Here is a 1,109,418-nt window from a genome sequence, read left to right as displayed (position 1 = left end):
AATTCAGGTAACACATAATTCTGAGGGGCACTAGCTATGTACTCACTACTCTGCTGATGCATGAGGAGTTCCAGAGCTGAGCTTAGGTAGTCTGTAACCTAACAGTCATAAATTGATGGATAAAAACAGCTACACTGTTACAGAATGAATAATATGTTTCAATAAAATAATATGAAAGTTCAAAAGAGAGAAGAAACACTTTCAAAAAGAAGAAAAAAGAAAAACCTTTAAGGAGGAGACGGCATCTATAAAATGAGGCATTAGAGCACCAAAGTGTTTTTATAACATCTGATGAGTAAAATGAGTGAGTGATTCCTACAATATGTACATTTATATATTTATAAATTATTCATATGTAACACATCGTAATATTTTATGTGCTCATAAAATATAAACAAAAATTAGAATTTAAAACAATTACATAAGGATGAAAAAATATTTTATCACATTATGTTATGCATATTGCCTTATAACTATCATAAAATTATTATAATTCAAAATGATGGAAATATAGTACAGTAAATGTTCTGTCTCTTTAAAATATTACAAATAATGTTATATAGTGTTTATTGTTCTATTATTATGGGATTTAATATTTCATAATGAGATGAAGAATAAACTAAATAAAAATCAAACTATTGCTTTAAAAACTCATGTATGTATTAATTATATAAGAAGTATTTTACATTTTAATCTCAACATAATTATGTTTCTTGAAATACATATATTTATTATATTATTTAATAATACTTAGAGTGAGAATAAATGAATATGTTTCATTGCTATTGATAGTCCAGTTTTTACATTGTGTGATACAATAGGTTCATAGCCAGAGTCAAAGTTTAGTTTACGTCCACACTTGGTGGCTATTAAAGATGGAAAAAGATTCCAAAGATCCCTCATAAATATGTATAGAACTAAACAGAGGAAGTGTATCATTGTATACTTAATAAATCATGAACTCATCTTTCAGTTTTATCTACCAATAAATATTGACAGCTACAAAATGTCCTTAATCCTTGATGTCAATTAGATTTTATTTCAAACTAATTGGGAGGTTTGCATTTTACATTAGTTTAAAATTTGCTGAGACTTTTCATGTGGAAAACTTTTAAACTGATTAAAAAATTCTGTTCTCCAGTACAAGTGGGCTGACATAAGAGTTTTTGTAGGCGACACATTTGTGATTGTTTGAATCATAGAATGATGATGGAACCATTTCCAAATTTATCTTTCCATGGCGTGAGTTTTTTCAGAAAACAGTTGCTTTCTTATTCATCACTAAATGCTGCATTTATATTAAAGGGACTGCTAGAGCACTATTTTTAATATTATTATCTTCCATGAAGCACTTGCTTATTACAGAAATGGTAAACACATTTGGAACACTTGTCCTTTTGTAAGGGAAAATAGGTTAGCTCATCCTTAAATTTGAAAATTCTTTAAACACTGTGCCATTTTATAACAAGTACACATGTATAGTAAAAAGTATTTTCATTATTATTCCCTAGCTCGTTACAACACACTATGATTCTTAAATATCTGTTCCCTCATCTCAACCCAAAGTAGCCACTTTGATGACTGCTTTCCACTTGTGGCTTTAACCTTCTCCATCTTTGCTGCAATAACTTACTTATGAATAATGCAAGTGAATGTATTTCACATATGATTTTATTTCTGTAAATTATTCTTGAATCCTTTGTTTATTTTTAATATAAAACAGCCATTTTATCAGAGGTTATTCTTAGATTTTTCCCTCAAATTTGTATTTTCCTTAGCCATATTTTCTGTAAGAGCACTGTTTCTTGAGTGAACTTCTCCTTTAGTGATTCAAAAAAAGTGATTTTTCAAATTACTTGTTATTAAAATAGACTCTAGTAAATAACATAACCTAAGCCATGTTTAAAACCTATGCATGCATTCAACTACAGTGCAGGCCTCTCACACTAAACGGTTAGTTCTAATCATTGTTTCTCTAAATCTTTAACATTTCTCTACATCTTTCAAAAATTTTGATAACAAATTAATGCATGTAACATTGTCTATTATTTCACCTGAGCTCTTTTAGACATTTTTTACTGTCTGAAAACAACTATTACCTCAATCAAATGGGGACTTTTGACTGTTGCTATTATATACTAATTGCTGAATTATGAAATTCAGGTAATATTTTGTCAGATTCCAAATGCACCCCTAATTTGCAATATTGCTAAAAATATTGCATAATTTTGAGGTCATGCTCCAGGTACAAAATTTTAGCATTTGCTAACTGTGATGTCCTCAAGCCACCATGAGCTAATATCTCCAAGAGAATTATGTATTTCAGTTGAAATTCATTAATAATAGTACATGTAAATCCATACTGCAACTATTTCTTCTGAATAAATTGAGTGTTTTTTGGCTGATTCTTGGTAGATCCCTTTTTAGTTCCTAATACTAGTCAATATCATTTCCCCTCTCCCCATTGTTTACTTCATTCTTGTTTCAATGAATTTAAACTTCTTTTTTATTTAGTGAAGAAAGATTTCGTTTAAACATAAGTCCACTTCAACCAAATTTACATGAAGTCAAATAATGACAACACACTGTACTTTAACAAACATGGGAGTGGGAGAAAGACTGTCTGTACAATAGGTCCCTTCTGGCCTCCATATAGTATGTGACTATTTGACATGAGGACCCATTAAGAGCATCACTGCCTGTATGGATATTAAGGCTTAGTTACTTTTTTTGTTTTAAATATTTTTTAAAGTGTAAATAGAAGTTCTGGTATACCCTTCTAGTACTATGGTAGATTTTTTTCCACATGTGTGAGAATCACACTTTGAAGAATGTTACCTTAATTTATTAATTTATATGAAATATTCTACCAGTAAATATTTGCTCATTTATTCATCAACCTTCACATTCATGTAATAAAGGAAAGACGGAAAGGGGAATGAGACATCGGTGGAGAGAACAGTATGAACAAAAGTAAGATAGTGGAAAAATCCTTTTGTTTAATTAAGTACACAGCAGTTTCTCATTATTCACTTTTGAGAAAGACTGTTGCACAACTACAAATACATTTTTAGAAAGATTCACTTGGGGACCCTAAGGGTTGACTATCAAAGTGGAAGGTAGAATGTTTAAAAAAAATTGTATCTTTCTATGTGAGAGGTAATGAGTACACAAAAGATGTTGTCAGGAATATAGAAAGATACAGTATTTCATAGTTATGGAGCATATGTGGTATGTGGAATATACACACATATCATAAACAATCATTATATGCATACATATATATGACAAGAACAAGGTAATGCTTCCTTTGTACAATGTTGCAGGACTATATAAATACCCTTTGCAAGTTAAAATCATGCAAATTAATTTTAATAATCAGTCAGAAAAATTATAATTGTTCCATTACTTCAAAAATGTTTGTCATTTTATTAATAACTGTTACTATAGGTTGGAAATTGATATAGAATTAAAAGTAATAAACAGTATTTATTTGATACACTATAATTTAAATGAGAATTAAAATGTTTCATTTCTTTGAAAAAAAAATCAAGAGTAGTTTGAATAGTGCCTCCCTTCATCCCATTTTATAATTTATGGCAGAGAACCAGGATCTTTTCTGTCTCTCGACAAATTGTCCTATTCCTTTCTACATTGAATCAGCATCCCATATTTTATCCTTTGCCCTTTCAGTAATGTGACATGTCTTTGATATTTACTTTTATGTGAAGTTTTCCGACAATGCCACTACCTCTGGGACATCACCCTTTTTGTCACAACCATTTGCTTCATTTATGTTGACAAATCCCCTCTGGCTGCATATCTAGAGTTTCTCAAACTGGCAATGTTAATAGTTCCCACAATCAGCTATATCTTCTATTAATTTATGTTCAGCCAGAATCCTGCAGTGTTATTTGCACAGTGTGGTAAATATTTCTGCCATTCTGCATGCATGTTACTCACTATTCTTTCCTGGATGCTCTCATGATTTCAAATGTATGATTTATGTCATGTTTCATCCAAAGACCAGTCAAGCAAATTGCATGATCATCAGTGGTTGTGTCAATAGACTATCTGAAAACCAATCTAAGGTTATAGGCTTTACAAGCTGAAATACTTGATCTAGTGACTGGAAGAATGAAATTACATTTGGTGGTAAAAAAATTTTTCAGATTTTCATTCATGCTCTTAAGAGAATCAGAATTGCATGGAGCATTATCCAGGTCAGAAGTGCTTTAAAAGGTAAATTATTTTGTCAACAGTGACTGTCCACTACTGAGAACAGACAAAGAGTTATGTGACTTAACCAGTTATAGGGCTAGAAAAATACTTTGAATCACATGTTCCTTTAACTGTAGCATCAAAGTCTACCAAGGGGTGTTTTCAATAATTTAATTAAAAATCAATTGCCCACAGACCTATTAATCATGTAATGAAATCTACACACTGCTATATAGCTCTGGCAGTGGAATCAAACTTGGCTTAGATCATCCAGATCAAGTTCTAGGAAATGTTTTCATTTCAAGGCTGCCGTGGGATTCCAGGTACATAAAGTAGAAATGACAGTTGGTTAGACTGCCTTGCATAACCTCTGGCACAGGTCCCTTTTGAGCAAGATGCTGGGAGACAGTTTTCCATGGTTCATTTCTGTAAGTCTTGTCAACATAAGACCTGACCACTTTTGTTCTATGCTATCTTGAAGGACTTTTGTATAGGAAATAGTCTTGAAAGATAGAGATAGTGTCCCTTTCTAGAACAAGGGCTGGTTTGCTTACTGTTTAATATAATGAAGATAAAATCTCCTTCTAATGCAAAGATCCTCTGCTCTAAATCAACCCAACTGCCTGTGCAGGCATCACATGGCCCTGTTTGAATCATTCTTTGGGATGTCAGGGATGCTGACACTCTGGCTTTTCCAATTCCCTTGAGCAATAATGTCCTTTGTCTCTGACCCAACAGTCCCATGTCTTCTAACAGCAACCATTAAGCTGTGGAAAGCAAACCTCTCAGTTTTCCAGTAAGGCAAAAACTCAGACCCTTCACAAGTTCTTGCCATGAGACACTTCAATATATTTTTCTAATCACTAAAACAGATCTTAATGCATAAAACAGCCCAAGTTCAATAGCTGTAAAAGAGAAAATACTTCAGATGTATTTTGTGCCATAATAGCAAAGTACTAGAGACACAGATATGTGCCAAATTTTCAGGGGTATAGTATAGCAAAGCACTTGCAACCAAAGGTACCTGATTCCAATAAAATGTTTCATCTCTGGGTGTTATTTAACATTAACCTTCCTACACATCATTTTCCTCATTTATGATACGTGGAAAGTTATGTTAACTACGTCAGAGCTGTGATGAAGAATATGTGAGGTAATGCATACAAGGAACATGCACAGTACAGGATATATGAGAAACACTCAACAAATACTTTATATTGCTTTAAAGTTACTTAGGATATCTCATTAAATAACTTAAGGTCTAGAATGGAATCTTGTAGGCCCTCATATTTATACCCCATGGGATTGTGATTTGAATATTTTCAGAAGTAACCTATCCTATTTTGAATTCTGTTCTACATCAAAACTAGCAGTAAGATTTTCCTATGTAATGCTATAAACTTTTCCCTGAAGCATTAAAGCATCTTTATACAGGTATCTACAGGGATCTCTTATGAACAGCTGGTAACTGGAAAAGGTTGCTTAAATGGTGTTATCTATCTTCCAACCCCACCATCAAATAGTTTAATTTACAAACACGATTATGTCAGTTTTCTACTAAAACATTGTACTTTGAAAAAAGAGTTCAAATAACGTAGCATGCAGTATTTCACATTTTATTGATTTCGCCTTCTCCACTCTCTTGTACCACACATCCAATAAAATCAAGGCTTCTTCATATTCCCTTCAATACCTCCATTTTTACATATATGATTCTGTGTCCAGAAATGCCTCTTTCTCATTTCTTCCTTGTGAAACCTTACTCATTCTTCAGGAACCAGATCAGATATCACTTCCTCAGTGAAGCCATTCATGACTTTCCCAGGGTACTTAGTCACCCACTCTACTATCATCCGGAAGAGTTCTGTACACACTCTATTATGGCATTTATAATGAGGAATATAAAGATCTGCCTACATTAGTGTTTCCTTACTATCTAACTTATATTTGTGTTTCATGTGTTCAGACAATGAAAGGCTTGCTATTTATGTGTTTGTGGTCTTTGGATAAATGAATAAACAAAAGACTCTGTGTCTAACATGATATTGTGGATTACATTCTATCAGGAGCATTTTCTTCCTATGAGTCTTAATGATGTATATTCTCAAAGAATCTTACATTAAACTCCAAAACTGTTTGGCAGACATATCCTGCCTGGATATTATCTCTGCCTGGAATATTCTTCCCATGGATGTTCATATGTCTTGACCCATTATCTCTTTCAAGTTCTTTCTCAGTTACCACCTTCTTATTGAGGTTTACCAGTATCATTTGATTTAAATAGAAACTCTTCATTCTCCCCTTTTCCAGTCTTATTTTTTTTCCCACATACTTACCAGCCTTTAACATGATGTTCAATTGCTTAAAGTATAATAGCTATTGTCAATTTCCACAGACTACAATATAAACTACATGTGGTCAGGGATGTATTATTTCCTTTTCTTCAAAGAGGAATCTGTGGTAATGAAGAATAACAGGCTCAATGATCATTTCAAATAATTATTTTAAGAAACAAACAATGGCAAAGATTTTCACATTGCATTCTTCCTGAATTCAATATCCTATAAAATGTAGAAAAGTATGAAGTTTTGATTTATGACATCAAAATGGATTTTGGAATGCCTCCAATACAGATTTCATTTTTACTTCCAGACCTGGATAGATTAGATAGGTAGATAGATATATAGCTTTATGTAATATTTTTCTCCCAGTAATTATGTGTTAGCTTCTTCTAGAATAAAATGTATGAAATAACTAGTTTTTCTAAGCATCTCTGAAAGTCAAGATTGAAGATAAGCAACAGAAGGGCATGCTAAAAACAGTCAATTAATTTGTGTGTTCTGGCTAAGCAGGGAAGAGCAGAGGGGAGTGGAGGAAGGGAAGAAGAGGGCTGGCTCTGTTACTCATCCTCTGAGTCACTGCTTGCGTGTCTAAAAAATACAAATATTGTGTGAGTAACTCAAGCTCTTTTGAACCAAAAAAGGCTTAAGTAACCCTTGGAGGAAATGGAAGTTTATAATTGGTTTCTGAGTTCTTATTTGATCTTATAACTGAGACAAACCCATTAATATATGAATTCCCTCAAAGAAGACATCAAACTAACAAATATAACTTTACAAAGGAACAGTCTCTTTTCCCCAGTTGATATGTTTGTTTAGGACTACATAATTTATTTTAGTAGGACTAAAAATCAATCAGATATTTTCTTTTTGGTTGGTTGGTGAATTTTTTAATTACTTTTGTTCAAAAATCTCCCAAGACACTCTAAAGTTTCCTGAAGAGAGTGCTTATGTTGACAAATGGAGAATGAAGGGAAAACATTTTTTTTCTTGTTTTCCTTTCCTAAAATGTTCTTTTGAAAATTTCATTGTTTATGCAGTTTGGAAAAGTATTTAGTCCTTGAATTCTTAAAATTATCAACTGATATATGGGTCATGCCTAATCAATGTATCAGAAAATGAAAATTGGAAAAACTTTTGCTGAGATAGACAGTCTTAAAGAGTCATAATTAATTACATTCATCTCTTAACTTTCTGAGATAAAGATAAAATAATTCATTTATACACTGAAGTATATGAACTGAACATATGAATGCAATCTTCATTAATTTGGTATCATACAAATAGTTGATGAATCTAATAGAACATGAGCCAGTAGGGTGTTCTTTGGAACTTTTAGTTCCAAAAAAATTAATAATGACTTCCAGTGTTCATTATGTACATTAAGAAACCAAGATGATCAGAGAGAGAGGATTAAAGATGGCAGCATGAGAAGTGAGATAGAGGTCTCCTTCTAAAACCACATATAATACAAAATATAATTATTACAAGTAATCCTGAAAGAGCAACAGGAAAGGGGGCTACACCAGACTGCATGCACCTGGAGAACAGAATAGGCCTCATGGAACAGGGTAACATACCAAAGCCCTTCCCCCACCCCAGCTCACACGGGAGGAAGAGAAACAGAGTGGGGAAGGAGTGAAGGCCTGGGACTGCTGAACACCTAGCTCTGGAGATCTGTCTGGGAGCACAAACCTACATTGCATGGTGCTTTGGTGATGAGGGGGGTTGGAAAGCTAAGAGAGGCAGAATGCCTGGAGAGAGTGAGATTCCAATCACTTGTAGAAAACAGGGATCCATACCCAGCTGCTCTGGGACAAAAGAAAGGCGGGTAGTCTGAGAGACTTCCTAACAGCAAGAGGGCTGCTAAAGGGACAAGGACTGCACAGAGCTTACTGCTCAGGAGAAAAGACAGGTAGACAAAATTGTCCAGGTGCAGTCTCTCCAGCAGGCTGGGAACTTTCAGGATCTTCAGCCACTCCAGTCCCCCGGCTGGCTACACAGCTCCAAGGCCTCTCCCATAATACACATCCTGTGGTACCTTCCTCCTGGCCAGCCCACACCTGGCTCGCAAACTGGTACACCCTGCCCTGGCATCAGGCCAGCTAGAGGGAAGCCCCGCCTATAGCAGCTACAAACACAAAGCATAGAGGCTTATACCTGTGTGCTCAGCCCACTGGTTCTGGCAGTGGAGGCAGGCATAGCAGCCAAGAATCAGGAAACAACTCTTGCCTCCCACCAGGCACCAACACTGCTCCCCTGGGAACTGCAACTTGCTCCAGGAGCTGAACAACTTCAGAGAGTAGAGCTTCTGGGCACTGGAAGGCACCACATACAAATATGAAACATCAAATGAACCTGGATTAAAGCAAAATCATATATAACCAGAGAAACAGACAAGTGAAAATGATCTCATTAATCTTCCTGAAAGAGAATTCAAAATAAAAATCATAGAAATGCTCATGGAGGTACAGAAAAATATTCAAGATCTCAAGAACAAATTTAGGGTGGAGATCCAATCATTATGGAACACAGTATCAGAAATGAAACATACAATGGAAGTTTTTAAAAGCAGATTAGATGTGGTGGAGGAGATGATAAATGAATAGAAATTAGATAAGAGGAATACAAAGAAACTGAGGCACAGAGAGAAAAAAGGATTGCTAAGAATGAAAGAATATTGGGAGACTGTGTGACCAATCCAAACGGAACAATATTCGTATTATAGGGATACCAGAAGAAGAAGAGAGAGAAAAAGGGATAGAAAGTGTCTTTTGAGGAGGTAATTGCTGAAAACTTCCCCAAGCTGGAATAATTAAAATGGCAAAGATCAAGGATAAGGAAAGAGTTTTAAAAGCAGCCAGAGCAAAATAAGATCACATACAAAGGAAAGCCCATCAGGCTATCATCAGACTTCTCAGCAGAAACCTTACAGGCCAAAAGGGAGTGGCATGATATATTTAATGCAATGAAGCAGAAGGGCCTAGAACCAAGAATACTTATTTGGCAAGATCATCACTTAAATTTGAAGGAGGGATTAAACAATTTCTAGATAAGCAAAAGCTGAGAGAATTTACCTCCCAGGAACCATCTCTACAGTGTACCTTGGAGGGACTGCTATAGATGGAAGTGTTCCTAAGGTTAAATGGCTGTCATGAGAAATAATAAAACCACAGTAAAGAAAGTAGAACAGTTAATTTCTAGGCAAATGCAAAATTTAATCAACTACCCCTGAAGTCAGTCAAGGGATAGACAAAGAGTACAGAATATGATACCTAATATATAAAGAATGGAGGAGGAAGAAAAAGGAAGAGAAAAAGCAAACCTTTAGATTGTATTTGTAATAGCATACTAAGGGAGTTAAGTTAGACTCTTTGATGGTAAAAAACTACCCTTGAACCTTTGGTAACCATGAATCTAAAGCCTGCAATGGCAATAAGTACATAACTATTCACCCTAAATGTAAATGGTTTGAATGCACCAATCAAAAGACATAGAAACACTGAATGGATAAAAATACAAGACCTGTCTATATGCTGCCTACAAGAGATGTGCTTAAAACCCAAAGACATACACAGACTGAAAGTAACTGGATGGGAAAGATATTTTATGTAACTAATAGGGAGAAAAAAGGAGTTGCAGTACTTGTATCAGACAAAATAGACTTCAAAACAAAGAAAGTCACAAGAAACAAGGAAGTACATTCATAATGATAAAGGGGTCAGTCCAACAAGAGGATATAACTATTATGAATTTCTATTCACCCAATACAGGACCACCTACATATGTGAAACAAATACTAACAGATTAAAAGGGGAAATAGAATGCAATGCATTCATTCTAGGAGACTTCAACACTCCACTCACTCCAAGGGACAGATCAACCAGACAAAAAATAAGCAGAGAGACAGAGGCACTGAACAACACATTAGAACAGATGGACCTAACAGACATCTACAGAACTCTACAGCCAAAAGCAGTAGGATACACATTCTTCTCAAGTGCACATGGAACATTTTCAAGAATAGAACATATACTAGGCCACAAAAAGAGCCTCAGAAAATGAAAAAAGATGGAAATTGCACCAACCAGCTTCTCAGACCACAAAGGTATGAAACTAGAAATAAATTACACAAAGAAAATGAGAAAAACCACAAATATATTAAGTATTCACAAAATGCTCCTAATTAACCAATGGATCAATTAACAAATAAAAACAGAGATCAAGCAATATATGGAAACAAATGACAACAGTAATTCAACATGGCAAAATCTGTGGGATGCAGTGAAGGCTGTGCTAATAGGAAAGTATATTGCAACAAAGGCCGACCTCAGGATAGAAGAAAAATCCCATATAAACAGTCTAAACTTTAAATTAATGAAACTAGAAAAAGAAGAAGAAATGATTCCCAAAGTCAGCAGAAGGAGGGACATAATAAAGATTAGAGCAGAAATAAATAAAATCCAGAAGAATAAAACAATAAAAAGAATCAATGAAAGCAAGAGCTGGTTCTTCAAGAAAATAAACAAAATAAATCAACCCCTAGCCAGACTTATGAAGAATAAGAGAGTCTACTCACATAAACAGAATCAGAAATGAGAAAGGAAAAATCACTACTGACACCACAAAAAAATACAAAGAATTATTAGAGAATACTATGAAAAATTATATGCCAACAAACTGGGTAACCTAGAAGAAATTGACACTTTCATAGAAAAATACAAACTTCCAAAGCTGAGCCAGAAAGAAACAGAATATCTGAACAGACCAATTGCCAGCATCAAAGTTGACCTGGTAATCAAAAACCTACCTAAGAACAAAACCCCTGTACCAGATGGCTTCACTGCTGAATTTTTTCAAACATTTAGTGAAGACATAATACCCATCCTCCTTGAAGTTTTCCAAAAAGTAGAAGGCAGAATACTTCCAAACTCATTTTATGAGGCCAGCATCACTCAAATACCAAAAACAGACAAACACACCACAAAAAGGGAAAATTACAGACCAATATTCTGGTGAACATAGATGCAAAAATACTCCACAAAAATTAGCAAACCGAATTCAAAAATATATCAAAAAGATCATCTACCACTATCAAGTAGCATTTATTCCAGGGATGCAAAGATGGTACAATATTAGAAAATCCATCAATATTATTTACTGCATAAACAAAAAGAAGGACAAAAACCACACAATCATCACCATAGATACCAAAAAAGCATTTGGCAAAATTCAACATCATTCATGATAAAAACTCTCAACAAGATGGGTATAGAGAGCAAGTACCTCAACATAATAAAGCCATGTATGACAAACCCACAGTCAAAATCATACTCAACAGTGAGAAGCTGAAAGCCTTTCCTTTAAGATTGGGAGCAAGACAAGGATGGCCACTCTCTCCACTCTTACTCAACATAGTTCTGGAGGTCCTTGCCAGAGCAATTAGACAACACAAAGAAATGAATGGCATCCAGATTGGTAAGGAAGAAGTTAAATTGTCATTGTCTGCAGATGACATGATATTGTACATAAAAAACCCTAAAGAATCCACTCCAAAACTACTAGATCTAATATCTGAATTCAGCAAAGTTGGTGGATACAAAATTAATACACAGAAATCTGTTGCATTCCTATACACTAATGATGAACTAGCGGAAAGAGAAATCAGGAAAACAATTCCATTCACAATTGCATCAAAAAGAATTAAATACCTAGGAATAAATGTAACCAAGGTAGTGAAAGACTTATACTTTGAAAACTACAAGACATTCATGAGAGGAAATTAAAGAAGATACCAATAAATGGAAACACATCCAATGCTCATGGATAGAAAGAATTAATATTGTTAAATGGCCATCCTGCCTAAAGCAATCTATAGATACAATGTAATTCCTATCAAAATACCAACAGCATTCTTCAATGAACTAAAGCAAATCGTTCTAAAATTCATATGGAACCACAAAAGTCCCCGAATAGCCAAAGCAATCCTGAGAAGGAAGAATAAAGCAGGGGTAATTATGCTCCCTGACTTGAAGCCTACTACCAATGGAACAGACTAGAGAGCCCAGATATAAACCCAACCACACATGGCTAATTCATATACAATAAAGGAGCTATGGACATACAGTGGGGAAATGACAATCTCTTCAACAACCTGTGTTGGCAAAACTGGACAGCTACATGCAGGAAAATGAAACTGGATTATTGTCTATCCCCATATGCAAAAGTAAACTTGAAATGAATCAAATACCTGAATGTAAGTCATGAAACCATAAAACTCTTAGAAGACAACATAGGGAAAAATCTCCTGAATATAAACATGAGCAACTTTTTCCTGAATGCATCTCCTCGAGCAAGCGAAATAAAAGCAAAAATGAACACATGGGACTACATCAAACTGAAAAGCTTCTGTACAGCAAACGACACCATCAACAAAACAAAAAGGCATCCTACAGGATGGGAGAAAATATTTATAAATAACATATCCGACCAGGGGTTAATATCCAAAATACAATAAAGAACTCACATGCCTCAACACTCAAAAAGCAAATAACCCCATTAAAAAATGGGCAGAGGATATGAAGAGACAATCTCCAAAGAAATTCAGATGGCCAACAGACACATGAAAAGATGCTCCACATCACTAATCATCAGGGAAATGCAATTTAAAACCACAATGAGATGTCACCTCACAACAATTAGTATGGCCAGCATCGAAAAGTCTAAGAGCAAATGCTAGTGAGGATGCAGAGAAAGGGGAGCCCTGCTACACTGCTGATTGTAAGCTAGTTCAGCCATTGTGGAAAGCAATATGGAGGTTCCTCACAAACAAAAATAGAAATACCATTTGACCCAGGAATTCCACTCCTTGGGATTTTCCCAAAGAATATTTATTCTCAGATTCAAAAAGACATATGCACACCTATGTTTATCTCAGCACTATTTACAATAGCCAAGATACAGAAGCAATCTAAATGTCCATCAATAGATGAATGGATATAGAAGAGGTGGTATATATACACAATGGAATACTATTCAGCCATAAGAATGAAACAAATCCTACCATTTGCAACAACATGGATGGAGCTGGAGGATATTATGCTCAGTGAAATAAGCCAGGCAGAGGAAGATAAGTGCCAAATGATTTCCCTCATTTCTGGTGTATAACAATGAAGAAAAACTGAAGGAACAAAAACAGCAGCAGACTCACAATATCCAACAAGGGACTAGCAGTTACCAAAGGGGAGGGGTGTGGGAGGGCGGGTGGAGAGGGAGGGTGAAGAGGATTGAGGGGCATTATGTTTAGTGCACATGATGTGAGGGGTCACAGGAAAGACGGTGTAGCACAGGGAAGGCAAATAGTGAATCTGTGGCATCTTACTAAGCTGATGGACAGTGACTGCACTGGGGTATGGGTGGGGAATTGATAATATAGGTAAATGTAGTAACCACATTGTTTTTTCATGGGAAACTTTCATTAGAGTGTGTATCAATAATACCTTAATAAAAATAAAAAAAGATACCAAGATCGTGAGTGGATATATTGAACAATCACTCCATTCTTGGAGAACTCCGTTTATATACATGGCTTGCTGAGTGAAAGAAATAGAAGGCTGCTTACAACTTAAATAGCTCTGTTATTTATAAGTTCTCCATATTCACACTTTTCTTCTCTTTAAAATGAAGACAACATTTTGCTCACAGGTTTTTAAAATAATTATGTATATATGACATATCTGACATTTAACATTTCTTGACTTATAAAGGTATAACATATGTTCAACTCCATCACTTTTGGCCATATATTGATTGAAAACTTCCTCTTTATCTTCTGCTGCATTATCACAAATTTATTCTCTTAAATTATATTAAACAAGCCTCATTTCAATTTTTTTATCGTGGCATGAATTTTTTTGAGTCACTGTTTTCCTTCATTATTTAATTGTCCTATTTTCTAGGTTAAAACATTACTAAACCTGTAATTCTTTTTTAGTGATAACAGTCTTAAGTGTTCTCTAAAATGTGTTAATTTTTTTTCAAAGGCTCACCTGCAGATTTCTGAAACAATGTCCTGAACTCTAGTCAGTGCCTGCTAGGGGATGTTAATTGGCTCTGAGTAGAGTACAATTATCTTGGGTTGTACATTATACTTTCACAACAATGGTTAGATGACAATGACATATTATTCTCTACTAACTTTTCTTTATATTTTTCCATATTTGAGAATGAAATGGCTGTTGATAGTTATATTCAGAGAAATTTAGGTTTGAATACTAACTGCATAGCCACAAAGCCTACAGTGTGTCTCATTATATTTATTATATTATTTTGGGAAATGCTGACTTTATTCAAGCCTTGTTAGTGTTTTCTGTAAAATAAATATAATAATATTTGTGTTTGATTATGGTGACTGGCACATAAAACACACATTAATAGTGATATTGGCAGGAAATTATGTCATAATCTTATTTTTATATCAATATTATAGAGTATTCTAAAAAGCCACATGTCTTTCAGCTAATTTACCCTTTTCCTTCTTGAAAGGAATTAATCTTGAAATTACAATTTTGAAATACTCCTTGTCTTCTTTAGCTATGAGAATTTTAAGCTTTTCCATGAAGTTGAGGAAGTCCATACTTCTAATATATAGAATATATCTTTGATCATGCCTTGGTTATCATACACATTAGAATTACTTGATTATTTTCCCCTAAATAGTATTAACATTACCTAACCCTTATCCTTTCCAATTTAAATCTAAGATAACAGTTCTACTTTTAAATCTAAGATAACAGCTCTACTAGTCATTCCAGTTACCTTCTTGAGAGAAAAAAAATAGTCTCTAGCAGAATGAAAATATAAGTGCTTGCTTTTTAGTCAAATAAAATTTATAGTTGCTATATGGACTATTGAATTCCCATATCACAAATAGTTATTGACTGTGACACAGTTCTGTGATCAAATCTTTGTCATATCATCATATCACGTAGCTTACCCTCCAACTGTCCTTACTGTGTGTCCGAAATGACTGACGTGTTTAATGCCAAACAGCCTATGGTAAATTCTTTGTTCCTCCTTTTTAGATCTTTACCAAAAGTGTTCTCCACTATCCTATAGCTTTTTATATACCTGGATATTTTCTTAATATAAAATATGGTCTGCATCCTTTGAGAAAAGTATCTTTATTTGAAATATATAAGTATGAACCCAGTCAACCAGTTTTTTAATCTTTTTCCAATTTTTCATTTTTCCCAATAGCTGTGTAAATAGATGTCTGAAACATGCTTCCTGTTAAATACTTCTGTTATTATTGGTAAAATGCCCATGCATTCTCTCTAGCCTGGGAAATCCAGTTTTACACCAGGTTACATCTGTAATCCTGCCATAATTACCAAATATTTTTTCACCCTCAAAATGCTACCATTTTAGAGGATAAATTATACAGTTCCTCATATTGGGAATATAAACCCACTTAAAACTTTATAGCATATTTATATACTATCAAAAACTCAAAACAAACAATATATTTTCAGCTAGGTTATACTATATATAAGCATATATATGATTTTACAGTTAATTACATACATTGCCTTGGAAACATACATTTACTTTCATTTTTTTTCTTTTTTTTTATTGAAGGATAGTTGACACACAGTATTACATTAGTTTCAGGTGTACAACGCAGTGATTCAACATTTATATACATGATAATTCTAGCTACCAGCTATCACCATACAAAGTTGTTACAGTATTTTGACTGTATTCCCTTTGCTATACATTACATCCCGGTTACTTATTTATTTTGCAATTGGAAGTCTGTACTTTTTTTTTTTTGAGAGGGCATCTCTCATATTTATTGATCAATTGTTTGTTAACAACAATAAAAATTCTGTATAGGGGAGTCAGTGCTCAATGCACAATCATTAATCCATCCAAAGCCTAATTTTCGTCAGTCTCCAATCTTCTGAAGCATAACGAACAAGTTCTTACATGGAGAACAAATTCTTACATAGTGAATAAGTTACATGGTGAACAGTACAAGGGAAGTCATCACAGAAACTTTCAGTTTTGATCATGCATTATGAACTATAAACAATCAGTTCAAATATGAATATTTGTTTGATTTTTATACTTGATTTATATGTAGATACCACATTTCTCTCTTTATTATTATTATTTTTAATAAAATGCTGAAGTGGTAGGTAGATGCAAGATTAAGGTAGAAAACATAGTTTAGTGCTGTAAGAGAGCAAATGTAGATGATCAGGTGTGTGCCTGTAGACTAAGTGTTAATCCAAGCTAGACAAGGGCAATAAAACATCCACAGATGCAGAAGATTTGTCTCAAAACAGGGGGGGTGAGGTTCTAAGTCTCACCTCTGTTGATCCCCAATTTCTCACCGGATGGCCCCCCTGCAACTGTGCCTGTCTTAGGTTGTTCCTCCCTTGAGGAATCTTACCCGTCTCTGGCTAACCAGTCATCTTCTGGGGCCCATACAGGGAAATGTAAAGTTGGTAAGTGAGAGAGAAGCCTTATTGTTTGAAAAGGTTAGCTTTTTACTTCTTTGCAGAGTTATGCCCTGTGGCTTCTATGCCCAGCACTTGTCTCGAGGTATCTTTACCACTTGGAGGAATTATGATACTCGGTAAATTCGATATGAGGCAGGAATTCTATTTATGGGTTGTAATTAGGAAGGAAGAAGAAAAGCTATAGAAGTAGCAGGCGGAAGAAAACATGGGAAGATTGATTAGTTCTTTGACACATCTTCTTGTAGAGTAACTTCGGCATGTATAGGTTTTAAACTACTAATTAAATTGTGCACACACATTGACATAATAGGAGTACAGTTACATAACCAAAGCAGACCTACAATTACCAGCCATCTCCAGTGAAACCAAGAAAACCAGTTAGGCACCTTAGGCATTTGTGAAAACTTATCTATGATATGGTGGATATTGTCCAACTGAACTTGAACAGTCTGAGAGAAATCAGACAAATTAAAACAATCCATTCCTGGGGACTCTTCACAACCCATATGTTCTTTTAACAGTAGATAGTCTGTAGTTGTAAGATTTTGGAGTGCTACAATTTGCACTTCTCCTAATTCTTGGTTGAGTTCAACAGTATAGATCCAGTCAAATTTGTTGTTTTACTGTATGCACAGGCCAGCTTAGGTATCTCCTTCTTGATTCCCATGGCAAGTCCAGGAATCGGTGGGATGAGTGCATCCACAGCTATAGCAGCACGTGGATCTTTGTTGGAGTATTTTGATGATCATCTTCTGGTATGAGTCATCCAGGGAGTGCTGATGTTGGAAGTTCTTTTTCATATCATATCTTAGTTCATTTTCTGGGTAGTCAAATTAGGCTTTGATCCTCTGTATAAACACAAACAGACCCTTTGCCTACACTTTTATATACCCTTTATACCATTATGTAGAACTTATTGAAGGTCACCACACAGGAACTGCTTTTTTTTTTTTAAGAGAAAGGAATGTTATCAGAAAAATGTACCTCCATAGCCGATCATCTGACACCCTTTAAGTGGTCAAAATTAAGGATATTTAAAGCATGCATTAATCATTGATTTACAGTTAGTTTTATCCTATCAGGGAGTAATCCCCCTTTTCTTTCTTTCTTTTTTTTTGTTATCATTAATCTACACTTACATGATGAATATTATGTTTACTAGGCTCTCCCCTATACCAGGTCCACCCTATAAACACCTTTACAGTCACTGTCCATCAGCATAGCAAAATGTTGTAGAATCACTACTTGTCTTCTCTGTGTTGTACAGCCCTCCCCTTTCTCCCATCCCATGCATGCTAATCTTAATACCCCTCTTCTTCTTCCCCCCCCTTATCCCTCCCTACCCACCCATCCTCCCCAGTCCCTTTCCCTTTGGTACCTGTTAGTCCATTCTTGGGTTCTGTGATTCTGCTGCTGTTTTGTTCCTTCAGTTTTTCCTTTGTTCTTATACTCCACAGATGAGTGAAATCATTTGATATTTCTCTTTCTCCGCTTGGCTTATTTTGCTGAGCATAATACCCTCCAGCTCCATTCATACTGTTGCAAATGGTAGGATTTGCCCTCTTCTTATGGCTGAGTAGTATTCCACTGTGTATATGTACCACATCTTCTTTATCCATTCATCTATCGATGGACATTTAGGTTGCTTCCAATTCTTGGGTATTGTAAATAGTGCTGCGATAAACATAGGGGTGCATCTGTCTTTCTCAAACTTGATTGCTGTATTCTTAGGGTAAATTCCTAGGAGTGGAATTCCTGGCTCAAATGGTAAGTCTGTTTTGAGCATTTTGATGTCCCTCCATACTGCTTTCCACAATGGTTGAACTAATTTACATTCCCACCAGCAGTGTAGGAGGGTTCCCCTTTCTCCACAGCCTCATCAACATATGTTGTTGTGTGTCTTTTGGATGGCGGCCATCCTTAATGGTGTGAGGTGATATCTCATTGTAGTTTTAATTTGCATTTCTCTGATAATTAGCGATGTGGAGCATCTTTTCATGTGTCTCTTGGCCATCTGTATTTCTTTTTTGGAGAACTGTCTGTTCAGTTCCTCTGCCCATTTTTTAATTGGGTTATTTGTTTTTTGTTTGTTGAGGCATGTGAGTTCTTTATATATTCTGGACGTCAAGCCTTTATCGAATCTGTCTTTTTCAAATATATTCTCCCATACTGTAGGGTTCTTTTTGTTCTATTGATGGTGTCTATTGCTGTACAGAAGCTTTTCAGCTTAATATAGTCCCACTTGTTTGTTTTTGCTGTTGTCCTTGCACGGGGAGATATGTTCAAGAAGAGGTCACTCATGTTTATGTCTAAGAGGTTTTTGCCTATGTTTTTTTCCAAGAGTTTAATGGTTTCATGACTTACATTCAGGTCTTTGATCCATTTTGAGTTTACTTTTGCATATGGGGTTAGACAATGGTCCAGTTTCATTCTCCTACATGTAGCTGTCCAGTTTTGCCACCACCATCTGTTGAAGAGACTGTCATTTCGTCATTGTATGTCCATGGCTCCTTTATCAAATATTAATTGACCATATATGTCTGGGTTAATGTCTGGATTCTCTAGTCTGTTCCATTGGTCTGTGGCTCTGTTCTAGTGCCAGTACCAAATTGTCTTGATTACTATGGCTTTATAGTAGAGCTTGAAGTTGGGGAGTGACAGCACCCCTACTTTATTCTTCTTTCTCAGGATTGCTTTGGCTATTCGGGGTCTTTGGTGTTTCCATATGAATTTTTGAATTATTTGTTCCAGTTCATTGAAGAATGTTGCTGGTAGTTTCATAGGGATTGCATGAAATCTGTATATTGCTTTGGGCAGGATGGCCATTTTGATGATATTATTTCTTCCTAGCCACGAGCATGGGATGAATTTCCAACTGTTAGTGGCTCCTTTAATTTCTCTTAAGAGTGACTTGTAGTTTTCAGAGTATAAGTCTTTCACTTCTTTGGTTAGGTTTATTCCTAGGTATTTTATTTTTTTTTGATGCAATTGTGAATGGAGTTGTTTTCCTGATTTCTCTTTCTATTGGTTCATTGTCAGTGTATAGGAAAGCCACAGATTTCTGTGTGTTAATTTTGTATCCTGCAACTTTGCTGTATTCCGATATCAGTTCTAGTAGTTTAGGGGTGGAGTCTTTAGGGTTTTTTATGTACAGTATCATGTCATCTGCAAATAGTGACAGTTTAACTTCTTCTTTACCAATCTGGATTCCTAGTATTTTTTGGTTTTGTCTAATTGCCATGGCTAGGACCTCCAGTACTATGTTAAATAACAGTGGGGAGAGTGGACATCCCTGTCTAGTTCCTGATCTCAGAGGAAAAGCTTTCAGCTTCTCGCTGTTCAATATAATGTTGGCTGTGGGTTTATCATAAATGGCCTTTATTATGTTGAGGTACTTGCCTTCTATTCCCATTTTGCTGAGAGTTTTTATCATGAATGGATGTTGAATTTTGTCAAATGATTTTTCAGCATCTATAGAGATGATCATGTGGTTTTTGTCTTTCTTTTTGTTGATGTGGTGGATGATGTTGATGGACTTTCGAATGCTGTACCATCCTTGCATCCCTGGGATGAATCCCACTTGGTCATGGTGTATGATCCTTTTGATGTATTTTTGAATTCGGTTTGCTAATATTTTGTTGACTATTTTTGCATCTACGTTCATCAGGGGTATTGGTGTGTAGTTTTCTTTTTTGGTGGTGTCTTTGCCTGGTTTTGGTATTAGGGTGGTGTTAGTTTAATAGAATGAGTTTGGGAGTATCCCCTCCTCTTCTATTTTTTGGAAAACTTTAAGGAGAATGGGGATTATGTCTTCCCTGTATGTCTGATAAAATTCCGAGGTGAATCTATCTGGCCCGGGGGTTTTGTTCTTTGGTAGTTTTTTGATTACTGCTTCAATTTCGTTGCTGGTAATTGGTCTGTTTAGATTTTCTGTTTCTTTCTGGGTCAGTCTTGGAAGGTTGTATTTTTCTAGGAAGTTGTCCATTTCTCCTAGGTTTCCCAGCTTGTTATCATATAGGTCTTCATAGTACTCTCTAATAATTCTTTGTATTTCTGTGGGGTCCGTTGTGATTTTTCCTTTCTCATTTCTGATACTGTTGATTTGTGTTGACTCTCTTTTCCTCTTAATAAGTCTTGCTAGAGGCTTATCTATTTTGTTTATTTTCTCAAGGAACCAGCTCTTGGTTTCATTGATTTTTGCTATTGTTTTATTCTTCTCAATTCTATTTATTTCTTCTCTGATCTTTATGATGTCCCTCCTTCTGCTGACCTTAGGCCTCATTTGTTCTTCTTTTTCCAATTTCGATAATTGTGACATTAGACCATTCATTTGGGATTGTTCTTCCTTTTTTAAATATGCCTGCATTGCTACATACTTTCCTCTTAAGACTGCTTTTGCTGTGTCCCACAGTAGTTAGGGCTTTGTGTTGTTGTTGTCATTTGTTTCCATATATTGCTGGATCTCCATTTTGATTTGGTCATTCACCCATTGATTATTTAGGAGCGTGTTGTTAAGCCTCCATGTGTTTGTGAGCCTTTTTGCTTTCTTTGTACAGTTTATTTCTAGTTTTATGCCTTTGTGGTCTGAAAAGTTGGTTGGTAGGATTTCAATCTTTTTTGAATTTACTGAGGCTCTTTTTGTGGCCTAGTATGTGGTCTATTCTGGAGAATGTTCCATGTGCACTTGAGAAGAATGTGTATCCTGTTGCTTTTGGATGTAGAGTTCTGTAGATGTCTATTAGGTTCATCTGTTCTATTGTGTTGTTCATTGCCTCTGTGTCCTTACTTATTTTCTGTCTGGTGGATCTGTCCTTTGGAGTGAGTGGTGTGTTGAAGTCTCCTAGAATGAATGCATTGCATTCTATTTCCTTCTTTAGTTCTGTTAGTATTTTTTTCAGGTATGTTGGTGCTCCTGTATTGGGTGCATATATATTTATAATGGTTTTATCCTCTTGTTGGACTGAGCCCTTTATCAGTATGTAATGTCCTTCTTTATCTTTTGTTACTTTCTTTATTTTGAAGTCTGTTTTGTCTGATACCAGAATTGCAACACCTGCTTTCTTCTCTCTGTTGTTTGCATGAAATATCTTTTTCCATCCCTTGACTTTAAGTCTGTGCATGTCTTTGGGTTTGAGGTGAGACTCTTGTAAGCCGCATACGGATGGATCTTGCTTTTTATCCATTCTATTACTCTATGTCTTTTGATTGGTACATTCAGTCCACTTATGTTTAGGGTGATTATTGAAAGGTATGTACTTATTGCCATTGCATGCTTTAAGTTTGTGGTTACCAAAGGTTCAGGGTTAGCTTCTTTACTATCTTACTGTCTAACTTAACTCGCTTGTTGAGGTATTATAAACATGGTCTGATGATTCTTTATTTCCCTCCCTTCTTATTCCTCCTCCTCCCTTCTTCCTATGTTGGGTGTTTTGTTCTGTGCTCTTTTTAGGAGTGCTCCCATCTAGAGCAGTCCCTGTAGGATGCCCTGTAGAGGTGGTTTGTGGGAGGCAAATTCCCTCAACTTTTGCTTGTCTGGGAATTGTTTAATCCCTCCATATTTAAATGATATTCATGCTGGATACAGCAGTCTTGGTTCAAGGCCCTTCTGTTTCATTGCATTAAGTATATCATGCCATTCTCTTTTGGCCAGTAGGGTTTCTGTTGAGAAGTCTGATGATAGCCTGATGGGTTTTCCTTTGTAGGTAACCTTTTTTTTCTCTCTGGCTGCCTTTAATACTTTGTCCTTGTCTTTGATCTTTGCCATTTTAATTATTATGTGTCTTGGTGTTGCCCTCCTTGGATCCCTTGTCATGGAAGTTCTGTGTAACTCTGTGGTCTGAGAGGCCATTTCCTCCTCTAGTTTGGGGAAGTTTTCAGCAATTATTTCTTCAAAGACACTTTCTATCCCTTTTTCTCTCTTCTTCTTCTTCTGGTACCCCTATAATGTGGGTATTGTTCCATTTCGATTGGTCACTCAGATCTCTTAGAATTCTTTCATTCCTGGAGATCCTTTCATCTCTCTCTGCATCAGCTTCTCTGCGTTCCTGTTCTGTTTTCTAGTCCATTAATGGTCTCTTGCATCTCATCCATTCTATTTTGAAGTTTTTCCAGAGCTTGTTTTATTTCTGTATTCGCCTTCCTTAGTTCTTGCACATTTCTCTGTAAATCCATCAGCATGGTTATGACTTTTGTTTTGAATTCTTTTTCAGGAAGACTGGTTAAATCTATCTCCCCAGGTTCCTTCTCAGGGGAAGATGTAGCAGATGCCCAAGCTGTCTGGGTTAGTCTTGTCTGGATCATATTTTTTTGCCTTTTCTTGTTGACAGGTGCTATTGACAGCTGGGTGGACCAAACTTTTCACTTGCTACTGGCCTTTCTTTACTGGGACAACTGCGACCCCTAGTGGTTTGTGTTGGGTAATTGCATGTAGACTGGGTCTTTGTGTCTTGCCCGGCCGATATGGAGGAATTTCCCTTTCTGTGGGCAGGGTATGGCTTAGGCTGTTTCTCTGCTTTTGCAGCGCCTGGAGGGGTAATGGACCCGGGGGGCTGTTTGGCTGTTTACCTCTGTGAGGGGTCTCAGAGCTGTTGCCCAGGGAGTTAGTGCGCCCAGTTTTCCCTGTAATTTCCAGCCACTGGGCTGTGATCTGTGTTGTTTCCGTCCAGCTGTTACGTCCCTGTCCCTTTAAGACTTTCATAAAGCACTCGCTTTTCTTTGTCACAGGGGCATCAGTTTCGGAACCTGCTCAGAGGTCTTGCTGCCCTGTTTCCCTAGTTTCCAGCCCTCCATGCATGCACTGTGTCTGTGCTCTGGTGCGGGTGGCTGGGGCTGGGTGTTTAGCAGTCCTGGGCTCCCTCTCTCTCCCGCCGGGAGCTCGGGTGAGGGGCGCTCAGGTCCCGCCGGGCAGGGGGCTATATCTTACCCCTTTCACCAGGCGCTGGGCTCTCGCACGTGTGGATGTAGTCTGGCTGTTGTCCTGTGTCTTCTGGTCTCTCTTTTAGGATTAGTTGTATTTGTTGTATTTTCAAAAATGTATATGTTTTTGGGAGGAGATTCCCACTGTCCTACTCACACCTCCATGTTGGCTCAGCCTGGATTTACTTTCATTTTTATTGCCTACATATCCTGATTCAGAAAAGAGTAAAATACCATATTAATTTTAGTATGAACAGTGTAAGTTATGCAGCCGCTGGACTCCTTCACTAATATCTTCATTCCACAAATAGTTAAAGAGTAATGAGTGCATATGGTGGTGGCTCTGTAACAGTTCCACAGTATACAACGATGACTATCATTGACTCCATGAACTCGAAAATGTGTTTGAGGAGAACTGCAAAAGACACACACATAAAGAATATGCTAATGTTAATAAATACAGATGTGATAATATGATTAATGTTCATACTTAGCAATATTATAAATGCTTTACTAGGTATTGCTCATTCCCACAAATTTACATCTGATTTCCACGACTCAAAAACATCTTCTGCTTACACAATATGGAACCTTTTCAGATTTTCCCAACAGTACTCTTTTGTTTTAAACCACCTAGGATTTCTATATGCTCTTCTTTCTATGCCTTTTCTCCATGGAAATCTCCCAGTTATCATTAAATACCATCCCCAGATAGAGGTAATTAGTTCTTCCATTATTAATGCACTGACCAAAAAGCATTCTAATTGCTTGTCAATATATCTCTTTCCAGTATCAAATTATGAACATCTTGAAGGTAGAGATAATTTATTTACATCTTTGTACTGTGTGCATTGAAAAGAGTGTGGTATTATGAAAGTATGAATTACATGAATGAGTGAATGAATAAATGAATAACTGAAAGAATGACTGAACCATTAAATGTATAATGGTTGTTAAATCTGGAACACAACCAACCACGAAGAATGTAGTCCCTCTATTGCTCATCCATAAAAAGTAAGTGAGGGACCAAATGGATCTCATTCAGGCGCTGCACATTAGAAAACCATTTTTTAAGTGATTAAAATGCCAATACTTAAAATCCTGGACATTGCACATAAAAATCCAATTTATTAATTTCTCTTGGAAAATCATAAGGTTTGGCAACATATAGTATGCATTCCCACATGACAACCATTGGCTCAAGTTAGATGATAGCTGCCCCTTTTAATCTAGCACATACACAGTCATTTCCCTATATTATTATATACAGCATTCTCTCATTCACTATTAGTGCATAAATTTGACCCTGAGATTAAATGAGTTTTATTAGAGAACTAATCTGGGATTGTTTTACTTGAGCACTACTATTCTCAGTAGAAATGGAATAATAGACATTTCAGGGAGGGGAGAAAGAAAAGAGAAATATGCAAGTGTGACATATAATAAAAATGAAAAGGATGTGAGAGACCTTGTCTGAGTCTTAGAAAAAGGAATATAGTGTAGTGTTTAAGAGCCTGATCCTTGGATTTAAAGATCTTGTTATACTGAAAAAACTGCTTAAATTCTCATTGGTTAAGTTTCCCCATCTGAGAAAGAGGAGTGATAATGGTTATATTATTTTAGATCTATCTCTTACATATGTTGTAAGGATTAAATATCACAGTTTATATGTAGGACTGGTAGGGCATAAAGGATTTAGTTGTGACTAGACATGTGCAGACATTTACAATGGATTAAGATAAATACCTAAGCTCTATATAGAGAGGGATGCAGGCAGAAAAGGAAGGGATGTCTTGTGAGTGTGTCTGAGAGACAAGAGTGAACACAGGCAGAAATGCTTCTGAAGAGTGGTGCAGTATGCCCCCCAAAATATGGCACTTTTGCTTAGGATTATTTTGAGCTGAAGACACATGAAAATCAGCAAATTCAAGAAGGGCATTCTGACCTTCCATTTTGTTTCTCAAAGCAGTAGGTAATACTCTCATTTGAAAGACTCTCTCCCTGTATGGGGAGGAGAGAGGCATTGTTATCAGAAGAGATGGGGAGTCAAGCCAAAGAAAGCTGTACAAACAGACCATGTTAAAATTACTTCTCTCTCCTGTTAGTCTTCCCATATACTACAGCCATTTTTCCACTATTGCTGCTCTTTTTTCAACCTAGTGCATAGTAATACAAGCTCTGGGGTCTATTGACTTTTTGGGTCTTCATTCCCCTATGGGTGCTCCCATGTATATTTTAAAGTGTGTATGTTTTTGTCCTGTTAATCTTCCTTACATCAATTTAATTATCAGGTCAAGTCAGAGACTCTTAGGGGTAGAGAGGAAGTTTTGTTTCCCCTTACGCGGGTATACTTCAAACATTATTTCCCCTATTTTTTAATAGAATGTTGTGTTTGACATCCCAAAGGTTCATGCAGTCTTGTCTCCAAATGTGCATAGTATGCTTAGACATAGCAGAATCCAGCAGATGATTCATCGGGAGATAGTGTAAATGTAGCGAGAAGTTGTACATGATGAGTGGAGACAGTGGTACCCAGAGCTGCCTACCTAGCACGTAAAAGATGGTGTGGCAGTAGTAGGGTGTGGTCACGAGTACCTGTGAGACAGTCTCAGAAGCTTGCCTGAGGGTTAATTTATAGGTAGCTAATATCCTGTGTGAAAAAGAGGGGCAAAGACCAGTGACATCTATTATAAAATAGTTTATATGACTCTGTCTGTCATTTGCCTTGTATGTATAATGAAATATAAATATTATTTCTTAATATTTGAAGAACTTTTTCTACTTAACTCCACTCCTGAGTGTAATAGAGATAACTTTGTATTCACTAAAACACATATCCTGTTTTTTCCGGTACATAGCTAGAGGACATTTTTGAGCTTTCCTTTCATTACGTGTAACCAATGAAATGTGAAAGGCAGTATAGAACACAATTCCGTGCACATACAATCTATAGCATGATCCTTTAAATTCTCTCTGATTATCAGATACAGAACAACCTTCAATAGTTCTTAAGCCCTACTGATTGGGAGAGCCACATGACTGAAAGAAACTGGATCCCTGAAAAACAATATGGAAAGCTGCTTACTAACCCAAAACATCTGCAGTGGGCTTGAATGCAAAAGAAACTCCTATTGTGTTAAGCCACTGATGTTTGGGGGTTACCTACCCTAACAAATAAGCCTAGTCAATCAATAGTCTAAAGTTCAAATTCATTGCATCTTTCAGTTGATAATCTCTCTGAGTCAATGTAAATATGAAAAAAAAATTACCAAAACTAACTGAAACCAGAAACCACAGCAGTCTTTGTTCACAAGAAAGTAGCTATTTGGTTTATCTCATAACCATTACTGTATGAATCTCTGCATTGTCTACCTGAGAATTATCAAAAGCACTGTCTGTTATAGTGTGTTCCTTGTCTGGAAGAAAGTAGACATGTTCAAACTTCCATGGCCATTCCAGCAGTATTGTTAAAAAAATCACTGCAAACTCACAAATCTGTACTTTTCTTCCTAAAATAGGGTGTTGACCTCAAACGAAAACAGTTTTAGGCTACATCTACATGGGTGACCATGTGCGGCTTTTAAAATAGATTTTCCAGCATGCATTTATTTGGCAATGACTTAAAAGTACAACCAGATGTTTTCATGAAGAACAGCTCTTTTAGCCACAAATGTTTCCAATTTAAATACGTTTGTTTTGACTCTATTTTGCTGCAGATGGAAAACATCCATTTTCTTTCCTTCCAGTGGGGATAGACAATGAACATTGGCAAATATCATAGAAAATGATTACCAGTGTAGACAAAACTTCAGTGAAAGCTGTTTCCATAAGGAGAATTTTTTAAAAGACAATTTTGTGTTTTAAACAGGTTGACTTTTTAAAGACCGTCTTTCCCCTCTAATTTGTACCATAAGTTTTAAACATCTGTATGTGTTTGGTCCAAGGGAACTACCTTAGTTTTAAGTGATAAGTCAGACAGATCTATTCAGAATGACAGCATAGCTTCTGGGCATGCTGTCATAGCTACTGCACACATATTTAAGAATTTCTTATCAAAATGTGTGTTATGTGGAAGATTTTAATCAACTTTACTTGTAATCGGCAGTTTGAAATATAACAGAAATTTTAACTATCATATAAAAGTAACAGAAAAGGTTTCCTTATTTTTTTCGAGAACAAACCAATGTGTTCATGGCAGAGCTTAAATGATCTTGGCAAGAGTATAGATTTTTGTAAGAACCTAGGAGTTTTATTTTAACTCATAAAATATAATATTTTCTTTAAACAAATTCTTAACACTTGCTATTAGTTTAACTCCATAATTTTTGAGGAGCTTCTTCAAAGTCAAGAAGATGTTTTAAATTTTTGTTCCATCTTAGATATTTCAGAGTAAAAAAAAACATCCAAATACTATTTTGAGCAGCAAAATTAACAATTACTCTTTTCCCCTGAAAGAATGTAATCTCTATCAACCAGAATATAATACTTCTATAGACTGAGCACTGTGATATACAAATATTATTTTTAAAATATAAGGCCTTTAAAAAAGAATAATGCTAAAATGAATATTGATTTATATGTTAATTATTAGATTAATTAAGAACCATTGTCTGTATTTTCCCCTACATCTCCCAATTTGAAGTGTTTTAATTTAAGGTGTCATTCTTTGTATAAAGCATTTGTATCTATCTTATTCAGAAATTTCTTCCAGATAGCATAAATCCTTATTTGTTAGATATCTTTTGATTATTCTCTTCTATCTTTAATTCTCATTGAAATTTAACCAAATTCAAACAAAGGCTAGATTCTAAAAAACAGTCTTCATCCTAAATTGACTACTTAAGTTTTTACCAAACATTGTGTGATCACTGTGGCTTCACTTATAGGATATTGTGTCATCACAAATGGCTCTGATAGGGGAAAATCTGGAGTTCTCCTAGATTCCAGTTAAGAAAAACATCACTGAGATTTTGGCTATGTTCCAAAACCCCTTTTGTACCTTTCTCAGTTTGACATCACTGAGGAAAAAATTTATTTTGCCAGCTCACAGAGCTAGACAGGGACCTGAGAATGTGAAATAGTCATAGATTGTTTGAATGACACACTAGAATTGGCTGTTGGCTGGGAAAAAATATGAATTAAAAAGCAATTTTTAGCATCAGAATAAAATGGATGTTCAGAAATTAATCTGGTATTATCTGGAAAAGGAAAAACAACATTTATCTATTTATATTTTTCCTCAATAGTACTATTCTATTTTATTTGCTAATTATAGAAATAAATAGGAAATGTAATCACTTTACTATTACCAAAATACGACATATTATATATTATTGGAGTTTGAATGGGAGAATAAAAGAGAAAAGTTCTGTTTCATTTAAACTAAATAGATTATTTTGTATTACATTTAATTAAGAAATCCTGCATCTCCATATATTTTCTCGAGAATTTTCTATTTTAATATTATTATAAAGCACTGTCAGTAGAAACGTTGTATATTATCATAAAAATATCATTCCTCATTTTAAAATCTGTTAACTGCTAGAATATCTACAATGGGTTCAAGCAGTTTTTTGTATGTTTGTTTTATGTTAAAACTACTTGATACTTTTTCTGTGTTAAAATATTACTCAGTATATTTTATTTTTATTTGAAATTTCAAATTTCATAGAATAAAGTTTTATATTATTGACTGTTTTTCCAGTTTTGACATATAATTGACATGATTTTGTGTAAGCTGAAAGTATACAATGTGTTGATTTGATACACTTATGTACTACAAAATGATTACTGCTATACAGTTAGCTAATACCTGTATCAGCTCACCTAACACCATTTCTTTGTGTGTTGAGAACATTTAAGACCTCTTAGCAACTTTCAAGTATATAATACAGTTTAGTTATTTATAATCATCATGCTGTATATTAGATCCCCAGAAGTTATTTATCTTATAACTGGAAGGTTGTACATTTTGGCCAATATCTTCCCATTTCCCTCAATCTCCAACCTGTGGTAACCACCATTCTACTCTCTTTTCATATGAGTTCAATTTTTCAGACTCCATATAAAGTGAAATCATACAGTATTTGTCTTTCTCTGCCTGGTTTATTTTACTTAGCATAATGCCCTCCAGAACTATCCATGTTGTCACAAATAATAGGATTTCCTTCTTTCTCATGGCTGAATAATTTTCCACAATTTATATCTGCATCTATACGTATATGTCTATATCTATGTCTATATCTATAGCACATCTTTTTCATCTATTCATCTGCCAATAGACAATTAGATTGTTTCCGTATTTTGTTTTCTGTGAATAATGCTTCAGTGAACACAGGAGTGAATATTTCTTTTTGAGATACTGATTTCGTTTTTTGGATATATATCTAGAAGTGGGTTTGCTAAATTTATGGTATTTTTAGTTCATTTTTAGAATTTTTGAGGCACCTCCATACTTGTTCCTTTTTCTGAACTGGTGGCTGCACCAGTTCACATTCCCATCAACAGTATACAAGGGTCCCTTTTCTCCACATCCTCTCCAAGAATTTTCTCTTTTCTTTTTGATGATAAGCAGTCTGATAGGGTTGAGATGATCTCTCATTGTGGTTTTGATTTGCATTTCCCTGATGATTAGTGATATTGAACATCTTTTCATGTATCTGTTGGCCATTTGGATGTCTTCTTTAGAAAAATATCCAGTTTTTTTTCCCACTTTTAAATCATATTGTTTGATTTTTATTTGTGAATTGTATGAGTTCTTCATCTATTTTGGATATTAATCACTTATCACATAAATCATTTGCAAATACTTTTTTCCTCATTCAGTAGGCTGCCTTTTCTCTTCTGCCGTGCAGAGCTTTTTAATTTGATATAGCCCCACTTAATTGATTTTTGCTTTTGTTGACTGTGCTTTGGTGCCATATCCAAAAAATCACTGCCAAGACCAATGTCAAGGAATTATTTCCCTAATTTTTTTTCTTCTATGTGTTTTGTGGCTTTAGTTCTTATGTTAAGTCTTTAATTTATTTGGGGCTAATTTTTCTGAGTGTTGTAACACCTAGACCTAATTTCATTCTTTCATATGTGGTTAACCATTTTCAGATCACCATTTATTGAAGGGACTATCATTTCCCCATTGAGTACTCTCAGGTCCCTTGCCAAATATTGGTTGACTGTACATGGAGGGATTTATTTCTTGGCTCTGGATTCTATTCCATTAGTCTAAAGTGTTTATTTTTAATGCCAGTACCATACTATCGGATTATTATAGCTTTGAAGTATAGTTTGGAATTTAAAAAGTACTGCCTGCAACTCTGTTGTTCTTTTTCAGGATTGCTTTGGATATTTAGCACTTTTTGTGCCTCTACAAATTCTAGGGTTTTTTTTTCTATGTGAGTGAAAAAGGCTATTGGAATTTGATGGGGATTACATTGAATCTATACATGACTTTAGGTAGTATGGACATTTTAACAATAGTAGTTTTTCCAGGCCATGAACACAGGATAACTTTCGATTTGTTTGTGGCTTCAGTTTCTTTCATCAAGGTCATATAGTTTTCAATATATAGATATTTCATGTCCTTGGTTAAATTCATCCTAAGTATTTTATTGTTTTTGATGCTATTGTGAATGGGATTATTTTCTTTACTTCTTTTTCGGATAGTTAATTGTTAGTGTACAGAAATGCAACTGATTTCCATATGTTGATTTTGTATCCTATAACTATTGAATTAATTGATTAGCTCTAGCAACTTTTTGGTGGCAACTTAAGGGTATTCTATATATGAGATGAAATGATCTGAAAACAATTTTCTTTCTTTCTAACTAGGATGCCTTTTATTTCTTTATCTTGCCTTAGTGCTCTGGCTAGGGCTTTCAGTAATATGTTGAGTAAGATTGGTGTACTGGGCACTTTTGTCTTTTTCCTGATTTTAGAGGAAAAATATTCAATTATTTGTTGTTAAATATGATGTGAACAGTCAGCTTATAATAAATGGCCTTTAGTAGGTTGAGGTATGTCCTTTTTATAGCCAATTTGTTGAGGGTTTTTACATGAAAGGATGTTGTATTTTGTCAAATGCTTTTCAGCATCTATTAAGATGGTAATATGATTTTTATTCTTCATTCTATTAATGTGGTGTATCACATTGAATAATTGAATATATTGCATCATTTTTGCATCCCAAGGATAAATCTTGCTTAATCATGTTATATACTCCATTTAATGTACTGTTGAATTTGATTTGTTGTTATTTTCTTGAGAATTTTTTGCATCTATATTTATCAGGTATATTGATCAGTGGTTTTCTCATACTGTCCTTATCTAGCATTGGTAGCAGGATAGATCTAGCCACATAAAATGAGTTAGGAGTGTTTCTCCTCTTCATTTTTTTGGGAGAGTTTGAGGATTGGTGTTAATTTTTTAAACGTTTGTTAAAATTCACTAGTGAAGCCACCTGGTCCTAGATATCTCCTTCTTGTGACATTTTTGATTACTGATTAAATCTCTTTATTCATTATTTGATTCTGTCTTGATAGGTTGTAGGCTTCTATGAATATATCCTTTCTTATAGGTTATACTAGTTACTGGTGTGTAATTATTCATAGTAGTCTCTAATCATTCTATGTATTTCTGTGACATCAACTGTAATGTCTCTTCTTTCATTTCTGGTTTTATTTATTAGTCTCTCTCTTTTTTCTTAGTCTGGCTTAAGGTTTGTCAATTTTGTTTAAATTTTCAAAAACAGAGCTCTTAATTTCACTAATCTTTTCCATTGTTTTTCTGGTCTCATTTATTTCCATTCTAATTTTTATTATTTCCTTCCTTCTGTTAACTTTGGGCTTAATTTGCTATTCTTTTTCTAGTTCCTCTAGGTGCAAACTTAGTTTGTTTATTTGAAATTTCATTTTTCCTTAAGGTACACATTTACTTCTATAAATTTCCTTAGAACTGTTTTTGCAGCATCCCATATGTTTTGGTAGATTGTTTTTCCATTTTCATGAGTGTTGTTCAGGAGAGTGTGGTTTAATTTCCACATATTTATGAATTTTTCAGATTTCCTTCTGTTATTGAATCCTAGTTTCATAGTGTTATGGTTGGATAAGATACTTGTTATGATATCAATCTTTTTAAATTTGTTAAGACTTGTTTTGCAACCTTTCATATGATCTGTCCTGAAGAATGTATCTTGTAGATTTGAAAAGAATGTATATCCTGCTGTAATGGATGTAATGCTCTATATGTCTGTTATGTCCATTTAATATAAAGTATGGTTCAAGTCCAAATTTTTCTTGATTTTCTGTTTGGATGCTATACTCATTGTTGAAAGTGGAGAACTGAACTTCCCTACTGTTATTGTATGTTTATCTATATCTCCCTTCACATATATTAGTATTTGCTAAATATATTTAGGTGCTTCAATGTTGGGTGTTTATATACTTATGATTGTTCTATCTTCTAGATAAGTTGACCCCTGTACCATTATATAATAGCTTTCTATGTCTCTTGCTATATATTCAGCTTAAAGTCTATGTTACCTGATGTAAGTACAGCTTCCCCCCCACACTTTTGGTTTTGATTTGCATGGAGTATCTCTTTCCATTTCTCATTTTGAGCCTGTGTATGCTAAAAGTTGAAATATGTCTCTTGTAGGCAGCATATAGTGTCTTTTTTTCTTTTTTTAATCCATCCAGTCATTCTATGCTTTTTGTTTGGAGAATTCAATCCATTTACATTGATTAATATACATTTAGCATTGATATATAAGGACTTATTTATTGGCACTAGATTCTATTCCATTAGTCTAAGTGTTTAGACTATTGAATTATCTTATAATTTTCTGTTTGTTTTTTAAATTCCTGCTTTCCTTTCTTGTGACTTATTTTTGGAATTGATGATTTTCTGTAATAGTATGATTTGATTTCCTCCTCTTAATAATTTGTGAATCTACTTTAGGTTTTGCTTTGTGGTTACCATGAGGCTTATGTAAAACATCTTATACATGCAACAATCTATTTCACACTAATAACAACTTAACTTCAATCACACACAAAAACCATATACCTTTTTTACCCCTTCCCCTCTTACATTTTTGATATTGCAATTTACCTCTTTTTATATTGTATATTCTTTGGCAAATTATTGTATTTTTAATAGCGCTTTTTAATAGAGTTTTTTCTATATTATTAATAGAGTTTTTAATACTCTTGGGAACTTGTAAATACAAATTTACTTTATTGTGAATTAAATTTTCTATAAAATATTTGTCTTCCTTATTTTATATATACTTTAGGTTAGTTGGAATGATTTTAGGATTTCTGAATCTATTTATATAGCTTTTATTTAATCTTATAAATGTATTTGTGCCTTTTAATCAGAAATTCAGAGGGATCCAATTGATACTCTGTAAGTACAATTGTAGTGAGAGTGTAGGGAAATAGCACTTTACTGATTATCTGCATTACAATAATCTCCAAAGAATACAGATGTCAAAAATCAATGTTCTGTGCCCCATGAAATTTTTTTATTTATTTATTTTTTAATTTAAAAAAAATAGTAAATTTGTGACATAATTTTTTTCCTTAGTAATAAATTTAGAAAGCTATTGTTGAAATACATGTGCAAAAAGGCTATGACGATGAATTTGTATTGGAATTATGTCACGGAAAAATGACCTCATGGAATTATGGGAAATTGCTAGGTTTATATCTGGTATATGCTGACTAATATTGAGCACTCAAATTAGAAGATCTTGATTCAAGAAAAGTGATTAACCTTAAGGTAGTTAAAACTTCTTATAGAAACTCAATGTTAGTTCATAAAAAATATGAGGCTATAAAATCAAAACATTTTCCTTTGATATTCACTTAATGAACCTTTAATGCAATTCATTGAAATCTGTCAGAAATTAAAGTGCCTGTTATTTTCAGTACAAAGAATTACTTAAAATTCAATCTATCAGGAGCCAATAACTAACAAATAGTAAGTGGTACCTACAACAAATGAGGTCCAAACAAAAACCCCAAAGGGCATTTGAGAAGAGACTTATAACAATAGACTCTTACTTTATGACTAATCACCTTAGTCATTGATTTATACTATATTTGGACAAATTAAACTTTGGAGAAAATAAAGATAAACTAGGAGGGCAATTAGTCATTTAGTAGTAACCTTGGCATTATTTATAATATTAATTCTCTTGTATCCTCTACCTCTAAATGGAAACCATGGGAGCTTATACCCCTTAAATCCAGATTTGTCCTACGTTCTTTTTGCCTTCATGAAACCATACTCTTTCTCTTCCAACATTTTATTCAATCACTTACATCACTTACTTCCAGAAATAACAACAACAAAAAAAACTGTTAAAAAATATATAATCTTGAGCTAATGAACATGACAATTTTTATTTTGTTTCTACATTGGTAAAGTTAGTCAAACATAAATCTTTATCAATTGATAGTATATAATTTCTAGAATTTTAAAGCAAATAGAAAGCTATGCAATAATATATTAGTGTGAGAAAAATGGAACTTTCTGACCAAGAATCCCCCCTGGCCTTAGTAGCTCCCATTGTATATATAATAAGAGCATGTTTGCACATTCATGGGATGCTTACCAGTGATAGAACAGCTGGTCATTCATGTGAAAATCTGCCCAGGGGAGGGGTAGAGAAGAAATGCCTATTCTCTCCTCTCCTCCAGTTTCTGGTACTTAATTGGTCAGGCATCTGCCAGTCACCATGCACCTGCACACAGAGTTTCTTCCAGAGCATGGGAGCAGGGAGCTGGCTGCCAGGAGAGCAGACAGAGAGCTGTGGAGACCCAGTGCTCCTGGAGAGTTAAGCCCAAGCATGGGAGCAGGGAGCTTGGTACACAGCAGAGAGAACAGGTAGTAAGGGGAGACAGACCTGCTGCCTAAAGGATTAAGCTTGTGCTGAGGAGCAGAACCTGTAGCTGGCCTGGGGAGCATATTCGAGCCAGCCATGTGTATTGAGTTAATTGTGACCTGAGTGAGAATAAATGTGGTAACCCCATTTTCTGCCAACTTTTTGCCCTTGCCTTTCTTCACTCACTTCAAATTCTTAGCAGACTTGCCCCAGGGGGTGAACCCCTCCTCCCAGAGCTACATTCAGTTTATAATGAAAATCATAAAATCTTGCCATTAGGCTCAGAGGTTAATCAATAATTAAGCCAGGTATTATTCCCCATATATGTAAATAGTCCAAATGACTCAGGACTCTAAGAGCAAGTTATTGAAGAAACATGGTGACTGATATTTTATAACAGCATCAAAAGTCACATAGCATTACTTCTGTAATACTCTGTTGGTCCAGCAGTCATAACCCACTCAAAATCAAGAGGAGAGGGCATAGACTCAATTCATTTGTAGGAGGAATATCAATTTGCCGCTATCTTTTAAAATTACTCCAGTATGCCTTCCGACCATGAATTATTTATAACCAAATGCTCTCATTCTCTTCCAAGATCCTCCAGAAGTCTTATCCAATGATCACCACATAGGATCAAGCTCACAGTTAAGGATGCCATCATTTAATGCAATTCTTTATAGCTCCTCTTGATCTGCCGCTGCCTCCTCTCACTATGACCACATTTAATATTCAGTGGTGGGACAGACAGCATAGGTGTATTAGGGTCCTTCATATATATATATATATATATATATATATATATATATATATATATATATATATATATATATATATATATATAAGAGAGAGAGAGAGAAAGAGTTTGGAGTTGGCTCACACAGTTAGGGAGGCCAAGAAGCCCATAGTCTGCCATCTGCAAGCTGGAGAAACAGGAAAGCTGATTGTGTATTTCAGTCCAAATCTGAGGGTTAGAGAATGGAGAGGGGAGACAGAAGTGTAAAGTCCCAGCATGAATGCAAAAGCCCAAGAACTAGGGACACTGATGTCCAAAGGCAGGAGAAGATGGATGTTTCAATCAAAAAGAGTGAATTGACACTTCATCCACCTTTTTGTTCTACTCACACCCTTAACAGATTAGACGATGCCCAAGGGCATTGGTGAGGGCACTCTTTACTCTGTCTACTAATTCAAATGCTAATTTCCTCAAGGGCCATATGCACAGACACATTCAAATTTGTTTTACTAGCTATTTGGGCAACCTTAGCCCAGCCAAGTTGACACACAAAAATAACTATCACAATAAAATTACCTCAATAGACATAGTTTTCAAAAGTAGATGTTAAAGTATATCTTAAAAGTCTGTCACATGAAAAAAAAATTAACTGTGCAGTGATGGATGTTAATGATACTTATGCAATATATACATATATTGAATCATTATGCATAGTTGTAACTAATATAATGGTATGTTAATTAAAAAAAAGAGAGATATCTCAATTTAAAAAAAAGAGAGATGAAGAGAAGGAACAACATAGTTATTAGTCCATAGCACTTCCTTAAACCAGGCACATCCACAAACTATTATTTGATTAGGATTCAAGCCTGTTCCCTGAAAGTGATTCTCTGAAGCATGTGGCTCCGCCCTGCTCATGTTCATATTTGAATTTACTGCCTTTCGAAGGCCTTACATGATTTTGAAACATCTATGAGAAAGCATCTTAAATCTTTCTGGGACCTAACAAAGGAAATTTCTATCAAATCATGTTTTCCTTTTTACACTAACGTCATGTTTTCCTGACAGTGTTTTTTATTTTTTCTCTTCAGGACTTTCTTACTTTGAGATCCCTTTGCAGTTAGAAAGACTATCCAAGATAAGAGTTCCCTTGAGCTTTCAATAACATTTTCTTCAATTCCTTTCAATCTTTCATAGGTTCTTCAAGGACTGGCAGGCTTACGTATACTTAGTCCCCAGACAAACATGTCATAGGTTTTTTAGAAAACTCCCAGATTTTGGGTCTCCCCAAATTCTGTTTCTATGGGTCAGTTTTAAATAGCATGAGGTGACATTAGCTTGGCTCTAAATTACAATATTTTAGATCTCAGCTGCAAAAGACAGAACAGCTGGGAGTAAACTCAAATGGCTGAAGATTGGAATGATCTTGAGGCATCTGCAGTCACATGTCTGGTACTTGGGCTGGAAGGACTCGGTGCCTAGGCTCAGCTTAAATTATTGAATAGAACAGTTATACAGGTAGGCCTCTCCATTTGGCTTCAGCTTACTCACATTATGGGATTTTTAGGATAGCCAAACTTCTTAAATGATAACATGTCTGTAAGAGAGAGTGTTCCAGCAAAAGGTGAGAACCATGTAATCTTTCATTACCTACCCTGGGAAGTAACAGAGAGTAACTTATGTTATATTCTTGTGGATGAAGTAATCATAAGCCTGGACAGATTCAGAAGGTAAAATTAGAGCTCACTTCTCAATGGGAGAAGAACCAAAAAATACAGGACAATTTTCTAAAACTACCATGATAATCTATAAATAAGAAACAAATAATAATACTTTGATGACTGGTAACATGGAATAAATATTTTAAGGGATCTATTTATTTATTCATGTATTTCCTTCATACATTTATTTATTTTTAATTCTGATCTAGATTATTTGTATGAATATCCATTTTAAGATGGATATTTTATATTTGGTTCTGAATAGGTTATGAAACAGTCTCTAGTACTAATATCTGGAGTAAAGAAATAATTGAAACACAATAATATAGGTTATATGTTATAGAGTAACAAATTTATCAAAAAGCAAATTTTAAGAAAATTAAAACATTGTAAAACATACTGCCTTTCTTTTTTGTTTTTCCAAAAGATTGAAGTATACTTTTGTCTCAACACTCTCTAACTTATTCAACCCTTCCAGTTCTTTTATATTATTTTGACAATTGAAAAAACTCAGAAATTAAAAAATTAAAAATAAAAAAGTATGTTAGACAAAAGTGCCTAGGTGTTTCACACCAGTCTTCTAATTTCAGTATCTTATTGATAGTATTACAGAACTAGAATTTTAGGCCAAAATGTAGAAGAAGGGAAGGGAAGAATATGTTGACAAGAATTTGCCTCTCTCCTTAAGGCAATATTTTTATTCTGAAAGCTGAAATTGAGAAGCTAACTAGCTAAGCAGATTTTTCAGAAGGATTGGAGTCTGCTAAGAAATAGGCTACCAATAAATCCAATAGGCTTTCAGGTGGGATCTGCTGAATTATATCACAGGGGTCTGAGTATAAGAAATTTACCAGATTTCACATGGACCAAAGCCCAGATTTGAAATTTTTGCCAAATAATAGATGTAATCATAAATCAGAAGCATTAAAATAACTCACTGCAAAATTAAAAAAGAAAAAAATTCAATAACTGAAACTAAGAAACTAGTAGATGAGACACCATTAAAGAGAGACTTAGAGACTTAGAAGATAAAGCAGAATAAAATATCCAACCTGAAGTTAGAGATGGATATAAGCATGGACATTACACATTCACAAGAATCATTAAACAAATATGTGGAAGAGGTTTTTAGAAGTCTATGTGTAATGTTTTGAAGACAGGGAAAAAAGATAGGATGTGGAAGAAACAATATTTGAAAATATAATGGCCAATAATTTTCCAAAGCTGACAAAAGTAACAGGTCATAGAGTTAAGTATCACTACATAACCACAAAAAAGTTAAATACAAGAAAACCACATCTACAGACATCACATACATTAGCAGAAAACAAAATACAGAAAGAAAATTGTAACACAATCAGGAAAAAGCAATTAACATCAAAGGAGCAACAGAGAGACTAATCTCTGACTTCTCACTAAGAATAAAAGACACCACAGGAAAAGGGAATTATTGTATTTTTGAAATGCTGAAAAACACTTCTAAAGTAAAAAGATATGTCCATGAATCTTCTGTAAGTAAACATAAGAGATAAACTTCATGAGTTTTGTGTAGGCTTTTTTTTTTTTTTTTGCAGGTTACAAAAGCTCAATAATAACAAAAGAACATATACCATATGATTCCACTTACATGTAGTCCAAGAACAGGTTATTGTGTTAATGGGTAGAAGCAGGAGAGAGATGTGGGGTGACTAGGAAAGGACTCAAAGGAATATAAATTAAGGTTATATGATATTAAAATTCAAGAAATTCAATGCTAAAGATGTAGACATTTTATTACATATATGCTATAGTTTAATTAAAAAATACAAATATATTTTTTTGGAATCTTTAATCACTAAAGTTATTGAATAAACAATTAATCTACACCAACTCTCCCAACAAAGAAAATTCCGGTTTACACACTGACACAAAACAAAAGGAACACTTCTTAACCACCTTCCTTTAAACTAATTAACACTACTTGATAAACACAATGTAAGAAAGTCAAGTTCCAAGCCAATCTCTCTTTAAAATATAGATTTTACTGTCACTATTTGCAGATGATATGATACTGTACATAAAAAACCCTAAAGACTCCACTCCAAAACTACAAGAAGTGATATCGGAATACAGCAAAGTTGCAGGATACAAAATTAACACACAGAAATCTGTAGCTTTCCTATACACTAACAATGAACCAATAGAAAGAGAAATCAGGAAAACAATTCCATTCACCATTGCATCAAAAAGAATAAAATACCTAGGAATAAACCTAACCAAAGAAGTGAAAGACTTATACTCTGAAAACTACAAGTCACTCTTAAGAGAAATTAAAGGGAACACTAATAAATGGAAACTTATCCTATGCTCATGGCTAGGAAGAATTAATATCGTCAAAATGGCCATTCTGCCCAAAGCAATATACAGATTTGATGCAATCCCTCTCAAATTACCAGCAACATTCTTCAATGAATTGGAACAAATACTTCAAAAATTCATATGGAAACACCAAAGACCCCGAATAGCCAAAGCAATCCTGAAAAAGAAGAATAAAGTAGGGGGGATCTCACTCCCCAACTTCAAGCTCTACTACAAAGCCATAGTAATCAAGACAATTTGGTACTGGCACAAGAATAGAGCCACAGACCAGTGGAACAGATTAGAGACTCCAGACATTAACCCAAACAAATATGGTCAATTAATATTTGATAAAGGAGCCATGGATATACAATGGCAAAATGACAGTCTCTTCAACAGATAGTGTTGGCAAAACTGGACAGCTACATGTAGGAGAATGAAACTGGACCATTGTCTAACCCCATATACAAAGGTAAACTCAAAATGCATCAAAGACCTCAATGTAAGTCATGAAACCATTAAACTCTTGGAAAAAAACATAGGCAAAAACCTCTTAGACATAAACATGAGTGACCTCTTCTTGAACATATCTCCCCGGGCAAGGAAAACAACAGCAAAAATGAGTAAGCGGGACTACATTAAGCTGAAAAGCTTCTGTACAGCAAAAGACACCATCAATACAACAAAAAGGAACCCTACAGTATGGGAGAATATATTTGAAAATGACAGATCCAATAAAGGCTTGACGTCCAGAATATATAAAGAGCTCACATGCCTCAACAAACAAAAAACAAACAACCCCAATTAAAACATGGGCAGAGGAACTCAACAGACAGTTCTCTAAAAAAGAAATACAGATGCCAAGAGACACATGAAAAGATGCTCCACATCGCTAATTATCTGAGAAATGCAAATTAAAACTACAATGAGGTATCACCTCACACCAGTAAGGATAGCTGCCATCCAAAAGACAAACAACAACAAGTGTTGGCGAGGCTGTGGAGAAAAGGGAACCCTCCTACAATGCTGGTGGGAATGTAAATTAGTTCAACCATTGTGGAAAGCAGTTTGGAGGTTCATCAAAATGCTCAAAACAGACCTACCATTTGAGCCAGGAATTCCACTCCTAGGAATTTACCCTAAGAACACAGCAATCAAGTTTGAGAAAGACAGATGCACCCCTATGTTTATCGCAGCACTATTTACAATAGCCAAGAATTGGAAGCAACCTAAATGTCCATCGGTTGATGAATGGATAAAGAAGATGTGGTACATATACACAATGGAATACTACTCAGCCATAAGAAGTGGAAAAATCCAACCATTTGCAGCAACATGGATGGAGCTGGAGAGTATTATGCTCAGTGAAATAAGCCAAGCAGAGAAAGAGAAATACCAAATGATTTCACTCATCTGAGGAGTATAGGAACAAAGGAAAAACTGAAGGAACAAAATAGCAGCGGAATTACAGAACCCAAAAATGGGCTAACAGGTACCAAAGGGAAAGGAACTGGGGAGGATGGGTGGGCAGGGAGGGATAAGGGGGGGAGAAGAAGGGAGGTATTAAGATTAGCATGCATGAGGAGGAGGGAGAAAGGGGAGGGTGGGCTGCACAACACAGAGAGGACAAGTAGGGATTCTACAACATTTTGATAAGCCGATGGACAGTAACCGTAATGTGGTTGTTACGGGGACCTGATATAGGGGAGAGCATGGTAAACATAGTACTCTTCATGTAAGTGTAGATTAAAGATTAAAAAAAAAAAAAGAAAGTAAGAAAAGGTGGTTTACTCCTTGATAGGATAAAACTGTTGGTAAATCAAAGATCAACGCATGCTTTAAATATCCTTAATGTTGATCACTTAAAGGGTGTCAGATGATCAGCTATGGAGGTACTCTTTTCTGATAATATTCCTTTCTCTTAATAAAAAAAAAAAAAAAAGCAGTCCCTGTGTGCTGACCTCCAATGAGTTCTGCACAGGGGTATAGAGGGCATGTCAAAGTGTGGGCAAAGGGTCTGTTTGTTTCTATGCAGAAGATCAAGGCCTAGCTTGGATACCCAGAAAATTAACTAAGATACGATATGAGGAGGAGCTTCCGGCATCAGCACTCTGTGGAGGACTCGTGCTGGGGGATGATCATCAAAAAGCCTCCACAGGGATCCGGGTGATGCTGCGGTTGTGGCTGCGTCCACCCCACCGTTTCCTGGACTTGTCATTGGAATGAGGAGGGAGATGTCTAGGCTGGCATGTGCATATAGTGAGACAACGAATTTGACCGGATCTGTACTGTTGGAACTCAACCAGGAGTTGGGAGGGGTGCAAGTTGTAGCACTCCAAAATCTCATGACTATAGACTATCTACGGTTAAAAGAACATATGGGATGTGAACAGATCCCAGAAATGGGCTGCTTTAATTTGTCTGATTTCTCTCAGACTGTTCAAGTACAGTAGGACAATATCCATCATATCATAGACAAATTTTCACAAATGCCTAGGGTGCCTAAATGGTTTTCTTGGCTTCACTGGAGATGGATGGTAATTATAGATTTGCTTTGTTTATGTCACCATATTCCTATTATGTTAATATGTGTGTGCAAATTAGTTAGTAGTTTAAAACCTATACATACTTAAGGTACTCTTCAAGAAGATATGTCAAAGAAATAATCAATCCTCCCATGTTTTCTTCCATATGCTACCTCTATAGCTTTTCTTCTTCCTTCCTAATTACAACCCTTAAATAGAATTCGTGCCTCATATCGAATTTACTGAGTATCATAATTCCTCCAGGTGGTAAAGATACCTCGAGATAAGTGCTGGGCATAGAAGCCACAGGGCATAAATCTGCAAAGAAGTAAAAAGCTAACCTTTTCAAACAATATGGCTTCTCTCTCACTTACCAACTTTACATCTCCCTGTATGGCCCCGGAAGATGACTGGTTAGCCAGAGATGGGTAAGATTCCTCAAGGGAGGAACAACCTAAGACAGGCACAGTCGCAGGGGGGACATCAGGTGAGAAATTGGAGATCAACAGAGGTGAGGCTCAGAACCTCACCCCCCTCTGCTTTGAGAGAAATCTTCTGCATCCGTGGATGTTTTGCTGCCCTTGTCTAGCTTGGATTAATACTTAGTCCATAGGCACACACCTGATCATCTACATTTGCCCTCTTACAGCACTAAACTATGTTTTCTACCTTTATCTTGCATCTACCTACCACTTCAGCATTTTATTAAAAATAAAAATAATAATAATAATAAAGGGAGAAATGTGGGATCAACATATAAATCAAGTATAAAAATCAAACGAATATTCATATTTGACCTGATTGTTTATAGTTCATAATGCGTGATCAAAACCGAAAGTTTCTGTGATGAATGCCCTTGTACTGCTCACCATGTAAGAATTTATTCACTATGTAAGAATTCGTTCACCATGTCAGAACTTGTTCGTTATGCTTCAGAAGATTGGAGACTGACGAGAATTAGGCTTGAGATGGATTAATGATTGTGCATCGAGCATTGACCCCCCTATACTGAATTTTTTTATTGTTAACAACCATTCGATCAATAAATATGAGAGATGCCCTCTCAAAAAAAAATATTGATTTTAAAATATGAATGAAACATGGGCAATTCAAATTCATTGTGTTTGTATTGGTGTGGAGGGATTGTATATGTAAAATCCCAACTGAGCTTGGGTTTATTTTAGGATTGCAAGAGTTGTTTGTTTTCTTTAAAGCCCATCAATATAATTTGTTATATTAAGAGGACACGAAAAAGAAACATATTTCAGGTGCAAAAAAGGAATTTGGTAACATTTATATTCATGATATAAAAGTCTGTATAAACTAGAAATATAAAGAAATGCTCTACAAAAACCTATACTAGGGGGGCGGAGCCAAGATGGCGGCGTGAGTAGAGCAGTGGAAATCTCCTCCCAAAAACACATAGAGCTATGAAAATATAACAAAGAAAAATCTTCCTAAAATAGAGACCACAGGACACAGGACAACATCCAGACCACATCCACACCTGCAAGAACCCAGTGCCTTGTGAAGGGGGTAAGATACAAGCCCCAGCCCGGCGGGACCCGAGCGCCCCTCCCCCCAGCTCCCGGCGGGTGGAGAGAAACCGGAGCGGTTTTTTTTTTTTCTTTTTTTTTGGCGAGCGCTTTTTGGAAGCCTTAGAGGGACGGGCCCCCGTTGCTGGGGAGGCAGGGTGGCGGGACCGGTGAGGAGGTGCCTGGGAACGGCGCCGGAGGACAAAGAATATCCCGCGTTTCTCCCTGCGAGACCTGGGGGCGGGTGCCTGAGACCGGTGCCTGAGGACAGAGGAGGTCGCGCGTTTTTCCCCTTTTTTTTTTTTTCTCTTTTTGGCGAGCGCTTTTTGGAAGACTTGAAGGGACGGGGACCCCAGTGCTAGGGAGGCACGGTGGCGGGACTGGTGAGCGGGTGGCTGGGACCAGCGCCTGAGGACAAAGAATATCCCCCATTTTTCCCTGCGGGACCGGTGGGCGGGTGCCTGAGACCGGCACTTGAGGACAGAGGAAATCGCGCGTTTTTCCCCTTTTTTTTTTTTCTCTTTTCTGCGAGTGCTTTTTGGAAGCCTAAAAGGGACAGGGACCCCGGTGCTAGGGAGGCAGGGCGGCGGGACTAGTGAGCGGGTGCCTGGGACCGGCACCTGAGGACAAAGAATATCCCGCATTTTTCCCTGTGGGACCGGTGGGTGGGTGCCTGAGACCAGCACCTGAGGACGGAAGAAATCGCGCGTTTTTCCCCTTTTTTTTCTCTCTTTTTGCCGAGTGCTTTTTGGAAGCCTTGAAGGGACAGGGACCCCGGTGCTAGGGAGGCAGGGCGGCGGGACTGGTGAGCGGGTGCGTGGGACCAGTGCCTGAGGACAAAGAATATTCAGCGTTCCTTCCCTGCGGGACCGGTGGGTGGGTGCTTTTTGGAAGCCTTGAAAGGACAGGGACCCTGGTGCTAGGGAGACAGGGCAGCAGGACCAGTGAGCGGGTGCCTGGGACCGGCACCTGAGGAGAAAAAAAAAAAAAAAATCGCTTGTTTTTTCCTTTTTTTTTCCTTTTTTTTTTCTCTTTCTTTCTGTTCCCTCTCTCATTGTTGCTGCTGTTGTTTTGGTTTGGAGAGTGCTTTTTGGAAATCTTAAAGGGGCAGGACAGGTCACTTAGACCAGAAGCAGGGAATCTGGGGATCTCTGGGCACTCTAACCCCCTGGGCAGCAGGGAGCACAGAGGCCCCTTACGGAGATAAATAGTCTCCTGGCTGCTCCCCCTCCAATGGGGCTCCACCATTTTGGAGGAACAGCCCCAGCCAGGCCAAGCCCACAGCAACAGCGGAGATAAACCCCAAAGCAACTGGGCAGGAAGCAGAAGCCCTGTCTGCGCACAGCTGCCCAGCACAAGCCACTAGAGGTCGCTATTCTCCCAGGAAAAGGCTACAAACCAACAAGAAGGGAAGCTCTTCCAGCGGTCACTTGTACCAGCTCTGCAAACTATCTCTATCACCATGAAAAGGCAAAACTACAGGCAGACAAAGATCACAGAGACAACACCTGAGAAGGAGACAGACCTAACTAGTCTTCCTGAAAAAGAATTCAAAATAAAAATCATGAACATGCTGACAGAGATGCAGAAAAAAATGCAAGAGCAATGGGATGAGATGCAGAGAAAAATGCAAGAGCAGTGGGATGAGATGCAGAGAAAAATGCAAGAGCAGTGGGATGAAGTCCGGAAGGAGATCACAGATGTCAGGAAAGAGATCACAGAAGTGAAACAATCCCTGGAAGGATTTATAAGCAGAATGGATAAGATGCAAGAGGCCATTGAAGGAATAGAAGCCAGAGAACAGGAACGTATAGAAGCTGACATAGAGAGAGATAAAAGGATCTCCAGGAATGAAACAACACTAAGAGAAATATGTGACCAATACAAAAGGAAAAACATTCGTATTATAGGGATACCAGAAGAGGAAGAAAGAGGAAAAGGGATAGAAAGTGTCTTTGAAGAAATAATTGCTGAAAACTTCCCCAAACTGGGGGAGGAAATAATCGAACAGACCATGGAATTATACAGAACCCCCAACAGAAAGGATCCAAGGAGGACAACACCAAGACACATAATAATTAAAATGGCAAGGATCAAGGACAAGGAAAGAGTTTTAAAGGCAGCTAGAGAGAAAAAGGTCACCTATAAAGGAAAACCAATCAGGCTAACATCAGACTTCTCAACAGAAACCCTACAGGCCAGAAGAGAATGGCATGATATACTTAATGCAATGAAACAGAAGGGCCTTGAACCAAGGATACTGTATCCAGCACGACTATCATTTAAATATGATGGTGGGATCAAACAATTCCCAGACAAGCAAAAGCTGAGGGAATTTGCTTCCCACAAACCACCTCTACAGGGCATCCTACAGGGACTGCTCTAGATGGGAGCACCCCTAAAAAGAGCACAGAACAAAACACACAACATATGAAGAATGGAGGAGGAGGAATAAGAAGGGAGAGAAGAAAAGACTCTCCAGACAGTGTATATAACAGCTCAATAAGCGAGCTAAGTTAGGCAGTAAGATACTAAAGAAGCTAACCTTGAACCGTTGGTAACCACGAATCTAAAGCCTGCAATGGCAATAAGTACATATCTTTCAATAGTCACCCTAAATGTAAATGGACTTAATGCACCAATCAAAAGACATAGAATAATAGAATGGATAAAAAAGCAAGACCCATCTATATGCTGCTTACAAGAAACTCACCTTAAACCCAAAGATAAGCATAGACTAAAAGTCAAGGGATGGAAAAACATATTTCAGGCAAACAACAGTGAGAAGAAAGCAGGGGTTGCAGTACTAATATCAGACAAAATAGACTTCAAAACAAAGAAAGTAACAAGAGATAAAGAAGGCCACTACATAATGATAAAGGGCTTAGTCCAACAAGAGGATATAACCATTCTAAATATATATGCACCCAATACAGGAGCACCAGCATATGTGAAGCAAATACTAACAGACCTAAAGAGGGAAATAGACTGCAATGCATTCATTGTAGGAGACTTCAACACACCACTCACCCCAAAGGATAGATCCACCGGGCAGAAAATAAGTAAAGACACACAGGCACTGAACAACACACTAGAACAGATGGACCTAATAGACATCTATAGAACTCTACATCCAAAAGCAACAGGATATACATTCTTCTCAAGTGCACATGGAACATTCTCCAGAATAGACCACATACTAGCTCACAAAAAGAGCCTCAGTAAATTCCACAATATTGAAATTCTACCAACCAATTTTTCAGACCACAAAGGTATGAAAGTAGAAATAAATTCTACAAAGAAAACAAAAAGGCTCACAAACACATGGAGGCTTAACAACATGCTACTAAATAATCAATGGATCAATGAACAAATCAAAATAGAGATCAAGGAATATATAGAAACAAATGACAACAACAACACTAAGCCCCAACTTCTGTGGGATGCAGCGAAAGCAGTCTTAAGAGGAAAGTATATAGCAATCCAGGCACACTTGAAGAAGGAAGAACAATCCCAAATGAATAGTCTAACATCACAATTATTAAAACTGGAAAAAGAAGAACAAATGAGGCCTAAAGTCAGCAGAAGGAGGGACATAATAAAGATCAGAGAAGAAATAAACAAAATTGAGAAGAATAAAACAATAGCAAAAATCAACGAAACCAAGAGCTGGTTCTTTGAGAAAATAAACAAAATAGATAAGCCTCTAGCCCAACTTATTAAGAGAAAAAGAGAGTCAACACAAATCAACATAATCAGAAATGAGAATGGAAAAATCACGACAGACTCCACAGAAATACAAAGAATTATTAAAGACTACTATGAAAACCTATATGCCAACAAGCTGGAAAACCTAGAAGAAATGGACAACTTCCTAGAAAAATACAACCTCCCAAGACTGACCAAGGAAGAAACACAAAAGTTAAACAAACCAATTACAAGCAAAGAAATTGAAACAGTAATCAAAAAACTACCCAAGAACAAAACCCCGGGGCCGGACGGATTTACCTCGGAATTTTATCAGACACACAGAGAAGACATAATACCCATTCTCCTTAAAGTGTTCCACAAAATAGAAGAAGAGGGAATACTCCCAAACTCATTCTATGAAGCCAACATCACCCTAGTACCAAAACCAGGAAAAGACCCCACCAAAAAAGAAAATTACAGACCAATATCCCTGATGAATGTAGATGCAAAAATACTCAATAAAATATTAGCAAACAGAATTCAACAGTATATCAAAAGGATCATACACCATGACCAAGTGGGGTTCATCCCAGGGATGCAAGGATGGTACAACATTCGAAAATCCATCAACATCATCCACCACATCAACAAAAAGAAAGACAAAAACCACATGATCATCTCCATAGATGCTGAAAAAGCATTTGACAAAATTCAACATCCATTCATGATAAAAACTCTCAGCAAAATGGGAATAGAGGGCAAGTACCTCAACATAATAAAGGCCATATATGATAAACCCACAGCCAGCATTATACTGAACAGCGAGAAGCTGAAAGCATTTCCACTGAGATCGGGAACCAGACAGGGATGCCCACTCTCCCCACTGTTATTTAACATAGTACTGGAGGTCCTAGCCACAGCAATCAGACAAAACAAAGAAATACAAGGAATCCAGATTGGTAAAGAAGAAGTTAAACTGTCACTATTTGCAGATTATATGATACTGTACATAAAAAACCCTAAAGACTCCACTCCAAAACTACTAGAACTGATATCGGAATACAGCAAAGTTGCAGGATACAAAATCAACACACAGAAATCTGTAGCTTTCCTATACACTAACAACGAATCAATAGAAAGAGAAATCAGGAAAACAATTCCATTCACCATTGCATCAAAAAGAATAAAATACCTAGGAATAAACCTAACCAAAGAAGTGAAAGACTTATACTCTGAAAACTACAAGTCACTCTTAAGAGAAATTAAAGGGGACACTAATAAATGGAAACTCATCCCATGCTCATGGCTAGGAAGAATTAATATCGTCAAAATGGCCATCCTGCCGAAAGCAATATACAAATTTGATGCAATCCCTCTCAAATTACCAGCAACATTCTTCAATGAATTAGAACAAATAATTCAAAAATTCATATGGAAACACCAAAGACCCCGAATAGCCAAAGCAATCCTGAAAAAGAAGAATAAAGTAGGGGGGATCTCACTCCCCAACTTCAAGCTCTACTACAAAGCCATAGTAATCAAGACAATTTGGTACTGGCACAAGAACAGAGCCACAGACCAGTGGAACAGATTAGAGACCCCAGAAATTAACCCAAACATATATGGTCAATTAATATTTGATAAAGGAGCCATGGACATACAATGGCAAAATGACAGTCTCTTCAACAGATGGTGCTGGCAAAACTGGACAGCTACATGTAGGAGAATGAAACTGGACCATTGTCTAACCCCATATACAAAGGTAAACTCAAAATGGATCAAAGACCTGAATGTAAGTCACGAAACCATTAAACTCTTGGAAAAAAACATAGGCAAAAACCTCTTAGACATAAACATGAGTGATCTCTTCTTGAACATATCTCCCCGGGCAAGGAAAACAACAGCAAAAATGAGCAAGTGGGACTACATTAAGCTGAAAAGCTTCTGTACAGCGAAAGACACCATCAATACAACAAAAAGGAACCCTACAGTATGGGAGAATATATTTGAAAATGACAGATCTGATAAAGGCTTGACGTCCAGAATATATAAAGAGCTCACATGCCTCAACAAACAAAAAACAAATAACCCAATTAAAAAATGGGCAGAGGAACTGAACAGACAGTTCTCCAAAAAAGAAATACAGATGGCCAAGAGACACATGAAAAGATGCTCCACATCGCTAATTATCAGAGAAATGCAAATTAAAACTACAATGAGGTATCACCTCACACCAGTAAGGATAGCTGCCATCCAAAAGACAAACAACAACAAATGTTGGCGAGGCTGTGGAGAAAGGGGAACCCTCCTACACTGCTGGTGGGAATGTAAATTAGTTCAACCATTGTGGAAAGCAGTATGGAGGTGCATCAAAATGCTCAAAACAGACCTACCATTTGACCCAGGAATTCCACTCCTAGGAATTTACCCTAAGAACGCAGCAATCAAGTTTGAGAAAGACAGATGCACTCCTATGTTTATCGCAGCACTATTTACAATAGCCAAGAATTGGAAGCAACCTAAATGTCCATCTGTAGATGAATGGATAAAGAAGATGTGGTACATATACACAATGGAATACTACTCAGCCATAAGAAGTGGAAAAATCCAACCATTTGCAGCAACATGGATGGAGCTGGAGAGTATTATGCTCAGTGAAATAAGCCAAGCGGAGAAAGAGAAATACCAAATGATTTCACTCATCTGAGGAGTATAGGAACAAAGGAAAAACTGAAGGAACAAAACAGCAGCAGAATTACAGAACCCAAAAATGGACTAACAGGTACCAAAGGGAAAGGAACTGGGGAGGATGGGTGGGCAGGGAGGGATAAGGGGGGGGAAGAAGAAGGGGGGTATTAAGATTAGCATGCATGGGGGGAGGGAGAAAGGGGAGGGTGGGTTGCACAACACAGAGAGGACAAGTAGTGACTCTACCACATTTTGCTAAGCTGATGGACAGTAACCGTAATGTGGTTGTTAGGGGGGGACCTGATATAGCGGAGAGCATAGTAAACATAGTATTCTTCAGGTAAGTGTAGATTAAAAATTAAAAAAAAAAAAAAAAAAAGAAAGAAAGAAAGAAAAGGGGGATTACTCCTTAACAGGATAAAACTATTGGTAAATCAAAGATCAACGCATGCTTTAAATATCCTTAATGTTGATCACTTAAAGGGTGTCAGATGATCAGCTATGGAGGTACTCTTTTCTGATAATATTCCTTTCTCTTAATTAAAAAAAAAAAAAAAAAAAAAAAAGCAGTTACTGTGTGCTGACCTCCAATGAGTTCTGCACAGTGGTATAGAGGGCATGTCAAAGTGTGGGCAAAGGGTCTGTTTGTTTCTATGCAGAAGATCAAGGCCTAGCTTGGATACCCAGAAAATGAACTAAGATATGATATGAGGAGGAGCTTCCGGCATCAGCACTCTCTGGAGGACTCGTGCCGGGGGATGATCATCAAAAAGCCTCCACAGGGATCCGGACGATGCTGCGGTTGTGGCTGCATCCAGCCCACCGTCTCCTGGACTTGCCATAGGAATGAGGAGGGAGATGTCTAGGCTGGCATGTGCATACAGTGAGACAACGAATTTGACTGGATCTGTACTGTTGGAACTCAACCAGGAGTTGGGAGGGGTGCAAGTTGTAGCACCCCAAAATCTCATGACTATAGACTATCTATGGTTAAAAGAACATATGGGATGTGAACAGATCCCAGAAATGGGCTGCTTTAATTTGTCTGATGGTTCAAGTACAGTTGGAAAATATCCATCATATCATAGATAAATTTTCACAAATGCCTAGGGTGCCTAAATGGTTTTCTTGGCTTCACTGGAGATGGCTGGTAATTATAGATTTGCTTTGTTTATGTCACCGTATTCCTATTATGTTAATAGGTGTGTGCAAATTAGTTAGTAGTTTAAAACCTATACATACTTAAGGTACTATACAAGAAGATATGTCAAAGAAATAATCAATCCTCCCAAGTTTCCTTCATATGCTACATCTATAGCTTTTCTTCTTCCTTCCTAATTACAAACCTTAAATAGAATTCGTGCCTCATATAGAATTTACTGAGTATCATAATTCCTCCAGGTGGTAAAGATACCTCGAGACAAGTGCTGGGCATAGAAGCCACAGGGCATAAATCTGCAAAGAAGTAAAAAGCTAACCTTTGCAAACAATATGGCTTCTCTCTCACTTACCAACTTTACATTTCCCTGTATGGCCCCGGAAGATGACTGGTTAGCCAGAGACGGGTAAGATTCCTCAAGGGAGGAACAACCTAAGACAGGCACAGTCGCAGGGGGGCCATCAGGTGAGAATTTGGGGATCAACAGAGGTGAGGCTCAGAACCTCACCCCCCCTGCTTTGAGAGAAATCTTCTGCATCCGTGGATGTCTTGCTGCCCTTGTCTTGCCTGGATTAATACTTAGTCCATAGGCACACACCTGATCATCTGATCATCTACATTTGCCTTCTTACAGCACTAAACTATGTTTTCTACCTTTATCTTGCATCTACCTACCACTTCAGCATCTTATTAAAAATAAAAATAATAATAATAATAGGAGAAATGTGGGATCAACATATAAATCAAGTACAAAAATCAAATGAATATTCATATTTGACCTGATGGTTTATAGGTCATATTGCATGATCAAAACCGAAAGTTTCTGTGATGAATGCCCTTGTACTGTTCACCATGTAAGAATTTATTCACTCTGTAAGAATTCGTTCACCATGTAAGAACTTGTTCGTTATGCTTCAGAAGATTGGAGACTGACGAGAATTAGGCTTGAGATGGATTAATGATTGTACATTGAGCATTGACCCCCCTATACTGAATTTTATTGTTGTTAACAACCATTTGATCAATAAATATGAGAGATGCCCTCTCAAAAAAAAAATAAATAAATAAATAAATAAATAAATGAAAGAGCAAAATAGCTTCATTAGAAATGAAATTAAAGCTCTATATGGTGTAAAAAAAAAAAAAAAAAAAAACCTATACTAAACATAAACATGAAGCAGTTAATTAATTCATAATGAAAGTTTTCTTGTTGAGTTTGGGAATTTGGGAGTGCAATCTGATACCATTACTCCTATTCAACATTTTACCTGAGTTATTTTTTCCTAATGCAATAAAGCAAATAAAAGAAATAATGGAAAAGAAGAAATGTAATTGTCCTTATTCCAGATGGCAGGAATTTGAGTGAGAAAAACAAACAAAATTACACTAAATTTAAAGACATAAGTAAATTTAGCAAGTTCACACCATAGAAAAATTTATTGTATTCCCATAAGCCAGCACAACTAGAAGCTGAAATTTTCTTAAAAATCTTATTAACCATTGTATCAGAAATCATAAGATTGCTAAGAATGAGTCTAATCTATGTTTGGTAACCCTCCACAGAGAAAACAATAAATCATTACAAAGATATTTTAGATTCTAAATGAAATGAAATGAAAAAGGTGGAAATGAAAAGGCTTAAAAGAAAGGCAATATTAAAGGAAAATTTGAAGGACTTCGTCTGCAGCATATCAAATATTATGAAACCATAATATGTAAGATTTGTTATATTATAATAATGTTAAACAGCTGAAACAATACAGTATTTTACAATCCAGAAATATATAAAAGAGAAGTAGCCTGAAGAACAACAAAGAAGAGGATAATCTTGTTAATGAACAACCTAAACATCTATTAGTAATAGAACAGGCAAAATAATTTAGGTGTATGCATATAATTGAGTTCTATACAGCATAATGGTTCTCTAGGGAGGTTGGGGGAACCCTGCTGGGCCCTGAGGCTCTTGCAGTGGTCTACAAAGGCAAAACTGCTTTCATAATAATACTAAGATTGTATTTGCCATCTTCACCCCTATTCTCTCACCAGTGTTTCGAGCATGAGTCCAGTTATATAAAGTCTGAGAACAGGTGAAAGAATATAACATAGAATAAGAAATTTGTTGTATCTAGGGATGGAAGTGGGAGAAGCATGAGGGGTGACACCTTAGTACAGTTCAGGTTCCACATATTAACTTACCTTTAAGAAATTACCACTTGAAGAACTTCCCTATAGTGTCAAAGAATATCCACAATAACCTGAAAAAAATATTCAAACCTTCTAGCAACATATTTGAATAAGACTATATTTCCTTCAAAGTACTCAACCAAATAACATATAGCAACAGATTAAATGCTGATATAAAAATCCAACTTTCTTCTATTGATAAGGATATTAGAGATATGAAAAATGTAAAACAATGCTGCTCTTCTCACATTTTTTATTTGGATGATATAGTTACTTTTCATAAAAATATATTTTTTATGTTAACATGTAATGGCTTTTTGTTGCTATATTAAATTAATAAATATTTCATTTTAATTCTTACCACATTGATGTATACACATGTGTTTAGTTTGTGATAATTGGTCATTCTGTCAATTTATGACATGAACACTTATATGTGTGTATTATATTTGATTATATTATATAATAAAATGTTTATTAAAATACAAGAAAATATTTAATTAGAGGTAATAATTTTATGTCATAGAGAAGGATTTTCTAGCTCTTTCCATTTTCACCCATTTTGAGAATATATGTTTTTTCAAATTCTTTATTACCATTCTCAGGAATGATAGAGCCTTTACTTGTAAAATTAGAAACATCAACTTCATTTCCTCATCATTACTCCTCTTTTCCATATTTAATCAGAGGTAGAGATTAAAAAGTTTTACTAAAGCTCTTATGATTTTTTATGAGGTAATTATTTGGCTGACCGTTAGCCATTCTGTTATCTGGATTAATAAAATAAAGGAATCCAACAGTTTTTTTTCCCCCACATTCAGTTTCAGACTGGTTGGACAAACTGATCTCATTCGAGATGATTACCAACAGTGGAGATATTATTTCAATACAATCAAAGATTACCGGTGTTACACAGAAAAATATCTTCTGAGTTTTTCAGATCCTAGTCTAAAAATGTCAAGAGGAATAAGTTGAGGTCTTGGAGGAAAAGGTAAATGAATTATTACTAAGAATGGAGAACAAGTGGTTGTTATCTCCTACATGTATAGGAACTGTCCGTATTTACATTAATACTCTAAGTAACACTGTGAAACAAGTGATTTTTTTTTTCTGGTTGGAATTTAACACCAAAGAGGCTTTCATATAACTATTGATGGTCTAGCAAGATGACAAATACAAATCTACTGCCAAAGTTGATGGTCTTCTAATTCATTATAAACACATCATAGTGTAACCAGAAGTGATTTAAAGAGTGTAAATATATAATCATGGCACTTATTATTCTGTATTTGCTAGAATTATAGTCTTAGGGAAGTAGAACCAGGTTGACTCTGCTTGAAGAAAAAATATTGTAAAAGTTAGCCAATATTGGGGATCTTTGGTGTTCCCAAAATGATCCCTAGACTAAAACATGAGAACTAATATTCTAGAAGATAGTTCCTTAGCCAAAATCCTGTCTACTTCCATATATTCACATTTCAACAAATTTATCCTTTGGATGAACTGATTCTCTCTGCTTATAAGTGACTCTTCATTTGAGTCTCCTGACTTGGACACATTTATAATGGTCATATAACATTTCATTTTTAATTTGTAGAAATTTGAACAGATTAGAGAACTAGAGGTAGAAAATAAAAATAGGAAAGCTTGTCTTTTTTATTTTCTTTTTTTAAAATTCTTTCAACATTTTCTCTCATGATCCAGTATTAACTTTCACTTAACAGCAATCTCAAAAGTATGCCTCTTAGTCAGTTCCCTAGAGAAAATGGTAAACCAATAAAAACACAGACAGTACAATCATTTTTGGCATGAGAGCATAACTTTTTGAACACATCAGGAAGCATCAATAAAATATAGTGACACACAAGATAAATGGAAATGTGATATACTGTAGAGTTATAGATTAAAGAGTATCTCTTCTCCTAATATACATGTCAATCTAGCAAGGAGATAGTCTAAAGCTCTCTGGTGTCTATCAGTCCGTCCTTGGAAGATATAGTGCAGATTATGTAGAGATCCTCAAATAGAACATGGCAAATAAACATAGGGATTTGTGTCTTTATGGATTTCAAGAGATAATGTTTCAATTGGAGAATTATACTGTTTAGTCTTGTGGAAGTCACAGAGTCCAGATTTTAAAAATACCTAAGTTGAAGTAGCCATTTTTGAAATACTTAACTCCTTGCTTTTAAAAAATATATAAAAAAAGAAAGAAAACATCAGATACTATATTTCACTTCTCAGAATTTCAATTAACAAGAAAATTAACTAGGTTATCTGAGATAATATCTATATGATAGATAAACCCTCCAACCAATTTGTTTCTACCAAAATGATATTAATCACTAATATGTTAAATTTTTAAATGTGAAAACATTCACTAATCTTAGCTTTGAAAAGTAGTGTATTTAAGTATATAGATTGATAAATAATGTTTATCATATCCCAATTTCTCTTTATTTTGAGTATTACAGTACTATCACCCACAAAACAAATGGTATACTATTATTAAAATATACACAGAGAAAGAATAAGCATAAAAATTATTTCATATATCATACCATTTTTAAAAATTTAAGCCTGACAATGCTTCAATTATGTATTTTTCCCAAGGCAGTATGTAATACACAGCTGTTCAGTTCAAAATGTAAACCCTTACTAATGGCCCTTTACCTACCTCAGTACTGTACTAAGCATCTAAAGAAAGATTAATAAGACACCTTTCCTACCTGAACAGAATTACAGTTTAATAGGGAAAAGAAGCAAAAATATTATAAATCTACTCTGGTAGATTAGGTGAGAAAAGACTTATATTGAGGCAATGTATTTAAATTTAAAATTAGAAAACTCCTCCCTGAAGAATGTAAGAGTTCAGTCTAAATGCATTACATATTCTAATCAAATTAGAAATGAAAGAATTCCTTTCTAGGAAGAGGAAATAGTATGAATAAATGCACAGAAGTATGAAATGGCATTGTGATGTGCTCCTACACAACCACATATGCATGCCCATGTGTGTGTGTGTTTATGAAAAAGAAAAAACATGACAGATGAGGCCATCTTGAACAGCAGATCAATATGACCTTGTTAAGTAATTATTTTTTTAAAGGGGTGATATAATCAGATATGTGTTTCAGACTCATTAGTTTTTCAATGTGTTGCAGAGTTTTGAGGAGTACAATCCAATCCACAAATCACATGGCACTCTGTTGCAGTTCTAGACAGAGTAATAAGTGATAGGTAATAAGGATCCAAGCTAAATCAATATAAATACAAATACAACAAAGGAGGACAGCAAGTGATGAAAAGGGAAGACTTAATACTTCATTAGCTGAGGGGTAGCCTGAATGCTTCTCCTACTCCCTATCTTGATGTTATATAGAGGGAGGTGCCATTAAGTGAGATGGGAAATGCAGGAGTACTGGGATCTCTGACTGACAGGAAGGAGAGCACACTGAATGACAGTTTAAGTTGGGTTACATGTGAGACATCCAAGTGGTTATTCACTAGGCAATAATTTTTTTCTTAAGGTCAGAATAGAGATCAGGTCAAGAAGTAAACATCTGGCATAAAAATCAGCATAGAATTATTAGTTTAAATCTTGAGTATAAGTAAGATGAACCAAAGAAAAAGAAAACTTAAAAAGAAAAAGCTGGTTTTTAAGAAGTAATACTGAACCACAGTGGAGAATGGGAAAATATTACTTAAAAAAATAAGAAATAAGAAAAAAAATGTCAAAAAGCTAAGGAAATTGAATTCAGCCATTGAATTTAACATTAAGAAGTTAATGGTTAAAGTTTCTTTGGAAAGATAGTGTGAATGGTGAATGGGAAGATGACTGCTGGATCTCTCTCAGAATGATTTTTCTAGAAAGGGAGAGAGTGAGATAAAAAAGAGAGAGACAGAGATGGAAAGATAGAGAGAGAGCAATACTTAAAATTGAAAAGTAGAAAAAAGTTATTTAGACCAGGAAGAACTAGAGAAGAGAGTAGAGCAGCAGTGATTCATAATCCCTGAGAAGAAAGGAGGTGGAACCAGTTCAGAAGCAGGAACTGTCCTCCCTGGGGAAAGTCCTTCAAGTTCTGAGGATAGGTAAGAAAATGTTACAGGAGGGCAGTGTAGATAAATTGGCCTGTGGAATGGGAGTGCAGTTGGTTGGTTGTGATTGTGCATCTCATTTTCTTAAAGAAAAATGGAGAGGAGATTGTAGAGGTTGAAGAAAATAGGTTTGAAATAGCATTGAAAAGTATGACAAGGGAACTAACAAAAATTAAGAAAGACAAAGAAACACAGAGGCTGTAGTGGATGATGACTTCTCTATTTCATATTTTTAGTTAGGACTTTTAATTCCAGGATCAAATTCAGCACTCTTCATCAATCCAAAGAAAAATTTTGTATGATTAAAATACACACACACACATATATGTATATATATATATATAGTTATATATTTTTTACATATATTTATATATGTATATATATATACATTATATGTAATATATATATACATTTATGTATATATGTATACATATATATATGTATACACATATATATACACATATATATACATATAGTTATATATTTTTTACATATATTTATATATTTCTAAATTTATAAGGAAGTTTAAAAGTTATAAGATTTTATAACTTACAAATTTATATGTAAGCAATTTCATATATATATGAACCCTGAGCTATCTGGAAATTATGAGAAAATGCTTGAAGATGTAAAACAAATGGAATTGAATTACAGGAGAAATGGAAGGAGGAATACTGCAGCTCAAAACCCAAAGAGCAACAGAGCCCTTAAGAATCTTCAAGCTGGGAGTCAATAAACAAAATCTTTGAGTCAGCCTGTAGCCCCCAGGGGAAAGCATGTTCCCAGCCCCGGGCGAATAAACCTACGAAGTTGAAATCAGCCAAGGGGGAAAAACCCTTTTATTTGGAGTCCTGGCTCCCTTCGCAGCCTTAGCTGCTCCAGCTCGCCTGTTTCTCTCCTGTCTTTTCCCTCCCTCCCCGCAAGCGCTGGCATCTCCCTCTCTCCATCCCCCACCCCCACCCCTTGTAAACATGTATTGATACGGAGATGGACTAAGGCCAGGAGAGAGATTCTAGAAATATTGCAATTTTACCCACAAGGCCTTAGGTTAATCATCAGAGTTTAGAAAGGGTACTACATTCTGAAGAACTGAATCAGATGGGCCCAGTGAGTTTTGACCTCAGCCTACAAACCAAGAACTGCTCTGGAAACAAAATGAGCCACTGTCAAGGGAATGATCCAAATATTGTGGTTGCAAACTAAGGAACCTGCAAAGCCCTAGAGTCTAGACTACCGCACATAAGGCTGTATGAAAGCAAAGACAGCCTTATGGACAGTGAAATGCATTGACGCCCTCAAATGCCAAGTACAAATCTCTTCCTGTTTTGATAAGGGTCATGACCCTGGCTTTTGTGATTGCTGCAGATTCACACACTCCACACTAAATCCTGACTAACAGTAAGTGCTGATGCAGAGCCCTTAACTATTCAAAGAAAAAACAGGTCTTTTGGAGAAATGTACCTAAATCAAGGCAGAGGAAAACCCACACAGCTAAGTAAATAGTTAACCTACCTCTTCATTTTCAAATACAAAAGAGCTGCCAGGGATCATCAAATAAATAAAAGAAAAAGCCTGAATGAAAGGGACCAAGATAAAGAAATTGATCTTGAAAACAAAAATAATTCAAGGAAGAGAAACTCGTTTCAAATCTGTGATTGCTATATCCACAGACAGATAACTAAAATAATATTTGATACTAGTTGAGGGGTTACTCTTTGCTGATTGTACCCTAAAGAGATTTATAAGCATTAATACATGTCACTCTCATTAAAACCTCATTGTAGTAGAACCAGGCACTTTTATTATTCTTATTTTATATGAGGCTCAACACTTAAGTATTAGAGTTTGGATTTGAACACAGATTATTTGATAAATTGATTAATCTATATTCATATCATATCTCATAAAGAAAAGCAGGCCACTGTGAAAAAATAATGCATCAAATAACAAGAAATATTACTGGAAAATAAAGTATGGTTGAAATTAAAATAAGAAATAATAATGAATTAAATTTGTGATATACAAGATGAAATCTAGTAATCCTCCTAAACATAGGTCAAAGAAACAACAGCATGCAATATATCTCAGAAAATCTAGAAGAGATGGAAGGTAAATCAAGAAATTTCAGAAGTCCAGAGCAATGTGGAAGAAAATATTCAAAGAAATACTCCTGAATAAGACTTACTGAAAGAGCCTGCAAAGTTACTAATAAAATGAATGAAAATAATATACACTAGACAATTAGAAAAGTATCCTTCCCACCCCACATCTCTGATCCCTTGCTCCACTTATCCAGAACTTTTTGTGTTTCATTCCAAATATATATGTAATATTGATTATATATATTTAGTTTTACATTATATATTTATTGTTTTAAATGTGAACAGTCAGGAGAAAATTCCTTTAGGAGGAAAATAAACAATCCATCTGTTTACATAATTCCCATTAACCCTTTATTTAATGGTTTGGTACAAAGATTACTGCAGAGCCATTATTCATTACAGTATGTAAATGATGACTTAAAAATTCTAGCATTATTTCTGAACTCATATTTTGTTAAATATATTTAAATTTGCCATTACAATTAATAAAATAATAAAGTAAGTTAAATATGTAGAAAAGACCAAGGAAGCAAAACAATAACTTTCCTTATCAATATACAACTTACCCAAAAAATAACAGGTTTATTTTCAAAATCAGGGAACAACCAGTAATAAAAGAGCAGCATGAATGAATGAATATTTCATTATGCATTATTTTATTTGGAAAGATCAAATATCAAAAGATAAGACTGAAAGATTTGTAAGATAGTCTCAATAAGAAACCTTATTTTATACAGGTGTCCTTTTTTAGGTATACAATTATAAGTTTTCCTGTAAGTCCAAAGTGAATTTTTTTGATGCAGATCATATTTAAGTACTGTTGAAGTTAAAATAATAGCTGGTTTGAAAGAAACTGATGTTAGGAGAGAAAGATACTTTCTTCTAAAGAAAATAAGGACTTCTTTCAATTAAAAAAAGTCATACAGATACATCAGTTTGAATATATCAGAAACACTTTTATTACAATTTTGTTATGTGAGCAACTATAATAAATTAGAAAGGTTTAGTTTCATTGAACTATGGATTTTGTGCCCACTTAAAATGGCTGAGAAAGCAAAACATTCTTAGCTGATAATGAATTATTCTAAAGTAATGTCAAGGTAAATATGACAAACTTATTTTGGATTTGTTATAAAAACTGTAATTTACAGTAACTAAATAGTTGGTGTGGACTATTTCAGTATAGTATTTACTATGTGGTCTTTTACAGAAAGTTTGACAACCCCAGTTTAGAACAATTTATGTCCCAGCAAATCTCCAAAGGCAAATAACCAATAATCAATTTTTTTTAATACACTCATGGACTTCAACATTACTTATGGTTTCAGTCATTGCAATTATTATTTTTCTTTGATGCTATAGCTTTTTTATACTTCAGACAAGTGGGAACATTTTCAATTGGTTTCCTGATTTTATTTTGTAATTTCAATTATTTGTGTATTTGAAAGCTTCCTTTGTTTCTGGCACAAGATGTTCCAGGACAATCTTGTACTATTCTTGCCCCAAATCTGAAACCTACCATTTCTTCAAGGAGACGTGGTTCCTTTTAGTGGGAAATCATATTTAGATACCCAAATCTTATCGTTAGAGGTGTTAATTGCTACTGAATTGTCTTTCTTTGTAGACTAGGTTTCTGTTTTACTATGACTTTTAAATGAATGGAGCTTTAGAAGACATATTGATTCTAGAAATATGAAAATTAACTATTAAATCTTTCTGATATTTCCAAATCACCTTTAAGATTATAATGATTTCTTTTAACTCATTTGATTTTATATCTCTTTTCTTCTATGCTGAAATGTTAATTCATAACATTAACATAATTTCTTATTTTATCTATAATTTGTTACACAAGAAAGATCTATGAGTATTGATTTGGGGTTACAAATAAATTTTACTGAGTAGATGGATTCTTAAATATGAAAACTGTAAATAATGATGAAGATTGGCTTCATATGAAAGATTCATAGGTATATGAATTAGGAAGAGATAAAATGTTGAAAAAATGAGGAAGGGTTATATGAGGATGAATCCTAGTTTAGGAATTTTAACCTAGAGGAAATTGGGCATGAGAATTGAATATTAAAGAATTTAAGCTGAGGGATAATAAGACTGTATTTTGGTTTTATAATGATCACTCGGTTTATGTGTGATGGACAGAGAGGAGTGGTGACAAAGAAACTGGAAATTGCTCAGAAGCTATCGTACTAATCCTGGCAAGAAACTGTAAGATCCATAGCAAGGAAGTGGCAGTGGCATGGCGTGAAGGGTTGATTGACTTGTTCAGGGTGAAGAATAACTGAAAAGGAGAAACCAAAGTTGACTTTCTGGGTGATGGAGTTGTCATATACCAAGACAAGAATTAAAGGAGAAAGACCTAGTTTCAAGAAAAATGGAAAATTAATTTAGCCAGAGTAGGGAAATAACTTTTTTTCTTTACCCTCTTAGAGCTTAAGAATTTAACTGACATAAAGTAATTAAAAGGAGAAAACAATGTAAGTTTTAATTATTTTTTCACATACATGGAAGCTTCACCAGAAATATGAAGACCCAAAGAAGTTAAATTGAATGCTTATACTGTTAGACAAAAATAAGTAAATTCTGAAACTATGACAAGGCAAAGGGTCTTGGGCTGGGGTCATTAATAAAGTGTAGAAATGACTAGAAAGCTAAAGTTTAGTTTAACAAGGTTTTCACAGATTTCTTGTGGTCTGGACTTCCCATCCTTGGTAACAAGACTGTTTCTTTCTTGTGGTATAAGAAAGACATCTTTCACATGGGAATATTGTCTGCTTTTCAGAAAAAGAAGAAAGGTCAGAATGTCCTTCTTACATCGGCTGTTTTTCAAGTACCTTTAACTCAAAGTAGACCATATGCTAGAGCAGCATATTTTGGGGTGTTGTTCTAAACTCCTTCATCAGGTTGAGTTTTAGTTGACTGCAGGACATCCAAGTATAGATTTCCAGAAAATATTTAGGCACATGAATCAACTTTTAGATGAAATTATGTAATGATGAGGCAACTGAGGGCTGGATTTAAAACAAAACAAACAAGCAGATAAAAAATAAACAAATAAAACTAAGAGGTCAAAGGACATAGAAGAATATGTGAAAGAAACAAACAAAAACAATAACAAAAACAGCCAGAATTGTATGAAGGGAATGGAGAGAGTTTCAACAGAGTGATAATAATGTTACCTAAAGGAAAGTGAAGCAACTTAAGCTCAGAATGACATCCACGACATTTGGCGATTAAGGACGTGGTGAGCAAAGGGAGTTTCACTGTAATAAAAGTCAGATTGGTTTAGATTGAGAAGGAAGCAGGTGGTAAGAAATTCCAGGCAGCTTATTAATGTTCAAGCACACACATTCAGGCTTGTCAAGGTTTAATCTCAAGTCTGCCTTTTGAAAACTGTAAATTTTGGAAATTTATTCAGTGTTTCTGTCCTTTTTGTAATCTACGTAATAGGTTTAATGATACTGCTTGAATCATAGAGTATTGTTCTTAAGAAATCAGTTAATTTATGTGAGGTGCTTAGAACATTACTTGTCACAGAGTAAACACTTCATAAACTTTAAAGATATACTGTGATAACATATATACTGTTAAAAGAAACACAAAAATCAAAAAGAACTTCTAAATAATTTTAAATGTATTGGAGAAGAAAGGAAACATATAAACTCTGCAAATATATTTTAAAATCGGGGGAAGTCCTTGTTTACCATTAAGCAAAAACAGGCTGTAGAAAATTTAATTATGTTATATGTACTTCAACTTCACAAATCCAATGTTTATTTTTAACTTTGAAATCATGTCCCCTTCAGAGAGCCTTTATAATATTTTTTGTATGTACATCAGCATTTATCATTTTAAATTGCATTCTGTACCATTCATTATAATGCTTTACATCTTAGTTTTACTTGGGCTCAAAGCATTTAAAAATTTCTAAATTAAAAAAATGTAATAAGATGAAAAACAATACCTTTATTTGATTTGATTTCCACTTTAAACAAAATGTTATGTTTCTTTTATTTATCCTCTAACATCATAAAGTGTTGAAAATTTTTTTAATGTTGTGGTTTTCTTGGACGTTGTATTACCATGAAACTGCAGTGTTTTAAGTGTGAAAGCGTTAGAGTTTGAAGTTAGATTTGGCATGAATGCTTTTCTTTGGCAAACCATCAACCTCAAATACATATGCCTATTTGTGGTTTCTTATGGTTTTGAGCCTCTTTGTGGGGAAAGAGACTGGCTTAATACGTTTAAAAATATCTCCGTGGGGTGCTGGAAGGTAGAAAGGGAAACAGACAAGAAAAAGACTGTCTACATGAGGATTCTCAGGAGGAGAATGTTTCCTCCGTCCCAGGAGGAAAAAAAAAATCATTCTGTTAATAGTGTTAAACAAAATACCCATATTAGGTTCAATTCATACTTGACAAAATTGTACTTGATATTTATTTTAGCTAGATTTGCCTTGGTATTAATCCCAGCTATTCAGATTTCTATTTCTGGAACTTACTGTTACAGTCGTCTTTACATTAGAAAAAAAGTCTCATCTCTTCTGAGCAATCTGCAAATTCTTACCAAATCCCACAGCTCATTTTCCCCAAATATACAACTAGCAACTCATATCATTCCACTTCCTCCTATACAAGTGGATTTTATTATTTGGGGGATTCAGGATCCCTTTAATCTTTCAATATAATTGTCTTGCCAATGGGTTTTAGCCCTGGGCAAGTTCACTATGGATTCAATGTGACCAAAGAAAATGACGTATAACATTTTTGGGGTGAAAGGGTTTATTACCCGGCTTGTTCTCCCAGCGGTAGGTTGAGCACTAGCATCTCTACCTTCGCTCTGAGCAGTGGGCCCAGCTCTCTAAATAGTGCAATAATAGCTTATTGCCTATGGGTGTGGAAGTGATAGATAGCAACAGGCCAGTTATGTCAAGTGGTTTAAATTCAGTGAGGATCCTGGCCATAGGAACCCCAATTTCCCCACATAATAATTTAACAAAAAATATTGGATAGCTAATATGTTGCTGTACATTATTTATAAGTACATTTCTATGGTGACACAGAAATGAAGAAAATCTGCTCAGAGATCCCAGTATGAGACATTCAACTTAGAGATCAGTCAAGACAATCATACAGGTAAACCTTGGAGTTATTACGGGTTTGGTTCTAGACCACTGCAATAAAGCAAATCACAATAAAGTGAGTCAAGTGAACTTTTTTGTTTTTCAGTGAATATAAAAGTTATATTTATACCATACTGTGGTCTGTTAAGTGTTCAACACATTCTGTCTAAAAAGAAAACAATGTACTTTCCTTAATTAAAAAATACTTTACTGATAAAAAATGCTAACCATTAGCTGAGCTTTCAGCAAGTCTTAATCACCAATTACAGATCACCGTAACAGATATAATAATAATAATGAAAAAGTTTAAAGCATTGCAAGAGTTACCAAAATGTCACACTGAGATATGAAGTGAGCAAATGCTGTTGGAAAATCATGCCAATAGACTTGTTCAACACAGGGTTGCCACAAACCTTCAATTTGTAAAAAACATATTATCTTCAAAGAACAATACAGTGAAGCACAATAAAACAAGGTATGCCTGTGTTGTGGAGCAGCTACATCTGGGGCAGGCTTTTCCTGTGCACTATGAAAAAGTATCTTGCCGCAACCCTCCTTACTCAGAATGACTCAGGAGACATGGGCCCACTCAAGAGACTTTATTATCTGAAGGAGAGAGTGGCTGCCCCAGAGTGGGGTGGGGAGAGAGGTGGGGAGCAGCAGAGAGAGCAGCAGGAGAGAGAGAGAGAGAGAGAGAGAGAGAGAGAGAGAGAGGGAGAGTGAGCAGGGAGAGCAAGGGGACAGAGAGACAGAGACAAAGAGAGAGAGAGGGCAGCAGCGTGGTGCCTTTTACTGTGGCAGATGTGCTTGGCCTGTTGCTTTGGGGGAGGGTCGGGATGTTTAAAGATAAAGTGGGGTAAGCCCAGGCATAATTCTCACCTGCTTATGTGCTTGGGACCATGGGGTAAATGGAAGATAAATTACTATATTCTTACACACTAGGTGAAGCACTAGGAGAAACCTCAACCTGGATGGGGGAGGGTTCTTGACTCTGAACAAGAAGGAATTCTCAAGCTGGTAGGACAAGTGTAGGTAAGGAAGGAACTCATTAAAGTGAGAGTTGCAGGAAATGGCCTCAGCTACCTAGGGAGCTGAAAGCAAGGAGAAGCAGAGCAAGGAAAGGAAAGCTCATTGACATACTGCTCAGCATGGGGCAGATCCCTTGCCAAATCCTAAAGTCAGGGTTACCTGGCATTCAGTGCCTGCTTGGATCTGCATGACTAAGTACCTATGACCCCAGGATTTGGGGGAGCTTCAGAGCACTGGATGGAGTGAGATTATATTCTGAGAACTTCTCAAAAGCAAAGAAAGGAGATTTTTCAGGCAGACTACCAAAGAACATGATTGTACAGCCACAGTCCTGTCCAGGTCACCCAGGTGATAGGAACTTGTAAGTCCAAATCAGAGCTCTCAGGAACCCCTCCCTATTTATCTGGAGTAAAACAGAGTGAAGACTTGTGCCTAAGTCTGGGAAATAGAATGAAATAGCAAAGTGACAAAGATGCTACCACTAGAAGAGCACAGAGACAAAACACAGTAAGTTGAGCAGTGACAAGGCTTTATTTAAAAAACACACACTTGCTAAAATTCATATGGAACCACAAAAGACCCCAAATAGCCAATGCAATCCTGAGAAGGAAGAATAAAGCAGGAGGGATCTCTCTTCCCAACTTCAAGCTCTACTACAAAGCTACAGTAATCAAGACAATTTGGTACTGGCACAAGAACAGACCCACAGACCAGTGGAACAGAATAGAGAGTCCAGATATTAACCCAAGAATAGATGGTCAATTAGTATATGACAAAGGAGACATGGATATACAATGCGGAAGCAACTGCCTCTTCAACAGCTGATGTTGGCCAAACTGGACAGCTACATGTAAGAGAATGAAACTGGATCATTGTCTAACCCCATCCACAATAGTAAATTCAAAAATAGATCAAAGACCAGAATGTAAGTTATGAAACCATAAAACTCTTAGAAAACAACATAGGCAAAAACCTCTTAGACATAAACATGAACAACTTCTTCACAAACATATCTCCCTGGGCAAGGAAAACAAAAGCAAAAATGAACAAATGGGACTACATCAAACTACAAAGTTTCTGTACAGCAAAGGACACCATCAACAGAACAAAAAGGCATCCTACAGTATGGGAGAATATATTCATAAATGAAGTATGCAATAAAGGGTTGATATCAAAAATATACAAAGAGCTCACACACCTCAACAAATGAAAAGCAAATAGTCCAATTAAAAAATGGGCAGAGAATCTGAAGAGACACTTCTCCAAAGAAGAAATTCAGATGGTCAACAGGCACATGAAAAGATGCTCCACATCGCTAATCATGGGAGAAATGCAAATTAAAACCACAATGAGATATCACCTCACACCAGTAAGGATGGCCATCATCCAAAAGACAACAACAAATGTTGGCGAGGATGTGGAGAAAGGGGAACCCTCCTACACTGCTGGTGGGAATGTATGAAGTCTCCTCAAAAAACTAAAAACAGAAATACCATTTGACCCAGGAATTCTACTCCTAGGAATTTACCCTAAGAATGTAGGAGCCCAGTTTCAAAAAGACAGATGCACCCCTATGTTTATTGCAGCACTACTTACAATAGCCAAGAAATAGAAGCAACCTAAGTGTCCATCAGTAGATGAATGGATAAAGAAGATGTGGCACATATACACAATGGAATATTATTCAGCCATAAGAAAAAAACAAATCCTACCATTTACAACAACATAGATGGAGCTAAAGGGTATTATGCTCAGTGAAATAAGCCAGGTGGAAAAAGGCAAGTATCAAATGACTTCACTCATATGTGGAGTATAAGAACAAAGAAAAACTGAAGGAACAAAACAGCAGCAGACTCACAGAACCCAAGAATGGATTAACAATTACCAAAGGGAAAGGGACTGGGGAGGATGGGTAGGAAGGGAGGGACAAGGGGGGAAAACGGACATTACTATTAGCACACATAATATAGGGGCGGTGCATGGGGAGGGCTGTACAGCACAGAGAAGACAAGTAGTGATTCTACAGCATCTTACTACACTGATGGACAGTGATTGTAATAGGGTATGTGGTAGGGACTTGATAATGGGGGAAATCTAGTAACTACAGTGTTGCTCATGTATTGTGTATTAATGATACCAAAATAAAAAATACACCCTTGAAGAAAAGGGAGTGAAGTCAAAGGAGGCACAGTTAAGGGCTTCGGATTCTGTCTTTTAAGCCTTTCAAGAATGGGCCAAAGGGCAGGAGTGGGAGCAGAGGTTGTTGGGTGAAGGTTTGACTTGTGATCTCATGTCTTTTTTCAGTGAGAGACATTATGTCACTACCCACAGTCAGTCCTCTATATAATTCTGTGAGATAAACTTAACTCAAGGAATTTATTGATCTGGTTCCTCTCCAAGATACTGGTTTCCCTAAAGCACTGGGAACATATCAGTTAGGACTCCTTGCCCTGCCTTAAGATAGGGTGGGTTATTGCCTGATTACCAAAGAATATGTTAGGAATCTTACCTCATAACTCCCTGGTTTTTAAAATGGAATATTTGCCTTAAGATGGGCCCCCTCCTATTCTTACTACAGTGTTTATATCTTGGCATTTTTCATCAAAGGCAGGAAAAGTTAATCATGATGCTTGTTTCATGTACCTGCCCTACTTCACCTTTAGTTATTTAAAACCATTATAATCACATATTTCTAATGAGGCACAATGAGAGCAATTCATAAGCGAACTAACCTTATCTGAAATTAGACAGTAAAGCTAAAATCTGCAATTGAAAGCAGAAACAATAGGTGCAGAGGAACAGTAGGTATGAAGACTTTAAAGAGTAATGATCTCAAGGTATTCAAAGAGCTGTGAAAAGGCCAGTAATGCTGGAGTTAAAGCTTTGTTGGTAGGCAGAGGTTTAGGATGAAATGTGAGATAAATATATGGATGAAGGCAGTGGCTATATCATGCAAAACATCAGACCTATTAAGATATTTATTGAGTGCTTTCTAGGTACTGTTTTAAATCTATTTAAACTCATTTAATTTTCACAATAATTCCATAATGTAAATACATTTTTATTCCCACTATATAGAAGAAGAAACTGGGCACAGAGAATTAAATAACTTGCCCAAAATTACATAGCTAATAAGCAGGAGAAGTAGGATTTGAAGTGACTCCAGAGGCTGTTTGCCTAGCCAAAGAGTTTCACGGTCTCACTGGATGAACTGCTGGGCAATGCTAAGGATTTAACATTATTTTAAGTTTATGTTATTCTAAATATGTTTTTTAAATGTCATGAAAAGCTGCTAAAAACTTTAAAGAAGAAAAGTGAATAACATGATCATTTTGTTTTAAAATACCCTGATGGTATATTGAGGAGTGGAGTCAAGGAGTTCGGTGTATCAGAGTTTTCTGTGGGTGCAATAATGATGGCTTAGACTAAGATGATGGCCCCTGAGAGGTTGGAAAGTGGGTACACCTGAGAGTTACACAGGATCTGCAATTCAAAATGAATGGCTACTGGTTAGATTTGGATAAGAGAGATGTTCAAAAAACTCCTAGGTTACTGTCGTAAACAATTTTGATTACTAGATTATGGAAAATACAGGGCCTTTCCCCAAAAAAGTAAATATATTAACATAGGCATATAGACATGGACATTGTTTTTACACTTCATGTTGCTCATGACCATATAAAGTATATGCATTGGACTCTCAAGGATTCAGAGATTTCAAATTAAGAAATTCTGTCCTACTTATCCTCTGCATGGTAGATTATATTCACTACAGTTTCACTCTACTGGTAAGGTATTCAAGTTTCAGTGCTTGGGGAACAGCTCACCAAAAATTAGTCCAGATAGTGAAAGTAGGGTTGAAGGTGAGTTGAAGTCTGGATCCAGTCCACTAGGGAAAAACACTTTCTGCGAGCAGAGGAATGGAAGAAACAAAATCCAAAGAACAAATTCCTTATTTGAGCTAGCACTATAGTCGTCCCTTAATAATATTTGTTTTAAAAAAAGTCATGAATTTCTTGCCTTCTTTGTCTTCAATATAAACTACCAAAATAGCATCCTGCTCAGTCACATTTTAACTATAAATCCTCATAAGGTCCAAAGGAGAACAAAACTTGAATAAATGCATTTTTTTCTCTTATCCTTCCATCTGCAATGGAGTAGCTTGCAAGAGACAAACTTTGCTGAGAAAAGCTATACAATCTATATAAAATAAAATGTAAAATAACAACTGTTAGGAGTACTTAAAAGAGTAACTAAGGTAGATAAGACTTGAGGGGCTAAGCTGTTGAGACAGGAGAACACATTAAGGGAAGCCCCAAATTCTTCATTGATTTTCAACCCAAAGTATTTGCAGTATATATAACTTGTGCAGGCTGTAAGTAGCTCAGTGCTATCAGAAGCCTGAAGAGATGAGTAGGCAAAAAATGGACATGAGGACTACAAATTAGTCCCACAAGTTATAACTGCAAGTTACAGCTGAAGGGCTGAGGTCACAGAGAAAACAAAACTAGAGGGAAATAAGCATGACATTCTGCACTGCTTTTTCTGGAGGTGTTTCTAATCCCTATGTTGTATGTGGTAAGTGGCCAGGAAGCCAAAGCCTAAAGCAGCAGAGGATAAAAAGCTAAGCAAAGCTGTAATAGTAACATAGTGCCAGGGAAACAACAGCTGGAGTTCAGAGACTGATAAGAAGTAAGGTACTGAGAACACAGCATAAGCTTTCAACTGAGACTTCTGGAGGACCTTATCATAAGAGGAAAGTCAAAGGGGATCACTCTTCACAGTGCTGACATACAGCCTCAAGCCTTTGACGTGGATCTGCACTATTCGAATAAAATGTCAAACAAACAAAATCTTCTCTGAAATTACAGAAATCAGAGAACAAATAATTAGTATATACAATAGTTATTAAATCAACAATTACAGACATACTAGGAGAATCGATCAATTAAAAACAAGAAAAAGACCTGAAAATGAAGTCACTGGAAAGGTGTTCCATGTATTCTTGTTTTCAGAAATGAATTTCAGGAAAACTGATGTGTCCAAGAAAATGGATTTTTTAGAAACCAGAAAATTTCTCCAGACAACTTTAGACTATTAAAAGAATCAAATCTTTGAAATTGAATTGAAAATCATGTAACCTTAAATAAGAATTCAATAGATGGGATTAACACTACAGAAAGACAATAAAGCAGAAGATTGATTGGTAGTATTCTTCAGAGTGAAGTAAAGTGGGAAAAAAGATAGAAAATGAATATAAGAGTTTAAGAGGTACTTGAATCACAGAAGAATTTCTGACATACAGATAACTAGAATCCTAGAAAAAGAGAAAAGAAATAAAGGGGCAAAGCCAATATTTGAAAAGATACTGACCAAAAATATTGCAAAAACTAAATTAGATGATTAAGCCACAGAATCAAAAAGTTCTATAAATATCCAACAGGATAAGTGAAAAAAGCCCTGCCTAGGTACATCCTGGTAAAACAATGAAATCCAGAAACTAAGATAAAAATCTCTAAAACACCCACTATCTTTAAAGGGCCAATAATAAGATGGACTCCTAATACTTCAATAGAAACAATAGAAGACAAAAGAAAATTGACATTTCAAAATGTTAAAAGAAAATAACTGGCAACGTAGGCTCTTATCCAGATAGTATTCCACAGGCTGGGGGCTCTTGGTACCAACACTGAGGTTCTTTACATGTGAAACAAGTGGCAGCCAAAGATTAGACTTGGTGGCACGAGGGTGCCTCAGCCTTCATAGTCTGTATACACCCTTAATCCTCTACCTACCCTAATGCACTCACCATAGAGGGACCATCTGGTTCTGGCCCAAGATAAGAAGATACAAAGAATTCCCATCCAGTTGTTCATGAGAAGAGACCTTCTTACTCTGTCCCCCATTTTCCATAAGCATGGCATCCCTTCAGTCAGTTACTGGAGAAGACACTTTTCTCCACCAGGTTCCAGGGGAAAGAAGACACTGTCCTCACTGACAGTTTCTCTAGGTGGGATCACTCTGGCTAGGGGCATCAAAGGCATCAATCCATACTGCCTCCTTGGGCAGGACTGTTAGGAATTGCACACCCAGCAAGTAGAATGACCTCTGAATACTTACTCTGACTCTGCCAGGTTCAGACCTTGCTACAATCAGCCTTCCTGTATAAGTCAATTATTCATCTTTAATTTCTCTGCTCACATTTATCAGGGAATCCCAGCATCGCCAGTGCTAGCTAGCAACAGTACAGTTTTAGCATTGTGTCCTCTACTTCTTGCATCAGTGCCATGACCTTTTAAAAGAGTATAAATGCCATCTACTTTTATTTTCAGCATTTCCTGCTTGCCACATGAGCCCCTCAAAGACAGACTAAAGTCTTATTTCAGAATTATCCAACAGTGTGGTATCTAGCGTGGGATGGGATGGTTTGTTATATTTACAGAAACTAAGCATTCAGCAGCCTTGGCCAGTCTGTCTTTGGTGTAGGGAATGGTAGCAAAAATTTTAATAGATGAAAACAACTGTTGTTTGCTTTATGCTGTTGAAGATTAGATCAGCTGTCTGATGTGGAACAAGCATTCAGAGCTGAAACTCAGGCGTTTCAAAGCTAGACATTATCCTCAATGACAACTTGTCTCTGGAGTTATAGTCTGGTCAACACCGAGATAGCTTCTGAAATGGTCAGAGATGCTTTATCAGTAGGAATGTGTTGTTCTGTGAAAAGGTGGTTAGTTTGAATAAGTAGACTGCCAAGTCTTTTTTGGGTGAAGTTGACAAATGAAGAGTTCCATTAAGCTTCTGAAACTTACCTGTGGATTTGATAAGCATTTGATCAATTTTACAATTCTTGTATAAGAATATGAAACATAATTGTGTATGATGGAGATTCACCACATAGTTGCCCTTAGCACTCAGGAGCTTCTCTCAGCTTCTTCAGTAACAAAACTAAAGCAGAGAAACAACTCACCAATCTTTTCTCTTGTGTCCTTATGTAACAACTTAAATCAGTCATTACACCTGCAATCAAACATATAGATATTCAGCATGTTCTCCACTCTGCAGTTTTAAGTGAAAATAATTAAGCAAAACTTTAGACTTTTTAAAGTTTTTATAACTTAAAAAGTATTTCCATATCCAGCTGTACTTGATATGGATATCATTAGCATGTTACTGGGAGAAAGTGCTCCAGACACAATATATTCAAAGGGACATGCATTCTGTTCAGTATGGCCTCCTTCAAGGTACAGATACTTTGGGGATTGGCATGGCATGATTAGAGCTAATGAGCTGTTCTCAGTTTAGACATCAATTAGCATGTCATAAAAAGTTATGATCAGAGACTGGTGTTCTATGTTTCTCAAGGAATATAACAAGGAGACAATAAGAACACTTTGAGGATTTCAGAAACATGGTCCCTGTGCTCCCAAAGCCAAACCAATTGCCATCAGGAAACCAGAGCTCCTTCAATACTCTAACAGGATTCTCAAAGATCAAACCAAGTCATGACCAAGATTTGTTTCTAAAGACCATTCAGGTACCTGTAGCTGCAAAGAATTCCCTTGGTCAGCTTTAGGCCTACAAAATGAAGCTATAGATGCCTCTGTTATCAAGATAGAAATTCTGTACCATCCACTATGATTTGAGCACAAAGTCTTACCTTGAAATCTGATTTTAAAAGAAAAATATAACATTAAACCCATTTCTAATTCTACCAATCATTAAAAAACTAAAAAAAGTCTAAAATTTTTGCTTAATTATTTTCACTTAAAACTACAGACTGGAGAACATGCTGAATATACATTTGATTGCAGGTGTAATGTGTAATGACTGATTTAAGTTGTTATATAAGAACAAAAGAGAAGAGATTGGTGAGTTGTTTCTGTTTTAGTTTTGTTTTGAGGTAAGATCTGCTAAGGACAAAATGCCCTCTGATCAGAATTTCCCTAGGTAGAAATCCTTAGTTTCACATAATTGCTGATAGAGTTTGTCAGAAAGAATTTAAATAAGTAGTCAATTGTTAAATTTGAGTCAGAACCTTCAACTTCAGTTCTGAGTTGGCTTTGTTGTGTGTGAACAGAGTAAAATAAAGGCTAAGCATATTTCAGATGAAGTGTATCATGCATGAAACAGGTTGCAGTTTTCATTTGGGCCTTTTTGAGCAAGTATCATAGCACTTTATAAAAACTAAATTTTTTTTCAGAATCTGTGATTTTATTCACAGTAATATTATATAGTGCTATTTCTAAGGAATATGATGAAATATGCATATATAATATAAGGAACAGTTTTGTTGTTCATTCCTGAATATAAATTCCTTTTTTTTATTTTAATAGAGGAATGGAATGATGCTGTTTTCTTTCAAGGAAGGAATAGTAAATATTTTTGCAACAGGATTTATCTTTCCTTCTTAGCTGTTAAGCATTTGGGGTTACATGGAAATGTTCCAGAAAGGTTAGTGCCTTGTAAAGTAGGTATATCTATTTTAAAATAGGATATATGTAAGTTTTTAAAAAATTACATATAAAAGCTTAATGCAGATGTCTTTACATCTTTGAAAATATTTATGTCTCATACACTGTTGACACTGTGATTTTAACAAAATTGAAGGCAAAACTATAAATTTGGTTATGTAGACTTCCTCTAAAAGAGCTCTTCAGGTAGAGGGGAAATCACCTGTGGTGGAAACATAAAAATTTGGGAAGGAGTTAAAAACACCAGAAACAGAAAATAGATAAGCCAATCTGAATTAATATTGATTGTATAAAAATATTAATATGAGTCAGTATATCTGACAAAGGCACAAAAGACAAGAAGGAAATTAAAGGAGATCTAACAGTTTCTTGCATTGTCTTGGAAATGATGAAAATAGCAATATATACCACTCTGTAGGAAGTCAAGAACGCATGTTGTTATCCCCAAGGTAGCCCATCAAATAAACATTGGGAAAGTATTAAATGAATAGTTACCAGAGGGGAGAGAAACAGGATAATTAAAAGAAAGCCATTACAAGGTAAGGAAAGAAGGTAAGGAAAGAAAGGAGGGACAAGGAGCAAAGAAAAGAAATGGTGCAAGGAAATAAAAATAATAAATAGTAGCTATAAAGCTAAATGTATCATTTATTATTATGAGTAAATAGATTTTAGAAGTCCAATGAAAAGACAAGATTGTCAGACTGCAATGACACATGAACAACTACATGCTGCTTGCAAAGGATACACATTAAATCAAAAGACTCATAAACAATCAAAACTAAAAAAAAAACATATTTAAAAGTTTCCATGGAACCACTAGCACCAACTACTGAAAGCTGAGTAGCTATACAATATCAGACAAAGACTTTGTAGCAAGAAACATTATTAGAGATGGCAATGGATATTTCACAATGATAGAAGTAGCAAGCAAAGGTCAACCATGAAGACACGCAATTCTAAATTTGCTTCCAACTAATAACATCATCACAAAATAGATAAAGCAAAAATCAGTGTAATTATAAAAACAAAGAAAAATCAACAATTATTGTTGGAACCTTTAATAGATATTTCAAATAACTGATAGAACATATAGAAAAAAATTAATTAGTATAGTTTTGAATAACATTAACAAACTAGTTCTACTTGACATGTATAGAATATTATGTCCAATAATTGTAGCAAACTCATTTTTAAGTGCAGATGGAAGATTTACCAAAATGCTGGAAGGGAGTCTGAATACATTTCTAAGGATGTAAATAATATAGAATATATTTGTAAACCAATTGAATTAAACAAGGAAACAATAGGAACAAGATGATAACAAAAATCTTATATAATTTTTTTTCAAAGAATGTGAAAAAAAGGGAAAACTTCCATCATGCTTTATGAGGTAAACATAAGTGTGTTATTAAAACCTGACAAGGACATCCCAAGAAAGGGAAATTATGAGTCAATCTCTCACAAGCATCATCACAAAAATTCAAAACAAGTATCTGCTAATTGAATCCAGATATATTCATATGAATTTCTGAATATTTAGAAATTCAGAACTGAACAATGTATTCTTAATCTGAAATAAAGTGTGAATACAAAAATATACCTATTTATACATTTGTTTTCAAAAGCAAACATACCTATATATTTATGAAATATTAGAAGTGAAGTATCCCCACACTTTAAGAAATGAGACAAAGATACCTATTATCATCATTTCTATTGATTGTTGTTCTGGAAATCTTACCCAGTAAAATAAGGAAGTTAAACAATAAAACTGTCATTATTTATTGTCAACATGATTATATAGACAAAAAAATCTGAAAGAATCTATAGAGTGTACTCATACTATTTTTCTTTATTTACAATTTTACTATTAGAATTAATAAATTAGGTTAATGATACAAGGTTAATATAAAAATCAAATATTTTGTTTATATAGTTATATATCAAATATACATTTGTAAACAGTATAAACAAAAAGTGATGCCATATACAACATATCAGTAAGATATTTATAAAACCTCAACATTGAATACTGCATTACCAAGGAAAATGAATTACTAGAATGTACAGTGGAAATAAATATACTTAGTAATTAGCAGAATATCCACATTTGTTTCCTAGCCCATAGCCTAATGGCCATTATGATGGGAAGCCAAAGGTGCCATCCCCTGGAATCAACTCCTACCCCCACTCCACTCTACAACTGAGTCAAAAAACAAAAGTAATACCACACTTCTGGATTGTGCAGGCCAGGGTTTTAGACTACCCAGTTCCCATGTGAGCTATCAGGCACTGTTAGTGAGTGAAGTTCTAGTTGCTGTTATTGCCCAACTTGGCAGGCAGTATTGATGAGCTGCTCCAAATTTCATTTTGCACTTTAATCTGAAGAGACATGCAGAAACTAAATTCTTAGATCCATGTGGCTTATCCACAAGATTTTAAGGTTCACCTTCCCCCTTATAGTCTTAAGTTGGCCCTGAATTTGTTAGTTACATAAATTCTGATAACATCCTAGAAATCAGAGACTGTTCTCTGTTTTCTGTTTCTATTTTTGCTTTTATTGAATAATAGTTGACATGTAATAATTAACTTTCAAGTATACAATATAGTGATTCGACAGTTACCTACATTACTAGATGCTCATCCTAACTAGTGAGGTTACCATCTGTTAGCACAGAAAGAATTCAAGATTTTTTACAGAAAGTTACAAATTACTGACCATATTCTCTATGCTGTAGTTTTATCACCATGACTAATTTATACTACAGTTTAGATTTTGTGCCTCTTTATCCCCTTCACCTATTTCACACCCACCCTAACTCCTGCCCCATGGTAACCACCAGTCACTTCTCAGTGTCTATGAGTCTATTGTTTTGTTTACTTTGTTTTAAGATTCCACTTATAAGTGAAATCATATGGTACTTGTCTTTCTCTGCCTGGCTTATTTCATTTAGCATAATGCCCTCTAGGTCCACTAGAAGTCAAAGACCTTTAGGTCTCAGCTTCATTACAGTTTTTTATCAATGAACAACTGAAAGGAATGTGGGCCTGTATTTTAAAAGGAATATACAATCTTCTTTGATTAAAATAGAACTGAGAGAAATTACCCAAACCACATATAAGATAATTAAACAGGGATTTGATGTAACACTGAGCCTAAGAATAAGGTTTCCTCAAAGAGAAAATGGTAGTTTATAAAAGATGCTTCGATGAAGAAGGAACAATGGATAAGAGAGAGAGAGAGAAGGGAGAGGAAGGAAGACAGGTGATTCAGCTGGAAGGAAAGAGATATATTATTTGGTAAAAGATTAATATTCAAAGTTTAGCTAGAGATATAAACTGGAGAAATTATATATTGAAGGGAAAATTTGTTACTTTCCGATATAATTACTTTTAAAGAGATTACTAAGGGAGGGACATGCTGTCAGCTGTTGCTCCATCATACCAAGTCCTTGACTGAGCAAATTCTGAAAGGACAGATTGGCTCATTCTTCTAAAGCAAGCTAAGATCCAGAAAATGGAAAGTGCTTTTTAAATATTTGTAGCAAGAGCAGTTAGTTAGGAAACTATCTCCTTAAAAACTGGAACATCTAGGTCACATGCTTACAGAAAACAATTTATTGACTTGAGAGGGGAAGACCAGGGATATTAGAATAAAATGCTCAAGGGATTAGTAGGTGATTTTCAAAATAATACTATAGGTGGAAGTACAGATATTGTCTGTGCCTAAGAGATGTGTAAAATTAGGCCTCTGAGAGAATTTCCAGAATAAGAAACAGGTTGAAGCATTGAGGATAGAGATAGAAAGACAAAGACATATTAAGTCCAGGCCTAGGTCATGTTCTGATGGGAGGAAATCTCCCAGTTATAATTTTTCCAAATCAAGACCTTCAAGATGGACAGTGGGTAGCATGGGGAGTCTTTGAACTAATTTTCACTATTTATGCTATGGAAGACAAGGCAACAAATAGAATAATGAAAGTGGAGGGTGGGGCAGATATTGGGGGCAAAAAGGTAAAGGACAATGAAAGAAAGCTCTGACCCAGTTCTAGCTGAGGCACACTGATGATGGAAAGCAGACAGCTGGAACACTCACCTACTCGCTCAGACTCTCCTAAAAAGAACAACCAGTAGAGAGAAACTGAGTACTAGCCACATGACCCACTGCACCAGAAAGTGATGTCACCGATAGCATGCTGTCAGGCCTTAAAGCTCCACAAGCCTTTCAGAAACTGAAACATGATGATGCCTTGAGAACACAAGTAGCACCACTGGCTCTGACTTGAACCATGGGGCCCACATTTTAAAGGCTTCAGCTGCAGACTCAGTTCAGAAATCTCCTGAGAACAAATAAACAACTTAAACAAATGTGGAGAAGAGGTATCAGCTAAAATCCTGTGGAAGACAGGCCATCCTCGGAAGCCCATACCCAACCCAGCACAGGAAGAACAGATCCAGCAGGAACATGTGAATGTCCTGCACAGCCACATGTAGTGCAGGCTGGCCCAAATCCCACTCTCTGAGAGGAGAGTATACATCAGTGTCAATGGCTTCCCATAATAGTAGCAGGCACAACACCTATAACCACCGGGAAGGAGGGTCTCCCAATTAAGTCTAAGATCTTAAGTTGTAAACTCCAGACAATTAGCTAGGAAAAAAATGACAAAAGTTGAGGCAAAAAAAGATTTTTCTCCTTTTACTGCCCTGATGTAAGACATCAACTGCATCTCTGCTTTACACTTTGGGATTACTCTGGAGTCCTATATTTGCCTAAATTAATAGCTTTAGAGGCTAAGGTTTGACATTTTTACTGATTTTTATTTTTTTCATTGGTGGTGAGGGGCAGTATGGTGTTCATTTTATTTATTCTGCTAATTCTTGAATTTTTAAAAAGTGAGGCACCTGAGAGAATTATTAAGACTCTGAGGTTCTAGAGGTACCACTGTGATTCCCATGGAAAAGAACCTAGGCTACAGAGGTGGAAAGGAGCTCATATCCACACAGGCATAAAGAACATCTTTGGCTGATATTGAACAGAATAAAAACATTAGTGAGAATGAATTTTAGACTTTAATTTCTTTGAACTTTACCTCACTGGGTCAAAAGAATTTGATGTTCTTTAGCTATCCCTACTCCTTGCACTAGTAATTGGCCACTCAGCCAAAGACAGCCATCTAGGGCTCCAGAAAATTGGCCCAAAATGTCTATCTACTCTTGCACGTTTGGGACAGTGAAGGTTTGGTAAAGTATAACCAACAACAGGATGTTAGTTGGAAGAATAGCATCCAGCAACTATATAATTTTTATATTAAAAATTATATATATTTACATGTTATGTGTTGCTTTATATAATTGCACACAAAATACATTTTTGTAAAGATGATAGCTATCATCAATGATACTTTTTTTCTTTCTGATAATTCGAGAGTTCAAACAGAAACACACACTGCTTTGAGGGATTCTTTTTTTTTTTTCCTGCTCACAGAAGTTTAAAACTTAATTCTTTATTTCTGTTTTTCTTATCTATCTTTTTCATTTCTATGAACAGGATGAAACAAACTCACTCTTTTAAAAAGATGACTAACTGGTCCTACTTGTCTTTCCAATGTTTCCCTCACACACACTTGGATAAGGTAAGATAGCTAAGTGAATGAATTTAATACAAGAATGCCAATAGCTGCCAACATTTATTAAGCACTTATTAAATGCCAGATGCTATTCTAAGAGTGTTACAAATACTAAGGTGTCTAATCCTCATCATACCAATAATAGAATTTTACTTGTTATTCAGAGAGGTTAAGTACCTTTACAGTTATTTCTAAGAAAATGATTATTAGAGTTGGGACATCATCTTTGTTTTAACAGAACTTGATAAAAGACATTCCAATTTTCAGAGCTTGTCTGGACATTTCTAACAATGTTTTTCTGTGTTTGTATACTTTTTAATATGTTATCACAATAAAAAATCACTGAGGATCATTTGAATTTGCACAACAAATTACTAGTTGTGGGATCTTAGCAAGCTCATGAATTTGGTATTCATTTGTTGCCCAGCAGTCTCATCTGGGGAGGTCTCCCTGACCTCAAGAGAGTGTCCTTAACTCAGATCAAGAAAGAATTCACGAATAGGTCAAACAAGTGTAAACAAGAGGGAATTCATTAAAGTAATTGTCAACAGTGTCAAAGTTGCATAGAGAGAGGAAGAGTGGCTCCTTTATTTGTGAAGCCAAGTAGGCAATGGAAAACAAGAAAGAACAAAGGGGAGAAAAGGAAAGTTCAGTTGAACTCCTGCACATAGGGAAGATCCCTTGCCAACTCCTGAAGCCAGGGTCACCTGGCATCCAATGTCTGCATGGATCTGTATGGCATGAGAATTATATTCCTGCTACCCTAGAAGTGGGGGAGCCTCAGAGCACTGGATGGAGTGGGTTTATGTTCCTGGAACTTTCCAAAATAAAAGACGAGGAGACATTCAGGAAAGCTGCTAAAGAACATGATCATTCGGCCACGGTCTTCTCCAGATCACCCAGGTGATGGGAATGTGCAAGCCCCCAAATCAGAGGTTCCTGAAGCTGCTTCCCTACCTGTCTGAAATAAAACAGGGAGAGAGAAAAGACTTGAGTTTAAGACTAAAAGTTGAATGACAAAGTGACAAAGACACTTACCACCAGTGATGGAGCAGGGTCTCTTATCAACCTCCTGGCATGTTTGAAAGAATTCAGAGACCAAGTGCAATAAGTCAAGCAGCAAAAGATTTTATATAAATCTTTTTTATATATATGATAAACAGAGGAGTGCATATGTCTTTTTGAATTAGGAATCTTGTTTTCCTTGGGTAAATTCCCAGGAGTGGAATTCCTGGGTCAAAAGGTATTTGTATTTTTAGTTTTTTGAGCAACCTCCATAATGCTTTCCACAATGCTTGAACTAATTTACATTCCCACCAGTGTAGGAGGGTTCCCCTTTCTCTGCATCCTCACCAGCATTTGATGTTTCTTGTCTTTTCGATGGTGGCCATCCTAACTGGTGCGAGGTGATATCTCATTGTGGTTTTAACTTGCATTTCCCTGTTGATTAGCGACGTGGAGCATCTTTTCATGTGCCTATTGGCCATCTGAATTTCTTCTTTGGAGAAGTGTCTGTTCATGTCATCCTCCCATTTTTTAATTAGGTTATTTGTTTTTTGGGTGTTGAGGCATATGAGCTCTTTATATATTTTGGATGTTAACCCCTTATTGGGTAAGTCATTTACGAATATATTCTCCCATTCTGTAGGACAAGTTTTTGTTCTGCTGATGGTATCCTTTGCTGTACAGAAGCTTTTTAGCTTGATGTAGTCTCATTTGTTCATTTTTGCTTTTGTTTCCCTTTCCTGAAGAGATGTGTTCAGGACAAAGTTGCTCATGTTTATATTCAAGAGATTTTTGCCTATGTTGTCTTCTAAGAGTTTTATGGTTTCATGACTGACATTCAGGTCTTTGATCCACTTCAAGTTTACTTTTGTGTATGGAGTTAGACAATAATACAGTTTCATTCTCTTACATGTAGCTGTCCAGTTTTGCCAACACCATAGTTGAAGAGGCTGTCATTTTCCCATTGTATGTCCATGGCTCCTTCACTGTACATTAATTGGCCATGTATGTGGGAGTTTATATCTGGGTTCTCTATTCTGCTCCATTGATCCATGGGTTGTTCTCATGCCAGCACCAAATTGTTTTGATTACTGTGGCTTTGTAGTAGTCCTTGAAGTCAGGGAGTGTAATCACCCCAGCTTTTTTCTTCCTTCTCAGAATTGCTTTGGCAATTTGGGGTCTTTTGTGGTTCCATATGAATTTTAGAACAATTTGTTCTAGTTCATTGAGGAATGCTGTTGGTATTTTGATGGGGATTGCATTAATTCTGTAGATTATTTTAGGCAGGATGGCCATTTTGACAATATTAATTCTTACTATCTATGTGCACAGAATGTATTCCCATTTATTGGTGTCTTCTTTATAGGTTTTGAGGGTTTGAGTATGGTCAGTATAAGGCATGATATATACAGGTGATTAATATTTACTTTGAAGTTTTGTCTTAAGAATAAGGTTGTCTAAGTGACTGTGTTGATTTGTACCTCAGCATTCTTTATCCATCAGAGTTGATACTGTAGATTCATCAGTGCTCCAGAGGTCTGTTTTCTGTCCTGGTTACACTTTGGAAGTTTGTGCTCTGTCCTGAATACAATGTCTCACTTATCAATGTTATGATCAGTGTAACTGAAAGAAGGGAGTACAACATATTTGTAAGTTGAGTTAAAGAATAAACTAGGCCTTTGGTCCCACGCTTAAGTACATTTTATAATGGCATGACACTTGGCCCAGGTCCCTGCTCTACCTCACTTTCATTCTTCAATACTTACGTGCAAGAAGATATTCTAGGCACTAAGGACATAGTTGTGAAAAGACAGAACCAGGTCTGTGCTCTCCTGGAGGCCACCTTCTAGCAAAGGACATGTATAGTAATCAGGCAAACATGATCATAAATAAAATAATTTTAGATAGTTAACATTTCTAAACCTCAATTTTCTTTTTTATGAATTAAGAAAAATGCTAGCTACTCCATGGTTGTTGAGATTAATAAAATAACGTGTGAAAAGTAGTACAATAAGAATTACAGCTCCACTACGTCTGCTATAAACTATGTAACTTTCGTTTGAATCTTTCTGTGTATAGATGTTTCTGCTTACAAAGCAACATATGCATATTTTAGCAAGACCTAAATGATATAACTGACTTTCTAAAGTATTACACAATAGGAATCTCGGTTTATCTTTGAAACTCTAAGTCTTCAGTATCCCCAGGGTTAGTGCTATTTTATTGTCTGTTCAAAATCTTTGCCTTCATTAGCAGCTTTAAGGAATTTAAGATAAATATTTGCATAAGAAAGAGTTTTTATTGAAATGATCCCAAATCAACATATGCTTTGTCATTTGCAAAACTCCCCCTAAGAAGTAGAATGAGTAATAAATGGCAAGCCAGATGTAGAACTTATTTAGCACTTAACAAAGAGTTTATATTTGAGGCATTTAGCCATAACCATACTTCAGCTGTGTTTTTGTCTGACACATACTTTTTTGTAACTCCACGCATACAGAAAGTTTCAAACATTTATCATTTACTTTGACTTTCTGTCTTTCTCCCTCTTTTTCTTTTTGGCTCTGACAGATTTCAGTAGTAAGAGTATGTGTAGTTAAAATGTGGTAAAGAAACTTAATAACTTTGCTTTAATCTGATAAATGGCATTGCTTTCAGGAAACTACCTACAGGCCAATGGTTGGTTATTTATGAATATAAAAACACAGTGAAATAGAAGATATTCCTAGAAGCACTTTTTGCTGGTCAGAATTATACAAAGTACTATAAATTTATGCAGTACAAGTAAGCAGATAATTTTACTGTTCATTTTTAAGAACAGATATTCTGAAGTTTTTAATTATTAATTTAACAGCTATTGTATAGCACTTAGTGTGTGTCAATGTTTTAAGTAATTTTAAAATGTTAATTAATTTAATCCATTATTAAGAACCTAATGTGGAAGTTTCTGATATAGCTCCTGTTTTACAGAAAAGAAAGTGGGAGAAATACAGTAAATATCCAAGGTTGAACAATTAGTAAGTAACCACCCAGATTCAGCACCAGCAGATGGGCTTCTGAGTCAAGGTTCTTAACCATAGCCCTTTTCTGCTTCTTGCTTGTATAACATGTAGACAAGGTTAATGGGTCATAAAAGGAAAGCCAAAGCTCATTTTAGTATTCTAAATCCCAAGCTTTTGCTATCCCTTTTTAAAAATATCATTATTTCCAATGATAATATTCTAAAATAATTCTTGTATGTCTCAAGAATCATCATTGACCTACATAGTTACTGAACTTATGATTGTGCAAAGGGGAATGGATTATTATTTTCTTAGAAGCAGAAGATACAGATGCACTAATTAGAATGTTCAAATGTGTTTCATCAGACTTTTTTACATTCCTGGTAAAAAGGTAGGATGCAAGAGTTTTATATGTAATACCACATACAAAATGCATTTTGTGAGAGTTGGCAAAGAACATGCTCTGAAAGACTCATATAGTGAGCAGATAGCTGTACTTGTTAAGTAAAGGAAAGCTGAATATACCACCCCAAAATATGTCACTTCTGCATGAGGATTATTTTATTATTTATTATTATTTACTAAAAGCAATCAAAACTCAGAAGATTCAGGAAAAGCTCTTTACCTCCCCTTCAATTGCCTAAATTTACACTGGAAAGGGGACATCTACCAAAAGACAAGCTATTAGAAGACTAAGAAACTTGTCTGCTTAACAGGGCAACCTTTGTTTTCTAAACATCTTCTCTGCCTTCCTGTAAAAGATTTTCCTTCCCCTTTAATCTCAAACCCCTATCCCTTTCTTTAGCTCAGGATGTTATATAAAGCCTCAATTACCTGGCTTTCCTTTGAGTCTTCATATCACATACTTACATAATTTTGTTTGTTTTTCTCCTGCCAATTTGTCTTATGTCAATTTAATATAAACAACCAAAAGAACCTAAAAGGGAAGAAAGGAAATTTCTCCGACCCCCACATAAGCTAATTTATTTCACTAATATTGTACCTAAAATATATACTTAAAAGATTGCATACACTTGAATACTGACCTTTAAAGTTCAAGTCTTTTTTCTTCTTCTTAATTTTGTGGCTCATCATAGTTTCCTAGCAAACTTTAGCTATGATGTGTAACTATTAGCAATAATAAAATTAGACCATAGTTTATATCAGACACCAGAGGGTTTTGAAGCCCTGGTCCATGCACCAATTAGTTGAAAACTCTGAAAAAGAAGAAAAGAAAATGTCATAGAAAAGAAAAGGCGTATTTCAGCTAACCAATAAAGGAAAGGCTATGGATTACTGAATTAATTGCATTTCACACTAAATTTGGGTAATTTTGCCTTTGTAAGTAAGAATGAAAATGCTATTAGCTAGTAATACTTTGGCATTCTCTGCATAGTAATATAGATAAACCATTAATCATACGCCATTCTTTACCCACTTTGGGCCATGATGTTTCACTATATCATAATCACATAATATGGGATTGGCCCTTAATCCAGGTCAGCTGTTTGCCAAAGCAATGGTCTCCAGATTTGACTATGTAAGGGAAAAGGGCAGACCCCCAACCCAAGATGTACCACCATGGCATGCAGATTATGTCAGAGCTGAAAAAAATCAAGGCTAAAAGACTCAGAGAAAACTGTGACCTCCCACCCCTTAACTGAATAAAAATAATTTCAGTGGAGGAACTATTTTAAGAGGAGAGCTGTCACCATAGATAAGTACATGATAATATACACGAGGTATAGTTGACAGGGAGAAATATGGCAAAGTTTGTAGAAATTACTCTGTCTCATTGTTTCTGTGTGGCCCAGTGAACATTTGTTAACCAAATCTTTACTCTAATATTTCTGTGAATTGCTTCCCTTTTTCCTTTGAAATCACAGACCACTACCCCCTTCTCCTTAGTTCACAATGATATATATATCTTATTCTCCCTTTCTGTCTTTGCAATCACATGCCTATGACAGATCTTTACATATATAATTAAACTTTGGGTTCTTTCCTCCTGTTAATCTGTTTCATGTGAATTTGATTCTTCAACTGTTACAGGGAGAGGTCTTTTTCACCTTTCCTTTATCGCACTTGGACAAGGAACATGAGCAAAATGAGAAGGCTACAAGACAGTTTTATTAAGCAAGGCAGAAGTACACACACGAAGAGAGAAGCAGGCTGCCAGAGAGGTCAAGACCAGCCTTGCTTATCTGAATACTTGTTGGTTTTGTAGGCAAGTATGAGGGGTGGGTTCAGGTGAGGTCAGTTGATTGATGGGTTCAGATTGTAATAACAGCTCTGGCTCTGTGCATGCTCTTACCCACAGCGCACACAGAAAAACCCCTATTTGGTCAGGGGCAGCTAATGATCATGTGACTGGACTAAGGCCATTCTCAGACATGCCCTCAGTGTCCTTTGTCTAGGCATCAGCCTTGGGAATTTCCTGGTTCTGTTTTACTTCTAGTTTTAGGCAAAGAGTGAATCTAAACCCATCTAGAAAGGTTACCAGCTTCCACTCTACCTTTCCTTTCTGCCACTCATATCTTAACTAACTGCTTATACTAATACAACCACCTACAAGAACCTTGAAGGATAGACTAAAATTCTTCCTCCTCAGCAACCAACAAAACTGAGTAGCTCTATGCAATTTCAGGGGCAAATGTTCCCAGCTTAGAGCAAATAACCTTTGAAGCTGAAAGCAGTAAAAGAGAGAAAAAAGTGGGAGAAAGACATTTATTGCTCACAAGTAGTCACCTACTTCTGCTCTCCCAAGTATCTCACAACCCAGCTGCAAAGAAGTCCCCCAAAATACCTCTCTGGTCCAGGTGCACACTTGCTCTCCACCCACTTTGTAATCACCTATTGATATGGAAATGGACTACTTCTCCCCATCCCTTGGAAACACCTAGTGATATGGAGATACACTAAGGCCAGGTGTGAGATTGTGGAAATATTGCAGTTTTACCCATACTCTACAAAGGTACTTGGAAGTTTAATCTTGAGTTCCTTTTACTTAAAGTTTATCAAAAGTTCATCTTTGTTGAACAGAACCTGAAGAAACTGCATCCCATGACTTTTTCTAAAGTCTGTCCCTGGATTAACCTAGAATTTAGATGACTAGAGAACAGTCTACCCGGATCTCACTGGATATATTTTCCCCTTGGAAAAGCTTTCCCTGAAATGTTTCTTTTTCAATAGTGTTTGTTTATATTCAAAAATATTATGAGTAATGAAATTCATCACTACAAGGATTTTGAGGACAGTGCATTACTTTAAACTATGTCTTCTTTACTAGAACACTTAGAAAAAATTCATTTCCGCTTTTGGCATCAGACCTTTTCTTGGTAATTTTTGACACTATATGGCATAACTATATGGCTACATATATGTCCCTCTTTGATTTGTTAGGAAGTTTTAAAAAAAATGTTTGCCTCCATTTATCAAGGTAGTATGTTTCTGAGGCAAAATTGTCTATGTCTATGTTGGTTTCAGCAATCAGCTAGGAGTGCCTGGAGCACTCACATGGGTCCACACTATTTGTGGAGAGTCCCCAAAGACATTTCCCCAGAGGGAGACAATGCATAGCTGGACCAGCCCTTGTGGTTGTTATGATTCCAAGGTGCACCTCAGCAACAACCACCAAGGAACTTGGCAAAAACAAGTTTTATTACTCACATGTCCTGGGAGGGCACACAGCACACCAGCAGAGAGAAAGAAAGCTCAGACCTGGGGTTCTGTCTTTATTGGGGTCAAGGGTGTCATGCCTAGGATTTATTGGGTTCCCTCTGTATTGATGAATTTAAACATATGAGTGGGAATTGAACAGTGAGAATGAGAAGTGGGCTCACTCAAGGGGGTCAGTTCTCTGGGTCACCCAGTGCCTTCTGAAAGAAACCTCATGGATGGGGCACTCTGTATCTAGTTGTATAGCTGGCAATATATTTGAGTTGGATGTATTTGAAATGGGTGCCTTAGCAATCAAAAGCTTAATGTCATACATTTACATTAGAAACAGAAAAGTTAATTGTAAGGCATTTAGGCTACATTATACTTAATTTCATCTTTGCTCAGTGTTTTGGTACTATCATTGTCTTCTTTGGGAATTCTTTCTTATACACTCTTTTTTTTTATTTTCCCCTGAACGGGTGGGACAACTCCTGTAGGGGGAGATGCCAAAGATACAGTCTACTTTATAGATATGGTTGTCATAGAAATTACCAGCCTCAATCATGACAGTGGCAATGGCCTAGAGAAAGCTGCCAGGGAGAGAGGAGTACTCACTATGGGCCTGGTGAGAAGAGGCAAAGACCTTTGTGATTCAGTTTTCCTGGAGTTTAACCAGGGGAAAAGAGTGTCCCAGAAGAGACAGTATGCAATGGGGATAGGAGGTTTAGGGTGTCCTTTACCTTCTGGGCCTGGTTTCAACCCTTCCCTTCCCTGAATTCACCTAGTAGATGCCATGCCATTTCTCATAAATGAAGCCTGGCTGCTGGAAGCTGGACATGCTCATAGTGGGGCTCTGAGACTTATCCATTAACACTTATCTCTGTTCTGTTCTTCACAATGGGGCTGAATCCTGCAGACTGTACTAAACCAGCTGCCCTCAGCTGGTTTCCCACTGTGTCCAGCCTATGGTAGGCACTTCTGAAAGACTGGAAGGAATGGGAGAAGCCGGAGTACTTCTCCCCATCGCCCTCATTCTTCAGAGATGCTGTCAGTGACTGCTTCATCCCTGTGGCCCCTGATTCCTTCCAGACAGGCCTGCAGCAGGTCTAGCTCCCGTGAAGTGACTCCGGTCCTGATGTCCCACTAACACAGTCTTATCACCATGTCTCTGCAACTGAGGATGACAATTGCTTCTTGCTGTTGCTAATATCTGTGCTGCCTCACTGCCCCGTTTGGCCTCTCCCCTAGTTTATCACCTGTGCAAACACTTTCTTTTATTAAATTCACTTTACTAAAACTTGATTAGAGCAGTTTTCTGTTTTCCTGGTTAGACCCTGACATTCATCTTGCTGAATTCCATGTATTTCCATGTAAGGTATCTTAAATCCTTTTGGAATAAAGCAGAGTTTGTATAGACAGGGAAGGAAAGGAAAGAGGAAAGGAAGACAGAAGGAGAGGGAAACAGAGACGGACTATGTAAATGTTCTAAGTTTACAGTAATTGTAAATAGATTTCTAAGGTATGATTGCTTTCAAAGTTGCTTTTCCAGGCTGCAATTCTTTCAGGTTTTTAAATTTATTTTCACTTTCTTCTTATTCTTTATAAGATTATGGTGAGAGTGTTAAGGAATCTAACTTATGAAAATAAATAATTAACTTTTTTGCATGACTCTGAAACTCTGAAAGTAGCTGCAATCTTTCAATACTTTCCATTTCTCATTTGGATTTATTTAAAGCATTCTACAGTCTTGCCTAAAATAATATTTCTTAGTTACATGCTGTTATATTTTGAGTCAATTCAAAAATTATGTGCAAATCTTATTTTTTCAAAGATACTTTTGTTTTCTTTAATGTCATTAATATTAATCACTCCTAGAAGTCCCTGATATTAATATGTGGAGAGGGAGTATAATGGAGATATTATAAATGTGTTTAACCTTATAGCAGTCTAACAGCTGTCTTATTCCATATGTGCTCCAGATATTTTTCAAAAATTCTTTAATGAGACATACTTGTATTTTATGTACACACAATTTTAATGTGTTTGTTAGGAGTTCACATTTTTTTATTTTCATTTTTTTAAACATTCTTTTCTGACATGCCATATGTCAAGAAAGACACGTAATTTGTGAGTTATAGCTCTTCAGTAGCAGATGTGTGTCCATGGGAGACCTTGGGTTTTCTTTTGTTAAATATTTATGTGACATTCACACCACAAACTCAGCTCTCAACAGGCAGCACTGATTGACAAAGACAGCTACTCCCATTTTGCCAAAAAATAACTATCAACATAAAAATCAGCAATTATTACTAATTAAAATTATAAACTTTTGAGATGAAGCCTCTCTCCTCCCTTAAAATCAAGGTTAAAGTTTCACAGATTGGCAATTATGATTACAATTAATAATTCTGGTGTGTATTACATTTCAACATTTATTTCTTTTTCCACAATGCATTAATTTCTCTCATCTCAATTTACTTATGATGTATACTCCCTGTCTTCCAATAATATTTTGAGAGAAATAAAATTAAGCATGTAAGAAAAGGGGAAGAATATTACAAAGTTAAAAAATAAATTTTAGACCACGGATATAGGAGTGAGTGATTGAGCCCTAGATAAGCTAATTATCAATATTAAGTGATAAATAAGGGATAGTTATTTCTTGAGAATTAAGGCCAAAGAAGGCAGACAAATACTGTACTTCTTACAAAGTGTGCTAATTCACATGTAAATATGCATTTTAGTCCTAGAACTCAACTGATAATTTACCCTCTATGACATTTAATGATAGAGTAGAAAATATCCTTAACTACAGCAAAGGTGTCTTTAAATTATGTTTAGTTATTCCAGTAATACCTATTTCGCTAAAATTTTAAAGAAGATACAGCATCACTGTTTAAATGGTTAATACACAAAGAATTCTATGAAATGGAAGATATGATCTTAAATCTTTATAGAAGACTGAGACATAAGGTCCAGATACCTTACTTTTTTTTATGTACTCTTACTTAATACTGGAATAGAAAATGTGTTCCAGTGGGTAGTAAAAATGTCCATTAACCTGTCCTCAAATTTCAAGTTCAAAGAGCCTTTGGCCGGTATTAGCAGTCAAGACATGACTGAATCCTCTAATAAGCATATTTCACTGATATGTTGCTAAACTGAAATTCATATGCTTTATATAGAAAAGTAAGGGAGCAAAATTCATACGCTTTAAATCTTTAGGAATTGGATATTTAAATTGCCTAAAAGACAATTTAGAATTTATGCATACATTAGACATCAGCAGTTAAATGTGAGTTTGTACTCAGAAAAGAGCTTTAGATCTTTTGAAATGTTACGAGAGAAATGTCAGAAGTATGAACTTTACACCACAGAAGATACAACAATCTGAAAACAAAAAATTAGGGAAATGTTAGTAGCTCTGTATTAACTCTGGAAAGTGTAAATTGTACAAAAAAGTATATGGGCCATGATGAATTAAACTATAGAGCTGAAAGAAAGCTTTTATGCTATCACTTAAGTTTATTGATTTAAATGTTGAAGAATATATATGGAATATAACCATTTTTGATTAAGCAGAATTGATAATGAGATGCCTTTTCAGGTCATCAACTCCCATCTCAACATAGATCCACTACCAAAATGCACTAAGTCTGAAGGGGAAGTTTTATTTTTGTACTTTTGTAAAGTAAATGTATTTATTCAATTCATTAAAAGATCTAAGTTATTCTAGATTAAATAGTAGTACGATTAAATAGTAATAAGTTACAAGAAAATAGCCTTTTGACAATCATTTAAGGTTGGGATTATATTTGAGTGTAACTGATATGGGAATGTAAGCAGAAAAGGTAACTAGTAAACATTAAGAGAATAGATAAAAATTTGTTTATAAAGAGAAGGAAAGAATAAGAAAAATATTTAATGGATCATCTTGAAAAATTATCCTCTGTTGGCTAACTATGGAGACTAGTTCAAGGGATTATCTGGGTATTATAATTTCAAAAGATAACTAAATTGTAGTGTGTCCAAAAGTAATAGTAATTCTGGTTTAAACAAAAGGCTGTGCATGGTAACTGCCAAAATGTACCTTGTTCCCAGCAAGCTTTAACCTGTAATAGTTTCAAGGATGAACAGAAAGTTCTTTAAGAAATGACTCTGGCTTTCTTTTTCCCACATAAATTTAGTTGCTTCCAGTTACCTTTATCCAAACCTACTGGATCAGAAGTGTCCTATCCCTTCACTGCAATCTGTTGTCACTAGTAATTTAAGTTGCAAAAATGATAACTATGACATGCATCATTGGGCCAAGAAAAATATTTCATAATTTTAAAGTATTAATGTTTCTTAAATTTATCTATTGTGTATTCTAATAAACTGTAACTAATAAACTGGGACCACAATTTAAATACAATGCCAGACATAAAGTCTTATTCAAAGAGTATTGTCTCCCAAAAGACAAAGATAAGGCAAATTGATAACTTTAATTGTGACATCAACTATGAAGGAGTTTGGTAAGTAAGACAGCTGAATTTACCCAAGAAATACTTTAAAGTAGAAGTTAGTTCTTCACATGCACAGGGCAGAATCCTCACATTTCCAATTTCTAACAAAATGTAACTAATTTTCAAGTAAACTTTGAAGTTAATTAAAGATAAAATGTGTGTCTTTAAGCCAAAAGGGAAAGAGTTAGAAAGTACTACAAAACTTAGAAGTCAAAGTGGTGACTTCCCTTCTCCGAAAGGACAGAAAATCAATTCCTTTGGTACTTAGATACACAAATATATATTATAGTTTAAGGCAATTTAGCATAATTTATCCCTTAATCTTAATATACTTAATTAAAAAATACATACATATATTTCATATTAATTTATTAAAAATAATTTTTGCTCATCTGGGTAATCTCCTTTGCTCTGACAAAGAAAAAAGAAAAGAAGGAAGGTAGAGAAAGAGAGAGGGAAGGGAGGGAAGGAGGGCAAAAGAAGAAATTTGGAAGCTATGCAAAGGAAACAACTTAAAAACACACTATATTTTATTATATATCAGCCTAGTATGTGTTCAAGGAAATACATTGTTACTAAAATGTCCCAAAGGGTAAGCATTAAAAAAAGAAAAAGAATAGCCAATTTGTATCTGCAGTTCAATTAAGGAAGTCAGAACAGTGAGCTAACTGGAACAAGACAGACAACAAATTGGGGTGACATCTTTCAAATTTAAAATATATACTTCTATCCCTCAAAATGTAGAGATACTTGTTGATTTGCTGCCTTCTTCACTGTTAGGATTTATCTTGTTCTTTTCTTCCATGGATTTCTTTTTCTTTGTGCAGTCTCTTCTGAAAGGGAATAGGAACGGCACTTTTAAATTGCCTTCCTCCATTAGCAGCCGTGATCTACACTGAGAACTTTCTGGGGAACTCCCAGTTGCTAGGACATAAGTTAAAATCTAGCAAATGGATTTATCAATTATTATAAACATAAAACATAGATGTTTATAAACTTAATAGCCTACTCTATGACATTAGCAACACTTACTTGATCATATTAACGGCAAAGACCGGACATTATTTTAGTAACCATCTTAGTTCTAAAGCCAAAAGAACTTAATAAAATGGGCTTATATTTATGACAGATGAACGTCCAATAGAATTGCATTTGCACTTGATTGAAAGCTACATTGAATTATGCACCATTCTTGGGAGAGAATTTTACTTTTAGATTTATTTTTTTGGAAAAAGTCGAACAGCTGCTTTTAGTTTAAATAGTTTACCCTTGCTGAAAGCGATGGCAGTCCAGAAACATTTTTCTATCAAGGTTTATCTTCACTTGTTAAAGTTTAGATAAGTGACTGCCAGATTTTCTGCTTCAAAAGAGATAACAACAAATGTAGCCACAGACACTGATCATTTATCACCAGCATGTACAGTTTTACAGAACAAAGTAAAAATGCATCTATCTCTGGTTAGAAAGAGGATACATTTGAATTAGACCAAGGAGGAAACATCAGATAGATAATTTCAAAAGATAGTGGCAGTTTTTGTACAAGAGGAGAGGATAATTCATAACTAATACAATAATTAATGTTAAAGATAAAGTTGACAAATTACTTTGAATTTCACCAGACTCAGGTGTTTTTAAGGGTGAGAATAGTGAAAGTTTTAAAACACTCAACTTTATTCTAATGCTAAGGGTTGAAACATAGTAATTTTTCCATCCAAGAAGATTTACAAATATTTTTTATCTCTACAAAGTATTTGCTTTTAGTCAGCCACTAAAACTTAAATGCTCTTAAATAAATGATTGAAAATCATTAATTATTATAAACAAAATAATTATTGGGAATTGTTGTGTAAGTAGTACAGCCTAGGCATAATGTAAAGCACAGAGGACTAAAGACAACAAATAAAGAATTCCAGAGGGAGATTTTAAAAAATATAAGAAACCAGAAGGTAGTATAATAGGGATTAAGGGAGAACAATGAGTGTTCAATTTACTGATAAGGCAAGATTCTTGGAAAAGAGGATGTTGGACCTAGGGACTTAAAGAATAATCAGGGGAGGATTTTGCCTATCACGTCATAGTAAAAGTTAGTATGCAACTTCAGTCAGTAACCAGGCACTGACTTTAGGCGGGAAGTAATGTGATGAGTCTGTCATCTGGGAGAGCTACTGTGATGCTGCATAGTGCACAACTGGAAGGGAACTGAATTGCACAAAACCAGGGTCATGTTAATTTTATTACTCTTCTTCCCCCTTTTAGTAAAAGCATCTTTTGCTTTTTTCTGACTCTGAGAGCAAGGAGCATGCTATCTTACCTTGGCTGGCTTAATTATAGTATCCTTTAACCCTGGCTACAGTGAAAGGACCAAAGATGGTTAAATGGTTAAATTCTTCTCTAGAAGAGAAAAATTAGGGTTTCCCCCAGGGATCATTTTTTTAGCTGTTGCTGCTGGGGAAGAATTTACTTTCATTGTAAACACAAAGCCACTTGCAACTTTAGAACCATCCTTGTAGGAACAGCTGACTGAAAACCACAGATTAGAGCTGAAGAAAGAAGAAAGAGTGATTCCTGATAGAATTATCTTCCCATATACAGTCTTTTCTGAAAATAGCTCCATCCCATTTCTAAATTTGTTCAGGTGAGTATAGGAGATTGAGCATGAAAATGGCACCAATCCTTCCTCTTCTTTTACCTGTGTCCTCTGCAATGTGGTTTGCAGCTCCTTCTATCAACAAGTGGAGTCTGTTTTCCCACTCCTTGACACTGGGATAGCCTGTGAGTTGCTTTGGCCAAAAGAATGAGGTTGTGGTGCTGTGTCAGTTCTGAGCCTGGGCCTTAGGAGGTCAAGGGCAACTTGTTCTCTTGGAACACTGTTATTTCCATGAAACAAACCCAGGACAACCTGCTGAAGATTGAGATACTGTGGGGAAGAGCTGAGTCAGCCAAGCCAGTTGGTAGCCAACCTGCCAGCCTACCTCAGAAACATAACCTAGCCCAGCTAAGACTATCCAAACCCAGTCCGTATCAGCAGAGTTGTTCACCTAAGTCATAAATTTACACAGAGCAAAATACGTTTTAGTGTTATATTCCACTGAGATTGTATGGTATGTCTAATGCAACATTACTGTGGTCATATATAATTGATACAATAAGCCAGTGACTTTCTCCTTCTTTGAGTAAGTTAGCTGAATTTGAGATGGTCACATGACTAAATGAATCCTAATATATAATGAGTTAAGAAAGCATTTTGATATCTTGGTGAGAGTTCAAGTTTGAAATACCGTGGAACACACAGACATTAACATTAAAAACCAATCTAATGGGTAATGCATAAAAGTTGTTATATAATTGGATGTGGTTTGGGATAAAAGGGGCATTATTTAAAATGATTTTAAGATTTCAGTCTTGAAAAATTTGGTGATCTGTAGTTAAAATGGGAAATAGAGAAGCAGAGCAGATAAGAGTGGCCTGGGAAAACAGTAAGCATGATTTAGGTATATTGTATCTGATGTCCTAAGGGACAAAAATATAGAAGTGAGAGGAAAACTAGAGTTAACATTTAATGTTTCAGATAGTTTCGGAAAGGTCAAATAGATGGAGTCTGAAATGAAGGAATTGGGTTTGATAATTAGTAAGGAATGGTTGAATTTTAGAAGAGCAATTTCAGTGAAAGAAATGAAGTTAAAATATAACAGAAAGTACAATCTGCTTAAATCATTAACAGCTATTATTCTATGTCTACACAAGGTGGGGATACATATGCATTTACTCATTCATTCATTCATTCCATATATATTTATTGTCTGTCCTTTGCTGTGCTTATTGCTAGAGATGGAAGATACAGCCTCTGATCATAGTTTGATGAAGAGATATGTGCACATATATACGAAAAATACTGAAAGTAATATTGTAGAGGAAAAAATTGAATAACATAAATTGCCAAATTATTACAGAGATAGAAATAGCCAACTCTACCTTTCATGAGGCATCCTGAAATTGGATTTGAAATTATGAATATAAATCTTCATTTGGATAAACAAATTACCACCAAAAAAAAGAACAAAAAAAATTTTTTTTAACATACAGTTATAAAATTGTACGGGATATAATTAAGAAAGTTTATCAGCTTGATTTTTTGGGAACATAAATTGTGCTGTGAAAGTTGTAATGAATGAAGTAATATAGAAAAGCAGATCATGAAGACCTTTATCATTCCTAAGATTGGGATTCGTCTGATAGAGAAGCTTAAGAGTGGAAGACACGTAAGGCAAGGTAACACAGGATCAGATTTTTCTTTAGACAGATAATGGAGAGGACAGGAAGAGATTAAAAAAAGTAGAGAAAGACAGTCGAGGTAACATTTTTCAAATATCAGTCATTCCCATAAAAAGTCATCAAGAATTTTTGTATACCAATATATTGCCTGTTTACATCTTTACTTAATGCTTTCCTTTATGCCTACTTGCTTGATTGCAAAACTACTCATTCAGAAAGAAAACTTATGTTATCTTAATATAAAATGAGTAACTTATTTTTATGACATTCTTATGCCATGTAAAATAAATTTCTGTACTAGTGGCATGGGCACAACTTGGAAAACAGTACGCACTGTCATTATCAGTGGTAACAAAAGGGGAGTGAAAGTTGAGACACTTAAGACAGAGATTCATCGAAGTCTAACAACCAGTTGGGTAATGGTAGTGTATCAGCTAACTTATAGTAGAGCCTTAATATGCACTGAACACAATGGTAAGCACTTTACCTTATGAGAATATTATTATTGTCTCCATTTTACAGAATTATCCACATTTTATGGACAGAAAATGAGGCCTGGAGTCTAGTAGAATGGTTATCCATTTTCTCATCCTGCTGGTTTTCTCTAAAGGCTCAGGTGGATAAAATATAGACAAATTCAGTATCATTGTGAATAAGCCAACATTTTTTGAACATTTGTGTGCTATTATTAGATATTATAATGGGATTTTGTTGGCATTTGGTGAGATTAAGTCCAGGCCCCAAAAAATAGCCATATGCTTTTTTGCCTTCTGCTACCATGTGAATTTATCTGTGGAATTAGTTCTTTAAGAATGATAGCAAAGAGTGCCCGTTGAGGCAGTATTCCATAATACCAAAGGAAAAGTCTAGTGAAACTGATTTGGAATAAAGTTTAGGCATTCTAGATTCTCCCTATCTTTTTTTTTTCCTATGCACTTGGTAAATAAATATTGGGTACTACACTATGTCAAGTACTAGAATTACAGGACTGAACATACACCTTTCTACCCTTCTGGAGTTTATAGTCTATTCAGAAAAAAGAGACAATTCACAGGTAAGTCAGCTTTTTACTATGTTGATGATTAAGAGTGGCATGGGGGAATAAGTAAAGCAGGGAAAAATGACAGAGCCAGAAGGACGGAAATGCAGTTTGTAAAACAGCAGACAAGAGGTCTCCTCTCTGAGAGTTTTGCACTTGGACAGAGTCCTGAAGGAAGTCATGAAATAACTGGAGTAAAAGTATTTTAAGCAGAGGTAGAGAGTGAGAGCTGGAAGGTTAGGCCAGGATCTTGCCCTCTCAGCTGCCTACAAAGAAGTGGATGAGAAACAAGCAAACAATGGCAAGCACCCTTCAAGTTACAGAGACTCACTTGCTGACTACTGTGGTTTATGATACTGTCAAACTGATCCATTAGATGAACAACTAGCATTTCCTTGAGGAAAATCTAGGCATGGGTTTGAGGCAGGAATGACATGAGAAAAGGGCAAAAGTGTTCTCCCCAATGCTAGTCTTAGATACTTTTGATAGGTGAGTAGAGATTCTTTGTACAAATAACTCCAGTCCATGCTAAATTGTGTGCAAAGGATTGCTTTTCCAAACTGACTTCCCTGTATTATTATCAGGTATACATATACCTCACTTAATTCACTGCTACAATAAAGCCAATACTGTGACTAAACGCAACAGCTGTTCTTTAGTACATTATGGAATAAAGGTAGGAAGTTTAAACACCATAATAGCATTTTACTTAAATGTAATCTTATTTGTTATAAAGTATTGAGATTCAGTTAGTAGAAATCAATACCTCATTGGAAAAGAATTTTATGATAGCATACATCTGAATTCAACCAGAAAGTTTCTCATAAATGGAAAACAACCTCTAAATATAGTAGATTATTGAAATGAATTTCTTAGATCTCCCAATGGAAAGACTGTTGATAAACTCATAAGAAAAGGATGTTTATAAAAATGAATCACTTATAGAAAAGACACACAAATGTCAGCAAAGTCCAATAAAGAAGACACTAGCAGGACTTTTTAATGTTGGCTTTACCAGAAGTAGAAAATTATAAATAGAGAAGGTATAGCTATCATTGAAGCTATAGAAGGTTCTGGTGCCTTTAAAAAAAAAGGCCAGGGGTGTCTTCCCTCAGGTTGTCCTCTTGTGTCCAACAAAACAGTACACATGATTTGAATCTAAGATCATAGTAAACTCTAGCAATATCTATTCCCCTCTTTAAATTGTTCTAAAGAGATGCCTGTCCTGCCTTCTCACCTTTTTTATATCAAGTCTGGAGTAGACTAGGCCACAGATGTGATAAGGTTTAGAACATTATCAGTAACATCCATAAGGTATAAAAATGCCCTCTTCACAAAGATGCAGCTTAAGGCTAAAGCTCATCAATATTCTCTCTGTAAATTTAGTAATATCTTGTTCTGTGGTCAATGTTGGTATATGACTGTGGAGTAAATATTCCATGGTATTTATTTAGCTCTCATTTCTTGAGCATTATTTGTAGCCAGTGGGCTAGACTCTGGGGAAGACAAACAGAATCCTCAAACACAAATCTTACTTTCCAAAGTTGTTTCTAGTGGAAATAGAAATATAATTGTACTATAGTATATTTGATAGGTACTATGGTAAAAGCTTGCCCAAATTGCTGTAGTAGCTCATAGTATAAAGTCTAGGAGGGCTTCCCAGAAGTGGTGACAATTTAATGCGATGTGAATATGAATATAAATTCACCACTTGTAGAGGTAAGGTAGGGTAGGATGTTGGAAAACACATGCAGCGTTGTGAAACAATATGTCTTATTTGGTGAATGATAATTAGTTCTGGGTGACGGTGATATTGGGAAGCAGGGGACAAAGAGTTTAAATGGCTTTTAAATATTGTTGATGATTTAGGACTAGATCCTTTAGAAAACTTGAAGCCATTGGAGGTTTTAAGTAGGATTATTGAATTTTATTTTTAGAAAGATAAATTGTGGAGGAATCCAAAACATTCATTACAAATGCTTAAATGAGCATATTAAATAGTTTAATGGAAGGACCAAAAGCTATGTATTTATACACACATATTCAAATACTATTCCAGAGATTTATCACCTTTATTTTTTAACCTTTAGGACCAGTTTTCCACCTCTCTTATAATAATATATCTAACTTACATGATAGCTGGACAAAATCCACACAGCATTAGGTACATAGTAGGTGTTCAGTGACTGCTTAACCGCCAATGGTTTTTATTCACAGGGCTGTTATGAGAATAAAAAAAAAATTTATGTATTTAAAGTTCCCACTGTAAATCCTGACACATATGAAGCACAATACGTCATTCCCTTTTCTATGTATTTTTAAACTGAAATAAGTGATTTTTTATGAATATTCTTAAAAGGAAAGGCAATTACTCATTTTGAAAGTGCCATAAGGAAATCTTGGGGTTTAAGCAGTGTGATTTTAAAAAGTGACTATATTAAGTTGTGTGACATCCATTCACATACAAAAAAATAGTTTTCAAATGAAATGCTGACCTCTACATATACAACTAAAATAAAGAATGATTTCATCCATGTTGTTTCAAATGGTAGGATTTGTTTCTTTCTTGTGGCTGAATAGTATTCCATTGTGTATATGTACCACATCTTCTTTATCCATTCATCTACTGATGGACACTTAGGTTGCATCCATATCTTGGCTATTGTAAATAGTGCTGGGTTCATATGTCTTTTTGAATCTGAGAACTTGTATTCTTTAGGTAAATTCCTAGAAGTGGAATTCCTAGGTCAAACAGTATTTCTATTTTTAGTTTTTTGAGGAACCCATTTCAGACATGGGGGAGAGAAATGGTCTATACATATGATCATGGAAAGCTGCACATTATATAGTGATGAGCACACAAAACAAACTGGAAAACAATATCTATAGACTGATTGCTTTTTTAGAAAAAGTATATATTATTATATAAATAGAATACTTTTTGAAAGACGTATGCCAAACTGTTAATATAACTTCTGTGATGAAGTGTTACTTTCAATTTTAACTTATATTGTTATATTGTTTTTCCATTCTTTGCATTTTTATATTCATAGGCATGTCTTACATTTTCATTATAACTACAAAACTTGGTAGTACATACACAACACATACCCCTCAACAAACTATTTATTCCTTTTCCACTAAGATAATGCACAAAAGCTAGCATTAAAGAACAAAACACCAATTCCTTTTACTCAAGGACCCAGCTCACAAAAATGAGAAGGGGAAGTGGTGGTTTTACCTTAATGAAGATAAAGCTGACACTGAGAAAGTCCAGGGAAGGGTGACTGAAGAGGCACGCAGAGGTATGCCTCCACTCATCTGCAGTCACCGACTACCAGCACCGCTGCTGTGCATGGACAGCAGAAGCCATCCATGGTGCTTGCAATTAAGTAAATAAAGATAAATCTCCCCTTTTATCCTACACAGAATTCGAAGCAAAATGGGGTCAGGGACCGAGGTGATAAATAGCACAAAATTAAACTTCAGCATATGGTATACCTACAGCCACACAGGATATGTTTTCAGAGACTCTAGCGAGAGTTAAGAGAGAAAGTTTGTGTCATTTTCAAATGATCAATTGAAGGTATGAGATTATGAAATGGATTAATATGGAGTCAAGAGTCTTTTCCTGAGCTGCACAAAAAAACATTGGCGATGTTAAAGGAAAAATGCTATTTTTCGTGTAGTTGAGAACTCAGATTTTCTCTTGTAAACACTTATGATCATTTTGCATTGTATATGTTACATTTTCTGCTTAGATAAGCCCAGGGGTGAGAGAGAAGATTTGGAAAAACACAAACTAAAGTTGCCTGCTAAGCCAATACATCATGTTTAATTTTTCTCCCTCAGTTATATCTTGTCTTTTTAAGATCAACTGTAATACCACCTGCCAAATCCTGTAGCCCCTCATATGGATGCATGCATACACTACAGCATAATAAAATTCAGTAGAAAGTAGCAAGAATAATTTAAAATCACTCCTTTGTCCATCATCTTAAGACTATTGATGTCATCACTTTGATTTCTTGCCATCCCAGAGTTTTCTTTTCACTATGCTGTACATAAAGCATAAACAGGAGCATCTTACATGTAACTTCAGCAATGTAACATGTTTCAATAGCAGCAAAATATACCTATGAATGTGTACTACATACACATCATCCTAAAGATGGCTATTTAGTTCTTTACAGTATTTAAGTATTATAAAATTGCTGTGATAAACATATTTGTATGCTTTTTTTCTGTCTGTATATGTACTTGTTAACTTAGGCTAGATGAGTTAGCTTTCTCCACCATGCTCTCAAGAATCAATAATAATACTTATAATAAATAAGTTACTGATGTCACTCACCCTGGCCCAAACCAGAGCTGCCTATGAGTAGCAGATCATCTAAATCAACACCTGTTCATTCAGAATGTCTGCTCTTTTGAACTTTGATGTTTTTTTTATTTTAATTTTTGTACATGAAACCATTTGTTTTCTCATTCCATAGAATCTTTTTCTTCCATCTTTACTGAGGTATAATTGACACAATTACAACAGAATTTTAATGCTTATTGTGTGCTGTTACTGAATGGTCTTCATGTAGGGGTCTTAGTATCTTAGTTGCATAATTATATCAGCCAAGGTAGACTGGGTTATATCATGATAATAAACAACATGAATATCCTAGCAGTTTTCAAGACAAAAGCTTTAATTTATTTCCACCCCTACATATCCATTGCTAGTGGAGAGAGCATGAAGAAGGCCATTTTCAGAGCTAGAGAGTTCCATTCAAATTCCAGCTCCTCTTGGAAGCCAAAGCTATATGAAGAAAACAACTACATGGAACTGAAAACTACTGATGGCCCAGTGGTATGTAAATTTTCATATGTTGTTTATGGGAGCTGAAATTCATTCAGTCCTGTTTTGAGGGCAATTTTATGATATGTGTGAAGAGCTTCAGAAATGCTCTGGTCAATAATACAGTGATTCTTTTTCTGGGGCTTTAAATAAAATAGAGATTTCAATCTGTTTGGTGGATCTGTTTGTTTCCATGAAATAGGTGTAACCTTGTTTTTTAATTGGGAAAGTGTATTTTAAATGGTATGATTTAAATCTCATTATATGAAGTATATGAAGTCAATTTGGGGGCCCAGAGGACCCTCAAAGTAACAGACAGTTATTGTGGTAGGTTGTGTTAGTATTCACAAATGTTCCCTTCTTCTTCCTGAGGAAGGATAACACTGTCTGTCTCACAGACGCAGGCTTGGCCACATGACACGCTGTCATCAGTGAGCTGAACACAGAAGTGATCTGTGTTGCCTCTGGGCAGCAGCTTTAAGTCCCTTCCGCAGTGATGGCTGGCACTGGTCCAGACTGAGGCTTTTTCGTGAAGCCCAGCAAGCAGAGCTTCCTACTACATCTAGAATAAATCCAAACTCCTAACCATGGCCAGCAAAGCTTGCCAGATATGATCTGGCTCCTGTCTACCTGCAAACCTCACTTCAGCTAATCTTCAAACTTGCCTCCAGACCCTTGGGCCTCCTGTTGCTGTTGTTCTCTACACGTTTCCTCTTCATGTCCTTTATTCACCCTTCCTTCCCTGTGGAGCATGACTTTTTCCTCCTCATGTTTTCTGTTTCTACTCACATATAATCTTCATGAAGAGAGGTTTCCCTGATTATGGATTTAATACTCAGGCTTTTCTTCTAATTTAACTACCTACTTTTTTATTTCTAAAACCATTCTATAAACCATTGCATCCATATTTTTAAAGTTGTTTGCTGCCTGAAACATTCACTGCTGTGTTCTCAGTGCTTAAATACCTGACACATAACATGTGTTCAATAAATATGTGCAGGTTAAATTGATTAACAAATGTAACTTGGAGCAAGGATGAGTTTCACATACTTGGATAAATGGTTTGCTGTCTTCACTGCAAGGAATTTCCATAAATATCAACAAGCAGTGAACAGATTAAATCCTTGAAATATATACCTAACAACCAGAAAGGCAGAACATAAACATATAGCATCAACACTAGTATATATGTCAAAATAGATGCTTTAGCTATTTCATCCTGATACTGTAAAAGAATGAGAATAAAGTGCCTGTCATGGTAGATGCAGCAAGAAGAAAAAAATCCACGGTTAAGAGCACCGTGTTGTATGTTGAATGAAATCACTTACTAGCTTATCACCACACCTAGTTCCAACATTCTGTTAACTTGTAGGTAAAATGAAGCAATATAGATTACTGTGAAGATTAATTACAAATGTTTATTTTTTCTTAGTATCGTGTCTGTCATATAGGAATATTAGCTCCTTCATATTAACTTTAATAAATATGCTTTACGTAGAAAAATAACAGTCATTATTTGGAAGTAAATTACCTAATCACACATTTTTCCTAATAATGAAAATGTAGCTGTAAAATAGATATATACTTTCACTAAAAATTTAGCCAGTGTAAAATAAAACTCTCTCATAAGTACATACAATCTGTAAGAAGAAATCTATGGAATACCAGACTTAAGGTTTTTATTTATATCAGACTTTAGTAATTTTCTTAATGCACTGCATTCTTTATCACAGGAATATAAATATATTTAATTTAAATAGAAATGTTGTTAGAACATATATTTTCTCTCCTACATAAAAATCCAACTCTTTTGTAAATATCCAGTATATCAACAAGTTACACAGTGTTACCTGAAATACTCATTAAGTAGTTTTGTCCCCCTAATTTTAACAAGATATTTAGATTTTTTTCCTTAAAAAATGACTGGTTGATTATACATTTCCTTTCCACAAAATAAAGGTGATTACAGTAAAAGTATATATAATAAAAAAGTAAAATGCATTTTAAAATGAAACTTCAGGACTGTCATCAGATAAAACAGTCAAATATCCTATAAAAGGAGCATTTGAGGGATCTGAACTTTCTTTGGCAAATATTTCCACTTTTTCTCTGGGTAACTGGGATACTTTTTAGAACCCCTTACAATACCTAACTGTCCCTTTATGTGTTATTATGTAGCCTGACTTTATCATTTAAATAAAACTCTGTTATCCTAGGTGAATTAGATTATTATATCTGTACTTCCTCTACTGTAATAATAATAGTTTGTTATCTTTCCTCCCTCCCCACCTAAGCCCTACCACTACACAAGGAAGAGAGAACCAAATGATAGGTATTCTCCTCAAAACAATGAACAATGCAGCATAGTTGAAAAGAAGAGAAAAGAAGGCTGTAAGGTTTTCTTTAGAAAGTAAATCTCCTCTCTCACAGTTTGCTAGTGTTCCCCCAAATCCATTCTTCACTTCTTTCTTAGTAACAGAATCCCCAATATTTAGCTGGGCACATGGAGCCTGAGATACCACATATCTTAGCCACTCTTCCAATGAGTTTTGACCATGTGACTGTGTGGGTAAAATTGCAATATTTCCAGAATTTCTCACCTGCCCTTAGTCTATCTCCGTGTCAATAGGTGATTACAAGGGGCGCGAGAAGAGGCTAGCGTGTGCTGGACTGAAGAGATTGTCCCAGCCAGGACAGGGGGAGATGTGGACAAGGAGGAGTAGATGAACGGAGCCAGGACTCAGCAGTAAAAGGCCTTCTCCCCATCTAGTTTTTCCTTCAACTGATTTCTGTTTCAGTGGTTTGTGGTTTATTTGGCCTTGGCTGGGAACACGTTTTCCCCCCAGAGTTACAGACTGTCATGCCAAGGAACTCCTGGGAAGCATTCTTAAAGGAAGGATGTCCACCCTTCCTTCTTTCCTTCCTTCCTTTTTTCCTTCCTTCCTCTTTCCTGCTTTCTGGAACACAGACTTGATGATAGAATCTTGAGCAGCCAGTTTGGATGTGAAATGGAGCTGAGTGCTAAGAATGCAACACTAAAAAAACAGGAGTTATTAATGTAACAAAGTAGGAGGTGCAGTCCCTAATGATTTCCTAAATTTGCCATGCCAACTCAACTCCTATTTTCTGGATTGCTTTTATATGAAAAAGAAATAAAAATTTTTTTGAATTTTTTTGTCAATTGTAGCCAAATTTAATTTTAACTGATTAATCCACACCCATGGATTTTTTTTATATTAATAAACAAAAGATTTACTATCAGAATACTTAACTTCATAAACAGTAACAACAAAAACCACAACACAAGTGATGTGAAGTGCTTAACTGGAGTAGAAATTAGAGTGATCCAAACTGCTGCTAATTAATTAAATATATAAAATTCAAATAAGCCTAAGGTCATAATTATTTTTAAAAGTATTTATGTGTACAATTTTCTAAATTCCATTTCATGGAAGAGAAAGAAAAATATCAGAATCTATGATTCAGTAATAAACATCTGCTCCCCCTACAGTTGTAAACACTTTAGGTGGCACTTGATGTAGAAGCTGAAGCTCCAGAAAGAGGGACTGGCTGTGAGAACAATGTTCCTGGGCTTCTACATGTGACAGGCATTCAAGCTCCCAGGAGCGAGGCCCAGTTAACAATTGCAGGGAATTGTTGCCACAGGGAAAGTAGGTTCTTTAAGGATATCCATCTAAAAACAGATGGAACAGATCTAGAGCAGTATTTTGCTTCCAGACAATAGAACTGGCAGGAACTGAACAAGAAAGTGGGACCCAGCCAGCCAGCTGGTTGGGATAAAGGCCAAGTAGAGGTTACACCTAGGGTCAAACTCAAAACTTAAGTAGAATTTAGCAAAGAATGGACATGGTAGGCAAAACTATTTCATGAAGAAAGAACACCATGACAAAGTTACTTCTGCAAGAAACAAAGGAACACAAACAAACAGTAAAACAAAACAAGCTACCATGGTATCTCTTTGCCTGAAGCAGAGTTAACAAGGAGGGAAAAGGTGTGGAGTGAGCTCTAAGGTCACTAAAAACCTTAGGGGCTGTATCCTGGCAGGTGAAGAGCCATGGAAGGACTGTGGGCCTGGGTTACCTTTTTCATGTGTGCCTTTTAAGTAGGTCACTCTAAGAGCACAGAAGAGGACGGCTTAAGGGAAACCAATTTAGATTGGCCTTTTAGGATATAGTGAAGAGAAAAACTCAGGGCTTCAACCAAGGAAAAGGAGGTACAAGGAAGATGAATGATCATTTTCAAGGCATAATTAGGTGATAAAATCAGCAGACCCAGAGATCTGAGCAGTGGGGAAGTGGGAGATGAATGGGATGAACCAGAGCTCTCACTGTAAGAACCCAGGGCACTAGGATGGTTTTTTGAAGAAGATACTGCCACAGCTGGAATAGAAAATAAAAAATATTAAAGGAAAAAGGTTTAGGGGAAACACCATGCTCTGGGTTTGTATAACTCCAGGGAAAAAATATGTTCCCAACATGGGGCAATATACCTTTGAAGCCAAAATCAAAGGGAGAAATGAAAGTTGTAAAAACCAGTTTATTGTTTACAAGCAGTCCAATTCTGCTCACCCATCTCTACCGTGACTTGGCTGCAGAATAGGACCCCACCCAACCTCTCAGGTCCAGATATACCCTCGCTCCCCCATGTTGATGAACTACATCTCTCGACCCCTTAGAAACACCTATTGATATGGAGATGCATTAAAGCAAGGCGAGATATTCTGGAAGTATTGAAATTTTACCCACAGCCCACCCATCCAGAGATCTTGCCTTGTGATGACTCAGTCCCCATCTTTCACAATAGCCCCTGTGCAAGAAAACAGGAGCACTGTAACCAGATTAATAATATGCAATAACAACAGTGATAAAATCCTGATAATCCTCAAACCAGAGGAGTCAGCTAGGTTCAAAGTCTTATGCAGATTAAGTGCATAGCTCACCCATTCCACAAGTTAGGAGCTGAACAGGTAGGGAGTTCAGAGCAATCATCACACTGTAGCTGCAGCCAGGAGGCAAGTCCATGCCACAGGGACTGTAGAAGAAAATAACCTTAAGGGAAATAAGATACATGTTTTAATGACATCCCATCATAAGCAAATCTTTCCCACCAGGTATGATGCATGCAAGAGAGTGGTTCTGTAATAAGACAGTGGCAGTAATGGGATCTCATCCTGGTCTAGTATACCAGACCTTCACCCCCCATCCCTGTGGGAGTTACAGATGGGTCAATATATAGGGCTACAGTAGGTACATGCACTGGCCATAAAGATAAAACAAAACTTCCCTGTAAGATACTCTTACCTCCTGGATGTTTTGGGTACACTACCATGATCTTTGGGGGCCATTCTGCTGTTACTCCAGGAACACACTGGAGGCCAACTTCCAGGCCTTTTCCCTAAGGTTCCAAAAGGGCCAGCCATTGCTGGTCCATGTGTGGGAATGTCCAGGGCCTTGTCCACTCAACAGAGTCTCCAGGGTTTAGCGCAGTTGGGGCTGGCAGCAGGATGTTGCTCTGCTCGCCATATCCTGGCTTCAATAACTCCTCTTTGGTTTGCACATACAGTTGTACAGGAGAGGCAGCAATGTGTGTTAGCATGTCCACAGGACTCAAGGCTCCTTTTCAGGGCTTCTCATTCAAATGCTACAGCACTAAGCAAACTGACCAACCCTAGAGACTATTGGTGTCTGACTTCTGGCCAGATTTCAACAAAGCATTGTACCTCTCTATCATGCCTGTCCCAGTAGGATTCTAAGGTACATGAAACTTCCACTTTATTCCTAATTGCTGCACCCATTCTTGTAATGCATGTCCAGTAAAGTGGGTTCCTTGATCACTCTCAATTACCTGCAGCCAGCCTTAGGCTGCAAAGAGATGCTCTAGGCACCTTTGGTCATTTGCTGATCTGAAACATTGTGCAGGAAAAGCAACCAACAGTCCAGTAGCCTTGTCCACACAAGTCATGGCACACCGATATCTTTCTGATACGGGCAGAGGCCCAATATAGTCAATTTGCCACCTGACAAGGGGTATTGGCCCTTTTACTATTGTCCCATGTTCCTGCAGGACTCATTGGAGTCCCTCTTAGAGCACACAAGGCACTCCTTCTGGGCTCTACTGACTTCTTCCAAGGTCAATGAGAAGCCCCATCTATGGGCTACAGCCCACATTGTCTTTTGCCCCACATGCAGCAAATGCTGATGTAAGCATTGGGCCACATCAGAGGCAGATTTCCCTTCTAGCCAACACATCTGGGCCAGTGTGACTGCTTCATCATTCCCTGGGGATGCCAAAGGCAAATGGCCAGTCACATGTTACAGAGTAACTCTCTTAGTCTGACCAGAGGCCTACAGGTCTTTCCACAACTCTTGCCCCCAAAAGGGCTGGTTACCAACCATCCAGCTGGCATGGTACCATGTAGGTAGCCACAGGGTTGACCCCAATAGACAGCTCAACTGCCAGTGCAAATATAGGGAAGGGCTCCTGGGTGATTATAAGCCATAGTGCCTGCAACTCAGCCTATTGGCTGCTCTTCCCCTCTCCATCCTCCATCCATATTGTCTGTTTTAGGATGGAAAGCCACAGGTCTCCAACTCTGAAGGCTGCCCACAACTGGAGCTGTCTGTATACCATGCATCTTCAGGTATAGGGGCTTTTCCCTCCTGATGAGGACTTTCGGCTACAAATGGCTCAAAAGCAAGTTTTTCTTGCTTTCCACTTGTATATGTCACTGGGTCCAGTAAGAGTTGGAGTTCTCCACTTAATGGGCTAGTGGAAAGGGCGCTATGCTGCTATAAATATGCATCCCATTTGGCCAGTGTAGGCATCTGTGCCATGCCATTCTGTGGACTTTGGTTCCAATCTCACCCTTACCTCATGATGGTATAGGTGGTTATTGAAAGGAAAAGAGGGGACACAAACTCCACAGTCCAAGCAGGTTTATTGCTAAACCTGAAAGGAACCTCTCTGTTTTTGCAAGCATAATAAAGAAAAAAAGGGGTCTTAAACAGTCCAGGAGACTTTTTATGGCCTGTTTTTTTGGAGGGCTCTTTGAGGGGAGGGGTCAAGGGAAAAGTGGACTTGTGGCTTGCTGATGCTCCTCTGGAGAATGCTTTTGGTCTAAGTAAGATGAAACCTAGGTCTCTCTCAGATGGTAGCTTATTCAAAAAGGCAGTACTCCTGCCTGGATTCTTTCAGTTATTACCTTGGTCAGAGCTATTCCAGTAATGGGATCCATAGCTAGCAAGCTGTAGTACACAACAGCCAGTTGCTTCTCTAACAAGGTGTACCAGACCTCTGCTCCTTTCCATAGTTGTGACCAGAACCCAATAGGTTGGTGTGTCCATTCAAGCCACTGCCAAAGGCCCCATCCATAACTATTTTCAGTTACATGAACATCTAGCTCATAGGGCCTTGATGAGTCCAATACACTTAAGGACTGTACAGCCTTGACTGCTTGCTTAGCAGTAGTAAAAGTACCTGCACATGTCTCATCCCAGTCCCACCCAATGCTTTTTTTTTAGCAACTGATATAAGGGCTTCAGAATTTGTGCCAAGTGCAAGATAAACACTCACCAGTAGCCCAAAAGACTCCAAAACTCTTGAAATACTGCCACAGTGTTAAGAGTAGGGAAAGCCTGGACCTTGTCTCTGACTTCTTTTGGGATAATTGTAGTTTTACCTTACCAGACAACCCCCAAGAACTTTACAGACAAATCAGGTCCCTGAGCCTTGGTGCTGTTTGCAGCCCATCCTTTCTCCAGTAGATGTTGCAGCAGTCTAGGAACTGCCCCTTCTAAATCTGCAAGAGAATCAGATGTAAGCATAATATCATCAATGCAGTAATACAGCTGCACTGTTTGTGTTTTTTTTCCATGTGACCAAGTACTGGGGTACAAGTCCATGACAAATGGTGGAACTGTGGAGGTATTCCTGTGAAAAGACAGTGACTGTCCACTGCTGGCCTTCTCACATGAAGACAAACTATTCCTGACTTTTCTGTGCTATGTCAATAAGAGGAGAAAGCTTTAGCAATGTCCACAACATAATGATACATCCCTAGTTTATGACTGAGGGTGTCCATAAGGGCTGCTATGGAGAGGACAGCAGCATGCAAAGGGGGTGTGACTTTATTCATTTCCCTGTAGTCCACAGTCAGATGTCAGGAGCCGTCTGGCTTTTTCACTGGCCATACCAGGGAGTTAAAAGGACTATGAGTGGGCTTTATGATGCCCAACTTCTTCAACTCCTGTAGAGTTTCTCCAATTTCCTTGTGCTTCGTAGGCATTTATACTGCTTAGTATTTGTCACTTGATGAGGTACAGACAGAGCTACAGGCAGGTGCTGAGTATGTCCCTTCAGAACTGCCTTTACTGCACATACCCTCAGTCTGAACTCACCTGCAGTGGTCTGTAACCACAGGCCCTGCAGGGTATCTATCCCCAACATATATTCAGAGATGGGAGAAATGTACACAGCATACTCCTTTGGGGACCAGTGCCCTATCTCCAATGGGATTTGGGCTTTCCTCTTTCTATCACAGCAGGGGTTCTAGGAAAACACTCAGGATTGCCATAAATCAGAGTCAGCTCCTGTGTCCACCAGTGCCAGGTGATGTACATTCAAGGCGGACCAATGAATTGCTAATCCTGCATGAAGCCTCCAGTCCCCACCATGTCCCCCAAAGTGGGGACCTTGACCTCTGCCCCAGTCAAACCACGACACTCAATCCTCCTCTTGTGGGGGTGAGGGCCCAGGAGGAGCCTGAGTACCATCCCCCAGGAAGTCTTGCTGGGATACAGGCCAAACATGGGGCTTTGCCTCTGGCTTCCCTGTCCTAGACCTCAGCAGCTGGAACTGCTGCTCTGGCTTTAATTGGTGTCACAGTTCTAACAAGATCCTGTTGGGCTGCCCATCAACTTTTTTTTTCACTACCCCGGCCTTTACCAAATCAACCCACATCTGGGTCCTCGATATGTTCACAGGGCCCTTTGCACCTCTCCTTTTGGTTGTAGCCTATACTTCCTTCTGTGCTCTGATTGTTTCAACCTCCCCCAGATCTGCCAAAGTATGAGTAGCCTCACTTGTGGGTTGCCCTATGTGGGGGGCAAGAATAGTCACTAGGGACCCAAAGAGACGGGAGAGCTATATGCAGCACAAGATTTCTCGTTCCTATGGTGAGTAACTCCTCATTGGGGCCCTGGCGGTCCATATTAAAGATGATATTTTTCATGTCCAACTCCTGTAACACCTGCTGGAGCTCTGCATACATTTTCCAGCTAGTGAGTAAGTATGGTAAATCACCCAGATTAGGCCAAACTGCCCTGATGGTGGCTGTCAGCCAGTCCAGAAGCACCTGATTGCCTGAGGTGTGTTGGGCATTTTGCAACCACTGCCATAGGAAAGGGTTAGTCATCAGGGAAGCCAGTCTACCTATTTCTGAACCTGACCTAACAATGTTTTCCACCCCCATATCCCAGAGACACAAAAGCCATGTAGGTAGAGGTTCCAACAGCTTCTCCCAGAACCAGATGCTCATGTCCACCAGCTCATCCTGGGTATAGAGGTGGAGCATGGTGTGCTCCACAACCTGGGGAGGAGGTGGCTCCTCCCCCTGAGGAGTCTACAGTTGTTGCGTTTTAATGTTTTTACAGCTCAGTGGGCCTTTAACACAGGAGAAGCTGGTGCCTTTCACAGTGGCTTCAGCAACAGTTCTGCCCTCAGCTCCACCCCGTCACCCTCTCCAACGTCTCCTCTACCATCTCTGGAGCTGAAGGCACTGATCTTTCCAGCCACTCCCCCATGGCCTCCTGCAATGCAGATTCTCCTGCTGTCTCCTTCCTTGCTGCTAACATATCTTCCAGAAGCATGAACTGTCTTCTCAATAACTGTCTCTCTTTCTTAACGGCACCCCATAGGTCATCACCCAGCCCCTCCAAGTGACACTGAAGTGTGTCTCTCTCCTCAATAACCATTTCCACTATCTTGAGTGACAGACATCCCACAATCCCGGCTGCCGAACGGTCATTCAGGGCCTCTAAGCAGTCTTTTATCTCATGGAGGGCTAATCCCAGAGCTTCCAGTGTCTCCATCCTTCTCCTATTCTGGGGATGTACCCACCCCTCTGGGAGGTGCTTTATCCTAGACAAGTTACTCACTAGAGGCTCCCCACTTGGAAGCCCCACAGATGGGGGCTCCTGGGTGAGGCTGCACCCTCTACCACTGCAGTCACTGGGGCCTCCCCACCATCTACATAAGGGTTTCTGGGTGAAGCCACACCCTCCACCACTGCTGGAGGTAAGGGCAAGTCATCACCCCCCACCACAGCAGCCAAAGGGTATCACCCCACCATCTCTAGGGGAAACCCACCCAAGGGTCACACCAATGAAGACAGATTTTAGGTGACATATGCCAACTACCACCAGATGTTACTCTGGGGGAAAAATATTTTCCCAACCTGGGGCAAATTACTTTTGAAACAGAAATCAGTTGAAGGGAGAAATAAAGTGGGAAAAACCTGTTCATTGCTTATAAACAGTCATCCCCTTCTGCTCAGCCATATCTCTCATGACCTGGCTGCAAAAAGGGACCCCACCCTACCTCTTGGGTCCACATATGCCCTATTGATATGGAGGTGGACTACTTCTCTCCACGCCTTGGAAATACCTATTGATATGGAGATGTACTAAGGCCAGTTGAGAGATTCTAGAAATATTGCAATTTTACCCACAGTTTGGAAGATATTTGAAGTATCTGTTGGATATACAGGTGGAGAGAGGCACAGGAGTTTGTCTTTCTATGTAAATCACAGGAGAACACTTTGGACTCCAGATACACTGAACTCAAAGCATAACACTCCAAGAAGTGTCCAGAACAATGCAATTGACTAAAAGTGTGCCACAATACTGTGAATGAATAAAAACAATGTTTTTCAGTTTATCTTTACTTCACAAAAAAGTCACAAAAGCCAAGTTTATGCAGCAGGATGTCATTGACCACATTCTGAAGTGAAAATCTTCAGATGATCAGGATACCACAACTGCCAGCCCTACCTCTTCCCACATCAGGACTATTACATAAGAGATTGTGTGGTTTCCAGACAGGATCACTGAACTGAGGTGAGCTTTCACTATGTTTTTAGACTGTGAGAATGCTCATGAAATTCTAAGGTACATAGAGCTTGAAGACTAAAACTGATGAATTAAGGTTGCTGAGGAATATATAAATCATGTGCATAATATTGGAACTATAAATACTATTTAATAAGCCTTTAATCCCAATCTATAAACCTTGTATTTGGGAAATTTAGAGCTAGAGTTTCAAACTCATCTACTCACAGGTTTCATAACCACAAACCCTCCTGGCCCTAAAGGAAAAACTGAAAGCAGTTCTAATCTGTAGACAAAGCTAATTGTCTAAAGCTGCTTCAAAAAATAAAATCACCTCTTTAGGTCAGGAACTCTCGCAGATTTCTGAATTGGTTAGCCCCTGCAGGGTTTTTTCCCCTGGGGATGGGAAGGACAGCCCTGCATTCATCATTCCATTTATGCTACTGCTTGTTAGTGTGTGCTTTGGCTTCTTTTGCATTTCAATTCTGTATCTGCCAGAAAATTAATCCCCCACCTTCTCCTCAGAAGGCTTCTTCCTAGTCAAACAAGCAGTCAGATCACAAACTGAGCTAGGGAAGGAAGCCAAATGATATCCACTCTGGCTGCCTCCTTATGGAGGAATTCACTAGGTCTCTACCTGGGATTGGTCCTGTCTGCCAGGCCTTTGTCCAGATCCCTTTAGGCTGTAAAGAAAATTGGGCCCTCACTTTTGCTTGGGCAGTATATTTAGTTTTTGTTAACCACTCGTTTTAAATTCCTTTGAAGTACTACAGTTCTTCTAAGGTTTTGACTAAATTTCAGTATTAGTTACTTTACGTTTATGATCAAAATGTAAATAATAAAACCAAGGTTTTGAGTTAAAAAAAAAGTAGCTTTTGTTTCCTAGGACTGGCTCTGCCTCTGCCTGTGTGACCCTGGGCAAGTCAGTTCACTTTTCTTCTTTCTCTGTAAATTGAAAATGTTTTTTAACATGTCTTTGCAACTGTCAAAGATTATGATTCCATGTAATAGAGGGCAAAAAATAAATAAGTATATCAAGTTTTCCTGAGAATTGCCCTGTGTAAAAGATTATATTCCCTTTGAAGATGTTTTCCTCTTTCTTAAAGAAAAACACTCTCTGGTATCTGCAATAAAGGGCAGATACCATTATTGTTTTTCTTTGTTTCTGAATGAATTCTGATTTTTTTTTCTCCATTGGCATCCCTTTGAATTCTTTCCACTATATGTTTCTCTGAAGTTCTTACTATTTCTATCTCAGAAGTCTGTTGCTTGTCTTTGTCAATAGCTATATTTCTTCCCTCATCAAAGATAAAGAAACCTCTCCTGCTAAACTAGTTCCTTATCCCACTAACGTTCAGCTCCACAGCGCCTAGTCTTAGAAGCAACTCGCAGGTTAGCCATTGCTATTTGAAGCTGAGAGGGCTGTGCTCCTTTAGCTGATCCCTCACAGAGCTTTGGGCAAGGTCTGCTTGGAACACAGTTTAACCTCTGAATAGCTTCTTGCTCATATCCTGTCTAGATTATGGCATCATTTACTTGTTTAAGCCAGAATTCCCCCTTTTTCCTACTTTTCTGGAAAATAATAAAATTAGAGATTCATTATACAGGATATGATGAAAGGTTCAAGCAAAATTAATATTGAAAATCTGCCCCTAACTGCATTCTTATTACAATTCATTTGAACATTTGCTTTTCTCTAAAAGGGATAGAATTACAGACCTAACTATGTAACATTGTAAGGATGATTAAAAAAGAGAAAAAAGAGCATGGTAAATAGAAAGCACTGAATCAGCGTTATCTATTGTTATTGAATCATCCTCAAATATGTGTAATTAAAGATTTACAATAATAAACAGTTAGCAGTCCTGCACCAAAAAAGAAACCATTATAATTTCATCTCTAAAAATTGCTAGTGTTCTACCATTTAAGAAGCTACATTATTCCCCTGATAATAAAACATAAACTTCTCTGAACCTACTAAAAGTGCATGCAATTTTTGGGAATGTAAGGAAGAAGGGGAAGGATTTAGAAGATTAGAAACCTGGGAAAATTGAACAAAGAAAGGGGAAGATAAAAGAAAAATTACTTTAAACTTAATGAATAATTACTAATGCAGGGATTAAAGTGTTCATAAAATAGCAACAATAATATTCAAATTGGCCAGATTTAAGACTCTTAACAATTTAGAAAGACTAAGGGAAGATGAGCTAAAAAAAACTCAGTGGAAGCTTGCTTCATGCTCCAGAAGCTATTTGCACTTCTCACTTCTCAGTTAACACTTTCAGGTTCTTGTTTCATGCTCATTTGTATTTATAATGAGTGTAGGGACAAGTTTTATTTGTTCAATGTTGTATTCCCAGAAGCTAACACTATCATAGTTAGAGGCCAGTAAATATGCACTAGCATAAAACAAATGTATGACAGAAGCCGGGAGAAACCACCTCCCCAAAGTACTACCAAAGGAATTTGGAGATATTATTATTTTTAATAGTAAAATTTAGGTATTGTAGGGTGATTGTATTTTGGAATTGAAGGGGAAAAATTGCCAGCAGATAATTACTGACACATTCATTTAACGAATATTTATCATGTAGGACTTAACCAGTACCGAAGATAAATGTGTGAAAAATTTAGATCTAGCCCATGTTCTCATTGGAGCTTAAAATCCCATAGGAGAGACTCTGTGTGTATGTGTGTGTGTGTGTGTGCACATTATATATATATATATATATATATATATATATATATATATATATATATATATATAGTTATTGTTATTGTTGTATATATTGTTGTATATATTGTTATTGTTGTATATATATATACAACAATATATATTGTTGGATATATTGTTATATATATACAACAGTTTAATTGAGGCCTGTGTTCTGAGATAGAAATGCATCATACTTTGAGGTGTGTGGCTGGGGCAGGAGGGTGGGTTGGGAGACAGTTGTTGTGACTGCAGCTAAAGGATGAAGTAGACATTAGTCAGGCAAAAACTGGTGAGTGGGAGATAATTTAAGAACTTTAAGGAAAGAGCTTCACCTTTTCCCAGAATGGTAAAAGTGAAATGGGGCTGGAATACAGCAGGCAAGGGAAACAGAGCAGGTGCCCCATGAGTAGAGGACAGTTCATACAGGTATTGGCAGGCCCACTGGGAGATCATTAAAAGACTTTAAGCAAAAGAATGGTATGCTCTATAAATTGATAGAAAATAATTTGTAGTATATATGGAGAAACAGTTTGAAATTGTAGTAATGAAAGTGAAAGAAAATTGTACCAGGGGCAAAAGTGGAGCCACTGGAGATGGAGACATGTGAATGATACAAGATACATTCAGGAGGTAAAGTTGATACTTGCTGTTTGTTCGGACGTAGAAAGAAGGGAGATACAGACTTCCTGCATTCTGACTTGAGCAAAACAGACTGATGTGCCTTTTTTTGAGAAGACTGAAGAAGAAGGGATTTGTGTTTAGTTTCGATCACATGCAGTTTAGATAGTAAGGAAGAAGAGATATCGACTGGACATTTTGTCTTGGGTCTCCAGCTGGTACTTCAGTTCTTCCCAACTGAGCTGGCTGGCTGAAGTTCCAGCCAAGTTCACCTGTAGTTGCACCAGTGGAAAGATGCTGAAACCCTTGAAGGTGAAAAGAGTGTTAGAATATTTTAGAGTGCAATATTCATATAGAGAAAGCTTTGTTTTTCTCTGTTACTTTGGGTCACAGGTGATACATAATTAAGTGAAAAACTAAAAGGACTGTAAAAGCTGAAAGTATAAAAATGGGACATTGTGAATGTAGATGATCTATACTCATATTCTATGTTTGTTAATTTTAGGATGACTCATTATACTTAGTTTTTATAAGTGGATCTGGGAAATACAAATGCTTGTGACTAATAAGGAAAGAGGCTAATAAAGAAAACTGCTTTAGATCTCTTTGTTGACTTTATCTCTAGGGACATGTAAACAATTCCAGAAAACTTTTCCCATCTCCTTGCCAGGTTTTAGATCTTTTTTCTTTCCTTTTTCTCTTCTCTTTTTCTTTTATTTATATTCTTTACTTGTATTTCTTTTCCTTTAGGTCCCCCACTTCCAAAGCTGGAGATTTCAGCAGATGAGGGGATTTTGTGAAGGCTATTAAGATGGGGAAAAAATTAGGCTATTTTTGTCTTTTTATTTTTCAGCCTGAGTATCATCTTCACATTTTCATGGTATCAATTTTGCTTTTATATTAATGATATGATGTGAAAGGTCAAGTAGATGGTACACATATGTCAAAAAATGCCTCAACTCCTTCTAAGTGTGTGAATTTTACTCAAATTGAGCATAAGAGAGCAAATAATATGAAAAAGGATATCAATCTGGGAATACATGCCAAATAGATTTCTGGGAGATGTTTTTGTAGAAAAGAAAAATTTTGTACATTATAAAAGATGGTAGACATTTCAAACTATATAGTTACCATTGCTCCCCATTCAGAAAATAAACATGTAAATCAAGTTTTCCTGGATGGCATTTAGCAGATACCTGGTGCTAAAGGCGTAACTACTGTCTCCATAATTTTAAGGGAGTTCTATAGTACAGTAAATTTGAAGACTATTCCATACCATGCATGGAGCTTCAAAATGCACATGGGTATCCAAGGGCCTTGACAGTTCCTCAGCAAAATGATTCATATAAAGCAACCCAGCATATCTAAAACTTATTCAAGCCCCAAACATTTTGTTCCCAGCACAGCTTTTAAATGTCCTGCAGAATGGTGTTCTACAGGAACCAGTCTGGGTAAAGCTTGCCTAAATCATTGTTGAAATACTTCCTCTTTTAAGAAATGTCCGTAGTGAGAGATTCTATGAATTTTTATTATTCATTAGTGAATTCTAGCCCTCAGAATGAGGAAGTTCTGCCTGATGCAAAAACTATCTGACTGAAATATCATTCTTAATTTTCCCACATTCATACTCTTAAGCAGAAAGGCCTGAACATTTACTCTCAGAATGACTCTTTAAACAACCAAGGAAAGATGTTAAATCACCTGTGCTCTTCTACACTCTAAATATCCTTAAACACTTATCTTTCCATAGTGTCAAATTTCCACTTTTTAAATTATTCAATATTTTTCTTTTATATGATACAAGTCTTTGTTTATGGTATAGTCATATATTCTAATGTATCATTGAATTTGAATTTTAGCCACCTAAAAATTCGGTTTTGAAAACTGGACAATGTCTTTATAAAGACGTTAAAATATATGAAAAAAATAATATAAAAATCCGTCTGCATTTTCTTTATTTCATTTCATTGCAACATGTTAATTTCTCTCAGTTAAGAAAACTCATCAAATGAAAACCTTTTGCTAATTGAGTAACAGTATTGTGAAATTTCTCAATGCACAGCAGATGGCATATTTGCACATAAGGAATGAGTGAACTGCTGTTGACTCAGACTTTTTTTGCAATAATTGATATGGTCCTTTTGCCCTTAATGACATGACATCAACTGTTCATGGAAGAAACTCAGATGGGAAAATGTTCACCAATGAAACTGAAACACTGTTAGGTTGTATGAAGTAAACACTTATATCATATCCATTAACAAACTAAAATCAAGTTTTTCATTTTTATTTTTAACAACCACCTTTATAAATGTATAAATTCTTTATAGTTTATAATTCCTCTTTCCAACTGCATGCTATAGTGTATGAATTAAAATAAACAATTTAAAAATAGTCCCACTTAGTAATTCAAATCTAAATAATGGAACTAAATATAAAACCCAAAAATTCTTCATGCTCAGTGAGAGTTGCACAATTTTTACAAAAATTGCAACTCTCTAGGTAATACTGGTAAGTCTTCAATAGGAGGGTGGATTGTAGGATAATTATAAAGGATATGTTAAGCATAGTTATGTGTGAAGCACTGTGCAAAGTAATAAATACATAAATTTTAATAACGAGACATTGTTGATCTCTCCAAGGAGCTCAGACTGAGTGGAGGCAGATTGCACATTAGAAACAAAGCAGAATAAAATAAAGCAAAACAAGTCTCATGCAGTTAGAGGAGATTATTAAAATAAGTGAAAAGGAAACCTCAGCAAACCTGGCAGTAAGCTGAGGAAGTGATAACTCTAGAAATGGATGTTGAATTTGGATACACAAGGAAAATTATTTGACAATGGAAGGTTTTGAGGTGTTAAAGAAAGGCCCAAGTTCTCAAGGACTGTTGAACACATTCATAAAGTTTAAATGTGAAGGCATTTCTCATTTATGATGTGAAGAAAAAGTGATAAAAATTAAAGTGAGAGGATTAAAGATGGTGGCGTGAGAGGTGAGACAGAGACTTCCTCCTAAAACTGCATATAATATGAAAATATAATTAGTACAATTAATCCTGAAAGAGCGACAAGAAAGAGGACTGTGCCAAACTGCATACATCTGGAGGAAAGAATAAACCTCACAGAACAGGGTAATGTAACAAAGCTGTGGCCTGGTGGCACCCAAGCCCTTCCCCCCACACCAGCTCCTCATGGGGAGGAAGAGAAACAGAGCAGGGAGAGAGTGGAGGCCAGGGACTGCTGAATATCAAACTCCAGAGATCTGTTCTGGGAGCACAAATCAACATTTCATGGTGCTTGCATGATACTCTCATGATTAGAGGGTTGGAAAGCTAAGACAGGCAGATTACTGGAGAGACTGAGATTCCAGTCACTTATGGAAAGCAGGCATCCATATCCAGCTGCTCTGGGACAACAGAAAAGTGGGCAGTCTGAGAGACTTCCTAACAGCAAGAGGGCTACTAAAGGGGCAAGGATTGCACAGAGCTTACTGCTCAAGAGAAAGGACAGGTAGACAAAATTGTCCATGTGCACTCTGCCCAGAAGGTTGGGAGCTTTCATGATCTTCAGGTGCTCCAGCTCCCTGGCTGGCTACACAGCTCCAAGGACCCCCTGCATGATATGCAGCCTACTGCACCTTTCTCCCGGCCAGCCCCACCTGGCTTGCAAACTGGCAAACCCTGCCCTGGTGTTAGGTCAGCCAGAGAGAAGATCTGTCTACAGCAACTACAAACACAAAGCATAGAGGCTTATACCTGTGTAGTTGGCCCACTGGTTCAGGCACTGGAGACAGACATAGGGGCCAGGAAGCAGGAAACAGCTCTTTCTTTGCCCCAGCCACCAATACCACTCCACCGCATCCCCCGACATTGCTTCAGCAGCTGAGCAGCTCCAGAGAGGAGAGCTTCTCATCACTAGAGCGTGTGATATACAAATATGAAATCCCAAAGGAGCCTGGTTCAAAGTAAAATTATGAATACAACTCCTGAGAAAGATTTAAATGACATCAACCTCATGAATCTTCCTGAAAGGGATTTCAAAATAATAGTGATTAACATGCTATGGAGGTACAGAAAACTATTCAAGAACTCAGGAATGAATTCCAGTCAGAGATCCAATTGTTGAAGAGCACAATAGAGGGTATTAAAAGAAGATTAGATATAGGGGAGGAGACGATAAATGAAATAGGAACTACAGAAGAGGAGTACAAAGAAGTTGAGACACAGAGAGAAAAAAGAATCTCTAAGAATGAAAAATTACTGAGAGAACTGTGTGACCAATCCAAATGGAACAATATTCACATTATAGGGATATCAGAAGAAGAAGAAGAGAGAGAAAGGGATAGAAAGTGTATTTGAGGAGGTAATTGCTGAAAACTTCCCCAATCTTGGGAAGGAGATAGTCTCTCAGGCCATGGCGATCCACAGAACTCCCAACAAAAGGGACCCAAGGAAGACAACACCAAGACACATAGTAATTAAAATGGAAAAGATCAAGGATAAGGACAGACTATTAAAAGCAGCCAGAGAGAGAAATAAGATCATATACAAAGGCAAGTCCATCAGGCTAACACCAGACTTCCCAGCAGAAAACTTACAGGCCAGAAGGGAGTGGCATGATGTATTTAATGCAATGAGGCAGGAGGGCCTGGAACCAAAATTATTTTATCTGGCAAGATTATTATTTAAATTTGAAGGAGGGATTCAACAATTTCCAGATAAGCAAAAGCTGAGAGAATTTACCTCCCACAAACCATCTCTACAATGTATTTTGGAGGGACTGCTATTGATGGAAGTGTTCCTAAGGTTTAATAGCTGTCACCAGAGGTAATAAAAGCACAGTAAAGAAAGTAGAACAGCTAATTACTCAGCAAATGCAAAATTAAATTAACTATCCCTAAAGTCAATCAAGGGACAGACAAAGTGTACAGAATATAATACCTAACATATAAAGAATGGAAGAAGAAAAAGGAGGAGAAAAGAAAGAACCTTTAGATTGTGTTTGTAATAGCATATTAAGTTAGTTAAGTTAGTCTCTTAGATAGTAAGGAGGTTAACCTTGAACTTTTGGTAACCACAAATCTAAAGCATGCAATGGCAGTAAGTACATACTTATTGATAATCACCCTAAATGTGAATGGTCTGAATGCACCAATCAAAAGACATAGAGGACTGAATGGATAAAAAAACAAGACCCATCTATGTGCTGCCTACAGGAGACTCACTTTAAACCCAACCCAAAGACATATATAGACTAAAAGTGAAGGAATGGAAAAAGATATTTCATGCAACTCATAGGGAGAAAAAAGCAGGAGTTGTAGTACTTGTATCAGACAAAATAGACGTCAAAACAAAGAAAGTCATGAGAGACCAAGAAGGACATTACATAATGATAAAGGGGTCAATCTAACAAGAAGATATAACCATTATAAATATCTCTGCTCCCAACGCAGGAGCACCTACATATGTGAAACAAATACTAACATAATTAAAAGGGGAAATAGAATGCAATGCATTCATTCTAGGAGACCTCAACACTCCACTCACTCTGAAGGACAGATCAACAAGACAGAAAATTAGTAAGGAGACAGAGGCACTGAAAAGATGGACCTAACAGACATCTACAGAACTCTATAGCCAAAAGCAGCAGAATATACATTCTTCTCAATTGAACATGGAACATTTTCAAGAATAGATCATATACTAGGCCACAAAAAGAGCCTCATAAAATTAAAAAAGATTGAAATTATACTAACCAGTTTCTCAGATCACAAAGGTATGAACTAGAAATAAATAACACAAAGAAAATGAAAAATTCCACAAACACATAGAGACTTCACAACATGCTCCTAAATAACCAATGGATCAACCACCAAATAAAAACAGAGATCAAGCGATATATGGAGATAAATGACAACAATAATTCAACATCTCAAAATCTGTGGGATCCAAAGAAGAAAGTATATTGCAATACAGGCCTACCACAAGAAAGAAGAACAATCCCATACAAGCAGTCTAAACTCAAAATTAATGAAACTCAAAAGAGAAGAACAAATGAGGCCCAAAGTCAGTAGAGGGAGGGACATAATAAAGATTAGAGCAGAAATAAATAAAATTGAGAAAATAAAACAATAGAAAGAATCAATGAAAGCAAGAGCTGGTTCTTCAAGAAAATAAACCCCTAGCCAGACTTATGAAGAATAAAAGAGAGTCTACTCACATAAACAGAATCAGAAATGAGAAAGGAAAAATCACTACTGACACCACAAAAATACAAAGAATTATTAGAGAATACTATGAAAAATCATATGCTAACAAACTGGGTAACCTAGAAGAAATGGACACTTTCATAGAAAAATACAAACTTCCAAGGCTGAGCCAGAAAGAAACAGAAAATCTGAACAGACCAATTACCAGCAACAAAGTTGAACTGATAATCAAATACCTACCTGAGAACAAACCCCTGTACCAGATGGCTTCACTGTTGAACTTTATCAAACATTTAGTGAAGACATAGTACCCATCCTCCTTAAAGTTTTCCAAAGAGTAGAAGAAGAGGGAATACTTCCAAACTCATTCTATGAGGCCAGCATCACTCTAATACCAAAACCAGGCAAAGATACCACAAAAACAGAAAATTACAGACCAATATCCCTGATGAATGTCAATGCAAAAATACTCAACAGAATATTAGCAAACCAAATTCAAAAATACATTAAAAAGATCATCCATCATGATCAAGTAGGATTTATTCTAGGGATGCAGGGATGGTATAACTGAAAATCCATCAACATCATCCACCACATCAGCAAAAAGAAGGACAAAAACCACATGAATATCTCCATAGATGCTGAAAAAACATTTGACAAAATTCAACATCCATTTATGATAAAACTTCTCAACAAAATGGGTAAGAAAGCAAGTACCTCAACATAATAAGGGCCATATATGAAAAACCCACAGCCAACACTTTACTTAACAATGAGAAGCTGAAAGCTTTTTCTTTAAGATCAGGAGCAAGACAAGGATGCCCACTCTCCTCACTTCTATTCAACATAGTACTGGAGGTCCTAGCCACGGCAATCAGACAACACAAAAAAATAAAAGGCATCCAGATTGGCAAGGAAGAAGTTACACTGTCCCTGTTTATAGATGACATGATATTGTACATAAAAAACACTAAATAAATCACTCCAAAACTACTAGATATAATATCTGAATTCAGCAAAGTTGCAGGATACAAAATTAATATGCAGCAATCTCTGTGGCATTCCTATACACTAACAATGAACTAGCAGAGAGAGAAATCAGGAAAACAATTCCATTCACAGTTTCATCAAAAAGAATAAAATACCTAGGAATAAACCTAACCAAAGAAGTAAAAGACCTATACTCTGAAAACTACAAGACATGCATGAGAGAAATTAAAGAAGATACCAATAGATGAAACACATCCTGTACTCATGGATAAGAAGAATTAATATTGTCAAAATGGCCATCCTGCCTAAAGCAATCTACAGATTCAATGCAATCCCTATCAAAATACTAACAGCATTCTTCAACAAACTAGAGAAAATCATTCTAAATTTCATATCTAACCACAGAAAACCCCAAATAGCCAAAGCAATCCTGAGAAAGAAGAATAAAGCTGGGGTGATTATGCTCCCCAACTTCAAGTTCTACTACAAAGCCACAGTAATCAAGACAATTTGGTATTGGCTCAAAAACAGACCCATAGACCAATGGAACAGACTAGAGAACCCTGATAGAAACCCAACCATATATGGCCAATTAATATATGATAAAGGAGCCATGAATATAAAATGGGGAAATGATAGCCTCTTCAACAACCCATATTGGCAAAACTGGACAGCTACATGCAAGAGAATTAAACTGGATTATTGTTTAACCCCATACACAAAAGTAAACTTGAAATGGATCAAAGACCTGAATGTAAGTCATGAAACCATAAAACTCTTAGAAGACAACATAGGCAAAAATCTCCTGAATATAAACATGAGCAACTTCTTCCTGAACGCACCTCCTTGAGCAAGGGAAACAAAAGCAAAAATGAACTCATGGGACTGCATCAAACTAAAAAGTTTCTGTACAGCAAAGGACACCATCAACAGAACAAAAAGGCACCCTACAGTATGGGAGAATATACTTGTAAACAACATATCTGACAAGGCGTTAACATCCAAAATATATAAAGAACTCACATGCCTCAACACCCAAAAAGCAAATAAGTAGATGAAAAAATGGGGAGAGTTTATGAAGAGACAATTCTCCAAAGAAGATATTCAGATGGCCACAGACACATGGAAAGATGCTCCACATCACTAATCATCAGGGAAATGCAAATTAAAACCACAATGAGATAACACCTTACACCAGTAAGAATGGGCAGCATTGAAAAGACTAAGAACAACAAATGCTGGTGAGGATGTGGAGACAGGGGAACCCTCCTTCACTGCTGGTGATAATGTAAGCTAGTTCAACCATTGTGGAAAGCAATATGGAGGTTCCTCTAAAAACTAAAAATAGAAATACCATTTGACTTGGGAACTCACTCCTTGGAATTTACCCAAAGAATACAACTCCTCAGATTCAAAAAGACATATGCACTCCTATGTTTATCACAGCACTATTTATAATAGCCAAGATATGGAAGCAACCTAAGTGTCCATCAGTAGATGAATGGCTAAAGAAGAGGTGGTACATACACAAAATGGAATACTATTCAGCCATAAGAAAGAAACAAATCCTACCATTTGCAACATCATGGATGGAGCTGGAGGCCATTATGTTCAATGAAACAAGCCAGGTGGAGAAAGACAAGTGCCAAATGATTTCCCTCATTTGTCGAATATAACAATGAAGCAAAACTGAAGGAACAAAATAGCAGCAGACTCAGAGACTCCAAGAATGAACTAGTGGTTACCAAAGGGCAGGGGTGTGGGAGGGCAGGTGAGGAGGGAGGGAGAAGGGGATTGAGGGGTATTATGTTTAGTACACATGGTGTGGGGATCACGGGGAGAACAGTGTAGCACAGAGAAGGCAAATAGTGAATTTGTGGCATCTTGCTGCACTGATGGACAGTGACTGCATTGGGGTATGGGTGGGGACTTGATAATATGGGTAAAAAACATTGTTTTTCCATGTGAAACATTCATGAGAGTGTATATCAATAATACCTTAGTAAAAAATTAAAAAATAAATAAAGTAATAAGTGTGCAGGACTATTTGGAAGAGATGAGGTTCCAAAATTAGCTTGGAGTAGGTAACATGGCAGATTGATAGGTTTTGTTTGGTTCAATATTGCTGTTTACTGTCTTAAAGCATAAGTGTACATATAAATAATGTATAATCACACTTTTTCTGAGTTATATAAAGTAAGATTAAAAAGTGTTTTCCCTTTGCCCAGTATTTTCTGTTTTATTTAGAGGAGTTTTAAGAAACAGCATGTAATTCATAGTACAGTTAACTGCCCACACATTTTACTACAAATATTCTTTTTATCTTGAAGGTAGTTTTAAATTTCAGCTGTCCTAAGCAACACATGCAGTTAAGATGTTCGTAATATAAGGGACCAAATAAATATACAGACTGTCTAGAATAAGACTTATAATCTGAGTTTTACATGAAAGTGATGTAATTTTGTGAGATGGTACAGAATGCACTTTTAGGATTGTATAGATTAAAAATGGTGCCTGTGCAGGAAAATAATGAAATAGAATGACAATAAAACTCCTGGACTAAAACAACGAGGAAATGTAAACCAAGGTAATTCTATTCAAGACATTGACAAATAGTGACTCATTAAATTATTGCAATTTACTAGAGTAAATATATTATATTAAGTAACAAAAATATTGTAGAAGTTTTATTTATCAGACTCCAGATATTTACACAGCTTGCTTTCTCACTTCATTGGGAACCCTGTTCAATACTATCTCTTAATGAAGCTTTTCTGGTCTATTCTACTTAAAACAGTAGAATATAGATTTAAATGGAATGTGTTACAGAAAACAGAGGGGAAAAAAATCTAAAGTTAGAAAAGTCAACAGTATATATATTTGAAATATCTTTACTGACACCAGAACTGAGTGAATACGTGCATATATTCTCCTTGGATCACAATCATTAAGATCAGATATTTTATCATGGGCTCTAGAATTACATACATTAGTCATCACTTGAGATAACTATGTAGAAGCAGTAGAGTGACCTCTCTGGAGGACAGACAGTTAACATGTAATAACCAATGGTGTTAGAGCTCTTTTTGGTTAGATCGATTAATAATTAGTTCTTCCAATCTTGCACATCATTAGAATTGAGTTCATTTGATTCATATTTACTTTGAATTTAATGCATAGTTTGAAGATAATGTTCCAAATGGATAATTAAATCATTTACAATTACATTAGTAGTATACTGTAATGTGGTAGAGGAACTTAGGTAATCATTCAAGACAATATTTTATAAATATTGGTAAACTATATCATAGCACCATTCTAGCAAATGTGAAGAATGACCAAATAATTATATTATATAGTGGGAGAAATCAAAGTGCATAGAGATTAACAGCTTTTTGAAGAACACTGATATGACCATGGATAGAAGCTGAAACAAATTAATGATTTTTGTTCTATAAATACCTGATATTTCTTGCAAGAAATTATGTGTAATTTCTGTCAGTGGGATTCTGGTTGCTGTTGTTTTCTGCATTAAACCCCAGAGCAGGTTCAAATAGGTCCATGTATGTAATTATAATAAGAGAAAGGGAGAATTTTGATAAAATATTTTATTATTATTAAGAATAATAATATAATCATGGTTATAAAAATAACAACTTTATTAACTACAGAAACGTTATATACAAGTCATAACCACAGTGTTCCCTTTATGGGTAAGCATCCAGCTATACCACTCAATAGGCAGCTTATCAATTTCCTATTTACACACAAGACAAACAGTCATAATATCCACAGTATTCCATGTTCAGTTTCCTAAAGACAGAAACTTTCTGTGCAAATGGAAATGAACCTACTTGAAATTACACTGTCAAGATTTATACGGTCTGACAGAATTTTAACATTTTTACTGTATTAGTAAATTCTTAGTTCAAGTTGAATGTTGAAAGAAAAGTATTCACACAAAGACTATGTCTTTTTATTCAAATTAACTTTACTTTTCAAATGAGTTTGTCTATAAATACAGGTTGTAATTGAAAGTAGTTATATTTTGAGCCTCAGTAAATCAATTAAAAGTTTTTTAGTATGACATTTTAGGAAAATTCTTTACCTTGTGATCTCTATATGGCAATACAGTATATCTTTTTAAATAGAAAAAATGTTCAGAGACAAGAAAATGGCTTGAGAGCAATTTCTCACTTCTTGACAGTGTCCTTTTAAAGAGAATGTTGTGGCTATAACATTCACTTTGTACAGTACCATTGGTACCAACGAGAAATATTCACAGGAATAAGTGAAATACAATTTTGCTATCACATGCTGTTATTGTTATTTTTCTTGCCTTCCAGTGTCTCACATTTCCCATAATTTGAAACACTTAGATAGCAAGCAAGAGCCTGTTAATAGTAGAGACTGACTCAATATAAACCATTTTACTGAGGACCTGCCCACAGCAAATAGGTAAAAGTCACTGAATATTTTTTACAATAAAATTAAAGAAGTATACAAAAGGATTATCACCCCTTCTGCACGGCAGAGGCATTATGACAAATATTTCAATTTTACATTACTATTCCTGGTAGACATAAGAAAATGTCCACAGTTATAACAGCATATAATCATTATTCAAACAGGCCAAACAAAAATAGTATTGAAAACTTCTAATTTAAAAGATCCTTTTGTCTATAACTCAAAATGAAATGGGTTTTTAGATAAATTGGATTTTTAACATTTTTTTGTGGTTTATTAAGAAAAGAATGCCCAGGAAATAGTATCTTTCACCAGAGAAAAATGACATGATGATTCCCTGTCCTACCACCTAAAATAATGTGGATCTTGTCCATGTTTCTTTCACTGTCTATTCTACCAACTCCCTCTATCACAAAGGAAACTTCCCAAAGAAAGTGCTGCTTTGTATGCCATGTCTGATGGCTTAGGGGTGGATTTGATTTTGCCCTTTAATAGAATGTAAAACATTGAGTTCAAAATGTTTAAAAGTTGCATCTTGTATGTGGTAATCCCTATCTCTTTCCATGCAAATTTAGAGAAAAAGGCGTACGAGAAATATTTTAAAATGTGAGTATTCAAAAATGTTACAATTTTATAAATGTTTTACAAAAATCATTAGTATGTGACAATACAATTTGACAGTTCAGCAAGAAGAAACTGAAATATACTTTAATAGGCAATACATCTTTGAAATTTCTATGTGTTTTGTATAGTTCTTTATATATGGGAAAGAGAAATGCAATCAGATAAGATGGTTGGACTGGCAACTTGTTGGATCTCTCTTTGCTTTCACTATTTCTTGATATCAACACATATCTTATTACAAATAAAATATGATATAAATTTGGATAGGCATTTCAGGACTTACTGCCTTATACTCCTTATGCTCAGGAGTAAATTTAAAAGCATTTTACTCAAGACTGAACAGTGCCCTTTGGAGCTTTTAGAACATCAGTTGGATCTCTGGCATTAATTGAGATCATTCAAGAGAAACAAGTTAGAGAAATGGGAATACTGGATTTTAAGTATTCAAATAATTATTTTTAAAGATCTTTTGTACAGAAGGTTTTGTGACAATTTGGAGCCTGTCCTATTACTCTTTTTTATTTCATAACAAATACATGATCTTAAGCTAATCATGACAAATATACAAATAAATATGATAACTTGGCTATTATACCAAATACAAAATTTGAATGAAAATTTCCCATTGCATTGGTAAAGACCTATGTAAAATGAAATAAGATAAACTTGAAGATATCCTGATAAAATATCTCATTCAGCAAATTTAACTCTACCTTAAGAAATAATTGAATATACAGTTTAGATAATCTATTCTTTCTTTTCTTTGACAATTCTTCCTTTACTTGAGTAAACTTTTGTTGGGCTAAAAGATTTCCAGGTTGAGAAAAGTATTTTTATTCTTTCCCTCAACATATACTTTAATGAATAATTTGATGAAAGTTTATTTATAAATCTTTAGAGGCATATAGAAATTTTCCTCTTAATAAATTTTTAAAATTTAAAAAAGGTGAGCCAGAAGACAATACAGCAATAAGTCTTAAAATCAGCCTACATAAAAACATTTTAAAGACCAAAATACTTTTCAACCTCAAATAGAGTTATCTAAGAATTTAAAAAATACTTTGGAAAATAGATTTTAAAATGGTTTGCATAGATAAGTGCCCCTAAATTTGGAGGAAAGAAATAATACTAATACACATATTGCCCTCTTCCCTTTAAGAATTAGAAACTAGTAAGATAACTAGGATGATAAACATTTGTAAACACCTAGATTAAATTTGTGGGTCATGACTACACCTTAAATTCTAACCAATAGAGGTCATTTTGTATGGAGAATGAGCTAGTCATTTTTTTCTTGCACCTTTCCTTAATATTTCTACTGATCTTTAGGAATTTCTACTGTTTTCTTAAGGAAAAACTAAGGTACATACTTTCAGAATATGTAGTAGTTACATTAGCTACACCATGATTTGAATTCTAGTGCATGCACATGTGTACCCAGGCATGTGTATATAGGTACATATTTTTATAAAAAGTGCATGCACCAGTATTACAGATACATGGTGAGAAGAAATTAATGAAATATAATGTATGTCATATGAAAGGTAATATAATTTAACATAGGATTACAATTTAAGGACACAAGGAATAAATTTTTTTGTGAGGCTAAAATAATGTTTAACTTATGGTTTACTCATTATTAAGAAACTAACCTTGGAAAGCAGCGTAGACAGATAATTGATCTTTTCTATTAAATCTTTTATCATCCAGCAATTATACCTTTGCATATTTTAATCCATTCAAGTATCTTCAGGAGATATGTTACTACACTTGCATGTACCTTAATTCACTTTAACATTTACAAAATAACACTGACAAACAAAACAACAGAAACATCCATAAATATTAATGAGTATCTTAACAAACATGACACTCAAGTAGTTGTCTTGATTGTTTTAAGTGACATTTTAATTCCATGTTCTCTGAAATCTTCATGTAAAAGAGAGCTGTGTTGATGGAAGCTTCAGACACACTTACATCAGCTATGACTGTGGGATCTTATACGTTAATATAATTTTGTGTATCCATTTTGCATAATATGCTACTCGGACAAAAATACCAGGACGATTCGGAATGGCACATCCACGACCAGGAACAATGACACCAAGAACCATTCTCATTTTATGTTGTTCACAAACAAGTGGACCACCATAATCCCCCTAGGAAGAAAACATGCACAGTAGCAACAAAGAATTAAAACTTAATAACTCATTAAAATTTCCTACATAGATTTGTATCTCAAACATACATATATACCAAAAAAGAGAATAACTGTAACTGAAATAGGAAAACATAAAATTGATACTGGACCATTGGTTGTCTTTCTATTGAACTACCCAAGTAAGACTAAGAGAAGTATAAAAATTCAAATGACTCTATCATGTAGTATTCAAGAATGACTTGTCTTTTCCAAAATATTCACTCATACTTTAAAGTGTGTTTTGCCTTTACTGAATCCTGACTAACACAAAACTATTGACAACTATTTAGCAGGTAGATTTTATTTTTATTTTCTCCTGATGTTCAAAATATGTTCAATAGAGAAAACATGGAAAATGTAGAAAAATACAAGTACAAAAAAACCTCATCTGTAATCATATGGTTTTCAAATTAAACTACATTAAACTGGCTCTTATTTCTAAAGCTTTTTTTTGTCTTTTCCCATATGACCCCAAGAATGATCTTCAAAAGTTAAATAAAAAATTGTTCTTAATGAAATAATTATGTTAACTCTTTAGAAATTGTTTTTCCAGGCATAAAGAAGGATGTCCTTCTGCTACTGTTGGTATTAGTAGTTAATATAGTTAAATTTATATTTTATACTCCCTCTGTAGAAGATAGCCTATGATTTCATGACATTTTTATATGATAACTGTGTTGTATCCTCAGATATAGATGGGTGATAGATGAAATATGAATGGATTATAGACTTCTTTGTGTGCATATTTTTATATACATATATATTTACACATATTATTATACATAATCATTACAAATGTGTTGTATCACTTATATGCACTATGTAGCCTCCTTAGATTTCAAAGACAGGCTTTTGGCATCTTTGTATGAAGAGTCTTTGAAACTATCTTAACTTTCCCCTAATAGTGTTGTGATGAGATAAAACTAAACTACTGCAAAATTTAGTTCTGTAATACAGGTGGAAAGAAGAGAGCATCAATATTCTGTGATGGGGAAAACAACAGTGGGATTGAGGTAGAAGATACAACAGTTAAGGAGAGAGAGTTTATTCTAAGAAACTTCATATAAACTATGCCACATGAGTTAATAAATCTGATTTTTAAATAAATGTACCAGTGATTACTGATATGAACACCTCAAAGCAATTTGCTTCTGGAGACTTTTTGCTAAATGTGATACTATTGCTTTTATACAAATATTTGGAGATGTATGTTTCCAGTGTTTAGCTTTCAGTGGTTTCTGTGATTATATTATTCTGTTTTAATTGTCAGTGATATGGAAAAACATTGTGGAGGATAAACGCATTTTTGAGAAGTGGTAAAATCAAGTTGAAGTCAAGTTTTATCAATATAGATAAAAAATAACAAATATGTGATAATGAGATAAATACTTCAATGGTAAAGTTAGGAATCTAAGAATGTGTAGATGATAAACCATATTACAGGCTATTCTGAAGAGCTGCTGTCAAAGCACTTTTAGTAATGGCAGTAGGGCTGGGATAAGTGTATAGCTAACTAAGTGATCTTGAAGGTTGGGTCTAGCTCAAAACTTCATTTTTACAGGGCACTCAGGGTAAGTGTTAACTAAATAGATAGATGAAATAAATAAATAAAGCTTTCTCCTAGTAGATTTTCACTTGTTATAGTAACACCGTAATACTGATTTACTGAAAAAACACCCAATTTGAAAGTGGTTATGAACACATAATCTGTTTCTAACCTTATTTTAAAAGCAGTTTAAAAAATCTTTAGCTTAATACACATTTTTCTTTCTTTTCAGGAATAAAATAAAATCTCAGAGCACTATGTATAACACATGAATTTCAATATACATTTGTGCTCCATATGTGGGACATTTTCCTACATGTCAAAAAGACATTTCACTAGTATTGAACTTATTCTATACCTTGTTACACGTAGTATTCTACAATTCCGCAGCTCCTAATCTTGAAGAGTGTATCTCTTACATTCAAAATATATCTAAAAGAACAGTTTAACAGCTTGTCTATGTAAAATAGGGATAAGAACACTGCCAAGTTGAAAGAACAGTTTGCCTAACAAATGAAAATGTCCAAGCTCTTAAAGTCACAAACTTTGAACTTTCATTTTTTAAAAATAGAATTTGTTTAAACACACACACACACACTGCACACACCATAAACTGGCTTAAATAAAAAACATTTAAAAGTTTAAAATTAGGCATGTATCACTTAAAAAAATATTTATAGAGTTCATTCAGGGACAAATTGGGAAGATCAGATAAATTTAGGAAACGATTAGAAAAATTCAAGCTTTTAGAAAAAATCAAACTGCATGTCAGACACTTCAAATTTGAACAGCTTTCCCTTCAAATTCTGACTTTATTAGTTTATTGTTTTTTTTGAGAAACCAATGTCATCATAATTTGCTGCTAATGAAACACAGATTGTCTCATTGTTTAGGTAAGAGAAATGTATAAGGATAATACAGGGTTATCTTTCCCACTTCCTCTCTTAGAACAGATTGATACACAATTTTTATTTGAGAAAAACTGACAAAATAAAACATGAGAAATTATGCTATCCACCATATAATTCTTATTCAAAATCCCTTTTTACCTCGCATGGTCCTGATACAATATTTTCAGCCCCAGCACATATTTCAGACTCATTCAGAGTCACCTTCCCTTGGTGGTACTGACTGCACTTCTCATTCCCCATGATATAGAGATGTGCTACTCGTAACAGACCATCAGAGTTGATCACTAGAATGGTGTGAAAAATGTACAGTTAATGAGTACACTGTCAGGTGAGAAAAATAAGAAACAAATTTTCAAATTTATTTTATAAAATAAATATGATACTGCCTTATTTTTAAAATAACTTACATCCAGTGTAGCCCCAGCCATAAACACTGCAAGTCGTTTTTTCAGGAATTGTACATCCATAATTAGGTAAATCAATTGTACTAACAAAATCATCTAAGATAGCAGGCCTGAAAAGAGAAAATATAATAAGTACCCTTGATTGGATTCAACACAAAATTAACATATTAAAGTGTAATGTTAATGTTTAATATGCTACATATACAGAATAAATAGTCATTTCTTTTAAAAAAAGAAAGAAAAGGGAATGCCTCACATGTAATGTAGAAATTTAAAGTGGGTACTAGAGAAATGAATCATTTGGTGATATTTAAGAGTAAATGCTCACTGCTTTTTTTAAATTATCTTACCTGTTAAAGTTAATTGTCAAATAATTGTTTTCTAAGTTTTGGGTTTAAAGCAAACAGATCAGACTGTTGGTCAAACTTATTTATTCAGTTTTGAAAATTTTGGAAGTGCTTTCCTCTCTTCCTCTGTGTATATAAATATATACACTTGCAGAGACACACATATGTACACACATGTGACATATACTTCTATAATAAATCTACATGAGAGAGAAAGAATAGCCACAGAGCTGAGGAAAAAGCTTCAATAATTGTACAGTCTAGGTTAAAAATACAAAACCTTCTAAAGGAACTAACCTAGCAAGTTTCAGTAATACCAGATCTGATCCTTCAGGCCCATAGACCAGCTGGGAAACATTTAGAACCTGTTTGCGTTTCTCATCTCCTTTTCCATGAACATCATGAATTCCAAGCCAAGCTTCATAATCTTTCAAGTCTTTGTTTCTAAGTAAGAAATGAAAATGCAAAATATAATATAAATTGTGTAGTATTATTTAAATATAGTGAGTAATGTTGAGCCCATATATTGAGCTTATAAGGGGCTGATAACCTAAGTTTAAGCGTTGATTCAAAGTGTAGTAAAAAGGAACACATTTGTTATGGGAAATTCTGAAAGCTACAAGCACATATAAACAGGTGAAGCCTTTAAATTGTTGAAATTCTGAACAGCTAATTAAAAAAAAAGGATTTATGCTTTTTTAGAGAGTAAATCATTTGTGAAAAATTCCCAGGGAAAACAACATTACATTAATTACAATTTTACTACAGATTTTCATTTTTATCTCAGTTGTATAAATGTTTGGTTTGTTAATACGAGTTAATGATTTATGCTAACAAAATCAAAGGGACCTTGATGAGATTCAGGAAGCTTGCACATGTTGCCTCCTTATCCTTTCCTTAGACTAATTTTCATTGAAAATGAAATGAGGCTGGCTCTACATAAGAAAGAAGTGAAGATTGAGAGAAGTTTGGTGATACTCCAAAAAAAAATCTCTATCTATAAATATAGAATTGCAAGTAGGAGGTTGGGAAAACTTGCTTAACATAATTCCAGCAATTTTTTCCCTAAATGAGAGTAATGCCAGTTGGGGAAAGAAGTTAACAGAAGTAGTACCCTGTAAGCAAATATCAATTAAGTCAAAATAAGTTTTGTAAGGTAAATCTAAGAAACACATCAATGTGTTCAACCAGTGCTGGTGAATGTCTATTAAACAAATAGCCGTGAATAGCCACTAACTGGTAAATCTCTATTAGCTCTGTTTAGCTAAATGGAAGCCAAGCAAATTTTCAGATGTTCAAAACAAATTTCAGAAACACTTTACCGAGAAGGGAAACACTGTCTTGCAGTAAGGATCCAACTTTCCTTTATCAATGATCCTCCACAGATATGTTTATTTCTATAAGAAAGAAGAAAGAAAAACAAGTAACATCTGTGCAGAAAGGGTGCCTGCCAATTAATGTAAAACCTATAGCTCCATTTGTTTAAAAGAAATGCATTTGACAGGAAAATGTAGACATTAACCCAACTAGAATAAAATGAGTAATCTTACCAGAAGAATATTTGGCGATTGTAGCATTAGCACTTTTTTTCATAGTGCAATTACAATTATATGAAATCAACTTTATTTTTGTATAAGGAATGCTGTCATTACACACCAAGATCCTTTCCCAGCACACATGTTCACATGTATGTGCTTATCTTTGTGAGAGATAGTATGTGCCACAAATATGGGATAATTAAAATAAACAGAAAGCACAAAAGAATAAAAACAATGTAGATCTATTTTAAATTCAGTGTTTAATATGAAAAGTGCAAATGTTGAGTCTTTATTTAAACCCTGAAAACCATCTGGTGGTAGCCTTCTATAACATTTGTACACTATTTCCTTCTTTCATTACCATTATTTAGTTATGATATATTAACTTAAAATATAACTGAGTTTGAACAAATCTGTTTGTTCAGCTTAAGATCATTTATAACATTAAAATAATTTTGCAAGACATATCATCTGAGAAATTATAAAATATCTGTAGATCATAATAAATCCTATTACATTTATTTGATGATATCCAAAACTTGTAAATCCATTACTTTTTGGCAGAGAAATGGAAAAAGTGCAACTTTTCACAATTTACATTTCCAAAGAATACAGATGTTCAGTGCTTCAGAGGATAATAGAAGATCCCCAGACTAAGACCACAGTTATTTATGGCCTGTACCACACAGGAGGATAAGGGTATATATCGTTATTTAATTTCCTTTTCTCTCAGTATGCATTTTGGAAGAATAGGTAAAGAGCTGCTGTTACTAAGAACTTGGATTTGAAACTTTTCCTAAAAGTTTATAGTACTCTGATCGGATGAAAAACAGTTTCACCTGCTTTTCCAAGGATGGAGACTTCTAAAGGAGTATCCTTGTACATTCTCCTGTTGGTAATAATAAATTCAGAAGTATATGCTTTTTTTTTCCTGGAGTTATATTTCACATAGAATTACTAATTAATTCATATTTGTGGATTCTTGAAACATTTTCCATAATAAGGAAAATGAAACAGTCCTCCCAAATTTTACAGCCTTCATTAAACCTTCATTTTGCACAATCAGCTTTAATATTCTGGGAGTTTCACAATTCTATTTCAGTACTACACACATAGGACAGCTACACCATAATTATCAACATAAGCATTTATAAAATTTAAGAAGTTACTCCCTGAAAGGACATACTAAAAGAGAACTTCAGGCCATTTTGTACCATCTAGTATCTGAAGTGGTATATACAGTATATCAAAAAATATAAACTCCATGCTTGCTAAGAATTGCCTTATTCATAAAAGAACTTCAGTTTCATATCTCAATTCTGTTTTAATGTCATTGTGATTTAATTGTAGTAAAAGATGTACTTTCTTCTTCTACTTTAGGAGGGAGGGTTTCCAAAAAGAGAGGATATTCAAGTTGGTATTGAAGAATGAGAAGGATTTTCTGGGCATAAATATGAAGGAAGAAAGCTATAACATGCAGTGGGAACAACAACACAAAAGTCTGGAGGGAAAAACATGGGGTGTCTTGAAAACAAGGGAAAAGAAAATGTGGCTAGAATTCTGGTACATTTTGGGGTATGTAGTATGATGAGGTTCAAATAGTTAGATATAGACAAAGAAATTTTGACTTTCTGATTACCAGATGGTATATGTATACAGAAAGTTGTAAGTCCATATTTTAAGTTAACTCCTATTTTTAATATTTAATTCTTACAACATAATTATTGATTTTAATTTTTGTATAACAGTATATTTTGCAAAGTGGTTTTCAGTGGAACTTCTATAAAATTGACAAATATCATATCCAAATGAGATCCATATGTCATTGACTCTTAAGAGCATTGAGAAATAACCATCTCAAGAATATTTTATCCACACTGAATAGTTTGTTAATCTTTTTCTTAATGACAAAATGTTCTAGAATTTAAAATTATTACAACTTATCCTTAAAATGACAATGAAAAGTGAGAAATTAAAAATTATAACATTTCTGATATGCATACACATGTTAGAAAATAAAATCATAGTATTATAGATTGAGAAGTTTTAACATTATATTATAGTATATTTATATGATAACATACATACTATAATTACTATGGTGATATCAAATTATAAGTAGGTTCTCTGTGTAATTGTTATTTGCTTAATCAGAACTGAATGTTACCTGTAATCAGGGACAATGCCAACACATACAGAACCTTTGTGTATATTTGCAAAGGTGCTACCTCTGACGGCACAAAGTGCAAATTTTAATTTGCTTGGCAAGCAAAATGCCCCCCTTGGCATGTGAGAAGGGCATAACCTACATGAGCACAGATGGGCATACAGTTGGGAATATGATTTTTGCAAATAATCCAAATACGTATGATTTGTGTCTATTAATAATTACCTGTATTTCAAACTAACCATCCATCCTACATTTGTTCGTGTTGGAATTCCATTTACAACTCGCAATTGTTTTGTTTTGGCACAAGATATTACAGGATCTAAAAGGAGGACCAAACATAACATTTTGACAAAATGTTTTGAAATAACCAGTGCCTCTCAGCTTTCTTAGATGCAATGGTAACTAGACAAATGTGATTACTTTAATTATGTTAGAAGTTTTTTTGGGGAAAAAAATTAAGTATTGTGACTACACTGAAAAAATCAGGCCAAAAATGTTTGCTATCCTCATCCAAGTAGACAAATTACTTAGGAAAAAATATTAACTCAAGGTTGACAGCATTTCCATTTATTAGTGACAGTAGCCTTGCCTGGAGAGCACTAAGCATTAAGTTACTTAGTTCTAACCCATAATTGTATGTCCCTCACCAACCTCAACATAAAATGAAACACTGTTCCATTTCATTTGTCAATGAAAATCAATACCCTGAGTGAAAAACCACAAAACTATATTTGGTTTATTACTTCTGAATTTGTACAGTAAGAATATAGAGCCATTTTGAAACATGTTACCATTATATTCATTGAGATTGTATCCAAATGATGTAATTGTGTTTAAATCATTATATCCAAATGACATAATACAGAATTCTTTGGAGTAAACTGTTTCCTGACCCTACTCTGTGTTGGGTCTAAGAGCTCTATTTAGACCTGTCCATGGTCTAAGATACTCCTGTCCATGGTCTAAGATAAATTTGCATTAGCTTCTTCAGCCTGGGACGCAGCTGGTGGTCTCTTAAATCAAACAGTAACTTCCTTCAGCTCAAGAAATATGTGAAAACCAAAAACAAGCAGCTCCCAAAAGATTTTCTTAAACTGAGGATTAACTGAACTTCTTGGATTGTGTCATCTTTTGCCTAGTAGAGCATTCAAAGAGCTTTAAAGATAAAGTAGGATAGAGACACTGCGTAACTTCCCAAACTTCTGGCTCCATTCTTTCTGATTTTAGCATCCTGTTTAACTGAAAGTATGGCGAAGGTCCATTATATACATTTTGCCCAAAATTAAAAGCAATATAAATGCTCCTTTCAAAGTTAAGTATAGCATCTTGTGTTTTCTGATAACGAACTGAATGTTGATATTCAGCATGTGGTTGCTCTGCAACCCCTTTACAGAAACACATAGAAAAAACTTAAATAAAACAAATAGATTAACTTATTCTTATTATGGAAGTTAATATCTATCATAAGGAAGGAATCCAGATGGAAGGATCTGACAACTATCACATATTTTTCTATAAATAAAATAATGATATCAATTTTGACATATAGAGGCTCAAAGATACTGTGTATTTTAAAAGATTACTTACGGTCTAAATTGACTATTGTAGGTGTGGTATCACCTTCACCTGTAAAAATAAATGTATATGTATATATGTATTTCTGTTACATAGAATCAGAGCTATATATTGAAATACAAATATCCATGAATTGGATAATTTGCTATAATTCTTGACACTTAATTCAAAAATAAAATGTGAAAGTACTGTTTTGAGTAATTACGTATCACTTTTACTGGGAAGTATTGAACGCGTGTGTCTACAAGTAGTGAGGGATTTGAGGAAAGCCCTGTTCCATGACTGGAGGCTCTCAGCTGTGTGGTCAATGAGCGTTGGCAACTTCAGGTACACTGCTGGCATGGGGGAGCTGCCTCATTCTACCAAGATGCCCAGTACTGTACACCATGAACATCTCCTTGAATAGCTCTAATGCTTATTATTTGCTCAGGCCATTCATATAGCTAGACTGTGTGGGTTCTTTTTTTTTTACTATAAGTTGGCCCATTTATATTTTTTAGGACAATTATTTTAATTTTTTTATATGGTTGCAGATAATTGAAACTTCATCAAGAAAACTTCAAAAAACTCCAAGAATTCCAGAAGATAAAAATCAATGTCACTAATGGAAAGAGAGTGAAAACAAAATATAATTATGTTTTGTTAGAATATTTTAAAGATTGTTTTTTCTAAGGGGTAGTAAGAAAAAAAGTATGGAAAAAAGAGAACACTGGAAACTGCAAATAATTTTAACTAAAACCTTATAACTTACTCTTTTTTCATAACCTCCCTATTGGGGTTTAATTGCTGCAAAGAGAAAGGCTTGGAAGATACTAGAATTTGAAAAGAAAATAGAATTGAAAATGAATGACGCACATTTCCTACAATTTAATGTCTGACTGTTAAGAATTGATAGCATAGAATTTAGTCAGGCACTGTTTAGACCCAGCCCGTTGTTAATCCCTGGAAATGCTCTGAGCTCAAATAAATTGGAAACAAAATAATAATGGCATATGGATTTCGTGGTAATAGAGGCACATTTGATTGTTATTTATGGGAAATCTAAAGATAATTAACACATGCTAAAAGGTTTTTGTATTCATTTTCCAGATCTAGGTCTTTTAAATGAATAAGGGTAATGACAAAATATAAATTTCACCATTTCCCTTTCCCTTTAGGTTATCCTGGGGGAAGATTTTGTTTTAGAGTCAGCTGAGGTCAGTATTTTAGTTCAGAGTATAAATCAGGATTGAGGCTGATTATGATCATTAAAATATCAAGGATATTGGTTTTTCCACTCAAGTCAATTCCTTGAAAGTTATAAAATAAAAAATTCGCTATTTATTCCTTATGTTGTTGTGATGAGAAAGACTATATATACTATTCATCCCTAATTGCATATCAACTTTCCTATTTCTAAGCATCAATATATCAACAAAGTATTTAGTTCATTATTACAACTTAATAAGATATTTAATTTTTAAAAACTTTGTAGCTATTGAAAATTTGGTTATTTTATAATAGTTATTATATACTAATATATATATTATAATTATTAGTAATTATTACCTACATAGTTTCCTTTAAGCCAAATATTTCCTACACTTTAGAATAAGCTGAAATGCCACTTAAAATCAGACTTCTGAAGATTCTGAGCTGGTGGTTAGATTAATAATTTTAAAAGCTATTTCAGCATCTGTTGCACACTTTGAGCAAAACTTTGAGAAACTGCTTTCTAGGCCTTTTCCATTTTACTGTTAAATACTATCTTCACTTCTCTTTTACATTTCTCTCATTATCTCCACCATAGCACTAACGCCTGAAAATAATATATATGATACAAATCTTATTTTGTATTGATTCAACTTAAATTTGAAGAAAGAAAACACATCAAAGATAAAAATTTTATCTGGGGAAGAATGGCTAAATTGTGTGTGTGTGTGTGTGTGTGTGTGTGTGTGTGTGTGTGTGTGTATTTATATGGCCTCCAAAACAAATATGAGCTCTTATTGAAACTATAAAGAAACATTTCTTTTAACATATTCTTAAAGTTTCAACTCAAGTTTTAAACTTTATGAACATCACATATTTCTCCAGGCAGACATGTTTCCATTCTCATTACATATTTTAATATTTAGTATATATTATTAAATGATCATATTTGTAGTAACTTAAATAAATGTCTTCCTTCTACACTGAAAACTATCTGAGGGTAAGAAACATTGTTTTTATTGTTGTATTCCTAGCATGTTATATACCACAAGAGCAGCTCAATTTAAAATTGTTAATAATGAGTAAAAAAATACAAACTAATTTGCCCAAGGAACTTAGAATGATAGAGTTGTAATTCTTATCCAGAAAGCCAGAGTAGAGCTCTTAACCACTACACTCTAAATAGTTAATAGTTAAGATTTTTCCCATGTACTAAATGTGTATGTGTACAGATATATAGGCATTTCTATAGTTTTATTTTTGCATATTTGATAATCTTAAAAAATGTATATTAAATATTATTTCATAAGCATTTTATAAAAAAGGAATAAAATCTTTACATGTTTTATAATACAAATGCACAGTGTGAAATGATTTATACAGTTTCTGTGGTTAAATAAATAAGACCTCAAATCTTCTAAAGATAAATTTTATTAGCCTTTCACCAGCAGGAAAATATAAATAAATCCTGGCTGTAAGTATTAGAAAAATGACAGCGAGAAAATGTTTACTGGAATTAATATTCAGAATATATTGAAATAAAAATGACTTATCTGCAATAGCATTTCATAAATACTAGGAACATCCTAAAGACTTCTAATAGCGCCATTACTTTGTTTTAAAATGTTATTAAATGTTTTAAGTTTATATTAATTTGTACTAAAATGTTATTAAATTTAAACTTTGTTTAAAATGTTATTTTTGAAAATATGTTTGAAACTTTTAAATTATTACAGACTTGTGTCAGTTGTTTATAAACCAAATAACTGTTCCCTAAGATTCTACGAGAACATTTTATTCTTAACTATATATCTATGTGATAAAATTAAGCTACTGTGATTTTTACAAATCTGGAATTCTGTAAGGAAAGCAAAAAAATTTCTGTTTTAGAAGCTAGAGCATTGGCTATTTTCCTTCTCCCTAGATCACTGAACTGTCTATGAGCTTCCATTATTCTAAACATAAAGACTTCACAGGAAAGTACTACAAGGTAACATGAATATTTAGAAAAATAAATCTCGGTGATTTAAAATATTTTTGTGTGTGTGTCACAGGGGTAGGTTTGTTTGCTTGGTTGTTTTAATGTTAAAAAAGTGAAAAGTATATCTGTAGAAGAATTTATGCAAACCCTAACATGGGAGAAGTAGACTAGCATTAGGAAAATACTAATTAATTAATTTGAAAGGTTATGATTATAGACGATTAAATAAAATATAATAATATGAAATACTATTTCTTTACAAACATGTAAGGTATTTATTATTATAATTCTTTATTAAAATTGTGAAATTCTAAGTCTCTATTATTATAGATATACTTGATTAAGATCATATTTAAGAACTTTGCCTTTTAATGCTATAATTGAAACATAACAATTTTTCCATTTAAGATGATAAATTATCTCTTTAATTTACTACATATTTTGAAAAAAATTAGACTTGTGTTTACATTTCATGTTGTTAAGCAAATATCATTTCTTCAACCTAATGTCCCTTTTTAAGAGGGTATTTTTGCCACTATTTTCAAGGTCTTGCTACTGGCTTGTCTCACAAGAAAAACATTCTTAAAACAGGACTCTTATTGAACTTATAGAAGTATAACATTTTGAAAGAAGAAAGTGGTTTAACATAATATTTAAAGATGTTTACTATAGACATGGAGCTATGAGATACATAATATAGTAAAATGGTCTCTTGCTACTGGCACAGCGTTTTAAGGCTTTTTCACTCAATAATATATGGAGGATATCCTTCTATCTCAATATATATTACTCTACATCACTGGTTCTTAATGGGGGTGATTTTTCCCCCAGGGGACACTTACAATGCCTGTAGATATTTTTTACTGTCATGATTGGAGGGAGGAGGTGTGGTGCAATTGATAGCTGGTGGGTAGAGGCCAGGGACATTACTAAATACCTCATAATGCACAGGACAGCCTCCCCTAACAAAGATCTATCCAGCACAAAATGGCAGAAGTGCTATAGCTGAAAAATTCTGATATATTTCCCTGAATTGACTTCCACACAGCTTTCCAATTCACAAAGCAGGACAGTATTGAGAAAGCCTGATTACTCAGACCCTTACTAATAATGGGAATTTTCTTATCTGCCAACTGATAAATGGAGATGATCTTATGCTTTTACAATTTCATTTTTTCTTACCATTAAGTTTTAATGTCTTTTCATCTGTTTATTAATTACATTTACTCTTAAAGATTCATTTTCATAATTTATCTCCTGAGTTATCTTTTTCTTACTGATACATAGGAGCTCTTTCATATCAAGAATATCAGACAGACATTATATATTTTATATCTCTCTCTTTTTGACATTCTACATACTTTTTGCACTAATACTCTTAAAGTATTCTTGGGCTCAAACAAGTGGATGGAATGCTTCAGGCTTCTCAGTCTTGGATTATAGAACAGAGAAGATGGAAACACCACTCTCTCAAGCCCATTCATGGCTCTGTTAGTGGGCGGGGGACTTTGCTGAGAGCTCTGCTACATAAATTCAGAGGCTGAACATGTAGTCAGCTAGTACCAGTGGGGCCCAGTGGGGTGGTCTTTCCAGCCTAGTCACATTAGAACCATAGTCATTTATTGCTTCTGTATTCCAAATGGGAACCTTCCAAGGGAAGAAAATCTTTAAAACGTCAGCACAATGTCTCCTTGTCTAGAGGAAAGATGAAGCAAGGTGTGTGTGTGGATGTGTGCATGTGTAATGCTGTCTGGAGTGTCAAACCCAGCCCTCCTCTATTACTTCTACCTCTGATTTAGGGTATCAATTTAGAGGAATTGCAGTGTGTTTAAAATATTTCAAATGAAAAAGATCACTAAAAGTACTTACAACGAGAAATAGGGCAATAATCCCAAGGAACGAGAGGATTTCCTGTGTAACACCAGGGACCATGGGCATCATCATCAGGATTCCGGCAGTAATTCTTGTTCAGCTTACTAGCATCTGGCTCCCAGAAGATATGCCTACAAAAACAACAAACTCTAAACATCACAAAATGCTCTGTCTGTCCAAGAGAAATAAGCTGTCACCAAGAAGATAGAACCCTAGCACATAACTCTCATTAGAGATACAACATAAGCTTCTACTTGGTGTGAGTTCTGTTTCTTTTGTTTGGGATTTATTTTGTTGTTCTTAGTTTGGAAGTATGTTCTCCAACTTGAGAATATGAACTAGGGCTATATAATTAGCACAGATAAATTGATAAAATATTTCATGACTTTGCTTCTATTTAATAATTATAATGGCAAGGTAACAATATTGCTGTGCATAGAAATGGAGACACATTGCCTTAGAAAAAAGCAGATGACAAACAAGATGAAGGTTATAAGATATATAAAAACATAAGTTATTGCAAAAGTATCTTTTCATGTTTCGGAAACATATGAAGCATCACTAACAATAACACTATGGCAAAGTATAAGAAAATACCTGAAAAATTAATAATAATAATTTGCTAATGAAATAATTAAATTCTAAAATTTCACTTGTTATGTAGTTATGAAACATGATTTGACAGATAACTAACACTTCAGCCTTTCTCATTTTACATCTTAACTAAATTTAGTACAAAAGAAAGTGAAAATATTGTGTTATTTTGTAAGACCATGCCCACTCAAACATCAGTGTTCATGTTTATCTCAATAATATTGATATCAAATTCCACATGGCCGTTCTGACCAAGTCATGACATTATACATTTAGATGGATTTGTTTTGGATCATTAACTACTACCATGCTTTAAAATATTTAATGTGCCAGTTAAAAAAACTAGGGAGAATTTAGATACGGAAACTTGGATTGTATTTCCAAACGCCAAGTTCATTTTCTAGACCAACAGCAAACACATATAGTATCTATCACATGCCAGATTCTGTTATATGTGATTTACATATATAACCTTAGACCAACCTAATGAGACAGACTCTGAGGTTATGCTATTTTATATTTCAAATCCACAAAGAACGAATAATTTGCCTAAGATCACATGGCTTGTAAGCAGTACAGCAGGCAGGGGTTTGAACACATGGCTCTTCCCAAGGTCAGTGTTGGAAACCAGCACGATGTACTCCCTCCTTAGTCATTGTTTGTTAGACCAGAATAGTATCATGCAACTTAATCATTCATCAATTTCCTACAAATTGTTTCCAAGTGACTTTTAACCATTAACTAAACTCAATGGATTAAGAGTTATTACTACTGTAGTCCCTGAATAAGTATGTCACATATTTCCAGTGGTATGCTGGTAAATGTTTTAACAATTAGAATTTTGAGGTCTGTATGTAGGGAGTCTTTTTTTGTTACCCTTGCTAATTTCTGTGGTGTAAATATTTCCACCATAAAAATGTCAAAGTTCCAATGTGAAATCACTGAAGAAAGTGTTGGTACAATTGCCTCTCACAAGTCCACAAGAGCTAGATCTACCCCATTATATTTATAAAAATGCTTTAGAAAATAGCAGTGTTGAAATCAGCATTTAATGTTAATTCTTGCTTAAAAGTCTTTAATGAATCCCTTTAATGCTTAGGATAAAATCCAAACTTTTTAACACAATTTACAGAGCTCTGTATTGTCTTGCCACTGCAGAATTCCCTCTGTGGACATTGACCAAATTACATTGTTTCAAACTTACACTTGATTTTCAACTCTTCGATCTTTGCACTTTTGGACAAGCTATTCCTTCTGCCTGATGTACTCTTCCTCTACACGTCCTCTAATTCCCACTTATCATACATGCTCCAGCTAATGTCCATTTCTCTAGGAAGCCTTCTTGATCTTCTGAGTCTAGGTGGCACTCTTTTTATTCCCATAACATGAAATATGCTATTTTTTGTGGTTTTTATAACATGGTATTGTCATTTGTTATTTGATGACATTCTATACTTGAGTGAGTTCCATGAGGACACAATTTTGATTATCGTAGAAGTCCTAGAGCTCCATAATCCAATAGAATACCTACTAGCCACATAAGCCTCCTGAGAAATTAGTAAGTGGCTAGTCCAAATTGAGAGGCGCTGTAATTGCAAATATACATCAGATTTTGAAACTTTAACATGGAAAAAATGTGTAAGATATCTTTAATAATTTTGCATTGAATACATATTAAAATGAAAAAGGTTCAGATATATTGGATCAATATAAATATATTATCAAAAATAATTTTGCCTGTTTATTTTTATCCTTAAATGTGACTATTAGAAAACTTAAGCACCTGTGCAGCTTACATATGTGAATTGCATACTTATGTTAAAGAGCACTTAGAATCTTACTATTTGTTTGTGAAGCAAAGTTACCGAAACACTGTCATCCACTAGTCAGTACATTTTGGAAGAGAATAAAGACTTTAACGTTAAACTAGGACTGGAGGCAAAAGGATTTGACTTCTCTGAGCCTTTAATTCTTATTTACACATTTAGAAATATCTTCCATATGGGATTGTAATGATCAAATGAGATAACTCATGTAAAGCATCCATGTTGTAAGTACTTAATCAAATGACACTAACCTTTCTTTCTTTTTTCTCTTGTGCATATATTCTGGGACATCTATTAAAAACTTGGTTTTGTGCCACAATTATATCTGATAGTTCTTTTGTAATTTCAAACATACTAGCTCTGTTTCTAGGGTCAAGTAGAAGATAACTTCCTTTTATGTGAAGGAATGTCCAATGTCAAAATTCCTAGTTGTAGTTGTCTAAAATACATAGTTTTCTTTCAATTGCACATACATCCCTCTGATTATAGAAAAAAAAATTGTGTCCTAAGAAAACTGTACAAGAAAACCTGTCTCTCTAAGTCTTTAGTAGTTATATGGATATCTAAGGTATGTATGCACATGAAAAAAGTCACTTACTGATTTTTCATGAACTAATATTAACAATTAGTAACTAATTATAAGAATATAATCACATAATGTACTATTTGAAATGCTAGATTTATCACTTAATTATATCCTTGTCTTATCAAATTATGTAATTGTTTTCTTAGTATAATCATATCCTCCTTAAAGGTGAAGCAAAACATATGCCTACTTTTTGTTAATGTTCCCCATGGCCCCTATCACAGAGCAAAACACATTGTAAATTTTTTAGAAGTATGTGCTGGATTGAATTGCTTATTTAAAGTTTCCTATGTAGAGAGAAAATCTTAAATTATGTTGCACAGAATAATCAAGCTAATGTTTTTATTATCTTACTATGATACCTAAAAAAAGTAGAAATAGCATTGTACATATCTGAATTTATCTATCTGCTGTTATCACTACATACAATACATAGAAAAAAATTTACACACCGGTGTAAGTCTTCCATGTTCTTGTCCCACATAGAACACGTTAATCCAGATCGTGTTTTGGACAAATTGCCCATATAATTTTTGCCATTCCCACGATAACAATCTAAATAAAACATATAGGGAAAGACTAATTAATTAACACTAGGGAGTATAGCACTCAATCTGTAGAAATCAAATAGACCTAAATATCTCAAAGTATCTTTATTTTCAGCCAAATTTCTTCTTCATTAAAATGAGAGTTTATGCATCAAATTACAAATTTTTAAAAATCAAAGAAAAAGTTAAACGAGTAGCACTCAGGGACAACAAAGAGTGAGAATTTTTAGAATGACATATATAATTTCCCAACATTTTCTTCTGAAAACTGTTAATCCACAGAAGTCCCAAGAATGATACAGTGAACACCGATACTGTCATGTTTGTTGTGTTTTGATTTTTGTCTTTTATGAGTTTGACATTCTGAGTTGCTTAGGCCAGCTGTCTAGCAAATGTTCTTTAATTTCATTTTGTCTAATTATTTTCTCATTAATAAAATCAAATTAAAGACAGGAATATTGCACAGGTCATATTTTTTTTTTTTTAGAGAGGGCATCTCATATTTATTGATCAAATGGTTGTTAACAACAATAAAATTCTGTATAGGGGGGTCAATGCTCAATGCATAATCATTAATCCATCTCAAGCCTAATTCTCCTCAGTCTCCAATCTTCTGAAGCATAACGAACAAGCTCTTACATGGTGAACGAATTCTTACATAGTGAATAAGTTCTTACATGGTGAACAGTACAAGGGCATTCATCACAGAAACTTTCAGTTTTGATCACGCATTATGAACTATAAACAATCAGGTCAAATATGAATATTCATTTGATTTTTATACTTGATTTATATGTGGATCCCACATTTCTCCCTTTATTATTATTATTTTTTTTATTTTTAATAAAATGCTGAAGTGGTAGGTAGATGCAAGATAAAGTTAGAAAACATAGTTTAGTGTTGTAAGAGAGCAATTGTAGATGATCAGGTGTGTGCCTGTAGACTATGTGCTAATCCGAGCTAGACAAGGGCAATAAAACATCCACGGATGCAGAAGCTTCCTCTCAAAACAGGGGGGGTGAGGTTCTAAGCTTCACCACTGTTGTTCCCCGATTTCTCACCTGATGGCCCCCCTGCGACTGTGCCTGTCTTAGGTTGTTCCTCCCTTGAGGAATCTTACCCGTCTCGCACAGGTCATATTTTATCCTTCTCAGAGCATGATATCATGTGACACGTGATTTCAGTTTGTTCTATTATTGGTGATGAGTTTGATAATTTGATTAAATGGTATAAAGATAAAACTTCTGTTTGTATATAACAAAAAAATTGTTGGAGTCTTTGAGACTGATGAAGCATCCTATTGCCAAACAGATTTTTATAAAATGGTTAGGCATACCTTGATGAATTTTTTGTGAATCAGTTATTACTGTGCTGGTTTTAAAACAGTTATTTTTCAATTTCCTACATTCTTTATTAGTTACCATTCTTCTGTAAATGAGAGTTTTTCCTTCTCCCCTATTCCCTTCATTTAATTATTACTGCTAGTGTAGTAGTAATACTAGTTCTAGTGGGAACAGTAATATAAATATGGACTTGTGGGTTCTTTTTTTATCCAATATGACATATAATCTATTACTGTTCTTCATTTTGATATTTCATATCCATGGGTCATACTTTTCAATATCACTTAGAAGGAATTTGGTATTAAATTTAAAAAATCAAATTGGATAGGATTTGATATAGATAATGTAGCAGTCACTATAGTACAAAATAAAATTGTTTTCAGAAAGCATAAACTTGTAAAATTCAATACTTGCACATATGCAGAATGCACCAGTTAAAACACTCCTGTTTCACCTTGTATTTTTTCTTGCCCCAGGCCTGTAACCATCACTATCTCCAAGGAACTCTTGTTTGTTTAGCAATGAAAGGTAAAAAGAAGACAAGAAGTTGGTGCCAGGTATGCTCATTGTTATTTTTAGTCCCTTTCATTTGATTAAACACATTTTAATCAATGTGTATGTGTTTTCGTGATTAACTGTGGGTTCCTCTAACCCCAGGCCAATACCACTGAGTTCTTCCTCTCCTGTATTTCATCTGTAAATTTCAGGGTCAGTCATTATGTTCTGTTTTCTTAATTTCTTTATTGGGCTGTTCACTCAAATTTCATTTAGGATTTTCATATTAACATTCACACATGAGATAAATCTATGGTTCTTTTTTTCTGTGCTATCTTTATCATGTTTAAGTATGAATATTATAATTCCATCATAAAAATACTTAAAGTTTTACTGTATTTGTGAAGCTGCAGGGCAATTTATGTAGCATTGAGATCATCTGGTGATATGCATGTAGGCATGGTGTATTTTTGGTGGAATAGTGCTTTAATAAATTTCTGTACTTGTTTATAGGAATTAGTCTATTTAAGTTTTCTTTTTCTTCCAGGGTCAATTCAAATAACTTGAATGTTCCTAGCAAATTACCTGCTTCATTTGCATTTTCAAAGTTTTTTACATGAGGTTTGTCTTGACTGAGAGTTTCAGCTCTTGGCAAGTTCACTATGGATTTAGTGACACTGAGAAATGACAATGAAACATTCTTGGGGTAAAAAGGTTTATATCAGCTTTATTCTCCTGAAGGTAGTTCATGCACTAGAATCAAGTCTGCAGGTCCATAATCCACCCCGTCTCTGCCTCCATCTAGAGCATGGGACAGAGCTCTTTATATAATGATTCAGTCAGTAATAGTTTATTGCCTACGGGTGTGGAAGCATTAACCTAGCAGTAGGCCGGTTACATCAACAAGTAGTTTAGGGTCAGGTAAGAATCCTGGCCACAGGAACTTCCATTTTCCCTAGCAGGTTATATAAAACAATGTCTTATATTTTCTAATTTTCCTGTTTCAATGGTTATTTCTCCCTTTATAATTATTTTATGTATTTGTCCTTTCTCTCTTGAATCAGTTAGCTGGTGACTGTCTATTTTGTTAATTTTTTTGAAGAACCATCATTTCCCTTTACTCATTAGTACTACTGTTTTCTTTTCTTTGCCTTATTAATGTCTGCTTTTATCTTGTTTTCTTCTTTGTATTGCTTTTGGTTTACTTTTTCTCCCAACTCTTGGATTTGGAAATTTAATTCATTTGTCTTAATTATTTATGATATTAATATAAATATTTAAAGCTGTGAATTTTTCTCTGTTTACAGCCTTAAGTACATTTCATATACTCTAATAAGTTGTGTTTTATCAGTATTTTTAAAGAAAATCTGCAGTTTTTTTCATTTTTTATTAGTTTTAATATCCAGTTGAAAGAAAATTTGTGTATATGCTAATTTAGATGTTGCAAGATTTGAGAAAAAGTTTCTAACTCATCAATCTATATACAGAATTTATATTTGTTGTTACCTGGAAAAAGATAAGAGCAACATCCTCTCCTATGTGTGTGTGTGTGTATTTTTGTGCATGCATATGTATCACATATATAACAATGCATACCATTAGCTTGGCAATATCATAGAATGACATAACTTTTAAAGTTTCACAGCTGTATTTAGATTGGCTAATAACGTCTCTTAAGTAGGACTTCTTCATTTTTAAGTTGCCCCACAGAACTTAGCACATTATTGCATGACCAGGTAAAATATATTGTTAAAGGAAAATAATATAATATTGTTAAAGTATTAATGAAAAGGTAAAGGCATAGAGTAACTGGGAGGCCATTTTAAGGAGAGTTAAAGTCAATACCAGCTGTGTTAATTTGAGAATTTAGGCAAGATATTTAAATTTCATAAGACTTAATTTCTTCATCTATTTATATGTAGATTTATTAGATAAGCAATAATCAGCTTAATTTACAAAATTCAAAATGCTTATATCCTATTACCCGATTCTTTGCTGAGTGATATGTATGTACATAAAATCATCTTAATACACATGAGAAGCTTTTAAAGCAATTGTTCTCATTTGCCTCTATCACTCACAGATATTAGTAATTATTTAAATGATAAGACAGGCACAAAGAAGTTACAGCTGGTCCAAACCTCCCTTAATCATTGGTTTCAACTTTATTTCAAACTGACCTTTAAAATCTTCCAAAGAACAGTGAAATTTACTGAAAAGAGACCCTCCCCTCTTCTCTCCTACAACTGCTCACACAGTTGTTCCTGACAAATGGCACTGAGGAGAAGCTAAAGGAAGGCACAAGTATATGTAAGGCAATAAATCTATGAAATGGAGCTTTAAATTTGGTTTGCACTTTTTAGGATGATTTAGTACTGACCATGACTATGACCATCAAATTAAATTTATGTGAAGGAATATGATCATTTAAAAATCATAATTCTCCATTCATTATACACCAACAAATGCCCAGATCCTGACATTATTAATTCTTGCCAAATGATTTATTTTTTAAATATATTTCAACCTGACTTTTCTCTACTACTGCTTCCTGAAAAAAACTATCTTCAGTGGTGTCTATGATTCCAAGCACAATGGTGACTTATCCCAAACCCCACTGCTATGTATCATCTCCACTGCTAAGACCCAGGTCTACATCACTCTCATCTCTTGTCTGGGTCACTGAAACAAACACTCAGCTGATTCCCCTGTTGTGGCCCTTGTCAGAAGTCTTGTTATTTTCCACAATGTAGCCAGAGAAATCCATGTAAGATTTAAGTCAGATGGATCATTTAATTTCTCTTCTTAGAGCCCTGCAACGAAATGCCTTCTCTTTCCAAATAAAAGTATAAACCTTTCCAGCTCCTACAATGCCTATGCAGTTTTAGCCCAAATGCTCTCTAACCTCATCTCCTGCTACTCTCCATCTTGCTCTCCCTGTACCAGCCACAACGATATGCTATTTTTCTTGAAGAACTCTCCCATCTCATGTTTTCATTTGTAGTTTTCTCTACCAGGAATGCCTTTAATAAATATACACATATGGCACATGCCACTCCCTCATTTCTTGCAGGTCCTCCTTAAACACTACCTTAATATATTACATCTTCCAAGACCATTAAAATATAAAATAGCACACCCCACACTCTAGCTCTGTGACATTTTCTCTCTACTACTAACCACAGAACTTACTAGCCCCACCTCCATTTTTATTTTGCTATGTCCTGTATGCTGGAAATTAGCTCCATGGAGTCAGATAATTTTGTTTGGCTTACTGGTATAGGTGTAGTGCCTAAAACTGAGTCTGGCACTAGTATACAGTCAAATAAATAAATAAATGTTGAGTGAATGAATATATAAAAGAAGTTCAACTTCAGACTTGGTTATTTTGTTTGCTAATCTGCAAAACCAGGGCAACAAGAAATAGATTGTCTGCTGTAAAATGTGTCCTCCCTCTAGGCATTTCCACTGAATTTAATCATGCCCACACTGCAAAATGTCAACTATTACCTTGTCCACTTGACACGTCACATTTTGGAATTTGGGAGCAGTAGCCAACTCGGATGTTTGGATCCGCGGTAAAGCACCAGGGTGACTCAGCTCCATCTGGATTTCGGCAATAATTTTCCCTTAGGTCCCTATTGAGAATATGCATGTTAATGTAAATTGCCTGAATTCTTACATTGGTGAAGTCAGAGCTGTTACATTTCTAGAATCCCAGAATGTATGCATGTCTATAAATAGAGTTTTAAGTTTTAGATTTAGGATAGTCACAACAATTTGGAATTCAGATACACAACTGACACTGTCCTCATTACTGAAATAAATGCTGTCAGATGTCAGTAGTCTTTTCCTTCCACAGGCCTGGTGTTCCACACAAACACGACTGCCTCATGAAAGAGAGAAATGGTACCACTTCATTCTTCCTACTCATTCTCAAGACTTGGACTCCCAACTGTTGCAATTCTTTTAAACTGGTCTGTTATTTATTATGTTTTCATGGATCATATATAATGTAGAAACAACATGTAACTCTCTTTGCAGAAGGAAGGCCATTATTAATTGTCATTAACTATTTTTATTTAAAATGGCAGTGCCTCCTATTCAAACACATGCCACACACATAAGAAAAAAAAACATGATAGCTATTTCTTCCTTGGATTCTGTATTTCCTCAATTTATTTAATTTGCTTGCATAAATTTCTTTTAATTACAAAGCAGTCCTTCCTTGATTTAGAGCAGTTACCTAACATCTTTATAAATATGTCTATAAAGTGAGGATTTAATTATAATATAGAAAAGTTAACTATAGAAGTTGTCAGTGTAATACACGTACATCTTTCATTTTACCAGTGATTTAATTAAACAGAGTTCCCAATAAGGAAAAGTCTGTACTAATATTCTCTGTATGTAAAAGGACTTTACCTTAATATAAGGTTCACAGTAAATAAAATGTGGAATTTATGATTTGTTCTTCTGAAAAACACTCTCTAATTTGAAGCAAGCATGTACTTTCATTGATCCCTGGCTAATAATTAAATGAAATTAATATTCAATCTATTGTAAATATTACTTAGGTCCTATTAATCAGAGGTACTATAAATTTATTAATACCAAATTGACTATTAGAAACTGAGAAGTTTATAAGAAAGAAGCTTAGGTTTGCTATTTATTTCTGAGGTATGAAACACATGGGTCAGGAATAGAGAGTGAATTGCTATGAAGAAAATGAGGGAAATAAACCCAGAATGACAACTGTAGATTTGTTATTATAAAATAATGAACATTATAACAGATGAATATTAACTAAGTAAATACACTGAATTAGCAAAAAAAAAAAGAATAAAATATCTCCCCTTTCAAGTAGATGGGCCACTTAGTGTTCCTAGTTCTCCATCTTGAAATGTTAAGCTGTCTTATTAAAAGCCAATTATAAAAAGCCAATATGTGTTATTTATAGGTGCTATTTCAGCAAAGCCACTAGGAATGACACGTGTGTTATAAATTTCAAAAGCAATCATTTTATGTTCCTCATAACAAGGTGGACAATTTAAAAACACATGGCATTGTGGCTGCTCTGCCCAACAAAAGTCAAGTGATGAAAAAAAGCAGCCATGAAGAAAACACATAACAACTATATAATTAATATACAAGGGAAGTTTCTTTGGCTTGACTTAATCTAAACAATTGTTTCACTTTCCCACTTTTTAAAGCAAATCTAGAAACAACATAAAGCATTTATTTAATTTTTTAAAAATAACAGATGATAGGGATAAAAAGATACAACTTTTTAAAGAAAATATTTGGTTCAAGGCTAAAAACTCATCAGATCATAATATTGAATGAAATTAAGGTATGCCACTTCTTGTAAGAAAAATAAATGTAATCTCTCTAAAGTTAATAAGAAAATTTAAGAAGGCACTAATTTGAAACTCACCTGTTTATCATTAGCATTAATTGGTTTTATTAAATAGATCTGTAAGACCAAAGTTGAGACCAGAGCCTAGGGATGTGTTTCCCAATGTCTGGTACATCAACTGTCTGACTCAGAATCACCTAGTGTGCTCAGAAAGTGCATATTTGAGGTCCAAATCTCAGACATAAGCAATCAAACTCTCTGGTAGTTGAATCTGCTTTTTAATTCCTTATTATCCCTAGGCATGCTAAGGTTTAAAAATCAATAACACAAAAATTAGTAAAACGTTACTACTCTGCCAAATTTCCCCCAGTGCCTAATGAAATTTATAATATTTGCTTAATTTACTCACTTGCACTTGAAATTTTCAGGAGTTATGTCATGCTGGTGAGGATATTGGGAATCCCAACGTTGACACAGAATTCCATTCCAAATGGTATTGATGGTGCCCCTGTAACCCTCTCCTTGACCTTGAATGCATTCAGTTGTTTCCATAGGGACACTGGTGTCATTCATAGTACTGTGAGCTATTGGTAAAAATAAATATAAATTTAAATATTTCAACCTATCATCTGTCTATTAGAGTTCAATTGAATTTGCATTCCTATGATCATAATAATTGAGCAGAATAAAAAATCAATTTATCATTCATTATATTATCTCACTCAACCTAAGGGAGTAAATTAACATGGTGGACACTACTGTGCAATTTCTCTGCTTATAAGACAAAATCTTCTAGCTTAGCTTTATCTAGTTTGAAATGCATCATCTAATAGCTCTTAAATTTCCTTTATCTATCTACTCATTCATTAACATTAGATGTAAAATATTAACATTATTTAACTTTAACTTATTAATGTTAAAGTACCACAAATATGTTTTTTAAAGATAATTTTTCTTCCTTTAGAAATTAAAAACATCTTTGAGTAATATAGTGACCAAGTAGGGAAATTACAAAGCACTTTGCTGTAAATTTAGCCTTAAAAAAACAAGAAAAGGAAAATTAATGTTAGTCTAGAGAACAGTTATCAAAAAAATTCAATTATCATTATTACTTTCTTCATTCTAATTTTCCTTTCATTCAATTGCTGAATTATTATATTCTTAAAAAATTCTGTAGAATCATTTTATTGAATAAAATTTATATATGCTGAATACAAAGTATTTTCTATTATCTGACTCAGAATCTGAATGTCTAATAAATATATACTATAATTTATATATGCTGAATATACAATATTTCTGAAATGACTATATAATTATTCCTAAAATTAGTTGGATTAAATACAGACAAAATTGGTAATGGTGTTAACCATGATTTTCCTCTAATATAAATATATTCTAAGCTGATATGTTAATTTTTCTTTTTATTCAATTTGTTAGCATTAAAAAAAAAAACAAATAAGTTGTTCCTAGGCAGACTTATTTCTTAGTCCAACTTTTTTCCTAGTCCAACTATGGTGCTTACTTCATGAAATCATGAAAGTTTCAGTAACAAAGAAAAAGAGGTACAAAATTAAATTTTACCATAACTTAGACTCTCTTTTTGTCTTTAACGTTTAGTCACTTTAACTAAAAGATTCTGGAACAACTAAAATTCATATACCTTCTCTCAAGACATACACGGAAATGTTTGTAGTTCAATAGAAAAAAAAATCAATGTAAACTCCCACTTACCTTTACAATCTAAATGGTCATTCAAATTGCCTCTGGATAAAATTCAAGTTGACACCCTCTAAGACAGTTCAAGATTTGAATAGATGTCTTTGGTTCATCCATTCTCAGTTTAATGTATCATTTCTCCAAAGGAGAGCTCGGAATTAGACATGCCTTCAAAGGCTATGAATGTCTATAAAAGTATTCCATATTAAATAGTGTTTAGTTCTTTTAAAGAGGCTCTTTTCTTACAAATAATCTCTACCTTATGTGGCTGAATGCTTTATTTCATTGAGCTCCATGCAAACTAAGTAGAGCCTAAGTTTGGAAGTATTTGATGCAGTGTTGGGAAAAAAGAATGATTAATTAGTGACAATCCAAACCACTAGAATATACTGTATATTCAGATTTCCACAAATTGCCCTTTAAATAACTTTTCTACAGCTCATTTAAAAATACACTTTTATTTCTTAAGTATCTACTTTAGGTAATAGAAATGTGGCTCAAAAATATCTTTAGTTAAAAGGATATTCAAATGAAGTTGAGAAAATGTTCAGCTATTGACCTATAAAGTGGTCATTGAGAATTAATAACCTATAGAATTAATAAATGTTGATATTGGTAATATATAGAGATTCAGGAAGATCAAATATTATTGGTGAGAGAAATGACTTGTGTAGAAAAACTTGGTGCTGGTTAAAAGTCTTTTATGATTTTAATATTATGTAACATTCTTTGATAATAGAAAATAAGTTGGATTCCATAGGTCCTGAGGAATTACATCCCATTAAAACAAACGTCACTAAGCTCCTATATTTCTGATGATTTAACTGTTAAACAATTTGAGGAGACTGAGTGTATGGGAGTAATCTTTAAAAGTTGATAACTCTAAAACAGATAAAAGATCAAACATGTACTGACATATTTCATATCTAGTTACAAAATAAATGAAAGAATACAAAAACAAATGTCTTAAGGAATCCATCAATTCATTAGCTTAATATTTTAAGAAGAAAAGTTCTGATTATTCTACTTATTGGGCACAAACTTATGGGCAGCAAACTATGACATCAGGTAGAACTCAGAACCCAGACAATGGGAGGGTCAGAGTTAGGGCAGCCAAAGAAAAACACTTCCACTGATCTCACAGGCTTCACTGCCTATCTTCGGTACTTCTGCTCTCTTATTTTACTACTTATTTGTGTGTGTTTTATCTTGCTTATTAGTGATGCAGTTTTCTCAAGCATTTCTCTGGCAATGTAGCATGAACCTGAAAAAGCCAGTCTTGAAGAATCCCAATGTCAATCAAGGCCACTTTTGACTAGATGTTGGCCCATCACATCTCACTGAGAACCTAGTTTGAGGCCGAGCCCATCAGAGAGTAACACCTCTGCTCCTTGGACATTGGTATGATTTGCCAGATACCAACCATAACAATGAAAATAGGAAATAGATATTCAGACATGATTAAGGATTTGGTCATTATTTAGTGGAATTTCTAAATGTGGAAGCAGGTCTGAGGCTGTTTCTTCTACTGTGTGAAGGTAGCTCCACATTATAAAATTAGCCCTGTTTAAGGATGAGAGAGTAAAACCTCTTGCCTATAAGGCCAATATAAAATTAAATAGGTATTATATAGAGAGTGTGTTATTAGGCAAAGAGTGATTGGAGTTTCAAGGTAATTTTTTTATAAATACCTTTTTCAAAGTGATGCTTTTGTAGAAATGACCAATGACAGTAAAAACTTGAAATAATACATAGAACCTTAAAATCAAAAACATTTTATATTTTTCATTAGAAAAGCTACAGTTAAAACAAGCAAATATTATCATAATTCATTAGAAAATAAATACCTGGGAACTTGAGTGAAAGACTGTAAGCAACCACATGATTATCAGAAAATATTGAGGAATGATACAATTGAAAAGCTAGTAGAATGTAAATATTTTCCTAATTCAAGGGCAAAGTTTTCAAATTTTAGGAGTTTCTGTGAAAAGAAATAACTATATTTCAAAGTCAAAGGAAAGACCACTTGTATAAGAAATTGAGGAAAATATACCACCCTGATTGATCCACTAAAATTTCACTGTCCAGTTCAGAGACCTGAATTGTTGGTACTAAGTTTGTACCCCAACTACAGTTTCCCAATAAGATTTAATTACAGAATCTTTCACTTTTAAAAGTAGCAATCATAAAATCCTCATTTAAATTATGTTGAAGAGTTTTCCTTTACACTTTCATTAAGATATTTAAAAATCTATGCTATAAACTTATCTTAAGGAACCACTAAATATTCACTAAAAGATGAAATAAGTTAAAATGGTTAAAAAAAACTAATTTTGAATTTTGACTAAATAATTTAAATCATTTAACATTCTAATTTGGAGGAAGAAACTGAAACCTTTTGAAACTGCAAAAATTACAGAACACAAAGGATTACTGAACATCAATAAAAATACAATGTTATGCAGAACAAATGTAACATTCCATTAAGCCTTGCTATAGACTGTTTGTGTCTCCCCCAAATTCAAATGTTGAAATTCGAAACCCCAATGTGATGGTAGTAGGAGGCGGAGCCTTTGGGAGGTGACTAGGTTATAGGGCAGAGCCCTCATGAACAGGGTTAGTGCCCCCATAAAAGAGGTGCTACAGAGCTCCCTCACCCCTTCCACCATGAGGAATCTGCTGATACTTGATCTTGCACTTCCCAGACTCCAGAACTCTGTGAAATGAATGTCTGTTGTTGATAGCCACCCTGTCTATGGTATTCTGTTATGGCAGCCTTAATAAAACAAGCCTTATCAAGATATAAAGAATCTAAATAATATATATTTTTTTAACTTTTATTTTCCCCCTCCCTTTACTTTTATTTTAATAGGTATCTGTAACTTTGAAATATATAACCACAAACAACTTGATAGTTTTATTTATTCTTGTGTTTTAATTCAATGAAAATATTTCATGTGATTTTAACTACAGACTAACAGAATTCAGATATTTTTTTAGCTAAAAGCACCCTCAAAGTTAATGCATCTATATTTATTCCACTTGACATTCAACTGCTTAAAGTGACCCTATAAACTAAAACTACATAATTTTGGTGGCAATGTATAGAATGAGTAATTTAGGCCTAAAAAGATATATTATTACAACAAAATAACCATATAGTTTTCATCAATAAATAAGTTATTACAAGACTTCATGCAGCTGTTTAATACATATTTTTAATGAAGCTCATGATGAATGATTTGTCTATAGACCATTTAACTGTGATATAAATGTTTGATCTTTGCTGCCTATGTACATACTTTTCAGACAAAACGAATTATTCATGAACTGCAATAAAATAGAGTCCTTCAGCTGTCCTACTCTATCAATATCAAAACATGGTGCAAAAATGAAACAAATCTCATGCCAATTGATTTAGGAAGGCCATTAAATATTGATAAAACTATTCCTTTGTACTTAATACTTAAAATGGGACTGGAATAAGAGAAGGTTTTAGAGTCTCCAGTGGCCAAGTGAAGTGTTAAAGATGTACAGAAAAATCCCCAAATATCAGCTGAAGCTGATCAAGATCAGCCAAAGCAACATGCTTTTAAAATACTGCATCCCACTTACACAAAGATTTTTACAAGTATGTCTGCGAAGCTCACACTGAAAATACTAGGAACTCTTCTGAGAAGTCCTCACAAATAAAACATTTTGCCAGGGGTGTCAACAGTAGCCACCCTTTGGAGGCAGATGCAGTGGCCTATGAATGAAAGAATGTTTTTCCTTGATGACACAGTTTTCTATTTGGAACTGCTTTGAGAAAAACATTTGCTATTGAAATTTTTCACTATCCTGTTCAAACATGATCAAATGCAATGGGTGCCTCTTGGAACGTTAATTTTATTTTGCTGTTGTGAGCATGATCTGATTGTTATATTTGCTATGGAGTTTTAATATGTGAATAGATTTTTTGAAAGAATGAACATTAACTGTAATGTAATTTTGGGGGACAAATGTCTTGCTCCCCCCGACAGAAAGAGACTAGTAGACTAAGATGACTAATAAAAAATTTGATCCATTCTCTCTGTGAAAGTCTAGCCAAGATGAACAGTGACTGCATTGGGATATGGGTGGGGACTTGATAATATGGGTAAATATAGTGACCACATTGTTTTTTCATGTGAAACCTTCATAAGAGTGTATATCAATTATACCTTAATGAAAAAAAAAAAAAAGAAAGAAAGTCTAGCCGAATCCTTGCAGAGACCACATAGTCCTGATGGAGGTTGGTGAATGGCAACTGGATAACGTGGGTGCTCACGTATATTGCAGAGAGCCACACCCAGGGATCTGCAAGCTTTACATGGACGATAAGTAAATCCCTACATTTACAGTCCTTCTTTCGCCTTCAAAATCTAGATCACCCAGTAGTGGTAAGATATTGTTGTTCTTTTGCCTATAGCTTAGAACACATTGCTTCACAGTCTATCGGACAAAATACCTGATTGTTCCTTGGAGCAGTTCAACCCAACCCATTTATTCCCTGCTACTGAAGAGCAACTAACAAACGATTTACTTTACATGCTCCCTGGAGATTGGGAACAGTGTGTAAAGCTACTCTTCCATCAACAGACTTATACTCTTTGTGCCCAAAGGGCATGATCAGGCTCAATGTAAATTTAAAGAGCTTCTTGTTTTAAAATGAACATGAGAATGTAGTATAAAGACCTCCAAAGTACAAACTTCAAATTGCTCCTAAGTTTGCTCTCCATGTGAACCTAGGATTCTTCTCTGAAACTCTTCCCTGGTCTTTATCCAAGCCTTTTCTGGTATAAAATGCTTGAAAGACTGATGAAAGGCCTTCAATTCTATACTCTTATTCCTTAGAAGACAACTTGGAAAAGACCTCTTAAATGCAAGGCATTTCCCTTGAGAAAGAATATTGATGGCATTGTTTTCTCCTGACTCAGAATATAATGAGATTTTATTTCTGTTAATTTCTATTCTGGCCTTGGATGTTAATAAAATTCAGAGAAATAATCAGCTTTCTTTGAGAAAGAAAATGATTTTCTAAAATATTTAATTTTAAGAGGTTAGATATTCTCTTAAAATGATTCCAGTGTACACCAATTACTAGGAGGAAGGATTCTCTTTATGTATTACTCATGGCACATACCTGTATTAATCTGCTCAGGATGCCATAACAAAGTACCACAACTGGGTGGCTTAAATCACTGAAGTGTATTTTCTCACAATTCAGGATGTTGGGAAGTCCAAGATCAAGGTGCCAACCAATTGGATTCCTGGTGAGGAGCCTCTAATCCATCCTATCAGATTAGGGTCCCATCCTTATGAATTCATTTAACCTTACCTCCTAAAAGGCCTATCTCCAAATATAGCATTGGAGGTTAAGGCTTAAATGTATGAATTTGGGAGGGAGGTTGAGGATGCAATTCAGTGTATGGGATGCAATTCAGTCATAACAATACTTTAAATAGAACTCTTCACTGTAAAGAAATCTGCTCAGGTCACATTTCTGAACTGGGGCATCCTCAATAGGTATAAAGTTTCAGTTACACAAGTAAGTTCTAGAGATCTACTGTAAAACATAGAACCTGCATTTAACAATATAGTACTGTATACTAAAAAAATTGTTAGGAGAGTAGATCTCAAGAGTTCTTACTACACACAGAAAAAAGTGAGGGTAACTTTTGGAGGTGATGAAATTGTTTATTACCTTGGGATAATGGCTTATGGGTGTATCTGTTCAAATCCATCAAATTGTATACATTAAATATGTGTATTTTTTAATGTCAATTTCACCTTGATAAAACTGCTAAAAAATAAATGGCCCTGGAAACTATATATTGAGATGGAAGTTTGAAAAATAAGAAGGAAAAGAAAGAGAAAGAGAAAATTAAGGTAAACCATGACAAGTCTGGTTTATTTTATTGATAAAGAAAAAGCCAATATGTCAACAAGCAAAAAACAAACAAAACTAGCCCAGGTAAGCATGAAACCCAAGGGCAGGTTGAGGTGATGGCATGAACATAAGAGGCAAATCTTCCTTGTTAACAATGTCTGAGAAAAGCCAAGTTTTCACATGAGAATCAAGAAGCATAGAAAAAATTCTGGGAGACACAAAAGGAAGTGAAAAACTACACTGTATAGGAAGATACCATTCATTCATTTAACAAATATTTGCTGAACTCCTGTCATGTGCAAGGTGATGTGCTAAGCACTATTACACAATAAAAGACATGGTCCTCACTCTGTTGAAGTTTACAAATATTGATACAGCTATTAACTAAATAATTTAAAATATAAATGTAAAAACCAGACTCTGCAAAGTAGATGAAAGGAGAAGTTTATGGTGATACAAATACATAAGAAGGAATTTGACCAAGTCAGAGAAGTCAAATGAAGAAATGATAACTGAGGAAATTAAACCTGCATTGAGATTTGAACAACGAGTAGCTGTCAATTGGTAAGGAAGGAAGGGAACATTTTTCAAGTCAGAGGAGGTGGCGGAGTTGAAGGAACTATAGTGAGAATATGGAAAATATGAGGGAAGAAAACTATTCTGGCTGGTACAGAGAGCATGGTGAGAAATATGGCAGTGTGTGAAGTTAGAGACACGGCAGGGCAGAGGAAAAGACGGTTTTGTTTTGTCTTTGTCCTAAGATTAAAGGAAATCATTGAAGGGATTTTAACTGGTGTGTGTGTGTGTATGTGTGTGTGTGGTATGCGCTAGAGATGAGGAAAGTTATTACTCAGATTTTTAAAAATATTATTCTATTTACAGTGTGGGGAGGGGATTGAAGGGGAAAACTAGTGAATATGGATACAGCTCCTCTCAGAGGGTCATCCAAATATTCAAGATGAAAATAATACTCTCTTGGATAAAGGAAACAGTGATGGAGCAAAATGGCCAGATTTGAGAGGTACATGAAAATAAAATTGACAGGTCTTGATGATAGATCAAATGTGAGGAGTGAAAGAAAGAGCACGTCTAGGATTATTCTAGGCTTCTGCATTTTAAACTATATAAATGGTGGTACCAATCATGCAAAAGAGATCTTAAAAAGCAGATTATACCATTCTATAAGACAAATGAAGTAAATCATAGGACAAGATAACAAATGATAGAAATCAATCTCCAAGCAGGTAAGTTGTTAACGGTGAGAAGTGAGAAGTAGGAAACAATTGAAGTAGCCAACAGATATGTTTTAGTGTATTCTAATGGGACCACATCAGACTTACATGCCTGACATGCCACAAAATATTTGTTCTCAGAGGGACACCTGGGGTTCCACAGCTCCATTCATGAACCTAGATCAAATCTATTTTTATGACAATGCTAAGACATCATTTGCCCCTTCTATAGTGAAGTTTTCAGATACTCTTGATATATGATATCCCCAAAGACTGAATGGAAAGATAAATATGAAACACTCATATATCTTCTTCTAATTAAAGCAACATAAGAAATTTGCAAAACATACGAATTTTTGAAAAATCTAAAACCATTTTCCCTATTTTTCTGAAAAATATAGTTATTTTTCACTTAAAATATATTACACTTATTAACATCTAATGAGCTTATTACCTTTAACAAAATAAAAAATTTTAAGTTTATGTTTTAATTTCCAATACAGCAAATATTCATTTGTATAACTCACCCAGTCAGTTTAGGGTTTCAATTATGTTAAAGAGTGTAAAGATAACTTCAGTCCAAGAAGTCTGTGAGAAACTGATTTAAAGAATCAGAGATTTTCTGAGGGACATTAACCACAAGATAGCTCTTTAATTTCAAGTGCTATTAAAGTTCATTTCAGAAGAATTGATTAGTCCCAACCAATAATACTATTTCTCTCTGAAAAGCAGCGAAGTAATCTATAGTACAAACTTACTTAGCATATGAAGTTATTATAGGGGAAACTCTAAGTAAATCAGTGCTGTAGATCCCCCTTATCCAGGGTTTTGCCTTCCGCGGTTTCAGTTACCCAACATCACCTTCTGACGCAACGTTAAGAACATCAGCTGTGGCCTAATTGTAAGTCACAGTGTCTGTGTCACTCCCCTCAGTTCATCTCATCACGTAGGCATTTTTCATGATACCATCACAGGAGGAAGTGTGAATACAGTACAATGACATATTTTGACAGAGATAGGAAAAATGCATTCACATGACTTTTATTATAGCATATTATTAAAATTGTTCTATTTTATTTAGTTATTGCTAATATCTTACTGTGCCTAATGTATAAACTTTATCATAGGTTTGTATGCTTAGGAAAACATATCGGATATACAGGGTTCAGAACTATACAGTTTTCAGGTATACACTGGGGTTCTTCGAACATATCCCCCTCAGAAAAGGGGGGACTGCTGTACTTAATTCAGGCACTATATAAGACTTCTATCTTGTCATATGTTTGCAGTGCAAAGGTCAGTCTGTGGAGTACATTTGAAAGACGGCCCTGGAATTTTTATAGGGATGGAATGATGAGGAAAAAACCTTGGCTGTTGGGTTCTCCCAGACCACCACTTCAGAGTACAGCTACAACCGTTCTGCTCACTCAACTCAGACCTTCTCAGGGTAACTTGGTGAAATGATTCATTCTGTGGGACTCAATGACCACACCTCAACATGGAAATGATGAACCAGAAAAGAAACTGAATCTGAGTAACACTGACCCCTGAGATCATTGATTTCCACATATTCATGTTACCTGAAGGAAGACCGGAAGAGAAGAAAGAGGAAAGGAAAAGAGTGAGGAATGACTCTGCCCCAAGGACAGTTGACATTCAGGGATGTGGCCATAGAGCTTTCCCAGGAGGGGTGGGAATGTCCTGGAGACCCTGTCCAGAGGTCCTTGTACAGTGGGGTGATGTAGGAAATCTACAGGAACCTGGTCTCCCTGGGTGAGGATAACTTCCCTCCAGAAGTTGGGGTCTGCCCATGAATGTCTTTGAATTTTCCCCTGTGCGCCTCTTGAAAGCCCCCACATTTCTGTATGGAGATCAAAGCCCTGTTGACTCTGAAATGAAACGGTTTATAATGTGGCATCTGGACTTTAATCTTTCCCTTTCTTCAGATGATCTGCCCACTTCATGGGGCAGGTTCCAGAGCTTAGGTATGCATAAAACTTTATGTCCAACTTAAAACATCCAATTTCTTTCTTCCTGTCCATGTGCTTTTGATTCAGTAATTCTTGGAAGAGAGCTGGATATCGGCATATTATACTGTTTCTATAAATTCAGAAGGGGCCAAATAGGTATACTATTCCTATGAATTCAGAAGGATGAATTTTTTAGAATGTTTTTCAGCTTTATTGAGATACAATTGTCAAATCAAATTGTAAAATAATTTTTTTAAAGTTGTATAGCCAGAATATCTGTGGACTGCTGCCATTTGGGTAGACATTACCTCCTGAGTCTATGGTATGAAGGATGACTGAGAAGCCCTCCTGTCTGGACGCTGTGCACACATCTGTCAGGTGATGAACCATGTTCATCCTTCACTTTCAGTGATATGCTGATTATAAGATTAGAAGGTTGGATACAAAGTGACAAGAACAATTTGGGGGTCATTGAGCTTTTTAACAAACAAAAGAAACAGCACTAATCAAAACCTTGAGTCTGAAGGGTGTAAATATCCCCAGGTCAAGGCAATGTCAACTTTCACTTTACTAGTCAGTGCTCAAGCTCTGAAATTTCAATTTTATCATAGGCTTTCGTTTGTTTTCTTAACTTCTATATCCTAGGCAACTGGAAAATCATTTGCCATGTAAGAGCTACTTGGTAAATATTTATTAAATGAATCATATAGGAAAGGGACAAACAACCCCTTTAGTTTTCTCTGTATGCTCCCTGGGATTGCTGCTATGCCAAGGCTTCTGCTATCACTACTTATGGCTTTGCATAACCTTCAGAGAAGACTGAACTTAGATGTGCTCTAATCACAGACACCAAGCACCTGCATCTCAATATAAGCAGAGCTAGCTTACTGTCTTTCTCCTCCAATTTATACAGGCCTAAAATATGCATTATCTATGTCCAATAACCTAGGAGATATTACAGACTTTTTTCTATCTCATTCCCTACTACACCCAATTTGTCATTGTAAACTGAACATTCTACCTTTTTAATATTGTTCATGTCCTTCCTCACCTTGTTATTCTCACTGCTTACTGCCTTAATTCTTTATTGCTTACTGGTCTGTTAAAATCAGCTCTTATCAGATCCACCTGCTTCTTCCTCAACCCTCTACCTGCCAATACCTCAAAATGTATTATAATTCTGCATCAGTGGTCTTAAGATGTTGTTGGTTTCTATTTAACTCTACTTTTTGTTTTTATTTTATTCTATTTTCTCCTGTTGGTAAAAGAATTTTGAAAAATATTCATATTCCCTCTCATGTTTTTAAGTTGACATCTATACTTTTTATGGTAAATTTAAATATATGTGAAAGATGTGATTTCTAGCATACATTATTGACATTTTTAAACAAAAACATATTATATATTTTATATGAATTTAATGAACTCTAAATACCACAATGATGTGGTACCTCCCTGTTTCTGGATAAAATATGCATTACCAACTTTATTTCCTCGAATTATTTTCCATTCCACTCTAACTATAGAATGTTAGTTCAATGTAATATATCTTATTTTATCTTGTAGAGTCTTTTATTCCTTACCCCATCATACTTCTCTGAAATATTTTTAGGTACTGAAATTAATTTTTTAAATTTCTTGTCACCACAAAATTCTAAGAGATATACATACACTAGATACACACATGTGTACACACACATACACATATATTTATATTCCAGACAGAGTTTATAATTAGTAGTAGTACATGACATGATAAACAGCATGCATATATAGTATTTTCAAAGGTTTCTTTGTTTAGTATCCCCAAGGTTTTTACACCCCAGGACAATGTACCACACTAAAATTTAGGAAAGATGGGAGTAAAGTATGGAAGGGTGGTTGTAAATGGGAAGGTAGGATGTTGAACTTGACTGACTCCTTAGGAACGTGTGCTTCTCAAGAGGGGGACTTTGGGGGAAAAAAATCACATGGAAGTAGAGGAACTGGAATTTGAGCCCTTTAAATTACTGTAATTTGAGCCTTTTAAGTTACCAATGTCCATAAACCCCTAGGAGATATGTCCTTTGGGTTTCACAGATACAATTTGGAAACTACTATTATGGATCACAAATCAGAGAAGACCACTCTCCCTTGCTTAACTTGTCAGTGTTTCTCATGACAATCTTGGGCTACTCACAGATCCTACTTGGTCTGCCTTGCAAAAACCTCATCTCCTTCTACTTCTCTGTCTTCATGCTATCCCTACCCGCATCAACCAAATTAGCATGTCTTGAATACTGCACTGCTGCTCCACCAAGCCGTGCCTGTCCACACCTTTCCTCCCTGGCCTAATCAGCCATTTTGTGGACCTGAAATAAAGATTCTTGGTAGGAGATGGAAAATACTATTAGGTGTTAAATAAAGGTGGCAATTGTGATTTTCTAACAGTTATTATTTGATGAAACAAGAGTTTGAAAACCGCTTTCAATCTTAGAGAGGATAAGTGACACATTCATCAGCTCTGTTATTTTCTTCAAACATGCTGAAACTCAGAATTAATTCAAGCAGTCAGGTCTTAGAGATAACCAAAAAGCTTATTCAAGAATCAAATGATACAAATAAAAGTGATAACCAATATTCTGTTACAGCCAGTACATGTAATCATGTGTGGTGCACAGATTCCTCATATGATCCCCAAGATTCCCACCTACTGGTGTATGCTCTGTATAATCCCCTCCCCTCGAGTATGGGTGGAACTTGTGGATAAGACAGGAGAGCTGCTCCTGTGATTAGTTTATGCGGTACAACAAAAGTGAAGAAATTTGCAGATGTAATTAAAGCCCTGATCCACTGACTGTAAGGAAACTAAAGGGGGATTACCCTAGGTGGGCCTGACCTATAAGGTGAGCTCTTTGAAAGAGGATATAGAGGTCGTCAGAGGCTCAAAGTAGCACCTTCCTGTAGGTGTTAAATAAATGGTGGCAATTAAGAAAGCCATCCTGTTGGCCTTGAAGTAAACTGCTGCATTTCAAAGAGGATTATGGGGTAGGAAACATCAAGCAGTTTCTAAGACCTGAGGACCTCAGCACTACAACCAGAAGAAACTGAAATATGCCAACAACAGGTGACCTTGGGTTGGTATGCTGAGTCTTAGAAGAGGCAGTAAGTCTGGCGGGCACCTGGATCACAGCCTTGCAAGGTCCTAAGCAGGGAACCCACCCAAGTCATGCCTGGACTCCTGACCCACAGAAACTATGAGATAATAAATGTGTGCTGTTTTAAGTTTTTGGTAATTTGTTATACAGCAATAGAAAACTAATATGCAGTTGAAATCACCACTTAATTTCTTAGTTTTGCATTATAGGCTTTACTATAAATATAAACCTAAATATCTGGAAGATGTTTATTCATGAAATGTTATTTATTATGCTTTCCAGGATTCCAGAATGATAACTTTGTTTCATTCATTTTATTAAAAATGCAGTTACTATATATAATTATACAAACTAAAATCTGTCCTGTAATGAAATACTTCTGAAGTATTCCCAAAGCTCAGATAATTTTAATGTTAACTACATGGATTTGGCTGACAAATTCTACCACCATTTTCTTAGAATGAGCATTCTATAAGCAACACCCTCTATTTAAGAAAGCCATCAGAATTATTGCATATTAGTCACATAATTAGCCAACTCTTCTTAGGACAGAAAAGAAAATGAAATAATTTAATAGTTAAGAAGTGTCATATTCATTCTATTTCTTTCCTCTCTTAATGTCTTAAAAATAGCCAAAGACTGGTTGAGAAATAAAGAGGAGGTCAATACAGATTTTGTGTGTGTGTGTGTGTGTGTGTGTGTGTGTGTGTGTGTGTGTGTGTGTGCCACTTACAGGGTGAGTGTGAGTGTGTGTGTGTGTGTGTGTGTGTGTGTGCTTGTACTAGTTTTATTCCAGAGATGATTTATAAGAGTACCTAAAACACAAAAAATGGAAGGGAAACAGTTGGTTTATTGTACCTAAATGATCTAGAAAGGTGGAAAGATTAACAAGATTTAAAAAGTCAATGAGTGAAACTTACCCACTCTATATAAACACTGTCACAGGAGTCATCTTTTATTTTAAAGGACCAAACAGATGATTCAGTTGCCTTGGGACACTGCTCACATTGACAGCCTGCCGGATTCTGTAGTTATTTATTTCACATATGCCAGACACATCCCCTTTCTGTGTGCTTTATTTGAGTCATCCAAAACATTCCCTTGTATTAGTGGGTCTAAGTGGGGTGAGATTTACTCCGGCAGTATCATAGTGTAGAAAATAGTTAGGTTTGTTCAAAAGAATATCCCCATGGTGCTGTCCTATGAAAGACCAGTACCTACCTGACCATATCCTTGTAACCATCAGTACCCGTGATATACCTGATCTTATGTAGATTGTCCTTACATATCTCTCTATACATACATATCTTTACATCATCAGTCCAGTTTGTAACATTATTTGCCTAACTAAATTCATCCAATTCTACTGGGCTTAAAGCATTTTAGGATCTAGTAAAAAAAAGTCATACCTGTACTTATAGAAATAAAAGCACATCTATATCTAATTATTATCCAGTATTATTTCAAAGAAGAGTAAAAATGTGTGAGTTAACCATGGAGGATATGACAGCAGATGTACATGGATGTCACCAAGCAAGGGAGAAAAGCTTTTATCACAAATTCAGGAAAGTTGGGTAAAGGCCAGTATATGGAAAAGGACTGTAGGACTACCCATGGTCTGAAATAGAATTCAGGCTGTGTATTGGGACAGCCAGAGAGGTCAGGAGCAGCTATTAGAGATTGAAGATGTGTGTGAAAATCTCTCAGACATTATTCTTCATTGCAGCCTCTGTCATTCACCACAAGAGGTTCACAGTCAGTTGACTGCTCATGTTATGTCTGGAAAGGAAAAGTAGGGAAAAGATACAGGACTGGAAGGTAAAAATCTAAGGTCCTAGCTCCCTAATGACATTATGATACTGCATTTGGTTCCTGATCTTTTTTTCCCTCTGTGGATTTTTTTTTCCTCTTTCATGATAATACGAGACTGTTGAGGACTTTAACATAAGTGTAAATAAATGTTTTGTTTGCATGTGTGCACTTAAATATTTATCTCTTTCAGAATAATGGCTCCCTGAAAATTCAAAAGATTGGGTAGAATTACATGACACATTCTTAAAATATTAAAACCTACACACATTAAAGCATCAAGTGAAACAGTTGTTAACCTATTTCACTAATAATTGCCTGCTTAGATCCAGTCTGTGAGCGGAAAAGGAAGCAATAAATTTGACCCTAACTTACCACACATTTTAATTGCACAGTACTCCCAGGGGGTGTCAGGGTCAAGAGTATAGCACCATGGCCTCGGCTTGCCATCAGGATTGCGGCAGGAATTATCATCAAAGCCCTTGTCAGGATATCTGCAAACCACACCAAGAAAAGTGTCATGTAAATCTGCCTGGAAACACCACCCAGCCCTCTGCTCACAAAATAATTTTCAACTTAGCCCAGTACTGCTAGCTGCGTAAAGAAGAGGTTTTCTGTGTTTTGCCTTACAAAGAATGCTAATGATTGATTATTGAATCTATGAACCTGCATATTCTCCTAGGTGTAGAGTGCCATCCCTTTGTTGATAAGTTAGGTTCATTTGGTACCAGTCCACCAGCTGAAGTCCCAAAGCCTGATTAGGGACAGATTACATAAACATGACCTGGTGGAGAACACTCATTAAGAAAACAGGTCCTCTTCTAGGTCAGGCTTGAAGTTCAAACTGAAAGTTAGGTTTTAATAGCTCTGTTACTAATGATAGCTCATCTTGGAAATGGAGCCTTTCTAGGTCATGCCCTCACCTCCACCAGAGCAAGAGACAAACTCCATCACACCACTTTCTCTACTCTTTCCTCCCTTTAAATTAATAGGGTCCTGAATTGGTGACTTGATTTTAATTGCTCCCATATCCCTCTGTTCTCACTTAAAAGACAAGAGATGCACTTAAAAAGAAAGCAGAGTTTAAATTTCATCAAAAAAATAAAGAAACAAAAAACACCTTTCAGCAATTTCCAAAGAAAGGTAGAGATAGAGCTTCTTTGTAATTATTTGTATTTTAATTCTTTATAATAAAAATAAGGGAATTAACTCTTTTTTTCCAACTGAAATGTTTCATGTGAAAGGAATGAGCCAAACTAGACAAAAATAACTAATTAAGCTCAAAACCTACTCCTAAGGACAAAAGTAGACTTGGTCACCCAACTTCACCAGATGGTCAATTTCAAAATGGGCTAGGACAAAACACCTGAAAGAATCGTTTGCTCCACCTTTCATTCCCTTTCTGTAGGCATGACTTATGTCATAGTGTTTACCTAGGACACTGGAAATACGGCTCTAGAAGGAGATCGGCTCGCATTTAGCAATAATGCCTCCTCCTACCACAGCTCAGGCCTGTCAGAGTGGTCATTACTGAAGGGGCCTCTGTCTTCTGCTATGGATGAGAAAGAGGGGATTTCTGTTATGGTGCCCCTCCTGCAGCCCACTGATTCTCCTGTGTACAGGACCATCCTGATTTCAGGGACTCTTAATCGAGTCAGCCAAGACCAGCTGAAGGTGTAACCAACATTCTCATATGCCTTATCATAAATCTTTTGACCTAGTACTATCCAGAAAATATCACATGAAGACAATTTCTATGACATTTTGTCCCCGCACAAATAACAGTTTGTAAACATTATCTTTGGAACAGGATTTGGTGGTATTTTACCTTTCTGGCAAGAATTTGTGTCGATGTGGTGTCTGATGATCCCAGCGCTGACAAATCTTGCCTGATTCTGTATGATCCATGGGACCTCGATAACTTTCCCCATTGCAGGTCATGCATTCAACTAATAAAATCAAAGTAAGGCATGTTAATTAATTCTGACAGAAAATAGAACACCACTGTTCTTTATTCTTTATTTACAGAATTTACAAAATAGTAAATCACCTGTTTTGCAAAGAGACTTTTAGAAAACGTTTTGTAACATTTTCACTTTAAAATAGGGCGTATTTTAAATAGGCCATCATTGTAGTTAGTGTCATACAAATTCACCATAGGGTCAGGATGCTGTCTTTCTAATTTTTCAGTAACTCTCCAAAAGGTACCAAGAACCAGAATTATGAGATAGACCCTTGGGGATTTTTTTCCTCTGTTGGTCTAAAATGCAAGGAATCTCAGTATCCATACCATCAACACGATTAATTTCCACTCTCTTCTTACTCTCCAAACACATACATAGGAAATACACAACTGAAAATGAGTACACATCATATTCCTATGGTTAATGCCAAAATCAGGACAAGATAGATGTGACAGACCAGCTGTGATAGAAACCTAGTATTATTCAGAGAACGTGGATATTTTAAAAGAATCCATTAGTGAACATCCATGTCAAATAACTGGGCAGCTTACATTCTTATCTAGCTTAGGATAGAAGGTGACCTGCTATTGAACTCCTTGTACTCACTGTTTTTAAAAATGTATAAGCTGATCTAATTATTCAGGATCTTATGATGATTCTGTGAGGTTAATTAATAGTTATCTTCTGGCTGGCCTCTTATGTCACACTGAAAACTCTGAATCACATCAACTAGCTGAAAATGAGACTTCTCAGATGGACAGGTTGATTTGTAGCGCAGCAGGCATCCTGTGGAATAAATCATTGCTTGAAGTTCCTACGAATCCGGCAAACTTCCCCAAACACATCATTTGTATCTTGTCATTACCAATCATCTAACTTTGAAGGTAGGGGTCAGGTGGTGAGGGATATCAATGTTTAGTTTAATCTACTGGTATCTAGCCCAATGAATATCTGTAATAATTTGGGATACAATATTAGAATAATTGCATTTGAAACTTTGATTTTTATAATCAAATAGGATGTTAACTATTAAGTTTCTGAAATATGAGACCATTTCACTTGGTCCATCTACTTTTTTTCATGTAAATTAACCTATGAACTAAGATAAGGGACCAATTCAGCTTCCTCTCATTTGATACTGGGATTCCCCAGACTAGTTAGTAAGCACCTGAACTATTAAATAAGAGGGGTCCAAGAGCATATTGATAAAGGTGCTCTGTTTGGCCAAGGTCATTTCTACACTGAAATGCTCAACATAGGTTATGCATTATCACATTTCAGCTTCCCAATTTAATGGGGTACAGACTTCCTTAGTCCTTTTTTATAAAAGAATGCAAATATGATAGCTTCACTGATAATGATGCAGCATTCATCATTGCTTGCTCCATTGTACTGAATGAAAATAGAATACTGTGGCCATATAAATATCCACGTGTACAATTTCTAACCCTGTATGGTACTCAGCAATCAGTGCATAGTTATTAAGTCTTCTTCAGTAAATGCAGTTTATAAGAACATACCCCTTTCTAACGAGAGCAATACAGTTATTTTCCGGAAAGCTACACTATGGGGATTACTGTAAAACATTTTTTTTCCTGAAACATTAGGCTTTTTTATTTTCTTCAGGAAAAAACAGCTATGCAAATTAAACAGGTGTTTCTATGAAAGGGCCACTTTTCAGAATGAGTGGAATAGACTAATGCTTCTCCAAACTTTAATGAGCATAAAAGTTGCTTTGAGATCTTGTTAAAGGACAAGTTCTGATTTAGGGGACAGGGCTGGGGCATAATAACAAACTTTCAGGGATGCTGATGCTTCTGGTCCTTGGACTTCATGTTGAGTAGTACATTTGTAAATAATTTGTTCTATTTCAAAAGTTCTATGTGTTTGGCAGTAACAGCTTGTTAGGAGAAAGTGGATTTTACTTGGACCTTGAAGGATGGCTGAGAGCTGAATAAGTTATAAAAGGGGAAAAATAACATAAAATGGTACAGAAACATGAAATTAGTATGTTACGTTTATAGTAAAGTGAAGAGAGAGTTATGGATGCAGTTGCAGACCTCGAGATTTTTTTAAACAATAATAAAGGTTAGCAAGAATAATGGTAGATTTTGGTAGACAGTGGAAGTTACCATTGGGATGGGAATTAAATGTATCCTGTGATAATTCTGAGATGCAAAATACATTAATTATGTTATATATTCTTTGATTATTCAGTACTTTTTACATAGAAATAGTTTGATCCTTGCAGTGAGGAAAAAGGCTCACAAAAGATTTGAGGGACTTACCTAAAACAGAAAATGTCAAAGCTGTGCCAGGAGTACAAGTTTTCTGACCCACATTCCAGTGACCTTTCCACTCTCCCTAACTGCCTTTCTCTCCTGCATATTTTAACTTGTTTCCTATACATTCTAACTGGTCATACTTTAACACAGACTGATAGCAACAATGTTAGAAAGTCAATCTCCCTGTCTTTTTCAACAGTTGTACCTGTTACCCTTGGCCTTCTTGTTCACAACAGTAGGTTATCCTCCTGTTGGAGTCTCACCTGCTGGGGGACAGGGAAACGGAGGCCATGGGAAAGTAAGTAAATGGGCCATTTTAGCCAAGGCTGAAAAGTTTGTTGTCTCACCACTGCATCAAACCATCAGGTTAGTCACACAAATTACCTCAAAATAGCCAGATTTTAAACTGATAGTCACTTTTGAAACTTCCAGAATTCTAAGAATCTTCTGTTTTCCCAGCTCAGAGCGTACAGGTGGAAGCCAAGTCCACCTATTCAAAGAGCTGGGTGAAAGCACGGTCTATGTGAAAGTGCGACTGGATGAGCACCGCCCCTCAAGCCCTGTTTGCTTGCAGCTCTACTGTTGCCACTGTATTATTTAAATGTTTTAGCAAGTTCTTCCTTTAGAACAAGTAAATCAAATCAAATCAAAATACTATCCAGATCATATGAACTCAAACTAAATAAATGTTTCTGTTCATAAATGGAATATTTTTCTAAATATAGTTCTGGCACAAATGATAGTAGAAAACTACAAAAACTACACATGAATTATAAGTAGGATTAATTTAACATCTTTCTCATCATAATAACTAACTCAAAAAGTATTATGTTCCATTTCTCTCAATTATAAAACAGGTGATCTGAGTTTACAGACTAAAATAACTATTTTGAATGGCTCTCAGAAAAATCCATGCTGGTGTTTACTTCAGCAAACTAAGTGTTTAAAATATGGATAGTCTCACAAATCCACATTTATAAATAAGTTTTATTTAAATCTCTGTTTTTAAAAGGCTTTCTCCCCACACAGTATGGAATTACACACATAAAGTTCCGGCTGTATCATTTGGGGTTTTAAGTATAAAGTATTAGTAAATAGTGGTTATGACTTAATAAAATGTATTTACTTAAATATTTGACAATCATTAAATAAGACATCTGTTCAAATGATGGCTTTATTTTAAATCCCAAGCAAATGTTAAAGTAAGAAATTGGATTTTATGTACCTCAGTTTTTTTATAATCTTTGAATTAAACATTAATGGTACTATTTTCTTTACATAATTATATAAAGTTCTAAAAGTAATAAAAGTATATTCATTTCTTTTTGAATGCTTAATATATCTCAAAGGTTTAATTTATAAGAAAGTAATATTAATCATTAGATATAAGATATATTTCTTTTATGAACCAGACTTTCAGACAAATTTCAGATGATTACTTAGCCAAGATGATTAATATAGTTATAAAAATTTCCAAAAAAAAGATATATACACTGTTCTACTCTATGCTGTATTTTCCAAAACAGTTCAGAGTTTGCTCACAGGCATTTTTCTTATTTAATTTGAAATATACAAAATGATTTGATCATTACTATCTCCTTTATAATAATGTAACTTTGAACCTTGCCATTTAATAAATTAATATCCAGAGATAAAATAGCTGACCTATTATATTACTTAAGCATTTGTATTTTAATAGAAATTAACATCATACCTACATTATTTTGTATGTTTAGTATTATCCACTTTATAAATAGCTGTTTTCTCTATCAATACATTGATAAAGCTTATATTAGATTCTCTTCATTAAATCTTGCCAAAACATTTTTCATTATAGTGTAAATTTAAATACAGCTCAATCCACACTCCCTGAAATATACTTACAAGGCAACTGTTGGCCCACTGCTCCCACAGGAGGGCTACCCTACTGCAGTCAGGCCTCTCATTGTTTCCAGAAAAAGCATGTCTACAACCTTTCATGATCAAGAGCATCATGTACTATTAATACTAAGGAGCAATGCCCTTTTACAGAGAGCTGTGGTCACTCTCTGCTTTGCCTATCAGTCCAGATCTATGCCATGTATTTTGATGAAGGCCCTTCTTATAAACCAGGAGTTGAAAATCACATTCCTACACAGACTAGGGCGCATAAATGCTAAGCTGTTTAAGGTTTGACTGGAACCTTCCCTTGAAAACACATTCCCAGGTTAAACAAAACTCACTGCAGTGACTTTCAACATCGAAAAACTGTGATAGTGGAGAGTTCCCAAAAGGAAGGATATTTTTCTTCCATGTGTAAATTTAAGACAAATATTAACTACAGATTTATTCATACAAAACAGACTTGTTCATAACGTTATTACAGATCAGTTTATTATTTTTAAAAGTAAAGAAAACAATGAAGAAGTTATAGTGAACAGAATATGATATGGAATGGAAGGTAAGAATTTACAAACAGAAATGGAACTGGCACTAGCACATGAAGTCAAGAATTTTAAATTAACTAACAACAGAAAACAAATCCACCTTCTCTGTGACAATCAGCTAACAATGGCTATTTTTTTATGTGATAAATACCAACCTAATATTAAATGGGTATTTATGGAAGAAATATTTCAAAAAAATGTTAATAACAAACAGGAAATGTATTTTACTATAAAAACTGTACAGCATTCCAAAAGCCCCCCAACCCCAAGCACTTAAACATCCTACTAAATTTCTGTCAGAATTTAATCCATTGGATTTTAGTGCTTTAGGTTCTGATAGAACTAAAAAGCCAGCTATTTGGTAGCCCGGTAACTAAGAAAAATGAAACCACGTACAAGGCTGAAATGGTTACTCTTCCTTCTGGTCAGTCATTTGGTTTTCCACTGCAAAAGTAAGTGCCTTTTTATGCTGTGAGAGGAGGTAAAAACATAGACATGGATTTAGGGTGCCTGCCTTCAAGACAGCGTGGGATCTGCTGCTCTGATCACTTCAGATGCCATTCTGAATGGCATTCATTTCCAGTCTATGTATCAAATTTGGGTCTACTCACATTTTCACCAAACCCCACAGGAAGGTATTGAACTTTCAGTGACCCCTCCCATATTCTCTTCTGGCTCCATACACCCTTGCCACACCACTTCAGCATAGGTTCAGCAACATTTCTGCAGAAGCAGGTGCTGGGTGAATAGAATGCGCACTAGTCTTAGAGGGCCAAGTTTCATTTGGCTTCTCTCAGGCGAAGTATAAAAACAGATTTTGAAGCATGTGAGCTCAAGACAGTAGGTAAGTCCAGACTTTTACTTTCCCCAGAAGGATGCCTGAAGCTCTGTTGGTATTCAAACTGATCACTCTTTTGCATTAATCTGGGAATAATCAATTTTAAAAACATGGAAAATGCTCAAATAATGATCTATAGTTGCATTTGAATAAACAATATATTTCTTTTGATATGCTTCATTTCTGTTAACCTTTAATGCAAGTTGCAGTTCTACACAACTGGGAGCAGAGTGCCCTGCACAGCTTTCAGGTTCATTTACCTTCTGAACACTGAGGAATGTCACAGACTTCGTAGCGTACCTCTGGATTGCTTGTGAAACACCAAGGTCCCCCTTCTTCCCCTCGAGGATTTCGACAGTAGTTTTCCTGTAGGTCTTTACCCCGATAGCTCGAAGGCAAAAAGCTAGTTTTAAAATGATAATCATTACAGTATAAGAGCATGCAACTTAATTTTAGGCCTAATAATTATACTAATTAGTGGGTAAGTTTTTTTGAAAGTAGAGACCTCCATATATATTAACTTGAATTCTGTCCTTTGCATCCATTCTTAAAATACTTAAAAATTTATAAACTCTTACATAAATGATTCATCTCTGGATTTCCTAAAAGCCAATCATTCTAGAACCTAATTGACATTCTTTGAACCAGAATTTAAAAGCTCTACTCAAAGGCTACAAGTGATTGAGATAGGCCACTTAGGACAGATCTGAAGAAACACCAAAATCAACCTTGAAATCTCACAGACACACTGCTTATCTAAGATAAGTACTTGTTTGTTCATTGCTTTTCTTATGAAGAATAGCGGCCTTCTTTCTGTTCAGTTAAGAAACAGAATGATGACATAACATGAACTAAGGGTCTAGAATCAAATTAAACCTGGACTCAAATTTCAGCTCTCTTTTACTAACTAGAGACCCCAGTAGGTTAGTCAGACTCTCTCAACCTTTTCGCTTACCTGTATACTGAGCATAACCATAACTTGTAACATTTTACACCTTACATGGTTGTTTTGAGAAATTCAAAAAAGAAAAGCGAGCAATTGGCTCTCAAATGATCCTATTAGTAAGCACACTCCACTTACTAGTCTTTATTCTGTCATAGTAAAAAAAAAACAACACAACTACTTATTCTATTCAGAAATTTTAGTAATTTTCACCATGACTGAGGCTTGGTGCTTCCATTTTTAGTTCATAAAAGTTAACCACTGGGTGCAGAGACCGCAATACCTTTCCTTCATTGAAAATTTCTAGTGCCCTAGTTACAGTTTTGGTATCGGCATAAAGTATTCCAACCAGATATCAGAAAATCCAGAACATTTTTTTATCCTTTTGTACTGCATGTGGCTTTGGCCTCAAAAATGCTTCATTTGTCTGCTGGATAGCACATACAAATCATAAATAAATATTAGCATTTATAGGTAACACTAATAAACAATTTTTTGAAAATCTCCTTACATTTTTAATATTCAATTTTTGCTATAAAGGTGTATCTCTACTTTTACTGATCTCTGAGTTCTAAATGGCTCATAAATTAAAGTGAAGTCCAGAGTTTTTAGTCTCTCAGTAAATATATTCAAATGTGTTACCTACTCATTGAAACTCCTAATTAATAAATCATTTTTCATTATGCTGTAACACAAAATGAATATGGACATGCATCAGGTACCAAGCAACATTTTGCAATGAAGTTATCTCATGTGAACATGAAACAGAGTTAAATCCTCAAAAAATATAAATTATTGATCATAGGACAGTCTATTCTAAGAGACTTAACTACTAACCAAACATTTTCAAGGAACCAATTAAGTATTATAAACATTATGAAAGTGTAAATCTTTAGATAAAAGAATTATATCCTTACTTCACTAGCATTTTAAATAAGAGGAAACAAAAATTAAACATTAGGCCATATGATTGAAAACTATATTATAATTAATGATCATCATGATTTCATAGTTCCTAACAGTATTTAATTTTGAAAGGAAAAAAGTCATCTTTGTCATTGTTTTAGCCCATTATTTCAAAATAATTTAGGACACCTTTTGTTTGTACCATTGCTTGAAATTTACTTTCTTTCATTTTTGCCTGTTCTCCAACTTTTCATAGTAAATTTACAATGAAATACTCATCTTTCGGATAGAACCAAAATTGACTTTCACTTTATATGTTTTTCATAAAGTAATGTACTAATCAAATTTATAGAAGAAAATTCTATTACTCTATTTAATGAAAAAACAGTAAAGTAAAAATAGGTTACTGTTAATGACAAAATCTATACTGTCATTCCATATGTATCACAAAACTAGTATATGACACTAGTTCTTAGACAATTTACTTATTCTCTCAGTTTTCAACTTCTTTACTTATAAGGTGAATGGAGTGAATTGGATTATTATAAAGCCCTTTATTTTTATCAGTTTATGTATTAATTTTACTTAAGAAACTGAAGGATTCAGCACATTAAATGTACATATGTTAAATATCTAATTTCAAAGATTTTTGTTCCATATACACACACACATACGCACACATATACACTCATAGAAATAACACAGACACACACATATACCTTTCCAGTGGATTTGTAAGCCCAAAAACAAGCTGTGAAAAAGTGAATGAATCAGTCAATGGTTTAGTAAGAAAAATACAAGTAGAAAGGAAGAGAGATAAAGTAGAAATCAAAATTAGATATGGCTGAAAGGAATAAAGTTTTCCCACTGGAGTTAATAAAATGGAAAATAAAGAGAAAAGATGTGCTGCTTTCCACCATTCTGCATCAATGTATATCAAATTCCTCTTTACAACATGCAGGGTAAAGTGTGGGCTGGGCCATCCCTTCTCTTCATTCTTTGGTGTATATGACTTTACTCAATGAGTTTTCTTCTATGTTCTATGTGTTCAGCCTGCTGTTCTTTAGCATTCTTTACTTGACCAAAGAATGAAGTCCAATCCTGCTCTTTTCACTTATATGTGTTCATCCAACAAGTATTTGTGAGAACCTATTACACACAAGCCCTGTGCCAGTCAACAGGCTCTATAATAAACTTTTATTCACATACATACTATTTTTGGTTCTCTGTCCTTGACAGTAAGGCTTTAAGAAAGATAATATTTAAAATTATATTTCTTAAAAGAAATATCTAAAATTGAGTTATATCCAAATATACTTTGAAATATAAATTAGATCTTCTGTGTACTAGCTACCTTTTCTTTTCTAAATGGTGTTCACAGGAAACTTGATCTATTCTATCATCTGCTTCATTAATGAATGCTGGGTGGCCAGTGAAGGATATAGATGTAGATATCAGGTCACCTGACTTTCTGTTTAAGCTTCTATACTAATTCCATCATCTATCATCATCTTCCCATTAAGCCACTTGTAAAATATTTCAATTTAGGGAGTCAACAATAAATCACTCTTCTAGACAGATACATACATACATACATATATATATATATATAGGTATATGTATTTCAATAACCTGTTAATTGATGAAAATTAAGTTTAGCTCCCATTGAATACAAAAAATAAAAAGAGAGAGATGTGATTAATGTACAAGAACCTCTCAGCCCTAAACCTCTTTATTCACAAGGAAATGTTTGTTGGTAAAATAGCTGATTGAACTGGGAAGCCGGTTCCCAGAGAGATCTATTTCACATTTACTCCTCTAGCAGCAAAGCACAGTCATAGAGAATTTGGGTTGAAATAAGACCTCCACTGGGTCAGTCCAGTGCACTCTCCTCCACTAAAGTAAGATTAATTTTAAATGCTATTCCTTTGTTCAAGAAAAATTTAGGTCTATCTACTTAAATAAAACGCTTTCCTCACCTTGCAGGGGGTGACACCATGCAAATCCTTATGAGAGAACAAAACCAATAATATTATTTGTCCTTTTTTGTAATATAAGGATAATGCTATGTATCAGAAATATTCATGTATAATAGTAAGTAACTAATTTGGAAAAAATTAGTTGTTTTCTGTTATTGAAACCCTGTAAAGCTGTTCAGCTTGGACAATTACTAGTTGGTATTAACTAGCTCAAGATCACAGGTTTGCTGATCAACTTAGAGCAACTAAGTTTTTCTCTTTATCTGTAGGCAATGAACTCATCCCTGTTTACTGAAGTAAAACTATCGTGCATAATTGTGCCCTCCAAAAATAAAAGAAATAGAATAAAAGCTGGGTCTCATCAAGGCAGAGCCATCACCACTATTGGAAAAACGAGTCACAGCATGTGTCCTACTAATCTGCCAAATGTTTCATGCCCTTGGATTGTTAAAAGCACAGATTATCCAGTGACAGTGGTTGGGCTCAGATTCTGGCCATACCACTTACTAGTTGTATATGACCTTAAAAAGTTGCTAAGGCTCTTTGTGCTTCAGTTTTGCCATCTATAAAACAGAATTAATTAACTGCCCACTGTGCTTTTTAGGGATGATTAAATGAGATAAATCAGATAAAGCTCAGCAAGATACCTGGCCCATGGTAAACTAAATCTTCCAATGCATTTAATAACCAGGAGAGCTGTTTTAAACTACTTTAGTCACTATTAAAATTATTTGTGAAGTAGATCTTAAAAAACTGTGGCTATATTTAGTTCTCTAGTGGGTTTAGATATCTGTATTTCTCCTCCATGCTGAATAAAACTCTCAAATTAATGAACCTATGGATGTTATGTTTATTTGTCTTTAAATAGCATTCATCTGTTGAACACAATTCTTCTCTTAAGTGCAGACTTAAATTCTCTTTAATTTCCAAGAAATGAAAAGCTTTCTTCAATCATTAGGCAATAGGTAAAATGGGACAGTTAGTCAGTTTGAGACATGAGTTTTTAGCAAAGGTTCTCAGGTGTGGCTGTACTTTGGAATCACCTGGGGAGCTTTAAAAAAAATACTGATGCCTTGGTTATCCCCCCAGGGATTCTGATTTAGTTGGTCTGTGTTGATGCCTGAGTAGCGGGATTAGTTACAGGCTCATAGTATGTGATTTTTATCTGCAGCCAAAGCTGAGAATCAAGATGGTTAAAGAACATTTGGCCCCTAATCCATCTCTGATTTAGCAATGTCTTCACTCCAGCTGCAGAGTCCAATACTTTATCAAAGGCCAAGGAAGGGAAAACAAATATTTTTAAGATATTATGTTATTGTTATTTCTTCACAAATACCAAGATCTATAAATTGAGCTCTTAAGGTAAGATCATGTTAGGTCACATCTTAGTGATAATCTTTGGGTAAATATCAGTCATGAATTCACACAGGCCTTGGCATAATACAATTCACCAAAGTTGGCTTAGTTACTGGAGAAGTGTAGGATTATTCCGAAGGACTAACTTGAGGTTGCTAACACACATATAAAAGAGAGATTGGCTGTGTCCTCTTTTCTTCATGCTTTCCTTACCTGTGTTCATGTGGTATCATGGAATTCCAGGGCTGGCATTTGATACCACTCTTAGTAATAGAAACTGTTCCCTTGTAGCTGCCACCTTTACCGATGATGCAGTTTCTGATGTAATCTACCAGAAAAAAGCAGAGAAAACTGTCCTGATTTTGTGGAACATACACTGTAGACATCAAAAAGAAAGTAATTCTATTCAAATCTTTAAGTAATTAATGCTTGTAAACTACCTCAAATCCTATTGAAATGTATTGCTCAAAGCTTCTACTAATATTTGCAAAATAACCTTTTCAGAATAATCCAAAACAAAACAAACAAAAGACTATTGAGAAGTTTTGATTTTGTGCGTATACCTGGATAACTACAGAGATTAGTCTCTGTACTTAATGTAGATTAGTCTACATACTTGACTGCCCAGGCAAATTTAATTTAGCAGAATGATTTGCTAAAATATACAAACCATTTTAAGAAAATACTAAAAACAAAAATTAAGTGGTTTGTAAACCTATGTTAAATTCAGAAAGTTATTTTAAGGTAATAAGAATAACTAATGTGTCTTTATCTCAGTAAAATTGTGTGGGTTTTTATGTATGCATGTATATGTATGTGATTACATTATGTGAATTATTATTTTCCATATTTTTGCTAACATTTCCTACTCAGGAAATATTGAAATAATCCGTATAGTCCTATCAAATAATTATATATACAGTTTTTCGTATATACAGTTATTAGCAGTTGATAGTATATACAGTCATTAGAAGATTTAATACAGTCCTATCCTAGATTATGAATTATACTTAGGATTTGTAAAATTATTGGGATATATGAAGATCATTCTATTTTCTACCATGATTAATTTTAATTTAAACATATACTCTATTAGCAAGGAAATAACTATACATTATCAAATATCCAAACTTAATAAGAGGGTATGATTTAAGGAAACATAAAAATTTAAATAAATACTATTGTCATAAACACAACCCATGATTATTACTTTGGTGTGATGAGAGATCTTGTAAAATTCATATTTATTTAACATTCTTCAATTATTTCATTGATATAATTCTGTTTTTGAATGAAGTAAATACTTTTTAAATACAATATCAGAATACCAAAATATATAAATTAATAAATAACATCATCTTAATACTTCTTTAAAGGATTTTAAGTAAAGATTTTAAATGATTAGGAATAGATCCTACTAATATTTCAAAATCTCCACAATTTGTTATTGTCAACAATCATCACTGCAACTTAGTTATACAAAGTTGTTAGAATTTAAAACACTATATAATAAGCTTAAAATTTGACGTAATATAAGGTCTCTTAAACTAATAAGGTTTCATTCTAAAGTGAACATAGAGAACACCAGTTCTAGGAGATGCTCCTAAAAATAAACAAAGAGGGAGGGGGTAATCTAAATGTGGGAAGTTTGGGAAATGCTCTCTTTAAAGTATCATGCTAAAAATAGTCAAAGAACTAGTGGCATCTGTCTTAATGGATAAGCTAACTGCACAACAGACCCAGTATTTGAAAAAATAAAGCAGTGGAAAAGAGCAGTGGGCAGAAAATTACATATTTTTTATACTATATTTCATTAGGAAATATTTAGGAGGAGCCTGTTACCTTTATTTTCATAGAGGTCAAATTCATGGCCAAACTCTTTTTTCACTCCACTTGACATGCTATTGAAAGGGAACCAGAGACATCGTTTTCTTGCTTTATCAAAAACAAAGGCCCTGAAAAAAACATCTGAATGAAAAGAAGGAATACAACTATTTATACAGTTTTTAAAGAATAGGCCCATGGTGTAACCAAGGAGGGTAATATAAAAAAATGCATTAATTCATATACATAATAAAAACATAAGTGATATTTGAACCTAGTATTTTGATGGGCAAATAAGAAAGAACAAAATTAAGTTTTTGTAGGTGTAGATTTAAATATCAGGTAGAATAATATTTGGAATGTTCTCATGTTATTCTACATGACATCTAGAAAACTGACGGTTTCAACAAGCAAGATCAATGTGTAACACAACCACTTTTTTCATTTCTGAAGACAATTGATTTTGTAGAGTACACATACACAACTAGTTGGAAGATTTTGTTTGCAGGTTATATACAAATGAGTATATTTGAAATACTATTATTAATTTCCAAAGTTTGTAATTGCGTGAAGTACATTTTAAAGTGACATTTCCTAAAATACTTTAAATAATCACTAACCCAAGAAATTCTACTAACAAAGAGGGATCTAAAATCAAATGCTTGGAAAATTTTGCTTATAATATACTTCTGGGGTGAACTTGAAGTTTATTAAAGGCTCTGAAAATCTTGTTATTAGGATAACTGTTTACATAAGTCAATGTTTTCTAAATAGATGTGCTTGCATAAGCATTTTTAATTTAAAAAAATATCATAGAGATTATGCTTTTGATATATTATTTTGAAGAAAATTACTGAACTGTGTCACTTCCACAATTATCATTCCTATGGCTAATTATTACATTGGTTTTTTTTGTTGTTGTTCATTAAAAAATTTCCTTCCAAAGCAAAATGATAAATACAAAAATCCCTTAACTAAGAGTAGTAAAGTGCTTGATAAAAATTTTCAACATATTGAATGTTATCATTTCTTACAATACTGGAAATTAAGTTAGAATTCTGAACTATTTTCCTTCCATTAAGGAATATTATGAAAATTCCTTCTCACTATGTTCATACTAATTATAATGCCACCATCTAAAAGTATCTAATTAAAAGAAATACAGTTTTTCTAAGAATAAGAATTTTTCACTTCCAGTCCATATATTTTTAAAAACATATAATTTTCCTGTGATTTTAGATATTTCACATTAGTCACTAATTTCTTCACATTTTGACAACTTTTAAGTAATTTTAAATAAGAGGAAATAGCTTCTATAAAACAAATATAAAAATATTATAAAATTATTTAAAATATTTTACCTATGATTCTATATTTTTATTTAGTATATTTATGCTATACTCAAATAACTTCAAAAGTTATATTCATAAACTTTGTGCTTTGATTTACATGTAGATGCTTTGAAATGTTCACTTACAAGAACCTTTTACAGGTGAAATAGTAATTAAGAGCAAATCATAAAAGTATATTTTTGCACCTGTGTCAGGATTACTTGATAGGAGAGAACTGGCTAATAATGACTTGAATTTTGATCTGGTAGACTCTAAGCTTATGTAGTACATGTTAAATTCCCTATTTCCCTATTGTAGGGTGTTGGGGGGATGGTATTAAATGGCCTTAAAAGCATAGTAATTAAATAATACATACAAAGATAAAAAATAAGCAAACATTTAAAAAGAATTTTTAAAGTTACAGAATCAATAACCTGCCACTTAATCTGAGTCCAACCACATATATATATATTGGGATAGATGAGTGAGAGGATGACACCATTTCTTGGCAGAAGAACTTTGGCTGTACGCAGGTATTATCACATGTGGTTTATGTGCAGGTTGCCATAAATTTGGACACTAAATATAATTCAAGCAGAAGATGGGATGAAACCTCATATGCATGGGCTATGTAAAGATTTATTAGGTAACATGTGTTCTCAAATGCAGCAAAATCAGTTTAGTTTCTGTTAAATGAAACAGAGGGAAACTCTTTTTCCCCCAGACTATTGTAAAAATCTAGAGGTACCAATTCTTCCCTTACCTGTAGTTCCTGGAGAGTGTATTTTCAGATTCAAAGCTAAAAATCAACAATGAGATGTTCTCCCATTCCATTTGCCCTGCCCTTGCAACCCAGAGAGGGAAAATATAATAAATCCAGCCAATTCAACTGCCAGAAGAATATCTCCATAAATCTACACAGCTGAAATGTTGATTAAAAGTAGTTTTCTCTGACTTATTTTTAACAATCTGAAGGCTCTTAAAGAAAAGTCAGGGGAAAAACAGACTTATCATTGAAATATACTTGCAAAGTCAATTCTCCACTCTCCTTGCCAGGAAATACCTCCCTGAGAGGGGCAGTTTGGCTATAAAGTACTTTCAGAGGAGTTGTAAATGAATAGGAAGAAGATAGTCCCGCCTCCCCCTCAGTCTGTTGAAGACTTTCTCTGACCATGTCCTTTCTCCACAGGCCCATATCACTCATTTTTCTGAGAAAGGCAATATGAAATTAGGACTACTTGCCACAACATAATTAAGTCTGCAATCACATTATGAATTCGAAATTGACAGGAAGTCATATAATCCTGTGAAAAATGGAATGAGGCAGGGAACAAAAGGGTGGAAAGTGAGGGCAGGGAATGTTTTCAAAGAACTAGGAAATGCGTTTTCTTCTGGCAGTTTGGAAGATTATTTAGATGAAACTGTCACCTGCATGGTGCAAAACTCTTGAGTTTTATCCTCTGGGATTTCTGGCAAAGTAGTAAGGAATTCTTTCTTGTGGGGTCACACAGGACTTTCAAAAGATAAGAAAACTCTCTACAAGAGTCTCCTCGTACCTCTTTGAATTGCCTTTTCACCTAAAACTTCATCATCACAACCCCCTAACATCTTTTAAGCCTGTGCTGCTGACACCAATCTCTCTAGCTTTTTATCTAATTCTCTCAACACCTTCTATTTAAGTCCCTAAAGACAATGATATAAGTTGGCTGTTGTCCAGTTTATATTCTGAAAATTCCTCCACGCCTCTTGCAAGAAAAAAAAAACAGCTTTATTCTGAATAGAATATTTCAAAACCTTAAAGAGATAAAAGTCAGTCTAGGTGAATTTTAGTTCCTAAAGTTCAATTGTTTGTAAGATGAGAGAGCACAAATCCCATATCCAAAGCTGCTGTGGATTCTAAAAGATAAGTTTATATGCTTATCCTTATTCATATTTCCATCAACTGAGAGCTAAGTTTTCTGTTATATAGAGTTAAAACCTAAGTCAAGCTTGTAATTTTAAGGGTAAATTATATTGAATACCAAAGGAAAAAAAACATGATGATAATTAGTACATGCTATATTTGGAAAATTAGCATAAGAGCAGAACGAAGCAACTTACTTGCAAGTAAATGGAAATCCTTTATTCCTAATACATCTCTTGGCACATTGGTCTGCAGTGGTCATTTTCTTTGTTTTTATCTTCAGTAATGGGTCTTCTTTACTTAGAGTAGTCTTTGCTGACTTTTTGAATTCATGAAGTGTGTTTCTTCTTTTCTTCTGTCCTTCTATTAATAATAATAATTTAAAAAGAACATAGAGGAAAAGGTTTTAAGGCTTGTGTGTGTGGGGGGGGAAATGTCATTAAGAATCATCTAGAAGAAAATGATTTTATCTGACAACATACTAGATGTCTAGGGTCTGGAAGTGGAGTGAAATGGGGAATGATATTCAGACAGTTAGGAGCAAGAGAGGAATACTGTATTCAGTAAAGAACAAACGACTTGTCATGTGGAGTCACTCACCTACATTCTTTCAAATAAAGGATGCTTTTCAAAATTAGGACAGAGTTCACTCTAAAGAAAGAAATAACATGATATTCTCCAACAGTATGAAAGCAAATACCAATGACATGTCATATCATGCTTTATAATTAAATTTATTTCCTTCTATAATTGATCCCTATGTAAGTTATGGTATTAATTAGGTAAGTCAATTCAATGACAGATAAGAAACTTCTCACTAAAAATGGTGCAGTGGATAAATTCTTCTGACTTGCTCTTTAAAGTACTTCAACTATTCATATTTTATCCCTTCTTATTTCCTTCACAAGTGTTTTCCATGCTTTGGAGCACAATTTCTTAGTATCACTGAACTGTTTGTCTTGAAATCAGGCCAAGTGCTGTAAACCAAATGTATGTAAAACTTCATATCTTAATGCAGCAATATCATTTTTCTTCATGAAAGTATTCTACAAGGTTCCTCAATAGCTTGAAGCCTCCTATTAAAAATACTGAAAAACAGAACTAAACATCCTAAAAGACTTAATCTTATGGTAACTTTAGAGAACCAACAACTTGCTTCTTTATTCTCAGTTTGCCCAGAATTATCCAGTTTCTCATGATGATCACCCTCTTCACAATGAGGCTCCAAATGCCTAAGAGACTGCAGTTATTGTATAATAAGGATGGACATGATTATGCCCCTTCCCTGCCTTTCAATTCTTTTGAACATTTTTGTAACAAAAGCAATAATAATGCATTCATTTTTAAGATGAAGAAACTAAGACACAGGGAAAAATTAATTGACCACTTTAGGAAATCTGATTCAAGACCCAGTTGCCTAGCTTTACAACCCCCATTCTTAAACACCTATGATGACATCTTTCGCTAAGAACTGCTACAAAATTAGGTAGAAATATGGCTTATAAATGTTTTCTGAAGTTTGGGTTTAGAACTATCAGTAGAGAAAAAACTTGGATGGTGGAACAGGAGACTCAGTCCTGGGCCTTATATGTGGTAAAACATGTCAAGAAAAAAGGGTGAAAATTTCTGTGCAAAATTTTAGAATATGGCTAGCACAATGAGGTACCAAGAATGGCATCATACTTTAGGTTTTCCAACAACCACTGGCTCTTGTTGGTTTATTAAGCACACAGATGCTATTCATCAATGTCTATCCTAACCTGATGTCCACAATAAATAAGGGAACACACGAAATCCTCTAAATTTCTGGTTATCATAAAACTCCAAAACACAATCCCCAAAAGACCGATACTAATTCCTATAATAATGCTTTCATTTTTAACTTTTCTTTGCCCCACAAGATGGAATGGCTATGGTACAATAGATATAATTTAAAAGACATCTTAACATAGAAATTCATTTAACCAAATGGTCTATCAACATGCTATTTATTGAGTGTGGACCAAATGCCTTGCATAACATTGGCAGACAGTCGATCATTCTGGCATTCTTATTGACTTGCCAAATGGCTTTGTTTAATTACCTGAAATGCTAATATCCCAATTATTCAATCTACAAAATGAAAGTTTTAGTATGTAGAACTAAAAAGAGCTATTTAAACTATAAACATTAGGTACATATTTGGAAATCAATTTGGATAGAAAATGTTACAAATATGCAAAGTTTTAGCTTAGTTTTTGAAATTTCATCCTTTAATTTCTGGCATAAGAGAGGAAACTGCTATTTTTCCAAGCAAAGAAGTGGTATAATTCTTTTCATATTTTTGTTTTCGCCAGAGGACTATGTTAATGGGAGATAAGTTTCTCCATTAATAGTTTATCTTTCTTTGACCTTAGTGCCCTGTTTCTTAGGTACTGTGAAATGTTTCAAAGCACAATAATCATCTGACTTCTGGTATAAACTGAAATATTTTAGAAACAAATAGTAGTTAATAGATGCAGAAAATCTCATAAAAAAGCTGCCAGAATAAAAGAAATGTGTATGTATATATTTCTCAAATAAATTCAGTTAACCAAAAATACAGAATTGGAATTGGCCTGATGTAAAATGTATTTATTATACATATGTGTGAAAGCAGAACATAAAACTAAATTAAAAAGTCTGAAACATATATTAAATTAAGGTATGTATCTTACTAATCATCAAATAAAATAGAAGCCCTGGCCAATGCTCTGGTGTCTTTTCTCGATACCATGCAACCTGAAGGCAAGCACTGAGGACTTCTGTAGAGAAAAGAGGTCTCTGTGGGATTAGTGGTTGTATTTGATTGTACAGATCCTCAGTTGTCCTACTGAAATGTGTTAATGTGTGACTGTACCCTATAAAAGTAGTCTACTCTTGCTGGCTGATAAGTTTTTTCCATCACTTATCTTTCATCTAAATATCAGAAAGCATTCTGAAAAGCAAATAAATCTATGATTTCCCTTTACTAGATAACAGATAGAAGTGAAAAGCTTGTCTGGGTCTACAAAGCTAATCAGAGGCAACCAGAACAAGATACCAAGATTCCCTTTTTGCTATTTACTTAAAAGCCTTTCTCTTATAATTCAATCATTTCTACTAGGTCAATAATTAATTGCTCGAAATGTGAAGTATAAGCCAGTTGTACATCATGTAATCCACACATCTATAAAATTAATTCCTTCTTCAAAAAAGAAAAATTCAAAACAGGAGTCATTCAAAAACAGCATCTGAAAATAAAATTCCTTTGCTGAAAATAGTTTCAACTTTCTCTTCCGTATGTATTAACAACTGATGCTTGTTTTACTGAAAACAGTTAAAAGAGAAGCTTAATTTGGGAAGAAACTCAAAAATATCCTTGGATCATATTTTTCCCTGCAATTTTTTTGTGCATAACTGTTAGCTGAAGTTTATAAACAAAACATTGAAATGAAATCAAAGGGTGAGAGATCACTGCAATTTTGTCATGTTTTCCTATACTTCAAAATACAACTCCTTTTTCCTCTTCTCCCAGTATGGGAAAACATTCTGGACTCTGTATTTCCTGAAGAACCTGAAGTCTCTGTTTTAGAACTGAAATCATTAGGATCTTAGTGAAAACCTACAAACAGAGAATAGGGTCAAATGTATCAAGGTGCTTGAAGAAAGACACATTTCTCCCTCTGGTGCCTGGGCCTCACACTCATTTCTCTCAGTACCTCATATATTTTCTTTTCTGTATGGACTAACCATTGACTTCAAAGGAAAATCATTCAAGGAAAGGATTTGCAGGGTGTGGAAAGAAGCAGAGTTCTGGCTCCACATATTCTGAGAAATCTAGCCACATGATTAGTGATTAAAGCTGGAAGTGGCAAGATGTTAAGATGAAAGTACATAAATAATTAATGGAAGGGAATGGTTGTGACTAGAGATGTTAAACTTTCCAAAGACGAGAATCATAAATACTAGTCCAAATCTTCGTTGCTATTATCTAGGACTTGGATGTTCACAATCATGTCCCCTTCTTTAGGGAAGGTAACAGTATTACAAGCAAAGACGGTAGGAAGAAAGGGAATATGTCAGATTTAAATCAAACGTTGGTATTTGAGAAGCAGCATAAGAAATTTACAAAATGAAGTGATGAGATTAGGGACCTCCTTAGAAATATCCCCTCCTCCTGGTATCTTCCTTCACTATTGGTTTCTGCCTAAACTTTCCCTCCACAGAGCAACAGAAACAATCACACTGATGCGCAACTGCTGTCAGGCATCTTAACAGCTCAGGAACTTGTCAGCTGCTACCCATGCTGTTCAGAAGAGTTTAGCATGACATCCATGATTACGCATGCTACCTTGTCTTATTTTTCTAATCACAGGCCATGCTACTCTCCCTCAGGTACTCAGTACACCAGACCCCCCATGCCTACCTGTCCTTCCTTACACTTTCTCACCTTTATGCCTTTGGTCACTTGTGTTCTGCTGATGTAGGTACTGACCATGCTACTACCCATCTTTTCATACTCAACTTGGGTACCATACACTCCCTCTGCCTGGTTTGATCCTTTAAGCTAGAAATGAACTCTCACCATAGTATAACAGTATTTCTAGCACAGAGTTTTCTTACATTACTTAGCAAAATGGATTTTTAAAAGGCAGTTTCAGTTGATTTCACTGCTGCAGGCTTTAGTACACATTAAAGAAAAATAACCCACATATTTCCTTCTCATAGTTTTGGGGAGGAATATCAGCTCTATGCCTTCCCTAAGATAGTAAGATAATTAAAGTTTTTAATTAAGTCCTCGTGTAAGATGAACACAAAAATGCCAATCTTATTACAATTAAAATAAGCTTACTTCTAGAGCGTGGTCTGTACCAGTTGCTCAACAAGTGTAGGCCCATTCTCGTTCATTCCCCTTCACATCCCCCACAGGCTCCTGGCCTTAGCTGCTCATCTGATGCTTCTTTTGTTACAAGGGATTGGATAGTTGTTTTCAGTGTAGACAGAAGTGAAGAGAGGGTAATTCTATTTAGGCCAGCTCTTATAAGGATGGCTTGGATCCACTATATTGAATATTTCTTAAGCAATATTCCAATAAAGTCTCTCCATAATACATTCTGCTCAGAATTGCTTGTCATCTCTTTAGACTATCTACTTCTTTTCTAACACTGTGTACAATATGCACAAATACAGGCTCAAAGGGTAAGCTGAAAGGTATGACCAAAGCAAGTAACAACAGCACAACTCTAATGTTCTCAATGTTTGATGACATAAAAAAGAACAAACTTTCTTTGTGTGTTCTAAAAGGGCTATCCATGTTTTCCACTTTGAAGAATGTTATTTTTTTTAACCTATCAAAATAAATTTGCCACCCAAACTAATGCAGACCCCCTTCTAATGACAGTTTCAGCATGATCCACTTCAGGAATTATTCACAGCATATCTGTAATTCCCAGTTGGCCTCTCCTTGCCTGCCAGCACACACTTGGGCTGCATTCTCCCTATACTCAGGAAACGCAGTCATTTCAACATTAGCCAAATTGAAATATAATTACAAATGTATATCTTCTGCCAAAACTCCATAAAGCATGCCAAAGACAAATAGACATTGTCTGTGGTTGATCTACTGTTTAGGTTTTCCACGCTGTGTTCCCCTTGCATTAGCACAGCTGATTTCAGGTAACTACATTCTACTTCAGACCATTAGCATTTTAACCTTTAAAAATGAAAGGCCTCAAAATATTAGCCATGATTTCAGTTTATGCTCAAAACCCCCTAAACCAGCAGAGTCTTATAAAAATCCTTCTTAACATGACACATCTCAAGCATGATAACCTGCTAGATTCACCTGGCTTCTACACCACTTCAGAAATCCTACATAAAGGTTCTCAAACTTGACCCTTCTCACACAGTGTTGTTTTCCAAAAGGCCACTGCACAAAATAGAAGCAAGCAAGCCAGGTGGGTTGTGTGATGTTTCTTCTCACTTAGCAAAGTTCTTGATGTTTTCAACCCTTATATCACATCAGAAACTAGATAAGATGTCTCATGAATTTAATATTTACTTTGTCTCAGAAGCTATAAGCAGTCCTCTGTTTTATATTATAAAAAGCCATGCCTGCCATCTGGGCATTTGTTCCATTCTTTAATTCCCCGATGCCCACCACCTTCTCCTGTTGGCATCACAGACACTACAATGATAATACAACCAAATACAGATGTTTCCTCTTGCCCTGATAACAACAGAAAACTTCCCAAAGCTGCGAATGAAATCTCTGAGCTTCCAGGCAGTACGAACTGCCAAGCAACTCCTTCCCAAACTGTAAATTCGGGGGAGAACATGGGAGCCTGAAAGGAGCAATTCTGTAGCCTTAATCAAAGGCACACAATTTTTGCCTCCCTTGCACTGCAGTTTCAAAAGGGCAGGCATCCATATCCAGAAAGAATGAGATCTTAGAAAAGAGGGTTTCTCTTTCATTTTTATAACATGCGTATTCTCAGAATTTAATCTGCCTTCTCCAGATGAAAACCTGTATGAAGTCATCATTTGGCCCTGAATGTTATGTGGGGTAGTGGATTGGCATGGAAAATCATCCTCTGGGAAAAGAAATGAGTCCCTGCTTCACTGCCCATCACTCTCCTCTCTGCAGACCAGATCCGCTGTTCAACTTCAAATTTGTCCAAACTAGCCAAGTTTCAGTGAGTGTTAAGGACTTCATTCCTATCCCACAGCCCACAGCTATTAGGCAGAGACCGGCTGGGTTAGGGGGGCGGGGAGCGGGCTCACTGAGGGGATGCTAATTATCATTTTAAGTGCTTTGAAAACAAAAAAAAAAAGAATATCAAAAGAAATCACAATGAGTGGTTTAGAAAACCTATACCACTACTGAGTTAAGAAAGGATGCTGGGAATACGGTAAAAAGTGGGTGTTAGGAAGAGGAAAGATTAGCGAGAGTTAAAATAATAATAATAATAATAATAATAATAATAATAATAATAATAATAATAATAATAATAATAATAATAATAATAATGCAGCAGAGAAAACTAACCTGCATAGGGGATGGCGATGGGCAGCAGGAGGAGATGTGTAAGGACGTGCTGCAGTAGCAGGACTGGCAGAAGTTGGGTCGCCCACATGGTGCTGCGGGACACGCTGACGGATCCCACTGGAGGAGATGCCCAGCTGAAAGAATCCGGTTCCGACTCAGTGCCTAAAAGAGCCACTCGGCTCTGAGCCGCTTTTTATTGCGATGAGCTAAGTTTGTTGTGTGATTAACTGGAAAGATCTAGGTCTGAACTCCCTCTTACGGTAAGAAACTGTTTAACAACAGCCCTTTACTCTCTTCCACCCCCCTCCTTTCCTCACTGCCCCCCACCCCCCAGCACCACCAAACAGATCCCAGCTCCCCGCCCCCCCCCCAACCCCCACTCTGCTTAGGAAAGAAACTTACAAAGAAAAGGTCACCTGGCCTGAGGCCAGCTTCAATTTGGAAGCTCGAGCTCCAGATTCTAGTGGCTCCTATCCGAGTAGGGAAGGGAGGAGCAAGGCTCAGCCCAATAGCTAAATCAAGGCACAGGCAAAGGACCAATTCGCTAAATTTAAACAGGAAAATACACGTGTTTACATATCTATTTGGGAAAAGAGGAAGGGGAAGCAGCATAAGAAGAAAGCAAAGAGCTGTCTTTCGGTCAAATGTGCCTGAGCTCCTAATCTGTCTCGTTTCACTGCTCCAGCGTGTGGGGATTCAAAACACTGACACAGGTTCCCTAGGGTGTTAGAGACAGGGAGGGATCAGGGACGCAGGCTGGAGGCAGAGTGGGGCAGGTCCAGCCCAGGTACAAAAAGGGTAGGTAAGAAAGGGGGTGGTATTGTGGGACATAAATAAATACGTAAGCAAATCAAAAGCACCCACAAAGTCAGGTAGGAAAATTGCCCCTGCCCAGTGGGCTCAGAGCAGACAGCTTTTTTGAGAAGCTGTGTGAAGCTCCCCAGTCAACACAAATGTACCCAAAGTGCATAGACGAAACTTGTCTGATTTGGGGTTAAGTGATTAAAATCTGGCCATGCTGTCTCTTACAATGTCTAAGAGCTTAGGCTTATCCACTGCCTGTCCCTGACAGATAAATGTAGCCTGGACTATATGTCCTTGTACACACACACATGCACACACAGTCATCACACATGCATGTCTATATGCTGTGCATACCTTCCAAGACTTTCACTGGAACTCTCTCAAGCTGTTTTATTTTATAAATAATGTGTGCCTCTCTTCTCCAGCTCCATCCCCCTGCATGCACCCATCAGCCCCCAAAAATCTAAGTGGAGAGAAAGAGCTTGCATGGAGGTATAGGGGTGCTGGAGGGCACTCATGTCTGTAAAACCTTCGTGAGATCACCACTTAGACCTCTCATTGTATTGTGAGAATTTGTCTTTGCACCTAGAAGTGATGCTTTGATTACTTTAGAGGTTGCTTTTTCATGGATTTGGGGGAATAGTTGCCCTTCATATCTCTTGAGAAGGCTACCAGTAAGACCCCGCACGTCTGTGGACAGGAGGGAAAGTGGCCATAAAGTGGGAATGACTCCAAAGCAGTACTCTGCGGTAGAGAAGTGGGAGGGGCCGACTGAAAGCCAGCAGCAAAGCCGCTCACAGCTCTCATCCCTCCTCAGCTCCGCCCAGCCCCACATCGAGAAAAAACTAAAGCGGAGGGAGGGATGGGCTACAGAAGCTGGGGCTTCAGAACTGCTTTTGAGGAATACACTGTATTATCTTTTCCTATTTTAACCCTTCTCTTTTATCATTTTCTCCTTATAAAAACAAAGCCAAGCAAACAAAAATTATTTGTCAGCCTCTCCCTAATGTCCCAAGTATCCATTTTACTTTCCTTTTTACTTTCTATGGCACTTTTTGGAAGAATCTCAATTTCAGTGGATTACCTGACCATGATTCTGAGTTTCCCTATGGCATCTCTTGTGTTTATTAGGAATTAAAAGTCCTTTTAAAGAAGCTAGATTTTTCTATAAGTGAATTCTTGTAGGAATGAAGGAGAGCAATCTTTCTGTTTGTTTCCTCCCTCTCAGAGAAAGCAGAATCAGAACTGTAAGCATAATTGCAATTTTCATTATAGGTTTGGGGCCAAATCTATCCTGAATGTGGTGGGTCAACACACCACAAGGAAATTGAATAAACTTATTTAATAGGTCACACATTTTCACAATTTTTATTGTCATATTAAATACAATAAACCCTTAATGCTATTTAGAATGATATACTCATATTTCTTGACAGATTATTTTGTTTTTTTATACTGAAATGATTAATCATATGCATTGAGCTTTTAATGTATGGTAAGCATTGTGCCAAGTACTCTTAAAAAGATTCTCTTATTAATCCTTATAATAATGTTATATTAAGAAAGAATTATTATATTTCCTCTTTTATAGTTGGAGAAACTTAAGTAACTTATTTATATTCTTAAATAATTTGTCCAGATCCTAAAGGAAAAGATTCAGGCGTGAGACTGGAACAGAAATGGTCACACCCCTTAGGATGGATAATTTTCTAAGACCTATGAAAAAACCCATATGTGTTTTGATCAAGATTATAATCACCAAAATAAGCCTAAAACTGAACATATAGGAGATGTTCAATAATAATTTATAAAATAAATCAATATGTAATTTTAAATCTTTTCAAACAATAATGAATATACAAATGAAACAAACCATTAACAGGCCTGTTATTTTAATATTGATAACACATTCCCTTTGTTCTTTCTAAATTACAATAATAATGTTTTCCTCATCCCCTGCTTTTATACTTTTTATGTATAATATACTTTCTTTATGTGTTAAACTGTATAAATCCCCAAAAATGTGTCTAAAAATTTCTTGAAAAAAACAAAATCTTGTGAATACATTTAGTGCTACAATCTGCACAATTACTTGAACACAGATGTCAGATGTATACTCATTGTCCACATAATATCATTTTAAATCTGTCATAATGTTGCTAGTAGTAAATGACAGCAGCCATGCAGGCAGCAGAGAGCAAGGAAGAACAGAAGGAGGAACAGGAAGTTCATTGAACACCTACTAGGCATAGGACAAATCCCTTGCCAACTCCTAAAGCCGGGGTCACCTGGCATCCAGTGTCCACTTGAATCTATGTGGCATGGGAACTAAGTTCCTACCACCCCAGGATTTGGGGGAGCCTCAAAGCACCGGATGGAGTGAGATTATGTTCTGAGAACTTCCCAAAGCAAAGAAAGGAGATTTAGGGCAGGCTTCAAGAGCATGACCGTACAACTGCAGTCCCATCTGGGTATCCCAGGCAATAGGAACTTGCAAGCCCAAATCAGAGATCTCACAGTAGCCCTTCCCTACTTGTCTGAAGTACAGCAGAGAGAATGAAGACATTTGCTTAAGTCTAGAAAATTAAATGAAATAATGAAGTTACAAAGGTGCTTACCACTGGGAAAAGGGGTCTCTTATTAATCTCTAGAGAGTCTTGGAAGAACTCAGAGACAAAACGTAATAAGTTGAGTAGCAAAAAGGCTTTATTTAAAGCAAAGTACACACTCGAAGAAAGGGGAGTGAGGGCAGCTTCAGAGAGGAGATGCACTTAGCGGCCTAGGATTCATGCCTTTTAAGGATTTTGAAAATGGGGTAAAGGGCAAGGTGGTTGGTGTAGACTGACATGTGGTCTCATGATGTCTCTCTCCAGTGTGAGACAGTAAGTCATTATCCATACTCTGTCCTCTAGATATTAAGTTAAACTTAACACAAGGAATTTCTTGATCCTGTTCTTCTTCAAGATAGTGGTTACCATCAAGCAGTGGAAACATACCACTTAGGACTACTTGCCCTGCCTTAAGATAGGGTCAGTTGTTTGTTAATTACCATAAATTATGTTGGGAATCTTACCACCTAACTCCCTAATTTTTAAACAGAATCTTAGCGGTAAGATGGAGTCCCTCCTGTCTTATTATTTGTATCTTGGAATTTTTCATCATAGGCAGGAAACATCAATCATAATGCTGTCTCTTGTCCCTGCTCTACCTCAATAAGATCGAGGTCTCTAGTATCCCATTTAAATTAGATCGAGTGAATGGAAAAATGTATCTATTGTACTTTTTTAAAAGGCTGCATTTGGTTGAAAAAAAAGTCTTTATCTACAAAAACCCCATGTTTCTCAAGCACCAGTGATGTTTGCATCTGTACACGTCAGGAAAAGCTGATGTGACTTTGTGCTCTGCAGATCACTACTGTGCTCTTCTTGGACTAATCATTTCACTTATTAAGTGACTGGCACTTGTGGTGCCATTCTGTTTGCAGTTACTACTCTAGCAGACTCAGTTTAATCATACACCTGGTTGAAAACCTCAGCTGTCTGGCTTTCTAAATGTGTTACTAATTGAGAAAAATTAATCTCCCTATACCTCAGTTTCCCTACCACTAAAATGGTACACTATGTGACAAGTACTGTGCTAAACATTTCAGATGTATTATCTCACTTGCCCAACCCCCTGATAAAAAGATTTATATATATCTAAGAGTTATGTATTATCATTGTTGCTGATTTACAGATAAGGAAATTGAGATTCAGAGATGGTAACTAACTTGCTGGAGGTTAAATTGATAATAGTGTGATTCTAAGCCCCAGCTGTCCAGGTATCAAGCCACTGCTCTTAAATACTATGCCACATTGACAGAGATACAGACTGAGAGACTTCCAACATTCCTTCCAACTTTAAAATATTCTACTTATCTGAATTCTTTAGTGGTCACCATACTTTCATACAATCCTTACCTTCCACATCTAAGAAAGAAGCACCTGTGTAATCTTTGATACTGCTCATCTTTCCCATACAACCGTATCTTTTCATTCTTTCCCTCTTTATTAGTTTCACCCTCTAAATGGTAATTTTTCATCTATAACCTCACTACTGAATAATTTGTATTAACTACATTTGATGTAGGAAATATTTCAAAATTCACAACTATTTGTATTAAAATCCTTTAGATAATATGCTTCATTTCAGAGCATATGCACAAAATGTTGGTGAATGTATTAATTAACCTTGACTTTTATTCAAGGTGCTATTATCTGAATGTTTCTGTCCCTCCAAAATTCAGTACCGAAATCATAATTCCAAAGATGATGGAATTAGTGGGTGGGGGCTTTGGGAGGTGCTTAGGTCATGAGGGTGGAACCCTCATAAATGGGATTTGTGCCTTTATAAAAGAGGCTGCAGAAGTATCCCTTTCCTCTTCCACCATGTGAGGACACAATACAGCACCATTTACGAACCGGAAAGCAGGTTCTCACTTGAACTTCCAGCCTTGAGAACTGTGGGAAATAAATTTCTTTTGTTTATAAGCCACATGCTCCTTGGTATTTTGTTGAAGCAGTCTAAATGGATTAAGACAAGTACCTTTTACAAAAGCAACTAATAAAGAAGAAGGAATATATTCCAGGGATGGAAAATGGTTTTGGGATAATTGCTTTTCAAAAACAAAATTTCAAAGTGTTTGTAATGTTTTACACTGAGTAGTCATTCAACTAAAACTTTGGATCAGATAGATAACATTTTTAAGTATGTGAAGCAGAATCAGAAAACAATATGATACAAGCAGGCAGGATGGCATATTTATTTGAAAAATTGTTGAAGAGTGGGTAAAATGTCCACACAAAAACCTAGACCTGTGTTGTTAGTGTGGTAGCCACAAGCCACATGTGGCTATGTAGATTCAAACTTAAATTAAGTAAAATTTAAACTTTCAAAGTTGCACTAGACATGTTTCAAGTGCTTAACAGCCAAATGTTTATGGCTAGGGACTCCTACAGAGGACAATGCAGATACAGAATATTTCCATCATTGCCAAAAGTTTGGTTAAATAATTGATATAGTCTGAGGTGACTGGTACAAATACCATCTAAATGCAATTGATTACAGGCTCAACAAGAAGGCAGAGCAAGACAATGACTATTAAAGATGTAATAAGTATACTAAGAAATAATCTGTATGTTGGTTTTATTCATTTCAAATCTCCCCACTTTCTATTAGATTTTACATAATTTGAACAAGGATAAAAGGACTTAAGTTACTTTGTCTATTGAACGTAAAATAACTGTGACAGAACACAGCTCATTGTTTAGAGGATATGTAAGGCACACACTACAGACACAAGCACAGAGAAATTGGTGATGAGAAAACTTTTTTAAGTAGGTATTTTTAACAAACACCTGTCTACTAAGGAATGTGATGCAATCCATACATTCAAGTACAGGGTCCCTGGGAATGTGGCAAGTCTTTGTCTATTACATTTAAGAAATGACCTAATTGAAAACAACTGACAGGACTTTAGAACAGATTATAGATGTAAAAGGTTTTGTTTTTAATTAATTCGGCATTGGTTAACCCCTAAAAAGACTAATGTTTACTCAGTCAAATCATAGATTCAGCCACTCACCCATGACTTTTGCCACACTCCCAGGAAATCTGTTGCAGAATTTGTAGTGAGACCACAAAGCAACATCCAGGGGAATGACAGTAACTGTTCAAGTACATCATCACAAGATAGGAACTGCCAAGTGTGTGAAAAAGTAGGTTATTTTTCTCTAAAAATATGTTATATATACCAAAGATATTTTTTATACTAATCATTTTTCTTCATGCAGTGCACAAATGTCTATCAAGCAATAGCATTCATGATGCATATTAAAAGAAATTTTTCCCAAACCAAAGGACAGTCATGACTGGATCTATTCCTTGCCTTTGAGGAGTAAAGGGAAGATAGGCGTTGGGCACAGCAGAAAATCTGAGCTAAAACTAAACCCTATGATGCTGCATTTTCAGGTTTTTTTGTCTTTTTTTTCTGAGTCATGAGGGGCCATTCCCTGAATCCAGAGGGACTAGTTAACTAACACTCATCACCTTGTGCTTAAAAGGCAGCTTTTATGTATTTCCAGGTGTTGGCTGCTTTGTTAGATCTGGAGTGCTCCCCAAACTTATAAAGTCTAAGCATCCCACACCTGGTATGTTGGACACTGGCATATTAGTAAAGTGTATGAATTTGGGGAATTGATTTTTTTTCTATGTTTAGAATCCAACGGTGATAAAATCATTAGTGTAAGAAAAGTGAAATATCCACAATAAGGTACTTTTTCAAGCAACTGTTTAATCCATTTATTTTGCATCTTAAAAGCCACATAATAAAACTGAGGTTTCCCTTTTATTATAAGTACATGTTGCATGTTTATTGTGGTCTTGGGGATATCTGAGGGCAACTCCATTTACCAGACGGCGCTCACTCAATACCAGGAATTACATTTCAAACTTGAGAGAAAACGGCTTCTCCTGGTGAAGCACTGCTTTTGTGTGAATGCGTTTTCTTGTATGTATGAGGGGGGTTGTTTGTTTCTTTATAATATTCTATACTGTACACAGCTTAGCTGGCTTATTGGCCCTATTTATGAATTATTTAAAGAGCTGTGTAACTAATGTAATGATAGCATGGTCCCATATACCATAAAAACCTCCGTTATTTTTTTTAATGCTAAATTTGTATCTAGTTTGTTCATAATAAGGCAGTATGGTTTAGATTTTTAAAGTTTACCCTTGCATTCCTAATCCAAGAGCCTGGGACTCCTCATTCTAAATGGTAGGGTCCTTGACCCTTTCAAGGTTGGGAGTATGTGTACTCACCAGACTTGAGGAGACTTTACTGAGCCAAGGGACTATCAAATCGATCAGAAACATTGCTTTTTTCTAGCCATGTAAGATAGAACATGAGGCAAATTCATGGTTCCTGAAATTGTCTATATTCCTTATTGTTTAATCTTGCTGTATTTATATGCTTTTGTAATTTGTAGTGTTAGGGGAAAACAGCAAAATTATGGAAAATGGCAGGATTAAAGGACAGATGAAGTATGTTGCTCAATGTTTTAATCTAATCCTGAATGAAAGAAGAAAGATAACTGTAGAATGAACCAAATGTTCTCATCCTGCAACACTAAAATAATATTATACCTCATACATTGAATAGGTGATGATATTTAGCAGAACACCCACAGTGGAGAACACAACATTATAGCTGTCTTAAGCCTTTTTTGCCTTGATAAAAGAAAAGTGTTCATAAATTTTCTGAATCTCTTTTGCATGATTTGTATATATTTCTTAATTTTTATGAATAAGAAAGTTTACAACCTTCTCTTTTAAAAGTAAATAAAATATTTGTTTAGCTCCCTATCACCTCCAAAACAACATATTTATCCTAGCATTTCTTATGTTTAAAGGCATACTAATATTTTTCCAGGTTTTTAAAAAATATGTCTTTTTCCTCAGAAACAACTTCCTAACTCTCCAAGCTGCTATACATTTTATGGTTATTCAGCATCATCTTGAGAATTACTTATCAGAAGAAAACATTGTGTCTTACTTAATTTTTAATTCAGGATTTCTGTACAATATATAGCTGTAATGCCCTATGATTATCATTGCTTCTTTTTTTCAATTTTTATTAAGGTATTATTGATATACACTCTTATGAAGGTTTCACATGAAAAAACAATGTGTTTACTACATTTACCCATATTATCAAGTCCCACCCATAGCCCAATGCAGTCACCGTCTATCAGTGTAGTAAGATGCCACAGATTCACTATCGCCTTCTCTGTGCTACACTGTTTTCCCTGTGATCCCCCCACACCATATCATTGCTTCTTATGGGTTTATTTCTCTCTTAATGTATGCAAAGATATAGTGAAAAGTACAGACCAGGGTGTTCAAGTCCTAATTATACACTTACTGTATAAAGTACACTTACTGAGGAATTCTGGATAAATTAATTCACTTTACTCATCTGCAAAATGATTATAATGGTTGTGACACTTATTTATAATTATATTCATTTATAATTTTAACATAGCAATGATTGGGGAATAGTAACATAAAGCACATGTGAAATATTCAGAAACACAGTACAATTTTAGTTATGCTTGTTGACACTGAAACTTTTAAGATACTCTTTTGTCACTTAACATCTCAAACCAAAAATACCTAAATCAAAATGCAAAGTTGAGACATTCTCCTGGCATAATGATATTAGGAAAACCCCTAGTGTTTCATAAATATTTAATATTTTACAATAAATTTTAACACGCTAAATATAAATTTAAGTTTTTCATTCGCATCTATGTATTAACTAATCTAGGGAAGCTGAAAAAGTACAGAATCCCATAGTATAAAATATTGCTAGTGAAAAATTATATATGAGTAAAATAATGTGATATTTTAAAACGTAAAAAGTTTTGGGCGTGCTCAACCTTGCACTGGCACCTTGTCTGGATAAATGTTATTAAAATAATTTTCTTGAAGTTACCTAAGGGAAATATAGCATATAGAAACTAACAGTAGTTGTGTTTTGTTGCATTAAATCAGTGAAAAAGAGATTAAATACCTACATACTTTATCCAAAAGAGCCTTCTTGACTCAATTTGTCAATGCCAAAATGATAGCTGCTTTTTCTTATTTCCAAATAATTCAAATCTAGACACTCATTTTACATAAGTACATGATTGAAAAAGTATTGTCTACTTTGCAAATTAGAGCTTATAGGAGTGTGTGGAATGTCTTAGTGACTACCAAAAAGTATTTAGACTCTTAATAGGTTTTATTAATTTTCAACTAATATATCCAAAATGTTTGATGTTTTGTCTTCAAACAGCATGACAAGATAGTAGTAAATTCAGTATTTAATTTTATGCACATAGATGCACATAGACACATACACACATATAATACATAAATAAAATATATATTATACAATATAATATTATGTACTATACACACATATAATATATAAATAAAATCTGTCAAAATCACCGTAAAAGGAAAAGACAGTTTACCATTCAGTAAACTGCTAGGTTTTTAAGTGACCCAGTCTGTCAACTTACAAAAGTAGAAACTGAAACTGAAAGCCAAGTTCTACTTTTCTAGAACTTTCAAAGATCCCTATTCTCTATACACATCTTTATACATTGATTTAATACAAAAAATCAAGATCCATGTCCCCTAACACTCTATTGAGATTGATTTCTGCTCTAATAAATATCATCTTAATAATATATGATTTCTAATAGCAAAATTTAGGAGCTATGAACATGCATTGACATTAGAACTTATTTTGATAATTACAACAGCATCCAATAATATATTCATAAGCATATACTTTTAATAGATTCCAAATTTATATCTTTAAATCTTTTTACTTGAAATATTTTGTCTTCAAACAATTAGATATTTCTGTAGCCTTAGCCAAACCCTGTAAATTTATATACAAGTGATATGTATTTTCAAAAACCTAAGTAGACTTTCTTTCTTTATCTTTACTATATTGCTTTATACATGTTTCTAGTCATTCATTGATTCAAAACATCTACTGAGCACTCTTCTAGTTGATAAAGACACCATAGTGATTTTGTATGTTGTGGTAGGCAGAAGAATGGCTCCCAAAAATGTGTGGGTCCTAATGCCTTGGCCCAGTGGATATGTTACCTTACTTAGCAAGTGAGACTTTGTACATGTGATTAGGTTAAGGATCTTAGATGGGAGATTATTGGGTTATCAAGTGGGTCCTATCTCATCCCATGAGTCCTATAAATCAGAGGAACTTCCTCAGGTGTGCTCGGAGAGAGAGAGAGCCATGACGACTGAAGAAGGGTCAGAAAAATGCAAATTGCGGACCTTGAAGATGATGAAAGGGGGTCAGGAGCAGAGGAGTAGGGGCAGCCTGCTGCACCTGAAAAAGGCAAGGGAATAGGTCTTCCCCCGGAGCCTCCGAAGGAACACTTCCTGCTGTCACTTTGGTTTTATCCTAGTGAGACCCCTGTCAGATTTCTGACCTACACTATCAAAGAGAGTAAGTTTGTATTATTTTATTAAAGACACCAAGTTTGTAGTTGTTCATTACAACAGCAATAAAAACTAATACATATGTATATTTCTCATCTCCCTGAGTAGTTTGTAAACTTTTTAGGAGTTCGGCCTTGCATTTCCTTATATCTTTCCAAATGACCTATCTCTATGCTTTTCACTTAGTAAGTGTTAAGGAAATCTTGACCAAATGATATAATAAGGATGTGTTTGAAAATTCTCTGCACTGACAAGGTTGTGATTGTGACCTCAACCTCACAGCAGTTTCTGCCTTGCCCTGTGCAATGATGCATTAACTGCTCTCTGAGAGAAACATTTTGCAATGTGCTGTTTATTCAAGTAATCAGGAGAAAGCCCAAAAATTACACGTAACATTTGCAAGAAGATTAGCAAACAATAGTGCTGTTTTGAAAGACAGAGATCTGTATCTTTGAAAGGGGAAGTTGCAAAACTGTTTTTTCCTTTATCTTTTCAGATTCCTAAGGAAGGAGGATTTTACAACTAGTATTATCCTTGTTGGAGACTCTTTTATGTGTCTGGCACTCCTCCAGTCCAAGTTTATCTGATACCCTAAGGCTTCCCAGAGCCTCCTCTGGGATGTAAAGCTGAAGTTCTTGGGCAAAATTTAACTGAAAAACTGATGTAGCAGTGCAGAAAAAAAAAAGCCATTTATTAAAAAGGAGCAAAAAACAGTTATAGGAATTACACAAAGTCTGTCAAACCTATATGGGTTTTACTTAAAATCTTGGCCACATCCTCTAGGACCTGTGGGTGTAAAGTGGGTAATTGAAAGTAATTTTATCTGCCCCCCTCCACCCAACCTGTTGGCCTATTTACTATTTCTTGGATGACTGTTATATTTACACATCTTATTACAAACATAAATCATACGTTAAAACCTACTCCAATTCTTGCACCTGCCAGGAAATGACATTAATAATCTTTAAATGCCCAATGTACTAATAGATATGAGATCATACAAAGAAACAGGAGACATGAAACCCATCCAAAGGAGGGATTGTCTTCTACCAATAAGCTGGACATGATAACCGAGAGAGTCACTGGAGATATATCAAGTTATTCCATGTATTTTTGCATTGAATTTTGTGATTCCACTCCTTGTATTACATTTCTTGTGATTTTTAGACTAAGTCAGTAGAGCTGGGTTTATTCTCTTCCTTTCTTTCTCGGTAATCCTAGTTTTGGTCATCATGATGGCTAGTGAATAATATTCATCCATTTCCAGTTTCAGCAACCTCATTATTTTCACTATATTTTCTAATTTAAAAGTAACTAAGAAATATGCATGAGAAATCACCAGTTATCTCCCTTACTGATTTTACTGGAAATAATTTGGATACATTATCTCCAGATCATAATAATTATAAAGACTTTTATTGGATTGGAGCACTATTCTAAGGACATTCCATATTTTATACATTTTAAGTATTTTTTTAAATCCTCAGGACAAACATATGGATAGGTTACTATTATTATCTCCACTTTTCAAATGAAGTACTGTAATTTACTATATACAGTTAGTACATGGCAAATCTAGGAGTGGAACCCAAGCATTTTGCTTCTGGAAACTGTTGCTAATCTAGTGAAAGAAAGAAAAGAATAGATGAGGAGAGAAAGAAAGAAAAAATTTTAAAAGACTAAAATACTGTACAGCAGTCTCAGGACAAAGTATAGAAGTTTTTCTCTAATTTGAACTTGAATTAAATCTGGAAAATAGAAAGAAATCTCTTTTTTAATAATAGAGTGGTTTCTCCACCAGAAAGGTAGCAATATGGACTAGTCACTTATTTTAATCATTACTCAGGTCCACCTTACCCCCTGCATATGTCTACATAACTTTCCATTATTTTCTGAACCCTATTAGTGGTTACAGATTTATTGGATTTTGAAATAAAACATTGATTCTAAAATCCTAGTTACCCATTGCTGCAAATGACACCTTCAACTAGTGGTCATTCATCCCTTCTTATTTCTTCTAAAACAGGAAACTCACCAGCATTTTAGTTAGTTCTTCCTATTGTTGAGCATTTCTACTGTTAGAAAATTCTTCTTTATATTGATCTGAAATCTACCACCTTATAACTTTCATGTATTTGTCCTGATTCCACCTCCCAGAGTCAAAGAAAATAAGACTACTTCCTTTCAAATCCGTAAAGATGTGTACTCCTTCTTCAAGTAATTACATCCTTTTGACTACTCATTTTCAGCTATTACTTTATGTTCAAATGTCCTTTTAAGACACCAAGTCCAAAGAGAATAGAACACCATGACATGGTCTGATCCACGTACCGGGAGCTCGGATTACCTCTATTCAGGAATGAAAAACTAGAGATGTCAATTGGATTCAATTTTCATAATGCAGAATCTGCCATCTATTGACAGGCTATTATATGTCCAGAACTGGGAAATAATTTTATATAACATCATTCCATTTAATCCTCATAACAACCCACTGATGTGGTTACTATGGAAGAAAGCATACGATTTATATCTAGAGGCAAGTGTTCTTTCTCCACATTTTGTTCACTGTGGTCTCTCAGTGCCTGCTCAGTATCACTTCTTCAAGCAGCCTGTGAAACTTCTCTTACATACTTTGTGGATATTTAGGAACAATAAAATATAAAATGCACATAAATATATTTTATAGCAGTATTAAAACGATGTAGTAAAACTATTCCCACATAATAAATTCTCATAAATGCTGTAATTTTAAAGTGTTATTTTCCCATGTAACCCATTCTTTAACTCATGCTTATAAGGCTATGTCAGCTCAAATATTTGCATATGATTTGATTATGTAATATTTATATTTAAACATTTGGTCATAGACCTTTTGTTTCAAAATTGAAATCCACCATCCTTAGGAAAAAGTACATATCGTTAAAAAAAACTGTTTGAAACATAAAAATAAAAACAACTGTACAAAAAGTATCCATAAATTACAAAGAAAGGTCTCTGAAATATTTACCCACATTTAAAACCAGAGATCTTGCTTTTCAACTGGAATAAAATTTAATTATGATGCCATTAAGATCAAGAATAACTGTCCAATAATGTGTTTTAAATTAACTAAATGACACCTTACACTTTTTTCACATCTATTCCAGGAACCCCTGATCTTCATAGTTCACAAAAATATAAACAGACTTGTCAGAACTCACTAAATTTATTAAGGTTTGGCAGAATGCCTGCCAGGGGGGAAAAAATCATATTTCAGAATAAAGTTTTAAATGAGTAAGAAAAATAACCTTTTGAAGTCAAGCAGCAGAGTAAAGCAGGTTAGAGGTAACTAACTGATGAAATAATGAGTTCCTTTAGTATTTATCATATTTACCACTCTTTTTTTTTTTAAACAAAGTTCTGAAACAGACTCTATTCATTCTGGCAGATGTAATTAAAATCTTGCAGAGGTAAATCTGTATGATGAAAATGAGGGAGAATGTTGAAGATAAGCATATTAATTAGATGATATTGTCACATACACTGATGCTTTAAATTTGTCTTCACCTATATATTGAATTTGTACAATACTTAGTAAATCACCCCTTGTATTATGTTGGCTTAGCAGATGTTAGGCATAGAACTTTGGACTCTGGCCATTTCTGAATAACCAATAAAAGAATTAATAAAAAGTTTTTCACAATATTTATAGAAATAAAATGCATTTAAATCAACATTCTTAAATTTCCTTATTAAAAATTAAGAAAATATTAACAAAAAATGAATGCACATATATGAATATACATGTATTCAAAATGTGTGCAGGAAATTACAAGCAGTAAATTCACAAATATTCCTTAAAATAATCAGTAGTTTCATGTCAATATTCTAAACAGTCATCTCCCAAAGCCATGTTTGCTTTTATTTACACAGATCTTGGTAACTATTCATTAAGGATTTCTGTCAATGTAACATTTTCAAAGAAAAATCCATTTTAAAGTTTAATGACTCAATTTATCTGATTTAAGAATAAAGAAAATTTTTTTCAATAGGATATAAATTATCCAAGGGCTAAGTAATGTGTTGAATTAACTATGCTCATGATTAACTTAATTTTCTGCTACTGTGGTTAATAAAATATATAGGAAATAATATTATAAACAAAGGACATGAATTTTTAGACGGATCTATAAAATGTTAGTAACAGAAAAGAAAATAACTTCTGGAAAAACAGATTTTTTTCTATTTATAAATTCTTTATTTTACTTTAATTCTTGCAATAAAAGCAAAGTCAACCTTTTTCATCCTATTGAATAATGTCATAACAACAAAGACATTTGAGCTAAAATAGTCAAAACTCAAACAAATTTGGAGACTAAACTATTAAGTATATAATTACCCCATAAGGTACAGATTGAGTATTAGTTTCACAAAAATAAAATTTAAATGGTAATAATTAAAATGTAATTTTAATTTTCTGCCAAGAGAAATATTGTTTTCATTCTTGCTAATCTTTTCCAGCTATTGAACTACCACTAATGTTACACTTATGTCCAAATAGGGCCACTGATTTCAAAATGATAATGTATAACAGACCAAATATTCTGTTCTGATGTAGAGAAAGATAATTCCCCTTAGCTGTTCAGATACAGCAGAGATTATTATACTTTTTCCTATTGTTGTTATGTATTTATTACATATATATTTATTACATAAATATGATATAAAAAGCACATACAAATTTGTGTTTTAAAACATTACCATAAAAGCATTTCAGGAATGTTTAGGGCCAAAAGTAAAAATACTGAAAATTTTTAACTTATTCCTTTTATTTGAATAGGGCTAAAAGATTAAAAGCAGCATTAAAATCTAAGTAGACCCTACATACTTTTTAAAACTATCTCTTAAATTAATCAATAAATCATACTTTAATTTTTATCCAATAGCAAAATGTTCACCACAGAGCATTTTTCTTACTTGGTTTCCAAGATACTATACTTTCATATTGTTATTATGTGCTTTTCTTTTTTCTTGTTGCTAAATCTGTTTGGTCCCCATATATTTTATCTTTGGCTGCTCTTCAGAATTTAGTCCTTCATTTTGTTCTTAGTCTTTAACACCTCCCCTCATAAACTGCTTGATTATCATAGCTTAGCTCTTTAATGACAAGCAATCTGCCTCATTAAATTATAAATCCTCAGTATTTAACTCAGAAACCCACATGCAATTCAGTTGAACCATCTACATTTGTTCCTTCTTTCTTTTACTTTATTTCTTCCATGACAATTTATTGAGGGCCTACTTTCTCTCAATGATAGTTCTAGGTTCTGAAGATACACTAGTGAAGAAAACAGACAAACATCCCTGGTCACCAGGAGGTGATATTTTAGTGGGACAAGATAACAACTGAGTAAATAGTCACTAAGATGATTTCAGATAATAATTAAGTGCTACAAACCCAAAATACAGTGATGTGTTAGACTTGTGGGTGTAGGTAAGGATGGAAAATTTAGATTGGTCTAGGGAAGACCAAGCAAGAGAGGTGAAGAGAGTTAAGGCCAAATATCAAAAGGAAATAGTTCTGGAAAATCTGGGCCAGGGACTTTCAGACAGAGGAAACAGCAAGCATGATTTTTTAAAGCTGTATTTCCAGAATGAGACTATCACCTGACCTACCCTATCAATTATCCTCAAGTTATCTTCTGGTCACCTCAATAAACATTTGCATCTCAACTCCAAGTCAGTTTAACAGACCACTGTATTAACTTCTTTAAACTTGCTAACCCGTTTAACTTTAAAATGTGTTTGGTGACATAACCATTTTTTAAATCACCAGTTCAGAATCTCGAATTAACTGAGATCCACACCCTTTCTTTTCAAGAAGCATCAGACACGATTCTTTTGTGATGCTCTCCTATGTCCATCTTCTTATCTTCCTGGATGTGTCAGCCTAGACCAGTTACATGACTTCCTTAAAAAGTAGTTTCCCATTTGTAAAACAGAGATAATGAGTACACACATTTCTGGTGGAAAGAATATGGGTTTTGAAAAGAGGCCACTTATTAGCTATGGCCTCAGGAATATGACAACCTACTGTAATCTCGGTTTCCTTCCCTCACATAAAGAGAATCTTTAAATAAAAATAATACACTTGCTTCAGAAGGCTTCTGTAAACAATAAAGGAAATACATCCCATGAAAAAAACCTAACAAATATTTAATGAATGTTAAGTATCCTTTCTTGTCCCTTTTGATTATGAAACTAAAGGAATTAATGTAGTAAAGTACTATACTGTGACATCATATAAAACACTTTGTCAGTTGTTTAAAAAAATTTCCCCTATAGTCCTAACATCACCATCTGATCCAAATTCTCATCTCTTTCCTCTTGAATTTTTTCTTTAATATGTGGATGCTAAATGAGCAGTTTAGCTCTCCCACATCAAGCAAATTTAAATCGGGACATGGGAGCCTAGAGTCTGGGGATTGTGTGTAGAATAGGTCATAGGACTCAGAAACTGTCATTCAGAATAGAATTTTGGCAGTTCAAATATCATGTGACTCTTTCTCCAGCGCAAACAGTCCCTTGGGAATGCGTACCTAAGCTGGGTGTAAGGTAGGAGGACTGCAATCACCCATGACACTGTGATCTCCTGAAGGCAGTCAGGCCTCATGCACCTCAGTGTCCACAGTGTCTGGCACAGTTCCTGGAACATGGTAGCTGCTCAATAAATGTGTGTATTTATCTTCACAAGATGCTGATAGAGTCTTGAGTGAATTTTCAAATAGAAGGGGAATATATCACTGTATGTGAAACCATGAAGACTTCAGCACACTGCCTATGACTGAGCCTTAGGGATGCATATGTTCACATGGAGAAGTCTGTGACTCCTGCCATCATGCAGTGTGAATGACTGGCTGTTCTTAAAGGACTGATGTCACTGAGCCAGCTGGGAAGGGAGTCCTTGCCTACTCCTGCAAAGCCATGCCACCCATGCTCAAAACCTGGCAGCTTCCTCACAGACCTTGCCAACAGAGTGACTGTATCATAAAGCAGGTCATAGCCCTCAAAGACCAAGAGAGAATCCTGCTTTGAAGCTGGCATTCCCTCTGCACTGGGAGGTCCAGCAAAGATGGTCTTTTGCTGCAGTTGCTTTATTTGTTTTTGGTTTTGTTTTGTTTTGTTTCTTGCTTTTGCTTTTTTTTTTTTCTAACCAAGTTCAGTGCCAGAGAAGTGTATCGCCCATAAAGTAACCCCAGAAATTCCTGCCAGAGGAATTTCTGACAAAATGAATGGTTTCAAATGCAACAGCCAGCTCCCAAATTCCCAGCTTGCAGTCTCCCTGGGATCTGAAGTCTCAGATGAACCTTCAGCAAAAAGGTCCCTCATTCAATACCTCTGCTCTCCCTACAGTCTGCTCCAAGCCTATGGGCCCTCCAGGCTAGGGGAGCTAAATTGGACAACTAGACATATACCCATACTTAAAAGCCATTTTGTTCTTGCCTTCCAAATACATTTTTGAAAGAAGGTAAGGAGAGAGTAGCAAAGCCTCTTTACAAACCCAAATTCAAAGCACAGTAGAAGGAACACAGGAAGTTTTACTGAGTAATTGGGGTGATTACATGCAAAGCACTTTCCCATAATCAAGGAGTTTCAAAGGAGGGTAGAGAGTGATTGACAGTGTTGGCCACCCTTGAAACTACACCCTGACTGGAGGAAATAATTACAAGCAGGGAGAAAGAGACCCACTGCTCTACATTTCTTTATTTCCAGATGTAATCTGGGAGAAGAAAGGCAATAATAGAAAATAAAGTTTCAGAAGTTTAGAAGTCTTGGGGACTTCTAACGTTAGAAACGTTCTTGGGAAATAAGAAAGCAGAAGGGTCCCTGCTACACTTACAAGAGATTTTCTCTTTTTTTCCCTTTATTCATTTACTGAACACCTACTATACTCCGGGTTGTGAAAAAATCAAAGGATATGATGCCATGAAAGTCATTCATGTGAATTGTCAACCTAAAAAAAAGATATAAACTGTCATTGTGGATATGAAATTTTCAAGGAAAGTAGTCAGGGCGAAGAGGCAAGCTACGACAGCAGATTAAACTTTCTGTCTGTCAGAACGTGCATCTGTAGTCACATATGTGCAGATAGATGCAGAGCGATTTCGTTTGAAACAAGTACAGGGTCACTGGACGCCAAACCTTGTGGAGCTCCGGGAAAGCATTTGAAAGCCCTCAGGCTTGAAGAAAGTGCTCGTGCGCCTCTCTGCTCTCCGCGTTTAATGCTTCAGAAAGAACAGGCTGTTTTCATGAACTTTGGACTGCTTCCTCCTTTTTCCCTCAAACATGTTCTTCCACTCCAATGCTCCTGCCGTCAATTATTGATTTCTTTTTCTATAAAAGCAAAGGCTGACCATCCTCCCTGAAGATTCCCAGATTCACCTTTATCTTTTGATTTCCTCCATTTGTCTGTAGCATCTACTAAAAATACAGCATTTAATTGTATATGTGTGCATGTATATATCTTTTTAATTATTTACTCAATGTATGAGTTTCTCTTAAGTCCCAAGAAGTTCATGAGATGATTCTCTGCTTCTTTTAGAATACTTATCAAAAATGCCCAGTCTTTGGAGTCAGCTTTAGAAGGTTTGAATCCTGCCTCTACCACTTAATTGTCATGACCTATAATTAAGCTATTACTATCTTTATGCTTGAATTTTTCATCTATAAAATGATAATACTAGTATTTAGTCTTTATGGTTGTTTTAAGTGTTAAATAAAATAATGAGTATACAGTATATTTAGCAAAGTGCCTAGCACGTATTAACTATTCAATACATTTCAGCCACTATTATAATTATCAGTATTTATAATTATTTTCTCAGAAAAACCTTACTAAATGGAATTCTGCTGAATAAAAATTAGACTAGGTCTATGTTCCACATTCTTTTCCAAGAAGAAAAATGGAAACTTTTCAGAATGTCACCCATTCACAAGAATGCACTGCTAAAGCCAAATGGGAGGGAATGAGAAAATCCTGAATGGAACTGGCTAAGCAGAAAGCATATGAGACTAAACAACGAGCTGGGTGATGAAGAGGAATAAGGCATTAATAAGAAAGCATTGGCGTTGAAATCCTTGGTCACCCGTGGCCAAGCTGGAGGAGCAGAAAGGGAAGAGGACCAGCTGCCTTCCTGGCCACTGTTCTTTCTGTGTCGCAAGCATTTTCTCAGTGATAGGCTTAATATCAACAGTTTTTAATCCCACCTTAGGGTATTCTGTTCCATTTTATGATTAAATCATTCTCTAAGATCTTCAGTGGATTTTGAAAATTAACGATAGGTGGCAGAATTTAACTGGCCTAGAAACAAATGCAGAAACTTGAATGTGTTTAGAGACACAGGTAACCCAGGGGAAGGACTGACCCAGCAGTCCCGTCTGCTGGGTGCCGCATCTCTGTAGCACAGCGGGCAACCGTCAGCTGCGGAGCCGAAGTTGAGATTCTACCAAACAGAAAACGTGATGACATTTACGAACGAAACAGTTCATAAATAGTATACTACACAATGAAGCACCTTAAAAGGAAACTTCCTTTCAACTGTAAAGTTTTTAATCCTATAAATTTGTCTAATTTAGTTGACATTCTCTCACAAATCTGGTTGACTAAAATAGGTTGGCCATTGGTCCAACACCATCTTCTGTGTAAAACAAAGCTGCTTTATAAATCTTGAAATTTTAACTTTTGTCCCATATGTGGCATATAAGATTAAAAGTTAAAACATAAATAAACTTTATAAATTATATAACCCATTGGAGACATTTGTGATCACAAAAGTAAGTAAATTTCTGCAGGCTCAATATGTGTAGGCATTAGTGGGGTCAGAATGGAAGAGAGAAAAATTTTAATTATTTATTCTGTTACTTTCCCTATTTTTAGAAGCTAAAGAATCATAAACTAGGATTCAGCCATTCATTTAACATATATTTGTTGAACTCCTTCTATGGCCCTGGAAAGTTATAATCCTCTGGTATGCAAAAAAAATTAATGTTTTATTATATTTATGTGTGTATATGCATATATAACATATTCGTGTACATATATGCATAAATTATATGCAGATCTATGTATATACATCAACTAGCAACTACAGAGCTCTTTTTATTTGCCAGAAATTTCTCAAAGCACTTTACCCATTTAATAATTTCAACAACCCAATAAAATATGTATTATTTTCCATTTTGCAGATGATTAAACTGAGACAGAGATGATAAACTAATTTCTTAAATCATACAGCTCTTAAGTGGGAACATTCTGTGGATGGATAAAAAGAAGAATTTAACCATCAGAAGAACTTTAAATCATGAAAAGAATAGATCACTGCATTTGTTTTTGTGAAGGTCTTTAATGGCAGAAAAGAAGTTTCCTTTCTTCTGAGTTTGAACAATACTTTATGTTCAGGAGATACATTTTAGTCACTACCAATAAAGCAAATCTTTTTTCAGTCCTTAAATCAGTCTTGCATTGGTTCTACAGTATTTTAGGGAGAGGTCTTGCTCATAGCCCGTGGCGTTTATATATGATGTAACACTTACTATTTTTTTAATAGTCATAACACTCTAAAAAAGAAACTTTTGAAAAGACTACAGCTCGGGTTTGAAATTTGTCTTGCTTCCATTTTTTCATAGCACCAGATTACTTCCCAGACAGCAAGGGGAATGTTATTTTGTCCTTTTAGCAGATAGAAAGTTGTAGCATAAAGAGATGAAGAAACTTGCCATTACATTGTACAGAGAAGAGAAAAAGTCAAATCTCTTCACCCTACTCCAGAGTTTTCAACCACTTCATGCTACCTTCCCACATCGAACAGTGTCTAATCATCTGGAAACAAATCATAATATAGCCACTGGCTTTAGATGGCAGTGGATAGGGTCTCTGTACCCCACCCCCCACAGTGGGTGCCCTTCCCCTCCACCCACCCACTGTGTGATGTCACCTTCCATACCCAGCAGGTATGACTTTCAAGATGACTGCCAGGGCATGGGAATTTTTATCTCTCTGGACCCCAGTTCCTCTGCCTGGGGAAACAACCCAAACACACAACTTAAACTTCCGAGTCCCACTGCAGCATCAGGCTGAAGTGACCCTTTTTGCCTGACATCCCCTTTGTTTGGCTTACTCCCCTTCCCTGGCCTACTTCTCCAGGCCTTTACCACTGTCCCTGGGTGCTTCCTCAATAAATCATTCATACCTGTATCCAAGTCTCAGAGTCGGCCTCTGTGGAACTTAATCTAAGATAGATGCTACCTATTATTATTAGCATTGTTATAACAATTATTGTCATAATAATTAAATTTTTGCTTTCCATATAGTCCTAGTGACAAAAATACACATTCCTGCCTCCTTCTGAGACCTAGATTTGGATTGGCAACTACTGAGCACCATCCAAGCGGACAATCTGCAAGCTCTCCTAATGTCCAAAAGATAATGCGTTCTTATCTCTGTTAGTGGACATTTCTTAAAGAAGAGAAATCTGTCATTTCAACTTTTTCTCTTCTTTACCTTCTTATATTCAATTAGTCCCCAAATCTACCTGTTCATGCCTTTTTTTCAATTTTTTTATTACTTCTCTTTTCATTACTGCTTAGTTTACATTATCACCACTTCTTTCTTGTATGACTGTAATAATAGTCTACGTTTCTCTGTTGTCTCCATTTTCTATCTTCAGATTTACCCTATACCAGAATGATCTTGAAATATGACCAGGTTATTTCTTTGCCTGAGGATTTCCCAGAGTCTGGGATACAAGCCCCTGCCCACCCCAGCTCTAATCAAAACCCCCAATTACATCTCATGACAGACTCCTCCACTCAATGCAACGCCACAGCGTCAGAACTGCTGGGAAGCTTTCTAAATGCCCTTCACTCTGCATGTGAGTGTCCACGAGTGTGCCTCTGCCTGCAACACACTTCCCCCTGATTATCTGGCTCCTGCTCATTCTTTATCATTCTGTGTTACAGCCCACTGAACCATCTTCAGTGGCACCTCCACTGAATCATCTTTTCTGAAATTTACCAGAAAATCGTTCTCCTGTCCTCATTCGAGTGAGCTGGTCACAGTGTTTGTCGCATGGTTTGATCTAGACTGTCTGCTTCTTGCTCTAGGCTCCTAGCTCCTTGAGGGCAAGGACTTTATTAGCCATGTATTTTTAGCTTGATGCACATACTAGGCGAACAATATAGGCATGTTGAAAAACATGTAATAAATATTTTGTGAATAACAAAAGAATGTTTTTAAAAATTTTCCAGTAATTCTGAGGTCCAGATTTATAGAATTTATAGAGTTCTGCTGTTACTTTTTCAGAATTCAGAAGTTCTTTAACCCACATCCCAATTCCAGGAAGCCCATTAATAATGTCCCTAACATGTATGGTCTACCCACAATCTGCTTGGACACAATAGTAGAGTTTTATTTTCTTGTCTGCAAATGGGGACAATTACATTTATCTCACAGATAATATGTAAAACAAAGAAAAAACGACAAAATGCAGGGCACTAAGTTCCCTTTTACAAAGAGTGACTGTTGAAAGGTCATTCTCAGGAGGGAAGATTTGTCAATTATATTTGAAGAAACCCGTTCTTTTTTGGGAAAGTTCTAATTCCATGGTCAGTGAACAATACTCATTAACTTAAAATGTTAACGAAGATGTCATATAATAATCTTTCAAAGGACAAAAAGGAATACTTACATCTACAGAATCTTTACTGGCTTATGATTACATCAGATTGAATCATTCCATTAGGTAGTCAATAGTTTATAACAGAGTTGGCTATATCTAGATTTATTGTAGATAATTCTGGATTAAATAGCTTATCTTTCAAAACAAAATATTTTAAATTAAGAAACAGGTTAAACATTTTGTAGATTCTGTGCTCTAAAATGTATTTATGTCCAAGAGAATGATATCATTTGCTTCTAAATATTTTTGGGCTTCATATAATTCTTTGATCCCACATAAGAGGTAGATGTACAAATTGCTCTATAAATATTGATTGTAAGTATATATATATTTTGCTAAATTAAAATGCATGAAAACATTTAAAATTTCTAGATTTAAATGGTAGCATATTTAATCATGCATGTAAGATTCTTACTGCAACCCCTAGTTCTGGTTTAAAAGAAGTTTAAAATATACATATTGACAGATAGATACTTTTAATAAAATTCCCTGATGGTCTTGATCTTCTGAAGTAACACCTTAAAAAATTTTATTTCTTCATTACATAAAAGTGCAAAAATTTTTAGATGAGTTGTGTAATGCATAGTGTCCAGTGACATTCATGAGATGGCACAAACATTAAGATCTTTTATTTAAGTTGCTCCCAATGGAAATGTGGATGTAGGTTAAAAAATAGGCAAGGCTCAATAGGAGATACGTTTGCCTTAAAATATGTGTATCTTTATTTATGGTGGAAAAAAGTAAGTGATAGTTACTTACTTCATTGGGTTATAGCCCTATATTGAAAAGGTTAATAACAGACTTCCATTAATTACACAGTGGCTAAAAAGACATTTTGCACAGAATTTTAAATCCATTTACCCAGTGTTGGTTAGAAAATCTCCACCAGCACCAAAACATCTGAAATCAAAATGTAAATAAAGATCAAAGGCTTTGCACAGCTGGGAATGGTGGCCATCAATTCACACCAGGCGTCACTGAGCAGTTAGCAAAATCATGTTTAATAGCTATGCTGAGTGTCAGTGTCACCTTAAAAGCTGTGTATGACTGGATACCAGGGAAGGAAAATGGAGAAGCAATTAAAAAGAAAAGCTAAAAAATATCAGCAAAGTCCCCAGGAAAATGTTGCCTGACAGAGAAGAAAAACTATTTGGGCTTTAAAAGTTATTTCATCTTTAATCAATGGATTCATTTTGCAGATAATTGTTCTAAACTGTTTGTTGAATTAGTAAGCATTTTGATTTTCAAATAAACCCACGGGACATTATCAAGTAACCTGAAATAAGATTTGACACTGTGCTTCATCAATTCCTCTCTTTAAATTAGGCATGCAAAGTCCAAGTCACCTCCTAGAGATCAAGAGTGAATTATGTCTTACTTACGTGAGGTTGCTTTATGCACAGAGTCTTCTTTATGGAATCATTTCAAAGAACAAGGTGATAAATATGAATTGAATTCTTCCAGAATGAGATTATCACTCGGAGCAACAATCGGTGGATCTCACAATTAAAGAAATAGGCCATCCCCTCCCCCTTCTCTTTATAATGCCCTTTAAAGTCTGTCTATCATACATCTGGTGTTTGTTCTCCTAGACTGAAAATATCTAGTAGACCACCAGTAATTTAAATTGTACCCTGTTCCAAGGATACTTGACATGTGGTCCCTTTGGAAGAACTAATGCAAAAAACTGGCTCTAACCCTGAAAATAAGGTTACTATAGACTCACAGAAGGTTGCAATTAACTAATATCAAGAAGGTTGACCTGCAAATTTCTCTCTCAAATGAACACTAATCTCAATTGTAAACCATTTTATGCCATTACAAAGAATGAAATAGTAAGGGTTCTAATGTTTAATTTTAAATTTGATTTCTCTGGAAAGAAAAATAAGAAGGAAATGTCGCATTAAGTTAATAGTTACCAGTCTACCAAAGAACACACACACAGTGCATTTATTTAATGCTTAAAGTTTATAGAAAAATATGAGAGAGAGAGATTTCTTCTGAAGACCATGATATCTGTTTTATAAAAACAGGTTTAAAATAAATACATAAAACTACATAGGTCTTCCTCCATCATTCTTCATCATTATTGCAGTTTCCTAGGGGGTGGGGGAAGAATAGAGTCATTAGAGTATTAGAGCATGAAGGGTTAGAAATGATGTAATTTAACCACTGCACTTCATAGATTAGGAAATTAAAACTCCAAATCACTGAAGTGGCTGGCTGCAGTGTGCACAGCCAGTACACTGGCAAACACGAACTAGAAACCTGGTTTTCTGATTCAAAGTCCAGAACACTTTTACAATACCATAGTGTCTCTCATAAAATATTCTGCATGTATCTCTGTAATTGATAAAATATGGGCATACTTAACAAGAAGGTTTAGATGGAAGCCTATAAAAGTTAGTGACAAATTTACATAAATTCTCAAACATAAAAGGCTCCATTTTGAGCAATTTTTAAGTGGAGGGGGCAATAAGAATGCCTTTTCTAATTGAAAGGAGAAATCTGTTTATTTGAGTATTTTAAAAATAAAAGAATCTGATCATGAAACATTTAAGACTTACCTATAAAGAATTACTTTAGTTTCATGTTGACTGTTTGAAACCAGGTGCAATACTAGAAGCGGAAGGAAGATGTTATTCCAGTATGTTACGAATTACAGTGCTGTCCATCTGTGAGTGACAGGATCAGTAGAAATCCCTGTGATGCTTTCTTTTATACTTCTGTTACTTAAAGAGCTGTTATAGAACAACACACAAGGCTAAAAACACAAAATAAAATGAAAATTGAACCTGGCATGTAATTTTAATTTATGATAATAAAAATAGATTTGTCTATAAAAATAGTAAGAGATCAATATATAGTTATCCTGAGAATAAGTAATTTATCAATCATGTTAGCTGTTTACATTTTCCATGTAGTCCTGCAGCACCCTCTCTCCAGTGACCATTTTTCCTGCATGCTTTCCAATTCTGTTTTTTCTTGGCTTAGCCATCTGTGGAAAACTGGACCACTCACTTATTTCCACATATAAATATTAAATACTGACATGTAACTCATAAGACCATTAAATCCTGAAAATGTAAATACTACTGAACTAAAATCATTCTTGATTCTTTTATTATATGTCCAAAATAACAAAATTGAACAACAAATTTGGTATTAAAAATATGAACAATTTGGATGAAGTGCAGATTTCAACACAGGAAGGGAAATAAGCATTTGGAGGACTCAAAACAGTATCACTAATAATACAATTAACAATCTCCACAAATAAACTCGGCAGTATCTGCAATTGATACTGTCACAAAGTAAAATGTTTACTAATTTTCACAAAGTAAGAAATTAGAAAATGTTACTTTCTGATCATGAGATTTTGACACACTGTTGACAAAATTTTACTCCTAGAGATTTGATCTTGAACAGTATCAACAATCAGGAAAGATATCTAATACAAGCAAAGACAATATTAGCAACTTCTCTATATGTGATCAACTTAATTTCCAAAATTGGTCTAGGCTGCTTTTATTTTTGAGACAAAGTCACCTTAAAAGGAATATATAAATTTTATCTCAAGTTTCCCTTCAAGGTCTGCAGAGATCTTCTAGAAAATGAAGTGATAAAGTAGCTATGAAAACATAGAGATTATCGGTGTGACTTGCTGGTTCAATTTCTTAAACCACACTTTCCTCATCTGAAAAATATGGAAACTAATAAATATCTTGCAGGGTTGTGTTGAGTTTCACAAATAACACATGTAAAATGCCTGGTGTGCCAGAGAAGTTTAATAAATGATAGCTAGTGTTATTAATGTGACAGGAGAACTTAGAACATAGCAAAGCATAGGAGAAACTTCAGGCAGAGGAAAGGAATAGAAAATGCCACAATTTTGCTAGGTTTGGCTCTATTAAACATCATCTTGGCAAGAACAAATCATTTGTAAAATGCAGCATTTCTTTGTGCAGGTGCAAATGCATGATTTATACACTTGTAAATAAAGCTGGCCTTACACAAGTTTGACTATATAAAATTGGACTTTTTTCCCAGGGGATTTGGAATCATGGAATCATGTATAAAAGAAAGTGCAGTTGTTGAGAATTCATAATAATAATCATTGTGGAAATAATGATGTCAGGAAAAGCTTAGGATATTTGGAAATAAATTTTTTTAAATGCCATTATACCTAAGCCCATGGTCATGGCTTTCTTTTTAAGAAATAATACTGGTAGCTAATAAAGTACAATCAGGATCATGTGCAAGAAATAATATTCTTCAAGTAATAAGATGAGTAAAAGAGAGTTTAAAATCATAGGCAACGTGCTGTCACATAAAGATCTATATGGAGGGGATCATTAAACATGGGGTAAATGTCGGTTATTCACTTGCTCACTGTGCAATAATAGATAAAATATTGGATCTTGTTTTTTTTCAGCAATAATCTAGGTCAGTGTGTCCCTGGTTTTCCATCATTTTATTTTATTTTATTTTTTATCTTTTGTTTGTTTATCCATGAAATTTTTCCTTCAAAAGATAGGATACTCATACGCCTGTTATTTAAGACAAAATTCTATCTTCTCTGATTGAAGTGGATGTAGTACCCTGGCATTCTTCCAGCTTCCAGATTGGCATACATACCCTGTCCCAACCATCCTATTGCACCATGAAACCAAGTTTGAAGCAATCTTTTCAGGATTCTTTTGGTAGTGAAATGTTTGGTCTAATGGTTCATTTTGAACAAGTGTTACACTTTCCTTAAGAATATTTCTCCCTTCTCTGTATCTATGAGTCTATTTTTGTTTTATTCATTTGTTTTGTAATTTTAGATTCCACATACAAGTGAAATCATAGAATATTTGTCTTCCTCTGCCTGTTATTCCACTTAGCACAATATCTTCTTGGTCTATCCATGTTATTGCACATGGCAAGATTTTGTTCTCTTTTCATGAGTGAGTAATATTCCATTGTGTATATGTACCACATCTTCTTTATCTATTCATACCATGGGGGAGGGAGGTGGGAGAGTAGGTAAAATGGGTGAATGTGATAAAGAGGCACAAAATTCCAATTACAATATAAATTAGTCACAGGTATGAAAGTACAGCATAGGGAATATAGTCAGTAATATTATAATATCATTGTATGTTGACAGACAGTAACTGCACGTACTGGGGTGAGCATTTAATAATGTAGTAACTGTCAAATCACTAAATTGAAACCAATATAATGTTGTATATCAACTGTACTTCAATTAAAAAATATTTCTCCCTTTTTGGTTATTCAAAGAAAAATTACCCTCTCTCATTTATTTATAAAGATAACATTTGGAGCTGAGTTATCCACAGTTCTCCCCAAAAGACAGTATGGTATGAAGTAAATAAGAGTGATTTTGAGCAACAAAATTTCATTCAGTTCGTTTCATCTCCATTTACCTCGGTGTTGCCCAGGGAGGAGGGGTTCCCCCCCAGTGCAAGTTCCCTCTGAATTCAGTGAGACCTAATGAAAGCAAGGACAAGGAGCTGGGCATTTAAGGGGCTATCACATTCACTCTCACAGCAGCAAGTCCCCGTCTCTCCTTGCTCCCTGCTCTCCCAGCTGCATGCCAAGCTCCCTGCCCCCACTCCCGGGCTTGATTCTCCAGACACTGGGGCTCCATGGCTCTGTTCCCACTCTCCCTGCCATGCCCTCCTTCCTCACCCCTCGCGCTAGGAGGAACTCTGTGGGTGGGTCTATGATAACTGGCAGACGTCTGACCTATTACACACCAGCAACAGAGGAGAGGAGAGAATGGTGTTTCCTCTCCACCCCTTCCCTGGGCCAGCAATCCCATGACTAATCAGCCACTCTGTCCCTAGTAAACATCCCACAGATGTGCAAACAGGCTCTTATATGTATATACAATGGGCACTGTTAGAGCCAGGCGGTAATCCTGGTTAGAAATAATCCATTTTCTCCACACTGGGTAACAATGGTCAAATCTAAATTCTCTGAGTCTTAATGTTCTCAAATAACTACTGTACAGAATGATGTGTGCTCACCTCAAAGGATTGCTGTGAGCCTCCAATATATAAATATATAAATGTGCTTTAAATATTTACAACATTAACATTCTATACTAACCCTCATTTCCATAGATTCAGGTTATAAATTTATGGTAGCTATTCAAATAAATCAGACAGAGAAAGACAAATACGATGTGATTTCACTTTTATGTGGAAACTAAAAAACAAAACAAATAAAACAGAAATAGACTAAACACAGAGGACAGACTTATGGTTGCCATAGAGTAGGGGAATGGGGAGATGGGCCAATGTGAAGGGGGTAAGGAGGTATAAATTTCCAATTATCAGATAAATTAGTCACGGGGATGAAAGTACAGCATAGGGAATATAGTCAATAATATTGTAAAAAATACATTCAATTGATAGCTGATTCACTTCTCACATTAAATCCTTGAAAATAATAAAAATACTAATTTACAGAGCTTTTTCATAAAAATACTAATTTATAGAGTCATCATTTGTATTGTAGAATATTACACTTGAAATAATAAGTATTTCTATTTTAATTACTAATAGAATTTCAACATATGAGACACTCAAGAATGCCTCCAAGGGAAGTAAATATTCAAATATGACAAATCTGAATGGCATGGCCTGTTTCTTTATTGGTATTGATATGACAATTAGAGTTCATGGGGACCCAATCACTTCTCATACATAAGCTCAGAAATACCAAAAATACTTGGAAGCAGGCATTTACCTTTTTGGCTTTTCAAAGGCCAAGGTTGAAAACAAAGCCAATCAGCAGATTTGGGCCAAATTTGAGGACTACAAGAGAGCTTTGGTGCATCTTTAAATGTATTTAAATTTCACAAGTTGTTTCTTGTTTTCCATTTCTTCTTTTCTTTATTTTGTTTTATTCTTGTTTTGTGGAAAGGATTATCATTTTGAATCTCTCTAAGGGATAAACCATAGATATTTATTCAAAATTGTTCTGAGTTCTAAGCAGGGAAGACCTGCTTCCCAGGTGTATGATCTGTGCAGTCCCAGAGTGCCCTGTGCTCATAAGTCTGTGTCCTGGTTTAATGCTTGACTGCGGCCATTTTGAAATCTTTAATAATTTTTTAACAAGAGGACCCATAATTTTCTTCACTGGGCTCTACAAATTATGTGGCTGTTCCTGGTGCCAAGTTCACACTTTCTTCCTGGGTCAATTTTGTTCTTTTCATTGTTTACCTTGTCCTCCTATTTTTGATGTTGCTCTTTTCTGTTTTGAACAGGCAAAAGGTGAGCCTCTTAAGAAAGCTCATGGTATACCTGCGCATACAGGCAGGGCTCTGCCTTAAAATGCACAGGCAAGGAGCCCTCCTTAGCCTGTGGAGACTTAAAGCTTGTTCTTGGGACATTCAACCTCTTCATGGGACACATTTAAAATCAGATCTAATACTTAACCAGTCACTCACTCTAAGGCACAAATGAGAACAGACCCCTCTTGATCCTCCTCACATGTAGCAGAATGCATCTGTAAAAAATATTTTCCCAGAAAAATAAAATTTTAATGATGCTCTACTCATTATTTTATCATAAAACATCTAACAAATGATACATTTCAAGAGTCAAACAATATAAAATGTGATTGATTTAGTAGGAGAAATGCTGTTTTGAGTAGCTAAAGGGAATCCACTTTATAAAGTGGCTCAGGTACAGAAAATACCTGGGAAAATTCAAGATAATATACTTTATTGTGGACATGAGAAAATGCTAACACCTGTGTCCCCACACACATTTATGTGGATACCTTATCCTGAATATTTTTAAATGATAGAAAGAGTTGGAGATAGCTGACTGAGGAGAGTTGGAGATACATAGAGAAGCCTGGGGTATTGAGAAAAAACAGTGAAACCAAGTCTCACTTTAATCTGTTTTATTATCATTGTTTCATATTCAAAGTATTGGTATTCTAAAATTTGAAAAATACCCAAAAAGTGTAATCTTTCCAGTAACTAGTGATTCCTTTATCAAAAGTACTCAAAGTAATACAAATTCACTGTAACACCTCAACCTTTGTGACAGAAAAAACACTTTCGTGTTAAAACAATACACAGAGGGGCGGAGCCAAGATGGCAGCGTGAGTAGAGCAGTGGAAATCTCCTCCCAAAAACACATAGATCTATGAAAATATAACAAAGAAAACTCTTCCTAAAATAGAAACCAGAGGACACAGGACAACGTCCAGACCACATCCACACATGCAAGAACCCAGCGCCTTGCGAAGGGGGTAAGATACAAGCCCTGGCCCGGCGGGACCTGAGCGCCCCTCCCCCCAGCTCCCGGCGGGTGGAAAGAAACAGGAGCGGTTTTTTTTTGGCGAGTGCTTTTTGGAAGCCTTAAAGGGGCAGGACAGGACACTTAGAAGAGAGGCAGGGAATCTGGGGATCTCTGGGCACGCTAACCCCCTGGGCAACAGGGAGCACAGAGGCCCATTACTGAGATAAATAGCCTCCTGGCCGCTCCCACTCCAATGGGGCTCCACCATTTTGGAGGAGCAGCCCCAGCCAGGCCATGCCCACAGCAACAGCGGAGATAAAATCCATAGCAAACGGGCAGGTAGCAGAAGCCCTGTCTGCGCACAGCTGACAAGCATAAGCCACTAGAGGTCGCTGTTCTCCAAGGAGAGGAATGCCACAAACCAAGAAGAAGGGAAGCTCTTCCAGCAGTCACTTGTACCAGCTCTGAAAACTATCTCTATCACCATGAAAAGGCAAAACTACAGGCAGACAAAGATCACAGAGACAACACCTGAGAAGGAGACAGACCTAAACAGTCCTCCTGAAAAAGAATTCAAAATAAAAATCATGAACATGCTGACAGAGATGCAGAGAAAAATGCAAGAGCTATGGGATGAGATGCAGAGAAAAATGCAAGAGCAATGGGATGAAGTCCGGAGGGAGATCAAAGATGTCAGGAAGGAGATCACAGAAGTGAAACAATCCCTGGAAGGATTTATAAGCAGAATGGATAAGATGCAAGAGGCCATTGAAGGAATAGAAGCCAGAGAACAGGAATGTAGAGAAGCTGACATAGAGAGAGATAAAAGGATCTCCAGGAATGAAACAACACTAAGACAACTATGTGACCAATCCAAAAGGAATAATATTCGTATTATAGGGGTAACAGAAGAAGAAGAAAGAGGAAAAGGGATAGAAAGTCTCTTTGAAGAAATAATTGCTGAAAAATTCCCCAAACTGGAGGAGGAAATAATCGAACAGACTACGGAATTATACAGAACCCCCAACAGAAAGGATTCAAGGAGGACAACACCAAGACACATAATAATTAAAATGGCAAGGATCAAGGACAAGGAAAGAGTTTTAAAGGCAGCTAGAGAGAAAAAGGTCACCTATAAAGGAAAACCCATCAGGCTAACATCAGACTTCTCGACAGAAACGCTACAGGCCAGAAGAGAATGGCATGATATATTTAATGCAATGAAACAGAAGGGCCTTGAACCAAGGATACTGTATCCAGCACGACTATCATTTAAATATGATGGCGGGATTAAACAATTCCCAGACAAGCAAAAGCTGAGGGAATTTGCTTCCCACAAACCACCTCTACAGGGCATCCTACAGGGACTGCTCTGTATGGGAGCACTCCTAAAAAGAGCACAGAACAAAACACACAACATATGAAGAATGGAGGAGGAGGAATAAGAAGGGAGAGAAGAAAAGAATCTCCAGACAGTGTATATAACAGCTCAATAGCGAGCTAAGTTAGGCAGTAAGATACTAAAGAAGCTAACCTTGAACCTTTGGTACCCATGAACCTAAAGCCTGCAATGGCAATAAGTACATATCTCTCAATAGTCACCCTAAATGTAAATGGACTGAATGCACCAATCAAAAGACACAGAGTAATAGAATGGATAAAAAAGCAAGACCCATCTATACGCTGCTTACAAGAAACTCACCTTAAACCCAAAGACAAGCACAGACTAAAAGTCAAGGGATGGAAAAACATATTTCAGGCAAACAACAGTGAGAAGAAAGCAGGGGTTGCAGTACTAATATCAGACAAAATAGACTTCAAAACAAAGAAAGTAACAAGAGATAAAGAAGGACACTACATAATGATAAAGGGCTCAGTCCAACAAGAGGATATAACCATTCTAAATATATATTCACCCAATACAGGAGCACCAGCATATGTGAAACAAATACTAACAGAACTAAAGAGAGAAATAGACTGCAATGCATTCATTTTAGGAGACTTCAACACACCACTCACCCCAAAGGATAGATCCACCAGGCAGAAAATAAGTAAGGACACACAGGCACTGAACAACACACTAGAACAGATGGACCTAATAGACATCTACAGAACTCTACATCCAAAGGCAACAGGATATACATTCTTCTCAAGTACACATGGAACATTCTCCAGAATAGATCACATACTAGCTCACAAAAAGACCCTCAGTAAATTCCAAAATACTGAAATTCTACCAACCAATTTTTCAGACCACAAAGGTATAAAACTATAAATAAATTCTACAAAGAAAACAAAAAGGCTCACAAACACATGGAGGCTAAACAACATGCTACTAAATAATCAATGGATCAATGAACAAATCAAAATAGAGATCAAGGAATATATAGAAACAAATGACAACAACAACAACACAAAGCCCCAACTTCTGTGGGATGCAGCGAAAGCAGTCTTAAGAGGAAAGTATATAGCGATCCAGGCACACTTGAAGAAGGAAGAACAATCCCAAATGAATAGTCTAACATCACAATTATCGAAACTGGAAAAAGAAGAACAAATGAGGCCTAAAGTCAGCAGAAGGAGGGACATAATAAAGATCAGAGAAGAAATAAACAAAATTGAGAAGAATAAAGAATAGCAAAAATCAACGAAACCAAGAGCTGGTTCTTTGAGAAAATAAACAAAATAGATAAGCCTCTAGCCAAACTTATTAAGAGAAAAAGAGAATCAACACAAATCAACATAATCAGAAATGAGAATGGAAAAATCACAACAGACTCCAGAGAAATACAAAGAATTATTAAAGACTACTATGAAAACCTATATGTCAACAAGCTGGAAAACCTAGAAGAAATGGACAACTTCCTAGAAAAATACAACCTCCCAAGACTGACCAAGGAAGAAACACAAAAGTTAAACAAACCAATTACGAGCAAAGAAATTGAAACGGTAATCAAAAAACTACCCAAGAACAAAACCTCGGGGCCAGACGGATTTACCTCGGAATTTTATCAGACACACAGAGAAGACATAATACCCATTCTCCTCAAAGTGTTCCACAAAATAGAAGAAGAGGGAATACTCCCATACTCATTCTATGAAGCCAACATCACCCTAATACCAAAACCAGGCAAAGACCCCACCAAAAAAGAAAATTACAGAACAATATCCCTGATGAATATAGATGCAAAAATACTCAATAAAATATTAGCAAACAGAATTCAACAGTATATCAAACGGATCATACACCATGACCAAGTGGGATTCATCCCAGGGATGCAAGGATGGTACAACATTCGAAAATCCATCAACATCATACACCATATCAACAAAAACAAAGACAAAAACCACATGATCATCTCCATAGATGCTGAAAAAGCATTTGACAAAATTCAACATCCATTCATGATAAAAACTCTCAGCAAAATGGGAATAGAGGGCAAGTACCTCAACATAATAAAGGCCATATATGATAAACCCACAGCCAGCATTATACTGAACAGCGAGAAGCTGAAAGCATTTCTTCTGAGATCGGGAACCAGACAGGGATGCCCACTCTCCCCACTGTTATAACATAGTACTGGAGGTCCTAGCCACGGCAATCAGACAAAACAAAGAAATACAAGGAATCCAGATTGGCAAAGAAGAAGTTAAACTGTCACTATTTGCAGATGATATGATACTGTACATAAAAAACCCTAAAGACTCCACTCCAAAACTACTAGAACTGATATCGGAATACAGCAAAGTTGCAGGATACAAAATTAACACACAGAAATCTGTAGCTTTCCTATACTCTAACAATGAACCAACAGAAAGAGAAATCAGGAAAACAATTCCATTCACCATTGCATCAAAAAGAATAAAACACCTAGGAATAAACCTAACCAAAGAGTGAAAGACTTATACTCTGAAAACTACAAGTCACTCTTAAGAGAAATTAAAGGGGACACTAACAAATGGAAACTCATCCCATGCTCATGGCTAGGAAGAATTAATATCATCAAAATGTCCATCCTGCCCAAAGCAATATACAGATTTGATGCAATCCCTCTCAAATTACCAGCAACATTCTTCAATGAATTGGAACAAATAATTCAAAAATTCATATGGAAACACCAAAGACCCCGAATAGCCAAAGCAATCCTGAAAAAGAAGAATAAAGTAGGGGGAATCTAACTCCCCAACTTCAAGCTCTACTACAAAGCCATAGTAACGAAGACAATCTGGTACTGGCACAAGAACAGAGCCACAGACCAGTGGAACAGATTAGAGACTCCAGAAATTAACCCAAACATATATGGTCAATTAATATTTGATAAAGGAGCCGTGGACATACAATGGCAAAATGACAGTCTCTTCAACAGATGGTGCTGGCAAAACTGGACAGCTACATGTAGGAGAATGAAACTGGACCTTTGTCTCACCCTATATACAAAGGTAAACTCAAAATGGATCAAAGACCTGAATGCGAGTCATGAAACCATTAAACTCTTGGAAAAAAACATAGGCAAAAACCTCTTAGACATAAACATGAGAGACCTCTTCTTGAACATATCTCCCCAGGCAAGGAAAACAACAGCAAAAATGAGCCAGTGGTACTACATTAAGCTGAAAAGCTTCTGTACAGTGAAAGACACCACCAATAGAACAAAAAGGAACCCTACAGTATGGGAGAATATATGACAGATTCGATAAAGGCTTGACGTCCAGAATATATAAAGAGCTCACACACCTCAACAAACAAAAAACAAATAACCCAATTAAAAAATGGGCAGAGGAACTGAACAGACACCTCTCTAAAAAAGAAATACAGATGGCCAACAGACACATGAAAAGATTCTCCACATCGCTAATTATCAGAGAAATGCAAATTAAAACTACAATGAGGTATCACCTCACACCAGTAAGGATAGCTGCCATCCAAAAGACAAACAACAACAAATGTTGGTGAGGCTGTGGAGAAAGGGGAACCCTCCTACACTGCTGGTGGGAATGTAAATTAGTTCAACCATTGTGAAAAGCAGTATGGAGGTTCATCAAAATTCTCAAAACAGACTTACCATTTGACCCAGGAATTCCACTCCTAGGAATTTACCCTAAGAACACAGCAATCAAGTTTGAGAAAGACAGATGCATCCCTATGTTTATCGTAGCACTATTTACAATAGCCAAGAATTGGAAGCAATCTAAATGTCCATCGGTAGATGAATGGATAAAGAGGATGTGGTACATATAAACAATGGAATACTACTCAGCCATAAGAAGTGGAAAAATCCAACCATTTGCAGCAACATGGATGGAGCTGGAGAGTATTATGCTCAGTGAAATAAGCCAAGTGGAGAAAGAGAAATACCAAATGATTTCACTCATCTGAGGAGTATAGGAACAAAGGAAAAACTGAAGGAACAAAACAGCAGCGGAATTACAGAACCCAAAAATGAACTAACAGGTACCAAAGGGAAAGGAACTGGGGAGGATGGGTGGGCAGGGAGGGATAAGGGGGGGTGGAGAAGAGGGGTATTAAGATTAGCATGCATGGGGGGGAAGGAGAAAGGGGAGAGTGGGCTGTACAACACAGAGAGGACAAGTAGTGATTCTACAACATTTTGCTATGCTGATGGACAGTAACTGTAATGTGGTTTTTAGGGGGGACCTGATATAGGGGAGAGCATAGTAAACATAGTATTCTTCATGTAAGTGTAGATTAAAGATTAAAAAAAAAAAAAGAAAGAAAGAAAGAAAAGGGGGATTACTCCTTGATAGGATAAAACTATTGGTAAATCAAAGATCAACACATGCTTTAAATATCCTTAATGTTGATCACTTAAAGGGTGTCAGATGATCAGCTATGGAGGTACTCTTTTCTGATAATATTCCTTTCTCTTAATAAAAAAAAAAAAAGCAGTTCCTGTGTGTTGACCTCCAATGAGTTCTACACAGTGGTATAGAGGGCATATCAAAGTGTGGGCAAAGGGTCTGTTTATTTCTATGCAGAAGATCAAGGCCTAGCTTGGCTACCCAGAAAATGAACTAAGATATGATAATAGGAGGAGGTTCCGGCATCAGCACTCTCTGGAGGACTCGTGCCGGGGGATGATCATCAAAAAGCCTCCACAGGGATCCGGGCGATGCTGCGTTTGTGGCTGCATCCACCCCACCGTTTCCTGGACTTGCCATTGGAATGAGAAGGGAGATGTCTAGGCTGGCATGTGCATACAGTGAGACAACGAATTTGACCGAATCTGTAATGTTGGAACTCAACCAGGAGTTGGGAGGGGTGCAAGTTGTAGCACTCCAAAATCTTATGACTATAGACTATCTACGGTTAAAAGAACATATAGGATGTGAACAGATCCCAGAAATGGGTTGCTTTAATTTGTCTGATTTCTCTCAGACTGTTTAAGTACAGTTGGACAATATCCATCATATCATAGACCTAACTGGTTTTCTTGGCTTCACTGGAGATGGATGGTAATTATAGATTTGCTTTGTTTATGTCACCGTATTCCTATTATGTTAATATGTGAGTGCAAGTTAGTTAGTAGTTTAAAACCTATACATGCTTAAGGTACTCTACAACAAGATATGGCAAAGAAATAATCAATCCTCCCATGTTTTCTTCCATATGCTACCTCTATAGCTTTTCTTCTTCCTTCCTAATTACAACCCTTAAATAGAATTCGTGCCTCATATCGAATTTACTGAGTATCATAATTCCTCCAGGTGGTTAAGATACTTCGAGACAAGTGCTGGGCATAGAAGCCACAGGGCATAAATCTGCAAAGAAGTAAAAAGCTAACCTTTTCAAACAATATGCCTTCTCTCTCACTTACCAACTTTACATTTCCCTGTATGGCCCCGGAAGATGACTGGTTAGCCAGAGACGGGTAAGATTCCTCAAGGGAGGAACAACCTAAGACAGGCACAGTCGCAGGGGGGCCACCAGGTGAGAAATTGGGGATCAACAGAGGTGAGGCTCAGAACCTCACCCCCCGTTTTGAGAGAAATCTTCTGCATCCGTGGATGTTTTGCTGCCCTTGTCTAGCTCGGATTAATACTTAGTCCATAGGCACAGACCTGATCACCTACATTTGCCCTCTTACAGCACTAAACTATGTTTTCTCCCTTTATCTTGCATCTACCTACCACTTCAGCATTTTATTAAAAATAAAAATAATAATAATAATAAAGGGAGAAATGTGGGATCCACATATAAATCAAGTATAAAAATCAAACGAATATTCATATTTGACCTGATTGTTTATAGTTCATAATGCGTGATCAAAACCGAAACTTTCTGTGATGAATGCCCTTGTACTGTTCACCATGTAAGAATTTATTCAGTATGTAAGAAAAAAAAACAATACACAATTTTATATATCACATATAATATATATATAACATACATCTTATAAATGTTATGTTATATATATAATATGTTAGGCATAATTGCATGTGAAGGCCATATTTTCTGTTTTAACCTCTCAGTACACATATTTATAAGTAAATTCTTGAATTAAAAAATACTAAATTAAAATGAGAGGTCTCACCATAGAACTATTGTCACTTGACACTTTATTGTTCAATGAATCTCCTAAATCATTTATAAACTTATGGGAGGTGCATATGTATGTGCAAGTATGTGTGTGTATGTGTGTATATATATATATATATAATTTTTCCTGAGAGGAGGACAGAAATAAAATTCAGTTATTACCAAATTATCCCATGGATCTTAACCTCAACAAAGTTAAAAATAATCACTCCTTTTTTTTACAAAATAGTGCAGTGACAGAAATTGGGTTATAGCTGAACAATATATTTCATCTATTTCTTATCCTTGCCACCTTTAAATAATTTGATTATATCATTGTCTTGGAGAAAATATAAAAGACATTTAAGAATCGGTGATATGAAAGTTCAATCAATAGTTTTCTTTATTATTTATCCCTAATTCTGACTGAATATCCCACAGCCATCAGTCTGCCTGCTGTTTGTGAATAAGTGTTTTTAAAACTCACACCTCAAACTGTGTTTATCTAGGGAATGGAACTGACAGAGGATTTGTGCATCAGTGACAAGGAACTTTGCCTTTTAATTTGTCCAGTATCTGAATTTTTGTACAATTATCGGCAACAGATTTCCTATTGTTTTTGTTTTTTAAAATATACAAATAATTAAAATACATTAAGTTACCGTAACTAGGTAAGAAATACACATTTAGTAAAACATACAGAGAAACCAATTTCAAACTATCTATCATAAAAAAAGCTTTCTTATTTTCCTAAAATGTTACAACCTTTAGCTATAGCCTCATTTATTTAGCTTTATTTTTGGTGTGAGCCTGATACTTGAGGGTTTAAAAAAAAATACACATAACATACATTTTCAAAATAGTTGATTATACTCAAGGTATTCAAGGAGCTCTGATTTTGCATTGATTTTTATGAGAAGCAGCTGTATGAACACAGTTGCTTCATTTATTTTAAAACAGCTCCTGAAGGTGTCTAAAGGGATTAAGAACATGAGTCCTGACATCGGGTTTGAACCATCGTTCCATCACTGACCATTTGGATGTCTTTGGCAGCTTACTTATTAAAATTACTAATACAGTGCACCATCTTCACAGGATGAGCAGGGGGAGAGCACCTGCAACAGCGCATGGTAGGTAAGGAGCACCCACTCAATGCTGGATGAAACGCCGCTGCCATTGGACATTGGTCCATTTGGAGTGATTGCCTAGCCATCCATTTCCCCTCTTGGCAGAGAATACAGATTTCCTTTTGGGGGTTCACCGCTCCTCAGCTTGTGTAGCTTTGGTGGGATTGTAAATTCAGGCACCTACTTCCCCACTAGGGAAGCCGGTGAGGTCCCTGGAGCTCCTCACAGGGGCGCCTCCAGTTCCGTGCCTGGTTCAGCAGCTGTGCGGCCCGGGTGTCACCCGCGCTCGTCAGTCACCCTCCCACGGGCCTTATTCTGAGCATCTTACGGATATGGAGCTGTTCTTAAAACATATGATATATTTTGTGCTATTTTGGAGGGGGTGGCTGTTTATAAATTTTCTTCCCTAATGTGACAGGCTCACTGCCTCCTCCTCCTCCTTCCTCCTCCTCTCTGGCCTGGCGGTGGGGCGTGCCGGAAAGAAGACTAAGGGTCCCATTTAAAGTGTTTCATTTTCTCCTGAGAAATTCAGTCTCTGGATGCAATGAAATGTAGTTTTATCAGATTATTAAATGTTACTCTTATTTCAGTTCTATATTCCCTCTCCTCTCAGAACAATTTTTGCTTAACCGTATTTATCTTGACTTGTCAAGGTGTACTAGCCAATGGCATAGTGGGAAGGATGGGGTGGACAAGAGAGCAAGAGATGGAAAGCAGTTCCTGATTACAAATGACGGCCACAGGGAGTACTTGCAGGTGCAAAGGCAATGGAAACGCTGGACTAATTTATTAGAATAGTGCCTGGGAAAAACTGTCAAACTCTCCCTGTATTGAGACACAAGTCACCTTGTTATAGTAACAGACACAGGGACAGCAGGAAAGTGGGACTTATTGAAGTGCCATTGCCTGACAGAGGCTGTCAGACTGTTCCAGCTACTGTGACTCTAAAAAGCCTTGATTCCTCTTGGGTCCAAACCTGGTTTTTTGGCCTCCCCTTTGATTCGGGAGCTCATTCTAATCTTTTCAGTAAATGTCAAGTTACCCACAGTTAGTTTCTTCTGTTTGAAACTGAAGACAAACTGAGTCAACACTGTACAATGTCATTTATGAGATAAACTCTTGAAAATTGGTGCTAGGAGAATTTTTTTTTTCCTGGCATTCTCTTATGCTTCCAACGAGATAATTTATTCTTATTTCTCTTTTTTGCTTAGCTGCTAGGAAGCTTAGGGCTAGAAATAGTTCATAACTACAGTAGGTATCTTTAAGCTAGGATTTTGGGGGGAAATGCGTTTTTCTTCTCTTATTAGTACTTCTTTACCTTATTTTAATTTTTTTACAATTTTTAACTGCATATGTGTCTTTTATCCCAAGTTGCTTTCTTTATGCTTTAATGGATGAATTTATTAAAAACAACTTTTAAAAAGTAACCAAATCAAAGATATAAATGGCACATTTTTATTTCAGACTGTTAAAGCATTGCCCCATTTCCATCTACTCTGTTTTCTCCTACACATACCCCAAAAGGATCAGCTGTGAAGACATAAATTTTTATTCAGTGTAATGAATTAATCTTTAAGTGTTTTTTATCAGATTTCTTTTAAAACCTGGTATTTGCATATATAGGTAGTTATGAAACTTTAAGTCAGATTATCATGGAAATTTGCACAATTCTTTTTTCCTCTGATATTTCATGTCATTGTATCCTTTTCTTTGTATTTAAACTCTTCAGTGACACTCACTAATGATTAATGACCCACTGGCTCGTGCTGCCTTATAACATGAAAGTCACCGAAATGCCTTTTCCCTGGGGAGCAATTATTCTGTGGAACAATATCGCCTACCTGGTGCACTTAAGTCCCAAAGGCTGGCTGTTAAACTTGCGGTTATAATTCGTGAAAAAGTCCAGAAAGCCAAGTTTTGAATTGCTTTAGATTTTATGCAGGGTTTTATTTTACTAGAACAACTTGTTTTTTTTTCTGCTTTTGCTTGCAAAGATTTTGAATAAGTTGCAGGATTAGATATTTTTCTATTTAAGTCCAAGAATCCCTAACAGGGAGTTATGTACCTTCCAGCTTTTTTGTTTATGAAATTATGCTGCTGACATGAAAAAATGCAGAAATTTAGGTGCATGTAAGTATTCACATGTTCATCCATTTTGATATTTCAATGGGGTAAGACAATTAGAAAGAGGATGCAGCTCAGGTATCATAGTTACATTGTGAAATAGTGTAGAATTTCAAAACGTTATTCTGTGCATAAATCTCTGGTTCTTGAAACAAAGAGTGTTTCATATTCTGATATTTCCCTTGCTAGCAGAAAATTCAGAATATTTGGCTCAGAGTAAGTATATAAATAAAGCCAAAATTATTAGACTTATAAAATCTAAAGTGCCCACTTGAGATATTTGAATATCCTTGAGATAAATGATACTGAGGCATGCCTTGACACTTTTCCTATCTGTTTATAAAAAATAATAATATATGTTTAATGAATCACTCAATTAGTTAAATATCAGTTTTATGTGCCTTCAACTGTTCTGATACTATGGAAGGTGCAAGTGATATAGAGCTATACAATCTTTATAGTCTCTTTGGTAAGATAGAATACACCATATCCATTTAAGCACAGTGAAGGACCAGAGTATAGGATACTGAAGAAAATCATGAATTCAGAACATGGAGAAGCCATTATGAACTTTCTTAATCATAGAAGAAGAGGGGAGACAATGATTTTGAGCTGAGCCTCCAAATCTGGTTGTAGTTTGAATAAAAAGAAGAGAGGTTAAAAAGGAAGGAAGAGAAAATTATTCAAGACAAAGTTTTGAAGTAGAAACAAGGTGACTTATGTAGGAAAGCGAATGGACAATGGCCACCCGCAAGCTGCGCGTAAAATATTAGACTATCTTAGAAAATAGACTTAAATTAGAAAGAGTCAGAATCCCAGAAGTGTTTGCACTAGCTAGTGGCCACTGATCTGAGCCAGAGCGCTGGATGATGGAGTGTAGGCAAGGGAATCATCCTGAAGGCTCTTTCAGTAATTTAAGTCTGAGGTGATGAAAACCCAGAGTTAGCGAGGTAGCTGTGGGAATCCAGCAGGCGAGGCACAGTTGAAGGGATGATAACTCTTGGGGACAGATCAAAATTAGATGATGAAGGAGCAGAATGAGTAAAAGATGACTCCAAAACTTCTAGTCTCCTTCAGATGACTAGAAAAATAATATCTGTGAGAGATATGTTGCAGTTACGATTTGATAAATTGCTTGTAGTGGCAAGACAGTTCAGCGGTCACACCCTGCAAGCAGTTGGAAATACGACTCAGGAGAACTGCTGAAAGATTCAAGGTGTATATGCGGTTGACCCTTGAACAACATGGGTTTGAACTGGACAGGTCCACTTACACGTGGGTTTTTTCAATAAATATATTGGAATATTTTTCAGAGATTTGTGACAATTTGAAAAAACATTTTCTTTTCTCTAGGTAGTAACCTTTATTGTAAAAATGTAGTTTATGATACATATAATATACAAAGTATGTGTTAATCAGTAAGGCTGCTTTAGTATCAACAGCCAACTATTAGTAGTTACACTTGGGGGAGTCAAAAAATATATACATATTTTCAGTTGAATGGTAGGGGAACAGTGCTCCAATGGTCACATAGTTCAAGGGTCAACTATATGTATACATCCTGAGATATAAGTGTTTATAGATATCTTAAGATACAAGTGTTTCTATGACATGTGGATGAGTGCCTCAGAAATTAATGAACAGGAAACTGGGAAACCTAAACTAATTTCAATTTTGATAGCAGTAAAAATAAAATGACATATTGAAAAATCTCATTTACTCAAACTTAATATCTGGTGACTATGGATAAGTGCCTCAACCACTTTATGTATCTCCAATCTCTAAACCTTGGCCTTTCCCAATTTAAAAGGAAGTTTGAAAACTTTTCTTCCTAATTATTCTTCATGCTCATAAAAAAAAATAATAATGCCTTGTTAGTCAATTAGTAAATATATAAAAAATTATTTTGGTGTTTGAATTTTGTATCCCCAGAGTCTTAATGATATACACATGTGAATGAATATATCAACTACGTATGGTAAATTCTGCTAATATGCACACCCTCACTTTTTACTTTTTGATAGCTACCTCAGAAAGCCAGCTACAGGGCTTACCCTCTGAGTCGTTCTGGAGTGTATCACTTACCTTACCCAATTGATGGGTATCACGACCCAACCACTGCCTAACAAGTCTACCATTCGCCACCATCCACCTAGCACCGTTCCCTCCTGCTTCTTCCACTCTGGAGAGCTGTGCGGAGCAACGGGACAGGGCTGCACCGACAACTGTGTGGGGAGCAGAGGGGGCTGGGAGGAGTGTGCACTGGTCCCCGGACAGGCTTAGACTGTCGGCGATCACAGCACCTACAATTCTGCCGGAACAGAGAGAAAATGAAATGGAAAGAGAAGAGACGACGAGCAAAGTTGAGAAGGAGCATAAATCACAGGGAAAGGAGAAAATTAAACTAAGAACATTTCAGTACTCAGCGAGTGTTCCAGAGCTCCTCTTCTATCATTTCAACACTTCACTCTTGCTCAGCCCCTAATCCCTGATACTTGGATTCTATTGCGTCTCCTCTTTCCTCTAGTTGCTTTCCATATCTTCAGGCCCAGGGTACTGAGAGAGCGCAACTTACCTAGAATTGATGACTGTCATCATCTATCCACACCTAGCAGACACAAAAAGATGGAACAGTGAGAAGCAAGAGAGTGTTCTCCCCTTGGCATTACTGTGTGACCACAACAGTGAAATTCTTAACTTCAATGGTCGCTATTATAAAAGAAGTTGATGTCACTGAATATGTTAAGATTTTATTGTCCTTTCCCTCTCTTTTCATTCTATATGATGCATTTTCAAAAATTTCTTAGTACTTAAGCCTTGGGAATTCTGTTTTACATTGCTTTCTTCATGATGTGTTTATAACATTAATTTCCAGTTCAGATTCAGTCAGTGATATTTTCTGGTTACTTGATTTTTTTAAGTTAAACATTTGAGATCTCTACAATTCTATATGAAAGAAGGCACTGAACCAGCGTTTTTTTTAATTCTTGTACCAAGTCTGCCTCAGAGGCCTTGGTAACTCTCATTGGTTTCAGTCTCCCTAAGTGTATGTCATCTCTGAAATTCAGTTCCCTCAAATGTAAACCTGAGATAATAATATTTATCTTACGGAGCTCTTGTGACCTTTAAATTAGGTAATGTACTTAGAGCATTTGGTAATTATTATTACTTGGTGATAGCTTTAAAGTTCTATCTCCTATTACTTTTTAATGAGAGAATCACAAATGTTTTGCAATATGGGATGACTTCAGATGTTGAGTGGATAATAAAATTAAGAAATAAAGCCATATTATAAATTAAACGTTTTTGGATTCAGAAACTCTTGATTTTATAAAGATTTTTAATTTTTTTCAGATAGAAAGATTGCATTTTAACACGAAAGAAAGTTGGATAAAAATAGAGTTAACAGATGTCTAGTATCTCAAACAAGTAGATAAACACCTCCATGTTCTTGAAAAATAAGTCAGTAAAACCACACTGCTGGTCCTGATCCACTGTCAGCTTGTTACAGGCAGAACTTTTTCTTTTCCATTTGCCACCTGCTCTGTATTTAAGTAGCATTGTAGTCCCGTCATCAAGGAGGTATTAGGAAAACAGATGCATAGGGAAACACCCAGGTGCCTGATTTCATGCGTACAAGAGAAAACTGGATGGTCTTAATGCTATCGCTAATAAACTCATAATTTAGGTTAATGCTTGTTGAGTATTAAAATCATGAAGATTAAAATTAGAAATTAAAAACTTTAATTATAATAAAAATAATTCAATACTGGAAATAGTTCTAAAAATTTACAACTCACATGTTACATACACATTTTTCTTTTCCTACATATTAATGTGTTTGGGTACTAAGATCATTTTATGTGTCAGAATTATAAACTACATCTTATTCAATTGAAAATTAACAAATATTTTAATAATACAGCAATACGTATGTAAATTTTCCATTTTAAGAAATTTGCCTCAAGTTTGCTAACCCATGTTTAGCTGATAAGATACACAATTGCATGTTTATTCATTAGAAAACTAGTAACAGCAATTTTCTCCATTCTGAGAGAAAAAATCATGTTCCTATCAAAGATAAAGTAGAAATTGTTTGCAAAAATCCTACTATATTCTTTGCACCAACAACCTTGAAGGGAAAAGATTAGATTTTCTCTATTTCAGAGTTGGGTGCAGAATTCTCTTTGTAAAATATTCATTTATGTCAGAGACTTGGTCTTCATCATGTTCAGGGATAGCACAGGCAGTATGTAAACAATGGAGTAAGGCAGAGTTAGTCAAGTATCAGCTCTCAGCTTTCAGGGCATGTCGTTCCATTTCCCTTTGCCTACCTGTGAAGTAGGACTACGGTTACCTCTCTCACTAGGCTGTCAGAATCGGTCAGTAAGGAGCCAGTGTGGAAACTTCGGACATGACCCAGTAAAGCTGCTAAGCTCCCTTACCCTGAGTGGCGTTGGTGTAGGAACAGGAAGTCAAAGGCATGAGCATGTGTGCACGCCACACACACACGTACACACACACAATTCTCTTCCTTAGGCCTGAAAGATAAAAATGGCACTGTTCTGAAAAGCCTCTTTTCATTTCTTCTTAATAATACAAATTGGGTGCACACTCACATAAAATGCAATAGAGTCCATTTAAAAGGCAAAGAGGTCTCTTTGGACCTCCTGCATCTTAGTCTACCAGTCGCAACTTAAACTGCAGACCCTCAAGACAGTGAAGCAGGACAAGTTCTACCCTGCACACTTGACTGCACAGTGGGGAACAGGCTTCATCTCAGCTTCCTGTCAGCTGGTTTATAACATCCTTCACTTAGGACTCACTTAGAAGAGCTCAGATCCAACGGAAAGTCATTCTGTGTGGGACAGTTCCCAAAACATATTGAAGTGAACATTAGAGCAACTTTTAAAGAGAAAAGAAATTTTAGAAGCCAAGCTTGAATGCTTTTTTGCAATGCTCCTTTGGGAATCCTGGCAGCCTGTCCGCAGACACCTTGCATACTCATGAGAGAGGCCTTAGACTTTTAAAAAATAGTTTCATCTGTAACTGGAATGAGACAATACAGGACCGAGAGTTGACCTCTTCAGAAATAAGCACTGGTTGAGGGAAGTTTAGCTTCATATGTTGTCACCCCAGAAACACTGAAGTTAATTTGGGGAACTTAGCAGGAGTTTATGACAAAATTACTCACAATGATAAAATCTTTACATTTTTGCTACTTTCTAGAGTTAGTTTTGCCATGCTGTAAAGAGCCTGGTTTTAATTAAACACCAAAGCAATAGTCCTTTGCAGCAGAAAAGAGAAGTGAGTGACATTGTCCTCAGAATAAACCTAGTCTTTAGGGGATTCAGGAGTGAAGATAATCTACAGGACTTGCTTACAGTGGTCAATGCAGGACGCTGACCTTACCCTGCCAGCCTCCGCAATCATGTGGTCCACCAAAGCCTTGCGCTGACAGCACAGTGATTGCTTGCTGATGTGGCAGGATTATTTTTAAGTATTATTTAATGGTCTGGAGTCCCTTGTTGGGAAAAAAAAAAACAAAAAAAAAAGCAAGTGAGAGGAAGAATTCCTCTTTTCTCCCAAGTAAGGAGATGCATAACCAAAGGCTGTGACCAGGCCACCAAAACTTGAGGTTCAGTGAAGTGTCACTTGTCAGCTGGCTGCTCTGGCCCCACACAAAGCTACATGAGGGACAACAGAAGACAGCAAATCCAGTAATATCCAAGCACGTTCACTTCTGAAATTCCCTTATAAAATTTTGTGAAGGAAATCAGTCACTGAATGAGTGAGTCATCCCTGCAGACACTAATACTAAATCAAAGTACGATCTGTGTATATAAACCCAGGACGCTGAGTCCCTGTGGCCAGCACCCATGGACCTTTGAGAAGAAGGCAGTTGTGTGTTCGGCCGGTTGTGTGACTTTCTAATAAGCTTCACAATTTGACTGTTTCCTAAGGGAGTTATTCAATCCTTATAATTGAGAAGTGTAAAAATGTTATTTGATCAATAAACCATACCAAATATATTAGTCTAGCTCATGGTAAACCTGGGATAGGCCAGAATGACAATTTTCAATTTACCAGAAGAAATGAAATTGTATTAGAAACTGAAAACATTTCCCATGTGACCAGCTCAGTTTCTTTCTGTTGGAGACCAGCATGAAGATCCAAACCATAGCTCCAAGTGATAAGCACACAGAGAGAGTTGTTCATATCATCTAAAATGGGATCCTAAGCAAGAGAGCTTGCTAAAAATATGGATTGTCTAGCCATACTTTGGAGATTACGAGTGGGCCTGGGAATTATATTTTAAAAGCACTTCAGACAATTCTGCTGACTCCAATTTGCGTTTGGGAATGACTGAAAGGTTATCCAGTGTGTACTGGAATTACTCTAGGACAATCAAATGTGTTCACTTCCACATCAAACATATAGCATACTCCTGACTAAACAGTTCACATCCTTATCTCCTGTCCCCTGGATAGAGGTAAATGAACATTACCAGTGAAGTTCCCTCTCAAAATATCTGTGACTGAGTGACTGTTTTTCTAACAAACACCTTATTTGTATATATTGTTACCTTCATTTAACTTCATTATAATCTGGAATCTAGTCTGTTTCCGTAAGCAGGATTTTCAGATAATAGCACTGCTTGTGGAGCACCCCTATATTATGTATATCATGATCTATACAAGATCCAATGCAATGTAGTTTACCTACATTTTCTTAGTCAATCCTCACAACTGCCTTGATAATTTATTCCTATTTTACTAACAAGGAAAATGAATTTCAGCTAGGTTAACTGATTTGCCCAAAGTAAAACTACTAAAAAAAGCAGCTGGGTTGGGGGGTGGGGTGGGGGTTGTGGATAGAAATCAACTATATTTGGGATTAATTTAAACCCCAATGCCATGATCACTTAACATATTGCCTTGTACTTTGCTATACTTCAGCTAACAAAGGACACTATTAATTCCAAACACGTGTGTATCTTCTCGCTATTCCTCTTTCTCTTCTTGTATTGCCTGGTAGAGACTTGAGATACCCTGTTGTCTAACAATCTGTTTGCCTGGTCCAACCCAAGCAGTTGGGAGTCTTATTTATTTATTTATTTATTTGTTTGTTTGTTTGTTTGTTTGTTTGTTTGTTTGTTCATTTGTTCTGTCCATGTCCTTATTCTATGCATAAACTTAAAAAAATATTTCAGTTATATTAACAAGCACAGATTAATTTTAATAGAATATTTCAAAACATCTAATGTAACAGAGAACTTTTAAATCAGTTCTTTTAAAAATGGAAATTAAATGATACCATGATAATTTTTATTAGGAGAATATACACACACAAAGATGGAAAACATATTCATTTTCTGAATCTTGAAATGCAGGAGGTCAGGATACCCTCCTTACTTTCACTCTTTTCCTTCCTCATCCATAGCTGTAAGGGTGGGTGTCTTTGGTCAGAGTTGGATAATACAAGCAAAGGCAAAGTTTTTTTAGTTTTGACAATGCTCCAACTGGAAACATGAAATTTTAAGATCTCCTCCAGCAATAAAAAGTAAGGTTCTGCTACCTGCCTGCAACAAGCATGGCCTGCAGTCTCCGTTATTACAAAGATATTTCTCGTAAGGACCAAGTCATCAACTGGAAGATCTGACAGAGAACTGGAAGAAGCTGAGGGATGATGGGAAGAAGAAAGAAGACAGTAGGAAACCATGGTTGGACGACTTCAGAACATTGGAAACAAATTATAATCGAAGTAAAAATTAAATCAGTAGGGAAAGGAAATAAATGTTTGGCACCATTGAACAGCCTCTAGACTTCACTAGCATTCTGTGTCATCTTAAAGGATTGTTTTCTTTAGAAAGAAACTAGAAGACTATACCCAAATGTCCTTCCAGATGTTGAAGATACAGCTAAGAGATTAGCTTATGTTATCCACATTTTCTTCTAGCAACTTGTCTAGCAATGAAACCTCAGATTCTGCCAAGTCCTACCTTTTAATGTTGTACAAAGCATCAGTGTACTTGGCAAATGCCCAGAGGGAGAAAAATGTTCATTCTATCTCCTCCTTATTGATTCTACTTCCCAATTTACTTTGAAAATTGTTCAACTTTAATTCACTCAACAAACTTTTATTGAATAACTGCCATGATCTAGACACAGTTACGTACTGATTGAACTGCCTATGTTTACTACTCCATGAGTCCATAACAAATAACATCCATGCTATTCAACGCCTTTATACTTTTACTCAAGGTTTCTCTTTTTGCTGTCATGTCATACTACTTTGGTCCAAAAAGTAAGCATCCTGTCTATATTTTAAAACTCAGGCCAAAGTTTATTTACTCTCTTAAGCTTCCCTTGACCCTTTCCATCTCTCTAGAATATTGACTACCACTTTCTTTGTGCTCTAATTCTACAATAATTCCTATGTTACATAAATATATCTTTAAAAGTACCCATAATGGGGCATTATATTTTATTCTCCTTGCTAATTTTAGAAAATTATGTCTCCCCATTTTAGTCCCTGTGGTTCAGGGGAATCTGATTCCACCTTCCTGGTTGCAGGATAAATACACAGCCCAGATCAAAGTCAGTCATAATACTAAATTCCTTTGAAATCAATGAATAACTCAGAAAGAACAAATGAATAAATGATCCAAGTGGTGAAAACCAGATCCCACTCTGAAACTGATATGGACATTTGAAAAGAAAGTGTCTCTTCTAAGATCACAATTGCTAAGCACCATGTATATTTGCAAGTCATAGTTACCAACATTTATTGGAAGAATGCCTGAGAGTGAAACCATTGAAGAGTAAAGGACAACCAAGAAATCGAGAGGAAGAGAATAAACCCTAAAATATCATTTGAAACCTAGATTTAGTTTTGAATGAAACCATTCATACCCCTAGAAATTTCAGCTAGTCTTGCTAAATGGACATTACCCTAGGCTAGTGTAGGTTGGGTTTTCATCATTTGCAACCAGAAGAGTCTGCATTAATACATCAAGTCTGTCTCTGACACTGCACCTTGATGCAGAAATTGCCTCTTTTGTTCTATGACAGGGCTTGGAACAAAATAGGTATGGTTTATTTACTGATTAAAGGAATGAATGAGTAAATGAATAAAAAAATAAATGAAGTATAGCCTAGAAATATAGGAAAAATACATTGCTTGCTCTAGTCCCAGATTACCAACAATTTTGTGCCCTTCTACAAAAACAAACAGAAAACTCCCAAGTGAAAATTTATTAATTACTTTCACATTATTGTACTGAAGAGCTGGGTCATAGTGTCTAATGATTTCTCGAAAAATCCTTACGGTGGCTTATTTGGGTTGGATGGATTTAGTAAATGTCTCAGGATTATCAAACCCTTTATTTACTTCTTAACACCAAATGATATCCCTCAGGTCCTGAAGTTTTTAAACGGCTCGTGAGATGGCGTCTCTGTCAGTTGCCTTGGGGCTGGGTTTCATGGTCTAATCAGACTCACCATTAACAATCTTCTGGACAGGAATGGAGCTAATATAGTGTGATGAGAGAGTTCTGGCCGGTGGCTCAGCTAGCTCTGCAAGTCTGCACATGTGGATTCTATTTTCAAACCTATGATTGATTTACTTTCTGACTATGGCAAACCACCCCACTCTCCCATATGATGCTTATCAACAAATGGTGTCTGCTTAACTCATTTATTGAGAAAATATGACCACATTTCAAATATTGGAATTAATTCCCTTGAACAATTTTGCTTTCCTTACCAGAGTGCTGTTCTGCATGTGTGATTTACTGCCTAATCAAAATTAAGTTACTTTGGGACAGTTACTTAAAATTTTGGTAATTCACTATTTACTATTAATAAATATATTGACCTCTATTGATAATTTCATATTTTTTCATCTCAATTCCTATTTTATTTAAAGCTCTACCATAAAATATACCATTTGAGGATACATTGTCTTTAGATGTTCAATCGGTTCCCTTCAGATTGTAACCTCCAAGAGGGGTGAGTACTGAACAAGCATTTGTTGATTTGACTTACTGACTTTTGAACTTGGTGCAGTAGTCATCAGTTTCACATATTAAAACACAATGATGTGTGTGTGTGTGTGTGTGTGTGTGTGTGTGTGTGTGTGTGTGTAACCTCCAAAGGCAAATCCCTAGAAGAAAGGCCTACTCATTTGAGATTCATTTTTCTTTTGATGTTATACAACTTTGAGCTACCTTTTGTTTTGATGAAATGGCATGAACTGTGAAAAATAGAGTGCTTGAATTACTGCTATACCTTAAAAACAAGAGTTAGGACAAATGACCTTAAGGGGATACTTTACAAATGACTCTATTACTTAAAAACTGATACTGGAAAACAGGAAAAATTATATAAGGCACTGTCTTATGCAAATTTTATTAAAAGATGTTTTTAAGTACACCTGTGTGTGGGTGGATTTTATGGTTAGGGTTTTGCAGACTTACTTGTCTCTGTCTTATGGAACACACTAAATAAGATCAGCATTGTCTGTTCCTTCAAGGGTTGAAAAAGAAAAGTTCCTTGGGAAATTGTCTAAGCCTGACACTTTGGGAAGAGTTTTAACTCATGGATTCTGTGGCCATTTGTTTCTACAGTTAATCATTTGTTCAGTATTTCTCTCTTTTCCAGGGTCATTTTTGTTATTTTTTAAAAATAATTTATGTGTTTTTATTTTTACTGTAGCAAATCTCCCATGTCTTCTAGATCTTTGCATTTATTTACCTATACTTCACCAAAATATACACTAAATTTGTTTAAATTACCTGTATTTCTGTACCTTGCTACTCTTTGTTTTTTATGACTGTCTAAAGTTCTGTTTCCTTATTTCATTTATTTTAAATGTATCTTTAAAAAATGGCCTTTCATGTTACTTTTGCTTTTTAACTCTTTTCTATTTATTTATTTATTTATTTATTTATTTATTTATTTATTATTGTTTTTAACTCTATTTGTACCCTTCATTACTCTTTCCTTAAGTTTATTTTATAGCCTATTTCTTGTTCTATTAAATGTTTAACTTAACTTTTTATAATTATTTTATATTAAATTAAGTAGCATTAATGTGTAAGGCTCTGAATTTTTCATCTAAGTCAAAGTTTAATCCTAGCTCTTATATTTTTTTATGTACAGTGTTATGATTTGGGGTATTTTCTATTCTGAATAATAAATAAATTTACATACAAAGACATATGCCCACACATATATATGTGTATGTGTGTGTGTGTGTGTGTGTGTGTGTGTGTGTATGTTTTGTTGGATACTCTTATTTCATTGGTGTTACTTACTCTACATAAATATAGGAATGTGTTGTTTAAAATATACTATTTTCTTTGGAATTGTAAAACGTCTTGAGAAGTTTTATTCTATTGCCATGGTATGTACTCACCTTAATTAATTAATTGGATCAAGGTTAATTACTATGTACATCTATATATTTTTGTCTATTTGATTTTTCTTGGGATATAAGATTTCTTGAGTTACTGTTATAATTATATTGAGTTCTATAGATTTAACTTTGAAAATACATCATTCTTAAGTTATATACCTGATCGTTTGCTATTTGCTGCACAATGATTCATTATCTAGTTCAGCAACATTAGTTTTCTACAAATTTAGTGTTAATTCTATATCCAATATAAAACATCTTTTCTCTAACTACTTAAAGACATTGTTTTTTCTGTTACTATTTTAGTTTTTAAATATGGACATTTTATTCCTTCCTAGTAGTCACTTATTTGTTAATTCTGTAATGATATGGTTTTGATTCTCAGTTTGTTTCCTTGGCGCTAGACTCTGATTTATGTCACTCTGCTGTTTTATTTTCTCATCAGTAATTTATACTTTGTTTCATTGATTTCATGTTTCTCAGCATCTCTTTTGTATTTGAAAGTATTTCTTTTTTTAAATCTTTCAGTATCTTGTATAAATTCTATTAGAAGGGGACTTAAGCTTATTTTGCATTTTATGTTTTAAAATTGTGGTAGTATATTTTTTCATAGTGGTCAATGATTTTCTTTTTACCTTTTTCTTGAATGCAAGTAGTTATACCTGGATATTTTTCCTCAGATATAGTTTATATGAATTCCCCATGACTTTTTTACTTCCTTGTCTGAAACCTCTTTGTGTTCACCTCAGACTGTCATCTAGTGTGAGGGCTGATAATTGCTGGTTTGTGTTCTTCTGTATGTTTTTTGTGTGCTTTTATTTTGGATAGGAGGCACAGGTTCATCAGTAGAGGTTGTGTGTTGACATGATTGGTGGATTTGTTCTCTGATCTTTTTTTATAAACAGTTTTATACCACCTAGTTAGAGGTCACTCCTAATCCAATAGGAGAACCATTTGAATTTAATATCAAAGTCGAATCTTGAAGGCTTCATCCCTCACAATTCTGTCCGAAGGGATGTGTTCTACCCCTTCACCCTTTCCCCAGCAGCACTCCACCTCCTCTCTTAGTGTGGAGAGAAAAATAGACAAACTGTAGAATTCAAACAGAGTTTTCTTGGAGGCCCTTCCCTTGCTTGGGTACTTACACAACCTCCGAGATTCTTGTGTAACTCACTTTCTCTTTGGGGTTTATATCTGACAATTCAATCTTTATTGTTGTTGGCCATTGTTATTCTATGTTGCCTCTCCTGCCTTTCTACCTGCAAGAAAAAAATGCATTTTTAATGAATAATTCTTATGGTGATGATAACATTCACCTTCTTTTCCCTTTAGTTATCTGTCTGAAGATAAAATTAATTACTCTGGCAATGAGTTTTGCCAATTACTTAACCTAAAGTAATCTCATTTTCCACAGCTCAATCAAAATTCTGGGAGGTAATTTTGAAACAAATGTTCTTCATATCCACAGTGATCAATGTAACAGAATACTCATTTTCTTCTGAAAATATCTATTTTACTTTTCTCAGTTTCATAATGATGATAAGACATGTAGATTTATAAACATTTCAGTTTTATTCATTTTAATTCTATAAACTATGATTTCTGCAAAGCTAGAGGCAAGTCTATAGCTTTGCCATACTAATTTGTCTTGGTCAAGCCAAAATATCATTTTAGTTCATGTGGTATTTAATTCTGAACAGCAATGGCTGGAGGATTTTAAGGGTCACTAGGTCCAGATGTTTGGTCATTAGTCACCACCATATAACCCACCTTCAATATAATGAATATGGATAAAATAAGGAAACACTTCAGCCGTCAACAAGATTAGTGTTCAAGTCTAATAGGAGCCTGATTTCTGCTTTTTAACTTTGTTAACATTTAACCCTTTGAGGGCAGAGGATTTCACTTAAAGTAAATCTCCCCTCAAACTCTGCTCTTATTTTCTGAAGTTTATATACCTTCATTAATGGCACGTCCATTCACCAAAGAAGTGCAGGCATGCTTTAAGTATTTTAATACTTAACATCACACTTCATATCTTTTTCTTAACAACATATTGGAATATTTAAGAAGGTGGTTTTGTTGGACAGTCAGGTAATTGTCTGATAAAATAACCTATGTCTGTCACTCTGAAACAGCCTATTTAAAAGAATTTATTGGATATTGGATTGATCTGTACTCCCCCAAACAGTAAAGATTCTTTCAAAGTCTTTGTGTATTTACTTTGCTTTTCTTTTTCTTTTTGTTATTCACATAGAATGAAAAGCAAATATTCTAAAATGTTTTATCTCTCTAATGCAGTGTTTCTCACCTGCTACAAGGAAATAAAAACCTGAAGCCATATGGTGCAGGCCTTGGACTCTAGCTACACTAGAAGCCATTTCTGCAGGTTCCTCTGCAGGCAACTGGGAATAATAATAATAACCAGGTAGAAGTGTTTGTTTGGATTTAATGAGATTATGTAGGCAAACAATGAATGCTGATTTTCTCTTTTTCTTATTTGCATAGATATACAATATTCTGACACACATATTTGCAAATAAAATATTTACTTGAAACATTGGATGACATTATTGGCCACAAGATGAAAAGTTACCAGTTTGGATCCTTTTGCTGATATTTTGCTGGTATTTCAACATTACGTAACGCCTACCATGTCTGCTATTTCACATGAAACCCTTTTATGAAAAATTTTATGTTTCATTATTAGATTATGTATCATATTGATTATATATTTGGGAAAACTTTTTTTCCTGTCAAACAGTTCTTATTCTGTACTATTAAGAAGTCACTTGAATTCTAATTTTCTTTAAAAAAATTATTAGTGGAAAAAATGAAAACAAAGGAAAATATGTATCTTTGGTCAGTTGATTCAGTTTATTAGGATATACTGTAATACTGTATTTTTAATAAAGATGTAACGGCAATCGTGACTCCCTCGATCATGGATACTTTTGCTCTATTCTGTTGCTCTAGAATCCTAAACCTGGCCCTGTCAGAATCATAGCTTGCCACCTCCAGACGTTTGAATCTTTCCTTGACCTGTCAGAAGAGCTAGGTGACAATGATCCAGGTGAAAGTAATTGTTCAACAGAAGGAAACTGGTGAAAAGCAATGGATTATCTAATCTAACCAAGAAGTGGGAATCCATTGACTGAATCCCAGAACAGCCTCAGAAATCTTTCATGCCTTTAGGAATTGTATGGTTTTCTTTTATTTTCTCCTCTCCCTACTCTGGCTTACCTATTCTCTCTCTCTCTTTCTATAATTTACTATTTTCTCTGTTCCAAAGACTAAGAAGAATAATCTCATACCATACGGTCTAGTCTCAGGGCGCAGTGCACTTTTATGAAAGCAAAAAAAAATAAGTAATTTATTTCTATGTCAATTATATGATTACAAAAACCCAAAATTTTGTAAGTAGCTATATAATAATTAGCTGCATTGTTTATTTTGTTGAGATGTTTTTGTATTTTGCAAACTCAATCAGTTTTTGGTTTTATTTAAATACTACTTACAACCTTTATTTTTCAAGAACATTTCTCAATTAAAATATATAAAATGGTTACATATAGTATGTATGTGTAACACATGGAGTAGTATATATTGTTCACACCAGTATATACATATAAGCCCATAAAAATGCAAATTAATGTCCATTTGTATTCATTTGTACTCAAATGAATACAAAAATAAGTTTTTACTGCTTACATCTGCTCTATGAAATCTGGGAACATTGTCACAATTTATGTCTTGTGCTGCTTTGAGACTAAGGATAAAATATTCAATTTCTTTTTCAAATGTCAACCAAACACTTTATAGATATTTTTTTCTCCATCCCTTCCTAAGACCCTTTTAGTTAAATTAGTACAGCTGTCTGAAAAATCAGATTTAAAGCCTTCAAATGTTTCCTTGCTCTTAGAACAGATGCCTCAGGAGACTTTCCACCAAAAAGGTACATTGGATTAGCACAGCCTGTTTTCCTACTACATTCTTTAAACAGAACTGACAGCCCCAAAATAAGGAGGAAAATTTATTTGGTAGGACGTGTATTGAATTTAAAGAAAGGACATATTTTCACCCTACCAGTGGGGAGACTAAAATAGGTTATTTAGGAAACAATTTTATAACATTTCAATGAACAATAGGAGGTCAAATGAAATACTTAGATGTGTCAGGCTTCATCAATGAAATGAACACTTGCAAATGAGAAAAGAGGTTTAATGGTGAAGAAACTTAGTGTATCAGCTTAGTAGAGCTATCAATCTAAGCATAATTCTAAGAGTGCTAGACATACGATAGCAGTCTTGAGTATACACACAATGATCTCATTTTAGTGGAACACACACATCAATAGAAACCATATTTATTGATAAGGCAGAAATGAGGCATCGTGAGATTTGAGATGATCTACGACCCTTCAAGACAAGAATAGGCTTAGCAAAGAATATAGCACCTGCTGCTTTTCACCAAGTCAGATTTAGGTATTTATTTTTTTCTTCTCACTTTGAACTGAGAAGGTAGAGTTTGGATAATACCTCAAAATTAGAAAATACAGCTCTAAGATGAAAGGTAAAGGTATGTCACAAGTTATAGAGAGCTAACTCATGAAAATAAATAGGAAATATAACCAATATATAAATAATTTTATTGTACTCATCCAATTATGCAGGAATGAAAAATATGTCTGAGCATAAACTGTGTTTTAGGCTACAACAGTCTTCCTGTTTGGCAAAACAATTTTCTGTCATGAAACAATAGCTTTTGCACACTGGAATCTGGCTTCTGACTTAGTTTATGCAGGCAATAGTTGTGCTAATGGTGTTATTCAAATAATAAGATACTTTTCTATGTAGTGAAAATCAAGAATTCCCCTACAAACAATCTACACATGCATTTCACTTCATTATTTTAATAACTAAGCATGTGAGATAAGAATGCATCTAATTATATGACTTACTAAGCACATCTAAAATTTTTTTTGCAAAGTTATATCAAATAGAAGACTTTTTTTAAAGCAGCAAAAGGCTAAACGATCAACAACAAAAATAAACATATATATGTGAAATATATATATATAAAGATATACAATATTTGTTGAGTACTTAATATGGACCAGTTGACTTCTGCTTTCTGGTCAAACAAGTAAAGAACTTATAAGTCATCACTCATATTGAGAGATGAAAAATGTCATACAAACTGAAAATCAACAACTCTTCTTATGTACATCAGAGAATTGAGGTCACAGGTCTAACTGCTACCCTGAAACCTTGAAAGATGGCAGGAGAGAATCATTACTTACCTGAAGCAGAAGCACTGGTGCAGAACCGTGCAATGGGAGCCAGTGTCAGTAGGAAGACATTAAATTGTAATTGATGAATCGCTAAAGGCAGAGTGAGAATTAAAATCTCAGAGCTGGCCCATTCTTAGTGGAGGTCCACACTTTCATAATTTGTACTTACAGTTGCCCTAAAAACAGGTTCTGTGAAGATTTGAGAAAAATTACCACATGCTTCCAGGAGGGGAAGGAGGAAGTAACCATTTTGAAATACAGTATGTCCGGAGCTCTCTTCTCACCAAGCCTGGACCGAAGGAAACTGTTTTACCAGAGCCTAAGACTAGAGTTTTATCAGTGCCTATCCAACCCCGGAGAAGGGAAATACCCAGCGCAAGCTTCCTCTAGCCTTTGATGTAGGGAAGGGAAATTCCCAGCTCAGTACTCACTAAAGGAATGGACCGAATCACGATACTACAGTCACTTTCCCTCTCCCACACCTTATCACTGTATTAGTAGGGCTCCTGCATAATAACAAGAATACAATTAGAAGAACTTTAAACTTTCAAACCCTATTTAAAGAGTCTCTTGGAAAGCCTAAAAACCACAGGGGAGGCAAAAACATGGACATAAAAGGAAACCAAAGAAACTATACAAGCAAGAAGAGAATGGAGTGAAATATTTAAGATGTTGGAAGGAAAAAAAACCTCACCAACCTAAAATTCTGTATCTGATGAAGTCATTCTTTGAATGTGAAGGAGAGTCCTTTGGTCATTATCAAGTGTCAGGGTGACCCATTGTTGTAACAGATGCACCTTTCTGGTGTTGGTAATGGGGAAGGTTAAGCATGCGTGGGGACAGGGGTAGATGGGGAATCTCTGTACCTTTCCTTCAGTTTTGCTGTCAATGTAAAACTGTTCTAAAAATTAAAATCTTTTTAGAAACTATGTTTTCAGATTTAAAAAAAAAGTGAAGAAGAAAATACTTTCACATGCACAGAGAATTTGTTGCCAATAGATTTGCCTTGCAAGAGATGTTAAAAGAAGGTCTTCAAAGTGAAGGCAAATTACATAGGCAGAAACAAATCCACCTAAGAAAGTAAGAGTATTAGAGAAGAAGTTAAGGTAAAGTAAAATTTTTTTTCTATTTTTAATTGACCTAATAGATAACAGTTTGTCCAAAGTAATAACGCGTAGTTGGTGATTATGGCTTCTGGACAAGTAAAATGAGTAACGGCAATGTGATAAGGGATGGAAGGGAGGAAATGGGAATACTCTGTCATAGGTACTTGCACTATTCATTAATAAATATAATATTATTTGAAAGTTGTAAATGTATATTGCAAACTTTATGGAAAATATGGGTCAGCCATTTTACATGATTTAATTCATAACTCATTTAACCCTTTGAAGTAGATAATTGTATTCTATAGATATGAATACTAAACATGGTTTGGAAAAACTAGGAATTTTGTAGATGAGAAAACTAAAGCTTATGGAAATTAGATATTTCATGTAACTAATAAGTTAAAGGACTCATAAGTCTAACCCAAATCCATCAGCTTTCAAATCCTATAATTTCCAACACAAGTTCACGATGTTAATCTTTGTGAGCTATCTTTAAAAGATCAAGGAACAAACTCTTCACTAAATGATCAAAGAACCTCAAAGCAAAAAAGAAAAATTTTTTTTCTTACAAATGATATCATTATAAGAAATACGTTTGGAAGTAGCAAATCTGTGTGTCACACCTATATTACATAAATAGAAATGACAGAGAATACATATCTAAAACAGTCCAATTCTTTACATACCTGGAATAGCACAGTTATCAACCAATTTAAAGGTATAAATCATCAAAGGATGGAAAACTGATGTCCTCCAGTGCCCTAGAGAGGCATACAAATCTTGGCTGCCAATTCAGTTTAAAGGTTCACTAATTCCTTCAATAAATATTTATCCACCAGGTACAGCATGTCCTGAAGGGGAAGACCCTGTGGTGTTTCCATACCAGAATGGCTCTCAGTGTTAGAAAATTTGTCTGTATGTAATTTTAAAAGCTGCCTTCATTAGTCGTCGTTCTGCTTTTTGAGAAAAAACAAATACCTTTGCCACATGATAGTCTTGGGCACATTTGATGTCGCATGACTTGTCTGCACTAAACATTCCTAAGCTTTAGTTTGGGGATGGGGGGAAGTCATGGCTTATTTTTCTAGCCACTACTCTGCGGGTATTTCCAGATTGGTGGCCCATGCATACAGAACATATTTTTTGGCCCAAACATAGTTAAAAACATCAACTGACCACACTAAAAATCAGAAGACATCACATAACAATAAATATATCACACATTTTGGTAAATATTTGAAGGTCTCAAGATCCAAGTCCCCTGGAATAACCACCCCTTAACCAGGGCATGCACTACCCAGTTCACCATACCTCCCACCAGTTCTTACTGCTTGAGGGAGGCCAAGAGGCAGCTGCCACTTAATATCTTTTTTTCTCTGTCTCTCTGTCTGTCTGTTTCCTCTCTTCTTCCCTGTTCCCTCCTTACATTCCTCTTGTTCTTTTTTCTTTCTTCCAATTCTGGGCTCAGCTTCATTCCTTCACATATGTGCCTAGAACTTTAGGCAATTCAATTTGTTCCTGAACTGTATGTTACTGTCCCTCATAAAACTTCATGCCTGAGACAAAGAACAATACAGCATCTTTGTTTAGACAACCCTCTTTGATCATGATGCTATAGGTTCCTATGAAGATAACAACTGCATTGCATTTCTTGTGTAACCAAAATAAATCCATATTGAATTCACAGTCCAGTAAAATTATCAAGGCTAATGTGCCACTCTCTGTACAGCTGGAATTCCTTGAAAACCACCTGCAGACCCAGCACTTCCTTACATCCTAGAAGTACGCTTGAAACTAGCTAACTGTGAGACTAAACATAAGTCACCCCTGCAGCGCCCCACTGCTCTGTTCTAATAACTCAGCTTTTACCTTATTCTCACTTGACTCTTTATTCAGATGGTTGGGTCCACGCCTCATTACCTGTGCTGGAGCTCCTGCTTGGAACCTTGCCATTCCAGAACATGTGCCTGGTTCCTAAACCCTAGTATAGTAATTGATGCTCTTACTGACTTTAAACAAGTGGCAAGTTGCTTGTATATCAAAATGAATATTCTGCCATTTTATTTTCCTGCTACCCCAGCATCGTCATTTCTCTACCTGTTGCATTGGTATGCCAGCCTCAGCACAGCGCTCTGGGCCCCTGGCTGTCAGGCCTGTGTCCGGCCACACGGCCAGACCCAGGCTCTGCTAGTGGTCTGCATGGTGCTTCCCCGGAGTATATCACACCTACTCTTATTTTTTAATGTAAATAGTAGTTAAGTGATTCTTTGTACTGTAATGGTTTGAATGTTTTAACCTAATAACTATATTTACTAGTGGCATAATTACTAATGTAAGCATATGATTACATTAACATGTAAAATATCACAAAGGGCCTTTATGGTACCCATGTTTCCAAGTTGTTCTTCCCTTTCAGTTACCATCAACTTCCATGTTGCTCACTTTACCCCTAACTATAAGCTACAGTTAGATTTTTGAACTCAGGTTTGGAACTTTGTAAATGTCCCTGTTATATTTACCTAGTAAGATACAGCTTTTCACTTCATTTTACAGATGCCTTTCACCTTGATGAAGTCAATATATTACATATGCATTCTAGTTTTAAAGCTTCTGAAAATTTGATAATTATCCCTTTCTTATCTACAAAACAACTAAGACAAACTTTGAATGGGTCAAACATAGAGACTTGCAGCTCCTTTCTATAGACAATTGTCTGAGTTAATATATTTCTTGACTTACAACATTAGGCCTTGAGTTTTAGCCTTTTCCCCTGATCTTAGTAACATTGATGTTTTTAATAGCTGGAGAATACTCAGTAAATAAATATGGATTCTAGCCTTTAATTCTAAGTTAAAATTTCTTCTTTACCAGTAAAATAGAGTTCAGGTAGAAATGATAGGAATCTGATATAAGAGATAGAACTAAATATTTGAGTGTAGAATCCATAGAATTTGGGCTAATTTAAAGTGAGGGAAAAAAAAAAGCAGAATCTAATCTGACTCCTAAATTTGTGATATATTTTAGATTATATGGAATACCACAGTTATGGAGGATGGGATTTAGGAAGGACTAAGACATGCTTTTTACATACATGGTACATCAGGGTCCTGTTGGATATCCAGATACATATATAAAATGCAGTTGAATATATTAATCTGGCATTCTAGAAGGTCTGCAGAAGAGGAAAAGGTCTGGAATTCAAAAGTAAACAGTCATGATGTGAAGCCATAGGAAATGATGAACTTGCTCAAGAAGAAAGTACAGATGAGAAAGGGGAACATGCAAAAGAAAGAACTTCGGGGGACATCACGAGACTTGCTTAAATTGTGACATTATGTACCCACTGGTTATGTACTATTTGAAAAGAAATTGGAAGGCAGCTCCATACCACTCCACAAAAGGCATCAAGTTCAAATGGCTTCATTGAGAAGTTTCCATAAACATTAAACTTTGCCAAAGTATGTACCAGCAGATTTCAACTGGGGGTGATTTTTGTTTGTCAGGGAACATTTGTCAATGTGTAAAAACATTTTTGACAGTCGCAGCTTGGCAAGGTGGTAGGGCAGTAGGTGTTGGCCTCTAATAGGAATAGGCCAGGAATGCCCCTGAACATCCTGCATGCACAGATCAGCCCCCACAGCAAAAACTATTGGCTCAGATTATTAATAGTTGACAAACACTGGCATAACAGAAAAACTTTTTAAAAGAAAATACCTCATTCTTAGTTTATTTTAGAAGGCATATGAAATTCCAAACTAAAATCTACCAAAGAAAGCTATAACATTAGGAGTAAGTTTACTTACAAATTGTTGATGCAATTATATCAATAAAATATGAACAAGCTCAGTGTTTTTATTAAAATAACACACCATGTCAGAGAAGGCTTTAAGTACCTGGATGATTCAACAAAAGCAAACCTGATAATAATATCTAATTTCAAAAATAGTGGAAAAAACTGCATCTCAACACATCCCAAACAATATTTCATAAAATTCTATATCCAACCCTAATAAAAATAATAATCCCAGCCTACTGATTGAAAGAGTATGTTAGAAAAATATCACTTTCAACAATGAACTTCTAGAGGCATTTTTCTGAGAATCAGAAACAAGTGAAGTGTGAGTATCATCACTGTATTAGGTTATACTCTGGAATATAATAACACAAGAAAAGATGTAAATTTTAGAATGGAAGAGACAAAATCATCTGCATATAGTATTTTTGAATGCTTAGAGAATTCAAGAAAACTACATTGAAAAATACTCAAATTATTGAAAGAATACAGAAAATTTTATGAAAGCAAGATTTAAAATATATCATTAATTTATTTAATACTAGGAATTATCAACTAATCATCAAGAGTTAAATTTGTTGGGATAAAAGTACAACACCAAGAATACAGTCAATAATTCTGTAACATCTTTCTGTGTTGATAGATAGTAACTACACCGGTTGGGGTGAGCATTTAATAACGTAGATAACTGAATCATTATGTTGTATACTTGAAACAAATGTAATATTGTATGTCAAAAAAAAAAAACAAAGAAAGAGTTAAAATTGTCATTCTGTTCACCTTAATACTAATGGTAAACAGTTTAAGATAAAGGCTGTATTTTGTCTTTGGCTACCCACTCTCTCTTTGTCCTTTTATATAGCGACTTCCCAGTTTTATGGTAGGGAACTAGAGATGTTCATTACCTGCTGCTATCTAGATCCCCAGAGCTATGCTGGCCATCTGGTCTTTGTGAACCCATTATTTTCCTTTGTTTATAGAGATACCCTATAAAGGTTCAGTTGATTTCAAATTGCTTCTTAGAGTAGTTTTATTGCTTTACCAACTATGTTAAAAACTAATATGTGGAAGACCAAAAGAAAGAAAAGTTCAGTCACCAAGCAAAAAAATACACGAGAAATTAGGTCTATAGTGCTTCTGGATGGGAGATCCAGTCAATGAGATGCTAAGTGTTCTCCCAAATTAATGGTTATAATCATATACAATCACAATTAGGGTGTGACCCTTAATTAATTAATGCTATGTTTTATTTGAAAACAACTACAAGAAAACAAGGCAGTTTTTACAAGTATAATGCGGTGGATCTTCCCATCAGATAATATCAACAGAACAAATAAACCCTGTTTATTATAGGACGGAGCAAGAATAAACACATAGGCAAACATATTCTGGCAATGACTCCACATATGATGAAATTCTAATTGAAAACCAGTAAAAAATTATTCAAAGTTATACCTTCTCCCCGTATATTACACACAAACATGCATATTTAATTAACATGTTTAAAGTATGAGACCATAAAAATTTAAGCAAAATTTAAGAGACTATTTCTATCATCTTGGTGTAGGGATGGTCTATGTTTGGAAAAAAGATGAAATATCACAAAGGAAAGGACTGAATATACCTCTTCACATAAAAATATAAAAATGATAGTCCCTACACAACAAAAGTCACCATAAACAAAGTTTTAAAATATATTTGACAGGTGAAAATATATTTTACCTCATTAGTAATCCAAGAATTACAATTATAAGCCACCCATCAAATTCAGAATGATTGAAAAGACCTAGTGAAAAGGGACCCCAAACACTGCATAGAGAGAGATCAGTTCATTTCTGGAGGGCAATTTGGTACAAAGATTTTAAATTCTAAGTCCATAGCCATTCCTACTCAGCAAATTTACTTCAAGGAATTTATTTAAAATAAATGGTGTGACAAGTGCAAAACCTTGCATACACTCCATTCTTTGAAATTAATGTAATAATTTAGAAACAACTTGCATGGATTATTCATGAAAAAAAGGATCACACAACCATGCAGGGAAATATTTTACAGTCATTTAAAAGTCTGAATTATAGCCATAGGTAGTGAACAGATGTTCACAAGGTATCAGCCAAACACAGCAAGTTTCTATGTTAAGTATATAGATTCTAATTAGAGAATATAATCCCAAATTATTAAACCACAGTCTGGAAGAATATACGTCAAGTAATTAGAGCTATTACTGGGGGATAAGAAATTAGAAGTTTTATTTTTTTTACTTCACATATTTTTGTACTGCTTGAATTTTTCACACAGATTAAACACCATTTTTATAATTGTAACACATTGATATTAGTTGAGTTGTGAAAGAAAAGTTGGGGCAGAACAAAATAAATTATACATTTGGACCCGGTGGTCTCACAGTTGATCCAAAGAAAACAATTCAAAATAAGAAAAATCTGTAGAACTATTTTATTGGATCATAATATAATTGTGAATTATTAAAGCCAGCAATGTGTACAACAATAAGAGAGTATGCCATTTGATGTGATATTGTGAAGTCATTAAAATGTAGTTAAAGATCTTTGTAGGAACTTGACACAACATATCTGACAAAAACAATAAGTGAACAGCAGGATATAATTGTATTGGCAGAAAATTATAACTGTGTGCAGAGAGATGATTTAAACAGGCATTATTAATGTTGGTAGGATTCTTATTAGTTTGTATGCATATTTAATTTTTAGACTCTTAGCAATATTAATTTTATTTCATGCAAATACTTTTTAAAATGAGTCATGCTTTATTTTTTCCATTATGTTTCTTTGGCTATTTGGTGAACTCCTGGGAGGCAATCAGTTAGTTTTACCATTGATTCTTCACTGCCATTTCATATCAGCTATCACAGCAGGTGATTATTTGTTAATTTGTATATTTTTTGGCTTAACATCCTTACAAACTTAATCATACATTCATAAATTCTATTTTTTCCCATTTTACTGACTCACTTCTAAGAACATGAAGGCAACCACCATACCTGTTCATTTACACTCTTTTCTAGTAAAGTTATTATAATATTTCCACATTTACACATAAAGAGTATAGATCTCTCAAAAAATATTGCTCAGATGGGGGAAACATTTATAAAAAAGAGAAAGGGGCACAGGGTTGGGGGGAAAGAGCAACACACAGCTGACACACCGTCCTTATTAGGTACTAGGTGCTGTTGTAAGCACTTTACATTTATTAACTCCTTTTATCTTCATAATGATTCTATGATGTGGGTACTGTTGATAAACTATTTTACAGACGGAAAAGGCTAAATTATAAAAAGTTGAAGATAAATCCTGGATATGAAACCAGGCCCTCTGGGACATTCTGCCTCCAGAGTCTGCCATTCTTTATCCCTGGTGTTATCTAATATGGCTCTTTGGTATTGTTATTAAAAAAGTATATCAATTAATATTATGTGATATATACATTGAATAATTCCTTTAAAGAAAAGTCTTAATTATATGCATGTATCACATACAGTGTTGAAATTTTTCTGTTTATAAAAATTTTTTGAAGATTTTACGTACTTACAGGAGTTGGTCTTGGGGAACAATTCTGATCTATAGAAACTATAGTGCCAGCCTATTTAATAAAAAGTTCTCTCTGAAAAACTATCAGATAATATTTCTTTTCTGTAATTTCAAAGCATCATTGAAAATTAAATTAAATTGCATATATTTAGCTTTTACAGAATCTACACTATATGGGGAGTTCATCTTCCTTCATTGGTTTATTTGAGACAGACCAAGTAAATAAGACTTGCAATTGTTAAATATGGTTGCTCGAGTTTTCCCTAAATCATCTTAATGGATTGCTGGCAATGGAAAAGGAATTTCCATTATATAGAGAGGGGCAGTCACTAATTCTACTTAAAGCCAATTGACTGAAAGATTTTGGTCAAAAAATGTTGTAAAGTCACTTGCAATGCATCACTAAAAGTATTTTGGAGGAGATAAAATGATTATTTTTAGCAGGTAGATTCTTCCACATGGTATAAATGTGTTCTTCACTTGTAATTCCTATGCTCTGGGTAACTTGTGAACTTTAAGAATAAGCTTTACAGCTACTGCCAGTGCAATACAAAGTCAGCTATTAAGCTATTTAAACTGTAAGTATGTTTAAGTTGTAATCTTAGAGGTAATGCTTTAAAACATGATAAAACCATAAATATTTTTTCCCCATTTCAAAATGGTCTGAGGCTATTGTATGGCTGTAACTGGGATGATCCTAACTAGTTTGATGTTAATTTGATTGTTTTGCTACATTGACAATAAGGAGCATTATTATCTTTCAACAAACTTAATGATGGTACTATGAGACATAAGCAATCTATAAAAGCACAATACTCATATTTTTGTACCTCTTTTAGGACAATCAAAAGAGTTCTACTGTTTCATGACATATGGCAATATTTTTATTTTGTTTTGTTCTTATCTTATTTTGAAGTGCCCTATGGCTTCCATAGAGGGTAAATCTTGTCCCTCTGGAAGATTATGAGTACAAAACACACATATACATAATATACATAGTATACACAGTATATATAATATACATGAAACACAGAATATATGTAAAAACACAATGAGAAATATAATGAAAGCATCATTCTTCTTCATGCTTATGTCTTCATTCCTGTTTTCATTACTGTATGTTTTCATTCCTATGTTTTCATTTCATCCCCCTCTCCCTTTCCTTCAGCCTAAATATCAAACTTCCCTTCTGTCATCCTACATAAGGTAAATTCCCTACTAATCATTGTTCAGTGAAATCATTCAGTTGGCTTGGGGTATGATCAGGAAACTTACATTCCAAAATTTTAATTAACTTACGTGTAAACAATATGAAAAGATGAACCATCAGTTCACCATCTTGTCATTAAAAAATCCAATATATCTAAATAGTTAAAGTATTTATGACTTAATGCTTTCTTTTTTGGTCTTTAAATTCCTATCTCTGCATCCTCAAATAGAGTACAGTTAGATTTACAGTAGGAATCATCAGGTAATATAAAACATATGAACTTTGGAATCAAAGAGAACTGAATCCCCATCTTTATTCTGCTGTTTCATGTTGGTGGGTTTACTACTGAACTACCTAATCTTTCTAAACATCAGTTTCCGTATCTGTCAAGTGAACACAGTAATAAAACCTCTTAAGTTGTTATGAAGCTTAATGGACAACCAATGGCACTTAGTAAACTCTCAGTGGGTGATATTTAGTGTATTTTCTTCTTTCTATAACAATTAAGGTCAACTCCTCTTTGGATAGCTATTTTTAAAAGTCCTAAGTATTTTTCTTTAGTGGTACCTCTATGTTAGGAATTATAGACTCTGCCTCTCTGTCCTAACAGGACTGACCAAAGTATATGTAAACCAAATATTCTAAATAGTTCAAAACGATATGGTATTTGTTTGAGAATTAGATGTATCTTACAGACTAATTTGGATTCTTGATGTTTAGTTTCCTCTTTCATTCTGCTTGCAACCAAGATGATAAACTGAAAAGAGATATAAGAAATGTTTACAGTTTAGTTTATCCTCTTGTGTTCTTCATTAACTTACTGTGTGTGTTGTTTTTTTTTAAAAGGCCAAGGTTCATGGTTCTGTTTTTTAATTGCAGTTCACCCCTTCCCACTTCTTCTAGCAGCATCAGCTTTATCATTGCTTGTGAGATTTACAGTGCTTCCTTCCATCGTCAGCTTGCTAATAGGCAGTTGTGGAACTCCCTGGAGCCTAAACTAGGAAATATGAGGAGTACGTAATTGCTACAGCTGGAATCACATTCCACTTCAGAAGCTTCTTAACAACATTCTCAGATGTGTGAATATCCATTAGCAACCCAAGGGGATTACTCCCTGGCACCAAGTTTACCTTTATGAGGGGCCTGGATGATGAGACTTTCCCCTCCCAGAAGCAGAAGGTGAGGAGAGCTAAAGGGCTCAGAGCTGGGTGAATTAAAAAAGAAGCTGTGTGGGAAAAGCCAGTGCTTTTAAAAGAGATTCAAAAGGAAAACTGTAAAATTTGGCCTTGGGGGTATGTAAGTTTAATACTTATATTGAGTTAGTAGCTAACATATTTATCAAAACATCCAAGGGCAATAAGGCTAAGTAACATGACTTGATCTTCCTGTGTCTGTTTATGTGGATGGCAATTGACAGTAAGCAACACTGAACTTTCACTTCCTGTTCACTGTATCTAGGACAGACAATACTGGGAGGATGACTCAGTCGCTCCAGCAGCAACTGCCCTTTGAGGAAAAAGCTTCCTGATTTCACCACGTCTCTTTTAAAATATTTCTACTCTTCCTGCCCACCCCCAACAGTTCTTCAGCTTCTCTTTTTGCAACAAATCTCTAACCACTGTCCCCTAGACGTTATAGCAATCAGAAGGCTCCCCTTCACAGTTTTCAGATGAAGGGAGAAATATTTTTGCATGTATGTGCCTATTTTACAGAAAAGGCTCACAGGTTTTCTTGCATAAATGATATCTGCATTGTTACATTTGTGCAACCAGTATGAAAGTCTACCTACAACATGTCCAAGTAAGATGTACAGTGAGAGGATAAGCAAAGAGAAATTCTAAGGTTAAATGTATGATTTAACCTAGGGATTCAGCTAAGTGAGGAAAGAGTTCAGATCAGAATCTGGAAAGTACCCTGCCACATTGTAGAGTTTTTCACAAATCCTAGTAGAAACTTTTACTTCTAGTAATAAATATACTATTTAATATTAGTGTAACAAATATAAGACTTAATAACATATGATTTAAAAGTACAAGATTTGATTGAATGAATGAATGTAAAGATCATTTAATTAGAATTAGAAATTTCTTAGGCTAAGAGTAATAGCTCAAATGGTTCATGAACAGATGGGTATTCAGATTTCATCCATTAGAGCATGTTTCACAACCGTGGCTGCACATTAGAATCACCTAGGGAGCTTTAAAAAAATGTTGCCTGAGCCTCACCTCTAGAAATGCTGATTTAATTGGTCTGTGGTGGGCCTAGGCATGAGTATTTATTAAAAGCTCCCCAGGTGATCATAATATTCAGCCAGGGTCAAGAATCACTACCTTACAACCTTGTAGGTAGGTTCTTAGGATGACTTGCAGATTAGAGGAATGAAATATTTTGTGATCTGTTAGGAGGGAACTATGATAGAAAAAGAGGAAGAGAGAGGGTGGGAGAGGAGAAAAGGATGTGGGGAGGGAGGGAGAGAGAGAGAGGAAAGAAAGAAGGAAGAAGGAGGTAAGGGAGAAGAAAGAAAAAGGAAGAAAGGAATGAAGAGAAAAGGAAATTCTGATTATCCCACATTTTAAGACTATAATAAATTTATTCAACAATTGATAAATATATATTGAGTTCTTACTGGGTATCATATACTTTGTCCAGTATTGACGCTGTAGTAAGTGAATATAAACACGCTATGAAGGAGCTTATAGTCTGTTGAGAGGAAACAGACATTAATCAAATAAAGGAGAAATGACTATGAAATTGTAACTGACAAAGCCATGAAACAAAAAGCACCTAATACTAGAGGGAAAGGATTCTCCTGTGTTCCTTGGGAGGCCTGGGTTTCCCAATGAAGTGATTTTTGAACTGAGATCCTACTTATAAGCAAAGATGAAGAAGTGAAGTGATATGAGACAGAAGGAGCTGCATGTGCAAAGGCCCTGAGTCTCCAGGGACTATTTACTGAAAGAAAGCTGGTAAGGTTGCCATGCAGAGTTCAAGGAGATTACTTTGACACATGTCTGAAGAAATAGGCAGGAGTTAGTTCACGCTTGTTGGCCATGTAATTGTAACTCAATAAGGCTTTTGGTTACTACCCTAAAAGCAGAGGAAGTCAATAAAGCATTTTAAGGAAAAGTGAATTATTATCAGAGATGGATTTGTAATGACCATTTGGGAGGAGATAAGATAGATAAGGGAAACCATGTTGCAAACTAGCCAGGTAAGAAAAGGTAGAAGTTTCACTGAGGAGATAGCAGTTGAAATGGAAAGAAGTAGAATTTCAAAGGGCCTTTAAAACCTTTGAATACAGTGGGGATGTGAAAATGTTGAGCAAGAGGGCCACATGGAACTATCAAGCACATTGTAGATTGGTGTGTCTGAAGCTCAATAAAGACTTTTTTAAATAGGAAATACAAATTTGGGAATCATTTTCAAATAAAGTGAATTAATGAATATCATCAGATGAAATTTCCTTTAGAGAAAGTATAGAGTTTGAGGAGAAGAGAGTCTTGAGTCTGATATTTAAAAAAACACATCTGGTATTCTGGCAAGAAGAAAACCAGGAAATTATGGTTTACATTCGTTTCAAATTCTCACCCTTTGATTTTCCTGCATTTCTGCATTATGATGTAGAAGTTTCTATGAAGTTAGGCTCATTTTAAACCAAAACATGGTCCTTAATGTCTTTGTTCCAAACCAATTGACTTCTCAAAGCCCTAGATTCATAACAGCTTTTATAATACAGAGAGACTAAGACTAATCTGCTGCTCAGAAAAAATTAGATGATTCGAAAGGGAGTGAGAGATCGCTAAATTATTCTTAACATCCAAAATTTTATGAATATCAATATGGATCTAATCAAGGTGTAATGCTAATTACTTAACAGGTGGTCTTCCAAAATGAAAAACAAAAACAAAACCTGACTTAAAACAATTGTTCATTTCCATGGTGTAAATACTCCCATCATGACTGATATCCAGCTTGAGTGATGTCACTGAACTCAGAGTTTAGAAGAGATTCACAAAATTGGTTCTTGCAAGCCAATTTGAACCAGCTTAAGATTCTTTAAAAAATGAAACCTCAAGCAATCACCCAACTTTCATAATCTCATAGTTTTAGGAAATGAGACATATGAAAGAGGACCCAGATCATTTCACGAGTTTTGTGTTTTTCCTACTCACCATGCTAATAATAGTGATATAGATCAGTGGTTTCAAAGTATGATCCTAGCACCAGTGGCTGCAGCAGTATCTGTGAAATTCTCCTTACATGACCCACAGCAATGTGTGTTTACCAAGCTCTCCAGGTAATTCTGATACTTACTAAAGTGTGAGAATCATGAATCTAGACAATAATATTTTGATTTTTTAAATACTTGGATAAGAATTATTATCCTTTCAGCCACGTTTCCCATAAACTCTAACAACAGTGTAAAACTATTCTTGACAAAGATCAATCTAGCATCTTCGTTAGATTCTACAAGAGAAACTGGAACTCTAGAAATGAGTTAAGGTCCTGATTTATTGTGCTGCCTGTGAATAGAACAGTGTATGGTCCCAAGTTAGAATCCCCAGCAGCAATATCCTATTGGAAAAGAAAACTAACATAGGGACACATTTTTAAAAGCCTTTGAGGTTTTCAGCTTGGTGAAGTGGAGTAACAAGGGTTTCACAAAAAGATTAATAAAAAATCCTGTCCCTAAACCCATCCTGGTTTCTCTCCAGCTTCTTGCTATAGTTCTCCTTCTTTTGAACATATTCAGAACTCTATAAATATATCTCATGTAACATATATTCTCCAAAATATTAGTCTATTTTCAGTCTTTCTGCTTGAGGATACAGGGCTTTATTCATCTTTATATCCTTTGCAAAGAATGTCTTTAACACATTAGATAACTCTAATAACTGAAATAAGGAATCCATATGTGGGAATCATATCAGAAAGGTGATTAATTAGATCAGCATTTACTCTGACACCTCAGAAAGTGGACAGTGCGAGGTGCAAATAGAAAGAAGGGTTGGAGTCAACTCTCCAGGAACACTCCCAACTACATATAAACCTGCAAAGGAGACTCAACCACAGCATAGTTCGAACCAATACATTCTTAAGCGAGCTTCCTTTGCTTCCCCAGTGTGTATTCCATATATGCCTAATCCCTGATTTTAGTGTTTTCCCTGATTTGTTTATAGTTCCTATAGTTTTGATCTCAAAACTATTAAGCTTTTCATTTTATGTTCACATAGAAGTCAATCTCAATTATGGAATCTCTTTTTAAATTTAAAATGTAGAATTATACATACAGATATATTCCAAACATTAATTATATGATATTCTCTCTCTGAAATATTTTAGCTAGATGGAAAAAAAGTTATATTCACTTATATGTCAAGGTGTGCATAAACTCCTCAGCAGAAAATAAAATAGAAGCCCCAAGTCAATTTATTAAAGGAATGGGCATATCTGAATTGATGAGCAAAAGTTAAATATATTTACTATCAAAAAAAAAAGAAAGAAGGAAGGAAGGAAGGAAGGAAAGAAGGAAGGACTTTGCAGACTCAAATACATGTGAAATTTTGGAAAAAAAATTTATTTAATTAAATATAAGTTCATTTGTTATACTCATAAACTTAACTATATGTATCCAGGTAAGAAAGAGTGCAGGTACCAGATCAAGTTGCCTGGAATGGAACCAGCTCTGCCACTTAAACAATGATCTTGGGAAATTTATTTCATGTAGGTCTCCACCTGAAAATTTGAAATAATAGTAATACCTACTACAGAGGGCTGTTCAGAAGACTGAAGTTTTGTTCCAAATAAAGGAATTAACGTAAGACTTGAGTCAATAGCAGCCAACGCCTCTAAAACCTAGGTAAGAACATTCAAAGGCATAATAATTTAATTATTTTAAACTTAATCAGATGAAGGAATTATTATTAATTTTTAGTTGTCATAATCATATTGAGGTTATATTTTTGTTTAGAGTATTTGTCTTTTAGAGACAACGTATGTATAGATGAAATAATACAATGTCATATATGCACAAAAATAACCTGGAAAGAAGCAATAGATGAAACACATATTGATGAAATTAGAATATATGTACATGGGTTTCATTTTACTATTCCATTTGCTTTTGCAAAACGTGAAAAATTCCATAATAAATATAATAAGAATAATGAATGAAATACACTTCCTGTGCTTTAATTCTTTTTGTTGGTCTCTGAGAAACTTGATTCTCAAGTAGACAGCTGCCTTGCCTGTGTGCCCATGGCCTCCGTGACTGCCAAACGTACAAAGGCCCCTGAAGGGGTGTAGAAGAGAATGCTCTTTCCTAATAGCTAATAGGCACGTTCCCCCTCATTCACATAAAAGATATTTTTATGCAAACGAAGCATGTTATATACAAATGAAGTAATCTTTCCAGTAAATATAAGTAAGAACAGTCCCTTTCTGTAGTTTTACAAAACTGCAGTTTGGTGAGGCATATTTATATATTGATAAGACAGCAAGGAATAAGGTAATTTCAGTATAAATTTAGATCTGAGTAATGAAAAAATGCTAAATGGTGGCCATATGACAAATTTACCACGACTACTACAAAAGTGAATGCTCTTCCAAACTTTGGCAAATCTAGCCCGGTGGAAAAGCTTTCTAAGTAACAGGTACAGTCTTTGAGAATCCACAGGAAGATTCATGGATAACACTGAACATCATTTAACTTAACCAAATCCCACGTAACTGACAGAAGGCAGTTCTCAAATCGTCTCAAAGGAAATAATATATCTCTTTAGATATATATATATACACACACACACAGTAGTTCCATTTAGACCTGATTTTTGGTGATCTTTTTTATTGATGAGATTCCCATTATATTTTTCAGAGTAAGATTTTTCTTGATCTTAGCAAAGGTTTCATGTAATTCACTGCTAAGTCATTGTGGTAAAGGAGAATGCTTGTCCAAAGAAATTTTGTGATAAGGAGCATTATACTTCAAAATCATTTTTTAAAGGGATTTTAGTAACTGATGTGTTTTAATTAGACCTAGTCTTACAAATGTCCTAAAGGAACCTAAAATTTTGGTTTTGTCTTTTACAAATATATGACTTTCTGACAACCAGAATCATAATATCTCATACTAACTTAATGTACTATGTATGTACTTCAGAGACCCTGGAGCATCTTGAGGTTGCTTGATCAGAACAAAGCAAACAAAACCTCCTCTATTGCACTTGAGGTCGATTATTTTTGTTGTTTAGTGATTAAGAGAAGCAACAGAGACAAACTTCTAAGTCATAAAAGCTGAAAATTTCTTTAACAATTCCCTCTGGTTAACCCCAGAACTTGTTTTGACCTGTCAACTAATCCTGAAAATAAGGCTGTTGAAAAGCAGGTCATCTTCTATTGAAAAAGAAAAGGTTATTTGGACAATAATATTTTTATAAATAAGATTATTGAGCATATCCTTTAAGTTGAATTTATTGATGCTCATGGACAGAATTCATGGCATTTTCTACTTAAATGATTATTTGCATACAGTTTGATATATACACAAAGCGCACATCAAGAAACCACAGAGGATTTTTTTTTAATCTTACAGTCTTAGTTTCTGGCCATTTAACATCCATAGTTATTTTCCTTTAATTTTAAGTGAATGCTAATGATTTATGAAAGGAAATAAAATATGTCCAGATTAGGTCTGTAGAAAAAAATGCTTGGAGTCTTACAGTTTTGGGATACATTTTCTTTTTTCATACACAACGAAAGTCCCTTCTTAGCCCACAGGGAGTTATTATAGGGTGTGACTCACCATTAGTGATAACCCTTGATTGTCATGCTGTCAAGTAGTAGGCTGAAAAACCAAGTAGCTTTATATTGCAATATGATGACATATTCTTTTCATTGGGTTTAGACAGTATTAGTATTAAGTTACATTACATTCATCATGGTGCCATGAATACAAATGATGCAGTTTAGGAACAGACATCTGACCCAAACTTCTGAACTTGGAGGCCCTCGCCTTTGCATGGGCACTTCTTGATCTGTTCTTTGAATACCAGAACAACTTTTTCAGTTTGTCTGACAGGCTAATCAAACCTAAGCATATTAGAAATCTATCAGAGGTTCTCAAACTGCACTCCAAACTTTTTGTATTTTATTTTTTGTACTGTGCTTTATCTTGTATTTCAGTAACTTGCATGCTATTTTAATTTGTTTTTGTTTGTGCACAAATCTCCCAATATGTATTGCACTTTGGAGTAGTCCTTGAAATCAAAGCATGCCCTTCTAATAGAAGGAATTGGCAAAGGAAAAAAAATGTGTCCTTTATTTGTCATATGCATATTTTAAAGGAAATGAAGTCCAAATATCTTTGCTCTGTTAGAGATGAACCATCAAAATTTTGGAGAACCAGCCCAAGAAGTGTTTGCCATTTGGAAATAGACAATGTTAGCACATGTACATCAATTTAAGCATCATATATTCTATTTATGAACTCTGAGAAGAGGGATTTAACAGAGCACATTTTCTCACTTGTATTCCTTTGTGTCCCTCAAATCATACACACACACACACACACTCACAGAGCAGACTTTCTCAATGTGTTGGCTCTTCTATACTTTTATGCCACAAAGACACTTAGGTCAATGTGGGTCTTGTATAAAACATTGTTATCACTGATGCGAGAATAAACATTGTTACCTCCTGTTTTTCTTCTAGAATAGATGGAGTATGTTTTCTAAATTTTATGCTTCTCTCAAGACAGGAAGAAATTATGAATATATTCTTAATTTTTTTAATCAGATTTAGGAATAATATTTTCAGGAAATTTTGCAAAGAAATTGAACCGAAGTACCATAAGGACTACATAGGCCTATGATTACTAGATTACATGAGCAGACGGAAGTTTTAAGGTGTGTGTTGAAGTTAAACAACTGTCATCCACTGTAGCCCAAAAGATTATTGCACAGTTCTACAAAATAATTAGCATAGTATTTTGTCTGGTCTTCTAAATTACTGTAATGGAAGACTATGTTTAATAGATACTAACAATATGAGTTTACTAATGGCATGGTTACTAATCAGGGGTGGTTTATCTTCGACATTTTCATCCTATAATTATTTTCACTATCCCTCCAATGTATGAATCATTTTTCAGTTTTGATACTTAGTATGGGTTCTAAAAGCAATAGGTATATAGAAACAGTCTTTATAATAAAGGCCAGAATCCCTCTCCCACCTACAAGGTGGACATTTGTTAAGCCCCATCCCCAGGCAATATGTTTTATAGTTAAACCCCTGGTGGAGAATGACTCTCTAGAATAACAAATTTTTTATTAGGACTCAAAAGGATAACTAATGAACTAAATTGAAAATAAAGCAAGGAACGGTTTCCTTGCTTTAAACGTTCAAAATTGTACTGAGAGAAATTTCCCACTTGTTACTTAGGTATTTTTAATTACAAAGTAGAATAAGAGGTCATGTAATCCACTTGATAATAATAGCATTGTCATTACAACTATGTGTCAATTCTAGAATAGTATTATGGTGAGTTAAATGGTGGCACCCTAAAAGATATATCTGCATCCTAACCCCAGAACAAGTGACTTTCACCTTATTCGAAAAGAAAAAATGTCTTTGCAAATGTAACTGAATCAAGGATCTCAAGATGAGATGATCATCAGGCTGGGTCCTAAGTCCAGTGGCAAGTGTCCATGTGAGAGACACACAGAAGAAAGACATAGGCAGGAAGAGGAGGCGCCACGGGAAGACAGAGGCAGGTACCAGCGTTGCGCAGCCGCAGCCAGGGGCTGCTTGGAGCACCTAGAGGCCGGCAGAGGCAGGTCCTCTAGAGCCTCTGGTCGGAACCTGGCTCTGCTGACACCTTCATTTCAGACTTTTGGTCTCCCAAACTGTGAGAAAATAAATGTTCTTGTTCTAAGGCACCTGCTTTATGGTAATTTATTATAGCAGCCTTAGGAAACTAATAGTGTCCCACCGAATAAATTAAAGACAAGACACCCTTCAGCTGTAATTACAGACCATTAGATGGACATCAGCAGGAAGGAGCTTCACTTCCTTTGATCACCACCAAATGCAGGAAGCCAGGCACATAGTAGGTGCTTGACAAACATGTTTGATAAATGGCGTCTATCTTTTAACACCACAATTTACATAAAGTGAAAAATGTAGAGGACAAAAAGCACAGCCAAGATTTCATAGCCTGTGGGTTTTTTGAATTTTAGTAAGTATGATGGGAAAGCAAACTTAAAGTTTTTCTAATATTAGCTTGGAATTCACAGGGATCATCCAGTCTGAAACTGTACCTCACAGCTGCCCTTTGTGAATATGTCCTTTTGGTTAAAGGGAAGTTTCATTTGAGAAGATCAACAATCTACTAGAACCTGCTTTTGCCACAAAACCGTGGATGGAACAGCAAAGCGTTATAAACTGCGTTCATGTAATGAGACACATACAAGAGAAAGGAGTATAATATATTTTATGTGTGTTATGAAGCACAGTAAAAGAGCAAGAATGAACTCCGTTCCCACATCTCCTAAGAATTGAATTATTAGGAATAAGACTGGCTTCACTTTGTGCTTCTCTCCTGGTTCCCTTGGTTTCATGCCCCTTCTTCTACCACCCGCCCAAACCCATGTTTGTTTTCTTTTATTGCCCCAGAAAAACCTGGCAAACCTAATGATTAAAACAACACCAGTTTATTATCTCAGAGTTCCAGTTATCTGACTCACGAAAATATTCTAGAATCATAGAGCTGTGTTTATTGAATATGCCATGGTAGTGGTAAAAAGCCTCTGTCTTCCGTAACTGGGCCCCAAACGCTAGGTTTGTTTCTAAGCTTTCTGGCCCAGCATGTCCACTGTATTCCAAAGCAATTGAGGAAAAGATACAAGGATTGGTGGAACTCAGAATTTCCTCTTTATTTCTAACATAGCTTGATTATAAAATGAGGGTTGATTACCAGAATAAATTCAGATGTCATACAGTTCCTTCTCCTGTGGTTGAGTTTACCCACCCATCCAGAAGGAGTGAAAAAGAAACAGAAGAGCCTACCAACGTCAAGTTCACCACGGGGAAGAGAAAGCAGAGAAGAAAGCAGGCACTATGTTAAAGGCAAGTTTTTGATTTATAGAGGAGCAGAATCTTTTAACTTATTAACTCTTCTAAATAGCAGGCAGTTTCTTGAAAGTGCCTGGCTCCGTCACCTTGCCCATCAGGACACTGTCTGCATGGACTGGGGTCTCCCCTCAGCCTCCTGTGCCTCCAACCAAGTGTATTGTAATGCCATCTTCTCCTGCACCCCATCCACCCAACAGGTCCTGTCCCTCAGGAGAGCACTGTAAAGTTTAGGTGGAATATTTAGATTCTCAGAGTATGGGTGGAGACAGGAAGCCAGGTTGAAATGTGGAGAAAAAATATAATGACCTCAAATGAAGAAGCACTTTCAAAAGTCCTTTTAATGAGCAAAGAAAATATTGAAGTATTCATTAATTTAACATATTCCTAAGTATTTTATTGTTTTATTCCTTGATAGATTATTAATGCTTTGTTCAAATAACCATTGTAACAATTACGCTGTATTATGCATTTGCTTACGTATCTGTGGCTGTGATGGGACTCTGTGCATCTCAAAGTAGGACATTACACTACTCATGTTTCTCTTTACAGTGCTCCGTGTTACTGCTGGCTCCACAGGTACTCAAAATGTTTGAGGAATGAAGATGTGCTACCAGCTACTGAATTTTATAAGTGAACTTCAAGATGGAAGGAACAAATCTTAGCTAGAGTGGTTAGGAAAATATGCTGCCAGTTTTGGTGGAACTTTGTATCAAACAAAGGTCTGAACTAGAGAACCTCATTGATCAACACAAATGGCCAGGGGACCCAAAACTATGATTCAGAGGGATGAACATAGATTTGATTTTGATGCATTCATGTATGGAAGGTAGCACAATGCAGTGGAGGCAAACCCAAGACTTAGAATCATCAGAGAATCACATTACATTGGATAGGGGGAAATGTTGATCAGGATATCAGTTCATTTTAACTAGCATCCCAGTCTGCAGGTGAAAGCAGAGACTGGGATTCATCCCTACAAAGCAAGAATTTAGTTCTACTGTCAAGGCAGGGTGGGCTCCGAGCACAGCATTAACCCTAACAATGGGTTGCAGGGCTAATTAGGAATTGACTAAGCTTAGTTGTAGGCAATGACTAAGAGGATAAGAGAAAACTCTGGCCTGGTGGATGTTCTAGGGTCCAGAGCTCAATGATAGGCATCTCCATACATTAGTTTCACCATCAGGTACAGAAGTATTTTTATATGAAGCCAGCCTTGGCATGGAGGCTTTGCTTTCAGGTTAAAAGCAGATGTGTATCAATTTGAAAAATACTTTAAAAGATGAGAGCTAAATACAAGGATAAAAGCTTTGGAAGAACCAAAAAATGTCAGTAACTTGCAGCAATGGAATATTTGGTTCTCTTGAAAGACAGAGATATGAAATTACACTAATCAGTCATCATTTTATAGAACTATTATTACTAAAAGAGAGGTGTTTTTTTTTCTACTACTTTAGTTGTCCTTCCAACAAAGCAGGATTCAAAATTAGATACATTTGGTGGCATTTAAGATGGCAGAGTCATAGGACAGAAGAGCCTGAGCATTTGAAGGACCACTTGCCCAACCTGTTATCTTTTTTATGAAGTTAGCAAGAAATAAACCTTTATTGTGTTAAGCCATTGAATTTGGGGGTTTTATATTGTAAACACTAGCATTGGTTAATTTTACTAACACTTCTAGCCTGAATTAAATGTCTTCCATGTTGCAGTAGGGACACCATATTTACATGTCTCATAACTTTTAGTAACTTGTTTTTAAGTTTACATCTCTCTCCCTCTCTGTCTCTCGATTGAAATATAAACACTAGCTAAACTAGCTAAAAGTACTATGAAGTAATAAATATTATGTATATTTTTATTTTCATAGCAGAATTTTAAAGAAGAGGAAACGATGTTTCCAGAAGGAAATTTAAAGCTTCATTTCACTCCAGAAATGAAGAAGGAATGTAAAGGCAAGTGGAAACTTCACTAGCTCATGTTTGGGGAGGAGGAATTAGGCCTTAATATATAATCTGGCATCTAGGAAGGTAGAGTGTGAACCAACAGAAGAGGAAACACAGTATTGGATCTGAATTCAGTGGAGAGCTGGAAATAAGACTTGTAAATAAAGCAGGGACTCCCAAGATTTTTCCACTCAAGAAAAACAAAGAAGATCTAAAAAATAAAAATAAAAACCCTCCCTGTTTCCCACTGTAATGATAGGGAAGTCTTGCCAATGTCAGGGCTTTGGTGGCAAAAAAAATGTCTTCCATGAGAAGTAAGAATTCCGGCTTTCACAATAGCTCTTCACACAGTTCTCTTTGGCAGGGAGCAGGGGTGCAAGGAGACCCTCACAAGTAAAATCAGGAAACATCTGCCATAAAAAGAACCAGTAAACAGGGAGTCTGTGGAAAGGGTTTTGTTAGACCTTAAACCAGTCTGTCAGAGCAGACCTGCAAGACATTTATTCTGCTACAAGCATAAGAAAAGATTTCTCCTCACTAGTATTGAAATGCATACATCTTAAAGGGCCTATATCGTGATGGACTTTTTTTTTTTAAGTTATTGTATTAGTTTCCTACAGCTGCCGTAACAAATTACCACAAACTGAGTAGTTTACAACAGAGATTTATTCTCTCACAGTACTGTAGATGAGAAGACCAGAATCAAGTTGTCTTTAGGAGTCTGTTTCACTGAATGTCTCTAGGGGAAAATCCTTTCTGGCCTCTTTCAGCTTTTGGTGGCTCTCAGCCACCCCTAGAATTTCTTGATGGTGCAGCACAGCTCCACTTGCTGCCTCTGTCTCCATAGGGTCTTATTCCCAGTGCCTCTTCTGTGCCCCATGTGTCCCCAAAGTTCCCTCTCCTTGTTAAGACACCAATCACTGGATTTAGGGCCCACACTAATCCATTATGAACTTATTTTAAATTGATTATATCTGCAAAGACCCTATTTCCAAATAAGGCCACTTCACAGATACCAGTGATTAGGACTTTAACATATATTTTTGGGAGACACAATTCAACACATGATAGATACATATATTCTTGTGATAATTCAAAGAATAGACATTTCCATAATCTGCTGTCATAGATTTGGCAAATTTTCTGGAGGAAATAAATACCAAGAGACATAAAATGTTCATATTCTTTGGCATGATAATTTCACATGGAGAAATGCATCCTTTAGAAATATGTAAAATATTAGGTACAAAGCTCTAAAAACTTCATTGACAATAAAAGAACATTTAAAAAATATATATTACTTATACAAATTAAAATCTTTATATATCAAGTAATTTTTAATATACATCAAAATGCTGCTGAAGTAATTTAAAATAAAAAACAATTCTGTACTACTGTGTTTTGAGGTGTGATAGTCATGTTAAAAGATATTTTTGTAGGTGCCATTGTTTTGTTTTGTTTTTTTTCTTTTTATATATTTATTTTTTCAAATATTCTCCAGTGAGCATACACACGTGTTACTTTTATAAATCAGGAAAAAAAATAAAACAATGTTATGCAAAAACCTACCCACTCTTGCTGTCACTCCAGCTGCAGTGACCTCTCCATCTCCACTTATAATAGTTGTATCTGTTCATCTGCTTTTTTGTCTTTGTTTTCCTGAATTGTAATCACGTCTTTCCTCAGGCTCTTTTGATCAATGCTGTTACTGTTTTTCATGTCCTACTGAAATAATAACGTACTGTGTGTGATTACAGACCTGCTGAGGTAAATAGAAAATGATTCTGAAAAACAGCTACTTTAAAAAAGGCAGAATGCTACAAAACTTTCTCAGCCACACATTTAGTTAAGTTACATGACTCTCTAAAAACATAATGAGAAGTTATGCTATTTTGCAAATGTGGCAGAGAAGCATTAGTGAAAGAGTAGCAAAGTAGCCACAGCGAGAGGGGAAAAGATCAAGGATGATCATAGTAATCCACGAATTGGGAACTGAGGGTTTGAATAGCTGAGACACACCCAGAATGTTTGGATTATTTCAGTATTATGGGATTTCCAAGCTTTTTGTGTTATCCGTGTTTCAATAAATGGCATAGCCTGGGGAACAGACTCTCTGGAACTCAGAGATGAGCACATGCTGGTAATATTTTAATGCCCAATGTGTGCTGAGCACTATGGAAACCTATCCAGGTGATCTCTATTAGCCTGCAATGTACGAATTTACAACATCATTGGGAACAACAGCCCGACATTTAGAACACTAGGAAAAATAGTTAGATAAATTTTTTTTAAAGTTACCAGAGTATTGGCCAGAGACAAAGCCATGCATCTGGCCTATGTGCCTCTAAGGCTTCCTGCTGGACAGTGAGCCCGCCTCACCTGGACCTGCACAGGTCGCTGATTGGTTGATACAGTTTGACTGAGGGAAGAGTTGAGGCACCTGCCTTGGGGGACCAGGTGGGACTGGAAACCACATGTTGAAATATCAGTTTACTGGTTCCCAGTGAATGTGCAACATGTCCTGGCTCTGGAAGACACAGGAGCTGAATGTTCTCTGATTTATGGCAGCCCTGAGAAGTTTCCTGGGACCCTCACTGTTATAGATGGATATGGCGGGGAGGCTATCAGAGTTAAACAAGCCCAAATCCTGTTGGGAATGAAGTGTTTACCCCCAAAGGAGTATACTGTGCATATCTCTCCCATCTCCAAATATATTTTGGGGATTGATAACCTGCAGGGCCTATGGCTGCTGACCACTGCATGTGAGTTGAGACTTAGGATGTATGTGGTAAAGACAGTTCTAAGGGGACATGCTAAGCAGCTGCCCACAGTTTTGCCTGTTGGTAGGTTACTAATACAAGGCAATACAAATTGCCTGGAGGGCATAAAGAAATTGGAGAAACCCTCCAGGAACTGGAGAAGGTGGGTATTAAAAAGCCCACCCACAGCCCTTTCAGCTCCCTGATGTGGCTGCTAAAAAAACCCAAATGGCTCCTGGCATATAACCATGAATTACAGAGAACTGAATAAAGTCACACTTCCTCTGCATGCTGCCATCCCCTCTATTGTAGGCTTGATGGACACCCTCAGCCATGAACTAGGAACATACCATTATGTGGTATATCTTGCTAATGCCTTCTTTTCCATTGACATTGAGCAGGAAAGTCAGGAACAGTTTTCCTTCACATGGGAAGGACATCAATGGACCTTTACCACCCTTCCACAGGGATACCTCCACAGCCCCACCATCTGTCATGGACTTGTAGCCCAGGACTTGACTACTTGGGAGAAACTGCCAATGGTGCAGCTGTACCATTATATTGATGATGTCATGCTCACATCCGATTCTCTTTCAGATCTAGAAGATACAGCACCTAGATTGCTGCAACATCTGCAGGAGAAAGGATAGGCTATGAACAGTACCAAGGTTCAGGGACCTGGTTAGTCTGTCAAATTCTTGGGGGTTGTCTGGTCGGCTAAGACCAAAGTTATACCAGAAGCAACCATAGATAAAGTCCAGGCGTTTCCTACCCCTACAACTGTGGCATTGTTAGAGGAGTTTTAGGGTCTTCTAGGCTACTGGAGAGTGTTTGTCCCACACTAAGCACAAATTCTGAAGCCCTTATACTGGTTGGTACGAAAGGGTGTCAGGTGGGACTGGGATGAGGCATGTGCATCTGCCTTTACTACAGCAAAACGGGCAGTCAAGGTCATGCAGGCCTTGAGTGTGATAGACCCATCAAGGCCCTGTGAGCTGGCTGTTCCTGTGACTGAAGACAGTTATGGCTGGGGTCTCTGGCAGCAGCTTGAACGAACTCATCAACCCATGGGATTCTGGTCACAACTCTGGAAAGGGGCAGAGGTGTAATACATCTTAACAGAGAAACAATTGACTGCTGTGTACCACACCTTGATGGTTACAGAGTCCATTATTAGAGTGACCCCAAAACAGGTTAGAACCACCTATCCCACCACAGGGTGGGTATGAGACTGGACCCAAACGTCTTGAAGTGGCATGGCACAGATGCCTACACTGGCCAAGTGGGGTGTGTACCTACTGCAGTGTAGCACCCTCGCTACTAGGCCCTTGACTGAAGAACTCCAATGTTCATTGGGGCCAGTGACATATACCAGTGAAAGGCAGGAGGAATTTCCTTTAGAGCCATTAGTGGTAGAGAGTCCTTATCAGGAGGGAAATACGCTTAGTATATTTCCCAAAGATGCTTGGTACACAGATGGCTTCACCCATGGGAAGCCCGTGAAATGGAAGGCTGTAGCTTTCCATCCTAAAACTGAGACAATGTGGGTGAGGATGAAAAGGAGCAGACTAGTGAATGAGTAGTTATGGGCAATGTTGCTTGTGATCAGCCAAGAGTCCTCCCCTACAGTTGTGTGCCCTGACAGCTGGGTCATTTATCTGGGCTTGATCATGTGGCTACCAACATGGTAACATGTTAACTGATTTGTTTGTCACCAACCACTTTGGGGGCAAGAGTTGTGGCAAGACTTATGGGCCTGTGGTCAGACCAAAACAGTTACAGTATATCATGTGACAGGCCATTTGCTGCTGGCATTCCCAGGACATGATGAAGCAGATGAATTGGCCCAGGTGTGCTGGCTAGAAGGAAAGCTGGCCTCTGATGTGGCTCAGAGTTACAGCATCATTTGTTGCACGTGGGGCAAAAGACAATGTGAGTTGTAGCCTGTTGGTGGGGCTTGCCTTTGACCTTTGAAGAAGTTAGCAGAGCCTGGAAGGAGTGCCTTGTGTGCTCTAAAAAGGAACTTACACCGAGTCCCAGCAACCTGGGATGATAACTAAGGGGCCAATATGCTTTGGCAGGTCTCAGATAGACTACATTGGGCCCCTGCCCATATCAGAAAGATATTGATATGCCGTGACTTGTATGAACACAGATACTGGCCTGTTGGTTGCTTTTCCTGAGTGTTGTGCAAACCAGGAAATGACCAAAAGAGGCCTAGAGAGTCTCATTTCAGCCTATGGCTGACCACAGGTAACTGAAAGTGATCAAGACACACATTTCATTGGACATGCACTACAAAAATGGGCGCAGCACTTAGGGATAAAGTGGAAGTGTCATGTACCATACAACCCTACTGGGGCAGGAAAGGTACAATGGTTTGTTAAATTCTGGACCAAAATCAGATATTAATATTCTATGGGAATGATCAGTCCACTTATAGACAGTACTATGGCTTTTGAACAAGAACCCCCAGAAAGGTGCATTGAGCCCCACACTCATGTTAACACACAACTTCAAGTACAAATCAAGGAGGAATTGTTGAAGCCAAGGATTGGTCACCAGAATAACATCTTGCTACCAACACTCACTGCACTAAACTCTGGAGACTCCATTCAGTGAACATGGCCTTGGATGTTTCAACATGTGGACCAGCAATGGTTGGCCTTTCTGGCACCTTGGGGACAAGGCCTGGAGGCTGGCCACCTGTGTATTCCTGGAGTAACGGCAGAGTGGCCCCATCTATCATGGTAGTGTACCCTACCTAAATAGCTGGGTAAAAACATCTTACAAGGGAGTTTTATTTTATCTTTTTGGACAGTAGCACTGTACACAGACCCCTCAGTAGCCCCCACAGGGAGAGGGTAAAGGTATGGTATAGTAGACCTGGATGGGACTCCCTTCCTGCCACAGTCCTATCTCAGGACTACTCTCTTGCATGCATCCTATCTGATAGACAAGATTTGCCTATGTTGGCATCACTAAGATGTGTCTTATCATCCTTAAGGCTAATCTCCTCTAATGCCTTTGTGGATTGGGCACACACCCTAGCAAACACTGCCAACAGGTCTGCCTGCTGGTTGTGCACAGGGCTCCTTGCCAGCTCCACTCTCTGACCTTCTGTGGAAAGTGTGAGTTGTGAACCTGCCTGAGTGGAACTGGTTTGAAAATGGCTGGAATGAGCACTTGGTGGCACTCAATCACCTCAGGCTTGGGGATGACTATTGTCATCATAATTTCTGTTGCTATCTGTACCCTAGAACATTGTTGTAGCCTCTAACGCTGTTGTGGACTCTGGTTACAGTGTTCCAGCTTCTTGCACAGGGACAGTTGTTGAAGACTGAGGGTGCATAGATTGTGAGGCAAGAATCCTGGAGGGGTGGAGTGTAGGGAACATGGAAGTTCCCATGGCCAGGATGCTCCCCTGACCCTGACCTGCTTGCCCACTGTGGACGTGCAGTGCTCGCAGGCCCATTGGCAATGAGCCATTGTTGTCTGTGTCACTGTATAAAGACCTCTGCACAGTACTCTGCATGGAAGCGGATGGTAGACTGTGGGCCTGCTGGATGCAGAGGTGATTCTAGCACCTGAACTGCCACCACAAGAATAAAGCTTGGTATAAGACCTTTTACCCACAACGTTCCACAGCTGTTATTCGGTCTTACTGAATCCAGAGTAAACTTGCCCAGAGCAACACTGAATAAATGGGACACTGCTAATTTGTGGTTTGCATCAGGATGAGGATTATTCAGTTTATCAGTGGCAGCACAGGCTGGAATGCTGCTGGAGGTAAGGCGTTTGCAAATCTTGTGGTAGTGGAGCCTTTAGTCTCTATGATGTTAATTATAAAAATGGAGGTATGAGCTAGCTTTTCCTGAATAACCTAAAAGCATGAAAAAAGAGAGACACACTGAAAGCTTTGAATTTAAAACTCAAAACATGGGTGGAAAATCAACTGGCTTTCAGGCAATTATAAAAGAATTATCTAATTTATCACAGGGAAGATCTGGCTGAGAATCCAGTCAACACCTGATTGCCAGGGTTACAGAATGTCAGGTCCAATAAGTATGCAACACCTTCAGTCTCTTCTCCTGAGAGGAGTATACAGGCTTAGCAGGAATGGGACCCTAAGCTTTGGTATGAAGACACCCAGGTAGACACAGAAAACATAGAAAGCGTTGAACACTCAAATCCTCAGTATTCCCTGGAAGAGAAAAATTCCTCTTCCTCGACCCTTTTCCCCCAGAGAACAAGCCTCTCTTTCTGTAGTAATTTCATCAATAATGAGGAGTTACAGATGCTCTTAGTTGTCATGCACACCAATTTCCCTTACCTCCACTTCCATAGGGAGATTTGTATCTCAACATAACCTAGATATAAAAGTGAAAAATCTCTTTCAAGGATAAGGCAGCTTAAACAAACATTCTTGCCTATTGCCTTACCTCCAGCAGCATTCCAGCCTGTGCTGCCACTGATAAACTGAATAATTCTCATCCTAACGCAAACCACAAATTAGCAGTGTCCCATTTATTCAGCAGGAATGGGACCCTAAGCCACAGATTAGTCAGGAGTTTAGGCCACATAAGTCAAAAGTATTTACAAGAATGTAAGACCAAAATGGACAAAATACAGTATCGATTTTAGCTGAATTTAGGGAAACTCGTCTGGGATGAATATAACGTCAGCTCAAGCACTTGGGAATAGGGTTAATGGTGGCATGGTTCATTAACCAAGTGAAACCTGAATTCCATGTGAAATACACTTGGTGAAGTTGAAATGACACTTCCCGGTGTGCTAAAGGAAGGAGGGCAAGAAGTGGATCTACCTTGTGCAAGTTGCTCCACCACCACCTACTATCTTCCTGGAAAAGCCAGAGGGTACTCTTCTTGAAATCATTAATGAAAGCTCTGGGATGACTTCTGTAGGCCAGAGATAATGGTAGGAGATAATGGATTAGAGGTAAGGTCTTTGAGTTTATTTTAGTTAACAAACTCCTGACCTTAGGTGCCAGAAGCAGGCCTAAACCATAAGAGACAACGTGGCCACAAATACTTGGAAAAGGACTCTGCAGTGTGGTCACTAGTTATCCCATGAATCTTTCTCTAAGTCTCTCACATGGGACAACTCTACATGAGAGATGAAAATACAGACTTTTTAGAAAGTCATTAGACCTACACAGTGGCTCTTCTCTGAGGTTAATCCCTGGAAATCCAAAATGCCACTAATAGCCACAGATTAGAGTAGAGGTTTACTGAACTGTCATGATATACAGTCTTGGTCTGAGTCTGCCTCAGAGTGGAACCAGTGACCCACCCTGCGGTTACTGACCCAGCCAAAGCAGGCACAGTGAGAATGTACATGCTTAGTAACTGGCAAATCCCCCACATTAAGTACCTGACCATGAGGTAAGAGCTCTATGGTAGAAAAACTTTAGTGGAAGCCCCTGCAAATTCTGCCATGCACCAAAATAGTACATTCAAGGCAACTCTGCATCTTTAGGAGAATTACAGAGATTAGCACTGTCCTTTATGTCTTGACAAATGCAGGGTTTGTAATTCCTCTGACATCCCTGTTCAACTTGTCCCTTTAGCCATTACAAAACCAAATGAGCCTTGAGTAATGATGGGATTTTTTACAATGATCAGTAGCTGGAGCTAATCCCAGCTGTTTTTCTTGGTATGATTGCAGGAAATCAGTTCTTGATACCCAATATAGAGCTTTTGAATAAGACATCACTTTCTCTTCAATTCCTGTCAACAAAGATAAGTAGAAGTAGTTGTCCTGCACCTGGAAAGGTGGAAGAGTTTTGTTTTCTTGATACAGAAATAACCAAGCATATCAGATAACTGTAATTGTCTGACACCGTGTCCTTGGAACAGTCCAGCAAGATGATCGGGGCTCCTCTGGGCTGTGATGGAAGGCAAGGAACAGATACTGCTGACTTTTTGAGATGCAAGTTGATTACTTCTATTTGCCTTTGTTGATTAAAAACTAACCTTCAAAGTGGTCAATTTTGTGGCATATAAAATATTATCTTGTTATAGCTGTTTGTTTTGCCAATGGATTTCAGCCCGGGGCAATTTCGCTATGGATTCAGTATGAAAGAAATTGACAGCAAAACGTTCTTGGGGTGAAAGGGTTATACCCAACTTTATTTCCAGGTGGTAGGTCAGTCACTAAAATCCTGTCCACTCAGAGCGAGTCTGCATGCAGAAAACTAGTCTCTGCCTCTGGGCCTCTCTGCCCGCACAGCCGTCCTCTGGGCCCCTCTGTCTGCACAGCCATCCTCCAGGCCTCTCTGCACAGTTGTCCCACACAGTTGTCCCCTGGGCCTCTGTCCTCAGAGCTGCCACCACTCCAGCCTCTGCTCTGCTCTCCCACGGCCTTGCAGCCCTGCCACCCTGTTGTGCCCAGAGCACTGGGTGGAACTCTTTATATAGAGTCAACAGCCATGTATTGCTCACAGGTGTGCAGTGAGCTAGTCAACCAGGGCCAGGTGAGAATCCTGGCCACAGGAACTCTCATTTTATCCACACTGTTATTTAAAAAAGAGTGGATCCCAGGAATGGGAATGGATGGAATGGTGGTTATTTTCCACTTTGCCCACATCTGTTCTCTGACTTGCTCCGCTCTACTCCGCACCCTCAGAGGCTTTCCTCTGCAGTGTGTGTCTCCCAGGCTCCCTCACTCTTTGGCCTCTGTTCAAGTGCAACCAACAGTGAGGCCTCCGTAGCCAATTGTGGGATATAACAGGTCCCTATCAGGGTATCATTCCCCTTCCTCTCTCCTGATGAATTATAGTTTGTCAGTGCTACAGCTCTCCATCTATAGCCACAAGCTCCCATTAGGTAACTTTGAATATTACAACTCCCAGTATGTTCAAGTAACAGCTTCTCTCCCTTGTGCTTTCATGCTAGGGATGGTAATAGTTTCCAGCTGTTGCTAATCTTTGGGCACTTCACCATCCCTTGGTAGTTTCCTTAAATCTCTCCAGCCTTTGTAAATAGTCCCTAATTATTCCTTAAATAACTTGCTTGAGCTATTATCTCCTTCCTGCCAGAACTCCAGCTGATACGGAAGGACTGACTCAGGTGTGAGAAGGTAAGATGTTCAAAAATATTTCAAAAGGGAGCAAATAATATGGGTGTTGGGAAGGAATGCTCTATACTGGGGCAACAGCAGATGCTACAGCCTTGAGGGAAGAGGTGTAACCAACTACCTTGCATAAGAAGCAGCAAAGAGGCAGATTTTACTGAAGTGGAATATAAGCAACAGGAAGAGTTGTAGGAAATGAGGTTAGAAAGAGGTCACATAGAAACTGAAATATCATAGGGAATTTGGGCTTTACTCCATAAAACGGGAAGCTACTCGGAGGTTTAAATGCAAAAATTTAATTATTTAACAGGGTCACTGGAGGCTATGCTGTGAATAGACTGTGGGGACAAGTGTGGCTGAGATAGTTGCAATAATCTTGCAGTAATTCAGACTAGAGCTGATGATGGCTTAGATCAAAGTGATAGCTGGGGAGGTGGTGTGAAGTAGAAATAGTCTTCATGTGCTTATGAACTGGATAAAGAGTGTGAAAGAAATAAGAGTCAAGAACAGCTACAATTCTGTTGGACTGAGCAATGGAAACAATAAATTCACCATGAATTAAGATGAACTTTGAATTGTTCCAAAGAAAAACTGAACACTTTTATATAATCAATATATACCTTAAGTCTTCTAAAGAAACTCCGTATTTTGTCTGCTGTATCTTGAAAAATATAAGAATATATTACATATTGTTTTATTGTTATTTCATGAAGAGTCTCTAAATAGTGAACCCATGACATTTTCACAATTTATTTCAAAAATACCCAGATTTTTATACTTTATTTTCATAACAACACAGTGTAAGAGGATGTATAAACCAAAAAGAATTGTTTGATGAGGGCTACTCAATTTTTTGAGTCATTCATCTATTTCCCATGTAAACACACTTTGTATTACTAAAGAAAATGATAGACACATTTCCTGGGAATAGCTAGGACTCTGAAAATCATGAAACATCCATCGAAAGTACTTTATTAGAAAATTCAAGAAAAAACCCAGCACATGTGGTTCTGTCACTGACGTCAAAGCAATGATGTGTCTCACAAGAACAGATGTGGCTTTTCAAAAATTTCTAAAACATTGTTTTCCTAGAAGTGTTTCAACTTGCAGTAATTAGAATCTGATGTCTATTTAAAAGCACCTGAAATTGCTGTAAATGGTCCTAAATTTGCATAAAAAATGAACAGTATCAATGAATTAAGATATTTAAGACTCCGTATTTTCTTTAAAGGGTTTATTGGAACTCACAAAGAGAATTTGATGAAATATTTATGCAAAGTTAATTAAAGTCAGTTAAGTGTGGTTAAACAGTCTCCATATATGGGTTCATCAAAGCAAAATCATGAAGTATGAGAACGTTGCCTGTAATTCCTTTTAAATGCAATATTTGTTGTATCCATATTCCTCTGGTTATTATTCCTTTAGAGAACTGTTTAAATGATGGGCAACTGAAATACTAAATCCCTCTCATAAATCTTTAAAATTTCAAAGGTAAGCCTGATAAAGGCAAAGAATATAGAAACCATCATATCTGAGTGTCTGAACTGTAAGAAGAGTAAAAATTGCCACTCCAGTGATCACACTAATGTGGTATTTTATTAGGGTTTTAGAATTTCAATACCTTTTCATCGACAGTATTAATTTGTGTCATTCTTACAATGACCCCATGCGAGCCCATCTAATTAACTTGTACATATGGCACCTCATGACTTGGATTATGAACATTCAACCAGTTAAAAAATATCAGTCTTTTTACCACATGCTCATGTGTCTTGCTGTGAAGCCAACAGACCAGGTTTGGATGGATCCTCTAATAGTGCTATCTCACCTAGGACTGAATGTCTTAATGGTAATTGCTTATTGCTCCTTAACTAATATCTATGTTTAAATGAAATGCTAAATCTACCCAATGTATAGCCATCAATGCCTTTTAAAGTAGGATCTGCACATATACTTTCATGAAGGATAATAGAATAAAACATACAATGAAATCTTTCTAACCCAGAAAAATACAGAAGTTAGATGTGAATGCATAAACAATTTAAGCTACCTTTTAACATAAGTGTATTAATCTTCACAAGAAGCATTTAAAAACTACATTAATGGGTTCTGTGATTAGGTTTATTATTAAAAAATATACTTCAAATAGTTTTTTACATATAAGTAGCACTTCTGTTTTTAAACTTCTCTGTCCTATTTTTTGGCACTATTAATTTGCATTGAGAAATACTTTTAAAAACCTATTGAAAGTGAATTTAAATCTGGCTACTGATCAAATGTTCAGAATCTAAATTGGTGGAAACTAATTAATGCCAGAAACTGAGTGTTGTCCTTAACTCCTCTTAACTCCACTCTTAACCATCCATCCCATTCGATTATGGCTTTTAAATATCTCTTCAGTGTATACAGTTCTTTCCATATTTATTATCATTTGTGTTACAACATGTATAGGATTCCCTAAGGAACCTATATCTAGCCTTTACCCCAGTCTTTTTACATCCAGTCTCAAATTGCTCTGAGTGGTTTGCAATGAAAAAGATAACAAAGATGTCTCTGAAATACAAATCTGATCCATTCATTTTTTTTAAGCCCTCAGGATTTACCCATTGCTGTAAAGATCATATCTAAAATCTTTAGTAAGGCTACAAGGTACTTTTTTAATATAATTATTATTACACAATAATTATTAATCAGTAATTATTACACAAGTACAATTTCAAAAAGATGAACAGCCACACCAAAGTTCACTCCAAATGCTTTTTTATAAATTAGATAATGCTCCCTGTTTGTTTCATAATAGGAGTTTAAGACTCCACTTATGCTAACTTCAGGTGTGAATCTGTTCTTCCTGGCAGTGTCAGAAATTTCTGTGGTATTGGATATCACTTTCTTATGCGCCACCCTCCTTCATCAGGATGGACTGCACACACTTCTGCAGGCAGGCACTAAGAGTAATGGTGAGGTTTGGAGGACACAGAACCTTTTCCATCTTCTGCTATTGATCGTCTTTATTTAGAGTAACCCATTTGATGGCATTGCTCAATGACAAACTGCTTGGGTATCAGCTGTAATTCTTTATTCATGTCTGTCTTCACGACTATACTTACCTTTGCTCCTTAACTCTGTCTCCTAGACTACAAGCCCCAGTGAATAAACAAACAAACCAAAACCAAAGTAAATCCCTCTGCCTTTGCTCAGCCATACTGACTTCCTGAACAGTTCCTGAATTTACCACACACACACTCCCTTGTTTCTAGTCTTTGTAGACTTGCTCTTCTCTCCATCAGTTTTTAAATTAAAAGTTATGTTTTAAAAAGCTTTAAAAAGTTACATATTTTAAAAAGACTCTCCTGCCTTTTCAAGGGCTGGTTTCTGTGTACCTTCTGTCATGCCACAGCATCCCAATGTGTTCAGCACTTTGTCAGTCACCCCCATCGAATTGGAAGTGTCTTAACTGTCTTCCTTATTGCTTTATTCCCCCATCTAAAAAAGAAAATTGTTTTAATGCAATGAAATTTAAATTCCTTTCACATCATTTTTTATTTGAAGTCACCAAATAGAGTAAAAGTTGCTAGCACAATGCAGGTGAGGCAAAAATTAACATATTAATAATTGCTATTATGGAAGTCCCTCCATTTACTCTGCAGACATGTTCTTCCAACACAATAGACATCTCCCAGCCAGAGAGATGACTTAAAACAAAAACCAGATAGTCTCAGTCCTTACATAGTCTAAAGCTTTACATAATCCAACTCCATCTCCTACCACTCTCAGGTCTCAAGCCTCCGTAGATACCTTGCAGTTTTCTGACAGCTGGACCATCCTTTAGGGTCTTTATACTTGTAATTCTCTCTGTGCTATTACTTACATCACTCCCTGTCCCTCTTATTTAGATCTTAAACAACAACACTTAAGGAGAAGCAGCTGCCCTGGGAACCCTATCTAAAATATCAACTCCTTGTATGCCATTACTCTATTACCTTACTCTAATATCTGTGTTTTCTCAATAGCTCTTTACAATACCTAATATTGGTTTGCATATGTATGTATTTATTGACTCCCTTAATTGGCATAAAAGCTCAATGATAAGAGGGATTTGTCTTATAAACAGCTGTATTTCCAGCACCTGGACCAGGGCCTCATACTTAGTATATGCTCAATGAATATTTCTAGAAGGAAGGAAGGATGGATTAAAGTTTTTAAACTGTTCAGTTTTTTTAAAGTTTAATGTTTTACACCAATTGAATTGCTGACTTGGTCATATACTCAGTAAATTGGGCATGCAGTCACCTGTCTTTTAATTAATTTCAAATAACAGATGGATTAAATGGAGGATTCGGTGATTATGTATGAATAATCTGGATTACATTTTATTTGTGAACACAGTGAAAATTTATACATTATGCTGTAACATTACAATAATAATTTCAGGTTACTGACACAGGATGTTTAATCAGGACTGGGACTCTTTTTTTTCCAGTGTTCGTGTCTTAACAAAATTGTCTTTGGGATATTAATTCCATACCTATTTGTTGAAGATTCACCATTGCAGGGCACTGGGGACATAGCAGTGAATCTGGCCTTTCTGAAAGGCAGAATCTTCTGAAAGTTTTTTTTTTTCTTAAATAGTAGAGGTAATACCTTTTCTTTTAGCCTCAGAGGTGGGAGTTTTTGAATCAGAGCTGCAGCTGGCTATTTCCCCATCTTGCTGAAAAGCCCAGATACAGTTAAAGATCATAAAGATGACTCAGAGAAAGAACTAGGAACCAACAATAAGACAAAATCTTGCAGGCAGCCTTTGTATGATGTGAATTGGTCTGACTGCAGAGCTGTCTTTTCTTGGGTTTAGCTTTGCCTTCAGTTCTCTGTGTGACCACAATATACATCCAAAACTTCACTTGTTATTGATTAAACTATTATCAATGAATTTCTGCCTTTAGAGAGTACTAACAAAAAGATTATTCATAACAGAATATCTTTTTTTTAAAAATGAGTATGTTTGGATCCTATGAAATTGTGTGATGCTCTTAAAGAGAATGGACATAAGTCAGCACTGGAATTTGCCTCAGTACATTATATGAACAAATTAAAAATACTATATATAATGAGACACTATTGGACTATGTGCTGATATGTGGGTGGGGGATTTTCATACATTAATATTGTGATTTTTTTGTTTTACATTAAATACTCATGTTTATATTTGTTTTTAAACAAGTATAAAATTATTTAAAATTTAAAAATAAAGCTGACAATGGAGAATCTGTTTACTAATATAAGACAATTTAGCCTGGACTTAGAACACTAAACTATCTCAGGTATATTTGCCAGCAAAAATTTTGTCTTTAGATGGAGTACAGGGGCGATCTCATCTTGACCATTTTTGGATTGCTGCAAGCCTTTACCAGTAATAAGGCAACTCCACAGACATAAGATATGCTGCTAAAATCAAATCACAAGCTCTACTCAAGTTGTTTTATGTATTACGAGGCTGTAGGAATTTAACAATAAGAAACGAGGTATGTAGCAAAGGAAAAGATTCTTTCTATACACCGTTGGGAGAGGAAACACAGAGCTAGGATTACATACAGATTATTTCTGGAGAGTCAAATTTTAGACCAATATCCTTTAAACTATATTATTATAGGCAGAGAGTGAGGCTATTAGGCCTGTGGCTCACCTGCTCTGTGGTTTCATAACAACTGACACAACTGCAAGAATGGGTCCTGCACTTTGGGACTAGAGTCTCACAGAAATACGATGTGACTTTATACCTATTACAATGAATTAACTTCTCATCGAAAATATGTGATACTCTCATATCAGGCACTAATGCTGCCTATTACATGAACTAACTTCTGATCCCACATTGCTTGGATCCTTTTCATCAAGTAAAGATTATGTATTCTACTAGAAAAGAGCAACCTTTGAGTCATTCCAATCTTGGTTTGAAATCCTGATTCTGCAACCTATGAGCTTTGGGATTTAGGGCCAATTACTTGCTTTATGCACATTTTCCTAATATGAGCAGTGGTTTCTACTGTGGAGTATACAGCAATGTTGTGCATTTTAATTGTGAACGGTTTGGCACATAGTAGTACCTCAATTATTGATTGTCAGTATTACTATTACTCTATTCAACATACAGTTTAGTCACAATGGAAGAGCATTGTTGAATAAAAGCTTCATAATGAATAATGACAGAACTGGGCAGAGTCTCTTTTAGTAATTTTCTATGAGCAGTTAATTTAACACTCACCAAATAGGCAAAAGTGTCACCGTGGCTTTATTATTTTTAAGAACATCGTCTGCTCATTCTATTAAGTGTCCTGTCAATTCTAGTAGCAATATGATGATTCATCATGACTACAGGAAAAATTAGCCTAAATCATAAACTTTCAGAGATGATATCTATTGTGAAATTATCCACAACAGTACACCTAAAAATGTTCATGCTTTCTGGAATGAATCTAAAATAAACTGCCCTGGTTTTGCTTGTAAAAATTTGTGAAAAGTTTATTCCAATGCATAATTTCCCTTACAGCTGTAAATAACCTCCAAGAATGTATAGGGTTTAAGTATTCTTTTGAGAATATAGCTTTTAAGAATAGATGACTTAATTGATTAAACAGCAAGATGATAAAAGAACTTGTTTCTTGGAGAATCAGGGAACTGTAACCCAGATCTCTCTTGTGTGTTTGCTATAATGTAATCCTAATTACATGGGTTATGTGATTTTTCAACAACTTCTACATTTGCAGACAAGACCACCGAGCATGATTTTCTTTAAGGTCCAGATCAGGGTGTAGTTCAGCTTCATGAGTGACAGTTAATACTAGAAGACAGGAGAACAGATGACAGGCCAGTAATGGGAAACAAAAGGAGGTAAATAGAAGCTCTATGCCTCCATGGACTCAACTTCTGATCCATTAAATTAAAATATTTCAGTAAATGTCCTCTACTTTTATAAATCTTAAGAATATTAATGGTAATCCATAATATATCTTAGGAGAGCTTTGAACTCATAAGTGTTATATAGCATCCAATAGTTCAACAAAAACTTATTTACTGTCTCTAACAAATATTTATTCCATTCTGTACTAGGCCTTGGCATCCCTGAAAAGATTTTCTATAAAAGAATTTGTCCATTTGCTTCCTCTAATAAATTGAGAGAATTACTTGTACAAGAGATTTTTTTCAGACACTAGATATCAGAAAAAATATACATAGAAACTAATGACTCTTCAGAATCCCAATATTTTTTAGCAATGATACATTAATGTCTTAAAGAGCATATATTTAAAGTGAATTGTACTATATGATAATTTAGTAAAATACAAGTCAGATTTTCATCTCCTTCAGAAATAATAACAAAAAATCTAGGTTTGTTTAAGATTTAGGTGTAAAAGAAATTATGAAAGCAAGCTAGAAGGAAATACAATTACAGCAATTGGCTACACAGAAACTATATATACCAAAAGCTTCAACAATTATTAGAATTTTTTAAATCCTGCAATTTTGTTTCTAGGAATTTATTGTAAGTGAATTACCAATAGTATATGTGTATGCAATCTTAGAGAGATATTTGTTGCAAATAGATTTATTTGTAAGAATAAAAACCTAGAACCTAGAACCCTATGTCTAACAATAGAAGAATGACTTAATTTCACTTGTTAGAAATAGAAAATGGATAACACATTTTCAAAGAGGTTTTAGGAGATGGGATAATGATAATTACATAAAGTTAAATGAAAATATGACAGTGCAGTTCCTTTGATGAAAAATAAAACAAAATGTTAATGATTATTTTGGAATGGTAGAATTAGGTTCTCTTCTGTAGTTTTTTAAATATTTTCATGTTTAAAAGGTCTCATGTTTAATTTCAGATTAAAATCAAAATGAACATTATAAAACTAAATAATAAACATGTGGCAATATAAGAATATGACTTTGTGTCTAGCTTCCATTTATTTGAGGCAGACATCTCATATTTTTGTCTTTTTCAGATCATATTAGCTTTTTTTAAATCTAATCTATCAAAACATAGCTTATTCATAGTAAAACAAATCCAAACCAAAACAACTGAGACACTTTCTATAAATGTCCATTAAATGAACAATATCAGTAAGATTAATAAACTTTGGTCATGGGGGAACTGGAAGGTGCAGCACACGTTTTTCTTTTGATGCTCAATGTTATTGTTTTCTGAAAACAAAGAGTTTGATATTTTATGTTGTTAATGGTAGTGTATGTGGGATAGTTTTGAAATACTTAAAAATACATACCAAACTTTAGGCAGAATAATATTCCCTTTAGTGGAAATGGCACAGAGGAATTTAACACACTTTCCCAAGAACATCCAGTTGCCTTCCTGGTTAACATAATGTATGTTCCTCCAGTTTGAAGCCAGTTAGCATGATAAGATTTATTGGAATATAGGTACAAAAATGAAATCTTTTCTGTTTAAAATATTTTCCCTTGCTCAGAGTGTACAATCTATCCAGCTGTATACATACCAACCAGACCTATTCTCAGTATAATGACTGATTCCTGTTTGTTCAATTACAGACACATTATACTATTTTGTGTCTGTATAAAATAAAAATAAAAGTATATTTAAACCATATTTAAAAGGAACTTCAAGAGTAATGCCATTGTTTGATAGTTTAACATGTCAACATACATGATACAATGGATGTGGTAGATATGATTAAAGTTTTACCAGTTAGTGCACAGTACGTTATTTCCAGCTGTGTGTGTGTGTCCCTCCTTCTCCCAAAACAGACATGAGTTTCTAACATTAATATCTAATTTCCCTTAAACTTCTGAGTTAATGAAGAATGTAACATCTATAAATGTGGGTTTTATGATTAAAATAAGTAATGAATGTTTTGTGGGGGCTGCAATCATACAGAAAAGTGAGAAAAATGGATTAGCATCAGAGATGAGAAGAAAGTGGGAGAGGTAAAGGTGATTCACCCATTATGAGAATATCAAGGTAATGCCTTTGGCTTTCAGAAATTCAAACATAGCATAGTAGGAAAAAGAGCACAGCTTGGTTCCAGCTTACATCCTAACACTGGATATGGGGAGAATAACAGCTACCCTTCAGTGAGGAGTTACCTTCTAGGGTGCTATAAATATATTTTTCCTCATCATCAAAGTACATGAAAGAAATTATCAGTGCCTGACATATAACAAATGCTTAATAAGTATTTATCATTTTGATTCATTTTAAATATTTGTGTAGCTTAGAAAGTCTCATGTGACACAATGATATCAGCTTCACCTGCCAAGTTAAACATGGCCAAATGTATTTTAAACAAGTGTGTTTAAAATAAGCAATAACAGTTTTAAATGTCCTTTCAGCTCTAAAAATTGTCTTTCTTGTGGAATTTTTTGGCCTTGAACAGCTCTAGGAACATTATTATGGCCGGTCCTCATTCCACTTTCTCCCCAGGTTGAGAGGAAATGATTACCCCCCTCCCAGCCACACGTATTCCCTTTGCCTTTGGTCACTTCCTGAAATCTCCACCTTCACGACTCCCACAACAGCTGTCTCTGACAATCTAGTTCTGACATCACAGCTTCAAAACAGGAAAGCGTGATCAAGAGCAGAGTGAACATTGACAGTTCTCATTATTGAAAACCCAATATTTGTTGGAAGTCATCAATGTTACCAAGGATGATAAAGATGATACTCATATAGCTCAGCGTTTTCAAAGACTTTACTTCTGCAGACTCCCATATCCATGACCCACAGAAGCAGAAAACTCCGTATTTTATCGATGAACCTACAGATAAAGTGTTTTCAACTCTTCAGTTTCAATGGCACCGTTCTGTTTCACATGACCTGAACTGTTCATATGAAAAGCTCTCACTGTAACACTTGTTCTCCTGGTCCTGGTTTACCTACCAAGTTTGCTCACTCAAAAATACCAATTTGTTGTTCTTAAGAAAGTATTGGTTTTCCAGCACAAAATATAGTCTCCCAGATCTCCAATAGGGTTAATATGGCCATGCTTCCTCCAACCTTATTTTGGGGGACTTTCTACAGAGTTGCCTTTTATGATATGGTTTGCTGGATTTCTTCTATGCAGTATTGATAGTCATGTAAAGTGGTTTTCCTCAGGTTTTCCTTCCAAGAAACTTGTTCAACATTCTTCATTTTCATGGTACGTGTGGTCATACCAGGTTTTTCACAGCTTCCCTTGAGTGTCCTTTTCACTATCATAGCCATGAGCTACCAAAGCCAGCCTGGAAAAAAGGGGAGCCAGTATGAAACAGAGCATCACTGCTTCTGAAAAGTAAATCCAAGACTGCAGAGAAAGTCCTGGTTGGATCAATAAATATTTTCCCAATAAATAATTTATTCCCACTTGATCGATGAAGAAATTGTGATGCAGAAATGTTAGGAAATGAGTCTACATTACTCGGAAACAAGAGTAGTACTATGATCCACTGCCAGATCTTACCGACTTTAAAGGCTCTGCCCTTCCCAGTCAGCAACTAGGACCATCAGCAGCCACAGACATTCTTGCTTTCTTATGCCTGACCCTGAGTCTGGGGCAGCTGATAATTGATCATAACATGCTTTCCAGCTGAATCTAAACTTAACCTCTCAATCTTACTCAAAAGAACTTTGCACACAAGCACACAACTAGAGTTAGCATTCAAGCAGACAGCAATTTTCTATCACAAAGTTAGAATGCATTCTCTCCCTCAAGTAATTTAAGTCTTTGCTTATCTGCAGAATGGGAGGACTGGACTAAAAATCTCTGAATACTTTGGTGATCTTCATAAAAATGTTAGTGTGGCAATCAACATATTCCCAGAGAACACATAATTAAGGAATTCTTAAGCATTTCCCATTGAAAATGTATTTGAATTACAGTATGTTTACAATGTGAAAGTAGTGTTACCCATGAACTTACATTCATTTTGTAACCTTCACATATTTTCCTCAGGGTGGAAATTTCTCATGCTTGATCACAGCCCAAAGATAATTTGGTCCTGGAAAATACACATACCATATCTTTATTCATCTAGAAGTCCTATCCTGTATGTGAAAAAAAAGGGGAAAAAAATGAAGAAGAGACACACACAGTTGAAATATTCCATGTGGTGTCTGGTCTTTACTGAGGCATACTCTCCTGAGAATAACCATTTGAAATATGTTTTACAAATTGAATTTTTAATGGAATATATGTAATATGAGGTTAGGAGAAATTCTTTAGTTATTTCTTTGAAGTTTAAGGTTTTAAAAATGATGCCAATCCAGATTTAGGAATCTTTCAAAATTACATAACTGTGGTTTAGTCTTGCTTTTTAACCTAGAGGTATTTCCCTTTTGAAAAGGTTTTTCTCTTTTGAAAGACACCAGTAAAGCACTGCTCTGAGAAATCTCTCCCTTTCCCACCCCCTTGCCTTTGGGCCAAAACTATGCTCACATCTGTCCAGAGCAGAGGAAGTCCCAGGCACCACGTGCAGTCTTTGTACTTTCATCCTGCAGCCCAGGAAATTACTACCTGTGTGGGCAGATCCTCAGTACATAACTGTTAGGACCCACCAAACCAAGGACCTGGCAGAAAGAGGGAGGGAAGAGAAGGAAGGGGAGGGAGAGAGAAAGGGAAAGAAAGAAATCTCTGCCTCTTCTACCAAAATACTGACCATCTTTTAGGATTTCATAGCCAGTGTTACAAACAAAGAAGAGTAGATAGTTGGGGATGTGTGTTCCCTCACAAATGGAAACAGAACACTTAGAATACCCTTCCTGGCACTTAAGAATATTTTTGCAATAATAAAAGTAATACATTTACCAAGTGAAAACTCTCTGCCAGAGTTTACTCATTTACTCATCACTTCAACCTCTCTGGTAAAGATTATTTTCTCTACTTTATAGATGAAGAAACTGAAGCAGAGTTGCATAAATTGCCCGAAGTTACTAGCATATATAGTGGTGCTGGGATTTGACTCATGGGCCCCGGATGCTGACCCACAAACTTAGCCCCTAGACTGTGCTGTCTCATTGCTGGAAGACGTGTATGTATAAGACCTCTGCATTTCTTACAGGCCTCATAGCACCACAGAAAGTGTTGTATTTTGTAATTCTGATTACTTTGTAGTTCTAATAGGTAGAGAGTCTGGGGAAAAAACCAGCTGTTTTTAGGTCTCATCACTTCCACACAGCCTCTAACCCTTAGAAAATGCTATTTTAGTAATTCCCTATATCATTCTCAACTCTACATTGCCCCCAGACTACCCCCTTTCTTACCCAATGGAGTGCCACATGACTGACTTGGCCTCTTTCATTCTGCCGCTCTCTTACATCTAATCAGATAATTGACTATTTTATGTGCAGGGCAGTGACACAGAATCTGGAAATTCTCTGCTGTAAGGGCCCTGCAGCACCTGACTTCCCATAATGTGTTGGATGAATATGTTCCAAGGGAATGAGAGCTACACAAATACAGATGCCAGTGAATCACTGCATGTCGTTATAAGTGCTATCCCCAGAAAATGTCCTCTCCAATTCAATAGTCTGTTAAACATAACAAAAATTCTCTGAGGAATGTACAAGCAATATTGTCTAGTAATCCAAGTTGTCATTAATATCAACATAAAGAGGCAAGATGTGTAAATACGATATTTTTTTCCATTTTGCAAGTGCAGCACTTAATGTTTTAACTCTAGTTTAAATATCTGATCATCAGCTAACAGTAGTCACAGAGTTATCTAAAAATGAATTTGTCTCAATCATTTTGAGTTCTTCCACCCTTCCTAACATTGGAAGTGTTCAGGCAGAAGACAGTGGTCCACCTTCCAGGGCAATAAAAGAGAGAATACCTAGATAAGTAGAGAGTTTGAATGAGATAGCTCAAGGGCCCATCCTGTGATTAGCATTTGTGACTCTCAAATATTGTGTAGTATTGCTGTATTAGGAATAAAGAAGAAGAGTATAAATCTTAATTATGAGTTTTAAATTATTTACAATAAAATTTAAACCTAAACCGATTTCCATATGAGTGCTGGTAAATTGAATTAGGTTTAAAAAAAAAAATCTTCTGGCTGGATTCCCTGCAGCTAATCTATATGGTTATGCCATGTGGTTGGGAACAGGAAACACCTGTCTCCCTGCTTGCTAGCACTCACTTAACATGATCCCTGGCAAAACAGTTTTTTCAACCCCAGTCCAATTCACCAGAGGTCAGTTCAATATGGACTATTTCAACTTGTATTACAAACCATCAGTGTTTAACAATTTTCAAGCACTTTCTGGATATGAATCATTATATAGTCACCAGAGGTTTTTAAACTATTGTTCTGAGGTCTTCTGAAAAGAGATCATTTGCAAATTTCAAATTCATTGGGCTTTCTATACATAAAATACCTTATTTTTATGTTTTTATTGTCAGAGAGAGAATATATCTCACCTTGCAAAATGGAATGTGTATTTCTAGTTCTTTGTTTTTAAAAAGCATAATAAATAAAACCTATTGTAAGAGTTTCAAATGTCAGTGCAATATATTTGCCTGAGGGCTTTTAGTTTCTCTTTTTCCTTTTTACAGTACTTGAGAACAGAATCCTCATATTTAATATCCCGCTCAACTTCTGGCTTTGAATTTTGCAATACAACGTTTGACAGTTACCACCAATACAGATGCTTCAGATATGCTAACAGTTTCAGCTTTGGGAATGAATATCTAGATATTTTTTAACATTGCCGTGGTTTCATAATGGGCAATGTGCTTAGGTGACCAAGAAAACAATAAGTTTGGGCAATTGATTTACCATTCCCTCTGGTTGTGAGTACACTCATTCCTAAAAAAAGAGACTGGAATAAATAAACTTGTTTTTTCCCCAACTTGGAAAGGTTAAGAGGCAAATGCAGACTTAAAAATTTACAAATTGTAGAATATCTGTTATAAAAAAAAATCCACAGTTACTGCACTGTTTAGTCATCCTGTAGAACTATGTGATTGCTTCAGGAAGGTGTTTAAACCCCTGATATAACTATCTTTTCTATCTGTCACTAGACAAAATTATTTGATATCCCAAGTAAACACTGTATAGCTCTGGCCCTGAGTTATTATGACACTATGTACCTTACCCCTTAAATTATAATCTGTTTTATATCATGTTTTACAACCAGTTTTGTTAAAAAGTGAATTTAACATTAACATAATAGCATGCATCATCAATGGAAATGAAAACAAATTTTACACATAGATTAAAACTCGTTAGCTTACCTGTGAATGGCTTACAGTCCATCATCTTGCCTTTGTAAAGAAGTGGAGAACAAACTGATTAAACCTAGATTGAGCAGTCAGGCAAGAAGGTAAAAAATAAGACCATTGTTGGATTGGGTAGGTAGAATTAGAAACATTGACGATTGCACTCCCCCACAATGCCACCATCACCAGACCTAGAGAAGTTTTATTCCAGATTGGTCTATGGGAAAAAGGAAATTGGAGGCTGTGTCAAAACCTTGTCAGGCATGAGTTCTCTGGGCACAAGTTGTTCCTATACATGTAGAAATAGGCAGCCATATGTCAACTACTTGGGGGAATCTCAGTTTCTCCCAATGGAGATGCTTCTCTGGACCAAAATAATTCTCTGCCAGCTCTAAGTTTATTGCATATGTTACATATGTAATTCAAACCAAAGGTAGCTCAGGAGAAAGAGAACAAAGCTTTTTCCTTACATCAAGAATTTACCAATCCCTATATGGATATATCTCAAAATTAAAGTGAATTCTTAAATCACCCCCTGCTTTATTCCAGTTTGGAGATTTAAAAAACTGGAAGAAAACAATATAATTCCTTGTTTTTAAAAAAAACAAAATGGAGGCAAGGACCTACCTTTGACTTGTTTCACATCCAGTTTAGCAAAACTCATAAAGATCCATTTCCTGAAATATCCACTTAAACTGTAGAAGAAGTTTAAGCTCTATTTCCTTGCCAGCATGAGCTAGTGCATTGTAGCCTATGAACAATAACCTCAGTAACTGGCTCATCCTAGCCAGTGAGAATTAAGTTCTATGAGCTTCCTCTCTTATGCTTCATAAACCTCACTGTAACCTTCCTAAAACAAGCTTCTTACCACCTTTGATTTTGAGGTGTCCCTTTCAAACAACAGTTTCTCTCTCACCCAATGAAAAATCTATATCAAGTAAAGTGCTCTGAATTTTCTTCTCTTATCCTTTACACATAAAATCTTAATTTAAGGAAAGGAGGGAGGGAGAAGCAGCATGTTTTATAGGATAATTTGGATGAGGTAAAAATTTTGACTCTGATTTGTCTCCTGTCATAGCCTGAACAATGTGGACGATCTCTCCTGAGCAGAGATTTAGTAAGAGTCTCCTGCCCTTAAACATGCGACAATCACAAAATGGTTATAAGGGCACAGAAATAGTTAGCTTATATTTATTGTCCCTCCGAAAAGATTTTAGGAAGGTGTTTTTAAGGACAAAGTGGTGTTGGGTTATTCTACTTTCTAATTAAAAAGTGAGAAAGATTTGGTAACAAACATGCAATTGGAACTGCACCCCCCAACCCCATGGCCCCAGTCCTGACCTCTTCTTCTCTTTCCTTCTACCATCTCCCACCCTGAGTTCACAGGAATCTCCATTGAATTTTTTTTTTAGTATATCTCTGTGTTGATTTTTCAGTTGACTAAGTAGCTTTTTCTTAAGTTTTAGAAATCAATTAAAAATATAATCTGATTTCTTTGGTTAGGGAAAAAAAGGTAGAACATTTTCTCAGTGGTAATTTCTCTAAGCAAGGCTGGCAAAATAAACTGTTTGTTACATATTATCAAAGCAACTGGGTGAAAAGCTTCATGTTGTAACTTGAAATTCAGAACAGGTCTGTGGTGGGAATCATGGGGGGCTTTGTTGAAAATAGTGGAATATTTTAATCTATTTCCTGTGACCTTTAGTATGGTCTTAAGAGAGGAGGAGAACTTCCAGACAGTGGTATGGAAGCAGAATGGGATCTTTGTTAAGAAAACAAAAAATTCTCATGGACAAGGCTGTAAAATGACTAATTCCAAAGAATCCCGCAGAATTCTAACTACCAGTTCTCTGCCACATGCTAATGTTCACATGGTCAAAGGCACAAAATTGGAGATAAGATTTGGTTGTGATGGGTAGAGAAATGTGAAATCTTTAGTCACCTCTGAATTGACTTATGCTAGGTACTATGTGCCCCAGAGCAGTGGTAAACATTCTCACTGCCTTTCCCTGAGACATAAAATGGGATTTCCTGAATGCAACCTGGGGACAATGGGCATATTAGATGTGCCTTGCATCTAAGAAGAGAAGGTAAAAGCTGAGACTGTATCTTTAATCTGGGAGCAAGGCGTTTTGTCAGAGGAGTTACCACCAATGCTGCTAAATTACGGCATGACATAGCATTGCCAGAATACACCAGTCTGGTAAAACCTAAGTATGTCACCCCATATAGAGTATCTTAAAAGCAGTAAAACTCAGAATCCCTACTTCTTTTACTCTTCCATCTATTCTATAAGCTATCTCTGTCTATATTCCCAGTATATAAAATAGGGTGGTACTTTTTTTCTCCATTAAATTACTTAAAGTCAGATTCTTTTTCCATTAAGGAATTCTGTCACAAAACTCAAAGGAGAGCCCATTTTCTGGTCAGGTAAACATCAGAGTTCACACAGCATAGCTTTTTGGGTGGATATTCTTGCCTTCTCCTTATGGGCAATATTATAGAGTCTTCTGAAACATTTAAAGTTTATTTATGTAAGCTGCCCCTCCAGAGAAGGAGATGGGAGAGAGACAATATGTGAACTTTCCAATATTGGAAATATTTCTACAGAATAAAATCAAGAGTTTATTCATCAGTTTCACCACAAGGAAGAATCTGAAGGCACTTGTGAACCCTGCAGCCTCATTTTGAAGTTTTATATCATGTTTTACTTCTCAGGCAACCTTAGAACTGAAATGTGGATTTCTTATTCATTTCATGTCTGACAAAGACAACATAAATAAGCTATAGCTTGCCAAAAATGATGTCAGCATTGAAGACAAAAGAAAATATTTGACATGGTTTCAAAAAACTGTCTTAGAGAAATCTGGGTTTCGTGGACATAAGCCACCCTTATCTGGAGAAGGGAGTATGAGAAATCATTCTGTTACGAGTTTGTGTTTTCTGCAATCTGCTGTTAAATAGAAAAGGATCAAACTCAGTTGTCCGCTAATGACAGCATGTGTATTACCATGTGAAAGACCATTTTCCAATTCAAATTATTCATATTGCAATGGTAGTCATCATACTGAAAATTACTTGGAGCAGAATTAAACTAATTTGCACAAGTTGAATTTAGTTCCACTTTAACTCTTTTTAAGGGAAATGACCATAAGTTTTGCAGCAAGATTATTAATGAAAGACAATTTAAGAAATACAATTTTTTGAATTTTCATTGTGTGAAGAAGGTAAACTTTTAATCCAATTAATGAATTTTACGTAAACTTTTGAATGCAAGCGCTGATATATATTGGAATAAGCAGAGAGAAGAGGTTTATAGATTCCTTCAGTCTTAAAAAAATCCACAGCTCCAAAAGGTTGAGTCACTTTTACATGATTTACTTTTTTCTGTTTTAATTTTTTTAGTGATTGGCAATATATACATCCTACCTGCATGTATTTTAAATTTTGTCTTAATTTTGTTAATGATCAATTGCAAGTCTTCTGACTTCAATAGTATAAAAATAATTCAAAACATTATTTTATGAAACCTAAAATTGGAGCCCTAGAGATTTCTCCTCTATTGAATATATATTTTTACTTTTAGACTCTGTTTATTAAGTATGATATTTAAAAGTGTCCATATGATTTTGGATTATTTTTGTAGTTAGCCTCCACTTTGCCACCATATTTACTAAAATGATTCAGAAGACTATGTTTAAATGACTCAATATCTAAGTGTTAATCCTTTTTACTTTTCTTAAGTATGTGTATATATTGAGAATGCATGAACCATTTTTGAGCCATTTTTATATCTGAGAAAAACTGTAGTTTTCAAATGTAAAAAACATTCTAACTGCAAATGAAATTCTTGTTTTATAACATTTCATTTAAAATTTTGTGTTCTTGATCACCATCTTTAACTCCTGTCTGATTTTGTTCAATTTTATGTAATTTCACCCTCCTTTAAAATTTACATTGTGAAATGACAAACAGTTTTTTATTATATTGCTTTATTTAATTTAAAATATATTGGCTAAGTTTTCACTAACTTTTCATGTTGTAAAAAAGAAGTTCTTCAGCTTTTTGCATAGTTGGGTATTTTTTTTTTAGTCTGGAGATCAATATGTGTTTGGTTTTCTTGTTACTGCATTCTTTATGACTGCATAATTTTGATACTTTATTAACAATTCCTTATTTTCAAACATTGATTTTTTCTGTCTTCAAGATATATTTTATTTTCCTAAGTGTAGCTTATTTGTCCATTTACATTTCATTACAATACTGTACTGAAATAGCTTATCAGATTTGTTTTCCACTTGGGGGGATTGATTGCTGTAGTGTATATTTTATTTATTACCTAAAATATAAATTTTCCCCCTGATGCTAATAGTTTTGTTAAAATCTTTTTTTAAAAAATCATCAATGAATAATGAGAGTTGTAGATCTTCATTATCAATATGAAAAGCTTTTATTACACTTAATTGCCTTATTGCACTGGCTAGAACCTGCCACCCAATGTTGAATATGGTGAGAGGATTCCTTGTGACACTCTTCATCTTAACTGGAAAGTATTTAGAATTTCACCAGTAAATATGATGATTAGTTTTAGGTTTTTCGGAGATGCCTTTAGCATACTTTGCAAGTTTCCTTGTAGCTTTCTGAGAGTTGCTGCTATGAGTAGTTGTTACATGTTGTGGAAATGCTCCCCTTTTTTTTCGTATGTAACATTTGAACCACCTTCACCTATTTTGCCCACCTCCAACTCCTGCCTCCAATACCTACAAATCTGTTCTCTATACCTATGAATTCAGTTTAGGGTTTTTTAAATTAGATTTCACATTTAAGTGATATGATACAGTATTTATCTGTCTCTAACTTATTCTGCTTAGCATATGTCTTCAAGGCCCTCCCAGGTTTGGCAAATGCCAAGATTTTCTTCTTTTTTATGGTTGAATAATATTCCATTATATATGTATATTTCACATTTTCTTTACCCTTTCATCCATTAATGGACACTTAGTTTGTTTCCATGTCTTGGCTCTTATAAGTAATGCTGCAGTGAACATGGGGGTGCAGTTATCTTTTCAAGATAGTGATTTTGTTTTCTTCAGATAAACATCCAGAAGTAGGATTGCTAAATCATACGGTAGTTCTATTTTTAATTTTTTAAGGAACATCCATACTATTTTGCATACTGGCTGTACCAATTTACATTGCCACCAACAGAACACAGGATTCCCCTCTTCTCCACATTCTTTCTAACATTTGCTTTTTCTTATCTTTTTGAAAATCTCTGTTCTAACAAGTCTGAGGCAACATTTTCTGTGGTTTTGATTTGTGTTTCAATGATGATTAGTGATGTGGAGCACCTTTCCATGTACCTGTTGATCATTTGGGTATCTTCTTTGGAAAAATGTCTATTCAATAGCTTCTCTGCTCATTCTTTAATCAGATTTTCTTTTATTTTTATTTTTACTACTAGCTATGTAAGTGCTTTATGTATTTTGGATATTAATCCTTTATCATATATTTTACTTAAATATATTTACTCCAATACCATAAAATAGCATACAAATTTGTTGTTTTATTTGTTTATAAAAGCTTTTTAGTTTGATTTAGTACCGTTCTGTATCTTTGTTTTTGCCTTTGCTTCTTGTATTATCACCAAAATGGTGTCAAGGAGGTTATGCTCTGTATTCGTCTAGGATTTTATGACTTCAGGTCTTACATTCAAGTCTTTAATTTATTTTTAGTTGATATTGTGTATGGTGTAATATAGTAGTCCAGTTTCAGTCTTTTGCATGTGATTGTCCAGTTTTCACAGCACCATTTATTGAAGAGACTGTTCTTTCCCCATTGTACATTCTTGGCTCCTTTGTCATAAATTAATTTACCACATATATGTGGGTTTATTTTTAGGCTTTCTATTCTATTCCATTGATCTGTGTGTCAGTTGTTATGTCAGCACCATACTGTTTGGCATGTTACAGCTTTGTAATATAGTTTGAAATCAGAAATCTTGATGCCTCCAGCTTTGTTCTTAGTTCCCAAGATTGCTTTGGGATGGACTTCCTCACTTTTTGTTTATTTGGGAAAGAATTTATCTCCCCTTCACTATAAGTGTAATTTTGCTGAGTGTAGTATTCTAGGCTAACAGAAGGTTTCTTTTCTTTCTTCTTTCAGTATTTTGAATGTAACATACCACTCTTTCCTGATTTGTAAGATTTCCACTAAGAAATCCACATACAATCTTATGGGGTTTTCTTATATATGAGTTTCTTTTCTCATGATGCTTTCAAAATTGTCCTTTGTTCTTGACTTACACAATTTGATTACAATGTTTCTTTGTCTCATCTTCTTTGGGTTGTTCCTATTTGTGAACTATTAAGCTTCATGAATCTAGATATCCATTTCCCTCCCCAAATAGGGAAGTTCTCAGTCATTATTTAAGAGTTTTCTGCCCTTTTCTCTCTCTCTCTTTTCTCTTCTGAGACTCCTATAATGCCCATATTTGTTCTCTTATTGATGTCTTATAAATCTCATAGATTTCTTCACTTGTTTTAATTCTTTTTTTTTCTGACTGGAAAATTTTAAATGATCTGTCTTTCTTTCAGTTTGTAGATTTTTCTGCTTGATCCAACTGCCACAGTTCTCTAAAGTGTTCTTGAAGCTTTGGGTCAGTTGTTGAAACTCTCCATTGCATTTTCCATTCCATTCAAAGTATTCATTAACTCCAGAATTTTTTTTTTATGATTCCTATCTCTTTGTTAAATTTCTCATTTTGTTAATGTATTGTTTTTCTGATATTGTTGAGTTGTCTATTCTCTTACAGTGTCCTAAGTTTCCTTAAAACAATTATTTTGAATTTTTTTTTAAACAGTTTGTAGATCTCAATTTATTTTGGGTCAATTTCTGGTGGTACTAGCTCTAAAAACTGATTGTCAAAACCAGGGTGATGTGGATTTTCCCCTGCATTCTTAGATATTTCCCCTATATTCCTAGACATTTAATAGTTTTATGTCTTACATTTGGTCTACAATCCAGTTCTTGCATAAGGTGTGAGTTATGTGCTGGAGTTTACTATTATTACTTATTTATTTTGCATATCAATGTCAAATTTTTCCGAATTTATTTGTTGAAAAGATTATCCTTTCTCCACTGAATTATCTTTGAGACTGAGTTGAAAACTTGACTATATTTATGTGAATCTCTTCCTGGGACTTCCATTTGATTCCTTAATATGAATTCTCCAACTTATTCTTCCTTTACAGAATTGTTAAGTTCTCTTGTTTCCTTTGCCTATGCATATCGATTTTAGAATCAGCTAGTCAGTATCCAATAAGTGCTTGATGGGTTCTTGGTGGGGATTGTGTGAAATCTATTTATCAAATTGGAAAGAATTAATATTTCAACAATATTGAAGTTTCTAATCCATGGACATGGACATGGTAACTTACTTAGCTGTCTTTGATTTCTCTCATCAATGATTTATTTTTCTGTATACATATCCTGAATGAATTTATTAGATTTTTATCTACATACTTCATTTTTGGGCTGTTACTATGTGGCATTTTTTACTCTGTTTTCCAAATATCAATCTCCAGTATATCAGAATACAATTCATTTTTGTAGATTGACCTTGTGTCTTGCAACATTGCTTAAATTTGTTTATTTCCAGAAAAAAAATTGTTGATTTATTGAGATTTACTACATAGAAAATCATGTCTTCTAAATAGTTTTATTTCTTTCTAATTTGTATGTGTTTTATTTATTTTTCTTGCTGTGTTACACTAGTTATAACTTCCAATGTGATATTGAATAGGAGTAGTAAGACAGGACATCCTTGCCTTGTTCCAGATATTAGAAGGAACGCATTCAATCTCTCACCAGTAAGTATAACATTAGTTAGACTTTTATAGATACTCTGCCTTAGGTTAAAGATTCCACCTTCTATCAAATTTTCTGAGAGTTTCTATAATGAATGGATGCTGCATTTTGTCAAATGCTTTCTCTACATTTATTGAAATGATCATATGGTTTGTTTAATTTAGTCTGTTAAAATGATTAAATTCAATGATTAGTTTTCCAGTATTGACCAAGCCTTGCATTCTGTGGAGAAATTCCACTTGGTCATGATGTTTTAGTATTTGTATGTATTACTAGATTAGATGTACTATAGTGTGTTGGGGATGTTTATATCTATATTCATGAGAGATATTGTTTTGTACTTTTCTTATAATGTCTTTGTCAGATTTTGATGATATGGTGGAAATGTAAAAAAAATTTGGGAAGTGTCCCCTTACTCTTGATAGTTCGACTAATTCACATACTATGTAGTTCCACCACTGCATATAACTGGAATTATTTATTTTTAAATTTTTGGTAAAATTCACTATTGAAATAATTTGGTCCTGAAGTGGGTGAGTTAAAACCTATAATTTTTAACTATAATTTAATTTATTTAATAGACTTTAAATATAAATTAATTTCTTTAATAGACATAGGACAATTTGGTTTATCTATTTCTTCCTTGGTAAGTTTTGGTAGTTTGTGAATTTCAAGGAATTGCTGCATTTCATTTGTTATTGTATTTGTTGGCAGAGATTTTTTTGAATAGTATTTTCTCATTATCCTTTTAATAACTCATAGTATCTCCCTTTGATTCCGAATATTTGTTACTTGTGTCTCATCTCTTTTTTGTTGGTTAGCCTGAGTAGAGTGTAGACTTCAGCAAATAAGACAATGCAATTAAAAGGGATACAAGGAGAAATGGAAACAGCATGTTAGGAATGAGGACTTTTAATGTATATTCCTCTCTAAAAAAGCAAAAGAATAATTAGTCACATAGAAGACCAAATAGTATATTTAAGAAGATACATCTAATTGATGTACTTCAATAAGTTATCTTCTTTACATGATTTATAGAAGAGTCACAAGTATTGACCATATATTACTGCACAAAGAAAACTTTCTAAAAATACAAGTTAGTATACTAATATATACAACATTTTCTTATTATACTACATAAGACCTAAACATTAATGGTAAATATCATAAACATCTATGGAAGTAAAACACTATCAATTTTTGTCTTATTGGATATTAACAACTTACAGAAGAAGCTGAAACTTTCTGCCTTGTTTAAAAAAAAAAAGACAAAATGAGACCAAATCAAGCTAATTAAGACACATAATTCCCTTTTGAAAAATCACCAAATCAATCAAAATGACTTTAGTGCATGGAACTAACATGTAAAAATTGCTATATGCTAGTAGTGAATAGCATAGTTCAACATTTTTATGTTTACTTACAATTTTTTTGTTTAAATTAAAAGTCATTTGTGCAGCTTCTTTGGTTTGTAACATAAATATACAAAGCTTCTTTTAAACTGTTCATCGACTTTTTGTCAATACATACACATTCTAGTTTGTTATGCAATGTTTATGATGCTCTGTGGTGATTCTGGAACAAACGTAACTGTTCTGTATTCTACAATTTATCTTAAAATGTTTCTATGTCCTCATTAATATTAGAATGGGAGAATTTGCAATTTATAGAATTTTTATTATCTTTTAAATGAATTATTTATAGATAGTGGAGATCCATGCGCTAACTGGAGGTCAAGCTACTTCTCAATAAGTGCGTTGAATCCCACATACTGGAAAATGTGGACTTTTAAATATCAAATTCTTCTGTAATAAAACTTGCAATTAAAAAGCCATTTCCCACACATTAAGGCTTTGTAATCCATGGCAGATGCTACTGAAGGGAAAGTAAATCTTTCAAACTTGCCAGAATTTTGTATGTTTGAACATATTAAATGATGATAGGTTAATTTCATGTTTGATACACTTCTAGTGAATTTCTATTCAAATTAAATGCAATATTTTTTCATTGAGTTGGTGGATTATTTTGAAAGGTTACAGAGTACCAAGCATAGATTTATAGTTTTACCTAGAATATCTGTCTGAAACAGGGGTGATTGAATAATGTGTGGTTATGACAAATAATTCAGATAATTGAGCCATTTACTATTATCATTATGAAACTATTAAGATTGAATAAAAAGGTTTTCTGTTGAAAAATAGAAAATTAAAGTATTTATGTCAATTTCAAACACAAATTATTGACAATTGTCTCATTTAATATTCCTCAGACTTCTTTGGAGGCTATTTTATGCCTACAAATTTGTCCGATTCATATGCAAATTTGTTGTCTGTTAAAATGCATAGTTCTTTCAAGAAACAAACAAACATGAACCCTATTTTCCCTTGTAACTTTATCTTTCTATAATTATCCACCAGAAAACACACTGGCTTATTAGCAACATAACATGCTTTAATGCCTTTATCTCAATTTCTGCTTAATTCATCAAGGACAGTTTCTGTACTTAACACTTTATTGCAGCCACAGCATTGTCAGTGGTTTGCTGTCTTATATCTACATTGCCTAATCTCCTCAACACCATTTATCTAATAAGTCACTGTTTTACTCCTCTTCCCCTTTTTTCTTTTTCCTCCTCCTCATTACATGAGATTCCCTCCTTTTCTTATACATTTCTGATACTGTGCATGAAATAAATGTGTGAAAAAGTTAAAATAATAATTATTCCATTTCTAGGTAAACTGTGCATACACTGTGGCTGAAATATTCTAGTGTGTGTAAAAAATAAACTTTTCAGATGACTTGCAACCATTTCTGCATTTTAGTAGAAACAATATGTCTCTCCTAAAAATATATCATTAAATGAACTTGTGATGTATTAACCAGGTTGCTCAAAGTGTGTAAAATGAAAGACTTTCTTCTGAAATAAAAATGAATACATACAACACAGTTGCTTTGTTAATTTTAATGTTTTAGAGGTCATTTTTCACTGTTTCAGTGGCCTAGAGCCAAATTCTATGCTTCAGGTGAACAAAAGTCTGTCCTTTCTAAATGAACACTATGGACTAGCAGTTTGTTTAGAGGAGAGAAATGCTTTATGCATTTTCTTCTGCTATAGCTATCAATAATAAAATAGACGAACTATAAAATATAAAAAGAACCTCTTTGTGAGTATGCTTTGCTTCATCCCTGTGTTAAGATAAATGCAATTTGTACTCACAGGAAAACAAAAATTTAAACTAAAATATAGTACCACATCACATCAGTCTTAAAAGGCTTACTTATGTCTCAACCATATGGATGAACATCAGAAAAAAATAATGTCAACTAGATATATATTTTTAGCAAAAGAAAAAATATATATGTTTTCATTTTCTGGCTTAAAATATTGCTGTTCTAAATGGTTTCTCCCCCAAAGCTCACGAATATACCATACATCTAAAATAATAGCAGTGAATTATGACACTGTAAACTCTTCAGTGTTTGAATAAATTAATAATGGATGTGAAAGCATGGAATGAATCCACATAGCATGTAGTACACAACTAACTCTTCAGAGGCTAATAATCATTTTTAAAACTCTGAAACCAGATTATTTTCCAATAAAACATGTCATAATAATTTATTTTATGATTGTGATAAGGAAATTAAGACCTAATAAAAATCAGTGTCATCAGGTTTATAAAATCAGTTATGTAAGGACAAGGGACAGTGCTTATATATTTATAGCAGCAAATACAAAAATACTTAGTAGTTGCAATTGCAGTTAAATAGGATAGGTTCAAACAGTATTGTTTGTCTTGGAATCTACAGGAGAGAAATGTGTTATTTGAAAAACTGATGAATGGAAAAAATGAAGCCAGGTAGGGGTAAGCTTTGGGCAGTAGAAGGTAGGCCTTAGAAAAGACTCAAAAATGGAAAATGTGGGTCAGATCAAAACAGTGCAAGTGTTACGTTGTATTTTAAGAAGATGTAATGTTATATCAGGGATATTAAGGGGAATGAAGCTGGTGAAAGACATAAATGCCCCCATATTTCAAATTAAATTTGCAAGCCTAGTTTTTAAATGTGGATTCCTAAAACAGAAGCAAAGAAGTCAAGTAGTAATGTGTATTCTTTTCCTTATAACTAAAGTTAATGTGTTTAGTTTTAAAAATAAATTCCTATTGTATTTCTCTTCTATTAATTTTAAGAATTATTAATAATATACATATTTATTATAGATTTTCTTTTTTTAAATTTTATTTTGGTATCATTAATCTACAATTACATGAAGGACATTATGTTTACTAGGCTCCCCCCTTCACCAAGTCCCCCCACATACCCGTTCACAGTCACTGTCCATCAACATAGTAAGATGCTGTAAAATCACTACTTGTCTTCTCTGTGTTGCACAGCCCTCCCCGTGCCCCCCACCACTATACATGTTAATCGTAATGCCCCCTTTCTTTTTTCCCACCCTTATCCCTCCCTTCCCACCCGTCCTCCCCAGTCCCTTTCCCTTTGGTAACTGTTAGTCCATTCTTGGGTTCTGTGCTTCTGCTGCTGTTTTGTTCCTTCAGTTTTCTTTTGTTCTTATACTCCACATATGAAATCATTTGGTACTTGTCTTTCTCCACCTGGCTTATTTCACTGAGCATAATACCCTCTAGCTCCATACATGTTGTTGCAAATGGTAGGATCTGTTTTTTTCTTATAGCTGAGTAATATTCCATTGTGTATATGTACCACATCTTCTTTTATCCATTCATCTACTGATGGACATTTAGGTTGCTTCCATATCTTGGCTATTGTAAATAATGCAGCAATAAACATAGGGGTGCATCTGTCTTTTTCAAACTGGATTGCTGCATTCTTAGGGTAAATTCCTTGAAGTGGAATTCCTGGGTCAAATGGTATTTCTATTTTGAGCATTTTGAGGAACCTCCATACTGATTTCCACAATGGTTGAACTAATTTGCATTCCCACCAGCAGTGTAGCAGGGTTCCCCTTTCTCCACAACCTCGCCAACATTTGTTGTTGTTTGTCTTTTGAATGGTAGCCATCCTTACTGGTGTGAGATGATATCTTATTTTGGTTTTAATTTGCATTTCTCTGATGACAAGTGATGTGGAGCATTTTTTCATGTGTCTCTTGGCCATCTGAATTTCTTCTTTAGAGAACTGTCTATTCAGCTCCTCTGCCCATTTTTTAATTGGATTATTTGCTTTTTGATTGTTGAGGTGTGTGAGCTCTTTATATATTTTGGATGTCAACCCTTTATCAGATCTGTCATTTATGAATATATTCTCCCATACTGTAGGATACCTTTTTGTTCTATTGATGGTGTCCTTTGCTGTACAGAAGCTTTTCAGCTTGATATAGTCCCATTTGTTCATTTTTGCTTTTGTTTCCCTTGCCTGGGGAGATATGTTCAAGAAGAGGTCACTCATGTTTATGTCTAAGAGATTTTTGCCCAAGATTTTCTCTAAGAGTTTTATTGTTTCATGACTTTCGTTCAAGTCTTTGATCCATTTTGAATTAACTTTTGTGTATGCAGTTAGACAGTGATCCAGTTTCATTCTCTTACATGTAGCTGTCCAGTTTTGCCAGCACCATCTGTTGAAGAGACTGTCATTTCCCCATTGTATGTCCATGGCCCCTTTATCAAATATTAGTTGATCATATATGTTTGGGTTAATGTCTGGAGTCTCTATTCTGTTCCATTGGTCTGTGGCTCTGTTCTTGTGCCAGTACCAAATTGTCTTGATTACTGTGGCTTTGTAGTAGAGCTTGGAGTTGGGGAGTGAGATCCCCCCCACTTTATTCTTCCTTCTCAGGATTTCTTTAGCTATTCGGGGTCCTTGGTGTTTCCATATGAATTTTTCAACTATTTGTTCCAGTTCATTGAAGAATGCTGTTGGTAATTTGATAGGGATTGCAACGAATCTGTATATTGCTTTGGGCAGGATGGCCAATTTGACGATATTAATTCTTCCTAGCCAGGAGCATGGGACGAGTTTCCACTTGTTAGTGCCCTCTTTAATTTCTCTTAAGAGTGTCTTATAGTTTTCAGGGTATAGGTCTTTCGCTTCCTTATTTAGGTTTATCCCTAGGTATTTTAATCTTTTTGATGCAATTGTGAATGGAATTGTTTTCCTAATTTCTCTTTCTATTAGTTCTTTGTTGGTGTATAGGAAAGCCACAGATTTCTGTGTGTTAATTTTGTATCCTACAACTTTGCTGTATTCCAATATCAGTTCTAGTAGTTTTGGAGTGGAGTCTTTAGGGTTTTTTATGTACAATATCATGTCATCTGCAAATAGTGACAGTTTAACTTCTTCTTTACCAATCTGGATTCCTTGTATTTCTTTGTTTTGTCTAATTGCCATGGCTAGGACCTCCAGTACTATGTTGAATAACAGTGGAGAGACTGGGCATCCCTGTCTTGTTCCCGAACGCAGAGGAAAAGCTTTCAGCTTCTCACTGTTCAGTGTGATGTTGGCTGTGGGTTTATCATATATGGCCTTTATTATGTTGAGGTACTTGCCCTCTATGCCCATTTTGTTGAGAGTTTTTATCATGAATAGATGTTGAATTTTATTGAATGCTTTTTCAGCATCTATGGAGATGATCATGTGGTTTTTGTCTTTCTTTTTGTTGATGTGGTGGATGATGTTGATGAATTTTCAAATGTTGTACCATTCTTGCATGCCTGGGATGAATCTCACTTGGTCATGGTGTATGATCCTTTTGATGTGTTTTTGAATTCGGTTTGCTAATATTTTGTTGAGTATTTTTGCATCTACGTTCATCAGGGATACTGGTCTGCGTTTTTCTTTTTGGAGGGTTCTTTGCCTGGTTTTGGTATTAGGGTGATGTTGGCTTCATAGAATGAGTTTGGGAATATTCCCTCCTCTTCTATTTTTTGGAAAACCTTAAGGAGAATGGGTATTATGTCTTCTCTGTATGTCTGATAAAACTCTGAGGTAAATCCATCTGGCCCGGGGTTTTGTTCTTTGGTAGATTTTTGATTACCGCTTCAATTTCGTTGCTGGTAATTGGTCTGTTTAGGTTTTCTGTTTCTTTCTGGGTCAGTCTTGGAAGGTTGTATTTTTCTAGGAAGTTGTCCATTTCTCCTAGGTTTCCCAGCTTGTTAGCATATAGGTTTTCATAGTACTCTCTAATAATTCTTTGTATTTCTGTGGGTCCGTCGTGATTTTTCCTTTCTCGTTTCTGATTCTGTTGATTTGTGTTGACTCTCTTTTCCTCTTAGTAAGTCTGGCTAGAGGCTTTTCTATTTTGTTTATTTTCTCAAAGAACCAGCTCTTGGTTTCATTGATTTTTGCTATTGTTTTATTCTTCTCAATTTTATTTATTTCTTCTCTGATCTTTATTATGTCCCTCCTTCTGCTTACCTTACACCTCATTTGTTCTTCTTTTTCCAATTTTGATAATTGTGACATTAGACCATTCATTTGGGATTGTTCTTCCTTCTTTAAATATGCCTGGATTGCTATATACTTTCCTCTTAAGACTGCTTTTGCTGTATCCCACAGTAGTTGGGGCTTTGTGTTGTTGTTGTCATTTGTTTCCATATTTTGCTGAATCTCCATTTAAATTTTGTCATTGATCCATTGATTATTTAGGAGCATGTTGTTAAGCCTCTATATGTTTGTGAGCCTTTTTGCTTTCTTTGTACAATTTATTTCTAGTTTTACACCTTTGTGGTCTGAAAAGTTGGTTGGTAGGATTTCAATCTTTTTGAATTAACTGAGGCTTTTTTCTGGCCTAGTATGTGGTCTATTCTGTAGAATGTTCCATGTGCACTTGAGAAGAATGTATATCCTGTTGCTTTTGGATGTAGAGTTCTGTAGATGTCTATTAGGTCCATCTGTTCTAGTGTGTTGTTCAGTGCCTCTGTGTCCTTACTTATTTTCTGTCTGGTGGATCTGTCCTTTGGAGTGAGTGGTGTGTTGAAGTCTCCCAAAATGAATGCATTGCATTCTATTTCCTCCTTTAATTCTGTTAGTATTTGTTTCAGGTTTGTTGGTGCTCCTGTTTTGGGTGCATATATATTTTTAATGGTTATATCCCCTTGATGGACTGAGCCCTTTATCATTATGTAATGTCCTTCTTTATCTTTTGTTACTTTCTTTATTTTGAAGTCTATTTTGTCTGATACTAGTATTGCAACACCTGCTTCTTTCTCTCTGTTGTTTGCATGAAATCTTTTTCCATCTCTTGACTTTAAGTCTGTGCATGTCTTTGGGTTTGAGGTGAGACTCTTATAAGCAACATATGGATGGGTCTTGCTCTTTTATCCATTCTATTACTCTATGTTTTTGGACTGGTGCATTCAGTCCATTTACATTGAGGGTGATTATTGCAAGGTATGTACTTATTGCCATTGCAGGCTTTAAGTTTGGGTTACCAAAGGTTCAAGGTTAGCTTCTTTACTATCTTACTGTCTATCTTAACTCACTTATTGAGCTATTATAAACATGGTCTGATGATTCTTTATTTCTCTCCCTTCTTATTCCTCCTCCTCCTTTCTTCATATGTTGGGTGTTTTGTTCTGTGCTCTTTTTAGGAGTGCTCCCATCTAGAGCAGTGCCTGTAAGATACCCTGTAAAGGTGGTTTGTGGGAAGCAAATTCCCTCAGCTTTTGCTTCTCTGGGAATTGTTTAATCCCGCCATCATATTTAAATGATAATCGTGCTGGATACAGTATTCTTGATTCAAGGCTCTTCTGTTTCATTGCATTAAGTATATCATGCCATTCTCTTCTGGCCTGTAAGGTTTCTGTTGAGAAGTCTGATGATAGTCTGATGGGCTTTCCTTTGTAGGTGATCTTTTTTTCTCTCTGGCTGCCTTTAATACTCTGTCCTTGTATTGGATCATTGCCATTTTAATTATTATGTGTCTTGGTGTTGCCCTCCTTGGATGCCTTGTCATGGGAGTTCTGTGTAACTCTGTGGTCTGAGAGGCCATTTCCTCCCCTAGTTTGTGGAAGTTTTCAGCAATTATTTATTCAAAGACACTTTCTATTCCTTTTTCTCTCTCTTCTTCTTCTGGTACCCCTATAATGCGGGTATTGTTCCATTTCGATTGGTTACACAGTTCTCTTAAAATTCTTTCATTCCTGGAGATCCTTTTATCTCTCTCTGCATCAGCTTCTCTGCGTTCCTGTTCTCTGTTTTCTAGTCCATTAATGGTCTCTTGCATCTCGTCCATTCTGCTTTGAAGTCCTTCCAAAGCTTGTTTTATTTCTGTATTCTCCTTCCTTAGTTCTTGCATATTTCTCTGTAAATCCATCAGCATGGTTATGACTTTTGTTTTGAATTATTTTTCAGGAAGATTGGTTAAATCTATCTCCCCAGGTTCCTTCTCAGGGGAAGATGTAGTAAGATGTCAAAGCTGTCTGGGTTAGTCTTGTCTGGATCAAATTCGTTTGCCTTTTCATGTTGATAGGTGCAGTGGTATGCTATTGACTCGTCTGTCAGTTGGGAGAGTCAAGACTCCACTTGCTCCTGGCCTTTCTTTACTAGGACAACTGCGACCCCTAGTGGCTTGTGTTGGGCAATTGAGTGTAGACTGGGTCTCTGTATCTTGCCCAGCCAGTATGGAGGAAGCGCCCTTGCTGTGGGCATGGCCAGCCTCAGGCTGCTGCTCTGCTATGGCGGGTAATGGACAGGGGGCTGTTTGGCTGTTTACCTCCATGAGGGGTCTCAGAGCTGTTGCCCAGGGGGTTAGTGCACCCGGAATTCCCTGAAATTTCCAGCTGCTGGACTGTAACCCGGGATGCTTCCGTCAAGCTGTTGGGTCCCTTTAAGACTTTCAAAAAGCACTTGCTTTTCTTTGTCCCAGGGGCACCATCTGCACAACCCGCTCACAGGTCTTACTGTCCTGTTTCCCTAGTACCCAGCACACCACGCACTGTGCTTGCGCTCTGGTGCGGATGGCTAGTGCTGGGTGTTTAGCAGTCCTAGGCTCCCTCTCCCTCCCCACTCTGACTCCTCTCCCCCCACTGGGAGCTGGGGTGAGGGGCACTCGGGTCCCAATGGGCTGCAGCTTGTATCTTACCCCTTTCACCAGGCACTGGGTTCTCGCAGGTGTGGATGTAGTCTGGCTGTTGTCCTGTGTCTTCTGGTCTCTCTTTTAGGGATAGTTATATTTGTTGTATTTTCAAAAATATATATGTTTTTGGGAGGAGATTCCCACTGTCCTACTCACGCTGCCATCTTGGCTCCACCCCCTATTATAGATTTTCTGAGCAAGCTAAAAGAATATTCTTACATTTACTCATTTATGTGCCTTAGTAGCTTTATTTTTTTATTTATTTTCTACATTTCCTATTAGTTTTTCTCTCTAGATATTTAGTCCTTTTATTCCTATTTTCAAATTTACTGTTTGTATTTAGGAATACTCCTAATATTGTATATTAAGTTTGCCCCCAACACTTTACTATATAACTTAGTGTTCATGGTATTCTTTAGAGTTTAGCTAGTACCCATTTCATCAACAAACAATTATAATTTTACATTCTCCTTTCCAATTTTTTACTCATTTTTCTTCCTCATTTCACTATTTATATAGTGCCATTCAAAATGACTCTTTGAGCTAAAGTGTCTTAATAACTTTGTTAGGTTGCTTGGCAATTTTTTTTGTGAAAGAGGTGTATTTTAGACTGTTTTGAAGTCCTGATGCACTGAGTGAAATGAGGAATGCATGAAAGTGTAACTATGAGAGGAATGTCTTGTGAGAAGGTTCTAAACTGGAGCAGATGGCTGATGTGGGCCCTGAAATTTCAGGAAATGATTTGTCAGCCTCCTTCTGCTGGTGAATTAACCAAGGCAGAAGCAGCATCTGCCTTTGGCTGTCCCCCTTGTTTCATCTGACATCTCCTAACCAGTCTCTGGTGCTGGCTGAGATTCTTAGGCTATATGGTCCTTCTGCTCTATGATCCTTCCTCAGTGCAGTCATCTTCTCAAATGTGCTCCCTGTTAGATGTGGGTCTCCTGCCCATGTGGTTCAGCTTGTCACTCATGTTCATTCCGGAGTCATAGCTCTCCCTATTTTTTGTACCTTACTGCCAGTTCCTCCCAGGAGGGGACTGAGCACTAGTCCAATGTCTCATGGCCTGCCACTTCAAAGGCAAAACTTTCAAATGGCCAGGTAAGTCACTAGTTCCCAACCTTGACAACATATTAAAATTATCTGGGGAGTTATAAAAACTTTATGCATGTCTGTGTTTTAACCCTAGATGTCTGGGTTTCAACTGTAAATATTCGATTTCATTAGTCTGAGGTGGCTCCGCAGCCATATAGTCAGTTTGAGAACCACTGATCTTACTTGGGTCTAAAACACCATCTGCTCCACTTCTTCACACTGCTGACACTGTGCCAGTACCCAGACTCCCAGGGTGACTGCGGTCTACGTTAGCCTGGGTTTACCAATTTCCTTTGACCACTGTTCTCTGTACTGTCCCCCTGTCTATGCTCTGTTGTCACCCTGGCTCACCCATCAGCCTATTCAAATCCGGTAAACTGTTCCCTCCGTCTTTACCTTCCCTGGGCTGTAAGGAGGAAGCATAATTCACACTTCAGTCACTCCCATGGGTAGTTAGTGGCAAAGCCAGGGCCTGAAGCCAGGTGTACAGTCTTCTAGATGTCTGTTCTTTGTATTATGCCTGAATATTTTTAACTTAGTTCAATATTCACTTTGCCATGTTCTAGATTGTCCCTCTTTCCCACATTTGGTCCTAGTACACTCAATAAATATAGATTGGTGATTATTTTTTTTGCACATTTTCTCCCTTTCTACTACACATAGCTCATTGTAGACAATGCTGAAAAGATCATGATTCATTGTTCATGTAGTAACTAACAGCTGGAGTCTATTAAAGTGAGTCTAACTCATATACCACATGGTACAGAAGCTGGATGAAGTTTTTATTGAAGCTAGACATTGGTAATGTAATATGTAACATATATATAGACTCTTTATCACATTTCATTCCACATGGTCTTGATCTTAGGTGCTTTAAGAAGGCCTGATCAGATGATAAGAAATTATGATGTCCTAATTTGTTTTTCAAAGAAAAATAACTTTTTATTTCATCACAGCTACACAGCCATACTTTAAAACAACTTAGAAATACAAGTCATTTTTCACATTCCAAGACTGAAATGACCTTGAAATGAAATAGCAAAAATGTGACTTAAAGCATTTGCTTACTGATATTTCTTAAAAGTCATGACATTCTTATTTTTTTCTCTCTGTAAACTATCAAGGAAGAAGCAAGAGGATTTTTTTTTTAAAAGTTGTCATTGGTAACTTGGATTTTATATTTTAGGAATAATCTTCTAAGAAGAAAACTAAGTAATCCAAATATGGGACTAAAAAGATTCCTAAAGATCATATTTCGGTAAATTAAGCTACCATGCTAGACATGCACATCACATTAAGTACTTTAATCACTAAAAACTTAAAAAGACATAATGTATTTGGCCTTATATATTATACAACAAATAACAGGAAATATATTTTTCAATATTATATTTTCAAGTACATTTGGACCAAAATGGAAAAAATAGAATATTAAACTATTTCCATCTTAACCACAGGAAACCAACTCAAATGGCATTATATGAGAACCCCAGAGTTCTTAGACTTCAATAAATTCATAGACATAAAAGCTGAAAACAGAGCCTTAGATAAGTTGTCCATCTGTTGAATTACAACACACCAAGGACTGAACTCTCCTTCTTACCCATTCATTGATTATGGCAGTTGTCTAAACAGTGGAGAGTAAAGTTTTACCAGCCACATGTAACTAAGCAATGGGAGAGTGATCTCTGGGAATGGGTGAGTCTAAAACAAAAGTTTCTTCTCAAGAGAAAGGCCAAAAGTGTAGGCTAGCCTAATTTTATGTTATGACTTATTTTATAAATCTCATTCTTTTTCTCCTATACACTCCAGTAACTGTGATAGAATATTCTAAATTTTTTCTTCTCTAAATCAAGATAGCATCTTCACACTACAGTCATGGTATTTATTTACATACCCTTGAGTATGTGTCCAGCATGCAAAAGATAGTTGCATCTTTGTTCAAACAAAGATCCTTGGCTGTCACCAACATAGAGAAGATTAGGAAATTGTTGAGTGTGATGCAAGACGTGGTTAAAGTCATGGAACTAGCGTGCTTGTTGCTGGTTCACAGCGCAATACCGCATGGGGGACCCTGGCACTGAGGATATAGACGGATTGTGATGGGAGACAGCTGAGTCCAGAGCATCAGCTACAAACAACGAGGACTAAGCTTGAACCCAAATTGGTAGAAGAACTGCCAAGCTCCAACTCCAGACAAAAGACCATACATTTCCAATAAAAGTAGAGACCATAAATTATTCTACCTGAGAACATAATTATTGCAGTGGAAACTGTGGCCAGTATCTTAGGCCAGATACGAGAAACTCTCAAGCTATCAGCCGTTGGAGTAGATGCTGCACTCCTAAAGGCCCGCTGTTCCCACTCATTTCCTTCCATCAGAAGAGAAGAGAAGTCCCAAGAACTTCAGCTTTAAAACCTTCAGTATATAAGTTACCTTGAATTGCCCAGATAATTATTTCAACTACTATACACAAACTGGGATTCATGAGCTAAAAACAAATTTAAATTAGCAAGAAATATAGACACCATAAATGGACATTGTAATTGTGAACATTTTGTAACTGCAATCATAGAAAGCATAAACTGAGAGTGCATTGCCCTGCTGTCTTTTCACAATCAGGGTTGCTCTTCATACATCTGAAAATTATTACAGCCAACATTTATTAACAGCTTTTTAGATCTAGGTACTGTTCAAAGCACTTGAAGGTCTTAACCGTAAAAGACAGAAACTATTATTTTCTCTGTTCTATAGTTGCAGTAACTGAAATACAGGTACATAAATGACCTAAATCACAGTGTTCTAAATTGCAGCCCCTGCCTCATGTGCTTAAATACTACATCACACAGCTTCTCATGACAGTCAATTTCTCATTGCTTTTTTTTAAAAATTAAAGTAGCATGTTGTTTATTTTACCTATTGCAGCATAGTAAACCACAAACACAGAGGCTTCAAAGTAGTTTCATTAATTGATTCTGTGAGTTGGCAGGGACTCTGCTGGGTGCCTGTTGCGGGGGCTTCCTCATGCACTTGCAGACTAATGGGCTGGGAGCAGTTGTGTCCATGTCCCTAATGCTCCCCCCAAATGGCTTCCGCTTGGCTTATTTCACTGAGCATTATACTCTCCAGCTTCTTCTTTATCCATTCATCTACCGATGGACATTTAGGTTGCTTCCAATTCTTGGCTATTGTAAATAGTGCTGCGATAAACATAGGAGTGCATCTGTCTTTCTCAAACTTGATTGCTGTGTTCTTAGGGTAAATTCCTAGGAGTGGAATTCCTGGGTCAAATGGTAGGTCTGTTTTGAGCATTTTGATGCACCTCCATACTGCTTTCCACAATGGTTGAACTAATTTACATTTCCACCAGCAGTGTAGGAGGGTTCCCCTTTCTCCACAGCCTCGCCAACATTTGTTGTTGTTTGTCTTTTGGATGGCAGCTATCCTTACTGGTGTGAGGTGATACCTCATTGTAGTTTTAATTTGCATTTCTCTGATAATTAGCGATGTGGAGCATCTTTTCATGTGTCTCTTGGCCATCTGTATTTCTTTTTTGGAGAACTGTCTGTTCAGTTCCTCTGCCCATTTTTTAATTGGGTTATTTGTTTTTTGTTTGTTGAGGTGTGTGAGCTCTTTATATATTCTGGACGTCAAGCCTTTATCGGATCTGTCATTTTCAAATATATTCTCCCATACTGTAGGGTTCCTTTTTGTTCTATTGATGGTATCTTTCGCTGTACAGAAGATTTTCAGCTTAATGTAGTCCCACTTGCTCATTTTTGCTGTTGTTTTCCTTGCCCAGGGAGATATGTTCAAGAAGAGATCACTCATGTTTATGTCTAAGAGGTTTTTGCCTATGTTTTTTTCCAAGAGTTTAATGGTTTCATGACTTACATTCAGGTCTTTGATCCATTTTGAGTTTACCTTTGTATATGGGGTTAGACAATGGTCCAGTTTCATTCTCCTACATGTAGCTGTCCAGTTTTGCCAGCACCATCTGTTGAAGAGACTGTCATTTTGCCATTGTATGTCCATGGCTCCTTTATCAAATATTAATTGACCATATATGTTTGGGTTAATTTCTGGGGTCTCTAATCTGTTCCACTGGTCTGTGGCTCTGTTCTTGTGCCAGTACCAAATTGTCTTGATTACTATGGCTTTGTAGTAGAGCTTGAAGTTGGGGAGTGAGATCCCCCCTACTTTATTCTTCTTTTTCAGGATTGCTTTGGCTATTCGGGGTCTTTGGTGTTTCCATATGAATTTTTGAATTATTTGTTCCAATTCATTGAAGAATGTTGCTGGTAATTTGAGAGGGATTGCATCAAATCTGTATATTGCTTTGGGCAGGATGGCCATTTTGACGATATTAATTCTTCCTAGCCATGAGCATGGGATGAGTTTCCATTTATTAGTGTCCCCTTTAATTTCTCTTAAGAGTGACTTGTAGTTTTCAGAGTATAAGTCTTTCACTTCTTTGGTTAGGTTTATTCCTAGGTATTTTATTCTTTTTGATGCAATGGTGAATGGAATTGTTTTCCTAATTTCTCTTTCTATTGATTCGTTGTTAGTGTATAGGAAAGCTACAGATTTCTGTGTGTTAATTTTGTATCCTGCAACTTTGCTGTATTCCGATATCAGTTCTAGTAGTTTTGGAGTGGAGTCTTTAGGGTTCTTTATGTACAGTATCATATCATCTGCAAATAGTGACAGTTTAACTTCTTCTTTACCAATCTGGATTCCTTGTATTTCTTTGTTTTGTCTGATTGCCGTGGCTAGGACCTCCAGTACTATGTTAAATAACAGTGGGGAGAGTGGGCATCCCTGTCTGGTTCCCGATCTCAGTGGAAATGCTTTCAGCTTCTCGCTGTTCAGTATAATGCTGGCTGTGGGTTTATCATATATGGCCTTTATTATGTTGAGGTACTTGCCCTCTATTCCCATTTTGCTGAGAGTTTTTATCATGAATGGATGTTGAATTTTGTCAAATGCTTTTTCAGCATCTATGGAGATGATCATGTGGTTTTTGTCTTTCTTTTTGTTGATGTGGTGGATGATGTTGATGGATTTTCGAATGTTGTACCATCCTTGCATCCCTGGGATGAACCCCACTTGGTCATGGTGTATGATCCTTTTGATATACTGTTGAATTCTGTTTGCTAATATTTTATTGAGTATTTTTGCATCTATATTCATCAGGGATATTGGTCTGTAATTTTCTTTTTTGGTGGGGTCTTTGCCTGGTTTTGGTATTAGGGTGATGTTGGCCTCATAGAATGAGTTTGGGAGTATTCCCTCTTCTTCTATTTTGTGGAACACTTTAAGGAGAATGGGTATTATGTCTTCTCTGTGTGTCTGATAAAATTCCGAGGTAAATCCATCCGGCCCCAGGGTTTTGTTCTTGGGTAGTTTTTTGATTACTGTTTCAATTTCTTTGCTTGTAATTGGTTTGTTTAACTTTTGTGTTTCTTCCTTGGTCAGTCTTGGGAGGTTGTATTTTTCTAGGAAGTTGTCCATTTCTTCTAGGTTTTCCAGCTTGTTGGCATATAGGTTTTCATAGTAGTCTTTAATAATTCTTTGTATTTCTGTGGAGTCTGTCGTGATTTTTCCATTCTCATTTCTGATTATGTTGATTTGTGTTGACTCTCTTTTTCTCTTAATAAGTTGGGCTAGAGGCTTATCTATTTTGTTTATTTTCTCAAAGAACCAGCTCTTGGTTATGTTGATTTTTGCTATTGTTTTATTCTTCTCAATTTTGTTTATTTCTTCTCTGATCTTTATTATGTCCCTCCTTCTGCTGACTTTAGGCCTCCTTTGTTCTTCTTTTTCCAGTTTTAATAATTGTGATGTTAGACTATTCATTTGGGATTGTTCTTCCTTCTTCAAGTGTGCCTGGATTGCTATATACTTTCCTCTTAAGACTGCTTTCGCTGCATCCCACAGAAGTTGGGGCTTAGTGTTGTTGTTGTCATTTGTTTCTATATATTCCTTGATCTCTATTTTGATTTGTTCATTGATCCATTGATTATTTAGTAGCATGTTGTTAAGCCTCCATGTGTTTGTGAGCCTTTTTGTTTTCTTTGTAGAATTTATTTCTACTTTCATACCTTTGTGGTCTGAAAAATTGGTTGGTAGAATTTCAATATTTTGGAATTTACTGAGGCTCTTTTTGTGAGCTAGTATGTGGTCTATTCTGGAGAATGTTCCATGTGCACTTGAGAAGAATGTATATCCTGTTGCTTTTGGATGTAGAGTTCTATAGATGTCTATTAGGTCCATCTGTTCTAGTGTGTTGTTCAGTGCCTGTGTGTCTTTACTTATTTTCTGCCCGGTGGATCTATCCTTTGGGGTGAGTGGTGTGTTGAAGTCTCCTACAATGAATGCATTGCAGTCTATTTCCCTCTTTAGGTCTGTTAGTATTTGCTTCACATATGCTGGTGCTCCTGTATTGGGTGCATATATATTTAGAATGGTTATATCCTCTTGTTGGACTGAGCCCTTTATCATTATGTAGTGGCCTTCTTTATCTCTTGTTACTTTCTTTGTTTTGAAGTCTATTTTGTCTGATATTAGTACTGCGACCCCTGCTTTCTTCTCACTGTTGTTTGCCTGAAATATGTTTTTCCATCCCTTGACTTTTAGTCTATGCTTATCTTTGGGTTTAAGGTGAGTTTCTTGTAAGCAGCATATAGATGGGTCTTGCTTTTTTATCCATTCTACTACTCTGTGTCTTTTGATTGGTGCATTAAGTCCATTTACATTTAGGGTGACTATTGAGAGATATGTACTTATTGCCATTTCAGGCTTTAGATTCGTAGTTACCAAAGGTTCAAGGTTAGCTTCTTTAGTATCTTACTGCCTAACTTAGCTAGCTTATTGAGCTGTATATACACTGTCTGGAGATTCTTTTCTTCTCTCCCTTCTTATTCCTCCTCCTCCATTCTTCATATGTTGTGTGTTTTGTTCTGTGCTCTTTTTAGGGGTGCTCCCATCTAGAGCAGTCCCCGTAGGATGCCCTGTAGCGGTGGTTTGTGGGAAGCAAATTCCCTCAGCTTTTGCTTGTCTGGGAATTGTTTAATCCCGCCATCATATTTAAATGATAGTCGTGCTGGATACAGTATCCTTGGTTCAAGGCCCTTCTGTTTCATTGCATTAAGTATATCATGCCATTCTCTTCTGGCCTGTAGGGTTTCTGTTGAGAAGTCTGATGTTAGCCTGATTGGTTTTCCTTTATAGGTGACCTTTTTCTCTCTAGCTGCCTTTAAAACTCTTTCCTTGTCCTTGATCCTTGCCATTTTAATTACTATGTGTCTTGGTGTTGTCCTCCTTGGATCCTTTCTGTTGGGGGTTCTGTGTAATTCCATGGTCTGTTCGATTATTTCCTCCCCCAGTTTGGGGAAGTTTTCAGCAATTATTTCTTCAAAGACACTTTCTATCCCTTTTCCTCTTTCTTCCTCTTCTGGTATCCCTATAATACGAATGTTATTCCTTTTGTATTGGTCACATATTTCTCTTAGTGTTGTTTCATTCCTGGAGATCCTTTTATCTCTCTCTATGTCAGCTTCTATACGTTCCTGTTCTCTGGCTTCTATTCCTTCAATGGCCTCTTGCATCTTATCCATTCTGCTTATAAATCCTTCCAGGGATTGTTTCACTTCTGTCATCTCTTTCCTGACATCTGTGATCTCCTTCCGGACTTCATCCCACTGCTCTTGCATTTTTCTCTGCATCTCATCCCACTGCTCTTGCATTTTTCTCTGCATCTCATCCCACTGCTCTTGCATTTTTCTCTGCATCTCTGTCAGCATGTTCATGATTTTTATTTTGAATTCTTTTTCAGGAGGACTAGTTAGGTCTGTCTCCTTCTCAGGTGTTGTCTCTGTGATCTTTGTCTGCCTGTAGTTTTGCCTTTTCATGGTGATAGATATAGTTTGCAGAGCTGGTACAAGTGACCGCTGGAAGAGCTTCCCTTCTTGTTGGTTTGTAGCCTTTTCCTGGGAGAATAGCGACCTCTAGTTGCTTGTGCTGGGCAGCTGTGCGCAGACAGGGCTTCTGCTTCCTGCCCAGTTGCTTTGGGGTTTATCTCTGCTGTTGCTGTGGGCTTGGCCTGGCTGGGGCTGTTCCTCTAAAATGGCTTCCTTCTTTTCTTTTTTAATAGAATCTCTGTTTTAGAACAGTCTTATGTTTACAGAAGACTTGAGAAGATAGCATAGTTTCCACCCAGATCACACCCAGTGTTTCCAAATACTAACATGTTACATTCACATGATAGGTTTGTTACAATTAATGAACCAATAAACGAGCATAATTATTAAGTCCATAGTTGTACTTTCTTTCCCAGATATCCTTAGTTTGCACCAAATGTACTTCTATTCCAGGATCTCATGGAGGACACCCCGGTCCGTTTAGTTGTCAGGTCTCCTTAGGCTCCTCTTACTGGGTCTCCTGTGGCCTTGTTCTTTTTGTGCTGCCTTGTCCTCCAGGTCCCCTCTGCTCTGTCTCCCATACACACTCACCCACATACACACACTCATATATAATCACAGGGTGTTGGGATTTTATGCATGGTGGCTCATGGTTCTAAGATGGAGGAAGTGGAAAGGATCACACCCTGAGGCCAGGCTGAGAAGTCCCAGGACAACACTTCCTCTACATGGTTCTGGTCAAAGCCACTACCAAACCCAAGGGAGGGGACAAACGTTCCACATCTTGATGAGCAGAGCAGCATGTGCATGCAGGGAGCGTGGACAGGATCGTCAAGGCTCATCGTTAGAGGTGAGCTACCACACGCATGCCAGACTGATGTCTTTGAGTGTTCAGTTGATTTTTTTTAATTCATTTTATTATCACTAATCTACAATTACATGAAGAACATTATGGTTACTAGACTCCCCCCTTCACCAAGTCCCCCTCAACAAACCCCATTATAGTCACTGTCCATCAGCGTATTAAGATGCTGTAGACTCACTACTTGTCTTCTCTGTGTTGCACATCCCTCCCTATGTCCCCCCACACAGTATACATGCTAATCATAAGGCCCCCTTTCTTTTTCCCTGCCCTTATCCCTCATTTCCCACCCCTCCTACCCAGTCCCTTTCCCTTTGGTAACTGTTAGTCCATTCTTGGGTTCTGTGATTCGGCTGCTGTTTTGTTCCTTCAGTTTTTCTTTGTTCTTATACTCCACATGTGAGTGAAATCATTTGGTACTTGTCTTTCTCTGCCTGGCTAGTTTCACTGAGCATAATACCCTCTAGAACCATCCATGTTGTTGCAAATGGTAGGATTTGTTTTCTTCTTATGGCTGAATAATATTCCATTGTGTATATGTACCACATCTTCTTTATCCATTCATCTACTGATGGACACTTAGGTTGCTTCCATTTCTTGGCTATTGTAAATAATGCTGCGATAAACATAGGGGTACTTCTGTCTTTTTCAAACTGGGCTGCTGCATTCTTAGGGTAAATTCCTAGAAGTAGAATTCCTGGGTCAAATGGTATTTCTATTTTGAGCTTTTTGAAGAACCTCCATACTGCTTTCCGCAATGGTTGAACTAGTTTGCATTCCCAACAGCAGTGTAGGAGGGTTCCCCTTTCTCCGCAACCTCGCCAACATTTGTTATTGTTTGTCTTCTGGATGGTGGTGATCCTTACTGGTGTGAGGTGATATCTCATTGTGGTTTTAATTTGCATTTCTCTGATGACAAGCGATGTGGAGCATATTTTCATGTGTCTGTTGGCCATCTGAATTTCTTCTTTGGAGAATTGTCTGTTCAGCTCCTCTGCCCATTTTTTAATTGGATTATTTGCTTTTTGTTTGTTGAGGTGTGTGAGCTCTTTATATATTTTGGATTTCAACTCTTTATCAGACCTGTCATTTATGAATATGTTCTCCCATACTGTAGGGTACCTTTTGTTTTATTGATGGTGTCCTTTGCTGTACAGAAGCTTTTCAGCTTGATGTAGTCCCACTTGTTCAGTTTCATTTTTGTTTCCCTTGCCTGGGGAAATATGTTCATGAAAAAGTCGCTCATGTTTATGTCCAAGGGATTTTTGCCTGTTTTTTTCTAAGAGTTTTATGGTTTCATGACTTACATTCAGGTCTTTGACCCATTTCGTATTTACTTTTGTATATGGGGTTATACAGTGATCCAGTTTCTTTCTCTTTCACATAGCTGTCCAGTTCTGCCAGCACCATCTGTTGAAGAGACTGTTGTTTCGCCATTGTATGTCCATGGCTCCTTTATCATATATTAATTGACCATATATGTTTGGGTTAATATCTGGGGTCTCTGTTCTGTTCCACTGGTCTGTGGCTCTGTTCTTGTTCCAGTACCAAACTATCTCAATTACTGTGCTTTTGTAGTAGAGCTTGAAGTTGGGGAGCGAGTCCCCTCCTCCCCCCCACTTTATTCTTCCTTCTCAGGATTGTTTGGCAATTCGGGGTCTTTGGTGTTTCCATATGAATTTTTGAACTCTTTGTTCTAGTTTGTTGAAGAATGTTGTTGGTAATTTGATAGGGATTGCATCAAATCTGTGTATTGATTTGGGCTGGATGGCCATTTTGACAATATTAATTCTTCCTAGCCAAGAGCATGGGATGAGTTTCCATTTGTTAGTGTCCTCTTTAATTTCTCTTAAGGGTGTCTTATAGTTTTCAGGGTATAGGTTTTTCACTTCCTTATTTAGGTTTATCCCTGGTATTTTAATCTTTTTGATGCAATTGTGAATGGAATTGTTTTCCTGATTTCTCTTTCTATTAGTTCATTGTTGGTGTATAGGAAAGCCACAGATTTCTGTGTGTTAATTTTGTATCCTGTAACTTTGCTGTATTCCGATATCAGTTCTAGTAGTTTTGGAGTGGAGTCTTTAGGGTTTTTTATGTACAATATCATGTCATCTGCAAATAGTGACAGTTTAACTTCTTCTTTACCAATCTGGATTCCTTGTATTTCTTTGTTTTGTCTAATTGCCGTGGCTAGGACCTCCAGTACTATGTTGAATAACAGTGGGGAGAGTGGGTATCTCTGTCTTGTTCCCAATCTCAGAGGAAAAGCTTTCAGCTTTTCACTGTTCAGTATGATGTTGGCTGTGGGTTTATCATGTATGGCCTTTATTATGTTGAGGTACTTGCCCTCTATGCCCATTTTGTTGAGAGTTTTTATCATGAATGGATGTTGAATTTCATCAAATGCTTTTTCAGCATCTATGGAGATGATCATGTGGTTTTTGTCCTTTTTGTTTATGTGGTGAATGTTGTTGGATTTTTCGGATGTTGGACCATCCTTGCATCACTGGGATGAATCTCACTTGGTCATGGTGTATGATCCTTTTGATGTATTTTGAATTTAGTTTGCTAATATTTTGTTGAGTATTTTTGCATCTATGTTCATCAGGGATACTGGTCTGTAATTTTCTTTTTTGGAGGGGTCGTTGCCTGGTTTTGGTATTACAGTGATGTTGGCTTCATAGAACGAGTTTGGGAGTATTCCCTCCTCTTCTATTTTTTGGAATACTTTAAGGAGAATGTGTATTATATCTTCTCTGTATGTCTGATAAAGAATTCCGAGGTAAATCCATCTGGCCCAGGAGATTTTTTCTTAGGTAGATTTTTGATTACCACTTCAATTTCTTTACTTGTAATTGGTCTGTTTAGATTTTCTGTTTCTTTCTGGGTCAGTCTTGGAAGGTTGTATTTTTCTAGGAAGTTGTCCATTTCTTCTAGATTTTCCAGCTTCTTAGCATATAGGTTTTCATACTGATCTCTAATAATTCTTCATATTTCTGTTGGGTCAGTTGTGATGTTTCCTTTCTCATTTCTGATTCTGTCGATGAGTGCTGATTCTCTTTTTCTGTTAATAAGTCTGGCTAGAGGCTTATCTATTTTGTTTATTTTCTCAAAGAACCAGCTCTTGGTTTCATTGATTTTTTCTATTGTTTTATTCTTCTCAATTTTGTTTATTTCTTCTCTGATTTTTATTATGTCCCTCCTTCTGCTGACTTTAGGCCTCATTTATTCTTCTTTTTCCAATTTTGATAATTGTGACATTAGACCATTCATTTGGGATTGTTCTTCCTTCTTTAAATATGCCTGGATTGCTATATACTTTCCTCTAAAGACTGCTTTTGCTGCGTTCCACAGAAGTTGGGCTTTGTGTTGTTGTTGTCATTTATTTCCATATACTGCTGGATCTCCATTTTAATTTGGTCATTGATCCATTGACTCTTTAGGAGAGTATTGTTAAGCCTCCATGTGTTTGTGAGTCTTTTTGCTCCCTTTGTACAATTTATTTCTAGTTTTATGCCTTTGTGGTCTGAAAAGTTGGTTGGTAGGATTTCAGTCTTTTGGAATTTACTGAGGCTCTCTTTGTGGCCTTGTATTTGGTCTATTCTGGAGAATGTTCCATGTGCATTTGAGAAGAATGTGTATCCTGTTGCTTTTGGGTGTACAGTTGTATAGATATCTATTAGGTCCATCTGTTCTAGTGTGTTGTTCAGTGCCTCTGTATCCTTACTTATTTTCTGTCTAGTGGATCTGTCCTTTGCAGTGAGTGGTGTGTTGAAGTCTCCTAAAATGAATGCATTGCATTCTATTTCCTCCTTTAGTTCTGTTAGTATTTGTTTCACATATGCTGGTGCTCCTGTGTTGGGTGCATATATATTTATAATGGTTATGTCCTCTTGTTGGACTGAGCCCTTTATGTAATGCCCTTCTTATCTCTTGTTACTTTCTTTGTTTTGAAGTCTATTTTGTCTGATACTAGTACTAGAACACCTGCTTTTTTCTCCCTATTGTTTGCATGAAATATCTTTTTCCATCCCTTGACTTTTAGTCTGTGCATGTCTTTGGATTTGAGATGAGTCTCTTGTATGCAGAATATAGATGGGTCTTGTTTTTTTATCCATTCAGTGGCTCTATGTCTTTTGATTGGTGCATTCAGTCCTTTTATATTTAGGGTGATTATCAATAGGTATGTACTTATTGCCATTTCAGGCTTCAGATTCGTGGTTACCAAAGGTTCCAGATTACTTTCCTTACTATCCAAGAGTCTAACTTAACTCACTTAGTATGCTATTACAAACACAATCTAAAGGTTCTTTTCTATTTCTCCTCCTTTTTCTTCCTCCTTCATTCTTCATATATTACATATCAAATTCTGTACTTTTTGTCTATCCCTTGATTGACTTTGGGGATAGTCAATTTAATCTTGCATTTGCCTCGCAATCAGCTGCTCCACCCTCCCTACCATGATTTTACTACCTCTGGTGACAGCTATCCAACCCTAGGAACACTTCCATCTATAGCAGTCCCTCCAAAATAGTCTGCAGAGATGGTTTGTGGGAGGTAAACTCTCTCAGCTTTTGCTTATCTGGAAATTGTTTAATCCCTCCTTCAAATTTAAATGATAATCTTGCCAGATAAAGTAATCTTGGTTCCAGGCCCTTCTGCTTCATGGCATTTAAAACATCATGCCACTCCCTTTTGGCCTGTAAGGTTTCTGCTGAGAAGTCTGATGTTAGCCTTATGGGCTTTCCTTTGTATGTGATCTTATGTCTGCCTCTGGTTGCTTTTAACAGTCTGTCTGTATCCTTGGTCTTTCCCATTTTTAATTACTATATGTCTTGGTGTTGTCTTCTTTGGGTCTTGGTGTTGTCTTCTTTGGGTCCCTTGTGTTGGGAGATCTGTGGATCTCCATGACCTGAGAGACTATGTCTTTCCCCAGATTGGGGAAGTTTTCAGCAACTACCTCCTCAAAGACACTTTCTGTCCCTTTCTCTCTCTCTTCTTCTTCTGGTATCCCTATGATGCGAATATTGTTCCGCTTGGTTGGTCACACAGTTCTCTCAATATTCTTTCATTTTTAGAGATCCTTTTTTCTCTCTGTACCTCTGCTTCTTTGTATTCCTCTTCTCTAGTTTCTATTTCATTTATTGTCTCCTCCACTGTATCCAACCTGCTTTTAATACCCTCCATCGTGCTCTTCAACGATTGGATCTCTGACCTGTATTCATTCCTAAGTTCTTGGGTGTCTTTCTGTATCTTCATTAGCATGTTGATGATTTTTATTTTTGAACTCCCTTTCAGGAAGAGTCACGAGGTCCATATCATTTAAATCTTTTTCAGGAGTTTTATTAATAATTTTACTCTGGACAAGGTTCCTTTGGCATTTCCTGTTTGTATATGGTGACCTCTAGTGTCCAGTAGCTCTATTCTGAAGCAATGTCGGGGGTCGCAGGGGAGCGGTACTGGTTCCTGGGGGGAGGAAAGAGCTGTTCCCTGCCTCCCGGCTGCTGTGCCTGTCTCCACTGCCTGAGCCAGTGGGCTGGTCACACAGGTATAAGTTTTTGTCCCAGAGAAGCTGGATATGGATCCCTGCTCTCCACAAGTGGCCAGAATCCCAGTTTCCCCAGGAACTCTGCCTGTATTAACTTTCCAACCTGGTAGTCATGTGAGTCTCATGAAAGCACCATGAAATGTAGGTTTGTGCTGCCAGAGCAGATCTCCGGAGCTAGGTATTCAGCAGTCCCAAGCCTTCCACTCCCTCCCTGCTCTGTTTCTCTTCCTCCCACCAGTGAGCTGGGGTGGGAGAGGGGCTCGGGTCCCGCAGAGCCACAGCTCTGGTGTGTTACCCCGTTCGCTGAGGTCTGCTCTTTTCTCCAGGTGTGTGCAGTCTGACGCTGTCCTCATTCCTGTTGCTCTCTCAGGATTAGTTGCACCAACTGTGTTTTCTAATTGTATCCAGTTTTAGGAGGAAGCCTCTGTCTCTCCTCTCATGCCACTATCTTTAATCCCATTCTTTCATTGCTTTTTGAGTGTCTTTTAAAGATGTCTTTAGAAGCTTTTAATATATTCTCCCTACCTTTATTGTTCTGAAGTTTAATGAAAATACATATAAATGGAGCCTTTTAAAATTTAAAGTGATATGCATTTGGTGAGCTCTTACATTCCAAAAATTGTATCTCATATCAAATATGTTTTTCCCTCCATCTTTTGTCTTTATTTTGTGGGAAGCCCCAAATAGTGGAATAATCAGGGCTTATTTCTGTGGTGTAAAGATCTACACTACCCTACAAGGCTTGGTTTTCCCTTTCCCCCCCCATAATCTTAGTGTAAGAAGATAGGCAAAGTAAGAACAGACTAGATTTTGCTAAGATAGCAAGTGAGCAAAAAAAAACCAAACACATAGTGACTTTAATTGCAGTAGAGACTGGGGTCTCTGTTCCACATGTCTTCCCTCTGGGCACAGGCTGATAAAGCAGCCAGTGTCATCGTGTTGCTGGCTGTGGGAAGAGATGGTCAAGAAGAAACTAAAACTCAAATATGTGTTTTCATAGAAATGTGGGTATTTTTAAAGAAATTAATCCATAAGGAAAGTCACAGCAGGTGTAGCCATGTACTGGGAGCAATCAACCCACAATGTGCTCCTGGAATGCAATTCTGGGAGCATCTGACCTGCCTTGTTCTTGAATTAAGTCATTTAGAAAATTAACACAACTGTTATATTTAGAAAAATACTTTATATAACATTTACTTCATTATTATATGTGCATATTAAATACTTCATATTCAAATATAATACATATAGTAACATGGGTCCTGGCATCCCACCATACGGAATGGATAGTGTAATTATCTGTGATGAAGATGTGCATTGATTGATAGGACAAAGATAACCTATAGAGAAGTCCACACATCCTCCTCCTCATTCAGTTGTATGCATTTTCCATTTCCCACTGTAAGAGGTGACCAAATTAAATTTCAGGATCTTTCTAATGATTGACACTGTGGCACTTACTATATGTCAAGTATTAATCAACTCCTTTACATTTATTAATCCATTTAATCATAGTAATTCTACAATATGGACACTCTTAATATGTTGTTGCTATTATTCTTTTCATTTTACAGGGAATTACGTATTATGTAATTAGTACATCTTAAGTAGATCACTCAGGTTCACAATACTGGAAACTAAGAATAGTTCATGGTAGAGGTGATGGTCACTTAGGAAGGTGGTGATAAAAATGGGGAAAGGAAGCAAACATCCCATATAATTAGAAATACAGTTGCTGGGTTTTGCTTTTTGATACTAGTAAGAGAAAAGGGCATGAACTGTGATGAGTCCTAGGTTTTTGGCTTGAGAACTCTGTGGATCATACTACAATTTAAGTTGGGAATGGGGGTGGAACTGTTCCAGTGGAAGGAAGGAAACTCAAGGTGGTGGATGATTGAATTTCCCTATACAGCCCGTACAGATGACCGTTTTCCTAGGTTGGGTTCTATGGGGAACAGACTGAGATGGAGACTTGCATATGTGTGGTGTATTGCAAAGTGCTCTTAGGAGCAATACCTGGGAAGGAAGGATGGAAGCAGGGTTACAGAGAATTGTGTCAGAGAGCTGCAACCGAGGCATCAGCCAATCTTATGAGACACTCTGGAACTGGGATGATCCCTCTCAGATCGTTGATTTGAGGCAAGTGCTTGAACTCTTCATAACCTCCCCATGTATCACCTTGGAAGTGGCCATAACTTGAGGCATAGCAGCTCCCTTCACCCAAAGGCGATGTCTGGGAAGGGCTGTAGTTGTGAGCCACAGTCAATTCTGGAAGATGGGAGAATGAGTGACTCAGGCTTGAGCATAGGGATCTGGATGTCACACCATATCCTCTCCTAATACCTATTAAACATTAAAGTGGTACAATTAAGTTGGCCACCTAATATATAAAATTGGATACAGGGATCTAGACATATAGAAAAATCAAGGCTGGAAATTGACATTGAGAACTCATAGTAAGGATTTTCAACTCACATACCACACTTCCAAAGGCAATGTGTAGTGGGTTGAACTGTGTCCCCCCAAAAGCTAGGTCCAAGTCCTAATCCCTGGAATCTGTGAATGTGACCTTATTTGGATAAAGGTCTTCCCAGTTGTAATTAAGTTAAGCATCTCAAGACGAAATTGGACCCTAACTCCAATTACTTTTCCATATAAGAGAAAGAGAAGGAAACGACAGACACAGGGAAGAATGCCATGTGAAGATACAGGAAGAAATTAGAGTTCCATTGTCCCATACTAAGGAATGACTGGAGCCCCTGAAATCTGGAATAGGCAAAGGAAGGATTCTCCCCTAGAGACTTGGAGGTAGTGTGGTTCTGCTAACACTTTAATTTTGGACTTCTGACCTCTAAAACTTTGAGAGAATAAACTTCTGTTGTAAGTCACCCACTTTAGGGCAATTTATGGCAGCCCTAAGCAAACAGTACCATATACAATCAACTCCCCATTCTGAGATAAAATAACAGTAAAAAACTACATCCTATGAGGTTAGTAACAAACATTTGGACCCAGCTAAGGTGAATTGTTATTGCAATTTGTAAATTAATTAGGTTAAGCTCAGGAATGTTCTGTATTTTTTATTAAAAATATAGAGGCAAAGTGCTAATGAATTATTGTATGTATACTTTGACCTTACCTCATGAAAGGCGCCCTAATAAACTTTCCTAGTGCATTTTTAGGAATGACCTGGAAGAGAAATACACAAAGTAAATGAAAATTTGAGTCTGTATTTGAAATACTAGGAATAACTCTTGACAGGCTAGAAAAAATAGAACAAGGTTCTTAGAGTTGATGAAATTTGCTTAATGAAACCATAGTCCTCCACTGCAGTCAGTGTAAATATAAGAGGAGATGAAGGAGGGGATGTACTGAGCATTCATTTGCATAAGGGTCAGTGGTGTAAATACTCCAGTGTTGCATAACTGAGACATTCCTGATTTTACCACCAACAGCGTAACAGCAGTGATTGAAAGACTCCAGATTCGTGAAGAGTGGTTTAGGACCACCTCAAGTTCTCAACATCCCATGAAACAAATACAGCAAGAGTTGGAAAAACACTTCCTTCTGGATTAGAGGGAGAGGCTCAAACATGCTCAAATCAACAGATTAGCTGGTAGGGCTGCATTCTAATTTAATAGTTTAGTGTCACCTTATACCCTTATGGTGTACCCTGGGTGGGATGCTCTGGAGATGTCACTGTTATACAGAGATTATTAAGACATGAACTGGGTATTTAGGAATGCACACTGTAGTTTTGATAACACAGTTTTTCTTTGGATCAGCTTGAAAAAATATGCTTTCAGGTTTAGCTTAATCATTATCTTGGGTTTTGACTCATAATTTTCCTGATTCGCCATTCTTATTTCACAGTATTCTTAGTTATGTTAATTGACAAGGAATGCAATAAAAAATTGTATAGAGAACCTACTAGTGGCATTATGTAGTTAATTGTCAATTTTAAGACTATAATTTAGCAATTTTTTATCATCTTTATATATAAATATATTTCTCTTTTCTAAAAATCTATACAAATCTTAGTGTACAGCTCAATGAATTTTGACATACACATAACATAAATGCACAGACTCTCTCATGCAACCATTAGTCAGATCAAGATATAGAGCATTCTCACTAATTTTTCCCCCCTTCATCTATTTCACCCAAGCTCCTATTCCTCTCCCCTGTGGCAACCACCAGTCTGTTCTATTTCTGTTTTGTTTGTTCATTCATTTTGTTTTTTTAGATTCCACACATAAATGAAATCATATGGTTTTTGTTTCTCTGACATTTCACTTAGCATGATACCCTCTAGATCCATCCATATTGCCACAAAAGTCAGGACTTCATTCTTTTTTATGGTTGACTATATTACATTGTATAAATGTACCACATCATTTTTATAAATTCATCTACTGATGGACATTTAGGTTGCTTCCATATTGTAGCTACTGTAAGTAATGCTGCAGTAAATATAGGAGTGCATAAAACTTGTCAATGAGTGAGCTTGCTTTCTTCAGGTAAATTACCAGAAGTGGAAATATGGTATTTCTATTTTTTGTTCTTTGAGAAACCTCCATGCTGCCATCCATAGTGATAGCACCTATTTATAATCCCAGCAGCAGTTTAGGAGGGTTCACTTTTCCACATCTTCACAAAAATTATTTTTTCTTGTCTTGTTGATATTAGCTACACTGATATGAAGTGATATCTCATTGTGGTTTTGATTTGTATTTCCCTGATGATTAGAGATTTGAGCATCTTTACATGTGTCTGTTGACCATGTGATTGTCCTCTTTGGAAAAATATCTGTTCAAGTCCTCTGCCCATTTTTTTAAACAGATTAAAAATCTGGGCATTTTTTTGGTGATAAATTGCATGAGTTCTTTATATATTTTGGATATTAGCTCCTTATATATCATTTGCAAATATCTTTTAACATTCAGTAAGCTATCTTTTCATTTTGTTGATGGTTCCCTTTAATGTATAGGAGCTTTTTAGTTTGATGTACTCCCACTTACTTACTTTTATTTTTGTTTCCTTTGCCTGGGCAGACACATCCAGAAGAAAATTGCTAATGCTGATGTTCAGGAGTTTATTGCCTGTTTTCTTCTATGAGTTTTATGATTTTAGGTCTTATATTCAGGTCTTTAATCCATTTTAAGTTTATTTTTGTGTTTGGAATAAGAAACTGATCCAGTTTCATTCTTTTGCATGTAGCTGTTCAGTTTATCCAACACCATTTATTGAAGAGACTGTCTTTTCCCAATTGTATATTCTTGCCTCTTACCTTAGATTCATTGGCCAGATAGGTATGTGTTTATTTCTGGACTCTCTATTCTGTTCCATTAATCTATGTATCTGCTCTTGTACCAGTACCATACTGTTTTGATTACTGTAGCTTTGTAGTATAGTTTGTAATCAGAGAATGTTATACCTTCAGCTTTGTTCTTCTTTCTCAAGATTGCTTTTGCTATTTGGGATAATCTTTGGTTCCATACAAATTTTACAATTATTTGCTCTAGATCATTGAAAAATGCTGTTGATATTTTGATAGGGATTGTATTGAATCTCTAGATTGCTTTGGGTAGTAAGGACATTTTCACAATATTAATTCTTCCTATTCATGAGTACAGAATTGTTTTCTATTTATTTGTATCTTCAGTTTCTTTCATCAATGTCTTACAGTTTTCAGAGTACCAGTCTTTCACCTCCCTGGTTAGATTTATTCCTAGGTATTTTTTTCTTTTTGATGTAATTGTAAATGGGGTTGATTTCTTAACTTCTCTTTCTGTTAGTTCCTTATTTGTATATATATATATAAATATTTCAATAATTATATATGTTTGTATATACATGTACATATATATGGCATCTAATGTGTACTTATCTATAATCAATAATGTAAGTTTGCTGAGATTGCTTTGCAATGTTACTGTTTTCTTCAGTTTAATGACATTTGGGTGTAATAACTTTCACCAAAAAGAGGTTGAAATATCAAGACAATAAAGAATAAATTTTTACAAAAACATTTCCATACAATTTTGCCCAATTACAGACCATGTTGTGTTAGAGACAGATAAAATAACAATTGGATGTGTTACTCCTCTCCACTCATTTTCCTCTGCCACCTCATCTAGTGCCTAGGTTGTCTTGCTCCTACTGGTTGGAAGACACCTAATGTCTTTCTTGAGGCTCTGCTGACCATGGAATTTAATGGAATATAAGGAAGCCCCCATTAGTAACCTAATAGCTCAGTATTAAACTTTCTCCGAGGATGATTTTGCATCCTAGATTTTGATCTGTTTGATATGAATAACTTTCTTATTTAAAAATAATCCATCTCATATGCTAGTTTCTCTATGCCTTTTGCCTGGCTCACTTTTGCTAATCTCAGAGTTCTGATTCTTAATTCTGATCCAATTCCTGTGACTGGTTCCCTCCTATACCACTATCCAAATTCCAGGATTCTAAAGTAATCATAAGAAAAACATGTATGAGTTGGATTCTTGAGTTGCAGATAAAATAGTCTTGGAGCTGCTGGTTAATGTTTCCTATGAGGTTCTCCTGATCTGATGGATTGTACTCAATGGAATGAGTGCTAATTTAGTGAGTGAAGAAGAAACCATCTACAAGATGTGACAGCTTTAGTCGTTAGTTAAACTGAGGTGAAAATATTAATAAAAAATTAACTAAATATTTGACTACTAAAAGCATTCTTGTGATTCTGTCAATACCAGAAAGATCATGACTAATAGGCTATTGGGTACTTATTTTACTAAAAGTTGGTACTATTTATTAAGCTCCTATATCCTGATAGTACTCTATTATTAACAATTGTTTCAAATATTGCAAAGGAAATGTGACAATTTACAGTTGAAGATACTGAAACTCTGTGATGTTAAGTAAATCTCCTAAGGTCACACTAGCAAGATCAAACCTACAGCTGAAACAAGTTTGTTAAAAGAACCCCATGCTTTCTCTTTTTAAAAAATATACTACATTTTCATAGATTATAACACAGATATGTTCTAAATATTATGGCAGTTTGTAGAAGGTATTATAATTCTGCTTTAGAACATCAGAAAAGGCCCCAGGAAGGCCATATGAACTGAGTGTTGAAGTTAAGTAGCAGATAATAGGGGAGGTTAGAAGTTGTGGGAATGCTGTGCTCAGGCACTGAAACATGGATTAGTATGTTGTATTTGAAGAACTGTATGTAGTTATACGGCTTGAGATAAAACTGCAGTATTTTTTGGTGTTGGGATGGGAATGGGGGAAATATGAGGTTAGAGTTAGGCAGTTCAGCTCCTAATTAGTATTATATTTCCTCCTAAGGCATTTATATTTTATTTAATGGGCAATGGGGAGTCGCTAAATGTTTTTAAACAGGGGAAGGATGTGATAAGAGATAAATTTTAGAAAAATAAAATAGTGTAGGGGATGGCATGAAGTAGGAAAAAGAGGCAGGGAAAACGGTTGGGAACCATTTAAATTATTTGAGCAAGAGTTGATGAAAGTGTGAAGCAAGAAAGCAACACTGGGTAGAGAAATAGAAAAGCGAAAGGTATTTAAGAGGTAAGTAGGCTTGTCAAAATTTGATAATTTAATGAACACTCAAGATTCTAGTTTAGGTGATTATACCTCTCTGACTAGGCCTTGAGATGCAGAATCAAAATGGGGGGGAGGGCGTATATTGAGAAATAGATAATTATTATTTTCTTGGCTTGTATTTAAGACATCTAGGAATGAATAAACAATGGCAACTAGAAATTTGGACCACATAGAATATGAAAAGACACGAATTTAATAAAATTGGGTAAATAAAGAATTAAGAGTGAAATACATAGATAGGTAAGGATGAAATTCTACAAACATCAATAGTTACAAGACAGGTAAGTAGGAAGACTTTGAGTAATAGTAGAAAGAGGGAGTGAGTAAACAGGAAGACACTGGAGCACTAAAACCCAGAGAAGTCTTGAGGTTTTTGGGGGAAAGGAATTTTTCTTTTAATTGAAGTATACTTGACATACAATATTATATTAGTTTCAAGTGATTTGACAATTATAAATATTATAGAATGCTCACCATAGTAAGTATAGTTACTATACATCACCACACAAAGTTAATACAATACTACTGACTGTATGCCCTATGATGTATTCTTCATCTCTGACTTACTGATTTTATAGCTGGAAGTTGTACCTCTTAATCACTTTCACCTTTTTCACCCATCCTGTTCCTGCTACCCTCTGGCAATGATTAGTTTGTTCTCTGTATTTATGAGTCTGTCCCTGTTTGGTTGGTGGTTTTGATTTTTAGATTATACATGTAAATGAAATTGTATGGTATTTTTCTTTCTCTGACTGACTTATTTCGCTTAGTATAATATCCTCTAGGCCCAATATGGCATTGTGTGTGTGTGTGTGTGCATGTGCATGCATGTGTGTATACACATCTTTATCCATTCATCTATTGAGGGACACTCAGATTGCTTCTATATCTTTGCTATTTTAAATAGTGCTTCAGTAAACAGAGAGGTGCATATATCTTTTAAATTAATATTTTCATTTTTTCCTGGTAACTAGAAGTGGAAATACTGGATTATATGGTATTTCTACTTTCAATTTTTTGAGGAACTTCCCTACTGTTTTCCATAGTGGGTGCAGTAATTTGCATTCCCACCGAACAAGGCACTGGGGCCCCCTTTTCTCTACGTCCTCAACACTTGTCACTGTCTTTTTTAATCTAGCCATTCTGACTGACGTGAGGTGATATCTCACTGTGGTTTTAACTTGCATTTCCCTTATGATTAGTGATTTGAGCATTTTGTTATGTCTTTTACCCACTTCTCTGGGTATGTCTTCTTTGGAAAAATGTCTATTCAGGTTCTCTGCCCATTTCATAAAATCAATTGTTTGGGTTTTTTGTGTTCAGTTGTATGAGTTCTTTATATATGTTGGATAAGACCCCCTTATCAGATACATTTGAAAATATCTTCTCCCATTCAGTAGGTTGCCTTTCATTTTGTTGATGGTTTACTTTATTGTGCAGGAGCTTTTTTAGCTTAACATAATCACACTTGTTTATTTTTACTTTTGTTTCCCTTGCTTGGGGAGACAGATCCAGAAAAATATTGCTAAGGGCAACATCTAAGTGTTGACTGCCTGTTTTCTTTCAGAGTTTTATGATTTGGGGATCTTAACATTTAGGCCTTTAATCAATATTGTGTTTATTTTTGTGTAAGAAAGAGGTCCAGTTTCATTCTTTTGTATGTAGAATCTAGTTTTACCAATACCCCAAAAGAAGAGACTGTCTTTTTCCAATTGCATATTCTTGCTGCCTGTGTCATAGATTAATTGGCCATATAAGTGCAGGTTTATTTCTGACCTCTTTATACTGTCCATTGATACCTGTGTCTGTTTAAATGCTATTACCATACTGTTTTGATCACTGTAACTTTGTAGCATAATTTGAACCTTCAGCTTTGTTCTTCTTTCTCAAGATTGCTTTGGCAATTCGGGATCTTTTTTGGTTCCATACAAATGTTGGATTATTTGTTTTCTGTGAGAAATGATATTGATATTTTGATAGGGACTGCACTGGATCTGTACATTGCTTTTGGTAGTATGGACATTTTAATGGTGTTCTTCTAATCCAGAGCATGGCATATCTTTCCATTTATTTAGGTCATCTGTATTCTTTTCCATCAATGTCACACTTTTCAGTGTATAGGTCTTTCACCTCCCTGGTTAGATTTATTCCTAAATATTTTATCCTTTTTGATGTAATTGTAAGAAATTTTTTCTTAATTTCTCTTTCTGCTAATTTGTTATTAGTGTATAGAAATGTTAACACATGTCTGTACAATGATTTAGCATCCTGCAACTTTACTGACTACATTTATTTGTTTTAACAGTTTTTTGGTGTAGTCTTTATTTTATACATATAGTTTTCTATATGTAGTATCATGTCATCTGCTGATAGTGACAATTTTACTTTTTCCTTACCAACTTGGATGAACTATTCCTTTTTCTTGTCTGATTGCCATGGCTAGAACTTTCAGTACTATGTTGAATAACAGAGATGAGTGTACATCCTTGTCTTGTTCCTGATCTTAGAGAAAAATCTTTCAGCTTTTCACCATCAAGTATGTTAGATGAGGGTCTGTTATTTATGGCTTTTATTTTATTGAAGTATATTCCTTCTAAAATCATTTGGTTGAGAGTCTTTATCCTGAGTAGATGCTGAACTTTGTTAAGTGATTTTTCTGTATCTATTCAGATGATTATATGATTTTTATACTTCATCTTATTAATGTGATGTATTACATTCATTGCTTTGTTGATATTAAACCATTCTTGCAACCCTGGAAAAGACCCCATGAGCATGGTGAATGATTATTTTAATGTATTGTTGTATTCAGTTTGCTAATATTTCATTGAGGACTTTGCATTTATGTTTATCAGGGATGTTAGTATATAATTTTTTTTTTGTAGAGTCCATCTGGTTTTGGTATCAGGCCAATACTTGCCTCATAGAATGTGTTTGGGAACATACCTTTCTTTTCTATTTTTTGGAATACTTTGAGAAGTATAGGAATTAACTCTACCTCAAATGTTTGATAGAAATCACCTGTAGAGCCATTTTGTCCTGGACTTTCATTTATTGGGAGTTTTTTATTACCAATTCAGTGTCATTATTAGTAATCTGTTCAGAATTTCTATTTCTTCCTGATTCAGTCTTAGAAGATTGTATATTTCTAGGAATTTATCCATTTCTCCTATATAATCCAATTTTTTGTCCTATAGTTTTTCATAGTAGTCTTTTATAATCCTTTATATTTCTGTGAAATGGGTTGTAACTTCTCTTTATTTTCTGATTTTATTTGTGTTGACTCTCTTCTTTTTCAATGGGTCTAGGAAAAGATGTATCAGTTTGGTTTATCTTTTCCAAACACCAGCTTTGTCTCATGGATCTTTTCCATTGCTTTTTAGTCTCTAATTATTCTGTTATTTCTGCTTTAATCTTTATTATTTCCTTTCTTTGGGCTTTGGGCTTTGTTCTTTTTTAGTTCCTTTAGGTATAGGGTTAGATTGTTTATTCGAGATTTTTCTTGTTTTCTAAAATAGGCCTGTATCACTACAAACTTCCCTCTTAGAATTGCTTTGCTCTGTTCCAATGATTTTGAACCATTCTGTTTCCATATTCATTTGTTTCCAGGAATTTTTTGATTACTTCTTTGATTTCCTTGTTAACCCATTGGTTTCTTAGGATCATGTTTATCCTTCATGTGTTTATAAGATTGCTTTCTAGGGTTTTTTTCTTGTAATTGATTTCAGTTTTCATACTCTTGTATCTGGAAGTGATGCTTGATATGATTTCAGTCTTGTTAGATTTATTGAGACTTGTTTTGTGGCCTAACAAGGAATTTATCTTGAAGAGTGTTCCATGTGCACTTGAAAAGAATGCATATCCTCCTGTTTGGATGGGATATTCTGTATGAATTTGTTAAATCCTCCTGGTCTAGTGTGTCATTCAAACCCAGAATTTCCTTATTGATATTCTGTCTGGATAATGTGTCCATTGATATAAGTGGGGTATTAAATCATCTGCCATTATTGTATTTTTTCTCATCTGTTAATATTTGCTTTATATATTTAGGTGCTCCTACCTTGAGGTACATAGATATTTACAATTTTTATATCCTCTTGTTGGATTAATCCCATTGTCATTATGTAATACTCTTCTTTGTCACTTGTTTTAGTTCATTTTGAAGACTTTTATCTGATAAAAATTTTGCTAGCCCAACTTTAACTTCCATTTTCATGGCATATCTTTTTCCATTTCTTGGCTTGAAGTCTGTATTTTTAGTTCTGAAGTGAGTCTCTTGTATGCAGCATATATATATAGGTCTTATTTAATTATCCATTCAGTAACCTTATGTCTTTTAACAGGAGCATTTAGTCAAATTTACATTTATATTATGAGTAATTATTTACAGATATGCACTTATTGCCATTCTGTTGATTGTTTTCTGGATGTTTTCATAGTTGTTCTTTCTTGCTCTCTTCCCTTGTAATATGATGTGTTTTTGTTTGTTTTTAGTGTTATGTTTGAATTCTTCTCTTATTTTTCTGTGTATGTATTATAGTTTTGTGGATTGTGGTTATCATGAAGTTCATATATAACATCTGATTTATATAGCAGTCTGTATTTAGTTTTTGGTAACTTAAGTCCAAATTCATTCTAAAAGCACTACCTTTTTGTTTCTACCTCCACATGCATGTAATGATGGCATATTTTACATCTTTTTATTTTGTGTTTCCTTGACTAATTTTTGTATATATAATTTACTGCTTTTGTCTTTTAATCATCATGCTAGCTGTATAAGTAATTGCTCTACCTCATTTGCTATCTATTTTAACCAATTAAATTTTCCTTTTCATACTTTACTTACTTATAGTTATAGCCTTTCCTGTTCTCTTTAAAGAAGTCCCTTTAACTTTTCCTGTATGGGTGATTTAGTTGTGTTCCTCCATGGGAGGAAGTGAACCGAGGTCCTCCTACTCTGTCATCTCCTCCTGCTTCTTCTGATGATTCTTAAGTTTCGAAAAGATGGAAGATGATGGAAAGAAAACACTGAGATTGGAATGTCATCAAAAGCAGTTTTAGAGTAGAGGTAGAGATGAAATTTCAAGAGATTGGAACCAATGGTAGGAAAACAAGTAATAATTGAGAGCAGAAAAATTCCAGGAAATGAGAAAATGGAAAATGGGTAAAGGGAAGCATTTTTGTTGAGAGAAACTTAAGTATAGGCCCACCAATGATTCAGAATTTCTTTTTGCACAGCCCAAGCTGTTATCTAAGGTTGAAGATTCTCCTAGAGCTATCATCACCATTTTCAGTCTGTATCTGATGTGTTCAGATATCTAATTTTTTTTCAGAATTGATATATATTTGACATATAATATTGTTTAAGGTGTATAACATGTTAATATGACACATTTATATTTTATAACATGATTGCCATAATAGTGATAGCACCTTTTTCACATTACATATTTAGTCGTTGGAACAATTAAGTTCTAATTTCTTTTGTCTTTGATGACTATAACACAAATTTGATGACTATAACACAATATTGTAGTCTATATTCATTATATAGTACACTAAATCTTTAGGACTTATTTACAACTTGTATTTGTATCCTTAAAAAGTATGTCTTATGTCACCGTCCCCCATCTCTGAGAACTGCCATTTAGATTCCACATATAAGTGATATCACACAGTACTTTTCTTTCTCTGACTTACCTTTGTTACACAATGTGCTCAAGATCTGTCCATGTTGTTGCAAATGGCAGGATGTCCTCCTTTCTCATGTCTGAATAATATTCTGTTACACACCCCTTCTTTATTTATCCACTGATGGGTACTTAGATTGTTTCCATATATTTGGCTATTATGAATAATGCTGCAGTAAATGTGGGAGTGCATATCTCTCTGCAATATCCTGTTTTCATTTCCTTTGGTTATATGTCCAGAAGTAGACTTGCTGGATCATGTGATATATTTTTACTATGTTGAGGCACCTCCATATTGTTTTTATAGTGGTCATACCCATTTACATTCTCCCCAATAGTGCACTAGTATTCTTTTTTCTCCATATCTTCACCAACAATTGCTATTCCCTCCTTCTTGGCAATAGCCATTTTAACAGATAAAAGGTGATAACTCATTGGCTTCTGATTTGCATTTACTTGATGATTAGTGATATTTAGAATTTTTTCATGTACCTGCTGTCTTCTTCAGGAAAATGTCTTTCTCTGCCCATTTTAAAATCAGATTGTTTTTGTTTTGTTTTTGCTACTGAGTTGCATGAGTTCTTTATGTATTTTCAATAGTAAACCCTTAATTGAGTTGAAAAATTTTCTCCTATTCAATAGGTTGCCTTTTCATTTTGTTGTTTCTTTTGCTATGCAGAAGTTTTTAAGTTTGATGTAGTCCCATTTGTTGATTTTTGTTTTTGTTGTTCATGCCGTTGGTGTCATATCCCAAAAAATTGTTGCCACATCCAATGTCAAGGAACATCTTCCCTAAGTTTTCTTCAAGGAATTTTTTTAGCTAGGTCTTATGTTTTAGTCTTGATCCATTTTCAGGTAAATTTTGTGAGTGGTATGATTGTGGTCCAATTTCATTGTTCTGCATGTGGTTTTTCAGTTTTTCCAACACCATTTGTTAGAGAGACTATCCTTTCACATTGGGTGTTCTTGGATCCCGTGTCAAATATTAGTTGACCAAACATGTGGCAGGTTAATTCTGAGTTCTCTATTCATTTCCATTTGTCTATGTGTTTAGTGCCATACTGTTTTTGTTACTGTAGCTTTGTATTATAGTCTGAAGCCAGGAAATGTGATACATCCAGCTTTATTCTTTTTCCTCCGGATTGTTTTAGCTATCACAGTCCTTTGTAGTTCCATACAAATTTTAGGATTTTCTTTTTCTGTCATTCTGTGAGGAACACCATTGGTATTTTGATGGAGAACACATTTAATCTCTACATAGCTTTGGGTAGTATGGACACTTTAACAGTATTAATTCTTCAAATTCATGAAACAGGATGCCTTTTCATTTGTTTCTATCTTCTTTGATATGTTTTTTTCCAGCAAGGTCTGATTTGGACACCTGTTTTGGTTTTTCCTAATTTGTCTAAGTAGGACTTCTAGTATTATGTTGAATAGTAGTGGAGAGAATGGGTATCTTTCTCTTGTTCCTGACCTTAGAGGAAAAGCTTAAATTTGCTCCCCATTGAGTGTAATGTTAGCTGTGGTTTGTTGTTTATGGCCTTTATTCTGTTGAGGTATGTTCCTTCTTTACACAATATCAAAGGCTTCTATCATGAAAGGATGTTATATTTTATAATGCTTTTTCTTCATCTATTGAGATGTTCATGTGGTTATCTTTCATTCTATTAATGTGATGTATTACATTTATTGGTTTGTGTATGTTTGCACCCTAGGTATCTTTGCATCCCAAAGATAAATCTCCCTTTGTGTATAATTGTTTTTAATGTGTTCTTAAATTCAATTTGCTAATATTTTGTTAGGAATTTTTGCATTTATATTCATCAGGGATATTGGTCTGTTGAATTGTTTCCAAGATTTGGATTAAGACATCCAGGACATTTTGGATCTTCCACCTACATTCTTCACAGCTCAGCCACTAAACCCACTTTTGTTTCTGTGAGGCCTTGTTCTCTTCATCTTCTGTTCCTTATTACTAAGATCTTTTATTGCAAAATGTTTTTCTTAGAGTTAGCAATAATATGTTTATTTACATTACTTTTTGGATGAATATTTTTTTTCCTTTTTTCCCTCTGCTCTCCTACAGCATGTGCTGTTTGTATTTCTTATCATTGTCATCATTGTGTCCCTGGTGCCCAGCAGAGTGAAAAATATGAACCACTGGCAATATTCCTCACACTTTAGGAATCCTCTCAATGCCAAATTTCTATAGGCACTCCTGAAATCATCTGCATCAGATGATTGAGCTTGTGAGTTAAGTAGAGTCTGAGCAAGTATTAGTGATTATCATTGTTTTTGTATATAAATACTGAGTCAGTAGTATAATGCATACAGACAGGAATAGAAAGTTAGAGATGTTATATAACATGCCCAAGTTGGAGAGATGGGATGCGGACCCAGGCAGTCTGGCCGCAGAGCCTGGAATCTCTACCATGTATCACACATGGTCTCTTTTGCCTAAGATTTCTTGGAGGTTCTGTAGACTATGCTGGACCAGTTGTCTAAAATCAATCTGAAATATCTGCCTTTTAAGTGGGTTTTTAAATTTTTTATTAGATTTTCATTTTATTAAGGAATAGCCATTATTTAACTAAATACAATATGTATAGAAACCAAATTGTCAATACCATTTCCTAATTTTATTTGGACTTGCAGTATCATTTGCCATAAGAATGAACCTGATTGACAAAATTCTGATAGTATTTACAGAAATGTTTTGACTATATGAAACATTTGATAACATTAATATGACTTAAATAGAAATAGAATCTCCTGTCATAAGAGTTGTCCCAATACTGGTCCTGATCATCAATCACAACCAATGAAAACTTTGTTATCAGCTAGCTAGCTATCTTATCTGGATTCAAATAAAAAAGTATATTATTAAAAAGTAATCTTCAAAAAGATTGCAATTGAGTTGGAATCATAAGGTATGTTCCAAAAATCATGTTCAAAAGGGTTTGTTGAAAACTGAACCAATAAATAGGGTTAATAAAGCATAATTCAGAAAAAACCTACATAAGGATTGTCACACCAGTAGTCTAGCATGCCCTCAGGAAGTGTAATGCTGGCTGCACAGAACACCTGAGATTCTAAATTAATCAGAGTGAGTCCTGGGTATCAGTATTTAAAGCAAAACAAAGTACAACAAAAATTCCAATAAGGGTTTCTAAATGAGTCAGTGTTGAGAATCACTATCATGGCATATATATTCTTAGGCAGCAGAAACCATATCTTCTCATCTTTATATCCTGAGCATTGTACAAGAGTTCATCCACAATATTTTTGAAGGCAGTCTTTCATTTTGTCCTCTGAACTGCCTGTCTCATCTTTGCCCCTAGCACCTTAAACTTCAGAGCCCTGGGAATTCTACTTTGTCCTTTCTTTCAGTACAAGTGAAACATGAAGTTCTTCCCTTTTTTCCTTCTAAATATTTCTAAAACAAGTCTATTTTTTTCTATCTAGTTTCCTATGCCAGTCAACAATAGTTTCTCACATTGACAATAATTTCTTAATAGGTCTCCTTTAAACAACTGGTTTTCCAGTTATAGCAGTAATGTTAAATTCTTTTTGAAATACATTTTTTAAAAAGAGTCCATGTAAATAATATTAAACAATATTGTTGATTGTGTCCCAATTTATAGCAAATTCTATGAGTGCTCTGTGAATAACCCCACTTTAAAATACAAAGAATATGAGAATCAAGAAATGCCCGAGAATGTTAATTTGGACCTCACACCAGTAACTAAAAACTTTTGTGTAGTAGCCCAAAACTAAAGGTCAGATATTCTATACCTTTTAGATATAACAATCTGAGACCTAGTTGAGTGTATTGAAGAGACTGTCAATGTGTCTTTGACTGTACAAAGGAATATTTTAATTTTAGGTGTATAAACTATAGGAAATAATAGGGCTAATGGGCAGCAGTGGATGGTTGATTTTCCTTGTTTTAAATAGAGGTGTAAGAAATGTGTTTGCAGGCAGAGGAAAATAAGCATGCAGCAAGGAGAGACCGAGTATGTTTGAGAAAGGAGGACTGGTGAAGCAAGGCCCCAAGGGAAGAGGTGGGATAGGATCAAGATGACTGATAGAAGAAATGAAGGTCTCAAGGGAGCTGGAGGATTGATTGAGATGAATTGGTACAGAATGAAGCCAGATGTTCAAAAAACAACCACCTTACAGTTTTAAGTATGGTTTTTCCTGTTAAAATTCTTCGATCATAAACTATGAGTCAGATTTTACAGTCATCTTCATGATTGGTATTCGCATACTACATTCCTCTTGTGCGTAGGCATTTTTGTTCTCTATACAGGAGTCCCCAGAAAGAAAAGGAGGGTTACATTACACTAGATTCTACACAATATCAGGCTCATTACTTTATCAGTAGGAGGGCAGAGGTGGTAAGCTGGTATAAATGTAAAAGGAACATAAGATTTCTTTTTTTAAACTCGGTACACTAGACTTCATTGCCTCATCTACTGTTTGCTATAAATGGGGGAAACATTGAAATATTGTTCAGATGTAAAAAAGATATGCACATTTCAGATATTCTCATTTGTTTTTTTCAAACTGCTTTCCCCATGTCTTTAAAGAAACATGACAACATTTTTGTCTAGGAATTTTTTTTTTTTTTTTACAAAAGAAGCCCACAATCTGAGTTAATCAGTTCCTAAATGCCTTGCTGGCAAAAGCACATGTAAGAAGGGTCACAGTTGTGTGAAGGAGTTGCAAGTACGCTTGCTTGTTTGTGACCTGGTTTGTAAAACTGCTTTTGTAATCCCAAATTTTATTTCCACAACCTAGAATTCTCTCCACAGAAAGGCCTGCTTTTTAAAAAATAAACTTATGACAAAGACTTCCGACTCTTTCAACTGGGTTTTAAATAAATATTCCAAACTGTGGTGACTTTAAATGATAAACTTTTATTCTGAATATACTGTTTTTGCACAAGATTTAACACAACATTTTGGGGATTATAAATCTTTTTATAACAGTATTATACAAATTTTTTACAAAATGTTTTTATCAGGCTAGTTAATTTCCACAAAAGTGTCAAGAGAACATAACAAAGGGGAGAAAAGATTTTTGTTCACAAAGCCACTTGGCCTTTTGCATGGATGCACACAGAGCATTTCAATAAAAGTACCCCTAAAAGCATGATCCAGCAATCATACAGCACAACAAAAGATAGCTTTGTCAGGTCACACTGTAAACTCAACTGGCATCTACTCAAGACAGTATATCCCATCAGTCTCAGGAATTCCTTTGGGTTAACTATGTGAGCTAGAAATAAGGGAGATGAAACTATCAGTAAGGATTGTCTACCTCTGAAATTCTGGAATATTTTCAATACTTGATACTTTTGTTTTGTTGATGTACTCTTTACAGAAATGTACACAGAATATTAGCATCCTGCTATGGGAAGAAAACACAAGATTTAGATATTTGAAATTGTGGGCAAGTGAAGTAACCACTATATTCTACACGTTAAAAAAAGTCACAACATTCATTTTGTTTCACTAGGTCAAACCTTTTAATCTCTAAACATTGTAATGTCAACTACCATGATTAATGGAATAGTTCAGAGTTTTAAAGTAAGACATAGAATTTAAGCTTTGGTGGAGAGAAAGGTTTAAATGAGATGTAAAAGACAAGAGCATCAAATAAGCAAGTAACACTTGGGTTGCAAAGGTCACTTAAAAGGGATACTGCCTATTTGAACCCAGTAAGGCCAGTTTTAAAGTTAATAAAAGGAATATTATAGGAAAACTTACAAATGGCAGCAACACTGTTTTATTTTTTCCAAGTTAAGCAATAACGCCTCAAGCATTAGAAACATGAAAAAAGATCATACTAAAATCTTATAGGCCCAGGACCTAAAAATCTCTTCAATCAAACTTGCTAACTATGTCATGTTAAAAACCTGTTACAAATATGGACCACGACTGGTGTTTGGCAGTAATGCTGGTTGTTCAAACAAAGAAAATATAAAGAAACCAGTAATGCAAAATTAATTCCTATTACTCAACACCAATGCAAGACTTAATCTGATTTTGTTTTAGTGACAAAACTACATCAAGTTTCATGAGTACAGCAAAAATTAAGTAAGTGAAAAGAGTTTTAAGAGCTTTTTTCTTGATCTCTTGTACTGTTTAGTCTTTGAAATTCAATTATTTATAACAGGCTATAATTTAAGTTCTTGTCAACAATTAGAACTCACAGAAAAATCCTAAATAACTATAACAATTGGATGGGATGAGTGTTACTGTCTTTAAAAAAAGCATGCTAAAAGCATGAAGACTAGCATTAGGCATGAGATCAATTTTTAGTTAGCACTTTCTTACCCAATTTATGACCATGTACGTGGTTGTCATATAAGCTTATAACAGAAAATAAAGGATCATAGCAAGACTCGTGCATATAAATATATTTTGATGGCAAATGAATTAAATAGGACCCTGCCAAGAGATGCCAAGTTTAACTGTGATTAATACAACAATAATGTAGTTGATGAAAACATACTATTTCAGTGATATTAGCCATGAAAATATATCAATAGATCTTTTGGATAATTTTAAGGTAGTTTGTTGTATGCTGGAAGCAAGTCAGTTGTTTTAATATGCATCATTTATATACACAAACTAACATTTTATACTTTGATATCCCCTTCCCAACACTTTCATGATTTAAAATAGTCTAGCAAAGTTAACAATAAATTTTAAATATTTCATTAACAAACAACATGATTTAAACATATTGTTACTAGAGTGAGAAATTCTGTATTTTTTAAATCACTTTGGTGTTTTCTAAAATGTCAACCAGTTACAAATGAGACTACAAAATCACAGCAATGCATTAGAAATGGTAACTGATTGTCAACTCAGAATAGTTGGCAAAGTGATTCCATTTCCCCTCCCCCCACTTTTAAATAAAAAAATATTTTAAATAAGTAATGTACACAAATGGTACCTAGGGTATATTAGTGGTGGAAGGGAATTAAAAATGTATGCAAAGCTAAAAAAACAAAACAAATACATCTTTTAAATGATGCTAAAGAATTGGTTATATCTTTGATATGTGGAATATTTAAAGCATGCTGGATGTTAATAAGATTTTGACTTAAAAATTATAAGAAAATTTCCAGCATATAGACATACCAGTATTGGCATGTTCAGAAAAAGAGCAAATTCATTTTACCATAAAAAATATATGCGTACTGCCAGCCTTCAGCAGAATTACTGTAACTAGTTACAAATTCATTGTTTGTACCCTTTCTTTAAATACTGTTTACACCTGAAAATAATTTTAAAAGCATAAATAATATTCTGCACTACTACTATGTAATGTAATATCTGATTTACTACATAAATCATTTTCACCAATGAGGTTGTATAAAAACAATTTTGATTATACACAATCAAGTATTAATGTGCAAACACACAGATTCAAGGTTTCCTATTTGTCTAGATTACTGTAGAACCCTCATCAGACTGCAAGGAAATTTTGGTCAAGTGATAGATCAGACCATTTAAAACGGAGGGACGAAAGCCAAAGTGGCGGGATTTTGGGGGGCATATGTGCTACTATTCAAACGAACAAAGAGGAAACCTAGGGTGAACCTTCATCGAGAACATGTACTTTTCAAAAAATAAATGTGTCAAATCTGATTTATGTTCTTAAAATATCTGTACATAGGTTTTCGAGCTAGAGCACGAATCTGTATAAAATTCATTAGTTTCCCTTTCACCATTTACTGACCCAATCATCCAGCATTTACATTGCACAGTATATTCAGAGTAGTTTAACAACATTTTTAAAGATGACTTAAGTGCATTACACTGCAAGGTTCCGATTCCTACATAACAATAATGTCACTCAGTTAACTTTTCAGTGGACTACACTCTACAGTAAGAGAAAAACAAATCAAAATTTAAAATAGCAGCAGCATCATGCAAAATACCCTTGGTAACCAAAGTTCATTTATCACAAGAAAACACTCCCCCTCCCCCCAACAAGCTTTTCTTAGAGCATTTTTAAATATCCGGCTAGCACTACATAACGTTACTGTGAACAAAAGGAACATTTCACTGAAGCATGTATTAAGGGCTTACAGTTCTGAGGAAATATATTCGTATATTCAAAGTTCACCCTCAAGCACCTTTTAATAACTTCTTACTTTTTTCAAACAATTTATTACTCCACCAAAACTTAATTGGTCATCATTAGTGTTATATTTTTGGCAGAGAAGCCATTCTTCATAAGGCATTTTATACATGGCAAATTTTTTTGTAGAGAATTAGCCATTATTTCTATTTCAACAGATTACATCAATGTTTATTCTCCATTTTCTCAATAAGGACCACCCATAGCAGGAAATAATGTTAAGAGGAGAATAAGTGAAGGTAAAAATAACTTTTTTCCCTTAAGAGACTTTCTTGGGGCAAAATAACAAGGATTGCAGCAAGTCAAAATTCCAGGTCAAAGTCAAGACAATGTTTATGATTCATCAACAACTGTGTGGGGAGCCCTTTTACGTGTCATCACCAACAGTGCAACAAGCTCAGACTTTCCCACAGAGCATGTGTAGAGTTTTGCTTTGATGTTATACGTAGATGATGCAGCATTAACACGTTAAAGGATCTGACACCCTGACATGCAGCCAGTGGGTGCCTTATGAGCCTGCGCCTCAGATTTATGCCATGGTGAGGGCCCAGCTACTGTACTGCTGATTCCATGGCTGACCCTATTTTAATGCAACTGAGGGCTCATGTTTTGGCAGGGTCTGGAATTTTAATTATGCAGATTTGATTTTAGAAGGTGATAACTGTCAGTGTCTGCTGCCAGATAAAAGCCAAAGTAGTACAAACTGGATTCCGATGATGGACCAAAGAGAGGGATTTAGTCCAGAAACGCCACCACAGTCGGTATAATCCTCCTGTTGCAAAGAAAAGGAGAAAGAGAAATCCTGAAAAGTACTTAATAAGATATCTTTCAGAGCATCCCATGTTTAGTCCACTTCTGCAATCACCTTATAAATTGCTTTAATTTGAATCCAAATAAAGTACATTGTCTTAGACTTGATTGTTCAACAATTGTGGATAAAGTAACTTCCCAATTAAAGACTGCTTTAAATTTTTAGTTGTAATTTTGATAATTAAACGAATATTTTAATGTTTTTGAGTAACACACATTTCTAAATAAAAAACTTTCACAGTATCAAATATTCCTATGTATTTATAAATACAAGAAATAAAAATAAAATGTAATAGTATGTTTTATAATCCCAAAATCTATGATTTTAGCAATTATCAATAAGGCAAAGCTTTGGACTAGTAAAATAAATTATTATTGAGAAACGAAATATTTTCCATAATCCTTATATCCAGTTCTAAAGGCGATCCAGATCTAAAAGATCCATGTTGCATCTGGCCCTTCATCAAGAATTAAAATAAAATGAGGAATGATGTGTTTGAACCATAAAAGAAAGGACACTCTGAAAACATACATCCAATAGAAAGAGCTAAGCTAGCAAGAAAGCTTTGTTTTGTTTAGAGAACCATATTTTAAGCAATGAATATACTCATTTGGATTCCCCACTGTCTAGTGGTGGCTCATTAGCTTTTCTATGAATGCAAAATATTCTTAGTTTTATTCCTAGTTTCTGTATTCAGTAACATTTTCTATATCCTTCATTTTAATACATTGAATTTCACTGAGAAACCTCATCACATTATCTTCCTAAACATCTTCTAAAAATTCACTAATCCGAGGCTCACTGTGCAATTATCAAAACAGGTTATATAAGTAAATAAGAAAATCAATACATTTTCTATTCAGAATTTTACAGACTCTGACCTCCCAGAGAATAGAACATTGGCTATTTTTGCTCACTAGGGTTTATAATACAGTGCCTACCACCCAGATAAAAAAATTTTTGAATTGTATTTCAAAGCAGCAGAACTCTTTTTTGTTTGGTAAAGAGAAATCTGAGAAAAAAGAATCTATTCAGGAAATTATATTTTTCAAAAGCTATCTTCTAAATCTAATCATAAAGAAGTGATCAACTCTTTATTTGAACTATTTGACTGTTACAGAGCATTTAAAAAGTAGAATGTTCTCTCCCTGAAATGTGTTCTCATCTGTCTCTGTCAAACACATCTTCTGATTTTCCTCCCAACTTGTCTGGCTCGCCTTACTCTCCCACCCAACCTTCTCCTCGCATTCTCTGCATGTTAAACTTGTCCTCGGGTTAGTTCCTTCCTTTACTTATACTTTCTCACTAGGTGATATAATCTTAAGAGCTTTAAATTTCATAAATTTGTTAACAACCAAGACTTTTTTCTCATATGAAAAGTTTTTAAAAATGTCAGCTTTATTGAGTTATAAATTTTAAGATAAAGGGTAAAATGTATTTGATATACTTGTGAAAGAATTCCCCCACCAAGATAATGAACACGTTCATCACCTAACATATATAATTTTTTCCTTGTGTGAGAATATTTGAATTATACTTTGAGCAAATTTCAATTTTACAGTGATCAACTAGTTGTTTTATTAATCCTTATTCATACCTTTGAGCAAATTTCAATTTTACAGTGATCAACTAGTTATGTTTTATTAATCCTTATTCATACTAAGATGAAGTTTGTACCTGTCTACCAACCTCTATTTCCACCAGCCCAACAACCACTCTTCTACTCTTTATAAGTTTGAATATTTTGGTGATAGACATTCTAACAGGTGTGCAGTGATATTTCATTGTGGTTCTGATTTGCATTTCCCTGATCATTAGTGGTACCGAGCAACATTTCATGTACCTCTTGGACATTTGCCATGTCTTCTTTGGAAAATGTCTCTTCAGGTCCTCTGCCCACCCTTTAAAATGTCTACTTATGAAGGTATTTTGTGACATAATAAAATATAAAATATTACATTAGTTTCAGGTGCACAAATAATGATTTCGTATTTGTACATACTGTGAAATAACCATTGCATATGCTAATAACAGAAATGTTTTATCCTTGGGATGAGAACTTTTAAGGCCTACTGTTGGCAATGTTCAAATAGTGTTATTAATTACAATTGACGCGCTGTATTTTACATCTCTATTGCTTATTCATTGACCCCCTTCACCCTTCTTGTCCCCATCTTACCCCCTGCTTCTGGCAAAACAACAATGTTCTTCATGTCTATGTGCTGTTTTTTTGCTTTTCTTTTTTTAGATTCACATATAAGTAAGATCATATTGTGTTTCTGTCTTAGCTTAATGTCCTCAAGGATCATCCATGTTGCAAATGTAGAGATTTAATACTTTTTGTCTAAGTAGTATTCCAGTGTATGCTATTCCAGTGTATGCAGAACCTTTTTTATCCATTCACTGATGGGCATTAAGGTGGCTTCATATCTTGGCTATTATAAGTGATGCTGCAGTGAACTTAGGGATGCACTTATCTTTTTGAGTCACTGTTTTTTATTTCTTCAAATACAGAGAAGACGACTTGTTAGATCAAATGGTAGCTCTATTTTAGCATTTTGGGGAAACTCCATACTGTTTTGCATAGTGACTGCACCAATTTATGTACCCACCACAATACAAGAGACTTTCATTTTCTCCACATTCTGGCTAGCATTTATTATTTCATCTTTTTAACAATAGCCATTGTTAACAAGTGGAAGATTGTATCTCATTATAGTTTTGCTCTGCAGTTCATTATGATTAGTGATGCTGAGTATCTTTTTATGTTGGCTAGTATATAGAAATGCAACTGATTTTCATATATTGATTTTGTATCTTGATTTTTACTGAATTTGCTTATTCTAATAAATTTTTGGTGGATTTTGTAATGTTTTCTATGTATAATATGTCATCTGAAAATATAGTTTCAATTCTTCTTTTCCAGTTTGAATGCCTTTTCTTTCTTTTTGTTACCTAATGGCTCTGCCTAGGACTTCAGTACTTTGTTGCATAACGGTAAGAGTGGGTGAGCCTCCTTGTCTAGTTTCTGAGGAAAATGTTTTCCCTTTTTGCCATTGAGTATGACGTTATGTACAGCTTTTAGTATGTTGAGGCATGTAGATTCTACATTAACTTTGTTGAGTTTTTAATCCAAATGAATGTTAAATCAAGCAGCTGCTTTTTCTGCCATCTGTTGAGATCTTTTTTAAATTAATTTTGCTAATGTGTACCATATATTGATTGATTATAGATGTTGAATCATATTTGAATCTCTGGAATAAATTCCAGTTAATCAGAGGACATGATCCTCTTATGTATTATTGAATTGGTTTGCTAATATTTTGTTAAGGATTTTTACATCTATGTTCAGCAGAAATACTGGCATGTAATATTTTTTTCGTGTCCTCTGCTTTTGGTATCATGGTGTATGCTGGACTCATAAAATGAGTTTGTAAGTGTTTCCTCTTTTATTTTTTGAAGTATGAGGATTGGTTATTAAAACCTCTTTGAATGTTTGGTAGAATTTACTAGTGAAGTCATCTGGTCCTAAACTTTTGTTTGTTGGGAGGTTTTGATAACTAGTAAAAAGATTAAATCAGTTTTTGGTCTGTACAGATTATCTGTTTTTTGATAGGTTTTACATTTCTAGATATTTATCCATTTCTTCTAGGTTGCTCAATTTGTTGGCTTTAATTGTTCATAGTCTCATGATATTTCTGTGATATCAATTTTAACATCTTTTATTTCTAATTTTATTTGTCCTCTCACTTTTTTCTTGTAAATCTAGCTAAAAGTTTGACTATTTTTGTATAAATTCTCAAATAATGACTGTGAGTTTCATTGATCTTTCATTCTTCAGTCTTTCTTTATGACCTGTTATTTCCTTCCTTCTACTAACATTGGGCTTAATTTGTTCTGTTTCAAAATCCTTGAGGAATAAATTTAAGTTATTTGAAATTTTTCTTTAAAGAACTTAATTTATTTTTAATACTCAGTATTTATCACTATGAACTTGCCTCTTAGAACTTCTTTGCTGCTTCCATAGATGTGGTATATTGTATTTCCATTTTCATTTATCTCAAGATTTTTAAAATTTCTTTTGAATTTTTCATTGACTCATGGTTGTTTAGTAGCATTGTTTGTTCTCCACAAATTGTAAATTTTCCAGTTTTCTTCATGTAATCAGCTTCTAGTTTTATGCAATTGTGGTTTGTAAAGATGTGTTACATGAGTCCAATCTTAAATTTATGACTTCTTTTGTAGCTTAATATAGGCCCTATTCTGGAGAATGTTCCCTGTGTACCTGAAAATAATGTGTATTATGATGTTTCTGGATGGAATGTTGTTAATGTCTGTTATGTCTATGGGGTCTGTCATTTTATTACATTTTTTCTGTACTGATTGGCTGACTGGATGACCTATCCACTGATGAAAATTGGGAATTGCAGTCCCTTACTACTATTGTATTGCTGTCTATTTCTTCCTTTAGCTATGTTAATATATGATTTACTTATTTAGCTGCTATACTGGGTGAATAATTACAAATGTTACACTTGCTTATTGGATTCACCCCTTTATTATATAATGACCTTCTTTGTCTGTTTAATTAAAGTTTGGTCTTTCAATTTATTTTGTATCACTATAGCTACCCTGCCTTTTTTTTTTTTTGGTTTCCATTTGCATGGAATATTTTTTCCATCCCTTCACTTGCAGTCTATGTGTGTCCTTATATGATGAGTACAAAAGAAACATTTCAGCTTTAATTGTGTCTTTCTTTTATTTTTCCATTCATCCACTTCATCTTTTTACTGGAGAATTTAGTAATTTATATTTAGAAAAATAATAATTGATAGGTATGGGCTTATTACCATATTGTTTCCTGGTTGTTTTGAAATTCTTTTCTTCCTTTTCTCTTCTTATGCTCTCTTCCTTTGTGACTTCGTGATTTTCTTTACTGGTAGATTCCTTTCTCTTTCTCTCTTGTGTATCCACTATAGGCTTTTGCTTTGCAGGTATCATGAGGCTTACATATAACATCTTTATAATGGTCTATTTTGAGTTAATATCAAGTTCAAACACATCATAAAGCTATACATTTTTATCCCATTTTATGTTTTTGATGTCACAATTTACATATTTTTATCTTTTGTATCCATTATTGTATTATTTTTAATACTTTGTCTTTTAATATTCATCTTATATGTGATAACTACCACCAGTGCATTAGAGTATTTTTAATTTATATATTTACTTTCAGCAGTGAAATTTATATTTTGTTGTCCTATTACTAACTAGCAATGTTTGTTTCAGTTTAAAGTTGCCTTTAACATTTCTCATAAGGGCAGTCTAGCTGTGATATAGTCTTTCAGCTTTTGCTTGTCTGAAACATTCTTTATCTCTCCTTCAGTTCTGAAGGAAAATTTTTCTGGGTAGAGTATTTTTATTTGGCAGGTTTTTTCTTTCAGCACTTTGAATATTATCACGTCACTCAAATTCAAAAATCGGGCCTGCAAATTTTCTGCTAAAAGTCTGCTCATAGTCTTAAGGGTTACTTCATATGTGACAAGTTGTTTTTCTCTTGCTGCTTTTAAGATTATATCCTTGTCTTTTACTTTTGATAATTTAATGTGTTGGTGGATTTCCTTGTTTTGAAGTATGTTTGACATTTAATATTATGTAAATTTAAGGTGTAGAATATATTAATATTTGATATTTATATATTTTAATGATTGCCCTTTTAGCAATAATTAGCATCTCTATCACATCACAAGATTAACCTTGCTTTTCAGTAGTTGGAATAATTAAGCTCTAGTCTCTCACCATATTTGACAACTCAAATACAGTATCATTTATATTCACTGGAGTGTGCATTAGGTCTCCAGAACTTATCTACTATTTGTTCTAAGTTTTTAACCTTGAACAACATTTGTCCTATCCCTACTCCCATCTTCATCTACTGGTAACCATCATTTATTATGAGTTTGGCTTTTTTAGATTCCACATATATGTGCTATGATATAGTACTTGTATTTCTGCCTGACTTATTTCATTTTGCACAGTACGCTCAAGGTCCTTCATTGTTCCTGCAAATGGCAGAGTATCTTCTTGTTCTCATGGCTGAATAATAATCCATTGTGTGTGGACATTAATATTCTACTTTTTCTTTATCCATTGATGGACAGTTAGGTTGTTTCCACATCTTGACTAATAAAATAAAGCTATGATGAACATGGGAGTTCATCACACTTCATCTCTTTGAAATCTGATTTTCATTTCTCTTCAGTACATATACATATATAGAATTGCTACATCATATGGTAGATTAATTTTTAGTATTTTGACAAAACTTCATAGTTTTCCACCCTGGTTGCACCAGTTTGCATTCCCACCAACAGTGTGTAAGGATTCCCTTTTCTCTACATCCTCACCAGAACTTAGTCTTTGTCTGCTTGAGGATAGCCACCCTAAGATATGAGGTGATATCTCACTGAGATTTGTGCTTCCCTGATGATTGGTGATGTTGGGCATCTTTCCATGTATCTGTTGGCCATTTGGATGTCTTCTGCCAATTTTTTAGTTGGATTTTTTGGGACTTTCATGCATTCTTAATATATTTTGGACATTAACCTTTTATCTTATACAATTTTGAAAAATTGTTTAATTCTGTTGGCTGCCTTTTCATTGGTTAATGGTTTCTTTTGCTCTGCAGAAGCATTTGAGTTTGATATAGTCCTATTTGTTGAATTTTGCTTTTGTTTTTTGTATGTTTGGTATTATATCCAAAACTCATTGCCAAAACTAATGTCAGGGAGTTTTTTCCCTTTCTTTTCTAGGAGTTTTATAGTATCAGATCTTATATTTAAATCTTTGATCCATTTCAAGTTAATTTTTGTGAGAGGTGTGAGATGCGGGTCCAGTTTTATTGGTCTGCATGTCTTTACCCAGCTTCTCAGAACCATCTGTTAAAAAGACTATCCTTTCTTCACTGGGTGTTCTCTGCTGCCTTGTTAAATATTATTTTACCCTATATGTAGTTTAACTCTGGGCTCTCTCTTCTGTTCCATTAGTCTATGTCTATTTTTAATTGTAGTATCATACTGTTTTTATTACTGTAGTTTTGTAGTATAAGCTGAAATCAATTAGTGTGATTTGTTCTTTGGCTTTGTTCTTTTTCTTCATGATTGCCTTGGGAGATTGTTTTCTTCTATTTCTGTGAAGAATACTATTGGTGTTTTGATGGGGATTGCATGTGATCTACAGATGGCTTTGGGTAACATAGACATTTAATTAATATTAGTTCTCCCAATCCATGAACACAGGATGTCTTTTCATTTGTGTCTTTACTTTCAGAAAAGTAGTTTTCACTGTACAAATCTTTCACTTCTTTGAAGTTACTTCTAAGTATTCACTGTTTTGATGCTACTGTGAATTGAGAGTTTTTCTTTTTCAGATGTTTCATTCAAAAACCTGATTTTGGTATGTTGATTTTGTATCCTACAACATTACAGAATTGTTGATTAGTGCCAATAATTTTCTGATGGAGTCTTTGAGATTTTCTGTATCTAGAATCATATCATCAGCAGATAGTGACAGTTTTACTTCTTCCTTCCTTATTTGGATCTTTTTTATTTCTTTGTCTTGCCTAATTGCTCTAGCTAGGACTTCCAGTACAGGAAGCCAGTACTTCTAGGACTTGAATAACAGAGGAGAAAGTGAGCATCCTTGCCTTATTCCTCATGTTAGAGGAAAAGCTTTTAATTTTCTCCATTGAGTATGTTAGCTATTTATGGTTTGTTATTTATGGCCTTTATTATGTTGAGGTGTCGTCTTCTAAACACTATCTGCACAAGGTGTTTATCATAAAAGAATATTGTATTTTGTTAAATAAAAAAAATTTTTGTATGTATCGATCAAGTGATTTTTATTTTTTATCCATGTGATATATTACATTTATTTATCTGCATATGTTGAACCGATCTTGCCTGATCATGCTGTGTAATTCACTTTACATAGTTTTAGATTTGATTTGCTAATTTTTGGTTGAGGATTTTTGCATCTGTGTCCATGAGAGACATTGGTCTGTAGTTTTCTTGGCTAGTTTTGGTATAAGGGTAACACTGGCCTCATAGAATGAGGAGGTATTCCCTCCTCTTCAATTGGGGTATATTTGGATTCCTCTTAGTTGTAACTCTCTGGGCTTCTAGGATCTGGATACCTGTCTTTTCCCCAGGTTAGGTAAGTTTTCAGCCATTATGTCTTCAAACAATTTTTCTGTTCCTTTCTGTTGTTTTTCTCCTTCTAGGACTTTCAGTATGAATTTCAGTCTGGTTAATGTTGTCTCACAAATTGCTTTAGAAGGCCTTTTAAGTCTCTTTTTTAATCCTTTTCTCCTTTTGTTCTTCTGATTGAATAAATCCACTGCCATTTTTTAGTTTACTGTTTTCTTCTACTTCATTAGTCTGTTGTTGGATCTCTACCAAATATTTCAGTAGAGTTATTTGTTCTTCAGCTCTGTGACTTCTGTTTGGAATATTTGAATATTTCCATTTCTTTGAAATTCTCACTCACTTCATGCATTGTTCTCTTTCTCTTGGTGAGCACCTCTATTACCATCATTTTGAACTCTTTATCATGTTAACTCTTCACTGTTCACTTGAGGTCTGTTTGTGGAGTTTTATTTTATTCTTTTGTTTTGAACTTATATTATTCTGATTCTTCATTTTCCTTGTTCTCTGTGGGGTTTCTTATGCATAACCACCTCTCTCAGAGTTGAAGTGTTTTTTTTCTTAATAGCTCCAAGTAGTTGAAGTTATGGGTATGCCAGTACCTGTCAATGTCCGGATAGGAAGGCTCTTACCACCCAGATGCAGGCTGACTAGAGGCTGGACTCTCAGGCAGAAGATTTTAGAATATATAAGTCCCCTTTGAGAGAAAGATTGGGAGATGGGCAGTCTTGTTTATAAGCCCTTTTTAGGACACCAGTGACCTGGAGCGGGTCAGTAGCTAAAAGTGGCATATCACCCACCTTCTGCCTTCCCTTATCCCAGGGAAGATACCAGTCAGTACCTAAATGTGTGCTGAATTAGAAGCCTTAACCTCAGGCCATAGTTTAAAGTATTCAAATATACTGTCAGTTAAAGATTGGGAGAATTCCACTCTGTTCTTTTTGCTAAGCCTTGTGAAGAAAGCTACACTGAGTCTTCATGAGCTCATGAAGAAATGTTTCTAAATCTCATGAGGCTCACTGAGGTTAAATAAATTTTACTGCCCATGCAAAACACATGAGAAAATAACTGAGGTTATTTTTTCAACTTTCTATTGTTTCAGAAAAAAAAAACTCTCTTTGCTGAAGTTACACTGGCTTTCTCTCCAACAGGTTAAGATGTTGACTATCGTGGGGCCCTTACAGTTGCTCTTCTCTTTGCTCAGATGCTCTTCCTACAAGGCAGGGTAACTGGATTTTATAAAGGGTACTCAGTTACATTTAAATTTCAGATAAAAATATTTTTCACATAAGCATATCCCAAATACCTCACACACAGAATAGTGGCCTGATATGTAGCAGGTGTACATTAGGCGCCTGATAAATGAATAGCAGGTACTCTGTTGAGCAGCAAATATATTGATTGGTTAGAAATATTACAAAAATAAAATACTAACTTAAAGGCTTAATTTGCACTTCACCAGGAGGGCCCCCTCATTCTAGGTAAATATTAATTTGATGTAATGGAAAGTTAATATATAAACACGACCCATAAAATGTATTAAGAATATATTTTGTCAAAGAAATCCTTATTAATGTAAAATATATCTTTATATTCTAGAAATGTGCTATGGAAAGAAAAATATTCTCTTTGCCTCTGATTTCACTGTTTTTATTTTTATATTTTTAGTTTTTTTTTTCCCCCTGGTTTCATTTCCTCTGTGTGATGATGAGATATGACACTTTCAGTCTGGAAGGTAGTAGTTTAGATAAGTTATTTGGATTCCCTGACATCTACAAGTTGATTCACACTGAAAAATCTGGCTCTTCAGTTTCCTGGTCCTGTTTTCTCATGTGTTTCGCATGGGCAACCAGATATACCAAGACTTGAAATTATTCTGTAGAAGTAGATTATGAGATAGAGTCTAAAAAGCATTCTAAATCATAAATGCATAGATGTGAGAGAAACCTCAGCATTTTCTGTGGTAAAGAGATGAATCACTAACACCCATGACCAGATAAATCAGCCCAATTTTTAAAGATTACTACATTGTTTTAGTTTAACACATTAAAACAGAAAAAGGATGCAGTAATATTTTACATATGTACATCTTAAAACATTAGGGTTCCTTCTAGGGACCTCTCTCAAAAGATTCTTAGTGAAGATGTCACCGAGGAGTCATCATTTTTTTACCTTTTATATAACTCATTAAAATAAAAAAACATCTAAACCATAGTTGCATTCATATGATTTTCCCCCTAAGGTTTATTTAAGACAATGTATATTAGTACCTGAAATCTCTTCAATTATCTCTTGCTAAATAAGTTTTGCTAAAACACTTACTTTGGACTTTCCTTCTGCAACCAGAACCTAGGCGACTTAACTGCATGTAATAAGAACTCAGTAATTTTTATTTAAATAGATTTAGAAATAAATTTTCCAGAAATAAATTTTCCAAAATATTCTGATTATTTTACTGCTTTTGTTCTTTCTTTATTGAATTAGAGTCATCATTAAATTTCTTTCAAAAGGCAAATGACAGGTGAAAATATCCAATAGCTAACTTCTGAATTTAGATAGGTCTATACTAAGTCACCCACAGCAGCTTCAAAGAAAATCTACATTTAGAATTATTTAGGCAAGTAGATACTACACAGTGACTCTTTTAATGGGAATAAGGTCCATAACAAATAATGTGTTAAGGTGCTGTGTAAGAGAATAAATTAACTCATAAAAACACATTTATTTCTGCATATTCATTGTTTGTGTAACCAATAATGTGCTTTTATAAATTAGATTTACATAAAATAATGAACTTCCTCAATAACATTTTATTGGCTTGTTTTCCTTTCTTCTTTGATAAACATTAGCACCTAAGTCTTCAAAAAATTCTTCCCAAAAGGTCTTATTTGAACATTTATGGTATAGGGTTTCATAATTTGACACCTGTAACCTATATATTTTTTGAACTCCAGAGTGCAAGGGTCCTAACTTTAGAAAGTCATTCTTTAAGTGGTTAGAGAGAGAGAATCCTTTAGAAGACTTTCAGGATGACAACATTCCAGCTTTCCTATGAGCAGAATCTAATCAACCACAGATTCCTAATACTAGCCAGACTAAGCTGAAGCTTAGACTTTGACCTTCATTGGTCCTCAATGTTGAGAACTGCCACCTAACCTCTCAGTATTTTTTGGTAATATTTTGTGTTATTTTTTCAACTTTCTATTGTTTCAGAAAAAATACTTCCCTTGACATATTAACACTTAAATTGCATACACTAGATACACTGTTCCATAATGATAACTGTTTTTAAATACACAATGCAAGTCTTGTTAACGTAAAGTAAATGCTATCTGTATCATCTTCTCAAGATTCATTATACACTCCCCTCAAGGACACAATAATAATATCAAATATTCCCAGATGTGGTCTTCTCATCTTTCAAAAATTATTTCATTAAAATGGTCCAATCCAGTTGGGTCCATGGAGATACTTATTTTCTTGGTAAACTTACGACTAGAAGGAAAAATATGATAGGAAAATCCAAAATTATATTTTTAGAGGGATTCTTAGACTAAAAAAAATACTTTACTTATTGTTACCTGGGTTTTTAAGGTAAACATATAAAGGGAGCTGACCTTATTCTAAAGGAAGTTGGTATGCATTTTTATGTTTAAATGGTAGCCTATAAATCTTATCTATAATTGTAGTTGAGAGAAGAAAACCTTTGAAACAAAGAAATAAATATAGTTAACTTTTACATTATAGCTCACCTACAAAATATAATCATTTTTATCCTATGCTCTAGTTTGTTCATTCCTATTATCACAATTAGGGACAAGTATACAAAATATGATGTATAGAGAAATATTTCACTATACTTTTCATATTAAATGGTATCTAAGTAATTTTCTTTAAGTGATCAATTCTTTAACGGATAATAAAATATTTCAAAGAACTATGTATACGTATCAATTTGAGAAATGTCCATGGAAATAGATTACTTAATTTTGGCCTTTTAATAAAATCAGCTGGGTTTCCTTCACTTGGAATCTTTTGCAATGAAAACCATTATTTTATTATCCCAGAAAAATTTAGTTGTTTTCTGACACTCTCCTTGCTACTCCTTTCACCCCCAACCCACAATGTGCTTACTCCATGCACAGTAATGGCCACACCTCCATCTAGTGTTTTCCTCCTAATCAATGAATACCTGGAGAGCAATGAATGAAGAATACAACAAAGGTTGCTCTAGTAACAAAATCGTGATCCCAGAGCATCAGAAAAAAAAGTGCAAAACTGTAAATGGAACCCGAAACACAAACTCAGGTCCTAAAATATCTATTCATGCATACTGATTAGGGAATACAGAAATTTTTCAAAAAATTAATAATTTTGGTCTACATAATGTAAATAGTATTAAGTAAAATGAACTTACAAATCGGTAGTACTTACACTAATATATTTCAATAAGAATATCAATATTTTGGTAGGAAAAATCTAAAAAGTTGATCAAGGCATACAAAAAACAGTGATTGACTTAGAAGCTTAAATAATGCTTGAAAAATCAAAATAGTTGACTAATTTTTTAAATTGAAGAATTAATAAATACTGTCTTAGTTTCAGGTATACAACATCATTTCCCAACATCCTTTATTGAAGAGACTGTCTTTTCCCCACTTGTATGCTCTTGTCTCCTTCGTGGTAAAATGCATTTCTGGGCTCTCTGTTCTGTTCCTGTGATCTAAGTGTCTATTCTGGGCAACTATCATTTTTAATTTTACTGTAGTTTTGTAATATAGCCTGAAATAAGGGATGCTTATACCTCTAGCTTTCTTCTTTCTTGATTGCTTTGGCTACTTGCGGTCTTTTACAGTTGTATACAAATTTTAGGATTATTCTAGTTCTGTGCAATTGGATTCCAAGCTTCTAAGTCAATCAGTTTTTTAAACAAATATGCCTTCATCAACTTCTTAGATATTTCCTATCAAAATATTTATATACTTATTGAAATATCTTAATATAAGTTCTACCAATTTCTAAGTTCATTTTACATAATAAAGTAAAAAATGCCATTGCAATTTTATAGGAATTTAATTTGTAAATTAATTTGTGTAGTATGGACTTTTCAACATTATTTCTTGAATCCATGAGCATAATATATCTTTCCATTTATTTGTGTCTTCTTCAATTGTTTCATCAATGTCTTATAGCTTTCAGAGTACAAGTCTTTCACCTGATTGGTAACTCTAATTCCTAAGATTTTGTTATTTTTGATGCAGTTGTAAGAGGGACTGTTTTCTTAATTTCTTTCTGATAGTTAACTACTGATATATAGATATTCAAATGATATCTGCATATTAATTTTGTATCCTACAACTTTACTGAATTGATTTACTAGAGCTAAAATTATTTTTTGGTGGTAACCTTAGGGTTTTCTCTATATACCATCATGTCATCTACAAACAGGAACAGTTTTACCTCTTTTTTGTCTGATGGCTTCCAGTGCTATGTTGAAAAAAAGTAGCAAGACTGGACAGCCTTGTTTGTTGCTGTTCTTAGAGGAAAAGCTTTCAGTTTTTCACTGTTGAGTATGTTACCTGTGGGACTGTCATACATGGCCTTTATTATGTTGAGGTATGTTCCCTCTATACCCACTTTGTTGAGAGTTTATCCTGAATGGATGATAAACTTTGTCAAATGCTTTTTTTTGCATCTATTGAGATGATCATATGACTTTTATCCTTTGTGTTGTTAATGTGCTTTATCATGTTATTTTGTGGATATGGAGATGCTTGAATACCTGAGTTAAATCCCACTTGATAATGGGAATTAATCCTTTTATATTGTTGAATTTGGCTTGCAAATATTTTGTTGAGGATTATTGCATCTATGTTCATCAGGTATATTGGCATATAATTATTTTTTTGTATTAGTCTGATTCAGTTATCAGGGTAATGCTGTCTCAGAATGAGTCTGGATGCATTTTTTTCCCTTCAATATTTTGGAATAGTTTGAAAATGATAGGTATTAACTGTTAAACTGTTTGATAGAATTCACCTGTGAAGCCACCTAGCCCTGGATTTTTGGTTTTGGGTAGTTTTGCTACTGATTCAGTCTCATTATTAGTAATCAGTCTGTTGAGATTTTTTTATTCTTGATTTAGTCTCAGAAGATGGTATGTTTCTTGGAATTTATTTCTTTTAGGTTGTACAATGTTTTGGTGTATAATTGTAGTGGTTTCTTATAATCCTTTTTTTTCTATGGATTGGATTGTAACTTCATTTTCACTTCTGATTTTAGTTGGGCTCTTTTTTCTTGATGAGTGTGGCTAAAAGTTAATCATTTTTTTCTTTTCAAATAATCATCTCTTAGTTCCACTTATTTTTTTATTTTTTGGTCTCATTTATTTCTGATCTGACTTATATTTTCTACTGTCTTTAGCCTTCCTTGTTCTTTCTTCTAGTTCTTTTAGGCATAAGGTTAGAATGGTTGAGGTTTTTCTTGTTTCTTGGTGGGCATGCGATGTTATAAACTTCCCTCTTAGAACTGCTTTTGCTGCATCCTTCCTGTAGATTTTGGAACATTGTGTTTTCATTTCATTTGTCTCAAGGTATTTTTTTAAATTTTGTCTTTGACTTCTTCATTGACTCATTGGTTGTTTAAAGGTATGTTGTTTGAGCTCCACGTGTCTGTATTTTTTCCAGGTTTCTTCTTATAATTGCTATCTAGTTTCATACCATTGTGGTCAGAAAAGATGCTTCATATAATTCCAATAAGTTTAAATATATTGTGACTTGTTTTGTGACCTAACATGTTCCATGTTCACTTGAGAAAAATGTATTCTGCTATTTTTGGGTGGACTATTCTGTATATATCTACTAAGTCCACCTGGTATGGTATAATGTGTTAAGGCCAATATTACCTTATTAATTTTCTGTCTGGGTGATCTATCTACTAATTTAAGTGGGGTATTCATATCCCCATTATAATATTACTGTCAATTCCTCCTTTTGTGTCTTCTAATATTTGCATTATGTATTTATGTGCTATGTTGGGTATGTAGATATTTACAAGTGTTATATGTTCTTGTTGGAGTGATCACTGTAACATTTTGTTACACCCTTCCTTGTCTCAGCCTTTGTTTTAACATCTATTTTGTATGAAATATCTTTCGTCATTCCTTCATTTTTAGTCTGTGTCTTCAGATACGAAGTGAGTCTCTTGCAGGCAACATAGAGATGGATGTTGTTTTTTAATCTATTCAGCTACCTTATATCTTTTGATTGGAACATTTAGTTCATTTACATTTAATGTAATTGTTGAACAGTATGTACTTACTGCCATTTTTTTTTCTATTTGTCATTCTTGTCTGTTCTTTTGTTCTATTTCTTTCTTGTGATTTGATAACTTTTTGGTGTTATGCTTGGATTCCTTTCTATTTTTTGTGTATCTACTATAGGATTGTGTCTTGTGGTTACCATGAGTTTCTTATATAATATCCTATGTATATAGAAGTCTGTATTAGTTGATTCTAAAAGCACATTTGTACTACTCCACCTTCACATTTGTGTTTTTGACATCTTACATCTCTTTGTGTATCCCTTAGCTTATCATTATAGATGTAATAGATTTTACTACTTTTCTGTTTTCACTTTCATACTAGCTTTGTAAGTGATTGATTTAGTACCTCTACTATGTTTGCCTTTATCAGTGAGATTTTTTTCTTTCATGTATTTCCTTATTCTTAGTTATGGCCTTTTCTGCTTAATGAAGTCCCTTTCATATTTCCTGTAAAGCTGATTGAGCAGTGATGAGCTCCTTTAGGTTTTGCTTGTCTGGAAAACAATCTTTTCTTCAATTGTGAATAATAACCTTACTGGGTAATCTTGGTTTTAAGTTTTTTCTTTGGTACCTTGAATGTATCATGCCACTCTCTTCTGACCTGCAAAGTTTCTGCTGCAAAGTCAGTTTATAATGTAGTGGTGGTGGTAGTTTATGTGTGTGTGTGGGGGATTTCTTTTATTCACAACTTACTGCCTGCCTCTTACTTTTAAATTCTCTATTTTTAAAATTTTGGGGTGTTAATTATACTGTGTCCTTGTGTGAATCTCTGTGTTCATCTTATTTGAGATTCTCTGTTCTTCCTGGATCTTGATGTCTATTTCCTTCCAGGGTTAGGAAGTTTCATCCTTTTTCTGTCCTCTTCTGGCACCTGTATAATGCAATCATTGGTACACTCGATATTGTCTTAAAGTATCCTGAATTTTTGAAGATCTTTTTTCTTTTCCTGTTCAGTTTGGGTCATTTACAGCACCCTGTCTTCCAGATTGCTAATTCATTCTCCTGTATCACCTCACTGGCTGTTTATTCCTCCTACTTTTCTTTTTTTCCCATTTCTTTTATTGTATTTCTTGGCTCTGGTATTTTCTATTACTTTGTTGAAATTCTTATGGTATTCATCCATTCTTCTCCCAGTTCAGTAAGCATCTTTACGACCACTGCTTTGAACCCTTTTTGTATAGGTTGCTTATCTCTATTCCATTCAGTTCTTTATCAGAGGATTTGATTTATTCTTCCACTTGGAACACAGTCTTCTGTCTCCTCATCTTCCCTGACTCTGTGTTTGTGTCTATACATTAGGTAGCTCTGTTACATCTCTCAGGATTGACAGAGCGGCCTTATGTAGCAGATGTCTCATGGCTTCAAGGAGTGCAATCTCCCCTGGCCACAGAAATCAGATGTTCCAGCAGTGTCTCTTATGGGGGTTGTGTGCACCCATTTGTTGTTATGGGGGCTCCAAGTGCTGTGGGCATGCTGGTGTATGGGCTTGGCCCTGCCTAAGCTGCTTCATTAATTTTGCCAACATTTCTGGAAAATAAATTGAGATTATCAGCTCTACTGATTTACTAAAGAAAAGTGCCCTAAGAACAAAGACATCAGAAAGCATGTATAATCTTTCTGTAAAACCTTATGAGAAAACACAAATTTTTAAATAAATGCAGGCAATTGCTATGTACTTTTTGAGGATTAAAGATTTATGCAATATTTGATATCAGCTATTAACAACCAATATGAGGACTGGGATTTTTAATAACCTGGCTCAGGACATTTATTATAGTGGGTTTAGGGATATAGATTAATTTTTAAACTTTCAAGCCTAACACAAAAACAAAGAAAAATTAGAGAAAGTGACTGACCATCCACACCATATGAAAACTTGCAGTAAAATGAAGATAGGAGCTGACATCGTGGTACAGGCACGACTCGTTGTGCATATAAGTTGATCCTATTAATAACGGGCAAAGTAGCAAGTACAGGAAAAGGAAAGAAAACACAGAAAAGAAGACATACAAGATGAGATTTCATGCATTTGCTGGCAGTTAGCAGTTTATGTGAGCCTCTGTCCAGAGCAGATTAACAGTGACCATTGCAAATAAGCATCACCAAAATATTCCACTGCTAAAGAAACACAAGACATTATTAGCACATTAAGCTACTGAGCAAGAGTTGTACTTTCACACACAATCTACTGTGTAATTTATGGGAACTTGAAATTTTAGTCTTAGTTAAATCTTTTCAATGCCTTGATTGAAGTATAGTGTCTGCTATGGTGAAAATATTTGGGGTAATAAAGTTCATATGAGTGAATTTAAATCAGTCAGTGATGACAAATAGTTGATGAGTTCATGAGTGTGAGTACCCTTGGGCCCACAAACATGTTCTTTGTAGAATGATGGGACATGGGCAAAGCTAATAAGCTCCTGAAGGTACAGTAGATAGAACAATGGAAGTCCTCATCTTGGTGTTTTATTTATGCCTATATGAGTCAAATTGGAAAAACCAATCAGCTGTAACTGAATCACTTTTTCCATCAAAGAGGGATGATCAGTAGTTCTCACACAGATAAATGGGATTTACTGGCTAAACCATCTTGCTTTTTTAGCTTTATCTCCCATCAATGATTTTACTGTTACTTCTAATTTGTATTTTCTAACTGCGTAATACTTAATGGAAATGCCTTATTTTGAGGACAAAAGTGGTTATGTATATTTGAGTAAATAAGTACATTGTAGTTAATTCTATTATAAATACCTCTATTCATGCACATTGATCAAATGATATGTTTTTAGAATAAACCAGTCACAGATAATGTTCTATGTTTGTATGCTCAGTGTTATGTGCAAGCTATTTAATGAAAAGGTATGCCTTGAAGAATCAATATTAAATTTGAAATTCGTTCTTAAAGAGTGGGAAGAAAATTCTGTGTGGACTTTTGTCTGACAATAATGTTTCTTAATTAAACGCTATTCTGACTTGGCATTTATGTAATCAACTTTACGCTTTTAAATTATTTTATTAGAGGAAGACAGCTGACCTATAGGAACAGTTGTAGTCATTGTTAAATAACATGCGTTAAATATGTTTTGTACAATTTTATCAACTTAACTGTGTGTAACTGACCTGGTCTAATTTTAAATAATATAAAAATTAACAAATAATTCAAATTTAATACGTGATAGAATCAGAAACCATAAAGCAGAACTATAAAATAATAGGACAATGGTGTTTAATAGGTTTTTAAATACACTAAATGAAGATTAAACACAAACTAACAAAAATAACTTTTGTATCTTCAGGATTGGAATATAAAAGCAAGTCTTTAAAATCATCAGATTTGTGACCTTAGATTGGAATTGTGTTTGAAAGTACAATTTCTGTGGGAAGGACAGAAGAAGCAACTGGTAAGCTTATGCTAACCATGAAAAATACTGAAATGAAAAACCTATCTACCAGCATGTACATCATGTTAATGAGAAACAACATGGTTACAACATGTTTAAGGTAAAACTGCAATCTGTCTCCTTATACTTTTGTGGACAATGACCACTGAGTTATAGTATTTTAATACAGTAAACTTTGGTCTTACCAAGACATTGTTATCAAAGCAGACATCAGGCCCTTTTCGGTATCTGGGTTGCTTAACCATATCACAAGGATCTGGACCATCAGCTAGAGAAACTTGTTAAGGAATATGAAGTCACTTTTTGTTCCCCACACAATTAAAATAATAAAATGCAATATATTTTCTCAAAGCAAGTAAGAGATACCTATGCCAATACTCTAATCCAACACAACCAGTTCAAATACTAGGGAATTCAAGGAAGTAAACTCCCACAGATTTTCTTTTGTCAGACGAGGGGCTCTGTGAAGATATCAACCCTTCACTTTTCTGCATATAACATGGCCCCTGGTACATAAAAAGCACTCAATATTTGTAGAATATAAGTGGACAAAATGCACAAATGATGCAGGGTATAAGATAGGTGGCATGCATGTAAAACAGTACAAGGGAAGACCTGGGTGCATCCTATTTAGCAAGACAAAAATAGAAACTAATTTCTAATAATAAGTATCAATTCCAAACATAGGTAATGACTATTTTTTTCTGCAATGGCATGAGTAAATATAACAATTACAGGCACTCTAAAAACCCTGTGCCTACAAAGCTTATTATTAATAGCATCATATTGTTGTTTAGCACATTTACCACCAGAAGTAGTTTCAGGGTTACTGCCATTGCAGGTATAGCATGGTAGGACTTTCTTTTTGAAGTTGAGTAATATGCAATGGTAGGTCTATACCACATTCAACTCCATTTGCTATGACTGTTGACAGCTTTCAAGCCACAACACTCCCTTTTTCCCTCTGTCCTGCACCTGGGGAGGCTTGAGTGCCCTTGCCCTTGGCACTGCCTGTAAGTTTGTGCCACAGAGAAAGAATACAGGCACAAAGCCAGCACCACTGACCAACCACCATAAAACCTCAAGCCAGTTGCTCTTCCTGCTCTCTCTCAAGCTATTGTCAGATCTACTCTCTCTCCACAAAGCCTCAATATGCAAGTAGGGGACCATTCACATTCTTTTGGTGCATGTATAGCAGCATCAGCCTTGACATCCAAACTGAATTTTGCATGAGGAGGTCCATTCTGCCTCTGTGAGGTGATCAGAGCCCTCTAATATTTTTCTCTGTATGCGTATAACAACATGACAAAGTCAAAAGTGCATTACTGTAGATGGCTTTCCATTCCAAACATCTCTGATGTCAAAGGATACAAGTCTGCTCTGCTTGTATGAGCAGTCGTGTGTCACAGGGACAAGTCCCTTTGCTCTCAACCATTATGAATATTAAGTTGGTGTTCATAAGTTTTTCTACATGAAAGATCCTGCAAAATAAATATATTTATTTTTAAAAATCACGGAAATGAACATTACCTTTTGGGAAAGAAGTAAAAATCAAGGATTCTTACAAGTCAAACTGAAAGATGAAACACAAAGTGCCATCAACACAAACAGTGAAACAGAATAAGAATGATTTTAGAAGAGAAAGATTACTATTTTATTTATTAGCATGCATGTACTGCCTCTCAAATGAATACCAAAAAACTGCAACAGATGTTTTTAGTGTGATCTTTAGGTGTTGGTCCTCAGTGCAAAAATAAGCACTATTTAGTTGTTGAAACTCATAGAAAAAATATTTTACAGACAATAAAACTAGGAATACAAAAGTGACTAAACATCTTGGCTAAGCAAATGACAGAGCTAAGTCTAGATTGTTGTTCAAAAATTTTCTGTGAAGATGGAAATGTTTTCTTTGTCCAATATGGTAAACAATAGCTACATGAGGATATTGAGCATCTGAAATGTGACTAGTGTGACAGACTTTTAATATTAGTTAATTGTAATTGACACCTGAACTAGTCACCCCTGGCTGGTAACCACTGAACTGGATAACACAGATATAAAGAGAATCAAGGGATCTAAATTGCCTGCACTGTTTTTTCCACAGCTTAAGCTGCTTCCTCTTTCATCAGTAACCAAGATAAAAATGTGAATCTGTCACTGAAGAGTAATTTATGATAATTTAGCCAATTTTTTACTGGACATCAGCTAACGAAAGGCCAATGGACCCTGAAACTCTTTCTGATGTAGCCACAGAATGTGCTATAGTTGTTTCCTGCAGTTGATAGCCCGACATACTTATCTCTAAACAAGACGGTGCTTTTTTCTGAGTTTCTGTCACACTCTATTCCTTTCCTCTCTTCACATGCTCTGTCTCCTAGGTCACAGAGGCTTGCTAAAGTCATAAAATCACACTGACCATGTCTATTAAAAATTTTGTTTCAGTTAACCCCTTCCTGAAAATAATTTTTTAACTGTTATAAATTCATTTTCTGAATCCCCTAGCAACTGTCTCTCACAGGCCTTTCACTTGCTCATATTACCTCACTTCCTCATATTTCTTCATTCATAGGCTAAGGTTTCTTCTAGAATAACCTGCCCTCACTTGCTAAAAACAAAGTGGCCCAACTCCACGCCTGGCAAGCCGTACCTTTTGCTGTGTTCTCAGGGATCCTGTGAGGCAGATTATCACTTTCCTCTCAAAACTCCACCATCTTGCCCTTCTCTTTCATCCCATTACAACTGCATTAAACTCTACAACTCTTCCAAAAATTCTTCAGGATGTTTTATGGATTCTGATGACTACCATTAACCTTAACTTTAGGAAAGGTTATTTTCTCCTAGTTCTTTCAGTTTCAAATCAAAGACATATTCAATGCTAAATTTCAGTGATAACTAGGGGTAACCCCTACCCTCAGAATATCTTTTATGTCAAAAAGAAATTGTATTTGTCTTAGAATCACTTAGAATTAATATGATCCTGCAACTTTACATCAGACAACTTTAATATGGGCTTAGACAAAATAATACATTAAAATAAAATTTCTCTTTACCTAAAAGTGGGTACGATTTATTGATCATATATCTATATATATAGATACAGATATAGATAGATATACACACACACATATGTAACTATTGTTGAAGGGATTACAACTTATCAAAGTTAGAATTCTAAAAATTGTAAATTTTAAAACACAGAGAAAGATCTCTGGTGTTTTCAATTTAAAATAGTAACTCACACCTCTCAGAATAATCAAATGTTAATCTCCATTGTTTTCTGTAATGATTATAAAACTGGATACAATTTCTTAGTGAAACAGGACTAGTCTTGAAATGAAGAAATGAATTACCTGGAACAGTTTCCACAGTCTAGTACCCCACTGAATGATTTACTATCGTTATCGAAGAAATACTGGGTTTGTTCAGTAATGCAACTCTGTTTTGACAGAGAGGCCGTAAAATCATCATCTTCCATCTCAACTGTGGGGAAAACAAAGACCACCTTCATGAGGGGACACTACAGTCAGTCCCCCAGAGCCTTCATTTCTCATAGAGCAAAACAAATGCATAAGGGCAAAACAAATGACTGACTTGTTTATTGCTGTGATATCATATGGGCCTCTAATAGGTACACAATAAATATCAATAGAATAAATTAATACAAATACGTAAGAGCTACAAAATAGAGTCCAGTGTGACCTAGGAAAGTTTCAAAAGCAGCAAATGGACACACATGTTCTGAGTTTATTGAACTTAACACATCCAAAAAGAAAATTTTAATTGCTATTCTGACAATATCTGAGCATTTACATACCTGCCTCAAGAAGTCGTGGAAAGGTCAAACTCAAGAGAAACTGCTGTAGAATAGACCTGAATTTTAAATATGAATAATTATTGATAAAAATCAAGATATTTTCCTCTATGAATTATATAATAAAAACCTGAGTAATTTTGCATGTACATAATTCTTTCCCATCTGTTAAGGAGCATTTTTCTATAAGTATTTCTTAAATTACACAAAAGACTATAACTTCTTTATGTAAGAGAAGTCAGATGTGTTCCGAACCAAGTGAAGGACACATATGTGTGAAAAGGCCTAATAAAAAATGAGATTGTGGAGAAGTGGTAACTCTAAGAAGTAGAATGTCAGTATTACAATGCATACGTTTTTCACCTTATTTTAGCTTTTAAAATTCTGTGGTGGGGGAAAAACAAACCTGAAAAACCAAACAAAAATGAGTTTGTCTTTGCCACAGGTTTGTGGACTATTTAGTACAGTATAGAATATGTTTGTAAGTATATAACTTGACAGTTATGAAATGAAATACACATATTATATCTAAGGCATATAGCACATTTCACTTTTATAATAAGTGACAACTGAGTCAATTGTCTATATAGTAGAATAGAATCATCTGGAACTGAATTTAGGAAAGATAAAGGGCAGAAGCGGGCACTAAAGAGGAGGAGGGATATTCTGTCCAGAAAACAGCATAAAGTATTTCAGCAACACTGTGAGGTTTAGAAAACCCACGTAAGTTAACATATAAATAAATATCACTGTCAGAACAGAAAGCACCATTTCTCACACTTTTTTTTTTTTCAGAAAAAATAGAATTTGTAAATGAAAATCTTTGCTACATTAATAAAATGGCACGACTTTAATTCTAGCCAGGGAAGCTTCAACATCAAATGAATGTTACAGATTAATCCTGGAATGAAGCTTAGACAATACAGTAATGATACAAAAGAAAGACAGGTGGAAAGGCAAGGAGGGAGAGAGAATGGATCCCAGGCAAAAAGGGTTAGTTTCATGATTAACCATAACTGAACAATGACAAATTTGATCTTCCAGACTCTGCAGCGTGCCTCCATGAACAGTTATTTCATCAGTGGTGGGGGAATAGGTGAGGGGTGAAGGAAGTGGGGAGGGTGGAATCGGTGACGACAAAGAAGTAGATACATTTCAGCAACATGATGCCTCTAAGACTGTGTCAGCCATTGCATGGACAGTACAGAGAAAAAAGTCATCATGTCATGAACTTGATTGATGAAGTCAACTAATTTGGATCCTGAAGGTGATAAATAGGAACTTTTTATAGATAAATATACCTAAAATTTAAGGAATTTAATATAAAGAAAAAAATAAAATGCAAAGAGTTTCAACAGATCCATAAAAAAAGAAGCCTCAGAAGAGACAGGTTTACATGAACATAACATTGTTTTCAAATGAAAAACTGAAAACTGCAATAATTGTGCAGTGACCATATTAAAAAAATCATAAATATCACCAATATGTGCTATGGGAAATGAAAAAGAGCAGTCCCTTAATAATTATGTACATGTTACAAAATCTGTATTTTCACCAAATTCTTCACTGTTTCAAACCACCTGTCTCTCATTAGCAATAAAACTGCAATTTTGACTTACCAGGCCGCAGCAGTGGCCCACCAGCCAATGTGTAATATGTCTGCTATTGACGGCTATAAAATAGAACAACAAAGTCATTCCACCAATCTGTCCTGTGTCCCTCTGAGAGGAGCGGACGAGTTAGGGATTACTGACCACGAATGCTGAGCGAAGACCTGCTCCTTGCTTTGGTGCAGCTCCAGGCTCACACACTGACTGATAATCGTAAGATTTATTAAAAGCATAAACCGATATATTAACCAGGTGTCTCATCAAACTTGGATCAATCTCTCCAAAAAATCTTCCAATCTGGTACAGAAAAAAATGAATAAAGCTTCAAATTAGAGCCAAATATTAACACCTAAACCATTAAAATTAAAAGAAATAATACAAAGAAAATGTGAACAAAAACTATTTAGGAGCTTAGAAACAAAAGCAAGTAATAAGCCTGTGTCAGACACTCCGAAACAGCTCAAGTGAGATGACGTGTTCTCATTATTCAGTGGTTCTGTGTGATACTCAACAGAAGGAACAGAGAGTTTACTAAGCATAAAGGTCACAATCAAATGCCTCCTAGGGAAGAGACAAGTAGCATAAATGAGAGAAATGGGTAAGACTACAAAAAGAAAAGGACCTTGTAGAGACTGTGATGAACTGGAATGAGTCCCACCTAAAGAGGCAACCTCCAGACTAATCAACTCCAGCTCATAAATATTGTCAGTTAGGAAAAGGCGGTGTTGAGAGAGAGTTTTGTTTCTTATTTTTTAGATATGTCGATGTCAGAAATGTAGATTCAGAAATGAAATTAGTTGGCAACTAATTGTACTTTGCTTAATATCCTTTGTAAGCCAAACAGCCTATGTACTACCAATTTGTAAATCTGGGACTAGAAACTTTGTCAGTTTGAAACCAGGCATCTATTAAGTTAGATATTATCAACTAATAAACACTTAAGATGTGAAAATTTTCTAAATTTTGGAGAGATCAAAAATAGAAAGTCTGTATCATTTTAAAATCCTTAACTATACAGTTTTTTTAAATTAAGGTATCACTGATAGACAATCTTATGAAGGTTTCACATGAGCAACATTGCAGTTTCAACATTCACCCATATTCTCAAGTCCCCCTCCCGTCCCATTACAGTCACTGTCCATCAGTGTAGTGAGATGCTTGCTATAGAGTCATTACCTCTCTTCTCCGTGCTGTACTGCCTTCCCCCATGACCTACCTGTATTGTGAGCGCTGATCCCCTTCTCCCTCCCTCCCAACCCCTTCCCTTTGATGACTGCTACTTAACTATACATTTTAATGGCTGTTAGTACCAGAAAGAAACTCAACTCACAGACATTGGAAAAAACAGGTTAAGGGTGCATTTTTTAATGATTTATATTATATTTAGCACTTTAAAATTTATTTTAAGACAGAGCAAATAATCAATTTCTGTAATGGTTTGAAGGAATTTTATAATGTTGATCAGGGAAACAAACTTCGGAAACTAGTTCTCTCTCACTTTAAGTACATACCTGATTAGTATAATCATCATGATTTGCCATTAAAAGAAATCCACCATCATCTAGAATTACACAATCCATTACCTATCCAAATAAAAACAACAGTTAACACATTTTTAGGAAGGTGAGAAGGCTGCATTATCATTACAGTTGGATGATCGTAGCAACAAAAATAGAAAAATTCAAATGTCTATTATCTTCCCTTGAAATTCGCTCAAGAAATTCTGATTAAATAAACTGACAGAATGCATAGATTCATATCAAATGCTTCATATTCTACCACCACCTATCCAGTTAAAGTTGTCAACTCAGTGGGAACAAATCATAGGAACAAATCAAAAACAATCTTTTGCCATTCCAAGGTCATCTAAATGACCAAAGATACTGGGCAGATCAAAATATTTAGTAATGTATAGTAACCTTATTATTTTAAACACACAGTTAAGATTTTGACCAGATCTTTTTAAAAATGCATTTTAGTCACCATACTTCACAGATTTAAAAAAAGGCAGCAGCCTGAGGACATTTATGACTATTTTGTATGAAAAAGTAGTTGGATAATTTCAGATTTAAAAGCACAAAAGGAAAAAAAATGCCCATGACAGAAAAAAAATCATTCATCCTGAAATAAATTCCCACCCAATTTAATTTAAATCATGTTTAAATGCATGAATCAATTTAATAATATTTAATATACAAAATCACAATTTAAAACATTTGTTTTCAGAGCTGGGGACACATGCATTCTATTTCCCTAATGCGGAAACAGCTTGCTAAAAAATAAAACTTTTGCTCTAAAAACAGCCTTCATAGTCTCTTTATATTGTCTATGTACAAGGGATAATCTACAAAAAAAATTATTAAAGTTACTGGCGTATAATTTTATACAACTAGAAGTGAATAGATGGCATGAACTCACTGTTTTCCTGGGAAATACAAACACACACACACACACAAGAAGACTAGAAGAAAACAGTGGAATTCATCCTCTCATTCACTTGAATTTATCTAATATCAGTCTTACAGCATCTTCAACTTTTGAACAAAGAAGTTCACATTTGCTTTTTCAACTTCTTAAAGAAACATGGGAGTATTGGAGGACAATGTAAAGTCCAAACTTTATAATGAATTACATAATTCCAAGGTTTAGTTAAAAAAATGTTCTCATTGCTGTGAATACAGTGAACAAATTCAGACAAAGTACAAAACATGGAAGATTGCACTGATAATCAATAATGACACATTGCTTAAAACTTCCCATCCAGGAACAGAGCTAAAGATAAATACGTACAAAAGAATCCAACACAATTGAGATAGAAGAGAATACAGTCCATACTGACATGCTTTTTTTATATGTTCCCATTATATATAAATATTTTTAAAAATAAACATTTAAAAGTAGGAATTTAAAGCATATAATTCAAATTCTTATCTATGAATTAGTTCACAGTTACAAAGAAGATTTTCTCTTTTAGCATTTCATTAAAAAAAGGATGCAGTGATTTTTTTAAAGCATTAAATTCTAAGCAGGAGTAGCACAAGAAAAAATTAAAGTTAAAAATTTTTGAGTTTTCTTACATCACTGTTTCTTTTGCAGTCACACACTGGACCAGCACACTGAAAGACAGAAATACAATCATCACTTCACATTTTAAAAAGCACTGAATCTTAATTATAGCATAGTATTACCACGTTACAATTGAATTCTTTATCTCCTATAAAAGATCAAATGATAATCTAGTCTTCAATTAAAAAAGGCAATAGTCTTATGTTTAAAATTAGAAAATATCAGTCAATAGATATCTAAAATAGCATTTCACATTATAACATTGAAATATTTTTCTTTTGGTTATTAATTGACTAATGTAGACAAAAAAATTCTCTGGAAAAATAGAACTCAATAATTCTGCTTAAATGTAATGGCATTGAAAATTTATTTTGCCACTGTATAAAACTTTACTTTTACTTTTTATTTACATTTGAGAAAACTAAGTGCAGCATACAAATTTAAAAAAAAAACCTTACCGGATCCCTGATTGATGTTTTGGTGAAATTCTCTATCCAGGAATTTACATCAATTTTAATTCCAACAACTGAAAAGTTACGTAAAGAAACATTGACAAATTTAAAAAAATGTAGCTATGATTCTCACTAATCTATCTTTCCTCTCACATTTGAAAATTCCTGAACAGACAAATACAAAAAAAAAAATTTAATTTCAGCTCTTCAAAATAGCTGAGAATATATTCTGAGTAGTTCAGAATATATATTCTGAGTAGTTCAGAATATATACACTGAGATGCATTTCTTGGGGTTTTCATTAAGAAGTAATGCTAACAGCTCTTAAATGATTATATGAACTTAATTTGTATTCACAACACAGTTTATTCATATGCTATGACCTGACCAATTAACTAATATAGAAAGTATCAGGAATAGTGTTATAAATATGAAGTCATTCAAGAGGAATATTTTAAGAGGACTCCCTAACCTGACCAATGCTTGCAGTAGGTACTTAAGAAATGTTTGCTGAACTCTGGAAAGACAAGAAGGGGAGTGAATGAGTGACTGAGAAAACAACAGTGAATGAAGGCAGGGGTGAGTGAGTTAGTAAGTGATGGAATGAGTCTATGTGGCAGAAACCCCAAGGGGTAAAACTGCCCTCAGGAGCAGGAAGGCAATCGTCTACCTTCTTAGTCTGGCTGAATATAGGCTCTTTTAAAAATTCAAACAATACTGAATCATACTATGAAGAAAACATTCCAGCCTATTTCTAATTCCCAGTGATGCTCAGTTTTAAAATTTGTTTGTTTTAGCAAAAAGTTGTTTTTCTATTAGTTTTTTTAAAAAATAGATTCCTACCCAATTCTTCTTAACAGATACATAGTACAGGTATGTCATAATTTATCTTCTCTCCCAATGATAGAAACTTAACAGCATCTTTAAATTATTACAAATGTTCACATCCTTGGCTGTCTATTCTTTTGTGTATTTTAAAGTACTGTGTAGGATGTTTAGAGAAGGACTGCTAGATCAGTCCTGCATTTGGAATTTTGATATGCAACACTAAATTGACTCCATATATTTTTGTCAACAGGGCATAAACATAAACGCTTACTTGAAAATTTCTCAACTCTATAGCATCAATATTATTTTATCTGCAGATCACAGGTAACTAATTGTATTTAATTTTTTAAGTTTGCATGTTTTTTACTTTATTTTGGCTGAAGCTTTCTGATGGCCTTCCTGATAAGCACTGGCAATTTTTAGTAAAGTATTAGGTCCCATTTAATCTTGGCCATGTGCATGTGCACAATATATATGCTTACCTGCAGGTTTAAGCAGTTTTCCTTGGATATATATTTCTACAGCTTTGCTTACCATAATGCCTGATTCATAAGCACCAGGTCCACTTTCTAAAAATAAAAAGGGAAAACAGACCTATCTCGATAAATCATAGGTAAAGGTGAGTAGCATTTGGCTTAAATACTCTAGCATAGACATGTTATAAAGAGGTGTGTAGACATGTATAAAAGAGGTCCTTTTGCCTCTTCTTCCTCTATACCCCAGAATAACAGGAGTGTCTGTGATCTGATTCACACTAATTGACATCAAGATGTAAATTAATTCAGCTTGGCTGCATCTCCTTTCACGATATAATGGATGGGATGCACACCAAATTTCTGCTTCATGACATCTGCTGTAATAGTGAGGAGGCTACTGAAGTGAAATGGAAAGATTGACCTTAGATTCCCAAAACTGCCCTTGTATTTTAGCAGATATATGTCTCTGGAAAAAACTCTGAAATTCTCTAACTTCAGTTTCCCATTTGTAAAAATGAGACTAAATAATCCGTACCCGCAGAGAAGCTGAGGGATTAAATTTGAAAGTTTTGGGGAAAGAACCCAATTAAATATTTTAAAAGATGGACTATTACCAAATTTTATAAATACTTAAGAAAAAACTGATTAAACTGGAGTAAACTGGTTACACTTGTAAAAATTCATTAATGACTTGTGAAATGTATTACCTACATGTGTTTTTATGTACTATGTATGTGCATAGATATGCTGTCTCTACATTACTGAAATACTGTTTCCGAGTAGGTTTTTTTTACCTCTTCAACTAAATGTATGCTTCTACAGTACATGCTTAATGACAATTCTGAGCAATTAACTTAAAATATATTATTTTGGGGGAAAGCAGGTAGTAGCAATAAAAAAAAAAAAAGGAATTGAGCAGACTGATATCCAGAATAATACTTACTGTTAAAGTAGGGAGCAGTGAAAATATAGTTATCATTATCAAGACTCCTTTTATAGAAGCTGTCCTCATATGTTTCTGGGTTTTCCTGCCAATTTTCTCCAGCCCTAAGGAGGAAATGGTTCATCATTTTTATTCTTCAGTCTACCTGATAACCTAGTTCTCCCATGTGGACACCACTGAAATTTACAAATGTGTCTACGTATCAGGTATGTCTACGGAAGCTAGCGGTAATTGATAGTCTAAGTGATGCTCATTACTAAGCAATGTATCAGCAGAAAATTATATTAAGGGTCAGGAAAAGCTGACTCCTAGTTTTACTCTTACCATTTACCAGCCAGGTAACTATGGGGCAGATCATTTAACATTAATAAGCCCAGCCTGTCTACCAAGATCCACTGAAGAGCAGTGAAAACAATTGTGTTTCTGCAAACACCGCCTAAGGGCTACAACCATTATGTTCATTTACCTACTTGTATCTGCAAAGAGAAAAATCCCTTTTAAAATCTCTTAAATTTTGTAATATATATGACAAAATTTTTTTTAAAAAATGGAGTATTTAAGTAATATGTCTAAACAATGACTCCATTATAACCTAATAATGATCGGTTTCTCTGAGTAATGGTTTCCTTATACAGAAATGTACAGCTCCTTAGAGTAGTCTTTTGTAATGTACTGATTTTTACAGATGTTATTTGAACTTACTCTTTGGGATAAACTCTGGTAATCCCACCATCGGTCACAACAAACCGCGCTTTCACTCCCTTGCTAGAACAGAAGACAGAAGGACATTTTTTATTCAACTTACTCTTTGTAAGGTATTAATTTAAGTGTTAGTGATACGAGAAGAAATAAAATGAGTTCCTAAAATAAAGGAAGCCAGAGTAAATACATCAACAGATATAAACGATGTTTTAATAGCTAAAATATCTAATAAGTCATTAAAGGGGGTCATTTAAGGAAGACATCTCATAGGAAATGATACAGCTACATTTGAAGATGGAATGTGAGTTTACAGAGGAAGCAGGAAGACATCACAATATGAGCAAAGAATATGTGTGAAGGAAAGCCAGTGAACAGTGAGAGTATTTGGTGTACAAAAGCACAAGGCACCAGGTGAGAAACAACAGGAAGTGAAGTCTGAAGTACAAGCTTCTGAAGAATGGTCAGCTCATGGACAACCTTTAAATACAGGCTGGAGAGTTTCACCTTTATCCTGAAATTAGAACTGCATTTTAAAAGTAAGACTCTGGCAGGTATACATTGTGTGGAGAATAGACTGAGTGCTGTGGGCAGAGGAACAGAAACATTAAAGGCAGAAACAGCAGATGCTGTAGCTTTTTAGAAATGGGAATTTATGGCCTTGAGTATGAAGAAGAGAGGAAAACACTATTAGAAGAAGTACTTAGTCTTTGGTGATTGACTGGAAATGGGGTGGAGAAGAGACTATAAATGAGAATCATAGTCAGATTTCTCAATTTCTTGACCCCGGTATGAAGTAGTGCCATTAAAAAGCCAACTACACATTCACTAAGAACCCTGTCTACCACAAACACTGAAACACACATAGACATGCCTATTTAATTTGGTTTATTCACAGTACAGTGTATATGCATGTAAAGCTGAGAAACGGCAGATATTATTCCTGACATTCACCGACAACTGAAATGCAAGTTGTCAACAATTACAAAATGTTTTTCTTCAGAAATTGTTATCAAAGATAAATAATAAACTTTAAATTTATGAGACCTATATTCCAAGTATTTCCTGGAGAGAAACTAAACTGAAATTAATATATTTTTTATTAATAAGAACACATACTTACATGTTTTTCTGCTTACTCCAGTAATTTTGGACAAGTTCATTTGTAAAGCCTGCATCCAGCAAAACTCTATTAATCAAATCCGTGTTACCTAATACAGGAAAAGGATATACTCAATTATAATGCATAGATTTTTAACCAGGGTAATAATGAAACAAATAAATTATCTATTTCCAAAGGAAATTTAGAGAGAATAAGTTCTGTGAATTAAAAATATCCTATATTAACTTTCCGTATGTTTTTATATTGTTCATCTTGCCTGACATTTTTCAGGCTCTAGACAGACCAGTAGTGGAGAAGCCAATTTTAAACAAGGCAAATTATTTTGTAAACTTTATCAAAAACATGTATGAAATATGCCAATCAAGAAACAGTGAGGAAATGAATAGTCCTCCTTTTTGTATGTGTGCATATGTGCAGGTTAGTACGGTGATTCCCAATCATAATTTCATGGATAATTTTATATGTAAATATAAAAATACATGATGTAGTTTCTTGTTTGTTTTGACCAAGGAACGAAATAACTTATTACAGAACAACAACTCTTCCAAGACTGGCTTTTGGAATCTACTTGTATTCCTGGAGAAGTAAAAATGAGCACATTAGCCCCAGTTCAAAGATAGTGGAGAGAATAGCTAACGAGCACCAAGGGTCAATTAATACACATTCTTCATTGAAAAATGATGCCTCTTTCCTTCCCACTGGCTTCTGCACTCACATACCCATGAGGCTCTGAGTAGTCTACTAGTACTTTCTGAAAGTGCACATTTATGATAAATTTAATTTTGTTCAAGTAGGAATGTATGGTCTTATTTAATATCTTATTTCTACAAGAGATGGAGTAGAATAGGCTGGAAAACACTTTAGTTGGTGTCATTGATTTTAATTCAATATATCTTTCATCCAGGATTAAAAGATAAACTTAATTCACATTTTAGACTTTAATTCATTTTAGGAACTTATCTTTTTTACTATATTATTTTAGAAATGAAATCACTTTAAAAAACAGCCCATGTGGAAAGTGAATTAATATAATTTGTCTCAAATCCTTTAAGGTATAAAAAAAAGAGACCATTATTGTAATTTCTAATATAAATCAATATTGCAAATAATTTCATAATTTTGTTCATATTTTCATTATGTTTTTAAGTTTAAAAGATGTGTCTTGAAATATGTCCCTTGTAGCTGACTACATACAATATATTAAGCAGGTTATCAGTATTAAGCTTTGTTGTTTTATACACAAAATCTCATTTCATAGTAGTTAACAACAAAAGGGAATATGAAGATAACGATCACTCTACAGCATAAACACTTAGGTAGGTTAACAAATATTAGGGGAGAATTATAATTTTACTGATGGCTTTACTTTATATAGCAAGATTAAACTTGACTGCATCCCTTTGAAAAAACTACATAGATTACAACTAGATTCCAATCATTGGTAACTACCTTTCGAGTTGTTTTACATATCATTCTTAATACTGTGAGGTAAAATGTGATTGAGAAAAATCTGTATCTATAATATAACACTGAGGAAAATATGAATTGCTTTCTAGCTATCAGCTCTTTTATAATTAAAAATCTAATAAATTCTCAGTTCTTCACACAGTTACATAATCATGTCCATCACTTCCTATCGGATTACGTATATAACAGGAAGCAGGTAAAAGGTGAAGAGACTGAAGCACACACAACAAAATGGACACTGGTACTATGATACTGAAAGCATTTTGTTTAAACATCCTCATACTTTCCTAGGACCTAGAGGCAACCAATTAAATTCCACATTATTCCAGTTCTCTCTTGGGAATACTCATTACTAATAGGAAATGAACAATCCCATTAAAAAACACTGAAAAGGCTCTTGCTCAGGCAGAGTGAGTTCACAGAGCAGAAAGGCTTGGAACCCCTTAAACTCAGGCAGGATGGATGTGAACTCTAGCTACCCATCACAGCATTTCACAGGAGCTCATTCATGTTAAGAGGTGCAATGAGTTATCTTTTTATGAGGTAAACTTCTATTTGTGAGATGGATTTTTACTTTTCATAACTGAGGAAGAGCTTTGCTTAACTCTTCCTGATAGAAAGGGAAATAATTTTTAAAAAGAAAAGAAGGGGTGGAGCAGAGAACAAAAAAGTCAGCATATATTTTTTTCCCAAATTGTATTTACTAAGGCAATTTTTGCCACGCAGCTGGTTTTCCTCTTTTATTTCCCATTGTCATTACATTTTTTTCATAAGAGTACTTTCACAGGATATTTTAGGAAAAAAAAAACAGTTAAGATTTTTAAATGTTTTAAAAGTCCAGCATCTGTAAATCTCTATGAAGTGTCATAGTATGATTCATGCAAATTTCTCTGAAAGATAAATATAATGTTAAAGACTAATTACTAAGATTTACCTATTCCAAATTGATTTACTTCACAAAATGGGAAATTAAAGAATAATTTTTTTAAAAATATGAAGTTAATTATGATTGAAATGAGTATCAGGAAAAAAACATTAATATAGCATTTTTTTATACCTTTGTTTTTCCTCTATCCATATTAAAACTCATTATATGAAATGCAGGACATAAAAAATAAAAATGTGTTACATGTTTTCCTCTATACAGCAAAAACAAGGCATTGAAAAACCTTCAAAAGATCATTAAGATCAAGCTTTTTAAATTTGAAAGAACAAAGGTAAGCATATCCTATTCGCATTTAAACACTGGCAACATTTCCTGGCTTTGAAAATTTGATTTTACTTAATGAAATGAAATTTTTTTAATATAAAAAAGACTGAATTGTAACATTTTACCATTAAAAATTCATAAATTAAATAAATAAACCAACATACCAACAAACTAATCTGAACCAAGGTAGAACCACCTTGTATATAACACAGTGAGCAATTACTGCCAATTAATGCCTACTTACATGATGGGTTGTTTGGAGTTTTTCTGTCAATAAACTCATTGAAATTTAAAAGAAATTCTGTGTTATTATCTGATATTTTAAGGTCACTGCAGTAATCTCTGAAAAAAAATTTAGGATATTAAGCATTAAAATCAAAACTTCAAAAAAATGTACACAATAAACACAGGAAGTGAAAACACTTTTTTTTTTTTTTTTTTACTAGCTAGGAGACTGCAAGCCATTAAACTTGTTCCTACATTTTCCAAACTCTATAATGGAACAACACTGACAAAAAGTGGTATTATAGATAATAAATATTAAACACTTGACCTCTGGACGGTAGGTGTTCAGTAAATGGTTTGTTATTGTTATTACATTATCATCATTGTGTGTTGTAAATTTGCAGTTTTCATAAAGAAATTGAGAAATTTAAAAATATTTAAACATCAAGAATAAATCCATTATGTTAGCATTTTTATGAAAAATTTGTTTCAAAAAAGATTACAGTGAAAAAAGTGGCACAGATTTACCTATTTGAAAATCTCTTTACTTCCTGACTTAATAGCCTAGTGTACCTCTGTATTCAATCAATGAAATATATTGTTTTGACACACAAAACAATATGTCTTCAGATATACAGTGAAGCAGAATATATATATAGACTTTTCAGATTATTTTGGCTATTCTTTTAAAATAACATACCAAAACTTGATTATCTGTTATTTTGTGGTAGTTAGTTATAATATGAATTTTGAAATAGTATCAGTGAACTTTCTGTACTGTTAAGTTAAAATTTAATGTACTAATACTTTGAATGACTCTTTTACCTATCTGTGATTTTGTAACATTTTAAACTGGTTGTTTGGAAAATGTGAGTTACAGAGATCTTCCAAATGATGATACACTCCATTATGCAATATTGAAAATTCACATTCATTAATATCATCAGTGATCTCACCAGATAAGTTTCTAACTATTGGTAATTTAAGCTCATGGTAATGAATACAGCTTTCCCAAAATTCTAATTTTGTTTGAAGGCTCAGACTTTGTCTTCAGAAACAAATACTCTGAGTTGTTTTCTTCAAAATAAAAGGCTCACTTGATTGATTTTTGAGAAAACATTTGCCTAGTAAAATATTTCATGAAATACACCTATTTCAGCTCTCAACTCAATCTATCAGACAAGCACTTTTCTTTGAGACAGCCAAATGACTCTGCTATATAGTAGAACTTCTATTTCATCCAAAGAATATTAAAAGACAAACTCAAGGGTAAAGCCTCAATGAAATTATGTCAGTGCCCTTTAGGGTCAGCTCATCAATGCTTTTGTGTGGTTGCCGCAAATGTCAATACGAAGAAAAAGACAACTCTTAACATTGTTAGGAAAACAGTTTTGACTTTGTGGATTCTCTGAATGGACCTCTGGAACCTAAAGTGTGTGAGAAACATTCTTTGAGGACTGCTGTCCTAAGTGTTTTGGAAATTCAGAATAAATAAAAGGCAACATAAATGTAAGACTGCAATTATAATAACTAGTTAATGCAACCAACAGATTGGAGAATCAAATATTCAAGACAAAAATGCAATTAATAGTTAATATTTTCAGATGCATTGCCACCATTACCTAAGGTAGTTCCAAAACCTCAGTTAGTAGACAGGAACCGAATGTCAGAACTTCAAAAAACATAAGAACAAAATTTCTTGGCTCAAGGATAATTTCAGTTTCAAAGCAAGGTCTAGAAAGGTTACATGATTTGTACTCGTTTCATTATTGACAGAGCTAAAACTGACTTCTTTCCACATTAGCATTTAACTATATGTAATTATAAAATCACATGTTATTTCTTTCTCATTCTAATTCATCTCCTTTGAAGGTCCTTTCTCATTTCTGACTATCCAAGAAAGCAAAACTCATCCAGATTCCAGATTCTCATCTCTATGACTATATGCCTCTTAAAGGCAGGAACAATGCATCTCCATTTTACTCAGATGTACTAGGTGCTATTTGAGATCCATTAACATTTGCATATTCAATGCATATACTTATGTCTTGAAGTAGCAAGGGAATTGGTTCAAACCCTATATTTTTTAACACCTCTAAAACTGTTTCCTAATCTGTGAAATAAGCTAATACTAATTCATTTATAGTTCCTTTGAACAGTACATACAATCCTGCATGTACAGGGCTTAACACATTGCTGCACAAGCTACAGCCTTTCTCCCCTTCCCTGGTACTTGCCCGTTCCCACAGGTAGATGTGTCTTCCAGTCAGGCCACAGAAATGGCATGTCTGCTAACCCCTCCTGAACTAAACAAAGTCCACTGCTTATAAACTGGGAATTGGAGTTGAGAGACGTATTTACCCTCCCTGTGAGTACAGAGACTTTCACCATGTTTCCAATTTGTCTAACAGCGAAGCTCAGAAAGCCAGGCTGCAAGGTCTGTTACTTAGAAATTGGGAAAGAAGAGGGAAGAAGTTGCCCAGAGGAAAAAGCAGGATCTGAGGTGGAGTCTAATCTAATAGGGCTTACTGCAATCTAATTTCAATGTCTGCTTACATTTTTAATGTATGACTATGTTAATGTGTGGACATGCTAACAGTCTGTGAGCCACTGCTCTGTCCTCCATATTTTCCTTTCTTAAAATTGGTTTTAGCAGTTTAAAGTTGCTCAAAGTTACTTGTCTGGAAAAATTGCTAATAAGATTACAGGTATTATTGTTAACAATATGATTTAAAATATATTCTTCTCACTCTCTTCATAGATTCTCCAGCTGACAGATATTTATTCAGCACCTACTATGTAGGAGGATATGGATTTGATGTCAGATACTGAGTGGTAAGTCAAACGGATTCAGTTGAAACTCTGTTAGTGAAAGTAAAAACAAATAAAATGTGGGCAGTGCTCTATTAAGGGAATTCTGTAAGGCTCTCAGTGAGGAGTTTAATCCAATGAATATGGGAAAGAAATTCCCAGATCTAGGAGCTCTGAAACTAGGGTTTGGGAATGGGTGGGTTATGCCTGAGACAGTCCCAATTAGAAAAAAAAGATCAGTGGATGAAAAGAGGTAAGGGAGAAAAACACTACAGTTAGGAACTGAAAGAAGTTTAATGTGGCTGGAATTTAGAGCAGAGGTTGGCAAACTTTTTCTTAAAGGGCCAGATGGTGAGTGATTCAGACACTGTGGAGTGTAAGTTTACACTACAACTGCTCAACTCTGTCTTTGCATCAAAAGCAGCCACAGGAAAAACAATAAGTGTGGCTGTATTCCAATAAAACATTACGTACAAAACAGGCAGCCAATCTGTAGGCTATATTTTGTTGGTCCCTGATTTAGAGTATGGGGGAACCACACTGTAAACTGGAACCTCATAACAGAGCACTTGAAAGCTATGATGTACAAGTACAGATCCTATGAGGACAGTACTGAGGCACTGGTTAGTATCTAGCAGAGGAGAAATTCTGGTTATAGAAAGAAGACAGTACTGGGAAGTAAGGGGGATACAGTGGAGGCAGGGAGATCAATCAGCTAGCATGAAAGGCAGTGGCCTATACTGTACAAAGGCAGCAGAGTTTGACAGATATACTTGATAAGACAAATTCTATTTGGCAGGACTTGGTGATTGGTTAGATATAAAGAAAAGGGAGCAAAGACAAGTAACAGGTTTCAAGACAGGGCATTTGAAAAGATGGTATTTTCTCACCAAAGCAACAAGGAAGAATTCTCCAAAAAGGATAAATGTTTAGAAGATACTGAACTTGAAGCACATTTAAGAGATATTCCTTTTAGGTTCATCTAAAGATGAGTATCATCAATCAAATCTGTAGGGTAGACATGAAGTTTGGAAATAGATATACTATCTGATCCTGTATTGTAACATTATCTCAATAAACCACATGTCTATTTTGTTTCCACATGTTGTGGCCATCTTGTAACTCTATCACCCGAAACTGCGGAAAAGAATAAAAGCAGAAGAGAGCTAAGCCAGCACTCTCAGGAAAGTCATCTGCAGAAGAAGGAAGTCCATGAGAGACTGAATATGCAGCCAGGGAGAGAGGAAGAAAATCAGAATAGTGTGTCATCAAGCAAGAGTAAGCAAAGTATCTAAGGAGATACTTTGATCAGAGTATCAAACACTGAAGGAAATTCGATCAGGAGAAGCTGCTTAAGGCAGAGTCACTCATGAGGCCAAGAATATGGTTTGTTAAAAGAGATTCCTCAAAAAGTTATCTATATTCCCTATTTTCAGAAAGAACCAAAACTCAAATATCCTCAAACAGAAATAAAATGAAAAAGAGCTTCTTTGGGTTCTTAGAATAATTTCTATAAGAAGTATGAAATGTGAAAAATTAATACAAACTTCTTAATCTATTTTCTTTAGTGATTGAGCCTAGATTAATAGGAATTGTTAATTTTAAATCATATATATCTGCTTGAGAGTGGTTATCAAAAATTAATAACTCCCTTGGATTCCTGAATAGAGTTTCAAATAATTACCTGTAACTAGAGGTAAGGATAAAGATGTATATATATTAAGGATACAGAAGGGGAGTTATTTGAGAGAGAAATAACATTGGGTAGGAGAGGAAAGAATGTAAATCTTAAAAATACGTGACAAAATGTTACATTAAAATGTTTCTCTGGAGAGTTGTATTCGTGTATTAAAAAAATAATGAGGTTAAGACACTATAGCTTTGTGTATATATAAACCTACATATATCTGTATATATCTATATATGTATGTGTATATATATATATATATTCATAAATACAATTACATAATTCATTATTGTTGGATGCACTGTTATTTTCAAAAAGAGAAAAGCTTGTATCTTAGTCATCATTATATCCCCAATTCAGCATACTGCTTAGCACAGAGTAGTTGCTCAGTAAGAATATGAATGAGTAAATTAATGAATGAACAATGTACTGTTTGAATTTTAAAGTTAGTGTTCCCTTAGGTTCTATAAATTTGGCAGTGGAATTAACCCAGAGCATTCATGCCCCTAGTTCATAACTGGTACTGAAGGCCAACCCACCCCACACAAGCTATAAAAAAAGAAAAGAAAACTAACCTTGGTGCTATGAAGGTATAACCAGATTCTTCAAAATTATCGGGCTTCAGTGTTTCTGAATCTGCAAAGACAATGTTACAGGATTAGATAAGCAATTCAGAATATGTATCCTCAGATTCTATGACTATATGAAAGCATTAGAATGATAACCTAATATGAAAAAATAGGCTACTTATATCCTACATTTAAACATATCAGTGAATCTAAAGATCCTAATACTTCTCAATAATAAAATCCACTTTAATTTTGTAACATGGATTATACCAGTTAATATAACCAAAAATTCATCTTTAATTTTCCCATTAACTCAATCTACCACAACAAAGGTATCTTTTAAAAAGCAATTTATATCAATGTTGTATCAGAGGTATTTTGTTTGAAATGTCAACATAAAAATTTCACCAATAGTATGGTAAAGAAAACAATTTTAATTAATGCATTAATGCCTTTTTAGTGAATTAATAACATTCTTCATGTTAGGTGTGAATTAATAAGTAGAAGGGTAACACACAAGTATTTAAGCCTAAGAAAAAACCTGAATGAGAGACAGGTTGCGTATGAAAACACAAGCATATTCTTTCCCCCTTTTTTGCAGCTAAGGTTGAGGGATCATGGAGGAAAATCTAGCAAATGGGAAGCACAGAGGATAATATCCAATAGGAATGGAAGTATCAGTGAAAATGTCAAGTGTAATAAACAGAAAGAAATTGAGCAACGAGAAAATACTTGCCCTTCATTTTGCCCTTTTTTGCTGTGAAAATCCATCAGAAAGAGAAAGCAGGGAAACAAAAAAAAAGAGGGTAAAGCAAAGGGGGTCACAAACAATATTTTATTCAATGACTTTGAATAAAAATATTGTGTATAGATCAACGATTTATTAATGTACAGCTGTAGTCTGGAAAAAAAGACACACATTTGTGAAGGCTCGAAAGTATGTCCTGTCATTTACTACTAGAGCACCCTCTCCATTCAGTAGTTATTTCAAGGGTCTATTTTGCAGAGTGGTTACTGCAGGTGCAATACCCATGACCATTAGCCTATAAACAGAAGCATTCACTGATCATCAGAGACCCACCAGGCATCCCATTTATCAAGTGATGAACTAGCTCATGCAAAGTTGCTGGTTGTTAAAAGACCATCATATCTATCTCTCCAGTGAAAGTGGAAATACAAATGAGCTCAGTGAACTATGAGAACCAGGACTGTGGAGAGCAGAAAAGAACAGACAGAGAAATGAAAGAAATTGTCATTTACTTAAGGTCAGATGTAAAAGGCATATATGTATGTATGTATGTATACACATACATATATATACACACACACAATTTTTTTTTGTTTATTGTAACAGAAAAAATTGAGGCTGTTAGTAATGACTGAATGATGTGCAAAGGATATGATGGTCCTTTTACTCTACAATATCTAGTCACCCAAAACAAAGATTAATAGTGACTTAAAGTATGCACTAGTATTAGTAATTACTCCACATTCCAAATGATGCTTTAAAAAAATAATCCATTTGAGTTACAGAAGACATTAACTGGGATTATGAGAAGCTAACACCAAACCAAAGCAAAAGACCAGTGCAATTTAATTTATTCACAAGAAGTAGAAGATGTGGAGCACAGTATTATTTTTGCCAAGTGCAGAAAGAAAAAAGGAAAAAAAAAAAGAAAGTATTACTAGCACAATGCCATGAGTAGCAACTCTACGAGCCATTCTACACCAGCTAGCCGACCACTGAAATGACAGCCACAGAGGACACAGCCCTGCAATGATTCTGAGCACGAAGCAAGGCGGGGAAGGGTGGTGGGGGCTGCCGGGGAGACTGTGGAGTACCTGCTCATATTCTATCCACGTAGAATATTTCTTGTTCCTTGCATGTTTGGAATGGGTTAGAATCATTGCAGTAGATTTGGTAATAACACCTGGTAAAATGTATAAGCCTTGGGTATTCTAAAATCTAGATGAATTTAAACATCTAATACTAGGAGATGACAAATAGACCCTGGAGTCGCTTTCACAGTACTTACATCTGGCCTGAGTTATTGTCTCTTCTATTTTGGCTTTTATATAGTAAAAACTGTAGGTTGGTAATACCAAGGCCAAACTGCAATAGAAACAAGAGAAGCATAAACACAAACAAACAAACTAAAAAAAAAAAAAAGACACATTAGGTTCATGGAAATTCAGAGATCTTCCTCATGGGAAAGAAAAGACATATTTCTATGACAGGAAAATACATTCAGCAAATAGAGTACTTAATCAGATCTTGCCCCTAAGAGTCATCCAGTTCTCTACATTGTAGGGAATCAGAGGAGACACATGAAGATAAGCTACTAAATACACCCATAAATCGGCTGAGAAAGAAATGTCATGGGTCCTGGTATTTCCAGGAAAGTGTATTGAAATACTTTGAGTGTTGAGAAGATAAGAATTCTAGTGTTATGCTGAAACAAAGTAAACCTATAATATCAACTGGACACCCCTCCTTAATGAATTATATATAATGTTCAAGTGCTTTATAGCAAAATGCATGTTGTTTAAAAATTACAAACATAAGTATTATCAGCTTTTCCATTACAAAATGTATAAAATCATCTGAAGTATACTCTTTTGAAAGGTTAAAAACCTATTATTTTAAAACTCAAATCTTCAGACAAATTTCCCAGTGCCTGTTGGTGGGAAAATTCAAATTCCTTGATAACACTAAGAAAGATTGCTTACTCATCCCACTGGTTCTTACCCAATAGTATAAAAGATGACAGAATTTAACATTATGCAGTTTCCAGTAACACCTTCCTGTGCATAATTATTCAATCTCACAATGGCTAGTATGCACATGTAGGACATAACCAATGATTGCATATACACATTTACAGTTGCAAATGGCTTTTGCTGTGCTTTGAATACAGACGGAAACACGAACTAATGGTTTCAAAAAAATGAGAGTATCTCTAAGATTCCCAAGGCAATTATTTTAAAAAATTAATGACTAATGTGACCAATTGTGTCATTCAGCAATTGCTTTTAATATTTGATATAAAATTTATCAGTACACAGGGAAAGGTGCGCATTTCTAAGGTTCTGAGTATCTAGGCATTTGCAGAAGATCTTTTAAATCTCTCAAGCTAAGCTCTGAGGATGGGTGTCCAAACTGTAATCTCATTATATATATAGATATAAATATATATACACACACACACACACACACACACATATATATATAATGGACAATACAGAATAGGATAAAATATAAAATTTTAGGTTTTATTTCTTATGAATATATATATTAAAAATTCACTCTACAAGGAGGAAAAAGGTAAGGGCTTAATTGTTACAACTATGTAGTCAGGACAGCAAAGTGAGTGGATGCTTGTTCCCTCCAATTCCTCATTTCTTTCTTCATCATTAAGTAATTCATAGACTTTCCTTACAGGAAAAGGTCAGAGAAATAAAACATTATGTAGATTTAATGAAAATCTCTCCATTCATTTTATAGGTACCTTCCTTTAAGTAGAGGCAGAGATTAAAATTAAAATAAGCAGTGCAATTAGTTTGAAAGTAAGATGACCTTTCATGATTCACTTGCCATTTATAAAAACGTACAGCAGAATTACTGAGTATTTGAAGATGGTCTCCTACAAATTCCTCTCAGGGGAAATTAGGACATTTTTATTGCCCCATCAGCATTTATTGCTAAGAGAAACTTCTAATTAAAACAATAGTGTTGTATCATGTGGCTGCTACAGTGTCACTCTCTAAGCTTGGCTTACATCTCATGTACCATAAAAATAGTACAGAAACTCATGAGGAACACAAGAGAAGTTTAAAATTGACATATCAAATACATATTGTATTGAAGTTCAAATTTCAGTTTTTTATTAAGAGCTACATGTTTCATTCTACAGAGAAATATCATTATACTTAATTTATTTCTACCTTAAGGAAACAGTTATTTCTTCAATTTATAGCAGGTAAGATCTTTACCAACATTTGTCAGTCAATGATGCTGTCACATTCAGTGTTTGTGACTGCATATAAAGCCAACAGACCAAGACTGATTTTCTCCCAGGAATTAAAGGCTAATAAAGCCACTCAATTGTTTATCATTATAAAACTCATTAAAATACAGGTTTCTATTAAAGTCCTTAATTACATATTTCAGAATGTGGTACCTAAATTACACCAACGCTTAAGGAGACAATTTACTAAATGAAATTTGGTACCTTGTTCATTAAATCAAGACATGCCATATTTTCCTTTAACTTAGACATAGTGTTTTGTTGTAAATTGTTATTTGGAATTTATTTCCTTGCCTGTCCATATCTCCTCTCTCCCATCACATCTTTTCACAAGCTTATATAAAAACTGAAAGGTGGTAACAATCGAGGCAGAGGAAGGAGAAATGATGACTTATGTATGTACTTAAAGACTATGTATGTGTAGAGATGTCTAAAAGAGATGAAAGAGAAGTCAGAAGATAGAAATAAGTGAATAATTAAAACAGTTGTTCTCGTGGTCAGCATATGAATTCAATGAATTCAACAGTATGTCAAAACTGAACAAGCAGAGACATTAATTGCTGTGTTCTTCTCTCTGTATTCTGCATGCCCTCATAGGAGAACAAAAGGAAAGAGTTTCCTATGATACCAACATTGCAGACTTAGAGAAATCCCCAGCACTTCAGGCTCCCCCAACAGGTTATGTGTATGTTCTCAGTTAGAGTGGGGGATTTTTCATTTTATTACAAAAGAAATAGTTGAATCTACTACAATCTATTAAGTCCTTCATACTTGAATCATTTCAATGGAATTTTGGATACCATTATTTAAATTTGACAGGATAAGACAAATATAAAATCATTTTCAATTCTGTACTTATTTACAGAATGCCTACTATACACCATTGTCTTTATGAGCTGGGGCTTCAACGGAGAAAGTAAATGAAGCAGGCTATAATCTTAAAATCTAACAATCTTAGAGCCTTACCCTCTTAGAACTTACTAGTGAGGGTAAGACAAACAATAAACAGTCGAAATAAATTTCTCCATATATGCTTTGTGTGTATGCATGTGTTTATAAAATGTCAAATGATGATAAGGGTTATGGAGAATTCATTTAAATAGGATCGCTGGGGAAGGCCTTACTGAGGAGATAAAAGTATATAAAGATGAGTAGAAGACAAGGACTGAGTATGTGAATATATGGGAAAAAGTCATTCTAGACAGAAATGATTTCAGGTGCAAAGGCCCTGAGGCAGGATACCATTGTTTATGGGGAAAGTAGGATAGTATAGTTTAAGCCAAGAGTGTTCAGTGGACAATCTGGAAGATAAATAGAACTGACAGTGAATGAGATCAGATACTGTAGGCTTCTGATGACTGACAATTCTGGCTTTTAGACTGAACAAGATAGCAAATTATGGGAGGTGTTGCATAGAGAGATGAAACAATCTAACTCAAGTGCCAATCAGATCACTCTTGTTACTCTATTGAGAATAGAGAGTAATGGAGATACAGATTCAAGTAGTTATGTACTGTGGTCATGTGAGTTCTCTTCTGAGCATTTCTGTTTTTTAGTGACAAAGAAAGCAAAGACATCCAAGAGGAAATGTATGGAAAAGTGTTATGAGTTTGAGGAGAGAAGAGAAGCTATCAAAAGTTATCTAGGAGCATCCTAAACTTACTGGACTTTAGAATATCAGGCACCACTAAGGCCCACTAGAGGTTAGAGATCATGAATTTTAGGTGATTTATCAGTCAGGGAGTATTTTACTTCACCCATTTGTAGCTATGCGGGTGCAGTGTGGTGTTGGTAATACTTTGAATTTAACCAGGATTGGGATTTGTCAAACTGCCATTTACCAAATCTGGGTCTGATGAAGGGAGCTGATAATGTGTGCAAGACAATGAACACGGTAAGAAATAAGGAATTTCTGCTGAATAAAGAGAGGTGCAAGGCCATGAAGAGGCAGGGCAAGGGAGTGAATAAAAGGGATTAACGGATTTCAGGTTTCAGCTGAGTCACAGAATTGTTGGAGTTGAGTTCCTCGAGGGAGGGGAGGGAAAGCGACACTGTAGTAATCTCAGTAGGATATAAGAATCTCTGGTTAAGAGTATAACAGAGGAGGTGCAGTCTTGACAATGAGAGAGTCACAAACCTGACCTTGGAGTAGGTAGTTAAGGCAGGAAATGACAAGATCATTAGAGAGGAGGAGAAAAAACAGAGTTCAGGTACTAGAAAAGTCACCAATGTCAATGATATTTAAGTGTGGCCCATGGACCCGGCTCATTTGCCAAATGGCTATGACCAGCTCGTGACCAGTTAAGTACAGATATTAAGAGCAATCATTTAGAACATTTTACAGCAATTTGACAGACTAATTTTATGTGTGGGGAATCTAGTAATAAAATTTTTAAGCTCCATTTTTTATCTCTTTTGAAGTGGCCTTTAGTTAATAATTCTTGTTTTATTTTTCCTAAGTGTGGGAATGTAATGTCATAAACAGTTTGAGGAACAGTAATCTATGTTAATGTAAGAGAGGCTGACAGTGAGCCAAGAGCTAAAATCTAATAAGATGAGGAGACTGTTAAAAAGGAAGAATGTTGGGTGGTGTAGTTTGCTGACATGTGATTCAAAGAGAGGAGGCTTTAGGAAGGAGGAAGAGAGAGTGAATAACAAGGACATACTCATATTAGCCTCAGTATCATAAGCATATGTGAAGTAGACCACACGGAAAGCCTCAAAGAAGAATAAGAACAAGAAAGTGAAGAAAATGCTCAGCAAGTGTTGAAGAATGGAGACAATAGGGTGTCAGTCTTGTAGAATTTTCCAAGGCCCAGACAGTTGGAAGAATCGTGACATTAAAGAGTTGTTACTCAAGTGGGTAAATTATATCAACTGATCATTTTATATGATTATACTATGATGTGATAAATTTTATTTTTAAGTTAATTTGCAACCTAAATGTTAAGTAATGTAAACTAAATGACAATTTAATGAGGAAGCCAGTGGAGATGCTGACTGCAAATTATGAAGAGGATTTGTCAACATTAAGTGCTACTAAAATAAATACACAGAATACCAAATACAATTATAGCACATGTTTTCACTTCTAAAGTTTATATTCCTTGCTTTTTTTCATCTTTTCCATTTTGAAAATCAGAATCTGTAACTTTAATATATTTTATATTGAAAAGGGTTTTTCTATTTTAATTACATTAAAAATGGCTTTTGAAAATGCAAAGACATAATATACGCATCCACTAGAAAAAAGGCTACTAAAAATAGACACTGAACTGCATATACTTATAAAATATACATTTAAATAGTTAGTTACCTGTAATCTGTGCCATTGACGGGAGTCCATGTGTATGTCCTGTTACCTTTGTCAATATATCTCTAGTAAAAAAAGTTTGATATTCAGGTTATCATCACTCCATATATTCTATGTGAATGTATATGAAGAGCAGAACAGTAGGATCTATTTATACTTTCTGTGGCCATTCAACACCCTTCTTCAAAAGTGTCTAATCTATTCTATTCTGCATTTATTTGTTCTGTTATGGGTGTGTGTGTGTAAGAAAATTTTAGGGCAAAACTCAACATCCACTTGACACATTTTGAGGACTTATTAGTGCAAAATCTTAGTTAACTTATTGTGCCAAATTAATAACCTCAAAACTTCAAAGACACTTCCTGAAAAATTTTAATCGTGAAATAAGACTGTGAAGTAAGACTCAGATAGATAGCTTCATGCTGGAGAATGTTTAAGAGAAATTGGTAATATCAGGGAGTTAATGTACTCAGTGTGTCTAGACAGAAATGCATGGCTAGCATATTACTGTACTAATATTTACAGTATTTATCTATCATAAGAAACTCCTCAGTACCACTGAAGGTAAGAAAAACAACGAAGTTCACCAAAGAAAGGAAGTACAAGGCTAAATGGATATTGAATCTTTCATTTGTAGCTGCTGAACAAAGGTAAACAAATTACCATTCTTTCTTCTGTCAGGTACAGTGATGGCACATATGCATCTTTAAACTTTTTGGTCATCACCAACTTTGCCACCCTCATCAGAACAGTAACATTCACAGAGGCGTTACTTGGTACCAGGCAATGCTAAGTACTTTATGGCCATTGTCTCATTTAATTAACCCCCTGGAGTAGATACTATTATCTACACTATGTTGATGAAAAAGTAAGTCTTACAAAGGAAGCATATTGGCAGGATGAAGGAAAATGCATGATGCCAGATTGACTTTATGACAACTACACACATTGCCTTTATACATCAAACTCCTATAGCTTTAGCTACATGTATAGACATGGAGGAGGGGGAGGAAGTGGTGAGGAGGTTTTTGGACTAGTAAAATTCTCAAAAGAAACAATGTTTATGTATTTGTCAGTATTCGTAAAAAACATGGCAAACTAGTGTTCAGCAAGTTAAAGTAGTATCAGATTAGGGAAATACACAAGGCAATGTTTCTCTCAGTATAATAGGAAAAGTCTACAGGGAGATATTGCTCAGAGGGATTTACAGTAAATTAAAGGAGGGAAAATATCAAAGCGACTTAAAAGAAACCGAAGTAATTTGTAAGCTGAGGGAAGAGTGTGCCGCTCAAAGAGCTCTTGTTGGTGAAATGTGGAAAAGCTGGCAGAACTGCTAAATGGTCACACCTTTCCTCAGGGAGCGAGGGGGTAAAAGGTAAAGAGAGTCAAAGTTCAGCAGGACTGAAATGATAAATACCTCCCTTATGTTCTGGTAATGGCGGGCTTCCTAGTGACATTAAATGAGCAAACCATAATGTTGTTCAAGTAATTGTACATTAACGATTCCAAAAAAAAAAAAATGAGCAAAGCCATGTGCTAACGGGGTGATACTGACATCCTAGCTCCATCTTAGGGAAAGATCTGCTGAGGAATTCAGGAGAAATGTATATATTAAAAAGGATCACAATGTGAGGGAAAGGAAATAAGCTATATATAAAAACTTAAATATCCAGGCTCAAAAAGGCCACGCTTCTGGGTTCCATATATTTTTCAAATATTCAAATATATGGATGCCTATGTGTTTACTTTCACTCCATTGTGTGATTCATCATAGACAGACATCACTCCTTATATACAAAGAGCTCTTCCATGTCAATGTAAAACAACATAAGTTTATTATATGCTTGTACCACTGATTTTGGGGGTACTTGTATTATTTCTTGATTTAATATCAGATTTAAATGCAAAACAATTATAAAGTACATAAATAAAAAACCATAAATCAAGACCAGAAAGAAGTAAACAAGTAACACACTAAAACACAAAAATAAACCCCAAGTAATATATGGAACTCAACAATTAGAACACTACATGCACAAGCCATATAAAAACAGCTATTAAATATTAACTTCAGTTTTGCATGATTGAAATGGTTTAAAAGAACATGGTATGACATTACACTGCATGCTTTATTTCTTATAATGATAAAAAAATGGAAACAAAACTTTTAGCAACATACTATTAGTAAGAATACCTAAAGCACTATCATTTTATAAAAAGAGCTAAAACTCTAATGGAAATTCTCTCTCCAGCAGAGTACCTTACATTTTTTTGTTGTTTACTAGAGGAACATTCCTGTTTACAAATAAGTATTGCTTTAATAAAAGGAAAGACGAACTACCAATATCAATTATTGTAACTGAAATATATAATTTTGTTTAAAAATAAGCCTGACTTAATTCTTACCTCATCTTGAGATTTAACCAGGGTTCTGAATGTTTTTTCTCCACTTTCACCATCTATCATTTTATTTCGAATCTATGAGAAATACAAAACAATTACTTTATTGCAGGTACTCAACTGAACTGCCAAAGGATGATCATTAAAGTTAGTTTTTCAAGGTTTATGCCTTATTTTAGAATAGATTAAATAAAAATACTAGCTTTGTTTTAGTAGTATTTACAGCTGTTCTCTGGGAATATTCCTTAAAAAGTTACATTATAGTCATTTTATATTATTTTAAAATAATTAAAAACACCCTTAATTTCAGCATTAAATTAACAGCGTTATTTTCAACCAGTCACTAGTATTTAAAATGCAATTAATAAGAGTGACCAATGACCTATGAGATTGATTGAGGGGAAAGTGAGACTTAAGAAAGGCAGAATATTATTACAGTCACTCAGTGGCAACAGAGTCTGAAGACCAAGCTCTTCACCATTACATGATCCCACTCTATCATGTCGAACTCCACACAAATGCTCATTAATCACCTAAAATATTCCAACGTTATGTCTCAGTCTAGGGTAATTATAATAAATAATTAAATTCTGTCATTGTACAATGAGGGAGTAAATGTGTAAAGCAAGTACAAATTAAAACACACTGACAAGTTATAAGAGAAATGTGGTGCCCTTTGTATGTAGATAAGATAAGGAGTTAGAACACCTCAAATAATCTTAAAAATATTAGCTCTGGAGCACAAAAACCTGGTTCAAATCCTGGTTGTACTACTGACTTGCTAAGTAACTAGAGACTAGCTTTTTAACTTCTCTGTACTTAAAACATATCAGTACAGCAGATATAATAATAGTTATTTCAAAGCCTTTTGACGTGTACCCATGTACTTAATAGATGTTATTATTATCGTTAGTGATTATCCTTAATAATTATGTAAGACCTCTCAGGGGGAACTGACATACAATTTTGGTTTTGCATAAAATAGAAAATTTTTGAGTAAAGTGTACTAAAAGAAATATGGCAGCTTCTGTCCGCATGCTGCTCAATGGGTGGCTTGTTGGTTAGATTCTCTTCCACTTTTCTTTCAACACTATAGCAATATCCTTCATCTCTGTTTTTTTTTAAATGAAGTTTACAAGTTATATTTGTACTGAAATACTCAAAATATCTCCACCTGTAGAATGAGGAAGAAAAAACTAATAGTACATCTAACTTAAAATATTTATTCCTATTCCTATGATCTTTTAGATGACAGAGGCCAAGATCTATAAATTTTTAAAGAAAACATTCATCTTTGTATCACGGTATGTGAGAGTGGAACTATTACTATGTTGCTGCTCAAAAGAAACTTATGGAATGGGTAAATCCTAGCATCTGAGCTGAGAGTACTGTACAGGCCTGCTGATTACACTCACCTCCACTTTAATATCATTTTCTAACTCTGCATCAAGGAAATCCAAAGTTACTGGCTCCTGAGATTTGGGGTTCTACACAGAAAATAATAATAATTAGGCATATATGATATTGCAAAATGGTGTCGCATACAGAATGATGCAATGGATAAATATGAAATTAATTCCATAGAGTTACTTACCTAAGGTGCACTAAATAGCTGACAAAATAATTGCACAAAGGTATATTTTTTTATATATCTAATTAAAATTAATAATAAATAGGCTGGGATTTGAGTTTTCAGTGTAACAGATTTTAATTAATCATGGACTAAAGACAGTCTCATTTTGAGTGTTGTGATAGCTGCTACATTTACAATCATAAGTTCTGTGGGAATCTAACTTCTGAAGATCCACTCACTTTTTTAAATTAGGATGGGAAAGAAGCATAATATAGCCATGTGGATAACGTATTTGGCAAGAAAATGAAGGCAACATATAAGGAATATACATTCTTTATTTGTATTCTGTAAAAAAATAGGAAATTCTCACACACCTGATCATCTACAATTGCTCTCTTACAACACTAAACTATGTTTTCTACCTTTATCTTGCATCTACCTACCACTTCAGCATTTTATTAAAAATAAAAAAATAATAATAATAAAGGGAGAAATGTGGGATCCACATATAAATCAAGTATAAAAATCAAATATTCATATGTGACCTGATTGTTTATAGTTCATCATGCGTGATCAAAACCGAAAGTTTCTGTGATGAATGCCCTTGTACTGTTCACCATGTAAGAACTTATTCACTATGTAAGAATTCATTCACCATGTAAGAACTTGTTCGTTATGCTTCAGAAGATTGGAGACTGACGAGAATTAGGCTTGAGATGGATTAATGATTGTGCATTGAGCACTGACCCCCCTATACTGAATTTTATTGTTGTTAACAACCATTTGATCAATAAATACGAGAGATGGCCTCTCAAAAAAAAAAATAGGAAATTCTATAAGGGAAAATGTTTTAAAAACTATGTTTAGATTTACTGAGTAAAACGAACTCTTCTAAACTTATTCTTTCCTCTTAAAAGGCATACAGGAAAGATGAAAATTTGGTTCATATATTTGAATATCAGATATTTTACTTTATCTTTTACAAAGTCAAAGTAAGACAATTTTTAAAATAAGATTTGTGGTCAAGTCATAAGAACTTTAATAAAGATTAGCTATTACAACTAAAGTCTAACTAGAATAACGAACGGTTCCCTAAACACTGTTTCCTGCATTAACATCTCCTACTACTTGTTCCTGCTGGTGTGCAACAAGAAAATTCACTCTGGAACAAGGCAGATTATTTATTTATATAACTATATTAAATGAAACTGTTATCCTGGTGAACTTACCTTATATGACATTTAAAGAATTTCTTGATCATAAAATGGAGACTTACTGAACTAGTGATAAAAAAATATAATGATTCTAACATTCTAGGAAATGTAACATGCCTAGTGATAAAAAAATATAGTGATTCTAACATTCTAGGAAATGTAACATGCCATAGTGGAATCTCAAAGTTCACTAGAACATTAAATGATAATAAACATCTATAATTTTATAATTAAATAATTTTAGAAACTGGATTTTTAAATATTTACTAGAATAAATATCACAAAAATATAGTTAGAAATCAAACACATTATGCTCTATTAGTGCAAGGTCACTGGAATTTTAATAATTTCAGCCTCACAAGGCTCTTTTGAAATATGCTCAGATCATCACTATTTTAAACAATGTTTTAGGAGGATCGACAACCCAAGCTGATTTAGGTAATTAGAACTGTATTACGATTAAACATCCTATTTATGTCAAATGCTAAGTAACATAGTATGCATGGCATGTATTTATTTTGTAATTATGACAAAAATGCCTTCCTTCAAAGAGTAACTCCATTTAAATAATGAAAATTTAGGATTCCCATGGGTTTTGATGAATGGGGATACTTAAAGGCAGATGAAAAAAAAAATTCAACTGTGTCCAGCACTTTCACTGAAAAAATATTTACTGCTTATGAACTCGTTATCTAGAATCAGAAGTTTCTGGAATATTGAAAATAAGTATTATATTGTTCAACAGATGAAAATACCATTATTTGGACAGCATCTTACTGCCTCAGAAGCAAATTTTCATTTGGAGTGTAGCATATTTAACAAAGAGAAAAAAATTAATACTGAAAATATTATAATCCTTTGTTTAAAAACAAAACCAAGAAAGACTCTAAAAAAGGTCCCTCTAAACTTTCAATTACAATATTATTATTAATATAAAGTTACAATATTATTCAGAATTGCTTAAAGCCCCAAGAAATGAATCATCACCACACAGACACCATATACTATTAAAATTAACAAACTCACTGCAAAACAAAGTCAAAAAATCAAAACGATAATATATAGACATAAATAAGAATATTATCTTACATGCAATGGATAATGCATAGCATGATCAGACCCAAACAGCATGCATGGAGGAGGCATTATCAGGAAGAATTGGCAATATGAAGATCATGTCCCAATCCAACACATAAAGACACAGAGAAGAAAATGAAATCATCAAAGAAAAATGTCAATGCATAACTTCTAGTTTTTAAATGGCAATCTGGCTGACCATTTTTTAAAGGCCCACCATAGGCACAGTGACTGAAAAATTCAAAAGCAGGATCTTCTACTAAGAAAGCACCATGAGAATACTGAGAACTTCAGTCCCTGCAGTCCCAGTACTTTTGCTTGATATTTTAAATATCTAACATTTGTAAAATTTGAATATCAGCTGACACAACGAACATACCATTTGTGGAACTAAACTAAAAAGCAGAATACAAAGTTGCCAAACAAATCTTAAACTGAAATAATTAGCTAGTATTATTAGAAATACTCCATAGTTTAAAAATTATTCTCAAAATTCAGATAAAATTTTGTGTGGTTGCTAGTTTGCCATTTAGGATTTTCTTAGAAGGAAAACAAAAATAAAACAAACCATTTTTCAGGTTGTTTATTTTTAAATTGTATCATAATATTCACATGCAATATTTGAAAGTATGGCAAGAATAAAAATACACTAAAGTGTACATGAATGCAAGAAGTATAATTTAAGATAATGCACAACAAAGAAACATGCAAGGAGAATAACATAAAACAATTTATCAAGAAAAGACATAAATATAATTTTAACCTCTACAGGAATCATAAAGATGTGGAGGCCTGATGCAACAACATGAAATTCAGACTGTCACAATATTCTAGAGCTCGAAGGGGATGAAAGCTTCTTTTAATCCAGTGGCTCTGCACTGTAGAACCAGCTGGGAAGCCTTAAAAACTACTCAGAAGCCTGTGTCACACCCCTAGTTAAATTAAACCAGAATTTTCAGGAGCTGATGCTGAGGATTAATATACATATTTAATTTCCTAGGTGAATATACTCTGTAAGGCAGAAAATAATTGCTTGTTCAATTCCTCTGATTTTCCAATGAAGGCACTGAAGCACTATGGGATTTAAGAACCTAATCAAGGATACAGTGTTAGCTGTAAGTAGAACCAACTTGGAACTCAGTTCTACGAATTCATAACTTAATGACCTCTGTTTAATATCATATTACCTTTGCCCATTATGTCACCAACCAACTTTTTTTTCTCAGAAATATTAGGCTTATATAAAAATACAAATAAAATAAGTCATGTTGAAATTCCTTTGCAATTCTGGAATTCTCTTACTAAACTGTAGGAAGTATCCTTTTATGATAATTATTTTTAGTGTGCTTATAGAAATATTCATAAATAAAATATCGTTTAAATTTTGTTGCCAACAGATAAAAGATTTTGCAATGAGTCTGGCAGGTGATAAAAATTCACAATACTTATTTGCAATTTGGGACATTTTTACATGGCTAAAGGGAAGTGCCTCTAACTTCTAAAAGATACACTTTAAGAGAAATTCAAAGTAATTTTGACTTAAATTTTGTAATTTACACAATCTATCACATCAGGACTGAAACTTTATTTCCAATTTGAAGTTAATTTTGTAAGCAAATTGTTAGGATTTCATGGATTTGACACTAATTTCAGAATATTTAATAGCAAGATTATTTTTTAGAAGCCATTTAATTACGATTACACTGATTAACATTCTTATTACATAATTTGATAGCAATCTTTAGTTAGCAAATGCATACCCTCTGCCATAATCAGTAACATTTTTGCTCCAGTTTATTGAGAAATGATGCTCATTTCCATCTCATGCTCTGAAGCTTGATGTCAGGTAAGGTGGCATTAATTATATGCTTTTACAAAAAGAAGCTTAATCTTAACTTTGATTTAGCGAAATTGAAGGCACTGCTAACATCATTCACAGTTACCTGAACATTGGGTCTCCTTTTTCTTAAATTTATTGTTGGTATACCTACACCAATAGGCTGAAGCAACAGAAAGATCATAGTTCATACTACATATCAACATAGGTAAGGGTTCTACCCTATCATCAATTTTGGTAGGTATTTCCTTGGACAGAAACAGGCATCATAGAGTTCATGCTGAGTCAATAAATAAAACTGAAGTTTAAAAATATTTTTAACAAAATGTTAATATTTTCCTTTTTGTCTAGAAAAGTTTATATTTGGGAAGTAAGAAGGATTGTCTGTCTCAGGTTTTATGCTCACTTAATAAAAGAGACAAAACTTTTAGCATTTACATGATTAAAATATGTTAAAATATAAAATATTATACAGATAATGAGAAGTCTTAATCTTAAATCCTTAAAATTTGTGCTTTTGTTTTCTGAAATGATACCAAATGTCGTATATGTGGAACTAATGGAGAATTCAATTATAAAACAAGATTTATTTTAAATATTGACTTCCAAAATGTAGATTATTATGCACTATTTCCTGTACAGTAGATATTTCTTAAGATTGATCAAGTCGAGATACCTAATAAATCTGGTTATTTCAATGAAACAAAGTGAAAGAAATTTAAAATGTATTTTGGAATAAAGCAGAATATATAATCTAGCATTTGTCAGAATGTGGTCATGGCAGGCACAGGACACTTTGAGAAGTAAGGATTCCTTAAAAAACTGGATATGCAAAAGATTCATAGCTACTTTATTTACTGATATTCTGTGCTTTTTAAAGGACACTTGGACTAGTGTCTACAAACTATAAAACTGTATGGAAATAATTTGAATTATGATTACAGTTTCAGAGAGAAAGCACAGAATTCATCTAAGAATACTTACAAAAATATTAGACTTGTTAAACAGTAATGGTTCCTATAGTACATAGCATTGTTTTCCTTTATTTCTATTGGTTGAGTTCCTAATGACAGAAGTAAGATTAATCTTGTTACTATACTAGCTGTTACTATATTGGTCCTCTCTATTTGTCAACTTCTAAAAGAGCTGTTTTACACTGCATGATACTTTTATGAAGTTCTTCTATCTGTATAGCATGCACTATTACTTGCAAAATGGAAATCATAATGTTTAGCCTGTTAATGAGAATTAACAAGCATATTTAATTCACAAGCATGAATTTCAGAAAAAAAATTCACTGATTGTGCCAACATTTGTTTTTAATGATTTTCTAAAACACTAGTTTTCTAAATGTTTTTGCATGCTTGCTTTTAAAAATTACCTGCATAAAACTATGAACAGCTAATGTAATTCTAAAGAATCACCTGAGTTGTAATAAAGATTACTGTAGAATTTATATTTTTTGTAATCACATGAATATTAGTAAATTATTCTAAATATGAGCCAAATAAATGTTAACTGAAAGACTAATAAATTTTTTTCTACATAAATACTGGTTATTAGTAGAAGAATGCAAAAAAGGGAAAAACCATTTTTAAATTATTACCTCTGAGTGATAAATTGATATATGTATATATATCATATGTGTAATATTCTCATTATTCTTTTTTATTATTTTGTCTATGGTATATTTTACCTCCTTTTAAGGAATGGGTTAAGACCTATAATCATAAAAATGGGGATCTTTCATACCCTTCAACATAGTACATTGTTATGCTTTTAAATCACTTTAGTTAAGGGAATATAACTTAAAATACACTCATATATACAAAGACCAAACAATAATACTACAAATTAAAAAAAAAATAAAAAGATTGAGGAAGATAAAATTTTTCTTTTTAACTATGGCAAAATCATAAAATGTTTATAGCCAATCACAAATAATTCTATTAAGAGGAACTTAACATGACATGTTTATAATGGCCTGTGATATCCTAATAATAATGTGAAGTTACTCACATTGATGATAAAATGACATTAAAAATAATACAGGGTGATCAGCAGTTACATCTGATTCACAAATATTCAGATCATGGTGGATTTTACATGGAAATAAGTTCCAAAGTGAGAAGAATTAAGACATAAACTATAACCATTTAATATGTTTTTGCATTCAGTATCAGTGGTTCTTAATCACTACGGATTTGAGAAATACTTAAACAGCTCAACTTACTTGTGAATGTATGTGTTTGCACATACTTCGTGTCCTAACATATCACTAACATTAAGTATTCACTGAAGAAGACAAGGTAGTATGCGTAAGTCCACAGACATTTCCTTCCAGCATGGTTTAAAGTATCCTCAGTATTCAGAGCTAACCATTAGCTTAGTATAAGGTACAATTATTTAATATGATTTTGCCAATTGTTACTTCTAGATAAATGCATTTCACTTTATGTGTGAAAAATTAATGAAAAGTAAAATAAGTTGGATGAGATATTTAGAAAAATATTTTCTATCTTGGGCAAACAGGGCAAAACCCAAGAAGGATAAAAGGTTTCATCTATGGAATTTTATCACTTCTGGTCAACTCGCTGATTAATAAACACTTTCCATTTCTGAAGCCCATCCTGTGGAGTTTCACTTATTGCATTGTTTACATACTTTTACAAGACTGCATGAAAGTAGAAATAAAAACACTCTGGGAGATGGAAAGGAGAAAGAATTACCAGAAGAAAACAGCCATAGAAAACATAGCCTGTGCTTCTATAATGCAGTCCACAACCCTCCAGGGCAATCTCCTTCAGTACCTTAAAGTCTTACTTAGAGTCCCAAGGGGGATGTGTGACACTAGGCACAGGGGGCGACAGTAGTTATATTTGAGATAGGAATATTGGTTAGCTAAAAATATTGGATAGGAATGTTGGACAGCTAAATTGGAAAGAGAAAATGAAAACTGCTTTCACACTTACCATATATTATAAGCTGTGGTCTTTTCATCTATTAACATTACAAATATAACATTTCCATATATTTAGTGCTCTCCAGTGAATTTAAAAGTGACAAAACTTTAAGAACATTACTCTTTAAAGAATACTAACCAATGCAAACATTTATATACATACCTTTGGCTGAAGATTTGGATGTAATAAAACATAACCATTAGGATCAATTGCAAAATAATAGCCATTGGGGCACAGCTGAAAAATAATGAAACAATTTAGAGACACCCTGAGTCACAATCAGAAATCCACATTTTGTAAACAAATAAGAATTCATAAATACACATTTTAAAGCATGAAGGAGGAGAACATGGTATCTTTACATTTTACTGTAAGGATCTTTTTTAACATTGATTCCTTTGCTATAAAATAACTGCACATCATTTTTGAGAATTACTTCAGTGCTTTACAGACAAGTGAAATTACTACAGAGCTTGAAAACAGAAAAAATACCCAAACAGTAAATTACATCTTACTGTAAAACGTGGTGTTAGTCTTTTAATATCTTCCAACGACACATCAACTCCCATCACACCAAGAATTAACTGGTTCTATAATAAGATAGCAGAAAGGTAGTGTATTTTATACTGAAAATTTACATACTTCTACATAATTGTTATATTCATCCATCCTTTTGCTTGAAAATAGTTGTATTCAGTACTCGTTTAAACACACATATAAGGGCGAGGCCATTTTGTTATCAATTTACAATGATTCTCAGCTTTATTTTCTCACAGGTTTATCATTATTATTATTTAGCTTAAAAAATGAAATTTTGATTGAGGTGAAAATATAAGATATATAAAATTTTTTATTTCATACTTCTTGTACTCATTACCCCAAATATTTATTTTAATTGGTACTGTACAGTCAGCAGCTAGAGCTATGTGTGTGTCTGTGTATGTGAGTACTTTGTGTTGTACTATGATTAAGAAATCACAAAAAAAGTCTAGCTTAAAGATGCTGAGCAATATGGGAAAAGAAAACTGGATTTTTGCTATGACAGTAGCTGTGTGAGTATAACTATCCTGGAGTATGTGACCTTATTGGTAATGAAAGAGTGGAAATCCTCAACACAACTGTTTCTGGTTGCAACTAATGTCTTCTAAATGCCGAACAATGGGCATCGCTATTTCAGTTGTAAGTCAAGGAGGCTGTGTGGCAAATTGCTGTCATAATCTTCTATGGGACGTGAATATGGAAATGGTGTTAAAATTTAGAAGCAGGAAATTTTAAGTAGAATTATATCAATTATAAAATAAACTGAAATGTTACAAAGAAAATGATAAAATCCAGTCAATAGATATTCAAATACTTTATTTAAACTTTGTGTAGGTGCACACAGTGAGAGAAAGTTATGTCAGCATCTATGCTCTTTTCCCATGAACCAATCCTAGTCTGGGCAAAAACCCCAAATGAAAGCAACCTCACAGATAGTCCATATAAGAAATTAGAGAAATACTTACTCCTTTGTGAGTTATAATATCTAGAACCCGCAGATATTTAAGAATGGTAATGGGCCCCCAAAGAGGAATAACAAATGTTCACTATGGCCACATTATTAAAATAAGGAGTTCAACTGAAATTTATGATAACTGAAAAAATAATGCTTAAGTGCAACACACTTCATTGTACCATAAACTGGAAATAAATTTCCCTCAAATCAGGAATGTCAACCCAACTATAAAATGAGTATAGCATTAAGAAAATCTTGAATTGTCCTGCATTCTTAAATTCCTTCTGATGCAGGCTATGAAATAGGAATGCAACCCTACTTTTAAGCCAGAAGCATATAAAGAATAAGTCAAAGAATTTAACAAGTACAAGAGACATGTTTTCCAGAACTTTGAGAATTTTAAGTTGGTAGCATTTTGTTGCACTGAGATTACCAATATAGAGAAATCAAGGTGATTATGAAACTTGTTAAGTATTTTTTCTGAATCTTAAAAAATAGAAAAAATAATAACGAGCCCTATTCATTAAAACCAGCTCCTTAAGTTACATGATGATTTAAAAAAACACTGTTTACAAGGAGTTGGAGGAGGAATGAATGATTCAGTAATACCTGATACAAACATCACCACGGTTTTGCTCTTTGGATTTTTCTTTCTCAACTCCATGGATATATTAGATGCATTTAAAAAATGTGCATGCAATAAGTATTGCCCATTTATCTTGTAACTACTCCCAGAGTCTGAACTTGTGTTCTCATCAGGTCATTGTTACATAGAGTTAAGCTGAATCTTGGCTCTGGGGAAACAGAGAACTTGACCTGCATTTCCTTTTCCCAGGTGGTTATCACAAGAACAGCTGTGGCCTTTTATTCTGGCCTCACAAGATGGTTACAGTGTATGTACTTCCTTATAGAATTATCTTATCCACACTGAGCTTCAGCGTCATAGTTTATCATTTATTATTATTAATTTTATCAATTAACTTTTAACCTTTAAGTTTGTCTTATTTTCCACTTGGCCAGTTATGTTGAAGACAGGAAGAGTTCCAGTAATGACAAGTCCCAGTTCCTAAAAATAGATGCCAAGAGCAAAGGAAAATTAAAATTACAATTTAAACTCTGTCATTCTGCATTCATCTTTGATATCTGACACTGCATTTTATACTTTACAAAGAACTGCAAAAAAATCTGCTAATTGATTGTAAGCCTATTTTATTAAGAAATCAATGAAAATGTCTTGGAAATAATCAGAGTAATAATTAGGCAGCTATTGAAGCATGCAACATCTAAAAGAATACTGTAAGAGAGCACTGAACATAACTTAAAATTAAAAAAAATCAAATGACACTAAACATTTCAGTAACCCTGCTCCCCCACTCTTTTTCACACAGTGGTCATTTGTGTGATATCAGGGGCCTTCGTGAGCAGAGTGATATTATAATATTGTTTCAAATGATTTATTCACCTTCCTTTGTTGTAGGTTCATTCTTGATTTTTTTATGCCCTAAGCCAAAGGTTTCATGCTGAATCAGAAACATGTAGTAGAAGGATATTATAAACAGAAGAAATATGCTATTGACACTGCATTTCTGGGATAGTCTATGTAAATTCATAGTGTTCAAAAGAAGCAATATTGCTTTTAAATACTGTCCAAAATGAATAGTAGTTTTTGACAAGGTAAAATGATGCAGAAAACTTGTTAAGCATCAAATATCAAAGTCCAGTCATGAAGCAGTTTAGTGTAACAAAAATAATGACACATTACTCATCAGATGCAGAAAATTTCATGTTAAATTATTCCATGAAGGTTAGTTGAAATAAACTGGTTTTCAACTCAGAGGCTGCATTTTTTAAACAGCCATCTGTGACAGTTACATACTTTATTTACCACTGTTTCTTATCAAAACTATACTTTCAACAAAATTACTTTTAAGTCACATTGAACAATTATTGTGTTGAATATTTTGAATTCACTGAGATAATATTAGTAACCCTCTTGTGAATAATGACCCCACATCCAAATCTCATGACCCCTGTTCTAAATCCAGAAACAGCATGGTCTCATAGAGAAAATGTCTTAGGCTATGGTTTATAATTGTGCATGTGGGAAGCCCAAAAACAACGCGAATTTATTAGTGAGGAAGGACAATCAGAGACAGGCTTTCAGCACAAGATAACAAATCGTGACAAAGAAAAGCAAGCAAACAACTACACTTAGGATAGGTAATATATATTGTGCTCTCTATTCAGGCTTAAGCAAGAACATTTGACAGTGCACACGTTAATATGCAAATTAATATTCAGAGTGAACATTTCCCACCTCAATGAAGTCAGATTAGAGATAATTTATAAAGCTAATATCCAAGAGAGAATTCAGTAAAGATTCCTTTTCACAAATCTCCTGAGTTGTAATGTATGTGCATGGTTTTAAAATGCTAGCATGACATAAGGAAAGGTATATCCAGATGCAATCTTCATTTATGTCACTGTCACATTGATCAGAATACTATATTTTCCTTCGAAATATAGTAAATATGTGCCCTAAAATGAGACACTCAATTCTAGCATGTGATATAAAATTACGGATGAACTCACTGATACCTAATTTTTATTTTCTCCCTCACTTATTAGACCAAAAATCCTGTACTCTATTCCTAGGCACTATGAAAGTCTAGAGAATGAAAAAAAAGAAAGAAAACAAGATTTATGCTCCCTTGGATTATTTGATACTTATTTTCTAGGGCCCAGTTTTTTTCATCTCTCTCCCTCTCCTTTGGTACAATGAATCTCAGTTTATCTCCCAAATAAAATGAACCCTCCACAATATCGTCCTAGTCTTGTTTTGGTCCTTATCCCCCATTACCTCTGAAAGTGACGGAGGTACCGCTCCGTCAGGATGCCCGGCGCCTCCACGGCCTTCATGCCGCACTTCCTCTATGCGTTTCCCTCAGCGTCAGCTGTGGAGACCTGACCCGGACTCGCATGGTCGGCTAAAATATCACCGTCTTTCTGACCTCACCTTGATCCATCTGCAAATATATGGCTTTTTTCTTCTGAATTTACAGAGCTCTTCTCATTTTTCTCATGGTATTTACTACATCTTATTTTGCATATTACCTTTTCCTTCTTAACCTAACTGTTAATTTGACCGGCATATATTTTGAATCTGCTGTGTGCAGAGATTATCAACACATAATTAGACATACAAGATGGGTCACTTTTCATTCTCAAGTTAGCAAAAAGAATGCTCTGTGGGTCCGCTGACTAGCCAACACATGTTTTTTTTTTTTTACATTTAGTTTCAGCTTATCGAACAGCATTATTTAGAACCAAACTCTCCTTCTAAAGTCATTTGTGCTATCAGGAAGAACCTTACCAACAATGCAGACATGCTGGTTAATGAGCTTCTGCTCATAGGAAACACAACAGGACATGATTACTGACTCCTCCTATCATACTCTGTCCCTGATGGATTTGGGAAAGCGAAACATTCTGACCGTGCCTTTAGATGACCATGTGACCTTAAATAAATATGTGACGTCAGGAAGGAACCCTGGACGGTAATTTTAGCCAGGGCTTGAGGTAAGCAGGCTTCACTTTATCTTTCTTAGCATGCAAAGCTGCTGCTAACTGTGTCTATTTTTCTTCTAACTTCCTGTATGTGTTTATTTTATAAGAACCAAATGATAAGTAATTCTAAGTGGGTTGCATTTTGTCCTTGGGGTTCATTGCATTCAGAAAAGAAAAGTAGTATCAGCATATAAGTGGACTCCAAGTAGGAAAAAGGGTTACTGAATCAGCATTTACTTTTCAGGGCTCAGTGTTTTGATTCTCTTTGATATAATAACATCAGTAAAATCACAAATCAAGTCTTCTCGTTAAGTTTAAGCATATGAATACATCTTAATTATGATAATTAACATTACATTTATAACTTTCACATCAGGAAAGTAACAATTGCATTGAAATAAGATTTCTCAACTTTGGCCACACTGACATGGTGAACTAGGCAATTGTGTTGGGGGAGGGGTTGTTCTGTGCACTGTAGGGTGTTGGGCAGGATCCCTGGGCTCATTCCAGTATCAGACAGCAGCAAGCCCTCCCCATCCCTGTGAGGACAATCAAAATATCTACAGATACTTCCAAATGATCTGTGAGAGGCAAAATCAGCCCCACTTGAGAACCACTGCTTTGAAATTTGATGAAACACCTGTTTGAAAATTTCACTTGTGCAATGCATGATTCAACACATTTTTATTGTTTCACATTAGATTTGATCACCTCAGTGGCCTCTTTTCATAAATATCTGGGGCTGTATCTAAATCAAAAGATTATAAATGAAGAGGAGAGGTGATTAGGTTTGTGATGATTCAAGGAGGGTAAGACACTTGCCCATCTAGTTGCACGCACTTCTGAGTTCCAGGGTCCGACTTGAGTTGTGGAGGCTATTTATACAAGCTTCACTAGCTGAAGTCTACTTTAGAAATACTTTTTCCAAAATTCTTTGTTTAAAATCTTTAGTAATAGATACTAATTCACATGTTAGTATTTACATAAGAATTCACAAAGTATTTGAAATGCCCACAGATTTAAGATTTGAGGTTTGAATTTCCATATTCTCCATGAATCAACTAGAAAAATTAAGAGAACACTTTACATTTGTGGTTCTCCACTACCCACAAATCCCAGTTTTTATATAAAATATCTGAATTCTAGCAAAGAAGGTTGTGATAGAAGGCATTTTAGACAGGATTTAATGAAAGAGGAAAGAGAAATGTCACCTAGAAAGCCGAGAAAGAAGCAGGAGTCACCGTGTGTTTTTGTTAGTGGCAGTCTACTGAGGAATAGCCAATCTCTTACCAGCGCATCCAGGTACACATTAGTCCACTGGACTTGCTTAGCTTTGTCTCCTGCTAAAACCATTGGTCTTCCCAGAACATCCAAATATTCCTATTTATTAAAAAAAATGTTTTTTCAGTGGTTGAAACTACAAAGGCCATGTTGAAAAATATATCTACCCATAGGAAAAATCATCTACTCAAACATGAATATGAAATCAAAGTTGTTTTGAGATAAGTATATAAGCATTTAATTCTTACCTGGCAACTTCATAAATAGTATGTCTCCATACTCTGAATCAACAACACTTGAGTTATATTATTTGTACAATATATCTACCCTAGTATTTTTCTAGTAACAAAACATTCTCTTTCTGAAGTACAGCCAATGATAAGTGAAATACATTCCTTGTGAATTGTTTTATGTTAATCTAAACTACTTAAGGCTCTGTGATTTACTGATAGAAATGCACAAATTTGAAATAATGAAACAGTCACATACTGGCTTTTAGATCACAGATTGTTTGGCTGAAATTCAAAACTACATTTAAACATATCAAAAAATAAATGAAATACTGTGCCAAATCAAGACATTAGACTCAAATGCAGCTGCTGTTTCAACATTCAATGCATTCAGTATGCATTTCTGCAAACACCAGTTATTTATTCTAAATTTTGACTTAGTCTATTTTGTAGATCCTCAATTATGTTTAAGATTGAGTAATGATTTTAAATAGTAATTTATGAATATTTAAACATAATACATATTTGAATCAACTTAATTGCTTCAATCTACAAAGTTATTTAACAGGCATGTCTCCAACTGGTGTAGAAAAACTGTCTCCTTTTTATAAATTTGTTTTAAACAGGCAAACGTATCTTCAGGTGTTATTTGGGAGGTAATCTAAAATTTGGCTATGACCTTGTGTAATCTGTCCAAAATAATTACTGTTTAGTTTTCTGTGTGGTACCTACAACTTGAAAGAACTCATTTAAATGATATGCAATAGAACCAAGTTTAATTTATATGAGATGAGATTGTTAGTAAATTTGATTTTATTTTTTATGACATTTTTAACAACCTGCAAGAACAATATACTCAGTTTTTTTCACCTGAGTTTTAGATGTTCAAAAACACTTGGAACCTTAATGAAATAAAAACCAACATATTATCATGTTACTCAACATTTTGTTACAAATGTAATATTATGGATGATTCTTTTCATTCTCCTTATCTCCTCCATATTGAGCATATTTATAGCAGAAAAGAAATGCCTTATGCTGTGAAAAATTAAAGAAATACTAAATAACTATACCTGAGTGTTGATTCTTATTGCTCCAATGGAAGGAATTTCATAATAGTAACCTGAAAAAAATTATATATTTAATATTATATAGTAATGATGGGCCACAAACTTATTTAACGGCTTTGTAGGAGGAAAGGACATTTTTTTCACTTTTAAATAATCAAGTCCTTTAATATCAATACCAGTGATAAATCTGGAAAAAGATTAATATATTCTCATAAGTGCACTGGCTTTATGAAAAATCTTGCTACATTTCTTAGATTATATAAAATAAGTGTTATCTTTTACAAAGCAGTCGAGAACCTGTCATTAAAAATATTTCATTGGAGAAATTATTAAGATGTATTACTATAAGTATCTGGCAATTATTTATATATCTGCCTAAATAAAATTTTGGTTCTCTTTATTACTATGTGATCAATTTATTTTTCAAATAACATCTTGTTTTTTTTTTTCTACTCAGAGAAAATATGGGCTCACTACACAAAATCTGAATTACCTAGGAATATGTAAGAATACATTTAAGAAAAACCAATAATCAGAAAAAAAATGTGTACATATATCACACTTTCTCATACCTTAATTTACATCACTTGGATATTCCTCTATTCTTAATTTTTCATATAAGATTATATTTGATAAGTAACATTCAATAAAATATATTCCTTTATCAATGTGCAATATGATCAGATGCCTGAATTTTTATAACATGTGACACTAATGTTGAGGTCTGTGTCTATGTTTTCTCTAAGGAAATGTATTCAGTATCTTATTCTTGGCTTCATTCCTATATAACTTAGCAAGAATTTTGGATTATTTTAAATGATAAAATATAGAACCAATAACTACCAAATTATTTTTCCTGTAATAAAATGTGGTCAAGAGAACCAATATACTACCTTTATTTTCGCAGGCCATCCACTGAATAGGTCCCCTGTCATAATTATGTTGACCAACTGAAAATGTGAATACACGTACCTGGTAAATTGAAAAACAGATATTTGTTAGGCTGCATAAAGTTTAATTAAATGGCAAAACAAAATAGCTGAAATAAAAGCATGTTTTTTAGTTGATTAATGTGACATGAAATACCAAGGCCAGTACATTCAAGAAGGCACCAGAGAGATGGAATGACCCACTACAACCACGGGCGTCAGTTCCTTTGAGCCGCCTTGCACCACATGGCAGGCCTGTGCTGGTAGGAGAAATGGCATCTTTTCATGCAGCCCAACCCACCCTCCTCTGTCTCACCTGGTTAAAACCACTATCCACATATCTAGGGACTGAAAACAAAGCAATAAACAAAAATCCTATCAGAGGTATGTGGTTATAAAAATAAAAATGTATACAAGAGGCCCTTACACTTTTAGTTGCATTAGGCAATTATATTTAGTGATGGTTTCATTACTTTCACAACATGGAAATACTTAGGATGTACATGTATGCTTATGGTGTTAAGTATATAACTTATTTTCTATAAAAGAGACTGGCATATAGAAATAAATAGTTTAAGCTCCTAGGATTTTTAAAGGGAGTGGAAACGCTGACTGTGCCTAACATACTATAAAATATGCAAATATTTAAAACTTCAATTAAGATAGCTTTTACATTATAGTAATTTAGAAGATAAATTCAGTTGTCAACAAATATTTAATGAAATGGCTATTTAACACACATTGATTTTTACAATTCAGTTTTCTAAGTAAGCCAATATTCTATGTTCAACATAACATTTTAGCTTTTTCTAAAGATAAACATGCAGAAAATCACTTTTCCATGAATTTGTCTGGTTTGAACTATGTTAAGCACTTTTCTCTAATTCATGTCGATTGCCTGTTTGAATTGACATTTTCTAATTGTTTCGTCTGTTTCATCTTTTGCACATGATTGCAGAGCACAAATCTCAAAAGAGATTTCACATCTGTTTTCTGTTCTTTCACTAGTCTCGGCCACACAGAGATCACATCACAACAATCCCTGACCCAAAATGTACATTGGGGATGTTGCTGTTTTACTTGTAAAGTTTTACGTGAGCTACCCTTCAGGCACCCAGGTTGCTTGCAGCTAGATGTGTAACAGGCCGTTTGGTGGGCATGCCTGAGTTTTAATCACTTCGAATCACAAGGACACACGGATGCTTCTGGGATAACAGAAGCTGCTGACACCTACATGCCTCTCCCTCTTTCTCTCTCAATATCTCAAGATGCAAGTTTCACTTTCTTAAATTCTTCAACTGGGGCATTTACTGGGTTGTCTCTATATTTCAATGTCATGTTACTGCTTACACTGTTGAAGTTACTTCTTCAACATGTGTTTATGAAAATATTTCCATATGGAAATATTTTCATAAACAGGTTGGCCACCCTACCAATAATTCGGTTTAGCTGCCATACCTTAAACCATTGTCATATGAGTTCTAGGCAGGGAAAAAATCCAGATGTTCCAGAAAGCACTTGGGGATCTCCTTCATAATTGACATTGGAAAGAGAGTCTCCAGGTTTTAACTTAAAGTACTGCTTTGTATAGTTGCTCCTTTACTACAAAACTGTTCTAGAAAAATATTTTCCATAAAAGACTTTACAGTAAAAAGAAATAAATGAACAACACTAAATGAATTATTGTATCTATATCCCTGGAAAGCAAGCATTTCTAAAAACATAGAGGCTACACTTAGACACATACTGTGTGATTATTTTGACTGCTGTTATTCATCAAACAGTACCAATAAAGACAACTCAGCCAAAAAACAGTCTTAAAGCAAAACAAAACAAAACAATACCAACAAAATTTGTTGCTTCATATGTTGTTCTACAAAGTTTTGCTTAACCCCCATGGGTTGCTTAGATGGAGACTTCAGAGATTGTCCAAATTAAGGAATTCAGAATCAGAGCTGGGTGTGGAAATGCATGTTCTGTCACAATTAATTATAATTTTATGAAATTTTAAAACACTTAACTTTTTTCTTGCCTCTCAGTTCATTTCTCACATGGATCCTTGGCTATCTGACCGTAAACTGTCTTAACTGATTAGATCACTCCCATATTACAGATGTATGGTTTGTACTCCTTTTCTCAATTCTTATTTGCCTTACAATAGACATTTTTAAGACACTATTTTTCTGAAATTTTCCTCTCAATAGTTACTAAGATCTTCAGATTACAAATCCAACCTTCTTTTTATAATTTCTGCAGCTGCCTTTCCATTACAATATTTACAAAAGGCAGTATATCTAATTTTCTTGGTGGACATACACGTCACGCATATTTAACACAGGCACACATGTACTAAATGATTTTATGATTATGGCAAAATTTTCTGAAATGATTTTATAAATATGTATTTGATAAAATGTTTAATGTAAGTCACTCAAACTTTCTAATTCTTTAGATGACAATGAAAAATTCAATATACAAATTATTTCAATCCCAGGTGCCATATCCATGCTGCTTCTGGCTTCGCTTTACACATTTTAGCTAATTATGTAATAAGCATTTTAACTTCATTGATTTCACATGGATGTACAATACACATGTTATAGTGCATGTACAGCACTAACTGGTGAAATTTCAAAGAGCATTTCTGCACTCTAACTGTCCATTTGAAATTTTAGATGGATAGTGTCACTCGTCCTGTTCCACACTCTATTGCTGCCACCCTGTGGAGCAGTCAATGAACTAGCACTAAAATTCCTGGGACCTAACCCATGGAGTAACTGCAGTCAGCTCATTCTGTTTTTCCCTTCTTCAAATACACTGTTCTTGCTTAGCTAAACTTTTGTGCAAAGAGAAAAATTAAGTCATTCTTTGAAACGTGCACAATTTAAAAATTAAGGAAAATACTCTCCCAGATGTATCTTTTTAGAGATTTTTTCTTAGTATATCTGCATGGTCTTACATAAAAACAGAGATATATGTTTGCTTCTGTGAGGGTGAAATATGAGATGTATACAGTGAGAGATAGCCTTGAGAAATATTTTTCATATTGTCTTTAAAAACCATGTCTTAACAGAAATAACAGGCAAAGGTTGTATTGAATAAATACTGGACTGGGTTAAAACAGTTCCAAGATTGCACTGTATCTACATAGTGGAAGCAAACATTTATTAAATGAAAAAAAAAGTGAATATCTAAATGAGCGGGTCTCAGCTTCTTACCAGAGGGATCTAAGACAAACTTTGTTACCATGCAACATATGAATCAGTTGATTGTAATACAGCAGAGCCAAAACCAGGATGACAGTCATCTTGCATTTTGTAACTGGGGTAGCTTCATTATACTTACATAATTGTAAATTCTTAATCTTCTTATTGTATGTTGCATAGATTGCTCAATAAAGTTGAACAAAATTTTCAGGCAAAAAAAGTATACTTAATATACTTACACCATTTATGTACTATATTATTCCTAGAAGGTGAAAAAATTCTCATAATTGTTGACTCCTACTTAGTTATATAAGCATATAATGTATAAAAACAATAATATAAAAGCAATAATATCACTGAGGGCATATTTAATAAATGTTAAAATAATTTAAAAACAATTATTAGTTGCAAATTTATCTCCTATTACCTTCAGTTATTTAAAATTTCAAAAACCATTTTTTTCTCTGAACAGAATATTACAATTCCAACAATTCAGAGTTGTTATGTCAAGCCTGGCCTACTTGATCAGAAAAAACTTTAATTCAGAGCAAATGGGGTCATTCAAATTTTTTAATTCATTTTTTCCTTAAATAAAACACTGACATAACTTTATCCTACAGCTCTGGACTTTGGCTAATCTGTTTTTTATTTTTTGTTTTGTTTGTTGACTGAAGTACTTGTCTTCAATTAAGATTTTTCCAAAGCTACAGGGTCAACTGATTTTAAAGAGCCATAGGAATTTGTTTCCCAGCACTACATACACAGTTACTGGAAACTGTCACTTCAACAATTATCAGTTACCCAGAGTTCAAGTTTAATTTACAATAGGCAGATCTCCAAGGAATAATGGAAATGAGACTATGAAGAAAGGAAGCAAATAAAACTAAAATAAAAACTTCAGTTATCGAAACATGCTACAAAAATTATGTCAGAAGTGGGTTTTATTAATTTACTGTGTACTAAAATGTTTGGCATTAAGCCTATAAAAATATTAGATTGGACTGAATATTTTAGGAGAAAATCCTGCACTGGTTTCCATAATTCACAAGTGCACCAGAATCCAAGTGTTTGAATAACCCACATCTCTAGGTTTAAAGCATTATGAAATAAATAAGTGTCCAAATGCATCTTTCACACTTAATTTATTAAAAAGCCCAATGATCTGAAAGGTATTTTCAGTCTGAAAAGTTTTGATGACTTAGTTTAATCCATCTTGGCCTCTTATGGCTCTAAGCAGTATGTCTAGAGGTAAAGCTTTACTGTCTGCCTGAAAAGAAGGCTCCTGGGTGGGCAGATGACTGGTAGAGTCACAATGTTGCCAGTAAGAGAGAGAGACAGACAGACAGACAGACAGACAGACAGATGACCAGTGAGGTACATTCCACAGGGGGTTATGAAACTTGGACTGCCAATCATTTAAATTCTTGACTCTGCCTTGTAGAGAATCTGTAGGACAGTCAACAAGTTACTTAACTTCTCAAATTTTGGTTTTATTATTTTCAAAACAGGGATGAAGATGATGGTAATAAAAATACTTTTTATCTTATGATTATTCCAGTTGTAAGTAAAATGATAGATGAAGAGCTGTAAATGTAAGCTCAATAAATATTAGTGATGGTAATGATGAAGTGATGACAACATCCCACAGCGATGGTGAAGATGATGACTTCGTCTTCTGTAGTCAAAACATCAGAACTCACTGAGGACACATGTCCACTAGCGGCCCATTAGCCTTTCACACCTCAAAAAGAACTCAAAATAACACCTTTCTAGAGAAACATATTCAGCTCACTTTTTTATACTTAGCAATAAACTTTGAAGGAAAGGAACCAATGTTGTCTGAACACCATCCTGTCCATATGAGGTATGTTTATATGAGATTTCCCAGTGTCTGACAGAGCCAGGAATTCAATCAATGACTACTGAATAAGTAAATAACACAAAACAACTTGAAAAAGGAAAACAAAATTCTGTAAGTTATATGGTCTTAAAAAATTCTATAAATCATGTAGGTTTTGCCTAATGATATTAAAAAACTGAGATGGTATTTCTCTCACATATTTTACAAGTGCATGCGTAACAGATACATGCCTTCAGACGATGTTGGTAGTTTCAACTTATTAATGACAATGATAACCAATCACTCTCAAATAATCAGATTATGAGGAGGTAATTTGGGGTTCTCCTTCCATCCATGCACATTTATAGTGCTTGAAAATGGGAGAATGAACTATGGGTACATTGCATTTTCAAGTTACTTGTAGTTCTGCAAAGACTATCAGTTCAGAGGGCAAAAAATAAGCAATACACTGATTTATTTCAGATGTTCTTCTTGGGTAATGCCAAATTCTTCAGTGATACTCATAATGTGGGTACTCATGAAAAACTATGTGTCAGACTGATTACGGTGAATGAAAAGGTGCCATCAATTTTTTATATACACTTAGGCCCTCCCTACTTATAAGATGACATATACAACAGTAGAACATCAATTTTATTCCACATTTCAATTATAGGAAAAAATATATTGCTTCAAATTATTTTCTTTTAAAAGAAGAAAAAGGTTATTGAGTTTTTCTAACATTTACACATCATTCTATTGTTTACCTTAGGAGAATATTTATTTATATGTTCAACATATCAGTAAATATTTAACAATTACTGTGCATCAAGCCCTGTGCTAGCCTCTAAGGATTCAATGGTAGGTTTACAAACTAACAACCCCTACTACATGAAGCTTTTAACTGAGGGGAACTCAAGATAAAAAATATATAATTCACAAGATGAAAAATACATAATTAAAACAATCAAAAAGGGTAATCTAGGAGAAAGAGAACAAGAAGGAAAGATGGTGTTGAAATGCAGATAAAGAAGTTATGTGGGGAAAGGTGATTGATAATTCTAGAAGATTGGGCAAAGAAGACCTTTCTGAGGAGATATATGAGAGTTCTTAGTCTGAGAAGTCAGCAGCAGAAAAAGCCAGACAGAGAGCCTTTTTTGGTATACAGTTTAACACAAAGGGAAATCTCAATTCTAGGTGGTACAAATCTATCTAGAAATTATTTTTCAGGGGCATTTTCTGCTTTTTAACTTTTATGTTATGTTATATTATACACTTTTTGTTTAATGTAATCTTAGCCTCATTTTTCATTAGATTTTAGATATTAAGGATTCTGTATGATGTATGAAAATAGTATTATTCAACCCTGAAGAGAACATATCTGCTATTATTTTCCTTAGTCAAGGGAAGGAATTATCTACATTAACTTTATTCTAAGAGAAACAAATGTAAACAGATCTGTCAAAGACTAGGTCACACACATGCACGCACACCTACTCACCCACACCAATGCCTCTTAAATTGATAATCTCTCTATTGGCAGGGCCAATGTTACTTGTAATTATTGTTTTCAGCTAGTAAATCCAGCATAAATATTTGATTTTTATGAACAAAGATATAGTTCCTATTTAGAAGCTGAAAATCTTTTGGAAACTGTTCTATCTGCCAAAATATCTGAAGTGGAACTTTTTAGAAGCCGTGCATTTGCTATATATAGTATATATTTTGTAAGTTTGAATGGCTTTCATTACCATTTGTCTGAACACTCATTCAACAGGCTTCATTCCTGCCTGATGGGAAGACAGTAGAGAAGGAAGTGCATTACTTTCTCTATCATTTGTTGAAAAACTGACCATTTTCACTCTTAGTATATAAAACACATACATAGTTTCAGCCATTTGTAACTTGCTTTAGATTTTTTGTAAGCTATACATTATTTCTGTTTTGCTCTGACAGAAAAATAAGAAAGATCTGCCAGTAATTTTTTAAAGAATTAAAAAAATATGCATCTATTGTCAGGCAATTCTAACTTTAGTTACTAGCTTTGAAAATTATTCTATGTCATTCATATGCTTTCCTTCCATCTGTTTTTCTCATTCAACTTACTAGTTATTTAAAATTTTTCATTTTATAAATTTTGAATGCCTTTTCATTTTTTGTTAATTCTGAAAATTAAGCTAAGAATCTGAGAATTTTCTTAACTGGCTAGACAATCTTAAGTGTGTACTGCTAACCAATTCCTCTGCTATTCTACAGAAAATCAAGTATCTTTAATTTTGCTAGGCCTGGGAATTATCTTTCAACTCTGTATCTGGTTTTACTTTCCTTTATTCATTTGTTTGGACTCTATGATAGAGTTCATTTTAGTTTTGGCACCATTTTTAAGGAAGTCTCGTCCATATGGGTGAGCCCTAAGGAATGGCATTGCTGCAGCTCAAGATTAGAAAGTGAATACATTTTAATTTGGAACAGCTGTGTGAGAAGATGAACACAGACTTGGTCTTAAAGCTGTACCTATCTATAATCAGGTAGATTAATTCCCAAGAGTTACACATTTCAAAAGAACCCAAACATTTTGTTCTAACATTCAAACCTTTTGGCCTCATTAAATTGTGCTGTCTATCTGCAAGTCTCATTCATCAGCTCTCCAGATATACCTCAGCACACCTATCTGGGTAGCTCTGAATTATTTCTGATGTCATCTTGATGAAAAATGAGCATAAATGAAGCATTCAGCAGCTACATTAATGCCAAGCAAGAGGCTTGGGGAAAAAGTAGGGTTCAAAGTACAGTTATAATCAAACATGGGATTTTTTAAACATCTGAAAGTTTATATTCTACTATATTTGTCAATCTGTCAAACTAAATTTGTCTTTTTGCCATTTGAAAGCTAATGTGGCTAGTGAAATTGTGAGTTGATAAATTTATTATGTAATGAAAATTAATTTTACAGGTTTGGAATTGGTCTGCCAAATATGGTTCAGGTAGTTTTGCCACAGCATTTTAGCCACAAGCATTTTTGCACAGTATTTACCCCATGTAATTAATGGGCTTTAAAAGATGAAAACATGAGGAATAAGATGGACATTCATTAAACAGGACTTAATGAAATACAAAAAATGAATAAAAAAATTAAGACTTTATTTTGTGAAATGCAGAATATTTGAATACATGCAAAATCTGTAGTGTAGACTTATGGCAATATTCCACAATTAGCTGATTTTATTCTGCAGATTATACCTAAACATTAGTCATCAGTCTTTCATTCATAGTATTATAAATTGGTTTTGGCTTGTTGCTTTGTTTCCTTATACAGCACTGCATTTACTCTGGTTTCCCTAAAACTTCTTCCTTCTTTGAAAGAGGTATAAGTTCCCAAATACTAAGATGCATACTTGTAACTGAGCTCGGTACTATGTTGTGAAAGTCTTCTATACTGTTGTTTGATTGACACGTGGCCATTGATAGATGTTCCAAAGTTCTGTGGGAAATGTGGGTTCTAAACTCTTTGCCACTGTATACACCATAATGAGGACAAGATTTATATAATGTAAAATGGGAGGACTGCAGTGGTGAGAAATGAACCCAAACTGTCAGTCAGTTTGATGACACCAACCTGTCAAACCAAACTATCAACCAGTTCGTTTTTTTCTATCTTCTGCATGAAATTATCTTATGGCCAATTAGCTATGTGGCAAAAATATTTGCAGTGAACACGCTTGTGGCAATGATGCCTACAGCAGTCATGCTTACAGTGAAAATACCAGACATGGTTTATCATACACATCCTCACAAAGTAGACCATTATCTTCCCAATCAGTGTCTGTGGCCTGCAATTTCTCAGGAGTGGATGGGTAGGTGGCAGGGAAGTATGAATAAGGAAGGGAAGTTAGAAAGGGTTCCTTGGTTCATCCACAATCATTTGAAACCATATTTGAAGATGGAGAAAAGAATTTCTCTTACACAGCTACACACTATTTTCAATAGGTACATATACACACTATAGCCCCTGGCATAAACAATTAACTATATAAATGTTGTCTTTTTTTCCCAAAGTATAATCGACATTCAATACCTATTAGTTTCAGGTGTACATCAGAATGATTTAATATTTTTACACATAAATAATCCCCATGACTCTAGTTATCATGTGTCACTGCACCAGGCTGTAACAAAGAGTTGTCAGCTGATTTTCAGCAGAAACTTTGCAGGCCAGAAGGTATGCTACATTCGAAGTCCTGAAAGGAAACCACCAACCCAAGAATATTCTCTATCCAGTGACACGACCATTCAGAATTGAGGAGAGATAAAGAGTTTCCCAGAGAAACAAAGCTAAAGGACTCACCATGACCAGGCCTTATATGAAATGTTAAGATGATTCTTTAATTGTTAAAAAAAAAGGCTGTAACTAGAAGAAAATTATCAGAGGGAAATAATTCATTAGTAAAAGCAGACATAGAGCAAAGGTAGTAGATCAATCATATGAAACCAGTATGAAAGTTAAAAGACCAAAGTTATAAAATCATTAATCGATAAAAATTAGTAAGGAATACACAAAATAAAAATATGTGAAGTGTGACAATACATACATAAAACATGGAGGCAGGGAGTGAAAGGTAGTGGTTTTAGAATTTGTTTGAACTTAAATGATCATCAACTTAATATAAATTGCTATATACATGGGATGTTAGATATGAATTTCATGGTTCATACATAAAATGAAAAACCTGTAACAGATACACAATAAATAAATAAATAGGAATCCAAGCATACCACTAAAGAAAGTCATCCAATCACAAGGGAAGACAGCAAGAGAAGGAAGGGAGGAAGGAACAGAGAAGAACTACAAAAACAAGAGAAGAATTAATAAACTGGCAACAAATACATACATATCAACAATTACTTTGAATACAGATGCACTACATATTCAAATCAAAAGAGACAGGGCAACTGGATAAAAAACAAGACCCATCTGCATGCTGCCTATGAGAGAGTCACTTCAGACACAAAGAGACACACAGCTGGAAAGCGAAGGTATTGAAAAAGATATTCCATGCAAACAGAAGAAAAAATCCGAGGTAGCAATACACATTCTTCTCAAGAGCACGTGACAGCTTATATTAGGCCACAAAACAAATCTTAAAAAATTTTAAACGACTGAAATCATATCAACCATCTTTTCCAACCAAAAATGTTATAGAACAAGAAAAAAACTGGAAAAAACACAAACATGTAGAAGCTAAACAACAGGCCACTCAACAACCCACAAGTCAAGGAAGAAATCAAAGTGGAAAGATAAAAAATAACTGGAGACCAATGAAAATGGAAACAGAATGGTTCAAAATCTTTGCAGTAAAAGCATTTCAAGAGGGAAGTGTATAATAGAGGCCAACTTCAAAAAACAAGGAAAATCTCAAACAATCAAACCTTACATCCAAAAGAACTAGAAAAGGGTGAACAAAGCCTAAAGATAGTATAAAAAAGGAAATGATAAAAGGCAGAGCAGAAATAAATGAGACAGAAACTAATAAAAAATAGAAAAGATCAATGAAATTAAGACATGATTCTTTGTAGAGATAAACAAGATTAATAAACCTTTAGTGAGACTCACCAAGAAAAAAAAAGGAGAGGATTCAAACACAGAAATGAAAAGTTACAAGTGACGCCACAGAAATACAATGGATTATAAGAGATTAATATGAAATCCACAAAATTGGACAACCTAGAAAAATTGATAAATTCTTAGAACATACAATCATCCAAGACTGAATTAGGAAGAAAAAAAATCTGAACAGACCATTACTACTAATGAAATTGAACTGGTAATCAAAAACCTCCCAACAAAAAAAATCTAGGACTAGATTCAAAGGTAGATTCTACCAGACATTTAAAGAAGAGTTAATACCTATCCTTCTCAAATTCTTAAAAAAAATAAGAAGAAAGATGCTTCCAATTTCATCCTCAAAGGCCAGAATTATTCTTATACCAAAATCAGACAAGGATAACACAAAAAAATAAAATTACAATATCCCTGATGAACATAGATGCAAAAGTCCTCAGCAAAATATTGGCACATCAAACTCAACAATGCATTAAAAGAATCATTCACTGTAATTAAGTGAGATTTATTCCAGGGATGGAAGATGGTTCCATCAATATCAATAAATTCATCAATGTGATGTGCCACATTAACAAAATGAAGGATAAAACATAGATGATCATCTCAGTAGATGTAGACGAAGCATCTGACACAATTTAACACCCACTCATGAAAAAACTCTCAACAAAGTTGGTACAGAGAGAACATACCTCAATGTAATAAAGGTCATACACAACCAACCCACAGCTAACATACTTCATAGAACAAAGATGAAAGCTTTTCCTCTAAGATCAGGAATAAGACAAGGATGCCCACTCTAGTCACTTTCATTCAACATAATCTGATATCCTTGCCACAGCAATCAGACAAGCAAAAGAAGTAAAAGGCATCTAAATTGGTAAGGAAGAAGTAAAACTGACACATGATACCTTTAGAAAACCCTAAATACCATACTGAAAACTATCATCTCTAGTAAATGAATTCAGTAAAGTTGCAGGACACAAAATTAATATAGAGAAATCTGTTGTGTTTCTATACACTAATAGCAAACTATCAGAAACAGAAATCGAGAAAGCAATTCCATTTATAATAGGATCTGAAGAATAATACATAGGAATAAACACAACCAAGGTGAAAGGCCTGTACACTGAAAACTATTAAACAGTTATGAAAGAAATTAAAGATAACACAAGTAAAAGGAAAGATACAGTGTGCTCATGTATTGGAAGATTTAATATTGTTGAAATGGGCATCCTATCCAAAGCAATCTACAAATTCAGTGCAATTCCTATGAAGATACCAATAGTAGTGCCTATAGAACTAGAACAAAAAAATCTAAAATTCGAAAGACCCAAAGCAATATTGAGAAAGAACACCAAAGCTGGAGTTATCACTTTTCAGAGTTCAAACTACATTACAAAGTTACACTAACCAAATACAGTATTGTACTGGCACAAAAACTGACACATAGATCAATGGAACAGAATGGAGAGCCCAAAATAAACCTATGTCACATGCTTAGCATACTACTAGAGAGACAAAAATATGCAATGGGGAAAGGGCAGAACCTTTACTAAATGGTGTTGGGAAACTGACGGGTTACATGCAAAAGTATGAAATTGTACTATTTTCTAATTCCAAATAGAAAAATAAACTCTAAATGGATTAAAGACCTAAATGTAAGACCATAGAAGAAAAAGGCAGTAAACTCAGACATTGGCCTTTGCACTACTTTTCTGTCTCTCTGGCAAACAAAAGCAAAAATAAACAAGTGGGCTACATCAAGAACTAAAAAGCTTCTGCACAGCAAAGGAAACCAGTAAAATGAAAGGCAAACTACTGAATGAGAGAAGATATTTGCAAATGCTGTCTGATAAGGGGTTATTATCCATAATATATAAAGAACGCATTCATCTAAAAGCCAAGTAAATGGGCAGAGGATCTAAATAGATGTTTTTTTTCAAAGAAGACATGAGGGTGGCCAAAAGACACATGAAAAGATACTCAACATTACTAATCATCAGGAAAATACAAATCCAAACCACAATGAGACATCATCTCTCACTGGCTATTTGGAATGGCTATTATTAACAAGAAAAGAAATAACAAGTGTCAACGAGATTGTGGAAAAAACAGAACCCTTGTGCACTTGGTGGTAAGGTAAACGGGTATAGCCACTCTAGAAAATCATATGGAGATTTCTTAAAAAACTAAAAATAGAAGTGCCACATGACCTAGTAATTATACTTCTGGGTATTTATCCAAAGAAAATGAAAATACTATTTCAAAAAGATAAATGCACCCCTATGTTTACTGAAGTGTTATGTATAATAGCAAAGATATGGAAGAAACCTAAATATCCATAGATAGCTGAATGGATAAAGAAGACATGGTGTGTTTATGTGTGTGTGTGTGTGTGTGTGTGTGTGTGTGTGTGTGTGTGTGTATGAAATGGAATATTACTCAGCCATAAAGAGAATGAAATGCCATTTGGAACAACATGGGTGGACTAAAGGGTACTGTGCTAAGTGAAATAAGTCAGAAAGAGAACAAAAAATACCATGATTTCACTTGTATGTAGAATCCTAAAAACAAAACAAATGAACAAACAAACCAGAAAGAGACTTATAAATACAGAGAACAATCTGATGGTTGCCAGAGGGCAGGGAGGTGGGGGATAGGTGAAATAGATGAAGGGGATTAAGAGGTATAAAACTTCTAGTTATAAAAAAAAGTCATGGGGATGAAGATATAGCATAAGGAGTACAGTCAATAATATTATAATAACATTATATGGTTACAGTTGGTACTATACTTATCATGATGAGCACAGAATATTGGATGTCATAATACTGCACATAATATTGCATGAATTATACTTCAATTAAAAAAATTATGTGGGACAGCAATGCTTCCAGAATATAATTCCTACTTGCCCAATTCAGAAATCTATGACCTACATCTTTCTCAATTCCTTCTCTTTGGAGGATCTCCATTGATTATCCTTTCTCGTTTTGTATGTCAAAGCTTTCCCTATCTATGTATCCCTTCACTAATTTATAATATATAATAATGAATTAGTTTTTCTATCTTAAAAAGACCAGTATGTATACACACAAATACCAGCGTAGGTATACATACCAGTGTGTATAAGCTACACACCTTGACCCAGAGTTGACTTGTTTTCCAGTATATTTTAGAAAAAACACAGCTTATACTTGAGATTTCTACTTCTTCTCCCAATTATTTCTCAACCATCATTGGCACTGACACCACAGAACTCTGTATAAGGGAGCACATGCCAAAGTTACATAACATGGTCACTTGTTCCTGGAGATACAACGGACAGACGGGGTGGTCATTTAAAATAGATATAAATATGTGTGGATATAGCAGTGTGTATGTAGATATGTATATACGTATAAGTGTGTGTATCACAGAACTTTAATACAACCACTGAAATTAGGATTCTCAGAAATAACAAATTATTTAATTTCAAGAACATCTTAATTTCTATTAGATAAAAAAATTTAAGAAATCACAGAAACTAAGCACTAACTAATTTCAAAGTTGCTTTGGCATTAACAAAGGGTGTATGCCCTTAAGTAAAGTGCGTGTCCGTAAAGCTCAGTGGTCAGTATGGTAACAGACAAACAAAGATGGCTGAATAAGACTAGATTCACCAGTTCTGCTAAAGTGAATGTGATATGAATCATTTATGACATAGTTTAGAAAGTTACAGAATGCCTTGGTTTACAAAGTTGAGTTCCTCTGATAAGTGAAGGGGATGAGAAGCAGTGCTTCAAGATAATATTTAGATTAGACATTTTTAGGATGTATACATAAAAAAATGGAAAATCACTTCTTTTATATGTTTATATTATTAAGAATTATGTACTGCTTGAAATCAAGATATATCTAGGTACAAATTCTAACAAGAAATGTGAAATTTACTGCCATACTTATTTAAAAAACTATTCCTTTATGAATAAAAATATCCAGAGGTGAACAAGATTCCTGGTGGTTGGTTTGGATGATATAAGAATAAAAGAAAATATAATTTAATTAAACTTATTTCCATGAAAAAATTATATAAGTAATGGGTCTTGTAAATATGCTTAAAATTAGGACTAAGTATAAGATGCTAAAATAAAATGTCTCTTCCAAATTATTATAAGATTAATGAGTAGAATTTTGAGATACAGTGGAATTTTGAGTTAAATTTGTTTTGAGTTGTTGAAAACATGGTAATGTTAGATTATTTAGAATATTTTAATAAGCTGAATATTCCTTGTCCCAAGGTATGTTTTATAATTACGAATTTGTCCTGTAACACAAATCATGCTTCCAACTTTTGTTAGTCTCAATTTATTTATTGTTCTGTATTAAGAACTATCTCTGAATGTGAGTTCTCTGATGAATGACTAAAGTTCGAAATTAAACAAGACACAGGCCCAGTCTTGAAGGACCCTGTAATCCAGAGGGAGACAGAGGAGAGATCCCATGGGCAGAGCACAGTGAGGGACGTGTAGGACTCTACATGGATTGGAGCACAAACATCCACGTAAGCCTGAAGCGGAAGGGAGTGTCAGGCCCATCCTCCAGGTGGTGATGATTATGGCTCTGAACTTTGCACAATGAGTAGAAGTCACTAAGTACGGTAACTAATGCACACTGTATCTTAGATTAATGCATCGGCATCTTCCCATTACTTTTAATTCTGATGATTTCTTTGTAGGAAATATTCACAAAATCAAATTATCACTTCAGAGTATTTACAGTTAACAGTTCTGTCCATTTATCAGTGTTTCCAAAGGAATGGCTTCTCTATGCCATAAAAGTCACCAGATGCTCAGAAAAAGAACCCAACTTAACCCTGGCATTACAGCTGTGTCACAGGACATACAACACATGCAGTGTTCAGAGTTGAGTATTAAAAAGATTTATGATGAATTTGAAATTATATGTGTGTGTATGTTTTCAATCTGTCAATCACATGCAAATCACATATAGGCTGGAAAGCACCTTAGGGTGTTTCAAATTGTTCCCCAAATTTTCATCAACACTGATTTTCCGGCAAAACTACCTAAACACATTAATTAATTTTTTTCCCTTTCTTTTAATCCTCAAATGCATATGAAACATCTATTAGAGCTAATGATAGGCCACACATCTCTAAAAGGTGAAAATTCCAAAAGACAGTGAATTGACTTTTTAGTCTGAAGAGTCTTATGGATCAATGTATAATTTCTGTTAAACTTCTTGAAAAACAAGAAGTAAGATATTTTTCATTACTTTTTTTGTGGATCTTCAGCATTTTAAGAGACCAAGTTGGGAATCACTGTTCTTTTAATTGATGTGGAATTGGTGAGAAAACTGAAATAGGCTGATGTAGGATTGCTAGGAAAAATAGTTACAGTTTATACTCTCCACATATCAGCAGGTTCATATACATGAGGTGAACCTTCAAAACAGACAGGTGCCTCTGCAGCATTCCTCTGCAGTAAAACAATAACTGAAACAACATACAACCTCAAGATACTCACCTTCACATTTTTCATTATTTATTGAAATAGCATGCTTTTACCATGCTACAACTATAAAAGAATTTGTCTAAAATATTTTCCTGAGAAGAACTAGTTTTCAAATAAGAACAGTTTTGCTGTTATAAATTGTTTTATTTGAAAAATCTACAAAATAATGTCTGTGGAGACAATTCTTTTGAATATACAGGCAATGTTAGTATTACTACAAGCTTTAATAACTAAATGATATCATAAATTTATCCTAGAAAATTTCAAACTGTTCCTATTTTCCATTCTTTTCTGGTTACTTTCTTCCCATAACATTTTCTTATATAGAATGTTTGTATAAGAATCAAATAGAATTCCTTAGGTTCAAATTAGTTTATTAATACATTAGTGATAAGGTACTCATGTATCTCAAAAAATATTATATTTAATGATTCTCCAATTCAGCCATTGGTTTATATTCATGAACTGTATGATTTTATAATCAGCAGACTAGTGTGTTTAAGAATTTCTCCCCTCACTACACCTCCCCCACTATCTCTTTAAAAAAACACCTGAATTGATATTAAAATCAAAATACTATAAAGGTGCACTTACTTTTTTGTCTTTGTTATATTTTGCAAATATCTCCTGTGCTCTCTCTTCTCCTCCATCCGTGAACAACATGATAATCTTATTGCAGTTGGCTCTGGAAACATTATACTGTTAAGAAAAAAAAAAGTGTAGTCATGCATAATAAAATGTAGGGAATATAAAATGAGGTGGAAAGAGCAGAAACAAGTTGCAGATAATAAGTGAAATATCTGTTCAGTAAGTATATTCTAAGAAATGTTTCTTGGATCAGGCCTGGCCCACCCCTACACAGGCCTCCCCTCTCACATCTCCTCAGACATCCTCCAGGTCTTTGATTAAATGTCACCTAATCAGTGAGGACTTCCCTGAAAACTGTTTTAAATTGTAATCTCCCTCCAATTTTACACTCATATATATTATATTTTGTTTAATTGTTGGCTTCCTCTGATTGAACGTAAGTGCCATAAAAGCATGAAGCTTCCTTTCTTGTTCAGTGTTGCTTCCTTGTCTACAATGCTTAGCATATAACAACCACTCATTTAAAATTAATTACTGGTTAGTATGTCAATTTTATGCCCTTATAATTTATACCAGAAACAAAGAAATAACACTAATAAAAATGTGCATATCCTTTCACATACATTTTCAATCTGAATACATTTTCCCACTCTTTCCTCATTCTTAATCCTACTTTATTCCCTTTACACTGCTGAAGCTGTAAACTCATAGCTCATCCCTAACACCCAATGCCCTTTCATATCTTTGTAAATGCCAGAGCCTAATCCCAGATTATTCTCCTGTCCTCTTGCACCTGCCACACATGTTGTAATCCTCAAAGGCTCAATTTCAATGGTTTAAATCCTCTCCAACTTTCTTTGTGGTCCCCAAAGAGTCAGACATAGAACAATGGATTAGCAGCAAAGGGCCACTAAAATGAACAACTAATTTAGAAAGTTGGACTTCTTTGAGGTCTGAAATGCTAACCTCAGACTTTCTAATGTTGTGAACTGCTTGTCAAAGTCTGAGGACATAAAAACACACTCGTTTATGAACACTCAGCTTCTCTGACAGTGTCAACCCTCCAGCTCAGTGCTGCTCAATGGAGATAATTCATGTGAGCCTAATTTGTAATTTTAACTTTTAATAGCCACATGAAGAAGTAAAACAAATAATTGAAATTAATTCTAATAGTAGTTTTTTAACTCAGTCATCCAAAGTATTATCAATTCAACATGAAATCAATACAGAATTATTGAGATAATATACATTTTTTGTTTCATAGTAAGTCTTCAAATTTCAGTGTGTACTTTATACTTACAACACCTTTCAATTCAGATGAGGCACCTTTCAGATGTTCAATAGCCACATGCAATCATAGTTGTGTGTGGACAGCATGACCTTGGGCTTTAAATAACTAACAGACATTTTGTAATCATTAATTTTCCTATAGTGTTTTAGCTTACTGAAGGTCCATGCTCTTATTTTTCAAGAAGGTAAACTCCATTTCCTATTGTAAAAGTTTTCATACACAACATTTTGCTCTACTGATGAAAGATCCTGTTTCACATCAACTCACCCCATTGACTAGGCCATCAGCACATTTACAGTTAAAGCTCCTAACCAAGCACTGTGAAAACACAAGTGCCCACTGTTACAATTTGCCACATTCAAGCATGTTTCTTATCTTGGAAGAAAACCACTTAACATTCAACTATTCAAAAGGCTACATATTTTACCATCAAAATGCTTTGATGGAAGGCATTGAAAGTCCTTAACTAAAATTAATTTATCTGATGATTTGTCTTTTATATCTGCATACGTAAAATGGGCAAAATAGTATGTGCCAAAAGGACTGTTTCATAAAATAAAGTAAGGAAGGTTTTCAGACCAGGATCATTTTGGAAGTAGTGGAGGAATCATCATTACTGAATGCCAAATATCAATGTCAGTTAGCACACTGGGTCTGGCTGATCAGATGTCTGTTGTGTAAATAAAATAATGATGCCCTTTTCCAGGAAAGAGAATTATTAGGACTCACCCAAAAGGGGAAATAAAGAAATGCTTTGTTTTCAGCATTATTTTTCCTAGGAGTAGCCCTCTCAGGACCTGTGGTGCAGCAAGGTGGATCATACCAACTTTTTAGGGGATTTGCAATTATCTAAAGAATGACACAATTACATGCTACTGGCTTGTAATAAACTAAGTAAAAAGAATGAGACTATTTCAGTAGGATTACAATGAACAGATTTGGTAATTAACCTTATAGCATACCTGTTGTATCCCCACATGCCCAGTATATAGGGTGGCATCTATCATATATGCATTCAATAAAATGTTTTTAAAAAATGCATCTTAAAGTATTTATAGTGTTTTCTGGAATGCTATCTGAAAACCTCTTCAAATTTTAATTTAAGATGTATGCTGGGATAAATGTTATGCTTCATTCTATTTGATACTAGCTACAGTGATCTTAGAGGTAAGCCTTGCAAGGAAAAACAAAAACCAAAAGATGACCCTGTGTGACACGAAGACTAGTAGTGCTTGAAAGAGAAAATGCACTTCAACTCTGAATAAGGCAAGTCATTGTATTTGGGAAAATTATTTTAAAATGAAGACCTGCAATATGCAAGGGATGTGTAGAAAGCAGGACACATGGGACTTATTTCAGGAATCCCTGAGAACATATTAAAAATCACTTACAACTATGGTAAAAGCAGTATAAAAGACCAATTGGAGTTAAATAGTATTTTATCTGCAACTAGTCATGAATGGGAGTTGATGTGGCCTCTCTAGTGACTGGTCTCTGAAGTAGGACATTAGGCTTGAGACCCTTTATCATTTCACAGGTGAAGCCTGAATAGGAGGGAAGGAAGTGGGGCAAATTAACAACGCTAAGTGGAATACCTAACATGCCAAGATCTAGAAAACTTGATTGACTCAAAAGAATTTTTAATATAAAAAAATACTACTATAGAAAGAATATATGTCAATCGTAGAGTCAGTTACATTTGAATTTCAAGTTTTGAGTTTTCATTTTTCTAAATTAATGAACATACACCATTTCACAAACATACCCATTTTACCAAAGATAACTTCTCTGGAAACTGTAATGTTGAACTTTGCTTTTCTGTCTCCTCAGACTTGTTCACTTAACAGTATCTAACAATTTCGCCTCCTCAAACTCAGCATATCTGAAACTGAGCTATTTCTACCCTCACACTCCCTCTGGCTATATTTCTGTGCCACCATCCACCTGGTATTATTCCAGGTCGGAGGACCACCCAATCAGATACCATGTCACTTTCCTTAACATCTACTCACTTCTACTCCAATACAGGACTTCTACAGTGTCATTCTTGTACTATAAACTCTTCTTTTGCTCCTAAACTGCTCATTAACCGATACCTCATGGATTTTCCATTTCCACCACTGCTCCTATATTGCTCTGTACCAGCCATGCCAAGTCATGGGCAATGGGACAAGCTGTCTCGTACTTCTGTGTCTCTGTCTGTGTTCTTTTTACCTGACTTGACTTTCCCTCTCTTATCTACCTACCTAGAATCTACTCATTCTTCAAAATACTGTTTTCAAGAATGCCACACTTTTCCAACTTCCTTTGGGTTAGTCGAGCCCCTCCTCAGCACGGCACCTGTAAACACACCCTGAATGCCCTGGAATGGCCTTAACACACTGAACAAGGAAAGACTGAGTGTATTGTATGTACTAGGCCTTCCAGAGGGCAGATGGTCTAACTTGCGCTATCCCAGCACTAGCATTACGACACTCAACTGTGAGGTACTGAATAAATACTGACTGAATGAACAAATGTGAATCAGCCCATCAGATATCTCGAAAACTGCTTAGACAATGCACTCAAGGAACAAATCACATTTGCAGAAAAGACCACATGCAAGGGCTTACTCAGTGACTCAACAAATGTGGTAACAATTATGAGCTAACTTTGTATTGGACATGCACTAGTCATAATTGTATCAAAAATGGTAAGTCCAACACTAACCCAACAACCTACACCCATGTGAAGCTTGCTATGTGTCAGGTTTTGTGGACAGTCTTGTCCAAAATCCTCTGATACACATGCTATGGTGACTCCATTGTGTAAGTGAGCAAATCAAGGTACAGAGAGATTAGGCTCATGCTGTAAGCCGTTCCGGTAGTATTACCTCATGAGTGATAAAAAAACTGGACGATAGCTCCTGCTTTCAAATAGTTCAAAATCTATCAGATGACATGGCATATTGACAAAACTAGTCCATAGTGTAAGAGTCATGCTCCGTCCTACAGGGCAGGCAGCAGGCATGCCGGGATCTGGTGGTCTACCTGCAGACATGGCTGGGTGATCTGTGCATAGGGCTCTCCAGTGACAATTTGATGACTGGAAGTGCAAGTTTCCAGACAGAAACAGGAGTAATTGAGATAAGAAGAAAGAAATGATAGTCTAAATATGCCAACTAAGTTTAAAGAATTGCCTTTCAAATGTGTTTTTTAAACATAGTTTGGAAAAAATGAGGGAAGAAAAGTCTAGTAGAAGAAAGCCATACTTTGTACACTTTTTGAGTTCTGGATTAAAAAAATAGTTTAAGGAGTTCTGCTGTCTGGACACATCTGCTTTCTAAATAAATGATTTATTTAGCGCAATTATTTAACCTAGATAGCAGTAACTGATAAGAATACTCAAATTCAGATAATTCAGTACTATAAGAGAAAAGAGGCTAATATTGATACTTACATTAAGCAGCTGTTCGAAAGCAAAACTAAAGCCCTTCTTATAGTCTGTGATTCCTTTTGCGGAGATATTATTCACTGCGTCTTTCAGCACTTTCTTATTTCTTACATTTGCTTGGACTAGGTGCCGAAAACAGCTTACATCCTGGGCATTGCTGTTAAACTGCAAAAGATTAGAAAGTAAATATATAAATGACCACTAAAATCAATTGTGTAATTTTGATGGAATTTGTGTCTTATACTTCCCAATCCTGTCGCATGGTTTTGTCTTTCAAAAAGAAAAGGAACAGACCAAGGGGCGCTAAGGATCAAACAGTGATTGTCATCCAGCACCCCCGCTCAGACTGCAACCCTGAGCCTGTCATTCATCCTCCTGAAGCTTGTTTTCCCTCATTATAAATTTGGGATCTGAATAATGTGAGATCCCTTACAGCTCTCAAGTCTTGCAAGCGTTTAGACAAAACCAAACAATAAACTATATTCAGAATCCAGAGATGATACGCTGACACTCATGCAGGACACAGGGATAAACTAAGTACCTTACTTGCCTCTCGTGTGGAAAAGGCAAGGGGAAAAGCAGTACACCGAATGACAGGAGCAGAGTGTGTGACTGATGGTAGAACCTTTCTCTGGTGGTTAAACCGGAAGCAATCTGAAAGAACCAGGAACAACTGGTGGCCATTAGGAACTGTCCCTGTTGAGGTCATACACAGAATGCATGGCACCGTGGAGGTACGGCACAGGGCAAGCTGAGCACTGCAGACCGTCACTGCTCTGAGTGAGGAGGCCCTGAATAAAGAGACTGTAGGAAGAGGGAACATAAACTCCAACAACACCCGCCCACCACTGAAAATTTAAGAATGATCAGGAAAGTATTTCAGCAACACTTTCAAGAACTCACATAGTTCAGGGGGTATTTCCAAAATGGTAAGATCAGGATCACTGCAGTAAGATCCAGGACACTAAGAGGAGTAGAGTCATCCTATCATTTCTTAACCTAGCTGTCTGTATAGTCACTTAAGCTCCTGGGATCTGTACTGTTACATATGCATAATGCAAATAATAATAAAAAGATAATACCTGCTAGAGGGTGGGGGAGGGGGGTGACCAGATGAAATGTTATTCTCAGATCAAAAACATACAATTATATGATTTTACTAGGTAGATCACAAGCCAAAATATAAATTTTGTGATAATGTATTCTTATAAATATAACACATCCTTTTTTTTCTCTGAAAATCACTGAAGTTTAGTTATAAGGTTAAGTTCCACATTTCATGAGTCCATTAAGCAAAACATTTGCTAAGTAACCTCTTAACCTGTTATATCATTAATTGTGGCATGTGATAGTTTTGTACTCTCAGACATCATTTAGACAAGTAAATGATGTGCACATGCATGTATGTATGCATGCAAGCACTTAGATGGGGTTCACTATGGGCTACATTACTATGTACTCCACAAATATTAATCATTTCCTCTTTGCAAATGCCCTAAAAGTATTATTATTATCCATAAAGAAACGTAAGGGTAGAGAGGTTAAATAACTTGTCCACAATAACATAGTAAATAAGCCACAGAGAGTCAGGACTCAGATTAGCACCGTGGCAGAGAATCTGGATTTCAACTGCACTGCCTCTCAGTGTTACAATAAATAATTATTAGTTCCAAAAAGAAACGTAACATTATGCTTCAGGAGACATCACAAGGAGAGTATGTTCGGATTTGGATGTGAGCAGTTGGGGAACAATTCCCCTGAGAAACGGCATTTCCTGTGATTTCAGAGAAATGTTGCATTGGCAATTATGGAGGAAGAACATTCCAGGCAAACAGAGCAACATATAAAAAAGCCCTGATGTGGAGGAAAAAACAAATAAAAGTCTTTTTAGGGAAACTTGGAGAAACACAGTTTATAGCTCAGTTGCATATGAAGAAAAATGACATTAAATGAGGTCGGGGTGGGGGGATGCAGGGGCTACATCATGCAGCATCTAATGGAAATGCTCAATTGGGATTTTATTCTATGCCAAATGGAAAGCCACAGGAATATTTTAAGCCAGATACAAAATAATTTAGTCTAGAATTCTGAGAGATCACCCTAGCTGCTGTTTGGGAAATGGATTTAAGGTGAGCATCATTTAAGGAGGGACAATAACCAGAATGCTATTGCAGTAACTTTGCTGAACACAGAAAGTGGCTGTGTTATTTGTGGAGAATGGTCAAAAAAGTAGGGGTTCAAGATCTATTCTGGAAGAAGAATCAACAGAATGTGGTAGTGGGCTGGGGATGCAGTTGAGTAAGAGAGTGTTTATTTTGAATACCTGCCAGGTTTCCAGGTTTCTGACATGGGCATCTGGATGGCCGGAGGACTGGGAGACTGAGACATTCAGTGATACTTGGGGAACCAGGAAGAGAAGCAGAGTTTAAGTGAGGGAATGTTTTCAATGTATGTGAGATATGCAAATGAGATGTCCAGAAATCATAATATTTACAGCATAAGGCTCAAAAGAAGTCTTGATTAAAGGAAAAGAAAAAGAAGGGAATAAACCTTTAAGAAAATGGGTGTCGACTCCATTGCTCCCGGGAAGAAGAGTGGGGGCTGAGGACAGATTCTGGGTGTTGTGTAGGTCGGTGCTGAAAGGTGACTGTTGCTGTGAACCATGAGGTGGGGGGTTCAGGATGGAGTAAAAGAGGAGGCAGAAGGTACTGCAGGGAGTGGAGGTGAAACAGGAATCACAATGTCTCGCACAGAAAAATACTGAAATTCTTCCTCAGTTTGAACACTACTTTCAAGTGTATCACATATATAAGAACAAAGCTCCAAAATATTTCTTTACTGTTTTCTAGAAATTGAAATGTTCAAAATGTACTATCTTCAGATCCAAATCCCACTGCCTCTTTTTTCCCATTCTATAATAATTTGACGCAATCTTTTTCTACACATTCCATTTCAGAAACAAAATAGATGAATTCCCATATTAGAAAGTTAAAAATATATACACAGTTTGTCAATCCAGTAATAGTAAAACATCTGACTTTAGAGACTTATTAGAAATGGTTACAGGAAATGACTCTATTTCCCTTAGTACGCTGATAGAAGTGACTGCAATGGGGTGCGGAAGGGACTTGATAATATGGGTGAATGTTGAAACCACAATGTTGCTCATGTGAAACCTTCATAAGATTGTGTATCAATGACATCTTAATTAAAAAAAAAGAATCACACAGACACAAAAAGAAATGGTTATAGGAAATATTATTGACTGATTTAGTCACAACATGAATCATGATAAAATTACAAGTTAAACATAAAATGAGCACTGAAAAATGTACTGCCCTGAGTCTTTTGGTTGGCTTTTTAACACAGACCTGCTTTTAACATAGAAAAGTGAAGCATCTCATTAACTCACTTTAACACAAACTGATTAAATGTACATACAATCCATTAAATATAATTCAGTAGTGTATAACAGAAATACTACAATTATTCTCATAATAAAACTCATAAATAATGCAGGGAAGGGAATAGTTTTCAAAGCCTAGTCCCTCTAGCAAATCTTGTTCTCCTAGGAAAGAGATGAGAAATTTTAAAAGTTCTAAATTAGGTCTGAGTATGTACTTCACAGACATTTTAGACTCATCAGCTTTTTTGGAAAAAAAAAGTTTATTTTCATGAACTGAAATTGTGGTTTTTGGTTACAAGTGCCCAGATTTCAATTTTGAAACCATATATTAAATAGGTAAACCACATACATATTACAAACCTTAGGCAAAAAATTACAGAGCTTTGAAATAGTATATGGTGAGTGAAAATAGATTTAAAGAGCTCTGCTCTTATTGCCTATTAAGAAAATACTTCTTTAGAAATGTGTATTTAACTCACTCTACAGAGTCAGAAATCCAAACTAACATCACTCTGAATCCTTTCCCCAACTCAGAAAATTCAACCCAGTAGATCCCTTATCAGAACCGCTGAGAACAACCTCTGCTAGCATGCTGACACAGGAAGGCATGTGGGCTAACAAGAGGCACTAATATAGCTAAATATATTTCTACCCCAGCATCTGGATACTCTTTCATTTTTGCCTTCCACATATCCTGTTTCTTCTGCCTCTAACACTTTTTTTCCCCTATCTTCTTCACTTGGTTGTCTCACTTACCTCAACATGCTTTCCTTATAAATGGCTTTCATGACCTTCCCAGATTAGGTCAAACCACCCATCCTGTTATATAAGCTCTCCTAGGCCTGGATAAATCTCTCTTTTTATACAGCACACCAACTTATAATTTCATTATTTCTTTGTATGTGATATCTTGATAGACTCTTTCATTGGATTAGAAGCCCATGTGGTCACAGAAAATGGCCATCCCACCATGGCAAGCTCTGTACTTGGCACATAGTAGGTGTGCTATAAAGATTTACTGAGTGAATGTGTGAAGTTTAAGAAAATTAGGAGACAGTGCAAATTGCTGATCAATAATCAAGCTCTAAATTTAAAAGTGTAGGAATTGTATTTTAGTCAACTATCTTGTTAAACTTGGACATTTATAAATATAAATATTTTGTCCAAATAGATGCTATTAAAATAGTTAAATGAAGAGGTATGTAGAACACCTGGCACAGAGTCTGGTACAAAATGTTTAATCAACTCTACCATTTAAAAAATTATTTTAGGAAAAACATTAGTATACTCAGTACTGGAATCAGAATGGATTCCTAGATTCATAAGAATGATTAAGATAAACAGTATCTGCTTTAGTGAGCTTTAAAGTTCACTAACAGGATGATACAAGGGCCCTTCAAACATTAGTTTAGTGTTTGAAACAGTCTTGAGATAACCGTGAACAGTACACTTCACTATTTGAAAGAACCTTCCCATTAAATACCAGCCAACTACTCACATCAAATTAAAAGACACCTTAGGGCTAAAACATATTGCAATCTCTCAAATGAAGTAACTTAAAACTCTTGGTTTTGTAAAGGCAATACTTATTTTCATTTTGATGGCTTCTGCTGGATTTAAGAAATCACTCCACAAAATATTTCTAAAAGACAGAGCTCTGCCGCTCATCAGATTAACCTGGGATACAAACAATGTAATGCTAGCAATGCCTTGATAAGCACCGTAAATCAAGGAAGCATAAGGTTCTGCAAAGCGCCCTTGGCTAGCACTGGCACCCATCATTCACCTTCATGGAGCACCAAGTCTTCCTCTGAAAAGGCTGGTGGGCTCAAGTATCTTTCTCCTGGGAACAGTAAGAACTAAAGACAAAGGAACGTGAAGGTGATATTCTTCCACTTGGAACTGCAATAGAAGTGGCCCATTTCATCTTTGCTTCACCACCCAGCATGCCTTTGATTTCATGCCTTCATACCCTCCATGTATCCTAACCCTGTACAAAGGTAGACTGACTTTATGGTACTTTGTACATTGTTTAGTCACAACACGTTATTTAATGGGCAAAATGGACTTAATTTATAATTTCTTGATTTTTGAAAAACTGTTCAGTATCTAAATTATTTCTTAGACTATGCCCTAATGATCTGTTTTCTCTCTTTTTTGTATGTAAACGAAATATAGTGCAAAACCGTGGGTTCAAACTAAGATGAGCTCAAGCTATAGATGATCAGCAAAAATGAGAACTCAAATCCAGACTGGCCCGCTTTGGAACAGGAGCATTTCTTAAAATTACAAAATATGAGTGAACTTCTTTACATAATTTAACTGTAATAAAAAATTTATATGATAAACTTAGATTATACAAAACAATTCCAATGACTTATCTAAATTTAATAAACAATATAATATTGCCTCTCTCAGGCAGCACATTTACAAATTATTATCAGAGGCTCTCCACAGTTTGGACAGTAGATGGCAATGCAGGAAAACAAAAAGAATGTGAACAAAGGCTGGTATTTTCAAAATTGTGGTTAAGTTTTATTCCTATTAAATATACTTTTAAATTATTTGGACTTCCCCATATTTCATAAGAAAGTTTTAAACTAGAAAATATTATAAACAAAATTGTTATCCTAAAACCCAGAGAAAATAGCTGATAACATTTATGCATACACATATGCATATTCCCACTTAAAAATGATTTTAAGGTTCTTTATTTGTTGCTAAATTACTTCCCAGAAATGTTATGCTTTACTCTCCCACTTTACATTTTTATTTGCTTAGTTGTAAGTTAAAAAAGAATGTTTCAATATTTTAATTACTTGAATCTTTGATGGTAATGAAGTGAAACTTTCTCTTATATATTAATTTTCATAAAGCCCTGTGAATTTTAAGTCCTATGTCCAATTTATTGCTTACCTTCTGATTTTAACTTTTGAAATTATTTTTTACGACTTCTTGAAATAATTTTATTCTTAGAAAACCATCCATCAGTCAGGTAAATATACATCTGCAGTTTTTACTAATATTTGATGGTTTTGTTTACTTATTTTACATTTTGGTATTTAAACATGTCGGCATTTATTTCTCCAAATAGTATGAAGTGACTACTAGATTAAGTTCTTTTTACAGTCAATTTTTCCCTTTAACTGAACGGTTACTGGTTCATGATAGTTTCTTTATAATATGTTAATATTTGGGATATTTTTCTGGAATTTTTTATTCCCTTACTCTTTCCATTGTATCACCAAGTTCTTTCTAATATTACTAAAATAAATATAGCTAAGATATATTGAAAATCACAGTTGTGCCAAACTAAGCACTTTACATGCAGTAATATGTTTAACCTCCACCAAGATTACAGTTTTAGTTTGAACATGGCTTCTGTTATACAGCTGAGGAAATGAAGTTCAGTGTGATGAGCAAAGTGCCCAGAGTCACACAGCAACCAAGAGTCGGGATTCTACTGCAAACCCAAATACCTGACATGCTCTTCTCTAATCACTTCTGATTTATATCATACCTTGTCACACTTTTTCCACACTTGTCTTCCTTTGAACTTTAGAACTATTTTTTTGTGTGCGTGAAATTAAAATTGCATTTACCAATAATTCTGGGACAAACTTACATCTTCACATAAGTCAGCATTTCAGTCCAAGAAGAAAGACTCATTAATTCCACATTTATTACTATACCTCCATTTCAAGTTTTCTACATATATCTCTCATATATTCTTTTTCTTTTTTTTTAATTGCAGGTCTTAAATATATTATTTAAAGTACTGCTACATAAATTCATCATTTTTGCTAATGTTGGGAATGTACTTTCAATTTCTATTATTGATCCCTGTCTAGGGGAAAGCCAGAAGGTGTGGTCACCTTGCCACACTTAGAGATGCCATGAATATCTTTGTTAATGGCTCTCTGGAACTTGAACATTCCCATCTTCAAACTGATGTTGCTGCCCTCCAACACTGGCTGCTGGTTTGAGTAGTCCCTGGTCTACTGTATTAAAAGAAAAAAAAATTTTTTTTTAATAAACAATTTTCTACTTTTTAATTCAATTTAGAAAACCTAGGTCTAGTCCAGGCCCTGCCCCTAAAAAGCATCAATGGCTACAAATGATTCAATTAACGTCCTCTGATCCTTAGGTTCCCCTTTCTGAAATAAAAGGATTTTTATTACTTATACTTTATGCTTATAGTTACAATACATTACCTGAAATCATAGATCACTTGAAAAGGCCCCTCAAATTCTAAAATATATCATTTAGATCTGATAGTTTTAAGTATCATAAAAAATATATATAAATGAGTAGGAATAATAAATGCTGTATATGTCAAAAGAAAATGGCACCAACAGTGAAATACTAACAACATTAAGCCAAAGTTCATTTGCTTGTAATTATAAACTATCACTCTTCAAAATTCTTGATAAAGGTTTTCATTTTCAAACAAATATTCCAATAAACTTAAATCATGACATGTCCAAAATTCAGTCTTTTGACCTTTGTTGAAATATTGAATAAATTTCTGAACAAGTTCCAAGTTCAATTTCTGATATATTGTATTTATATTTCAATAGAGAAAACTTTTAAACTTCTCTAATTACACGCATTTAAAAGAATTTCAAGCAATTGAGAGCGAGCTATTCTTTTATTCTACATTCCTTATGCTGTACTATTTTTTTGCTTTAACATAACTAGCATTTAGCTTCCTCACTCATATCTACTTGTTACTTATATATTTTCTTAATCATCTTTTAATCAACTTCTATGCAATCCTGATTCCATAGCATTCACCCAACTAGAAAAACAGTCAGCTTTCCCTACATCATCCTCAACGTAAAATATTTATATCATATTATTTGTATTACAAATACGTTTCATAGTCACGTGGAAACTTGAATGCCAACTCCCAAAGTTGATATTTTAATGAAATGACCAAATGATGACATACTCCTTGATCTTTTTCTTTTTTACCAATACTGAGGCAAAATTGACTAATATATTCAATATTTTTATGGTGTCTGAAGCTGATTACTTGAACATCTTTCCTAGTTGAAGAAAGAACAATTGTGTGGTGGCTGCATGTACCTGAGGAATACAAAGAGAATGACATGTGTATTTAATGATATTTGCAGAGAAGAGATACTGTAATATTGAGAATATAAGTGAGGATCATTCTGGTCAGTTAAAACACAACGATATTTTACCAATGCTTGAAATTTGTTATAAAATTCTGACATCTATGTAGCACTTTTTTCCCTAGCACTGGTATGAGTGACAAAAAAGTAAGAGTCAATTCTAGAAGTATCACTATGTACCATGAAATGTTCTATATACTGTAACATTTGAGCAAAATGGATAGTGTCTCTATACTCAAAGAAGTATCCATTCTGGGGAGCAGGGAGTACGGGATAAAGAAAATAAACAAAGAACAAACACATTTGTAACAGGTCAGGTGGAAAGAAATACTAGAAAGAAAAATGAAGTGAGGTAAGGTGATAGACAATAATTAAAGTGATAGAATAAAGTTGGAATGCTGTTGAAGATATGGTGGTCAAGGAATGGCTCTCTCATAAGCAAGCATTTGAGCAAAGATCTGGATAAGCCAGGAGCTACCTAGATGTGGAAGCATCAAGAACCGAAGTGATTTCTAATCTGTGCATATCTATAATATGCACCTAACAGAAAGATCTCTCTCTTTTTTTTTTTTTTTTTTTTCACAGCAAGGTTTTTACCATCACCAGTGAGTTCCTTTAAATGTGAAATAGCATTTGGGATCAGTGAAAAGTTACCGACAAGAGTTGAAGAAATTATATTCAATCTAACTCAGTTCCATTGAGGTCAAATATATAAACACATATATATTTGAAAATGTACTTGAAAAAACTATATATGTTGAAAAACTTAAATACAATTATGGTATAAGTTAATTTTAAGAAATTGAGTCAATAGAGCATAAGGCTCTGCCTGGCTTATTTCACTGAGCATACCCTCTAGATCCATCTATATTGTTGCAAAATGTCAGGATTTCAAATTTCTTGGCTGAGTAATATTCTATTGTGTATATGTACCACCTGTTTATACATATTTGTGGAATATAGAAACAGAGCAAAATAGAATGAACAAAACAGCAGTAGATTCATAGACACTGAGAAATGACTAGTGGTTACCATGGGGGAGGGGCTGGGGTGAGTGTAGTGGGGAGAGTGTGAGGGGAATAAAGAGGCACAAAAATTCTCAATGATAATATAAGTTGGTCATGGGGATAGTAGTACAGCATGGAGAATATAGCCAATGATTCTGTAACATCTTCCTATGTTGACAGATAGCAACTGCACTAGTGGGGGTGAGGATTTAATAATGTGGGTAACTGCTGAACCACAGTATTGTATATCTGAAACCAATATAAGATTAAATCAACAATACTTCAAAAAAAAAGCATAAGGCTAAGCAGGAGAGATTCATGAAAAAATGAAAAAAACTTTTGGAACAAAAATGTCCAAGAGTGTAATTAGTCTGATTTATTGAACAAAACATTAGAAAGGTGAATTAACGGGAAGAAGAAAATGTTCATTTTTGTATCTGAGATTTATAAGAGAACTTAATACGCAAAGTCACTTTATGACAAAGTCCCTTATTTAATGGAACATACAACAAAAAGATTTTAATGTCTTGGTAGATGTTTTCAAGGTCTAGCGTGTGCATCAATTTTCTCAAGATGCCTTTTTTTTAGTCTCTTAGGAATTTGCTGAAACGAGTTTGCTGTTCAAAGAAGATGTTAAAGTCTATGCTATGAATAAGTATCAAGAAGTATAGTACCAATTTATATTATAACTTTTTCTGAATTTAAACAATAAATTAGGAGGAAATCTGATAGTTTAATTTAACTTAGTGTGAGCAAATCTGATAAGGCTAGACTCAGGTCAGCCCAAGTTACTCTTTAAAATGAATAGACATACTTTGAAAAATGTTACCCAATAACTATTGACATACATCTGTGTTTATTGGGCATGAAACCTTTTCCTAATACATAAACCCCGGTAAATAAGTCAGTATCTTTCACGTTATTTTAAAAACAATTTAAGCTCAGTTTAAAATAAAACTATCCCCTCTGCCTCATCTTAAGTATTACTTTGGTATTTCTAAAAATGCAAACGCAACTAATTTCAAAGTACCAAAAACTATCTTAGCGCACCATGTAATTAATGGAAAAATATGTATCATGCTTGTCAACACCTTATCATAAACTTGCCTTATACTTGCAAAGTGATTAATTTATCTTCTGGCCATCTCTTCTGTTAAAACTAAATAACCTTGATTACTTGCTCTGTTATTATGATCTCTATATTTGTCCTTTATTCAGAGTCTCTTCTTCACAATCTATAATTTCTCTATATGGTCTGTTAAATGAAGATAATTTTAAGAAGCATCAGTCATTACCTTAAAAAAAAAAAAAACTACAGAGGAAAGAGAACTTTGGATCTTTTAATGGACTTAATTCTACTCCTTCCTGTTTTTAATACCAACCACATGCCCAGAAAAGCAAATGGCCACAAAATAGTCATAAACATCCACAGTACTAGTAATTCTATGAATTACCAAGATTTTAAACTCTAAGTCAATGATAAGCATGATTAGCTTGTTGGTCTTTGCTAAATGTACCTTCCCAGTGTACCTGACTTCCTCATTGCTTAGGAATCCCTTGGGAGACCTGATAAATGTAAATTCTAACTCTAGGTCTGGGTGGAACTTGAGAGTGTATGTTTCTACCGAGTCACCAGGCACTACTCATGTTGCTTGGCCACAGGCCCTACTTTTAGTAGTATGGATATAAACCACAATATTCTTATGTGTTGATGTAAATGCAATATGAATCAACATCAAGTTCCTGAAGTCTAGATGATGACTACTTTATAAGACATGAAATGAAATTACACTCCTAGAATTCATTTATAACAAAACTGTGTGGGCAGGCCAAGTATCTCTTAGTTTACTTCAGCTCTGGTAATAAGAGGGCCTGTTTTGTATGGGTGGAGAAATCACTTTTAAATTTACACTAAGCAACAACTGACAAATGTGCTCATTGTCATATGCAGAGTGGAAAAGTTCCTAGCTAAGAAATCTATGCCCTTGTCTAGGAATGCATTAGACATATTTTCGAAGGGAAAACTGAAATTTAAAGCAGATAGGAAAAGGAACAATCAAAATCATGTCTCTGCATATACAGTGCAATTCCATAGTTAAACAAAACCCCACTCAGACATTAGTTGGTGTTAAACTATTGAGTCTAGAAGTGGAAGTGTCTGAAATTACATCCTACTTGTAAGCTAACATGTCAGCCTCCTACACTTCCATAGATATTGACTGAAAAATATGAGCCCTTTGGGTTGGTGTAAAAAGGCACTTTTTTACTCATAGCAATAGCAGGAACAGTAGCCAGAGTAGTGTCTTTGCACCCAAAATGCAATTCCCACAGGGGGGTGGGATGAGGGACAGGGGTCCCTGTACAGGCAGTGGTTTTGTTTCATGTAAGGAATCCCAAGAAGAAGAAGCCCCTGATCCTACACAGGGGCTGCTGGCAGCTGGCCCATCTGCCCTTCCAGAGATAATACCTTCATTACTCTGCAATGTAAATCTGTAGGTCTGCTCTGGAGAAGGAGACATCTCTATCTTTCCTATCATGGAATGCACGGGAATCTGAGCAAATTGACTGTTAATGCTTAGACTTGAAAAAATGTGACAGATTCATGAAGAATTATTTTCCAACAGCTGGTAAAATAATGTGGGAATATGATAACAAAAAACACCATAATAATGATTACAATATATAAGCACTTTATATGTGTCATTTCATTTAGTGCTGAACATTTTGGCAAGTTAATAACGGTTCTATTTCAAAGAGGAGGAAACAGATTTATAAGCCTTAAGTAACCTGTATCTGGTCATACAACTAGTCCTTTCAAAGGAAAAAAAAAAAAACTAGTCCTGGGCATTATCCCTATGAAATTCTACCAGTGCATCTGAGAGGCAGCATTGCCTGTGAAGAGTGAAGTTGGCCTCTTAATCCAAGGTGAGCCTTATTAATGTCTCCAGATCTTTCCATCATGATCATCCCTTCCCAGCCTCGAACACGGCCACCACTCACTTGCATTTACAGATGTTCACGTCCAGAATTATTTTGCCCAGCCTACAATCTGGGCAAAGACTAGAACTTACTCTTCTACAATTAATAGCAAAAATAATGTAAGAAGTTATATGTTGATCATTTGCTTCTGATGAATAATCAAAGAGAGCATTTCATAATGACCATGAGTTAGAAAAGTTTCCCGGAAAAAAAATGACTCAAAGATCCCTAATGTAATCATAATATTTGCCATCTAATTCTTAAGGAGACATGTGATTTTACTAAAGCATATAACTGTCTTCTTCAGCTGTTAACTTTTCACATATTATCCATAATCAGCATATATTTTCCTTTCATCCTTCACTGGCTTGCAGTATTTACTCCTAAAACGTCAAACTCCCCCACTTTCATAAACAAATTCCACTCACTGTGTCGGCTTTTGAAATTTTGCCTGTAAATTAGGACATGCTGTGAGTGAATTGCTGCTCCTATTATCTACCACTTAACTTCTATCAAAGCATATAACCAGATTAGCGGAAAACAGCACCATGATGCTTGTATTTAAGCTTTGCCTAAGAGTAGGCTTATTTTCTGCAACAAAGAACAGCCCTAGAGATAATCGAAACAGTAGGAAATGATGCAGCAGCATTTCTGATATCTTATATAACTTAAGCATAAAAATTACTATTATTTAAAAGAAATAAAAAAAATTAAGAAACATAAATCTAAAAATAAAAGGCTGCATAAATTTTCTGTTGGGTGGTTCTAGGCAACTTTGGAAAGGGCTCATACAGATTTCACCGTAAATTCACTGGATCACTGATGTGATCTTAGGTATGATGATGAAGAAGCAGGACAGCTTTGGAGGAAAATTACTGTCAAAGTTAATAACAGAATCACCACCGGGCTCCTTCAGTGCCTATTACTATGCATCCCTTAAGTTACAAAAGTTAATAAAAGTTGTATTGTTTCTTTCCTAGACATTCAAACAGTTTCTGAGAGAAAACAGGAAAAAGATACACATGCACACATGTGTGCACACACACACACACACATACACACACTACAAAAGCATTATATATTTTGAAGGTTTTTTCCTTAGAATTCCTACATTATTAAATTAAGTTTGTATTTAATGAGAAAGACCTATCTATTCAACATGTAATTTTACTTTTATCAAATGTTGCATAAGAATTCTCCTTAAATGGATTAATTTCAGGCATTTTATACCCACAAATAAAAGCATGGTAACTAATAAAATGGAAGAATTTCTTTTCAATTATGAAGTTATTGTGGTGACATTATATCATAATGTAATTGTATGTATAAATATAAATATGTTATATAAATGTAATAATATATATAAGTAATATATACATAAATATATATATGTAATGTTATATAAATGTAACTAAGAATACATGTAGTTTGATAAGAGCCAAAGATACATGACAAAGGAAATAAAAATATAAAGAAAATATAAAAAAAATATAAAGAAAATATATATATAGGCACGATATATAATCCAATGGAAATACAGTGTGTAGGTATTTATTTGCAATTATAAGATTAATCCAATTAATATGCGCTTTTTCTAAGTCAAAATGCAGCAAACTTTCTAAAAGAATTCTTCTACTAAAACATAAACATAAATTACATTCTTCTTTAAAGATTAAGGCTAAATTGAGATTTAAAAAGAAGCATTTCTCTTTGAATTTATAGAATTTCTAACAATTTTAGTATTTTCAAAGTTTATTTAAAAATACCCGATTTCACAATAAAATTAGTGAACTTATTTTAAGTTTTTCTTCAAGGTTCAGCCACATAATTTTGTGATTAAATCCAGACTCATAAATGAATATGGCTGTGCTCCAATTCAGTCTTCTCCCTTAGAAGTTACGGGAACTGTTTCTTTATCTGTTGGAATTATGGACAGTAATCCTGTCTACCACACAAGATTGTTATGAAAACTTAGTGAGCGACCATGAAAAATGCCTAAAGAGCTCCTGCCATATTATCAGTGTTAAAAAAGAAAAAAATCTATTTTTAAATTCCCTATGACTTGTGATTAAATCAAAGATTAAAATAATAGAAAGGTAAATGATGAACACATGTCTACTTTAGATCTTGTTTGTATTGATTTTCTGAGGGGCAAATCTGTCTGGAATAATATGATCACTTAAAATCACTTAGTGACTTTTCCATCATGAAAATGTACTAATAACTTGTCTGAAATAAAATTAAACAGAAGTATATAGCTAATAAAACAATTTGGCGTATAGCTGACAAAAAATCACCTTAGGTAAGTAAGAACCATAAACCACTGAAGTGAAATAAATTAAGGTAACTAACCTAAATGAAACAAGTCAATATACCAAAAGCTGAACTAGCAGTTCATTTCCCTAGAGTAGAGCAGGCAATCACCGTGATTGCATCTTTCAAACAGCTTCTTGCAATATGCCTTCCAATTTGCACAAGTTATGCATGTTCTAGTATCACTCTTCTTCCCTATTCTCAAATGTTTTTCATAATTTCATAAGTTTTCACTTGAGGTATTGAGATACATAACTTCCAGTTCAAATGCATTCCCAGTTCTTTCTACAAGAAACATATTCTATTTTCCCATATTCTTTTAGCTCATATATTCAAGCTACAAGTGTTATAAGGCTTGTACAATAAGGCTAAATATGGAAACAGAGTTGTCAATGCACTAATAAAGCCTGTATTCACCTAGTTCATGGAAATCACAAGGAAATATCTTGTCTTGTGTTTCTTAAGTTAACTATTTTCTTTAAAGAGATACACATTTAACAACCATAATATGGCTGCTAAAGGAAAAGCAAATGGTCTTTCAAACTTGCCATATATTAACAATTCCAATGTCAATCCAATTTAAGTTTTTTTGTTTTAATTAGGAAGCATCATTAGTTGCTGGCTAACTGTTGCAAGCATAAACTTCATTGAAAGCTATTTCTAGTTTAATGAAAAAAATTTTTTTAAACATTAATAACATTGTTCAGTTTCTCACCAAGGCATGTGCTATTGGTGCCCCATCCATATTTCCATTCAGGCCAGCTCAAATTTAACTGCCCAGATTTCTGGGAGCCCTCTGCCTGTCTCTCGGTGGCCTGGGGACATCAGGGAATTAATATCCCTTAGGAGCAATCATTAACTCTATACACCCCATGACATTTTCCCCTTGAAATGGTTAACTGTTACCTACACCCATTCTCAGAACCACCCAGAGGATTAAGCTCTATTACTCAGAATGATGACTTGTTTAATAATCCATCATTTGTTAGTTATGTTTTTTGTTTTACTTCTCACATTTATCCAAGTCTTTCTTAGAATTACTTTCCAAATAAACCATTTGTACTTGAATCCTTGCCTCAGGGACTATTTTGGGGGAAACCCAATCTAGGTTGATACTAGCTGTGGCCTTAGGAAGCAGAATCTCAGGATGGGTTTCTAGAATTAAATTATTTGCCAGCCATGTGATGAAGAGACTTCACTGGTAACTGGAAGAAAGAAAACCCCTCAAAGGTTGTAGCATCCCAATTTTCATCTAGGATTTCCATTCGCAGTGATTGGAACACGATATAGATTGAAGCATTTGGCAATTTTGGTGACAACAGTGATTACAAGGGCTTGGAATTGGTTGGCTGCTGTTAAATTCATGGAAGAAATGACTGCCTCAGTTCAGCTAATTATCAAGGAAGGGCAAAGTGTGAAAACCCAAAGACTTCTAGGGCAGCACATGGAGTTCTCATCTCCTGCTGTGAGAGGGTCAGTGTGTACTAGAAACAGGCACAGAATTTGCTTTGAAAGTCACATATTTATAAAAGAAGCTGTATTCACAGCCTTGGCAGGTTTCTCTGCAAAAATGAAGGCACTGATGGGCAAAGAAAGGGACCCTAAGAGCAGAATAAGGACATCAGGGTGGATGCAACTAAGAATACTGAATTTCCAGATTCCCCTATGCCCTCTGGAGACGCAGACTTAACCTCTTTCCCTTAGGGAGTATTAATTTCTCCTTTCCTGGAAACCTTAAAAGAGAGCATTTACTCTCCCTTGAGCTCTGATCCAATCTCCCCACATAGAGGGCAGGTCACAGTGTGGCCCACCTGGAAGAATAGTCTCTGCTCCAGGAAAACAAAAAAGAGAACATTCAATAAAAGAGATGCCAAGATCTACCTACTATGAATCAGCAGGTAGTAGGAAAACATGTCAGGAAATGGATGTTGAGGCAAAATACACATGGTCATCAACTTAGTGTGGAAGAGCAAGTAGCCTGAGATAAGAAAACACATGGACTCCTGCAAAGGGTTGGCTGGCTGGCAAATGCCCCTGAAGGAGCAAGACTGGAAGACTTCCACAGACAAAGAGCTCTGGAGAAGCATGAGGATGGACCTGTGGAGGTAGGCATGAAATGGACTGCCCTCTTGTCTCATTATCAATGACCATTAGAAGCGCATTCATCATAGAGGAGATAATAAACAACTGGGTGGATGAGTTGTCCACTGAAGGTCATCCAGCCTCTGTATGTAACAACTATAGTGTTTGCAAATGGGCCCATAAAGTCAGCAGCCAGGTAGTGCAGATAGGATATCTGTGGGCCTAAAAGCATGGGCTACTTCTCACCAAGTGTGATACAGCTACTTCTACTGAATTCATCCCTTTGGAAATCAGTCGTCCAATGCATTGTGCCTTTAATACAGTGTCACCTTTGTAAAAAACAAACAATAACTTGATGCCAAATAGATTACATTCAATTTTATCCCTGTTGGCAGGGTATGAATTTTGTTTTTCTTGTTTTGATACTATTTCAGTTACAAATTCCCCTTTCCTGTTCACAGTGTCTCAACCAGTATTACTAATCCTACAGTTCACATACTGCCTGATTTATCATCATGGGATATCATGGGATCCTGTAAAAAGAGCTCCTTCAGCCAAGCAACCTATTTCATGGTAAAGGAGGTCCAATAGTGGACAAATGACCATAGATCCACTAGCTCTACCCTATTTTGTGTCACTTCGAAGCTGCCAGCCTAATAAAACACAACCCTGGGACAGTCTCTTAAATGTGCATCTAAGCTCCATCTTAGAGATGACAGTCTTTGAGCTGAAACATTATCCTTCCAGATACATTATGTACTTTGAACCACAGTGCTATATTTATTGATATGCTGGTAACTGCTCATAAAAAACAATGGTTAAACTTCCAGGAATCTTAAAAGCCAGTTGAGCTTTATGTGAGCTTATGTTAGAAGCGGTAGCAAAAAATTAGCCAAGATGGGAGTACTTATATTACAAAAAGGAGCGAATGATACAAATCAGGTTTCCCCTCTCCACACTGGTTCTGCCCCAAGAAGACAGAATGAGTGTGGGACTCAAGGGAAGGAAGCAGGAATGTCCCCTCTCACCATAATTCACTTGGGAAATTTGTGTATCTTTCCCTGCAACTTGAGGCTTTACTGAAATAAATGTTCTGCATTCCAAGTGTGTGCATATAGGTGTAGAGGTGATGCAGTGCTTCTAGCAGGGTCACGGTAAGAATTTCATTAAACCTAAATCTGCAGCTACTATCTAAATGTTTCAGGTTTCTCATGCCAGTAAACTAACATGAGAGAAAAAATTCTCCAGTTGATAAGAAGATTATTATGAGGTTTGCTGTTATACAGTGCGGCAGGGGAGACATACATAGAACTCAAGGGATTCATTTAAGCACGTCCATGCTTGGTGTTAACTGTGAATGGACACTTATAAGAACCACTGTTGGGGATATAGAAACAATGGATTCACAGGCCTCTGGGATAAACACCTGGGTCATCCCCCCAAGCAAGCTTCCAGCTCAAGAGTTGGCTAAAGGTTAAGAGAGAAAAGATTAAGAGAGAGAAAGGGTATTCAGGGAGAGAAAAGATGAATACAAATTAAGAACTTGGTTTAACTCTAGCAGCCCACCTTCCTGATGTACTTACTGTGTTTGTTTTTAGGAAACTGTGATCCACTGCCATCTTCAAGGATCAGTGACTGGATACAGTGGACACTGGCCATGTTTCTAACCACTGTCACCTGGACTTGTGCTTCAGGTCTCCCTCTCGTGGCCAGAGTCTGTTGTGTCCACCCGTGGGGAAGGCTGGTTACTTTAAACACAAGTTCCTTCAGCCTTTAGGCAAAATCACTTTCAAGTTCTTATTTTAAGATTCCTCAGTAGGGTTAAGCTCCTTTATATCAAATTAAGACCTTTCAGTTGGCTTGCTTCCTTCCTCCCCGGGCCTCTTTCCCAAATCCTTTAACTAGTAGTGTTTCCTGCAATCATGTCCCGAATGAACTACTTATACTTGAAATCATGAGTGAGGATCAGCAGGAAGCCAGGTTAAGACATTAATCGTATTTATTATCTGCCAGACTTATGTAAATTTCACTATATATGCCAAATCTTTACCATATTTAGTATTTTTATGGCTTTCTCTTGTGCTATGCCAAAGATAGTATTTTGTTAACAACCATTCCAATTGCTCGTAATAAGTAATGTATGTAGGTATAAATAAAACTAAATAACTATCTTTTCTGATTATTCCATTTGCAAGACCAAGCATTACATTTTTCCTGATTGCATTTTGTTAAATAAGTAGTGAGCTAACACACAAGTTCAGATTGTAAAATGAGACTGACATGAATCAGAGATCTTATGTAATAGCAAGTTTTACTAAGTAATATCAAGGATACAGACAAGCTAAAGGATTGCTAAAAGTTCATATAAAGCAGAGGAAAAATCTGGACATGGAGGAAAGTTGCCCAGGTATAAGGTGCTAACTTGCGTCACCCTCAAATTCATATGTTGAAGTCCCAACATCCAGTACCTCAGAACGTAATGGAAGTCAAGGATAATATCCTCAAAGAGGTGATGAAGTTAAAATGAGCCCCCCTGGGTAGGAGCATGATCCAACATGAGTGGTGTCCTTAAAGGAAGAGGAAGACACACCAGGGGTGTGCATGCACCGAAGATAACCACGAGAAGAGGCTGCAAGAGAGCGGCCATCTGCAAACCAAAGAAGGACGCTTCAGGAGAAACCGAGCCTGCCACCACCTTAATCTCAGACTTATGCCTCCAGAATTGTGAAAAAATAAATACCTGTAGTTAATATCCCAGTCTGTGATGTTCTGTTATGGCAGCCCTAGAAAACCAGGAGACCAGGTCCCTTCTTGCTGTGTTGGACATACTCCTCCGTCCAAAGGAGGTTTCAGAAACATTTGCAGGGTTCCTTGTAGAGCAGGAGTATTGAAACCATGAAATATCTCCAGTTGATTACTCAGAGACTTGCATCACTTATAGGGCATTTTTAGGGGAGTCTTAAATCCTGGATTCTACTTATGATAGTTAACCCTTAGCCAGGGATATTCTGCTAAAAGCCCTTTATGAATAAAGCCTCTTCCTCTTGGTAAATATAATTCATCTAGTTACACAGAGCTCTGGTTGACCAAAGCTGATACCTGGTTCCCTGACTATATTTTCCCAGGAGTGCCCTTCCAGTGAAGGGAGTGAGTCCATTGCAGCCCAGCTGCTTTAACTTCTTCCTCCCAAGTGGTTTCAGAGACGGATCTGTTTTCCCACATTCAGTACAAAATGACCTCACCACAAAGTCTTCTTCCCTCACCTTCACCTCTATGAATATAACTATGCCAAATATGAAGTTAAATCCACTAATAAATGGCCACAGAATATCTTCCTAAATTCTATGAATTAAAATGAGACAACGAATTAAAATGGTAACATTTTGTCCTGTTTTATTTGCGTCAGAGTTCAGTACTCGCTGGCTGTGAACAGGAAGGTTGAAGATGGTTCTTGGAAATTAAGACTTAAAAAAAAACCACATTCAAATATATTGATTGGTTCTTGTGTTAATAAAAGAAATGTTTTAAAGGCATATTACATTACAGATATGTACAGTGTGAAAAATGAGCATTATAATGAAGAGAAAATTGCCATATAATTATGCCACCACATTGTTCCTTATTAGGAGTTACAGTGATATCAATGAGTACAGGGGTTCAAGTCGCCCATTTAGGCTGCTCTGAGTGAAGGAGAATATGTGTAATGTTTTCCCTTCATATCCATTACCTCAATTACTTCACTCATGAGTAAAGCCTTAGACATTCACAATGGACCCTAGCGGGGAAGTATAGGAGAATAAGTAAGAAAATAGAACAGTAAGAAAGTCTAGGTCAAAAAGAAATAGGAAGAAGTAATAGGTCAGAAATATCTCAGCCTATCTTTGATAAAATACTTTACAGTATTTAAATTCATGGGGGGGGGGAGATAGAAATTGCAAATTTAATTCAGCTAAAAAGGAATCCTCTTATACTTACTGAAGCTACATTCACAAAGTCGTCATCTGAGAGGGTTTCCAGCATTTCAGAGACAGATGTTCGGATCAGTTTAAGTGTCAATCCACTAACACTTCCACTCCTATTAAAAAAGAAAAAAATCGGTGCCTGTATGCTAATGACCATGTATTTAAACAACATCAGACACCCTAAGGAAAGGCAACTTATGCACTTGTTCTAGATCATTTATATAATATTCAAATAACGATTTGTCCTTAAAAAATCAGTAATAGAAAAAGTCATATTCTTATAGAGTAGAAATAAATTATAAGAAAGCCTGTCTTTCTGTGTCCTACAGCATTAAAATATATATATTTCTAACTACAATGATGAAAATTATGTGTCAAGTGACAATTTTGGGAAACTGGATACTCATGGCATGTTCACCTATGCAGGACACACCTACTGCACAGCACTAGCTCGTCAGCCAAGTCAGAAGTGCGGGCTGCAGAGGTGACAGGTCCCGTCGCTGCCCTTGCGAGCCCATTGGTGGACCTAATTAAATCAATCAGTATGCAGCAGCGTGACAATTGTGATAATTGACTTGTGGACAAATTGCCTTGTTTTGTATCCTAATGTAGGTATTCTCTGGGTTTTAGTATTTTTCTTGTCTCTACATAGTCTATGATCCTGGATGACCTCATCTATTTGCAGGGCTCATCTCTAGGCGGCCAACTCCCACTTTTCCATCTTTAGCTCCTCACTTTTCCCCAGTTTTTATACTTGCAGCTTCATGTTAAACAGCTAGGCTCAATATCCAAATGACAAGTCACTCCCATATTTTTCTTTACTGTTTATGTTCTTGGCACCAACCAGACTCGTCCGTCTTGCAGCTTCCTTCTCCCTCAGCCCTCCCCCCATTCAGTCTCCCGCATTCCTCCCACTACACGGTGCTCCCAGGCAGTGACCTCCTTCCCGTCCTCTCTCCACTCTGGCGCAGGTCTTTGCTGCCTAAAGCCACTCCATCCAGCTCGTAGGCTCTTCCCCCTCGTGTTAACAAGATGAAAATTCTGGAAACATACCTTGATCCAAACTGTTAATAGCTCAACATTACCTACTAAATGGGCAACAATCTCAACAGCCCTGCATTCAAAAACTTTCAGAATCTTCCCTCTCCCTCCTTCCCTCATGTCCCCAGCACAGCTCCCCCAATGTTCTCACCTATGCCACTTGGCTCTGGCCAACTCTTCCACTTGAAATCCCACTCTGTCTCCTCTCCCCTTCCATGTTTGCCTTGTTACAGCTTAGCTGAAGCATTCAATTCTAATTTTATCTCCTTAATGAAGTCTTTCCTGACACTGCAAATCAGAGTGCTGTATCTCTCCTGTGGACTCTTTCAGTGCTGTGTCATACCTCGTACTTCACAATCATTTTAGCTACTTGGGAATATAGTTTAGTTTCACTAATACATTTGAATTATCTCTGAGATCAGGGACCGCATCTTAATCATTCTTGTCTCTATATTATCACACTGTGTATAGGAGAACTTCGATATATTTCTGTTGCAACAATTTTTTTAAATGGCATTTCAAATTCATATACATTTTGAAGTTTGAGATATACATGCAGGTTCCAACAATTTCAATGAGAAATTGTCAGATACATATACAATTGGATTATAAAATACTGAATTACTATTCAGATTTATACTTAAGAAGAATACCAAAGATTATCACAGATAAAAAGTCATAATAATTTAATTAAAACAAGGTACGATTTAAATGCACTTCAAAAAATGAAATGAGAACTAACATCTTCTACCAAAGATAAAGAAATGTGTTTTAATACTAGGAGCAAAAGAAATTAACTTCTAGAAGGACTTTAATATTCCTTAAAACATAATGAAAAAAACTGTAAGCAAATGAGTAATTTTTCAAAAAGCTCAGGAATTTGGAACATTCCATATTTTTCAATTCCAATAAAGATTCTTCTCATTTTCATTCAGAGAATTTTGTTTGCTTTGATACTGCCTTAATGTGGTTTCTTTGTCTGGATATTAAAGTCATTATAATTATAATTATTCTTTGTCTTTTTTTTCCAACCTTTTTTCAGTACCCATATTATTGTTCTCTATAAATCCTTTCTATATTCTCAGTATATGAACAAATATGTAATAGGTAACTACTCACACATCAACCAGAATAAGCATGTCTTTAGGAGATGCAGCTCCTTGGATGTACCTGAAACGAATACCACATGCATATTTTTTCCTCTTACAAATTATCAGAACATGATATTTGTTAACTTGATATTTACTGATCTCTGAGACAGTCTTTTCCAAGAAAGGCCCTACTTCCATTCACTCTCAGCAGACAACGCTCTTTCACTGACAAATCTGCGATATCAAATTAAAACTGCAGTGTTTAACATAAGAGTAGAGATGTCAGAGGCATAATGGTTAAGGTATGTTTTATATAATTTATACCAAAGATAAAGAGATGTGTTTTAATAGCAGGATCAAAAGAAATGAACTTCTAGAAGGATATTTTCCTGAAAAAAATTAATTATCCTAACATCTAATTTGTTGACCACAGGATTTAAAACTCAACTCTAAGGAATGATAATAAGAACAAATAGTAAGAATATGTCATATTTCTAAATGCAAAAAAATAAACACTGAAATAGGTCTAGGACTATGAAAAAGCAACTACCAACAGAAAAGAAATACAAAGGGACAATAAAGCAACTGAAAATAGAACATACAATGTTATTACCAGAAGTTTCAAGCACCGGCTCTCAAACGTTATAGCACCTGAAAACCACTTAGACAACCAGTTCAAAATTCTGATTCCCAATCTGAATCCCACAGATTCAGAATCTTGGCATATTAGAGCAGCTCTAGGAGAGTTGCATTTAAATAGATCAGCAACTTAGAGGGATAAACTGAATTGCATTCAGGTAAGTGATCCCAAAAGCTCATGTTGCCTGACCACAGATGTGGCAGACAGAGAGGGGCCTGCCTTCTCCAACAGGACGAGCTAGCTGCACATGAACTCAACTTTCTACTTGTCTGTCTCTGAAGCCTCTTTGCCCATGACTCTAACCTAACTTATTAGACACCTGTCAGATAATTTGTCAATTCATTTTCAGACAACATCCAGCAGTTAATATCCACTCAGGACTATGTGTTTGTGAAACAGTTTATAACTGGTACTCAAGTTTGTTTCTCTATAAGAAGGTAAAGGGGTAGGGTTGCCAAGATGCTCCAATAGGAGGCAAAGCCAGTTCATGTCTAGGATATTAACAGATGGTCCCGGCATGCCTCTCAATGGGAAGATGTAAGGACAGGATGTGGTCTCCCTCTTCTGGTTGGCACACAGCTTCTATGTTTCCCTCAAACAACTGGTTCCTGAACGCAAACCATGTGATGTCATAGTCTTTGCCTCCACTCAACAACCCATGGCCCACAGCCACCACACTTTGAGAAATATTACCAAGAATAATATGTGGGTTATTAGTATCTGGCACTATTACACATAGTTGGTGTTTGTGTAAATTGCTACTGAGATGTTTAGCAGAGCATTTCACAAAATTTAAGTATGCTTCTTTGCATCAGCCATAATGTGTCTTAGAATCTGTCTGAACCATAGCAAAATGTCAGAAATAATGCAAATGTCCAGTAATAGGAGATTTAAAAAATAGGTTACCATATAGTCATTCTTTTAGAACAATATTGTATCTCTTATGAATAGGTACTCAAAGGTATTGATATGAAAAAATAGGTGGCAAAGCAGTATATTATATACAATGTGAACTCATTAAAAAAAAAACCAACACATTAAATACATTTTAAAAAACTCAAAAAAAATACACAAGTTTAAAAGTTGTTTTCCAATGAATGCAGTTATGAGTTGTATGTTAGGAAAATAAGGACCACAGTAAACCTTTTTGGAAAAATGAAATGTAAAGCTGTATGACTACAGCTACTTGCAGCTCTTACCTAGGGGCCAGCTCCCATTAGTTCACTGCCAGAGGCAAACTACCTTCTACTCTGTCTTGACACTTCATTAGAGCCCTACTCCAAGCAAACTGGGAGCCTTTCAATAGAAATCCCCACCAGCTAAAAGGCATTAAGAAATAACATTGAATATAGTACTCAAAGTTGTCCATTTTCAATGCATTTGATAAATTATTTCAACAATATTTACTATTGTTGTCTACTTGAACTCATCATCATCCTTTAATGTGTTTCTTTATTAGAAAGAAAGCACACAGCAGAGGTCTTTAAATAATTAGACAATATTAAACCTGATAATGGAAAGACTGCCTCCAATGTTTTAACAAAAAATATAACCTTCTTTAGTCTATTTTACCTTTTCATGACTACCTAAAAATTCTTACCATGGTCTTCTGCGTACGTCATAAAGGTCAATCTTATTTGGAGTTCTACTGTTATCAACCCATGGAGAAGCTTAAAAAGAGAGAGAGAGAGATGAATTAAACTAAATTTAAAATAGAGAAATTAAATAAAAATATTAGATATGACCTACAACAATATTTTTAGAAGTCACAAAACACAATTGACACATTCCACTTAGCCAGAGCAAGGTTTAACAATTTTTGTGCCTTAATCTTTTCCTTTTTTAAAATGGAAAACAACACAGCAGTCCAAAAGAAAGCTAACATAAATCAATTTTCCTTCTCCATTATTTCATAAATAACCTATAAACAAGGAGTTTCTGGGTGCCAACTTAAATGTTTCACCAAGTGTCCATAGGTTATACATTTTCTTCCCTCTTAACTAACAGAAAAATTTGGTTTGAAAGAAAATTTATTTGCAACTAATGAAAACTGTACTTTAAATTACTTGATCCTTACATTTTCACTCAACCTCATATGAGGTGAGATGGTTACTGAGGTCAGATGAGACAAGTAAGGTGAGACTAGTTTCTACCAAGATTGTAATCTTGGCCTATAAAAAGACTGTTGTTATTCTTGGACTGTTACCTTATAAAGCATAATTTTTTAACCTTATTATTCACGTATTTGATAATGGCCAGCCCATTTCAAATTATAGTTAAAGACTAAAGTATAATTAAAACAACTCCACAAAACACTCTTTTCCTTAAATTTACTTGAATGGTCTGAAGTTCAATGACAGATTCAAGAATCTACTGTTAGATACAGAACCTTTATTATTTTGCTGTAATTAGAAAAAAACTTGTCTAACTGTATTGACTTTCAAACACAATAATTTAAACCAATTCCAGTTAAGTTTCTACTTAAAGTTATTTACGCACATTATCACACACATCTTAGACCTAATGGACAGCAACAAATGCTGATAAATTGGATGATAATTTTATGCTGAAGAAGTGCTCCCCTTGAACACATTTAGACATGACTCTTGAGAAAATTCCTTATAATAATTTATGTGACTTATGTCCCCAAATCTATTTTTTCCCTTTTCTTTATTGAGAAATTATGGAATTCTGGAGAACTGTACTGAGAATCAGGTTTATTAAATAAATATAATTTGACCAATTAGTATATGTCAAACAATACATACTACCGGGCCTCTCCTTGACTGCGAAATTTGTTTCTTATTAGTGGCTATATTATAAAATGATATATTCATTTCAAATGACTAGTCACATTTACATGGAACAGGAAATTTAAATATAGCACTCCCCAACAACCATTTACCGACAAGGTCAATGCAAGTGAAATGGTAAGCTTAATTCTTTCAATTTGCATCTGCAGAAACTTACAGCCACTGAGATAAAATGTCTTTTTTTCTTCTTGTGGTAGCACTGGGATTAAGCAATAAGCATGCTGGTAGACATGTCAATTCACTTTCAGCTATTCTTCTATGATATCTGACTCCCCAAGTCAGGGTCATTACAACTACAAATTTAAATACATTCGATCCTAATTTAGGTACAATGTTGTGCTGGATATACATTTATTGCCTCTCAGGACCATATTTGCTCTTTTATACTGCTCTATGAAAATATATATGGGTCTTTTGTATCTATTTCTTTTATTAACAAGTTGAATTTTAATCTTTGTCAGCAGATGATGAAAGAGAAACATTGAATGAGAAAAGATTTTTGCTTCCTGCTTCTGCTTTGTTTGCTCAAAAGTTCTTGCAGCAGGCTCAGCTTTCCTAGCATCTGGATCCTGCAGAGTGTGAGTGTGTGCACTCGTGCTTCTCTGGAGCTCAGCACCACAGTGCTCACACCTTCACAAGAGCTCAGCTCCTGCGGCAGGGGGAGCTTCTCCAGACCAAGGCTTCTGTAGCATTCTCCTGCTCTCCGGCACCTACTGGCCAGCAGTACTTGCTGAGCATTTTTGTAGTGGAGTGCCTCCAGTAGGACACTTCAATCCTAGAGGGTGAATTCTAGTGAATCCTTCCAGTGGGACACTGCCATGACTTCTGTCATTCGGCAGGCCATCACTATGTCCTCTATCAGAAGATTTGGATCTCAGCCCAGGGGTACTGGGGGAATGAGGTCACTTCCTTGCATTCTCTGTCCCACCTCTAGGGCTATTTGTGAGCACATATCTGACATGTCTGTATTATTCAGAGTTCTCTGTACCTTCTACTCTATCTGAACAATTTGTTAGAGTCCTACTCAAGCAAACTAGGGGCATTTCAATAAAAATCCCCACCAGCTAAAGGACATTTAGAGATAACATTAAATATAAAACTTAAAGTAGTCCATTGGAATTGCAGTAGACTCATATACACTGAGAAATGACTAGCGGTCACCAAGGGAGAGGGGTTGAGGTGGGTTTGGGGGGACAGTGAAGGGGATAAAGGGACACAATAATTTGCAGTCACAAAATAAGTTGGTTACAGGTACGGTAGTGCAGCATGGAGAATAGTAAATGATTCTGTAACATGTTACTATGTTGATAGATAATAATACACTAGAGGGAGTGAGGATTTAATAATATGGGTAACTGCTGAACCACTGTGTTGTATATTTGAAACCAACATAAGATTGTATATCAACAATACTTCAATAAAAAAGGTCCATTTGAAATGCATTTGATACTGATATGCAAAAACTGCTTTCATCCAGGATTTCTGTTTTCACTATAGTTGTTAACTGAAATTAACTGTGATCTGTATAATTATGCCTCATAAAATTAATATTTATATTTAAAGACAGAAGAAAGAGCTATACTTTTCAGTATGGGCCAGGCCATTAAGTTTTAATTTAGCTTAAAATCTTAGTTTATGTTTAAAAATACTAATAATCTCTCAGACGTCTTCTGAGATATTTACTATTAGAAATACCCCTTGATTATACTAAATTGAGATATTTCTTTTATGGCAAAATTAAACAATGTACTTTCTTCTGTAATATTACTAATTAATTTGTTGTAAAATTCCACTGTAGCATTTAAGTGGTACATTATTTATATAGGCTCAGGATTATGGAAGGTCAAATAGTAAAAAGGATAATAACCACAAGCTGTAATTCCCTGAAGTAAACAGCTTCATAATGATGCATAATGAAAGCTACATATTTTGAGAGGAAATCAGAGCTTCTAAAATCCTTGTAAAAAGTACAAAGTCCCATATTTTAGATGTTCTTTTGCTTTCCAAAAGGATTTTTGGATGATAGGAGAAAGGAGCAGAAATAACAGTCCACAATGCGGGCATCTCATTTCTGAATGCCATCACTAATGGTGATAATGATAACGATCATTTATGAGAATGTTTTTCCCTGATCAAAATGAAATGAGGGTGTGTCTTTCACTAAATCTAATGGTCCACCATTCTACTACAGACAGCATTTTTTAGGTTATGCTATGTTATTAATTGAATCACTAATTTTAAAAGGTGTTTATGTGTACATTAACTCAGAAAACTGAAATATGTGTTAGAAAAACATCCTTGAGAAAGTGTGCAGATTGTAGAGTCATTCTGTAATTAATATGTTCTAAAAATAATAAAAGTATCAGTTTTTCATTTCAGCTGCTAGGAAATAATAAAGCACATAATGATGAATTGAGGGCTGATTCTCTTGGTAAAATACCATTTCAAATGACAGCTAATTGCATTTCCAACTAACAAGTTCAAATGCATTTTCCTTATTCTAAAAGATTTCATGATTTTAGTCTCATGAAAAGAAAGAAAAGTAAATTTCACATACTGAAAAATGCCTTTGAGAGCCAGCCGTGATCCTGTTGCTGGGTCTAATCACTGTCACGGGAGTCACTGTTTTAGGTTTGTGTCAGTCATCTCCTATGGACAATGAATCATGGTTCTGAATGACGAGCCATGATAATGAATTTGGACTGTTTTTTAAGCCAGAATTAATTCAATAAAGGTGTACTGCATAGCTCATGGGATTTCTAGGGATCTGGGTGTTGTTGGCCAAGTACTACCAGCCCAGAATGGACTCTCCACAGTCCCTAATTCTCACCCCACATCCAGGTCTCAGGTCAATCTCATGAATGGTGTGGGTTATGTACCCACCTTGAGGTACTAGAGAATCTTGGAAGGCAAACAGCTGGTCATTTCAGTAAAACTTTTAATCTGGGAAATACCCTAAGCATAGAAAAAGGATTCTACCTTAGTTATGGTAACACAAATTAACTTAATGAACAATCTGAAATCTTATTTCTCACACAAAATTTTTCTCTCACTCCTAAATTAGATATTACACTCTTAAGACTAGACATTGCTAATCACAGGGGCATAGATTCTGCTTCAAGCAGGTGTTCAGAGACCAGTAACATATGCCTTATTCAATACTTGGTTACCAAGGTCACCCCGGGGCACTGATGAGCAGCAGTTAGAGGGAGGGAGGAAGTGTGAAGAAGGCACACCTGAGTCACAGCTATCTGAGGCTTGAGGTGACACATACTATTTTCAGTCATACTCTACCGGTCCCACACAGATGCAGAGGAGGTCTGAGAAATGTAGTCTCTGGTGAGGCAGCCATTTCCAAGGCAAACATCTCACCATGGAATGACAGACAGGACTTTGGTGGGCAGCTGGCAAGCCTCTGCCATAGATACAGACCGACAATTAAAAAATGAATAATGTCCATTATTACTTTAACAATCGAACTTTCTATTTTCAGCAAAGTAAGCCTCCTTTAAGGTGAGAGAGATCAAGATGGGCTAAATTCAGAAACCAGTAAATATACAAAAGATGTTACATTTAAAGATGATTTGTGGACTAAATATAAAAACTGGGACTACTTGCTCAGAAAACTCATAGAAGAAATTCAGTAGAAGCCAACTCAGTGTTGTCTTTAATGTTGTTTATTACCAAAGAAACTACAAGCCCAGTCTGCAGAAATCTTGTAATTCTGAATCCTAAAGCAACTTTTGGCTCCTAAACCTATAGCAGAAAACAGCAAGCTAAGAAAGCTGTTTCGCTCCCAACACACCCCTTCAGGCGTCTCAGGCAGAGTTAGAGATGAGAGACAGATAGTCCCCCAGGGCACTACTGGGAGCGATCAGGTGGATGGGCTGGCCAAGAAAGTCTCTTTACACCAGAGCAGGAGGTCTTTGCACTTCTTGCCTGTTGGACTGTAACACATATCATGGACCAGTCATTGCTTGGTATTTCCCACTTTCTTTTCCAAATGGGAGTTTTTATCGTCATCCATTAGACATCCTATTGTACATAAGATTGTCTGGGCAGTAATGGGAATGGGGCAGAAAAAGTAACTGGCATTTTGCTGTATTTTAAGTAGTCAAATTAGGAGAAGTCATATGCACATGACAGAAAGAACTGTATAATAGGTGGAGATCTGGGATTCTGAGTGGAATGAACTAACTTACTGGGGCTTTGGGTCATCCCCCATAGGAAGGAGTGAGTGTGCTCTAAGTGTGGGAGTAAGTACCTGCACAAATGCCTACACTACCAGAGGAACAGACTCTGACAGGACTTGGATATATGCCTTTTTCTTCTTCCTTCTTTCAGTAGTACCCCACAAGTTTTACAGGTCTGCCTACCCCAGCAAGAGTCTCTCTTGCCAAAGTAAGGCCATGTGATGACATTCTTGTTAACAGCCTTTGAGTAGAAGTGTTATATGTACATCTTTTAGGCCATGCTGTTTGCCTTCCACTAACTCTTACCCCTTTACTTTTGGCCTCAGCCATGGACATGGTAGTGTTGATTCAGTTTTGATCATACAGATAGGACAGCAACCTGATGAATGGCAGACAGATGAAACCTCAGCTGCTGGAAACCTCGTGAACCAGACTTGCCATACCAACTGATTTACTATTAGGTAAGAATGTACCTGGGGGAAATATATACAGTCCCTGTTACATTAGCCATTATTTAAGTAACTGAATCGGTATCAGATCAGAACATTTTCCAGGTCACATGGAGTTGAGTCAAGTTTTAAAGCTTGGAGAATATACAGGAGACAAAAACTTCATAGGGTATTGAAATCTGCTTTACTGTTTTTTTCTTACATTCCTCTGTCTTCTTAGCAGAGTATTATTTTGGCCCTAGGAAACTGCTTACTGCTCTGCATATTGCTAAAATATGAGTAGTTTTGACATCTGTCTTCTCTTTAATGTATCAATGCTGAATTTGGGGATGGACATATGTTTCTGAAAATTAAGTGGTCTCCAAACAATGTTCATTCCCAGATCGAGTTTTCAAATGCTGAATAACTGAGCTTTATGGCACAGAAACAGCAAGAAGATTCACTGAAGATAAGCTTTCTCCAAAGCAATTTTTCTTTACTGTATTCTCTCAGAGAACTTGGTTGCTCTGAGAAATGGAGGGCAGATGACTACACAGCAGTCATTCCAACTGGGTAAACACTGACATGAAGAGTCTCCTCTCTTGTCTCTCCTCTGAAGCTGTCTTTGGTTGGAAACAGCCTAGCACAGAATTTAAGAGACACATTTTAAAGTAGTCTACCTAGTTTTTAATTGATATATTACCTAAATGTTTTCAGTAAAATGGGGATAATAATAAGTTCCCACTTCGAAGAATTTTAGAAAAGATTCAATGACTATATACATAAACACTTAGAACTAAGTTGGAACATAATAAGCACTCCATATGTGGATATTTGAAAACAGTAGCACTGAGTCACTGGAACTACTTTTTACAGATTGTAGACTTTTAAAATAATAGATTATTATACAATGTGCTTAGATTTTAACTCCTTAAAAGCATATTCCTGGTGAGGGTGAGGGGCTAAAGGGGAACAAAAATTCTCAATCATGATATAAATTGGTCATGGGGATGGTAGGCCAGCATGGTGAATATAGTCAGTGATTTTGTAACATAATGACAGATAGTAACTACACTAGTGGGGGTGAGGATTTCATAATGTGGGTAACTGGTGACCCACTGCGTTGTATACTTGAAACAGATACAAGATTTCATTCAACTATACTTCAGTTTTTTAAAAAAGTATACTCCTACAGGTAGGGCTTGGAATGTCACACTATTTCCCCATCCTTCTCCATCTCCAATAATGCAGGCTTGTGGCACACCGTAAAACTTCCTGAGAATCTAAAAGTTACTTTCCAAGGTCATGCAGAAACTCCATGGAGAATACTAGCATGATTAAGAGGGTGGGATGGGAAAGGTGTACGGGCAGGGACCTAGATAACTGTGACTCTGTGTTTCCTGGCACTTTCCATCTACTTTTACCCCTGTGTCATTTTATTTAGAAACTAACCTTGAAGTTCTACTCCGATACTCATTTTCAACTCTAGCACCCTTCATCTTGATTTATGCATCCAGCTTAATTTAACAAATACCTGTTATTTACTATATGTAATTTGTGCGTTGTGTTAGGTGATGTGGGGAGTACATACACTATTATATGGAGCCAATTGTACCTGTAGTTGTTTATACTGCAGATACAAAATAATTTCCGAAGAAAGACAAATTTGATAGCTGTTGTAATACAGATAAAGTTCTCTGAGTGAACACAGTAAGGAAAAACTGCTTTTGGGAAAGATTTCACATGGGAGGTGCTGTTTGTATTCTATTTTAAATTATAAATAAGATGCATATGAACAGATGGGACTCTAGGAACAGAACATAAAGAGATATGGAAAGAAAAGGCAGGTTATAGAAAATAAAAAGAAATAAACATTAAACAGGTAAAAAGGGAAAAGGGTACAATGTAGGGGTACACAATAATGCTGAACTGTGTAATAAGAAACAAAACCAGAGATGTAGGTTGGGTCAGAGTCTTGGGTGGTCTGAAGGCCACAGTAAGGGGGCCAGATGTCATTAAGTGAACAGTTCCAGACTGTACGCTTTTACTGGGGAACTGTTAATCTAAATTTAACTTCAGGTAACTTCTTAAGAAGTATTATACCTCTCTTTTTGACATGTTCGTAATTTTTTCTGTCTCAACTGTAAGCTCCTCCAGAGCCAAGTCTCTCTTACTGGGATTTGCACCATAGGACAGCCTGGTTTCTTCAAAAACAGGAGTTTGCCTCTTCTCACCAGTCCTCCCAATCCCCTTTCTGCACAGACTATAGGGACTTGATTAATGAAGTTGTTTTTGAATTTTAACTTTGTTCTCAACAGTGAGACTCCATGTTCAGATGACATCATTGTTGTGGTTCAGGAGTGCCTTTGATACCTCCACTTTCATATGCCCTGAACACTTTTCTAACTTGTAGATAAACAAGTGGCAGAAACTCACATCCAGATACACAGAATTGTACAGCCAGATATACAGAATTGTAGCCAAGGACAAATCACCACAGTTTTAAAAATAAAAGCACTTATTATGAAGCAATTGGCTGGTAATTCTGCAGATGCCAGATAACCCATAAAACACGTTGATTTGACGTAAAGGGTGATCTATCCGTCAGCAGATAGCAAGGTAAAGTTGTGTGGTTAAGCGGAATATTCAGTAAAGTAAATGGTATACAAAGGCTTACTCATTTAGATGACTCACATATAGTTATTAGCTGCGGCTCAGAAATAAGCTTGAACACCGCGAGTTCTATTAAGTTAAAGATAGGGAGAATTTACTACAAAATAATTTCAAGTATGTGCTGCATAGAGAAAAATGTGAACTCTGATACAGAAGAAGTTTCTACTATTAAGAGCAAATAAATTCAATCAGATGATAATAAAGACACATTTGGTTCTACAGGAGCAAGTTTTCTGTTATTGTAAGTCAATAAATCTTAGGTAATGGTGATAGTAATGTATTTCTTAAGAATTCTATATTTGGTGTACCTGAGAGAAGTGCTTAAAAAGCTGAGTTTTTGACAAAGATATTTTTTATTTTTCTTCATAAAATATAGTGAACATAAAATGAATTACGTAGCCAAGATGATTCTATGAATCTACATGTGAATGGTATAAGATACAGAAATTTATTAATACATAAAGGCAAAAGCAGAATGAAAGAGATCTTGTAGAAGTTAAAAGGAGCTAATGCCGTTTAGCAATATTCACATATTTTATAGTGATATTTTCTCTGTCAAATTACAAACAGCTTGCATTTTTGTTAGTATCTTCACTACTCTCACCTGTCAGCAATAAAATAAATCATCTAATCAATTTAAGCATAACTGGATCCATAGTTGATTGCAAAGTGAACAATTATTACAACTCTAATTGGTGAAAAATAAGACAGATTGAGATAAGACATGAAGTTATACAAAAGACAACAAAAATACAGCTACAGAATCACCTATATAAATCAGAATCATTTGAGAACTTCAAAATAATGTACTGTTTTTTTTTTGTGTGTGTGTGTGTCTGTGTGTCTCAGAGTGAACACAACCAACTGATGCTAGATACCAAAGCCAATCATATAGTTCAAAATATGACCCAATGCTGGGGTATAAATAAAACTATTCGCATATCAATGCTCAAATTTTACTGTTCTAAATCAAGCTCATCACCTTGCTCTCAAAAGAAAATCACTTCTGATACTTCATTTCAGCAAAAGTTCCCAACAACCTCATATCCCCTCAAACTAAAAATTAGACTCATTTTAACACACTTTATGTCTGTCACCAAATTCATTTGTTTTTATTTATTTTTAATCTTTTTTGAAATATGACATTGTGAAGGTTAAGGTGTACATGTTGACTTGATACACTTAAATGAGGGTGTTATGTTAAGCGAAATAAGAGAGTACAAATACTGTGTGACCTCACTGGTATGTGGAATCAAAAAAAAGCCAAACTCATGGACACAGAGAGTAGAATGGTGGTTGCCAGGAGCTATGGGTGGGAGAACATGGGGATTTGGTGCTTCCCTCTAACCACTACAAACTTCCAGTTAGAAGATGAATACATTTTGGGGATCTAATGTGTAGCATAGTGATTATAGTTAGCAATACTGTGCTATATACTTGAAAGTTGCTGAGAGTAAATTTTAAATGTTCATACTACAAAAAAAGAACAGTAATTATGTGAGGTGATAGAGATGTTAGCTAATACCACTGTGGCAATCACTTTGCAATACATATGTGTATCAATTTTTTCTGTGTGTGTGAGGTCTCTGATATCCTCATTTTTTCTATCCAAAGATTCTCCTTCTTAAAATTCCTATTTGGTCCCTTGTTCACATGTTTAAATTCCACATCTGACCATTATAATAGTTTACCTTCTGGTCAAGGTCCCCTAAATGTTTCTCCTACCAATCAGAATAGAGAGTTTCAATCATACCATCCCACTGCTCAAAGGATTTGTGGTATTTTCCTATACATTAAATGCTTGACAGACCCTTCTGACCTTCAAGGCCATGTAGTCTGCCATTATGAAAGCTTCCAAGTTGACATCACACTTCTTCTGTGATAAACTCTCAGATTAGCTGGGCTCACTAGCCCCCAACAGTACTTGTCCATCTCCCTGTTTTATATTTTCTTGCCTTTATAGAAGTTTTCCCTTTTTTTCCCCCATTGACTTGATTTTCAATCTATAGTTCAAAAACCTCACCCATGACTGTAGTCTATAATTCATTTTTTCTAAAACTCCTGTAGTAAATCTATTCTTACAGCCTGTCTGATTTATTTGGCATTGAATCACTTAATGATTTAAATTATAATCTAAATTTTAATATGTATAAATCTTGATTCTCTAAATAGGTTAACATTTTCTGCAGATCACAGACCACTTGTTATTTTAAAACACAGATTTATATAGAGTACCCACATCAGAGATGTTTCTGTCCCCCCAGATCTCTTCCCCTCTGAGTACAACTCCAGATTGCTAAGTAACTAAAGGTAACTGGCCATGAGACCACTACATTATGGCAAATGTTGTGTAAGAGGAAAGGTGTGTGGCTTCCAGGAAGCACCCTTAAAAAAAGAGGGAATGCCATTCTTTGCCTCTTAAGAAAGAGCACAAGGACCAATGGTGGGTCCTGAGGCTGAGGACATACTCAGAGGATGACAGAGAAATAAGATAGGAGTGGACCCCTTATTTGTGAAGCTTCCTTTTCCTTATCAGCCCAATCTACATAACTGATATTCTCTGGCTTGAGTGAGAAACAAACTCCTAGTGTTGAAATCACAGTTGTTTGGAGTTTTTGGTAATTGGTAACATACCAGTATTACTAAGTAATATAGTGGACTTTAATAATTATTAACAGAAAAAAGTAGTAATCATTTCAACTTAAAAGTCTGTTTATACAGCAATCAACAAATACGATTAAGTAATTGATAGTTAAACTTTGCATCCATTCAGGAATATCAAAGTTAAAAAACAATCAGGGATTTCTTAAGGCAGTCGGCAACAGGAAGCAGCCCTGTGTAAAAACTATATATCTCACAGCTCCACTGCTCTCGTGCTCTCTTCAAACCGGCTGGGAGGCTATCAACACGTTCCCTTCAGCAATGAGCAAAAAAGGATTTTTTGGACTATGCTATCATCTGCTATTTGATGTTTAAAACATTTTTTAGCTATTTTTTTTTAAATTAAACAACTCAAGAGCAAGTGGATACCCATATGGAAAAAAATACATCACTTCAAATACTTTGTACACAGGTTCTTCTGCATTTAATTCTAGCAAAACCTACCCAATATAACATGAAGATATCACCCAAAGGTCTATTTAACACTAACTGAACATATACTAAGTCCCTTTGTTGTAATCCCATGTTTTTGAAATGAACAAATGAGGGAGGACAGCAAAAGAACAAATGATTAATAAGACATTAAGAAACTGTCATATGAAGTCTATGTTTAGTTTTTTTCTTTTGTAAATGCAACTAATTACCTAAAAAGAATAAGTGCTGCCTATGTTGGTATTTCAATGAGCCATTAATTGCTAATTACAACCCCAATTACTGCAGTAATTGGTACAATTTCAGGTGACGCTAATAGGTGAATGAGGAGTTTGTACCTAGAGTTTTTATGATGGGTAAAAATTCACAAAGTTGACAACTCTTGAAAGCAGTTTTAATAGCCTGAAAGGTAATTTATATTAATCAATTAAGAGCTTCTAAAGGAAAGCACTTATAAATTAAACTGATTTGCCAGTCAGCATATATTGTATGAGGATGTCACTGGACATGGGTTCCAACTTGAGTCACATGATGGAGTTGGCTGTACGACTAGGGCGAGTCACTCCAGTGTGACTTAGACTGTGGACTTACAAAATGCTAAAGGCCTAGATGCACAAGTAGATTAAGTTCACATCTGCCCTGGAAATCATCTTTTCAATCATCTCAAGTTACTGGTGAAGAAATAGGTTCAAAGATGTAACATGATTTAGCCAAAGGGTACAACTATGCTGATGGCAGCTTCAGTATGAACCTTCAACTCCCCTCCCGCATGGTAACCCTCCTTTTATTATCACACAGCCTATCTACCTTCTAAATTCTAGACAAGAGAGAGGGAGAAGGAGAGGGCTGAAGGGCTGGAGGAAGTGGGAAGGAGAAGAGCAGAAGAAGCAAACAAGACTTACAGCACCATTCTGGCAGCTTATGTCCACATGCATCAACCAGATTAGGAAACGGGCAATTTATTGATTTACTGATTCAAGGACAGATGTTAAACTCCCCACTAATTACCAAACAAACTGCTTTTCAGAATCAGCTCTGCAAAGGTCTCTTTATATTATATCAGCTCTCAAGATCACCTAATTTATAGACAGCCGTGCCTCCATGTAGTGGAAATAATCTGACGAATGGAAATAGTGATGGTGGCTAACAATCACAGACTTTTTCCCTATGTGCAAGAATTTGCTAAGAAGTGTATTTATTTATTTTCTTTCCTTGACAATTCTACAATTTAGCCATTATTATTCTCTTTGCTTCAGAACTGAAGTCAAGTCTGTGAGTGTTTTTCTGAAGTTACCACCACATCAAGTGATGGAAATAGGATTTATACCCTGCTACCAGGTATATATGCTTGCTTAACCTACTTGTTCTAAGTAGCAACCTAACACTGAATTAGAGTATTTTGTAAATTCTATTGTGAGTCAGAGGCTTATAATGCCTGCAAAACACTTTCTTTTCAATAATCATTGCAAAATTTGAAAAAGTAGTTTACAGAATTAAAAAAAGAGAATTTTATAATTCTGCATTTGAACTATTATCTTAAATAGATTTTGATTCTCCCAACAATTCTGTGATATAATGGAGAAGTTGATTTTCTCATATACCAAATGTAGGAACTCAGAGCCTGGGAGATAAGGTTGACAGATTTAGAAAAAAGAAATACAGGACACCCAATTAAATTTGATTTTCAATAGCAAATAAGTACCTTTTTAATGTAAATATTTCTGAAGTATTGCATACTTACGCTAAAAAAATCTGCATTATTTATCTGAAATTCTAATCCACCTGGGCATCCTTTATTCGGTAACCCTACTGAGAAGCGACTGAAATAAAGTCACAGGCTAACACCTAGATCTTCTGACTAAGTCCATCAAGTGGTGCTGCTCTGTATTACTGCTTAGTCACCTGCTTCAAATTCCTTCCACATTTCTTTTTCAGCTTCCTTTTCAACTGACTGTAACCTCAGTTATGCTCTTTAATATCTCAAATGAACAGAAAAAGGGATTTAGGCAAAATTATTCTACTTGATATGTTCTTCTGTAAAAATGGCTACAGTTTGTATTTACAAAGTACTCCTCATTATATCATCTCACTGATCACAAGAACCCTCAAGGAATGAATGGAGGAGTTAGTATTCATGAAATTTCTAAACAAGGTTCAGAAATTTAGAAGACCACCCACATTCTCACAGCTAATATGGAGGGCCAAGTTCCAGGTATATAAAAGTAGCATATATTCTATTTCCTATCTATATCTATTTCACAGTTAAGATAATTAATATTTAAAGGCTATTTTTGACCTTTGCTTTCACAGACAGTAATCAAGGATAAAGCACTCTACATTATTCTGGCCTGTATCAAAAGCTAAGTCTAAAAATCAGAGAGGAAAGTATGGTTTGCTGAGAAATTTTTAGAAATCACTTGATTTAAAGAAGTCTTGGGGCAGGGAGGAGGTCTTTATACTTAAAAAAAGTGTTAAATGCACAGAAATCTGTAGCTTTCCTATACACTAACAACGAATCAATAGAAAGAGAAATCAGGAAAACAATTCCATTCACCATTGCATCAAAAAGAATAAAATACCTAGGAATAAACCTAACCAAGGAAGTGAAAGACTTATACTCTGAAAACTACAAGTCACTCTTAAGAGAAATTAAAGGGGACACTAATAAATGGAAACTCATCCCATGCTCATGGCTAGGAAGAATTAATATCGTCAAAATGGCCATCCTGCCCAAAGCAATATACAGATTTGATGCAATCCCTCTCAAATTACCAGCAACATTCTTCAATGAATTGGAACAAATAATTCAAAAATTCATATGGAAACACCAAAGACCCCGAATAACCAAAGCAATCCTGAAAAAGAAGAATAAAGTAGGGGGGATCTCACTCCCCAACTTCAAGCTCTACTACAAAGCCATAGTAATCAAGACAATTTGGTACTGGCACAAGAACAGAGCCACAGACCAGTGGAACAGATTAGAGACCCCAGAAATTAACCCAAACATATATGGTCAATTAATATTTGATAAAGGAGCCATGGACATACAATGGCAAAATGACAGTCTCTTCAACAGATGGTGCTGGCAAAACTGGACAGCTACATGTAGGAGAATGAAACTGGACCATTGTCTAACCCCATATACAAAGGTAAACTCAAAATGGATCAAAGACCTGAATGTAAGGCATGAAACCATTAAACTCTTGGAAAAAAACATAGGCAAAAACCTCTTAGACATAAACATGAGTGATCTCTTCTTGAACATATCTCCCCGGGCAAGGAAAACAACAGCAAAAATGAGCAAGTGGGACTACATTAAGCTGAAAAGCTTCTGTACAGCGAAAGACACCATCAATAGAACAAAAAGGAACCCTACAGTATGGGAGAATATATTTGAAAATGACAGATCCGATAAAGGCTTGACGTCCAGAATATATAAAGAGCTCACACGCCTCAACAAACAAAAAACAAATAACCCAATTAAAAAATGGGCAGAGGAACTGAACAGACAGTTCTCCAAAAAAGAAATACAGATGGCCAAGAGACACATGAAAAGATGCTCCACATCGCTAATTATCAGAGAAATGCAAATTAAAACTACAATGAGGTATCACCTCACACCAGTAAGGATAGCTGCCATCCGAAAGACAGACAACAAGAAATGTTGGCGAGGCTGTGGAGAAAGGGGAACCCTCCTACACTGCTGGTGGAAATGTAAATTAGTTCAACCATTGTGGAAAGCAGTTTGGAGGTTCATCAAAATGCTCAAAACAGACCTACCTTTTGACCCAGGAATCCCACTCCTAGGAATTTACCCTAAGAACGCAGCAATCAAGTTTGAGAAAGACAGATGCACCCCTATGTTTATCGCAGCACTATTTACAATAGCCAAGAATTGGAAGCAACCTAAATGTCCATCGGTAGATGAATGGATAAAGAAGATGTGGTACATATACACAATGGAATACTACTCAGCCATAAGAAGTGGAAAAATCCAACCATTTGCAGCAACATGGATGGAGCTGGAGAGTATTATGCTCAGTGAAATAAGCCAAGCGGAGAAAGAGAAATACCAAATGATGTCACTCATCTGAGGAGTATAGGAACAAAGGAAAAACTGAAGGAACAAAACAGCAGTGGAATTACAGAACCCAAAAATGGACTAACAGGTACCAAAGGGAAAGGAACTGGGGAGGATGGGTGGGCAGGGAGGGATAAGGGGGGGGGAGAAAAAGGGGGTTATTAAGATTAGCATGCATGGGGGGGAGGGAACAAGGGGAGGGTGGGCTGCACAACACAGAGAGGACAAGTAGTGACTCTACAACATTTTGCTAAGCTGATGGACAGTAACCGTAATGTGGTTGTTAGGGGGGACCTGATATAGGGGAGAGCATAGTAAACATAGTATTCTTCATGTAAGTGTAGATTAAAAATTTAAAAAAAAAAAAAAAAAAAAAAAGAAAGAAAGAAAGAAAGAAAGAAGGAAAAGGGGGATTACTCCTTAACAGGATAAAACTATTGGTAAATCAAAGATCAACGCATGCTTTAAATATCCTTAATGTTGATCACTTAAAGGGTGTCAGATGATCAGCTATGGAGGTACTCTTTTCTGATAATATTCCTTTCTCTTAATTTAAAAAAAAAAAAAAAAAAGCAGTTACTGTGTGCTGACCTCCAATGAGTTCTGCACAGTGGTATAGAGGGCATGTCAAAGTGTGGGCAAAGGGTCTGTTTGTTTCTATGCAGGAGATCAAGGCCTAGCTTGGATACCCAGAAAATGAACTAAGATACGATATGAGGAGGAGCTTCCGGCATCAGCACTCTCTGGAGGACTCGTGCCGGGGGATGATCATCAAAAAGCCTCCACAGGGATCCGGACGATGCTGCGGTTGTGGCTGCATCCAGCCCACCATCTCCTGGACTTGCCATAAGAATGAGGAGGGAGATGTCTAGGCTGGCATGTGCATACAGTGAGACAACGAATTTGACCGGATCTGTACTGTTGGAACTCAACCAGGAGTTGGGAGGGGTGCAAGTTGTAGCACTCCAAAATCTCATGACTATAGACTATCTATGGTTAAAAAAACATATGGGATGTGAACAGATCCCAGAAATGGGCTGCTTTAATTTGTCTGATGGTTCAAGTACAGTTGGACAATATCCATCATATCATAGATAAATTTTCACAAATGCCTAGGGTGCCTAAATGGTTTTCTTGGCTTCACTGGAGATGGATGGTAATTATAGATTTGCTTTGTTTATGTCACCGTATTCCTATTATGTTAATATATGTGTGCAAATTAGTTAGTAGTTTAAAACCTATACATACTTAAGGTACTATACAAGAAGATATGTCAAAGAAATAATCAATCCTCCCAAGTTTCCTTCGTATGCTACATCTATAGCTTTTCTTCTTCCTTCCTAATTACAACCCTTAAATAGAATTCGTGCCTCATATCGAATTTACCGAGTATCATAATTCCTCCAGGTGGTAAAGATACCTCGAGACAAGTGCTGGGCATAGAAGCCACAGAGCATAAATCTGCAAAGAAGTAAAAAGCTAACCTTTGCAAACAATATGGCTTCTCTCTCACTTACCAACTTTACATTTCCCTGTATGGCCCCGGAAGATGACTGGTTAGCCAGAGACGGGTAAGATTCCTCAAGGGAGGAACAACCTAAGACAGGCACAGTCGCAGGGGGGCCATCAGGTGAGAATTTGGGGATCAACAGAGGTGAGGCTCAGAACCTCACCCCCCCTGCTTTGAGAGAAATCTTCTGCATCCGTGGATGTCTTGCTGCCCTTGTCTAGCCTGGATTAATACTTAGTCCATAGGCACACACCTGATCATCTGATCATCTACATTTGCCTTCTTACAGCACTAAACTATGTTTTCTACCTTTATCTTGCATCTACCTACCACTTCAGCATTTTATTAAAAATAAAAATAATAATAATAGTAGGAGAAATGTGGGATCAACATATAGATCAAGTACAAAAATCAAACGAATATTCATATTTGACCTGATTGTTTATAGGTCATATTGCATGATCAAAACCGAAAGTTTCTGTGATGAATGCCCTTGTACTGTTCACCATGTAAGAATTTATTCACTATGTAAGAATTCGTTCACCATGTAAGAACTTGTTCGTTATGCTTCAGAAGATTGGAGACTGACGAGAATTAGGCTTGAGATGGATTAATGATTGTACATTGAGCGTTGACCCCCCTATACTGAATTTTATTGTTGTTAACAACCATTTGATCAATAAATATGAGAGATGCCCTCTCAAAAATAAAAAAAATAAAAAAAATAAGTGTTAAATGTGTTGAAAACATGTTATAACATAAACAGAAATGCTTATGCTAGTATTTGTATTAGCATGAACTTTTAAATTATTCTATTGTCTTAATGATCTGCTAAGGAGACTAGGTTCTATTAAATATCATTACTATCATAAAGAACAACTCATTCACCCTTAAAAAAAGAAATAAATTCTGCCATTTGTGACAACATGGATGAACCTGGAGGACATTTCACTAAGTGAAATAAGCTAGACACTGAAGGACAAATACTACATGATGCACTTCTGTGAGGAATTTAAAATAGGCTCATCAAAGCAAAGTAGTATGGTGGCTGCCTAGCACTGGGGGATGTGGGAAACGGGGAGATTAGTTAAAGCGCACAGTATTTCAGTTTACAAGATGAGTAAATCTACGTATCTCCTATATAACATAATGCCTACCGTTAAAAAGACTGTACTGTATACTTAAAAATTTGCTAAGAGGGTATATCGTAAGTATTCTTACCACACAAAGAATACAATAGTAAGGAAGAACTGGGCGGAAACTTTTGGAGATGGATAGATTTATGGCACTGTGGTGATGGTAGCACAGGTATATTTTATCAGGTTTATTATGTTCATGAGTACCAAACTGCTTTTTCTTCTTTATATTATACACTAAAATTATCAATCTCCTGATACATATCTAACATATTAATAACATAGTTAACATATTATTTACATATTAATAACATAACTATTTTAGAAGGGTTGTATAATACTGAGCAACATATCTGCAAGAATATTCCACTATTGTAACAACCAAGGATAATATTTTTCCCAAATCAGACGTTAACATTAGTATTTTATTAATTTTTTTCAACATGCAATACAAATAGGCCTTTCCTAGTCTATCAGATTTCCACAAATATAACTGTCACTGATCAACCATGCAAAAGTTATGTCTTTACCTAATTTGAGTATTATTCAGTCTGATGAGGCCCACATACTTTTATTCATTGGTACCATACAAAGCTAGATATTATCTAATTACCATTTCACTCCATTTTTACTGTTGTGACTTCATTGTGAATAAATCTGTTAAACAGTTTTAGAAACCGCAAGTCTCAAGAAGAATTCTCCCATGTATTGTAGCTATTTAAAGCCAAACCACTAGCATGTATCCCTTAACTCAGACCATGTCTTTAAGAATGAAAATGCATTTGTGCTTGTCAGCTTGTTCTAAAAGGTGGAGGAGTTAAAAGTACCAACAGACATTTCACTTAAAGTCTTTCAACAGGTTCTCAGGATCTACTCGGGATTAACTTCATTTTTGTTATAGATCTATTTCTCTTTATCCTCCTTTGTAAGAATATAGGATATTACAAAGGGGTTCATTCATATTAATTTGTAAAATGTATATCATCATTAAGATGCTCTCAAAATTAATTCAACCTGGCACATAAGAAAGCTCTATTTTCTTTGGTTTCATTTTTTTGCCTCTGATATTCATTTTAACAATTCCACATTCACTGAGTCAAAAAAGCATCAATACTTTTCATATAAAAGCAAAGACTTGAAATCAGGAGAGAAATATTTCAGTTTGTTTCTTAAAATTCAATTCAATTCTCTAACATAATTCACTACTTCCTACATACTGAGCAGTTTGCCCCTTACTTCAGAATTGTTTAGAGGTCGCGATAAACTCCTGTTCCAGACACACACACAGGTCCCTGCTCATGGGGTCACAGCAGACTGGTCTGCTTCCAGGGCGCCCATGGCCCCCACCTGTTTCTTAGGTGGTGCTGTTTAAAGTCCTTTGGGTAGATTTAGAGCTGTGTAAGGAGCAATACTCTTTCTTATGAAAATGTCATGATAACCATCCTTTTCTTACAATGTTGGAGAAGGTAACAGTGTTTTCAAGAAACCTCAGCCCATACTTACAAGTTTATTTGATGCCCACTGAGTCACTGAGCCTCACCTGGATAGTACCGGGCCAGCCCTGTGGCACTGCCAAACACCTGCCACAACAACGAAGGATCCTCATCTCGATTTCTTTTGAAGACATCATCTAAGGCACTCGTCCAGTTGAGTTCATTTAACACAATTGTTGCTAAGGAACGTAAGAGGAAAAATCAGTTAATTCAAATGTGCACTTAATAATTGAATCTGTCTTCATTTATTAGCAAAATAATGTACATTTTCATTGTTTTACCTATGAAAGTACTCTACTCCAGTGGCTATCAAAAAGTCTAGACATGGAATTACTTTTTTCAACACATATTTATAGGAGGATGGCCTTTGGCGGCTGGCAATTTCTCTGTTGTGGGAGCTAGTCCTTCACTTTGTAGAAAGCTTAGCAGGATCTCTGGCCTCTTCCAGCTAGAGGTTGGTACCATCCCTTCAGCTCTGATCAGCAAAACTGTCTCCATTGTCAGGTGACCACTGGGGGGCAAAACTGCTCCTGTTCAGCTCCATTGTGATGCATAAAATGGGCAATAGTGGAGCTTTCCTGGTTCATGGGTGGCAGGCATCCTCCCCGTGAGGCAGTTCTAAGAAAACCTCCATGACACCTCAGGGCACAGTTTGATGACCATCTCCCTCAACTACTGATGAATCTCTGTCATATACTAAAAAATCTGCTCTGTTATCTGAGTTTAAAAAAATTGACATCTGTCATTGAGCACAGTTTACTGTGTTTACACAGCAACAGAAAATGCTTTTTTTACAAGGACAAAATTCATTCAGAGGATTGATAATATCAGTGTTAGAAATAGAAAGTAGCTGATATTTTAACATTACCTTTATGAACAATAGTTTTTTTTCTGTTAAAATTATTTTCAACTAGTAATGACAGCACAGTGCTATTAAGGGCCAGGACATTGATTTTGATATCTGCTCTTAACTACTAACTGATCTTGGATTGGTACTAAAAGCATATGATATCATTTTAATTAAAGAGAAGTAATTAAAACATGGGATATAACGTGGTTTAAAATAGTATATAATCTACAATTATGGACCTCCATTATCATAGCAACCTATGTCTAACACATTAAAATTGGAATTGGCTTAGAATATTATTTTCCCTTTACACAATAAGATGACATAGAGAATTCCATTTCTTTTTGTCTTTATATATATATGTAAACTATGTACCAAGCTCCCAGCCTATTAGCAGATTGGGTCACTCAGCACTTGAGAATCTATGACCAAGCCTGAGCAGTGGAAATGAGGTGGAGATAAGGAATGGATACACACTGCTTAATAATGTCTGTTCTTTTCTGTGACCACAGCAAGGCAAAGAAACAAATGCAATCAGGGTTAAATCATGCACAGGTCTTTGTAAAGGTAAAAGAAAAAAAAAAGAGCTCCTATCAAGAAAGATGCACAGCCTATATATTTTTATCTTAAAGTTTATCATTTACAAAAAAATGAAAACAAAGGTATTGTGAAATTGTCTGGGACCAGCATCCTAATGCATTTCTCATTATTGAAACCTAGTACCATTCCCATCTTTATGGATGTGATTACTTTCAGAAAGATCAGTTGTGTGTGTGAATATTCATGAGCTGGGTCAGATCCATAGTGCATCTGAGATACCACTGAATTCATATTCAAAAGCATGATCCAATGAACATCAAGTGGCCAGTTACATAAAAATTTATATTCACATAGATAACCTGAACTGATAGGCAGTATTGATGAATATTTATAGTAACATACAAAGCATCACAGAAAAAGAGGGGACATCGTACTTTTTTAAAACATTCATATATTTTACAGTAATGTTCTGAACAAATAATCGTGTTTACTTATGACCCAGATAGACTTTATTAGTTCCCAATCTATTCTAACCATCTCTTCGATTTCCTTGACTCTAGCTCACATTAAGCAATAACTGACACCTAATTATTTTTAATAAAGTTTTATTTTTCAAGGCTGCTAATGTTTTTCTTAATTTTCTTTGATAACAATTACTAGGTATTAAGGCTCTGATACATTGATTGAATATTATGCTTCTTTGTACTTGGGGAAAAAGTCAAGCTCTGAAATACTGTTATCATCATGGCAGTGTGCTTTATCATCATTTGCAGTTTATACATGTGATACTTTTTTGCCAGATTAATACATTACCCAAAGTAGATTTCAAATGTTTTTCACAAAATTTGCTCATCTACAAATGAGCAAAAATACATAAAGAATTTCCACAACAGGCACTTCAACTGATTTTAAACTTTACTCAGATGAAGGAGATGGTATTAGACACCTACCACAGGAGCAATGTTCATAAGCACGATGTGTGCATAGCGAGGGGTGAGGATACAGATACTTCTTTATGTATTTATAAAAACTTGTGAGTGCAATCATTATGCTATTAGTAACAACCTTTATTTGAATGTCCAGATCAAGAAATCAAAATTTAAAGAATCTGCCAAGGGAGTTCAAAATTAGTACAACTTCATTAGAAGAGAAGTGACTGCAGCTATCTATCAAACTGCACATACTCTTTAATCCAGCAGTTCAGCTTCAAGGGATATTATATAGGATATGGATTTCCAGTCCTTAATCAAAAGAACTTTAAAGTCAGAGTCACTCATTCAATTACACTGTTCAAATTCCTTAAAACACCAAAATTAGAAAATAAAATAAATTGCTGCACTAGAAAATAATTTTTCTCAAACTGCACTGAATGCAGTTAAAAATGTAAAAGAAAACATGTAAAACATCAAAACAGGCAAATAACCATTAATAGTATTTTAGATCCTTCTTGGTTATTTGGCTATATTTTTCTGACCCATATTATGTATTACATTTGACTAACAAGCATATATCATTTTGGTATCCTAAAATGAGGAGACTTTCATCTTCTTATCTCAGTTATAAATAACTTACCCAGCATTACTAAGGCATTCAAAATTTCTCCATTTCTATGCTATTAGCATAACTCAAGATAAATAACACTGAAAAAAACTGAGTAATCTGCAGGTGATAGAATACATCATGCAGAACCCTGGCCATACTAGGTTTAGATTCATTTCCTGAATCTACTTTCTTCCCCTACTATTTTCATTATATTTATAGACACAACAGAAGTTCTCTCTTTCTCTTTTTTACTTAAATTTGTACAGGAAGAGTTTACTTAGGAAGAGGTTTTAAAATAACTACTCTGGCTACCACTGGGTAAAAAGCCAGATGCATTAGAAAAGTTAAAAGTTATTATTAAAAGATCTTTTATCTTATATGACAAAGAGTTTATTTATGTGGTTTTATGCTGGTGCTTTTCTCTGTCTTCAGTATTTTTAGTCTCTCCTATTTTCCTAACACCATTCTATTTAAAAGGTAGTAAACATGATCCTCCCATGATGGAAAAAATAAAACAAGACCAAATTCCATGGAACGTTATTTTCAGCAAATATTACTCTTTGTAGTGATTATAGAACTGTAGTATTCCTCTGCGTAAAGGCTTGACACTCAAAACTTAATTGTGGCCCTCCGACTCACCAAAGTCCAGGAGAGTCTAACTCTCCATTTGGCATTGTATATTATGAAGACTTTCAAAATGCTATTACTTTTCTGTAAGTTGTGATATTTACTTGAATGTCCAGAGCAAAAACTAAAATTTGAAAGATATTTAATTGCAGAAACATAGATATAAATTACCTGGCTACTATCAAATAATGCTGCTTATAAGAAATCCAGAATTATCTTTTTAAAAGAACTTGAAATATTTCTTGGCCACAAATTAAATTTTATCTTTTATTTGGACAGATATACTCAAGAACATGGATAATAATTCTAACTGGTTTTCTATAAATTGTTTAGTAGTATTTAAAATCATACTGCATTTTCTCAATAATATATTGCATATTTATTGCATTCTTTAATATACTGTGTACTATGTTCACTCATTCCTTCCTCCTTTAACCCCCAAAATAGTAATGTTTTACATTCACTCAAATTTCCAAAGTCTTGCCTGAACAGAGATTTAAAGTACATGAGCGGCTTATATATTTTTTCATCGTAAAAGATTAACTGGTCCATGGTGATCTAACCTTGAACCTACTTTCAGTTACTAAGGAACTTGGTTAAGTGTCATATGGCTGCTTTAAGAGTAAAATTAGTCCTCCTTTTCTGTCACCTTTTAAGATATGAAGATCTTTATCTTTGTTAGAAAATTAGATTTTGCAAAAGTAAATCTTTTATAGATGTCCAAGGCTAAGCCTATTAAAAGCAGTGAATTCTGGGAAAGCAAACCTTGACTCAAGGACCTCTTTTCTGAAGGATTTCACTGATAACTATTTCAGAATGCCAGGCATACACCTCTGTTTCTCTTATATTTAGTTTTCAAAAACATGGCCTTGGTGTTCAATGATTCTCTCTTTTGGAGTATTTCATTATTCAATCTGGCTTCACAAGGGAAGAGAGAAAACCTTATTTGTAACAACACAAAAGAAACACCTTATATTTGATGCTAATGCTTCCAAAAACATGATTTATATTTATATCTTGTTTATGACATGGAATACACAGTTGTTGACAAGGTCTGAATCCTGTATTCTTTGGCAAACTTCAACCCATAAAAAGTGTTGCACTATTGCTCCCTTTTAAATTTGATTATATTTTGTTCACTTAGGGTTCAGGGCCTCACCATGCATTGAAGGGACTCATGACTATTTGAAAAACCTTACAGTTATTTATAATGTCCATAAAGTTAACTATAATTTTCAAATGATGCAGACAGAAGCTAGAAAACAAAAAGAATACAAATTTCTTCTGGTTCCTTAAAATATGAAATAACTGTGCTACAAGAATCAAAAATACATTTTATAAAAAAAATAGATTTGACAAGTACTTGATAAGACCTGTAGATACCAAATCTATGTAAGTGACAAGATACTAAAAATTATTTTCATTTAACAATGCTAAATAAGATAAAGTTAAATAAGTAAAACAAGAAAATTGGGCACAATATCTACTATACCATCTCCATTTAAGTAATAATACCATTCTGTTATTATAGCCTTGCATGTAGATAAAAGTAGCATATATTATGCTATTGCTACTGACAACAAGAAAAATAAGTAGTATTTATTCAGCACTTACTGCATGCCAGCAGGTGTGCTAGTCATTTTCTATGCATTTTCTCATTAAGCTTTAATGACACTCTGAATGAAATACCAGTATTACCTACTTTTTAGACATCAAAATAAACCCTAGAAAGGGCATGCAATTTGCCAAAAATCACACAGAGTTGTACAGACAGCACTCAAGTAAGGGTGTGTCAGATTTCAATTTCATACTGTTTATGGGCTACTTATGTCTAAGCTTTGATTGTTATGTTCAGCCCTGATTATCGAGAAATTTAAATCTGGGGAAAACAAACAGCCTGTGCCTTTGTAGCACAGTGTTTCTCGACTGAGCAATATTCCTCCCCAGGGAACATTCCATCATGTCTATAGACATATCATGACTGGAGGGAGACCACTGGCCTCTAAGGCACAGAGGTCAGGATGCTGAAAGCACCCTACGCCGCATGGGACAGCCCCCACAACAAACAACTCCCCAGGCCCAACAGTCAGTAAGACCGAGGTTTAGAAATATGGCTGAAGGACAACTATAACCACAAGACAATTAATCCACTTTGTAAAAAGCAGTATTTCCAATGAACACTATCAACAAAAACCACAACAAAATGTCTTCAAAGTGAAAGTTGGTATTTTTTTTTAAATAATCTTATTTCATGATATTAAATTACATCAATATTTCAGGCTATATTTTGACACCCTTTACACTGGTTAAATTGTCATGTTAGTCCCAGAAACTCTAACACACTATTCTTGTTATGTGAGTAAAGGATTTCAAAGTTACTTTTTAGTGCCATTAAATACCATCCCTCACCACCTCCTCTTTTGGATATTAACAGATTATTAATGCTTTTTATTTTATTATTATTTATTAAAGCAAATTGCTCTGCTGTTGTTTAGTGATTGAGCACTTACTGTGTGATTCTAATTTTATTTTCATAGCAAATGCTCATTTTATCCCAGTCATTAAAAGAGTTATATATAACAGATGGGCTGAGCCAGATGTCACTAATTTTATTCATCAACCCTATTCTCTAAAAAGAAAAATGTTAATAAGAAACCCACTGATCTAATTAAGTACACAGACAAAAAAGAATCCACTTTTAAGGACTAGACAATGTGCATAAATATTAAAATGAACTAATCTTTTCGGTGGATTTGGCTATGGAATCTCATCTAATTCCAGTGCAAATGAAAGATTAATAAAGTACAGGGAGACTGAGACCAAATCTAATCTCTCTAATCACATCTCAGGCACCAGAATCCGCCTCCTACTGAGGATGGGCGAAGAGAAGGCTCCGAGGCACACGTGGACCCTGATGAGGAGATAAGCCTTCTTCCTAGAGTTAATTTGGTACAAATATTAAAAGGTCCTTGTCCTTGTCAATTCTCTAGCCCCCGTGTTACTGAGACTTCTGGCCTTGCTCCAGACCTCTTTAGTTTCCCAGAGACCGAGCACCTGGATAATACCCAAAACACAGCAATTCTGCTTTAATGAAATCAGCAAATGATGGAGTACAAAGAAAGAGCTCACAAGACATACACTTTATTATTTAAAAAAAAATAAGAATAATCCTAGGGAAACAGAAGACACTAGGATCTAGTGTCATGTTTATTAATTAAGGATTTTAAATCTCTTTCAATAAAATGATAATTACTTGTAAGATTTTTCTTGGAGGAATACAGGGATTTTGCATAAGAAAATTTAAGGATAGGAGGCCAGGTAAAAACTATAGGAGGCCTTCAAGAATTCTAACTTTTTCTGTTCCTTCTATTATTAAAATCAAGTAAATGATTAGTAACTTTGGTAGCAAAGAGTCTCTACTACTGGCACAACTTGCTAGTTAAAAGTAATCATTTAACCTCTGGTGCATCTGTCATTCTTTTCACCTAAAAACATGAACATAAATACACTAAGGATCCTAGATGGCCTGCAGGGTTAGTGTGAATGTCAAAGACGTGTAGGACTACACAGGACTAAGTGAACAATGATTCCTCTAGTCCTTTCCTTGGCTGGATTAAATAATTGTTAAGATGCATTATCTTCTTTAGCTATGTTAGAGACAACAGTTTCTTTTTTCATTTCAGCATATATTTTAGTTTTCTCAATTACTTTCTTTTACTTCAACAGTAATACATTTGTTATATAGAGCAATTAGAATAGAATTCTGTTTATTTTGTGATAAAGACACACTTCTGTCCACCTCATTTGTAAGATACTCCATCAGAATTATATAGTAGAAATAGTCTAATTGTAAATTTGGAAATGTTGCATATTTGTAAATATAACCCAAGTACTTTAGAGTAATCACCCAAAGAAGATAATACATTTTCTTTCATTCACACTAATTCAAAAAGTCATTTTCATCATAATTTAACCACTTTAAATTTTTTTAAACTGTTAAATACCTATTTCTATATTTAATGTTTCAGTGAACACAGAGTCTGCTAAATTCTGAACCCACAATAGCTAAAGAGGCCCAAACATCTTTTAAACTTTAAAAAGGGAAATAAAACACATGAAATTCAAAAAATCAGAAACTATGCAAGCACAGATATGAAGTCAGAAACTAAGAATGAACTTGCAATTAAAATCAAGGAATTTTGATATAAGTCCTTGATCCCAGTTTAAAATATATGACTCCAAACTGAGGGTTTCCTTTTGTGCATATAATGGATTACCTTGCTGGTGATACCTTTTCCTCTGAGTAATTGGCATTTAAGAATTAAGCATGTTAATGACTCTGGTAGGAGCAAAGACTATTCTCACTGACTGCCGCCACCCACTCACATGCTGCATGTCACTGGGCCAGCAGCAGCCATTTGGCCTCGGGGAAGCGGTTTAACCTCTCTAAACCTCACTGTCCTCACCTGTACAATGGGGAGAAGTAATGATGTCTGCCTCCCAGACCTGTGATGAAGATTACCTCACTGAGCACACTGCCACTTCGTAACTGTTACCTGCCCATATCATTCTTTTACTGACTTCTTAACACTCAGCATTTAAACAACTAAAAAAAAAAAAAAAAAACAACAATGGAGCAATTCTGAGCGAGCTACTAAACTGCTAGTGTGAGTGATTAAAACCTAGTAGCCTCTCCTTTCCTCAAGGAACCCTCGCCCTTACCTCAGTCCTAAGTTAATATCCAACAACACTACCTAATTTTCTTGCCAGACAACTCAAAGAAAATAATAAGTAAACCTTTCCAAAACCATTTACACTGTTATAAGAGAATGCTAAACTGAAATAAAGAAAAAACATTCTAAAGATTGCATCTAATGTACTGTGTAATTTTGGTGAGGAGATAATTTTTACAATGAGACGTTCCCAGTGCCTCTGAACTCAAACCACACTTGTGAATGCTGCCCTGAGTACAGCATAAGCACACTAAAATTCTCATAGAACCAAATTATGTAAGATCTAATATTCATAGCAGACACAGCATACGCCCTATACCCGCACACACAGTTCTGCTAAAGCTGAGAGGAAACTCCAGCTGAGAAATACAGACCAAATTAGATAGGGGAAATCTCTTGCCTTTGCTCTGAGGCTGCCTAACTGCACAGGGAATTTAGTGTCTACACATAAATCTGGGCTACTGGATTCACAAAGGAAGGATCAAAAAGTATTGCAGCCTCCTAATGAGATACGGCTGGAAGGCTAACAAGGCTCCTGAGGACTAGGGTGATACTGTCCATAAGGTGCACACTGCTGAGTACTTAAGCATCTGCATCAACCAGTTTTAGAACAGAGCTGCCCAGTGATTTTAAGATTGAAAGATCAGATGCACGGAAACACAGTACATAGCAGTTGGCTGAAATCAAGAACAGCCATTGCTTGGTTTAAACAGGCACTGCTTCAGAGTGAAACAAAACAAAACAAATCTAAGAAACTGAACTATAGGTTGTTACTTACAGAGTCATGTTACATGAAGATATGAATGAAATTGAACACCATTTCTAAGACAACAGGAGGTTAATATCCTTACAGCTCTAGTTGCAGGTGAATAAAGAATCGCCTACATGCAATTAAGCGTATTTACATTCACAGCATTCATTACCTCTATAAAAAAGGAACACACAAATATCTCAACTCTTTTCAGTTTTTAGGATGCTTACAACATAGCACGATTTATTCAGATTTTAATGGACTTCCTTACAGTTGACACATTAAGTTTACATTTATCAGTTACAGCTATTGTACTGCTCAGCAAATATCTTAGTAATTCAGAAATAGGTCTCTATTCTAATAAATCATGTATTTTTTTCACTCACAGCTTAATAGCCCACCGAAGTTTAAATTTATCAAGTAGAACTGGTTGAGACAGCGCCAATTATTCTGACACAGCTTTAAAAGATTATAAATGATCCAACACCTGATCTAAACAAACACTCTACACAAGCTTTTAAAACAGTTTAAAGGTTTTTGATCTGATGGCAATGGTACAGAAGATGGTGAACAGCCAGGTCAGGCTGATTCTATGTCTCTCTCTCTCTCCATCTTCTCTCACTCCATAGCCACACTCACCTAGGTCTTTTGCAATAACCTTTAAATAGTCTCCTTGCCTCCTATCTCTGCTCAGTTTCACCCATTCTTCCCACAGCTGCCACAGTATTTGGCAAATGCCCTCCCTAATTAAAAGTCTTCAGTTATTCTGTATAAAAGCTGTTCTTTTAGTTGCGAGGGAAGACACCTGCCCTTCCCAGAAGGCACACTGTTGACTCCTGCTTCCATGGCACTGCAGAGACTGTCTTTTCTGTTTGGACTGCTTGTTCTACGTGACTACTTGTTAAACTCCCCGCTTCTTTCAGATCACAGTTCACCACCACCCTACCCTCTCAACGGGTCTTCTTTGATTTTTCCCCACCTCTCCTTGCCCTCTTCCAGCAGAGTATAAACTCCTTCCCACTCTCGCATAGCTTTTTCTAATCACCTCTAATAAAATACTTCCCACATTTCACTGGCCATGTGTATCTGCATGTCTTCTATTTTACTGTCAGTTGCTTTAGGGTAGGCTCTGCACATGATTTTTTCTGCAAAACCTAGAATATAGTGGAAGGGGCAGTGGAATGTGACAAATCTATGCTTAATACACAATTGCACAACATTAGGCAAACTATACAATTGTATAGGGTTTTCGTTTTTCAGGTAGAGGATGAAGGAAACAGTACCTGACATCTGGTTATGAAAATTAAAATATAACGTTATACTTAATGCATAATACTCAGTGAACAGTAATGAATAGTATGTTCAGGTATTCAAAAATACCTGTTAATAAAGAAAGAGCAAATCACAGTGAAATAAGCCAGACTGAGAAAGACAAGTACCACATGATTCCCCTCGTTTGTGGAGTATAACAATGAAGCAAAACTGAAGGAACAAAACAGCAGCAGACTCACAGACTTCAAGAAGGGACTAGCGGTTACCAAAGGGGGAGGGGTGTGGGAGGGCAGGTGGGGAGAGAGGGAGAAAGGGATTGAGGGGTATTATGATTGGCACACACAGTGTGGTGGGGATCAGGGGGAAGACATTGTAGCACAGAGAAGGCAAATTGTGACTCTGTGGCATCTTACTACACTGATGGACAGTGACTGCAATAGAGTATGGGGGGGACATGATAATATGGGTGAATGTAGTAACCACACTGGTTTTCATGTGAAACCTTCATACGAGTGCATATCAATGATGAAAGAAAGAAAGGAAGAGAGAGAGGAAGAGAGGAAGACAGAGAGAAAGGAGAAAGGAGAGAGAGAGAGCACACAAATCAATAATATTAACTGTGATTCTCATGTGACTCTTTTTAAGTTAGAGGTAATTTTCAGTAAAGGGTAAAAAGCTGTCAATGCTTTAATCAACCTTCATTGTGCTACACCGTATCTGAGCAGGAACAAATGATCCAGTGACTCTTTTCCCCCCTTTAACACAAAGTGATAGGTGAATGGCAGTTGTCATCTGAGTTAGTGGGGTTGAATCACTCTAGTCCTCTTCCATTTCTATGACAGATCAATGTCTTTTAATTCACATGTTTTGAATAGCCTGGTATGAACACTATGGCCTAGTTTTTAGGAAGACCTTTAATGCCATGAACATTTCTAAGGAGCTTTCTATTAAGCATCTCCCAATTTGTGCACTTCATTTCCTGATCACCTGATTCTATCATATATTCACATTACAATTATTTACTGAACATCTATAGGTTAGGCACTGTTGTAAGCTTTTGAACAGGAGTCATTAAACTTATTCTCAAAGAGGCAGATAAGGAAATCTTTTAGGTCTATGGCCCACATACTCTGTCACAACTACTCATTTTGTAGATGTAGGACAAAATCAGCCATAGCCAACACATAAGAAATAGATGTGCCTGTGTTCCAGTAACACTTTATTTACCAAAACACGTTGGCCAGTAGGCCAGAGTTTGCAGACTCATTCTCCACAGCTACAGGTCCATCAAGACAGGCAGGCCTTCTAACACCCTAGTGGATAGACATACAATAAACAAATGAACAAATAAGACAGTATCAGAGCATCATAGGTGCTCTTTAAAGATTAAAATTGAGGATGCCACAGCATTTGGCTAGGTAGCTACTTTAGATTGAGATGTCAGGAATGTCCTCTGTGAAAAATATATTTTAAGCTGAGAATTGAGAGATAAAGAAATCACCATGAAAAGATTGATGAAAGCATTTTGTTAACATAACAGTCGCTAATATTGACTGTTAACAGTCAATATAGACAAATAAGAAATAGATAGCTTTTAATAGAATGGCTTTAATACCTGTGTGGTATTTCAAGGAGAGAATCTTATGTAGTTTTTTTGCAAGACCAAAATATCCAAACAGATGCATATGGCACAAAGAAATATTGTGACAGATTAAAAATGGTTTGGGAGCTTTACTTAGACATAATCCTAAAGAGGTGAAGGTCTAATTCCAAAACTGTATTCAGTCCTTCAAAAATATTTATTAATAATCCTTGGCTAGGATCTTAAGAGTTAAAAATCAAATAAATTGTGATCATTCTTAAGTTGCTCTAAATCTAATGCAGAGGATAAATTTTAAAGTATCTTAGATCAAATTTTACTTTTGCACCACAGACCCTATTAATAACACATGCCTATCATAAGCTGAGTAAATGTTTTGAGGGTCAGAGAAAAGGTGGTGGTCAAAAAAAAAACCTCCCAGAGGAGGTGGCACACAGTTTTTAAGAGGGGTACAGGGATGGTAGGAGGGTAGGTGGTATAATGGCTGATTCAGTGAATACCCCATACAGGGCACAGAGACCAAGAAAACCCACAGGGCAATCCAGGAGCTAGACATTGTTCCTAACAGACAAATAAAAGGCATGTGAGATAACAGTGGCAAGGATAAGATTAGAGACACACTGTTATGATCTGGAAGTACTAAACACAAAATAATTTTATTCTGAGAATTATAGAGAGCCATCCAAGCTGAAGTGCAAAATAATTGTATTTGCACTTTTGAGACATCACACAGAAGCCAGCATGGAAAAAGACTGATTGTGGACTGATAGCCAGCCAGATGTGAATGGAGAGGACAAGACACAAAGCTAGTATGGTCAGAGTGATGAGGAGTAATAGTGAACTGAAAAAGCAGCTGTGGACATGGGGAGTGGAAGAAGGATAAAAAGGTGAGGAGAAATAATCTTGAAACCATGGGAAAGAAGGAAAGTAGGACAGAGGAAAACAAGGAGCCCTGGTTTTCTGACTTAGGCCAGGACAGTGCTATTAACAAAGATACAAATATTGGAGGAGGGGTATGTTTGGTAACAGCAATAATGAATTCAATTTTCAGTATAATGGGAGATGCCTGTAACATATCCATTGAAAAGGGTTATTCAAAAAGCAATTAGAGAACTGACTGCAGCTTAGCCCTAAAATCTACAAGGAAGAATCAGATTTGGGAGTCACTGTTTCAGTGACAGCTGGAACTGCAGGTTTGAATGAAGTTGGCAGTTACTCACACCAGTAAATTCGATGGATACTGAAGCACTGAAGCAGTTTCACTGATCAGAGAGAAAATGCCAAAAGGATACAATATGGACCTAACTCTCATAAGTGACAAAAACATCTTTTCCCATAAAAAGTAATCAGCGAATAGTACCCAATCAGTGAACAGTACACTTCAGTATCTATTGTTTTCATTTAACAAAAAATAGCAAATGTGCTTTTCAAATGATTTTCACATCTGCATTAAAATTAATGCACTGAATACAAATTCCATGTATCTATGCACGACTCACAGTCCATTAGGAAGAGATAATAGGAAAAGATATTGAAACCAATAAAAACCCATTATCTTCTAATGCATTTTTTAAAAATTTTGCCTTTTTAAAATAGTTATTGACTTAAATCAAGCACCCTGGGATACGATGCCTACATCATATATAGAGCACTTTAACTAATGCTTGCTGTGCACTTGGAGGAAAAGCCATTTCCCTTCTGCCTCCGTTAGAATGATGAGGTCATCGACTGTGCCTTTACACTTGCAGGGAGCCTCAAGAGACTGAGGTTTGATGATTACATGGTCCTATAAGACCATAAAGTTCTACCACAGGAGTTGTATTTGGATTATAAGGACTCTTCAAATTGCAGAACATGCTCTTCTCACTGTCACTGTGTGGGTCTCTTATGCAATTCACTTGCACCTTTGACTTTTGGCAATGACTTAAACCAGCATCAAAAGCTCTGAATGCACTAATGCTAACCAACCTCATTCATCAGAAGGCAAGAGTGATGAGATTTAATCACTGAGAAACACATCACATTTTTCTTCCAAAAAATGAAATTTCAATTGACCTCTCCGTAAAATTTAGTACCAGATGGTAACACACAGATCAAGATTTTTACCTTTCAGATTTCCTAAAACAAAATTAAGCATATGTTAAGAAGTTGTAACCTCAGTTTAATTTTAAGAACTTAGTTATCATTCTCTGATACAAACTTTGATGGTTTACTTAAGTGAATTCTATCATTCTTCCAAAATGTATTTTCTTTGATATTAATCTTACACATGTTTTGTCACTTTGTGTTCTATATCAAACTTTTTGATGTAGGATCTTTTACATTATTGGTTAGGTTCTCTGACCTTCCAAATAAATCTGCAGCAAAGCCTCTTCAATTCTTTGATTCACCTGAAATTCTCTTATATTTATTCTACTAAAGATTCAACCTCGCATTCCTTTACTTAAAAAATTAACAAAATACCATCCCTATTCCTTTATTAGTTACATTAAAAATCACAAAAAATACATTACAAATATAATCAATTCTTCACAAATATATTCCAATCTTTCACTTAAACTAACCTTAACACCCAAATAACAACCTCTTTAAACCACTTACAAAATCTACTCAATTTCTCAACAATAATTATCCTCCAAAACCTAAATACCCTAACTTTAACAGAAAAACACCTTACAACTTAGTTAAAAAACACTACTTTTAAATAAACCAAACAAACCAAATCCAACAAAATATCCAAAAAAACAATCCCCCCTAAAATAACTTAAAAAATCACATAGTTCTAACTCTTGTGTATCTCCTACCCTTCATAAAACTTTTAATCTTTATTTTCTTTCTCCTCTTTAAACCCTGCCTCTTAAATCTTCTAACCAAATTTATCTTCGTTTAAAAACAATACACTTTCAAATAATCATACAACAAAAATGTCAACTAATTTCTACCAACAACTACACCCAACTCCTCCCTAGATACAAATCTCTCAAAGTAACTACCTCAACAATAGCACTCCCACCTTCCACCCCTAACAAAAAATAAAAATTCCAGAAACTCTTAAAAAAAATCACCCTTCTCAATGAAAAACAATTCCAAAAATAACTTATCACCCTTATCCTAGAAAATTTCAAAATACTAAATCCTTAAATAAAAAATATTAAACAGAAAAAAATCCAGCACCAAAAAAATCCCTAGCCAACCCTTAAGCCCTCCTTAATTCTCAATTCCACAATAAAAAATACCTAACTTAGCAAAAACCCAAAACCACAAAAATTTCCCTAATTATAAAACATATACAAAATCCAAAACCTTAACAGAAAATAACCCCACCTCACCTAAATCTAATTAACATTGTAATTTTAACCCCTCTATAAACTTTTAGGGGGTATGAGAAAATAAAATTTGTTTCATAGTATGGGGGAAGTGGGTAAATTTTTGGATTGCTGGGATTGTTTACTTTTATTATTTGTAAGAGAGATTTACAAAAAGTTTAGTACAGGTGGTTTTTGTATTTATGTGAAAGTTAGGGTTTTAGCATCCCATCTGCTTACTACTCCTAAATGTGACACGTCCAATATTTTTTTGTTTAGACCAAAAGCCTGTGCATTAAAAAAAAGACACATAGGTCAACAGAATAATCAAGAAATAAATCCACATATATTTTAATCAATTAATTTATGAGAAAAGAGGCAAGAATATGCAATGAGCAAAGGACAGTCTCCTCAATAAATGGCATTGGGAAAACTGGCAGCCACAAGCAAAAGATGAAACTGGACTATCTTATACCATACACAAAAATTAACTCAAAATGGATTAAAGACTTAAATATAAGACCTGAAATCACTAAACTCCTAGGAAAAAATACAGATGTCAAGCTCCTTGCCTTGATAGCAGTCTTGATGATGATTTTTTTGCTTCTGATGCCAACAAATTTTAAAAATAAATAACTGGGACTACAGCAAACTAAAAATCTTCTGCACAGTAAAGGAAAACATCAACAAACTGAAAAGATAACCTACTGAATGGGAGAAGATATTTGCAAATCATTTATCTGCTAAAGGGTTAATATCTAAAATATATAAAGAACTCATATGACTTAACACCAAAAAAATACCAAACAATACAGCTAAATTTCTTTGAGGAACTGATAAACTTTTTAAAAAATAAAACATATAGCAGGCCAACAAGCACATGAAAAGATATCTCAACATCGCTAATCATCATTGAAATGCAAATCAAACCACCATGGGATATCACCTCAAATGAGTCAGAATGGTTATCATCAAAGAGGCAAAGAAACATTGTTGCTGGTAATGTAAACTGGTACAGCCACGATAGAGAACAGTATGGAGGTTCCTCAAAAAATTAAATAGAAATACTATATGATCCAGAAATATCCAAAGAAAAAGAACACTAATTTGAAAAGACACATGCACCTCCATGTTCACTGCAACATTTACAATAGCCAAGGTATGGAAACAACCTAATTGTTCATGGATGGATACACTCACACTCACACTCACACACACACACACACACACACACACACACACACACACACACACACACACATATATATATCCAAGAAAAACAATTTCTCAACTATATGGTGACAGATGGTAATTAGACTTACTGTGAGCATTTTGCAACGCACTGACATAGTGAATCATTATGCTATACATCTAAAACCAACTGTGGGGAAAATGGAACTTTCTGATCAGGATTCCCCACTTGACCTTCATAGTGTCCATTGTTTATATAACAAGAGCATGCTTGCATATTATGTGATGTTTACTGGGGACAGCTACTGCTCAGTCATGGGATTGCCAGTGGGGCTAGGGATGGAGAGGAGACACCCATTCTCTCCTCCCCTCCGTTCCTGGTACATAATTGATCAGGCCCCCACCACTCACCAGGGACCTCCCAGAGCAGAGAGAGAAAGCCAGCACAACCTGGGCAAGTGAGAAGAAACTGAGCCATGAGAATAAACCCTTTCATTCCCAAATTCTAGCTCTTGCCTTCCTTTGGTCTCACCAACTTCATAGAGAACATGTCTCAGGCAGGAGCCCCTTCTCTAGGAGCTACAACAATATAATACATCAATTACACTTAGAAAAAGTCTGTGCATTATTGTTTAACAATAATTTTTTTAAATTATATATCCTTAAAATAAGGTAGCAGTACCTTCTTACTCAGGAAGATAGGGATGTGTGTGTATGTGAATCACATGCACCAGATCATATTCTACCATATACTTAAACTAATGTATACTTATGAAATGCATAATCAATAACATTTAATATTCATTTTAAAAGCATTTAGTTATAATAGCTCTTTTAGCCACCGTAAACTCTTCACATAATTTTTTTTTAAATGCTAGAAAAGCAATTTTTATGCCTTTGGAAATTCCAAATACATGACAGCAAAATTGAATTTACTGTTTCTTTGAAATATTCACAAATAGCCTTCTCCTAAATGTAAATTTATTCCCTTTCTACCAATGGTATGCTTAAGTTTCTTTTCTATCACCTGGAGCCCATCTTATCATTTTATATGAAAATCACTATTTTTAAACCATATTTAATAATCTCAGTATCCAGAATTTAATCTTTTATTTATTTGTTTGTTTGTTTAAAGTATCATTGATATACAATTTTATGTTGGTTTCAAATACACAACATAGTGGTTCAACATTTACCCATATTATCAGTCCTCACCCCCTCCCGTGGGGTTGCTGTCCATCAATGTAGTAAGATGTACAGAATCATTAACTGTATTCTCCATGCTATACTATCATCCCCATGATCAACCTGTATTATAATCGTGAATTATTGTGACCCTTAATCCCCTTCTCCCCCATCTTCAGTTTCCCCCTTTTGCTAACCAGTATAGTTCCTTCCCAGTGTCTTCTATGAGTCTACTCCTATTTGGTCCCTTCTGTTTTGCTTTTTAACATCTTTTATTAAAGTTAATAAATCCTTCACAGGTATTCAGGCTATTGTGGAGCATAAAAATGTGTTCATTAAAATGTAAGCTTCTTTGAAACTCAAGGACATTATTTGTTATGTCCATTTCTAAACAGTTCTCTTCCCCTCAGCTCAGAATAAGTTGAAATTTATGTTATTAACATCAAAGTACAGACTATTGAGGTATACTTTATTTCCCTAGTTACAAGTATTTTTATCTCAAATTTGAACAATGTGCAGCTTGGTGGAGAAAGTCCTACACTGAAATGACAGATATACACACACACACATATTTGTGTATATATATGAAATGTATACATATGTGCTTTTACATTTATACAAAGTAAAACTTCATATAATTCTTATTATATAAAAATTAATAGGGGTTAAATATGAGATATGAAATGGTATTCTAAATATTTAAATTTTTATGGTATTTCAAACAAAGGTATTCTTTCCAAACTACTGTATTTTGGGTCAAGACTAATGTCCTTCACTTTTACTTTTTTTCTGGTAAGTGCTTTGGTATCACATTCTAAGTAGAACTTCTAATGATAATGTTTGACATCTGTAATTCATAGTTACGACAATGAGTTTGTGAGTAAATCTTTGAAATAAAACTAGATTAAAAATGTGACACTATTGTACCTTGAAATCTAGAACTCATTATTTATACCAAACACAAATGTAGATGCAGACATGATAAATAATATTCCTTCATTGACTCCTATCCTGGAGAATTCTTTTATATGTTTATATAATAAAATATATATTTATATTATATAAAATATATGTATATCAAAGATTATATATATACAATTTGCTGTAAATCTACAGTGACACGAAGTGAAAAATCTAAAGAAAAAAACAACTATGCACATATACCATTATATGTACCAAAAGAATTTGAAGTTTGAATTTACGAATATATTGGTCAGAACAGAGTTCTCAACTATCACTGCATGAAAATCTCCCATACCTCTACTACTAAGAAGGTCTGAACTAATCATGGCCGAAATTTGAAGGAGGCAGACAAGAGAAGAGGGATCACACATAACTTCTACATTATTGACCCAGAAAGTCAATAAGTAAACTCCAATTAAATCTCAAGAGAGACAACTCATAATAAACGAAAAAATCCAAAAGTTCCAAAAGGAAGCTTTCAAATTATATACTTTATTGTTAAACTGAAAATCACCAAGGCATATCATACTATTTGATCCACTGAAAATCTGTATTTTTTTTTCAATTTTCATTAAAATGTTATGATTTTTTAAAAGAATTAATGGAAAATATTTAAATTAGGGTAAATACAGCAAAATTATAATTATATTAATTGTTTTATGATATACAGTCCCCTGTAATGCAAAAATGCTATATTTAAATTGAAAATTTATATATGTATATATTTAAGTATAAAGATACATAAACAAAAGTAATATGCATGTATTTCTTTATATCCCACAAAGCAGGTTAAATTCAAATTATCTTACTTTGTGTATGTCATCTAGCCTAGTGAGCACAAAATATAACATTAGCTCAATGGTATTATATATTTTGTCATAAATAACAAGCAGTATAACTGTCACTGGGAATGGTAGTTAACATGATATATTGTTGGTAATACTTTAATTTTGTTTTATAAAAGAAACTAATAAATTGGAGACGATCATTTCAACATATAAGATTTATGTATTTTTATAATACTTTGACTACTGAATTGGAAATGAGCAAAAATGTAGATTTAAACCTGTCACAGTATAAAATTAATCTATCATCCAGGCTCCTAAGAGAGTAAGCTGAGGACTTTTGTTTTCCCAAAACTGTCATTTGTTAAAAATCTGGATTAAGGAGAAAAAGAATAAAAGACTGAAAATAAAAGAATGGAAGTGAGTTTATTTTGTAGCTCTACGTAAGATAAATCTGTTTGATAAGAGTTTTAAGGTGGTAAATATTACCTTAAAATTCATTTTAGAGTTAAAACTTTTAAATTAAAATTTTGATTTTAAACAGTTTGGGAGAAAATCCTGAGATGCAGAGGAATCCAGATTCGTTAGTTATTTTATACATGAGATGATGACAAAAAGTAGATGAATAGTGGTATTTTAGAAAGATTAGACAGAACTATTGGGATATATTTGTCATGTGAGTATATGAGTAAATGTGTATGTGTGTGTATACATGCCTATTGTATATATGCATATTTATATGATTTCAGCGGTTTAAATATCAAAATAGTTTTGTTTGCTTGTATATTTCTCTTACTCATCCTACAAACCCAGACGTTACTGTTGGTGGGATTCAGGTGTGGAAGAGGGTATAATCTCTGCAGTATATATTCATGTAACCCAAGGACCTACAACGATGGAGATTCCAGCTATCTGGTTCTGCCCATTTGGTCAGAGGGCAAGGAGAGGCTTCCAGAAAGTATAATGCTGGCAATTAAATTAATCAGCTTGAAGATTTAACATCACTTCCACCATAACCCACTGGAAGCACAGCTATGTATCAACCCCTGCTGCAGATGGAAAAGGATGTGCAATCTTCCTATATGTCTTCCTATATGTCTATTCAGATACAGATGAGTATTTTAGTCTCTGCTATGCCTTGTCAGACAGTGCAAAACACTGAATGAAGGTGTTTGTTAGAGTTAAGATTTTTAATTTCAACCTATAAACTAGACAATCACAGCTTCTCTTTTAATAATGATTTACACAGAAGAACACAAGGAGAGAAACCTAATAACAAAAAAAGAAAAAAGTCAGGAATGTCTTTGGAATGATCTGTGGACCATGGTTCCATGGAGAAGACTGTTCTGAACATGGAGAAGACCTCTGTGATCAAGAGAAGAGAAAAAGTTGCCCGCATGTTGAAATTCTTGAAAGGTAGAGAGAAGAATATTAAAATATTGTGATAATGCTGCTATGTGACATATAGCCATAATGACTAGTTTTTATACATAATTCCTAATGTTTAATATATTTTATACTATCTAGTTTGTTGTAATACTATAGTACACTAAAATACAGTTGAGTTCCAGTTAACTCAATAGCCTTATTTTCACTTGCATATTCACATTTTTTCATATTGTCTGTTAAATTAAAACATATAATTAGATCCTCATAAATTAGGTCTTTATATACATTTTTAAGACTTTCTTACAATATATAAAGTAGAGATCACTTTCATTCTCAGCACATCCTTTTTGAGAGAAAAACAATACATTTAATGCCCTACCAGTAAAATGTACTTAAATTTCCAGATATGTACAGTTAATTCTATTCATCTATAAGAATTGGCTTAATGATAGCAAAAGGATGTTTTGTTTCTATTAATGAATGTTTACTAAATTAAATTAAACTTCTAGGATTGAAACCTTATGACCTCTAAAGTATACAGTTTATTACACAAAAGGACACTGCAAACTAATAACTAATGACCTTCAAATTAAATATGCTTTTGTATTCAAATTTCCAGATTTAGCCTATTCATTAAAATATTAAAAATTATCTCAAAATTGGATACTAAAATTCACATTCACAAGCTACTTAGGATATTCTGATAACCCTAACAAAAGAGCTATGAAAAGAAACTCATCAATATCAAATAACTAACTTCATTTGATGAGAAGAAATATTTAATTGCATGATTCATCAATTGTTTTGTTAAATATTTACTAAAACACTGACATATCCAACTCAATGAATGAATAAAAAAGGATGTGTAGAAGTGCTCAATTCCACATTAAGAACTTCTAGTAGATGACAACATTCTCATTAGACTAAGATCAAAATAAGTTGCACCTAAGTTTCTTAGGAAAATGATGTCTGCTGATAGATAAAATAAAATAAATTTTGGTTTAATATTCATATAAGAGTGGTCTAGTTATTTATATCTTTTCTTTTAATCTTTGTAACAGTTCTTTGTGGTAAATTATTGGGATATGTATTATAATATCCTTACAAATAGCAGCTTTACCATAATATTTTTACCTAAGGACTTTAAATATTCACTGGAATATCATTTTCCTCTTATAATCACAATTTTTTTTGCTACCCCTAATTTTTTATTTTATGGAGTATCTAATGTACTCAGTACTTGACACAGTGACTTCTTTTTCTTCTGCAACTTTTCTACTTTGTAAAGTGTTTCTACTTTGTAATCTTCAAAAACAACACACAACATCCTTAGGAGAAAACAAGTATTGCATAATATATTAAATCAATTTGAACTTCTATGAGAAGATTTTAACAGCAGGACTTAGTTGTTCTGGAGGTGAGAACAAATATTGTCACTGACTACACTGAAACTAAAGCACGCAGCATTCTGCATTAAAACGACTATATACATGACAGTTGCATGGTCTTTTACATTAAGAGGCCATCATTCAATTAAATCAATTGGACACCTGAGGGATGTTTCTATTTCTCATTTTTGAAAATCCTTATCTTGAATACGTTTTAAATTGATGACAAATATTTTAGCCCTTTCTAGAATTTTAAAAACTTTTTAAACTGCTATAATAAGTCCTTTGGAATGAACTATGATGAAAAAGTTTGCCTGTTTCATTCTTTCTAAAATATGTTATTTTAATTTTTTTTGTTCCTAGACCAGAAAACTGGAATTAAGGTAATTCCAAAAAGGAATTGCAAGGTCAAAATACCTGAAGTGACTGCTTGGTATGCAAAATTATTGCATGAAACTTGCTCACACTTAGAAGAAAAGGAGGAAATGTTTTTACATAAAAAGATGTTATTTTAAGATTAAAAAACTTCAAATGATGACAAAAATAAAACAGGATAATTGTTTTTTTCCATTAACCCTTCTATTAGAATGGAAAGATGTAGGGTTATGTGCACTGAAAAATGATCCAAAGGAGTTAATCTTAACATTTGTTTGTTTATTTTAGCTTTGGGGTGGGGCTGATAACTGCAAAAGATGAAAGAATTAAATTATTCTGAAATCAGGATGTTCTTCTATGGGTCAAGCAAAGAAGTTCTGTGATTTACAAAAGATGAAGATTAAATAAAGAAGTCATTTCAAGTATAAAAGATACCATCACTGTATGAGATTTGTTTCTCAAAAATACAGCCTTTCTACTAAGGACTGTAATTCTCCTGGGGACTTAAGCTCTATACCCAAATTGCCTAATCACTGTCCGTATAGTTCCACTGGGCACTGATTACCATGAACGTGCAGGAACAACTGGTCTTCACGGACCTGAAAGGGTAGTAAAGGGACATTTCTTCAGTCATGTTCTAGTCTGAGTGAATGTAAGAGAATAAAGGGCCCCAGTGTCCATGCAGGCCCGCCATTAACTTCTTCACAGCTTCCAGTTACTATCATTTGCCAAGAGACAAGCAAAATCAAAACAACTTGTTCTTAGGGCTGAAACAATTAGCAAGGCCTATGTTATTACCTTTTACACTGCTATCTACACCTCAAGTAGTATTTTTTAAGTGTTATGTATTAAAACTGTGTATGACTTGATTTGCTCTAATGACAGTAAGTAGGGACAAAATCCAATCTCAATACCTGCATAGCTCATAGCCCTGTACTTTTCAAGTCTGATCATTGTATCTTGAGACAAAATAGTCTTGAAATCTTTAGTCAATTTAAAAATCTTTCTCGTCTTAATAGGACTTTAGAAATACCTTTTAAATGCCTTTTTATCTCTAGGGAGGTAACTGTGTAAGTTTTTATCTATGAAGCAAAATGCCAGATGATTAGAAAATTCTCATCTCAAATTTCAGACTTCTATTTTCTCTCCAATTGTCAATCCCTTTTTAATTTGCTATGAACAGTACTGTCAATCTGTATAGGAAGCTATTATAATTTGAGATTTCATTATCTCTCTTCTTCAACCTCTAAATGGCCTGTCACTTGTTATATCCATCATTAAAAAGCTGGCCAAGTATATGTCTGATTTCCAGCCATCAATATACAGAAGTGTTGAATTGTACACACATCCATTTATATGTCTTCCCTCTATTTTTCCTTTTAAATTTCTCTTCAGAAACAAAGAAGCTGTGATTTTTAAATTTTTACTCCCCACTAAACAGTAAGAAACCAACTATTTACAAATTCCTGATTATTCTTGTTCAGTAATAAACCAATATTCTCTGCATGTTTTTAGTCTAACACTGCTCCTAATAAAACAGAAAGAACAAATAGAAATGAAGGACATTTAATAAAGGTGTTGTACAATATTTGACCTCCCCCTTAAGAAAGAGCACTGAGAAATAAATGTCATCTACAAGAAGTTATGGGAAGATCTGTGATAGTCCTTACTGAGTTACACGTACGCTGGCCAGAGTACAGGGATGTACATGACCTACCTCTGGGTGTTATCCTTAGCAGATGAAAAGCCTGGATGCAAGACCAAGATTAGCCATGCATGTTGACATAAATTCTTGAAAATTTTTCTAAGTACTCCAGATTCACTGAACACCCTTTGTGAGGCTCCTAAAAAATGCAGAATTACCACTGGCTGTCTTACATTTGCCCAAATATGCAACGATATGACATAACCTTTGTAATGAAACAGTATAAGAGACATAGTAAAAACATTAAGAACTATGCAACATTTTATGCACAAATTTTGGCTGACCTGGTAACATCTACTAAGACTGGCACAAAGTACTGAGGATGTTACTGTTCTCCTGTGGCACCCTCGGTGGTTCTTGGAAGGCAATTCCAAAATGCCACCTAGGGCTATGGAGGCAATTAGCAGTAAGTTTTCACACGGTAGAGACGTGTGCAAGCTGGGTCAGAGGAATTACAGAAAAGAAGAACCAGCAAAAATTCCCTAAATAACCCATAAAATATCTCCCCAAAAGAAAGAGTCAATTGACATTATCTCCAGGAGCATCATCTGTACAGCCCTGCCCTAAGCTATCAAGCCCAGTAACAAACCAGCCTCTTCCTTCCCTTCCGCTCTGTGCTTCTACCTGGTGAGAATAAAATTCACATACCTACTAGAAAATACCCACTCCCTTTGTCGCTTTTCCACTGTAGGCTTCTATTAGCTCTAGTCTAGCGCAGGGGAGAAAAGTTAATACTAGGTCAAATTTGGAATTTGGGATACACAAGAACTCACATTTTGATTTCTGAATTGATGACTGTGATTTTGACTAAAAGTGATCAGTGCGATTTTATTATTCTAGAATCACCAGGAAAACCACCTTTATACACAGTTATTCACTGAAAGAGCTTAGGAGACTAGCAGAGTTTTGATTTTCACAACAAACTGTATGTGTCACACTTGTACAACAAAGTGATTCATACAGAATTCTAAATTTAATCAATTGTTGTGCCCACCTGTCATTAATATAAAACTTTCTGGATAAGTGATAAAGGAAACTAAGTGAAATATATACTTTTCTGATGTTAATGTTACATCATCTTATATATGGAAAATATTTAGTAAGACAACTTAAATTTTACTTCTCCAGGTTTCTAAAGCTTAATGTATACTATGACTTTGCAAAGAAGGAACTATTAAATACATTACACAAATGTATTTGGCCAGCAAACCATTATGCTACTTAACAATCTTGGTGTAATTTCATTACCTACAGCACAATTTAAAATATGAGGCATGTTCTAATGAGTAGTTGTCAATGACATGGTAGATAACACAGAAGACACTGAAACCACCACAACAGATAATCTATATAAAGGAGCTAAGTGGATCTTGAAGTAGTAGCTATATCAAGAGCTAATCCACAACTTGATTTTCACTGAGACCTGGGGGATTTATAATTCCAAATATTATTATGGGCTAAATATCACTCAAGTTTCTATAAGAGACTGGGATGCTCCACAAATCCAACCAGGGGGGTGTCTCCTCAAATGCAATCAAAATGTCACATGCACAGGATAATATTACCCGCACAGACTGGTTCAAAACAACTTGTCAGTGTGATGCCAGCACCATCTCAGACAGAAGGCACCACGATCTAAAAACTGGACAATCGATCAGGCTGTTATGATATTCTTCTGCCCTCTCAAAATCACAAAATGAAAACAAAACCACACTTCAATAACTATAAATTTCAGTCTCTACATCGATAGAGCCTTCCTACCCAATAAATAACTTAGGGAATTCTCCATGAAAATAATCTAATTATTGCTTTATATATGCATAGAATTATAATCTAATAATAGTCTTTCCAATCACATCCATTATCTATTGAGTTTAGTAAGCATTAATCCAGGGCCCAATCACTTCAAGGGGAAGGACAGAAATCAAAATTCTTAATTAAAATGCAAAACAATGGGCCTCGCAAATTCAGATTTAGCATCCAAATTGTTTTCTAAACCAAATATTTCAATATAAAGTCTGAAATATCCAACTAACTTTCTCATATCTTTTTAAATATTTATTCTTTTAAAATTGAGTTGAAGACTATAGCATTTTTTTCTCCAGAAATAAATTTATGTTATAGCCAATTCAGGCTGCCGCAACAAAATATCATAGATTGGGTGGTTAATAAACAACAAAAATTCATTTTCTCACAGTTCTGGGAACCAGGATATCCACAATCAAAAGGCCTGCTTATTAAGATGCTCACAAGAGATTTCTTCCTGGCTTGCAAAGACCTGCCTTCTCTCTATATACTCACATGAGGGAAGGGGAAGTTGGGGGCTGAGTGATATAGGTGAGGAGATTGAAGAGATACAACTTCCAGTTATAAAATAAATTAAGTCATGGGGATGAAAAATACAGCATAGGGAATATAGGCTATATAATATTATAGCAACTTCTTATGGTGACAGATGGTTAACTCTACTTACCTTAGTGGGTGGGTATTTCATAAAACACATAATTGTCAAATCACTGTGTTATACACTTGAAAATAATATTTCACATCAACTACATTTTTAGAAAAAAAATTTATATTCCTTTTGAAAAGTTTATCAAAATATGCCTGTTCATTGTTTAGATGTCCTAGGTTTCAAACTATACTATAAAGGTATGGTAATATAATATATACCAGACTTTTGTTATATTTTATAATTGATTTTTGCTAATAGGCAAGAATGGATCTATTAATATCAATCTGGTATACAGCCTCTGCTAAAATGTCTTAATTCTTCAACAATTTTTCAGTTTCTTCCCTTATATTTTTTAGATACACAGTTTGACTCTGTACTCCCAGTATTAATAACTAATGTCTACTGCTTGTCTTATTCACTGGATAGCCTCCACTCTAATGTGTACCACCCAGGGCAGCAAAAATCCATCCCTGCTTTATTCTTGACTTAAAAAAGACCAGTGATATAATTGTCTGCTACAGATTTCTAATAGACAGGTTTTGGAAAATTAAACAAGTTACTTCTACTCTGAGAGTTTTTGTTGTTTGGACTGGTTTTCTGGCTAGATTTCATTTTAAAAATGGGCTTAAGACTTTATCAAATGTTAAATATGTATCAATTGATATAGAATATAATAACACCAGGCATATAAAGTATTCAATCATGAAGTCATTTATTTTCTCATCATCCATTATTCTTTCATCTCTGCTTCAACTGGCAAATGTTTGCTTTTGATATTTTCATCATTTTTCTTAAGTGTGATTGGCTTATGGTTATTTTGATCTTTTTTTCCTTTTTTTATGTTTTTAAGGATTGATATGTATTGATAAACTTTTATCATTTAATGTGTTCTAGTGAAATTTTTTAAACTTTAAAATATGAATTCCCTGGAATTTTAATAAAATGACTCAGCCTGAAGTATTCTCTTTGACCAGAATTTTTATTATGTTTCTAATTAATTCTGTGGTTATTGACATATCACTGAGTCAACCTGATTATTGCCATCTATTTCCTCACACTTTATAATATTCTGTTATAAAGTTGTATGCAGTGTTCTTTTATGATTTTATTCTCCATGACATCTGGAGCTATATACTTCTTAGTTTTAACATTTCTCTCTCATTTTCTAACAGCCTTGACAAATGCTGGTGTGTATTTTACAAGCTTGTGATTTTATTGATAAAATATACTTTAATTCATTTTGTTATTTAGAATTTTTAGTTTGTACATTTATCAAAGTTCAATTGAGTATAATAATTAAATACAGGCCATTAGGATAAAGATGAAAACTAAAGAACATTTTGTGAGAGAATCTAGCATGTGGAAAAATCAGGGTGATTTCTAAGTTTGTTATGTCTATGTCCCCTCAAACAAACTGCTGCTACTCTTATAGTGCCCCAATGTTACATATTTTAGACAGCTATAGAATCCAGGCAGAAAAAGAAGCTTGTGCTCTTAAAGCTGGAGAGAGAAAAATCAAATGCTTACAATTTACTAATAACATTCTATAAAATTAACTAAATACTATTTTAAAAAATATTTGGTCTTGACACCATAGAGTCAGAAAGGCACCTCCCTCTCTCTGCAATGAGCACAACATCACATGAGCACACAAGGCAAAATCCACCTGTAAAACAGAAAAAGAGCCTTCACTGGAAACTGAACCTGCCAGCACCTTGATCTTGGACTTCCCAGCCTACAGAACTGTAAGAAATGTCTGTTGCTGAAGCCACTCTGTCTATGCTATTTTGTCAAAGCAACTCCAACTAACTTAAACAACCTCAAAGTAAAAATCAGTATCTTTGCAATTACCCCCAGGAGTTGCCTTATAACAGGGCTTTCCCTATCCACTTATTTTAAAATATCAACTCTGCACCCTAACCTAGGAACTGGTATAATCCTTTTCTATTTTATTTTCACACAGACATTTGTTTTTGTATACTATATCCCATTGTTTTCATTGTTTATGAGCCAGTCTCACCCACTGGAACGCAAGTTTCATGAATACATGTTTTTTTTTTGTCTATTTTTTCAGTGCTCTATTTCCAATATTTAGAAAAGTACATGCCACATAGGTGCTCAATTAAGTATTTGCTGAATGAATGAATAATGTGTTGGGGCAAAATAAAGAATTTATTATATTTTGTAATTCACATAATATATATTCAACATATAAAATACATTTGAAACTAATCCTCTTAAATTCATAAAATTTCTCCCAATAATTCACTGTTTCTATGATAATCCAAAGTCTAATTACACTCATATGGTCTGGATTAGCTTACTATGAAATTTCCTACACTTTGATACCAATAAAAGATAGTTAATTACATTTTAAAGCAAACTTATAATGCTGCTTAATTTTAAAAAGTGATGTTTTTCTTAACATATATAAATATAATCCATATTATTTAGGTCTTATGAAAATGGAGCAAATCTATTCTTAATATTTTTTCTAAAACACCCCATAACTAATTCAGAATATTTGCTAAATAATGAAATACGCCAAATACAGATTAAAATACTGTATACTCACTGAATATAAAATTTATCAATAACCACGATCATAAATATAGGTTTAAAAAGCTGCATATTTCAAAAATACACTCTGTGAAAAAAGAATGTTAACTCTACAGCTGATGGCTTGTATCCTTTATGTCATTTTTGTAAACTCTACATTGGTTATAAACAAGCAAGTTATATCCTACTTTACTCATATTAATAATTACAGGTAACATCAAATTATATTTCCCATGGTTGAATTTCCATCAAATCACCTGTTACCCAAAGAACTCATAATTTCACTCTAGTTTCAGTCTTTTAAAGTTTCTCCCACATATATTTTATTTTTTTCTAACTAAGGTATTATTGATATACACTCTTATGAAGGTTTCACATGAAAAAGCTATGTCAGTACTATATTTATCCATGTTATCACGTCCACCCCATATTCCATTACCCAGCAGTATAGTAAGATGTCACAGAGCCACTATTTGCCTTCTCTGTGCTACACTGTCATCCCCATGATCACCTTCACACCATGTGTGCCAATCATAATACCCCTCACTCCCCTTCTCTCTCCCCCACACCATCTGCCCTTCCCCACCCCTCCCCTTTGGTAACCGCTAGTGCCTTCTTGGAGTCTGTGAGTCTGTTGCTGTTTTGTTCCTTCAGTTTTGCTTCATTGTTATAGTTCACAAATGAAGGGAAATCATTTGGCACTTGTCTTTCTCTACCTGGCTTATTTCACTGAGCATAATATCCTCCAGCTCCATCCATGTTGTTGCAAATGGTAGGATTTGTTTCTTTCTTATGGCTGAGTAGTATTCCATTGTGTATATCTACCACACCCTCTTTATCCATTCATCTACTAATGGACACTTAGGTTGCTTCTGTATCTTGGCTATTATAAATAATGCTGCAATAAACAGAGTGGTACATATGTCTTTTTGAATCTGAGAAACTATATTCTTTGAGTACATTCCTAGGAGTGGAATCTCATCCTAACTGGTGTGAGGTGTTATCTCATTGTGTTTTTTATTTGCAGATGTAGAGCATCTTTTCATGCGCCTGTTGGCCATCTGAATTTCTTCTTTGGAAAAGTGTCTGTTCATATTCTCCACCCATTTTTTAATCAGGTTATTTTGTTTTTTGGGTGTTGAGCCTTGTGAGTTCTTTTCATATTTTGGATGTTAACTCCTTGTCAGATATGTCATTTACAAATATATTCTCCCATACTGAAGGATGACTTTTTGTTCTGTTGATGATGTCCTTTGCTGTACAGAAGCTTTTTAGTCTGATGTAGTCACATGTGTTGTATTTTCTTTATTTCAAAGTAAATTGGAATTTAATGAGTAAGATTATACCTGGTAAGTTAATATTATACAAATATCATATGTAAATTTCCACTCTTACAAAATGTATCTGATGAAGCACTATTGTAAACTAACATCACTCCACTGAAGTCTTTTCACTGGAACTATTATTTGTTGTCAAATTATAGATGATAGACTTGTGAGCACAACACTCCTTCTGAATCCCACCTTTGCCTAAGAACACCAAATATCAATGAAGGATTGTTTTCACCTGTATGTACAACAATCAGCACTATGGGGTCAGACAGGCTTATTTAATACTGAACATGCCAAACAATTAGATTATTAACTTTTATTTGTAAAAGGGATATTGCCCACCTTGTTACTTGTTGGGATAGCATAATGAAGTGAGCTATTTTGAAACAGTTAAATGTAAACTATTAGTTACCGCTCTATAATTAAATGGTGTCCATACCTTGGAACATAATAGTTGCTGAAGTTTACAGGAAACTGTGAAAGGCTATCTACACAATTTTCAAAGGCAGGGCAGCTTTTTCTTCTGTAATTTTTTACTGACATTATTTGATATACAATAGCTCTATTTTTTAAATCAAAACAAGTGAATATCAAGGGCAGTATTAGTGATTATAAGTAGTCCAAACTATTAAAAGCAAATAGTTTCAGTAAAGCATAGGAGACTTCAAAACATAATACAACTTCCGAAAATTCTTTTTATCAAAATTATTATCATTGTGATAAAAGTATGTTCCTTTTTCAATTTCTGAAGTGGAAATAATAACTGCCTTGCTAATATTACAACATAAGCTTAAGGACAAAGGTATCTTGTACTTGAAAGTGTTCATTCTAAGTTGGTGTTGCTTATTATTTCCCTTATTAACATATACTCTCAGAACTATAACGATTCTATAAATAAATAGGAACATAAATTTTTATTGATCATTGACTAGAATATTCTATGAAGATATTCCTTACACAAAAATGTAAAGGATTAAAATATTAAGTTCTGTGATTAAAACTAAATTGTCAGAATATTGAATCCTTTTACTAAGCCCTATGTTCGTTTTTTATATTCCTTAAACAGATAAACCAGATCTGAAGATTAAGTACGGTTTGGGTACCCTCTAAAATGAATGTACCAACCAGTAAAATTCTCCAAAATGTAAATCTTCAGAAACGCTTCTAATTAAATATTCTATTCTAAGACTTTAAGGATATCACTGATCAAAAAATAATCACATTTCAATTCGAGGGACTTTAAAAGTAATTGCCTTTGAGAAATTAGAACATTAGATTTCTTATGAGAATCTACACAACTGTCTTTTAGTGAAAGAAGAGGCTGTTTCCTTTAGTTAAGCCTTCAATTAAAGTGCACTTTCACATTTATTAAATTCAGAAACCTAGAACAACCCTGTAAATCTGGTATATTCCGATGAACTGCATAAAGAATACCAGTTAATTATTAAATTTTTGAGATCTTGTTGACATTTCTGATTTTATTCCTGTGTCATTTACGCACACAGCCCATAACACCAGATATGGATTTTAAAAGAGTGCAGGCCAGGCAAGGTCAGAGTCTCACTAATGAGATTTCAGCAAAAAAGGAGAAGCCAGTATTAAGATAAATGGGACTAAATAATCCAAAGACAGAGTGGCTTCTCCTTTTAAAAAAAAAAAATCACAGTATATTTCACAGTATATCTCATGACTTCTGAAAACATTTAAATATTTTCTTACTGATTTTCAAAGTACTATTTTGTCCTCTGACAATCAAAATCAATATCCTCTGCAGATAGATGTTTACAAATAGTTTATTATAAACTGTAAAGAAAAATACGTATACAAAATAAGCTCTTTTTTAGGATACTAAAAACAGATATGTGTATACTATATGACCATATTCTTAAATCTATGCTTGGATTTACCTTATGCATCATATTTCACCTCTGTTCTAGCATAAAATAGACAAAGACAATTATGAACATGATTTCAATTAAATAAAAAGAAAAAGAGAAATGGTAAGAAAATGAAGATTCTTATGCCAAGTACTTTACTAATTCCTATGGAGAATTCTGGCTGCCAAGTAATGTAAATTAATTAAAGTTAACTCAAAAGTAAAATATCAGGAACTTCATTTGTCATAATGATTAAAAGTATAAAGTTTGATGTATAGAATTTACTTGAAATCTGACCCCATTTCTTACTAATAATGTGGTATTTTATCAATATTCATTAGGAGAGACTCTGTTTCAAGTTTCCCCTTAGAAGCCTATCTGAAGATTTCCATTTTGGAGAATTTTACTGGTTGGTACATTCATTTTAGAGGGTACCCAAACCGTACTTAATCTTCAGATCTGGTTTATCTGTTTAAGGAATATAAAAAACGAACATAGGGCTTTAAAAGGATTCAATATTCTGACAATTTAGTTTTAATCACAGAACTTAATTTTTTAATCCTTTACATTTTTGTGTAAGGAATATCTTCATAGAATATTCTAGTCGATGATCAATAAAAATTTATGTTCCTATTTATTTATAGAATCATTATAGTTCTAAGAGTATATGTTAATAAGGGAAATAAAAAGTTAGAGTAAATAAATGAGATATTATATTAAGAGTAGCATAGAGTCAATCATCTAGACAAATCAAATAATTATTATTAATCAGGTCAATGGAACTGTACAGTCTACTGACCTTTGATGTTTGCAAAATTTATACACAAGGTAATTTATTAGACAGTAAAATGCATTCAAATTATTTTAAGTTCTAATTATCTATGAAAAAATAAGGCTTTTTTTCCCAATTGTTTTATTTCTTAAACATCATCCCACTGAAATATAAAGAAAGTCAATGTGTTTTTATTTTCTCTGGGTAAGCTACTCCTAAAGAGAAATCTTCCTCCTATTTTCAGCCTTCTAATAGTTTAACAAAAATATCCCTCTCCTTTAAGGGGTCTGAAAAACACAATGAAACATTCCATTTGGAGTATCAGTTAGCATCTGCATTTTAAAGTTATTCCATAGGACTACTGAACTAAACTGTAAATTGCAATTAGTTTCAAGAGGTGCTATTGTTGGAGACCTTCATTTTCTGTTAAGTATATTTAAGTTTTGCCACCATGGTGCACAGTTCTAGAAGAATAAAAAGCTTTAAAAAATGTGCAAGTACTGATGTCTTTCATTGAGAATTTAATGGAAAATTTGAGGATTTCTGGATAATTACTACTGGATGATTACCTGAACTTCAAGGAATTTTCCCATAGAGAGAAAAGGACTGACTGTTTTACATGAATATAAGTGGAAGAGAGTATGAAGAGCTTCATTAAATATTCCATACACCTGAAGGGAGAGGAGGCTGCGGTGAAAGCAGGCTAGCAGGGTAGCTGGTAACTGAGTCTATATGCAAAAGGGGTCTGAAATAGTGTCTCATGTGCCATAAAGACCTGGAAGTAAGCTCCAGGCCCCACAGTTCAAGGCCATATGGAGGTGCCTCATGTGCATACATACCAGCAAGTAGGTTCAAGCCATCCTCTTTCCCAGTTTATACTAGGCAAGGGTGCTCATTCCAGCAAAGTACAGGGTTGTGGCCCACTGCTTCTTACCATCATATCAAACACAGAAGAGAAAAATCATTTCAGGGGCAAAGCTCTTAGAAACAACCATCTCACTTCCCCCAGCTGCTAGATCCAGAGCAAGCCGATTAAAACAACAACACTCTTAATCCTGTTACTTTTCCTTTTTGGGGGGGTTAAAGAAAAACATATAATCTATGAATTTGTTCAGAGCATCCCTTGTGACTAGCAATACTGCACAGAGGGCTTCCTCTTGAAGAGTGTAAGGAGGTCAGTGGGCAGAGCTCTGGCCCCACTGCATGTTTTGCTTTAGTTTTTTTTTTTATGTACAAGTCTTCCATGTAAACATATTTTAAATAAAGTATCCCATAAAGCTATGTGACTTCTAATATATTGGTGACATTTATAAATTATGGAATTTCAGGAGTAAGGAAAAAAAACAAATATGAAGCAACAGAACAGAAACACGATCACAAAAACTTTCTAACAAATTAAAACCATTAAAGTTGGCATCAAGTTTCCTCAACCTAGTAATATAGGCTGTAAAATAGTGCCATGCTAGCCACAGAGTATGGACAGAAAAATGTTTTGACACAAAACTTCTGTAGCCAGTTTGTTCTTCTAATGTGAATTCAATAAGAAGATGTAATCTTAGAGCAGTAAGATTATTTTGTTGACATAGCCAACAAACAATAGGTGGTAAAAAACTTGAAACAGTTACATGAATAATGTTTTTTAAAGAATAAAATGCATAACCATACTGCTCAATATTGTCTGAACAGTTGCTGTAATAGCTATAAAATATAAATTGCGATATGCCAAAAATTAAAAAAAAAAGAACACAATGGACAAAGTAAATAAGGAAAACAAAAAAAAATGAATGTAAATCCCAGTTATTCACAAATGGAGTGGGAACTAATAGGGTGTGTTGGATTGTAAAGAAATCAAATTATGTTTAATTCTCATATGCCAACAGAAACTACCTATATATAGAAATGTGTTTCTATTATAGAGAAAAATCATGTAGAATGATATCTTAGAGGAATCGACAAGAAAAGATATATTTTTTACAACATTAAAAAAAATAATTTGAAAGACATGGAAGTCATGAAATGAATCATACATGTATTTACAAATTACCTTTGAAAACATCTCAGTTAATCCAAAAATAAAAGCTAATTTATATTATTAGTTCCTGTACTTAGTCCTCTGTATCTAAATAAACTTTAACTGTAATTAACATTAATACAAAGCACTTAATATGAGTTTGGCACTATTATGAAAACTTAAATATATTAAATTATTTTGCCCTCAAATAACTTTGGGACTGGTTGTCTTACTACCATTTTGCAGGTGAGAATATGCTTGCCCAGAAAGTTACAGGATTTACCCAAGGCAACAATACTGGTGAAATTTAGATTTGAACTCAGGCAGTTCTGGATACCCAGTCTCTCTAACACAGGAGAATGTATGAAAGATCGTTCAAAGAATCTCATGTGGTTCTTTCTTCTTATGTGAGTAGGCAGGCTAGGTGCAGCTTAGAGAATGGTTACTATGGAAGGCCAGAGCTCTGACTGAACAGAGACCTTGCTTTCCAGGCCGGAGCTGGTTCTCACTGATGACGAGGTGGCCCTAAGGAGAATTCCTAGTTAGAATGCCCTTACTATTATCTAGGAGGTCTGAGAAACCTCACTGGCACAAGCTTCCTCCCCTGTAACTTTCTAATTAACTATTTCCCTCCCTTTCTCACAGAGAAACTTTGTCAATTTTAAGTACTCCATTCAGTGGTTTTCCCTTTCTTTTAGGTCTATCGTTTGTTCCTTCTCCAACATTTCTTCTTATCTTGAGCCCACAATATATTGGGAAGCTATATTTTACCTATATCCTAGAGTAGGGCAGAGAAAGACATACACGGAAAGAGACTGAAAAGCATGATATGGTAAGAACTGGAGAAATTCTAAAATGTACATCTCTCCCCCTTTACCAGTTTGTGTGGTTGTGCACATATGTTTGTATGTATGTGCACATGTGCCACATAGTTTTGATTTTTAAAGAATATTAAGTTGTTGATGGCAATTGGGAAGGCAGAGTGATTTACTCAACCATAGAATAGGAGAACTCCATTCATTCAGACTGTGCTACAAATACCCATGAAATGAGGCCATATGAACATAAACTGTTTTGAAAATCAAATGAACTTCTTTTATATGAATCAGTGTTTACCACAGACTTGTTTAATGACATGTAAATAAAACCATCACATTTGCATTTTTTTTTCCAAAAATGTGATAATGAAGACATCTGAGGACATAGTATCCCAACAGCTGCTCACATCCTTTTACTTACAGCCCTCATAGATGTCGGTGGGAATATGGACTGCCGCATGCTGATAGGATATTTGTCGCCCAAAATTCGCATCCTCAATAAACACGGGTTTTATCCTCTGGCTGCCTGGCTCGCTGTCATTTTTTTCAGGCTATATAGAAGAAGAGGGACAATAAATGGAATATTACAATTTATGCTAATACAGGTATTCTCGTATCTACATATTCATTCGCCAAATGCACAGTCTTCAGAAAACAGATCTAAAAGAATATTTAAATACATTGCATCACAATGACATCTAAGTAGACTTACTGTGATGATCACTTTGCAATATATGCAAATATTGAGTTTTATTTTTACATCTGAAACTAATATAATGTTGTATATCAATTACACCTCAGTTTTTTAAAAGAAATCCAGGTAGAAAAATAAATAAAGATAAATATAAATAAACACATAAAATATAGTACCATGATGACACCAGATACACAACTGCCATTAAGGTATCAGGATCCATTTTACATCTTTATGGTATTACTTACATTATAACCAAACTTTTCTCATAATTTCCTCAATGTTGGAGTTAGTCAGAATCATCCAGAAAGAACCACAGCTTTTTCACATACAGTACTTACTAAATTATACCTTTAAAGAATAAGATGACTGCCTTTAAATATAACTGAATTAAAATTATCCCCTTAAAATAAATTTTACTATTTATGCTACAAAATTTGTATTGTGCAGCTGAAAATATATCTTGATTTGACAACTAATGGTATGCATGAGTGCAAAAAGATAGCAACAAAAGATTATTATCATGTTCCTTTGATTTCTACATGTTTTCCTGGTATATCAATTTTTGTTTTAAAAAAGACACTATCATTTTAAAAGAGATACCAGGAAAGAATAGATCTTTTGTAACTCTTAAGTAAAATTCAATTCTAACTTCAACCAATTTGTCTCCTTAGGAGCCAAAATCCAATATACTGATTTAAGAGAAGCCCACAGGAGTTTCAGGTTGAAGATTAATTTTCTATCTATTCAAACTATGCTTTTGATACTTTAATATCTCCTTGCCCTCCACTGGCAGGAAAGTAACAATCTTACACATTTATCCAAGATTCACCTTAACTTTTTTTTTGCTAATTATGTTAAATATTTTATTTCCAGTTCTATTTTGTTTTAACTGTTCTCTAACTGAATTTTTAAAATTAAATTAAGACCTATATTTACAACTCCATTTTAGAGATGGGTATTTTCCATTATTACAAAGGCAATCTCAAAACTGAAAAAAAACCCACAACTTTTTATTGTTTTGGTTGCGCACTACAGAGATGCACACTACAGAGATGCAAGTAATAAACATTAATTGGACAACCAGGAAATTCTGTAAGAAGGTTGGTAGAAAACAAAGCCAGCAGGTCTACAAAGAATAGTTGCCCAATTTTGCATATGGTTCCAAAAGTTTAAATAAGACAACACATTGGTATCCTGAAACATTTTTAACACCCACATACACAGGTGTATTTTTTTTCCTAAGGAAACTAGAAACTGCAACATTGGAAAGATGAATTAGACACAAATATGAGCAATATGGCTTAAAATACAAACAAACAATGGTTTTTAAAGCTGCAGGTTGACCCATCTTTATGTAATGAAATCAATTTATCAGGTCATGAACAAAGTATTTTTAAATGAAGCATTACTGAAAGAAAATATGAAAGTACACTATATTTAATAAGATGAACTAATATGTGAAATCTCTGGTTCAGTGAGACATGACTGTGTCTCACTGTGGGTATGTTCAATAGGAAATATAAAATTAGTCATTGATAAATATTTGAGAAGTTTTTTTTTCTTGCAAAAGTCACAGACATATAGTAGTTCTTCCATTAACAAACTGAATATACAAAGTAACAACACAGTGTTGAACCTCTGAATTTATCAAAATACCTCTTGAAGAATCAGTAATCATACTCTTTTCTAAAAGAGAGGTTGGGTGTGCCATTGTCAAAAAGGAAGGACAGATCAAAGATTACAAGGCAAAGAGAATCTGTAGAGCAAAAGACCTGAACCTAACACATTTTTCTTGATTACAATGGTTAACAAAGGAAAAAAAGAAAATGGTAACTGGGATTTGGTCTTGGATTCAACCATGAATTTTATAATACATTTTAAAATCCACACTTGTATAATCTGTTCCTGACTTGAGTAAGAGACAGGCACATTAAAACAAATTACTTTCAATAAGAACAATGATGTCATTATTCTTCTTGGCAGCAAACAGTCTGAATTTGCTAAAAGTTTCAACATTTATTTTAAAGCAGTTAGTTCTCAAAGAGTGGTCTTTGGAAAAGCAGCACCAGCATATGCTCTGAAAGTTCCTCAAATGTAGGCTGTCAGGTCTCACCCCAGACCTACTCAGAAACTCCAGGGGAGGGGCGAGGACTCAGGAACCTTAAACCCTTCAGATAGTTCTGATACAAACTAGGACTGGGAGTCCACTGCCTTAAAATATCAGTAGTTTAATTAAGCATACATTTTTATTTAGAACTACACATGAAAAAAATTAGGGCTATTTATCATAAATGGTTTAACATGGTCACTAAAAATCTCAAATATTCTCACCCTGGAATTAAAGTTTCTGATAAACTAAGATTTATCAGACCACATCCAAGAAGAAATAAATGATCATATCCCTTTCTAGTATTTTTTTCCCCAAAATGTCTCTGCTGAATTCTCCAAATTACTGTATATAAATGTGTAACAGAAATTGAGCAGGTCAATTCTAAAATCTATTCAATGCATTTGGTAAAATACATAAGTGAAACATGAGAAGCATATTTCTCAGGATACTCATCTAAGTACAATTTCAATTATTAAATAATAGATGAGATCACTCAGAGACAGACATACAGGCCAATACTGGATGGGTTGGCTATTCTATTCTACAAGCAGTACATATTAGCAAATTTAATTTGAAAAGTCACAATGATAAGTCTATGACAGAAACAAAAGGTTCTTCCATATTTAATGTATCTCAAAGAGAATACTCTTAGAATTGATATTTATAATAAAACATTTGTTTTTAATACTGTTACTTTTTCATGTTAACTTAGAAACAATTCATCACAAAATGTTGAGAAATTAAGTTTATATATTTTTTGCTTAAATTACAACAGAAACTAGCTCAGTCACACACAACACACTATTCAGAGTGAACATGATCATGGAGAAACTTTGTTCATAATCATACTATGGTCAGGTTTATCTCCCCCTGCTCTATATTATTTATTGAGACACCTGCAAGACAGAAAAGTTAGTTGATGCTGAATTAAGGTTCACGTAGACCCTCTCTACAGAAGTTATCAAAATTAGTATTTCTATCTCACTAGTAAGGAAGTTAAATGAATGAGCTCTTGTGTAATGAATGAAATTTGTCAGTAACTAAAAGCAATAGCCCAGTATACAATTCACCAGTACATATGTGTGTATGTAGTACTGTAGTCTCACCTTTAACCAGTTTCCCTTTCTGCAGCTCAGTCGCCTATGGTCAACCCCAGTAGTCAGGAAGCAGATGCTCCTCCTTCTGACCTATGGTCATAAGGTCAGTAGTAGCCTAAGGCTACATTACAATGTCTACATCATTCACCTCACTTCCTGTCACCACATAGGTATTTATCATCTCACATCATCACAGGAAGCATCATGGTGAGTTCAGTACAGTATTTTGAGAGAGAACACAGAAACCACATTCACATTACTAGTATAATACTATATTGTTATAATCATCCTATTTTACTATGAGTTGTTAGTCTCTTACTGTGCCTAATTTATAAATAAAAATTTATCAGTGTATGTATAGGAAAAAGCATAGTATATATAGGGTTCTGTACTATCCACGCTTAAGTCATCCACTGGGGGTAAGATATTTTCCACATGTGGGGAAAATGGAAGTTCTTAGGGCCAAGATCCTCACCTGACCCTAGACCACCTGATCATGCAATTGGCCTACTGCTAGGCTACTGCTTCCATGCCCAAAGGCAATAAGCTATTACTGACTGAGTCACTACATAATGAGCTCTGCCCAGTGCTCTGGAAAGAAAGACAGTGGAGGATTACAGACCTGCAGATTGTTGGATGCAGGCATGATTCTAGTGCAGGGAGGATAAAGCCAGATATAAACTCTTTTACCCCAAGAATGTTCTATTGTCTTTTCTTGATCTCACTGAATCATATCTCACTGAATTTGCCTGGGGCCAAAACCCTTAGGCAAGACACTATGGATAAGCACGGACAGCATATTTTAAAATTTTGACCTCTAAATACATTTTCTTTCTTACAACTATTTCATATTGTTTACAACAGGGCCTTGCAACTTTTAAAATCTAGATGCTACTGATTTTAGAATTTTTTAATATCTAAATTTTAATGGTATTCTCAGAATCAAATAAAATTTTAGATACATAATATGTCTTTAGGCATTGCATTATTATCCAATACAAATAATTCCCATGGATATATGATACTTAAAATAGACATTCATAGAGTTACCAAGTCTGAAAAGCCTGCATACTGAGATGTTGGTATCACTTCTGTGGATTAAAAGGTAACGGTGCCTCTGTAAACATTTAGTTCACCACTGGAACCTGAACCTACTGTGGTGCCCCACCAGTTAAGGCAGGTTGCCAGTTCTGATCCCTGCAGAGGAAAGCCTCCTTTTTAGTAATTCACTTGCATCAGTTAGAAATGGAGATTCATCCATTTCTAGTTAACAAATCCTGCCCAGTTAACAAATAATGAATAGAGAGGAAAAGCGGCTGAGGCCTTATTCAGCCATAGTTGTTCTGGGCAGGTTTCTGAGGCTGGGCTGTATGTTAAATAAAAACACTGTTGAGAGGTGAGGCTCAGAACCTCATCCCCCCTGCTTTGAGAGAAATCTTCTGCATCCGTGGATGGTTTGTTGCCCTTGTCTGGCTTGGATTGGCACATGGTCTGCAGGCACACGCCTGATCATCTGCAGTTGCTCTCTTGCAACACTAAACTATGTTTTCTACCTTTATCTTGCATCTACCTACCACTTCAGCATTTTATTAAAAATAAAAATAATAATAATAATAAGGGGAGAAGTGTGGGAATCAACATGTAAATCAAGTATAAAAATCAAACGAATATTCATATTTGAACTGATTGTTTATAGGTCATAATGCGTGATCAAAACCGAAAGTTTCTGTGATGAATGCCCTTGTACTGTTCACCATGTAAGAATTTATTCACTATGTAAGAATTCGTTCACCATGTAAGAACTTGTTCGTTATGCTTCAGAAGATTGGAGACTGACGAGAGTTAGGTTTGAGATGGATTAATGATTGTACATTGAGCATTGACCCCCCTATACTGAATTTTATTGTTGTTAACAACCATTTGATCAATAAATATGAGAGATGCCCTCTCAAAAAAAAAAAACAACACTGTTGAGCCTCCTGAGTTAATTGATTTAAAGCTGCTATTTGCTCCTCGAGGATGGTATGACTCAGAGAATTACTGAGTAGATGAACAGAACTAGAAAGGAAATGTGAGTTGGATAATGTGGAAGAATGACCAACTGACGACTGGAATATAATATTTGTACTTATTCTTTGCTGAATCATAAAAACAAGAAACATTTCAAATTTTGTATTTAATAAATAGCCATATTATCCTTGCAAAAAAAATATGAGTTTAGGTCATCACATTTGATGAAGAAATAAGGCTTTTTTTATTTTGTATAAATTCAGAAGATTTCACCAGCTCATCACATAATTAAAATGTCATAATTTCTTAGATTTACCCTGTGGAAAAACTACAGAATTAATTCTTCAGAGGCAGTTTATTTAACATATAAAGGAAAGAACGTTTTAAAGTTAATACAAAAAGCAAATTCATAACAGTAGCAGTCAAGAGAAAACTGAAGAAATATTTCTACTTTTTAAAGATCAGGTTCACTATTAAGCTTCCATGTAGTCTTCCACTACTAATTATGATATATAAAAGGGAAGGAAGAAACACTTTGAAATAAGCAGACTGGGAAAAGAAGGAATAGTATAATAAGTAGCTAAAACTGTGCATTAACACAAAGAAAAATAGCAAGTTAAGACACACTGTAGGGGATTAAAATCTCAATTATACTATAAATTGGTCACAAGGATGGTAGTACAACATGGAGAATATAGCCAATAGTTTTGTAACATCTTTCTATGTTGACAGATAGTAACTGCCTTAGTTGGGGTGAGGATTTAATAAAGTGGGTAACTGCTGAACTACTGTGTTGTATACTTGAAACCAATATTGTGTATCAACTATACTTCAATAAAAAAATACTATAGGGATATTACAGTAAAAAAATACATACATTTTCTAAATCTGGCTAGTGGGTCAAAACAAGAATGAATATAAAACTGAACTAAGTCAAAAGGGATACTGATCACAGTAATAGCCTGTTCTAGAATGTTAAGAGCCAAAACAGACATTCCTCAAATAACATATATTGAGGTTGCTGATAAGGATTTCAATATAACATTTTAAAAAGCTGAAATACAGAAGCTGAGAAAATCTTCAAAATAAAACATAAAATAAAAATAAAAAATAAAAGCATGATGAATGAATGCATGAAAATCACCTCTCCGAAGAGCTACCTAGCACACAGTGAAAATCAGAGCCATTAGACTCTGTAAGTGTGATAACAAGAAAAGCTAGGGTCTGGTTTAAATTCTATGTGTAGCATGACATTTTCAAGTCACCAGCATTAGAAAGAGATATGATACTAGAAAAATATATCCATATCTGTTTTATATATTAATATGTAAACCTAAATTTTGGGAAGAAGCTGATAGACTATTTCTCCACTAAGGGATTATGAAATGGTGTCTGACATAAGAGAAGCACTATGTAATTTCAGATAGCCTGAAAGTTCAATACAGCACACCCCCATGGAAACCATATAATACTATACATTATAAAAGAAAAACATTTAAATGAGGCCATTTAATTTCTAAAAAATTATAAGCGCACATTTTTATATTATGAATATTATGATAGATAAATACACTTTTCAAGATACTGTCTGGGTAAAAGAGGTTAAAAAAAAAAACTTTGCAAGGTAAAAAGATCAATTATTTTCCCTTGATATCCAAGGCAAAGACTGGCTAACACCATATAACTAAGGTACAGTCAAAGAGCCCAGACTCCAAGATCCCACCATATTTACAATGAAATGAAAACCTCTCTATGGCCTGCATCACTCCATGTAATAGAGTTCTTGCCTGACTACTCAACCGGATCTCCTTTCTGCTGATCTTGTTCGTGATGTTTCCGTCACAGTGGTCTGCTTTCTGCTCCTATACATATGCTCTTCCTGGTGTAGACACCTTGCGCTTAAATGTTTCCTCTGCCTGATAGGCTTTTTCCCTGGGGTCTTTTCATTGTACCCATTCATTCTCCAGGTCTCAACTGAAAAATACTATCTTGGAGATTTCCCCACCTAAACTGCCTTCCATAAAACCTTGAAAATATCACCTCCTTTATCACCTTCAGAGCACCAACTAACTGTAGTTATCTAACTTTCTATGTTTGCTGTCTCACTATACTAGCAAATAATCTCCATGAGGCAAGAGACCTCACTGATACTGTACAGTTGTAACCCTACCACCTAGCAAATCACCTAGAACTGTAATTTGCTTGACCTATTTAAAATATTTGTTGAGTGAATAAATAAACTTGAATTCATGTTTCCTGGCCCCAAACTTAGGCTCTGCTATTATGGGATGAAGAAAGGCCAAACACTAGCAGCAGTCTGGTAAATGAATAGCCATGCCTCAGGCAGAAATCTAAATTCTTCTTCTCATTCCAACTCTATGAATCCTTGCCACATCTCAGGTTTTATTATTTACTTATTTATTTTTTAAGAAACAGAGGGAAACAAGATCTCTAAGTTTCCTTCTATCTCTAAAAATTCTAATTCCGAAATCTGAAAATGCACGTCTCAATTTAGGGCAACACATTAAGAAGTTGCCTTCTCTCTACAGTCACTTTTAATGTACTATTTCACATTTCATAGATAAAGTTACCAATTACCTTCTCTGGTTTAATCTATTTCATATGGGTAATAGCTTTAAAAAATTTGTGAAAATTAATAGTGACAGAAGATGAAACTGTAGCAATATAAGTGGTGCTGACCAAACAGAAAGTGACAAAGGCAACACTTCCAGCCTAGCACCAGCTCTGGTCCAGCCTCGCGCTACAAGGTACAAGCACTGATCCGTGTAGTTCAATTAGGCAAGCTGGTGAAAAAGTTAAAGTCATCAAGAAGATGGATTTATATTTACTAGTGATAATAAAGCCATGTTCATATGGCCTGTTGAGATATTTCTAATGGTAATATGAAATTATCATAATTAACAGAGGCGTTTAATAACTAAGAACCCATAAAACCTTTACACATATTCTTCTGGGGATTTTTTATGTCCTATGCAATTAAATATTTTGTAAAATTTCATTTTATTAAAAGACTTAGAAGCCTCTTTTGAGTTATCTCAATATACTAGTTCAGTAATATATATAGAATTTATGAATAAATTTATGAATAAATATTCTTATATTGGGAGGTGTGCATTGTTTTAACTGATACGCATCTGCAACCAAAAAAAGTTACAAGATACCATTCAAAACAATCCAGTGCCTGTACTTGTTTATCCTGTTTTACATACATTTATAATGCCCACATAATGCCACAAACCCAGTGAATAGTCATTGAGTTCTAAACAAATACACTACCTCTAGAAAGAACTGGATGTGGAATCTAAAAGAGAATTATACTTACCATTACTCCAAAGACAGAGAACCAATGTTTAAACTACCCTTGCAAAAGGAACATGTGCCTGAGTGTACAAGGTATTAAAATCAAAACAGATACAAAAAATTTGGAGAAAAGCCCCAAAAATCATAAGGCAGAATTCTAGAAGAAATTGGATCTAATCTAATCTACCTAATTATTAGTTTCACAGTTGTTTCCCAATGAATCCAAATGTGGCTATATTTCACACAGGTGTGATTTTAAGGTATGCATGGTATCACTGGGAATACTGGATCAGATCAGCAGAGATTTATGATTCAAAGTCAATCTTTAATCAAAATTTTATTTTACTTACCGCAAATCACTATAAACTAACAAGTATCAATGATGAACCTTGCTGGATAAAATACAAGCCAACAAATTAAAATGAAATACAGATGGAATAATGGATAGGCAACATAAATTAAAAGCTTAAATCAAAACTACCTCTAAAAATGTTAGTCTGCAGTCTTGATTGATAAAAAGTTCATTAGAGGCCCTCCCCTCCTATTCTCATGGGTGCCCAGGGCAGGTCAGCCACTGGCCCTGCGGCAGATGACCCCCACTGCTGTCGATCAATTCCCTGCTCAACCAAATATCATGTGTGTGACACCAGATAAGTAACTTAGCTCACAAAATTTTTCTTGTCTTTGCTAATAATCATTAAAAACATAGTATGTGCTATAAAGGATTAGTGTGAACTTTAAGTGTGCATATAAAACATTTGCTGGCCTAGAATAGCATATATGTACGTTAACTATTATTATAATCCAATCCTAACATATAGCATCCAAAATATTTAAGCCATTTGTTTCTGATATACACAAGAAAAGGCAACTCTGCGTAAAGCAATTATTATACAGAAGCAATATATATTTTATCTCTATGCTATCACCTATCTGAGGATTCAACATCAGTCATTAACAGAACCTGAAATAAAGGAGGCATACTGTAAGATAGTAAAAACTTAAGTTAGAAAAGAATCCTTGACTTTCTTTAATAATTAGAAGAGATTTCATCACTGTTTGATACATATCCCCGCTGGCTCATTCTAGAATCAGGTTTATTTATTTCTGTAAAATCAAATCAAAGCATGAAAGATTAGGATTTTAAAGACATAGATAGGACGTTATATTAGAATTAATTTTAATGTAGACAAGATCCTAATAAAAAAATAAATAGCAACATAAATATGCGAGGAAATTCAGCAGACTAGCCAAATGTCACAGACAGGCTGAAGTTTTAATGTGATTGATAAAATAAAATGTAGCAAATAAATTAACTCAGTATTGACATGGGAATTCTGGGTTAAACATATTTCATTTGGATTTTGGTCAGAAACATAGATCTTGGAATTAGGTTAATAAAGGTTTGTAATGACTTGCTTCCCTTTTGCTTGCTTTGGGAATCACAAAGATTATATAGCCTGCTGGCACAGCTCAAGCCTAGGGAATCTGCTTCACTAAACTTCAGGGAATCTGAGGACTTACTGGGACAGATGTCTCTAAATACCTCAACTAACTACTTAAATCAATTTCAAAACTAAGGAGAATTCCCATGTGGAATTTTAGAAAAAAATTATTGCATTAGTAGCTTTTTTTTTTCATTTTGACATTAAATTTTCCTTTCCAATGTGGATATATAAAACATATAATGACAAATTTCTGCATTGTGTTCACATTTGTTTCTATGATTCATTTCTGATTTTTATTTTGTTGTACACTCTCCTAAGTTTTCCACATAAATGCAAGGATATATTAATGACAGTGAGATGAAAAACAGCTCAATCTAATACCCTTTCATTGTCGTTAACATATACACATACAAAAATGTTCCACTTGAACCTAACATCAATTCAAATCAATCTTAAATTTATGATAATAATATTAATTATTTTATATAATATATTCATTAACATTTCTGGATTGCCTACTGGGAGACAAGAAATGCTCTAATTTAACTTTATGTAACTTTATTAACTGTAACTGTATGAAGCTGGTATCACTATTACCTTCATTTTACAGACCGAAAGATTGAATAACAAAGGGATGATACAACTTTCCTAATTATCACACAGCTAGAAAATGGAAGAGCTGGGATTCAAATCCAGCCAGTGATACTACAGAGTAAAACCTTGTAACTATCACATTCTTCCACCTCTTTATAGCAACATACACAGTGATTTTGCATGTATGCCTTACTGTTATTTAGGGGGGAAAAAACAGTTGCATATGGAAATACTTAGGAATGAAATACCGTATCTCTAATTTATCTTAAAATGTTTAAACAAATAATAGATAAAGCAAATCTACTATTTATTTAAAATAGTATTCCTGATTAAAAAAGTAAAAAAAAAATTATTATATTGAAAGATTAGACCCATTTTAATGCTATAGCCTCTTTGAAAATAAAATTCAATACCTATGATTTATTCTAATTAAATGCAGTGTCAGAAATTAAGTTTGATGGAGTGTTATTAATAAACCTAATATCATGCTTCATAGAGATTTATAATAATTTGCCCAAACTAGGATAAAAAATTCTGACCCTTACAACATTTGCAGGAATTGGAAACAAATATTCAAATTCTGCTACTTATTTCTCAACTTGAATCACTTTGAACATGAGGGAAATCACATTGTCTGTTTTGACTTTACTTGTAGTCTTCATGTCTGTTCTTGGGGCAATGAAAGGCAGGGTAAGACCTGCCTCACCACCCCAGGGAAAGAAGCCAGGACAGAGAGGTGGGTGGGTGGGAGCCGATCTCTACCTTCAACATCACTTAATGGAGTCCAGAGTGGTTAAGTCCCGAGTGGACTAAAGTCTGTACAGGATGTAGTGGGAGTTCAGATCCAGAGAAAAACATGGCATTCTACTTCAGAAGATGCCAATAATAAGTAGTTAAAGATCACATAAGCACTAAAATTCACCACTAGCTCATTGAGTCTAACTAGTATTCTGTTTATGTTATAAACATTGTCTAAAAACTAAACCTGTTGGGTCAGCTTGCTCTGTAGAGCTAATCAACCTGGCATAATTCAGTTCATCTTAGAATTTAATGTAAAACTTTTAATACTCACATCAAGATCATCCTTTGCATTGTAGTAAACAACTTCATTGCTCTATAAAAAGGAAAAAGAAGAATGCTTTATATATTTGAAGAAAAACATAAAAATTTACTGGATCAAACAAACACTGCATACATTTTATGCACATTTTAAATATGAACGCTTCATAGTATTCCTTTCACAACATATTCAACAAAGGTGAATATAAATTAGTTAACATTTTCTAAGAACATATTAAAACACTACATCAGTGGTACTGAAAAGTGTACCTTGCATTGAGGAAAAATATCCCAGTATAGTTTTGAGAATGCTTTGTCAAAAAATATAGAATTCATAATGCAAATATGTTATACACATACACACACACCCCTAAATCATGAAATTATAGACAAGATAATTAAAATACACACACACACACACACACACACACACAAGTGGCTTAACACTTTGTTGAATCCATGACTTTCAAAATATATATATTGAGTGTTGAAATTATTCTTGAAGAAACACATTACCTGTACAATACTGGAAGAAATTTTTCATGAAATTCAGGTTAGGGAACAAGAATAACTAAATTTAGGTGAAAAAAGTATCAGATGATCTAATAAACTAAATTTTCTTGCATTCTGCCAAGTGGTGAATGAGCATTGGGTCTTCAAGAATAAATGTATATGGGCATTTCTGTTCATTATCAACGTCGCTGAAATACACAATAAATATAAATTATGGACAATAAAGTTAAAATTGTCTCCTTCTGGCTTCATAGAACCTAAGTGTATAAGTGTGCAAAACAGATCCCTAACAGGAAAATAGACCTTGTTTTGTTCCCCAAATTTATTTGCCACAGAATCTGCCTTCCCCTTTGTTGATTTGAGAAACATGCCATGAAACAGAACATCTATAAAATAAGAGTCTCTCTGAAGACCAAACACACCAAAAACTACATAAATAATAGAATCTATGATTCATAAAACTGAATGAAACCCATAAGTTTGAATTTATGTCTTTAAAATCTACAGAATTTTTTAAATTACCATTAATTGATATTTTAAAACAATTAAGTAGCTAAAGAATTTTACCATGGGTAAAAGTTGTAATTTCTGAAGCATTTCCACTGGCGATCATTTTGTAACAAAATCAAAAAACAAAATCAGAACTAATCACATAAACAAAGCAAGAGAATCTTCTAAATCCACCGAGATCCAAATCTAATTACTAGTTTATTGATCCCTCTTGCAACTCTGTAATTTATAACTTAGGAGACAATATTCAATTTCGAGTGTGGATTCCATCAAAAGTTAAATTTATCTGAATAAGTTTATCTTCACTTTACAATTTATTTCTGCCAAGTGTTTGCTTATATTTACAGAATTGAAATGTGTAGAAAACAAGGTGAAACTGCACTAAATTTTAAATGGCTCAGCATGATCATTTTTATCACTCATTAAATACCCACATAAATACCTATATACACATACTGCTGTGCCAAGACAGACACAAAATAAGGTACCATATTTTGTTATGTTAACTCTTCTTTGAAGTAATGGATACAGATCAAATATATACAACAATTTTTATGTTGAAGATTACACTTGGCCCATGGTACTAGACCGAATGGACTAAGCTGATTGGTCAATTTTTTCTTATGTGTAACACATGGTCACATATAACAATATAAACATAATTTATGTATTAAAACTAAAATTAAGAGTATCACATACAGTGTCACTAGAGAATAAAGTATGATGAACAAATACTAGTTTTAACTCAATCTTAATATTTTGGTTCTATTAAGATAAATTGTACTGGAAATTATAATAAAATGAAAAAAAGAAAATATGAAATTTTTTCCTTGTTTCTGTACTATATTTTCTATTAAACTTTATTTCTTACATTTCCTTTAGAAACTCTATATTGCTTCTCAAGCTTATTGAAAATGTATACTGTAAAGTTTATTTAAATGTTATCAATTTGCACAGTTTTCTGGACTTTGGAAGACATAGTCCCAAAAGGTGAGTTTTTCTTTAAGCAAACTATAATTAATAATAATCATAATCATAATCATAAAATAATACAGCATGTCAAACATCCATACTCCTTGTCACTGGGTATTTTTCATTTCTCCTTTTAAAAAACTTTCTGTATACATTATGCACTTTTTACATGGTCAAAATACAAATGCAAAGGGAAAAAATGTGATGTTTTATAGAAAAAAAACTGTAGAACACTTAAATCAAATATGTCTTCTTAAGTGTGTCTTGTTTTAGTAAGAACACAGACCCTTAGTGGAAGGTACAAGTGATTATATCCACTGTGTTAAAACAAAATGTCTTTTTTACCAATAAATTTGACATTGCTGTTTGCTTCAAAGCAATTTTTACCTCACTTTTTATAAATGTACTTTTCTTTCTCAAACCCCAAATTTTGCACAGCATGCACAATTCATTATTCCCTTATTTAACAAAAAAGCTCAATTGATCAATTTTAGTAGGCATAAATCTATGTAAGGAATCAGGATTTGGGGGAACCATAATTGTGCATTTAATCTGTCAACCCAGCCCACCTACATGGCAATAAGACACTAAGGAAATGGAAAACATTCATAGAGCATTTAATCTATGTTACCCTATGAAATAATTTTCCAGTCTGAGTTGACCATACTTTCTTATAGAAAATTCAATGATTGCTTCTACTGTGGCTTTGGTTTAGTTTCAGATTTAGCTTGGATATAATTTAAAATATAAGTTTGGGAAAAACCATAATTTGGTATAGCTATAATTCTCTTTCCTAAGACACTCATTCATAGTTATCTCTTCAATTCATACACATGTATATTGTACAGCTATGTTAAACTAAATCAGTCGGAAATCAGATCACTTGAATCACTGAATCGCCAAAATATATCCAGAACCAAACTTGACAGAATTGGGATAAAGGACAGTCCTCAGGAAAAAAGGGTAACTCACACTGAATCAATGTTCTGATGTTTCTATAGGGATGCATTTTGGTTAAAAATAACTCTGTTGTAGAATAAAAAGAAGAGAGGAAATTATACAGAAATAGTTAAATGGCCTGAGGGGGACAGAATTAAAAAAGAGGTAAAAGAATCAGCTGAAATCCTCTCCCTTTACCTTGTCCCTACCTCCAACCCTGAGTAGATTTGGTACAGGGAGATTTTGGGGCTTCACAACAGAGGCAGCCACACCCTACTCGCTCAACAATACTTTGGCGACCTCACTGCTGTGCTGGAGAAACAAAGATCAAGGCTATCTATACCCCGGCCACGAGAAGCCAAGTGCTCACCTCCCAATTCATATGTGGCAAGAAATGGAGGCAACTGAGCCAGTCATTGTGATTTGCTGTAACTGAAAAATACCTCTTATATTATCTTTGGGTAGCATGACCACATAAATCAAAACTTTCCCAGGTTTCAAAACAAATTAATAAGAATTTCAGATAGTTGAGACATTCATTCTATGTTAATCAATTCAACCATATGTGTGTGTGTGTGTGTGTGTGTGTGTGTGTGTGTGTGTGTGTGTTTCCTTCTGAATCAATTACCTACCCTATCACTCAAAATTCCCTTGGTCCCTCCTCCAGAAAGTATACAATTATATCAGTATCATGTAATACTTTAAAACTATGGCACATAAAGTAGTTACCACAGGCACAAATTATAGAATTGAGTTAACCTGTTTCTCTATTATCCTTCTGGCTAAATGTTTTTTATGGAAATTACTAAACATCATCATCTTGGAAGGTATTTCACACTAGCACAGAAGTTGCTGGTGGACTTTAGTGCATTATGTGCAGAACAATAGGATATAGCCAGCAACAGCCTCACACTAGGTTCACTGATGAGTTAAACCTTTAGAGAGCATTTTTTTTCATAATTTAAGCACCACCAGATGACAAGAATAAATTGTTTCATTTCTGATTTTTAACGAAGTAGTTTATTTATTTATTATCTCCTTGAAACAAATTTACTGGAATGTTCCGTGCTAATATAATACTGCTGCTTACTGAAATTTAAAACATCCCCTAGCAAGTTGAGAGATAAATTACTTCACTTTCCCAGCATCTACTGGGAGTCAAAAATTAAATCTAGGCAAAACAGACCACTCCATCTTAAAAATGTATATTGTGAGTGACAGTCCGTTGCATGCCACCTTCTTATAAAGGCTGGCCTCTGATGAATAGTTCGTTAAAAGTCTGAAGCGTAAGTACACAGCTTCCACGTGGAAGTAAGATGTTGCCAAGGGTAAGATCAAATATTAGAACTGAAAATCACATTTTATAGGTAACATCTAAGAATAAGACACACTCAAAATTCAAATGGAGATTAATTTCTTGCCCAGTTTACTAAATCTCTTTTCTTGGCTTAACACCTTACCCTGAACATGATCCATAGCCTGACAAATTTGGGGGAACTATTGTCTGTCAGTCACTTTTTAAAAAATGTATTCTTACTGTTATTTTTTTCATGCTTCAGTTACAAATATGAAGTCACTCAGTGAACATTAAAGACACTCTTGTTATAAATGAGCATATTAATGATTCCTGCCAACCAAGATTCACACTATTTAGCTCAAATGATAACTCAGATTTTCTGATTAATATAACTTCATAACAATCTAACCTGGTACTGTATATGCCCCTTCGATTGTGCCGAAGTCAAACGTGGTACCTGAGGTGAGGCCATCCTCAGCACCGTAGCTCTGTGTGGACAGAACTGAGCAGCTGTGGGGGGTGCGTGTGTGTGTGCGTGTGTGTGTGTGTGTGTGTGTGTGTGTGTGTGTGTGTGTGTGTGGTGGTACTTTGGGAATGGTGGGTGGGGTGGGAGGTGTGGACAGAACTGAGCAGCTGTGGGGGGGGTGTGCGTGCGTGTGTGTGTGTGTTTGTGTGTGTGTGTGGTGGTGCTTTGGGAATGGGGAGTGGGGTGGGAGGTGTGGAGGGTGGTGACAGGGAAGCAGGGGGAACATGAATGTGAGCAAATGTTTCCAAAGAAAGCTGAAAGCAGCAGAAGCAAGCAGTAAAGTAAAGAAGCCAAGGAATCAAAATTGTGTTAGTTTATATATAAAGAAAAACTATTTTAGTATCTCCTAACTAAAGGTCAAAAATCCCTTAGTGCCAGCTTAGTATTCTGTGGATAGTACATCAAAAAGCAATTACCATTTTTAAAATGATTTCTATCAATTTCTTAACATCAACTCCATAATAGCCTTAGAAATTAGTTGTATAATAAAAAAAGAAATAGCTGAATTTTGAAAATATGCTTAAATATAATTCCTATAAAAGATGTAAGTATAATACTACTGCTAAGATGTTCAATGATCAATTACCATGCAAAAAATACAAAAAAATCTTGCTCTGAACTCTCAGCCTTCATTTATAAGAAATATATATTGAACTTGGTACATATGCTGAGCCCTAAATACAAAATGTTTCTTTGAGAACTTGATTGTTAAAAATAAACCAGTGAGTTAAAATATTACAAATCTCAATTTTGTGTATTCAAAAGATAAGACTAACAGTAGTTAAACTGAGTCTAACACAGGTCTTCTTATTGCCAAACAAGTACTTGCTCTTCCTGGGTACTGTTAGTATGAATGCAGAATGATCTACTTCTCAGGGACACTGAATTTCTTATAGACACTATTCGCCGAATAAAGATAATGCCTAATAATCTTTGAGATACATTCATCCTGTCTGTTCTTTCAAGTTTGCCTTTTACTCTGTTTTAAATTGTGAATTTAATTTAATACTAATTTCTTCAGCTTACTGGAAGAAGAAAAAAGCTGAAAAATAATTTTGGTCTTTTTAAAGCTTACTTCTGTTATAGCAAACACTATTTCACTTTTATCCATCAGGTAACTGCCATTACATATTGGTAATACTACAAGTTCTTTTTTTACGGTGCCATATGGTGCTTGTGAATTCATGTATTAATTAATAAATGGTCTAGCATTTTAACCAATCAACAACCAAAGTCATCTAAGGGAAGCAGTCACAGCCAAAGATAATAGACCCAGGTGTCTTCACTACAATTACCCAATTACAAAGGTGCTCAAGTACTGTTGCAGCAAGGAATACTGTGAGGCCAGTGACACAATTAGAAATATCATCTGAGATGAAAGAAATAATATTTGTAACATTCACAAAAGAAATGTTCATTACTTTTACATAAAAGAAATTGGAAAAAAGAGAGAGAGAGAAAATGAAGTTGTTTTTGAGTTGAGACCGTGTTGTACTATGGGTATATTCAAAGCTAGCACTGTGTCTAGAATGTTGTATGAACTGCTATTGAATGGACAGATAAGGGAATAAATGAGTAATCTAATCCTATATGGAACTATTAGAAATTCCAGGCTAAAAATAACATGCATGAACACACACATAATACATCAGAGCAGAGAAAAAGAATAGAGAAAAAGCTTCAAATAAGGTAAAACATAGACCACTTTCAACTCTTATAAGAAATCAAGGAGGAATTCCAAGTGGACTGTGATTTCAAAATTCCTTGGCGCTTGAAATTCAAAGGAGATCAATTCCTTTTAACCATACATTAAAAGACTATAGCAATTTATTTCTTCATCTGATAAACTTTAATAAGAATTTGCCTATAAGCTTTTTTTAGTGCCCCAAATAATTTTGATAAATATGATTTAAACTGTAGTAGAAAAGTAAAAGGAGAATATGAGAAGGTAATTATTTTATTTTCCTTAGTCACCAATCTCCCAGAAAACAGTCCAGAATTGAACAAAAATACCTCTATAATGCTGAGGAACTTAATCTCTCTAAACTTGTAACTCCAATAAAGCTTTGGGCATAAATAAAACATTAAAATTTAACCCATCAAAATATTCCATTTTCTATGGTTCTTCCTATTGATTTAGACAACCCACAGATTTTCTTGACTTATGATCAAGTGAACAGCACTTGATCATAACAATATATGATGTCCTAGCAATAGTTCATGTGTTATTTTGTCCAATGACAGTATTAGCACTGCCTTTCCAAATTAATCATTATCAATTTTAATAAAATTATCATACTAAAACAAAACATAAAGACTTACTCTATGGCCAATGAATTACTGTTTGTAAAATAATCTGGCCAAAATCAGAGTTTCAAAAAATATGAAACAGGTAATCTCTTCATCAGTTTAATCCATCTTTCATTGGTAAATAAGGAGAAGAGACATTTGTGCCCAATATTGGATAAGCATTTACATATATCATTTAAAACTTGCAAAATTCCTTGGATATACAATAGGCATGATCATCTTGAAATAATATATTGATAAAAAAATCAAACTTTATTAGAGTATCACACTGCTCCTTGGATTTCCCATCCTTATTTCCCCCCATCCTAACCCCCTACTATTGAGACAATGGGTTTCAGAACTCTAGGTGAAAATTTCAGCTAATACAAAGACCATTCTTTAGCCTGGATATTGCATTAGGTTTAAAGTAATACAAACATATCATTTTTTAGCCTGGATATTGCCTCTATTAGGCAATAGTCCTAAAAAGCAGGCTTGTTAAAGTAAAAAGATTTATAAACTTCAAAAATGGATAACTTCATATAGAAACACAAAACTTAGGAGCCATAGTTAGAAAGGACTCAGGATATGGAACAAAGGATATTCCTTCTCATTAGGAAAGGAGTGCTGAGAATTTCCTGAGTTGGGTTGGAAGAGAAAACAAGCTACAAGCCAGAGCTAAGAGTGAAACATATGTGACCTGGGTCCTTTTATAGATAAAAAACAATGGGAAAGGCAAGATGCACTTGGGAGAAATTCCAGAGCAGAGGGGAATAAAGCCTTTTCCTACATTATGGACATCCAAGAAGCTTTCTTGTTGTAGGAAATGTTTCCAGCTTTTCCACCTCAAATGAAAGTGAGGTACCACTGCTAATACCTCTTACTGCACCTTGTGATATTTTCAATCAGGGAGAACAGTAGCCACCTCACTGGTTTGTTGTATGGAATCAATGAGCAAAAACCTGATACAAAGATGAACTCTGCCACCCTTCTCAATCCTGACACTTACCACTCTCCACTGCGTTCACTCGTCTGAGCCGCTAGTCTCCATCCTCTTTGTGCTCAATGACTGGCCAGAGGCCCATCAAAAAGCTAGGCACCAATGACCAATGAACAAGCCTGCCTTCCTCATAAGGCTGTTAAATGATCTGCCTCGTTATCTTTATTCTCTACAGACATGGTCTTTGAGAACCGGTTTCTAACACCACCTCAGGTTTGTGTCCCAGAAGCAGACAAAGATTAGGTATTAAGCACAGGTTATTTATCTGTGGGGTGATCCTCAGAAATATCAATAGGAGAGTGAAGAAGGAGAAATGTAGTGGAAGGAGATCAATAGATGGTTTGTTAAAGACTCAGGTGGGCAGCCAGGTCTCACTTCCTCTGGGAACTGCTGGAAGACTCTGGAATATCACTCAAAATTGTCACACCTAAAAAGTGAGAAGATTGGCGCAGTATTCACTCATACAAGTCATCATGATCGAAGATGTTCAGTTTTGCAAATTTCTGCCACCAGGGAAAGCCCTCAAAAAAAGATTGGCAGATGCTTAGAATAGCAAGTTACCAGTGCGTGTGTACACACCCAGGAGATGTGGAAGCCAACAGCTACTAGAGGCATATAGTGAGGATGTTTTAGAAATATTTACTGAGCACATGGCTAAATCGACAAATGATTTAAGCATTAACTAGTTAGCAATGTGACTTTCTTAGGCACTGGCTCCTTATCTGTAAAAAGACAAGTCAGCTGACAGGTATGGTCTCTAGAATCCCACACCTATATATTCGATGTTTCCACTGAATAACTGTTTTGTTTTAGATCACACAGAAAGACCTAGAACCTGTGTTCATTTTTTTTCTCAATGAGTCTTTGATTAGTTTGCTTCTCTTCTCATGTGAACACTCAACAGAATTTAGAGATATCTTTCAGTTCTGAAAATCACAGGCAAAGCTTCTTTTTATTTTTCTCATTTGAAATCCATCTGTTTCTGAAGAAACATGTTAAAGACTAAGAAGAACCTCTATGTCATTATTTTTCTTTGTTCTGAAAGGTCAGGTCAAAGTACATTAATTTACCCATGAAAAATAAAAACTATGCTTCTGAGGATGGATGTGTTGAGAAGTAAACATCCTCAAACTAGCTTACATCAATTCCCTTACTCCCACCAAATACAATCTGGCAGTCTGTCTGGTATGACATACATTAGCAGCTCTAGATTCACCACTGCTAACTTTCATTAATACAATGAAATGGCATTCATTTGTATTTAACTTTAAAAGTAGAAATCCCAGTGTTTCCTCTAGGGGACAGATTACAGTTTAAATTTGTACTTCCTCTCTGTGAAAATAATTTTGCTAACAGTACAAAGAAAAGAAAGCTATTGTAAAAGAAATAAGTGGGATAATTCCTGACAGTTTAGAAGCATTCCATTCCATCTGAATGACACATAACTGCTTTGGAAACAAAGAAATTCCTAGTAGCTTATACTTCATTAGCCTAGTTATAGTAATTGTATTTAATTAAATTATATTTCAAAGAGATTTTTTAATTCAAACTGTTCACTGATTCAGATATAACTTGTCTCTAATTAAAACATGCATAATTGTTAAAGTGTTAATTTATGAAAACCACAATGCAAAAGATTCCTGGAGACCCAAAAGATTCTCAGCATAGGTCTGGTTTAGTTGAATACTGATTTTCATCTGGGCCCAAAATTTTTAAAAGGAGGGACAGGAAAAGGGAATTCTGTGGACCATGCTTCATTCCTATGACATACTTTTAAAAATCATTTATTTTAGTTTTCATAACATATATTATTTAAATGTAATCTTTTTTCTTGAGAGTATTAAATGAACTTTATGCTTTTCAAAATATTATACACAAAGTTATACCAAGCAGAGGTGGCCATGGTGCAAAGCAGATGCCCTGAACGACAAGTTAGAAGACCAGAATTCTAGTTTTGGTCCAATTCTTAGCTCACGGCAGCAAATAAATTAATGTACCCAAAATTGTTTTGTCTTCTCATCTATCAATTAGGCAAAGAACTCCAACTTCAAAGGGTTGCAGTGATACTTAAATGTTATAATCTATCAGAAAGAACTTTGCAAATTTTAAGGATATGTGTGTGTGTAAATTTAACATTAATATTATCAAATATTCAAATTATTTTAAAACTGTTTTATATAATTCCAATAAAGGCCATTATTTAAGTACTCAGCATACATTTGTTTCAGTGATATGATTATGCTAATAGAATAAGAAGAGAATGGAACATCAAATGAAAATTTCCCAAAATTAAAAGAAAGAGGCATTTATCTTGGCTAAGTGTAAATACTAAAATTTAGATAGTGCTTAATGAAAAAACCAAGGAAAAAGGAAGATTGATCAGCTAAACGACTTGCCTTTATAAAGTTATTCCAATCATGTAAGGGTGGTGTCACTTCAGTGGAGAGCAAAAATACTGCAGAGAAACCAAGCCAATTATAGAGTTGTCTACACTTTAAACTATACTTCTAGATGTGTTACTGAGCAAAGGAATGCATCAACATACTCATCTTTTGATCACACTGGCCTCTTACCTAGTGCATAAGAAACTCAGTGTGAAAAATATTTTACATTTAAAGAATCAAACATTTCAAAGTCAGTATCCAGGTGAGAAAAAGAGAATGTATTAGCAGCCAATTAACCTTTGTAGACATAATTTCCTCTCTACAAAATTAGAAGGTTGTTTTTCTCCCAATCTGTTGTATATTTTGGCCATTTTTGTGGATTATCTGTTTAGTAAGTAATACAGCAGCTCTAGAAACACCCAAGAGGAACAAGTGAACTGGCAGCAATTCAAGTAAAATTGTTCTTTACAGTTTACATTTTAAAAGCAAATTTTTCAAACTGTCAACAAAATGCAAGATAAACCTAAAAATGATTACTCAAAGCTAATAAATATTAATATACCTAATGTCTTTTTCATTCGCTATCAAAAGAAATCACAGGAATGTAATTGGTCTCATGTTGTTTAGAAATTGCTAAGGTTGCTCAAAGAAATTAGATCCTAATATATTCAGACCCTTGAGGAAAGCTTGAGTGGAGAATTTTTATGTAAGAACTTTAGAAAAGGTTAGTTATGTATAAAGTAGCCTTGCCAGATAAAATAGAAGACATGCAATTAAATTTGAATTTCATATTATGAATTCTTTTTTTTAGTAAAAGTATATACCAAACTTATACAAGACATACTTGTTATTTATCTGAAATTCAGGTGTAACTAGTTATCCTGTAATTTTATGTGCTAAATCTGGCAACCCTGATTGATAAGATACTATTATGCCATTTAAATACATTTCGTATTATTTCCAATAACTTTTAAATTAAATATTGTTACAGGAATTTTTTTGTAGGGGAGGAGAATGCTGTATCACTGAACACTAGCTTTGAAATTAAATCTGGAATTACAATTTCAAAGGAGTGACATCAAAATTATAAACTTCTTGAAACTTTAAAAACTTAACTACACAGAAAAGACACGAAGCACTTGTATTGCAAAGTTTGACTCAAAGGATTCATTTGCTTCAACAGATACTCAATTTTCAAATTATTTGGCATTGTTTGTTTAATTTAATTCTTATTCTGAAATACACTCAGGTATCATCAAAATGGTCTAACTGATCATTCAGCAGCAGTCTGTTGTTTTTTGACGGTTTCAGGATATTAAGAAGAGAGTAAGATGGCTGCCACAGCTACCATTCCACAGATCACTGAGGCCAACCTCGACGACCTGACCATTCAGGTGGTGACACACTAACATTCAAACTGTAGACTTTGTCATTCTTCTAAACCTGCACACTAGGTCAAACACTTCCACTCTCCCAAAGGCTATTCTCACTATCAGAGCCTGTACACAAATGGCTGACACCTCGGCAGAACCTGCAAACTCAGAGTTTTAACATCACCTCGGCAATGTTCTTCCTGTTGCCCCAGTTCTTTTGGTGAGATGATTAGGAGCCCAGAGCCCTCAGAATTCATGAAAAGGCCTTGAGCCTATCTGCAATAAAAATTTTGGACATGTAACTTTCAGATGAAAGGCAAATTAGTCATGTATAAACAAAAAGTCATTTGGAAAGAACTACGGGATAAATTGCACATAATTAATAAAATAAATATGGATTTGTTTTTAAAATCTTATTTTCTATATGTTAGTTTAGTCACTGCTGACTTTGACTCCAGTCTCCACAAGTGTAAGACACAGGCTCAATCACAGAACTGAAGTTACTCATTTTCCTCCAATCTTCACCTAAATGATTCTTGGGTCTATAGTGGTATCTAAAAATGACAAAAAATATATAAAAGGGTATATAAAAGACCATCATATCACCATATGCATAATAAAAATTTATTTGTAGCAAAACATTACTTTTACAAAACTCAATGTGTTAAAACTTTCAACCATAGCTTTCATTTATGTTTGTATGACCACCTATTGATGTTTAATTGACCAGCCATTGATTTATAACTGGCTTATTTGCAGGAATATCAAGAAAGTTTGAATTGCCCTCTGATGGAGATTCTTCTAAATTCTTCATGCCACCTACCAAACACCATTAAACATTACTGTCCTAAGATACACTATTCTGTTCTTAAAGCAAACTACACAAAAACTATTGAACCAGTCAGTTAAAATCAGTATTTCTGCAATAACTTTCAAACTTAGAAGAAAAAGAGAACTGTTAACAAAAACTATAATCCTGTAATTAATCATTAAATTTAGCCATTAACTTGACAGAATGGAAGAAAGGAATCATGATCAGTGACATCATCCTCTTTGCTGAAAAAGCATAAATGAGGTTTTTTTTCCCCTTGAGCCAAAAGCTTGTTCCTATAACCAAAGCTTGATTGAAAAATATAATGGGAAAATGTCTTCAAAGGTGTTTTCTCAACACACAAAGATTCTTCAAGTAGCCTCCCTTGCCCTCACTTTACTTTTCTCTGTAACTCACTAAACCTCCATACATGTTAACCATTATATATTTGTATACAGACAACAGACAACAATTTAATATCATCCTTTAAGATTTTTTTTTAATGCTTGCCAGCAAAAAACTTTGAGTGAAATGTTTTCTTAAGGAAATATTTGTAAGTGTCCAGAAAAGAATAGAGAAACAGCTTCCCAGAACACATTTTTTTCTCTCAGTAAAGTTAGGAGCACTGCAGTACATAAAACATACTCTTGACCCTTGAACACAAGGGTAGCGGCCCTAGCCACCCCCTTAAGTTAGTAATCTACATACAACTTTCGACTCCCCCAAAACTTAACTACTAACAGTACAGTTGAGTTTATCATAGTAAATGGTAACACAGACAGCACCTACATATATTTTATGCATTCATGACATACCTTATTTTCTTAGTTTTTTTGGTATTTCTAGGTTACACAGTTCATCTGCACATTATTTTTCAAATTGTCATAAATCTCTCCCCAATTTTCAATTATACTTATTGAAAAAATCTGCAATAAGTGGGCCCAGGCAGATCAAACTTGTTGTTCAAAGGTCAACTGTACATACATTCTCACACAAATGTCCAAAAGAAACAACTTGCACTGAACTGAAGGAGGTAATAAATGATTTAAAAAATGGATGCCAGTTGATCTTTGTAGAGCTATCTTCTGTGAAAGAAGGTATAACAATAATAATGATAATGTTACTTAGTAATTTAGTATGAAACCTGTACTATCTTATTCAGTGTTCACCTCAAATATTAAGAAGATACATATTATGGCAACTTACAGACAAGGAAACTGAGGGTCAGGAAGGTAAGCCAGTTTCTCAAAGTTCCTTAGTGAGAAGCAAAATAGGAATAAATCTAGGTCTATTTAAAAAATGGGTGCCAGTTGATCTTTGTAGAGCTATCTTCTGTGAAAGAAGGTATAACAATAATAATGATAATGTTATTTAGTAATTTATAAATGACATAAAGAGGAAAATGGCAACAAAAAGCAAATGAACATCCTCTTTTTAGTCACTAATATCACACTAGCTTACTATGTATCTGTAAACTGTGGATATTCAAAAAACATAATGATAAACAAAACAAGCATCCTCAGTAGGGGAATACTAAATCCTCAATCTCTCAATTTCTTTGTAATGTCCCCCTGGGTGAGCTTCTGAAATGGCAATTTCTTGCCATTTGCAAAAGGAAATCAGCTCATCAGAGCTAGAATGTTCGCTAAATGGATCTCTGTGATTCTTCAAATCTCCCAGCAAGCCAAAGGATAACACAGATGACATAAAAAGGAAAATGGCAACAAAGGGCAAAAGGGTACAGAAAATAAAGTTTCATTAGAATAAAGGAAGGCTGTAATACATTAATGTCTTCAGTACTGTATATTTCACAACAGGGCACCTAGAACAGCTAAGAACAGCTAAGTGTCAGAGAAGCACAGTCCACTGCATCAGCAAAAATACTGTTATATTTGACAGAAATATATTCAACATGGTATATTTCCTTAGATATACTACATCAATACTGTCAATGTTTATGCATTAGTAATATTTTATTACTCCTTTTATTCTTAAAACCTACAATTTACTTAAAAGAACAGATTTAGAACAAGTAAATTTTAATATCATTAAAGACGTTGCAAATATGTAAGATTTAAAATACTAAATGCATACAAAAACACAATTGCAAAATACCTAATGGCATGCTTTTTAAAAATTAACTTTACATAAAATACATTGGTACACTATGCAGTCAATTTAATTGCCCACACTTTTGCTTTAAGTCAATAAACCTTGCTTTTCAATTTAGTGACAATCAGCACCAACAATGTCTACTTAATTATCTGTTTTATTGACTTTTCTTTACCTTTGGTTTCTATGTACTTTTGGTACCAAGTATCCCAGCAGGAAACCCTTTGTAACCAAACTATATGGAACAAATAAAACTGCAAGGGAACCTGAAAACAATTTAAGTTAAACTCCTGATGTACATCAGTTTTTTTCAAAGGAGAAGCTGGGAAATCAATCTACAAGCAACTCAGAAATCAGTTCTCCCAATTTTTCTGTGTAATCAACTTGCACCCTATAATTCCATGTAGTATTTTGTTACCTTGCTTTAAAAAAAATGAGAAAAGAAAATTGTTTGTAAAAGTGTCTCTTTAAAAAGTATGTAAATAATTGAGAAAGAACAATGCATTTTAGAATTATAGTAAATATACTCAAATTTTTCTCCCCTGAAAAGGAGACGTTCATAAACACAACCTCAAACAACCAACGATTAATCACAATTTTTTCTTTATTTTTATTTTTTTGAAGTGAGGAGGAAAGAGTAATAGAGTGGAAAGCTGAGTAGATTTCTTTTTTCATAAAAATGTACTTGGGACTCTCAAAGGCTTCTATTTGTAAACATATAATCTATCATGAAAGTTGCTAAAATTTTATAGTTTCCACATTAGCAAACTGACAAGGATTAACATGATTAAATAGATTTCCTCTCAAACCATATAACTGAAGTTTGATACCCTTTAAAATTAAGGTATCTCTTTTAATTTGCTCAACAGTAACCTTGAATTTTACATCTCCTAAAGAACTTTAAAGCTATTGAAAGATATGGCTCTTTGGCATTCATAGGCAGAGGTATGAATCACAGGACAAATGCCCATCTTCATTCTAAAGTCACAAAGCTTTCAACACCACCAAGCAGTGTTTTCATAAATAGACCTTGGCTTTTCTTGTTCCTGCTTTTTCCCCCATGTGAGTCACATAGTATGAGAAGACAATTTAATGGTCAGTGGAATACCCTTGACATTTGGGAATACACAGAAAGGAAACAACAGCAGGTAGGACATACAAAGCCCCCTGTGCCAGAGAATCCAATGTTTAAGGCTCCACAACATTCTCTTAGTGGTTATTCTGTGTGCATTCAGAGAAGAAAATTAAGAGTTTGATGAAAATGTGTACAATGTGAATATTCATTTGATTAAAATTATTCATATTTTCCACTACTCCCCCTTGCAACCACAAACTAGTGACTCAGTCTGAATCTGAATTTAGAAGTGAAAGCCTGAAAAACAGAAGAAAAGTTGACATTAAAACTTAGGTTATCAAATCAAAAAGATAATGTTATGAATGACAGCTTCAGAGAAAGATCAGGAACAAAACAAGCATGCCCACATTCACCACTCCTATTCAACAACATATCTACAGCAATCAGGCAAGAAAAAGAAGTAAGACATATCAGAATTGGAAAGGAAGAAGTAAAATGGTCTTTATTTGCAGGTGACATTTTATATATAAAAAATTCTAAAGATTCAACCTAAAATTGTTTAGGTCTAAATCAATTAATTCCTTAAAGTTCAGGATAAAAAATTAACATAAAAAAATCAGTCGTGTTTCTAAATACTAACAATGAAATTTCTGTAAAAGAAATAAAGAAATTGATCCCACTTACAATAGCATCCAAAACAGTAAAATGATTATTAACCAAGGTGGTGAAATATCTCTATTCTGAAAACTACAAGACATTGATGGAGGAAATCAAAGAAGACACAAATAAATGGAAAGGTATCTTGTGTTCATGCACTGGAAAAATGAATATTGCTAAAATGTCAATATTATCAAAAGGCATCTATAGATTCAATACAATTCCTATCAAGAAGATTCCAATGACATTTTTTCAAATGGAGAAAAAACACTTCTAAAATTTATATGGAACCATAAAAAGACCTCAAATAGCCAAAGAAATCTTGAGAAAAAAGAACAAAGGAGGAGGGTTCACACTTCCTGATTTCAAGCTTTACTTACTATAAAGCTAAAGTTATCAACTTTATGGTATGGTACTGGCATAGAAACAAACAAAACAATGGAACAAAATTGAGAGCTTAGAAATAAACTCAAGCATATACAACCAACTAATGTTTGACAAGGGAGCCAAAAATACTCAAAGAAGAAAAGAGTCTCTTCAAAAATTGGTGCTGGGATAATTGGGTATTTACATGTACAAGAATGAAACTGGACCCCTATTTTAAATTGCTCATAAATATTAACTCAAAGTGGATTAACGACTTAAATATGAAGACTAGAAATCATGAAATTCCTAGAAGAAAACATAGGAATAGGAACAAAGCTCTGTAACATGGGTCTTGGTAATCATTTTTTGAATATGACACCTAAAGTACAAGCACCAAAATAAAAAATAAATGAGGGGGACTACATCAAACTGAAAAGCTTCTGTATAGCAAAAGAACATATCTTATATGCAGAATCTTAAAAACAAACAAAAAAAGAAAACCTCATAGAAAATGAGATAAAACTTGTGGTTACCAGAGGTGGAGGTGGGAGAAGGGGGAATTGGGGAGGGGAGGTCAACACATACAAATTTCCAGTTATAAGATAAATAAGCAGTAGGGATGTAACGTACAAGATAGTACAACAGTTAACATTGATATGTGCAATGAGAAAAGTTATTAAGAATAAGTCCTTCCCATCACAAAGAGAAAAGCAATGTTTTTCCTTTTTTTTCTCTTTTTTTCTTTTTATTATATCTATAAAAGAAGATGATATTAATTGAGCTCATTGTGGTAATCATTTCACAATGTGCATAAACCATCATGCTGTATGCTGTAAACTTATACAGTGATATATGTCAATTTTCTCTCAATAAAACTGGGACAAAGAAAGAATTTCAGAGAAAGAAAGCCTTGTAAAGCTAGATATTTCTAGGAAGCCTCAGGATTAACATCTATAATCCAAAAATAACAGAAACATTGATATTCCCTCCCAAGTAATTTCATTTGCCTTCTGGACAAAGAAATAGAATGAAGTCATCCTGAATATATGATTTGGTTACTTTTCCTCTACCTAAGGATTATGAAAAGAAAGAATTTCGCAGTAGAGCCACCAAACATACATTTTAGATTTATTACAAATTTTGAGGGGGGGAAAAAAGCATACTTAGTTAAGGTTTCCTTCAAGTCCAAAATGAAATGTCTAGATGTTCTCAACACACAAGAACACGGGGATCCGAGTGTCCCATGGCTCTTCTTCACCAAACTACGTGACAACAAAATCCATTCAAGTTATCAATTTAAGGGAAAAAAAAATTGGTCGGTAATGGAGGAGCTATCACAGAAGTTCTACCGATAGCATTTAGTTCATCAAAATATAGTATCAGGATTAAACACTATGGGAATTTTGATTATAGAACATAAGACAAAGCTAAGGGTAAAGTAATAATTCAGTAAGAATTGGGGATGTATGAGGAAGGTGAAAGATAATGAACAATAGAAGGCACTCTCAGATTAGAAGTTTGTAAATTCTATTCACTACATATAACCGTATCTATAAATGTTGCCTATGTCATGAAGAAAAGATAAGGATAAACTGATCATCATGATGTCCACTAATATCAACAAAGAATAAATCTAGTTGTGGAGGTTGAGGAGATTTTTAGTTTTCCTTTTGTGATTAATATGACTTCTATTTTTAAATTAATGATATTTAATTATTCTTACAAAAACAATTAAGGTATCTTCCTTCAGTATGAAAATGAGCAAGCCTTATCATTGTTATTACTGTTTGGGTATTAACTAAAGTGAACTACATTTTTTTGAGCCTTCCAATTACTTAATATAATTTTTTCTCTATCAAATCTATTTACCATGCAATCCCTGGTTTCTAAGCTTCAGAACTGCATTTAGAGGCATCATGCTTATTTTCATAATTAATAAACCATCCAGTTAGTGGCTGTCAAGCTTTCTGTAGCGTTAACACACATGAGACAGAGATCATATTTCCATCAGTTACACTGGCTCACTACAGAAGGATTCTCAATGTCTTGGCTTCATCCCCATAGGAAGACATTGAAAACCCTAAGAGGAGAGCATATGGGAGGGAGGAATTTGGGGCGGGGCGGGGCAGGGAAGGTTTCCTGATAATTCTTTTAAGAACCCCAGGAGAACTGTCCACACAGGCAGAACACAATTAATAAGGTAAAGCAGTTTCTGCAATGTAGCAATTTTGTAATTTTTGGAATCTAATAACTTAATTAACATGTAACAGATGCCATGGTCCCCAATGCTACAATGCCATGATAATGGATTTTCTGTGACATCCAATAATTACAAGCTCTTGGTTACCCTCTTTCTCAGACCACTTATGTCTTCTGATGAAGCAGAAACAGGCATCCTGCAGTTGCTGTTTTAAACCAGAATTCACATACAAGCTCACACACTGCGTCCTTAATTTTGGCAGGGTCAGTACTTCTTCAGTTTTTAAAAATTCGCCTTGTTATTTGTGCCTGGATTTTTTTGTTGCTGCTGTTATATAGGAACATTTTTCATGGGCAGTTTGACGAAAACAGCACATTGGTTTCTAAATTCAGGTTTGTGTTACCCTGTTCTGATATAACTTTTTGAAAATTTTACAACTTGTTCATCTTAATTGGTCCTCAAAATGTTTTTATCAAAAGGAACAAAGCTACATTTTCCATGTCTTACACACTGTCTATTGATTTAAAATATTGATTTTAAAAAAGTCTTATCTCTTTTACTTAATTAACATTCTAAATTCTTAATTATGTATGTTGGGACATTATAATTCTGCAAAACAAATTTGTGATACCACAGGACAGGAGAATGGACTCTTTGATTCATAATTTAATTAATAATTTCAAGATCATTCTGCTTGCTGGATGTGGGAGGCCTGGACAACAATGGTGGTAGTGGAGATGAAGAGTAATGAATGATTGCATGATTTAACTGGAATTGGAATTGACAGAATTTACACTTAGATTATATGAGGGACTATGGCAGAGGAAGTAATTAAGGATTTCTCCTTAATTCTGGTCAGATCAACTGGGGAGATGGTGATATTGTTTGAAAAGGAGAACATAACAGATGACTAGGAAATAGGGGGAGGAATGGAAATGGAATATTTTCCTTTTCTTTTCTCATCAACATACAAACTAGCTCCAATATCTTCCATCATTAAAAAAAAAAGCTGTTGCCCCCTTTACCTTTGCCACATTGCTTTGCTGGCTTATTTTGCAAAACTCAAAAGACACATAGCCACTGGCACAAGAACAGAGCCACAGACCAATGGAACAGACTAGAGTATCCAGACATTAACCCAGACATATATGGTCAATTAATATTTGATAAAAGAGCCATGGACATACAATGGCGAAATGACAGTCTCTTCAACAGATGGTGCTGGCAAAACTGGATAGCTACATGTAGGAGAATGAAACTGGACCATTGTCTAACCCCATATACAAAAGTAAACTCAAAATGGATCAAAGACCTGAATGTAAGTCATAAAACCATTAAACTCTTGATAAAAAACATAGGCAAAAACCTCTTAGACATAAACATGAGTGACCTCTTCTTGAACATATCTCCCCGGGCAAGGAAAACAACATCAAAAATGAACAAGTGGGACTATATTAAGCTGAAAAGCTTCTGTACAGCGAAAGACACCATCAATAGAACAAAAAGGAACCCTACAGTATGGGAGAATATATTCGAAAATGACAGATCCGATAAAGGCTTGACATCCAGAATATAAAAAGAGCTCACACGCCTCAACAAACAAAAGACAAATAACCGAATTAAAAAATGGGCAGAGGAACTGAACAGACAGTTTTCCAAAAAAGAAATACAGATGGCCAACAAACACATGAAAAGATGCTCCACATCGCTAATTATCAGAGAAATGCAAATTAAAACTACAATGAGGTATCACCTCACACCAGTAAGGATGGCTGCCATCCAAAAGACAAACAACAACAAATGTTGGCGAGGCTGTGGAGAAAGGGGAACCCTCCTACACTGCTGGTGGGAATGTAAATTAGTTCAACCATTGTGGAAAGTAGTATGGAGGTACATCAAAATGCTCAAAAGAGACTTACCATTTGACCCAGGAATTCCACTCCTAGGAATTTATCCTAAGAACGCAACAATCAAGTTTGAGAAAGACAGATGCACCCCTATGTTTATCGTAGAACTATTTACAATAGCCAAGAATTGGAAGCAACCTAAATGTCCATCGATAGATGAATATATAAAGAAGATGTGGTACATATACACAATGGAATACTATTCAGCCATAAGAAGAGGGCAAATCCTACCATTTGCAGCAACATGGATGGACCTGGAGGGTATTATGCTCAGTGAAATAAGCCAAGCGGAGAAAGAGAAATATCAAATGATTTCACTCATCTGTGGAGTATAAGAACAAAGGAAAAACTGAAGGAACAAAACAACAGCAGAATCACAGAACCCAAGAATGGACTAACAGGTACCAAAGGGAAAGGGACTGTGGAGGATGGGTGAGTAAGGAGGGATAAGGGGGGGGGGGGAGAAGAAGGGGGGTATTAAGATTAGCATGCATGGGGGGGTGGGAGAAAGGGGAGGGCTGTACAACACAGAGAAGACAAGTAGTGATTCTACAACATTTTGCTATGCTGATGGACAGTGACTGTGAAGGGGTTTATAGGGGGTACCTGGTATAGGGAAGAGACTAGTAAACATAATATTCATCATGTAAGTGTAGATTAATGATAACAAAAAAAAAAAGAAAAGAAAAAGAAAGAAAAAGGGGATTACTCCCTGATAGGATAAAACTAACTGTAAATCAACAATTAATGCATGCTTTAAATATCCTTAATTTTGACCACTTAAAGGGTGTCAGATGATCAGCTATGGAGGTACATTTTTCTGATAATATTTCTTTCTCTTAAAAAAAAAAAAAGCAGTTCCTGTGTGGTGACTTCCAATGAGTTCTACACAATGGTATAAAAGGCATACAAAAGTGTAGGCAAAGGCTCTGTTTGTGTTTATACAGAGGATCAAAGCCTAATTTGGCTACCCAGAAAATGAACTAAGATACGATATGAAAAAGAACTTCCAACATCAGCACTCTCTGGAAGACTCATACCAGAAGATGATCATCAAAAAACCCCAACAAAGATCCACACGCTGCTATAGCTGTAGATGCACTCATCCCACCGGTTCCTGGACTTGCCATGGGAATGAAGAAGGAGATATCTAATCTGGCCTGTGCATACAGTAAAACAACAAATTTGACTGCATCTATACTGTGGGAACTCAACCAAGAATTAGGAGAAGTGCAAGGTGTAGCACTCCAAAATCTTACAACTACAGACTATCTACTGTTAAAAGAATATATGGGATGTGAACAGTCCCCAGGAATGGGTTGTTTTAATTTGTCTGATTTCTCTCAGACTGTTCAAGTTCAGTTGGACAATACTCACCATATCATAGATAAGTTTTCACAAATGCCTAAGGTGCCTAACTGGTTTTCTTGGTTTCACTGGAGATGGCTCGTAATTATAGGTATGCTTTGGTTATGTAACTGTACTCCTATTATGTCAATGTGTGTGCGCAATTTAATTAGTACTTTAAAACCTATACATGCTGAAGTTACTCTACAAGAAGATATGTCAAAGAAATAATCAATCTTCCCATGTTTTCTTCTACCTGCTACTTCTATAGCTTTTCTTCTTCCTTCCTAATTACAACCTTTAAATAGAATTTGTGCCTCATATCGAATTTACCAAGTATCATAATTCCTCCAAGTGGTAAAGATACCTCAAGACAAATGCTGGGCATAGAAGCCACAGGGCATAAATATGCAAAGAAGTAAAAAGCTAACCTTTTCAAACAATAAGGCTTCTCTCTCACCAACTTTACATTTCCCTGTATGACCCCGGAAGATGACTGGTTAGCCAGAGACGGGTAAGATTCCTCAAGGGAGGAACAACCTAAGACAGGCACAGTCGCAGGGGAGCCATCAGGTGAGAAATTGGGGATCAACAGAGGTGAGGCTTAGAACCTCACCCCCCCTGTTTTGAGAGAAATCTTCTGCATCCGTGGATGTTTTATTGCCCTTGTCTAGCTTGGATTAACACTTAGTCTACAGGCACACACCTAATCATCTACATTTGCTCTCTTACAACACTAAACTATGTTTTGTACCTTTATCTTGCATCTACCTACCACTTCAGCATTTTATTAAAAATAATAATAATAAAGAGAGAAATGGGGTATCCACATATAAATCAAGTATAAAAATCAAACGAATATTCATATTTGAACTGATTGTTTATAGTTCATAATGCATGATCAAAACCCAAAGTTTCTGTGATGACTGCCCTTGTACTGTTCACCATGTAACTTATTTACTATGTAAGAATTTGTTCTCCATGTAAGAACTTGTTCGTTATGCTTCAGAAGATGGGAGACTGACAAAAATTAGGCTTGGGGTGGATTAATGATTGTGCATTGAGCATTGATCCCCCTATACAGAATTTTATTGTTGTTAACAACCATTTGATCAATAAATATGAGAGATGCTCTCTCAAAAAACAAACAAAAAAAAAAAGTACAGACTTCCAATTGTAAAATAAATAAGTAAATGGGATGTAATGTATAGCATAAGGAATATAGTCAAAATATTGTAAGAACTTTGTATGGTGATAGCTGGTAGCTAGAATTACCATGTATATAAATGTTGAATCACTGTGTTGTACACCTGAAACTAAAGTAATACTGTGTGTCAACTACCCTTCAATTAAAAAAAAAAAAAGACACATAGCCCTATTCCTCCATCTTCACAAAAGAAAATACATAATGGAAACAATAGTCCATCTGGGCATGTCAGTGACATGCAGGTCAAACAGCTAAATGGAAATAGCAAGTGGTCAGCTAGATAAATGAGCCTAGAGCTCAGAACAGAGATTTGGCTTAAATTATATTTAAGTTCAATGAAATGGATGAAGTGTCTTGGGAGAAAGTATGGCTGTTAAAGAGCGCTAACACCGTGCCCTCCATTTAATCAGCATTAGGATACACTGTAAAGAAAGAGACACTGAAAAGGAGACAGAAGGAATGGATGAGAAATAGGAAAACTAGGAAAGTGGGGTTTCCTGACAAATAAAGAAGAAAGTGTTTGAAGAAAGGGGAAATAATAAGTTGAGTATTAAAATGATATAAAAAGACAATATACAAATAGAAAATTCCTGGTACATTTGACGTGGAGATAAATGTGAACTGCAAAGAGCAGTTTCACTATGGATGAAATCTGCAGTCAGACTGGAGTGGGCCATCTAGTGGGTGGAAAGTGAAGAAGGAGACATAGACCTATGTGTCTTTTTTGAGTTTTGCAAAAATAAGTCAGCAAATAAAGGTGGCAGAGCTAAAATGGGCAATAAATGTTTTCTTTTTAAATGATGGGAGACGTTGGAATGAGTTTGTATGCTGATGAAAGGAAAAAGGGGAAAAAATGTTGACAAATAAGAAAATTAGGATAGCATGAGGAATAAATCCATTATCAGGCTGGTTTGGAAGGTTAGAAGATGGCAAAGACATGAGCTTTAAAGTAAGAAAGGGAGAACTGTTTCTCCTATGTAATCAAAACCAGTACTAACGTCCAGTTACATACTCTTAAAAATTTGTAGGTAACTATTCTCTAGGTTTTCTTGTCATTTTTTTCTTAACCTGCTCGTTTAAATCACAGAACTCTGAAAAATTTCTTCTGCCTACTTAGACATCTTTTTTTTATTAAGATTTTGGTTGCAATATCCACTCTCAACCTTATCCAGACCCTTGTTTCAGTGACTCTCCTGTATTCTGGACGCCTAATATCCCTCCCCTAAACCAGTTGGCTGAGTCTTCAGTCCCCACGGTCAGCTCTCCTAGGCAGCTCCCCAAATCAAAATGTAACCTAGTAGTGACTGAACTTCATGTCCGACATTAATTGCCTGCTTCTCATACTTTGCTTTTTTAAAGTTCTAAGTTTCACCTTTAGGAAGAAGTCTCTCTAGGCTAGTTCCTCAATTCCTGAAAACATCCTCTCCTATAGCAACTGAACAAAGCCATTAACATAGCTGTAACTCTACTAAATTGAAATTACTCCAGCATCTGATCTTATTCTCAAGATAAAAATTCTCTCTGGGAATAGTGTTACTATCCTAGGGCTCAGTCCATAAGGACCTATAGTAAATGGAAATAGTGTTCATCTCTGCACTCCCTGAAGAGCCCTTCAAATCTTCAGATACAACTGCTTTTTTGTTTTGCTTTTGTTTTTACTCCAGAAATGCATGTGACAGGGCTGTTTCAGGCACTGAGCAAACCAGAAGTTCATAAAAGTGTTAAATGACAAACAATGAAAGACTGAATTTTGTTACTCTGATGCTGAGTACTCACCACTTCCATATGTAGACATTCTACATGAATGCAGTCTTAATAAATAAAAGGAATGTGAGTTAACCAGAATTTGTGTCAACTCCATGAGCAGTCATCTAGTATCTATTATGGGCAATGCATATATTCCTTCTTAAAAAGTTGTAACTAGCTACACTTGATCATTAAAAAGCAGTATGCCAACTTCTTGGAAGAAATAAATCTAGAAGAAGATAGTGCCTCCTCTATTAAAATTAATCATTTTTGAAGTCTTTCCAAAGTGCTACGCATATTTACATAAACTACCTCATTTAATTTCTGGCAGCTTTTTACAAATATATATGTAGTAATAGGGTCCTCCCAGGCTGAACCTTATCAGTGAAAGTATAGGTTAGGAGTTGGAAAATTATCAGGCATCCGTTTTTATGCATTCATTTGCTGGAGGTCAACTTACTGTTTCCTAAAGCAGGAGAAACACAAGGACAAGAGTTCATGGGGACATTGAAGAGATGAGGATAAGGTTAGAAATAAATCTCCTCAGAGAATCCTAAAGAAAGGAGTTTTTTTGCTCTCCTTTAGAGGAGTTTTAAACAGACACTGAATGAGCTCTTTGACCCCTGTGGTGCCGGAGACTGTGAGCCTCAATGAGTCAGAACCTCTGGGGCTGGTGTTCTTGTTCCTGGCTTGCATGGGCTCCTTACATATTCTGGAGACCAGCCCCTATCAGATATAGGGTTGTAATTTATTTTCTCACATTCTGTAGGTTGTCCTTCAGTCTTTTGATGTTTTCCTTTGTGGTGCAGAAGCTTTTCAGTCTGACATAGTCCCTTCTGGATGTTTGGTTTTGTTTTCCGGCTTTTGGTGTCATATCTGTGAAATCACTGACAAGAACGATGTCATAAAACTTTCCCTCTATGTTTTAGTCTAGAAGTCTTACAGTTTCAGGTCTTACATTCAACTCTTTAATATATTAGACAAACGTACATATACACTCTTTCAGCCTTTAAGAAGTAGGAAATTCTTTATATGACGACATGGATGGACCTTGAGGACATTATGCTAAGTGAGAAAAGCCAGACACAGAAAGACAAGTGCTGCATGATTCCCCTTACGTGAGGTACCCACATACTCAAAGTAATAAAATCAAATGCTTCAATGGCATTACCAGAGGCTAGGGAGTAATGGGCAGTTACTAATCAACAGACATGAAGTTTCAGTGAGCAAGATGAGTAAGGTCTGGAGATCTGTTATACAACAGTGTGCCCACAGTCAATAATAATAATGTTTTCCACACTTAAACTTTAAAATGGTAGATTTCACGTTGTGTTTTTATCATAACATTTAAAAAAATAACAAAATAAATTGATAGGTGTTTGCAGTGGAATTTTCGCAATAACTTTGGCTTTTTAAAATAGTGCATTAAAATATCATTTATCTGGTTTAAAAAAACCAGATATGGCTGGGAATACTGTCATCCCCCGTATTCTGCACACAGCACCCTACAGCTCCAGCCCAGGGGCTTTGCAGTTTGGGACACACCAGGAGACAGTTCTCTGAGTGGCACTGCACCCTTGCCCTGGAGCGATGATGGGCACAACAGTCACAGGAGTGAGCAGGTGCCACCCAACTAGGTGAACAGATACCCATGGCCCTGGTACACCTGAGACCAACCCTGAAGTTTCTAGAAAACATTTCCTTGGTAAACAGAGCTCACAGGAGCATAGACAGACAATAACCGAGCATCTCATAGAAACAATCATGCTGGTGGAGAATACAAAACTGAGAGCTTTTCAATTAAGAAACTGATATTCAAAAGACTATTATTTTTCCAATTGCATTGCAAGTTAGTGGAAAAGCCAAAATTCAAAACAGATTTGCAGAATTCCACGCCCAATGTTCTGCAACTATGCCATGTCTGTGGGCAAATATATTCAGACATAAAAAATGCCGTTCAAACAAATTTTTTATTCTCTCTCCAGTAAAACAGACAGTAATGTTTAGAGTAAAAATAGCTACCTCAATACTCAAGTAATTATTTTCTAATAAAAGAATTACATATAGGCTACAGTCTCTTATGCATTGTACTAGACTACAATTTTTTCTTAGTATTGCATTTCTTAGTAATGCAGTTCTTATCCCCAGGAAGTTTACAATTTAGTGCTGAAAATAAGTGGAGAAAAGAAAATTACACAATGAGTACATATTTGAATAGGCACATCTACTGGACATTAGGGGACTATATAAAACAAACACCACCAGTATTGGTAGATCAAAGCCAAGGGGAAACTGGGGAGAGAGAGGAGAAATTTCTAGGCAGAGACCATCAAAAGTTCTCAAAATGAAGGAAAGAATATTGTCTCATGGAGACATCAAGTAGTTTACTGCTTTGGGCTTAAAATTTTAGAAGAATGCTAAAGTTTTTAGGGAGATGATGCAAAAGAAAATTTAAGAAAGGTAAGATGGGGCCATACCATAAAGTGTATTATGCTGGTATATCATTTGAGCTAAATAGACAGTCACTGAAAATGTTTAAATAGGAAAATGACAGGGAAGGAAGTTTAGGGAGCAAATGTTTAAAAATTATGCATGGTTCTCTGTACATTGCAGTGATTTGTAGTGCTTATCCATTCTTCTTCATCTTTTTGTTTCTCTGTGATTACACCCTGACCTGAATGAAAGTAAGTGGTATCCAAAACTTTTTATAAAATGCAACCTGAGTTACAGAGAGGTTAATAAAATTGCTAAAATTCAAAAACTCTTGACAGCTGCACTGTATAACCACCTGGGGGCAGTAATGAACTCTGGCTTAAAAACCAATGAGGAGGATTCTAAGTGCTATACAGGGCTAGGATTTTTAGAAGGCGGAGAGCGACTCCGGGAGTCTCCCAATAATGTACCAATGGTTTCATCTGCTCAGTCCCAGGTTATGGAGGCAGCACACTGGTCTTGAAAAATACAGAGACCCACCATCTAGCTCCCTATTTCCTAAGTCAGAGATACCTATCCTTTCCAACTTCTCCCTTCCTTCCTGAAAGGGGAACAAAAAAAAAAAGAAAGAAATGTACTCAGCCCCATTTAAATCTGAATTTGCATTATTCCAGGACATAGCATCATGTGCTTCCCTTTGGGGAGTTGATTGTACTACCATGTGACCCTGGCTTTAAGAGAAATAACATAATAGAAAAGGAAAAATCTGTAGTTAGGAAAAATCATTAGAAAATATTAAAAATGAAACCAATGTTATTGGCTGAGTAATTAATAGATCAACATTTTGCTGCTTCTATTTTCAAACAAAAGATAGAGCTTATTATCCAGGATAACTGAAAATTTAAAGACCATGGTTTTCTTTTCTATCTGCTGTTTTGTACGTAATGCTATTGCTATGGGCATTTATACGTATGCATAAACAAAAAGAGTAAAACACCATAAATTTTTCTGACTCTTTTCTATTATATTGGCTTCCCACAATTTTTGGGTAGGTCAGTTTTGCTTTGTGGCTCCTTTTCATCTATGTTGATGAATATCAGACAGACTGACAAGGCTCTTAAAAGAAGCCGTAGTAAAAATTGTTTCCCTACACAGTATAGCAAAAACATATTATAATATGCAAGCTCTTGGTTCCAAAAGGGCAACTGAACCACAGGTAGAAACTAAGAAAGACTAAATCCAGCCAGTCTAAAATCATTTTGGTGATCTATTAAATTCATTCATTTACCTATTAAGATAGAATGCCACTTCCCCACGTTCATCCCAGAAAGTCAGCTGTTTCACTTTCAGGACACAGAACAAACTGTAATGTAGAATAGTGTTTGTCTTCATACATAACAACAAAAATAAATGTGTATTATGTTTTCACACTTCACATACTTGCAATGGTTTGTGCTGCAGTCAACAGAAGTGACGCAATTCCATGAAGTTAATAGGATAGATGGAATAATTAAATACAGAACACCAGTTCAATTAATTCATATAAACACAGAATTTTAAATGATAAAACTTTTAGAGCAGCATTTCAAAATATGATTTGATCAAAATATTTTTAAAAATACATAAAAATAAAGCAAAATTAGGAGAACTAAATTAGTTTGACTGATACTAAATAACATTCAACTTCACTAGAAAAATTATCACCTTCTAATTTAGTTTCTCTGTGAAGCTGAAGCTAAAAATGGCTCCTCAAATGTTTTATTTACTGGCCAATTTCTAGAAACCCGTACTCAGCCTTCACAGTAACAAGCTGACACTAATAAGCCATACAATAAAGATTCTGCTTATTAAAATACAAATTAGGCACCCCCTTATGTTTATACATGTGTAAGTACAATTAATAGTGCAGGCCTAGTTGGAAACAAAATTGCTTTAGTTAACCAACCATTGCAATGCAATCAAATGAGATTTGAAAAGAAATTGGAGAAGATCTGTTCAGCAGAAATAATAGCAATTATTTCATATGGAACAATTAGTTTCTAAGTGCTTTTTCTTTCCCCCACCTGCCCTTAATAAAATAATTTCTGTGTCATAAATGACATTAAATGTCACCTTTAACACCCGTAAGTTGCATGGAGATCTGACAGGCAGCTGGTACACATAGCTTATTTACAAATATTGGTTTGAACTTGTAAATGCATGACCGCATATGTCTTAATCCATTTAGAGTGTATGCCCTTTGTTACCTCAATTGTACATTCAATTGGGAATTGAGTGGTGCTGAGGGAGAGTGAGAATTACATGAGCCCTTTCTCGTTGCCAGCATTTTAGGGCTTTGCCTTCTGTCCCTGTTGTTCAAGAGATTTCTCAGTGTTTCAGAGAAGGGGATGTTAATCAACATTCGGCCTCAGTAATATTAATGAAACTTACCTACTTACACTTGAGAGAAGAATTGGAATATCATATTTCTTTTTGAAATGTTAATGTACCTTTTAGGAAATTATTTCTGCCTTCTAAATCATCTTTGTGGTAAATTATTAAAGGGTGGCATTCAAGAACTATAGCACTGATGCAAATTAAATACCTTAAAAGATAAAAGGATTATGAAGTTAAAGGGGGACCTTTTGGAATATGGTAGCATTTAACTTCAAACATTTTTAAATGTTTCGTTAAAATAATGATAAAATTTGCAATTGTTTTGTGTTGTCTCCCAAAGGAAGGAGAGATTTAATGTCGGTGATTTCTAACTTCCAAACATGAATTTGAATTTGATTTATAGTATGACCTTTACGGATTTGATTTTGCTATATATATGAACTGAAGTATCATCAAGCTTATCAGAAAAATTAGGCAAAAAGGAGAAAATGCATCTTATTTTTGCACTATTTGAGTCTGAAGGTTAGGCAATCTTCATTCAGATTCTAGTCTTAAAACATAAAATCGCCACAATCTCAACATTCTATCACCTTATGACATTTGAAAGGGCTCCTAGAATAAGAAGGGCTATTGTAAACACTATGTATGGTTCACATAGTAAAATATGTAAAATATCAGTTCTCAGTGTGCACAGATAAGTGTCAGATACGTGTCCTGTGAACATTATTCTCATCCTTCAAGAAGGGCACTCAGGAAATAAGTTGACAGGGCTCTAAAGTGGCCCAATTTATTTCCCTTGTAATGGTCTCTTTTGATGTCAATCAATACATTCATAGATCCTAAATAAATTGTGAAGTAATCTGGGGAGAAATTAAGAACAGACTTTGTTCAAGAATTCTCTCACATGGTGTGCACTATTTGCTAAGAACTCTTGACACTGAGTAAATTATTTTCTATTTAACCATAGAAGTTTTACTAATAGCTCTTGTGCCACTGCAGGACTGATCTGTCTTCTTGCATGACTTTTCCTAGCAGTATTTCTGTTTGGATATAGGCACTGATGGAGTAGATAATACGTGTTACATTTCAAGTTCAATTTCTTCTCATTTTGACATCTCACAAATAAGAAGACATCTTAAAACTGTTGGTGCATCATAATACTGGCTTCTTTTCTTTTTTCCTTAGCAATATATAAATGATAGAGTGCCTTACAACTGATGATGGCTTGGGTTCAGTTAAATCTGGTAATAGGTAACACAGTGAGAGTTTCTGTATCTTGTACAATGGTCACCTATTATCACTATAAAGAGAAATAAATAATTGCCAAATGTCAATTTAGTGTTAATGGTCCAATATCAAGGAGTTTGCAATATATGTAGGAAAGTAAACCTCCAGAAAGCAATAGCACAACAATTAAATAAAACAAATCCAATGCTACTGAAAGACATTTTTCCAATGATATGAAAGACATATCCAATGATATCAAAGACTTTTTATCATTGTTTTCCTTAGAAGACTCATGAAGACATATAACTAATAAATGACTTCATGAAATATTACCAATTCTTTTAATGCAAGGCAGAGCTTTTTTAAACAGCATTAGAATTTTTACAAAAGCTGACTTATACAAACTGATTTTTTGAGTTTTCAGAATTATTCAAAATTTAAATTATTCAAAATTAAAATTGTACTATACAAATACTAGGCAGAATACATGGTCTAGCTTTACATCTATTATGCCTTTATATTGCTTTTACCATGCCACCTCTAATTGGGAGGAAAAGAGTATTTCTATTTAATTATTTAATACAAGTTAATCAAAAGGATATTTATTTAGATACAGGCTGATTTTTTTGTCTACTTGAAAAACAACAAAAATTCAAGTTCATTTTCATCTAAAAGCAACACAGTAAACCCCTTCAGAGGATGAGCTTAGTTTGTCATCAATACTCAAGCAGCTTGTGTCTTTAACTTAATCATTTAAATATATATATATATATATATATATATATTATGGATGACAAATGGATCTTGGATTTGTCAAGACATTTCTGACACCAGCCACCCAGGCAGGATGATCAACTTAGTGAGAGAATCAAACTGACAATAGTCAAATAGAGTCTCTCATTAGTAGACCAAGAAATGTAAATTCATGGAAAAGATAGTAAATATAAAAACACCATAAAGCATCAAGCATGGAAGACTATTATCGTATAAGTGAACCAAATATCATTTAGTGTATTTTACTTTGATATCCAAAATAATCATGCAAACACAAAATAAGTGCTAATTCCTAAACTTCAGTTTACTGTTCTATTGAAGTACTACTTCAAATTTGAGACTTTTGTTTTACAAAACAGACAACTCAACATCACAATTAAGCTTTCACCATATTCTAATCCTATTTTAAATATGGAAAGATTAAGATAACATCCCCAAAATTAGTTGTCTGAAATTTTTCTGTAATCAGATAAGGATATTTTTCACTATCAATGAAATACCTGAAAAATAGAATGTGACAGAATTATTTTTAATGACTACAGAGGATACATTTTTCACTGTGCCCCTTGGCTGTAAGAAGATAGACTGATGATTAATAGACACACACACACACAGACACACACACACACACACAGATATATTACAAGAAGAACTTCTATTTGTATAATTAGCTCAGTGACTCTCAGAGTACAAAACAAGTTTATAAAAAAAATACATGCAACAGTCAATATCAGTTGCCATTTCTACAATTAGGCCAGAAAAGAAAAAAAGATTACTTCTAGCTAAAGTAGAGCAAGTTAAATCTTGAGAGATTTAAAACATTCATTCTTACTTTAATTACACAACCCACCACCAAGGTGATTATAATATACATATCACATTTTACAAATTAAATTAATATGCATATCACGTTTTACAACGTGTTTTGCAACTGGAATAACCAATATCTACAAAGATGATTCAGATATAATGTAATGCTACTGTTAATATAGTCAATTTTATAAATACCTTTGATTATGAGAGAATTTTTCCAACAAGTTTGTTAATATGGAACATAAGGAGAACATTTTGACTAACTTACTGGCCTTACTTACCCAAAAGAATTTTTTTAAAGCCAAAAATTAGCTGGTTTTTGGTCCCTTAAGATCCCATCATTAAAAAATATTTTAATGTAATCATAATTATCTAAACACAAAATGTCAATATACTTAAGTCAAGTGGTTAAAAAAGAGTCCTTACTGCAAAATCTTCCCTCCATTGGTGGGCTGCTTGAACTTTCTCTGCTTCCAAAGCCAGGCGCTGAAAAGGGAACAATATTATCTTAGAATTCAAATGAATATGAATATATATAACATGAATATACAATTGTTATATAAAGTGCTTGGGTTTTCAAATCAATTACAAGGACATAAAAAGCAGAAGAAACTCCATATTTATGATTGGTAAATTCTAAATCATTTAGTAATCTAGCCTACTAAAGTTGATATATGCATATTCTTTAGTAATACAAATAACATACTGTTCTTGAATATCATTGTTTCCTACCTTTCCATCATTCTCTGTAGTGTCCTCTACAATTGCTTTCTCTCAAAGACTAACAGTTCAGTTTTTAGAAAAAGTTTTAATCAGCAGATTAATCTTGATAAAATCAGGTTTTTAGTACATATATTTGCGGCACAGCACCTATTTCTATATGAAGTGGAAAGGAAATGACACTGAGAGATCAGTAAGGATGTGTTAAGCACTATGGTAAGCGCTTTCTTAATAGCATATTTAGCTTTTTATAAAAAGCCACAGAGATGTAGTAATTGCCTCCTCCTTGCTGAACTATATTCCTAATAGTTCTTTCAGAGATAATCTATGAGTAGCAAACTGTCACAGTTTGCACATCTCAAGTAGTTTCAGTTCAGCTTCTTTTGTATGCTGAAGTAGTTAGAGATGTCTAACTTCTTTAGCATTTTTACAATGTCACTCCATGTAGTTCAGTTGGACAACATGTTTATTGTCAGTCTGCTAATAACTTTTGGTAAATAATCCTCTTTTCCTTCCTTCATAGTTTTTAGATTTTTCTCATTGTATTTATTTCCCAGTGTTACTACCATGTTTCATGTGAAGCTTTTACAAGAGACAGTAATATCTAACGGTTAAGAACACACATCTGAAACGAGACTGTTAAAACCTCAGTTCTAATACTGACCCTGCTGCATACTAGCATGCAAACTCAGGGAAAATTAAGTCTCTTAATTTTTAATTTAAAAAATGTGAATAATGTCAAGTCTGCTTTACAGCCTTTTGAAAGGATTTAAATGAGTTATTATCTATAAAGTGCTTTCCAATAGTGCCTGGCAGGCAGTAAGCAACATCTATGTCAGTGAGCTAACTCTGAAGGGTAATTATGATTCCATTTGCACTCTGTGCCTTTAAGAAAACAGCTCAGTGTTCAGTTCATCTGTGGCCTGCCCCCAACACAGATAGAAGACAGTGGCAGAAATAAGACAAGTATACTCGCAAATATAACAAATGTAAATGTAATAAACCCATTTATTAAGAGACAGAAAATATCAGGTTAGGTTTCATAAAAGTATAAATCTCATAGTGGTTTATTGGTTCACATTTTTGATCTCTCACTGGGAACCACACTTCAGTGTGTGCTCTTTCTTTGGAAGTCTGGACTATGCTGGATGATAGAAACATCCCTTTAGAACAATTTTTATATTACTGTACTGCCTTCAGTTCCCTATTATTTATTATTACAATCTGTTCATTTTCTAAACTATTATATAGGTATTACCAATGACTATAAAGTACAGTCAAATGGGAGATTTCGAGTTAACAATCCCTAAGCTGAATTTAAAGGAAAATTGTCCAGTGTGCTTAAATGACAATGGTTTCAGTTTATCAGCTACTAGGAAGAAATGGCTAAGAGGAGATAGACAATGATAGAAATTATACCACAGAGAGTAACAAAAAAAGAAAGAAAAAAATTCTCAAATTCCACACAAAAGCAAAAACCTAAACATATCATAAGCAGAAAAAAGTATATCCACTTAATAATAGTGCATCACAATATTTTTGGAAACTCAAATTCAGTGTGAAATGTAGCTTTTCGGTATTCACAAAAAAAGTGAGTAAAATGGCAAGTGAAATGGAAATAGAGGGATTTCTTTTATTCATTCATTTATTCATCTATTTATTTGCATTGATATACAATCTTATGAAGGTTTCACATGGGCAACATTGTGGTTACTACATTCCCCCTTATTATCAAGTCCCCACCACACACCCCATTGCAGTCACTGTCCATCAGCGTAGTAAGATGCTGTAGAATCACTACTTGTCTCCTCCGTGCTGTACTGCCTTCCCCGTGACCCCCTATATTATGTGTGTTAATCATAATACCTCTTAATCCCCTTCTCCCTCCCTTCTCACCTGCCCTCCCAAGTCCCCTTTCCTTTGGTAACTATTAGTCCCTTCTTGGGTTCTGTGAGTCTGCTGCTGTTTTGTTCAGAGGGATTTCTTTATAGGAAAACTTTAGCATAGGAAGATAGAAAAAAAACAGTTAAGACAATAAGCAGGAAGGCATATTCTTGACAAAATGCAGGATATAAGCTTTCCCTCAATTTTAATAGGCTATAAGAACAGTCATTCATATGTATGGAGTAAATAATAAACATTTTGTGAATTTAAACAAAATACTAGATAACATTAAATAAATTGAGTAATTTTGCAGATTAAGACATATTAAAACTCTATAAAATGTCTCTGTGTCTTAGAGAAGTCTAGTAAGACTGTTCTTGCACCACAAAAAGAAGCTGAATGCCGCCCCAACAAACAAAACACCAGGAGCCATTTATCCACACAGCAACCAAGGTTTGCAGAGCACCAGCTCCAGCTATACCACACCATTCCCTGCACATCATGAGAACTACAATGTGACGGATGTGATCCAGAATTGTATGGCTTATGATATGAACATAATCCATGCTCAGTAAGCCACAGTGACAGTAATCATTACAGCTAATTATTTCTGGAGAAAAAAATTAAAGAGGATGAGCAATAGCAGCAAACTGTAAGACAATTCTGGCAGGGGAGGGGAGGAGGGTCCAAATCACCTTTACCACACACACACACACACACACACACACACACACACACACACATATATATGTGTCATACATACACATTTATATATATCTTTTAAATATTAGTTTTATTAAGTGCCATTTTTTACAAGATTCTGAAATAGTTTTTGAAACCTAAAAATGTAGTTATGCATGAGAAATAAAAGTGTATTTTACAAGGTTGGTTTAAAGCTCAAAAGTTGCTACATTTTTTATCTCCGTCTTAGGAATTCAGAAATACATAATGATGAAAACACACTACTGTTATCTTCTTTGTTCATGAGGAAATTTAAGAAACAGTTTTATTTTTAACTAGCAAATTTCATGATAAAGCAAAATAATGACCTTTAGATACTTAGTCTCTCCTGGGCACCAATACAAATAGTTACTGATTGTGCTCTTTCTTGGGGAAAAATACCAGGCAGTCATGACTTACAGAAAACTGACATATCTTCTGGATACTTCAAGTCCCCTAATTAACTTCTATTCTGGCCAAGTGACATTTAATTTCTAAAGCCAGTGGTCTACCACTAAATGCCATGGGCAAATTCTGTTAAGACTGATAAAATTCCCACCTAATAAAATGTGAGTATTCGCTCAGTAGAGCATCCTTGGTTTCCATACTTGGCTACATACTCATATCCTGCAACCACAAGTTACTTCATGAAAAAGACAATGTATATTTTCCTCATTTAATTTATAGTACAGTTTAACATAGTATCAAACATTAAAGCCAGACCAAAAACCAGAGGCAAGCAAAAAAAACCCTAGCTCAACATAACTACCTGTGAGAAAAAAATTGAAACTTAATTCTGCTCTTATCAAGATAAGCCAGAAAGATTTATTAAATGTCTTCATTATAAACAGTACATGTACAGAATCCTTTGTGTATGGAAATGAGTATATGTCACAGATGTAGTAATAATATATACATCTCTACCTACCTATTGTTTCAAGCATTTAAAATAGAAAAACATCTTAAAGACTATTTTAAGGACTCACAAACTTAACAAAATAGACTTGAGTCTAAAGCTTATGTTTACAAGATCAGTCTTTAATCTCCGTTAAACCTATCAGAAGTGTTAATGTAACTAGGCATTCAAGGAATATAGGAAGGTATAGTATATTAAAACCAAAAACACTGGTAGAAAATTTTTAGGTTAATGGGAAATTGCTTGCAATTTTTTAGAAACTGCCAAAGATGAAAAACAAAACAGCACAACACACCACAGGCCAGACTGTGACCTGCCTTTACATAGGTCTTGCCCTCAAATCCTGGGAGACTATTGTCAATCAGAAAAAGAGCTTTTGACATACAGTGATCTTTAGGGGAAAAAAAGAAAAATAGAGAATGGGAGATGTTTTATCAGATCAGAAAAAGATCAGCTCCCTTGAAACCTATTTATGCTCAATCCTCACTTTTTGTCATATCTTTATTTCTTCCACTAGCATTGAAGTCTGTCAGGTGATATGGAAGTCTAAGAAAGCAGTGTAATTATATATTGTATAAAGAAATAATTGTATCATTCTCCTTAACAATATCTAAATATGTTTTCTCTTGGTAAGAAGACTATTTTCCAAACCTGTAAATAATTTGCTTCTTTGACTGTAAGTTAACTGCAGAAAAAAGATAAAAGAAGTTTTCTGAAATCCTTAATTATAATGAATTTTCTTTTGGTAGCTTTGGAAGGAAACCTTCAGGGATCATATGACAGTTCAGTTAAACTCCAATAATGTTGATACTCATGTTAATATCAAGAATTGACTTAGAAACCTCATTCAAAGAAAACATCTCTGATTCAAAACAATTTCTTTGGTTAGTGTACATCAAGCTCTTTCTTTCTAATAAAGAGGTAGCAGATATCCACAACAGACTAATCCAATAAAATATGCATGTTATGTGATTAATGTTCAAAGAGTTCACACTCAGTATGCATTAGGATATTATTGTATTATGCCTATGCAAACAATTTTTTTATCACACTAATGATTTTTTCCTACCTCCACCAAATGTTCTTAACATAACAAAAGAAATCAAGATCATCATTTGAATGTATAGTAATACCTATTGAAAATCACAGACTTAGGTGAATGAACAAACTTCTATGTTTTGAAGAAAAGTATACAGGTACAATCAATTACTTTGGATCTATAGGAAAGTGAGCATGACCTTTTGAATCAGACATCTGTTTTTCAATTCTGGTACTGCTATTCACTAACCATGGGATTTTAAGCAATGGATACAACATTTTTCAGCATCTAAGAATAATATCTACTTTACCTGTTTTCTATTTCGTAAACTAAATACCTAGCACATCATACACTCAGTAAAGTTTTGCCTCTATTTGAATCTTACAAATGTAACTTCAAAGAATGGACTATGTAATACCTATAATCACTGAAGAACACTTCAACATACATACATGTAAGTGAAATGAATGAAAACATCCTAATGGTGCCTAAATTTTCACTGTATTTTGCCTTATACAGAAGGTCTTATCTGTAAAACTGTATGGTGGTAGAAAAGCATATATAATTCGGGGAATATAACAGTTTAATACAGTAGTCAATAAAATGAGTTCAATTTTATTTTGTTTTATCAGAAACAGAATGAGGAGGAAGGGATCATTATATTCTGCTTTCTCCCCTTATTTTCTGAAATATCAAAAAAAGATAGTGAGATGTGACATTCCTTTAGCATTTCTTACGCTAGTAGGAAGTAGTGAAGACCTCATTAGACATCATAGCATCACACCTCCATGAATGTTTAGTGCAATACTCCATCTAAAAGGCAAAAATATTCTGCTCCTTCCCATAATTGTAACCAAATAATGAGAAAAAAATGCACAATGTTTATTTAAATCTACATAGAACAATGCATAAATAATGCATATAAATATATACACCCAGCAGAATTCTACCAAAGGTTTCTAGCAATGTATTATATCTTAGTAACAAGGATTTACTATGAAAATAGTACTGTGTAGAGAAATTGCTCTAGAAGTTTTTTTTTATTACATCGGCCATGTTTACATATTGTTTAAAATGTTTACTAAATAAACATTATTGGTACTTTGAAAAAAAATCTATTGGCTAAAGAAGGGATTTGAGGCTAAAAAGTAAAATTTGAATAGGCTAACCAGAATGACTTAACATCAGCATGTTTCAGCACTTGATAACTGTGATCACTAAGGAAATACTCATCCTGATTCGGAGGGAAACTATCTCTAGGATAACAAGTATAGTGTGTGCTAATTTTTATTCAGTAAATATTTACTAAGCACTTGTTATATGCAGGTGTTTAGGGAATAAAAATACAGGACACAGTTACTGCTTCTAATGGGAATTTATATACATCCATATACTGTATACTATGTAAGTTTTTCTCTCACATATATACACACACACACACACACAAACACAAATAATACCATGTGGTCAGTGTTTGACAGATGCTTTCTTAATGATTACAATATATATGCTTTTTTAGTTTTACTTTATTTCAGTGTAATTTGCCACATGGAGAATAAATTTTTAAAGCATTGCTTTTATGGAGAATGGAAATATCTCAAAAGTAAAGAACAGAAAGGAGACTAAAAAGAGTAAGTACTGCTACAGTTTTTAGCCACAGGTCTTATTTATTTGATTGGAGAGTGGGGGTAGGGGTATTAAAAATATTGGAGAACATAGAAACAAATAGTCTGAAACCTATCACCCAGATTCATTTTTATCTTTTTTTTTTGTATTTGTTTTCTAACTTATTATTGTACAGAATATTTCAAATAACCTTTAAGTTCACCTTCCTTACCTTACTCCACCAGTTTCCCTACCTAGAGCAATCACTATAATGAGTTGGTCTATATCCTTTGGCATTGTCTGGCATGTATTTTTTTAAATCATGTAACTGTTACCTGATGTTGATATTGTTGATTCTTCTTTCTAATGAGTTGTATGCAGGTTGAATGCCCAAGAGAAACTACCTGTCTCATGGTGGAAATGATATGTCTAAGGAGAAACCCATCACCCTTGGTAAAGACGGCTAGGGCAAGAGAATCAATTAATGTCAATACATTTGAGAAAGTTTGCCGAGAGTTTTGGAAGGTAAAGATAATGCCTAGAGAAGGTAAGAATCCTCAGGGAAACAAAGCTGGAGCCATCTTTAAGACACCTTTGTAGCACAAAAATTATATGCATTTTTTTGAATCTTTATCCTCGGAACATAGAACAGGACTTATTTGGAAACACAGTCCTACTTATCCCTTCTCTCCAGCAGAAGACCATCATTCCTTCTGCGAGGCATTACTCATGGAGTCTGAAATAAGCTAAATCAACACCTGAGCCAGTCAACTTACAGAGAGGCGTGCAGAACTCCTCGCGCGGCGCTGTGGGGGCAGCCCACTCTTAGAAAGACGACTAATACTGTTGAGATGGTTTACTTACGCTTGCCGAAAATACGCTTTTGCAGACATTCTGCTTTTGTTTAATGACATGAAACATGAGCACATAATTATATTCATTATCTTTCTTCAAATTCACTTTTGTTTTTCTAGCAGGACAATCCTAACGTGATTCTAAGACACAAAAAATATTTTTCAATAAAACCCTATTTTAATTTAGAAAAACATATTCCAGCCCTGATAAAGTAACTTAGCTCTAATCTATCTATTTCTGTTTATGGAGGAGAAAAAAAAGGAGTTTGCCTTCTTGACTACTGTTTCTTAAGAGAAACAGAACAAGCCACATCCTATGTTAACTTGTAATGTATACTGATTAAAATTATTTGTAAATGTGACTGATCAATTAGAAATAGAGTATGCAGTCTTGCTATTTATGTCTACTGAAGTATTTTAACATTTCTGTAAATACTGGATTAGAGCATAAGAAGTGAATTATCAAAATTAATAAAATAACATTAATTTGTGATTGTATTTAGCCAAGTCTATATAAATTTTATGCCACATAAAGTACAATGTAAGACTATAGATTAATTCTTTTTAATGGCTTTACCATTTTCATACAATTGATTTCTTTCCTGGCTATGTGAAATAAAAATTTTATGATATGAACACTTTCTAGTGCAAGCTTTAAGGGAGTATAATACATGCAAAACATATAAATAAATGCTGCTGAAATCAAACCAGACATCACTTATTCTTTTAATGGCTCAGTGAAAAATTAATCTTTTGGAACATGGCTTCTGGACCGTGTTGTATAGATTTCAGCCTGGACCTGCCATATTCAGGAACTGCTTGTGAAATTAACCACAATGCTTCAAATCTAATCTTCTGATATGTAATTAGCTGCAAAAAAAAATTGGAAGACTGTTGAAATACAGAAGTCAGGGCAAAGGAAATGTCGTCTAGAAAGAACAGCAAAACTCCTTTTAGCTGTAGTAAAAGTAAATAATATACAACTGGTAATTATCGTTACCTTTTACTGACTCCATGGCACAAAACAATAAAAGATCGTTCAACTGGATGCAATTTCTGTATCAACTCTACACAATGACACCTGCAAAGCATCACCAGATGAGCACGTCCAGCATGCCTGGACCTCACACAGACATACTCAACCACCACTGTCATCCAGAGATTCTGGTTCTACACCAGGTGTCATTTCCAGAAATCTATAATTTGGTTAATCTTAATATGGTTCATCTTTCCTGTGGACTGAACATTGAAAATACTCTTCTAGAGGGTAACACTTTCGCTACATTTGACATACGGATTTAATTACTCTTGGAGAAACACTGCTCTCAATATAAGCACATTTTGACAAATGTCAACAACAATAACCCACTGCTCTTCGCTGGCGCTGTGGCCACACATGGTAAGGACACCTGCCATGCAGTACTCCAGTCTAGGTTCACTCAGTCATCATTAATTTTCATACTTTGAGAAGTCACAAAAGTTGTCTTTCAACATGACAGGCCTACTGCTAGATTCATACATTACTACCTAATGCTTAAAAATAGCTGGTTAATCCATCACCACTTGATCCTTAAAAATCAGTAGAATTTGGCTGCAGATGTAGCAGGGATCCAGGCTAATCTATGTAGTTCTACTTTAGAACTCAAGAATTAATTTATAATCAGTCACCTTATTCATTCTCTAAATGAACACCAATGCGGATTCTGAAACCCAATGAAGAATCAATGGGAGAAGGAAGGTTTTTCTGACACAGGAGAGGGAAAGGGCAAAAAAAGGACAGTTCCTAAAACTAGGAACTTTTTCCTGCCAATTATATGCTCTGGGGTCCCACACAGTTAGGCTACAATATCAAACTATTTATATCAGGAAAACATATACTCAGATATACAAATGTCTCTTCAGCTGAAAACTGAATCTGTTGAATATATTGTGCTAATTCCAAAGTCTTCAATCAATTTGCCTATCAACAAATTGCCTAGAAATCTACATCATCCTAACATCCTCATTTTCCATCCCTATATGACCTCACAATTACATATCTAGCAATTAATTGTCACCACCGAGAACAATTAAAAAACATACAATATAGTGAAAACAGCTCTATCAATCAATGTCTAGGTGTGTGACCAGTAGAAAATTACATAACACCTTTTTACCTCTGCTTTCTCAGCTATGAAACAAGGATTTTATAACAGTGCATATGTCAACCTCCACTGTAAAGATGTTTGTAAAGTCCTCTATAAATGGAAGCTGTTATACATTAAAACTGAAGAACAGAGAAGTGACTCAAATTATAAAGTTAATAAGCAGAAAATCTTGAAGTTGTTATCAAGAAATTACATACACTTTACTTCCTCTGGGTAAAAAAAAAAATTAGACATCGTATATTCTTTCTGGAATGAAAAAACTTATTAAACAGGGCATACCTTTGCTGACTAGAAACATCAGAACTGTTCTGTTTCCTCTGCATTTGTCCTACCACCAATCACCATGTTGGTAGAAAATTTTCCTCACAGGTCTCTCACACTTCTGCATGTCATGTGAACACAGGCAGGGGTAGCCTCTGCCCAGGACTATTTTTCAAGAATGTTTGTAAAACAAACAGCTTTGAAAGACACAGAGGGTATCCTGGCAGAGAGGAAAACAGGCTTATTTGTTGCTCAGGAAAATAAAAATATCCCTGTGGGGCAAAAGTTAGGCAGGTTTGTTGGTAGGCTCCCTTTAAAAGATTGAGATTTCCAGGCTCAGCGTTCCTCAGCTGTGACACAAACTCATGGCAGACTCACTATCCACCTGGGATACTCAGCATGGGCCTCACTAGAATTAAGACAGGAGTAACTCATGCTAACAAAAGGCCCAAGCCACCTGCTGTGTCAGGAGTCAAAGCCACTGTGCCTGACTCAAGGGACTTGTCTTCTGAATCTTTGAAATTGCGGTCAGCTAATTTGTTAGCTTGCGAGAAGGGTAAAATCTCAGACCCTTAACATTTCTTGACACACCATATGTGGTTGAGTCGGCTTCCATAAAAATGTTCACTGACTATCTCATATCTTCAAACTTTCACCATCATTTAACTGATGTCATCTTTATTTTGTCTTCACTTCTTTACTGAGCATGATTTGTACCCTGTTTGGGCATTTAGGATCTCTAGAATAATATTCTCAAAGTGTGCCCAGACCAGTAGAGGAAACATCAGCTGAGGACAGGTTAGACAGATTCTTAGATCCCACCCAGGTGTACTGAGTCAGAAACTCCAGAATGGGTTCTGACAATCTGTGTCTTAACAAAACTGGGTGCTTCTAATGTGTGCTTAAGTTTGATAAACATTACTCTAAAATAAAATACAGCACTGTTCATGCAGTTTATATTATTTTACCAGCAAGCCCTTATTGTTATGGGAAATGAAACAACTTGTTCTAAAGTTAATGTCTTGAAAAACAAACCTGGCAAGTCAGCAATACTGGAAATAAATAGATAACCCAGAAGTCCCTAATTGGATTGATACCAATTCAGAAGCTTAATCATGATTTAGTGTCTTACTACTTAGAGTCTTACTTTAATTAAAAAAAAAAAACAATCATTGATATACAATCTTACATTGGTTTCAAATGTACAGGACAGTGGTTCAACAGTTACCCATATTGTTATACCCTCACCCCTTCTAGTGTGGTCATTATCTATCAATGTAGTAAGATGTTACAGAATCATTAACTGTATTCTCCATGCTGTACAATCGTCCCTGTGACCAACTTATACTGTGATTGTGAATTATTGTGCTCCTTTACCCCCTCCCATTCCCCCACCATCCACCCCAATTCCTCCACCTTGGTAACTACCAGTTCCTTTTCAATGTCTATGAGTCCAGTGCTATTTTGCTCCTTCTGTTTTGCTTTGTTTTTATACTCCACAAATAAGTGAGATCACTGGGTATTTGTCTTTCTCCATCTGGCTTATTTCACTAAGCATAATACCCTCTGGATCCAATCATGTTGTTGCAAATGACAGGATTTCTTTTCTTTTAATGGCTGAATAATATTCCATTATCTGTATGTACCACATTCTTCTTTATCCATTCATCTACTGATAGACACTTAGGTTGCTTCCATATCTTGGCTATTGCAAATAGTGCAGCAATAAACATATGAGTGCACATGTCTCTTAGAATCAGGGACTTGTATTTTGGGGGTAAATTCCTAGAAGCAGAATTACTGGATCAAATGATATTTTTATTTTTAGTTTTTTGAGGAACCTCCATATTGCTTTCCACAATGGCTGTACCAAATGACATTCCCACTAACAGTGCAGGGGGGTTCCCATTACCCCACATCCTTGTCAGCATTTATTTCTTGTCTTTTGCACAGTGGCCACCCTAACTGGTGTAAGGTGATATTTTAGAGTCTTACTTTTATTAGTATATCTTATGAGCTTTGTCTCTTAAACAATGAACTCTAATTTGAAACATTAAAATAACAACAAGGAAAATGATATTTGCAATTCTGATAAAATATGTAAAATATGTTATAGAACACAATATTAAATGTATATCAGAACCTGAAGAGATGATATTGAATCCTAAATAAAATTTCCTAAAAATAATTGACATTAATAAAATTGTATTTTACAACTGTCTTAAATTATCTTAATAGTTTTCTTCTTTAAAATATATTACTGAACCACACTGCTTCATATTTATAGTCTTTATAACCCTTCCATTCTTTCTTGGATACAGGCTACTAGTGGACTCAAACCTGCTTAGTTCACACACACTCACAATTTGCAGGAACTTGGGTAGGCTGCAAGGTTTCTTTTATTATTATTATTATTAAAGGAAGTATAGTTGATATACAATAATATCCTGGTTTCACTTTGTTTTTAATATGGTGGTTGCCAAATAAAGCATAAAGCACAAAACTTTACACAGGCAAAATGGAAAAATTGCTATACTTATAAAAAAATGATCAAATCTTTGTAGAAACCAGGTAATATAAAAGAACTGTTGAAGTACATAGCCACTTTAAAAAGAAGGGAAAAGCTGTGAGAAGGCCACTTTTCTCTCTCAGATTATTTGTGTGAGGCTCCGCCTCCCTGTAAATCTAGAAATGTACCAAAGCTCATGTGGGTTTTATTAGCCCATACATATAACAAGAACACTATTTAATTGAACAAGATGCAAATTGACATAATTAATAAAAAGTAATGTAATAGGTGAGAAATACCATTGAAAATTACTTTATTTTTCTACTGTTTGTGTTTTTAAGAAAGAAAAAGAGAATTTGAAGACTTAAACTCTCTTCAAAGGCCATAACTAGAGGCAAGAATACAGATAGACACATATGAGAAAAAGAACATGAATTTTTGATTTATGTTTAGTTTTACATATGCATACATGTAAGTTTACATATGTAGTAACAAAATAATTAAATGAGAAAACAAAAAAGACTAGCAGGAAAGGCAGATACCAATTTATTTGATATTCTATAATGGAAACAAACTTCAAAGATTTATCCTATCAAGTATCATATCTTTTTGAATATAACATATCTTTCAGCATTTTATACTCACGCAAGGCTTTATTACTATATGACACTGTCATAATTTAAGAGTTTTAAAACAGCCTGAATTATTAACTTTCCAATCAATTTACAATCTACCCATTACCTCCCACTGCCCCTGAACTACTGTTTGAACAGATAATTGACAACTATTCCACAAAACTTAAAGTACTAATGAAGTCAGTAAAGTCAGTATTGCATGGTGACTAAAAGTATCACATAAAGTGTTCCTTCAATTATTCTGGACACAGTTCTGAAGTTAGTTTTTATTTTCAGTTAAAATTTTAGACAGGGCTTGTTCAAGAATTTAAGAAACCATACCATGATTGATTTTAAAAATAAGAGAGAAGTTATTTTATTTCTCTAAAACTTCTGTTTCTTCAGCTGGAAATGGAGAAAACAGTACCTGTTTCATGAATTGTCTAAGAACTGAACGAGATTTTTGTAAAACAAACAGCGGTGACATCTTTCTTCAACATTAGCTATAATGAATTGAGAAGGCAGAAAAGGAAGAGTTCTATTTTATTGAGGGTACAAACAGGTATGTACCACTGCAGCCAAAGCGTACTAACATGCCCCCAGGATCCTGTCCCATTGTACCTGCCTCAGCTAGCTTCCATCCTTCCAATTTTACAATATGCTTTGCCACCTTCAGCTCCTCTCCCACTCCCCTCCCTTTGATTCTTATTTCTATCAAAAGAGATTTGTTTCCTTTACCTCAGGTTACTGTTTGAAGGGCTGTAAACTATCATTTGTACCATGGTGTCTTTTCCATTTACCCTTAAATAATTTACCATTGAGTTTAACTCTGACAGGCTTCCAATTTGGTGGGAGGGCTGGCTTTAAAAAAAAAAAAAGGGAGACATTTTTGGGCCACACTCCTGGTCGGCGTTCGCCATCCCGCCACTCCACGGCACTGTGCCAGCCACAGACAGGACAAAAAATAATACCCTAAGATATTTTGGCACTAACAGTATGCTCTACTGCAAGAAAGATAAGCAATCTCTTCCAAATGGTGAGATCGCCAAAGAGAAAGAGAGACAAAATAGTGGAGAGGAAAACATGAAAAGAGACGTGTTAAAAATTATTAAGGGCATGAAATTTGAGTCAAACATGGTAAATTTACAAACAACAAAATCATGAAACAAAAGACCACTTCAGAGTTTACAGGCTACAATGTGCAGGCTTCAAAGTTGACGAGATTCCCCACGGAACAGATCAACTGAATTGCAATTTGAATGTTCTTTGAAAGTAATTTTTGAAACTACAGTAAACTTTTTCTATTAGAAAATTAGCTTTTTAATTGGAGTACATAGGAGATAATTAATGAAGACTATATATTTATTTCTAAGCACAAGATGATCATAATTACTTGAGAAATACTGTTAAGATTCTGTATTTAAATAAGAAGGGGAGACAAGAATTCAAGATGGTGGCATGAGAGGTGAGGCAGAGAACTCCTCCAAAACCACAAATAATACGAAAATATATAGTTCATACAACTAACCCTAAAAAAGCAACAGAAAGGAAGACTAAACCAGACTGTATACAGACCACACAATGCAGGGCACCAGCTCTGCTCCCCTACGACCCTCAACCTCACTCTAGAGGCTGGACAGTGCCAGAGACTGGAGCTTCTGGGGAACTAGAAAGCACCACACAGAAATATGAACCATGAAAGGAACCTGGTTCACACCAAAATCTCACAAACCCCAGAAAAAGGGCCAAATGAAACTGAACTAACCAATCTTCCTGACAGAGAGTTTAAAATAAAAATCATAAACATGTTTATGAAGGTACAGAAAAATATTCAAGAACTCAGGAGTGAAATTAAGATGAAGATTCAATCATTAAGAAATACCATATCTGAAATGAAAAATACAATGGAGGGATATAAAAGCAGACTAGATGGAGAAGAAGAGATGATAAATGGAATATAAATTAGAAAAGAGAAATATTAAGAAGCTGAGGCAAAAGAGAAAAAAAGATATCTGAGAATGAAAGAATATTGACAGAACTGTGTGACCAATCCAAATGGAACAATATTCGCATTACAGGGGTACCAGAAGAAGAGACAGAGAAAGGGATGGAAAGTGTCTTTGAGGAGGTAATTGCTGAAAACTTTCCCAATCTGGGGAAGGATGTAGTCTCTCAGGCCATGGAAGTGCACAGATCTCCCAATACAAGGGACCCAAGGAAGATAGCACCAAGACATATAATAATTTAAATGGCAAAGATCAAGGATAAGGACATACTGTTAAAAGGAGCCAGAGAGAGAAATAAGATCACATACAAAGGAAAGCCCATCAGGCTATCATCAGACTTCTCAGCAGAAACCTTACAGGCCAGAAGGGAGGGGTATGATGTATTTAATGCAATGAAGCAGAAGGGCCTGGAACCAAGATTACTTTATCTGGCAAGATTATCATTTAAATTTGAAGGAGGGATTAAACAATTTCCAGATAAGCAAAAGCTGAGAGAATTTACCTCCCACAAACTATCTCTACAGTCTATTTTGGAGGGACTGCTATAGATGGAGGTGTTCCTAAGGTTTAATACCTGTCACCAGAGGTAATAAAACCGCAGTAATGAAAGTAGAACAGCTAATTACTCAGCAAGTGAAAAATTAAATTAACTATCCCCAAAGTCAATCAAGGGATAGACAAAGAGTACAGAATATGATACCTAATACATACAGAATGGAGGAGGAAGAAAAAGGAGGATAAATAGAAAAGAACCTTTAGATTGTGTTTATAATAGCATATTAAGTGAGTTAAGTGGGTGTCTTAGATAGTAGGGAAGTTAACCTTGAACCTTTGGAAACCACGAATCTAAAGTCTGCAATAGCAATAAGTACATACCTATCAATAATCACCCTAAATGTAAATGGACTGAATGCACCAATCAAAAGATATAGAGTCACTGAATGGATAAAAAAACAAAACCTTTCTATATGTTGCCTAAAAAAGACTCACTTTAAAGCGAAAGACATACACAGAATAAAAGTGAAGGGATGGAAAAAGATATTTCATGCAACTAAAGAGAGAAAAAAGCAGAGTTGCAGTACTTGTATCAGACAAAATAGACTTCAAAACAAAGAAAGTCACAAGAGATAAAGAAGGACATTACATAATGTAAAGGGGTCAATCCAACAAGAAGATATAACCATTATAAATATGTATGCTCCCAACACAGGAGAACCTACATATGTGGAACAAATGCTAATGGAATTAAAAGGGCAAATGCATTCATTCTAGGAGACTTCAACACTCCACTCACTCTGAAGGACAGATCAACCAGACAGAAAATAAGTAAGGACACAGAGGCACTAAACAACACATTAGAACAGATAGACCTACCAGACATCTACAGAACTCTATACCCAAAAGCAGCAGAATACACATTCTTCTCAAGTGCACATGGAACATTTTCAAGAATAGATCATATACTAGGCCCCAAAAAGAGCCTCAGTGAATTCAAAAAGATTAAAATTGTACCAACCAGTTTCTCAAACCACGAAGGTATGAAACTAAAAATAAATTACGCAAAGAAAATGAAAAATCCCACAAACACATGGAGGCTTCACAACATGCTCCTAAATAACCAATGGATTAATGACCAAATAAAAACAGAGATCAAGCAATACATGGAAACAAATGACAACAATAATTCAACACTGCAAAATCTGTGGGACGCAGCGAACGCCATGCTAAGAGGAAAGTATATTCCAATACAGGCCTACCTCAGGAAAGGAGAACAATCCCATATGAGCACTCTAAACTCACAATTAATGAAACTAGGAAAAGAAGAACAAATGAGACCCAAAGTCAGTAGAAGGAGGGACATAATAAAGATTAGAGCAGAAATAAATAAAATTGAGAAGAATAAAACAATAGAAAAAAATCAATGAAACCAACAGCTGGTTCTTCAAGAAAATAAAAAAATTGATAAACACCTAGCCACACTTGTCAAGAAAAAAAGAGACTCTACAAACATAAATGGAATCAGAAATGAGAAAGGAAAAAAATCACTATGGACACCACAGAAATACAAAGAATTATTAGAGAATACTATGAAAAATTTTATGCTAACAAACTGGATAACATAGAATGGACAACTTTCTGGAAAAATATAATCTTCCAAGGCTGAAAAAAGAAGAAACAGAAAATCTGAACAGACCAACTACCAGCAATGAAATTGAACTGGTAATCAAAAACCTACCTAAGAACAAAACCCATGGAACATATAGCTTCACCGCTGAATTCTACCAAACATTTAGTGAAGCCCTAATACCCATCCTCCTTAAAGTTTTCCAAAGAGTAGAAGAAGAGGGAATACTTCCAAACTCATTCTATGAGACCAGCAACCCTCTAATACCAAAACCAGGCAAAGACACCACAAAATAAGAAAATGACAGGCCAATATCCCTAATGAACATAGATGCAAAAATATTCAACAAAATATTAGCAAACAGAATTCAAAAATACATCAAAAAGATCATCTATCATGATCAAGTAGGATTTATTCCTGGGATGCAAGGATGGTACAACATTCGAAAATCCATCATCATCATCCACCACATCACCAAAAAGAAGGACAAAAACTACATGATCATCTCCATAGATGCTGAAAAGCATTTGACAAAATTCAACAACCATTCATGATAAAACTCTCAACAAAATGCGTATAGTGGGCAAGTACCTCAACATAATAAAGGCCATGTATGACAAACCCACAGCCAACATTATACTTAACAGCGAGAAGCTGAAAGCTTTTCCTTTAAGATCGGAAACAAGACAAGGATGCCCACTCTCCCCACTTCTATTCAACATAGTACTGGAGGTCCTAGCCACGGCAATCAGACAACACAAAGAAATAAAAGGCATCCAGATTGGCAAAGAAGAAGTTAAACTATCCCTGTTTGCAGATGACATGATATTGTACATAAAAACCCTAAAGAATCCACTCCAAAACAACTAGATATAATATCTGAAGTCAGCAAAGTTGCAGGATACAAAATTAATGCATTCCTACACACTAACAATGAACTAGCAGAGAGAGAAATCAGGAAAACAATTCCATTAACAACTGCATCAAAAACAATAAAATACCTAGGAATAAACCTAACCAAACTACAAGACACGCATGACAGAAATTAAAGAAGATATCAATAAATGGAAACACATCCCGTGCTCATGGATAGAACGAATGAATATTGTCAAAATGGCCATCCTGCCTAAAGCAATCTATAGATTCAATGCAATTCCTATCAAAATACCAACAGCATTCTTCAACGAACTAGAGAAAATCGTCCTAAAATTCATATGGAACCACAAAAGACCTCAAATAGCCAAAGAGTTTCTGAGAAGGAAGAATAAAGTTGGGGGGATTATGCTCCCCAACTTCAAGCTCTACTACAAAGCTACAGTAACCAAGATAGTTTGGTACTGGCACACGAACAGAACCATAGACCAATGGAACAGACTAGAGAGCCCTGATATAAACCCAACCATATATGGTCAATTAATATATGATAAAGGAGCCATGAACATACAATAGGGAAATGACAGCCTCTTCAACAGCTGGTGTTGGGAAAACTAGACAGCTACATGCAAGAGAATGAAAGTGGATTATTGTTTAATCCCATACAGAAAAGTAAACTGGAAAAGGATTAAGGGCTTAAATGTAAGTGAGGAAACCATAAAACTCTTAGAAAACAACATAGGCAAACATCTCCTGATGTTTGAGCATGAGCAACTTCTTCCTGAACACATCTCCTTGAGCAAGGGAAGCGAAAGCATAAATGACCTCATGGGACTATATCAAACTAAAAAGTTTCTGTACAGCAAAGTACACCATAAGCAGAACAAAAAGGCATCCTACAGTATGGGTGAATATATTTGTAAATAGGGGCTAACATTCAAAATATATAAAGAACTTACACACCTCAACACCCAAAAAGCAAATAACCCAATTAACAAATGGGCAGAGGATATGAAGAGACAGTTCTCCAAAGAAGAAATTCAGATGGCCAACAGACACATAAAAAGATGCTCCACATCGCTAATCATTAGAGAAATGCAAATTAAAACCACACAGAGATATCACCTCACACCAGTAAGGATGGCCAGCATTGAATAGACTAAGAACAAGAAATGCTGGCAAGGATGAAGAGAAAGGGGAACCCTCCTACACTGCTGGAGGGAATGTAAGCTAGTTCAGCCATTGTGGAAAGCAATATAGAGGTTCCTCAGAAAACTAAAAATAGAAATACCATTTGACCCAGGAATCCCACTCCTTGGAATTTACCTAAAGAATACAAGTTCCCAGATTCAAAAAGACATATGCACCCCCTTTGTTTATCGCAGCACTTTTTACAATAGCCACGAAATGGAAGCAACCTAAGTGTCTATCAGTAGATGAATGGATAAAGAAGATGCGGTACATATATACAATGGAATACTATTTGGCCATAAGAAAGAAACAAATCCTACCATTTACAACAACATGGGTGGAGCTGGAGGACATTATGCTCAGTGAAATAAGCCAGGTTGAGAAAGACAAATGCCAAAGGATTTCCCTCATTTGTGGAGTATAACAATGAAGCAAAACTGAAGGATCAAAATAGCAGCAGACTCAGAGACGCCAAGAATGAACTAGTGGTTAGCAAAGGGGAGGGCTGTGGGAGGGTGGTTGGGCAGTTTGGGAAAAGGGGATTGAGGGGTATTATGTTTAGTACACATGGTGTGGGGGATCACAGGGAGAACAGTGTAGCACAGAGAAGGCACATAGTGGATCTGTGGCTGCACTGATGGACAATGACTACATTGGGTTATGGGTGGGGACTTGATAATATGGGTAAATGTAGTAATCACACTGTTTTTTCATGTGAAACCTTCATAAGATTGTATATCAATCATACCTTAATAATAAATTTAAAAAAAACTATTACTAAAAAACGTAGGCAAAAATCTCTTGGACACAAACATGAGCAACTTCTTCATGAACATATCTCCCTGAGTAAGGGAAACAAAAGCAAAAATGAACTAGTGGGACTATATCAAACTAAAAAGCTTCTTTTTGTACAGCAAAGGACACCAACAGTAGAACAAAAACACATCCTACAGAATGGGAGAATAAATGACATATCTGATAAAGGGTCGACATCCATATTATATGAAGAGCTCATGCACCTCAACAAACAAAAAGTAAATAATCCATTAAAAAATGGGCAGAGGAGCTGAACAGACACTTCTCCAAAGATGAAATTCAGTTGGCCAACAGGCACATGAAAAGATGCTCCACATCGCTAATCATCAGAAAAAAGCAAATTAAAACCACAATGAGATATCACCTCACACCAGTTAGGATGGCCAACATGAAAAAGACAGACAACAATAAATGTTGGCAAGGTTGTGGAGAAAGGGGAACCCTCCGACACTGCTAGTGGAATGTAAATTAGTTCAACCATTGTGGAAAGCAGTATGGAGGTTCCTCAAAAAACTAAAAATAGAAATACCATTTGGCCCAGGAATTCCACTCCTAGGAATTTACCCTAAGAATGCAGCATCCCAGTTTGAAAAAGACACATGTATCCCTATGTTTATCACAGCATTATTTACAATAGCCAAGAAATGGAAGCAACCTAAGTGTCCGTCAGTAGATGAATGGATAAAGAAGATTTGGTACATATACACAATGGAATATTATTCAGCCATAAGAAGAAAACAAATCCTACCACTTGCAACAACAGGGATGGAGCTAGAGGGTATTATGCTCAGTGAAATAAGCCAGGTGGAGAAAGATGAGTATTGAATCATTTCACTCACCTGTGGAGTATAAGAACAAAGAGAAAACCAAAGGAACAAAACAGATGCAGATTCACAGAACCTAAGAATGGAGTAACAGTTACCAAAGGAAAAGTGACTGAGAAGGATGGCTGGGAAGGGAGGGATATGGGGGGAAAAGGGGCCTTACGATTAGTACACATAATGTAGTGGGGGTGGGGGGACACGGGAAAGGCAGTATATACAGAGAAGACAAGTAATGATTCTATAGCATCTTACTATGCTGATGGACAATGACTGTAATGGGGTATGTGGTGGGGACTTTAGAGTCTAGTAACCATAATGTTGTTCAAGTAATTGTACATTAATGGTACCAAAATAGATAGATAGACAGATAGATAGATAGATAGATGATTGATAGATTAGATGATAAATAGATCGATAGATAGATAGATAGATAGATAGATAGATAGATAGATAGATAGACAAAGTAATCATTGACAGTAGGCAAATTTTCTATTTTGCTAATGTTGCTATAGAAATGTTTCCTTAAAAATTTTGTTAATGCATTGGGGGAGAGCATGTCACATTATGTGCTCCTTCCCCACTTGTTGAATTTTCTTTCTAGGATTTGGAAAATCACTGTGATGTGTAAATCAGTCAATCAAATTGGTAAAATATGCAATTTACTAGGTATTTTAAATATTAGAAACGTCATCCTCTATTAATCTGGAAAAAATAATATGCCATTCCTGTTTTCCTCCTTTCTAGAGAACATTTTTTTAGATTTCTACAAAATATTCAGTAATTCTTTAGTTTTAGTTTAACTTGAGTAAAATAGTATTATAATTTCTTCTTGTTCTCAAGTGTGTTTTTATCATTTCAGTAAAAAGCTTCCAGTAACAGACAGCAAAATTCTCTTCGTAATTTTCACACTATTATCCTATAATTTTTTGCTCATATATTTTAGATATAAACTTCTAAGAAGTGACAAAACTTTAAACCTTTGTCTCTCAAGCAGAATGTTCAAGAAGGCTTTTTTTAAATGCTTTTTAAGATACATTAAAATTACACATTTATTATACAATGCACATGTTATTAAGATAATGATGGTTAAAATGTGTATAGCTCTTTATAATTTATGAAATTTCTTTTACAGATAGTATCTCAGTTGCACAACAAAAGAAGATATAAATTTCAATAAGGACTGACGTTTTTCAGGACTTACTCTTTGCCCTGACCTTATAGGAATTATCCCATCTGTCTTTCCTACAAACTTAGTAGATAATCGTTTTCCAGAGGAATAAACAGTCTTCAGAGAGCCAGTAATATAGGGCAACTTAGTCTCACTGAAGTCTGTTTACTCCTCTGTACATGGAGCTAAGGATAGTATCTACTAAGTTAGCAGACAAGATAGATGAAACAATTCCTATAAAATGCTTGGCCAAAAGACAGTGGTAGAAGAACTGGAATTTGAATAAGATTACTGATTTCAGAGCCCTTGCCCCATTCTAGCTGATGAAAGAAGTTACACAATTTGCTCTTGACATCTCGTCACCTAAGTAGAAGGCAAAACATGCAAGGAGGAAGTTCTTATTCACGGTAGAAAGTAGCTTGGATATATATCGAACAACCAAGGAAGAGCTGGAAAAAGTCTCCCTCAGCAGTTATTTTTTTTTTTGTTCATTTTCTAAAGTAGTAGCATCTTTCACATTTTATTGTTTTACTTTCCCCAACCCACTTCACTCCACTGCTTTGCTGCAGCATTAATAGGCTATGACAATAGGCCAGAAGAGATAAAAGCTACGTAGCTAAAAAGCAGATCAGCTTTATCCACCCTGGTAAGTCAAAAGTAGTAAGTTACTGTCAATAAGAATGAACACAAACAATGGAACAAATGATCAGATCGAAATGAACAAAAAAATGCTTTGTGGAGATAGGGTTCCCTCCTCAGAAACTTCACAGACCCGGCAGAGGTAGGTTATTATCATAGACAAAGACAGTCTCAAAGATGTATTTTTGGGTAAAAATGCTTTTTAAAGTTTATTATACCATATTTTTTTCTCCAGGTTGGGTAACATGTTAGAGCAAAAGGAATAGAATGAACATTTCTAGAAAAGTGATCTAATAGTAACCCTAATAGCTAAAGAGAATATAATCTACATATGATAGTATGATGTATCCATGAAAGCTGCATGATGGATTTAGATCTGAATTTTAACTGTGGCTCTTCCACTTATTATGCATAAGCTCAAAATCAGTTTCTTCTCCTATAAAGAGGAAATAATTATCTCAAATATTTATAAGATTATAGTGAACAGTTTATATCACAAGAAAAATCTAAAATTTAATGAGTTCAGTAAATACTAGATATGCAAAGTTGTCTTTTCTTTCCTCAACAACTAATCCATTTTTAAGGTGGCAAATGATAAATGATTTTGTAAAACACACTTATCTAAACCTCACAATATCTGGCTTTAAATATATATCAATAATACAAAATCTGGCATAGTGAAAAACATGATTTGGTAAATACTAAAAAAAAAAGCCAATTTCGAACTGAATGCAAATGAAATCTGTTTTTACCCTCAAACAATCTCAAGGGTTGAAGGTACCATAATAATCCAAAAAATGAACACATTTCCAAAAGGATTAACCATCTGAAATGAAAAACTGTATAGAAAATCATAATATTGGAATCCTTTCAAGCAACACAGAATTACAAGCCCGGAAATGATCTAGCATATAAAACAGTCATGGCAAAGCATGGGCAAATTTGAATTGATATCATCTCAGAAAACTAACAACAGAAAAAGCACACTGCACAACAGTATTTATTATGCAAGCAATACCTATAGAAGGGAATTATTTCAATTACAAACTCAGAAGAGGTCAAGAGATAATCTCACATAAATGGGTAAATATCAGAAGAAAAAAAATAGTAATAGTCAAGATTCCTCAGGAAACAGCTGATAGCCATGAATAAATTTTATTGATTTAATTAAAGAAATCAGTCAACACATATCCGTATCACCTGCTTTCCATAATTAGAACTTGATTTTAGGAGCTACATAGGATACTGAGATACCTGAGAGCTAAACTTCATGCTCAGATCATGATACATTATAATCTACCAGGAGAAAATATCACAGAGAAAGAAATATAAAATTGGCCAAAAGTATACTAATAAAATAATAGTTTTCATTAGATGGAAGTATTTTTAGGTCATCATTATTGACTTTTCAATATCCAAAGGACAGGTCTTTTGTATACAGCTTGTCATTAGTTAAAGTGAGAGGCACGTACCAGTGATCTCTTCTAATGCCCCTTCCAACCTCTAACACGACATGATTTTGACTTCGCTTTTCGAACAGGAAATGGTGATGGGAGGACTCCTTTCAACTGAAAATAGTCCAAAGCACCTCAAAGAATATTTAATAAGATAATATTACAGTTTGAAGAGAGCATGAGATTGCATTTAGATAATGAGTAAGGGTGGTGTAAACAAATCCACACACTACTTGGTTGATTAAATTTATCTCTCTGGGAATTGAATATATATATGCAGGTCTTTTATATTACAAATGAGATTTGAGGAGAGTTAATGAAGCCGAATCCTCATTAGGTGGCCATGGTTTTCCGCATGTTTGATTGATAGCAAAGGATTGCTATTGTCTTTTAGTAATTAATCTCCTTTGTGCCATGGAACATTTTTTTAATAAATTTAAAACAATTTATTCAAAGTTAATACAATTATGGATACAAAGCAATGAAACATTGGCTCACATTCATGATGAAGAGAAACTAATTGATAAACTGAATTCTCCATGCACAGAGCAACAGAGAACTATGTTGCTCTGGAGATGATTTTTTTCTGTGGATATGAATAACAGTATTTTGGCAGCTAAAATTGCTACTTTCAGTTATAAAATTTTGCTTCTTTGACTGTTAAAAACCATTCACCTAAAGAGTCCAAAAATTGCAATTTCTTATGACTGAACAGTACACTGATTGCAAACCCTACAATGGGGGATTTTTTTCAAGACAAGCTAGGCTTTGCTAATTATTTCAAGTGATAAATTAATTCTAAACCACTTATTTTTGAAATATATATTGTCAATAACAACAACCCAAAAATACTTTGGGTAGAAAGGAAGGAACGTTATTAAAATAATATAAAATTACAAATTGTGTTCTACTGCATTTAAGGTAAACAACTCACATTTAATAAGCAAACTGCTAATGAGGGCAATAATCAACACTATGCTTATAAAGAAGATGAAGGTTTTATGTACAACTCCAATGAGTCTACGATCTACAAGTATTTGCTTTTCTTTCTTTAGCCTGACCACCAGATAATCTCTTTAATGTCTAATTATTTATTAAGGATTTGTAAAGAGAAATCTAAAAGCTAAGTAATCATAAAGTTATTAAATTAATTTGCCTTCATTATTATTAGAAAATATGTACAGTAACATGTACTGACTTTATATTTTATAGTTTTTAAGATCTATTTTTACATCTATTCAATGTAAGGAATCTAGCATGCATATTTATTTCAATATCTTTACAATTTATTTCCAGTCTGGGCAAATAATTTTGCAAAAAAGCTATTAGTTTAAAAGACTTAGACAATATTAGGTTTCTGATAAAAGCTTTGATGCTTCCCAAAGCAATCTAGATTTATCGAGCTGCTTTTCAGAAAAGAGGTGTTTAATGAGGTCGTCTCACACTTCTCTGAATCTGAAAACCTAATCACCACCTTCAAACTCAAAGAACACAGGCAAGTTGTTATGAATAGTATCCTGTACTAAACTTTTGGTTTTCTCCTTCCACTTATTCCCACTTTCTATGCAGGAAAACTCTGACTTTAAAAGTATTTTGTATTTTCTTAAGTCATAGGAAAAGCTAAAAAAAAAAGTAAGTCAAACCAAGTCACAACATAAACTCAACAAATTCCCTTCTTCTCTTAGGGACATATGTGTGTGCACGTATAAAAAACTTCAAGCACAAACAGGCATCTGAAAGCAGCAAATCAAAAGACAGGAACAAAGACAAGTAAAGGGAAAAACCGAATTATAGTATTAATGGCTATATTTCAAAGAAACAGGCTTCAATATACATAGGCTTAGTCAAATATGCTTTTTTCTCAGCTAGTACTCACATTCATCTTAGAAACCCAAAGAGAAATTATCATTATGTACTTGACAGTTTAAATCTCACACCCTCTACCCCCAATATCTCACCGCATATGATAGGTACCTTCTTAAAGTCATGTTTTAAAAAACGTTTGACTCTCTCATTTTGCTGTGACAAATATGTATATTACTTTAAACACTAAGATATAGTCTTGTCTTCAAGAATTTTACAATTTAATGTAGAGAAAAACAGAAAAGGAAAAACGTTTTTTTAAAAGGATGACTAATAACATCCTATATTCACTTAATATTCAATGGGACTCCAAAGAAGAAAATAAGGAGAGCAAGACATTCAGTCACTTAGTACTGGGTGCCAAGCACGGTGCTAGGTGATTTCACACCAATCCTATCAAAAGGTATTATCACTGTATTAAGGGTACCAGAAGCTCTTCTCAGAACAGACTTAAGATCACCTCGCTAATTAAAACAGGAAATACATATGTATTTTATTTGAAAGCAAATGAAGTGAATCTCTAAAGATGTAGGAACATTTAAGAAATGAAGGTCTGGGTGATATGTGCCTCACAGAAAGAATGACAGGTTTCATTCTCTGAATCTAAATGGTGGACGGTGATTGCACAGGGAAGAAACAAGTGAGGGCAGCTAATATGATAGAAAATTATCACTACAATTAATGAATTCCTTCTAAAGAGATGAAATCTTGTGAAACAGCAGCCCATTTTCTTCAGCTGTGCATCTAGTTGGCTTGATATATACAAGTCTGGGAAACAAGCTAAGAAAAGTGGAATTATACTGCACACAATGAAATGAAATTACAATTCTGAGGCAATTCTGGAGGGTGTGAGGAAGGGAAGAAATGAAGACAATTCAAGATGTTATATGTAAATAGAATAGATGGAAGGAGAGACCAGTGACAGTTTCTGTCACTAAAAAAATGTTTTTAATTAACTGGGAAGTTCAATTTTTCAATTTAGTGTTACTTTTGTCACAGAGACTTCAACCCCTTTTCTAAAAATTCTCCCAAAATCTTTAGTTATGGCACACACAATCACTGTGGGCAATTGAAATGTGTTTAGTTTCTTTGTGCCAACAAGGTTTATAAGAGAGAGACCACAACCCTGGAAGCAGAAGTTCAACACAAAAATGGCATTTTTATTTCTTAAAGGCATAAATTCTTGAGAAAGGGAAACATTAAATGTTCAGTTTGGGATTTTTAGGTGGATATGAAATCTAGGTAGAGATTTCAGTGTTTCAGATTGCGGAGACTAGAGCTTAAAAAACATGAAAGTATTGACTTGATAGTCGTCTTGTATGTGAAATTTTTAAATGTGATCATAGAAAAAGAATATAAAGAGAATGGCAAGGAGAGTCAAGGGCCAATACTTGAAAAGGATTAGGTAGAAGGATCAACAGAACCAGTAAAGAACACAGAATAAGCATTCAATACGCTTCAGAGTTAATTCCAAAATGTGCACATCAGAAGCTGAAATAATAGCAGTTTAAGTTGTAAATCAACTCCCTTTGGCTGGGAGCTATTTACCTTGTAGGTTTTCATATATCTTCTATTCAATACTCTGTACTGTTTCTATGTTTCTATATAGATTTTCTAATGCTAATAAGAAGACTGAGCAGCCATTCCCTTTAAAAAAAAAAACACAACATCTACATACATAAACACACACACACCACACATTTCATCTCTATACTTTTGAGATTGACTCCAGAAAGTGACATTCTCTTCTACAATGGCATGTATCCTGACCTACCAAAAAAGTATGGTGATCAATGATATTTTAGTCAAAATTTTATTGATACAAAAAGTTATTTTATCAAGATCACCTTCAAATTATCCATCTAGAACTAGATTCTATCATGTTCTAATTCCTAATCCTCTTTGATGATTTTCCTGCCAACCTGTATTGGTGAGTGATGCGCTGATCTCAAAAGGTGCACAAAGACTTAACCTAAAGCTTCATAGTTAGGTTTGGACAGAGAACTGCATTTTACCTGCTCTCTAACCCCTAACAATCCACAGTATTAAACAAGGCCAAACAGGTGAGACTTTTTCTACCAGACTCTATGACTACCTTCCCACACTCGCTGTTAGACACAGTTGGAAATATTTCTGAAGTAACTTCAAACAATACACATTTACACAATATCACTTTTTTTGATGACTAATGGCCATGTGACAGTAGAAAATTAATTTCTTCTAGACCATGTGTGTCCAAAACAGTCTGGGCAAACTGACAAATATCTGGGATATTTTAGCAGTCTTTGGAACTGACAATAATTGCTTTCATTGTGGCTTGCCAAATCTTTTGAAATGTGTGGGTTTGTGGGGGTATTATTTTTAAGTATAAAAAGATTTAGCATGAACAGAATGAAATGCCTCATCTATACAGTACATTAAAAAAATGAAATCTACCTGAGCATGCCATCATCTATGGAAATATATACTACATTGAACTGAGTATAAAACAGTGAATGTACTGAATTTCATCGTGTTTTCTTAATCATTTTGGCAATGTTTGGGAAACTCTGTGGAATGCTGGAGTTTTTATTCTTCCTTCAACTCCAGCCAAAATTCAATATTTGAAGAGTGTGTGTTATTAAAAACAAATGTATTTAACAAGCTAGCTAGTTATGATAGTTGATACATTTTTACTTTATCTCTGATTAGCTGTTTTAAATCTGAAAATTAATTTGGTGGTCTTGAAAGAAATCTGAGAACAGATATATTTATAAATGTTTTCAAAATATTCAATTTGCTTTAATGTATATTTTAGTAACTTTGGCATCGAAATTGTTAAGACTTCATTGTTGTTCTGGTAGCAAATCCCCTTAAATGAGGAAGTCGGTATTAAATTGAATTACTGAAACTAATCAATCTTATTAGAATAAGATTTCAAAGAAGCCGCTAAAAGCACCATGTCTCTCCACATGAGTCGGCACCAGGCACTGGCAGAGTCTCCACCACTGTCCCAGCAGCTGCTCATTAGAGCTGGGTGTCAGTTACCATATGCAACCTGAGCCGGAACAGGCTTCCTGAGCGGTTCTGGTAGCCACGTCGTGACACACGGCCTCCTGAGATTGTTTTAACTCTGCCTTTCAAGATCACGAACTTCATTTTGCTTTGTGCCAAAATAATCAATAGCAAATAAATAAAGTTCTGCATATTCATACAGGGTTAGGAAAATATGTCTCTACTTTCAGTGTTGGAACAGCAAAAAAAAAAAAAAAGAATGAACATTTTCTTCTCTTAATGATTTGCACATATGGGTATGTATGCATACAGAAACACAGTGCAAGGGTTGAGGGATTTATGTGGTAGTTCCCACACCCATTTTTCCTTAATTTTTTTTTTCAATGAACTTGAACTAGTAGTAAACTTAAGTCAAAGCAGAAACATTGGACATCTTAATGAGAATAGAGAGGAAACAAAACTGCCTCGTATTTTTATATTTGATATATACTATCAAATATTTTAATGAAAAATTAATTCTGAAAGCATTTTCAGATTTTGATAAAGGCATCAGTATTGATATTTGGGAAAGGTCAGATCAGGTAGAAGGAAGAGTAGAAAGTGAGTAAAATCATCTAAGGGAGGACAGAGAAACCTACAATGAAAAAGAGCTCTCCAGTGTATTCCATAATGAGGTAAGAGACTGGAAATGCTTACTAGATGGAGGGTGAGAGTACTGTCTTCCTGAACCTCCCTAGCGCAAGGACAAAGTTAGGGAGAGAGCGCTGAGCACGCTCTTCTGAGGAGTCACGGGAAGGTAATCATAACAGGCACAGATAACATTCTGAATTTCACTCTTGCAACTCGTACAAAAAATATTTTATCTGCAGTTTCAAAAATTTTCAGTTAGTGAACTATACTCAAAGTGTTCTTCCGTATTCACTTTATATCTTAATTCGATGACACCATTAACAATTAATTTCCATTTACAAAATTATTGACCTACAAAGACTATTAATTGTTGTCAGGGGCGCACAGACAGAAGAGAGTCCCCCACTCGGAGGAACGACAGTCCGTCTCACTGGGGAGAGAGGGCGGCCAGCACCGGGTCGCTGAAGGACTGGACGGCGGTGAGCGGTGTGCACAGGAACATGTTCGGAGTACCTAAGGTCAAATGGGTGGATGTGACATTAGCGGAGCTCTGGAGAAGGTGACTCCTGAACTGGGTCTTAAGATCAAACAGGAGGTAAGAAAGCAGGAAATGTGAGGAAGGCCTTCAAAGCATTTTGATAAGACAGAGTTTTGGACTGGAGGGTTGGTGGTGGAAGATGAGGCTAGGTAAATAAATAATTAATAATCTTGCTTATCAAAACTGCATTTTTTAAAATAGTTCTGTAGGACACTCAAGGTGCAGGTGACTTCCTTTCTTCTTGCAAATCTCCATTCCCTAACCCAGGATGTTATCTCCTTCGTATTCTATAATTTTCTAATCTCATTAAATTAAAAAAAAAAACAAAAATCCTCTGGCCTAGTGAAATCTCTATCAATTGAACTTTTCAACCCTATTGTAGCTTGTCCTGATTCAGGCAAGGAAAGGTACACAGTAACTCACACCATTTCTACCAGACTCTACGACTACCTTCCCACACTCGCTGTAACCTTTCAGAGCTGACGCAGGGAAGGCGGTGAAATCGTGGCACAGAGCTGCTGCCTGCAGAGGTGTAATGACAGTAGGTGTGAAGAAATTCCAGTGCTAACTCTGTTTCCTGGGAAGCCTTGGCGGTTCTGAAGACATTCGCTCATAGGAGATCTCTAAATGTGGTCACCCAGAAAGGGTACTTCCTTCCCGAGCTCGCTTGTTTGAATTCTGGTAATCCACAGCCAGGCTCTTTTGCTTGGGGACATCTGACTCACACCAGGTATCCTCTTCATTTGTATCATCGAACCTCCAGGTAAGAAATTAGCTAAAACTACAACTAGATTTTGCAACCATTTTGCAAATCCTACACATGGTCTGTCTTTAGAATAGGGATACTTGGCACTCATAATCTTTAGCTTTGGGACCCTGTCAAAATTTCCAGGCAGAAGAGTCTCATGTTGACAACCAGCTTAATATGCTAGGAGGTTTGGATTTTATCATAAAGGCAATCCCACTGAAGAATTACATGCAGGAATGCCTGGAAAGGCAGACAGGAGGGATACACCTGAGAAAGGAATACCCTATTGGGTAGTTATTTTACTATTACCGTAGAAAGAAAATGAAGGGATCCCAGGTAGAAAACAGTGGCGTCAGTACTGGGGATGTGGCCAAGATTCAAAAAACAGTAAGGAGATAAAACTGAAATGACTGGAGCCTAGAGGGTATTGAGATATTGTTGTTTTTTATGGTTCATTAGTTGTTCTGTTTGTAGATCTGTTTTGCTTGAAAAAAAGAACAAGAGAAAACAGGAAGAGTTAATAGAGGGGAACAGAATGGGAAAAAGATTCATGTAACAAGAAGGTTGTTAGACTTGAACAAAGTGAAGTCCAATTTATCTGAGTTAGAAATAAAGCAGATAGATGAAGATGGTTACAGATAGAACAGGCTGGACAAAGAAATTGAGGTTTTCACCTGACACTCTATTTTATCTCTGAACTTTCAGAAGTCAGCTGCTTTAAAATGAAGGAGGATATGCTAGAGTAGGAGGAAAGTAGTACAGGTTTGAAATGATAATTTTTATGGAGAACTGAGTGAGGGCATCATCTAGGGATACATGGCATAATCCTCAGTTTCTTTTTAAATGAAAAATACTCTTACGTCAGCTGAAAATATCAGAAAATATCAAAGTACTGGATAAAAACCAATCAATGAAAAATTGTGGCTACTTTAAGCATTTGACTATCACAAATAACTTGTAACAAAAAAATCCATTACTTCATTAGAAATTAATATTTGTATAAAGATTAATCTTTATACAAATATTAATCTAATTAAAAGCACTCTTACTGTGGCAAGATACAACAATTGGGACTGTTAAAAGAGAAAATATAAAATTTAAGGGTAAATTATGAAGTGAATAGAAATATGGCATTTTTAATTCCATCCTATCCATGACTCTCTGAATAAAATACCTGATGTTTTAGATGTTTTAGAATACATTTCTAAAATAAACCGTTAGAATTCAAGATGAGAAATACTTAAAAGCATGTATGTGCTACAAGTTTGCAAACCATAAATCACAATATAAATGTAATTTCCACATAAAATAGAAATAGATACAAATGAAGAGGATAACTGCTGTGAGTCACAATATTCTATTGCAAAGTCTAGAATTGATAGGCATATAATTTTCTAATATGTGAGGTAGAATAATGAACTTTGTTCCTTAATTGTGTGGCAAAAATTACTTTTAATGCACTTTGGTATGTTACAAGCACTTAAGAAACCTAAAGGCTTTGTTAAACCTGGTCATCTTCCCAATTCTGTTGTTATGTGGATGTGCCACAGACAAGTTAGAAGCCACTTTTCAGAAGAATTAAATGCTCAACTACAGTTATGTTTAATACACTGCATGAAAATAAGATTTCTAAGAAAATTCAGCTACATCTTTTATCCTTCTATCTCTTCAAAAATCTTCTGTTACCATGTGATTCTAACTACATTTTAACTCAACTTGTTATCCCATTATCATTGATATCCTTTGAAAATTTTACATATATGTGATATACATGAACTATATCAGATATATATATGGAACAAAGAGAAAGGCTGTGCAGAATCTTCCTCAAACACGGAAAAAACTTTGTTAAATGTCAGCATCTGTACTGAATGCCAGCACAGAAAGAGGAATATCAATCCCTGCCCTCAATGAACTTACTGTCTTCTAGGCATCCCATTCATTTCTATACCATCAGTACAAAACAGCAAAGACAATAATAAATGGATCTTATATACTGTAAGTAAAACACCATGCTAAGCACTTCACAAGCATAATTTTATTTGATCAGCACAGCCACCCTTCCCATATATACCATTAAGTCTTCCCATTTTAAAGATAAGAAAAACAAGGCACAAGGAGGCAAACTACCTAGAGAAACAGTAGGATGACGGGTATGTCAGTGGGGTGCAAGATTACTATGACCAACCTTGGCTCAGCCACTAATAATCTGTGTGAATCTGGGCAAGTGCTTTTCCCTTCTCTTAGCCTCAGCATTTCTACCAGCAGAACAGACACATGGAGCTCTCTAGTTACAAGGCTCTAAGCTAGTGGTTCCCAAAGGCACTGCACATTAGAAATACCAAGGAGCCTCCAACTATCTTGATACCATACTAGATCGTGGACCAGTGAAATCAGATGTCGGGAACAGGAGCCTCGGTGTTTATACAGACCTTCCTGCAATCTGGCATTGCTAGGTAGTTTGCTAAGAGAATGAATATGCAAGCTGGTCTCTTCTATTTACATTCAAATCAAGCAAAGAGATATTTGGGACTGGAAACTAAAATAAACAAACAAAAAATTCTTTGCCCCCTGGACTGCCATCAAGCAAAGAAAGGGGATTTTGGAGAAGAAACCTAACAAACCTGAATCCTCTGATCCTCTAATACTATACTGCTCCAGTCAGAGTTTTTGATCTTCCCTTTTACTCAAAACAAACAAGACACAATTTTTGTAGGTCCAAATTATTCATAGGTATATATTAACCAATCCATTATGAACATGTCTTTGTGAGGCATTTCACTCAATACCCCAAATGGGGGTAATGATCATTTCTTCTCATTTCTTCACACTTAGAAGGAAGACTTAGGATTTCCCTTGCCTCTGTCTTAATAGAAGAAACAATATGCAGATTATCTTTCCTCCCAGACATTACGGTTTCAGTTTATATCTGTGATAGTCACAGGCATTGTTTTTCCCAGTAATATCAAGTTACTCGAAGTGAGGTATCTTGAAGACACACTTTGACTGTGGCTTTATTTCTCTTTTTCTCTGTGATGAATAAAGAACATGACTTTTTATATATTATTTGTGTGGTTTTGAATTTGTACCATAGTACTCCTTTTTTTTTTTGCCCTTAATTTATTTCTTGATTTTCTTCAACTCCCGTATTTGATCCTTCAAAATATTACTTTTTCTGTCATAAAATGTTACCTGTTTTTGAACATACCCTATTTCAGCCTATTCTATACCTCTGAAGATAATGCATCCTGGAAAAGCGTGTGCACACTGAATATGTAAAAGGACTCTGTTAGAGGAAAGATATGTGTAAATCTGTTGAGTGACTCATGAATGGGGAACCGTTTAGCTTGTCTAACTGAAGCCAATTACACAATAGGAAAGACAACAAGATGAGATGTGTCGACACTAGGAAACCTGCTACTGGAGAGATGCATGTGTGAATTAAATTGTGCATGGATGATAGAGAATGTACTTTATATAAAGTGTTCTTAATAAAATATAGTTTAAAAAGAAACCCAAGGTGTGTATGTTTATTAAATATTCAGTATCTCTAATATTACATGGCTCCATTCACATCTAGTGTCCATTGTTCATTCACTGGGCAAACACATATGAGGATCATGAGAAATCAGGCATTGAGCACAGTGTTTGTTACCTCCACTGAGTAAGAGAGCTATCAACCATGTAAACCTATGTCTTGAGAATCACAGAAGATGAGGCAAGGGTGTCAGAAAAGGCTGAAGATATGAAGAAAGAGGAGTTTCTACTAGAGACACTAAGACCTCAGAGAGAATTTCAGTCAACTTATGCTGTAGATACTTTGCTTGTTGGGTCTCATAGTTACAATCACATTTGTTTTAATCACTAAAGAATGTATCACTCAATTCTACTAATCATAACTTTAACTATGTGTATAATGAAAAAGGACATGAATGTGAATTTTGTGGTTTCTTTTTTCAATTCATTAAATCCTGATCTGTACATGATTATACTTATTATACTTCAAACAATACATTATGTGTCTGAATAATTTGACAAGGATCATAGGACTCACAAAGATTACTTAGTAAATAATACTAGATTGTCAAACATACATCCATGGATTAAACAATATTGGTTTTTGCCCACTTCCCTTTTCAAGGAACTCTATGTGACCAGGTACCCCCATCTTCCAGCTGCTGTGAGCTTCAGCTGCAAACTGTTGAGAGCTACATTCTTCCCTGGAGAATTACAATTACCCTCAACCAACCAGATCCGCCATTGGAGGTTTCCCCCACTTTCCTGTTTCCACACCTCCTCCATGCAGCCTGCAGCCAATGAATGATTCCCATAGGAACACAAAAGGCCACCCCCATTTCTGATATGAGACCAGTCTTGTGGTCTGGTTCATACTAATGTGTTCCTTGTAGGATCAGGCTAAAGTGAGTCTTTGAGCTGAAACCGTGTCCTGGCTTAGCTATTTCCATGGAACTACTTTGCCCCTAACGAGTTCTTCCTGAGAGCATCCCTTAAACAAACAAAGATTCCCATCTGAGACTCTGCTTCTAGAAGGCCTGAGATCTAAGACAGTGATATATACACAGAAAGACCAAAGACAACACACACACACACATACTTTTTAAGAAATGTCAACTAATTTTTCAGGTCAAAAATTATTAAAACCCAAATATTCTAAGTTACTAGAAGAATGTAGTCACAATTATTTCTATATTATATGCCATTTCAAATAAAAGATTTCTCTAGAATAATTATTTAAAAAACAGATCTACACAAATATAAATTCAACCCACATAATGTATAATTGCTGAGGTTTTGAAGTATTAAAAGCTTAACCACAGAAACCAAAGAGCTATGATACATTGAAATACTTACCATAAAAAGACTAAATCAAGTTCAATTGATTCATTACAGTAATTTCAATCTTATTATATACATCTTTTCTGTTATTTTTCATTTTGACCTATATAACTTGAAAAGCCCTTTGCAAAAAAAATCAATTAATTAAAAGTTAAAGAAAAATATAAACACATTAATGGAGGCTTCCCATAATGTTTAAAGGATAATTTGTTTCTGAGGTATATGGCACTTCTATTAATCATAGCTTTAAAATATGTATGTAATGAAATGTGACATGAATGTGAATTTTGTGGTTTCTTCTTCAATTCATTAACTAAATACTGATGTATTATTTCAGGAAGCACATTTACACACTCAGTGTGAATCAATTAACTGCACATAGAACATACATCATGTTATTAATAGGCAGATAAGTGTATATATATATTTATTCTAAGATTATGCTTTTACAAAGGAAAACACTGTCAAAAATTTACCTATCTTCTTATTACCTTTCATGAATGAGGAAGGTAGAAGAGGCAAGTCTACAATAACCATGAAATCAAACATTTATTTTATTTAATTGTGGTAACCCTTAAATTAACAACTCTGTACATTTTATATTTATTTGTCACATGGTCATGATACTACCATTGCTAGCATTCCATAAACCAAATCAGCTATTTAGGAAATAAAATAATTAGCACCCTTCAAGTCACATATTAAATATATGCAAAAAGATGCAAATTTAATTGCAAAAAGAACACTTTCTGCTGTTTCTTCAGGCCAAGCCTGAGGCTTGTTATTTTTCCTTTAGGTCTCAGAATAACAGGAGCTAATCAGTGCATTTGGCGATATAACAGCAGGGTACCAAATTTAAGAGTGGGTGAAAACAGTTGTTCCAATAGTGACTTAAAACTTTGAAGGATAACAGCTAAACAAAGTATATTAAAATATATGGAAACATATAGATATGTTTTAATGTTATAGCTGAAAGCCAAAACAAGAATGAGGAATTATAATTATTCATTTGTTATTTTACTAGTTTTATTTATAATGTTTTCTAGTACATAAACCTGTTTAAACCATATAATTTTAGACTTATTTATAAAAGTCAATGAAAACAAGGAATAAATGCACTGAGTGAAATTTGAAGATCTGTATAAAATTATAAAGGAACCTCCTTTCCTGGTATACCTGGTAATTGTAAACATTTCTCAACCATCATTACAGGCATTTTAGGCACAAAAAGTCCAGGAACTATCCTTGGTTCTAACCACTCTAGGCCAGCAGCTGTTATTGTGAAAACCCAAACACCCTCACATAATTTCAAACATTTTCTTAGTGTTGGGAGGAGCTGTCATGTAAGAGGGAGATGGATGGGTGTGAACATCAACAGCTAGCTCATCAACTGAACATGAACAGAAGGCTTGAAATGGAGCAGTCGGAATTCAGTAACCCTGATCCCACCCTAGTAGCTCTGTGATGGCAGGCAAATTACTGTGCTCTGTGTGCCTCAGTTTGTTCTTCTGCAATGTGGGTTTACCAATTGTTGCCCTCATACCTCACAAAATCATTGTATGGATCAAATGAGATGGTGACAATGAAGAGCTCTGTATAATGCCAAGTGCCACCCAAAATTATAACACTTTGTTTCATTCAACAATTATCCTAGTTGTACTTTTCATGGGTAATAAGGGGAGATTTAAGGTTAAAAAAAAAGTATGTATTACTGTCCAATTTGAACACAAGTGTATTAATTTGGAGGCTCTGACATTTCCAGTTATATAAGCCAGAAGCAATTCTAATCCTTGACCCTGTGTTACAGCCTTAATGAGGCCCTAGTCATCAGCTGGGAGCTCCAGTGGTGAAGGAAAAGAAGTGAATACTTAGTAGGAATTTAATTACTTTAATTAATAGGAATTAATAACTTTAGGGTTTGTTCTGAAAAATACAGTCTTTTTAAACTGACAGCAATATGCCCATTTTGATTTACTTCTATGAATTTAGAAAATTACAGGATTTTCCAGTCCGTGAGTTTTTTTCCCCCAGTGTTTTTACAGATAGGTACAAAAAACATGTCATGATATATTACCAGAGTGTATATGTAACTACAAAACCCTCTTTTCTTCATTATTGAAGAAAACTCATGGCGTCATAAGAAGCTTATAAAGCTGTCTAACTTTTAATGGCAAATAGCAACATGTCACATTCTGATTTGCTGTGAACTTGTGTCATATACCTTAAGGGCGAGAAAAGGTAGCTGTCACTTTGTAGAAAGAATGATGCTTCTATAATAGAGTGACAGAATTCACAAAGTGTGATAATGCAAGAATTACTAAAAAATGACTCAGTTTCAAATCTGTTCCCTAAAATTGCTTCTTACTTTAAAAATGCATAATAAATAAAATGTTTATTATCTGTATATATATATAAAAAAATACATATTAAAAGGTAGTACTTGTTAGCTTCTATTCTTTGACATGAGCTCTCATCTAAAAACATTAATACTTGATTTCATTGATAATTTGTTATAAAGCAATAGAATTAACATTAAAAAATATTACAGGATAATTGTCCAAGCTACCAAGTTTTTTTGTGTGTGATTTCTGTAACACACAGGTTATATGCAAATAGCTTGGATTCAAATACAGAATTATAGTCAGATTGACACATCCACAGATAACTTCTCGAGTGTTTTTCAATAAAGCATACATTTTTGAAGAAAAATTAAATCTCTTAAAATGACTGGCCCATTGTTATCATTCAGCATCTAAATCTATATGTTACATAACTTCTCAATTGGTTTCTTCAACTGTTATTTAAAAAATAAACTTTTGAAAATGATTTAGAAATCACTTTCAGACATGAAACACGAATTTTCACTGCTCTTTACTATAATCCAATTTTATCAGCTTTTATTTACCCAAGAAAAGCCCAACCGATAAACAAAAATCTTCTACTAACTGCTTTATAGTTTCATATGTATCTATATACATATAAATAGAGATATTTTTTTAAATCAGTGGAGCACATTTCAACCAAAGATATCTGGGGAAAATTGAACTGGGTAATAGAGAACATCCATGGATTCTCAGTACATGCAAATTCTCTCTGTCACTACTTTTCATTCGTGAAAGCTGTCATAAATCTATGTCCATTGATACATTTGCATTTGGCATGGGGACGATAGATTATTTATCAAAAGGTATTGTGTCAGACTAGGATTAAGATATTCTAAAAATTCCCAAGTGGACAATTCATCACAACACAATTTAGAGAGCCACCATAGACCTTGGGAGCAAAGTGGAAGTGAGTGATAGGTGAACCAAAGCCCCAGTTTGATCTAAAGAGAGCAGACAACATATACCAACGGTGTCAATCAAACTGCCTCCTGAGCAACCTCATGAATATGAAATAGGAGCAAACAGATTGGTTTTTCTTTCCTTTTTCCCAAGTTATACGGAGGTATTCCAGCGCTAATGAGCTCATTTCTGTATATACACCAGGTGAAGTTCTATCTCTAATTCTTTCTTATAGTCAAACAAAAACAGGAGTTATTTCTGAAATACTGGAGGTTGTGAAATGTTTTACTCTTGCCAAACTGCTTCCTACACATCCAGTGCCACATTTACACACTGTGTCAACAGAAGAAAGCTTGCCTCTTTGTTTCTAAAAATGAACAAACCTAAAGGTATTTTTGGTACTTTCAGGCCGTCATTTACAACACAATCTAAAATGATCCCTAATGTAAGTGTGAATGTTAAATCATCATGTTACTCTTGACTTAAAAAAAAATAAAAAAGAGCTGCTAAGTAGAATGAAAATGGGTTTATGTATCAGAATTCTTTAAGATCAGCAGCCATTAAGTAAGTCAGTTGGATTTTTTCCACAGATACTAATGTAAATGAAGTTATGATCAACAAGAATGGTGCCTAGTAAACAACATGCACTATACAAGTATTTGCTGCATGAATGAATCAAGGAGGTAATTAATAATGAGTGTGTTGTTTTGTTGATTACGATTAGTTCAGAACAGCTCTCTTTAAAATTATGTCATACTTGCAATAGTTTGAAGCTTTAATTCTAATTTTATTTGAAGTATTCCTCTTCTACTACATGTATTGTTTTGGAGAGACACATATTTTGCCCATGTTGACATCTATAAATCTAGGTGGGTATCACAATGGATGATGAGTAATAGTAAATAGTATGTAGACTTTTTTTTACATCCAAGGACCAGTGTCCTACAACTGATAGCATCCTAAGTTTAAAGAACCTAAGTGAAATTAATAATTCTCTGCCATTACTCTAATCTCTGACCAGGCTAACTGTCTCTAAGATCCATCATGGTACTAATCAACTTCCCTGCATTATGTCTTTGCCTGTATGCTTTGTCTTCTCTGGGAGTTTCTCAGAGCAGAGAGATATAAGAAATTCTTGTATTTCTTTGTGACTCTTTAATACCTTTCACAGTGCTGGGTACATACAATTGTTCTATATGTAATTATTAACTAGAAAACCGAATTGTTAATTATATTAACATTCAACACAGAACCTTCTCTTGACTTTCAGTCCCAGATTCCTGGGAATTTCTCAGTCTTGGATCAGCACAATCTTTTATCTTTTCTTTCCCTACACATTATTAATCGGTACATGTTATGGACTGTTTGTGTCTCAAAAAAAATTTATGTTGAAATCCTAATCCCCAATGTGATGATATTTGGAGGCAAGGCCTTTGGGAGATAATCAGCTTACAAGGGTGGAGCCCCCACGAATGGGATCATTGCTCTTACAACAGGGACCTGCAGAATTCTCCTGCTCATTTTCCTCTACATGGGGAAAACAGATGTCATCAGTTGGCAACCCTGAAAAGAGTTTTTACCAGAACCCTACCATACTCCTGCCCTGATCACAGACTTCCAGCCTCCAGAAATGTGAAACATAAATTTCTGTTATTTATTAGCCACCCAGTATGGTATTTTGTTATAACTGCCAAATAAAGACAGTACATAATCATAGTCAACCAGATGCCCTTTAATTTGTCTTTTAACATCAGTATTTGCTACAAATCTCTACTCTTCCTCCAGCTCAGAGGAAATTTTTCTTAGTTTTTAAAACTAATCTCTCTTCACCTGTCTCTTCAGCCTCCCTTCCCATTTATTCTCTGTCTACCTATATATATGGGCCTTTTCTCCTTAGAATATGAATACCCTCATGGTTTCCCTAACTCAAAAAATATATATATGGTATGCTTTTGCATTTGATCATGGGAGCAGCAATGGTTACCTCACAGGCCCATAAAAGTCAAATTAGCTGATGTTTTCATATGCTAAACACAATGTCTATTGCATCCTAACACTGAAGAAATGGACGTGATCACTAATATTAGATACTAATAAGTCACTGCAGACTCTAATGATGTAAGGCAGCTGGTGAAGCAATGCACATCTTTTCATGAATTATAGTGAAAGAAAAGGGATACAGTCAAAGTTATGAGAATACTCTATGTAGGTTTTCTCTTCTACATAAATGCTCCTTTACCATAACATTCAATAAGAAACGCCTAAATAGCAGGGTATGATGGAATTCATTTTCTAAATTACACACCTCTTGCAAACTATTTCCAAACTCTGGAAGGAAAACTGACACAGTATCTTTGAACATCTTGCCTACTATATTTAAGAAAGTGTTCTCCAAAATACAATGTATAAACATCAGGTGGTTTCCTCATGATTATTCTTACTATAATTTTTAAACATCTGGTAATAATGTTCATTATTCTTTCAAATGCAGAAAAATGATTTCAGAATATGAAATCATTTATCTATGATCACCTAATAATTTACCTGATGTATGGTCATTATTTTGGTTCTTGTATTTCTGTATGATTTAGATGATTTCATGGTATTTTATGTTATAAATTTAGGTTGAAATGGCAACTGAGGTGTGATGTAACCAAGCCAATGAACTTCTAATCCTCCAAGAGTCTGTGAGCTCTGTGATCCAAGCTGCTGCTGTGCAAGTAAGCAAGGGACAACAGTCAGTTTAATAAAAGCAATGAGAAGACTTCATGAGTGTTGAGGGTGGATGTGGGTAAGGGGGGTGGGGGGGAGTCCTAAAACCCAGCCAGACTGATCAAGTGAAGATGCAGAACAGAATCAGTCAGACACAAAAAGAAACAGTACTTTTTACATTAACGTTAAATATTTACCTATGTATCTATTTCTTGTTAATTTCCAAAGAAGTCAAGTGATCTTCACTTGTGCAAATGTTTAAGTACAAATTGGAGAAAAGGTAATATTGGTGGGATTTGAAGTTTTATTCATTAAAAGAACATTAGGTTAAGACAATGACTATTGCCTAAACTTTAGGCATTTACCAATTTACTTCCAAGACAAATTTCAATTCCTTTTTAGAAAGAAGCACAAAGCAACTCAGGAGAGCCTCTTGGCTGGCGTCCGGCATACAGCCACAATAGATAAGATATAAATGAGCCCCTCATGTGGTTCCCGTCAGATCCTTGTTGTGGGGACTGTCTATTTGCACTTTTATCTTTAACAGACAAAGCTAAAGGTCACTACAACTATCTTTTCCTGAAGCTCCTATTAAAAAAATAAGCACAATCTTAGTCAATTTCTTTTCAGTTTTCTGAACAAAAGGGAACTGAGGAGAACTGAAAATGAGGAGAGTAATTCTTTAAATCTCTGGTCTTTATGAAAAGTAAATCAATTTGGCCAGTTGAAATGACTGGAGATTCTTTATTGTTCTTTCTCCAAATAGTGATTTGAACAACTTCACAACTCTGTTTTGTCTCTAATATTAGCTATATTTTGATAAGGATCTACTAAGCAAGATTCCTTATCTATTCCTCATTTCATCTATTGTGTGGACTGCCCAGAAAAACTGACATCAAAAGGCTACAGATATATTTGGAAGAAGTCAGCACAGACAGAATAAATAACTCTGGAAAAATTGTAATAACTGAATTTTCAAGTCTCCTGAAGCAACCCTAAGATGGGCCTTTTCTTGTGTTTGGGTGGGAGTTGAGAATGTGACTCACTTTTAACCTTCATCTGTGACTTCTGTAGTAAAGGGTCTTTGAGCTGGGAACTGAAGCAGAGTTTAGATTACTGGATGGGTCTGTGCAAAGGTTACTGGAAACAGGGCTGAGGTCCAGTGTACCAGGAGACAACCAGCCCCTGTGGTTAAGATGCAGACTTCTGCAGAACTGACAGCTCAGCATACTTATCTGAGGATCTCAAGGTGTTCATTCCTTCTAAGCTCATCATTTCTCTCAGTTCCTGTGAAAAATTCCATTTAAGGAAGGGGAAAGACTGACATACAAAATGTTCAACAGAATCACCTCATCATCTCATATTGTTTCACTTACTCTTATTAAGATTTGAAAACATGAACATTGTGAAATAATATATAAGTGCTCAATATATATTTGCTTAATGAATGGAGAAAATACTTATGTTTTACAATTAGTAGAGTGGCATAGTGTGTATAGTAGACAACATTTACTGAGACTTTCTGTGTGTCAGGCATTGTGCTGAGCTTTAAAAGGATTACCCCATACTATGCGGTCTTCACAGAAAGTCTATTTAGATACCATTTTTACAAAACATTTTAATTTGTATGTTTTTGTTTCATATCTACACATTATGTCTTCTTTGATAATAGCACCTCAATTTTTATTATGTGGCTACTTCTCTTGCTTTCTCAATACACTTGCTTTGCGATGAGGGCAGGGGAAGTTAGCTAACAAGGCTTATAAGGAGGTCTAGTCAATATTCCATCCCCCTGATCAGAGTGATGGGCTCAGAAACAGACAAGGGCCCCAAGAAGGGTGGCCATAACTAGCAAATGAAAACAGCCTACCTAGTTTAATTTTAAGATATACAGCAAATCATTTTTCAGTATTAGATATATTCCATACAATATTTAGGCCACAATTTAAAAACTCAGAGACACACCCTCTGAAGAAGCCAGTCCCTTTTAGGCTGACTGACTAGAGGATCCCTTGAGTATATGCATAAGACCCATATATCGCAGGGCAAATTAATACCTTTAAATAATACAGAAGAAACTCAACCTTCCCTTCTCCTCATTGGGTTATACTTCTAAAAAGTCTATTCTCTCTCACTCCAAACCACTTGGTATGTGAGATTCAATTTGAAATCCAGGCTACTAAAAACTGAATTCCAAAACAAACCTGTTCACAACTAATATTATATAAGACATATATCTAAAACTTAGAAATTTGGTCACGCCACCTTCTGGCTCACAGGAAAGGTACACTTTCCTGATGCAGACATGTAAGAATTTTAATTATCTGTCCATTACCTCCTTTTCTGTCCTTCCCCTTTATTAGTACCCTGAATTGGTGAGATAATGCTCGCCTGTTGGTAGGGACAGGGTGCTTCTTTCACGCTGTATTTACCCCTCACTAACCAATCCTTTGATGAAGGTTGTCCCGAGAGACAGGGCAAGCCTTAGGCAGGGTGACTTTCTTCAGCTGAGCACCATCAACTGCCAAGACTATCCGCCGCTGAGAGAACAAGGGCCCCAGTCCTCAAGAAGGGCTCTCAGTGGGGCAGCACGGCACACAATGCCCTACCTGGGACTTATGGGAGAATGGAAAGAAACTGATCGCCCGAGACAGGACAAAATATCCTATAATCTATAATAATGAGTATGGTTGACACACTCATTATAAAATGAAAGCAGTATAAATGACTGCAGCAAATCTGTTGTACATACAGTGGCTTCTGTTTACAATACATCAAAATTACTCCTTGTAGCAAGTTAGGTATCAAGAAAATCAGTTAACTCTTGAATATCCTAATTATACCCTGGTGACATAAAAAGCCTTTATAAACTTCCAAAAGGTTTAACTATTATGAAGTAATCTAGGCATCAGAATACATAATTCCAGCTTTATCAATAGCCTCTTCCTTTTGTGGAAACATGAAATAGAAATATCACTTACATTATTATTTCAAAGAACAATTTATTTGAATTAAGCATGACTTTATAAAAAGCAGTTAGCCATATGTATTAAAACCATAGGAGTGAGGGGATCTCACAATTTCACTCCAAATATATTAAGAATCTGAGCACTTACATCTCAGATTCCTTGACTAGAAATACTAGTTTCTCAGAATGATTTAGCAATAAATGATACCATAGAATAAATAACATCTAATATAATCATGTTTGATCTCTTCTATAACTATTTATAAAATTTATCCTGTTAAAACTTTTTATTTATTATGCCCTGATATAATAGGCACTTAAAATAATTTTAGTTTTAAAACCCAATTCTAAAGTATTTTAATTACATTATTCTTCTTTTCACCATGAGTACTTGTGTGCCAAAGTCTCTAGACAATAATCACTTTCTTAAAGCACTAAAATTCAAAATCTGCTTCACCTAAAAATGCTTTTTTTTCTGATTAGTCCTACTAAAATTTTTGCATCTTCTTATAATTCGATACATTTAATATGCCATGAAAATTCTCTACAAGACAAACGTGTCTTACAGTCCAATTTAATTAAACATAAAATATGGACACATAATGGACACAAAATAAATCTTACTTATGTCTTCAATAATAAATAAAAATCCAAAATATTAATGAATAAAAATCCATTTTGCCTTACATTGAGATTTTTCTGCCTAACATATGACTTTTTCACTTTTCTTAGCCATGCTGTCTAATTACAAACTATGGCCCTTCATTCTTTAGTATGTACAGTCCTCAACATGAAGAGGTGATACATCATGGGCCTTTATCCTATAGATTTACATACTCTCAAATACACTTAAGCACACCACACACACACAGAGATTTGGGAAGTTTTTTTAAAAAAGCATCTTAAATGAATGTTGTAGTTGAAATGATTTTTCATATACAGTTATGTCAGTCCAGGACCAACTTAAGGAGATGTTCCCAAGTCTAGAATGATCCAATACACAGATCCTAGGAAACTAGAACTGAGAGCCCTCCGAAACAGAGATCAGCAAATCATGTGTCTTGATCATTGGTGTGTCTTGGCAAAGCACTGCTGCATTCAATTTATCCTAGCATATTTTTAAAGTAATAGGTAGCTTCTCTTCCTTTCATTCTCTTGACATTCACACCCAAAATTCACATCCAATTTCCCAATATTCCTTCACATTGTTTAAATTTCTCACCACACAAAGCAAATTTTTTTAGGCAGAGTAAGAACAGTAGAATATGAAGCAGTTTATGAAAATCAATTTGGTTTGCTACATATTCATGAGATATTTCATCGTAACTGTTCTGAACTTTACTTTTCAAAAAATTAAACTGCTGATTTATTCTTCCTTCTATAAAACATCCTGGAACTGAAAGCATCACAATAATATGAGTTTACTCCTCAGAATGGTTTTGTGTTGTCTCATATTTCATGTATCCAAAGACTGGACTTTCAGCAAAATAAAATAACTAGAGCACAGTGAGTCCAAAAGTAATAGCAATAGGAGATGATGTCCCAAGTAGAAAAAAAAAAAAAAAAAAACCAAATAAACAAACAACAACAAAGAAAACCAAACTTCTCTAAATAAGCAACTAAAAAACTAGTAAATACACCTGATTATCTGATGAACCAAACAAAAAGGTATGAACTCAAAACCTGATCTTCAGGTTATAAGCCTAAATGATCACCATTAACAGTCCAGAGGGAAAGAAAAAGACACCTGGGGAGTGTACATATTATATTTTTCTACAAAGATGGTGTTGAAAACATTTAAATTATTTGATAATCTTTTTATGCCACATCAGGGGAGAATTATTTTATCGTCATTTAGTTTATAAAGTGCTGTTTCCTTTCTCTTCATGTTTGAACACCACTATTAATGACAGAAGCTTAAGAGTCTTTTACTCATATCACCCATCTGACTGGCCTAGCTTGTGAATGATTTTTAGTTTGCTCCTCTCAAACCACCTTTTTTTCCTAAACCCTTTAAACAATATACTTTGAATTAGTTGCAAGTCACACACACAAAGTGACCGCATCCTGAAACTCTATCGTTTAAAACAGGAAATTAATCAGCATGAGCAGAAACGAGATTTGTGCTTTGTGTTACACTGATGCCCATTATATCCTGGGTTTTTCTTTCTGTTTTTGCTTTTAAAATATCAGGAGAAAAGACTGTCTTTGACATAAGAAACTCCACAGCAATGTTCAAATAAATTAACACATTTCCCAGGTCACGTAAAAAATTATTTTACAAAATTAAACATAAGCAGGAAATTTCACTGCAGATATATATAGAATTGGAATAATTTAACTGCAGCTATTATATTATTGTCACAAGCAAGATCTACCAAAAGCCATGGTGCAATTAAACACACAAAAATCTTTATCATAATAATGACTGTCTCTTTAATTCCAAATAAAAGAAAAACAAAAATAAAACTTGTCTATTAAAAATCAGAACAGTTTCAAGGGCAAAAATATCACTAATCTTTCATTTTGAAAATTCTTCCAGTTCTTTCTTCATGATTGTTCTTGTCACCTTTGTCCACATCAGTATAGATAACATGTATTAAAGTCGTTTTGGGGAGACACTATGCTAGGGTTTTACCAAGACTAACTTTAAGTCTCTGATAAACCCTTTCAGGTAGTACCAATCTGAATCCCTATTTAAGAGATAAGACAACTGGTGCTTAAGGAGTCCTCAGTAACTTACTGAAGTTCAGATAACTAGTGAGTACTGATCGCAGAATAGAAAGCTTTCCACTCGACCTAGAATTAAGCCATAATATGCTGCTTCTCTAGGAAACAGCAAATCTGCAGCTCTATTCCAAATTGTTTTCTACTTGACATGACCTCCTGTTAAAAATATTAGTGCCCTACCATAAGACAGGAGTATAGGATTCTTGCCATATCTTTTTAGATTTTATTTTAAGTTATGAACTTATTAATCACCAGGAAAGAGGGATAGGCTGGAGAAGAGTGGTCTAACTTCTAATGCTGATGCAAAATTTTGTTTTCTCAATAGCAGCTCAGCATACCCACCTTGGTCTCATGTGTAGACTGCCTTCAGATAGAATGTGAGATATTTTTCTCAAGAAATTTCAAGCAGTCCAAGTGGTTTATATCATAACATGAGCCAATTAAAATCTTGAATAATTACATATTTTGAATTTTTAAAAAATCATTTCTGTATCATCAAGAAAAGATATTAGTCTATAATTATAAAAAACAAGTGTGGATAGCCCGATTTTGTCTAACTTGTCTTCAGAGGATCCTCCATTTCAAGGTTACTAATTTTCTTTTCTGTTGCTGCAAATATCAATTGTAAGTTATAGGAGAAAACTAAGTACATCAAAAAGATGTTTTTAAAATTTATTCCCTTGCAAAATGAGATTATAGCCTAAGTAACTTATAGTTGTCTGAAATAGTTACCTAATCAATATTTATGTAAAAAATATGAGTAGTGATTTGGGATGGCAAAGTCTTATAAGAGACAGATCTAGCCAATCTATAATCATATGGATAAAAGTAGTATAGATGAAATGTCATGATTTAGTCAGAAGTAATTTGATAGTTTTACTATTGACAACCATAATAACACAGCACACTTCATAAAAGTTGTTTTATATAGCTTTTTTAAAACTTGGAAAACAGCATAATTGTACATGTAATTGTTTTTACAATTTCTGTATCACTTAAATGAAGGCATCATGATCCTCTAAACCTAGAATTTTGTTTCTAATAGTAACAAAATCATAGACTCTTGAGCTATTCAATATTTTTGCTGATTATGTGTGACTATGATATACAACAATTAAAAACAATTTGCTATTGTATTTATTTTAAAAACAAAGAATTATAGCCAAAAGTCTAGGTGACATTAACTTGTTTTAATACTAAATGTCTTCAAACAAAAATATTTCTTTTTGAATAAAAAATTATCTAGTTTCATAGTTTTCCCACTGTAAATTCTTTATAAATTTTCAGAAGTTTTCAGAAAACTGTCAATTAAGTTAAAAAGGTACGTTTAAATCTATTCAGCTGAATATAATTACAAATTTGATCCTAAGTTTCAATAATATTTTAGTTAGGAAAATATCTGAGCAACACTCTCATCTATACCTTAAGATTTAATTTTTTTCTATTCTGAGAACATTTATTAAATATCATTATTTAAGGAACCTACCAAAGAGCAGAATATCCATGCAAAATATTTTTTTTACACAGGAAAAAAAGTCTACAATGTTGCTAAAGAATTTCTTTTTTGGTAAATACCATTATCTTTTTGAGGTTGATACACATTATTATACTGGTTTCAAGTATACAACACAGTGATTTGATAATTATCTACATTATTAAATGTTCAATGTAACTAGAGCAGTTACCATCTGTCAACATAAAAAGATGATATAGAATTAAATTAAGATTTTTTGCTTCCTCATCCCTTCACCTATTTCACCCATTCAACCCAGCCAATGGATTTTCATATGTAGAATTGTTATGAAAGATTATAATTTTCCCTTTTATGATACAAAGATTATCATAGGTTTGTTCATTGATTTATTCTTTACAAGTGGAAAAACACAGCTAAGAGAATGGCAGAAGTTACACTCATTAGTAAAGAGCTTGTATCAGTTAATTTGGGCTGCTCTTACATATCACAGACTAGGTGGATTAAGCAACAAATATTTAAGGCCTGGAAGGCTGTAGTCCAAGATTAGGGTGCCAGCCCAGCTGGGTCCTTGGTGAAGGCCCACTGCTTGGTTATGTCCACATATGGCCTTTCCTTGATTCCAAGGGGCCTGCTTCTGTTATAATGATGTTTAATACCAAAATAAGGGCTCCAACCGAATGACCTAATCAAACCCTAATTACTCCCCACCTGCAAATACTATATTATACACTGAGCGTTATGTTTCCAATATATCCACTTGGGGGTAACAAACCTTCAGTCCACAGCAATGAGATTAGGAATAACAATAATTTCTTTCTACTTCACAGAAGAGAGTATACAGCATAACTTCAGTCTTGTCAATATTTGTTAATACCTATTAAAAATTTCAGGCATTTGTTGTGTGATAAACACACAGAAAAGCCTGGAAGGGAAATACTTTTGAGAAGTATACATTATAGGTATGACAGAAATCAATACAATGACAATAATTATTTTTTTTAATTCCCAAACACAGATTTTATACACAAATGTTGATGTACACCTACATCAAAAAATTAGCTGTCTAGATTTAGATGTATCTTTATTATGCTTTGCTGAAGTCAACGTACATCTTTAAGTCATGGACAACAATTTTGTTACACCAGCATTTCTCAAATGTTTTGATCTCATGACCCATTTACACTCTGAAAGTTTTGAGAACCTCAAAAAGTTTTTGTAGGTTATACCTATAATTATTAGTATTAGAAAATAAACTGAAAAAATTTTAAATCATTATCTATTCATTCACTCAATAAATATATGACTTAATGACATACTCAATGAAACATAACTAGTTAAGAAATCTGAGAGAGTCACAGAGATATGTAGTTTGAAAACAAAAGAATATGTAAATACTTTATAGGTAATTGTGGATAATCTTTTGTAATACTTACTGAAACTCTACAAAGGGACATTTCTTAGAGTTTCTTAAAGGTTAGCGCAATGTGGAATCTGAAACGCTACCAATGAACTTTCATTCTCTATTACATTAAAACCTATTGTTCTGTCTTGCAAATGGAGTATATTCTTTTTTTTTTAAGTCAGATTTATTGAGGTATGATTTACACACAGTGATATTCACTCTCTTTTTTGTGCCTGGTTTTGACAAATGCGTATAGTTGCATAACCACCACCATATTTGGGTTGTTACGTGTGGGGCATTTGTGGATAAAATTTCTATAAACATCTATGTTTCATTTCTCTAGGGTAAATGCCCAAAGGGGAACTGCTGTGTTATATGGCAAAACCTATGCTTACCTTTACAAGAAATTGTCCATTTTTAAAGGATGGTTGTACCATTTTTATTCCCACCAGCAGTGTATGAGAGTCGGAGCTGCTCATCATCTCTGACAGCACTTCATATTGGTGGGTTTGGTTTTTTTTTTGAGAGGGCATCTCTCATATTTATTGATCAAATGGTTGTTAACAACAATAAAATTCTGTATAGGGGACTCAATGCACAATCATTAATCAACCCCAAGCCTAATTCTCCTCAGTCTCCAATCTTCTGAAGCATAACGAACAAGTTCTTACATGGTGAACAAATTCTTACATAGTGAATAAGTTCTTACATGGTGAACAGTACAAGGGCAGTCATCACAGAAACTTTCGGTTTTGATCACGCATTATGAACTATAAACAATCAGGTCAAATATGAATATTCATTTGATTTTCATACTTGATTTATATGTGGATCCCACATTTCTCCCTTTATTATTACTATTTTTTTTATTTTTAATAAAATGCTGAAGTGGTAGGTAGATGCAAGATAAAGGTAGAAAACATAGCTTAGTGTTGTAAGAGAGCAAATGTAGATGATCAGGTGTGTGCCTGTAGACTATGTGTTAATCCAAGCTAGACAAGGGCATTAAAACATTCATGGATGCCAAAGATTTCTCTCAAAACAGGGCGGGTGAGGTTCTAAGCCTCATCACTGTTGATCCCCAATTTCTCACCTGATGGCCCCCCTGCGACTGTGCCTGTCTTAGGTTGTTCCTCCCTTGAGGAATCTTACCCGTCTCTGGCTAACCAGTCATCTTCCGGGGCCATACAGGGAGATGTAAAGTTGGTAAGTGAGAGAGAAGCCATATTGTTTGAAAAGATTAGCTTTTTACTTCTTTGCAGATTTATGCCCTGTGGCTTCTATGCCCAGCTGGAGTATATTCTTTACCCATGCAAACTGGTACTTTACAGACCCCTGAAAGTGTTCTGTAGACTTCTGGATGTCTCTGGATCACACTTGAGGAGCCACAGTTGTTTGCTTTAATATAGAGAAATTCAAAAACACTGCTGGCATTATATATACATTAGATACATGCTTTGAGATTGCTTCAAGATTGAATATTACACACAAGACTCATGCCACAGATCAAATGAACTCTTCAATTGTTATCAACTGTAACAGAAGAGATGACCTACCACAAATGCTTTCTTCTCTTCTGAAGACTTCCCTGCTATTCTCAAGACAGGTAACTGCTTACTGCTTTCTAATTTAGAATAGAACACTTTCTCTTTCCCTTTAATACTAGATATTATCATTTGTTTTTCAGCTAAGCTCTTAAAAAAGTTCAAATTTTTTTTCAGGATTTTGGTTGTTGCTAGTTTTTGGTTTTGTACTTTGCTCCTAGTGCTTTATCTTAAAATGCTAAATTGCTGTTCAACTTGTTCTAAGAAGCTTTGTACTTTTAGTGACTTGGATCTCAAAACATTAAGAACTCCAAAACATGCTATATGACTTTCTCCATTCTCCTCAATCTGCCACCCTCACAACATTTTTCCTCAAGGTATAATGGGGTTGGAACTATCTGTATAGTATATGTGGACAAAAAAAGTTTACTTAGGCAGGAAAAGTGATTGATGTGCAGTACTTGTAATTTTCTCTTCTCTTTTACTTTGGGCTGTAGAAAGAGTATCACGCTCCACTTGCACTTCAACAGCTGCATGACCTTGGGCAAATCCTACCTCCGAATGGTAATATTTCCCTTTCAGGGCTGTGGTGTGGATTAGACAATATAAATGTGTGAAGCATCTAGCTCATAGGGTTTTAACATATCATTGGGCCTTTTTTACACCTTCACCACAATCATGATAGTCCAGGACACTATAACTTAAACCACTGCAATTGCTCCTAATTAACCTTCCTGATTCCATGCATGCCCCCATTTCCCACACAGCAGCTACAGTGATGCTTCTTACCATGTAAATCAGAGAGGTCATGCTCCTGTTCAAAACGAAGGAACGTCTCCCTTCCCTCTGCTGGTAGGGCTAAATGACATGCACCCCAACCCCAATTTCATCTCTCAGCATACATTCTTGTCACTACCTCACTGGCCTCCTTGTGTTTCTTAAACATGCCAAGCATACTCCATCCTTGCAACTCCTGAAAACCCAAGGCCTGGAGTGTCTGTCCTTTCAGCTTCCCTTGCTATACTTCGATCATCTACTCAAATACCTCCTTATCATCAGCCCACCTCAGCAACCTCCCTCAGCTCCAGCCCTATCTGTTTCCTTCACTGCTACTTGCCCAGGATCTAGAGCAGTACCTGGCACACAGTGGATACTCAAAAATATACTTGCTGAATGAATGAATATATTATTGGTAATAATTTCTAAAACTCATAGGTAGTAAGCAATGGAAGTGTTAAATCATGGCCATTTTTCATTACTGTAAAGTAAAAAATAAAACAGCTGGTATTCATTGAGTGCTTATTTCTATACACTGGGCATTAACTAATCTGGTTCTCACACAGAACTTTAAAAATAGGTATAATCATTGTCCACTTTTGGCAGTTAAAAAGCTGAGGTTCAGCAAGCCATGCAAGTAACCCAAGGTAACACTACATATTAGAGTCTGGTTTGAACTCAGTTTTTGCAGTTTCAGAGTCCATCGGAACCAACATGCTCATTTCCAAAAGGAACTTCACAACAAAACACTCTGGTCTCCTCACAAACAGTCACTTTTTTGTAGGTTTCATAAAATCATTTTGATCTACTGTTACTATGTGTCAAATGATTTGTTATGATTCAAAGAGCATTTTTTCCTGTCATGTTAGGAAGGGTAAGAAATAAGACAGAACCCGTTTCTAGTCAGCCCACACTTGATAGTTCACATAGGTCTGATGAGATTGTGGCTCCCTGTCTTAACAGAAACTGTGTGAACTGCTCTTGTTCATCAATCATGTAGTGACTGTTTACTCATCCCCAGGCCACATTTCTCTCCACATGGCATCTGGGTTTCCCCTCAGCAGAGCTAAAATGTGCACTGACAGATGAAATTTCTTCTCCTATTTGGATGTGAAATTCAAACCTAAGTTGGAATCTTCTACTGTTGGAAAACAAACTTAGATCACTAATGAGAGACATAATTTGTGCTTGATTAAGACTGCCCAATGCAAAAATATATCAACTAGTTGATAATCATTACAAAACATTAATACTTAGAATTATATAAAAATTGTTCTCTTTCTCTAAGCTCTTCTTCTGTTTTCCTATTTATACATTTGTCTAAGTGACCTTGTTACTTTGCTGAGAAAATGGGTCAAATGTAGAAAGTAAATTGACAGAAAAAATGCAAGGAACAATAGGAATTATGAATAGAAGTGCTTTTAACATCAAGTTCATGTTGTATAGGCTCTGCTGATTATGGCATTAACTCACCATGGATACAGCTAGGAAATAAAGGAAGAAATTGCTGAAGTAACAATTAAGAACTAAGCTTTCCTTCCCTGAAAAAGGTAGCTGAGTGGCTTACATAATCTGTACTTCAATAAACTCATTATAAAATTAATCTAATCGCTTAGATGTTCCTTTCGACTCAAGTTCACTGAAGAATCGTGCTGACTCTGAGATGCATGAACCACCTATGAGCATTAGAGTGAGAGGTGTCATCAACCTCCAGAAACTGCCCAGAAAATTTTTTATGCACATTTATATATCAATTTTTCTTGGAAAGATTCCATATCTTATTCCAATTTTTTAAGGGAATCCATGACGTAACAAAGGTTTAGAAAAAGACTATTCAGTATAATTGTGACAAAATAATTGATATTTGGTATTTGTATATTTTATATGCACACACACACACGAGAAGCCTTATAAGACATACAAGCAAGCCTTTTCATTGGGGAAACTGCCATCCTATGTTAAGGAATGTATATCCATCCTATGCCAAAGGACAGTTTTTAAATTGTTGATTTTATTAACATGTTGAATGGATAGAGGTTTTCCTTCTGATTCTTACTTTCTTTTAACATAAGGGTATTTCTAAAATGCCTATCAATGGCCCATTTAATTAAGCACCTATGCATATTAATCATAGCTTTCCCTGGGGTAGGACTATGGTCTATGGAGAAACTGAATGCTATAAAGATTACAGTTTATTCATTATTCAAATAAAACCAGTTCCAAAATGTAAAATGTTAGAAAACCCAACATAATTCTACTTTCATGTAGTTTTAAAACAAAATATGAAATTATTTTTTAAAAATTGTGTCCTCGGTAGTTGTTTAGTTGGTTTACTAGATAGCCAGTTCTTCTTAAACACCTTTTGCAAAGCACAGATGGGTAACAGTCTCATTTATGGCCAAAGTAACTTTCTTATAACCAAAGACTCATTGATTCTCATTGATTTGGAGGTACTAACAGCTCCAAATGTTATCACCAGCATGCCCGCAGCCACCTCTGCTGCTCTACAGCCACCGCTTATTGAAGGCTGACTCACATTCTGCTTGGCATTTCACACATATTTTCTCATTTGTCCTCACAACAACTCTTAGAGAGAGACTGAACTACACTTAAGATGAGGTAAGCAATTATTACCTAGACCTCCTTTCTGGGGTGAAGCTTTTCCATTACCTGTTCTTTCTGGAGAAAGGCAAGAAGTGATTTAACTTCTCAGGCAGGTGTGCAGGCTCTGAGACACTCTGTCATCCTGCTAGCTAGCATACTGGCTCTTCTGAGCGATCGATTAAAAAGCAATTGAGCTACAGGACCAGTGGAATAGGCTTCCTGAGACAGAAGAAGCAGGAGCTCATTCAGTCATCTATTATATTAGAAATTAGAACAGATTCATTGACAAACAAAGCAAATAAGATCTTAAATGAAGAAGAAATGTGAAATCCAGAGGCTTAATCAATAATGGTAGAACTAGAAAGCACCTTAGCTGGCTGTCATTTAGCCCCTCTAAATTAAACCCTAAATTGTATGTTTTTATATACTTTATTTCATACTGGATACTTCCAGCTTTCCCTCTAAATACTCAATTGAGCCAGACACAGGGCCCAGTTTAACTTACATTACAATTCTTATTTGCACAAGGACAATGAACAATTTTACACAGCCTTATTCCTTTATACTTATCAGAACACATGGCTAATAATTAAAAATATCTTCATTTAATCTTAAGATTCTGGTTAATAAAATTGAAAGATGTTGCTACAGAGGTTGCTTTATAGCTGTTGGATATAAAGAGATGATAAAAATAATTAAACATTAGCCATTCCCCCACTTTGTGAGAGCAGGTTCATTCATTCTAAGTAAGCTCAGGACCTTCGGCCTGAAAGAATATGACACTGGCTGGGAGAAACTGAAAATTAGCCAGCTGAAAGTATTGTCATGGTCTTAAATGGCTTATGGAGAACAGGAAAAAAACTTTTAAGCTTCAAGATGCTCAAGTGCAACTGATCTCTTCTAAAAGGAAAAGAACACAAATTGAGCCAGAGTTGAGAGTTCGGTATTGATTCTAGGAGAGGCTCTAGGATAGGTCTGGAGTGCTGAGATGAAATAGGTCAAGTATCAGATTGGTGATTGGTTTAGCAAGCTATTGAGATCTCTTCTAAGTCTGAAATTACAGACCTATAAATAAAATAATAGTGACTGGCTTGTATTCTTTGAATAAACATGTTCTCAGATTGAAGAGAAGGAATTTATTAGATTAACATAGCTCAATAAAAATGATGTCATTGTTGATGATATCACAGCTTAGTAAAATGGTATCACATAGCCTAGTGGTTAATAGCAATTCCTCTGGATCTGATTCAACCTGCTTCTTTGACTTATCCCACGTTCATAATCCTTCATCTGAAACCATGAGGACAGATAGTTTGAAATTTAGATATTTTTTTAATCTTAGAAAGGGTGATGAATATCCCATATATTACATTAGCATTCCCAGCATCCAGTAATCAAACATAGTGAAATGCCTGAATATTAATACTAAATGGGATAAATAAAGGCTATACATAGCCTCACTTCAATTTAAGTCAGATTTTTTTTCTCATAATTAAGGACTCATATACCTATAGTTGTGTGACATTAAATAAATTATTGTTATACTGGTATACATAAATTATTTAATTATGATGACCTGCAGTTTCCTCATCTTTAAAAGCAAGATATTATAACAACTACCTCATAGGATGCTGCTGATAATTTTAATAAAACAGTGTAGGTAAAACACTTAATGTAATAGCAGGAACCAGAATGCAGTCAAATTGCCACCGTGTCACCCAGAGCACCAGGTGGAGGTCTTAGGTAGAGTCAATAACAACATATTGCCCACACCTGTGGAGTGAGCTAGCCAACTAGGGTCAAGTGAGAATTCCAGCCACAGGAACTTTCATTTTATCCACATGGTGGCTGCTACAGAAAGCTCCAAGCAAATCACCTCAGTTTTTCTACTTCGTGTGGTTTTCATTTACTTCCACAGAGTCTGGAAGGTGAGGAGCATAAGCGCTAGGAGCACAGATGTTTCTTGTTACACTTTTCATCTATTGGCTTACTTTAACTGCTCATTTTTAAACTCCATGATGTGCAATATACATACAGAAAAATACATCTGTAGTAGGTATACAACTTGGTGAATTTAAACTCAACACACCTGTGTGATCAGCACCCAGGTGAAATGACCTCCATGTAATTAGCAGCTCTTAAACACCCTCTCCAGGGCTCCCTCACAGGCTCCCACATAGGGTGGCCTCTGTGTCACTCGCTGATACCATGAAGTACTTTGGCCTGCTTTTTATTGTATTAATACAGAATCAGAGTTGGGTATCTACAGTTGGTGTCAAGCTTCCTACACTCAATGTTGTTTCAGTTTCCTCCTTACTGGAGCCTGTTTTCTCTGCCATGTGCTATTCCAGTGTAATAAAAGTAGCAGATGTATGTTTCTGTTTTACTGTTGTTGGACATCTGGGCTGTTCCTAGTTTGGGACTATTAAAAACAGTGCTGCTGTGAACAACCCTGTGCTTGCCCTTTGGCACTTCACAGATGTCTGCTAGGAATGTATGTAAGAGTGGACTACAGGATCATGGTGTACACATGTTTCACTTTGACAGATAGGGAAAATTACTCTTTACAAACATCATGGGAGCCATGTATTGCTGCTCAAGGAAAACTATAAGAAGGAATTTAGTATCTACATGGCTACAGCCCCAGTCGTGTATTTTCTATCATGTTAATGTTATTTTAAAAGATTGTATTAATTTTTTTCCCCTAAAAAAAAAACCAAATACTGCAGGTATTCTGCTAGTTTTACTTCTAGAAACATACAGACTAATTTATATGAAATGTAGTTTACATTTACTGGAAATATATGTATTATATATCTATAGATACATATAATATATATATATGATAAATACACACACACACACACACACACACACTGTGCATAAAATGAGAGCTCCTGTGGCCAGGATTCTCACTTGGTCCTGATTGACTAGCTCACTGCAGACCTGTGGGCAATACATGGCTGTTGACTCTATATAAAAAGCTCCGCCCAGTGCTCTGGGTGCGACATGGTGGCAGGGCTGCAAGGCTGCAGGAGAGCAGAGCAGAGGCTGGAGTGGTGGCAGCGCCGAGGACAGAGGCCCAGAGGATGGCTGTGTGGGATGACTGTGCAGGCAGAGAGGCCCAGGGGACAGCTGTGGGGGCCCAGAGGCCCAGAGGCAGAGACCGGCTTGCTGCATGCAGACTCGTTCTGAGTGAATGGGATTTTAGTGACTGAAATAAAGTTGGGTATAACCCTTTCACCCCAAGAACGTTTTGCTGTCAATTTCTTTGGTCACACTGAATCCCTAGCGAACTTGCCTGGGGCTGAAACCCATTGGCAAGACACACACACACACACACACACACACACACACACACACACACACACACACACACACACACACACACACACACACACACACACACACACACACACACACACACACACACACACACACACACACACACACACAGATACATGAGTATACTAGTATAATAAAAGCATCCTTGGCTGTCTTTTTATGTAACATAAAAAGAGAAAGCAACTGCTTGCATTTTTAGAAAGGCTTAAAATTAAGCAGGACAAAATTCTCCTTTATATAAGCTGCTTGAGGCAGGGATCAGATCAAATTCATCTTTATATTCCTACATCTGTACCTTTGGTACATAGAGGTCTCTGGCTATTTGTGGAATAAATGAATCCTCAAAAAGCCATGTCAGCGAATGTTCTCGTTGAAATGTACCTTTAATGAGGTTGTAGGACACGATAAAATTCATTACATGTCTTCCCACCCCTCCTGTTTGTGCTTCCGGTCCTGGAGCACAGCTCTGAGAACCTGCGGACGGGCCACGCCCCTCCACAGGAGGCTGGACAGGACTGACCCAGAAGAGGAGGGCAGCAGTGTGCACAGGCCGCCTGTACTGGCGGCAGGCTGGTCACCCATGCACTCATACACGAGCCCTCCCTCCCGGAGGCTGGAGAAAGACAGGCCCTGCTCTGTGGTGAAGGTAGCTAGCGTGAGGCACAGGAAGGCATAATGGGAAAACACCGGCAAGCCACCAAATCTAGAAGCTTCCAGGCCACAGCGCATTCATATTTGTTGCTACATTAACTGGGCTTGTTGCATTAGTTACATTTACCCTTTAATTTTTCTAAGAGATATTTAGGTCAAATTTCAATGATACGTTTTGGAGAGGACCAAGCAGAACTCCAAGGCAAAGCACCTCAAATTTGCAGTGTATTAGTAAAGAATTCTAACTTTTCTATTACTGTGTGATGTTTAGATGTATATTTTTTCTGTTCCTTGTTTGTGGCTTTGTAGCCTTCTTCCTGCCTTTTAAACTATTTTTTGAAGCTAAAGACCAGCAACAGGAGTATGTGGCCAAATAATATACATATATTTATTGTTTCCAAAATATTTTTGCCAGTTTCGAAAATTTAGTCACAGTATTAAAATTTAAAACAGAGCAGTACCCCAAACTGGGATACCGTCTTCATTTGGCCCATATTCACATCACATTGATTAATGCCACCTACAACATAAAGATTTTTCACCTAGCTAATGCTTTCATAAAATAATGCATATTTCAAAGTAACAAATGTTCACTTCCTTCTGTTGTCAGCAAGTCAGAAAATTCAGTCCCTAACTTTCACTGAAAACAATCATGTGCCACATATTATGGTATAAACTTTCTCATGAAAGTTATCTAATTGAAGTTTATAGTATTGCCTCCCATTTTTGAAAAATTCAGGGTAAAGCACAATCCACATTGTTTCTACTACAACAGTCCAAATACACAATAGAAAAACTTAAAAACTAATCATACAAATCTTCAGGATTGCTTTCAAGCAAAAGTGTAGAAACATTTAAAATCAGCTAACTATATCTTATGAAATGGAAGCAATTAAATGTTTATTTAGAAAGCAACTTTTCTTTCCTGACTTTGAGCTAATTCAGAAAAAAACCACTTCATAAATGTATTTTAAGTGAAAGAACCTGAAAACATCTTAAATTCTGCATAAAAGTATGTTTCAGAGAAATTTTATCCATGACATACTAATGTTTTCAAAACATGAACATTTCTATAATTTTCTATAGGTGTTCACAAATGTTTTTTTCTTAGTAAAGAATTTAGGGTTGGAAAACAGTATGCATACAGAAAAGTATATAAATCATAATGATTTTAACTAGAGAGAAATACTCATTGAAGCACCCAATTAAAACAAAAATAAATAAATAAATTGCCAGCAACCCATAAACATCCCCTGTGCTCTAACTTTGTAATACCAGAGATTAGTTTTGCCTTCATAGACATTTTTTAATCTAGCAAAGCTCTGATAAATTCTTTGTGACCTTTATTGAAGTATTCATTTAATTTCTGCTAGCTCTTCCATTTCTTCACTGAAGATACAAGTTTATCCCATGAGATCAAGTAAAGCAGACATGATGAAAATAGTAATATCACAATGGCACTGATAGGGGCAGCCTTTGAATGTCTATCTGTACATATTCTACATTACAAGACATTTTGCTCCCTTCCACTCTTACACTCACATCAAAACCAAAAAAGGTTATATTTTACTAAAACATCTCACAGAAAGTCGTTATATTGTATTACATAATTTATGCCTGCTTTGTTCCCTACCATCTGTTTTCATATTTTAAGTAGAAAGATTCATACATAAAACAATCTTCATAATCTTTCACACGCTATTGTGGAGAACAACTGGTCCAAATCTGATTATGTTTTCTGTGTATATACAGTTCTTTCCAAAAGATAGGGCACAAACTCTCCATTCATATTTTTTTTAGTATAACTTATTTAAAGTCTTACCATAACTGTGAAAATAATAGCTTGGTCCATTAATGAATTACTAATTGAAATATGCATAAAGATACATACTTCCTGACACCAACTTCTGTAATGCTTATATAGAACATAAAGCATACACTGAATATAGGAGAAAAAGCTTCAAAACTTTTCTTTCATTAATGTTTATCTTCTCTGAAATGGCTCAGTATGTTTCTCCTAATCAAGAGTGAAATTGAATTATGTAAGGAACCAGAAAATATTTTAATCAAAACATTAGGATTTAATTAGCAAGAGCATATATACTGTTTCACATCCTGCTAATAGGTTTTAAGTATTGAATGATATATGGTTAACAGATTCAGCATCACACAAGACATACTTTTTTAAAACTACCTTATTAATACATCTAAACCAAAATGTCACAGAAGCTGGGACTGGGAATATAATTATTCAAATACTTTATTCACATAAGCCTGAACATTTATCTATTTATATAAAATATTAGATATTTCACCATGTTAATTAGCTATCTATTCAATCACTGATGTGTTTATTCTCTATCAGACCGTTTTATGACTTCTGAAGCCATAGCCTTAGAATTTTCAGGAATATCATTTTAGAAAGAGAACTGTTTCTCAATTTTGAGAAATTTACATAATTTGACCACAAGGGGGCCGTAACTATCTTTGAATTTTTTAGGCAACCCAGCTAGCAGAAAGAAAACCGAAAATGGAATCAATCAATGCATGAAATTAAGTAGTTAACACAAGGAAACATTTATTAACATAATCTTATTTATGAAAGTGAAATGAGTATGAATTACCTTGTTCTGTCCCACACGTGCTATGCATGTGAAGAGAGAAACTTTTTCCTACTTCTCTTTCCAAAACAGGCATAGACCTGTACCTTCTGGACTCGTTACAGATTTTACTTTAAATAGAACTAGTATTAAATATGATAGTTTATGAGAATTATAAGAATTATAAATATAAATATAATTACAAATAATAAAGCTGTTATTATTCAAGTGCCACAACTTACCACTTTGCAAATAATTATCTCTACCCAGTCTCTAACCAGTGACCAGAGGTGAAACTTGGTAACATTTCCAAACTTGTAAAATTACCAAAACATGCTCATAGGGCTAAACAAGCAAATTAAAAACTTAATGTTTAACAATAGTATGCTTTAATTCTATTCCTTTTTCTTTAGATTAAAATTACTCTTGAAACATGGAATTGTAAACTATACAGAGCAACTAGATATTTTGCCAAAATATTCTCTATGGTGCAATTGGCAAAATCACCTCTTCGCTCTGCAGATTAAAATGTAATAACGCTGTGTCCTTAAATAATTCCAAACCAGTACTAATGTAAAGTGGAACTAAACTAATGACCCTTTAATCCTTTAGTTAGTGCGTTAGAGAATCTTATTCAACGTGTTCCCCAAAGGGTAACGGAGTTCCTTTTAAGATGAAGGGGAAGCTTTTCTCCACAACACTGACATGAAGTCACTATATCCAATGGTCCCTCTTCCAATAACTCTTTCCATTCTCACACATCACGTTTACTATTTACTACACCACAGAAGTGAGATGATGACAGCTAGAATAAACATTGTTATCAGAATACTGATAAAAGATCTATTGATGACTCATCCAATTTTCTCTTTTATATTCATTCTCATGATCTTACTATTTCTGCATTTTCTTCATTTTTCTAGATTTTGCCTAAAATTTCAGAAACACTGCCTAACTCATCTGGAAGTTGGATTTTTAGGGTTGGAGATCACTGCTGTGATCTGTCTACAGGCCACAGATGAGAGGACAAGACGGGCCTAAATTGTCTAAAATTTCACTGTTTAAGAGGACTGACGATGTCTCCTGTAGGGAAAATGGAAGTCCCATGGCAGGCTCCTCCCCTGATCCCCACTGCGCACGTGCAAGGCGGACGCCTTAGCCCACTGCGCAGGCGCACAGGCACACCCACCGGCAATAAGCCCTTACTGACATGCCGCCCGGAGCTAAGGGCAGAAGCAAGCGGAACAGCAGGTGTAGAGAAGCGATCCTACGGGGAAGAGCAGAGCCTAGGGCGGAGGCTGCACTGGGGCAGAGGCGGAGGCGGACAGGATCTAGCGCTCGACCTCCCGTCCCGCCCTAAGAGTGAAGCTGGTCAGAACCCCTTGTTATCCTCAATGTTCTGTCGTCATTTTTCAGTCTCACCGAATCCATAGTGAACTTGTACAGGCTGAAACCCTCAGGCGAGATACTCTATACTGAAGAATTGTTATTTCCAGGACTCGTAACCCTTACGTATCTGACGGATACACTCACCACCACCCTACTCGTGACTATGTGCCAGGAACTGAGCGAAACCATTCAGGAATTAACCCTTTACTCACCCAACAACCTACGTGAAAGGCTAAGGAGTTAACAGAAATGAGCGGCTAACACATTTGGCAATACCCTCAGGTGTGTAGCACCATGCTCACAAAGACCCTTGTTGCTTGGTAAGGGAAACCAATATTTGAGAAGAAAAAAGCAATAAGGGAGAGAAAAGGCTTCTCTAGAAACTGCTAAGAAGTTAATAGGTAAATCTCAAACTACGGAAAATGAAAACCAACTTCCTAGGCAAGAATATTTTATTTTCTACACAGATTTGAAGAGGCAGTGGCTCCAAAGCGCAGCAGGGGCCCATTCCTCTTACCGCGTGGAAAAACTGAAGTAGTATGATTCCAAGCGCCAATCTGCATTACAAATGGTGGTAATCAATAGTGTACTTGGCATCTTTATTCCAAACTGGTAGGTGCTCTACGCAAGCATAACTAATACACAAAGTCTTTCCTACATGTTTTTCAAAAGACCTTCAACAAGTTGCACTTGACATTCATGAAAGAGCACATTCTCTGTGATAATGCTATTTTTCCCATTTAAAATTAAATGTGACATTCATGATTTAATCTCCCCACTAACCAATGGTATGTCAGGAAAATGTACTTGGAGTAAGCATGTTCTTCATTAATTTGTTGGAATGAAGAATTCAAAAAAAGCTATGTTATAAAGTTTTTCCTTTTTTAAGTATTTCTTACATTGGGCTTTTCCTAAAAGTATCCAACTTGATGATTTAACAAAAATAGCAGAAAAACCTAAGTATTTTTAAGTTATATTTGTTCTTTCTCTTTCTGTACATTCTGTAAGTTCGACATCTGCTATGTTCTTAACAATATTTCCTCCCCTGTGGCAGAGTTTCATACCATAAAACTAACTTACTATCTACTTATGGTTACTTTTATTACAAATTTACATTTTTTAACTGAAAATTAAAATACTGAATGATCCAATTAGTAAGAATTTGTTAAATGAAATCTGTTTCCTCAGCAATGGTTGAATCCACTTACATTTCTAACTGTGTATTTTTATACAATTATAAATAAAAATGGCTTTATTTTAATGGGTACTCCTAAATCATATACTACTACCAGTTCAAAAAAATGCAATAGTTCTATGACACTGTGCTTATAATAAACATAATTTAAAATGTCCTTTTCTAATTGCTACTACTTATGTACCCAGTGCTTATATAAATTATGTGAAACTCAAAACCAAAAAAAAAAACCTGTTCTAAATCCTAAAAACAAGCTTTTAAAGACTCCTTCCACTCTTAATAAATTTCAAAGTACTAAAATAATCCTTTCCACCTAAGTTTTTAAATATATCTGGGCTAAGGTGAGAAACCAAAGAGAAAATCTAATAACTAACACTTCTAAAGCTAGCTCAGTGAATTTTTACTAACATAAGATATCAGAGTTGTATGTGTTATTGGCAAAATAAGACATAACACATGTAAACACACAGACATATACTTATGTCTTATTTTTTAGGGTTTTTTTCCCCCCTGTCTTATGTTACTTTTTTCTACTATTATAAGGTACTGGGTATGAATAGGTTGTCTCAACCTTACATATTTAAGTACTTTTTATTTTACAAACAAATCATGAACCATTATTTACCTCAGATTAACATTTTGATCTCCTAATGGTATCATTTTCTGAATGCAAAGCAAGCAACTTGTGGCTTATGAAAAACTAAAGATGTCAACTTAAAAATAAGGAAATATGAAACACACACAGAATGACATTAGGCATTACTTATTAGTACTGTTACTCACAGGTGTTTATAGTTACATAGAAATATTTTTTTAACACACTGTCTTCTATGTAATCTAATTTCATCCTATCAACAATCCTACATTTTAGATGGAGCACTATCTTCTGTGGATGAGTAAACTGAAAGGCGGAGGTCCTGACCGTTGTCACACAGCGAATCACACAAATTTATATTGGAGAAGAGAGGACAACTCAGGGTTGTCTGTTTTATAGTCCAGAGTCCAAAGACTACCTGACATGTGATAGAACCGACATCATCATGTGTTCATCACTAGCACTTGGACTTATACTAATCTTTTGAATAAGTTCCTATTTTCGACCTCAATTCACATAAATCCAATCTAAAAGAAGAGCAGCAAAGTTTTATCACACTAGCAGTCATTCCCAAACACACCCTGGAACCACTAGCCAGTCACAACAGGGAGAGCCCTAAGAGGACGATGTTTTAAGAGGAAGCCTCAGTGGACTTGAAAACGCCTAACTGTCCCAAGGCATCCAAACTAAACATGGGCTATGGGCCAGGACCTCGCTAAAACCACCAAGAGTCTGTGAACACATAACTAGTAGCCAGGTTGAACACATTAGTGCAGCCATCATCTAGGGGGATTTACAAAATCTTTGCAATCATTTTTTTTTAAATATCGTGGAGTCTGCCTGTTTTAAGAGCTCTTAATATTTGTGGACTGTGGAAATAAATAACAACAAAATGTGCTATAAAATAAAAAATTTGAAGACATCAATAAATGGAAATACATCCCATGCTCATAGATAGGAAGAATTATTATTGTCAAAATGACCATCCTACCTAAAGCAATCTACAGATTCAATGGAATCCCTATCAAAATACCAACAGCATTCTTCAACAAACTAGAACAAATAGTTTTAGACTTCATATGGAACCACAAAAGACTTCAAATAGCCAAAGAAATCCTGAGAAGAAAAAAAAAGTTATGTTCCCTAACTTTAAGCTCTACAACAAAGCCACAGTAATCAAGAAAATTTGGCACTGGCATAAGAAACCCATAGATCAATGGAACAGACTAGAGAGCCCAGATATAAACCCAAGCATATACAGTCAATTAATATATGATAAAGGAGCCATGGACATACAATGGGGAAATGACAGCCTCTTCAACAGCTGGTGTTGGCAAAATTGGACAGCTACATTTAAGAGAATGAAACTGGATTACTGTCTAACACCCTACACAAAAGTAAACTTAAAATGGATGAAAGACCTGAATGTAAGTCATGAAACCATAAAATTTATAGAAGAAAACACAGGCAAAAATCTTCTGAATATAAACATGAGCAACTTTTTCCAGAATACATCTCCTTGGTCAAGGGAAACAAAAGCAAAAATGAACAAATGGGACTACATCAAACTAAAAAGCTTCTGTATAGCAAAAGACACCATCAGCATAACAAAAAGGCATTCTACAGTATGGGAGAATATATTCGTAAACAACATATCCAATAATGGATTAACATCCAAAATATGTAAAGAAATCAACACCCAAAAAGCAAATAACCTGATTAAAAAATGGGCGGAGAATATGAACAGACACTTCTCCAAAGAAGAATTTCAGATGGCCAACAGGCACATGAAAAGATGGCCCACATCACTCATCTTCAGAGAAATGCAAATTAAAACCACACTGAGGTAGCACCTCATACCAGTTAGGATGGCCAACATCCAAAAGATAAGGAGCAACAAATGCTGGTGAGGATGCAGAGAAAGGAGAACCATCCTACACTGCTGTTGGGAATGTAAATTAGTTCAACCATTGTGGAAAGCAGTATGGAGGTTCCTTAAAAAAACTAAAAATAGAAATACTATTTCACCAAGGAATCCCACTCCTAGGAATTTATCCAAAGGAAACAAGATTCCTGATTCAAAAAGACATATGCACTCCTCTGTTTATCGCAGCACTATTTACAATAGCCAAGATACTGAAGTAACCTAAGTGTCCATCAGTGGAGGAATGAGTAAAGAAGATGTGATACATATACACAATGGAATATTATTCAGCCATAAGAAGAAAACAAATCCTACCATTTGCAACAACATGGATGGAGCTAGAGAGTATTAAACTCAGTGATATAAGCCAGGCAGAGAAAGACAAGTACTAAATGATTTCCCTCATTTGTGGAGTATAACAACGAAGCAAAAGTGAAGTAACAAAACAGCAGCAGATTCAGACTCCAAGAAGGGATCAACAGTTACCAAAGGGAAGGGGCTGGGGACTGTGGATGGGGAGGGAGGGAGAAGGGAATTAAGGGGCATTATAATTAGCACTCACCATATAGGTAGGTCACAGGGAAGGCAGTACAGCTTAGAGAAGACAAGTAATGACTCTACAGTATCTTACTATGCTGATGGACAGTGATTGCAATGGAGTGGGTGGGGACTTGATAATATGGGTGAATGTTGAAACCTCAATGTTGCTCATGTGAAACCTTCATAAGATTGTATATCAATGATACCTTAATTAAATAAATAAATAGTTCTTTGAAATGATTTTTTAATTATTAGAAAGCAGTATGCCCATTTGAAACATGGAGATATGTGTCATCCACTCTTGTCACTCTTTTATGGTATACTTGGGGCACCCGCTAGGGTCCTAAGCTCATAAACCCATGACATTTTCATATACATTTTGTTTTTTCTGTGGCCTTTTATAATCTGTTGATCACTAAGCATATGAAATACAATGGTTAGACATCCATTAGATGTAAACTAATGGAGCTCTATATTATGTTTAATTTAGCTGAAAAAAAATATAGGAAATTGAAGAAGGGTCTTCAATAAACCCAATGTAGCTGAGGATAATCTCCTAACAACCTCAGGGAGGGTGACAATGAATCCTTTCTACACTTGTCTACCAGAAAATGCATATGGGAAAGATCCATGTTATTGTCTTTACATTCTCAGATCCCAACTCAGGGCCCAGGAAACTACAGGTACTTGAAGAATTTTGTTCAACAAATAATCTGCCAATTGTCAACAAAGAGCAAGTGGCCATGGCTGCTTAAACAGTGAAAGTTCTTTCTTCTGCCCTCTGCCATCAGCCCTCTTTAGTTTGTATTCCCAGAGTAAATACTCTTAAAAACCAAGGTGATGCATTTAAATCCCCTTTGTCACTGGCTGTCATTTTCATGAAAAATCTCAAATTCATTAACATGGCATTCTGTTTTTGCTACCAAAAAGATAGAAGAAAGAACAATTTCTCTCTTCTGTGGAGTTTCTCTAGTCCCACCAAATTACTTTCTTTTTGTTTCCAAATGTGCTTCTCATGCAGTAGTCCTCAGGTCAGACAATAGACCAAGACAGGTATGCACTCCTTCCCCGTGCTTCCCAGACCATGCATGGAATTTTAACAGCCATGGTTCATACTCACCAAATGCTTGCATCACTGTTTGCCAGAAGACCCTGTGAGTTCTTTAAGAGGAGGAATCTTGACTCAGACAATTCTGAATCATCAGGGCTATCACTATGACTGTGACACAACATCCATTAAATGTTTACGGAACTGAAAGCTGTCATTACATAATACCACATATGTAGCTGGTCTGATGGATCTGGCATTGTGAGCAGACTAGATGTTACTTGAGGACAAACATGGAAATTGAATGTATTCATCTTACTATTCTCAAAACTCGTTACAATATCTGAAACATGATAGATGTGTAACAAATTTTTGTTGAATGAAAAAAATAGTAGATGAATGATGTGTTAGGATATAGATATTTTGAGATAAGTAAAATATTACAAAGTATATATTCTTAGGAGGCTCTTTATGTTAGAAGCCAATATATCCCACTGAGAAAAGAGCAACAAAACAGAACTTCTAGTAATGACTGTGTTTATTTTTACTACAGTATTTTCACTGAATCCATCTCTTTCTCCACCTTCTCTAATTTCTTTCAGAGCAACAGAATTAGAAATGCTACTATGTTAGGAAAATAAGCCGAGTAGACGATGAGCTCTTACTGCCCCTAAACACCGATAACCTAGTCAGATTAAGCTATATGTGCACCTAATGTCATAAATTTAGGATATGTTTAAAAAAAAAAAAAGATCAAGCCTATAAGAAGGCACCATTAGGAAAAAAAAATTTAGCTCCACTTAATTATGATTTAATGGACTAACACTTTTTAAATATTCAGTAGATCCCATCCCTCAGAAAAACCCTAATGTAAGAGTGAGGAGTCCCTTGTTTCCTCCTAGTTTCTCCTCATTAGTAATGATAGCAGTTGCAGCTAAAAATAATTTTGCTGTTTGGTACTTCTCTTCTAGTAAATTTATTGTTCTTTTTAAGGCACATTTATGTAGTTGCAAAGCTTTTCACTGAGAAAAGATTATGAGCAATATTCCCAATATCCATTATAAAGATACCAAAACCTATCCCGTGAAAGTCAGTGCTAGGGTTTTCCATAAGGTAAAAGTAAGTCTAAATTATTTGCCTCTATTTTTATTACAGTATATTTGGAGCAATTTCATTTTCCTGTCTAGTAAATTATTTTGTAGAAGACAGGAAGGCCTATTAGAGGTATTGAGCCTATCCACAGGGTCTCCTCGAACTTTCCTATGTGCTTGTGATGTATACACATACATACATACACCCACACACACAACCATCACCACCACAATTTTCAACCTCTTTACATACAAGATCTCAGCCAACTGTTTGAGCTTTTTCCATGGTCCGTGATAAAAAGATAAAAACATTAAGTACACAGAACAAAAAGCAAATGCAGACGTTGCTGCTTTAGCTAAGAACTGGTGTATTAAAAGTGAAAACAGCACCGAGCAATAGACATGAACTACAACTGCGGACCTGTAGGAGTGTATGGAAAAAGAAAAGTGTCCTCAACTCTGGACTTACAAAGGTTTCAGATTTAAATCCCATCCCTGGCACCCACCCACCAACTGTATCACTCAGGCAAATCAATTAATATCTGTAAGCCTCTGTTTCTTCCTCTATAAAACTGGAATATTATCAGTGACCTTCAGAAGGTTATTGTGATTACTAAATCAAATGATCTTCCTAAAACAGTAGGTTCTCAATACTCGTTATATTCCTTCACCTTCTCCATCCCCTCATTTACTATAGATAAACTTCAAGAGGATTCAAATTTCATTCCTGATCTAATAATCCCATTTTATATTCTGCATCTAAATCTGTACCTGAGTTTAGAAAACTATCAGAGTTCTTTCAGGAGAACACAGAACATACAATGAATTTTTAAATCTCAAAATTTAGTGGCAAGTATAATGTATTACAAAGAATTCTCACAAATCATGTCTTTTATTTCTTATTGCTTTATATATCAATAATTCAACAATTTCTTAATCTACTCCATTAAATTCTTAAAGCACTCTTAAATTTTACCTAAAAAACACCTTGAAAATTTTGCTTCATTTAAAGGTGTTTTAAAGTTAGTTATGGAACTATTTCAAGACCAGAGCTGAATTAACAATATACCATCTAAGGATCTAAACCAGTCCTTAAACATCTTTGGTTTGGTCTCAGATTCTCAGTATTAAAATCCTATCCACTGTACAGTAGGGCTGATGTAATTCATATGTATATTAGAAATAATTTTTCAGGTTGTCTCAGTAGTTATTGACCAAATTATGAATCAGACATCTTTATAAACATTATTAAATGGTTTAGAGTAGTATATTATTACTTATTCAAGCTAAAATAGGTCTTTGTATTTCAGCATCTGCTTCAATACTTTTTTCTGTATTTTATTTTCTATACCATGAGGTAGCTGCAAAGAGAATCGTGCTAATCTGGGCTCTATTTTGCATCAATTCTGAGACTTCTAGATCTCCAGGGAACTGCTTTTTAGACTTGCTTAAGGTCAGACAGCTGAAGAAAAGCCAATACCCCACAGTGAAATTTCAACACCCTGGGAATACTCACATCAACTCTGTGGGATCAATTCAGAGATTCATGACAAAAGGGGTCCCATGAGATCTACTTATACTATCACCATCTCACCTTTCAGATCTTAATCTCCTAATCATTCTAGAATGCTTGAGCAGAAAGAGAAGAGAGAACGTGTGTGCATGTGTGGAATTAATTTCTGTGTTAGTGCTAATATGTCTGTATCAACAGTATGGATTTAAATATAGTAGCAAGCTAGTGACATAAATAAATGCTACTATCTTTAATTCCCCTACAAGTAAAACTGCCTCCCTGTTTATAATATTGTTCTATTGAAAGTACTACTACAGGAGAAAAAGAACTTCCTGGGCTGAATGAGCAGAATTAAGATGGCACCTCCTCATGTTTATCACTCAAATATAAGATTCTAAAGTCATTCTCTAAAAATCCTCCTCAGTTGCTTCACCTTTATAAAGAGCACAAAATCTGTCATCAAAAGGTTGCTGTGAGGCAGGAAAAAGAAAAAAGAAAAAGGTGAAATGTCTAGTGTAGCACATGACCTAGATTAGGGATTAATTAACATTACGTGACTGAATATCCATAAATAACAAAGAATGAATTTTACTGTCAAGAATAAGAAATAATAATAGAGTAGCAAACAATACATAAAACGTAAATAATTAGTAATTTTAATTAACCTGGGATATTATCATTTTCAGCAGACAATATTCTAAGATGTAAAACTAAAGTAACTTTTAAAACACAGCTAATGGCAGTCATGGCTACCACGAGCAATTCTCATGTTAGAATAAACATGTTATTGCTCTCAAATTCAAATTCACTATGACCATTTTACTTTTCTTTATAGAATTTTATTTTTGGATCTTAACTAATTTATAATCATTTCTCCTAGTAAGATTTTCCATGTGGCATCTTTTTAAATAAAGTCCACTTTTCATGTACACACACTAACTGGCAGTTAAGTCTTTCATGGCAGTAATCACTGAAAGAAAATGCTTCTGTCAAATGCAAAAGATTCCAATCAGCCAACTGAATAACGCAAAAGGGATTTTCATTATATAAAACAGGAAATTTTCCTTCTCAAAATGGACTCATTGCATTGATTTTTTTGTTTTTCATTCATTTTTATTGTACACATCCACATATCCCAAATCCATTTTATGAGTTAGGCTCAAACTGAATTTAATGAAGAAAAAAACAAAACACAAGTACTTTGCAAAAATAGGGAAAATGTATTTCTCTCATATCTTATTAAAATTAAGAGTGTGTCTTATAGTCATATTTAGTTTCACAGTTAGGAAAGATTTCATTGTGCTATGAAAGTCAATCTGGTTTTAAAATCAGAAATCAACCTTTCAAAGAAAAGCTTTACAGTACTTAAGAGTTGTATATTTAACTCTGGATAGTTAGTTATGATACCAAAACATTTTCATATATACTAAATAGATGTTTGTGTTCCTAATACCTATTTACATTCTGCATCAAAACATTTTAAACTGTGCTGTTCTGATTTTTTGTTTTATAATGAAACCAAGGTTTCATGTATGACATATTAAAGTGTTTTACCTCTTTGTTTCAGGATTGCCCTGTCTCCCTCCCCTCCAACATGTCACCTTCCACAAGCACCCTTAGGGAACAAGTTTTATTTATAATACACCTTTCCAAAGAGAAGATTCCTGGCTGATTTTTAGCTACAGACCACTGAAAATTCAATTCAACTTAGATTTCATGCCTTGCAAACATTTTTTAAAGACAGTCTGACATATTAATGGTTTGTTTTTCCTGAAATAGGTAAACAAAAATTCCCAATTAGAACTGATTAGCTATCCAAATATTTACTTGTTATTGTCATTAATTATTATCAAAGTATTATTAAAATAGCCAACAGTCACTGAATACATCTATTTGCAAAGCAATGTAGTATTTTACAGATGCATCTTTTTTTAATCCACACAACAAACCCATGAGCAAGGTATCATGATGCCCCCTGAGGTGGTGAGCAGGCTGGGTTATGGGGAGGCCATGTAGCTACCCACTGTCACCACACTGCATGGGGCAGCAGGAAGAAAACCCACAGGAGCTGGACTCCAAATCCCAAGCCCTTAACCTTTATTCAATACAGTCTCCAATAGAGAAATCACAGAATTATTTACATTTAGGTCTAACTTTTGAATTTTTAAAAGTACGGTTTGTAGTTCTTGCACTTAAATGTCAAAATTTCCATTTTCAAAGGTGACCAGATATCCCATACTGCCTCCTATAAAAGGAATAAAGACCAAGGACTTTCAAGAATTTTCTGGGCTGCTCACTGTTTCTGCGATGGACTAGTTGGGAAGTATAAAACCTTTGATATTTCACATTTATTTGTATCTTTAAATGAGATAGGAAAGAGTTTTCACTCATTTATTAAGGTAGAGGTTAATGAGATAATTTGTGGGTTTTATTATTTTTCAAAGGCATTGAGCTTCTCAAGGTAAAATATTTCTAGACACAAAGTTCATTCTTATTAAAATTTTCATTTTTATTTCAATGGATAAATACTTCATATGTATATTCATTTATCAGGATTTCAATCAGCTTTAAATTCAAATCTTTCATGACACTAAGCGATGAAGTATCCAAGCCTACACAAATCCTTTATTTATCAAAGAGGTTTCTATAATCCCATGAAACAAAAGGAAGAGAGTGAGTTTGGAAAAAGAAAAAGTCCTAAAATAACTATTAATTTTAACTGTATTTTGAAATGCGCTTTACAACCACTATCCTATGTGCAGATAGGAAATTTCGGTTTAATTTTAGTTTTCTATAGGAGACTACTAGCCATCACCCACGTTAAACTTAATCTAGTAGTAACTTCTAAGACAGGTGCTTAAAGCCCTTGTGCAAGTAAAACAAATACATGGTCAAACGTTTTCACATCGTTGAAAGAAAAGGAAAATGAAATTTAAAAAATAAAAATAAATAAATAAATAAAATGCACAATGACTATAATTAGACGGGGTTAGCCACAGGAAAACAAGGTCAGATGAAGGAAAATTATTCTAAGAATAAAGTTCTGCATTACCTAGGAATTTCTGATATATTGTTCTCTTTCAAATGTCCTCCATGGATACTATACTTAAATTTTTTTAAAGTATCACAGTATGTTTTATCTTACTTGATCTTCACAAGAACACTGTAAGCAGCTTTCATATGTTTCTCTGTGTCATACATGAGTAAGTTATTTTTACACAGTGTCACATGTGCAAATGGGTGGCAGAAGCAGGACTAGTCACCCATCACCTTATTGAACTTTTTGTAGTACACTTATTTTTTAAATGTGTATGTGTTAGTTAAAGTTGAGGTCTGATTATTGTCATTAAATACCTATTCCTTTATATAAGACTTCTCTGGATCTTTATATTCGAAGTCTATTTATGGATCAATAAAATTTGATGGAGCACCTGGGGGTAAAAATAGACAGCTGATTTAACACCAGAGAAACATAAAGGAAATTCACAAATAAATACAGGTAGTGAAAACACAATGCTAGGGAATAGAAAATATTAATGTACAAACAGGATTTGTACCTGAGTATGGTTAGTCTATTTCTTAAATTAGATAAATTGCTAAACAAGAGGAGGCAAAGATGCATTTCAGACGTAGCCTAAAAGTTGGGAATGGTGTGACTGTCTCAGTAATAAATGCAGGACCACAGGTTTCCACAAATTCCAGCTTCAGCAGAGTGCACACACTGACAGCTTGGTGAAGCAGATCCTACAGGGCTGTATTAAAGAGCAGCCAAAAGATCCAGACACAAAGGGCTTTTAAAAATCTATTTCCAAAATCTTTTCCAACAGTCCCAGCTTTCTAACTTTAACACACATAAGCACAATTACTATTACTTTAAAGGTATCATTTTAACTCTATCCCACTTCTACAGACCATTGCAATGTGCTTTCCATCAAAAACCATATGAACTAAACATGGGGAAAAATCTTTGATCATTACTGCCTCTCACACTTGGGAATAGTGTTATAAAACTGAATTATCTAGCAATGGCTCAGAGTTGATTTTCAAACAAGCATAAAGCCTCCTTCAGCATGTCCACTTGGACCCACAGAACAGTACTGATACCAAATACGACATACAATGTGTGGCCTGGACAGCAATTCCCCGGCAAAACTAACTCCAGCCAAGGAAAATTAATGTTTCATAGTACCAGTGATCACTGTCTTAGTCAAATCACCGTCACCACAGGTGAGGCAAAATTCTCTGAATCCCCTTGGGTTTACAGCTTGGTCAGTTCCGTACCGATGCAAATTTGTTTTTGTCTTGAATAAACTCCTGGATAATTCTCTACCATTGCAAAAGTCTCCACTACACAATTGAAATTCACCTTTAATGGCTTCCAAAGGGAACAGAATGCTTCAGCTTGGTGTTTCCCAAGATGAAAGAATATTCTGGTCATGGAATAACTAAACACCACATACATAGTAAAATTGGTGAGGATCCTCATTTTATAGAAACAGAAGCCCAAGCTTTGCTTAAAGACAAGTGTTCTTAAGTATTCAGTAATTCAAAATGTTGCAAATTCTTTATCCAGCTAAACACACCCACAGCCATGCCCACTCACAGTTTAGAAAACCCTTTTGTTAGTTTCATAAAATTCACTTGAAAGTGAAGGTTGTCAAGTCTGTATTGAGAAACTGGCAATACTAGAAACTAAAATACATGTTTATGGTTTCTTACAGAAGTCCAGATAGCTTCACCTTGTGGCATAACATGAGCTACAGATGTATATTTAAATATTCTTTCTTGATAGTACTTAAGCTATATATACATATGCTCTATATACATGAGTATAAATATGTACCTCACCTCATTAAGGTCAGGTGTTGGACTATCTGTGTATACTGGATCCTTTGCATTCAGAGTCCACTTATTTCAGGCTTTCATAATAATAACCCATCAGAGAACCAAGCCCCTACATTCAAGGACCCTGATCAATCACTACATTTTCTTAAAACACCAAAAATGTTCACTTATTGCATAAGTACCTCATGCTCACTGTAGAAAACTAGAAAAGACTGATCAGCAAAATATACAAATACTCTACAGTCCAACAGTTAGTGTATTTATATATTACATGTATATAGACTTCCATATTTTATACACATGTAGATACCAAAATATACATTAAATTTATAAATATTTTATCACCTTAAAAATATACTTGCATAACCTATTCTTGCTCATATGATAGAAGAATGCAAATGTGAAGGTTAATAAACAAATATCTGATACCATAAACATGCATTATTTTCAATTAACCACTCTGTTACCATCTGGTAACAAAATATCAAAAAAACATCATAACTTTTTCAGCAAGGCATGAAAACCATTTTATTTGAAAAAGTACTTTATGAGTGTAGTTGGGACAAAGCCTCTTCTTTAAGCACTGTAAGCGTGAGTCTGTGTGAGTGTGTATGTGTGAGCAGGGTGGGGAGGATGTTGGTGGTGGAGTAAGGCTGAGAGAGAAGGGACTTTCTTCATGGCTGACAAAACAGCTGAGATAACAGTACAAGTTCCTTCAATTGCCAGTTTGTCAAAGTGTTTCTGACTTAGTTTGGGGAATATTCAGACAGCTCTTCTCTTTACGAAAAGGTCAAACCATCTTGGGCTGGTGATGCAGGCACACAGGCCTGGGGAAGACTGAGATGTAATTCTGGTGCACTTTTGGCTTCATTCTGTCCGTTTTGTGTATCACTATACTCTTCACTCAGCCCTGTCCACACACACACACACAGAGCAACGCGGCATAGAAAAGGCTGCCACACCTACAATCTTCTCCTCCTTCCCTCAGACCATTGCTTATCCACCAGAGGGACCAGCTTTGAGCAGAAGAGGGAAGTGCCAGTGCACTGGACAGAGAGTAAGCAGAAGTTTTAGCAGCTTTATCACTGCCAACATCAGCTTGCTTTCTCCTCTTCTATGTCTCTTTGTGATTTTAAAATGGGAACTTGGGAGTGGGGAAGTAACACTCCAGTAACTAATTTAAAATTAAACCACACCAGTCCTTCCTCAACCCATTCGACTGTGTGAGAGGGAAAGGGGACGGGCCAACCTCTCTTCACAGGGCGCTCAGAGCTCTGCCCCGGGAAACACCAAGGTCCTGCTGTCAGTTGCATTTCTTGAAGCTTTTTCAGGGAAATACAAGCAGTGTGATTTGATAGCATCAGGTTGACAAAATTTATTTGTCTTTTTAATGTTAACTGTAAGGAGAGCGCCTCCATGATCATTTTCATCTAGTCTGCAAGATTTCCTTAGGATAAATTAAGTTGTCAATATGTTAACGTTATAAATGTGCAATGATAAAATACTTCACACATAACGTTACTAAAACCCACTCGGCAGTCAGGGCATTCCCTTGGTGTTTTCTAAATTGTTGGCAGATTTCCATGGATCCATATATGTTCCCATGAGAGTTCTCTTCCCTACTGGCCCTCCTTTTGGAAGACTGGTAACTGGGGACAGGGGCACCTCTAGTGACCTGAAAAGAAAAGGAAGCTTTCTGGTCTCTGGCCTCTACAGGAATGAAACCCAGGTAGGACTCTATTTGACTTGTGTTGTTTATGTTCCCCAGCACTTTTAAAACAGGATTTAAGCATTTAAAACAGGATTTATAGACAATTATGAAAATGTGAAAGGTAAGATTAGAATCCACATTTTCTGATTCACAGGCTAACATTTCATAGAGCCAAGTTATTTGTTTTCCAATAATTGAACGTGACATTGTGAACCCAAGTAGGTAATATTTTTCTTGTTACCTGATGCCATGTGAAAAATCGTTCTTTTTATCAGTTTCACAGAGTGGGCAGAATATAGCACTGGTGTAGTATGTCAAAATTTTGCTGTGGTACAAGTAGAGAGAAGGGTGGTTCTCTGGGTACAATAATGGAAGAACTTCTATCCTAAAGATGCTCTAGTGAGAGGCCAAAACTCCCTGCTTAAAATTCAACATAGAGGCTTCCTTCTCTCCAAGGTGTCCCAGGAGCACAGAGGAGGGACACCATCACCAGCAGATATCACAGCGGTAAAAGGTACTAAGAAAACTTGAAGACACAGTGTTCATTCTGGCTGCCCTAACAAAAACACCACAGACAGGGTGGCGCATATAAAACAAACCTCTGTTTCTCATAGTTCTGGAGGCTGAGAAGTGCAAGATGGTGGTAGCTAACAGATTTGGTGTCTGGTGAGAGCCCTCAAGGGCCATCTTTTCACTGTAACTTCTCCTGGAAGAAGAAGAAGAAAAGCACCCTGGGGCCTCTTTTATAAAGGCTTTCATCTCATCCATGAGGACTCTACCCTCATGACTCTGAACCTTCCCAAACCTCACTTCCTAACATGATCACACTAGGCATTAGGTTCAACATATAAATTTTGGGGGCACACCAACATTCAGACCATACAGACAAGAACCCCAGAGTCGAGTCTGAAAGAATAAACAGTAGTCAGGCATTCAAGCAGCATGATCAAGCAGAAGGATTCTAGGTAAAGGGGCTTAAAGGAAAAGAGAATTTGGGAGAAATATGAAGTATGGGACAATCCAGGAATTCTTCACAGGATCACACAGATGGATTAAAGAATGCAGCAGCGAAAGGCTGGAATATAGCTGGAAAGGTGTGCAAGAGCCAGATCCTGAAAGACTAATATCGTCATGTTAAAGAAAGAAAAGACATTTCCTCGGCCATGACCGCCCCCACATGCCGGTGTGATCGCAAGCACATCATCTTCAACTTTGCCAACTTGCTGGCTGCAAAATGGCTGGAAGCTGAAGTCATCCCTGTTTTTACCCAGTGGGAGAATAAGGGTCTTATTCTCACAACTATCAAACAATATTCCTAAGTCTAACTATTAGAACACCCTGTAATAGGTAAAAATCTGCATTGATTGGCTTTGGCAGACTTTACCTCCAATCCTGAACTGAGCTGGTGTAGAAAAATCAGAACCCCTTCCTGATGCTGGGCCTCGGATCAAACCTACACAGGCATATGATGAGCACAACAGGAGAGCTTTGAGAAGGGGGACAGTAGGTACAGATGGTGAGTAGGTAACTAGCATATCCATCTCTACACCTCCCCTGAAATTCTTCTGCATTTTTATGGAGCTTGATAATATTATGTGGAAAGACAGAGCCAACCTCATATAAAGGAACTGTCACTGTGGGAAAATATTTTATCCTGTAAACACCACACAATAACTCATTTCCTATTGATATATCCTGAAGACCCTTTTTACTTCCTCATGTAACTTAGGACATACCAGCCAACTGTTAGGGATCCATAGTTAGTGGCATTAATTATCTTCTCTCTGAGGACAATCACTAATACAGGAGTTTAAGCTTCAACTGCTCTTGTTCAAGCAGTGACTTTTCATGTACATATCTCAAATTTTAATAAATGTCAAATTCTAAGCATAATAAAAAACATTTTAATATAGCAAGACATTTTAATTTAATTTAATTTCATATTTAGCAGTCTGCTTTCATTAAACAGCATTCTTCTAAATAATTAAATATTGGCTCACTCATGTGTTCTTTTCCTATTAAAAAGATTTATGGTTTAGTGGTAATTTCAAACATCTGTCCTTTGAAAATTTGTTTTCCATTATATTTTTTTCCAAAGGTTATCAACAATCACAAAACACACTCTGCCACAAAAGTATCTCAGGACTTGACTTACATAATTTTCAATAATCTTTTTTCAGATACTTTCAAATGTTAAAGGAATATGTCATATATATATTTATCTATGTATTAAATAAGCAAAACCAGGAACAATAAGACATTGTATAAAACATAACAAGTCAGTTATCTTTATCTGAATTGAAAAGTCTTCATTAGAACAGGAGACAGAATAAAGAATGTTAGTCTCTTATACTCTCCTGTCTCTCCCCTCTCAATGCTGTGATGTAAGAAGTTACCAAACTTCATCAAGATTTTTTTTTACAACAAAAAAGAGTAGTTTGAGAAATTACTGTAATTCTTTGAGAAGGTACTGCAATTCTTTGTGAATTATACAAAACCAGAAAACACCAACTGATTCTGGTATCTACATAATTCCCACATTGTTAAAGGGCTTATATAATGGTCAGTTTACTAGCACCTAAAATAGGCTCCTATTAGGAAATCAGAAAACAGATTTTAAGTCTTACACAATCTATGAACAGTCAGTTTTAAAAGACAGCACAGAAAAACCTTCTGAGTACTGGAAATTGTCTGTATCTTGATAGGAATCTCGGTTAGATTGCTGTAGGCATCTGTCAAAACCCACTGAGCTTCACACAAGATTTGTGGATCTCATTGCACATGAATTATTTCTAAAATACATAAATATGTATATATATGAAATAATCCAAAAAAGTACAACATATTATCATTGTGACATTGCAATGAGATCCTCATAAAGCAATCACTACATCAGCTATACCCATGAAGGGTGTTGTGGGTGGTATGGGTGTGAACGGATTGAGCTGTAATGCCTTTTTTCCATTTCCTTTCTAGGAATGTAAATGACTTGTGCTGCTATGCTTTCTGTTCCTTTTATTTTCAGAACCATACATTAACAACATTTTTCCAGCTTGTTGCATGCCATATGTTAGATTCATTACAACGATCCCAAGATAATTAAGAAATATCAAATAGTCCAACAGTGGGTACACAGCTTGGAAGGGACAGGAGACGGGATACAAATCTGGACCTGCCTGACACCAAATACCTAATTTCCTAAGGATGACCTTTACCATTATTTGTCAATAAACAGTTCTCAGTTATAGAACTACAAAGGATATGTAACATCAGAAGCCTTAAATCATCATTAATTTCTATGATTCATGTACTTTTCATTACGTACTTTCCTTTGTGTGTCCTTCAGAATACAACAGTACTTTTGTAAGTTTCCCTCCTCTGCAATAGTAATAGTTAACAATCGTTTGAGCACTGACAATATACCAATCATTTTGCCACCTGCTTTATGTAGTCATTGCATCTATGCTCCAAGGTAGTTATTTTTATGGCATCACTTTCCAGTCAGAATAGTGAGGCACAGAGAGGTTAAGTAACTTGCCTGTTGAGGAATAGCTGATAAGTAGTGGAGCCAGGATTTGAACACTGGCAGGGCTACTGGGCCATATCACAACTATGTCAGCCATACTTCCTCTCTTAATTAAACATGTTACCTGCTCATTCATTAAATAATAGTTACTGAATGCCCACTGTCATCAGTGGAGACAGAGTTTCCTGAACTCAAGGAGTTAAAAAAAAAAAAGACATGCAAGCACTAGAAAATGTCACTGCAGTGTGGTGAGAGCTAAGATGTTTAAGCAAAAGAGAAACACTCAACCCAGACACAAACTGAGCTGGAAAGAGTGAGTTGGGGGACAGATAATGGGTCTAAATCTAGGAAAGTTTTGTGGAGAACACCCACTTTTAAGGAGGGGAAGTTAACCAGTTACAGAATAAAATGAAGAATGTTAAAAGTCAGGACACAGTGTGGGAGCATTCAGGGAATGGAAGTGTGAGGGGCTACAGAGAAGAGGGAAGGGACATCTGGAGAAGCAGGGCTTGTGCTGAAATGCAGACTCTGACTTTCAAAATAATTTGTAAATATATTACTCAAGCAAATGAGAAATGAGAATGGAATTTTGGAAAGACAAATGAAATCAGTTTTGTACCTGAAAAAGATGACTGGCAGTAGAGTGAAAAATGAATCAAATCAAATGGCAGTGAGAATCTCTAGCAAGAGGACAGTTAGAAATACAGGTCAGAAATAAAGGCATGAACTGAGGTAGCAGGTATAATGGCATGGTGAGAGTTCTTTAATTTGCTTCAAAGGGGAATTCATAAAGAGAGAAAAGAGCTTTGTAACTATGGTATTATTTTATTTCATGCATAATATAATGTCCAAGAATATTAGTCAAGGACATAACGATAAAACTATTGTCTCAGGAAGATGATTTTATAAGGAAATCTGAAAATATTTTCATACACAATAGAAAGACAACCAGAAAGAACCTGCTACGACACACAACACTGGCATACAGGATAAACGTAGGTTAATGCTATTAATGGCATTTCGTATTAAGTCCTTCTCTGTTATTTTTCACTTAATAAATTTCATGGTCCCATATAATGTGTTCTTATCATATGATTTTTACACTAGAAATAAAATATACCTTATGTTTATTCTCCAGAAGCTTGCAAGGCTTTAGGGCTGATTCCCTGAAGCTAGAGAACTTTGAATTTAGTATGTTTCCATATAGCTAAGAAAGATGAGGTCAAAATAGTTTAAGTGGAAGTCTTTTGGAAAATAAACTCTTTTCTTCCTTGTCAGCTCAGTTTGATGTATAACTTCACATTCCCCAACTCTGTGTTTGGAAAATGTTTCTATTCTGACTTCAAAACAAAACATAATCAAAAATTGATAGCATCAACAGGTTATTCATCTAATTTTTAATTTACCAGTAAGGAAATACAAATTATATTTTTGCTTTGCTACATACTAAATAGGGAACTACTCAAAAGTGAATTACATAACATTAAGGGTTTAAAAAGATCACATCCTCCTCATCTCACCATATTTCATCTCTGCAGTTTAATTTGGTTAATTCTAATTCTGTCCTCCCAAAATGAATATAACATAAACAACAAAACAATTTAGCATTCAGTATAATCCTGTGTTTTCATGAAATGTGCTTAATAGGGTAAAAAAAGTAGGATTATGTATGTGATCCTGGAAAAAGAATGCCAAAAATGACTGCTCATATTCATATGCCCGTTATTGGTTCACTTTACTTTACATTTTCATTCGCTCTGCCCTATTATTTCTGGTCTTAATTCTTCAAGTACCTTTTTGGTAGAGACTCCTAGTGATAGGATGAAAGAATATATTTGAGACCTAGCAGGAAAACAACATTTATGTCCCTTTAGGTTGTGTGGTTTCTCTTTGCCCAAATAAGGCTATCATATTGTTAGCAATATGGGGTCAGCATAACTTTGAAACAAAATTATCAAAAGCATAACATTTTATGTAACTGGTGATATACATAACGTATATTCACCATTCATCTCTGGACTAGCATATACAGGAAAAGTCTGAGAGCCAAGGTTAGGAGAAAAACTGGCCTCAAAAGGCCCCATAGGATAGAGTGTATGTATCACCTGGTTGAAATTTACAATATTCCAGAGTCAGGCTTTCAGCTTTTAGAGATTTAGACTCTTAGTTTCATCAGTGCCCTTGAAGTACATCTATCTCTTAGGTGTAAAACGTATCTATTTATTACATTTAGAAAAAATTCAAACTCACTGATGTTCAAGGTTCTGCTTATCCTGTCTATCCCTATGCCTACTGCCTCATCTTATCCTATAGCCTTCTTTATATACTAAAACTAGCCTGCTCAGAATATTTTGTTTTCTGTGCTTAGAAAACTGTTCTCTTCTCACTTGCTAATAAGCAACTATTCCTAGCCTTTAGTTTCTAGTTCAAATATCACCTATGCTCCCAGTGGAAATGATTATAAACTAGCATCCCTCCCTAGTCATTCTGTGTCATATCATCATATTCATGTCCTTCATTGGGTTCTTGTCAGTACTAATATGTGTCTTGTTTGTCTCACACTCCAGAATATAAGCTTTTTGAGGACAAGCAACTTGCATGTTTGTTCGCTGAGTGACCCCGATATAGAATAAAGCTGATCCCACTGGATTTAACCCAGTTCATGAGACTTGAGTGTAATACAAAACTGTCAATTATGTATGAGAAATCATTTTCTTGATTATTATAGTTGGCATAACCTATACATTATCTCCCTACAGGCAAAACTCCTTAAAAAGCCAACTGATAAACAGTTTTTGAGCATGTTTTCCGAAAAGGGGCCTTAGATGAATCAGTTAGTCAATGGGAATGATTATAATAGACTGATGGATGCAGGGACATTCTCTCAATGGAGCCTCAAAGTCAATGACCAAAGGCTAAATGTCTCCCTCTGGAGATAATTCCTGATTGGCTTTGCCAAAGGTTTTCTGTATGATTCCTATTCTTTCTTTACTTAAACTACTGACTATGTGCCTTTCCATTTCATATATTCATTCATTAAGTAAGTGAATATATTCAGTCAAATTACAAAAGCGTTCATTCTGGATTACCAAGACTCGTGCTTCCACCTTGCACTGTGTTTATGTGCCTGTGTCTATCAGTGAAAATTTGACTACTGGGATTCAGTCTACTTTCCAGGTGGTCGTGGGATGCTTCAAACTCCAGCTTCCAAGTACTGACAAGAATATTTGGATAAATATTTAGATTCACTCTCACCTAGTACAATTCATTGTGTTCATTTTCTAATATATTTTGCTAAAAATCACATTGAATACAGCCAGAGAGTAATTTATGTGGAACATGTAATCATTGTATGCATTTATGGGTACAGGAAAACATAGACATATATTGATATTTTACACACATCGCATAAACACTGAAGAGAGAATAAAGATCAATGGTGTAAAATTCTGAGAACTGCTTTTCAACTTACATTTGAGTCTTTCGAAATAGGTTTACTGTCCTACTTGGAAAACCTTTGTTAGTTATAACCTAAGTTAAAGTTTAAGGATGAAGACCCTAAATCAAATCAACCATTAGAAGACACTAGGGTAATACTATTTTGATTAAAAAAAGAACACACACAAAGAACTGAAATAATCTGAATCTCTAAGTCATTTAAAACTTGAAGCAAAAATATTCAAAGATTTATTTCATAAAAGAATGTTCAACTTCATACATGTTTTGATTACACTAACATCACTAGAAATAATACATGTTTATTACAAGTTTTAAAAATCTGAATACCTCACCCACAATATGTGTTGAGAATTCATTAGGTATGACATCAAAGAGGAAATTGGAAGCAACAAATCTAACTTGAAACATTATAGTTCAGAAGTATTTTTTTTGCTCCCAATACCAACCAGATCGTATTGTTTTTGTAATTTGTATGTGTTCAAATTTAATACCTTTCATTACAAAGAAAAATAAAGCTTCTTGTGGGTTTCAGTCAAGAAAACGGTTTATTTTCCCCTCCTTGTATGACACTCAGTGTGGTGTCTTACATAAGGCATTCCAGTTGAGCACATAAGAGCCAGTCGGCACAGCACACGAGGCAGGATTCGGGGGCCAGGCCCATAGCCAGTCTACATTTTACCATCAATCATATACATTATCCCTGTCTTGACACTGAAAACACTCACTCAGTGCCAGTCATCTATTTCCAGGGAAAATGCATACGCATTTTCTGATAATTTCCATTTACAATTGACAACTCAATCCACTGAATTAAATGACACTCCTTGTTTTGATTCAAACCCAATGTGGTGATACCTAAAATATGAATACAGGCACTGAGTTGCAACAATGAGATCACAATAAAGAAATGAAGGAATTAATAAGAGTAAGAATTCTACAATTCAGGACTGTGTAAACCCTAGAAAATAACCATAAATATGTCCTCCCTTTTTTTATGTTGTTAGAATATCCTTTTATGGGATTAAGTTGGTGAGATATAGTAGTTGTTAAGTAATTTACACTAGTTCTCACATTAAAATAAGATATACTGGTCTGTGAAATCTGAAAATTGGGGAAGCTCTAGTGTAACTTTGGCTATCATGTAAAGGAGAGAAGAAACGAGCTAAAGGGAATAGAGTTTAAGAATATTTCTTTTGTTTTTAGCTTTATAAAGATGGGAGAGATTTGCACAAGCATAAATTTATAGGGTATGAGGCAGGATCCAGCAAAATGGAAGAGATTAAAAATAAAATAGGAACAGAGATTGTTGGTGGAGGGAGACACCAACATTGTAAGAGATAGGGGGCAATTGTTCTTGAAAACAGGTAAACCCATCAGTTTCTAGTAGAGAAAAGGACATTTTTCTGGAACTGGAAAGAAAGACAAGCAGATACAGATAAGGTTTAAAGATACTAAGAGTTAACTGAGAAAGAAATCCTGCCCTCCACTCTAATGACTAACGTAAATCAAATACTCTCCACAGTAAGGAGAACATCCTCACGATGCCGTTCCCCCTCCTCGTTGCCTTGAGAGATCACAGTCCTGCCCATCCTGCTTCACTTACTCCTTCTCCCTGTGGAGAAGGAAGAAAAATAATGCTTCCGTGAATTTTAGCCAAAGAAATAATTTCTTGGTCAATTTGAAAACATGAAGACTGTCCATGGACAACAATGGCATATATTGCTGAAATTTCTACTATTGAGCATTCCTGGCAAGCCTACCATTTGAGCCCTTCAGCCTTGCATAACCCTTATTGAGTCAGCAGGGTTTACAGAACTATAACTCCCAATTCATAACCACTACTGCTCTGAAAAAACATGAATTTCTAGTTTAAAACATGGAGTGTCAGTTCAACAGGTTAAAATGACAAGATGAAATATACCTCCAAGAAGGCTCCATTGAAAGTATTTAAATATTAATCATACTCTAGTCTAATGAACGTGGTGTTTTCTTTTTGCTCAATGATCCCTCATTTGACCGAACAGAGGAACACATAGCCAATAGTTTTTTTGTACTATTTGTAAGCAATCTAAAGCTTTAGTGTAAACCTCTTGGTAATATTTCTATGGTACATATTTGAGTTAATAAGGCCATGAGCCTGAACTTGAACGTGAATTACTCAGTCACTGAGCCTAAATGAAGACTCCTTCTGCTACATACTACAAAGCCTCCCAATCTTAGAAGGTAGTATAAATGTCTCTCTTTATAAACAGGACGAATCAAAGTGGCAGAACACTCTACAGATTTGGAGATCCCCAACAATCTCTGGACATACGTACATTTTGAATGTCAAATGACTAATAAATATCATTCGAATAAATATTTAGAGTATTTTATGTACTTTTTACAACATACGAAATAAAACTATTCATTTTCCATCTATTAGAAAATAACATTGTTGGTAATTCAGCTGATAACTTTGGTTCCAAAATAGCACACTTTCTAGAGGCATGGTGTGGTTTGAGGTAAGGGTGAAGTGATATCAGAACTTTTTGATCAAGTACTTGTTAAGTACATACCACTTTCAGTTGTAAATGTAAAAGGGAATACAAAGTGGGTAGAAAGAACAATAACCATCCCACAACATTGATACTGCAATGCTCAAGAACTGAAAAATTAGGCTTGGCCTGGGTTACATGCTCACGAAGATGCATAGTGAGCAACAGGGCCCTTCTCCACAGAGTGGTTAAGAGCCCAGACTCTAGAGCCCTATTGCTTGGTTTGACTAGAGACTCAACCACATATTAGCTTGTGACCTTGAGCTAGTTTCTTAAACTCTTGCAGCTCCAATGGTTTTTTTGTTTCCCTTGGTCTGTAAATTTGAGACAATTAAAGTTTGTATGTTACAGGGTTGATGAAAAAAGATTAAATGAGTTCATACATAAAGTACTTAGAATAGTGCCTGACACTCAAAGTGCCATGTATTGTCATCATTAATGAGATCATCAATTATCAATATCATTAAGATCATTATGACAATTTCACGAGGAACATATGGAAGGCAAATATTTTTTCTGAAAGAAAAAAAAGAAATATCAAAAAGACAAAACACAGATATTTACAATAGGAAACTAGAGATTTCCTTGAGGAGTAATGCCATTCCCACAAAATAGAAAGTAATTAAGTCAAGCAAGATTCAACTGTATAAGGTTAACCCTAAGGAGATATTTGAAATAGGCAAAATACAACTTAAAGATATCATCCTCTCAAGTTTATTGTCATTGAATGATTATATGACAGAACTTCACTTAGAGTTCTGCATATAACATGGCATTCAATCCTTGATACAGTCATGTGAGTAGTTTTCTTTTGCATCCATTTACAGTTGAATAACTCATTCAGAAAAGTTAAGTAACTTGCTGATGAAGGTTGCTCAGTTTGACAGAAGTAGATTTTGTTGTAGGCAGTTAGATCACAAAGGCAGTTTTTAAAACCTAGACCAGTATCGTTCTTATTGTTTCAAAGTGTGTCAAGGAACACTAGTTACAAATGATTAGTTTCAACTGAATATATATATTCAGTTCAATATATAATAGTCAAATGATATTATATATACATACATAATGTTTGAATATGAAACATTGGATGAAACAAACACACATAGGTCTCCTAAATGCAGGACCTTACCATGTCTTTTATTTATGCAAAGGTTTAGTGAGTCTATGAAGAGAGCAAAATATTATAAAGAGTGCATCCAAAACTTGTTCAACCATGACCCAACTCCTTACAGAGTGTCTCTCAGAACCTGGGAACTATGGAACACATATTGGCAAACCTGCCTCAGGTCATAACCTTTCCTCTCCTTCACTATGCCTGGCTCTACCAACCTCTTTATCTCCAGACTTCTCAGACTACTATTTTCCTTTTTTGTCTCATAAAGTCAAGCATGACTGAAGGCCACCTGCCGTGCCTCCCCCTCTGAAGCAGTGCGTCCATTTCAGGGAGCCTTCCTCAGGCTGAGCACAGCTTCTCTCAGGCACGAGTGAGTGAGGGGGAATACGAGGGACAAGGAGCACGACCTCTCCAGGCGCTCCCGGCTACCCGGGACGAGGAGCACGGCCTCTCCCTGCCTCTACAGGCGCTCCCGGCTACCCGGGACAAGGAGCACGGCCTCTCCCTGCCTCTACAGGCGCTCCCGGCTACCCGGGAGAAGGAGCACGGCCTCTCCCTGCCTCTACAGGTGCTCCCTGCTACATGGGAGGACCACGGCCTCTCCAGATGCTCCCGACTACCCGGACGAGGAGCACAGCCTCTCTGGGAGCTCCTGACTACCCGGGACGAGGAGCACGGCCTTTCCAGGTGCTCCTGACTACATGAGACAAGGAGCACAGCCTCTCCCTGCCTCTGGGAGCTCCTGACTACCTGGGATGAGGAGCACGGCCTCTCTGGATGCTCCCAACTACCTGGGACGAGGAGCACGGCCTCTCCAGGCATTTCCGACTACCCGGGATGAGGAGCACGGCCTCTCTGGGTGCTCCCGACTACCTGGGACGAGGAGCACGGCCTCTCCGGGAGCTCCCAACTACCCCGGACAAGGAGCATGGCCTCTCCCGGCGTCTCCGGGTGCTCCCAACTACCCCCAGACAAGGAGCACGGCCTCTCCCGGCGTCTCCGGGTGCTCCCAACTACACCAGACAAGGAGCACGGCCTCTCCCGGCGTCTCCGGGTGCTCCCAACTACCCCCAGACAAGGAGCACGGCCTCTCCCGGCGTCTCCGGGTGCTCCCAACTACCCCAGACAAGGAGCACGGCCTCCCCCGGCATCTCCGGGTGCTCCCGACTACCGAAAACGAGGAGCATGGCCTCCTCCCTGCCTCTACAGCTGCTCCCTACTACCTGGAACGAGGAGCATGGCCTCTCCAGGTGCTCCCCACTACCCAGAATGAGGAGCACAGCCTCTCTGGGCGCTCCCCACTACCCAGAATGAAGAGCACAACCTCTCTGGGAGATCCCCACTAGCCGGAATGAGGAGCACGGCCTGTCCAAGCGCTCCCGACAATCCTGTCACAAAGACAGACACTCTACATCCATGGAAGGACAGTGTTCTACTTAACTGTTCCAATCAAATATAAGCCATCTTATCACAGAGACTGTAAATGCCATTTGAGGAAGAGGGAACATTACAAATAAACACAAAATTTTATTCTAGATGGAAAAACTGGGGTGAATGATTTTGTGTTGGTAAAGCCTGGTATCATACTGGTACTTTGAAAAATTGGGGTAAATGATTTTTAAAAATTTTTTTTATTTTGTTATCATTAATCTACAATTACATGAAGAACATTATGTTTACTAGGCTCTCTCCTACCCCAAGTCCCCCCTACAAACCCCATCACAGTCACTGTCCATCAGCATAGGAAGATGTTATAGAATCACTACTTGTCTTCTCTGTGTTACAAAGCTCTCCCCTTTCCCCCACCACCCACATTATACATGCTAATCATAATACCCCCTTTCTTCTTCCCTGCCCTTATCCCTCAATACCCTCCCAATCTCCCCAGTCTCTTTCCATTTGGTAACTGTTAGTCCATTCTTGGGTTCTGTGATTCTACTGCTGTTTTGTTCCTTCAGTTTTTCTTTTGTTCTTATACTCCACAGATGAGTGAAATCACTTGGTATTTGTATTTCTCTGCTTGGCTTAATTCACTGAGCATAATACCCTCTAGATCCATCCATGTTGTTGGAAATTGTAGGATTTGTTTTCTTCTTATGGCTGAATAATATTCCATTGTGTATATGTACCAAATCTTCTTTATCCATTCATCTACTGATGGACACTTAGGTTGCTTCCATTTCTTCGCTATTGTAAATAGTGCTGTGAATAAACATAGGGGTGCATCTGTCTTTTTCAAACTGGAGTGCTACATCCTTAGGGTAAATTCCTAGAAGTGGAATTACTGGGTCAAATAGTATTTCCATTTTGAGCATTTTGAGGAACCTCCATATTGCTTTCCACAATGGCTGAACTAATTTACATTCCCACCAGCAGTGCAGGAGGGTCCCCCTTTCTCCACAACCTCGCCAACATTTATTGTTGTCTTTTGGATGGTAGCCATCCTTACAGGTGCTCCCCACTACCCGGAATGAGGAGCACAGCTCCTCTCATTGTGGTTTCAATTTGCATTTCTCTGATAACTAGCGATATGGAGCATCTTTTCATGTGTCTGTTGGCCATCTGAATTTCTTCTTTGGAGAACTGTCTGTTCAGCTTCTCTGCCCATTTTTTAATTGGATTATTTGCTTATTGTTTGTTGAGGTGTGTGAGCTCTTTCTATATTTTGGATGTCAAGCATTTATCGGATCTGTCATTTACAAATATATTCTCCCATACTGTAGGGTACCTTTATGTTCTATTGATGGTATCCCTTGCTGTACACAAGCTTTTCAGCTTGATATAGTCCCACTTGTTCATTTTTGCTTTTGTTTTCCTTGCCCAGGGAGATATATTCACAAAGAAGTCACTCATGTTTATATCCAAGAGATTTTTGCCTATGTTTTTTTCTAATAGTTTTATGGTTTCATGGCTTACATTCAGCTCTTTGATCCATTTTGAATTTACTTTTGTGTATGGGGTAAGACAGTGATCCAGTTTCATTCTCTTCCATGTAGCTGTCCAGTTTTGCCAGCACCATCTGTTGAAGAGACTGTCATTTCCCCATTGTATGTCCATGGCTCTTTTATCAAATATTAATTGACCATATATGTTTGGGTTAATTTCTGGAGTCTCTAATCTGTTCCACTGGTCTGTGGCTCTGTTCTTGTGCCAGTACCAAATTGTCTTGATTACTATGGCTTTGTAGTAGAGCTTGCAGTTGGGGAGCGAGATTCACCCCACTTTATACTTCTTCTCAGGATTGCTTTGGCTATTTGGGGTCTTTGGTGTTTCCATATGAATTTTTGAACTATTTGTTCCAGTTCATTGAAGAATGCTGTTGGTAATTTGATAGGGATTGCATCAAATCTGTATAATGCTTTGGGCAGGATGGCCATTTTGACAATATTAATTCTTCTTAGACAAGAGCATGGGATGAGTTTCCATTTGTTAGTGTCCTCTTTAATTTCTCTTAAGAGTGTCTTATAGTTTTCAGGGTATAGGTCTTTCACTTCTTTGGTTAGGTTTATTCTTAGATATTTTATTCTTTTTGATCCAATTGTAAATGGAAATGTTTTCCTGATTTCTCTTTCTATTGGCTCATTGTTAGTGTATAGGAAAGCCACAGATTTCTGTGTGTTAATTTTGTATCCTGCAACATTGCTGTATTCCGATATCAGTTCTAGTAGTTTTAGAGTGGAGTCTTTAGGGTTTTCTATGTACAATATTATGTCATATGCAAATAGTGACAGTTTAACTTCTTCTTTACCAATCTGGATTCCTTGTATTTCTTTGTTTTGTCTAATTGCTGTGGCTAGGACCTCCAGTACTATGTTAAATAACAGTGGGGAGAGTGGGCATCCCTGTCTTGTTCCCAATCTCAGAGGAAAAGCTTTCAGCTTCTCGTTGTTCAGTATGATGTTGGCTGTGGATTTATCGTATATGGCCTTTATTATGTTGAGGTTCTTGCCCTCTATACCCATTTTGCTGAGAGTTTTTTATCATGAATGGATGTTGAATTTTGTCAACTGCTTTTTCAGCATCTATGGAGATGATCATGTGGTTTTTGTCTTTCTTTTTGTTTATGTGGTGGATGATGTTGATGGATTTTCGAATGTTGTACCATCCTTGCATCCCTGGGATGAATCCCACTTGGTCGTGGAGTATGATCCTTTTGATATATTTTTGAATTCGGTTTGCTAATATTTTATTGAGTATTTTTGCATCTACGTTCATCAGGGATATTGGTCTGTAATTTTCTTTTTTGGTGGGGTCTTTGCCTGATTTTGGTATTAGGGTGATGTTGGCTTCATAGAATGAGTTTGGGAGTATTCTCTTCTCTTCTATTTTTTGGAAAACTTTATGGAGAATGGGTATTAGATCTTCTCTGTATGTCTGATAAAAATCCGAGGTAAATCCATCTGGCCCGGGTGTTCTTTTCTTGGGTAGTTTTTTGATTACTGCTTCAATTTCTTTGCTGGTAATTGGTTTGTTTAGATTTTGTGTTTATTCCTTGGTCAGTTAGGGAAGTTTGTATTTTTGTAGGAAGTTGTCCATTTTTTCTAGGTTTTCCAGCTTCTTAGCATATAGGTTTTCATAGTAGTCTCTGACAATTCTTTGTATTTTTGTTGGGTCCGCCATGTTTCCTTTCTCATTTCTGATTCTGTTGATGTGTGTTGATTCTCTTTTCCTCTTAATAAGTCTGGCTACAGGCTTATCTATTTTGTTTATTTTCTCAAAGAACCAGCTCTTGGTTTCATTGATTTTTGCTATTGTTTTATTCTTCTCAATTTTATTTATTTCTTCTCTGATCTTTATTATGTCCCTCCTTCTGCTGACTTTAGGCCTCATTTGTTCTTTTTTCCAATTTTGATAATTGTGACATAAGACTATTCATTTGGGTTTGTTCTTCCTTCTTTAAATATGCTTGGATTGCTATATACTTTCCTCTTAAGACTGCTTTCGCTGCATCCTACAGAAGTTGGGGCTTTGTGTTGTTGTTGTCATTAATTTCCATATATTGCTGGATCTCCATTTTAATTTGGTCATTGATCCATTGATTATTTAGAAGCATGTTGTTAAGCCTCCATGTGTTTGTGAGCCTTTTGGCTTTCTTGGTACAATTTATTTCTAGTTTTACACCTTTGTGGTCTGAAAAGTTGGTTGGTAGGATTTCAATCTTTTTGAATTTACCGAGGCTCTTTTTGTGGCCTACTATGTGGTCTATTCTGGAGAATGTTGCATGTGCACTTGAGAAGAATGTGTATCCTGTTGCTTTTGTATGTAGAGTTCTATAGATGTCTATTAGGTCCATCTGTTCTAGTGTGTTGTTCAGTGCCTCTGTGTCCTTACTTATTTTCTGTCTGGTGGATCTGTCCTTTGGAGTGAATCATGTGTTGAAGTCTCCTAAAATGAATGTCTTGCAGTCTATTTCCTCCTTTAGTTCTCTTAGTATTTGTTTCACATATGCTGATGCTCCTATGTTGGGTGCATATATATTTATAATGGCTATATCCTCTTGTTGGACTGAGCCCTTTATCATTATGTAGTGTCCTTCTTTATCTCTTGTTACTTTCTTTGTTTTGAAGTCTATTTTGTCTGATACTAGTACTGCAATACCTGTTTTTTTCTCCCTATTGTTTGCATGAAATATCTTTTTCCATCCCTTCACTTTTAGTCTGTGCATGTCTTTGGGTTTGAGGTGAGTTTCTTTTAAGCAGCATATAGATGGGTCTTGTTTTTTTATCCATTCAGTGACTCTATGTCTTTTGATTGGTGCATTCAGTCCATTTACATTTAGGGTGATTATCGATAGGTATGTACTTATTGCCATTTCAGGCTTTAGATTCATGGTTACCAAAGGTTCCAGATTACTTTCCTCACTATCTAAGAGTCTAACTTAACTCAGTATGCTGTTACAAACACAATCTAAAGGTTCTTTTCTATTTCTCCTCCTTTTTCTTCCTCCTTCATTCTTTATATATCATGTATCAAATTCTGTACTTTTTGTCTATCCCTTGATTGACTTTGGGGATAGTCAATTTAATCTTGCATTTGCCTCGCGATCAGTTGCTCCACCCTCCCTACCATGATTTTACTACCTCTGGTGACAGCTATCCAACCCTAGGAACACTTCCATCTATAGCAGCCCCTCCAAAATAGTCTGCAGAGATGGTTTGTGGGAGGTAAACTCTCTCAGCTTTTGCTTATCTGGAAATTGTTTAATCCCTCCTTCAAATTTAAATGATAATCTTGCCAGATAAAGTAATCTTGGTTCTAGGCCCTTCTGCTTCATGGCATTTAATACATCATGCCACTCCCTTCCAGCCTGTAAGGTTTCTGCTGAGAACTCTTATGTTAGTTTGATGGGCTTTACTTTGTATGTGATCTTATTTCTGTCTCTGGCTGCTTTTAACAGTCTGTCCTTATCCTTGATCTTTCCCATTTTAATTACTATGTGTCTTACTGTTGTCTTCCTTGGGTCCCTTGTGTTGGGGTATCTGTGGATCTCCATGGCCTGACAGACTATGTCCTTCCCCAGAGTGGGGAAGTTTTCAGCAACTACCTCTTCAAAGACACTTTGTATCCCTTTCTCTCTCTCTTCTTCTTCTGGTATCCCTATAATGCGAATATTGTTCCACTTGGATTGGTCACACAGTTCTCTCAATATTCTTTCATTTTTAGAGATCCCTTTTTCTCTCTGTGCCTCAGCTTCTTTGTATTCCTCTTCTCTAGTTTCTATTTCATTTATTGTCTCCTCCACTGTATCCAACCTGCTTTTAATACCCTCCATCGTGTTCTTTAATGATTGGATCTCTGACCTGTATTCATTCCTGAGTTCTTGAGTGTCTTTCCGTACCTCCATTAGGATGTTGATTATTTTTATTTTGAACTCCCTTTCAGGAAGAGTCACGAGGTCCATGTCACTTAAATCTTTCTCAGGAGTTGTATTAACAATTTTACTCTGGACAAGGTTCCTTTGGCATTTCCTGTTTGTATATGGCGCCCTCTAGTGTCCAGAAGCTCTATTCTGGAGCTGCTGAGCCCCTGATGCAATGTTGGGGGGTTGCAGGGGAGCGGTACTGGTGCCTGGGGGTAGGAAAGAGCTGTTCCCCGCCTCCTGGCTGCTGTGCCTTTCTCCACTGCCTGAGCCAGTGGGCAGGGCACACAGGTATAAGTTTTTGTCCCAGAGCAGCCAGATATGGATCCCTGCTTTCCACAAGCAGCCAGAATCCCAGTCTCCCCAGGAACTCTGCCTGTATTAACTTTCCAACCCAGTAGTCATGCGAGTCTCATGAAAGCACCATGAAATGAAGGTTTGTCCTCCCAGAGGAGATCTCCAGAGCTAGGTATTCAGCAGTCCCAAGCCTTCCACTCCCTCCCTGCTCTGTTTCTCTTCCTTCCGCTGGTGAGCTGGGGTGGGGGAGGGGCTCGGGTCCCGTGGAGCCACAGCTCTGGTACGTTACCCCGTTCGCTGACGTCTGTTCTTTTCTCCAGGTGTGTGCAGTCTGATGCCGTCCTCTTTCCTGTTGCTCTCTCAGGATTAGTTTCGCCAATTAAATTTTCTACTTGTATCCAGTTTTAGGAGGAAGCCTCTCTCTCCTCTCACACCGCCATCTTTAATCCCATTCTCTGGGTTAAATGATTTTGTGCTGGTAAAACCTGGTATCTTACTGGAACTTTCCTTTCAATGCCTTGGCATTCAAAGTGTTAAAATGGGTTTATCTTTCCTTATGAATGCCCGATTTGGAGGCGATGCCAATTTTAAATTTTTAAGAGGAATCTAACCAACCTCTTAATAGCCAAGTTCACCACAACTACAAAGCATGTGATGTTGCCATGCTGACAAATAAGAAGGAGTAAGTTTTTAAATTATTTTTGTTTCTATGGTTACTATTGTAATTACCATATCACTTAACACCCCCTGACACACATGTAAAAACCTGCTGGAGGAGCATCAATCTCACAGAAAAGAGAGGACACAAGAAGAGGGAAATATATGTTATTCTTTTACATATATACGTCAACATGTTGGGAAAACATCACACTTTGCTCATTTGGCTCCAGAAGAATAGAGAGAACTTAAGCCTAAACCTGAATGATTAAACTTGCATGTTGTTATTTTTAAAACACTGCTATCTACTCAAAAAAACACCCTGGCATTTCCCATTAACAAAAAAAGTAAGATCAATCCCATTTCAGAAGTAACTTTAAAATTAGAAATGAATATGACTTAAAAAATATTAGATTCCTATATTCACTGTAGCATGACTTACAATAGCCAAGATGTAAAAGCACCCCAAAAGCCCACTGATAGATGAATGCATAAAGAAGAAATGGTACATATACACAGTGGAATATTACTCAGCCATGACAAAAAAGGAAACTGTGCCATTTGCAACAATGTGGATGGACTTAGAGGGTATCATGCTAAGTGAAATAAGAGAGAGGGAGAAAGACAAACACCATATGATTTTACTTGTATGTGGTATCTAAAAATCCAAAAGCAAACAAAAAGAAATAGACCCATAAAACTGACAGTAGACTTAACCATAGGGAGGTGGTAGGGGGTATGTATTAAATAGTTGAAGGGGATAAAGAGATACAAACCTCTAATTATAAAATAAGTTAGTTATAGGAATGGAAGTACAACATAGAAAATATAACCAATAATATTGTAATATCTTGTTATGGTGACAGGGGTACCATGGCAAGCAATAGTAATGTAAATAATTATCGAAGTCATTATGTTATACATCTGAAACCAATAATATTGTATATCAACTATATTGCAATAAAAAATATTAGCTTTAAGTGATTATTTCAATGGAGCATTAATATATTCTGCTAAGAGACATCTTTAAAAGGACATATTTAAAATAAAACTAAAGGTATATAGATATATTTAATACCTTTCAATTTTAGTGCTATTAGAACTATTGCCCACCACTGTTAGCCATTTTTCATAGAGAGGAAGAAAAGGGCCAGGAAAGTAAAGGTATGCCTGATTTTCCTCTAAATAGTATGAATAGAGTCTACATGGGGATAGTAGCAAAACAGACAGGCTTGCCTTAATCTCTGTAAAATAATAAAGCATATTTCCACCCCCCAAGACTAGGATAAAGCTATAAAGAAACACATCATATATTTTTTTTCCCTCTCTGCTAATTTGGAGAATATTCTAGTTTAACATTATTATGTAAGTTCTCACTAATTTCAAAAATTGCATTTGGCCCATAAACTCATTTTAATTGGAAGATTTAAAAAAAATATTTATGTTTACAGATCCTAATGATTTTGAGAAAACACCCATTTCCATTTCTTTGCTTCTGAACATATCATGCTGATGACAGATGTTTCTGAATTGTTTTAATGTCCCTGTCCAAATATAAAATGCACACTTACTGATATCCATGTATGTATATTTATAGTTCTAGCCGTATCTTTATACATCTACAAAAAAATAATTTCCCTTGGTAGTATATTTTCTATTCAATATTAATGAATTATTGGCAGAGACATCTTTTATGTATATATGCCCACAGAAAAGATCTGTTTTTGCACATGATGATAATAGCTACACACTTAAGACTGCTTCAGTGTAAATGGTCACAATGTTTTCTATGTTTTTCCTTTAAAACTTCAACTTCATATGCTTACTTTCAAGGCAATATAGTTTTATCATTTATTGTGAGGGATTAAAAGAATTGCAGCTTAATGTCAGCTCTGCTGTCTTTGACTAATCTGCAAGCCACCCACTTTAATGGCTCTTCATAAATAATTCAAATTTTAATTATGCTGCCAGCCTCTGACCTGAAGAGAAATAAAGAAAGAAAAGGAATAGAATGGACAAGGGAAAGCGTATTAGTTGAATCAAATTTTGCCTCCAGTAAATGATTTGATGTCTCAAAGCTCCACTTTATTACTCAAGTTGCATCTGCGTCCTCATCAACAATTTTTTAAAACAAAATTAGTGTCACCCAGGATACACCATTGATAAGGACACACTGACTCTACAAAAGGCATTTTTGCCCTTACATAAAAAAATTATATCTATATCTATCACATATATGTACTTACAGATCAAAATATATAACTATATTATTGCAGACTCTCCCAACCAGATACGTCCCCTGTTTCCAATTTCAGTCTCTTATCTTCTCTCCTGAAAAGCCTGTGGGGCTCATCCTATTATCAGACATGTTCATATCACTGCAGTGACACATCTGATGTCTGTTATATTAAAAAGGGGACACATAAGTTTTCTTCCAAACCCAGGTCTTCTAAGTTACTGTTGTAGGGACCACTGCCACATTAATGGCTGGCTGAATAGATTTAGGAAAATCTTAACTGCATCTGTCGCACAGAAAGCTGGCCAAGGCAGATCTGACAGGCACTACATGGCTGAATGATCTCCTCCCACCTAAAAACATCTTTAATTGCATCAGGTCTCTCAATACACAGTTGAGCATCTGCTCATTAGAACCAATGTGCTATTTCTCAAATTGAAATGCTAAATTTCACTGTATACTTTTTTTTCCACCTAAACATTGCCTTACAATTTTCCTAAAGCAACGCAAACCCAGTCATATCTGATCTGAGAATCAGGGGACATATCAAAGCCATGCACATTAATGATGTATTTTTTCATTTCTTGGTGTCTGTATGGTTTTTGGCCCTCCATTTAACAAAGAACACATTTGGATTTCATTCAAGAAATCCCCAAATCCCATTTGCAATAGGTCCTTTGGCTTATTGGGGGGATTTACAGATATAAGTTTATTTAATCTGCTTTAGGCTCCTTTTCTTATCTGAATATCTGCCTTTTACTACAAGCACTTATTCAGAAAATCTATTGGGCACTACGTAAAAGTATAATGTAGCCATCTCAAGGATAAATTTATCTTAAAAGTATATCTTATTCTTCAACCACCTGCCATTATTTGCAGCCCATTTTCCATTTTCTTATACATTAAACTTTTGATTTTTCAATCATTCTCTTTATTTTCCTTCTCCCTTATCCAGGATTTGTTTCTGAGAAGTAAGAGACAATTTAGAATCTTACACCTATATTTTTGGTTAGCTATTTTTAATAGTTGTGCCTCTGTCTATATGATGATAAACAGTTAGATGGAAATACATTCTACCTCATCAATCGTCTATTTGGTTTACAAGAAAATCATATTTATCTGTGAGTCATTTTTTATAAAATTACATAGAGACAGTCTTACAGGAGCCATTCAGTTATCTTGACGAAAGCCACGAAAGTATTTCTGTTCAATAAACCAATGTGGAAAATGAAGCAGAAATTGCCTCGCCTTTAGATAATAATGACGTATGTCTCCTTTGTCTGACATGCAGAGTTTGATTTAAGATCTACAAGTGCACAGCAGTACTGGTTATTAGTGGTGTGGATCCCTTCATAGTATTCCAGTTTGTTTGTGCTTCCACCAGTTTATTAAGTAAAAGTACATGCTTCTCCAAACACTCTTAGGTTACTTTAGAAGAACATTTGATGAAAATAGTTATGAGTTTACTATCATTTGCATGTAAAATAAGTGGTAAAAATCAGCTGTAGCAATCAACTCAGGAGTAATATCTTAATGAAACCCCACAGAGAACAGGTTAGTGCTTGAAAACTTTTTATCACAGTCTTCAGCTAATTCTTAACAAAACTGTTTGACCTTTTTCCATGCACAGGTAAATTTTAACTATCTTACCCTGAAGAAAACTGAATCCAGGAAGTATTTTATTTGTTCTATATCTACATTTCAAGCCACGGACAAACTACTTCTACAGTACATTTTCATCTACCAAATTCATCAGCTAGAAGCTCCCAATGGATACAGAATCCAGTCTCCTTAAAATTGACAAATTAATTTGCATTCAAATAGATTCAAGGCAAATATCAAAAGCCTATAAAAAAGATCCTTTATAAAAAATAAGATTTCTTTTCAGTGAAAAATGTTTGTGGAAAAAGACTATACCAATACTTTTATTTGCATTTCCTTAGGAAGAGATTAAGCATTTTCACATTTATTGGTGTGTGTGTGAGCATGTGTGTGTAAAATGCCTTTTCTTTTACTTTGCTTTTCTGTGGATTGTTAATCTTTGCTTATTGATCTGTACAAAGTCTGACTTTTTGATATAGACACTCACAATACAGCTCTCAAATATAACAGTTACTTATACTCCAGTACAAATTGCTATTAAATCAAAATCAGGAAAACAGATCAGAATCATTTGTTTGCTAACAATCCATAAAAAGACATTCAATTATAGGACCTAAACATATATGGCATTGGTATTAGGTATTAGCCCATTTCTCCCATTAGTCTGTAAGGTATTTGACTACAGGTACTAAATACCCAATTGGTCACTCTCCCTTCACTCACATACAGTCCATTCTTACTTTTCTATCCCTCTCATTATTATTATTATATTAATATCTTACTATTATTCAACCAAATGAAAAATACCCAAAAAGCAGAGCTAATTAGAGTCATGTAGACCACGGTTGTGCACAAAGTTGAGACACAAGTTTGGCCACGTGCAGCACTGTGTCCTGGATAATGATTAAAAAGATGAAAATCTAAAATGAGCTTTAGAGAAAATGGTAATGGAAAGAGAACCTGAGGGACACCAGAGGCAAAAATTAAGGGTGGTGAACAGAACACAATGACAAGGAACTTTTCCAAGACAGTAAATCTGAAGCCTACTAAATAAAAAGACAGGAAAGAAAAGGGTGTCCAGGAAGCTTTAATCCAGAGCTCCCGATCTATAACAGAAGGTGGAGAGAGGAAATTGAAGACAGTTGTTCCTTGGGCTGGAGTCAGATGAAATGACATGGAAGATCACCATGAAGTGTAAGCAGTTCGCAACAGAAAGTAGATTCCTCTGTTGTGCTCTCCTTCCTCATGAAAAGGACCAGAGTTCACTTGATCATCCAGTCCAGAATCCTAAATACCTTCTTTTCTCTCAATATTCACATTCAGCAACTCAGTGTAATTTACACATCTCCTCTTTTCCCTATCACCGCTCCTCTATTTGTAGATCCATTTCCCTTCGATCTATCTTCACTTCCCAGGATTTCTACAGCAGCTTTCTCACTGGTTTTCCTGAATCTGATTTCAAAATCCTGTAGCCCATACCCCGTAGAAGCTGCCCATGTGAATTTACAGTAAGTCTTATTCTTCCTATTTAATAAGAGCTTCCTTGTCATACTGGGGCTATCTTCATGGAAACAATAGAAAATGGGGCTTTGTGCCTTTAATTCTCACAACCCTACAAAACTGACACCATTTCCCCCATTTCATAGGTAATTCATACAATTCAAATTCAGATATATCCACTCTCAAGTGTGCAGGAGCCCCAGGGCACATGCTGAACAAATCCCTTCATTGTTGGGCAGCTGCTTACTTCCCTAATCTCCTGTCTCACCATTTCCTTTATCCATCATAACTTTTCATTTTGTCCCACCTGAAATCCCCTTAGGCTTTTTCTTCACCTCAGGAGTTTGAGAACTCTTCTGTCTACTTCCATGGTACTTGTAGATCTATTAAAACTGTCTATTTGACAATCTTCCCTGCTGGACTGCAAATTCCTTAAGGCAAGCATCATCTTTCAACTGTGTATCTTTAGTACATAGCTTGATGTCTGGAACATAAGAGGTACTTAGGTAAAAGTTTTCTGAGCAAATGACTGAAACATAACAGACACCAGGAAGAGCATGGCAGAAAAGAATTAACCCCTTCATTTTTATTCTCCCTTCCATGTCACAGCATTAAACTAAGACTTTTAAGACTTCAACTGTTGACAAGAGAAACTCTATTGCCTTATATTTTTATATAACCAGTTCTGTATTGTCATTCTGCCTCTCTAGTTTCCATACCTTGAATTATAGACCCAACAGTTGGCTTCACCTAGTTAAGTTCTTAAGCTGTTCTCTCCTCAACTATTTCTGATTTTTTTAACTTTCTAAGACTTTATTCACTTATCTTCATGCTCGTTTGAATCATTAGCTACCTTCCCCTGCCCCATGCCTGAGATAGCTACTATTCTGATTTCTATTACCATAGATGGGGTTTGCCTGTTCTTGAATTTCATATATATTGAATAATATAGTTTGTAGTCTTTTCTGCCTTATTTCTTCAGCTCTTCACTGTATCTGTGAGATTTGTAACTGTTGTGTGTAGCAGCACTTTGCTCTTTTCATCACTGATTCCCGTGTATGAATATACCACAGTTTGTCCAATCTTTTGATGAAGGACATTTGGGTTGTTCTCAGTTATGAGCTATTGTGAATAATTCTGCATGACTTTTGGTGGAAATTTGCACTCATTTCTCTTAGGTATGGCCTAAGAATTGTTGGGCAGTAGAGTTAGATACTAAAGAATTTTCCAAAGTAGTTGCTGTAAAAATGGGTATCCCCATATCCAATGTATTTAAGATGTAGTTAGTTGCTCTATGTATTGGCCAGCCATTGACATTGGGAATCTTTTTAAATTTTTGACCATTATTGTAAAATTGAACACTTTCTTAATGTCTTCATTACTAAACTCCTTTTAACTACTTCTTAACTTATTTCATTATGGCTTCTGCCTAACTACTCCAATATCTACTACTTCAAAGTCAACTGTATTTTCTACATAATCATCTATTTTCATCTGTATTCTTTAATTATAAACTCCTTCCCTTGCTGCACTGGATGAGACGTTAATGTCATAATTCCCTTGAGACTCTGAGTCTATTCCTCTCTTCCACCCTATATATAGAATGTTTTAACCACAGATTCAACCCTCTGCTCTTGCTTTTTCATGTCAACTGTCACCTAAATGAAACTACATATTCACTACCTTCTTTTTCTCAGATGTGTCAGTCCTCTAACTCCACTTGCTGTTTGCCACTTACAGCAAGAATGTTTACCATCACTTCAAATTGAACACATCAGAAAGTAAAGCCACTGCTTTTTCTAGAAACCAACGCCTCTCTATTAAGTTCCCCTCAGTACTCAAAATATCATTATTCACACAATCTCAAAATCTCTAGTCATTACTTTTATTCATTTCTCCACCATATGCAGCAAATAAATGTAGGATCTTGATTCTTGCTCAGATTTTATTTCTATTCTTTATCCCATTAAACATACCTCGTTAAAATGGAAGTGTATAATTATAATTTTATATATCTTTCACCATCCATAAATGAACCCACTCCAACTGTCCAAATTTTACACAGTCTTGCTAATTTTCAATTTGCTGATTTTGATCCTCTAACAAAGAGGTCCACCACAACCACCAACAAAGCAATACCTAATATGTCATAGCTTTGAGTAGATACACTCTTTCCTTGTAGTGTCACATCTACTCTGTGGATAAGGTTCTTTTACTATAGTTATTTGGAAGTAGAGAGAAATGGACCTTTAGATACAGTCATTAATTATATCCAAGATGATAAAAGGCTTCAAGAATAAGGTAAATGAGTAGAACCAGCTCACTGCAGTGTAAAACTGTAATAATCATCTTCTTTTTTTCTGCATCTATTTTATTTGAAATAAAAAGTATTTATAATCCTGGACAAAGGATGCAGTAATAATCCCAACAGTACACACACACAAAATTATACATTTACAGAAGTCAAAACTCAGTTAAGCAGAAATCCAAGATGATAAATGTATAAGAGAATTTATGACATTTTTTTCTCCCAATATAATCACTAAAAAAAAGCATGACTATAATCTAACCTGTAACATTCCAAATTTTGAAGAAGAACAATTTTGACAATAAGGGAATTGGACTATATGAAGACCTTATGTCATCTGGCCCCTCTCTGCCCCTCTGAACTCTTAAGACATTTGCTCACTGGGCTCCAGTCACACTGGCCCTTCCCATCCTCAAACACAGAAAGGTCCTGGGCCTTAAGGCTTTTGCACTAACCACTCCCATTTCCTGGAGGGGCATGTTCATACCCACACAGGCTGTTTCTTCCTTTTTTTGCACTTCCCTCACACACTGGCTTACAGAACCTTAACAGACCAAATGTTTAAAATACAAAATTACAGCAGGAAACGTGCCTGTCTTTGTAACCGCATGAACAAGTGCTAGAATAAATGTCTCATTTCGTGTTGTGGACCATCACCTATTCATACGGAGCCAAGCTTCCCCTTTTGGCTTACAGATCCTGCCCTCTCCCGTTTTTCCTCTTCATTTCTAATGAGTGTTGTTTTCTCACTCACTGTGGTCTGTCACTGCTAGGTCATCCCTACTAAAGTACAGCACAGGCTCAAGTGAAGTGGAAAACACAACACCTATGTCATCCTAGGTGTGTTGGGGCACTTATGAGTGCGATACACTTCCACACTCCAAGTGTACTAGAATGCTAGAATACAAACTCCATGAGGGAGGCAACTACTGTCTATTGCTTCTAGCCCCTAAATTGATGCCTGCTTATATTAAGCACTCAGGAAACAAATGAGTGTCAAATGCATGTATATGAATGACTGAATGAAAACTGGCTTAAGTTCTGTCCCATGCATCATAAAAATGACCAGAGGGAATGGGGGTGAAAAAACAAGCCTAATGTAATTCTATGCAAGGACACACACAGTGTCCCTAAAGTGTGAAGCAATAAAGTATGCTGGATGAGAATCTCTTGCTCATGAACCAGACCCACATGTAAACATTAAGTAAGTTTGCTATGAAATGCACACATGCTGTACAATGCACAGCTCTTTCCTTCAAGCAGCCAGCTCTATCGGTGCTGACAATTAAGTCACAGTGTAAATTTAATACTTCAATTAAACATCAAAATTTACCTAGAACCTACAGCAAGGTCCTTGGCTCTATCATGTAATCCCCTGAAAAGAATTAGAAACAATACCACATTTGAACTGTTTTCTGAAGTAATCAAAATTTCAATACTACTCCCCCTTTTATAATACTCATTAAATTCAAAAGCATCTCAGAGCGTGCATCCAGCCGTGTTTGCCCATTATTTACCGCTTTCTCTTTAACTTCTCAGATCTTCTTGAACAGACAGCACAGCTGTTCACCCAAAGTGCAGGCAGCACCCCATCGGGCTGCTCTCTGATTTTATCAGCCCTGAAAGCCACTCTATCATTATCTCTGGAAGGGGTCTTTCTGCAGAGAGCCCACAGTTTGTGTATGCTTTTCGTACACACTCCAGCAAGACAAATACCATCTAGCTGATTTTACACTGTCATTGCCATTGAAAACCTGTAATTACTTTCCACAACCAGCATTTCATCCTGCCAAGACGATTAAAGTCAGCATACACTGGAAGGCAGAGAGCAACAGACATCAAAGTGTGCATCTTGTAAGCATACTGCAGTGGCATGCACACAGTAAGCACTAAATAATTGTTTTGAGAAGATATTACATTTGCCCTCTGACAGTGTAATTAATGATTTTCTGTTGAAACCTAATAGATTTTTAAAGAGCTCCTTGAGCAGACCATCATGGGCTTTTTAACTCTTTCATCAAAAATATTCCACCATAAAGGATATGCCATTGTGAGGTCTCTACTCACTTCATCTCATTTACATCTACAGCAATTAAGTAACTGTTTAACTGTTGCCATTTCTTCGTAAGCAAACCAATTGAACAAGCAGTTATACTTACCAAATCCTTTAACTGAGTTGAGTCTGTTTTTCCTTTGGCTGATTAGAGTGATCAGGTAAACATGAAATGTCAAACTATTTTGACAGAAGTGTTGAGAGACAGCATCCCCAGTGGTACTTAACTGCAGTTAGCTAATCATGACAGTGGACATTTGACTCCATTTTACTTATTTGCTTTTGGCCAATGAAACATCTATATTTGGAAAATTTTTCAAGATATAAATTATGCTGGATAGCAGTGCCTGCGTCCAAGCACAGGAATCAGAAGCTTGGTTTGCCTGTCTTCTTTGGCCCTGGGACTTGGTCAACCACTTTGACTCAGCCAATTAGATGGACCTGCCCTGGATTTTGAATGAAAAGCTAGTGACCCAGAGAGGCAGGCATTGTAACAGAACGATCCTGGCTAGAGCACCAACATCCAGTTCTTAAAGCAGCAACACCACATCCAGGTGTTCAGTGCTGACAGCAGCAATATCAGTGAGGGATGCCTACAGTCAGGGGTCATGGCTGGCATGTCCTCCAGGCCTGGTTCTGCATGTAGTTACTCTTCATTATTTGGAATTGTAAAAATCTTACTAGGACAACTTCTGAATAATGGATACTTTGATAGGTTATACATAAGACACCTTGTTTTTCTTTTTAAACATGAATGCACATTTGAGCATTTAGAGTTGCTTCAAAGTGTGCCACCTAAGAGCCAAAGGTCTCACGGGACAAAGCTTGCACATTTATCTGTGTAACTGCATCAGTGTAATTCTGTATTTGAATACTGAGTTGTACTTTGTCCTTTTTAATCTCATACAATGATTGGGGATTAGAAAAGTAAAATTACTGATCCTGGGGACAGAAACAGAAAGATGATGACATTAACAGAGTTGGAACAATGACCAAAATTTGACCTAACAAAAACGACAAATCTCTAATCTCAACTGAAGATATGCATATATACATACATTACATATATATACACATACACACATTTATATATATATGGAATTGTGTGTCTGTGTGTATACACAGAGACATACACACACAGTTAATTGGTATAGATGTAAATGAGATAATGTGAGTGCAGACCTTGGAAAAGAATTTATGGTGGAATATTTTTAATAAATAACACTTCAAACATTGAAAATAAATCACTGAAGACTGTGCCATAAAAAAAGGCATAACTGAAAATTTTTGTCACTTTTAGCTCTCTGACAGCAGTGCTCTTCTCTCCCTTAACATGTGTATAAACTTTCACATATACTGCTTTTAGTAATATATCACATGCAAAAACAGATTGCCCGTGAATGGCAATCTATTATTACGTTAATACAATTTATACAACAGATAGAAGGCAATTTATCTAATTTTGAAACATCACTGCAAGACATAATATACTGATATCAACAAATTATACATCCTCCTGGTATAAAGAAATTCCCATATTTGGGTGAACCAAGTTCCAAAAATGGAATTGTGTTTAAATTTCTTTTAAAAATTCATGAATCCTCTTATTTCTTTGGTGTAAACAATGTAATAATTCAAATAAAAATTCATGAGAGTCTGCAAGATTGTAATTTAATCCTCACATTTATAATTTCATTTAAATAGGGTATTCAAATTTTAATGTAACACTTTATGGCACTGGAGTGGATACAGGGCATAAGACTTCAGAGGCAACCATATCTACCTGATCATCACAGACACTCTAGTGCAAATGTCAACAGAACACAGGAGTTGGTTCTCAGCAGTTTCAAAGATTTCTGGGAACCTAAGCAAAACCATCGGACTCTCTTCTAACTCTTGGCACTCAAATCCTTTGCCACCCATCCCAGCATTTCTATACAGTGAAGCGCTGCAGAAAAATCAGTTCAAAAGTTTTCCTCCCTTTTCATGAAAATCTCCTTGTATTTTGTAGGCCAATTACATGATTTCAGTGTTTGGAGGAAAAACAGTATCTTCTTATTACAGTAATTCACCTAAGACTGATGGTTTTATCCGTGCCGGGGAGCATGTGCATTTTCAAAGAGGGGCAATAAACTGAATGAAGTATGTTCTGGAAAATTTTTGATCAGAGTCCTTTTTGCTCCTCTTTTCTATGCCAGGATGCAATTCACCCATATCTCGCAATGGAATGCCACTGTGCAGCCACTTCTCAAAGTTGCCAATCCAAACTTAAGGAAACACATATTTTGATTATCAACCCAAAAGTCTCTATTTCTTATAAACAAAAATAACTGCCCAATTATGTTCTAAGATGTTTCCTTATGCTTTTAGAAGCATTAATGCTTCTAAATCTAAGAAACCAAACAAAAATGAAGACCTCATCTCAAAGTTTATTCTTATTGAGATGCAGATAAATCTGTATGAGATTGAACCTAAGCTACTTATTAAATAACATCCAATCTCCTCCTCTCACCCAGCTTGCCTTCTTAGGCTGCAAGGTTCTCACATAACCTACTATTCCTTTAATACTTGTCTTTTAAACAGTGATTTGTTGTTAGGACCTGGAAAGTATTAGGTTTCCCTGAATGAATAAATAATTATTAATTGAAATGCTTATTATTACCTTGTAGACTCATAGTAATAAAAAAACTAAAATGTTATTAAGTTGTCTCTTATGACAAGACAAATTTAATCCAGGTGATTTTCACGCAATCTGCTCTCTGTTCACACCTTCAATATTCAAAGGCAAATATACTTAGAATCTATAAAAACACAAAAAACTTGTAAAAGCCATGCCACTTTCATGTCTTCACTTTTAAGCAATATGAAAAAGTCACACTGATTAAAAAAACAAAACATAAAACATGGCATTCATTTATTAAAATGAAAGTAAGTCTTGGGAATCAGGAAAAGGCAGCAATTAAAAACATACTGGTTTTAAAATATAAACAATATAGATTTACCCTAAAATTATAGGTGAAAATAACACATGTAATAGTTTTGATTGTTAGCTTTGGCTAGTTTCTTTGTTGAAGCATTATTCAATACATAAAAATGTGTGTGTGCGTGTGTCTGCTTGTATACATGTGCACACATCCTATATATGGGAAAGACATGCTTGAGCGACATACTGAGTTGACTGTATTGAGAGACTATAATTTTTAGAATCTCAAGGACACAGGTCTCTGAAAAGCAAAATTAAAAACTCATGTAATTCATAAGGGAATTCTGCAGCATTTTTGCTCACACTAATATTCTCCCAGATGAAACTGATGTGTGCCATCTTAGTATATCCCAGAGAGTACACACACTTGCCATCACACCCTAACATCTGTTGTTTTCTCATAAGCCTAAAGGATTAGGCTAGTTCTGGAAGAAGCTAATGATCATTGTTAACTGAAATTCAGATACTGCATATTTTTTCCTACTTTTAATTCAGAAACCAATTTACAATCATAGGATTGTAGGATTTAAGACCTAGGAGGAGCCTTTTTGGACACTTCATTCTACCCCTTTCACATAGAAATAACTTACTTGTCTCAGGTTAAACTGCAAATAAATGGAAGAGCTAAGACAACAGTTTAGGTTCCTGATTTGGAATCCAGTTCAGTACTACTTCCATGGTGCCAAGTATATCCACCAGGTTTCTGTCATATGCAAATAACTGAAAAAACACCAACTCAGATTGGCCTGATCAGGAAAGGACCTATTGGATATCAAACAGGTAAGTCTAGGAATAAGGTGTGATTCAATTGTTTTATAGACTCAGCACCTGGACAGCATCTCGGAGGAATTGTTTCCTATGACCAAAGGCTCCTGTCTTGTTCTAGGGAGAGCTGGGTTCGAGATCAGTGAGAAAGTGGGAGGTTTTTCTTCCTCACACAACTCCTAAGGAAGGGACTTGATCCTTCCTCTGGTGAGATTGTCCCTCAACCAGTTCTTCTGGGAAATCAAAGTCCACCATGTATTAGTTAACTGATCCTGGGTTGTTTTAAGGACCAGTCCCTGTTTCAAGAGACACAGTGCCATGCTAGCAAATGTTAGTGTCATCCAAACCAAAAGGATGCCTCACAAAGGAGAGGGGTGTACTGGTTATTGAAGAGACCTTCACAAAATATCTATGGCACAAGACATTGTGGGATATAACTTCTTCACATAAATAGTTCCCTACTAATCATAATCCCTTACACAGTGAACATTCTCAATTATACTGAGGTGAATTTCACACTGATTACTAACTAATATTACCCCCAAAAGCTTTCCATCCTCTAACATATATACTGTGCATACAATTTAAAGAGTTGTGACTTGCCTTTCATTTTATTTACACAAGCACTGTTTCTTACAAAGAAATGAGGATTAAAAGACTCTAAGTATAACAGTAGGCATTTTATAGAGATCACTATTTTTATATAGTATATAGATTTTATATCAGTCCAACAAATATAATATAAACACATATCAAATTCACACAAGAATCATAAATCTTAACTGAATGGCTAAAATAATTTATAAATTCAAAATGTTTATTTAAAACTCCCTAATTCCATTTTTAAACAGCATTTCCTCCTATGAATATAAAGTCATATCTCCTGAAATAACTTACAGAGATTTTCTTCTTATGATAGCTAGCTCTAATTTTTTTTCATGATGTTGTAAATATCAAAAGAACCAAGCAAGTAAACTCCATATAACCAAAACTAATTCAAATCCATGGTCGCAATTCTCTTGATATCCAATGAATGATCTGGAGAAAGTGGAGAAAGAACAGCAAGCCTCCCGCAAGATCCACACAGAAAGTCTGCGCAGAGCTGAGACTGAGGCATCCTGGTGCAGGGGTACCTGTGTGAGACAGGTGAGAGCTGATGGCAGAGAGATTAGTGGGCCTTAAAGGAAACTGCCAGCAGGGGGATGGCATGCCTGATTATCTCAAAATAGCCCAATAGATCACCCATTTTCTTACATTTATAACTAATTCCCATGCTGGCAACAACAATTTAAAAAATACCAATTCCATTTGATTAGGAAGAACACAATATAAAATAAGTTGGTAAAATGGGATAAAATTAACAGGTTATATTTAAGAAAATCAAAAAATGGACCCCAAAGTAAAAGCACATCAAAAGTCAGAGGTAATTTTGACTTTTTCCATTAGATCAAATCTGTTCTGTGTATGTGTGCTGGGCAGGAGGAGCAACTCAGGTGTGTCATGAACCGTCCTGCAATTCATTATAAATTTAAACATCACAATTCACCCAATATAAGAATACAATAGAGTAAAATTGACAATGCCACAGTTGCGGTGATTGTACTTTCAAAATACCAATTTTGTCAGGTACCCTTAACTTTATAACAAAACTTAAATTTAAATATCTGAAACAAGAGAGAGATATTGGTCTTCTACACTTCTTACAAAGTATTACAGAAGACTTGCTCCTACCATTGTGCTTTGACCACCTGAGACGTTTTCTGAAGAATACCCATCTACCTACTGCTCTAAAAAAATTGAAGTTAAAAACTTTCATTTCACAAAATAAATGAATAGTGCTATCAATCTTCCCCAGTCTATATTCTAGAATCCAACCTAACCTTCCTCAAATTGTTTGGTATTCTATGATACATTTTTAAGCTACCTCCCCCTAAAGGTTCCTACCAAGAGTACGAGAGGAACACTCAGTGTTTACTGTAAAAAGTGTTTACAGTTTCAGGGAAAGGTAAATAGGAAAGCTAAGCCAAGAAGGAGCTTCTAATTTTGCAGAAGGTTAAAACTAACAAGGAGAAAATAGATATTTACTCAAGTAATATAATACAAAATAAAATGTTATAAATGCTGGAAAATTGTTAACAAGCAATTGAATCTGGGGATTAAGACATTAAAAGAAATTGTCAAGAAAACAGTATCTGTGAATATGGGTAGCAAGATAATACTGGAAATTAAAATGATATGTTTTTGAGGATACAGAATAATGGAAATATTCTGATAAAACTACATTTAACCACCATGAAGATTATCTGTTTTATAAATACAATAAGGTTATACATGGACTTTCCAATACTAAATTGCATAATAAAGGAAAAAATAACATTCACGCATGCCACTCGTACAATAATACTCAAATAGATTAATAAAATAGAACTGAAAGTGTAGAAACAGGTCTCTAATTAACACTAAATTCTTCAAATTAAACACTAAATTCTTCTAAAAACTTCAAATTAACAGCTTTATGATAAATTCTTTAATAAACAGAGGCATGGTACTGGAATCATTCTTAACTACTTTGTAAGGAAAAGAAAAAGTAAGGCATCCACTTCACCTTATGTGCCCAAAACCATAGAAATGGTTAAACGGTTAAATGTAGGGGGGGGAAATGCCACAAAAACAATGAAAGAATAAATCAATTAAAATAAAATAAGTAGTTCAAAGAAATTAAAAGAAAGGAAGCTGAGCAAAACAGTGAAAAGAGACTATAAAAGAAAAAAAACTTATAAATCTAAGTACACAAATTAATACTTGAAATACAAAGGCAAGCTGGAATAAATATGAGTGTCACGACTGACTGTCCATAGCTCTCAAAGTGTGGGCCTATTGAGGCCATTGTGAACAATGTCCTCCCAGACTGTGCTTAATCAACCCATACAAGTTGGTACCATAATATTAACTCATGAAATAAAATTTGGCAAAAGATATAAATAAGGAAATGTACAGAAAAAAAGAAAAGCACCAAAAAGATTAAAACAATTGTTAAACCACACTGGTGACCAAAATATACTCATGGTAAAGTGTCATTCCTTTACTGAAGATCAGAAAACATTTTTTTAAAGAAATTACAAGTTAAGGTTGGAGACAGTAGAAACTTGGTAGTGAGTATAATCAAATATGTTGGGAGGGCAGCTCAGCAATGTGCATTAAAACCTTGGAGCATTCATTTCATTTATAGAATGCAGAGATTTAAAATATTCTAGAACACTAAGCATTCATAGGATAAGTATAATAATAGTAGGAAACTGTAAAGCTTTATCTTCAAGAGTATTTAGCAAAGTGTTTTTTATAATTTTATGAAAAGAATGTCAAGATGTACTAAATCACATTACATCAATTTGGCACTATAGTAATCTAAATTTTCCAGAAAAACATTTAATTCTCATAATATAGTTATTTATATTACCTATCAATAATCACCTTTAATGTAAATGGTCTGAATGCACTAGTCAAACACATACAGTGACTGGATAGATAAAAAAACAAGATCTGTCTATATGCTGCCTACAAGAGACTCACTTCAAACCCAAAGACATAGACAGACTAAAAGTGAAGGGATGGAAAAAGATATTTCATACAAACAATAGGGAGAAAAAAGCAGGTGTTGCAGTACTTCTATAAGACAAAACAGACATCAAAATAAAGAAAGTCACAAGAGACAAAGAAGGAAATTATATAATGATAAAGGGGTCAGCTCAACAAGAGGATATAACCATTATAAATATCTATACACCCAACCAGGAGCATCTACATATGTGAAACAAATACTAACAAAATTGAAGGGGAAAACAGAATTCAATGCATTCATTTTAGGAGACTTCAACACTCCACTCACTCCAAAGAACAGATCAACCAGACAGAAAATAAGTAAGGAGACAGAGGCACTGAACAACACTTTAGAAGAGATCGACCTAACAGGTATCTGCAGAACACTCCAACCAAAAGCAGCAGGATACATATTCTTCTCAAGTGCACATGGTACATTATCAAGAATAGATCACATACTAGGCCCCAAAAAGAGTCTCAGTAAATTCAAAAATATTGAAATTGTACCAAACCACTTCTTTGACCACAAATGTATGAAACTAGAAATAAATTATGCAAAGAAAATGAAAAAGCCCACAAATGCATGGAGGCTTAACAACACACTCCTAAATAACCAATGGATCAATGTCCAAATAAAAACAGAGATGAAGCAATATATGGAGACAAATGACAACAATAATTCAACACCGCAAAATCTGTGGGACACAGCAAAGGCTGTGCTAAGAGGGAAGTATATTGCAATATAGGCCTATCTCACAAAAGGAGGACAATCCCATGTGAACACACTAAACTTACAATAAATGAAACTTTTATAAATAAATAAAAGTTTTTTATAAATAAAAAGAAAAACAAACGAGGCCCCAAGTCAGTAGAAGGAGGGACATAATAAAGATTAGAACAGAAATAAATAAAATTGAGAAGAATAAAAGAATAGAAAGAATCACTGAAAGCAGGAGCCAGTTGAGAAAATTAACAAAATAGATAAACCCCTAGCCAGACTTATCAAGAAAAAAAGAGAGTTTACACACATAAACAGAATCAGAAATGAGAAAGGAAGGATTCACTATGGACACCAGAGATACAAAGAATTATTAGAGAATACTATGAAAAATTATATGCTAACAAACTGGACAATATAGAAGAAATGGACAACTTTCTAGAAAACTACAACCTTCCAAGGGGAAGAAACAGAACAAGACAAGGATACCAACTCTCTCCAATTCTATTTAACACAGTCTTGGAGGTCCTAGCCATAGCAATCAGACAACACAAAGAAATAAAGGGAATCCAGGTTGGTAAGGAAGAGAAATTAAACTGTCACTGTTTGCAGATGAAATGACATTGTACTTAGAAAATACTAAATAATCCACTCCAAAACTACTAGATTTAATATTTGAATTCAGCAGAGTTACAGGATACAAAATTAATACACAGAAATCTGTTGCATTCCTATACACTAATGATGAACTAACAGAAAGAGAATTCAGGAAAACAATTCCATTCACAATTGCATCAAGGAGAATAAAATACCTAGAAATAAACCCAACAAAGGAAGTGAAAGACCTATACCCTGAAAACTGAGACACTCATGAGAGAAATTAAAGAAGATACCAATAAATGGAAATACATCCCATGCTCATGGATAGGAAGAATTAATATTGTCAAAATGGCCATCCTGCCTAAAGCAATCTACAGATTCAATGCAATCCCTATCAAAATACCAGCAGCATTCTTCAATGACCTACAGCAAATAGTTCTAAAATCATATGGAACCACAAAAAACCCCAAATAGCCAAAGATATCCTGAAAAGGAAGAATAAAGTGGGAGGGGATTACACTCCCCGACTTCAAGCTCTACTTACTATAAAGCCACAGGAATCAAGACAATTTGGTACTGGCACAAGAACAGACAGGACCCATAGACCAAGGGAACAGGCTAGAGAATCCAGATAAAAATCCAAGCATATATGGTCAATTAATATATGATAAAGGAGCCATGGACATACAATAGGGAAATGACAGCCTCTTCAACAACTGTTGCTGGCAAAACTGGACAGCTATATGCAAGAAAATCAAACTGGATTAATGTCTAACCCCATACACAAAAGTAAACTCAAAATGGATCAAAGACCTGAATGTAACTCATAAAACCATAAAAATTTTAGGAGAAAACATAGGGAAAAATCTCTTGAGTAAACATTATCAACTTTTTCTTGAATGCATCTCCTCAGGCAAGGGAATCAAAAGTAAAAATGAACAATGGGACTACATTAAGCTAAAAAGCTTCTGTTCAGCAAAGGATACCATCAGCAGAACAAAAAGGCATTCTATAGTATGGGAGAATATATTTGTAAATGACATATCCAACAAGGGGTTAACATCCAAAATATATAAAGAACTCACACACCTCAATAACCAAAAAGCAAATAACCCTATAAAAAAATTGGTGGAGGATATGAACAGATGCGTCTCCAAAGAAGAAATTCAGGTGGCCAACAGGCACATGAAAAGATGCTCCACATGGGTAATTATCAGGGAAATGCAATTAAACCACAATGAGATATTACCTCACACCAGTTAGGATGGCCAACATTGAAAAGACTAGGAAAAACAAATGCTGGTGAAGATGAGGAGAAAGGGGAATTCTCCTACACTGCTGGTGGAAATGTAAATTAGTTCAACCATTGTGGAAAGAAATATGGAGGTTCCTCAAAAAACTAAAAATAGAAATGACATTTGACCTGGGATTTCCACTCCTAAGAATTTACCCTAAGAATGCAGGATCCCAGTTTCAAAAAGGCATAGGCACCCCTATGTTTATCACAGCACTAAGTGTCCATTAGTAGATGAATCGATAAGGAAGGTGTGGTACATAAACACAATGGAATACTATTCAGCCATAAGGAAGAAACAAATCCTACCATTTGCAACAACATGGGTGGAGCTAGAGGGTATTATGCTCAGTGAAATAACCAGGTAAAGACAAGTACCAAATGATTTCCCTCATTTGTGGAGTATAACGACAGATCAACACTAAAGGAACAAAACATCAGCAGACTCACAGACTCCAAGAAGGGACTAGTGGTTACCAAAGGGGAGGGGGTGGGGGAGCATGGGTGGGGAGGGAGGGAGAAGGGGATTGAAAGGTATTATGATTATTACACATGGGGGGGGGCATGTCATGGGGAAGACAGTGAAGCACAGAGAAGACAAACAGTGACTCTGGCATCTTGCTACACTGATGGACTGGCTTCAATGGGGTATGGGAGTGACTTGATAATATGGGCGAATGTAGTAACCACATTGTTTTTCTTATGAAACCTTATAAGAGTGTATATCAATAATACCTTAATAAAAAAAATAGTACATATGACATAAGATTCAAGGACATATATGACTGCTGTCTCCCTCTCTCATGTCGTCCACTCACCTTCACCTTGTTATCTCACTCCAGCTCTAACCCTATCATTCTCTCTCAATCTTTAACATTCCCACATACATATTCTCTCTCTAACCCCTCTTCAAGCAGTATTATAATCACTCGGAGGCATAGACCCAAACATTAACAGTGGTTATCTTTAGGTGAGGAAATTAAAGGTTATTTTATTCTTGTCTTTATAGTGTAATTTCCCAAATTATTCATTGGAAAAAAAAAAGAAAAACAAAGATTCTTTTAGAGTGAGTTAAGTTTAGGATGATGACAGTCATAGAAATCAAAGAAAAGAGGACGATGAGCCAGTACCTTGCCTTAATCAAAAGCTGAGGCCAGGTGCGTATACTTGAGCTTATTTGTAAGTTTCTAGGAAGGAGATAATGCAAGAGAGAGAAAAGATATATGTAACCAAGTACAAGAACGGCAACTTTGTACACTGGAAATTATTTTACAAATGTAGAACACTAAACACATGCAAAGGACAACTATTACTAAATTTATCAGTAGTCCAGTAGTCTTGGCCAGATGTACGTGCTCACAGACTGTAAGATCTCTATTGTCCTATTAAAAACCCAAGGTTTCATGGTAGTGTACACCTGGGCAAACTATGAGTAAACCTAAATTTATAAAATAAAAGAAGAGTATTCCTGGTCTTATGGACTCTGACTCATAAACGTTGATGTAGAGTTCATAACTTCAGATTCTTTTCTAGTCACCATGTCCTTCAAAATAGTAAAAACAGGAGCATCCGTCATTAAGAGCAAAGAAAATTAATACTGCCAAATTATTTCTAACCCACATTCACCATGGTTGGAGACCTCTGAGAGTGCTATTGTCTATTTAAAAAGAAAAACACTTCACTGAAATGGACACAAGATTTAGATTCAAGGCAGTTACCAAATATACATATACACACATATATACACATAATTATATATCTAAATATTATGAGATATATATACATCCTCCATCTTTCTTACAATCTAAGATAGCAAAATACAGCATAAGAGAGATATCCAAATGGATTTTCTCAAAGTTTTTAATTTTCTGGTTTTGCTCTTTATCTAAGCTTCCCTGCTTTCATATTCTGAGTCACTGACATTATTGATGTAGCACAGCCTGGTTGGGAAAGGCAGATTAGATCATGTCTCGATACCTCATCTGGTCTTAAAATGTTTTAGTCTGTTCTGAAAGAATGAATGAAGGAAGCAGAAGAAAAATGTTTTATTAAAAAAGAAATTCTCCAGTGGGTTTTTTACTTCCTTAGCCAAGTTACTTTGTTTTATTGACTATTCGAGTGTGTGTTAGGGAAGGGTGGGGGTGGGGGTGTTTTGTTTTTCCTTATTTATAAAGATGAAGTGGACTCCATGGTCTGCTCAGAACCTTTCTGGACTTATCTGTAGGTTTCAAAAACACAACAGGCTCAGGGAACAGAACAGGAGAGGTGCTCTCTGCCTCCTACACCATTTAACAAGCACACACAGATTAAACGAGTCATTTCTTTTTCTTTTTTTAATCATCAGTTGATCTAATTTACAGTTAATTTAAAATTTATTATCACTGTCCTTTGAAGACTCTTTTTAATATCATTATGTCTTCAACCCAGGTCAATGACAATTAGCACCAATGTATTTTCCTTTCCTTTTTATGGATTTCCAGAAGGTAGCTTCAACAGCAATTGTCTAGTTACCAACACATAAACCAGTTAACACATGGGAAATCCATCCTGGGCGTTTTGCTTCTCAATTTGTGCACTAGAGAGTCCCCATTTATTTCTAAAAACCAATTTCTTACTAATATAAAATACATTAAGCCAGGCAGATTCAGCCGTAAGGTCAGCAGCCCCAAGAATGGGCATTGTACTTGCTTGGGATGCTCTGGAGAAACAACCATACTGAATTTGAATTCTCTAACCTCTCGTCCCAATCGCAACTCACTGCAGTTGTTGTCTGTTTTCAGATTTCTTTCTCACATACAACATCTGTCCTATATGCTTCACTGCACTGTCTTCTCAGCAGAAAAAAAAAAATGCAGTTGAGAGAGGAAACGAATATCAAATTCAGAACTCCCAGGAGTGCTGACCCAAATTCTCAAATAATAGCATTAAAATGCACTTTCTACTTTCAGATCTGTGATATAATAATATGATTCCTTAATGATTCTGATGCCATGTATTTTGGCAAGCTATCTTTGGTAAGCCTTTTAAAAATGATGCAGACAATTAAAATAATGAAACAAACTATGAACTATCTCATGGCATAAAATGAAGGGGTAAAGCTCTGAGAGTCACAAAGACTAAGAACTTGTTTATATTCTTATTATTCTTATTTTTACCTTGGTTACTGCCTTTCACACTGTTAGGATTTTCTCACCTCCTATGCACAGCAGAGCACCAGCTGCCAGCTGCCCGCTACTGCTGTCTGTCTGCTGTATGAAACGGTGATGAATGCTTGAGGTACAATATTCCCAAGTATTTTATATATAGGTCTTCAAGCGCCACAAACTAAACATTCTTGTCAGTTGTTCCAGTACTAGAAATTGTTTCTGTTATTCAGTATTTCTTCCAAAAATGTTATTTTTTCCTGGCTCCCTTTGGTCCCATCCTTGTCCTCCAAAAGTTATCCTATGAATGATTTTAAGGAATTTGAGGGAAGAGAAGACGGCTTTGGAGGTAAAGGAGCCTAGGGAGAAGACAGAAGGTGTACTCATATGAAAAGCTGGCTTCTTTGGCTTCCCTACCTAACACACACACACACACACACCACACACACACACCACACACACACACACACACACACACCTTAAATACTTAGCTGCTTTATTATGAGCAGTCCAGGCAGATTAAGAATTATTCCTATTCAAATATTTGTTTCTCGCAAATGCACATGTGTTTCTTACAGACACTTGTTTCAATATTCTGTATCTGTAAGGATCTGATGCTAATTGAGCAGGTTTTCTTCCGGTATTAATTTTAATTATTTAGAGGAGCATGCAGCTCTTCGTAATTTCCCACCTGACAAGTGGGACCACAAAGAACAGCTGCCTGCGGTTTTATGCTCCTATGAATACACTGGATATCAGAGAGTCAATAAGCTTAGGCATGAATTCTCTGTATGTTCCACTGAGGTTATGAAAATGAACCCTTCAAGAGGAGTTCAGAGGGATGTGCAGCTGAGAATGATGTCCAAGCCACTGTGCAAAGTATGATGACAGTCATAGATCTCAAAGGAGCTGCAGGAAGAGAGGCTCCCTGCTGACGTGAACACAACCCACAGTTAAATAATAAATCACAGCCATGTAGGCGGCCTGCAACAGCTACTACCTATCAGAAAGGCACCATGACCACATACTGCAAATATTTAGTTCCACACAGTTGTGTATCCTGATGGGATCCAACTGCAGTAGTTATCTATTTGGCCTTTCTAAAGGAGAAGATGAGAAGATGAGTGCTATTTGTTTATGATGAATTGAGAGCTGAAGTAATATTATTTGAATTTATCCAATGCAAGGAAATTACAATGAAACCTAGTTCTATATCCCCACATTTACATACACCCCCTAGCATGACTGTAAGAATCAAATGCCCAACATATACATAATTTAACACACAAATCTTTTGACACCTCACATATATTTTTGTTCTTTTGCAAAAAGAACAAAAGGTTTCCTGTACAAACACACAGTATTATATTTCCTTTCATATATGCCGATTCAGGATACAATGAAGCAGATGAATTATTCATTTTGAAATTGCAATTGTTTGTGGACAGAAGTGTGCTGAGGCCCAGAATAAAAAGGTAAGTAAAAATGCGACTAGAAATGAGCACAGGAAAATGGGGCCCACCATTCCAAAGAATGTCACCACCTGCAGGATTAATTTCTGACTTTGAAGTATGATAAATGAAAGGGCCTTGGTTAAAAAATTACATAATATTCCCAGTATGTAAAGTTATAAAGGGAAGAAAGCTACCATTTAACCTAACATAGCTGAAACAGTTCCCTGAGCCAGAATTTCTCAACCAGGTATATTGGCTCTGAAATCCCAACCAATCTCTGTAAAATTCTAATATCTGTAGTCTTTCTACCAATGCAATTTAAAGGGAAGGGGACTTCTTTCTAATATTTGTAGCCCTGGTAGCTAGTAAAATGTCTGGTATACCAGTAATCAGTAAATACTGCTGAGTGAATAACCTTATTATCACTGGCCCCAGGATAGTGACATGATATGTCATCCCCAAGATAATTACTTTCCATTGAAAAGATTTTGCCTTCTCTTGCCCTAAACTCTTTTCTTTTTATCTCCCTTAAAGAAGACTGTTACGACTTCTGAAGTTTAAACTGGAAGCACAATAGGTCAAACTGAAGCAAGAAGAGACTAGGAGTTGGAATATCATTTCAGAAGTTGTCGCTATTTTCCAGGTGAGAGCTGGTGAACTGAGCTAAAATAGTGCCTGTGAAAGAAGTCTAAAGGAAGAGGCCAGCGTAACACAGAAGAGTCAAAGGATGCCTCAAATTTTTACATGTTGAGGCATAGAAGGAATGGTAAATTGTTGTTATTTCTATCTTACTTAATGTACAGAAGTCAAGGAAACAAATACATCTTTCAGCAATATCATAGTAGGCCAAAACAGGGACAAACCTAGCAAAGATGCATGAGGTCGAGCCAATGTGAGTAATATACAATTCTATAGAAGCAATACAAATGCAATAATTTATTCTGAAATAGGAGCTGCATACAATATTTTATTGTTAATTACATTTTACCCAAATGAAACAGCTGCTTAATTTAAAAGTCAATCATTACTACAAGTCTTAAATGGAAAAAGAGCATTTTTTGTACTTTTCCCCAAAAATTTTTAATTATCAAAGGAATATATAATTATGGAAAACTTGGATAATAAAGTAAACTAGTAAAGACAAAACAAAAAACTGCCCATAATGCCACCACTCAAAGAATATGACATTAAAATTATAGTGGGAATCCCTTTTGTATTATTTTGTTTTGTTTCCAGCATTATTGAGATGTAACTGACAACTTGTGTATGTTTAAGTGGACCACATGATGACTGGATATACACATGTACATATATCGTGTATGTGTGTACATATAAAACACATCCATCACCTCACATAGTTACTTGTTAAAAGAGCATGTTTTTTTAAAAAAAAAAACCTTGTTATGCTTTTTTCCCATATCCAGTTGATCCCCCAAACCATTTTCAATCATATTATCTTTATTCTATTATATACCTTTATTTTTACATATAAAACACTAAAACTACTACATTTTTTTAACTTCAGATAATATCTACAAAATTCCTCCTATGCAAGATATATAGTGTTCTTATTTCATTTCTCCTTCCCCACTACACATACTTCTCTTTTTCTCATCCTCAATTTTTCCAGTATAGGTAGTCATGATTTTCAGGTAATTTAATACTCAGTGTTGATATAATTATGACAGATAATATAAATGTTACTCATAGCTAATCCATGTAGTATCTATCAATCTGGGTTTCATGTCCTTTAATTATAGAAAACTAAACATATGTATATATAATTTATATACATACACCTATATGTATATATATGAATATATTAATATACATTCATGATGTATGTAAAATAAAAATAAAATCACACACACACACATATATACATCTATGCATATCATCTCTTCCAATCCATTTTTTCTTCTTTCTTTTTTGAACTATTACTTAGGATCCCCTATTTTTGTAATTTTCTAAGACTTTGTCTTCTATTTTTTTGCCTTTTTTTTTTCCAGGAAAGGGTCCTCAACTTTATCTCCCCTCCCTTCTACTTAATATTTTCATTTGTTATCAATTTTTACACATGCTCTGAATATTCCTTTTATATGTGCTCTGATATTATTTCAAAAAATGAAAGATTTCTTATCTAAGAATATTTATCATGGTTGAAGTTTTTTCCTGTTTCTTGCAGTTACTGTTACTGTTACCTCTGTTTTTGCTTTTGTACTTTTCTTTTCACACTGTTTATTATTTTGACTTTCTCATTATATTCAAAGATTTCCTCAAATATATGTCATCTTTGTCTATTCCTGTTTAAGAGAAAGGCCTTGAAAAGCTGACTGGAAGTTCTCTGTGCAGGGACACACTGGCTGATACTGGGCTTTACCACAGGGTGATCAGCTGGCGACTTGGCTTTTTGTTGGTGAATCCCAAAATGGCAGTCTCTGTAGATCTCATCCCTTGGGTCAGTATCTCCAAAATTATGTCTCCAATTCTGGGAGTCAAGAGAGAAGGAACCTGGGAATCCCATAGCTCAAGGTAGAGACTTCTTCATTTAAGTCTATTAAGTTCCCTCTTCTGGGATGATACTTCTTTTACACTGATGGCACTTCTTCATCTCTGATGTCTGTAAGTGCAGAACTTCTTGGGTTCAATGAGGGAGAGAATAGGAATTGAGCTTCTTCTAAACATTCTCAACTATTCTTTCTATCTTCATCCCTACCTTGCTTCCAACCCTCCCAAGTCACCTTGTGGCTCTAATTCCTAAGGTCTTCCAGGGTTCTGAGGCACAAACAGGATTGTTTCTCAAGGTAGTATGTGTGAATTATATATCATCCCAACGTAGGTACTTAGCTTTTTGCTCTTTCTGCTCTTCTAAGCCAATGATCACTCTTCTAGCTCTAAATGTTTGCTAGCATCATCCCTTACCTGAAATTATCTTCTATAGTCTTTATTCCTCCTAGATTTAATTCTCTTTATTCATTAATTTTCTTTTAGTGGAGTTTCAGAAGGAAATGGAGGTAAACATTCTTGTTTAAACCATCACTCTTAATCATGATTCTACTAAACTTTTGTTTAACAGTAACGTCAGCTGGGACATCTATATTTTGATATGGTTTAAAAACCTGTAAACTTACTTCTTACTATTAGAAAGCACTTGAAATTGTAAGTTTGTGTTTATCAGCCAAACCATAGAAACAAGTAAATTTTTTTTTTGCTTATTAGGCCTCTTTATCACAGTTCTTCTCTTGAATCTAGGAAATCAGAGTTATTCACACTTGAAATTTCTCTATGGTGGCATGACTCATCATTTGTTTTACTATAATTGGATTTCCTGCTGCAACAAAAGTTATGACTTCGTACTTTGAGATGAGCTATTTAATTCCTAGGAGTGAAATATGTTTAGAAATGAAAAGACTGATTACATGTTAACAAGTTGTATCATTAACTATCTTCTAATTTTAAAAAACCTATTCAGAAGTCAAGGAATTTATTAGCATGCTTAAAATAATTACAGTGGAATGCCTTTAAACAAAACAGATGATTACCTAGATTTAGAGTAGTTGTATGCCTGAAGTCAAACCATATAAAATAAAACAAAATTTGAACTGACAGTCTAGAAAATTCCAATGCTTTTTTTCTTAAATTTCCTAAGGGGATTCACTAATAAATTTTAGAGCTGATTTTTTTAGCTTATTTTTTTCAACCTGTATTTTTATATTGTTAAAATAGCTTTACTTTGTTTTTACAAGATGATATATTAACTTTATAAAAATCTAAATATTAACAAAGAACAAAGAAAATTAAATGATTACAAAACATATCAACTAAAGATAACAAGTATATAGAGTATGTAAAAACCAGTGTTTTTACATGCTCTACTGAACAGGTAACAGAGAGAAGCTTGCCATCTAGTTATTAGTTACATAATTTCTTTCAGAAAAGTTACTAAAACATTCATTTTGGGAAGAAAACATGTATTTCTACTACTCCATTTTCCCCATTTCCTCAAATATTTGATAAAGTGGAAAAAACTCTCAAACATATCAGTTAATGTAAAATGTTCCTTTTTATAGTAAAATCAACAAGTCATCTTTGAAGAAAAGAGGCAGTCATCGAAATCTCAGTAACACAAGCACCTCGGCCACTTACTCCTAAGCATGTATGGAAAAAACATTATCTCACAAGTGTGCTTGCCACAGACATTGTACTTGGAGGGATAGTTTTAAAATTTAGCAGGACAGCTCAGTGATTTACAGTGTGCAAATATAAGTGAGTCGCTACTGCTGCAACATAGGACAGTTTTGTCAAAACATAAATAACTAAAGTGTGGGAAAGAAAAAGGTGAGGATGCAAGGTGAACATTAGTAATGAGAGAAACTGCTTCTTCTTTTAGTGACCCCTTAGAACGGTGTTAACATCTCAGGGCATTCATGACATCTGAACCAGCCTGCTCAATGTATCAAGCTGAAATTTTGCAGCCGTAAGAGGCACAGCTGCTACAGTCAATGAGGCTTTGAGCTACCACAATTAATTAAGAGAAAGATGCATAATTAGAAACCGAAGAGGAGCAGGGAGGATTTTGATGAATTCAGAGAAATTTAGACCTAAGAAACCTAACCTAAGCACACATTTTATTTTTACAAGTACTTCTCTTTTTAAAGCTATCAAACTCCTATTCACTTCATTATGTGCTGATTTACCATATAGCTATAGCAGTTCCTAGCCCCATTCCCAAAAAGACAGAGTTCACCATTCTCTCCTATGTATTACCGCTGCATCTCATATGTTCTTTATGGTTGCACTTGATGTACAGCATGCTAATTGTGTATGAACATGAATTCTTTCATATCCAACATCTGGCTGATAGTTTATGTTCAGTAAGTAAGACTTGAATACTTGGTAGTTTTAAAAAGATTTGTATGTTAAGTTAGAGCCAGCCTATTTATCTGCAAAGATCCTTTTCTGTTTTAGGGTCTAGGATATTATGTTTCTCGTTTAAAAAAATCTTATTAAATGTATTACCTCACTCAATAATACAACAATTTTGATACTCAATGTGACATGAATTTCTAACTGCAAATATTGGATAAAGATACTACCCACCCCCTTTTTTTTGGAGGTGAAGGTTAAGACAATCTATCACTTGTTTTTCCATTGGTAACTTTAGCTAAATAGATGTATATTTCTTCTAATTTTATTGTAAAATCTGTAGCATAGGTATGAAGAACGTATAGAATTTGGTAAACTAGTAAACTTCAAGCAAGATCAACACACATTTTCAAAAGAAATTAAAACGAAGAGAAGTTTCATTGTATTTGTAGAAAACGAAGGGTCCCTTAAAAAAACAAAGAAAGATTTCTAGGATGTGGTGACTATATTTACTCCCAAGATTACCTTTAGCCTTTTAAATCTAGCCATGGTCTTAACCAGTATCTGTGTTAGCATTGTTCAGCTCATTCTATACTGCACCACCTCTCAGGAGTATATTATATTTAATGTGCTGGAGGCAAGTAATAAAGAATTTCACTATATTACAGAAGGGGTAATAGCCGTCTTAGAAATAATTATGTACTCATTTGCCTTCATAAACAACCTTCTTACCAAATGAGACCCGAACATAATTTTCCACAATTACTCTTGTAGTATGGATATATCAGAAGCAGAATTTATTGCCAAGGGTTATTTTCAATTAGAATCAAGTAGGGTACAAATGAGGTTTGTAATAAAAAAAAAATTTTTTCCCCTTAAATACATTAAAAGAAAATGATTATGAAATGCATGACTAATTAGAAAATATTATTCAAAAAACTCTTCAATACAAAGAAATGTTTGTAGCTATTGTACAACCATAAATATCAATTAGTATTTCTAAATAATAGTATAAATTTTTTAGTTTTCTAGTAATAAGTAATATTAGGCTCTAAAGATCTGTATCACAAAAATATTTTCCAAAAATTGGGAACCCAAAGATAATGTAGACATTTCTAGATTACCCATCTTTTTATTGCTGAATTTACTAATATATATTTGAGAAAATTATACAGACTAAAACTGTAATTGTCACTAAAAGACAGATAATAATACAGAGTAGTATGAAGTCCTCTGAGATTCCACTGTCTTCCTTTCTCACTTACATGCTTATATATTTCAGGAGTCATATTTTGTCATAATTCAACCCATTCTTTTCTGTAACACTATTAACATTTGAATAACGGTGTCTATGTCCTTATCTAAAACTGCAGAGTATAACTCCTGAATTTGTTTCCTTTCTTTATTCTAAATTTTGTATTTACAGTTCAGTCACATTCTGGAATTTACTTAAAATGAAGCATCAAATTAATAAGTAAAAGCATTAGTAAATGCCAATTACTTTTACCTGTTTTGGAAAAAATAATCTCTCTACATATCACATAGGTGTTAACATTAAAGAGAAAATATAAAATGAAAGGTAATCTCAAATCAAACTACTCTCAGGTTTGTTTTTTTTTTGAGGGTTAAAGTAGGTATTTTTACTGGGTCATTATTATTTTTTTCTCATAATCATCAAAGTCTCAAAAACAAGAGCAAAGACCATTTTGTGTAAAAAGTGAGAATATGCCTATATAATTTCAAAGTGTTGATGCTATTTCATTCAAACTATGTTTTTGCTAGTATATTTACTGTAGTAATAGTAGCAATTAAATCAACATGATTCAAATCCATTTCTAATGCCCAAAATGAACAGGACTACTGAAAACCAGAAAGTATGAGGAGCGACCATTAAAGGAATAAAACTATTCAACATTAAGCAACTTATTCAGTGCATATTCACTGCACATTCACTATACATCCGCACTGCAGACATAACAATGACATAGAGCTGACAAGGGCCCATTATGGACATCAGCACTTAGGGAGACAGTAAAACAAACAATAAACTTTAACAATTACCAATTTGAGATCTTTGCCCTGAGTCTCTAATTCAGAATAAAAATTGTGGGTGGGGTGTCTGATTTATACAATATAGTCAAACATGGCTCTTTTAACCAACTGACCTTCACAAGGAGATATAAATAATGAAGATAAAGTACTGAGCTGAGGGAAGGAAGAGAATATGCCAATACTCCTAGGTGGGAATGAAGATTAAGAAGGCCCAGGAACTGAAAGAAGCAGTGAGAGGTCAAGAGGAATGAAATGAAGTCAAAGAGGAAAAAACCCAGATCACTTAAGGGCTCACAGGCCTTTTAGGAATATGTTTTTTTCCCTAAACAAATACAATTTTATATTTTATATGAAAATGAATGCGGATTTGAAAAGCTCTTCTGGGATTTAATATACAGAGCATGTTGTCCACATAAAACAAAATGGAAAACACTGAATAATTCATATAAAACTGGAGTTTTATCCAAGATACGTATAAAAAGCCTCTGTTTTGCTCCCTTTTGCTATAATAATTATGCAAAAAAGACCAGTTTTTAGCAGTAATTATTTCTGTCTCCTTAAGTATGAACACTACCAACCAATTTTTTAAAGGGAGGACAATTTTCAAGATAGTCAACCAAAGGAAGGCTTCTTAAGTAAGAGCATTTAGAATAGTGAGGTTAGAGCATTCAGAGTACTGCTAATTCATATATAATCAATGTACCTGTCTTCTTCATTAAATGAAAATTAAATATTTAACTAAAATATAATAAATATATTATAAATACAGCATGTAATATGCTTCCAAAAATTAAAATATTCATTGTATTCATATATCTCTTTCAAAATGGAGCCTAGAAATTTCAATATAATGGTAAAAAACTGGCATTTGGATTACTGGTAGTAGTGATTAGAGCTGACGGGAACTTCAAAATTTAAATTTTATAAAAGAACAAGCTGATAAGTAACATCCAAATGTAATCACCATGAGCGAATATACATGTTACAATTTCATTATAATTGTCTAAAAGTTGAAATGGTAGGAAAGTGAACAACCACCTTAAGGAAAGCTTGTTACCCAAATAAAGTGAACTTATGTGATCACTTGGATGAATATTTTCCCTCATAAATTTGATGAGTCTAAAAAGGAAATACTTGATACTTTGTACAAAGTTTTAGTTGTTGCCCAAATCATACAAAATGAGAAAATAGAGTTGATAAGAATAGCCTAATAGTGATACTATTTATTTACACAAATTTATCAAATAGTAAAAAGAATCTGGTATCTAATTTTCAAATATTTCAAATCCTAATACTTTTTTAAATAACGTTTTTCACACAAATGAGAAATGTTTGCATTCAATTGTGTATTGCTTTGATAAATGGCATACTTTCATATTCTGTAAGAATATATTTAAAATTTCTTTCTTGAAAAAAGAATGTTCCATAAACATAAAAATCTTATCAAAAACAAAATCTTCATATAACTGTGCCCATTAATAGAACTCCAGATTTTCAGGTTTTGGTGATTTATGTCATATCATAAAGAATATTTTATCTAATAATAAAATTTTCATTTATGGAGCTGACATACATTTTCAAATGGTAATCCCAAGTAGGTGAAACATGGGAAAACGTGTAGATTCAGATGGTGGCACAAACTTTCAGAGCTCCATTTGAAGGTATTCAATAAAAAGACTTGAAATGTGCACACCATCAGCTCGATGACAGCTATTTCTTATGATTCAAGGGAATAATCCAGAATTTTGGAAATTACTACCTATAAGGATATGCATCCCAACATTACTTGAGAAGAGATAAATACAAGTCAAACCTAATTGTCTACTGAAGGAGAGTTAAGTGTCTTATGTCCAAGATAGTTTATGTCCAAGATAGTTTATAGCATAAAAAATATGTTATAAAGACACAGTAATATAGGAGAATGTAGGAGGTATAGTGGTATGTTAAGAAAATGATACAACCTAAGTTTTAAGACCCAAAGCATCAGTTGTCATCAGTTTCAAATGATCCTGATCCTACCACCAATTAATCTTGTGACTTTGGAAAATTATATCATTTATCTGAGTTTCAGATAACTCCTCTCTAAAACGATAACTGTCAGGGACAATGCATTTGAAGTACTTTGCATATGCCTGATCCATGCATGTACATGCACATAAAATATTTTGATATAACCTTAACTTTTTAAAGTATTTTTATAGAAATAATGGAATGGTATACACCAAAAATATAAATCATGATTATCTCTGAGAGTTAAAGTATTGCTTATTCTCATATTTCTTATACTGAACATGTATATTTTGTAAATAAATATATATATTACTTCACAATACTAAGTACTAAATAAAATTAAAACTGTTACATATGTCATTGATTTCTACCAATTGTTTAAATATATTTTTAACCTAGGTATATATCTTTTTGACTGTCAGTGCTTTTATGAAAGAACACATACCTTTCTAAAAGAATCAGATGAATAAATAAGGCTGAAATTATTATATTTTGACCTTAATAATGTCTGGTTTCTTTTATATCTGACTCTCAAAGGATCAAAGGTTGCCAAGGCAGAGAGGTAAATACGTTGCTTGATTTTATTCTCTTCTATTTGTTATTTTTGCCACCTTAGCTTAATTAAAAATTGAAGAAAAAAGTCCTTATTAATTTTTTACAAACACGAAAGGAACTAATGTTTAAAATGCTAAGAGCATTTATTCTTCCAGCCAGCTGTATGTGCAGGTCATTAAAGAGTGTGAGAAAGCCAGAGTATTGTTTTCATCCAATTCTTCCAAACACCAAGATAATGAGACTTCTGGCAATAAGAGTCTTCTCAGTTGATCCTGTAGTCAGCATAGCAAATGACTGTAGCAAATATCAACAATATGTAGGAAGTGCTGCAAGAAAATATAACACCAGTGATGTGTACTACTAGCAACCTTACAGATGCTGAGAAAAATGTTTTGCTAGAACTTTCTTATGCCACCTTTCCTTTAAAAAAATATTAGAACACTGGTTAATTTCCTTGGTTCATATTTGGGTAAGAAATAAAATTCACCTTTTAGTGGCTGATTTTAAACATAGGCAAAATCCTCTTAGACATATACCTGAGTGACCTCTTCTTGAACATATCTCCCCAGGCAAGGAATACAACAGCAAAAATGAACAAGTGGGACTATATTAAGCTGAAAAGCTTCTGTACAGCGAAAGACACCATCAATAGAACAAAAAGGTACCCTACAGAATGGGAGAATATATTTGTAAATGACAGATTTGATAAAGGCTTGACATACAAAATATATAAAGAGCTCACCCACCTCAACAAACAAAAAATGAACAACCCAATTAAAAAATGGGCAGAGGAACTGAACAGACAGTTCTCCAAAAAAGAAATTCAGATGGCCAACAGTCACATGAAAAGATGCTCCACATCGCTAATTATCAGAGAAATGCAAATTAAAACTACAATGAGGTATCACCTCACACCAGTAAGGATGGCTGCCATCCAAAAGACAAACAACAACAAATGTTGGCGAAGCTGTGGAGAAAGGGGAACCCTCCTACACTGCTGGTGGGAATGTAAATTTGTTCAACCATTGTGGAAAGCAGTATGGAGGTACATCAAAATGCTCAAAACAGACTTACCATTTGACCCAGGAATTCCACTCCTAGGAATTTACCCTAAGAACACAGCAATCAAGTTTGAGAAAGACAGATGCACCCCTATGTTTATCGCAGCACTATTTACAATAGCCAAGAATTGGAAGCAACCTAAATGTCCATCAATAGATGAATGGATAAAGAAGATGTGGTACATATACACAATGGAATACTACTCAGCCATAAGAAGAGGGCAAATCCTACCATTTGCAGCAACATGGATGGAGCTGGAGGGTATTATGCTCAGCAAAATAAGCCAAGCGGAGAAAGAGAAATATCAAATGATTTCACTCATCTGTGGAGTATAAGAACAAAGGAAAAACTGAAGGAACAAAACAGCAGCAGAATCACAGAACTCAAGAATGGACTAACAGGTACCAAAGGGAAAGGGACTGGCGAGGATGGGTGGGTAGGCAGAGATAAGGGGGATAAGAAGAAGGGGGGTATTAAGATTAGCATGCATGGGGGGGAGAGAGAAAGGGGAGGGCTGTACAACACAGAGAAGACAAGTCGTGATTCTACAACACTTTGTTATGCTGATGGACAGTCACTGTAAAGGGGTTTATAGGGGGGACTTGGTATAGGGGAGAGCCTAGTAAACATAATATTCATCATGTAAGTGTAGATTAATGATAACAAAAATAAAAAGCAGTTCCTGTGTGGTGACCTCCAATGAGTTCTACACAATGGTATAAAGGGCATATAAAAGTGTAGGCAAAAGGTTTGTTTGTGTTTATACAGAGGATCAAAGCCTAATTTGGCTACCCTGAAAATGAACTAAGATATGATATGAAAAAGAACTTCCAACATCAGCACTCTCTGGAAGACTCATGCCAGAAGATGATCATCAAAAAACCCCAACAAAGATCCACACGCTGATACAGGTGTAGATGCACTCATCCCACCGGTTCCGGACTTGCCATGGGAATGAAGAAGGAGATACCTAAGCTGGCCTGTGCATACAGTAAAGCAACAAATTTGACTGGATCTATACTCTTGGAACTCAACCAAGAATTAGGACAAGTGCAAATTGTAGCGCTCCAAAATCTTACAACTACAGACTATTTACTGTTAAAAGAACATGTGGGATGTGAACAGTCCCCAGGAATGGGCTGTCTTAATTTGTCTGATTTCTCTCAGACTGTTCAAGTTCAGTTGGACAATATCCACCATATCATAGATAAGTTTTCACAAATGCCTAAGGTGCCTAATTGGTTTTCTTGGTTTCACTGGAGATGGCTCGTAACTATAGGTATGCTTTGGTTATGTAACTGTACTCCTATTATGTTAATGTGTGTGCAATTTAATTAGTAGTTTAAAACCTATACATGCTGAAGTTACTCTACAAGAAGATATGTCAAAGAAATAATCAATCTTCCCATGTTTTCTTCCACCTGCTACTTCTATAGCTTTTCTTCTTCCTACCTAATTACAACCCCTAAATCGAATTTGTGCCTCATATAGAATTTACCGTGTAACACAATTCTTCCAAGTGGTAAAGATACCTCAAGACAAATGCTGGGCATAGAAGCCACAGGGCATAAATATCCAAAGAAGTAAAAAGCTAACCTTTTCAAACAATAAGGCTTCTCTCTCACTTACCAACTTTACATTTCCCTGTATGGCCCCAGAAGATGACTGGTTAGCCAGAGACGGGTAAGATTCCTCAAGGGAGGAACAACCTAAGACAGGCACAGTTGCAGGGGGGCCATCAAGTGAGAAATTGGGGATCAAGAGAGGTGAGGCTTAGAACCTCTCCCCCCCTATTCTGAGAGAAATCTGCTGCATCCGTGGATGTTTTATTGCCCTTGTCTAGCTTGGATTAACACATAGTCTACAGGCACACACCTGATCATCTACATCTCCTCTCTTACAACACTAAACTATGTTTTGTACCTTTATCTTGCATCTACCTACCACTTCAGCATTTTATTAAAAATAATAATAATAATAATAATAAAGGGAGAAATGTGGGATCCACATATAAATCAAGTATAAAAATCAAACGAATATTCATATTTGAACTGTTTATAGTTCATAATGCATGATCAAAACCAAAAGTTTCTGTGATGACTGCCCTTGTACTGTTCACCATGTAACTTATTCACTATGTAAGAATTTGTTCTCCATGTAAGAACTTGTTCGTTATGCTTCAGAAGATTGGAGACTGACAAAAATTAGGCTTGGGGTGGATTAATGATTATACATTGAGCATTGAGTCCCCTATACAGAATTTTATTGTTGTTAACAACCATTTGATCAATAAATAGGAGAGATGCCCTCACAAAAGAAAAAAAAGTACACACTTCCAATTGTAAAATAAATAACTGGGATGTAATGTATAGCATAAGGAATATAGTCAAAATATTGTAGCAACTTGGTATGGTGATAGCTGGTACCTAGAATTATCATGTATATAAATGTTGAATCACTGTGTTGTACACCTGAAACTAATGTCATACTGTGTGTCAACTACCCTTCAATAAAAAATCATTATCTAAAAAAAAAAAAGAAATAGATAATGAATAGTCTAAATTATGTAGCAACGACTTAATTTAACTATCCACAATAACCATTTTAAGGATTATTTAATAGACTATTCTAATCACTGATAAGACAAAACTGTTTCTCTAAACTCCTGTCTTTCATTGAGCACTACCTGTTTGTATTTGGGTATTATATTCCTGATCACTCAGTTATTTCCTTTGATTACTAACTGACTTCATAAATATTAATAAAACTATCTCTTTTTTGATTAAAACTGAAAAAAAAAGATCAGACATACACAGCCAGCTAGTTCTAAGTCCGACTCTCCTCTCACCATTTCCAACTTCTCATAAAGAAAAAACTCTAGTTCTTTAAAAGAAATGCACCCATTGTTTTTTCCCCTCAAAAAATGAAAGCCAAGTATAATGGAATGGTTTTCTGTCTGAACCACTCAGAAAAGAAAACCACAATAAATGAATCAGGATTTAAACATCAGTCAAAATGCTTGATTCAGTAATACTTGAGCAGGTAGTGCCACAAAGCAAATCAGAAAAGGACAGACCAGTGTCACTGAGCACACAGTGGGCAGTCCCTAGTCTCTCACTGGTTAATGTCAACTGACTATTATCCAATTTTAAACATTAGCTGCACCAGACATAGGATTCTGCGTTTTACATAAGCTACCAAGAGCCTTTTGGAGCTCACTGCCTCTTAAAATGTGTACATTATTTTCCTTTTTAAACACTGTCACTGAATGGAGAAGTGGGAAATTACTATTGTCAAACACAGCAAAAATGTACCCTGCCAGCTCCCTCTGTAATGGACGCCTACTTAAGCAGCAATAAAACACTAGCAGATCATAGGGCTGATTCCTATATGTGTGCGGCTGAGAGGAAAAATATGGGCTGCTTTGACAGGAATTGCCTTGAAGTCTTTAAACTGTCCACCTTTCAGCATTTGTTCAGTGTACCTTCTATGAAGCTGAGCCAGTGCTGTTTCAAATCACTGAGAATGTCTGAAATCCTTCAGCAAGGGCAGCTGAGGATCTTTGCTGTAACTCAAAGGCAGTAACTTTTCTCAGGGCAACATTAGGTGCCAGTTGCTGCTTCTTAATATGCTGATTTCACTTCACACAGTATGTGACAATTGGTGTCAGCTAAGGACTAGACAGTGCCATTCAGTGAAACGAGTCTGATGGTGGAAGTTCAGCAGCACTAAGCAGCCCTGGTTTTCCTGGCCAGAAAACTGGCAGACAGCCATCACAGAAAGGAAAGAAGCCCTCCCCCTCCAAATTCCCAAAAGATCACACTATTTTCAAAATTATAAAGCTCCAGTAAACAATCAGGGCAAAGGAACAATAGTGAATACATTAGCCATCTATAAATTTTATGAGGAATGAAAATTCTGAAGAGCTGTTGGAAGTTCTTTGTATTCTACTAGATAACCTTAGCTGGGCTCTGTGTTTTACCCCTCCCACTACCATGATGCCTCTCCCTCTCCTCTAAAGGGGTAAGAGGTCTTGTCTGTTAACTATACACCATGTCTTGCATTTCTCACTATGTCTGTCCATCCGTCTATTAAGGCAGACTGCCATATGCAGTGGCTCACTTGGAGGTGTCTGGAGTCTTGGAAGCTTGATTTTCCTACATTCTCCTATAAATGACCTTGAGAGTTTGGAGATTCAAGCAGAGAAGTGCACTACTTATCTACATTAACCAAAGATTGGTCGTCCTCTTTCAAGAAGGTCACCCTCTCCACTGAGCCTACAGCTTTAGGAGGCACACACATGGAGCAGTGAGGGAGGGAGGGGACAGTGCCTAGCCAACCAGATGAGCTGAGTCAACCCTGGCAAACAATGGGGTGACAGATGCCACAGCCAGATCACTCTCATTTCCAATTTCTCAATATTTGTAATTAAAAGCTGGTTATTTTAAGCATACCTTAGGTTTAGAACTGCAAGTGATCCACTTAGTTTTGTATCTTTGCTTATAGCCAAAGTGTTAGGAGTTAGTAACATTTGTTTATTGAAGTATCACTAACTGAACAATATAATATTTAAAAAAACAGAGTTGCTAGTTTCATTGGTGATAGTAAGTGAATATCTGCATGGTATTTAAGAACAAATTCAGAAATAACCATTCTAATTAGTTTTGATCTTTATACCTCAGCTGTAGTATATGTTATAATATCTAGGCCAGAGTTTCCCTCAAATAATCTCCAAATATATTCACTTACGGATATAAAAGCCCCAGCAGAGTGTATGGCTTGTAGAGACTCTAGAATGATTGATTTTCATACATAAGCCCAAGTAATTACACAGAGCTTAATAAAAAAATTTGGGTTTTATGATCTCTGCCTCCATTACCAGACAAGCATACATTTTTTATGTAAATTCTTAATGCATTCAAAATAATAGTAATAGGAAACCAGAGAATGAAAAGGCTAGAGCCTCTCTTTTTTCTCCTCCACCCCTTCCTTCTTCCCTTTTAGTCCTGTTATCTTTTATACATTGTAATTAAAATTAAAAATAAGATATTATTACCACTTCCACTGTACAGCATATCTTACATAAAACACAATAATATGTAATCTTATTTTGAAAGAAAAATACCAATCTAGAACAATTTGGCCTTGGATAATTTACTGAAAACTTTCTAATTCTACACTTCCTAACCTTATCACATTACATAAGAAGGAGAGGAAGGTAAAGAGGAGAAACAATAGGAGGAAAAGGAGGGAAAGGGGAAGGAGGAAGAGGAGGAGGAGGAGGAGGTAGGCCAGAAGGGGAAAAGAAACGAAACAAACCACTAAGTGAGGCAATACACATACAATCCTCAGCAGGGCCTGACACACAGTAAGGTGCACGGGAGAGTGAGGAGAAGTGAGGCTACAGAACTGGGGAATTAAGTGGATCTGGATTCAAGTCCTTGGGCAAAATATCCCCATAAAATAGAGGTCATATTAAATATCCTGTCGAAGTATGGTGTAAGGATTAAATAAGTAAATGCAAACAAAGTCCTGAGCACAGTGCCTAATATATCATGAGTACTCGGTAATTATTAATATGATTTTTCTCCTAGGCATGGTGTTACACAAGATATGTCATTTTAAAAATGTTTTAATATGTAAAGATAAAAATGTCATCCTTCTCTAGAGAAACTTTGAATATTAATTTCATTTCAATGGTTATAATTAATGAGTCAAAATATAGTTAGCTAATAAAGACATCAGCAACTATGTACTCTTAGTAATCTATTTTGATCTCTAAAATTTAAACATGCACATTTGAAAGGAGAAAGTTGATGTGTGCAAAGTCATTTGAGGAAAATGAACATTTCTGCAGGAGTAAACCTCATTGCTATGGACTGCAAGCAAAAAGGGCTATTGAACATCCACATTTTAAAGAAGTGTTCTGAGCACATAAATATCACATTGGATGATTTCTTTAATTATTTTTCTTTTTAAGAGGTCACATTATATTACGCTGGAAGAAAAAAAATGGCATAGGCAGTAAGGTATAAGGCAATAAATTCTCTGTAAATCCTCTCATAGAAAATGAGTCATTATTATTTATTATTGAGGTTTTAAATCAGCTGATGTAGAATTTCAGAGAAAAGGCCGGCATAAACAATCAGAAGTGATTGGTCAGGCAATGGCAGACCAACGTTTATAGGAATAGCTGTAATTGGGGAGTAATGTGTCCTGTGACTAAATAAATAAATGAGCCAGAGAAGCAGTCTTTCGTAACTGACGTCGAGGCTCTCAAGACACAACTTGGCTTTTGCTCTTAACAGGGCCTCAGTGGTATCAGCTGTCATATAACACAAGGTCTGATGACAGCAGGGACACTCATCACAGTGCACCAGGTCAGCATGCAGCCTGTGACGGGAGTAATACAGGCAAGATAGAGCACAGAAGCTGGTACGTGTAATCAGTAACTGCAACTCTTAGGCTGAATGTATTTTTTAAATAAATGGGGGAGACAGATGTTTGCCCAAGACAGCCTGTTAACTGTGTACTGCTCATGTTGCCAACAACAAAGGCACTAACCTGTAGAGAACAGTATGAGCTTTTGACATTATTATAAAAATTAAAAATATATCTATCATTTAAAATTAAGTCCTCCTTACAGGACCATATTTAACTTACACTGGGCCTAATGCAACCTGTTCACTCCTACAGAAGGAAGGAAGGAGGAAGGAGGAAGGGAGGGAGGGAGGGAAGGAAGGAGGGAAGGAAGGAGAGAGACAGAAAGAGGGAGGGAGGGAGGGAGGGAGGGAGGAAAAGGAGAGAAGGAATTAGTGGGAAGATTAAAGTCTCTATTTCCTTAAAAGAAAAGTATGAATAATGACCCATATGCTGTTTTGACTCAACCATTCTATTTATATGACTTAGTTCTAATAAAATATCAAAAGTTTCCACACAGGTAAAAATGTAATATAAAAAATATTAGTATTGTCTATGTCAAACATATAGAAAAAAATAAAATGCATTTCAATAGAAGACTGGAAAAATAAACAAAACTATATTTAGAATGGAATACTACAACGCTTTAAAAGGAATTATATGTATTAATATCCAGTGACATAAAAATCTCCATAAATATTGGTAAATACACACACACACACACACACACACACACACACACACAACAGCCCTCAAGGGTAGACACTTAACTGTAAAAGGTAGTTTTTCTCTGGTGGCTTTTCAAGAATTCTTGGTTTATTTTGTCATATACTATATTTTTGTATTGTTTAAATTACTTACAAGGATATACTTGCATATTTTTCAGCATAAGTAGAAAATGTATCAGTCATCTAACATATCTTCATATCATCTAACATACAACCCACAGACAATAAAGTGGTTCTAACTATAACTAGACCACACACACCTGAAAAACAGTAAACTTACACATAACACTGTGCTTTCTCACAGTACCCATTTAAAGAAGTATTCCTTCAATTGTGGCCTCTGTGTCTTACACAAAGTTGGAGAATAAATACTTGGTAACTAGCAGAATACAGTAAAAAATGGAAAAGAAATAGAAAACATATCTCTATAGCAAAGTTGAAGAAATCAGGGTTCATTAGATTATAGACCTAAGCATACTGCCAAAAAGCATAGACTTTAGAAGAATTGGAGATATCTGGATATAAAACCTGTTCCCCCTGATTTCTCTGTGTTAGATGACTTTGGCTTTCTCAGGTAACAGTCTGATCTTTCGGTCACAATAAACATACCTACCTTATAAGGTTCTTCTGAAGATTCTGAAGACTGAATTTCATGATGTGTGTGAAGCACTTAACACAATGTCTGGCAATAATGAACTCAGCAATTGAGAATCATTATCATTTACCAAGGGTGAGTTAATGATGGTTCCTACCACCAAACACTCACAGAAAGAGATTAACTTATAAGAATGCCAATCAACTCTTGGCTCAAGATGGCAGCATGAGGAGGGCAAAGGAAACCTCCTCCCAAAACCACACGTTTTTGAAAATACAACAAATACAACTATGCTTAAAAGAGAAACCTGAAGATACAGTACAACAGCCAGGCTACATCTACATGTGCAAGAACTCAGCATCTCACGAAAGGGTAAGATACAAAGCTTTGACCCAGCAACCCAAGCACCCCCCACACCCCAGCTCACCGGCAGGAGGAAAGGAGTCAGAGTGGGGAGGGAGTGGAAGCACAAGACTGCTAAATAACCAGCCCTAGTAATCTGCACTGGGAGCACAGACACACATCGCATGGTGTACTGGATATTAGAGAAACAGAAAAATAAAATCTGAGACAGAAACTGTAAGCGGGACCCTACAGCTGGCTCCCTGGGGAGAAAAGAAAAGTGGGTGCTTTTTCAAAGTCTTAAAGGGACATGGGCTGAATAGCTGGACAGAATCATCCTGACAAACTCAGCCCAGAAGGCTGGGAATCCTAAGAAACTTCAGGTGCCCCAGCCCCCTGAAGGGTAGCCCTGCCCCGAAGCCCCTCATGCAGATAAGCAGCCTGCCAATCATTGCCCCTGGCCAGCGCTGCTAGCAAACCGGCTGACCCACCACAGTGGCAGAGAAGCCAGAGAGCGACCCCTCACACAGCAACAACAAGTCTCCTGTGAGTGTGCAGCTAACTGTAACAGACCCAAAGGCTGCTGCCAGTGCATAGCTGCCTGGCACAGACAGAAGAAGCCAGAGCAAGGCACGAAGGGGCACCATTTTCACAGTAGAACACACCTGGTGGGCCAGCAACTCCAAGCTGGGATCTGGGCTACCCTGTGGGTGACCCCGCTTATGGCAGCTCATGGGATTAACCCAGAGACTGCTCCCTGTCTGCGGGTAACTGCCACAGGCAGCAGAGAAGGACAAGGGGGCCAGCAAGCAAGAAGGGACTTTGTTCTCACAGGTGACACATGTGCCAACTGCCTATGACCACCACTATCACCATGAAAAGGTAGTAGAATCTGGTCCAGGCAAGAATCACACAGACAACCCCAGAGAGAGGGCCTGGGGAGATAGATATAACCAATCTTCCTGAAAAAGAATTCAAAATAAAGGTCATAACAATGCTGATGGACCTGCAGAGAAATATGCAAGAGCTAAGGGATGAAGTCCGGAGGAAGATTACAGAAATGAAACAATCTCTGGAAGGACATAAGAGCAGACTGGATGAGGGCCAAGAGACTGTTAATGGAATAGAAATCAGAGAACAGGAATACAGAGAAGCTGAGGCAGAGAGAGAAAAAAGGATCTCCAGCAATGAAAGAATATTAAGAGAACTGTGTGGCCAATCCAAATGGAACAAGGTTTGCATAATAGGGGTACTAGAAGAAGAAGAGAGATAAAAAGGGATTGAAAGTATCTTTGAAGAAATAATTGCTGAAAACTTTCCCAAGCTGGGGAAGGAAACAGTCTCTCAGACCAGATCTTCCAACACAAGGGACCCAAGGAGGACAACACCAAGACATAGAATAATTAAAATGGCAAAGAACAAAGACAAGGACAGAGTATTAAAGGCAGCCAGAGAGAGAAAATAGATGATCTACAAAGGAAAACCCATCAGGCTATCATCAGACTTCTCAATAGAAACCTTACAGGCCAGAAAAAAATGGCATGATATATATAATGCAATGAAACAGAAGGGCCTTGAACCAAGAATACTGTATTCAGCACGATTATAATTTAAATATGAAGGAGGGATTAAACAATTCCCAGACAAGCAAAAGTTGAGGGAATTTGCCTCCCATAAACCACCTCAACAGGATATTTTACAGGGAATGCATGAGATGGAAGCATTCTTAAGGCTAAATAGATGTCACCAGAGAAAACAAAATAAAATAACTAAAGGCAAAACAAAATAAAAACAATGTACAAAAGCAGCCAAAGTAAACACAAAAGAGTACAGAATAAAAGACCTAACATATAAAGAATGGAGGAGGAAGAATAAGAAGGGAGAGAAATAAAGAATCATCACACTGTATTTATAAAAGCTTAATAAGAGAGTTAAGTAAGATGGTTATATAGTAAAGAAGCTACCCTTGAATGTTTGGTAACCATGAATCCAAAGCCTGCAATGGCAATAAGTACATATATTTGATAATCACCCTAAATGCAAATGGACTGAATGCACAAATTAAAATACACAGAGTAACAGAATGGATAAAAAAGCAAGACCCATCTACATGCTGGTTACAAGAGACTCACCTCAAACCCAAAGACATACACAGACTAAAAGTTAAGGGATGGAAAAAGATATTTCATGCAAGCAATAGGGAGAAAAAAGCAGGTGTTGCAGTCCTTGTATCAGAAAATAGACATCAAAACAAAGAAAGTAACAGGAGATAAAGAAGGATATTACATAATGATAAAGGGGTATGTCCAACAAGAGGATATAACCATTATAAATATATATGCACCCAATACAAGAGCACCGATATATGTGAAACAAATACTAACTGAATTAAAGGAGGAAATAGAATGAAATACATTCATTCTAGGATACTTCAATACACACTCACTCCAAATGACAGATCCACAGGACAGAAAATACGTAAGGACACAGAGGCACTGAACAACACACTAGGCAGATGGACCCAACAGACACCTACCAAAGACCCCACCAAAAAAGAAAATTAAAGACCAATATCCCTGACGAACATAGATTCAAAAATACTCAACAAAATATTACACCCAAAAGCAGCACAATACACATTCTTCTAAAATGCACATGGAACATTTTCCAGAATAGACTACATACTAGGCCACAAAAAGAGCCCCAGTAAATTCAAAAAGATTGAAATTCTACCAACCAACTTCTAGGACTACAAACATAAAACTAGAAATAAATTGTACAAAGAAAAAAAAAAAAGGCTCACAAACACATGAAGACTTACAACATGCTCCTAAATAATCAGTGGATCAATGACCAAATTAAAACAGAGATCAAGCAATATATGGAGACAAATGAAAACAACAGCACAATGCCCCAACTTCTGTGGGACATAGCAAAGGCAATTCTAAGAAGAAAGTACATAGGAATCCAGGTCTATTTAAAGAAGAAAGAACAATTCCAAATGAATAGTCTAAAGTCATAATTATTGAAACTGGAAAAAGAAGAACAAATGAGGCCCAAAGTCAGCAGAACGAGGGACATAATAAAGATCAGAGAATAAATGAATAAAATTGAGAAGAATAAAACAATAGGAAAAAAATCAATGAAACCAAGAGCTGGTTCTTAGAGAAAATAAACAAAGTAGGTCAACCACTAGCCAGACTTATTAAGAGAAAAAGAGAATCTACACACATAAACAGAATCAGAAATGAGAAAGGAAAAATCATGACAGACCTCACAGAAGTATAAAGAATTATTAGAGAATACTATGAAAATCTATATGCTAACAAGCCGCATAACTTAGAAGAAATAGACAACTTCCTAGAAAAATACAACCTTCCAAGACCAACCAAGGAAGAAACAGAAAATCTAAACAGACCAATTACCAGCAAAGAGATTGAATCGGTAATCAAAAAACTACCCAAGAACAAAACATCCAGGCCAGATGGATTCACCACTGTATTTTATCAGACTAGAGAAGACATAATAACCGTTCTCCTTAAAGTTTTCCAAAAAATAGAAGAGAAGGGAATACTCCCAAACTCATTCTATGAAACCAACATCACCCTAATACCATAACCAGGGAAAGACCCCACCAAAAAAGAAAATTACAGACCAATATCCCTGATGAATATAGATGCAAAAATACTCAACAAAATACTAGCAAACTGAATTCAAAAATATATCAAAAGGATCATACACCACGACCAACTGGGATTCATCCCAGGGATGGAAGGATGGTACAACATTCAAAAATCCATCAACATCATCCAATACATCAACAAAAAGAAAGACAAAAACCACATGATCTTGTCCATAGACACTGAAAAAGCATTCAAAAAATTTCAACATCCATTCATGATAAAAACTCAACAAAATGGGCATAGAGGGCAAATACCTCAACAAAATAAAGGCCATATATAACAAACCCAGAGCTAACATCATACTTAAGAGTGAGAAGCTTAAAGCTTTTCACCTAAGATCAGAAACAAGACAGGGATGCCCACTCTCCCCACTTTTATTCAACATAGTACTGGAGGTCCTAGCCTTGGCAATCAGACAAAACAAAAAAATAAAAGGCATCCAGATTGGTAAAGAAGAAGTCAAACCGTCACTATTTGGAGATGACATGATATTGCACATAAAAAACCCTAAAGACTCCACTCCCAAACTACTAGAACTAGTATCTAAATTCAGTAAAGTTGCAGGTTACAAAATTAATACATAGAAATATGTTGCTTTCCCATGTACTAATGATGAACTAGCAGAAAGAAAAATCAGGAAAACAATTCCATTCACAATTGCATCAAAAAGAATAAAATACCTAGGAATAAACCAAACCAAAGAAGTGAAAGACCTATACCCTGAAAACTACAAGACACTATTAAGAAAAATTAAAGAGGACACTAACAAATGGAAACTCATCCCATGCTCTTGGCTAAGAAGAATTAATATTGTCAAAATGGTCATCCTGCCTAAAGCAATCTACAGATTCAATGCAATCCCTATCAAAATACCAACAGCATTCTTCAATGAACTGGAACAAATACTTCTAAAATTCATATGGAACCACTAAAGACCCCGAATAGACAAAGAAATCCTGAGAAGGAAGAATAAAGTGGGGGGGGATCTCATTTCCCAACTTCAAGCTCTACTACAAAGCCACAGTAATCAAGACAATTTGGTACCAGCAGAAGAACAGAACCATGGATCAGTGGAACAGCATACAGTCCAGATATTAACCCAAAGATATATGGTCAATTAACACATGATAAAGGAGCTATGGGCATGTAATGGGGGAAATGACAGCCTCTTCAACAGCTGGTGTTGGCAAAACTGGACAGCTACATGCAAGAGAATGAAACTGGATCACTGTCTAACCCCATACACAAAAGTAAATTCGAAATGGATCAAAGACCTGAATGTAAGTCATGAAATCATAAAACTCTTAGAAAAAAATATAGGCAAAAATCTCTTGGACATAAACATGAGCAACTTCTTCATGAACATATCTCCCCAGGCAAGGAAACAAAAGCAAAAATGAACAAGTGGGACTGTATAAGGCTAAAAGCTTCTCTACCGCGAAGGACACCATCAATAAAAGAAAAAGGTACCCAACAGTATAGGAGAATATATTCATAAATGACAGATCCGATAAAGGGTTGACATCCATAATGTATAAAGAGCTCATGCACCTAAGCAAACAAAAAGCAAATAATCCAATTAAAAAACAGGCTCAGGATCTGAACAGACACTTCTCCAAAGAAGAAATTCAGATGGCCAACAGACACATGAAAAGATGCTCCACATCGCTAATCATCAGAAAAATGCAAATTAAAACCACACTGAGATATCATGTCACATCAGTAAGGATGGCCACCATCCGATAGACAAACACCAACAAATGTTGGCGAGGTTGTGGAGAAAGGGGAACCCTCCTACACTGCTGGTGGGAATGTAAATTAGTTCAACCATTGTGGAAAAGCAGTATGGAGGTTCCTCAAAAAATTCAAAATAGAAATACAATTTGACCCAGGAATTCCATTCCTAGGAATTTACCCTAAGAATGCAGCAGCCCAGTTTGAAAAATACATACACACCCCTATGTTTATCACAGCACTATTTAAAATAGCCAAGAAATGGAAGCAACCTAAGTGTCCATCAGTAGATAAAGAAGATGTAGTACAAGAAGAAAACAAATCCTACCATTTGTGACAACATGGATGATCTAGAGGGTATTATGCTCAGTGAAATAAGGCAGGCAGAAAAAGACAAGTATCAAATTATTTCACTCATCTGTGGAAAAGAACAAAGAAAAAACTGAAGGAACAAAACAGCAGCAGACTCACAGAACCCAAGAATGGACTAACTGTTACCAAAGGGAAAGGGACTGGGGAGGATGGGTGGGAAGGGAGGAATAAGGGGGAATAAGGGGCATTACTCTTAGCAGACATAACGTAGCGGGGGGCACAGGGAGGGCTGCACAACACAGAGAGGACAAGTAGTGATTCTATACCATCTTACTACATTGATGGACAGTGACTGTAATGGGCTATGTGTGGGGGATTTGATGATGGGTGGAGTCTAGTAAACATAATGTTGCTCATGTAATTGTAGATCAATGATACCAAAATAAAAAATTTAAAAAAAGAATGCCTATCAAATTTTGACACACAAAGGAACAAGTAGACAACGGCATGGATGTTAGAAATAATTTCTTGAAAACCAAGCTAAGCAACAAGGGGGTATTACAATCGTGGAAGTTTTATCACTAAAAATATTTGAGGAGCAGCCACTCTCTCCTTCAGATAATAAAGTCTCTTGTGTGAGAAAAAAAAAAACCTAAATCACATAAAAAAAAAATATTTGAGGAAAGGACAACTCACTCCCCACCCATTGTGGTTTAGACAGACACTTACCTGCCTGAGAGAAGGCCAGACAAATGAACTCCCAAAATTCTTTCAAGATTTTGATTCTATGATATTGTAATTAAATTAACAGGGCATTCCATCATTCTGATGGCAAACTGTGCCAGGGGATTTTAAGGTATGCTTGGACAGCTCCTTTTTGAATGCACAGTTTTTTATTTTATTAAGTTCTAAAAACAATGGAGAATAGATTCAAAAGAACTGTGTATATAGAAAGTCTGGGATGGCATTTTGTATCTCACAAAGGGCTTCTGCCTGCATGTTACTCGGTAGAAGTTAGAAGATGTATTCACAGGGAAAGGTTTAGAGTTTATATAGTTCTGTAATAAGGGTAGATATCAACAGATTACAAAAATAAAGTCAAGAAACAATTAGGAATCGGAATACCACTTGAAGTTCAACTCTACAAACAGCTAACAGTATATGCCATTAGCAAACACTACTGGATCAGACTGTCTCCAAACCTATAGCTATTAAGTTCTAGCTAAGGATCCCATTATGTGAATCAAAGAGGATGGCCTTTCATTAGCACAGTTCCTCTATATATATTTTTATGCAAAATACCATTTAAGAGCACATTTAGATCACAGCATTTCTATTGTTCTGTTGGGGCAAGTTTGCAATTTTGTAAAACAGAAGCAGAATGAGTGGATTTTTTTTCTTTTTTTGCCTCGCTTTGGGATTATTTTATAATGATCCTCACAGGTTTCACAGCCTACCAAGTCACCAGGTAAATTCTATGATTTATCATTGCAGAAACAGCACTGAAAGAGTGGTGAAAAATCCCAAATCCAGTTCCAACTCTGCCACTAATCACCTCTGTGCAAGAGCTGGCCAGCTTCATGTGCGTGCAATCCATGCAGTCAAATATGGCACTTTGCAAATCAACCCTACAACTGTTTTAAGGTTCTGTTGCCATCATCTTGTAATTCTTAATCACTTTTTAAGAAAAGGCCTCAAGTTTTCATTTTGCACTGGGTCCCACAAATTATGTGGTCGTTCCCACCTATGTGAGCTCTGAGTCACTTCGCCCATCTCATTCTTGATGTAATCTACACAGCCAACAATCCATCTTCCCCTATTTTACAAGTACTCTGTCATCAGAGCATGCATTATCTTTGTCAAACTGTCAATACAGGAATGCTATGGAAGTACTTTAAGTATTACTTGCTGATCATATAGAACTAAATCAGCTCAAAACAATGAGACTCAGGTTTCAATATTTTTTTTATTAGAAAGGGACTATCATTCTTTCCACAACCTTTCCTTGTCTGAACACCTTCCATTAAAACATTAGGTGCACTATACCATTAATTGTGCTTTCTATCTTAAAGGTACATTTGGCAACTACTCTTCTGTTCAGAAGTATTTTTTGTGTAGACAGTGTAGGCACTAGTTTATGGAATGGGGTAAGTACACTCTCAAGTGTTAAGCAATTTACAACAGATTTCCTTGAAAAACACCTCCCTGCTAACCTTTCAATATTGCATCAATCAGAACAGAAAGTTGTAAAAATTAAAACGCTGAGTGTCATAGAGACAAACAGGTATATGGATTTGTTTCCTTCTCTTAGCGTTTCACCATCCCTTCTGTTTGGCCCCAAATTTCTATGATTCTAGTTACTTCAGATGTAAAAATCCATAATGATGCTACTGAAGTGTGTAACCTGAGAGATGAAATGTGATGGTATATCTAGAGATTTCCATTTAACCCATTAACAAATGGCATCAAGAAATACAGGCATCTCCCACTGAAGCTGGTAATCTGCTTCAGGAAAATCCAATGTTCTGAGTGAAAATTCTGTTGGTCTATCAATATGTCAAGTGGCAAAAATACATTATGTATGTGTATCAATCCATACCCCCAACCAACTTTTTAAAACAGAAGTATAAATGTAAAATATACACTTACCAAATGTCAAAGTGCACTGAAAAACCTAAGAAACTCTATTAGAACATAAAGTGCTACAAATATCCCTTCGTGTTGAAATGACGAGCAGGACTGGTGACAGACAGGTGTTTGCAGCCCTACTTGGACTCAGTGCCAGAAGAAAATATGCATGCCTCCTTGGCTGGCACCTGCCTGGTCTTCAGAGCATCTACACACGATGCTGATGCACCATTAATTGTATTTGGAATGTAAATCAAGATTCTTTCCAGATACCGCATTGTTAAAAAATACAGAGTTTGGAAGTTGTAAGTGTAAATAGTTGCCTCATAGGTTTCAGCGAAAACAAACTAAGAAATAAAACCAACTTATTGAGATAGCTCTCTGTTCTGAATTTGGATTTTAAAACTCAAGAGGCATTCTAGTGAAAGCCATTCTGCAGGTTATATATATCTGGATTTTATTTAGTAGCCAAACTTTGCTTTAGGTAGGTGTTAGATGCTACAGGGCAAAGCAGATGAAGATGCCAACTTTACAGAACCTAGATCCCATGGGTATTAAGAAGACCTCAAAGGGCAGAGTGTGGTTTACTTAGTCACAGTGACTACACATCACCTGTACAGAGAGATCCAAGTTGACTGGACAAATTATATATAAATATATTTTGGCTAAGATTAGTGAGATGTTAAGGAGGTGAGAAATATGGGGCATGGAGCTAAAAGCTAGATAACATAAAGACAAGAATGCAAGCCCAAATGTCTCACTCTATGCAGGACTTGGTCAAGAACTTTAGTCTTTCTGTTTCCACTGAAGAAACTGTTGAGATTAAATGAGTTAATGCTGTTAAGTATTTAAACTAACAAGAGGTCACAAAGGAAACACCAAGTACTTTGTAGATATACATAAGTGGGTTTTAATATTTGCTAGCTGTGTAAAACTGGACAATTTTTAATTCCCTGATCTTTCACTTTCTCATCTTTAAAATAAGAACAATTATATCCATTTGTGGAACAGAAATTGTGTTAGAAATATATGACAAGAGCTTAACAAAGTATTTGGACCATAGAAGACACTCAATAAGTGCTAAGTATTGATTTGCTCCTTACTATTAAAACTCTAAAAACTTTCTTCTGCATCCAAATAACTGCTCACTTACTCATGCCTAAACCTTGTTATCACCCAGAAATGGTAATTTCTTAAACATCTATCATTAGCCACAATTTCTTGTTTCTCTACTGCTTCCTATAAAGTTATACTTTATTCACATAAAAACGTCTCCTTTCTTGACCGCGTTATCCTTAACCACTTCCAGACCTCATCCCTACCTATCATGATTCACAATTTCAAATATCTAACTATTGTTGACTAATTCTTAAATATCCTTGACATTTACAAAATGTACTCTGCCAATCCTCAAACGAAGTCCTTTCATTCTACTACTGTTCATATTATGCCAAACCTAGTTAGAGAAAGCTGACTAGATAATGCATGTAACCATTATACTGAAAACACGGGACTCTGTATAAGAAGCATCAAAGAGAGCGACGTTTTCCTTCCTTTATTCTGCTTATAAAATGAACTTTGTCTAGGCTTTCTTCCCTAAAGCACACATTAACTCTTGAAAAGGTCTTGATATAGACAGCAACTGGCTGGATACACATTTTAATTAAGAATATCACAATTTTGTAGAGTCAAGGGCCCAGCTAAAAACCACATTTCTTATTCCCCCTTGTAGCCAGGATTTACCCAATGAGATGACATAGGAATAACAGAATGGGACTTACGGAAATCTCTTGAGCCACTTACCTCCAGGTTTCTCATTACATGAGAGAATATAAACCTGTAATTTGTTCAAATCACCATTTGGTTGGCTTGTCTACTAATCATAGTTGAACACAACTTAAAGCCTTAGAGGCTTCGTTAACTTTTCCATTCACTGTTATATATATAACTTTTATACCTAAAAACAATCTCAGCTGATCAATTAAAATATCTAATCTGGGTTAAAAATGAATATAATTTAAAATTCATTTTGTAATCCCACTACCAACTTGGTACTACTGCAGGCTGAGAAGCCAGGAGTTTCAGTTTAAGGAATGCGGTAGACTTCTTTCCACTTTCTGAGCTTTTTTTCTTGATTCCCATCTTGACCCCACTCACCAGCTCACAGGTGGTGATTCCAGCAGTGGCACTATGAGAAAGCTGTCCATAAGAAGGCCCTTCCTTGACTATAATTATGTGGTGGTACTTTCTGGGATTGGTGGAAGTTCAAGGACAACTTGTTCCTCCTGTGGGGTGTTTTTCTGCATTGTCTGAAGATAATTGGGTTCATCCAGGTGCAGTGCCACTGCCATTCACACCACTCTCCCTCAGTTCCCATCTGAAAGTGCACACCTACCCTCTTTCTGCCCAAGTGGCTTTGCCTCTGGCAGGAAACCCTACCGATGGATTTCCAGACCAGCTCTATCCCCTAAGGCATGCCTGAGCTGTGACTTGTCTGTAAGCCTAAGCCTTAAGAAGCCAGCTTTCATTGCTCAGCCACCGGACCACTCTCCCCAGCCTTAGCACCTCATTTTTAGCATCCAGAGAACATGGATCAAATCCAAAAGTAATCTCAATTTTGCAAAACAAATAGTGGCTTACCTAGTCCCTCTACTACTCTGAATCAAACAGAAATACTTAAGCAATGTGAGTAAACCTCTCAAAGACATTGTACACTAAAATTAAAGAGAAGGGTAAGCAAACTTTTCTTCTGGGAAAACAGAAATAGTACAATATTCCATTCTTTTCCCAGAGTAATTTTTCTCTTGTTCTCTTCAACATGGATAAATTTATACCCTCAAGACAAATTTGGGCTAATGGTCAAAAATACACACACAAAATTTTTAGACAGCTTTTTCAAACTCATATGTAGCTTAAGTAAGGACTTCTCTTTCAGAACATGAAGATATTTTGTATCTTCCTTTTCTTTTTGCAGTGTTAAGAAGACCCTAGATTTTATTTATCAATCATTTCATTTGCCCATAGCAGAGTCCTGTCACTTTCTCTTACTTCGCTCCCCCAAATCTTCAGTATAGTCCGAAGACTCCCAAAGCTCCCTGTTCTTTGCATGTCATATCACTGTCTACTTTACCAAGAGAAAAGCGGTCATCCAGTGTGACTTTCATATTTTCTCTATATGCAAAATCTTTATTCATATTAATATCACTACTGTCGCAAAAGAAAGAATTTACCATCTTTACAAAGATAAACTGCATGCCTGATCTTCTCTGTGTTTACTTTTTCTGGCATCATCCTTCAACAGATTTTTTTTTCTATTTTCAGATTACATAGATTCCTTCCCTTCTGTCTATAAACATGCTTATATGTCCTCCCTTCCTGAAAACAAACAAAAAAGAAAGGCAAGTCTTCAACAGTACTCCATGTATCTCTTTCACTGTCCTACCAAGCATCATGAAAATGCAAACAAATTTTTTGCCAATTTCTCACTTCCCAATCACTCTTTAAAGCTGCAGTCTTTATTCCCTTCCAATAAATTCTAATGAATCTGTTCCCAAAAAGTAAACCAATGATTCCTAATACCCAAATACATTTTTAATTATCTGAGACCCTGAAAATTTTCAGATTTCTTCCTGAATCTTCTTATCACTTCTTTGGACCTAATTTGAGATGTCTACCTTTATTTCTGAGTTACAACCTCTAGAGCTGAGGTCAGGAATCTGCATTTTTAGTAAACTCTGTAAGCATTGCTAACAAACATGAAAGATAGAGAATTATTGGTCTAAGAGCTAAAGAAACATAAGAAAACAACTTGGTTAAACAACAATGATCTGCTGCCAGAAAAAAATCCTACTTTAATAGTCGATTGAAAACATTTGTCATTTTCTTCTTTTCATTATCAGATTATAAGCTGAATATCAAGGTTGCATGAAGAGTTGGGACTTATTACATTTTTTAAAGGGTCATAAAAGATTGGAGCCATTTTAATTAAAAGTACCAGTACAACCATAATTGGAGAAGTATCACTAGAAAAATTTGTTTATTAGAACCTTGATACTATTTTATTTGAACAAATGTCTAGAGACCTTCATTTACTTTGTCGATCCCCTTGGGTTAGCTGCTTGGTGAACAATAAGACCGCCCATTTCACTCGCTGACCAATTTTTAGGAGTCACCAAGGGAGGTTGGGTTATTTTGCAGAAAAGCTCTCTCCTATGAACTATTCACTAACACTCCTAGATTTTTCAGCCTAGTTCAAACTGAAATAAATGCTAATAATGTTAAAGGACTGTTTCCTTTTCACCTCTAAACATTGCTTCAATTGCTTAAGAATAATTCAGTGATGTTAAGCAGGATAATTGTCATATTGAACCAGTTTCTAAGACAGATACAGCAAGTATCAGAAAACAGACATTTACAGATATATCTTGTAAATAAAATGGCTGAAATTACCAGTGTGGGCTTAGATGGGAAAAAAATGGATTTAGGACAGATGCTCTAAAATTGAATTCCAACACTACTTCACGTCATCTGTGTAAGTCTAGACAAGAACCTTGGTTCAGAGTTTCCTCATTTACAAAACAAAAAGGAACAGATATTTAATGTGCCTACTTCATAGAATTTCTATTAAGAGTCTAATGCATATCAACTATCAGAATCATGTTTTTATATAGTCACAAAAACAAAACAAAACCATAACTATTAAACAACTATTTAACTGCAAAAGGTTGTTTTGCTATAAAAAAGACAGTTTTAGGGCAAAAGCAACTCAAGTATTTTCATACTGACTTCTCTGTCAGCTCTTTCTAAGGCTGGTAGATGAAGCATATCAAAAGACCATACATTAAATGAGTATGAATAAAAAGAAAATGAATGCTGAAATTGAAAAAGAAAATATTGGTAGAAGTAGTTTAGAGTCAAGCATGTAAACAAATGCCAAGATAAGCATAAAGCAATAAGTTATAATTTACTTTTAAATAAACAGGTTATAAAAGACAGAATTAAAAATTTAACATTCAAATAAAATCTGTGTACATACATGCACAACCAAATTTATCAGATATTGAAAATTAATCATTCCACTAAAAAATAGCTTCAGTTGTTCATTTTCTTTTTAAGAAAAACTAAATTATCAAATATAAACTATTAATTTCTTCAGTAGATGTTTTACATCTATATTTTCAAAGCCATCTTATGCTGATAACTTTGACACTGAATAATAAGAAAGGTTTAAAATTTTTTCACAGTAGATAAAAATGAAATTTTAATAGCATAGTTCATTTCATTGAATCATGTTTTGAAGATGGCTGATAAAGGATCATTGAAAAATTCATAGCATTCTAGAATATTCTATTAACTGGAACATTCAATTCTTAATCAATCTGAATGAACAATAATTCACAGCATACTACCTAGCCCTCATTTCTTCCTCATTATGATTACACATTCCTTCAAGCCAAAGGATCTATTTGTGTAATAGGTATGAATGCAGAACTTGAAGTCAGACACATCTGACTTTGAATCCTCTCATTCTTCCTACTCGAAGAACAGTCTTTATACAGGGAGCATCAGCCTCACTTGGGAGCTCATGAGAAATACAGTATCTCTGGCCAGATTTACTTAATGAAAATCTGCATTTTAATTAACAACCAGTGAACTAAATGCAACATGTTAAAGTTTGAAAGGCACTGACATACACTGCTTATTAGATACATTTCCTTGAGTGAGTTACAGGAATCCTCAAAGACCCAGTTTCCTCATTGAAAAATGAGACTAATAATGATGTTTAGAGCTTAGAATTACTGTGAGAAATAATTAGACAATGCTACTTGGTCAACAATAAGATCTACCTGGTATTAAATTTTATCACCTAACTCAAACTTGTGTATTCATGATTTTTTCTGATGTATTTACTTATGGAATTACATCAGTACCCCATCCAGGTAAATTAAAGCTCCTTTAATCCAGAAGTCACCTAGAGTATAAACCTACAACAAAAATCCAAGTACATTAATAATACCATCTTGCATTCATTTGCAGCACAATGTAGCACCTGTTTTTCATTTTCAATTAGCCTCAAAATATTTCTCTTTTAAATGTGTTTTCTGTTTTTATGGAGTCAAAAAAGTTAAATAAAGAATTTAGTTTGAAAACAAACATGAATCTTTCTCCCTGACACAAAATCTAACCAATTCTACATTTAATTAATCACTGTGTTTTCTGTGTCCGCCATCATGCACTTAAGCTAGTCACTGATCCCCCAAAGGACTCAAATAATACACATACACCCCCACCCACTAGATGTCTGGAGCTTCAGTTCCAAATTATAAAAATAAAGTCTAAATAGGCTCCCATTTTAATCCAGTTACAGCAAGAATCCTATTTCATTCTATGACCTTTTCCAGGGGATTCTGATGTCCAGATAAACTGCTTCCCACATCTGGAGGAAAGATTTAGGTGATGAAATCAATACAAATGGAATGATTTTTACACTGTCATTAGTGAATATTAATCACTTTAGTAGAAAGTATATTATTTTTGTTAGATAATCCTTTATTGAAAACACACTTTACATCATAAATAGTGTTTAAAATTGGTATTCACGTACCCAAAACTGCAAGTAACAATGCTTTGAATCTTCCAGTCATGAAAGCTTATCTTACCTTGACTTACTCATTTATGTATTTCTGAAAATTTAAATGTTTCAACTTCTGGCAATATGGCATACCAAATATCCCAAAGACCCTCCTGCTTCTTCACAACAAAATATGAATATTTCAAGAAACATAAAGACTTGTAGGCATCAAAAATCAGCAAGGAAAATTTCTGAGTGCTGAATACATATAAAAATATAGTAAGCTCAAAATATGAACTGTGAGTAAACCCAAAATTCAGTGGTGTCCTGGGACAAGTACCTGTCACAGTGCTGAGATTTGTAGTTTAAGAGGAGCTAAACTTAAGCTCCAGCACTATATCTAACAAAAGATGTATAAGAACTTTACAAAAAAATTTTGACTTACTGAATGGCATAAAGACATTGTTAAATGGAAAGATCTCACATTTATAAACAAAAAGTATCATATCAATTCCTCCCCATCTGGTCTAAGTCAATGTAACACCAATCAAAATCCCAGTAAATATTTTTGTAGTTACCATGTTGATCTAAAATTTAAAGAAAACTTAAAGGTTCAAGAATACTCAAGATCTTTCTGAAGAAGATGCTGCTAAAGGACTGTGCCTACCAGATATCTAGCTTGATAAAAGGAACTCACTGGGATAAGACAAACTATTTAATAAATGGCCCTAGGAAAATTCGTTAGAAAATATTTCATTTGGATTGCAGCCTGAAAGCATATACTGATATTAGTTACAGGTGAATTAAATAAATCTGAAAGACATAGACCATTTCAGAATAAAATATAAAGAAGATATTTATAACTTCGATGTAGGGAAGGATTTCTTAAACAAAACACAGTACAAAATACTTATAACTTTTCATAAAACTAACTTTGCAATAAAATTAAGAACTCATTTTATCAAAATATACCATAAAGACAATGAAAAGTCAAGTTATAAACTGGAAAAAGATGTTTCCATCTTATACAATTTAAGTGAACTAACATGAAGAATAAAAAACTTACAAATCAATCAGAAAAATTTAAATATGCAAGAGATGTGTATTTCACTGAAGAGGAAGCAAAAATGGTGAATGAACATAAAACAAGATATCTATCTTGTTAGTTATAAGCTCAAGTACCATTTCACACCCACTGATTGCCTATAATTAAGAAGTCTGACATTGCCTCTCATGGCCAGAATATGGACAAATGGGCACTCATATTGCTAGTGGAGGTCTACAGTGATACAACTGTTTTGAAAAACAATTATCACACTCTTTCAAGCTGACTTTGTGAATACCCTACAGTCTAATGACTCTACACTCATGCATTGACCCTACAGATATTCCTGCACATGTGTACCAGAAGACCTGGTCCAGAAAACTTTGCAGCACTATTCAAAGAAACACCCCTTTGGAAACAATTCAAATTATAATTTGCCAACAAAGAATAAATAAATTGAGAAATATCCTGACAAAATAATATTTTACTGAATTACAGCTAACTACAAACATTCAGATAAATGATGCAAACATAATGTTCACGAACACTGAAGAAAGCAATTCGATGATGACTACATAAAATATAATGGATTTTAATAGAGCTGAAAAACAAGGAAACTAACAAATATCTTGTTTAGCACAGCATGTAATGTGAGGTACAACCCTTTTTGAAAAGCAAAGCAAGTACTAATCAAATATCTAGCATACTGGTGACCTCTACCAGGGAAGCACCTTGAACTAAGAGCATACTACAAAGATAGCTTTAAGGATGCTGGCAGTATTTATGGGGTTTATGTTGTATGATAGATTTAGATATTGTTATTATGCATCACAACTTATGTTTCTGTAAACAGATGTCTGTACCATTCCTATGGTATATATATATAGTAAATAGACATATATATATAGTAAATAGACATATATATATATAGTAAATAGACATATATATATAGTAAATATACTATTCCTATGTACCAAAACCACCTAAAATAAAAAATAATTAGAAATAAGCTGATAATTTTGGATTTGCAATGAAACAATGATATCTCAGCCTTTATGAACATAGTTTCCAAGGTAAAGAACACATACTAAGAAAATAAAGAATGAAAAATAAATAACAAATAATGGAAAACAATAAAAAGAACAGATCCAATTTAAACTCACCACCAGAGCTTTAGATCTGTTGCTTAGAAGTTTCTCAATATCTCTGGCTGCAATTTCCACCAGCTGGCGTGCATTATTTGGTTCCACGGTATACAAATCTTGGTATTTCTCATAAATCTGTGTGAAGTGAAAAGTTGGTTAGAACAGTAGTTGCTTATCTGGCTCGTAAGTTCACATTAGAATGTATTTAAAATCATAAATAATTAATTGGAAAGACCCACCCTTTCTTCTCTTGATCTTTTTGGAGTTTAAGTGTATCAAAAAAATAAATACATATATATATATGTAAAATAAATACATATATATATATATGTGTGTGTGTGTGTGTATATGTATGTATATGTATATATTAATTTTCTATAAGACTACCAGCTCACCAAAACAGTATGTCATGTTAACAGGCTGTAAAACATCACGTATCACAATTGTTTGTGTATGGGATTTTGTGACTTGAAACTGGACCCACCCTCAAAACCTGGTATTAACTGCCATCAGCATTTTTTTTAAAGGGAGGCCATTTTAGAAAACAGGAGAAGGAAGCACAGGAGGTCAAACCTGGAGGATGTGTGTAGTGAACAAAGGTAGGAGGGGGAAAGTGATGAAAATGTATTGAGGATGACTTCCAGTTGTTCTCCCTCTTGAAACCAGAGAAGCTAAAGCATAAGCTGCTAAACCTGGAGAGGGAAAGCAGCTGGGAGGGAGGGAGGGAATGGGAGATGAAGACAATGAAGCCCCTGCTAAATAAGACTCATCCAGATGACACAGGGACCTCAATTCACAGACAGAAGAGTTGAAGGTCACTGAGGTCTATCTACATTAAAGTTTGGCTAAAATTGTAATAGTGTGAATATTTTTTATCAAGTTGAATGTCTGGTGTGTGTTTGTCTTAATCACTGAATCAAACCATACACAGAGTAAAGAAAAGCCCGACTCCATTTCTGGCTCACGTTAGTGTCAATACAAGGATTTCCATAGGGTGGAATAAGATGCACCTGGTTTGCAGAGCCTGTACACTCCTGGCAGAAGAGGAAGAATTAAAGAAAACGGAGGAAAAACCAGAGACCGTGTTGGTGGCTGGAGGGCTGAGCCGAGAAGGAAATCCCTTATGCCTCCAACAGATGGGCTGCACATGCGTGACTAAACCATCTTTGAAAGCCAGGGCCTGGCAGGTTTTCACTGTCTTCTGAGATGTGAATCCAGGCACATGCAGGAACCAGTCAGCCCTGCTTTGTCTGGCACAACTCCAGCTTTCTGCATTACTACCAACAGGTTCTGCAGCCTGGTCCCAGCTGAGCACGGATGCTACTGGTGAACATTGGTTTCCAACAGACAGATAAATATGCTAAAACAGAGCACATTAATTTTCCATGGATGTTTTAAATAAGTAATTAAAAATCAATAATTTAGAAATCTTTAAATCAAGCTTTTACTTCTAAAGTTGTTTGACTTCTTCAAACTATGAGGTTTTTCCCCTACTCGTTTTAATTCTGACCACGCAGGTTCTCATTCCAGCTATGTAGGGTACAATAATTTAGTCCTATAAAATCCCTATGTTTAGTTTCATTCAGGATTCCTGCGGATTACTGGATTGCTTATGCTTTATGCTAAGATTACTTAGTCCTATTTTAAAGATCAGTTTATCCATGAAGAATTCCATCCAACCCAAGGATCTCTTCCAAGGATCTTTTTTATTTCAGCCTGAAATTATATCCAGGAACATGGCTCCTGAATAGATTGATTGATGGGGTGCAACAGACAAACTTCAACAGCATTGTAATTGATCCAGGAGACTGGCAGTAAAACCAACAGAGCTAATTGATGTGAAAGGCAGCTGCGCTTTGTGCCATCAATACCTTCTTCATTTCCACACGAGGTTTACTTCCTCCCTGTGGTGCAGCAACTACAATATAAGTCTGGGTTGGTGGGGATTCTTTCTGGACGACTGGTACGGGATCTGTGCTTACATTACGTACTACAGACAATGTCATTTAGGAAGTCACTACCTACACAAGCCAGACGTATTAGAGGTTCTTTAAAGAATGAATGAATGAAATAAATCAGAAGAAACCATTTAGTTTAAATAGGTACATATCTTCTCAAACTCTGGTTTTGTTTTGTTTTTTCAGAAAATCTATATCACAAATGAACTTGAAATAAATGAAGTTAAGGAAGCTTAAGTCTCAGCCCCTGTGTAAATATCCTGCTATACTTTTTTATGTATAAAACCATACCTGAAATGTTTTCATAAGGAAAAAAACAAATTAAAAAATGAACTAAAATTGACCCACCAAAAGATCTAGCTCTTGCATTTGATGCTAAAGTGTACAGTGTTCTTTACTCCTGCCTGAGGCATTGTGAAGATTCTTGCAGGGTCTCCTGGTAAATGTACAGTAAACAATTTTCAGAGTAGAAGATTCACAAGGATTTTTAAGATCACCTATTTTCATAATGCACATACTTACATTCTTTCCACCCCTAAGTTACATGCTAACATATGAATGTTTTAAAGAGAGCCTTCCTTCAGTATCTTTTCTTTTCCTCTTCCTAGTTTTTTCCCCCTTTAAAAAAAATTAATAATTATCTTCTTTGCCATTTTAGCTACTTTCTTTTCTGAAAGAAAAAAAACAGCCCAGGGAAAATAATATGAGCTTTTGACACCAGGCACAGCTCCATTCAGATCACATGTTAACCCCTCACGTGCTGTGCAACACTAGCTTCCATTTCTTCTACTGGAAAGAAAGCAGCATCGCCATATGAAGAGAATCTAAGAGATGATGTTTTTTCTCCTGACTAATATACTAACATATTTTAATTTTTCTGTAGCAAGTCCTCTCACAGCCATCCTTGATACAAGTTTTGACAAAAAGAATACTTGCCACCTATACATTCTTTCTTATAATTTGAATTAACTGGCTTTACTGTTCTTTCACTATTACATTCACAGACAAGTTTTACTCTGATGACAATAGAGAATATGGTTTTCCTAACTTTTTCACTGGAAACTTCTAAGTCTCTTTGTCTAATTGAGTCCATAGTTCCAAGATAATCTTCAGATTAATGCACTTAAAAATCACCTCAAATGTACTATCTAAAAAATGACAGCACTCATTGATACAATTGCCTATAAACCTAATACCTAAGGAAACGTTTCAGAAATCCTAACACTTTAGTATTATGTCATGGAATAATACCGATACCCCAGAGATGCTTACTGAAAATTAAACATGCTTCCAAGTTTTAGATGACCTAGAAGATTATATTAGCAATCATTTTCACATATATTATATCATTTACTCACTTTAAGAAACTTAAAAAATACTTAATACTTAATTAGCCATTGTATTAATGAGACTACTAGGATTCAGGCTCTGGAATATTAGAGTGGAAGGAATTTGAATCTGATTTCGCACGATACAGGAGCAAACCACTGAGCAGGGCAGCAGCAGGTGAAATGGTAATGTGGTATGTTTAGGCAAAGTGAGTCTGCAGCGCTACTCTATGCCCAGGGGTTCCTCTGATTTCAGCAGAATGTGAGGAAACAGGAAAAACCCTTAGGATGAGTAAGAAAAATAGTCAGGAATTAAGGATCTGTATGTGTGCTAGGAGACTGCCTCCAGCAGGATCAATGGGACCCCAGTGCAGAGACTGAGGGGTGGACAGACGGAAGCAGAGGTTCAGCTGGAACATGATAGTGCAAACCACTCAGAGCTGAGAGGTCCTATTCAAGCTAAGGAGACTGGCGCCAAGTTGTTTGTAAAAATCACATTCAAGTATCTATGCCAAGAGAATAGAAGAGTTCAAATATACCAGACATCTTGTCCTATAAGTTGCTCCTTGCAACTAAAGTCTAAAGTCAAGAACATTAGAGAGTATTGAAAGGGACTGGAACTTGGAATTTATTAAATCCATAATTGACCACAAAAGGCTGTTCTGAACTGAAAGAGACTAAAGTTGAAATGGTGAGACTAATTTTTGTTCCCCTCCTGGGAGGGAGAACGGCAGCTCATGAGTAAGTGAAGTTCCCTAAAGAGAAACATAGTCAAATTTCTGCATATTAAATTTGAAATATGTAAGTTCTGACAACCACTTTTCTCAATACTTGTACATTTACTTCTCTCCCATGGAACTTGTTCTGAATAAGCAATCAACATCTCTGCCATGCCCACAGCCAGCCTTTTTTTGAATTGAAATACAATTGATATACAATATTATATTGGTTTCAGATGTACAACATAGTGATTTGATAATTATACATATTACTAAAGGATCACCACTGTAAGTATAGTGACTCCCTACTCCAAGACACTTCAATATCACTAGTTAAAGTCTCTATGCTGTAGCTCCATTCCTATGACTAACTTATTTTATAACTTGAAGTTTGTACCTCTTTATCCCCTTCACCTATTTTACCCATCCCCCAACATCCCCTCCCCTGTGGACCAGCAGTCTGTTGTCAATATTTATAGGTCTGGAGTTTTTCTGTTTTGCTTTTTAGATTCCATATGTAAGTGAAATCATGGGGTATTTGTCTTTCTCTGTCTGTTATTTCACTTAGCATGTTATCCTCTAGGTCCATTCATGTTGTCACACATGGCAGCATTTCCCTTTGTTACGGCTTAATAATCTTCCATTGTGTATATTTACCACATCTTCTTTATCTATTCATCTATTGATAGACACTTGGGCAGCTTCCATATCTTGGCTATTGTAAATAAAGCTGAAATAACATGGGTGTGCATGTATTTTTTTTCAAATGAACCACAGCCAGCTTTCTAGGGGAAATTTTGCCTTGGAGAGTCCCTGTTGAAAGAGAAGGCTTGGAGTTTCCTTATAAATGGGTAACAGTATTCTAATGTATGGCCTTGCCCCTGGCCCCTGACTAATTGCATCAGGACATATCAGACCTAGAAGCAGTTAACTTCTGAATCAATGGCATGTGAGGGGCCAGATACAAAAGATCTGTATAAATAGTGATCATACACTGAACCAAACAGATTCTCCCACCATAGGACTACAAGAGCATAAGAGGCAAAAACAAAAAGACTAGTGAGAAGAAAACAGTATTCAGATTCTAAGGAGTGACAGAAATGATAAATGGTAGGCAGAATAATAGCTTTCCAAAGCTATCCACAGCCCAGCTCCCAGAGCCTGCGAACATGCTGCTACACGGCAATGGGGAATTATGTTCGCAGACGAAATCAGGTTCTGCCAATCAGCTGACCTTAAACAGATTATCCTGGATGGTCCTGATGATTCCTATGTAATTACAAGGGTCCTTAAAAACTGGAAGGAACATGTGAGTAAACGAGAAAACCAGAGAGATGGCAGCATGAGAAGAAATCATCCTAATGTTGCTGACTTTGATGGAGGAAAGGAGCCAAGGAAAGGATTTCTGATCTGCAGAACTGTAAAATAATAAATCTGTGCTGGGTCAAGCCAAAAAATTTATGCTTTAAACCATGAATTTACATGCCAATCTAACAAAAAACTAACACAGTGAGCTAGTTACAAAGGGCACCCAGCTGAGGGCGATGGTGAGATCAGCCTGGGGCTGCCGTGGCTCCCCACGGGTCCCCCACCAGCCTCCCACCGACCGAAGACCTTCTGACGCCTGAGTTCTCACTGAATCCCAGGCCCTTCCTAATCTCCCTCATACACGTTATCTTTATTCATATAAATAATTCCACAATAAAATGCCCATGATTCACTCTTCCAAAAACTAAAAATGCTACGACCATGTTTTGAAGGCTGTGGTTAACATTATTTATTAATTACCACTTACCACTTTCACATCATTAGCCATTAGATCCATTTCATTTATATGAAAAATTAGCTCTATTGTATGAAATACACTATTTCCTTTAGCCTTTATGAAACAGTGAAATTATCTCAGCACTCCCACTGCAACCTTCACAATCTTGTGGGATTCTGAGAAGAAAGTCTAGATAGGAAACCTAAAAATATCAAAATAGATATGTATACATGGTGTAAAAATATAGATGAATTGGATGAGTAAATATGATTCCACCTCACAATAATGAGACGTGGGATTGAAAGAAAATGTAACATTTTAACTACCCCCATCATTCTAATTTCACTATATCTGTATTTATTGACTAATAGGAGTATATTCATGTGTCTTCAATACTAATGCAGGCAAGAAAAAAGATTCATTGCCTCTTCAACTGCTTTAGATGCTCACAAAATGAATTTCACTTACTTTAGTTGAATTTTGCAATGTGGGATGGTTTGGTTACCTTTTTCTTCTTTACAAAGTGCTCCGTGGGCTTCTGAACTACTTGTTCCCTAGCAACTGAGAATGTCTTGATTCTAAAAAGACTTGTGGGTAGTAACACAAAACAATAATATAAAGTTCTTTCTTGGTCACTTTCAAGGATCAAAGTCCCCTTACCTGAAGAATCTCACAATGATTCAAAAGCATCATAAACTCTTTTTATTTGTCATAAATCTTATTATCATCTAAGCAGGACAACAAAGAGAGATGCTGAGATATGTGATAAGGCCTTCATCTAAGGTAAAGAGCAACTGAGATGAGATCTGAATTGGTGTTAGAATATTCTCTACCAACAACAAAAACAAAACCTACCTTTCTCCTCTGAAAATTAGCTGAGCTAAAAAAATGAAATTTTCAATAGAAGAATATGCAATGTTTCCTAACACCTGACTTCTTCAAACTCTCCCTTCCTCTTCTTTAACTAAAAGAGTAAATGATGCAATCTCTCAAACAAGTGTCAAGCTTTTAAGATGTCCTACTATTTTATACTCCTTACTACATTGTCATTTGTGTTTAGCACAGTAGGTAAAGGTAACTTCAAGTGACTTAGAGCCCTTTTTTTTTTCCTTTCCCTACAACCTATCATTTTGAGACAGGATACTACCTTTGACCTTTTTATGGCTTGAGGTCTTTATTTTGCTACCTTTAAGCATATGCAAAATTCAGCTAATAAATATACTTTACTAAGTATCATGTTTACTATGTATTTCCTATTTCCCTTAACCAGAATGTACATTTCAAGAGGGCAGAGATTTTTGCCTGTTAACTGGTACAAGCCCAGTACATAATACAGTGCCTGCATGTAGCAGTCACCCAGTAAATACTGGTGGCATGAATTAGTGAATGGGCACTGATACTGGGTACTGCATGAGGCTCTGCTCGGAATGAAATGCAGAATTACAACAACTTTTTCTTTGTACTTTAAAATCACTATCTTGAATCGAAAAAAATAAGGCTATGTAAGGTGCTATGCAGTTACCTAATGAAATATAAATATACCTAAATGATAATTAAACTTTAATAATAAACACACAAAAGAAGGTAATAATCAATATGAAGAATATTAGTGTTCCAATGAAGACATAAATTGTGCTGTCAGAATTCAAAGGAAAGTAAAACGCATGGGTTATAATTAATCAAAAAGGTAGGATGATAGCCACACTTCAGAGGAAATTTGCATAAGGGAGCAAAGAAATCAGAATGTGTGTGACACAGGAATTACTGGAAAATAAAGACTGAAAGGCAAATTGGGTCACTATTATGAATTTTGCTGCTATAAAATTCAGGGTATTGGTTTAGAGCTTATTATATAATCAACTCCATGCTATTTTAGACTGATGCCTAGCTCAGAACTCCTAGTATCTATTATAGCAATTAGTACATGGGGAAAATTCAAAATATAACACAGGCTTATTTACTATAAACATTATCCAAATACAAGTTTATACATATATGATGTTAAATACATAAAACGAACACAGCTTATTTACTATAAACATTATCCAAATACAAGTTTATACATATATGATGTTAAATACATAAAACGAACACATACACAATTAGTCATGTTCTCAAATTTATACTACATACTTCTCTGATGACAACTACATCAAACTCAATACTTCAATAATACTTTCCCTAGTCCTCCTATTCTTTCTATTTGATATGATATAGCTTCTTAGGTGGGACAGTATCAGGTTTCAAATGGGACATTATCTTGAGGAAGAACATTTTGGTAAAATGAGGTCAGAAGTAGTGAATGTTCCACAGCATATACTGCCACTTGTCCTCGTTCCTATTAACAAGAATTTAATGGTGACACCTTAAAGCAATATATTAAAAATACACAAAGAACTAGAACAAGCGACAACCACAAACAACGCCTGCTTAGTGTCTTCACACTATGCATACGAACACATAACGGCATTTAACCAGTAATGCAAATGAAATACTAGGGGTCATTCCTGGGAGACACTGAACTATAACGAAGACTAAGGTGAGCGTGAAAACCATTCATGGAAAGAACTTCTCAGTTCTTAGGTTGGAGACATCTCACGCATAAGGTATACTCTAAGTTTATCTGTAAGTATACTTAGAATTAAAATAAGAAAAACATTAAGATACATATAATACAATCTACCATTTAGGGTTTTGTTTTGTTTTAACTTCAAAGATTACCTAATAGCTTAGCCTCTCTCTCTTTGCATACCTGAAGCTATCTATATATGTATTGTGTATGTATTTTGACCAAAAAATTCACATGCAATTAAAAGTGGAAGAGATCATACTAGATTCTATTAAAACTAAATTAAAAAATAATCAAGCATAGGTTTAGTGAGCTGCTTGTTTCATGTTCCTAACCCCAAAAGACATAAACTCATTTCAACTGCCAACAAAAAAATTGTAGAAAGCATCAGTTTAATTTGCCCTTAACCATCATAACTTATTAACAAATTTCTAAAACAAAACTGCAACCCAGCAATGCTGATATTTACAATTAATACTCATTTTTTAAATTTCATATAGTTATTCTTTTCTCAAATTGTTTAGTCCTTCCAGAGCAGCTTCACAACCTCAGCACAGCAGACATCTGGCTGCATAATCATTATGGGTAACGTCTTATGCACTAAAGGGTGTTCAGCAGTAGGTGTGGCCTCTACACACTGATGCCAGTACCACTCACCCACTAACCCCAGTTGTGACCATCAAAAATGTTTCCAGGCATTGGTAAATGTCTCCTCAGGAACAAAACTGCTCCTGGCTGAAACCACTGCTTGAGATATAAAGACATCAAAGATGTCTTCACGGAAAATAAATAGATAGAAGCTGTATGTTGCATCCTGAGAGTGTGTAGTAGCAAATAATGGTCTTCTATGCCATTCATCTTCATTCTAGAGACAAAGATAACAACAGTTGGCTGCATCACTTATGAGTTTTTAGCTTCAATCTCTGTGTAAGCTCCTTTGCACAAGAAAAGTGCACAGCCACTATATATCACTCTGTAATTAGTATTACCAAACCATTAGGTTGCTACTTGGAGAAGCAATAAATAATAATTTATCTTTCACATAGTAGTATAACTTGAGAAAGTGTTAACTATTGATTCATAATGGTGGTAAGTTAAAAAAGAAAACATCTTAATAGTCATTCACTATTAATGTTTGTGAACCAATAGAACTTCACTTAGAACCCTGTTAATACTGTTATCAGAAAATCAGACATCCCCTTAGAATGTATTCTGTATCTTTGAAAATAAATGTAATTAACTACTGTTTAAAAAAAAATAGCTTCCTACTTTAAATCTCTAGTAGGTGAGTGAAGGGATCATACACTCTACTGATGGTACATTTGGCAGTCTAAAATAGATTCCTTTCAATTTACCCAAACAAGCAAAATCTCAGATTCAAAAAGACATATGCACCCCTATGTTTACTGCAGCACTATTTATAGTAGCCAAGATATGGAAGCAACCTAAGTGTCCATCAGTAGATGAATGGATAAAGAAGAGGTGGTACATATACACAATAGGATTCTATTCAGCATGATGAAAAAATCCTATCATTTACAACAACATGAATGGAGCTGGAGGATATTATGCTCAGTGAGAGAAGCCAAGTGGAGAAAGACAAGTACCAAATGATTTCCCTCATTTGTGGAGTATAACAATGAAGCAAAACTGAAGGAACAAAACAGCATCAGATTCACAGACTCCAAGAAGGGACTAGCGCTTACCAAAGGGAGGGTGGGTGGGGAGGGAGGGAGAAGGGGATTGTGGGGTATTAATGATTGGCACACATGGTGTTGGGGTGGGGGGGGTCACAGGGAAGACCGTATAGCACAGAGAAGACAAGTAGTGACTCTGTGACATCTTACTACACTGATGGACAGTAACTTCAATGGGGTATGGTGTGGACCTGATAATATGGGTGAATGTAGTAACCACAACGTTTTTCATGTGAAACTTTCATAAGAGTGTGTATTAATGATACCTTAATAAAAAATAAGTAAATAAATAAATAAAAATAGATTCCTTTCTACTTGGAAAGTGTTTTTTGTCTTCTAAAATAATGAAAACCTCAAGTTGCCTACATAATTATGGAAATACGGTTACTGATTTAGTTACATTTCATCATTGAGGGAATAAGGTAACTGAATACAACCAGAACATGTGAAATAACACTAAATAGCTGTATCTGTAAGTTACTATATTACTTCTGTAAAGGAATGTAAAGCTACATTATAATAAGCATTTAACTCTTTCATAGCAGCTATTACTGCTTTCACATTCATTTTATATCCCCATTTATCCCTATAACATTCCTGTAAGGAAGGAAGAGTGTTATTTATCTATCTCACTTGAAAAGCAGGTAAAGGGAATATAGTTTCATCCAGTTACTTAGCAGCATTTTCTAGAAAAGATTCTGAACCTTTGTTGTTGACTCTCCATCTTGTTCATTCCCTAGTCAGAATCACCATGATTAATTATGCTCTGATTTTAAGTATCTATTTTGTAAATAGATTAATATATTAACCTCTCCACCACATAGAAAATGAGTATTCTATTTACATGTCATGACCACAGTGTCAAAGAAAAGCATCAGTTAATCCCATGAGCACTAATGAAAAGAAATTCTTCACTTGAAACACTTACGTAAATACTAACTTAATCAAGAAGACAGAGTGCTCAGTGTTTAGACACATTCCATACTTAGATTTTGAGCACTTAGTGAAATACAAAGGTATCAATTTTAACATAATTTTAACTAACAAAATCATAATGGTGAATCAAAAGCCAGGAAGTTCTATGATGGTGCCATTGCAGAATTATTACATCTTCCAAAATAAACTTCCAGGAAAAAAAAAAATTAATCCAAGGAGTTTCTTAACTCTGCTAGCATGTTCTAGCCTGACACAGCAGCTAGAGGAATACAATCATCTCTGTTAACAAAGAGTTTGGATTCCCCTAATATCCTCTGTTATCACAATATTCAACACAACATTAGAACTGAAATAGAGGGTAAATATGGAGTGATGGCAGATAATGAGGGTGAAGATCTCAAAACGCATTATGTCAATAACACTATAGGAACAGCCATTGAGCCTCACATAGATGCAAGCTGAGGCTGGGAAGCCTAAAAAACACCCAGAAAAGCTGTAAGAAAGATCTGACATTGTAGTGGGAGGGGAAGGAAGAGAGAAGAAGATGCAGCAGAGGCGTGAGATTAGGTAATGTCCAAAGGCTGTAAAAATCTCTGCCTCCGGCCATGGAGAACAGAAAACGCAGAGCAGATCAGGCCTTTACTGTCCCTGGGCTACAAGCGGGGAACAGGGTGAGGCAAGTGTGCAAGAAAGGGCACACTTTTCAGGAGCTATTCACTCACTCTGAGAACCAAGCAGGTTTATGACCCTCAGAAAGAGTGTCTCCTTAAATTCTGTGCCCTCGGCACATCGTTTGCCTTCCCTCAGCCCATGTCTGCTGCTCCCATCTACACATCTGTCGCCCACCAGGAGAAAGAACATATTTGGAAACTACGTCTTTCAAAATATAATCTTCACAACTGCCTCCTAATACCAAATATGTTCTGATTCGAGATAAAATAGTTACTAAATAACTTCAAGCGTAAATGATAACCATCAATCCCTTCCTTTTATAAAATAGAGGGGGCTATGGAACACTTAGATTCTTAAAGGGAAAGGGGGAGGCTTGGAGAAAACAGTGCAAAAAGGAGACAACAAAACTTGCAGATGATTGTAATTTGCTCACATCGTTGTGGTTTGCTTTCTCCAGCGCATGGTCAGTCAAGGGCAACAACTGAGGATTTCCAACACATGCGAAGTTCTGTTTTCTTTTCATACAATTTTTTGCAGATTCAGACATACGTTTTATAGAAAAATAAATGATGGTTTCAAATTAGTTCAACCATTGTGGAAATCAGTATAGAGGTTCATCAAAAAACTAAAAATGGAAATACCATTTGACCCAGGAATTCTATCCCTAACACCCCTATGTTTATCGCAGCACTATCTATAATAGCCAAGAAATGGAAGCACCTAAGTGTCCATCAGTAGATGAATGGATAAAGAAGATGTGGTACATATACACAATGGAATAGTATTCAGCCATAAGAAGAAAACAAATCCTACTATTTGCAACAAATAGATGGAGCTAGAGGGTATTATGCTCACTGAAATAAGCCAGGCAGAAAAAGACAAGTATCAAATAATTTCACTCATCTTTGGAGCTTAAGAATAAAGGAAAAAACTGAAGGAACAAAACAGAAGCAGACTCACAGAACCCAAGAATGGACTAACAGTTACCAAAGGAAAAGGGAGTGGGAAGGGAGGGATAAGTGGAAAAAAAAGGGGACATTATTATTAGCAGACATAATGTAGTGGAGGGGGCACGGGAAGGGCTGTGCAACACAGAAAAGACAAGTACTGATTCTATAGCATCTTACTATGCTGATGGACAGTGACTGTAATGGGGTATGTGGTGGAGACTTGATAATGGGGGAGTCTAGTAAACATAATGTTCCTCATGTAATTGTAGATTAATGATACCAAAAAAAAATAGAATGAGGAAATGTGGTGGTTTGGAAGCATCTTCAAGCCATGTTCTTACTCAGAAACTAAAATATAAATCAGTGAGTATGTCAACTTTTGTGAAGAAATAAACTCAGGTTTGTATTTGCTCGTGTGTACCTATGGAAAACTGAAGCACAGGAGAGGCAGTGGTCACAGATGGGGCCTGCAGCAGTCCTGGGTGGAGGGACACATATGGAAGACTTTTCACCCATATTTTATATGGGGGGGCGGGGCCTGTGAATAGATTTACCAGCAAAGTTTAAATTAGAAATTGAATGAAAGAAAAAAGAATCAGCAATTTCAGATGTTCTCAAACATTATTTATTTTGTAATATATACAGCACTTACATGGTTTGTCATTGCAACTGCCAAATCTATACACTAAAAATTTCTGTTGAATCTGACATGAAGAGAACACATTTTCTGACAATTTCAGGTTCGCTCATGTCCTCCAGTCTGATAACGCAGCTCTGACTCCTTATTCCTACTATTGCTACTTGACACTTCCATCATCATGAGTTTTATTACTGGCAACATTTCTTTATCAAGTCTCAAATTAGAGAACCATTCTTCACTTTTTAGTGAAGCAATTTTGAAAGACACTTCCAATCACAAGGAGAAGAAACCCCATCAGTCACCAACCCAAAGAACAATACAGGAGTCCCAACAGTTTCCACTTTTTTTTTCTTTCCTGATATTTTTCACGAGAAGCTTCCTTCTTTGTTTTTCTCAACTGTGCACTGCCTTATGCGCGTACAACTGCCTTTTTAAAACCAAGTTCCAGGATTGGCATAAGGCTGTCTTGAGTACAGAGGTTCTTCTGGAAGCAGTTTCATCACCAAACTATTCTCTGCTGATTAACTTATCACAACCGAGTTCTTCTACCAGAGGGTCAATCACTGCAGATGCAGTCGGAGTTATACCTGCTAGAACATCAAAATCAATCCTCGGGGGATTCCACGGATACTCGTCATCAAACTCGGCTTCCACAAATCTCCCGCGGAGTTCAGCCTCCTGCATTCTGACCACAGCCATAAGGTAGAGCTGCCGATACTGGTGAGTAATTTCCCAAACGCTCAACACGCGGTAAAGGCCATGAGGCAACGCAGCCAGGCCGGGGCCGTTCCCGGGCCAGCCCTCTTGACCCTCTTCCTCCGCAGGCTCCGCCACCAGTCGGGCGACCTCCGCCATCCCAGCTGCCCCGGCCGCCGCCACTGGAACTTCCCTGGGCTCCTCAGGCTGCGCCTGGACCGGCTCCGGCGGCCCGCCGCCTACCTCCGCCTGCGGGGCGTCGCGGTCCCCATCCTCGGCATCGGTGTGCGGGACAGTGCTGTTTGCCCGCAGCTCAGACATCTCGGGCCTCCCGATCAGCTCGGCAGCTCCCAGAGAAAGAGGAATATGGCGGGATTACAGGAGCGCACGTGAGAACAGATGGGCGCGAGTGTAGATCCAATGGCTAAAGCTATGGGCACTGCGCATGCGTCACCACACGCCTGCGCTCCTCCAGGTGCCACCTAGCGGCCGGGAGCGCCAAGACATCTGAAACCGAACCGGGTGTAAGGAAACGTCGGAGGGGGAGTCATACTTTACATTTGGACCAGCTCCATGTTTATAAGGAGTCTTACAGAATTGCTTCCTGTAGGCTTTCCCAGTATTTCATCCTAAAATGTCTCTAAGCTCCTTGTTCTCTGGTACTTAAAATACAACCTCTAATATATACCAAGCTAAAAAAAAAATTAATTAATTGACTATATTTTGTATTTATTTGTATCTTGTATTCTTTTTCCTCACCTACTCATTTACCTAAGCTGGTATTATTTACTATAATATACAAGCTATGATTTACTAAACATTAAAACCGTCCATGTTACCACTCAGAGATTATTATTGTTAGTTAACAGTCTGCTATACAGGCCCAAACAAACATATAAATTGCTATTGTATGTATGTACAAATGCATGAACCAATGTTTGCATGCCCTTATTTCCTATAAAAAGATCATTCTGAAAATATTTTCAATCTTTTAAAAGCTAACAGTGTAGCATGCACAAATTTCCATGATAATAAATACAAATCAAAAGCTTTATTCTTTAATAGCTGTTTCTGTGGCTCAACATATTTTAAGCATACATTGCATGAAGTTACAATTAGTAGATGAAAAGACATTTTAACGACTGTAGCACACTTTGCTATTTTTGTTTTTATTTGAAAGGCTGCCCTCCGCATTATCCCCTCACCGTAGGTACAGGAGGAGGATCTTTCTTCTGCATGCTTTGTCACCTCTTAACAACTCTGCCAATATAATACAAGTAAAGTGTTTTTGCTTTAATTTGAATTTTGATTATATTTTTAAGTATTTTTTTACTTTGGAGTGCTTTTTTTTTTCTTTTTGGAATGTTTATTAATGTTTTTCACTCCTTTTAATACATACTTTTCATTCTGGTTTGTGAGCATTGCAGAGACTTTGCAATTATTGTTTTGAATAAATTAAACAATTTTCCTGGTTTGGTTTTGCACTGTTGGTGTTTTATTTTTTTTAATACAGATATCCAATATTAATTTTTATCAAGTTAAAGCCATCAATATTTGCATTAATGGTTCCAACTTGCGCAGTTATTCTTCAAAAGGCTTTCATATGTATACTCCACTTACGACCATACCATATTTATACAATTAATTTTGTTATTAACTATAAATATATATTATATATAATTTACAAATTATATATAAATATGTCATTTATATAATTTTATATGTATCATATTCTTATCAATTTCTGCAATTTGCTTGATCATGAATAGTCTACTCACTCAGTAGGTTTCTTTAAGTTCAATGAAATGTTTACAAACAAAATGTTGCCATTCTATTGTTTATTTATGTCTAATATATACAAGCTTTCTGGATATTGAACATCATTATTATATCTTTTTTGAACATTTACATTGTTGACCCACACTCAAAAAAAAATGCTCTGACACTTGTCATAAGCTAGGAAGTGTATCGCAAAATCCCTCAGTGTAATAAGCCAGGCAGAGAAAGTCTGGTATCAAATGATTTCACTCATCTGTGGAGTATAAGAACAAAGCAAAAACTGAAGGAACAAAACAGCAGCTGACTCACAGAACGCAAGAATGGGCTAACAGTTACCACAGGGAAAGGGACTGGGGAGGGTGGTTGGAAAGGGAAGGATAAGAGGGAAAGGGGGGCATTATGATTAGTACACATAATGTGGGGTTGGGGGCACGGGGAAGGCAGTATAACACAGAGAAAACAAGTAGTGATTCTATAGCATCTTACTATTCTGATGGACAGTGACTATAATGGGGTATGTGGTGGGGACTTGATAATGGGGGTAGTCTATCAACCATAATGTTACTCATGTAATTGTACATTAGTGATACCAAAATAAAAAAAGAAGAACACAACTCGGTAACAAAAAAAAATTAAAAATGAGGCAGAACAGACATTTTTTCCAAATGAGACTTCAAAATGGCCAAGAAGCACATGAGAAGATGCTCAATGACACTAGTCATCAGTAAATGCAAATAAAAACCACAAGATATCACCTTCCACTTGTCAGAATGGCTATCATCAAGAAGAGGATGGCAAGGATGTGGTGAAAAGGAAACACACACTGTTGGTGCAAATGTAAATTGGTGAGGCCACTCTGGAAAACAATATGAAGGTTCCTCAAAAAATTAAAAACAGCTACCACATATCCAGCAATTCCACCTTTGGGAATATAACCAAAAGAAATGAAACAAGTATTCAGTAAGAGCTGCATCCCAATGTTTTCTGTGGCACAATTCACAACAGGCAAGAAATGGGAACAACCCAAATGCCAAGGAACCAATGAATGGATACAGTAAGATCTGGTATATATACACAGTGGAATATTACTTAGCCACAAGAAAGGAGGATATCCTGCCAATTAAGACAGCACAGAATGACCCTCAGCACACTGTGTGTGCTAAGTGAGATAAGCCAGAAAGAGAAACAAGTAAATACTATAAGGTACCACTTACATGTGGAATCTAAAAAAAGAGAAAGAAGAGAGTAAAACAGTGATTACCAGAGGTTAAGCATAGGAGATAAGGTTGATGTTTAACAGTACTAACTTGCAACAAGTACTAAAATAACCACAGATATTTAATGTACAGTTCACTGAATACAGACAATAATGTTAGATTACAATATATAAATGTATCAAAGTAATGCAATGTACACATTAAACTGACACAATGTCAAATTTATCCAATAAAAATAAAATATCTTCAAAATCGTCTATAATTCAAATTTCTATTTTTTCTTGATCTATGATTTTCTTTTGATAATGGTTAAATATACAAATGCAGCTTCCATTTGTGTTACTACATCTTTAATACATTATTAGATATAGATTATAAAAGGACAGTATTCAAATAATACCTATCAGTGGAGGACTGCTAGTTGTTCTACACTCTACCCTCTTCCACTGTGATAGAATAGGCTTATGAGTACTCAGCTGAAGACCCCATTTCTCTGACTCCTTTCTAGTTAGATGTGGCCATGAGAACATGTGCTGACCACTAGCATGTGAGCACATCTTACCCTTCAAGTGACTGGCTGTCTGCTCTCCTACTCTCTACCCCTTTACATGGTGGCTGGGAAATAATGGTAACTGGAATTTTTGTATTGGACCCAGGAATGGCAGCTCCATGCTGAGGATTGCAGAGCCACACCACTGACACTACACTGCTAACCTCTGACTAGTATGTGAGAGAAAACTACATGGTTACCTGTCTGTCACACTGACTTAGCCTGTACCCCAGCTAACAAAATAGAACAAAGGACATTTTTTGAGTTCTGGTTATGGGCCAGAAATTATTTCAGACAGATTATGTCATCAATCTCAACAGCTCCATGAGGTTAAACATCTTGGCCAGATCACAGAGCTCTCAATTGTACAAAGATTTTTTTAAGAGGATATGCTATAATATTTCAGTAAGGTTATTTTCTTCAGCCAGAAGACCATGAAGAAAAAAATGAGGGAAAACTCTCTTTGTGTACCATTCTTAGCAATTTTCTGAATGAATACACACAATACCATTTCTGGCATACAAAGATGGAAAGGTTTTAAATTCAGCATGTAAATTTGCAAGTTAGAATTCCCTTCTACATTTTTCTTTCATAAAGAAATTCAAATGTAAAGGTTTATAAATGGATGCCTGGTTGAGAGAGCTCTGGCATCCTGTAACATATCTTTTATAAAAAGATCAGTAGTATAAATAGATATATTCACTTTGTACCTAACTGGGGATCTACTTACCTTCTGAAAACACAAGTGTCAATACAAAAAGGCAAAACATCAACATACATTCTGAAGCAGAGAAGATTCTTAGTTCTGCTGGCCTACAACAGAAATTTAACCTTGCAAACAATTTCTCCATGCATAAGAAAGATGATGTTCACTTAGAAAGTGTGTATTAAGATAATGCACATAAAGAGCTTAATACAGTGCTTGAACTAATGGAAAAAAAATGCCCTTCAGTTGTATTTAAAAGGTTCTAATGTATGAAATATACTAAAAAATTATAATCCATTATCTCTTTTCTCTGATTGTACTTTTTTCTCTAGATTATTTCATTTACCTTGTGGATAAGCATGTATGACTGCTGGACATATGTGATTCCCCAATATACATGATGAGACTATGGAGTAACTCAGTAGAGAGAACTTGGAACTCAAATGCATCAGGTACTACTGGGTAGTAGTATGTAGGCCTCTTCACTCTTCATTGTGAAGAGAAGTTACATGGGTTACCTGGGCAAAAGTGCTCACTTGTAAAGTATTGAATTTATTCAATAATATGTAGCAACCTTCCCTGAGCTAATATATTATGACATCATAAAGCAAATTTCATGAAATTGCAAAGATGTTTTATTTTAGCTTTGCTGCCTTATTGCAGCTGCTTCTGAGCCTTCAGGTGAAAAGCTAGTTGTACCTTACGATGCCAGTAAAAACAATTCCATTAAATAATTTGGGAAGAGTTATTTCTACGATTTTGAATTTCAACCCAGAATCCTGCTAAATTCCTCTCTTTATTCAACTTTTGATCCTCACCATGCATCCAATACCCCAATCTCAGGACTAAGTTCACTCTCAATGCTGGTATCCTTCAAGCAGTCCGCACCTTATAAAAGCTCCCATGGCCAAAAAGAAATGCATCCCTTCGGCCCTCATCATGGACCTGCTCTGGCAAAAGGAAAGGAATATGGAATCACTCGTCCATGTAAATTAACACTTACCTTATGCCCTAATACTTAAATTCCTTTTCCAATTATAAATTCTGCTCTCTCTCCCTCCCTAGTTACACAATATATATAATTCTTTTATTTGTACTTTTTTGTCTGTCACTATAATTAGGTATTTGTCCTATAAACAAGAATATTGTGAGGATTTTCTTTCATTCTGTCCACTCTACTGTGTTGTCCTAAATGAGATGAGGTCATTTATTCAGTCATCAATATTTACTCTTCTTAGTGATCTTTATTTCATCAAGCATAGTGGAAATCAGGTAAACTTTTATCCTTAATGATACACTGCAAAAAGCAGATTTGATGAGGCAGTGTTCAAACAGTAACACCAAAAGTAATAGTGAAGGCAGCCAAGAAAGTGGTTTTTGAGGCTGGAGACGCACTAGAGAAGTGAAGGGAAGCTCCCAAGCACAATTTATTTTTAATCTCAGTCTGTCATTAAAGAGAGCCTTACAACTTTTAACCAAAATCTGTCAGTTCTCATTTCTTTTCCCTCTTTACACAAACCCCATTGCTTTTAGCAGCTCACTATCATCCTACACACATTCCATCTACTACATTGTCCCACAGTGCGCCACTGCCAATCCCAGGCAGCAGCTCACAGCAGCTATAAGGCATCCTGCACCCTCGGTAATGGAGACTTCTGATTAGTAGAGTTAGTACTCTGAGGAGAGGAACTCTGTCTCCGTCAGTCCTCAGGAGCCCACACAGGATCGGGACATGTGATGCGCTCAGTCAGTGCTGATTAAATCTGGTCATTGTTACTCACAATGAACACTGCATTTCCAAATCTGGTCCTTATCTCATGTCATAGATATTTATGTTTATTCAACACCCTATTGGTTTAAAAACTACAACTATTTCACAAACAGATTCTGGAATATTTGGAAGTATTTGCTTAACAAGGTTTCTTTATGAAGTTCTATTAATACATAAGGTATCCATGCATTCTAGTTTCTCCCAGAGAAATACTCATATATAAATATTCACATGGTAAATATTCACATACCATACATGAAACTGCTTTTATATACCATTTCACCTCATAAACCCCTCATTTTTGGACTATAAAAGGCTGCATGCATCACTAACAATACAACATTAAAGTTCTGCCTTTATATACCATTTCACCTCATAAACCCCTCATTTCTGGACTATAAAAGGCTGCATGCATCACTAACAATACAACATTAAAGTACTTTCAAATTGTTGTATTACTTACCTTGAAATGGAAGTAGTAAGACTCTAGAAAATGATATTTAATTTTCAATAAACACTATGGAATCCATATATGTAAATGCTCTTATCCAATGAAAAAAATATATTTAAGATGCTATATAAATATTTATACGTTGCTACAAATTTCAAAATTCATGGAATGGTCATCTCAAAAACCTTAAGAACTGTTACTTTATAGTGTCTCCTTTCCTTGCACAAAAATTTTTACCCATCTCAGTGACTCACTCTACTCTCCAGACATGACTGTAAACACTTTTTAATTAATTTTTAAAATAAACCTACCCTCAAAGAATGAAGATGCCTTCCCACTGAGGATGTTCAAAACAATTCATCACAAGACTTAAAGTGACCACTATGTGAAAGATTCTAAAATATACTCTGAAGAATGGAAACATGGCATCACAATTTGAACTGTAGAGCAGTCCACACTTCACATGAGCTCATCTAAGGGAAGGCTGTATGTGAACTGTTAAGTGTGGTGAGAACACTTGATTAATCATTAGGGATGGCAGTTCTTGTTCACAATAACTAGCAGCACCAAAGATCACTCTCAAAATTTCACTACCAGATTCACATGAAAAATCATGTCATATTTATAATATAGCAATACACTTCCCTGTAAAATAGAACTGCATTCAAATTCAAGATTAACAAGTTTCTTGGGATTTTACTCACATCAACAAGCTGATTGACTCCACTTGCTGTTTTTGCCAGTGTGACAAGGTCCTCTTGCATCTTATCCACCCATGACTTGATACTGCAGATAACAGAAAACAATGTTCTATCAGATTTCTAGCAAATTAAGGTCAGAGACTGACATTCTTTATCCATGATGAAGATAATTCATTAAATTGCATTTAAATCTTTCTTCTCTTTCCTAGCTCTTCCTGTGCATCCTCTTCAACCCCACCTCCAAATTATAAAACTAACCTCTTAGGATGCTGAAATACACCCAAATCCAAAAGAGAAAAAGACACGGATGTCTTGTCCAATATGAGGGTAAATGTTTGCTTAATTTTTATGAGAATTCTATTAAATTTAGTTACCAATTAGGATATCCTAAACTAATCTTTGTAAGTTTATAAATCTTGTGAATATAATACTAACAGTATGCTAAATGTAGAATCTTCAAAAAAATGCAAGGAAGTATGAGAAATATTTTTAAATCTCTCATAATTCCATTAACCAAGGATAACTACTATTATCATTTTGATGTATTTCTATTTACTTTTTTAAAATTCTCTCTTAAGGTTGAAAGCATATTATGTAAATCCATATCTTTTTACAATCAGATGTTAATATCCCATGCTATTACAAATATTTCATAACATGTATTTTAACGGACATTTAATATTCCATTATCTCTACATCCCATAATACACTTGTGACCATCCTCCTTTTAGAGATAGTTAGCATATCATCCACTTTAAACACTAGAACTTATAATGCAATAAGTATTAGTGCATAAAGCTTAAAAATATTTCATTTCCTTAGCTAGAATTCTCAGATTTGAATTACTGGACTTAGGCATTAAGTTTTCAAGGAATGATTTTATTGAGCATTGAATTATGACTGAAGGATTTCAGTTCAAATCCTTTTCATGTACATACATTAATGCAATGGAGATCTTAAAATATAAGCTATGGATATCAAGACACTTTAGAAAATCTTCAATCAATGGTCTAGCTTACTTTCTCCTGGTATTGGAGAGAACAAAGTATCACACAACTTTCCCCCATTCAAATCAATATAATTCAACTTGAATCCCTTCATATTCTTCATTTATTCATCTTCATGTTGTAAAAAGACCTAAAGTGTGTAATCTTTACTGCCCATGCAAATATAAAAACTAGTAAGAATGATAAGAAATAATTCATATTTGGATTTTATTCTCCATATACATATGGTATGTGTATCTATCTGTTGCTTAATTATTCTACTTTTTCAGATTTTGTTAGTACTAAATGTTTTCCCTCCTTTAACAGACCACCTCTAAGAGTGCTGTAATAAAGTGCTCTTTTGAAAATGACTTCTGTATCTTATAAGTGCTTTAAGCATGCAGATTTGTTTGTCTTCTTTTCCTTAGATATAAGAATTCCAAAAGCACTACAAAGTAACCAATTCTTTTTCAGATAAATTTAAATATAACAGAATAAAAAATTAAATGTGGAAAACAGTATTGTATTACATGGAAAAGGGATTTAAAGGAGATGTAAGAGACCATATAAAATAATAATGAGCTGATAAAGAGAAAGAAGGAAAACTGAAAGTCAGTCATAAAAAAATGATGAAATATTTGAGAGGAAACTAGAGGCTTTATTTACATGGGGAACAAACTACATAGTAAATGAAATCCATCATAAGCCAGGGATACTGTCAGACAAATGAAAATAAGGAATAATATTTATTGAAACATGCTGTATAAATATGAATTTTTAAGAAGGTAAATGAATATCAAGAAACAAAAAAATAAATGAGATGAGGGTATAAAGTAGAGAAAATTTATAGAATGAGCACACCATGCCATTCTAATATTCCACTTTGTGCTGCATATGAGCTGGTACATATATTGAAAAAACATAATCGTCCTATTACTATTATATATAGTTTTGTTCCATTTTTACATTAAGAATAAATTACAGTAGAAAACAAGCATCAAAGACCACTGACACCATTTTATAATTCAGATCAAACCATCATTTCCCAAACCATTACTGAACAAGTCCTAAAACCCAGATAATATGAATCATCTCTTCTCACATATTATTCTTAACACTGACAAATAGTAAGAAGGGTTATACATCCCTTTAAGCTGGGAAACTGAGAGACAAAGAATGGATATGTAAAAAAAAAAAAAAAAAAAAAGGAGCTCATGCTTGAATTCTGATTTATGCTAAATTGATCCAAAATATGCATTCTGAGTGTACTGTCACCGCCAGGGTTCACTGAGGTGAACCCCTTTGAGCTGAAAGGGAATTTAGGACCCGTCCAGTCTCCTCTGCCCCACTGACAGCTGTCAAGAATGCTTTACAGCAGCAAGGATTATTTTTCACACATATGGGGTAAAACCTGGCTTTCCTGAAATGCTGAAGCCCTCTGATGTTCAAACCTGGAATTATAAGATTGCAATGGCTACAAAATAAGCAAAGATCCCAATCCCACTCATCATGAAAGTGAAAAATTACACACGGGAAGACCGTCACATATGCAAATCTTTTATCACTCTTCTTCTAAGGAAAACTGTCAAGCACAAGTGCATAATCTCTAAGCACTATTTTATTAAATTTCTACACAAGGTACTATAAAATTTTGGAGAAAGTTAAAAAAGATATAATAAGAAACTGACATAGCACTCCACAAGGAAGAATCTTTGTCTCCTCTTTGCTTATCCATTCAGCAAGAACTAGTATCTGTTAAAGACATTAAAGCTGGAGATGCAGAAATGAAGGACAGATGTCTCAAAATCTGACTGGGCTTAAAACTGGATCTGGCAGGAGAGAGGGACAAGACCATGTTGGTGAGGTAGAGGAAAAATATCTTTTTCTTCTACCCTTTGAAGTTCTTGACTTGAGGCCACTGAAAGACATTAACAAGCAAAAAGCCTACAAATTTATTTTATGTTGAGTTTTACATGACGTGGGAGCCTTCATAAGGAAATGGCAGACCCAAAGAAACGGTTAAACATCCATGTCCTCTGCTGGGTTTGGAAAAGGGGCAAGTCATGGAAAGATGCGACAGGACCAAGAGTTAAGTGTAGCAAACTACAGGAAACTTAAAGTCCACTGACTTAGATTCCTCAAGCCCTTGCCTTTGGATATAAGGATGCTCCTTTCCTATAGGAACAAGAAGGGGAACACACGAGGGGAAGGTCACAAAGTCCTTCCTGAATGTGCCATTTCTCAAACTCCCTCAGCTTAAAATATTCAATATGCCAGCTGCCATATTTTGGGTAGTGTGTCCTGAATGCTATCAGTAGGATATGTTTCAGGAAGGCAGCCTTCATGAATAATAGCTACTTGAAGTGAAATTTGAAAGACAAGTGGAGTTTGACAAAATTGAGGAGACAAAGTAAAAATAAAGGCAGAGGGCCTATAAACATGGCATAGCCCACAAATGCAAGTAGTTTAAATGGTTAGAGTCCACACAAATGATACGGAATGGGGGTAGGAACTGTAGAAAAGAACTTTGGGCAGACAGATGGACCAACCCAATGGTCTTAAATAGCATTCTGAAGTATTTCCATTGTGTTCTCAAAATAATGCGGAGGTAATGGAAAAACCTTAAGTTAGAGAGTAATGAGATCAATTAAGTGTGTATGAACATGATACAATAATTTCTCTGGCAGGCAAGTGGACAGTGGCTGAGGGAAAACAGAAAGTGAGAAGGTGGGTCTAGGTAAGTGATAAGAAATGAGGAGGATTTGAACTAGGTCAGTAGCTGAGGAGAAAGGAAAAGGAGGGCAGACCAACTACAGGAAACTAGCACAACAAAAGTTCTAATTATGGACAAAAATTGTAAGTATGGACAACAGCATTTCATGTACTATTAGATACAGTGAATGAGGGGAAATATGAAGATGAGTGAGAGAATTCTTCAATTAAACAAAGGGCACGCTAATATAGAAAATACAGGATAAAGACAAATGTAGAGCAACATTGTTGAGTTTGTTTCTATTGGTTCAATTAGGGGTGTTTTTGAGAGATCCATGTATAAATATGCAGCAGGCAACTGAATATATATCGGTTTGGAACTCTCAAAAGCTTCAATAGAATTTAAAGATTTGGTTGCTACAATGTACATACAAGATCAAAATATGACTTTTAAAGGATAGTATATAGACGGAAGAAGGAAATACACAGTAACTAGAACATGGGAAAAGGAGACACAGGAATCTGAGTAGTGGCAATAGAGAAAAGAACTTTTTCAAGAAAGTGGAAATAACTGTAGAGTCATCAAATGAGATGGGAGAAATTTATCCACCTTATGTGTGAGGAAAATAAAAGTATGGAACTTAGAAAAAAATGGAGAACAATGCTCCTTTTTCTTTTTTAATAGAAGAGATTGAGGCATGTTTCCATAAAAAAGGAGAAAGGCAGATGATTCAATATGGTGGCATGAGAGGTGAGACAGAGAACTCCTCCCAAAACCACAAATAGTATAAAAATGTAGTTAACTGATACAACTAATCCTAAAACAGCAACAGGAAAGAAGGCTGAACCAGACTGCACACAGACCTCACGAAGAGAGCAGACATCAGGAAACAGGGTAACGTACAAAAGCCTTGATCCAGCGGGACCCAAGCCCATCCCCCACCCCTGCGCACCAGCCAGAGGAAGACAAATGGAGCGGGAGAGATAGTGGAAGCCTGGGACTGCTGAACACTGAGCCCTGGAGGTCTGTTTTGGGAGCACAAACCTACACTGTGTGGTGCTCTGGACATTGGGGAGCTCAGACAGGTGAAGTGCTTGAGAGACTGAGATTCTGGCGGTTTGTGGAGGACAGGATCTACATCTGAACACTCTGGGACAGAGGAAAGGTGCGTGGTCTGAGAGGCTTCCTAGCAGCAAGAGGGCTGCTGAAGGGGTGGGGGTTTGCACAGACCTTGCTGCGCGGGAGAAGGGAGAGCTGGAAAAGGTTGACTGGATGCGCACTGCCCAGCTGGGTGGGAACTCTGAGGAGCTTCAAGTGCTCCAACCCCCTGGCTGGCTACTCAGATCCGAAGCCCCCCACTGTGACATGCAGCCTACTGTGCCTTCCTCCTAGCCTGCCAGCACTGGTTCGCAAACAGGGAGTCACTGTGCTGGCATCAGGCCAGCCAGAGGGAGGTGCCGCTGACAACAACTAGAGACACAAAGCACAGAGGCTTGGCTCTGACACTGGAGACAGGCACTGTAGACGGGAATCAGGAAACAGATCTTTCCTCAATCCAGGCACCAGTTCTGCTCCCCTATGACCCACAACCTCACTCTAAGGGCTGAGCAGCTCCAGAGACTGGAGCTTCTGGGCACTAGTAGGCACCACACAGAAATATGAAATGTCAAAAGAATATGGTTCAAACCAAAATCTCACAAACCCCAGAAAAAGGGCCAAATGAAACTGAATTCACCAATCTTCCTGAAAGAGAGTTTAAAATAAAAATTATAAACATGCTTATGGAGGTACAGAGAAATATTCAAGAACTCAGGAATGAATTTAAGTCAGAGAATCAATCATTCAGAAATTCGTATCTGAATGAAACATACAATGGAGCGATTAAAAGCAGGCTCAATGTAATAGAAGAGATGGTAAATGGAATACAAATTAGAGAAGATGAATACAGAGAAGCTGAGGCACAGAGAGAAAAAGGAATCTCTAAAAATGAAAGAATATTGAGAGAAATGTGTGACCAATCAAGTGGAACAATACTTGCATTATAGGGATACCAGAAGACAGAGAGAAACGGATAGAAAGTGTCTTTGATGAGGTAATTGCTGAAAACTGCCCCAATAGGGGAAGGAGATAGTCTCTCAATCCATGGAGCCACACAAGGGACCCAAGGAAGACAACATCAAGACATATAATTAAAATGGCAAATATCAAGGACAAAGACAGACTTTTAAAAGCAGCTAGAGAGAAAAAAGATAACATACAAAGGAAAACCCATTAGTGTACCATCAGATTTCTCAACAGAAAACCTTCCAGGCCAGAAGGGAGTGGCATGGTATATTTAATGCAATGAAGCACAGAGCCTTGAACCAAGAACACTCTACCTGGCAAGGTTATCATTTAGATTAGAAGGAGGGATTAAACAATTTCCAGAAAAGCAAAAGCTGAGAGAATTTCCTTACCACAAATCACCTCTATAGTGCATTTGGAGGAACTCCTATAAGATGGAATTATTCCAAAGATGAAACAGATGTCACCCAAAGGATAAACAAAAAGTACAGAATATGATTCACAGCATACAAAGAATGGTGGAGGAAGAAAAAGGAGGGAAAGGAAAAAAAACGAACCTTTAGGTTGTATTTGTAATAGCATACAAAGTGAGTTAAATAAGACTGTTAGATAGTAACGGAAATACCCTTGAACCTTTGGTAACCACGAATCTAAAGCCTGCAATGGCCATAAGTACATACCTATTGATAATCACCCTAAATGTAAATGGTTGGAATGCACCCATCAAAAGACATAGAGTTACTGAATGAATAAAAAAACAAGACACATCTATATGTTGCCTACAAAAGACTCACGACATACAAATACAGAAAGTAAAGGGTTAGAAAAAGGTATTCCATGCAACTAATAGGGAGAAAAAAGCAGGAGTTGCAGTACATGTACCAGACAAAATAGACTCCAAAACAAAGTCACAAGAGACAAAGAAAGACATTACATAATGATAAAGGGGTCAGTCCAACAAGAGGAAATAACTGTTACAAATATCTACGCATCCAACACAAGATCACCTACGTATGTGAAACAAATACTAATAGAATAAAAGGGGGAAATAGAATGCAATGCATTCATTTTAGGAGACTTTAACACACCACTCACTTCAAAGGACAGATCAACCAGAGAGAAGATAAGTAAAGAGACAGTCTGAACAATGTATTAGAAAAGATGGACCTAACGGACGTCTACAGAACACTCCATCCAGAACCAACAGGATACGCATTTTTCTCAAGGGCTCATGGAACATTTTCAAAAATAGATCACATACTAGGCCACAAAAATACCATAGGAAAATACAAAAAGATTGAACTTGTACCAACGATCTTCTCAGATCACAAAGGTATGAAATTAGAAATAAATTACACAAAGAAAACGAAAACGCCAGCAAATATGTGGAGGCTTAATAACATGCTCCTAAATATCAATGGTTCAGTGACCAAACAAAAACAGAGATCAAGCAATATATGGAGGCAAATGACAACAATAATTCAACACCACAAGATCTGTGAGACCAGCAAAGGTGGTGCTAAGAGTGAAGTATATTGCAATACAGACCTACCACAGAAAAGAAGAAAAATCCCAAAGGAACAGTCTAAACATACAATTAATGTAAGTAGAAAAAGAAGAACAAATGAAGCCCAAAGTCAGTAGAAGGAGGAACATAATAAAGATTAGAGCAGAAATAAATAAAATCAAGAAGAATAAAAAAACAGAGAGAATCAATGAAAGCAGGAGCTGCTTCTACAAGAAAATAAACAAAACATAAATGACAAGCCAGACTTATCAAGAAAAAGAGACTCTACATCGATAAACATAATCTGAAATGAGAAAGGAAAAGTCACTATGGACACCACAGAAAAACAAAGAATTATGAGAGAACACCATGAAAAATTATATGGTAACAAACTGTATAACCCAGAAGAAATGGACAACTTTCTAGAAAAATACAACATTTCAAGGCTGACCCAGGAAGAAACAGAAAATCTGAATAGACAATTACCAGCAAGGAAATTGAATTGGTACTCAAAAAACTACCTAAGAACAAAATTCCTGTACCAGATGGTTTCACTGCTGAATTTTACCACATATTTAGTGAAGACTTAATACCCATCCTCCTTAAAGTTTTCCAAAAAGAGGAGGGAATACTCCCAAACTCATTCTACAAGGCCAACATCACTCTAATACCAAAACGAGGCAAATACACCACAAAAAAAGACTCACAGAACCCAAGAATGAACTAACTGTTACCAAAGGGAAAGGGACTGGGGAGGATGGGTGGGAAGGGAGGGATACGGGTGGAGAAAAAGGGGGCCTTATGATTAGCATGTATAATGTGGGGGGTAGTGCATGGGGAGGGCTGTGCAACACAGAGAAGACAGTAGTGATTCTATAGCATCTTACTACGCTGATGGACAGTGACTGTAATGGGGTATGTTGGGGGTCTTGATGATAGGGGGAGTCTAGTAAACATAATGTTGCACATGTAATTGCAGATTAATGATACCAAAAAAAAATAGAATGAGGAAATATGGTGGTTTGGAAGCATCCTCACGCCATGTTCTTACTCAGAAATTAAAATATAAATCAGTAAGTATGTCAACTTTTGTGAAGAAATAAACCCAGGTTTGTATTTGCTTGTGTGTACCTATGGAAAACTGCAGGACAGGAGAGGTAGTGGTCACACATGGGGGCTACAGTAGTCCTGGGTGGAGGGACACGGATGGAAGACTTTTCACTGTATATTTTATTTTCCGGGGGTAAAAATAGATTTATCAGGAAAGTTTAAATTAGAAACTGAATGAAAGAAAAAAGAATCAGCAATTTCAGATGTTCTCAAACATTATTTATTTTGTAATATATACAGCAGTTACATGGTTTGTCATTGCAACTGCCTTAGAAAACGAAATCTATACACTAAAAATTTCTGTTGAATCTGACATGAAGAGAACACATTTTCTGCAGCTCTGACTCCTTATTCCTACTATTGTTACTTGACACTTCCGTCATCATGAGTTTTATTACTGGCAACATTTCTTTATCAAGTCTCAATGTTATAGAACCATTCCTCACTTTTTAGTGAAGCACTTTTGAAAGACACTTCCAATCACAAGGAGAAGAAACCCCATCAGTCACCAACCCAAAGAACAATACAGGAGTCCCAACAGTTTCCACTTTTTTTTTTCTTTCCTGATATTTTTCACGAGAAGCTTCCTTCTTTGTTTTTCTCAACTGTGCACTGCCTTATGCGCGTACAACTGCCTTTTTAAAACCAAGTTCCAGGATTGGCATAAGGCTGTCTTGAGAACAGAGGTTCTTCTGGAAGCAGTTTCATCACCAAACTATTCTCTGCTGATTAACTTATCACAACCGAGTTCTTCTACCAGAGGGTCAATCACTGCAGATGCAGTCGGAGTTATACCTGCTAGAACATCAAAATCAATCCTCGGGGGAATTCCACGGATACTCGTCATCAAACTCGGCTTCCACAAATCTCCCGCGGAGTTCAGCCTCCTGCATTCTGACCACAGCCATCAGGTAGAGCTGCCGATACTGGTGAGTAATTTCCCAAACGCTCAACACGCGGTAAAGGCCATAAGGCAACGCAGCCAGGCCGGGGCCGTTCCCGGGCCAGCCCTCTTGACCCTCTTCCTCCGCAGGCTCCGCCACCAGTCGGGCGACCTCCGCCATCCCAGCTGCCCCGGCCGCCGCCACTGGAACTTCCCTGGCCGCCAACATCGGACCTTCCCTGGGCTCCTCAGGCTGCGCCTGGACCGGCTCCGGCGGCCCGCCGCCTACCTCCGCCTGCGGGGCGTCGCGGTCCCCATCCTCGGCATCGGTGTGCGGGACAGTGCTGTTTGCCCGCAGCTCAGACATCTCGGGCCTCCCGATCAGCTCGGCCGCTCCCAGAGAAAGAGGAATATGGCGGGATTACAGGAGCGCACGTGAGAACAGATGGGCGCGAGTGTAGATCCAATGGCTAAAGCTATGGGCACTGCGCATGCGTCACCACCACGCCTGCGCTCCTCCAGGTGCCACCTAGCGGCCGGGAGCGCCAAGACATCTGAAACCGAACCGGGTGTAAGGAAACGTCGGAGGGGGAGTCATACTTTACATTTCGACCAGCTCCATGTTTATAAGGAGTCTTACAGAATTGCTTCCTGTAGGCTTTCCCAGTATTTCATCCTAAAATGTCTCTAAGCTCCTTGTTCTCTGGTACTTAAAATACAACCTCTATTATATACCAAGCTAAAAAAAAAAATTAATTAATTGACTATATTTTGTATTTATTTGTATCTTGTATTCTTTTTCCTCACCTACTCATTTACCTAAGCTGGTATTATTTACTATAATATACAAGCTATGATTTACTAAACATTAAAACCGTCCATGTTACCACTCAGAGATTATTATTGTTAGTTAACAGTCTGCTATACAGGCCCAAACAAACATATAAATTGCTATTGTATGTATGTACAAATGCATGAACCAATGTTTGCATGCCCTTATTTCCTATAAAAAGATCATTCTGAAAATATTTTCAATCTTTTAAAAGCTAACAGTGTAGCATGCACAAATTTCCATGATAATAAATACAAATCAAAAGCTTTATTCTTTAATAGCTGTTTCTGTGGCTCAACATATTTTAAGCATACATTGCATGAAGTTACAATTAGTAGATGAAAAGACATTTTAACGACTGTAGCACACTTTGCTATTTTTGTTTTTGTTATTTGAAGGACTGCCCTCCGCATTATCCCCTCACCATAGGTACAGGAGGAGGATCTTTCTTCTGCATGCTTTGTCACCTCTTAACAACTCTGCCAATATAATACAAGTAAAGTGTTTTTGCTTTAATTTGAATTTTGATTATATTTTTAAGTATTTTTTTACTTTGGAGTGTTTTTTTTTCTTTTTGGAATGTTTATTAATGTTTTTCACTCCTTTTAACACATAGAGCATTTGTCACTTTTCATTCTGGTTTGTGAGCATTGCAGAGACTTTGCAATTATTGTTTTGAATAAATTAAGCAAACAATTTTCCTGGTTTGGTTTTGCACTTTTGGTGTTTTATTTTTTCTTAATACAGACATCCAATATTAATTTTAATCTAGTTAAAGCCATCAGTATTTGCCTTAATGATTCCAACTTGTGCAGTTATTCTTCAAAAGGCTGTCATATGTATACCTCATTAACCACCATATCATATTTATACAATTTTGTTATTAACTATAAATATATATTATATATAATTTACAAATTATATATGTCATTTATATAATTTTATATGTATTATATTCTTACTTATCAATTTACTCAATTTGCTTGATCATGAATAGTCTACTCACTCAGTAGGCTTCTTTAAGTTCAATGAAATGTTTACAAACAAAATGTTGCCATTCTATTAACTGTTTATTTGTCTAATATATACAAGCTTTCTGGATATTGAACATCACATTATTATATCTCTTTTTTGAACATTTACATTGTTGACCCACGCTTAGAAAAAAAATGCTCTGACAGTTGTCATAAGCTAGGAAGTATATCGCAAAATCCCATTTCACAGATAAGGAAACACAGATTCAAATTAAATAACTTAAATACTTGAATGAGACTTGATGCCAGGTATATTTAATGTTGTTTTGCAACCACTATGAAGTCCTGCCTTTTATGCTGTTTTAGTCATTTACTTTAAAAAAAAAATCTCAAATTCCTAAATAAGGATAATAATTGTAATGATATGTACTAACAATATTTTAGGTTAAGGCATATTTTTCTAGTGTAACACTCTCAATCCTTCCCTCAAAATACAAACAACTGCCTTGAACAACATAAACCTACAATTCCAGGCTAATTTTTAACAGTAATCAAATAAATCTGCCAATAAGTTATAGAACTAGAAAAAATTTCATCCATTATATAATAATTTATCATATACAAAATTAACAAAATTATTGTAAAATTTGTAGGGCAGATTTTCACATAAAGCCTATTTCTCCATAGGGTATAGAGTTTGTGAGCAAACAAGATTTGTTAACTCATTGAATATGGAAACGTCAGTGGCTTTACTGATTTTCCTAGAGTACACCATTCCAGGAAAACCAAATTCAGTTTTGATCCTCCACTTTCAATGCACATAGGTAATTTTAAATGAATAAATTCAAATACTTCATTGTAAATACTAGATCACTTATCTAGTTGAGACCATTGATCTAATTCCTTTCTCCTTTATATCTGCAAAGGTATTGGAAAAAAAGGGACAAAGGCAAATGGAGGAGATACTGAAGATTCACAAGAGAACATGTAATTTATGAGAAGAAGGTCCTTCAAAAAACTAGATTCATTAGGATTTTTCTTTCTCACCCCCAAACATGAGAGTACAGAATGAGTGAAGAAATAAGCAGAAAACAGGAGAAACCTAACCCAGGGCTAGAAGGGAGGCTAGTCCTTCCCTGGAGATTGGAGGGGAGAAGTCAAAGATTTTAGTTAAATGGAAATAACCAGAAGTAGATAAAAAATTTGAGACAGTTCTACTTATTGGGTCTCTATTTCTTTTGTAATTAAGGAGACAGACTCATATGTTCAGAGAGAGGCAGCAGTACTGAGGTAGAGTGATTGGAAAGAAAATTGGAGGTTTAAAAAGAGCAATGGCTGAAGTTATTTAAGGAGATACCTATATGCTGGCACTCATAGCTGTATGAATTTCTTCACCAATACTAGGCTGGAGAAAGCAAGACGAGAGAAAAAGGATACAGGTGAACATGGGACAGATCCCAGCAAGTGGGAAAGACGGACAGGAAAAGGGAACTCAAAAGCTTAAAAACTTGAAGAACACTACTCATTCTAAATAACTGAGACTACTAAAAATATTCATTCAAATGTTACAGTACTGATTTCATAAATAATGCTTAAAGTTGTTTTTCTATAGAACCAAAATCCTATGACAGGATTTCTAGGAGAATGTGAAAATATTGCATTGCCAAATTCCAAATCATTCTCATCATTTTGGACAGATTTTAGCCTAACAATCTTAGAAGAAAATATGCTGGGACACTAAATGAAGAAAGTGGCCTGAGCACATCTGCCCAGCTTTAAATCACTTGAAACAATACCTAATTTTTTAAAAGAACAAATTCCTAAAATCATTGTAAAATAAAACAGATTGTTCTCAGAAAGTTTAATCCTTATTTGAAAATCTCTCTTAGGAATAAATATATGTTATAATCTCTGACCAGCATAAATCTAATTATACAGACACAGAGGAATTTGTCTAATAGAGAACACACAATTTTTCAAGCTTTTCCAACAGGATCACATTTACTCTATTTGTTAGAAATGAAACTCCCTGGCTTCAAGACTCGAGTGCTTACAGAGACTTCAATGTTAAGAGAAGACTTAAGCATTACAGGTAGTCAGACAGTAAGAATGGATGGTATCTATAGAGGAAAATGTTGAAAAGCTCTAAAAATTGGAGCTGTGGTCAATGTATGCACAGAACAAAACTATTGCCAGCCTTTGATACTCCACCTCCCTCTTGGCCACGGCCCTTGAAACCTCCTTTTTTCTTTAGTTCCTGTGACCCTACATCCTCATCTCTCTTCTATATTATTATCTGACTGCTTTTCATCCTCTTAAGATCAAATACAGTTGTTTCTCCACATCAGTGCTTGAACCTTCCTTCCTTCCTCCTTTTCCTTACTCGTACTGCTTTTAAATCTCATGACTTCAACTACCATTCTTACCTACGCAATCCCTACATATGAGCTCTAGTTCTATCATAACTACCACTTTGCTAGATCACTCTATCTAGACTTTCTACCACTCTTTTTCAAAGTACCTAAAAACTGAATTTGACATCTTCCCTCCTCATACAACTAATCCTCTTGTCTTCCCCTTCTCCTTCCTGGCAAACATCTCCTCGGCACCCAGATCCAAGAGATCAATTTTTTCATCATGTCCCTCCTCCAATCGTTTGTGAAAAAAGTTATCTCTGCATTTTTCCCAATATGTGGCTGTTGGGTAAATGCATTGACACCTTATTTTTTATGCCAAACTCCATTCCAAAGTACTTAACATGCATGCATTCTCTCATTCAGTCCTCCTAAATATTATTGTTCACTTTTCACAGATGAAAAAAATAAAGTTGAGTGATGTTAAATGGCCCTGCCTTCCAGCTTATTTTCTAAGACCTTTCACTTAAACCAACATCAAAACACATTTCCATGTGTTTCCTGTCCTATACCACCTTCTACTTTTGCTTGATAACCTCTCCCTGAAATCAATCCTCCATTTACATTGTGAATGAATAAATTCCACAAATACCCTATAATCATCTTTCACAACCTCCCAAATTTAAAATTTCCTTCTATCCATTAAACTCCAAAAGCACTTTAATTGTGCTTTGGGCTTATTTTCCTGTATCCTGTACTTTCATGATTAAGTGGATATACTTTTATTCTCATTTATCACTTAATCCTCAATATTTTTATTATAATGCCTTGCCTGTAGTAGGTACAAGTATTTATTAAATATAAAAATGCATAAATGAAACATAACTGGAATATTGTTTTTTAAAAGCATAATTATCTTTAAGTGATTTATTAAATTCTATCTTCTCCCCATAATCCACATCACAAAAAAAGAAACTATTGAACCCAAGCACCTATAAACAGTCCCCACTTTCCAACACAAAGCAGATTTTCAAAATGTGAGTTGACACATTAAAGGAATTTTTAAATCTCTGGTGTGTATACCTTATGAGCCCAAATCTTTCAAGTAGATAATGAATGTCATAGGAAAAAAATTAAATCTGATAATCCTTCTCTGCCCCTACAATAACTCATCACAGAGTCAACTAGCAGTATATGTTTCTAAATGTTTGATGATGTCTGCAGACTCAGTGGTACTTGAAGAATTCACTATGAAATCTCTAAATATTGAGGCAAATATTTTAATGAATAATTGATATAATCTTTTATATCCTCTACTTCACTTTACTGTACATAACAGCCGAAATCCTAAACACAAATATATAAAATATTCAAATTTTCACTAAATTTGAAAGAAAAATACTTGCCATGAAATTTTCATTGTTCCTTTTGAGGTTGAATTTGCCTTTAATGCAGCTTTCAAAAGAGTAGTGCATAGTTCAGGAACCTGGTTTTTTTTTTTTAAAGAAATATAGTAATACATTTTATTTTAAATGCATTTAAGAATATCAAATTCAGAACAGCACAAATTATACACCCTGTTTAATCTGTTGTAAAGTGTAATGGTGGAATACAAAGTGTCACGTGTGCATAGTTATCTATTTAATTTTTTTAAATACTAGAGAAAGAATGTGCTGTTTTACTGGTTGGAACAATAGAGCCAAAGTGACAGCTAAGAACTGTTGTAATAGGTTCTACCAAGACTGACTGCCCTTTCTTCTTATATTTGATGTGGTAAGTCTTCTGCAAAACAGAAGAATGTATGTGAACCTACTGCTATTAGTAAGGAGAGATTATTCAAGCTTTCCACAACCCCTTTCTTCCACAACCCCCTGAATTATACCACTCGCAATGATCCTAGAAACTCTAGTCAAAAAGGAATGGTAGAACACAGAAGAGAAAAAGGAAAGGAGGAGGGCTGGAATAGCAAGGGATTCAGAGGAGTGAGAAGTCTGGACCCTTTGGAACCCTTATCCAAGGGCAATTCTCTGCTATGCCACTATTTTCAAGAAATAATTTAATTTGTAACCTGATGAAATAAGAGACATAGTTATACCCTGCAGATGGGGGTGGTGGCTGGGGGGGGGATAAAAAACAGCACAAAATCTAACAAACTGACCACCTCAATTGTGTTGATATAAAAAGAGCTTATTCATAAATCTGAAGTAATACGCTCATATATTTCAAGTGTTCCATTTGCTATAAATATTCCACCAATACCAAACTGCTCCTATTTTTGTGGGATAAAAATAATATAAGCCAAAGATTTAGAAAACCTATACACACTATTTTACTAAATATGTATTTCTTATAACATGGATAACTGTCATGAAATACTGTCTTTGTTGTTCTGGATTTTTTTTTTTTTGCTTTTGGTGTATTTTTTTGTGTGCCAAGAGTGTGTGGTATCTACATTAAATCTAGGATTGTTTGTGAGATGAGTGTCCTGCCAGGAATGTTAGTTTCTGAAATTAGTCCCAATTTAAACCATTTTCAGTACCAATGCTGCGCTGCTTTTTTTCTTTTTTTGGTATCATTAATCTACAATTACATTAGCAACATTATGGTTACTAGACTCCCACCGTCATCAAGTCCCCCTCACATACCCCATTACAGTCACTGTCCATCAGTGCAGTGAGATGCTATAGAATCACTACTTGTCTTCTCTGTGTTGTACACAGCCCTCCCCGTGACCCCCCCTACATTATGTCTGCTAATCATAATGCCTCTTTTTCCCTCTTGTCCCTCCCTTCCCACCCATCCTTCCCAGTCCCTTTCCCCTTTGCTAACTGTTAGTCCCGCTCTGCTTTTAGAAAGCTGTTTAGCCTTGTGAAATACTTCAGTATTTCATGTTTGTGTAGAGTCAGCCCGGTAGGAAATGCAGAAAGTGGAATCAGAGTGGTCACACTAATCACAGTGGAAAAATGAAAGTGTGTGAGAGTAAAAAAAAAAAAAACAGTTTCATCACTAAAATCTGATTCTTAAGCTGTTCATGGTCCTCTGCCTCCATTTTCTGTTGGCCTTTTGTTGTTCATGTGTATGTGTGTGTGTGTGTTTGTGTTTGTGTTTAATCACTTTACAAATATACAATACAAACTCATAATTTTCAGAAATCAAAGATTCTTCAGGGGAATCTATTCTTTCTGCCATCTTGGATTGATTTTTATTGTATCCAGACATTTTCTTTCATTGTTTATCTAATTAATATTTTTTGCTCATCTGCAGCAATTTGATTTCAGCTTCCACAACAACAAATGAGCAATATACTTGAGGGTTGATATTAATACAGCTCCAAGGATTTGCTACAGCAGGCCAGGTTCTCATATGAGGGATTTGCTCCCGTGAGGCCCTGAGAGCTTTGTTTTTACCCTTCCACATCACAGTTAGTTAAAACCGCCAGCACAGTCCCTCTAGCCTGGAGCCAGAGGAGGTGTCCCACATGGCCACACAATATGCTACTCATATTTCTACAAACCAAATGAGTTGAATTTCTCATTGTTGGTTATAAAACCTCCATTTATTTTATTGAATTACCTACATTTCATTGTTGATCTGTATCTTTCTCAACTACTGCAGATTGTTCACAAAATTCATTTTAGCCTAATTCAAGCATGTAAATATTAATGTCATAATAAAAATTTCATTTCCTTTCTTCTCTGAATTATTAACTGAGCATTCACAATATCTGTAACACTGCAAAATACTCAAATGCTTATTATATTTGGATTCTGACTGCAATGGCCAATCCACTTCCCCACATGTATCAGAACCTACAGTCAACCAGTTTAATGGCTTCACTAAACATGTTAGTTTGGTCATATTATCAAATCATGTTTCCCACTATCGGGAAATTACCTAAGTCTCTTCAGCTCCCAAAAATAATCCTTCAAGTCTGTGCTTCAGGTCCTTCTTCTCTGGGCAGTCTCAGTCTTCAAACCCTCAGAAATTTTTCTTTTCTATAAGTTCCTAAAATACATATACCCTGTCCTACAAAATGTCACACACATCAATACAGTATCCTCTATTGTATTCTTTCTTTCCAACAGTACTTAATTTTGGTCAGTGATGGGCCACAGCTTATAGTTCTGGTAGAGAAAATGGAAATTTATGACCAGGATTCTTACCTGGCTTTAATATCACCCACTGTATACATAAAAGAGCCTGCATGCATACCTATAGGTAGAAGGATGTTTACCTATGGACAGCGCCACCCATCAGTCACGGGAGTACTGGCCCAGGGAGAGATGGAGAGGAAACACACAAGCGCCTGGACAAAACTGGTTGGGCATGTGCCAGTCACCACAGAGACCCACCCACAGAGTTCCTCCTGGTGCTAGAAGCAGGGAAGGAAGGAGAAGCAGAGAGAGTGTCAGAGGCAGAGAAGTGGAGAGCTTAGCAGCCAAAGAGAGGAAGCGAGAGAGAAAAGCCACAGAGCCCTGTGCTTAAGCCAGAGCCACGAGCAGGGCCTTGGGCTGGGGAGCAGGAGGCAGCACCCGGGCTGTGGGTGCCAGACTGGAGCCAGATCAGAGCCTCATGGCTGGAGATTGTCCTTGCCACTTACACACAGCTGGGTGACTGCTGTGAGAATAAATGTGGTATGAGCCCCTTTCAACCCCCAAATTTCTTTTGTCTTTATTTGGTCTCACTGAATTCATAGTGAACTTGCTCAGAGCAGGGAGCCCTCTCCTCCCTGAGCAACAGTTCTATATTCTTAGAATATCTAACACAGTGCTGAACACACAGTAGATGCTAAATAGATAACAGATAACATCTATTAAGCATCTATGTGCCAGGAGCTGTTCTAAATGTTAGGTGAACAAACTCTTCAATTTTCACAGAAACTTAATGAGGCAGACACTATTATGAATCCTACTTTACAGATAAAGGAACAGAGGCAAGTTGAGTTACTTTCTCATGGTCACCAAGTTAGTACGTGGCAGAGATGAGCAGCTTGCCCTTAGAAGCCAACAGAGTAGAGTGCATACTATCTTAATAAATGTTAACTGACGCAGTGATCTGAAACATGCTTGGTTCTCGTCACTAAGCCACCAGGTAGTTGTTCTCACCTTTCATCTCACTGTAACTCACTTTTCTATTTATAGAATGTGATAGCCCAGGGTACTAAGTCTGCCTCACTGATACCAAAACAGAAAATGATAAATATGTCTTATTTTTACATGGCAAGAGTAAAGTTAGTCATTTTAGGCAATGAGGATTTAAATAACTGAGAAAACTCAGGTATGTTCTTGATTCCTTCTTTGTAGAAATATACACATAACTACTTAAATGCTACAATTTTTCCTCAAATTAAATTTTTTAATTTTCATCAAGATTATCAAAAAAAGCACTGTTTGTTTTATGTACAAAACTACAAATTTTACTGCCTTTATTAACATAACACTGCACTAGCAGTATTAGGTCTACAGCCATTGACTCTTGTATTATTCACAACATGTGCAAAGATTTGACATAAAGTAACAAGTTAGATGTACAGTCAGCCCTGATGTGTTTCTAAATATAAAATAGTCTGAAAACATTAAGTCCTTCAAATGTGAATGGAAAATATGACTATTTCAGCTGTCCTTCACTGTTTTCATAACACAGATTCAGATGCCAAACAAATGCCAGAAGATCAAAGCCTGAGCCCAGCCCCACTGGTGTGGCACTCCTTTTAAAGAGTGTGCATAGTGTAATTTGTCTGACAGCTGTTTCAGGACAGAGTTCATTTAACAATCAAAAAGCTGTCAATGCATACTTATTACCCTGCAAATTAGAAAAACAACAGCTCTTGTTCTGAGACCATCAGACAGGAACATTGTAAGGGTAGTGCATCTCCAACATTTTTATTCCTTTAGTATTAGGTACAGGATTCTGGAAAAATAACAATGAAGCCTTCAACTATGAAATGGTAAGTATCTTTCCAGCTCAAAAAATATGTATTACAATTTAATTGCTTTCAACCTTTTTGTCCCCATAGACACATGGTGCTCTTTGACCCCCTTTGCCTGAGGAGCACATTCTGTGCCCTGGTGCCCCTGTCTGATGGTCTGAACACACTGACCATTCCAAGCAGAAGATTGTTTCCTGGATAGGAATTATAGTCAGCTCCATTTCCTGACCTGCTCAATATAAACAAAAAACTAAACTACTTTTTAATAAAATTGTTTTTTTCTCCATTAACACAGTGAAATTAACTACATAATTGTGTTTAAAAATGAGTTTTTATCAAATGATGAAAAATTGCAATTTTAACACTATGAAGTAACTCCTTGCAAAGACTATGTACCATTGGTGAAAGGTTTATATAAATGCAAAGTAATACAGGAAAAGAAAGCATTTTTAATTGCTTGGTCACAACTTCAAACATTTTTATATGTATTGATTTTTCAAATTATGTAATACTTGGTCATGTTTAAATAATATTTTTTGAGTTATGAACTTTTATGCATTAAATGTGGAAGAGCAGATCAAAATCTAAGTAATTAAAAAGGAAAACATCAAGGAAAAAAAGCTAGCGATTTATATAGCTAAATCCAAATGAACCTTCTGGATCATTCTCAGTAAATTAAAAATTTCTATGAAACATGATTCATGTATGTATAGCTACTTGGAGGGCCTTTTTAAATCCAAACTGAGAATATTTTTCTAGGCAACATAAATATTTAATATCAGTTGATTTGCTATTGCTAAGAAAAAAGGGGAAAAAATCACAAAGTCTTCAGTATATTTTCCTTTATCAAGAAGCAAATGAGAAAATGGTTCCCTGAATTTATATTCATCACATAAAATATGAAATAAAAACTAAAAAACAATAGTCGATCTCACAGAAAGTCTTATTTGTGTTAATTGTATATGTCCTACATTTGAAATTCTTCTTCTTCAATTAGAAGGAAAGAATCAGAAATTTAGAAAAAGATAGGAAGCATTTCACAAGCCCTAGTGAGAAGAGGACAGACAGGGCCCTGTTGTAAGATGTGCCCATGTAACTCATAATCTTTATGAAATATGAAGGAATCATGATGCAGCCAGCCAGTAACATGAATTAAACATCGACATTCCGAATGAACTGTTATAGGTGTCTCATTTTTTTTTCATTAATAGTCATCCTGTCACTGTTCCTAGTGCTCCATTTAGAGCACATTCCAGTGTGGATTTCAACAAGCAGTTTCAAAATGGACCACCCTGTATTGTAATGTGAAAGTCTAAAGATTTCTGAAGCCAGATCTGAGAATCATATGTGACTCAGCAGCCTCCCACAGGCCTGACAGCCCATATACTCTCTCAAAATTTTCCTTCTATAAAAGAGAGGTTGAATGCTCTCCCTTATCACTATTCAAAAAATACAAAAGAATTTCAGTGCAGACAATCCATTAGAAATCATGCTACTACCAATTTTCGGTCACCTGTAGTAATACAAGAAGGAAAAATGCTGGTTGCCACATCTCTTGCTCTCTGGAGAACTGTCTTTTCAACTATCATGGTGTATTTTCCCACAGCTCCAGATCATCCTCTCATCCTTCTCTTTTTTTTTTCATATCTCTTATCACATCAGGAAAATAGTAGCCTTATACAAATACAAATTTGTACTACCTTTGAATATCTTGCAACTGGATCTTTAGGGAAGTTATTTACCCAACTAACACAGGTAATAAACTCAATTTTCAGTTCTAGAAACTGCAGAAGAAAACATCATGGTCTTGTAGCCCAGTGTCCTACTGAATGGAAGCTTCCCCTATATATTATCCATGAAAAATTATCATCCAATTCTCCCAATACCTGCTGTGACAGGTATTCATTGACTTACTAACAACCTTCTTAGTTTGGGGGCAAAACTTACAAAGTTCTTCTGGGTGCAAAAGATATTTTGACATATTTATTTTATAAATTATTAAGCAACCATCTAGAATAAAGACCTAAGTGTTTTTTTAAGTATTCTTCTGTAATATAGTTGATACACAATATTGTACTGGTTTCAGGTATACCACATAATGATTCAACAATTATATACACTACTGAATGCTAGCCACAGTAAGTGTAATTACCATCTATCACCACACAAAGAACAATAGAATTGACTATTTTCTCTATGCTATACTTTCATCCTTGTGACTAATTTATAACTGGATCTTTGCACACATGTATCCCCTTCACCAGCTTCACCTCCCATGGCTAAGGCAACTACCCAGTCCGTTCTCTGTGTTTATGGGTCTATTTGTTTTGTTTGTTTTATTTCTTACATACATTTCTGCATTTTGTTTTAATTAAGGTATCACTGATATACACTCTTATAAAGGTTTCACATGAAAAACATTGTGGTTACTGCATTCACCCATATTATCAAGCCCCACACACACCCCATTGCAGTCACTGTCCATCAGCATAGTAAGATGCTATAGAATCACTACTTGTCTTCTCTGTGCTATACTGCCTTCCCTGTGGCCCCCCCACATTATGTGTGCTAATCATAATGCCCCTTAATCCCCTTCTCCCTTCCCAAATTTTTCCTTTTGGTAACCATTAGTTCCTTCTGGGGTTCTGCGAGTCTGCTACTGTTTTGTTCCTTCAGTTTTGCTTTGCTGTTATACTCCACAAATGACTGAAATCATTTGGTACTTGTCTTTCTCTGGCTGACTTATTTTACTGAGCATAATAACCTTTAGCTCCATCCATGTTGTTCCAAATACATTTCTATGTTTTTAATGACTACTATCACATAGGAATTTATAAATAAAATTATCAAAATGGCAGAGAAAAACTAAAAACTAAAAGTACCTTCAGCCATCCAATTCCTAATGACTGGCAGAAGAACAATGTATGCTTATGACTTAGTTATGGTTATGTGACTGCCATATTTTTATTGTTTATCTTTATACTTAGATTTAAACAGAATGAATGGGTAAATAAAAATATATGTATTAAAGGGCAAAGTGGGAATTTGTATCTTCTCTGTGATTTAAAGAAAAGCAAAAATCACCAACTAAGGGCAAAACAGGTGAAAATGCTTAATAAACATGCCATGTAAGTGTAACAGAAGTATTTTTCTGACCAAGTGGTAAGTTTTGGGACCTGGGTTTGGGTTTAGGAGTGGCCTGGGTCTGCCTCCAGCCAGGTTCTTGGTACTGTGAACCCAAGGAGGCTCCAACAGCCAGTGTGCAGAAGCAAAGCTGGAGCCAAGGACCAAAGGAGCCCATAGGAATAAAGGTTTAAAGGCACTGGACAGAAACAGTACAGGGCTCCAGGAAAGAATCTGGAGTCAAGGACACAGAAAATCCCAAAGACAGAGCAAATCACTTTAGAACTATGGATCAAAGAAATAGCCCAAAAATTTCATGAAGTGGTTAAGGACCTATACATGGAGTCCATGCATTCTTGTCCACCTGAAGATACAAAGGAAACTGCTAAAAGACCCAAGTGATTAAGAGAGATTATCACAACATTTTGTTAAAGACCTCTGTATATAATTTCTTTCTCTGAGATCCCAAAATGTGTAATGCAGAATGCCACTACAATGCAAAATTATTTTTTTTCCTATTTAAGACAACTAAAGTTCAAGAAGCATAAATAATATACATTCCTTTATGTTAGCCAGGACTTAAACAAGGGCCTTATAGAAACAAACTAAATGTTCATTAATAGATGAATCGCTAAATGTGTTTGTGTTAAATGGAATATTATTCAACCATAAAAAATGAGAAATCTTACCATCTGCATCAACATGGATAGAACTTGAAGGCATTACATTAAGTGAAATAAGTCAAAGAAATACAAATACTGTGTGATCTCACTTATATGTGAAATCTAAAAATAAACTCACAGTAAAAGGGATCAGATTTGTGATTACAAAAGGCAGAGGAAGATTATAAGAGGATGGTGGTCAGAAAGTACAAATTTCCAGTTATAAGATAAAGAAGTACTAGAGATGTAATATACTACAAGATGACTATAGCTAACACTGCTGTATGATATAAAAGAAAGTGGTTAAAACAATAAATCCTGGGAGTTCTCATCACAAGAAGAAAAATTTTTTCTTTTGTTTTTATTGTATCTATATATGAAGTGGACCTAATGTGGTAATCATTACACAATACATGTAAATCAAATCATCACACTGTATACCTTAAACTTATATAGCAACATATGTCAATTATCTCTCATAAAACTGTTGGGGGAAATTAGAACCTTATTCCTGACTATCTCAATCAGATTCTTCCTGCTGGATTTTTCAGGAAGTCCCTGGAAATTACGTTGGCTAAATTCAACAACAGAGTACATACTTCCCATCTAAGGAAAACACCAACACCTCTGTCCAGAATGTGTTCTAATTCTCATCCAAGCTGGTCTTGTTCTCTTACTTCATGGCATGAATGGGCCACAACAGTAGAACTGTTGAAAGACTCCATTGTACCCATGTATAATATCTTTCCTCTTCATAAGAGAAATCCAGAGGAGTGCACAGAGCTGGTAAGCTCAGGAGAAGTAACATGTTCCTGATTAAGCAACTCTCCCATAATTTGTAATACAGCCACCTGGTAGATAAGATTAAATGAGGGAAAATGAAGCTGAAGGAACTGAAAGAGATTCAATGGACCCAAAGGAATAAAGAATGAAATCAAAAGAAGGTATGAGAAAAAAGACACATGGAAGTGGGGAGCATAGTAAAAAAAAAAGAGACTAGAATAAATGCACATTTTAAAACATGCATATGGGGTATCTCTTAAAAAGATGAAAATTTATTTTTGGTCATTTGAAAAAAATTTGACTCATCAAAAACACTTTGAGCAATGCAAAATTTACTGTTGTTCAAATAAATCATTCAACTTTTAAACTGTGCAATTAACAGTCATATAGATTAAAATAATCTAGACTTGGAGGAGGCTCAAGAAGGCGGCATGAGTACAGCAGCAGAAATCTCCTTCCAAAACCATACATATTTTCAAAAATACAACAAATACAACTACACCTAAAAGAGAGACCAGAAGATACAGTACAACAGCCAGGCTACATCTACATGTGCAAGAACTCAGCATCTCACGAAAAGGGTAAGATACAAAGCCATGACCCAGTGGGATGCGAGCACTCCCCCTACCCCAGTTCACTGGCGGGAGGAAAATAATCAGAGTGGAGAGGGAGTGGAAGCACAGGACTGCTAAATAACCAGTCCTAGTAATCTGCACTGGGTGCACAGACACACATCACATGGTGTACTGATATTAGAGAAATGGAAATGTAAAATCCAAGACAGAGACTGCGAGCAGATCCCCACAGTCGGCTCCCCTGGGACAAAAGAAAAGCGGGTGTTTTTTGAACGTCTTAAAGGGACAGGGGCTTAACAGCTGGATGGAATCACACTGGCACACTCAGCCCAGCAGACTGGGAATCCTAAGGAACTTGAGGCACCCTAACCCCCTGCGTGGCAATGCAGCTCTGAAGCCCTTCACGGCAATAAGCAGCCTGCCATTCGTTCCCCCTGACCAGCACTGCCCCACCACAATGGTGGAGCAGCCATACAGCGGCCGTGCCCACAGCAACCACACAGAGTCTCCTCCCAGCGCACAGCTAACTGGGCCAGACCCAGAGGCTGCTGCCCAACTGTAGCTGCCCAGGACAGACAGAGGAAGCCAGAGCAAGGCACAAAGGGGCACCGTTCTAGCAGAAGAACACAGCTGGTGCACCTGCACTCCCCACAGGGCTCTGGGAAATCCCAAGGGCTGCCCCGGCCACAGCAGCTCAGGAGATTATCCCAGAGACTGCTCCCTGCCTGTGGGTAACCAACATACACAGCGGAAAAGTGCAACGTGACCAGCAAGCAAGAAGGGACTTTGTTCTCACAGCTGACACATGCAGCACCTGCCTATGACCACTTCTATCACCATGAAAAGGCAGAAGAATCTGGTCCAGTCAAGAATCACTCAGACAACCCCAGAGAGAAGGCCTGGGGAGATAGATATAACCAATCTTACTGAAAAAGAATTCAAAATAAAGGTCATAACAATGCCGATGGACCTGCAGAGAAAAATGCAAGAGCTAAGGGATGAAGTCAGGAGGGAGACTACAGAAATGAAACAATCTCTGGAAGGACTTAAGAGCAGACTGGATGAGGTGCAAGACACTGTTAATGGAATAGAAAGCAGAGAACAGGAATACAGAGAAGCTGACACAGACAGAGATAAAAGGATCTCCAGCAATGAAAGAATATTAAGAGAACTGTGTGACCAATCCAAACAGAACAATATTTGCATTATAGGGGTACCAGAAGAAGAAGAGAGAAAAAAAGGGATAGAAAGGGTCTTTGAAGAAATAATTGCTAAAAACTTCCTGAAGCTGGGGGAGGAAGTAGTCTCTCAGACCATGGAAGACCATAGATCTCCCAACACAAGGGACCCAAGGAGGACAACACCAAGACATAGAATAATTAAAATGGCAAAGATCAAAGACAAGGACAGAGTATTAAAAGCAGCCAGAGAGAGAAAAAAGATGACCTACAAAGGAAAACAAATCAGGCTATCATCAGACTTGTCAACAAAAACCTTACAGGCCAGAAGACTGGCATGATATATTTAATGCAATGAAACAGAAGGGCCTTGAACCAAGAATACTGTATCCAGCATGATTATCATTTAAATATGAAGGAGGGATTAAACAATTTCCAGACAAACAAAAGTTGAGGGAATTTGCCTCCCACAAACCACCTCTACAGCATATTTTAAATGGAATCCTGTAGATGGAAGCAATACTAAAGCTAAACAGATGTCACCAGAGAAAATAAAATCACAGCAAAGAAAGCAGACCAACCAAATACTAACTAAAGGCAAAAAATAAAATCAACTATCCACAAAAGCAGTCAAAGGAAACACAAAAGAGTACAGAATAAAACACCTAACATATAATGAGTGGAGGAGGAAGAATAAGAAGAGAGAGAAAGAAAGAATCATCACACTGTGTTTATAATAGCTTAATAAGAGAGTTAAGTAAGACGGTTATATAGTAAAGAAGCTACCCTTGAATGTTTGGTAACCACGAATCCAAAGCCTGAAATGGCAATAAGTACATATCTTTCGATAATCACCCTAAATGTAAATGGACTGAATGCACCAATCAAAAGACACAGAGTAATAGAATGGATAAAAAAGCAAGACCCATCTACATGCTGCTTACAAGAGACTCACCTCAAACCCGAAGACATATACAGACTAAAAGTAAAGGGATGGAAAAAGATATTTCATGCAAACAACAGGGAGAAAAAAACAGGTGTTGCAGTACTTGTATCACACAAAATAGACTTCAAAACAAAGAAAGCAACAAGAGATAAATAAAGGACATTACATAATGATAAAGGGGTCAGTCCAACAAGAGGACATAACCATTATAAATACATATGCACCCAATACAGGAGCACCAACATATGTGAAACAAATACTAACAGAATTAAAGGAGGAAATAGAATGTAATGCATTCATTCTGGGAGACTTCAACACACCACTCATTTCAAAGGACAGATCCACCAGACAGAAAATAAGCAAGGACACAGAGGTACTAAACAACACAGTAGAAAAGATGGACCTAATAGACATTTACAGAACCCTACACCCAAAAGCAGCAAGATACACACTCTTCTCAAGTGCACATGGAACATTTTTCAGAATAGACCACATACTATGCCACAAAAAGAGCCTCAGTAAATTCAAAAAGATTGAAATTCTACCAACCAACTTCTCAGACCACAAAGGTATAAAACTAGAAATAAATTGTACAAAGAAAACAAAAAGGCTCACCAACACATGGAGGCTTGACAACATGCTCCTAAATAATCAGTGGATCAATGACCAAATTAAAACAGAGATCAAGCAATATTTGGAGACAAATGACAATAGCAGCACGAAGCCCCAACTTCTGTGGAATACAGTGAAGGCAGTTCTAAGAGGAAAGTATACAGCAATCCAGGCCTATTTAAAGAAAGAAAAACAATCCCAAATGAATAGTCTAAAGTCACAATTATTGAAACTGGAAAAAAGAAGAACAAATAAGGCCCAAAGTCAGCAGAAGGAGGGACATAATAAAGATCAGAGAAGAAATAAATAAAATTGAGAAGAATAAAATATAAAAAAAATCAATGAAACCAAGAGCTGGTTGAGAAAATAAAATAATCTACCCTTTAATCCAATTAATTAAACCAATCAATCAATTATGATAGAACATATGACTATGGTCTATTTTTACATGGAATTGTGAGGGCAAATCTCTTACAAAATAATTTTTTACTTAGAGAATATTTTTTGTTTTTATTCAGTTTACTGCTTAAAAAGTAAGGTTTGTTGATCTTTATAGCTCAAGTATACATCTTTTCAATACACGCAAGGGATTTTTGAATACTACCAATTTTTGCTATATAGATCAATAACAGATCAGTAAATGAATGGTGATTTATTTAGTCATAAGTTAGCTCCCTGCAGCAGAATGGAATTCATATTTGTTCATTCTATGTATAGCCACTCTTATATTTGAACATTTCCATGGAAGACACAATTTTAATTATTTCACTATACTTAAATACCGAAGTGCCACAGAATGTGCTACTTTTAAACCTTAAGGAGCCATCTTTCATACTCTCTTAAGGAGCTCTCTTTGGCCAATAAGGAAAGGTTGTAAGATGGGATGAAGTTATATTGCTTGATTTGCATGACCCTACAAGTTATTTTCTGTTGAACACAGAGGATGACACAGATTTGGGAGTTAAGCTACTATGGGGAGGAGGCAGTGGTTGTTCTCTGTAATTCCTCTTTATAATTGGATTCTTTAGTTTCTTCTTTTTTTTTATCCCCACCAATTCTTTAGTCCCTTTACTAGTCTCTCTACTCCCTAATACTTCAGCTAATGAGTTGGGAGAAACTTTAGCACTAAGGCCTAAAAGGAAAAACATACCCAAGTCACAAATCACTGCTGAGCCAACCCTCCCCCTAGACCACTCACTGCAGTAGCAGATATATTGGCCCATGTATTCACTAACTTTTTAGGGAAGAAATTTCAATCTTGAACTTGGCACTCTACATAGAATCTGATCCTTCAATAAATAGCATGTTCTTGCCTGCTGCTTTCTTCTACCTACCATGCTTTCCCTCTACTTCTCCTCATTCCTTTATGCCCCTGGTGAAATGCTGTCCAGACCACCCCAGTTAACTCACCCCTTTGTCCTGCATCCTGTCCCTCACATCTGTCTCTAATTGTTTCTTTATGACATTCACAACCTTGAAATTATTATACTTGTCTAAGTACTTTTTTCAGTCTCTTTCTTCTACTAGAATATAAACAATACAAGAGAAGGCTTTCCTCATCTAAAATTGAAAGCACTTATCTTTGCACTGGGATAAGAGAGTTACCCAATAAAATATTAATTGAATAAATAAATGAGTGACTGGGGGAAAGCAAAGAGAACAAACTGGAGTATCCACATTTATGCACAAGGCATGATAAACGATAAACTAGCCTTCAAATGGAGAAGCACGGTCTTAAATCCAACACTTTCTCTCTTTTGAAATGGTGGAATGGAAAAAAATGGGTAAAAACATTCTTGGCTGACAACCCATAAACTTTCTGTCAAACTCATGTGCAAAAAACTTAATTTCAACTGTCTGAATTTCATAGACAATGTCCATGAAATTATTTCAGGTCTTTCTGAATGAGAAAAAGATTAGGATCATTGTTCAGCTATAGCAAAAATAAGAAAATTTAATAGGGATGAAGCCACTGCATCAGCAACTGCAATGTAATCAGAGAGTAAAAATGTCTGGGCATGATATTTGATCCAGCTTTGATCCAGCACTGCAAACCACTGCCGATTCCCTCAGCTACCTAGACTTCCACTGCCAGTACCAGCTTAGATTATGGGAATGTTCCTCATCACGTGCAGAAATTCCAACCCAAGGGATTGTAGACATGTTTCCCCATGAAGCTGAGGTACTGGCATACTAGAGTAAATGTTCAGAGTCTTCAGAGAAAAGAGGCCACACCAAATTGTGTGGGAATATACAGAGCTTACTATTTGACAATATATGGCTTTCAACTGCTAAAATTACTTTTAAAAGCTCATTAAGTACTTATGAAGCAGGAAAGTAATGATATCATAGCTAATTTCTCATTCAAGGTCAAAAGCAGAATCTGAAATAAAGTAGAAACATAATATCTCTATTTCTTCATTTTTAGACTTTAAACACATCAATGTACCACTTTATTTTAAACTGTTAGAGACTATTAAGTCCAAGAAATGTGTTATTTTACATATTTTACATAGGCTTTAATCTGGCCTCAATTTTCTAGGTAGTTGCTAAGGGACTGACATTCTATTACTGAACAATAAGAACAGGAACAAAAAATTAAAGCACTAAGAATTTGTTAATTGGTAATAGCTAGAACATATTATTTTCTTTCCCATTCAGAAATTTCCAGGTACATCACAGCAAGTTACATTTTAATGTTCTATGAAGGGCCTCCATACACTGGCACCTACTGTATTTCCAATCTTATCTTCTATTAATATTTTCTCTTCTTTTGCTGTATATAGCAATGATCCTTGTACCATTATCATTCCAGAATAACAAGTTCATCTTAACATCATTTTCTATAAAAATTCAGAAACTTGAAAAAATTTGAGCATAGACTGTTACTAACATCATCACACACTCATCTTTTTCATAATGTACAAACACTTTACTTTGTACTTTCTCTGCTAGAAATATCTCTTCCTTGAAATCTTCCTCTTAGAAAATTCCCAGTTGTCCTTTAAGGCCAAATTCAGATATTTACTTCTCAGTAAATCTCTCCAGAAGATTGTACAATTTACTTACAGGATCAAAAGGGTATTAAATTTCATATCACTTACCAAGTTCTCCATTAAACTTTTAGCTTCATAGAGACAATCAGAGTGACTAGGTGACCGACTCACAGTAAGAAATCATTAAATGTTTAATTAATGAAGGTTTATTCTATTGCATAAATAACTCTCTGCCATTCCTCCCTCCTCCTCTTTCAGGGCAATGCTCTGGAGGCCTTCCCACCTAGTGCACTGACCACTGCAGTCGCCTGCTGCCAGTGTGACTCCAGCTTCCTCTGCCTCCAGTACTGCAATGATTCTTTTTTCAGACTAAGTATTAATGTATGAACTTTTCCAGTAACATAAAAAGTTCTTTTCTGATTATAAAATATGTGCACATTAAATTGAGAAACAGCAAAAAGTTATCCTATTACCAAAAAAAAGAATATAAACTTATCTCACCTATGAGCATAAACAAAAATCCTCTATAAAATACTGAGCAAATTGAAAAGAAAAAAAATTTTAATGAACACAATATGACCAAAGAACACTGTTCCAGGAAGAAATGGATGATTCAACATTAGACTATCCTAATACCTCTACATATTAACTATGTGAACTTGAACAGTCTAAATAACCTCTCGGTGTCTGTTTCTTCAGGATCATAAGATTATGAAATTAAAATTAATTGAAAGAAAAAATTCACTTAGGACAATTTACTGGAACACACTAAATAAACAATGGTTTCTACTGTATTATTTTCAATCTGTAATATAACCCAGTAAATTAACTGACTAAAGGTAAAAACCACCCAATCATTTCACTAAATGCACTCCAAAATGTTTTTACTAATATTTTATTTTTATTCTTGATAAAAAATAATTAGTAAATCAGGAATCAAAAAAACTTCCTCAAAGTAATAAACACTATCTACCAGATATATGGGAAAAAGTATTTAAAAGTGTAATACTTAAAATATCCCACATAAATCAAGAACAAAAGGACTAATGTCCATTTTATTCATACAAAAATGCTATAGCTGACCTTACAGTTACTGTACTAAGACAAAAACAAAATAGAGGGTATAAATGTTGAAAAACAAAAGAAAATGAGCTATTAACTGAAGAAAATATGACTGTCCACATAACAATCCAAGAGAATAAACTGCAGAATTACTAACTTACACATAGTTCAGTGTGAAATTTTAACATACCAAAATATTTAATTATACACTAGATCAGCAATTTAAAATACTGACAAAGTGATACATACATAAACATATATATACACACACACGTGTAAAATGCTGTATGTTATTTCCTGATTTGCCTTCAAAGAGTATATGTATATGTGGTATTTATACATTACCTATGTATGTACACTGTTTGAAGGGAAATCAGGAAATATTTTTCAGTGAAAAATATTCATTCTCTACTCATCTCTAGGTCTCTATTACAAGGAAATACTCCAAGATATCCACAAAGTGATCTGTTCAGGGACATTCACTGGAAACATTATTAGTAACAGTAAATAAAGAAAATCAAACTTTATCTTACTATTCAAGATTAATACTTACATAGTTGGTGGTACATAAATTCCATGGAATATGCAGTAGTTAAAAGATTGAACAGAGAAAATAAAGGAATAACAAAAATAATCAATGAAAAGATAAAAGATCTTAAGCTCTTCAGTGCTGAAAAGCAAGTCATAATAATGCATACAGTATGAACATATCCACTTGTCTACGTAAAAATATAAATATTTGATTCTAGAATCATCACACAGGTTGTTACATAAACAATGAACATTATTGGAAAGACATATCAAACTGTTAATAGTGGAGCAGATAGTGGAAGCAGGGAGATGGGTCATAAAAAGTGGCCTCTATAGTTTATTTTGTATATATTTACTATCTGCTTGAATCTTTATCTGCTTTCAACATAATGTATTATAACATAGTAATAACAGAACTTTGAAAGGCTCATACCTCTTCAGAGACAGAAATAATCTACCAACTAGAAGATTTGGAGCATCTTCCTCCTAGTAAGCAGTGAAACAAGACTATTTGGTTAAGTACTTCAGCTCTGGGCCAGATTTCTTAGTTTTAATCCTAATTTGGCTATTTACTAGATGATATGGGACAGTTATCATTTTAAAAATTAGGCTAGTAATGGTACATAACTAATCAGGTTCTTGTGAGGATTAAAAAAGTTCTTACCTATAAACTGTTTAATGCAGTACGCAGAACATAATAAATCTCCACTAAGTTTCTGTCATTGCTCAACAAATCCTGTATTAAGAATTAAAGCTTAATGCTGAGAAATAGATGTATTACTAACTTACAGCCTTGATTTTCTCAAGAAGGAACAATTCTATAAATATTGGAATAATTTTGTCCTTGATATAGAAATCCACTGAAAAGTCACTTACTCTGGATAATATTTAAAAAATAACTTCTACTATAATGAAATTCTATGAGATGCTTAATAAGCAATTTCATGACAAACAGCCTGGAACGTTGTACAAAGTCATCATTTTCATGGGTTTTATTAAAAATTTCAGTATTTTTTCTGTATTTAATAAGTAAGCTATTACTAGAAAAAGAAAATCAAATTAACTGATCTTCAATTTTATTTACTGAGCAAATTAATAACAAGCTTAAAAACTTTAGTTACTTGATTTGTATATTATCTTCAATTATATTTTTGTATAATACAAAAAGTATGCTCAATTACAGCTATTATAATATAACCTCTATTCCTAGTCAAAATTCTCCAAAATAAAAACATAGCAAGTAAGTACTAACACAAAAATAAACTACAGATATTAAGGTATTGAGTTATCTCATTATAGCATTTCCAAAATTACTGAGTATTTTTCTCAAAATATCTTATCATTTCTCAACAATTGAGCCAATCCTCTGGAAATTAGGATGAGATTAAATATTGCATTTAAGATATGTAAGAATTAGTTCTCCAAGAAATAATTTACAGAATAAAGAAAACAAAAATCTCATTCTGTATAAAATTATAGCAGTATATATTAGGAAAGCAGGTTTTCATCTTCTCACTTTACCTAAAAAAACTAAAGAAAATAATTTTATTCAAATTTAGAACATAGTTTTCAGAGAAGGATCTTGAGAACTGTTTATAAAATGTTTAATGTTGCAAAAAACAAGGGTCTAGTATCAAGAAAATGGCTTAGTTTTCATTATATATTCTTATATTTTATTATCTTAAGGTATGATTAGAAAAAAAGAAAGATTACTAATATGAATAAGAACAATACAGAATTGAGAATTTAACAGACTTTAAAATTGCCAGATTGTTGCTAGAGTGACTGCCTTAAACCACATAACTTCTTTTCTTTTGGAAAGATGCTTCAAACTGAAATTACTACAATCAACATCTCTTTATTCATTTTATAAATATCATATTAATATCCTTCTCCCTTGTTAAGGAACACTGCAGAGCCAACAGACACTCCAAATGCTTAAAGATTAGGATATGAACAAGATAAGTCTTCTACTCAAGCAAGACTTTGAGTTCAGTCAAGACTAGACTCATTTTTAAGAACTTAATTTACTGTGCTGTAAATTTCCCATTTTAATTGTTACAGAATCTCATACATAATGCATAATTTTATTAAAACACATCATATTGCCTTGTGACATAGCATGAGTTGTTAAGTAAAATCCAGTAATTTTGGGCCACAACCCACCAACATAAATAAAAAGTGAAAATTATGCCTACAAGCTGGCTGAAAAGACTTTTATACTATGGCACTCATAACTCCCTAGCTAATGTAAAGAATACTTAGCTCTTTAGATGCTCTCTACTTAAGGTATTACAAATCTTTTCCTACTCTGTTTTCAAGGGTTGCATGTATAAATGCTTATTGTTATTCACTGAGTACATCTATACACTAGTCTATCTATATTCTACAAGTAATTTCAATGTGCTCATACCATTTAAAAAAAAGAAAATATGCTATTGATGTTTCATTTGCTCATATGCAGACATATCTAGGAAAAAAGCAAGTTATAGCTTTAAACAATATAGTCTCAACTTTAATCAGAGCAGTATTTTCTGAAGACCCTCCCAGGGAAAAAAGGCTAGTTAACAACTATTTTATCACCCATGGGAAGCCCTCTTTCTGATGCCAGCTGAAGGCTGACAAGGGTCACTCCCCATGAAACTGGACATGAATGACATTGAAGGCTAACCAGTTTCAATACAGCTCACTTCTCAAGAAACATTACACTTCTTCTCCAAGACAGGGTAAACGTTTTAAGATCAGGAGAACACAATGCCTGTCAAAGTGTTCTGTGTATGTTAAAAAAGACAACAGGTAATTTAAGATGAGTCCCTGACATTTAAAAGAGAATCGTACTTTTACGGTTCCCCCCTCCTCCAACTTGACACATAATTAACCATCAATACAAAACAATATAATTTAACAGATGTACTAGTCATTAACAGGAATTACCCATTCTCCTATCAAATCAGAACATAGAGCGAGGGCTCTATTTGTAATTGGTTGACTCAATAGCCCGAGAATTCCCCAGAGAAATGTACAAATGGATCAAGACATCCCCCATGCACACACACCCACCGCAGACAAACCCAGGTGCACCTTCTAAGCTCTGATCTAAGCTTTTTTGTCAATGTAACGTCCATCTTTGCAAATGAGAATTTCGGAAGGCCGCAATCAGTACTAGGAGGTCCAATAAATAGATGGGAAAATAAAGCTAACTGAAAGAAATTGAAATCAAATGTAGCAATGCCTTAGTACAAATTTCCTATAGAGCAAAGTTTTCCATTAAATAGTTGTTTTAAAAAAATTTTAGGAAAAAGAGAGCAAAATACTACCGCCCAAAAGGGCAAAACAAACAAAGAACAAAGAAACCACACACATAGAATATGGAAGAATTTTATTCTAGGGCAATTTACTCTGCAACATTTGTTTTGTCACAAGGACCTGATATACAAGTACTGCAGTTGCACAGTTTGAGTAAATCAGCCCACTGCTCTCATTCAGAGAAGCTCAGAAACCCTGAAATGTGCCAAGCAATTCTCCTCACTTCATTATCCAAGGAAGAGAATCCAAAGTGAACCCAATTGTTTCCCTGTACCTTTGATTGACAGTCCTCTTGCATATGAATACAGTTATCACCTAAGATGACTCAGTTTACCCTTATGAAAACCTATCCTAACAAAAGCCATTTAGAAAGCACACAGTAAGGCACTTCCATAAAGGGTTATAGATATAGCTAGATTTTAGAATTCAGAAAACATACCCTAGTTTTCTAATTCTCAAAAAACTAAGGGCATTAAATTTATGGAATATAAGACATTCATTTCCAAGAATATTATATTCAATCTGAATTTCTGGGAACAACTCAAATGAAAAATTGGCACTCCCTCCTGAGGTCAAAGATAACATAAAGAAAAAATGAGAGAAGATGTAGGAAAACAACTTTCAAACTGAATGTTCCTAACACATACAAACATACACACACTCTGAACACTTAGATTGGCCACTATTCTATTTTCATTACCCCCTCACCCATAGGGTCTGAAGCAGTCCAGAAAAATCCCTGCCTAGTATCCTATCACCCTAAGCCACATTTCAGGCCACTAGAGAATACAAAGGCACTGGTGGCTGCTTGCATTTCAGATTCTAGAGACGACACTGTCAGGGGGTGCTCCTGAGCATTTTCACGGACAGACTTCCTGGCTACAGCATAAAACCTCTCCTGTCGGAATTACAAGCACCTAGGTCAAACTTGCAGTCAGCCTGGTCACAGGAGTCCAGAAGTTGGCAGGGGTGGAGTGGAGGGCAGAGGGCATGCTCTGCTCAAATCTCCTCCCTGCTCTCCCAGCTCTGTGGCACCTCCTCTCCTCTGCTTTTGGAGCAGATCCTAGCTATATCACTAACTCAACCCACCTCATCATGTCCTGCTCTCCAGTTTTCCTACAATTCTGTACGTACTATTCTTTCATCACAGAGTTAAAAGCTTCCTGTGTGTATTTCCTCCTCCACAAAGATGCAGAGTTTTCTGGGCAGGGCATACATGTATGTGTATTTAGCCCAGTGCTTAGTAAATACTCAATGCCCCCAAATAGTATTGATTTCATTGTAGATTGTCTTAATTGCCTACAGATTCAAACAGTGTATCTGTGAGGTGTCTGGGGTGAAAAGCTGTTTCTGGTGATCACTTCAGGCTCTCCTGGCTCAAGGAGCAAGCACAATGACTAAGAACACATTGCTGTCCGTCAGTGGAACAAAGACCACATGTCACTGCATTTCTGTGTCAGGCAGAATTTCTGGGGGTACAGAAATTAGGTGTCACAAAGAGGATCTTTGGGGCCCTGAGCACCCTACCTCTTATGAAATACAAGAAATCTATGTGTTTTCCTTACTAAAAAAAAAAAGTCTGACTGGTTTGTCCAATTCACCAGCTTGGGAGGTTGGTAAGAAAAGTAGTTGGATTCCAAACATTACTGAATTTTGCTTTAAATTCTTTAAGATATGTATTTTAAATGGCTACAAGCTTTAAATGGATATTTTTCATCTTGCTATATGTCTTAAGCAACTCAATAAATACCTGTTATTCATACACTAGAAATGTTTTAATGCAATAGTACAGCTCATACAGTTCCCTATTGTTATCACAAACCTAAAACAGCTGGGAACTTGATGTCAGCATAACACTCATGATTTTCAGGAGATACTGCCCTTGCTTTACTTCTCTATTACAAGGCTAATGTTCTCTTCAACAAGAAACAACCAAGAGACAAAATACAATCTTTGTATATGAACTGCATATTCTTTTCACAGATGTGAACAGTAGATATTCCAGAACAGCAGGTGTCTTTTAATTCAGGAGTGTCAGCAATGGTTAAAGTCTTATCTGAAATGAACAGTTCGACACTCTTTACCAAAAGCATACCTCTGTATCTAACTTACAATCGTTCATGTGGCTGAACTCTTGAATCTTTATATGCATGGAATTTCCACATAGTACCTACCCCATTTAAATTTTTCCTTGAGACTAGCCTTCTCAGACACTGACAAGTAAAATATTTAGCTTTCCACCGCATTTCTGCTCACTGTGGAGAAAAATAAGCTGTATTGAGCAATGTCAGGTTTATGCTTTTAAGAAAATCTCTTCGGTGATGGAGGAAAACAAAAACAAAACCAACACAACTTCAGAATAAAATGCTGAACAATGAAATGGAAGGTTATTATTCTCTGCCACTTAAAGATAGTTTTCCACCCTTTGACATGCTGAGATAATTATATACACATGACACTTCTTTATACATGCTGTTTGCCTACTTCAAAACTGCTCTCCAATGCAAGTACTATTGATTAAAAGCTTTTTGTGCATCATGTTAAAGTCAAAAAAATTACCTAATTTCCACTGAAGCTAATCCATTACTCAAATTTTGTCAAGAAAATGCTGGATGTGTTGTGCAAAACTGCCAGGCTCCATTCCTAATAAAAATTGATTCTTTTCTATTGGGGTCATACAGTCAGCTTTAAAAATCTAACATCTCTTCTTCAGGCCAAATTTAAGATTCCAGTTATTGACTGAAGCCTCAGAGTTGCTTTGGAAGGTATTAGATTCTCTTTTCTATTTAGATCAGGATTGTTACATTAGATCAATGCAATCTGTCAGATCCTGCTCCTCACATTGGCTTGTCATGGCCTATATTTCATCTACATAGTATGGCCAGTATGGCTCTCAGGAAGTTTGGGGAAATTGTCAAGAATGAAGGCAGAAAAATTCAATGAAGATTGTCATAGAGACTATTTTTGCTTTCCCTAAATATCTTTTCAAACATTTCTCTCCTTCCTCCTAGATGGAACCTCATCTCTTCACTTGCCCTACCTAAGGAAAGATGTCATAATCTCACTGGTTCACACTTGAACTATTGATTGGCCCATGAACACTAGTAATCAGGAGTCACTGTGGCTTAAAGGACAAAGACCCTTTAAGAGAAAAGATCCCTTTTGCACCTTCTGCTTTTGCCACATGATTATTAGACCTCATACTATATGGTTCATGTTCTCCTACTCTTTCTGGTTCTAAAAATTTGTATGGAAAAGAATGTAAAAGCTTCCTTTTGTGGACCTAGCTTTCCCTTTCTTTCTCTATTTACAGAAATACTTGAGCATTCTGGACCCAAGTTACAGATTCACAATAGATTATCTACAGCTAGGCCATTAGCTCCAAATAATGTGTGAATTAGGCCATCGATCACCTACAGGGGAACATGTAGGATAGCACTTAATTCCCTGAATTATGTACATGTACATATAACTCCTCTGAAAACTACAAAAACAAGAGCAGATTCAGCAGGATTTCATGCATTTCTAGATCCTTCTCTGTAATAGCATGAAATAACAGCAAAACACTTTTTTAATTTTTTTAAGATTTTTAATGTATTTAATAGGCTTCCGAAAGCATATGTACATGTGTGTAAACAAGGATGCTAGCAGGGAAGTATGTTCAGAAGATACAAGGAAGTAGCAGGGATTGTGAGGAACATGACTCTGTCCTAGAAGGGGGATGGTACTTGATTAGGTACCAGCTACTACTTAATCAAAACAGATCTCAACCACAAACTCTAGATGGTAGAATTTTCCATGTTTTGGGTTCATGGAGATTATCCAATTCATTTCTTGAAAGATAAAGCCTGTTACTTTGGATAAAAGATATATGGAACAGAATTTAGGAAGATTGGAAGAGAGAAACTGCACTTTCACATCATCATACAGTGGCGGACAGCTGACCAGGTTAATTATTACTCCGTCTGCTTCAACATAGTGAGTTATCATACAGCTTTCGGAAGCAAAACAGAAAAAGAAGGTCTTTTGCTGCATTGTTATTTGTACTTTTAGATCATTTCCATTGCCTTTTCCAACACCATGAATTGAATAAATAATGAGTTTTTATTGTGAGTACCTTTATTGGAGGGAGAGTCCAGTTGTAGATATTTTTCACATCCACAAAATATCCAACATATCTGCCCTGAGAAGGAGTTTCTACCCCCTGAAATTTAGTGCTGGTGCATCTATCTGTTTGTCGTTCTCCAAAGTAATAAAGGCTGTCCTTTGCAGTTTTAAATATTTCACTGGCAATAAGGCAGGTACACACCATTGTTCCAGTTTTGCCTTTGCCTCCCTTACAGTGAATCACAATGATATTTTCATTATCTTGAGCCATCCACTCATCTACTTCCTTAGTGAATGCCAGCATCTCACTCAGAGAGGGGATGCAGTGATTATCAATCATTATTCTATGGACTTATAATGGAAATACTTAGGATCATAATCTCCTTTACTGCATAGATTGTAGACCTGGTAATGGTTTGGTATCCCTGATGTGTGGTATCCAGGAATCATACAACTTCCTTAATGGGATTCCTATAAAAAGACACCTTTCCAGAAGATGGGAATGCTATGGCAATAATACATTCAGTAATGTGAGATCAAAGTCAAATCCGTACTTCTTGTATTGCCATTTATTTCCTGAAACCATCCTTCTGGACAGCATTTCAAGATGTCTTTTTTGATAAGCCAGATGAAAACTCTTATCAAATTGGTAAGTCATAGAAGTCGAAATAAAATTGCCAGTCTGGGAATATCTTTAAGAACCTTAAAGTCATAAAAATATAAACAATATCCACCAGTAGGGTTACCACAATAACAGCATTTAACAAGTTAAGTATATCAGAAAAATAAGATCATATCCCCTCTACAAATACTCGAAGAAGAACGTGGATTTAAAAAAACAAAGCAATCACTAAAGAAATTGAATGAAATTCCAAAGGAATATACATTGTGTTATCAGTGACGATTAGGTCTGTAATGATGAGGAACAAACCCACAAAGGTCAGCAAAACTTCAAATATTCTGAGTGTGAAAGATGATACAATTAAGTGCACAGTCCTCTTAATCACACTCTGAATTAAGAAAATCGATGTCTTTGTCACCAACATCAGGCTCGGAAGGTTGTTCTATTTTACTGTCATTCATGGCTCTGTAACACAGATTACTTTTTCCAGCTCACCTGAGTCAGAGTTCGCCCTGGAGATTCCCTCAGAGGATGCTGCTGTCAATTTACTCGGCACAGACTTTTCATTGATGATGTCCTTACTGGTCACTGATGTGAACTCATTCTAGTCAAAGCTACTATAGACATTCCGGCTAGAAGACACAGCAAAGGCTGTTAGAGCCTTCTTATCTTCATTTGAATTAGGAAAATCGATGTCTTCATCACCATCATCAGGCTTGGGAAGTTGTTCTGTTTTACTTTTGTTGGCGGCTCCATCAGAGATTACTGATGTCAATTCATCTACATCATTCCCCTTGTTCTCACTGTTGTCAGAGCACCCTAAAGAGGTGCCCATGACTTTATTCTTTTTTTGGATGCATGAACCAGAGATATAAAGGGTCCTTTAATCTCTGTATGATATTGACTTGTGGCTGAATTTAATCTAGAATTAATCTCTATATAGTCTTTACAGGTGAACAGGAACACCAGCTCCCACACAGTGGGAGTAGGAATTCCAAGCTCAAGGCTTCTGCCTTCTTAGTTCCAGAGAGGTGGGCCCAAGAACCAGGACAGGCCAAGGAAGAGACAGATTTCTGGGATCCCCTGCACTCTGCAAGGCAAGGACCTGCTTACCTGATGCTCCTACTGAGTCAGTACTGGAATAAGAATTCTGTGTCCATGGCAACCCCAAACAACAGATTGCAGGTGGTCCTGAGATCATAGTAGAGGGGGAATACAATACACTTGATTCCAGATGGCAAACTTAAAAATAGACACTGTTCTTCTTAAAATAGGGGTGGGGTACCAAGATCAAAGATCCCAGGGTAATCTCAGAGCATACTGTACAGCCTGTTAGTTTTACTCTGGCATCCAAAGGAGGGGGTGCTTCTTAAATACTCTGATTCTGAAGGTCACATTGAACTTTTTGATGCCAGGGTTCTTGTTTGCAGAATCAAAGAATGAACTTAGCAAACATCCAAGGTAGGAGAGCCAGGGAGAGGCTTTTATTTAGACATACAGTGAGAGGACAGAGCTCCTAGCTCATGACAGGAGGGGACAAGAGAGCCCATATTTGTGCATTGTCTAGGGGGTTTGTAGGCAGCTGAGGACTTTGGGGAACATGAAAAAAAGTCTTAGGGGTGTGAACTTGTTAAGTGTATATTTATTTATTTAGAATTTTAATTTAGAATTAGAAATACTGTGGAAATTTATTTATTTAGAATTTAATTTAGAAAATTTATTTAGAATATTTAGAATTAACTTAACACAAGGAATTTCCTGCTCTGATTTCTCCCTGAAATAACGGCATCTTGGTCTGGGAGCATATCAAACAAAACCACCTTCCCAGCAAACAAGGTGGGCTGAGGTATTATCTGTTTGCTAAAGTGTAAGTTAAGAATCTTACTTCTTAACTTCCTGAGTATTAAAATGCAATCTTTTCTTCAAGATGGTGTAAGTCCAGGGAGAGGAAATCCCAGGGCAAAATACCTCTAAAAACCTAAATCAATCAAAGGGAGAAATAAAGTTTAAAACCCGTTTATTGCTTACAAACTGCAGTCCAGGGCCATCTTTCTCCTCTGCTCTGGACCAAGCAAGCAAGCAAGCAAGCCAGCCCCTCCCTTTAAACTCTCAGGTTCAGGCACACCCTCAGCTGCCCAGGTAATTACCCATTGATATGGAGATGAACTTCTCTCCATCCCTGGTGATATGCAAATGCGCTAAAGCCAGGCGAGATACTGTGGAAATGTTCAATTTTACCCATAGGCCATCCCTCCAGAAATCTCGCCTTACAATCTACTCGTTCCCCTTCTTCCACAATGGTCCCTGAGCGAGAAAACTGAAGCATTGTGACCAGACTAATGACATAACAATGTTTTCCACCCCCATATCCCAGAGACATACAAGCCATGTAGGCAGGAATTCTGATGGCCTCTGAAATACCGGACGCTCATGTACACCAGCTCATCCTGGGTATAGGGGCAGAGCATGAAGTGCTCCATGACCTGGGGAGGAGGCTGCTTCTCTTCCTGAGTAGCCTGCAGTTGTTTAATTTTTATTTTCTTAATTACAGCTGGGCAGGCCTTTAAAACAGGAGAAAATGGTACCTCCCATGGTGGCCTGTGTAGTGGATCTGCCAATGGCCCCGCCTCCTCCTCTTTTCCCTTGGGCTCCTCCACCAGGGCTCCCCCTCCACCGCTTCTGTGGCTGAAGGCACTACTCTTTCCTTCCCCTCCCCCATGGCCTCCTGCAACTCAACTTTTCCTGCTGTCTCCCCCCTCACCACTGCTAAAGAATCTTCTAGGAGCAGGACCTGTCTTTTCAGCAACTGTCTCTCTTTTTTAATCGCATCCCATAGGTTATTGCCCAGCTCCTCCAAGCAATGCTGAAGTAGGTCTCTCTCCTGCCTAAGTCCCTCTCTCTCCTTGCTAACCCTCTCAATAATCCTCTCTTTCTCCTATATAACATTTTCCACTACCTTGATGAAAAGAGACCCTACAATGTCAGCCACTATACGACCCCCTAAGGTCTCCAAGCAATCTTCCAACTCACGGAGGGCTAATTCTGCAGCTCCCAGTGTTTCCACCTCTCCCCAGTTCTGGGGAAGGCCCCATGACTCTAGGAGGTACTTTACCCTAGACAAATTCCAACTAGGGGTTCCCAAGTTGGAAGCCCCACAGCTGGGGTATAATAACAGATGAAGCAGCACCCTCTGCGACTGCATCCACTAGGGCCTCCCCACCATCCACAGGAGCAGCCCTCCCAAAGGTTGCACCCGTTATGACAGATTTTGGATTCAGAGGCACCCTGCCGACTACGCCAAATGTAAGTCCCGGGAGAGAAAATCCTGGGGCAAAATACCTCTAAAAACCGAAATCAGTCAAAGGGAGATATAAAGTTTGAAATCCTTTTATTGCTTACAAACTGTAGTCCAGGGCTGTCTTTCTCCTCTGTTCTGGACAAAACAAGCAAGCAAATCAGCCCCTCCCTTTAAATTCTCAGGTTCAGACATGCCCTAGGTTGCCCAGGTAATTACCCTCTGATATGGAGATGACTTCTTTCCACCCCTGAGGATATGCAAATGCACTGAAGCCAGGCAAGATATTCTGGAAATGTTACAATTCTACCCACAGATGGAATCCTTCCTGCCTTTTACTATGTTGCTTATGGCAGGGCTTGCTTGCCATTATTAATTGCCCAGATTTCAAATCACTTCATCAGCACATAGGCCTGGGCCTTTTAGCATGCCAAAGTGAATCTTACACATGATTACAAATGATTAGCATAATAAAAAAACAGGGGCTACTTCCCTGTATCTGGGAAATATTAACCAATCTCACTGAAGAATGACTTTAGAACTTAATGTTTAACATGGAGTTTTGGTAGGGGACTTCCTTGCATGTCGTTACACTACTCTGACTGTAATTATCTTGCCTTGCTTTTTCTGGAGGCCCCCACCCTACTCTGACTACACCCACTGTCCCTGTCTCATTTTGGCTTTCCCTTTCCCCCTGGCCTGGCCTGCGAGCCGCTCTCCTGGAAGCAAGTCCTGGTGGGACTGCACACATCCAGTGTGCTTTCCCGGCCTGTGGGCCGCCTCGGGTGTCCTCTCCAGGTTGGATGGGGCTGTTGGCAGAAGCCGCAGTGGCCACAGGCTCGCTCAGCTCAGGGCTGGCCACCCACAGCACCTTCCACTGCGGGCCTCACAACTGGAGGTGCACATGGCCTTGTGGAGTCAGGCGGCCGCTCACCAAGCCCTGATGGCAGGTCCTACAGGGTGGAGGGAGCAGCAGTCAGGGTGGCTACTATGTGGCTTCTATGTCCGCCGAGTTGCTGCACAAGGCTGCAGTGCATCCCCTTCTGAGGAGGCAGACGGTGGGACACCAGTGGCCTGGATGCCTAATTTAAACCATGTTCCCCCCATGGGTATTTGAAATTCAGTCATTCTTTTAAATAAATGATAAAAATAACCGGAGGCTTGGTGAGTTTGAGTATTTTGCCCAAAGCCACATACTTCCTTAGTAGCAAAGTTGGGAATCAAACTCAGATCTACCTGACATCAAGTAATAGGATTTCCCCCACTGCAGGTCCATGCCCGAATTCCACCAGGCACTTTTCCCAGGCCCTTTCATTAGAATGTAAGTGGTCCTGGAATGTTCCTACCTTAAGCCATCCTCAGCCAACACCTAAGGACAAGCAGGAGGGAAGGACAGCAGAAGGGGGTGTGGAGCCTCCCACAAAGAGGTGAAAGGGTGAAAGGAAATGAGGGATACATTTCCAGCTTTCCCAATCTGTCAGCCTCAGAGATGGAGCTGGACGTTGAGCCTCCTGAAATGCCTTGTGGGGAAGAGTTCTCCAGCACCCCTCTTCTGTGGGAGTACAGTTTTCTGTTCTGGAGGCTGGAAGTCCAAGGTCAAGGTGATGGCAGATTTGGTTCCTGGTGAGAGCCGCCTTCCACTGCAGGCCTCACAACTCGAGGTGCACGCAGCCTTGCAGTCAGGCCGCTGCTCACCAAGCCCCAATGGCAGGTCCTACGGGGTGGGGGGGAGCTCAGATAACTGCCTCCTTGCTGTGTTCTACATGGTGAGAGAGGAGCAAAACACTTTCTTCTAACCCCCAAAAAGATAAAATCCTAAATCCACTTGGTGGAAAAGAAAATAGGATTACCCCTCCTCCCTTGCATCATTAAATACTATAACCTTAACTACTAAGGTCACATCTACATGGATCCATGTTAAAATTAAAGATCATTAAGGTATGTGATTGGCTTAAAAACAAAACAAACTCCTAAGGGCATATAATCCAGACCCACTTCCAAACATGTAATCTAAATGTATGAAGTTTTGACTTGATCTTCTTACTTGGGAGGTCAAGGTTGAGAATAAGAATTGAGATTCCCTGCCATGTACAACCTGTAAGATCCTCAGTACGACACTTATTGTCCTTGAATCTTTGTTTTCTTACATGTAAGCCAGAGTTATTTAGCAATATCTTTCTCTTGGGATGTTGTTAAAATTAAATAAAATAGATTAAAAGGGCTTAAGAGTATGTGGTATGTAAGTACCCAATAAACTACAATTATTTTAACTATACTAAATGTTAGGACTAAAGATAAGCTCAATTTCTTGAGGGTTGTATATTATTATTTTTAATTGACAGAAGGAACTTCTTTAACTTCAACCATACTCTGCCTCCCTAAGATTTTCAATCATAAGCCCTAAATTTCTGATGCTTTCATTATACATGTACTTTGGTCATGAATTCTCTGGGCTTGCTAAAAATGCCAAATTAACAATTTTTTTTTTCCCTAGAATACGATTCCTTGATATTTTAGCATCCAAGGTAGTCTCCTAGATATAATCTAATTTGTCAATAAGTTTATCAAATAAAATTTTGACTCTGAGATCAGAAGTCAGCATTCAAGTTGTCCTCTGAATGGTAGAGTTCTGGGCCTTGAAGGCATGTTGTTTACAGTCAACTTGCTGCTGCTGGTGAGTGAGTGACTGAGTGAATGAGTGAGTGAGCGAATGAGTGAGTGTATGTGACTGCATGTGCACATGTGTGCATGTGCATATGTTAAACTCAGGAGCTGTATCTAAGCCAGTTCTTCTCAACTTTGCATTACAGGTTGTTAGCTTAAACTAAGAATATACATTTGATCCTGTTAAATAGTATTTTTAAAATAGGATTGAGAAGGAGGGGCCTGGGAATAGGAAATGGCACTTTTTTATTTGTGACCTGTTCCAGTTACTTTCTATTCAATTTCTCTAATGTGCTTCCCCAACCACTTGCATTATAATAAATCACACACTTTTTAAAATATCATACATTTGTTGGTCTAGCCCCATGTCTGCTGAATAAATTTCAGAGCACAGGTCAAAAGAATTTATGGAAACATAATTCGTAAGACTTTTTTTTCTCAAAAAGTTATTAAACATTTACTTCTCCCTAGAAAAACATTTTGGAGACAACCTTGATAAATAACAGAAGCACCTACCATTTTCAACCATTTAAAATTTGTACAGCACTTTAACAAATACTAACATACTCTTTCCTGATTACCCTTATAACAATTGTATGCAGTTAAAAAATAGTCATATTTATCTAAAACATCTTTAAAAACAGCACTTAGGAAAACTTGTGTGTTTAAGTATTTGTATTGTCCTCAGACACATCCAAGTATTACTGACTACTTAGAAAATCTCCTAAAGTCTCAAATTTAATATATCCAATGACTCACTCATTATCTGTTAAAAAAATGTAAAAATAATACATGGTATGGAAAGTTTTAAAATGAGAAGTAAAAGTTCTCACTCCATACCCAGTTTTACTTCCCTGGGGGCATAACCACAATTTTTCCAGCATCTCCATATATTCCCTGTTTGGGCTGTGTTTATACTAAAAGTAATGTTTTGCCTCTACTTCCTGATTCTTGAGCTGTGGGGAGTCCCTACTCACTCCTTCAGTGAGATACATGGAAATTAACTTAATGCGTACTACCTTCCAAACTTCCCCCAAATTGCCATCCAATTTTGTTTCTCCCTTCTTCCAACTTTTCTTAGTTATACTTTTATTTTTTACTTTTCCATTATTTTCATCTTAATTAACAATTAAGTAATGTCTTAACCCACTGGACTATCCATAGGATTGAGGAAGTATTTGTTATTCCCTAAGGATGAAAGTGAAAAAAATTAGTACCTTACCACCTCCATTACCACTTCCTCTCCCTGGCAATTCAGCTGCACTCCACTATGATGTTACTTTTAAATCGTCAGCATTTATTACATTTACATTCTCTAACTAAAATTGTCTTCCAATACATTATCCAAGAAGCAGGAACTTTCTATGTGACATTGTTTTATGGCTCATTTCAAATCTCAAATTTTCTCACTTTCAAAGAAGATGATATAATTTTGATAGGAAAATTAGTTTTATGACTGATTGGAAAGATATAAAAGAGCCAAATTAAGTCTATAACCACTCCATCGTGTGCTGTCAGATAATTCATAATACTAGCTTTGGTCAATACTTCCTTTGTATCAAAGCCAATACCCGTGATTGTCAATTGTTCCAATAGTAAGTCTGGAGAATTGATCATTCAGTGTTTTATGCGTTGGAGTTTCTTAAAGAAAAGCCTTCTGTTATTCTAGACCTCTTAGAACACATTTTTACAGAGATAGGTGGCAGGTGGAGGGGTATCCATTTATTAAACATTTTTATCAGACAAACTGAATTTTCACAAAATTTCCTAACCTACCAACTTCTCTTTTGCTAATGTATTTAAATATGTCCTTAATAAGCAACAAAGACTATCAGACTCCAAAGTCCAGCAGAGAATATATTCTCAAATTATTTGTGACTCCCTTTATCATTAGTCCATTGAACACAAATTTTTATGAAAGACAGTTTAAAAGACATTCCTCTGGAGTCTTTGTGTATCAAAGGTATGCTCATGGATGACATTATCTTAAAACACTACAAAATTACTTTTACTGAGTTTGACTTTTCTATCAGACCCTGAGCTATAATGGAAACAAGTTTATAAAATCTAGTCTTGTGGCTATAAATCTTTCAACTCATGTACTAAAAACCTACGGAAAAATTCTTTCAGACCTAAGTAGCAGGAAAAAATACTTGAGCTCATCTGTAGAATTAATACACTACTTCCGTATATAAATTATATAATGGATTTATTTCTCTTCTTACTTGGACTCTAGGAAACTTGAGAATGAAATTTGCTGGTCAGGTTTTAAAAACTATGTACTACCTTGTGGTTTATATATTTGCATTCAAACTACCCTAGCCTCTTATTTATATTTACCCTTTCCCTGCCTTTAACTTTGTACAATTTTTTTATTGAAGCATCATTGATATGCAATTTTATATTGATTTCAAATATACAATACAATGGTTTAACAGCTACCATATTATTAAATCCTTACCCCCACTACTGTGGTTAGTATCTGTCAACACAGCAAGTTGTTACAGAATCACACTGCCTATATCCTCCATGCTGCACTACTACCCACATGACCAGCTTACTTATGATTGAGAGTGTTTGTGTGCCTGTATACCCCTCCCCACCCACCCACCCACCCTAACCCCTACCCAACTAGTAACCACTAGTCACTTCAGTGTCTTAAAAGTCTACCGCAATTTGGTATTATTTTTGAATTCTACTGTAATGTTTTACATTCTTTTAAGTACATAAATAAATATAAAAATATTAAAAGAAAGTTTTCACTAATGGACTTATTTTTCCCACATCACATATGAGACTGTAAAGAACCACACATCAGGAAGAGACATAAAGTTTCCTAACTTAAAGAATATATCCTCCATACAGATACTTTGAACCTCATAGTAATAGAAATAAAGGTCAAATTAAAGCTGGGTTTTATACACACACACCAAGTTCTACTGAGAAAGCAGACATACATGATGAATAACTGTATATAGCAACTCTCTTAAATTTCAGGAAATTTCCTAATGTTCTGACACTAGAGTTCTGGCCTTCACCTCTAAAATTCATTAGAACTGAAGTGAACAGAAAACAGAAGCAACCGGTCCTCATCATGGCTTCTCCTCTTGGAGCCTCCTCTGTCAAGTGGGTGATTTAGACCCTAAAGTGCTCTTTTGTTTTCATTGTCCCAAGCCCTCCCCACATTAGTTTGTGACTTGCTTGCACATGTTTCCCAGCAGTGATCCTGGGCTGTCCCATTCACTTCTGACCGGCACCTGCTCTTTTCAAGTGTTGCACCAAGAGGGGCTGAGGCCCCCACAGTGGCGTGCAGGCCCATTCACAGAGACTATTCAGGAACTGCTAGGGGAGGGGTAGTGGGCGGGATGGCGGCCCTCCAGAGAAGAAAGGAAAGTGACCCCTTGAATCAGAAAATGACCTTCTATTTGTCACCAGTTGTCTAAGTAAGTGTAAGGGGACCACCTCCTCCATAATACTCTTTGTGATACCGTAAATGCAACATGGCCTAAAATGGTGCTTCTGACAAGATTAGATGAATTATTGGTATTTAAGACTAATCGAATGACATGTTTAGATATACAGAAGGAGAATAAAGTCAATTATATGACTGGTCTTCATAAATATTTATTATGTTTGTTCTAAAAACAAGGGATAAATATATTTAGAGACATTTCTGCATCAAAACATATAACAGTAGCAAGGGATCTGCAGGTGACTTAAGTCTCTGGGTAAGGTTTGGGATTCATTCATGCAATTGCTTCTAGGTGTTATGATTGCTTCTGAACCATCAGTTCTACAGCAGGAGGACTCATGCTGATATTTTTATCTAGTAATGTGAGAGTCAATAGGAGCAGTAAAATTAATCACTAGGGATATTTACACCTTTGTCATTTAGAACACAGCCTTGATAAGAAAACAGATCATAATTCACACTGGGCATTCTTCTCCGCTAGAGGAGTTCACAGAGCTTGTGCTTCAGCTTCCTTTACTTTAATTTTGGGGCCACTGATCTATTCCAAAAGAGAAAAATTGGCCCTACGCTACACTTTTCCATCCCAAGCATGTTTGTAGGCAAGACTACCAGCTGTACCTCTGCCACTCTGACATAAAAACTACTTGCCACGCAATTATTCATATTCAGCCCTTGTTTGGAAGAAAAAAGCACTAAGGAGAATAGGACAGCAAACATGCAGACTGAAAAGAAAGGAAGATTTCTAAAAATGATGAGGGGAAGGGGCACAAAGGTATCTGAACAAGGGGTGGAGAGAGGTACAGAGGAATTCTAATAAAAATGGATAGTGCCCTTGGTCTTCATACATACAAAATAAATTAGTAGCAAATATGTATAAAAAGTTCAAAGAAATCCTGAATGAGCAGAAGATTTCAGAGTTGGAACAAGCATGGAATTTCCTTACATCACTTGTTGTTCATATCACCTGACTTTACCCTCCCTGCACCCATCCCTCCACAGAACCTCCGTCACTTTGCCTAAATTCCCCTATTTTAAATTAAGTTTACTTTATATTAATGCTTATTTACTAATATACATATGCTAGATTCCTATTTTATTCAGTTCTTTTCACACAAATTAAAATTTCCAAAATTGCTATTAGTAAATATTTATAAAGTACAACTTTACACTAAGCACATCGATGGCCAAAATTTTCCACATTTCAAAAGCCATATGATTTTTTTTTTTTACTAAACAAGCCAAAAACAGCTTCTGGAAAAATTTGCAAGTCGATATGAAGTGTATATTCACCACGTACAGCCAACTGAGTACTGAAAATATGAAATGGTGAAATATAAAGCATAACTAGCTCCTTTTCAGTTACAGTATACAGTTAAATCTCTCAATCATCAAGCTTCATCTGGCGAAACCACTAAAGAATTTAGGCAGAAAGTGAAGAAGCTCCAGTGTTTTCTTCTCCTCAGGTTCAATGTTACAGACTGCCTTTATGCCCTCCAAAATTAGTATGTTGAAGTCCTAATGTAAATCTCTACTATGACTGTATTCAGAGATGGGACATTCGAGAAATAGTCAGGGTTAACGAGGTCATGACAGTGGGGCCCTCAAGATAGAATTAATGGCTTTATAAGAAGAGGAAGAGGGAGATGTTTCCTCTCTGCCATGTGAAGAAACAGCAAAAAGGTGCCTGTCTGCAAACTGGGAAAAGAGTTCTCAGCAGGTACCAAATTGGCTGGCACGTTGATCTTGAACTTCCCAGCCTCTATAACTGTGAGAAATAAATGTCTGTTATTTAAGCTACCTAATCTAAAGTATTTCGTTGTAGCAGCCCAAGCAGACTAATACAATTAATTGTAAACTATTTTTACATTTTAAAAAAGTTATTAGTAAAATGAAGAAAAATAAAAAATACGTTCACCTTTGAATTGTGTTCGACAACATGAAACAAACATTGCATTAAAATGCTAAAGATAAAAGAATGTAAAGTTTATTTGTCTGCCTTGAAAGTAAATGATAAAAATAACTGGTGGGTTAAGGAAGAATTTTTATGTACTTTGTAATCAGCAGAAGTTAGGGCGGAGTCAACAGAAAGTATATTTCACTGCTGAAGCTAGCCAAGATGGAGGTGTTTTTTGTTTTCAAGGCAAGACACAAGGGAAAATGGGGTATAATGTAAGAATTAATGCATGTCAATGGAGCATTAATCACATTAATGTACTGAAATGCTCCTGCACCTTTAGCACCTACTGGGCGCAATGCAAATCCTTCTCTTCAGTCTGCACAGCTCCCTCCTCCATGTTACATTTCCTATGAAACATTACTATTTACAAGACAGGAAATTCTAATTTACCACCTTACCTCTGGATTGCAAGCTCTCTAGAAACAGGATCCAATTTCACTCAGCGTGTGCTTCGTACCTCCTCCTCTCTCCTCCCCTGCTACGGGCTACGCGGAGACTGGAGAGGCTTCACTCCAGTGGCTGGAAGTAAGAAAGCTCGGCCAGAATCTCAACTGGAGTGCACTATGACTTACACGGAAGGAACTGTCAGATATTCAGAGAAAGAGACCTTTTCATACATATTTTTTCTGCCCTCACACTTCCATCCGTCCTCCATACCTGGTGCCTACAAATGTCTCCTATTATTGCTCATGATGAATAAATTAACACAACCTACTAGTGGTCACATACGGCTGAAATACTTCTATTTTAACTTTCTATCTAGTACACATGGGTTAAATGGACTTTACAAACTGGCCTGAGAACCTGTTGTTTTTATGATAAAACACATTATTTGTTTTCCAAAGAATTCATTTTCAAGTATACTCCTAGAACACTATAGCAAGATAACTACCTACCTATACTGAATATACTTTCTGACATTTTATTTATGCTTTTTTTAATAGATAATGTTAACTACATTCTGGCATTCACATCTAGGTTTAGAATTGTAAACACATCTAGAAAGATCTGAACTAGAATTTTCTCAGATAATTTCAGACTATTTTTGGTTCATGAAATTACTATGCATTCTCGAAATCTTTTGCCTAGTGTCCTAGTGACCATCAGCTACCACGGAGCAAGCAGCAGCATTTGCCTGTTCCAGGGGCAATAACCAGTGCAATAAGCACATTCAGCAAGGAAGAAAAGAAAAAACACTGTAATATTGAATACCCGTCCCTCCAATTTAATCAACCAGATTCCCAATTCTTATTTTGTACCGAGTTCTCCTATGGAAGCTTTTATATCAAATGCAACTGCACATCATTAGAAAGTGCAAAGTATATATACATCAGAGATACATTTGCACGAGATTGGGGGAAGAAATTAGCTCTTGTTTCAAGTTACATTTTAACATACTCATCAGAACCTTTTGAAGCCAAGTGAGGACCCATTGTGAACCAGCCCTTAGCAGAAATACACAATGCAGGTATGAAGAGGAAAATGAAATATAGTCCCACATCCATTTAAAGAGTCCATTTGCAAAAGTACAAAATCTATTGTTAATTGTTTCACTGTAAAAATATATTATAGTAGTTTGGCTTTTAATAATCAATTAAAACTTTTTTTTATCTACCAACAGCAATTACATTAGCACCCTCTAAACACACACATATACATAGACACACACTCACAGTTAATGTATATAGTATAAAGTGGTGGCAATTTAAAGTTATATATCACGTGGTTCAATAATAGTTGTGACAATCTAATTATTAATTATTGCACTTAAGATATTTCTATGGAAAAAAATATCATCTCCAATGGCCATATGTCCTTTATAAGTCATTAAATGCCCATATGGTAGCTAGTGAAGTAATTCATATTGTTAGCCCTTCCTCAAGCTCAATTCTTCTTTTTCACAAACAACTATAAGAATACTAAAAAAAAACAGCAATATTTATGAAATCACTCTTTGAAATAACTGTAGCTCAAAATTTAAAGCATCCATTGCTGCTCTCTTATTCCCACCCCCTTAAGGGCATTTTCTTGAATAGGATTCTCTATATGAAAATGAAGATCAGTGCTGCATCAGAAAGATAGGTCTGAGTCAAAATTATACATTTTAAGCAATATTGTTAGCTTGTTTTTCACTGCTAAATATAATGTTTCTTCAAATCCTCAAATGTTTTATCATGCTTGGAAGTGCCAAGGGTAGAAATTTTATTTATGCAGTTCTAATATACTGATTTGCTGATCCAACAATGAAAGTTACCAAGAAAATCTCAGGTTTCACAGTCCTAAGTGAACCCTTAAATTCTCTGAGGCACTCAGATGATCAGTATTAACTTTAATCAAAAACTGGCTTTTTTACAGTATTTTTTTTACAGACATTTCCCTCTCAAAATACCTGACAACTAACAGTGATAGTTCTGTTATCTTCTTAGCTAGATGCAAGTGAGAAGTATAGCAAAGGAAATTAAAATACATTAGAATAGCATAAATTGTTCAGGTCCACAGTGAAGTTTCTTCAGTTCAAATTTAAATCAGAGCTAATCTCCTTAGATCTTATTTTCCACAGGCAGGATTGTCTTCTTTTTATATGAAAACAGGGAAGAAGTATTGACTTTAAACTTATAAACTTACTTTTCCTCCACAAATTAGCACAATGTTCTAGAAATGTCTAGAATGATCATGTTTTGTTTTGTTGTGTTAATTTACTACTGGCTAAATGGAGATGTGACTAGCTAGAGAACAGATTAGAAAATAAACTCCAGATGTTGTAATCACCAGTACTCTGTTCTGAGAGTAAATTTCATAAACCTGTGAAAATAGTTCATTTTTCAGAGTATTTTTCATTTCACATAAGACCCATAAAGGTCAGAGCATCAATGAAGTTAGCAGCTCTCAGGTATGTGAGAGAAGAGCAGCAAGGTGCAGTCTGGGAGGCAGAGAACAGTCAAGCAAGGGGCATCAGAGAGCAAACTTGAGGTTCACTTGCCTCTCCAGAGTGGCACTTTCTTCTCAGGGGAAAAAAAAAAAAGAAAAAGAAAGGAAGGAAAAGAGCTTGCCTGAAGTCAGTGCGAGGCCCTGTATGATGTTCACCTTCAGCAGACAAGAGAACACAGAGCCTGACTAGGCAGTATATACATATAGAAGGCAGTATATTCAGGGTCTTGCCTCCAGAAAAAAGACAAATTGTATAGCTGAAAAAAGAAAATTAAAGGTAAATAAGACAATACAGTTGGGAGATTATTTTTAAATCCCTGAATTATTTTCTTCTACAGCCGATTATCAGTTTGGCTGTCATTTCTAACCCCAAATATGTGAATGCACACAGATTAAAAAGCTTTGAATTCTCACATTGGAGATACCTGACAAACAACTGATTTTCAACTTTCATTTATATATTACATGTGCTCTGATTTTTTAAGGACTTCTTGGGTTGTTTACTTCATCTCTATTCTTAAATATATACTATATTAATAAAGCTGCATTTAGGTGCATCATAGAATAAGGTATTATCTCTCCTAGAATGATCTCCTAGTCTCCCTGCACCACAGTCTTCAAATCATGACATCAGCCCACATAGCTGATACAAGAATTCGATGCCTCCTTCTTACTTGACATGTAATCATAGAAACCCCCAGTCTGCGTTTCCCCATCTTTAAAATGCAGGCAGCAAAAACCTTAGTTAGGCTGATGGGAGATTTCTATTGTAAAAATCAGTAAACAGGAAAGTTAAATATATCACACATGCTATTTTGTGTTGTTATTTAAGTTTAAAAAGATCTACATGCAACAGAGTCTCAGGCAGAAAACAATCAGAGTTTGCAAAACTCTGGGACTTCCGGGAGCTAGGATAAAATACCAAAATGAAATGTATCAGCATTCTAGAAACCTGGAAAGCATTACAGAAAGGGCCGCATCGGGTATGGCTCATATGCACGAAAACCAGTAGAACACTAACTTACTCAAAGTCAGTGAAAGAATCTGTAGGAATAGTTAAGACTAGAGACAGCAATTCCTCTCTTGGAACAATAGAAAGGAGGGTCACAAACAATTAGCTATGTGCTAAACTTGGGGTTTTCTGGGAGTAAAAGAAAAGCCTGTTGGGAAAGTTGAGTATTCTTCCTCCTCTCACCTAGGTAATTGTGCAAAACTGAAGTTGACAGAGAGCAGAAGCTTGAAAGAATCTTAGGGATTCCTTAAAGCAGTCTTAAGGACTAAATCATCGATAAGAAAAAGCCAATTAGCAAAGAAATGAAAAGCAAAGATGAAAAATACTACTTCTAAAAAAGGGATTTACTGAGAAATTACTATGAACATGTATAGCTCCAGAGATCTTAGGAAGCCCAGTCCCCTGTCTCTGCCATTGCAAACGACCTGTAAGACATATTTTTTTCCTTGAAGTATCAATAATCAGTTATGGGACAGCCCCTCCCATACACACACAAATACGTACAAAACTATATAACTGCTTACTGAGAGTATTAACAAGCTATAAAAGTGAATTTTCTTCATGTTTATCACAGCTACTATATTATTTTGAAAGAAGTGTTCTTTTTCTGATGCAGTAACTTTATTTACTAAAAGTGCTTTCATTTACGGTTGACACTATCCTGACCCTCACCGCTTTTTCAACCCATGAAGAAACAAATATAAGAGGACCTTTGGATTCTTCCCTCCAAGGCACACAGTGTAGAAAAGCAGGAGAAAGAAGAAAAAAAGAAAAAGAAAAAGAAAAAGTCTGCCAAAAAGCTGTACTTCAAATAAGACAACTGGTCCATTAACAAATGTCTCCATCAGTATCTTACCATCTGCTGTTTGCACTGTACTTGTCAATATTGAGCATCACTCACATTTCATATGACCATATAAAATCTCAGAAAGCACAGAGTACTAAGGTGAAGAAAAAAGCTAATTCAGAAACGGTTTTAGAATCTCACAACACATTCACCGCCCAAGTATATAATGAGATGGTTAGGTACTAAGCACACTTTATGTGTTGGGAGGAAATTCCTCATAATTTCTAACAGAAGGATGAATAAGACTGGCATATTCTGCAGGGCAGCTTCCACTGCTCCTTTCGACTCCTCTGACTTTTTGCCCACTCATCTAATTCTGAAGCCTGAGATTATCCAGATTAGTTTGCTTAAATTCAAAATAGTTAATTTTTAATTATTCATGTAATACAGGGAAATGAGTCTTATAGCATACCAACATAGGATACAGCACAAAAACATCATATTTGGCCTTTAAATACGTTAAATTTTTTCACACAATACATTTGTTTTTTGCACACATTCAAACCAAATAGAAAACAGGACTTGTACGCAGAGGTAAAGTTGGTGTCCCCATATGGTGGGATTTAAAAGGGGTGGAAAGAGTAACTTCTTTCCCATTTGTAATTAGTCATTCCTTTTTATATAGACTTTTTCTCTTACCTGAAATGTTCTTTTATTTTGAAATACCCCTATGCGGGCTGACATGTTAAATCAGTACCAGCCTAGAATGAATGAATTTACTATTATGATTGAAAGAATAAATAAAACAGTATCTGAACACCGAGTCCCTCAGGTGAAAAAAAAAAAAAAAAAAAAATGGTGGTACATGTCAATGCAAAAATTCTAATTATAAACATTTCCTCTTGGATTTAAATGTTCAGGTGCCTGTTTAAAGTCATTAGAAAAATAGCAAAGTCAGGAAATGAATGTATTATCCCTTTACCTTGAAAGACAACGTTCCCCCTTTCCCAGTACTGAAAGTCATTATCAATTTGATTACATCATCAACAACAATTTTCATTGACTTTGTAATGTGAGGTTATAAGTAGACTTTGAGCTTAGTCCTGAAAGATTCAAATATGATCAAACAGGGCACCCACATACACGTGCAAAGAAACAGACACTAACATTTGACTTGCCTTGAAACAGCATCTACATGTACATTTCTTAACTATATACAGACATGTACTATTTTAATGAAGTAATGGAAATGAAGATCATCTTGCAACTGGAAATGCTGAATTCTTACACAAAGAACAATGTTAAATATGTTCTGGAATATAAAGAATGTATCATCCAGGCTGAAGGCTAATCACACGTGTTCAAGTTAGGCAATGGTTCAAATAATAGCCCTCTCTTCATATTAACAACAGACAAAAAGAAGAGCTAAAAAGATAGACATTTAAATTAGAAAGTGAGATTAAAAACAAAATGTAATCTTTAGGCTTTTTTATTTCAATTTAATAGCACTCAAAAAAGATGTGCTTTCTGCATGTCCTTAAATTATTTTAATGTAATCAAAAGCAGGACTTGAAAAAAATTTCCCAGCAAGTAAAATCCATTTATAAGACTATGTGCCAGTGACTGCTCGCTCTTGAGCATAAATATCAAATGCTGCATTTTATTCTAACTTTCATTTGTGTCTTCAAGATATAATGAAGATAACTAAGAAAAACTGTAAAGAAATACATATTCTTGATACACTAAAATGTAAAATCAATTTGTAAAATAATAGACTTTTGAGGTACAATGTGTACATATCTGTGTGTGTGTGTGTGTGTGTGTGTGTGTGTGTGTGTGTGTGTGTGTGTGGAGATAATTTGTATACAATTTATTTATAGACATCTTATAGACCCCTAATGTAAAATCAATGGGAAGACAGTAGAAACAACCCCCTATGGAAATAAGTTGGGAGCAACAAAAAGTTGGACAAGAACGGAAAAAGAATTGCCAAAGGTCAAGGATGAAAAACAAACTATTGCTGAGCCTTTGGTATGTGCTAAGGAAGCAATGCAAATAACAGAGAGATTCTGTCTTAGTCATAGATAATAGAAAAGAAAAATTTAGGAAAATAAATAGCATATATTAAGTACATCTACAGATGCAGTACTAAGTGGAATGGGACCCCATGGAGGGATGCACTGCCTCGGGGGTAGGAGTGGAGAAAGAGAGTCATCAAGGAGGGCTCCAGGCCGATGCAGTTCTGGAGGAGCATACTGGAATTCTAACTCAGAATTCAGCGATTTTATCACCAAGAAAAGGGTTAAGTACAATAGAGAAAGAAATAAACCCAAGGCCACTGCAAACCTTTATTACTGAGGAAGTATGGAACGCCGCTGCTCTCCCCTCTCGGTGTTTGACTAAACAGAACCAACCATCAGGTGTTAACATACTTCGGCAGATGGAGAGCCCGCTTCAAACCTCTCTTATTGAGAACAGTTTACATTTTCTTGTCTTTTAAATGTCTTTCATCCTCAACCACAATTATAGGAACCAACAATGATAAAAATAAGTAATAGCAACAGCTAGCATTTACTATTTGCCCGAAATTATGGTAAATGACCTACTTTCAAAGTACCCTAAGAGTAGATAATCTGGTCATTCACTTTGCAGATGTATTAAAAAATATTTATTGAACGCCTATTACATGTAGGGCACTATTCTAGACATTAGGAATACAGCATCGAAAAAAAAGGAAAAAAACCACAACTCTGATAGTTTGTACAATCTGGTGGTGTAAACTGAGCCGCAGAGAACTTAAAATGTACTTGTCAGGCACTGCTCACCACGTGACAAGGGCAGTGTCAAGCAATCTGAGTCCAGGACCCCAATCCCTTACTCCACGTGCTTCACTGCTATGGAAGTAAAAGCATACTTGCCAGAGTTCATGCATGACATTCTGCTTTGCAGATTTTCTATTTTTCCACTTATACTTTTTAATACCACTATATTACAGTGAATTATTAATACCAATAATAGTAACTTGTAACCACAAAAATCATAAGCATGAAAGGCAAAAATGTTTATTCTATAAGTATTTGAGGAACCAAGCTGAATATTATGTTGTTCCTTGATATGAGTGGTTGGCCATAAATATTTTTAGTATAATTAATAGTCTAAAGGAAGTCAGAATAGCATGCACATCTCTGTACTTATAATACACTTTAGATTTTGGTCAATGTTTAGTAGTAAATGGATATTTCACCAGCCTATAGAAATTATTTTGTAGTATAAAGAATATGGTGATAATCACTCAAGCAGACAACTCACTTACTACTCTGAGTCTCCATCAATGCATATAAACAATATAAAATGGGCCTGAGACATATCCCTGATGTGCTTGATAGGCTTAAGTGAGATAATAAATGTAAAACTGTTATGCAAACTACAGAATGCAGTGTTCCTTATAGTTTTTTCACAGAACTACAGAATTGTTTGGGCTTTCTAATGTATTATATTACTTTTGGTCATTACTGGTTAAAATTTTCCTATGTATAATTCAAAAATAAATTCAAAATAAAAATACTGTGCCCTTTTAACTCCTTAACCCAACCTCAAGTTTCAGTAAGCATTTTTTCTAAGTTGAAATTGCCTTCTCAGCTGCCATGCTGGTCCCTTTATTCTCCAAGCTTTGTCTTTCCAACTTACAAGGTTCTATAAGTTTCAGGCAATGACATATAGGCTGTAATGTGGGTCTCTCAAGATGAAGATGAATATCTGGACAGTCTTAAATCCAGCTGTAATATTAACATTAGCATTTTTCACAGCTGACTCCCCACATAGTGGCTACCCAATATATCTCTGCCCTGGAGATTCCTTGCACTTGCTGCTTCTTCACTTCCTAATAATTATTCCCCAATTTGTAATACTGCCCCTCATTTCTATTCATTACCTACACATCCTTGTATGTCAAGCTCACTATTATTCTGAAGCTTGGTTTTCCTGGCAGTAGTCCTGCCACTTCCTGGATCCAAATAATGAAGGAAATCTTACTAAAACCAAGCTCTCAACTGCTCCTCAAAATATTAAAATGTGTGGAACACAGACTGGCAAAGGACATGAAAAAAAAAATCAAATATCTCTACAGAATAAAAAGTTTGATACTCCCTAACTGATGTTACAAAGTAAGATCCCTTCCGTGTTTCTTAACTGAAAAGAAAATCTAACAAAATTCCAAACCGAGATTAAAATCCACACACATATCTCTAACCAATTTCTGAGGCTGTGAATTTAAATGCTTTTCTTTTTAACTCCTGCATAGTTCTTCATGTTTTTCACTGACTTCCAGATTTTAGATGAAAAGCTCCATGTGTCTCCTCCTCCTTCATAAACCATGCTTTACCAACCCAAGTCACCTGGTGTTGGAACAGAACCCAGAGAGAAGAGGCATTCATTGACCAACCCATTTCCCCCAAAATTTTTTTGTTTCTATTTATCATCAGCAGATGGTCTCTCCAACTAAGCAGCTCCCTGCCCTTGCATGAATTACCCATATCATTATAGTCTTAATTAAAATTTTGGTAACTGTAACATTCTCATATTGATATAATAAATTTTTATTTTAATATGTGTCATTCATGTATTTGTATTTTAGTATTCCCACAGTTCTTTATCGCTTTAGCATTCTTTTGATCCTCTAGTCCCTCTTTTTCTTAATATTTATATACTTTGTGTGTTTGTATTTGCAATATTTTTAGATTGCATACTCTTAGCAATATTCATGTTGCCTGAAATTGAGCATGTGAAAACGTTTAAGTCTCTGCAGATAGGGCCCACTAAATGGGGGAGAAGCAAAATGGTATGCAAGTGATTGTAAGACAGTGTTTTAATGAGGCATTACAAAGCAGTATTAGTATAGAAGCTGGCTATTAATTTCTTCTGACCACTAAATTTATTAAGCGTGTATTCCCATAGTAAAGTATGCGCTAAGCATACGTGACCTTATTTAATCACCAAAGCCATGTTTTGTGACAGGCACTGTTACATAAATGAGACACAGGTTAAATAACAGGCCAAAACAACAAAGAAGTGATGTCAAGATTCCCACCGCTTATTCGGTAAGGCTTTCAACTACGTCTTGAAAGAGGAAATACTTTTATTACATGACAGAAGGGGCAAAGGTCAAGCCAGGTAGTGGGAATGAAATGACCAACAGCCGATACTGCTGAGGGGGTGATGGGGCTGTCAAGAGCTGCGAGTGAGACAGGCTTAGACTGGTGCAGAGTGTACAAGAACAAGCAGCAGAGGAAGGCTGCTTTCCTATCTCCAAACCTAGAGATGAAGTCAGTCCTTAAACATAACGACAGGAGCTAAGATTAAATCACTGATACTTAAGCACAAGAAAAGAATGACAGCCTTAGAGCCTCAGTCCTGGTAGCCTGGACCTAAGAGGTAGGGAAGAAAGACGCAGAGAGTAAAGGAAGAACACTTAGCTGGGGGAGGATCACAACTCCACGATCTGTAATCAGCTAACTTACTACTTCCATGATTTAACCGTCTTTGCCACAGTAAAAACAAATACTTCACTTAGAGAACCTTACTTTAACAATATAGTTTTCAAGTCAGAGAAAGAGTTTGTTTGTTTTTTAAAATTCTTGATTATGTATTATGTGTGGAACTTTTTCTTACTACATAAATATGCATATGTATGTATGTATGTCTATGTGTATATCCACACTAACATATCCACAGAAGTGACATGCTGCTGTTAGATAAAACAACTAGAATAAATAGAATTCCATTATTGCTTTAATCATTTCTGAGGGCTTAACACAAAATCCCTGAGTTTCTCTTTCCTTGAACTTCCCTCCCTCCCTTATTTGCTTCCTTCCATCTTTCCTTCTTTCCTTTCTTCCTTCTTTCATTCTTTCTTTTGATTATAAACTGAGAGTTATTTGACATTGAAACAGAACTGTCTACATTTAAGTCACTAGTTCAAAGCCAACCAATATAGTCAACCAATTAACTGGCTGGACTGTGATTACTATGAAATGAAAGTTTTTCAGTTTCATAATAGTCACAATAGCACTGATGGGCACTCTCATTTCCATTCAGTTCTATTTATCTCTGTTGTGGTTTGACAAAAACTTTGTTTAAATAGCTATGTAGGAATTGAACTATTTTCACACAATGGGAAAAGAATTTTTAAAAAATGTTCATAACATTTAGGTTTACATATCCCTTACATAAACTGGGAGGCAGGGAGGTAACTCTTTCAGTTACTTTTTTTAATTGAAATATCGTTAATGCACAGTATTAGTTTCAGGTGTACAACACAGTGGTTTAACATTACACATATTATTAAATCCTCACCCCCACTAGTGCAGTTACTATTTGCTAACATATAAAGATATTATCCATGCTGTACTACCATCTCCATGACTACTCATATTATGACTGAGATTTTTGTGCACCTTTATCCCCCACACACTCCCCTCCCACCCATCTCAATCCCTCCCCCATGGTAACCACCAGTCAATTATCAATATCTGAGTCTACTGCTATTTTGTTCATTTTGTTTTGTTTTGTTTTTAAATTCCACAAATAAATGAAGTCTTATGGTATTTGTCTTTCTCCTCCTGGCTTACTTCACTTAGTGTAATACCTTCTAGGTGCACCCATGTTGTTTCAACTGGCAGGATTTCTTTCTTTCTCATGGCTAAATAATATTCCATTGTGTGCATGTACCACCTCTTCTTTATCTATTGATAGGCATTTAGGTTGATTCCATATCTTGTCTATTATAAATAATGCAGTGATAAACACAGGGGTGTTCATAACTTTTTCAATCAGGATTTTGTTTTCTTCAGGTAAATTCCTAGGAGTGCAGTTACTGATTAAAATGGTATTTCTATTTTAAGTTTTTGAGGAACCTCCATACTGTTTACACAGTGGCTGTACCAATTTATATTCCCACCAACAGTATAGGAGGGTTCCCCTTTCTCTGCATCCCCACCAGCATTTGCTATTTTTTGTCTTTTGGAATGGTAGCCATTCTGACTGGTGTGAGGTGATTATCTAATTGTAGTTTTGATTTGCATTTTCCCTGATGATTAGCCATGTGGAGCATCTTTTCATGTGCCTGTTAGCCATGTGTACGTCTTTTTTGGAAAAATGTCTTTTCAGGTACTCCACCTATTTTTTTAAACATGTTTTTTTGGTGGAGTCTTATGAGTTCTTTACATATTTTGGATGTTAACACCTTATCTGATAAATCACTTACAAATATATTCTCCCATACTGTAGGCTGCCTTTTTGTTCTGCTGATGGTTTCCTTTGCTGTACAGAAGGTTTTTAATTTGATGTAATTCCACTGTTCATTTTTTGTTTCCCCTGACTGTGGGTGGGGGAGGGAGGTAAGACTTTTATACTATAGTTATAATTCACTGTCTATTTTTAAGTGGGTTTCTAAGAGGCTCCATTTCAACTTCTTCCCATTTTATACCCTCCATCTCAGGAAAAGACAAAAAACAAACAAAAAACCAGAAAAGCCCAAAATCGGGATTTTGGAAGATGTCACTACAATTAACCCCATCTTCTCTAAATTAAACATACCAACTCGCATTCTTCCAATTTTCCAGGCATCACTCATTCAATTATTCAGCTAAAAATTTTTGGGACCTAACATATCCCAGGTACTGTGATAGGCATTAAAAGATAAAAATGATATTCATCCATTCACCCCCTCAGTGTGTTGATATCTCAAGACTGGGGATCAAAAGTGAATAAAAAAGCAAAAATCTCTATTCTGGTGGATCATATATTTTAGTGGAGAAGATAGAAAATGAAAGAAACAAATCAATTGTATTATCTAAATAATTATGTTACTTAAATCTAAGTGCTAGAGAAAAGCAAAGTTGGGAAGTAGAATAGGAAGTGTCAAGCTAGAGCTGTCATTTTAGAAATGTAAACAGAGTTAAAGGGGTGCCAAAATTCTCAAACATAACATAAGTTGGTCACGGAGATAGCAGTTCAGCATGGAGAATACAGCCAACAATTTTTGTGACATTTTTCTATGTTGACAGATAGTAACCACATTAGTGGGGGTGAGGATTTAATATGGTAACTGCTGAACCACTATGTTGTACATTTGAAACCAGTATAAGATTGTATATCAGTGATACTTCAATAAAAAATAAATTAAAAAAAGAAATATAAACAGTTTAGTTTCTATATGCAAAGACCTCACTAAAGAAAAATAGAAGGCTTTGTTTTTTAATTGTGTGGAAAGACTTAAAAAATATGTGACAATACAGTGTGATCAATGCTATTAAAGATATTGGCAAAATGCAGCTTATATAACAGAGACAACTATTAAAGAATGACAGGGAAGGAATCAGCTGGATTATGAAAGACCAGATGACATTCACAAGGGTACTGGACATGCAGGCAGAGGAACAGCATATGCAAAGTCACAGAGGCAGTATCACTCTTTTTTAGAATATAATAGCAATTACTACTTAATCCAGAGCCTGCCACACTCCAGACACCCACACATTATCTGTATTAACCCTCACAATATATTTATGGCTTGCTCAATAGTCTTCCCATTTTTAAAATGATGAAGACCATAATGAAAATCTTTCTACCTTAAAAAAATGGATTGAGGCCAAAAACTATGAACTATATGGTACAAGCAGTGCAATCCACTGAATTTTTTTAAGGGCATGATCAGAAATTTGTCTTTGCTTATTTATTAAAATATTAGACTGCTTAAATAAGAAAATATATTTGAAAAATAAAGAAGATAATAGACTACAACATGAAGAAAAGGTGGTCATGGCTAGGAGTCTAAATGTTAACAGATTATTATTTTTTAATAACAAAATGCCATAATTCACTTAAGAGGTGGAGAAGGCATGGCCTAAGCCAGTAACAATGGGGACAGAAAACTGGGTAAGGAAAAGATATGGTGACCAATTGACGCTGGGATGGAGAGACACAGCAGACCAGGCAAAAAGGAAGGCATTTACTTGATTCTAAATTTTCTAACTTAGAGCAGTTAGAGGATGACATGATAAGCCAAGAAAAAAAGAAAGATACATTTAGGGTAATAAGCGGTAGGGATGAAAATTGCTCTAATTTTGAGCCTATTAAGTATATTTTGGTGACACTGAGGTCAATTATGCAGATGATGACCAGACTCTCAGTGAGAGAAGGACCTGAAGGTAACATATTTAAGATTAGTCAACATATAAGTATTTGTACTAGCAAGAGTTATTTTTAGGAACAACGGACAGAACACTTAGACTGTTTACATAAATAATGGAGTCAATTTTGGCTTACTTGTTAAATTTTCTAAAGGTAATGTGGACTTCCAGTGTGGTTTATTAGGATGTAATTCTCTTTCTCTGCAGTTTTTTCACACTGCCTTCTTCCTTGCATCATGTCATCACCGTTTCACGAAGGGTAGCAAAATCATGTAGCAATCCCCAACTTACAGGTATCCCACGTAATCCAGAAGAGAAATATTCTCTTCTCTATTTACTGAAAAACAGTCCTAGACATCACATTATGCTAAACCGACGTGTGTGTCATTCCCACCACCAAGAGTGACAGGATTGCAGAGATTAACACGGGAACAGGAACCACCTAAACCACATGGGTGCTGTGCAGTGGAGATACTGGTAATGCGTGCTGGGGAACCAACCAGTGTCCTCATCAATACCCTTCCAAGGCTGACAGTGATTATTATTCCATAACCTTTAAGAGGAATGTTTTTTTAAAAGATGAGGAAAATAAAATATTTTTCTAAGATTTCTAGACTTTTAAGATTGTTTGAGCTTCCAGTATCACCCAAATCTAACCATACTCCCTTGCCAGTGATAAGGATATATTCAAGCTATACAAGAAAACATATTAATAATGTATAGTGCTGAACAGTTTTCATAAGTGTGAAGGTGCAAAATCTTGTGCTGTTAACTGAGAACTCACTTTCTTCTCCCTTTTTCTGTCCCCAGTCTTAATTCCTACACTGAATCAGTAACACTGAATCAGTAACCATAGGATACAGACGAAAGAGTCAAATTCTTGGATGGGAGTACTAAATAAGTTCTTGAAACTCTGACCAAAAGAGAGACATGAAGTGGCTGATGGAAGCCAGTGTCCTGAAGGAACCTCATGGTTGCAGTAACACAGACCCAGAGTGACACGTGCAGAAACATGCGTATTTAAGGATCGGCAGTGGGGGCAAAGGTCAAAACAGATTAGCTCCATTTCAAAGGATACTAGAGGAACCCTTCCTCTCCAAAGTCTAGGAACAACTTAGACCCTCCTCAGATATTAATTGTCATCCTGGGTTCAAATGGGTTACTGAAGAATCTTTAAATTGACTGGGGCTAGTTTTATGTAACTAGCTTAAATTTTCCACTATCACGCTTAGGGTTCAAAAATAAAATAAACTTGAATTAGAGGGGAATAACTTATATTTCTGGCATACTTACTTTCATATGCATTACAGAATATTTACTTAAAGCCAAATTCTTCAATTCCATATTTGGCACCATTAGATAACTTTTAAAACTAACTCATTTTTCACACAGTCAGTACTAATTTACAAACACCGCAGAAAAGAAAACCAAGAAACTATGTCATACATGTCACGAAGTTTTCCTCTGCAGTCAACAAAAAAGATATTTTGCTGGATCAGTAAAGTCCAGAGAGAGCAGTGATTTGCCAATATGACCCCGTAGGGCACTGAGAATTCAGGATTAGGTTTCAGCATTTGTTGCTGTCACTCAAGTACTAACTATATTTACTTGGAGTGGAGAGTAGAGATTTAAATAGAAGATTCCAAATCACTCAAGATAGTTTCCTTTCCTTACTTACTTGATTTTGAGAACTATTCTCATTGACTGAGAGTGTTTCAGAACTCATTAAATAAAATTCTATTGGTAATATAATGAATTTTGGTGAGGTAAAATGGGAGTGTTAGCAAAAAATACAGATATTCTCTTCACCATTTTTTAAATTACCTGACTACTCACTTCATGTCACTCTTCTTGGGGTTCTGAACATAAACTATGTTCAACGTTGAAAGACTAGTGCTCTCAATTTAAAAGTGAAGTGTATATCTAATTAAGGTCATTGAAAAGAATAGACCATTAATTCATTTTCTTTATAAGAGTACAAACCATACTAGTATGTGGCAAAATGGTCTAAAAAAGACAAAAAAATCAAGGTTTAAAGTAGGTATATAAATTGAAATGCACAAATACATTAAATTTATGCAAACAGAAGCATATTTCTAAAGCTGGGGAAATTACTTCTAAGTAGAGGCATTACAACATCTCTGGACAAAAAACAAAACACAACAATCAAACAAAAAAATAACTGGATGAGACTATAGGAGCCGGTCAGTGGGCAAATGAAGGACAAAGTCTAGGAATTCATAACGTGGGTCAGTGGTCAGCAGCAACGTTGCCTGTGGAATTCAGAAGGGGAATTCCACGAAACACAGCTCAGCATGTACTTCTGTATTACGGAGTGCAAATTATCAGGTGTGTACAATTGGAACTACTTTTCAAGTGTGGGGATTATAGTTCGAGCTGTTTGGTGGAAGGCATTCCCCAGCCTACCATCAAAGAGTAGCACATACTCAACTCTTTCCACCTCCGGGTTTATAGTTTGGATTCCTATGCTATATATAAAAGGAAAAGGATGTTGATAATGAGGGAGGCTATGCGTGTGTAGGGGCAGAGGGCAACTGGGTAATCTCTGTACTACCTTTCTTTCTCTCAATCTTGCTGTGAATTAAAACTGCCCTAAAAAATAGCCTATAAAAAGAAAAAAATTCTCATTTTGGAGACACCCTGCATCAGAAATCATAGCTTTGGTGTTCACTGCACTGCTTTTTTTCTGTAAACCCTTATCTATTTTTTAGAAGTTTTTTGTCTCACTGAATTATTTCTCAACAGTCCCCTTTCTTTTCAACTTTATCCAGGTAATTAGTAAAACAAAAAACATAGATATTCAATAATTTTAATGAATTGTTTAATTTCAAATAATAGGTCCACATATACAATAAATAACCTCAACAATCAAATATGCCCCTCTAAAAATATCATAAAGAGACCAACAAGGCAGATCTGTTAATGGTGAACGTCTTCCATCTAACCAAAGAATGTGATTGGCACAGAGAACTGCAGAACAGCTTAACAGCTGTCTGCCAGTTGTCTTCAACACCTTAGGTGTTTTCCAAAGGATCTGCTTACCACCCTCATCAGTGTCACCAAAGAGAGTACACATAGGTTATGTGAGCTCACTTACAAGGGCTATGAAGATACAGCTGAAACTCAAAGAGGCAATGGGAAATGGGTCCAACATCCATATTTGCATATCTTGAGTTAGGTTAGAGTTTTCCAATCACTGGATGTGAAAAATAAGCATACACAAAATGAATTATAATATTTCTATATCTCTATGAAATGTAAATATCCTGTATCTCCTAAATATCAGAAGATTGCTGTTTTAATACATTAAATGAATTTTTCTTGACTATCTGCCCATTGGCCATAAAAATGACTAAGAAGAAAGGCTGCTAATTTTTTGAGGTATAATTGGCATACAATATTAGTTTCAAGTGTACAACTTAATAATTCGACACTGGTACACACTGTGAAATGATGAGCACAGTAAGTCTACTCACCGTAAGGAGCTACCCACCTCCCCAGGATCCCCACCTCACTGCTCGAGCTCTGTACTCTGACTCCTTTCACCCACTTCACCCATTCCCCCAACTCCACTCCCGCTGGCAACTACCACTCTCTGTTCTCCAAACCCATGAGTTTTATTTTGTTGATTCATTTCTTTTGTTTCTTATATTCCACATTTAATTGAGATCATATGGTATTTGTCTTTGTCTGATTCACTTCACTTAACATAAAGCCCTTAAGGTCCATCCATGTTGTCACAAATAGCTAACATTTTTGAATGAGGATTACTTTCAACAAAAAACAAATTAACTGCACATATCTAAATGTAATTTATTAATACAAATAGCATTGACATAACAGTTGAAAACAGATAATTATTATGATTAATAGTGTATGTCTAGACTACAGAAAATGTTCAGTGCCCACAGAGTTTTGAGCATTCCTGAGAAGCAACCTAATAGGCCTCTCCTCTGCTCGGTCAGAGATACAGGTCACACAGGCTGGGACAGAATATGGTACTAAGAAAGCCCAGCAAGATGGCTTAATACTTTGGTGAGGTCAATTTTACTCTGTGTGCTGGTCATAATATTGACACTTACAGATAATTTTTCCTTCAAAGAGTGTCAGCCATCAAGAAAGACAAAAAAACATGTTGGTCAAATTTAGTGGGTCATTAGATATTTGCCACAAAGAATAAGAATATTATATAATTTTATACAAAACTTTTTTTTTTTTTGCTTTACATACCTCTTATCATAACCTCTCAAAATGTGAATTCTCTTTACAGTATAAAGAAACATACCAAAGTGGAATCTTTCATAGGCCTATATATCAAACATTTCATAAAGAGAATGTTGTATTCTATGAGATGAACTTACTTCCATAGTTAAAATAAAAATTAGTATTTGAAACACTAGGAGGTCACAGCATTCTACATACTAACTCATGGTGACAGAACTATTTTTAGAAGTTTGTGTGACACAAAACAGAAATATTCAAAGAACACAGACAAAAAGTAGATAGCAGAGAAACATTTTAAATGCTCATTCCTTCTACTCATTGGCAGCTTTATGTGAGTAAATGGGAAATGAAAAAATGTCACCCAGACCAATACTTCTGAATCTCTTCTTACTTTTCTCATATTATCATGAACAATTCTGCCCATTCTTTCTATTATATCTTTCTTTCCATCCTTCCTTTCCATCTCTTCACCCTTCTGAGTTGAGACAATCTAGACAATTACAAAAGCTTCAGAGATCCTGGCATGGCCTTCATCCCCCAAAAGCCATTGCCGTTGCAATTGGTCACACAAAAACACCAACAAGGACCCTATAAGCCTATAGGCTGGCTCAACAAGGTATGGAAAGGACAAGTGCTATGCCTTATTTCTCTTTATCTCCAAAGTGTATAGCACAGCATACTACACAAAGAAAGTTCTTGATTAAAAGCACTCATTAATGCAACTTTAGTACCAGCAACTAGAAACTGTGTATAATACAGTATGCATTCAATAAAGTTTTTTAATGAATAAGCATTTTTATTGAACTGATATGACACATACATGCCTGCCAGATCAGCTTTCTAAAATTCTAATATTCTAAATATTCTAAATATTTCTAAAATATCTAATAATTCCCTTCAAAGTTCTTCAATGGTTTTGCACTTCTATCAGGATGAAATCCATTCTTTGTTCCTGTGTTCAAGGCATTCCACAACAGAGCCTCTTCCTGTTACTTCTTGGCCTCTTCCCATTACCCCATTATATAAGACAGCCAGGCAGAGTGGAAAGAGCACTGCTTTTGATATCACAGTGACTACTTTTGATATCACAGGACTGTGTTTGAATCTTGACTTGATGACTTAATAATATATAATATGATAAACTCTTTGAACTTCATGTTCAAATAAAAGTAAATAATTCATTATAACCAATGATTTTGTAATATGTTCCTATGTTGATAGTAACTGCGTTAGTGGGGGTGAGTGTTGTGCCCAAAGTCACGAATCCCAGAAGACCACCAAGGAGCCAACACGGATGCAAAAGCAAAGAGCCTTTATTCGAGCTAGCTCGAGCTCAATCTCTCATCTACACCAATGCAGTGGCAAGATGCCAGAGAAAGAGAGCAAGTTTCAATACCACAAAGGTTTTATGGGGTTCTAGGGCAGTTGGTGGAGTGATGGTCATGGCTCTGGCTGATTGACTGGATCTAGCGGTAGTTGGTGGGGTGATAGGTCGTGGCTCTGGTCAGTTGGCAGGGTCTAAGGGTGGTGGGTGGGCTCTTTGCTGACTGGAGAGGAAAGAGACCAAGCTCCAACTGGGTGAAATAGGATCCAGGTCCTGATTGGCTGAGGTAGGATCCGGGTCCCAAATGACTGAAATAGAATCTGGGAGCTTGCCCTTTCAGTGAGGACTTAATAATATGGGTAACAGGTGAACCACTGTATTGTACACTTGAAACCAATGTAAGATTGTATATCAATGATACTTCAATAAAAAAGAATGTAAATAATTCGTGACAGAAGCTGTAAACATAAGATAATAAAAATATAGGGCACGCAGAAGATGAACTGGATGAACTCTTACTACTGCAATAACTTTCCTGTTTCAAACACATTGTATACCCTCTTTACCTTTGTTTCACATGGTCTTCCTACTAACCTGAAGCAGGAAAATTCAACCTACTCTACTTGTACCTAAATTCTATTCATTTGGTAAGGCCAGGTCAAAAGCTACCGGTTTGAAGATAAACATCATATTCAAGTACCAAGCAATTGTAAACACAAGAGATAATTAGCTAATTAAGTATGGTCCCAAGACAATGTGATTCAATGAGGAATGTTTTTGTAAAAGGGGATGACCAGGTATGTCTGAATTAGTGATCTCAGCACTTTTAAGCACCAACAAAGCTTCAAAGAGACTGAAGTTTTATTTAAAAAAAGCTGTGATGGGGTTTTCTTCCATATGCTACCTCTATAGCTTTTCTTCTTCCTTCCTAATTATAACCCTTAAATAGAATTCGTGCCTCATATCGAATTTACCGAGTATCATAATTCCTCCAGGTGGTAAAGATACCTCGAGACAAGTGCTGGGCATAGAAGCCACAGGGCATAAATCTGCAAAGAAGTAAAAAGCTAACCTTTGCAAACAATATGGCTTCTCTCTCACTTACCAACTTTACATTTCCCTGTATGGCCCCAGAAGATAACTGGTTAGCCAGAGACGGGTAAGATTCCTCAAGGGAGGAATAACCTAAGACAGGCACAGTCGCAGGGGGGCCATCAGGTGAGAAATTGGGGATCAACAGAGGTGAGGCTCAGAACCTCACCCCCCCTGCTTTGAGAGAAATCTTCTGCATCCGTGGATTTTTTGCTGCCCTTGTCTAGCTTGGATTAATACTTAGTCCATAGGCACACACCTGATCATCTACATTTGCCCTCTTACAGCACTAAACTATGTTTTCTACCTTTATTTGGCATCTACCTACCACTTCAGCATTTTATTAAAAATAAAAATAATAATAGTAATAATAAAGGGAGAAATGTGGGATCAACATATAAATCAAGTATAAAAATCAACCGAATATTCATATTTGACCTGATTGCTTATAGTTCATAATGCGCGATCAAAACCGAATGTTTCTGTGATGAATGCCCTTGTACTGTTCACCATGTAAGAATTTATTCACTATGTAAGAATTCGTTCACCATGTAAGAACTTGTTCGTTATGCTTCAGAAGATTGGAGACTGACGAGAATTAGGCTTGAGATGGATTAATGATTGTACATTAAGCGTTGACCCCCCTATACTGAATTTTATTGTTGTTAACAACCACTTGATCAATAAATATGAGAGATGCCCTCTCAAAAAAAAAAAGCTGTGATGGGGATAATTGTATACCAGGAATCTGATAAACTTTACAAGTGTTATATGTGCTATGAACTCTCCATGACCAAATGAGCCCAGAGTTGCTACTCTTTCTGCAATCATGATAGCACTGTTGTACTTTGCTGTGATGCATACATAGGTCTGGAATGCTGATTACTTCTTAAGTCATATCTATTATTCCCAGATCATAAATAAAATGCTAGGTCCCTAATCTCCCCACCAGTGTCTTCTACATAGCATGTAGTCAACAAATATTTGATGGACTATTATATGTACATTACCAAAAAAGCCTTGTGACTTTTTAAAAATTAATGCTAGTTCCATTTTAAAATGTTATTTTCTGCTAGTCATGTAAGTCAAATATAACTGGATTTATGTAAAAATCCTGAATGCACCTGACACAGTGCTCCAGTTTTTAAAAGATGTTATTTCTCTAACAGCTCTTAATACAGGAACCTGACGTATGAGGAAGTGAAGTGTGGTACCTATGATAATCTAGATTTGGCAGAAGCAGGACTAATTGCCATTGAGTTCTCTAAGTCAGTGGTTCTCAACCACGGCTACACTATAAAATCATCTGGGGAGTTGTTTTTTTTTAATATACCAATACCAAGCCAACTATTATATTCTCCAGGGTAAGACCTAAGAACTGGTAATCTTTGAAAACTTGCCAGGTGACTCAAATGTGTACCTATGCTATAAAACCACTGAATCTTTCCTGATTCCAATGAACAGCAGAAATCGCTGACAGCTCCTGAGAAAATCATTGTCTAAGATCTCTTCTGCTCACTATTGTTTTCAGGGTTTTAAATATTTAAGTATTTAAACTGTGATTCTTAACAATACCTTTTAATACTTTTGTCTTGAGTAAATAGCATACTATAGGTAAAATCTCTAAATAACAGTTTACTCTAATTCAGAAACAAACATACAGGCACAATTTCAAAAAGAAAAATATGTACTCTGCTTTTGTCACAAAAAATGGTATATCATGTGGTTTGGGACATTTATGATACTTTAGACTGTGTAAAGGAGACCCTGAAATATCCCTTTTCATTCTTTTCCAGAGCATCGGTCCATCATAGCAGTTTATCTAACCCATTCTTTATTACATTTTCTTTGTCATTATTGTACTACTATCTATCCAACACCCTTTCACCCCAATTGCCTAACCTTAAGAAAAAAGGAACATGTTAACAGGCAGTAGAAAAATTACCTCTTTTATGAACTCAATGGGCTGAAGAAACACGCTACACATCAGGGGTGGCTGAGCCAGTGACTAGCTTGTGACACTTAGGAAGTCCCTCACACCTGCCAAGGGAGGCAAAGACTGCAGGAAAGAGGGCAAGTCTTAACTGCGCAGGCACAGGAGGGCAAACAATGCTTGCAAGCACTGTTAGCGGAGCTCTAAAAATAAAGCTACAAAAGGCAGAATGAATCGGGAAGGCAGAATGAATTCTTAACACTTGTTCTCTTCTATTTTAGTCTGTTATGAAGCAGGTGACCTCAGCACCAAGTGATGAATCTTTTAACTTTCTGTATCCCTCACTTTCAGAAATGATCCTCAGTTATGTTGATCATGACTGAATTCATTCCAGCTGTTTCAAATTCAGAATCGTAAAGAGAATGTTTTTTGATCTTTCAAGACTGCTCTCTCGTAGGATTACATTCTAAAATAAGCTGCTTTGATATTATTTGCTTCTTTTACTTTGAAGATTTCTTTCACATGTATTAATGTGAAAAAAATGTTTATTCCATTAATATTTTACGTATTCTTTCTGGCACACACAGCTCAGAATTTTAAGAGTCACTAATTTCTCTAGAGACACAGAATTTGAATGTCTTCCATTTAAATATCATTATTCTGGAGAAAGAAAACATACAGACTTTCAAGTAACATATGTAATGACCCAAATAAGGTCATCTCTATTTCAAGTGGTACTTTAAATTCTTGGTGCCTGAGCAGTTCTGCATGAGAAGGCAATATAATGAGGCAATGCAGACAGAAGTTTGGAATCAGGCAGATGAGAACTATATCCTTACCAACTCAATTATCTATGAGTCCAGATTATTCAACTGTTCAGACCTCAGTTTCTTCTTCATGAATAAACAAGGAAAATGTCTATCCCAGTTTTACAGGGTTAGGGTCAAAATTAGTAAGATAAAGCAAGTAAAACACTAGTGTACTGCCTGGTCCCTAGCTCTCAATAAATGCTACAACTTATATTTATTGCTAACAAAAAATTTTCACTCAACAAGCAGCTGATGATCAAAACATCAACAGGCAGTATTATTTAAAGGTTGATATTTTTAAATAGTCATGTAATATATACATCCAGAACCCAAAATCTCAAACCTTTCTTCTACACAGGTATGCTGACACCTTGCCTCCTCCCATTTCCTGGCATAGAGAACAAAGGGACTACTAACAGGGGTAGGAAATATCTTGGGGAACTTTATTTCCTGAGAAGTACATCTCATCAGAGGAACTTCAGCATTCTGCTACATTTCCCACAGCAGGCATGAACAAGAGATGTCTAAGTAGGATAAAAAGTTGAAATTATTTCATAGAAGTTCAGAGTGACCCAAATTCCTTACCTCAAGCCAGAACTACAACTCAACCTCACATACATACCATTGTCTGTATTTGTAGATTACCACAAAAATCCTGATTCATGGTTCGTCTCCATCACTTTACCCAAAATTCAAAACAAGCTAAGTGTGTTGCCACCACCTACGTGTCCCTCAACACTGAGAAGTAACTTTAAAAAGTAAACTTTGATGGTAAAAAAGGCCTCATCTCACAGGCACTGGACCCCAGATTGCTCAGGGTTTCACTGGCATGTATGCCCTGTGTTGATAGCTACCTGTGCTTGTTACTGCTTCTAGCATTTCTTCGGACTTGGTTCTCAAAGAAGACAGAAATCAGTTTTAAGTCAGTTTTAAACTAGTTTTATTTCTGAAATATATACTAAATTTCTTCTCACCTTACTGTTTAGCCTAGAAATCATCATCTTTTGGCATAAATATGTAAAACTCTGCAGAAACCTATGTTAAAAGGAATACTCAAAATTCACAAGGCCTGTTTACAGAAAACATTATACATCCCATTTGAAATTATCAAAACAGTACATTTTGTTAAATTCAGAATTAACTGAATATTTCCCAAGTTGTTTCAGAGATGTAAATGATAAGAAAAAAGCTCTAGGTAGATTAATAAGTATTAAGTTTGCTAAGTGAGGTGGTTAGCTAAATTATTTTAACTACAATCATTTTATCTTAAATAAATATCATTATTTGAATTAGTCCACACACTTATTTGTGTGTGTTTAAAACTAAACAGACTTTTATAGGTTACATTAGTTATTTCTTGGATAACTTTTCTGAGTTCTTAACTGGACATTCCTTCATCAATTATTTTTTATCTTATATTTGGTTTGAGGAACTATTATTGTATCTGTGCAAAAAGAACTTTGTATTGACTTACTAATTTTCCCTCTATAATAACTAACATTTATGCAAAGGAAAATGGGTCATCAGCAAGTTTATTTCTACTCATGCCCTAATTTCTCAGCCAAAGAAGCAGTGTGTCTGCATTTTCAGGCCTTGGCTAAGAACTGCCTCTTCAGAGGTCTTCCCCTCTCTGCTTGGCTGCATGCGTCTCTTACTTTTGACCAACATCTTCCTGAGGAGCTCCGAGACAATGGCTGGCACCAGGTTTGGCTCTAAAGTCTCATTACTCCTTAGGAAAACAAATGGAATTTATTCTATTACACATATTTTTTTATGGAAAAACTTTCTGAGGTTTTTTTTCTTTTAATTCTTAATAACAATGAAAACATTTGTAAACCCAAAATAATTTAGAAAAAAATTTAATAAAAATAAGCTTCATGATAGTAAATATAAATGCCTAATAAGTGAAAAATATTGTTACAATTATCCTATAAATTACCTAACATATAATCTTGTTCTATTGCCTTTGTTTCTTCAGGGACTAACATACTAGCTAGACCATTGTTGGCAATGCTTATTATTTTATCAATTTTACTAATAAGTGTATGTATATATTACACATGAATATGTATTACACAAACATATATGTATATATTACATATATACATACATGAGAATATACATTGAAGTTTTTTATTAATAAGGATATACTATCATGGATAACATTTAAACTAACTTTACTCTAACCCACCTGCCAGAATTTTATCCAAGGAAATGCTGGGATAATAAACCAAGAGTAATTGTAACACTGTCACAATTTTTCAATCACAGCACAACAAAAGGTGGTGTCTAAACTAGATGTTGTCTAAACTGCGTTTCAAATATAAGATGAGCTCAGAAAAAGCAAGGCCTTGAAAGAGACAGAGCCCGATGAACAACCTTAATGATAGGTTTAACAGTACACAACCCAACACATGGGTGCAGTGAGGAAAATGAATACTCCAAGCGTCAGTACTGTGCTCTGCAGTTCTCAGTGTTTTCACATACACAGTGAATGCCACAACACAGTGAGTTCAGTAAGATCATTTGGCTGCATTTTACAGATGAGGAAATGGAGCCCATCTCGTTAAACACTGTACCCATTGCTAACACGAAAGCCGGTCACAACCAACCTGGTATTCTGTGACCAATGCATTACAGTGCTAGTTAAAAGAAACGTCAAACAAAGCAGGAAAAATACATAAATCGTGGAAGACCTACTAAATATAACTCCAGGATATAGATCAAGAATAGCAATGAGTCTGTAAAAGCACAGAGCAGGCACTCTATCCAGGGAGGACAGGGTGAAGACAGTGTCAAGTCCTGAAAGAGAACACGCGCAGTACTGATTCAGCCTACAAGTGATTTTGATCCGTTCTATGGAAGTGTGCATGTCTAGAATATTCACTGCAAAAATGTTTTCTTCAAGAAGGTGAACACAGTCCTCACACTAATAGTTCAAAGTCAGAGCCTGACTTCTGATTCTACAAGACTGTACATCCTGGGCACGTACACCTCTGTGAAACTGTGTGTTTAATGCATTGGGTAGCACTAACCATTTGTATATATAATCACGTCATTAGCATTCTAAAAATGCAACATGTTAACAAATTCAGACTATTCTAACTTAAAATGTCCCAAAGCAGAGGGTACTATTATCATATCACCTTAGAAGAAGAAAAAAAAATTTCGAAATTGGTCTCCTTTTTTTAATTAAATAAAATTTAAAAGCCTCAGGGTTCTCTTTATTTCTTTGGAAAGTCTGTCAGAAATCATTCTATTCACCCATCCCACATTTTTCCAAACCCGGCGCACATTCATTGGTGCTATGCCAGAGAGTAGTAAAAGGTGAGACATCAGACAGAAGTCTCTCTGCATTAAGAGAGTGCTGGAAAAAACCCTTAGACATGAAGTCAGGGAGCTGCATGAAACGACCTGGAATTTTCACCTATGAGACCTAAAAGACAAGCTACGTTGCCTATTACCTTCATTCTAGTCAGGTAGGTTATGCGTGAGTCTTACCCACTGCACAAGCTGTGGGGAAGAAGGCAGAAAAATAAGTGGAAATAAACTAAATTTTGCATGCAGTGAGAGTGCAATATATATATGTTTTATTAATAAAATGAAATAGATGAGAGAGGTCAATATGAAAAGAAAATACTAATCACATAAAAGTGGATCATTCTAGCATCTCCTAAGTCAATGACAGGGGATCCGAAATACTTTAAGAGCCCCATTTAAGACCAATCAACTAAAGCAGTAAAACACTGCATTATTTCTTTGCAGACAGAAGAGAAGCAGAGAAATTACTTTTAGATCGTATCAGAGAAGAAAGATCTTGGATCAGAAATTCTGGGTATCCATTTTCCCTCATGTAACAGCATTCCCTCCCAACCAGTACAGACTGTCCTCACCAGGATTACTGTTTCTATACTACACCACATTGTGTTGTTGTCATTCTTGTAAGTTCACTGTGCTAAAAGAGAACAAAGCAGCATGTAGCTGTTCTCCATTTACAGAAAAAGCAGATGAGCAGATACACCTGGTATTCCTTCCATACCCATCAAGATATTTTTGGTGTGCAATAGTTCAGACCAGACCTATAAGATTTCAAAGCCCCATATAAGACAGAACACTATGCCATATGCCTACAAATAAAGCTTAGTAGTACCATGAGTTTGTCCCAGCAGTGCCCTTCTCTTACTGTTTTGGGGTCTCTGTTGATCATTCCCCTCTGAAAAAAATGGAGCACTTTTAGCCAAGAAAATCTTCATTAGTTTACTGCCAGCTTTCCCAGATGAAACAGATACCCCCTCACAAGAGCATGTGCCCATGTTAATTACAGTTTGTCCGCAGGCCGCCCTGGCAACTGTCCAGCATTTCTGGTACCTACAAAGCATTTTATGCAGTGTGCACAAGGACAGGATAGACTGTCTCATTTCCTCCTCAGACCCAGCAGGAAAGAGCAGACACCAGTACCCGCCTGCTAAAGATAATGCTTCACTGCAAAATTTTCATTCAGGAAATCCACAGATCTCCAGGAACAGGGGAATTTTAGCCCTGTACATTTGACTGTATGTTAAATAATTACACTACCTGCCTCACTAAGCACTAAATTTAACAGCTTAATTTAGAAAATATTTTGAAGTAGACAATTTACCTTTTTTAATAGCATAATTATCAGGGATTAATGAATAAAACGTACTGATGTGACACAATGTGAGCAAAATGCAAACTCCACAGAAGTATTGGGGGAATGAGCCAGAAATAGATACCACTGGCAACAGGGACACATATCATGGCCAGCTTACTTAATCAGTGGTTCCTAACCACGAGTTATTTTACACCTGAGGAGACACCTGACAATGTCTGCAGACATGTTTTATCATCACAACTCAGGGAGGGGTCACTTCTGGCCTTTAATGGGCAGGGATGAAGGATGCTACTGAACATTCCACAACCCGCAGGTCAGGCTCCCGTTACCAGGAATCATCTGGTCTGAAACGTCAGCAGTGCCAATGTAAAAAACCCAGCGAAAATGGTACAGAAAAAATAGCAGTTTTGTATAAATTCGATATGGCAACAGTACCTTTCCTAGGTGCATTTTAATAGACTTTAATAGATGTTTCCTGTCAAGTTTCTCTGACTTCATTATCTTCATTTGTCAAAATTATAATTATGAACTGGTAAAAGTACTATAAAAGTATTATAAAATACAAATGCTATATAATTAAAATGAAATGGTCTAGCCTTTATCACACTGTATCTGAATTTAAGAGAAACCAAGGATGGGTTAGAAATATATAAGTGAGTCAAAACTGACTTGTATGTAATATTGACTGAGGATTCCAAAAACCTCTTGATTTTTGGTTTTCACCCCATTACCAACCCATAATTTCATTTTCTTTGTAAGATAAAACACTGCTTTTAACCTACCATATCATGAAAGCCAGAAAGAGCACCACTCTCACTGTCAGATAAATGCATGAGGAAAGAATTCAGAAATGTCCCTAACTGGATATAAAGAGGAAATCCAGTTCTGTCTCTTTTTCTAACATCGGTTGTATCACTTAGTTCTTTGGGTGTATGACTCCATTACCCTTTGTGCTTCTTCAAGTGCATGTCCTTCAGTGTTTCTTGGTCCTTCTTACCCTAACAGTCTGCCCCTCTCAATCTACCACACTGGTATCCGGCTATCTATAATTTTATAAAATAGAAGTCTTACTTTATTGTTATGAAATACCATATATATCCAGAGTAGTTCTTTATTGGTCATGCTCAGCTTATCACCATTTCATTATGGGCTACTGACATCTTTCTAAAATGATGATGGTTTCTTTAATAGTATCTGATATTCTACAGGACGGTATCTGAAGTTAGAAGAAAACCCTAAGGAATAAACTTTTTGAAACTTACTCCATGACTCTACGCCAAGACATTGATGAGCAAACTTTCAGAAGTAGACAGCCCTGATGTTCCTATTCTGACAGTGTTTGCCAGTTGCAATCACAACTTGGAACGGAACTACAGAAAAATCCTCTCTTCAAAAAATGGTCTGCATGTTTATGGTCTACACATTAGTGATTTGTCTGTGCTAATGAACTCCCTTGAAAATGGCATCTCTGGAAAAAAGAAGAGCTCTTTTTACCTTTTTTAAGCATGGGGAGGGACGCAAATCATGCACTGAGCATAAAAGCAGGAATTTGATCAATCAAGGAAGAGCTTGAGGGCACCTGATTTATCAGTAAGTATCAAAGCAGAAGGATAGGGAAAAAGAGGCATATGGACACAAAGCCCATTTTCAAAAGGGTTGGTGACTGCCTCCTATACTACTAAATATAACGCCCATGTCACTTACATGGCTGCTCACTTGGTTGGTAGGGCTGAATCAGAATTAATCAGATCAGGTATGCAAAAATGTGGCTAAATTCAAAATCTAATTAAAAATGAGCATGACTGGGGAAGAGAAAGAATAACCCAAAGAAAGGTTTTCACTTCAGGCTCATCTAAGGTCAGCAGAATAATCTCATTGATAATTTGAGACAACACCCTGGCCTCATAAAAATTCCATCATGCAACAAGAAAAAGTTTTGGTTGCCTCATCCATATACACTCTTCAAACACATTTTCCCTTGTAGCTCTACGAAAAAGGCCTAACCAACCCCTAACTAAAACCCATTACAAATAAGATTATAGTCATTTTTACATGTGAGATGTTAAGACAATGACATCTGGTTCTAAATTCTCACCTACAGTTTTGGCCAAATTGCAAATACATTAAAACACCCACATATGAGGATCATCCTGCAGGTACGTTTTAAATGATGTGCTCATAAAATGCAATAATAATTAATATTCTACTGTAATAATTAACTGTAATGATCACCAAGGTGTTGGATAATTTCCAAAAGTAAGATTTCAGCAAATGTCTTAGAACCGAACTGTGGTCTTTGTTGTGTTCTAAACTGCACATTCTCTTTCTTGAAGGGGATTTTCAAACTACACAAAAGTAGCTATAGTAAGGGAATTTAACAGTAAGGTATTTTGTGAGCTTATCCTGAAAATCACTTAGAAGAAATAGCGACTTAGAAGTTTAGCAAGAGTTTGTCTAGTACGGTCAATAATGGTATTGTTCTTGACCTGATATCCTAACTGTTAGCTGGGAGATGCAGTATCTTTATAAAAAGATCTAGTTTAATTCGATTAGTTTTAAGTGAGCCACTAAAGAACAGAATAAGAACCGTTCAAGAGATTCCTAAAACATATAATTCTGATTTTTAGGAAACCAGTTTATCTCAACAGTCTGGGAAAATCCTACAGCAGTCCTTGAGTCAATTGTTCAGAAGTAAGTGTATAATAACAGATATAACTCAGAAGAGATGGCATGGACAGGAATAAAATAAAGAGCAAATAGTCATCTTGTACCAATCTATTGGTATAGCTTACTAAGCCACTTTCATAAGTAAAAGCCTACATGCAATTTAAAAACATTTTTGGCAATAGGCTTTTAGATAAATCTCCAGTCAAACCAGTAAAAACAATAGAAATATATTGTTAAAAATCTTTTTTTAAAAAAATACACTTCAATTTCAGTGTGCACAGATGCCTACAGAGAAATTGGGGTCTACAAAATGGAAAATATTTGCAATACTCACTACTTACTAAATGAACGTTTTAATCATTCTTCATAAACTTCAAATAGCCTCTAACAAAAATAATATTGTTTAATTCTCGATGTGCTTCAACAGTGAGAATGTTTACTTTGGCAAACTGAGATCAGAGATGTCAATGCAGATTTTGATAGAGACTCAGCCTCACAGACCAAGTACACTTTATACAGATAAATTTTTTGAAAGTGTTAAAAAAAAAAACCCTGCATCAGGTATGTATTAAGATATTTTCAACTTGATTCTGGGGCATAAGATATTTGTGTAGAAACAATTTTATATCCATCTTTTTCTTGAATATATCCTAATAATCCCAGAATCCATCAAAAGGAAATACGTACTACCTTCACATTAGCTCCATTTGCGGAGGTAGCCATATAAAGAATATATAGCTCTTCCCTTTATTGAAGTACAAAAATACTTGTTCTGCCAACCAGTGCTCATGTTCATTCCAACTAGTAAACACTCTGAAGAGAATACACTAAAAGTCAAATCTACTTGAAAGTGACATAAAATTCTGGTAAAGAACTACAGCGTGTAACAGTCTAAATTAGGCAGCTCCTTTCAAACCAAAGTATTATGAATACTTTGAGGAAAAGGCTATAGTTATTCAACAGCCAAAATAAAAGGTAAGCATCAAAGTATAGTATATCATTTTTAAAAATCACTTTAATGTAAAAATCTTCTATTTTGGTGTTTTATAAATGCCATTTTCAAAGTGCAAACAGCCATTTAGTTACCTTAAATAGCCAAATTCATTAATTAAACTAGAGTTACTCAGACTGTACTCTGCAGATGTAGTTCACAGAAAGTACAGAAGGAGTGTTAAGTGTTTAGATACTTTTATTACAGTTCTAAGAAGTTATGTTAGGACTACTGAATCTAATTACTCAAAAACAAGGTTCATATTTTTTAATTCTACTTTTCCATTAATTTGCATTGTATTCTACAAAAACATATATTTTCAATGGATATGAAATTTAAAATTAAATAAATAAACTCTATTCCTTGAGCACAGTTAGTGTGAAAAGCACTAAATTAGACAATTACTCTGGCCAGAATCCCCTGGTGTTAGCAAATTAATTAGTGCTAGAGGTATAACAAGACAAATTCTGAGCAAACCAGACAATCAGCAGTACTTCCAAACCACACAGACTAGGTAAGCACAGGGCGAAAAGGGGCCCTTTGAAGGTAAATTTACTGAGTACCAGTACTTAGGTATTGTGCAAAAGCAACTTATGATAATCCTGTCTTTGAAAAGCAAAAGACATAGCTATTCACCTAAATCTATTCACTGAAGAGGAGAAATCATATATGGATGCTTTCAGTTACATATGAGCATTTCTGAATTAATACTTTCTATTAGATAGAAATGTTATCATTCCATATGAATACCTATAAAAAAACAGATACAGGTTAGAGTTTAGAAAATTGCCTAGCTTCTACCAGTAGGGAAATGCACACCACTTCAGGAGAGCCCTACAATTTCATGAAGTATAAACCTTAACTTGGAAGTAACTTAATCCCTTACATTTCAGAACTGCCTTGCAATTTTTCTACAATTTACTGACAACAATTGTATTAACTGGCTTATATGACAGCGCAGAGAATTCTTTTCTTCATAGAGGGTCAAAAGTTAGCAAACACTAGTAATGGTTTGCTAATGAGCTATAGGAATTTACTTTCCTTAGAGGATGGATCAGAACCAATGCAGCAGAGTTTGTCTGGAGGCAAAAAGGATAATAGGTTATCTGACTACTTCAGAGCATTTCCAAAGTTTGTCAACATCCAGAGTGAGAAAGGAATGAGCACACCCATTTTTTAGTTTTGGGTGTTTTTATGATGGTCATCGAATAATATGACCTGGGGGAGGAAGAATTCTGAGATGGCTTCCAGGTATCTCCCATTCCTGGGGTGGGGCTGGGACCTGTGTTCAGTGGGGGTGGGCATCACTCCCACAGTTAGGTTATGTCATATGGCAAAGGTGAAGGGATTCTATGGCTGTAAGGAAGATCTCAAATTACTTAATTCCAGGTTAATCCAAAGATTATCATGGGTGGTGCGCAATTTAATTAGGCAAAGGTCCTTAAAATAGGGACTAGCCTACAACCACAAGTAAGTGTCCAAGACCACATAAGCTTGAAAGAGGAGCAGAAAGTAGTGTGGGAAGGGAATACAGGCCAGTCAACACCTTACTGGAGCTTCATGAGACCAAGTAAAGGATCCAGCTAAGCCATGGCTGAACTCCTCACTGTGGAAACTCTGAGAAAGTAACTATACATTATTTTAAACTACTAGGTTTGTAGTAATGTATTAAACAGCATAGGAGAATTCTACAACTAAAATAGATAAACAAATCTAGATTTCTGAATTCTGAATAAGGGATTCATTTATCTATCAATCTTCATATAAAATGCCTTTATGAAGATTCTGCCTGGTTTGTTTTCATTCACTGACCCTTAGTGGTCAATCCTGGATCTCTTCTGCATGATCTGATTCACATCTTTTATGCATAAATGTTGAAGATATAAGGGGTTTTCTAACTTCTCTCATTTAACTGCCCATTATACTAGGAGAAAAGCAGAATCAACTGGGCACAAGGAACGGCCACACTTAATGTGATTCTGCACACTTCCTTCCTCTCAACTTTAAGATGCATGATGAGCTCTAATATTAATTCTTGTTAAAAATTAGAATTGATATTTTAAAACAGTATAATTGATTTATACCCTTTTCTTAAAAAAGACCACTTCATAAAAGTTATACCTCAAAGCAAAATATGTGTTGGTTGCTCATCTTAAAACAATTTAAAAAATACCATTCTGTGTTACACATTGTATCATAATCATTGCTTATGTAGGTTTAAACTTATTTTCAGAGAGTTTGCAACAATTACTAGAAAAAGACTGTCAAGGGAGAACATCCAGCGTCTCTCACAGAACCACAAGCTTCAGGTGGCCACTAACATTACTGCTCTGCACACAAGAATGCAAAATCACTGGCTCCATTATGTATCAGTTTATTATATATATTTATGTGATTATATTATATATAATACATATTATATAATTGCATTATGTATTTCTTAATATGTCCTTCAATCAGATAAAGAAGCTGGCACCATACTATGTTTATGTGCAATTTGGAGGTTAACATGTAAGAGCTTTAAGAAGGGAAGAAAATATCAAACTTCATCATTTTTCCTTTCAGAAAGATCACCAAAGGGAATTAAAATGCAAGGGAATACAAGGGGGGCCTCTTCAGAAGAATGCTTCAAGTACCAAGGAAGATCTAGTTTGTGTTCAATGTAATCCATGAATGGCAAGCAGTTAACAACTAAGATCAAGTTGTTAGGAAATAAGTGGTGAGCAGTGAGATATAAGAAGGTGCCAGAGCCAGAACTGTCCCTCACAAGATGTTACCAAGGCAGGTCTCACATCTACTTAATGCCACGTGGAGGCCAACAGGAACCCAAGTCACCTGACTCCACTAAACTCTCCTGCTTCTAATCGAATTCCTCTATTTATTTGGGCTTTCTAGGTGCCACTGCCTGACATGAATTAACATTCTTAATTCTCCCAACCTTAAGAGGTTTTACCAACTTGTTTGAGTCACTCAGCTAATAAATCGTAGACCTGAGCTTTGAACCCACACTTTCAACCAAACTTGGAAATCTTCAAGACAGAATTAAATCCTAATGTTCAAAAGCATTTTTTTTCTTTTTTTAAGCATCAACTTTTCTATGCTCTGGCATGTTGCTAGTACTCATGAACTATTTTAGAAGAATAGAAAAACAGTCTCAAATTATTACATGTGTTCTACAGTTCAGATAAAGAAGCCTGGTTACAAAGACTGCAACCACACCACAGATTTTTGTCAAATAGTGAGAACTTGATAGTCAAATATAGGAATTAAACTTTGATGATACTCAGCATGGGTCCAACATTATTCAGATCTATTTTAAACATGGGAGACCAGCGTTATCTTGGCAAGAATCTGTTCTAATTTGGTAAACTCAGAAGTTATGGTTCCAACTGGTGTCTGAGACAGCCTGCCGTTTCTTCCAGTCATGTACAACCCAATTTCAACAACAGCCATGACACAAGGCATTAACAACCTTCATCAGAACCTCAGGACACTGAACAATGTCTAGTGTTTTATTTTTGACTTGGTCCTCCTTTTCCCATGCCATTTCTGGGGAGACTTTCCCCTCAAAGCTCTAATCTGTTTAACACAAGAGAGTAAGAGATTATTTTGAGAAGAGAGAATCTGAATCTGTAATCATGTCCATGGACAGTTCCAGCAGTGCATTAAAACTGGGAGGAAACTCTCCAGTTCTAAATTTCACATTAGAATATGAAAAGATGAATCACTTTCCACTTTGCTCAATAATTCAGTGAACATACATATACCAGGACTTGATGGCCTTTAACTTAAGCCTTCTAAGTTCCCCTAAAAGGAATGGAGTATTATGATTCCTCTTTAGCAGAGTATGAAACTGAAACAGGAAAATTAACTTCCCAAAATCACACAGGTTGTTATCAGAGGCAGGGCTTAACCTTGGCATTCCCTAGCTCCAAATGCTTTCCACCATACCATACTGCCTACTTTCAATCCTCAGAACTTCAGAAGAAAAACTAGTATGGTTCTTGCTTTGCTTAAATGTCTATCAACATATCTACTAGCAACTTCTAGGGACATGTGGGACAATACGGAATCACTGTAGGGTTCAGAAGATATGAAGGAGTAGGATCACAGGATTCAAAGTGGGCAAAAAATTAAAACTGTAACCAGCAAGTGTCCATCCCAGCCCATCCACTTTGATGTTTCAGTTACTCCTAATAAATTCTGCAATCCTTCCTATGTATGACAACACTTCTGGATACTACAAAGCATTTCCATGTTTTATGTCTCCTAAATATATATTCTACATATATGTAACACATCTGCATCTATGTTTATATTTTACTAGGGTTTTATTATAATCTATCTTTGTTTCATATAGATTAATAATATATAATTTTGCATGTATTAATGTTACATATTTATGTTTACATATATAGTACATGGTATACGTAATAAATATGTTATCTTACATTATATATTTAAATTTTTTTACATATCATGTTACATATATAATATAAACATACATAATACCAAAATATACACTGCATTGTATATTTATATTTATATATATATGTATATATATATATAATGTTTCCCTTCAATTAGGGTGGGGTGCAGAGGAAACAGGAAAAAAAAAAACAGATCCTGAGCAGCCTGTGTACGTCTGCATAAGATCCCTATGCATAAGAACAGAATCCCAGGGGTCAATCTACCTCACTTGTGGAAAAACCCAGAAGGGACAGCACCAAATCCAAGGCTTGCAACCCTCAAAACAGCCCTCTGTCACAAGCATTTACACCCAGGGACTCAGCTGGCTTTCAGACACCACACAGACAGGTTGTGTCCAATCTGATAATTTAAGATGAATGACCTCATCTAATTTCCATGCATGGTTTGCTCAGGGATGAGTTTACCATTCCCCTATGTTTATTTATTACCATCAGGCATTAATATAAATTTTAAACAATTACTCACCAGCAGACCTTAACACCATGTATCAGTCCTCTGGGAACTGAGCTACACATGCGCAACAAAATTTTACCTCATGAAATCTAATTGATTTCTACCTTTATATCAACAGGAAAATCAGGTGTTTTTGCGAGTAAACCAAGCATTCTCCATGTTTAATTTAGAGCAATCTGCACACCCCCCGTGGTGTCCAACCTTCTGAGGCTTCACACGGCCCATTTGTCTGTCTCCCCTAACATTTTCCCAGATGCAAATTTAAGACAATTCTAATATGTCATGACAAAGAAGGGTTGGTATTTTCAAAGTGACAAACATAGGAATAATTATACACATTCCTTCCTGTGGCAAATGTCAAAATGACTGTCATAAAAAGCAAGGTTCCTGGCACTTGTAAACATGCTGCTTCAATGGTTATCATTCAAGTTGTAATCATTAGTCATGGTATTAATGCATAGCTTCATCTAAAACACCTCTTTCCTCCATGAATTGATTAAAAATTCACAGCAAAAATTTTATTTAAGTGTTTTATTTCTACTAACAGGAGAGTAGTGTTTGTGAAAGGCTGACCTCAATTTATACAGTAAAGTGAAGGGGTGGGGTTAATTAAATGAGTGTAACTAATCATCAACTAGATGAGTCAAATGAAAACTGGCCTTTTTCAGTATGCTCTTGGCAGATTTTTACTGATTTCTATGTTGGTGCTAAATATGCAACTGGTCTCAATTTTACTACTCTGTGCTTATCAGCCTATGTGTAGGGTTATCTGGAATCATTTCTATAAGCATCATGGATAGATTGCTTTATTAACTTTCAAATATTCTGTCTTGAAGCTGAAAACTCACATTCTTGACAATGAGAGATTATCAGTAGCAAAGTTATGACTTTTAAAAATAGAGTCAACCGCCTGGGGCACAGTTTTCATACAACAGGTGCTGGCTAAAATGTCACGATAAAACACATTAAACCCTTTGTGGTTCCGCTTTCTTTGTGGTCCCTTTTAGGATATAGGCTGTGTCCTCAACCTGTGTGGCTTCTAGAACACTCCACTCACTCTAGTCTGCTCCATATCCTTTCATTTCTTCTTTTTCATTAAAGGCTACACAACTTTAGGAAGAGGTATTTTTAAGGCCTGCAAGCATACCTTTTCCCATACATTTCTCATTTTTCTCATGACCCAAATGATATATTACCACAATAATCTAACTCACTAAACCTCAGTCATCAATTCATGATCTCTTGAAGGCAGAGAAATCACACATGGTACAAAGAATAAAGCCTGGCCATGTCATAGTCCTTCCAAGTTCCCCATAAACTCTCATTTCATCCTTGTAATATAACACAGTGCCTCAGGATTAAATTAAATTTTCCTTGTTCTGAAGATGGAGAAATTAAGACTGAAAGTTAGTTCTGCTCTGCTTCACACTGACTCCTTTTCCCCCGTGACCTCACTATGGGAATAGGCAGCCTGCCACAGTGGGAACAGGTCCGATCTCAGCTACCAACACACCATGGCTCCTCCCATAGAAGGGCAGCAAAGTACAACATGTAAGGAAAGGCCTCTAGAATCAAAATAAAGGTAGGACCTGCTTTGTGATTAGATTTCAGTTCCTAAGGCAATTCAGAAAAGTTCTTCATACTCTAAACTTCACTTTCCTCTTCTATAAAACGGGGATAATCATATGTACCTAGGGTACTAGCTTGAAGGTTGGATGGATTTAAAAACATGCAGAGTATTCATTCAAGTGCCTGGCATACAGAAGGAGCTAAAAAATGTCAGACAGCATTATTACAATAATTAAAAGGTAGTTAGTAATTATTAGTATCCAGGCATTCTGCAGGTAGACCTCGAAATTTGCTCAACTAAACTGTGAGTCCCTACAGGAGAAAAAAAGAGCTAAGTCACAAAAGGAAAATAAATGACCCACCCTAACTCTTCTCCTCTCTCCTTACAAACCAGAAGGGTGGCTTCTCCACACTGCACAGGTTCCAAGGCAATCAAGACAGATTCTTAGACCGCTTGCATTTATGAGCCTGACCATTCATTTGGTTATCTCAGAAACTCAGAGAACCACTGTGATGGCAGTTCCAGTAATTTCCAAACCTTCAGGAGACCTGAGATGCCTCTGTAAGGGTTTAACTAGGGATGTGCTTTGCAGGAATATGCTCTGTCAGTGGCTTGTTATCAATTTTTTTGTTTCCTTGAAAAGGATCTACTTTTAAATGTCTGCCCTCTGCTAAATAATAAAGACTGAATATGGGATGGGGGCAGCACTGACCAGGTAGAACAGTAAAACACCCATTTGCCAAAAACCTAATAATAATGCTGAATTACTAAAAGCAAAAACTATTTTGCTGTTTTCTTTTCATTGATAAGTTGGTACCACCCTTCTACCCTAAGCACATACACATATTAAATCTAATATCTTGCAAACCTATGAGGATCTAAAAAAGAAGAAAAAGAAAGAAAAAAAAGAAACAAATGCTGCTATGTCCAAAGGGAATACAGTGGGGGGACTGCAATCCTGCTACCAAATAAAGAAAAACTCCAGTTTGTGCACCTCAAAATTTGAACATTACTAATGTGTATGTATTATGTTTCTGAATCATATCATTCCCTCTTGAGAACTGAGTATGTCATTGGGAACCCTCCTCCAAAAACATCTACAGTAAATTAAAAGTAAATCTATCCTATATTCCAACCATCTGCTTTAATTCTCAAGGCTATTTCACACTTTAAAAGTTACTTTGTAAGACATTGTTTTCGTCTTGATTCCTTCCTTACCTGCCTCTGTCAGAACAGTTACTCATCAATCATGGCTTCTCTCCTCCCTTTCATCTCTGCCATTTGGTCTTCTCCCTCTGATATGCTCCAATCTCCCCTCTGGTAACACTTATTTAGTTGTCACTACAACCTCCCTCACCCACCCAGAGCCTTTTTCTAAGAATTGCCTCTTCATCTATGCACAGTAGTAGCAACTGGCCTGTTGCAGTGTAGTAACTCTTAATGAGACTAGACCAGAGTGTGCAGAAGTGACTCAAGCTCAAGCAACTAGGGTCCTTTTTCCAAGTCCTACATCCTGGTCACAAACGAGTGGGCTACAAATGACCACCTGGCCCATAGTCAGACTGTCAACTTATCTTCCTTAGGACCCTATGCTTTGGAGTAGAATTCTAGTCTCACGCTGGTTCAGAGAAAACGTAAACTCTCACAGCTATGCACCACTGTGAGCACTGGGAAGCAGATAAGTCAATATGCAGGGAGAGTAAAAAAAAAAAAAAAAAAAAAGAGTCAAACAAAGAAAACCAGAGACTGGAGCGAGAAATGATGTCGATGGCAACCCCACCTCCTCTGCAGTTGTCAGCATGCTCCTGGCATCGGCGCCCATGATTGATCGCCCTGCTCCACTACAACTGAAAATGTTTCCCTTTTTGCTTTCAGATAGTCCTGTGGGGTGTCTACTACCTACAATCCCAAATGGCCTAATAAACTCCTATTCTTTAACCAAAGACTGCCAAATCCCTTAAACGGTCTTCCTCTGAGTGTTCTCTCTCCCAATTTCCTCCCATTGCCCAACTCCTTCACAGAACACTCTGCACTTGCTGCCATCACATTCCCGCCTGCTACCAACTCAAGGTGCTGAAACGGTGGTCCTGTCTGCACCACCCCACTGAAACCACTGCCTTCTGTTATCAGTGGCCTGCTGACCTCCTGAAAGGGCTTGTACTGTCTGGCCACTCTACAAAAACACTGCAGATCAAGGCTCTTCTTTTGAAATTCACAGTGCCTATCATAACAGACTCTAAATATTTGCTCAATGAATGACTGAACCCCTCTTCTGACTTCAGAAATACTGCTCTCTGAATCAACCTCCAAATCCCCTTCAGATACCTAATTCTAATGGCCTAATAGTTAACTACAGAGACACTGCGAACTCAAATGTCCAGCACTGAGCCTATTCCCTTCACTCCAACCACAAACGTGGTATTCCTCCTCTGTTCTCTGGTCTCCTAAGGTCAACACCGCACGATTTACCTGTTAGAAATCTTGGTCATCCCCACCTCTTCTCTCTAAGCAAAGGACCTGCAGTTTTACTTCTATGTTTTTTTTTTTCATACCTGCTTTGCTCTCCCACTGCCATCTTTCTTTTTGAGACATGGGCCTCTCTCGCTCTGGGATCCTGCAATGGTCTACTACCTGCTCTCATAGTCTCTGCCAACAATATTGGTCCTCTTTAATCCACCTTCCACACGCTATGATTCAAGCCTATTTTACTTTTAATTTAAAAATCTCAGGATGACGGCCAAATCTGTTTGAATATGCAGAGCTGGGCTACCACAAATATCCATGGGCTGTGAACACTGCCCATCTCCCATCTCCCCACCTCAGGTCATGTAGAAAGACATCCTGTTGCAAATATTTCATTAACTTAGACTCAAACCAGTGATCCAGTCTCCACCATCTCTTTTCACCCAGGAGTCCTATGCCTAACACAGATCGGGCCGCTGTTTCTTCACCCTGCTAAGTGCTGATCCTCTGCTTGGATGGATCTGACTGCTTCCTAGGCCACTCAGAGTTTTAAATATCTTCCTTGACGAATCTCTCTTCCTCAATTTGGATTCTCAGCATGTAGTTTAGTGTACTATATAATTTGCGCTGAATAATAATAATTGCATTAATAGTTGAATTAAATTACATTTGATATTAAAAATATTTGAAACAAGACACATTAAAAGAACAGTGTAAATTAAAACTATTAAAAAAAATAAGATGTACTATGTACTAGAGGTCTAAGCAGTCTTAAACATACTACCTAAAGCCTGCCTACCTGCAAGGTATTTCATTTCTTGCAATCTAAAGGAAGAAATTTACTAACGGAATCCTTTCTTGATTATTAGCACTTCAGGTTTTAATAAAGTGTTATACTAATATTTCTTGTCCAATTAACCATTTCCCCAGGGTTTTATAAAAAATAGGAATCTGTAATTGCTTCTCTTTTTTTTTTGAAATCTACACAATTTTATTGTCTTTAGTTTACAAAGTGAATTTCCATATATGAATATTTAGATCTCTAAAAGTAAGTATTATGTTCAGTAAACAGCATCTTGGGATAACCAAGTTCACCTGGGAAATGGGAAAAAAGAAGAAAATTAGAAAAATAAATAAATAACCAACTGCCTTTAGCATCTTTACTGCATCTCTACTACACTTCATAAATCTGAGGGCTCCTCTGCCCTCTTATATGGGCATCGTTCCTCATGGGATTCATCCCCACCTCGCCTCTGGATCACTTTTTCTTAAAAGGAGATTTTTCACAGTATGCCTAAACTCATTTACTTTACTGAGCCATTCCTCCTTTAACCCTCAAAGTAAGATGTCACCAATGTCTAACCATCCCTTTATGTAGCCTGACAGAGCACCTCACACAGAGAACAATTTTATCAGCTCTTTCTCCTAATTATCCCTACAGCATGTGGGCAAATGTCAGAAGGAACATTTGTCTACACTGACAATTCTGGTGAAAGTGCTGATTGCATATACAGATTTATGTGCACATCAAAATCCCTCAACAATTTACTTCTAGAGAGAAACATCCAGAGGTTAAGAGGAAGACCCTGAAACAATGAGAGAAAGATTCAGGTACAAGGACCCAAAAAGAGGTCTGGTCACAGGTAAAGGGAGAAAAGAAACCTAAAACTGCCCATTTAATCTGATGTTGTATGCCAATAAAAAATTATGATTAATATTAATGATAAATGTGTGTGTGTATGTGATAGAGAGCTAGCAATTATTTGAATAAAAAGGATACAGGAATTATTTTTCAGGTTTTCAGGAGACCCCCATAATAAATTTTTAATCACTCAGCAAAAAGGACCTCAAATTGACAGATTTCCCCCAAATCTGAAGCATTTTAAATGGGCAACACCATTATTTTCATCTGCCATCATATCATTTCTTGCTTAACTTGTTCTTCCACTTAAGATATAGAATTTTAAATGTATCCTAATTTCTTTAATCCAGCAGAAGCATATGGTTAAAAAAAAAATCAGCAGAAGCAAATGTTAAAATAACATTTAGCCAGAAATATCCCACATTCATATTCAAAGAGAACTTTAAACACTGCTTCACATATAACAGCATGATTCTGAATTACTGAAATTAACTGTAAAAGTGTGCCAGTTTGTTGAGGCCACAATGTTAATCCTGTCCTTGTTTATAATCTTGTTGAATCTGTGCAAATGGTAAAATTTGAAGGAGCAATGGTTTGAATTACTACAAATTACATAAAGCCTGTAAGAGAAAGCTGAAAGTTTCTATTTTATAAGTTTTAAAAACCAGTGCACATTTATCCTTTATTCCTAACACATATCATGTCAATGTTTAGTTCTTACAAATTTCAAGGTATCCCATGTCTAGACAGCAGAAATAAAAATATTTAGTATGCAAAGACGTTTAGTTGCCCAACACTTCCTGTGCAAGTTTCTCATACTTGTTTTAAAAGATGGCACAACTATGGTTAGAATCACTCCTTTGTTACTCACCAATTATGTTAATAACATGTCTTTATAGGACCTGAGCATTTTCAAGCTGCTTTTGCATACAATATAATATTTGATTCTCTTGACAAATTTTTCTTAAATGCTACTGTATAAAAATATTCTGAATCACATTTAGTCCTCCAAAATAGTTTTGGACTGGCACGTATCACGTATCTTAAACATGCACATGTGTTAATAAACTTACCTTACTGAGGTTTTTCTGCCCTAGTAAACCACTTGAGGAAGTTTTAAAAATATTTGTGTATATACACACATATGCACACATATAAAATATTATCTACTAAATAGACTATAATAACATAAACTAGACAAATGATCTAAATATACAATGTTAGTTTAGCTTTTTGGACCTCAGAGAAAAGGTGGCAGACACAGAATTTTCCACAAAGTGCTACCATTTTTATCTCAATTGGCGTTGCAGTCAATCATCATTCTCTTTCAACTCTGTAAACAAAAGGACACTACCATTTTCACACTTTGTTAACACAAAAGAAAAAATGAAACCTGTGTAAGCTACATGGTTGGCCATGTCAGTGCAGTTCCAAGTTTACTGGAAAGCAACCACATGAAACGCATGGGAACAACTGCAGCACTAGACACAGACAGTTATAAGAGGGCTGGCTGGCAGAGACACAGTGGAGGCACACCGTAAGCCTAAAGGAAATGTGCAGTGGATGGAACAGAACAGAGTTCATTCCCCATGGTAAGCGGCTTACATGCTTTTTGAATACTATAACGGACAGCTCTTTTATTACAAATGATAGAAGGCTATCACTTTAGTAACAATAACATGTTCCTTTTTAGAGTACTGAAACAAATTCTGTTTTTTTTTCTAACTTCTAAGTATGTTTGGGTTAGAACTGATTATGTCTGTATATGTAAGACTCTGAAGGAAATCAAACTGGACAATATGCCTAAAGTATATTTCATTTTAACCTCTGATATCTCCAGTTTAAGACTATAAACAGACACACACTAGGAAACCAGGTGTTCATTCAGAAAAGAAAATTATTTTCTTGGGAATCTGCATCTGTATTGGAAAAATGGGGAGAAGAACAAAACTTCCTGTGTGTTTTATACATCAGTACTCCAGAAAACCCATTATTTAAGTAACAGTTTGTTATGGGTCAACTTTTCAAATTATTTGAAAAATTCCTAAATGCATTGTTATTTCTTGTGAATATATACTTCCAAATGTAAACAGTAAATTCAAATGTATTTCAATGCATGTGTTATTTTTGCAAAACCTTAACACATATAAACCCCCAAAGGAAGAGCATTTTGTCATGTTACTTTTAACAGTTTTGAAGAAATATTAGAAAAGGTGGCTAAATAGCGAAGTTTCTTTAAAGAGACCGCAAAGTTTTTGTCTCTTCTCAAAACAACTTGCTGTAGATTCAGATTTTATATGTATTTATTAAGTTAAAATTAGTGAAAACCAGGAAAAATTAATGAAAGCACACTTCTTTTTAATAAACCCTAATAAGCTCAGATTCTTGTATTTTTCCAAAGTGTTTTTTAGATTATATCCATTTCAGTCTGCCTAACACTCATTTATATGCCAATACAAAGAGCTACACACACCCATGTATAAACATTAATAAATGTAATACTGTTATTTATCTGCAAAAATACACTGTGCGTATTTTAAACATACACCTGTGGAATAATGTATGTCCTGGTTAAGCTGATGGGAACAATTTAAAGATCTGAGAAAGAGGTTTACTAATGTTCATTGTTTTTTGGTTCTAACATTTAACTCATATTGTATCATAAGGCACATTTCCTTTATATGTAGTAAGAGAATAGAAATTGCCACGCGCAAATGAGAATTATGCCACTTCTAACACATGGATAAGACATTCATTCCAGTCTTATAACAGAAATTTACTTTCCATAGCCTTTAAATATAAACTTGTCGAGTAATAGAAAAAAATGATTTACATCTTAAGTATTAAACCTGAAAGTACTTATTCATTTATGACATACTATGTTTCCTGTAGATACCTGCAATTCTATTTATCTCATTATACAGTTGTATATTAAAATTCCCCTATATCAATGGGCTTCCAGCCAATTATTCTCGACTGATTTACATTTTGATATGACTGATATAAAAATTAACAAGAATAGTAATAATAGCTAATATTTTTTTAAGTGGGTTTGGAAATAGATTCTAAAATTAAAAGGGGAGGATTTAAAGTGACATTACAATACTGGCTACCATATATACACATTATCCTGAATTTTAAAACAGAAGTGTTTTCACATATGTGCAAGAAATTATTTCTAAAACAAGAGAGAACTCTTTTCAAAAACTGTATTTTAAACTACTGCTATGCGTATACTGTAACATGAAAATAATGTATTTTCCATTTATATACAAACTGACATGCATTCGGTGGTTGTTACCATATGGCATAGTTATATTTCACACCTTAATTGAGACAATCATTTCCAAAAGACAAACCTAATCCAGCAAAAGATTTCTATCAAAATTCCTTTGTCTGAAAAAATCCGTTATTTTAGTATTAACTCTCAGAACAGCTCTACCAATATTTTAATCTAGGAGAATATGCCTATGAGAATGTATGCTAAACTGGAGAAAATTAAAGAATATATTGAGAAAGATATTTTAATTGTAATAAAACTTAAGTCCTTAGTATTACTGCAAACACTGTACTTTAAAAAAGTATATTGGTAATTGTAATTCAGGTTCTATTCCAATGAATTTGTATTAATTTTATACTTTGCTGATGGCATGTTGTTTATCTTCTGATAACATCTTACATTACTTTTAGTGGGAAACATAAAATTGTCAAAAAAACAAAAAATTTACTAATGACATCGAGAGAAATCTATACATAGGAGAATAATTTTTGCCCTTAGAGACACTATAATCTTTGTACTGAGTTTTTATATACTTGAAATTTTTTCCAAAGATTTAAGATTTTGCCTGATAAAACACATAGGAATTCTTTTCTTGCAAGAAAAGCAAATGGCACATCTGCATGAATTTATCATATTTTTTTAAATTTCATAGTTTATTCAGAAATCTAACATGAAGTACAAAGGTTCACTACCATTTCTCCTCTCCTCAGAAAACAATGTTACTAACTTTCCAAATAATCAAGGATGCAGGAGAAGCCTTCCAAAAATACTGTAAATTACCTACAAGAGACTAACTTAGCCCTACAAAATCTTCTACTAAGCTCTTTTTTTGTGAAATAAATGTTATTTGAAAACACATCTTAAATTTCCGTTGTTAAAAAATAAATTTTAAATCTTCCAAAGAAAACAAATTGTGGTTTTCTAATTCCTGTTTTTGCCTATTTATTCCCTTTCTTGTCTCCAGTGAATTTCTGACCCTGATAATTGAGTTATTGTAATTTTAGGAACGCACTTACTCCAGATGTCCTCTGTACTGTAAGAATTTTTAATGTAATATTTTGTCATGGTATGTTCAAGAATAAAAGGTTGTATTTTCCTCGATCTTAAAAAGTCATTGTTTTCCCCAATGGTGTGACAATACATTCCCTCTGATAGAAATATTGATGAATTGTCAGTTAAAAATAATACTTTATAAATGTGTAAACTGAATACACTGACTCCTTTTCAAAGAGCCACCTCTTTGACACAAAATTCAAGCCAGTCATTTGACTTCTCACTTTACAGGCCAGCCTACTAAAACATTAAAAGAAATCAAAGTACAATTCCTTAATAAGAGTAATTTTGAAGCATCTTTAGGGTAATTCTTACTCATCTGTTTCAAAATATTCACTTGGGGCATCCTGCCAATTAAATGAAAACCTACAGATGGCATTTACCCTTTTGCTTCATAACAAAAAGGATCTGCAATCCTTTTCATGGAAGATTATATAAAAAGGAACATTATTGTAAATCAATGACAAAAGAAATATATTAGACACTCCTCTTCTCTGGGTTAGAATGTGCATCCTTCAGAATCTTGTACTGACACTTAATGTAATAAATACTTAAAGCTGAATCTTAATTAATAGCTGCAGGGTTTCAGCTGGTATAAAGATTCAGTGTTAGTATCAACCGAAAACTCCAGTATTCAGCACTCGGCCAACAAAGGACAGCAAATAATTCCCAACAGCATAAATACCGGGAAGGCTACCTTGGGCTTTGTTTTTGTTATGTAAAATGCATTAAAGTGACTCATCCATTTAACATTACCTACTCTTAGAAGCTTTAATGTAGCTTCAAGAACCAAAATAAATGCTTTCCCAAAATGCCTGATAGGCTATTCAGCGCCTTTAGAAATATGTACGTATTTTTGTGTGCCATTGACTTTGATTCCTTTTTTCCAGCCTGGAAGAACAGAATTTAGTATTTTTCATTCCCTTCCTGCCGTGTGACTACATAGCTACCTTTAAACACTATTTCCAGAACAGCTGCTAGTTTTTTTAAGTTATTTTAGAAATGCTAAAAATAAGAAAAAATTGCAGGAGACTCTGGAAACGTTCAATCCCTCCCTCAAAGAATAGGTTCTATTCATTCTAAGAACAGGAAATAGCGTGTCTGTCAGCACTTAGATGTTTCAAATAAAGGGTGAGGAGGATGGATGACTCGGTCCCAGTACCAGCGAGCCCCTGGGTGGACAGCAATCGGCTGCGAGGAGCGTGCACTCTACTGATCAGAAAGGCTGCAAAGCGTGCCCAGTAATTTGGAGTTTGGACACTACAGCAATTAGCATCCCAGAAGTCAAGTTCGGGAGAAGTCCACGCTACCCTGGCAAGCCTGAAATTACCTTTTTGTAAAACACTTAACCAAAATAACTTTTTGTTGAACTGTGTTTGATGAAGGCGGGTTACCTGGCTGGAAACTTTTCCCCCCAGTACAGATCAACTCTTGTAAGTCTGAGGAATCCTTCTGGAGATGGGCACAGGCTCCGGGGGCGTCGGCGGACGTTCCCCGGACAGCCGGCCCCGCCGAGGCGCCGAGCCGTGGGTTCGGCGCGCCCTCGGCGGCGAGCCGCGCGCACCTCCCGCTCGGCCTCTCCAGATCCAGCCCGGCTCACTTCCCCACCCCCACGAAAGAAAAGCCCCGCAACTCGGGGACCGACCCCGCGCCCAGCCCCCGCGGCACCCCTCGGCCCGCACTCCCCGCCCCGCTTGGCCGGCGACTTACGTGACGGCCGAAGGGAACGGCTCTTCCGACGAGGGACCGAGCAGCAAAGATTGGAAAAGTGTCAGAGTCAAGGCCAGCAGGCAGCCAGCAGCCATCTTCGCGATCGACGATCAATCCCGCCTCCCTCCCCAGCCGGGGGAAGGAGCGGCGCCGGGAGCCGCGGCAGGAGAGCAGCACGCTCCGCGCGGACCGCGGCGGCCGGAGGGCTAGCGCGCCGGGCCGGGGCGCGACTGTCGCGGGGGGCGGCGGGGCGCAGCCGCGCGAGGAAGGGGTGGCGGGCGGACCACTACCGCGCGGAGGCTGCTCGGCGCCGCGGCCGCCTCGCCTCCGCCGCCATCAAGGGCGACTTTGGAAACAGACCTGGGCGAGCCCGCCGGCGCTCGCGCTCGCGCGCTGTCTCTTTCTCCGCGGTTTCCTCCCTGATTTATTCCCCCGATTGCCGAGGAGAAGGCGGGGGCGGGGGCGGAGGACGGGTGACGGCGCTCGGGAGGGGTGGGGGTGGATGCCGAAACGGGGGAATGGCAGGCGGAGAGACTTGTGGCCGGGAGAGGCTCCGTCTGGCTTCTCCGGGCAAGTCGGAGGGAGGCGGCTGTGGGTGGGCAGCGGGAGGGCTGGGCGTCAGAGCGGTCGGGCGGAGACGGGCCCGGAGCAGCCCTCCATACAAGGCAGAAAGGAACTCCCAAAGTCGGCGTCGGCTGGCTCCCGCCGCCCGGCGTGCGGAGGGGAGCGGACCCAGCCCTGCAGGGCTCCCGGGGGACAACCAGCTGCCCAGCGGGCATCCACAGGCTGCAGAGGCTCCGGCCGAGTACTTGGCTTACATCTTCGGGGGTTATTTTTGCACATGCAAGCAGCGTTTCCCCAAGCTCTTCTCCCAGGCGCAGAATCCACCGCCTGCCTAGGAATCGCGGGGAAGTGATTTGACAACAAATGTAGGAGGGGTTTGTATTTGCATTTTAAAGCACCACTTTTGACTCTCTACCAGGTGGCACTATTTATTCACCCGGGAGTGGCTGGCATGGCTCACCAGGGGAGGATGAAGCCTCAGGACCCGGGAACAGTCAGAGTAGGATCTGATGCTGTAAAATCTTTCCGGTCCTGCCGTCCAGTAAGACACCGAGATGGAGAGACGAATCCTCCGTCCAGGGAGGACAGCGCTGCTAGAAGGGCTCTGTAACATCCTAGCGAGATTACCTCCAAAAGGTTCCAAACACCCTGCTCTGGCCACGGAGCAGCCCTTCCTTGACAAGGTTGCTGCAGGGTGAGTTCACTTTGTCAGTGTGAAGGCAGGGAAAGGGTAAGCAGCACGAACAGGTGGCACTTTGCAAAATGCATTGAAATGTGGAAAAGGAATTAAGGGAGGAGGAAAGAGCTAGGGAGTAGGAATGCTGGACCAGTTTCACCTCCACCCCCAGGAAAAGCAGGGCATGCTCAAGCCTTCTACAAAGAACGGAGGGTCTTAGATTAGGCCTCCCCAGGCTAAACAGGCCTCCTTCATGAGAGAACTAGAGCGCCAGGGGTGGAAAGGTTTCGCTGAACATCTCAAAAGTCTTAATTTCCCTGCAGGAGTGTATTACAGCACTTCTAACATGAGGTGCAAAGAACCCCATTCCTTACCTGGAAAAAAAAAAAGATCGTCCTGCAAACGATGTAATTTTGGAGTGGCTGTAAGATTTTTTTAATTAGCCCTTCTTCAGTTTCAGGACGGGCTTATGAAAAGAGAAAGACCCTTTATTAATTCAGAATTGACTTTCAGCTCTCTGAAGTCAACCTCCCAAAACAGACAAAAGCACTAATAGCAAAATTTGTAAAGTACATATATGATTCTTGACCCAGTGATGGTCCTTCCCCCTTACCTCTCCTTTTTTGTGCCGTATTTGTTTTCTTTATAATCTCTACCTCTATCTTGCTCTTTGTTTCTTTCTTCCTACTCTGAGTGGCCTCACAAAAGGCACCCCACAGTGACTTGACTTAGTTTGTTTTATGCTCAGCAAAGAGAGAGTGGCGACGGGAGCAAATGAGAGACTCTAATGGGACTGAGAACCACAGTTCTCCGGGAGGAAATTTAGGTAACAAAATAGTTAAGTCCATCATTTTTCTTTCAGTTTTTAATGATTCAAAAACAGATTTTCTTTCCCAGCATGGGGATTAAGAACAGCTGAATTAGATGCCCATTATCATCTATGTGATATGTTGGTATAATAGCTTCACGACATAAAACTACTATTATAATATATTCTGTCAATTATTTCAATAATGACTTCAGACTTCCTACTAAGGTATACCATTTACAATTTTATATCTTTAAGAGCTTAAAGAATAAAAGAATGTAATAAACTTCTAGAGAAGGTAAGAGCCTTCATTATTAACTTCGTTGGCCTTTAAGCCAAATCTCAATTTCTTGGACTCACTCCGATGAAGCACTGTATTTCTCTAATATCTGAAGCTGCTAAAGAAAGATATTGCTTCTACAATTCTTTCTGAAAGGGCTGGTTATCAAACGTAAGCCTAAATCATTGCTTAATGTTCTGTTGTGAGGTTTGCTATTAATTGCTTTTTTCCAACCTAAACCTTTTTAATGAAGATATTCAAACTGTGGCTCTTCTTTCTTATCTATGGTATCTAAAACAAGACCATTTTCTCAGCATAGCATTATTTGTCTATTGGTTTAACTTTAGCCTGCACTGCATTGTTTCCATTATTTTGGAACATTCCATATAAAGCATATATTCCATTATTTTAATAAAATTTTGCTAAATCAACAAAATTTTCCATTCAAAATAAAATGTTTATAAATTATCAGGATTGATGATAAAACTTCTATTATGGGATGCAAGTGAGCAAGAAGTCAGAATATTATTCTTTATAGAAGAAGTATTCTAATAAGTAGAGATGAGTTAAGAGGTGCAGGTGTTTGTGTTTAATTTCTAGAAGAAAGTTTAAAGATTAAGTTCATACATAGCACTTCCACTTGTGACACATTTTATGATTTGTAACTTAGCTCTCAGTGTTGTTACATGGAAATGTTCAATTTGTTCATACATATTTTTTTTAATTAAAAATGAACAAAACAATATGAACCTAATAGCCATGAAATGTCCCTCTACTACCTTTTTGTTTTGGTTATACTATGTATACTGGTAGATTAAGATTCTATTTTTGTTTATTTTTGTAATTATGTATAAGCATGTTTTTCTATGATTTTTTTTTTCGATAACTAAAATGTAATTCCTTCAACATTTTGGCATAAAGAGGAGGACAAAGTAACCAAAATTTTTTTTGTTTTTTTGCTCTCATGAACAAACACACAGAGACACTAAAATGGAAAATAATTCTCCTTGGCCAAAAAACCTTAAAAGGATTAGATTTATAGGTGTTTTTTTGACATGTCTTAAGAAAACAAGAAGAAAACTGACAACAGGCCTTGTTTCTATGCAAATAGGAGTTTATGACTTGTCTCAGAGATAAAGATATACTGTAAGATCAGCAATACTTGTGATCTGAGGCAGTTTCGTGCTCCTGTGCACACACGCATGTGTGCCAGAGGAAGACAAATGGACAGAAAGCTTCAACTACTGATGTCCTTGGGAATATTTTCAGGAGATGGCAATAGGAGGAAAACAACTCAAAAGTATCAGTTCCCAAGGGAAATGGTTAAGGGTGTGTGTAGTGGTTTTTAAGTCAGGCATTCACATTATTTTTAGGCATTTGCATTATTTTTAAAGTAAAGCAGCACACAGGCCATCCGAAAAGAACAAGGAAAAGACATTGTCTTAGGTGAAAAAAATATGGTCAAATACTTTCTACAAATAAGACAAATATTTAGAAGACATTTTTCTGTAGCCCAAGTAACAGCAATTGACAGACACTGCACTGAACTTTTGAGGGAAGGAACACCTTTTTCTAAATGGATTCAAAGTAACATTAAACAAGTACTTGTTGGAAGTTTCTTATTGGCCCATCAGACCCATTTTGGCAAACTTCTGCTAACTTAAGTATTTAGAACTACCAGCTGTTAAATTAAATAACACTGACTCTTCAACCAAGCAATAGCTATTTTTCACTCTCCACTAATTATAGGATTTTTCATTCCTTTTTGTTTTATTTTTGCTTTTCCTCTCCTCTTCCATTAAAGACAAGTACATGTCAGAAGAAAATCATCAATTACAGAGTAATTTTCCATTAAAGAAAAAAAAGCAACTCTGAAATCTAGACTTCATAGTAAGATCCCCTGCCCTCCATAAATAGAGCTGGAAAGTTTTTGTGGTTGTTTTCAGATTTAAGTTACAGCACAAAGTATATGGAACCCATTTCCTTAGGCCTATGCAGACAAAGGAAGTAGAGAACTTAGTTTCTTATCCAAATATTCACTAATAGCAAAAATACAATGGGAAGTGGTTATTGAAAGGTAGATGGTAACATTTGAAATGACAGAAACTATTAACTTTCAGCACTCTTTCCAGTTTTTTAAATTTTATGGATACAGCCTCCCATGAGAAAGACCATTTATTGATATTATTCTTCTGACACTGGGTTATTAATATTGTTTAAGCACTATAAAACTTATTATAACCTAACATATTTCAACAAGAATTTGGATATGCTGTGAATCAAATTCACCTCATGTACAGATAATATACAATTAATCTACTAGTTGAGTGTCCATAGAAGTACCACAAAAGGGTGTTCCTAGGAATTTCTCCCTCTGCAGTAATGAGCATGGGAGAGAAAACAGAGAGTAATAATTTTATTTGGTAACCCCATATTTTAGATTTAAATAACTAAAATGCCTACCATTAAACAAGCATGACTACATGGACATATCAGTAAACTTGGAGTTAAAATCCTATATTCCATTGAGAGATGACACTAATATGATCTTCCATATGAGGGATACAAACTTGCAAGTTTGGTATTTTGAAAACATCTGAAAATCAATATAGAGTAAATATTTCTATATGGTAATAATATTTTCTTCAAGACATAAAAGGTGGTGCGGGTATAATTTCTAGCAGTTCCTCATAATTTTGGGGGAAGAAAACTGATGCCTAATCAGTTGGTGGATATTGTTTATTCTATCTAATAGTCTATTGTTTTTTCATAATTGAATCAATAATATTTCAACATTGCATACCTTTAAAACTAAGAACAAGGATTTAAACAATTCTTTTCTAAAGATAGCTGGCATTGTCTACAATTGGAATTTATATACCTTGATTTTATTTTTCTTATTCACAATTCCATGAATTTTACTCTAAGGTGGCCCATTCCTTAAGAATATGATTCCTTCAGAATGTCCACAGCTAGCTAGAAGAAAAAAGTTGATTTCATGAATTTGCTAACCTGGGGGAAGATAGTCCAATGTAAGACAGTAGATTGAGTATTGAGTTTCAAGCAGAGTATACTTATCATCTAGATGTTACTGCACGTCTTTTGTCACATAGAGATCAAGCTGTTTTTCCAAAATGTCATTCACTTTTATGGATAATCTACAAGTATCATGACAGTATAAGTTATAATTTTTAGTAAGTTTGAACCAAATGCATAACTTTAAAATATCAAATGAGAAACTTCAAAATGAAGATTTTTGTATTTTGTAATATTCCATTGAATATTGATCTGAGCTTTAATTATGCCATTCACATGGTTAGTAGTCATTATTTGTAAAAAGAGCAGGCATATTTTTGATTGGGGGGCTGTGTGTATATTCGTCATCTCTGTTTCTCTGTTAGTATCTGAAAATTCCTTATATATAAAACCTGATGTTTCTCAAAAGAGTATTAGAATACTTTTGGATTTTGTATGTACTGGACTGATTATACATGTCCTTTAAATTTCACTTTTATTTTTCAAACTATGTAAAACTTTCCCTTTGAACAATGACAAAATACTTATCAAAGATGAAGTGTCGTCATAAACCTAGTCGCATCACAGTAACAGAACATCAGTGTCTATAATTCATCAGTGTTCAGGAACAGAACCCAGTTCTGCTATTTTTTCCCTTTTCTTTTCTAAGTTAACTAGCCAGCCCCACTCCGCCCCTTCTCCACCCCTTCTCTTCATCTTTTTCTTCCCCAACAGACAATAGTTGAATGTCTAGCACATTACCAAAAGAGGGATTTTTTTTTAAGTAGTAAGACAAAAAGGAAGTGGAAAAATTAGAAAATGAAAAGATAAGTTATCCAGAGAAAAGACAAATGGAAAAATGAAGGAAGAACACTGTGAAGAGAAGGAGTTTATTCATAAAACACAGATAAATACAATGCAAAGGAGAAAGAGATAAAACAGAAACAGCAAGAAAGGTAAAGGTCAAATTGCCTGGGCATGAAACTAGTAGCACAAATGAGGCCAAAGAGTGGGACAACACAATTTACTTCAATATCCAATCAACTAAAACTTTTATTGCTAAATAAATATCTGTATCTATACATATAATCTATAACCTATAATCTGTACCTATATATATACACACAAATATATACAAATCTTCAATATCTCCCTATTTAAAGAAAATATTAATTTTCAAGATCCTTTTTCTAATTTAAAAGTAAAACAAATTACATGAAGTTAATATTTAACCACTTTTTTAAATTTAAAAAATGGTATTAAAGCCTTATAAAAGGTATAACTACTATAACAAGTTTGCAAATTCCCTAAGCATATACCCAGGAAGCAATCTGACAGTTGACATGTAGCATTTTTATATGCACTCTAGTGAAAAAATCATAAGCCATTTCATATAGAATATAGATCTATATATAACAAATATTTTTATATCACCCACGAACTTTAACAAACCCACATTCTTCCCAAACTCAACTTTCAAAACCATTTCTTTCTACCAGTACCTTTTTATAGAAAAATTCATGAACAATATAGGAAGGTGTAAATGGGATTAGGAGGAAAGGACAACAGTGATTTAGCTGCTTCAATGACTTCATACTCACCTGAAAGTGTCCACATTTGGAAAATGTTCAGGTGCCCCAACCTAAGTGTCATTATGCTCCTTCTTCCTTCCCATGTCTTATATTAATTTTACATTAATTTGTCCATAATGACAAAATTTTAACTCATTAAACTCTAAGGCCTCCAAATACTCAAATTCTTGACCCTGGACATTCTGTTGACCCTCCTCCAAACTCCTGCCCAATTGCAGAGAAGTATGCTCCTCCGCAGTGGTATGCTAGGCGTGTCTGAAATGGCCCACACATACTTGACTTACAAAACCTAACTCTGTCGTTCAGACTTCAAAGATGTAGGCTGAATTACTTAGCCTTCCGAAGCATCAATTTTCAGTGTTTAAAATTGGGGATTAATACTTGAGGTTTAAAAGATACAGCTTGTTTCCTTCACTCATCTATAGCCACACCCCAAGTCAGGGAAGTGGCAGGACCACAGATGAAACTAGCAAGGCAAGGTGAAAAATCCCTCCATGTCTATGGACTTAGGAGTTGACAAGAAACCCATTTATAACAAGTCATTTTAAAGACTAAGAAATTACCTGAAAGAACAATTAACTGGCACACTGTATACTTTTAATGAATTTTATGGTACACATATGCTCTATATGTACCATATGGAAGTACAGTTATTTTTCTCATTCTTTTGTAATATGTGTGCATGCTTTAAAATGTACATAATAAACACTAATGATCAATAAAGGTGGAGATTATTGATTTAGAAAATAAGCCTGTAATAAAGAAAAAAGTCTCTGAAAGTAAATAAACCATTTTCAAAGTTCAATTCATGTAAGCAAATTTAACTGGAAAAAAAGTTACTGGAAATAGATGACGTTTTTTTCCAATTAGTTCCTTGACAAATTTATTAATATATAATTCACATATCATTCAATTTACTTCTTAAAGTGTGTGTTCCTGTGACTTTTAGTATCATAAAAAGATTTCCACTATCACTTTACTTAAAGATTATTCATTCTATAATGATGAATAATTATATAATTAATTATATAGTCTTGAACTATAATTATATAGTTCAAAAACTACTGACAAGTATTTGAAGAGACCTGCAGCAAGTATTAGCTATGTAGACATGTAACAAATATTAATTCAATTTATGTTAATGTTAAATTTTAATGACCTTGATACTTAAACTATATAAATTCCTGATGACTAGGATTTTTCTAAATATAAAACCTTAGCTCATGTCCTCCACATGGCCCACCTCCAGCAATTAATCACTATACAAAATTTATATTTAAACATATGAAAAATAATAATTTGACCTGCTGGAAGAGATTCACATAAAAACAATAAAATTATTAACTCAGATTGCATATGCACCTACTTCTGTATTTCTGTCATTTTATGTATATGTTGTGCAGTTTATTTTGCACTGTCACCTTTGTACTTGTACAATGAGAATAGTATTTATGACATTGAAGTATATGAGTCTGTAAATACATTTGCATTCATCAGATCCATCAACTCTGCTTCTCCATTTAATCACTGGCTAGAGCTTTTTATTACTTCATGTACTGCTCTTCCATAAGCAGCAATACCTCAGTAGGACACCTTCATATTACTTATTTTTTTCCCTTTCACTGGAGACAAGGAAGAAGGAAACATTTTATAGAAATAAAACACATTCTCACTCTGATGAAGTAAATAAGATGCTTTAAAAACTGAGTATGAAAATACCAGAAAAATTAGATCAACAAAATCTGTAACTAACTGCTTTTCATATTGATAACTTCTATTAGAGCCTCAAATATACAGTATATGAAGGATCTGTCATTTTATTTCTCAGTGAAATATTAAGACAGTAACTAAATTTAGTGTTTTCTCTTAGAACTATTTTTTTAAGTAAAAATATTTCCTAAACAGTGTAATAGTGATCCAAAAAATACAGGCAATCCCCAACTTATAAAACATGGGTTCTAAACAATTATTTTTTATCAGTGTTTTGAAACACAGGCTGAATATTTTCATAGAAAAATATGTTTTCACAACAAAAACATTTTTGTTAGCAAACTAAGCATGCATTCATGTTTCCACTTAGCTTCAATTTTGGGTCTAGAATCACCATTTCTAGTCATAAAGTCTAAGAGACTTCAAATAACATTTAAGTTAAAAACCTTGGAAATATCAGTTGATTAATGTAGGTTGATGGTCATCATCTAATCTTGTTAACAGTATTAAGAGTAATTTATTACATTTCATTAAGAAAAAAGTCAAATTTTCCCTTTCACATATGTTGTATATATACATGACTATATAATGGCAACCTAAGGAACTCACTATATTGTTTGATGCAAATGAGAAATTTAGATGTGTCTTTATTAGTTCATACCTTCATTTATTCAGTCAGTCATCTACTCATTTGCTATTAAGAACTTATGAAGAGCTAACCATTCTGATCGTAATCATGTGCTTCATAAATTTATGTGTTTCTACTCATCACCCAGAAATTGGGTGAAATATGTTTTTATGTCATATATAAATGTTTATATGAGACATTGTAACTCCAGGGGGAAAATCCCGGAGCAAAATACCTTTGAAACCGAAATCAGTCAAAGGGAGAAATAAAGCTTAAGCTTACAAGCAGTCATCCCACATCTCTCTTGACCTGGCTACCACAGCAGATCAAAAAACTCCACTTCACCTCTCCGGTCCCTCACTGGCCCTTATAATTACCTATTATTAAATATGGAGATGGACTATTTCTCTCCACCCCTTGGAAACACCTATTGATATGGAGATGCATTAAAGCCAGGTGACAAATTCTGGAAATATGGCCATTTTACCCAAAGGCTACCCCTCCAGAAAACTTGCCTTAAAAACTTCTAGATCCCCATCTTCTGCAATGGCCCCTGTGTGAGAAAACTAGAACATTGTAACCAGACTAATAATAAAATCATGATAATCCTCAAGCTGGAAGATTCAGCTAAGTTCAAAGCCCTTAACTCCATAGCTTGCCCATTCCACAGGCAGTCAGTAGCTGAACAGGTAGGGAGTTCAGAGCAATCATCAGCTGCAGCTAGGGGTCACATCCAGGCCACAGGGACTGTAGAAGAAAATAACCTTAAAGGCGATAAGATACATGTTTTAATGACACGGCATAGGCAAATCTTGCCCATCAAGTAGGACATATGCAAGAGAGTGGTCCTGTGATAGGACAGTAGCAGGAATGGGATCTTGTCCTGGTCTAGTATACCAAACTTTCATCCCCTTCCCTATGAGAGTTACAGATGGGTCAATATATAGGGCTACAGGAGGTATATGCACTGGCCATAAAGATAAAACAAAACTTCCCCCTAAGATGCTCTTAGCTCCTGGACATTTTGGGTACACTACTCTGGGTGTTTGGGTACAGCTACTCTGCTGTTACCCCAGGAATACACATGAGGCTAGATTCCAGGCCTTTTCCCCAGGTTGTCAGAAGGGCCAGCCATTGGTGGTCCATGTGTCAAAATGTCCAGGACCACATCCACTCAACAGTATCTCCAGGATTTAATGCATTAGGGGCTGGCAGCAGGATGTTGCTCTGCTAGCCATATCCTGGCTTCAATAACTCCTTTTTGGTTTGCACATATAGTTGTATAGGAGAGGTAGCAATGTGTGTTACCATGTCCACAGGGCTCAAGGCTCCTTTTCAGGGCTTCTCATTAAAATGCGGTAGTACTGTCCATAAGTGAACTGACCAGTCCCGTAGATTATTGCTGTCCGACTTCAGGCCAGATTTCAACAAACCGTTGTACCTCTTTATCATGCCTGCCCTGGTAGGGTTATATTATTCACCCATCCTTGTAATGCATGTTCAGGAAAGTGGGTGCTTTAATCTCTCTCAATCACATGTGGCCAGCCAAAGGCTACAAAGAGATGCTCTAGGCCCCTCTTGTTGGTTTGCTGATCTGCACAACATGCAGGAAAAGCAACCAATAGTCCAGTAGCCATGTCCACACAAGTCATGGCATACTGATATCCTTCTGATATGGGCAGAGGCCCAATATAGTCTATCTGTCACCTGACAAGGGGTATCAGCCCCTTTACTATTGTACCATGTTGCTGTGAGACTTGGTGTAAGTCCCTCTGAGAGCACACAAGGCACTCCTTCCAGGCTCTGCTAATTTCTTCAAAGGTCAATGACAAGCCCCACAGATGGGATATAGCCCACATTGTCTTTTGCCCCTTGTGCAACAAATGCAGATGTAACCATTGGGTTACATCAGAGGCAGGCTTTCCTTCTAGCCAATGTGCCTGGGCCAATGTGTCTGCTTCATCATTCCGTGGGGATGCCAAAGGCAAATGGCCACTCACATGATATACAGTAATAGTCTTAGTCTGACTAGAGGCCCATAGGTCTTGCCACAACTCTTGCCCACAAAGGGGCTGGTGACCAACCATCCAGTTGGCATGGTACCATGTCAGTAGCCACAGGGTCAAGCCCCAATAGACCCAGCTGTCAGTGCAGGTAACTATACGGGAGGGCTCCTGGGGGATCAGGAGTCATACTGCCCACAACTCAGCCCACTGGCTGCTCTTCCCTTCTTAATTCTCATCCATATGGTCTCAGTCTTAGGATGGAAAGCCACAGCCCTCCACTTTGGGGGCTGCCTGTAACTGGAGCCAACTATATACCAAGCATCTTTAGGTATAGGGGCTTTTCCCTCCTGATAAGGACTGTAGGCTACCAAGGGCTCAAAAGCAAGTTCTTCCTGCTTCCCACTGGTATAGGTCACTGGCCCCAATAAGCACTGGAGTTCTCTACTTAAGGGGCTAGTAGAGAGGGTGCTACACAGATGTAAATATGCATCCCATTTGGCCAGTGTAGGCATCTCTGCCACGCCACTCTGTAGCCTTTCAGTCCAGCCTAGCACCCACCCCGTGATGGGATAGGTGGCTATTATCTTTGTCGGAGCTGTTCCGGTAATGGGCTCCATAGCTAGCAGAGTGTATACACAGCAGCCAGTTGCTTCTCTACCAGGGTGTAGGGGACCTCTGCTCATTTACATAGTTGTGACCAGAATCCAATAGGTTGGTGAGTCTGTTCAAGCCGCTGCCAAAGACCCCATCCATAACCGTCTTCGGTTACATGAACATCTAGCTCACCAGGGCCTCGATGAGTCATTACACTAAGGCCTGTATGGCCTTGACTGCTCATGTAGTAGTAGAGCTCTTTGCACATGTCTCATCCCAGTCTCACCTGATGCCCTTTCATACCAACTGGTATAATGGTTTCAGAATTTGTACCAAGTGCAGGATAAACTCTCCAGTAGCACAAAAGACCGAAAAACTTTTGTAATACTGCCACAGAGGTAAGAGTAGGGAAAGCCTGGACCTTATCTATGACTGCTTCAGGAATAACTTTAGTTTCACTTGACCAGACAACCCCCAGAATTTTACAGGCAAACCAGGTCCCTGAACCTTGGTGCTATTCACAGCCCATCCTTTCTCCTGTAGATGTAGCAGCAGTCCAGGAATTGCCCCTTCTAAACCTGCAAAAGAATCAAACATTAGCATAATACCATCAATGTAGTGATACAGCCGCACCATTTGCAGTTTCTCCCATGTGGCCAAGTCCTGGGCTACAAGTCCATGACAGATGGTGGGACTGTGGAGGTATCCCTGCAGAAGGACAGTGAATGTCCACTGCTGGCATTCCCATATGAAGGCAAACTGTTAATGACTTTCCTGTGCTATATCAATAGAGAAGAAAGCATAAGCAAAGTCTACAACATAATGGTATGTCCCCAGTTCATGACTGAGTGTGTCCATAAGGACCACTATAGAAAGGACAACAGCATGCAAAGGGGGTGTGACTTTATTCAATCTCTGTGTTATGCCAGGAGCCATTTTGACTGGCCAAACTGGGGAATTAAAAGGACTATGAGAGGGCTTTATAATGCCCACCTTCTCCAACTCCTGTAGAGTTTCTCCAATTTCCTTGTGCCCACCCAGGCAATTTATACTGCTTAGTACAGGCAGAGCTACAGGTGGGTGCTTAGCATGTCCCCTCAGAACTGCCTTTACCACACATAACCCTCAGTCTGAACTCATCTGCAGTGGTCTGTAACCACAGGCTCTGCAGGATATATACCCCCAAAATTTATTCAGGGATGGGAGAAATGTACACAGTATACTCCTTTGGGAGTAAACACCCTATCTCCAATGGGATTTGGGCTTTCTTCACTCTAATTGCCCTACCTCCATAGCCACCTATCACAGCAGAGGTTCCAGGAAAATGCTCAGGGTTGCCATAAATTAGAGAACACTCAGTTACTGTGTCCACCAGCACCAGGACACGTTGTACATTCACAGGGGACCAATGAATTGCTATTTCTATGTATGGCCTCCGGTCCCTACCATGTCCCCCAAGGTGGTGACGTTGACCCCCCCCCACCCCAGTCAAACCATGATGCCCAACCGTCCTCCTGTCTGGGTGAGGGCTCAGGCGAATCCTGAATACTGTCTCCCAGGAAGTTTTGCAGGGACACAGGCTGGGCACGAGGCTTCCAAGTCCTGGACATCCATGGCTGAAACTATGGCTCTGGCTTTAATTGGTGCCTCAGTTCTAACAAAATCCTATTGGGCTGCCCATCAAGTTTTTCTTTCACTACCCCTACCTTTATCAAATCAACCCACATCTGGGTCCTAGAGACCTTCATGGGGCCCTTTGCACCTCTCCTTTCAGTTGTAGACAGTACTTCCTTCCATGCTCTTATTGTTTCAACCTCCCCCAAATCTGCGAAAGTACGAGTAGCCTCATCTACAGGTTGCCCAATGTGGGGGGCAAGAATAGTCACTCGGAACCCAAAGAGAGATGTGGGAGCTATATGCAGCACCGGATTTCTCATTCCTATGGTGAACACCTCCTCATCGGGGCCCTGGGGGTCCATATTATAGATGGTACTTTTCATGTCCAATTCCCACAACACCTGTTGGAGCTCTACATACTAGTTTTCCAGCTAGTGGGTAAGTATGGTAAATCACCCTTGATTAGGCCAAACTGCTCTGAGGCAGCTGTCAGCCAATCCAGAAGTCTCTGATTCCTTGAGGCGTGAGGAGCACTTTGCAACCACTGCCAGAGGGAAAGGTGAGTCACCAGGGAAGCCAGTCTACTCATTTCAGAACCTGACATAACAATATTTCCCCCCTCATATCCCAGAGACCTAAAAGCCATGTAGGCAGAGATTCCGATGGCCTCTGCCTATACCGATGCTCAGGTCCATCAGCTCATCCTGGGTATATGGGAGGAGCATGGAGAGCTACACAACCTGGGGAGTGGGCAGCTCCTCCCACTGAGGAGCCCGAGGTTGTTGCAGTTTTATTTTTTAAATTACAGCTGGTCGGGACTTTAATACAGGAGATGCTGGTACCTCGGCAGTGGCCACAGCAGCAGACTGGCCCTTGGCCCGGCCCCCTCATCCTCTCCTGACACCTCCCCGACCGTCTCCGGGACTGAAGACACCACTCTTCCCTCCCCCTCCCCCACAGCCTCCTGCAACATAGCTTCTCCTGCCGCCTCCACCATCGCTGCTGCTAAGGAATCTTCCGTGAGCATGACCATCTTTTCAATAACTGTTTCTCTTCCTGAAGGGCATCCCGTAGGTCATCACCCAGCTCCTCCAAGTGATTTGAAGTATCTCTCTCTCCCCTCAATAACCCTCTCTCCTCGATAACCCCCTCACTCTCAACAACACTTTTCACTATCCTAAGGAAAAGAGACCCTATAATGCCAGCTGCTACACAGCCATTCAGGGCCTATAAGAAGTCTTCTATCTCACAAAGGGCTAATTCTGCAGCTTCTGGTGTCTCTACACTTCCCCAGGCCCCACCCCTCTAGGAGGAGCTTTAACCTAGACCAATTCCCCACTAGGGGCTCCCAGGTGAAGCTGCACCCTCTACCACTGCAGCCACTGGGGCCTCCTCACCATCCACAGGGGGCATTCCAGGCATGTCCCCACCATCTCTAGGGGCAGCCTGCCCAAAGGTTGTACCCATGAAGACAGATTTCAGTTTCAGAGATCCTGCTAACTACTGCCAGCTGTAACTCTGGGAGGAAAATCCTGGGGAAAAATACCTTTGAAACCAAAATCAGTCAATGGAAGAAATAAAGTTTACACTTATAAGCACTCGTCTCGCATCGCTCTCAACCCAGTGGCCACAGCAGAGTCAAAAACTCCACCCCACTTCTCCAGTCCCTGACTGGCCCTTGTAAATTCCTATTGATATGGAGATGGACTATTTCTCTCCACTCCTTGGAAACACCTATTTATATGGAGATGAACTAAAGCCAGGCAAGAGATTCTGGAAATATTGTTATTTTACCCACAGACATGCACTTATTTTCCAGTTTTAGAATGCATGATGCTCTTTGGTATTAAAAAAAAAAAGTTTTAAAGCTTGAAACTTGTATCTAGGATGCCAGGTCAAAAACATTCGTAAATTAACAGTGTAGGTGTGAACCTAAAAGGGACAGCTGCTTTGGAAAAGATTAAAGTTTGAGTTACCATATAACCCAACAATTTCACTTTAATTTACCCAAGAGAGATGAAAATGTATGTCAATACAAAAGTATCTACATGAAATGTTGATAGCAGCAATATTCATAACTGCAAAAAATGGAAATAAGCCAAATAAATGTCCATCAACTGATAAATACATAAATAAAATGTATTATATCCATTCAGTGAAATACTATTTGGCAATAAAAGTTAGGGAAGTACTGATAAGTACTACAACATGGATGAACCTTGAAAATATGCTAAGGGAAATAAGCCAGTCACAAAAGACCATGTGTTATAGAATTCTACTTAAAAGATAGACCAACCATAAGCAAATCTATAGAGACAAAGTACATTAGTGTCTGCTTAGGACTAGGGTGGCTGTTGTGGGAAAATAGGAGTGCCTGCTTATGCATATGTGGCTTCTTTTTGGGGTGATGGAATTTTTTATGATTCGTAGGGTGATGATTATACAACTTTGTAAATATGCTAAAAAACTACTGAATTGTAGACTTGACATTCACATTGAACAACATCTCAATTATAACTCATACACACACACACATATACACAGTAATAATGCCTGATGCAATTTACTAGACTGCAAGTTTTGTAAACAATGCTGTCTTTAGTCAAGTACCTGGGCCAAAACAGGTACTTGATAAATATATTATGAAAGATATAAGACAAATAGATAAAAAGGCCAAAAGCACTACATACAAGAAAACTGAATCAAAATTTGGTCTTGTATCTGTTAAACATACACCCAGTATAACTGAACTTTGTTCTAATATCCTCCTAAGAGTTCAGATCAATTCCTGGAAGGGGTGAATTTGTAGAGATGTCAGTTCTTAACAATAGAACTCTCTAAAACACACTGAACACAATTAGAACAGAGGTTTCTGATGAAATTATCTCGTCAGTACCAAGTTACAATAAGCATATTAAAATGTTCTCTAGATGCAATACTCAATCTGTTAGTATTTTTCCCTCCCTTTGTCTCTCTCCTTAATATCAGTTGCATTAGGGCCATCTGAAATCATAAATTTCTCTGGAATGAAATACTCTGAAACTAATCTTTTCTATAGGGCTGAACTTCTCATCCTGTTCTTACATGAGCCCTTATCCTCCTTGTAAAATTCCAGTAAATGACACAAGAAACATCCTACATATACTACCTTCATTATGTTTGTCCTCCCCTGAGCAGTTTCAAAGGACATATTTAGCAGCAGGGAATTGAGACAAGACAAAGACAGGACTGAAGTGCTGCTGACAGAAAAGCCTGATAGGAGAAAGCTTCAGTTAAACCTTTGACTCTATAGTACCATTCATATACAACCAGTGGTTCTCAGATTTGAGCATGTATCAAACACCTGGACAGCCTGTTAAAAGACAGATTACTGGTCCTAAACCTGAATTTCTGGTGCAGTAAGTTTGGGTGGGGTCTAGGAATTTGCATGTCTAACAAATTTGCAAGTGATATCAGATGCTGCTGGTCCAGGAATTCTGCTGGTTATTTATAAAGTAAAGTTTCTAAGAGGGAGATGATGTAAGGTAGGCTAGGGAAAAGTAGAGGAAGACATCAAAGTAAACAACACACTGAATACAATTTTATAAGTCAATATACTAACTTAGAGCAAAGCTTCCAACACTGGTGGGTTATCTTGGTGCATGATCAGAATGGAGATTCGGCGAGGTGAGCTTTACTATCAGGGGCTACCACCATCACCAGTCCCTGAGTTAAACTTTGTGGCAGGTTGCTTGTTGCATTTCATGTATCAGATTCACTGATACTGGCCTGCCCCCAAAACAGCTCTAGCAACATGTGAGACCACGTTGGAATTCTGCTCTTCAGTTTTAGGAGTGGGAATTTCTCCCTTTCCCCACAATAAAGACTTCATTGTTTCCCAGACATGTACCCCTCAAAACCATCTCTCTCCTCTACTTGGATTAAAACTCTACCATCAAGTTTTTTACATTAGATTCATTAAGAAGTGCATTCAAATGCACAAGTCCTCAGGGTGGCAGCTCCTCTCCCATTAACACATAAATATCCATTTGTCATTATCAAAAATTAGTCTATCAAATGAACTAGCTATCCCCTTGAAAGAGCTTTCCAGGCTCTGTGAGAGGTTATTTTGGTTTGGTAAGAAAAGTCAGTATGGATTTGATTCATTGCAACTATTTTGCTCTGGAATAAAATGATTAGGATCTTTAACTTACCATGAAAATAAATTAGCAAGAACAGTAATTAACAAGAAAGCATTATTAACAAAGATAACTTTGAACATAGTCTTAGATATTTTTTAATCTACTCTATGTGGCATTAAAGGACAATTTCATTCACTTTCATTCTTCCTAATTAAACGCATATGGGTCACAGAAACCTTTCAGAGAACAAAAGTAAAAAACAAATAAAACTCTGTTGGTTAAAAAATAAGAACTGGTCTTAGTATCTTGGGTAGGAAAGTAATCTGGGTACTTCAAAGAAAATATGGCTTTAGGAATGAAAATACTTCAATACAGAACATATAGAATTGTAATTCAGCCTTCTCTTCTTTCAATTCCCTGAGTTTTCCAAGAAAATCTTTGTATCTGGAAAGAGATGCTTATGTTCTTTATTTCTATTATGTCAATAAGAATAAACATTCAGGAGCACTTGTACAGAGACTGGCACTGGTAAACACATGGATTGGGTTACTATAAGGTTTAGGAGTTTAAATTAGAACTTTGTAAGTGTAACAACTTTGGAAACTATTTCCAAAGCCAAACATCCACACCCACACACACACACAGTTTTAATTGAAAGAAATACTGCATTATAGCTTTATCTATTAGATATTTCACTATGACATTCAATATCAGGTTATGTGACTGAGGAAGCTAATTTGTGGATTTAATAAAGTATAAGTTACATTATTAAACTACCTTGATATCATGAAGGAAATCAAGCCCCTAATATGTTATGGCTACTTGAGCAAAACTTGAACAGGCTAATTCTTGTCACGTAAACTCAACATTTCCAAGTGTTATCATTTATAATTTGGCTCTATTTATATAAAACAATTGTTTTTAGTAGTTGTATTATTTTTTCTCTTTAATACTCTAAAAAACTATATTTTCCAGTCTTGGAGAAGACATGACAAGATTATATTCACATATACCTTATTAGAAACAAAATCCTTAAATATGAAAATTGAGGATCATGCTACATTGTATCAAATAATATATTCTATATTGTTCTTACTTTTAAAGAAATATTCAACAGAATGGGCATTTTTGTATCTAAATGAGTGATAAATTTTAGTCACAGAACTAATTATGTACTCATGCTGTGATTTCATAAATTTTGGTGTTTTCATACAGGAAAGATGAACCCGCTCTGAAATTAATTTTTGTTTTATAAGATTAAGGTTCTTTTCTTTCTGGATTATTTAGATAATTCTGTATTAAGGTTAACAGTGATTTATGTGACAAAACCTTGCATTTTAAAGGCTTAACATAGAAGAAATTTATAATTTTGCTCATTTAATAATCCAATGCTTGTCAACAAGCAGAGTTTTCCTAACAGTAATTTAAGAAACCAGGGTCTTTCCTTTTCATGGCTCCCCTGCCTTGAAAGTCTTTTGCCTCCAGACAAAAGGAGGAAGGGAGACTAAACAAGGAATCTCCACACTTCCACTCTCATCCCCTTGTGGTAAACTAGTCAAATGATCCCTAAATGCAAGTGGAGGTTGACAAATGAGGTCCCTGTCTGGGCAGTAACTTCCTGTAAGTACTATGGAAGCTAGAGCACAAATTCTGGTGGCAAGTTAGCTGTCTCTGGTGTGGGCTATCTTATGACCATCAAATGTCTGTATTTCTTCCCTCCCACATTTAGAACCCTCTGCTCTAAGTTCCTGTTCCATCCCTCCCTTCATCCCTTGAGTTCCATGTCAAAGAACTCTACACACTGCACAACTCAAACATGGCACCCCATGATGCAGTCACCTCTAAAGAACAAGTTCCCAGTTCCCCCCACACCACATATCTACAGTATAAAGGTGGGGCAGTGAAAAGGTAACAAAAATTTCCATTTGCAAAACAAAGACTGGTATATGCATAGCAGTTACAGTTGTTCAGCAGTGACAAAATCCTGAGTAAACATGGTGAAGAACACCTACCCTTGAAGAAGTTTCATGAGAAGGCCCTACTTTCGGATTTTGAGATAAACTTTCTAATCGATTGTTTTTGATGGCTGCTGGTTCCAACCATGGGAGGTTTGTTCTTGTCCATTATTTTCCATGACTGCTTCTGAAATGAACAGCAGGGAGTATATCTACTGTAGTAGACAGAATAATATACCCCTCAAAAGGTTTATATCCTAATCCTTGGAACCTGTGAATATGCTATATTAACATGGCAAGGGAGAATTAAGTTTACAGATGGAATGAAGAATGTTACTAAAACTTCAGGTGGTGAGATTATCCTGGATTATTGCGTGGGCCCATTGTAATCAGAATGTTTCTTTGTTAAGTGAAGAAGAAAGGCAAGAGAGTCAGTGTCAGAGTACAGGGTGAGAAGACTTAACCAGCCATTGCTGGCTTTCAAGATGGAAAGAGGACAGGAGCTAAAAAATACAACATTCTTTAGATGTCAGAAAAGGCAAAAAAAAAAATAACTTGCTCCTAAAATAAGGAACAGAGCCATGCTGACATTTTAATTTTAGCCCTGTGAGACTCATTTTGGATTTCTTACCTCTAGACCCATAAGATAACAAATTTCTGTTATCCACTAAGTCTGCAGTAATTTATAACAGGAGCAGAGTTGGAGCACAATTCCTATTATTATACATTTGAGGGAACAGAGGCTTTTATTTATTTATTTATGTATGTATGTATGTATGTATGTATGTATGTATGTATGTATTTACAGTTGCAGGCTTCTTTTTTTAGGCCAGGCTCAAGCTTTGTTTAGTTCTTAACAATAGAATTCTGTAAAACTTTAGAGGCTTCTGATCTAATTATTTCATCAGTATCAAATTATAATAAGCATATTAAAAAGTTCTTCCCTAGATGCAATACTCAAGTCTTAGTATTTTTCCCTCCCTTTGTCTCTCTCCTTAATATCAGTTGCATTAGAGCCAATTGAAATCATAAACTTCTCTGGAATGAAATACTTTTAAGCTAATCTTTTCTATGTGGCTGAATTTTTCATCCTGTTCCTTCATGAGCTCTTCTCTTCTTTGCAAAATTCCATTAAGTCACACAAGAAACATCCCACAGGTATTACCTTCATTACGGATTTTTTCTCTCCTTTGAGTGCCATAATTGGTTGGGTGGGAGGTAATGTCCTTATTAAGCTCTGCTAGTGACAGTTTGATAAAACGTTCCAACACTGTGTAACATGAGTCTCTATTTTCCTAGCCTGTTGGGTCAATTTCCTTGCTGATCACCTTCTGACCACTGAACCAATGCCACACATTTTAGGATTTTGTTCTGGTATCTCCCAGGTCAAGGAATCAATTTCTGTATTAATTTGAGAATGTTACTGTTGTTACATATAAACCCGTATGTTCCAGTGACTCAAGAAAATGGGCATCTCTTTCTCATTCTCTTAACAATACAACATGTGGATTCACCGAGACCTTAGCAGGAAAACAGGTTCCATCAGTCTGGAAGCCCCAAGCACAGTCATCTGCAGAAGGAGAAAGAGAGCAGGCAGTCCTTCTTTTTGAGAGATCTGGTGTAAGAGCATCTCACAGAATTTGTGCTCATATTTCAATGAGGAAAGCTAATAATATACCAAGGGGTTGGGCAGTAGTCTTTTTTCCCAAGCATGGGCTTGCCAAGGTCAATTTTATACTATGGGAAGAGGGCTACACATTTTGTTGGATAGTTATTTGTCTTTGCTGCTAGAACGTATTCATCATACTCAAAACAGAGTATTTAAAATTTTTTCCTATTTATAAAAGCTTTGTAAACTAGGACTATGTCCTGATGCAGAATGGAAAACCGCTGCTTTAGAGGTATGATGCTATATCCTGGGAGGAGGAACAGCAAGCACAAAAATGTTCAGTAGTTGGGAAATAGAGTGATTGATTAGGTGACTGAGATAAAGGTCAGGAACACAAAGGAGTGTTACAGGCTCTGGGAAAGACTACTGAAAAAGAGAGAGAGAGAGAAAAAAAGAAGTACTATGTTCTCTACCCTTTTGGACCTTAAAACTCTGTCAGAAAAAAACACTCAGAAAATGACATATTTAATTACAAAACTGAGACATGCTACAGATGAAAAGTGTAAAGTACTCTAAGAGAGTTCAGCAACAAGACTTACTACCAACGGATGAATTAGTAAAGAATTTCTCAAAGGAAGACACAGAGGAGGAATGATAGCTCTAGCCAAGTGTCGTAAAAAGCATCCCAAGGAGAGGAAAATCATGTTAAGAAGTTGAGGCACCTTTCCTATTCTGATAGAATAAGGTAGCTGGTAGCAGACCCAAGTCTCTTTTGAGAACTTAAGTCATGTAAAATATTAAAAAGCACCAAAGTTCCCCTAAATCTATCTGGGTAAAGGACCTAGAAGTCTGGAGAAAGGGGAACTGTAGAAAGGTGAGCTAATATTCCTCAGCAAATGCCTAAAAATATGGGTTTTACCCGGGCAAAAGGTTGTTAATAGAGGATGGGGAAACAGATTTTAGCAGTTTTGCATAACAGAAAGAAAAGGAAAAAAGGAAAAAGGAGACCCCTGGGGCCTGGCCTCTGATGAACAGAAAGGTCTGGAAAACTGTTCCTGACACATGGCCAATTCAATAAGATGAGAAGAAAGCTACTGAAAAGCAGAGTTTTTAATAGTTTTACGGTGCTGAGGGGACAATAATTAGAGTTCCGGACTTCTAGGAAAAGGGCTCAGACATATCTTTAAAAGCTTTAGGGGATATGCCCTAGGAGGAGAAATCCAGAAACAGACCAAATATTATCAAAACTTCAACCCGTAAGTTACTGATTATAGTAAGATCAGTCTCGATATATGTTCATAACAGAAGAAGGAAAGGATAACATAATTTGGAAAGTCTGTTTCATTTTGTTTTAGCCTGATGTCCAGCATTTAGTCTGATATTCTAAAGATACTAAAATACCAAACCTTATGATCAAACATTCAGGGAACTTAATAGAAATAAATTTACAATGATCCAAGTAGTGGAGATAGTGAGACAGGGACCATAGATAAAGTCAGAGTAGGGTGAGGGCCTCCGGAGGGGGCAGGGGGGATATCTGCAGTCAGAGCACTGTAACTACATGCAAGGAAACCCCCCTACTAAAACTTTATGTTAAACATTGAGCTCTAGAATTATTCTTCAGTGAAATCAGTTAATGTTCCCCAGATAAAGAGTAGCACATGTTTTATTATGCTAATCATTTGTAACCCTGTGTAAGATTCACTTTAACATACTAAAAGGCCCAGGCCTATGTGCTATCTTTCCTCTTTCAGATCTGATGAGGTGATTCTGCAAACTGAGCAACTAACTTAGCATGCAGACGCAGCTGTAGACGGCATAGTAAAGGGCAGGAAGGATTCCATCTTGAAGATAAGATTGCATTTTAACACCCTGGAAGTTCAAGAGGCAAGATTCTTTAATAAGTAGACAATACCTCAGCCCACCTTGAGGGCTGGGCAGGCAGCCTTTTGATATGCTCCCAGACCAAGGCACCGGTGTCCCAGAGAGAAATCAAGGTAGGAAATTCCTTACAGTTGAGTTAATTTTTAATATTCAGGAACCACTTAACAAGTCTCCACCCAAGTTTTTTCATGTTCTCGAAAAATCCTCAACTGCCTATAAAACCCCCTAGACAACACACCAACGACGGACTTTCTTGTCCCCTTCTGGCATGAGCCGAGAGCTCTGTCCCTTCACTTTATCTCTAAATAAAAGCCTGTACCTTGCTCTCCTACCTTGACTGTTTGTGAAGCTCATTCTTCGGCTCCGCAAACAAGAACCTCGGCATCAATAGCAGGAAAGGACATTCAAACAACTATGATTAAAATGTTCAAGAACAGAGAAAAATATGGAGAAAAAAATGAAATGCTGGAAAGTTTTACCAGAGAATTGAAATCTGTATGAAAAGAATCAAATGGAAATTTGAGAACTGCAAAATCTCTGTGTTTAACAACATATTGGACAAGCAAAAGGCAAGGTTAGAGAATTGGAATACAGATTTATGGAAAATATCCAGACTAAAGAAAGAAAGAAAAAGAAAATACAGAAGTGTGTATAGACATGTGAGACAGAGTGAAAAGGTCTAACATATAGTGAACTGGAGTCTCACAAGGAAAGGAGAATGAAGCAGAAGCAGAGAGAATGGTTTAGTATATCTAAAAACTGATGAAAGATGTCAGCTCAGAGATTTAAGACAACTGAAATTCAATCAGTATATATGAAAAGAAAAGCACAAGCACATAATAGTCAAACTGCTAAAAATTAGAAACAATGAGAAAATTTTGAAAGCAATCCAGAAACAAGAGGGAAGAATTTGTCACATTCAAGGAAAAAATTTTAGAAGACAATGCTGTTGGACATGAGTTTAAAGAAAAAAAAGGAGTGATTAATATAAGGCTATGAAAGGGAGAAATAGGTAAAGTTAGGCCAAATCTTGATGACCATGTTAATGAATTTAGATTTTTATCTTAAGGTAATGAATAGTCATTGAAAGACGTAATTGGGAATGGCATGATATCCCCGATTAAATCTGAGGAGAATGGGGGGTGTGGGCAGGTAAATAGGGGAGACCAGGAATCTGGTTACCAGAACTACAAGCAAAAGATACTAAAACAAGAAGAGGCAAACTTGGAATAACTAAATTAGCACAATTTCAGAGTACTGCTACCAGCAAGGATTACTTGATCTTAGGTCCCTGTGTTGAGTGAGATCTTGTAAAATATCCCCAACCAGTGATTTTTGGGATACTGGCAAGACTGAAATTACTGGATAGAGTCCAGTGATCAATGACCGAATCTGTGGGGAAGGGAAGACTGCCAGGATGAGGTCCTAGAGAATCTGGCACTGCTCATATGTAGTGAAAATATATTTTGTCCATTATTTTGCTTTTATCCACATAATTTTAGAGATGTTGGGGCTGCATATAGTCATAAAGGGGATAAAAGAAGTCTATTTGGGTTCATAGAAGTTAAGGAAATTAGAAATTGTTTTGCACTTATTAATATCAGACCCTGTGTTGTAGGTTTTATCTATAGCATCTCACTCAATTTTCACAACCACCAAGCGAAGGATGTCTTATCCCCCTTATAATGGTGAGAAGATTGAAGTTAAATGCAAATGATTTGTTGAGAGTAAAACAAGATTATGAAACTTGTGCAGGAAGTCACATTGCCAAGTAGCAGTACTAGAAATAAACTGAGGTCACTGATTTTGAAGGCTGCCATATTTTTACTATTTCCTGTTCTGGAAAACTCTTTAGATTTTCTTCATATCTTCATCATACTTTTCAGTAAGAACTGAAGTGGAGCTGGGATTTAGTATTTATAGAAAGTTTGCCTGGGAAGGATATATCAGTGCTGTCCCAGGTTGTGGGACCATAGGGTAGGGTAATAAGGGAGGGTGACTCAGTTTCAGTGACTTTATGATCATTTCTTTCCAACTTGGTGAGTCATATATAATTTTGGTTTGTGATGACTTCTACTAACTACAATAAAATATTAATAAACATATACAATTCCACAGAATAAGGTCATCACAATGATAAAAGAAATTAAATAATAGTTATAATATATAATGACATTTTTGGAACATGTGTGGAATCTTATCATATTCCCTTGTAACAGTTTGTGATCATTTTTTGTGTATAAATCTGTAAATTTGCCACTGTTCTCAGTGGATTTTTAATTAAGACTCGACTAAAAATATGAAATATAGTATTATCCAATTTTATTCTTTAATGAAAGATTATGTGATACTTGGAAAACATCCTATGTATCATATAAGATTTGTTTCTTTGTAAAGAAAATGAAGGACTGAAATGGAAGAAGATATAGTAATGCATGAGAATGCACTGAATGCAAGTGATCTAATACCTTTGCTGCAGATTTAAACCAGTGTCCTCAGAAAGGATGACTAGTCTTGAGAGCAAGCAGGAAACCACAGAATTTCTTAAAAGGTAAATAAAGATAGAAACTCATATTTTACTCCTGAAACAGCTTGTCTTAACTTTTCTAGCTATATTCTAGAAAAGACTGCTACCAGCAAGGATTACTTGATCTTAGGTCCCTGTGTTGAGTGAGATCTTGTAAAATATCCCCAACCAGTGATTTTTGGGATACTGGCAAGACTGAAATTACTGGATAGAGTCCAGTGATCAATGACCGAATCTGTGAGGAAGGGAAGACTGCCAGGATGAGGTCCTAGAGAATCTGATACTGCTCATATGTAGTGAAAATATATTTTGTTCACAGAGGTTTTGCCAGATAACCTAGGAAAATTTACTCACTCATTATCACTCACTTATGATTCTTGAAGACTTTAGACACAATGGTATTAAGACATTAGCCTGTCAGGAATGGGATTAGTATCTCCATTTTGCCACTTATTAAATGTGTGACCTTCTTAACTTTACTGGAATTTTATTTGTTTTACTTTAGTAATGTGAAAAAGGGAACTAGGAGTAGAACCTATCCCATGGAGTTACTGAAGTGGTCAAATGAGTTCATACATACACTGAGAAAACTGTCTGGAAAAGACTCCATAAATAGTACATACTGTATCATCATCATTTTAATATTATTGTTAATATGTCATCATAACAAGATTTCTCTGTTCTTTGCACCTTTCTCTTTGGGATTTCCATTTTGCTGAGACAGACTGTTGAGCTATTTTATTCCCTCTTTCTGAGTCATTTTTTTCTCCCTTCATTTTTCCATGTTTTTTTCTTTCTTCCTTCCTCCCTCCCTTTCCTTTATAATTTCATGTTTTAAATTATTTTAAATAGAATACTTGATATACATAAAAATAAAATATTTATAACAGATTGTAAAATGCAATAAAATTTAATATTTTATTATAATATATATTAATAATAAATAAACACTGTCATACTTGCACTCAGGGTAGGAAACAGAGCATTACCAGAATACTGTGGAGCCCCTGCTTGCCCTGCTCTGGTCCCATCACCTTTTCTCCTCATTCACAAGGAATTCATTACTATCTTGAACTTTGTCATGAGTTTTTTAAATCTATAAATGTTTTATATCCTATGTCTGTATTCCTAATCAATGTATTATGCAATGTTGCATGTTTTGAAACTATACATACACAGCAAAATATCATTTATGTAGTCTTCCATGTCTTATTTTCCCCCTCAACCTCATGACTCCAAGGTAGCTTTTGCTCATTTTAGCTATTTATTTATTCACTTATTGTTACTGCTTTCTAGCATTCCAATGTGTAAATTCACTACAATTACTTGAACCATTCTATTGTTGACAGATATTTGTGTAGATCCTAATTCTTTGCTTTCACCAACAGTGCTTCCATGAACATTCTTGCCCTTATTTCTTGGTTCACCTGTTTTGAGAATTCCCTAAGGGTACAATCCTAAAAACAAATTGTTGGGTAGTTGGGTGTGGACAATTTTACTACATAATGTCACATTATTTTTCATAGTATCTATCATGCTTTACCTCCCAACTATCACTGTGTAAAACTATGGATTACTCCAAAGCCTCACTTACACTTAGTATCTTTTCTTTTTCTGCTACAACAAGAAGTTAAATGAAATTGATCTGGAATTTAGGACATAATTGTTTACAGAACTTTGCAGAGCTTAAAGACATTAATTTATCATAGCAATTTCATCTTTGAAACTTCCAGTATTTTTACAACTTTGGTAGACAAAAATATCAGAAAAAATAATTTGCCAAAAGTTAGAATTTTCAGTAACATAATTGGCCCATTCATGATCAAAGACACACACACACACCAAAGGATATAACACAGCAGGCTATTATGGCTAGATGGTTGGAAATACCATTGTGATGTGAAGATGTTTACAATCTGGCGGGGATTCTCTACACAAAGGTTAGGGATCAAGGACACAGAGATGAAATTTCTCTGCCTTGATTTTTTGGAAATGGTATTGAGTCATGCCAGAAGAGCTTGGTGTAGAGGCTGACTTGCCTCAGGAAGCTTGTATTCTTTTTTTTATTTTTTATTTTGGTATCATTAATCTACAGTTACATGAAGAACATTATGTTTACTAGGCTCCCCCTTTCACCAAGTCCCCCCCACATACCCCTTCACAGTCACTGTCCATCTACGTAGTAAGATGCTGTAAAATCACTACTTGTCTTCTCTGTGTTGCACAGCCCTTCCCGTGCCCCCCATGCACTATACATGCTAATCATAATGCCCTCTTTCTTTTTCCCCGCCCTTATCCCTCCCTTCCCATCCATCCTCCCCAGTCCCTTCCCCTTTGGTAACTATTAGTCCATTCTTGGGTTCTGTGATTCTGTTGCTGTTTTGTTCCTTCAGTTTTCCTTTGTTGTTATACTCCACATATGAGTGAAATCATTTGGTACTTGTCTTTCTCCACTTGGTTTATTTCACTGAACATAATACCCTCTAGCTCCATCCATGTTGTTGCAAATGGTAGGATCTGTTTTTTTCTTATGGCTGAGTAATATTCCATTGTGTATATGTACCACATCTTCTTTATCCATTCATCGACTGATGGACATTTAGGTTAGGAAGCTTGTATTCTATAGCTTTGAAATTCCAATGACAATGGTTCAAAAAAAAATGAGATGGACTAATTTGCAATTTCTATTAAGACTATGTACATAATGTATGTTTCTAATAATAAGATGCATAATGAGAACCAAATGTATTTCTCTATATTTAAGATCTTTTTTAATAGAAATTCCTGTGGTTTCCAGTGTTAGAAGTATAAAATTGGGTTCCATAAATTAGATTTTGAGAAGGACTCTTTTGGTCTTTGGGAATTGCAATATAAAAGATTTCCAATGGAGAGGGCTAAAGTGTGTGACTGTGTATTTGTATACATGTAAAGTATATATATATATATATATATATATACACATACACACACACATACATATATATATGTATGTATGTATATATATATATATGTATGTATATATGTATATACACACACACATATATGGTGGGGGTGGGGTGGGCGAAGACTGCTTTGGAAGCAAGAAGTCTTACAAAAATTATCAGGCCCCCACAAAAATTCCATTTGGGCTGCCAAATTTGCATTAGTCCCGCCCACAGTTTGAAATGTCACCCCACCCTCTCTGCCATCTGCACCACCTCCTACTGATTCCTATGTCTCTAGTTAGAGAACAGAAGCATCTGCCTATGACAGGCACATTCAGAATTGCCCCCCAAACAGTTAAATGAAAAAATTTAAATAGAAGTCAGAATGTGTATTTCCTTTAGAGTCAGAACTTTGCCATCATAAGGTCTTCAAGGTGGTTTCTTTTTCCCTGATTTCTTCTATTTTATAAACAAACAAAGGGAGCATTTTCATGATGGATCTAAAATCATTTTGATGGATTAATAACATACAACCTGTAAAAATTACTTGTTGCTAATCAAATGATATGGCTATTTTTCCACTGATTATTTGGTATTTATTAATTTATTCATTTAATACACATTTTGGGGCCATACAGTGATATGGGGCCATCAATAAAATATGTTTTCTCTACTTTTGAAGAACATGATCTAGTGTAAAGCTATCTAATAGAAATATAACGTGTGGCACATATAAAACTTCTTAATTTTTTAATGGCCAGGTTAAAAAGACTAAAAACAAAAAAGTGAATTTTAATGATACACTTTATTTATGTCAATATATCCAAGAGGTTACCATTTTTAAAATACTCTATTTTGATACTGTTTTCAAAATCTGGTGCATATTTTAAAGTTAAAGCACAAATCAATGTGGACTTGCCACACTGCAAGCATTCATTAGTCACATTTGGTCAGTGGCTGCTGTACTGGACAGTATAATTCTAGCAAATAGATGATATTCATGAATTATTCCAGAGTGAGGAAAATAGCAAATACATTGATGCAATGTAATCGAGGTATAATGAGACTGATGAGGGGTATTTATAGGGAGAACAGCTAATCTTAAGAGACTGGGAAGGTTTTCCAGAATTTTAGGCCAACAACTGACTGATGAACAGGAATCACTCTCACAAAACAAAGAAACACAAGAAGGAGGGAGACAGCACTCCAGACCAAGGGAATGATGGGGCACATTGAGGCTCTGCAGTAAGCTAGGTATCAGAAAGCTTATGCAATAGATAGGGCAATGGTTTATATATAATGAATGAATGTTCAAGATGCAATGGGAGTAGGCAAAATGGACTGATGCTGGGATTAGGAAATAGGGCAAAATTTTAGCCGGGACTTGAAGAATGAGTACTTGTTTTAAAAATGGATGAGAAGACCAGGACAGAGAGAGGGTTTTTCAGGCAAAGTATAAACTTAAAGTTGTGAAAGCAGCATGGCACCATGGGAAATGTGAGATGGTTCCATTAGACTGAAAACTAGGATCAGTGCTGGTGTCGGGAAAAGAATCAAAAGACCAACACTGGGACCTGATCCCCAGGTCTTGTGTGCCAGGATCAGCATGAATTTTATGCCATAAACAACGAGCTGCTACTAAAGAGCAAGCCAATGCCATGATTAGGCTCAGCAGAGTCGTCTGGAGAGGCACTATTAGAGGGCAGGAAGGCTGCAGGCTGAAATGCCATTTAGGAAGCCCACAGTCTCTCAGAACTGCCTCATTTCTGGGGAATTTCTTAAACAATAGTACTGGAATTCTTATTTGACTCTTGTCTGGCTCATGTCATTTTGACATGTGGCTAATCAAGAAATGGTAGACTTTTGCTTGTTTTCATGTGTTAGATTACACTGCCATAACAAAATCCCATACACTGGGTGGCTTAAAAAACAAATTAGTTTTTCCACAGCTCTGGAGGTTGTAAGTCCAAGATCAGAGAGCCAGTACAGTAGGGTTCTGGAAAGAACACTTCTCCTGGTTTGCAGATAGCCACCTTATCATTCGGTCCTCACGTGGAGGAAAGAGAGACCTATTGTCTCATTCTCTACTACCAGGACATAGAGATAGGGCTGCACCCTAATGAACTCATTTAACCTTTGTCACCTCTGTGAAAATGATTGCCAACGAAGTCACACAGGGGTTAGGGCAATGTATGAGTTTTCAGAGGACACAATTCAGTTCACAGCACAACCCAAGCAGACAGAAACCCTTAGCCCCAGTCTCTAGGTCCAGACCACCTCAGGTCCTAGGAAGCACCATGTTCCCTGGCAGAGGTAATGTTGACAAAGTCCAAAAATTAAGCATGTCAGCCTCATTCTGTCCTCAAATCTCTACTTTTTCCTGTGTAAACCGATGAATTAGGTTATTACATTTCCTTTCATACCAAGCTACACATTCTAAGCACTAGAATCTTAGGAAACAAAGAAAGGCTTGTTTCTTGATCTTCATATTCTTGCCTTGGTAACCTGGAATTTTAGGACTTTTGCTTTTGTTACTTTGTAAACTAGGTATCATCTTACCCATCTTGCAATTCCATTGTAAACCTGCCTTTTGATAACAGAATCCAGTATCCTAGGATCTGGATGCATGTGACAGCTCCTCATTATGTCTGCAACCATTGCTTGGATCTAACTGGTTTTTAGGTTCTGACTGGGTCATAATAAACCATACTCATTCTTTAAGGTTTACCTTTCATGATACCTACTTAATAAAGATTATTTTCTGATTTCATCCACTGGAAATGATTTTCCTTTCATTTGAACTCTATTACAATTTATTGAAATGTTTTAAATAATAAGTTTTCATTGTCCAAATTTTGTCTTATATTTTCTATAGCAGAATTTACAACTTGCAATCAACACTCTACAGTCTGGTCAACAGTGAAAAGGATTGTAAAGAAGAAGTTTTGGTACTAGGAAAGTAAATGTTTAAGTTTACCATCCTTTGATAGTGTCATAAAGGGGTTTGTTAATGATAAGACATTGGTTCAAAGGCCGGAATGAATGAGTAAGCATATAGGACCACTGAAGAGAAAAGGGTTCCTTAGGCCCTCATGCAAGTGTTCCTTGTCTTGGCAGAGGAGAAATTGTGAAGCCGATGAGATTGTAGAAGAGTGGGCAGTGGTTGCTAAGTGATCAGAGATGTACTTAGGGACCAGATGAAGTGGAGCCTCCTAGGCCACAGTGAGGATTTGGATACGATTGTGAGGGCATTGTAAAACCACTGTAGGGTTTAAGCAGCAGAGAGACATAATATGACTTTTATCCTAGAAGTATACTGACAGGTGTATATATGCAGGATACAAAGTTCGCAAAACTGGAATCAGGAAGACCAGTTAAGAGGCTATCATAATTAACTGAGCAAAAGATGGTAATGACTTAGATTGAAGTGGTGGTAATAGGATAGGTGGAATGTGAACAGATTTTGGTTGTATTCTGAACTTAGAGATGGTCAAACATGCTGAAGTATTTGAAACAGTATGAGTTTAACAGTGGAGCCAAGATTGATGTTGAAGATTTTAAGTTGAACAATTGTGTAAGGTGAACATTTACTCAGAAAAGGCAGGAGGAGAAGCAGGTTTGGGATAAGGAATATAATAAGATTTCTGTTTTAGGTATGCTAATTTTGAGGGAGTATGCTAATTTTAAGATTCTAATTTATAATCCAAGTGGAAATTTTGAGCAACTGGGTATACTTGTTAGAGTTCACAAGTGAGGTCTGAACTAGAGTTGTACACTTATGACAAAGAAGTAGCATATGTTCAGATTTATACACTGTACTCTGGATCCTCTCTGGCTTCCACTGTGCTGTGGCTCTCTTATGTTTCTACTGAGATGGGCTCTGTAGGGCATGCTGTTGACACTTTCTAAAGCTCTCACCCCAGGCATTTGTACTTCCTTGTCAAAAGCTAAGTCCCTACCTTTCACAACTGCGTTCCACTGCACGAGAGCTCCTCTGGCTGGACATTTCCTCCCTTCAGCTCTTGGGATGAATCACAAAGACTCCAACAATCTTTCAGCTTCTTACATCGAAAGAGTGCCCACAAAAGTAGGCTAACTCCCAGGTATTTTTAGTTTCTTCTGCTGCTGTCTTGATGCTTCTACAACGTTCTTTAAACTCACACAATCTCGTGAGGAAGGGGAAACGACTTTTTCTTTTCCTTAGAATTTCACCCTGTTCCCTACCCCAGAAACTTTTCTAACCCAGTGTTTTTCTGCAGGTGGCAAGATTCACTTTCTTAATGGTTTTCTGCTTCACTGTGGATCTGAAAACTCTAGAAGGGAGAGATGAAATCTTAGTATGCTAATGGAAGTTGAAAGGATCTAAAATATCTTTTTTTTTCAAAATTACCTAAAGTTTAGACAACTATCTTCCAAGACACCCCCAAAAATCCTACTTTTGTTCTTAAAAGCTGAACAGCTATTTCTTTCTTTAACAGTCCTAATCCTCCCCCTCCACCAACCAAGAGTTGCTTGGAAGAAGATGACATAGCATAGAAAGATGAAATAGAAAAGCATATTAACACATTGCAAATGATTTGTATACCTATACATGTGTGAAGGTGTGTGAAAAAAATCTTTTATTTCTTTTAAAATGGTATAAACTCCACTGAACACTGATTTTGTTTCACTCATTTATGAATAATTTAAAAATATTTACTGCATATTGGTCAAGGCACTATTCTGGGTGCTATATATAGGATGACCAAGACACAGAAAATTGTTGACCTCACTGAGGAAACTACTAGGAAGAAAAAAATAAAACAACAGGTTAGTTACTATACCAGTCAGAATGTTTCGTATCTTGGGTTAGGAAAAAAGAACCTAAAAGTTTGGTCAGTAAGGACATTGATTATCTCACATAACATGAAGTCAGATGCTAGAAAGATTCTAGAATGATTAACTCAAGAACTCAGTTACCTCATCATTTCCAGAAATTCTTTCTTCTTTGCCATTTTCAGCATGTTAGCCAGTCCTTTATGCTTGGATATCCTCAGCACTCCAAAATAAAATAGAGAGTCCCAGGGGTGAGATGCCCTGGGGCAGTAAAGGGGGTATTTTTTTTTGAGATATACCTCTGTAGAACTGCAGTGACTTACTGTCTACCCAAAGCTTCCTCTGAATTGTATAATAGGCTTATGTCTAAACTGATCAATTGGCAATAGTCTCAGATAATCCTGGCTGTCTTAAAATAACCATGAGTCATGCCTTGGGGCTGGAAATCTCCCTTGGAGATTCTGTTCTTCTAGGTGATGTGAATAAAATCAAGGTTCTGTTGTCAAAGAACAACAGCTATGCAATCAGCAACTCAAAGTGTGCTACAGTGAGTGACTGGTTTGGAAGGAGTAGGAGCTCTGAGAAATCTGACATAAAATTGAACTAAGATGTGACTGATGAGAAAGACACAGCCAAGCAGGAATCTGAGAGAAGAGTACTCCAGGAAAAGTAGAGAGCAAACGACATGGACCCAAGACTGGGAAAAGTCTGATGGGCTTGAAGAACACAGGAAAGATGGTATGACTGCAGCTTGGCAAGCAACTGGGACAGTGGCTTGGGAAGAGGCCCAAGAAGCACTACCCAAAGCTACAGGGTCTTGTGGCCCCTGTAAGGGGTTGGCTTTGTTTCCACTGAATATTGTAAATCACTGCAAGATTTTTAAGCCATTTTACAATGGTCACTCTGGTTGCCATATGAGAATGAACTATGTGAGGCAAGAGTAAAAACATTTAAGCTGATGTAGAACAGTGTATCAAAGTAGTAGACGGTAGTGTATCAAAGATGGTGAGAAGGACTTAGGTGCCATATGTAAGTTGGAGCGATACTGACATGACCTACTAAAGGACTACTTGCCAAGGATATGGAAAAGAGAGATACCAATCACGACTTTTAAGTCTGAGGTCTGAGTAAATGAGTTGATACTTACTGGGAATTCTTGAGGAGAAACTGAACTGTTGGGTTGGGGAAAATCAAGAGCTCTTTTTGAGACATGCTGAGTTTGACCTGCCAATTACATGCTAGTAGAAATATGAATACAGGACTGGATATATGAGCCTACAGATCTGTACAGAGTTTGGATAATTTGGATAATTATATAATTTGGGTCATTACTATATTGATTAAATTTTCATTTGTGGGTCTTAGAAAAAGTTCAGTGGAGGTAAGGGCTAACAACTTTATCCAAGGGCATACTAAAGTGTACAGTTTGAGGATTAACAAAGGAGCCTGGAGAGGAACTACCAGTAAGGTGAGAGAAAAGCCAAGACACTGTGGCATCCCAGAAATCCCAGAAGGAAGTGCACAGGACTGCAAGGCAGTCAGCCTGGTCAGTCCTGCATGGTGGTGGAGTGAGGGAAGGATTTAGGATTGGCCAAGGGCTTCAGCAAAATGGAGGTTATTGATGACTTACTAATAGCCTTTGATTAACTCAGTCAACCCTATATAAAGAGTGTTGAGTTCAAATGATATTCCAGTTTGCCTAATTTTTAAAAAAATCTCACTATTGTTCCAAACTCCAATTGTGATTGGTATCTAAAATGTAAACAGTTTTATTATAACACAATAGGGCCTTAATGATTAGGCATTCTTAAACAGTTTGATTTAACATACTGTTGGGAGGAATTATCCATAGCTCTCTGGGATTTCTATAAAACTTGCTGTCAGAGGAACTGACAGCCTTTGTTCTAGACTTTCTTTCAAAGGATATTTAAATTAAACAATCTTTGATGAAGATAGTGTCTCCCTCTGGAGCAAAAAGCTGGTTTACTATTGTATATAAATCATATGTCTTCTGGGGAGAAGGTCAGTCAGACTTACTGTCTATAATAAAGGTTTTGCTCCCTAAGCTCAGGATTCCTCTCCAATAATGTAACTCACTGCATGTATAAGTAACATCTGTCCCTCTTCAAATCTCCCTATGGGAATTAGAGTGTAAGCTTAAATGCTGATACTCTGAGGAATAAAGCCCTTTGTCTTTTATCCAGAAGTCTGATGTCTTTTGTCAACAGCCATAATGTGGCAGGCCAACTCTTTTGCTTTCAAGTTTTTTTCAACCCCTCATAGTCCTTCACACATACATGTACCTCGGTGATTTAAGACGAACATAATGGAAAGAACTATTTTCTTCCAGATTTTAGTATTTCACTCACAGTATAAGCCTCGTATTACATAAAGTTTTTGTTCTATGACAACGTATAAAAACTGTCCATGTACAAGCCTCAACTAGACAGTTTTGACTGCTATTTCCTCTAAAAAATATCTGTTTTGCAACACTTACAAACATTTCATAGACAGTATCTTGGACAGACTATATATTACAATTTCTAAATATTTAGGATTTCTAAAGCTCTCCACAAATTCTACCAAATTTGGGGGTTTGTATTTTTTTCTTGAACTAGAAATAGAAATGAAATTATGATGTTTTGAAATTGACACATTAGTTTCTGTGCAGAAAAAAAACTGCTGCCATTTTGTTGTAAAAACTATTGCTTATTACATAATTTATTTTGTCCTTTCTCACACAGTTATAATAATAAATTACAGTGCTAGAAGAACCTCAGAGAGCATGATTTTTAGTACCTACTTTTGCATATGAAGAAACAAAACCTCAGACATGCTAATGAACTTGCTTTTGTTAGATACAGTACCAGAACTGAATTTAGACTTCTGACTGTCAGGTAATTTTTTATTCCATGGTGCTTTATATTCTGGTTCCCTCTGTTCTGTTCCCTTTTAATCCCTTAGTGCCAACAAGGAGGAATGTTTTGAAAAACAAAATGTATATTGAAGAGGGAAATAATGTGGCAGGCAAGGGAGAGAAAAAGTGTGAAGTTTACAGCTGAGATTCTCCTATGGCCTTTTACTGCCAGCAAATTCTATTCAAATAACAATTTCAAATTCCTGCTCACTTTAAAAGAAATATCCTGTTGGCTAGGAATTCAGAGCAATTGTTTAAAGCAAGTCATCAAGAAATGAGGGATGTTGGACACTGTTACCACCATCACAACATTTATTTATTCCGTTAATGAGTTTCTTGGACTAGTCAATCAAGAGAATAAGTTAAATCTGTGATTAATACAAAAGCTAAGGTGCTTGGTACATACAGACATACACACAACTTTTTCCTTCACAACATGTTTTTAGGCATACATAGACATAGAATAAGAATCCTTCTGCAACTAAAGATTCAGCCCTTTCAACAGACTATGAACCAATTTAGGTTGGGATTAGTTTGTTGTTATTAATTGTTCCTGCAGAAAAGGTACAAATTTAAAATCTGTATTTCTCTTAGTACAACAACAATCCTTTGTTTATTTAATATTGTAACATTGATTCTAATTCCTCTATTGAATCCACTGAAAGTGCACAAAGAAACTTCCATATCCTTTTTACCTGTTATGTGGAGTCTTGTTTATGACCCTGTGGAACCAGCTTGACTTTAAGAATGATACCTATCTCTAACCAACCTTGTGAATTTTGTTTTAAATCAACTCCAGTGAGCTTCAGATTTTACTCTTTACTTTTGAGCTATAAAGCAACACTATCTAATCAGCAACAGAAATAATATTATCTAGCAAGTTCTTCATATTTGCCTGGTAATTAGGAGGTTTATCCACTGCCAGGTAAACAGAACTATTTTTACTGACATCAGTCATTTCTATGTTTAAATGAGAAATAACAGTGTGGAGAGTCTGAGCACAGCAGTTAACAGCTGTTATGACAGAGACATTTTTTCTTTAAATTAGCATCAGCATTATGTCCTATTGCTTGTTAAGACCACTTGTAATTTTTTTCCTACGTTTATACTACTTTCAAATGCACTTGAATTCATTTAATTAAGAAACCATTGGTAAACAGAAAAATTTCCTTATTTAAACTGACATTTCATACTTGAATTCATCTTGATTTGTATCAGCAGTTGCTATTTTTTTTAAAATGCAGAATGGATTATCATGTTGCATCTAACAGAGATTGAGGGTATTAACATGCTTATTCCTAAACTTGCTAATAGATGTCACTTATTATTTAATAAGTGGGATTCAATTTCACAGCACAGCTAAATTAAGATGCAGTTTTACTCATGAAGACAACAAACCAAAATGGATTCTCATACAGAGTTCGCCAGTTAAAGTGAATTTCTGTAAGATCAACATACATTATCTTTATATTTTTAAAGCTGTGACAAAAAGCACAGTGCTCTGACCTGTGGTCATCAATTCAAAGGCTTGTTCATTCTGTCTTGTTGGTTTGTAATGGATCCTGCTTTTTTTGTATTGTGTTTTGGTGCCTCACTCCAAGATAGTCTGCCAGAATATTATTTTTTCATTACCAAGTATAAATGAAAATACTTTGAAATTGTTCTTCTGGCCTACTCTAGGGAAATCTTGGCCCATTCCTTCAATTTTTTCCCCTTACTCCCTTCTCACCTGTTATGATTCGCTCATATTGGTTTTATGCTATTCTAGTACCAAAAAACAAAATTGTCCATAGCATTACCACTGATTGTATGTGTGTGTGTACTCATACAATTTTTTTGTATGAGTACAAAACATACATAAATATAAAGAAAATATTTATATATATTTTAAGCTTTCTTGATATTATGGGCCACTGTTAAATTGAATTGATAAGGGTTAATCTCTACTGTATTAAATTATAGCTAATCAAATTTCCAAAATATTGATAAATGGATAAGCATACAGCACATTATCAAACTGTTATTGGTCACTTATGGAAATTTATGTACATGCTTTTTCAAAATAAAATCAAGGAATTTACTAAAATGGGAGTTAGGAATTTATCTTAGCAAACCTATTTACAATTTAGTAAGTTCTTTTAATCATTTAACTGCTCTATACAACTTGCTTTTAAACTTAGCTTAAATTACTCGCAACAAACTAGACTACAGACATATTCAAATTTATCTATTTTATTTAAATTTACCCAACAACATTAATTCCTTTTCAAGTTTGGAGCAAATTATTAAAAGTTATGATCCAATACTTTGCAAATATACACAAGCATTCTGTATCTGCTCCCTACATTGCTACAACTGGCTTTCCTCTCATAAATTCTTATCTCACAGACTGCCGTAAACACTGCTGTAAACTTAATTATCATACTTTATAGGTCTTGCATATCATTATGCTGTTGGAAAAAAAAATCAGTGAATTCAATTTTCTCTTAGACTGAGGACAGATGTCCTAGACATTCAAAGCCGTTCATGAGCTGAATACAACCTTTTTCAAACCTTATCCCCTCTACACTCTTACGTGAATTATAGTAGTTTGCAGAATGAAATTGTAAGCTATTTATTCAGGTTTTGTTCTTTTTTGGGTCAAAAATACATTCAAGCATTTTATTTAGAATTTACTTAATTTAAATAGTAACTTGTAAACTTGTGCTATGCACTTATTATAAGCTGTCACATGCTCCTTTTTCATCTCCTGATATGTATTTCTTGATCTCCGATGTAACACTAGCCATAGCAATGATAACAAACATATCACTGCGTATTTCCAATTTGCAAAATGTCATCTAATACATAGTCACTTTCTTATTTTCTGAAAACTCTATGACAGGGCTACTACACTTAGAATTATCTTTACTTTTCAAGGAAAGAAACTGAAGCCCAGAAACTTGTCATTTGCTTGGTATCAATCAAGTGGCAGAGTCAGAAGTAGCGCTTTGATACTTAATCCAACATTTTTTTCCCATATTAGCAGTCTGCCTCAGTATCATATTATCATATAAACACTTCTCAGCATCATTATCACATAAAAAGAAAATATAGGCTAAGAATCAAAATATAACATATTTACTAAATATAGTACATAAGAATTAAGAATTCAATATATACTAATATTGCTTTTGCAGAATAGCAAAAGCAAATGTGAAAACATTTAAAAAACATTAGTCAGTTCTTTGGACATCTGGAACAATTTATACACATTTAGACATGACATGAAATTGAAAATATACTGTTTTTATAATTCAAAAAACAGGATTTTTAGATATGTCATGTCACTGGGAAATTTTAAGAGCATATGAATTTAAGATATAGAAGTAAATAATAGACAACCAAAAATGGATGGGTGTAAACTTCAAAACTGCATGGTAATAGATGAGAACTTGATGACTTTGATCTGTTGTTCCCAGGTATAACTTTATTACTTCTAAATAATTGAAGCCCCAAACCTATCAATACACATGCTGCTAAACTGTGTGGGTTAAAACTCTTTAACAGAAGATTTTTGAGCAAGTTACTAAACCTCTGTTTCTTAGTTTGTCTACACATCAAGATAGTGACAGTACCTACATCACAGGTTGGTTTTAAAGATTGGATAAGTTAATTCACACTCAAAATAGGTTTGGGCACATTTAATGAGTTCATTACAGACTCTGAACAGTGCTATCAGCCATCAACATCATCGTATATTCATCATCAAAAACAATAGTAAGGAGCCTATGAAATTAATACTTAAAAAATTTGAAAATGAGGCATATACCCAGACTATATATTTTTCAACAGCAGTTTCAGGTTAAAAATAAAAGAACTAAATGTCTAGCTCAACTGCTTAAGTTGATTTAAATTAATTTACAGCTAAAGGAGAGACACTCCGAAGAAGCTAAGTTTTTTGATACTTAAAATGTGAATTTTGGATTTATCATCAATTATAATCAATCTAAGCAGTCTTCATAAGTATATGGACAGATTTCTATCACAGAGTGTGTGTTTATGTTTAAATAACAGGCTTTGTACATTTTAAGTATTGGTTTATTAAATCTATTGGCTTTATCTAAGTGATAAATAATCATAATGAGCTAAAAGATAATGTAGTCTTAGCTCCTGGTTTATTTTCAAAATATCCCTTTAAAAATAAGTAGCAAAATGTTGGTCACACGGAAGACATAGGACAGCTATGTATTTTTAGTTAGTTGGCTCAAATTAAATCATCAAATCATCTGTATTTATAAATGACCCCCAAGTATAAGTATGACTATTTTCTTAAAATGAAATTCTATGAAGATAAATCATGATTTTAAATGTAATAAGTAGTCATATATTCATTAAACGAAGGGTTTTGCAGGAATATTCTCATATGGAAGTGTGGCTGTATTTTTCATCTCACCCTCTAGTGGCCTTAGGACAATACTGCATAATCCCTTCTAATGTCCCAGTGGTCTAGTGGTCTCTTCTCTTGATTAACAATTGTGTCACAGCAATGTTAAATGATTCAATCACATCTCTAAATGTGTGATTCATAAATAGCAGATATTTAGAATTTTAGCTGATGCTAAAATACTACTCTTACAGGAGGAAAATGGATTTATTTGTCTTAATGATGTTAATAGATTAAGGACTCAAGTCATGAATTGTGCCCACCCACTTACTTTTCTAATTAAGTATTTTTGTTGAGTGTTTCATACCTCCAAAAAAGGCTCTAAAGATCCTCATGGAGGGAAAATGCAATTGCCGTTCTTCTGAATGTTCCTCATCTTTAAGTAAGTTTTAAAATCATTAGTGGTAAAAAGATGATGAACTTGACAAAAGGATACCCTCACACATTTTACTAATCGTATTTAGAAGTTTGAAATACATGTCAGTTTTCTACAAAATGGCTAAAGAATGAAAACACAAGCTACTTTTGCTTTTTGTTTTTAAATTCAATAATTTATGTTAATGATACTAGATTTTTGTTTTTACCAGAATGTGAAGTAAGCAAACACGATATTTCACTCTTCCTAGAACTGCATGGGTTCCTGACAATGGCATTGAATACAGGTAAAAAGTGATTGTTTACAAATAATCACCCAAGTAACTTTTCACTAAAACTCATTAAGGAGAAAAGTCACAGTCTGTGGAGGCTTTTTACTTTGCAAATAACACTTTTTGTCCCCCATTAACTTTTGAGGGACTTCAAAATTCAAGTATTTATTATTTGATAGCCTCATTGAAAATATTTTTCAAGTCACATAATCTACATGCTTTAATTGTCCCAGTAATATTAAGTTTGCCCTATCTTTAATTATTAGATGGTAAGGGATAGATCTGAATATTTATGATTTTCTCATGTCATGTGCTGGTCTGACTGAAGGCAAATCCGATATTGCCTACATGTTGTGTGGTTACCACATAGATGATAATACTTAGTAACTACATGTATTTTTTGAAACAAATTTAATATAGAAGACTGTGTGTGTTACTCTATTTTTACATATGTGCTCTTACACAGAATCAAGATAAGACCAAGAGAAAAATAGGTAATTTTAGAAATTAGCTAAAGTTTAATTACCTTGAATGAACATCAGTTAAGGGTCAAAAACACTTTTGCCCTCAGTAATCTTCTAAGAAGGTATAAAATAAGAATATAAATAAATATGTGATTGTAAGTATCTGTAGTGAAGGGAAATTAAAGATATAATGAAGATCAGAACAAAAGTATGTGCTTTAGATTTTGGCAGGTAGGTAAGACTTTGCTAAGGAAATAATATATAAACTGAAACCTGAAAGAAGAGCTTGGGTAAAACTGCAATATTTCCAGAATCTCTCTCCTGGCCTTGGTGCACCTCCATATCCATAGGTGTTTCCGAAGGGTGGAGAGAAGTAGACCATCTCCATATCAAAAGGTGATTACAAGTTGGGTAGAGAACAAGTGGGCACCTGGAACTGAGATGTATTTTTGGCTTCTTGGCAGCCTGGTCACAAGAAACACGGGTGAGCAGAAGTAGACGACTGCTTGTAGGCAACGAACAGTGTTCTTCTTCTTTATTTCTCCCTTTGACTGATTTCAGCTTCCAAAGTTTTTTTTGCCCTGGCGTGGAAACATATTTTCTCTCTGCAGTTATAAGACTCAGCCAGTTAAAAAAGTGGGGAACACACTTTCCAGGCAAAACTGTATGCTTAAAAACCCTAAGGTAGAGAATAACTAAAAGGTAAATTACCAAGTTACATTTACAATTATTCCTTACACTACAAAACTATACTAATATTCTATTTTCTTTTTGGCATTTTTTGGTATATGGACACTCCTACATTATCATATAATTTATTCATAATATCTATGTTAACCGGGTACCCCAGTAGATGAAAATTATAATTAGCATATATATATGTATATATGCATATATACATAGATGTGTTTGCATACATAGAGTATGCATAGCTACCTTTATGATTATGATTAGATCAAATTTTCTACTCCTCAATGAAATAATGAATTCTCCTGACCTGTTTGGCATACAACATATTTAAAAGGATCTGAGCAGGAAGTTCCCTCTTACAGGTTACACTTTCTGGAGAGCATGAACTAGGGCTTTTTGTCTTTGTTGGTGTTTTTTATTCCTTGTTCCTCTGTTACTTCACTATAACAACCCAGCAACAATTTTTCAGTCCACTTATCTGAACTATAAGGCCAGATAAGGTCTCAAGATAGCAAACCACCATCCTGGAATCTTAGGGGTGGCATACTCAAAATTTTGTAGACAGAAATGATTGCTCAATGATCAGCTCTTTCCTTCCCACCTCTTAAAATAAAGGAATCCAAATGCAAACCAGAGCTTGTTAAGTGGAGTTGTTTTTTTTTTCACCACAAAACACACTATAAGTAAGGATAAGACATATGTCCTGCTCTTGTTTTACAATTGTTGCTACAGCTTAATTTTTAATGATGCCCACTTTGACTCTCAAAAGTGTCTCAGTTTAAGATAATGAATTATATTGTTACTTTACCTACAAGACATTACCGGGTCCAAAGTATAACCCATTAAAAATAGCATGTCATACTAAAACCACCTAACCATTATTAGAAGTTGCCTGCTACCAGTCACTATCATTAGTTGCCAGCCATAGAAAACCTCTGTGGAAAGTTTGCATTTTGATTTATGGATACAATGACTCAGAAGCCAAATTAAAATATTAATACAGTGTTTGAGAGTAACACTTTTCAATTTGGCGTTTAATATCCTCCAGTATCAAACCCAATCCTATTGTTACTGCTCTATCACACATACTCAAATATCCTGGGAAATGTATCTACTTGCCAATTCCAAACATACACTGTATTTACTTGATCCTTTGCCTTTGTTGAAACCAACCTTCTCTTTATTATATTCAGCTGTGACATATCCTTCATGGGCCAGCTCAACTTACACTTACTGTGAACAACTTTATCTTGTTATCTCAGGTCAGAGATATTTATAACTGCCTGGCAATTGCACTGTCTTGCACACATTATATTTCATGTGAATATACCTTACACTTTCCATTCCATCATAAATTTCTTGACGTAGAAATGATTTCTCATAATTGTTTATATCCACAGCATTTGTTGATTAAATACTAGTCTAGCTTTCAAGTAGCAATAACCAGTGTCAACAGATAAACCTAAATAATTGTTATGCTCTCTGCTTTTTAAAATATATATTCAAAACAACTTTCTGAACATCCTTAATAAGTTTGAGAAAATCTCCATATCTTTTAAGTAACATTGAGGTCTTAGCCAGTTAGGGCAATTAGCTCATATCTGTTTGCAGATTCATAAAGAGTATGCTCCTCCTGTGTGACTGTAGTTGATGACATTCAATGTCTTTTAATGACCTGAAAACCAGAGTGGAGGCAATTTTTGAAACAACTAGTCCTGTGAACCCTTATTTTTGAATCACTCAATTCATTTCAATGTTTGTACTAAGCATAATGCAAAACAATGCATTCCTTTAATTGCTTTATATTAGATAAGCTCTGTATACTGCTCCTAAATTTTCTACACTATATAGAGATGTTGACAGATCTTCAAGCTTTTGGCTGGTTTTATATAAATCTTTGAAAGAGCTTGGGCAAAATCCAAAACAACATACAATTCTCTTATTAAAAACATTTATTGCTGCCCCACATTTATTCATATAACTATAGTCATGGTATCTTCACATTCTAGAACTTCTTGCTAAAAAAAAAGATGGCACTATATTTAATAATTATACTTTCTTTTCTGCCACTCACACTGGAGTTATCGGGTGCCTGAAAATCTATTTTGTTCTATGCACACACACAGAGCTCAAAGACTTAATTAGGCTGGATTTTCTATATATACATACATGTATGTGTTACAACTTGTCCTCTACTCTAAACTGGTGATTCTAAACTTTTTAAGTAGTAACTTTAAAATGACATTGAAAAATCTATAATTTTTTATCACTAGCTACTAATATTTATTTATCCAATGTTATTCCCATGCCTTCAAGAACTTTTCAGTTCAAGTTTTGAAGCCTATAATTTTCCTGTCTAAATTAAGATGTACAGATTCTTTGAAGCTATATGTGTTTATTTGAACATCCAGTCTAACCAATCACTTCATGTAAGTGTAGTTCTTTGTGATTTGACATAATACACATGAAGCTGTTTAAAGCTGTGGCACTGTCACTCAGGAGTGTGTCCAATTCTCTAAAGGTAAGTGACAATATAGTTATTGGAAGGTATAGCATTCATTTAATTTTCTGTTAATGTAAACACATATGCTTTAAAAGACCAAGGCACCATAATGTGCAGAAATGTAGTGCAGGATCACACTGTAATTACCCTAGTATTCATTAAGTGAAAATATATGAGCCATACTGTGGAAAGTTCTGACATCCACAAAAGTATCATAAAATCTGTATTTAGTTTTTTTTTCATGATCAACAACTTGTCAAATATAATGTCTGCTTCTAAAGGAAAAGGCATCATAATACCCAAAATAAATATGACTCTCCAAACATGACAGCATCTTTACTAACCCACACAAAGGGTAGGCAAAAAGCATTTGCTTTCCTTTCATTAAAATCTCTGTGTCCAAGCTTTGGTGTCCAGCTTTTTTTTTTTAGGGTTTCATTATAGACTTGACTGACTGAATCACTGACTACCTGATTGAGCACAATCCCCAGAGCCCTCTCCTCCCTAATACATGGCTCAAAGCACCTATCCTCTAATCACATAGTTAGCTCTTTGGCATGAAAAGCCACCATTCTGAGTTATCTTGCTAGTGCAAACTATGCAGGGGCCTACCATGAGTCAATTGGCTAGCATAAAGTACAAGGGCCTTCCATGAAAAAATGACTTCCCTATCACTCAGGAAACTTGATGGACTTAGAAAGATATCCCAGGAACCAGGGACCAGGGCCAGTCAATTTCTTATTATTCACCACCCCAGCCCAAATCATGTCATCTCTTGCCTGGACAGTTGCAATAGCTCCTGACTGATAGCCTTCTCATCCTTTTCCTTTCCTATAGCCCGTTCTCCACACCTCAGCTAAAGTGTTCTTTCAAAATCAAGCAAATTCCTCTGCCCTGAATCTTCTAATGGTTGCTCAGTTCATCCAAAATGCAATCTCAAGTTTTACCATGGTAAACAAGGCCCTACATGAATTGGCCTGAGGCCACCTATCTGAACTCACCTCTTATCAATCTCCAACTTCTTCACTCTTTTCTAACTACAACAGTTTCCTAGCAACTCCTCAAATTTACTGTACAGTATTAGAAAAAAGTTTAGCACTAATTTGCAAGGCTTCCTCCCTTATTTCATGAACTATGGCATATTCGTGCCATACGGCTTAGCTGCATTCATTTGCATGTTGCCCAGAAAAGTTCCACTGGGTACTGCTGAGTCTGACTACCACAGTGCTTCAACTGAGATTCTAAAGTATGAACAATTAAGCAAGTTTACAATTTTAGACTCAACATGTTTTAATAATAATAAATGGACTTGTGGCAAATTTTGGTTTTCCAACTGAGGCATTCATGACTTTCTGTAACTGACCATATTGAATGTGTCAGATTAAGAAAAAACCTAAAAATATTTTTTTACCAATTAATGAATATTTAAATGGCTAAGGACTTAATTATTGCGTAACATAACGTTCGACTGAATATACTTAATTTATCTTTGAAGTAAAAGTATTCCCCTCTTCCTCATTTCAACAATGGAACTGGATTAACACACTAGTGTCATGAGAAGGTAAAGTTTAACATTTAAAACAGGGAATGGCAAACTTTTCTTTAAAAGCACAGGTAATATTTTCAGTGTTGTCACCATAAAGTTCTGTCACAACTATTCCACCCTGCCATCGTACTGCAAAAGTAGACATACACAGCACATTAATAAATAGGTATGACTGTGATCCAATACAACTTTGCTCACCAAAACAAGCAGTGGGTGAGATGTGGCGTCTGAGTCACAGGTGAAATAAAGAAGGATATTATGGTAACTGCCTATTTGTGTGAAGCAGAATTTTTCTCAACATAATGCTTAAAAAACTATCAAAATAAATTGGGTCTGAAGGTCATACAAGCCTTACCAAATGCTCTGTCTTCAAGGATAAAATTTGTAATAAGTAAAATTATAAATTTTAATACATAAATATTTTTTGGACTTCCACTTCTAGAAAGATGGAGTAGATCTATTTTTTTCCATATTCCTCCCACTAATTACTAATAAAAATCTTGGACATTATATGTAAAACAAAAATAACCAGTCTCAAAATCGGAGAAAAGAAGGCAGGCCAGCTAGAGATCTTGGGACCAGAAAAAAAGAGCGTGATGCTAAAGCACGAGTTTTCTCTCTGTCTCACATATCCCAGGCTGGGTGCTGGGGAAGCGGCAACCTGGAAATACAAATAGGAACAGACAAAAATAACTCCAACAGAAGCCTGTTCTTTCTAGCCAAATGACTAGGAAATGGGCAGCTTAGCCAGAAACATTTTAAATAATAAATAACTGCTCGGCTCCAGCCAAACATCAGAGGAAAAAACTGCGGCTTCAACTTTGCTGTCCACATCAACAAAGGCTGAGGAAAGGTCTCCAGGCTGTACCAAGCTCCCCCAAAGCCCCTAAACAGGTGGCGCCAGGTCAGAGCCCGGCCCTGCATCAGCGGTAAGCATGCGCCCGTCCCACGGCGTCAGGCGAGGCCATCCACAGAGCGTGCAGTGATTGGGCGCTCGCTCCTTCCCTTCTGGGATGAAGGCGGACGAGGACCAGTGAAAAATCAGGTCTTGCTCCAACACCAGTTAGTGAGGTTACTCCTTCTTCACGGATGTCCCTAAAGGCCCCCACTCGATAGAAAGGAAGAACCTAGCCAGGGGGTATCAGCAGAGACCTGGAGGGGAGCTTGAATTCCACGCCTACCCAGAAAAAGACTTACTGGTCTCAATGGAAGCTGAGTAGGAAGCTGGACTTCTACCCCCATCTGGCTGTAACAAAGTGATGCCCTTTCTTCCCCTGCTGCAGCAGTGTCAGAAAAAGCCAACTAAAAATGTCTTATATAAAATTCAGAGTCTCATAACGTCATAGTAAAAAAAAAAAGTACAAGTTTTAATATTTTAAAAACCCCTAAATCCACTATTTAAATTTTAAAAAGACAATAAATATATACATAAACATGTTAGAAATATCTGCCAAAGATTTTAAAGTAGAAATTAAAAAAAAAATCTTCAACATGTATCACAAACACATTTTAAACAAGTTTCAGGGAAGAAATGGAAAACCTCAGCAAAGAAATATAAGAAATAGGAACCAAATAGAACTTTTAGAACTGAAGTGTTCAGTAACTGCAATAAAAACTCAGTGGATTGACTCAACGGCAGAATGGAAAATACTGAGGGAAGAATTCGGTGAATTGTAAGATAGAAAACAATAGTTACCCACTGGAACAACAGAGAGAAAATAGACTAACAATAAACAATAAAGCCTCAAGGACTTACAGGAAAATGTCAAAAAATCTAAGAATCCCATCAATCTAAGAGTCCTAGAAGGAAAGCAGAGAGAGAGCAATATTGACAAAGTACTAAGACATAATGTCTAAAAAGTAATATTTAGAATAAGGAACTCTCAAAACTCAATAGTAAGAAACCAAACAATTAGAAAATGAACAAAAGACATGAGAGCTAAGTTAACGTGAATTTCAGAAAGTTTAATGTCCCCGTCCTGTAAACTGAAAGGAGGAACTGTTTCATTCATTCTGGAAACAGGAGTTTTTCAAGCTCATAGAAAATATTCTCAGTCAAATGCACCTCACAGAGCAACTGGTAACGGAGAGTGTGGAGAGAGTGTGCGTGGGATATAAAGGGCTATTTTCTGCATATCAATAACTCTTGTTAACACTGCATTTGAATGGTGTGTTTTCCCTTGGGAACTGTTTCCTTTCAGAGGATTGTATTTACTGTGGATAAAAGGCTGGTGACAGTAGCAATTAAGAGCAGTAGTTCCTACCACCACATTTTGCTATGATTTAATGGGACAAAAATGTATTAAGATATATTTATTTCATACATGAATATCTAAGACTGCATGGCACAATTCTGGTTTTATAACATTCATCTATCAGTGTGAATGTACAACATTACTAAAGACCATGTGGCTGGGTACTCCTTGCGGGGACCAGCTATGGGTGATATATTCTTTAACACTGTTTCTTTGGTTAAGTTCAGCCATGTATCTATTTCTACTGATGACTCAGTGTGTAACAGCCTCGGTAAGAGTCTGTGGTAGATAATATTTGAATCTCACCATACATATATACCAAGCTTAGTAATTTCACAAAGCTTTCCTGACAATATACTTAAAGTTAACTTACCACATGACTATTTAGAATTCAGCTTTAAACAAAGATTAAGTTAATAATGTTCTGATAGTTTCTCCTTATTTACAATAAATGGTCTATGATGGAAATTCTATCATACATATGACCCAAGTGTAAGTGTTTTACAGACAATCACTATCCCTTACTCATCTTTACATCCCCCAGGGCTACTAAGAGTACTGCCTACCTGCTAGACTTTCAGTGTATTTGCCTAATAAGTGCATGTGTGTGAATAATGCTTACTTTCCTTGCTTTATCCTAGGTTTAGTTACCATTTCTAAGGACTATGTTCTGCACATTTACAATTGGAATTAAAATTAACTCACTCATTGTTTTGTTTTGAGCATGGATTTTTAAAAAACAAAACAGACTGAGAAAGAAAAAGGCAGCTCTGGACTTACTAAACTGTTCTGACCTTCACGGCCAGGACTCAGTGTTTTCAGAGCTGGCCTGTCACCCACAGGAAGGCCATGTTGTCCTGTTGAACCTAACACATTCTCATAGAAAAAACGTCAGGCAAGTTCACTCTGAGACAAAACAAGGCCACTTAATAATTTTATTTAAACAGACAAAAACAAGGTCGCCATTTCACCTAAAAATTACCAAATAGCTGTCTTGCTGAGCAAGCATGAGTGACTTTTTTGTCTAACCAATTACAGCTTTACCTTCATTCTACTTGGTCATTTATATTTATACATATATATATATATACTTAGTGAGATACATGATATTAAAATTGTCCCCACTTTCTTTTTTCTGAAATCACTTTTAAATCAGATGTGCTCCAGATTGTCTGGAGACTAAAGGTGTTCAATAGCACCTTCTCTTTTCCCTTTTCGAAAAATTTTAAGCCTACAGAAGAGTTGAAATCATGGAACAAAAACAAGCAAAAACCTTCCATCTAGATTCACCTGTTGACATTTTGCTACATTTGGTTATCTGTGTGTGATATATTTAAGTTGCAGACTTCTTCCTAAATAGTTAAATGTACCTCTTTTAAGAATAAAAATAAAGTAACCACAATGCCATTGAGTTAGGCAGAATAATGCTTTTCCTACCACCACCTCCCCAAATTTCTACTCCTCAACACCCAGAACCTGTGTGTGAACAGCTACTTTATATGGTGAAAGGGACTATGCTGGTGTCACTAAATTGAGGACTTTGAGATGGGGAGATGATCCTGGCTGATCTGAGTGGCCCAGTCTAACTACATTGAGCCTCTTTCCTTGAAGTGGTCAGAGGCAGATGTGAGACTGCCAAGGAATTAGATATGCAACATTGCTAACTTGGAAGATGGAGAAAGAGCCCAGAGCCAATGTAGGTGGCTTCTAAAAGCTGAAGAGGCAAGGAAATGAATTCTCCCTAAGGGCCTCCAGAAAGGAATGCAGCCATGTCAATACTTTGTAGCTCCATTAGACCAGTAAGATAATAAATTTGTGTTGTTTTAAACCAAGTTCTGGGAAGTTCATTACAGCAGCAATAAAAAACAAATGCAATTATTTTCATCTGGAAGAGAATTAACAATAATTCCTTGTAATCAGTTTACAGGCCACATGAAAATTTTATCTAATTGTCTCCAAAATGTCTTCTATAATTTTTTTTTTTTTCAGCTCTCGGATCCAGTGGAAGTTTACATATTAAATTGGTTGCCTTGTCTCTTTGTATTTAGAATAGTAGCCTTGTCCTTCTTTTTCATGACATTGTTTTATTGAAGAATCCAGACCAGCTGTCTTGTAGAATGACTCTTATTCTGGATTTGTCTGAGTGCTTTTCACATGATTAGATCCAAGTTAGGTAATTTCTTGGCAAGGACACTTCATAGACAATGATGTATACACGGTACTGCTTCAAACCTTCAGGAATATAATGTCATCAACTTTTGGTGAGGCTAAATTTGATCACTTGTGTGAGATGGTGACTGCCTAATTTCCTCATTGTAAAAAGCTATGCCTTTGTAATTGAGAGGTCACCCATAGGCAAATGTTTTGAGTTGTGAATGTCCTGTTTCATGACAACTTTTCAGCCAATGGCTTTACCATTAATGTGACTGATACAAGATAGTTATTTTTCTCATTTTGTGATTCCTTCTAGAGTAAATACAGGCTTTCCCATCTCCCCCTTATCCCTCCTCTCTCTCATCAGTAAGGTTACTTAGAGAATTTTAAATTTTATAAAAATATACATGATGTATATATTTAATTTTATAAATAATATAATCTACAACATGTGGAATACTGTGTTCTTTGAATCGTGCTGGTCTTGAAGAACTCCCTTGCTTTCAGGCACTGTAGGCTACCCCAGGTTTATCGTGTACCTTTCTTGCTCCTGACCTGTGATCAGGCACTCATACATGGAGAGGGATTTCTGGTTCCTTTTAAAGAGGAATAGAATTTAGAAACCATGATCTGGGTGCTATGTGTACCCACTGCTTCTTGAGATGGATACTAGGCTATTGATTTTTCAGGCTTTCTTCAAGCCTTTTTCCTTCTCTATATTCTGTGTGGCTTTAGTTGCATCCCATGGGTTTTGATAGGAAGTATTTTATTATCATTCCATTTGAAATATTTTCTAACATACTCTGTTTAGATTATTGCTTAACTTTCAAACCCATGAGGATTTTCTAGTTTTCTTTTTGCTCTTGATTTCTAGCTCCATTTCTTGGTGATCTGAGAAAATGTTTTGTATTACTTTAGTACTTTGAAGAATGGTGAGACCTGCTTGGCTCAGCATATATATTCATTTTTTTAAAAACATTCTGCATGAACTTGAATGTGAATTCTATAGTATAGATGTAATGTTTGTTAATATTAATTAGGTCAATTTTGTTAGTCCTGTTTCAATCTTACATATCCTTATCTATTTTTATCTCTTCTATTAGTTTCAAAGAGATCTGTGTTAAAATCTCCAACTATGATTGTAGACTTACTAATTTAGTGTGTCTGTGTTTTATATATTTGGAGGCAATATTATTAGTTATGTAGAAATCTAGGATTGCCGTGTTTTCCTAATGAACTGAACCTTTGTGAAATATCCCTCTGACTGATAGTAATGCTTCTTGCCATGTATTAGTTTAGCTGTAACAGCTTTCTTTCAGTGTTTGCATATGTTTTTTCATCTTGTGACTTTCAATCTTTCTTTATACTTTTAATTTCAAGAGTATCTTTGGAGAGCAGCATAGGTTTGATTATTTAAACGTCCAGTTGGACAATCTTTGTCTTTTGATTTGAGTGTTAAGCCTATTTACATTTACTATAACCACCATTACATTTGAGTTCAAACCTCCCAGATGACTCTCTACAATCTGCTTGTCTCTTTTGTGCTCCTTTTTTCTCATTTCCTGCTTTCTTTCATTTTCTTATTACTGACATTGTCTGCTTTGTTAGACTGATAATTACACACTGTTTTAGTGGTACTCTAGTGATTAGATCACAGCCTTATTAAAGTCTAATGTAAACTAATATTCTTAGCATTTTCTAGATGATGCAAAGATATTGGAACATATTAACTGGATTTATGCCATTCTCACTTCATGTGTTTTACTTACAAGTATTTTAAGCTCCATCAGGCGTTGTTTTTATTGTTTCATAAAGTCAATGTGTATTCAGATTTATCCTTATTATTTAGGCTTCTCGTTCTCCATGCCTCTTGTATCTCTATGCTGCCTTATTGGATCATTTTCCTATGAGCAGACCCTTAAAGCATATTTTTGAAATAATTACTGAGACAGTATTACACATAAGGAAAGGAATATGAGATACAGCAGGGATATAGAAGACATGTGAGTCAAGAAGTCTTTGAAGAATGGGAAAATAGTTACATGGGGTCTGTTTGTAAAAGAGGGCATCTAATTCTCTGAGGCTGACTTCTGGCTTCCAGGTTTAAGATACTTAATCATCCAAGAATAGGAGTCAGCTTTAGATGAAGACCTAAACTGGGAGGAAATTAACATGACAGACCTTGGACTAGTCCAAGGACAGTGTTTTGGATTGTCATGTTTTGAGTACAATTATTGAACACAGATTTCCCTCTACCCTCCAGTACTACACATGAGTCCAAAGAAGGAAAAGGCAATAATTAAAAACAAAAAGAAAGAAAAAAGAAGAGGTACTGCATTTCTTTTAGATCCACTTAGACATGAATTTTGAGACAGTTCTAAAGTTTGAATATCATCTTTCAGATGTCCTAGCTATTCAACCTTAATCAATTCTCTCTCTCTCTTTGATCTTTTCATGTCCTCAGCTAGATAACGGTGAAATGAGATCCATTATCTTACTGGGTTGTTGTCAGGAATAAGTTATATTTATACATGTAAAGTGATAGTAAGTATCTTGAACTTAGTAAGAGTTCAATAAATATTAGCCTACCATATTCACACATTTTTCAAGGGAGACTACTAACACAGGGCAGCATGCACTGTGGCAATGATTTGAATACAATGACTTACAGAATAATAATAGCAGGGAGGGACATATAATACATACCCAGTTTGGTGTAATTACTGGGAGAAACATGTAAATATAATTACAGCCACAATAAGATCAGAAAGCAGTGGTAGAAACGGCCAAAAACAGGCTATGCATGAGTAGGAGACAGAAATAGTACAGAGAGAAATGACAAGCACTTTAAGGTAGAAGAGAGAAGAATGGTCTTCTGGGAGTACACATGAAATACCCTAGAATCAGGAAGGAGAGGATGGAACCTAGTTTTACAGACATTCTGCTGGTGGGACTTAGCAAGGGAGTTGCTTTTCTGTTAATGCTGCTGTTGCCTTTTTTATACACCTCAGATTAGTGGAACCAGAAAGAATGTCAGATTATGTGGTAATACACATATAGGTAATTATATGTGTAATTTATATATTTGTGTATATGTGTGTATGGCATATATACACACAGACACACATGCACATCCTGAGTACAGAAACAAAAGGCTCTTTCTACTTTAGGCTCATGAGTAGCCTAGATGGATAGAGGGCAAAATGAATGGGGAGACCCAAACACACAGGGAAGAACTCAGATATATAACGGATAATATTAGAACCCTTCTCAGATCCCCTTTACCGGCCAGTGCACCCACCTATCAGCTACTGTTAGCTGATACCAACTCACAGTTGTCCCCTTCTCCTAAAAATTGCTCAGCTGTAGATACCTCTCCTCAAAAGCTCTCCCTCATCCAGAGCTCAGCTGACTGGCATGGGAGCATACAATAGCTGCTCCCCTTGCTCAACCTGGAAATAATTTGGTCTAATTTTTGCTCAGAGCCTCCTCAGGGTCTCAGAATGGAACTAGTCTATAACTGAGGCCACATTCCTGTCCTATCTTATGCCCGTCACTTCCTTTTTCCCAAGAAATCACTTGAACAAGAATCCTAAACTAATGCTCAGCTTCCAGGGAACCCAGCTTAAGACAAAAGAAAAGATAAGAACAAATCCCAGTAACCTTAAAGACAAATTCACATCATTATAGATTTTTTTTTTACAGGCTCCAGATTAAGTGTTCTATAGGACCACATAGGAACATCCTAAGCAATATTTAATGGACATTATTCCCACCTCCAACTATCAATGGTCTTGCAAGTTACTAAAATTGTCTTTTGCTTTTCCTTACTAATGGATCTCTCCCATCGGCACAGCACTCGGCACTTTCATTCACTGCAGGGTCATGCTGCTCACCCTCCCACCGGAAGCAGCAGCCTTGATGTCTGCACAGGCTTGTACAATGATAACAACAGTAACTGTTGGCATTTCTTAAGTACTTCTGTCTCCCAGGAGCTGTTGTAAGTCCTAACATGGATTAATTCATTTTAATCCTCACAACTACCCCATGAGATTGGGACCATTATTATCCCTGTTTTAAAGAAGAGGAAACAGGCACAGAATTACACTAAAGACAACTTTTCAAGTCACTCAGAGTTGGAGGAAGTATTAGAATTCAAACCCAGGCTTCCTGAATCTAGGACTAATGTTTTTAACCACTGCTGTCCTACATGTCATGTACTCTAAGATAGCTGGGGTGACACAATGAGTCCTTTAGAAGCTGGAAAAGGCAAGGAAACAGATTCTCCTAGAGCCTATAGAAAGGTACACAGACCTCTCCACATTATACCCATTCGTATTTTAACCTACAAAACTGTAGATAAGAAATTAGTGCTGTTTTACACCAGTAAATGAAGCAATTTGTTACAGTGGTAACACAAAGCTAATAAAGAGATTAAGTGTCATCATATGTGTAAGGCACAGATCATGAAGCAAATGTGGAGTGTAAATCTAATATCCAAGCATTAGATATTATTATTACTGTTACAATTTGATATTATTTATTATTAATGATATCATTCTGAATATCTGAGAAGGCTTCAAAGAGCAGTGTAGCCCAAGTTAGTCTTGAAATATTGATAAGCAGTATGTAATGGGAAGTGCCAGGTGGAAGCAAAAACATGGTACTGGGATAACACCGGTTTTACTGAGGTTTGGGAAGTTTTCAATGGCAAGCTTTATTCTGTTGGAAACTTTTATAGTTGGTGACATATTAGAGAGTTTCTTTTCAAGAATTTAATCTGGCACATAATTAACTGATTGGAAAATGTTCAAGGATTCTGAATCTAGAATTAAGAACATAAACTAAGGAAACATAGTGGAAGAACAAAGAATGGGAGGGATGGAGTATGAGTTCCTTGAGGGCTGGCCTCTGTCTTACTTTCTGGTCACATCTAAGAGTGAGTGTAGCAATACTGACCACTAAAAATATACTGGTTTAATAAGGAAAGAAACCATTTAGAAAAAAGATTCAATAAGATATGACTTAAGTCTCCAACTTAATTGTAAACCCTCCAAGTTCTAGAATAACCTCTATTATCTTTCTTTTATGCTCAGTACTAGGTCAGAATTTCCAATTTTGCTCAAAATACATTTAGTTTTGATGGGTTTTTATGATATTTCAACTCAATAATGAACTGGAGCTCTCTAGAGAAGCCAAAATGAGAGATATTTGAACTCCCAATAAAGAGGTGATAACTGAATCCCTAAGTGTGGCTCCACAAAATCTTAAGATACAGTCTATACATTGAAGAGCTGTGAATGGATGATCCAGTGACTTTGATGGTTGCCTAGAATCTGAATCTGAATCTTCTCATTTCTTGACCAGTTTCTTTATGCTGTACCACAGTTGCTTGATTAGAAATAGTAAGCAACTAATAGTTTGCAACCTTGCTGTTATTGTTAATTAGCAAGTGTTTCTAATAATGTAAATCTGAAAAAGGTAGGTACTAAAGGAGTCAAAGTATTTGAAATAATGATTGAGAAAAAATTAAGATAAAGATACTATTTTTGTATTAGAAAAGACTCATATGCTTTTATTGGCTTCTAACAAAAGAATCATGATCTCTTCCCACTCACAAAATCATCTGATTACACACCCAGTCTTTAAGACTTCCCAAATGTCATACAGTTTTAATATGATATTTGTGTGCATGTGTGTATTTTGGGAAAGGTATGTTTGTTAATAGATTTAAGACAGCATGGCTGCATTTTATATGGCACATAACCTCAGTGCTATGAAATATTGTCATGGTTACCTGCAAAGCAGCAGGATGCATGTGGGTGAGAGACAAGGTTCAACCAGTATATGAATAGGCGCTGTAAGAGAAACCAAAGATTATGGACAAAGAGAGGAAGGTTCAGGAAAGTAGGAGGAAGTGTGAGCAGATCAGTGTTCAGGTAGTTTTAAAATAAAGGATCAGCTAAATAATTTTTCTGTAATCATGACCTGATGCTTAACAGTTTTAAGTGGCTATATCTCAGAAATTGCTTTCTTTATAGAAATTGTCCCACAAATTTTGAAGAAAGTGAGAGCAAAAAAACATAAATGATGAAAGTAAGAAAATTGTTTAAGAAAATTATGACTATGTTAAGATGTGGTGTGGTCCCCAAACTTTGGACATTTTGAGATTATTCAAACACTTAATAATCCAGTTTACAAACATTAACACATTTACCTAGACTATTTAGCCATTTTTGTGTGTAAAGTGCTTTAAAAAGATAATTTGTTGTTTACAAACCTTCTCCTAAAAGATAAAATTTCTTTCTATAGCTATTAAAAGCCTCAGTTATTGCTTAGAGTTTCAAAATCTAGTTTGACTTGACTTGTCATTCGTTACAATCTATTCATTGTTTCATTATGTTTCTCACTTTTCAGCTTGGTCAAAGAGCAATATTCTCTTATTATTTTTACAGTATTCTATGAATTTGAAGGTAGGAGAAAGTGAAAAGGACTAGCTTTTAAAAAAGAAAATCTAATAGAAGGTGCTCAAGATGGTGGGTTGAGTAGGGCGTTGGATATCTCCTTCTAAAACCATATATATTTTTGAAAATACAATAAATACAACTATTCCTAAAAGAGAGACCAGAAGATACAGTACAACAGCCAGGCTACATCTACATCTGCGAGAACTCGACATCTCATGAAAAGAGTAAGATACAAAGCTGTGACCTGGCGGGACCCGAGCACTTCCCCAACCCCAGCTCACTGGCAAGAGGAAAAGAATCAGAGTGTGGAGGGAGTAGAAGCGCAGGACTGCTAAATAACCAGCCTAGTAATCTGCACCAGGAGCACAGATACACATTGCATGGTGTACTAGATATTAGAGAAATGGAGAAGTAAAATCCGAGATGGAGACTGCGAGTGGGTCCCCACAGGTGGCTACCCTGGGACAAAAGAAAAGTGGGGTGCTTTTTAAAAGTCTTAAAGGGAAAAGGGTTTAACATGAGTGTCCCAGCACACTCAGCCCAGCAGGCTGGGAATCTTAAGGAACTTCAGGCCCCCTAAGCCCCTAGGGGATAAAGCAGGCCCAAAGCTCCTCTTGGTGATAAGCAGCATGCCATTCACTCCCCCTGGCCTGCGCAGCAAGCAAACCGGCTGACCCATCACAGCTGCGGAGCAGCCGGACAACAGCCCCGCCCACAGCAACCACACAGAGTCTCCTACCAGTGTGCAGTTAAGCGGGATAGAGGAAGCCAGAGCAAGGTCTGGAAGGCATGAAGAAGCACTGTTCTCAGAGGAGAACACACCCAGGGTGGTTGGGACCCCTGTAGTGCTCTAGGCTAGCCCGAAGGCCAACCTGCCCATGACAGCCCAGTAGATTATCCCAGAGACTGCCACCCGGTGTGTGGGTAACCGGCACAGGCAGCCTAAGCTTGAGCAAAGTCTGGAAGGCACAAAGGGGCACTGATCTCACAGGAGAACACACCCAGCATAGCTGCTACCCCCTGCAGTGCTCTAGGATAGCCCGACAGCCACCCACCCATGGCAGCTCAGGAGATCATGCCAGACACTGCTCCTGGTGTGTGGGTAGATGGCACAGGCAGCAGAGAAGGGCAAGGCGACCAGCAAGCAGGAAGGGACTTTGTTAACCCAGCTGACACATGCACCACCTGCCTGCGACAACTTCTATCACCATGAAAAGGCAGAAGAATCTGGTACAGTCAAAAATCACTCAGACAACCCCAGAGAGTGGATCTGGTGAGACAGATAAAACAACGCTTCTGAAAAAGAATTCAAAATAAAACTCATAACCACATTGATGGACCTGCAGAGAAATATGCAAGAGCTAAGGGATAAATAAAGTCCAGAGGAAGATAATGGAAATGAAACAATCGACAGAAGGTCATAAGAGCAGACTGGACAAGGTGCAAGGGACTGTTAATGGAATAAAAATCAGAGAACAGGAATACAGAGAAGCTGAGACAGAGAGAGATAAAAGGATCTCTAGGAATGAAAGAATATTAAGAGAACTGTGTGACCAATCCAAACGGAACAATATTTGCATTATAGGGGCACCAGAAGAAGAGAGAGAAAAAGGGACAGAAAGTGTCTTTGAAGAAATAATTCCTGAAAACCTCCCCAAGCTGGTGAAGGAAATAGTCTCTCAGACCATGGAATCCCACAGATCTCCCAACATAAGGGACCTAAGGAGGAGAATACCAAGACATAGAATTATTAAAATGGCAAAGATCAAAGACAAGGACAGAGTATTAACAGTAGCCAGAGAGAGAAAAAAGATCACCTACAAAGGAAAACCCATCAGGCTATCATCAGACTTCTCAACAGAAACCTTACAAGCCAGAAGACAATGGCATGATATATTTAATGCAATGAAACAGATGGGCCTTGAACCAAGAATACTGTATCCAGCACGATTATAATTTAAATATGAAGGAGGGATTAAACAATTCCCAGATAAGCAAAAGTTGAGGAAATTTGCCTCCCACAAACCACTTCTGCAGGATATTTTAAAGGGAATGCTCTAGATGGAAGCATTCCTAAGGCTAAATAGATGTCAACAGAGAAAATAAAATTACAGCAAAGAACACAGACCAACCAAATACTAACTAAAGGCAAAAAATAAAATCAGCTATCCACAAAAAGCAGTCAAAGGAAACACAAAAGAGTACAGAATAAAACACTAAACATATAAAGAATGGAGAGGAAGAATAAGAAGGGAGAGAGGGAGAGAAATAAAGAATCATCACACTATGTTTATAATAGCTTAGTAAGAGACTTAAGTAAGATGGTTATATAGTAAAGAAGCAACACTTGAACCTTTGGTAACCATGAATACAAAGCCTGCAATGGCAATAAATACATATCTATCAATGGACTGAATGCACCAATCAAAACACACAGACTAATAGAATGAATAAATAGCAAGACCCATCTTTATGCACCTTATAAGAGATTCACCTCAACCCAAAGATACACACAGACTAAAAGTGAAGGAATGGAAAAAGATATTTCATGCAACCAATAGGGAGAAAAAAGCAGGCATTGCAGTACTTGTACCAGACAAAATAGACTTCAAAACACAGAAAGTAACAAGAGATAAAGAAGGATATCACATAATGAGAAAGGGGGCACTCCAACAAGAGGATATAACCATTATAAACACATATGTGCCCAACACAGGAGCACCGAGATATGTGAAACAAATACTAACAGAATTAAAGGAGGAAATAGAATGCAATGCATTCATTTTAGGAGACTTCAACACACCACTCACTCCAAAGGACAGATCCACCAGACAGAAAATAAGTAAGGACACAGAGGCACTGAACAACACACTAGAACAGATGGACCTAACAGAAATCTACAGTACTCTATACCCAAAAGCAGCAGGATACACATCCTTCTCAAGTGCACATGGAACCTTTTCCAGAATAGACCACATACTAGGCCACAAAAAGAACTTCAGTAAATTCAAAAAGACTGAAATTCTACCAGTCAACTTCTCAGTTCACAATGGTACAAAACTAGCAATAAATTATACGAAGAAAACAAAAAGGCACACAAACACATGGAAGCTTAACAACATGCTCCTAAATAATCAATGGATCAATGATCAAATTAAAACAGCGATATAGCAATGTATGGAGACAAATGACAACAACAGCACAAAGCCCCAACTTCTGTGGGATACAGCAAATGCAGTTCTAAGAGGAAAGTATATAGCGATCCAGGCCTATTTAAAGAAGGAAGAACAATCCCAAATAAATAGTCTAAAGTCACAATTATTGAAACTGGAAAAAAAGAACCAGTGAGGCCCAAAGTCAGCAGAAGGAAGGACATAATAAAGATCAGAGAAGAAATAAATAAAATTGAGAAGAATAAAACAATAGAAAAAATCAATGAAACCAAGAGCTGGTTCTTTGAGAAAATAAACACAATAGATAAACCTCAGCCAGACTTATTAAGAGAAAAAGAGAATCTACACACATAAACAGAATCAGAAATGAGAAAGGAAAAATCACGATGGTCCCCACAGAAATACAAAGAAATATTAGAGAATACTATGAATATCTATATGCTGACAAGCTGCACAACCTAGAAGAAATGGACAACTTTCTAGAAAAATACAACCTTCCAAGACTAACCAAGGAAGAAACACAAAATCTAAACAGACCAATTACGAGCAATGAAATTGAAGCAGTAATCAAAAAACTACCCAAGAATAAAATGCCTGGACCAGATGGATTCACTGCTGAATTTGATCAGACATATAGAAAAGACCCATTCTCCTTAAAGTTTTCCAAAAAGCAGAAGATGAGGGAATAGTCCCAAAACCAGGCAAAGACACCACAAACAAAGAAAATTATAGACCAATATCCCTGATGAACATAGATTAAAAGACACTCAACAAAATATTAGCAAACCGAATTCAAAAATACATCAACAGGTTCATACACCATGATCAAATGGGATTCATTTCAGGAATGCAAGGATGGTACAACATTCGAAAATCCATCAACATCATGCACCACATCAACAAAAAGAAGCCCCAAAACCACATGATCATCTCTATAGATGCTGAAAAAACTTTTGAAAAAATTCAACATCCATTCATCATAAAACTCTCAACAAAATGGGTATAGAGGGCAAGTACCTCAACATAATAAAGGTTATATACGACAAACCCACAGCCAACATCATATGTAACAGTAAGAAGCTGAAAGCTTTTCACCTAAAAATGGGAACAAGACAGGGATGCCCACCCTCCCCACTGTTATTAAACATAGTACTGGAGGTCCTAGCCATGGCAATCAGACAAAACAAATAAATAAAAAGCATCCAGATTGGTAAAACAGAAGTCAAACTGTCACTATTTGCACATGACATGATATTGTACATAAAAAACCCTAAAGACTCCACTCCAAACCTACTAGAACCAATATCTGAATTCAGCAAAGTTGCAGGATACAAAATTAATATGCAGAAATCTGTTCCTTTTCTTTACACTAACGATGAGCTAGCAGAAAGAGAAATCAGGAAAACAATTCCATTCACAACTGCATCAAAAACAATAAAATACTTAGGAATAAACCTAACCAAGGAAGTGAAAGACCTACATCCTGAAAACTATAAGACATTCTTAATAGAAAGTAAAGAGGACACTAACAAATGGAAACTCATCCCATGCTCTTGGCTAGGAAGAATTAATATTGTAAAAATGGCCATCCTACCTAAAGGTATCTAGAGATTCAATGCAATCCTATCAAAATACCAACAGCATTCTTCAACGAACTGGAACAAATAGTTCAAAAATTCATATGGAACCACAAAAGACCCCAAATAGCCAAAGCAATCCTGAGAAGGAAGAAGAAAGTGGGGGGGATCTCACTCCCCAACTTCAAGCTCTACTACAAAGCCACAGTAATCACGACAGTTTGGTACTGGCACAAGAACAGAGCCACAGACCAGTGGAACAGAATAGAGACTCCAGACATTAACCCAAACATATATGGTCAATTAATATATGATAAAGGAGCCATGGACATACAATGGGGAAATGACAGTCTCTTCAACAGATGGTGCTGGCAATACTGGACAGCTACATGTAAGAGAATGAAACTGGATCACTGTCTAACCCCATACACAAGAGTAAATTCGAAATGGATCAAAGACCTGAATGTAAGTCATGAAACCATAAAACTCTTAGAAAAAAAAGCATAGACAAAAATCTCTTGGACATAAACATGAGTGACTTCTTCATGAACATATCTCTCTGGGCAAGGGTAAAAAAGTAAAAATGAACAAGTGGGACTATATCAAACTGAAAAGCTTCTGTACAGCAAAGGACACCATCAATCAAACAAAAAGGTACCCTACAGTATGGAAGAATATATTCATAAATGACAGATTCGATAAAGGGTTGATATCCAAAATATATAAAAACCTCATGCACCTCAAGAAACAAAAAGTGAACAATCCAATTAAAAAATGGGCAGAGGAGCTGAACAGACAGTTCTGCAAAGAAGAAATTCAGAGGGCCAACAGACACATGAAAAGAAGCTCCACATCGCTAGTCATCAGAGAAATGCAAATTAAAACCACAATGAGATATCACCTCACACCAATAAGGATCCAAAAGACAAACAACAACAAATGTTGGTGAGGTTGTGGAGAAAGGGGAACCTCCTACACTGCTGGTGGGAATGCAAATTAGTTCAACCATTGTGGAAAGCAGTATGGAGGTTCCTCAAAAAGCTCAAAATAGAAATACCATTTGACCCAGGAATTCCACTTCTAGGACTTCACCCTACGAATGCAGCAATCAAGTTTGAGAAAGACAGATGCACCCCTATGTTTATCGCAGCACTATTTACAATAGTCAAGAATTGGAAGCAACCTAAATGTCCATCGATAGATGAATGGATAAAGAAGATGTGGTACATATACACAGTGGAATACTACTCAGCCATAAGAAGAGGGCAAATCCTACCATTTGCAACAACATGGATGGAGCTAGAGGGTATTATACTTTGTTAAGGTATAACATATATGCTTTATTAAGGTATAACATATACAATAAATTATACATATTTAAATGAACAAATTCATGGTAACATATGCACACCCAGTGAAATTCACCCTGGCCACTCATGAAACCATTACCATAATCAATATAATACACAAATTTGTTACCCCCCAAAGTTTTTTTGTGTCATTTTGTAATCCCTCATCTTCAACCCAAGCAATCTCTAGAATTTTATACAGCATGTACTTTTTTTCTCTGACTTCTTTCACTGATTGTTACTATTTCAATTTTTTCATGTTGTTATGTGTATCAAATCCATTCCTTTTTATTGTCAAATGGTATTCTGTTTTATGTATATGCTATAATTTGTTAACTGTTGATGAACATTTGGGTGGTTTCTCATTTGGGGCCACTACAAATAAAATTGCTAAGATCAGGAACAAAGCAAAGATGCCTGCACTTATCCCTTCCAATTAACACTAGTGTGGGTAAAATTGTAGTATTTCCAGAATCTCTTGCCTGGCCTGGAGAGGCTGGGTGGAGCTTCTCTTCTGCTGCAGCTGGGTCAAGAGACAGACGGGACGACTGCTTGTAAGAAATAAATGGGTTTCTTAACCTTATTTCTCCCTTTGATTGATTTTGGTTTCAAAGGCAGTTTTGCCCCAGGATTTCTCCCCACTGGAGTTACAACTGGACAGAAGTTTCCCTGGTCAGGGAGATGACCAGGCTCTGTCATCCAGGAATATGAATTTGCCCCACCCTGCACTGAACCCTGGCAACTCTCCCCAGGCAGTAAACCGGGACCACTATAAGGGTCACCCTGATTGTCTTCCCTACCAAGAAGCAATTCTGAATGGAATCTGTACATATTTTGTGACAGCTTTGGTCCTACACTATCTTTCCAAAGATGTTTGTATAGTAACAGCCTTACAACATATAGATAATTCACCCTCTGGGGCAGAAGGAAAATTTCTGACCAGGTGTGGGTAAAATTGCAATATTTCCAGAATCTCTCACTTGGCCTTAGTTCATCTCCGTATCAATAGGTGTTTCCACGGGGTGGAGAAAAGTAGTCCATCTCCATATCAATAGGTCTCATTACATGGGTAACTAAGAGCTTACCCGGACTGAGAGGTTGGGTGGAGCTCTCTTCTTCTGCAGCCAGGTCAAGAGAGAGAGGCACAGGACGACTGCTTATAAGAAATGAATGGGTTTCTCCCACTTTATTTCTTCCCTTGACTGATATTTGTTTCAAAGGTGTTTTGCCCGGGAATTTTCCTCCCGGAGTTACACCAGGGAAATAAATACAATGTCTTCCTCCATGGCAAAGGCTGCCCTGTCTTGCTAGTAGTTCCCTAAAAAAGACTGGGGTGGTTCCTAAGCTCTGGGTACTTCTCATATAATGTACCCTTAGTGTGTGTACAGGTTAACACTAGGCACTCATAGTGTTGTCCTGCAGGAACTGAGGTTGGGAAAATCCTCTCCACATTGTTACTATTGCTGCAAGTACCAAACTGTCCAAATCCACAAAGGCTCATCGTCTCTCTCTGGCCCAATATATGGATGAGTGGCAAATCACCTAGCAGCTGCCGCCATGCTGTTGCTTAGGAACTGCTTGACTATATAACATCTCCTCTCTCAGGTGTCATCTTCTTGTGCTGCCTGATGTAAAAGGTCTGAAAATCATTGTTTAATATATTTGGATTGATTTTTAATTATTTCAGGTCTGAGTAAATCCAGATCCTGTTACTCCATCATAGGCAGAAGCAGAAGTCCTTTATACTGATATTTTTCAAACAAAACTACTACTAATAAAAACAGATTTTGGGAGATCCATTCGAGATAAATTGGGAACCATAAATTCACAAATTAGACATGAGAAAGCTTTTTAGCATATTCAAAGATGACTAAGTATTATATTAGTGGCTGACTTGAGATCTATCCTCAAACTTTTGTCCTTAGGCCCTTAGGGTAGTCCATATGGACACAGATCTGGACAGTAAATGCTAAATGGAAGCCTGCTGACTAGTTCTCCAGGAAATTTTTTTTTCAGGCAAAATTAAAGATTCCATCCATTGCTTTATTTCTTCTTCTCTCATTTTCCCATCTGGTAAATGGATACAATGCCTGTACCATGTGAACAAAACATGTTTGATAAGAGGCAGATCAGAAAGAGTCTGGGTCTTTTAATGACATGCTTTAGCAATTGCACCATTACTAGATTGCTTATCTCAAGACTTTTATTTATTTTAAAGAAATAAATTTCTCTTTACACTAGTGGTACTTGGATTTTCTGTTATTCACAGACAGATGTATTTCTTGTATGACTATAAAGTATCTGACTTTTGCCCTACTTGCAAGCTACCAAGTTATCCTGCACCAGTGTCATGGATACTGGCAGAAGATACCGACTCCAGAGCTGGAGACAAAGGACAGTTCAATACTCACAACAACATCAGAAACTAGAGTATCATTACCTCCTTTTGCCAGTTCCCCAAGCCCCAGTTCCCACAAGGTGTTTGTACGAGGGAGACTGTGCCACACAGCAGATTGTGCCATAAAAGGGTAAATATCAGTCTTCTATAATAGACTGCAAGCAAACCTGCTTGACCTCAGACCCAAGCGGAGACATCTTTATTATACTGAGTAGCAAAACATCCATCCTCTGCTCTGAAAAGACACAGAAAATCTATGTTTGCTATGTAAACATCCTTGAAAAGATAGTCCAGGGGGAAAAAAAAATCTCACAATGAATGCAGAAACATCAGAGAATTGCCAGTTAATGCCTCTCTTATAACATGCAGAACTGTGAGAGGTGAGTGGAGAAATGTCTTCCAAAATTCCTAACTAATATGATTTAGAATTTTGTTCTTGTTATTCTATGCTTTGAAATTTTCAAAGTGATCAAATATTTCTGGAAATAACATATACCTAAGCTCAAAAATTAAAATATTGGGGAAAAGACAAGTAATAGAGAAAACTAAAAACAGTTATTGAAAAATTATCTACTCCTTTCCTTTCTTTTCCATTCCCTTTTCTTCCCAAATAACTTGACCGGAAGTCATTAAGTGGCTCAGAGAAAAACTAAACTGCACCCAGTGGTGTTGAATTGGAACTGGTTTATCAGTGTGAGCTAAGTTTCCAATATATAACTAAATAAAGCAATAAACAGAGTAAATTGTGTGTGTGTCTGCACTCACGCACATACATGTATACACACACATATACTCTAGATCTGTTCACTATCTGGAATCAGTGACAATTCAATTATATAAACAAACCTAGAGCTCAGATCTTGACTTCTCAAAACCATTGCTACTAAAAGTAACCAGGGCTCCTGGAAGAAATGGTAATATCGTGTCCAGAACAAGTAAATAACAAAATGAATTTGGAACATCTTATGCCAGAGACAAGGCATTGGTCAGTGAATGATGGGGACATTTGAAAAGGACATAAGAGCCAGATTGAAATGGCTCCCACTGGTCACATCCAGGAACAACATGAACAATCCAATAGTGAAAGTATAGGATTACAATCCATTGAATAAATGAGAGTCCATGAACCCATGCAAAAATAAATAAATGGATGAATAAAATGAAAACGTTATGAGGAAGAAGATATTTACATAGTATCAAAATATCACCATATAAAACATCTACTAATTTCAAAAAGAAAGAGTAGCTTTACAGTGTATAATCTCAGTAGACATCACCTTACTCAGGTGGTCAAACTGTACTACGAATGGCAATGGGAAAAATTAAAATCACATGTCACCTGAAAGGATGCACAAGGACAATGCAGCCACTTTTTTAATATTCCTGCTGAAGATACAGAAACTGAATCTACTCATCAGACAAATCCAAATTGAGAGGCAATCGACAAAATAATTACAAATCATAGCAATGCTGAGGTAAAAAAAATCAAGACTGAGGGGCTCTTCAGGTGGAAGACTAAAGAGATAGGAAAGCTAAGTGCTGCCAGTAATTATAAACTGAACTGTTTTGTAGAAAAGACATTTTTGGAACAAGTAATGGAACTGGAAAGGGATCTGAGGATTAGATGGAAAAATATATCAGTGTTAATTTCCTGATATTGATTACTTATTTGTTGTTATATAATAGAGGGAAAGTCCCTGTTCATAGGAGTTACACAGTTAAGATATTTGAGGGTGATAATGCTATCAGTTTGGCAAACTAACTTTCAAATCATTCTTTAAAATATCTTTCTTTTCTATAAACTTGTTATTAACTCAAAACAAAAAGTTAAAAACATAAAAATATATATTGACTCAAGAACATTCTCAGAATGACACCTAAACCAGATAGTTTAATTCCACCCTTTCAAAATACATTATTTCACACTTTATAGGAATATACGATCTTCACACTATTAACTAGTGCAAAATTTAGACAAAGAGGAATAATGTTTGGTTTATGAAGCTATCATCATTTTGACTCCCAAATGATAAAACATAATATATATGATAAAGAGAGTAATAGTTTCCTGTGAATGTAATACAAAATCCTAAATAAAACACCATTCCAAATTCCATAGTAAATCACGAGCAGTTAGGGTCAAGACTAGGAATAGAAGGCGTGTATAAAATGCAATGATTAAAAACACAGAAACTGAGTGTAAGTGAGTGTGGAAAATCCCAGGCAAATACCTTTGAAACCAAAAGCAGTCAAAGGGAGAAATATAGTTTATTTCTTAAAAGCAGTTGTCCACTTCTGCTCCCCCATGTCACTCGCCACCAGGCTACAGAAGAAGAGCCTCCACCCAACCTCTCAGGTCCAGATAAGCCCTTGCTCACAGGTGAGAGATTCTGGAAATATTGCAGTTCTACCCACACTGAGGTAAAGTAATGTGGCCTGGAATTCTGGTGTGCCACTCAGCTGGGTGAACATGGAGAGGTTCCCTAATCTCTTTAAGCCTCAGTTTCTTCCTTAATAGCCTACTTCATTCACATTGTTGAAGGAAATATTTGAAATATGCACATATGTATTAGCTAATTGTTTTAAAAGTAGAAGATACATCAGTAATTACCTAATCAGAAAAATTAAAAAGTAGCTTCCTTTGATTCTAAAAGAATACTTAATTATTAACCCTAATACACCTAATCCAGGACAGAATTCTCACACACCACACACACGCCCACACACTGAACTAGCAGTAAGATGATTTTTCTTTAACAAAATAGAGAATATAAATCTATATTAGTCATGTGTTCCTACATAACAAATGACCTCAAAATTTAGTGGCTTAAGACAACAATAAAGCTCTGCATCTTTCTCAGGTACTGCAGATCAGGAATTCAGAAGAGACACAGCTGGGCAGTTCTGCCTTGGAATCTCTTATGAGAGAGTCAAGATGTTGGTTGAGGCTGCAGTCATCTGAAAGCATAAGTGGGGCTCAAAGTTCTGTTCCCAATGTTGCTGAACCTCATGGCTTTCAAGATAAGACTAACTATTGGAGAAGCTTTTCTTCATGTAAGACTCTTACGGGACACCAAAACACGGTACCTGGCTTCTCCCAGGGTGAGCAGTCCAAGAGAGCAAGGCTGAAGCTCTGATGCCTTCTATTACCCAGCATCAGATGTCACCCGGTCACCTCCACAGTACTCCCAGAGCAGAGCTGTCTTATTGCGGGAAGGGATTACACAAGCGTGTGAATGTCAGGAATGCAAGATCCCTGGAAGCCAGCTTGGGGCTTGGCAATCACATTATCTGAAACCGATACACAATACCTCATCTATGATGAATTGCAGGGGACAACTTTTGGTTGACTTATTCAGCACTTCCACAAATCTCCCTTTTTAGTGATACCCACTAATCACAAGCCAAATGGTGCATCAGACACCTCCTGCCTATAGGAACTGACTCACGGCCAAGACCACATTTATTTGGTCATATGACTCAGGCTAGTCTGTATCACACAGTATCTTATAAATTTGCCTTAGGACAAGAAGTTTCCAACGTAAGCCTGGCTATCCTCTTGAAAGGAGGTATTCTAAACTCAGATATGGTAGCCAGCAGTCTCTTCGCAGCACCTGAGAAAAATGAAGCAGCGTACAAAATGAAATCAAGAGAACAGGAGAAAAAACATACGCTGCAGTGGTTATTGGCTAGTTGCCCAAGGAGCATCTGTTTTCTCTTTTTCAATTCTCAGCACATTTATGTTTCATTTAAGTGGGATCAGAGATGCTCCTATCACTCCTGACCTGTGGAATGAACCACATAACCAAGGCAGGGCTCACCATTACATTCTACCCTCTGGACACAGCGATGGATGGCCTGGGGCCTTGGGAGCATAATGAGAATTTGGTTTTACTGAATCTCAGATGTTTAAAGATACTTGCTCTTTCCTGAAGGAAGGAATATGGAGGTAGCCTTAGGGAGTATTGGCTGTCCTACTGGAATCAGGCTTAGGATGATGCTGGCATTGGGAAAGGCAGAGGGAAGAGACAGGAAAAATGCAGTCCTTGTCAGGACATTGAGAAACCACGGTCAGCTTTATATGAAACATCACCCAACTTTGAATTTCTCAGTTATATGAGCCAAAAAAGTATTTTTTTGAACTAAAGGCATTCTTATTTTGCAATTATCAGAATACAAGAACACTTTTTTTCCCTCAAAGATATGCTGAGAGGAAACAACAATTTCCAGATCTCTGGAAATAGCCTAAAGAGGGTATTTTTAGATGTGGCAGTATTTCCACATTTATTTACAGAGTTTCTTTTCTCTCTTCTTACAGTTCAGCAAGAGTTAGGCCTCTAATTATGCAGCCTTCAACTGTATTGGGGATACTTTTCTCCTTATATAATCATCAGCTTCACAAAAAGGTTGAGTTCTTGTTTCTGGCTTTCATAACAATTTGAATTCATGTCCATGTTGCACATTATATAGTTTTTCTGTATTTATGGTTTTTTTCTCCTCAAACTTTAAAAAAAGTGCAAATCCTCAAAATGTTGAACGAATTTTACAAAGAACATCCATAAATATACATTAGCTAGATTCTTTGGCCAATTGTCATTATTTTGCTACATTTACTCTCTTTCCCTCTTATGAATGTGTGTAGATTCCACATATATCCACAGACGGACAGATTCTGTTTTAATAATCTATTGCTGGAATTTGTGCACCCCAAAACACAGTACAGCTGGTTATCATCTTTCATGCTTCTGTGGGTGGACTGAGCCCCGCTGGATGGTTTTGCTTCGGGCCTTCCACCTGCTATGCATTACACAGTGGCTGTGACTGGGGTCACCTGCGGGCTTCAATGCACCGTGTATTCAAGTTGGCCCATTCACACGGCTATCATTCGTTGACCAGAGTGGCCTCCTGAATTAATTATATTTTCTTATTTTCTGTATTCTTGGTACTCTGGCATCTGAGGCCTTGCTGACTATGAAGAGAATGCCCCTTCTAGAGCTAGCCGATTCTTAAAGATGGCAAATGACTTGCCAGGGAGTGTGCTTTTTGTATGCAAACTAGCCAGTCAAAAGCCCACACATTTCACTACCTCCTCTATCAGACTCTTATGCACCCTGGCAATATTCCTCCAGCCTAATTACCCCAGTGCCAGGTAGCAAATCAGTAAAGATGCCCCTAGATCCCAGAGTCTGCTGAAATTACTTAAACTGGTCAATGCCAACACTGCTTACTCTGCCTTGCCTTGCCTTTCTTATGGGGACCACATAAAGACGTCTGCCCCAAACTTCGCCCCCTTCTTGGGAACAGTGAGCAATAAACTCTTTTTAATGGCAGCTGTCTCCTGATCTGTTGGACTTACCATAGTTGAATTAAAATAAAGCCTACTTTAAAAAACACCTCTGTATGTGGCTGAGGCTTCTCACAGAATGGTGTGTGGCCACAGGAAATGGATTCTTCCAGTTTCTTAAAGCTTGTGCCCAGAAATTAGCACAGCACCACTTCTACCATATTCTATTGGCCAGAGTAGTGACAGTGTCTGCCTACATGCAAGCAAAGGGTACATGAACCTCACCTCCTACTGGAATGAACATCAAGGAATTTATGGCCATCTTTAGTCTGCCAGAGTCCATCTTATGTCCACAAATTATTTATATCCTTCTCATGTGCAAAGTGTACTTGGCCTCTTCCCTCTCCCAAGAACCCAAAGTCTCATTAACTATTACAGCACCCTTTAGGATCCTGTCATCTAGTTCAGGTCCAAGTGAAGCTACTTGGATGATGTTCATTGAGTATGGTTGCTTTCAGTCTAGAGACCTTTTAACTAGAGAGAGGTTATCTTCTGTTCATAGATCCAACATACAATGGCAAAGCCAAGATACAATAACCACAGTAGACATTCCCGTGAATGGGAGGGAGAATGTTTTCCATTCACTTGTCTATAGCAACCCTGAAATCCAGTTGAGCACTTGTCTCTATTGATTAGGGTCTAATCCTATTCCCTGGTAGTGATTCTTAACTCCGGGATCTACCACCTAGACTCCTGGCTCTATTGGCTGAGGCATCCTGCCATTTTAGTGAGAAATACCCTATATTTGCAAATGAATAGTTTTCTGGGCTATCTGCCCTTTGAAGATTCAGGCACCAAAGGTCATTCTTCAATTTGTATTATCTCTGTCTTGCAATTTCCTATGAATCCTAGCAGGATTCATTCCATCATCTAAAAGTCACCCCAACAGATCTCTTCAGATAGGCCTTCATCCTGTGTCTGATGTGAGGCTTCCGCTGGACAGTGTCCCTAAGGTTTCTAGAAGTCTATTGAAAGGGACTACAGGACAACCTCTTCAGATCCTTAGAAAGTTTTTGCTTAAGGGAAAAAGTCATTAGATCTTTCTATCTTAGAGAAACAGAAGGTCCTACAGGGAACCCTGGATTGATCTCTGCACTGTAGTCATGTCTTATTTTGTGGATTTTTTTTTTTCCAGGAAAGGCTGGTGATACTGAAAGTGTTTTATGTTTAAACCCAGAAAGTCCTATCTCCTTTATAAACTTTCAAAAACCAAAATGACTCTTTTGTTAGTTCATCTCTTTCCTCCTATATTTTATCATGGTAAGTCTATTAGTTTCCTAGAACTGCCATAACAAATCATGACAAAGTAGGTGACTTAAAAACAAAACAAAACAAAACAACAGCTCTGGAGGCCACAATTTGAAAATCAAATGTTCATAGGACCAAGCTCTCCCTAGAGATTTTAGGGGACAATCGGTTCTATCCCTCTCTCTTTGCTACTGGTTTGGCCAGCAATCCTTGCTGTTCTTGGCCTCTACTCTACAACAAGGATCCCTTCCTCTCCATCTCATGCTAGTATTTTCAAACACAATCTCCCTGGGGCTTTACCAACTATACCACATGATCCCAGAATCAATGACACATGTGTGATGTTTTTTGCTATAGTGTGTCTCTGTCTCCACTTACATGCACAGACACACACATACATATATTTATACAGTAAGACTGATTTTCAGACATCATGACACTACACATCACCTCTCAAGTACGTGTGCAAAACCTTAAGTACTTTGGCAAATGTTTTCTAAGAATTAGGCTGTTCTCTTTCCATACCACAATGACTTGATTCAAGAAACTGAACTTTGACACCATCTGTTTACTTAATAATATTTCATCCTCAGATTCTCCCAGTTTCCCGACAGGTTTCTAAAAAAAATCCAGAACCTAATTAAAGATTTCACATTTCAATAGTTAAATCAAATTCACTTACTTTAGTTAATAATTTTCCAACATTTTTAAAACTGTCATAGTATCAACATTTTGGAAAAGTCTAGGCCAGTTGTTTTGCAGAATGTCCCTCCCCACACACAAAAAATTAGGTTGAACTATATTTATTGGTAGTATTTGTTCACTTTGACCTACAAAAATGAAACTTCATATGACTCAACATAATAAGTAGGTGATGTCATCTTTAGCAAGGCACATACATGATCAAGAGACACATGATGTCAGTTTCATCACTATTGGTTTTATTAAGTTTGATAATTGGCTAAGGTTAATATCTACCAAAGTTTTCCACTGAAAATTTGTCATTTTACCTTATAATTAATAATCTTTAAAATATCTATGAAATTTTGTGACTACCTTCTTCTCCCACACCCTTTCATTCAATGGTTTAAGAATCCACTGAAAATTCTTTGTTTCAGCTATTTATTATAATTGTTGTTGGAAAAGGGTGACTTTAAAATTCCCTCAATACTTAATAGTTGCCTTTTCTCTCTTCCCAGAAAACCTATTTATTCATATTATAAATTAACTTGATAAGTCTTCGGTTATGGCAACTGGAAGCATCCAAAATTATACAAATAACTGCCTTTAAATAATAATTTTGGAGAAATTAAATGACTTGGTATGCTGGACAGACCTGAGTGTGGTCTCCACGATTTCTGTCCCTGGTGTTCACACCCTGTGTAATCCCCACCCCTTGTGGTATCTGTAACTTGCATCTTCGAAGCAAAAGGGAAGGAATTTTGCAGATGTAATAATGTTCTAAATCAACTGGTATTAAATTGATCAAAAAAGGAGATTATTCTGGGTGGGCCAGTCCTACTCAGGGAAAAGCCTTTAAAAGAGGGCCTAGAACATCTCTAATGTGAGAGACTCTCCTTGCACTGACTTGATGAGGTGGTGATGCTGTAGAAGCCCACACATCAAGGCACTGCAGGTGCCCTACAGGACCTGAAGGTAGCCTCAACATTCAGGCAGCCAGCGAAAAAGGTGGGCCATCAGTCTTACAGCACAAAGAAGTGAATTCTGCCCAAACCTGAAATGAGTTGGGAAGAATAATCTTCCTTTACCAGGTTTCCTGATTAAAATGTAGCCCAAATGACACAATAAAGCCTGGGAGACCCTGAGCAGAGGACCCAGTTACATCATGCTTTATGACCCTTGATCCATAGAAATCACAAGATAATAAATGTATATTGTTCTGAGCTGCTGATTTTGTGATAATTTGATATATAACAACAGAAAACTAATATACTTACTAAGCCACAATTCAGCAGTAAGTAAAAGAAATCAGTCATGCAACTATATCTAGTAAAATCACATTTAAAAAGTATATATATATTTATCTGGTTAAAAAAAACTGGAAAGAAATACAAAAATATAATTATACTGGGATCTCCAGAGGTTGGGATTACAGGTGATTTTTATAGTCCTTTTAATATTTTCATGGATTTCACACATTTAATAAATTCTAACAGAAATCATTTCTTAAATCAGAGTTGCATAATTGATAAAAAGAAACAAATAGTGACTTTCATTGAGAGTCACATGGTCTTTGGCTCACACTTTAACTTTGTCTCTAAATGATTACTGAGTCAACCTTAGTATTTTATGTCTGAAGGAGTAAAAACAGTGAATTTCCAACAAAGGTAAAAATTAATGTCTAATATTTGGTGGTTTTGTTATCCTTTTACCAGGCCAAAAGATTTCTTTGCCATATTCATTTGAGCTTAATGACTATTCTGTAAAATCTGTAGGTTTTGATTTTTTAAATTAAAAGTAAATTATATGGGAGGGCATTAGGATCACCAATCTCCTATTATTAATACTTAACATGAATGTATTTTTATTACTACTATTACTATAACTACTACAAAAATTTCACCTCCTCCAAAAAACTTCAATATATACTCACCTTACTTTAATACTGTCCTCATCTTCAGTATAGCATAAAAGAAAAATTATATACTGATACTTTTAATTATTTCAGAAACCAAAATCTTTTTAATAGCACTTAAGAAAATAAATGCTGACTATAAAGCTACAGTGCATTTTAAGATGACTTGAGAAATGGTTTCATCATAAATTATATACCAATGGGAAAAAGAACTTCTAGTGTCTTACTCAGAAAAGTGCCCTATTAGCAGCTTCCTTGAAAAGTTCTCAGAGTAGCTAAATTAACACTAATATGTGGCAATCAAATCAGACTACAGATAAGTATACATTTTTAAAAATTTTTGCTCAATACTAATCAATGCTACTTAATTAAGTATATGTATTTTCATTAATTGTTAAAAGTAATAAATTACTAAATTGATAGGACTGCTTACATAAGTCTATTCTACATTTACCATATTCTTATTCAGTTATCTCTTATGTGCCATTTTCTTGTTATGGCTATGATAAAAGCTGTATGTTCCAAAACACAAAATCAAATTTTGGGCAAACTAAAATTAAAAAAAAAACAAAAACGTAAAGAAATTAAGTAGCTGGTTGATTTTCACAGGAACAGATCTCTAACAGATCTCTAAATTAAAAGACCCAGTTCGTATGGGAACTTCCAACTGAAAAGGATGTGCCATAGGAGATCTTGAAATGCTCATATATTATGCATAACTTTTTGCTATATGGTATAATGATTTTGGAAACTATAATTAAAAAAGAAAGGAGGATATATTAGTTTACAATGAAGAGCAGCCCTATCTAGCAATGCTCTGAATGAACTTACTTGACTTCAGGGGCTTTATAATTCTTCTAACTTCAAGAGCCTAGGTGATTACCTTTTGTTGATCATATCACTTCATTAAAAATGCTAAATGAAATGTCATTTATTATCTTCCATTTGCTTTCTAATAGTTTTTTGGCATGTCAAAACTCTAATTTTCCACGTAATAACTTTGAAAAGAGAGTATTAATCTATATGCTATTTTATTCACTGCAGACTGCTGCAGTAAAGGAGATGAGCAAAGATCGTATCCAGTTTTGTTTGTAGTATTATTTCACATTATTTTATTACAATGAGTAGATGATGAAAATAACATTTAATTATGCATATATATATATATATATATATATGCATCTGAGTTAAGGAACACAATATATACTATTTTATGATACTTTACCCATAATCTTTAAAAAATGTTATACCACATACTAAGAAAACCTTCTCAAAGGAAACTGTGTCCAAATGAGGGATGTAACTGCGAGGTAACTAAAAGATTAGTATTCATCCTTTTTTTTCTTCACAATTTTATTGAATCCTCAAAGAGAAGAGTCAGTATGTTACTGAAACTCACTGTAAAATTGACAGGAAGATTCGACTAACACTTCTTTCACTGTTTATAGAAACTTCAAATTGCTCATGGCCATAATGAAGTACTGCCTTTTTTGACATAAAGTATTTTCAATTCATTTTCTCCTCAAAATTGTTTTTTATATCAGAGTTATTATGGAACAAGCATTATAAGTAGAAACAAATAAATACATATCCTGACCTTATTTTCACCCAAATTATTGTGAGCTTTTCATGCATGCTGAACTTATTAGTAACTGCTCTCATTTAGGAAAAGCATTTTAGGTTATAGTTTGAAAGTCTACTTTCTTTCAAGGCTAGGGTCTGAGGGTTTATATTAAATTACACAGGGACAAAAGCATAATCTGAGGGAATATATAACACACAGAGAGCAGGTAATTAAAACGGAATTTGTAACATCCATACAGAAATATATTGTTGCACGGTATCTAATCATTAGCCTGTTGCTTCTTAAACCAAGCAGGAATAATACTGAAGGTTATTAATCATTCAATATTCACAGCAGTGCACCAGCATGAATTTATTTAGCAGACACTTGCATTCTTTTGACACAGAAAAAAAAATTGCTCTTGTCTAATTGGCCTTCAAATTCCCACTTTTACCAGGATGTTGTGTTATTCTATTATTTCATATGATATGTGTCTTTTGGCACATGGTGAACACACCCCAGCTTCTGATCTGCTAATGAAGTTTTATTGTGCTATCCCTTTATTCCCTTTCATTACGCCCCTCTCCTCCTTCTGCAGTGATTATACATCTTCAAAGAAAGTAAAGAAAGACATTACATCTATAGCAGCACTCTGTAAGTAAAACTGTGTGGAATCGCACTGTCTGAACAGATAACAGTTTGGCAGACTGAAATGAGAGGCACAAGAGCCACGTGGCAGGAGTGCCCCAGATACCTTTTTTTCTTCATTTCATTATCTGCAAGCAGCTTTATCAGAGTCTATCATTGAGAATTGTTCACCACCCAGATTCTATTAAAAATCAAGAAAAGTCTAAATGATTCCATAGGAAAAAGCATCTAAGGAACATGGCACTCGATCCTTTGATGACAAGCGCAGCCTTCACTTATTAACCAATAAATGCATTTATTGAGATGCGCTAGAATTAAAATATGACCGAGAAGTACTTTCTGGGTTTCAAGGACTCTTTCATCTTTCTCTTTTCTTTTCAAACTTGTTCAGTCTCTCCCCTGCTTTCTTAATCTTGCATATTATCTTGCCTTATATTTGATCTGTAAGATGACTAGTCATTTTAAGAACTCTGAATTCTTCCCACTAAGTGAGAGCTAACTACTTTTGCACACAGGCACCCTGCCTTCTCTATTGCTATGGATTAAGTCTCCCTGCTTTTATTAATGGTGAACTTTAATTTCTCTGTTTGAGTTCTGAATTTCATCCCCTCTCACCTCAGCAACTTCATGCCTGTAATTAGTCTCTTCCCTACAGCATCCTTTTCTTACTGCTTACTGGATTATTTCCATTAGCATACAAACATGCTGTAAAGCCACTAAAAACAAATAAACCTCTGTGTCTGACAATCTTTCCAACTGCCTCACCATTACTCACAACAAAATATCTCAAAAGAGATGCCTAGGATCACCGTCTCTACTTTATATCAATAATATGGGCATTTTCTTTCTTCTAAGTCAGCTCTATTTTTTTGGGGGGGGGATGACATGACAAAACCAATCTCCGACATTGTATCTTTTTACTAATAAGTACCTCAATGTGTATCTCTGTCATTTAAAAATCTCTACAATACTAATATCACAGCTAACAAAACAACAGTAACCCTGAATGATGTAATATCCAGTTAATGCTCGATTTCTCCTAACTGTATTAAACACACAGTGTTCCTTTTCCCTTTTAAAATGCCATTTACTTGTTGAAGCAACTGGATCGCATATAGCATAGAATGATTACATTTTCTGGTGTAATTTAATGTGTGTCCCTCTATCTATATTTCTCATGAGATGATAGACCTAGAGGTGTAACTAGATCAAGATTTATTTATTTATTTATTGGGTTGAGATGTCAATATTGGATGTGTCATTTACATTGCCCAGGGTACCCACTTTAAAAAATAAAGTCAGCTTTTTACCCAGTTCTCCACTTTAATAAAATTGATTTTTTTTTATTTGAGCTTATAACAATGCTACCGCACTCCATCTCTTCCTCCTGGATTCATGGTCAAGAGAATACTTCTCTGCCACCTCAAAATGAAGGCTGTTAAAAGGCAAATCCCTGAGCATCTTGCTTATGAATTAATAAACATCCTCGCATAAGCACTTGTGTTTCTTTTAAAATTGAAGTGATATTTTTCCTACCTAAGACTCAACCATCCCTTAAAGAAGTTGCTGTAACATTGATTTTGCTCTTCTACTTCAAACTTCTGTTTTTCTGCTCTTATGCCATTAGCATTTAAACATGCTACCATTTAAAAAACATGAAATGAAAGAACTCTTTTGGTCCCTTAACCTTCTCCACCTATCTATTTCATTCTGATTCATAACAAAACACTTTGAAGAAGTTTTCTACAGTCATCATGAATTTTATCTTACCTCTCACTCAGCTCTCAACTATTATAATCTGGCTTCTTCCTACCAACAATTGCACTGAAATTGCAGTTGCCCAGGAAATCAGCAATTTCTATATCACAAGTCAACTGAACACCTCTCAGTCTTACTTTGGTTCAGTATGTAGAAATATTTGACAGTCTTAATAACTCCTCCTCTCTTGAAAATTTTCTCTGTTTTGTTAAAAGATAAGATGATCTTGACATACAGAAATAAACAAATTCAACAGTCTCAGCTACCTACGAGCCACCCAAAATGAACAATTTTTACCAAATACTACTGCTGGTGTGACAGAATTACCATGGGAAGATCTTTAAATTGATACTTCTAAAATATAGTATGACCACAGGTCCAAGATTCATTCTGTCTATTTTATAGCTTCAATCTTTGTTATAAAGAACCCTCACTAATTCCTCATGCCCATTTTTAAATGTTTTAATCAGATAGTTAGCTTAATATTTTAATCAGAGTTTTAATCAGATAGCTCCTTAGGAGGGAGTCAGTCTTAAAAGTACACTCTTTTTATTTTATTTTACTCCAGGCAGACAAGACCTGATATTTTCTTCCTTGAAAAGTCAGCTAATTAGAATGAGTGAACGGAGTCTGGAAATACAATTCTTGACCACTGTATCTAAGGAACATTTATGCAGTTGATAAGGCAGTGCTTTTTTTTTATTCTTCAGCCCAAAGGAATTAATTAAAAGTGGATTCAAATAATGAATACAGGGGCTAGATAGGTTTTGTTGGACAAGCCATTATTATATTATAATAATTAACTACATTCTTATAATTGTACTATACACATATGATTCTATTGCTTATTTCTAAGTAAACACTTTCTAGTCAAATAAGTTAATTAATCTTATTGAATAAAATTTTTCAATAAAATACCTTACGGATTTCTCTTATAAAGAATCTCTAAAGACACAGTACAATTATTGAGACAAGACTAGAAAATCACAATTGGGTATTTGCCATTGACTTACCATCCTTGTTAAGTATTTTGGATGACCAATTTGGTCTTAGTTTCATAGCAGTACAGATAATTTTACCTCTATAATCAAAGGAAATGTTCCTGTCTAGTCTTTTTGTCTTGTATGATCTGACATTATACAAGAAAATTCATTGACACTGGAGAAAAATCTAATTACTTAGTTAATATCACCTGGTTAGTTTTCACAGAAAATTTTAAGGTCAAGATAAGTATTATTTATGATAACATCTGTGAGTTTCATGCCTATTGTGTTGCATTGTGCATAAATTAACAAAGTATTTGTGATCTGGCTATAGTTTCCACTGAATTTTTATTAAATTGGTTCAAGATTAAGTTAAATATCTTGGAGTAGTTATTCCATAATTTATCATTACATAGTGAATTGTATAGCTAAACATGATATTGTGAACTTCAATTCTTTGAAATAAACACAGCTACAGTTATTTCATGCTGTAAAACTAAGAAAGAAGTAGTGATTACATGTAGCATACACATAATACATAACCTGTAAACTCAAACCAAGGATGCAGAAAGTCTAAGGATCCTGAGGGTTCTGAATATGAAACTGTTTACATAAAATGCAAAATGTAAACTCAATGTTTTGTATAGAGAAATTATAATTTTATTCTTTACCTTTTTAATATAAGAATAACCTATTTTTACAAGATTATCAAGGTGTGAAATAGAATCATTTTGCTTTATACATATGTGTATACATTCTATCAATTTATTATTTATGTGCATGAATATATCAGAAACTTCTAGTTATGCTTGAGTGGGTAAAACTTTGTTCTCTAAAGTACTATGAAATATTAGAAGTATTTATTTGAATTAGGTAAAAGATCTTCATTTATGTGAAAGAATGCATAGACATTCAGGACAGATTATAAATTATAGAAAAAAAATGGGAAGAATTTTCTAAAACAAGGAAGGATTATTCATTCTAATAAATAAAAAATAACACAAAGTTCTAAAAGTAATTTTTAAAAATCCATTAATGCAGTTACATCGCCAGTTAAATACCAAGGTTGGCATACACTAATATATATGACTGCACTATGTCTATGTTTACACTTAAGCTTCTATCACCAATTAGAATAGGCAGCTTTGGAAACTGTTCCCTTTGGGAACATCTTCCTCAATTCTCATGTCAGTTTTGCCTGAGGAAGACAATGGGCAAGGTTCTTTCTATGTTTATTCAAGTATAATTCAGTTATACTAGCAGATATTTATTCAAACAATTATATTGGTAGATACTTAGTCAAAAGAAACTAAAGAGAAATGAATTACAATAGTAGATATTTATTCAAGAGAAATTCAAGTAGATATCTATGTCCACACAAGCATTTGTACATAAATGTGCATAGCACGTTTATTCACAAAAGCCCAAATAGAACAAATGCAAACATCTATTACTGGGTGAATGGATAAACTGTGATACATCCACACAGTGGATAAAATACTACTTGGCAATAAAAAGGCATAAACAACTGTTACCCACAACATTAATATATCTGAATACCATTACAGTAATAGAGAAAATAAAAGATGATATACTATATGATTCCATTATATGAAACTCCGGAAAGATAAAACTAATCTATAGGTCAGAATAATCATTTAGAGTTAGGTGTCAAGAGATTAGCTCTAAAAGTATGCAAGGAAAATATGGGGCATGACAAAATACTCTGGATCTTCTTTTCCTCTTTCCACATAGATGTCACTGCCTCAGGAAAGCCACTTCTGGTTCATGTGCTCCTGTTGTCACTTGCTATAACCTTCTTTATCATCCTCTATCACAATTATAAGTTGATTCCTGTGTATCCCATTCCAGATATACCTTCCTTGGGACAAGAGAATTCTGTTTTTCTTTTCATGGAACTCTGTTGTTTAAGCCAGTGTTATGCAACAGAAATTTCTTTGATAGAAATATTCCATATACACGTATGGTCCATATAAAAGATACTAGCTACATGTGGCAATTGAGCTTCTGAGATGTGGCTAAGTGGGACTGAGTAAGTAAATATTTGTTTTCAATTGATTTAACTTTAATAAATTAAAATTTAAGTAACTTTATGTGGCTTGAGGCTATTAGCCAACACTTTCTAAGCAAAAGCATGTCATATTGAAATGATCTCCACTTTAAACTCTTTGCATATATTCTGAAAATGTAAACAAAGAAAATATGATGGAATAAATGAATTAAATTTACCACCTATTTCTTTTTCCTTTTTCTTACAGAACAGAGGTGTTTCTTGATATAAGAATGACTTATCAGTGATTTTGGACTCTTACTATTTAATCAGTTTGTAAAGAGGTTAAATAAATGCTGAAAAAAATTTTTGATGATACTTCACTCTCTCAGACATGGACGGTGGCCTTTCTGCTCTGTTACTCAATGGCCCTGTCTTATGGATAAAAGATGACATTTCCCCACCCCCCCATTGTTTCAAAATTCCTGACATTTGCTCTGATCTGACTGTTTAGGTCGGATATGCACTATACTCAATCCCAAGGACCAGTGAAATATGACGACATTCAGGACAGAGGAGCACAGTTCACTCCTTTGAGGAGCGTTTGGACTGAGGGCAGGGGAGCAGAGGGTTTCCCAGAGAAAAATCAGGATATTACTAATTAGAAGCAACCAACGAGTGGCTGAAAAACCATAATGTATATTTCAGAGGAGTTCTAATAATGTTCTTTGCTTCTTTTGAAAAGGAAATATTTAGAAACCTTTCAATTAGCAAGAGCTTGGTTTTGCCTTTTAGTGTCATACAGAGTCAACAAAATGTAACTATCATGATGTGACCCCCGCCAAAGAAATTTACATTTTGTTTAGTCCTTTAAATCCAATGTAAGTAACCTTGACTTACTACTTATTACCTGGTCTTTATTTCTGATATACCCCTTTCAAAGAATTTTGATAATTTTGTTGGTTTTTCAATGGTGCTAAGTCATACCCATTTTGTTGGTTTTCCCAATGGTTATCTATTTCACTAAAACATAGCTGACTTATTATAAATACAATCATGGCAGCCAGGAAGCCTTAGTTCTGGGATGGAATTTAGAGTTTAATTATTTAACTGATCTATTTTTGAAGTGTAAAAAGTGAAGTGCGCAAAGTCTAATTGGTCGCTCAATGTCATTTAATGGGTAAGCAGGATATAAAAGCCATTTACTTCCTACAGTACAATGCTTCCCAAATCTCTGACCAGGTGGCACCACTCATATATATATATAATATATATGGTTAAAAACTTTGTTCTTTTGCTAAATTTATTCACAGTAATTAATATTAATGTATCTTGAGGTGGGGTGTGAGACTAGCTTAAATAAAAATAAAACGACAGCAACAGGAAATGGAAAGAAAGCAGAAGCTTCACATAAGTGTAAGAAAGGTCCAGTGTTTGAAATTTTACATGTCAAGTAAGCTAGAGGCTCACATTCAAACAACAGAGGCTAATGCACTTCCTGTCATGATGGAAGTAGGAGTGATCTAAGTAAGTGAAACTCTAGGTCATGGGTTACTTTGAATTTTAAAAGCAGCATCACTAGCATATTCCATGAAGGCTATAAAATTGCATGTGTTCTTTCTTATTGATTTTTATGTTAGGCACACAGTAACATATGGTAAAGGCTGGGGGCCCATTTTCTTGTTTAGTTACCCTGAGGTCTCTTTACAGTACAGAGTTTCTATACAAATACACTTTGCTGAGTTGTTCGTGTAAATACTCTTTATAACATTGTAAAAAAAGACATCCTTTTCCAGGCTTCTCTTTGAGGCTTGTTCTCTTTGAGTTATTAGTTGCTTTTAAATAACAGGGGAAATCCTCAAAATCAATTTCTACTCCATTGCAAGACATAAAAGGACAAAAGATATTTTAGTATGATTTGAGAATGCAGAGATTTTCTTTGGCATGACATAAGGCCACTTTTGACATGGTCATGTATAAATTTAGATTCATTTTCCATTGCTCATTTCTATATACTCTGTGGTCCAACCACAGTGAACTATTATTAAGTGGTATTTTTTGATAAGCACTGTTACTGTCCTAAGCACTTTACATACATGATATGAAATCCTACAAAAACTCTGAGATGGAAGTAATACATAATCTTTTTTACACCTCAAAATACAGAAATTTAGACAATGCCAGTCAAGGTTCACGGTCACTGCCAGTAGCAGATGCAAGGTTTCTAATCTCATGGTACCAAACCTATACTCTTACACTCAGTGCTATATATGTTGCCTCCAATTCATTTCTCATAAACCACCATGTTATTTAACACCCTCATGTCTTTATGTGCTCACCTTCTATTGCTAGAAATGTCCCTATTCTTGTCAATCAGAAAAATTATTCAGCCATGAGAAGAAAAAAAAATCCTACCATTTGCAACAACATGGATGAAGCTAGAGGGTATTATGCTTAGTGAAATAAGCCAGGCGCAGAAAGCCAAATGATTTCCCTCATTTGTGGAGTATAAGAACGAAGCAAAACTGAAGGAACAAAACAGCAGCAGACTCACAGACTCCAGGAAGGGACTAGCAGTTACCAAAGAGGAGGAGTAGGGGAGGGTGGATGGGGAGGGAGAGAGAAGGGGATTAAGGGGCATTTATGATTGGTACCCATGGTGTGTGGGGTCACGGGGAAGACAGTGTAGCACAGAGAAGACAGGTAGTGACTGTTGCATCTTACTACACTGATGGACAGTGACTTCATTGGGGTACTGGGGGGACTTGATAATATAGGTGAATGTAGTAACCACAATGTTTTTCATGTGAAACTTTCGTAAGAGTGTGTATCAATGATACCTTAATAAAAAAAAAAAGAAAGAAAGAAAAAGAGAGGAAATAGTAAATGTTGGTGAGGATTTGTAGGAAAGGGAACCCTCATTCACTGTTTGAGGGAATGCAAACAGGTGAAAAACAGTATGAGGGGGTTCATCAAAATATTAAAAGACCCAATAATTCTACTTCTGAGTATTTACCTGAAGAAAATGAAAACACTAATTTAAAAAGATATATTCACCCTATGTTTGCTACTGCATTATTTACAACAGCCATGATATAGAAGCAACCTATGTGTCCATTGGAAAGATGAATGAATAAAGAAGCCATGGTATATATACACAACAGAATATTACTCAGGCATTAAAAAGAATATAATCTTGCCACTTGTGATACCATGGATATACCTTGAGGGTATTATGTCAGGTAAAAAAGACAAATATATGATTTTGCCTGTATGTGGAATCTAATAAACAAAATAAACAAAACCCTGAAATAGATTCATAAGTATGGAGAACAAACTGGTGGTTGCCAGAAGGGAGGAGGTGGAGATATGTGTGAAATAGATGAAGGAGATAAAGAGGTACAACCTTCCACCTACAAAACAAGTCAGAGAGATGAAAAGTACAACATAGGACATATATTAATGTATATATTACATATATATATATATATATTACAGTCAATAATATTATAACAACTTTGCATGGTGAGAAATGGTAACCAATCTTACCGTGGTTAAAATTTTGTAATATACATAATTACCAAATCACTATGTTGTACATGTGAAACTAATGTAATAGTATGTCAACTATACTTCAGTTAAAGAGAGCCCATATCTACTGAAGGTCTTATATAAGGTTGTCTTTAGTATTCATGTTTATATATGCCAGGCTACAGAACATGGGAACAGGAGATCAGAAAACAAATCCCTACACCCATGTAAAATATTAATACTTATACTCTTAGGTCTCTCCCTTCAAAGACTGTCAGATACAACTGATTAACAGAATTACCTGGGAAGCTCTAATTCTAATTCAGCACATGTATATTGGTGCTATGGAACCTTTAGTTTTTAAATAGCTTTCCAATATCTTGGGAATTGTATAGGTTTGGGAAGTATTATCTTATTATACTCTGAGAAGTAACCAAATCACTCTTATAAGTGAATAGTGTTGACCACTCCTATCCCTCTATATTAAAACATACTTAAAATCCATCATCTATTCAATGCTCTATTATCTTAAATTACTTTAGTTATAAGGATGCAATTTGAGGTGAGATGCCTGAAAAGAAAAATTGAAGAAGATGAAGCTGTCACAGTTAGTCTTGGATTGGTGAAATTATAGTCCATTAACAAGCATTTATTGAACACCCTAAGACCAAGAAATTGTGGCAAATGCTATGATAGGAGTATAAATGAGATCTAAGGGATACAAAAAGGATGGAGTGCTACAGTATATCTGCAGGAAGTGAACAAAACTTGATAAAGGAAGTAATTTTGAGTTGGACATTTAAAAACAAGACCAGTTCTTGGATAGTCATGTATGCTGTGGTAGAGTCTTAAGACTTGGTATGTAGGCAATGAGAAACCAGTGGAAGTTTTAACAGGCTAATAACTTGACCAGCTGTTTGTTTTTAGCAAGATCTGTCTAGCAATAGCGCAGAGTCCATGGAAAGGGTCAAGACTGAAACAGGGAGACCACTAGGAGACTATTATAATTATTTGGCAGTAATAAAGATGGACAACAGATGATAATGAGGGGCAGTAATTTTTTTCATAAATACAATCCATAAGGTAAGACAAATGTGGTGAGAATGATTTCTGGACTATCTGGAATGAGCATGTAGGTGTATGATGGTGACATCGACACTGAGAATGGGGGAGCAGGTTTAGAGAGAGATTTAGTGTTCATGTTGGAAATTTACAGTTCAAAGCACTTCTGGATCATACAGGAGGATTTACCAGGCAGGATTTAGAAATATATTCATAATTAGCACAGTACTCCTTCCAGATGGACATTCCAAAATGTAATCTCCTTACAGCTTTTCTTACGATCTCTCTTCTTTATCAATACCTTTTCCCTTCCCACCTTTCTCCATTAGTAAATAACTCCTGTTACAGTTTTGAATCTTTGATGTTACAAATAAATTTACCTTTTCAATTTCAGCACAATCTCTGGCTTACAACTGGTTGAATGGATGAATGTATACTATAATTTTCTTGAAATAGTTCAAGGAACCAAGACATGTATCATAAATGTTAAGTGCTGGTGGGAGGGGGAAAAATCACAACACACTGAAGATATGCCTTCACAAGGGAGCTGATTATTCAGGCAGGCTTTGAAGAATGAGTAGGTTCTGAATAAACATACCAAAGCAGAAAAAAATACTAAAGTTTGGGAATGTGTTATGGAAACAATATTTTTACATGTATGTACTGTCAAACTCAGTTATAGTCCTATAATTGTTCAGGTTTGTAAAATAAGAAAAATATCTGATTAAATATTCTTTATTTGTATTGTTAAGAGTCACCAATTTGGACTAAAAGAAATTGTGACTATTCTAGATTTAAAAGGACTTCTGGGCCCCCAAACTATATCCAATAGAAGATTCAGTGTATGTGTTATTTCATTAGAAGGGAAAGGCATGAGGAGAAAAAAAGCAAAAATTACTGTAAGCAGGCAAAGTAAGGAGAATTGTGTGTATGACTGGTTGATGTTGGCATCCACAAAAGTAGACATTCAGCTGGTGCCAACTCTTTGTAGAAATAGAAAAAATTAAGCCAGATAAGTTCATAAAGGATCCTTCCTTCACATATGCATTGGTAGTAGGATTTATGAAATTTCAGTACCTTATGGATATGAGGTACTTAGTAAGATTAAGCATTGTCTATACAATCAACAGATAAAACATCTATGCCAACAATGAAAACATAAATATAAACATGTCATAGGCAAGCAGCATATAGTGAAATAGAAGCCTGTGAGTCATGTATCTGAGTAAAGACATAAAATGCATTAAACCAGGATGAGCACAGATACGTGGGCAGACTTTTTATGCTTTTAATCCAATTTTAACTTTAAAACATTCTCAATTAAAATCAGACACACACAATATTAAATATGTCTTATATATTTTAACTGTGAGCTCCAGGTAATATCAAATTATTATTTGTATTTTATTTAGTACCTTTTCTGGAGGACAGGCTTCCTTTGCATAGGTAATTTATAGTTCATTCAAAGAGAATTCTAGGCTTTTTAATAATAATTTATGCTGCTCTTACTGATATAACAAATACTGAATTCTTATTTAAGACCTTTCTTGACTTTAATATTGCCATAAAAATTAGGGATACTTCAATTATTGGAGTCTCACTTTAAAGTCTTTGCCTCACAGATACCAGCAATAAATCTGTCATGCAAACTAAATCAAGACATTTATTTTTTTTCCCCTTGAAATACTTATTAGATCTAGTTGCTACTAGAGGGAAAGGGGGCTGGAATGAGCTTCAAAGGACAGAGCACAGTTGACATGTATATAAGTACTGCCAAGACTCCCCCTGGTTTTTAAAAGAAATTTCAATGGCTGGTATTCATTCTCAACAGTTGTATTTCAATCATCTTCTGGGTGGCATAAAAGAGCCTCTGTCAATTTTGAAAATGAGGACATGAGAATGGGAATAGAAAACCTAAAATATAAAATATAAAGATGTAATATTATCTTGTGAGAAGCTTTCTTGTTGCTGAAACATTTTGTTTTGGACACATTTTATTACATGAAGTGATGTACCTGACAAATTGGTTTCAGTTTCTCTGTCACTGTAAATCGAATCCATATACATTTTGCTCTTACACACTTCTGCAAAGTCATTAAGACTATGTGTGGGTGGTCAGAGACACCTCTGGTTTGCAATGAATAGTCAATAAAACAATATGGGTCGGTCATTTACCATAGCTGTAATCGATTGCTGCTGTTGCCTTGCCAGCCAAGCTGTTGTGCAGGAACAGATTTTTAATTAAATAAATAGCTGGGTCGGCAGGCAGGTGCGCCTGGGCAGGCGACCTGCCCCGGGATTTGGTTTGCAGCAGTTGCCTGGCAACATAACACAGTCAGTCTCTGAACAACAGCTGCACCCTCTGTTAGCAGCTAGCAGATGCTCACACCTCAGAAAATGGCATCAGGAATAATGATTTGTGAATAATAGTTTGTGGGGCCCTCTAATACACAGAAAAAAAAATAGCTTGGATGATGAAGGTTGGAGATATTTCAGACTGTTATCACAAATGTGAATTTGGATCCAGTGAAATTATCAGAAGACAATGAAGATAAAATATTACTGTTACACTGCAGCTAAAAAAGAAAAAAAAACTTCTATTACGTATGAAGCAGAGTGAGAAGTGCTTTCATATATATTATCTCATTTAATTGTCCTAATAAACTTCTAAGGTAGTATTACTGGATTTCCGTAGATGAGAAATTAAAGTTCAGAGAATTTTAATCACTTCTGAAGCTTTCACTATTATTTTAGTGTGCTCATTTAAAATTGTATGGGAGGTAGGAACCAAAGACCTGATGTTTAGCATATTACAAAAAAAATTTGTGTAATATAGTAACTGGCAGTACTAGCAACTGGTATGCCAATTTATAACTACATTCCTTATGCTATGTCTATAAGATCATGCTTGAATTTAATACAACCAAAAGTTTGAGTAATTTGATTTGTTGCATCTAATCAAAAAATATTATAAAATATAGCACTGGAAATTCTTAATCACTGCACTCATAAGAATGTATAACTAAATTATGGCAAACCACAACCTCCTACTATTTTATTCTTATTTGATTATCCCATGCCATGAACATATGGCCCAATTTTAATGTTCCTTTTCATACAAATTCAGTTAAATGAAATAGAGTATTGTCTATTTGCCTTTTGCTAAAATTTAAAAAATTGCTTTTACATTTAATAATTTACAATATTTGTATGTTACAAGGGCTTGGACATTTTTTTTTTTGAAGTAGTTTCTATTTTTTTTTGAACAAGTTTCTATTTTTTTTTTTTACCCCAGTCCATCATCCTTGCATGCTTGCAGTCTGAGAACCAAAGTACTGATGTAGAGTACATAATCACACAGAAAAATCTCTCCTCTTACTACGGCACACCCATGCACAATGTCCCCTCTTTTTCCTTAATTTACAATAAATGGAGATTGAGTACCACTCTACTATAAGAATATATGAAGTAGAATTTCTCATGATGAATACTTTTTTTAGTAAACAAGGCTATTTTCTTTCAAAGCTATGCTTAAATAAAAAATATCTTCATCAATATTGTTGATTTACATTTGTCTATGAATCTCTGGAAGAAAAATATCCATTTTCTCTCTTAAAGTCTTAGAGACCTAAGTTACCTAAATACATAAATAATCACATTTTGTGAATGAATAGTGCAGCTCTTTAAGAAGGAACAAAAAACCTTCACCCCAATGACTGAATATATAAACACTTTTGTGATATAGCATTAAGAATATTTGATGTGGAGTATCTGTACTACAGTAATCCTTGTCGGGCCAACAGACAAGAAGTTGAAGATAATCTAGACAGTACTTCTTTCCTAATCCAAGATTTAAATAAATCCAATGAATGAGTCATTATATACATAAAGAACTGGATACTTAAAAAAGTAGACTTTCAAGAATAAATGCCCACAGAAAGAAAAGTACTTCTGAAGACGGCAATTGTTACTGCTGACGTGTAGTAATGAATTCTAGGAAACAACTCCACTCTCATTTACTCTTAAAACAGACCTAAATGCCCAGTCAATTTTCTACTAATACTAAAAAAAAAACACTTCACTTTGACTCATCAGTGTCATACACGCATTGATTAAAGACAAGGTGGAGGAAGTGCCCTCTTCAGCTGCTTGTTCAGGCTGAATTTTTAGGTAAAGCAGGTCATCTGAAGAGTTTGTAACATCAGAGCTGGGCACTCTAGCTTATGTAGGTAAATTGAATTTGTAGGTAGATTAACCGTCCTCACACTCAACCTCCTAGTAGGAGGGCAGTATGAATCTTTGATTTACAAAACCAACAGAGAGAAGTGCATTAACCTAAAGGACTTTATTATGTAAGGTTTAAAATATCTAACATGTGGGTAAGACTACCACTACAAAATAAAAGTGAAAATTTGCCTTTGTAGTATAATTTAAGGAGTTCTGTTGAGGGTATATTAATATGACATAATGAACATACACTGTATTACTTCTACAGTATTATTGCTAAAAATACATAACCCAATTTAATCATGAAAAAAATATCAGTTAAGTTGAAACTGAAGAACATTCTGCAACAATATTTGCCAGTACTCTTCAGAAGTGCCATGGTCTTGAAAGACTGAAGACATATTCCAGAATAAGGGAGACCATGAAAAAATTACAGTGGAATGCAATGTGTGATCCTCTATTGGATCCTAGACTAGGAAAAGGACATCAGGGAGGCAGTTGACAAAGTTTAATTAAGGTATGGTCTGTGATTAGAAAATAATATTGTACCAATATTAATTTCTGAGTTTCTATCATTTTACTGTGGTTATATAAAATGTGAACATTTGGGGAATCTGGTTGAAGGGTAAATATGAATTTTTTAGACTGGTTTTGCAAAATTTTTATATGTATGAATAGTTTCAAAATAAAAATATAATTTAAAAAATATTAAGGCACATGCAACAGATGTTGGCAAGAATGTGGAGAAAGGGGAACCCTCTTACCCTGATAGTGGGAATGCAAACTAGTTCAACCATTGTGGAAAGCAGTATGGAGGTTCCTCAAAAAACTAAAAATAGAAATACTATTTGACTCAGGAATTCCACTCCTAGGAATTTACCCTAAGAATGCAGCAGCCCAGTTTGAGAACAACATACACTCCTATGTTTATCGCAGCTCTACTTACAATAGCCAAGGCATGGAAGCAACCTAAGTGTCTATCAGTACATGAATGGATAAAGAAGATGTGGTACATATACACAATGGAATATTATTTGGCCATAAGAAGAAAACAAATCCTACCATTTGCAACAACATGGATGGAGCTAGAGGGTATTATGCTTAGTGAAATAAGCCAGGCGGAAAAATACAAGTATCAAATGATTTCACTCATCTGTGGAGTATAAGAACAAAGAAAACACTGAAGGAACAAAACAGCAGCAGACTCACAGAACCCAAGAATGGACTAACAGTTACCAAAGGGAAAGGGACTGGGGAGGATGGGTGAGAAGGGAGGGATAAGGGGGAAAAAGGGCATTACGATTAGCACACAAAATGTAGGGGGTTGGGGACATGGGGAAGGCAGTATGTATAGAGAAGACAAGTAATGATTCTATAGCATCTTACTACGCTGATGGACAGTGACTGTAATGGGGTATGTGGGGGGGGACTTGATAATAGGGGGTGTCTAGTAACCATAATGTTCAATTAATTGTACATTAACGATATCAAAATAAAAAATAAAAAATTTATTAAGGTGTATTCCTTGGCATCAAGTCATGTTGGATACAAATCAATACCTACTAAGAAAAGGTTGTATATTAAGATCTTTTTAACATCAATATCATTTTCTTTGTGATGGTGACTGACTTCACTAAGGATAAAAGGAAATATATACATATACATCAAACCAGACTCCATGAAAGTAAAATGGGGAATTAGAAGTATTGGCACAACAGGAGTAAACTGGGGCAGGTCAGATCAAACTGGGGTGTGTGGCCACCTTGTTTAGAGACTATAATTAGAGAAGAACTTCTTGGGCTTCCAGAGAAACAGACCATAATAACAGTGACTCATCCACCTTTGTATCTGTACCTTGCATATAAAGAAAACTAAATACACGTTAATTACACCCCACAGGAGCCTGGCAAAGACGTCAGCTTCCTCTAAGGGAAAATGGGATATCTCATCTGTTGCACAGTTTAACCTGGCACTGGCTGACCCATTCACTAAAGAAGGTTTGGGAAGATGTGTTTCCCATCTTATTGATGGAGAACTATTAACACCCTTTGTATTTATTACCACATACATGATACAAATCTAACACCCAGCTGACCAAGTCAACTCAGGAGTCTCAGAAAGAAATAAATGGACTGTGAGGATGTTCAGTACAAATGCTAAGAATTTTGGGGGTTAAAGAAAATAAGCATTTTTACTTCTTTAGAGGAAGCATTAGCAGTAAGTCATTATTGACAGAAACAACTTTATAGAGGGCAATCTAACTGTTGCATGTGCCCCCTGGTGGTGTAAATAAAAAAAACCATTGAACACCACTAGTTTCTAAATCTCTCATCACACATTAAACAGCAAAGCCTCCACAATCAGACAATTCATTCAGCATCTAGTACTGTCAAAATATTTCTAAATGCTACTTACTATAATGCATTATCCTTCAGTAATTAAAAATATAGATTTTTTATGTTTTCTCTTAATAAAAAGAATATTTTAATACATACCTGCAGTCTTTTACAAGTCAAAAATACCCACAAAGACTCAGACTGCTTTAGACTGCATGAAGACAACTAGTCATCCCCCTGACAGGTTATAAGTCTCGTGTATTAATTCTATATTTACATATTGCTAACTTAAAGGCACAAATGTCACTTTCACCCTCTCTGATTAATTTTCTCTAATTAAGGACTAATTAATAAAGCTTATATATTCTTACTAACTTTCAACAATGAGAACATGGAAAGATTCTATGTACACCAATTTAATTAATTAACAACTCAATTTCTTCTAAGTGTTGAAATCTATTTATTTAAAAGACAAAATGATTTATGGAAGCTTGAATGGGTGAGGATAGCAAGGTGTCATTAAACTGTGTTGAGCTTGGCAAAAATTTTACAAGAATTTGTCGATTTGATTTATGAAAAAACTCATTTAAAAACACAGTAAGAAAAATACAATAAAAGAAACAGATCATAGGATTATATTTATCTGAAATATGAATATGATTACTGATCATAGATACTTTTACAAGTTGAAGTAATATATATATATATATATATATATTTCTTTATTTTGGTATCATTAATTTACAGTTACATGAGGAACATTATGTTTACTAGGCTCCCCCCTTCACCAAGTCCCCCCCACAAACCCCATTACAGTCACTGTCCATCAGCGTAGTAAGATGCTGTAGAATCACTACTTGTCTTCTCTGTGTTGCGCAGCCCTCCCCGTGTCCCCCATGCACTATACATGCTAATCGTAATGTCCTCTTTCTTTTTCCCCACCCTTATCCCTCCCTTCCCACCCATCCTCCCCAGTCCCTTTCCCTTTGGTAACTGTTAGTCCATTCTTGGGTTCTGTGATTCTGCTGCTGTTTTGTTCCTTCGGTTTTTTTTCTTTGTTCTTATACTCCACAGATGCGTGAAATCATTTGATACTTGTATTTTTCCGCCTGGCTTATTTCACTAAGAATAATACCCTCTAGCTCCATCCATGTTGTTGCAAATGGTAGGATTTGTTTTCTTCTTATGGCCAAATAATATTCCATTGTGTATATGGACCACATCTGCTTTATCCATTCATGTATGGACACTTAGGTTGCTTCCATTTCTTGGTTATTGTTTAAGTAATATTTTTATATTTCAGGAAAATTACTTATTTACCCTAAGGAATTAGAAATGAGAAACCAAGCAAGCCTAAGTATTTATTTTCTACATTGCACATATAGATCTCTGATTTTACACTAAATTACAATGGTAATATTTAAATTTCTGGAAGTAGCAATGGGAGGAAAGATTAGGGACTAGTAATTGTGCTACACAAATAGTCCAAAATAGAAAGGACAGCAGTTCATTAGAAGCAATACAATTAGAGATTTGAGGAGGCAAAATATTTTCTCCATTATTTAAAAAAGATCTTCACAACTTTACTCCTACCTCTTACCCATATATTTCTCTAAAAACGTTAATAGATCTGTGACCTCTAAAAACTGGACAAAAGTTCAGGGATTGAGTATGTTGGTCAGGGAGTAGGAAGCAGAAAAAATTGTATTTCATTTCTTTTTTCATTTTAGAGTTCAATCACAAAGGAGAGAACCAAGTTTGAAATAGTTGATATTCTCTGAAGACAGACAATAAGCAAATGAATAGTATTTAATTGCTATTAAATTTATTTGGCTCAGGTCTAAGTCACATAGAGATCCCATTTTACTCTTAGTTTTCTTTTTATTTACTCCACTTTTTTACACTTTACTTTTAGCATAAGTAAGAAGCTAAAACTGGATCATTTGTATTTATTTAAATTTACTTTGCTTTTGCTTTTCATTAAAACATTTCACAGATTAGGTATATTCAGAGTTTCATAAGCCAGAGTCCCACCTCTGGTCTGAGCAATATAGTCTTTAACTTATATGTAGAATAATGGATTGTCCTAATAATTTTTTTAAAGTATTGTTTCTTAGGAAGCACTGAGGCTTTGGAGTGAATTTGCTCTTGGAAGCTCAGAGTCTGGGACAAAATAATTGTTCATCTTTCACCAGCAAATAGGCAAATAGACGGTGTTTTTATCAGTTGCATCACATATAAATTGAATCACCCATAAATCTTAAAAAGAATATTGATATCCAGGCCCCAATCAAACCAGAATCTCTGGGGTAGGACCTGGGAAATGGCATTTTTAAATCTCCCCAGATGCTCATGTGGAACTAGGGTTGAGAAACACTGATGCAAACACCATACTAGGCATCAGGCAGTCTCGGTGGTGGAGTCCTGCACCCCTCCTCCAGCTCCGTGATCTTGGCCATGTGTCCTCACCTACAAAATGAGGATGAAAACAGTAACTTCACCCTCGGGATTGCTAAACTAATGAAATGAGTTAATACTTGTAGTCAGGACAGTAGTGATATCTTTGCAAAGATTTATTAAATAAACAAAATTACATCAGGCTTTAGGGGTCAGGGGGAAGAAATTCTAGGATGGTGAGGGAATCAGTGTAGCAATCTCAAGTCCCAGAGCTCTCACTGCAGTTGGAATATTATTAAAGGTTTAGCTAGGGCCTTGATCATGAAGTCCAATCAAATACAGAGCAATTGGAGTATTTTGATGCTTTATTTATTTATAAATGAAATAACTGACTAAAAAGTATTCCTGCACAAATGGAAAAGAACAATGGCTCAAATGAGACAATAAGGCTATTTATTAGAAACACCTTTTCCTCTTTCTTGACCCTACTTTCCTTTCCAGGCTTTATCCTGAGGCATGCTGCTCCTCTTGAAGACAAGTAGTTCCATAGTACAAGTGTTCCACTCAGTAACTCAGAAAAAGAAAGACATTCCTTCCTGCTGTAGGTCTAGGCAAAGTCCCAAGGTTGGTTTCATGGACTCTGGCTTGCCCTGCTCAAAGTGATATTAATGTGTATTTTCTTTCCTGACCTCACAACCTCCTGGTTTGCCTAACAAAGGACTAATCGCTAAGTCTAGGGGAGCTTGATACTCAAATTAAGACTTAAATCATATGTTCATTTTGGAAGCCAGAGTTGGAGTTAGTCTTACACAAACAACAGAGATAGAATGTTAATCCCTGAAAGAAATTTAGTGTTTTGTCACTGAGAAAGGGACAATGGATTCAGGGCAGGCTAACAACAGGTATGACCACTGTTAAAGAATAATCATTGTATGTTCCTTTGAGATTTCTTAAAAAACTGATGGGCTCAGAAGTTCATTTGGAATTTATGGGGTGGCCCCTTCAGAGACCCTGAGAAAGATCTCTCATTATACAAAGTCTTCTTGCTTGTCGATTCCTGAAAATCTTTTAAGAGGGTGAAGCATTTATGCTGAGGCTTAAAATACAAAATAAGCCTGGGCTAGAGAATACACTTAACCTGAACTCAAAACATAACTGACTGATATGAGATCCTCTCTGGGAAAAGATTTTGAGGGGAGGAGAGAGAGGCTAAGGAACAGCAAAGGTGCCCAGAAAGGTGGAGTCCTGGTCCCTCTGGGCAAACGGCCTGCTTCATGTGGCCACCTGAACTGCCTGTGTCCCTTGTCAGAGCTCTAAAAAACTAGATTCTTGGCACATTACATTCTGGCCTCTTAGAGTGCTAAATGTAGTCCACAGTTTCACAGTCTTCCAAAGTACCTTTGATTCAAAATCAATTCTTTGGGTGGCTATATAGATGGGATAGATTGCAAATGCCAAAACAATCCCTCAGTCCATTGAAGGACTTGACTGTTTGCCATTATGTGGATTAAATATTGTGGTTATTGACTAACTTCTCTCACATTTAAAGATGTCATTGGGACATCATGCAGACAAGCCAGTTTCAAATCAAGCAACTGCCAAAAATGGCACCATAACCTGAAGACTTAAACACTTTTATCTTGGAAACCTGACCATAAGAAGACTATGGAAGCTTTTGCTTCCCTTTCTGGAAACCCTCTTTTAGAGTGCTGTGTCTGCTTCCCTGTTATTTGACTTGCCCCTTCTTCCCTCCAACTTCACTGACTCCGGGTTAACAAGTGTCTACTAAGTGACTCCTACACATCCCACACAGTGGTCCATGGTGGGTTACAAAGTGGTTTTAAGAAATCAGCTTCTTTGTGACCTCACAGGTGAATGTGTTATTCTGTCCTTAATTTGGTTTCCACTTCTTTTCTTATGAATCTGGATTACTGATTTTATCCTCTCATTGCTCTAACTGCTGTTTCTGTATCTTCACTTTGTTGACTAGAAATACAGTAACATGTCTTTGCTTCTGTGACTAGGTTTTCCCTAACTCCTTTCTGTTGGCTCCTTCCCCATCCTCCTTACCCCTTACTTGTAAGTGTTCTTTTGACCAATTTATTTTCCTTCTAAATTGGAAAGGATTAACTACCCCTTTTGTATGTTGATATAATACCCAAATAAAGTATTAATTGCACTGCACTGTAATGAGTTGTTTGCATGTTGTACCCTTACATGAACTTAACCTTGAGAAAAGAAACTGGGTATTAACCACTGTTTTAACTCTACTATTCAGACCATGCCTAAAACTTGCAAAACAAACAAAAAAAACCAAACTCTTTGCCCCTGATGAAATGTATCCAAGATACTTTCCCTGAAGAGATCACATAACAGAGAGCATCAGGCCACTCAAGGCACACATCAGAGTGGAATTAGATTGGATGCTGAATGGCAGCTGTTCCCCAGTCTAGAAAATTATGGTGCTCTTCTGCTACAGATCTGTGGAGTAAGAATCTCTGTCAACCACCAGAAATAGTAATGACTTTCAAACCAATGCCCTTTACTGGTAGTTAGGTGTGTACTTATACCTAACTCAGAGTTAGGACACTACCTTTTATCACATTTAAAAGAAAGTTAAATTGGAGGATTAAAGATGGCGGTGTGAGAGGTGAAGCAGAGGCTTCCTCCTAAAACTGAAAATAATATTAAAATATAATTAATACAACTAATCCTGAAAGAGCAACAGGAAAGAGGGCTGTGGCAAACTGCATACACCTGGATAAAAGAATAAACCTCATGGAACAAGGTAAAGTACCAAAGAAATGGCCTGGCAGACCCTGAGCCCTTCCCCCACCCCAGCTCACTGAGGGGAGGAAGAGAAATGGAGCGGGGAGGGAGTGGAGGCCTGGGACTGTTGAATACCTAGCTCCGGAGATCTCCTCTGGGAGCACAAACCACCATTTCATGGTGCTTTCGTGGTACCCTCATGATTACAGGGTTGGAAAGCTAAGACAGGCAGAATACCTGGAGAGACTGAAATTCCAGCTACTTGTGGAAAGCAGGGATCCATATCCAGCTGCACTGGGACAAAAGAAAAGTGGGCAGTCTGAGAGACTTCCTAACAGCAAGAGGGATGCTAAAGGTGCAAGGATTGCATAGAGCTTACTGCTTAGGAGAAAGGACAGGTAGACAAAATTGTCCGGGCACCAGATTGGGAACTTTCTCAGTCTTAAAGTACTCCAGCTCCCTGGCTGGCTACACAGCTTGAAGGACACCCTCTGTGATATGCAGCCTACTGCACCTTTCTCCCAGCCAGCCTTACCTGGCTCACAAACCAGCAAACACTACCCTGGTGTTAGGCAAGCCAGAGGGAAGTCCTGTCTACAGCAACTATAAACACAAAGCATAGAGGCTTATAACTGTGTGCTCGGCCCACTGGTTCTGGCAGTGGAGGCAGGCATAGCAGCCGGGAAGCAAGAAACAGCTCTTCCCTCCTGTTAGTCACCAACACTGCTCCTCTGTGACCCCCGATATTGCTTCAGGGGCTGAGCAGCTCCAGAGAGTAGAGCTTCTGGGCACTAGAGGGTGCCATATACAAATATGAAACTCCAAAGGAACCTGGTTAAAAGTAAAATTATGAATACAACTCCTGAGAATGATTTAAATGAAATGGACCTCATAAATCTCCCTGAAAGGGAGTTCAAAATAAAAATCATTAACATGCTCAGGGAGGTACAGAAATATATTTAAGAACTCAGGAATGAATTCTGGTCAGAGATCCAATCATTGGAGAGCACAATGGAGGGTATTAAGAGCAGATTAGATACAGTGTAGGAGACAATAAATGAAATAGAAACTAGAGAAGAGGAATACAAAGAAGCTGAGGCACAGAGAAAAAAAAGGATCTCTAAGAATGAAAAAATATTGAGAGAACTGTGTGATCAATCCAAATGGAACAATATTTGCATTATAGGGGTACCAGAAGAAGAAGAAGAGAAAAAGGGACAGAAAGTGTGTTTGAGAAGGTAATTGCTGAAAACTTTCCAAATCTGGGGAAGGAGATAGTCTCTTAGGCCATGGAGATGCACAGATCTCCCAACACAAGGGACTCAAGGAAGACAGTACCAAGACATATAGTAATTAAAATGGCAAAGATCAAGGATAAGGACAGACTATTAAAAGCAGCCAGAGAAAGAAATAAGATCACATACAAAGGAAAGCCCATCAGGCTATCATCAGACATCTCAGCAGAAACCTTAAAGGCCAGAAGGGAGTGGCATGATGTATGTAATGCAATAAAGCAGGAGGGCCTTGAATCAAGAATACTTTATTTGGCAAGATTATCATTAAATTTGAAGGGATTTCCAGATAAGCAAAAGCTGAGAGAATTTATCTCCTAGAAACCATCTCTACAGTGTATTTTGGAGGGACTGGCATAGATGGAAGTGTTCGTAAGGTTTAATAGCTGTCACCAGGGGTAATATAACCACACTAAAGAAAGTAGAACAGTTAATTATTAAGTAAATGCAAAATTAAATCAACTATCTCAAAAGCCAATCAAGGGATAGACAAAGAGTACAGAACATTATATCTAATATATAAAGAATGGAGGAGGAAGGAAAAGGAGGAGAAAATGAACCTTCAGATTGTGTTTGTAATAGCATATTAAGTGAGTTAAGTTAGAGTCTTAGTAATGAAGTTAATCTTGAACCTTTGGTAACCACGTATCTACAGCCTTCAATGGCAATAAGTAATACCTATCGATAATCTCCCTAAATACAAATGGACTAAATGCACCAATCAAAAGACATAGAGTCACTGAATGGATAAAAAAGCAAGACCAATCTATATGCTGCCTACAAGAGACTCACTTTAAATTCAAAGACATTCACAGACTAAAAGTGAAGGGATGGAAAAAGATATTTCATGCAATTAATAGGGAGAAAAAAAGCAGGAGTTGCAGTACTTGTATCAGACAAACTAGACTTCAAAACAAAGAAAGTCACAAGAGACAAATAAGGACATTACATAATGATAAAGGGATCAGTCCAACAAGAGGATATACCATTATAAATATATATGCACCCAAGACAGGAGCACCTACATATGTGAAACAAATACTAACTGAATTAAAAGGGGAAATAGAATGTAATGCATTCATTCTAGGAGACTTCAACACTCCACTCACTCAGAAGGACAGATCAACTAGACAGAAAATAAGTAAGGACACAGAGGCTCTGAACAACACATTAGAACAGATGGTCCTAACAGACATCTACAGAACTCTACACCCAAAATCAGAAGAATACACATTCTTCTCAAGTGCACATGGAATATTTTCAAGAATAGATCATATACTAAAGCCACAAAAAGAGCCTTGGCAAATTCAAAAAGATTGAAATTGGACCAACCAGTTTCTCAGACCACAAAGGTATGAAACTAGAAATAAATTACTCAAAGAAAATGAAAATCCCACAAACACATGGAGGCTTCACAACATCCTCCTAAATAACCAATGGATTAATGACTAAATGAAAACAGAGATCAAGCAATATATGGAGACAAATGACAACAATAATTCAACACCGCTAAATCTGTGGGACCCAGCGAAGGCTGTGCTAAGAGGAAAGTATATTCCAATGCAGGCCTACCTCAGTGAAGAAGAACACTCCCATATGAACACTCTAAACTCAAAATTAATGAAACTAGAAAAAGAACAACAAATGAGGCCCAAAGTCAGTAGAAGGAGGGACATAATAAAGTTTAGAGCATAAATAAATAAAATCGAGAAGAATAAAATAATAGAAAGAATCAATGCAAGCAAGAGCTGGTTCTTTGAGAAAATAAACAAAACAGATAAACCCCTAGGCAGACTTATCAAGAAAAGAAGAGAGCTGTCATGCCTCTGGTATTTTTTAATACCTACATAAATAGAATCAGAAATGAGAAAGAAAAAATCACCATGGACACCACAGAAATACAAAGAATTTATTAGAGAATACTATGAAAAATTATATGACAATAAACTGGATAACTACAAGAAATGGACAACTTTCTAGAAAAATACAACCTTCCAAGGCTGATCCAGAAGGAAACAGAAAATCTGAACAGATCAATTACCAGCAATGTAATTGAATTGGTAATCAAATAACTACCTAAAAACAAAACTCCTGGACCAGATCGCTTCACTGCTGAATTTTATCAAACATTTAGTGAAGACCTGACACCCATCCTCCTTAAAGTTTTCCAAAGAGTAGATGGAGAAGGAATACTTCCAAACTCATTCTACAGGGCCAGCATCACTCTAATACTAAAACCAGGCAAAGACACCCAACAAAAGAAAATTACAGACCAATACCCCTGATGAACATAGATGCTAAAATACTCAACAAAATATTAGCAAACCGAATTCAAAAATACATCAAATAGATCATCCATCATGATCAAGCAATTTATTCCAGGGATGCAAGGATGGTACAACATTCGAAAATCCATCAGCATCATCCACCACATCAACAAAAAGGACAAAAACCACATGATCATCTCCATAGATGCTGAAAAAGCATTTGACAAAATTCAACATCTATTCATCATAAAAACTCTCAGCAAAATGGGTATAGAGGCAAGTACTTCAACATAATAAAGGCCATATATGACAAACCCACAGCCAACATCACACTTGACAGCGAGAAGTCAAAAGCTTTTCTTTAATATTGGGAACAAGACAAGTCTGTGCACTCAACCCACTTCTATTCAACCTAGTACTGGAGGTCCTAGCCACAGCAATCAAACAACAGAAAGAAATAAAAGGCATCCAGATTGGCAAGGAAGAGGTTAAACTGTCCCTGTTTTTAGATGACATAACATTGTACATAAAAAACCCTAAAGAATACACTCCAAAACTACTAGATCTATATCGGAATTGAGCAAAGTTATGGGATACAAAATTAATACATGGAAATCTGTTGCATTCCTGTACAATAACAATGAACTAGCAGAAAATCAGGAAAACAATTCCATTCACAATTGCATCAAAAAGAATAAAATACCTAGGAATAAACCTAACCAAGGAAGTGAAAGACCTATACTCTGAAAACTGCAAAATGCTCATGAAAGAAATTAAAGAAGATACCAATAAATGGAAAAACATCCTGTGCTCATGGAAAGGAAGAATCAATATTGTCAAAATGGCCATCCTACCTAAAGCCATCTACAGATTCAATGCAATTCCTATCAAAATACCAACAGCATTCTTCAATAAACTAGAGCAAATTTTTCTAAACTTCATATGGAACCCCAAATAGCCAAAGCCACCCTGAGAAGGAAGAATATAGCTGGGGGGTTTATGCTCCCCAACTTCAAGCTCTACTATAAAGCCACAGTAATCAAGACAATTTGGTACTGGCACACGAACAGAACCGTAGACCAATGGAACAGACTAGAGAGCCATGATATAAACCCAACCATATGTGGTAAATTAATATACAATAAAGGAGCCATGGATATAGAGTGGGGAAATAACAGCCTCTTCAACAACTTGTGTTGGCAAAACTGGACAGCTACATGCAAGAGAATGAAACTGGATTATTGTTTAACTCCATTCAGAAAAGTAAACTTGAAATGGATCAAAGATCTGAATGTAAGTCATGAAACCATAAAAGTCTTAGAAGACAACATAGGCAAAAATCTCCTGAATATATGCATGAGCAACTTCTTCCTGAATGCATCTCCTTGAGCAAGGGAAACAAAAGCAAAATTGAACACATGGGACTACAACAAAGTAAAAATTTTCTGTACAGCAAAGGACACCATCAGCAGAACAAAAAGGCATCCTACAGTATGGGAGAATATATTTGTAAATGACATATCCAAGAAGGGGTTAACATCCAAAATATATAAAGAACTCACATGCCTCAACACCCAAAAAGCAAATAACCTGATTAAAAAATGGGCAGAGGATATGAAGAGGCAATTCTCCAAAGAAGACATTCAGATGGCCAACAGACACATGAAAAGATGCTCCACATCACTAATCATCAGCGAAATGCAAATTAAAACCACAATGAGACATCACCTCACACATGTAAGGATGGCCAGCATCAAAAAGACTAAGAATAACAAATGCTGGTGAGGATGCAGAGAAAGGGGAACCCTCCTACACTGCTGGTGGGAATGTAAGCTAGTTCAACCATTGTGGAAAGCAATATGGAAGTTCCTCAAAAAATTAAAAATAGAAATACCATTTGAGCCGGGAATCCCACTCCTTGTTATTTACCCAAAGAATACAAGTTATGAGATTCATAACTTTGTTTATCGCAGCACTATTTACAATAGCCAAGATATGGAAGCAACCTAAGATGAATGGATAAAGAAGAGGTGGTACATATACACAATGGAATACTATTCAGCCATAAGAAAGAAACAAATCCTACCATTTGCAACAACATGGATGGAGCTGGAGGATATTATGCTCGGTGAAATAAGCCAGGAGGAGAAAGACAAGTGCCTAATGATTTCTCTCATTTGTGGAGTTTAACAATGAAGCAAAACTGAAGGAACAAAATAGCAGCAGACTCAGAAACTCCAAGAAGGGACTAGCAGTTACCAAAGGAGAGGGGTGAGGAGGGCAGGTGGAGAGGGAGGGAGAAGGGGATTGAGGGGTATTATGTTTAGTACACATGGTGTGGGGGGTCACGGGGAGAACAGTTTAGCACAGAGAAGGCAAACAATGAATCTGTGGCATCTTACACTGATGGACAGTGACTGCATTTTGGGGTATGGGTGGGGACTTGATAATACGGATAAATGTAGTAACCACATTGTTTCTTCATGTGAAACCTTCATAAGAGTGTATATCAATCATACCTTAATAAAAATTTAAAAAAAAGAAAGTTAAATTTTAAGAGAGATGGATTCTAACTAAAAGGATAACTGGAGATCAGAGATTTTATGAATGCACTGTGATAATTATGATTGAACAATTTTAAAAGTGATTCCTTGTACCTTTAAAAACTGTATATTCACCTGACCAATAAACTTATTTATAGAAACGTGTATGCTGATGAGAAGTATGAAATAGAGAGAAAACAATGCTGCCGGAAGGGAGTACTGCTGCACTGATGTCCATGAAGAGTTGAGGGACTGGATCTGCATGCAAGGAGGTAGCCCGGCCACCCTTCTGAGCAATCACTATGTAACAGGAGAGTGCGCAGACTTGGGTTACTAAGTAAGACACAGGTAGGATTGCCTAAACCTTTTTCTGTTTCTGTTTTCACATTGAAGTAAGTAGCAGACCATTAGCTAAAGGTGAGGAGGTGCTTGAAATTTGAAGAGAATTGTAAAGTATGAAACACAATTTTCTAACACAATGGAGAACAGGAGACAACTTCCATCTTGCTAAATCCACTGATTGGTGCTGTTGTGCAATTTGAGTAACAGACAACATGTGACATAGTTTGTCATTCTGTCCTTCTTAAAATAGTTCTTCACATTCTTTTCCTGACTTTCTCCCAACTTCCTGACCACTCTACCTACATCTCATTTGCTAGCCCGGCCGTCTCTCTCCAAACTACAAATCTGAAGTGCCCCATAGCTCAGACCTTGAAACTCTTTTTTTACCTACACTCCCTTGATGATCTTCTCCTTTCTTATGATTGAAAAACCATCTATGTGCTGACAGGTCCCGAATGTGTATCTCCAGCCCAAACTTCTCCACTGAATCCCAGGTTAATAGATTCAATTGCCTGCACCTCTACTTGAAATTGTACTATACCTCTCAAGCTTCACATGTACAAAATGGAACCTCTGAAAGCTTTCCACTCACTACTAAGTCTGCTCCTCTTGTATGCTTTCCACAGTTAGTAGATGCAAGTTCTCTGATTATCTATATGCTTAACTGCTGTCTTTCAGCACACCTCATTTCCAAGGCCCTAAATCTTTGTCCAAATTTTCAAAATGTCTCTCTCTCTGCACACACACACACACACACACACACACACACACACACACACACACACACATTTCCAAATATACCACATTTTCCCCAGTCTCACTGTCACCACTCTAAGCTAAGCCAGCACCATCTTTAGCCTTCTCATTAGCTTCTCTTTTTTAGTTTACTCTTGCTTTGCAGCCATCTACTCCAGTTACATTAGCCAGCTCAGTCTTCCTAGAACATGCTAAGCATATTCCCAATTTAGGGCTTTTGTACTTACTATTTTCTCTGCCTTGAACACTGTTCTCTTTGTTAGCCATATGGCCTACGCCCTCATTCTCTTAAGTCTTCTGAAATGTACAGAAGTATGAAAAATCACTTACAAACATGTTATCTTTAAAGTTTGTAGAATACACACACACATACACACTTAACTAGTTCTTTCCTGATGATGGAATTGAAGGTGATTTTTAAGTTTATATTTGAATATGCAAATATGTTCTTAGATTACTCCAATGAAAATATAATAATGAAACGAACACATCTCAAAGATATTTTTTCAAATGAGTTATCAGGCTCATGAATTACAAACATGCAGTTCAGTCCCCCCTTCCCGCATTGATATAACTGCTCATGGTAAACGTTATTTGCTTTAACCCCAGTCACTCAAATCTTCTCTAATCCATTACTCAGTTTCATTCTGTATACATTCTTGAAGTTTTAGAGATCTAACAACTGTGGTCTACAATTGCATTTTGTAATTCTGCATTCACCTTCTACTGACTTAGTAAACTCATCCAGAATTACTTACACTAAAAGGAGGAAGGCAGGGAAGACTGGGATGGCAATGGGGGCAGTAATGGTAACTAACACTATCGAAAATTTCCTATGCCTCAGAATCCATCATAAGCAGAGTATCTTATTCAACCTTAGACTAGCTCCATGACAAAGCTACTTACTATTGCTGTCTCCTTTTAAATGTAAGGAAACAGATGCAGAGAGATTAAATAAAAGATTAATCTGTGCAAGATTACATTACAAACAAACCAAGGAACCTGAGTTCAAAATGGTCTGACTTCAGTGACTTTGGTCTTGACCATTATGCTCTTTTACAACAAAAAATTCATCTCTCTGAAAATAGCTCCCCCAAAAGATGGGAACCAGATTAATCTAAATCCAGAATCAGGCAGTGGAGAAACCTGTAAGAGGGATTTTCTTCACCTGGCATTAGATAACTCCTGACTCTCCCTACAGCATTCTGTTAAAAGCAGCTGTGAAACTACCAGTTTAAGACACACGGTGTGAGGAAATACGAACAACATCAACTTCTCATCCATCCTCTTATTCATTGGGTACAATTGTCAACAAGTTCTTTCTACATCACAGATTTCTCATTTGTAAAATGAGTGTTTCTGATTCATCTTTCTTTAATAACACTGAATTCAGCATTAACAATTATTTTGTAAATGTTTGCCTCAAATATGTAAATATACACATGGCAATTTTGTATTCCAGTTGGAGTCTAAAGGACAGATTTTACAAAAACTTACAAAAAATATAGTGAGGTCTGATGAATCCGCTTTGGGTCCCTATCATGTCAACAGGGTGGTGGTGAAGAGCATCACAGCACTTGAGGTTCTAAGGTGTGACCTTACACGTTTCAATAGGTATTTCTTAGACAATAGCAGGGAACCAGGACTTTGATGTTCCTGCTCCTTCCATAGAAATAAAGAAGAAAAGGGTGGTTTGCCTCTGGAAATGTTTGGCTTATATAAACCAAGTCTCAAAAAGCAGATTCCTCATAGCTATAAAGGGAAGGCTGACTGCTCAAACTGCTTGCAGTGTTGAAGTCTAGCATTCTTTGGAGAACTCTGATCATCACGAACACCGGGCACTGCGTGGCTAATCGACATTGAGCTGAATGTAGATAGAAATGGGCACTTTTATGTTAACACACTCTGAGCTGACACATGTTCAACTCTTGGATGAATCAAAATTGTCCCTATAAGTTATTATTATTACTGAAAAACTTAGAAAATGAATAGAATAGAAAATAAACTATCCTTTCTTATGGTCAATAAAGGTATCCAAACATGAAGATTGAAAAAAATCTTTTTTTGAAACACACAAAAAAGACAAGGGACTTGGAAGCCTTCGATGAAAAGTATGGACGTTTTTCATCAGACCTTTCAATTTAATGGTGTCTAGTTTCTAACAAGGATGTAAGATGTTTAGAAGCGATGAGGAAGAGGCATTCCTTATAACTATAGTTAAACCCTACCAGAACCCAAGAAGGTTGTCTTAACAATACAATTTCATAAAATAAAGGTTTGCTTTATTTCAAGGTTAATAAGTGCCCAGACCTGACCTGCAGCAGCTGACCTCAATTTCCAGAGAACTAAAGCGCTGCATTCCATCCCTGCAATGGTTTGGCGCCACCTGGTGGAAGTGAGGCTCTGGTTTAAAAAGCAAGGTGATTCTAGGTCCTGCGGCTGGATGCCTGTAGAAATTCCAGGACGAGAAGAGCAATTTCTGAAACCTCACAGTTTGTGGAGAGCTGTTTCCTCTCCCCCTGGAGAGACTCTGACCCATGAGAACACTTCTCACTTTCCCTCTCACTCCCGATGTGAAGGCTGGGAGGAGTAGAGCATCCAGTCCCCAGTCACATTACACCCAAGCAGGTCACCACAGGGTTTTACTGTGTTTATGCCCATCTATGAAGTCCTGGCTGAATCTTAATCCCTGAGGCTAATGCTGGAGTCATTTACTCTTGCAGAAGCTGATATATTTTTTCTTTTAATTAATTTCCTTGCTGACCATCTTTCCAATTTCCACTGTCTCTAACTTGGGGTTATTCTAAGGTTCTACTGGGCACCCTACCCCTTTTACAGCTCATTATCTTTCGCCCTTAAGGGTCCTAAGTTCCTTAGCTTAGTCTTGCCTCATTATCCACTGTCCTTCTGTTTAAACTTCCAGAATCTCTTCACCTTCTTGGCTGTTGGTGAGAGTGCTGGTTTGGATCTATTTTAAAACTTTTCACAGTTGTTCTAGTTTATTTTCCAGGCTAAATTGAATTAATTTTAATTTTATATTTATTTGGCCTTTGCAAAGAGTGTGGAGGAGAGGCAAACATATTTGCTTAGGTATTCACTTTGATAGGGAGTTTTTTTTAATAGGCGTATTTATTCATCTCCTTTCCATTTAAACAGCGAATCACTGCTCTCTCCTCTATTATGGCCTGAATGACGGTGCTTCTCAAAAATTCCTATATTGAAGTTAACCCCCATTGTGGTAGTATTTGGAGATGGGGCATCTGAAAGATAATTAGGTTTAAATGAGATCATGAGGATGGGACACTGAGAACAGAGTTAGTGCCCTTATGAAACACCCCAGAGAGCTTGCTCCTTCCCTGCCATGGAAGACACCACCAGAAGGCAGCTGTCTGCGAACCAGGAAGAGAGCTCTCACAGGAACTCCTGGGTCATGTCATCCCCCTCACCTTGGATTTCCCATCCTCCAGAACTGAGGAAAATGTCTATGGTTTAAGCTTCCTATTCAGTAGTATGTCCTTACAGCAGCCTAAGGTGACAAATACACTCTATGCTTTCTCATATTTGTAAAATGTAGTCCTATACCCTACGTCTGTTATGCCTCACTTTTTCATTCCTTCTTCAACTATTTCTCAGTATTTGGAAAGGCTCCGCTGACCCCCACCAGTCCTGTATTGAAAAATGCTCCATGTGATGATCCTTTTTTGACCCCATTCTAGTAAAATAACACAATTCTGATGCAGCTATTTGTTATCTTACAAACTGGACGTTTCTGTCTAGACAGAATAGTAGCACTTCAGATTATAGTTATAAATACAGAAACAATTGCCAGTTAATCATATATATAGTAAGACTTACTGTACTGAAAAACAGAGTCCCTATGTAATATTGGTTTGTGCTTATTTTCAAATTACTCTTTAGTCCACCTTTATTGGGAATCTTGGTCTCACTTCACTCCTCTATGCCTCAGTTTTCTTATCCATAAAATTAGAACACTGGAAAATTAAATACTCTGTGTTCTCTCCTAGGATTAACACTATAATCACTACTTTGTTATTGCCAGTAACATATTTGTGTAGTACTTTACTATTTGCAAAGCATTTCCATATGCAGTCAAACTCTCAATAGCCTTGAAAGGCAAAGATTAATTAAGCATTTCATGAATAAGAGGAATCAGGCTTTAAGTAATTTATCCAAGGGAGGAAAATTGGTAGGTAATGGAACTAAGAGTCAAACCTGGAATTTCTGACTCCAAATTTCATGTTCTATCATTCCACAGTATTTCCTTATCTGGTAGATCAGTGAGGTATTTATTTTTTCCCCATTAGTCTCTATTAATGGCTCCTTTTAGGTAAATGATGCTCATTCTAAAGTGACACAAAACCTAATATACAAATTTTTTCTGTTAAGTCATCATTTTCAAAAAGACCGTCAATAAATGGACAGGAAACCCCATATTCTGCTCTGCTTCCTGTAGTCACTCTCCTTTGAAAGTGGCAAGTTTCTGAATAATGAAAAGGTACTGAAATCACTACTAAGAAGAGATGATGGCAGGGTTTCTAAGAAAGTGAAACCAGGTTAGTACAACAGTATGACTTCTAGATTAGTTTTCTAACTCCAGAAAAGCCCAAACAACTAGAAATTAAGGAGAGGGACCAAGAGAGGCAGTTTTAGGATTGGGAGCGCAAGCCTTCTTGCCAGATGACTGGGCTCATGCTGTGATCTTCTCTGACAAGCTGAGTAACCTTGCTCAAGTTTGCTGACAGATTCTAGGTTTTCTTATCTGCCAAAGACCTACAACATGTAGCACTGGGGAGGCTAAAATAACACAAATGCATGAAATCTACTTAATTCAATGTCAAGAATTGATGGCAACTGATAACATTGTGTCTGATTATACATACCAGATAGCTCAAACTAGTTAATCAAATCTCTGTGCCCACTTGCAATTGTGTCATCTAAAAAATATTCAGGACTATTATTGCTAAACAGTATTTTAATAGTACAACATAGTAACAAATAACATCAAGTTATACTTTTGACTAGAGAAACCCATGCTTGCATAGAACAAACTCATCTGTTCAGCAGATATTTATAGAGCATCTACTCGTGCTCAGTGCTGGTGAACAAGTCAAGTATTTCCTTGGTCTGCATGGACTTTATATTTTACTGACACTTCCACCTAATTGTCTACATAAAGCATGAATGCACTTTTTAGAAAATCTTGCCATTGTTATGTCAAAATGTACTTTTAACTTTGGCATAAACTTCCCTTGATGACTTCAACGCCCACCAAGATAACAAGGCAGTAGAGATGTTTGGCAGAGCAACTACTTATGTCCTGGCTTCCGTGTTACCAAGGTGATGCAGCAATACTGAAAACACTGGAGGGGGTGGTTTTATCGGCAAGGACCCTCAATCTTGTTTCCAAATGGAAGGACTGTAAAAAAGCAAAATGTAGGCTGGGGTGTGGGCGGTAGACTGGCCATGGCTATACATAAACTAGATGAATGGATTACTGGTGATAACCCAAATGCAGATACTATTCTTGGAAATGCAAAGCTCATACGCAATATTACCTTAATATTTTACTATTTATACAACTTAGTGATTCATAAAAAAATCTGTAAATATCTAAAAACCATTATCAACTGCATACTGTTAACGTTTATGTATTTTGTCTGCTTTTCCTCTCCTTTCTTTCCATGGAACACAACTCAAAAGGTCTACTGAGCTTTGGTTCCTCCTCTATGTGAGAATTGAAGTGTTTCCCCAGTACAAATTCAGCATCTAAAGGAATTTTTTTTAATACTGAATTTATACTTTAAAGGGAATAAATTTATAAAGCAATCCTTAAAAGAAAAAGTCATCTATTGGGCTGAATTTTATCTTATCTGTAAGTACCGCATTTATGTAGACACATGAACCAGGGGGTAATTGGCTCACACCCCAACTTTATTCAGTCAATCCCTTAACTCCAAGCCAACAGGTACACTAGCACTGAATTAAAAACAAAGCAAAAGATAAAATCCTACAATTCCTAGTGCGGACTGATGTGGACTGACCCTATCGAACTCTGTGTCTTTCACCTGACAGTGTGGTGTGAGATGGTGTGGTGCGGACACAGATAGACTGAGATGGAGGAGACAGAAACGGAGACTGCACTTCCTAGATTTCCTTGCTGCTGGGTTGTTTTTAAGGTTTCAGATGTATTTTGTTTCTTCAGTTATGCTATAATGAGCAGCAGGGTGCTTAGCTGACAAGTTGATTTTGAAACGATTCTGCATTCCAACAACAGTAATGGTTACTGACCTTTCCCTTACTTTGGGGTGACTACCAACAGAGGACAGGTTCCATTCTGTTCCAATCTGTGAGACCGAAACATCCACACGACACAGGAAGCGATTCTGCTGACTGGGATGGCATTACCGTACTTGTCACAAAGTCTGGTATTATATGTGGCTTTGTCTTGCCATAATTTGCTTTAGTCTTCAATTCTTGATGCTACTTATTATTTTTCTAGCCAAATGGAACATCTTGAATGTGTGGCAGAACTGCTGCTGATTGTAATGCAAGGACACCTGGTAGGAATCAAGCCCAAAACCTCTCTTCAGAAAGTTCAAGATCCAGCTCCTATTTCCAGTTTATTATAAAGGATACATTTCAGGAAAAGCCGAAGGGGAGAGATGCACAGAACAAGGTATGGGGCTGGGGGCTGCCAAGCCCTCTCTGGGTACACTATCCTCCCAGCAGTTCAATGGGTTCACCATCCAGAAGCTCCACTGCTGGGTTTCTTGATACAAACTTGGCAAACGCTTTGCCAAGTACTGCAAAGTTGTGATATTTGCAAGGCAGGAGGAATGTGGAGACATTTTATACATTTGACCTGTTTGATTCTGTAGATGCTCCAAACTGTATTGGTGTAAGGATTTTCTGTACCTATTTTAATGTTTTGCTGAGTTCCAGTTTCTACTTTGTAGCTTCTTGGATTTCCAGAAGCATCGTACAGCCAGCTCACCAGGCCCACACTGGAACTCATGTCTCCCACCGGTTCCAGCAATCTTTAAATTGCCTAATCCTCTGTTAAGTCACTTTCTGTTCAAAATACCTCGAGTAGTTTTGGTTTCCTGAACTAAATTGTCTGAAAAACATCTCATGTCCTTTTCTGCTTGTAACCCTCATTGTCTGGCCACTCTATGGGACAGCATCTTAATAATCACCATAGTACAGGGGATATATAATGACAAATTCCTCATGATTTGGATGTGTCTTTTACTTTTCCATACTATTCATTCTGCTCTTTCCCAAATTCATTTATTCATAACATAGTATTTTTAGCACAGGTTTTCTTACATTTTTCTCCTTTTCACCTTCTTTATTGAAGACTACCTTCCTTCAGATTCTCATCCTAATCTTACCTTTATGTGAAAAACCTCCTATGATCATCTAGCTAGAATCGATCTTTTTATTCCTAGCTAAACTTGTGTTTCTTTAGGAGCACATAAACCTCTTCAATACTATTCAATTTTAAATGAATACTGATGATTCTTTCACCCAATTTACAGCATTTATTTACCCGAAACTTGTCAAGTACTCAGCCACAAACCAGTAACTGAGTTATACAATGGAATAAGGTATGAAAATACAGTCCTTGTCTTAATGAACCTTGTTATCCTAATAAGGTCAACAAATAGACCCAATATAAATGTAAGAGTGTCAACACTGATAAGTTCTATAAAGAGAAGTATTATGTACCTATACAGGAGATCTGTATCTGGTTAGATGTTTAGGGAAGGTTACCTATGAAAGGGACACTGGAGGTGGTAATTAAAGGATGATTAGACATTATATGGAGTGAGGTTCAACACGGCATGTCAGTAGGTTCTTCTGCTAAACTGTCAATCATTAAGGAAATGGAGTCCCTGCCCCTTCTATAGGGAGCCCTACTAGGAGTGATACTAATGGAGCCGCCCCTTCACTTTGCTTTGGAGGTAGGGGGAAGCCCCTTCCTTCATAAGTAATTACTCTCCAAGAACACTTTCCTTTCCACAGGGCTTCAACATCTATGCCTTCAACTGTGTCTCTTCCACTCCCCAATTTTTTCACATGCATGTGCACACACATTTTGGGAGATGGTTGTGTTAATTATGGACCAAATAATACATGTACTGTATTGGTCCAGGTACTTCTCTATCTGTTTACATTTATGCTGGCATTTAATCTAACCCTATAAAGTAGATATTTAAAAAGGAGGACACTGAAAACAGAAAATATTGAGTACTTACTAAATGCTAGATATAAACACCACTGAGCATTTACTAAGTACTAAGTATAACTGGTAAGAGCACTATTTTTTGCAGTTACTATTATTCCCATTTTACTGAGGAGCAACGAGGTTAAGTAACTTGTTCATGGTTTCACAGCTAGTGTGGCCAGGCTGGGATTGGAAGCAATCTGGTTCAGTACAGTACCTATGCTGTTAATCACTCCCCAGCTGTCTAGGGATGGTTTTCATCCTGCTTAATAAATCCTGCAGAGAGGATTCTGACCTACATTTTGGGAGAATCTCTTTAGAAAACTGGTACTTAGTACTCTTCGTCTCAGTTTTGGGCTCTAGTCACCAATTCTGAGACAACCACAAAATTCCCCTTCATCATCCTACTATATATCAGAAATTGCTCTCACCATTCAAAACACCTCTGGACTTCTGTCTCTTCTAGGGTAATATATCCTTAGAAAGGAACACAGCTCAATTTTTAAAGTCATTGGGATATGATTAGTAGGAGTTTAAATTGCTTTAAAGAAGTGTTATGCAAATAATTGAGCCTATATGCTTTGTGAATAATGTATAATTTTGGATGTGCCACAACATCACTTACTTTCATTGGATTGATGAGAAGTGAACTATAGTAAAAAGGTATAGATGATAAACGTTCATCAAGAATGAACAAGGAAATGTCACCAAGATCATTTTTCTAGGAGGAAGGCCAGCATATTGAACAAATTACCTGTGACTTGTAGAAAAATGGTCATGCCACATTCTTATAGATTCCTTTGCCATTACATGAAAATGTAGAAGCAGCAGGGTTTTAAACACGCCCTGAAATGAACTCTAAGGAAGCCTCTGTAGAGTACTGGAGTGTCAGTAAACACCTCAAAATTCTATGCAAAATTTGTGTTTGTGTACATTCATACTTTCTGGGAGAAGAAGTCTCTAGCTTTTACTAAATGGTTCCCAAAAAAGATTAAGAAACACTGTTGCAACATGATGATAAAATTATTGATACTAAATAGATCTAAGAATATATTCTATTTATAATTACAAAAAATATCATTCATCAATCTCTATTAAATAAGAAAACCATGTTTTGAAAAAGGATTAGATAAACCATTAAAATAAGGATTGATTTATACACTTCTGCCCTGGATGGAGTCAAGATGGGCCTCAGGCAGACGGATCCCATGGAACTGATTTCCTGGCAGCAAACTTTCCCTTGTTATCAGCAGCTCATTTTACCTTTATTCTTATCTCTCTCTCTCTCTTTTTCAATTTGAGGTGATTGCAAGTGAGATAAAGTTCTGAAATCTAATGTTTTTTTCAAGTTTAAATGCTCTGATAAATAAAAATCATAAAAACTAATTTCCCCTTCCCCCATCTAACTTCCAGAAGGCACAACTATTTGTGTATCACTGGCTATAGCAGAAATATTACAATAAAATAATCCGATGGATAGCCATCTTCATTGCACAAAATTGGTACTTCTTCCTTAGGCAACGTTAGGAGGTCAGTTTATAATCAGATTGTTGATTTATGAGGTTATTTTCTTACCCACTAATTTGTATGAGTATAGAAAAATGTATGTGATTTAGAATCAAAAGCAAAAAAGTAATGTGTGTGTATACACACACATATATAAGAAAATCATTTTAAACAATTTAATTCATACATATATAGGTAATGCCACATTTGGCAGATAGCACTTATTTCCAGAACTGTTTTATTTAATAAAATTTCAGAAGAGCTGACAAACTTGGACAATATACTTGATCATATATGATAAGCTTGCATTTTTCCTACCTCTGAAAAATTTCCCAGCATTTGTTTGTATTGTATGATGCTAAAAAATGACTTCATTTGATTACTGCCCCGTGAAGTAGAACTTCTGAAAATCCTAGTACTAGAAGATTTTCTAATAGATTGGGAGGCTCCCTAGAAGGAACATTATGGATAAGAAAATTGACTTTAAAAACAAAATAAAACAAACACCAAGGCAAAAGGGAAGGAGAAATGTGGGAAAGGAAGGGTATGGCCTTTGTGGCAGAGTCTTCTGGTTGTCCTCTAACTCTGACTTTTCCTTTTTTAGATATATGACTTGGCTGCATTTTTCCAGGTGTCTTGCAGTTGGGTGTCATCCTGTGATTAATCGATTTATCTCTAATGCAATGGACTGGAAGTACTACATGCCGACTTAGAGACCTAAGTTTTCAGACCTCCTCATTCTCCCCCTACTTCTACTCAGAGCTGACAGTGAAAATGACATCTATGCCCTAGAAAAGGAGCTTTTAACCCTTAACTAAAAGGACTACCACAGGATGGAAGTCAGTGTGTCTGTGAAACTGGGATGATGACACATTTTATCTTTATTTTTATTAATTTAGGGTTTTCTTCTGTTGAAAATACAGGCAATAAATCACAGTATTAATTGTTTTGGCAGAGGTAGAAACCACAGATATTTTCAAATCATATCACAGCCATGGCATGTATCTTAAAATATTGCTTATGTTCATAATTGCTGCAAAATTATGGTATTTATATTCATAATGTAGACTTTTTAAAGCATATAGTGTTGAAGAAGCATACATTTATGTATTTTGATCATGGCATTTCAGTATAACTTGCTGCTTTTTAATCTGAAATTTTTTTTAAGCATTCAGTAAACATCATGCTGAGAATGGGTCCTTAAGACTTCACCAGATTACTAAAGAGGTGATACAAAAAAGTTTTAAGAACCCTGCCTGCCCTGGAGGATGGGAGAAGCAAGAAGAAACTCAATCCTTGAAAGACCACAAGGGAAAGAACTTTCTGACAGCCTAAAATGTACAAACTCACATTTTTCCATGAAAGAAAGAAGTGTCTTTGTTATTTAAGCCAATCTACTTTTGGGTCCATTTGATAGCAGCACTCTATGCTTATCCTAACTAATATATCCTTGCATCATCAGCTTCTGTCTACTTATTACAGAAAATAAACACTATTTACAACTTTTTAAATAAGATTTTTAAAAAATTTTATAAAGAATTAGTGTTAATACCTATGTAAACAAACTTTCAGCTTTAAAAACTAAATTGTGATACCTTCTGAGTATATTATTTTAAGAAATGCAAAATACAACGGACACCATTGAATAGTTATTAATAGCTACAAGGCAAAGATCAACAAACATGTACATCTCCCAGGACTTGATATCCACAATCACTGCAAGTCTATACCCTCTCAATTTCAAATGCCCAACTCTCTGATCAAATAATCCTTCAAACCCTGTAATACCCATAATCCGTTAATCTTTATATATATATATATATATATATATATATATATATATATATATATATATACATTATATATATACACACAGACACACACACATATATATATATATACACACACACACACACACAATCTTATGAAGGTTTCAGAAGAACACCACTGTGATTTCAATATTCACCCACGTTATCAAGTCCTCACCCCCTCATTGCAGTCACTGTCTATTAGCATAGGAAGATGCCATAGTCATTATTTGTCTTCTCTGTGCTGTACTGCCTTCCCCGTGTCCCCCCCACATTGTTATACAATCCATTAATCCTATAAAAATTTCACTTTTCCATATTTCTCTCATGTACTCATTTCCCTTCTTACCAAGCTGACATCCCACAGTCACCCCTTCTAATCATTCTGTAGTGTGCACCCCAAATCTCTTCCCTCTTTTCTTGTATTCTCTATCATTACGCAAATATCAGTTGGCATGGGAGAAAAACTTACTGCCCTAATGACCATCCTCATTTAAACCTTATGGCCACTAACTTCAAGTTCTCTAGGGATAATACTACACTCTTAGAGCCTATCAAGTCATCTACTCTCCCCACAAAACACTTCAGGCTTTCTTTTCTTTCTTTCAACTACCGGTTTATTTTTCCATCTTCACTTTCAGTGATTTCCTTGGTCACAGAGAAAACATACACAAGAAGAAGCCCTTTTCCCAGCTTCCACTACCATACCTACCATCATCAAGTGCCCTGTATCTGACCTTTGCTCCTTTATCTATGGATGGTCCACTCTCCTTTATGAAGCCACCTTCTCTCCTTGTGCACTAGATCCCATTTCCTCTCGCCTCTCAGGGCATGCATGGTTCATGCAATCACCCAATGTATTTGATCATTCTGATTGGCATATAGAACACATTGATTTCTTCCACCATTTAAAAGAAGTCTTTAGATCCCACATTTCTCTGCACTAGCTGTCCTATTTCTTTTTTGTTTTTATGGCCATACTCTTGGTAGTTGTCTGCATTTTCTGTTTCCAATTCCCCTCTGTTTTTAACCTTGGAGCCACTCAAATCAGCTCTAACCCAAATCCCATTCCCATCATGAAACTTCTCTTATCAAGGTCACTGGTGACTTTCACATCAGTAAATCCGGTGGTCAGTTCTTAGTGTGCATCTTACTCTGCCCATGAGCAGTATTTGCAACAGTTCATCACCCTCTCCTTGTCTGAAACACTTACTGCATGTCCAGGATAAAATTCACTCCTGTTCCTTCCCTATTCCCCATCACCAATGACACTCCCGTACTCTCTTTTACTATTTGTTTTTTTTCTTTTCTTCTGACCTCATATTATTGGATAACCCCAGGGCTCAGGCATGCTCTCTTATTTTTATCTACTCTCACAGCCCTAGAGACTCTAAGTACCATTCATTTAACTGACATTTATATCCTTAGCCCACACTTCTCTGAACCCCAGGCTCACACATAAATCTCAAACTGAACAGTGAAACTCACGGATTTTTCTCCATCTCAGTATAGGAGAATGGCAACCCTATTTTTCAGTTTTTCAGGACAAAAACATTGGAGTTACCCTTGACTCCTCTTTTTCTCCAATACTCCCCATGATTTCTTTAAGTAAATCTTTTCTTTCCTAGCTTCAAAATCCAAAAACCTCATCAACTTTTTGTTAAGACACGGTCCAAGGCACCATAATCACTTACATGGATTATTCTGATAACCTTCTGACTTGTCTCCAGGCTTCCGCCTTGCCCTACTGCTGTTTATTCTCCACCAGATTCCACATGATCCTGTTCCAGTGCACACAATGCAAGTCAGCAGAGTATGATTAGGATACAATTCCTAAGTCTCGTTAGAATAAAAACAAGATTTCTCACTATAATCCGTAAATCTTTTATGGTCTATCCCCTCTCTGCCTTTGCTCCTACTCCGTTGCCCCTGATAACCCTTGTCCAGCCATCTGTACTGACCTTGCTATTTCTCATGCACACTAGACATGTTCAGGTCTGAGAGCTGATAACTCTGTTTCTCCTTCCTGGATGCGGCTTCCTTCTAATATTCCCTTTAACCAGGTCCAAATCATTGCTCACAGGCCACCTTTTCAGGGATGACTTTCCTGGTCATCCAATTTAAAATGCATCCTCCCCCAGCTCTGCACTTCCTTTGCCCTTCCCTGCTTCAATTTTCTATTATCACCTCCTAATAGATTGACATCATTTTATTTATTGGTTTTTCTCCTCCCATGACAAGGTGAGCTCCATGAAGAGATTCTTGTCTACTATGTTCTCTCACCTAAAAAAGTTACTGACACATAGACACTCAGCAAGCTTTAAGTCTATCACAATTTTTGTTATGGCTGACTCAGTTACCTGTGAATGCATTCTGGCCTAGGGGGTATGTGGAGAAGAGAGAAAAGTGTTAATGCCTGTACGATCAGAAAGCAAATGGAAACATCTGATAGCATTAGTAGTACTTACTTTACAAAGCACCACTGATTTTTCTACAGAACATTAAATGCACCCATTAACAAAAAAACTAGCAAGTTAATTTTAGTTCAAAAACAGTTGAGTTTAAGTTCTGCAAACAAAATATTAAATAGGGCTTCATGTATCTATTGTACAAGATGGAGTAAGTAAGATGACCACAGGGTTTAAATGAGAGATGGTTGAACATATATTCAATACTTAAAATTTTTACACTATGAAATAAAGAATATATATAACATACCTAATAGTTAGAAAAAGACAAATACCCACCTCCCACCATGAAGCTTAAATAGAATATTTCAAAGCTTGAAGTCCCTATGTGCACCTCACCAATTACTTTCCTTCCCTACATCTAAGCAACACAAACACTTGTATTAATCATTCTTTGTTACAGCTTGCCACAAATGTGTCCAGAAACATTATGATGTCTCCTTTAGCTTGATTTTGCAATCTATATTAATGTAAACGTCCTACAGGTTTTTTTCTGTAACTTTGTATATTCAGGATTATGTTCCTGAATGCACCTTTGTGGATTTGCTCCACTCTAATTCATTTAAAATGATGGTCTTTTGAACAGTCTTGCTCATGACTGCAGGACCATATATTCAAACATTTTATTAGGCATCATGATTTTATCAAAGAATACCACTCTCTACTCCTGTGAGCACAATATAATGGTATCCATAGTTCCACATTCTTTGAAATTGTCAGTTTCTATTTTTTGTCAGTCTGATGAAAGTGAACTGATATTGTGAATTTAATTTGCGTTTTCCTGCTTGCTAATAAATTGATAACCTTAGTGAAATTATAAGGTTGTTAAATATAATGTAGTTGCCTTTTTAAAACCTCAAGAAAATTTTTGCAATTTTTAATCTTAAGAAGTCCTTTCCTACCAAAATTTCATAAAGATATTCCCATATATTGCCATCTTAAATACTCTGTCTTTTATATTTAAGTCCTTGAATTACTAAAATTATTTCCAAGTATGTATAAGTAGACTCCTATTCCAGGGCCATTTACTAAATAATCCATCCTTTCTTTACATTTCCATTTATCTCTGAGTATATTTATGGGTTCTCTATTCTTGTTCCTTTGAGTATCAGCCACCAGGACCACACTACCATCTTTGTATAGCCTTAAAGTAGTCTTAGTACCTGACAGAGAATATCTCTCCATTATATGTATTTTTTTCAGTGATGACTTATTTTTGACCTGTTTTGTCTTCCATATACATGTTTTAGCATAAATGATTTAAAGAAAACTCCCATTTAAAACTGTGACAAAACTCCAAGTAAAATCATAACAAAACTCCATGTAAAATTGTCACAAGCCTGTCCCCACTACTTCTAATCATTTAGTTGTCTCTACTTTCAGTTCGAGGTTAAGTATCACTTTCTAACATGTTATATGCTTTATTTATCCATATGCCCATGGCTAATTTATCTCCCTGTAACCCACCCACCTCCTCCAGATGCACTATAAACTCAAAATCAGCAGGGATACTTTTGGATTTGTTCATTGGCATATCTCATGTACCTAAAACAGTAGGTGCCTGAGTAAATATGGGTACTCAGTAAATATTTGCTGAGTGAATGAATTTAACTTGAATTTATGGCTCAACTAGGGAAAGCTGACATCTTTGTAACAATTTTTTTTGATGTATGAATATGGTGGCTCTATCTATATAGATCCTCTAAAATATTTCAATATAGCTTTATAAGTTTCCTACTTGAAGTTTTCACACATCTCTGTTAGATTTTTGCTTGCACACCCTTATACATTTGTTGTCATTGACATTGTTGCTATGTATTTGATAATATTTTGTCTATTTTCTCCATGAAAATGCAAATATAATTCTATCTTATAACAATATTTTTGCTTTAATATAAAGTTGGATATATTGTGTAAAATATTTTCTGTCAGGTTATTGAGGCATAATTTGAATACTGTAAAATTCACCCTTAGGTACATAATCCAATGAGTTTTGATAAGTGTCTACAGTTACAGAACTACAATCAAGCTACTGAAAATTTCCCACCACTCCATATAGTACCTTTGAACCCTCAGTGCCATCAATTCCATTCCTTGATCACCTCTGCCAAACTCTGATCCAATTTCTGTTGAGTTGTTTCTGGACTTTGACTACAATGAATAAAGCTGCTTGGAACCTTCACCTAACAGGTTTTGTGTAAACAGATGTTTCACTTTCTTTTGCGTCAATTCCTAGAGTGGAATTGTTGGAGTATGTGAGAAATTGTTTAATTTTATAAGAAATTCCAAAATTGTTTTCCAATGTGGCTGTTCCTTTTTTTTTTCATTGCTATTAGCTCAGTAAATTAATTTCAGGTGCCCTACAATTTTACCAGCACTTGGTATTAAAAGTCTTATTTTTATCCATTCTACTGGGCATGTAAGGTTATCTCACCGTGATTTTAATTTACATTTCCCTAATGACAAATGTTGTTGAGCATCTTTTCATGTTCTAAATTGTTATTCATAACCCTTCTCAAAGTGTTTCTTTAAATCTCTAGCTAATTTTTAGATTTGAGTTTTTGGTTTATTATAGAACTGTGAAGCTTATTTTTATATTCTGGATACAAGTCCTCTTCTCCCAGCTCTACAATAGCCTTGAAATTATCAGCCTCAGAACCACAGGAGCTATGAAACCAGCAGCCTTGCAGCCACTAGAGGGGCAGCCTAGGTTTGGAGTGACTCACAAAGTCCCATCCCCAGAGAACTGTCATTCTTTAACCTGATCTGTATCTCTCGGGAAAATGCCTATTTACAAAGTGGTGTCATTATTTGACTTGACATGGAGTTCATTTGCAGGATATATCTGACACAGGACTTGCATCCAGAATGCATAAACATTTACAGCTCAGCAATAAAAAGACAAATAATCTAATTAAATTCAGATAAAGGGTCTGAATAGACATCTGTTCAGAGAAGATATACAAAATGGCCAAAAAGTATATAAATAGATGCTCAATGTTAGTCATTAGGAAAATACAAATCAAAACCATAATGAAATACCACTTCATACCTATTAGGATGACTACAACCAAAAACACAGATAGTAAGTATTGACAGAGTACTGGAGAAATTCGTGGCGGTGACAATATAAAATGGTGCAGCTACTTTGGAAAACAAATTGGCAGTTCATCAAAATGTTAAACAGAGTTACTATATAATCCAGCAGTTCCACTCCTAGGTATAAGAGAAATGAAAACAAATATCCACACAAAATTTTGTATACAAATGCTCACAGCAGCATTATTCATAATAGTGAAATGTGGAAACAATTCAAATGTCCATTAAATGATAGACAATATTTTGTCTATCTAATGAAAATTTATTCCATAATAAAGCAAAATGAAATACCTGAGACATGTGAACACTGATGATCCCTGAAAACATGCGAAGTCAAGAAGCCAGTCAGAAAGACCACATGTTGAAATTTTTACATTTTAAGAAATATTGAAGAGTAGGCCAATCTATCCAGAAAATACATTAGTGGCTGCCTAGGGCTGGGCTTAGGGGGTAGGATGGGGAATGACTCCTAATGGGTTCCTTTGGTAGTGAAAATGTTGAAAATGTTCCAAAATTGGTTGTTTTGATGGTTACATAACTGAATATACTAAAATTCACTTAATTACATATGTAAACACATATGCATACAATGAGATACCATTTTGATCAGACAGGCAAAATTCCAAAGCCTGAGGATGCTGCCCAGTTGTGGGGTGTGAGCAGCGGGAGCTCCCTTCACTGCTGGTGGGAATACACGAGTGCAGTCACTCTGAAGAACAGTCTGGCTTTAGCTATCACTTGCATTCCTACGTATATACTGGAATGAAACGTTTGCACACATACCCTAGAAGAAGCACACTATTCAGAAGAGCCTTGTTCTTAAGATATGAAACACAGAAGACAGAGTATCCATAAAAGAATGAAGAAATATGACATTCCTACAATGAAAAGCCATGCCCCTGTGCGAATGATTGAGATAATCTCACTCATTACCACAACTGATTATTTAAAACATGTTTCAGTGGAAAATTAAGCCACAAAGGACAGATTGAATAGTTGTATAAAGCACAATAGAAAAGCCAAAATATTTTTGTTCATAAATATGTGATAAAATATAAATAAAAACAAGTGAAAGATGAATACAAAGTTCAGAATAGCAGTTACCTTGGTGGCGGAAGGGAGCATACACTATACTTCCCAAGGTTGTGACAATGTAATAAATATTCTTAATTAAATCCCTTGCAAAAAAACCTCATTGTACATCAAATATCCATGAAGCAGGAGCAACTAGTCTAGTTTTTTAAAAAATGGCAAATGGTTAAAACTTGCCAAGAAAAAAACTATTTCCTAAATTCTAAGGTTGTCCCTGTTAAGTGTATATATTTATGTAAAATATAAAAGTATATGTAATTTTATGTAATTTTAAATATCATTTAATGTTACACATGAATTAGAATAATTTGTACATATATATTTGAATATATATGTATGTAACATTGGAAAAGAAATCCAGATATATTTTTTAAGCAGAACTTGTTAAGAATATTTGCATTAGCATCATAAACAAAAGCATTGTAAACTTAAATGCTGAAACAAATGAGACTTTAATTTTCTGTAGACCTTCAAAGTATTTTTATTCCTTCTCTTGTCTTTTAGTAGTTAACAAATATTTTCTTGCTCACTACTGATTTTTATTTCCTATCTTGTGACAGGGGATTTTTATTGTTATATATAGATTTTTATGCTTTCAAGTTAAACTAGCACTTGGTGTAATTTTATTTCTCTCCAGAGTTAAGCACAAAAGGGGAAAAGGTCAGTCTATAATAGAACAATGTAGTGAAATCTTAGCTAAAAATATCTGGCAGTATAAGCATAAGCTTCTCTCTGAGAGCTAAAGATTTCCTTTTCTCACCAAAGTATTCTCCATCACTAATGAAATTGAAAAGAAATTTTTAAAAGTACTGTCTTTCTCATATCAAATTACTTACATTGGTATTGACAAAGGTACATTTAATATACATATTAAGTATTATTTTTCAGTAATTCCTTGCTATCACCTTATTGCCTGATGCATAAATTAAAGATATACAGTAAGATCTCAAACAGTGTTGTCTCCTTTTTCATGGACCTAACCTCTTGTTGTGTAATTAGAATAATGGAGCTTTGAGGGCCTCCCCATTTCCATTCATCCATCCATTTAAAACTTAATAATATGCTTTCGGTATTATTCATTTATTCACTCATTCATTTATCCACAAGTATTTATTATTTACCTCCTACCCGGCATTATGCTTATTTCAAGGGATACCATAAGGTTAGGTGGGTAAAGGATCCTGCCCACATGGATTAGAATCTATCTGCAGAGACAGATAATTGTGATTCCTGCTGAAAAATTAGAACCAGTACTACATTGTGATTAGTGGTACAAGAGGTGTTTGGTGGTTGATTTGGGGAACCTGAGATATAACTAAGATGAGCAAGGATTAATAAAGGAAAAAGAGAAGAAAAGCATATAAAAATGCATGTGGTAGAGGACTGAGGATAGAAGGACAGGAAGGCTGGAACATAGCAAGAAGGAATTTGGCAGATAGTGAAGATACAAAGATGTAAGGTCAGGCAGGACTTTATTAGCTATATAGTTAATCTTTTTGCCTCTTTATCTTATAAATCAATGGAAAAACACTGAAGTGTTAAGCAAGGTAGAGGCATTGTCTGACTTGTACTTTGAGATAATTTAGCTGCGTTTTTCAGCATGTGTTCCACAGCTCTTCACAGTCTCCATTACTTCCCATCAGCTCTCTTGATTAGTTGGCATTTATTGTCATAACTTGTGCTGTGGTGTTCCAAAAATCCGGCTCTATAAGCCTGCCCCTTGCATGCACTGGAGTTTGTCAACTCTGAATAGAATTTAAGTTCTTCAAAGATGCATTAGCCTTTAAATTTGTCTGAAGTCTAATGGGCTATAAATACCTGTAAACATGCACTTAGTGTAGGATGTGATAAATAGAGACATACACAAAATGCAAAGGACAACAGTGCAGGAAGTCAATTACTCCACATGAAAAAACAGATGAAGTATAAGAAGAGGTATATTTTATCAAGTCTTGAAAGGTGTCTAAGAAGCTTTTTGTTTTGTCTGTTTTTAAAGAGAAAAATGGGAACAGCATTCTGAGATTTTTATAAAATCACAGATGTTTCCTGGGAGACAATTAGAAGTTTGATGTATGGGAGAGGACAGAGTAAATTCGGGAAAAAAGCTCAAGATGGTTTCTGAGAGATATTTTATGACAGGATAAAACAGATTCCATCCTTTAAGCACTAGAGAGACATAGGCAGGAAAAATTAAATTGGGTAGTAGTGACTCTCTCATGGCTGATCTCAGCACTGTTACCTCTGCTTACAAGGTTAGAATTCATCTTCCTGAACATTCAATACTTTAGGTAGCTGCCCACCTGGTTTATACTGTGTGTAAAGACCAACTTGCTTATATGCTTCAGCTCAGATATCAACAGTTTGGCTTCCTACCTTTCATCTTCATTCTTAGAAGCAGAGTAGGCATACGGAACAGAGTTTATGTTGACCTAGAGCCATGTGGTCATCCAAACTAACAGGTTTCCTTCTCTAGCTTGATTTTCAAGTCCAAAAATCTTTGGTCTTCTCTAGAAACTAAATCTTTTAACCAAAATAATTCAAACATTTATTTATTTCTGGGAGAAATATTTCTCCCAATGAAAGTTATCATTTAAAAACATTTGGCGTATGAACGCCTATCATTACCTATTTTATTAAGACAAAACTAATCACAGCATCTAAAAACAAGATGTAGACATTGATAGAACAGGAAAATCAATGTTCTAGCACAAGGGCAAATGCCAGTTTTTGAATTATATTTAGTGATGATTCATGGGCATGACCATAAATCTTAAATAACAGAGCATATCTATCTTGGGAGATTGTCAGAAGCATATGGAACCTTCAGGTGCTGTAGTGACTAATGACTACTCGTAGGCCAGAGTGAAATTGCAGCTTCATGCCTGGGTCCATATAAGTACATGATGACAACTGTATCCTTACTGGGGGCATTTTATCCCCAATTTGCTGTGAGCTCCAGAAAAGAAAGTTATGACTGAGTAAATCAGATGTCAACTGACCTGTTTATTCAAGACATCTTTTTTTCCCCCCAAAATAGAATGGTCATGGTCATACTCAAAATTACAACCTGTGTATAAATATATATGTGTATATATATATATGTATGTATACACATGTGTGGGCACACATTTGTGTGTTTAAATGTGTAGACTATAAACCTAGTAAGTCCTTCTTGCCATTGTGGACATTTGAGCCAGGATATTTTACGGTGGCTTATTTTTAATATAGGAAGATTGTTGTTTTTCTTTTTTAAGGAGTGCTTAGTGCAAACAGGTGGCTGGATTAAGAAAGAAAAGGATTTCTGACATGGGAAGACATAATCTGACATAGTACTTCCACTGTTGAGCTAGATGGCTAACCACGAGCTATTTCAGATATTAAACATAAAAGGTTAAACCTAATAAGGAAGGGCTGCTCCTGAAGTGTGAGGACAGAATGAATTTAAATCCTTCCATTTCCTCAGTGCTCTTACACAGCTAGGATAGAAAGCCCCTATTTCAAAGCTGAGGTAATATTCTTTTCTTTGGGAACAGCGCTCAGACCACAGTGAAACAAAAACCCCTCGGCAGCCTCTGGAGTGGGGAACCGACAAACGCGTGGCGCTCCCTGCCAGCCCTTCTGTTCTCTGTAAAACTGAGCTTAGAGAAGGCTGCCTGGCTTTTGTTCCACCTACTCCACTGGATCCCACTTGCCCAAAGCTTTCAATATCTAGACAGCCTTGGGGGACTCCATTTCTAACAGTCCCTTCAGGGTCATTCTTAGTGCTAAACAACCAGGTTATCTTTAGATCTCATCAGCAAAGGTACCAGGTCAGGAACAAAAACAATCTGAAAGGTCAGACTGTGGGAAGTTTTCGAATACAGCCACTAAAAGCTCACTAAGCAGAGTCAATTATATATAACCCCTCCTAAATGCATTTGAAATATTTTGCTTAAAAATAGAATAAACCCTTTGGAGTAGTTTCGCACACAGAAAAAGAAAAATTCAGAGAACAGCAACAACCCCTCCCCTCCACAAAAACCCAACTCAAGCTCTCATGGTGGTTGTAACCCTCACATCTATCAGGTTTCATCCTATCTGCTAGGAGGCAGTCAAGCAGTGCAGATAGGAGCATAGATCATCTTTGGCCTTAGATCATTTTCTTCTGTGTATCTACAATTTGATGTTTGTTGATTTCTCCTAGGGATTTTTCCTGAAGAATAATTAACTGTAGTCCATATCAATTTTCCATGGTCACTGACTTCTGCAGAAATCTTCTTACAATAAAACTTTTGATTTGTAAAAAGTGATTTGGTACATATTCTGCTTTCCTTGCAGTTTGAAGGCTGTCTATATCCATGAGATTTGTCATTAAAAACTCAGCTTTCAAAGTATAACCCCCAATACCCTTACCTTATTATACTTGGTTATCCCATCAACAATACCTACAAACTTTCACTATAGTTTAAACAGTTGGTATTTTATTGATTCAACTATGATTCAGCAACCACTTAGCACCCATGACATATTAGGTTATAAAAAATATGTAGTGTTGTTTCCTACCATGCAATTTTTAGTCTTTATTTGACGGAAATACTATAAGAATCTCTGTACTAGGAAACAGCATAAATAAATGATCATAAAAAAATGGATAAAAAAAATAAGAAAGCACAAAATTCTTTTATGGTTAATCCTTGCTCTCAAAATAATGAACGATATTGTAACTTTCCTCAGTGATCTTAAATATTTATCATTTGTACATTAAATGTTTTACTCACAACTAACATATTGCATACATGTAAAAAAAACTCTCCCTCACACTTTCGAAGAAGTATTTCCTTATGGGTCTCACTTTAAAAAATTCTCTCTTTGATTTTGACCTTTGTAAACCATCAGGGCTTCAAATTCTTCCTGATAAGAAATTGAAATCAAATTCAGTACAGATTCAATTGATTCTGAGTATGAGACATCCTGTAAGTCATAAGTCATTTCACTGCTATCTCCTAAACTCCTCCATACAGTTTGATTCCCTTTTAAAAATATACAATATTGCTGACTTGGACTCAGTTAAGTAGATTAAGGTATACAGAAACATAAAAGAAAAACTTTGTTTTTCCTAATCATTTCTCAAATTTGTTAATATTGATTATAATCATGATACTGGATACAATGTTATAACACTTCCTGGAAATTCATGATCCTATACTCTTTTTCCTAATCTGTGTCACTTACTTATTTTTCTATACTAACACACATTAGAGACACACTTACTCTCCCTGTGATACAACTCCCATATTTCTGCTTTCTCCTCCTCCTGGTTTTGTTTTCACCCAATATACTCTCACCTTCCATTGATACCCTTCATAGACCTCTCGGATGGACCAACCTGAAAGAAGAGCTCACAGCCCTAGAAGTCAGAGCGGCACTGGGCATGTAAGTTAACTTGACACTCTTCCAGTCAACAGAATTTCTTGAGCACTCACTATGTCAATCAACACTGAGTAAGAGAAACAAATCCTTGTCTTAAGGAAAGTTACACTCCAGGGAGTGAGGCAGACCATGATCAAAATCCATAATATGTAATTACACAGAATGCTGAAAAGTGGAAAGAAAAAAATAAAGCAAGGGAAGGTAACAGGAAGTAGGCTCATGGGGAAGGGGTTTTGCTTCTAATTGCCATTTTTTTCCTCCCTTGGTTTTCTGTCAAGTTCTACCTACTCAAATGTGTGATTAGGGTGGAATATCAGATTGCATGTGAAAAGCTGTAAAAAGAATTTGAGACTATTTCAAGCCCTGTGAGGTCTCATCTGCTTCATGCCACTCTCACTGAAGGACCAGGTGGCTTTCAGGTGGTGAACAAAAGCCTCAGTGAGTCTTGGACTCCAACGTTCACTCCTCGGCCCTGTGAGTCAGCCAGCTCTGCTCAGCTGCTCAGCAGCTGCTGGTGGAGGTGCCCCACGTGGTGCACCACTGCTGGAAGGGAAATGGGCAGTGGGTGAGAGGTGCTGACAGTGTAAAGGTCAGAGAAGGCCTCTGCACTCAGTGTGCTCTAACAATGCAGCTTGTTAGTTTTTGAGCAATGGAAGCTGAAGCTTCCACAAAGGACTCACGCCCTGTCACAAAGGTCTTGATGTCGGAGAGGATGATCTTGTCACCTCTGCATGGACTCTGCTGTCTATTCAGGCCTCATGGATAGAGGCCATAGGTGGGCACTTCTCAGTCAGCAAGCCAAGAAGTGCTAACCTCATCTAAGTCTGCCACCTAAAACTGACGTTTCTCATGACCTTTTCTTCTTTGCTCCACACTTCTTCTAGTAAAATCAGTGTCTAAACAGACCTTTGAACTTAGTGCAATCCCCTGCCCTTTGCGTTTCTCTCACCTCATCTAGTAACCTACCCCTAGCTGGACTCTAACAGGAGGTGAAAACCTATCTACGACTTCCTTCTTCACTCTAGTCATCTTTTTTTTCCTGTTTCTCACCGCCCCCCACCCCACCAACTTCCTAGGACCAGAGGGACAGTCTTTCCCCTTCCCTGCAAGTATCTTCTATCACAGCCTCTGTGTCTAAGGTGCTGGTGAGGGGAAAAATCCTCTGAGCTGGGTCTTCCCATCTATTTAGCAAATCACATCATCACAAAACCAAGCCTTGAAACTATTACCTTGGAAAAGAGGATACATTTTTACCCCTCCACCCTACCCCCTTGTTCTGGAGTCATCATCCTCAAGATCTGCCTTTAGAGATGGGAAACCACAAATGGATCCTTTTTTAATGAGGGAAATTAAAACATGTCATTTTATAAAATATTAGCAAAATATTAAATATTTACAAAAGATAAACTAGGTAAGCCCCCTCACCTAACAACGCCCTCATAAATGTGGCTCCTTCGGCTGGCTCTGCCTGTGCACATCCACTCCAGAGGTTGTTGCACCAGTGAATTCTTGATAACCTATATGAGAATCTAGCACCAATGCAGAGTTTTATTGATCACCAAAGTTTGGTCAGAAAGCAGTAGTCAAAAATAAGTCATTTTGTACTAAATATCCTAAAAAGAAATGCTTCAAATACTCTTTTTTTTCCCATCTGATTTAAAAGATCTCAAAGCCCAGAGAGTATCACATGGTACAAAGGGCACAGGTATCTCACTAGTTGGCTTTGTTTCTGGGATTTGCACCCCCATTCCCGCCCAGGTCCATATGATTGGCTGCTGGCAGAGTGTCGGTGTTGAAAGTAGACTTCATGCATGTTTTCCACATAATGTAATTATAGCAACATTTTCTTCTTTAGTGCAATATTAATCCCTCCCTCCATCATCAAGTACTTACTGAGTACTGATTACATGGTTACAAGTGAGGGGAAAATAAGCACACACAGGTTGGAGCAGGGTCTAGGCCACAGGTAAAGAGGCATTTGGGAACCTGGACAGTGACACCTGGGGTCTCACAATTCTGGGTCAAAAGAATCACAGAACTCAACTTCTAGAAAGAGGGTTCTCTTTCATGTTATATGAAGAGCACAGACTCTGGAGACAGACTGACTGAGTTCAAACAGTATTTCTGCTGTGTACTTTCTATGTGACTTTGGGCATGTCACAAAATATTTACTGTTATACCAAAGACAGTCTTAGTGGATAACAGCCTTGTAGACATGGTACCTTATTTGGTCTGATCATGCCATTTCACCTAAGAGACTTTTACAAATTAAATTCCAATAACTTCTATGGGCATCTAACTTCACCGCAAACTTTTATTTTCTGAACTTCTCTGTACCCAAGCCCTCTCACTTGTAAAAATGGAGATAATAATGCCTGCCTTGTTGGGTTATTATAAAGATTAAATGAATCAGTCTTGTAAAGGACTTAGACCTGTCTGGAACACATTATACACTATGTAAATAAAAATCAACATATACCCAGAAGCTGCTGTTTTCCTATTAAAAATCTAGTATTAGATAAACACTTTTGAATTCTATAGTGGACAAGACAGAAGAGTTTGCAGTTCTAAAAACTATTAAAGAATACATACAATTTCCTTGATAATAAACAACTAGAGAAAGCCTTTCTCGGGGTCCATTTTGAAGGAGTATAAACTTTCTTAAATTCTAGGAGTGCACAGATCTTTGCATAGCTGGAGATAAAACAGACAAAAGTTCTGTAAACAAAGTCTGAACTGTAAACAACTGTTTGTGCAACTGATAGTAAATGCTGTGGCATCAAGATGGTTTTGTTTGAATGTAGACAGAGCAGGATATGAGCCTCGCGGGACTCAGAAGAGGCCAGTAGGTCAGAGCAGGGCTGCAAAATTAAGTCAGTCTTAGTCTCTGCCCCTCTGTCTCTAAAATTGCTTAAATAATTAAGTGGTTTTCATTTCATGGAGTCCTTCAGTCACTTTTGTTAAATCTTCTTGAGTAACCAACATTCCAGAGTAACTGCTTAAAGATAATTGTACAGATGGGTTCTGTATTAGGAGAGCTCCAGAAATAAGCACTCCAGATATACTTTATAAAATAATGCCTTACGGCTAAGTCAATACCATGTGTCATCACAAAATTGCACATGTTCATAGGGACTTAGTATATGCAGGGAGGAGATTGTACAGAGGAGCACACTGGATTAAAGTACACTTTAAAGGCTACATTTAGTACTCTCTCCTGAGGGTTTCAGTAATGCTTCCAGAATCCCATCCCCCCAATAGACTCCCTGAGGTTACAGATATTGGTAAGAAGATCAGTTGATTCTAAGGGCTGAGGTTTCTTTTGGAGTGGCAAAAGGTGCATTTTGGTGATGGCTGCACAACTGTGACTATACTAAAAACCATGGAGACATACACTTTAAATGAGTTACATATGCAAGTGAATTATCCCCCAACAGAACTAAAAAAAAGGTCAATTAATTCTTGGTTGTGTCTCACAAGGTGATTCACAATCAAGGCAGTAGTCATGCTGGATTTCCTTTTAATAGCTAAATTTTGCTTGCTCAATCATTACGGATTTTTAAGACCACACATTTCATTTGTTTATAGTTTTGAGCCTGGTGTCTTCCCCACACAAAATAATTAAGTCTTATTGGTCACTGTATGGCATGTAATTATAACTCCTTTTTCTGTAGACTGTAAAATGGGGGTGACATTAATAACTTCTCTCAGAGTTGCTAGGAGGATTGAATGAGTTGGTATCTAGAAAGCACTGGAACACAGTAAGGTCTATTACTATGAACTATTAATAATAATAAACAATATCTTTCTACCCATCATCACTTTGTTCAGTTTCTTTCCATTTATTTTTTTGCAACCACTGCTATTGACTAGATCTTCCTGTTCTTGATTTAGGATATACTTTCCCTGCATTATTTGATTTATTTATCATTTATGCTTATTCTTTCATTAAACAGATAAACATATTTATACTTCAAAAACAGACATGTAATAGAAAAAAAGTCCACAACATACAAGTGGTTAAAGAACTAAGCATATCCTATTATATTCACTCTTCCTTTGTTTGATCATAATCTTTTCACATACTTTAACTCTTGAATATTTTACGTCCATACCCTTTTAGATCCAATATGTTCCAGTCATCACCTCATCACCATTACCATTTTAGAATGTTATGACCCAACTTATCAAATTTGACCATTCAGAGTTAGTTTAAATTGGATATACATATATATAATATATATGTATATATATTTAGCATTGCCCCAGATATTTTTGAAATGTCTTTAAAAAGATGGTCAGCACTGTCCTGGTTATTTCTGCCCTGGCACAGCAAACTTGTCATCCTCCAAGAAGTATCAATTTGTTATAGGGGGTGAGAATATGATAGACCCAAAAGTGGACCCTAGAAGTGCACTGGAGGATTTGGGGTCAGGAGGAGGGCAGATAAGATATAGCTTCTGGGTTACATCCAGTTACAGCACAGTTGGGACATAAGTTCCCTCTAGTCATATGGTTATGAGTTCATAGTGCCCCTTCCATTTTTTTTCCAATCCAATATATTATATTGTTACCCCGTACTTTCAGCATGTAATTGTACCTACCACCAAAACTTTCTCATACTCTGAGAACAAAGTAAAGTGTTGATTTTTATTTTTTAAATCCATTCCCTTACGGTATTTATTGCCTAACAAGCAGAATTTGCATGTTTGGCCATCAGCTTATTAGTGATTTAGAATTTTTCTTTGATCAAATTTCAGCTTTAGGAATTCAAGAAGCATGAAGTGCATAAAATTTCCCTTCTAGCCCATGAATGTATTAGTAGGAAAAATGATTAATCTATGTCATATTGGATTAAACACTTTTTCTTTTTTCAAAAGCTCAAAGTTTTCCACGTTCTGATTTCATACACTTATTTTGCTATATAAAAGCATCCAGTAAGTATCTGTGAATGAATGGATAACAAAATCTCGTGTACTGTTATGTACATATACAAATACATTTAGTCACATTGACTTATATAGTACAGTGATGTGACAAGCCCTTGGAAAAAAAAGGTCGCAATTTGTTTGAAATTCCCTTTTAACTCTTAGTAAACTTTTCACCCTCATAGGTCCCCAGAGACAATTGAACAAATGAAATTAACAGATTTAGATTAACTATAAATTATGAAATGATAGCTACAGTCAGCTCCTATGAAGAATATTCCATTTTAAAGCCGAATTGAGTCATTGTCATTTTAAATGAGTCACATGAATTCAGAGTAAATCAAACTTTTAAAAGGTTTGGAGTAAAAAATTATACCATGTGTCCTCTGCAGAAATATATTTTTATACTCTCTCTGAAGGAAAATTTAAGACTACTATAATAAAGACATTAGAAAAATTATTTTCAGTATGCCAAGTTGGCAACAATTAATGTACTAATTTCATATAGGAAGAATGTTGGAACCAGATATTTAAATTAAAATTCTGGCTTCAGCACTCACTGGTTGTTCACCTAACCTCTATAAGCTTTTGTTTCCTTACATTCAAACAAGAATACCACCTGTCTCTTAAGATTCAGTGTAACATTTAGTGACAGTGAACATTACTAGCTAGCACTGTGCGATCTATGCAACTTATTAAATGGGTTTTCTTTATGGATATATTATGATTTTATAAGGCCCTTCTTCCCTGCTCAGAGTAACAATAGCACATGCAGATTTTTCCCGAAGCAGTGAAATGTGATGGGCGTCATGACCTGGCATTTGGGAAGCATCTCACATGCCTAAAAAGAGGAGGAACTCCCAGTGGTGATGGAGGAGGTACGCTGCACAATCACAGGCTTTAGACATGCTCTCTTAAAATCCCTTGATCTTAATTTGAACCTTTTCATGTGTAGAAATATTAAACTGAGTAGAAGAGATCCATGGGAAGAATCTAACACATACTCCCGTCAATGCAGTAAAGCCTTTAACATATGTCATAATGTCATTTAGGCTTTTAACATTTAGTCAAAGAATTTGAGGTTTAATGAGATGTTGTGATATGAGTTAATTTACGTACGGCTCCTTAATTGATAATAATTTTAATAGCATTAATAAAAGACATTAATTTCTTTAGTGTGGTTCAGTTGGAGCTTCAAGGATTGTCATAAACTTTGGATTGGCAGAAATATTTACCAAACATTTAATGTTACAGTGAAGGGAGCTTATATTGGAAAATGACTTTGATACTTGAGGTTTGATCATTAAGCTTTTCATATCTAGACATGTGGTATTAAAACACATGGTCCTGGCGCCCCTTAGTGTACAAATGGATTATGACAGTTGCACTAATATTTTTTGCTTGGTACTCCAAATAAATCCCCAAAGATCTGTGAGAAAAGATGCTAATACACAAATCCCCAAAATATTCATTTTAATCATTTCTGTATAACCAACCCTTTTTGGGTATTTTTAGGTTGTTTTTAACAACCTCTTGCTGTTTGTTTTGTCAGAGGGTCCTATTTAATGAACCTGACAGATTCAATTTAGAAGTTCTTGATGCCATATTTTTGAATTATTATTGTGCCATGTGGGTAAACTAGGACAGATTTTCTCAGCATTCAATTCTGACCTAGAATGTGCATGGCATACAGTGAAGGCCATCATTTTAAGGTTGCCTGATTCAAAATATCTTGTCTTAATATAAGTTGAAAATGTTCTATTGCCTTTTTCTTACAAAAAATAAATCAGATTTTGATCCAGTTATTCATAATAAACTGGATTAAGAAAAGACTGCAGAAGTTTGTCATTTTTACTTCAATATGTTTTAATTAACAGCTTATTGCAAATGTATTTAGTCAAGGAACTTTTTTCATCAGTTTTTAATGTACCTCAAATTCAACACTGAGTTCCTGCTACTTGGTTTTTTCATTTCTTTATGTGGAAAAGCTATATGTACTCTTAAAGCACATACAGCTTTTATTGATGCTTTTGAAGAATATCTAGTTTTCCTTTGATCACAGAATTGTACTTCTCTGGTCTCACGAATTAGGAAGTGGCCACGTAGCTTCCTTTAGCTAATGACGTGTGGGTGGAATTATGCATTTTACTTTGGATGATAAAATTAAGGATTCAACAATTTCTTTCTCACTGCACCTGTCTCCCTCCCCTCCCCCACCACCTACATGGTGACAACACTCCAGATGTAGGCTGCTTAGTGTCCAAGAGGAAAGTAACACAGTGTAGACACCCCAGACGATCTACAATGGAAATGGAGTACAGATGAGAACTTAAACCTGTTTTAGGCCACGAGATGTGCATGCTGCTCCTGACTGCAGTATAACACAGCCTTTCATGATGGTTACACTCTTGTTTTTAGATGTACCCTTTTAAGACTTTTGCCATTGTTAAAATTACTATGAATTTTTAATAGCTTTTATAAAGTATTTTTAAAAATATAATCCATAGGAGAAAATGGTGAAGAAAAAAAACCTGAAAAAAATGACCAACATTTCCTATTTTGTTAAAGACACAAATTTGCAACACCAACAAATCTCAAGCTTCAAGCATCATTTGCAGGCAGAAGATAAATGATCCCATTTGGAAGGTTTTGGAAACAAGAAGAAATAAGCGGAAAAATTTGAGAAAATATGCAGGTGATTTAAACAAACCTTGACTGTGCACAGTAATAAAATGATGTTCTAATGTATTACAAGAGGACAAAACTAAATTATACGATGACTTGCAAGTTCAGGAGTACACATGGTTCAAACACTATATGGGAACAGGGAAAAGGTAGTATTTAACCTCAGACGTTAAGTTTCACATGTAAGAAGATGTACAGTGTGTAACATTTGCAAATAGGAGGGGATAAATGTGACAGAAAGCAATCCACCTAGAATTCGATACTTGGAAAATTTACAATACTAACGTAAAATTTAAGTGCAGGTATCTGCAGATATCTCAAAATCTGCCCCTCCCTCCCACTGCTGCCCAAGTATCCCCTATTCTCTCTTTTTTCAAGAAACATCTGGAGAATATACTCTGCCTAGAAGTAGCGGGCAGGGGAGGCCAGGAAGCAAGAACAATATACAGGATTGTATTCGTTTGCTAGTGCTATCCTAATAAAATGCCACAGCCTGGGAGGCTTCAACAACAGAAACTTATCTTCTCACAGTTCTGCTGGTTTCCCCGGAGGCCTCTCTCCCTGGCTGGGCGATGGCCGGCCTCTTGCTGCCTCTTCTCGTGGCCGCCCCTCTGTGCGCGTGCGTCCTGGTGTGTCTCGGTGCGTCTTAATCCCCACTTAGGAGAACACGTCAGGCTGGACTAGGGCCCACTTTAACCACCTCACTATAATTAATGGCCCCTTTCAGTGGCCTACCTTTACCTACAGTCTCCTTCCGAGGTACTGGAGGTGGGAGCTTCAGTGTACGAATCTCGGGGACACATTCAATCTGTCGGGGGGGCCTGTGACGTAAGGGTGGGAGGGAAGCTTTATGATGCTTTCGGGACGTTCTCAGAAGAGCGAGGATTCCACAGTGAGGTCAACAAGAAAACCGGGAACTCACAGATTTACCTGAGGCGTTTGAAATACTGGGAGAATATTTACTCTTCTGGCAGATACCTGAGGAGGAATTCATGACAGATACATAGATAACTAAGCAAATGCATTTGGCAGTAATTTACTCCGTGGAGGAAAGAAAGTTGTACATGAAAGGGAACACAAACACAGCACACCGCATGGCTTATTCACGAGTAATATTTTCAGTTACAGTGATGACAATGCTGGGTATTTTTCTAGGGAAAATTAATGAAACTATTAAGAAGATGGCCAGCAAAAGTGTAAAAGGAGAAAATCCTCAGCTTCCACAGTAGGAAGTCAACATATGAAACCTAAAACTGGGAGGGGGGTAAGGGGAAGTCAAGAAATGGTGGTATAGCATGTTTTTTAGAAATATGGGAGCAAATAAGAGCAAAAAGAGCCAGAGTTAAAAGAGTTTGCTTCTGGGAGGGAAATCAAGAGGATGAATAGAGGGTGAGGCACGGCACTACAGATCCGCATTAAGCCCTGGAAAAAATTTTAATTTTTAGAAGTGTAAACATATCAATAACTTTCAAAACCAAGTAAAAAAGATTCGAAAATAGAATTTCGGCTTACCATCTCTATGCTGGTAACTACCAACCTAAAACTCTAGTCCAAACGTCAACCTGGACATATCTGTCGTACTGCTTTTGGGATAGCCCCAGGACAGGCTGCCTACGCAGTCCTCTTAGCTCGTTCCTCTTCTTCCTCCCCGCCCTTCCCTGCCCTCCCCTTCCTCTTGTATATTTCCACACAGGATAGTGCCATTATTCAGCCAATCACCCAAGTCAGAAAACTAAACATCACACTTCTCTGATTTACTCCCAACACATAATCACTGAATCCCATCAACTATCTCTACAATATCTGGCATGAGTTTTTTTCATTCCTGATTCTCACTCGGCTCTGGCATTTCTGAATTTACCATTATTCATAGATTTAAGTACTCTCTCATTTTTAGTTCTAGTCCCTCCACTTGGATCAATTTTCTTTCTCTTTTAGGAATCCACAACAGCACTGGCTCTTCCAGAAAGTTCTCCCTGATTATTCACCCCATTACTTTTGCCTAGATAGTATATTTAAGCTTATCCTAACGACTGACACACAGACGTTTTGTCACAAGTATAAACGGATTGAATGAATTACAAGTAATAAATTCTAGGAGAATGGATCTCACTCTTCCATCATTGAGTAGCAGTCGTAAGTTACTGAGGTGTAAGTTAAAAAAAAATAGGCATATCTGTTTCACCTAAGTCATACTCAATATTTTTAAATTATTTTAGTGAGAAGTCCAACTATTCTGGCTCTCATCTGCCAATTTAAACATCATGGCTTTTACATAAAACAGGAAACTGCCTGTCAGTGTAGGTGTTTTCCTATAACACGTGGATACTGTCAGTGGAAGGCCTTTCTTCTTAAGGGGGTGTCTTCTGCTTGGAGGGTTAAACACAATGAAAGAACACTGTCTGTTGGAAAGACATCGATCACAGATTTAGCTATGCATTTTTCCCCCTTTCCTCCCTTAGTTGAACAGCTGTCAGTTTGCTTGGAAGACCTCAACCCCTGCTCGGCTAGAATGTCAGGGAGATGCATATTCATCTAAGCCTGCTAGGGACAGGGTGAACTTGGGTGGCTGCATTTATTTTTAGATGAAAATTTAAGATAGACTATTTCTCTCTCACATCAGGATATAATTTTGACAGCTCTGGGGGTAAACAGTCACAAGAGGTGGCTGAGTGGAAAAATTCCAGCCAAGCTAACTTCAGGAAGAATTTTAAATGAAAGGACTGTTGTATAAGCAACATAATTACCTTTGTCATCTCCTTCAACTTTTCAGTACTGGAACCTTCCAGTAGCTAAACACAAAACTGGAATGAATCTATTTCCGTATCTCTTCATACACATTTATAAGCAGGAGGTGGCAAAATACAACTGTGCTGTGTACACTTTCCCCATTTTGTTTCTCTTGAATGTGACTTGGTAGAAAAACCTGCACTGGGGAACAGATCCATTACCCTGGTTCTCCTTACCTTGTGACCTTGAAAAAATCATTTCAGCAATTTAAAGCTCAATTTTATTTTCTAAAAAATGGGAATAATATGTCATGCCAAATACTAAGTTTAAAAAATCAATTTATATAGAAGGGCATTATAACTGCAAAAGTGCTTTACAAATGCAAAACATTTCTCACATATTTACTTAAATAATACCCTATATAATTACTATAATCAAATATACAGTACTTCAATATAATTTATTATCTATAACTGTATAATTATATTTAGAACTTATATAATATATATAAATTACATGTTTATCATTGAAATTTCCAAGCATAATTATAAGCTAGTTAGGGACCTATCATTCTTAATGGACTGGTTGTTCATGGTTTAAGTTTAGTGACTGTTTTGTCAAAGCAGGAATAATTCTCTAGGGTGGGTTAGAGGTAAGCTATGAAAGGACTCAATCCTATGATTAGTTGGGATGTGATCTGTTGTCAAAGGAATAGGATAGTTGTCATTCTTGTTTTTATACATTCAGATCTATTATTAGTTTTCTAATATATTTGGGCTACTGCTAAGTTACTAGCTTTGTGTTAGTGTTGGCAATAAAAACATGAATATCACTCAGCCTCTGTCACCTAGGTCTGCAGTCTGGGAAGGCCACAGAAAGATGACATCTGCAATGAAATATTCTCATGCTATGGGGTGTTATGAAGTCCCCAAGGAAAAGGCAGTGACTTTGAATGAGGGAAGGACAGGTCTAGAAATACTATACAGAGGAGAAGGGTCTAGAAGGTGGATGATGAGGAAGGAGGGAGGGGAGATAAGGAATTATAAGTAGCAAAGTAACAGAAGCATAAAGTAATGTCACTATATTTGGGCATGAAGAGCAAGCTGGAGCCTAAATATTAGGGTACATGATTAGAAAAAACTGATAATGAGAGAAGAAATGGGGGCAGATCGTGATGACTTTATCATGCTAAAAAATTTAAAATTTATCCTGCAGATCCTGAGCAATCTTAAGGACTTTTACACAGACCAGAGTCCTAGTCGGATTGCGTCTTTTCTGAAGTAGCATGGAGAGGAAACTCCAGGGCAATGAGGCCAAAATCAAAGTGTAGGAGATGACTCTGACTTTAAAAATCTTGGAGCTGAAAAAAAATTTTCATGGGAATAAAGACTTGTGGGTGATCTGGGTGTGTAGTTTAGAATTACCATGCTAGAATGATGAGACATGAGGAAAATCAACATCCAGATGGGTCCAGGGCTATGGATATTAGTGGTAGAAAACAATTACATTTAGGATGTTTGACATTTATAGATCTTTCAGAAGAAGTTTTTACTAAGAATTCATATATATACAAATCTGACCTCTGTTGAGAATTGATAGGTAAGGGAGAAGGATAAATATTAAAGCTATCATCTTAAAAAATGTATATTCCAATTTGTGGGACCTGCTTAAAGAGTTTAAGACCGTTGAAGATTAAAAGAGCTTAAAATACTGTTTCTCCCAGCTGTCCAGTAGCAGTACTGAAATTATTTGTGACATTAACATGTTACTCTTTATTGAAATGGGGATTAATGTTAATGATTCACTAATTACTCATAGCTGCACAGCAACCTGATGTCAGGATATACAACAGAATAAAACATTCAAATAAGAATCCTTATATTATATATCACTTCCCACATCAACATTTTTATTGATCAGAGCACAGCTGGAATGTAATATAGGAAATCTGGAAAACTTTACTGCTATGTCTTAGCTTCTTCAACTTTCAGATAAGGACATTTGGGAGAGTATTCAACAGCAATCAGTAGTTTGTTTCTGTTCCTCTGGATTCAGGCAGGGCCAAATTAGACTTCCGGCTGTGTTACTTACTGGCTGCGAGCTACCATCATTGGTTTTAACTGTTTCACTGCATTTAACCATTTTATGATCTTCGTGACTCACTAGACCAGGTAAGGGGATGTAAGTCACCACCAAATTAGCTAGGGACTATAGAAAGAGTAGGTGCCTTCTATCTATCTGGACATCATTAAAATTTGAGGTAATAAGGATATCAAATTTTATATATTTCTATCTTAAAAAATTTACTTATGTGGAATAGGCATACAATCACTTCTTAAAAAAAAACAACAGGATAGTCTATGTTTTAAAAATTCTAGCTCAAAGATAGGTTTGTGGTCTTGCTTGATTTGATCTTGCTTTCTGAAAAAAAATGGGTAATGTTTTTATATATTCTAATTAAAGTTATTTTAGTTGATGGGTTTTCAAGAATCACTTTCATGTCATTATTTAGAAATGAAATGTCTAGTATAAATGTATATTTAAGAACAGAAGACAAGAAGCAATACTTTTTCTAACTTTAATTCTTAGTAACATAATTCCTTTAAAAATTTTGATCTATTGGCCATGCTGTTACATTCTATATGACCGCTTCATCACTAATATTTGTCTGCATGTGCCTATCAGTGGATAGTTAAAACTTAAAAATTAAGCATCTTGTCTTGACATAAAAGTTTTGTCCTTCTATGCAACTTAGTGCTTTTATTTCTTATTTATATTTTTGAAAACATTTTTCTTTTTAAATATTATTTACTTACAGTATACTGATGTAAAATATCTGCTTTTCTCACTATATATTTATGTTATCTTATTTAATTTTGTATTATTTGGAATACCTACAAATATATTTAGTACTATACTTACGACTTTGAAACAAGGTTTTTTAGGGTTTTCTTATGTTAATTTTAGATTCTGAAACAAAATTATCAATGTGAATTACTTCTAATAATTTATTTAGTAGGACAGAATCTACCAAATTCAAATATCCTTATTTATTTTCTTGCTCACATAGAAATAGTCATTAGCCAAACTTACCATGTATAGCAAATATTATTTTAAAGATTTATAGTAAAAAAATGGCCCTATGTTTAAATGCATAATATGCAGAAGGTAAACTTTTTTTGATGATTTATAAGAAGGGGTGGCAAATTTTCCTATAGGGTTAATAATATTTTTGACTTTGGACAAGAGGCAAAAATATGTAGTTTCTCATAACCAGGAGAACAATTTCCACAGTTTTTGTTGACAAAATTCAAAATAAAACAGTATTCAAGTATACTATATCTATAATATTAGTCTACTGAGAGTGAAATTGTTTTGAAGGAATAACATTTTGCTTACTTGGTATTCAAAGTTTGTGTTCCCTTATCATCACATCAACTGTAAGTGTTCAGCTTTAAGAAACATTGTTAGATTGAAGGTTATTCAAGATTAGGTGGTAGGCCACATGTATCTTGTGGGCTGTAGTTTGTCAATCCTGAGTTAAAGATGCTTCAGCAAAATATGACCATTTAAAAAATGGTTAAGGGAATGTTGGAAATGTTTTACCTGTACCTTCATGATTTAATGAATAATAGAAACAAAACCCAAGACTACTAGCCATAAATGTGTCTGGAAAAACTGTGGTCCATATACTGCCTTTTTTTAAACTTCAGGCTTGATTATTCCCTCTGCAAGTCAGAGTAATTGTTGGCAGATGAATGAGGACACATATGCAGTGAATCACTATGTGATTAATACTATATATTTTCACCCTGGAGTGGGAGATGTGGGGCTATCTTTTAAAACTTACAAGCATAGTTTTACCATCACAGTCAGAAAATAATTATGTAAACATTTCACCATATTTTCCAAAGAAATAACTGACTAGAGAGAGACTTGCTGTGAAGAGGATTGGAGCCTCCATCATCAGGGCAGGGAGCTGCAAAGAACCCGACCCCAACTCTCTCATCTGCGGGCTACTTACGACTTCTTATCCTTGCTTCAACAATTTGGTCTCTATGTTGCCCTGCAAATCTGTGTCTCACCTTAACAGTATGGCCATCTGCTGTTTTTCCTAAGGCCAAGGTGCTTCCCTTAGGACTGGAGGCTGCCTGTGAGCCCCAGCCTTGAAAACAGGGCACTGCTGCCACTTTGGACCTCCAGATCCTACATTCTGTTCAGTCTTCCTAGATCTCCCAGTCAGACCAGCATCAGAATCTTTATTGCAGGGCTTATAAGTGCTCAGAAATGTTCTTTCCCAAATGCCTGTCCAGGGTGAGTAAGTTTTCTGCATCAGAAAAAAATAAAAATTAAAAAAAAAAACCAATATTGTAAGGTCATTGATTAATATATTTTGGTTTTTTAGTTACATCCTTCCCAACCTTGAGGTCAAAATGCCCTTTAATTCTTGGGATAATACTGACATTAAGTGTTTGATATTTAAGTCTTCAGTTGAAAAAGTTGATAATCACTCATTTGCCTAAAGTTTTAGACTTTACTAAATCATAAAATCCCCAAGTTAAGGATGGAGTTGTACAGTTCCGGACAACTACAATTCCCCCTCTACAGTTTCCTAGACAGACTCCTTGGAAACCTACTACTTCTTGTTGCCAATTATTCTGCTAATATGTAAGATGTCACTCTGCCCTATGGACTGAAGATTGTGGTCCCCAAGGATAGCTGTATGGTGAGAGAGTATTTCCTATGTTTTGCCAATCTAGACATTGATGACTACGGGGCTCAAGTGACTTGTCTCAAGGGACAGAGCTAATGTGGTCAATCTATGCCAAAGTGGGAGCTAAAATGAATGCTAGTAATTCATCAAGTGACTACAAATCAGGGTGACTGAATCTATTCATCACATCCAATTCTGTTTCAGGAAATAGGCTTGATCAAATACAATAACCTACACACAAACACCTTGCCCTATCCATCAAGATATCACCTTCATATTTTTTATTCAAAACAACTCAGCTTCCTTATAGAAATTTTCTAGACTTGTGTGAATATCTTTGTTTCTTACCTTCCTGTAAACTTGTGTTTGTAATCCTTTAGTCACCTAGGGGAGTACAATATTAGGATCCCAATCACCAAGGATTAGTAGGGTCTGTAGGTTAACATGCATTTCCATGTAATTTTGCATTGTGCTCATTAGGCATTTTTGTTGCTTATAAGCATATAAGTGAAATTTTTAACCTTGCAAAGAGGCTTTATTGTAATGTGGGCAACTGAAAACAATTTTAACTGGCTGTATTTTGGAACTGTCTTTCTGCTACATTTTTCCACTTACGCAAATGCATTATATAACAAGCATCATCTTAGATGTATGTTATGCAATAGGGTCACTACACAAGAACTGAAAATACCACAGAGATGAAAATAAGTTTTAGAGTAAAAAATGTTTCAGGATGTGCCAACACTTCCAATTCCCCAAAAGCCTCAGCTTCATCACGATGAGCTCTGCAGTGAGAGACCAAAGGACAATTGCAGGAATGTTGTTTATCTACTTGGAGAGAATCCATTAGCTCCGACATCATTTGACATGAAAACAGATGTACTTCTGTCACTGCTTTGACCTCTCTAATAAGATGAAGAACTAGGCTGAAACGTTTATTGATCAGAGCAAAACCCATTCCACCGGAAATATACAATAGATGCACACCTGTGTAAATGAGGATTTAACATCTGTTCCAAGTAAATTGTCCATTAATCTGGAATCTAAAACAACACAACTAGCCGTTTGGCAGTGCTCTTATTGTAGCTACACAGATAAAAGGACTTCCTGTGTTGTTCAGTAGGTACTGTTTTATGAATATGGGTAATGGTATACGAAACTGGTGAATCAAATATGCCAGCCTTGGTCTGCATTCTAAGTTTGGTGAATATTGAAAGTGTTCATCATTTTGCAATTAACCTGCCTTACTTGTCTTTTCTAAAGGTAACAAGAACTACCTGTGAATATTAGTGGGTGCTTACCAAACAACTGATTCGGATGTGCTCTGTCACTGTTATTGATATTTACAATGTTTATATAACAGTCTTACAAAAAGTGATACATTAATATTAAAATAAAGCTCGTATGTGATGAGATACAAAGAATTTTGAGTGAATGTTGTAAGCATTTAAATTCTTTAAGTTAGCTAGGAGCAATTTTATAAACTGTGCCAGTTCTAAGTTCTTTTCAAGATCTTATACATGTTTCATTTTTCATGTTCCTAAGGACTAAAAATTTAGTGCAAATTATATATGACTAAGAAATCATTCAGTAATTTATTTGATTCAACTGAATTAAGCTATGTATATTTCCTGGGGATAGGTAGTGTATAAGGAGGGCAATGTTGGGGTCTGCATATTTCCATGTTTACATTTCTCCTGAGATAGCCTTTCCTATCAAAGGAGAAACAACTTTATGTTTTAAACTTTATGTTGGATGAATATATATACACCTGATTGTACTGTCTGCCCATTTCGTTAAACTTATAGAAGAGAAAAATGATGTGTTTACTGGGGCAAATAATTTGAACCAAGGAAACATGAATCATTCAATAGATTTTTTTATATGATCAATAGAACAACTTCTGTGACAGCTCACCTGCTATAAATATTAGATGTGCTGTACTGGAATTGCTTTTTTCCCCATAGAGATTTACTGACAAATTCTAACCCCTCAACATTCTAAATGTAGACTTTATGCAATGAAAAAATGTCATTAACCATTCCTCTATCACTTGGTTCATTCCTTCATCTGTGGAGCTATGTTCTTTTACTAGATGTCATGAAGAGAAGAGTTCTCAAGTTGTCTCTCTTGGAGATCTCAATTTTTTTTCAATGGAATTAATTTTTTTCGTTACAAAGTTTATCATCAGAAATTGTAAAAACAATGCTCTCAGTCTCAAAAGGCCATTCCTGAAGTTTGGACACTTTTTGAGTATTAAGGATAAGTTTTGGACAATTTCTTCAGCTGTCTAATTATTCTACCTTCTTCTGGTGGTCTATTAATTTAAAAAATCTATCACTTCATCAGGACCACAGTTGTAAAAATATACATATATAAAAATGAAGGAGGTTTCATTTCTATATAAGTCAAATTTGCTTGTGGCACAACAAATTTATTCATGTCAACTTCTTATCTATTGAAGTTCTTCCTACAGTGGCTTTAATATACTGTTTACTGAGAATTTTAGAGGTGGTAGAAGAAATCGAATATACAAGAATGGTAAAATATTCTCAGTCCTTTGAGATAAAGACTTATTGATCATAAGATGTTATCTTGATCTTTTCAGGATTATTGTACTTCTAATGATTAAGAAATATATATTACTTTAATTAGAAAAATGTTTTCTTTTACATGTCTCATTTATCTTTAAACTGATCTTAATTAACTAATACGGATAGGTAAATAAATATTTCTTACCAAATAAATATTTCTTAAATTGAAACAATTTAAGAGATGTGTTCAAGGTGTTACTTTAAGCAGCAGTAGAGCAGAATCAAACACTAGTCTTTCAACTTCAACCCTAGTGTCTTTTTCTATCATGCTAAACTGCTAATACAGTCAATTCCAAATTTAGATTATTTGCCTTGGTTTACAAAAGACCACTTAGGCACTGCTCTCGCTCTTGTCACATCTTCATTTCAGCAACATTCTGAGGTAGAGCAGAGACATGGGACAAGCATCATGATTAATTTTTCCTGCCTGTGATAAAAATGCTGAGATATAAATAGTATAGTAAGAACAGGAGGGACTCCATCTTAAGGCTAAGACTGCATTTTAAAAACCAGGGACTTAGGAGGTAAGACTCCTAACATATTTTATGGTAATAGGCAATAACCGACCCTACCTTAAGGAAGGGAAAGTAGTCCTAAATGGTATGTCCCTACTGTTTGACGGTAATCACTATCTTGGAGAAGAACAGGACCAAGATATTCCTTTTATTAAGTTTATCTGACAGAACATCTAGAAGACTGACTGTGGATAATGACATAATGTCTCTCACTGGAGAGAGACATCATGAGACCACATGTCAAGCCTATACCTTCCCACCCCCACCCTTTGCCTCATTCTTGAAAGCCTTAAAAGACAGAATTCTAAGCCTTTAAGCACAACTCCTCTCTGAAGTTGCCTGCACTCTCCTTTCTTCAAGTGTGTACTTCGTGTTAATAAAGACTTCTTTCTTACTGCTCAACTTACTGAGTTTTGTCTCTGCCCTCTTCCACTGGTGTCTTTGTTACTTTGCTATTTCATTCTATCCTCCAGACTTAAGTACTAGTCTTCACTCTGTCTGCTCTGTTTCAGACAAGTAGGGAAGGGCTACTGAGGTCTCTGATTTGGGCTTGCAAGTTCCTGTTGTCTGGATGACCTGAACAGGACTGCAGCTATACCATCATGTTCTTTAGTAGCTTGCCCGAAAATCTCCTTTCATTGCCTTTGAGAAGTTCTCAGAACATAATCTTCCTCCATCCAGTGCTCCGTGGTTCCCTCAAATCCTGGCTTAGTTCCCATGCCATGTAGATTAAAGCAGACACTGGACACTAGGTGACCTGGCCTTAGGGGTTGGCAAGGAATCTGCCCTCTGCTGAGCAGGAGCTCAGTGAGTTTCCCTTTCCTCTTTCTGTTCTCCCTTGCTCTCTACTGACTGTCCAGCCACTGCCATTCTCTGCTGCTCTTGCTTTAATGAATTCCTTCCTTACACTTGTCCAGGTTGAAGTTTCACCTAGTGCACAGGGAGAGATCTCCCCAGATGCAGCTCCTGGACAAAAATTCTACCACATTTAAATTCAAGAAGTGTATGAGATAATCTACAACATATGTGATTGTATTAAAAGCAGAAAGGTGAGGTCAAGAGAAAAATTTCATGACAGTATAATATTACAGGTCTGGATTTTGTGCCAGGAGACTACTAGAGAGTTGAAGTATTTGGAATTTATTTTCATAATCTTTTGGAAACACTTAAGTTACTCTCATATATTTCTCATCTTACCCCTTCCCCACCACCAGCTTTTTGGGAAAGTTATCTGTTTATGAAGTCCTCTTAAGACTTCTTCCTCCACAGATAAAACTTTTTTAACTATTATTTCACTACCTTACTCATGGAAGCCTTAATAGTGACAAAATACACTGTCTAGTAAGGTTATCAGGGCTGAAGATATTCAGGGAAAACTTCCACCATATACAGCATTTTGCTGACAGTTATAGTTATAAACATATTATATTCAATTTTGTATTGTCACTGCCTAGCAGATTATCTGGCATATAGTAGACAATAAATATTGCCTCACCACTAATAAGTGGACACATAAAAGTCATGAAGAACAGACAAGAGTAATGCAACCACTATAGAAAATTTGGAGTTAAAAAAAAAATTACCCATAGTAGTATCCCAAGCAAAATTTGAATTTAAACCATTTTCTTTCATTTTTTCTATGTATATAATATGCATATGCTTTAACAGATCACATGTATAGATTTTTATCACAGTAATTTTGCTTCACATTATAAGAAGTACTCATGGTTATGATATTCCTAAACATAATTTTTTATGCATACCTAACAGTTGACTGAAAGAGCACAGGAATCCACCTGAACATTTCTCTATTAGATGTCATTTAGGTTGCTTTATTTTCCAATTTTTAAAAATGAATATCTGTCTATATAGATTGCTGTTTTAAAAGCTGGATTATATCCTTAGGTTAGATTTCCAAAAAAAGAATTTATAGTAAAAAGTTATAAATAGTTTTTAAGGATGAAAGGCTTTTCAAAATATGGCCCAATTTAATTTTCCTAAGCAGTGTCTGAATGCACCAATTTCTCTGTGCCCTTGTGTTTAGTATCTTCACTATGTCAATGTTATGGAAGAATATGTTAACTCATTCATTTAACTAGCCTTTCTTTTATACTTCTGAGTTTGAACTTATTTTGTTTACTAATCAATAACCTGTATTATCTCTAATATACAACTCCTTCAAGAATTTATTTATTCATTCATTCAACTATATTGAATGTTTATTCTTTGTCAAACACTCATCAACACTAAGAATTTACAGTTGAGAAAAAAAGTACTTCCTTTCAGTTTGCATTCTATTGTATATAGAAAAGCCAGAGGAAGGCAAAAATAATTTTCTGTTGTGAATCTTTTTCCCTTTATAAGTAAATTGTTAAGTAATTCCTATTATCTGATAATATAATCCAAGAACTCTGAATAAAAAAGCAGATAAGCGTATACTGTTAATTTGAGCAGAAACAAAATCAGCACAAAGGTGCTGAGCTATAAAGCACAAAAATTTAATGGATAATGTCTAATGAGAGATTTAATAAGAATGAAATGCAAAATGCTTATATACAAAAATGCAAATGATTAGTAATCTCTTCCCTTTTCTAAAACTGCCAAGTTTTCTTTGTGACATTAGAGTAAAATGAATTTTTCTGTATAGTTTTCTTTCTTTCCAAAATGCCTCACTATCATATCTATTTAAAATAACAACCATCAGCATTCTATTCACTTTATTCAATGATCATTTTTAGGACATTGTAATGTGAGAAGCCAAGATAATTATGTAACATTTAAGTCTATGGAACTGTCCTTGAAATCCACTGGAGTTAACACTTCATATTTGTATCATTCTTTATAATTTACACAACACATTTAGTATAATAATGTCTTGGAATCTACAGCAAGGGATCAGAGGAAGAGATGAGCTATCATCTTGTATAAACATGGTCATGGAAAGAGCCAAGAGTGTCTAGCCAGACATACAAACATTTTTGCAAACTTTCTTTCCACCTATCTTTAGCCTTTTCTACCTAAGTATCTTTGGGCCTCACAATAGCTGTTACCTCTTGAATGAACATTTTCCGTACAACTGACTAGTTAGAAAATTTCTACCAGTTTCTAACGTCTGTTTCTGTCTTTCTATAATTTCCTTGTCTTTGGGCAAACTGATTTTCATACTCTGGGCAAATTGATTTACTTTCGTTTGTTCCTGTAGCATTTGGTAAATTCCACTTTGCCATTCACAAATGGTAATACTGCTATATTTTATCTGTATGTCTTCCTCTCTCACCAAGAATTCAGCATCCAGGGTGACTCCTGAAGTATTGGGTGCTTAGGGAACATTTGGCGACTGCTGGCAGCAAGTGTGAATAACTGATTATACAAGTTTGGAGTATTTAAAGTCATGGTAGAGGTAACAGTGTATTTGGACATACCTGTAATACTAAATGTGGAAATTCTGGGAAGGCCAAGAAAGAAAACAGACTAGGTTCAACAATAAGCCTATTTAGGATTCTACCTGTAGGAGTTCATTTGTTGGCAAAATACTAAAGATTTCATTACTTTTTCATTTTACCAGAAAATTCCATTGTATTAACCTGAGCTCCAGGGCATTTTAACATAATTCCTCCTAACTGAAATGTTTTGTATTAGGATAATAAAATCATAAAATATTTTTATTTTCCTTAGAAGGAAATTTCATTTTCACTGATTCTAATTTTTGATGAAGAAATACTTGTTTACATTGTAGTTACTTCAAAAAAAAACATTTAAAAAGTGGATATTTATATAACTGGAAAGTATCTCTTATCTTAGACTATCTTATTAAAGGTAACAAACTAAATCTATCATATGCATTAGCTCTAGGGAGAAAAATTGCAGTAAGACAGGTCCACAGTCCCTTAGCAGATACACTTTGGAAATTAATATGGCTTGGATTTCTGAAAGGTAGAATACTGATGATACATAGTATTACCTAGGTTCCCCAGAGGCGTCTGGAAAAGCACTCCATAATCAACTACATTAATATTTCTGAAGTAAATCACATGAGTAGTTTAAATTCATATAATGTATTTTGAATAAAGAGCTCTCATTTTTTTATGCCAAGATTTGCAGCTGGATGAATTAAGAGAAATTTGTTTTCAGAACTCTTGAATTTCATTACCATGGATGAGGCATTTAAACAATACACTAATTTTGAGCTTGTAATATAGATGGTTTATGTCAAAGTCAAAACATACAACAATGGACCATAACTCCTCAATTTATATATACCAAATATTAACAAATCTCTAATGAGTTACTAACATTGAACATATTTTTAGTTCTTAAAAATTGAATGAATTTTGTATGCATAAAAAGTTCTTTTTTACAAGTGCTCAGAGAACACTCACATTTATTGATCCTATATTGACCATAATATGAACATCAATATGAGACCTAGAAGCTGTACATATATTTTCTGATCACATTTGACATTAAACTAGATATCACAAAAAGAAACCCTGAAAAATATTAAAATTGCTGCTCTCTTAAAATATTACAACTTTCTATAACAGTTGTGTCAAAGAGAAAACCACAAATTTCTTAGAAAAAAATTATATAAAATTCTGCATAAATGAAATTTCTATAATGATATAGTAAAAGCAGAGCTTGGAAGAAAAGACAGACTAAAAGTCATTTAACTAGGAAAATATTAGATAAGTAATCTCAAATTAAAGAAAAAATGAAAAACAAGTTAAAATAGAGGATGGAATCAGTTAAATAATCAAACCAACTATTAAATAATCCAGAACTGTCTTTGAATAGTTATATCATTTGCAGATAGATACTTAAAAGTAAAAGAATACAAATATTCAAAACAACAAAATGGGAGGTGAAATGCACAGTGAGAATTAAATTATGAGTCATTTTTCCAAGTTCTATAGAAATTTACTGGAAAACAAATGAATAATTTTCTAGCAAAATATTAATAAATAAAATACCCGGAAGAAAACCTATAACACAAGTGAGGGTAATCATAGAAAGGCAAATGTGTTCCAATATCAATAATTCAATTTATTAATAGACTGAGGAAAATCACAGAAACTTCTCCATTGATATGCAAAGATATCTGCTAACATTCCACATATTCTTGATAATATTTAATATGTATTCTTAGTAAGTATGTAAGTAATTTGTTAATATAGCAGCCCATATAGCTAGATTTTATGAGGTATAATACTAGAGGGAAATTACTGCATAGAGAAAGAGGCAGCCCCAGAGATTTGCAGAGGGGTCCTGTTGAATCTTAGGCTTAATACTGATCTGTTCATACTGGCTGAGGAATAGTTGGTGCTCCACAGTGGAAAGAGCATGTCACACACAGGCGTCAGGTAGAAGCCTCCGCAGGCTATCGCCCTGGTAGAGGTGCCAGATTAGCTCTAGAATAATGACTACTCTGGACCTGCCTGAACAAAGCTTTAAAGCAAGCCTCAAAGCTTTTACTGATTTTTGTTAACAACTGCTTGCCAGAACAAAACCCAAAGTGATCTCAATGCAAAAGCCAGCAGCTAACAAAGTAAAATAAACCCTGGCATCCAATAAAAGATTACCATGCAGGCCAGGGAGAAAATAAATTTCATAGCTAGGAGAAAAATTAATAATAGAACTAACCATGAAATAACAGAGATGGTGGATTTGGCACACAGAGAGCAGACATTAGAGCAGCTGTTGTACATATGCTCTGTAATGTTTAAGAAAGTAGAGGAAAACATGAGCATGATGAGAGAGATGGAGGCTATTTTAAAAGACAAATGGAATTTCTAGAGATAAAAAAATACTATATGTGAACTGAAAGACAGATGCTGAATTAGGTGCTGCAAGAATTTAAAAAGTGAGTAAACAAAGCAATAAAAACTGTCCAAAATGAACCACATGAAAATTCTGGCTCCAGTGAGTGATTTTTTAGGCCTAGAGGATCATTACAAAGGCTTTTCTTACTAGGCATGGCAGACAAGCTGCCCTCCCCATACAAGACTTGGTACACAGCCATGCATGACCATGTCTGGTGGCTGTACATTCTCTTCCTCTGCTCAAATCTCCTTATGCAGGAAGGAGGGCAGAGAAGGGCCTCAAGGACACAGGAAAGCAAACTCTTTTTCCCAATTCGACTCAATACCAATACACTTCCAGTACTAGCCTTCCCCCCATACTTCCATCCCAGTGTCCACAAAACTGCCAGAGTCTTTAGTTCAGGGTCCCCTCAACAGAGAAAGAGCTCCACCATGTCTGCACAGATCCACTTTACCCTCTACCAGATGTGTTCTATGGAGAACAACGGAGCAGAAGTGGGAGCTTTCTCCCACTTTAACCTCTAGCATACACCATCACAGTAAGTGTGAAAGGCTTCATGTTTATTTTGGGCTAGTTGCTTTAGTCTGCTCCTCCGACACCTGGTAGCTCAGCTCCCTCTCCCCCTGCTCAGCTGAGCTCCTGATGGCACAGAAGGAAAAAAGAGTGCGGGGAAAAAAATGAACATCCATGACCTATGAGAAAATACCTAGATTGACATCATGCAATTAGAGACCCAGAAAAAGGGGGAGGGGCAGGAAAAACAAATTGTCTGATTTTGAAGAAAATTATAAATACGTAAATCCAAAAAGTTTAATGAATCCCAATAAAACTTATAATAAAGATACAAATTATCATTTGCAAATATGAATATATACTTAAACATTCATGATGTATTTCAGCAACAATTCAGTAAACATGGCAAGATACACAATCAACAAATCAAAATTACAAGCCAAATAGAAAACATATTTGGAGGCAAAATATGTACAGAAGTAAAAAGGAAAGATTTCTGAACCACTTAGAAGACCTGTGCAAAATCCAACTCTTGAAAATGAATATTTATTTTTGTATTCTATAGAATGTTTTTACATAGAATATTCCAATTACAAAATGATGCTGGTTCCCTAAATTAACACTTAGTATTTTATTGGGATTGACTAAACCTTAATAGGAATTGTAGTTGACTAGAGAAGATTGTTTCATAACAAATGTGGAACACATGTTCTGTAGGGAAAAAGTAATAAGGAAAGACTAGCCCTATTATTGCATACAGCTACAAAAATTAAACAATTTGGTATTGGGGCATGGATATACAGACACAAGTGGAGATTTCAAAACTTGTCATATAGCATTTATATCTGTGTCTAACATGCATTTCTGTTCACTGGGGAAAATACTGATTAATCAATAAATGGTCTTGAGGCAGTGAAATAACTCTTAAGAGCTCAGGCAAATGGCTATAGAACAAGCTACATTTCTTCCATATTACTTTAACCTACGAGAATTCCAGAAGAATCAAAGACTTATATGTAAGGGAAAAAAAACCTTTAAAATATTAGATTAAAAAAATTGTGAGTTCAAAGGTGTTTCTAAGCATGACCCCAAACAATTTAAGAATAACTTAAGCCAATTAAATGTGTGTATAGAAAATACAAACAAAGAACAAGTCTATTGTATCTTTTTCAAAAAGCATGTATTTCACAAAAACCATAGGGGAGCTTTCTAATACATTAAAAAGCTCGCAAAAATCAATGAAACTCCCAGCAAACAAAGGAAAATAAAGTGCATGCACAGGCAGTTCACTGCAAAAGCCTGTGAAATGATGCTCAAGATCATTCTCAAGGAACCATAAATCAAAACAGTGGAAATATTTTTTTCACCTACAGGATTGATAAAGTTAACATCTGAAACTTCAGTGCAGTATGGAATGGGTAGCTTTCACATTCTCTTTGCTAGAGAGGAATGTGGCAAACTCTTTAGAAGGGAAGTTTATAATAATTAGCAGTAATAAAAATGCACCCATTTTTGATAACAGCAACTCAATTTTTAGGCAGTTATTTTGAAGCATATTTTCAGACAGGTTTATAATACACTGGTATGAATAGTCAATACTGAAGTTATCTATTAGTGAAAGATGGGAGACAACCAATACCCAATAATGTATGCACTGGCATAAAAAATTACATTATAATATAGGAGGACACTGTGCAGCTGATAAGAATAAGACAGATAAGATTTCCAAGATATATTTTAAATGGAAAACCTAAAGCTAAGGGGAAGAAGGGATAAATTGTAATGAAATATGGAGGGTGTCTGTGTTCAACACACCAACAATCATATATAAACTGGCATATGCATAAATTGTCTGGGGTAGCTATAGCTGTATCTGATCAGGGAAATTAGGAGCTAGATATACAACAAATATGTCACTATATATCGTAATTCTAAAAAATATGTTTAATGCAAATTAATGAATTTTAGGTTAGCAAAATCATTCAACATTAGCTAGTGCAGGGGAATTTTTTCCTTAAGTAAAACAGATCTGCATGTTTTTAGGCATACAGGTTGAGTCATTCTTCCAAAGTAATCTATTTTCAAAGTACGGGAGAACTTCCATTTACAAAAATTGAGTAATTGCAGTTTTAAATATGAGTGATCTGGAAATCCCACTGCCTATGCAATTTATAAATCTTGTTGAAATTTTACTTTCAATCAGTTGCCTTATTACATTGAGCTTAGCCATCTGCACAGCATTTATAATTTATATTTTGGCATGTTGATCTCTAATTTATCTAGTTTACCTAGTAATCTAATGTGATAAAAATTGTATGAAAAGTATGTATAGACCATTGCAAGTGATAGAAAATGACAAATCTAAGAAGCTGCAAGTGGGCAATTATGAAATACTTAAAAAGCAAAAGCATGATCATGATATTGATCACAACTCATTAAAAAAATTAGGTATTTCTGAGGCTAAAACTTGTACCTTGCTTTACTTTCAGAGCTGACCTCCTTACATGGCGTCTCAAAGAGTTGGTGTATGAATCAAAGATTCTTAGGAAGAAAAATGTCTCATAAAGTGGTCACAGATTAGACAATTTCTTTTGTCTTCAGTTTACTGCTATAATTTAAGGCTTTGGAGAGGTATTGCTAAAGATCTGTTCTGGGAACAAAAACAATCCTTTTCTAAGTGTGAACAGGTGTATGATTAGATGGCCACACAAACTGGTGATGACCTAAGAGTATTACTTTTAGATAAAGTCAGTTTAAATTAGCTAAGTGACAGAAAGTCTCCAGATATCCCTTGATATAACCTCATTACTTGAATATGAAAATCTAAATTTGAATTCAGATATACATGGATGAAAGTATGGTTTACCAAGTAAGATTTTGCACAAGGAAACCCACAGGTATTCCTTAAAAAGCAGTCAGTGAGGGGCTCAAGAGGGCAGTGTGAGAAGGGCAACAGAAATCTCCTCACAAAACCATATATATTTTTGAAAGTACAGCAAATACAATTATTCTGAAAAGAGAGACCAGAAGGCTACATCTACATTTGTAAGAACTCAGCATCTCACAAAAAGGGTAAGATACAAAGCCGTGACCTGGCGGAATGCGAGCACTTCCCCCAACCCAGCTCACTGGTGTGAGGAAAAAAATCAGAGTGGGGAGGGAATGGAAGCAGAGGACTACTAAATAACCAGCCCTAGTAATCTGCACCAGGAGCACAGACACACACTGCATGGTGTACTGGATATTAGAGAAATGGAAAAGTAAAATCTGAGACGGAGACTGCAAACGGGTCCCCACAGCCGATTCCCCTGGGACAAAAGAAAAGTGGGCACTTTTAAAATAAAGGGAGAATGGTTTAACAAGTGGACAAAATCATCTGGGCACACTCAGCCCAGCAGGCTGGGAATCTTAAGGAACTTGAGGTGCCCTAACCCCCTGAGTGGCAACACAGCTCTGAAGCCCCTCATGGGAATAAGCAGCCTACCGTTCATTCCCCCTGGCTGGAACTGCAAGCAAACCAGCCGACCGCCTTTGCTGCGGACCACCCAGGGAGCAGCCATGCCCACAGCAACCACACAGAGTCTTCTCCCAGTGCAGGGCTAGCCGGGCCAGACCCAGAGGCTGCCCACTGCACGCAGCTGCCCAACACAGACAGCGGAAGCCAGTGGAAAGTCTGGAAGGTATGAAGGGGTGCTGTTCTTGCAGAACACATGCTGTGCACCTGTGAACCCCAGCAGAGCCCTAGGCCATCCTGAGGGGTGTTCCACTCATGGCAGCTCAGGCAATTATAACAGAGACTGCCCCCTGTGTGCAGGTAACTGGCACAGGCAGCAGAGAAGGGCAAGGAGACCAGCAAGCAAGAAGAGACTTTGTTCTCACAGCTGATACACGTGCCAGTTGCTAACAATCAGTTCTATCACCATGAAAAGGCAGAAGAACCTGGTCCAGTTCAAAATCACTCAAACACCAGAGAGAGGGCCTGGAGAGATAGACATAACCAATTTTCCTAAAAAATAATTCAAAATAAAAGTCATAACCATGTTGATGGACCTGCAGAGAAATATGCAAGAGCTAAGGGATAAAGTCCGGAGGGAGATAACAGAAATGAAACAATCAATAGAAGGACTTAAGAGCAGACTGCACGAGGTGCAAGAGACTGTTAATGGAATAGAAATCAGAGAACAGGAATACAGAGAAGCTGAGGCAGAGAGAGATAAAAGGATCTCCAGGGATGAAAGAATATTAAAAGAACTGTGTGACCAATCCAAATGGAACAATATTCGCATAATAGGGGTACCAGAAGGAAAGAGAGAAAAAGGGACAGAAAGGGTCTTTGAATAAATAATTGACGAAAACTTCCCAAAACTGGGGAAGGAAATAGTCTCTCAGACCATGGAAGACCACAGATCTCCCAACAAAAGGGACCCAAGAAGGACAAAACCAAGACATAGAATAATTAAAATGGCAAAGATCAAAGACAAGGACAGAGTATTAAAGGAAGCCAGAGAGAGAAAAAAGATCACCTACAAAGGAAAACCCATCAGACTATCATCAGACTTCTCAACAGAAACCTTACAGGTCAGAAGAGAATGGCATGATATATTTAATGCAATGAAACAGAAGGGCCTTGAACCAGGAATACTGTATACAGGCAGACTATCATTTAAATTTGAAGGAGTGATTAAACAATTTCCAGAAAAGCAAAAGTTGAGGGAATTTGCCTCCCACAAACCACCTCTACAGGGTAAGTTAAAGGGACTGATCTTCATTGAAGGACTCCTAAGGCTAAATAGATATCACAAGAGAAAACAAAATCACAGCAAAGAAAGCAGACCAAACAAATACTAACTAAAGGCAAAAAATAAAATCAGCTATCCACAAAAGCAGTCAAGGGAAACACAAAAGAGTACAGAAAAAAACACCTAACATATAAAGAGTGGAAGAGGAAGAATAAGAAGGTAGAGAAATAAAGAATCATCGGACTGTGTTTATAATAGCATAGTAAGTGAGTGAAAGTTACACGATTAGATAGCAAAAAGCTACCCTTGAATCTTTGGTAACAACGAATCCAAAGCCTGCAATAGCAATAAGTACATATCTATTGATAATCACCCAAAATGTAAATGGACTGACTGCACTGATCAAAAGACACAGAGTAATAGAATGGATAAAAAATCAAGACCCATTTATATGCTGCTTACAAGAGACTCACCTCAAACCCAAAGACACACACAGACTAAAAGTGAAGGGATGGGAAAAGATATTTCATGCAAACAATAGGAAGAAAAAAGCAGGTATTGCAGTACTTGTATCAAACAAAATAGACTTCAAAATGAAGAAAGTAACAATAGATAAAGAAGGACATCTCATAATGATAAAGGAGTCAGGCCAACAAGAGGATATAACCATTATAAATATCTATGAACCAACACAGGAGCCCCAACATATGTGAAACAAATATGAACAGAATTAAAGGAGGAAATAGAATGCAATGCATTCATTCTAAGACACTTCAATACACCACTCACTCCAAAGGACAGATCCACCAGACAGAAAATAAGTAAGGACACAGAGGCACTGAACAACACACTAGAAGAGATGGACCTAACAGACATCTACGGAACCCCGTACCCAAAAGCAGCAATATACGCATTCTTCTCAAGTGCACATGGAACATTTTCCAGAATTGACCACATACTAGGCCACAAAAAGAGCCTCAGTAAATTCAAAAAGATTGAAATTCTACCAACCAACTTCTCAGACCACAAAAGTATAAAACTAGAAATAAATTGTACAAAGAAGAAAAAAGGCTCACAAACAGATGGAGGCTTAACAACCTTTTCCTAAATAATCAATGGATCAATGACCAAATAAAAATAGAGATCAAGCAATATATGCAGACAAATGAAAACAACAGTACCAACACCCCAACTTCTGTGGGATACAGCAAGGCAGTTATAAGAGGAAAGTATACAGCAATCCAGGCCTATTTAAAGAAGGAAGAACAATCCCAGATGAAGAGTCTAAAGTCACAATTATTGACACTGGAAAAAGAAGAACAAATGAAGACCAAAGTCAGCATAAGGTGAGACATAATAAAGATCAGAGAAGAAATCAATAAAATTGAGAAGAATAAAACAATAGAAAAAATTAACGAAACCTAGAGCTGGTTCTTCGAGAAAATAAACAAAATAGATAAACCCCTGGCCATACTTAAGAAAAAAAGAGAATCTACACACATCAACAGAATCAGAAAGGAGAAAGGAAAAATCACTATGGACACCACAGAAATACAAAGAATTATTACAGAATACTATGAAAATCTATATGCTAATGAGTTGGATAACCTAGAAGAAACAGACAACTTTCTAGAAAAATACAACCTTCCAAGACTGACACAGAAAGACAGAAAATCTAAACAGACAAATTACCAGCAACAAAATTGAATTGGTAATCAACAACTACCCAAGAACAAAACTCCTGTACCAGATGGATTCACCACTGAACTTTATCAGACATTTAAAGAAGACATAATACCCATTTCTCCCTAAAGTTTTCCAAAACATAGAAGAGGAGGGAATACTTACAAACTCATTCTCTGAAGCCAGCATCACTCTAATACCAAAACCAGGCAAAGACACCACCAAAAAAGAAAATTACAGACCAATATCCCTGATGAACATAGATGCAAAAATACTCAACAAAATATTAGCAAACCAAATTCAAAAATACATCAGGAGGATCATATATCATGATAAGGCGGGATTCATCTCAGGGAAGCAAGGATGGTACAACATTTGAAACTCCATCAATATCATCCACCACATCAACAAAAACAAGCCCAAAAACCACATGATCATCTCCATAGATGCTGAAAAAGCATTCAACAAAATTCAACATCCATTCATGAAAAAACTCTCAACAACATGGGTATAGAGGGCAAGTACCTCAGCATATTAAAGGCCATACATGATAAACCCAAAGACAACATCATACTTCACAGCGAGAAGCTGAAAGCTTTTCACCTAAGATTGGGAACAAGACAGGGATGCCCACTCTCCTCACTTTTATTCATCATAGTGCTGGAGGTCCTATCCATGGCAATCAGAAAAAACAAAGAAATAAAGGCACCCAGATTGTTAAGGAAGAAGTTAAACTGTCTCCATTTGCAAATGACATGATATTGTACATAAAAAACCCTATTGACTCCACTCCAAAACTACCAGAACTAATATTTGAATTCAGCAAAGTTGTGGGATACAAAGCTAATACATAGAAATCTGTTGCTTTCCTATACACTAACGATGAACTAGCAGAAAGAGAAATCAGGAAAACAATTCCATTCACAATTGCATCAAAAAGAATAAAATACCTAGGAATAAACCTAACCAAGGAAGTGAAAGACATATACCCTGAAACTACAAGACACTCCTAAGAGAAATTAAAGAGGACACTAACAAATGGAAATTCATCCCATGCTCTTGAGTAGGAAGAATTAATATTGTCAAAATGGCCATCCTGCCTCAAGCAATATACAGATTCAGTGCAATCCCTATCACAATACCAACAGCATTCTTCAACGAACTGGAACAAATAGTTCTAAAATTCATACAGAACCACAAAAGACCCCAAATAGTCAAAGCAATCCTGAGAAGGAAGAATAAAGCAGGGGGGGTCTCGCTTCCCAACTTCAAGCTCTACTAAAAAGCCACAGTAATCAAGACAATTTGGTACTGGCACAAGAACAGATCCACAGACCAGTGGAACAGAATAGAGAGTCCAGATATTAAACCAAACATATAAGGTCAATTAATATATGATAAAGGAGCCGTAGATACACAATGGGGCAATTACAGCCTCTTCAACAGCTGGTATGGCAAAACTGGACAGCTACCTGTAAGAGAATGAAACTGGATCATTGTCTAACCCCATATACAAAAGTAAATTCTAAATGGATCAAAGACCTGAATTTAAGTCATGAAACCATAAAACTCTTAGAAAAAAACATAGGCAAAAATCTCTTGGACATAAACATGAGCAACTTCTTTATGAACCTATCTCCCTGGGCAAGGGAAACGAAAGCAAAAATGAACAAGTGGAACTATATCAAGCTGAAAACCTTCTGTACAGCAAAGGACACCATCCATAGAACAAAAAGGCATCCTACAGTATGGGAGGATGTATTCATAAATGACATATCCAATAAAGGATTGACATCCAAAGTATACAAAGATCTCATGCACCTCAACAAACGAAAAGCAAATAATCAAATTTAAAAATGGGCACAGGATCTGAATAGAAACTTCTCCAAAGAAGAAATTTAGATGGCCAACAGGCACATGAAAAGATGCTCCACATCACTTATCATCAGAGAAACACAAATTAAAACCACAATGAGATATCCCCTTACACCAGTTAGGATGGCCACCATCCAAAAACAAACAACAAATGTTGGTGAGGATGTGGAGAAAGGGCAACCCTCCTGCACTGCTGGTCAGAATGTAAATTAGTTCAACCATTGTGGAAAGCAGTCTGGAAGTTCCTCAAAAAACTCAAAATAGAAATACCATTTGACCCAGGAATTCCACCCCTAGGAATTTACCCTAAGAATGCAGGAGCCCAGTTTGAAAAAGACATAGGCACCCTTATGTTTTTTGCAGCACTATTTACAATAGCCAAGATATGGAAGCAACCTAAGTGTCCATCAGTAGATGAATGGATAAAGAAGATGTGGTACATATACACAATGGAATACTATTCAGCCATAAGAAGAAAACAAATCCTACCATTTGCAACAACATGGATGGAGCTAGAGGGTATTATTCTCAGTGAAATAAGCCAGGTGGATAAAGACAAGTATCAGAAGATTTCACTATTTTATGGAGTATAAGAACAAAGCAAAAACTGAAGGAACAAAAAAGCAGCAGACTCACAGAACCCAAGAATGGACTAACAGTTACCAAAAGGAAAGGGACTGGGGATGATGGGTGGGAAGGGAGGGATAAGGGGGAAAGGGGGGCATTACAATTAGCACACATAATGTGGCGGGGGGGCAGAATGGGGAAGGCAATACAACACAGAGAAGACAAGCAGGGATTCTATAGCATCTTACTACATTGATGGACAGTGATTGTAATGGGGTATGTGGTGGGGACTTGATAATGGTGGGAGTCCAGTAACCATAATGTTGCTCATGTAATTGTACATTAATGATACCAAAAGAAAAAGAAAAGAAAAAAAGAAAGTAAGAAAAAAAAGAAAGAGGGAAGGACATATTCTCAAAGTGAAGGACAATCCTTTCGATTTAATACAATTTAGCTTTATTAAAACTCAAAAAAAAACCAAAGTCAACTAATGCATTTAGTATTACTTCACTTGGAAATTTTGGTTCAAATAATCTTATTAACTAAAATAAATCTTTGTAGCATATGGTAAGATTTACCAATGCCAGTAAGTCATTTTTAGATAATCCAAATCATTCAACTGGTCATTTTTCTGTTCGAGCTTGGCAAATTTATTAGTAATTTCTCCAGAATATTGTGTTTATTCCTAGGATCAAATAATGACAAGAAATCTATGCTATCTATCCCTTAAACAGTTATCCTCGGGGCTGAATTTATGATTCACATTTCAGTCTTCATTCTGACCTCTCAAGTGTTACTTGCTCCTGAGAAGGGAGATTCTTCCTGTTCTCAGCGAACCAATACCTCCTGACCCTCCATTAGAGGAACTGCTTGAACAACCTAACAGTCTGGCCTTAGGTCAACTTCCACATATCCCAAAACTTCTTTTTCACCTCCCTCCTTCAGCAGAGCAGGCTTTCAAGGGCTGCCATACTCTCTCATAAATCAGACAGAGAAGGAATCCAGATTGAACTTTTTTAGCTAGAAATGTGTGTCTTAGCCTCTTAGCTGCTTAGTTACAGAGGCACAGATGTCTCTCTGAGAGCTTGACAGAAGGTGGGAAACTTTAAATTTCATCTGTATAAAAAAAATGAAAGCATATCCCTCTAGTTTATTATTAAGTTTGTTTATTAAACTAAGCAGAGGGGCAAAGGGCCAAGTTAAAAATTCTAATAGAAGTTCCCATTCTATTGGCCTTTTTATAGGTAATTCACTAAATGAAAGGAACATAGGCTCTAGACGTAGGAAAGATGGTCTCCATTTAACTTATCAGGTCTAAATTATTTATGTGATGATAGATTTTTACTATATTCTAATTGCATACAATGAACATTTATCATTTAATTATACCTCCACAATATACATTTCAATTATTGAACAGCCAAAAGAAACATTTTTTTACTGCTCATTCAAAAACTAATTAAATATCTCCTAAGTAAAATGTACAGTTTTGTCTTTGATGGAAAATGGATGTTTATCCTCAATGATTATCAAATTTAATATTTGCTGTAAACATTCATAACATTTTGTTGTATCAACTTTCCTACTGACTTTGAAGTTTCAAGAATGACATATTTTAAGACTAACTAGGGAGAAGGAGGATATCTGCCTGGCTATATGGATCAAATAAACAAATTCTAGCCATAAATAAACAGAAGGTGCACAACTGGGCCATCTCACCTTCTAAGCAGGTGTGAGATCCTAGAGTAGTAACTTACAGGCTGGCATATTTATTCATCCTATATGTTTTATTGAGCATCTACTCTATGGCAGACCTGAAAAAGATCAAGTTTCAAAAAGCTATCAAGATTTAAAAAGATCACTAAATACAAATTTTCCTCAATATTTCTACCTTGGGACTCTGCTATCCCCTTTATTATCCTGTTTAGCAACAGTCTAGTGGGTCTAGTGGGTCTAGTGGGTCTAGTGGGTCTAGTAAGGTCTACCAATTAAAAAAGTGTAATTTGCAGTGAAATAGAAATAAGTACAGTTTGGCACAGGATTATAGTGAATAGTCACTAATCCCTTCAGGTAGGTTAGAAAATGTCCTCTCTACCTCCACTTCCCATGGCATTTGTTTTTGGATTAAAAATAGAGCTGTATTTGTGTGAACTAAGGAAGATGTGGGCACTTCACATAGAGGACACATTTATCCAAAAGCAGAGACAATAAGGGCCACAGGCCATCTGAGTGGATGATCAGATCTTACTTTTGGAAGATTGGACAAAGGTTTGAAAGTGGGACTAACTCAGAAGATGAGCTAATCATATTTGTCAGGATTCCACCAGATGGCACACTCAGCCTGGGACCAACCAAAGAGGGTGTGTACACAGACTAATTTCACAGGTAAGGGTAGGGTGTAGGAGAATCACAAAGGATCGCACGTAAATCATGCAGAAAGAGGATAAAGAGCATGAAAGGTTAAAGGAACCCAGACAAAGAAAGTCATGCAAAGAGGTGGCTTCAAAAGGAGCAGTGACCTGCTGTTACAGTCTTTCAAGGGGGACCAGGGACTTAATACCCAAACTTCACACTTTACTCATTCCAGTCTCTTGCTAAGGGTCTCCACTGGCCAAACCCAACCTGAAAGCAGTGGGCATGCATCACGTCGCATGCCAGGACGAGGCAGCTAGGGAGTGGATCTTTTAGGGCAAACTAAAGATATTCAGTATTTTAGTGATTCTCTTTTTAAGAACATAGGTAAGGTAAAGAGGAAGGGCAGATTTTAAAGTATGTAAAAAGCAAAATAACCAGGATGTAGCTGATTGTACCAAGTGAATGATAAATAAAGGGCATATATGCCTTCAAGATTTCTAGCCTGGTAACTGAACAGATGCAGGTGCTGGTGAAACATTATTGCCCTTTTTGCTCCCCTTGTAGCTCCAGACCATTTTATTCCCAATACTAGACCACTACTCTCCCAAACTCATGTTGGGCTCATCCTCTTTTGAAGTTCATACTGGTAACCCAACTATAACTCTTACTGCCCTGCAATCTAGTAATGCTCATGACCTCCCTGTCAATACTGTGGGTCACTGAACACAGTCCTCGCTTGCACTTCTCATCTTTGCCCACTCCTAGGTGATTACAAGTTCATATTGATTAGACTCAACAAAAGCAAGACTGAATTTCTGCTCTTCGGCTTCTGGATGACACCTGGATCTTGGCATCACCCAGCATGTGTATACTTTAAAAACATTTTCTTTAATTACACAAGCTTAATTTTACCTAACAAATACTGCAGGTGAGTGCTAACTCTGTCAATCTCTTATTCTACCTCTCTCTTTTATATTATGTATATTGTCTAAATACACTAAGCTATGTATTAGACACAGTGGTAACTCACAGGAATGAGGATTCGTTCTACCTATCAAGGTTAGGCTTCACAAAGAATGTAAATGTAACATGCAACTTGAATACTGGAAGTTTACAAGTTAGCTCCACAGAAGGCAAAAGGGAATTCTATGAAGAGAAGATGATGCTTAGCCATATGAATGTATTAATTATACATGTTAGAAATTGCAAGTAGTTCATTGCTGAACAGGATAATAAAGGGGACAGCAGAGTTCCAACGTAGAAATATTGAGGAAAATTTGTATTAAGTAACCACTGTATTTTTTAATTACATGCACTACTAGAGTGGTACATTTGGAAAAATTATCACTATCAATAACTCAATTCAATAACAAGATATATAATATCCACTCATTAATATATTCACAGGCATATATCATAGTCATATATATGAGCATGACCTTAATCTATTATATTAGTCACCTTGGCTGCCATTTGTAATATGTAATCTTCAAGTTCTGGTTCCTTTGCTCAACAATTCCTTCAAATTCTCTCCTCTTGCATTTTACTCAAAGTGGTGAGAAGAAACCAAGCTAGTCCTTCAATACCTCGTTTAGAAGTCTCCTCAGCTAAATATCTAATTTCATTGCTTGAGAAAGACAATTTCCATAAACCACTAAAACACAGCCCAGGCAAGTTCTTTTTTACTCTACACCAAGGACTGTCCTTCAGTTTCTGACTGGTATTCCTCATTTCCATCTGTGACCTCACCAGAATGGCCTTTCAGGTCCTCACCTCTATGAACAATCTGTTCATAATGATATATGTAGTCTCTAAGACAAAAGGTTTCTCTCCAGGTTTCCTTTTGTTCTTTCTGAACCCTCACAGAAATATCTTTGATGTCTGTATTTTTACCAACATTCCCTCTGTGGCAATATAGGCTTTTCCTAGCATGCACCTCAGAATCCCTGCAGCCTCTACCTATCACCTAGTTCCAAAGCTGCTCCTGCATTTTTAGATATTTGTGAATCCAGTACCCCCTTTCTCAGTACCAGTATCTGTATTCATCATCTTGGGCTACCGAAACAAAACACCATAGTTGGATTGTTTAAAAACAAAAATTTTCCTCACAGTTCTGGAGGCCCAAAAAGACCAAAATCAAGGTTCAGCTAGGGATTGGTTCAACTCTTGGTGAGGACTCTTCCTGGCTTGCATACAGCCACTTGGCCCTCACATGGCCTCCTGTTGAGTATGTGCAGTGACAGTGAGTGCTCTGGTGTTGTCTCGTAAGGGCACCAATCCTACCTGCCTCCCACTCCTTAGAATACCATTTATCCTTATGCTCTGGTGTCATTTATTGTAAAGGCACTGATTCTATCAGACCTGGGCACCACCCCATTTATCCTTATCTCCTAAGTCTAAATAGAGTCACACTGGAGGTTAGGGCTTCAACACTGATTTGGGGGATATACAAACATTCAGTCCGTAGTATCTACCTGCATCTAAGCTATTGAAATAGTGAAGGCAGCTATCCTACAAAAATAATCTATCATTTAATTGGATAGATTGGCCATTTTGTCAAATGCTAAGCCTTACTCTGTAGGTTTAATACTAAATAGAATGTATACGTTTTATTTATAATCAAAACATAGAAAATTGGTTTTCAGATTTCTTGCATTCCTCTTTGCAGTTGAGTTCTGAATATTTTTACGTTTTTTAAGTAAAAATAATGTTCCTTAGCAGATGTCCATGACAGATTGTATCAACTGAGACCATTGATAGGTGGATGCTATTGAGGAGTACTGCTCTTCCTCAAGCTTGCCAGCCCCGAACAGCAGCTGAACAAGTCCATTATCAACAGTTCAAACCTCTGAAGTGCTGAGCAGCTCCAACAATTTGTAACATATGGTCTCACAAATTACCAAAGTTCCATGAAATGCCAGAATACTTTTCATCTCTGTCTTTGAACTAGAATCTTCATTTAACTCCAAATCGGATTAATAGCATCATCCTGGCATTATTCCCTTCACCTCACAAATGTAATGTGGTGTGCCATTCATCTTGTGTTTTTTATTATAAATTCACAAAATTTACTTGAAAGAGTCTGTGTTGTCTACTACAGTCTGGTCATTCTGTCTAGCAAATTAAGCACAGCATTTTAATGGCAAATGCAGAGCTCTGATTGGAGCTCGGGGGAGCTTCATCATCAGGTCTCTAGTTTATCCAGATGGTGCTGTTTTCACCCAAGTGTCATTTTTATATTAAATGAACAATTTCACCATTAAATGCCAAAGCAAAATGAGTTATATTTTTACTCCTTCGTCAATGATCTCATGCTCTCTTTGAAGCATTAAAAAAAGGGATGAAAAAATTTTTTAGGGGTTTCAGAATCAAGATAGCTACATTTGGAAAAATACTTATTCTGATGTATTGCTGTAGCATGCCTTATTTCTTACATTTACTTTTTTCCTACTTTCATCTATCTAGTAAAGTAACTTCCCTGAAACTGAACATCAATGTCAGTTTTTGCTTTAGTTAAACTAGAATACCTAGGATAAGTTCTCCTTCCTCTAGGAGATAAATCTTGTGTGTTAGCATAGTCTCTCCCCTGATACTCCTTGGCAAAGGAAGGCGGAGATCCTGGGGTTCAGAAGTGTGGGCTGTTGATTAATGATCATATAGGAATTACTGCTAATTCCTGCTAATGAGCCCTTCATGCCTCCTATTGAGCACCTTAATCACTGTACTGTTATTTTCTCTTTGCATTTGTCTCCACCATAAAATAAAGCTCCTCAGGGCAGTTAAGTATGTCTTATACAGCTTTACATTCCTAGAACTTAGGACATTGATTAGTATACAGTGAATAGCAAAAATGTTTGACTTCAGGTAGTATTTGGGAGTGCTTAATATCACTGTCTTCCAAGTCAAGCAGATTGAGATATTTAATCTGAGGCATGACTACCACCAGGAACCTAGGTGATCCCAGACAAATGTAGTCAATATGTGTCATTTTCATTCCAACCATTCCTCCCTTCTCTTTTTATTGCAGAACCCTGATATTTTCCCTCCTTCTAAGGAAAGAGGATGTGGATCAGTTGGTCTGATCCATGTGTGCTGGTCACGTGGTCCAGGTGAAATAACTTGCTGTTAGCTTAACTCAAAGACAGGCACACCGTCCAAGTCAGGCTTTTGTGGGTGGGCCCAGGTCTCATCCAAACCATGGGGGAAGACAGAACCCCCTTGTCAAATGGTAAAGCTAAAAATGTAATAAGAAATTGGTTTCCTTTAGTCCAGGATGCATGGATGAAGGAGCACAGTGCCTTGTATGCAGTGAAGCACTGTTCCCAAGGAATCTGGGGATAAGAAGGAATTTTAAAAAGCATTTATTAAAGAGGCGATGTGGAAACAGGTCATGATTGGCTAGGAGGTCAAGCATGTCCTTATAAAGCCAGCAGGTCCTATTTCCTGGAGTCAGGTAGGACTGTGTTAGGTTCCTCAATGGGTGCTCCTGTAAGTGCAGGCTGACTTTGGTTTCAGTTTGTGACTTTGAGCCAGGCTACTAGAGAGGCCTTCATTTTGTGGGTCCTGACATAGTAATTCACTGTACCACCCTTTCAGGAGGTTGTAGCACAAGAATGAAGTGGAGCCAGGAAATGTAGCTGTTCTCCCAGAAGAAATGATATGGAAAGAACACAGGTCCTGACATAAACATTTGCACCCTATGAATACCTATTTTGCCTGGACTCCACCTCTGAAATTTTTAACTTTGCAAATCAGTACATTACCTTTTTTTAAAAAAAGTAAATTCAAAGCATTCATTAGATCTGATACTGTTAATTGAAAGGATCCTAATTCATCAAGTTAAACTCTTTAAGATGCAGTGTCTATATGTGTAAAAAATGAATACAGGATTTACAATTGACTTAAGGGATTTTAATTACACAATATAAAGTTATACATTATATATAGCTAAATGAAAAAAGTAGCCAATACTTTAAGAGCTTTATGTTCCAAGAACTGTTAAATGTTTTACACAGATTATTTTATTAATCCTTTTTTTAGTTATTTTGCACATGAAGAAAGTAAAGCACAAAGAACTTAAGGAACTTGTTTATAGCCACAGAACTCCTAAATGGTAAGGGTGGGGATTCAGGCAGGAGGAATCTGGCTCCAGTCTATGCTCTTAATCATTGTACTATACTGTCCCTCAGCAGTGTTTATAAAGCCCAGTGCTTGTCACCAAGTAAGGGATCTGCATGACTGTCACTGCTCCTACTATCTGTAGGTTTATCACAATAATTTGTTTCTACAGCAGCTGCTGTACCTTCTCACAGCTGATGTTACTGTAAAGCAATAGTTCTCACATTGGAACCTGCATCAAAATCACCTGTAGGGTTTGTTTAAGCTTAGACTGCTGGACCCATCCCAGAGCTTGAGTCCACAGGTCTGGGTGGGTAATTAGCATTTCCAACAAGTTTCAGGTGATGTTCTAATGCACCTGATTTGCCCACCACCACCACCACTCTGAGAACTCCTGCTGCAAAGCAATAAAGTTACATTCTGCAAAGTTAGACTTGTGTTAATTTCTTGTGCCACAGCAAGAAACGAAGGGTGCCGAGAGATCGTTCATCCCATACCCCAGGAAAATGCATTTTATTGTTTCTATAATTTGAAGGGTTTAAGCATGTTCATAAAGTCTCCTAAGTAACTGAAGTCCTAAAATTTCAGAGCATCAAGTATGTGCATCTAAAATACTGAAAGTGATCTCAGGGTCCATGTGAAACAAACGGGCTTATTTTACTTTGTTCAACAGCAGATTGAATTATTTTGTTAATGGGAGTCATTTTTAAAAGGCACATTTATTTCCCCCTCTAGAGTGTAACAGTATAACTCACCTGACTCTCATAATCTGGGTAAGAATGTCTTAAAATTCCATTTTACATCCTGGGAAGAAATTAAACCTTATCCTTGATTTCTGCAAGTTTATGAGGGCTTACAGCTGTGTTTGACTTTTTACTTTCTGAGTTCCTCCAGCTCCATTTTGGTTCTGAACCCAAGAGTCGGTCTCAGTCTATTTTCCGGATATTAACCCCAAACAAACACCCACACAAATATATGAACTTGACTGAAGATTTGGGGAGCTGAGACAGCTGTACATTTTAGAGAACCAGTTGGGTTTGCCAGTTTGCCACTGAATATTATACCCTCTCCACCATGCTAAAAACCAAGAGTTATTCGGCCACTCTCTCACTCGTTAACTATTCTTTCTTCCCCTTTCAGGCACAGGTAAGCAAATTAAGAGACTCAAAAGGATACAAAAGCTAGAAGAGTAGCTAATTCATCCCATTCTGTAAGCAGTTTTTGGCACCTCCTACCACAGCAGTGGCCTCCCCGGTGTCTCTAGACACAACCGCTTTGAAATTATTTTTTGTATTAACCTAGGAAATGCTGGGGTGGTGGTGGTGGTGGTGTGTGTGGTTCTATCCTTTCTCGCTGAAGTAGCGTGGAGGGCAATGATATATTTTGTTCTTCCAATTACACATACAGCATGATTCTAAGTTTACTGGGATGGAGTTGTAAGAGACTAATAGTGCCTTCCCCACTAAACCTCGATACTAAAGCTCCTTTAATGGAGAATTGGGACTCTTGTTTCCAATTTAAGGGTATTTACACCTGCACACTAGAATCTCCCACTCTGTGCACTTTTGCACGGATCTGCCGGACTTCCCCAAAGGGAAAGTATTGTACATGCTGAGACAATGTACCTCCTGAGAACTCACGTTTCCAACACCAATGTCCCACAAACGTACCAAAAATTCCAGTTCTCCTGATCTCAGAATGGGAGGTCAATGAAGGGAATTCATGTAGGAAACGAACGTTTGCTTCTCAAACATTAAGCCAATTTTTAATCTGAACACCAAAGTAACAACTGTCTCAAACAGCTTCTCATGAAAACATCTTTATCTTCTGCCGTAACTGCTCTTTATCTTACACAGTAATTCTCGGTGAAACCAGAGAAGAGGACACATGGGTCTCGGAAGCTTCTTTAAAAGCTGTGCCCAGACCTCTCCTCACAGAGTAACCGCAGACTGAGAGGAGTTTCTTTGCCGAGTGTTGTATCCCTCGGGGCGCACGGAGCCAGCGTGGGAAACACGGCCACCGCTTCCCTAGGATAATACTTCTCAGACCTGGTTGCAGAGTAAATTCACCTGAAGAACCTTCTGAAAATACCAGTGCCCTGGGAATAAGACCGGCCCACATTTAAATAAGAATATTTGGAAGTGGGCATGGGTTTGAGATTTTGTTGGACTTTTTCTTCTTTTGGTTTCTGCACTAGTCATTTCAAGCTGCCGTAACAAAATACAATTAACAAGGCGGCTTAAACAACAAAAATTTGCTTTCTTACTGTTCATTCTGCACGAAGTCCATGGTAAAGGTGCCAGGGAGGGAGGTCCACCCTGAGGCCTCTCCTTGGCTGGTGGGGCCGCCATCTTGCTTGGTGCACACGTGACCACCTCTTTATGAGGACGCACAGGGGGACAGAGCGAGCAGGCTGCAGTCTCTTTCATAAGGGCACCAATCTCATTATGAGGGTCCCGCCTTCATGACCTCTGTTAACCCTCATTAACTCCCAAAGACCCAAGCTCTAAATACCATTGCATTGGGAGATAAAGCTTCAGCATACCAATTTTGTTGAACAAAATTAGTCCTGGGAGAACATTCAGCTCACTGCTTCCCAGGTAATCCCAATGTGCCACTGAAAGAAAAGGAATCTAAGGACAGCAAACCAACTACTGAATTTTTTTGTTTGTTTATTTTCAATTCTTTGGATCCTCAAAGTATGCAGTGCAAAGATTTTCCTGAATTAGGTAATGCATAAATGTTTGCTGATCAGTTGTGCCATACAATACTACTCTTGGCATTCCTTTCCACTTTCATGGGAATCACTGGTTTAGAGTTTTGAATCCTAGTCTTGGATGCTAGAGAGCATTTTCTCTACTTTAACTACCTAATTTCCAAAAAGGTAATTTTATATTATGACCATAAACAGAAATATCAAACATAATCATCAACCTTGCAGAAGACAAATTTAATTTGAATATGCAAAAAGATTACCATTACACAGATGTCAACAGTTATGTGATTTATAGATTGATGAAAAAATAAATTTCAATGTCATGCTTTCAGTTTTGAATGGTCCAAAAAATATCACATAATAATACATAGGCCACAGTTATGTGAATAGACAGGAAAATGAAGTATCCAATTCTTTCTCAAATACATTTTTTGTATGTGTGTAAATCAGATTTGGCCTTTAGTATATCAGAGACTTTCTTGAACTCTCAATAACACAAAATTAAGTGATGCTGCAGCTTAAATCATGTCCCCTAAGTAACTAGGAATGGATTAGTGTGTCTCTCATCATCTAAGGATGGTCCATAAGATACTTACAATTATTCCCTGACCCTAGCAATGTTATCATGAAGAAGAGACAAGAAGATTCAGGTACTTTATGAACCCAGTATTTTGGTTCCTATTTTTAAACACTTTCTACTGCAAAATATTACATTCCTCCAATTTAAAAAAATCAGTAGAAAACTATTAAAAACTGCACATGTGAGTTTACGTATTTTTAGCTTCCTAAAAATTAAAATATTGTTTTAATAAAGACTTCCTACTACTGAATGTCACTATAAAGAATCATCTGCCAGTGTTCACACGTTCAAGAGAATGTATTAACATTTATTACCACAAATGTCCTCATTAATGTTTTATAAAATGACTGGCACAGAAAGTGGCATTTAATCTCTGAGAGGCTGCTGTCTTGTTTTTTTATGCTTTTACTTGAATTTTGTAGGAGCAAAGTTTGTAGTTGAATTTCAGATGAAGTTCGAGTGCAGTCACTATTTTTAATATGTTCATTGTTAGTTATCGTTCCCAAATATAAAGTACTTAAATAAGTGAGCAGATACAATATTGGGGTTACAACAAAAATATATAAGTAACTATTAACCATTTAAGAGAACCCTCAAACATGGATCTTCCCTGTGTTAGACAATGCTAGGCATTTGGAAATTCGGCACAACATCTCCCTTCCTGTATGTCTTTACTATAGACCAGCACATTGAAACAATGTTCTGTAATGATGAAAATGATCTACAACTGCTACACCGTGCAATATGGTAGCCACTAGGCACAGGTAGCTTTGAGCACTTGAAATGTGCCTACTGAGACTGAAAAACTAAATTTTAAATTTTACTTGACTTTAATAAATTTAAATTTAATTTAAATGGTAACATGTGCTTCATGACTAAAAAATTGGACAGAGTGGCTGTAGATATTACAAAATTAAAAACTGATTTGCTGTAACCCTTTGCAGTTGAGTATGGCCATGTGTCACCATGATGATTGATGAGACTACCTCTGGGTATAGTTATAAAAGCATAGCCGCTTGATGTATAACAATGACTATGATGGTAGTGATAATAATATGATGATGATAGCTAAACAATTGTTGGAAGGGCTTGAGCGTCCTAACTTATGGGTTATGAATGGGTTCTCTAGAGAGAAACAGCTTTCAGAAAATCCATAAAGAATGACATTCTTATCCACGGAATAGATCTACCCAGATCCAATGAAAAAATAGTGATGATTCCTTATAAATCCCAAATAAGGAGAATTCAAAAATGATGAGACAAGTCTACCATCTCCAGAATCCTTTTTTAATAACAACTGTCCATTTCTATTTTGGACTTGCTCACTACTGTGTTGTCTTATTGTTGTTTTTATTTCTCTCTGCTATCATCTTTCTCCCTGAAACATTACCTTAGAAAACCATCACTGGCAACATTTCAACAAGAAGTAAAATGCTAATGCTACTTGGTAAGGAGTAAATTATCTGGATTACTCTACTTTTAGGATCATAACCTCTCAAAGTAATAAATTCAATATTAGAAAAGTGGAATGTTGGTTCATTGGAATAATATGCATTCTTTGAGTTTATTCTGAGAAATAAGATACTCAGACACAGATGCCTATCTTCAAATAATGCTTCAAGGCCATTAAAATCTTCTAAACAGGAAACAAATATGGACAGTCAGTGATAAAGTGGCTAATTTAGGACACTGCTATTCTCCTGATTAGAAATGTTAGGTGGTTTCCTTTTGTCCAAAAATGTAAATCCCAAATTTTAGAAAGTAGGCAGTGCTATGTCCCTAACCTATCTGTGGCATCTCTCTTTCTTGTCTCCATACACTGTATGTTTCATCCCCTTATAACTCTTCACCATTCAAGGAAAATGCTGCCTGATCCCGAACTTCCCTGCTATCCACTTCCATTAGCTTGATGCTTCTTCTGCCCTTCTGCACCAGCAAACTAACTGAACTTCAGGTCCCCTTTGAAGACGCTCTTCCCCTTCCCCCATTAGTGACAACCTCCATCACGTTGTACTCTATTCAGTTCAGTTATCATTTTTTTCCCTTTTCTATTACTAGAATCTATATTCCAGAACAGCATGGAAGGTTTTACCGATCTCCTTATCCATAATAATATCTGGTAGGTGATAAGTGTTCCAGAAATGCTTAATAAATTAGTCTCTCGATTAGCTCAGTCCAAGTTAGGCTGCATTAAAAGAAAAAAACCTTATTACTCATTCATTCTGGACAACAGGGTTTATTTCTAGCTCAAATTACATATGCTATCACAGATTGGTTTGGGATTCTGCCCTATTCTGTCTTCATTCCAGTCCCAGGCTGAAGGAACAGGCCCTGTATGAGGCAATGCTGGTCTCGAGAGAGACAGGAGAAAGGTGGTAAAATCTCACAATGTTTTTTTTAAGCTTTTTCTTGAAAGTGGCCACTTTCTCTCACAATTTATTGGCCAAAGCAAGTCATACAGGATATATCTATGATCTGGAAAAAATTTTTCCATAGGGAAGGAAAAAAATTAATCATAATACAATTTAAAATAATCATTCATAATAACCTTATTAATGACTTATTATATATCAGGTATGGTGCTAAGAGCTTTATATAAATTATTCCCATTACAAGGAACTGGGTGCTAGAGGTCATTATCAAGTCGTACAGAGAGTAAATGGCAGAGCCTAGTGACATAATTTAACTTGAATAAATATTTGAGTCTTCATATTGCTTCCCCATCAAATGTTAATAAATAAATATAATTCTTAACAAAATTAATGAGCAGCAACAGGCTACCTGTTAAAGCCATGGTTTTAGTTATTAATTAGATGAAAAAGTACACACGTTCTCACACAGCTTGTCACACATTGTTGTCTAGGTTAGTGGTTCTTAACCAGGACCAATTTTGTCCTGCGGGACGTTTGGCAATGGCTGGAGACATTCTTTGTCGTGACTACTTGGAGGGGCATAGTTTGCTCCTGCCATCCAGTGTAGAGGCTGGGATGCTGGAAAACATTGCATAATCAATAGGACAGCCCTACAACCAAGGATTAGGGCCCCAAATGCCAAGAGTGCCAAAGTTAAGTCTAGGGGTATGGATACAATATTTAGGTCACCTTTAAATATGAAAGGCTTTATTCTTAAAGTGAATAATTATAGGAAATCATTTTCTGCCTTGGTTAGAAGTATACTGTTAGTTTTCACTCCATATCAACTTAAAACAGCCCCTAATTTTTTGTGTTCCTATTTTTATAGAAAGTATCTGTGATTGATTTAGAAACAACTCAAGCTTTTGCAAGTGTAGAAGGAAGATGTCATTTATCAGGAAGGTGACATTTCAGGGAGAGGCCTTGAGCGCTGCAGGACATGGTTTCCAGGTAAGGAGCTGAAGAGGCAGAAGCTGCTGAGAACTCAGTCGGCTCTTGGAACCAGATCACTTTGTGATGCACTCTAGCGATATTTGCCCTCTTCTGCATCTCACAGATGCACTTTATACTAATTAGCTAATAATGTAAGTGTTTTAATAATGAAAATTCAAGTAGATAATCCATTTGGCCTTCTCGTGTTGAACAAGAATAATTTACACAGTATTATTTCCTTATTACATTAGATTCTAGGGTTTTTTAAAATTCTTGTTAAGTGCCTTAGATTATTTTTAAAATTTTTCATATTACTTCAAAGTTTAAAAGAGTGTTTTTCAAGGTATTTTATGACATACCTAGGCCTTATAAACTTCATTGATCAGTTTATGTTCCAATCTTTGTTTTATTTACTTTTCTGTATCATATCAAATGACTATGGTGGTGTCACTATATAAAGCAAAATTAAATAAGCACAAGTTTTAATGTAAACACGCCTCAAGTATTTTTAGATGGAGACGTGGGTTGAAGTATCAAACGATCAGTGTCGAAATCCTTACATGATATTTTGTTCATATAGACAACATCAATCTGTTTGTTCAGGTCAGCTGTAGTGAGATTTTGAGAAAAAAAATGAGTATAAGTGTTGTTAAGCTTCTTCTATTAGGGACAGATGTTTAGGTTTTTCAACTGTTCAACTGTATTACAGCACAAAAGCAGCCACAGACAACATGTAAACAAATTGGGTGCCTGTATTCCCATAAAATGAATTTACAACAATAAAAAAATTGGCTGGTTGAAATTGCTCAAGAAATACTTTGCCGACTCTTGCTCTAGTCCAATTAAAAAAGCACTCACAATTGCACAGAAGGAAAAACTTTTCCCCTAATGAGACCATAAATCCAACACTAACTCTCTAGCCAGGTAATCAAAGCTCTACCAGCTGACCCAAACTCCATTTTCAGTTTTTTTCTTTTTCATATGATCCTTTACATATTTTATACACCAACCTGAATAAGGCACTCCCTCTTCTCCATGAGATTTAGAAATTCCATGCCTATTATTCCCACCTCCCTTATAATATTTAGCATTATACCTTAAATTCAAGCTCTCTGTTGATGTTTAATGCTGAAAAAGGACTCTGCACTGTTTATCATGATGCTGTCAAGTAGTTTCCAACATCTAACATAGGATGCTGAAACTGTAGAGCTGTGGAAAAAGCATGGGCTCCAGGGGCAGACACATATAGGTTTGAATCTCGGCTCTGCCACTTGTTATATGACTGCACAAGATACATGACCTCTTCAAAGTTTATTGTTTTCATCTGCAATACTGTATGATCAATACCTGTGTGGAAGTATTATGACTAGCAATAAATTAAGCGATTCAGTGAGATAATATATACAGGTGCTAAGGGAAAGTCAGATATTCCCCACCTTCTCTCACCTCTAGGGAGTCATAATCATAAAATGAATTGAATAAATAAATAAAGTAATTCAAGGTCAGGACACCCAGTGAAACTTCTTTTCTTATTGAAAATACCTAAGGCTGTATGATACAGGAGAAAAAAAAAGACTCAGGGTAATGAAACAGAGAAGAGACTTTTTTATGTAGACCCAAGCACCTAGAAGCATTGGCTCTATGGTAACTGTGGTATATCAAATTTACAAGTACAAAAAGTATTATTCAGTAAGTGGTGTGAAAACTATACCACTGATTGGAAAAAACAATAAAACAGACAAGTTGCCAACAGCTCAAAGGATTAAAACATAAATAAAGTCAAATTATAAAGAAAACGGAGAAAAGTATGAGTCAGTATATTCATAATACAGGAGCACGGATACGTTTCTTTAAAAGCCATTAATTAAAATATTGAACGATTTGACCTTATAAAATTAACAACAAAACTTCTGGATGAAAATAAATAAATTCCAAAATTAAAACTGAAAACTTAATCTTAACTATTTTTAAAAAATTGTATGTATATAGCAAAATTAATTTTCTTAATTTATAAAAAGCTTATGCAAATCACTATAAAAAGAAACAATTTCTTAAAATAGCAAGACATTTTTCAAAAAAATATAAATGACAACAAATTGTATGCAAATAACATTCCTTCTCAACAATGGAAGAAATACAAATTATGAAAAAAATAATATTTTTTTCCTATTAAACTGTCAAAAATTAAAATAGTTTGATTTTCCCAATGCTGGCTAGGGTGTGGATAATTGGGCTGTCTCATACATTGTTGTTGGGAAATATAAATTGCTCCATCCTTTCTGGAGGACAATTTCATGATACCTATCAAAATTTAAAATACTTATACCTTTTCTCCACTGCTAGAAATCTAATCTATCAATATCTGTACAACAGTTTGCCAAAATTTATGTACAAGGGTATTCAGTACAGAAATTTTTATGAGCGAATGCTGAAAACACCCAAAATATTCTTCATCAAAAGATAGATTACTACACTACAATATATGAATATGATACACTGTACCATAATAATAAATAATGAAGTATGAATATACGTGCCAGTATGAAAAGATCCCTAAGATCTAATTTAATGGAAAAAAGAAAGATGCAGAATAATATGTTAAGATCCCTTTTGTGAAAGTAAATTTAAAACTAGCTACATGTATGTGAACAAACATATATTTTGGTGAACAGAAGGAATCCCAAGAAACTTAACAGCAGGTGTTTTGAGGAGAGGGACTGGTAGTAAGGATTTTGCAATTTTCTGGTAAATATAAATTTTCTAACATTATATAATATTTTACATTTCTTGGCATTGAATCTATTTCTCACAGTCATCAAGAGGTTTGTAAGGATACAGTGTTACATACATGAGGGTTAGTGGGAGTAGATCTTTATAAGGCATTCTTACCACACACACACACACACACACACACACACACACACACACACACAAGAATTAACTATGTGTGGTGACAAGTATTAATTATCTTGATTTTGGTAATCATAGTACAGTGTGTGGGTAGATAAAATCTACATTGGGTAGATAAAATCATTACCTGTGCACTTTAAATATATATAATTTTATTAATTATTCCCAATTATTCTTCAATAAATAAAAGGAGGGTGTGAAGGATAGAGGCCATTTTATATTTTCTTCTGTATTTTGAGAAAAAAAAGAATATTTTAAATATGAATATAAACACACACACATATATTTATATATACATTGTTAAAGGTTAAACTATTCTCAAGAAAATTGTTTCCAATGATAGTATGTGGTTTGTACCAGAGAATGTAAACATAAGGTTCATATGGAGAGAACAAGATGTTAAAAATCAAGGAAATGATCATTTTACAGCTGTGCATAAATATTTCTTGGTTTCTTAGTTTTTCAATTTTTCTGCTCTCAACTACTGTCTCTTAAAGTAGTTATGATTTCCTCAATAAATGTTATCGAGGAATTATTAGCTCTACACCCTCTTTTTATTTACGTTTGACTTTGTAAGACTCCATTCGTGAAGTGACATTATTGTTTTCCCTAGTTGTTTTTATTCCATGTTTTCTTTCAGAGAATGTTTTAAGTGAGATTTGATGGTATATACGGTCACACAATGATTGTAAGGGTAGAACAACCTTTTCATCGATGTGCATAATAAATTTTTAACCAGTAAGTGGATTGGCTGATTTGAAATATCAGTGAGTACTTTGAATTTAGACAGTGTCAAAAGGTAGTTCTTCATGGTGCATTGGAAATCAAACTACATTTAACATGTGTAATCAACATTGCTTTTAAAATATTCTTAAAGACCAATAGTATAGCTTGTAGTGATGTAAGATGCTGGAGAAAATTACAGGACATCTACTTCCTGACTCATACTTTCCATAGTGCTTTTCCACAACTTTTTAAAAATGAAAGTACCATTGATATATAACTGTATAATGGTTTCACATACACAGAATAGTTCTTCAAGCATTCACTAATATTATCAAGCCCTCACCCCCTCTGTTGTGCTATCAGGGTAGTAAGATTTTATAAAGTCATTAATTGTCTCCTCTGTGCTGTACTACTGTCCCAGTGACCTACCTATGTTGTGACTGCAAAGTATAATGCCCCTTAATCCCCTTCTCCCTCCCCACTCACCCTCCCCATGCCTTCCCTTTTGGTAGCCACTAGTTCCTTTCTCGGTGTTTGAGTCTACTTCTTTTTTTGTTCCTTCTTTTTCCCGTTGTTTCTATACTCCACAAATGACTGAAATCATTTGGTATTTGTCTTTCTCTGCCTGACTTACTATGTTCCTCACCAAGCGTAATACCCTCTATCGATCCATGTTGTTACAAATGGCAGGATTTATTTTCTTTTTAAGGCTGAATAATATTCCATTGTGTATATGTACCACATCTTCTCTATCTAATCATCTATTGATGGACATTTAGGTTGCTTCAATATCTTGGCTACTGTCAATAGATGCAATAAACATATGGGTGCATATGTCTTTTCAAATCAGGGATTTTGTTTTCTTTGGGTAAATTCCTATGAGTGGAATGACTAGATCAAATGGTATTTCTATTTTAAGTGTTTTGAGGGACCTCCATATTGCTTTCCACAATGGTTGCACCAATTTATATTCCCACCAACAATGTAGGAGGGTTCCCTTTACTCTGCATCCTTGCCAGCATTTGTTGTTTCTTGCTTTTGAATAGTGACCATTTTAACTGGGTGAGGTGATATTTCATTGTGGTTTTAATTTTCATTTCCCTGATGATTAACAATGTGGAGCATCTTTTCATTTGCCTGTTGGCCATCTGAATTTCTTCTTTAGAGAAATGTCTGTTCATATCCTTTGCCCACTTTTTAAAAAATTTTTTGAGAGGGCATCTCTCATATTTATTGATCATATGGTTGTTAACAACAATAAAATTCTGTATAGGGGATTCAATGCACAATCATTAATCAACCCCAACCTCTGTCCACTTTTTAATTGTGTTATTAGCTTTTTGGGTTTTGAGGCATGTGAGTTCTTTATATATTTTGGATGTTAACCCCCTGTCAGATATGTTGTTTACAAATATATTCTCCCATACTGTAGGATGCCTTTTTGTTCTACTGATGGTGTCCTTTGCTGTACAGAAGCTTTTTAACTTGATGTAGTCCCATGTGTTCATTTTTGCTTTTGTTTACCTTGCCCGTGGAGATGTGTTCAGGATAAAATTGCTCATATTTCTATTCAAGAGATTTTGCCTATGTTTTCTTCTATGAGTTTTATGGTTTCATGATTTACATTCAGGTCTTTGATCCATTTCAAGTTTACTTTTGTTTATAGGGTTAGACAATAATCCAGTTTCATTCTCTTGCATGTAGCTGTCCAGTTTGGCCAATACCAGTTGTTAAAGAGGCTGTCTTTCCCCCATTGTATATTCATGATCCTTTATTGTACATTAATTGACCAAATATGTGTGGATTTATATCTGGGCTGTCTATTCTGTTCCACTGATGTATGGATCTGTAAACACAACTTTTGAATCCATCTTGAGTCACCTACCTTTTCCCACACCCCACATCAGCTTTCCTAAATGACCATGATATTTCTTAAAATCTGTGTATTAACACTCTTTCCATTTTGCTCAGAAAACAAAAAAAGTTTTCCCAAGGGCACTTAAATGGGGCAGGGTTAGGAGAGGTTAGGTAAAGTCTATATAAAGTTTCATCTGGCCTCTGATATAGAATGTCTCCAATCTGCTCCACCGTATCTTCTAATAACATCCTATAGTCTATTTATCTCTATAGTCTTATTGTCTTTTTTCCTGTGAGAGCATATTTAGAATTGAAATTTTTTAAACTTACCATGCTTTCTATATAGGCTATATACAAGTTAGTGTTGGCTTATTATTCATCAGAAGATACTAAACTTTATGACATACAATTATGGTTTCTAATCACAGTGTTAGTACCAGGATTTTGAAGGAGACCAATTTCAACGAGTCTTTTCAAAAGAATACCTCAAAATATGAAGGGTGCAAAGAATAAATTAAAATAAGCAAAAGAGTTCCTGAAATCAAACACAAATAGCTTACTTCTTCAGATGCTCTTGACATTGGTCCACAAGTCAGGTGTTGGTTCTTACAGAGAAAGAAGAAAAGGTGAATGAAATAAATTGTGAAAGATCTTACAAGATGAAGAGGGACAGTTAAACTTCACTGTGAAACTGACCTCCTGTGCTCAGGGCAGGGTGATAAGCAGCAATCTCTATGCCCAATTGCATACAGACATGTCAAGAGGGACACCAAGGTTCTGTAGGCTGGTTCAGTCCTTGCCATGTTTCCTCTCAGAGATTTTAAGTCACAGGCACTTAGTGATCCTCAATATCCTTTGGATATTTGAAGTTTTCAGGTGTCACCTCATCCTTCTCCCCAGCAATAAAGTACCTACATCTGACAGGATGTTCTTACCTAGTTATTATTTCCATGGCTTATCATTCTCAAGTGTGAAGAGACTTGTTTTATCAAGTGTTCTAGGTTTCTCCTCTGTCTCCAACTTTGGTCTTTCTCCTTGATCTTTTTTTTCTGCACATAGTTATAGTCATTTCTTTCCTTGTCTAATAAAAAAAGAAAGTAAAACTTTCTTGCCTCAATCTTCTTTTCTTCTGACTGTCAGAGTACCTTACTCTTTACCTTAATGGGTAAGCATTTTAGAAGAGAATGTTTTTGCTTCCTGACTCTGATTCATTAACTACCATTCACTTGTCCATCCACTGCAATCAGCTTTCTGCCTTTATCATTCCCAAGGGTCCGTTCAATGTTGAAGCACTCATGGCTTGCCAACAGCAGAAACAACTGACCATCTTCATGTTTTACTTGACCTTTCTATAGTATTCAGAGAGGTTGCCCTGCTCTTGCATTTCTTAATTTTTTAAAATAAGTTTTCACCTATCCTCTGTTGTTAAGTCTCCTGCTGCATTCTAGAGCTCTCTCCTCAGTCACCTTCACAGGGTTTTTCCATGCCTATCTGCTCTATAAATGTGGCCCTTGCCAGAGCTCTCCTCTCCTCTTCTTTCCTCTTTCAGCAAATCTGACTAGGTTCACGATCTCTGCTACCATCTTCAGTGTCACAATTTCTAATCCTGTATCTTGAACTCTAACTTCCCTCAATTCTGAGTCTCATATATTCAACTGCTTTGGTGACATTCCTGTTGGATGCTTCCCAGGGGTCTCAAATGCCACATAATCATAACTGAACATTGTCTTTCCTTATTTGCTTCAAAATGGAGCATTCCTTTCCCAATCTGCTTATATCCTAAAATCAATTTATCCTGCATAATCTTTCCCTGTCATATCCAGATGCATATCCAGCTCTGCCAAGGATCACCATTTCAAATATTATTCCATTACTGCCCATCCTGGCTATAGTGGCATGCTGGTGGTGATGGCAGCTATGCAGGCAGTAGCTCAGTTCAACAGGTGGGACGATTACTCTCTTAGCAGCTTGGTTTTGTGGTGTAGCTCCAGGAATTATTCTCAAAAGCTCAAGTTAGAGCCTGTGTCTTCAGCTTTCCACATGCTCCTATTAGGCATAATAAATTTCTTGATACTTCAGCTTTCCACATGGTCCTATTAGGCATAATAAATTTCTTGATGCTTAGTTTTTCCAGAACAGGTTCTGTTCTTTGTGACTGGAATTGTGACATACAAACTTATAATTTTCCTGTAACAAAATTTGTTATGCTCCATCACGGTTTTTGTTGATTTTCTTCTACTTGACTATGACTTACAAGAGGACCAAAACCACTCTAAGAGCTCATAGTAGATACTCAATATTCATTACTTTTATGGTATATGTATATGCTATAAAAGATAACTCCATAGCAATTATCCTGTCTGCTAGTTAAATAACATTCATTATGTTTAAAATACTAATGAAAAATGTGACTTCAACTCAGTAAGCTCAAAATATCTTTTAGTAATAGAAATAATTTTCCAACACTTTACATTTTTCTCTCATAGCTGTATGTCATTTCCAAATTTTCTTTGATCAAAAAAACTCCCTTTGTTGTTGTTATAAAAGTTTTCATGCATGATTTCACTTTCTTTGTTGTACTTGAAAATAGAAATTGAAGTTATAAAGTTATAACCTTAAGATACATTGATGCTGTCGGACTGAAGGCCATGTAATTTATTCTTTCCATTCATCCCTGGTTCTTAGCATGTCAAGGATGACTAGTCACTTTCATTAAACACTATGACCAAAGTATGAAAGGCCAAAGATTTTGCAGGGCTTGTCAAAACAGCTTAGCTCTTTTATATCTTCTGTGCCTTTTACTTTAAAGTTTAAGAAGAAAACAAAGAGCAATTGTTAAATGGAATAATTACAGCTAATAATTATGAATGATAGCAAGTTATAACTGATATTTCGTTGCTTATATGCAATAGTCAGCTTGAAATAGAGGCACAAAATTAGATGTCTGATGGAATGGGGCAGTTATTGAACCAAGTGAATTGGGCCACATTAGTGGCCTGAAGGTGTTTTCACTGCTTAGGAGTGAATTGCTACCTTGAAAAAAAGGTAGGCTTAGTATAGCCAGATCTGATTTTTAAAAGAGAAAACAGGAATGTAGAGTTTCTGTGAGCTCTCCTGAATATTTAATGTTGCCAAATATGTCAAATTTGCATAAAAACACAACTAAACCAGAATGGTGCAGCATCAGTTTCTGTTCCCTAGTTGCTGGATGCCAAGCCTAGGTTTAGAATCTATTAAGAGAAGACTTCAACATGTTAAAGTTTCCATTCAATACATTTGCATTAAGTTTCCAGGAATAAATATTTATTTTTAACCACTTAGTTAACTACAAATTTTTGAAAAAACAAAGGGATTTTGACTGATGATTTCTGAGTTTTCTTTATGTCCAGACCCTATTTAGAAACCTAATTAATATTTTAGTCTTATTTAATAAATTAAAAATGATTGAGTGATGAAATAACATACGGGGTAAGAAAGTGAATATGGAGGAAGGCCTCATCATTATATTTTAAAAGCATGGGTCTTAATGTCAAGGACTTTAAAAACCACTGAAAAAAATATACCTCAACACAAAGTTAATGTAATATAGAAAACAATCAATCATTGCATATTAGTAAGATATAATTATCATTACACTTACACAAGGCAGGTTTTCATTAGGGGAAATAATGTTTATAAATTGAAAATATAAAAGAGAAAATAATTCATAATGTTTTGTATATATATTGATGTAAACTTGTGATTTTATAAATGTGTATTGTGTATCCATGAATGACTTTTATTTTTACCACCAACATACTGAAAAATGACATCAGGTTAATCCCTCAGCTTTGGAGTCAGACTTACTGACCTCAATTGTCAGCTTTTCTGCTTATTAGCTATGTACTTGAGTATATCACTTGGCCTAACCCCCAGTTTCCCCATATCACAATGTTGTTAAGAGGATGTAATGAGAAAAGCTCTTGGGGAAAAGAATGTCACATCATAAGGACTCAAGGAATATTAGCTCTTATTATTTGTCATCAATAATTTTCCTCAGAAATGCTTGATTAGCTGATGGACTACTTCACTGCTTGATTCTCCAAATGTTCACCAACTAAACAACTATTTGAAGTCCTAGGTATCAGGATAAGAATGAGAGAAAGATGTGGCTTGTGTTCTGGAAGAGCTCAATTACTAGTAGAGGATATAGAAATACATGCATGACAAAAATTGCCAAACAATGGGATTTATGTTAACAGAGATTTCTTTTTCCAAAATGATAAGGAATAGACATGTACCTGGAAGTGTCAAAGCAAGTTTAATATAGAGATGATATTTTAAGCTGAGTGAGTCTTGTGGGATGAGCAGAGGTTTTGCAGATGGAGCAAAGGAAAGAATCTAGAGTGAAGGAGGAAAATGAGCACTGATTATGTGACACGGACATTGTTTTCTCTAAGAACATGTTCAGCCCAAGTAGCAAATGGGGAGCAGTTGTGCCTCAGTGAACTGTAGGAAACTGAGAGGACTGGGACATCTTGAAAGCCATTCGGGTACATTTGTAGATCAACTTAATTTGCTACACAAAGGGGAAGCTTTTTTTATAGCAAATTATAGAGCGTCTTATGCACTGATCTCTAAGAATTTTACTTATATTAACTTTTAATCCTCACAACTCTATGAAGTTATTATTATTATTATCCAATTTTTACAGATAAGTATGATAAACATGACAATGTTAAATGACTTTTCCAGCCACACAGGTAGTAAATAGTAGGGCTGGAGTCTGAGCCAGGTCATCTAATTCCATGCTCCCTCCCACAGGCCGATGGTTCTCATAAGGAAGTCTTACTTTGTCTATAGGTAGTTCTCTCAATGTAAGTTTGGTGTGCTGGTTAGAAATGTGTATCTTTTTGAAGATGGTCATTTCACATGTAAGGATATAGGAAAGAAAGTAATGGTCAGGTCACTAAATTAATATGATGGCTTTCATTTTGGAAAAAAGTTATTTTCTATAATTATTTAGATTTCTGCATAGTTAATTATATTTTTATGATTGACTTTGTGGGGTTTTTTGTGCTATTTTCATGAATATCTCTATATCTCACTAAAGAAAATATGGAATTTCAGAGATTGTGTCCCAAATTAATTGTACTAATGATCTGATCAATAAGATTAATAATGTATTTCATCACAAAATACACAATCAAATGGGTTTCAAAATTCTTCCAGGAATTCCAAATTTCTAATTGTGATATATTAAGGCTTTGGAACTGAGTCACCAAATGTCAGCTCTGCAAGAAAAAGATTTAGACATTTATACTAAAGGGCACCTGGAACTGCTCTGGTTTCCTCTTTACCCAAAGCTTGACTGCACCATTTTTCTTTAGTTTCTTTGGTATTTTTAGAATAAAGTGCCTTTTAGGTCAAAACAATCCAGTGAATTTCATTTGCTTGCATTTGAAGGAGGCTTATGTATTAATACTAAAGATGTTCAGCATTATTAGTCATCAGAGAAATGCAAATTAATTACAAAGAGATATCACAACACACCCACTAGAATATCAAAAGTTAAAAAAAACCAGACAATACCAAGTACTGGTGAGAATATGGAGTAATTAGAAATCTCATATATTTCTTATGGGGGTACAAAATTGCGCAGCCCCTCTGGAAAACAGTTCTGGAGTCCTTATAAAGCTAAACATATACTTAACTTATCACTGAGCAATTCAGTTACTATCTGTTTACCCACAAAAAAAATGCACAAATGGAAAGACTTGTATACTTGTATTTCTAAATGGCCTGAAATTGCAAACAACCAAACGTTCATCAATAAGTGAATGCAATGAACTCCTCATATATGTAGCAACATAAGTAAATTTTCAAAATCATTTTGCTAAGTGAAAGAAGCTAGAGACAAAAGAATGCACACTGTATGATTTCATTCACTTGCAAGGTTAGAAAAGACAGACTAGTCAACATATCAAAAGGCAAACAAGTGACCATTTGGTCTGAAAATAGAGAAACTGACTTCTAAAGGGCACAAGGGAACTTTTTGTGGCCAAAGAAATATTCTAGATCTTGACTGTGATTGTGGTTACATGACCGCACACATTTGTCAAAAACATCAATTTGTACACTTTAAACAGGTACATTTTATTGCATATGAATCATACCTCACTAAAGGAAAAATTGGAAAAGAATGGAAGCTCAATAAAGTTATTTCTTTGGGCTAACTGCCTAAGAAGTATTTGCTAGGTCCATATTATTTCAGCTTGAAAATTAATTATAGGCTTTTATTGGGGAAGTCTATGGTCATATCTTACTACTTTCTGTGATATAATGACTTATATATTGTAATTATTAAAAAATAAGAGAAATAGAACTTATTTCTTTAAAAGTCATAACTCACAGAGATGAATATTCATCTTATGTTATATGGATAAGACTTTCTATCTGGCTATCTGTTAACCAGAATTTATGCTGTTTTGACTGTTATTGTTGTTCTAAGTACTATGAGCTCAGGTACTCTGGAAATTCTAAAAGGAATAACAAGTCTGTCTCTTGCACTGCATTTGGGAAGGCTGTTTCTGAGGATTCTACACGTGTCAAGGAGATCCTAGGACGTTAGATGAATTACATTTATCTCTACCCATTGTGTTTTTTTTTATTGAGAATTCTCCCTATCAAACATATAATAAAGAGAAACATATCTAGATTTTTCTATGAACAATCAAATATCACTACCAGAATAAATTAATAATTCTATTGAAAGTGCTCTGAATGAAGTTAGAAGCTAATGTTTTTTTGAATTGCATACTTGCCAAAGTAATTTAAAAAGTTCTCTGTGATCTCTATGTATATTCCTTTAGAGATCATTCTTGCTTTTTTCTTGGATGAAAATCCACTTAATCTGAAACCAAAGTTGTTGAGTACAACCTGTAATATAAAGCTTTATAAATATTCTATTCATATTTCTCAGAAGATTTAGGTGAAATTTTACCTATGATGACAGATGGGATAAAAAAGACAGGGCAACTTTCTTTACTCTGCCTGTATTCTAGACAGACAGGATTTATGTTCCTATTTTCTACAAAGGACAGAAGATGCCAGGCTTCTCTCATAAATCTATTTACATTTGCTGTGGAATGAATATCACAGCCAAATACTGAGCAGATGAATTTTGGCTTTGAGAGAGTTATTCTGTTGCAAAAAGGGAAAAACATGGGAAGGTGAAAAAATGGTATTAGTGAAATACTGGTAAATGTTTAAATGCGAGCTCTCTGAAAAATGAAAAAACAAAAACAAAAAACCAACTCTGCTTTGTGATACTTGGTGATTTCCTTTGTGTAAATACTCTCACCATTTTTAAATTCAAATCACCTGATTTTAACTGGCTTATAAATTCCCAAAACTTCAATACTGGTTTTTGTCATAGACATTATAAGCTGGCTTCAGCACACCCGTGACTGGAACATTAAATTTCTTTTTAGCAATCACTTTCAACCTCATAAATGACATGATTGAAACACAAATTATAGTTCATCTTTTAAGTGAAAGTGGACAATGATCTTCAGTGCTTAATACATCCAGCTGAAAATGTTACTCTATTACTGCTTTAATATAAAAGAAAAAATATATGATCTCTCTAAAAATGACACAAAATATCTTTTTTCATATTGTGGATTGTCTTGGGTGTGATCCCCTTGCAAGCACCTATTTGTGAAAGTTACATTTAGAAAAATACATCATGGAAATAAGGAAATGAATGGAAACAGTTTTCTTCCATTTATGGCATTGGGGAGGACAAATTTTTCCTGTATCCTAGTTTCTTTGGCTGGTAAATTGATGTAAGACAGATTAACAGGATAAAATAAAATTTAATAGTGTATGGACAGCAGCTCCATAAGACTATAGGACCCAAAATAAGATGGTCAGTTGAGACCTCTATGCAATCGTGAGCAAAAGAATGGGATATGAGCCTGGGATTTCAGAGGGGGAGAAAGATAAACCACAGGACAATAAGAGCGGATATTTGGCAATTAGATGTTTACCTTGTCATATGAATAGGTCTTTTAGATCACAAGTTATCTCTGGTAATTGCTCTTTCTGGGCCATGCCTTCTAAATTCCTTTAGGTATTTAAGGAGAAGTAAAAGTTTTTCTTGTTACAGTGATATGTAAAAACTGTTTGGATTAACATCATAATAGTATGTCAAGTGACCAGAATAATTTTTAACTATAGACAAAGACAGGAGTAAAAGGAAGTTAGTGCACAAATATATCTCCCCAAATATATGCAGTGCATATAAAAAGTACTATTTATAATGTATTTTAATATTATTATAAATAAAACTCAAAATATCCATCAGAGAAAAAAAGCACCAAGGAAATACTCTTGAGGTAGGCCATATTATAACCATTTCACACATGAGGAAACTGAATACAGAGAGGTTAAGTGATCTGCCTAAAGTCAAACAGCTGGCAAGTGGCAGAACCAGGACTCAATACAAGACCCATGCTTTTAATCATTAATGTCCATTTGATACCACTGCCTGAACAGTATCATTTTAATATTTATAGTTTAAGATCATCTATGCATTGGTCATTAGGAGGAGAGGCTTGCACAGATTCCAAGTAATGTGGGTATATTAAAAACAGGAGGAAGGAGATTCTCAAGATGGCGGGGTAAGTAGGGTGGCAGAAAACTCCTCCCAAAACAATACATATTTTGAGAATACAGCAGATACAACTATTACTAAAAGAGTGACCAGAAGATACACTACACCAGGCAGGCTACATCTACATCTCAGAGAACACAACATCTCACTGGAAAAGGTAAGATACAAAGCCGTTACCCGGTGGGACCCGAGCACCACCCCCATCCCAGCTCACCAGCGGGAGGAAAAGAATCAGAGGAGGAGGGAGTGGAAGCTCAGGACTGCTAAATAACCCTCCATAGTAATCTGTACCAGGAGCACAGACACACATTCCATGGTGTACTGGATATTAGAGGAATGGAAAAGCAAAATCTGAGACTAAGACTGGGAACAGGTTTCCACAGCTGGCTGCCCTGGGACAAAAGAAAAGTGGGTGCTTTAAAAGTCTTAAAGGGACAAGGGTTTAACAGGTGGACAAAATCATCCTGGCACACTTAGCCCAGCAGGCTGGCAATCTTAAGGAATGTCAGGCACCCTAACCCCTGGGTTGTAATGCAGCTCCAAAGACCTTCATGGCAATAAACAGCCTACAATTCATTCCTCATTGCTGGCACAGCAAACAAACTGGCTGACCCAACATTGCTGTGGGACAGCCAGGGAGCATCCCCATGCACAGCAACCACACAGAGGCATCTCCGAGCATGTGGCTAACCAGGCCAGACCCAGAGGATGGCCCTGCCTGCAGTAGACCAGCACAGAGACCATAGAATGGTGCAGAGTCCGGAAGGCACAAAGGAGCTATATTCTCATGGTGAACATACACTGCTTGCCTGCAAACCCTGCCAGTGCCCTAGGCCGACCTAGAATAGACCACATCCTAGGCCACAAAAAGAGCCTCAGTATATTAAAAAAGATTGAAATTGTACCAACCAACTTCTCAGCTCACAAGGGTATAAAACTAGAAATAAATTATACAAAGAAAACAAAAAGGCTCACAAACACATGGAGGCTTAACAACATGCTCCTAAATAATCAATGGATCAATGACCAAATTAAAACACAGATAAAGCAATATATGGAGACAAATTAAAACAACAGCACAACACCCCAACTTCTGTGGGATGCAGTGAAAGCAGTCTTTAGAGGAAAGTATATAGCAATCCAGGCCTATTTAAAGAAGGAAGAGCAATCCCAGATGAAGAGTCTAAAGTCACAATTATTGAAACTGGAAAAAGAAGAACAAATGAAGCCAAAAGTTAGCAGAAGGAGGGATGTAATAAAGATCAGAGAAGAAATAAATAAAATTTGGAAGAATAAAACAATAGAAAGAAATCAATGAAACCAAGAGGTGGTTCTTTGAGGAAATAAACAAAATAGATAAACTGCCAGCCAAACTTATTAAGAGAAAAAGAGAATCTACACACATCAACAGAACCAGAAACGAGAAAGGAAAAATCACTATGGACACCACAGAAATACAAAGAATTATTAGAGAATACTATGAAAATCTATATGCTAACAAACTGGATAACCTAGAAGAAATGGACTTTTTAGAAAAATACAACCTTCCAAAGACTGACCCTGGAAGAAACAGAAAATCTAAACAGACCAATTACCAGCAATGAAATTGAATCGGTAATCAAAAAACTTCCCAAGAACAAAATGCCCAGATGAGATGGATTCACCACTGAATTTTATCAGACATTTAGGGGAGACATAATACCCATTCTTCTTAAAAGTTTTCCAAAAAATAGAAGTGGAGGGAATTTTTCCAAATTCATTCTATGAAACCAGCATCACTCTAATACCAAAACCAGGCAAAGACACCAATAAAAAAGAAAACTACAGACCAATATTCCTGATGAACATAGATGTAAAAATACTCAACAAAAGATTAGCAAACTGAATTAAAAAAACACATCAAGAGGATCATACATCATGATCAAGTGGGATTCATCCCAGGCATGGAAGGATGGTACAACATTTGAAAATCCATCACCATCCACTACATCAACAAAAAGGACAAAAACCACATGATCATTTCCATAGATGTTGAAAAAGCATTTGACAAAATTCAACATCCATTCATGATAAAAACTCTCAACAAAACAGGTATAGAGGGCAAGTACCTCAACATAATAAGGGCAATATATGACAAACCCACAGCCAACATCATAATTAACAGCAAGAAGCTGAAAGCTTTTCCTCTAAGATGGGGAACACGAAAAGGATGCCCATTCTCCATGCTTTTATTCAACATATTAGTGGAGTTCCTCGCCACAGCAATCAGACAACACAAAGAAATAAAAGGCATGTAGATTGGTAAGGAAGAGGTCAAACTGTCACTGTCTGCAGATGGCATAATATTGTACATAAAAAACCCTAAAGAATCCACTTCAAACTACTAGAACTAATATCTGAATTCAGCAAAGTTGCAGGATACAAAATTAGTACACAGAAATCTGTTGCATTCCTACACACTAATGATAAACTAGCATAAGGAGAAATCAGGAAAACAATTCCATTCATAATTGCATCAAAAAGAATAAAATACCTAGGAATAAACCTAACCAAGGAAGTGAAAGACATATACCCTGAAAACTATAAGACACTCCTAAGAGAAATTAAAGACACTAACAAATGGAAATTCATCCCATGCTCTTGGGTAGGAAGAATTAATATTGTCAAAATGGCCATCCTGCCTAAAGCAATATACAGATTCAATGCAATCCCTATCAAAATACCAACAGCATTCTTCAACAAACTGGAAAAAATAGTTCTAAAATTCATACGGAACCTCAAAAGACCCCAAATAGCCAAAGCAATCCTGAGATGGAAGAATAAAGCAGAGGGATCTCACTTCCCAACTTCAAGCTCTACTACAAAGCCAAAGTAATCAAGACAATTTGGTACTGGCACAAGAACAGATCCACAGACCAGTGGAACAGAATAGAGAGTTCAGATATTAAACCAAACATATAAGGTCAATTAATATATGATAAAGGAGCCATGGATATACAATGGGGCAATGACAGCCTCTTCAACAGCTGGTGTTGGCAAAACTGGACAGCTACATGTAAGAGAATGAAACTGGATCACTGTCTAACCCCATACACAAAAGTAAATTCTAAACGGATCAAAGACCTAAATGTAAGTCATGAAACCATAAAACTCTTAGAAAGAAACACAGGCAAAAATCTCTTGGACATAAACATGAGCAACTTCTTCATGAACATATCTCTCTGGGCAAAGGAAACAAAAGCAAAAATGAACAAGTGGAACTATATCAAACTAAAAATCTTCTGTACAGCAAAGGACATCAGCAGCAGAACAAAAAGACCCTGTATAGTATGGGAGAATATATTCATAAATGACATATCCAATAAGGGGTTGACATCCAAAATATACAAAGATCTCATGCACCTCAACAAACAAAAAGCAAATAATCTAATTAAAAAATGGGCAGAGGTTCTGAACAGACACTTCTCCAAGGAAGAAATTCAGATGGCCAACAGGCCTATGAAAAGATGCTCCACATTGCTAATCATTAGAGAAATGCAAATTAAAACTGCAATGACATATCACCTCACACCAATTAGGATGGGCAACATCCAAAAGACAAACAACAACAAATGATGGTGAGGATGTGGAGAAAGGGGAACCCTCCTACACTGCTGGTAGGTATGTAAATTAGTTCAACTTTTGTGGAAAGCCATATGGAGGTTCCTCAAAAAACTAAAAATAAAAATACCATTTGACCCAGGAATTCCACTACTAGGAATTTACCCTAAGAATGCGGGAGTCCAGTTTCAAAAAGACATATGCAACCCTATGTTTATCGCAACACTGTTTATAATAGCCAAGAAATGGAAGCAACCTAAGTGTCCATCAGTAGATGAATGGATAAAGAAGATGTGGTATATATACACAATGGAATATTATTCAGACATAAAAAGAAAACAAGTCCTACCATTTGCAACAACATGGATGGAGCTAGAGGATATTATGCTCAGTGAAATAAGTCAGGCAGAGAAAGGCAAGTACCAAATGATTTCACTCATCTGTAGAGTATAAGAACAAAGAAAAAACTGAAGGAACAAAATAGCAGCAGACTCACAGAACCCAAGAATGGACTAACAGTTACCAAGGAAAAGGGACTTAGGAGGATGGGTGGGAAGGGAGCGATTAGGGGAAAAGGGGGCTTTACCATTAGCACACATAATATAGTGGGGGAGGGGGTACAGGGAAGGCAGTATAACACAAAGAATACAAGTAGTGATTCTATAGCATCTTACTATGCTGATGGACAGTGAGTGGTGACGACTTGATAATGGGAGGAGTCTAGTGACCATAATGTTGCTCATGTAATTGTATATTAATGATATCAAAATAGTAAAAAATACAAAAAAACCACCACAGGAATTGTATTTTGCAGCTAAGTCCCTTGTGACCTAAAAAAGCCACACATCCAACTTTTAGGGAAGAAACAAGAATTGCCGCAGCCATACCTCATGGGATACGGCAGCACCATTCTGGATTTAATGCAACCCCTGCTCTTTCTTGGTCTTCTTGTCCTCTCTGCAGCAAAAGTTCATTGATGTCTATGATTGTGTTCTTCAATTGACTAGACTCCACTACATTTTGTGTTCTAATTTCATTGCTCAAACTATAGGAAAAGAACCTTTGTAAACCCAGCCACTTAGCAATGTCCCAGTGTAAGCAGAGCTTTGTGTGAAAGCATCTTCACAGGAACACTGGGGTTATTAGGAGATAGAGAAAGCAGTAGAAATCAGGGCTTCAAGCTTTGGTAACTAGATGGATGTCAGTCTCATTCATCACAATAGAAAATACAGGAAATTGGGGGGATGGTGATTTCAGTATTGGTCAATCTGAGTTGTAGTACCTGCAAAATACTCATTGCAAGAAAAATGTACTAATCCATAGGAGAGAAAACCCCCTGGCCAGTGACCATCAGTGTACTTGTCACTGTTAAATCAGAGTTTCTCTTGGTCATGTAATAACTTAGTCACATATCCCTCCTTTCTTATTTTTATTTTAAAGTTGGGTTTCAATTAAATATTTAAATTAAATCCCAGCACATTTGGCTGTGAAGCTTTAATTAAAAGTTAGTATGCTATGTTTTTCTCATGCAAATTTGTTGCTTGAAGGCTGCCTGGCAAATAAAGAAAGGATAAAATAGAAAATGTCTTTGAGGTAAACTCAGCAAAATCATAGATGCAGTTCCTCTGAGTACTGCTGCCTTGAAAATCCCTTCAGGGACAGGAAAACATATTCCAGTCTGCAACACTGCACGTTTCCCCAAACCATCATCTTTTGAAGCAGTCATTATCATCTGCATCCTTAGTGTCTAGTGTTTTATGGCCTCACTGTAAGTGACAACATTAAACATCATTAAAATGGGTAATTAGAATAAAAATGGAAAGTTCCATATATCTTTTGAAATACATCAGATGTAGTTTGTCCTTGAATCAGAGAAAGGGCATGGTAATAAAGTTAGATCTCTCCCTTCTAAAACACATGGACAGAATAAGAAGGAAGTCTCTAAATTGCTTTGAAAGACAATGAATAACTCTAAAAAATGTTAAAAGTAGCGGATATTGGCTTTATAAGATCCCTAAATAAGTAAAATGTTTTTAAGATAACAACTAACTTCGCAGTATAGCAGAAGAGTATTGAAAACAAAACACACATAAAAGTCTCTTTGAAAGAACCATAGAGCCAAGCAGGAAAAATGTATTGCAAAGATTAGTGGACAATTAGGAAAAAAATCAGAAAGGTCCAACCTAAATGTAAAATATTGGGACAGGGAGTATGGGTGTAGTCACAGTAGGGTGAGGGCCTCCAGAAAAAGCAAGGCAGGATATTTATAGTCAGAGCAATGTAACTACATGCAATGAAACCCCCTACCAAAACTGTGTTAAACATTAAGCTCTAGAGTCCTTCAGTGAGATCCATTGATACTCCCCAGATTAAAGAAAGTAGCCCATGTTTTTATTATGCCAATCATTTGTAATCATGTGTAAGATTCACTTTAGCATGCTAAAAGGGACTTAATGTCTCATTAAGGACAAACATCCTAAAACCACTTTTAACATGTTCACACCCTAAGCCCTTTATCAGTTCCCAAAATTCTTCAACTGCCTAGAAATCTCCTAGACAACACACCACCCTGGGCTCTCTTGTACCCTGCTGGTGTGAGTCAGGAGCTCTGTCCTCTCACTGTATCTCTAAATAAAAGCCTCTCCCTGGCTCTCCTACCTTGGGTGTTTGCTAAGTTTATTCTTCAACTCCACAAACAAGAACCGCAGAATCAATGACACATTATAGAAACATGATCACATATGTGTTCAAAGAGTATTTAATAATAGAAAAAGTCTTATGTTGCAACTAAGTAAAAAAATTCAAGATACCTGACTCTATAGAAAAAATGATTTAAAATGGTAAGATCAAGCATTGAGTAACAGTTCTCAATGTTATACATTCTCCTTCAGAACAACTACCTGGAAAACAATAATAATAATTTAAAAAAATTTTTAAAAGGTGAATTGGTTTTCACATGGTTTCTAGTAAATTTTCCTATCACGTAAACTAAATGCTGACCAGCATATAAATTCCCCAGAAATGTGGGGTATAGAATGCAAATTTTGGAGAAATGGTTATCTGTATCTCAACTGAATATAAAGTAGTCCTCTGCTCCAGCATGCAGAGATGGAGGTTTAATTAAAAAGATCACTCTTGTTTTGTTCAGGAAAAATGTATGCTTCAGTTTTGAGTTTTAGGGAGAGCTAAACTGGTCCATGTATTTTTGTTTATTATGCTTAGCTTTTGATTTCAGCTGCACTTTATAAACAGCTTCCATTGAAAATTAGTATAGAGTTAAATGGATGCACTATTTACAGCTTTTAACAAAATACCTAAGAAATGTGTTTACATGTTTAATAAAAAAATTAAATTAAATACATTAAAAATTCCATGGAAAAAATTCTGTTTCTGGTAATAGATTCTGGTCATTGTGAGAAATACTTCTTAAATCGATTCAAATATTGACATGCTAGAGATGTTTATGAATTCACTAAGGTACTTTGATATTGAAAACCATGATTTCCATCAGGAGTGAATTTCCATTCTGCTTCAGGGGAACAAGATGTATTTCACTACTTCATAATTCAGTGTTAAGTACTTAGTCCTAACTTTTAGCTTCTGGCCTCTATGGGGATTAGCAAGCAGGCACCAAAGAAGATTGACATTGGCAAAGCCCTGATTTAATAAACAGGGACTTTTAATTTCCCTCCAAATTTAAATGTGTAACTAGGATCATGTTTTTATATAAAAACCACTTTGAGAGTTGAAGGATTAAAAAAATTAAATTTTAATATGGAAGAAACCCTTACACACGCCAGCTTGACACTTGCTAGTACTTGAAATCTGGTCTCACTGAAGAAAATTTGCAAAGATCCTTACAAAAGGCTTCCTTATAAATCTGTTAGGCAGAAAAACACATGTGAATGGGGTGGAGAAAGAATTAAGGCCAGTAAAGCCCACTAAAAGGGACTCAAAATATTAACCAGTTAAAACTAGAAACCCAAAAAAGGACTCAGTTAATGAGTTAATCAGTTAAAGCTCAAAAGGCCAGGAGCAACTTGGCCTGGAATGTTTGAATATTCCCCAGATAAAGAAAAGGTATCTGAGTACAACCCATGTCTCCATTGTGTCAATTAGATCATGCCATTGTAAGATTTACTTTAGCCCACTGAAAGGCCCAACTATAAACAGCATAATAAAAACAGGAGGATTCCACATTAAAGCTAAAATTGCATTTTAAAACCCAAGAAGTTAAGAAGTAAGATTCTTAGCATATTCTTTAGCAAACAGACAGTAACTCAGCCCACCTTGGAGGCAGGGCAGGCAGTCTTGATTGATATGCTCCCAGACCAGGAAGCTGCTATTCTGGGAGGGAACCAACTGAGTAAATTTCTTGTACTAAGCTAATTTTTCAAAATTACCCAGGGGACTGATAAGAAACTTAATGTCTCATCAGAGATAAACATCTTGAGACCACTTAACAAGTCCACACACCTAGCTCTTTGTCACATTCCTGAAACATCCTTAAAAGGAGGAACCCCCAACCTTTCAGTGCGCCCCTCTATCTGAGTTCCCCCGCAATCTTTAAGTGCATACACTTTTCCTTAATTTTTCAGTGCACTTCTCTCTGAGGTCACCCATGCTAAGTGCATACATAGCCTTAAACTTTCTCCAACTTTTCAGGGTACCTTTCCTCCCTGAGGTCACCTGCACTTTTTCTCTCTTTAACTAACTTTAAATAAAACTTTTACTTTACTTCTACTTACCGTGTCTCTGCCCTTCAATTTTTTGTTGTGGTGGGGACAAGAACCGAGGAAAATACACAACGCCCCCCCAAAAAGTCCAGACAAAATCTCATCATTGGATTGATGATCAGAGGCTACATTTCCTGGTATGATGCCGGGGTCTTGTTTGCAGAGTTGAAGAATGAACTTAGCAAACACCCAAGGTAGGAGAGCCAGGGAGAGGCTTTTACTTAGAAATAAAGTGAGAGGAAAGAGGGGACAAGAGAGCCCAGGGTGGTGCATTATCTAGGGGATTTATAGGCTGCTGGGGATTTTTGAGAATTGAGGGCTTAGGGTGTGGACTTGAACCACCTGCCCTGCCCTCAAGGTGGGCTGGGTTGTTGTCTGTTTGCTAGGGCTGTTTACAGTGAAGTCATGGGTTATGCTGAGATACCCTTGCAGAACACTCAAACATTCCATGCCAAGTTGCTCCTGGCCTTTTGACCTTTAACTGATATCACTGAAGATATCTATATTCCTAGTCTAGTATCTTTACCCTAGAGAATTAGTGTGACCTTGACTTTGCATAATGCTGAACACAGAGTTTCAATAGGGACTTTACATTGTTACATCACTTTGATTGTAAATATCTTGCCATGCTTTTTTCCGGATGCCCTCACCCTACTCTGTCTAAGTCCAAGGTCCCTGTCTCCATACCACTTCCTCATTACTGCTTGTAACTCCGGGGGGGTGGGGGGGGGGGGAATCCCCCAGCAAAATACCTCTAAAACTGAAATCAGTCTGTGGGTAAAACTGTAACATTTCCAGAATATCTCAGCTGGCTTTAGTACATCTAAAGCCAGAGGTGTTCAGAGGTGGAAATAAGAATGGCTTTAGTGCATTTGCATCATTCCTCAGGGTTGGAGAGAAGTTAATCTCCATATCAATGGGTAATTACCTGGGCAAGGAGGGCTTATCTGTACTTGAGAGGTGAGGGGGAGGGCCAGTTTTTGGCTTCTGCTGGAGAAGGAGAGAGAAAAGGCCCCAGACTGCAGTTTGTGAGCAATAAATGGATTTTAAACTTCATTTCTCCCTTTGACTGATTTTGGTTTTCAGAAGTATTTTGCACAGGGATTTCCTCTCCCCAGACTTGCGCAGTCAAAAGGAGAAATAAAGTTAAGAAACCCATTTATTTCTTACAAGCAGCTGTCCTGTTTCTGTCTTGTTGAGGCTGCAGCAGACGAGAAGCTCCACCCAACCTCTTGGGTCCAGATAAACCCTTGCATGCCCTTGTAATTACCTGTTGATATGTAGATGGCCACTACTCTCCACCCCTTGGAAACACCTATTGATATGCAGATGTAATAAAGCCAGGGGAGAGATTCTGGAAATACTGGTTTTACTCACACTGCTGATCACTGTCTTGAAGGTGTGTGTGTGTGCACATTCCACAGGGACTTCACTACTCAAAGTGTGGATGGAATGTATGAGCATCACTTAGAAAGTTGTTAGAAATGCACATTTTCAGGTGTCTTGAGAGAAGCACTGTTAGCAGTTGAAAGAAGACTGTTAGCACTTCAGGATCTCCCACCAGGAAGATCCTTACCTTCCTCACAGGCCCTTTGTCTGTCAAATTGATGGAGGGCAGGCACAGGAGACAAGCATCATGATTAATTTTCCAAAAAGGCTGAAATATAAACACTATAGTAAGAACAAGAAGGATTCCATCTTAAAGCTAAGATTCCATTTTAAAAACCAGGAAGTTAGGAAATAAGATTGCAAACATATTCTTTAGCAAACAGAGGGCAGGGCAGGTGGTCTGGATCTGTATGTTCCCACAGGGAAGCTGCTATCCTGGAGAGGAACTGACCAGCTTCTTGTGTTAATTTTGCAGAATTATCTAAGAGGACTGATAATAGAAAAGACTTAAGGTCTCTCACTGGATATAAGTATTTTGAGACCACTATACAATTTTCTACTCCCTGGCCCTTTGAAAATGGTTAAAAGACAGAAACTCCAGTCTTTCAATGCACCTCCACTCTGAGGACACCTGCACTTTTTTCTCTTAAAGTGTGTAACTTTAAATAAAGCTGTCTCACTCTTTACCTTAATCGGGTTTTGTCTCTCTGTGCTTTCCCAGTGGTAAGCATCTTTGTTTCTTTGCTATTTCATTCTATTTCTAAGTCTTCACTTAGTCTCTGTTTGACCCCTGATAAGTAGGGAGGGACTGCTGAGAGCTCAGATTTGGGCCTGCAGGTTCCCATTGCCTGGGTGACCTGGACAGAACTACAGGTGCAGGAGCCTACCTGAAAACCTCCTTTCTTTGGGAGGTTCTCGGAACATAATCTCATTCCATCCCATGCTCCAAGCCTCTTCCAAATCCTGGGGTGATAGGGGCTAGACCCCATGCAGTGCAGATCCAAGCAGACATGTCATGCCAAGTGACCCTGGCTTTAAGAGATGTCAAGGCAATCTGCCCTATACCAAGAAGATATCCAGCAAACTTTCTCTTTCCCTCTGCACTTTCCTGTTCTCAGTCATCTGCAAGGCAGCTACCATCATTTCTACTCTCGTTCTAATGAATTCCTTCCTTACCTATACTTCTCAGATCTGCTGGAGAATTCCTTCTCATTCAGAGTCAAGAACCCTCCCCATCTAGGCTGAGGTTTCACCGTGTGCACAGGAAGAGACCTTCCGAATGTAGCTGCCTGGCAACAATATAACAACTATTTCCTAAATATCCCCTTCCTCCCCCACTACAATTACTGAGTTCCAGTTTCTTTCCTGTGTTTTAAATTTCTTCTAAATTGCAGTGAGTTAAGTTTCTTCTGCTGGGTAGGAGGAGGCATGATACTAAGATACCCTGCAAGAGGGAGAAATGACCCTGGGTTTCTTGGATTTTCATGTTACCATTCATTTTTCTCTCAAGTACCTTTAAGAGTAAATGTATCTTGGACTTTGAGAATTATTTTCCTGCTGAAACCCTCCTTTAACTTCCTTTCTCTATCAGGCAGTGAGGTTCCCATTTTGCTGATAACTTAGATCCTATCTTACTAATGGAGAATTCCCCACCTGGCCCTACCCCAAAAAAAGGTGTGTTTTGGAAGGAGTGATCGCTTATCTTTACAATTATGAGTTTCTTCAAATGCTTCTTTTCTTAAAGGAGGTCGAATTTATTCCAGTGTCATCAGAATAAAGTGTGGAGAAACCCTCTGGAATAAAGTAACCTGTCATTATACAAACAAACTGAATTTTAATGACTTACTGCCTCAAGGAAGAACTCGTCACACTGACAATTCCAAAACAGTGGCTCATTAGGGGAAGTGAGAGTAAGTTTTTTATTGCTTATGCCTTGAGCTCTGGAGTTCTTAGGGCAGGATATCAGAAACAGGGCATAACTTTGGATTGCTTGATTTCTTAAAAGGAGGATGATGGAAGAGATTCTAAGTGAAGAAAAAGTATTATGAAAGTCATCAGATACTGTGGGAGTGTAATCACAAAATTGACAATGAAATCTGTTTCTCAAGAAAATGGAGAAAGGCAATTAAACTAAAATGTTACACTTTCCAAAAACTAAAATCTCTGTTTTTGCCTTTATTCAGAATATGAATTAGTCTTCAAGAAAATTTTAAATGTGCAAGTACCCAATGGATATCCAATGAATAAAATGCCCAATGAAATGCCATCTTGCCCTTAACATCTAAAAGCTATGGAAAGTCAATTCTATACCTATACTTGAGTTTGTGTAAACACCTTGTACAATAAAACTAAAATATTTCAGAATAGGAAGATAGTTATCTAAATCTTTCATTTAATGGATGTGAAAACTGATGTTTCTATTGACTATTCTGAATCCATTTGTTCATTCTTTCTTTTGTATACTATGATTCTAGTTACTACCCAAAATGCCTGGCTCTGAGGTCATAATGGTGTGCAACAAACATAGACTTGGTCCATGTTTTCCTGTAACATAATTTAATGAATTAGATAACATGTATGTCAGATAGCCATACTAAATGAATGAATAATTATCATGTGACAGTATTGAACTTTAGTGCAGCCCTGTGGTATTTATAAACAGATCGGACTAAAGAAATCCCTTCTATCTGTGTCTAGGAGATAATTTACCTCAGAGAACCAGGCTTACCCATATGATTGAGATAAAACACAGACCCTCCAAATTCCCATTTTTTGCTTCATAAAGGATTATCTTAACTGCTTGCCCCACTGATGAATGAAACAAAATGGTTGTTAACTAAACTTTGAGATTCTCTCTTGCAGTACCTGAACTTTGATCCACCCTCAGCCTGAGCAAACTTAGAGCCTCTCTTGAGTATACATTGGCCTCAGGATGAAACATTCTTTGATCTTCCATCCAATCAAGCCACATTTTTTCCCTGGTTTCTTACACTGATTCTTTCCAGCCTTGTTTCTTCATCTCTGTAAAAGAAAGGTCCTCTTTGCCTAACCCTTGAGAAGCTTGTAGATCTTATGGTAAGAGCTCTCCTCATTATAATAGTCCTTGCCTCCCCCTCCACCTCTGCTCCTAGCAATAATCCTTTCAAATAAAGTCTTTCCTTACTTAGTCCAGAATTGGTTTCATTTGACAAAGGGTTTAATGAAAGTAAAACTATTCATAAAATCTGTCTGAAGATCTACAGAAGCCTTCTCTGCAGAAGGAATACTTGAACTGAGTAAAGGGCTGAGGGTAGGGAGTGCGACACTGACAGAAGCCTGGGGAGCTTCTAACATCTATGGGAAACTCGGAGGCTGGGTTCTCAGGGAAGAGCGAGGCACAGCCTGGGGAAAGAGAAAAGGAAAGGGGAAAAAGCTAAACTGCATTTGATAGAGCACAAGAATATTGGAAAGAGCTATACAATAATATATTACCAACATCAAACTTATTAAGAGACTAGATCTTTGTTATTCCCACAACTAAAAATGATAATTTGTAATGTGATTATGTTAGGCAGAAAGACAGACGTGAGTGGGTTGAAAGACGGTGAAGACCACCAAGAACTCAGGGAGTTAACTGTTGTGCCCAAAGTCACAAATCCCAGAAGACCACCAAGGAGCCAACACCGATGCAAAAGCAAAGAGCCTTTATTCGGGCTAGCTTGAGCTCAATCTCTCATCTATACCAACACAGTGGCAAGATGCCAGAGAAAGAGAGCGCATTTTCCCCAGAACAAAGGTTTTATGGGTTTCCAGGGCGGTTTGGGGGGTTGATGGCCGTGGCCCTGGCTGATTGGCTGGGCCTGGGGGTAGTTGGGGGGTGATGAGTCATGGCTTTGGTCAGTTGGCAGGGTCCAGGGGTGGTGAGTGTTCTTTCTGACTGGAGGGGAGAGAGGGACTAAGCTCTGATTGGGTGAAATAGGATCCAGGTCCCGATTTGCTGAAATAGGATCCAGGTCCCAGTTGGCTGAAATAGAATCTGGGAGCTTGCCCTTTCATTCCCCCCTTTCTCTGGATCCTAAGGGACCCAATCATGGGTCTAATACGGTTTTACAGTTGTAAGGAGATAAAGGCTGATACTATTGTCTTAGCACCATTAGCTGGACTGTATTAACTCTATTTTTAATAAAAGTTATCAGTTTATTGAGGATACATGGTTTAAAGGTAAGCAGGAGTAACAAGATTACTAGGGGCCTGTACTGAGCAAGGAGGACTATCAGTTGGATGGCCCCCACGTGGTCTCTGACAATCTGGACCAGCCTGTTGATGATACAGGGCTCAAGGGTTAGTAAAAGGAGTAGGATGGCAAGGGGTCCTTGAATATTAAAAATTAACTTAACATAAGGAATTTTCTGCCTTGATTTCTCTCTGGGTCTGGGATACTGGGGCCTTGGTCTGGGAGCATATCAAAAGGCTGCTTGCCCAGCCCCCAAGGTGGGCTGAGGTATTGTCTGTTTGCTAAAGAATCCTGCCTCTTAAACTTCCTGGGTGTTAAAATGCAATCTTATCTTTAAGATGGAATTCTTCCTGCCTTTTTCCATGCCGTCTACAGCTGGGTCTGCTTGCTAAGTTAGTTGCTCAGTTTGCAAAATCACCTCATCAGATCTGAAGGAGAAAAGACAGCACACCGGCCTGGGCCTTTTAGCATGCTAAAGTGAATCTTACACATGGTTACAAATGATTAGCATAATAAGACATTTGCTACTCTTCTTTATCTGGGGAACATTAACTGATCTCACTGAAGAATGACTCTAGAGCTTAATGTTAAACATAGAGTTTTAGTAGGGGGGGTTCCTTACATGTAGTTACACTGCTCGGATTGCAAATATCCTGCCTTGCTTTCTCCAGAGGCTCTTACTTTATTCTGTCTAAGCCTATATGGTCCCTGTCTCATTCTCCCCTCTACAGATAGAGACTCTAGCTGCTGCTAGGGAAAAGGGGCGATGACCGCTCTGGCTGCTTCGTGCTGAGAAGGGGACACAATAAAGGGTGCAGCTAGGTCTCCATCACTGGTCAGTTGAGAGGGCCTCAGAAGGTTGGCGCTTCTATTCTGGGTTTCATTTCTATTACTATTTGCAGTTTTGTGGCTTCTAGGCAAGATAAAACAAATTGTGTTATTAGGTTATGTAGCAATATCTGGAGTTGGATTTTCCATTCTGGAAGGACAAACTTGATGAGATTAAGAATGCATGGTTCAATATGAGAACTAGAAATAGTAAAATTTTAATTGCAATGATAGGAGAAAACTAAAACATAGCTAGATATTTTGAAGAAGCTGGAATTCTGGATCTAGTCCCAATGACTAGTATTAGGATTTAGTATGGATAAGGCTGCATTATTGAAACAATACTTTTCTCTAAAATCATCCTCCTTTTTATTAGAAGTAACCAGGTTAAGAAAATAATTAACAGCTGGCTTGATTATTTGCATAAGTGCAGCAAGAAGAGCAATTGATTACACAGGCTCTTTTAAATATGCTTTGCTGGAACTTTTTATAAGGAATTTCAGATTGAACTTTTCCTCTTGAGGCCAGACAGCCAAGCCAGACTTGCCATCAGGCTTTTCCTGCAGTACCTGTAGATTTGGATGTATTCCTCTCTTCTCAAGATCTCTGCACCTGCTAGGAAGTGACCTTCCTTACTCACCTGGTAAGGCTGCTGGGAACTCTGTAAGCAAGGTACCAGGCCAGTTCTTCTAAGGGGCTTTGTTGGCTTTATAAAGTTAATCTTAGTTCCTTAAAGTTGTTCATATCTGAGTTTATGCACATGTCTCTCAGGTATGACATTCCAGTCAAAGCCTTGGTAGTATAACCAGTGTTTTTAATTAGTCTTCTTACAAGGAAAGCAGATTCTTATTGAACTTGTGCAAATAAATATAGTGCCATGGAATATAAAAATAGTCACTGAAAGTTTTTAAATTCTGGAGGGATCAGGTAGAGAGAAAGATGTTTCAATTCTGCTTATAAAGATAGTCATTTAATAAACTGTTGTCAGCTTAAGAGAACAAGCTTAAAACACTTTATCAGCAACATTTGAAACAAAAAGACACAAAATCATTTTCTTTAGTTTATGTAATCTTATGTAACTAATACCTGTTCTGCTGAAATCTAGTTCTTTACTAGTTTAGGAATAATAAAACAGTGACTATAAATGACAAAAGACTTACAAATGACAATGGTTAAAGACTTGATGAGAACTTACTATAAGTAAGAAAATTTGGATATTTCTGTAACACAAAACATTCAGTAATAAAGTTTAGCATCATTCTCTTTGACAGTGCTTTCCTGGAAAATATATATATATCAGGTAAATAAGCCAAATTAGTCAAATACTTTCTCCAATGAGAAAAAATTCCTCTGACATGTTCCAGGGGCCCTCTAGAAAATATCAGAGTTAACTAGAGGTAAAAGCACCTTTTTGCATTTGATTTCTTTTTTTTTGGCACTTGCTTAAATAGGATTATAGGTTGCTATGAAGCAATAATTATCTATTTAACCAGAATGACAACAAAATATTTCAAAGGCAAATAAAGGTTACACAGTTGTTAACAAACTTTAGCTTTTAGTCTTTTTAATATTAAGATTTCATTTTTTTAAAAAATATTCTGGCAACTCACTGAGACTTTAAGCATGAGAAACTGCTTTGATAAAACAATTCGAGAACCTTTTGCAATCTTTCAACATTAAGAGCAGACTAACAGTTAAAGAAAACTGTGTTTTTTTTTTAACTGGAAACAAAATTCTGATTTTGCTGCGTACTTGATATCAAGACTCACTTGCTTTAATTTCACATAGCGTGACCATATCAATTCTTTCACAAACTTTCTACAACTTCCTTTTACATTCAGTTCTCCCTCTTTAAATAAACAGCTGTACTTCAGAACAAAGTTACTTTCTTTTATCAAAAGACACATTCTTTAGCATGTAGAACGAATTTCCATTCCGTCTACTTTCTCTTATTAAGACATACATCTTTAAGCATACAGAAATGTTTTCTTTATTACTTTAAGTAGTTTTAATTAGAACTTAAAACCATTAGAAACTTTAATTTTCAGTAAACACTGAGAAGTAGGCTATTGTAAATGGTTACACTAGCATTCTTTAGATTGACAAATTTATGAACATTTTATAATTTCTGTAACTATGAGCTTTACAGCACAATCTCTCACCAAACATAAAGTATATCTTCTTAACTTAGCAAAACTTTAAGGTTTTAGGTTACGACAAAGATTCTCAGGCTGCAGGTAGGTATACACACTGTAACACACAATTAAAAAAGGTGTTCACTTGTCACACTCATTTAGTTCACTCATTCGTAACAACTATGCTAGATTACTTACAAAACCTTTACTGAATATTAGACAAAGCCAAGCCTTTAAGCATTTTATTCTTAAAAGATTTAGCAGATAACATCAACTTAAATAACCTTAGGTAAACTTAGGCAGCTGATTACTACAAGGACATGCGGGTCTCAGCCAAACTCAAATTAGCATTAATGTTTAACATTTTTTTATCAGATTTTCTGGAAGTTTTAGAATGCCTAATTTTCACATGCACTTGTCTTTAAATAAATTTCATTAATACCATCCGGAGGTAGAAAGATATTTTCATTTACACACTTAGACACACAAACATACAGACTGAGACATAATGATAACATTTCCTCTGGCAGCCATCCGACATTGAAAACTGGCTACTCACTAGAACAAAAAGTCTGCCACCGACCCTTCTGGACTTCCACACTGAGGTTGTTAGCTCTCCCCCTGATATCTTTAACCTGTAAAAGAGTGGTTGGATTAAATGTTCCCTCCGGCAGCCAGCCAACGTTAAAGGATGGCCACTCGGAGGTGCAGAAAACATGAAATTTTCCTTTCCTGACATCTTTGCTCAAATTGTGAGCTCTCTCCCTAACGTCTGAGAAAAATGGTCTGTCATGAGAGACAAGGGGGTCGTCTGAGTCTGTCCCACTTCTTCTGTCAACAAGACTAAGACAAACACGACTAACAACAAACAGGCGCCTACAGAGAAGAATCTGCCACGGCCGCAGAGGCAAAACTGAAAGTAAGTTGAGGGCCTGTTGGACTGCAGTGGCAGCTGACTTTCCTCACAAATGAGGACTTCATCCTCCAGATGGAGGCAAGGGACGTCTCCCAAGACCCCCGGTCGATGACCCGCCAGTGTGTCTGCCTAAGTCAATGCCAACCCAGATACAGATTGGAGCTCCTACAGGCTTATACAGGCATGTTCGTGAACAAAAACAGTGAGACACAGATAAAGACAGAGTGAGACACAGGTAGACAAGGACAGACAGATAACTGAGTGCACTCACCAGCTGGAACAGGGCCCTCTGGGTCGGGAGTCCTGGGGGTCTCTGGGATCCCAGATGAGCCCCCAAATGTTGTGCCCAAAGTCACGAATCCCAGAAGACCACCAAGGAGCCAACACCAATGCAAAAGCAAAGAGCCTTTTTTCCAGCTAGCTCGAGCTCAATCCCTCATCTACACCAATGCAGTGGCAAGATGCCAGAGAAAGAGAGCACGTTTTCCCCAGAACAAAGGTTTTATGGGTTTCCAGGGCGGTTTGGGGGGGTGATGGCCGTGGCCCTGGATGATTGGCCGGGCCTGGGGGTAGTTGAGGGGTGATGAGTCATGGCTTTGGTCAGTTGGCAGGATCCAGGGGTGGTGGGTGTTCTTGCTGACTGGAGGGGAGAGAGGGACTAAGCTCCAATTGGGTGAAATAGGATCCAGGTCCTGATTGGCTGAAAGAGGATCCAGGTCTCAATTGGCTGAAATAGAATCTGGGAGCTTGCCCTTTTGTTAACTAGATAAAGCCAGAGAACCAGAAAAATCTCAGAGTTAATGCCCTTTGCAATGTGAGTTTATTCCACATGCTCTGAATCTGGGCTGACCTTGAGACTTGCCCTAGCTAATGCAGGTGAGGTGTGGCAGAGACAAAGGACAAGCATCATAATTAATTTTCCTAAAAATTGCTGAGATTAGCATAATAAGAACAAGAGAAACTTATCTCAAGGCAAGGCAAGCAGTCTTAACTGATGGGCTCCCAATACTTGGGAGTGGCCACTGTCTTAGAGAAGAACAAAAGGTTTGTCCTACAGAATTACCAAGAGGACTAGCTATAGACAATGACATATGGTCTCTCACCAGAGATAAACATCATGAGACCACCTGCCAGGCCTATGCCATCTGACTCTTCACCTTTATCCCATTCCTGAAACTCCTTAAAGACAGAATCCCAGCTTTTGGGGGCACCTCCTCCTCTCTGAGGTTACCCACACTGGCCTTTCTTTAAGGGTATCACTGTCTCTGTCCTATTTTAGATTAGTAAGGAGGGGCTACTGAGAACTCTGATTTGGGCTTGTCAGTTCCCATTGCCAGGGTGACCCAGATGGAACCACAGTTATACAATCACACTCCTTAGTAGCCTACCTGAAAATCTCTTTTCTTTGCCTTTAGGAAGTTATCAGAACATAATCTCCATCCAGAGCTGCTTGGCTCCCCCAGTTCCTACAGTGGTAGGGACTTAGTTCCCATGCTGTGCAGATTCAAGTGGATGCTGGACACCAGGGGACACTAGCTTTCTTTAGGAGTTGGCAGGGGATGTGCCCTATGCAGAGTAGCAGCTCAATGAGATTTGCTATCCTCCCTCTGTTTTTCCTTCCTCTCTGCTTTATTTCAAGTAAACCTACCCTTATCTTCCTTGGTAGCCCATTCCTTCCTTAGAGTTTATCCAAATAAAACTTTCATTCTGCTTCACTACTGTGTCTCTGCCCTTTCAATTCTTTGTTGTAGTGGGGGCAAGAACCGAGGACAAACTCAGCACCCCGACACTACCACCCCAGGGTCTGGGGAGCCTCGGAGCACTGGAGGAAGTGACATTATGTTCTGAGAACTTCTTAAAGGCAAAGAAGAGAGATTTTCAGGTGGTCGACTAAGGAGCATGATTGCCCAGCTGCAGGTCCATCTGACTCACCCTGGCACTGGGAACTTGCAAGGACAATTCAGAGCTCTCGGTAGCTACTCCCTACTTACCTGGAGTAGGACAGAGAGAGTGAAGACTTATGCTTAATGTCCAGATAATAGAATGGACTAGCAAAGTGAAAAAGACACCTCTGGATGAGCAGAGAGACAGAATGTAATAAGTTGAGCAGTAAGAAGCCTTTTAAAAATACACACTCCAAGAAAGGGGAGTGCAGACAACCTCAGGGAGGAGACAGTACACCCAAAAGCTGGGATTCTGTCTTTAAGGAGTTTCAGGAATGGGATAAAGGTGAAGAGTCAGATGGCATAGGCCTGGCAGGTGGTCTCATGATGTTTATCTCTGGTGAGAGACCATATGTCATTGTCTATAGCTAGTCCTCTTGGTAATTCTGTAGGACAAACCTTTTGTTCTTCTCTAAGACAGTGGCCACTCCCAAGTATTGGGAGCCCATCAGTTAAGACTGCTTGCCTTGCCTTGAGATAAGTTTCTCTTGTTCTTATTATGCTAATCTCAGCAATTTTTAGGAAAATTAATTATGATGCTTGTCCTTTGTCTCTGCCACACCTCACCTGCATTAGCTAGGGCAAGTCTCAAGGTCAGCCCAGATTCAGAGCATGTGGAATAAACTCACATTGCAAAGGGCATTAACTCTGAGATTTTTCTGGTTCTCTGGCTTTATTTGGTTAATTCCCTAAGTTCTTGGTGGTCTTCAACCTCTTTTCATCCCACTCATATCTGTCTTTCTGCCTAATAGTCGGGACTTAGTTCCCATGCCATGCAGATTCAAGTGCACACCGGATACCAGGTTGACCCTGGCTTTAGGAGTTGGCAGGGGATGTGCCCTATGCAGAGGAGCCGTTCAATGAGCTTCCCTTTCCTCCCTCTGTTTTTTCTTCCTATCTGCTTTATTCAAGTAAACCTGCCTTCGTCTACTTTGACTCTGGCCTATTCTTGCCTCAGAGTGTAATAATAAAACTTTTGCTTTGCTTCAGTACTGTGTCTCTGCCACAATTCTTCAATTTTTTGTTGCAGCAGAGTCAAAAACTGAGAACAAACTCATTACCCCAAGAATTAGAGGTGCAAACTATTCCTACGACAATCATATTACAACATACAACTGTATCAAACCCACATGTTGTACTCCTTAATTTACACAGTTGTCAAATATATTTCAGTAATAAAAAAAGTCTACCGTATGATATGATCAACTTTATTATGTGTCTTGGGATCTTGTTTTTATTTATACTGCTTTGCTTTTTCATCGTCATAATAAGTTTCATGTAAAACTAGCATATCAACTTATACTGCAGACTGAAGACTCACTTAGTTTTAGTTAGGTTTCACATTCATTATTATTGTATTTCTTGAAAAGAGCTGGAAGAAGGAAAGCCATAAATTTATTTTCTGAGCTTAATTTTATAATTTGTTTTCCATATTTGTACATTTTCATTCTTTGTCTTCTTTAACTTCTTTCAATTATTAGGTTGAAATTTTTGCTCTATCCATATTTTTCTAAGTTGAAAAATGGAAAGAATTGTGCATGGAGCACCCAGATTCTTATTTGAGCACCAACAAGATTCGATAATTAATATTTTATTACATTTCGCTTTTTAGCATATGGACCTATGCATCTCAACTAGAATTCAATATTTGTTTAGTTTTTTCTTATAAAAATTATACACAATGACATATACTTTAATTATCTGAAACAAGAACATTATTTTCTAATATTCTTTCCCATTTACTGTGTCTAGCATGTTAAGTAGTTTTGTATTTAAAATGCCTAGAAATGCCAAAGTTTTGCCAGTATGTGTGCATTTGCAGATAAAAAGTATATGAAAATGCATTTTCTATGAACATATTACTGTGAACATATTCATAACAGCTGATTTAAAAATCTTTGTCTACAAAGTTCAACTTCTGGGCTTAGTTAGGGACAGTGTCTAGTGGCTGTTTTTTTTTCCTTATGATGGACTATATATTTCTGATTCTTTATATGTCTCTTAATTTTAGTTTTTGTTAAAAGTTGGATATTTAAATAATATAATGTGCCAACTCTGGAAATTACATCCTTAACCACATTTGGATTTGTAATATTACTGTTTCTTATTATTGTTGTTACTGTTTATTTAGTGAATTTTCTGAACCAACTATTTAAAGTCTATATTCTTTGTTGTCTGTGGCTACTGAAGTCTCTGGTTTGTTAGCTTAGTGTTCAGGTGATGACTGAAGAGAGATGCCTTTACATGCTTTAAATGGGTAAAGTCCTCAGCTTTTGCCAAAGGGCTGTGTTATATGTGTGTGTGTGTGTTTTTCCATAATCCAGCAGGCAATTTATAACTCCTTCGCCTTCACTTCCAGCTTATGCAGAGCTTTAAGTCAGACAGAAGTGGGAGATGAGAGCCGTCTTAGGTCTTTTGTAGCTGTACACACAGCCCTAAGTGTGTATATGGACTTTAAAATTCTGAGAACATATCAGAATTTTTCAGATTCCTGTGGACCTCCAAGCTCTCAGTTTTTGCTTTTAAGTTTTTTGGTCAGTGTCTTAGCCCTAACTTGCACTGCTACCTCAGGCAATTCTAATGTCAAACAATTGCTGTTGGTTGTTTCTACTAATGTCCAGGAATTAGTGCAGTTCAGCAGAGTAATCTCTGCATTAGCTAGGGCAAGTCTCAAGGTCAGCCCAGAGTTGGGTCAAATAAATACAAAAATGGAACTTTTTAGCAAGAGAATGGAGCTTTTAGCAAGCTGCCAAATAGGTCAGTGACAATTCTTTGAGGATGGTGTTTGTGGGACATTCTAAAAGAGTCTACATCTTAGAGGGCCTGCTAAGCTACTATTTTTCACAATTATAGTGTGAGGCTTTGGGTTTTCTAGGCTACCACACAGTGGGACAAAGGATGGGATTAGGGCACATTACATGCCATAAATCTCACTGTTGGTACTAAGATTCAACTTTTCTTGAATAAGTAATTCTCAGCTCATGGCATAACTTTAATTTCCAGCATTCTGCGAATGTTTATTTTTCCAGTTTTGCCAGTGTTCTCATTGCTTTTATGGAGGAGTAGATTTTCAGAAGTCCTTACTTAGCCATTCCACAAGTTAGCCCTCTTACACATATTTTTTTGACAAGGAAAAATACTACCATCTCATGATACTAACAAATCAATTTACCTTTTTCTGAATGCTCTTCTTGTCCTCATTCACATGAATGCATTAATATATGTATAATAATATCAAGATTTACAGTCTGATTATTTTTTTCTTGATGGCAGGTTATGAACATTCTCTGTTCCTACACCTCTAATTTAATAGTCTATACTATGGACATCTTATAACTTAATGCTCCTTTACTTCTCAGATTATTTGTCTTCAGTTGTTTGATATTCTAAAAAAAACTCTGTGTCTTCACACATATAACATATTTCTGCCTTTGGATCTTTTTATGATGAAAAATTCACAAGGAGCAGAATCAGTAGCTCAAGAGATTTTTATATAATTTTAAAAGTACAATATACCTTCCAAAGCAGGTTTATGTAATAGTTTGCTTTTGCTCAGGTGCCTGCCTTGTAACGTTTCCCATATCTTTTTATTTTATGAGGTTAAAAGACCCACCAATCGCAATTTCCTTGGTACATATTTCATAAACATTTATACATCATATCTATTTGTTCTTTTTTAATCATTTCATAAAATTACTACTAAGATTAAGATAAATGAAATGTTTTATGCTATTTAAACTAAAACAGTCTTTATTAATATAATATCTATGTTAAAAGCTGCACTGGGTAATTTTGGAATTTCCTTAAACCAGTACTTCTAAAAGTTTATTTTGGCTATTATTCAACTGAGGATTCTTGCTAAAGTGCCGATTCTGAATCAGTGGATCTGGAGTAGAGCCCAGGAGTCTGCATTTCTAGTAAGTTCTATCAGACATTGACCACACTACATAACAAGACCTTAGCCCTTCTGCATTCATATTACAGAACAGACCTTTCAGAGACTAAATTTAGTCAAGTTATTTTTCTTAGTCCTAGTCAAATCTTGTCTTGAAATTTTCACCTTCTTTACGTAAATACAATAGAATAAGGACCCGAAGGTGGAATAGACATATTTAACAAAGATTCCTGGTGTGTCTTCATGGATCAGACATCCTCACTAGTTAGCTTCTCATTTTTCTAAAGACAGCATCTTTTCCTTTCTACCATCTATCCACTCTTCAGGAGCCTGCTTTAGAAACCATTTCTTAAAGGTTGAAAGCTAGATAAAACACCTTGTTATTGTTCACAGGTTGTTAAATTGTGTGAAGGATATAAATTGTTTCACAGAACAATGTATTTTATTATTAGTACTTTTCTCTCTGATTTTAAAACTTGTAATTTAAACTAGGATCATAGCATACTCCTAGGAGGTATTTCTTCAGAACAGTAGGCCATATTTCTAGTTCTAAAGCCTTTCTGATATGCCCATCATCTTCTTTCTTTTTTAATAAAAATGCAGTCAGATGGCTGTTTAGATTTAATAAACACATTTAAAAACAAAGCAAATTTATCAAGAAGTGTATTGTCAGTAGGAATTAGGATAATAGTTTATTCACTGTTTAAGTTATTAAGTATTACATTTGAATTCTTTTCTAATGGAACTGAATATTATTTGAATTAGATGAAAATTATTTCATCTTTAGTTTTTAAAAAATTAACTGCTTTCTGTGGCTTAGTAATACAAAGTAAGCATTGTAATATTAAGTAGGCTACTTAAGTCAACAACCATATTGATAGTATGGGTCTAAGAAGAGAAAGTCTCAGAAATAAGGCACCCTAAAGGTGAGAAAAAAACAGGTGTAGATCAGATAACACAAAAGTACAGTCCATTAAAATCTCCTGGAATGTGAACAAAATCTGTGATCTTCATTTTAGTTTAAGGTCATCGTATACTGATCATGACCTTATGTGCATGGCAGAAGCAAATAAGGAAAAGTATTTTATTCAGTACATTGTAGGCTTCAAATTATTCCTTCAAATAATCTTTTAAGTATAATACCAAAAAAATCCATATAACTAGGCACAAAATGTAGGTAGATCTCAAGAGTGAGAAAAAGCAAAAACAATAATAGGATCACATCAAAGAAACAGCACTTCAAATGCTTACGATATTGGAATTGATAGATTCAAATTAAAAGTTAGATCAAGTACATTACAGAAGCAACAGACAGGCATGAAGATACTGCTAGAAAAAGGAAAGTAACACAAAGTTATTAAAAATGAACCAAAAAACTTATAGGAATAACACTAAATGGCAATAACTGAAAATAAAAAAATCTTTAACATATCACTTTAATAGTAGATTAGAAATAGTTAAGTAGAAAATTAATGAACTAGAATTTATGTCAGAAGAAAATATTTGGAGTATAATACAGAGACAAAAACATGAAAATATGAAGAGCAGAGAAGTGACATAGAGAATATAGTGAGAAAGTCTTACGGAAGTTTAATTAAGATCCCAGGAGAGAAGAGAGAATGGAATGAGGCAAATTCCCTGGTGTCTTTCCAAAGGTTGTAAAATGATAAGTTTGGTACTTTGCACAGAGTAGCACCTCAATAACTGAATGCCAATTTCAGGGCTGAATGGAGTCATTATTTCAGTATTTTATTTACTAAGTATTTCTAGCACTTTGGCCAGTGCTGGTTCACTTAGATATATGATACACATCTCTTGAATTAAATTATTATATGTAATATAGTTGTACAAAAAGGCTCAAGATCAAAGTTTGGAGGATAAAGTCAGTTTTTAAAGAGATCTTTACCTAAAATTAGAGGAAAGATGACTGTTGTATTCTGTATAATTCTGTGTATCTATGTTAAATTATTTTAATACCTTATATATTATATAATTTAGTAAGTTTCTTAGGAAGCCCTTTATGTCACTAAGTCCAGGACTGCTCCTCAGTTTCTAAAACCTTCTGAACTCAAGTTCTGCTAAATGGTTACACTTGGAGATTGGTTCATTGTAACCAAACTCTCACAAAAGTTTGTGTGTGTGTGTGTGTGTGTGTGTGCGCTGTATTATTTACAGTGAGAAATATAACTACTAAGTGGAGTGTCACAGTCTTTGAATGGGGAATAAAATCATTTTCACATTGATTTTTGCTTGGTGAGTATTGGATCTAATTTAAGGCTTTATTTTGATATTTTAATGAAAATTATATGCAACTAAGATATCTTGATTCATCATTTTCCCTTAAAGCATTTGTCAACCACAGAGGTTGATAAAGGCAAATTTTACACTTTAGGACCCTTCCCAGGACAGTAAGCGAGTACCCTCTCTCTTTGTGTTGTCTTTACCATCTTTTCTTTTTTAGATTTTCATGCAGGCTAAACCATTTACCTCTTCTTCTCCTGAACTTTTTCCTTAGCATTAATTTCATCACTCAACTTTAGATAAGTTCAATAGTACCAGCATGGAGTACATACAGATTTCTTGTTTGAAATGTTAGTTATCTCAGAACTGCTTAGACACTCACTCATTTCGATCTTAAGTAGTACTTTAAATATACTTTTCTGCGTCTTGGGCACCACTGACAAAATAAGACATAGTTACCCAAGCAATAGAGACAAAATAAGTCAAGGGGTAATCATTTAATATATTTTGCCTCTAATTCAAACTACTCAACAAACAGAATGGATAGTTTGGTGAAATCTGTAATAATACCTTACATTTGCATGACATGTTATATTTTAAAAACATATTTACAAACCTTACTTCAGTTTAGTTATCAGCCCAGATCTTCTTGACTGGGATTAGCTCAGGTTTATAAATATGTCACTGAAACTCAGAGAGGTTAGGTCAGAACTAGTATATAGAAAAGGTAGAGAAGCCCAAGGGCTATTGATAATTTCTGTGTGTTAAGATGAATGGTGGTGGACAGTAATCAAATTGAAAGATAATGCCTGCTACATAGTAGTAGAATATACCCATAAGTAGGTGCTTAGAGGATTGCTAAAAGTTAGTGGCTCAGATAAGAAGTGAAAATGGTATAAAGCAATATTGTGATAGAAATGTAATGAAGATAGACACTGGGTGAATCACTTTCATAAAGATTGCTATTTTTGAAGCTATACAAAATGTACTTTAAAGTATTAAAGTAAGCCTAAGCATAAATGTTTTCAAAAGCCATTATATATGTATATATTTGTTCTTTGACGCTTGGAATGGTCTTTATTTATTCAGCTGAACTTAAGTATTCTTTTACACTGTAGCTGAATTCATGGACATTCAAATTTTGCCATCTTTGTGATTGTTCTTGCTTTACATAACGTAGCATAAACACTATGAATTCTAAACATAATTTTCTTTTGACCTTTTGTTTATGAAATAAATATCTAGCATGAACTTTGGAAAATGAGTTTGGCTTCAATACATATTCATCAAATATATCATACTTCTATTGGCACTGTTATTATTTTTTTGTTATTCTCACAGATTTATGAGTGACTGTCATAGAATATCATCCAAGACACTAACAGGAAGATGAAAATATTATAAGAATATTCAAGAGCATTTCATTAGGTACCATTGTTATAATTCAAATATAAATTTTCCTCAAATTCTCAGTGACAAAAGTAATCATTACCTAATGTTCTAAATGGAACAATAATCTTCCTAATAGGACACTAACATGTATGATAATTTTATCAATCTTTCATGATGCAAGCTTTCCCTCTCAAAAAATAAATCCCCAGCACCTTTGCAATCTGAGTAAAAGTCTCAGTTATCTGTTAAACCCCTAAGTCACAACCTAATAAGGAATATGCGTACATCAGAGAGTTGCTGAATATTTCCTTTCTCCCTTGATTCCACCTTTTACTCGTAGCATAAACACTATGAATCACTTAAAGGGTTAGAATTTTTAATAGTATTTCTCATATCTCAGAATATAATTTATCTAGTATTATTAATTTTTTGGTTACCAAAGTCTGTCAAGTGCAGTAGAGTTTTACCTTAACTTCTTACCATAAATTGATACGAGTGACCATTATAGAATGAAGAATTTTACAGGGGACAACTGAACGTGACTGACGATCCTTGACCAAGGACTTTTGTAGTTTCCTGTTCCTTTGCATCCTTGCTTAACACTGGAAAAAATTCAGCTCTCCCATCAAAAAACTATTTCTGTGCCTATATATCTATGTAGATATAGGTATATGGACAAATGAATATTTTTACCTATATATCCATATAAATGTATCTATACCTATTTATCTATATAAAAACAGATATATGGATATATAGAGATATGGACATATGAATATCCATATGATATATGGATATATAATATATATGTATATAAAATACGTGTATCTCCTAGGTTTGTTGTGAAGATTGAGTGAGATAATATATCTAAAACAAAATATACCTGAAACACACACACTTTAAAAACAGATGTTGAAGATAATTCCAAAAGAGTTACTCCAAAATATTTTAGGAAATTATAATATAAAATACATATTAGGTAAATTATGGATAACATGCATTTAAATAGAAAACCTCTGTTGCTGGAACAAATTTAGATGTATTAATTTATGTGCATGCAGTATAAATTATGCCCCCAAGTCCATGTTTTCTTACAATATCAAATTTTAATCTGTCAAGCAATGAAGGGGCTCCTAAGGAGCAGCAACTGCTCAGTTTACCACACTCCCATATATTTGGCTGGTAAGGAGAAATCAAGCCCAGATGGCTTCAGATTATTTATAACTCATGGCACAGAAGGAGTGCAAACTTCATGCTCCCATTGGTTCTCTTTGGCCACCAACTCCCATAAGGGCAATGTGGGAAGTGGGTCGAGGTGGGGGTACTGCGCACGTGGTAGATACGTGTCATACGTGAAAAACCTTGAGACTAAGAACTTGCTCTAGTGTACAGGCTGCTGATAGACCTACCCCTCCTATCTTCTAGAAGTCTCAAGGTTAAATCGTTCCCATTCCTGGCCGTCCCGCTAACCCAGGTTGAATTGACTGCCTCCTTGTGTTCTCAGAGACTCCTGCACATGGCTCAGTCAACACTTAGGATACTTCCTGTTTGTTCTTTCTTGTCTCTGCCATTAGACTGTACACTTCTTGAAGCCAAGAGCAATGTCCTTCATCTCCACATAATCAGCACATTACATTTTACTTGAAGGGAGTAGAAGCTCGCTACAAGTTTGTTGAAGTAATGGTGAGTCCACAACCTTTGTTGCACTATCAGTTCAAATATGGCTTTTTCCACAGTAATTACCTCCATGGGAAAGTACTATCTCCCCTTTTGGGGCCTTTATATTATTTTGTTTTTCATGATTTTTTTCTTGACATATTTTTTTCTCATGAGATGAAAGCTTCTGGAAGGCCGAGACTATGTCACCTGTAATGTCACAGCCCCTCCTTTCAGTTCCCTGTAAAGAACCTATATAGGGGAAACTGTCAAGTACATAAATTGAATCAGAAGTATATGACCTGTCAAATTAAATCTTTTCTATAAAAAAACCTATGATTCCAACATACCCATTTTTCTATGAATGATCATTTCCTCAAAGGAGGATATGTAGAGAAAAAAGCCATAAAAGAAATCACACCATTTAACCTTTCTTTATATGAATTTTCCTAAAGATTTCTTGATTTATGTATATTCAGAACTTACATATTTAGGGAAAGCATTGTTCCTTTTGTACCTCATTTTGTCCTAGACAGACATGTCAATAAAACATTTTTTTTGTGATTATGATGGTACATATATTTATTTTAAGAAATTCTAAATCATCTCAATCAAGAGTCACTTGCCTGAGACTCTTCCATGACAACCAGCAGGTTTCTTCTCTCTCTCTGTGTCTGTTTTTACATAATTAAAATAGGGGCATTATTTTGGAAAGACTTTTTTAGAATTTATCTTCTGAAAGAAAGAGTAAGTTTATGCCAGATTGTGTGATGTTCTCTCCTATTCTACAAAGGCACATTTTTGAAACTGTAATATAAATATTATGATTCATAAAAATAAAAAAAAATACATGGCACTATTCTGACCTGCTATGCTCTTTTTTCTAAAAATAACTCATATTTATTACATTTTCTTATTGAAATTTTAATATCTGTGTAGTGTAGTAATAAAACTGTTCCCTAAATACGTAATGGGTGATATTGTTATGTTAACTACCTACTTTACATCTCAGTTATATATAATTTTGACATCCATAAAGGTGATTGAATATTATAATAAAGTTTGAAGCAGTGATACCATTTTTCAGTTTTATTTCAGGTAACAGAATATTGTGTTCCAAGCATGGGGTAACCACGTGCTTGAATATCCTGTCCTATACATGGTACTCATGCTGTCATGTTCAATTAGAAATGTCTTTGGACTAGAAATTTAAAAACAGGTTTTCAATCCAAATTTCACTATTATGCCAGAAGCTGTTTGAATTTAAGCAAATTTTTATCCTACGTCCAGTTTCTTTTTCTGCAATATTCACTGCAAACACTCCATAAATATTTCCCGAGCACCTGCTATATTCCCAACACTGTGAATGTAAGGTTGAAAGGCACAGTCCAAGAGATTAATGGTGTCAAAGTATTATTTTCAAAAAGTTACATATATAGCTTTCATATGAACATACAGTGAGCACATGTCACATACTGAATTCACTTGTTAATGATAGACCCTGAAGGATGGTACGGATGGGTCAAAGAGAACTGGGAAGAGGGAAGTATTTAGAGGAGCTGAAAGGATAAATCCTTGAATAAAGATTCATAATTTAGATATGAAGCTGTTTTAACAGGGCAATAAAACTGCATTGCTACAGGGCAGATACCATTTGAGTCTACCAGTAAATGACTATAATTAAAAAGATATAAATTATCTAAACACACAGAAAAAATGGCAAGTTAAACAAAGGAACATACTCCTAGGAATCGCATAAACAGATAATTGTCAGATAACTATGTATTTATAAACAAAAGGTTTATAAATAAACACTTCTTTGTTTATAACTTTTGGATATTTATCTTTTTTTCTTTTCTTTTTTTTATTAAGGTATGATTGATACACAATCTTATGAAGGTTTGCCATGCAAAAACAATGTGGTTACTGCATTCACCCATACTATCAAGTCCCCGATACCCCAATGCAGTCACTGACCATCAGTGCAGCAAGATGCCACAGATCTACTATGTGCCTTCTCTGTGCTACACTGTTCTCTCCGTGACCCCCCACACCATGTGTACTAAACATAATACCCCTCAATCCCCTTCTCCCTCCCTCGCCACCTGCCCTCCAACACCCCTCCCGTTTGGTAACCATTAGTCCCTTCTTGGAGCTTGTGAGTTTCCTGCTCTTTTGTTCCTTCATTTTTGCTTCCTTGTTATTCTCCACAAATAGGGAAATCATTTGGTATTTGTCTTTCTCTGCCTGGCTTATTTCACTGAACATAATATCCTCCAGCTCCATCCATGTTGTTGCAAATGGTAGGATTTGTTTCTTTCTTATGGCTGAATAGTATTCCATTGTGTATATGTACCACCTCTTCTTTATCCATTCATCTGATGGACACTTAGGTTGCTTCCATATCTTGGCTATTGTAAATAGTGCTGCGATAAACAAAGGGGTGCACATGTCTCTTTGAATCTCATAACTTGTATTCTTTGGGTAAATAACAAGGAGTGGGATTCCTGGGTCAAATGGTATTCTATTTTTAGTTTTCTGAGGAACCTCTATATTGCTTTCCACAATGGCTGAACTAGCTTACATTCCCACCAGCAGTGTAGGAGGGTTCCCCTTTCTCCGCATCCTTGCCAGCATTTATTGTTCTTAGTTTTTTTCGATGCTGGCCATCCTTACTGGTGTGAAGTGATGTTTTATTGTGGTTTTAACTTGCATTTCCCTGATGATTAGTGATGTGGAGCATCTTTTCATGTGTCTGTTGGGCATCTGAATTTCTTCTTTGAAGAATTGTCTTTTCATATTCTCCACCCATTTTTTAATAGTGTTATTTGCTTTTTGGGTGTTGAGGCATATGAGTTCTTTATATATTTTGGATGTTACCCCTTGTCAGATATGTCATTTATAAATATATTATCCAATACAGTAGGATGTCTTTTTGTTCTGTTGATGGTGTCCTTTGCCATACAGAAGCTTTTTACTTTGTTGTAGTCCCATGTGTTCAATTTTGCTTTTGTTTCCCTTGCCCAAAGAGATGCATTCAGGAAGAAGTTGCTCCTGCGTATATTCAGGAGATTTTTGCCTATGTTGTCTTCTAAGAGTTTTATGATTTCATGACTTTCATTCAGGTCTTTGATCCATTTTGAGTTTTGGGAGCAATACAAGGATGTCTACTCTCCCCACTTTTATTCAACAAAGTTCTGGAGGTCCTCATCATGGCAATCAGACAACACAAAGAAATAAAAGACATCCAGATTGGTAAAGAAGTTAAACTGTCATTGTTGACACATGACATGATATTGTACATAAAAACCCTAAAGAATCCACTTTTGTGTATGGGGTTAAACAATAATCCACTTGCATTCTCTTGCATGTAGTTGTCCAGTTTTGCCAACACCAGTTGTTGAAGAGGCTGTCATTATCCCCATTGTATGTCCATAGCTCCTTTATAGTGTATTAATTGACCATATATGGTTGGGTTTATATCTTGGCTCTCTAGTCTGTTCCATTGGTCTATGGTTCTGTTCTTGTGGCAGTACCAAATTGTATTCATAACTGTGGCTTTGTAGTAGAACTTGAAGTTGGGGAACATAATTCCCCCAGCATTATTCTTCCTTCTCAGGATTGTTTTGGCTATTTGGGGTCTTTTGTGGTTCCATATGAATTTTAGAATGATTTTCTCTAGTTCATTGAAGAATGCTGTTGGTATTTTGATAGGGATTGCATTGAATCTGTAGATTGCTTTAGGCAGGATGGCCATTTTGACAATATTAATTCTTCCTATCCATGAGCATGTGATGTGTTTCCATTTATTGGCATCTTCTTTAATTTCTCTCATGAGTGTCTTGCAGTTTTCAGAGTATAGGTCTTTCACTTCCTTAGTTAGGTTTATTCCTAGGTATTTTATTCTTCCTGATGCAATTGTGAATGGAATTGTTTTCCTGATTTCTCTTTCTGCTAGTTTATTGTTAGTGTTTAGGAATTCAAAAGATTTCTGTCTATTAATTTTGTATCCTGCAATTTTGCTGAATTCTGATATTAGATCTAGAAGTTTTAGAGTGGATTCTTTAGGGTTTTTATGTACAATATCATGTCATGTGTCAACAGTGACAGTTTAACTTCTTTACCAATCTGGATGTCTTTTATTTCTTTGTGTTGTCTGATTGCCATGATGAGGACCTCCAGAACTTTGTTGAATAAAAGTGGGGAGAGTAGACATCCTTGTATTGCTCCCAATATTAAAGGAAAAGCTTTCAGTGTCTTGCTGTTAAGTATGATGTTGGCTGTGGGTTTGTCATATATGGCCTTTATTATGTTGAGGTACTTGCCCTCTACAACCATTTTGTTGAGAATTTTATCATGAATGGATGTTGAATTTTGTCAACTGATTTTTCAGCATCTATGGAGATGGTGGTTTTTGTCCTTCTTTTTGTTGATGTGGTGGATGGTGTTGATGGATTTTCTAATATTGTACCATTCTTGCATCCCTGGAATAAATCCTACTTGATCATGATGGATGATCATTTTGATGTATTTTTGAATTTGGTTTGCTAATATTTTGTTGAGTATTTTTGCATTTATGTTCATCAGGGATATTAGTCTATAATTTTCTTTTTTTGTGGTATCTTTGCCTGATTTTGGTATTAGGGTGAGTTTGGAAAAATTCCCTCCTCTTCCAGTTTTTGGAAAACTTTAAGGGGAATGGGTATTTGGTATTCACTAAATGTTTGATAAAATTCAGCAGTGAAGTCAGCTGGTATAGCGGTTTTGTTCTTAGGTAGTTTTTTGATTGCCAATTCAATTTCATTGTTAGAATTGGTCTGTTCAGATTTTTGGTTTCTTTCTGGGTCTGCTTGGAAGATTGTATTTTTCTAGAAAGTTGTGCATTTCTTCTAGGTTATCCAGTTTGTTAGCATATAATATTTCATAGTATTCTCTAGTAATTTGTTGTATTTCTGTCATGGCTGTAGCAATTTTTCCTTTCTTATTTTTGACTCTGTCTGTGTGTGCAGACTCTTTTTTTCTTGATAAATATGGCAAAGGGTTTATCTATTTTGTTTATTTTCTTGAAGAACCAGCTCCTGCTTTCATTGATTCTTTCTATAGTTTTATTCTTCTCTATTTTATTTATTTCTGCTCTAATCTTTATTATGTCCCTCCTACTGACTTTGGGCCTCATTTTTTCTTCTAGTTTCTTTAATTGTGAGTTTAAACTGTTCATATAGGATTGTTTTTCTTTCCTGAGGTAGGCATGTATTGCAATATACTTCCCTCTTAGCATGGTCTCCGCTGCATCCCACAGATTTTGCAGTGTTCAATTATTGTTGTCATTTGTCTCCATATATTGTTTGATCTCTGTTTTTATTTGGCCATTGATCCATTGGTTATTTAGGAGCATTTTGTGAAGCCTCCATATGTTTGTGGGCTTTTTCACTTTCTTTGAGTAATTTATTTCTAGTTTTATACCTCTGTGGTCTAAGAAACTGGTTGGTAGAATTTCAATCTTCTTGAGTTTACTGAGGCTCTTTTTGTGTCCTAGTATATGATCTATTCTTAAAAATGTTCCATGTGCACTTGAGAAGAATATTTATCCTGCTGCTTTTGGGTATACAGTTCTGTAGATGTCTGGTATGTACATCTGCTCTAATGTGTTCTTCAATGTCTCTGACTCCTTACTTATTTTCAGTCTGGTTGATCTGTCCTTCAGAGTGAGTGGAGTGTTGAAGTCTCCTAGAATGAATGCATTGCATTCTATTTCCCCTTTAATTCAGTTAGTATTTGTTTCACATATGTAGGTGATTCTGTGTTGGGCTCATAGATATTTATAATGGTTATATATTCCTGTTGGATTGACCCCTTTATCATTATGTAATGTCCTTCTTTGTCTCTTGTGACTTTCTGTGTTTTGAAGTCTATTTTATCTGAAACAAGTATTGCAACTCCTGCTTTTTTTCTGTTAGTTGCATGAAATATCTTTTTCCATCCCTTCACTTTTAGTCTGTGTTTGTCTTTGGGTTTAAAGTGAGTCTCTTGTAAGCAGCATATAGATGGGTATTGTTTTTTTATCCATTCATTGACTCTATGTCTTTTGATTGGTGCATTCTAACCATTTATATTTAGAGTGATTATCGATACATATATGTTTATTGCCATTGCAGGCTTTAGATTCATGTTTACCAAAGGTTCAAGGTTAACTCCCTTACTCTCTGAGAGTCTAACTTAACTCACTTAGTTAGTATGCTATTACAAACACAATCTAAAGGTTCTTTATTTCCCCCTCCTTTTATTCCTCCTCCATTCTTTATATATTAGGTACCATATTCTGTACTCTTTATCTATTCCTTTTTATTACCCCTTTTGACAGCTATTTAATCTTGGGAACACTTTCATCTGCAGCAGTCTCTCCAAAATACACTGTAGACATGGTTTCTGGGAGGTAAATTCTCTCAGCTTTTGCTTATCTGGAAATTTTAAAATCCCTCCTTCAAATTTAAATGGTAATCTTGCCCAATTGAGTATTCTTGGTTTGAGGCCCTTCTGCTTCATTGCATTAAATATATCATGCCACTCCCTTCTGGCCTGTAAGGTTTCTGTTGAGAAATCTGATGATAGCCTGATGGGTTTTCCTTTGTGTGTGATCTTATTTCTCTTTGGCTGCTTTTAATAGTCTGTCCTTACCCTTGATCTTAGATGTTTTAATTATTATATGTCTTGGTGTTGTCCTCCTTGGGTCCCTTGTGTTGGGAGATCTGTGGATCTCCATGGCCTGAGAGACAATATCCTTCCCCAGATTGGAGAAGTTTTCAGCAATTACCTCCTCAAACACACTTTCTATCCCTTTCTCTCTTCTTCTTCTGGTACCCCTATAATATGAATATTGTTCCATTTGGATTGGTCACACAGTTTTCTCAGTATTCTTTCTTTCCTAGAGATCCTTTTTTTCTCTCTGTGCTTCAGCTTTGAATTCCTCTTCTCTAATTTCTATTTCATTTGTCATCTCCTCTACCATATGTAATCTCCTTTTAATACCCTCCATTGTGTTACTTAATGATTGGATCTCTGTCCTAAATTCGTTTCTGAGTTCTTGAATATTTTTCTGTACTTCCATGACCATGTTTATGATTTTTATTTTGAAATCTCTTTCAGGAAGGTTTATTAGTTCAGTCTCACTCAATCCCTTTTTTGGTGTTGAGATTTTGCTTTGAACCAGGTTCCTTTGACATTTCATATTTGTATTTGGCACCCTTTAGTACCCAGAAGCTCGACTTTCTGGAACTGCTCAGCCCCTGAAGCAATGTTGGGGGCTTCAGGGTAGTGGCGCTGGTGCCCATGGGAGGAAAGAGCTGTTTCCTGCTTCCTGGCTGCTATGCCTGTCTCCACTGCCAGAACCAGTGGGATGAACACACAGGTTTAAGCCTCTATACTTTGCATTTGTAGCTGCTGTAGGCAGGGTTTCCATCTGGCTGGCCTGATGCCAGAGCAGGGTTTGCCAGTTTGCAAGCCATGTGTGGGTTTGCTGGGAGGAAGACACATCATGCTGCATATCAGAGTGGGGGGCCTTGGAGCTGCATATCCCATCAGGTGGATGCAGCACCTGAAGATCATGAAAGTTCCCAACCTGCTGGGAAGAGTGCACCTGGACTATTTTACCTACCTGTCCTTTCTCCTGAGAAGTAAGCTTTGTGCAATCCTTGCCCCTTTAGCAGCCCTCTCACTTTTAGGATGTCTCTCAGACTGCCCATGCAGATGAGCTGGATATGAATCCCTGTTTTGCATGAGCCGCTGGAATCTCAGTGTCTCCTGGTATTCCACCTGTCTTAGCTTTCCAACCCCACTAATCACCAAAGCACCATGCGATGTAGGTTCATGCTCCCAGAGCAAATCTCCAGGGCTGGGTGTTCAGCAGTCCCAGGCCTCCACTCTCTCCCTGCTCCATTTCTCTTCCTCCTGTCAGTGATCTGGGGTGGGGGATGGACTTGGGTCCCACTGGGTCATAGGTTTGGTACGTTACCCTGTTCCGTGAGGTCTGTTCTTTTCTCCAGGTTTATGCAGTCTGGCCCAGCCTTCTTTCCTGTTGCTCTTTCAGGATTAGTTGTGTTAATTATATTTTTGTATTATATGTGGTTTTAGGAGGAGGTCTCTGTCTCACCTCTCATGTCACCATCTTTAATCCTTGGGGATATTTTTCTTATCAGAGAGAGAGATCAGTAACTCAGTGGCTAAAGTATAAGTACTTTGATGTAGACAGGAGCATGTTACCATCAAATTTCAGCAACACAGCACCTGCTGGGAACTGTGGAAGGAAGGCTGAGGTGTTTTCAAGGAAGTTCTGAAATGCTTAGAACAGTTTTCCTGAGACCTGAAGAACAGATAACTAAGCAGTAAAAAACTCTTTTAGGAAGAGAAACAGAATGTTAATGGAAAATTCTGCTTTTGCCTCAATGGCTATTTTTTATAGCATAGGAAACAAAATCAGTAGAAAAGAAAATAATCTGATTAATGAACATATGCAGGGGTGGGACACAGATCTTTTTTGTAGAAAGATTAATCTGACTCAGAAAGTCTAGAGCAAATTAAATAGTAAAATATAAGCAAACAAAAAACAGAGACACAGCCCTGGTATCAGCAGGAATGTTTCAATTATCTTAGGACAGACAACCAACTGGGGAACAATTTTGATATTTTGACCAATGATTACCTACCATTTTCATAAGGTAAGAGTATTGGCATTATTTATTACTATATTCTCTTGTCATGGTTTCCCTACAGGAACAGCTATTACAGATTAATGTCATGATGGTAGGTTCCACAGGAACACTTTTTCATGTATATAACTGTGTTCAGTGACAGACCAACAAAATTTCACCATCGGACTCTGTTGTACATGGGAGGGAAATGCTTAACACCATTGTACAATTTCCTCTTCAACTGTAAACCCTGGAATTACCATTATCACTTAAAAATTTTTATTTGATTATATTCAAGTCACCACATTTTGTATTATTTGCAAAGTCAAAACAGTTTTTTAAATCTTTATTCTAAGGTAGAAAAGGAAATGCCTTGTTAAAGTTCCCACCATGCCTGACATAATTAATAATGTAAAGTTCTATTCTTTCAAATATCTCTTATTATCTTTTAACCTAGGACTTTAGAAAACCAAACAAAAGTAATTTTAAAAAGTGTATATTGACATTCCTGAATAAAATGATATTCATGTATAAAGGTAGCTTATGTAAACATTCTACCTAATAATCTGTAAGTTTTATATAACAGAGTCCTGAGAGACCATTTTCAAGCCCATTTTGACTGAAGATCTGATTTCAATAATTAGTCTTGCTTATCTAGAATATTATCTATGATCCAATTTGTATAGTTTTACTTTCTTATGTGCCCTAATTTCTTGTGATAAAGAGAAAAGCAGCCACTGACTGTGAGTGGCTGCTCTTGAAGCATCTCTGAGACCTTGTTCTCTGCTGACCTTGTGCCTTGGCATTCTCCTGTTGCCCATAAACAATGTCACAGTACACCAACCTCAGACAGCACCACAGATGCCACCAGAGTCTGAGTATAATGGATGGAGACCAAAATAAGACCACTCCATATTCATGTCTAAACACAGATAAAGATACAAACATTTTCAAAAGGACAGAAATGACCCAATATCCCCCTATCCTGGCTAATAAGTGCTACTTGTTTACTAATCACAGCTTTAGCCACACTTTATTCTTCCCTCATCCCAAATAAGATTGATTAAGATACCTGCGGCAGACTAACTCCAAAACGGCCCCAAATATTCCATACACTAGTTGTCAGACCCATGTGTCATCTTCTTCCCTTGAATGTAGGCAGGAACTCTGATTTGCTTTTTACCCATAAAATATGGAAAAGATACTGAAATTTTTACTTCCATGATTACATTACATAATATTATAACTCCCATCTTGTCAGCAGACTCCTTCCATTGACTAGCTGACTTTGGTAAAGTGAATTGCCATAGGGAGAATCCCAAGTGGGAAGAACTGACAATGGCCTCCACTGACAGTCAGCAAGGACCTGATGCCTTCAGTGTGGCAACCATGAAGACCTGGGTTTTGCCAACTACCACAGGCATGGAAATGGATCCTGCCTCCATTGAGCCTTCAGATGAGACCACAGCCCCAGCTGATGACTTGAGTACAGACCTGTGAAAAATGTTACAGCAGAGAATCCATCTAAGCTATGTCTGGAGTCCTGACCCACAGAGTGCTGTGATAAACGTGTGTTGTTTTGAACTGCTAAGTTGGTAGTAGTTTTTATGCAGTAATAGATGGCTAATATAATAGCTAGTTGTAGAATTGCCTCCAATTCCTGATAACATTCAATCCATAGCAAAGCTCCACTTTCCTCAAACTGTCCCAAAATCATGTAAGAAAAGCTCCAACTTCATAGTGCAACCCTAACCTACTCTTTCTGAGACACACTCATGAATCCCCATGGTGTGAGTTTTTCCTTGTTGCAATGGTTGCCACCCCCACCCAACTTTACTCAACTCTACATGTATTTGTGAGGGTCTTAGGCTATTCAGCACTTGTTCATTGTCTTTCAGCACTGAGCTACTTATATCTGTTTACACTGACTTCCCCAAAGGCTAAAGGAGATACTTATTTCAACAAAACTGAGTTTATTAGATCTACTGCAGAACCCCAGCTTCAGTGTCATAAGGAATCAAAGGGATGATAGGTTTTAGAGCTTTGACTAGGTAATTTTAAAGTGGGTCTTGCAAGGTAGAAAACTGTTTGGGACTGAGCTTAATTCATGGCATAATCATTTTGGATTAATGGGTACAACAAGGCAATGATCTTGAAATAAGCACTGATGAACACTTTTGTTTTGATGACTAAGTACTTTTTATTACTAATTATTTATAGGAGCAAATATTTCCTGGATCAAATAGTAAGCTGTTTTTACCTGCCCTCTGTATTGCTTAATTCAGCAATGAAACCATATGTTTTGCCTCAATATGGCTTAGCAAAGGGACAGGGAACTAGACAGGTTTCAATTTTCAAATCATTATAATATCATGGCCCTGGTTGCTAGTTGTAGGTAATGATCTGCTTAGTAACATAGTTCAAATTTCACTTTAAATGCAAATTCTGTCTGTTCTGTTGCTAAGAAGGATTGGCATAACTCCAACTACCCCCATATTTAATTTCTATTTACATCTCTTCCCAACTTCTCTCATTTTCTATTTTCATCATAAGGTCCTATGAAAATGCAGCAGGAGGATATACAAAGGAAAAATTCTTAACTCATTCTTTTTTTTGGCAGGATCTTAGTCTGATGCCTAAGTAATGAGTACAGTCCTCTCTGAGCATAGCATGCATATCCCAGCTCTTTTAAGTCATGATTTTAAAAAACCTTCCCGGGGGCAGCATTTTAGAGTTTTACTATTTAACAGCCTCATATCCTCTATATTATGGTTATAATTAATGTTTTCAAATATTGAAATAACAGCCTATTTAATAATGTGTGACCTTTCCTACCAATTAAAATCTCCTTTTCTGCAATACTAAACAAGAATAAAAATCTTAAAATATATTGCCTGATAGTAATGTGTCAAAGTTACATCCTCTTAACAGTAAATCAATGTGGCCGTAATACATGACAGGAGCTCATCTTTCTCTTCTTGCAACTTTCAGTCCCACCAAGTCCCTAACTGCATCCTCTTTGTAACTTTCCCCTTGGTGGTCAGACATATAACAAAGCAGTTTCTTCCCTTACTAATATTACTGGAAATTAAATGCAAGTTTATATAAAGCATAAAAAATGTATATACATTATAGGGACAATGCAAAATGTCATAACAACTGGAGATTTATATTGACCATCGGGTTTAAGGCACATCAAATGCCATAGATAGATATGTATAACCCAAGTCACAAATTTGATGCCATCAACTCTGCTTTAACACACTGGGAGAAAATAACCTCTTTCCCCTCACTCTGTATAAGAACTAGGTGTATCATAATAGGTACACGATAAATAGTTGTTGATTGATTTCAAGTCAAATAAATTTAGCAAATATGAGTGAGTGCCTGTTACATGCCAGTCACCTTTCTAGGTGCTTGTGCTTTATCTGTGAGGAAGGAAAAGATCCCTGTCTTGTGGCACTTACATTCTAATAGGTAGAACTGGACAACAAATACATATGACCATTAAACTGTGTGGTTTATTAGAAGGTGATTAATACTATTGTCAGACAAAACAAGAGCCTGATAGTAGTTAAAGCAATAAAAATCTTGTATTCGGGAGCTATTGCAAGAGGGGAAAAAATAGTTCAGTAGGGAACTAGGCTCAAGTCTGAACACAATAAGGAAAGTAGGAATTTTTAGCCAAGCAGTGAGGTTGAGAGGTCAGAGGATAGAAAATTGCTCAGGGGAAATAGACATAAAAGGGGATGTCTGGCTAAACCAACTTGACAGGATTCTTGTTGAAGGCAGACCAGGGAGATCAGACACCCCTGCAGGGATGGTGAGGGATGAAGAATTTGACCAGTTACTGAAGATGGTGGGTTCTTGCTAAACTGTTTAAGCCAGTTTCTTGCTAAAATTTGGCACTTAAAGACAAGGCTCAAGGAGATGGGGCCCGGACAAAATAGGATTCAGAGGAGCCTATCTAAAGTTGGTCAAGAAGGGAATCTGTTACTATGTAAAAAGAAGAAAGTAGAGAAAGGTGAGAGGATGAGGTGGTGGGAAGGACTGGGAGAGATGTTCCTGACAGTGGTCAGTCTTCTGAAGTCGATGAGCAGGTAGAATTTCTCAAACCATATCTCCACGGAGAGTTTTCAATTAAAAGAAACAGCCAGAGCTGTCTCCTGTCCCTGGCACGTTAGAAAACTCGCAAGAAAGCCAGTGTGGCCGGAGCAGAGTGAGCAAAGGAAATAACAGTCAGGGAAGTGGTTCCTTTCCTTGTTTCATTCAGGAGTTAACATGACATTCGATCACACATCTCTTTTTCAAAAATCACTTCCATGAATAGCAATAGCCAAAAAATAAAGGAACATAAATATATTTTCACATCTACTATTCCCCATAACAATGCTAGTGGTAAATAGCATTTATATTATTAAATACATTATTCCATGATGAATTGATCTCATTTGGAATTAAAAAGGATAAATGGACAAGACCCATCTATGAGTTGTTTACAAGAGACTCACTTCAGCTTTCAGGACACACACAAGCTAGAAGAGAGGAGAGGAAAAATGATATTCCAGGAAAGCAGAAAGCAAAAGAAAGCTGAGGTAGTATAATTATAAGAGACAAAATAGTCTTGAAAACAAAGACTAGTAAGTCAAAGAAAGTTGTTATATAATGATAAAGGTGTCAATCTAGCAAGAGGATATAACATTTGTAGATATTAATGCCAACATCAAAGGTGTACCTGAATATATAAAGCAAATATTAGCAAACCTAAAAGGAGAAATAGACAGCAATACAATAGCCCACTTCCATCAATAGATCACCCAAACAGAATATCAGTCAGGAAACATTGGGCTTAAACAAAATGTTAGACCAGCTAGAGCTAACATGTATTTATAGACAATTCCATCCAAAAGCAACCAAATACATACACTCCTCATGTACTCATGGAATATTCTCCAGAAGAGATATGTTAGAGTACAAAACAAGTCTTACTAAATTTAAGAAGATTGAAATCATATCAAGCATCTTTTCCAACCACAATGGTACAAGAAGAAAACTGGGAAATTTACAAATATGTGGAGATTAAATCACATATTACTGAACAACCAACGGGTCAAAGGAAAAATCAAAAGAGAAACAAAAATTATCTTGAGACAAATGAAATGGAAATAAAATGTACCAAAACTTACTGGATGCAGCAAAGGCAGTTTCTAAGGGGGAAGTTCATAGTTCATAAACATCTACATTAAGGACAAAGAATATCTCAAATAAAAAGCCTAACTTTACATGTCAAGGAACTAGAAAAAGAAGAACAAACTAAGCCCAAAGTTTGCAGTAGGAAGGAAATAATAAAATTCAGAGTAGAAATAAATGAAGCAACGACGAAAAAGACAACCGAGGAGTTACACCACTCACAAAAATAAATTCAAAATGCAATATAGAATTGAATATAAGACCTGAAACCACAAAACTAGAAGAAAACAAGGTAAACTCCTTGACACTGGTTTTGGCAATGATTTTTTGGATTTGACACCAAAAGCAAAAGCAACAAAAGAAAGAATAAACAACATCGAAGTAGGGACTACATCAAGAGGGACTATATCAAACTAAGGCCCTGTACAGCAGTGGAAACCAGCTACAAAATGGAAAGCCAACTTATGGAATTGGGTAACTATTTGAAAATCACATATCTGATAAATGGTTAGTATCTAAAATATAGTAAAAAACTCATACAAATTAACAGAAAAAAATATGATTAAGAAAATGAGCAGATGACTTCAATAGACCTGTTTTCAAAGAATATATACAGAGAGCTAAAAGACACATGAAAAGATACTCAACATCACAAATTGTCAGGGAAATGCAAAATTAAACCATGGTGAGGTATCTCACACCTGTTAGAACAGCTGTTATCAAAAAGACAAGAAAGAAGTGTTGGCGAGGATGTGGAGGAAAGGGAACAGTTGGGCACTGTTGGTGGAAATGTAAATTGATGTGGTCACTACAGAGAGCAGTATGGAGATTTCTTAAGAAATGAAAAATAAAACTACCGTAGATCCAGCAGTTCCATGTCTGGGTAGTTATCCAAAGAAATGAAATCACTATCTCAAAAAGATCTGTACCTCCATGTTCATACAGCATTATTCACAATAGCCAAGATATGGAACAAGCGAAGTGTCCATTGACAGATAAACTGATAAAGAGAATGTAACAAATATGCACAATGGAATATTATTCAGCCATAAAAAAGAAGTAAATATTGTTCTTTGTGACAACATGGATGAATATGGAGGGGATTATGCTAAGTAAAATAACTCAGAGAAAGATAAACATTGTATGTTATCACTTATAGGTAAAACCTTAAAGAAATTCATAGATACAGAGAACAGACTGGTGGTTTCCAAGAGCAAGGGTGGGAGGTGGGTAAAAAGGGTACAGGTTGTCCAAAAGTACAAACTTCCAGTTGTGAGCAAGTCACAAGATGCAATGTACGGCATGGTGACTATAGTTAACAGTCCTGTATTATGTATGTGACAGTTGCCAAGAAAGTAGATCTTAAAAGTTCTCATCACAAAGAAAAACATTTGTCACTATGTGCTGTGATGGATGTTAACTAAAGTCATTGTGGCACTCACTTGGCAATATATGCTTGTATCAAATCATTATGCTGCACACTTAAAACTAATACAATGATATATGTCATTTATATCTCAATTGAAAAAAAAAAGCCTTGCATAGAGCCAAAATGGCCAGGTCTTTATACCTCCATCTTGCTCAGTCAGTACAAGTAAGCAGCTCTGAGAAGGCCATAACCTCCATATTGGTGGTTCTCTGCAGCTGAGGCAGAAGAGCTTGATAGCTAGAGTCTGTCTATGGACCACATCTGGAAGGTCCACTCAACTGTCTGTCACAGTAGCTCATATAAATGTTTCAGTTTGGGGCAATTATGAATAAAGCTGCTACCAATATAAAAGAAAACAAAGATGAATGAAATAATTAACTAAAAAAAAAACCAATTTTAAAATAAACGTTCAATAGATAAACTACAAAGTTCTAAAAGTAAAGGTCAACGCAATGAAACACCCAATCTAAGTTGTTTCTCACATTATAGAATCTCCATTAATGTGGCTACTCTAGAGTAAGTTTTTCTAGTGATTGGTCCCACCTAGTGGTGCTTCTTGGCATAGCAGACAAGAGTTTTAAAATATGTTTTCGTCAAATTTGTATGAAAGGAATAGAAATTTAGATGCATTGGTAACACTGAAATACTAATTAATTAAACCACTTAAAATAAGTTAAAATATTGATAGAGGATATAACCAAACATAATCAATGAGGGATTAACACTGTCTATATTCATAGCCCAACTGATCCCGGTCAGACATTGGATAGCAGATTTTCAGAAACAGGTCTTCGCCTTTTTTTTTTCAGAGTCAAAGAATTCAAGCCAGTTCTCAAACCACACAGAAATCACAAGCAATAATCATTCCAGTGTGGGACCACATGAGGTTACTGCGTATTCGAAGGTAGGCATGAGAATGTTTTAAGAAAATATAACCCAATTTATTATTAAAAGTTAATCCAATTCATTCCTTAGTCTAGTTTGTATCTTGTCAGCTCTAAATCTTGGTTGATCATTCATGTCACTAAACCCCTCAGTTTTGTTGGCACACTTTTTGGTGTCATTGTCTCATTGAAAGTTTGTGATATCTGTGTGGTTTGAGAACTGTCTTGAATTCTTTGACTCTGATTCAATTCTTTTTAATTGAATCTGTTAAAGTGAGTCTGAGGTTTGTTTTCAGATGTATTTACTTATTGATTGACTGAATAATTCATCCTTTATCAACAGTCAACTGTGCCAGTCCTTCGGGTAGGTTAAGGGTCTTCTCAACGGACCACTGGTTTGGGAGGCATGAATCCTGCCCCGTCACTGTCCCTATGAACTTAGGTCACCATGAGTCCACACTTCATTTGTATCATCTTAAAAATGAGGCAAGAAATTTATTGCTCTTTAAAATTACATTGTTTTTATAATACTGCATTATATCTCTGCTTTGTAATAAATATTATGCTACCACAATGTTATATTACTATTTTCTATTCATTCATGCACTCGAATCTTGGAAGTTATATAGGTCATTTCCTTTGGAAGTGCAAGGGTAAAAAAAAGCAAGTATTCTCTCCTTAGAAAATTTTAATCCATCTAGGAGGTTTGGGGATCTTTTGGGGACAGGAATCTAAGATAGAAAGGAACTCTTAATTGTTCTGAAGAAATGGAAAAAATTGGAATACTGATACATGTTATCTAAGAGGAGAGAGATCTAAATGCACCTAGCCCTATAAATATTTTAGACCCCAAGGAAAATGTCCCGCCAGCTCTTACCACTGGATTTTAGTATTGTGCTGTTTGTTCATTTTTTAATTTCAGGGGAGTAAAATCAGTGAGGCAGATCATTACTTCCTTCTTAGAGAGTGGAAGCAGTTATTTTATAACAGATTTACTGATGCACTGTTGCTATATAACACTGCAACTGTTAATAGTTTATATGCATCACTAAAATACAAATTAGATATTTTAAGTACTTTTAAATTGATAAAGCACTTTCTGCTTTTAATCATATGAAAGTCACTGGGATGTCTTTGTAATGGAGCACAAAATACCTTTTCTACATATGTTTTCTACAGCAAAATGAAATACAAAAGCTTTCACCTTTTTTACAATACACTGTTTGCCCAAATCCTCAAAATTCCGGGTGAAGATTTTTAAATCTTCACATAAAAGATACAGTTCTGGAAATAAGTGATTTTAAATAAAGCAGAACATTTAAGCCCAAAGATGACAATAAGTTTTTAAATGTGTTTTATAAGAATGTTGAGAAGTGAATCACTATGTGTGAAATACCTAACCAAGTCTGGCACAAAATAAGACGATGTTTAGCTAGCTGTAATTATTATTTATCATCATCATCATTACAACAGTGTTTTCTATTTCTAGGATTTATATAATCCTTCAAGAAAAATGATTTGTAGTAGAAAATCTCTACAGTTACTGAAGCCATAGAGAAATTAAAGCCATACTGAAACAAAAACAAGCTGTATCCACGTCTTACATTTTTTATGAATCTTGAACTAAACCCCTATTGGGAGATTTTTTTACTTCAAAGAGTTATACCACCACCTTGTGGCAAGATGACGATAGAGCAAGGAGAACAATTTACCAGCTCGTTTCTTGATATTCCATGATAAAACATTTGTACAGGTGAGGAAACACACAGTTTTACAAATATTGGTGAGTAAATGTAAATGAATGAATGAACAAGTGAACAAGTAGACAAATAAATCCCCAAACAAAGAAGTAAAGTTTAGAAATATAATTCCAACTTGGGAATCACAAATCCTTCAGAGGCAGAGGTTGCCTGCCCTGTCTTGCCAGGTGCAAAAGTTACCCCTGGGCCTGAAAACAGCAAAGTGAGTAACTGCAGGACAATAGCTGTCTGGGTATTAAGTGTCTAGTGAGAGGCACCTCGTGCCACATCTCAGACAGCTCACCTTAGGTAGGACTTCTGACAAGTGAGTGTGTAAGCCAATTGATGCTCACTACAACACCTTTGTAGCTGGAGACATTATACATAAAATTTACATTCCTAAAATTATTTAATAAGCATGTTTTTAAAGTTATCTTAGAAAAATATTTCAGATGAATTTTACATGAAATCCATCTCTACCTTCCCTTCCCATCTTGACAATTTTCAAAGTGATGAGAGAATTAATTTAGAATGTCAGCACAACTTGAGTGAAAAATTATATTATTTCAGTTTCATTGTTTAAAACAAATATTCAAAATCATCAATCTACCACTAATGTGAAATACATCAACATTTATTTCTCCTTTGACAAGTTCATCTGTTCAAATGTACATTTCACTGCTTATCAACATTTTTCTGATCAGATGAAATTAATTTTAAAAAGCCATTTGGCATAAAATAGTTAATTGCTTGTAAGCATCTCAGTATTTTCCTATTTTCATTTTAATGAAACTCCTCTGAACCCACCTTGTCATTTCCTATTTAATTTTCACCCGCTGGTATCCAATTATCACTCTATTAACATATACACCAATAATGGCCTCTTTAATGGACTTTACCCTGCTAGTGATTAGCAGGAGATTATCAGTGTAGGTGGGGATGGGAAAGGGACCGTTTCCTAATACATGGTTCCCTGAATTTAGAAAGCCATGATAGTCCATAGACTAACGTAAGTTGGAAAAAAATTTCCCGTTTCTTAAAAACATGCATCTTTAAAAATTGACTACATAAAGATTAGACCAAACAAGAAAACAAAGGACTCTTGGCTGTTGTTTGGTAATGTGATGATACAAGGTTTCAACAGAGTTTATTTATTACTCAGTGATTATTAAAAACTTTCTAGATATAATGTACCAAGCCATCCAAGTAATTGATTAAGTTGTACCTTAATAGCTCCTGTCAGGAGATTTCAGAGATGGGAGAGGTTGCTTCTCAGAGTGGTATCACTCCCTTGCTACTAACTCTTTCCCTCCTCAACAATTACTGCTTAACACCGAGTGATTACTCTTACCTTCTAGAAAATTCCCCTTTCTTGGCTACTGTTGACAACTTGTTACCTGGTTACTGAAGTAGAGAGGAAAAATATCTTTTTCCTCTTCCCTTCCAAGTTCTTGGTTGGGGCCCCTGTAACAAGAGAAAAACAGGCACATTAATTTATGACAAAGTTCATGTGACACAGGACCTGAAAGACGTGAGAAAAGTTAAGTTTGAGTGTTTTCATGTTAGGTTTGATGCAGAGGGGAAATCATGGTAAAAGTTGATGGAACAAAAAGGGTGTGGATAGAATGAAGGTTCCGGTGTCCAGGATTCTCACCTGGCCCTGGTCGGCTGGCTGACTACACACATGTGGGCAATATGTTGTCATTGACTCTATATGAAGGGCCCTGCCCAGTGCTCTGGGTGACATGGTGGCATGGCTGCAAGGCTGCAGGAGAGCAGAGATGATACTGCAGTGGTGGCACGACTGAGGACAGAGACTGAGACATCTGTTGGGGCAGAGAGGCCCAGAGGCAGAGATGGGCTTGCTGCATGCAGACTTGCTCTGAGTGGATGGAATTCTAGTGATTGACCTGCCACCATGGGAATAAAGTTGGGTATAACCCTTTCACCCCAAGAACGTTCCATTGTTATTCTTTGGTCTTATTGAATCCATAGTGAACTTGCCTGGGTCTGAAATCCATTGGCAAGACAAAAGGGTCTGAACTTAGTGTGGTAAATTGGGGGAAATAGCCAGGCTTATTCATTTGGATTCATTTCAGGGTCTTGGAAGTAAGGATGTAGCTTTCCTCTCGGTATAGGGAGGGCACCTGTCTTACCTGAGGGTTTCAACCCTGGGCAAGTTCACTATGGATTCAGTGAGACTATGAAATGCCAATGGAATGTTCCTGGGGTAAAAGGGTTTATACCAGCCTTTTTCTCCCAGTGGTAGGTACAGCACTAGAATCACGTCTGCATCCAGCAGCCTGCAGGTCCCTAATCCAACTCCATCTCTGCCTCCACCCAGAGCACTGGGCAGAGCTCTTTATATAGTGCCTCCGTCAATAATGGCTTATTGCCTGTAGCCTAGCAACAGGCCCAATTACATCTTCAAGTAGTTTAGGGTCAGGTGAGGATCCTGGCCACAGAAACTTCTATTTTCCCCACAACACCCCTCACCTGAGGGTTTTATGACCTGCTTCAAGGGAAGTTGAGAGTCCTTCCCACGTATGCTGTTTCTCAAATTTCTTCAGTGAAAATATTCAATGTACTACAGTATCATCTTTGGGGGGTAATATGTCCTGGTCCCCATCAATATTTAAAACCACTAGCCTGAAGTTGAGGGCACCACAATTACTTTCATAATAAAGTGATATTTACTTGGTGGCTTTGGATTCCAAAAGTAAATTGTCCTACAGACTTCTTCAAATATATAAAAATAATATTACAGTTATGAGAAGCTACCAGATAGCTAAGGATCTATCCAGAGAAGGCATGAATTAGTTGGGGACATTCATGAAATTATCATAGATTTTGACTTGGAAATTACGTGCTTTTATAATGTTCAAGTTACTTATAGGGACCTTTTAACATACTGTTACATGTGCTACCTTCTTATTCAATATCTGAAACCACAAACTTTTGTCTGTTTCTAAAAAGGCAAAAATGTTTAATATGAGTGTTTTTATGTCTACTTAAAGGAGTTTGTATTCTTCTATTTTTTTCTTACCCCCATGTACCTCCAAACTTCCTGCTGTATTAGATAAAAGTGAATTTCACAAACATAGAGAAGGATTTGTGTGTGTCTATGTCTGCACATCTCAGGGTCCCTTTTGAACAGATTTCTATTTTTTGGAAACTTACCAAAATATATTTTCAACATTGATTTATAGATTGTGAACTCTGTGAGGAAGGATAACTTGATTTAGTGTATCAAGTTTTGGCTTTATTGTTCACAGGAAAAAACAATCTAGAATTGTGTTAGTGCCACCAGGTTCACATTTCTCTATGATCTGCCCTCAGCTTCACAACTCCATATCTTGTTCATAGTTTTGCTGACTGTCTTGCCAATGGGTTTCAGCCCTGGGCAAGTTCGCTATGGATTCAGTGTGACCAAAGAAACTGACAGCAAAACGTTCTCTGGGGTGAAAGGGTTTATTACCCGGCTTGTTCTCCGTGTGGTAGGTTGAGCATTAGCGTCTCTGCCTCCGCCCAGAGCCCTGGGCAAGCTCTCTATGTAGTGCATTAATAGCTTATTGCCTACAGGTGTGGAAGTGGCAGCCCAGCAACAGGCCAGTTACATCATCAGGTGGTTAAGTTCAGTGAGGATCCTGGCCATAGGAACACCAACTTCCCCACATTGACTCTAAGAGTTTGCTACAGTGTTGTGACTGTGACAAGTGTTCATAACAGTATCAAGGATGCCACTCAAAAGTAAATTCTTTTGAGATAATGTTTAAGTGCCTGACATTTCTGCCTCCTGGTAATCTTATATACCTTTATGTATTTATATAAAAGTGTCTTTTATACAAATGGTAATTTAATTTGTATACAAATTAATTTTATATAATAAATTTATATTCTATCAATATAATGTCATTTTAATAATAAATCACAAAGCCAGATGTATGTCCCGAGCTGAAAGAAAAAGAAAAGCTCCTGCCAGAAGAATTCCCTCCAAACAACGGGACATGGGATTCTTCTCTGGGCCACCAGGCAGCCCAGGAGGAAAGCTGTCGCGAGGCCAACGCCAGGACTTCCGCAGGAAATGTCCTGGCCGGGTCCTCGGCAGGGCAGAGCACAGTTAAAGAGCCTCATCTTCACTCAGAGCTTCTGTCTGGGTTCCTAATGTGCCACTCTTCAATATGAGCAAACACACAGCCACACAACAAGCAGAGAAAAAGGGAAAATGTGAATTAAGCAGAGAGAAAAAAAACCATCATAAAAAGAGCATAAATAGCCTCAGATCAATAAGAAGAGATTGCCTTCACCAACTCAAATGGATGCTTTGAGAAAGTAATGTTGAAAGAACGAATAGAGGTCCTAGTGAAAACTGAAAACACAGCAGAAATGAAAAATTCAAAGTAAGATTTGGAATGTAAAGTTAGCTATTCTCCCATGACGTAGAGCAAAACATAAAATAAATGGAAAATAAGGAAAAGGAAAGTAGAGAAACTGTCCAGGAGATCTGATAGTAATTTCCAAAAGAGAAAAAAGTACATAGAGAGGACAGTCATGAACAAAAGGACTTGCAGAAGATTGCCAGATCTGGAGACGATGAATCCCCACTCCAAAGGGACCCCCACACAGAGCTCCTGACAGAATGCAAGGGAACAGTCCATCCAAGTGGAGATCTGGGAGGCTGGAGGGGCTCACTGACAAGGTGAGGCAGGTGGGAGAGAAACCACCAGCTTTCAAAGAAAAGTCCAAGAATTTGAATGATGTCAGTAATACTGGGGACTAGAAGACAGTGGAGAAATACCTTCAAAGTTTTGGGAGACACAAACTTTCAACCTAGTATTCTATGCTTTGCCAAAGTATTATGCGAAAAGTAAGTGAATAAGGGAATATTTACATACACCAACTCTCAAAATAAAAGTGTCATATGCACATGTTATTAGGAATCTGGAATAAGTACTCCACCCAAACGGGAAAGCAAGCAAACAAACAGCAAAACAGGGGAACAGGGACTCAGGAAACAGAAGATCTTATAGAAGAGAAAGGTGAAGGGGAACTCCAAATGATGGCAAAGAGAGAGCCCAGGACCAGAGCTGTGTCCACAGAGGGTCAGTCCAGGTTGTAACAGGCCAGAAGCTTCCAGGAGTTACTTTTTCCTAACAAAAGAAAATTGGGAGAAGACCTAATCTGCTTGAATATAATAAGTTTATTATACAACAGATGGAGAATCTGAGATTGATGAGTACATATAAAATTAATCTAATTTAGAAGAGATAAATAATTAGCTCAAAGTAAAACAAACTGTTGTGCAAGAAAGAAAAAGTCATCACAGTAGTCTAAAAAACCAAACCCAAAATTTCACTCTTACTAAATTAAGAGGGTGTGTGTGTGTATGGATGGCTATTAATTTAGGTTAACTGGGAAAAGAAAGGAAATACATTTCAATTATATTCAAATTTTATAAAACATATTCTCTCTTTAATTGATAGAAAGTGTGTTTTTTTGACATAAAATAGTGGAATAGTATTGGAGTGTTCTTAATAAACTACACATAGCCTATTTTTGTTCTCTATAGGGACTATTTTGGGGATCCTTTTAGGACAACCTGAGTGGGACATTGGCAGTGTTGAAGGATATAAAGAGAGATTTTGGTTTATGCTAAATACAATTTTCTTTAAACAGGGGACTCCCCCCAAGCTCCCCAACTGTACTCTGCATCAGAGACCCTTTGTGGAATAGAGAAGTCATGACAAATATTGGAAGGTGGAAGTAGGGAAGAGTACATTTGTATGGGATGTGTGTGTGTGTGTGTGTGTGTATATATATATATACACATACAGATATATGCCTATTTATAGATGAAGAAAAACTAAAATACTTTAAGTATAGATCTTGCTATTATACACAAGAAATGTTGAAAGCAGAAAGCTGAGGATCCAAAACTGTCAGAGACATCTGACTAAGTCTCATTAGTCATTCAAGAGATAAATCGTAAATAGGTCACAGTGGAAAGGCTCTCATCTCCCAGGGACGGCTGAGCATGCATCTTAGGCATCTTCTCCATTAGTGGGGTCATCACTGATTAAAGAGTTCTTAGTGCACTAGGTATAATCAGGCAGTAAGTTTTCCATGGTCATAAAACGAACCCTTGGGGCTCCACCAGAGGGCATGATTCGCAAATGCTGCAGCAGGGGAAGATTTAGCGGTATATGTATGTTTTACACACACACACACACACACACACACACACATTCACGCACACACGTGTATGTATATATACACACACATATACTTTATATACATGTATAAAGATGGATACGGAATTCCAGCCTATTCCAATCTCAGACCCCTCTCCTTTTGCAGTGGCCTACATTCAGGTAGTTAGTAGTAAAACATAATTCATGCTTCTAAAAAAAGAGGGGGCAATGAGAAACAGGAAGCTGGTTTTCTAGAAAGGGATTAGCTATTGAAAAAATATTTAAAAATATTTACGGAAAAAATATTTTTTGTAAATTGAATTTGTTTTTTTCTTTAAAATGATGGGGCATATCTCTTCCATTATGGATATGAGCTGCTTTATTTAGTCCAGAAGCTGGGGGAGGAAAACCCCCTCACATTTCTCTTCAAGTTAAGAGCATATCTGAGGGAGAAGTGACTGTAGCAAGAAAGTACCTGTAACTTGAAGAGGGTTCTTCATAATGAATTCCATACAGCACTAAAAAAACCAACCAACCAACCCCACCATTGAATAATTAACTTTGCATCTTATGCAAGTATCTTAAAATATGTATGTTGTACTTAAAAAATATTTCTGGTGTCAAAACTGTTCAGGGAATAGGATAAAACTGATAGGGGAGCCAAGGAGCCAGTCCCCGTCGCCAGGACTGCTCAGCTTGCTCCAGACCTCCCCGCCCAGGACAGCCTTGGTGCCAACACCGCTCTGTGGGTGTGGTCAGAGCCCTCCGCGTCCGAGTCAGGTGAATCTTCACGATGACTCGAAGAAAAAAGTTCCCATCAGCTTTCTCTCACCTTTGCACTCAAGATCCTAACCACAACCTTGATGTTTCTGGAAACTACGGGTCTGAGTTTTTCACATTTACTTGTTTTTGGCCCTCAGCCCTGAATCTGTGTGGTTGTGCAAAGGAGATTGCAAACATTAGCTCTCTGACTGGTAATGTTAATTACCAATATTAACATGTTGAAGACCAAGCGATCCTTTTAATGATGCCTTCTGATGATGTCATTGCTGAGAGTAATGAAAACAACATTATGCAAATAGAAAAAGAACAAGACAGAACACACAGAAAGTATCAATAGAAAGGGCAGTAGGGTAGATGGGTTTCAGTTGAGACCCTAGACCTCCATGAAAAATATAATTTCTGTCTCAGTTACAAAGCTGAGTGTATCTATGTCCTGGGGTTTTTTGCTTCCTTGGGAGAAGACACACTTCGCTATTCCACTTTATGAGAATATTGAACCACTCCAGAGGCAGCTGCTCTGAGCCTTCCTTTGAAGTATATATTAAGGAACCAGTTCAAACTCTACTAAAAATGTGCTACACCATCATTAAAAGCCAATATTAAAATGCAGGAACCAAAAATATGTTTATACCGGCTAGCTCATTTTTTTTACGCATTAAAAGAATATCAAGCTATCTAAAATGATTTAGTTCAAAAGGCATCTGCTTGTTTACTCTTGAACAAATAAGGCACTGGGCCAACACTATTTTCATCTTCCCAGTTTTAGTGTTCTACTTGTGTAAGTTTTTAGAGGGCAAACTTTACCCATACAGCACTGTATTTGGTGCAAGAAACACACTATTTCTATATTCTTTTGGATTTAACTATATTCTTTTGGATTTAACCCATATTGTACTTAAAATAACAAAAAAATTGTGTTCAGTATTTTCCAGATAGAATTGAACATAAGGCATACTGGTTTCTAATTCTAAACCTCACCCCAATTTTTCTATAGTCTTAAGTTTCAATTGATGTTTAATTTCTTTAGCCTATGTTGCTGTGTGTTTCAGTGGATTCTTGCAAATGACTTTTGGCTGTGGAAGTGCCTGGTCCTTGAAACCTGCTGGGAGTGAACACTGAGCCAGATGTTCCCCTCAGTCTGACTGAGCCTTACACAGACTTCATCATTCCTCTAAAACCTTGACCTCCCTTTCTGCAGAGCATTTACTTTAGAAAATACATAATTGTAATTTCTTCTTTGGCTCCTTTGCAATGTGAGTCCTTTTAAAAAGCCTCTTGACTTTTTTTTTTCTAACTCAGAAAAGTCTTTCTTTAGGACCAGGGAACCATCCTTGTGAAATCTGATCGTGGAAGATAGCGCACCATCTCCTAGTCTCTGCGGGAGGGTAGGAGTCTAACTTCCATGGACACCAGTTAGCAAACATCGATGGCCTGGTCACAGAGAAAAGTATTTTCAAATTCAATGTGCTACACACAGCGCATTGATCAACCCCCGGGGCCACCTTCCTCTTCCCCACCCTCCTCAACTTCCCACCCCCTACTCCTGCCTCCTCCTGTCTTTTTCCACTACCTCATCGCAGAGCCTAACACATCTCCTGCCCTTTGTTTCCATGGAGCTGAGTTCTGGACTATCGCCTCTATTTCAGTAACTTTGAATAAAGTTTTCCTTTCCTGCTTAACATTGTCCTGTGCAATTTTGCTTCAACAACGTCCCTGAGAACTGTACTCTTCAGATTCCTCTGAGTCTGAAAACTGATGGCCCCCTGAGTAAGAGCTAGTATTTCTCCCAGGCTTCTTGACGCTGCATGACAACAGGTATCCTGTCAAAAGTTGCATCACTCTCCCTCATCCTGGCTTATATAAGTATGATGACATTTCAGCATAATCTAATTAGAGACATGATAGGCCTGAAAAAAAGAAGAAAGAGATTATACACTAAAGAAGCTGTAATTTGCCTGTGTCCCCTGGCTGATTACAGCAGAAGAAGAAATATATTCAGGAATGTGGGTCTTGTGACATGGATGTTATGTGAAGCCAGAAATACACATTAGAGGGTCATGTTTCATGGAAGGCCCTGGAGAATGCAGCATTCAGCAAGGCCATGAGGAATGCATTGGTAAGGGGTACCAGTATCTGTGAGTTCAGTGGTAACTCATCTCAGAGTGATGGGGTAGTCCGTAGGAGGGTGCTCACAGAGCTGGTCGATTAGTGTCTACGAGAATGATGAAGCCCTAATTAAGGCCAGGTTGCAGTGCTCAATTGTCAAATGTAAGGGACCCACAAGACTGGAGTAGTAGCCAAGGGGGGCTTGATCTTCAGAGAGTTACAGAGATTGTTAATAGATCATGATATCATCATGTGCAAAACATGTTTAGCCAATGAGTCAGAAGCAGGCTAGAATGGAGGATCAGGAAGCTAAGGGCTGTTACCTCAAATAAAAGTTGCAATTCTTTGCCCCATTCTCAAACTTAACCCTTTTGAGATCCAGAATCCATTGTCTGAAGAGATGACTATGTACCCAGAAGGAATATGTCTATAACACCACAGCAACTATATACTGTAACGATTCCTCAAGTGCTTCCCCAAAGGGACCTGCAGCCATTTGCCCATGTGACCATATCCTGGGGAACGGGAAGAGCCCAGAGGGCTATTAGACACAGTCTGAGATGACACTGATACCTAGAGACTCCCTGCGGCACCGCGACCCTAGTTAGGGCGGAGATTACAGACGCCATGGAAGCAGTGGAGTCCTGCTCAAGTCTGGTGTGGAGTGGGTCCCCACCTTCATAGATGCATATGGTGGTCATTTCCTGGTCTTCAGGTATGTAGCTGGGATTGTCACTTGGCAGTCGGAGCATTCCCTGTGTTGAGTCCTTAGGCTTATTCGATAGGCCAAGTAGAAGACTCCAAAATTGTTCCCCCTTTCTCCCTTCCAGATAGTAAATCAAAGCTTCCCTTGGGGATGGGAAGCAATGATAGAAATTAGTACCACCTTTTCAGACCTAAAGGACTGAGTCATGGCCCTAACATATCTCCAATTCACCATTATGGTCGCTGGAGAAAACTGAATGGATCTTGGAAAAATGACTGCAGTCTACTGTAAGCTCAGCCAAACAACAGCTTTGGTCACAACTGCTATGCTATTAGTGGCACTAGAGCCGACCAGAAAGGCTCCAGGTACATGGTATACAGACATGGGTTTTGAAAATGAACACTTTTAAAATTCTGATCAGAAAAAATGAGGAGAAAGTCACATTTATGTGGAATGGACAGCAGTATTCACCTATAATTTTCCCCAGGACTGTAGCTCTCTCACACCTCTGTCATAATATATTCAAAAGGAATCTGAATCATCTGGACATTCACAGATGATCACAGTGATGACATTATGCTGATTTGGTCAGAACAGAAAATGGGTGGCTAGTACATCAGAAGCTTTGCTAAGACACATTTCAGGAAACTGTGATTTCAAGTAAGTTTTTAGAGTTCCAGTGGTCAGGGCCATTTGAGATATCCCCTGCAAGATTTAAGACAAACTGATGCATCTTCTAATTCTTACCATAAAAAAGGAAGCACAACACCTGGTAGAACTTTCAGGGTTCTGGCTGTAACACATTTTGTACATGGAAATACTGTTATGGCTCATAAGACCAATAATAGGGCAGGCTTCCAGGTCTGAGTGAAGCTCAGAGCAGAAAAGGGCCCTGCAGTTGGTTTAGATTGTGGTAAAGCAGCCCTACAACTTGGACCATGTAACCTAGCAGGCTCTACATTGCTGGAAATGTCAGTGGTGGGGAAAGACAGAATATATGTTTGTGGCAAGCCCTAGTGGAGATTCATAATGTATGCTCTTGGGATTCTGGATAAAAGGCCATGCCATCTGAAGTGGACAGTTATACTCGATTTGCAGATCACCTGCTGGCTTGATACTTGGCCCTGGTACTGAAACTTGACCATGGGGCCCAAGTGATTATGTGTCTAGAATGGCCTATAATGAGCTGAGTTCTCCTATCATAAAGTCAGGAGGCTCAGCAGAAGTCTGTCATGATTAGAAATGATACATTTGAGATTGAGTCTAAATGACAACAGAGGGCACAGTCAAGCTGCACGAGCAGGTGACTCAGACCCCATGCGACTCACTATGGTTGTACTTGTGTGTAAATGACCAGCTGAAGAAAAAGGAAAAAAACCCAGGCTTGATTTATGGGTGGGCAGGCTCAGTATATGAGTGCAAACTGAAACAGGGCAACAGAGGACAGCACTACTACTTGAGAATAGTGGACTGAGAAGATCTTTCCAGTGGGTAGAGGTGTAGATGGAGAACCTGGCCATCCACTTTCTGGGGAAGGACTAATGGACTGAGGGGAAAAACATACAGATTTCTGGACACTTGCTAATAAATAGTCAAGTAGGTTGATTAGGAACATGGAAGGAAAGACTGGAAGATTGGATATACAGTATGTGGATATAGGCACATAGATGTTGACACTGAATATAATTTTTGAATAAGATAATAATGTTGAACAGAAAGCATCCACAAAGAGGAGGCACTAAACTATGAAGTAGACAAAATTATCTGACCAGTTGCATTAGCCACTGTTGTCATTGACCATTCCAGAATTGGTATTTTTGGCACATGGAAGGAATAGCTATAGTCACAACAGTGGTATTTCTTGATCATAAGCAAAGACTAGATGATGTTTATGTTTATTGGTTTAATTGTTCCTGTACCTTTCTACTGTGCTTAAAATAGAGAAACCAAGAATTATAACAACTATATAAACAAGTCACGAGGTCAGAAGAAAATTATCAATACTGTAATTATGTAGCAAGTCAGAGGCCTTCCAGAAGTACAGTAAATTTCACAGAACCTGAGCCTTATTTTATTGATTACATATATTTAGATTCAGATGTGGACTCAGACTGAATATAAAATCTTGTTTCAAAACTTGGTTAATTACAGTGAATTTTTTGGGGTGAAATTACATAAAATGGGAAGCAAATGAGTCAGCAGAAAGGTTTTATTTAAGAAATGAGATAAAATTTTATTAAATCTGTAAGGGAACTTGTGGATTATGTGGTCCAACCCTTTAATCTGGGAAAACTGAAGCCTTGAGAAGAGAGATAGTGATATAGCACCAATTAGTGATAAAACGAGGGTTAGAACCCAGCTAATCTGTCTAGTGTTTTCCCATTAAGTCATATAGTCTCTTGTACATAGAATAATATTATTTGAAAATATTGTGGTTACCTACATGAAATTCATATTCTTGAAATAATAGACTTCTTAATTGAATTTATCTTAATACTGGCTCTGAATAACTCCTGAATTTCCTTCTTTCAAAACAAGGATTAAGTATAAAAATCAAATGAATAATCATATCTGACCTGACTGTTTATAGTTCAAAATGCGTGATCAAAACCAAAGGTTTCTGTGATATGACTGCCCTTGTACTGTTCACCATCTAAGAACTTATTCACTATGTAAGAACTTGTTCACCATGTAAGAACTTGTTCGTTATGCTTCAGAAGAATGGAGACTGTTGAGAGTTAGGCTTGGGGTTGATTAATGATTGGGCATTGAGTCCCCTATACAGAATTTTATTGCTGTTAACAACCATTTGATCAATAAATATGAGAGGTGCCCTCTTAAAAAAAAATGCCATTCACAAAAGTGGTGCTGATGATGACAGGTGTGAAAACTGATAGCAAGTTGAAAATTCCCAAATTACTAATTTTTCCTAGCCCTTTGCTCACATATTTAATAGTGAATATATTTTGGGAAATGTTAATTAACCAATTCTACCCCTGGATACTATTTCTTTGATTACCATATACCCTCTTGAGATGAAGTTGTAGATTTTCCATTCTAAACTCTAAGATCTTCTTTAAAATTTTAGTGTGCTTTTGGTCAGTTTAATGACAACAGCTTATTTTCAGGGTTATTTCCATTTCAGATTCTCAGCTTCAGGTCATTTGTGGGGCATTGGCTAATCAGCATGTCACACTGATTTTCTTTAAATGTGTTTTTCTTTTAGAGTTTCCTTGGCAATGCAAGTATTTTCATCACTTGGATAATAATAGTGAGATCAAAAGATGATAAAAGCTCATCTGAGAATAATTTTGTCCTTCTTCCTTACATAATTTATAAATTCAATTGTCTTTTACTATAAAATGTTTTTATTATGTAAAATATATTTTGTTTAATAGTGATCCCTTAATATTAAATTAATTAACAAGGAATGTTCTGACAGGAGGAAGGGGGAAAATGATGGCAGACTAGGAAGGCAAAGCAAAAGCCTCCTTCCACACACACCAAGGAAGCAACTACAGCCAATGCAACCAACCCTGCAAATGACCTGAACACTGCCTAACGGACCACCTACACCTGGGGAAGAAAAGACCATGCAGAGAAGGGTAGAGTGGCAGAGCCATGATCCAGGGAACCCAGCCCCTTCCCCCATCCCAGCCGACATGCAAGAGGAAGAGGAATGGAGTGGAGAGGGTGTAGGTGCTCAGGAACTCTGCACACTTGGACCTGGAGATCTGCTCTGGGAACAAGAGTTCACATTGCATTGGGCTTTGGTGATCAGTGACTAGCCACCAGGGAGAGTTGGAGCACTCTGGGAGGCTGAGACTCCTGCAGCTTGTGAAGGACAGGGGTGCTCCACTGGTACTGCTGAGACCCAAAACACGGGCAGCAGTTTGAAAGATTTACTAGCAGCAGGAGCAGTAGAGGGGCAAATGTTGGAAAGAGTTCTCTCTGCAGAAAGGGGGGAGGTGGATGACACTTACCCAGCTGTCTTTCATCCCAACAGGTTGGGCACTCTTGGGAGCCCCAAACACTTCATTCCCCTTGCTGGTGGTTCAGCCCCAAGTTGCTTCCCTGAGCACCTGCCTGCTCACCCTGCCTGCCGGGCTCAGCAGGGTCAGACTGCTGCCTGGCAAGCAGAGGGAGATGTTGCTGCCTGGCAGGTAGAGGGATGCTTTCACAGCATTCTTGGCTCTATCTCAGCCCAACTGGGGAGGCGCCTGTGGGAGCTAGCCCCCAGTCCTCCTTCCTCTTTGCAGATAGCTCCAGGCTGGTGCCAGGCACCCATGCACCTGTGTGCCCTGCTGCCACACATCCCACTGCAGGTGACCAATGTGCCCATGAGCCTAGCCACCATGTGCCTTGAGACTGTGCACCCAAGTGCCCTACCACCAAGCATCTTGCTGATGACTGACCACATTCCCTGGCACCATGCTCTCCAATGCTGCCTACCCACCCCAGAGCCCTGTGACTGTCCTGCCCACCCCATTAGCCCAGTAGCACTGCCATTAAGAGGCAGAGGGTGGCTCTGCCCTCAACAATCCTAGCAAAGGCATCACTGCTCAGCTCACAAAGGGCAGACTGAGGCAAACTGCCATCAGGATGGACTGAGATACACCACTGATGGTAGAGGCAGAAAGGCAGCCCCTCCCATTGCTCACCAAGAGCAGCTGGGGCTCCACTGTAAAAGAGAACCAGGCACTGGAAAGTAAAGAGTCTTGTGCTTCTGGCACCACAGAACACCTTGTTCATGAAATCATTACTCTCTAGACCAGGGAGCATAGCAGATCTATCTAATTCCAAGGAAGAAATAAAGAAACCCTGACAAACTGAGAAGGCAGAGGAATATAGTCCATCAAAACTACAGGATAAAACACCAGAAAGAGGGCTAAATGAAACAGAGATGCGATTTTCTTGATAAAGATTTCAAAGTAATAGTCATAAATATGCTCACTGATTTCAACAAAGAGAGAAGTTGAAAAAGAGACACTCAGAACTGAAGAATGCTGTAACTGAAATGAAATATACAATGGAGGGAATGAATAATAGTTGGCTGCAAGTAGAGGAGACAACCATTGAGATGGAAATTAGAGAACAGGAACACAATAAAGCTGAGGAACAGAGGAAAAAAAGAATCTCTAGAAATCAGTGGCTGCTAAGAGAGCTTGTGACAACTCATTCACATTATTGGGCTACCAGAAGGAGAAGATGGAGACAAATGGATAGGAAGTCATTTTAAGGAACTCATTGTTGAAAACTTCCCCAATCTAAGGAAGGATATAGACACTCAGATCATGGAAGTGCAGAGAGCCTATAAAAAAAGGAACACCAGGAAGACAATACCAAGACATATAATAATTAAAATGACAAAGATTAAGGAAAAGGAGAGAGTATTGAAAGCAGCTAGAGAGAGAAAAAAGACTGCTTATCAGGGAAACCCATCAGGATATCATCAGCCTTCTCAGCAGGCCAGAGGGGAATGGCATGAAATATTTAATGTATTGGAACAAAGACTTTCAAACAAGAATCTTCCACCCAGGTAAATTATCATTCACATTTGAAGGAGAGATTAAACATTTTCCAGATAAATGAAAGATGAAGGAATTATAAGCACTAAACCAGCATTACAGGATATGTTAAGGGGACTTCTGTAGACAGAAATGTTCTTAAGCTTGAATGGTTTTCACCAGTGAAAATAAACCCACATAAAGGTACTAGACCAATTACTTACCAAGCAAGTATGAAATTAAAACAAAACAAAACTATTAAAACCAACTATACACAAAATCAGTCAGGGGATACACAAAGAATGCAAATTATGAAATCTAAAACATAAAATGTGGAGGAAGAAGAAATAAAAAGAAGTACTTTCAGATTGTGTTTGAAATAGAGCAATTGTCAACTTAATACAGACTATTATATAGTCAGAAGGTTATCCTTGAACGTTTTGGTAACCAAAAACCTAAAGACTATAATATATACACAAAAAATTAAAAAAATATTCAATCACAACACTAAAGAGAATCATCAAATAACAAGAGAAAAGTATATGAGAGGAAGAAAGGAACAGAGAAGAACTATAAAAACAACCAGAAAACAATTAATAAAATGACAATAAATAGAAATCTAGCAATAATTACCTTAAATGTAATGGACTGAATGCACCAATCAAAAGACATAGAGTGGCAGAATTGATAAAGAAACAAGATCCGTCTATATGCTGCCTACAAGAGACTCGTTTCAGACCCAAAGACATACACAAACTAATAGTGAACAGATGGAAAAACATATTACATGCAAACAATAGGGAGAAAAAAGCAGGAGTGGCAGTACTTACATCAGACAAAATAGACTTCAAAACAAAAAAGTAACAAGAGACAAAGAAGGACATTACACAATGATAAAGGGGTCAGTCCAACAAGAGGATATAACCATTATAAATACCTATGTGCCCAGTATAGAAGCACCTAAATATGGGAAACAAATACTAACAGAATTAAAGAGGGAAATAGAACTCAATGCATTCATTTTAGGAGACTTCAACTCACCACTCACTCCAAAGGGCAGATCAACCAAACAGAAAATAAATAAGGAGACAAAGGCACTGAATAACACATTAGAACAGATGGACCTAACAGACATCTACAGAACACTCTGCCCAACAGCATCAGGGTACACATTTTTATCAAGTGTACATGGAATGATCTACAGAACAGATCACTTACTAAGCCACACAAAGAGCCTCAATAAGTTCAAAAAAATTGAAATTGCACCAAAAAACTCAGACCACAGTGGTATGAAGCTAGAAATAAATTACACAAAGAAAACAAAAAGCCCACAAACAGATGGAGGCAAAAAAACATGCTCCTAAATGATGACTGGATCAATGAACAAATCCAAACAGAATCAGCAATACACAGAGACAATTGAAAACAAAAATATAACAATCCAAAATTTGTGGTACGCCACAAAAGCAGTTCCAAGAGGGCCATACATAGCATTACAGGCATACCTCGAGAAACAAGAACAATCTCAAATAAACAGTCTAAACTCACAATTAAAGAAACTAGAAAAAGAAGAAAAAATAAAACCCAAAGTTAGTAAGAGGGACATAATAAACATCAGAGAAGAAATAAAATAGAGAAGAATAAAACAATAGGAAAAAAATCAGTGAAACCAAGAGCTGGTTCTTTGAGAAGATAAAATAGACAAACCCTTACCCAGACTTATCAAGAAAAAAAGAGAACGCACAAATAAACAGAATCAGAAATTAAGGAGTAGTCACAATGGATACCACAGAAATAAAGAATTATTAGAAAATTCTATGAAAAATTATATTCAAATAAAAGGAACAACTTAGAGGAAATGGAAAAATTCCTAGAGAAGTATAACCTCCCAAAGTTGACCCAGGAAGAAACAGATAACCTGAACAGACCAATTACCAGTAATGATATTGAACTGGCAATCAAAACTTCCAAAAAACAAAAGTCCAGGTACAGCTGGGTTCACAGTTAAATTCTACCAAACATTTAAAAAGCTAATACCCATCCTTCTTAAAGTATTCTGAAATGTGGAAGAAGAGGGAATACTGCCAAACTCATTCTATTATACCAGCATAACTCTAATTCCAAAACCAGACACTACAGAAGAGGTAATTTTAGACCGATATGCCTGATGAACATAGATGCAAAAATCCACAGCAAAATATTAGCAAACTGAATTAAAAATACATCAAATGATCATCCATAATGACCAAGTGGATTTATTCCAGGGATGCAAGGATGGTAAAATATTCATAACTCAATCAATATGATATACCACATTAAAAAAAGAATAAAAACCACATGATCATCTCAATAGATGCTGAAAAAGTATTTAACAAAATTCAACATCCATTAGTGAAAAAAATTCTCAACAAAATGGATATAGAGGGTACATACAATAAAATAATAAAGGCCATATATGACAAACCCACAGCCAATATCATATTTATCGGTGAAAAGCTGAAAGCCTTTCCTCTAAGATTGGGAACAAGACAAGATGCCCACTCTCACCACTAGTACTGGAGGTCATAACCATAGCAACCAGACATGATAAGGAGATTAAAGACATTCAGATTAGTAAGAAAAAAGTTAAACTTTTACTATTTAAAGATGACATGATATTATATATAGAAAACCCTAAAGACTCTACCAAAATATTATTAGAACTAATGACTGAATTAAGCCAAGTTGCAGGATACAAAATTAACACACAGACATCTGTTGCATTCTTATGTACTAACAAAAAACTAGCAGAAAGATAAATCAGGAAAACAGCTCCACTTACAATTGCATCAATAAGAATAAAATACCTGGGAATAAACCTAATCAAGGATGTAAAAAACCAATACTCTGAAAACTATGAGACACTCATGAGATAAATTAAAGAAGATACCAATAAAAGGAAACACATCTCATACTCATGGATAGGAAGAATCAATATTGTCAAAATGGCCATCCTGCCTAAAGCAATCTACAGATTCAATGCAATCCCTTTTAAAATACCAACAGCATTCTGCAATGAACTAGAGCAAATAGTTCTAAAATTCACATGGAACTATAAAAGATCCCAAATAGCCAAAGCAATCCTGAGAAGGAAGAATAAAGGTGGGAGGATTATGCTGCCCAACTTCAAGCTCTACTACAAAGCCACAGTAATCAAGACAATTTGGTACTAGCACAAGAACAGACCCACAGACCAGTGGAACAGCCTAGAGAGCCCAGATATAAACCCATGCACATATGGTCAATTAATATATGATGAAGGAGTCATGAATATGCAGTGGGGAAAAGACCACCTCCTCAATAACTGGTGCTGGCAAATTTGGACAGTTACATGTAAGAGAGTGAAACTAGATTACTGTCTAACTCCATACACAAAAGTAAACTGAAAATAGACCAAAGACCTGAAGGTAAGATATGAAACCATAAAACTCTTTGAAGAAAACACAGGCAAAATCTCTTGAACATAAGCATGAAAAATTTTTTCCTGGACATATCACCTCAGGCAAGGGAAACAAAATCAGAAATGAACAAGTGGGACTACCTCAAACTAAGAAGCTTCTGTACAGCAAAGGACACCATCAGCAGAACAAAATGGCATCCTACAATATGGAGGAATATATTTGTAAACAAAAAAATTTTCCGATAAGGTGTTAACATCCAAAATGTATAAAGAGCTCATAAGCCTCAACACCAAAAAAACAAATAACCCAATTAAAAATGGGTGGAGGACCTGGACAGACATTTCTCCAAAGAAGAAATTCAGAATGCCAACAGGTGCATGAAATGATGCTCCACATCACTAATCATCAGGGAAATGCAAATCAAAACTACAATGACATATCACCTCACACCAGTTAGGATGGCCAACATCCAAAAGACAAGAAATAACAAGTGTTCACGAGGATGTGGAGAAATGGGAACCCTCCTACATTGTCGGTAGAAATGTAAATTGGTACAGCAGTTGTGGAAAGCCATGTGGAGGTGCCTCAAAAACCTAAAAATAGAAATACCAGTTGACTCAGTAATTCCACTTCTAGGAATTTACCCAATGAACACAAGATCCCTGATTTGAAAAGATACATGCAGCCCTATGTTCATCTCTGCATTATTTTAAATAGCTCAGATATGGAAGCAGCCTGAGAGTCCATCAATGTATAAATGGATAAAGAAGAGGTAGTACATGTACACAATAGAATATTATTCAGCCATAAAAACAGAAATCGTGCCATTTGCAACAACATGGATGGACCTGGAGGGTATTATGCTAAGTGAAGTAAGCCAGGTGGTGAAAGACAAATACCATATGATTTCACTAATTTGTGGAATATAAAAACAAAGCAAAACAAGTAGACTCATAGACACTCAAAATGACTGGTGGTCACCATGAGGGGGAGTTGCAGTGGGGAGGGTGAGTGAGATAAAGGGGCACAAAAATTCTCAATCATAATATAAGTTGGTCACGGGGATTGTAGTACAGCATGGGGAATAGAGCCAATGATTCTGTAACATCTTCCTATGTTGACAGATAAGTACACTAGTGGGGGTGAGGATTTAATAATATGGGTAATGTTGAACCACTGTGCTGTATACTTGAAGTCAATATAAGATTGTATATCAATGATACTTCAATTAAAAAAAATAGAAAAACAAATTTACCTTTTCAGTTCTCTGCTCTTACATAAAAACACCACGTCCAGGCTGGGAATGTCATTCGGCCAGCAGAGTGTTGTCACTAAGCTCAACAGGGCCCACATTATGGCCCCCATCCTTCTCTTCCTGCATCCTTGCTCTCTCATGCATCTCTGGGATGATTTAAACCTCCTTTGCTGTTTTCAAACATCTAACTACTCTTTACTTTCTCTTCATTCTAAGCTGATTACCTCATATCTTATCTTACTGAGAAACCAGCCATCAGAGGCAAACTCTCTTAATTCATATCAAATTTACAATCTGCCTACATCTGTACTAACCAACTTTTGTTTCCTTTTTTGTTTCATTAGGGTAGTAGTTTTAAACCTCAGCTGCAAATTGGCAGCATCTGGGGAGCTTTAAAAAATATACCTGTGCCAGGGCCCAAAAGCCAGGATAGTGATTTAAGTGGTCTGGGTTGTAGTTTTGGTATCCATATTTTTAAAAATATCATCATCACTTGGATGATTATACTGAGATGGTAAGATGATAAAAGTTTATCTGAGGATAGTTTTCTCCTTTTATACATATTTTACAAATTTGGTTATCTTTTATTGTAAAATATTTTTATTAATGTACAATATATTATGCAATAGTGATCACTTAATATTAAAATCAGTAACAAGAAATGTTCTGACAGAACTCATAAGAAAAAAGATTCATTTGTCTAAAATTCGATTGAATGCTAGAACCTGGAAGAGAATCTTACCAAAGGCCCAGAACGTTTAAGTGATTCTCCCCCGCTCATCTCCAGCATCCTAAACTCACAAAAGTGAGCTCTTCAGATGATTCTAATGTGCAGTCAGGGCTGGGAGCCAACCATCAGAGAAATTTCCCCTCTTCAAGAGGAGCCGATGAACAAGTATTCTCGGTCTATCGTCTCATGCCTGCACTAAAATTTTTTCATTCCTTCTTCTCTGTATATAGAGGGGGTATTAGTCATTCCTTCTCAAATATGTTTTTCCCATTGACTTTCCAAGTTATTTGATTCTCTCTCAAAAACCAAACCAAACCAACCGACTAGTCAACCAACCAACAAAAACTTGGTTTTTCCCTCTTACCTGTGATGGTCAATTTTGGGTGTCAGCTTGGCTCATGGGTAATAACTCAGTTCAACACTGC

General features: G+C 35.7%; 3 protein-coding genes, 1 long non-coding RNA gene and 2 pseudogenes across 22 annotated transcripts; all 6 read right to left on the bottom strand.

The window, feature by feature from the left end:
• Window positions 1–128,509: 128,509 nt before the first annotated feature.
• Window positions 128,510–197,601, bottom strand: HGF (hepatocyte growth factor). Of its 5 annotated transcripts, XM_073238928.1 has the most exons (19): window positions 197,480–197,601; window positions 197,078–197,211; window positions 190,227–190,392; window positions 186,814–186,926; window positions 185,185–185,299; window positions 180,048–180,190; window positions 174,103–174,223; window positions 172,650–172,768; window positions 156,906–157,080; window positions 154,648–154,775; window positions 149,204–149,306; window positions 145,743–145,876; window positions 140,714–140,752; window positions 139,349–139,445; window positions 136,741–136,815; window positions 135,716–135,862; window positions 135,075–135,181; window positions 134,806–134,951; window positions 128,510–132,169 (listed from the first exon to the last, which is right to left on the bottom strand). In XM_073238928.1, the coding sequence occupies exons 2-19, from the start codon at window positions 197,163–197,165 to the stop codon at window positions 131,993–131,995; spliced, it is 2,193 nt and encodes a 730-aa protein (XP_073095029.1). In that variant the 5' UTR covers window positions 197,166–197,211; window positions 197,480–197,601; the 3' UTR covers window positions 128,510–131,992. The 5 variants fall into 5 exon arrangements, with proteins under 5 accessions (XP_073095029.1, XP_073095028.1, XP_073095030.1 ...); XM_073238927.1 differs by lacking the exon at window positions 197,480–197,601 and having other exon boundaries at window positions 197,078–197,344; XM_073238929.1 differs by lacking the exon at window positions 197,480–197,601 and having other exon boundaries at window positions 180,048–180,175; window positions 197,078–197,344.
• A 25,027-nt stretch (window positions 197,602–222,628) lies between these two features.
• LOC118972974 (uncharacterized) lies at window positions 222,629–256,721 on the bottom strand. Its single transcript, XR_005062148.2, has 4 exons — window positions 256,447–256,721; window positions 252,290–252,403; window positions 223,233–223,429; window positions 222,629–222,764 (listed from the first exon to the last, which is right to left on the bottom strand). It is a non-coding gene; the product is annotated as an uncharacterized lncRNA (long non-coding RNA).
• Window positions 256,722–337,987: 81,266 nt separating this feature from the next.
• On the bottom strand, window positions 337,988–850,718 carry CACNA2D1 (calcium voltage-gated channel auxiliary subunit alpha2delta 1). 15 transcript variants are annotated; one of them, XM_073238917.1, is made up of 41 exons: window positions 850,580–850,718; window positions 751,069–751,150; window positions 729,979–730,095; window positions 574,000–574,059; window positions 540,733–540,774; window positions 528,805–528,934; window positions 492,407–492,538; window positions 472,540–472,609; window positions 470,328–470,378; window positions 468,181–468,280; window positions 447,284–447,442; window positions 442,561–442,665; window positions 425,752–425,830; window positions 424,862–424,911; window positions 423,568–423,657; window positions 419,699–419,776; window positions 417,731–417,805; window positions 417,378–417,452; window positions 414,359–414,415; window positions 409,967–410,038; window positions 408,558–408,629; window positions 406,155–406,216; window positions 400,847–400,923; window positions 399,547–399,567; window positions 398,817–398,877; window positions 393,763–393,860; window positions 390,842–390,929; window positions 389,722–389,784; window positions 389,020–389,123; window positions 388,083–388,169; window positions 386,779–386,846; window positions 386,332–386,370; window positions 384,766–384,837; window positions 383,399–383,551; window positions 383,264–383,316; window positions 381,648–381,703; window positions 381,184–381,313; window positions 379,205–379,314; window positions 378,019–378,101; window positions 339,764–339,813; window positions 337,988–338,892 (listed from the first exon to the last, which is right to left on the bottom strand). In XM_073238917.1, exons 1-41 carry the CDS (start codon window positions 850,672–850,674, stop codon window positions 338,841–338,843), a joined length of 3,318 nt encoding a protein of 1,105 aa, XP_073095018.1. In that variant the 5' UTR covers window positions 850,675–850,718; the 3' UTR covers window positions 337,988–338,840. The 15 variants fall into 15 exon arrangements, with proteins under 15 accessions (XP_073095018.1, XP_073095022.1, XP_073095017.1 ...); XM_073238921.1 differs by lacking the exon at window positions 337,988–338,892 and adding an exon at window positions 338,946–338,967; XM_073238912.1 differs by lacking the exons at window positions 337,988–338,892; window positions 339,764–339,813 and adding exons at window positions 367,275–370,604; window positions 376,289–376,377.
• On the bottom strand, window positions 743,109–745,513 carry LOC118972996 (EP300-interacting inhibitor of differentiation 2-like). The gene has a single exon (XM_037021568.2). It carries the CDS (start codon window positions 744,209–744,211, stop codon window positions 743,702–743,704), a length of 510 nt encoding a protein of 169 aa, XP_036877463.2. The 5' UTR covers window positions 744,212–745,513; the 3' UTR covers window positions 743,109–743,701.
• LOC108392369 (EP300-interacting inhibitor of differentiation 2-like) lies at window positions 759,498–761,998 on the bottom strand (annotated as a pseudogene).
• Window positions 784,522–791,402, bottom strand: LOC140849927 (phosphatidylinositol 3,4,5-trisphosphate 3-phosphatase TPTE2 pseudogene; annotated as a pseudogene).
• Window positions 850,719–1,109,418: the final 258,700 nt, after the last annotated feature.

Source organism: Manis javanica, chromosome 6 (assembly GCF_040802235.1).
Source record: "Manis javanica isolate MJ-LG chromosome 6, MJ_LKY, whole genome shotgun sequence".
Classification (NCBI taxonomy): Eukaryota; Metazoa; Chordata; class Mammalia; order Pholidota; family Manidae; genus Manis; species Manis javanica.
The sequence above is the reverse complement of the archived record's forward strand: the minus strand, read 5'-3'. Positions and strand labels throughout refer to the sequence as shown.

What these genes read in the sequence shown, in the direction of transcription:
- HGF (XM_073238928.1), bottom strand. Translation starts at nt 197,165, where the DNA reads ATGTGGGCGACCCAACTTCTGCCAGTCCTGCTACTGCAGCACGTCCTT. An exon ending in TGACCTCTATGAAAATAAAG is followed by an intron (nt 185,300 to 186,813) that starts GTAACAGGCTCC and finishes TTTTTCTGGTAG; the next exon opens with ATTACATCAGAAACTGCATC. An exon ending in ATGATACCACATGAACACAG is followed by an intron (nt 180,191 to 185,184) that starts GTAAGGAAAGCA and finishes TTTTAAAACTAG; the next exon opens with CTTTTTGCCTTCGAGCTATC.
- LOC118972996 (XM_037021568.2), bottom strand. Translation starts at nt 744,211, where the DNA reads ATGTCTGAGCTGCGGGCAAACAGCACTGTCCCGCACACCGATGCCGAG.
- CACNA2D1 (XM_073238912.1), bottom strand. Translation starts at nt 850,674, where the DNA reads ATGGCTGCTGGCTGCCTGCTGGCCTTGACTCTGACACTTTTCCAATCT. An exon ending in AAAATAAGACAAACTTAAAG is followed by an intron (nt 417,806 to 419,698) that starts GTTAAAAGTTAA and finishes ATCTTATTATAG; the next exon opens with AACCAGTTAATTCTTGGTGT. An exon ending in TGGTTAAATCTCAAGATGAG is followed by an intron (nt 406,217 to 408,557) that starts GTAAGAATTAAG and finishes TTTTTTTACTAG; the next exon opens with AGATATATTGACAAAGGTAA.